Source organism: Pseudorca crassidens, chromosome 10 (assembly GCF_039906515.1).
Source record: "Pseudorca crassidens isolate mPseCra1 chromosome 10, mPseCra1.hap1, whole genome shotgun sequence".
Lineage (NCBI taxonomy): Eukaryota > Metazoa > Chordata > Mammalia > Artiodactyla > Delphinidae > Pseudorca > Pseudorca crassidens.
The window spans coordinates 82,852,821-84,006,253 of NC_090305.1; the positions used below are offsets into that span (position 1 = coordinate 82,852,821).

Below are 1,153,433 nucleotides of genomic sequence, written 5' to 3' on the forward strand. Positions count from 1 at the left end.
CAGAGGGTCCCTTCTTCCTTCATCTTGGCTTTTCTCTGCTGTTCCAAAGTGATGAGTTTTCTGGGTAGAGGGCTTATAGATAGGTGAGTTGATACAGTAGCACCTCTACTGCATGAAAATTGACTCCTTAACTCAGATTGTATTTTGCCAATCTTCGAAGATAGAGGACACATGGCAATTGTCAGAAATAAAGATAGGAATGGGATAAGATTCTCTGTGCGGCTTGGGATCAGAATAGGAGTAAGTGGGTAACCAAACAGGAAGTGGACCAATTATGAAGGTAAGTGGACAGAACATTATAAGGTCAACAGTAGTTGACATTCATAGTCTGAGATAGACACACATTATGTGTTTTCAGGAGAGGAGCATGGTTTACATTGTTATTTACAGCCTGGGGATTTTGGTAACCCAGGCAGAAGTGCCCATCACCAGTTTTTCTTTCAGTAGGTCACGGGACCCACATACTGCTTCATCACTGATACCTCCCATAGGCATTACCCCCAGTGCTCTTTAAATAATCCAGCAAACCACCCGCAGAGGTTGGGATGGGCAAACATCCTTCAGAATGAAGTATTTTCCCCTGCCTGCTTTCAGCTCTCTCCTCTCTGGAGGACAAAGGGAAGTCCACACTTCAGCACTTTTAACTGTCACCTTCAGGAACAACTGCAGTCTCTCTCCCTCTTCCCGCTTAATTACAAACTGCTTTCACATCCATCTAAGGAAATGTACCTATCCCTAGTAGAAAACAAGCCTTGAGAGCCCTCCAGGCTAAGATCAGAGGTTAAGTTCAAATGAGATACCAGCACAATCTGACCTAATTTTAACCCTGCTAAATAATTAAAAGAAAAAAAAATTAAGCAAGTTTCTAAAAAAATTCTCTCCACCTTTTAATTTGCAACTAAAATTAATTTATTTTGAAAACATGCCATGTTTTATCCCCTTCTTTTTTTCTAGTCTGAGGAATGCTTCTGTTATTTCACAGCCAAAATGTTCCTTTCGTTTTCGGAAGGCCAAATATTTAATGTGGTTTACTTTTCACTATTTAATGTTTGTTTCATGATAGTATCCTAATTTCATTCCATGATTAATTGGTTTTTCCCTTACTTATGCCTCAGTTCCATATTTTAGAAAGCTGGCCAGTGGATCTTTGGGGATTCTGAATGTCTTGTTCATCTGTTGTGTTCCCCATCGTGACTCAAAGAGAATCTGACCATGAATTGGTGTGGAATTTTTCAATGAATGTACAAATGAATGAATGAATGAATGAGTGGATACAGAGTCACTAGGCAAAGAAGTCATCACATGCTCAACATTGCTAACATTAGGGAAATATAAATCAAAACCACAATGAGATATCATCTCACACCTGTCAGAATGGCTATCATCAAACAGACCACAAGTAACAAACACTGGTGATGATGCAGAGAAAAGGGAACCCTCATACACTGTTGGTGGGAATGTAAACTGGTACAGCCATTGTGGAAAATAGTATGAAAAAACTAAAAATAAAATGACCATATAACCCAGCAATTCCACTCCTGGGTATATATCCCAAAAAAGCAAAAACACTAATTCAAAAAGATAAAAGATACATGCATCCCAATGTTCATAACAGCATTATTTACAATTGCCAAAATATGGAAGCAACCTAAGTGTCCATCAACAGATGAATGGATAAAGAAGATGTGGTGTGTATGTATATATATATATATATATATATATATATATACACACATACACACACACACACTAGAATACTACTCAGTCATAAAAAAGAATGAAATTTTGCAATTTGCAGCAACATGGATGGACTTGGAGAGCATTATGCTAAGTGAAATAAGTCAGACAGAGAAAGACAAATACTGTATGATATCACTTACATTTGGAATCTAAAAAATAAAACAAACCAGTGAATAAAACAAAAATGAAGCAGGCTCACAGGTACAGAGAACCAACTGGTGGTTACCAGTGGGGAGAGGGAAGGAGGGAGGGGAAATATAGCAGTTGGGAAGGGAAAGGTTATTATGGGATTATATGAAATCATGTTTAGATTTAAAGAATCTTTCATTCAATAAAAAAAAAAAAAAATCCATGCAAGACTGTGTGGCCAGTCTTGTCCTGTGTCTCTCCACTTAGAGAATGTTCTCAGATCCTATATCCAGAAGCACTTTTACCAATGGGACTTGGTTGTGCAGAATAATCCTGCTTACCCCAGCTCAAGAGTAACTGGGCGAAGGAGAGATACTGTGAAAACACTGGGATACAACACAACTTTCAAACAATAACAAGGACCCAGACAGATGCCACATACCTGAATGGGTTTAAAAAGAAAAAGTCTCGGGACTTCCCCGGTGGCACAGTGGTTAAGAATACGCCTGCCAATGCAGGGGACACGGGTTCGATCCCTGGTCCGGGAAGATCCCACATGCCGCAGAGCAACAAAGCCCGTGTGCCACAACTACTGAGCCTGCACTCTAGAGCCCATGAGCCACAACTACTGAGCCCATGAGCCACAACTACTGAGCCCATGTGCCACAACTACTGAAGCCCATGTTCCTAGAGCCCGTGCTCCGCAACACGAGAAGCCACTGCAATAAGAAGCCCATGCACCGCAACGAAGAGTAGCTCCCGCTACCAGCAACTAGAGAAAGCCCACACGCAGCAATGAAGACCCAATGCAGCCAAAAATAAAATAAATTCATTCAAAAAAAAAAGGCTCTTTGGACTTTACCGTTTCTTTTAGGCAAAAAGCATTTGCAATAAGTAGAATGTACCAGGGAACAAAGACAACACAGAAGTGTTCGCTTTCCAGCCACATACTGGCACCTGGATCATCTTGGCTGAAATGGCTCTCAGTCACTCCTCTGTTGGTTTCTAGGTGGCACAGGGAAATGCAGACTGAGCTCTAACTTAGCAGGACACCATGAAAATGCAAATGCCAAAGCGGTAAGTACCAGAGACTGGAAAGGCAAACTGGTGGTAAAGGAATGAGTATGGGCTCTAAGTCAAACTCCTTGCTCTGTCCATTACTCGGTTGTATGCAGCTGTGAGACCCAGCCAAGTTACTCAACATCTCTGGGCTTCAGTTTTCCTATATCTAAAACAGGAATAATAGCAGTACCTACTTCACTGGGTTGTTGCACAGAGTTAGCAAGTTGACATATGTAAAGCACAGAGAGTACCAGAAAAGTAGTCACTCATCAAAAAATGACTGATCCTATGATGACAATGACAATGACAATGATGTTGGGAAAACTGTACTTTAGTTAGACATTCCCATCCTAGGACACAGCTTATATTATGGACAGATCTAGGCTGCATCCATAATCCATAGATCCTATGATACTACAGAAGAAGTGGTTCCACCGTATTTCCACATATACACCCACACGTGAGAGGATTCTATACCACAGATGTTCTGGGCCATCATCACAGAAGTGGACGGCAGCAGAATACAGCATGTATTAGACTGGCACAAGCTCAAACCTCAGCTCTTTCCCTTATTAGCTATGCAGCATGGACAAATTAGACAATTTTGCTCTGTTTCCTCTTCTACAAACTAGAGATAAAAGCAGTACCTGTTTCCTTGTACTGCCACAAAGATGAAATACAATATTGCATGTACACTTTCTAGTCCATCTCTGCAGAGGAAGTGTTCACTAGAAAGTAGCTCTCATGATTTATCTCTGGTTAAGGTGCTGGTGGGGTACATCAACCTGTTCCTTTGAGCCCATCATGGGACTTTGATCCAATGAACCATTGACTCTCCAGGTTGCAAGGGGCCTCCAGGATCATTTACTCCATGTTCCTTTCTTCACAGATGAGAAATTCTGAGGCTCAGAGAGGGGAGGTCACTCGCCCAAGCTTACCCATCTGCGTAGAGGCAGAGGATTCGAAACTGGTTCTCCTTGTTTCCTGTTCTGGGGCTCTTTTAGCAACAACTGAATTGATCCCCTCTGGGAGCACAGCCCTCCTGATTCTCAGATGCTGTTTTCTTCACCTTATCCCACTGTCTCAGATGCTATTAATGCCCTAGTCATCATCTCTCAGCATCTGTTGCTCAGTTTATGTCCTGGCTTTTGGTAGAACATCTCTGAGGATGCTACACACTGTCTCCCAGGGATTCGTCCCTGGGACTAAGCCCCAGCTGCCCCCAGAGGCGGCCTGATCACTAACCTACCTTGTGTGGGCTTCTTTCTTTTCCACGTCTCACTTCCCCATCACCTTCCCAGCGCTTCGCAGGATCACCTTCCAAATCAACTGTTTGCATTCGGTGGTTTACCTTGTGGTCAGCTTCTGGGGAGTGCAACCTAAGACACATACGGGATAATTGTTTGAAGATGGAAAAAAAGATGAATAACACAACAGGAAAAAACTCAGTACAAAACAAAACACATTGCTTGCCGAGTGCACAGATACAATCTGGGCATCACAAAGAGTTGAATCGGAAAGTACAAACTGGTAATTGGGAGTCACACAGGCTAGAGAACCTCAAGGGCCCTGGCATGTCTCTGGGTCAGACCGTCAGCCGATGGTAAAGTCACCGGACTCCTTCTATGGACGGTCCCACAGCACAACACAGCATCTCATACCCATAACTCTGCCAACACATAAAATATCCTGTTTTCTTTCTCCCCTAAAAACCTCCCTTTCTCTACATGTTCTTCAAATGTAAATTCCCAGCCTCAGAAACCTCAGTCCATCATTTGCCTTCCCCAACACATCAGTGGTGAGGGTCATCATTCAGACTGTCTCTAGATGGAAACAAATACACTGGGCATTTCGCAGAAAACGAATCTTCCATAGTTAAGGTTTTCAGTAAAATTACAAATGCCAGTCACTTTATTAGGCACTATACATAATCTATTCTTATTCTTGCCCCAAACTGTAAAATGGTGGGTATAGGAAATCCCATTCTGTGGGGCAGTTAAAGCCCAGAGAGGTTCAGTGATTGAGCCTGGGTCACACAGCTCGTACACAATGGAATAAAATGTGAACCAGTGCTTTCCCCCAAAGCTTGAGTTCTTTCCACCCTGTGACATCCGGCCTCATGTTCAAGATATACTACCTCCTTGAAACATGAACTGCCTTAGTCACTTTCTCCTGAGCTTGGCTAATTTAAATTTTGCAGCTAACACAACAGCTGCTCGAATGTGATTCAGAGAGCTTCAGGGCCCCTCTCAAGTTGAAGACCTCAGAGGGATTATGGAGGGGGAAACAAATGCAGCTTGTCTCCTAAACAAGAGGTAATTCAGACTAAGAGATGCTGGAATCAGGCTAGTCTGCAGGCTACTTTCCCAGCCAGAGCCAGGGGAGGTCAAGGTCGACAAGAAATCCCAAATGAGAAAATGAAGTGCTCAGCTGTATACCAGGAGGGTTGCCAAGAAATTCATTCATTAAAGAACAGGCTTCAGTGCCATGAAAAGCACACAGCTTTTGATAAGGCAGAAAGGCAAGCCCACAGCCAAACGTCTGGGAGCATCCTTGCAAGGAGGAAGCGGCTTCTTCCATTTTGCAGCCCTGGTGGTGTCCAGTTGGGGGCTCCCTTTGACAACTGGCTCTCTCGGTCAAGATTATTTCCATGGTTACGATGGCTATTTATTCATCATTAGAAATGACGCGTTGCGGGGTAGGGGAGGCTGGGGGAGCAGAAGTGGGATTGAAGAAAATCTAGAAAAATGGGCCAAGCCCAAAGTGAAAATGTCCAACGTTAAAATATAGAAATGCCAACTCTTTGAGAAATAAAATGTGAAGCCATTTTAAGGTACAGAAAAGTCAAGAAGGGACAATAAATGACTTTTTTTAAGCTTCTCACTTTTGCAAGAACAAAGGACACTCACTATTTTATGTTCATGAAAAAAGGATCCAGGCATTCCTGCTGTCTTTAAAGGAGGATAATCATTTCAAATCTCCCTCTGTGAGTGCCAAGCTGGTGCTGAAGGAGACTGGTAATTTTTGTCTGGGAGTAAAAAGCTACAGAGAACTCAAGGTTAAGCAAGCAATTAACGCAATATTGACGGTGGGGTTTGCTGACAGACTGATGTGGCTCCCGGCAGCCTGGCATTTCCACCTCACTTGCATTAACCATTTTTGGATTAGTAAGAGAAGGTACAAGAAGTAACCATTTGCCAAGGGGTCAGAGGATCTGCGTTTTAATGGATCAAGAATTTCTACATAGGAGGGATTTGCGATAGGGCAATGGATAGAGTGTGGAAAACTGTAAGGGGAAACTTGCGAAAACTGTCTCGAAGCTGCATTTGCATAACCAGCATAAAGGTATTCCTTGGATTGTATATGTCTGTGCAGGGCCTTAAAGGGGCTGATAGACGCATGGGTGGCTTTGTTTCCTACTAGCCACGTGTGATCTTAGGAAAGTTACTAACCTCTCCAAACCTCAGAGGTCTATCAACATGTACTGAAGGCTTACTGTGTGTCAGGCATTGCCCCGGACACTAAAGGACCAGTGGTAAAGCAGACAAAATCCTGCCCTCAGGGAGCTGACACTTAAGGGATGAGAGACACAAAACCTAAATGGGTACTCTGATTCCACGTGGTGTTAAAACTGAGTAAGAGAATAAGAAGTGAGCGGGGTCAGAAAAGGGGAAAAGCTGTTTTGGAAAGAAGGCATCAAAGAAGTTCTTCTTCTGAGGAGAAAACACCTGGGCAGAGAACTGAGCAGGGCAGTGTTCCACATCCTTTGCGGCACTACTGACATTTGGGGCCAGGTAACTGCTGGTCATGGGGACCGACCTGTGTATGTAGGAAGCTTAGCAGCTCCCCTGGCTTCTACCCAGTAGATGCCAGTAGCACCCTCCATAGTGTGACAATCAAATATGTCTCCAGACAGCTGCCAGATGTCCTCTGTGGGGCAAAACTTCCCCAGTTGAGAACCACTGGTGAAGAGTAAGGGAGAGGGTGATGTGGTTGTTCAAGGGCAGAGTATTCCAGGCAGAAGGAAGGGCAAGTGCAAAGGCACTGACAGGGTGGGAATAAGCAGGTGGTTTGGAAGAAGAGGAAGGAGTCTAGATGGTTAGATGCTGATGTCAGGGAAGAAGAAAGAGGTTGACGGTGAAATCGGAGCAGCAGTGAGGGATGACATCACGCAGGGCATTAGAGATGGTGGTAAGAAGTTTGGAATGTGAGTGGCAAGAGAAACTACTGGAAGGTTTGGACACGGAAAAGCTCTGACTTCATTTTCATCTCACTGGCTGCTGTGGGGAGAACTGACCCTCGAGGGTAGAACAGAAGCAATGGGACCGCTTACGGAGGCTCGCTCCAGCATCTAAGGAGAGATGCTGGTGCAGAGACTGTGATGATGGCAATGGGCATATGGAGAAGTTGTCAGAAAAAGATTATATTTTGATGGAAGAACTGCCAGAATTGGGTGATGTACTGGATGGGAGAAATGAAGGGAACAGAAGCCAAAGAAGTGCTTAGTTTGGGGTATGAACATCTGGGTGGGACTGCTGTCATTACACTGAGCTGGGAAAGACAGGGCAGGAACAAGTTTGGGTGGAGGAACCGATAGTGCCAGCTTGGATGTGCTGCCTTTGACATGCTTCTCCAACATTCCAGGGGGCATCTGAACACAGCAAGAGTTCAATTAATGGGACAAGAAAAAGAGGGGGGAAAACACACAAGGCTGAATAATCATAGCATAGGGTTCTTTACTTTACGAAGGTTTATGAACCACTATCTAAATTATGCGTTTCCCTCAGACATTTCAGTTAAGACAAATTTGGGAAGAAAATGTTATTCATGCCACTTACCCATACCTTTCACTCGCAATATTTTCTTGCTAAAATAGGATAGTTGATAGGAGGAATTATTTGAGTATCTAGGATCCATCATCCATGAGAAGCTGGGTTAATCTTCACGACTCTCCCTCCATTTATTTCTTAGACAGTAAATCAGTGGCAAAGTTCTTTGGAACCAATCTCTTTACAATATTTTTCTCTATGGTTTCTCACATTAAAAAAAAAAAAAGGGCTTCCCTGGTGGCGCAGTGGTTGAGAGTCCGCCTGCCGATGCAGGGGACGCGGGTTCGTGCCCCGGTCCGGAAGGATCCCATATGCCGCGGAGCGGCTGGGCCCGTGAGCCATGACCGCTGAGCCTGCGCGTCCAGAGCCTGTGCTCTGCAACGGGAGAGGCCACAACAGTGAGAGGTCCGCGTACCGCAAGGGAAAAAAAAAAAAAAAAAGTTGCACTCCAGAGAGAAGGATTATAGACTCAGATGTTGACTACTGAAAAAAGTGATTTTCAAGGAGTTTAAGGGTGACTTTTATATTTAGAACAAGCTGGGCTTTCTGTCGTTGAGTAGAGAAACTGCTGCTCCTCATTAATTAAACAAACCCCTGCTGTTTCTCTCCATGGAGCACGCTGCATGCATGTTTTCCTGTGAAAAACACCAGTGGGTGGTTGCCATTTGGAGCATCAAACTCTGCGACTTCAGGTTTTTGCTTCTTATTTGTCATTGTTGTTTCTCTGCCCTTGTAGTCTTAACCCATACGGCACATCTCTTCCAATTACTGGGACATGGAACCTCAGTTTTAGATTCTCTGAAGGATCGGCAAATTTTTCCTATAGAAGCAAGAAAATGTATATTTTAGACTTTGCAGGCCATATAGTGTCTTTCAAAATTATACAACTCTATCATTGTGGCCCCAAAGCAAACATAGGTAACATGTAAACAAGTGAGTATGACCGTATCCCAATAAAACTTGACAGAAACTGGCCACAGGTGGGATTCGGTCCATGGGCTGCGGTCTGTCCAGCTCTGCTCTGTAGGATGAATCTCTTTCAGATGACACGTGACTTATCTGTACAGTGACTCTGATGTATACAATAGAGCCCCTATTAAGACAATCATTTAGAATACAGCCTCCCAATCTGTTGAAAAGTTATAATAACACATGTGAACAGAATTATAATATCTTTTTCTTTCAGGTTTCATGAGAGAGACTTAAGCATTTGTAATTCCAATGGAAGAAAGTTTTGGTAGCATATCAGCTAGATCTATCCATGATTACCATGAGGCTATAAAACAAATCATCCGAAAACTCAGTAACTTAAAACAATACCCATCTATCATTTCTCCAACATCTAGTGATCCCCTGGATGGTTCTGCTAATCTGGACCTAGTTTGCTGATCTTGGCTGGACTTGCTTATGTATTTGCATTCAGCTGGTGTGTTGGCTGGGGCTGGTTGGTTTTGCTTGGTCTTGACTAGGAGGACTTGGTTCTCCTCCATGGGGCCTTCACTCTCCAGAACACTAGCCAGGGCTGGTTCTCATGGCATGGCTGGAGTCCAAGTGGAAGCAAGAGAATAAGTCAAATATGTAAGCCCCCTTGAGACCTAGGTTCCAAATTGCTGCACCATCATTTCCACTATATTCTTTTGTCTAAAGCAAGTCACAAAGCTGGCCCAGAATCATACCGAAATGGAACTATAAAGTTTCTGGGCAAAAGGAATAAATCCAGAGAGACCATGAATTGGGGTCATCAGTGCAGCTGGTCCACCCCTCTGGCCACTCAAATACCAGCTCCTTACAGGCATGTGCTCTCTGGACTGAACACCTCATGCTATCATTTAAGCAGGGGAAAGGTGGGAGAAATCAACTGATTCTGATTCTTTGAAAATCAACATTCCAAATATATCAAATTTGTCTTTCTTTCTGTCTTTCTCTCATCTCTGCCCACTTTATTTTCCTCTCTCTGCGGACGAGCTTCTTCTGTGGCTTAGCCTACGTGGTAGAACATGTGGAGTGGAAAATGGCTGTCCCACTGTTCCTATGGTGTATTTTTCTCAGCTCAGACTGAACCAGAAAGTCTAAGTCCTAACTTCATATTCCTGAGCAGGTGGGTTTTATTGGTTCAGCTTGGATCAAAGGGCCATGCTTGTCCAGTCATGTATAACCAGGGTTAAGGGACTATAAACATGGTTCCCAGCACGCCTTGTTTTGTGGGTGAAGGAGGCACTTAAGGGGTTGTTGAGAATTGCACAGGCATACCCCCAAAGTGCTTATAATAACGATTCTCCCCATCTTTAGGAATGAGTTTCAGTAAGAAGGAGGAAAAGAAGTCAATCTTGTGATATCATAAAAAGGCATTCATTTGTCTGATTCTTTGAAAATCTTCGTTCCAACATATCAAAGTTTTATAATTGCTGAAAGATGGCATTGCTTATTTTCCTCTATTTAACTAACCATGCTTAAGAGATGTCTCTTAGTCTTAGTTTGGGGGTCCCCAGCAGCAGACCCTGAGTCAAGGATTCAAGGGCAACTAGTGTATTTGGGAGGTCATCCCAGGAAAAGCCAAAACAGGAGTGAGAAAACCAGACAGAGACCAGAAGGAACAAATGAATGGTGAATTAACAAGCAAATTACCATTGTGGGCAACCGACCCTTAATTCTGCTGGGGAACTCTAAGAAACAGTGTCAGTCATACACGTAAGGCTTGTCAAGCATTGGTTGAGGGAATGCTAGGATTGGATTGTTTAATCCCTGGCCCTGCCAGCCTGTTGCTTACATGGTAAGAATGGTTCCACTGACCAGAGATCGCTCATGGGCTTCAAAATTCAGGTTCCGGCCATTGAAGTCCAGCTGGTGTACACTGACCATGACCAGCCAGGGGAGAGGGTATGATGAAGCAGGGAGGGGCCACCCAGATAGATACATACAAGATCTGACCTACTTCTAAAAAGGCCCACACTACAAGGGGGCAAGTGAGACCTTTTAAGTTATTACATTAGTCCAGGCTCAAGATGTTAGTATCTTGAAAGAGCATGAATGGTGAGGCTGGGAAGAAGTGGTTGACAGCTGCTAAGAGCTAGAAGGAAGAGTCTACAGGAATTAATAATGGGTTAGAAAGTGACACAGGTGACTTCAAGGTGAGTTTTTTGTTTGTCTGTCTTTGTTAGGAAGGGGATGGCACTCGAGGCCAAGCGGCAACCAAAGTGTAGGCAAGTGCCAGGCTGTGATGTTTTCTAAGACTGGATGCCTGGGGGGCTCGAAGAGGGGTGGGGGGTAGTTTCCTAACTGCTGGAAAGTTAGGTCGGGATCTGATTCTGTGGGGCGCACACTGCCTTGTCTTCAGCAGTGAGTGACCCCAGGAAGCTTTTACAGCGAACACTGACATGATCAGAACTGCGCTTTATAAAGTTATTTTGGCAAATTAAGGAAATCACATCATCTGAGGAAAGAGTAAATGTGCAAAGGGGTCCAGCTACAAAACTGACATAATCCTGAAAGAACAAGGGGAAGAGGGCAGGCTTGAGGTAGAAGCACCGGCAGAGAAGCGAGAAGGAGAGATGTGGGAAGCATTTCGGGACTGCAGAGGAAGAGTCAAAAGAGCTGGAGATTGGATGTGGGTTGGAGGAACTGGGTCAAAGAAGGCTCTGAGGTTTATTCCTCGTTGATAGGGAGGATGGGGAAGCTCTTCCCCAAGCTAAGGGGATTCAAAGAGAGAGATCATTTTCTCTTAGGTGGGTTGCCAGATAAAATGCAGGAGGCCTAGTTACATGTGAATTTCAGATAAATAACAAATAATTTTTTAAGGATAAGAAGGTCCTATGCAATACTTGGAACATGTTTATACTAAAAAGTTATTCATTGTTTATCTGAAATACACATGTAATGAAGCCTTCCATATTTTTGTGCTAAATTTAGCAACTCTACTCTTTGGATGAGCTGAGTTTGAGGGGGGCTGTGGGACACAGGGAGCAGGTGGAGACATATATCTCATATTGAGGGGACAGGTCGTGGCTAGAAGGGCATACCTGGGAGTCACTTATGGAGGATGATTTCACACTTCTGCTTCTCACACTTGGCTGCGCTTGGGAATCACCTAGAGAGATTTTTAAAAAACACTGATGATCAGAGATTCTGTTTTAATTGTCTACGGTGCAATCTGGGCACTGCGATTTTTTTTTAACATTTTATTGGAATATAATTGCTTTACAATGGTGTGTTAGTTTCTGCTGTATAACAAAGTGAATCAGCTATATGTACACATATATCCCCATATCCCCTCCCTCTTGCATCTCCCTCCCACCCTCCCTATCCCACCCCTCTAGGTGGTCACAAAGCACTGAGCTGATCTCCCTGTGCTATGCGACTGCTTCCCACTAGCTATCTATTTTACATTTGGTAGTGTATATATGTCCATGCCACTCTCTCACTTCGTCCCAGCTTACACTTCCCCCTCCCTGTGTCCTCAAGTCCATTCTCTACGTCTGCGTCTTTATTCCTGTCCTGTCCCTAGGTTCTTCAGAATCTTTTTTTTTTTAGATTCCACATATATGCGTTAGCATATGGTATTTGTTCTTCTCTGACTTAACTTCACTCTGTAAGACAGACTCTAGGTCCATCCACCTCACTGCAAATAACTCAATTTCATTTCTTTTTATGGCTGAGTAATATTCCATTGTATATATGTGCCACATCTTCTTTATCCATTCATCTGTCGATGGACACCTAGGTTGCTTCCATGTCCTGGCTATTGTAAATAGAGCTGCAGTGAGCATTGTGGTATATGACTCTTTTTGAATTATGGTTTTCTCAGGGTATATGCCCAGTAGTCGGATTGCTAGGTCACTGGGATGTTTAAAAGCATCCTCAGGTGATTCTAAAATGTAGCAAAATTTAGGAAGCACTGATTATGGACACAGGTGGAATTACCAAAGTAGAAAAGAATGCCCAAGATGGTCCCCTGGGGAGCCATCTGCATCTAAAATGTACGTAGGAGCAAGGAGATAACAAAGAGGAGTGGACAGTACAGGTCAGAGGGGAGGAAGGAAACAGCAAAGTGGAGAATCAAGGAGGGAGTGGTCAGCTGTGTTCAGTGCTGCAGAAAGTGAAGAGAGGCTAAGTAGGAAAGCGGCATTGAACTTGTCTCCTAGGACTTGTGTATTGGACTTGTCTATTAGCCTTAAAGGGCTCTGGGTCATAAGGGGTCAATGTGGAATGCCAAATTGCAGGGGCTGAGGAATATGTGAGGTGAGCAGATAAACTCACCAACATTTGGTGACATTTGTAGGCAAACTTTTATCTCCTGTCTCTTTACCTGGAGAACAGAGAAAATACCACCTTTCCTGCTAGACTCTCAGGGGGGACAAAAGCCAGATTGGAAAAGAAAAAGTGCAATGAAAATTCTTTTGCATGAAGTTCTGGAAAGAACACTGACTTTGAAACAGTCTCAGCATCACTGCTTCCCAGCTGTGACCATGGTCATGAGAGCAGCCTCTGTGAGCCTCAGTTATGGCATCTGTAAATTGGGGACAATGGTACTCATCTTAATAGGTGTTGTGAGGATTAGATGAGGCATGCAGCCCCCAGGACAGGGCCTGGTACATTCTGAATTCAACTTTTTTCCAAACTGCAAAAGATTATTCAAACATAAGGTGATGATGACGATGACAATGACAATGGTGATGGTTATAAGGGAAGAAAGAAGCAAATGCCAAACAGGTAAAAAAAAAAAAAAAGGAGTCTGCACAGAATATAAAGATTCCCTAATATAGGTTGTGGTTTACTTGAGAGATTTTTAGCAGATTCTCATAATCATATTTTCCTCTTTATGGGCGGTAGGGAGGAGGGGACACAGAGTGAATGGATAAATATGAACGAGACAGCACACACGATTTCTCTAATTTACTTATTGGTGTTTAAGAAGCACTACCTTGAAGTCTCCCATCACTACTAAGGGATTTTAATTTCCCTTGGGGATGCTTTTTCTCCTCATCGCACGACTAAAAGAGAATCTGAAAATAGCCATCACAAACAAGGCTTTCATTCTTCCACTACAGGTCACTACTGCTTATTCCAATATACTTCCCCACAGCAAACTAACTGCTCAGGCAAGGAAGAAGGCAGACAGGATCAAATCGACTTGTAATGGCTAAAAAGTGCCTGATTTGCCTAATTATAAAACTTAGAACGCAAAGTGGGTTTTTTTTCTTATCTTTAAAGCACCTTACAGAAGTTAACTAATTAATCCCCATAACACCTTCTGATGTGTGCATTATTATTTAACTCAAGGTGAAGCTTCAGCTGGTGGCTGAAATTTAAATAAAGGCCACTTGATAGTGAGAAATAAGCCAACTGAATATGTAACCAAACTTAGGAGAGCTGTAGATGTCACAAAGTGTCCTCCAAGAAACCTGTGTGTTACAACTGAAAAATTTAACAGACTGCCTCAGTAGCTATCTGAATAAAAATAAAATAAAACGAAATTGCTCACTGAGATGTCTACCATTTCAAAGAAACATTCAAATCAGCAATTTTGGAGGCTTGTCTAAAAATTACATCTTCTGCAAAATGAAGATGTCAATATTCTTTAAAATTATTTCCCCAAATTCTATCAAACATACAAAGAAGAACTTATACCTATCCTTCTTGAACTCTTCCAAAATATCAAAGAGGAGGGAATACTCTCACAGACGTTCTATGAAGCCACCATCACCTTGCCCTGATACCAAAACTAGACAAAGACAACACCAAAAAAGAAAATTATAGGCCAATGTCTTTATGAATATAGATGCAAAAATCCTCAACAAAATATTTGCAAACTGAATCCAACAACACATAAAAAGAATCATACACCATGATAAAGTTGGATTCATTCCAGCATCACAAAGATGGTTCAACATATGCAAATTAATCAGTGCAATACAACACGTCAAGAAAAGATAAAAACCACCTGAATATCTCAATAGGAACAGGAAAAGCATTGGATAAGATTCAAAATCCATAAAAACTCTCACCAGAGTGGGTATAGAGGGAACATATCTCAACATAGCAAAGGCCAGCTATGACAAACCCACAGCGAACATAATCCTAAATGGTGAAAAGCTGAAAAGTCTTCCCACTTAACTCTGGAACAAGACAAGTATACCCACTCTGACCATTTCTATTCAACGTAGTATTGGAAGTCCAATCAGAAAGGAAAAAGAAATAAAAGGTATCAAAATTGGAAGGGAAGAGGTTAAATTGTCACTATATGCAGATGACATGATACTCTATAGAAAACCCTAAAGACTCCACACAAAAACTATTAGAACTGATAAATGAATTCAGCATGGTAGCAGGATACAAGATTAATATTGCAGAAATCCGTTGTGTTTCTTTACACTAACAAGGAAACATCAGAAAGAAAGTTTTAAAAAAATCCCATTTAAAATTGCACCCAGGGACTTCCCTGGTGACACAGTGGTTAAGAATCCGCCTGCCAATGCAGGGGACATGGGTTCGAGCCCTGGTCTGGGAAGATTCCACATGCCGCGGAGCAACTAAGCCTATGTGCCACAACTACTGAGCCCGCGTGCCACAACCACTGAAGCCCGCAGGCCTATAGCCTATGCTCCGCAACAAGAGAAGCCACCACAATGAGAAACCTGCACACCGCAACAAAGAGTAGCCCCTGCCTGCTGCAACTAGAGAAAGCCCACACACAGCAACAAAGACCAACACAGCCATAAATAAATAATAAAAATTGCATCCAAGAAACAAACAAACAAAAACCAAAAGAAACCAAACACCTAGGAATAAACCTAACCAAGCAGTTGAAAGACTTATATGCAAAGAACTATAAAACATTGATACAGCAAATTGAAGATGATTCAAGGAAGTGGAAAGATATCCCATGCTCTTGGATTGGAAGAATTAATATAGTTAAAATGGCCATATGACCCAAAGCAATCTACAGGTTTAATGAAGTCTCTATCAAATTACCCATGGCATTTTTCACAGAACTAGAACAAATAATCCTAAAATTTATATTGAACCACAAAAGACCCAGAATTGCCAAAGCAATCCTGAGGAAAAAGAACAAAGCTGGAGGCATAACCCTTCCTGATTTCAGACAATACTACAAAGCTACAGTAACCAAAACAGTGTGGTATTGGCACAAAAACAGACATATAGATCAATGGAACAGAACAGAAAGCCCAGAAATAAACCCACACACCTACGGTCAATTAATCTTCGACAAAGGAGGCAAGAATACACAATGGAGGAAAGAGAGCCTCTTCAGCAAGTGGTTTTGGGAAAGTTGAACAGCCATATATAAATTAGTGAAGTTAAAACACTCCTTCACACGATACACAAAAATAAACTCGAAATGGCTTAAAGACTTAATTATAAGACGTGACACTATAAAACTCCTAGAAGAGAACATAAGCAAAACATTCTGTAACATAAATCGTAGTAGTATTCTCTTAGGTCCATCTCCCAAAGCAATAGAAATAAAAACAAAAATAAACAAATGGGGCCTAATCAAACTTATAAGCTTTTGCACAGCAAAGAAAATCATAAACAAAACGAAAAGACAACCTACGGACTGGGAGAAAATCTTAGCAAACAATGAAACCGACAAAGGTTTAATCTCCAAAATACACAAACAGCACACACAGCTCAATATCAAAAAAACAAACAACCCAATCAAAAAATGGGCAAAAGACCTAAATAGACATTTCTCCAAAGAAGACATACAGATGGCCAACAGGCACATGAAAAGATGCTTGACATTGCTAATTACTGCAGAAATGCAAGTCAAAACCACAATGAGGTATCACCTCACACTGGGTCAGATTGGCCACCATCAAAAATTCTACAAATAATAATCTGGAGATGGTGCGGAGAAAAGGGAACCCTACTACACTGCTGGTGGGAATGTAAATTGTTGCAGCCACTATGGAAAACAGTATGGTGGTTCCTTAAAAACTAAAAATAGAATTACAATATGATCCTATAATCCCACTTTTGGTCATATATCCAGAAAAGATGAAACTCTAATTCGAAAAGATACATGTACCCCAATGTTCATAGCAGCACTATTCACAATAGCCAAGACATGGAAGCAACCTAAGTGTCGATCAACAGATGAACAGGTAAAGAAGATATGGTGTATATATATATATATATATATATATATATATATATAATATGTATATATACAATGGAATATTATTCAGCCATAAAAAAGAATGAAATAATGCCATTTGCAGCAACATGGATGGACCTAGAGATTATTGTACTAAGTGAAGTTAGAGAAAGACAAATATTATATGATATCATATGTGGAATTTAAAAGTTAGTACAAATTAATTTATTTACAAAACCGTAACAAACTCACAGACATAGAAAACAAACTTACAGTTACCAAAGGGGAAGAGGGGAGGGATAAATTAGGAGTATGGAATTAACAGATATACACTTCTATGCATAAAATAGATAAACAACAAGGACCTACCGTAAAGCACAGGGAACTATATTCAATATCTTGTAATAACCTATAATGTAACATAATCGAAAAAAGAACATATATATATATAGATATATATCAGAATCACTTTGCCGTACACCTGAAACTAACACAACATTGTAAATCAACTATACGTCAATAAAAAATAAAGAAAAAATAAATAATTTCCCCAGCTGCAAGTCCCCAGCAAATTTCTATCATTTGGCTTAGAGCAGTTCTTCTCAACCTTGGCACTGCTGACATTTTGGGCTAGATAATTCGTTGTTGCTGTACAGCGCATTGGAGAATGTTCGGCAGTATCCCTGGCCTCTACCCACTAAATGCAGTAGCACTGCACCCCTCCCCCTCCCCTATATATGACAATGAAAGTGTATCCAGATGTCACTAACTGTGCCCTGGGGGTTAAAATTGAGAACCGCTGGCTTAGTCAAGAGGTCAAGGTATTTCTCTCCAGTAGCACTCACCTCCAGAGGGCCCTGGTAGATTAACCAGGGAAAAGAATTTTTCTTTATCTTCCCTGGGTAATTACTCTTTGGTCTAAATGAACAAAGAATGCCAGATTTTCCCTTGGCATCAAGGGACTTGGGTGTGCAAGCACACAGAGGGTTCCTAAAAGATGCACAGAATAGTGAACATGGCATTTTGTAACTGGATGCACACCTCTCTGGACAACTGTGTCTGGATAGTGGCTAGAAACTGAGTTGGGGGTGTCTGCCTATGGCCTGGAGCTTTTTTGGTCCCCCTAGGTTTCCCACTGGCAATGCTAACTTTTTAAGGAAGGCTTGCAGCCCATACAAGACATTTCTGGCCTTGCCTACCTCCTCCAACTTTGCATCCTGAAATGCCAGATTCGCCCACTTTCTTAGCAGGGAGAGAAGAAGCTGAAAACTCCGTGGGCTAATGAGAATGAGTAACTGGGTATCAGCATTTTACAAATCAATCTCTTGCTTCCCTATCCCTCCCCATCTCCATTCCCTCTCCCTTGACTTCCCACCATCCCAGAGGTGAAGGAAATCTTGGTCTCTTTTAGACCAAGGGGACAAAATTATGCTGGAGTTAAACTTAAAAAAAAAAAAAATTAAGGAATTTCTCCCATGGCAGATAAAGAGATGAAAGAAAGTGTAGCACATCCATACTAAATGCTGTGGGCTGAACTGTGTCGCCCCGAAATTCTTACGTTGAAGCCCTAATCCCCAGTGTGACTGCATTTGGAGATAAGGTCTTTAAGGATGTAATTAAGCTTAAACGAGGTCATAAGGGTGAACCCTAATCAGAAAAGATTAGTGTCCTTACAAGAGGAGGAAGAGATAGCAGAGAAAAGGCCATGTGAAGACACAGTGAGAAGACAGCTGTCTGCAAGCCAGGAAGAGTCCTTACTAGGAACCAACCCTGGGACCTTAATCTTGGACTTCTAGCCTCCAAAAAGAGGAGAAAATAACTTGCTGTTGTTTAAGTTACTGAGTCTACGGTGTTCTGCTACGGCAGCATGAGCAGGCTAATTCACTACAGAATACTATTCAGCAGTTTAAAAAACAAGAAAAAAAAAAGCATGAGAACACTCACTGAACTGGTTAAGATCTACAAGATACATTTAGTGAGAAAAAGCAACACTGACAAGCAATATGTACATTACTGTGCACTTGTCATTTTAGAATCCCACAGATAAAAACTATCTACATATATGCATTTTTATGCCTTTGCACATGTACAGTGATGTGTCTGAATGGAGAGAGCTGATTTGACTAGCTCTGGGGTAAGACTGGAATTTGGGGGGAGGGCATCATCAAGAGGGTCTTTTATACTATTTGGATTTTTTAAAACAAAGCTAATGTAGTATCTATTACTTGTGTCATAAAACAAATAAAAAGTTAAGGTTTTTGTCTCACTTGTCCTTCCCGTATTTTCAAAGTTTGGGTCATGTTCTAAGTGATGCCCACATCTGGCTTCTTCTAAAAGTATTATAAAATAGTAGAAAATAGGGAATCCTTTTTGCTCTAAATTCTATGAATGGAGCAGACCACTTCCCAATCTTTGAATGTCACTGTCCATGACATCATGGGGGAGGGGCACAAAGGAACAAACCCTTCCTCAAAATCCAAATTAAAGTTCATTAACAGGGAGGACAATTAAGACATTTTTATTCTCTAGACATGCACCTTTGGGATTTCTCATTCATTTCAGTGGAAGTCAGGAAGAGAGAGAAACAAATTTTTGGTAAGAATAAAGACTGAAACAAAAGCCATCCAAACAGAATACACCCAAGTGATAAAAATAACCCCCCACGAAATAGATTTCTAAAATAAAACTGAACCACGTTGAGAGGAAAAGACATCATAAACCAGACTGGGTGATTTCATGGAGTTTGTAATCTTGCTCAAAAGTTTTGCCCATCCATCTGCAGGAAATGTTTCCCTGTGTTACAAGTTTCCAGTAAGACCTGCCTGGTAAAAAAAAAGTGACTGACAGCAAAGCTACTCCCAGCCCAAGTGCACTTTCTATAACCCAAAGTTTGGCTCTTGTAGGAAGAATAAATAAAAGATTTGCTTCTTTGTAAAAAGGAGACTAACACATGACTTTTCTTTCAAATATTTGTGGTTATTCTAGTAGGTTTCAGGATTATAGAGATGTCAAATGTGGTCCATTCTCACTGCTTTGTGGGAGATATTTTAGTGATGAGGGGATCACTTGGTCCTCTGTCAATTGCTCCTTTGGGCTGTCTTTTCTTACCCAGTGGGAATAAGCAGTGGGTCTCTCTCCTTAAGGCTCACAGACACATTCCAAGCCTTCCTTCTCTCTCTTCCTCCCTTGCTGGGCTAGATCTTTAGTCTTATGGGTCTTTGATTCTCTGCTGGAACAAGCTGCACTCCCTTTGCCACGAGGCCTCTGCAGAGGTCTCCCTTCTCCTTGGCAAGTCCTTCCTTCTCTTTGCCTCCTTTCTTTGGACTGTCCAGAGTAAGCTGTCCTCTTACAGACGGTCATGGGCACCACATACACACCTGCAGCTCTTACCACAATTGGACTCAATCATTCAATGTCCATCCACCATGTCAGACTAAACTTCAGGAACACTGGGATTTTTATTGCCTTTGTTTGACAGTGAGCACCGTGCCAGGAAAACAGTCATCACTACATATTTGCTAACAAAGTGCTTTGAACTAAGCTCTGTTTTCAGGAGATAATGGAAGGAGTTAAGGTCAACTAAGTTACCATTTCCAAGGATACGTGGAGAATCTGCCTCAAAAAATTCCTCCAAAAAAAAAAAAAAAAAAATGCAGCAGCCAACCCACAGCTGCAGCCAGAAAAAAAAAAAAAAATCCTTCCACAAGGGGCAACTTTAGGGAGGGCTGTCTAGTTGATAGGTTGGACACATGAAATTTGTTCTAGATTTCATGACTATTTCAAGTATACTTCCCTTTGGTCCAGAGTTAGGGCTGGTCATATCAATGGTGGATCCCACACACTTGCCTGGATCAATGTTAGAGTCTTCTTATGATAATCGAGGAGCTGCTAGGTAAATAGCATTTATTCCCAGCACTATTTTCCCAAGAATTTTATACCCCTTAAAACCTAAGGCATGTATGTTGTTTTGGTCTTAAGAATGTCACATTGCCCTTACTCAGCCATGGTATAATTACTTTTCAGCCCCAAAGTTGTCTGCTAAAAGGAGCTGTGTGGGAGGTGGCAGGTAGAAGAATCATAAATACTTTGGAAGAACTTGTGAGAAAACAATTTTTCATCCTGACGACTGCTAATTGCTAATTATTTGGTATTCTCTCTCTCTCACTGGGTTTTAACATACCACATGTCCCATTTCATAAGACCATTAAAATATTTCTCAAATTAATTTAAGTGAAAGTACTCTGGCTAAATCTTGGTTTAAATGATGTTGTTCAGATCTCTTGTTGACAATGCAGAAATCTCTCCATTATCGTTATTAATGAATAACTTTAGTGGTGACAGGAATATTAAACAGAATTCACAATTGAAATATATATACTTATTATCTCTATATTTGGCTAACAACTTCCTGGAATCGAAAGGCTTTTGAGTTTACCCTGGGAAAATAATCTCTAACCATCTTTCCTTTGAGCTGCTGCTATACTGCAAACTAAAAAAGACAACAGTAGATATTATAAGGCAGAAAGAAAGAAACACAGCAGACCCATTCAATCCCACACAGTCTGAGGTTAAAGCAGATGAAGAATGCAACGGCGGCCAATTAGAATCACCTGGGACCTTTAAACAAGCTAGGCCACACTGCAGACTAATTGTATCAGGATCCCTGGGGGGTGGGCGCAGGCATCGGCATTTTTTAAAGCTCCTGGGTGCTTTCCATGTGTAGCCAAGGCTATGAACTGTTGGTTTAGTGGCTATACCGTGCTTGGTAACTCTCTCTGGTGAGATATGGGTCTGTAGCCTGCAAGCACGTTGCTCAACACGGCTGTTCCCAATGAAAGCAGGCAAAGCCTCAACAATTCCGGTGTCACCAGAAATAAAAAAGAACTAGCAGTCACCATGTATCCCTTCAAAAGTATTTATACCAAACCACTCAAGGGTACCAAGTTTTTGTATAAGGTTATTTGCTGCAGCATATTTTTGTAATTCGTAAGGGACTACGTAAGTAAATGTTCAACTTCAGAATATGAAACTACTAAGAAAATACTTCTATTCACTGAGTGCATATTACGTGCTTCTACTGTAAATAAGATCATCTTCTGGGAACTTGAAATTCATCAGAGCTCAGGACCAAGACCCTTGCTCTTGTGAAGCTCGCATTCTAGACAAAGCAAACTACATCATTTGCACGGCCCAGTGCAAACTGCAAATGTGCTGCTCCTTATTTAAGAATTACTAAAATTTCAAGATGATGATGGCAGAGCATTAAATCAAGCATGGGGCCCTTCGAAGTGCAGGGTTGCGTGTCCATAAAACTAACCCAGTTTCTAGAGGAGGGAGACAGGTGATAAACAATAAAGATAATAAGTAAGCACATAAAGTGCACAGCATGTTAGAAGCTGGTAAGTGCCATGGAGGGGAAAAGAGGAGAACCAAGAAAGGAAACCATGTGAAGTAGTGGGCCCCACTGGAAGGGTGAGATTTGAGCAGATTTGAATGAAGCGAGGGAGTCAGCTGTGAATATTTGGGGAAAGAGCTTTCCAGACCAGGGACTAGATAGAGCAGAGGCCCTAAGTGAGGCTGGGAGCGTGCCTGGAGTATGGATAAAGAACTGGTGAGCGAGGGTCAGAAGAAAAGGAGTCTGCTGTAAGGACTCTGACCTTTCACTTAACATTTTAAAAGATTTGCTGTGGTTGCTATGTGGAGAAGAGTCTGTAGGTGAGCAGGCAGAACAGGAAGGAAGTTACTGCAGTGATCCAGGAGGAAGTACAGATAGAGAATTAGAATATATATATATATGTTATATATGTATATATGTACATATATAATATGTACATATGCACATATATACATATATGTATACGACACATGTATATATTATATATATGTAAAAATGTGAAAAATTGTCCTCAAGGAACAGTATATAAAATAGTATGTACTTAATGGCTAATTTTTTGTTGTATAAAAACAAACCCCCAAACTATATATATATATATATACACACACACATTTGTATATAAGTAGAAGAAGATCACAATTGTCATGAATCATGCTGTTAATGGTTACTTCTCTGGTTTGGGTTTGACAGGTAGTAAGAAACAATGTCACCTTTTATTCTATACTTTCCTGATACACTTGAATATTTTAAGAATGAATTACTTCCGTAAATTAAAAAAAAAACAACAAAAAAACACTGCTGGGAATTCCCTGGCGGTCCAGTGGTTAGGACTCCGCACTTCCACTGCAGGGGGCATGGGCTCGATCCCTGGTGGGGAACTAAGATCCCGCATGCCGCGTGGCATGGCCAAAAACCAAACAAAACCACACTGCTTTTCAAAGTAGGATATCCTAGGAGTGGTTCCTCTCTCAATACAAATATGGGGATGTTTCACAAAGATGGGATAGTATCTAACCAGGCTTCTACAGCTTGAGAAAGATGTAGTTAATCTCAAAAAATAAAAATAAAAAAGAAGTGAAAACAAGATTACATGGTTTGAAGCCAGAATCTGAAGAAAAAAAAAAAAGTAGTGAGATGGAAATTTGTAAACTTGGAGAAAACCAGGTAGAATAGTAAATGAATGACTTTAACATAAGAAACTGGGCAGAGAGTGTTCTGCACTTGTTAACAAAGGTCTAGCGAAGGGGAAGTAGGAGGATTAGGTTGAAAAGAAAATGAATTCTCCTAACAAGAGGATGTTAAACATGGGCCTGGGGACTTTTCAGTTATGAGCAATCCTGCCTTATCCAGGATGCTGTTTCATGACAAGCATTGCTCTCTGGACTCTCACTGGTGCTTTACTGGATTCTCCCCCAACACACATACAGCTCACCAGGGGCCCTGTTACCCTCCCCAGTTGTCTCCTATTACACTTCAGTCTAAAATTCAGAATAACTACCCCCCACCCCCCACCCCCGCCCCAATGGCCCTTCAGAGCACCACCCCTTCCATTTTGGACCACATTCCCTCCCTCTTTCACCAGTTAACTCTTCTTCCTTCTGGAATTATAACCTTCCTCAGCCTGGCTAAATCTGTGATTATTTTCTCTCATAACAGCCTGTGCTTCTCCTTGAAAAGAGGTTTATATGTATTGGACTGTTCACCTTCCCCAGCCAAAGTGTAAGCTTTCAAGATCAGGAAGCAGGTGTTTCTAGTCCCAGGATGTACCTGACCCACAGTGGTCCCCAATGTGTTGAAAGAATAAATGTTCACTGCAGCTCTATTTACAATAGCCAGGACATGGAAGCAACCTAAGTGTCCATCGACAGAGGAATGGATAAAGAAGATGTGGCATATATATACAATGGAATATTAGCCACAAAAAGAAACGAAATTGAGTTAGTTAATTGTAGAAAAACAAATACCGTACGCTAACATATATATATGGAATCTAAAAAAAAAAAAAGATTCTGAAGAAACTAGGGGCAGGACAGGAATAAAGACGCAGACATAGAGAAGGGACCTGAGGACACAGGGAGGGGGAAGGGTAAGATGAGACGAAGTGAGACAGTGGCATGGACATATATACACTACCAAATGTAAACGAGCTAGTGGGAAGCAGCCGCATAGCACAGGGAGATCAGCTGGGTGCTTTGTGACCACCTAGAGGGGTGGGATAGGAAGGGTGGGAGGGAGACGCAAGAGGGAGGGGATATGGGGATATATGTATGCATATAGCTGATTCCTTTTGTTATATAGCAGCAACTAACACAACAATGTAAAGCAAAAAAAGAATAAATGAGTCACAGTCTTGCCTCTTACACATATAGAAATTAATTCGGCAGCCTTTCTGAGCTCTTTTCCCTTCACCTCTAGGATCCTAGGAGATCAAAGAGAATTTCTTACCTGAGAGATAAATATAAAAAGGGCAGTGTTTACCGGTGTGGTGTGGCATTTAGAGGGCCAGGCTGTGCTGAGCAAGTTGTTATTTCCTGATGTGTCAATGAAGATTTATCAGTTAGTCGGAAAGGTGAGAGTACAAGGTAGCAGTCACATGCAAAACTCCAGCGTTTACTGTTAATACCACTGAAACTGGAGGGAAGGGGGCAGGGCACGACATAGAGGAAACTGGTTAGAATCGACTAGGTCTAAGATGGCGGAAGGTTCTACTTCCTGTGGCCCTTGAGCCTCATTGGACATTCATTATAATACATCAGCTAAATGACACGCCCACCAGTGCCATGACAGTTCCGAGGCTAACCATAAAAGGCCAAAAAGTGGGCAGTGGCCCAATCCCTGGAAATCCCCGCCCCTCCCCCCCAAATAGTTGGAATAATCCTCCCACTCATTAGCCTATGACATTACCCACCCCAGGGAATTCCCTGGCGGTCCAGTGGTTAGGACTCAGCGCTTTCACTGCCATGGCTTGGGTTTGATACCTGGTGGGGGTAACTAAGATCCCTCAAGCCATGGGGCATGGCCTCCCCCCAAAAAATTACCTAGCCCATAAAAACTAACCACCCCATATTTCGGGGCCTCTTGCCTTCTGAAATGCTCCACACTCTGCCGAGTGTTTTTCTCCCTTGGCCACTCTCACTTTCTGAGGTGACCCCATGCCCTGGGGCCGCTCTTGCCTTTTGAGATGATCGCATTCTGCCTATGGAATGTGGATCTCTCTAAATAAATCCACTTCTTACCTATCAGTTTGTCTCTCACTGAATTCCTTCTGTGAGGAGACATAAAGAACCTGAGTTTCATTAAGTTCTGAGACCAGTCCTGAGATCTCAATTAAAAGACAGTGGGTTCAAGTCCCAACCTGAGTTGTGCGGTTTCACCACCTTAAACCTTAAATCTATGTACTTTCAAAAAGACCTTGCACTTTGGCTTTAGTGATCACTTAGTACCTGCACTAGAGAAGTAAAATCATACCACTCCTGCCCCCACCAACGAGCACAATCATTAAAGACATCACTGGATGGAACTAGTCAAAACATTTTCACAGAAGGCCCACTCCTGCAAAAAGAAAAAGAAAAACAAATAACTGTGTTGGAAAGGGCCAGCTTTGTCATTCGTTTGTAATGACACATATTCCAAAAGCCCTAGCGTCTTATTGTGCTGAACACCCACATGCTGATGATGTTGAGGGATGATAAGAGAAATCACCTGGAGGAACTTGGAAGGGCTCTTCCTTTCATGATTGATGCAGACCACCTAAGGTGGTCTCAGGCTGCCCACAAGCAGGAAAAATCCTGAGAGCTCTTACTGAGTCTCAGTACCTTCTTTTTGGTGTGACCATTTATGGCAGGCAAAGAACTTGTGCGATGTAAGGGTTTTACAAATAGTTTCAATTGTCAGTTAAGCCAGGGACCATCTTAGATACCAAAAGAGATATTTGGGAAGTGAGCAGTGTCCATAATCACCATGCCGGTGACAAAATAAAGCAACATAGTATCACACACAATACCGTTTGGAGTGCCCAGGCACTCAGGTTCTGTAGGAAAATCCTAATTACTAAGCCACACAAAGGAACAATCCAAAAACTGCAAGGAAATTGGAAAGGGTTACAAACATGATCAACCAGAATACATGTTGAATCACTCACTAACTGATTAGCCTTTTCATCTAGTTAAAAGTATGTCTAGGGCTTCCCTGGTGGCGCAGGGGCTGAGAGTCCGCCTGCCGATGCAGGGGATACGGGTTCGTGCCCCGGTCCGGGAAGATTCCACACGCCGCGGAGCGGCTGGGCCCGTGAGCCATCGCTGCTGAGCCTGCGCGTCCGGAGCCTGTGCTCCGCAACGGGAGAGGCCACAACAGTGAGAGGTCCGCGTACCGCAAAAAAAAAATGTATGTCTAAATCCACATACATCTCTGTCTCCAAAAGATAGGTTTTGAGATTATTTTCATCTTAACTTTCAAAGCAAGGCATTTTGGACTCCCATCTCAAAACACTGGTAAGTGTAATTTTTATACTTGTGAAGTAGTTTGAACCACATTGTTCATTAACTTTATAATTAAAACAGAAGTCCTTCTTCCTCATTTTAATAGAGTGAGAAGGTATTTCTTCGTTTTGATTGGAAAATAAACAAAGACAATGAAAAGGAGTAGAATACCGACCGCCATGAAGAAAATCCTCCTCAAAAAAAGTTTAGTGCATTTACTGGGGATTTTTCTGATTGTCAGAGGTGTGCTAAGCACTTCCATTTCCTTTTACAACTCCATGACGTCTGCCCCTTCGAAGATGAGGAAACTGATTCTTAAAAAGAGGTTAAGGAACTGTCCCAACATCACAGTTAGGAGGTGATGAAACTCTTGGCTTGGCAGGTTTTGCTTTATCGCCAGGGTTCTGTGCAATACCATGCAGCTCAAACTTTCACATGCATTCATATTAGCTGGGGATCTTGTTTAAAGCACATTCTGACTCAGTAGGTCGAGGGCGGGGCCTGAGACTCTGAATTTCTAACATGCTCTCCACTGATGAGGAGGGAGCTGGTCCATGCACCAAACTTTGAGTAGCAAGGCACAATACTATCGCAAGACCATCATTCCTTCCCTTTCAACAGAATGGTATGACATTTCATCGCACTGGGAGCCAGACACTCTCTCTTGGTTACGTGACCCTGATATATTTGAGATAACAGGGAGACAAGAAAGATATCAATCCAGAAGCAATCGTGGTTATGGAATGCATACATTTCCATGTATTTTTTACAGTAAAAATGCATTAAAAAATCTTTCACAAAAGAAACTTAAAAAATACAAGTAGGGTGTTCAGTTCTCCCCACAAAATTCTTTCAGGCATTGACTGTGTCATGGGTGGGAGGGAAGTTCCTATAGGGTTTGATTTAATCATACAAAATACTCATCCATATCATCTCTCATCAAGACATGTACACGAAGTGTGGAACTAGGGAAAGTAGGCTCAAAAGAATCAGTCTCCAATTTAAGGTTACAGTAGTTCAGAGAAAACACTACCTTTCTGCTTAATGCATAGTCCCTGTACAGTACGATATTTCCAAAGCAAATCTGATATGTGAAACTCAGACGGCACTGCCACATCAAAAGTCTTCACAGACGGAGCCAAGCCCAGGTGGGTAGCACACAGATTTTAAGATGTCAAGTATCATCTCTGACAACAAGAAAGACATCAAAATGTTAACTTCACGATGTACTCCAAAAATCCACCTCTTGATTTCATTTATTTAAAACTCTGGACCACAATTGAAAGCATCGATCATTTAACATCATGGATTTGGCTAGAAAGAGTGAGAGAATTTCTAGCAGTGGAGCCTTAGGAATAAAATCCCCAAGTCGGCTCTTAGGAAATTGATGAAAAAAGAACATCATTATTCAGCTCCGCCTTACCACTGTAGTTCAATGTACGCTCTGTATGGAAAACTCTGAAAATAAAAATAGCAGTCACAGACTTTTTCCTCTTTTTTAGCTACAGAAATGTACAATTGTGTCTGTTCCAGGAAAGAAACTTGCTTTGTGCATGTCCACACAATGACAGCTATTCATTCTAATGTTATGTATAAACCCATAAGTCAAATAAAGCTATGAACAATGTAATATTTATATATGCATAGTGTTTTATAAAAAGATTGGCCCACATACTGCTTTTCATCAATACAGAAAGAGCATTAAGTCCATAGCACACCACAAGAAATGAATGAAGAACAGAAATGCAAACAAGTGCTTAATAAATCACAAGCAGGCTCACCATGGAGGAAATGATGATATTCAAACCAACTCAAGCTTCAGAGAATTACTTATATAGTCTCCCATTTTTAAAACAGCTTTACATACCTGATTTAGTTTACAGTAAAATATATCCCAGTGAATCAATTTGTTCCATATTCAGAAATATAAACACATATCACATTCCTCACAGCTAAATTTTGTGTCATAAATTCTCTTTTATACAAGAAAAAAAGGCAACAGTTGTTTGTTTTTAAAACAGGCTCTATTAATTACAATTTTTAACTCTGTACACATGGTAATTGGCTGGTTTTCTCCATTTTTTTTCTTTTTTCTTTTTTTTTTTAAACAGTACCATGAGAACAACAGTGATTGACTTGCAAAGTTTTGTGTCTGTATGGAAAATGCAAAACAGTACTATGGAAATACACAATGCATCGTAAGCAGCGGTTTGCTGCAGTGGTCCAACAGGTACAAGCAAAGGTTTTGGCTCAGCTAGGCAGTAATCCATTTCAACCGCATCCTGGGGCTACAGCCGACCCAACCAAACCTCCTGTGAGATAGCAAAAGAATGGGTCTTTTATCAAAGAAAAATCACTATGTTTTGCTCTGTCGAAAGACTAAAAGAACAGGGTCATAAGGGCAGTGGTTTGCCAGCTAGATCTAGAACCACTGAAATCGCATCCTTCTCTCCCTTTCAATCATCCTGGAGACTTTCATTATGGTTCCAAAGGAAAACTGGCATTTCTAAGAATGAGCATGCCCAACCCTCATTTCTTTTAAACATTAACAGAGAGGTTCCTTCCAACAAGGCTTACTTACTCCCTTCTCCCCAGTTTGGCAAAGGGCAAGCGCGGGCTTACGCTAAAACGGGGGAACATACTTTCTGTACTGGCAATTCTTAGGACTCCTCACGCCAGGTACACTGTCCCCCATTCCATCTCCTGTTCCGCCTCAAATCAGGCAAGACAACACAGAAGGTGTTTGTTATCCATTCCTTCTAGTAGTTGGGCAAAGCTGTGATGGCACTGCCTTAATGAAATCTTATTAGATGTTGGTGATGCTAATGAACCTGAGCATCTGTGCTTGGGCTGCACTGGGGTAATGGCGGCCAACCTTCTCCTCCTGGCACCTTTCTACGGCCAGGGAGAGTACGAACTGTTTTCTGAACCAACTATAACTTGAGAACGTAACATTTCTTTGTGCTGTGTCGTTTGACTATAAATATCCTTCATTTGCGATAGTAGTCTCTTCATACAGTTTCTTAATTTTAGGATCGTCGGCAATCCTGATCCATTCCAAAGAGTCCTCAGCTTCTACAAATATAATTTTTGCCTTTTTGCTCTTTTATCAGGAAAAACTCCTAACTACAGTATAGCACTACATCACTACATAAGTCTCTATCAAATTAATTAAACTTGATCAGTGATTTTCCTTACTTAGAGAAGATGATCAACAGCCCCATTTTACCAGGAGAGAAAAAGGTCGCTCCCCCCAAAAGGGAACAATTCTTGACAATTCTACAGTTTATGTAGAAACAAAATTTATATCCCTTGGGGGCAGCATTTGGCAAATAATTTCCAAAAAAGTATGCATTTAAAAATACTTTCTTTAATATGATACATCAGGCACAACACTTTTCATATATATATTTTTTTTTCTTATAAGATTTCAAATGCATCAAATGTTTGTCGCAAGTCAGAGAATCATCAGGCTGACGTCAGACGCTTCACTAGATAAGAAACTAAATCATTTCAGGTCTGTGAGCTTCCTCTTAGAACCTTTGACACGGTAAAGGCTGGAATGTGATTCAGGGTCTCAGATACTGAGGTCGGTGCTACATTCTTTGTAAGGTCGCCTTCTCTGCTCCGGGGGATGTCTGGAACTTCGGCCGGCATCCTGTTTCAGACTTGTCTCGTCCCTCTCTCGGTGGCCGCCTTTGTCCTCTTTGCTCCTTTTCTCCAGGGACCGCTCTCTCCTCCGCTCGGGGGACCTGGTCCGCCGCCGGTCTGTGGATTTGGCTCTCCTTTCGGGCGAGCTTCCTCTCTTGCGCTCCGGAGATCTTTTCTGATCCAAGAGTCTCTCGAGAGACCTCCTCCGCCGGCCGGGGGAGCCGTCCCTCCGGCGGGTTGGGGACCGCTCTCGCCTCCTCTCCGGGGAAGCCTCCCTCTTCTCCTGCTTCTCCCTCCTCTCCAAAGTGTTGTCAGCGCTCCTCGTGCCCTCCCTCCGCTTCTCCGGGGGCCTCCTCTTAGGGCCATTGGTCACCATCCGCTCGGGTTGGGCATCTCTTCGTCCCTCGGGTGCCCGGTCCTTGGGTCGGCAAGCCCCACTGTCGGGTTTTCTAGAAGTTCCGTTCCATGTGTGATGTTCGTTGGGTTGTCTGCTATACTCTCTGCTGCCTTTGGGATCTCTCACGTGTGCCCGCTTTTCCCCATGTGGTGATGATTTGTGAAGATCGGGTGGATAACTGGACTCCAATGATGGATGTTGTCGGCGGTCGGGGGGCGCGGCCCTCATTTCCGGAACACCTTGTGGACCGGTGGGAGGGCCGTTCCCGTCGCTGCTGGGGTCTGCGAGGAAGAGAAACCAGAGCAACAGTTTGGTACCAAGGACCTCGGCTCCTGTCTCCACCCGCACACGTGAGATCCCATTAGTCACAACAAACAAACGACTGTTACAGCAGTCAGAATCAAAGCCAACTGGCTCTTGGTTAATTTAAGTATAACTGTAACTAGTCAGGGTTAAAAAACTGGTACTTGTGGCTTTCCACAGCTAGTCTACTGTTCTTTATACTCATAGACCATTAAAGAACTTGTAACATCAGTCATGAGTTTAGTCTTTAAAGGCACAACCCAAATAGTCTGTCTAAAAGTATCAAAATGTCCCCACCCTATCTCCTGCTCTTTTTTCCCCACTCTACCCCCCTTCCTCCCCGATCCACCCCCCCAGCCCCCAGCCCCCATGACAGAAAATATTCCTTTCTTTAAAGAATACTTGTTTTAATTTGCTTTAAAACAAACTGGGCTATTGACCTGGAGGGTCATGAGAGAACTTTCTGGGGGAATGTAAAGAGTTGATGTTTTGATCCGGGTGGGGATTAAAGGCGTGCATAGAGAGGTAAAAATTCACTGCACTGCACCCTCAGGCTTTATGCATTTTACTGTAAGCAAAATATACTTCTCTTAAAAAAAAAAAAGTTATCCAGCCTGGTGATTACAGAGGCAACACAGCCAGATGTTGATGATGGGCAATTGTGACATTATGGGAGGGTCCATTTAACATTCTCTCTACCTTTGTGAATGTTGTTCAACTATTTTCTTTACTTTTGCATAAGTTTAAGGAACTGTTTTTAAACTGTAGAGTCTGCTGACAGATAAAAGGGAGTGGAAGAGAGGCCGTCAGGATCACATTTGACATTAGATGGGGTTCGGATAGAGGCACTTTTCTGGATGCTATAGAAGCAGCCATAATTACATCTTTGAGCCGTGAAGTCTCTGGACAGCTTCTTACAACCTCAAGTTGTCTATAGATTGAAAAGCAGGGCAACCCATAGGGCTCCTATTTACTGTTAAACTACTTGAAATGACGCTGCAAATGTTTTAGGTAGCATCCCGGATGTATGACAGCTCTTTTCAAAACAGGGATGCTTTGTCACACCTAAACCCAGTAAGTCATACACACTATTGCATTCCAGGCAAAGCACCTGAAATGATGTGCTGCAGCGTGGAGGGCAAACCAGGGCCACAGTCACAGGGGCGAAGGAATCACGGGTGCCCCCTTAAGGATCTTTCATGAGCCAACAAGGTCAACATTAAGCAACTAGTCTCTTTCACGAACCATCTCCCAAAACCTAGGGTGGGTTTTAACAAAAGCAGGAATATAGCCTAGAGCAGGAATCAGTAAACTTTTTAAAGGAAAAAGTTGTAAAGGGCCAAAGAGTAAAATATTTATGGTTTGGCAGGCTGCATAGTTTGTCACAACTGTTCACCTGCCACAATAGTGCAAAAGCAGCCACGGACAACACATAAAAGAAACGGGCATGGCGATGTGCCACTAAAACTTCACTTACAAAAACAGGCTGCGGACAAGATTTGGCCCGTGGGCTGTCATTTGCCAAGAGATATCTGAGTAGGAAATCTCATCTTCCTGTCTATCAAAGCCCTATCCCTCCAAGTGAGAGCTTTGTGATCTGAGGTTTGTTTTTTTCTGAATGCTGGGTAGACTTCTAGAATTAACACACGCAGAAGCTTATGAAGTCATTTTAGGATCTAGGTGAGGAAAGGGGCTTCAATGACTATCATAAATCTAACCTTGGGATTTCTTACACCTACTTTTAAGAGAAGGGAGGGTAAGACTTCCATAGGGTCAGCGGTGTACTTACAATTCAAAGAACGCAGGGTGCTCAGAATGAATTGCCAAACATATCAAAATAGAGCTAAAGCAGAAGCAATGAGGAAATTAGGCCACAGCACAGAAACACCTAGTATTGATTGAGCTACAAACCGTAGTTTGATTATGGCCCATAAGGTAGAAGCAAGCCTCCCCGAGCTTTTCATTTCTCATACATGCAGCGATATTAGGAGGTATCATCGCTGTAGGAGGGAGGGCCCAGCACCAAGAACAGTCAGAGAGAAAGAGAAAGAGAGAAAGAGAAAAAGTTGAACGTTTAGATTCCCTATAACAAAGAGGAAAGAAAAAAAAAAAATCTGCATTTGTTAACATAGGGCAAAGAGAGTTTATTTGTCCAGTCAGACAGTCTAAGGCAACACTCAAATAAGGCTGCAGAGACCAAAATCGGAACAGTGACGTTTTCAGACAGCCAGATAAGGTGACTCGAGAACCCAGACAATGGATGCATCCTTTTTTCTTTTTGTCTTTTTTTTTCTTTTTCAAACAACTGGAACAATGACAGGCTGGCATAGGAGAGCATTAACAATAAACAACAAAGGAACAAAGTTCCCTCCCTCCATCCCCCCTCCCCCAAGACCACGGCAGTTAAATTAAGTACAAAAAACTCATTACAAAAATAGCCTCACAGAGAAGCAGGTTCCAATCAAGTCAGAAAAATATTGGAACTTAACATATTATAACCCATTTGTGATTCTAATCAATAGAATTAGAGAGATTTAGACCCAATGACACATGGAGACATTACAGTAGCACAACCCTGGCACGTTCAACCCTTCTTGGAAAAAAACTGTGTATTTCAATGATCTTTATTTTTAGCCCAAAGAATATTTGTTAGTGTTGGATTTTCATCCTCAGTGCAACGGACATAGGTTTTGAGAAGGTACACAGGTTACTGACGATGACTCGCAAATGAAAGATCACATCCAACAGAAGCATAGGGAAGACAGAAAAGGGAGATAATGTTACACAGTTTCAGTGGCATCGATACACCTATGGTCAAGGTTTAGTACAGTACACAGCTGTGGCATCTTAATGTTGTCAAAATACCTCCCCCATGGTTCGCCATGTCTCAAGGGGCCTCATCTGATCCCCATCCCATCCCATCCCACCCCCACCCACCGCCCCGGCCTTGGGCCCCTTGTATTTTGCGCCTGCATGAATGCCCAACACCTGGGAAGGCTGTCCTTCAAAGGGGTTATCCTTCTCCTTGAGCTGCATCTGAATTAAGTATCTCATCAAGTCCAAAATGCAACTGGGAATTGTGCCAAATGACTTTCAGAGAAGAGGGTGACAACAGATAAATCCCTAATAAAGGGGACCAACGTATATGGGGACCATTCAATCACAGTTTCTATAGAAACTTTTGTAGACCTTTGGTTGGGAAGAAAAGCCCTACATCTAGGGCATAGCTTTTTTTTTTTTTTTTTTTAATTTTAAACAAGAATCTCAAATAAATAGGATGTAATTATTATAATATACAATATTTCACCATCAGAACACTAGGCTAGGTGAAGAGCATTACTGTTTAGTCAAATCATGTCTACAGATATGACAAAGGAACTCTATGTAAAAGCTGGCTTTCCTCACAGGAAAGGTATAGTAATGTGTTTCCCTCACGATGGGCACTGGGAATCGATTTCATCCTTTATCACCTAAAAACATATGGTTAATATACCAACAGTTTTGTTTGTTTTGTAGCAGTGGGCTCAGGTGGTCTGATGTGGGGTAGGGACCAGTGGGGGGGGGGGGATGCAGAAGTATTGCATACAGAGCATCAAGGAGGTGAGCAAGGCCCCCAAATCATCTCCAAATTTCACGCCTCTTGAATAAAGATATCAAGTAACCAAAAAAGAAAGAGAGAGAAAAAAAAGAATTGTGCCTCAACATATCACTCAGGAAACCTGCTTTCCTGCTTCTTAAAAGGAGTAGAGTCATTTTGTGCTAAGAATTGGATCTGAGAAACAGTTTGGCACAGTTCAAACAAACATTCCTTCGCTCTTGGTCGGACTAGACAAAATGTTCTCTCTGATTATCAGAAAGGGGGCTATAAAGAGCTCGTCTTAGGCCATGCCCCAGTCCACGTAAGCAAGCAAAAGGGTGAAATGTGTGGAGATTTCAGAACAAGCGAGGCAGAGAATCACATGGTGCGAGAGGCTGGTAAGACACTGGTGAAGAGGGGAGACAAAAAGACTTTCCTGCTGCAGTTCTGGAGACAAATTCATGGAGTCATGCCAGGGAAGGAAGGAATGTTTTCATAGTTTGACCCACCATATTCTGGTACGGAGCCGTCTCCCCGCTTCAGAAACAGACGCACTCTGCGGCCACCATTCTTAATCAGTTCAATAGCCCGAGAATGCTTCATGTTTTTGGTGGTCTCACCATTGATCTCTAAAATTTCATCACCAACCTGCCAAAGCAAGAGAGAGCCAAGGGAGAAGATCACAAAAGGGTTTCACCAGCTATTGAGGTGCTTTGTAATTTTAAATTCTTTCATTTATTGACTCACTAACTATTTACTGAACATGTTCCAGAAAAATCTTCTATTGTTTAGGATACAGCAGTGAAAAACCCCCCAAATCCCTGTCCTCATGGAGATGGTATTCTAGTGGGGTAAAGACAATAAGAAAATTATAAAAATGCATGTACACTAGACAGTGTTAAGTGCTAAAAAAATAAAGTAGCAAAGGGAATATTAATTGTTGAGGGGAGGCGGATGTGGCAGACAGTTTCTAGGATGGCTCCCAATGGTCCCTGCCTCCTTGAATTCATATGCTGTGTAATGCCCTTTCCTTCGGATGTGGGCTGGAATTAGTCACTTACTTCTAACAAACAATATGGCAAATGTGATGGGAGGTCAATTCAAAGATAAGGTTACAACATGGTTTTGGCTTCTGTCTTTTTTAAAAAATATTTCATTTATTAAAAAAAAAATTTTTTTCAGCCACAACTCACGGCATGCAGGATCTCAGTTCCCTGAGCAGCGTTTGAACCTACACCCCCGGCAGTGGAAGCACAGAATCTTAACCACTGGACCACCAGGGAAGTCCCTTGGCTTCTGTCTTACTTGTCCTCTTTTGTTCTCTCAATTGTTCATTCTGATGTATGCTGTGAGCTGCCCTACAGAGTCTACGATAAGGAAATGAGGGATGGCTTGGGCCAACAGCCCAAAGCGCACGAGTCCTACCAACAACCCTGTGAGTGAGCTTTAGAGGCAGATCCTTCCCCAGCTGAGCCTTCAGATGAGACCACACTCCTGGCTGATACACTGATTGCAGCATTTACTGGGAGTCAGCGACTATGCCAGGCACTGGAGGCAAAGGAGTAAACAAGACAGGCCAGATCCTTGCTCTCATGGAGCACATATTCTAGAAGGCAGAAGAGGAAAGGACTGGCTTTGGAGTTTAAAGGACTAAATTTGAGTCCTACCACTTGTTAGCTAAGTGATCTTGGCTAAGTCCTTTACTTTTTGGAGCTCACCTCCTCATCTGTATAAGAGGAGGATAACAACCCATGCCTACCACGCTGAGGGGGTCCAATCGAATATTACAATATGTCTTGTGAACTGTACAACATTATACAAAATATCAGAATAGTGGTATTTCTTTCAATCGGAAACTTTTTTAAGTGAGTAAAGACATGGAAAAGCATATGCCATGTGTCTGAAATATAAACAAAAGGAATATAAACCACCATATATGCACAACTTATGCATGTGTGTGCATAGAGGAAGGATATACAGGAAACTGGTATATTAGTTTGACCCTGGAAACTATATTTTTACTATGCACCAGTTTCCTCTAATTTTTAAAAATCACATTCATGGTCTACCTTCTCAATTAAAAAAAAAAAAAGCTCATTAAAAAATTCAGTCTGAAGAAACATAAAATTCAAGATTCTGTCTTAAGTTACAAGCATTAAATTCCCCACCTTTGGTCACTCTTTTCCCTCTTTCTGCTCAGGGCTAATTTTAATCACTTTTTTGATTTCCTGACCTGACTCTCAATTTCTTTAATTCCTTGCAAATTGTTCCCTATGTATGTCTCCATCTCTGCCCCCTATCTCTAACGAGCAGATGATTTTTTCTTTTCTAATCATCTGATCTGCCCAGGAGAGCAACATATTCATACGTGTAAGAGGTATTAGATATCGAAACAGAACAGATTGGACTTCTGGCACATGTGCATTTAAAATTTGCAGCTTTGATGACTACCTAGTGACCCTGAATAGTCACGCCACGGACTCCTTGGCCCTCCGCTAATGCAGAGTGTTAAATCATTCCCGAGGCCTAGGGGGAGGCGGCAGTGGCTAGCTAGAGACTGCATGGAGCTCACCACCCAGAACCTACAGAACCACACAGCTTCCTGCTCTTGAAGCATGCTGGGATACCCAGGAATCCCTGGGAAGTGATGTGCCTGCCCCATGAGATTAAGTAAAAGAACTATGGAGATGGGATTCAGACAATATCCATGTTAATAAGTTCATAAGTGACTTTAATCCTTCACTCAACCTCAGAGTTGGAAGAGCTCACCTAACTTTAGCAGTTACAGCTAACTATGCTTGAGGGAGAGATTTATGCTAGGGTGGGAGTCCTGCACTTGGAGTGTCCTGAAAGCTTTAGAAACATGTAATTCTCATGAACGTGCAGGTTCTAACCATAGGATGTCAAGAAGTCACTGCAGATGACTTCTTTATGTCCACTCCAGACGCCTCTCCCTACTTACCCTCATCTTTCCACACCTTTCTGCAGGACCATCCTCTGCTAAGCGCAGAACATAGAGGTCCATGTTATACTCTCGGCCCCCTCGAAGACTAAAGCCAAATCCCTTGGCACCTCTTTCCAGTTCCACAGTGTAAAAATCTTGCTCCTGTTCAAAGAAATTAAGTGCAGTCATTCTGGAGGACTTAAATCCACACACATTTCTCTCTCCCTCTTCCCCAACATTCTCCATTATGCTCATTTGACACAGAGGCACAGTTTCTATCCCCTTCTTGGTGGTTCTTGATTGTTTATTAATATCAATTAACCTTAGGAGTTTGGAGATCCGGAATTCATGAGTGTGCATACAGATTGCGTGCCAACACGCATATATTAAAGTTTAATCGGTGAGGCTGCAACTTGCATTTGGGGCAGGAAAATCCTTCATTAAATAATACCATCCAGCACATTGCTGGGTATTCAGCCTCCCTGCCCAACGTCTGAAAACATCTCATCATTAGGATACCAACAACTACCTCCACACATCTGGACAGTGCTACCCATGCTGATTAAGGAGAATCAGGAATGGATTAGGGAAGGCTCTGAGAAGGCCAGTCGGGGGGGAGAAAAAAACCTATTAAACTCTGTATCACCCCATGTTTCCCAAATTTGCTTCACCTGCTATTACTTGTGCACCCTCCATTACCACCTTGTGTGACAGCTGGGTAGCTTTAAGGGGTCTCCTCTGAAATTCACAAGTCTGAGAAACACCTTAACAAAAAGACATTTTCTTGACATAACTGCCTTTATGAGTACCATGACGAGACATGAGCTGTTTTGCTCTTTCTCTGATCACCAATCCTTGAGACAATTATAGCTTTTTATTTTGTTTGGGTTTCCCCCCGAGCCCTGCCTAGAAAAGGATGTCTAGGAATATCTTTCAAAGGTAGTAAAATGTCATTTCCTTGATAAACCAATATGAGTACATGTTTGGTACATACCCCTCACAAAAAGTTATTTATCTTAATTGAGGGTACCTTTTAGAAGATACCTGGTAAAAACAGCTTTAGAAAGTTGGAAGGAAACACACCAAGCCAACAAGGAAGAAAGAGAAATGGCCCTCACCTGTGTTCCCTGGGGTGCTTTGAACTCAAACTGAGACTCCGGCTTTGGTTTGGTGGTATTCCTGCTGAAGCGAGAGAAAAAAGTGTAAGAGCAACCCACGGGGAGACAGAGAAAGAATCAAGGAGGAGCATCGTCACAACAGGAGTTACTTTTTCCCCTTGAAAGTAACAAAAGAAACCAAAGCCATGTCTGACCTGGTCTCCTGGGCCCCTTGCTGCGAAGGGGTGTGTGTGGTGGTGATGGTGGCAATCTTCTCCGCATTGGTCAGCAAAGTGGCATTCGAAGACTCTGCAGGGTAAGACAGAGCATCAGGAAATGAAGGCCCCAGAGAAGACACTGTCACACCAGGAGGTGTGCAGAAGCCTCACCTGTGAATTCTATCTGGCTTCTCCGTCACCACTTCAAACATTCAGTTTTGAACTGAATTTCTCAACAAGAGTTTAAAGGACCATTCTAAGATCTTCTATGATGTGAGCCACGTACACTCCCATTACCCTCCTCCCAATCAGACATCTCCACAAACGAAAGAAAGAGTTTACCCGAGAAAATGGTACTTTAAAATTGTAGCCAAGGTAGGTGCCTTTCACTCTTCCCCCATCACTTATAAAGGGCAGGCCCATCAAATCATAGCACCACACCAGAATTATTTCCCATAATTCTACAGGCTGATGATGTCTCTGCTAATGTTTCCTGCAGTTTTTCAGCGATCTTTAGTGAGTCTGTTTGATTTTCTCATGTGACTATTAAAATCAAAAGTGCGCTAACATCTTGTTAAACACACACGCACATAACATCTACTTTCTTCCCCAAAGCTTTTATAAAATGAAGCACAACTAAAAATGTGGAATTCTTGTGAGACCTCGCCTAGATTCACTCATGAAGAGTTCATTTTAAAACTTGCATTAGTTAGAGCTGGAGTTTATAAATCTAAGTTGTACAGATCAGGAAGCCACCCTAATGTAATGGATATGATTATATTCTTATGAAAATTGCCTTTCTTCTCCACTAAACACATTCATAAGCAACTTCATTGATCTCTGGCAGTTTGGAGACCCAGAATTTGAAAACACTCATGAACATGCCTACAGATTGCAAACCAACATGCATATATGAAAATACAATCATTCACATTGTAATAGTTATATGTTCTATTACTAATTATTTCTCCATTAAGGTCAAGGCAGATAGTAAGCAACTATGAGCAAGTTACACTATTAATATTTATTTTTAGGTTGACTGTTTGGAACTTGGCACACGTTTTCTAATCAAGAAAATGCTAAATGTGGTGGTGAAGTTCTTAGATTAGCCTATAAATGCCCATTTAATTCATAGTGTGCTGTGAAATCCAGAAGTGTCTAGGCGCCCTGTGGTTCACAGTAGGCACTCCAGTGTTTGTGGAATACATGTATCTACCCATCATGTATAACCGAGTTTCTATGGACATCTCACTAATCCTAAGTTTTTGGGATTTTACTTTCCTAAGGTAGAATCCCCCAAAATCTTCCATTTTACTTTCCTAAAAATACTACTCAGATTAGGTCTGACTTCCTGTTATTTTATTTTCATTACACATCGGCGTTAAAAGCAAGGGCTGGAGATCAGACCCAGGTTCAAATCCCTTTGTCCCCCACTCATTAGCTGTGTGCCTTGTTTTCCTCATCTGATAGAAGGGGATGATGACAATAATTCCCTTTTCTTGGGTAAAAATGTATGAAATGTTTAGCACAGTACCTGACATGTAGTAAGCACTCAATCCACACTGACTGTAGCTGTGGCCCTTGCTACTACTTCTACTTTGTATTTATTACTGTGGTAACGTGTATAAGTTATTTAAACTCTGCAAAATTAGAAAGTTGAAATGCGATTTTAACAGTTTCTATTCCAGCTCTAAAGATTATGATCTGGACAGCGAAGGCGCAAGATTAGTAAGAAAATGTAACTAGATCAGATGAACTAAAATGTGAATCCAGTTCATGCTTTAGGGTGATGTCTCCCACAGAATCTGTTTTACCAAATGTTGCTCCAGATTCTGAGGGAACAGTAATCTGTGGTCAAATAGGGTGAAAAATAGTGGGTGACACAGAGAGAAATGTTTTTGTGTGTCTGTGTTTTGTTTCTCCTGTGGACCCTTAACTGTGCCAATACGCTTTGTGACCCTCCAAGGTGGGGAAGTGGTACTTCTTAAGCTTGTCAGGCGTAATAGTTATAAGGTCAGATTCTAGAGTCAGACTACCTGGCTTTGCAACCCAAACTCTGCAACTTACTGGCTGGGACTTGAGGCAAAGTTACTTAAACTTTCTATGCCTCAGTCTCCTCATCTACACATACAGCATAACAGAAATATCTAAGAACACTGGTGCAAAGATTACCTGGGAGGAAAGTGTTTGGGCTCGTGCCTGGCACATAAAAACTGCTCAAAAAATGATGAGCATCATTTTTATGGGTGGCATGTATTTATTACTGTTATCACAATATTGAGTATATTGTTAGTCCATTTTTATGACTGCAGTTAAGCGGCACAACCAAGGCGATAAATCTAAGTGGTATTTCATAAAGTCTGCCTGCTGTGCCCATACAAAGGACTAGGAGACCGCACAGCCTGTCAATGTGATTTGCCAGTAGTTTCATAAATGTGTATTTTTAAAAACTTCATATTGCTCATTGTAATTAATTTTATGGAGACTCTCTGGGAAATCACAAGATTGCTAGGGCCATGGGGAAATCATCATCAGGATACCAAAAAGAATGTTCCCTTGTAATTAAAGTGATTATAATTACTGAATTGTGCAGAGGTTCCCCTTTAGAGTTCTTGGGTGTTTTTTTTTTTCTTTAAAAGCTTAAAATCAGTAAGATTTATTTATTTATTTGTTTGTTTGGCTGTGCCAGGTCTCAGTTCCGGCATGTGGGATCTAGTTCCCTGACCAAGGATTGAACCCAGGCCCCCTGCATTGGGGGCCCGGAGCCTTAGCCATTGGACCACCAGGGAAGTCCCTCTTGGGTGTTTTTGGTAGCCAGAGTTTTCTAGGCAGGGCAGATCCCATTCTCAAACCATTTTAATACTTATGCCATTTTCAAGGTTTGATGAGATATAATAGATAATCACTCAACATACATATAAATAGAATTTTTATTAATTTTCCTTCCATCATTCCTTTGCTACTTTTCACATATTTATATGCAAATCCGTTTTGGATTGAAGCTTAATTTTAAGCATTTCAAAAATTAACATTTAATATGCAAATGCCTAGCTGAGCCCGCTGAATTTTTCTCCTTTTGCTTGTTTTCCTTAATCTATGAACAACCACCATATCTCGATTGTTTCCAACACGCCAAGCACTGTGTTAGGCGCATTATCACATGTACTATTTCATTTCATCCTCACAACTCAATGAAATAGATGCAATTAGTTACCCCCACTTTATAGATAGAGACACTGAGGCTTAGAATAAGTAGGCAGCACGTCCAAGGTCTTCCGGAGAGCAAGTGGAGGCAATGGGAATTAAACCAAGGGCCTGCCTGATAGTTAACTTTTAGTTTCATTCTGTTTATAAGGGAATTATGCACTGGTATCAAGGAAATCGTATCGGATTGGTACATTCCCTTCAAATAAGCAAGCACTTTTACCTTCCTGTATAAGTACCACCAACTTCACTAAGCAGTATCAGAGATTAATTAAGATACAAAATACCCTGGTTTTGAATTCTAGATTTCCTGGGCCATCTCCGAGCACTAAAATAACTTTTAGTATACCCTAGATTTCCAGGATGCTTTTTTAATATCTATTAATATACACTTATATGTTTTTAAATGAGCTTTTACGTCTTCATTTAGAATTAAACCAAGACAGTATGTGCTGAAATTCTCTCCAGCTTTTTAAAATACAGAGATGAAGCCCATTCTCACAAATTTATATCTCTATCCCAAAGCAAAATTTGCCCCATATAATAGAAAAAATGTAAAAGAAGGGCTTGATATAAGAGTACACCCTAGAGGCAGTTTTATAAAGGGGTGTCAAGGTATTTGACTTTTAAAACTCCAAGGCACATAGATGGACAGACTGGCTGTTTTCATGATAAATTCCAAAAAGTGCCCTACATCCTTTCTTAAACAGTGTTTACACCTGGCTTTCGCTCTCCCAGAGGAATGAAAATGGATATTACTACACTTTCTACAGCAATCGTGTATCAAGACGAGCATATCCTAGCTCTCAAGGCACTGTCACGGTGCCATGCTAAATCAGGGCACTAACTTCTGACAGGAGCGCCGCCTATCTTGGGTTTCAAGTTATCTCCGTGACAAGTGATTACAATTCCAACCTTGCTCCCATGTTAATATCCTTAGCCATCCTTATGGAATCCACATTACAAGGCCAAGCAAATCGACAACGGATACAGTCATTCCTTTCATAAATATGTTAATGCATAAACACATATGTAATAAATATCTGAAGGGAGCATTTGAAAATTTAAATGCCATAAATACATGAAAAGTTTTGGGAGACATTTAAAATGTATATAATGGAAACCCTGCTCTTCTTGCCTAAGTATATGCTAGCTATCATATCCACAGAGTTTTCTATTAAATAAGTAAACTCTTTTAGGCCTTTGCCAAGGAAATAGCACTATCTATGTTGCCAAGCCCTATTACCTATACGAGCAAATACTTTAAATCAGAGAGATGTGAAGTACAAAAATAGATACATGTATATGCATAAATGAATCACCTTTGCTGTACACCTGAAACTAACACAACACTGTTAATCAACTATACTCCAATAAAAAATAAAAATTAAAAAAGACTTCAGGAGGAAAAAGACTATATTTAAATAATATATTTTTATTTTATTTTTATTCCTTTTTTCTTTCTTTATTTTGGCCGAGCCCGGCGGCACGTGGGATCTTAGTTCCCCAACCAGGGACCTAACCCAAGCCCCCTGCAGTGAAGCGTGGAGTCTTAACCACTGGACCACCAGGGAAGTCCCTAAATAATATATTTTTAAGCTCATAAATATTTTCATTACCTTGAACTTGATTCAGTCTGATGATTTTCCATGTGAGCCTGGCTCAGTCAGGGTCTGCTCTGTCTGATTAGAGTCTCATTCCACCCAGATTTCACAGGGTGTTTCTATAGAACACAAGTGGTAGGAAGTATGTGTGGTGTAACTAGTCAAAATTCAAGTTCAAATGCAGTATGTTTAGCCATTCTGTGGGCCTTTCTGTGTTGCCATGATCAATTTCCTATCCCTTGTCCATCTCTCACAGGAGAAGAGGCTCTGCCCCCACTTCATCTCCTATCCTGGTCCCAAAGGTAGTAAAAGCAGAGATGGTGAGAACTCTGAGCCAGGCCTGTCCTAGAACTGTGAAGGCAGGACTTCGAACAACACGATAGTGCCAAATCAAGGGGGTCGTGTTTCAAAGCTTTTGTTGGAGCCAGAAAGGTGAGAAGGAAACAAGAGAGGTACAGTGAGGGAAACTACTTAGAGAGGAGTGAAGCTGGAGAATCACGTGACTGATGATAAGAAGAAAGAACATGAGCATGGGACTCCCCCGGTGGTCCAGTGGTTAAGACTGCACTTCCATTGTAGGGGGCACGGGTTCGATCCCTGGCCGGGGAACTAAGATCCCACATGCCGTGCAGTGTGGCAAAAAAAAAAAAAAGAACAAGCAGCATGAGCTAGATAAGGCAGTGGATGGGGAGTGGGTTCTAAGCACTGCCCAACCAATGGTGCATCTTCCTTTTTTTTTTCTTAAATTTGATCATTTTTTTATTTAGAAAACTAAAACAATTTGTTGTAAGAAATCAAAATGATGGTTACAATGCCTTATGTAGAACAGAGGGAAAGTATATAATAAAGTCATTTGGGGACTAATACCAGGTATAGTTTAATCCTTTAAACCGTATATTAATATTTTGGTTGTGAATTTCATTTGGGGACATTCTCGGTCATTAACTATACGCAAATCTCTCCTTAATTCATGACTCCATTAATGGTAGATGGGGGAGCTCTTAGAGGAATCTCTGGATACACATTTTGCAAATATTTATCCTGAGTTGAAATAAGATTCACATGACAGGATAAAGTCAGAGAACACAAATATTAAATGACAGTTTGAAAATGATGACTTCACAGTTCAATCCTTGTCACACCTTTGACTTGAATGTCTGATAAAAATAAACCTCAAGAACTTAAAATTGCTCAACCACATTGTGACATTTCAAGACTACCTTGCTTTGTAAGTTTCTCTTTCAGGAACTGTGCAAAGAAAGGATGAGTTAGTCTTCTTCAACTCAGTAATGGACAAGTAACTGTAGCCCAGAAGCTCATATAAAGTGTTTAGCCTGATCTCCTCCAAGTTTGGTCAGCTTATCTCCTGTCTGACTCATAAGAGAGCCTCTTTGTGAAGTGCCTCGTTGGGTTTCTGAGAACAGTACCCTGGACAAGATGTATTTCTAAGAGCTCCAAAGCCACTCTAATGAAGAACTTCAGTCTCCTTGTGAGGATCATGGAACAAAATGCCTCTGGGCTACTGGATCCATTAAATACTAGAGTGAGAGACTGAAGGAGATCAGAGGTCCCTAACATGGAGAGAACACCTTCCTTTTACCTACAATCTACCATGTCCAACACACTTTCACGGAGAGGAGGTGGATCCAGCATGATTTTCTCTTCATCAGATTGTAATGGTCACTCTCTGTCTTCTAGGTTTTTGCAAAATCCTTCTGGATTGCTCCAGCATCTCTCCATCTCTCCAGAAACCTAACTCCCCTGCCTTCACTCTAATTTCCAAGACGGCAACTTTTGGCCCCATTTAAAAGATGAGCATTACAAACCCACCCTCTGGCTGCCAGGCTTGATTTGCTTTACCTGGACTTTGAAAATTACAACGTAATTGGTGAACAGTTTTATTACCATGGTGATGAATTCCTGAAATATCATGGAATGAAATCACATCCTCAGCAACACGTCGTTCCTTAACTACACTGTCTCAACTGTAATGTTTACTTTCTTCTAACCAAGATGGCCTGTGATATGCCTGTCTGAATTCTACACTGTTGAAAGACTGAAGTTTTAAAAAATGTCTTTTTATTCACAACTGTTATTGGATGATCTATCTTGCTTTCTATTTTTTGGTGTTCAGGTTCTCCAAAACTATTTTCCCTTGCAGAACATTAAATTAAGTCAACAAGTATGTGCACAGGAGTATAAGTTGCTTCTGCATATCTACATCTTTCCCGACTGTGAACTCTTTTTCTAAGCCCTTCCCTTAAGGAGCACTTTCTTTCCTTCCTTCCTTTTTGGAAATTCTCATTCCCACATTAAGACTGACCAACATAGACCCAGCCAGTCAATTCCTTTGTCTCTTTCTTTTGGATTAATTTTTTTGAAATCTCTCCACAGCATGGAGATAAATATATCTGAATTTATAAACTACATTAGGCTCTCTCAACCATTTGTCACCAAAGTTTTCTGGCCTCCTTCATCCTTTCCATTAGGAACCTATGTTCTATCATCTTGTGATCACTTTCCTAAGTTGTAATAGCTTTCCAGTGTGGTAAATAGGTAGAATGGACTCTAGACCAGATGGTAAATTACTAACCATGCATTTGAGGCAGGCTGAAATAGACCATCATTCAAGGAGCTATTTTTTCCTCTACATTTGGTATGGGGTATTTTGGGTACAGAGGAACCTCTCTGTTCTTAGGACCAACGATGTTCAAATATTTATTGTTCGGTTTTAGATTTTCTTCTTCTGAAAGGCACAGTCTACAGCACTCGAGTTTTAAAATAATATGCCTCACTTTCTAGCAATTAGTATATAAAAATGTTGATCTGCTGAATTACTTTCAGATAAAATCTCTGATTTTCTTATTTTATAGATCAGTGGCAGAGAGTTTTATCACAGTTCCCCCATAAACCACAGTTTCCTCTTGAGAAATACTCATTGACTTTTAGAATATATTTTATTTTATAACATATGTAGCAAGAATGAAAAAAAAAAGACACTGAAACATCCTAGGACAACTATCACTTCTTTCCCAAGGGCAAAGTCTGCTTAGAAGGAAGTCAATACACAGGACTTAATTCTCTGAAGGATCTATACTTAGTGACATTAGCGTATCAACTTCATTTTTATTAAATATGAATAATGAGTATTGACACTTTTTGCTGGCTCATCTTTGACAGTGGGGGCTGCCCCATGTACTGTAGGAGGTCTAGAAGCATCCCTGCTCTCTATCCACTAGAGGCCATTAGCACCCACTCCAGACAATGCCAAATGTCCCCCCAGGGGACAGAATCACCACTGCTACAAAAGAACCAAAGATTTGAATTGAACCAATCAAACACATAAACAAGAACAGGCCTAGTTTCATGGAGGCCGGTTAAAATATCAAAAACACAGAGATTTTATTCTTTTTTCATCCACATGCAAAAATAAGGGACAAACCACATAGGCACAAATCCTAATAACCTCCCATTAAATAAAAAACTTTGATACATTCACTTATTCAGATTGAAAAAAAAAAAGAGCACTGGCTCTGCACTGTCCTTACATAAGTTCTGTGCTGTCGCCATACTACGCATTCAGATTTCAGTCATCGTTTTAAAAAAAATCTTTAATAATCGCCAGGTAGACTATCAGACGAGCTTCACCACCCGTACTCAAACTTTTCTGCTGTTTTAAAGACAAGGGCACCACAGCCAAAATAAATCGGAGAAAGTTAAAGATTTTTCTGAAATGTTTATCTCTGTAGCAAGACAGGGTCCCAGGGCTAGAGGATGAAGTCAAGAGGGTGACGTAAGATTTAGTAACAGTGGCTCATGTTTGCTTGATGGGTATGTTCAGTTAGACATGGATAAGGCTGCCTCTAGGTCAAAACTATTCAGTTACATGAACACTAATGATAGAGACAGAGCTGAAGAGAGACACACACACAATAGGTATACTTTACCATCCCCGGGAATGATGCGGAGGGTAACTGTGTTTCCCGCTTCCTTGATGAGGTTGACAATGTCGGAATGGGACTTGTTGGTGATGGAACATCCATTTACCGCCAAGATCCGGTCTCCTACTTTCAGCTTGCCACATCGGTCAGCAGGGCTCCCCTCAATAATCCGACCTATTTTGTGAGGCATGGCCACACATGCATTGCCTGCTTTGATAGTCAGTTTTAATTTTTTTTAAGTTACATGGGAATAGAGTGAAGGGAGGAGAAAAAGGGTTGAGAAGGGAAAGAGAAGGTTAAGTGTTAATTAATTAAAGCATTAAGCAAATGTTATTAAAGGAGAACTCTGTGCCGGGGCTCAAAACATTGGCAAAGTTCCGGGCGTTTGTTTAAGAAGTTACAACCCTGAAAAATGATAGTTCATTGCTGCAGTCCTTTCCCGATTCAAAAGAAGGGGGGACCCCAAGCTTCCCTCCTTCAATCAGTGGCAAAATTTGGGATCTTTAGGAACTTCTAAAGATTCTCAAGAGCCCCAAAAATAACTTGCCGTAGGCTTATTTGGAGGCTGCAAACGTGAAACCCAGAGCTGGGAGGGAGGCTTTTGCGCATTCTGTGTTCAAGTCACATCATTTTCGCCAGGTGTTGCTTACGCTTCTGCCAATGTTTTGTTCTTTCTCCATTTAGAAAAAATAATCACTGGGCGTCTGGTGAGGCCTAGGAGTCTGCTAGCGCCAAAAATCCAATCTGAAAATGCCTAATAGACAAACACTTAGACTTTCTGCCTTCTATTCAGAATGATGAAAGGTTTAGCAAAAGGGCACATATGAGATGAGCCAAGAAGGCACCCAACCTTGACACGTATTTTTCCTTTTATGACCTTTGCTCAATCAGCCTCTCTCATGTGCTTTCAGAGAAGGGCCCAAATGGCTCATTAGCTCTGAAATCCTCCTTGTTCTCATAAAAATCCCCTCAAAGGAATAAGAAAATCTAGTACATACTCAAGCTGAGGACAGTGAACCAAAACTAGGTTCAAATCATTCCTCAACCCTTTTCCTTTAATCATTTCCTTTGTCCTGATCAGTTACTACACAGCTACGAGAGGAAAAACCAGGAAAAGTGCATTTGAAGAAGAAGGTTTTACTGTGTGCTCTGAGGCATTTCATTTCACAACCAAGAGCGTTGGTAACTTTTAAAGAGAGGTGGGAAATTGGCTTTGACGCCTGACACAGGGTTTCCAGATAATTGCATACTGAGTTTCAAACTTTCTTAGGCATATTCACTGATTCTGAGAGTTTGTCTTCCTGGGGGCTGTAAAGATAGTTGTATACTTGAGCCACTGTGGGAAAAGGTGTCAAAACTAACATGGGAGATGTTGAAACTAACGGAGAGGACTCTTCCGTCCTAATTTAGAGAAAATGTGTGGGAAAATGAGCTACAATTCCTTTGAATTTCAGCATATTTGCCTGAGTCTGTATCACGGGATTTAAGGTCAAGGTCAAAGAATCTTTCAAAAGGCAGTTAAACAGTCTTCTGGAACAAGCAACAAGCAGGTGTGGTGGAAAGCCTCCATACCCAAATTCAAGGTCTTGATTAAATTTAGCCCATCTCCAAGGACAAGTCCCATGGGAAAGGTATCATACAGCAGGTGGGAGGAAAGCTTCGCATAGCTCAGAAGTCTCATGCAAGGTATTAGGGAAAGTTTAATTTGTTTGTATTAAGAGCCAGAGGAAAGCAATCAAAGACCAAACTGTGGGTGAGGTCATTCCGTATTCGTTAAATAACACAGACACAGCTGCTATTTCATTCTAGAAAGGGAAACTGAGAACTCTGAAATCCTGAGAACATCACAGGGTACATGGGGACAAACTGTAGATCTAAAGAAAATAACTTGAGATTTCTTCCCTCCCCCCCGCCTTTCTTTTTATTTTTAAATTAAGCAGAAAAGTCTCCAAAACTAATGGAAAAACCAAAAAACAACCTTGCCTTGAGGTCAAGTCACCCACCACCCGTGACATGCTGTGATAATGTTATTAATGGAGCTCACAGAAGCACTGTTAGTAATGGGTGTTTGTTTCGGCAGCCACACATGCATGGAACTGGCTTAACTCACTGTCTCCTAATGAACGCACCTTAGTGGGAAATGGCTTTAGCAGGAAGCAATGTACCAAGACTAAATGGAGGCAAATGGAATTGTACCGGGGCAGAAAGCTAACGGGAGGGAGCACCTAGCTGATGTCAGCCAACAAACGACCTGGGCCACGGGTCCTCAGATTCCTTGTGGGTAAGTCATTTGGAAACAGAGGTGAAGTACATTTCAAAGCCTGCACAGCCCTTCCCTGTCTCCCACCATATTTCAGATTAATTAACAAATGTGCTTGGGGAAAATAACAAATGATGTTTTATTTAATGAAGAAGGTGATCAGTTTTGGAGTACATACTTATAATCCATCCTAATAGGAAACAGATTCATAGATTCCTAGTTCCTGGAATAACCTAGCTTCCTATTTGTCTCAGCTATTGCACCCAGCAGAGAGTTAACCTTCTGAGAGGGTGACAGCCGTGTTTCTCCATACTCTGCTGAAACCCCCAACATCTGGATGAGACAGGACGATCATCCCTGCTACAATTCAAGGGCAGTGAAGACAAGCGGCTCTGAACTCAGATTTTAATTAGATTCTTAACCAGGCAACAGTAAACATATTATTTTAAATTTAAAATTTAAAATTTCAGACGGGGATAGAGTAGAGAAAGGACAAGATGAAGGGGCATTTCATATATATTTTTACTCCTTATACCTGTTTTTTTCCCCCTGGCATTTATTTCTACAACCATATGCTTCTTTTAAAAACTCCTATACCGGGACTTCCCCGGGGGTGCAGTAGTTAAGAATCCGCCTGCCAATGCAGGGGACACGGGTTCGAGCCCTGGTCCGGGAAGATCCCACATGCTGCAGAGCAACTAAGCCCGTGCGCCACAACTACTGAAGCCAGCTCTCCACAACTAGTGAAACCTGCACGCCTAGAGCCCGTGCTCCGCAACAAGAGAAGCCATCGCAATGAGAAGCCTGCACACCGCCATGAAGAGTAGCCCCCGCTCGCGTCAACTAGAGAAAGTTGCGCGCAGCAACTAAGACCCAACGTAGGCAAAAGTAAATAAATAAATTTATTAAAAAACAAAAACAAACAAAAAAACCACTCAGACCTTCTGAGGCAACTGCTATGATTGATATCCTGCTCAGAACTTTGCAAACGGCTTTCTCTAGCAAGAATTTCTCACACTCTATCCTGTCAAGGGTCTGCTTTGCAAATTTCACCTATGCGTGAAATTGTCTGCCTGTGAACACGCAATCAGAATGGAAGCTGAAGGGTTAAAAACAAAAAATCCCAGCCTTCAGGAGGGTTTGAAAAGCCACCCAACTAACTCCATCCTCAATTAAGACTTTCATCATCTGAAGCGGAAAGCATGAAAAGCATTTCTGTTAATGAGATTTTGGCTGTCTTTTACTTGCCATAGAACAGTCCCGGGCATCCCAGGAAACACTGGGGAGAAGTGACCGCACTCACCGAATGTAGTCCCTGCCTCAGGCCTGCTCACCGACGACACAATGACGAAGCCGAAGCCCTCGTTCTCCCCGCGCCGGATCTCCACGTCGTAGGGCTGGACCACAGTGCTCACCACGCCGGTGCTCACCACGCCGCTGCCACCGCCGCCGCCGCTGCCAATGCCGCTGGTGCTGCCGCTGCCAGAGCTCACCGTGTTCAGGGAGTTCTGGCTGCCCTGCGGAGTGCGCTTCTCCTCGGTCAGTGAGGCCGGCTGGTTGCTACTGTGATGGGAGGAGGCTGGCGAGGGCACCTCGTTCTCTGTTTTGGAGGCTGTGCAAGAGATTCACCTCTCAGTTACCCGCCTTTGCGAGAAAGGTGCCCTGCCTGCCACCCCTTCCTCCTTCCCCTAAGGCTCCGCAGCTATGACAGCTATGACAGCAACTGGCCTCACAGAACTGAGATACAGGGACTGAAAAGAGCTCATGGAAAAAACACCAAAGGGGACACCCCAGTTCTGTATCATTTACAGCAATATTGTATCTCAGCATCTGCATACAGACTCAAATTTGCAGCAAGATCGGCCCACTCTGAAATATTTCCCGGTTCACAAATCAAAAACCAACCCCTGGACACTATGATGAGTGAAATGAGTCAGACAAAGAAAGACAAATAAGATCACTTATATGTGGAATCTAAAAAATACAACCAACTAGTGTATATAACAAAAAAGAAGCAGACTCACAGATATAGAGAACAAACTAGAGATTACCAATGGGGAGAAGATGGGGGGTGGGGCAATATAGAGGTAGGGGATTAAGAGGTAGAAATTATTAGGTATAAAATAAGCTACAAGGATATATTGTATGACACTGGAATATAGCCAATATTTTATGATAACTATAAATGGAGTACAACCTTTAAAAATTGTGAATCACGGCCTTGTACACCTGTAACTTACATAATATTGTACAGCAACTGGACTTCAATGAAACAAACAAACAAAAATGACCCACTGAAGGATGTATAGGTGTGGCCCACAGCAGGGGTGACTACCATTTTTGCCTCAGAGATATGCCCTTCGCTGCACTCAAATTGTCATTACCCTCAAGTCACATTCTGCTCAGATGTGCAAACAGTTTTGCTTTGCTTTTTCCATCACCGGAGACACGGCAAGCTGACAGTACCATTAAGATTTCCCTACTGTGGGATTCCTGACAACACCTGTCAGAGGTATACTTAGCGTCTCTTCCTCGCTTCCAGATGTCAATGATCTACTCTGATCACACAATTGGATACATTAGCCTCCCTCAGAATTCGTTTGATCAAATTTCAGTTTTATTGCTTTCTCAAGTGACAGGGGAAAGCACTCCTAAACAGCCACCGTAGTAGGTGGGACCGACTTAGTTTTCATGTCAACAGCAAAATATGTGTTCAGGTTTTGGATAGGACTACTAAATGTATTCCCCAAAGCATCCCCTTTCACAGATTTCATTTTTAGTGTAGTAAAATATACAGAACATAAAACTTATTATTTTGACCATTTTAGGTGTACAGTTCAGTGGCATTAAGCACAGAAACACTGTTATGCAGCCATCCCCACCATCCATCTCCAGAACCCTTTCACTTTCCAGAACTGAAATTCTGTACCCATTAAACACTAACTAATCACTCTCCCCTCCCCAGCCCCTGGTACAGCCAGCATTCTACATTCTGCCTCTATGACTCGACTACTCGAGGTACCTCATGGAAGTGGAAGCATATAATATCTGTCCTTTTGTGACTGGCTTATTTCCCTTAGCCTTATGTCTTTTCAAAGACTGAACATGCCTTTAACCCAGAGCTTAAAAACCCCAATATTTAAGATCTAAAAAATACATCTGAAACAAACAAAAATCACATTGCTCTACTATTTTTATTTGGACCAGTGAAGTCAGAAAGTTTTCATCTCATCTCAAAAGCCATTTCTGATTGCTGCTACTGGTTGCGTGGGATACTACGTTAAGATCCTGAGGCCATAAATGAGCTCTAGGGACGTAAGTGATTAACACTCTTTTCATGGCTGCAACAGGTAGGGCTCTCACACTGGAATTTGATATCTTAATTCTTTTGTAATTAATTATATACCATTTAAATGAGCTCTATAATTTTTTTGGGGGGGGGGCATGCCAGGAGACATATGGGATCTTAGTTCCCCAACCAGGGATCGAACCCATGTCGCCTGCAATGGAAGCGAGGAGTCTCAACCAGTGGACTGCCAGGGAAGTCCCTATGAGTTATTTTTTTTGTTTGTTTTTAAAACAAGATGCCAGTTGATTTTATCTGATAAACAGGTGTTTTACTAGTATTACAGCTATGGAGAATTCCTAATATTTCACGTCATCCTGCATCAATAATTCAACTGATACCACATGGAATCTGCCTGTTCTGCATTCTGGGTTCTGTCTTGAATACCTGGAGGCAGGGGCTGCAGGCAAACATGGTGAATGAATGGGAAGGGCAGACACTTACCCAATACTGCCTCAAAATGGCAGATTCTGATACGGAAGTGAACCACGATGCCCAAGGATGGCAAGAAGGGAAGGCTAAACTCAGCAGACAGTTGGAGGAAGGAGGGAATTTCTGAGGGTTTTACAGATAAGGTTATCTTTGAGTTGGGCCTGGAAGGATGTATACGAATTTGAGTTGCAGGAGGAAGGACTGAAACATGACCTAGAACTGGCCAGCTCTACAACTTGCTTATAGTGAAAAACGTAAAAATTAAAATAGTTTAATACGTATGACTGTCAACAACAGAGCAGCTTTTTTATGAGCTTATTTGGCAGTGCAAACCTAATTTTTGCTCTCTTAATTTGAAGCTACAAGTCTCCTAACCTCTTTTGTTGAGAATTCCCATCAAGTGAAGAGAATGACTAAGTTCTGTTTAGCAAGGGGATGGAGGGAGGTGACATATATATTCAACTAGGCTTCTTCTAAAAGCCTTTGCTGAACATGTACGGATGGCACATTAAAGTGCTTTATTTATTTATTTTATTTTGCGGTACGCGAGCCTCTCACTGCTGTGGCCTCTCCCGTTGCGGAGCACAGGCTCCGGACGCGCAGGCTCAGCGGCCATGGCTCACGGGCCCAGCCGCTCCGCGGCATGTGGGATCCTCCCGGACCGGGGCACGAACCCGCGTCCCCTGCATCGGCAGGCGGACTCTCAACCACCGTGCCACCAGGGAAGAAGCCCCATTAAAGTGCTTTTAAGTGACAGTAGTTTTGAAGGGTTCCATCTGGAAATTCTGAGCTTAATCACATTCATAAACATTTGCTAAAATACATGCTTGAGGAGACGGACACAGGAAAGGGGCCTCTTCTGTGCATAAAGTGACAAGGCACTGTCTAAAGGGATGAATGAAAAAACATACCTGCAAACACCACTTTACGCCGCACTGTGAGATTGACGTGACCTTGCTTGGCGGCTTGTTGCATAAGCTGGACCACAAGCTGGTGTGATTTGCCAATGACTGGTGTCCCATCCACACAGATTAATTCATCCCCAGACCTCAGGCGGCCATCTGTATCAGCAGCACCCAGTGGTACGATGTGACCGATATAAATCTGTTGAGTAATTGGACGATGGATGAAACACTGACCTTTTGGTTTACTATTACAGGCACACCTCGGGGATATTGCAGGTTCGGTTCCAGACCACCGCAATAAAGCTAATGTCACCACAAAACAAGTGACATGAATTTGTTGGTTTCCCAGTGCACATAAAATTATGTTTACACTATACTGTAGTCTTAAGTATGCAATAGCATTATGTCTAAAAAAAAAGTACATACCTTAATTTAAAAAATACTTTATTGTTAAAAATGCTAACCATCATCTGACAATGTAGGGCTGCCATCAAACTTCAATTTGTAAAAAAATGTACTATCTGTAAAGCACAATAAAATGAGGTTTGCCTGTAAAACGATGGCCTTCACAACCTCTGAGAACAATTCAGTTCATTCATTCATGTCTGCATCCATGCCACAAACCCTTACTGAGTGCCCACTGGGTACCAGGTGCTGTGCTAGGTGATACAATAATTCTTAAATGGAAAAAATAACTTTTTCTTGTTTAGTACCCTGACATTTATCTGTGGTTTGCTGACTCATTGTTTTTTCCCCTTTGCAAAAATAAATCATTTTACTCCCTTCATTGGCAAAACTTTTCCCCCTTTTCTATCCACCTAAGAGGCCTCTGTTCAGAAAACTCTACTAATTATAATAGTCATACAACTTTGCTTTAAAGGTCAGCATGTGCCTAGCAAAAGGGAATGCATGATAAGCCAAGTCTGGTTGGGCATCCCTATTTTCATAGTCTATAGCACCTGCATGCAGAGCAGGTCCTTATATTTCATGTCTTGCTGTTGTTATACTAACCATTCACTAAACTTTAGCTAAAATATTTGTGCCTTGCTTGCCTTCTCTCTAGATAATGATGCTACAGTGATCTTTACATGGTATTTATCATTTACAAAGAACTTTGACAGAAGAGTGCTTAAGAACACGGACTCTGGAATCACACCCTTTCCAGTCCCTCCATTTACTAACTCTGCGATGCCAGGCAGGTTCATTAACCTTTCGGTGTCTTTATTTCATGATTTGAAAAATGGGACAGATTCATAGATTTGATGGATACATGAGAAGAATGGGTGTTAGAAGCCTTTAGCATAGCACCTGGCACATAGTAAGCACTCAAGAAACCACAGCTATTTTTACTGTGATGAGGAAATGAACAATAGTTATCTTTAGTTCTCTTTTCCCCTTTCAAAAGAATCCTGTGACGTTCTCCTCAATTTATTCTAAAGATGAGGCCTGGAGAGGTTAAATGTCTCCTGATCCTTGTTCAGGGTTCTTTCCCTAATTTTGTAAAGAGCGTGGTCCTACTTTCTCTAACCTTTCATAATGCCTTGTCAAGCGCTCTCTGTCCCAGCTACTCAATATACAAAGCCAACGACTTGCTGGCAGATTTAACAGAATTGGCCAGAAGGATCAGGCCACTGTATTCCCAGTTGATGTCTATTCCTATTTTGCTTTTCAGTTCCCTTTTCTCTGATGGGGAGCTCCAGACGCTGCAGCTGCCGCTCTCCACAAACACAAACACACACTTTTTAGAAAGGATCTAGTCCCTTCTTTATCAAGACAGAAAGAGTTCACAAAATCCAAAGAATAACCCCTAGTGCTTAAGATGAAACAGTCAGGGAATATATATATATATATATATATATATATATATAAAAAATTATATTTATATACAACTGAATCACTTTGCTGTACAACAGAAATTAGTACAACATTGTAAATCAACTATACTCCAACAAAATTTTAAAAAAAAGACGAAACAGGGGTGCACCTGGTGGGACTCAAATCTTGCTGATTTGTCACTGCTGCCAATTTGCTTTGAAGTCTTAGAAAACTGCACGGGGTGGTGCGGGGTAGGGTGGGATGGGGGGCAAGGGGCAGGGAGACAAAAGACTCACAGGTTCCCCTGGTTCATTGCCACCCAGAATCCTAAATCCAAATCCAGTCTCTTTTCTCCAGAGGAAGATGTCCTGTTCTTGATAATCTGGAACTGCAGAGAGGGATGAGGAAGAGAGAGATTATTTCTCGGATAAAAGGAATCAGAGCCCTAAGGCGAACACAGTTAACAGGACCGATACTGATGGTGTTTGAGCAGACGACAGCGTTCCAATACACACAAGTAAACAAAATAATCTGGACGGGTGCAATAACAGAGGACACTGGGTGAAAGTTAATGGTAGGAATAGTCATTGAGCCTTAAGATTTTTTTCAAAGGACTAACCACTGTTTGATAATTCCTAATCAAGCCATTATCCCTGATGAAGGCTGCAGTCAGCACTCACCACTCTCCTGGGTATTGTTGCAAGGAGAATTAAATAAATTAAACTCATCAGGCTCTGCATCACAAAGTGGGTGCCCATGTCTGAGGAAGGAGCTCATGCTGTCAGAGTGACCTCTGAAGCAGAGGTTGGCTCTGAGGATTTAGAAGACCTGTTAAGTGCCTGATGTTATCAACTAGAAGATGCAAGAAAACAGCTTGAGGTAAAAAGTGTTCTCAATTAAAAAAAAGAAAATCACTTCTTTTTTTCCTTAAAGTAATCAAGACTAGCAATGCCAACAATATGATCTGTTAGATCATTTTTGCCAAAAGAGTTACTCTCAAACATCCTAATATTTCCAAATTTATAAAACTTACTATGATTTCACTGCTATTATGAAAAAGTAGTCAGCCTTCTATATCCTTAAGATCACTGGTGAGAACAAAATTGTCCTATATCTATGAACCATATTTCATCACTAAAATAAGTGCTTTATCCCAGTATTTGCCTATAATATTTCACCACTATAAGTATTCATTTATTATCTAACAGCTTGATATTTTACTTTTAAAATTCAGTAATAGTCCAGGGCTTTCAAATGGAAATCTCATTTTTTTTTAAAAGTATTTTCCTTAAGAACATGCTTACTGTACATGAGATTGTCCTATATAACACTCTGTTACTTAACTAAAGTAATAAAAAAAGGGGTACTTCTATTTAATTCTTACTTAATATTTTAGTGTTTAAGTAAGTGTTTAAGTTTTACAGTCTGTAAAATGACAAATCTTTTATTTAAAGAAAAAAAATATAATTTAGTGGCCATGAATCCTAAAGGAGATTTTCAAATACTGTTCTGCAGAATTTCTGGTTTCTTTAATTCCTTGGCTTTGGGGCTGAAGGAGTTGTGTATGTACTGAGAACTTAATTCCCATCTTCTCTGATTTTGGACAGTGGAATAGGGAAGAAGAAGGTGGTTGTTTAGACTTCAAGCTAGCGAGAGATGTCCCTTTTTCGGGACTCACCCACGAGCTTAAAATGTATGCCGAGAGAGAAGAAACTAAATGAACACGTAAGCACCAGTCAGAGAATCGAATATTCGTGCTTGAGCTATCTTAATGCCATGCTTTCAAGGGAGCTTCTTATCCAATGCTTTTTTATTATAATTGCTGAGGCTAAGCTGTAAGATGCCATGGTACATGGAGTTAGGCTACAGCACGGGACACAATTCGAGAATGGTATTTTCTTCAGCATGCTAAGGTAACAATATTTTCTTTCTGTTTGAGTAGCTGTCTATTGTTTCAAGAGCCTCATTGAAACAACAAATTAAATCAGGTTGAGTCTCCGTCGTCTTTGGTTCACTCAAGCTGGAGGATTATTACCAAAACAGACCACGGGTGCTTTCCAGCCAGCACTAGGTTCTTGGCAGTCTGCTTGAAATCTGATGAGCCCTTCTGTGAACAAGGGAAAGACCTCTGCAGAGACCTCCAGCTCAGACCAATTTTTTCTGCAGCATCATTTAACACAGGAACACCTGCCCATCCTACAGTGTCACCAAATGTAGCAAGTTTCTGCCTTTTATTGCTCAGTTAGGAGTAAGCCACCATGGGATGGGCAATTATGGCCAACAGACTTAGGCTTATCATACAGTTCAGTCCATTGGAAAAAAAATTGTTCCTCTGAGAATTAATAAACAGACGGCAAATTTATTTAAAAAGCCTCCTACTGAAAACGAAGATACCCAATGACAGACACCAAGGATGTAGAAGATGCCAATGATGAGCCTTTCAGGAAAACACACACAAACACAGATGTGTTACAAAGAAAGTCTTTTGGTCCTTGAACTTGGGCATCTCGACAATTATATTCTTCTACGAACCAAATGCCATGTTCTAAATATATAACTTTGGTGATCAATCAGTACTGAAACATATTAGAGAATTATAGAATGATGTTTCTCTTCTTTGTCCTCTGCTGTCCCTTCTTAGCAAGGGCACTAAAGTTTCTAAACTATTCCCCCCAAACATTTTTTGTTCTCTTCTTTATTTCAGGCAGATTTTATTAGAATTAAGTTTTCAGGAGGCAGCAGGGTAGAATCATCTTTCTGATATTACTATCACCCCCCCTTCTTTTTGAGACTAAATCAAGAAGAGCTAAGAAAATCTCATCCAGCTCTCTTCACTTCTAAGCCCTGGTACAGGGGACAATCAGAGCAGCTCATTTCCTTTGGTAATTCCACCAATGACCCAATAAAGCAGTCAAAAGACTTCCTTTGATAATTAGAAAAAATGGAATCACCATGTTTGCAGAGATCTCCCCTGGAGTCTCTATTACTACAGACACACAACGCATTTGCAGACTTGGCTAAAAAATGCCCATCACTTTTAATTTCATCTTGTCTTTGCTCTAGCCTTGGTCAATAAAAACACCCCAAACACTTCTGTTCATGGCATCCCTCTTTCTTCCCTCCTTTTTCTGAGTTTCTTTCTAGCCCCCTAGACCAATGGGAACATCAAACAGGATGAGTAATAATGGAGAAATGAAAGTTTTCAGCAGATCCTTACTCTGACATTCTCCAAAATTCGTGGAATTGATTTCTTTGTCTCTTTCACCCTTGCTCAATCCCGATGCAGGCGAAGGTGACATAGCTGGAATAGTAATGTCACAATTTTGCAAAGCTGAATGTACGTGTTTTCTCTTAGTTCATTTTAATTTAGTTTTGATTGATAAGGAAGGTGCAGTTAAGCTTTCACAATAAAGGTCAAGGCTGCTGTGGATTTTAAAAGACTATGGTTTGATTCTTTTTTTTTCCCACCGTACTTCTCTTGTCAAAAAGCTAGAATTTACAACTGTACCGCCGAGAATTTCACAGAACTACCTTTACCATCTTAGACTCTTCCTATTTAATTATACCCTGAAGTACCCATTCTCTTATGACCTTGTTTGAATCATGTCATGAACTTGAGATTTGTCTAACCCCTTATTTCCTTTCGAAAAAATTTAAGCATACTTTTGTCACAGCCACATTACTGTGTTTATTTAAAATAGTATCAAGTTCCTGGTGGGATTAATTCTTGGGCTAAAACCTGTTCAGATGAATTCTAGGGCAGTTCAACCAAAATAGTCTTTTGTTTAGTGACACAAATCATCAGATCTGGCCAAGAGCTGAACAAATACACAAATAAGAACTGTCATAATAGCTCTTAAAATCTAGACGTACACCCAAGCTCCTTAAACTATGATAAAGGAGCTGTACACCAATTCCAGACCATTAAGCATGTCTCTCTCGAGGGACACGTGTACGCTGGTTAAAATGACAGCTTTGTCATTTTTCTTTCCCAACTCTTTTGTGAACAGGCAAAGTTTGAACTGCAAGCTTTAGATTTTGTTTCACAATAAACACTAGTGGGTACTAGCTGCTCTTCCTGAACACTTATAAATAAGATTGTATCGATGCCATTTTTAAAAGATGTACACAACTGCCATGTTATCTAGAGAAAATACAAACAGGCAACATGGCTTTTAAAGGACTTCCAAGCATGCTTTTTCTTTCTTTTTTTTTTTTTAATAAATCTCGGGTTTTTTCGAATTTTACTTTATTATTTTTTTAATACAGCAGGTTCTTATTAGTTATCTATTTTATACATATTAGTGTATATATGTCAATCCCAATCTCCCAGTTCAACCCACCACCACCACCCATGCATGTTCTTAATTGAACACTTAAGCTCTTCAGAGGGATTTATTAACACATCTGTAATTCAGATTGATTCAACTGGACACTGCTGTTTTGACAGATGGCCACATCAAGAATGCTATATTTTGCACGGTATTCAGACCATGTGAAGGAACTGGATCAGAGACTTTGTTAAGAATCTTCACATTGTCCTTTACAATAAAATGAAATATGAGGAAAATATATTTTCCCAAAAAAGGAAATTAAGGGTACAATTAAGATGTTACTGCTGACTTTAATTTTCTTGGTTCTTTTCCTGGAGTACTTTGCTCATTTTAATATGTCTTGGGGAGAGGGGCAGGGAATCACATCTAATGAGGCTACATGCTTTACTTTTTCATTTTTTCCCAAAAGACAAGATAAAAAACAGCCTAAGGGAATGGCAGAAACTGATCTGGGATAAAGCCAAATACTGATTAAAAGACAAGATTTAAAAAAAAAAAGACAAGATTGACGTAGGTTCATTCATAGGTACTGTGAAAAAAAGAAAATCTGTGACAGATACTGAATAACTATCATGGAGGGAAAAGTCTCATCATTATCCTGATTTAGTGGTGAGGAAGAAATCTATGTGAATTTGAACATCGGTCAGGTTGCTACAATCACTCAATTATGGAGCGTCTAATCAGCAAAAAAACCTGATTCTCATTTGTGCTGCTAGATCCTGTTCCTTAGATGTTCAAGAAAGTTAAGGCCTAAACTGGCACCATTACAAATATCTCAGTCTGCCTCTCATTCAATGCTTAGAGCAGCTGCCTGTGGCAGAATTACATATTTTTCTTATTTTTTTTTCTGGTGAAAACTTTTTTAAAAAAATGGATTAAATACCAAATTCTGAAGAAATACTGCTTCCATCAAGGTAAAAATGCCATCTGAGCTACAGCCTCCTATTCTTTGGGTGCACTAGAATTGTCTGTCAGTCCACGAGGCCCACACCAGCACTTCAGAACCTGATTTACTTTATTGCAAAAAGATTCATACATGGGAAACTCAGTCATAAATGTGTACTCTACTGAGAAAAGCAGGGGCATAGTCAACAAAGCAGTTATCTCCACATCAACTCAAGTTGGGTCACTGATTGGAGGACCTGCATGATTAAAGAGAAATGTGAAGGGAATGTGAAAATATTCCTCTTTGGAAAACATTTCTTCCATGAAATCATTCCAATTAGTGAGAAGACACAGTGAGAACAGACACCAGGTTCATGCTTAGCAACTACTGATTACAAGGGATGTTCCAAATGGAACTTCATTTCCTCTGGCCCGGAGTGAGGTGTACTCAGGGGTCTTTCTAGTCCAGGGACTAAATAAACCCTTCTCAAGTTATCAGGCTTTTGCCAGCACAGTGAAGCCTTAGTCAAACAGCCTACTTAATTCCACGCACTATGGTAGTAAGAAGGCAATGATTTCTCTTCCTTGAAGAGGAAAAGCAAAGAGGGAGCCTCGGTGACTTCTAAAACTTGATCATCACCAAGACTCCAGTCATGCCTCGTGCCTCCTAAGTGCTGACTTGCACCCAGCAGTGTGGGCCACTTTCCTTCTCAGGCAGGGATGCTGTTCTCACTCCCCTGTTTGGTTTGGGTCACAGAGGAGTGGCTCCAGCCAGCAAGTAAAATGCTTCACAGCCAAGTCCAAGGGGGTGGGTGGGTGGCTGCAGTGTCCCCCCCACTCCCCCACCCCACCCCCCATGCCTCGGCCCTCCACGGGGCTTTGCTAAGAGAACCACAGGTGTGGCTCCAAATGAAACCTGTGCTGAGGGGGCTGGGGACCAAGAGGAAAGGCAGAATGCTTGTCTTCTCTCTTCCAGTTTGAATCTGACCCTTCAGCAAACCCGGCCTCCTCCCTCATTAATCATTCTCTCCTATCCTATGACAAAAAGGGAAAATGAAGTGCATGTTCTTCATAGATGCTTCATCCCAACCAATCATACTCAGAAGAAAAGGTCAGTGAGAGCAACCGCCAAAACAAACAAACAAAAATGGCCCATTTGTATCCCCTAAGATGAAAGCATTTTAGGAACTCTGATTGGTAACAAGAAGATAAGTGAATACTGTTTACAGTGAATAGTTTTTGGAAATCATTTCATAATAAAAAGTAAAACATTAAATGTGAAGGGATTACCCGGTTTATAACAGCCCAAAAGGTACTATGTATGACATCACTAGGTCATATTTTTCAAAAAGGTGAAGCTAAAGGAACATACTTAACCACAGTATAAATGATTAAAACACAAACCACTCACTACTCTTTTTTTTTCTTTTTAAGGGGAATGTTTAGAAAGACTGATAACGTTTAAAAAAAATTACCAGTATTCTTAAAAACCGAGACCACTAAGAAAGCATTTAATTTCTTCTCATCACTCCTGCAATCCAAACCAATCGTATTTATGTTCTATTGTATATCAGAGCTGTTTCACGAGACAGGAGCTCAGAGGAGGCCACCATCTCCATGTAGGGAAGAATTAACGGGGCAGCAGCACTTATCGGCCACTTCTTTTTGTTTTTTTTTTGGCCACTTCTTTTAATGGAGAGGAAAAATAAATCCATTTTACCCAGGCCCTTCATCTGAGGACCATCCACGACTACCCCACCTGCCCAAACAGAAGACGTAACGGGGCCTCAGTGAATATCCAGCAGATTCTATCCCTGCTCTGAGATGCTGTCACCTCTCACCTGGATTCACCTCTCTCCTGTTCACACACTGACAATCTATTCTCAATAAGCCTCAAGAAGAGAGCTGGAGCCCTGCGGCGGAGTCCAGGGAAGACAGGAGCCAGGGTGCTACTCACGTCGGTTTTCATACATGCTCCTGGACTGGGCCCAGATTTTAAAAGGATCTGGTTTTTTCTGCCCAGAGCTGTCAGTCTGGTCTGGAGCCGGGGCCTCGGCGGGTGGGAACTCGGGTAGCACCTGTGTGCCGTGGCCGGGAGAGGCTGTGTGCAGGCTTCGGTGGCTGGCAGCGCTGTGCTGGGAGCTATTCTGGCTGTCTTTTCTTTCCAGTGGTTGCTGAAAGGAAGCGAGTGAGAGGGGCAAGAAGAGATTATTATTGGTTCCCGGAGTGGGTGTTTTCCATCAGCTGGTTTTTGTTCAGCACTTCTGCGCACACATACATAAATTTATCAACAACATTTTGGCTTCCACCTTCGGCTCATGCTGAATGCAGGTAAATCCGCTGGGGACTGGCAGACAGATAGAGGGGTAGACCAGACAGAAGGACATCATGGTAAACCATACCGCTTTCAGGGTTGGAGCAGAAAACAAATCCAATTTTCATCACAGGTTCTCAGCTAAGTCACTGGGCTCATTTATTACGAAATGTACTCGTTTTAACATCTTCATTTTTAAACCAAACGTGACACAGAATACCATGCGTGGTTTAAGTGGAAAGCTAGAATATCCAGAAGAAATAGGATCAGGGCTAAAAATGCTCCTTGGGACTCCACATTTTCCCTTTTTCAGTAGTAAAATACCCAACTTCTTGCTAAGGATTTACCATCAGTCCTGCTAGCCTGTAAGAAACATAGATCAGATCTTTAAAAAATCATGCCTAGCATTATGTGTGCACTTGTACTTACAAGTATATAAAAAACCATTGTCTGAAGAGCTTTCATAATTCTTAGTGAATCAGTTTTGCAGACATCGCATTACACCTCTTGATCTCCTGATACTACTGTTGGTTGAAAACCAAGATCCAACTTTATATATGGGTTGACCTTGGGGGGTCAGCCTTCTTAGATTTGCAACTTGTCCAAGCTCCGAGTAGTAGTCAAAGGCAAAGAATTTCATTTCAATTTCAGTAGAATAAGTAGGAGGTTCCTGCTCCTTAAATTCTGCTCAGCTAAAGACCCTTCCCATTTTAGGAGATGCTCTTTGTTGGAAGGGCCATTGAATCAACAGCAAAATCTAGTCGGAGGAAAAATACTGCATGGGAAATAAAATAATTTCAGCTCTTATTTTCTCCAATGAAAGATGTGGTAAGCCCAGGTGTTTAGTTCCCCCCATTCAAAAGAAAAATCCTGGAGTCCTGTCTCTCACACAACAGACACCATGTCACTACACTTAACTGCTTCAGAGCATTGTAAAGGGGCATCTCCAGCCTGTCTTATAGATCCTGTATAGCTTATGATTTTCGAGTAGTATATAAGATCTCTGACATAGACATTCTAGTTCCCTAAAGCTCTTTATAGTGTCAAAATCTTGCCCTCAGTCTTGCAATCAGTCCTATCATACCATTCTTCCTTATTCTCTCCCCCAGGTAGCCTCCATCTTCCATTCACATCTCCGTGGAAATTTCCAAGGTCCCGTTCATTTACTTCTCAGGTCCCTCTACTCCTTCCCTTCCAGTCCTTGCTTTGAAGTAAGCATTGAAGTAAGGCCAAGGACAAAAACTTCATTTTCCCTTGACTGTTCAGATCACAGATCTGAAGACAGGTTTTAGCAAGGACTCAAAGTCGAAAATTGGGCATGTATTTCATGAAGGTAAGATAGACTCTTTAAAATTATACTTGATGTGCCTGCGGGAGAGATGTGAGGACCATATTCTAAACTAGCAAAGAGGTCTTGGGAACCAGCTATACGAGGGGCTTAATTCACTCAGACTCAAGGGGACAACATACTCTGGGTGAAGAGGTCAGGAAAACACACTGATGTTTGGACAGGGACAACCATCACCATTACCCCACATCACCAGCGTTCCCTTTTGAGGATCAAGGGCTCCGCTCAGCCTTGGGTGGATCCGCATTCTGAAGACTTGGGACAGAACCTGGTTCTGCCAACTTCCAACAGGGTCCTCCCCAAAGTGAATTCGGCTCTCAGGGCCAGCTATCCCCTTTCTATTCCCTAAGAAGGTCAAAACCTGCCTTCTTGCTTCCCCTGGAGACATGCTGAAGATTTTCAGAGTCAGAAAGACATTAACGAAGGATACAATCCCCATTCCCTTTTGCACGAGCATGGGAATTTGTTTTCCTCTTCACCGCGGTCTTTGTAAGGGTCTCCATTATAAACAGGCATGTGTAGTGTACACACCTCAGCATAAATAGAAAAAAAGATGGGCTCTGGGTGGGTTTTCTCCCTCTTATACTTTCCTGTACTGCCTACTTCTTATTTTTATAATGTACAGAGAATGTTTTTTATAATCAAGACCAAATGTAAAGCTGTTTTCATTTAGAAATGAACCTTGGTAAGGAGAATTAATGGGACTGTTACTTTCTATTTTTTACATTTTGGTAGTGTTTTGTGTCCACTCTCCTCTTGGAAGGGCAGGAAGAAGATATTTTAAAAGTGAAAGCAAATAATTCAATAGATGAAGGGCCTCTGGATTAACCATGAGAGTTTCATCCCTCTCTTCAAATGACCACCCTCGCCTGGTTTTTCAGATGAGTAGCAAATGCTAGATGTGGGGTCAGTCCATTGACACTAAGTTCATTTCATGGTTAGAGTCAGTCTCTGACCGTGGAAGTTCCAGTCTCCTTCGTGTAGAGGTTCCTCTTCACAAAGCCTCACCAGGACCCTGTGAGCCGCACTGCGGGATTACCTGAGGGCAACTGCACAATCTTCTTCTTCTTCCTTTCCTGGGGATACTCGGTAACCTCTTGAAATGTAACCTCTTCCAATCACTGCCTCTTCCTGAACAGGAGAGAAACACCTTACCGGCAACCCTGTCCCACTGAGAGAGTCTGGACCTTTCTCCAGCAGCGAAGGCACAGGTGCTTCCACAGACACGCTCACAAATGCATGCACACAGACTCTGTATGTCACCTCAGGGGTTTCCAAGACCCTTCGATGGCTGTCCCAGTGTAACAAATCTGACACAGAGGACCTGGAAATCTCAAGTTTAAATGAAGAGACAGCTTCGCCATAACCAGAGGGTGCAAATGAAGTTTACCAGAAACGGCTTGGGCCATTTAAAAACTTTTATCCCCTTTTCTCACCTTCCCCATAAAGGACGCATTTAGGTCCAATTTATCACAAAATGACGGATATAGTCTGGACAGAGTCTACAAAACTGCCTCTCCATCAAACTGCACCTCTGCATCCCCTTTGAATGCCATCTAAACTTTGCTCCTAAATTTGGAAAATAAAAGTACAGCAGCATCCTGAGAACATGCTCTGAACACTAGGCCAGCGCTAACCCATCGCTAAACGCATGTTCTAACCCACCCTCATGGGCCAAGCACATGAGCATCCGGAAACTTTCTGGATTTTTCCCTGATAAGATTTAACCTCGCTTTATGTTTCCTCTCAAGTTCAATTATGAAAATGACTTAATTTGAAAATGCATTCTGTATTTAGTACCCTGGCACCTAAGCTTTTTGAAGCTATGTTCTGTGTGTGTAGAGAAGTTCAAAATATACCTTTTTACTTTCTGAGAACACGTTAATTAGATATGACATTATCTTTTATTTGGTTAGGGTCCAGAACTGTCCAGGAGAAAAGCCATGTTTATATAGCTCTCAACTTAAAGTCACCTCATATGCCTTTTCAGCAGTCTGGATTCCCTCCCAGAAGACTTGGGCCATGAGGACAAATTCACTGCTGAACACAGGATCCGACTTGCACCAAATGTGATTGTCTCTCACCTCATTTTTCTAGGTGAGAAACTGGCCCTCAAATAAGCATTAATAAAGATACACTTGCAAGTCTGTTAAAGTAATTCTATGCATGCTAAGAACATGGCTGGCGCAATCCATCAATGATAGCACATCCAGAATGGCCCCTCTTAAGTGACCTGCAATACATTTATTCGCTCATCCAATAAATACACACTGATCACCTGCTATGAGCCAGATTCTGAAAAGTACAATGTGTAAGTAAGAAAGAGATAGTACCTGAGAATTTGTACCTATGTATCTAGGTGTGTGTATGTGTGGAGATGGAATATTAATCAAATAATAATGACAGACTGATGACAACACACTGCAGTGTCCTTAAGGTTAGTAATAAGGAGAAGCCTCTGGAAGAACATTCCATTAATGGAAACAGCATGTGCCAAGTCTGCGAAGCAAAAGTGAGCTTGGCCTGTTTGGAGAGCAGAGAGGTAGCTAGTGTGGCACAGCAGGGGGTGGCGTGGCTTGAGAGGAACTTGGAGACCAAATAATGCAAGGGCCTTGTGGGCTACTTTAAGGAGTTTGGGTTTCACTCTTAGTTCTGGGGAGGAGGAATCCATTAGTGAATTTAAAGCACGGATGTGCCAGGAGCCAACTTATTTCCAGAAAGTTTGGTCTGGCTACTGTCTGGAGAATAGGTTGATGTGGGTGGGAGTAAAAGCAGAGAGCCAGTCAGGAAGCTACTGTGCAGACCAGATGAGGGACCCGGGGTGGCTTATACAAGGGGAAAAGCTATGACAAGGGGGAGGGACAAGTAAAGTCAAAAGATATTTTGGTGCCAGATTTGATAGGCATTGCTGAAAGGCTGCATGGGGGAGAGGAGGAGTAAGAAAAGGGGAAGGGGGAGGGGGGAGGGGGAAGGGAAAGGGGAAGGGGAAGGAGGAAGGGGGAGGGGGAAAGGGGAAGGGAGAAAGGGGAAAGGAGAAGGAGGAAGGGGGAAGGGGAAGGAGGAAAGGGGAAAGGGGAAGGGGAAAGGGGAAGGGGGAAGGGGAAGGGGGAAGGGGAAAGGGGAAAGGGGAAGGGGGAAGGGGGAAGGGGGAAGGGGGAAGGGGGAAGGGGGAAGGGAGAAAGGGGAAGGGGGAAAGGGGAAAGGGGAAGGGGGAAAGGGGAAGGGGGAAGGGAAAGGGGAAGGGGGAAGGGAAAGGGGAAGAGGGAAGGGGAAGGGAAAGGGGGAAGGAGGAAGGGAGAAGGGGGAAAGGGGAAGGGGGAAGGGAAAGGGGAAGGGGGAAGGGAAAGGGGAAGAGGGAAGGGGAAGGGAAAGGGGGAAGGGGGAAGGGAGAAGGAGGAAAGGGGGAAGGGGAAGGGGGAAGGGAAGGAGGAAGGGGGAGGGGAAGGGAAAGGGGAAGGGGGAAGGGAAGGAGGAAGGGGGAGGGGGAAAGGGGAAGGGGGAAGGGAAAGGAGGAAGGGGGAAGGGGAAAGGGGAAAGGGGAAAGGGGAGGGGGAAGGGGGAAGGGAAAGGGGAAAGGGGAAGGGGGAAAGGGGAAGGGGGAAAGGGGAAAGGGGAAGGGGGAAGGGAAAGAGGAAGAGGGAAGGGGGAAGGGAAGGGGGAAGGGGGAAGGGGGAAAGGGGAAGGGGGAAGGGAGAAGGAGGAAAGGGGAAGGGGGAAGGGGAAAGGGGAAAGGGGAAGGGGGAAGGGGGAAGGAGGAAGGGAAGGAGGAAGGGGGAGGGGGAAGGGGAAGGGGGAAGGAGGAAGGGGGAAGGGAAGGAGGAAGGGGGAGGGGGAAATGGGAAGGGGGAAAGGGAAAGGAGGAAGGGGGAAGGGGGAAGGGGAAGGGGGAAGGGGGAGGGAGGAGGAGTTCTCAGAAACACAACTATCCACCTCCAGCTTGAATAACGCTTGGAAACGAGGACCATATATCGAGTTGAATGTCTCCAACACTAGCTGTTGTCACTATGTGGATATTTTTGAAGCAAGATTTTTACTTCTGAGTATCAAATCAGGGCCAACTAGGAAAAAAGAAACGATTTCAATTTTGAAAACTCCACAGAAATCCTTGGCCACATCTGGCTGTGAACTTGTGTCATAAGACCATGTAAAATGAAACTGCACCAACCTTCCTAAAACAAATGATTTCCTTATTACTGACAGGCCAGAGAAAGTGGGAAGATGCAATGGATTTTATAAATGGAAATGGGGAAAAAAGTCAGCTCATTAGTATTTCACAGAATGATTTCAAAACGGAGGTACTTATAAAGTGAGCTGAAAATATTTGCTCGGAAGAGCAAATGAATACAGACAGCACTTAGCTTAAATGATGAAAAGAATTCATGTGGCTTAAAAATGATAAATCAATCCATTTTTAAGGCAAAATTATTTACAGTTCATGTATCTGCCAAGACTGAAGGCCACTGCAGCGATTTACATGGACAACAGGAAAAACTACAAGTGCTGAGGAGGTATCAGGCCAATGTCATTAAAGGTTGCGCGAAAATCAGTCTCAAATGCAAGCCAAAGCAGAGGATGGTCCTTCTTTTTGTCTCTTTCTTTTATCATTTATGGGTCTAAGTCAAATGATTTCTTCCAAAAGGCAAGAAAGAGGAATTAATGGAGAAGAAAAGGAAAGTTCTGATTGGATATGAAAATGAATTTCAGTTCATACTGAATGTTGTAATGGACTCTAATACAACAGAAAATTCTATTTTTTAAGGCTTCAAAGGGCCGAGGGTATGAGCTGCTGTGAGCCATGAGAGGCAAGGAGACTTACTTAAGTAACCCTAGGCCTTCTCCCATCCACTACTCTCACTGCTTCTCCTTGGAGCTTGGAGCTTTGGTGGGCTGTGCTATGCCCTGGATCTGGGACAAGTGGCATTGGGGTGCTAAAGCCACCAGGAGAGTTTGAGAAAGAGGCAGCATTCAGGATGATTCAGGCCGGGGTCACTTACTGTGCACATTGTCTAAGGTCTCTCCCTCATATTTCTTAATGACTAGCTGTCAGCTATGTCCTTAGCATCCCTTCCGCGGGAAAGGGACAGAGGACCATGGAACAGAAACCTGTCACTGTTGCTACCTTTCAGCTTGCTGCATTTGCTGAGGACACTTCCTTGCCCATCACTTGGTGTCCCCCATATGAAAACTTTATGTAAGAGCTCTTTTTTTTTTTTAAAGTGTTTATTTATTTGGCTGCATCGGGTCTTAGTTGTGGCATACAGGCTCTTCATTGCGGCACGTGAGCTTCTCTCTAGTTGTAGCGTGCGGGTTCTTTCTTCTCTAGCTGTGGCGCACAGGCTCCAGAGTGCATAGGCTCTGTAGTTTGGAGCACACGGCTCTCTAGTTGAGGCACACGAGCTCAGTTGATGTGGCTCGCGGGCCCAGCCGCCCCACAGCATGTGGGATCTGAGTTCCCCAACCAGGGATCAAACCTGGGTCCCCTGCACTGGAAGGTAGGTTCTTTACCACTGGACCACCAGGGAAGTCCCTGTGAGAACTTTTTTAGGAACTAGGAAAACACTGTGTCCTTAGTGAACACGTTATGCTTTTTTTTTTTTTGATCTGAAAATAAAAGCTAAGTAAATAATGTGGTTACCTATGCTGCGTAGGCTGCTGGGGAACTTGGAAGAATTCCATAGCTCTATCACAGTATCTGATTCAATTTTTTTATAGCTTTTTATGTCTTTGGATGACTACTTCACTTAAGTTATTATCATTAAGAGCTGAATGAGTTTTATTATGTGAGTACTTGTTTTATGTTATATTTCTGCTTTGTTACCTTTTGAAAGTATATGCTCATCATACTTTAGGCCTCATGAGGAGGGTCTGTACAGATCTGCCTATTTATCTTTCCCCAGTTGTATGAGGACATGAATGTTTTCTGTTTTAGTTCCTGTTGTATACTAGTGCTGGGTCTGGCATGCAGGTGATACCCAATAAATATCTGTTGATGGAACAAATGCATAAAAAATTTTAGTAATTTGTGACAATAAATCCTTTTTTTGAAAGGAGCAATCAATAAATCATTTATAAGCTCCAAGAAGAAGGGCACCATCTTATTTATTATATCATTTCCAAAGGCTCACACCAAACCTGACACTTAGTAGTTTTTCAACACCAACTTGCTGAATGGAAGGATGAATGGATGAGTGGATAAAAGAGAAATGCACGGATAGATGAATGGATATATGGTGGATGGATAAATGGACAGAGGAAAGAAGGGAGCAAAGGAAGCAATAGTTGGGAAATGAACTAGTGAAAAAGCCTGGGTGAACACTGACCTAGAATTCAGGGTTTGGTGTGGTATTTAGAGTTTACAACGCTCACACGCAAAATCCTCGTGTGTGATTTCGACCAAGAGTCTCCGTTAAACCAGTTTCCAGTCAGGATGATTAAAGTGGACCACCGAGCCATTTTCCCAGTGAGGCCTAAAACCTGACAGCAAATACGTCTTATTTTTGTCTCTGCCATTTGGCAGAAAAATCCCTGATGCTATGGATATCCAGGTATTAAATTAGTTAAATTTTATTAAGACACTGCCGTTGTCCCCCTTGAGTATTTAAACCATAAATTTAACATGTACACTAAATCTAGCAGGTGAAATGGCTGCTTGAGAGTAAGTTACAGAGGCTATTCAGGAGGAGAAACGAGATCAAAAAGAGAAGTCCTGTTCTAATAAAACCCCAACTACTTAATTATTCAAAACCTTTATAGGAAAAAAAAAGATAATGAGGGCAAAGGAAGCTGTCAGTCACGTGAGCAAGCCAACAATTGCAGGAGTCTCTAAGAATAAAGAACAGACATGGTCCTGGGTTCAAACGGTATATCTCAGAGCTAATGGTAACTCTCAGCGTATCACAACCCAGGCACAATCGGTGTGCGTTTCATTCCGTAGCCCACCTGGCCCTGCCTGTCATCACAGGAATGACTTTCCGGAACCACGTCATCCAGCTTCCCCATGGATTCCCTCCGACCCTACCAGAACAATCCCATCATCATCTGTCTCTCTAGCAGGACCTCATCAAATTTCAAACTGGGAAAGGGAAACAGCTTCCAACCCACCTGTGCAGAACTCCCACTGATCACAGATGTTTGCAAGGGTCCACTGGCAACAGCAGACCTCGGCTGATATCCCCCTACTTTTGTACAGCAGCTGCCAGAGTGTGCCAGCAGTGCTGTGAAAGCCATCATCCCTGTCCTGGCAGAGAAACCAGCGAAGGACAAGCCCCAAGCTGGGGGATGGTTCTTTTCTAACCCAGCAACACACCAGTCTCTTAGCTTGTGGTAATTAAGAGCCAGCAGATTGTGGGCAACGCAATTAAGAGAGCTTTTTTTCCTAGGAATGCAGCCTGAGTAATTGGTTTGCTGCTTGTTCATGACATGACTTCCTCCAGAATAAACAGTCATGGGGAATTCTCTTAACTGACTTGGTGAATGCAAGCTCTGTACCTGTTTGATACCCTTTGAGTTCAATGGGGAATTCCAACACACTTTGGGGGAGAAGAGATGCAAATGACTCTACAAAATTCTTTTTGCACAGCAAGTTGAAATGGGATGCAAAATGAAACAGAACACCTTGCTACCCGATGTCATGCTGTGTGTGCCAAACTGTCCCCCCCTCAGTATACGCTTCTGGTCAAGACTCCATGCCATGTGGAGGGTGTAAAATAAGTCCATGCCTCAGGTAGCATGCTTGGGGCTGCAGGAGAGAAAAGGATGACTGTTGCTAACTCAAGCTCATGTGACACATCTCTCAGATGTGCTTCTATTTTTCTGAAGGCTGAATAGGTTTCTGACTGTGATCCTGGGAGGGGGAGACACACACACACAGACACACACACAGACACACACAGAGACACACACAGAGACACACAGACAGACACACACACACAGGCTTTGGCATCTCTGTGGTTCCAATGTAGACACCTACCAGCACTTCTCAGCCTGGACATTAACACAAAATGACAAGGGAAGCAGCCCCGAAGTCACGTGTTCCCATCACCATGGCACCATGCCACGGCAATCAATTACTGCAGGTTTTTCTCTTTGGAGAACTTAGGAGTAGGGTTTACGAATGCAGGAAGCTCCCTCTCTCATCTCCTGAATAAACTTCTGCCTCTTGCTGCCAGGCTTCGAGACAGGTGGAAAGAATTCAGCTGCAGCACTGTAAGCTGCAAAGTTTTAAAGTTCTCCGTTCCCGGATGGCAGAGGTTGTCAATTCCTCCTCCCCCCCATACTCTAAGCCACAAGGAAGTACACCCCTCTTTATCTTACTGTTAATGATTCTGGATGCTTCTTTCACCACATCAATTTCACAGGCATCAGAGTTCCAGATTTTGAGGATTTAAGTAGCATTTTAATTTGTTGTCAGTGCTCAGGGAGCAAAGGCTCACCATCACCAAGCGAAACGCTAGAGCCTCAAAGCTATTAGCGAACATGTCGACTAGGTAATGCATCTTCAGGGAAACCAGATTAGAAAGGACAGCATAACATTGATTTTTTTTTTTTTTTAAAGACTCTTATACCTGCAGCACAATACCACTAAAGCTGGCAAAACAACAAAGGATATTTCCACAACAAGGAAATGTCTTATTCTCAGGGCTGGGGCATTTTCCATGTGAGCATGGGCATATATACAGGACTGAGCAATTCTACCATAAACCTACAGGCTTTAAAATCCTTAAATAATTCATCACCCAGTGCAAAAGAAAGCTGAGGGAGGGAATCTACCCATGCGAATGGCTTGAAACACCAGCTGAGAGCAATGCTACTCAGGAAGCAGGTAGAGTTTTTTGGTTTTTCCTTCCCTCAAAAGAAACAGTAGCGTTTGTATCAAATTAAAACATCTAAGAAACTCATCCACTGGGATGAGAGTTGTGATGCATTTATACAGAGAAGATTCCAAACATGCATTCTTTATCCAGGCACCCGCAGCCTGCCTGCAAATCACTAGACAGTTAAAGACAAACCCCAATACCTTCTATACCAAACGGATCCCCAGAACTTAATAAAACGAGCCCTGGTTTTTTGTCTCCTCCACCCACTGTAAAACACATTTAAGTCCAGCCAGATAGCGTCCCCTCCCACCACCAGCCCCCCCCACCCCACCCCAAAACGAGCACCAAGTAACTGACAAGTCCTTACCGACTTTGGGCTCTTCTTGGGAACTGGCAGCCCTGGAAAAAATGCAACAAGGAGGGAAGCGGGGAAGAAATCATTAGCATATAAACGTTACCTTCTCCTTAAAGAACAATCCCCAGGTGTTTCATGGCAACCTAGCCATCTGCAGAGTTATGTCAGATTTCTCCCCAGCATCGGAGTTACCAGGCTGTTCATATCGAATCAAAGCAGAGGGAGGAGGAGAGGGAGAGGCAGGAGATCTATCTGCATTAGCTATGCTGACTGGTACTGCAGCAGCCTGGAGGCTGGGAAAAGAAATTCACAGACCTCAGCGGCCTGGGAAATTGAACACTTGGACAGAATCTCAAATGCCCTTCTGGATTAAGAGCGACTTAATTTACAGTTAAGTCCAGGATGTTTCCTTTCCTGTCCACTTGTCAACTGAAGTGGACCAATCAGGACAGAGGAAGGGGGTGTATATTTAGTTTCAGAGGAGTAAATGGTTAAAATTAAATTTTTTTTTGTCTTTCTTTTTTTCTTCCTTTTTTTTTTTCTCTGCCTTTTAGGAGAGGAAATGCCTTCTTTACTTGAATGAGCTGAACACCAAAAGAAAAACGGATGCTCTTTTGCCAGAACAGGACACAAATCCAGGCTGGTTTAGGACACCCTCTGGATCGTCAGCACACCCCTTCACACATCATTCATCCGAGCAAACTCCTATTCCGTTTGCTGGGACTAGCCCCTCGAAAGCAGGCTGCTGGGGAATGAAAAGAGAAATTTCATGGAGCTGAGAGAAAAAGATAATAATGCAGAAAGAGAAAGGCAGAGGAGAAAAAGGGGCTCACAGAACCTTGCTGGCTCTTCCAAAACCCTGTCTTTAGTGGCAGGGTGAGAGCTGAAAGGGGCCGCTGATCTCACTTCTGGGAAAGTCAGAAGCCATTAGGGGCAGACTTATAGAAAATCTGTCACCAAGGGAGTGTGGCAAAGGAGGGCTGGAAAGGAAAATAAAAACATTTATCAGTGTTTTGAAAGTAATCATTTCTGCAAGCAGTTCTCTCATTTTGTTTTTTAATTTTTGGTTTGAGCCAAGGTTAGAATACAAAATGCAGATTCCACCCACGTTAGGCACAATGCAGGACCTGACGTATTGGGATCTGATGATTTTGCACCGGAAAGGTCAACCTTTTTTAGAACATGATCCCTAGGCAGTGTAACGATTTCAACTCTCCTGGAAGTGACTTGTCAAACGAGGAGCCGTGCTAAGTTCAGCGCAAGTAACAGGAGGCCGCGGGAGCGGGTGAGTAGTAGGAAGCCACCCAGAGGAGCGCTGCTAATGGGCGCCCTGCACGAGAGGCGTGACAGGGACTGCTCATCCCCACAGGCAGTGGGGGCACTCTTCTGGCACGGCTCGTCACATCACCAAAAGGAGGTCACCACGGCCTGGCACAGGGGCTCTGGGACTTCAGAATGCACATGGAGGACGTGGCAGCTTCTTCTCAATGCAGGATCCCAGGACCCACCCTCAGGGGCCAAGGAATCTGCAGTATGAGCAAACATCCCAGAAGATTCTGACAAAGAAGGTTGGAGGACCCCATTTAAGGAAACCATAATACAGTAGAATGAGGATTATTACTCTTTCAAGTGCGGCAAACTCGGATAGGCTACGTTCAGCGAGTTGCTTTAAAGTCCTCTGCGCCTCAGTTTTTCAATTTATGAAGTGGAGAGAATAAGACTCATTGTACTCGTTGTGATAATTAAATAGACAAAATGTTTAAAAGCCTCATACTTGGCACAGGGCAGGCCCTCAAGTGTCAACCCCTTTTACTTTCCTTTGCTAATTTACACCATTCGGGGAAAAAAAAAAGTGGTTACGGTTATCTTACTCTAATTAGGAAAACTCATTTGCCTAGCATGCTAAAATGCAAAAAATACGTAGGGGAAATATTTTGCCTATGGATGAGAATAACTGTCTTGAGCAATTTAGATGTCATTTTTCTTAAAAATAATTATTAGGTGCCTTAATTTGTTCATTAATGTGATTCCCTTAAGGAATTCTATCAAGTTATATTAGTTTGGGTCACTGGGTACACTTCGAAATGGTCAAATATCACATCCTTAAATACAGATGTTTCCCTAATTCAGACTGACGTTCTTAGCTCACTGGAATAAGCAGCACTTCACTGGAGTGAGCTTTTACTAGACTTGATGTCACCCAAGATCCCAATGACCCTCTACAGAACTTTGTAAAGAATCTCCAACTAGTTAGGAGAAGTCAGGGAAAATGACCTCGATCCACACTCTGCTCATCATTTCTAAAACTCTGACCATCTTAAATTCTCAACCTGTTAAGATTTTCATGTATAAAATAAACAGCACCGTGGATTCTCTATCAGAGAGAAGCATTCGCACACACATCCAACGGTCATGCAGGTACAAGGATGCTCAGTGCAGCACGGCTGGTATAAAGGGAACCTGGAAATGACTGGAAGTTCTAGATAAACTCAGGGACACCCAATCTATGAAGCCGTCCGCAGAGGTTAAAAGGTACGAGCTAACTCTATGGGTAACAGCATGGATGGTCTCCAAACTATAACGTTGAATGAGAACAGCATGAGGTAGAAGGGCAGCCATAGAAGACAGGTGTTAAACATATTCAGACACACACCCTCTCCTTGACTGTCACACATGAAAACTGGTAACTGAAGTACTGTATTTCCGGTGGGGAAACAAGGGGCAGGGACTGGATGGACTAATTTAAGCAGACTTCAGCCTTAATCTAGAATTTTTTTCAACAACATCAAATTCACATCTTGCTGAGGCAATAAAATATTAATTTAAAAGTAAACGTTAATTAATTCAGAGCTATTCAGATAGACTGAAAATAGCCGGGAAGACCTGATGGGAAGCACTAAAAGACATCACCGGAAGAATTCCCCAAGACCGAGAGGTCCTGGTATGTGGCCCTTGTCTAGCTGGAGGTGACTGCGGCCGTCCCACACTGGATGGGTGACAGAAAGCAGCACGATCCCACACTTGATGGCACGTCAGTGGGTTTCCTTAGGGCAAAGGCACACTTTGTGCTCCCAGTGGAAGCGGGAAGCTTACTTGTAGGAATCGTGTCACATATTACATACGAGGCATATGGACAGAAACACCACCTGTCCTAAGAGGCTCGTCTGCTCCCTTCGGGGAGAGGAAGGGGAATTTTGAGAAGAGGCAGCAGGAAGAATCCACGGACAGCACCATCTGCTCTTAGAGCCTGGGAGGTGGCAAATGCTACTTCCAAGGGATCCCAGAAAATTTCACGGGAAAGTGTACCTTCAAAGTGGGAGTCTAAGTGTGATCTACAGAAGTGAGAAAAGCTTGGGACCTGAATTTCTCAAGTTCCCAATGAAAAAGGTGTCCCTTTGGAGAAAACAAATGGCAAATTCTTTGCTAGTGACTGAGATCTGACCAATCAACATGAGGAGGAGGAAGAATCTCTTTCCCTTAAATATCAAGGCCATAAACTACACTACTGAACATGTTCTCATATAACTAAATGGCAAATGTTATTCTTGGTGGAATTTTAAAAAGGTTGTACACAAAAGTTTATATGAAAAAAGTAAAAAATGTAACAGAATACATAAGCATTTGGAAACAAAGAACAGAAGGTTATACACTTAAACTGTATGTTCTTGGGCTCATGAGATCATGAATGGCTTTATTACCTATTTTAGAATCTTCTACAACAAGAAAAGCTTTATTTACTTATGAACATATACATACCCACAGATACCACAATAAACAAAAGTCTATACTGCCTCTGTACGACAAATGCAGCAAATTTCAGAACATTTTATCGCATTTTTCAATCTCTAGAGCCATCACCGACCTCTACATCCTCCAAGACTTGCTTACTTTTTCCCAAAATGAATATACACATAATGAGTTTCTTTAAGCATCCTACTGAAATTAAGACTTCTGTTTGTCCTAGTGACTAAATGGAAACAGGGAAGACATCGGAGAGCTCAGCTGAGCTATCAGGAAGCCAAAAAGAAGCCAATCACTGCCATTTTGGCACCGAGATGAACAAACCTGAGATGCTGGGAAAGAGACTGGACTTCCCTGGACCTCATTTCCTCTAGGTTTAAAGGAAGTGAGAATGTCAACCAACCTCACTATCTGAAAGAAGCAAGAAAAATCGTGCAAAGGGCTTGGAAAGGGTGAATGCTAAAGTCATTGTCAAATGCAAAGTGGATCTTCAAATAAGAAAACTGTACTGTGTCATCAATTTACTTTGACTTCATTGTGATATTCATCCCCTTTGTACTTGGTTTCTAGATTTGAGCATTTTAATGGAAACATTTGGTTTCCTCCTCAGCATTCTGACAAACACTATGTCACTAATCCACATGTCATCAAACACATGGGATTCTTTAGAGGGTTGCGTAGCAAAAGGCTGCATTAACAACTGTCCTGGTGCTGAATACGGTAATGCCATGTGTAAGAAGCAAGGAACTTATATATATTTAGAAAGAGAGAGAGTTAGTTCATGGAGCCCACGGAAAGCCACAGAAAGAAGACTGAGAACTTGGCCAGGGGCTACTCTTAGATTCCAAAGAGGCTAAGACTACTTCTGAGCACATTTTCATTTCAGACCCCACTAACCTTCTCTCTTATTCTGAAACCTATCAACACGTAATCCTACATGTAGGACTCAAAGATTACAGCTGACTTTAACTCACTAAACTTATCATTAGGAGTTTGTATTAAGAGAACAAGCAGAGAGTCTCACAGTGATTTACATAAAAAAGATGTTCAACACAGTGTTATTTAAAGAAGATAGAAAATGGAAACAATCTGAATTTCCAAGAACAAAGGAATGAGCAAACATATTGTTACAGATGAAAATTTATGAATTCATTAAAAATGAATGGATTGTAAAAGTGAAGACTGCTTAGTGACGTGGGAAAATGGTAATGACATAAGATATGAAAAGCAGATTTAAAACTGCCAGAGGATATAAATTCATTGTTAAAAAATAGATATATGTATATATCACACATATATCATACACTCAAAGACTAGAGGAAGATGTATTAAAATGTTGCTTCAGAATGCTAGCATGAATAGATCATTCATATTCTTATTACTGGTATTTTCCAAGATTTTAATACAACAGAGCTGTAATCATAAACAGCTAATTGTTACTGAATGTTGCAGCCATACTGTGTGTGCTTGGATAATGGGATATACCTGTCAGCTTTAGTGCAGTGCTAGATTAAAAAATAACTGGAGGGCTTCCCTGGTGGCACAGTGGTTGAGAGTCCGCCTGCCGATGCAGGGGTCACAGGTTCGTGCCCCGGTCCGGGAAGATCCCACATGCCGCGGAGCGGCTGGGCCCGTGAGCCATGGCCACTGAGCCTGCGCATCCAGAGCCTGTGCTCCGCAACGGGAGAGGCCACAACAGTGAGAGGCCTGCGTACGGCAAAAAAAAAAAAAAAAAAAAACTGGAATTTTTTTCTAGCTCTCTCTTGGCTCAGTGACTGCCATTTCTACTCAAGTGTCTGTGCTACTTACTAAATTATTGGGCCATGGCCTTGATTGAAAATGGGATAAAAAGCTGTTAGAGCCTCTCTGAAGCAAAGCTTCACAGAAGCACACAATTTTGCATACAAATTCAAGGAGCCTCTGAAACCTTGACCAGGGACCCTGAGAAATCCATTCTACTGGGGTCTACGATCCTCAGGGTAAATCATCTCCTCCAAGCACATGGCTATGGTGTTAGAATTCCTAGGGTGAGGTTCACTTTAGCTGAGTTTGTACCTCTAAGAAGAACAGTGCATGTAAAATACTTCATCTGCAAATACAGGGGACAATGTGAAGGATCAAGCAGAAAGGGAAAAGTTCCATTGCTTGCTTCTCCTTCTTCTTTTTTGGGAAGATCTAAAGGGCACAGCTAAATAAAATTTGAGGAGAGACACTGCATTAAAGAACACACCAGAACGCTAATATTTACCAGCAAAAATGCTGCTGCATGAAAAAATTATGAACCTAGTAGGTAATGATGATGGATCAAAATACTAAGAGATCAGCGAGGTACAGAAGGGAAGGGGTGCAGGAAAAACAGAGTGAGAAAACCTGTGATTTTCCTGGCAATGCAGAATTGATGATTATTTGACTGCAAACCAGTGGCTCTAAACAATTAACATTAACGGTCAGTAACCTTTCTAAAAAAAGCCATCTGCACCATTCTCTGCCAATTAGTATTTTGTTTGTTTTGTTTAATACATAATACATAAACCATGAAATAAATTTAAATTGCCCTTGCCTTACTGGTGAAATGCTAATAAGGACAGCTCAGAAAACTGAAAAAGGTAGGTACAGTCAGCCCTAATTTTCTCCACTGAGGGCAGGAAGGAAATTGGGGGAAATGCATTCACGCATTTAGGCAAACTGGGCTAAGGGCCTACTATGTGCCAAGAGCTGGCATGAGACAAAGCACTGAACTAAACCTCTAATGTCCTGTTTTCACAGTGCTCACATTCTGTGGGGAAACAGAGAAGAAACAACTTCGCAAATAATTTCAGAGTGGGGCTTCCCTGGTGGCGCAGTGGTTGAGAGTCTGCCTGCCGATGCAGGGGACACGGGTTCGTGCCCTGGTCCGGGAAGGTCCCACATGCCGCGGAGCGGCTGGGCCCGTGAGCCATGGCCACTGAGCCTGCGTGTCCGGAGCCTGTGCTCCGCAACGGGAGAGGCTACAGCAGTGAGAGGCCCACACACCGCAAAAAAAAAAAAATTTCAGAGTGATAACTTCGGTGATGAAAATGAAGCAGGATAATGGAACAGTAGCCTGGGATGCATGGCTAGTTTATACTCGGTGGCCAAGCATGTCTTGCTTGAAGACAGAGTATTTGAGCTAAGACTTGAATCATGAGAAGGGACCATCCATGTACCTATTCATCCATGCAAGACTGATTGAGCTCTGCCATATGCCTAGTGAAGCGTGACTCAAGAGTTAAAGGTAAATCAGACATGGCCCTGACCTGGACGACTTCACAGTCTGTCTTAAAAGAGAAAGAAGCAAAGCAACACTTATAATGCAGTGTGGCCAGTGCTAAGTGCTGTGATAAGAGGGAGCACCACTGCTCTTGGGAGCATGAGAAACGAACGCTAATGCATTGTGAAGCAGGGGGCAGAGAGGACAATGGACACTGAAGGAGGGCCAGCATTTAAACACGGGGTCAAGGGCTTGGGAGCAACATGCAATAATTGATGCTAGATTGAATAATGATGATGACCTATTTTTTAAGGGTTTTTTTTCTCCCCCTAAACTAATTAGTGTGCCAGCATAAACTCAAGGCCAAGTTTAAAACCAGAGTACATTTCCACTGAAGGACCTTACAAACACGATATATCACAAAACTGAATCCATAAATCCAAATAAAAAATGGTTCTAATTTAGACGTTTCATTTTTTTTCTCCTTCCTCTAGCCAAATACCATCATCAACCCTGCAGCATAATTTTTTAATGCAAATATGATACCAATTGCCAAGAATGAGAGCATCAGACTCAATGTCTCCAAAAAGATGAAGACGTTCTTTCCTTTGGGGACCTCATAACGGTCATTATGAAATATTACGGCCATCATATTTTAAAAAGACAGTTGGACTTCCGACGTATGGACTAAGTAGCTCCCAATGCTGTGTCAGGTGGCATTTTGTTAAGAAGATTAAGAATATAGTTGTACAGCTTTACAGCTATGGAGAAGTCTGCTTCAATTACATAGTACATATAGCCTAATAAATATGTCCTGAAGAGAAATAAATGGCTTGCAAGGCTGCTGATTGCTAATGGTTTACAAAGCCTTTCACCTCAAAGTCATAAGCCTTGAACTGGCACAGGTGAGGAGAGACAGGAGTCATTAATACTTTGGGCTGCTCCAAAACCTAGGTGAGATGGATGAATTGCCCTCATGCAATTCCTAAAAGACAAATGGTCACTTCAGAAAGGGTACCATTGAAATAACATGGATAGTCCTACTGTTGGCTTTTGAAAACCTGAAAAACACCTTGAAGGGTCACCAACTCAGCTTCTCCTCTCATTTGTTAAAAAATAAGTAAATAAAAACAGGGTCTTCACAGACATAGAGAATGGACTTGAGCACACGGGGAGGGGGAAGGGTAAGCTGGGACGAAACGAGAGAGTAGCATGGACATATATACACTACCAAATGTAAAATCGATAGCTAGTGGGAAGCAGGCACATAGCACAGGGAGATCAGCGCGGTGCTTTGTGACCACCTAGAGGGGTGGGATAGGGAGGGTGGGAGGGAGACACAAGTGAGAGGGGATATGCGGATATATGTATACATATAGCTGATGCACTTTGTTATACAGCAGAAACTAACACAACATTGTAAAGCAATTATACTCCAGTAAAGATGTTAAATAAAAAAAAAAAAATTAAAAAAAAATTTAAAGGGGGTCTTCAAAAGCAAGGGCTGAGTGCAAAAATAACAAGAACTGAGAGCTTGCCTTTGACATACATTTATTCTTCATAACTGCTAAGTACTAATAGCATCCCTATTATTACAGATGAGAAAATTGATACACTGGTGGTTAAATAACACGGCTAAGGCCACACAGGTAGGTGAGCAGCTGCCTGAAGACTTGGTCTAATGCCAAGTTTGAGCTTTTAAACACTGAACTGTACAGTCTCATTCAAAGGTGTTTCATCTATTTTGGATCATAGCCCATTAGGAAGGGATTAAAATGACAGTGTTGGTGCATACAAAGTGTATTCAGATCAAATTTTGCATATAGCTTCATGGAATATATGGCTATCAACCTATAGGTCAATGGGTCGAGGTATCTTGGACCCATAACTGTGATGTGAATCTAGGAAGAGGGTTTCCTTTCTACAAGTAGCACGGAAGTCTATGCATAGTCAATCAAGTTCTTAAGATGTCTGTGATATCTTAAGATCCACAGACTTGCAGTACCAAGTCACAGTATGGAAACCATTGGCCATCTAAAGCTACACATGCTAAAATATAACAAGATGGGTCTCTAATTTGAAGGCAATGAAGCCAGTCTTTTAAGCTATTGTACATAACGAACAGGTTGGCTGGACACCAAGCCCTATGGAATACTTTCGAAAGCCTCTACTTTTTTCGAGCTTGAAAATGTGTTCTGACACTACCTGATAATAGGATTTTTTTAAAAAACTGGTGATAGGGAAAAGATGGAGAGAGTCAGAAGGAGAGTGAGTTACGGCATCTTCTCTCCAGGAGGGAAAAGAAAAAGAACTATAAAAGTCAACTTAAAAAGTCCACTAAGGGCTTCGCTGGTGGCACAGTAGTTAAGAATCCGCCTGCCAATGCAGTAGACACGAGTTCAAGCCCTGGTCCGGGAAGGTCCTACATGCCGCAGAGCAACTAAGCCCGTGCTCCACAACTACTGAGCCTGCGCTCTAGAGCCCGTGAGCCACGACTACTGAGCCTGTGTGCCGCAACTACTGAAGCCCAGGCGCCCTACAAGAGAAACCGCCGCAATGAGAGGCCCGTGCACCCCAATGAAGAGTAGCCCCCGCTCGCCGCAACCAAAGAAAGCTCGTGTGCAGAAACAAAGACCCAACGCAGCCGAAAATAAATTGAAAAAGAAGTCCGCTAATTTGTCATGATGTTCTATGAGGCCAATCTTTGTTCTCCAGGGAATATTCCTACCAAGATCTACTTAAAAGGGTGGAATTAAGCCACTTTTTCAAATGGTTCCAGGAAAGCCCTCTACCTCTCTGTGGGTTGGAAATGTTTGTAATTTGGGTATTTGGGATAAGATCTTACCTTAGTCTATAAATGCTTCTACCTCTTAGGAAGACTCCCCAGCTGGCTCTCCTACCACCTGTATTTCAAATTTGAATTGCTTTTTGCGCAAATGCTTAAGAGTTGGCCCTGTTATACCCATTCTTTCTTATCGACAGTTCATCAAGGTCTCCCTGGGACAGGAGAGACAACTTGTCTCCAAGGCACTGCCTCCAAAGTGAAAAGTTTGACTTTTAGCTGCATAGGATGTATGGTGAGGATTATGAAACAATAGCTCAAAATAGCTCATTGAAAGAAAAAAACGATAAGGGTTCCTTTCCTGGGGTGAAAAAACAGGATGCTGTGTGGGCCCTTATTTTAAGGTCACTGGCCCCAAAGGGAAACCTATCACTGTAATTGGTACCAAGACGTTTCTAGGTTAAAAAAAAAAAAAAAATACATGCCAGGATTCTTTTCTTCAGGATTTCTGCCTTTTAGGATGACTCTTATCGTGGATGCTTATTTTTAGCAATGTAAGTTAGGCACAGGACCAAGTAAGAGATCCAGGAGGGTATCCTGAGTTTTCTACTTACAGGACACCAAATCCCTAAAATCTGAAGCCCTTCTTGAGGCTTCTTTATTTTTCTTACCATGTTCATCTCCAAAATGTATCCTGAAATGTCTGTTCATCTCCACTACCACCGCCTTTTCTTGCCTAGGTGATGGCAAGCGCCAAAATCCTGTTCTCTCTGTTTTATTCTTTATCCCCTTTAATGCATTATCCACACAGAGACCAGAGACATCCTTCTACAGCAAAAATCAGATTATATGGACGCCTGACTACATATCCCTGTGGCTTCCCAACACAGTTTCAACAAAACACAAACTCTTTCTGTGTCCCACAAAGCCCTCCTCGCTCTGAGCCTGCCTGCCTCTTTAAATCCCAGCACACTTCCCCTTGATCATGCACCCCAGCCAGACTGGCACTCTCTCCACTTCCGGGCTCATTCCTTTCATTCCTCTGGGCATTTTCACTGGCTGTTCCCTCTGTCTGCAACACTGTGCCTGCAATCTACGTGGGAGCAGCTTATTCTCATCACTCAGGGCTCTCCTCAAATGTCACTTCTTCAGAGAAGCCATCCAGGGATCCAGGCCATCAGCAGATTGGAAACGACCTTTCTGTCCCACTGTATTCACACAGCCCAATTTGTTTTCATAGACCCTGTGGCTCTCTAAAATCAATACATTTGTTTACTTGTTTATCGTTTCTATTGTTTATTGTTATCATTTACTTATTTATTGTCTCCATTTCAGGGACCTTGTATCTTATGCTACGGATAGCCTCCCCGCCCTTGAACGGTATGTGGTCCCCAGTTCAATAAATATCTTTGGAAGGAATGCATGACTGTTGCGAGCTTATGAAGTGAGCCTGTGTCTTGAGGGATGCAGGAAGCGTGGATGAGGTAAAGGGGAGGGCGGCTTGGCCTCTCTTCTGATCACCATCATCACTGCGGTGACTACTTAACAGCTCTTGATCCTTGGGCTGCTCCTTGATTTATTGGTGAGCTGCCAGGCTTGGCTCAACTCACCTCCACCTCCCTCTGCGTGGAGAGCAAGGTTCCGCTGTGCCACCTTGTGTTCTAAATTCCTTATCACAACGGATGGGAAGCGCTCAACTCTCAGACTTAACTGGAGGCTCACAAAGCAACCCCAAGGCCAACAGTTACTGGTCCCAGCACATGAGTGTGTTCTCAGGGGCTCTTGGAGAATCTAAGCACATTTTCACTTAAGGACACCTTCAGGTCTTTCCTCAGAAAAGTAACTTTTATGACAACACTGAATTTAAAAGCTCCAAATGTCTCACCCTTCCCCACAAAAGGCAAACACACACTGATGAAAACTATTTCAGGTTCCTTTCTTCAGCCAAATCCATGAATCTCTGGAGCAGTTTTAACAGCCTTATTGGGTGTGACAATCACTTTTCTGTCACAATGTACTTCTGCCAAATAGGACGGCAATTTTCCTGTCTGCTCGGGAAGGGCGTCTACTATTCAGGCATTTCAATTAACTTCATTACCGAACTGCTTAATTGCGACGGAAGCCACCGCCGGCACCGAATCAAACTTGACTCCCATCTCTTAAATGCAGAAGATCATATTAGCTTTGGAAGGCAGGGGTCATGGTTAACAACCGCAAGGGGATCCGACCTGTGGGTCCAGAAGCACTGCATTATTCAAAGCGTCTGGCAGTCAGACCTAAAGGGCCATTTACTGAAGAGTCATGTTTTTCTAAAAGAGCAAAGGACATAGGATGGGCAGCCCCATTCATCTCCCATGGAGATATTAAATGTCTTCAAAATCCTCTCGCTGAAACAATATCTGCCCTGGTCTAAGCGATTACGTGAATTACAGAGGAAGAAAAGCTGTTGCCCTGACTTTGTCCGTTTCTAATGCTTGCTGCCCCATACAGCTGTGAGAAGCAGCAGAAGCTTATGCTTTGTTCAACTATCAGATTTCAGGATTCAGTGAGTCAATACTCATTCCTCCACTTGGATTTGCTTAAAGGCAGAATATGGGAATCAGTTTCACTCCCATACACTCCAACACACACACTGTCCCACTCAGGATTAATATCAATTAGAAAGAACTTTTATCGGTCAAGTACATTTAAGAGGCAAGGGAAATGCAAGGACCTCAAGGCCATTTAATGAAATATTTTAGCTGGGAAAGAGATATACAGCCGGGCACTGCTGTGAAGAAGTACACTGCATTGATGGCAGGGAAGAGTAAGTAACAGAAATTCACACTGGAAACAACATAGATGATCCCCCAGTAAGCATTTATAGTGCAGAAGATACTCAACATGTTTCTCATGGTAGAGATCAAAGCCAGAATCCTTTTGCTCCCTCTCCTGTTTGATTTTGGCAGGTGTTTTTTTTGTTTGTTTGTTTGTTTTAAGGAAATGAGGCTCTAATCAGGTTTAGAACTTAATGCAAATACACTGGAAATGGATTTTTAAAAGCTGTCATAAAATTTTTGAGACTGCGTTTTGTATGGAAGAAATTAGCCATGGATATTTTGGGGTGCCCCATGCACAGTGAATGTGTACTGTTCACCCAATTTTTCTCTTGCTTTTGGATTGAACATTCTCTGGGTTACCCTAATAACTTATACATGACAAAGAATTTCTGAAAGGGTCTAACCAAAAAATGTAGTATTTTGTAGGGGCAACACAGAGAAACGTGATGAAGCCATCCCTGCCCTTGAGCTCAAGCTGAGCTTCTCCCTAAATTAAGAGACCATGGAAGTACTTGGTAAGACAAAGGCAGAGGTTCCCATTGCCCTTCCCATGGTTTGGATTCTAGACCCCCACTCACACATTACTTCCAAGCATCCTTCCTCCTTTCCTCTTCTCTCCCTAACTTCCTGACAGCCTCCTTCCCTGCAGCAGTGATTCCTGCATTTTAGATTTCAGGGACCAGCAAATTTTCACTAAACAGATTTGAGCGACTGGTCACAAGGTGCCAATTCCTTATTCTGCAAACTAGGAACATTAAAAAGGGGGAGGTAAATAACAACCGACTACCATTCCATAAGTAAAAGGATAGTTCAGCAGAGGAAAAAAAAAAAAAAACAGGAAGGATATAATCTCTAAAAGAGAGTCTTACACCTTCGAAAAACTTCACTTCATGAATAACCTGCTACTCTATCCTGCTTTTTCTCATTTCACTGTTTACTGAAAATCACTGTCACCACAGACCAGAAGAAGGAACACCTCCAGCCACGTTTTTTCTTCAGGCGCCTCTTTTTTGCCTTCTCTTTTCTCTACCCCAGAAAACTACTCCTAAAGTATTGAAAATGGTAGGACCACCTGAGTATCTCTCATCCACCTCCTTTCTCCTAAGCCCCAACCAACCCTACAGAGCGGTCAACCCTCCATCAGGACGGGGCAGCAGTGTGGGTAAATGAGCGCTCATCTCATTCCATCCTCCCTGCAGTACTGAGGAAGGTACAGGTCCATTTATATTTCGGATGATAATGCAAAGGCTTGGGGACATTGCCCATAGCTGGCTCAGGCTGTGTTGCTAGCGAGTGGCAGAGAGGAGGGCAGAAGGGAGATGTGACGTGGCCAAGGGGTACTTCCATCACTGAGCTGATGCAGAAGCAATGACTGAGGAGAAATGGGGACTTCTCCCGTGAAATCTCTTCCATCCAAGTTCAACACAAAAAAATCCATAAACTGATTTCATTTGTATCTTAAAAAAAATAAGACGCAGCATTTCCAAGAAGTAAAAACAAAGGGTGTCGAAGGGGTTAAAGCCATGGTTCCCAGTCCAGGTTGCTGCTGCCCTTCAGGGGACATTGGCCATGTCTGAAGACACTGCTGGGTATCATCGCTGGGGAGGAGGAGAGTGCTGCTGGCCTCCAGCGGGTACAGGCCAGGGGCGCTGTGACATGTCCCATGCACAGGACAGCCCCTCACAATAAAGAATCATCCAGGCCATGACACCAAGAGTGCGCAGTCTGAGAAACTCTGGGATAAAAAACAACTGTCTCTTCTTCCTTCACCCACCAAAGTCAAAGTGAAAAGTGGCTTTGCAGGGGCAGACTACATAAACAAAGAACCCCATGAATTCACAGGCACTGCTTTTATTTTTCCAGTGCAAGCATTTCCCCCTTTGGTCAATGGTATCTATGGCAAAAGTAATGACGGAGAACATTTTTCAATTTAGAAACAACATAAATATCTCAGGAAGCACAGACCTAATTCCAACTATCTCCAAATGATTAAAATAAACTGATTAGTGTTTATGCAACTACAAGAAAGCTTTTTTATTTTACTTTATTTTACTTTTTTTTTTGTGGTACGCGGGCCTCTCACTGTCGTGGCCTCTCCCATTGCAGAGCACAGGCTCCGGACGCGCAGGCTCAGCGGCCACGGCTCACGGGCCTAGCCGTTCTGCGGCATGTGGGATCTTCCCAGACCGGGGCACGAACCCGTGTCCCCTGCATCGGCAGGCGGACTCTCAACCACTGTGCCACCAGGGAAGCCCAAGAAAGCTTTTTTAAGTACACAGTTTTCGATGGGTTCCTCACGCCATGGCCTCTGAACATACTAACTGTCAAAATAAATATCTAATAAAAACTTAGGATGCTGAATGAGGTGAGCTGATAGCCGATACCAGGGATGGAACGGAATTCCCTCTACTACAGAATCTTAAAATTGCTCCACGTTGCAGTTTCCTAGCTATTATGACTGCTGCTCTAACATACGGTACAAAAGGATCCTTTGAATAACTGTGCCTCAAAAGTTAAAATCACAAAAACAGTATATGAGAATTTTTCAAGGCAAAGGTAATATGGCAAATGGAATTTCTAGAAAAAGAATTAAGCACAAGGAAATGGAGAGGATGTGATTAACCACGCTGTATTTTAGATGTTTACTTGCACATCATTCATCTATTATGAGAGATTAGCACAGTGCTGAAGTTTCACTGAATGAAAGAATGAATAGTGTTTGCTGTATGTGGTGAGAAACAAGAAACATTGAGAACATTAGAAACACAAAAAGGAAGAGGAATATAAAATAAAACTAGGTACCAACTTGGCATCAAAAAGGCAAGTTCCATTTTGCCAGTGGAAACAACACTCCTAAGGACCCACTGCTATTTTCAGACATTAAGATTCTACCAACAAGGGCTTCCCTGGTGGCACAGGGATTGAGAGTCCACCTGCCGATGCAGGGGACGCAGGTTTGTGCCCCGGTCCGGGAAGATCCCACATTCCGCGGAGCGGCTGGGCCAGTGAGCCATGGCCGCTGAGCCTGCGCGTCCGGAGCCTGTGCTCCGCAATTAGAGAGGCCACAGCAGTGAGAGGCCCGCGTACCGCAAAAAAAAAAAAAAAAAAAAAAGATTCTACCAACAAGATTTCAGAACCTAAAAGGATTATGTTCATAAATAAGGGACATGACTAATCTCTAAGCAGGAATACAAAAAGGGGGAATAACAGGCAAGGTACAAATTGGGGAATGTTTTTAAATCTGTAGGTGGCAATGCAAAGACAGACTCAATAAAAACCACAGCAGACACTTAACTCCAGATGGTGGTTAAGAATGTGTGATTTAATTTGAGGAAAATGAAGGAAGGTGGAAAAATATTACCCCGAGTAAACTCTCTGCCTCAGAGAACAGTTTTGAAAATGTTCAGAACTGCAAAATGCTTAGAGGGGAGGCTAGGAAGATATCTCTTCCAATAAAGAGAATCTCAATGAAGGGAGGTTGCAAAACTAGTATCAGAGAAGGCAAAATAATAATAAGAAGAAATGTAATAACGTTCCTCATACCAGATGCTTTTCGCATCGGAGTCCCCATCCCAAGGAGGTGATCACTGGTTAATTTTCATATGGAACTAAAGTAAAGGTAGAAAATAAACTCCAGCATCAAGGGAAAAAAAAGTCTGAGGATACCTTCTTTCTTTTGTTTAAAAAAAAAAAAAGTATAAATTAAACCAAAAAGAAAGGAAAAGCAGCCAGTTCCTGAAATTTTGAGATGATGATGGTAAAAAGAAATATCTAGGAAACAGGCCCACCGCAGGTCCATGCCCTCCATGCTCCCCTGTCAGTACCTGCACACATGCTGTCTTTGGGTCTCAAACTCCGCTGTCTGCGGGCAGCGGGCAAGTAATGCAGAAGAGTGTGTGAGGCCAGATGGAAGATAAAAGGGAATGGCAGGCCTGTGGTAAACTGGAATTGTTGGTACCAGATAAAGCCATGCAAATTTTAAAAGACTTTTTAAAGAGACTGCTAAAAAATACATGAGTGGGTCATGCCAAATCGGGGGAGGGGGTGTAGGGGCAGGTACGCTACTGGGCAGAGATCAGGGATTCTGTTAAACATCCTACAATTCACAGGATGGACCCCTGTAACGAAGAATTATCTGGCCCTAAGCAGGGTGGATAAATTGGGAGATTGGGATTGACATATACACACTACTATATATAAAATAGATAACTAATAAGGACCTACTGTGTAGCACAGGGAACTCTACTTAATACTCTGTAATGACCTATATGGGAAAAGAATCTAAAAAAGAGTGGGTATATGTATATGTATAACAGATTCACTTTGTGGTTCACCTGAAACTAACATAACATTGTAAATCAACTATGCTCCAATAAATTTTTAAAAAAAAATGTTTTCTTGGAACGTTACCAATCCATTTGCTTCCATATCATCTGCAACAAGGGCAGAGGAGAGCGGAGGTGACGGAAACCGTATGGCCCACAAAGCGAAAATACTGACCAATCTGGCCCTTCCCAGAAGAGTCTGCCAACCCTGATTCTGAGTCAACATACTAAGTCCTATTGACCCTCCAAACACATCCCCAATGCCCCACTTCCCCAGTCCCCACTGCCATCACTTGATTCTACGCTGCCAACTCCCTTCTCCAACCACAATGGCCCTACTGGGTCTCCCCCTTCCATGCCAACTCCTCTAAAATCTACTCTTCCCACATATGCCAGAGGGACTGTCTAACAATGTTAATGAGATCTCATCCCTTCATTGCTTAAAACTGAACATCACACAGAAAATAAAATCCAAATTCCTAACCCTGGTTGTCGGTCTCTGAAACTCATCACCATTCCTCTTTCTCACCTTTCTTCAGCCACACTGTCCCACATTCTAGTTCTTTTCTGGGGCCTTTGCACTAACTGTCCCTTGTCCGTGGAATGCTGTTTCCTTCCTCGTGGTCATTCAAATCTCACCACCTAATCGAAAGCAGCCCTCTCGGCCCTACCCTTAAAACTTCATCCAGTTTTATTTTCTTCACAGCACTTCTCTCTGCATGATATCTTCTTGTTCATCTGATTATTTCTGCCCTTTCTCTCCTTCCTCTAGAATAAAAGGTTCATGAAATCAGGAGCAAACTTGTTTGTTTTTGGATGATCTGTTTGATTCATAGCACCTAGACAACGCCTGGCCCACCATGTTCATGAATTTCTCCCTGAAAAGGGGAAAACAAAAGAACCTCTTTACATTCAAATGTAGCCCTGTAGGTAGAAGCACAGAATGATTATTCTACAGTCTGCCGACCAACGTAATAATTCTAACTTGAAATTCCTACACTCTTCCAGAAAGGGGAAACGATGTCACCACTCTTTAATGAGAATTATAAATCACACACATTTATAATAAATAATACACAAAAACAATAACTCGGTGCATTAAGTTTACCTTCAAGGAGGATGAGACATTCCCTTACCGGAAAAAAACAAAAACAAAAACAATAATGCGGTTTTAGGTGTGCTGATCACTTTGCATTATGAATATAACAGGATTACAACTCAAACTATCCAACCAAGTCAAAACCTGCATATAAATGTTAGAACAAATAAATGCAGTCTGCTTAGGTTTAAAAATTAGGACCAAAACCAATTTAAAAATTATGAGACCAAAAATCAGAGTTCTTTACTTAAGATGCTGAAAGTGAGGGGTAATTTGTATCCATTGTATAATGAAAGAACTAAAATAGAGACATTTTAAAATTTATCTCATCTTTTGCTATAAGTCGTCTCAAATGTAAATGTGGCCTACCCTCCTATAAGAATTCTCAAGTAAAATGCTTGATAACTTTCAACCATGGCAATAAATCAAAACAGCAACTTAAAAACTGCATTAGAAATAAAGGCAGCTCCTTAATAGTAAACACAAACGGCAGCCTGTTTAGCACCATGGAAGTGACAGCAAATTTGCTAAATTAACGTGAAAAACATTTAATAGCTAGGAAAATATTAGGTAGCACACTAGATTTGACAAGTGGACTCGACTTCCAAAATTACTAGAAAAACCAAGTACCACAGGTAAGCAGGGAGGTCAGTTAGTTTGAGATATAGAATCAGATAAATATACCAAGAAAACTTCCACATCTTCCTTTTTAAATAGAGGTCTGACAAACAGTAAATGCTGATGATCATACAGCAGATTATATATTATTTTATATATAAGAATTTAAGGTGAATTTTTCTTGCATTAAAGTTTCTTCCTCTTTTGGAGATTGGTTCAAGATGGAGGAGTAGAAGGACGTGAGCTCACCCCCTCTTGCAATAGCACCGGAATCACAACTAACTGCTGAATAATCAACAGGAAGACACTGGAACTCACCCAAAAAAGATACCCCACAACCAAAGACAAAGGAGAAGCTGCAGTGAGACAGTAGGAGGGGCACAATCACAATAAAGTCAAATCCTATAACCACTGGGTGGGTGAATCACAAACTGGAGAGCAATTATACTACAGAAGTCCACCCACCGGAGTGAAGATTCTGAGCCCCACATCAGGCTTCCCAACTTGGGGGTCCGGCAATGGGACAAGGAATTCCCAGAGAATCAGACTTTGAAAGCTAGCGAGATTTGATTGCAGGACTTCAACAGGACTGGGGGAAACAGAGACTCCACTCTTGGAGGGCACACACGAAGTAGTGTGTGCATCAGGACCCAGGGCGAAGGAGCAGTGACCCTATAAGAGAATGAACCAGACCTACCTCCTAGTATTGGAGGGTCTCCTGAAGAGGCAGGGGGCGGCTGTGGCTCACCACAGGGACAAGGACACTGGCAGCAGAAGTTCTGGGAAGTACTCCTCAGCGTGAGCCCTCCCGAGTCCGCCATTAGCCCCACCAAAGAGCCTGTAGCCTCCAGGGCTGGGTCACCTCAGGCCAAGCAACCAACCGGGAGGGAACTCAGCCCCACCCAACAGCAGAGAAGCTGATTAAAGTTTTACTGAGCTCTGCCCATCAGAGCACCAACCAGCTCTACCCACCACCAGTTCCTCCCATCAGGAAGCTTGCACAAGCCTATTAGGTAGCCTAATCTACCAGAGGGCAGACAGCAGAAGCAAGAAGAACTACAGTCCTGCAGCCTGCGGAATGTAAAAACACAATCACAGAAAGTTAGATGAAATGAAACAGGAGAGGATTATGTCCTAGATGAAGGAACAAGATAAAACCCCAAAAAAACAACTAAATGAAGTGGAGATATGCAACCTTCCAGAAAAAGAATTCAGAATAATGATAGTGAAGATGATCCAGGACCTCAGAAAAAGAACGGAGGCAAAGATGCAGAGGATGCAAGATATGTTTATCAAAGACCTGGAAGAATTAAAAAAAAAAACACCTAGAAGAATTAAAGAATAAACAAACAGAGACGAACAATACAATAACTGAAATGAAAAATACACTAGAAGGAATCAATAGCAGAATAACTGAGGCAGAAGAATGGATAAGTGACCTGGAAAACAGAATGGTGGAATTCACTGCCATGGAACAGAATAAAGAAAAAAGAATGAAAAGAAATAAAGACAGCCTAAGAGACCTCTAGGACAACATTAAATGCACCAACATTTGCATTACAGGGGTGCCATAAGGAGAAGAGAGATAGAAAGGACCCAAAAAAATATTTGAAGAGATTAATAGTCAAAAATTTCCCTAACATGGGAAAGGAAATAGCCACCCAAGTCCAGGGAGCGCAGAGAGTCCCAGGCAGGATAAACCCAAGGAGAAACACGCCGAGACACACAGTAATCAAACTGACAAAAATCAAAAACAAAGAAAAATTATCAAAAGCAACAAGGGAAAAACGACAAATAACATACAAGGGTACTCCCATAAGGTTAACAGCTGATTTCTCAGCAGAAACTCTACAAGCCAGAAGGGAGTGGCATGATATATTTAAAGTGACAAAAGGGAAGAACCTACAACCAAGATTACTCTATCCAACAAGGATCTCATTCAGATACCACGGAGAAATCAAAAGCTTTACAGACAAGCAAAAGCTAAGAGAATTCAGCACCACCAAACCACCTCTACAACAAATGCAAAAGGAACTTCTCTAAGTGGGAAACACAAGAGAAGACAAGGACCTACAAAAACAAACACAAAACAATTAAGAAAATGGTAATAGGAACATACATATTGAAAATTACCTTAAATGTGAATGGATTAAATGCTCTAACCAAAAGACACAGGCTCACTGAATGGATACAAAAACAAGACCCATATATATACTGTCTACAAGAGACCCACTTCAGACCTAGGGACACATACAGACTGAAAGTGAGGAGAGGGAAAAAGATATTCCATGCAAATGGAAATCAAAAGAAAGCTGGAGTAGTAATATTCATATCAGAAAAAATAGGCTTTAAAATAAAGAATGCGGGCTTCCCTGGTGGCGCAGTGGTTGAGAGTCCGCCTGCCGATGCAGGGGACACGGGTTCGTGCCCCAGTCCGGGAAGATCCCACATGCCGTGGAGCGGCTAGGCCTGTGAGCCATGGCCGCTGAGCCTGCGCGTCCGGAGCCTGTGCTCCGCAACGGGAGAGGCCACAACAGTGAGAGGCCCACGTACAGCAAAAAAAAAAAAAACAAACAAAAAAACAAGAAAATAAAGAATGTCACAAGAGACAAGGAAGGACACTACATAATGATCAAGGGATCAATCCAAGAAGAAGATATAACAATTATAAATATGCATGCACTCAACATAGGAGCACCTCAATACATAAGGCAAATGCTAACAGCTATAAAAGAGGAAATCGACAGTAACACACTAACAGTGGGGGACTTTGTAACACCACACTTACACCAATGGACAGATCACCCAGAAAGAAAATTAATAAGGAAACACAAGCTTTAAATGACACAATAGACCAGACAGATTTAATTGATATTTATAGGACATTCCACACACTTTCTTCTCAAGTGCACATGGAACATTCTCCAGGATAGATCACATCTTGGGTCACAAATCAAGCCTCAGTAAATTTAGGAAAATTGAAATCATATCAAGCATCTTTTCCGACCACAATGCTATGCGATTAGAAGTAAATCAGAGGGGAAAAACGTAAAAAACACAAACACATGTAGGCTAAACTACACATCACTAAATAACCAAGAGATCACTGAAGAAATCAAAGAGGAAATCAAAAAATACCTAGAGACAAATGACAATGAAAACACGACGATCCAAAACCTATGGGATGAAGAAAAAGCAGTAATAATAGGGAAGTGTATACCAATACAAGCCTACCTCAAGAAACAAGAAAAATCTCAAATAAACAGTCTAACCTTACACCTAAACTAGAGGAAGGAGAACAAACAAAACCCAAGTGAGTAGAAGGAAAGAAATCATAAAGATCGGAGCAGAAATAAATGAAATAGAAACAAAGAAAACAATAGCAAAGATCAATAAAACTAAAAGCTGGCTATTTGAGAAGATAAACAAAATTGATAAACCTTTAGCCAGACTCATCCAAAAAAAAGAGGGAGAGGACTCAAATCAATAAAATTAGGAATGAAAAAGGAGAAGTTACAACTGACACCGCAGAAATACAAAGCATCCTAAGAGACTACTACAAGCAGCTCTATGCCAATAAAATGCACAACCTGGAAGAAGTGGACAAATTCTTAGAAAGGTATAACCTTCCAAGACTGAACCAGGAGGAAATAGAAAATATGGACAGACCAATCACAAATAATGAAATTGAAACTGGTTAAAAATCTTCCAACAAACAAAAGTCCAGGACCAGATGGCTTCACAGGTGAATTCTATCAAACATTTAGAGAAGAGCTAACACCCATCTTTCTCAAACTCTTCCAAAAATTTGCAGAGAAGGGAACACTCCCAAACTCATTCTACGAGGCCACCATCACCCTGTTACCAAAACCAGACAGAGACACTAAAAAAAAATAAAATTATAGACTAATATCACTGATGAATATAGATGCAAAAATCCTCAACAAAATACTAGCAAACAGAATCCAACAACACATTAAAAGGATCATACACCATGATCAAGTGGGGTTTATCCCAGAGAGGCAAGGATTCTTCAATAAATGCAAATCAATTAATGTGATACACCATATTAACAAACTGAAGAATAAAAACCATATGATCATCTCAATAGATGCAGAAAAAGCTCTTGACAAAATTCAACACCCATTTATGATAAAAACTCTACAGAAAGTGTGCATAGATGGAACCTACCTCAATATAATAAAGACCATATACAACAAACCCACAGCAAACATCATTCTCAATGGTGAAAAACTGAAAGCATTTCTTCTAAGATCAGGAACAAGACAAGACTGGCCACTCTCACCGCTATTATTCAACATAGTTTTGGAAGTCCTAGCCATGGTAATCAGAGAAGAAAAAGAAATAAAAGGAATCCAAATTGGAAAAGAAGAAGTAAAACTGTCACTGTTTGCAGATGACATGGTACTATACATACAGAATCCTAAAAATGCTACCAGAAAACTACTAGAGCTCATCAATGAATCTGGTAAAGTTGCAGGATACAAAATTAATGCACAGAAATCTCTTGCATTCCTATACACTAACAATGAAAGATCAGAAATAGAAATTAAGGAAACAATCCCATTCACCATTGCAACGAAAAGAATAAAATACCTAGGAATAAACCTACCTGAGGAGGCAAAAGACTTGTACTCAGAAAACTATAAGATGCTGATGAAAGAAATCAAAGATGACACAAACAGATGGAGAGATATACCATGTTCTTGCATTGGAAGAATCAATATTTTGAAAATGACTATATTACCCAAAGCAATCTACAGATTCATGCAATTCCTATCAAATTACTAGAATAAAAAATCTTACAATTTCTATGGAGACACAAAAGACCCCAAATAGCCAAAGCAATCTTGAGGGGAAAAAAAGGGAGCTGGAGGAATCAGACTCCCTGACTTCAGACCATACTACAAAGCTACAGTAATCAAGACAATATGGTACTGGCACAAAAACAGAAATATAGATCAATGGAACAGGATAGAAAGCCCACAGATAAACCTACACACATATGGTCAACTAATCTATGACCAAGTAGGCAAGGATATACAATGGAGAAAAGACAGACTGTTCAATAAGTAGTGCTGGGACAACTGGACAGCTACATGTAAAAGAATGAAATTAGAACACTCCCTAACACCATACACAAAAATAAACTCAAAATGGATTACAGACCTAAATGTAAGGCCGGACACTATAAATCTCTTAGTGGAAAACATAGGAAGAACACTCTATGACATAAATCACAGCAAGATCTTTTTTGACCAACCTCCTAGAGTAATGGAAATAAAGACAAAAATAAACAAATGGGACCTAGTGAAACTTAAAACCTTTTGCACAGCAAAGGAAACTATAAACAAGATGAAAAGACACCCCTCAGAATGGGAGAAAATATTTGCAAGTGAATCGACAAAGGATTAATCTCCAAAATATATAAACACCTCATGCAGCTCAATATTAAAAAAACAAACAACCCAATCAAAAAATGGGCAGAAGACCTAAACAGACATTTCTCCAAAGAAGACATACAGATGGCCAAGAGGCACATGAAAAGCTGCTTAACATCACTAATTATTAGAAAAATGCAAATCAAAACTACAATGAGGTATCACCTCACACTGGTCAGAATGGCCATCATCAGAAAATCTACAAACAATAAATGCTGGAGAGGGTGTGGCAAAAAGGGAACCCTCTTGCACTGTCGACGGGAATGTAAATTGATACAGCCACTATGGAGAACAGTACGGAGGTTCCTTAAAAAACTAAAAATAGAATTACCATATGACCCAGCAATCCCACTACTGGGCATATACCCAGAGAAAACCATAATTCAAAAAGACACATGAGCCCCAATACTCATTGCAGCACTATTTACAATAGCTAGGTCATGGAAGCAACCTAAATGCCCATCGACAGACAAATGTATAAAGAAGATGTGGTACATAGGTACAATGCAGTATTACTCAGCCATAAAAAGGAACGAAATTGAGTCATTTGTAGAGACATGGATGGACCCAGAGACTGTCATACAGAGTGAAGTCAGAAAGAGAAAAACAAATATCGTATATTAAAGCATATATGTGGAATCTAGAAAAGTGGTACAGATGAACCGGTTTGCAAGGCAGAAATAGAGACACAGATGTAGAGAACAAACGTATGGACACCAAGGTGGGAAAGCAGGGTGGTGGAGGGGGGTGGTGGGATGAATTGGGAGATTGGATTGACATATATACACTAATATGTATAAAATGGATAACTAGTAAGAACCTGCTGTATTAAATAAAATAAAATAAAATTCAAAAAAAAAGTTTCTTCCTCTTTTTAGAGTAAAGATACTTTACATAATAAAATAATTTAAGTTAAGCTCCTTAACCTCAGTCCAGGATTAAAGATGAGATGCTTCCTGGCCAGGTGGAAGCCCTATAATCCCCATTAAAAGTTGATGAGCTGTCTCAGGATTAGGACAGAGCAGATCGCCCAAGTGCTAATACAAGTCTTTCATGTTCTCTGAGTCTCAATTCCTTGTGACCCCTTAACATCCAGTTAACACATGTAAAGAGCTTAGAGCAGTACCTACACATGGAAAGAATTTAATAAATAGGACCTATTATTATCATTATCTGTATAAAAAGAAATGTATTAACCATAAAGTTGCCTTCAATTCCATATTTTTCTTCTGTCAAACGCATATAAGAGAAAGGGTAAAATAAAGGACATGCAACATATCACTTTTGCGGGCAAAATAATCAAAATCTCGCGAGCAGCAATGGCCAACAGCATTTTTTATGAGGGTGGAAAGGTTCTATAACTGCACTGTCCAATATAGCAGCCATTGGCCACATGTGGCTATTCGGTTCTTGAAACGTGGCCGGTTGGACTAAATTTTACACCGTATTTAGCTTTAATTAATTAAATAGCCACATGTGGATAGTGACTACTGCACTGGACCTGGAGAACAGGCTTAATTGGACCAACATGATCCACTGCCACGAAATGCATTTCCTTGTCATTTATTTATTTAATTGAAGTAGAGGTGATTTACAATGTTGTGTTTGGTAACCTTGAGTTTGTTTTCTATGTCTGTGGGTCTATTTCTGTTTTGTATATAAGTTTATTTGTATCATTTTTTCCTTGTCATTTAGAACAGCCTGTGACAGAGGGCATGGGCTTTACAGGCCAACAAAACTGGGTTGGAAGTCAGCCTGTCTCACCTTCATGCTGTGTGATTTTCGAGGTGGTCCATCTCCCGCGGCCTGTTTCCCCAGCTCTAATGATAAGCTCTCACCCCAGAAAGTTCTCTAAAGGATGATGAGCATTTATGAAAACAAAGGGCCTTGCATTAATTCACAGCTTTCCTTCAATATAGATCATTTTCTGAAGACCTACAATGTGCCAGGCATGTTTTTGGTGGTGGGGATCAAATAATGATTGAGACCCAGTCCCTACTCTCACAGAGACCACAAAGAAGCGTCCATGGCCTCAGAAAGCAGGACAGAGCAGAGCATGATGGCGGTGGACGCTGTTTTCTTTTCTACGGAGTGGTCAGAGCAGGCTTCTTGAAGGAAAGGACCTTTGAGCAGAAGCCTCAAGGGCAGGAGTGAGAAAGCTCCTTGGCTCTCTGTGACAGGAAATACACAGAAGAAAGAGCAAGTGCTTGTCTGTGACACAGGACTTTGGAGTTTACTCTGAATGATGGGATGTCATCCTGACATGAGCAGCGACTGGATCCAATTGACTTTAAATCACTCTAGCCGGAGAATGGACTAGAGGAAGCCTTGAGACCTGTTGCAAGGCCACAGCAAGGCCAGGTGCCACATGATGGACGGCAGAGGCCGGGGAAGAGGTGGGAGGATGACACGACAGAGGAGGGGGAATAGATGGGATGTGCTGACGTGAATACACAGACCCCACCACTATTAGGATATCACTCTGCCGGCAACCTGAATTCTCCTTTCCGAGGCCCTGCAGCTCAACTGAAGAGATTCTGGCAGTCAAACACTTGAGCAGTGCAATTTGCAATTCATTCTCCAGTCCGAGACCAGAGGGCAAAGAGAAAAGAGGCACCTGATCACCCAGGTTTAACTCTGCGGCAGCGCGGTTCTAATTATGATGGTTTTGCATCATTTCAGACGTGGAAAAACACACGCAGAGAAGAGCTAATGCTAATCACACGCTTGGATGATGAGATAAGATATTGCTTTCCCTGTGTGGATCGATGACGATTTAATGAACTATCATCAGCAAATATGGATGAAAATTAAGTGGCATTAATTTGCCACGGACTTCAGACCTTACTCATTCTTTCATGTATAAGATGTACTCCTTAATGGTATTGGAGCTTTTCATCTACAAGCCAGGAGGCTGCTTAGCATAGTGGGTAAGAGATCAGTCTCTGGAACTAGAATTCCTGGGTTCAAATCCTAGCTTGCATTTATCAGCTGTGTGATTCTGGGTAAATCACTGAGCTTCTCTGGGGCTCAGCACCCTCTCCTCTAAAGTGGAGGTAAGGTTTTAGTCACCTCAGAGGGCTCTTGAATTATGATACGTAAAATGTTTAGAACCAACTACACCTGGCACATTGCAGAAGCGTTTAATGTTTTTATGTATTACAAATGCTTGAACCAAGGAGGAGTCTTATACATGCTTCCCAACTAAACCAGAAATTTCTCTTTTGCTTTATACTAAGCAAGTTCAGCTGTGGAATCTCAACACCTCAACAAAAGCAATTCCTTCACTTCTTTTTTTTTTTTTCCTACTAATCACTGCCTTCATTTCCCACAGGGTCCTATTCAGAATCACACTGCAAATGGATGGTTCCAATGTGGTCACAAGAGTGGGATGTTGTGAGGTTTTATTTCTGCCTGTGTGTACACGTATGTATTGCTTGTACCATGGTTACAATCCTGGTACACAGTAAGTAATCAATGATTATTGTAACATTATTACTATCACTACCATGATTTTCATATTTCATTTTGCCTTTTAACATCCTTTTATCTTTCTGAAGTTATGAAGAGTGACTTCAAAACTATATAATTAATTTCCTAATGTGACTTGCAGAGAAAGTTTAATTTATCCAGCTAGTATTTACTAAGACCTTACCACATGCCAGGTTCCCCATGACGTGCCAGGGATACAAAAGTGCAAGTTGGATACAGTCCTCCCCTCCAGGAATCCTAACATTTCATTACTTTATATTCAGATCCTAAAATTACTTAGTGCCCTGACAAGCGCACTCAGTATACAAAGCATCACTTCTGATTCTGTTGTGATCAGTAAAAGCCACTGGAGCGTTGTGCTCAAAAGAAGCATCTCTGAGACCAAGTCTTCCTTTCTATCCTCCTCTGAAGTAGAAACATGTCAAATTTGGGAGCTGCAATGGATCTTAGGGAAGATGGAAAACCTGTTGCTTAGAAATCGGACTTTAAAAGAAGAAATTACTTAGAAATGAAAATAACTGTTAAGTTATAAACTTATTTCACTCTCAAGTTATATGTCACAGAATCAAAATGAGAAGGGACGACGAGGGCAGAAGCCTAAAACTGATTGCAATTCTGATTTTACATCAGCATTGCCAGTGCAGCTTCTAAAAAAAATACAGGTGCCTGCACATCATGCGCTGAAATTAAAATTCTGCAGGTACACACTGGAGTTTGTTTTTTCTTTTTTAAAAAAGAAACCCACCATACCCAGTGGCTTCTGATACTAGAGGATATCAGTAAAACACCACTGATTTATCATGTGACTGCTTCTAGGTCAGGAATTGGTACAAATGCTACCTTTTTTCAGATGACTTGCCTAAGGTCACAAAGGGAAGAAAGGCAGGAGTTGCAATTTAAACTCGTATTGTCTGACTCTCGAATCTTGTGGTCTTTCTCCTACACATCAATGAGGCCATTTTTTGGCATAAAATTAGAGTTAGCAGGGGTCACCCTAAAGATGAGCTAGTGCAAAATATCCATTTTTTTGGATAAAGAAATGAGTCTCAGGGCAAGAGTTGTAACCCAGTCAGAGGTACAGAGGAGCTATGGGCACAGTTTGAACTAGAGGCAGGCTCCTGGAACCTCTAGTTCAGCGTTTTCTTCAGTACACTTGTTCTCTCTAAAGTAAAACACACATTCTCCAATTTCATAAAGTATTCCAAATTGTCTTTTAAAACAGGGTATTCTGACTCCACCCCAAATGAGATCTTCAGGAGTGTCATACCTCCCACTAGGCATAAATTAGCCAAATATACAAAAAACACAGGGGGCACAGGTAGTTATGCTACATATAATATAATCCCCTTAAAAAAATTATTTATTTATTTGGTCGCGTGGGGTCTTAGTTGCGGCAGGCAGACTCCTTAGTTGTGGCTCATAGACTTAGTTGTGGCATGCATGTGGGATCTAGTTCCCCAACCAGGGATCAAATCTGGGCCCCTTGCATTGGGAGCTGGGAGTCTTATCCACTGCGCCACCAGAGAAAACCCAATATAACCCCTTTTCTTTTTTTTTCTTTTTTTTTAAAACCATTTTTAAAGTCTTTATTGAATTTGTTACAATATTTTTTTAAATTAATTATTTTTGGCTGCATTGGGTCTTCATTGCTGCACATGGGCTTCCTCTAGTTGCAGTGAGTGGGGGATATTCTTCATTGCAATGCGCAGGCTTCTCATTGTGGTAGCTTCTCTTGTTGCAGAGCACAGGCTCTAGGCGCACGGGCTTCAGTAGCTGTGGCACGCGGGCTCAGTAGTTGTGGCTTGCGGGCTCCAGAGCAGAGGTTCAGTAGTTGTGGCGCACAGGCTTAGTTGTTCTGTGGCATGTGGGATTCTCCCAGACCAGGGATCGAACCCGTGTCCCCTGCATTGGCAGGTGGACTCCCAACCACTGTGCCACTAGGGAAGTCTGAATTTGTCACAATATTGCTTGTTTTATGTTTTGGTTTTTTGGCTGTGAGGCATGTGGGATCTTAGCTCCCTGGCCAGGGATCCAACTCGTAACCCCTGCATTGGAAGGCAAAGTCTTAACCACTGGACCACCAGGGAAGTCCCACTCCCTCTTTTAAAGTAAAAAAAGCTTTATGGAACAAATTCTACATCTTTTTTAAATTAAAAAAATATATATTCAAAACAATAGTAATCACCTTCTAGCATGATTTTCCAAATGCTTAAAAAAGCCTCTAGACTCACACTGGTGTCAGGTGATGGGCTGTCTGAATGCAAATACCATGTGAAAAATTAAGAAAAATAGAAGGCATTCTCCTTACTGGCCAGCAGAGGGAGGAGGAGGAAAGGACTTACCATGGGAAGATGGGCAGCCAGGCACAGGAAGGAGGTGCTGCCCTTTAAGAACCTGAGTGACATCCATAGGCACGGACATGTTTATAAAGAAGACACTTGTAAACAAATAAGTAATGGTCCCAGCTGCCAGGGCTATGGATAGACACGCCCAGCAAGCCCAAGCCTGACCTAGGAAACTGTCTCTGGAAATTTACAAATGATATTTCAACCTCTGCTTACTTCCATTGGTGGGAGGGGGATTAAAGAAAAAAAAATGCTAAAACCCCAAATGCACCTGATTTCGACCGGAACAAAAATAAAAAATGAGCTTGGGAGTTAAGAGTGAAAACCAAAATACAAATGTAGTTAAGTTCTGCTCCAAAGTAGAAAAGACTAGTTCTTTAAAGCACAGAAAGCCCCACCTTTGAGATATTTATTCCTGAGAATCAAGAGAGGTGTAGACTCAATGAGTTTATCAATCTGCTTACCAGGAGTTATGATGGAAATAAGATTCATTAGAAAGAATCAGTGAAGTGGCCATTTACTTTCTCATTTAACCTAGCCTCTATCCTAAACGATCATCAAACCTTCTCATTTACACCGCCATCATACAAGAGGAATGATTAAAATGCCAGCCCCAATTCAAGTAATGATGTATGGCAGAAACAAATACATTTATATGCTTTCTAGAAAGATTAATAGTAGCTGGTGTTAGCTTGCCAAGTGCAGATGTACAAACTTTCTATCTGACACATAAATCAAACATAAGGCATATGGCATATTTTAAAGACTGCTGATGTTACAATGATTTTAAATTACTCAGGTTTTGGAATAAACTATGTAGATGTTGACTAATGTGGCAATATATTCTGGATCTTCCCTTATTAATTTAATGTTATAAAATATAATGGCATTAACCAAAAGAAGGTCTTAGGAATTAAGAAGAGAAAATGTAAACATATTTGAAATCAAGGGGTATATTTTTATAATGAGTTGTTTGCTAATTTGGGCAAATTCATTACAATATGGCTCCAGTAACCACTGTAAGGTAGTAAACTACAATGAGACTTTACTTTTTGGTCTCCTTAAAAGTGAAGTGAATGGAAAAGAAAAAGTGAACAAAATGGCAAAAGAAACGAAGGAGCAAATAAATGAAGAAGGAGAGCAGGGTGATTTGTGATGTCAAATGAGCAGTGGCTGAATCAGAGATGCCCTGATGTACCAAGAACTATCTAAAAGTTTCCAAGTTGCCGGCCACTGAAACCAGCAATTGTGCAAAAATCAGTGGTGTTCAGGGTTAAGTAGGGCAGAGCACTAGACTGGAAACCAAAGAATACAGGTGAACTTCTCAATCCTACTGTTGGCTGGTATGTTCCTTTTCAGGGATGTGGTAAAAATGACATGAGAGTTGTGTGTAGGTTTGAAAAGCGCTTTGTAAACTGCTCGCTGGTCTGTACGTGCAGGGGCCATCACCCCACCCCCTCCCTCTCCTCCTCGTCCTTAACCTCAAGTCACTTCCTACCACATCTTGGTCACTGTTTAAAACAAAATGATCTGTACAGTCAAGTGGTCTAGGTATAAGAAGAAGCTTCAAAATTTTATTGGTAGAAATAACTTTTTAAAAAATAAAATCTGGGGCTTCCCTGGTGGCGCAGTGGTTGAGAGTCTGCCTGCCGATGCAGGGCACACGGGTTCGTGCCCCGGTCCGGGAAGATCCCACATGCCGCGGAGTGGCTGGGCCCGTGAGCCATGGCCGCTGAGCCTGCACGTCCGGAGCCTGTGCTCCGCAACAGGAGAGGCCACAACAGTGAGAGGCCCGTATACCGCAAAAAAATAAATAAATAAATAAAAATAAAGTAAAAAAAAATAAAATCTGCAAAAAAAATTTAAAAATCTGCAAATGGGTTTTACACCTGTTCAAGAAGGGTGGACTGAGCATTGTGATTCACACAGACAGTTCTGAATTTTGGATTTCCTTCCCACAACCCCAGTCATTTTGATCACAGAACACACAGCTTCACGAGAGCCCGAGGACATGGCTGTTGCGACATAAACAAGCTTTTCTGTCTCAATGAAACCGAGAGGAAATAAAAGTCTGGGTCCTGATCTCTTTTCAGAGGGTCAGAATACTCTGTTCATGAAACACATCCTATTGGCAAGGGTCAAGGAAATGACCAAACTCAGGTCCATTGTGGGAGGTGATCAATCAAGATTAGTCACAAATACAGACCCAGGAGCAAGACATTTCAACAGGCGTAAAATGTTTCTCAGTGTGAGGTCCTGGGAGTTCCGGTGGCACAGAGGTGGGGGGTTGCTGGCAGGGGAAAGAAAGCCAACTGTCTCAGGATTTAGAATACCCCACTTCTCTGAGATCCATAACCCCTTCATTAAAATGTGCATATGCTGAGATGTTTTTGATACGATTGGTGGAGCCGTTGTTGCTGCCAAGTATAAATAATCACATATCCATTCATTCATTCACTACCTATTCATTCATGAACACCTAGGGGGAGTCAGGTACTGTGTTAAGTACTGGGGATTCAGCTGTCAACATGCAGAGGTGGGCTCTGGCTTTATGGAGCTTATATTCGAATGAAAAAGAGAGAGTAAAGGGAACCCTCCTACACTGTTGGTGGGAATGTAAACTGGTAGAGCCACTATGGAGAACAGTATGCAGGTTCCTTAAAAAACTAAAAATAGAGCTACCATCTGATCCAGCAGTCCCATTCTTGGGCATATATCTGGAGAAAACCGTAATTCAAAAAGATACACGCACCCCAATGTTCATTGCAGTGCTATTTACGATAGCCAGGACATGGAAGCAACCTAAATGCCCATCAACAGAGGAATGGATAAAGAAGATGTGGTACATATACACAATGGAATATTAGTCATAAAAAAGAACGAAATAATGCCATTTGCAGCAACTTGGATGGACCTAGAGATTGTCACACTGAGTGAAGTCAGAGAAAGACAAATATCATATGATATCGCTTATATGTGGAATCTAAAAACAAAGGGTACAAATGAACTTATCTACAAAACAGAAATAGATTTACAGATGTAGAAAATAAACTTATGATTCCCGGGGATAAGGTTCGGGGAGGGATAAATTCAAAGATTGGGATTGACATATACACGCTACTATATATAAAGTAGATAACCAATAAGGACCTACTGTACAGCACAGGGAACTCTACTCAATACTCTGTCATGACCTATATGGGAAAAGAATCTAAAAAAGAGTGGATATATGTACATGTATAACAGATTCACTTTGCGGTATGGCTGAAACTCACATAACATTGTAAATCAACTATACTCCAATAAAAATTTTAAAAACTATACTCCAATAAAAAAAAAAGAGAGAGGAACAAAAAAAATAAGTAAATATATAAAACAATGGCTTGGGATAATAATGATCATAATAAAAGCTATTAAGAAATGGGGTGATGCAGCAGAGATTACATAGGAGTGCTGGGTGCGACTTTAGATAAGTAATCAGAGAAGCCCTCTCTCAGGAGGAGCCCTGAATGAGACCGAGCCAGCCAAGGGAAGAGCTGGGGAAAAGAGTCTTCCAAGCAGTGGAAACAGAAAGTGCAAAGGCCCTGAGACAGAAGGGCTTAGAGTAGTGAAGGCACTACAGAAAAGAAGCCAGGTGGCCAAGCACGGTGAGGAAGGGACAGGAGTATGAGACGAGGCTGGAAGAGTGGCCGAGAGCCACGTTTTGCATGCACACTGTGTCGACCAGGTTCAGGAGAATTAAAAGATAAAGGTTTTCAAAGCTTAATGGGTTTTAAAAAGCACAGTCTGATTTACATTTAAAGGTACTGAAACAGAGCAGGACCCTATGGTCCTTTCCCGACCATGTCCTCCACCTTTGTCTATTGAAAAACTTTACTCAAAGAATAAGTTTAATCAGAGAAGTGAGAAAATGCAGAAGCTAAGGAAAACAGTCAAACAGAACCAAATAATAACAGTTTAGTCATTAAGCAAAGTCAGGGACCTTTAGTTCCTTCTCAAGGGCTAAACATTCATAGCCATATCCTTTGAGCTGGTTTGTAGATACAGAAACCCACACCAGGTGGAAGAAATTAACTACATGATGACCAGACTGCAGCCATGACAGAAGCTGCCACAATTCTGAGAACTGGTCTCAAAGAAACGGGAACAAACTGACCCTGGAACTGAAGACTAACTGTACTTGAAACAATCAAGATGACACTGATCAGACCACTGCTTGGCCAATTTCAAGATGACTGTCAGAGCTGACTGTGCTGTTTCTGCATTGTAACCCTCTCCCTCTGGCTATAAAAACTCTTGCCCACTGACTGTCTGCTGCGGGGGAATTGGCCTTTGGACATGAGTCCCCCCTCCCCCCAGGTTGCCCGCCTCTGAAATAAAACAAACTTTCCTTTCCACCAAGCTTGCCTCTTTATTAGCTTTTGAGTGGCAAGCAGCCAGACCCCACTTTCGGTAACAGTATCACTCTAGCTGCATGTCCCTTTGTATAAATACATAAAGTATAAACATAACCTTTATTCTAAAGAGGCTAGCATTTAGAGAAATCAGAAGGCATTTTGAATGCATTTCCCAATATTTAAATAAAAATGATCTTAAAGGAACAGACATGCAGAAAGCCCCAAGTAGCTACCTGATAACCAGTAAGTACGATAATGGATTTGGGTTTAAAAACAATGAAAGATAATAAATCGACATACCTCCTCGTTGCACTAACAATGTGACCTCACTTCCCTTTGGACATTCGATCAGCATGTCCACAACTTGGTTGTGAGTCAGAGCCTGCACGTTCTTCTTGTTAACTTCCACTATAAGATCCCCTTCCTTCAGGCCTCGGCACCTTGGACTGTCGACGATCTGTTTCACTCTTTGGCCGCCACCTCCAGGACTGTCCGCAATAGTAAAACCAAAGCCCATTGGCCCTTTGACTATATGAACAGTTATGAGTTCTGGCTGAGTGGCTATGGAGGAAGCCAAAGAGACAGTGTCATTGGGGTAACCATGGGAACCATTTGAAGCCACGTCTGCAGGGCTGCTTGGCCTGGCGTCCTTCATGCCATTGACTTTGCCTGTTTTACTACTGTGACTAGCCGGCGAGTCATAGGTCTCTTGCCCATTCACAATAATTGGTTCTTTATCCAAAATGGCCACAGAGGTCACTAAACTCGTGTTGGGGTCATCTGGGTCAAAAGGCAATGGATAACCTCGGCAGAGTTCAAGGTCCACGCTGGCACCGATGGGAATGGACTGGAAGATTTTCACAACTTGTGCGTGTGTGTGTCCCAAAACACAGGTGTCGTTCACACTCACAATCACATCTCCTGCAAAAGAGTTGACGGTTAAAAAAACAGTGCCCAGAAAAGTTATATCAATTTTATACTATCAAATCCTACCGATAGGAAGCTGAACTGAAACTGTTTGGGGGTAGTACCGTAAAGCACAAAGAGACTGCTTCTATTAGTTATTTTATGCTAATCAGGCATTTTTGTAGCATCTAGTGTCTTCCCTGCTAATGAGAATATAATGATCATTGAAAGAACATTGGAGCTTTCTTCTGAAAAAAATTCTCACTATAAAAAACCAAGGTGAGAATCATTTATTCAAATGGATCTACATTTTTAGTAAATTACTGCCTTACTGTACTCAACAGCACCCTAACAGTTCCCCAAAATGGGGAAATGTTAAAATGCTTCAAAGCTTTTCATTTATACCAGGGAATGCATTTACTTAGTGCAGGAACCTTGTTCATTTGCCAAGTTTCTAAAGGACACTTACAAACTTATGAAATCATGGTGTCATCTGGTCCTGACCACACAGGACCATGTGGTGTCTCATACCTGTTTCCATCTTGCCGTCCAACGCGGCGGGACCATCTAGGACCAAGCTCTTGATCTGCAGAAACTCGTCAGGCTCATCCCCTCCAACGACCGTGAAGCCAAAGCCACGACTGCTTTTCCGCAGCTTCGTGTGAATGAATTTGCCTTTCAACTCTGAAGGGTTTCGTGTAAAAAAGGGTTTGCCTGGATTAAAACAAGAAATGTGTAAGGAACATCACCAGGAGTGAAAAGATGAATTAACTAAGAAAAGATAAGAACTTAGAGATAACTTCTCCAAGCTCCTGTGCTGGGGCATGTGGGCACAAAGGTGCCCTAAGAAAGTCCTCTCTTGATTTCAGTACTAAGGGAGTTCCTAGGCCCCTTTGTGTAAGGAGGGGGCTAGGGTACATAGTGTGTCAGCACAAAGATCCAAAAGAAAATGTAAGAGAAGGATGACATTGGTGTCCATCGTCTGACATGGATCCCTAGTTTTAGTTCATGTAGTCTGACAACAAGCTACGTGAAGTTCTTCAGAGAAAGAGGAGCGGGTCTTTGCTTGGTGTCTTCTGTTTTGTCATCGTTTATATTTTCCAGTATGGCTTCCAATATATTGCCCTGTGCTTGGCTTCCACTTATAAAACCAATTAAGCAAAAACTTTAGCTTTCAGACAAACAGAAAATTCATTCTCAAACTAAATAGATAATACTAGGAGACATAGTAGAGTCACAAAGAATAACTTGATAAAAATGGAGAATCACTATATTAAAAATTAAAGAGTCATAACTCTACTGTGAATTGAATTCTAAAATTCACCTGATTTTTCCTGTTCATTTGCATCGTTTAACAATTTGTGGAATTGCCTAGATATGTCTGCTGCTAAAACTTAATATTTAAAAAACGTTTAGGACATGTGGCTTAGAATATTTAAGGAAAAAGAAAAAAACCTGAACTAAACAAAACAGTAACAAGAGCCAGATGGCTCCAAATTCAATTGTCTTGTTTAAAATAAATTAATAGATATACAGCTTCCAAACATGCTATCTAAGGATTTATTGAGTTTTCTTGATAACATTCACAAATAACATTTTGTACACAAACCCAAAATTTTATTTTGGGTTTGGGCATTTCTCTGTAATTAAGAAGCTCATTGGAATTTCCCTGATTACCCCGGGGAGTGAACATCATTCTATGCTCAGACTCTTTCAACTCTCCTAATTATATTTCCCATCTCCCGCCCTGACCACAGCTTCTCCACATGCCCTATTTCTTTTCTATCAAAAATGTTATACAAATAAATAAATAAATAAAAATTAAAAAATAATAAAACAAACGAACAGGAGAAAAAGTCTCCATGTCTCTATATACCCCTGTACTACCAGGCTGGCACCCAGGAAGGAAAGTTATTTTTGGTTAGCTGTATCTTTTTTAAAAGGTCTCTGGGCATACATACAATCTTTAATTGCACACTTCAAAAGTTTCTGGCTCTTAAGAAGGCTGTTTTAAATTGCCTGGAGTCACAGGTCTGCTCACTCACCTCCTCCTCTCTAGAGTAGTCCCAAGGCTGGTGGGAAGCATGACAAACTACAGCCCTGTCACCGTGGCTAATGAAAGGTGAGACCTAGCAGGATTCACCATGCGAAGTCGTCTGCCAGAGCGCCACGGAGGTGATGTCAAGCGCAGCCAGGGCTTGTACTGAAACAGTTGCTATGGTAATTACTAGATGGAAAATCGAGGACCGTTGAGATAACCCCCAAATTTTCCCTTTTGGGATATGTGAATAGCAGACATTCTTGAGGCAGAGGTTACTAGGGCGAGCTCGAAGGGAAATGTATTTCACTTATGCAAAGACATCAATAGCATCACCTTCTCAGTGAGACTTTCTCTGTCCACCGTATTAAAAACTGCAATACCTCCTTCAACATTCACAATCCCCCTTACCTGCTTCATTTCTGTTGTTAGCATTTACCACCATCCCACGCAGTATACATCTTACTTATTGGTTGGGGGTTTTGTCTCCCTCTCCCCAGCCCCTTGCAGGAGGGGCACTGCACATGCCCACCCATACAACACTAAAATGGAAACCCCATAAGGATTTCTGCTTGTATATCCAGTGTGTAGAACGTGGTCTGTTTCATTGTATGTGCTCCAAAAACGTGTGCTGAATGAATGAATGAACAACAACGCAAAGAAATGAGATTTAACGTGTCGTTGAGAAGGCAGAAAGAGGTGGTTGAGTGTGTAAGTTTCCCACCCTGATTATAGGCAAAGTTAGAAAATGTAAAAATGTATCTGGCAGATTATCTGAATGAAATGTTTTAAAGCCATTAGCATATTTTGAGCTCAGAATGTTTTCAGCTTAAGAGACATGAAGAAGACATTGAAATTACACCACTGACTTCCTGTTTCAACACTTAACTAGGGAGGGAAGATCAGAGGGTTTCACATTTATGCACATTTTATTACATTTTATGTATGGGTAGATCATCAGTTATTGTAGTTTTGGAAAAGAAATGCTTTTCTACCCACAAGCAGTGGAATGTGGAGCTCTCTGCTGCAGCCCTGTGGCACGTGTCATTTTCTAAGCGATGCTAATCTCTTTACTAGTCACCACTTGTAGATGTGGTTATGTGTGAGGACCACCTGGGCAACTTTTTAAAGATGTAGGGGCTGCCCTGGACTCACTGAATCAGGATCTTCTGGGTCTCGGCCCAAACATCTATTCCTGAATAAACCATAGGTGCTTGCTTCTCTGCCAAGCTGCACTATTCTTGGTAATACTGTTTGAATACCCTACACTAGTGCTGTCCAAGAGCACGTCCTGTGACGCAGGAAATGCTCTGTATCTGCACTGTCCAACGTGGCAGCTGCTGGTCACACGCAGCTCTTGAGCCCTTGAAACATGGCTAGTGGAACCGAGGAACTGAATTTTTGAGTTTTTAATTGTAATGAACTTGAATTTAACTGGTATCACGTAGCCAGTAGCAGCCAAACTGGATGGCACACATTGAGACTATGCAATGAAGTAACCCACAAAAAACTACAACAAAAAGGTGTTAGCCAAAAGCTAAGCTGTTCCTAATGACAGCTAGGGTTCAAATCTGTGCTCTACTACTTCCTGGCTGTGTGGCTTTGGGCAAATTACTAAACCTCTCTCTGCCTGAGGGTCGGATGCATAAGTGGAGGTAATGAGGGTACCAACCTCAACATTCATATGATGGTTGTAAGGAAGAACTGTGGACAGATAACATAGGTAAAGTGCTTAGGGAGGTGGCTGCTGCATAAAAGAGCTCAATAAATGTAGGCTATTATTTTGATGATGGTGGTGGTGAAGTGGGTGGGGTAAACGGGCAGCTACAAAAATCTCTTTCTGAGTATTAAGGTGGAAGATGGAGAGATTTCCCAAGAGCAGATCTCTTTAAAATTATCATTTGCTGGGATGAGAAGTACACTCTTGATCAGAAGCAAGTTTAGTTGAGCAGTGAACTTAGCAAAATTAATATCAAACAATCTAACCCTATTAGCTATACAGCTTCTTCCTGAGAGTACTGTCAGGAACATAGACCAGGATGCTTAACCAGCAGGCAGGGAACTCAGAGTTGTAACCTATGATGATAATATCCAATTTAATGTTTCTCACAATTGCAGCTTGGAGTCAAAGGGTATGGATTTAAACTGGCTTCTGTATCCATTATATTCCAAAGATATGACTATATGTGAAAGACAAGAATCAATGTAGAGACTATGGAGTAGAAGGGTTTTAAGAATAATGACTAGTTCCCACAGGGAGTTCAGTGAGCCTCTCCCAAACCCTAACCACTATGGGAGCCTAGAGGACTAAAGTAAAAAAGAAAAGGAAAGAAAGGCCTAAAACAAGAGAAGAATCTGAGATAAAGTTCCTAATAGAGATCAATTCCATGTGGACTCTTAACTCAGCTGGTGCACTAAGCATGTGGCACCCAGAACCTGAAACTTTAAAGCTTTCATTGATTTAATCTCTAAGACAATTCTTTAAGGAAGCTAGGCTGGTTATCATGGATGTACATACGTTGTTTCACACAATAATAAATTTAGCAGAGGCGACTAGGTCTAGTTCGGGGTATCCCCCAGTGGGAAATAAAACCAGTCTCCTGCCTCCATAGGATTTAAAGTCTGAAGAGGAAACTATTGTTAGATAATTAAACACAAATAAACACTAATTATCAACAGTTAAATTCTAGAAATAAGAAGTTTAGGATGGGAAGAGTGAATAAGACAGGGGAATCCAGCAAAAACCTTAGATGAGTAGAAGTTAGCAAAGCAAAGAGTGGGAGGAAAAGACAGCTGCACACAGGGAACAGCATATGCAAAGGCCCTGATGTGGTCCATAGTTTTGCTGATTTAAGGAATTGAAAAGAGGTTCAAGGAACTGAAAAGTTAGTGTAGCTAACTTACCATGAGCAGGAAAATAAGACAACATGAGGCCACAGAGGAATTTCATATTTAAAAAAATACAAAACAGGCCCCAATCATGTTGATATGAATTAATATGTTATTATCTTCTATGTTCTGTCTGTATTAAAACCATTAACATCATAGAAAAGTATGAAATTATTTTACATAAGTTGATATTAATACCAATCTCATGACAATATCAGCTAAAAGGGAAACAATTTTTCTTATGAAAATTACAGTGGAGGAATGAAAATTAGGGAAAAGAGTTATTCTACTTATCTTTTAATGTCTGACACAATTATTTATTTCTTTTAAAATGTTGAGAGAAGGAACACAAATTTTACAGTTTTTTTCATGGTTCTGTAACACAAACTCCCCAACCCTATCAAATATGCTGCTTGTTCTATTTTTTTTATTTAAAAGAAAAAAACTAAACAAAAAAACCCCAAACCTTTTCTATCCCTTAAGAGTAATGAGGCCTGAAAGTAGCAAGATTCTGGAGCTTCCAATTTTCAAAAAGGAATCTCTGTAGGGGATGCATACTACTTGTGAATGTAAATAATTGAGACCCAGTGAAGCGATGTAAAACATGCATAAATGCCCAAACTGCAGCAAGAATAGAGGTTAGAGTTTACAACACAATAATATCAAACCACTTTACATTTACAAGAAAATCTTAGTCAAAAGCAAATACGTTGACTAGAATCTTGAAATATCTAGTGCTGAATTTTCAGTGTATCTTATTTAACACAATATTAAATATCTGTGGTCTCGAAATCAAGGATTCACAACTCTAAGATGATTCCCCCCCCCCAGGGGCATTTGGCAATATCTGGGGACTTGTTTGTCACAAAGTGGGAGGGATTCTCCTGGCACCTAGGGGGTAGAGGCCAGGAACACTGCTCAGTGTCCTACAATACATACAGGACAGCCCACAACAAAGAACTGTCTAGGAACAATTCTTTGGAATGACTTGGGTGTTACAAGATTCCACTCTTTAAAGTTTCTCTAAAAAAGTTAAAATTTTGAGCCAAATTAGGATGCAATTATAAAAACACTTTACCCTGAAGTGGAGCTTCTCTGGCCTGCTCCGGATTGCTTGGGGGGTGGTTTGGAATAATAGGAGGCACGAGCGATGAATGATCTTCTGTCCATTCTACAAGAAGACAAGAAACAGTTTGCTGTTTTTCCTTCCATTTGCTTACTTAAGATTACTTACGTAGGTCGCCTTACTTAGGATTCACCTTCTTCTTCATTATAAAACTACCCAAACCTATAAAACCAGAAGCAGAGAGCTTCGAATGAAAAGAAACTGGTACCTAACCCCACTCTATGTTAAGGATAATAAGGTCCCTCCCACTGTGTGCGTGCGTGTGTGTGTGTGTGTGTGTGTGTGTGTGTGTGTGTGTGTTTCTGTCGCTTTCTCCTAAGATCTTTGAGGACAGAAATACAACCAATAAAAATACAACTAATAAAATCTCCAGCTCTCTCTGGCTGGAGAGTACAAAGTGAGACCAAGTAAAAAATATCAGGAAAGATACAGAGTTAACTAAAGCTGGCCCAGTATGGGAGAAACTTCTCTAATGCAATTTAGACCTAGGTTGGGCTGCTGAAGCCTGCTTGTCTTGGGCAGTGAAGGTGGATTGTAGCAGTTTACTAAGGTGAGATCCCCTATCATCTCTCAAACCCAAATGGGACCCATTACTAAAACTCCTCAGTCCTAAGTCGTACTCACTTTGGAGGCCCAGAAATAACCCACTACGAGTGACCCTTGAGATCTACCCCAAAGTCACTTCTCCAGCTAAGCTAATGATGTGTATGTACATCAATTTTAACACTCATATATCAATTGTACACTCCCATTCCCCAAACTCATAAAAAATTTTTTAAAAAGTTTTAAATAGAAAGAGATTAAGGTAGAAAGGAGACCTTTTCAATGGGTAAGTATACTCACACACACATAGACACATACAAACACACTCTCTCTAAAATACGGTCTATGGCAGTGGTTGTCAAACTATGACTTATAGGCCAAACTGGTCCTAATGTCTATTTTTATAAAGCTTGTAAGCCAAGAATGGTTTCTACATATTTAAATGATTGAAAAAAATCTAAAAAGAGTATTTTGTAACACATGAAAATTACATGAGGTTCAAATTTTAGTGTTCACACATAATGTTTTACTGAAACACAGCCATGTCCACTTGTTTACATATAGTCTGTAGCTGTTTTCATACCATACGGGCAGAGATGAGCAGTTTTAATAGAGACTGTATGAATAGCAAAGCCTAAAGTATTTATTATATGGCCATTTACAGAAAAAGTTTGCCAACTTCCATGCTATGGTCTATATTTATTATATTCAATATTATAATAAGAGAAGTATTATACTTCATATACATATACCTGATATTCACTTATTACATTGAAGGGGTACTAAGCCTATTATTTTTAAAGATTGCAATGAAAAATGAGGAAACACCTAAGCATCTATTAATAAACAGATGGCTAAATGAAGTGCAGAGATTCATAAAAGGGAATAATATGCAGTCATTAAAAATTACAAGGTAGGAAACCTTCAAGATGGCGGAGGAGTGAGACATGGAGATCACCTTCCTCCCCACAAATACATCAGAAACACATCTACATGTGGAACAACTCCTACAGAACATCTACTGAACGCTGGCAGAAGACCTCAGACCTCCCCAAAGGCAAGAAACTCCCCACGTATCTGGGTAGGGCAAAAGAAAAAACAGAGACAAAAAAATAGGGATGGGACCTGCACCTCTGAGAGGGAGCTGTGGAGGAGGAAAAGTTTCCACACATTAGGAAGCCCCTTCGCGGGCGGAGACGGGAGGTGGCGGAGGGGAAGCTTCGGAGCCACGGTGGAGAGCACAGCAACAGGGGTACAGAGGGCAAAGCAGAGACATTCCTGCACAGAGGATCAGTGCCGACCAGCACTCACCAGCCCGAGAGGCTGGTCTGCTCACACGCTGGGGTGGGCAGGGGCTGGGAGCTGAGGCTCGGGCTTTGGTCGGATCCCAGGGAGAGGACTGGGGCTGGCGGCGTGCACACAGCCTGAAGGGGTTAGTGCACCACAGCTAGCCGGGAGGGAGTCCGGGAAAAAGCCTGGACTTGCCTAAGAGGCAAGAGACCACTGTTTCAAGGTGCGCGAGGAGAGGGGATTCAGAGCACAGCCTAAAGGAGCTCCAGAGACGGGCGCGAGCCGCGGCTATCAGCACGGGCCCCAGAGACGGGTATGAGATGCTAAGGCTGCTGCTGCCGCCACCAAGAAGCCTGTGTGCGAGCACAGGTCACTCTCCACACCTCCCCTCCCGGGAGCCCATGCAGCCCACCACTGCCAGGGTCCCGTGATCCAGGGACAACTTCCCCGGGAGAACACACGGTGCGCCTCAGGCTGGTGCAATGTCACGCCGGCCTCTGCCGCTGCAGGCTCGCCCCGCACTCCGTACCCCTCCCTCCCCCTGGCCTGAGTGAGCCAGAGGCCCCGAATCAGCTGCTCCTTTAACCCTGTCCTGTCTGTAGGAACGCCCTCAGGCGACCTACACGCAGAGGCAGGACCAAATCCAAGGCTGAGCCCCAGGAGCTGTGCGAACAAAGAAGAGAAAGGGAAATCTCTCCCAGCAGCCTCAGGAGCAGCAGATTAAATCTCCACAATCAACTTGACGTACCCTGCATCTGTGGAATACCTGAATAGACAACGAATCATCCCAAAACTGAGGTGGTGGACTTTGGGAGCAACTGTAGACATGGGGTTTGCTTTCTGCATCTAATTTGTTTCTGCTTTTATGTTTATCATAGTTTAGTATTTAGAGTTTATTATCATTGGTAGATTTGTTTATTGATTTGGTCGCTCTCTTCGTTTTTTTTAATATACAATCTTTTTGTTTTTCCTTTTTTTCTTTTTGTGAGTGTGTATGCTTCTTTCTGTGATTTTTTCTGTATAGCTTTGCTTTTACCATTTGTCCTAGGGTTCTGTCTTTTTTTTTTTTTTCCCCGTATAGTTTTTAGCGCTTGTTATAATTGGTGGATTTGTTTTTTTGGTTTTGTTGCTCTCTTCTTCCTTTTTTCAAATTACTTTTTATTTTTTTAAAAAAAATTTATTTTAATAACTTTTCTTTTCCTCCCTCCCTCCCTTCGTTCCTTCCTTCTTTCTTCTTTCTTTTTTTTCCTCCCTTTTCTTCTGAGCTGTGTGGCTGACAGGGTCTTGGTGCTCCAGCCGGGTGTCAGGGCTGTGCCTCTGAGGTGGGAGAGCCAAGTTCAGGACATAGGTCCTCCAGAGACCTCTTGGCTCCGCATAATATCAAATGGTGAAAGCTCTCCCAGAGATCTCCATCTCAACGCTAAGACCCAGCTCCACTCAACGACCAGCAAGCTACAGTGCTGGACACCCTATGCCAAACAACTAGCAAGACAGGAACACAACCCCACCCATTAGCAGAGAGGCTGCCTAAAATCATAATAAGGTCACAGACACCCTAAAACACACCACCGGACGTGGTCCTGCCCACCAGAAAGATCCAGCCTCATCCACGAGAACACAGGCACTAGTCCCCTCCACCAGGAAGCGTACACAACCCAATGAACGAACCTTAGCCACTGGGGGCAGACACCAAAAACAACAGGAACTATGAACCTGCAGCCTGCGAAAAGAAGACCCCAAACACAGTAAGTTAAGCAAAATGAGAAGACAGAGAAACACACAGCAGATGAAGGAGCAAGGTAAAAACCCACCAGACCACACAAATGAAGAGTATAATAGGCAGTCTACCTGAAAAAGAATTCAGAGTAATGATAGTAAAGATGATCCAAAATCTTGGAAATAGAATGGAGAAAATACAAGAAACGTTTAACAAGGACCTAAAAGAACAAAACAGCCAACAATGATGAACAACAAAATAAATGAAATTTAAAATTCTCTAGAAAGAATCAATAGCAGAATACCAGAGGCAGAAGAACAGATAAGTGACCTGGAAGATAAAATGATACAAACACATGGAGAGATATACCATGTTCTTGGATTAGAAGAATCAACATTGTGAAAATGACTATACTACCCAAAGCAATCTACAGATTCAATGCAATCCCTATCAAGCTACCAATGGCATTTTTCACAGAAGTAGAACAAAAAATTTCACACTTTGTATGGAAACACAAAAGACCCTGAAGAGCCAAAGCAATCTTGAGAACGAAAAACGGAGCTGGAGGAATCAGGCTCCCTGACTTCAGCCTATACTACAAAGCTACAGTCATCAAGACAGTATGGTACTGGCACAAAAATACAAATATAGATCAGTGGAACAGGATATAAAGCCCAGAGATAAACCCACCCACATATGGTCATCTTATCTTTGATAAAGGAGGCAAGAATATACAATGGAGAAAAGACAGCCTCTTCAATAAGAGGTGCTGGGAAAACTGGACAGCTACATGTAAAAGAATGAAATTAGAACACTCCCTAACACCATACACAAAAATAAACTCAAAATGGATTAAAGACCTAAATGTAAGGCCAGACACTATAAAATTCTTAGAGGAAAACACAGGCAGAACACTCTATGACATAAATCACAGCAAGATCCTTTTTGACCCATCTCCTAGTGAAATGGAAATAAAAACAAAAATAAGCAAATGGGACCTAATGAAACTTAAAAGCTTTTGCACGGCAAAGGAAACCATAAAAAAGACAAAAAGACAACCCTCAGAATGGGAGAAAATATTTGCAAATGAAGCAATTGACAAAGGATTAATCTGCAAAATATACAAGCAGCTCATACAGCTCAATACCAAAAGCACAAACAACCCAATCCAAAAATGGGTAGAAGACCTAAACAGACGTTTCTCCAAAGAAGATATACATATTGCCAACCAACACATGAAAGGATGTTCAACATCACCAATCATTAGAGAAATGCAAATCAAATCTACAATGAGGTATCACCTCACAGTGGTCAGAATGGCCATCATCAAAAAATCTACAAACAATAAATGCTGCGGAGGGTGTGGAGAAAAGGGAACCCTCTTGCACTGTTGGTGGGAATGTAAATTGATACAGCCACTATGGAGAACAGTATGGAGGTTCCTTAAAAAACTAAAAATAGAACTACCATACGACCCAGCAATCCCACAACTGGGCATATACCCTGAGAAAACCATAATGCAAAAAGAGACATGCACCACAATGTTCATGGCAGCACTATTTAAAATAGCCAGGACATGGAAGCATCCTAGGTGTCCACTGACAGATGAATGGATAAAGAAGATGTGGCACATATATACAATGGAATATTACTCAACCATAAAAAGAAACGAAACAGAGTTATTTGTAGTGAGGTGGATGGACCTAGAGTCTGTCATACAGAGTGAAGTAAGTCAGAAAGAGAAAAACAAATACCGTATACTAACACATATATATGCAATCTAAAAAAAAAGAATGGTTCTGAAGAACCTAGGGGCAGGACAGGAATAAAGACGCAGATGTAGAGAATGTACTTGAGGACACGGGGAGGGGCAAGGGTAACTGGAACCAAGTGAGAGAGTGGCATGGACATATATACGCTACCAAATGTAAAATAGATAGCTAGTGGGAAGCAGCTGCATAGCACAGCGAGATCAGCTCAGTGTTTTGTGACCACCTTGAGGGGTGGGATAGGGAGGGTGAGAGGGAGATGCAAGAGGGAGGGGATATGGGGCTATATGTATACGTATAGCTGATTCACTTTGTTATTAAGCAGAAACTAACACACCACTGTAAGGCAATTATACTCCGATAAAGATGTTAAAAAAAAATTTAAAGGTTAAAAAGAGGTAAATCTATATTAAGTAGCATTGAAATTTGTGCAAGAAATATATTTAAGTGGCAAAAACAGGTCACAAAACTAATACATATACAAATACATAATATATTAATATATATAAATTATGATCTACTTTTTGTAAAAAGATGCATATTTGTACATCCCCAGAAAATTTCTGCACAGTGTTTATTGCTGAGAGTGGGATGGGAACCAGTAGGACCTCCACTGGCTTAAATGGAGAACTTATATGTTCTCCACTCCTGAATTGTTCATATTTTTGTGAAGAGCGTGAACTAACTTGTAGTTTTTTAAAAGCACTGAAAATTAACAGCGTTTTCTGATTCTTATATGTAATGTTCCTAAAATTAAAAGTTAGTTCCACACCCAGCACCTCCTCTTAACGTGCTAAAAGTGGTTTGGATTTAGATACCAGGTGCTGTGCAAAAGCTACTGAGCACAAGGTAGTTCTTTCACCATCAGAAACGTTCTCCAATCTAACGGCAGCCCCTTTCTAAATTAGAGTGGAGATTGGGTGCTTTTCAACTGGGCCCCCCACTTTAGCTGTCCAGGTTCAGGGTATGGAATCTAGCAGAGGCTCTGCATTACTCCCCACCCTTCCAGGACATGCAGTCCCCAGCACGGCAAAGGACTTGATGCCCGTGGCCAGTTCTGACCACACGGGGGTGTCAGCACCCAGCCTTTGCCCGGAGCTCCTTGGCCCACAGATCACGGGAGAGCGAACCTTCTGGCTGCTGCTGCTGCTGCTGCTGTTGCTCCAGCTGCTTCTTCCGTTTGGCTTCTAGAACCGGGTTCTCATATTGTGTCTTCCTGTTGATGTGGCTGGAGCAGAAGGCAGATTGCATTCAGTTAGGAAACATTGCATCCCACAAGCAAAAAGCCAATCAGTCCAAGTCCCTTGATTAGACCTGAGCAAAGCAGGTGGTCTGAGATGTTGAGCACCTTGTGTCAAAAAGCACAGTTAGGAAGATACGATCAAATAAAAACAAAAATGAATGGTTTCCATATACTGACTGCTTATTTGTCCCAAGCACTGTGCTACCAGCTTTACATGCATTTTATTTTTAAAATCTTCAATAAATGCTAGGATAGAGGTCCTATTTTTATTCCTATTTTATGGATAAGGAAGGGAAGTTTCTGAGCAGTTAAGAAACAGCTCACCTAACAAAACAGAACTAGTCAACAGTAAAGAGGATTCAAGCTCAGACTGGCCTGCTTTCAAGTCCCAGGATTATAACCACTGACTCTGCCAAATGCCCAAGGAATCACGTGACGGGAGGGTGTTTCTTTAATTCAACAAGAAGTCGATTATAGAATTATTTTAAAAGGAGATTAAAGTGAAGATGTGGTGTTGTCTGTAATAAGTAATGCCAGAAATTCTGCGTAACTTTCTACAACAGAGTTCACGGAAGCATAAGCATTTCCCAAACGATCAAGTTAAAAGAAGGACTCTACCAACATCTGTCAACTATTCTGATCAATAGGCATGGAGTCAGGATTCAAAGGATAAGCCTTAGGCAAAAAGACTCCAAATGCAGCTAACCTAAGCAAATGTGATGTGTTCAAAGTGACAAAGACCCAGATACTTCAGATGGCTCCAAAACTAATAAGGCCAAGGCAAGATAAAAATACACACACACACACACAAACATATATATAAATCCAAATGCATATTTTTTGCCATCACCCTATTTAGTGTATGTATATGTATATACACACATAGTACACAGACACACAAGCATAAACATATTCCTATCTTTTTTCCTTCATCAAAATCATACTTCATAAGAAGTTTGAAAATATTCCTATTATGTGATTATTTAGAACTCAAAATATTTTTTCAAGCCAGGCTTTACTTTTTAAAGCCAGGCTTGTCAAGTAGGATGGATAGACCGACTACCCTTAATTCCTATTATAGGACTACTTGTTTATTTCCTAATTCTGGTAGGCCATTTCATGCTAAGATATAGTCTAACATTCACAGGCACATGGATCTGAGAAGACAGGGAGGAGAAATGTATGGTAAGGTAACAACTCGCCCCTCACTCCAAGTCTCTTTATCCATCAAAGCTACTAGTCATTTATTCTTTTTCTCTTTTGATGCACAAATTATTTGAGGGAGAACTCAAAACAAGCCCCAATTAGACAGGAGCCCCACTGTATATCTGGGAGAAAAATGATCTGTAGGGCACACAGAGGAATTTTATGAGGGTCAGAGAAAAGACTAAGATCACCTTTTTTTCTCTTTTAAATTTTTTAAAATTAAATTTTTTTTTTATTGAAGTATAGTTGATTTACAATGTTGTGTTAATTACTGCTGTACAGCAAAGTGATTTGGTTATACATACATACATATATATATATGTATACATTCTTTTTTAAAAAAATGTTCTTTTCCATCATGGTTTATCACAGGATACTGAACATAGTTCTCTGTGCCATGCAGTAGGACTTTGCTGCTATCCATTCCATATGTAAAAGGCTACATCTGCTCACCCCAACCTCCCACTCCATCCCTCCCCAGATCCCCTCCCCCTTGGTAAACACCACTCTGCTCTCTATGTCTGTGATCCTGTTTCTGTTTCACAAGTAGGTTCATTTGTGTCATATTTTAGATTCCACGTATAAGTAATATCATATGGTATTTGTCTTTCTCTTTCTGACTTACTTCACTTAGTATGATAATCTCTAGATGCGTCATGTTGCTGCAAACGGCATTCAAGTTGGCCTTTCTAATGCCCCCCATTCCCAATCTTTCTGTTAGGTAAAGAGGTGGCAATGTGAGTATTGACCAAAGACACCTGCTATGTTGAACTCGTAATTTTTTACAATAAGATGCTGAGCATTTTATGGCCTGGCATTGTTGCATCATATGTTTCTATCACCAGGGTATTATACGAATAACTTTTCATTGCTAGCAGCATGAGTGATAGAAAGCGTTCCAGTGATAGAAAGCGTTCCAAGTTATCTTCATTGTGGCAGGTAGGATTTTGATGATAGAACATTTATATGGCATGTGTTTCTTTTGTAAGATCTTTTATTATTACTCATCTTTCTCAGAGGAAATGATGTAAAACATTTTTTCAATGTTTACCCACTTAGGTTTCTTTTATTTTCTTTGAGTATCATCCTACCGATATATAACTGTGATGAAAGGACCAAGTGTATGCCTCTTGCTACAATAAGGTACATGGTAAAGAGGTAGTGATGAGGGTTTGAGACTCTTAGAAATGGAACACAGGAGCCACAGGTATGGTAAAGGCAAAGAGGCTTACACAGTCTTGCCACTTAGGCTAGTTCTCAATTTCCTTCTTAATTGCGGCAGCGTTTCATATATTATTTAGATCTGTCTGACCCTTCTGGAAAGTCTGAATGAATAAATAAATGATTACTGAGAACTTCAGACTTAAGCAGGGCAAGAAATAGGCAAAACTGATTCTTTTCCTGAAGATAAACAACCCATACTCAGTGTACTGACTCCTTGCTTTTCTCATTCATTCAACTAATACTTATTATTCAGTACCTGCCATAGGCCAGGACTATGTTGGGCTTTGGTAATACAGTGATAAACAGAAGACATGAATACTGCCCTCATGGATTTTATAATATAATTTATCATCATTAGATTTGCTGAATATTTTTTCATTATAAAATTAATATTATGTTACTATTATTATTCTGTTTGTGCCTTATCACAATGGCAAACTCTGTTCAGCAGAAGTGTAAATAATTACAGAAGGGTGCAAACTCAAATGTGTTTTAACAGGCACTTACTCTACATAGTAGATACCATAGACAGGGTCATCAATCTTTTCCCAACCAGCAGGCAGTTCTGAAAAAGAAAAGAACATTCAGACCAAGAAGAGCATATTCTTGAAGAGCCTAAGGATTTTCAACAGCTGGGTTAGGCAAAAAAAGAAAGACTCATAAAATAATGCCTTAAATCCAATTAAAACTGCGTATCCTAACCAAAAAAAAAAACAAAGAGTGAGAATTATTTTATTGGTGTATTTTTCTACACGAAGAGCAATTCTTTACTGATATTTTGCACAAGCAAATGAAACTTAATAAAATGCAGTCTCAGGTGCCTTCATTCTAAATCAACTATTAAATGAGATTTTAATGGAAATATAGTTAAGTTTTGCCTCGAACGCCTAGTTCCTATTTTAAATATTTGCTGTTTTCTCATTTTATTGCTAGACTACCTTATTACACAAGCAAAAATGGATGAATGTTTCCTTTCATTTTCGATACAATAGTGCCGTTTCTGCTCTCCCTGGAATAAATTAAAATTTGCATCTTATTTTCTCCTTGTTCCTAATTAAAATGCTACCGAGTAAATAAAAAATGGCCACATGGAGTTGGATTTTTGAATTGCACACATCTACAACTCAATTGCTATATCTGGACAGGCCCATCTTCACCGGGGCTGTGCCTATGAAAGCAGAAACACAGGTCCTGCTCTCCAAGACTCACTACCTAAGGGGGTAGACTATTCCTCTAAATGTGGTGGTAAAATGGCATTGGGTGATATGTGTGCCTTTCTGAAAACTCACCTGTGCTCTACCGAACTTCATAAGGTTTCATATCAAAGGCTGCAACTTCATTAACTAGGTAGTAGTGGGTTCTGTCATAATAAGAACCTACTGTGAAAAAGCCCACTGCACCAGATAATTCGGTGAAAGAAGCAACTACATTGTGTTTTGCGTCGTTAAACAAGTCTTCAGGCAGAGCAGCACTTCTCCTTAAATCTCTGTCCCTTCTTTTTGGTTCCAGGTAAGAAATGGAGTCATGTGCACGTGCACATATACACACACAGGGCTAATTACTTAAAGTTTATGTTTTGCTCAGATTTGGCTGCACATCAAGAGACATTAATTTCATGGTTTTTGCTACACCTGATATTTGTTTTCAAACAAAGAGACAGGTTCCCCCCTTTGCTTCCTTTTTTTAAACAAAACAAAACAGAACACTTAGCAGGTCTTAAGGAAGTCTTTGGATTCTGGGAGACATAAGCTACTAAAAGGCAAGGCAGGGCCAACGTGCAGATGTTGATATAACTTGGCATTTTTGTACACAGCGTCTTGCGGACGGATGCAAATCAAATGCCTGGGAAATGGTTTCCCCTTACAATGCTGGAAATTGCCGTTTAAATGCAAACGAACCAGGAAAACGTTTCCAAAGAGTTGGGAAATCAGAAGGTTACAAAAAGGCTAATTGGTGCCCACGCATGTGCTTGTGCTGCCATGGGGCAGAAGAGCGAGTGGGTGTGAGGGGACCACATCATGTTTAACCAAACTTCTTTTCAAAATCTGTAACCTTGATATATGGCCTGATTATCTTCAGATAAAATAGGGGAAAAAATTAAGAATTCAATTCATTCCATTTATTTGTCAAACATTTATTTAGTGCCTACTGTCTGCCTGAAGGTATGCTAGGTGCCAGGTACACAAAGATAATTACAAGTGCACCAGCTGGGCAGACAATTCATACATCATCACAGGGTAAGCGCTTTGATGGAGGTCCAAGGAGGCTGCAAGATAAGAAGCCACCTCTGGCTTTGCCCTGTCACCTACTCAACAATTTACATACTAGAGTTGAGACATGAGGTCAGTCAACTGGTATTTCTGGATGATTGTAAATTGAAACACATCTTCTGGGACAGATTAGCAAACTCCAGAAATGTTCCAGTTTTTCCAGCTATAACTCATTTAAAATTGAAAAGACAGATTTCTCACTTCCCATGTGGTGATTAACTTAATAATAGGAATTAGTCTCTGAAAGCTTAAAATAGAAATGGGTCATCAATTTAGAAACAGAAGATGTTTGTCTTCCAATGTGCCATTTGGTTCTAAAAAGTTGAAAACGGCAGAAAATACTGAAGCCCAGAAAATGATGGCGTTACAAATTTTTTCTTTTTTCTAAACTACTCTAAAGATACATAGAGAGCCACACCCCCATGTCTAACAACTGTCAGACATCAGAACAGTCTGTACAAGATGTCACCGAGATTTCAGGTGGCTCAGACCCTTTTGGGATTGTCCAGATCTTGGTCTGAACTTTAGCCCTAATGTTTTTGTTTTTGTTTTTTTAACATCTTTATTGGAGTATAACTGCTTTATACTTATACTATATAACATATATATACTATATAACATATATATACAAGTTATATATACTATATAACACAATGGTGTGTTAGTTTCTGCTTTATAACAAAATGAATCAGCTCTACATATACATATGTTCCCATATCTCTTCCCTCTTAGCCCTAAGGTTTTATCAGTCTAGTGTTTGGCTAGCTACTTAACATCTCGAAACCACATCTTTGTCCTGGATTTACCTCAAAGGTCAACTGTAGACTAAATAAGGATGTTTGTAAAACCTTTTACACAGCACCTGGCACCTAAGCTCAGCTAATGGCAACGGTTCTAGGAAAGCCCAAAAGGAACTGGACAAATCTATATGGCCTGCTTGCTTGCTGTTCCTACCACTAAAAATCTCATGTTGTACTAATCATCGCCATGGAAGTGAATATGGAGCAGAAAAATGTTCCAAGAGTTGTGTCAGGGCACAGATTGAAAGTCATGTTCACAGTCAGAGATACGGTTCTACACTGTAATTCAGTGTTGATTGGGAGGGGATCTCATTTCCCTACCTAATGAAAACTCTGTAATTCGAAAAGAAGGTTCTTCAAGTGATTTTTCATTCTGGGGAGATTACTGCAGAAGATGTGATAAATTCTGCAAAACCAAAGTGCATAATGGAGCTAGTGACCCAGCCCAGACAACAGAGTTCAGAAATGACAATTCTGCAATCAAATGATCTGTGTCCAACACCCAAGTCCACCGCCCCTGCCTCTCAGAGGCAGATTATAGAGAGGGTTTCCTTGTCACATCTGCAATTATACTGTTCATTGAAAACCTGACAGTTGCTATTGTTTGCAATTAGGATCCTCTTATTAAGAAAATGGGCAGTGAGCTTGTCAAAGGCATCTGAAGTGAATGCAAGGAAAAACTGTGCGTGTGCATGTGCGTGTGCGTGTGCGTGTGTGTGTGTGTCTGTCTGTCTGTCTGTGAATAAGGACATATTTGGGCCATTTCTATTATACATGTTGCTCTCCTGCCCCATATTAAACACAAAAAGTATCATAAGGAAACACTGAGAAGTCCAACAAGAAAGAATTAGTTACTAAATCAGAAAACTGGCAAAATAACATGTGCTGATCTCAGGGGCAAATATTAAGACATATTATTATTAAGTCTCCTCTTAAGCCCAATGAGAGCTCCTCTTTCAGCCCCTCTTTACAGGTAAGGAACAGGAAGCTAAGGGAAGGTGAATGACTTGCCCAAGGTCACAGAGCAAATAAGTGGCGGAACCCAGATATGAGTCTAGGCAACCTGCCCTGACCCCAGAGACAGCTCCCACTTCACCAAACCATCTCCCAGAACTGTGGCTCTGGCCATGAGAAGGTAAGAAGGTAAGTAAGCCAGTAAAACTTACTTTGTAGAGTCTTTAACAGCACAGGAAAGTTTCTACAATGTTACAGATACATGAGAAAAGAAGACAATTGATTCTTTCCTGAAAACTTCAACATTCAAGCTTCCACAGAAGCAAATAAGGCTGTGCCCCTATGCACAATGGAATTATCTCACCAACTGCCCACACACAGTGGTGGGCACTCACACACATTAGGCAGGTGGCCAGAGTAGTTTAAATTGGTTCCACAAAGGATCGAGGCACTCATTTTTCATCTGGAAAAGCTAGTTCTGTCTTTTTCAATGATTTTATCTAATATCACTGGATTGATACTTTTTTTCTTAATTTATAAAATGAGTTTCAAATTGTTCTGTCACACAGGTTGAATCTCAAGTCATTCCTACCACAATGACCACAAGGACAATTTATTATACGTCTTTAAAAATAGATCTTTCGGGACTTCCCTGGTGGCGCAGTGGTTAAGCATCCGCCTGCCAATGCAGGGGACACAGGTGCGAGCCCTGGCCTGGGAAGATCCCACACACCGTGGAGCAACTAAGCCCGTGCACCACAACTACTAAGCCTGCGCTCTAGAGCCCGCGAACCACAGCTACTGAGCCCGCATGCCACAACTACTGAAGCCCGCTTGCCTAGAGCCCGCGCTCCGCAACAAGAGAAGCCACTGCAATAAGAAACCCACGCACTACAACAAAGAGTAACCCCCTCTTGCTGCAACTAGAGAAAGCCCGTGCTCAGCAACAAAGACCCAGCACAGACAAAAATAAATAAACAATTAAATTTATTAAAAAAAAAACAACAACGCTGAACATAAAACATTTAACTTAGCAGGGAATATAATTCAATATATTCCAAGAGGAGAGATAAAAGAGTTTGGAATTATCTGCTAATGTAAATTATTTCTGAACTGCAAGAGCTTGGACTAATCAAGACTTGATTTCCATTGACATACACACTCTGAGGAAAATGACACATATAAACCCAGGATCCGGTTTTCAAGCCATTCACTATGGTTACAAAGTCAACACGCAGCTTGTGACTGAGTAACAACATAATACTAGGACTTAGTACCCATTCAGCTAATCAGTGGAATTGCTGTACTGCTGTTACTCTAAGATCTTTCAGCTAGTCTGGAAGATTTTTGTTTTGCTTTTCTGTATTGCCCATGGAGAAAGCCACCCACACCAAATAAATAAAGAAATGAGCCTGAGATAGATTATAGGAGAGTTGAAGGGACATGGCAAGCATCTATCCCTGTTTTTTCTTACTCCTCAATTTACGAGAGTATCCGGCACTGATCTGCTAACTCTCATTCTAGTCCCAATTCCCTCAGACTTCTTCTTTGTAGACACAACTTATTACAACTCTGTGTGATGTCTGCAGTCAGACACATGGGTTGTATACGATTGACCTTTCGTGGCTAAGCCAGAATGAAAATCATAATTGGAGAAGTGCAAACTAAAGAAACAGAGGGATTAAGCAAGTCACTGGGGACCAAGGCAACCAGGGCAAGTTATGCAGGCTGGGAGGGTTTACCTAGTTCACTGTCCAGCTCCTCCGTATGGATCCCTTCTTCTCCAAAGGAATAGCAGGAATGAGACAGAAAAGAGAGAAAGAAAAATTCAGACACCAGCACCAAGAAAAGAAACTCCCCTCAAGAAAAACAGCAGCAAACACATCACTTTGTTTTGTCCTTACCTGCATTGTGGCTTATTTCATTGGCTTGACTACTCAACTCGAGACCTCAGCGTAAATCACAAAACGGGAAGAGCTGATATTGGCAACATAATTATATGGCTCACTTCCTTGCATGGCAAAATAGGGTTTGATCGGTTGTAAAAGATGACAAACACCTTTGCGGTTTCAACGTCCTTACGTGGCAAGTCACTTATTACAGGTCTTATTTCAAGCAAACAAAGCTGTTAGACCTTTCAATATTAGTCCTTTTAATCCTTCAATAATCTTCTAATCAGCGAGGCAAAATTACTTAACTTATAAGTAATACCGCTGCCTGAAAAACGGAAGGCGAGGTCAAATTGAGAATACACATTCTAAGGTGAGCTACACTTCATCGTCTTTCAAAAGGAGTTAGAAAAATGAACTATGTCAGGACGATATACATGGGGGAAGTGAGGCTTGATGGCTGCCCCAAAAGGAGCAGTGGGAGACGGAGCTTACTTGGTATAAGATTTCTAAGTCAAACAGCTCAGAAATAATAGAATGAAAATGTTCTCTGTAATTTCAGGGAGCAAAACAAGAAAAGATCCTCTCCATTCTTGACCGTCTCTGGCTGTCAGTAAAGCATTTTATTTTGACTGTGAAGAGAACACAGGACAGCACACAACACATCATGGCATAGACAGTCACTCCAGCTACACAGCGGGTGGCTATCCCTCCAGTCTAAGCTCCACAAACACAGGGATCAAGCCTGTTTTCACTACTGCAATATGTTCAGTGCCCACTGAAGTTTTTGATACATAATAGGTACCAAATATTTCTCAAATGGATGAATGAATGTATGAACAAATGAATCGATTATTGACTTCAGTCACCAACGCGGCCCTACACACCTTGTAAACTCTTGATTTAAAAACTCTCCAACTGCCAACAATAAGGTTGACACTGGTATTGTTTCCTAAGAAGGGAATCTTATTTACATAAAATCGTTCATGAAAATGGCCTTTTGGATACTATTTAAAGTATCTTTGGGGGCACTCGTTCATTTCCTCAAAAATTCTTTAATGAGAACTACTATGTGCCAGTCACTATGCCAGGTGACAGCGACATCGAAATGAGCACCAACAGGCACATCTCTATCCTTCCGGGAAAGGAAACATGGCCGAAGCTCACATAGATAAAAATTAAATTAAAACTATGGTAAGTTCTCTGAAGTTAAGATACATAATAGACTGACCTAATCATATCTGGGGGCAAAGTCCGGGGCAGAATCCCTGAGCTGTCATCTGAAGGTTATGCAAAATTTAATGAAAAGACTTAGAGTGAAAAATGACTAGAATTTAAGCTCTGCAAGAGCAGGGCTTCTTGTTTATTGTGTTCAATGATACATCTGAAATTCCCAGAATGCACTGGACATAGAGAAGGCATTCAATAATTATTTGTGGGATGCAAGAGTATTCTAAGAAGGGAGAACTGCACATCTAACGATCATGGAGCAGCAGCTCGATGAGGACTCGTGGGGATGAAGGACAGAGTATGGGTTGGAACGAGAGTCAGACAAGCTTAGAGACTGAACCACAGAGAGCTTGGAGACACAAGCTATGGACTTGGCATTTACTGAACAGCCCACAGCCATTAAACAGGGCTTGAGGCGGTGGTGATAACACAAAGACATTTTAAAAAACTGCTCTGAGTACGGTGCAAGAAGGAGAGCGGGCAAGAGTCTGGGTGGAAGATGAGCATGACCTTGACCAGCATGGCAGAGATAGTGAAGAAAATGGAGAAAATGGATTCCAGAGACATTTGGGAGGCAAGGTGAACTCAACTGGTAGTACATGGGTTAGAAGTGGGTGTTAAGAAAACTAAAACGTCATGAGGGACTCTTAAGTATGTATGAATTTACCCTCCACTGAGATGGGGAATACTTACAGAAGACCAGATTTGGGGTGGAGGTGGAATCATTAGTTGGGTTTTAATCAGAATGAGTTTAAAGTCTCCTTGAGACAAACAGTGTTATTAAAGATTAAAATACTGGACTGGAGCTCAAAGGCAAGGTAGAAGGCCTCTAAGTGAACTACTAAAACACAGAAATAACAACAGGACTTATACACTGAAGATCAAAATCCAAACTAGTTTCTGACTTTATCGAGATAGGAAAAAGAAAATAGAACATTTTTACAATAAGTATGATGCCATACTGTTACATTTGATATGCATGTGACCTACAGAGAACAGAAAGAAACACAGGAACAATATGGTGACCAACAATGTGATTCTTCTTTGTGTCATGATAACAAAAAACAATATAAGGCAGCTTTGTGGTAACTGGCAAGAGAAAAGGCAAATATAGGAACTGATGATACCTGCCACTGTGGTATAATCTGGTTATATACTTATAACATTTGTGTATAAAGGCACACAGACATACATATAGTTTCTAGCAGAAAAAGAATCTATGAATTCTAATGGTGAATGGACAATTACTAAGCATTTGGTATGAATACATACTTGTTCCAAAGGGAATAACATTAACACCAATGACATGAATTCTAAGAACTAAAAATAACCAGCATTGTTAAGAAAAACATGCAGTAATTCTACTCAATACTTTTACTCCGTTTTTCTCTGTAAAAGCTACTGGAGCCTTCTATTGTCTATAAAATTATATTAACAGGCATTTTCACACATTCCCAGTATAGTTGTAATGGATACTGACATTGAAGATCTGCTGGTAATAAGAGGGCCTAAAATGGCTTCAAAATCATCAGGCATCAAATAAAGATTAAATTTTGTTCTGAGAAGTTTTATGGTTGGAAGTATTTTATGTTCTGAACTTTGAAAACTGGCCACCTCTGTATTATCTATTAAATAGAATATGTGAATAATCAGGACAGTCCATTATCCTTAAGCATGCAAAATAATGCAGCTCCCACGCCTGTTCCGTTTCTTCTTCAGGACTCAGCAACCGAAATAAAACCAGCCTCTCAGCTATGCCTCCTCAGTCAGAAGGATTTGCATTTCCAGTTGAAGTCACCCAGCTAACCGTGAACACGCAATTCTATGTTCATTTCATGTAATCTGCGATCCACATATAGTCTGGAGTGTAAGGTTTTGACAGGATCATATTTTACGGGCTTACATTTTCAAACAAACCTCAAATTTATACGGACATCAATTCTGCCCCATAGGATAAATTAATAAAGTTTCACTATCTTACAGTAAAATGTGTATTCAAAATTATACTACTAATTCAAATGCCAGAAATCAATAATGAGTAGCAAAGCAAGCCATTTCCCTTTTAATTCGTCCATGTCAAAAAGCAATTTTGGTAGAACTTAGGATAGACTGAAAGGGAACACATTTGTTCCATCTTAATTTTCTTTTCCTTTTGCAAAAGTAATTAGAAATTCCAAAGCCTTGAAATAAACTTTCCTTTTTTATGATAGTAACTCTTATAGACAATTGATTCTTTCTTCTTTTAATTAGCAGGGAGAGTGGGGCTCAGTCTCTTTTGTGGAAGAATAGACTTTCTCATATTTAGGATATACTCTAAATCACACACAGACTCCCAATCACAACAAAATCTGCTTTCTTTATGCTGAACCTGGAGAAATAATCAAATTATGAAGTATGAAGAGTTCAAGAAAAGTTCCTGATTTTTTTTTCTCTAAGACTGTCACAATATATAATTAGCGTCCAATAAGTGAGTGATCGGAGCATCTTTGGTTTCTAAATTCCTAGAGACTTTCTAGAATTTTCTCCAAGTTCCTGAAGGCACAGGTTGCATCTACATTTGAATACTTTCTGACTGTGCTGAAGTTCTGTTTCTAACAGAGAACTGAGGATGCCTTTATGTTTAAACAAATCATTCTTTGAAAGCAATTTTGCTGATTTCTCTCCTGCTTTTGGAAACCATAATGCACTTACTAGAAACTGGATTACCTTTCAAAAACCCATGGTTAGAAACCCGGTTGACCTTGCTACAACGCTTTAAAATTTGCATGTGTGAACAAGCCCCTTAAACCCAGACCTTCCTAGCTCCTTACCATCATCTTCACACTCTTCCAGAGGCTTCTGCTGCTTGTTCAGGCACCGAGGGTCTAACCAAGATGTTGTTTTTGTGTTATGGCTGAAATCCAGAAACAAAGACAAGAAATATGTTTGAAAAGAAAAAAAAAAAAAAAGGTAAAAAGCTCAATGACAGAAGATTTAAACAGTCTTGAACATTAACTCTCTTCTACCAAAGAAAAGATACTGTCTAACAGCAAACCGAGGCCAGAAGAGATCCCCGGTTTGGAATTATGAAATGGCTTGAAGAGGGTCTTAGGGAGGCTGCTTCCTTACTCTAAGACATCACCATTCCATCATGGAAAGCTTAAAATGTAATACCAGCTTTATTTTTGAAAACTGAGCTCCAAATCATACCCCTTGTCTATACGGCCTACTCTTGTCTAGGCTTATTTTAGTCTTCACATTTGTCAAAGAGCGCATTCCAATTTATTTTCAATTTGTCTATGACTTCAGCGTTGGATGCTGGAATTCACAAAGAAGGCTGCTATTTCACTCGTTATATTACATAAGAATTCCCAGGACTGTGTGAAACTACTTCAATCCATGCAAGTGGCTTGAAGCTGCTAAGACATACCATTCATCACAGTATCCTTAATTATGCTTCAGACATAGTGAAGGCAACCCCAGATCACCTATCCCAAATTGAACCGAGACCAAGGAAAAGCTTGGAAAAGCTGCACATGTCACCCCACTTCCTTCTGGAGGGTCTAGCCCAACCAGAGAGGAAGTGTTTCAATAGACACTGTTCCCTTCAGTCATGTTAGAAATGCCAGGAGAATGACTGGGAGAATTGACCGGAAGCATATCTGGGACAAACTTCTGCTTGAGCAACCAGTCCACTCTATGCAAACTAAATATGAGGAGCAAAGAACTACAAGTCCAGTAGTTCAAGCTGCAAACCAGAAACGAAACATAGAAAATTTAAAAAAAAAAAAAAAATTTTTTTTTTCGAAGTTTACGTAGTAAACTAATGTCTGAAGTTTTGGTTGTAAATACATTGAAAAAAATTATCAAAGTTTTTAATTTTAGATTCAAATCTTATCAATTGTTGGGAAAAAATTGAGGCTTAAGTGAAAAACGGAATGTGCAAATGTGTACAGACATTATCTCAACTGTGTTAGAAGAAAAAAACAGGGCTTCCCTGGTGGCGCAGTGGTTGGGAGCCCGCCTGCTGATGCAGGGGATGCGGGTTCGTGCCCCGGTCCGGGAGGATCCCACGTGCCGTGGAGCGGCTAGGCCCGGGAGCCATGGCCGCTGAGCCTGCGCGTCCGGAGCCTGTGCTCCACAACGGGAGAGGCCACAAGAGTGAGAGGCCCGTGCACCGCAAAAAAAAAAAAGAAAGAAAAAAAAGGAAAGAAATAACAAATGAAAGTTAATACAGTTACAACTAAGATCACCAACAGCACTTATTTGTCCTCTTAGAACTATCATAATCTGTTATGTCATTTACATATAAATTACAATTTACTTAATCCTTACAAGAACTCTATGAGAGGAGCATTGTTAGTATTAAAGTGATTACTCCGCATTCTCCACATGGGAAAACTGAGGACAAAGATGTAAAGAAACCTGCCCAAGAACACCCTGTTGATGCATGGAATCAAACCCAGGGAGTCCCGCAGTAGAACCCATGGTCTGTGCTATTCCTACATAGTAGGAGTGCAAAAATGGTCACTGATGGGAGGGAAGATTATGTGCGATATTTTAAAAAACACTTTTTTATCTCAAGATAATTGTAGATTCACATGCAGTTGTAAGAACAAACAAAGAGAGATTCCACATCCCCCCTTACCCAGATGCCACCAAGGGTAACATCTTGCAAAACTATAGTGCAAAGTCACAACCAGGATACTGACAGCCAGTCAACATATGGAACATTTCCATCATCACAGGATCTCTCACGTTGCCCTTTGACAGCCACACCCGGTTGCCTTACAATCCCTCCCTTCGAAACCCATTTTTAATCCCTGGCAACCACTGATCTGTTCTCCATGTCCATACTTCTGTCATATCAAAAATGTTATATAAATGAAATCATACAGTATGTAATCTTTTGGGGCTTGCATTTTTCATTCAGCATAATTCTCCTCGAGATTGTTGCATACATGAATAATTAATTCTTTTTACTGCTGAGTAGTATTCCATGGCATGAAGGTACTACACTTTAACCACTGAAGGACATCTGGGTGGCTTCCAGTTTTTGGCCATTTGGAATAAATCTACTATAAACATTTATGCACAAGCTTTTGTGTGAATGTAAGTGTTCACTCTTCTGGACAAATGTGCAATGGCTGGGTCGTATGGTAACTGCAATGTTTAGTTTAAGACACTGCCAAACTGTTTCCTGGAATACCACACAATTTTACATACCCACAAGCAATGTGTGAGTGATATAGTTTCTCTGAAGCTTCACCATCATTTAGTGTTGTTACTATTTTTTATTTTAGCCATCCTAATAGCTATATATATACCTAGGATATCTTTGTGGTTCTAATTTGCATTTCTCTAATGGCTAATGATGTTGAACATCTTTTCATGTACTTATTTGCCACCCATATATCTCCTTCAGTAAAATGTCTGTTCATGTCTTTAGTTCATTTTCTAACTGGATTTTTTTTTAATTGTTGAGTGTTGAGAGTTCTTTATATATTCTAGATACCAGTCCATTTTGAGATGTGGGGTTTATAAATATTTTCTCCCCGTCTGTAGTTTGTCTTTTCGTTTTCTTAAGTCTTCTGCAAAGCAAAAGTTTTCATTTTGATGAAGCTGAATTGATCAATTATTCCTTTTAGGATCATGTTTTTGATGTCAAGTCAAAGAACCCCTTTCCTATTACTAGGTCTCAAAGACTTTCTATGCTTTTTCCCCCACTAGAAGTTCTATTACTTTACATTTTGTACTTTATGATGATCTATTCTGAGTTAATTTTTTTCTTTTTTCTAAGGCATGAGGTTTAGGCTGAGGTTAATTTATTTGCTTCTGGCTATACACTTGCTCCAGCACCATTTTATTGAAAAGGCGATCTTCCTTACATTGAATTGCTTTTGCATTCTTTGTTGAAAATCGGTTGGACACATTTGTGGGCCTGTTTCTGGGTTCCCTTGATCTATGTGTCTATTTCTTCATCAATACCACACAGCCTTTATTACTGTGGCTAGTTAATAAGCCTTGATATAGGCCAGACTGATTACTGTGACTTCATTCTTCTTTTCCAAAACTGTTTTACCTATTCTAGTTCCTTTGCCTTTCTATATAAATTTTAGAATAAACTTGTCTATACTAACAAAAAGCCTCACTGAGATTTCCACAGGATTTATATTAAACCTGTACACATATTTGGGGAGAACTGACATCTTCACTATACCAATTCTGAGTCTTTCAATCCATGAATAGAGTAGGTCTCTCCATTTATTTAGACTTTCTTTGATTTCTTTCATCAGTATTTTGTAGTTTACGGCATACAAAATCCTATACGTTTCATTAGATTTATACCTAAGTGGCGTTTTTTTTTAAAGTAAATGTGAATTACATTTTCTTTTGAATTTTGTTGTCTGCTTGTTCATGGTTAGTATATAGATATACAACTGATGTTTGTATGCTTATCTTTTATCTTGCTGAACTCACTGATTCTAGAACTGTCTTGTACATTTCTGGTGATTTTCTAGATAGATAATCTGTGTGTCTTTTCTTTCCTTTTATTTAGGGCTAGAATTACAGTAAAATGTTGAATAAGAGTGGTAAGAGATAATATCCTTGGCTTATTCCCCATCTTGCAGGGAAAGTTTTTTGTCTTTCCCCATTAAGTATAATGTTAGCTGTTGGTTTTTTATAGATGTTCTTTATGAACTCAAGAAATTCCCCTATGTTCTTATTTTCCTGAGAAATTTCTATCATGAATGAGTGAATTCTGTCAAATACTTTGCATCAATAAAAAAGATCATGTGATTGGTTTTCTTCTTTACTGGGGTCTTAATATGGTGGATTACATTGATTAAATTTTCAAATACTGAACCAGTCTTGTATCCCTGGAATACTTCCCACTTGGGCATGGTGTATAATTTTTTTTCTGTATTATTGATTACTATTTGCTAGTATTTTGTTATAGGTTTTTGCATCTATATTCCAGAGGATATTGCTCTGCAGTTTTCTTTTTATTTTTTTCGTGGACTATCCTTGTTTGATTTTGGTAACAACGTAATACTAGCTTCTTAAACATAATTGGGAAGTGTTCCTCCTCTTCTATTTTCAGGAAGAAATTGTGTAGAAATTTAATTCTTCTTTGAATGGTTCTCCAGTGAAATCATCTGGTTTCCAGAATTTTCTTTTTCAAGAGTTTTTAAATTATAAATTCATTAGGGCTATTTAAATTACCTATTCCATATTGGATGAGTTGTGGTAGATCATGCTTCTCAAAGAATTTGGTCTATTTCATCTAAGTTGTCAAATTTATATGTCCACACTTTCTGACAGCATTTTCACATCTTTCTGATGTCTTCAGGGTCGGCAGTAATTCTTTCTTTAAATTTTAATATTGGTAATTCACACCTTCTCTAATTTTTTCTTTGTCAATCTTGCTAGAGGTTCTTCAATTTTATTAATCTTTTTGAAGAATCAGCTGGTTGTTTCATTGATTATCTCTGCTGTTTTTGCTTTTGATTTCATTAATTTCTGCCCTTTATTGTTTCCTTCCACTTATTTCACATTTAATTTGCTTTTCTTTTCTAAGCTCTTAAATTGGGGGCTCAGATTGTTGATTAGAGACTTCTCTTTTCTAATATATATGCGTAGTGCTATAAATTTACCTCTCATCACTCCTTTGGCTGTATCCCACCCAAGAGGGTGAGGAGTTCCTTGTTACTACTGGGTAGAGATGGGAATTCCAGCTCCACATTAGGGCTCTTCTGACACCAGCTTGGCTGGGAGTGGTAGGAGTGCCTTATTACTGTTCCCACTAACTCTCTGAGGAGGCTGGGGGCCACTTTACCACTGGTGGTAAAAATGCTGACTCTTCACCAAACCTCCTCTGCCACTACCCCAGTGGGGAGAGAGGCTGCCTTGTTACTGCCATGTCAGGATGGGCATCCAGGCTCCCTCAACGTGGTCTCCATTGAAGTTAGATGAAGAAAGGGGGAGTGCTCATTACTGCCGGGCTACAAAGTCCCAGTTATCTTCTGAGCCTTTTTGGACACCACACTTGCAGGGAGGTTTGAGATCCTAGTTATATCCTGTGAAGGGTAGAGGACTAGGCTTCTCACTCATCTTTGCTGGTAGAGGTGGGAGCACAGGCTTTTGTGTCTTGTTGGCTGAAGCCCAGCAGTTATTCAATAAAAGCTTCCTGCCTTGCAGGATACCCCTTCCTGGTCCTCTGGCTAGAGAGAGTAGGCTTTCATGAGGGCTTTGTTTTTTGGTCTCCACTTGTTGGTGTTTCTGAATTACTAGCTTCTTCAGTTCCAAGTCTGAGTTATATGAGGTAAAACAAAAACTCAGGGAACTCACCACCTGTCATTTCTGTGATCCCAAGTTCCCCAGCCAGTCTGCCTTATTTTTATCTCCTTTCGAAGTCTTCTTATGTCCGTTTTCTTTATAATATCCAGAGTTTGTAAGTCCATGCTTACTTTTTTAATGTTCTTAAATTCCGGTATTTCTTAGATTTCCCATAAACTGTAAAGCTAACACAGACACATATATGTAAAACAAGGTAGATCTGATTCTATAGAAATTTAACTTGCTATTCAATGTAAGATACTCTAAGATGAAGTTCTTCAGAATGAAGGGCACCTGAAATCTCATTAACCAGGATATATAATTTAGGCTAAAATAAAAATGGTGTGTATCTAATAATTTAATATCTACAGAATTTGATAGCTGCAGACCAAATCACAGAGTTGTCATAATAAGCCATACTTTTGCCTAAATTTTCTATTAAACATTAGGCCAATGAAGATTGGCCTGGCATTGGTTAAAAGCTAAATTAGGTTATGAAAAGTAAGCAAATCACTGTACTCCCCTATAAATCAGCCACAGTCTTGGGTCTTTACTAACCATTTTTACTAAGCACAGTCCTCACTAACCATCAAAATAACCAACTTCCTTTTTTCAAATTCATCAAGTCAGTCTTGAGCAAAACTATTGATACATTCTTTTTTTTAAAATAAATTTATTTTATTTATTTTTAACTTTTGGCTGCGTTGGATCTTCATTGCTGCACGTAGGCTTTCTCTAGTTGTGGTGAGCAGGGGCTACCCTTCGTTGCAGTGTGCGGTGCATGGGCTTCTCACTGCGGTGGCTTCTCCTGTTGCAGAGCATGGGCTCTAGGTGCACAGGCTTCAGTAGTTGCAGTGTGCGGGCTTCAGTAGTTGTGGCACGAGGGCTCGGTAGTTGTGGCTCATAGGCTCTAGACCGCAGGCTCAGTAGTCGTGGCACACGGGCTTAGTTGCTCTGTGGCATGTGGGATCTTCCCGGACCAGGGCCCGAACCTGTGTCCCCTGCATTGGCAGGCAGATTCTTAACCACTGGGCCACCAGGGAAGCCCCTTTCAACACATTCTTTTCTAAAAATTTGAGTTTCACATATTACTCTGTATTAGGAATTCCTCTGTTATATTTTCCTTTGCTCAACGTAATTTTTCCTTACTAATGGACATAACTTTAAAGGCAATTTATTGCAAAAGCTAAGTACAAAATTCTAAGCTTATAGGTGACATCCATTTTTATAACATTTAAACTCCTCTGTGGTAACCAAATGATGATGATAAAAATGGTAACAGTAACAATAATGCTCAGTAATTAATACTAGCCCACGCTTTACATCCATTACCTCATCTAACTCTCACGAAAATGTGACAGGGTAGGCATGATCCACAACATTCATGTCCTTCTACACACAGGGAAAACTGAGATGCAGAGAGGCAAACTCAAGTTCCCAAGATCATATAAATAGTAAGGGGTAGAAACAACAGGAGTTTTTAGGGGAGCTCTTAACCACTATACTTCCCTAACTCCCAGGAAAAGACTTCATCATCCACCCCTGTCTGCAGTCAGCATTTGTCATGAGCATGAAGACAGAAATATGGACTGTCCGCTCCTTCTGGTTGGAAAATAACCCAGGAGGTATAGTTCACTCATCTCCGATTTCCTAGGTTAGTTCTGAAAGAGGGTGTTACGAGACCCAAGCCTTTTCCCTCACTCCCATGTCCTTAGGATAATTATACTTTCTTACCCTTGCTGATTTTTCTAATTACAAAATATATGCTAGAATATTATTTGAGTGGAAATATATATTCAAACCCCACAGACATGTATAATGTAGTTAAGAAAATAAATTCTTTAAATTCCTTACTTAACTCAAACTCAAGTGTTAATAGATACTTCCAGAATTTTTCTAGACATAGAACTATATCTACATATTCATGGAAAACAAATATATACATATAATAACACAGCAGATATGTGTATATGCCCATGTATTTTACAAAGGTGAGACACTTCATATGTTATTCAAAAATGTCCTTTGTTATTGTTCCCTGAACAGCAGATCTTCAACGTTAATCTATTGGGTTGGCCAAAAAAGTTCTTTCGGGTTTTTCTGCAACATCTTATGGAAAAACCCAAATGAACTTTTTGGCCAACACGCAGTATTTGAGAAGAACAGACTTACCTATGTTTTTAATTATTTTATAGATTAATTGATCATTTTGTTTTTCTTTTTTATGGTACATAAAACTATGGTGAATCTTAATAGGGAATCTCAACAATAGAGCCAAAGTACAACATTTAAAAAATTGAGTATTGGTTAAGAAATTACATTATCTTAGATTTTCTAGAATGGTTTCAGTTTTATGTAATTTTTTCCTTTCCAGTACAGGTTATTTGTTAAATATTTAACTATATAATATTAAGTTTTTAATTTTGAAAGACTTTTCACATCTCTATATTCTCAAACTTCAATCCTTATACCTTACACCATGCAAAAAAATTAACTTAAAATGGATCACAGACCTAAATGTAAATTATACAACTTCTAAAAGAAATATAGCAGAAAAAGACTGCATTTTGACTTTGAGTTAGGCCACGATTTCTTAGCTTCTACACTAAAAACACAATCCACAAGGGGAAAAAAAAAGTGAAAAATCAGACTTCATAAAAATTAAGAACTTCTGGCTCTTCAAAAGACACAGTTAAGACAATGGAAAGAAAAGCCAGACTTGGACAAAATGTTTGCAAATCACACATATAATAAAGGAATTGTATCCAGAATATATGAAGAACTCTTAAAACTCAAAAAAGAAAAAAAAGGAAACTACAACCCAATTAAGAAAAAATAAGCAAAGGATTTATATATTCTAAGCAGCTAGATATATTCTTCATATATAATACCATAATTTATATATACACCATAGTTTAGTTGTCTAACTCTTTAGGGAAATTATTAATCTTATGCTTCCTCCAGCTCTTCAGTTTCAATGATTAGGATGTTATGCTAATTGCTTTTTTTGTACAAGGCTTGTTAAATCGTAGGAGAGAAGACCATCAGCACACGATCAGTCCTTTTACAATAAACTTACATCAGTAGCTGCTAGAGAAAGAGAAAGAAGGGAAATGGAAAAAGAGAGAGAGATTCAGGTAGAAATAATGGTACTTTACTCTATAAAATAGACTTCTCCGTTTTCGGTATAGGCCATCTCCCAGTTTTCAGGTAGAGGACCTAAATTATCCTCTGCAGAAAGAGGTAGGTATTGAGGGAACTTCTGAGAAGGGTCCGTGATGGGAGCGGCGATGATGCTACTATTGACAGGCGGGAGCGTTGCTTCTTGAAGACTGTGCTCTTCTTGGTCACCAGAATCGGCTGTTTAATCATGGGGAGAGAAAAAAACCATCGTCAATCATACCCCAAACTGAGGTGTTCACTACTGTCGGCATCTATATTCTTAAAAGCCTTCATCCTTTCCTAATTGCTGGACATCGACTATACTGTTTTATTTAGATGAAAGTTCTTTTAATAGAAAACATCAAAATGATGAATCAACTTGATTTTACTGAAAAAGAAAGAAGGGAAAAACATGCTCAAATAATGAATTGCTCACAATCTTGGAAATATCAAAGAAGAAACACATTCATGACTCAAACCCTCAAGTCCCTTAAACTAAGAAGGCCATCAGGTCACAGACTGAGCTGCACTCTCATCCCGTAGGTATCATTTGGTTTCATGACTGAAGAGGACTTTTGGAGGCAAGAAAAAAATCAATTCCAAAAAGTTTAGAATATAAAGACAGCTCTACCACTGAGTCAGATTCTAGCCTCCTTGGGAAAAGTGAGGAGAATGTTACTGTGAAAACCAGGACAGTTACCTCCAGAACAGTATTGTGTTGGTGGACTGCTTTGACTTGAGTCCTGAAGGCTCTAAGTACCTGAGTCTCCTTGCCTTCTTATTAACTAGAAACATCAGGAGGTGACGTCATCGAAGTCTCCACAAACGGCATTGTTGACATTCTCAATCTCCATGGGGCTTTAAAACATATTAATCTGGGGATGTAGTCATTTTCTATCTCCCACAGTAATTCTCCTGCAGACATTTCTGATTTACTCAAAGCAGACTGAGGAATAATAAAAGGCTGTTTTCAAATCTTCCCCCGATCAATAGCTCCCAACAACACACATGAGAATAAAGGTAATCCAAAAGTTGGATGGAGGACATGTCAAGCCTATTAAATAACCACCTCCACCCAAAATCCACCACCGTTGACGAGGCCAAGTGGCCTTTCCCTGTCTTGCATCTATCCCCTCGTCTTCTGGTACAACCGCTCAGATCTCCATTCGGAAATCATCTCCTCCATTCAAGGTCCATGTGGTCCAGGTGGGGACTGACTATACCCACTCCAAGTTCATGCAGTGGGCCCAAGTCACACCCATATCACTCTTGCCTTTATGACTGGATCAAGCACATGGTCCAAGGCAAACTAGTGTAGGCATGGAAGTGCCTGCTGGAACTATCAAGCAAGAGGTAGCCTCTTGATGCTGAAGTTATTAAGCTGATAGATTCCCATGTTGTAAAGCTTGGCAAGACTTGTCTGAAAATTAAACTCATGTAGAGGAAAGCAGAGATAAAATACAGAGAAAGTCGCCTAATACCCCTGATGAAGCCTCTCTGATTTCATGTACTCCTGGCCTCTTCAATTGCTTGATCTCCTAAATTCCCTTTCCTGCTGAAACCGATTTGAGTTGATTTTACAATTTGCACTGATGAGTGCAGGTTAATACAACAACTATTAAGTTTGAAGGAAAAAGAGGAAATTAGGCCACTATGGAAGAAAAAATTTGAAATTACTAATCAATAGCAAAAATTCAAAACATGGCAAGAATTAAGAGATTCACCCTTAATTCTCTAGGAGGGAAAATGTATTCATTTCTGGTACATCATTGGAAGGTACCCTTCTTAAGCTTAAGTGTATATAAGAATCACCTGGAGAGATTTTTGTTTGTTTGTTTTGTTTTGTTTAATATTTATTTATTTATTTGGTTGCACCAGGTCTTAGATGTGGCATGGGGGCTCCTTAGTTGCAGCATGTGGGCTCCTTAGTTGTGGCATGTGAACTCCTAGTTGCAGCATGCGTGTGGGATCTAATTCCCTGACCAGGGACGAACCCAGGCCCCCTGCATTGGGCGTGTGGAGTCAACCACTGTGCTACCAGTGAAGTCCCTGGAGAGATTGCTAAAATGCAGACATGGCTCCCTACTTCAGACAACAGATTTGGAATTAGGTTCAAAAACGTGTATTTTGAGAGCACCCAGGTGATGGAGATTCAAATACAAGCATTACACTTTGAAGACAGAGATACAAAAATTGCTCAACAACAAAAAATCACTAGAACCTTTAGCTTCTAGGAGGGGTTTTGCTCAGCTGGCAATGTGACAGGGTACGGTGCAGCCTCGGGGTACAAATTCCTATGACCACTGATGCCAGGTCGGAGACACAAATGATGGATGTCTAGAACACTGGAGAGGGTGTATCCTTTCTGAAAGGAGCAGAGAACTCAGCGCCAGACAATTAGCATCCTGGGGAAAAGTGTACTCAGGGTTTCCGGATTTCTGATTTTTTCAAGAGAAGGTGGAAATCTATATTTTTATGCAAAACCTTCTAATTTTCCAATCCTAATTCCTTTTAAAAATAAAGCGGTGTAGCACAAGCAAGAAAATGAAAGATAGTGATTATAAGCACTGACTCTGAAGCCAGAATGCTTGAGTTTGAATCCTGGCTTTACTCTTGACTAACTTGGGAAACACACTCAACCTCTATGTGCCTTAGTTTCCTTATCTGTAAAGTGGGGATAATAACAGTACTTACCTCATAAGGTTGTGGGGAGGAATAGTTTATGTAAAGCACTCAGTACAGTAAACATCATCTTATTCATTAAAGTTGTTATTATTAAATTTTGTTTGCAGGTCAGAGCTGGCCCTCAGGCTGCCAATTCATTACAAATAGGCAGAAAAAGGATGGATTTGACAGCAAACCACAGAACAAATCATAGTGTGCCTATTTCTAACTATGTGACGTTAGAAGAGACTTTACCTTTCTGAGCATTTGTTTCCTCATCTGTAAAATGGGCATAACACACATACCACAAAAAGGGAACTACATGAAAAACGCCTGCAAAAGTGCCTGGAGCTCAGTGAGTGCTCAACAGAGCTCAGGACTTGGATGTGCTACTGGAAACACCAAGGGTCGAGGTCAGTGATCATCTATTAATATGAGATTTAAGAGTCAGAGAAGTGCTGGGACAATAGTAGACATTCCAATAATTTTACTGAAACATTTTAATTAACCTATTTTAATAGAAACTGGATGTAACAGGAAAAGGGTGGTGGCCACAGGTGGGCCACTACATATGAAAAGAGAAACAACTTGCTTTAATCCTGAAGGTACACAATTCATGGAAAGGGGAGGGAAAGAAGGGGGGAGGAAAAAGTCCTGCCGGTACTTCAAAACCTCGACTACATGAAGGGAATATTAGCTCACTGAAAAAATATATATGTAATTTTAATTTACTACAGAAATAAGAAATCCCTCCAGCAACTAGACCTTATTTTAAATTATCCAAATATATTTTATTTTATATGTTTTCAGTGTCTTCTTAAAGAAAAAAAGCTTTATTTACATATGATTGACATACAAAAAGCTACAGATATTAATTTTTCAGCTTTACTGAGGTATAATTGACAAAGCTGTAAGATATTTAAAATTCACATTGTGATGATTTGATACACATGTACATTGTCAAAGAATTCCTCCCATCTGGTTAATTGTTAAAAAAAGGTGACAGATATTTAATGTATACAACTTGATATGTTTGGTTTTCTGTTTCTTCCTTCTAGTTCGGGAGAACCTTAAAACAATCTCATTCTCTGAAAGAAAATCAGAAGTCCAAAAATGAGAGACTGGGGCACACATAGAGCAGATTCCAAAATTTCACAGTCCTAATCATGGCTTTGACTTTACACATGCTCTGACTTCAAAAACTCTTTCATTTAATTTACCAAACATTTAAGAGCACTGCTATCACTCTCTTACTAAAGATTGCCAATGCATCCAAAGAGGACAGGTAGAATGAATTACTGGAACACAGAGTGGGTAAGCAAACAGGAGGCTGGATTCTTGCATTGTCTAGTGAGCTTATTAACACACACTATTCCTCAGTGTTCTCATCTGCAAAATGGGGAAGATAATACTTAGGCAGCCTATCAAGATCTCCAGGAGGTTTATAGGATACCTGTGAAAATGATTCATAACCGTAAATAAACATGTAAAACATGTTCATTCATGGTAAGTCAGAAGCTTCCCAGCATTTACATACACTGACACACTTGGGAGCATTTGAAGGTGACTTTGACAACATAAGCTCATGTCAAATATACATTCTGGAGCTTATTTGAAATTACACATGCATTCAGATTTATGTGCCTCCCTCACTGTGTACATAACCAGTCAAAACCTTTGAGGCTACAAAGGGCTAATAAACTTGATTTAAAACACAAATGACACAGTGGATGAGCCACGCAGATTCTGGAGTCAGACTTTTTGGGCTGAAATGACAGCTTTCACCCTCACTGGCTTTGCGATACTGGACAAGCAATTAGACCTCCCTAGTATATGCATGAGAGCTTAGCAAAGTGCCTGCCACAGAGCACTGGGGAACCATTAGCTCTTTTGGTAATATCATTATCTCTTGACATTCCAAAGCAATATCTTACCATTAACTGCTAATGAAAAAGCAGCATCAGCAGTCTAATGTTCAACAACAGGGAGGCTGTTGGGAAAACAAGCTTAAGAACACAACTAAATAACATTTTTGGTGTCTCTTAGAGGTGGTTAATGGATGGATCAGCAACTTTTTAGTTGCAGTGGTTTGTTATATATTTTTCAAGTTGTCTATAATGAAGAAAATACTTTCACAAATGTTTTAATTTATTTGTATAAATAACTGTGTGCTTTGCCCAACAGTGTAAGTCTACCTTCATGAAGCACAAATTAACAGTGTTCTCTCTCCAGGGCCTCCTTTAGGTCTGTAATTTGGGCATAACTTGTAGGAGACTGTCCTACTGCCTTGTGTTCAACAGTCAAGTTCTACGGTGAGAATCTGGGATGACTTCTCATTACTCAGCTCCTGCCTCCATCTTTGGTTGCAGAAAGGAAGGAAGGAAGAAGCGACCTCCCCAGGATGCTCCTGGCCTTAAACTCCCTGCTCTTTTATCAGCAGATAGTGCTAATGTTATTTAGGCATGTTATTTAGACATTTTGTGCCCCCTTCAAAAGAACCAAGCAGAAGTCAGCTGAGATCGTACCAAGAGCCTGTTATTAAAAATATCCTGGTAAATATCATTTTAAATAGCTCCATAGTGTTTGTACATTTGAATCTGACACTCATGCCTCTATCACAAATGGCTCAACCAGAAGTCAAGACTTCATTATGGTACTGCCACTCTGTGCTCGAAGCAGCTGGTGGATTGCTACTTAAAGAGGTTCGGAGCGCAAGATGCTTTGACACAGCTAGCTTGATACACATATCACAGACTGGGTAGTCTCAATTATTTGAAAGAATTCATATGAGTCAGGGTATGACATGTTGTCAGCTGTCATACTTGCAGTTTGGTAAGTGAGGAGGCATTTATTCAAAATATCCCTTCCGTATTGAAGATGCCCTATCACTTGTATATCTCAGAATCAAGTCTCTCTCCATGCATCCCATCAGGCGCCACTTGGCTTTCTTTTTCTGTGCAGAAACTAATGATCAGACTGCCTTTAGCAATGATGACCCAGGCCCAGGTGGTTTTTTTTTTTTTTTTCCCCAACACCAGGAGTTCAAGTAGGGATGTTATGAGGTCAGATTTTCTGAGGCCTGGCTTCTAGAGACAGAGATTTACAGTGGTTAGAAATTGGAAAAGCATCAAGACCTACACTCAACTATCCCTACTCTGTTCTTGCTTTGTACCGAGAAATCTACTTAGTTAATGGAGGACAAATAAAGGCACCCAAGCTTCTTGGGGACCATCCAGTCAGCTTGGCAGAACTGTTTCGATGCATGTTACCCCCAAGGTCTTTCTATTTCTGTGACCACATCTACATTTTTGGGTTATATCATAATTTGCTATTCTTATTTGTTGGAAGATCAAGACATTAAAATAGTGGCTATTTTTTCTTCAAGGAAGTATTGTCTTTTTTTTTCATAATCTGCTTTTATTTCGGCGAGGACTACTATAAACGGATAAAATATTTTGAAGTGGATGTAATTAACTGATTTCAATAAACAAATACGTAGCAATGGGTAAATTTATTCCAGGTATTGCAACTGTAGGTCAGCCACTGGCCTAATCCATTCTAATTGAGAAAATGGAAATTTTCCTGGACTCGAATTCTTAGAGCTGGAAGGGGGAACCTAGATGTGATCTGATCCTAACCAGTCATTTTACAGATGAGAGCAGTTAGACAGTATGTTCATAATAAGACAGCTACCACGAACAAAGCTAGGACAGGAAGCCAGGACTCCTCCTTTCCCTAGTGCTTCTTATGGAAGGGTTGGGTTACCGTTACAATGATAAGCCATCAAAGAATTTTTTAAATTGTTGCCTTGAAAAATTTTAGGCTTCAGAAAGGCCCATACAGGCAGGAGAAAGCATTCAACTAACACAAACTTTTTTCTAAATATCCTAGTAGACTTGGTAGCACAAGGAGGAAAATACAGAACTGTAACTCTAAAATATCAAAGAAAATAAGTATAGGAAAAACAGAAAAAACAAGCGGTCTTCAAAGTCACAACATTATCGACGAGTAACTCATGTCTTATTCAGTTGCGACATTGTGAGTTACTATATAAGGTCAAACCCCCAAAGAGTCAAAAATATTACTGAACAGTTCTGGGTCACTGCGGTAACCCAAGGAATGTATATCACAGCCTCTGTGAACGGTGCCTCCAGGGAACGTGCAATTCCTAACCTGTACATCCTTATTCAGAGGACTTGTCCTTGAAGATCTCCTCATAAAATACAGCCTACCGAAGCTTGGGCGTAGATAGCCCTGAATGTATATATAAAAATATAATGCAATGAGTAATATATGCTATATAATATAAAATACATATGCAGTATAGAATCTTATAGTATTTATTACTTTTTCATCTTTTCCCTCTTAGGGAATATAGCAGAATTTGCATAAGTTAACACATGATTTATTTCCATTGTATCTCTACTTGCAAAGGTATGAGAAAAAAGGATGCTGCTAGCCTTCCATACAGCATCAAGTGATATTAAACTATTAAACAAATTCTCCTATTTGTCTTTACAAGCAATCAGCCATAATTATGATGGAGCAGTGTCAAGACTAAGTAATGAATGAACAAAACAGATTTTTATGGATATCATTTTGAACAGAGAGAAAGGATGCTCGTTATTCTTGATTTCCTTCCACAAACACTGCCCTCCTGCCCCTTTAAGATAGCTGGGTGAAGTTAAAATACTCTTGCCAAGAAGCATGAAAAACAGACCAGAGAAAAGACCATCTCTTCCCCAAGCACCATGTGGTCAGAGTTTGAATTCTGGAGATCCTTCCAAATTCCTCCTGAGAATAGAAACCTTCTTGTAACTCTTCACAAAAGCCTCCCCCAGCCCTCCTTCCCTAAGTCCAACGAGGGAGAACATCATCTGGTCTTTACCTGTAAAGCTACTGTTCATTTCAGGAACATCATCCTCTTCCTCATTCTCCGCGTGGACTATGCCAGCATTTTGCATATCATTGTAGGACTTGGTTCGCTTTGGGGTTGACTGCTTGGAGCCAGAATGAAGGCTTTGCAAGGCATCCGTCGTGATCACTTCCCCACTGAGTGGCTGGCTAGGAGGTTTGGGTGTCCCATAATAGTTTCCTAGGTGATGGAGAGACACATTTGCATGTTTCAGAAAGAATACTTTGTTTCTCTCAAGACTGCAAATCCAAATCTCTCAGCCCATTAAAAAAATTTTTTTTTAAACTAGAAAACCAGAACAAACTGTATTTCATTTCTAGAATGGGTTAGAAAACATGTCAGTCCTACCCAGTTAGACATGGTGATTTCGGAAGCCAGGAGGAAAGCTGCATTGTGATGGGGCAAAGAACCTACTAGGGCTAAAAATAAAGGCGCCTGTGCTGAATGGCAGAGCTTCATCCTCATTACATTTGAATTTCAATCGGTCACCTTCTTACATATACGCACCAGCATAATGCAGAATCCAATTTAGAGAGAGTGGCACACAAAATAACAAATTCACTACTGCCGGCACCCTTACAGGCCAACAAAGTTGAGGTCACCCTCCATTAATAAGGGGACTCCTCAAGAGGGAACCAGGGCAATATTTTTTTAAAAAGGAAAGTGAACACCACGTGGCGCCTCTTTAACTGAATGGCAGGCCTGACTCTCAAGGTCATGTGTGGTTGGAACAAATCCTCACCCAGTTTTAAGAGGAAACTCTTGTGTCGATAGTGGCACCCCTCATGGGTCACTCGTTTAGTAAGTGCCCATTTTCACTTTTAGCCACTTCCCCCAGAGTTTGCCGCAGGTCTGACTGTCATGTGTGCTAAGTGACTCTGAGTGGTGCCTGTAAGGGTTTTTACATTTTAATTTTTATTTTAATATGTGTATTCTTTTTTTTTTTTTTTTTTTGCAGTACGCGGGCCTCTCACTGTTGTGGCCTCTCCCGTTGTGCAGCACAGGCTCCGGACGCGCAGGCTCAGCGGCCATGGCTCACGGGCCCAGCCGCTCAGCGGCATGCGGGATCCTCCCGGACCGGGGCACAAACCTGTGTCCCCTGCATCGGCAGGTGGACTCTCAACCACTGCGCCGCCAGGGAAGCCCTAATGTGTGTATATTTTTAATGTGCAGTAGAAAAATCTAACTAGTAAGTGATGTTAGTAAAATATAACATTTACTTCTAAAACTTAAGTGATAAAGCAATACTTTATAAAACTGACTTTTTTAAACTTGCAGTTAAACCTGAAGTTTAAAAAAGCAGCTAAATTTAATAAGAAATTAATTGAGTAAATAATAGCAATGATAACGATGAGTTTCCTTTTGAACACCTAAGGTAAAAATTGAGTTCTTTTAAAGAAAACCTGAAGTAAATAAAAGATACTATGTTAAGATATAGACAAAATCATGAAGGTGAGTCATGAATGGCCAAAGTTTGAAAAATACAGCTTATAATCAATAATATTCAGTGACTACATGATAAAAAAAAATCAACATCAGAATGCCATTGATCCATTCACCCTCTCACATCAAAGGAGTTAGGCCAGGAAGATAGATCATATTGAGTCCTTCAAAGAATCGTAAGTAGGGGGCTTCTCTGGTGGCCCCTGAAGCAGGGGACACGGGTTCATGCCCTGGTCCGGGAGGATCCTGCATGCCGCGGAGCGGCTAGGCCCGTGAGCCATGGCTGCTGAGCCTGCGCGTCCGGAGCCTGTGCTCTGCAACAGGAGAGGCCACAACAGTGAGAGGTCCGCGTACCGCAAAAAAAAAAAAAAAAAAAAATCGTAAGTAGGGACTTCCCTGGTGGTCCAGTGGTAAAGAATCCGCCTTCCAAAGCAGAGGATGTGGGTTCGATCCCTGGTCAGGGAACTAAGATCCCACATGACTCGGTGCAACTAAGCCTGCGTGCCACAACTAGAGAGAAGCCCGTGCACCACCAATGAAGAGCCCACACGCCGCAACAAAGACCCACCGCAGCCAAAAAACAAAAAAAAGCCTAAGTAACGTTTGTAATTCTATGCTTAGTAAGGTATAATTTGTAAATAATAACAAATCCTGTACACAGTTGCTTCCCAAGAATCTTACGCATTGTCTAACCTCAGCACATAATTGTATAAAATACACATTTTATCATACAAGCACAAAAAGAAAAGGACACAGTAATATGCTGCTCAGCATGAGACACATAGGTGATAAAGAATTTATATCCATTAAATTTATCTTTATAATTAAAATTTCTTTCTTAACACAATTTCTCTGAAATATTTTTTGAATCATCAAATTTATGAGTATATGCACCCACTTTCTTTGAGAGTGGTGTAAACAGCATGTTGCAGCAGGGGAACCCTGAAAATGCATATTAAAAAGAGCGGTAGACGACCGAGCACCATGTTTGAATTTGAAGGAAACCAAATAGAAACCTGGTAAGTGCATTGTGGTGGCTTGTATTCAATTCAATCATTACAGTTCTTTCACAGAAAGTAATATTTCAACCTCTTCAAAAAACTTCTTTCAGGTTTCCAACTTAAAGGTATAGGGATTGAACAAAACTAGCTTGAAGAAAAGGCATCCATGTGTGTTTTTAGAGACTAACAAAAGCACAGGGAAGAATGAACAAATGTATGAACCAAGACTCAACACGCATTTCTAAAGAGGTTACAACCACAGGATGAATCGTGCCTTTGATGAAGTTGGAACACAGCCGCAGCATTGACTATTTCCATGAACTGAAGACTGTTAGTGAGGTTTAGGTAAGTAAAACAGCTAACTATTTACACAGTAATCTTCACCGTGGACAAAAGATGAGACAAACCTCTAACGAACCTAATTCTAATTCCTTATGATCACTATTATACAAAAACATCATGTACATTTTTGACTTAGAGGTTAAAGTAAGACCAATGTCTGCAAATAAGAATCTTACACTGAAAGATGTGACTAAAAGATAGGATCCTTTATTCATAATTTTATAATTATAATTTTGCAATCATTATCACTCATTTTCAGCGCCATTAAGCCAAGGGGATGTTCATGAAACTACCATCATTTAAAAATCAATTAAGGGCTTCCCTGGTGGCGCAGTGGTTCAGGGTCCGCCTGCCGATGCAGGGGACACGGGTTCGTGCTCCGGTCCAGGAAGATCCCACATGCCACGGAGCAGCTGGGCCCGTGAGCCATGGCCGCTGGGCCTGCGTGTCCGGAGCCTGTGCTCCGCAACGGGAGAGGCCACAACAGAGAGAGTCGCGCGTACCGCAAAAAAAAAAAAAAAATCAGTTAAAACTTAGGCATCCTCAGTTTAGGAGAGAAATAAATGTTTGAAAAAGAAACGTTCTAGTTAAATTTGACAAATATGTGTGGATTTTCCTCAGTTGTCAAGTTCAGGGTCTTTCTGAAGTTAATAAGTGATTAGCAGATTTCTCAATGCAATTACAAACTCCTCGCAAAAACCCACTTATTCATCATTGTTTCCTCTTTCTGGAAATTAGTTTTAAGATCAATTGGAGACAGATAAAAGCACATATTAATAGGTTGAACCGTACATAATTGCTGTTGTAAAAGAAAAACTGTCGAGTATCAGCAATTTCATTTGGGTTAATCTAATGTATAGGCATTGGGAGCGCTGGGCACATGGCAGTGACAAAGAACTTGGAAGAGGACAGCCTGGGATTCAAATGCCAACTTCACTGCTAATTGGTTATATAACCCTGGCCAAGTCATTTAACCATTTTTAAAAAAATCTTCATCCTCTTCTGTAAAATTGGGAATTTTAAGAATACCGAGTTTCTACCTAGAGTGCCTATTATGAGAATGCAATGAGATAGTCCATTTCATACCTTTAGCACACAAAAAAGGCTTCACTACAGGGAGGCTTGATAAATGCTACTTAATGTTAATAGTGTATGTTTCTAATCTTTAAAATGAGGTTCCTTACACCTTGTTGGAAGGATTAATGAGACAATGTGTCTGAAGTGCTTGCCACATGGTAACTGAGTACCATCCCTTTACCGATGTAAAGGAACAAGCAATGCCAATGACCAAATAACCTTGGGCAAGTTATTTACTCTCAGTCTCACTTTCTCTGTGCAATGGGAATGGTAGCATGAGCTTTAACAACATCACAGGATTATCATGAAAATCAAATGATGTAACTTTCTTTTCCTTTTTTTTTTTTTTTTTTTGCGGTACGCGGGCCTCCCACTGTTGTGGCCTCTCCCGGCGCAGAGCACAGGCTCCGGACGCGCAGGCTCAGCGGCCATGGCTCACAGGCCCAGCCGCTCCGCGGCATGTGGGATCCTCCCGGACCGGGGCACGAACCCGTGTCCCCTGCATCAGCAGGCGGACCCTCAACCACTGCGCCACCAGGGAAGCCCAAATGATGTAACTTTCTTGAAGGTATCCTGTAAACTATAAGGTATTATAAGTATGAGACCATGTAATTATTCAAACTTCTCCAGTATTTCTAATTTCCCGTATTGCCTACAACCTTTACAGAAAAGCTTCTATCTCGTGGTTTTCTAAGGGCAGAGGGTTCAACTTTCCTTTGCAGATATTTTTTAAAAAATCATCTGAATCAGTGACCAACATTTAAAAACTGAATATTTCTGATTAAAACCTGGATATACTGGGAGGTGCTGCCTGACAAACTGTAAGGTCTGGTTCTTTGGATTTGTCTTTTATAGGCAATGTTGGTGACAAGTGTGTGACCAAATTCACCAGGGACACACTCACTGAATTAAGGATTTCTGCACAAAGGTTTTGGCTCCTACCCTTGGTCTGCCCAGCCCTTGCCAGACAAACACCTGGCCCCAATCCAGAAGAGTGTCCTAAGGCTGTTGCAATGCAAAGGTCTGGGCAGGTAAAGGGGCATGCACACCGGAGGGATAGAAGAAAACCTCAAAAATCCTCTACAATTCACAGACTGGTCTTGGAGTGAATTGATTTTGGGTGAATCTGGTTTTGGACCCTGCACTTCTGGCTGATGGGGTCATGCCACAATCCCACGTTGTCTTTCCATGCAACCAAGGGCCAGATGGCTCATGCACTCCCCCATCTGCCACAGTTACCACCAGCACTGCCTCTACCAGGCCTATATACTCTCTCACTCCACCTACCCGGATGCCCAGGCACTTAAATTCAAAACCCCACCCTTCTGGGAGATTCTCCACCTTTATCAATCATTTCCACTCTGGCCACCATCAGACCAAGCCTAACCATGGGAGAAACACAAACCTTACAGAGAGTATGCACAGGAGACTTCCTGTGAAGAATATATGAATCGCTTAATGGTACTAAATAAAAATCATTTGAAGAATTATAAATGAATAAAAGATTAATTTGGGTTATCACTTGGCAGTCTGCATCGTTTCTAAGAGACCTGACCATCTCACAGTCCCCATGTTAGCCGACACACATCTCCTGAGGTAGCCGGGCTCCCTCCCAAGTGACAATGTGAGAGTCCTGGCTACTATTTTCCGAACTGGTTCTACAATACAACTCAGCAGGGATGGTGGCTGGGGAGGGAGGGGAGGGCAGGGAAGACACAAGAGAAAGCCATCGCTGGCCTTAATTAACACGCACACACTTTGGTCACGAAGAAGCCAAAGAAAATATTTTCTGACACACATTTAAAAATTAATGGGGACTGAAAATCAATTTTTAGAGCTTGATAAAATATTGAAGGCGGACCGTAACCCTGAGTTTTAGGCCAGAATGAATCAAATCCATACAGCCTCTCGCTTTGTACAAATTTAGTATTCACTCATTCATTTCCTTACCAAGAACCTCTTGTTATGCCAGCCACTATGCTGGAAAGGTGAAAATGGGACTAAAACATGATCTTCACAAATGTACATTGGTTTTTTAAACTTTGTGCAAATAATAGTTACATTAAATGGAGATTCTCTTTCAGCAGGTCAAGGTGAGGTCTGAAATTTTGAATTCTGTTGAATTTATCAGACTGTTTAATGAATCAGTACCTGTCTTTACGTCTAGACTGTAAGCTCCATGGAGGCAGCAGCCACATGTGTTTTGTGCACCACTGCATTCCCAAACCAAACATGGTGCCAGGCACACAGTGTCACTCAGTGATTCTTTGCAGGATGAGTAACCAAACAAGCGGAGACAGCACACATAAATCCCAGCTGGGGATGCTCCTCAATACCTATGATGTGGAACTGGTTTTCAATCGCATGACTCACAGCAGTTTCTCTCCAGTCCATCAATTCTATCTGAATGATCTCAGATCCATATCACTTCACTTTGCCAGTTGCTTGCTCAACACATAATGGACTCCCCCATTTGACACAGTTCCAACCAGCACTGCCTCCACCCGCCCTATACACTCTCTCACTCCACCTACCTGGACGCCCAGGCAGTTAAATTCAAAACCCCACCCTTCAGGGAAACTCTCCACCTTAACAATCATTTCCACTCTGGTCACCATCAGACCAAGCCTAGCCATGGGAGAAACACAAAGCTTACAGAGAGTATGCACAAGAGACTCCCTGCATCATTTCTAAGAGACACGAACCTGACCATCCCATAGTCCCCATGTTAGCCAACACACACTTCCTGAGGTGGCCGGGCTCCCACCACTTTCTTTTTACTCTTCCTTTTCCGACCCGCTCCACCCTACAAACCTATGACGTGCATGCACAGAAGGACAGTAAGCCCATGTCCTATAATTAGAGGTTTGTTCTTGCCAGTGCCATTTACCTTTGAATTTAAGACCAAAAAAGGGCAAAATAAGTTAATAGCTTTGTCAACCTAAGGTAAAGGACCTCTCTCTTTCCAGCCTCAGTTCTCATGGTATAAAGACTAGTATCCACCTAACAGAGACAGATGTCAACAGACCATGTGTATAAAGCACTCAGCATTATGCTGGCACAATAGTAGCATGTAATAAACCCCAGCATCTCAAACTGCGCCTGATGCTGTGAGCAGATAACAGCTCTCCTATGTAAAAGATGGCATTGCCATCAAAGTATGTATTTAAAGAACAACATTAGGGCTTGCATGGTGGTGCAGTGTTAAGAATCCGCCTGCCAATGCAGGCGACACGGGTTTGAACCCTGGTCCGGGAAGATCCCACATGCTGCGGAGCAGCCAAGCCTGTGCGCACAACTACTGAGCCTGCACTCTAGAGCCCGTGAACCACAACTGCTGAGCCCACACACCGCAACTACTGAAGCCCACGTGCCTAGAGCCCGTGCTCCGCAACAAGAGAAGCCACTGCAATGAGAAGCCCGCGCACCGCAACGAAGAGCAGCCCCCACTTGCCGCAACTAGAGAAGGCCTGTGCGCAGCAACAAAAAGCCAACTCAGCCATAAATAAATAAATAAATAAATTTATAAAGAACAACATTAACAAAAAGTTACCTTTATTGTGCACCTACCAGGTCACTTCCCACACATTCACTAATTCTAATCTTTAACAATCCTACAGAAAAAAAAAACATCCATCAATATTCCCATTTTCAGATGAAGAAACAGATTCACACAATGCATAAGTGATGACTGGCATTTAAACATGGATCTGTCCTGATCATCTATGCTCTCGACTCCAGGAATTGCTGGGGATCTCTGAGCAGAAAACTAAGTGAAACTTTCCTGGCCTCTGCCTCCTCGTCTTCACAGGCAGAGGAACGGACAATTGTCGCACAGATTTTCTTTGGTTCTTTCGTTACCAACAGAGAACACTGCATGGTGGAGTTTGCCAACAGAGCTTATCCCAACAGACGGCTGCTGAGGCCTGCCAAAGAACAGGACTCCAGATGGTCTCGTCTTCCTCAATGACAAACAAGAACTCTCTTCACCCCTGCTTTATCTCCGTGTCCCCTCAAAGCAGACCCTTGGCAGCTGCATTTTTGTAGACCTTCTAGGAAGCAGAACAGTACCATTATTGAAGGCTGACACCCCCCCTTCGTAATTAACATGCAGAGATATGCAACCCATAACTCCAACTGGAAATGTCACACTGGCACCGCACTTCCATGCTGAGGGGCAATCTTTGCAGGGCTCAAAGGGTATAATCAGCCTCTTCTACCCAGAGGCATTTGTAAAACAGGCATGTTTGGAACCACCCCACTGAATAGTTCATCCCTTGTAAACTCTCTCCCGGAGGAGCCCCAAGGGCTGGCTGAGGCAGAAACCTGTCTTACTGAGCACAAATGTAGATAGGAAAAACAAAAAAGAAAGCAAGGCAAAAAGGAGATGGTGCCGCTGATTTATATCAAGAGCCTTATCAAATACGTTAGCTCACTGTCACAATTAGGAAGTTGGGCCAAGGAGGAAAGACACATTTAGTCTTGTCTTCTTTGCCTTGCCTTGATGTTGATTCCATCCAGCGACAGAATGAGAAGTTGGTTCAAATTGCAGAGCCAAGACCAATTATGAGCTCCACTCACAACTTTTATACCTTGTGAGGGGCAATAGTTAGGCTCCTTACACGGTGAGGAAGGGCCTCTACTCTGTTGGAGGGTACGTGTCATATACCAGGCATTATAGCTGATGGGGGTGGAAAATTTCATCATGGAGCCCCTGACCCCACTCCCCCCACCACACACACCAGATCTGGCCTTTTCCAGCGCTTCTTATCTCAGCAAACGGTTCCAGCAGCTACCCAGTTTTCTAAGACAGCAACTAGGAGTCATCCTAGGAAGAATATCATCACCTGAATCTTCTACTTCCTTCTTATGATAACCAATCCCCAAGTCCACGTAAACATCTCATACTGTTGATAAAACAATGTGTAACTCCTCTAAAAATTACAGTATTTTCTAAGATACTTATACTAATAAAAGAGCATACCCCACACACACACAATCACACATATATCTCAAGATTCAGTCAACTTATCACCACCACTACCAACATAGGCTAAAGCTAACTCCATGTGCGGCTGCCAGATAAAATGCAAAACTGGTATTCTGTATTTTTATTTGCTAAATCTAGCAACCTAACTCTAGCTCAATCACCAGACCTCATCTCAATACTATAATGCTTCTCCATGGGAAGCATTTCCCAACCCCAAAGACAGCAAATCTCCCCATCATATGGTCTCCTTTAAATATCCTGATACCTGTAACATACATACAAATGTATATTTATTTCTGAGATTGTTTGAATAATGTGTCTCATGAACTAGACTGTAAGACCCATAAGGGCAATGCTCATGTCTGGTTTTGCTCAGCATTTTATCTTTAACGAATAAATGAATGAATGTACAAACTAGTAAGAGACTCTACAGGAAAAGTATCCATTTCCAGGCAGCAGACTCAGGAAAGACGGGCATCCCAGTCCTGCCTAGGACATGACCTGAGTGAGGGGCATTTGGCCGGGTTTTGTCCCCAATTCTCCTTGGTGTCTTAGACCAGCGGGCCCCAACCTTTTTGGCAGCAGGGACCGGTTTCGTGGAAGATAATTTTTTCACGGATGGGGGTGGGAGGAATGGTTCATGCGGTAGTGCAAGCGATGGGGAGCGGCAGATGAAGCTTCACTTGCTCACCCACCACTCACCTCCTGCTGTGCAGCCCGGTTCCTAACAGGCCGCGGACCCATACCGGTCGGCAGCCAGGGGGTTGGGGACCCCGTCTTAGACCATTCTCTCTCTGGATCTTAGTTCTGTCTTCTGAAGAGATGAGCTCTACTGCCTCTCCAGCTTTAAAATTTTACAATCCAGCAATTCTAAACCCCAAACAAATAGTGGACCTGAAAGAATATTTGGAAGGTTATCAGACCTTGAGGTTTTATTGGTTGACTCTACTTGTCTGCCCTATCATATGTCACGGAATGTACATAAAGAAGATCACCTCTCCTCTGTAGTAACATCCTCTTTGGCAGGATTCAAAATTACACTTTCCTAAAGGAGCTTAACTCTTAAAAGATGTGCTCAGCTCTCTGAAGTCAGATGAGTGAGAAGGGAAGGATCTTCTTGAGTAGGTTCTCACCCGTCCTTGCAGGAGCTTTCATTCTTCAATATATGCAAATCAATCAATGTGATACACCATATTAACAAATTGAAGGATAAAAATCATATGATCATCTAAATTGATGCAGGAAAAGCTTTCGACAAAATTCAACACCCATTTATGATAAAAACTCTTCAGAAAGTGGACAGAGGGGAACTTACCTCAACATAATAAAGGCCATATTATTATTACAAACCCACAGCCAACATCATTCTCAATGGTGAAAAACTGAAGGATTTCTACTAAGATCAGGAACAAGACAAGACTGGCCACTCTCACCGCTATTATTCAACATAGTTTTGGAAGTTTTAGCCACAGCAATCAGAGAAGAAAAAGAAATAAAAGGAATCCAAACCGGAAGAGAAGAAGTAAAGCTGTCACTGTTTTCAGATGACATGATACTATACATAAGGAATCCTAAAGATGCTACCAGAAAACTACTAGAGCTAATCAATGACTTTGGTAAAGTAGCAGGATACAAAATTAAGGCACAGAAATCTCTTGCATTCCTATACACTAACGATGAAAAATATGAAAGAGAAATTAAGGAAACACTCCCATTTACCATTGCAACAAAAAGAATAAAATACCTAGGAATAAACCTACCTAAGGAGACAAAAGTTTCCTGTATGCAGAAAACTATAAGATACTGATGAAAGAAACTGAAGATGATACAAACAGATGGAGAGGTATACCATGTTCTTGGATTGGAAGAATCAACATTGTGAAAATGACTATACTACTCAAAGTAATCTACAGAGTCAAAGTAATCCTTACCAAACTACCAATGGCATTTTTCACAGAACTAGAACAAAAAATTTTACAATTTGTATGGAAACACAAAAGACCCCAAATAGCCAAAGCAATCTTGAGAAAGAAAAACGGAGCTGGAGGAATCAGGCTCCCTGACTTCGGACTATACTACAAAGCTACAGTAATCAAGAAAGTATGGTACTGGCACAAAAACAGAAATATAGATCCATGAAACAGGATAGAAAGCCCAGAGATAAACCCACACACATATGGTCACCTTATCTTTGATAAAGGAAGCAAGAATATAAAATGGAGAAAAGACAGACTCTTCAATAAGTGGTGCTGGGAAAACTAGACAGCTACATATAAAGGAAAGAAATTAGAACACTTCCTAACACCATACACAAAAATAAACTCAAAATGGATTAAAGACCTAAATGTAAGGCCAGACACTATAAAACTCTTAGAGGAAAACATAGGCAGAACACTCTATGACATAAATCACAGTAAGATCTTTTTTGACCCCAACTCCTAGAGAAATGGAAATAAAAACAAAAATAAACAAATGGGACCTAATGAAACTTAAAAGCTTTTGCATAGCACAGGAAACCATAAACAAGACGAAAAGACAGCCCTCAGAATGGGAGAAAATATTTGCAAACAAAGCAACCGACAGAGGATTAATCTCCAAAATATACAAGCAGCTCATGCAGCTCAATACCAAAATAACAAACAACCCAATCCAAAAATGGGCAGAAGACCTAAAAAGACATTTCTCCAAAGAAGATATACAGATTGCCAACAAACACATGAAAGGATGCTCAACGTCACTAATCATGAGAGAAATGCAAATCAAAACTACAATGAGGTATCACCTCACACCGGTCAGAATGGCCATCATCAAAAAAATCTACAAACAATAAATGCTGGGGAGAGTGTGGAGAAAAGGGAACCCTCTTGCACTGTTGGTGGGAATGTAAATTGATACAGCCACTATGGAGAACAGTATGGAGGTTCCTTGAAAAACTAAAAATAGAACTACCATATGACACAGCAATCCCACTACTGGGCATATACCCTGAGAAAACCATAATTCAAAAAGAGTCATGGCCCACAATGTTCATTGCAGCTGTATTTACAATAGCCAGGACATGGAAGCAACCTAGATGCCCATCGACAAATGAATGGATGAAGAAGATGTGGCACATATATACAATGAAATATTACTCAGCCATAAAAAGAAATGAAATTGAGTTATTTGTAGTGAGGTGGATGGACCTAGAGACTGTCATACAGAGTGAAGTAAGTCAGAAAGAGAAAAACAAATACCGTATGCTAACACATATATGGAATCTAAAAAAAAGTTTCTGAAGAACCTAGGGGCAGGACAGGAATAAAGACGCAGAGAATGTACTTGAGGACACGGGGAGAGGGAAGGGTAAGCTGGGACGAAGCGAGAGAGTGGCATGGACATATATACACTACCAAATGTAAAACAGATAGCTAGTGGGAAGCAGCCTCATCGCACAGGGAGATCAGCTCAGTGCTTTGTGACCATTTAGAGGGGTGGGATAGGGAGGGTGGGAGGGAGACGCAAGAGGGAGGGGATATGGGGATATATGTATACGTAGAGTTGATTCACTTTGTTATACAGCAGCAACCAGCACAACAATGTAAAGCAATTATAGTCCAATAAAGATGTTTAAAAAAAAAAAAAAAACCTGTCCTGGAAAATATAGCAGCCATCAGACACACAAGACTATTTAAGACTAAATTCGTTTACACTATTAAACTTAAAATCCAGTTTCTCAGTCACAAAAATCACACGCGGCCAGTGGCTGCCATGTTGGACAGCTCAGAATACTGAACATTTCCATTACTGAAGAAAGTCCTACTGGATGGCATTGGTTCTACAGGAATCAGGAAATGGTTCCCTGCTCGTCCATCTCCAGGACCAACGTTCCGACCCTCTCTTGGTTCACTGCTTTGCTCTCTCTGAATCCAGGCTTTGTGACTGGCGCTGACACACTGAACTCATGAGATCCTCTGACGAGCTTCAGGTCAAAGGCCACCTCCTCCAGGGGACCGCCTCTGATGCGAGATTCGATGTAGCACCCTTGCTAGATGCTTCTGGGGCACCCTTGTAGTTTCCTTCTCAGAACATTCATCACGTCTCTTGAAATTGTTTAAATTTAATTTGTCTCCCAAGACTGAGGGTCTATAGAGACCCTAGAGCCACAAAAACCTGGGTTTGATTCCCAGCTCTGTCTTGAGCTCACTCCATGAACTAAGCAAAGACAACAGGCATTTCTGGGCCTCATACTCTTCTTTTGCAAAATGGGGATAAACTGTACGCAGCTCACAGGATTACTGGGTAATTAAGTGAGTTGGTACACATAATGTGCACTGAAAAGCACCCAGCACATAGTGTACACTGGACAAACATTGGCAGAAGTAAATAACTATAGAGCATAAGCACCTTCAAAGGCAGAGCTGCTTTGGTCTTCTGCCCTAGACATCACACCCTGTGCCTGGGGACAATGTTGAAACGAACTGTGTGGGCACAGAAGGGCTGCCTTTAAAACTGCACTGTCAGGAACTTGCTCTATAGATCTACTCAAAACAGTATAGTGAGATATTTGTACAGGGATGTTCATGTCAGCACTGTTTACAAAACACCAAAAAAAGTAGGGAGAGAGGCATCCAAATGCCCATCTGCAGGGGACTAGTTAAATAAACTACATATATTCATACAATGGGATATGCTGCAGCATTTATAAAGAATGAGGTGGAACTGTGTACTTAACACACGTCCAAGTGTGTTAAGTACAATGGACAAGAATGCAGTGAAATAAACAAGTATACATGTTTATGCCGTATATTGTCTAAGTTTTCTGAATCTCTGCACTAGACCCTCTAACAGCGGTTTCCTATGAGGAGGAGGAGAATCAATTTAAACTTAAATATACTTAAGTTCTTTACTCTAGAAAGAATTCCATCATGTACATTCATGACTTTTCCTGAAAACTGTTGAAAAGTCTTGCTGTGAAGAGTGATTTGTGTTGTGGTCTCTTCCTCTTTGGAACCAGGACAGGCCAAGAGGAAAAAAAATGTCAGCAGGGGAAACAGACAGTGAGGACCTGGGAAGTAAATAAAGATATTTTACTGGTAAATCCACTGGTTTACTGACTAGGAGAAGGGGGAGGGAATCCATCCACCAGGGTGGCAATTTCAGACCGGTCATGTGTGTAAATAGAAGAGCTAACACGCTGATGGAGGGCTTACATGTGTCAGACGCTGTTCTCAGCCCTTTCCAATTATTGCCTCATTTTATCCTACCTAGGAGAAAGCACTATTATTATCCTCATTTTACCGAAGGGAAAATGAAGACATGGAGCATTAAGCAACTTGCTGGAGGGCACACAGCTCAACAACAGAGGGGCTGAGACTCAAACTCTGGCAGGGCCACAGCCCAGCCTGCATGCTTGTTACTGTCCAATAGACAGAGCCGCCATCGAGGGGCTAGTCCAGGGGGAGCAAAGACAGAGAAGATCTATCCTGCCCTATTCTTGTGACAGCATCCAGCATTACATAAAAATTCCATTTTGCTTTCAGCTTATGAGAGTCAACACAATATATTCCAGTTGCTTCCAAAAAATTAGGAGCTGTCTCATATGACAGGGAAATCATACAGCTAAAAGGTCAAATGTCTGAAGAACACAGTCAAATGGCTGAAAAATGGAGTGGATTCATATGTGGCAAAAGAGAATTTCAACTCCAAAATAACTGAGCGACATTCACAGAAAGACGGTTTTGTGGAAGGATGATAAGACATTTTCTGAAAACCTTTTTCCTGTTGCTACCCACCAGGAACTTGGGTGAAAGTACTAATGAGCTATTTTTACAACTCTTTAGTTACATCCAGGATCTTCTGAGGTTTTCAAAAAAGTGCATGGGATCTGAAAGTCCAACCACTGTGTTTGTTTCCTGGCAGCTGCATAACCTTGAGAAAGTTCCTAAATGCTACCTGGCCTCAGCATCCCCATGTAAAAAGTCAGGGATAATAGCTACCTCCGTCAAAGTGATCAAATTAATGGGAAAACAACGTGACTCCACCTATGTATCACTTGTAACATAACCACCTCAATAAAATGAGTTGATTTTCTTTTTTGTCCCAGACAAGCTGTTGTCTAACCACATACTTTTTTCTCTTTCAACCCAATACTCTTGGGCTTTTCACAACCACTCCCATGCTTAACCTCTCCAAAAAGGCAAACGGATATTTTTCATATTAGGGACACAAGCTCCCCTGATGGGCATAATAACTGATTTCAGACAGGACAATTCACTTCCTTAAACCAAAGAGGATCCACACTTGCTCTATTCTTAGCCACTTGAATTTTTAACTGGATTCACATTTACAAAACAACACACTGAAGAAGCTCTTGGTACATCCACTCAGGCCCCCATCCCTTCCTTCCCCTCACTCCTAGACCCTAACAAATCATTCTTGCCTCGGGCATTCTCAGATGCCCTCCCAGCCCACCAACCACCAGTCACATCCCAACACTTCAAGGAAACTACAACAATTGATAATCAGCAATACTCAAAGCAAATCTTCCTGCATTCACAATATAGGAATTTGATTAATAGCTAACCAATGTTAACTGTATATTCACAATTTGAAAATAAACAGTAGGTACAAAGCTAACGCTCTTCCCTGCACCCCTGCAAAAACTATCAAACCAGAATCAGCATCCCTAACATTTATGATCATTGCTTAACTACTAGCCACTGCCCGGAACAGGGGCGATTATCATATCAAAGTTATAATACCCCTAATGAAGCAATAGCCTATTTCGTATTCAACCTTTGTTTTTAAGTCTCATCTTGAAAATGCCACTGGCATCGTCCAGTAAGTCCAAACTTTGAGTTTAGAGAAAGTACACGATATAATAACTTGACCTACTTATTATTAATAGTATCATAGTATGCCCTTCTGTCTCAAATAATAACACTCAACAGAGCAATCAAGCTATAATATTGTTTTCAGAAAATATAAGTTTAATTTCCCCTCTACATTTGGCTTTGAGTTTACAATCTGATTTGTAGGATTTCATCCCACAGATTTATTTTCACTTGTGTGAAATGATTTATATCCATGTTATCCAACACAGTTGTATTCTGAAATATTAAAAATGTTTATCCAAAGGGACCACGTTAAATCAATTATGGTCCATCTATTTGAAGAGATTACACAGACACTTAAAAAAGAAAACAAGAAGTGCTCTATTACTGAACTGCGAAGACCTGTAAGACATACTGTTATATAAAAGAGCAAAGTGCCAAACAGCATGTAGTGTATACTACCTTCTGTATAAAACAGGGAAGAAATGGGAACACACGTATGAAACACATGAGTATGTGTACACTCGCACATGTCAGCATGTAGTGTATACTACCTTCTGTATAAAACAGGGAAGAAATGGGAACACACATATGAAACACATATGAGTATGTGTACACTCGCACATGTCAGCATGTAGTGTATACTACCTTCTGTATAAAACAGGGAAGAAATGGGAACACACATATGAAACACATATGAGTATGTGTGCACTCGTACATGTGTTTGTATTTACATTAAACAGTTTCAGAAGGGAAATCAGAAACGAGTAACAGCAGTTGTAGTATCTGGGGAAAGGAGAAATGGAAATGAGGCAGGTGGAAGACAGATCTAGGAAAGAGCTTACTTATCGAATACTTCTGAAATGTTCTGCTTTATGAACCATGTAAATGTATCATCTACTCAGAAACTACATTAAATAGCAATTGGTGGTAAAAAATGACATTCCAGTCCCTTGAGATTAAGACAGCACTACCAATAAGGTCATATTTTATGACTGACTATGATTCTTCTTCCTCTTCTTTCTTATACCATACATGCCCATATTAAACACACACACACACACACACACATGCACGCACATGTTTAAATCAATAAATCAGGGGCTCCCCTGGTGGCGCAGTGGTTGAGAGTCCGCCTGCCGATGCAGGGGACATGGGTTCGTGCCCCGGTCTGGGAGGATCCCACATGCTGTGGAGCGGCTGGGCCCACGAGCCATGGCCGCTGGGCCTGCGCATCCGGAGCCTGTGCTCCGCAGCGGGACGGGCCACAGCGGTGGGAGGCCCGCGTACCGCAAAAAAAAAATAAACAAATAAACAAATAAATTAATAAATAAAAATAAATTAAAGGAGAAAACTCCTCAAGTGAAAAAAAAAAAAAAAACAAAACCAAATTATTTTTATGGTGCTCCACAAAGCCTTACTCCATATTCCATATATTTTATTATTATTACTCCCCTTAAGGTGAACTGCAGCCTCCTACAGATGTTCAGACTTCACTAGTCCACAGAGTCTTTGCCTGGATGGCCCTGGATCCTCTGGAGGACCCAGCAGAGAGGTATCCTCACCGCTGCCATTTGGATCAGCTCACCTTCATAGGTGCCGACTTCTAGAAGAGTCCCGCTCTGCTCGAGGTCCAAGAACTCCTTCACAGTCAGAAAGTTATAGTCCACGCCAGGCACCTCTCCTTCTCTGGGAGACCGGGTTGTGCCTGCAGCAGACAAGACAAAGGCACGAGAAATCATCAGTCCACTGAAACAGGAAGCACCCCATCCAGGTGTAATTAAAATAACCTGTTCAGTAAGCTGGAGTACCTAAACTGACAGACCCGCCTACTGAGACAGGGACCTGGCAAAGACAACTTCTTTCTAGCAGAAAAGTATCCTCACTTCCATCCTCTGAAGCCTGGGCCCCTCAAATGCAAGAAAGAGAAAACCAAGCAGAGCTAGGCAACCCGGGGAGATTTTTATCACTTGAAACATGCACTGAATGAAAAGGGTGAACTGGATTTTATACAGATGACATTCACAGTCAGCAGCTTTTAGGGATCCAGTAAGTTCTAAAACAGATATCCACCTTGGGCTTCCCTGGTGGCGCAGTGGTTGAGAATCTGCCTGCTAATGCAGGGGACGCAGGTTCGAGCCCTGGTCTGGGAAGATCCCACGTGCCCCGGAGCAACTGGGCCCATGAGCCACAGCTACTGAGCCTGCGCGTCTGGAGCCTGTGCTCCGCAACAAGAGAGGCCGCGATAGTGAGAGGCCCGCGCACCGCGATGAAGAGTGGTCCCCGCTTGCCACAACTAGAGAAAGCCCTCGCACAGAAATGAAGACCCAACACAACCAAAATAAATAAGTAAATTAATAAATTCCTGCCCCCAACATCTTAAAAAAAAAAGATTAGCACGTTTAAAAAAAAAAAAAAAGATATCCACCTTAAGCTCAGAGCCTAAGGGGTTTATATTTTTATCATAGGCCTCAAAATTCTTGTGTTCCTCAACACATCTGGCAACTTCCAATGTAATAAGCCCTTTGAAGAAAATGACACCCACTGCATAAACACATCACTAGAGAAATTCAATTGCCCAAGATCTGTGGCTGGATACCTCCCAGGGATTAAAATGTTGCTGCTCTCCATGTAATTAATATGTTTGGCAAAAAGAGGCCACCCATAACTTCTGATGGGAGAAAAAGGACACTGCATTTGCTAGAAAATTGCCCCCCGAATTAATCTCGTCATTCTCTCAAAGACTAATAAATATAATGATTCTTCTTATGAAATAACACAGAGCCTCTAGAATATTTAAGTCACCCAGCTCAGGTGCTGGGCGGGACACCTATCAATTTAGCCCAACCTCCCCCCAAAGTGTGGAAGGAATATGGTTTACACACAAAACAAAGAAAGAAAATAAACCAAGAAGCAATTACATAGTGTATACTAGGAACCTGTGTTCAACGTTAGGAGAGACCAAAAAACAGCAAAACTCATGACTTCTGCTCCTACATTCAAGTTAGGGGATATGATCAACGTGGGTTCATTTTGCAAGGCACCATTACCTATGGCACTTTCAGGTCAATGTTTTTTTAATATAATAAGCAGGGATTTTTCCCTAGTCCTAATTCTCCCTAAAATAATGAAACAAGCAACTGTACGTTAGCTCCAGTGCTCATGGCAGAGCACAGTCTCTGATCATGTGAATTTCCATGCACTTACAGTGGATACCCAGAATTCTCTCAAATCAAAAAACTCAACAGTTGTTGCATATTTCATTCAGGCTAAACGCATTTTTAAACAAGCCCCGTTTTTCTATTATCTGAAATTTGAGTGTTATAAACAGCTGCAAACTGTCCATAGAACAATTATATTACAAACGTTAGCTTATGCCCAGCACGCTGGGACTTTCTGGTAAAGAAGCCTGCTTGTATAGTGTCCAGCAGTCTACTCTTGTAGTGTATCCTAATTTGTTCCCATTTCTGGCTCCCCTGACAGATGATGACAAGGCCATTGAAGTGCTTCACAATATTTATATCTATGGTATCAAGCACACGGTGGGTATTCCAGAAGCATAAACAGTACCATATACTGTTGTAGAGCAGGTATATAGAATGGGAATGATGAACTCATAGTCTGTCTGGCTCACCAGGTTGTGGTCTTGGGCATGTTCCTGAGCTTCTTCTATTTCTCAGTTTCCTCACCTGTGAAATAAGGGTAATAATACTACCTACACTATAGGTCTGTTGTGTGTATTGAGTGGGATAAGACTTTTAGAAGGCTAAGCTCAATAATTGCTGCCAGATATATACTTTATGTTACTATTAGAATGAAATGAGTTGGTAGACTATTAGAGTTCAAATTTCATATATACATATAATTATATATTAATACATTACATATATGATTACATGTTTCATTTTTTCAAGAATTATTCACTAAGGCCCCAATACCTGCTGGGCAGCAGTTCAGGCACTGGAGAAGAAGCCAAAGCCCCTACCCTAACGGAATTTACATTTTATTATGAAAGACAGATTATAAATATGTATATGGATATACCATATAATTTCAAGTATCTGAAAATCTCTTAGAGGGAGGAAGCAAGGTGAGGAGTAGGAAAGCTACTTTAGACAGGTAATCAGGAAAAGCCTGGCTAAGGAGGTGCCATGGAAACCGAGAGCAGCACACAGGTGATGGGAAAAGCGTCCCAGCCTGGGCAAAGGCCAAAGGCTCAGAAGTAGGAATAGATTTAGCATGCTGGGGGAAGGGCAAAAAGTCCAGAGTTAACCGTAGCAGAGCAATGGAAAAGAGGTTAGAAATGAAAGCAAGTGGCCAGATGAGGCAGGCCACAGCAAACATTTCATATTTTATTCTAAGGATGATGGGAAGCCACTAGAGGGTTTTGAGCAGGATAGTACCATGATTTATTTTTAAAAGATCACTGAGCTAAGGGCAGGAAACAGGCAGAGTAGGAGGGTGAGGTGGGCAAAAATAGGAGCAAGAAGACAAGTTAGTTGGTTACTACAGTGTCCAGGTGAGAAAAAAAAATCAGGGCACAGACAAGAACAGTAGACAAAGGTGACAAGAAGCAGTGAGATTTCTATTATGAACTGTAAACATTTTAAACAGCTATAAGACATAGCCTGCAGGACAGATGTATTAAAAGTACATCAACTCATCAGGCCATGCTAGGTCTGTATTTTAAAGACGGAACTTGCTGATGGAGTAGATGGAGTGTACAAGAAAAACAAAAGAATAAGGACTGCCGTCTTATTCTCTGACCTGGGCAAATGGGTTCTGCCATTTACAGAGATCAAGAAGATGGGGGAAATGGTTTTTAGGGGAAAAAATTTAAGAGTTCACTTCTGAACACGTAAAAAGTATGAAATGCCTATCAGACACCTGGATGTAGAGAGCCGTGAACAGGTGACTATGTAAATCTGAAGATCAGAGTGGTGGTTGGGCCCTGAACTTGGGAGTCATCAGTAAACCACTGGCATTTGAAGGCAAGACACAGAAAGAGATAATCGAGGGGGAGAGAGAGTATAGCAAAAGCAGCCAAGAAGTTTGACTTAAACACAAAAACCTTATAGTTTTTAGAAACTGAGAAGAAGAGGAAGATCCTCAGAGGAGACTAAGACAATAGTCAGCAAGGCGGGAGCAGAGGAGGAGGGTGTGATGTCTCAGAGCCAAGTGCAAAAGCTGTTCAGCCGGCTACTCGGAAAACACAAACAGTCTACATCATATTGGGAAATTCCAGCGCAGGGCAAGAACAGAATCTCTTTGAAACTTGCTGTGAAAGAATTTGTCCTAAATATGTTTTATATGGCAACTCTCATATTTGGCCTCCATACCAAAATTCTATTAACTTAATCCACCCCCCCAAAATGAGGATAAATAAGACCAAACAAAAGATTTGTTGGGTTTTTAAAGTCTTCTACACCACACAGTATTGGGGTTTTTTTTCCTCCTATAACCATCTTTAATCTTTGTCATTTCTTCCCACGTTTTCTGAACCAATTTCTCAGTGTAACTGTAAAGACAACAATAACCTCTGGGTCTTAATTTCCTGAAAGGATTGAAAACAATCAAGAACTTGAAAAATGGAACATTTTAAAGGAAAACTGAAAACGAGCAGACGTCATTTTCCCCTGGAAATAAATATGCTTAGAAGGACCTTTGAGCAGCAGGGGAAGGGAGTGGGGGCAGGTATATCTCCACCCACAAAACCTTCAGGGTTTATTACCCAGACAAAACCTTTCCACTCTGCAGGCCATGAGGAGGTTTACACCCAGTTATCCTCTGAGCAACCTGCCCTGGGTCTGGGCCCACATGACCAGGATCCATTCAGTGACGCTAGGGAGAAAGGGCCTGGGAGGGGACCCCGCCCCCTCTTTTCTTCCAGCAGAATGACAAGCTGCCTGCTGGACACACGCCTGGCAGATGGCATTTCAAAGGTTTTTCAGGAGCCATCTGGGGTGGGTACAATGATTACAAACCACGCTTCTAACAAAGCCAGAAGGGTTACTTCCTGGCAGAAGAGAAGTAAAACAAATTCTATCATGTTTTTCGGGGACAGCATATTAAAAAAAAAAAAAAAAAATCACCAGGCCGACAAACAGAGGCTGCTATAGCCTACCAACACTGCTTTTTGCCGGGCTAGCTAGAAATCAGGCCAACAATATCTTGCACTTTTTATGTTTGAACAAACAAACACAGTGCCCAGTTCCTCGCCTTCCAAAAGCGGGGAAAAAAAGAAAGAAAGAAAGAAAAAGAGAGAGAGAGAGAGAGAAATTATCAAACACCAGGAAAAAAATAATCGCCTCCATTTACTGGATGCTTATGTCTTAGGCAAGGTGTGAAGCGCTTAATCAACACTGCCGTATCCAATCTTCCTAGGAAACACAGGATTGTTATTATACTCATTTTTTGATGAGGAAGCTGATACCCAGAGAAGTAAAGTAACTTTCCCAAGGTCACATAACAAGTGAGCTGGGCAGTATGATTTGAAAGTAGGCAATGTGACTTTACTATCCCTCATTGGAAACCACTGTTGGCCAACAGAACTTGCTGCCATAATGGAAATGATCCACAGATGTCAGTCTAACATGGCAGCCACTAGCCACATCTGGTTATTATTATTTTGATTATATACATTTCAGGTGTACAACGTTATAGTTCAATATCTGTACACATGTGGTTATTGATACGTGCCTAACATGACAGAGGAAATGAACTGAAATTTTATCTAATTTTAATTACTTTAGATTTAAATAGCCACATGTGGCTAGTGGCAACTGGACTGGCCAGTGCAATTCTAAACTAGGAGGGCATTTCCAGTACAATGTTCACTAGCATGCCCCCAAAGCACTTCCAGCTCTCAAAATAAAAACAAGAAACATATCAAACTGCAGAATCTTGTACTCATACAGGAAACCCATCCTTTTAAAAACTCTTATATGCTTTGAAAAATGATCTACTCAAACTGTATGTTTTGTACTAAAAATTCCGTTTGGTTCCTGTTGGCTATGGTCTCTTAGAAAAAAAAAATTCTCCTTAGATAAATTGTGGCATCATCGTTTATAGCCAAAACAAAAACCAAAAACCAGACCAAAACCAATACAGTCCCCCAAAATAAACAAACAAATAAAACTGAGTGCCTATGAATATGGGAATGACTGAATGAAATATGGTAGAGTCATCCTTAGGAAATATATATACATACATATTTTTGCTATATAAAGAATACTTGTTAGATGTACATGCAGTTACCAGAAAGAATATCTACAATGTACAGTGGAGTGATATAAAGTGCAAAAAAAAAAAACCCAAAAAACACTGCAATTTACTGAAAAAGAGGAAAGAAAACCCTATGGGTGTTGCATGTTTTATGAGTTAAAAAATAGTTAAACGGAGGGAACAAACGCTTAACAGTGGCAACCTCAGGAGGGTGGGTTCAGAAATGGGAAGAGAAAAAAAGACTGTTTCTTTAAATCTCTCTGAATTGTACCACTGCTCACGTAGTTGTTTTGGCACTTTATAAATCAAATAAAATAATTATTTAAGCAATCTTTACCTGATCCTTGGGCTTCCTACTCAAACAACTTCAATATTAGCTTAGTCCTTGCAAAAACGCGCCAAAGAATAGAGCCTCCAAGTGAATCAAACACACAATATTTCCCAAGGTTTCCCACCTCATAGAAAGCCAGCATCAATGTCTCCAACACTTGCCTTTAGCTATGAATAGGATAAATAAAGTTGAGAAGGTGGCACTATTTTTCTGCCTGATTTTGGTTTTTAAACCTCAAACTGTTCATCACTTAAACAGAGTCCTTTTGAAGTGTTAAAATTTAACAAGATTTGCACCAGAGCAGTGAATACTATCAGGCTTTTCTGCCACCAGATCACAACTTAACAAGCTAATTTGAGCTATTCCCTGCTGACTGTCTCAGTATGAGTTAGCAATGCCCCCAAACGTCTGCCCTGAAAGCTTGAGTGGCTGCTTGCTTCTTGGGCACATTCTATGGTTCATAAACTTTCAGTGTACCTGGCATGAGTGATCCTTGCTGAGGAAATCAGAAAACGACCTTCCTTGTCACCAAACTCCACAAACTATGGCTACAGAAATGAAACCAGATTCGGAGCTCATTTGCTCTCTCTTCTTATTCTAGAAATTCTCTTGAAATATCCAGTTAAGGCAGCAAATAAATCCTAGAAATGAGACACTAACGTGCTATTTCCTACTGCTATGTGTTCCCAATACCATCAGGTTTCTAGGCAAGGCATCACTCAGCACCTATCCAACTTGCTTCAAGGCCAGGTTGCTAATACAGTGATTATTACTCTACTAAGATTAAACTGTTAATACTCAAGGATATCACCTGATGTTCAATTCATCTGGGTCTTGCTTATCCAAATCTAACAATAAGACTTCCAAAAATTATAGTCATCCCAACCGCTTCCATGTTAAAGAAAGTGCATGATTTTCTATAATAAAACAAGTATTTACATTGCTTGAAACTGGTTAAATATCCTGGATAGCCTCATACTATTCATTCTTTAGTTGATGAAGATGAAGCAGAGAAGAACATGTTGTTTCCCCAAATTCACTCAGTTACCTACCACTCACACAATTTTTGCCCTATCTCAGTACCAGCAGTACTACTGACTCAGTATTTTCACTTCAAGTCAAAGCTGTTTAAAAAACTTAAATATATTCATGTAAAAAGGAAATGCTTAACTGCTACATACCTATTACAATGGATTAAAAAAAAATCTTACGATACCAGATGCTGGCAAAAACATGGAGCAACTGGAACTCTCAAACGTTGTTGCCAAGGATGCAAAATGGTACAGCTACTGGGAAAAGACTCTGGCAGTTTGCTAAAAAGTTAAACATAAATTTACCATATGACCCCAAAATCACACTTCTAAATATTTATCCTAGAGAAATGAAAACCTACATTCACATGAAAACCTATATACAAATGTTTATAGCAGCTCTATGCATAATCAACCCAAAAGAGAAAAACAACCTGAACGTCCTTCAACTGGTGAATGGGTACACTGTGGTAAATCCCGACAATGAACTTGGCTAAAGTACAGATGTACACAACAACATGGATTAATCTCAAATAGACTGCGTAAGTCTAAGAAAAGCCAGACTCACAAGGCAACGTTCTGTATAATTCCATTTCAGTGATATTCTAGAAAAGGCAGTACTACAATAGGGATGGAGAATAAACCAGTTGTTGCCAGGTGTGTGGTTAGGGCTGACTACGAAGGGGACAGTAGAAGGGAATGGGGGGAGGGGGGAGGGGTTGAGGAGGCCAAACTCTTCTGTATCCTGATTGTGGTGGAGGGTGAAGGACGATGCATTTCTCAAAACCTACAGAAGTGTACACCACAAAGAGTGAATTTTACTGCTTATAAAACTTTAGAAAAGGAAACATTTAACATTACCTCCAGTGAACAATCAGTTTCAGCCTGCCATAAACAATAACTAAAAATAAACACAACCAAAGTAAAATCACTTCATCTTACCTAGAGCCTGAGGCTCTGAGCCTAAGGCCCGCATTCTCTCATTACAAAGGGAGATTAACGAACATTAGAAAGTTGTTAGAGACCTATTAGCACCAAATTGAGACTTTCTCCTTAACACAATTACAAGGGTTTTTTTAAAAATTACAAAGAAGAGCATCTGCTTAGTATTGGATTAGATCTTCCTGAATAAAAAGCACTCGCTTTTACTGAAGGCTTTGTATCACCTGCTGATCCCACCAGTGAACACGAGGTATGCCCAGAGAACAGAGGACAAAAGACCAACTGACCTCTTCTCCTAAGAGAAAGTGTTTACGTTTAAAATAAGTCCACATGCAGATGAATGGATAAAGAAGATGTGGTACATATACACACGAAATACTACTCAGCCATAAAAAAGAATGAAATAATGCCATTTGCAGCAACATGGATAGACCTACAGATTATATTAAGTGAAGTAAGTCAGACAGAGAAAGACAAATATCATATTATATCTCTTATATGTGGAATCTAAAAAAATTATACAAATGAACTTATTTCAAAACAGAAATAGAGTCACAGACATAGAAACTTATGGTTACCAATGGGGATGGTGGGGAGTCGGTGGGGGGCGGGGATAAATTAGGAGTTTGGGATTAACATATACACACTACTGTATATAAAACAGATAAACAAGGACCTACTGTATAGCACAGGGAACTATATTCAGTATTCTGTAATAACCTATAATGAAAAAGAATATGAAAAAGAATATATATACAATACTGAATCACTTTGCTGTACACCTGAAACTAACACAACATTGTAAGTCAACTACACTGTACCTCAATTTTTAAAAATGGTTATTAAAAAAAGAAAAAGAAAACAAGTCCCCCACTTGTGTCCTTTCAAATCCACCAAACAGACAAAAACAACCCTATAGTTATTATTATTATTCCCACTTCACAGATGAGAAAAAGTGCACAGAGAGATTAGGTGACTTCCCAAAAATTACACAGCTAGTAAATGGCAGAGCCAGGATTTGAACCCAAGATTCTACTGCCACAGAGCAGCCAAAACCCCTGTATACAAAGAAGACATTGGGTATAGAAACAAACTAGCGGGGGGTAGAGGGATAGCTGAGTCTTCACAGCTCTTCACCGCCTGTCCTCATCAAAGAAAGTTTGTGCTGATGGAGTTAAGGCTGGGGGAGAATGCCTGACCCCTCCCCCCATGACTTCCTTAATCCAAAACCTGAGCTCCCAGGAACTATTTCTTACTACTACCTCTTAATCAGAATAATGAGGTAATTCAGGCCAGAATCCTCGGAATAGGAAAGTCAAGTAATGACTTGAACATGCATATTAACGATTCTTCCTCTTTGATGCGGGGGAGGGAACCTTGGCACATACATATTCGCGGAAATGCTGCATTCATTAAAAACAGGAAAGGGAAAATTCTCAAGCTGTCATTGAGTCATTGCAAACATTCAGCACTCAGGCAATAAAGAATAAGATCTCCAACACTCGATACATCCTTATCAAAAATCAACTTTGGAGGATTATCTTGAGGCATTTTTGTTCAGAAAGGAATTCTGAAAATCAGTAATGCCATAGTCTAGTCCTAAAGACTGTCTATCATAAAAAGGGATTAGATCAGATAGACTTTATTATGACAGGTTATACTTTTTACTTTCTCTGAATTAATGACAGCAATTGTTTGTATATAATGGAATGAACGATTTCAACCAGGTAATTTCAAAAGCATGTGAAAGAAAATGATTATTTTGGTGAAAAGTTATAATTAATGAAAAATATCAAGTTTCCACAAATTAGGTGATTTTGTAAGCCCAATGCTAAATGCTTCTAATCTTCGGCAGCTTTCTTTCTTCAGTTTCAAAAAAAACAATCAAGAGTGACTGCCAATGAGTAGATGGTTCCTTTTGGGGGTAAAAAGAATGTCCCAAAATTAGATAGCTGGAATCGTTGCCCAGTTCTAGGAATATAATAAAAATGCTGAATTTTATGGAGTGTACAATGTCTATCAATAAAGCTGTTAAAAACAATATTGCACTACAACAGAAAGTAGTCTCTGTCTTCAAGGATATTACAATTCAGTAGAGGAGCTGTTACATTTCTGTGAATAATATGCACGTGGCGTAATTTGTTCTTCAAGAGCAACCTGCTTTCACTAGTCCTTCCAATATAGGAACCAAGTGCAAGCATGAGATCAGAAATTACAGACCATGTTATATTATTTTCCTAAAAACTGCAGGGGTGTGGAGTTTTCCCGGGAAGGCCAAATAGAGAAACTGTTATGAAATCTAAAATCACACTTGGTGAGTTCAAATTCCAGCTCTGATATTGACAAACTGTGTAACCACAGCCAAGTTAAACATTTTGGGCTGTGGTTTCCTCATCTCTAAAACGGGGAAATAATAATACCTGCCTCATAAGGTTGTGTAAGGATTATGTAAGACAATACATATAACCTGCTAGGCCTGGTTATAATCTGCATTCTGTAAACATTGGCCATAACAACAAAAGCATCATCACCATCACCACCACAACTCCCTCCTTTTTCTTTCCAACCATTTTGCTTTAAAAGTAAAGAACGTGACTATTGACCCTTCATTATACTGCTACCTCGGAACACAGGTTTTCTGTACATAATGCCTAATTTAATTCTCCCAGGAGGGGCATTTTTTCCCCACAAAATTTTCACAGTTCACATAATTTTCTATCCTTAATTATCATTTTTCAAAGCCTCTCACACGAACACACACAACTTCCAACCACAACTCTTTGGATTATCTTTTGCTAAGAAATCATAAAGTCAACTCGTTCTGTGAATACCATAATTTAGCTAATCATTTGTCATTAAGCACTGGCATCTGTAAGGATAGAGAGATGCCTATTTACTGGAATACAGTGTCTGAATTTGAGGCCCTCAAGTCCCCTAATTTCATGTAATCGTGATCCATATGATTAACTCCTTCTCATCGAAAGGATGTAATATTTACTTATTGAAGAAATACTATACACCTGGATATAAAGAGAGAAATCAATTTATATCTAGTACGAAGAGCGAGCAGTTATAAGAGCAAGTCAAGATGGATATAAGAAAAAAGGAGTTTGTATTGATTTTAATAAATACACTGGTTCTCAGCTGACCTAGTCATGACAGTTCTTAAAGCCTTCTCAAGTATACAGACTAATAGTCATCACCATGTAAATTTTACTTTGGCTCTCATCAAGTATATACACTGCCATGTCAAAGTAAACAAAAGGAAACAGTGTGTGACGGAGGATATGAGATGCTAAAAGAATAAAGAGGAGCTGGGTACAACATTAAGCATATACCAAAGATATACGGTACTACTTATGTATTTCCTTACTGAAACACACAAGAGTATGGCCTTTACAGTATAAAGGAAAACGTAGTGTGAACAGTAAAATTTCTAGGATTATGTTTCAGAACAGTGTTGAAACTGAGCAAAAGCATAAAAACTAAGTATTTCTGTTTTTTTAACATGTACTTCCCCTCTGCCTTTTTAATTTTCCTAAATATCACCATTCACTTTGAAAAGCCTCTACTGGCACCCAAAACTCTGATTGGGATTGACATATATACACTAATATGTATAAAATGGATAACTAATAAGAACCTACTGTATAAAAAAATAAATAAAATAAAATTAAAAAAAAAAACAAAACCCCAAACTCTAACATTCGAAAAGTGTCTTATGAGCCAAGTCTGAGGAACGCAGCATGTCGACATCACTTAAGGATGGATTCCCAGGTAGCTGAATTCACTCCTGGGACTCTGCTATTGTTCATAAGCCACTTATGTTTTCCCCCCATAAATGATGACACAGGCAGATTCCCAGAAAACTGACTTACCGCCTTGACTTCCCTGTCCTGGGACCATCCATTACCTTATCTAATGCTTGCCAATTACCTCTCTAACTATAAGTCACATTCCAAAAAGATACGGACTGGGAGCAACTACAAAATGAGGCAGACTCAGCTGATGAACTGTTATTGCCCTTCTTTTGCTTAGTTCATTTCTCAGTGAGCAATTACAGTCTCACATTATGTAGTACTTCCCTTGTCACAACTCTGGGTTGTTTTATGTCATAGACTACACTTCCGAGATGGATGAGTCATATAAATGATTATTTTTCACTCTGCCTGGTAAGCCAAATGAAGTAGATTTTAGAGGTGAAATTAAACACAAATTATTATTATTATTTTTTGCGGTACGCAGGCCTCTCACTGTTGTGGCCTCTCCCGTTGCGGAGCACAGGCTCCATACATGCAGACTCAGTAGCCATGGCTCACGGGCCCAGCCGTCTCCGCAGCATGTGGGATCCTCCCGGACCGGGGCACGAACCCGTGTCCCCTGCATCGGCAGGCGGACTCTCAACCACTGCGCCACCAGGGAAGCCCCAAACACAAATTATTAATGCTTCTAAACATTCGCTTGGAAAAATGCAGACAGTGATGAACAGAAGTCTGTGCTCACGTGATATCACCCACACTGACTTTTAAAGGAACTATTTCATCAGAAAACTATATAAGGTATTGAAAGGTATTACTAGAAAATGAGTGGCCAGTTTTGAAAAAGTAAAATCAAGTAGAAATGTTTATTATTATAAGGTACTTAGAATAATTACTACTTAAAAACTATAAATTATTCTATGCTTTCTAATAGAAATTGTCCCTTTTCAAACAAGCCTTATTTCATAGATGCCAGGTGAGTGAAAGCGCTGCCTTCCAAACAGGCCACATCATTTTTAGTCCACAGACTTTTCCTTAACCCAAGAATGAAAATTACACCATTGTCATCTACACAAACTGGACCTAATATGAGTCCAGATAAAATCGGGCCAAGGATCAAATCAATGACTCTTTATTAAAGATAGAAATTCTAAAATCGATTCATTAAAAGGTAATGACATCTTAGTTCTAACATATGAACAATCTATCCTTAGAAAAAAACGAGTGCTTTCATTTGTTTTTGTTTTATTTCACACCTATTAATTAAACATCATATCACACAATGCTTACTGATCCTCACTCTCGAATTTCATCTAATTCATCATCCCTGTCAACAGCGCCTGCTGATCAAGGGCAGGGAGAAGGGAGAGGTAGTCTTTATTTCCTTGATCTGGCAGCACAGGTACCAATGCCATTAGCTTCCTGTCAGCAGGTGAAGACCTGGGGATGTGATAGATGATCCCAGAGCTCTTACAAGGAGTTTTCATCAGACACCTGCCTCTTAACCTATTTACCCAGCAGTTACACTCTCACCTCCTAGGAAACCCACATTTTTGCCCAGAGGGAGCAAAGAGTCAAAGTTTTAAATAAACCCAAAAGCTACTGCATGGGCTTCCACAGGCCTAGCTTCTCAAAACAAAACCAAAAGTAAAAAAAGGTGTAAGTATTTGATTGAGCCAGCTGGGAAATCCAGAAAGCCTCTTCTGCTCTCAACATGTAATACACGTTACATCTGAATAATAGAGTAATAAGAGTAATAAAAGATTAAAGCTATTCATTTTTAAAGTTAGTGAGTTTACAAAAGTCTGTACAAAAAAATTTTTGTTTTACCTATGTAAAACAGGAAATGAGACATTTAAGAGGAAAGAGTGCTTTTCTAAACCTTTAAATGAACAGCAACTAATGTCAATGAATGACATTTACACCAAATTAATGGAAAATATGACATTCACAAAATAGGACCCAATCCAATTTGAGGGAGAAGTGGCTACATTAAAAATTAATAAACATTACTCTCTTCTCTCTTCAGATATACAGAGTACATGCTCTAGAAAATTTAGAACCCATAAAAGAGCACAAAGAAAGCAAGCATCCCCACCATGCAAAAAGGAGCACCATCAATATGTCAAAGGTTTGAAGTCCCCAGTCGCCACTCCAGGCCCAGGGATGAAGTCCCGGCATCTTCAGGTAAATTCGCAGCCAACAGAATTGTCCCTAGCCACTGCAGGCTCCATTACAATCAACACTCAACAACCGCGGGCCAACCCCTGACAAAGGGAAAGCACTGCTATTTTCCACAGCCGCATTAGCATGCCTGCCACTATGATGCCTCAGTTACACGAACACTAAATATGACAGTGAGGACACGTCACAAAGTTTATTGGAGGAAGTAGTACTGACGGATGCACAATTCAGAAATCTTTCCATGGAGTCGAGGGACTGGAATTATAAACATTCCAAAATTTATCAAAAGCAATTTCTTGCCTCAGACTTCAAGCTCTGGGTCATGAAACAGGTTTAACAGTGATAGTGGTAACAATAAAGAGGAGGAAGAGGAGGAGGAAGAGGATGGAGGGGAGGCAAGGGGGAGGGGAGGGGGAAAGGGGAGGGGAGGGGGAAAGGGGAGGGGAGGGGGAAAGGGGAGGGGAGGGGGAAAGGGGAGGGGAGGAGGGAGGAGGGAGGCGGGAGGAGGGAGGGGAGGGGGAAAGGGGAAGGGGAGAGGGAGTCGCAGCAGCAGCAGCCATAGGTGTTAAATTTATAATACAGGTCTACTATTATCACCACCACAACCAAGTACTTATTAAGCACTTACTATATGTCAGCCACTGTGCAAAGTACATTTTTTTCCCCTGAAACTTTATCATAACCACAGGGTATAGTATTAATATCCTTGCTTCTCAAATGGGGAAACTGAGCACTGAAAAGGACATATTACTTGCCTACAATGGTCACACAGTTAAAGAGGGGGCTGAACTGGGATTAAAACTCAGGATTTTCTGACGTCGGAGCCTAAGTTCTGAAGTCTGATACCAAATGGCTTCATGTCTCCCTTTGTGCCAGCCCTGTTGGTCTCCTTGTTCCTCGAATACTCCATGCCTCAGGGCCTTTGCACTTGCTATATATAACTCACCCCTAAAACGCTCTTGCTCCAGGTGGTCACTCTTCCTCCAGATAACCTCAAGGCTGCTCCCAAACCTCCTTCAAGTATTTGCTTAAATGTCACCGCTACTGACTGTTTCACGTCCCCCCAAAATTCATATATTAAAACCCCAAGCCCCAACGTGATGGTATTTAAAGGTAGGGTCTCTGGGAGAGTTTATATGAGGTCATAAGGGTGGGGCCCTCATCATGGTATTAGTGCCCATATAAGAAAAGACACCAGAGAGAGCTTTCACGCAAGCTCACACTCATGCTCTCTATCTGGTAATTGAGGACACAGCAAGAAAGCAGCCATCTGTAAGCCAGGAAGAGGGCTCTGACCAGAACCCAACCACACTGGTACCTTGACTTGGATTTCCACCCTCTAGATTGTGAGAAAATAATAAATTTCTGTTGTTTAAGCCACTGGTTTGCTATGGCAGATGAAACAGACTAGTCATCTTCTCCGTACGGAATTCCTTAATTTAAATTGCCTTATTTTAAACTGCAACCTCCTTCTCCATCCCTGCCCCCCACCCTGTACTACCCATGCTGCTTTATTTTTCTCCATAGCATACCTCACCGCCTGCGCTGGTTATTAAAGCGGTCTCTCAGCTCCAAACCCACCCCTCCATACTCTGCTCTGTGATGCTGGGGTAGGAGTCTGCAAACTGTCTTTCCCAGGATTCTTGTGCAACAGAGACCAATTGAGGGAGACTGAGAGGCCAGAAGAATGGAGAAGGGACTTGCTTCTTTCCACTTGTTTGCTGTTCCTGTCAGTGTATCCCCAGCAGAGGCTCTTCACCTGGTAGTATCACTTGGTTCCAGGCCACAGATTCCTTAGAACCAGCCCCATCTCATCTGAGAGGTACCTGCACCCGAGGGGCAGTGCTGCCTCCTCAGAGGTCTGAGCTTTCAGCCATGGGGACCCTCCCCTAACAATCCCATCCTTTTTAGTTGGACCCTCCCTCCTGAAGAGTGTGAGCTACTTCATGATGTTATCATCTTCTCTTTGTGTAACACAGAGTTCCCCTTTTGCTTTTTCACACCCTATATTACTATAGATTACCTCTGCTGAAATACCTAGTATTGCTTCTGTCTTCCTGACTTAACCCTGCCCAATATATTATAACATATTACAGTATATTTTAATTTTAGATTACAAACAACATTTAAAGTATCTTCTCACAGTGGAATGTAAAATCCATGAGAACAGAGGGCCTTCTCTTTGTGTTAAAGCAGAATCCCTAGCACCTGGAAAAGCATCTGGTACACAGTAGGTGCTGAATACACATTAGCTGAATGAACGTATCCCTCTAGTGAGTAGCTTAAAATTAACCAGAAGGGCTTCCCTGGTGGCACAGTGGTTAAGAATCCACCTGCCAATGCAGGGGACAAGGGTTTGAGCCGTGGTCTGCGAAGATCCCACATGCCGCGGAGCAACTAAGCCTGTGCACCACAACTATCGAGCCTGCGTTCTACAGCCCGTGAGCCACAACTACTGAGCACGCGTGCCACAACTCCTGAAGCCCATGCGCCTAGAGCCCGTGCTCCGCAACAAGAGAAGCCACCACAATGAGATGCCAACACACTGCAACAAAGAGCAGTCCCTGCTCGTGGCAACTAGACAAAGCCTGCGCACAGCAATGAAGGCCCAATGCAGCCCCACCCCCACAGAAAAAAACACTAACCAGAAGCCATTACCTAGGTTTCAGCCTAAAGACCCCCTTATACCCAAAGCCTCCCTGACTATATCTAAAGCAAATCCTCTCTAATTCTCCCTCATACACCACTGCATATTTCATTCATACTGCTTTTCAGAATCTGTAATGACTTTGTGTATCTGTACAATTATTTATTACCTTTCTCTTTCACCATGATGTTAACACTGTAAGGACTAGGGTTATGCCTGTCCCACTATATCCTCAGTGATTAGCATGGACTGGGCATGCAGTAGTCGCACAATTATTTATTGAAAGAAAGGTACATTGGAGCTCAGATAACTTTACAAGACATGAATGCTGCCAAAAAGACAAGGTAGGAGGAGATGGGAGTTAGTAGCGATCTCATCGTGGTTCTCCTTGATAAGACTTGGAATTCTAAATGGCTGCTGTTAAATGAGGTTTAACCCCACAGCATGATGAGACATGAAGTTATATTCATAAATTAAAATATTTCATAAACATCAATGCCATGAAAAATTTAAATCTGTGTTGAAATCAAGTTCCCTTGTGCGTTTGACAAATATTTACTTAACACCTACTATGTGCCAGATATTGTGCAAGGTACTGGGATACAGCAACAAAATAAACCAAAGTCTCTGTCCTCATCGAGTTTACATTCTAATGAGTGGAGATACACAATAACTAAGCTAATAAATACGTCATATAACACTCAGTGTAAGGGAGAAAAAGTAGAATAAGAGTGATAGGAAATTGCGGAATGTGAAAATGGAATTACAATGTTCTCTTGGTCAGGGGATGTCTCACTGAGAAGGTAAAATGTGCACAGAGATCTAAAGGAAGGAAAGATGGGAGTTATACAGAAAACCTGGAAAAGCATTCTAGGCACACAGCATGCAACACCAAATACAAATGCCCTGAGGCAGGAACATGCCTGGGGTTTGGATGAGAACATGGAACAGAGACAGTCAAACATGAGAGCAGGGCTTCCCTGGTGGCGCAGCGGTTGAGAGTCCGCCTGCCGATGCAGGGGACATGGGTTCGTGCCCCGGTCCAGGAAGATCCCACATGCCGCGGAGCCATGGCCTCTGAGCCTGCGTGTCTGGAGCCTGTGCTCCGCGACGGGAGAGGCCACAGCAGTGAGAGGCCCGCGTACCGCAAAAAACACGAAAAAACAGAAAAACATGAGAGCAGAGAGATAATGAAGATTTGATAATGCAGGGAGATGGACGTCACCACAAGGATTTTGGTTCTTACTCCAAAGAAGAAGGGAAGCAATTAGAGGGTTTTTACCAGACTAGAGTCAAGAGGTTTCACAGACTATGATTTTAAATAGGTCACTCTGTCTATTGGGTTGAGAATAAACTCTGTGATGGACAAGAATAGGAAGAGGAACCATAGTTAAGAGGATACTATAGTTATTGAAGTTATCGACTGTGATAAGGGAAAAGAGCTAGTAATCCCACCCATTAAAACATGGAGTCCAATTCTCCTCCCTTTGACTTTGGATCTGCTTAGCAACTTGCCTGACCAACAAAATATGGAGGAAATGATGCTGTGTTATTCCCGAGGCTGACCAGAAGAATTCTGAAGTGGTCTCTTAGACCTGCTGATTGGCTCTTTGAACACAACAGCCATGCTAGAAGGGAGCTGGAGAGACCCACACGGAGGAGCTGAAGTTCCCATGCAACAGTCCCAGCTGGGCTCCCGGTCAATAGCCCACACAACCCTGCAGCTACAAGAAGTAAGCCCTCTAAATTCACTTGAACCACCCAGCCTTCTCTCAGTGGAACAGACACAAGACACCCCACTGAGCTCAAGTCTAACTACAGGTTCACAAACAAAATAAATGCTTGTTATTGTTTTTAAGCCACCAAGTTTTGGAGTGATTTGTGACATAGCAATGGATAACCCAAAGAGAATTCACTGGAGACTGGATCAACCATAAGGGAAAAAATAAGTTCCTAAGCACTTACTTGGGAGACATTAATTAACACAGTTAAGAACTTGGGCACTGGAAAGATTCGTATTTAAACCCAGGTAAGCCACTTAACGGTGACCCTAGGCAAAATTCATTGATATTTCTGAACTTCAGCTTCCCCATCTGTAAATGAGATTAATAATAGGGCCTAGTTCCCAGAGATATTGTTAGGTTACACTGAGATAATGTACATAAAATACTTTGCCAGTGTCTGACACATAATGAGTGCTCTTTTAAAGAAAAGTAAGCTAGCAAAAGAATTGATTTTTCACCTTTTAAAAAATGGCATTATACCACACAACATTTTCAAAATGGAAACTTCTGTGGCTTGACTCGCTGATTTCCAATACATTAACAGCTAAAATGCAAAAAGAATTAGTCCCAGGGGAATCGGCCACCACAGCTGACTACCCATCTTCTAAGCATGAACAGTGTTTATTAAGATGTCTTATTATCATCTGCCAAACTTCCTTTCAGAAGCCTCTCGTGGCGGGTGAAGCACGGTGGTAACAGAAGGAGCTAACTAACTACCTCAGTTTAATACCTTTCCCAAAATTTAAGACCACCAAGTCTGTTTTGGCAAAGATTTTAGTCAACTCAGTGGAGAGCAAACCATTATGACACCAACTTATGAGACTCCATAAATTCATAAAAGAAAGAGAATGATTTTATCATTCCATCCAGAATCTTGCTGCTGATAATCAGTGCAAGCTCCATTATAAAACCCAAGACATGTGATGTAACATCTACCACGGAGAGTGGAAGACACTTCAAACAGAAGGATCACTTTACCACTTTATTAACCTAGGCTTGATAAAAGATCAATGCTTGAGATACGCCCCACTTACACTTTAATACAGATATTACGCTGAAGACAGAGCTGATTTTAACAGTAAAAGTCTTTCTGTGGCATTTAGCCAGAAGCAATAAAATTCTGACCTAACAGTTACAGCAAAACAGAAAAACCTACTGCCATATATCTCTATGTTCAACAACCAGCCTTCAAGATATATTGCTGGAAGGACATTAGAAGGGAATGTTGCCTTAAAAGTATCAATAGCCCACGATTTAGGAGCAAGTACAACACATGTTTAGAGCTAGTTTAATAAATATTTAAATATGTATGCTGACACACCATTAGTTTGTGAAATATAGATTTCAGAAAATACTGACTGGAGTCCTGGACTACTTACTGAGTAAATACAAAGTACAATGAACATTCATGAATGATGAAAATTCACTGTTTTAATGTAAATATGCATACCTCAGTTCCTGAGTGATTTAGCTTCCTATTTGGTGGTTGTTAGATTATGATAAATATTATATACCTCTTACCATATGTTAAAGAGTAATTTAAGGCACAAGAGCTTAATGAAGAGTCAAGGTATCATTTTAAACTGCAAAATGGTGAAATGCAATACAAAGTCATCACAAACTAACAGTTCTAAAACTTCTCGTTTTTACAGAGAAGCCACCGTTTATCTGCTAAAGCATAAGCCAATGTTTTGTTATTTAAAAAAACTTGTAATGGCTATTAAGCTTATTGCTTAGTTCAATAGGATTTAATGTGTCCGAGATGTGTTTCTCTACCATTCCCATTGTGGTTCTTTATAGCTACATTAGTGTAAGGTAGCAGTGGGCTCCTGAACCCCCTTATCTCTACAGAGACGTAGCAATCAAGAGAACATACTATCACAGAGTTTCATTCGTCCTTCAACGTTCATCATTAAGAACAATGATTTCCATTAGAGAAATGCAAATCAAAACTACAATGAGGTATCACCTCACACCAGTCAGAATGGCCATCATCAAAAAATCTACAAACAGTAAATGCTGGAGAGGGTGTGGAGAAAAGGGAACCCTCTTGCACTGTTGGTGGGAATGTAAATTGATACAGCCACTATGGAGAACAGTATGGAGGTTCGTTAAAAAACTAAAAATAGAACTACCATACGACCCAGCAATCCCACTACTGGGCATATACCCTGAGAAAACCATAATTCAAAGAGTCTTGTACCACAGTGTTCACTGCAGCTCTATTTACAAGAGCCAGGACATGGAAGCAACCTAAATGTCCATTGACAGATGAATAGATAAAGAAGATGTGGCATATATATACAATGGAATATTACTCAGCTATAAAAGGAAACGAAATTTGTAGTGAGGTGGATGGACCTAGAGTCTGTCATACAGAGTGAAGTCAGAAAGAGAAAAACAAATACGATATGCTAACACATATATATGGAATCTAAAAAAAACAAAAATGTTCTGATGAACCTAGGGGCAGGACAGGAATAAAGACGCAGACGTAGAGAATGGACTTGAGGACACGGGGAGGGGAAAGGGTAAGCTGGGACGAAGGGAAAGAGTAGCGTTGACATATATACACTACCAAATGTAAAACAGATAGCTAGTGGGAAGCAGCCGCATAGCACATGGAGATCAGCTCCGCGCTTTGTGACCACCTAGAGGGGTGGGATAGGGAGGGTGGGAGGGAGACGCAAGAGGGAGGAGACATGGGGGTATATGTGTACATATAGCTGATTCACTTTGTTATAAAGCAGAAACTAACACACCATTGTAAAGCAATTATACTCCAATAAAGATGTTAAAAAAAAAAAGAACAATGATTTCTCCCACAGCATGGCCTGCAAATGTTAACAGATTTTCAGCAATAAAGAGATCTCAGTCCAACGATTTTGGAAAGCACCAGGTTTAATCCAATTTAACAGAATTCTCTACTGCAAGACTTCTTCAAAGCCCTTAAGATGCTCATTGAGAGTTCCCAAAAAGGGCACGCTATGCTGTGTTTCCCCAATTCTTTCTTCAGTGGGCATTTCACAGGACTAGTGTTCCTTGGCGCACACTTTGAGAAACACCAACACAGGCTGGCAAAATTTGAGTACCACTGTCCCTAACCCCCTAGGCAGCTTACTCATGGTTTCAGAGGAACTCAGTATCAAGAAATGATCCTTATTCTACCCCCACTCCCACCACATAAAGCTAAGTTTAGGATGAACTCTCACAATGAGTTATGAGAGAGATTATCCCTTCTAGACTCAGAAGACAACAACAGCCAATTTGAATCTAATTACATTATTCACCAGTTTGAAGTCCTCCAACGGCTTCCCAAAGTCTACAAAATAAAACTCAATTTTTGTAGAGCTCTTGGAAGCTTTTCCATGACCTGCTCGTGCTTTCTTCTCTGGTCATATCTGTCAGCACTCAGGATCTCAGTTTTGGCACTCCTGGCGCCTCACAACCAGGCACATGCTCCACAGGCAGAGCAGTCTTGTTCATTTCTGAATGTGGCACCTATCGTGACTGTCTACACTTGGAGACCTTAGGCCTGCCATTCCTCTCTCATACAACACTTAAACGCCATCAATTTGTACTGGACCCTCACATATTCTCTTGGTAGAAGGCTCAGCGCAGACATCGCTTCCTCCAGGAAACCTTGCCCGTTACAGAAAGACTGGGCTGGGTATCATTACTGTGGATTCTCAGAGCTTCCAGTCCTTCTCCACACCACAGGACTTATCACTCTCCAGAGAAAGGATCTGTTTACCTATTTCTTCAACTAGCATGTCAATGCCCTGGTGCTAACTATAGGGTCTGGGCACACATACCATGTCTACTAAGAAGTCTTTTACACTGCAATCAGTCAATGAAGCATAGGTAGTTGCTCAGAATGTTTGCTAGTCCATAAGAGTCACTAAACAAACTGTTGTTGAACCACTGTATGCCCGCCGTTTCATCTTTTTTTCTTTTGTATCTATTTTTTAAATTTAACTTATTTATTTTAATTTAACTTATTTTAATGTAATAAATGTAAATGTAAGTTAACTTATTAACTTACTTTAACTTATTTTTTTTACACAGCAGGTTCTTATTAGTTATCTACTTTATACATATTAGTGTATATATGTCAATCTCAATCTCCCAATTCATCCCACCACCAGCCCCCCACCCCCTACTTCCCCCCCTTGGTGTCCATACGTTTGTTCTCTACATCTGTGTCTCTATTTCTGCCTTGCAAACCCGTTCATCTGTACCATTTTTCTAGATTCCACATACGTGTGTTAATATACAATATTTGTTTTTCTCTTTCTGACTTATTTCACTCTGTATGACAGTCTCCAGGTCCATCCACGTCTCTACAAATGACCCAATTTCATTCCTTTTTATGGCTAATATTCCATTGTATATATGTACCACATCTTCTCTACCCATTCGTCTGTCGATGGGCATTTAGGTTGCTTCCATGACCTGGCTATTGTAAATAGTGCATGTGTCTTTCTGGGTATATGTCCAGTAGTGGGATTGCTGGGTCATATGGGTGCCATTTCATCTTAAGAGTAGAAAAGTCTACTTCAGATGCTAGGAATGTTGAATGAGACAATGCTCTAGTCTACACACTGTGCAGGTCTAAGAGAGCGTTAGAGGGCAATCACTATAAATGTCATTTGATGTGGGCAAACTTAATGAGTGACATCAGATAAAAAGGGAGGAAGGGAGGGAAGGAGGGAGGGAGGGAAAAGAAAAGAAAAACACAAGAGAGAAAAGCAAGGTAGAGTGCTCTTGTTACTCCATTTACATGAACTTCTGTCTTCAAGTGACCAGGAGAAGAAAGGCTGCTCTCCCACTGGGCTCTGCTCCACGTGCATCTCAAAGCAAGCATCCTGCCCCATGGCGTGTTAGACAGGTCACCAAGTAAGAACATTTCAAGGCAAATCTTGACCTTAAACTATTTTGTTTGCCTTTTGTGCTTGAAAATGAACTCATAAAACTCAACTGCCTAAGCATTCTAAGAAAGGATTCTTCTTTCAGTGCCAGCAAGAACTGGAAATAGTGGCGAGAACTAATACGCAATCACAAATTAGCCACCAGGGTGAAAATATCCCTTTCATGATTTTCTGTCATTTGGACAACCATATATATTTCCAGAGTGCACATCCTGGGAGATCTCAGTACAGAAAAGTCAATGATCCTCTTATTCCTGACACCAAACAGAAATTCAAATTTCGAGATCACATAAAACACAGCCCTCAAGTTACTCCAGAGGCTGTTACAAAGCAAATGCTCAATGAAACTTTGAGAGAGGGAGGGAGGGAGGGAGGGAGGGACGGACGGACGGCAAAGAGGAGAGAAGGAAGGAAAAAGGGAAGAATAGAAAGAATGAGGAAGGAAAGGAAAGAGGGAGGGAAAGAAGAAAGGAAAGTTGGTTTTGGTCTTTAGGACAGTTCTGTAATTCCACAGAAATCTTATACAACTAAAATTGTAACCTATACTCTCAAACCATGAGCCTTGGTATACAATGAAAATACATACTACCCAATGGAAAAATTCTGACATGTTCTATCTGGAAAAAATGGAGTCTCTTATAGACTCCATAATTATGAACACAAACAAAGGGCCACAGTAAGGCAGAAGTGCTCATTTCTCATCATGGGCTCAGAGAATTGCTCTGAAAATTCTGATATAACAGAAAGAACATTCTACATGCACAGGGCTTGGCACTTCACAGAATTTGATGAATGTGAGCCCCTAGTTCTATCATTCTGTTCTTGCTTAGAGAAAGGGACAGGCACGTAGTGGTTTTTTGACCAATTTCCAGAGCAAATAAATGCTGAGGTGTTTCAGGGCATCGTTTAGCTCCAGACTGACCATGCTAGAACCGAGTGGGATCAGGTAAAACAGGGACAGAGAAAAACTGAGCAAATGCAGCATGCTCCACAAGGTGTCAACACGTCCTGCTCCCCTGGCCTGTGTGTGAGTGTGAAGACAAGTGAGCAATAAGCAAGTGTGTAGTCCTCACTACAGAACCAAGACGATGAGCCAAACAACAGATCACGCCAGGTGGGTATCTGATCAGTCAGGCCAGGCAGAGTTCCTTGCGGTCACTCACATTCTAACTCTCTCAGCTCCATGGGGCTCTCTCTGGAGGTCAGAGCTCACCCACAAGGCTTTGGCTGTGATCCAGAAAAATGTAATAGGAAAACCGGCAAAGCTCCCAGCCCAGCCCATTAATAATCTGCAAACCGTGCCCTTCAGATCAAGCACTCAAGACCACGGGGCTTGGAGGTGCAGCCTCACATATGTCTTCTAGAAACAATTACTTTAAAATAGAGGTTCATTTGTGCTGTTCACTAGAAATTATTCTCCGCTCCCCTCTGTTCCACCTCCCTCTGCCAGAATTTTAAACACGTACTTAGAGCTGCATTTCTAGACTCAAATTTTAAACATTCTCATCTCCCTAGAATGAGTCGGTGGTCCCTTTCCAGCTCACAACTATCAATCAACATGTTCCCCAGATGCAGCCATCCCCCTCTGCCCTGACGTCAAAGCTGCATCATTTGTAGACAAGCTTCCCGGGGAAATTCCAATGCGTGCAGAACAGAACGCCTTCCTCAAACAGGCAGCTCCAACTGAGAGTCTCACAAACTCCAACTGACAGTCAGTAGTTTTGTTTCCCTTCTTCCCCTTAGAGTTTTTATGACCAAGCGTATTATCTGCTATACTGAGATAATCTGCAGAGAAATAAATGGCTGATGTTTGGAATGCTTTTAAAATTTAGAGAACTAAGATAAATTCATGATACCTAAAGATTTCATTTTCAGTAAAGGATCAGCAGTAATCTGAGAAATGTAAATACTAAGTTTAAGAATACTGAGTTTTCATTTGGTAGTGTATATATGTCCATGGAAGCAGCCACATAGCACAGGGAGATCAGATCGGTGCTTTGTGACCACCTAGAGGGGTGGGATAGGGAGGGCGGGAGGGAGACGCAAGAGGGAGGGGATATGGGGACATATGTATATGTACAGCTGATTCACCTTGTTATAAAGCAGAAACTGACACACCATTGTAAAGCAATTATACTCCAATAAAGATGTTAAAAAAAAAATACTGAGTTTTTAAGTCCACTAGAGTAACTTGGAGAAAGGTAAAATAAAATGGTGTCTTTGTTCTTTATTGAACTATAGTTGATTTACAATATTGTGTTAGTTTCAGGTGTACAGCAAAGTGATTCAGTTTAATATATATACATACACATATTATATATATACACACATATATATTCTTTTCCAGATTTTTTCCATTGTAGATTATTACAAGATACTGAATATAGTTCCCTGTGCTATACAGTAAATCCCTTGTTGTTTATTTTATATATTAAAATGATAAAACATGTACTATTGTCTGGAATAACCATATGTGCTCCATGGTATTATCTTTTGAGATTAATATCATGGAGGTTTCCAATCACAGATACAAAGATCCTATGATTTGTGAAAATTTACTAAAAAGCAAAATGAGAACCAAAACATTATCTTACCGGTAATATAGTAAGAATGTGCCTAATTCTTAACATCCTCAGGTTCAATGATGAGAATCCAATTCTTTTTTTTTAACTGAAGTATAGTTGATTGACAATATTAGGTTAGTTTCAGGTATACAGAATAGTTATTCAGTATTTTTGCAGATTATACTCCATTATAGGTTATTACAAGATAATAGGTATAATTCCCTATGGTTTACAGTATACCCTTGTTGCTTGTCTATTTACCTACTATTACATACAGTGGTTTGTACCTGTTAATCCCATACCCCTAATTTGTCCCTCCCCGCTTCCCCTCTCCCTTTGGTAACCACAAGTTTGTTTGTTTTCTATACCTGTGAGCCTGTTTCTGTTTTGCATATACATTCAATGTGTTATTTTTTTAGATTCCACATATAAGTGATATAATTCAGTGTCTGTCTTTGTCTGACTTATTTCACTAAGCATTATTTCTCTAGGTCTGTCCAAATTGCTGCAAACGGTATATTTTATTCTTTTTTATGGCTGAGTAATATTCCATTGTATATATATACCATGGGTCTTAAGCCAATTACCCGTTGATGAACACTGGGGTACACGAATCCTTTCAAATCAGTGTTTTCTTTTAACCGGATATATACCCAGGAATGGAACTGCTGTATCTTATGCTGCCTCTATTTTCAGTTTTTTGAGGAATCTCCATTCTGTTTTCCATAGCGGCTGCACCAATTTACATTCCCACTAACAGTGTACGAGGGTACCTTTTTCTTCACATCCCCTCCAACAATTGTTATGTGTAGACTTTTTGATGATAGCCAGAGAATACAGTTCTTCATTCTATAAGTATTTACTGAGCACCTACTATGTTTAATCACCATGCCTAGCGTAAGGGATGCAAACAGTTTCCTATCCTCACGATGCTCATTCCCCTGGGAACCTCAGTGACTTCACTGAATCAGAGCCACCGAGAGAGAGGGCAGTTTTTAGACAATGTGCGTAGAAAAAAGGCTTCCTGATCTTTGCAAAAGCAACAAAGAATCTTCTGTTACATATGGTTAGATTTTCAAACAATTAGTCTTATAGTCCCCATTTTCATCATAATTTTACATTGCCCTAATTCATTAGACCTTCAAGTCAGTAATATCTATTATGCTTTTCACTCCAATGACAGGATGGGATATTTGATTGTTTCTTTTTTTGTTCCTGCCCTCCTGAGACTCAGTTCGCTGTGAAGGTGTTGTTGACACCGCTACCGTATTATGCCAAAAAGGCTGCTCAACTTAGGGTAACTTGGGAGGCTACTGCCTGTAAAACAAATAGGGAGCCACTGAAATGGCTACTTCTTGCTTGTCTATCATTTGAAACTTACAAAGTCAGGGAGATGGGTCCCCGGAGCATACCTCTGGGACACTAGCAACGTATGTTATGCAGTAATTATGCTACCGAGCTGTCCAGAATTCCTTATCTGCATGCAAATTAGGTCCTATGTGCTACAGCTGCTATTATGACAGTATTCAAACAAGAATTTGATAATGAAACTCTCCTCTTTATGGAAACACAGTTCAATAACTCTAATAACTCACTGCATATACCCGCAACAGCTCACCAACTGAAGAGCCTAACCCCCTCTTGCATGCGGGACCCCGCATTTAACCCACCTCAGCATCACTTTAAATAAGTAAAACAGCCAAGAGGGGAATCTCTAGGCTACCTTTTACAGACCTGACTTTTTCAGTGCTGTGAGGGGAGTGCTCTCAACTGCCGATGTGAGCAATCAGGTGATTAAATAGTCCCACAATCCTCTAAAGGTTAAAAAATCAAATGGCCATCAAAGCCACAGGTGTTCAGCCCTAGCATTTCCCGGGAATTGTAAAGGCCACCAGCAGGCAGAAGTGAGAAAGGAAAAAAAGGAGTATCCGGTCCTTAATTCCAGGCCTGAAACACATGCATAAAGGCAAGAATGCAGGCTTCAACCATTGACAGTGGCCATTGTGTTTCAGGAAGCCCAACAGTCACACATTTTCTCTTCCTCTGGTATTTTCTTGATTTCTCAAACAGCGGTCCTAAATCATTGCTTTTAGGCTGAACCTGCAGACAAAAAGTAACCACTCCTTGGTCACCCCAGCAGCCCTCATCCAAGGAAGTCAAGTCCCAGCCAGCAGTCCCAGTATTTCCACAGCCACCTGAGCTGGGGATGGTAGCATGAAGACACTAAGCAACGCCTCATATCTACATATCTGCAATATTGTTTTCAAAGTCAATTATATATCAGAGAGATGATAGGTACCAACAGGCAAGTTCACAAAAAGTACAGGATACTGACCTTTACCTAAAGTTAATTTTATAGACTGACTTTTTCAGTTAACTGAAAAGAATACCAAAAACTGAAGAGGACAATAAATTAATTCTAAACTGCTTATTAATTCCTTCTTGCTCCACTTCTATCATTTACATCAGGAAGAAGTGAAACCTTAAAAAGTGTGACTTGAAACTTAGACTTTTTAAACTACCAGAAATACCACATTTGCGCTTCACTTTTATTCCACATCAGTCAATAGAGATTCATCTAATGGTGCAAAATTCATCTGTTTCCTCAGGACTGATGTTTTTCAAAGTGGTGCAATCATCATCAAACACAGAGCTGCGTTATGTAGCTGAAGCCCATGTCCATTCACTGACCAGACTCGACATATATGTGCCTGTGGGGTCAGGGGCCGGGGCCTGAGGTCACTGTGGATGAACAAGGAGAGGGGAGTGCCTGTCCCCATGGAGTGGAACACCTAAGGACCCTGGCACTCACAGAGACTGCACCTCTCTGTGTGAGAGAGTGGACAGGTTACAGAACACCTGCAACACAATTTCTGAACCTGTAACAGAGAGAAAATGCCCCCCACCACAAAGAGCTATTTAAATTTGATAATCTAGTTAAACATTTCACACAGGGCCGAAAAAAAGAGGAAATACATACAGCAAATGTCAACTCGTTTCTTTTCCTTCTTCCCAAGGTAAAAATTCATCACTGTGCTGATACGTTACTTTCAGCTATTCAAAATATTGCCATTAATTAATATCTAATTAGAAATGTTTTCTGTTCTAAAAATAAAAAAGAAATCCTGGGATATCTGTTCCCATTTTAAAAGTGAAAGGTTGTGAATACTTTTTTTTATAGAGGTAAAAGAGAAAAAACATACGATCCACCATTCAAACCGTTCTACACTGTATAAATGTACTGGCATTTAGTACGTTCACAATGCTGTGCAACCATCTTCATTATCTGGTTCCAAAACACTTTCATTGCCTCAAATGGAAACTCCATCCCCATTAAGCATTCACTCCTATTCCCCTCCACCCCGGCTCCCGGTAACTACTATGGATTTGCCTGTCCTGGACACTGCATATAAATGGAACCATACAATATGAGGCCTTTTGTGTCCAGCTTCTTGCACTGAGCATAAAGTTTTCAAGGTTCATTTATATTGTAGCATGTGTCAGTAATTCATTCCTTTTCATGCCTGAATAATATTCTGTTATATGGATATACGACATTTTTATCTACTTATCAGTTGATGGATAAGTAGATATCCTGGGTTGTTTCCACCTTTTGGCTATTATGAAGAGCGTGCTACCATGAACATTCACGTACAAGTTTTTGTTTGAACGTCTGTTTTCAATATTTTGAGTATACACCTAGGAGTAGGTTTTAAATATTTTAAACATATATACATACATATGAAACATATACATACATACATAAAACACAAAACATACGTACGTATACACACATATAACACATACGTAGATACAATTAATAGGTAGTTACACTATACACACAGCATGTAACTTCTGTAGTAATGCTTTCCTATACTTGTTCAGTTAAGGCCTTTCCTGTTCCCTTTTCCATCATTAACTGAGTTTGACCAACTCCCACCTACACATTTGTAATCTCTTAAACGACGTTATATGTCTTCTCCATACCCACCTGCTTAAGTATTACCTTTAGACCTAGAAGAGTTCCTAGCTCATATTAGTTGTTCCATAAATGTTTGCTGAATGAATGAATGAAGCAGTACCTTGCACAGAACAAAGACAAAGGGAGCACCTGAAGGAAAATTATCCCATAATCAATATTCAAGGTTAAAATAAAGAAGGGTATACTTCAGTGCTCAGAGTGCTACCTTGAATTTCACTTTCTGAATACCTGTTACGAATTCACCCATGTTGTTGAATTAGGCAAGTGCTAGGACTGATCTTGATTTCTCCCTTCATCATAAAACTCCTCCAAATGGTATGGCACGGAGGTTAAAAATACAGGTTTGGAGACAGCCCACTGCTGGAATCTCTACTGGCCATGTTACTCTCTACAGTTCCCATAAGCTTCTATTTGCCCATCTAAGAAACAAGGACAATAATCGCCATGCCTTCGAGTTGCCAAGAGAAGTGAACGACATAATCCATGTGAAGTACTTAACTAAGTGCCCGACACACAGTGCAATCAAGGGTACCTCTTACCATTAGTAAGCAGGTTCCAAGTCTAAGCTAAATCTCTCCTCTTACACTAAACCCTCTTAGGGCACACTAAAACCTCTGGGAAAATCAACTCTAACTGATCCAATCCAGACCCATGGTTCTCCATCTACATACTGATGAATCTCAAATTTATAGCTGGAGTTGCAGTCTGAACTCTGCAGACTTGCCTATTATCTAACTTGCCTATCACGTGAAATCTCCACTTGGATCTCTAAGACATCATCTCAGAATTAATACAGCACATGCCTAAGAAATTATTATTGGAGGAAGCTGGGGGAAGGGTACACAAAACTCTCTGCTATGTTTGCAGCTTCATGTGAGTCAAACTATTTCCAAAGTAAAAGTTATTAATAATCTTACTAAAATTAACATGGCCCAAACTAAACTACTATAGATTTGCTCTCCAGCCCCAAATTCCCCATCCGTCTCAATAAAGGAACCACAGTGTACCCCATGGATGGGGGGAAGCACTCAGGCATCATCCTCAGGTGGTAGACAGCAGCGTTAAGAGCAGATGTCCTGGGGCCAGATTGCCAGGCTTGAATCCTGGCTCCTCCAGCTTCCAGCCAAATGACCTTGGGCAAGTTACCTGACCTACCCATACTTCAGGGTTCTTATCTGTAAAATGAGCATAAATACCGCCTATAGCACAGAGTTACTGCGAGGATTAAATGAGTGAGTCGATATACTAAAGGGTTTCAGTTGGTGCACAGTGCATTACAAGTTTTCAGTAAATAATTAGCTATTACTACTTTCCTTCTTTTACACCCACCTCCAACATGTACTCTAAACCTGACCTCTTCTGGCTCTTTCAACTGCCAACAGCTCTAGTATAACCCACCACCACCATTAATTCCCATAAATCTGCAAATCCTCCTATCACATGTCTCTGTTCCTACAGAGGATTTGCAGATTTATGGGAACTTGCCCTCCTACAGTTCATTTTCCATAGTAGTCAAACTACACCTTCTAGAACCTAAATCCAATCATCTCACCTCCTACTCCAATGGTTTCCCACTGAGAACAAAAAAAATTTTTAAGCTCTTAGCAATAGCCTAATAGTCCTGTATGATCTCACTCCTGCTTTCCTGTCTAACCCCATCTGCCTCCACTCTCTTTCCACTAATTCCCAGCCACAGTGGCTTTGAACATGGAAAAGCTTTCGCGCTTGCTGTTTGTGGCAGGGATCACTACTTGATCTCCAACATCCATCTCCCATTCTTCCTAGGTAACAAAACTCCCAATTTCTCATGGCCACATGGTGTCTTAGAATAGAGACTACACTTCTAGACTGCCTTGTGGCTAGATTTAGATAGAGAACTACATTCTAGCCAATAAAATCTAAGCAGAAACATTAATACTATGGGCAACTTTCAGGAAAAGACCTGAAATCAAGAAGGCGCATCTCCCTTTAGTGCTTCCTGGGTCAGACCGGCTGTAGTACAAATACGGCAGCTCGGGTTGGATAGCCATTTTGGAGCGCGAGGTTGAAAAAATGCAAAGCATCAAGACAGAAGAAACCAAAAGCTGAGGAGGGCAAATCAAGAACTCAGAAGGAATGTGAATCCCGGCAACCATCAAGCTGCGTTATCAGCTCTAGGTCACTCACCTCTGCATTGCTAATGTGAGGGAGAAACACAATGCACTCTTACCCTGTTTAAGCCACCTTGAGCTCTCTCCCCCGTTTCTTTGCATAATGATCTTCCCCACATATCCCTGCATGGCTGCCTCTTCCTCATTGGTCAAGTCTTCCCTCAAATGGCACCACCTTAGGGAGCCTTCTGTGACCACCCAGGTTCACCAGGACCCTTCTCTCTCTCCCAGTGTCTCCAGCACATGCTCCATGCTTTCTTCTTTGTAGCACTTGATAGCACAAGGAATTGTTAACTTTTAAAATTTCTGTCTCCTTTCACCAAAAGTAAGCTTTTTTGGGGTGGGGGGGGGTGTCTTCTATAATACCCACTCCCAACCCTGGCATTTAGAACAGCTCCTGGACCACGAAAGGAATGCAATACTTATCTTTTGACTGACTGATCTATGATGTGTAGGAATGGCCTTGTTTTGTGCCTCCTCCAAATACTGGGTGACTTTTTCATCTCTAATTAGTGGATTTAATTCAGTTGAACATTTATTAAGCACCTACGGGGTACAGACACTGGAGAAACAAAGATAGATGAGGCATGATCACTGTCTCCAGGGACTTCACAGTATGACAATAATGTTTTCCTCATTTCTTACCACACCATTAAATATTCAGGGAGTATATGGTAAGTTGATGGTAACTTTTGCTCTGTGTATACTTAGAAAGAAGCTTAGACTTTAGCCATTATTTTCATTTTTGGACCTAGTTTTGAAAAACACTGCAATCATTACTTTAGTGTTTTCACTATCACAAAATATGGACACCTTCCAAAACACAGCTTCAAAATGTCACAGAACACCCAAATTATTGAAAAACTGTCATTGCTCCATCCTCCCTTCAAAATCAGTTTCCAGAATTCAAAGACTTTGATTACCCCCTGAGAATAGGAACAAGCAGGATTTTACCAAGTGCTTTTAATGAGACCAAATATTCCCACAAGCGACAACTCCAAACAGATCACCCCCATCAAAACATGTTCTGCACATTTGAACAAGGAACTATCCTCGTGGTTAAGATGGTTTCTTGATCTAATTCAATGCAAGGTGGAAGCCTTGAAAATTAAGTCTACAAAGTCTTGTGAAATCATCCCACCTATAAAATCCATCTAATCTGAGATTGGCCACTACTATCTAAGATTGCTTGTGAAAGCTTTTATCACTTGTGTAAATGCTAACAGGATATTTTTTCAAAAAATGATCACTAATGGTCCTATTTCCAGATAATGTTATGACACAGAATACAGGATAAAAGCACAATTTAATATTAGATAATATTTTAGCATTAAAAGGAACTGTTGGTTAAGAGTGTGGGATTTGGAAAGAGAAGGACCAGAGTCTGAAACTTGCCCAAACCATGTTATGTGGGCAAGTGTCTCAATAACCATTCCAAGCCTCAGTTCCACGAAAGCTAAGGTGACAAGTAAATGAGACCAGGAAATAAGACCACAGTGCCTGCCACAAATGTTCACTGTGATGTCAGTGAGAATGATGACAATGACAGCAAGAGTGAGCCAGAATTGGAACCCAAATCTGATTGCCTCCGAAACTCAACCTCATTTCACTATTTCTTGTATAGTTTTTCATTGCTGGTCACCAATCTAGACCATTGAAAGGAGCATTCAGCTCTGATTTTTAAGGTGCAGAAGCAACCCCATCACCATGGCAGGTAATTTGTGCAGCAGGAAGGACAGAGATTGAAGGGGAAATGCCAACTCTCCACATGGGGGACAAGGCACCATATGGCCCTGCAATTAGGGAGAAATTAGACAGCCAAGGGAAAAAATAACCCTGGCAAAACCCAATACGGCTGGTAGGAGATGTCAGCCCAGGTCAGCTCCTTTACAGGGCTGTTCTTGTTCCCCAAGAGATTTTACCGTCATTCCTGACCATGAATTTGAAAAGGAGTTGAAAGATGAAAAGGAAGACAGATGATAGTGGATATTTCTAAGGCCAGGTCATTAAAATAATTTTCCCCTTTCCTAAAAGCCTGGTGCATGAACAACTCTTCAAAGGGAAGATCTGCATCAAGAGAAGATCATTAACTTGGAGGAAGCTTAACAACCTCACTTTCCTGTCCCGTAAAAAAAAAAAAAAAAAAAAAGGCAGGTGAACTAGATGAGATGGCTCCTCTCTTGCAGCTCTGACATATGCTTCTGGGTACAGGCAATGCGCCAGAGACGGCAAAGGGAACAGGAGGAAAGAAGCTGTAGAGATTGATCCCACCAGTCCCTAGGAGTGAAGTTTATGCTCAAAGGAAAAGGGCAGGGAGTGTTGAAATAGGATCTGTAAGATTATATCTAATGTGTATTTCTATGAGAGTATACAGGTATGTTTCACACCAGGAAAATGAACATGGTAATCTTTTAAATCCAGAAAGTAACCCAAATATTCAGTTTCTTTCTCTTTCAATGGGATGAAACTATCAATGACATGCAAATACCATCATTCATTCAGCTGAAAGCTATTTTATGCATTTGACTACGAGGGATGATTCAAAGAAAAACAGAGAAGGGCTGTATTTTGGCAAAGTGAAAATTAATATTTCTTAAAATAGAGATCAGTTAGGTAATCTCTTTCTTAATTGTGATGCCTCAATATTTTTTTATTGGCAGCTTACACAAAATCACCCTTCACTGCTACTTCTTTGGTTAAACAGCAGCTGAGGAAGCTGGCCTGGATTCAAGGACCATGTTTAATTTTTTAAAAAAAACAACCATAAAAGAACTAGATTCACACCCACTTGGTGAGATGCTCACACCATAAGGGGCACATGGAAACTGAAAACAAATGAAAAAGGCTGATTCATGCCTCAATTTCTGCTCTCTCTGGGGCTTTTACCCACAGTGTTGAAAGGCAACTGGCATGGATGGACTGTATTATTTATATGCTTTTCCTAATAGATTTTGATTTTGTTTTTTATATAGACTCACACTTCACTATTTATTATTATTATTTTTGTCTTAATCTTATCTCCTCTAACAAGCTGTAAGTTCTGTGAAGGTAAAATTCATCTTTGTGTAATAACTCTTAGCACATTGTAAGTTCCTAACTTCTAGTACTTCCCACATAGGAGGTTCTCAGGTTCTCAGGAACACTATACTGGATAATATGAATGGGAAAAAAATGATCTGCTAATGCAATACGATGTTTTTTAAAAGACAACAGTGAAAATGTTATTACATCTTATCCTTCCTAGGGATTTTTGCAAAAAGGATGGTGAGACTTCTGACTGGCCCCCTTACAACAGTTATGAAGGTAAAATGCATAAGAAAGGATTCCAGGGTCTTTCCAAAGGAGACAATCCTTTTAATCGGTAGAGTAGAATTTGTATTGGAAATGTACTGTTTCGGTATCTAGTCTCCATTTCCCATTTTACTGCAGTCAGGTGTGTGACCCTGACCTAGCTATCAGTGTGGTCTATTCTCTAGCCAAAGTGTTCAGCAGTGGTCATATAACCCAAGTTAATCCAACTGGACTCAATCTCAGGACTCTGATTGTAACCATTTAGAAAAAGAAACTCGCTTTTCAGGGAGGCTGCTAAGCTGCAAGGATGAGAGTCTACAGATGCAAGGATGAGAGACTACAGATGCGAAGAACAATGTCACGTCCACCAGAGATGAGCCTGTGAATTCAACTAACACAGCACAGAGCAGAGCTGAGACAGGGCAGATTCATGACAACAACCTCTGGGTACCTGGATCCAGCCGTGCCTGAAGGCAGATATATCTTTGGATTTTTCATTAGATAAGCCAATAAATTCTCTTTTCTGTTTAAGTCAGTATTAACTTCAGATTCTGACTATGGTAATGGAAAAGAGTTCTAAGTGAAACATGGGTGTTACTGAGGATTAGCACAGGTTTGCAACACTTAGATCCTTCACAATATAACCCAACCAACTTTCTTTAACCTCATCTGCCATCATCCACCATTCATTCCATGCATTTAAATGTTAGATACCCTCCTCTATCGATTGCTCATGAAAAGACCATGCACATTTATGTCAACATGGCTTTGCTCATGACATTATCTCTGCTTACAAGATCCTTCCTCCTTACTTTGTCTGGAAAACTACTGATACTACAAAGCCCATTTTTCTGTGGTAACCATCTTCAACACTCACAAGCCGAAACAACCACTCCCTTCTCTGTGCTCCCTTTGCATTTTTCCTGTGATATGGCATCGTGTGGCGTGTCACACTGGACTACTGTTACATGTTCCTTTGTCTCTCCTGCTCAACAGTCCATGTTCAAGAAAGTAAACTTATGCGCTTTTATCTCCTCACAGTTTCATGTTCAATAAATGATTGTGAGAAGGAGAAAGGAAGGAAAGGAGGGCAGGGAAAAGGATGTTTTCTGAACAAGAGTCTTGAGGACCTGCAGACATCTTGCAATAAAAGCAAAAATCAGGAGCTCAGTATTGGATTCACGTATTTCCAAAATAACCTTCCCATCTTTCTCTTTACACTGAAGAATCACTAGAAACAATCACTGTTAAACTAGTAGTCAAATTAGGATTCCAGGGCTTCCCTGGTGGCGCAGTGGTTGAGAGTCCGCCTGCCGATGTGGGGGACACGGGTTCGTGCCCCGGTCCGGGAAGATCCCACATGCCGCGGAGCGGCTGGGCCCGTGAGCCATGGCCGCTGAGCCTGCGCGTCCGGAGCCTGTGCTCCACAACGGGAGAGGCCACAACAATGAGAGGCCCGCGTACCGCAAAAAAAAAAAAAAATTAGGATTCCATGTTCTCCCCAAAGCTCTTGAAAAGCATATGTTTAAAGAGACAGAGAATGGGGACTTCCCTGGTGGCGCAGTGGTTAAGAATCCGCCTGCCAATGCAGGGGACACGGGTTCGAGGCCTGGTACGGGAAGATCCCATATGCCGTGCAGCAACTAAGCCCGTGCACCGCAACTACTGAGCCTGCGCTCTAGAGCCGGCAGTCACAACTACTGAGCCCACATGCAGCAAGGACTGAAGCCCACGCGCCTAGAGCCTGTGCTCCACAACAAGAGAAGCCACCTCAGTGAGAAGCCTGCGCACCGCAACAAAGAAGAGCCCCCGCTTGCCGCAACTAGACAAAGCCCGTGTGCAACAACGAAGACCCAACGCAGCCAAAAATAAATTATTTTTTTTTAAAAAGAGGCAGAGAATGAAGTTAAACGTAAACACAATTCTGAATCTACCTCTGCCATTTCCCATAGCATGCAGGTTGAAGCATAAGAACAAAACCAGAGGGCAGAATTATGGGTTTCAGGAAAGCAATGGCCTCAAGGCCACTGAACTCTCAATATAGTCAACAAACTGACTTAGCTAAGAATAATCCTTTAAATAGGATAGACTCAACAGGAAAATGCTAGGCCAGACTGAAAAGTACACGTCACACTTTTAGTGCAGTGCGACACTGGTCTCTCTCCCTCTCTCATCCAAAAATGTTTGTCTTGTGTTAAGCATTTTCTGAAAGAAATACACACTTCCAGAAATCTCCTACAAGTAGATTCATCCCAAGTTAGGCTGGGTTTAACTGTAAAATTACCAAAGCTCTTTGAAATCTGGAAAAGAAAATATTAGGGCTATCAAGAGAAGTATGTAACTGAGCTGAAAAATTAATTACAGCCTCAATGTAATTCTCTTCAATTGGTAAGATCCACTAGACACTGCCCTATCATCTAAGTCTCACTGAGCAAGATTCACGTCAGAACCAGATGGATATGAAGAGCAGCGGCCAGACCCAGAGCAGCCACTTTCTCTCCATTGGGTCCTCCATATTTTTCTTTTGTGAAACAAGACACACACACCAACTACCGTCCAACAGAAAAGTCTCTCCCACCCACTATTGCCAAGGGGCCATCTGAAATGGATATCCCCATTCTCTCCAGAGAACATCTCCAGAGAACAAAAACAACAACCAAAAAAGACTTCTGTGTCCTTTTAACCTGTACCCGCATTTGTGATCGTGGGCCAAAGCATATGTGCTCAATAACGGGGGTGTAAGGAAACATATGTTAAATAACTCACTACAGCACAACTCGGATCAAAAGCAGAGCAAACCTTGCCATGCTATTCCTAGACACAAAGAGAGCTGGCTTCCTCAGTACTTTATCAGCTTGTGTACAACTAGTTAGCATATGAAGAGAGACCCGTGCCTGTACCCACTCTCTGGAAACAAAAGCAGTCTGTCATCAATATAAATAGTTTACATACCAATGGTTTCTAATTAACCTTTCACCAGTGGTTTTGACCACAAGGACTTTTTCTTTCTGAGCCTCAGGAACCAGAGAAGGACTAACTCTAGACTCTTAGCCTTGGGTTTTAAAGGGCTTTCAAGTCTGGATTTGAGTACAGCTCTGCTACTTAGGAGCCATGGGAACTTAGGCCAGTAACTTAACCTCTCTTGCTCCGCCATATACTTAAAAAAGGCATAAGAGCTCTCTCATAAGAGCAGTGGGAAATAGATTAAATAACGTATGGAAAGTGCTTGTCACCAAGATGTGCTCAAAGGGAGAGTCATAAAGCACACACAGTGACAACTAGTAGACGTTCAGTAGCATCTAAGGTATGATGAATATTCTAGATCACCTATCACAACCAAAAAATAGGAGAGTCTTAATTTATACTTGCCTTCCTAGACCACCCAAAGAACTACAAATCCCTTTACAGTAGTCCCTACTTATCCAAGGAGGATACCTTTCAACACCCTCAGTGGATGCCTAAAACTGCAGAAAGTACAGGACCCTATATATACTATGTTTTTCTTAAATCATACATACCTATGACAAAGTTTAACTTACAAATAAGACAAAGTAAGAGATTAACAACAATAACTAGTTAAAAAGTAGAACAACTATGATAATATACTGTAATAAGCATTACGTGAATGTGGTCTCTCAAAATATCTTACTGTACAAATTTCACACCTTTTCCCATCTTAACTAAGCACTTATGAGCTGTGGCCATAACTTTTAGAGTATGAGGTGTGACATGCATTTATTTTTCATTCTTCACAATTTCACCAGATAGAAGATTTGCTCTTCCTGTAGATCTTAGCAACCTCAGGATATTATTTTCTTTCTTTCCTTATGAAGTTGAGAACTTTTACCTTTTCCCTTAAAGGAAGAACTTTATGGCTTCTCGGCAAATCTGAACTGTCAGCATCACTACTCTTGTGCTTTGGGGCCATTATTGAGTAAAATATGGGTCACTTGAACACAAGCACTGTGATACCAGGACAGCCAATCTGATAATCGAGATGGCTACTAAGTGACCAACGGGCAGGACACACTCGACAAAGAGATGATTCACGTCCAGGTGGGACAGAGCAGGATGGCCTGAGGTTTCATCATGCAACTCAGAACGGTGCACAATTTAAAACTTTTGAATTGTTTACATCTGGAATTTTCCATTTGACATTTCTGAACTGCGGCTGACCTCGGGTAACTGAAACCAAGGAAAGTTCAGTTTAGTAAGGGAAGGACTTACTGTGTTTAATCTCCTCACCCTGCTTTATTATTTTGCATCAAAACATGTATCACTCCCTGGCATTTTGCGTTTATTGGGGGTTTATTTTCTGTATCTACATTCCATAATGTAAGGTTGGTTGAGCTCACTGCTATACCCCCGGTACTCATAATATTACCTCAAAAAATGAGGTAAAGGGGCTTCCATGGTGGCACAGTGGTTGAGAGTCTGCCTGCCGATGCAGGGGACACGGGTTCGTGCCCCGGTCCGGGAAGATCCCACATGCCGCGGAGCGGCTGGGCCCGTGAGCCATGGCCGCTAAGCCTGCGCGTCCGGAGCCTGTGCTCCGCAACGGGAGAGGCCACAGAAGTGAGAGGCCCACGTACCGCAAAAAAAAAAAAAAAAAAAAAGAGGTAAAAACATTATCTCAAAAAATGTAAAGGTTATAAATTTTATATATTTGTTCCAAGGAGAAGGATATATTTGATTAAAAGGATTTTTAATATTGCAGGTTGCTTTAAGTCTGAAACAGGTTTATCATCTACTTGGGCAACAAATATTCACTGGACAGCACATTTTATAGTGCTGCCTGCTAGGCACTGAGGAAGAGCTAATGATTATCCAGATCCTGCCCTTAAAGAGATTTTAGAAGACTACAGTTCCTATACACTGGGGCACATCAATTCCTCCTTCACTGGGAAGTGCCCCTCTCCCTCCTTCCATGTGGCAAAAGCAAATGCAGCCAGGTTGGTAAAACGCAACAACCAGTCTGTGGAAAGAGGGATGGAGGAAGCAGATGCTCAGAGCAGCAGCAGGGATGAAAGAGGACTTCAGGGCTCCCTGTGGTGCAGCCAGCCCTGATGTCCAACTGTTACCAAATCTCTGGGCAGTACAAGAACCAACAATTCTGGGGGAAAAATAATTAGACAACAGATATGCAGAATTTCTTTAAAGTACACACCTTCCTAAGGAAAACTATCCTAAAGAAATAAACAGAAATCTGAACATACATTGAAACATGAAGATGTCTCTCATAGCTAGGTAAAAAAAGAAAAACTGATGATTTTACTTAGGACAATGAACAAGCAACTGTCTAGTGTCATATGACAAGACACTATTTAATAAAAAATATGTAATTGGGGAAAGTAAGGAAATTTTCATGATATGTTAAATGAAAAACAGCAGGATACAAAACTACATATATAGAATAATCCCAATTATCCAAGTTGTGTGTGTGTGTGCACGCATAAATGTATATGCACATATGTATGTGTATATATACGTATATATACATAGAGAGAGGGAAGGAGAGAGTATGTATTTATATGGAGAGAAAGCTGTAGAAGTAGACGTAGAAACATACAGAGGAAATACAGTTGAGTGTTCACAATGATTATTCCTGCTTATGAAATTAATAAGACTTTTATTCTTGATACCTTTGTGTACTTTACAGATGCTCTATAAAGAGTAATTACTGTTTTACGGACAAAATGCTGTACTTTACTTCCAAATATTACTCAAACACCTCTGAAACGTTCTTCTGTTTGTAAACAGCTCAATAGCAAATGCTTCCAAGATCACCAGAAACATACTTAGAGTTGAACCAGTGGTTTATTACTCATTGCAACAGGAAGAAGGCACACTATGGGCAATGGGGCAGGGTGGGGGAGACAGTGAAGGTGTGGCCAAGGGCTTTTCGTCATGAGGCACCTGGGCATGAGTCAGGTGACTTCGGGCGATCTGAGGGAAGGTTCAAGGAAGCGAGGGTTCCTTCCAAACTGGATGCTGTTAAAAAGGGGAGACAATTCTCTGTTTGCGTATTCAAATAAATCCTATCCAGAACGCTACATCTGTAACTGCACAAATCACGAAGCAGCGATGAGTCATATTAATGAGGAGGAGAGGACGTATGGTCATTTTGCGGTCTGGACAATTTTTACGTTTCTCTCCACGCAAAGACATGATTATGAGTGGTCTCGTCCTGATTCATCAGGAAGGCCTCGCTGATGGCAGCAGGCCAGCTCCGGAATGTCAAGGAATAGATATGCTGTTAAAAATATCGAGGAAAAGGCAGTGTGATGAGTGTTATCTTGGATAACAAGCACAATGCAAACTTGATGGGGTTATTTCGTAAATTAAGTGATACATGTGAGTGTGCCATATACATACTAATACACTGCTCACGTCTTCACCTTCATTGTCACCTGTATCAATCTCGTGTAAGACATAAGAATCAGTATTCTTTTAGAAAGCAGCAACAGAAACTTGTGCGTTAGTTTTGGTCTACCAAGGTGGTTAAGGATGGTAGAAATGAAGACCCAAATCTTTGAAATGGATACACACTAAAAATTCAGAAACAACTTTTAAATATGTTTCTTCCCAACTCTAACGTCTCTCTTTAAAAATCCGTAAGAAAGAAAGAAGTGTAACACCTATCCCCAAATACAGTAAAAAAAAAAACAACTTAAGGACTGAAGAAAAAAGTGGGCAAAGGTGAAACAGCATAAGGCATAATGTGGGCAACGAACTTTGAATGGTTCAGCCAAAACAAAAGGAAACAATGAGAGCAAGCAAGTATCACATGCTGTTAACATTTGGGGCTATAAACACTATTAAAAAGATAAAGAACTCTTGATGGTTTCTTCCTGTATTCTCATGGGTCACCTTGCACTTTGGACACCACCTCCCTAAAGATCTACTTAAGTGGTCAGAATTCTGGAAGTACATGTAAGGTGCTTCTCAAAGACTAGGGCTTCCCTGGTGGCGCGGTGGTTGAGAGTCCGCCTGCTGATGCAGGGGACACGGGTTCGTGCCCCGGTCCGGGAAGATCCCGCATGCCGCGGAGCGGCTGGGCCCGTGAGCCATGGCCGCTGAGCCTGCGCGTCCGGAGCCTGTGCTCCACAACGGGAGAGGCCGCAACAGTGAGAGGCCCGCGTACCGCCAAAAAAAAAAAAAAAAAAGACTAGGAATTACCTGTCCTGAAGCAAAAATTGATTAATTTGAGACTTGCCCTTATTGCTATGAAATTATAAATTCTTACGTGACTCATACGTTAGATACCTATTCATTAGAAAATAATCTATGGAGTTCCTGAGAGGGACCATGGTCTGTGTGAGGCATGGAGGTCCACAAAGCCTTCTCTAGTGGAGAAAAGAAGGGGCTTCGCATGAGCAACCTCCTAGGCAGGACAATGCACCGTTTACTATACAGGGATTCCATTCGGAAGGCACCCCTCTAAAACAGTCCATGCTTATCATCTTATCAAAGGGTTGCAGGTATTTCAATAAGGCAAAGAAATTAAATAGCCTATAGTAAAGGGGTAACAGAAGGGTGAGTTACACAGAATAAAAATTAAGACCAAACTCAGGGAAATCAGGTCCTCTCAATTTTTTGTTTTTAACTAGTACATAGACATAATGGGGTAGGGTTAAAAAAGCAAAACAACAAAAAAACAACCAACCAGCAAACACAAAAACTCCCTCCTACCCCCAGCCCTTCAGTTCCTCCCCAGAGACAACCATTGTTTTCTATACACATGCACACAAACCTATATTCACTCATTTAAAAACACACGTGGCAATGAACTATAAATACTGCTCAGTACCTTGCTTTGTCTCACTGAACAGTATTCACTCATTCATTCAATGATTTACTAAGTAACTATTATTCAGCAAGCGCTGCTCTAGGAGGTGCTAGAGATTATATCAAAATAGATGAAATTTTTGAACTCATGGAATTGATACTGCAATGGTCCATTCTATATATCAGCATATAAACCACACCTCATTCTTTCAATGGGGTATATTCACCCACTGTACGTACATGCTACAATTTCTTTAACCAGCTCCTTATTGATGCGCTTTTAGGTCAGTGTCCAGTTAACACATTCTTCTTTATAAATGTTGATCTTACAGCATCCTCTTCATTTATAAACAAATATCTGGGCTAAACTCTAAACAGCTGTTTAGAACATGTTAATCTATGTCAACACTGTATTTTGAAGTTTCATTCACTGAGTTCTTTTCATTTAACCAACATCTATAAAACCACATGGTAGAAGATATTCTTTTAAAATTGTTTAGCTAAGTTAAGATTCCAGTTGATTATCTGTAACAGTTTAGCAGAATATGTTACAGTTTTTCAGAGCCTACTAAGAAAGCAAATGTCATCATCAATCCATTTTTCCCCCATGCAACTGTTAGGCGTGGGGCTAATTATTCCAGCTGGTTTTCAGACAGCTTTAAAATTAACTTTGAAGCTTCCCTAACCCTTAAAAGTCAGTGACTGCTCTGCCAAGAGAAACAGAGTTCTTACTGAACAAGGCAGAATTCACTCAGTCCTTGTAATTTCAAATGTGGATGTTCTAGGCTGTGTGGTGTGTGCGCGTGATGTGTGTGTGCATGTGCGCGCACACTTGTAGGGGGTCTATGATGCACTGCAGTCCAAAGAGTAATTGCTGAACCACACTAATCCAGGAATGACAAAACAAAAACAAATCCAATACAGGAAGCTGCACTGATTTACAAACAACAACAACAACAAAACCAACCAGACCAAACCAAACAAACCCCGACCACAACGTTTCTTGAGCACTATGTACGCTGGCCCTGTGCTAACGGTTTTAAGTATGTCTCCCATTCGGTTGCAGAACAACCCACTTTACACATGTGAAAACAGAGGCTTAGAGAGGTTCAAGTATTTTGCCTAGTTTATTCAGCCCCTAAGTGACAGGGCTGAACATAAAAACAGACAACCTCGGCTTTAAAATCTGTAACTGGTTATGACACTGTGCTCTTGCAACTATAAAATACATGTAATAACTGTTTATAAATTATGTGCTAGGCATTTTAAATTACTGTACAACATACCATGTAGGATTGATAAAGGTTAACTCACAAATTCTATAAATGTTGAATCCAAGATTCAACCCTAATCCACCTAACTTTACAGTTAGTCTTCTTTTATCCACCTCTTCGTACCTCAGAATGACGATGCCACGCACAGGTTTATACTGCCCACCTTCGCAAAGATGCAGAGTTAAGGGCGGGAGCTCTGGACTAATACTGCCTAGATTCAACCTCCAGCACAGTCATCTAGTTGCTGTGGACATAGGACAAATTAATCTCTCGATGTGTCTGTTTATTAACTAGAGATTCTTGGTAGCTGTACGTATCAAACAGGATAATATATGTGAAGGGCTGAGAACAGTGTCTGGTCAGTGCTTAGATTCTCTCTCTAGACAGCTCACTGCTGTGGTTACACTGCCTATATTCATTCTATAATAGACCTACAATCACATATGTTCTATCCCACGTATAAACCAGCACAAGACTACCGCAGGGTGCAGCCTCAGGTTGAAACACACCACATGTTGCAGAAAAGGCCAACTCTGAAGCTTCATTATTAGGAGAAAATTAAGGACAACATTCAGCTGAGATGTCACTGGAGTCATTGAGGAATTACCCAACTCCCATCCAAGAGCTCCTCAAGCAAAGGTCTCTAATAAGCACCCAACCCTGCTGAGAATTCACAGCCCACTGATGTGGATCTGCTTTGGGCTGGAGGAAGAAACTTGGCAGACAGGCAGGACTGCCAAGAGTTGCATTTACTGTGAGTGGGCAGCGAAGCCATGGAAACTAGAGCCACGGGGTGTCTGGGGGCATCCCAGGTGATATGGAGCCCTCACAGCTTCAGAGCGACCTTTTACCCACAGATGAAGAATCCCAATAGGGGAGGAGAGGGGCACTTGACATACGAAAAGCCAAGGAGGTCTGGGATGCCTCAGCATCCCTCCTTCTGTGTTGGGGACCTCCACCGGCTCAGGGTTTGGGGAGAAAGACGGCTCTACAATGGGGCTCCGCACAAAAGGACCTCCTCCTTTTCAGTCCCTCTCCATTTTCTTCAGCTGAGCACAGTTTTATGCAAACAACACTCTAAAAGAAGCTCAAAATACAGGCTCCTGGAGAGGCTGGGGAAGGAGAACAGGGCGGGGGACCCGACAGTTCATTAAGTGGCAGCAGGCCAGTGAAGTGGGGACGGCGGGAACGGCTGGCGGCGGGGGTGGGGCGCACCCGGGGTTTTACCCCACTGGAGGCAAAGTAAAGCATCCTCCAGCGGGCCCCTGCCCTAAGCAGCGCGAGCCTGGAGCAGACCAGCCGCTCTCGTCCCCTTCCACCTGTCCCCACGCCGCAGCCAAGGCTGTCCCCGCAGGCGGGCCTTGCCGCTCAGCTGTGCCGGCGGATACGCTCGCCCAGAAAACATGGCTGAGCGTCCGCGATGACCGCGCGACGCGCGAGCCTTTTAGGGAGGGATGCGTCCGGCGCCCAGCCTGGCGGCTGGGAGAGGTCGGAGGTGGGGAACTTGAACGCCTGAGCTGGAGGCAAGTGCAGCGCGTTCCAGCCGCTCCCTGTCGCGGCTCCTTCCTGCCTCCTTCCCTCCCTCCCCTTTTCCTTCCTTCCCTTTTCTCCTTTCCGTCTTCCAGGCTTCCCTTCTCCCTCATCCCTGCCCAGTCTCCTTCCTGCCACCCTGATTCCAGCCCCTCCCCTCCTCCTACTGTCACTTGCAAGCCCAAGGACAAAACCCGCCCGCCCTCGGTTACCTGCGGGCCCCCAGAGCGGCCCCAAGGTCCGCCTCGGTCACGGCCGGAGCCCAGGCGCGCACTCAGCCGCCTCTTGCCTCATCCCCGCGCATCTGAGCGGCCCCGGCGGCAGCTGCTCCTTTTATGGGGCCCGCAGGCAGAAGGACTGCCAGGGCGTCCCCAGCCCGCTCGCTTGGGCGGCAGCGGCCTCAATGCCAGCTATTCACACTCAGGGGCCGCTGCTGGGTCCCGGGGGAGTAGCGGCCTCCCGCCCGCCCCCATCCACAGGGCCTGGGTGGCGGTAGGGGATAAACAGGGCTTTCTCGGTACCCAGCGTGGGAGGGGAGGTCACGTGGTCTTGGCCCAGGGTAGCCAAGGAAACGTGGGCCCACTAAGTGTTGCAACCTTGGAAATGGATGCAGAGAAGCGGGTCCAACAGGAGAGTCGGGTTTGCTTTAAAATACAGCAGGACTAAAGCAAAGGGGAACCTCCCATCATTATCACCTTCATCATCATTATTTTATTTATAATAACTGTTATTAAATAGCATCTGCCCTTGTACTAATGACTATTATGAGCCAAAAATATTGGTGCAGACCATTTTGAAAGTACTGTGCTGGTGTTCCAGCCCACCACTGTGACACTTTGGTTAATACAAATCATCTCTTCACTCTTCTGGAAACCTAGATAGGCCCCAATCCTTAGGAAAAAAAAAAAGCTAAACACCTTAGCTTAGCATTCAAGGTCCCTTAAAAAAACCCCTATCCTTAAAAAGGCCCTACTCTCCAGCCCCAAAGCTGATCCACCTCACCATCATGCAACCCTTTGTCTTCACTCTGAAAGATGAAAAGGATGAGGCTCAGAAAGGTTAAGTTACAGCCAAAGGTCACTCAGCTAAGTGCTTGGAGCAATGTCTCAGGTCAGTACAAGTTCAGAGTCCCAGATCTTGGTCTCCCCATGCTACTGCCTTCTGTAAATTTTTAAGGTCAAGAGGCATGCCTTTTGAACTTCGGGAGATACTTCACCTCTTCTATGGCAAGGATAAAACCTGAAAAAGGTGAACTCCCTGGGCCAAGAAAAAAAAAATTCCCGAGAGCCCCCTTTGAACCTGTCACTTCAGCTCAGCTCTTCCTTTTGATTTATATAGAATTTTAGTTCTAATTTTAGGTGAAGCGTGGCAGTAGTAAGTGGGGCATTCATGGGAAATAATCAATTTGACGACATAGGGGTTAGCCCCCAGCATGTGCACATCACTACCTGGGACAGCAAATCATCTCCCAAGGAGGAAGCCCAAAAGCAATTATTTGAAACACTTTACATAATGTTAAAATGATGTTTGCCCATGAATTATAGACGCAGAGGACAATAAAATCCACACCCAGGGTCTGAAGCAGGCCTCCCCTCAAAGGTGTGGAAATGCATTAGCCAAAGAGTAACACATCACATTTACTGTTGTGTCTGTTTTTTTTTTTTCTTGGCAGCCACAGGAGAAGGATTTGACATAAGGGGTTTCCCAGAGCAAAGCTAGCACAGTTTCTCTAGTGGAGCTCATCAGAAGACTAGATAAGCCTGATTGTGACAGGATGCAGTAAAGGAATGTCTAAATTAGTAACTACAAAAAGGTAGGGAGGGTGGAGGTGGTTGAGATCCTCCTGTTGAATTGAAAGTGATTTTCAGTTTCAAATAATTATATTAGGTCATTCAGTGTGTGGAATGGAATGCCTGGAGTACACAGCGTTCCTGCTGAGAGGGTTCTCAAAGGCTGAGTGGTAGGAGGCAGAAACCCTGTAATTAGAAGCCCTGAAGCACCACCTCTTCATGAAGAAGGCTGGAGGACAGCCTGCCCAGGTAATAGGGCCGTGTGTGTGTGTGTGTGTGTGTGTGTGTGTGTGTGCGCGCTCGCGCATGTGTGTGTGTCCTCTGTCCCTATTTCCCAGCATCACCATCTAATTACCATATAATGCCAATGCTTATAAGCTTCCAGGGGGTGGGAAAAGAAGAATTAAAAGCAAAGGGAGGACTTTCCTGGTGGCGCAGTGGTTCAGAGTCCGCCTGCCCATGCAGGGCACACGGGTTCGAGCCCCGGACCGGGAGGATCCCACATGCCGCGGAGCGGCTGGGCCCGTGAGCCATGGCCGCTGAGCCTGCGCGTCTGGAGCCTGTGCTCCGCAACGGGAGAGGCCACAGCAGTGAGAGGCCCGCATATCACACACACACACAAAAAAAAAGGGAAACAAAAAAGCCACTTGACAGGACTCTTAAAAAAATGTGATTTAAAGAAAGATATTTGGGGCTTACCTGGTGGCACAGTGGTTGAGAGTCCACCTGCCAATGCTAGGGGACACGGGTTCGTGCCCCAGTCCGGGAAGATCCCACATGCCGCGGAGCGGCTGGGCCCGTGAGCCATGGCCGCTGAGCCCGTGCTCCGCAACGGGAGAGGACACAACAGTGAGAGGCCCGCGTACAGCAAAAAAAAAAAAAAGAAAGATATTTGAACCTACATCCAAAAGAAGCTCATCTCACATGGGGGCGGAAGAGTGGCTTAGCCTTTGAAGAAGCCAGCAAAATTCCTATCCGCTCTCAGATTCTGAGCTACATGACTTCTCATTTCATTTGCACTCATGGTGAACCTTCTTAGAAGCCCTCTCAGTGCTGCCCGCAAATGCCACCGGGAACAAGAAAATGAGGACTTGGTGGTGATGTCACCGTCCTTTTGTCTATCTCCACTCACATATACGAAAATGGGCTTCTTTTGAGCCAATCTAGCCTTTCTTGGGCCCTGATCCTCTGAATTACTTACTTTAGGAAGGGTCTGTGAAAACTGAAATTTGCAGTTGTCTCTAGGGGGCGTAGTTTGGCAAATCCAACTTAATTCTGTAGCCACTGCTGAACCTTCTGCGTAACTCAAGGAGATGCACGTGCTACGCCGTGGTAAGGCTTAGGAGATGAATTTTAGGTTTTGTGTGATATACCAATTTCTGTCTCCTGTTCACAGATGGTAAGTGTAAAATTTCTCAGGGGGAGGAAATTACATCCCATACAACTTGGGGTTTTCGTTCATCTGTCCAGGGCTATAATACATCTCAGGTATGTTTAGTCCCCACCTCAAACAGAAAGAGCTGTTCTTGATACTCAATGGAAAAAGAAACGATGACACTGTATATTTCACTCTATTGTATTATCAACATTCTGTCTCAAACAATAATACTGGTTGGGTTTTTTTTTTTTGAATCCCTCGAAATGGATGGAAAAATTAAGTCTGATCTAATCTCTCTCAGCTCTGCATGGTATAACAATATTAAGTCATACATTTGGAGTCTGAGTAACTGGAGGCAATTTCTGCAATCAAATTCAAATGGCCACCCAGAACTTATTTTCTCTGTGGTAGGTATGCGTGTTGTCCAACATTTCAGTGGTTGCTGTTTATTTGTTTAAGTGCAAACATCACGGCCCTAACCTCAAACAAAAGTAATTCAGTTTCGCTTTGCACTCTTTTGTCTTAAAATATGATATCCTTTCATTTTTATTTATTCAACACATATTTTTTGAGCACTTACTATGTGTTGCATTGTTGTGAGCATTAGAGATGCAACAGTGAACAGACAAAAAGCCCTGCCTTCGTGTGACTGTATTCCTGTACCAGACTAGACTCCTAACATCAATACTGCAAATGTTTACAGAGCTGACCCACAATTAATAACCCTAATCATGGCATAATAAAATAACAGGAGATTCTAATTACTGAGTAAGCCTAGAAAGCTTTTCGTCGGTTTTAGGATATGATATGTATTTTTTCTATTGACTTTCTAACTGGTTTTTAATATGAATAAGGCTACAAAGTGACAGGGATGATCACTGTTTAGACTTTAACTTTTGGAGCCTACCTGTCATGGGTGGATATCCCCAGTCTACACTTGGCTTTGTGACCTTGAGCAAGGTACTCAGTTCTGCTAATTCTCAGTTTCCCCATTTGTATTTTTTAATGGGGACAATAAGAATACGTCCCTCGAGGTAATGTTGTGAACTTAAATGAGATAATATAGGCAAGTCATTTGGCCTTAATCAGTGTTTCTCAACCTGTATTTTAACTCCATTATTGATCCCACCAGTAAGCTTTTTTAGATTTCTTTTCCCCTAATCAAACCCCCTTTCCAATGAAATTTTAATACCACAGATATCCTGCATGACTGTTTAGGTACTGTAGGCATATCTGTACTTACACATAAAAAGAATAAGTTTTTTCCACTCCCCAAAGAACCAGTGTTTTTCCCCCTTAAGGGTGATAACGCTCCCCACCGAGAAGGCCTGGCCTAGAGTCTGGCACAGAGCTTGCTAAATCTTAGCCAATATAATAGTCATAATAAAAAAGTAAATAAAATAAATATAAAACCCTATGTCCCCAGATTAGAGAAGGGCACAAACTCTGATAAAAAGATAATAAGAAGCCCATTGGCCCTGATACCCAGGAAGCCAAAGCCCAAATCCGACAGCACTGCAGGCAGAACCTGGAGGCTGGAGTTGAGCCTGAATCAAGATCTTACTGCTGATGAGAAGGCAAGATGCAGAGCAGCAGGGTAGCTGGACAAGGAGTGATTACAACTCTTAACTAGTCAGCTCAGGCTACCCTACCCATCCCCTACACATGCAGACAAGAACCAAGACAACACCAAAGTGCTCCAGGATACACATGTTTGCACAGAGGTTTTGCCTTCCTGAAAACTCCTTTTTCTACATTTGTGTCCATCCAAGTCTCATTCCTCCAAGACCACCCAAAGCCCCACTTCCTTCATGATGTCTTTTCCGGTACAAAGTCTTTTCCAGCTCTCAGTCATCACACAAATCTAAGTTGAAGGACATTCTAGAGAATAAATGATCACAACTTTTTTTCAAAAGTGTCAAAGTCATGAAAGACCAGGCATAGCTGAGGAACTGCCCCAGATTGGAGGGGACATGACAACTAAATACAATGTGGGATCCTAGATTGGATCCTGAAACAGAAAACAAGACTTTAGTGGAAAAAGAATAGTGAAATCCAAATAGTCCTTAGTTAGTAGTACTGTGCCAATGTTAATTTCCTGGTTTTGATCATTGTACACAGTTATGTATGATGTTAACATTAGGTGAAGCTGGTTAGAGAATATATGGGAACACTTCATACTATTTCTGCAACTTTTCTCCAAGTCTAAATGATTTCAAAATAATCAGTTTAAAAAAGAGGGGGATTTCTTCATTCGTTCTTGAAACAAATGTGTGCAGAAGCTTGGGATTCAGCAATGAACCAAACAAGACAAAAATTCCTAATATCATGGATATTATTATATTTTAGGGATTTCATTCTTCCTGAGAATAGCTATGGGGCAATACCTATGGGCCTAATCTTGTCTACTATTGCCATTTCTGTGCTCTTGTCATGTCCCCATGGCAGAAGTGTAAGTTGCATATGGGCAGGTATGGCTCTTATCCTCTGCCTTTCCCCAGGGGAGTGGACGGGAGAGGAGGGCTCTTAAGCCCATTGCATGGCATGTAACACAAGCCTAGAACTGTGCTTGATACAGACTAGATCTTTGATAGGCGAGAGGAGGTGCCATTTTTTAAAATATGAAAGCTTTTGACACAGAGCCTGGCACAAAGTAGGTGTTCAATTAACATATTGCTTGCCTAGAATTTAAGAATGGTCATCTGTTGGTCTCCTCAGACTTAAATGGTATGATTTTATGACATGTCATACTTAATTCTTTGACAAGTAAGAGTGTATGTGTGTTAGAGAAATTGTGTGACACAGCGTTAGTGAATTCGTTTTGGAGATGGTGGGAAAGAGGAACAGAGACCTGAACTAATACATCCTAATGGACCCTAACACTTCAAAAAATAAATTAACCTGGGATTTAAAAGATTTCAACCACATGCTTTAAAAGACAGGGATGATAATCAAAAGAGAAACGCAAAGAATTCCCTGACATACTTACCAGATTTCAGCTACTTACACATAAATTAAAACAAAAACAAAAACCGAAACCTGTCAGATGGTTCTAAAAATGCAGTGTGCTTTTTGTGAATCAGAACGGAATTACATGGAATTAAAGACCTCCCTGCTCGTCCTGTACCTGAACGACCTGACACGTTTAATCACTGCATGTAATGATGTCTGTAAGTTCAGGTTCATGTCCGTCATGTAGTCCATACAGCTAGTCCTTTTCCAGGGTTCACTCTATTAGTGAATATCACCTCCATCCACCCCATTCTAGAATCTAGAACCTCAGCAACCATCCTGGATAACCCCTGCAGGTGCCTCTCTAGTTTCTGAAAAATTTTCCTCCTAAATATATTTCATGTTCATCCACTACTGTCTCTGCTGCTAATGTTCTCATCCACCATGATCTTTAGCCTGAACAATTATTATATCTTCCAAACTGGCTTCCCTACCTATAATCTATCCTGCTTATAGTGGCAGAGAGATCCTTAAGAAAATATATATATATATTTTTTTTTTTTTGAGTAAATCTCATTATGTCATTCACCAGCTTAAGTCTCCACAGAACAAAATCCTTAATTTGACCTAAAAGGACATGTTTGGTCTTGTCTCCGCCAACCTCATCAACATTATCTCTCAGCACATGATTCCTGGCTCTTTCTGCTCTTTCCTCACTAGCCTTCATTTCAAAACATACCAAGCTGTGACCACCTGGGAAAGGCTCTCCACCAAATCACCCCCATTCCACCTATTCAACCTTTGTGTCTTACTTGAACAGCACCTTCTCATAAAAGACCTTCAACAATACCCCAGACTCAGTGAGTTGGTGACCTCAAAGATAGCCTTTAATGACGCCTGTTTCTTGGTATTCAGACTCTTGTGTATTCTCCACTCACAGGGTACCACAGTTGTCAGTGGTACCAATAGTATGTTGTCAGTGGTACCAATAGTATGTAGGAAAAGTGATGGTTTGTCACCTCCAAGTTTAGGTTATAAGGCACTACCACATCCATCTTGGTCATATGGGTACACACTCTGTCTCCTCTTGGACTGTTTGCTCTAGGGGAAGGCAGCTGTCATGCTGTAAGCATCTGAGAACTGAAGCCTCCTGCCAAGGGCCACACAAATGATCTTCAAAGTACATTCTTCAGCCCCAGTCAAGCTTTCAGATGACTGTAGACCCAGCCAACAGCTTGACTGCATCCTTGTGAGAATCCTTGAAGTACGGCCACCCTGCTACACCACTCCTGGATTTCGGACCCTCAAATATTTGTTGTTTTAAATTGCTAAGTTCTAGGCTAATTTGGGGAGGGGGTAATTTCTTACACAGCAACAGATAATGAATACAGTTGGTTAGACAACACTGTCATACCCTCTCACAGAACTTTATTCCTCTCCTTCCTCGTTCATATCCCACTGAGTAACTAAGTATTTATAGAAGTAAATTGATCAGTGTTAGTCTCCTCACTAGTTTTGTCTTTCCAGCTCACTATGGTATTTCCAGAACTTTGCACTAGGCATGAAGTGGACCCTCAAAAACATTAGGTGATTCAGTTTTCAGAGTCTAATACCTGGAAGGTTTTTTTTCAAGAATATAACCACCTTGTTAAATTTGCTTTTAGTAGGGAGTCACCATACATAATATGAGCCCTAAATGTAGTCAGTAATTAATATGAGAGATCCATGTAAACAAGTGCCCCAAACACAGCCTCATCCACCATTAATGTCACTCTGCAGCATGCCTTCAAAAGGGAACACATGTTGTTAGATGCAACAGTCTAATAACAATAAAATAGCAACTGATCCAGGTCTGGCCAGATTGCACTCTCCCTCCTGTCACTGTCTTGCAGATCTATGGAAGTCTAGGGCACTAATAGGCTTTCTCACCCTTGAAGGTTAACTGTTACCATTCTCCATGTTAAGTACAATGTATTCCTAAGAACTAGAGGTAAATGCTATCAACACCAAACCAAGGGACTAAGTGCCCTGATTTGTTTCTATTTTTAATTGGTTGATTTTCATTAGACCACAGATAACAACCACTTTGTTGGTCTCCCCTTGGTAACATTAAGACTGTTGGTCATAAGTGGAATCATCTTCAAAGTAAAATACAGCCAGTACTGCCCCACAGAGATTTGACAGGCTATCAACACACAATGTTAACTGAAAGCTGGTGGGAGATTTTATTTTCTCCTAGGGTTGTCCAGCGTTGCTTGAATACACATTTTCAACAGGGGTGCTTGCTTAAAAAAAGATTTTGGACCCCAGCCTGATACAGTCAGAATTCCCAGGAAAGAGTCTAGGAATCTGCATTTTTAACAAGTAACTCAAGAAATGGACTCTACTGCCAGGCATAAAACCTTACTTCCACTATAACAGGCTGTGATTTCACAAATGCACATATTTGCTCTAATACAAATGACAGAAAACTAAGGAGAACAATAGACCTTCTAACTTTAGGAACTTCATTCTCAAGGATGACTACTTTGCTAGATTAGGCTTCTCACAAAGGAACCGAAAGGATCAAATTATACACACACTGCACAACAGACAGCTCAATTCCTTTACATAATAGGTGGGGATTTAAAAAAAAAGGCATAGAACAATGAAAATAACAATACTCTTCTTGGAGTTCACTTTCCTTAGTGAACTCACAAATAAGAAACCAACTTTAATGTTGCCTAAGACTATCTCCTTCAGCAGGTGAGCATTTGGGGGAAATTATCAGAAGGTATTTTTATGTCACTTATCATTATAAAAAGCAAAGCCACCAAGAAAACCCATCTTGTACAATGTCACAGTGAAGACGTATGCCCACGCGGCAAGGTTTGCTGCTATGGTGCCCACTAAAGACAAGAAGAGCCAAGTAGAAATCTCCAAACACTTAGGAAATCTGGGCTGAAGACTGCTTGGTGAAGACTCCATGTGGGGAATGCTCAAGTCATAGATTTGAGCATCAAAGAAGGTGATCCGTGGAGATAAATTTTTGCATCAGTACAGAGGAAGCCCACTTTTTGAAAATGTTCCAGGCAAAACATCCTTTCTTCAGTAAGTCTTACTGAGACAACACAACCAGTATGACAGATATATAGAGAAAGATAAAAACAAGCTGCTTGATCTATGGGATGCAGCAAAAGCAGTTCTTAGAGGAAAGTTCATAGCAATACAAGGCCTTCCTCAAAAAACAAGAAAAATCCCAAATAAACAATCTAACCCACCATCTAAAAGAATGAGAAAAAGAAGAACAAATAAAACCTAAAGTCAGTGGAAGGAAGGAAAAAATTAAGATCGGAGAGGAAATAAATAAAAACAAGCTGTTTAAGGCACTTCTGTGTCAAACCTGGTGCTTTCCATATTTCCGTAATAGGGTTTATACCTGACGGTTTTATTGAGACTTTGTACTTTCAGGTAGAAAAAGCTTTCATAGATATTCAAACACCACTAAGAAAACTCAGAACATATAACAATGATTTTTTTTTTCTATCAATAACTCTTTCCTATTTGGTAGAGCTTTGAGTTATATAAAAAGAAGAGATCATTTTATTAAAGTATACTGAGAGCTTGTTTTCCCCCTCCATACTTGTATTCACTCCCTTATCCTTAGATCCAGGGCCCAAGTTAGAATATCTATGGCTGGGGCAAAGGAAAAGTAAGGACTCTAGCCAGATTACAGTGGAGGCTACTAGCAAAACGTAAACTAAGAAGAATTCCAAAGAGTTCTACTCACATATTTTTACAAAGCAAAAAACCACCACACAGAAAAATCCAGACTCAAGTAGCAAAATTCAAGGACCTGCTTAGCTTGTGGTCAAACAACCCTGAGCTCTTCAGGAAAGAGCTCTGAGGTCAGGGTCCATGAGCCCCCTGAAATCACAGAAAAACTTTGAGATTATGCCCTCATGAGCACTGTTTTTTGGAAAGGGTTGATGGATTTCATCCTATTATAAAAAACATCTGACTCCTCCTCATCCACCCAGATTAAGAATTAAGTTCTGGTTTCTTCTAGAAGAGACCCAGAATCTTAGGATGTTCAAGCTGACAGAGGCTTTAGGCACAATTTATGGCCACTCTTATTTTACACATGAGGAAACTGAGACACACAGATGTGATGTTTACTACCTTCACTTGAAGAAAAAATATGCGTTTCTCACTTTTTAAAATAAGCCACTGCTTTATAAAACTTTATTAATACACTTAGACTCAGCTGAACCACAGCTGGGCAGATATGCCCACCTCAACTATAATAAGCAGTTCACATGTATATAACATATTTTCTAGAAAATAAAATCATAAAACATACCGTGTTTCACCAAGTCTAAGATAACAATTGTAATTTATGAAGCAATGAGGAAGAAAAAATACTGCCAATTAAATAACATGGTAGAACTCATTTCCATTTCTAAAACGATAAATACTATGCATCTTAGATTTGATGAAATACGATAATGCAAAAAAAGTAATGCCTTGATTTATATGGCTCTTGGAAGAACAGAATGTGGTGAACTTCCTTTTGTAATAATTAAAATGCAAGAGAAAGCCTGTGGAACATGACATACATTAAAAGTGCTCTTTCCAACATGGTTGAGACCAGTTCATACTGAATTAATCACAAGAGAAGAAATCATACAAAATTATTCATATATACTTCAAGTATCTTATTTTAACACATAGGGCGTTCATTCTTTCATCCACCTTTTAAAGTAGACTGAGAACTTTTTTTGGACCTATGTTACCAGTTTAGGATTCTACAGGCTCTTTCTCGATATAAACACTTATAATTTAGAGTCTACGATTTCCAATTTGGGTTCAATTGAAATGGAGTGATAATGTAAAGACACTTGCAAAGCAACGTGAGTATTTTAGATTTTTTTATGACTCCTCTTTATATTTTGCAGTCCTTCCTACACATAATTTAACAACCTGCCCACAACCAGCACAAACTAACCAGGCGTGCAAGTGAGACACCTAGGAAATGGTTGTGTCAGCAACCTAGGCTGCCATCCACTGAGATGAACCTGGGCCACAGCCACCCAGCTAAGCCACTCCCAGTTTCCTCTTCTAAAGAAACTGTATAAAGTCATGCATTGTTTTAAGCCACTAAGTTTGGGGATAGTTTGTCACATAGAAGTGATAACGAATGCAGCAGCCTTCTAGGCTGAGGGCACCTTTCAGAATGAAGAGCAAGTTGGTTAATGGGACTTCCCTGGTGGTCCAGCGGTTAAGACTCCACGCTCCCAATGCAGGGGGCCCCAGTTCGATCCCTGGTCAGGAAACTAGATCTCGCAGGCCACAACTAAGATCCTGTACGTGGCAACGAAGATCCCACGTGCCGCAACCAAGACCCGATGCAGCCAAATAAGTAAATAAATAAATGTAAATAAATAAATGTTAAAAAAAAAAGAGCTAGCTCGTTAAGTGAAGCTTCCTTAAGAGAGGTTCTCTGAATTTCTGTACTACTGGAGGCTACCAAATATCCCTTTATATGCAAGGCTCTTGTCTCCTTTCCTAATTCCCCAGTTAAGGCACAGAACCAAAGATGAGTAATAATTAAGAGAAGGCGACAGTGGCAGCAGTAAGCAACAGGGCTGGGTTAAAGATGAGTGAGCCCTGTACACAGATGGAAGTTGGGAAGAAAAGAGGATCCAGGAAAACCCAACCCACCAGTGCCTGCTGTCTTCGTGATGGCAAACCAGTGCCCATAGCCAGGTATCCCACCTTAACACCTACAAGTGGCTCCCAGCCGAGAACCTCAATTCTGTCTGCTTTCCTCTCTTGCACTGTATTGTACTTCCAAAGGTTTACATGGGGAAGTGATCAGCCCTTGGAATAGTCAGGCTTGAAAAACTGGGTTTCTAAAGCCCACCTACAAATCTGTTTCATAACAAAACAAAATCAGGTGCAGAGAAACAAGAAAAAAGGGATCTGGAAAATACCAACATTTCAGAATAGCCGATCCAGTCCATCTTTGTATGCAAAGAAGATCAATTAGCAGAAACTACTGACGTTTTATTCAAATCCTGATGGTCAAGGCTTAGCTAAATAAATCCGTTACATGAAATACAAAAGAGGCTAACAAATGAGCATGTGTTAGGTGAAGCAGGCTCTTAAGACCTCAAAATTCAGAGAAGAGCAAGAGTGGGTTTTGACTGGCAAAAACAGAAATAGATACCATGGTTCTCACGTGTCCTGAATATACTTTATTTTTTCTCATTACCCTATAAAGGAGATATTGTCATCACAATTTTACAGATAAGGAAACAGGCCATGGAGATTAAGAATTTACCCCAAATCACAGAGTCAGTCTGACTTTGATACACCCATTTTCCCAGCTCTACACTAAGAAGGGGAGGTTGATGCCCAGCTGCTTCTCTCCTGGTCTTTTTCCCATTGGCACTGGTCAGAGCAGGGGCATTCTAGCTGCTCACTCTCTGGGATGGTGGTGGATGCCCTCTAACTAGTGCCAACTTCATCAGGTATGAGGAGGGTAGAGAGGTTGCAGGAAGAACTGAAGAGGAAAATCAGAGCTGAACTCCGGCTCAAAAGTAGGAGCCTAATTTTAGTAAAATCACAGATAATTCACCCTGTAGTTCCTCGGCCTCCAGGACTGAAATCACTATGACACCACAGAAGACAGAATCAAGATTGAACTCACAACTCCACCCCACCTCTTGTAAGCTGTGTGATCTTGCGTGAGTCAGGTCAGACCAACATCACCGGGTTACATAAAGATTACATGAGAATGTCTACAAACTAGTTGCCGACAGCAAGCACCCATTACACAACCGGTACTGATCTCTAATATTATCGGTGCTAAAGAGCATGAAGTTTAGTAACCATTCCAACCTGGGTTCGAACCCAGACAGAGCCACTGATTAGCTACGAAGGTACTCCACTTTTCTAAGACTCAATATTCTCATCACTAAAATGGGTTTGACAATCATGTGAACTCACTGGGTTGTTATGAGGAGTTGCTATGAATTCAGTGCAAATATTGCTAACAACTAATGGTTACTGAATGCATACTTATATCAGACCAAGCCTTTATATTTGTAGTCATTCTCACGATGATAAGGCTTCTTCGCCCTTGTCTTCTCACCGTCTAAGGTAGGTACTACTCTGTGGCACTGGGAAAGTACTTCATAGATGCAGCTTCCAGCAAAAGCTCATATGATAAAGAAGCACTCCAGCAATGAGAGGCTGGGCTCCAGGGAAACAAGACACAGGTCACCACTGGCCAAATGGACCACCCGAGCTCCTGCATTTACCGTTTTCCATTCCTTCCCTCCTATTAAAGCAGCCCTCCTCACTAGGTCATTAAAAACTAATCGGAATGGAGTGTAGGGCTGGCAGGCGACCTCATGAATCCTGGACCAGTGCCCCTGCCTTAGACAAGGCTACAAAAACAGATAACAAATCTCTTAAGGAAAAAAAAAGGCAGAACAAACCTATTTTAAAGATTCTTTCCTTCCTTTTACAATCACAATGTGCTTAACAAGTGCCCCGATTTTGATATTTCCACTGCCATCTTCTGCCCCTGCTTTTGGCCTCCTTCCACATCTAATTCTGATTTTTCTTGTTCACTGAATAGATCCAGCCAAGGAAAAGAGATAATTAGATGCCGTAAGAATGAATGAAATTTATTTTTAAAAATCCCTTATAAATAACCTCCTGCAGAAATCTTGAAATAACTATGGACAAGAGTTGTCATCCAATTTACAATACTAACAACAAGAAGACCAAAAAAAAAAAAAAAAAAATAGTGGGCCATGTAACAGCTATTCCCAAATCCCCCAGGAAATTAATACGCACAGCCTCATCTCACGTTCAATAGCAAACTCAACATTTATTTGCTTAACATTTTGATGGCTTAACAGTATTCTAACCTGCAGCCAGGGTCTTTAGCAGAGAGACTATTTGTCAAAACTGCTCTTAAATGGCATCACCAATGTTTTAATGTTATTAAATTCCTATGAGAGAATAAGTTTACCGGCCTCTCACTGCCAACCAACTCATCCACAGCAGCAACACAATATGCTTCCAAAGGTTTCAGACCAAGTGGGATAACAACTTAAAATAGAGATGGGCCAGCAGGCTACATATTCAGACTACAGGTTCCCCAGAGAAGAAAAAGCAGCAGATCTTCAGTCAAGGCCAGCTGAACTGCGAGGATACTACGGACACTCAGTTCTGCCCAAACCTAGATAATCACCAACAGGCACCAATACGAGCCCATAGGCACATGGGCATACATACATGCATACACATGCCCCTGTGGACGCACAAGCAATTCATGAAAGGGTTAAACACAGCTCTAGTGACGAATGAGCAAGAGAAAGAAAAATATGCATGATTTAAGATACCTTTTCCCTTTATTTCTCATTATCAAATGCTGTGGTCTGTATCAGATACAGGCTAACTCTAAGAGAAAATATTCTTATCAATGGCCTATCATATTCCTTGCTGTGAGTCCACAATCTGTTGCCAAACCTAGCATGTCAGTCAGTACTAATTAGAATACATGTAGGCACATTCACGGACAACAAATATATCACAAGACTTTAGGAGGAGTTAAAAAAAAACAAAAAACATGCAGTGGCCATCTGCATTCATGATTGTTAAGTCAAAGTGTTTCGGTTGATTTCGTATCTCAGATCCTTACCTTCTTTGGCTAGACAATGCGGTTCAGTTTGGGTAAAACTACTCTCATTAAGAAATATTTATGCAGCAACCTACATGTCCATAAGTGGGCCATGTAGCAGCTAAGGGAAAATTCATCATGCGACGGATACAGAGGGAGCCCTTACCAGTTACGTGGCAGGTATAGGAAGTGGAAGAGAAAAATGGCACAACATTCCAAGTAGGAAAAAAGGATAAAAAACAATTCTGGTTAACATGGGTACACATGTTACATATCTACATACTTCACCTATATACTCACAGGAAAAAAAAAAAAATAGGAAGGAAATCAACATGAGAACATTAACAGTGACCAAGTAGTGGGACTTGGGTGATTTTTATTCCCCCCTTTTGCTCATCTGTGTTTTCTTTACACAATTAACACAAATGATCTGTGATGGTTACATGAACTGCAAATGGTAGCAAAGGCAGAAGTACACACTTCATACTCATAACCTGGGGACATTGCTTTTCAGAGTTTCTTAAGGCTTTGGCTAACATGACATGTTAACACAAATGTCAGTTTTCCCGAGTCAGTGTTACTGTGGTTTTGTTTGTTTGTTTCCTTTGGAATGTGTAGCATATGCTTGTGCTCAAGAGTTTAGGTATTTAGCAAAAAGCAATCCAAGGTACAATATAGTTTTAATTAGCAGTACTTCTCTAAAAGCAGGCAAAACTGACAGGGCCTCTGCGGTGTCAGGAGAGGCCCAGGAGACTTTCGATTTTTGAGGTCTTTGCTACAAAACATCCAGAAACATTTATAAAAATTGTGATTTATTTTTAGATATATTAGTTAAAATCCTGTGAATATATCTATGTGGCTCTATGTCAACCTTCATTTGGAGATAACGTCAAAAGTCTAAATTTGGGGCCATTCTTCCTCCCTCTGTAACTATTCTGACCATGTGAAGGATGAAAAGGAATGCCCTACCCCCACCCCCAGATCGAACACATTGAAATATTTATAAATGAAGTTATTCGATGTCCAGGATTTGCTCCAAAATAATCCAGTGTCTGGGACTTCCCTGGTAGTCCAGTGGTTAAGACTTCACTTTACAGTGCAGGGCTTGTGGGTTCAATCCCTGGTCGGGGAGCCAAGATCCCACATGCCTCGCAGCCAAAACACCAAAAAACATAAAACAGAAGCAATATTGTAACAAATTCAACAAAGACTTTAAAAATGGTCCACATCAAAGAATCTTAAAAAATAATAATAATAACCCAGTGTCAGGGGGATATGGATGTACAAATGAAGCAAGATTGGCCAAGAGTTGATGATTGTTAAGCAAGGTGACGGGTATATCTAGATTCATTACAACATTCTTTCTACTTTTACAGGGGGAAAAAATCAAGTTAAAAATAGAAAACAGAATGAGCAATGGATAGAGACAAAACAACTATTTTTTTCCCCACTACACCACTCAACTTCTAGCTGTCAAGTTGTTTTGGGTCTCTTTTAAACTTAATGGTTCAAAAGAACTACTAAAAAAAGGAAGCAACCCAAAGTGTCAACTACTAAATAACAAATTCAGTTTTGCCACTGTATCTGTAGAAAAATGGGTTTAAATGTTTTTTAAAATCAGATGCATTTACTAATTTTGTTACCTTAAAGATGGCAGACAGAAAGGTCATCTCTTTTTCCAGAAACCGAAAAACCAGTTTGCGTTTTATTGTTTTTCATTAAAATTTTAAGCATGAAATATGTTCTGGCAAATGAAAATCCCAAATTTGGGGATTAATCGCTAGGAAAATTCCATTTTAAAAATCGCAGTGGTTGAAACTAAGGGGCATTTTTCCCCCCATCACTCAATTGTATGCGACTTATTTCGTATAACTTCCTATCAAGGCAACACAAATATATAATAGGAATTGTTCCTCATACTTTGGAAAACATAGAAGAAAATAAGTGTTCTTTAAATGGTTTTAAACATCATGAATACATATAATGAAGGCCTATCACTCAAAGAAAATTGTATAGTGTTATTCGTAAAAGTATCGAGATGATCTTCAAAGGAATCCTTAGATGAAATTTTCAGAACACTTTATTAAACAGACCTTTCTACTTCAGAAACTTATTAAATGTATCCTTCAAAAGTACGTAATGGGACTTCCCTGGTGGTCCAGTGGTTAAGACTCCTTGCTTCCGATACAGGGGCCACGGGTTCGATCCCTGGTCGGGGAAGTTCCGCTTGCCGTGCAGTGTGGCCAAAAATAAATTGAAAAAAAAAAAGTACGTAATGACTAACAGGATATACCACGAGATTAGCAAGAAAAAAACATAACCAACCAGCTTCTTTCGGTAATTCTTACAGTTCTTTATTACAGATCATAGGTCAAAGAATACAGCAAAGTGTATCTGGATTTCAGAAGCCATTTGGTAGGGTTTTCCTGTGACATCCTTGATAAGGGTGGAGCCAAGAATAACTGGACAGAGAGTATTCATTGATGGCTCAAATTTTTTTTGTTTGCTTTTTAAAACTTTATTTCAACATAACCATGCTTACAGAAATATACACATATGGGTTAATAGAATGCAATTTATCTTATCCTACACAATTTGGACCCAAAACCTGGTACATGGTTTGCTTCAAAAAAAAAAGAAGATTTGCAATCTGGTTTATTTTTCATCTATTACAAATGTATATATTAAAGATCCTCCAGATTGATGCATCAATTTTGAGAGATGTCAACAATCTCCACATTTAACTCCAACCCATTCAGAGATGCGTGCTTATCTTCAGTGAAAACACAAATGGCATGCTGAATCAAAAGTAGCTCTAAGACAGTGCTGATAATTTGCTGCATAAAAGATTTAAAATCATTTCATCAGTTAGACAAATATACCCAACGTCTCCTAAATGCCCTCCCCCCGTTGGCATGTATGTGCTCTTATATATGTGTATATGTATGAGCACATACACACCAATAGGGGGAGGGCATTTAGGAGAAAAGGACAGGAAGGATTTATCCTTTAACAGAGAAGTCATGTGAAAAACAGAGGAGGAACTAATCCTACTAAATTGTGACTAACAAGAATGAGGCCAACCAGGCTAGGTGATAATACTGAACACTTAGTATGTGTCAAGCACCATTACTGCTCAACACTTTACAGGTAATATCTCATCAATACCACTCAACTAGGAGGGCACCACTATCATCCCATTTTCATGGATAATTAAGACTCAAAGAAGTTAAAGAATGATCCAAGGTCACATTGGCAAAAGATCACCTGTCAAACATGAAGACAACTTAGGCACTCAGTGCAAAGTTAAACTTGAGACCTTAAGTTTCTTTGATCCTGTAAATAGACCAGCAGCAATAGTGGTAGTAGAGATTACCATTTATTAAAAATGTTCTATATGCTAGTTTCCTTATAGTACCCTTTATCCTTACAACAATATTGTCTGGTAGATCTTATGCCCATTTTAAACACAGAAAAATTAAAAGCCCACAGGCAAGTCAGTTAACAGGACCAAGATTCAAAGTCAGATCTGTCTGTTACAAAAATCCATGCCCACTACACTACTTTCCTCCCCAAAGGAGCAACCAGACAATAGAAACACTTGATTTGTTCAACAGTTTTAGGAAGGATCTAATTCTCACCTAAACCCAGATAATTTCTCTCCAACTTACACAGCCTGCAAAGAACTTCCCAGAAGTTATTATGAATTTCACTTTGGGTTTACACATTTTATTCACAAATAAAAAGAAAAAGGAAACATGTTACATGAAGGCAAAGTTAAATTATCCTATCCCTATTCCCCAATCATATGTCTAAAGTAAGCAATGTAAATATCCTGGCATTAATATTCACTCCTTTCATATATATATATATATATATATATATGTATATATATAAGGGGTTTGTTTCTTTTCATCAGAATAATAGCAAACTATACATATTGCAGAGCAATATCTCATATGAACATTGCTATAAAAATTCTAAATAAAATATCAATAAATCAAATCCAGCAACAAATAAACAGGGTAGTAAAGTATGATAAAGTGGGGTCTATCCTAGTTATGCAAGTCAGTTTAACATCAGAAAAATCTATCAGTATAATTTGCCATACTTAATAAACTTAAGAAAAATCATAAGATCATCTCAACAGACACAGAAAGAGCATTTAACAAACTCCAACACTGACTCCTGATAAAAACCCTTGACACATGTAACAGGAAACTTCTTCAACCTGAGAAAGGGAATCTATGAGAAACCTGCAGCTAACACCATATTTAATGATGAAAGAGCAGTCAAGACAAGAACATCCATTCTTTCCATTTCTATTCAACATTTTACTAGAAATACTAGCTAGTGCAATAAAGCAAGGGAAGGAAATAAAAGGCATCCAGATTGGAAAAGGAAGATATAAAACTATATTTTTTTCTCAGGTGGCAAAATATTTATGTCAGGAGATGGCAAACCACAAAAGTTTTTCTAGATAAGTTTTACTGGAACACAGTCACACACGTGCACTTAGGTATTGTCTATGCTGCTTTCCCCATACAATGGGGAAAAGTTGAGAAGTTGCCATGAAGATTATATGATCCACAAGCCTAAAATATTTACTCTCTGGCTTTTTAAGAAAAAGTTTGCTAACTCCTGATCTACATAGAAAATTTGATAAAATATACAATAAAACTATCTACAAATAAGCAAGTTTAGCAACACTGAAGAATACAAGATTACTATACAAAAATCAATTATACTTCTATATACAGGCATACTTCATTTCATTGTGCTTTGCTTTATTGCACTTGACATTTTTACAAATTGAAACTATGTGGCAACCCTGCATCGAGTAAGTCTATCAGCAGCATTTTCCCAACATGATCAGTTCATGTCTCTGGGTCACATTTTGGTATTTCTCACAGTATTTCAAACTTTGCATTATTATTTTATTTGTTATGGTGATCTATGATCAGATATCGTTGATGATTGCAAGTATGGTTTTGTATTTTTTAATTAATGTACATTGTTTTTTTAGACATAATACCATTACACACTTAATAGACTACAGTATAGTGTAAATATAACTTTTACATGTATTGGGAAACCAAAAAATTCATGTGACTCACTTTATTTCAATATTCGCTTTATTGCAGTAGTCTGGAACTGAACCTACAGTATCTCAAAAGTATACCTGTACTTGTAATTTATTATCAGAAATTGAATATTTAAAATAGTATTTATAACAGCTTTAAAAACAAAGAATAGTCAGGGATAAATCTGACTAGAAATGTGAGTGACCTATATAAACACTATATAACTTTACTGTGAAATATTTTAAAAGATGTACTCTGTTCATGTTCAATATTTTTAAAATGTCAGTTCTCCCCAAATTGATCTGTATCTCTATATTCAATGCAATCGAAATCAAAATTCCACCATACTTTTTTGTAGAAATGGATGAACTCGCCCATCAAGTAACAATTATTAATAACCCATTCAACAATAATTTCTACACATCCTAATTCTGATAATCTGGAAATTCAGCTTAGGGCACTATGGCAATCAACACAGTGATACCAATATCATAATGTATGTAACATACTACCATAAAACTAGTGGTGATCCATTGCAATCCCATGCAGACATTACTAATCAATCATTGGACTCTTCTTCTCTAAACCTGGATAAAGGCTTCCAATTCTAACAGCTTGGAGCTGGTATAAAAGGTGAACTCTCACTGCTACTCCAGACGTCTAGTGGTTGCTGCTGATTGAGATAGGTAAATACTTTTCTATCTTCATCTTTTTGCCTGGCTTTCTCTGTGCCATTTTATTGCTTTGCCAAAATCAAGGAAAAGGGATTTTGTATTGTTGCCTACATTCAGTATTGCATTTAAATGTTTCCATAATGTTCTCCTTTAAGAACCAATATAGGACTCCTCTTCCAGGAAGCTTCCGATTGACTAAGCCCACGTCACAGTAAGTGTGGCTTTCTCCTGAATCCTTTCAACACTAGATTCTATGCTGGACGATGCCGTACTTAGTTATCTGCAGCTAGAGTTATTCTTTGAGCCTCACTTTTCTCACCTGTAAAATGGTGAAATTGATACCTATATTGCAGAGTTGTTGTGAAAACTAGAGATGATGTATGGTTACCAATGGGGTGTGAGCTCTATGAATACCGGGATTTTTGTCTAATTGGTGCATCACTGTAACCCCAGCACCTAAAATAGTGTCAAGTACACAGTAAGTGTTGAATAAATAACCATTAAATAAATGAATATGTAAGTAGTCTTTCCCATATCATGGCATATAAAAAGGAGTTTGGTTCATGAACATAGATAATATTCTATAAGAACTGAGCTTCTTGAAGTCAGTCACCACCCTGGGTGCTCTATTTGTCCCTTAGAATCATTTTTTACTCAAGGCTTCTGAAGTTAAAAATTAAGGCAAACATCACAAACAGAGCCAGACTAGAGGGAAACAAATAAGGCACAACCCTGGGGTACAAATTTTACAGAAGTGTCCCCAGAACTCAGTAACTGAGAGAAACAGTTATTTTCATGTAATATTTTTTAAATAAAAATTAATGTAAAAAATCCCTGATGAACCAAATACCAGCTTGAAATAAAGACAAAATCAGTTAACAGTGCCATGCTGAGCTGTATTGAAGCCTGAAGCAAAAGGAAAAAAGTAACACTGATCTACCTTTATTTAAAATAATTTTTACTTTAAAAAAATAATGGATTACAATATTATTTCTCTTGATTATGAAGTTTTTGAGCACCTCTTTAAATTTTGTGCTGAAGGTGAGTGCCTCATTGGCTTCACCTAACCCCAGCACTGCACAACAGTCAAAACTGTTGAAAAATCCCTTAGACCATCTATGAAATGTAATATTCTACTCTCAATACATTAAACTCAGTCAGTTTGTCTCCAGTGTTGGAACAGCTCACTGTTTCTCCAGATGAGCCCAGCATGAAGAAGCTGGTTTACATTTAAGGAGCCTTGCCATATACAAAATGTGTCTTTAACCAGCACTGTCATACTCAGCTCAAGAGGTGCTAATGCTGCGTGTGGCTCCTGGGAACTGAGACCAGCAGAATCATGTCTTCCATGTCACCCCAACTCTAGGGACAGCCTTCAAGGCTATACTATTTTATTGATAGCTGTCTATGTTTGTTCCTGTTTGTGTTCCTTCTCTCCCTCTGTCTCTGTCTCTGCCTCTGTCTCTCTCATGCACACACACACACACACACAAACACACACACTTGTGCAATATGAATGCATAAATAACGTGGCTCTACTGGAAATATAATACTGCCTCTTCCTTGGCTTCACCCGGCTTGCCTGCTTGTTGACTGAATCTACCCTCCGGAGCCTCAGCTCCTACAAATCACGAGTGATTTCCTCCAGCCACCAAGACAAAGGCGACTGGCAGCCAGGCTCTGTATTCCTTTTGCTTTCCCTAAGTACCCGTACCATATTGCTTCCCACAAATTCACAGTTTTATCCAGAGATGAAATCGCACCATTTCTGCCAGGAATCACACATGGAAACATGGTTCTGTTTTGTTTCTGGACATACTGTATTTGATAAAATTAGAAGGAAGTCACCATATCAACATTTTCACACAAGAAGAGAGAAAAAAAGGAGGAAAGCAAAACTCAACCAGCTACAAGATCCAGTACAGAGAAGGTATGAGAAAATGTTTCTTGCAGGATTCAAATCTTCAGGTACAAAATAACCCCTCCTGTTCCTCTTGGTTCCCACTTGTGGCATCTAGCCAGTCACCAACTAAGGTAAGAGCTGGATGCCAATTCCATTAAACACATTTCAACCTAACTGGTGAGACAGTCATGGGGGAAAATTAAACCTCCCTGGTCCCAGTCTCTCAGTGAGAACGGATATTCTCTGCAAACTCTCTGAAATCAGCTCCATTTTTTGGGTCACTGAAACAGAGTATGGGTTTGGCACAGGACATCTCTTAACAGAAGGGAGGTTGGATAAATATGTTCATGTAAATAATATCCATGGGGTGAACATTTTTGAAGTCCAAAGTAGGCACTGTCCAGCACCACCGCTGTGCAAATTCTGGAGTCATAGAGAATCAGATTCACCTAGTTCTAGGTATTTTCCAGATGAGGTAGCAGAGTCTTGCTTAGCAAGACTGGGTAACTCATCTTAGGTCAGACTGACAGCAGGTATGACCTTCCCCCAAAGCTTCTGCCAAAGAACCATGATCTTTATGGCTGCCCTGTGGTAGGATCATTTAAGCCCAAGGCTGGCACATGTCTGGGCTTTATGCAGTCCCTCTCCATGGTAAGGGGGAAGACACCCCTCACCTCACTACTACAAGATATTCCATATTACATGAGTGGCTTCAGCAATGCAGCCAGGAGTCACATTGTCACAAAGGCTCACTCCTCTGAGACCATCACAGGGAGAAACGTGGATGGAGAGTGATTCATAAAAAACTAGCTCAGTTCGTGTGCCCAAAGAAGCCAATGAAACTAGACAAGTTCACTTGCATTCTTTCTTCGTTAATTAGTGTGTCTTTCTTCTAATTATAAAACTGTAACGATTTCACAAGGCTACTAGCTCCCTGAAGTTGCAAAGCCTTTTCCTGTCTTATTCACTGATCTATCCCCATCCAGGTCTGAATCTAATGTTGAATAAACATTTCCTGAATAAATTTTTTAAAAAGAAAGAGAAATATATCTATTTATTGAAATTCCCCCAAAATGTGGAAAAATATTTTAAATGAAGCAAACGTGTCCCATCATTTCACAACACAGAGACAGTGGTTGTTGTATTTTAGTCTATTCTGTTCAGAATGTATTCTGTACATGTACATACAAGTTTTCAATCTAATTTGAGATTAGACCATATATAGAATTTTGCATTCTACTTTTCTTTGCCAACTAACATCATATCTTGCTTTTAATTTTAGCCTTCCCTTCGGTTCTCTCTTCTTCAACTCAAGTGCATTGGCAGCTAAAGGCACCAGAAGTGAGTCAATCGATACACAGTGACCCAAAGTCAAACACCAGAAGTTCTTCCTGGAGTTAAACATCCTTGGTGGAATAAAAAGTCCTTCTGAACTAGTTCCTCCTTACTCCTAACACAGGTCATTTTTTCAGTTAACAAGTCAAACAAACACCAGGACCACTATAGTCATATTGAACTTTGTGGTATTCTCTGCACATAAAGGATATATATCTATCTACCAAAGAACGAATAAAGAAATGAACTGAAGGACCATAAAAAAGATGTGCAGACAAAAATCCTGGGTATCAGATTACTCAAGCACCTCTGAATCCTAAAGACTCACAAGTGGCTCCTATAAGAATTGCACATTTTTCCCCCAACTGTTTCACAATGTGAAAATTGGTCTCTAAACATCATCTGTGCATTTCAATTCATCTGATTTCCCCATCGATATCTCTGCTTGGATATCTTATAGCTTATGAGACCAAAAATGTCCAAAGTTGAACAATATTCTTCCCCTTCAAATCTGCAACCTGCCCCATCTCAGTAAATGATGGTACCAGCTTTCCCTTTGGCTCAGGGCAAAAATCATCACATCATCATTTTCTCCTCTCTTTCGCTCACACTTCCCATCAAACCTCTACCTTCCTACTCACCCTAGGCAAGACTCCATCACTGCTTACCCACAGCTGCATAAGCCTCCCAACTGGCCTTCCTGCGTGCCAGGTGCCTCCCCATAGCCTGAGATCCACAGAGCATCCAGAATTGTCCTTTAAAGTGTTAAGTCTACCAAGGGGCAGCACGGGGAAGGTTTCTGGAGTGATGGAAGGAAGGACTCATTCTGTACCTTGATTACCAGAGTGGTTACATGACTGTGTGCGTTTATTAAAGCTCAGAGTACTGTACACCAATAAAAGAGGAATTTTACTGTATGTTAAAAAAAAAACAAATGAAAGATGTAAGTCAGACCACAGAAGTTCTCTGCTCAAAATCCTGTATTGTAGGGCTTCCCTGGTGGCACAGTGGTTGACAGTCCGCCTGCCGATGCAGGGGACACGGGTTCCTGCCTCGGTCCGGGAAGATCCCACATGCCGCAGAGCGGCTGGGCCCGTGAGCCATGGCCGCTGAGCCTGCGCATCCGGAGCCTGTGCTCCACAACGGGGAGGCCGCAACAGTGAGAGGCCTGCGTACCGCAAAAAAAAAAAAATCCTGTATTGTAAAAGTGAAGTTCACTCATGATCCGATTCCCTATCGCCTCTTTGACTTCATCTTCCAACACTCTTTCTCCTCTGTGCAGACTGTGGTCCAGCTACACTGGCCCCCCTGACTGCTCCTCAAAGAGATTAGGTAGGCTCCCGCCTTGGTCTTTGTACTGGTTTGCTCCCTTCACCTGGAATGTACCCCCCAGTGCCCTTACCACCAACTGCAACCCCAGATATTTGCATGGTAAATATCCTCCACCCCAACTCTTGCACAAAAGTCACCTCCCAAATTAGGCTCTACTGAAAGTTACCACCCATCTCCCATCAGCATTCCCAATACCCCTTACCTTGTTCCTTTCATAGATTTTTATCCATTTCAGACATACCATATACCTTACTTATATTTCATGGCCACCGTCTGACACCCCATTACCCACACCCAGATGGAATCGAAGCTCCTTGAGAACAATAATCTTTCTTCCGTTTGCCAATATATTCCCAATGCTTAGAAAAGTGCCTAAAATGTAGTAGGTATTTAATAAATACCTGTTGAATAGATGAACGTACACAGTTGGAGTCTGCCATATGTGAGGCACTGCACTAGCCACTATGATAGATTCAACATGTAAAATGACAGTTATTCTGTTAAATAAACGGGTTGGGCTACATAATCCCCAAGACCCCCTCCAGCTCACAAATCTATTCGAAGTGAGAGTTTTTAACTACACTATAGGGTCCACCAGAATGTCAGCTCACTAAAGGTGGGATTTTAGTCTGCTTTCTTGCTGCTGCATCCTCGGTCCTAGAATAATGTGTGGCATATCGTAAGCTCCCTGTGCACGAGAAATACAGCTCTTGTTGGTTCTGAGTGTCTGATCCTATCTAGCACACAGGCTCAGCTCTGGGTAAACTTAGTCTAGTCTCCTAATAGCCAGATCAGAAAAAATCCCAGGTGGCAGCACCACACACAGGCCTCCCTTAATATTCTCAGGAATATTAGCAAAAGGGATGATTTTAAACATGGCACGGAAGCGCGTCACTTCAGGTGGCGGCCCTCCAGAATTCCTATGCAGCTCATCACATCAGAGACAGCCTCACCAATGTGCGAGGACACCAAGCACGAAAACGAGGTCAAGTAAAACTCCTGTGGAAAGCAAGCTTCTCCAGAGAAATGGCTGGGGTTTCCCTTCACACGCTGACCTTGTGACCTCACTTCTCTATCCTGAATGTCACACTAAGGCTGCCATGAGCCCAACTATCCAGGGAAGAAACCTTAGCCATCACCTGCCTACCTTCCAGCGCTTCTGATCTACCACAGCTCTCACAGGCTTTGCTCCACAAATGTGAACGTTCCACAGACGGAGAGGCCTCTTCGGCAAATGAACACTGCCACGAGACAGGACTACGACATATACAGCCTTCGGAATGAAGGGTACCACTGCCATACTCAGTCGTTCAGCACTGTCTGATAAAGACGTAATGGGAACCGCATACGAAATTTTAAATTACACACGTAACATTAAAAAGAAGTTTGGGATTAACAGATACACACCACTGTCTGTAAAGCAGATAATCAACAAGAACCTACTGTATACCACAGGGAACTAGATTCAGTATCTTGTAATAACCTATAATGCAAAAGAATCTAAAATATATATATACATTGTATACATATATATAAATATATAACTGAATCACTTTGCTGTGCACCTGAAACTAACACAACATTGTAAATTGACTATAATTAAAACTGGTTTGAAGAAAGTAAAAAGAAACAAGTGAAATAAATTTAACATTGTTTAAATTTTTACCCTAACCCAATAATCCAAAATACTGTAATTTCAACATAAAATCAACAAAGAATTATTAATAAGATATTTTACCTTCTTTCTTCGTACCAAGTCTTCAAATTCTGGTCTATATTCTACATGGACAGCTTATCTCAACGCAGCCTGGTCACATATGAAATGCTCCAACAGTCACACGTGGCTACTGGCTACCATACCACAGTGGACAGCCCAAGTCTGGAAGTTAAGTTCTTTCTCTTTCAGGATGCTACTGCTGTTCTCAGAGGAGCACCATTTAAAGATATTATAATTAATTTAAAAACAACTTCTAACTCATAATGACATCACCTGCATTATTCTCAGGTTCAAAAACATGCTCCTTGCAAGGCAGTTAAATGAAGCAATGTCACAGCGTGAAAGGACAGCTGAGTTAAGACAGAACTAACCTGTCTCGGCTATTTGAAAATAATACATGTTTCTCTGACCTCTAACTGGAACCCATTTCACTGAATTCCATCAACTTCCTTAAGTTTCTTAGAGTGGGGTTTCTTACCAATGGCAAGGGCAAGTGTGCACGGACTGCAAGGTTTTTTGAAACAGCTATGCCAATATCACCAAAACAAATGAACAGCAACAGGAAAGGGCTAGAGCGGGACAAAGTTCAAGTGTATTTACCTCCTCATTATAATTGCACCCCAATAGGCCAGCTCTTAGGGGTCTAATAGATACAACCAAGATGAGGCTTAAGAAGAACAGGACTCTGTAAAAACTCGAAGGAATGTTCTAACTAACTTTTTTTTTTTTTAAACATCTTTATTGGAGCATAATTGCTTTACAATGGTATGTTAGTTTCAGCTTCACAACAAAATGAATCAGTTATATATATACATATGTTCCCATATCTCTTCCCGCTTGCGTCACCCTCCCTCCCACCCTCCCTATCCCACCCCTCCAGGCGGTCACACAGCACCGAGCTGATCTCCCTGTGCTATGCGGCTGCTTCCCACTAGCTATCTACCTTACGTTTGGTAGTGTATACATGCCCATGCCTATTTATTGCTTTGTCACCGTTTACCCTTCCCCCTCCCCATAGCCTCAAGTCCATTCTCTAGTAAGTCTGTGTCTTTATTCCTGTTTCACCCCTAGGTTTTTCATGACTTTTTTTTTTTTTTTCTTAAATTCCATATATATGTGTTAGCATACGGTATTTGTCTCTCTCTTTCTGACTTACTTCACTCTGTATGACAGACTCTAGGTCTATCCACCTCATTACAAATAGCTCAATTTCGTCTCTTTTTATGGCTGAGTAATATTCCATTGTATATATGTGCCACATCTTCTTTATCCATTCATCCGATGATGGACACTTAGGTTGTTTCCATCTCTGGGCTATTGTAAATAGAGCTGCAATGAACATTTTGGTACATGACTCTTTTTGAATTATGGTTTTCTCAGGGTATATGCCCAGTAGTGGGATTGCTGGGTCATATGGTAGTTCTATTTGTAGCTTTTTAAGGAACCTCCATACTGTTCTCCACAGTGGCTGTATCAATTTACATTCCCACCAACAGTGTAAGAGGGTTCCCTTTTCTCCACACCCTCTCCAGCATTTATTGTTTCTAGATTTTTTGATGATGGCCATTCTGACTGGTGTGAGATGATATCTCATTGTAGTTTTGATTTGCATTTCTCTAATGATTAGTGATGTTGAGCATTCTTTCATGTGTTTGTTGGCACTCTGTATATCTTCTTTGGAGAAATGTCTATTTAGGTCTTCTGCCCATTTTTGGATTGGGTTGTTTGTTCTTTTGTTATTAAGCTGCATGAGCTGCTTATAAATTTTGGAGATTAATCCTTTGTCAGTTGCTTCATTTGCAAATATTTTCTCCCATTCTGAGGGTTGTCTTTTGGTCTTCTTTATGGTTTCTTTTGCTGCGCAAAAGCTTTTAAGTTTCATTAGGTCCCATTTGTTTACTTTTGTTTTTATTTCCATTTCTCTAGGAGGTGGGTCAAAAAGGATCTTGCTGTGATTTATGTCATAGAGTGTTCTGCCTATGTTTTCCTCTAAGAGTTTGATAGTTTCTGGCCTTACATTTAGGTCTTTAATCCATTTTGAGCTTATTTTTGTGTATGGTGTTAGGGAGTGATCTAATCTCATACTTTTACATGTAGCTGTCCAGTTTTCCCAGCACCACTTATTGAATAGGCTGTCCTTTCTCCACTGTACATTTCTGCCTCCTTTGTCAAAGATAAGGTGACCATATGTGCGTGGGTTTATCTCTGGGCTTTCTATCCTGTTCCATTGATCTATATTTCTGTTTTTGTGCCAGTACCATACTGTCTTGATTACTGTAGCTTTGTAGTATAGTCTGAAGTCAGGAAGCCTGATTCCTCCAGCTCCATTTTTCGTTCTCAAAATTGCTTTGGCTATTCGGGGTCTTTTGTGTTTCCATACAAATTGTGAGATTTTTTGTTCTAGTTCTGTGAAAAATGCCAGTGGTAGTTTCATAGGGATTGCATTGAATCTGTAGATTGCTTTGGGTAGTAGAGTCATTTTCACAATGTTGATTCTTCCAATCCAAGAACATGGTATATCTCTCCATCTATTTGTATCATTTTTAATTTCTTTCATCAGTGTCTTATAATTTTCTACATACAGGTCTTTTGTCTCCTTAGGTAGGTTTATTCCTAGGTATTTTATTCTTTTTTTTGCAATGGTAAATGGGAGTGTTTTCTTGATTTCACTTTCAGATTTTTCATCCTTAGTGTATAGGAATGCCAGAGATTTCTGTGCATTAATTTTGTATCCTGCTACTTTACCAAATTCATTGATTAGCTCTAGTAGTTTTCTGGTAGCATCTTTAGGGTTCTGTATGTATAGTATCATGTCATCTGCAAACAGTGACAGCTTTACTTCTTCTTTTCCGATTTGGATTCCTTTTATTTCCTTTTCTTCTCTGATTGCTGTGGCTAAAACTTCCAAAACTGTGTTGAATAAGAGTGGTGAGAGTGGGCAACCTTGTCTTGTTCCTGATCTTAGTGGAAATGCTTTCAGTTTTTCACCATTGAGGACGATGTTGGCTGTGGGTTTGTCATATATGGCCTTTATTATGTTGAGGAAAGTTCCCTCTATGCCTACTTTCTGCAGGGTTTTTATCATAAATGGGTGTTGAATTTTGTCAAAAGCTTTCTCTGCATCTATTGAGATGATCATATGGTTTTTCTCCTTCAATTTGTTAATATGGTGTATCACGTTGATTGATTTGCGTATATTGAAGAATCCTTGCATTCCTGGAATAAACCCCACTTGATCATGGTGTATGATCCGTTTAATGTGCTGTTGGATTCTGTTTGCTAGTATTTTGTTGAGGATCTTTGCATCTATGTTCATCAGTGATATTGGCCTGTAGTTTTCTTTCTTTGTGACATCCTTGTCTGGTTTTGGTATCAGGGTGATGGTGGCCTCGTAGAATGAGTTGGGGAGTGTTCCTCCCTCTGCTATATTTTGGAAGAGTCTGAGAAGGATAGGTGATAGCTCTTCTCTAAATGTTTGATAGAATTCGCCTGTGAAGCCATCTGGTCCTGGGCTTTTGCTTGTTGGAAGATTTTTAATCACAGTTTCAATTTCAGTGCTTGTGATTGGTCTGTTCATATTTTCTATTTCTTCCTGATTCAGTCTTGGCAGGTTGTGCCTTTCTAAGAATTTGTCCATTTCTTCCAGGTTGTCCATTTTATTGGCATAGAGTTGCTTGTAGTAATCTCTCATGATCTTTTGTATTTCTGCAGTGTCAGTCGTTACTTCTCCTTTTTCATTTCTAATTCTATTGATTTGAGTCTTCTCCCTTTTTTTCTTGATGAGTCTGGCTAATGGTTTATCAATTTTGTTTATCCTTTCAAAAAACCAGCTTTTAGTTTTATTGATCTTTGCTATCGTTTCCTTCATTTCTTTTTCATTTATTTCTGATCTGATTTTTATGATTTCTTTCCTTCTGCTAACTTTGGGGTTTTTTTGTTCTTCTTTCTCTAATTGCTTTAGGTGCAAGGTTAGGTTGTTTATTCGACATGTTTCCTGTTTCTTAAGGTAAGATTGTATTGCTATAAACTTCCCTCTTAGAACTGCTTTTGCTGCATCCCATAGATTTTGAGTCGTCGTGTCTCCATTGTCATTTGTTTCTAGGTATTTTTTGATTTCCTCTTTGATTTCTTCAGTGATCACTTCGTTATTAAGTAGTGTATTGTTTAGCCTCCATGTGTTTGTATTTTTTACAGATCTTCTCCTGTGATTGATATCGAGTCTCATAGCGTTGTGGTCGGAAAAGATACTTGATACAATTTCAATTTTCTTAAATTTACCAAGGCTTGATTTGTGACCCAAGATATGATCTATCCTGGAGAATGTTCCATGAGCACTTGAGAAAAATGTGTATTCTGTTGTTTTTGGATGGAATGTCCTATAAATATCAATTAACTCCATCTCATTTAATGTATCATTTAAAGCTTGTGTTTCCTTATTTATTTTCATTTTGGATGATCTGTCCATTGGTGAAAGTGGGGTGTTAAAGTCCCCTACTATGAATGTGTTACTGTCGATTTCCCCTTTTATGGTTGTCAGTATTTGCCTTATGTATTGAGGTGCACCTATGTTGGGTGCATAAATATTTACAATTGTTATATCTTCCTCTTGGATCGATCCCTTGATCATTATGTAGTGTCCTTCTTTGTCTCTTCTAATAGTCTTTGTTTTAAAGTCTATTTTGTCTGATATGAGAATTGCTACTCCAGCTTTCTTTTGGTTTCCATTTGCATGAAATACCTTTTTCCATCCCCTTACTTTCAGTCTGTATGTGTCTCTAGGTCTGAAGTGGGTCTCTTGTAGACAGCAAATATATGGGTCTTGTTTTTGTATCCATTCAGCCAATCTGTGTCTTTTGGTGGGAGCATTTAGTCCATTTACATTTAAGGTAATTATCGATATGTGTGTTCCCATTCCCATTTTCTTAATTGTTTTGGGTTTGTTATTGTAGGTCTTTTCCTTCTTTTGTGTTTCTTGCCTAGAGAAGTTCCTTTAGCAGTTGTTGTAGAGCTGGTTTGGTGGTGCTGAACTCTCTCAGCTTTTGCTTGTCTCTAAAGGTTTTAATTTCTCCATCAAATCTGAATGAGATCCTTGCTGGGTAGAGTAATCTTGGTTGCAGGTTTTTCTCCTTCAACACTTTCAATATGTCCTGCCACTCCCTTCTGGCTTGCAGAGTTTCTGCTGAAAGATCAGCTGTTAACCTTATGGGGATTCCCTTGTGTGTTATTTGTTGTTTTTCCCTTGCTGCTTTTAATATGTTTTCTTTGTATTTAATTTTTGACAGTTTGATTAATATGTGTCTTGGCGTATTTCTCCTTGGATTTATCCTGTATGGGACTCTCTGTGCTTCCTGGACTTGATTAACTATTTCCTTTCCCATATTAGGGAAGTTTTCAACTATAATCTCTTCAAATATTTTCTCAGTCCCTTTCTTTTTCTCTTCTTCTTCTGGAACCCCTATAATTCGAATGTTGGTACGTTTAATGTTGTCCCAGAGGTCTCTGAGACTGTCCTCAGTTCTTTTCATTCTTTTTTCTTTATTCTGCTCTGCAGTAGTTATTTCCACTATTTTATCTTCCAGGTCACTTATCCGTTCTTCTGCCTCAGTTATTCTGCTATTGATCCCATCTAGAGTACTTTTAATTTCATTTATTGTGTTGTTCATCGTTGTTTGTTTCATCTTTAGTTCTTCTAGGTCCTTGTTAACTGATTCTTTCATTTTGTCCATTCTATTGTCCATTCTATCTCCAAGATTTCGGATCAACCTTACTATCATTATTCTGAATTCTTTTTCAGGTAGACTGCCTATTTCCTCTTCATTTGTTAGGTCTGATGGGTTTTTATCTTGCTCCTTCATCTGCTGTGTGTTTTTCTGTCTTTTCATTTTGCTTATCTTACTGTGTTTGGGGTCTCCTTTTTTGCAGGCTGAAGGTTCGTAGTTCCTGTTGTTTTTTGTGTCTGTCCCCAGTGGCTAAGGTTGCTTCAGTGGGTTGTGTAGGCTTCCTGGTGGAGGGTACTAGTGCCTGTGTTCTGGTGGATGAGGTTAGATCTTGTCTTTCTGGTGTGCAGGTCCACGTCTGGTGGTGTGTTTTGGGGTGTCTGTAGACTTATTATGATTTTGGGCCGCCTCTCTGCTAATGGGTGGGGTTGTGTTCCTGTCTTGCTAGTTGTTTGGCATAGGATGTCCAGCACTGTAGCTTGCTGGTCGTTGAGTGAAGCTGGGTGCTGGCGTTGAGATGGAGATCTCTCGGAAATTTTTGCTGTTTGATATTATGTGCAGCTGGGAGGCCTCTTGTGGATCAGTGTCCTGAAGTTGGCTCTCCCACCTCAGAGGCACAGCACTGACTCCTGGCTGCAGCCCCAAGAGCCTTTCATCCACAGGGCTCCTTAATTTGGGATGATTGGTTGTCTATTCAGGTATTCCACAGATGCAGGGTATATCAAGTTGATTGTGGAGCTTTAATCCGCTGCTTCTGAGGCTGCTGGGAGAGATTTCCCTTTCTCTTCTTTGTTCTCACAGCTCCCAGGGGCTCAGCTTTGGATTTAGCCCTGCCTGTGCGTGTAGGTCGCCGGAGGGCGTCTGTTCTTTGCTCAGACAGGACGGGGTTAAAGGAGCCGCTGATTCGGAGGCTCTGGCTCACTCAGGCCCGGGGGTAGGGAGGGGCACGGAGTGTGGGGCAGGCCTGCGGCGGCAGAGGCCGGCGAGACGTTGCAGCCTGAGGCGCGCCTGTGCGTTCTCCCGGGGGAGCCGTCCCCGGATCCCGGGACCCCGGCAGTGGCGGGCTGCACAGGCTCCCCGGAAGGGCGCGTGGCCAGTGACCTGTGTTCGCACACAGGCCTCCCGGTGGCGGCAGCAGCGGCCCTAGCCGCTCTGGGCGGCCCTAGCCACGTCCGTCTCTGGGCTCCGCACCCCTCGCCGCGGCCCGCGCCCGTCCCTGGAGCTCTCTCAAGCAGCGTTCTTAATCCCCTCTCCTCGCGCACCAGGAAACAAAGAGGGACGTAAAAGTCTCTTGCCTCTTCGGCAGTTCCAGACTTCTCCCCGGACTCTCTCCCGGCCAGCCGCGGTGCACCAACGCCCCGCAGGCTGTGTTCACGCCGCCAACCTCAGTCCTCTCCCGGCGCTCCGACAAAAGCCCTCTAACCAACTTTTTAATGAAGAAGAACTGAAAACACATTTAGGTTAGGTGGGAATTTACCAAGTGTGAGAGCTGCTTTGAAAATCTATACCAAGAAGAGCTTTGTCATTTCCTCCTCAAAGATGAGATTATTGCTTCTACTAGACTCTCAAAGGTGAAATGGATTACCAGAATATGAAAGGCAGTTCAATTTGGAGAACTTTCCACAGCGACAGTGGTGTGAAGTTCGAAGCTAGATGGAACATAAAATAATTAACACATCACAGAGCGTCCAGACTCGGACATTCTCCACCCTTATTTCCATTTTCCACAACCTAGAAAAGCTACTTCTGCAGAAGAGAGCAAACTGGCTTAATGTTAACTTCCTCCCTTTAGGGTGGAAGGTTGGTTTCCAATATTGCTCAGCCTACAGAATGAGATCTTCTGGGCCGGTTCTAACAGCTGACTAAGCAGCAACCAGCTGGAACAATGGTTTTTCAGACCAGTTCTGGAATGGGTGAGGCTCTGAAAGCACCCTGCCAAAGGCAGCAATTTCTTCAAAATGGGGTCAGGTTATAGGAACTCAGAGGCTCTATCTACAGGCCCTCTTTCTTGGAGAAGGCAAAGACCAGCCTACACACACCCACTACCCGAAAAACAGCCAAGACATAATTGGCAGCAACCGCCAGCAGAACTGAGTGATAAGGAGAGTTTCACAAAGCTGGGAAGCCATAGATTCATCTGCAGTTACTTGCAAGTATCCCTTTCAAGTGGAACAGAAACCTAAGAATGAGTCATGGGTCATGGTTCTTTGACCTTTGAAAAAGCATATAAAAACAGAGGGAAGAAGAAGAAAATCATGTGACATCCCAAATCCTTATACCCTCAGCCTCCCTAAAAATAAATTTGAAGTGCATGGGTAAAAAGATATCAAGAGCTATAGCACTAAAATAAATGGAAAATGTAATAGAGCTACAATTAAGCAAATACCCCTAGATTCAAGACAGGGCCTCACAAAACTATATGTGTGATATCCTTGGTGAGTTGAGTATAAAGAGTAGGCATGCTTTCCTTGACTCATTTATTCATTCAACCACTTCATTCACTCCTTTCATGCACTTGGTATTATACTAGACACTGGTGCTACAATGGATAACGTGGACCTGCCTACATAAGTTCACCTGAGTCAATGATACTGATATTTGTAAGAAGAATTATTATTTGGTGAATGCCTACTACATGTTGTGTTTATGCAATTAGCTAATTTCATCCTAACACCCATCAGCAATTAGGCATTGAGACCATTCTACAGATGAAGTAACTGAATCTTACAGAGGTCAAATGATTTGCTAATGTCAGCCAGATAGTCAATGACAGAGCCAAGATGTAAGTCCAGACTTGACTAATTCCTGTCATAAGCTTAATGTTTGAAAACAAGATGTTTATACTGTATAGCACAGGGAACTATATTCAGTATCTTGTAATAATCTAAAATGGAAAAGAATATGAAAACTACATATATATTCTTTTTTTTCCCAACAACACTATATATATTCTTTATAGATATATTTTTTCAGATTCTTTTATATATATATATATATACACACACACATACACACATAAGTACATATATACATATATAAATCACTTTGCTGTACACCTGAAACTAACACAATATTGTAAATCAACTATACTTCAATTTTAAAAAAGAAAATAAGATGCTTATAGATGTTTGAAAGTATCAAACTTTTGGTATTTTGTAAAAAAATCAGGCAAGCCAAATGTTAGCAGGATTGAGTGACAGTTGGTGCATTCCATCAAAATTTGTGATTAAAAAAAATTCTACTTTAAAAAATGGATAAAAGACACGTCACCAAAGACATATGGATGGCAAATACACACATGAAAACATGTTCAATATCTTAGTATTTTGGAAAATTCAAGTTAAAATCACAATGAAATACCCTTACACTATGCATTAGAAAGTCTAGGGGGGAGAAACCTTTTTTTAAATTTGACAATACCAAGTGCTAGTGAAGATGCAGAGCAACTGGAACTCTCAAACATTACTAAGGGAGAATGCAAAACGGTACAGCTTTTTGGAAAAGACTCTGGCAGTTCCTTATAAAGTTGCACATACTTACCACATGACCCAGTGATCTCACTCCTAGGTATTAACCCAAGCAAAACGAAAACCTATGTTTACACAAAACCTTTCCAATACACCTGTGATTTTTTCCCCTGGGGCTCTGAGCCTGTTCTCTTGCTTCCTTTGGAAGCTCCTTTATTGCCTTTACTTATAATCCCCCCAAACTGGAAAGAACTCAACTGTCCTTCAGCTAGTGAATGGATGAACACACCATGGTACATCCATACAATGGAATACTATGCAGCCAGGAAAAGGATCAAGTGTGATACCAGCAACAATATGGATAAACCTGAAATCCCTTTTGTTAAGTGAAAGAAGCTAAATCTAAAAGCTTCATACTATATGATTCCATTTATACGGCATTAGGGAAAAGGCAAAATTATTAAGAACAGAAAATAGATGGTTGCCTACAGGTGGAGGAAGAGACTGACAACAAAAGGGTCAGAGGAGGGACTTCCCTGGCAGTGCAGTGGTTAAGACTCTGTGCTTCCACTGCAGGGGGCACGGGTTTGATCCCTGGCCGGGGAACTAAGATTCCACATGCCACGCAGTGTGGCCATAAAAAGAGGGGGGTGGGAGTGGGTAAGAGGAAAGAATTTTGCCCCACGGAGGGTTGAGGGGGTGGGGGGGACACACAGAACTATTCTGTATCTTCAATGGAAAGGTGGTTACAAGACTGCATTTGCCAAAACTCAGAGAACTATATAGCAAAAAGAGCAAACATTATTGTAAGTAAATTCTAAATGGTAAATAAAATTCACTTCAAAAAATTGTGATTTTAACATGAGAAATTAAACATAGATGCATTAAAATACTTAAAACTCACCTAGATTACAGCCATCTCAAACTACAAGTAGTCTTCTTAAAGACAACATGTTGGAACATACATATTTTCCAACTGGCAAGTAACAGACTTTTTTCTTTAACACCTTCTTTCTGGTTGGCAAGTAGAACAGTTCCCCCTCCAGCACCTTCACTCTGGATACTGGAAAATACAAAAACGTGGTGCAGGAAAGCTTCTGGGATGGGGGGAGGCAGGTTTCTCTTCAGTCTGTAATGTCACAAAATCTGCTGTAGCTAATGTATGTCTTTACAGGGGAGAAACTGTCATGAAGCTGTAATTTTCCAAAGGCTTGCTGGTTTCCCATCAGGGAAGATGCACCACAGGAATAACCCGGTCAATTGCCCTGGCAGTTTCCATCCTCATCTACTGCTGGGTCAGGGCTTTGCTATCAAAGTCATGGTTAGTTCCTTTTGACATCTTTTGCCATTCCCCAATAAAATATCTTTGGGCCCCCAAATCTCTCTTTACCTTGATGCTTTTTTACTGTCATTGGAATATTAGCCGCACCTTCTACTCCACTTCTTTGCATGACATATCATAACACAAAGACACCAAGCAAAAGCACTCGATCAGCAAGCACTTTTACGAAGTGTCTGGCAAGCCAGAGCAGCTCCCCTTGGCACTGTTGGGAGAGCAACGCTCTCGGACCTCAATTCCCCAGCACACATATGGTCCCCTCCCTGGGGCTTGAGAGCCTATTCTCTTGCTTTCCTTAGAGGCTCCTCTGTGAGCAGGTCCAGAGCTCAGGCTTATCTGCCTACCAAAGACTCTCTAAAAACCTATACTACAAGTAATTCAAAGCATGAAATGAAAATTGATGCTTTCAACTCCTGTAAAGATGAAAACAGGAAGCTGCCAGAGACTCTGTGTTCCTTCATTTTCCATGTCAGTTTCCAAGAATACAGATATCAGTATGTTATATGAGAATAAAATGGGAACCAGGGTGAAGCATTCCTCCCTAAATTTGACCCCATTAAGGCAGAGCTTTTGCAGTAAAACACAAGTCTGGTAGGGTTGTATTAATAGCAGGGAAAAAAAAAATAACCACTTTAGAATGGACACTCACCAGAATAAAGATGACAAGCAACTCCCTATATACAAAAGTGCATTAAAACAATGAATTACTATGCTCTTGAATGGAAACCAAATCACACTGTTCAATCTGAACAACGCAGATGAAAGCCTCACCATTCTATTGGTGAGATGGGCAGTTCAAGTTCTACCTCTACACAGTTTAAACATACGTGAAAAAAGAGGGCTGAGCAAGAATACAATCTCAGAGTCCTCTTGCAATATTATGCTCTATAGTTTTAGGAATTAGAAGAGCAGAGAGGGTAACATCTTTTCTATCTTCCATTAGAATAAAGTTCCATGAGGGTAATCATTATACACCTGATACCTAGCAGAGTGCCTGGCATATACAATGTACTCAATAAATTTTATTTTTTCAATAAATTTTTGATGAATGATATTTGAGGTGGAATAAGTTTGCTTTGTCCAATCATTTGACTATTCTGTAAATAAGAAATAAACATTTATACACCTAATTTGGGACTTCATGGTAGACCTGGTAGGCACACAAAAATGCCTGAGACATGGAAACTCTCCTTGAATTTCTGATCTAGATAGGGAAATGAGAAATGATTACTTGAGAGAAGAACCATGTAGGCAAAAAGGATTTCCACTATATTATATAAGGGTTCAAAGCAGGGATAGGTCAGTGTGGACAGCTTGTAGTCTGCAGAGAAGGCTTCCTGAAGGGCACAGACATGAAGCCAAACCTTGACTGGTCAAGAAAGATCAAAAATGGCAGAGAAGGGACGCATCTCCAAAATAGGACATTAGATGGGGCAGCAGGATGAGATGCTTCTGGACTTTTATGTATTAACAAGATACTTTGAAAACAGGTCCAAACTTGCCATTTTGAACACCCACTTATACCATACTCAGGCTCATTTATCTTGCATTTTGCTGGACATTTCCACTGAGAGCTCCCTTATGACCTTCCGGTCTGCCTGGTCACTCTTCCCAGGACCCTGCATGCCATCTTGGACTCCTCCCTTTTTCTGTATCTCCCATTCCATTACTCACTAAGTTCCCTCTCCTGAATATCTCTTGGGCCTCCCCTCCTCCTTTGCCTTAACTTTTCACTTTGGCCATAGCTTCCCTGTTGGCCCCCGCTGCATTAATTTCATCCCCTAAATCAAGCGTTGACAAACTTTTTCTGGAAAGGGCCAGACAGTAAATAGTTCAGGCTTTGGAGGCCACACAGTCTCTGATTCAACTACTATCAGTACCACTGTAGCACAAAAGTAGCCATAAACAATACATAAGCGTAGGACTGTGTTCCAGTAAGACGTCTTTAGCAAAAACAGGCAGTGGCCTGAGGATCACAGTTTGACAACCCTGTCTTAGATGTCTGCCAGAGTGGTTTTCAAAAGATACAAGTAAGACCATGTTATGCCCCACCCTAAACTCTTCTAAGACTGCCACTGCCCTCAGGATAAGTTCCAGGCTCCTTGGCAGGACATACAAGGGCCTCTGTGTCTCTCCCCTCCCGGGTCCCTCACAATTCTTATGACTGCGCATTCAACAATCAATGACTTGATGCTTCCCAGAACCCCTAGCCTCTCACGCCATGATTTGTCTCCCCATTAGTGTTTAATTAGCTGCTTGAACAATGCTGAATATGTTACATCCTCTTGCAGAGAGCTAAGTCCTCAAGCAATTAGTTTGTCCTACCAAGTATGACCTGCATCACCATTGTACAAACCTTCAGAGAGCACGGAAAATTTCTACGTCTTCCAGAAGCTGGATGGAGCTTCTGAGACCAGAAGACACGTGAGCTTGTAGTAAAAGGCTATAAAAAGTCTTTGACCTATCAAAGTGGCAAAACTCTAAAAGACGGTATTAAGTTTTGGCATAGATGAAGGGAAATAAATACTCTTATACACATTGATGGGAACATAAATCATACAATTCTTTTGGTAGAGTAATCTGGAAGTATTTTCGAATCCTAAAATGCACACACTCTTAAACTCAGTGATGCCACCTTCAGCTTAACCTAAGTTAAGATTCACAGTTGGGCACCCAGGTATATGTGCAAGGATGCTCCTTTTCAGCACTGTTTCTAGCATTCCACACCTGGGAATGATGACGGAAATCATGGTATAGTGATGTTCTCCATGAATTCCACACACCAGGCTCACTGTGTTCCTGACAGCCCACTTCCATGGCTAATAAATCTCTCAAACTCAGTTAAGTCCAAAATGAAACTCCAGATGTTAAACCAAGAGATGACACAGCCCCAGCTCTGCCCATCCAGCAAACAGCAGCTCCATCCTTTAAGGTGTTCAGTTGAAAAAGAAACAAAAACAAAAACAAAAACCTGTTGTTCTTTCTCACACCCCTCATCTTAACCCATCAGGCAATTGTTTGGGGAACACTTTCAAAATACATCCAGCCACTTCTTACACCACCCTTATTACTACTACTACTCTGTTCTAACCACCACCATCTTGCACCAGGATTTCCATAACAGCTTCCTACCTGTGCTCTCTGCTTCCGCCCATCCATATATACTTAACACATGACCTAAAGTGAGACTTTTCCAATGTTAATTGAGGCATGTCATTATCCCAATCAAGACCTTGCAATGACTATCATTTCACTCTGAGTAAAGTAATTAAAATGGTCTAAAATGCTTGGCATGACCTGTCTGCTCTCCCTTACACTCTGACCTCTCCTTCCACACTTCTAGCAACTATTCTCTGTATTCCAGCCACTCTTCCCACAACGCAGGTATCACTTCTGCCATAGGGCCCTTGCTCAGGGCTTTGTACTTCCGCCACGGGGCATCTGTACCTCACCCAGATACACACAAGGCTCCTTCCTTCATTCATTCAAATTTCTACTTAAATGCTACTTTCCCAGTGAGGTCTACCCTGACAACCCTGTTTAAAATTGCAACATGCCCCATCTCCATGGTCTTGACCACCTTACTCTACTCTGCCGCCCTCCATACCACCTTCTAATATACAAAATAATTTACTCACTTGAGTACATCTACTGTTTATTGTCTGTCTCCCTGACTAGAACATAAACCCCACGAGGGATCTTTATCTCTTTTGGTCAATAATATCCCAAGCACCTGGAACAGCTCCTAGCACATAAAGGTTGCTAAATAAATATTTGCTGAATGAGTATCTTACAGGTTTTGTGAGAACAAAATGAACCAGCCCTAGCAAAGAGTCATCTAATAAATGTAGGTTCCAATTATTAGAAAGAATGAACTAAGCATACATGTACTAATGTGGAAAGTTGGCCATCTGTAATGGCAATAAGAAAAACCAAGCTACTAGTGTACAAAGATAGTTATTACAGCATTGTTAGTAATACTGGAAAAAATAGAAACAATGTTAAATCTCTCCATCTAAGTAACAGTTAAATAGATTACGTCAACCCTCAAGCCCAGGCTTTGGCTACCAGGTCGTTGTTACCAAGAATTAGGTAGGAATATTTGTTTTATCATATTAATGTGTCAATTTCAGGTAGGGGAAAAAAGTTGTTATTGATTGAACAGAATGTAGAGTGTGATACCATTTACTTTGAAAGAAAAAAGAGAAAAAAAGTTGTGTGCGTATATACTAATGTAAAAAGGGAGAGAAACCAAATTTATGTATATATATAAATTTTTATATTTAAAAATATATTTTAAAAATCTGTTATTTTTGAGGTGTAAGGCTGAGGAGAGAATGAGGCTCGCGTGTAATTTTATACTGCACTGTTTCACTGTGCAAGCAAGCCTCAGTTTTACCAACCACAGTAATTTTTAGGCACAAACTTCTCACAGCTGAAAGATTTCATTTTAACTAATCATTTCACCCTTATTCCCTACTCCCTGATCTTATTAGGACTAAATTAACACAGATTCTAATACAAGCTCTAGGAGGGCAGGGGGCTTTTGTCTGTTTTGGTCACTGAGCTATCCCTAATACCTACAAAGTGCCTGGCACATAGTAGGCAGTCAAATGTTTATAAAGTAAGTTAGTTCTAATATGAGACCACCTCCAGGTAAAAATACAAGTAATGAATGAAAGGGTTTAAAAAAGAAATAGCAAAGTCCTCCATAAACTAGAGTATTAAGCCTCAGAATAAGGAGCTAAACGTTTTAGCCTTTTTGCTTCCCTTTCAGGTCTCTACTACAATCGTTAAGTGTTTTTAAAGCAACTCTCTTTGGCATTGCTCCAAATTAGTTAGAAAATTATGACACTTTCTGTCTCATAGGCAAGTTACTTAATATGGTTGTTGTCAAACTTGTAGATTCCCACTGATCTAAACTTTATTGCGGCAAAGAAGTATACCCAGTGCGATAATTCAGAACCCAGGTCAACTATAGTGGGACAGGTCGCGGGAAAAGGAGATTCTCTAATCAGGAGAACAGCCCAGCATTTAAGATCAATTAAACAGTGAGTAGAAATCTAAATGCTTTTTAAATTTCCAACAGCACTACAGGAAAAACTAGCTGGTTTGTGGGAAAGAATGTATGTTATTAAAAATGAGGGAAAATGGTGTTTCCTTTTTTTATTTTTAAAATGATTTTTCATGGAGTTGTGCTTTTTGCTCTGTTTTGCTAAGAGTAGCTCCACTCCAGGAAATAACTCAAACTTCTTAACAATGACTGGTCTAAGTTCTCAATGCATCCACTCATTCATCCACTATTCGTTGAACATATATTACGAGCTAAGTGTTGGGCTTAGAACTGGGATATAGAAAGAGAAATAGTGAAAACCCCCAGGGACAAAACTGCTAAGCCTCACAAAACAGAGTTACATGCACTATGCTTTTTTGCTGCCCTTGCAGGTTAGATAACCACAAATGTCAACACGTTCAAAATTTTTTCATTCAAGAACCTTCAGCTTAGTAATTCATTTTTGTGTTTTTTGTTTGTTTGTTTGTTTGTTTGCGGTACACAGTCCTCTCACTGTTGTGGCCTCTCCCGCTGCGGAGCACAGGCTCCAGACGCGCAGGTTCAGCGGCCATGGCTCACGGGCCCAGCCGCTCCGCGGCATGTGGGATCTTCCCGGACCGGGGCACGAACCCGTGTCCCCTGCATCAGCAGGCGGACTCTCAACCACTGCGCCACCAGGGAAGCCCTAGTAATTCATTTTTAAGACCTCCTCTTTACTCTCATGCTTACAATCTTCTCAAACATCTTAGTAAAAATTAGGTAATATTTTCCCCATTCTGTTTTTAAATCTGACAGCCTATCGAAACTTTAAGGGATACCAACCTCATTAGAAGAAGAAATAAAAATCAGCAACAGCAGCTCTTGAACTGTTATCAGATAAAAACAAAAACAGGTATCTAGATAGCCTTCAGTCATCAACTCAATAGACTACTGGGGAGTGAATGGGTTTAGTGCCATTTTTATCAAATCAGTGAAAACGGCGTATCACAGTCTTTCAGAGGCACTGTTTGGACATAATTCTCCTGGCTGTGGGCATCCTAAATTGATCATGTAGTTGTGCTAGAGGTTCCCAGGGGCAGAAACTTGCATCAAGACCCGGTAAGCCAGCAAGATCTTTGCACTTAGTGTTTATAATACCCCCAAAGCCGAAAAGTCACCCAGAGCCAACCGGCTGTCAGACACTGCCATCAGCAGAATGACTGAATTAATGGCTGGCATTGCTGGTTTTTCTTCCCACCAGACTTCTCAAAAATGCTCTGACAGTTTTTCTGGTGCCAGAGGGTGTCAGTATGACTGCAAGGGATGTGCTTACATTCAAATATTTGGGGTCTGACTATCAACATAAAAACATTTTCAGAAAGAAGAAGAAGCAAACATGCTGAGAAAATGGTGATCACCATTTTCTAACTGGATTTTGCCATGAAAATACACCCATGTATTGGGTGTATTGATGGGGGGTGGATCTTGTGATTTTCTAGTACTATCATCTCTATGTTTACATTTCCCTTTAGAAATCCTTTTACCTTTAGTTATAGGTGTCTCCCAAATTCTCTTCCCTACAGCAACCCTAATAAGCCAGCACCATGGATCTGTATACTTATTGGGATTATTAAATCAGCAATCTCTACTGATATCACATCACCTGCTTTATGTGACACAGCATAGGGACAAACAGAAATTACAATTTAATTTTTCAGTCACTGGTATCACTTAATCAAGGTGATTGGCTCCTTTGTGAATATGGGAGTCTCATTCTCTCTCTCCTCTACCCACATCCATATGCTAAGAGAGAATGGAAAATAAGGGGGAGAGAGGGAGTGCCTCATCAGAAGCCTCTGCTACATGTGCCTTAGTAATACCAGCTACTGTCATGGCTTCTGTGGTACCTTTAATGCACGGGCATAGTTTGTCTTCTTATACTTAAGAATGTCAAGGAGCTACAGCTGTTGATCACAAAGACAGTCCTAGGTATCAGAAAAATACACCGGGTTGAGTGAGGTGGTCCTTTCTGTTAATGAAACTATTACCTGAAAGTTTTCAGAGAACCTGGGTTCCATGGTTGGTAGCTCCAGGAAACACACCATGGGCCATATCACAAACTGCTTCTTCTGACCTCAGTTAACTTAAAAGGCAGTGGGGCTCTGGTCTCCCCCGGGGAGGTCGCATGATAAACACAACTGCCCATGTTTTTGCTCAGCACAGACCAGCAAGCAGGTAAGACTCAAGTTTAAAGGTAATAATAGACCCATTCAGGAGCTATAATTAAGTGAAAAGAACAACAAGCTGATCCCACATCTCTTTATTACAAGCACAACAAATCCAAATACCAAAACCCAAACATTTTTTTTTTACTGCTGCCACAGAAATACAGCCTAAGAAAGAAACTACATAGGGATGCAAATGAGTAACCTTCAGTATTTAATTTGGTGGGGTCCGGGTAGGGGGGTTCAGGGTTAGGGAACTTTTCCCTCTGGCCCATCCCCTTTTCCCAAAATAGAAGAGGAAAGATACTGGGAGGGTAGAGCAGACTGCTTCTGTTTGCTCAGTTGAGAAATGGAGGAATCAAGTCTCTGATGATACCATTCATCTGCTAAAGCTTTCAACATCACTAAAATTCATTGGCAAGTGATGAGCTGCATCTTGTTGACAAGTTCCAGTGCAAGTTAAATCACAAAAAAACCTAAGAGCATATCCAATCAATACTTGAGGGCTTCCAAAGTTATCAAAAAACACCAGTTTTTAGAAGGTAATAGCCTTACAGGTGATAAAAGGCAAGTTTTTCTCAACTAAGAAATGCATCTATTTTCCCAGAACCAGAAAGACAATATGTTATTCTTGGGTTGCTAAGTGCATATACATGGGGTTCATGTGCATTGTATACACACCCTCAGTCAAATACTTTTAATATTAAAAAGTCATAATGACCTCATGCAAAAGCTTCCAGTTTTATTGGAGCCCCCAACAAACATGCCCGAACCTTTTGAAAGCACTGAATTCAAGAGGAGTGTAAAACAAACAAACACAACAGGCAACAACGAAAACCACCAAGGCTTTTCTGGTCAGCACACACTCATGAGTACTCTCCTAAATGATTCTCAATTGACAAAGTGAGAGCATGGTAAACCCTAGGAAAGAGAAAAGGACACTACATACCTCCTAATCCTTATAAGTATGCTCACATGCCCTCAAATAATTTGGCTCAGAAACAAATCCATTCTCTTTGTGTTTGAGGCAAAGTCTGTGCTCCAACACCACGGACATGACAGCTTCCTTGCATACTCCACTGCTGCCTGGTACTCAGGTCAGACAGACTGAGGACTTGGGAAGGGGAAGGGCCAGCCTTCATGCCTCTTTAAACACCCGCCTCCCCCTCGCCAAGCCTTCCTGGCTTGGCCCATTCACTTACAAGAACCAGAAATGAGAGAAGAGCCTTTCGGCTCCCAAGCACTCAGCAAGCCAGAGACTCTAGATCCTGCTTTCTATTTTCTGGTTGCCCACAGACATGCATACCTTATCTAGATGAGACAGGGCTCTGATACACACATGTTAATTTCCAGGAAACTTAAAAAGCCTTCTGCACGTACTCTCTTTCTTTTAAAAATGGGGAAAACGGGAGGACGGTATGGCAGCTCATTCCCCCCTTCATTTCCCCGGGAGCTTGTAAAGCCCTTCAAAGTGCAAAGGCATTTGCCCACCGCGCCGGGGAGAAGTAGCTCAGCCTCTCCCCGGCCTTCCCCAGCCTGGGCGCCGGAACAATGCAGCAACATACATTTCCCAACACCTGCTGGAGCCTATTAATATGCACGGGGACGTATTGATTTTTCCCCCCATCCCTTCCCCTGCCCTCCACACTGAGCAGGCTTTCATCTCCTCCTCTACCATCCATCGGGAACTCATTTCGGCGGCCCCCTCCCCCTCCCACCGCCGGTCCCCATTCAGCCGAGCCCCTCGCTCGAAAGCCCAGGCTGACGAGCACACTTTGGAATGCACTTCATTAAAATTTAGCTGCCCGATTCCAACCTGCAATGCGGAGGAGGCAATACAAAGCGCGCGCCACACTTCCTCCAGCATCTCCTTCAAAAGCCCCATTGTTCGCCAGGCATCTGCTCCAGAGCCCGGCCTCTCCCTACCCACTGACCCCTGATTTTTTTTCTTCCCCCGCCCTCCCGCGCCCGCCCTGCCCGGCCAAACGGGCCTGCCCGGTGAATTAGAACGCAGCCGCAGCCATCTGGCCCTCCCAAGCTGGCCCGGTTTCTCCCCGCCCCTCCTCTCTGGTCCACACACCACACATGGCATCTTCACCTCCATGGATGTTCCCACAACCCAAGCGCAAACCTCGGGCGGCGGGGCGCCTCTGACGCCTCCTGCCTGTGCCCAGGCTTCCTCCAGGGGCGGATCGTCCGAATCCAGAGGTGGGCAGGCGCCTGCGGGGGCGGCGAGGGGGCGATCTTGGACCACTTGTACTCGCCTGCAAATCCCAGCCCAATCGCCAAGATTAATCCTTCCCTTTGTGAGCCTGAAAGAGCCTCCCACCACTCCTGTCCTCGGCTCTGCTGCGGCTGTAAGAGAGGCGGGGGGGGGGGGGATCCGAACCCCTTTCTAGGCGAGCTGGGGGCACCTCGGCCTCCTGACCACGGAGAGGTTTTGCGAGGGAAGAAGGCGCTGGCGGCAGGAGCAGGTGACTGTGCGAGAAGGGAGAGGAGATGCCCAAGCTTGCGCCTTTTATATTACTGGCGACATTTCTAACACATGACAACAATTTCCATCTGTATTTAAGCCGGGAGTGTGAAAAAAGAGCATTACATCACAGAGCCCGGGTTCCTAGAGGCTGCCGGATATCTAGGCCAGGGGGATTAGGGCCCCACCTGCGGAGCGGCGGGAGCCCAGCGAGGCGGGCACTGCCTCTCCCGCCAGGCATGCCAGGTCCCCATCGCCCGCGAGGTCCTGGGGGAGCCCCTGGCCAAGGAAAGGCGGGAAATGAGGCTGCTCCATTTGCAAGACGCAGGAGGCTGGGTGGACGGGTCGGGGAAGCCGGAGCGGGGGGGGGGGGGGGGGGGGGTGGGGAGGGGGGGCGTGATTCTCTTGGTAGGGATGCAACCCTGACTTCCCAAGAGGGAGGGGCAGCAGGCTTCCAAGCGCCTTCAGGTAGGACCCACTGTTGCCCTTCTGCCTCTTCGTCAACTCTGGAGGAAATTTCAAAGATAAGAACTCTGATGTCTGAAATAATAGTTTTCCTTGAGTTAAAGGTGGATGGAGAATAGCATATTAATTTGTGAAATCTACTTCAAGGAATAGCCACGTCAAGAATTCAAGGTGGAAACTGGTTGAGAATCAAGCTGTTTCTTTAAGGCTTATCTCTGTGCCATTCAAATCCACTCTTTAAAACAATGTGTAAGAGCCTAGTGGTATCATCTCCACTCTGTTTCTGATGACGCATCCCTCCCCTATAGCCCCCACCCTCCCTAGCAAGAAAACTTTATTGAAAGTCCTCTGGCTCTAAAGACACACATTTCTTCTCTATTGTCAAATGGCCAGTCCTTAGAAATGTCAGCCACTCGTTGTAAGGCAGAGAACCCTGCAGACCGGCAAAGGAAGGAGGCGTCTGCTGCCTGCCTTTCCCCAACCCAGGTGTGACAGAGCCACGAGCAACCATCCTCGGAGAATTCCTGACTCAGTTCGGACAGGAGGAGATAACGGGGCAGGAGGAATGTTCTGAGGGGACGAATGACAAGAAAATAAGAAAAGTGAGGGAGGAAGCAAGGGACATGTCTCTTCCTGGCGGGAAGAGAGGACAAGGGCAATGAGGAACCTAGATTCAACGTAGAGGACCAGATTTCATGTGACGGTAAAGTGCAATGAGGGAGGAAAAGGTGAGAGGGCAGCAGAGCCATCCAGATCACAAGGTAACATATATCTTTCCCTTGAATGCAGTATCGGCTGGGTTTTGCAGCAGATGAAAAAACAAAATGTGTTCCTTCGATATTTGCTACTCAGTAAGCAGTCACTGTGTGCACGTCTGTCTTGCTGTCTGTTTCCTGCACAAACTAGGATGTGGAGGGATGGCATTTCTAAAGCTCCTCATCCTCTGGTCACTTAGGATGGTCAAAAGACTCAACTCTGGAGTCAGACTCACTGGGTTCTAGTCCCGTCTCTCCACTTTCCTGCTCTGGGCATGGAGGTAACTTACTTGCTAGGTCTGCACCTGTTGCTCCATGTGTAAAAAGGTACCAAAACTACCTACTTGTGAGGATAATATATACAAGTGCCTGACACAGTTCACCACACATAAAAGGTGCTTCTAAATGTCACCTATCGTTGTTATTATGATGTTATCTCTATACAAAGAGTACTCACAAAATGAAAGCCCCCATCTTCTACTTCTGAGGACACGTGCAAACTGGAACAGCTCCCAGGGCTTAGCAACATGCACACACCAGCACCCTGGATGTCACTCGGCAGTCAGAAACAGTGAATGAGACACCTTGGAAGAAAAGCATTTTCGTTTGCTTCATTCTTGTCTCACATCTAGTTTTAGGAAGATGGAAAGGCCTTGAGAGCTGAATGCAAAGTATTAGCTTACATTTTTGGTTTGCGAGAAACAATAAAAACTTAAGGGGTTGGTTTCTTTATCAACCATGTACATAATACATGTGAACATTTACATCATTTCCCCTCTCGATCATCATCAAAAAAGAAGAAAGAAAAAGGAAAGCTGATTCCACATAAAACTCTCAAAAGCCTTTGGCTACAACCTAATGCTGAAAAATGGAATTTGTGTGTTATTAGTTTTCCACAAGAAAATGATTGTGCAGAACAAATTAAATTGCTCTTTTGCTAGGAATCTGCTTAGAGACTGCACAGATGGGAACAAAAATATAAAAGCCATTCTCTTTATGAAAGAAAGAAGGGAACTTTTATTCAATAAGTATTCAAGGATGTAGCTTTCCAATCTTCAATAAGGGGAGAAAAATAGCCCTAATCTGGTTTGGAAATACGCCTAACAATAACAACTTATTTTCAACTAGAGCTCCGGAGACCAGGTTTCTCTATGTATAAGTGAGGCACAATGAAAAGATTCCATGAAAATCTACTTGGTTTTTAATCAGTGTAGATACTTGATCTCAAAAACTGAGACTCTCTGAGCTTGTGTGGTCTCCAGCCTAAGCCAGGAGAGATGCTTAATTGCATTTCTTCTGAATTTTCTTTTGTCACACACAAAAAATGAAAATCAATAAGATCCTGGGCTAGCCTTCCTTCCTGGGTATCTGACTTCTAAACCTTAAGGTCGAGCTATGCAGTGTCTTGAGGGCACAGTTTAGAGTGGCAGCAAAATGTAGACACTTCCTTACAACACTATTTAACAAACAACTGAAAGAAAAGGGCCAAGAATTTCCTTGACTGACTGTTCAAAGCAATTACAGAAATGACTAGGAATCAGACCAATTAAATGTTGTGGAAAAGTGACCACTTGGGAGGCAACAGAATGTAGTAGTTTTCAGAGTGGCATTTGGCGCCACCCTAGCTGCGTTCAAAACCCACCCCGCTGGCTCTCTCTTGACGTGAATCATTGGCTAAGAGACTCCACCTTGCTACACCTTGTAAAATGGGAATAAAGAGTTCCTGCCTCGTAGGATTGTTATGAAGACTAAGCGAGTAAATACTGGGCAACGTACTTACATGAGTGCCTGGCACAGAGGAAAGTACTCAGTAAGTGTTAGTTATTACTATCACATCAATCATTTCTAACATTTAGGTGTGGATTTCCTCTAAAGGCTTGCTCTGCATACGTATTCCCTTCAATATGTATTAGCACATACCAAGTACAGAGCACTGTTGGGTGTAAAAGGAAGTATAATACATCTATAGGGTTGAAAAAAAAGGCTTTATAGGTACTTTTAAATAGAAATGTCCTTTGGATAAAATTATATTCAGTTTTATTATGTGACATAATACAGGCCACCTTCATGGAGTAAAATGCAATAAAAACAGAAATTAACAGAAAAAGAAGGAAAAATTATCAATAATAATAATAAAATCTGTGGGATAGACCTAGATTCCTACACAGAAGGGAATTATAGCCTTGAATGCATGTATTAGAGAACAGGAGAGACAAAATTAATGACTTATGCTTTCTATTCATGAAGCTATAGAAATAAAAATGAAATGAATTTTTTAAAACACGAAAGAAAATTCAACAAATAGTTCTGAGACAACTGGATATGCACATACAGATGAATCAAGTTAGAAACCTACCTCATACCGTACATAAAAAGTAACTCAAAATGGATCACTGGCCCAATAGTAACATCTAAAACTATGGAACTCTTAGAAGAAAACATAGGAGTAAATTTGGGTTAGACAATGACACCAAGGCACAAGCAACAGAAGGAAAAATAGGTACATTATACTACATTAAAATCAAAAAGTTTTGTGCTGAAAACAATATTACCAATAATGTGAAATGACAATCCACAGGATGGGAGAGAATATTTGTAAATCACATACCTGATGAGGGACTTGCATCTAGACTATATAAAGAACCCCTACAACTCAACAACAAAAAGACAAATAACACAACTAAAAAATGGGCACAGTACTTGGACAGACATTTCTCCGAAGACAATACACAGGTGGCCAATAAGCAAATGAGAAGTGCAACATCATTAGTCATTAGGGAAATGCCAATCTAACCCAAAATGAGATACCACTTCATACTCACTAGGATGGCCATCATTAAAAAGTATTGGTGAGGACCCAGAAACTCTACTCCTAGATCTATAGCCAAGAGAAATGAAGACATACCTTTACACAAAGACTTGTACATGAATGTTGCTAGCAACATTATTCATAATAGCCCAAAGTGGAAACAAACCAAATGTCCATCAACTAACAAATGAATTAATAAATGCGGTATATCCATACAATAGAGTATTACTCAGCAATAAAAAGGAATGAAGTACTGATACATGCTGCAACTTGGATGAACCTTGAAAACATTATGCTAAGTTAAAGAAACCAGACGCAAAATGCTACATACTGTATGATTTCACTGATATGAAATGTCCAGAACAGGCAAATTTATAGACAGAGAATAGATTAGCAGTTTACTGAAGCTATGGGATTTGGGAGGAAATGGGGCATAACTGTTAACGAGTCTAGGATTCTTTTGGAGGGAGATAAAAAACATCTAAAGTTAGACTGTGGTGACAGCTGCACAATCTTGTGAATATACTAAAAAACCCTGACTTTTTGAGAACGATGTGAATTGTATACTATGTGAATTAAATTTACATAAAGTTGTTTTTAAAATGTAGAAAAAGGGAATAATGAAATTAAGGTAGCATTATAGACAGGTAACTGTAGGCAATAAAGAAAAAATCAGGAGAAAAAGCTATTTTTATGACAGGACTAATCAAATTGAAAAGCCTTTGGCAAATATGACCCTGGGTTGGGGAGGGTAGGGAGAAATCACAAAATAAATCAACTTTAGAGCAAAAAAGGTGGCATTAAAAATATATGAGATTTATTTTCATGTATAAGAGAATACCATGTACAGCATTATACCAGTTAATTTCAAAGTCTAGTTAGAATAGATCATTTTTGAGGGCAATAAATTAATGGAACTACCTCAAGAAGCAGTAGGAATCCTGAGTAGAGCAATGACTGTAACCAAAATGAAATGAAGTTAAAGAATTATCTCCTCACCCCCTTTTCCTAGCTTTCATAAGGAAAAAATCATGTCCCAAGCCAGGATGCTTTACAGACAGATTTTACCAAGACTTTCAAAGAAGACTGTGGCACCCTTTATGTTAATCCAAACACACACACTCTCGCTCTACTATATATTATCCATTTTCTGTGGATTCATATATATATTTATGAATGATAAGAAAAATATCCCAGAGGAATAATTTAAAATGGCAATCGATGGTCACCTTTGGGGAAGACAAATGAAAACAGTATGAGGGTGGGATGGTTAAAGAGGATATTAAAATTTATTGTGATGCTTTTGTTTTTAATGAAATATGGGTATGTATTGCTTACATAAGAGAAAAATTAATTTGGAATGAAAAAAATTAAGGTGTTCACTGGAGACCTGGACTAAATTTTCCATGCCATTGAGGGAACCATGGAGGGTAGATAAGAGGGAAGTATTATTGCCACCAAATGGCAATTTATTCTAATTGTAGGCAAAATTCCTAAGGAACTAAAGCGGTAGCCTGGTAATTTTTATAACACCAAAATTTTCTTAGTTCTAAGATGTCATTAATTTTAAGATACATCTATGAATTAACAGCTTTCCAGGAAAAAAGAAAACTACCACATTAAACATCTACATCTATGTTCAACAACAGCCAAATGCAGAAAAAATTATTGATTTCTTACTTTCTGAGAATCAAGAAATAATAGTGCTAACAGACCAAGGGAGATACTGATAAAAATGAAAAACGCTCTTCAAATGATAATAATTTAATCTGTGTTGTTTAGATTCTGCAGCCAAGTTCTGTCTGGAAAATGACGTCTAGTTAGATATGGACATAAGTTTATAATGATTATAAGAAATAACAAATATTTTGGTTATTAAGGAAAATAGTGTTAGGAAGGAAAACAGAAGTGTCTCTTTATATCTGATGCTTTTTAAAGTGACCAAAGGGCCTGAATATAATAAGATCAACATGTAAGAGAAGAGCGATATTGGAGTTTCTATTGTTCATGTTTTTTCATGACTTATGGAAGATAATGACTTTCATATGTCAAAGATAAATGACGTATCACTTAGCTTTGGGTATTTATATACCCAAAGAGATGGGTATTTTCCTTATAATAACCTTTGATTTCCACCATTAAAAATATATATATCAGCTTGAGATAGTATTTTCCAGCTGGATTTTAACTTGAGTTGCCATGGAAGTGTGAGGAAGAGACCCCTTTACGAAGAAACAACTCCATTGACAATTCTCTGGCTTTTGTAAGTCAACAGGGGGATCAAACAGCAAATGGGAAATCAACAGAATCCTTATGGCTTTCTGCAACAAGAAATGGAAATAGGGCAGACATGGAACATTTACCTTCAAGTGCCACAATTCTAGCATTACTTCTCTTCAAGGTGTGAAAGATGACCATCTGCTTGGATGGAACACAAATGAGCTTTTTCTACAGGTTTTCCAAGAAAATGCAGAAAAAGCAAGCTTCCAGCTATTACAACCGAAAATGGCTCATGCAATGCAAATATGCAATTTAAGATAGCTAAAGAAGAAGAATGATCCTGCAATGCACAATCAAAGATCAAAGTTCCAGGAACCTCAGACTTTGATTGCACAAGGGATGCTCTCAAAATTGACTCTTTACATTTGTATGACCATATCTCTCTACAAATGACCTGTTTTACAAGACCACACCCCTCCCTCCTTGAAGCTGTGCAACTTAACATTGAACCTACAGTATCATCTTTGTGTCTTTTGACTCCTGCTGCCTTCAGGACACAAATTAGGACTCCCAACAGTATATTCACCATGTGCATGTTAGAACTTGTCACTATACTCATGTACCAGCCAAATGAGCTTCTGAATACATCTGTCACAATAAGTAAGTAAAGGGGGCATGAAACACAGATCTGATACTTGCCAGGGAGTGTGATGTGAAAGGCAAGTGTGCTTCTTGGGGGCGGGGCACCACTGTAGGGAGTGCTTACCTTCTTGCAGATATGCAAAAACTCAGGGATAGAGAGCCCAAGAGCTGACAATAAAAGAAAAACTCGCCCATGGGGGCCAACTAGTCCTTTCCAGTTGGCCTAGCCTATCCTACCTTTAGCGTGTGCTGAAGGGCTTTCAGCAGATCAGAGTTAATGAGGAAGACAGAATCAGTTAAGCCTACAGCACGCACCATTTGAATGTGCCTATCAGTGGGCCTTATGTTAGTAAATTATAAATTGTCCAACGTGGCCTTGATGGTGCGTGAGTCACACAGCAGACTTATCTCAACTGTAACTGCTCTAACACTCAACGTTGTAGTGGAAGAATTACAGAGGCCAATCCTGCAAGGAAGCCCATTTTCATCCACAACCCGGAGATAAGGTCTAGCAAGTGTTCCTGGTTACATCGAAAGACCCTCTCCTCCTCTGCATCACTCCACTCTGCTCACTAAACAGTTGTCATGGAAATAGAGTGTGCACAGCGACTCATCAGATACATGGATATATTTCTGCAGTTTGAGCACCTGTTACCTGCCAGGGCCTCTCTTGGTGCTTCTTATGTATTACGTCACTCAACTCTCACCACAATTCTATTGGGATGGTACTATTTTCCCCATTTTATAAATTAGGAAACCTCCGGGAAGTAATTTATCCGAGATCACAGAGCCAGAGAATGGAGGGGCTGTTTATCAAACCTAGTTCTGTCCACATCCAAAGCCTGTGTTTACTCAGCAGTCACAACCCTGTGCCTCTCAGCAGTATGAAAGGAGGCTGCTTTTCCAGGAAGTTCCCTTGAAACCAGGTTCTGGTCACTGCTGATACGGGTGTTCAAGGCGAGTTTCAATAACTGCCTGTGTCACTAGGATGTTTCCTCTTCTGATTTCTATGTATTTTAGGAATATATAATCCATCACAGGAATATGCTTTGGGATGCCCATATCAACTCCAACATACACGAATCTGGGATACAAATGGGCATCCTGTGCTGGGTGCTCCCACAGTAGAGGACTCTTTCCCCCTTCTGGCCTTCCCACCTCATGCTGCAGCTCACACTACTCCCTGAAACAGCCACTGCCTCCGCCCCTGAAACAGCTATACACTTGGGCTGGCAACAAGCCTCCTAACAGAAGTGGTCCATTCAGCATCTTCAACACCATCACCACCATCCTATCACAGCTAGCACTATCACCATAACTGTGACCCATCCCAGAATCCTCCAGATGTGAAGTGGTTACAGGAGACCAAGATTGTGCCAGGCCTCCTGACAACCTTTTAAGGAAGTAATTGTTACTCCTATTTTGAAAATGAGGAAATGAAGTCTCAAGAAGCTGGCTGACAAAGAAGAAAGAGGAAATAAAAGACATGCTTCCCACCACTACCCAGGGCAGGCAGATTTCTTTAATTGGGTCCTACATCTGCATTTTATCTTATTCTCTTCTTTTCAGAAACTCTCTTCTGGTTCTCATTTGTCCCAGTTGCAAGCACAAAATTCTTAGGAGAATAGATACGACTTCTAGTGATCCTTTGTAAGAGATCAGTCACTTTGGCCTACTACGTATTATGCATATGGCCACTGTCTTTCCTTTCGTGCTACTAATATAAAAAAGAAAAGAGGACATTGGGAAAGAGAAAGAAATATATTAAAATATCTTAATGGGCTGCTCATCTGATATTAGAATAGATTTTTTTCTCAATTTAGATACTAGTCACCCATGCCTTCTCTGTGCTTGGAACCACAGCTAGTCATTAACATCCACTTCTTCAAGTTATCCTCACCACAACCTATAAAACAGGTATTACTGGACCCATCCTATACATGCAGCTCAAAAAGGTGAGGCAACCTGTCCAAGCACCACTAATAAGAAGCAGAGTCAGGATTAAAACCCAGCTGTTTCTACAAATCAGCAAGAAAAAGACAAACTACCCAATTAAAAAGAAAAATGGGAAAAGATTTCAACAGGTATTTCACACAAAAAAACTCTCCAAATAGACAATAAACATTTGAAAAGGTGCTCAATATTCTACATCAGAAAAAATGCAAATTCAAATCATAATGAGATACCACTGCATATCCACCAGGATGACAAAACGTTGGAAAGGCTGACAATAGCAAATGTTGGTGAGGACAAGAAACAACTGGAACTCTCACGCATGTAGGTACTAGTGCAAATTGGTACAATCACTTTGGAATCTGTTTGGCAGTATCTGTTGTAGATGAGCCGCTTATGCCTACATATGCCTACACAGGGAACCAACAATCCTAGGTAGGAAATGAGTGCATACATACATCCACTTATATAAGAAAGCTCCCAGGACTTTCTTGGTGGTGCAGTAGTTAAGAATCGGCCTGCCAATGCAGGGGACACGGGTTCGAGCCCTGGTCCGGGAGGATCCCACATGCCACGGAGCAACTGGGCCCGTGCACCACAACTACTGAGCCTGCACTCTAGAGCCCGTGAGCCACAACTGCTGAGGCCCGCACGCCTAGAGCCGGTGCTCCGCAACAAGAGACGTCACCACAGTGAGAAGCCCATGCACCGCTGTGAGGAATGGCCCCCGCTCACCGCAACTAGAGAAATCCCATGCGCAGCAACAAAGACCCAATGCGGCCATAAATAAAATAATTAATTAAAAAAAAAAAAAGAAATTCCCAGCAGTAGCTAAAAACTGGAGACAGTTTAAATCAACAGAAGAATGGATAAAGATGGTGGTACATTCATATAATGTAAGACTAGACAGCACAACAACAACAAAAAAATCAAACTACTGCTACATGCAAGCAATGTGGATGACAAAGAAGTTAGAACAAAATAATACATACTGTATTTATATGAAATTCAAGAGCAGGCAAAATAATCTAGGGGGGTAAGTCAGAATCATGATTACCTCTGGGAGAGAGAAGTGCTCAATGGGAAGAGACGCGAGCGAGCCTGCTGGAACACTCAGTGTTCTGTATATTGATCTCGGTAATGGCTACATACGTGTGTGTGTGTGTGTGTGTGTGTGACATGTGGGTGTGCACATGGATGTAAAAATTCATCAAGCTATGCACTTAAGACTTATGTGACTTATTATATGTGTTTTATTTATTTTCTACCTTAACTTTTTTTTTAAAGGTCTCTGTTAGAACCCAAATACACCTAGCTCCTTTAATGGTCATTGAGTGTTGTGCTCTACTGCCAGAGTCTGGAACAAGGGGAAGAAATGGACCAGTCTGTGGTGTAAGGAAAGGAAAAAAAGAGAGACGGGGTAAGAAATTGAAGGAGGGAAGGACAGTGGGAGGGAGAAAAGAACAGAGGAAAGGAGAAAGGCTGATGTGCCAGGCCAGGCCAGGCCCCTAACACATACAACATGAATTCAGAAAAAAAAACAGCAAGAATTGTATCAACAAGTTATTGTTTTCAACTACTCCATGTTCCCTAAAGATACCGTATTTTTTAGTTGTATCTGACAGTTTGCTTCTCAGTTCGTAAATCATCCATATCTACAGTGAGAAGGTACAAAATTCCCCCCAAGGATCCCAGACAGTGGTGGATTTGCATGGGGTGTCTGATTCTAGCCTAAGGAAGGATTCTGAATGCCCACCTTTTAGCAGGTAGCCTATGTGAGGACTAGATTAAGCAGCAAACCTGAAATTCAACACAATCTATATTAGCCACAAATTTTCCACTGGGGCAAAAACATGTAGATTCTCAGACTTATTTATAGTCACGCACCAAACCATCAGAACTCACACCAAATTTCAGTTCATCCGATGGTTTTATAGGATGTCTCATTCTCAAGTCATATATCTAGAGAATATTTTATCTACAACTTAGGCAACATTTTTTTCAAAATTCCTGTGAAATAGATGTGCTTCCCCCCCCCATATCACTAATTAAATGATGCTGACACTGTGCAAAACCATTTAGAGATGGAAATAAGGAATGTGCATCCTTCAAATCAGTTGATGATGAAAACTAAGAATACAGAAGTTGTAACTTCTGACAGTCCTGTAAGGTCTGTTTGTAATGACCTTATCTTATGAGACAGGAAAGGAGAAAAATGTCAAGTTCATTTACGTACAGCAACTACAATTAGAAAGCCAAAGTAATAAATCTTTCAAGCTGGCTGACCTTGAAAATGACTTCATTTCTAGTATAACCAAATTGTCTCACTTTTCAAAGCAAAGCACTTAAGAGGATAGTATGGCCTCACTTCTAATAGGGAGGTCAGGGGAGGAGAGAAGTCCCAACTAGAAATGTGGCAACCTCCAAAGAAACGGTCCAAGGAATTAAATGTTTTCCTTCAGGAGTGTGAGAAATAAAATCAACGAGAAGGCTGAGCCCTGGTACAACTGGGGTTCTGGAAGGGCCCATCTTGCTGCTTAGATAGTCCTTGGATGACTGTTACTTACCCTACTTTGGCTTCTTCCATTAACAACCAACTGATCCTGGATCTGAAAGAGCCAAACCTTGGTCCAAAGAGTCATCTCGTAGCATCCCATACCTACTGGAGGTTGCCGAGGAGGGGAAGGGGCAAGAAGATCTTTGACTCAGGTCTCCTATTCATGAAGAGCCTTAAATTTAGACTTTTGTTACGGTCAAATAAAGTTATGTCTACAGTTACAAAGACACACTAAAAGGAATGATAAGTATTTGAACTTGGGGTCTATTATCAGACTATACTGCCTTTAGAGTACCTTGAGTTAATGCTTTATACATCTTGCAATTGATGAACAGCACAATTATACTGCATTGCTATGTGTATGTTAAAAGTATTAATTAACTGCAAACATTAAAACCATGTCCTATCTTTTGCTGTAGCACTGGTTTTTGTTGTTGTTGTTGTTTTTAAATATGTCAGAAGACTCAAAAACACGAGTGGTCTATTCTTGAGGAGTCATAAGGAGAGAGCACTGTGCAAAGGATTACATTATCTTCGGACTGACCCTGGGATATTAAGATGCTTAATGGGTCTATTATACCCCTAATAAAGACTCCTTTTTAAAGAGGAATTAAGCCTAGAGATGTTCAATAGAGCCATTTGCCCATGGTTACATGAGTAGATGTTTCCTGATTCTCCCTAGGAAAGAGGTTCTGCTGCTTTTCCTTTTGTCTCTCTTTTTTATTTCACTTCCTAGTCACATTGATTCACTGGTCTCAAGACTGAGCTTGGTGCCTGTCCTTGTATGTCATATAGTCCTGGGCTTACCCTACTGTGGGATTTACCTTACTCTCTTATACCTGCATCTTGTTAGTTATAGTGGTTGCCTACTATACTATAAACTCCCCGAGAGCAGGAAAGGTAACCAGTTTACCCCTAAATGTTGAGCCTCTATTACTGTGACCTGCTCACAGTGGTATTCAATACGTGTTTGTTAAATGGACAGATAAATGGAATAAATGGAGAATGACTGGGTGAGTAGATGGATCAACTGACTGAAGGAAGGGTAAACGAAAGAAATAACAGTACCCCAAAGATCCAATTCTAGTACGTCTCAAACCTTTAATTAGCTTAATTAAGAATGGAGAGATCTTGTAACTGGACTGGATTAGGCTTCTGGTGTTCAAGTACCCAGTGGATATTATCCTCATTGGAGTAAGGTACCACTTCACATGACTGAGACAAATACCTCCCAAATGAATGGCAATTTGGTTCTATCTTTCAGGCTAGCTAAGTATCTACTACCGGAACTCAGCCACTGCATAAAACCAGGCAGTCACGGTGCTGTCCACCACCAAGGGCGCCATTCACATACATTACGAACTGAATAGTGCCCCCTGGATTTGTATAATGTGGTGGCTCTGATGGGATCTAAGACTAAGATGAAATTATCTTCAAAAGCATAACAAAAGGTATCTCCTCCCCTCCCCCAAAAAGGAGTATGTTTAATTATTGATTCTTTTTCCTTTTTTTTAATTTAAATGTTCTCTAGAGCTATAAATAATAGGCAATATGAGCCACTGGCTAAGAGGGAAATTTCTAGAACAAGACAACACAGCTCTACCACATATTCGCTGTGACATCTTGAGCAAGTTATTTAATCTTTTTATTCCTCGGTTTCCCTGAATGTGGAGAGTAATAGCACATACCTACAAGACCATTGTGGGGATTAAATGAGTTATTACACTAATATAGAATAAAACCTAGCACATGCCAAGTGCTCAACGTATGTTAACAATTCTAATGATGATTATTATACTGTTATATTCATCTAGAATCCCATTAGCAGATATTTAGGATCCATTTAAGATAATTGTTTCTGGGACTTCCCTGGCAGTAAGGTGGTTAAGACTCCACATTCCCAATGTAGGGGACATGGGTTCGATCTAAAATCCCGCAAGCCGGGCGGCGTGGCAAAAAAAAAAAAAAAAAAGCGTTCCTAATTTATTTTCTAAGATGTATTCAGTAGGTATATATGTATCTATACACACAGATGTACACATAGTCTGAGCAAAGAAAATGTGGTGGTTACTAGTGGTAGCTTTAGTATCCATGTTGCGTGCCTGAGCTCCAGTCCCATTCCACAATTTTAAGACAGGTCATTAATCTTACTAAGCCTCAGTTTCCTCATCTGTAAGTGAAAATAAGAGTTACACTATTAAACGAGAAACCATAATTAAAACACTTAGCATGTACTTGGTATTCCATAGGTGTTAGATTTTTGTTTTAATATATGCACGATGTCTTTCAGACTAGTCCTGCTATAGTTTAACAGACAAGATCTATCAAAGTACTAACAAAATCTCAATTCTAGGCTAAAAACACATTAATATTAATAAGGGGGAAAACCAAAAACATAACGTTCACATAAAATCCCCCTTTCCCAAAACTATACTGGTTGCTTTTTAAAAACATTTTTGGTATGGGTTTACTTTAATACACTTTATTTGGAAATAATTTCAAATTTACAGAAAGTTGCAAGAATAAGAATAGTACAAATTTTTAATCATTTTTAATGTTTTATAGCCATTTGAGAGTAAGTTGCATTCACCATGGCCCTTTATCCCTAAATACATTAGAGTGTATTTCCTCAAAATAGAGATGTATAATTAGTTCATTTCGATGCAAGACGAAAAAACGTCATTGAGTGGTTAATAAGTCTACTTTATTCATATTATGGTTGAACTAACACAAGTGACATTTTCTTGTTGTTTAAATTTAAGGTAATCATTTTGGGTAACTCATTTCATATGGAGTTTAGGTAAGCCCATCAGAGCATAACTGGTGAAGTGTTCTTAGTTGGATCTCAGCATAAATGCACATTATCCATTAGAGAAGCCAGAAATTTTATGTGTACGTAGTTTTATTAAACACATTTGATACAAGATTTCTTTAAAAACGTATTGCATTTCATTCTCTTGACTTAAATAATTCTTACTAAATCTAAAATTACTAAAATTTGGTAAAAACTTTTCTTAAAATAAATAATAGATGGTAAGGATACTATGAAACTTCTCGGTCCCTACATAAATTGCTGTAGAAATTGCTTTATAATTGCAACAACTCTTGACGAAAAATGTCAGCTAAAATTATAAAGCAATTTAATGAATTAACATGGCTGCCAAATAGATATATTAGTATCCTACACCCAGCCAAGGACTAATCCATATGTTATTAATAGAAGCCTCTTTTTCAAATTCAATACATTAATTTAAAAAATGGTCTTTAAGCTGACTGAACCCAGAGATATAAACCAAGAGCATGGACTCTCGGGGGAGGTGAGAACTGGGTTTGAATTATCTGGTTTCCATCATTATTAAACTGCTCATCTTGAACAACACACTTATAAGCTCCTCAACCCTCAACTGCCATGCTCCTAATACAGGGGTGATAACATTATGACTCTCAGAGTCTGGTGAAGGTTAGAAGAGACAAAACTTGTAAATCACTGAGCACAGTACCTGGTACATATAGTAAGCACTCCGTTAACGACAGATGTTATTAAACAATAAGGCTGGTCTAACATATTTTCATAAGAAGATTATAAATGACATCAACTCTAATTAAACTTAAATATAAACTCCTATAGCTTTGCCTCGTTCCACACCCCTGAGAACCTTAGAATAAAGAACACCACCCAAACCATGTTTACGTGAGTGTATTAGCAGACACATATAAATCAAGTCCACATAGTTTTTCTTTCCTTTTTTTTTTTTTCAAATATGACTCCATCCACTCAGCAAATATACAATGGCAATTAGGGTTAACAACATATGATAAGAAATACAAAGAAAAAAGAACATCGGGGGATCAGCTGATGCTGGGAATATGCGGAGAATGTGCTATTTCAAGCATGCCTATTATTGGCTAAATGAGCCAATTATTAATCTTCACTATGTTCTCACCTAGCATCTAGTGTTGGGTTGTTACTCAAGAAATGTTGGAAAATCATTTTTTTAACTTAGCTTGCCCCCCCTAAAAGAATTATATAAATCATAAAAATCATAAAAAGGAGAATCATGTATATAAGGCCCAAAGTCTAAAGAGAACTTGAAAGAAAAAAGAGAGAATGCTGGACTTGAGGAGTCATGTTAGAAAGGGGAGGGAAAGGGGGTACAGAAGAAAGAAGACTGGTCTACAGAGAGGATGATGTTTGGGAATTCCCTGGCAGTCCAATGGTTAGCGCTCGGCGCTTTCACTGCAGAGGGCATGGGTTCAATCCCTGGTCAGGGAATTGAGATCCTGCAAGCTGTGCGGCGCGGCTGGAAACAAAACAAAACAAAAAACATATACATACAGGACCTTTAAATAGAGGACCTATGAAGTGCCGTGATCACTGCCGGGGCCTTAGGTGCCTCAGAAACATCAACACAGGTAATGAGACAACAGAGTCCCAGAAAACCCAAGTCAGCAACGCTGGTAAGGGGTAGAGCCTGCCAGCCACTCCAGTCTGCCATACCAGAAAGCCCAACACATCTCATGATCTAGCCCCAAGGAGAAGAGAAAATGTTTAAATCAGGAAAGTCCAAGTCCTTCTCAGGAACTCACTGATGGGATAATTGTCTCCTCCCTTGGTGAGAAGTAAGAAGAGATTCCACACTAATGGTTTCAATGTTCCCTGAGGGGCACTACAGAAATGAGAAGTGGTGTGCTCCTGGCATTTATGACATGGTTGTTATCAGAAAACAAAGGATCGTCCTGCTTCCCTCGTGATATTTCCATGCCCCAGCAGACATTCAAGTGGATGAAAATTTGTTAAGAGTTATCTGAGCCCAAACTCTAACTCCAGATCACATCTAAACAAAAAGGTTTTTTTTCTAATCCCATTATTTTTTTTAAGAATTTAAAAATATTTTATTATATTTAGCCTCATTTGGTGTTGGGTTTTTTTTTGGCTGCACTGGGTCTTTGTTGCTGTGCACAGGCTTTCTCTAGTTGTGGCGAGCGGGGGCTACTCTTCCTCGTGGTGCATGGGCTTCTCACTGCGGTGGCTTCTCTTGCTGTGGAGCACGGGCTCTAGCCGCGTGGGCTTCATTAGCTGTAGCACGTGGGCTCAGTAGTTGTGGCACACGGGCTTAGCTGCTCCGCGGCATGTGGGATCTTCCAGACCAGGGATCGAACCTATGTCCCCTGCATTGCAGGCGGATTCTTAACCACTGCGCCACCACGGAAGTGCTCCCATTATTTTTTAATTTGGCACAAAACTCCTTGGCTAGACTATTGTGTTACTTTCTCAGCTTAAACTCAGTGGAACAGGAAACTAGGTCTGAGAAGTGAAACAGCAAGCAGAGGGGGAAAGCCCTTTGACATAGACAATCTTGTGTTTAAAATGTTTTCTATGTATACTATACTGTGTTAAGCACTAGAAAAAGTACAAAACCAAGTCAAAACCATAAGAATTCATCCCTACCTATGAATCTGCCTTTTTGCCAGAACATCCCATCTCATAGGGTCGTTCTAGCAGCGCCACATTTAAAGTTATCTGTTAAAATATATGTATTATGTAGGATAGAGAACCCTATACCATAATATGAACAATTCACTTCTTTATTCTAGTTCTTGGCATCTTAGAGGACAGCCAATGGGACATCAACGTAGAACAAGAAAGACTTGATGGAGGAGGAAGGAAAGGTCAGGTGTAGGCAGTAAGGGTGGATAAGAGGAGTCTCCAGACCACAGACTGGCTGGGGGCACATGGGAAAATATAGTACTGATGGGTTAAAGGGAAGGCGAGAGCAAGAGTTGAGAACTGATGGAGAAGGGAGGAGGGACATACACTCTTATTATGGGCAACAAACATTTGCAATTGAATAGAAAACGGGGAGGGTTTAAGAGTCCAGTGAGTTTGAGTTTAGACTTTTAATAGTCTGTGTGGCCTCCATGAGGCCAGAGTGAGAGATGACCTATGTACAAGCATCATGGCAGGGTACCTGGTACACAGTAGGAGTCCAAAACCTGGAGAGCTGTTATTATTGTTACTAGTCAGAGTTCTGCAACGAGGCTAGGCTTGGTAAAGACTTAAGTGATCCTTTCATATTAGACAGCACTTAACTCTCCTAAGAGGACAAGGGCAATAGCCACAGTGAGAAAGTTTCCAGTGACTTTCATCTGATCAGTCCTGGGGATGCTAACAGAACTGTCTACTTCATGTATGACAACCTGAAGCCTTCCACTCAGGTCAAACACAACCTGAACACAGAGATGCACATTCTACGAAAGAAGCAATGTTCCAAAACCCAGTTCTTTATCCTGGCCTCTTGCTGACATACTGGTTTAGTTCATATCATGAGCTCTAATTGTAGAATGAGTTGGTTCTAGGCAAGCAGAACTAGAAACAGCTATGGTTAAGAGAAACTAATACATTCAAATAATACCAAAGGTAATTTATGCTCCTGACATCACAGTCACATTCAAAAATAATAAACAACGCCAACTGTTGGTTAGCAAATGCTAACATGCCCATTAGAATATCGCACTTCTACAAATAAAGACCAGGATCACCCATGTTTACTGCATCAGATTTAAATGGTCTTGGAGATCAAACACGTTTAATCCCTTTGTAAACTCCTTTAAATCAATGATCAGTGCCTCTTCCACAGATTATAATGATCTTGGTATTAGGGAGAGCCTTGATCAACAACTTGTTAATCTACAGAACAAAACTGACTTATCCTTTCCTCTTTCAGATGACCTCTGCTTGAAAAGAAAGATGCGTTCCATCGCTGTTAAGCCCAGAGAAGGGAGAAGGAACAAGAGGGGTTTGGTTCAATATTCCGGAGCCCCAGGACTCCTGGATAAGCTGTATCTCATTTTGACAGCAGCAGTAGAGTAAATGAAAAGCCCTGTCAGGTAATGCATTTATCTTCATGGGCAAATCAGCCGTTCCAAAGCAAGAATCTCAGATGTTGTCACATCAGCTAGGACAAGAAGTCATAAAGCAGGGAGGCTATCAGTGCAGGAGGTACAGCGATATCTAGACTGTAATTAGGAGCTATGAATGGGCACTCTAGTTCCAAGCTCACTGGGAGCCTTGATTTTTTTCCTCTGGGTTGGTCCTCATCAGCCATTTCAGAGCTCAAGCCTCTGAGCTGCCCTTTATTCTGAGAGCTTTATGGTAAGAGCAGCTCTGCTGTTTCTCCCAAATGTTATGTAATCAAGAGAAAACAAGAAAAACAACAAGTGTCTTTATCCATTTCTTCATCTGATCATTCATTCAACAGATATTTATCCCATGGTCTAGGCACTAAGCTACGTGTGGGCTAGTCACTGAGGTAGATCCAGTCTCTGACCTCAGAAAAATTAGATTCTAACAGGACAGACAGACACGCAGCAGGCGTGTATGCGGTGGAAGGGGGGCAGAGGGGGCACTGTGGGAGCAGTGAGGAAGGCAATAGGCCAATCTATGGAGGCCTTCCTGGAGGAAGTGGCCTCTAGGCTAAAGCTTACAAGAAGGCTATGAACTGGTTAGATGGAAAGATGAGAGAGATAAGAGGTAATAATTTATACCCAGTTACAAGAAGATACCAGGTGTATTCGAGCAATGGACGAAGTTTGTAGGACTAAAGAATTGAGGGGGAGCAGGTTGGGAATATAATCAGAATTTGAGGGGGCAGGAGACAGGAATAGTATCCAGATGATTCTGAGAAATGAGAGAAGTGAGCAACACCAATGACGTTTACATGCATTTCAAATCCATCTATCTTAAGGTGGTTTTTCATGTGTATACAAAGAAAGATCTACTGAAAAATAAGATAAACTGAGATATCCCAAAAGAATCCTATAGTGATTTTTTAAAAGCTGAATAATCATTAGGCAGTTATTAAAATTCTACTGTACACACCAGTGAAATACGTGAAAATCACAGAGAAGATACTTATTTGTAAGATATGGTGCCTTAACTAGCCCCCACCCCCAAGACATAAAACCCCATGATTTTGAACAGCTAAAACTAAAAATTCAGCAATGAGAATGTTTTTTTCTTTTTTCTTTCACTCTCAGTAGCCCATGGTATACTGCTCTTATCACATGACTGTCGATTATACCCAGTAAAGAGTTAGAGAGAGAACTGATTAAACCCTAACCATGCTGTTTGCTGTGTGATCCTAAGCAAGCTATATACTTCTCTGAGCCTCTGTTTCCTCCAATGGACCCATCTCTTAGGGCTTCTGTCAGTACTTGGTGAGACAATGCTGGAGGTGGTATTTCTGCTTCCATTTTACTGAAGAGTTAAGAAAAGACTCAGAGAGGTTACACGACCCATACCAGGCCAGCCAGCTACAGAACAGCCCTCAGATTTCACACCAGGGCTGACTCATTCTGCATCTAGTTCTTTTTATTTTTATTTTTTTGGCCATAAATTTTTGGGGGTAGTGATTTTCAATGATAATATAATTAAATTTTAACTACGATGACATTTTTCATACCATGGAAATAATAAATGTTTTTGAATCAAAGCAAAAGCGAAGTGGAGAATAATAATAACTATAGCAAAAATAGCATTGGATGAACACTCTGAGTGGTGAATTGTATGATATATGAATTATACCTCAATAAAGCCAATTAAAAAAAGGAGCACTGTATTGAGAAGTGAGTAATGTGGCATTTAGAACTGGTAAGATTTTGAGGAAGTTACATCTGTTACTTCACTTTCTTACCTGTAAAAGAGGGATGCTATTACCTGCATTTTCCTTGCCAAAGAATTAGGGTAAAATGGAATCCTGAACGGCAAAATCCATCACGGTGCCCAGAAGGCTCTACTACACTATGATGACACTAAAACAAACTTGAGAACAAACAGGTTTTGTTTGTTAATTTCTAATGACATGTGAACCTCCTAAAATGTACAGGAAGTCTACCCCAGCTCGCAAACACCTGTTCATGAGATCATCCCTTCTCAAAAGACTGAAGTCACTGACCTATTGGCAGCAGGAAGTTCTGGAAAATACAGATTACAGGAGCTCATTTCCCTGTGGCACAGTTACACTATCACTGGGAGGATCCATGCTCCAATCAAGGGCTTTCTAATCCATGAGCACAACAGCCTGGTACAGAGTTCTGCTCTACCAGTCACATGGGCCAAAGAATCAAAATAAACACAAATGTGGCCCCAGTTACCCAAGCCCATAACTGAATCCCAAGTCACCCCTGGTCTACTCATGTTCAAAGACACACATACTGTGCCAGACTCAGAAACAGACCTCTTCCTGAATTTCCTTCCTGTTTTATGCAGGAAATATAAAGTGAAATGTTTCTTGTTTTCTCTTTAGTAGGAAGACTCTTTCCTCATTCTCAGTTCCTGATTTACTGGTTTCATAGAAATGAAACATCAATACCAATGGCATTATACAGCAAAGACAAAACATGATTTTCCACTGTTTTAAAAGGCTGAGGTCATTTTTGCCCCAATTCCTACACAGTGGTAAGCTTAAAATCAAGCCATTTAGCTCACAGTCAGGTCCAATAAATCAGTGGCAAAAATAAATGGAAAAGCTTGCCAAAATGTAACCATAGTAACACCACAGATGCGTCAAGAAATGGTGTGCTCATTTGCTTCATTCCCCATTTCTTAAATTGGAATCTGAGTAGGGGAAAAATTACACAGAGAACAATCATGATTCTGCAATTACTGAATTCTGCAAAACTGCATTCAATCTGCTGTACTAGAACTTCAGAGGCAGCAATGGTCGAGCTACAAAAATAGCCCTGGATGGCTTACAAGTCCCAAAACCCTGGAACTGCGATTTAACAGTTACTTGGTCGTGCTGTGTCTCTGTTTCCTCACCTGTAAAATGGGTATTAAAAATCCCAACCTCAAAGGAATATTCTAAGAGTAAATCTGGACAGTATATCAGAGATGAGGCAATGACGTAAGGCCCTGATCACCTTTAGCCTTGTTTTTATTGGCTTATCTTCGTGTCTTGGTTTCTTTCTTTATTTCTATAAAAAACAGATAGATAATCCCTGCCTCATTCATGAGACTGACATTAGGAATTATTATTACTAATCCAAGTGTAAGGAATTATTATTAGGATATTATTAGAATTGTAGTTTTCAATTCTAATGATGCAAAATTAAAAGAACTGAGGGCCAGAGATTCACATTAATACATTATCATGTTTTCTCTGTCAAATGCAGCTCTGCCACTCAGCAGAAAGAAGCAACCTGGGGGCACTGACCCAAGTTACCTGTAGTCAACCTCTTTTCCTCTTGGAGCCTTGGTTTTATTAATAAGTGAAGAGGAAGGCAGGGCTGTTCTAAACTCTGATCGCTAAAGTTTCCCATCTAGACTTCCAGTCTAAGTCCTTGCAGATCCATGGTATGCCTGAAATCAGTTCTGTTCATTATTTTGCAGTAGTACGAGGAAACAATAGCACTCTAGGATATCACTAGCAAAATATTATTTTTTTAAAGAAAATATTCATAGCAAACAAATCACAGCCATAAGCAGGGTACCTTGAACTTCAAATTATTCCTCCTTGTTTTTGCTGATTAAAAAAAATATTTCTAAACACCTGTCAAACTTTGAAGGACTGGGTAATAGGAGAAAAGAAAACTCCCAAGCAATAAAATCAGAATCATTCTTTCTTCTTCTTTTGAATGAAAGCAAGTAACTGTATGTCTTCCCAGAATTCCCACCTCATAATGAGCTGTACAGCAATGTAGTTTGGTAGAGCATGGCAATACCTCATGACCACTGAGCTGCCAATTCATCTACCCCATAGGCTGATTCCCTCCTCCCTTCCTTCTTTCCTTTCTTCCTTCCATGCCACAAAATCCCTGATGTCATAGTCCCTACATTTTATGTCTTGCTTTCTCAGATTTGGTCTGATCTAATGGGTCTGGGGCTTTGGGTTTTTTAATCTGTGGAAACCATTTCTTCAAAGAAAATCCTATGTGAAATCATGATTTATGAATCTGATAAAGGTGGAGAAGAAGAGAGAGTCCACTGAGGCATTCCCTTTGCTGAGAGGCTATCGGAGTCCCATGGATCTCCTCAGAGGTGAGCATGAAGTCCTCTGGCCTGGTCCACCCCATTAATGACAATCATGGTTAACAATTATGAGGCTTACACCACACCCATACTGTACACAAATGCTTTGACGAGCATTTGACTTTGACTTCCTAACAGTTCTGTGAAGTTAGTAGGAGTGAGATGTCCTTTTCACGGTTGTGAAAACTGGACCTTACAAAGGATAAATAATTTGCCCAGTATTCTCAAGCCAGAACTTGAAAACCGAGTAATTTACCTGGCGCAGTACTGCATGTCCTGTTGTCAATCATGACTCCCTGGACTTACGGAGTCACTACGTGAGCAAACTGCCAAGTGTCCCAGAACCAGCTGTTGAGCTCTTAGTTCTCCCCTCAACTTTTCACCCACCCACCCCGCAGTAAGACGCTCCAAACTGGCTACTTACAAGGCACAGCATGGCGGTAAAGGTTATCTCTTATGGTCTGCTGGAGCTCATGATCAGGCGACCCTTTCTGGAACCGCTGATTGAGAAAATGTCGCAGGTCCTTGTTCAGCTTTCCTCCTACAGGAAATACATAAAACAGAATGCATCAACCATCGGGCTTCCTAGAGACTGAGCAGCCTGAGAGCTGTGTGAGGGAAAGCCACGCAAAGCCATTCTAGTCCGCCACCCTCAGTCATCAAGAAGACTTACTTTAGGTTTTCCTCTGCAGGGGAAAAAGCAAGGAAGAATGTAATAAAGATAAAACAGCATTGAAACAGCATTAATTTGGAGGTCCCAGTTCACATAACACTAGGAGGCTCAAATAACAAAGAATTGAAATGAGGCTATTACATTTAAAATATGTGCCGTAGACACTTGCAGACACTATTAGATGGAGTGGATGTGGCTGAAACCTTAAAGAGGGCAATCTAGCAATAGCTGACAAATTACAAAGTGTCCTTTGACCAGGGACCCAACTGGAACAGATTTACCCTATACATTTGCAAAAGTCTGCCCAAATCTCTAGTATTGTTTACTGCAGCATTTTTATAACAGAAAATAAATAAAAATAAACACCAAAAACCTGGAAACAACCACCAGGGATCAACGAAGTAAAGCACAGTTCACCCACATAACTACTCTGTGCAAGCTACATCTTCATGTGCTTGTACTGCAGGAAAACATGTGGAATTGTACCTACTACCTGACCACTTTTGTGTGAGAAGAACAAAGAAAAGGAGAGAGCATGTATTAATGGAAGGAATCATCAGAAAGTTTTAACAATCGTTTCCTTTAGGGAGAAGGACTTGAGTTTGGGAAATAAAGGAGGAGACATCATTCTTCATTACATAGACAGATACAGATATATAGATGTTACTTTTCTGTGTTGATTTATAAACACTAAACATAATTTTTTTCAAATTTTGTTGCTGTTTAAGCAGTAGTTACCTGGGCTGGTCTATGTGTTTATTTCTCTTTAACTCTCTACAGTTAACAGAACAAAACAGAAGCTAAAAAAAAGTATATTGTTACAAAAATGTATCATAGAACGGAGAAGGTAACCAAACTTTTTTTTTAAATTATAAACACAAATTATAGTCTACAGGATCAGCAGAAGGCTTATAGATCAACCTCGCTAATATTCATTCTTAATGGAGAAAACTGCTTCAGTGACAACTAAAAATAATGAGGCTAAGATTGTCCTTCCATTTTTTGACAAGATAAAAATTAGGTAAGAGCATTTCTAGCATTAAAGAAACAATGCAGCAAGGCAGTATCCATGTGAACCACAAAATTCACATCTTCAGATGACAATTTTCCCATGGTCAAAACGAGCAAGTCATGGGGATGACAGCCATGGTTCAGAAGATGCTATGACCTATGTAGGGGAGGAAACTAGTGATCTTTATTTTAGTATCATGTTCAAAACCAGATTCCCTGCTTTAGCTGATCATTTTAGAATAGACTAATGAAACCCAATTTGACTCTTTTATTTGAGTTGTAGTACCTGTAAGGCTTCAAGTGGCCAAAACAAAAATTCATAGGTCAATCTCAGGTCGTTCAATAAACATTTAATTAGTCATCAAATATTTATTAAATGAAGAAGACACACACAAACCCCACTTCCCACCCCTCCTTAAAATGGGCACAAGGTTTGAATAGACAGTTTATAAAATATATATATATATGATTGTCCATTAAGCACATGAAAAGATATTCAATTTCACTAGTTATCAGAAAAGGGCAAATTAACACCACAATGAGATCCCAGCACCTACCTGCCAGAATGGCAACATCAAAATCAAGCGAGAGCAAGGCTGTGAAACAACAGGAACTCTTTTTATACTGCTAGTGGGTGTATAAAACGTTTCATCCCCTTGGGAAAACAATTTGACAGTATCTTATAGAGTTAAACCTTCACTAACCAAATAACCCAACAATTCCACTACTGTTTATGCAAGAGAAATGAAAACAAGTACACACACTCAGACGCGCATGTGCACGCACAACTTATAGATGAATCCTCACAGCAACTTTATTCATTATATAATAGCCCCAAATTGGAAACAACCCAAACGTCCATCAACAGGTGAATGGATAAGCAAACTGTACTATATTCAAATAGGATGCAGCACAAAAATTGAAAAGAACAAACCACTAACACATACAGTAATACGGATGAATCTCAAACACATAATGCTGAGCAAAAGAAGCTAGACACAAAAGAGAACATACTGTATGATTCCATTTATATATAAAGCTTCAGAACAGGCTAAACTATAGTGATAGAAAGCAGTCCAGCAGTTACCTGGGGCTGAGGGTAGGCAGAGACTAACACACAAGGGAATAAGATCTATGGAGTGTATCTATGTCAGTTTCCTGGCTTTGCAACTGTACTGTAGTTATGTAAGGATGTTACCACTGGAAGAAACAGGGTGAAGGGTACACAGGAAGTCTGAACTATTTTTTTACAACTTCCTGAGAGTCAACAGTGATTTCAAGAAAAAAATTCTTTGAAAGGAGGAATCACAAGGAAACTTGGGAGGCTGGGTGATTCCAATACAGTAAATATCAATTGTGGTAGTAATAACACAGGGTTATACATTTATCAAAACTTATGGAACTGTAACTGTAATGCACAGACATTAAAGTGGCACATATGTTCCTCATGGCCAGGAGTTTAATGACTGTGTTATCCCCTCTCATTGATTGTGGGGAGCACCTATGATTTGCTTTTCATCAATAGAATTATGTAAAGATGATGGGATATATGAGATTATATATATGTGATTACGTACACTTGTTTTCCAGTTGCTGGGTTTAAAGAAACCTGCTGTGAATCTTATAGCTACAAGAAAACATATTTAAGATGCTCCAAATTCTTCTTAAGTAAAGAAATGTAAAATAGTGACAGCCTCAAATGACTCCATATTCAAAACGTCATTCTTCTTTCTCCACAACACTCAAAAAAGTTCAATGAGCATCTACATTTGGGGTTCTTAATGATGGTATTTCAGTGCATTATTGAACATGTGCATAAATGGCTATAAAATTCACTAAGCCTGTGAAATGTGACTGCAAGCAAATTCCAACTTTGTTTCATCTGGAAAATCAACTTTAGCCAATTTCTAAATTGACAATAATAATTGATTTTGAAGTACGTATTCTAAGAGTCTAGCAAGGACTATTTCTTTTGCCAAGTAGTTAACTCCTTTCTCAGCTTGTGGAAGCCAGTAGTAGCATGTGTATCAGTTATATCTGATTTATTCTATTTCGTTGTTTTTTTAGTAACAGCATATATCCTGGTACATAGTTTTTCTATGATGTTCAGAAACTTTCAAGAGAGTTGGAAGAATAAAAACAATTTACGGAACTGTATATATAAATGTGTGCATTTTATAGTATGTAAATTACACTTCATAAAATCAATTTCAAAAGTTAAAACTATACATTATTATTGAATGACTCTGTGGTAGGCACTGTTGTAAATGCTTAATTTTCAACTTCCCATTAGAGAAACAAACTGAAAGAAGAGTGGAGTAAATCTTGGTGGTTAAAACAGACAGGCCCGGGTGTAAATCCTGGTTCTACTATTTATTAGCCGGTGAACCCAAGTGCCTTGCTTAATCTCTGAACCTCACTTTTCTCATCTGTAAAAACAGAGCTCTGATGTAACAGTAGTTCTGCTACAAGCCTGTTGTGAGGATTAAATGAGATTCAGACACTGCTTAGCAAAGAGAAAGCACTTATTGAAAGGTGGAGATTACCCCTCGAGTGGACAACAGTTGAAGCAGTGGAGAAAGAGCTGAGATCAGTCCAAAGATGGACTGTTACTCTTTTTAAAAATGCAGATAGGGGCTTCCCTGGTGGCGCAGTGGTTGAGAGTCCGCCTGCCGATGCAGGGGACACGGGTTCGTGCCCCGGTCCGGGGGGATCCCACGTGCCGCGGAGCGGCTGGGCCCGTGAGCCATGGCCGCTGAGCCTGCGCGTCCGGAGCCTGTGCTCCACAACGGGAGAGGCCACAACAGTGAGAGGCCCGCGTACCGCAAAAAAAAAAAAAAAAAAAAAAAAAAAAAAAAAAAAAAAAAAAAAAAAATGCAGATAAACATAAAACCTATTGACTTACATGGCCAGAAACAAAATACAGGCACAGGGAAATTTGGATTAAAGGATACTTCTAGAGTTTCTGGAAGGGAATAAAACTCTACTTGCGCTAAAATTGTCTGGACACGTGTAAACGGGTTAACATTTAGTGCATGTTTAATATATTCCTGGCACTGTGCTGGAATTGTAGTTCAGAAAATAAAACCAACTGGTCAATCACTGATAGGTGACAGTCACACCTGCCAACTCTACTGCTAGGTCTGAGGTACTCTTGAATTTGACCACAAGGACAAAAGTATTTACCAGCAAAATCTCCATTGCCTAGAACCTAGGATATATATTCCCCTTAGGAGACCAGAGTTCTAGACAATAAAAACACACTAACAGTTATCATCTGAACTGTAAGTAGTGAAGATGTTATGGGACCCAAATGTACTGCCGCCTAAGACAAAAGCATTCCCAAATCTCAGGATTCAGTATATTTTTATCCCATATAGGTCCTTATGAGTGAGACACAAAATTCCAAAGAAGACTCAGGATACAGTCCCTCTTTATCCCACACAGATCCTTACTGATCATATTCAGTACCTATCAAGGTGCACCAGGGGCACACAGGGAAGGATTCTTAAGACATAGGCCCTCTTTGTTTACACTTGAGCTTTACATTCAAACTAGCCACACTAGCTAAAGTTTATGATCATCAAACTAAAACTCCTCTTTACTGTGGATGTGCAAAAGGGCAGGGTTAACTATGCTGCCGGTTAACATTTACTCTGTGTTCCGGGACATTTGGAAGCGAAAAGCCTCAACCTTCTCATTACATTAAAAATACTGTACTTTTTGGCATCTAATCTCCAATTAATTGCCAATTATTAAGGGGACAAGTCTATAAATCTTCTCCTAATTGTCAAGGGCAGTGAGCCAATGAAGTAATAAATTGCTAGAGAAAGAGTTTGCCATAGCATCTTCACTCACTATGAAATTCAAGATTTGTTTTGCAAATGGAAAAGAGAACACAGATCAGTAATGTGTGGAATTTTTTCCAAGAAAAGGGTTCAGAGCTTACTTTAAGACAATTTTATCATTTAAATAAGAAAGGGGGGGACTTAGACCCTGTCCTGGATTAGCCATTATTTCATATTTTCATATGTATACACCTGGAATTCTGTGGCTTTTAAATTTACAACAATATACCTCTGTCTTTTTGATTCACATTAGTCTACAGAAATTTAACCAGACAATCGATGTAATTTTGAATTATTTTAAATGTTGTATAATATTCCATTTAAAAAACATAACAATTTTATTTCTCCTTCAGAGAGAATTAGATTATTTCCAATGTTGTTGACAATACAACAAGGCTGCAGTAAGTGTCATTATAATGCTTTTTTTTAAAAACAAACGTGTGAATCTTCTTTTGCTCTAAACTATCTGAACCTGGAAATAGACATAGCCACCTTCAACTTACCTAGGCATTGCTAAATTCTCCAAAATGGTAGTGCCAGCTTACTTTTCTACCAAAATTCTTGGAGACCCCATTTCCCCAAACTTAGGCCAATATATTGCTATTATTAGTGTATCAGGGGTCCTGAGACCACTCCCACATTTGAAGATTCGCTAGGAGGATTCACAGGACTCAGTATATAATTGTACTCAAAGCTATAGTTTATTACAGCAAAAGGGTACAAAGCAATATCAGCAAAGGAAAAAGGCTCAAGGGGGAACAAAGTCCAAATGAAATCAGGTGCAAGGGTCCCCTCCCCAGTGGAGTCACTCTAATTCCCAGGGCAATGTGTGAAATATGCCCGTTAGACACTCAAGGGAGCTCATTACACATAAAGGCCCACAGTTTTTATTAGGAACTGGTCATGTAGACAGCCTCTGCCTGGCATGAAAGTAAGCTCCAGACTCTCAGAAGGAAAGAATAAAGCATATCTTTTGCATGAACAGTTAGAACACAGTGATCTGCTATTAGGTCTGGGAATGGAAGGAACCCTCCTGAAATCCAAGTTCCAAGATCCCAGCCAAGAACCAACTTGGTAAGCCAGCCTTAAAACTAACAATCATTAACTCTTTTCTGCACTGTCCACCTTTAAAAATCTTCCTAATCTCATAAAGATAAAATGATATATTGATGTTATACTAATTTAAAACTACTGATTACTATTGAAATTGAACATTCTATCATTTTTTTAATGTTTTCTCTCCTGTAACTTGCCTGTTCATATTCTTTGCGTATTTTCCTAATGGGTTGTCTTGTTATTCCTGATAAGATGCTCTTTACATATTCTGGATATGATTCCTTCATCAATTATTTGTTACACACTTTGCTTATCATTATTTTTTTTGCGATACGCGGGCCTCTCACTGTTGTGGCCTCTCCCGTTGTGGAGCACATGCTCCGGACGCGCAGGCTCAGCGGCCATGGCTCACGGGCCCAGCCGCTCCGCGGCACGTGGGATCTTCCCGGACCAGGGCACGAACCCGTGTCCCCTGCATCGGCAGGTGGACTCTCAACCACTGCGCCACCAGGAAAGCCCTGCTTGTCATTATTTAAACATGAAACAATCCCCTAAAAATAACTGAGTTGTGCTGTTTCTCCAGCTTTTCCTCTCCCATGCTATAGTTTTCTGCAAACTCAACCTGAAGCATCATTTTTAAGGTGATGGATTATGAGGGGACTCTGTTTGCTCTGATCTCTATCTCCTAGAATAAAAATCCTAAGGGAGAATGCTAGTCAGTAGAAATAGTCTTCATGGTCAAGAAATAAGGTTTCCACATAAACAAAACTACCTACGGAATGGGAGAAAATATCTGCAAATGATGCAACCAATTAGGGATTCATTTCCAACATATATAAACAGCTCATACAGCCCAATAACAACAAAAAAACAAATGCAATAAAAAAATGGACAGAAGACCTAAATAGGTATTTTTCCAAAGAAGACACAGGCACGTGAAAAGATGCTCAAGGTCACTAATTATTAGAGAAATGCAAATTAAAACTACAAGGAGGTATCACCTTACAACAATCAGACTAGCCATCATCAGAAAGTCTACAAATAATAAATGCTGGAGAGGGTGTGGAGAAAAGCGAACCCTCCTACATTGTTGGTGGGAATGTAAATTGGTGCAGGCACTATGGAGAACAGTATGGAGGATCCTTAAAAAACTAAAAATGAAGCTACCATATGATCCCGCAATCCCACTCCTCGGCATATATCTGGAGAAGACAAAAACTCTAATTTGAAAAGATACATGCACCCCAATACTCATAGCAGCACTATTTACAATAGCCAAGACATGGAAGCAACCTAAATGTCCATCAACAGATCAATGGATAATGAAGATATGTGTGTGTGTGTGTGTGTGTGTATATACATATATATATGTATATGTGTGTGTGTGTGTGTGTGTATATAGAGAGAGAGAATGAAATCATGCCATTTGCAGCAAAATGGATGGACCTAGAGATTATGATACTAAGTGAACTCAGACAGAGAAAGACAAATGTTATTTGATATCACTTATATGTGGAATCTAAAAAAAAAGGATACAAATGAACTTATTTACAAAACAGAAATACGCTCACAGACATAGAAAACAAACTTATGGCTACGAAAGGGAAAGGGGGGATAATAAATTCGGAGTTCGGAATTAACAGATACACAGCACTATAAATAAAATAGATAAACAACAAGGACCTACTGTATAGCACAAAGAACTATATTCAGTATCGTGTAATAAACTATAATGGAAAAGAATCTGAAAAGAATATATATACACATCTATATGTATATATGTATGTGTGTGTGTGTGTATATATATATATGAATTACTTTGCTGTACACCTGAAACTAACACATTGTAAATCAACTATATTTCAATTTTAAAAAAAGAAGAAATTAGGTTTCCAGAGAGAACATTTTTGAGTTCTCTTCATTCATTCATTTCTAACTGAGAAGACAAAATACAACTCTCCTTACGTCATATGAGCTCCAGAACATCTACAAAGTCGAAGAATAGTGTTTCATTACAACTAGAATTTCGACTTTAATACATTTCAAATATTCAAGGCTAAAAAAAAAAACATGCATCAGGAAATAAAGCTAATCACACCGCCAGATGACTTTCTGCTTTAGCACCCTGCTTTTTCAAGGAATGACTATAGTTGCAGGAAAGGTATATTTATTAAGGCAACACACATGGTTTATACTGCAGTGGAGCTCTTACAACAAAAACAAAAACTGTCAGTTCAGCAGTTTGCATTTATAAAGGATAGGGTTTTTTTAATACAAAATTATAAAGTGAAGTACAAATTTACCAGTTTTATAGTCACTCAAACTTACAATCTGACATATATTTAAATGAGCTTTGTCTGAAAAATATGTTTGCTATTTGTTTCTAACACACTTTTCCTAACATTTTTCTTATAGTAAAAAGAAGATAAATTACTGTGGAGTTAGTGTTTATGGGTACAGAGTTTCAGCCGGGAAAGATGAAAAATAAAATTCTGGAAATGGATGGTGGTGATGGTTGCACAATAATGTGAACGTACTTAATGCCACAGACGTGTACACTTAAAAATGGTTAAAATGGGGCTTCCCTGGAGGCACAGTGGTTGAGAGTCTGCCTGCCGATGCAGGGGACACGGGTTCGTGCCCCGGTCCGGGAAGATCCCACATGCCGCGGAGCGGCTGGGACCGTGAGCCATGGCCGCTGAGCCTGCACGCCCGGAGCCTATGCTCCGCAACGGGAGAGGCCACAGCAGTTAGAGGCCTGCGTACCACAAAAACAAACAAGAAGAAAAATGGTTAAAATGATACATTTTATGTTATGTAGATTTTACCACAATAAAGAAATAAGATAGATTACAAGATTTGAAAAACACAAAAGTACAACAAAGAAAGTTAAAAATCACCTGTTAATTTGCATCACCATTAACAGTACTATATGTCCTAGGTATGTATACACATGTATACATACATATACACTTATAATATGCTTAGACACTGCAGGACATTCAATCACTCACTCAACACATCTTTCTTAAGTGCCTTCGGCCCGATACTCTGAGGGCCCTGAAGACACAGCGTGACAACACTGAGTTTCTGAGTAGGGACTGACATGCCTGTTTTGGGAAGGATGAACAGTGCCGGCCTCTGGGCAGAGGTAATTGTAAAGATGAGAAGGAAAACAAGAAGCTGCTTTGCTTTGCCAAGTGTGGGGGGAAAGCATTCTAAGCAGAAGGACAGCATGTGCAAAAGTTTCAGAAGCAGAAAAGAGGCTCACATGTTAGAGAAACAGCATGATGCTTGGACAAGGGGTAGGCTCAGACTGAGGTTACAAAGAGAAGCAGGGACCAGATAATTTTGTACCACGCAGGCCATGAGAAAAAGTCCGTATTTTATTCTAAGGTCAGTAGGCATCCCACTCAAGGGATTTTAGTCAGGGAGGTGGGAAGGTCTGGTCTAAATTTTGAGAGGACTCTTGCAGCTGTGCAGTGGGTCAAGTGTACAGGCAGGTTATGGGATGAAATCAGTGAAGCTGACCCAACAAGACCTGAAGGGACCTGGATTAAAGAAACGGCCGGGAAGAGGGACAGGAGGTGACAGAGGCAATATAATTTAAAGCTGAAACTGATAGTGTTCGTCAGTGTGATAGAGGAAGATACCAAATGCAACGGAGGAGGTCAAAAATGACTTCTAGGAACTTTCCTGGCGGTCCAGTGGTTAGGACTCCCCACTTCCACTGAAGGAGGCGCAGGTTCAATCCCTGGTCGGAGAGATAGGGTCCCGGCATGCCGTGCGGAACGGCCAATAAAACAAAATGACTCAAATGTCTGAGCTTAACTGGTCATGAACAGGTCTGAGTGGAATTCAGAGTTCCATGAGGTCCCTATTTAACGTGAAATGTGTAGGATCATGCGATGTATGTGATTTATATCCAAATGTTCTAACAAGTAATTTATAAGTATTTCCAATATACTATTTCTTTACATCTTTATTGCAGTATAATTGCTTTAAAATGGTGTGTTAGTTTCTGCTTTAAAACAAAGTGAATCAGTTATGTATATACACATGTTGCCATATCTCTTCCCTCTTGCGTCTCCCTCCCTCCCACCCTCCCTATCCCACCCCTTTGGTGGTCACAAAGCACCGAGCTGATCTCCCTGTGCTATAAGCTATTAGGCTGCTTCCCACTAGCTATCTATTTTATCTTTGGTAATCTCCATGCCACTCTCTCACTTTGTCACAGCTTACCCTTCCCCCTCCCCATATCCTCAAGCCCATTCTCTACTAGGTCTGTGTCTTTATTCCTGTCTTACCCCTAGGTTCTTCATGACATTTTTTCCATAAAATCCATATATATGTGTTAGCATACGGTATTTGTCTTTCTCTTTCTGACTTACTTCACTTTGTATGACAGACTCTAGGTCCATCCACCTCATTACAAATAGCTCAATTTTGTTTCTTTTTATGACTGAGTAATATTCCATTGTATATATGTGCCACATCTTCTTTATCCATTCACCCGATGATGGACACTTAGGATGGAAATCTCCCGGCTATTGTAAATAGAGCTGCAATGAACATTTTGGTACATGACTGTTTTTGAATTACGGTTCGCAGGATATATGCCCAGTAGTCGGATTGCTGGGTCATATGGTAGTTCTATTTGTAGTTTTTTAAGGAACCTCCAAACTGTTCTCCATAGTGGCTGTACCAATTCACATTCCCACCAGCAGTGCAACAGTGTTCCCTTTTCTCCACACCCTCTCCAGCATTTATTGTTTCTAGATTTTTTGATGATAGCCATTCTGACTGGTGTGAGATGATATCTCATTGTACTTTTGATTTGCATTTCTCTAATGATGTTGAGCATTCTTTCATGTGTTTGTTGGCAGTCTGTATATCTTCTCTGGAGAAATGTCTATTAAGGTCTTCTGCCCATTTCTGGATTGGGTTGTTTGTTTTTTTGTTATTGAGCTGCATGAGCTCCTTGTAAATGTTGGAGATTAATCCTTTGTCAGTTACTTCATTTGCAAATATTTTCTCCCATTATGAGGGTTGTGTTTTGGTCTTGTTTATGGTTTCCTTTGCTGTGCAAAAGCTTTGAAGGTTCATTAGGTCCATCTGTTTATTTTTGATTTTATTTCCATTTCTCTAGGAGGTGGGTCAAAAAGGATCTTGCTGTGATTTATGTCATAGAGTGTTCTGCCTACGTTTTCCTCTAGGAGTTTGATAGTTTCTGGCCTTACATTTAGGTCTTCAATCTATTTGGAGCTTATTTTTGTGTATGCTGTTAGGGAGTGATGTAATCTCATACTTTTACATGTACCAGTCCAGTTTTCCCAGCACCACTTATTGAAGAGGCTGTCCTTTCTCCATTCTACATTCCTGCCTCCTTTATCAAAGATAAGGTGACCATATGTGCGAGGGTTTATCTCAGGGCTTTCTATCCTGTTCCATTGAGCTATATTTCTGTTTTTGTGCCACTACCATACTGTCTTGATTACTGTAGGTTAGTAGTATAGTCTGAAGTCAGGGAGCCTGATTCCTCCAGTTCCGTTTTTCATTCTCAAGATTGCTTTGGCTATTCAGGGTCTTTTGTGTTTCCATACAAATTGTGAAATTTTTTGTTCCAGTTCTGTGAAAAATGTCAGTGGTAGTTTGATAGGGATTGCATTGAATCTGTAAATTGCATTGGGTAGTAAAGTCATTTTCACAATGTTGATTCTTCCAATCCAAGAATGTGGTATATCTCTCCATCTGTTTGTATCATCTTTAATTTCTTATATCAGTGTCTTACAATTTTCTGCATGCAGGTCTTTTGTCTGCTTAGGTAGGTTTATTCCTAGATATTTTATTCTTTTTGTCGCAATGGTAAATGGGAGTGTTTTCTTGATTTCACTTTCAGATTTTTCATCATTACTGTAGAGGAATGTCAGAGATTTCTGTGCATTAATTTTGTATCCTGCTACTTTACCAAATTCATTGATTAGCCCTAGTAGTTTTCTGGTAGCATCTTTAGGATTCTCTATGTATCTGCAAACAGTGACAGCTTTACTTATTCTTTTCCAGCTTGGATTCCTTTTACTTCCTTTTCTTCTCTGATGCTGTGGCTAAAACTTCCAAAACTATGTTGAATAATAGCGGTGAGAGTGGGCAACCTTGTCTTGTTCCTGATCTTAGTGGAAATGCTTTCAGTTTTTCACCATTGCGGACGTTGTTGGCTGTGGGTTTGTCATATATGGCCTTTATTATGATGAGGAAAGTTCCCTCTCTGCCTACTTTCTAGAGGGTTTTTATCATAAATTGGTGTTGAATTTTGTCAAAAGCTTTCTCTGCATCTATTGAGATGACCATATGGTTTTTCTCCTTCAATTTGTTAATATGGTGTATCACATTGATTGATTTGCGTATATTGAAGAATCCTTGCATTCCTGGGATAATCCCCACTTGATCATGGTGTATGATCCTTTTAATGTGCTGTTGGATTCTGTTTGCTAGTGTTCTGTTGAGGATTTTTGCATCTATGTTCATTAGAGATACTGGCCTGCAGTTTTCTTTCTTTGTGACCTCCTTGTATAGTTTTGGTATCATGGTGATGGTGGCCTCATAGAATGAGTTTGGGAGTGTTCCTCCCTCTGCTATATTTTGGAATAGTTTCAGAAGGATAGGTGTTAGCTCTTCTCTAAATGTTTGAAAGAATTCACCTGTGAAGCCATCTGGTCCTGGGCTTTTGTTTGTTGGAAGATGTTTAATCACAGTTTCAATTTCAGTGCTTGTGACTGGTCTATTCATATTTTCTATTTCTTCGTGATTCAGTCTTTGCAGGTTGTGCATTTCTAAGAATTTGTCCATTTCTTCCAGGTTGTCCATTTTATTGGCATAGAGTTGCTTGTAGTAACCTCTCATGATCTTTTGTATTTCTGCAGTGTCAGCTGTTACTTCTCCTTTTTCATTTCTAATTCTACTGATTTGGGTCTTCTCCCTTTTATTCTTGATGAGTCTGACTAACGGTTTATCAATTTTGTTTATCTTCTCAAGGAACCAGCTTTTAGTTTTCCTGATCTTTGATCTCGTTTCCTTCAGTTCTTTTTCATTTATTTCTGCTCTGATCTTTATGATTTCTTTCCTTCTGCTAACTTTGGGGTTTTTTTGTTCTTCTTTCTCTAATTGCTTTACGTGCAAGGTTAGGTTGTTTCTTCGAGATGTTTCGTGTTTCTTAAGGTAGGATTGTATCGCTATAAACTTCCCTCTTAGAACTGCTTTTGCTGCATCCGATAGGTATTTGATTCCAGGTATTTTTTGATTTCCTCTTTGATTTCTTCAGTGATCACTTCGTTATTAAGTAGTGTATTGTTTAGCCTCCATGTGTTTGTATTTTTCACAGATCTTTTCCTGTAATTGATATCGAGTCTCATAGTGTTGTGGGAGGGAATGATACTTGATATAATTACGATTTTCTCAAATTTACCAAGGCTTGATTTGTGACCCAAGATATGACCTATCCTGGAGAATCTTCCATGAGCACTTGAGAAAAATGTGTATTCTGTTATTTTGGGATGGAATGTCCTACAAATATCAATTAAGTCCGTCTTGTTTAATGTATCATTTAAAGCTTGTGTCCCTATTTATTTTCATTTTGGATGATCTGTTCGTTGGTGAAAGTGGGGTGTTAAAGTCCCCTACTATGAATGTGTTACTGTCGACTTCTCCTTTTATGGCTGTTAATATTTGCCTTATGTATTGAGGTGCTCCTATGTTGGGTGCATAAATATTTACGATTATTATATCTTCTTCTTGGATTGATCCCTTGATCATTATGTAGTGTCCTTCTTTGTCTCTCATAATAGTCTTTATTTTAAAGTCTATTTTGTCTGATATGAGAATTGCTACTCCAGCTTTCTTTTGGTTTCCATTTGCATGGAGTATCTTTTTCCATCCCCTCACTTTCAGTCTGTATGTGTCTCTAGGTCTGAAGTGGGTCTCTTGTAGACAGTATATATATGGGTCTTGTTTTTGTATCCATTCAGCCAGTCTGTGTCTTTTGGTGGGAGCATTTAATCCATTTACATTTAAGGTAATTATCGATATGTATGTTCCTATTCCCATTATCTTAATTGTTTTGGGTTTGTTATTGTAGGTCTTTTCCTTCTCTTGTGTTTCTTGCCTAGAGAAGATCCTTTAGCATTTGTTGTGAAGCTGGTTTGGTGGTGCTGAACTCTCTCAGTTTTTACTGGTCTGAAAAGGTTTTAATTTCTCCATCAAATCTGAATGAGATCCTTGCTGGGTAGAGTACTCTTGGTTGCAGGTTTTTCTCCTTCATCACTTTAAATATGTCCTGCCAGTCCCTTCTGGCTTGCAGAGTTTCTGCTGAAAGATCAGCTGTTAACCTTATGGGGATTCCCTTGTGTGTTATTTGTTGTTTTGCCCTTGCTGCTTTTAATATGTTTTCTTTGTATTTAATTTTTGATAGTTTGATTAATATGTGTCTTGGCGTGTTTCTCCTTGGATTTATCCTGTATGGGACTCTCTGTGCTTCCTGGACTTGACTACCTATTTCCTTTCCCATATTAGGGAAGTTTTCAACTATAATCTCTTCAAATATTTTCTCAGTCCCTTTCTTTTTCTCTTCTTCTTCTGGAACCCCTATAATTCGAGTGTTGGTGCGTTTAATGTCGTCCCAGAGGTCTCTGAGACTGCCCTCAATTCTTTTCATTCTTTTTTCCTTATTCTGCAGTAGTTATTTCCACTATTTTATCTTATCCTTTCTTCTGCCTCTGTTATACTGCTATTGATCCCTTCTAGAGTATTTTTAATGTCATTTGTTGTGTTGTTCATCATTGCTTGTTTCATCTTTAGTTCTTCTAGGTCCTTGTTAAATGTTACTTGCATTTTCTCTATTCTATCTCCAAGATTTTGGATCATCTTTACTATCATTACTCTGAATTCTTTTTCAGGTAGACTGCCTACTTCCTCTTCATTTGTTAGGTCTGGTGGGTTTTCATCTTGCTCCTTCATCTGCTGTGTGTTTTTCTGTCTTCTCATTTTGCTTATCTTACTGTGTTTAGGGTCTCCGTTTTGCAGGCTGCAGGTTCGTAGTTCCCGTTGTTTTTGGTGTCGGTCCCCAGTGGCTAAAGTTGGTTCAGTGGGTTGTGTAGGCTTCCTGGTGGAGGGGTCTAGTGACTGTGATCTGGTGAATGAGGCTGGATCTTGTCTTTCTGGTGGGCAGGTCCACGTCTGGTGATGTGTTTTGGGGTATCTGTAGACTTATTATGATTTTAGGCAGCCTCTCTGCTAATGGGTGGGGTTCTGTTCCTGTCTTGCTAGTTGTTTGGCATAGGGTGTCCAGCACTGTAGCTTGCTGGTCGTTGAGTGAAGCTGGGTGTTGGTGTTGAGATGGAGATCTCTGGGAGATTTTCGCCGTTCGATATTACGTGGAGCTGGGAGGTCTCTTGTGGACCAGTGTCCTGAAGTTGGTTCTCCCACCTCAGAGGCACAGCACTGACTCCTGGCTGCAGCACCAAGAGCCTTTCATTCATACAGCTCAGAATAAAAGGGAGAAAAAGTAGAAAGAAAGAAAGATGATAAAAGAAAATAAAATAAAGTTATTAAAATAAAAAGATAATTATTAAGAAAAAGAAATTTTTTAAGTAAAAAAAAACAAAAATGGACAGATAGAACCCTAGGACAAATGGTGAAAGCAAAGCTATACAGAAAAAATCTCACACAGAAGCATACACATACACACTCACAAAAAGAGGAAAAGGGGAAAAAAATAATAAATCTTGCTCTCAAAGTCCACCTCCTCAATTTGGGATAATTCGTTGTCTATTCAGGTATTCCACAGACGCAGGGTACATCAAGTTGATTGTGGAACTTTAATCCGCTGCTCCTGAGGCTGCTGGGAGAGATCTCCCTTTCTCTTCTCTGTTCGCACAGCTCCGGGGTTTCAGCTTTGGATTTGGCCCCGCAACTGCGAGTAGGTTGCCTGAGGGCGTCTGTTCATCACTCAAACAGAACGGGGTTAAAGGAGCCGCTGATTCGGGAGCTCTGGCTCACTCAGGCCTAGGGGAGTGAGGAGTACGGAGTGCGGGGTGGGCCTGCGGAAGAGGCTGGCGTGACATTGCACCAGCTTGAGGCATGCCGTGCGTTCTCCCGGGGAAGGTGTCCCTGGATCCCGGGGCCCTGGCAGTGGTGGGCTGCACAGGCTCCAGGGAGGGGAGGTGTGGAGAGTGACCTGTGCTCGCACACAGGCTTCTTGGTGGCGGCAGCAGCAGCAGCCTTAGCGTCTTATGCCCGTCTCAGGGGTCCACACGCTTTTAGCCACGGTTGACGCCCGTCTCTGGAGCTCCTTTAAGCAGAGCTCTTAATCCCCTCTCCTCGAGCACCAGGAAACAAAGAGGGAAGAAAAAGTCTCTTGCCTCTTCGGCAGGTCCAAACATTTTCCCCAACTCCCTCCCGGCTAGCCGTGGTGCACTAACCCCCTTCAGGCTGCGTTCACGCCGCCAACCCCAGTCCTCTCCCTGCGCTCTGACCGATGCCGGAGCCTCAGCTCTCCAATATACTATTAGTACTCAGAATATACTTTTAATAGTTACATAGTATTTTAGCTTATCAGTGGATCACAACCTATGTAATCCTTACCAATTATTAAGCATATGAATTGTTTCCACTGTGTTTATCCTCCTTATCCAAAATCTACCATTATTTCTGATTACTTTCTCATGATGCTTAGAGTAAAAATATTGGGACAAAAGGCATAAAAATGTTTAAGGCTCTTGACAGAAAATCCCCTCCAAAAAGGTTGTATCAGCTTCCCTTCATCCAGCTTGATTTTAAATGGCTCCAAAATAGCAGTGTGGATTCACCGTAATATTATTAGCTTTATATTAATAGATATTTAGGTATCTTTCCTTTAAACAAAGCGATTATAAACAATGCTGTAATGGAAAACCTTGAATATGAATATTTGCTGAAACTTCCTGAATGCAGAATAAATAAAGCAATGAGTATGAACATTATTTTTAAAGATTCTTCATACATATTGACAAACTGCACTCCATTCAGCAATTTCTGAAGGAAATATAATATCACTTATTTGACAATGACAGTGTTCAAATGAGAATGATTTTCTCCTTTTAATTATGTGATTTTAAAAAACTTTCCACTGGGCTTCCCTGATGGCGCAGTGGTTGAAAGTCCGCCTGCCGATGCAGGGGACACGGGTTCATGCCCCGGTCCGGGAAGATCCCACATGCCGTGGAGCAGCTGGGCCCGTGAACCATGGCCGCTGAGCCTGCGTGTAAAACTTCCCACCAATAATTCAAAGAGATGCCAGCCCTGTATTAGAGAGGAAGCATGGATGGTAAAACTAAGTTTCTTTTCATTCTGAGAAACTGTTGCTTCTGATGAGAAAATTAATCTGGAGAATGGCTTGTTGAGAAATAATGAATGAATTCAATTATCATATGTATTTAAGTAAAAAAATTAAAACAAAAGCACCCTTTCGTCTAAAACACACACAAGTTGGGAACACTCAGTGTGCGAGTTACTTACAGAATTACTTCCAAGTCCCTTCCCCCAAATGACATGCAAGCATTGGTCTAGGTCAGGAGTCAGCAAAAATTTTCTGTAAAGGGCCAACAGCCAGATAGCACATATTTTCCGGCTTTGGGAGCATATATGCACTCTGTCCAACTAGTCAACTCTGCCTTTGTAGTATGAAAGTAGCCATAGATTATATGTAAACAAGGTTGTTTTCTAATAAAACTTTATTTACCAACACAGGCAGGAGATTTGGCCCAAGGGGCATCGTTGACTAACTCCTGGTTCAGATGTTGGTCCTGCATCTCTACATGAGCAATTCTCCTTGTGTAATTCTTAGAGTAGAGGGTATTCATTGTCTCCAAGATAAGCCTAAATAGCATTACGTAGAAGCTTGTTGAAACGCAAATTACTGGACTCCAAGACTTACTGAATTAGAACCTCTGAAGCTCAGGTTTAGCAATCTCTGGTTTAACAAGCCATCCAGGTGATTCTAATACATGCTAAAGTTTTCAAACCAATGATGTAAGCCCAACAAAGTCCCTTAACAAAATGTAGGGAGCTAGGCTCTGAGGATGAACATATTTCCTATTTCTCTCATCTCTTGCAAACCTCAAGAGATGCTGCCACTCCACTAGTGGACTAGTAATAACATCTTATAATAAGAGAAACAGCACACATGACTCCAGGCAGGTGGTACTTCATCAGACCTGCAGAGATTGAATCCTTTCCCCTAGTGATACAAAGACTGTTGTTCTTTTAGTCTTGTTTCTGTATAACTTTTTAAAAAAAGAAAAGAAAATTAAAGAAAAATGTGCGGCAAGTCTGTCATGTGAAATAGAGACTGTGGGACAGATTTACGTATGCTGATGAAGCTCTAGAAACTACTATAACATTTAACTCCCCACAGGGACAAGCATGAAACATTTTGGCAGCAATTCAGGATATCTGCTGTATTATTATTTCCCGCCTGCCTTCTATGCTCTTTTTTTCCTGGTCAATCTTTTGATAACAAATTTTATCCCACAGTGAGAAGAACCTAGAATTAAGCATAGAAAGAAACACAAGATTTAAATTCCATCATCTCTATTTTTCTCATTATTTCCAGCCTTTTGTGATTCTTATATTTATTCCAGTTGAACCAGTGCAGTAGAATAACACCTGTTCTGAAAACAAAAAAAATACTTACGAAAAGAAAGAAGAAAGACAATGTTCCCCTGCTGGCAACATTACATAGCTGATGTGAGCGGATACCTACCCTAACCAACAAACAGCTGCATAACCTCACCAATAGCTGAAGTCAGATATCTCTACACTCAGAATCTTGAATGGAATCTGACGATGTGTGTGCGTCCTTCAGGAAGACACTAAATACTTTAAAAGACATTAGGATCTACGAGAACTGTGCTTGGGCAATCTGCTGGACTCAAGTGTTGACAGTGAACATTGATGGAGCACTTCTGACACGCCAGCCACAGAGCTAAGTAACAACTTCACAATCCTCACTCCAACCCAATGAGGTTGGTTCTATTTCCAATCCTATTTTACAGAAGAATAAACTAGGCTCACAAATTGCCCCATCACCCAGGTAATATGGCAAAGTGGAAATATGTGTAAATAGAGAGAGATGAAATGTGTGTGGCAAGATGTTAATAGCTGGTCACTGACATTATGCTGTTTTTTTCACTAGCCACATGGGTTTGAAATTTTTCTAAATACAAAAGAGTAGGGGAGGACCTTCAACATGGTGGAGGAGTGAGACATGGAGATCACCTTCCTCCCCACAAATACATCAGAAATACATCTACATGTGGAACAACTCCCACAGAACATCTACGGAACACTGGCAGAAGAGCTCAGACTTCCCAGAAGGCAAGAAACACCCCACGTACCTGGCCGTGTGGCTGACAGGGTCTTGGTGCTCCAGCCAGGTGTGAGGTCTGTGCCTCTGAGGTGGCAGAGCCGAGTTCAGAACACTGGTCCACCAGAGACCTCCCGGCTCCACATAATATCAAACAGCGAAAGCTCTCCCACAGATCTCCATCTCAACGCTAAGACCCAGCTCCACTCAGCGACCAGCAGGCTACAGTGTGGGACACCCTATGCCAAACAACTAGCAAGACAGGAACACAACCCCACCATTAGCAGAGAGGCTGCCTAAAATCATAATAAGGTCAAAGAGTCCCCAAAACACACCACCGGACGTGGTCCTGCAGACCAGAAAGAAGAGATCCAGACTCATCCTACAGAACACAGGCACCAGTCCCCTCCACCAGGAAGCCTACACAACCCACTGAACCAACCTTAGCCACTGGGGACAGGCACCAAAAACAATGGGAACTATGAACCTGCAGCCTGTGAAGAGGAGACACCAAAGAAACACAGTAAGATAAGCAAAATGAGAAGACAGAGAAACACATAGCACATGAAGGAGCAGGGTAAAAACCCAACAGACCAAACAAATGGAGAGGAAATAGGCAGTCTACCTGAAAAAGAATTCAGAGTAATGATAGTAAAGATGATCCAAAATCTTGGAAATAGAATGGAGAAAATACAAGAAACATTTAACAAGGACCTAGAAGAACTAAAGAGCAAACAAACAATGATGAACAACACAATAAATGAAATTAAAAATTCTCTAGAAGGAATCAATAGCAGAATAGCTGAGGCAGAAGAATGGATAAGTGACCTGGAAGATAAAATAGTGGAAATAAATACCGCAGAGCAGAATAAAAAAATGAAAAGCACTGAGGACAGTCTCAAAGACCTCTGCGACATTAAACGAACTAACATTCGAATAATAAGCGTCCCAGAAGAAGAGAAAAAGAAAAGGACTGAGAAAATATTTGAAGAAATTATAGTTGAAAATTTCCCTAATATGGGAAAGGAAAGAGTTAATCAAGTCCAGGAAGCACAGAGAGTCCCATACAGGATAAATCCAAGGAGAAACACACCAAGACACATATTAAACTATCAAAAATTAAATACAAAGAAAAAATATTAAAAGCAAGAAGGGAAAAACAACAAATAACATACAAGGGGATCCCCATAAGGTTAACAGCTGATCTTTCAGCAGAAACTCTGCAAGCCAGAAGGGACTGGCAGGACATATTTAAAGTGATGAAAGGGATAAACCTGCAACCAAGATTACTCTACCCGGCAAGGATCTCATGCAGATTTGATGGAGAAATTAAAACCTTTAGAGACAAGCAAAAGCTAAGAGAATTAGCACCACCAAACCAGCTTTACAACAAATGCTAAAGAACTACTCTAGGCAGGAGACACAAGAGAAGGAAAAGACCTACAAGAACAAACCCAAAACAATTAAAAAAGTGTAATACGAACATACGTATCGATAATTACCTTAAATGTAAATGGATTAAATGCTCCCACCAAAAGACACAGACTGGCTGAATGGATACAAAAACAAGACCCATATATATACTGTCTACAAGAGACCCACTTCAGACCTAGGGACACATACAGACTGTAAGTAAGGGGATGGAAAAAGATATTCCATGCAAATGGAAATCAAAAGAAAGCTGGAGTAGCAATTCTCGTATCAGACAAAACAGACTTTAAAATAAAGACTATTATGAGAGACAAAGAAGGAAACTACATAATGATCAAGGGAGCAATCCAAGAAGAAGATATAACAATTGTAAATATTTATGCACCCAACATAGGAGCACCTCAATACGTAAAACAAATACTAACAGCCATAAAAGAGGAAATCGACAGTAACACAATCATAGTAGGGGACTTTAACACCCCACTTTCACCAACGGACAGATCATCCAAAATGAAAATAAATAAGGAAACACAAACTTTAAATGACACATTAAACAAGATGGACTTAATTGATATTTATAGGACTTTCCATCAAAAAACAACAGAATACATTATCTTCTAAAGTGCTCATGGAACATTCTTCAGGATAGATCATATCTTGGGTCACAAATCAAGCCTTGGTAAATTTAAGAAAATTGAAATCAAATCAAGTATCTTTTCGAACCAAAATGCTATCAGACTAGATATCAATTAAAGGAAAAAAATCTGTAAAAAATACAAACACATGGAGGCTAAACAATACACTACTTAATAACGAAGTGATCACTGAAGAAATCAAAGAGGAAATCAAAAAATACCCAGAAACAAATGAAAATGAAAACATGACTACCCAAAACCTATCGGATGCAGCAAAAGCAGTTCTAAGAGGGAAGTTTATAGCAATAAAACCCAACCTCAAGAAACAAGAAACATCTCAAATAAACAACCTATCCTTGCATCTAAAGCAATTAGAGAAAAAAGAACAAGCAAACCCCAAAGTTAGCAGAAGGAAACAAATCACAAAGATCAGATCAAAAATAAATGAAAAAGAAATGAAGGAAACAGTAGCAAAGATCAATAAAACTAAAAGTTGGTCCTTTGAGAAGATAAACAAAATTGATAAACCATTAGCCAGACTCATCAAGAAAAACAGGAGGCTTCCCTGGTGGCACAGCAGTTGAGAGTCCACCTGCCGATGCAGGACACAGGTTCATGCCCCGGTCCAGGAGGATCCCACGTGCCGTGGAGCGGCTGGGCCCGTGAGCCATAGCCGCTGAGCCTGTGCGTCCGGAGCCTGTGCTCCACAACAGGAGAGGCCACACAGTGAGAGGCCCGCGTACCACAAAAAAAGAAAAAAAAAAAAGGGAGAAGACTCAAATCAACAGATTTAGAAATGAAAAAGGAGAAGTAACAACTGATGCTGCAGAAATACAAAGGATCATGAGAGATTACTACAAGCAACTCTATGCCAATAAAATGGACAACCTGGAAGAAATGGACAAATTCTTAAAAATGCACAACCTTCCGAGACTAAACCAGGAAGAAATAGAAAATATAAACAGACCAGTCACAAGCACTGAAATTGAAACTGTGATTAAAAATCTTCCAACATACAAAAGCCTAGGACTAGATGGCTTCACAGGTGAATTCTACCAAACATTTAGAGAACAGCTAACACCTATGCTTCTCAAAGTCTTCCAAAATATAGCAGAGGGAGGAACACTCCCAAACTCATTTTACAAGGCCACCATTACCTGATACCAAAACCAGACAAAGATATCACAAGGAAACAAAAATACAGGCCAATATCACTGATGAACATACATGCAAAAACCCTCAACAAAATCCTAGCAAACAGAATCTAACAGCACATTAAAAGGATCATACACCATGTTCAAGTGGGGTTTGTCCGAGGAATGCAAGGATTCAATATATGCAAATCAATCAATGTGACACACCATCTTAATGAACTGAAAGATAAAAACCATATGATCACCTCAATAGATGCAGAAAAAGCTTTTGACAAAATTCAACACCCATTTATGATTAAAAAACCCCAGAAAGTAGGCATACAGGGAACTTACCTTAACATCATAAAGGCCATGTATGACAAACCCACAGACAACATCGTTCTCAATGGTGAAAAACTGAAACCATTTCCTCTAAAATCAAGAACAAGACAAGGTTGTCCATTCTCACCACTATTATTCAACAAAGTTTTGGAAGTTTTAGGCACAGCAATCAGAGAAGAAAAAGAAAGAAAAGGAATCCAAAGCAGAAAAGATAATGTTTGTAGATGACATGCTATTATACATAGAGAATCCTAAAGACGTTACCAGAAAACTACTAGAGCTAATCAATGAATTTGGTAAAGTAGCAGGATACAAAATTAATGCACAGAAATCTCTTGCATTCCTATACTTGATGATGAAAAATCTGAAAGAGGAATTAAGGAAACACTGCCATTTACCATTGCAACAAAAAGAATAAAATACTTAGGAATAAACCTACCTAAGGAGACAAAAGACCTGTATGCAGAAAATGATAAGATGCTGATGAAAGAAATTAAAGATGATACAAACAGATGGAGAGATATACCATGTTCTTGGATTGGAAGAATCAACATTGTGAAAATGACTATACTACCCAAAGCAATCTATAGATTCAATGCAATCCCTATCAAATTACCAATGGCATTTTCACAGAGCTAGAACAAAAAATTTCACAATTTGAAAAGAAAAAAAACAATTTCACAATTTGTACAGAAACACAAAAGACCCCGAATACCCAACGCAATCTTGAGAAAGAAAAACGGAGCTGGAGGAATCAGTCTCCCTGACTTCAGACTATACTACAAAGCTACAGTAACAAGACAGTATGGTACTGGCACAGAAACAGAAATAAAGATTAATGGAACAGGACAGAAAGCCCAGAGATACACCCACACACATATGGTCAACATATCTTTGATTAAGGAGGCAAGAATATACAATGGAGAAAAGACTGCCTCTTCAATAAGTGGTGCTGGGAGAACTGGACAGCTACATGTAAAAGAATGAAATTAGAACACTCCCTAACACCATACACAAAAGTAAACTCAAAATGGATTAAAGACCTAAATGTAAGGCCAGACACTATAAAACTCTTAGAGGAAAACATAGGCAGAACACTCTGACATAAATCACAGCAAGATCTTTTTGTTCCACCTCCTAGAGAAATGGAAATGAAAATTAAAATATACAAATGGGACTTCATGAAACTTAAAAGCTTTTGCACAGCAAAGAAAACCATAAACAAGTCAAAAAGACAACCCTCAGAATGGGAGAAAATATTTGCAAATGAAGCAACTGACAGAGGATTAATCTCCAAAATATACAAGCAGCTCATGCAGCTCAATATCAAAAAAACAGACAACCCAATCCAATAATGGGCAGAAGACCTAAATAGACATTTCTCCAAAGAAGATATACGGATAGCCAACAAACATATGTAAGAATGCTCAACATCACTAATCATTAGAGAAATGTAAATCAAAACTACAATGAGGTATCACCTCACACCGGTCAGTATGGCCATCATCAAAAAATCTACAAACAATAAATGCTGGAGAGGGTGTGGAGAAAAGGCAACCCTCTTGCACTGTTGGTGGGAATGTAAATTGATAGAGCCACTATGGAGAAAAGTATGGAGGTTCCTTAAAAAACTAAAAATAGAACTACCATACGACCCAGGAATCCCACTACTGGGCATATACCCTGAGAAAACCATAATTCAAAAAGTGTTCACTACAGCTCTATTTACAATAGCCAGGACATGGAAGGAACCTATGTGTCCATCGACAGATGAATGGATAAAGAAGATATGGCACATATATACAATGGAATATTACTCAGCCATAAAAAGAAACGAAACTGATTTATTTGTAATGAGGTGGATGGACCTAGAGTCTGTCATAGAGTGAAGTAAGTCAGAAAGAGAAAAACAAATACCATTTGCTAACCCATATATATGGAATCTAAAAAATAAAAATAAAAAAGGTTATAAAGAACATGGGGAAGGACAGGAATAGGGGCAGGACAGGAATAAAGACACAGATGTAGAGAATGGACTTGAAGACACGGGGTGGGGGGAAGGGTAAGCTGGGACGTAGTGAGAGAGTAGCATGGACATATATACACTACCAAATGTAAAACAGATAGCTAGTGGGAAGCAGCCACATAGCACTAGGAGATCAGCTCGGTGCTTTGTAACCACCTAGAGAGGTGGGATAGGGAGGGTGGGAGGGAGACACAAGAGGGAGGGGATATGGGGACATATGTATATGTATAGCTGATTCACTTTGTTATAAAGTAGGAACTAATACACCATTGTGAAACAATTATACTCCAATAAAGATGTTTAAAAAAAAAGACTAAAATAAAATGATTTTTTTCTTAAGCAGTTACACTCACTATGCCACTAGAAAACATCTATGTGAATCTCAATATAAAAACCAAAGACTGACTTCCCATGAAACTGGTACATTGTACAGTTGTCCCAATATCCTGTTGACGCTCAACATATGCAGAAACCAAGAAAGTGACATCTGAACAGCATTAGCTTCCAGACAACACTCAGCCAGGGAGTGTAAGCAAGGTACCTTCCTAGGAACCGGCACCCTGGATTGAAGCCCTGTACTCTTGGGTCTTAGGACACTGCTAACAAGTAAGAAGTTTTAAATGTGCTTATGCAAATACAAACTGAGATCCCACTGGCATTCTATAGCCTTGAAAATCCATAGTAATTAACACAGCTGTTCCCCTACCCTCCTAACCTCACTCCAATTTATTCTCAGACAGCAATGGATAATCTGGGTGGTAAACTATATTCTAATATGGTCTGATATCATTCAAGCAACAGTAGGCTGGGGCCAGAGTTCCAGGTCCTCTGACTTACATTGGGGAATCTCATACAAGCAGGGTAGCATCAGCACACACCACTCTAATTTCTGCTGGATTTTGAGAACAGAGACCACCAGCGATATCTGCACATCATCTGATGGGTCTGAAAAAGGTGAGACCATTTCCCCTGAGCAAAGCAGCTTTATGAGTCTATGTTTTACACAGCGCCCCTCTTTAAAAATCTTTCAAAGCTGGAAACAAGCGAGAGAATCACAATATATAGTTCCAGACAGGCGAGAATGGAAAGAAAACCATCTTGCATCAGTAAGAGTCTACAGCAGAAGCAGGCAAAATTTTTCTGAAAGGTCAGATAGTAAATATTTTAGGTTTTGCAGGCTGTAAAGTCTATGTTCCAACTATTTCGCTCTGCTTTTTTAGCAGGAAAATCAACTCTAGGCAAGATGTAAACAACTGGGCCTGGCTGTATTCTAATAAAACTTTATTACAAAAACAGGCAGCCGTCTGGACTTGGCCCAAAAGCTGTAGTTCGTGATCATCCACATTCCAGAGGACTGTGTCTCTCTCAAAAACATGCTATGTTCTCCTAAGGTTGCCAGGGTTTGCATGATTGTGCATCTGTGTGTACGCAGGTAGCGCTGGTGTATAAACTATGTGCTTAGAGCAAGAGTAGGAGGGCGAGCCATGGGTCTGCACCGATGGGGCTTTCATAAAAGACTCAGTGGCTTAAAAATACCCCATCCCCATGACCTCTAGACAGTAGAACAATTTCACACATTTAAAGACTTAGAGAGCCTTCTGAGAAATTTATTAAATGATTCCTGGAATAAAGTCTGTTACTGGTATCAATCTCCAGCTTATACAAAACTGCAGGATAGGAAAACTCATACGTTTTAAATAATTTCCCTTTGATGATCATACGTTTGATGCTTTATCATAAATCTCTTTCATGAATATTATCTCATTTAAACCTTATAAAACCCAGTGAGAAAGGTGGCACTATTCCCACTTTAAAACAGATGAAGAAAGTGAGACTCTCAGTGCTGACGGGACCAGACGCGGGATTAGAACCCACATGTACTAACTCCAAAGCTCTACACTTTCCCCCTTCCATCTCTGTGACTCCAAACCAGGTGTTTATCCAGCAGTGAAGAGTGAAACTTTTTGTTAAAACCATGTACTGATATTCTTCAAAACTATCAAGGTTATGGAAAAGCAAGGAAAGATTAAGAACACGATACAGACTAAAAGAGTTTAAGACATGACAAATAAATACAACATGGGGTCCTGCACTGGATCTAGGGGTAGAAAAAGGATGCTAGTGAAAGCAACTTATGACAAATGTATCATGGTTATGCAAGATGTCAGCATTAGGGAAAACTAGGCGAAGGAGATTCCAGAACTCTCTGTATGATCTCTGCAACTTTTTTGCATCTAAAATATTCCAAAATAGAATTTATTTATAAAAAATGTATATATTGCACTTATGTGAATGTGCCTACGTGCAGGGTTCTCGGGCTGTTTGTTGCAAATCCAGTAGGTAAGAATTCTTATACAGATTCATCTCTCTGGATTGACCACAGTTCTCATTTATAGAGAGTATGGGATGTAGTATACCCCGCTAAAAAATATTTGGGAGAGAGAGTTCCTAATTCATAGGCTGATCATCAGATATTTCTAATCCCCGTAATTCCATAAGTGATTATCATTTTCACACTAAACTATTTTCATTCCATCTCACTGTCTTTCAGCCGCTATTCAAAAGTGATTATAAATAATGGGGCTATAAAAGCCATTCAATAATTAGGACACTCACTGGCCATATGCCCACCGCGACAATGGAAGGTGATTTATGTAAGGCAACCCCGTCACATCTGCCAACCTGGTTTCTTTCTGACGGGCTCTCCAATTGCAGATGAAAACATGGCTCTTAATAGCCATCTTTCTCTCAACTAGAGCATAGATTTGCGAGCCAAAGGGCTACAGCTTTTAAAATTTTATATACAAGGAAAGAAAACCAAACTCAATAAACCATTTTCTGTCTTGCCATTTCATGTATCCAGATAACAAGAGGGAAAGCAGAGAACATCATCAACTGGATCTGGTCAGAATCCTGGCCTTTGTCATAGAATGGGAAAGGCCTAAGTGAAATCCAAGGACAAAAGAACTCAGACCTCGCTGGCCAAATCTCACCCCCTCAACACACAAGACTTCAATACACATAAGCTTAAGCCCATTGTATGATTCACCAAGTGTTTCTTAACCGGGTACCAGGGTTATATGGGCAGGAAAATTCTTTGCTGATGGTGGGTTTACCCTCTGGACCTCAGCAGTCCTGTTTTTGGCAGCTCCCAAATAAATGCCTAAAGTGCTCCCCAGTCATTGTGACAACCCTAGTGAGGCAGTCCCACCCTGGGAGATGGGTAAATGAATAGCAATCAGGAACAGTTATTCCTTAACTGTTGAATTTTCTTTTTTTTCCCATTTAGATCCAAGAGCATATTAGAAAAGAATATGGCAGAAAAACGTACTGGAGATGATTCCAAACTGCTAAGATCTGCTCTGCTCACACTTACATAACACACCTGTCTTCGAGTATAGGGGTACTGACCAAGAGGAAGCAGAGCTTAGTGCTGAGATGAGAGGTTTGCGCTAATCTTCACACTGGTCCAGCAGAGACCCTCTCTGGCAAGTCTCTCAATAGGAAACCCCTCCATCACTGTCTAGCCCATTGCTCTGGTTTACTGTGTTCACAGCCTTTATCATTCTTTGAAATGATTTATTTTCCTTTTTCTTGTTTATTACCTGTCCTCTCCCATCATGAGAGTTTCGCATGAGAGCTGAGACCCTCTCAGCTTAGAGGAGAAACTGGCATAGACCTAGTGATGACTAAATGAATGGATGAAGGATGAAAACACTAATTAAAATAATACACACAGTGGCTAATCCAGGACCAAGTAGACCTGCATTCCCATCCTGACTTTGCCATTTGCTACCTCCGTGTTCTAGGACAGGTTCCTTAAACACTCTGGGTCTCTGTTTCCTTACCAGCAAAATGGGGAAAATGAGTACATACAACACGGCTGTCAAGAGTAATAAATTAAAACATACAATGCAATGGTCAATAAATGTTAGCTACCCTCCCCCTGACGTGAAAGTAACATCTTTCAAAAAAAACCTTTCGTGGAATTGTTTGTCCTCAAGGAGAGAAGTTTTTAGAAGATTCATGATTATGACTGAATGTATAAAACAAGTTAAACAAGCTGACCTTTCCATATCACTAGGCTGAAAACTAATGAAAACTTATGTGCAATCACCAGATTGCTTTCACACACTGAACACTTACGGACAGAAGCGTTCGAAGTACACTCTATGGCCAAAGGTTAAGCAAGCAAAAAGACAGGATTTCCAGGTTTCTGTGGACTGTGGTGACAGTGCAGAGCATCAAACAATTGCCCTCCACCCTTCAGTCCAGCACCAGTTATTAGGAAATCTGGCATTCTTTTTTTTTTTTTTTTTTTTTTTTTTTTTGCGGTACACGGGCCTCTCACTGTTGTGGCCTCTCCCGTTGCGAAGCACAGGCTCCGGACGCGCAGGCTCAGCGGCCATGGCTCACGGGCCCAGAGGCTCCGCGGCATGTGGGATCTTCCCGGACCGGGGCACGAACCCGAGTCCCCTGCATCGGCAGGCGGACTCTCAACCACTGTGCCACCAGGGAAGCCCCTGGCATTCATTTTTTATTTCAGCATTTATTTTAATGTTCTTCATATATGTGCTTTGTTGTTTCTTCATCATTTTAACTTGCATTACCCTGATGACTAATGATGTTAAGCATCTTGTCAGGTGCTAATGGACTGTCTATTCATTTGTGAAGTTCCTGTTCAAATTGTTTGCTGATTTTTTTTATTAGTTTGGCTTCTTAATATCGACTTAAGAGTTCCTTATAAATCCTGGGTACTAGTCCTTTGTCAGAAATATATTTTTGCAAATACCTTCTACTAGTCTGTGGCTTGTCTATTCACTTTCTTGGGGATGTCTTTTGATGAGTGGAAGTTTTGATAACTGATGAAGTCTCATTTATCAATTTTTATGGTTATTTTGGTCTTTATTATTCATTTGTTAAAGATGAGTCAGACAACAGGAACATGAAGTAGATAGAAGAACTCTGGGCAGTGGTCAGGAGACCTGAATTTAAGGTCTACATCTGTGTCATCTGTGTTTGGAAAAGTCATTGGTGAGGGCTAATTTTATGCGTCAACCTGACTGGGCCAGAAGGTGTCCAGATATTTTGTCAAGTATTATTCTGCATGTTCCTGTGAGAATGCTTCTGGATGACTTTTACATTTAAACCAATATACTGAGTAAAGCAGATTGCCCACTCCAATTTGGGTGGGCCTCACCCAATCAGCTGAAAGCGAGCTGGACCAAAAGGGCTGACTCTCCAACAAATATGAGGAAATTCCTCCTGCCTCAGGCTTTGAGCTAGGACATTGGCTTTTTCCTTTTTTCAGACTCAAACCAAAACATGAGCTCTTCTTGTCTGAAGCCTGCCAGCCTTCAGACTGGAACTTACACCATCAGCTCTCCCTATTGTCAGGCCTCCAGACTCTAACTAAAACCAGACCATCAGCTCTTCTGGGCCTCCACTGTACCAACTGTAGATCCTGGGGCTTGTCAGCCTACATAATTGCATAAGCCAATTTCTTATAATAAATTCTACATAAATAGATAAAATCTCCAACCCTAATACATCATCTACTTCTTCTAGCTCCAACACAGCATGTAGCATTCTAATAGGTACTTAATGAATGTTGCTGAAATCCCTAATAGATTGGCCTGGTTCACATATCTGTAAATGAATAGGCTGGATTTGACAATCTCAGAGATCTCTACCATTCTAAAAATCTGATACTTATCTTCGTCTCACCTTTCTGTTCCTGCAAGGGCTTCTCCCTTGGGTGTCCTCTTGCAAAATTAATTCAGCTGGGCCTCAGAAAAAGTGACAAAGCATCCTCCTGGCTCATCAACTCGGCAGTCACTGTAACAGGCCCCTACTACATATAAACCTGTTCTGGCTTGCTTCCCCCAACTTTGAGGAAGCAGAGTGCTAAGGAGTTCAGACAGTTCAAAGCTGTTTGACTGTTTACACACCACAGAGGTTGTAGCAGCTGAATTCTTAATAGCACAGGGAATTATACTCAATATCTTATAATAACGGATAATGGAAAAGAATCTAAAAAAGAAAAACATATATATATATAACTGAATCATATATATATCTATCTAAATCATATATATTATATATATATAACTGAATCGCACATATATATATAACTGAATCACTTTGCTGTACACCTGAAACTAACACAACATTGTAAATCAACTATATTTCAATAAAAATTTTAAAAAAAGGATGCTAAAAACAAACCAAAAAACATAAATAAATGTAAAAAATAATAAATAAATAAATAACTTATATGCAGACATACTCACCCCACTTCTAAAATGACATTTAAAAAAATTGCAACAGACACCAAATGAGGCAGTAAACCCAATTACTGACTGCTGTTATTAGGCAAGCAAGTCACAGCTGACACTGCAGAGTTAGCAAAACACAGAAGGGGATCCAACATTTGTCAGAGGAACAAACAGAAGCATGTCAACACCTCAGCCTTTGGGAACCTCTGACACCCTCTTTTCCATTGCTTGATTTCAGACCAGTCCTTAGGAGACAGAAAATTATCTTTAGAAATTAAAGTGACTTTAAATAAATTCTGCAATGCCTTCTGAGACCAGCCTACACCCTAGGGAGATGACAAGCCACATTTGAGAACTCCTGCTTTAGAATAAGCCTATATTAAAAAAGAAAACTAGGTGATGTTGATTTAGAGTCACCATGAGAACCTGAAGGACTTGAATTCACCCGGCTTCCCTCACATGCCTCTAACAGCAAAAGCAGAGAGCTGCTCTCTACTTGGGACCTGGAATGTTCTAATAACAGGGAACCAGCCAGGCTTACTCAGAATTTAAGAGGTAACTGGACATTACCTGGAAGGGATGGCTATGAACCTTGCTGAACATTAGAATCACCTGGAGCACAGCTAAAATAATACCAGTGCTTAATCCCCCAACTCAGAGCAAGAATCTAGGGGAGGGACTGGGCATTGGTGGGGTTTGTTTGTTTTTTTTTGTTTTTTCCATCTCCCCTAGTGATTCCAGAGTGAAGCCAGGGTTCTAAGCCTAGCCTCCTTCTCTGATCTTGAATTCTCAGTGGACTCGCTAATTGTGAAAACATCTATGCAGAACCATCTGTGTATAGAGAATCCTGCAGGATCTCCTAAGATGAAGTACCCTGAGCTTCAAAGTAGAAATAAGACTCTGAGCCAGGAGCTGGGAGGGATGGGTGGCAGTGAAGAATATAAAGGGGAAAGGGAGCTAAAAAAAAAAAAATAATAATTCCAACCCCCTCTTCGAGTCACAGCCCTGGGAATTTAAACTGGGTTTCTGCCTGCCCTGCCTAGGGAAGAAAACTCAAATAAGCTGGGTAGAAAATTCATCTCAAAGGATCAGGGGATGGCGGGTGACCTGGACTTTGATGTCTCTCACTGCAGCTCAGCCATCCTCTTGGCTTTCACACCAATTCCTGAGAAAAGTAATAAGTTACACATATTTAGTTTGAAGAACATATATCAAATGTAAAAGGTGGGAAAGGGGCTGTAATGGATGGCAAAGAACAAGGTGAGAAAGGGCGGGCTGAGAGCACAAATGCAGGGCTTTCCCACACTGAAAGAATAATGCTGGTGTCTCAAAAGAGGTACAGGCTGGTTTTTGGAGCTGAATAAAGCACCGGCACATTTAGAAAGAACTAGAGAAGATGAAAGAACAAATAGAAGCCTCCCCCAAATTAAATACAACTCAAATGTGACTGCTGTGAATCGGGTAATTATTCTGTCAATGGATTCTACGCTCAAGCTAACACTGAACCATGGACTGTCTCATTTCTTCAAGTGCCAACACCAAGTGAGGCTCTCAGCCACTCCCAGATCCTGATCAAGCTGTTCAGCGCTCACAGGAACAATCAATTTCCTTTAATGAGATACTATTCTGCCACTAGTCAGAGATATAGAAGCTACTACAATTATCCTTCTCTCCAAGGCTCCCGGGGAATAAGTGAAAAGGCTTTAAAATTGTTTTCATCAGCAACTACAAATATTTAACCCCGGAAGAAAACCCTTTCCTCATCCTGATACCAAAATTTTCCTTGAAGTATCTATGTACTTTCTTACCTTGACGTCTACCCTCCCTATAACCTTGATATGTAGGCTTTATTTATTTATACAAAAATCACACTGGTATCTTAAAAGTTGAAGCAAAATCAAATTATGAAAGTAAAGCAGTTACACTTTCATTGCTTTTTCTTGTTAAAAGAAGGCTACCTTAACATTTGCTCTTCTCCCCGTAATTAGAAAGAGAAAATGTAGTCAAACAGGCTTGAGCAGAAAAGGACTAAAACAGAAGTCCCATATATAAAAGAATAACAGCTAAAGAATAAAAGCTCCATCTCTCATTTGATAGGTATTACCTGCCTGGAAATTAAAACACACTTCGTGCTATCTCTAGAGAAGAATTCTGTTCCAGAACGAGGGTCTAATGTTTGAATTGTGCAAAGCCAAATCAGCCTGAAGAAACAGAAGGCTCTGCTAAGCTTTAGCAGAACAAGCCCTAACATAATACGCCAAGGAACACGTTTGACAAAACAGAAGTAGAAAAATATTTTCAAAATCAGTTCTTGGCTTAAATCTAGCATTTGGCACCTCCAATAAACACAGAGAAGAAGAACTAACTTGGCTGTGCCGTGTGACTTTCTGAACTGCAGCAGGCCAGATGGTGGGGTAGACTATTCATTTCCCAGCTTCTCACCCTTTCTGCTCTTCCATTAGTGCCTCTACAGTTCAAGGTCCCTTAGAAGGGCTGGAAAGAAAATAACTGGATAAATGTGTATAACCAGTGTTCTGAGTAATTATTATCTCCTTTAAAACCATGCTGATAGCAAACATCTCATGCCAACTCAACAGTTCTCATTAATAAATGTTCTGGATTGTAGAGCCAAGTCAATGTTCCACCTGCAGGTCTATAAAAAGTAAAGCAGTGACATCTCCCCTTGTGGGAAGATGGGGAAGATGTGCATTTCCCTATTCCTCCCACTAAGTACAATACACCTTGGATGTCATCTATAAAGCAAACAAGAAGTCTCTGAAATGTAAACAGAAGAAGGCAGACCAGCTAGCAACCTCAGGAAAGACCTCAGCACACAGGTGAGTTCCATGGGTTTTCTTTACACCCCGTATAACCCAGCATTGGAGCTGAAGAAGCCAACAAACTGGTAAATGTCAATGGGTTCAGATGACAAGAGTCCAACAAAAGTCTGCTCTCTCTACCTAAAGAACCAGGTAATAGGTAGACTAGCAAGACAGAAGTGGTTTTTTGTTTTTTTTTTTTTTTTTTTCTGGGAAAGACCTTCAGAAGATGAAAAGACTGGGAGAAAATATTTGCAAACCACATCTCTGACAAAGGACTAGTATCTAGAACAGAGAAAAAACTACTACTCAACAGCAATAACACATAATTCAAGTAGAAAACAGGCAAAAGATAGGAACAGACATCAAAAAGATATCAAATATGAACACTTTACCAAAAAAGATATACAGATGGAAAATAAGCATATGAAAAGAGATTCAACATTATTAGCCACTAGAGAAATGCAAACTAAGATCATTAGATATCACTATACACCTATCAGAGTGGCTAAAATAATGACAACACCTAATGCCAGCTGGGACACAGAGAAAGTCGATGCCTCTTACACTGCTGGTGGGAATGCAAACTGATACAGCTACTCTGGAAAAGTCTGGTAGTTTCTTAAATACCTACACATGCAATTATCACAGGACTCAGCCATGTACTCCTGGACATTTACTCCAGAAAAATGAAAAATCATGCTCACACAAAACCCTATACATGAAAGTTTACAGCTGCTTTACTTGTAATATACAAAAAAAAATGGCAACAACCCAGATACCCTTCAGTGGCTGAATGGTTAAACAGAGGTGATAAATCCATACCATGGAATACTATTCAGCAATAAAAAGGAGGAACTATTGATACATGCAACACTCTAGCTGAATCTCCAGAGAATTATGATGAGTGAAAAATGTCGATCCCAAATGGTTACTTTCTGTATGATTCCATTTATATAACATTCTTGAAATGACAAAAGGCAGCAAGAAGCCAATCCCAAATGCTTACTTTCTGTATAACTGCATTTTCACAACATTCTTGAAATGACAAAAGGCAGCAAAAAGCAAGGAAGAGGTTCTCCCTTATAACCCTCCAGAGGGAACAAATCCCTGCCGACATCTCGACTTCCAACTGCCGGCCTCCAGAACTATGAGAGAATATATTTCTGTGATTTTAAGCCTCAGGAAACTAATACACCAACCATATCAGCAGCCCATGGAAACCTGCTGGGAATCCAGATCCTCAGGTCCTGACCAGAGCAAAGTGAGTCACAATCAGCATTTAAGCAACACTGCCAGGTGATGAGAATGCAAATGAACTTTGAGGGGCACTAATATGAACTACTACGAGATTCTTTTTTTTTTTTTTTGGCTGCACCGCACGGCTTGTAGGATCTTAGTTCCCGGACCAGGGATCGAACCCAGGCCCTCAGCAGTGAAAGCAGAGTCCTAACCACTGGACCGCCAGGGAATTCCCTACTACACGATTCTTGACTCACCATAGTGATGACTTTGTACCAACGTGGAAAGCATTTATGATATCCCTGTATGTAAAATAAGCAGGGAACACGTTCGAAATTGCACATTGCCAATGGGATTTGTGTGTGTGTATACAAGTCAAGGCCTCGCAGGACATAAGCAAAACATAAAAAGAGCTGTTTGGGGACAGAAGGGTTGTGGTTCCTTCCCCCTCAAGACCCCCACGTCTTGCTCTTAACACTTCTTATAATTCTGCTAATATGGTATATGATAATTTTTCAAGAACATTTGACTTTTTTGCTTACTGCTTTCCTAGGATCATGATGACTTGGTGGAATGAAATCCCACACACTGGGCTAACCCAGGCTCATGAACAACCAGGTCTACAAGGGCCCTGGCTTGGTTTTAGCCAGTTCAACTACCCGCAAAAGGAACAACACAAAATAGTGGTCCAGAGGCTTCTTATTTGAAGGAACACCCAAAGCAGTACAAACACACTCTGGAGGTAAGGTCTACGTTGCCAGTAGAGTCATACTCCCTGCATGTCCAAAGTCTTCGGGTCTACACTTGCTCCAGGATACAGATCTGGTAGCAAGAGCCCAGTACTCACCGGAAACTCTCAGTGCCCTGACTGTGATGGTGGTTAGCAGGACATTACGGCCAATGTGCTTATACACTAAGCCCACTCTTCCAGCCACATGGCATCAGCAACACCAAACAAAGAAATCAACTGACTGTTAAGAGTGAGTCAACTTTTAAATTCTTTGCTTCCTTCTTTTTCTCACTGCAGGCAGACATCCCAAGCATGCCATCCTTGTAAATGGCACCAAGAAAACACCACCAGATTTTCAGAGGATCCAAGAGACAACCCTTGTCCCCTAGCTGAAAGCAACTATATGCTTCACTTAACCCCAAAGTTAATTCTTCAAATGATTTTTTACTACAAGCCAACTTCCTCCCACCCCCCATCTTAAAATGACTACATTTCAGATAAACTCTTCAGCTCATCTTTAGAGTATGTAGTGCCCCAGTTCAAACATGTTCCGGGAATATTTATATGTAAACATCTAAAAACCTATCTTCTTTAACTACTACACTGAAGGGAAAAGAAAAAAACACTTTAAAGGGATAATGCTAAGTTGGCTGAACAAAACAATATCTACTTCCAAACTTCAGCAATTATTTATACACATGCCATCCAAAATGAAAACTAAATGAGCTTTCTTATTGTTTCTATACTAGCCACACTCATGCTATGAAGTCATTATTTAAATATTTTTAAACTCTGATCATCAAAGGGTAGATAAATAAGCACTCTTCTAAGAAAATTTGGTTTCACTTTCTATAAATGAAGTCACTTGCCATTATTTAAGTATTTCAAGAAGAAAGTGAGATTCATAGTCATTCGAAGTGAGATTCGAAAGTGAGATTCATAGTCATTCGAAGTGAATACCACCTGGAAAAAATAAAATTTTACTTTAATTCAGGGCTTTCAACCTTATATAGGGCCAGATAATTCTCTGTTGTAGGGGGCTGTAGGGGGCTGTGCTGTGCATTGTGGGATGTTCAACAGCATCCCTGGTGTCTACCCACTAGGTGCCAGATGCTACTACTCGTTTGCTGCCAGTTGTGAAAACCAAAAACATCTCCAGACATTGTCAAACATCTCCTGGGGAAAAAACTGTCCTCAGCTGAGAACCACTGCTTTAACTTAAGCAAAGGGCAGCCTAGTCGAATCCTGAGATGAAACTGAAATCTCCCTAGGCCTCTGTGGTTTAATGGTTTGCCAACGCAACAGAATGACTGTCGCCATTCAACTTCCTATGACTGCACTTTGGGAATCATCCAAGTATTAGTAGATTTCATGCAATGCAAGTCCATGCATGAAGAGGCGTCAGCTTTACAGGGATTGAAATAACGGTGATGTTAACTGGTCACTGGTTTTTTAGAGACTGAACGTATGTGTAATTCTGAGGGCTGAAGCCAGTGACCAGAGTTACTATGAGGCATACCTGAAAAAGTCACTATGCCCAAAACATAGTGCAGTCCTGGCCAAAGTTATCATCAAAATATGACCCCCTATTAGCCTAAATTGCTGGAGTCTAGGAACTCTGAGTAGTTAGAAGTTCACCAGGTGAGCTCATTCATCCACAGAGGTCACCTGTGGTTATAAAATAAATTCAAGGGGTAAGCAACCCTGCATGTTATTTTTCTATTTCTTTCCCAATGAAAATCTGCACTGGACTCACCACTTGGTGAGGGGGAAAGCGCACCTTCTTGTACCTGGAAGTCACCTTTATATATTGGCCTAGATACAGAACAGACGGCAAAGGTAGCATCAAATTGTTCTAGAATGCAAAGATTTATCACTTGCCGTTATTCTGCTAAGGTGTAGATCTTTGGGCCCAGATAACGGGGGTGGGGGGGGGCACAGAATAGAAACTGTTGTTGTGTGGTGTGTTCACAAGTTAATCAATCATCCCTAAAGTTTTCAACACACACACGGCAAGATACACAAAACTGAGGACAGAGAAATTTCCAGTAAAATTTTTAAATGGTGGAAGTAGAACACTAGCATATGTATTAAAGGTATAGAGAGAGCTGTGGAACGCTGACCCATGTGGAATACAAACAAAAGGAGAAGCACAGTTGTGAAGTAAGAGCGCCTGATAATGATCAGTGAAAAGGTTTCCTTGCCACTTTCAAATCAAAGGTTTCATCAATAGTAAAAAGCTTCAAATTCACAGCTTCATTCAACTCGCACTATTGAGTCTTGTTCTGTGCGCTAGTGACAAGAGTATTCACTGTCCACTTTTTGCCCTGAAGAATGTCTTTTTCATTCTGGGCATGGTGATATGCCAATATGCCAAATTTACCTGCTCTTACCTTTTCTTACCCAAAGTCACAGTATTAACCTGGGTCAGGGCATGAAATGCACATTTGTGTAGGAACCACCAACCCCTCTGCGTCCGCCTGCTCACTGCATTTCTTTTCCTAAATTTCTGAGTGTTGGGTCCCAACTATAAGAACACAAGCTATACTGACTTCATTGTCCCGTGGTTTGAGAAATGTAAAATCTTAAGCATGAAGCACACGTGGAGTGATACATGTATTTTGCAACTGTCAAATAACTTAAATTTCAATTTGAAAATGCTCTTGCTATCACCCCATTTCTTTCATATCAATTTCAAAAAGTGAAAATTGTCTCCTGCCTCAGAACAGCAAGCCCAGTTGCAATCATTACAGGAGCCTTTATAAGCTCCCTTTATTACACACAATGCATTTTCCTACCAGTGTGAAGGCCAGCGGGGGGGCTCTCATTCAACTCCCTGGCATTGGAACAGTATGATGACTGGGAATACAGACACAGAGAGAAGAGAGGCGGAGAAAAACATCATCTCACCACCTGTAGTCCCAGATGGCACTGGAAGACACTTCACTGAAAACCCATAAAGACTTTAGAAAATATAAAGTAATGCACTGATTAAAAGGAAAAAAATCTACATCCAGCCACACAGAGTTATGGTACAGATTATTACATACACAGTCAACTGTGACTTTGGAAAGAGAACCCAAACTCAGCAAAACACAGATGAGAAAATGAAGAGCTTTTCTGTTCTTCTTTCCACTCATGGTACAATGCCTACAGATTTTGTTAACTCACAGAGTTTTTCCATTTTGCTCACTTTGACATGTGGAGGAGAATTTTGAGTCGTCCTCATCCATCACCACGATGACTGCAACTTATTGCAGGACTGTGCTAAGTGCTTACATACATTATTTAATTCAATCCTGACCATTCTTTGAAATGGGAATTCTCATTACCTCTGTTTTAGGAAAGAGAAACTGAAGGACAGACAAGTTGAGAAAGTTGCCCAAGGTCACACAGCTTAGTAAGAGGTAGAAATTGGACTTTAACTTAAGCAATTCAGTTCCAGTGTCCAGGCTCTTTCACACTCTTGTGAAAAGTCATGTTATTCGGCAACGAAACAATCTTCCTAAGTTTTTTGGTTTTGCTCTTTTTTTAGTTTCTTCTCAAAGGTTGGCTGTACCTTGAGTCCACTGACAACCTGGAAAGCTCTTGTGTCAAAGACATTGGAGCTGTCTGTGCATAAAGGCACGGGGCTTCTTGCTAACCATGCCAGATTTCAGTTTTGTAATACAAACATAATCCTCTAGTGTCACCAACTCTGCATCAGGGAGAGAGAAAGGAAGTTTCAGAAGTGCTAAATTAAAAAAAAAAAAAGTTTCCCTCAATATCATCACAGAAATTCTAGACCATATGTTGAGAAAATTCATTCTCCTTAACCAAAAGTCAGAAAACTTGCATCGATTTCAAAGCCCCTTTGACTCTGATGCATTTTACTGTCTCTCAAACTACATATGACACTGATAGGATGTCAGCTCTGTTTGTGTTTTCCAGTTGGCCTCCCAGAAGGCTTAATATTGGAAATGAGGTGAAGTCTGGTGTCAGTTTTCAAACTAGATCTCAGATTCAAAGGGAGTCAAATTCTATGTGCCAAACGACCATTAAACACAGACCAATATACACCTTTTAAGCAATTTTCAATTCTAAATCTTATCCATATAAAATATTATGGAATATAAAAGAGGCTAATGCAATTAAGATAACTATCATAGGTAAAAGGACAAAAGAATCTTTTAGTACAAACTTCTTATTCCAGGGGGAGAAATGAAGAAGGGCTATCTCACAAAGAAATGGGAATAAATTAAAGAATATCTGTTGTGTTTCACACCAAACATAGGCTGTATCTGGAGGCATCAAAAAAGAGATACAATAGCAAACATGATGATAAGGAGGCTAAGGATAATGATATCAATAGCTAAGATTTATGGAATGCCTGCTACCTGCCAAGTATTGGACTAAGAACCTTGTATGCCGCCCTACCTTCAACCCCACCACATCCCTCGGAGGTAAATACTACTGTTAGCCCCAATGTAAAGAAAGGAAACAGAAACAGAGGCAGGCGTAGTATCTTGCCCAACGTATACAGTCAACGTGGAGCTGGGATTCACCTCCAGAGCCTGTGCTAACAATGCGTCCCAGGTAAGACAACAGAACGTGTGCCTCTGAATTAATTAAGAAGGACGGGGAAATGCTCTCTACTTTGTATGTACAAGAGGCACATGCAGCCAGTCACTGAGGGAGAAAGCTGCACTTATTCCCTAAATAAACCCCTCTGCTAAAGGGAACACAAAGCAGGAGCCCCAAGCAATTGGGAGCCAGTGCAGTGAACCACCCCACCCCGCCCGCTTCAACAGCCTGGTTAAACTTTGGTTTCTATAAAAATCTCTACTTGGCTGCATCCTAATTAGCCTGAGCTTTGCGCAGCCAAAATCCAGGAGCAATGACTCTTTGCTCCCAAGTCTGGAGCAAAGCCCAATAAAAATCAAACCAACTTGCATAAAACCCTGCAACAGAAGCAACAGCACTAAGACCTTGGTTTAAATCTTGACTCTGCCATTGAATGGCTACCTGCTACTGGGAAGGTCACCAATAGTCTGAGTGAAATTTCCTCATCTATCAAACTAGCATAGCAATACCTTCCATAGAGGGTCATTGTTAATTGAGATCATGCATGTAAAACGCTTACACCACATCTGATATACTTATCAGAGAATCATTGTGTGCACACAGAAAATCATTTGGAGTTTAACATGAATTCAGTACGTTAGGACTTTAAAATGATGTGGAAGCCACGCCAAGGAAAATTAGTGACTTAATCCTTTGTACCCTGGGGAAAGAGATTTAAGGCTGAAAAGAACAATCTGCATTGCAAAGGTGGAATGAGGTGAGGGTTTCTTAACATTAACCGATTCTGGTTCTTTGGCTCAAAATCACTTACAAAATCTTTCTTTTGGGCTCCAGAGAACTATATAGTTCTCTTTATAAATATCACTGTTGACTTTTCATAAGGATGTGATGAACCAAATACCAGTATGTCAGTGGAGGAATGAAAGCTCCAGTTTGCTATTCAGTCAAAAATCCAGTGGTCAAGTAAAATGCTATTTTCACAATCAAGTTTAATTTAAAAATGATTTTTTACCTTTTCTGTCCTGCAATACCATCTATAAGCACCAAGATTCCCACTTGCTAGTTACCAAATTAAGGTAATGAGCAAATGAATTCTACAGGATATCTCTTCTCAGATACTAATGTGCCTTTCTTTCAATTATCTAGGAATTTGGTTTAAATGCTGATTCTGATTCCTTAGGACTGAGGCGAGCCCTGAAATTCTGAGCTTCTAACAAGCTCCCAGGTGATGCCAATGTTGCTGGTCCATGGACCACACTTTGAGTAGCAACGATGTGGGATACAAGTCATCTATCACGTGGGCTCACTCTCTCTTAAATCCAGCTTTGAATTTTTTTTATCAGCTCAGAAGCCACTTTTTGTCCTCCTACCTAAGTTTCTATCCAACGCCAAAACCAAATGAAATACCTTTGAAGTACAAAACTGTGTGGAGTCCAAATTTGAAGGTTTTCTGTCCCAGTACCTTGATATAACTACATCAGGATGAAGACAAACACAGTAACTACTAGAAATCAACCAGAACGTACATCCACAACTCCTTCTTTTAAGGATCAATGATAGTGGCTCCCTCTTTACGTGTCTCATGCCAGTCCTGTATACTCATCTAATCCTAACAACCACCAGGTAGGTCCTATTTATCTCTATTTTGTAGAAGGGGAAAGTGAGTCTCAGCCAGATTCAATAACTTGCCCAATGTCACCCAGACAGGAAGTACCGAGCGTGTCTGACTACCAAGTCCAGGCTCATACCCGCTATGTTGTGATGTGTAATTATTCCAGAACTGCCAATTCTGCTTCTGGAGAAAATCCACACCAAACCACTCCCTGTGTTACAGTGATGTCAGCCCCAGGTGCTACCTTTCTCATCCCTCAAATTTCCAAATGAGTAGATGGTGAAGAAAGCAGGTTCCCAGAGTTTGGTTGGGTCTCTCCAGGTGATGGATTGAACCCATGGTTTATAGCCTGTCCAGAACAATACGAAAAAAAAAAAAAAAAAACAGATTATAAATTGGCCACATAGAAATCACTCAGCTATCCAATTTAACTGCTATTTAGAAAAAGACTCCTCTGTGCTCTGTTGTTGGGTACATACAAGAAAGAGAAGGCATAGTTTCAGCCTCCAAGGGAACCCAACATTTTTGGTGCGGTAAAAGATCATTGATTTGATTCATTCATTCCACAAATGTTCACTAAGTGACTATCCCATGTCACCCACTCTGCAGGGTCCTAGGGCTATGAAGGTAAAGACATCAGACAAGGGTTTCACCCTCTCTGAGTGCACAGTCAAGCAATAGAAATACACATTAAATGCACAATTATACAAATAATCACAATTGTGGCGAGTGCAACAAGGGTAAAGTACAAAATGCTAGGTGAGACACGGCCTTGTCTAGGGCCACAGACAAAAAACATCCTACAGAACTCAGGCAAGGTTAAGACAAACATGCAAACACCCATACTTATTCACCTTTGGGTGGGGCGGTATCTAGCTATACAAAGTGACTGTCCCTTGACTACTCTGAAATCTATACATTCACTGGTAATGAAGAACATTATTGTCTTTTGAAAAAGTTTCCAGATCTCATTAGGGGAAAGTGGGCCAGATTTCTGCTCTTATCATATGATTATTTCAAACTATACTTAAAATCACAGAAAGCGGGAATGTCAAAAAGTTTTCTGACGTCTTCAATTATTCTTTTCACTTTCATATTAGACAAATTTTGCTGTAATGAAACAAGATTAACAAGGAACATCATCTCCATGATGTCTAGTCTTCCATAACAAGCTATTACAACATGATAGAATCATCTATATGATGCCAAAGAACCAATTATTACTAGAATTTAATTCTGGGAATAAGAATGGTGGGGGAAACGCATCAAGTTCAAACAGACACACACTTATCAAACTGGCACCTCACAGGCACATCAAACAAAACACTAAACTACAATCCAGGATTCCAGCATGAATACTCATTTTTCTGAGGCAAATTAGGCACCCTTCAGGACACAGAACCATTTTCCCTGACATCAGTTTAGAGCTCTAGAAAATAAAAAACAAATTGCAAAGCTCAGATGTCTGTCTTCTACACATTTGTGCACCGGGTGGTTTGCAAAGAGATTAATTGTGGGTATATATCCCCATGGGGGTAGAACTAGGCCTTTTCGAATCCCCAGTCTCAATCTAGAATCAGTGGGGAGAAAAGCAAATGTCAAAGCATACCTCCATTATCCTATGTAAATTACAGAATAAATGATTTCCTGTCAACAAAGTGAATTCTGTATGTTGTTTTGGAAGGGGCATCTTATTAAACACACAAGTCATCTTCATAATTAAACAAGGACAAATTCAGCAGGAAACAGCCATTTAAAATGACCTCTTGGTTTTTCAGAAAAACAGCTGGAAAATTAACACTCTAAAATATATGGGGAAACAGAAACCACAGCAACACATCAATAAGCAAAAGGCTCTGCTGCATAAGGGTTATGACTGGACTCAGGTCAAGACTTTTGAGTTGGAATCCCTGTTCTGCTCCTTCCAAGATGGGAGACCTTGGGCATCTCATCTCTGGGCGTCAGTTTCCCCATTTGAAAACAGAGGATGACAGACTTGTTAAGATGTGAAGCATATGAAGTACATAACCTGGCACTTGGTATTAGTAATCATGACCTGTTACTTCTAGTCTCATAATCATCTTTGTATTTTTTTATTATTGCCACCAAGAGAGCAGGCCATGGACATACTGAAAAAACAGGAATTACCAAGAACTCCACTAACAAATTCAGGATAGAAGTTCAATCAGAACAAACCAAAAGGTGAATTAAAGGAAAAAAAAATTAAAATAGTCATTAGATTGGATCCATTCCCCTCAGCCCCACCATAACAAGTAAGACCTATTCAGTCCAAGGAGAAATCAATTTGCCTCGACCTGATATGCAAATGAGCACCCTAGCCTGGTTTTACATGAAAAAGTACTTGTCTAAATTAGGGATCAACAAATGTTTTCTATAAAAGGCCACACTGATTATTTTAGACTTTGCAGACCATATGGTTTCTGTAGCGACCACTCGATTCAGCCATTTAGTGTGAAAGCAGCCACAGACAATGCATGGATGCGTAGGCATAGGTGTGTTCCAATAAAACTTTACTGAAATGGGGGCAGTTTACCAACCTCTGATCTTAATGGAAGTTTGAGAGGTCAGAATGGTAGGTATGTGTTTGTTGTTTTTCTAGCTGCTGGTTCTGTGGACTTGCTGTGATTTCGGGGGCCGGGGATGGGGCAGGGAATGGGTGGAGCAGAGATGTGGGGTGCTGGGCAGAGCACTGCAACGCCTGTTCCAGAGAAGGACGAATCCTGTACCAAGCACAGACTGGGGGTTCAATAAGTATGTCTGCAGTGTGCTATGTCTTTAACAAATAGGGAAAAGGTGACAGAGTGAGACAAAGGGAGGGACAAATATGAACTTAAGATAGCAAAATGTCAACATCTGTGAAATCTGGAAAGTCAGAATCTGAGCATTGGTTATCTGTGCTTCTCAAACTTCCGGAAGAGAAGGGTAGTTTTAAATGTCCAACCTTCTGCAGCCTGATACTTCTGTATATGCAACAGAAGCACCACAGGATGGGCCAATTGCTCTCACAATGCCTAAACTCTTCCTCCCACCTTCTTTACTGGCCTCCTTCTGGACTGATAACAGTTTGCAGACTGGCACCAGTCCACAGACCACACTGCGAGCACTGCTTATACTATTTTCTGGTTTTTTCCTTATGTTTCAAATATGGCACAATTGAAACTTTTAAAATAATAAAATCAGAAGGGAGGAGATATGTCAAGGATTGAGTCTTAAGACTTGGAGGTCATGAAGCCAATCTGCGGACACACCAAACCAAAGGGCTAAGTGCCTTTGTAGAATCTTCCACTCCTATACCAGGGTTCAGGAGGGTGAGGTAAGTCATAGTACCTGACCTCAGGGAACTGTCAGTTTCGTTTAGGGTTTTTTGCCCTGGGCACTAGTGACATTTTGAACTGGATAGTTCTTTGCTGTGGGCAGCTGTCCTGTATATGTAAGAGCTTAGCAGAATGCCTGGCCTCTACCCACTAGAAGCTAGTAGCACCTCCTCCAGTTATAACAACCAACAAAGGTCTGCGGACATTGCCAAATGCCCCCTGATGATCAAAATCACTTCCATTGTGAACCACTAGCCTAAAGCAAAGGAATGATAATTACAGTTAACAAGAACTATAATATGCCAAGTGGTGAGGAAAGCATTTTAACCCCAAAATGTTAAATCCTCATGGAAACATACTGTAAATGCTGACTAAGTGATATTTATGATTATTAGGAAAATGGTAGGCTGCATTCATACTTCTCCATAACATTGCAACTGTTCCCAACTGTGTTGGGCTTCAGAACTAACCAAATTCTGTCACCTATGGTATGTCATGGAATGCTCACCGCAGCCCTGTTAAGTACAGCTGAACCTCGATCAGCCCAAGTTTGAACTGGGTGGATCAACTTACATGCAGATTTTTTTTTCATTGATAAATAACTAAGTTACTACATGATCTGGTTGAATCTGTGGATGTGGAACCAAAAATACTATAAAGTTATACATGGATTTTCAACTGCACAGAAGGTTGGTCCCTCCTAACCTCGGCACTGTACAATAAATGTAATTATTACAGTACGTACTGCACAGAAAACAGTTCCAGAGAAATTAACCCATGTGCACGAAGTAGTTCTATACCCCAGTTTACTCCAAGTCTAATATCACCACCAATAACACAAAAGGTAACATTTATTGAGTATGCATATATGTAAACTATTGTTCTAAGACTTATCTCATTTAATGCTTATGACAACCCTATGAGGGGGCATCTGATATTGCCACATTTTATAGAAGAAAAACCGAGGCTAAGAGTAACTAAATAACGTGTCTGAGGTTACACTACTCTCAGACTAACTGATGGAAGAGGGATTTGAATTCTGCCACACCAGTGGTTCCCCAATCTAGCTTCACATGGAGAAATACTGTTGCTCCTGATAATTTATGGAGTAGATATTTGTGAATTCACCTATTTGTAACCCCAAAAATCAATACTTGTGGCACTCTCCTGGTGAGTCACAGACACACAAGGACCAGTGAAAACTTTTAGTTGACCAACATGCATGCTACAGGAGATCAAACAAGGTGATGCTCTACCTTCTTATTTCAGCTCTCAAAGTATAAACAAGTGTCCTTTTCATTGGCATCTATGCCTTTTCCATGGCATCTATTAAGTGCCATGTTTTCACATTTTTGTGCTTTTTGATATGACTTCAAAGGAACCCTCAAGTGTACTGCTAAAAGGCTGTCTCGTGTCCCAAACTGCATGAAGGCTGTGATATGCCTTACAGAGAAATTATGCTTTAGATAAGCTTCATTTAGGCATGAATTCCAGGTGGCCCTGATCATCCGCAGATTCAACCAACCTCAAGTCAAAAATATTCAAAAGAAAAAATCCCAGAAAGTTCCAAGAAGCAAAACTTGAATTTGCTATGCACCAGCAACTATTTACATAGCATTTACATTGTATCAGGTATCATAACTAATCTAGAGATGATTTAAAATACATAGGAGGAAGTGCCTAGGTTATGTGCAAATACTATTCCATTTTATATAAGTATCCTTAGATTTTGGTATCCCCAGGGCAAGGGTCCTGGAACCAATCCCCCTCAGATATCGAAGGACTGTATAGTGCTGTTAGCCATGAGTTCAAAAGAAAGGCACATCCAGAAAAAGAAAGAGAATATTTGCCCATCTGTACATGAGGCTACTCCAAAGAGTGTTAAAAGTAACATTTATAGTGCATAATAAAACTACAGAAAAATAGAAAAGTGGCTGTATTTGTGAGTTCTTGAGATGACAACTGATTAGAAAAAAAAAAAGCATGGTAGCACTGTGAGACTGAAAGTCAAAGAAATTTACAGTCACATTATCCAGGGTTAGGAAATTATTAAATCTTTCTCATTTCCTGTTCTATTATAAAGAAATACTACATACATGATTTTTAGAACTATATGTTACATAAAGTGTCTTTAAACAGAAACACAAATAAAATAAGGACATGTACTGAGTGACTGATGAAAATGTGACCAGAAGCTTACAGGAACCTAACCCTGTATTTCCCCTAGGAGCAATGGTCAATGTTTGCAAATTCAGCATTCTGGCAACTGTACAGAACTTAACTACTGCAAATAACAAACATCAACTGTTTTTAGACTACTTTTAGAAATCACACATTTCTAAGTTTCACCTCAGTGCTCTGAATTAAAATTTTCAGCACTGGGGTCCATAAATCTAAATGTTTGAAAAGCTTTTCATCCAGACCTGTGTTTATGAAAAACTGGGATAAAAGATGCTCTCTAACAAAATTTAACTATTCATCCTAGCTTTTGGCATCACCCTGAATTCAATGTGAATGGCACAGAGAGTTGCCTACAGTCATACAAGCTGATGTTGTGAAACTATTCGGATCATATCTTTGCTACCAGGCGACAATTTACCTAGACCATTAGGAAAAAAAATTCCATCACCTTCAATATGGTCATTCAAAAAGTAGTCCCACCTCAAATTCCAGACAGAAGTCTACTTGCTATGGCAGAAGGCTTCCCGTACTAACAATAGTTACACTGACTCGTGTTTATCAATACGTAACAGGGATTCATCATCAACTCCTGGTCACTCTCAGAAGTTTAAATTTCCCACCCCTTGAAAACTTTGCATTTGCGCACGTGTTTACCATGTACTAATACATTAGTAATCAGAGCAGTACACAAATGACAGGACTATGAATAATGACTTGGAAATGTATTTTCTTTCTTTTTTTTTTTCGCGGTGCTGCAGTGGGAGCACGGAGCCCTAACCACTGTATCACCAGGGAATTCCTGGAAATGTACTTTCTTAAGAGAATGATGACTGACTCCTGCTCAGTGTGGATCTCAGGGTCATCCCCAAATGTCCAATAATTTTTATCTTCAATACAGAATTCCCCAGAGGCTGTTCTACTGAACACAAGTCCCATAAAATTCTTTGAGAAGAAAGACTTTTATGGCAGGTGAGTCTAGGAAAATTGCTAGGTAAAACCTTGCAGACATTCCATCACATATTAGTGTAATAAAAGCTCAGAAAGTCCCTAAAGGGAATATAGGAGGGAAACATGTCTAAAATACAGTTCAATAAGCAGTTCCCAGGCTTAGGTGACGATGGATTTCTTTTAAAACTCCAGGGAACCATGTTGTTTGAATATCTTGGTGCCAGAGGCCACAGAGAAAGATAAAATCATCCACCACCAATGGGCCCTTAAGTGCTCTCATGGATCCTGTATGACTCCTCAACATAAGGATTCATCGCAGATCAGTCACTACCCAGCTTTGAGTCCCTTCAGAAAGCCCACAGCGGCCCCATTTGCTGCATGACCACAGTTAAGGGTCCTCAGGGGGAGATGAGCACTGGTCTCACTTCCCTTTTCTCCCTGACAATATCCATCGAAACCAGACAATGCGATCCAGGTTTAGTCTTTGAGAAACACCTACAACTATCCCACGGGGAGAGCTGAGCATGACAAAAGAATGGTCTTATACAAGAAAAACGGCAGTGTCCTTCCTGTTTGTCCACATGGAGTACAAATGGCCTTCCCTCTGCCTCGAGTCAGAACAGAGGGAAAAAGTCTTCAAAATAAGATAATTTCGTTTTCAAAAGGCCTTTATTTAAGTAATTTGGTGACATTAGGAGAGATTCCATAAAGAAGGAAGCAATGGGCTAGGCCTTGAGGGACAATTCAAAGTGGACAAGTGGGATTAGAGTCTTTGGGGATATGGGAGGGGGTGGTTTCACTGAGGTTTAAACAGGATGCACAAATGTAATGCAGAGAAGAGTTCGTTTCTTCAAAATTCCACAGCGGCCAGCTCCTGTGAGACAAGCAGCCAGAAGATAAAACTTAATTTTACCTTCCGAAGCCATCAGAGACACGCCTGCATGAGGAGCGTGATGTATTCTTGGCATTGGCAAGGGAAGGAAGAGCTGCATGTGTGGGAGAAAAGAGAGAGCCAGGAGGAATGCGTGCCTTTCAGAAGTAATTCTGGACTCCTTAGAGCTTTCTGAGAGATGACAGTATAATGCTGAGGTGCAGGGCATGCACTCTGACCCCAGGCTGCCTGTGTCTCCAACCCAGCTCGGCCATTTACCAGCTGTGTGACCTTAGGCTAGTTGCTTAAACTCTCTGTGCTCAGTGTTCTCACCTGCAAAATGGGGATGACAGTAGTACATCTACCTCAAAAGGGCTGACATGAGGTTGAAATGAGCTAATACACTTGTAACACTTAGCTTAGTACCTGGCACACACCAGGGCCGTTAAACAGCTGTGTACTAGGGACTTCCCTGGTGGTGCAGTGGTTAAGAATCTGCCTGCCAATGCAGAGGACATGGGTTCGAGCCCTGGCCTGGGAAGATCTCACATGCTGCAGAGCAACTAAGCCCGTGCGCCACAACTACTGAGCCTGCGCTCTAGAGCCTGCAAGCCACAACTACTGAAGCCTGTGCGCCTAGAACCTGTGCTCCGCAACAAGAGAAGCCATTACAAGGAGAAGCTCGCACACCGCAACGAAGAGTAGCCCCCCACTAGCTGCACCTAGGGAAAGCCCACGCGCTGCAACGAAGACCCAATACAGCCAAAAATAAATAAATAATCAATTAATTAAAACAAACAAAAAAAAACAGTTGTGTACTGGAGCTGATGTGTACTGGCTCACGAGAGCCAAATCTTCTCCCAACTCCCTATTCAGTGACATCAGTCATCCTCTGCCAAAGCTAGAGTCAATGTTAAACATTTACCAGCACATCATGTTTATATACATGCACACACACACGTGTATGTATATACATGTAACTGCATACATGTGCATGCATATATACATACGTAAGTGTTTGCCATCATTATTATTATCATTACTAAATTTTTTTTTTAACGTGACTCAAGCAAAGACTAGGTCATCTGTATTCCTGTCTTTTACACAGGTTACATGGAAATTCTGAGGCTGCCCTCAATTCTTCAACCCCAAAACAAATGCTTATGGATCACCCACATGTCTGGCACAGGCCTAGTCATTATGGGTTACAGAAGAGGTATAACAAAGGTCTTTGCCCATAAGGAGTTTACAACCTAGCTAAAATTGTTTGCAGAGAAAATGCCACAAGTAAAACCCAAACTCACCTTACCTCCCCTACCCAGTCACTCCTTATTCTCTTCTTACAGGATTAAAGGAAGTGTAAGCAGGAATCTGGCCCCAAGTAGTCAGTGAGCACCGTCTTCCCTGGGATCATTTTGAGCACCGCTGGAGCTTATCTGTTCTTACTCCTTCCGCAAGGAATCTCAGCTCCCTCCACAGTTGATATGGATCAATACAGCCTGAGGCTGTGCATATTTGCGACTCATCATTCCTACTAGATATGTACAGAAAAACAGCCATGGTACACACACACACACACTCACTCACTCACTCATATTTTTCAAGTTAATAAAAATCAACAAGAATGTATTAAGCCTCCAGAATGTGCCAAAGTGCTTTTTGTAACTTTCCACCTTTCGAGGGTATTCCCTCACAGTTTTTAGCTATGTCTTATGACGCTGTATCAAAACTAAAAGTCATGCACTGTAATGATAACTGTTAATCATAACACCGAATGTTTACTAAGAATTTACTATCAGGCATGAATTCTTCTTAGCATTTTACATTATCCTGTGAAGTATCCTGTTAATATCCCCACTTTACAGGTGAGAAAAATGAGCTTCAAGTGATTAAGTAACTTGCCTAGGGCCACAGAGCTGGTAAGAACTAAGATTCAATCTGGAGATTGGCAGACTCTAGGCCCTGTGCTATAAATCCCAGTAAGTTAGGTGCTTCTCAGTTTGGGCACTAATGGCACTTCGGGCTGAGTAATTCCTTGCTGTGCACTGCTGTGCGTTATAGGTGTTTAGCAGCATCTCTGGTCTCTACCAACTAGATACCAGGAGCCATTCCCATTTGTGACAATTAAAAGTGTCCTGGTAAGAACCAGTCTCACCCAAATGAGTTTGCTGTATGACCCCTGTGAGTCAAAATCGTCCCTGGTTGAGAAGCATGGCTGTAAATCAGGAGAAACAGAATAGAATTCCTTAACCTGGCTATAAATTAGAAATACCTGTGAGATACTTTTAAAAATAAGAATAAAATTGCAGACACCAAGCCTTACCATAATCTCTAATTTCTAGGGGTCTGGCATAATGGTTCATGAAAAACTATAACAGGAGACATCTGCCCCCCATTAGTTGTGTCACGTTGGGAAATTACTTGCCTTCTCAGAGCCTCAAATCCCTTTTCTGTGAATTGAGAAGACACAGCTAGACTGTATGGAAGACCTCTCCATAGCTAACAATCCATTCTGTAAAACCACGTGATACCCATCGCTTTACTCCTTCCCAGATTTCCATCCCACACTGTACACAGTGGATCAAATTCCCAAAGGAGAAAAGTTTGTACAACTCCAATATTCATAGAACTATGAGCAATCTGGCCAAAGATAGATTCCTTGACAGAAATACAATCTATTTGGGGCTTCCCTCGTGGCGCAGTGGTTGAGAATCCGCCTGCCAATGCAGGGGACATGGGTTCGGGCCCTGGTCCGGGAGGATCGGACATGCCGCAGAGCAACTAAGCCCATGTGCCACAACTACTGAGCCTGTGCTCTAGAGACCGTGAGCCACAACTACTGAGCCCATGTGACCCAACTACCGAAGCCTACGCGCCTAGAGCCCGTGCTCCGCAGTGAGAAGCCACCGCAATGAGAAGCCCATGCACCACAACGAAGAGTAGCCCCTGCTCGTCGCAACTAGAGAGAGCCCGCGTGCAGCAGCGAAGACCCAACACAGCCAAAAATAAATAAATAAAATAAATTTAAAAAAAAAGAAATACAATCTATGCACCGTAGACACAAAGCTGGGGTGAAATCACTGCTGGAAAAAGGCTAGTTTCCACTTCACATCTGAGGGAGATGAAAGTTTAATCCCAAATTAGAAATGCAGCCATCCATTATGCAAAGTATCTGCTGCATCCCTGAGAAAAACAATCCCCCAAACTAGTATTACAATAACTGTATTCACCAGAAATCTTTGACTTGAAGAGACACCAGGAAATGTGCTCACGCTTTTGGATTCACGAAGTATGTTCATGTCATTTACGTAATAGAATGCAAAAGAAAAAAGTGGACATCATCTACACTATAGACTTGCAGGCATTAGTTTGAAAATCCCAGATCCTATCCCCAACCTGACAAAATTCATTCCATGACAAAAAAGTACTTTAGAGAATCAAGCTGTCATTGCTCTATCTATATATACTAGTTAGGTGCACAAGTAGAAAACTGCTGGGAGATTTTACAAAGAGCTTTAAAAGAAGCCATGTTTCTTTGCTTATACCAATTTGTGTATAATCTGCATGTTACATCAGTTTACTGTCACTTTTACTTTATATGCCCACGTGCAGAAATGGAATGAAAATGGTTACATTTGAAAGTGTCTGGAGCTGTTAAAGTAAAAAGGAGAATAACCATTCTGCCATTCTTCAAGTAAGAGGGGAAAAAAGAAACCCTGCAAGAATGTTGAATAGAAGGGAATCTGCAGGAGGTCCAGAGGAGAGGGGAGAGTTCCTGGATTATAATAACACCATGATACGGTCTTCTACCCAGAAATTAATTGCATGTTATCAGTTAATTAAGAGATGATCAGATACCGCTAAATCAATTTACGAGAAACTGATCTCACAGGAAACAGACTTGTAGCTGTAATTGCAAATCCATTCCTTTAAATATGTACTACCAAGGACACTATCAAGACAGGTCTTATTCAATATTAAAGTGTGAAAGAAACTATTCCAACTTTCTTGGCAAGCGCGGAATTACAGAAAAAGGGAACCAACTGATCTTCAATGGCATGCAACCAGGCCATAAACAAGTACGAAAAATTGCTTTCTTCTAGCCCAGCTTCTCTATTGATGTGTTACCTAGGTTCGAAAGAGGTGAGTGCTAAAAAATACTTGTGCCCAAGCCCAAAGGGGCATCAACTAAACGACCACTACCATCATCTGTTGGTGGTTGGTAGAGTCGCACTTTTACTCCGCCTCGCAGTTTCTTTGTTCACATTGGGTCAGTGTTCCTTAACTGAAATTTTACGTGTGGAGGAGCATCTTCATAATATCCTTAATGATGTAATACAGAAGTCCTTAACCATTTCTCCTAATATCTGTACCCCCTTATGTATTTGGAAACGGAATGAATTCCCTGTAGTGACCTGGAGGTAAAGCCGCCTCAAATTTCCTGATGTCTCATATTTTATCTTAAAATTTCATATGAATTTTATGCTCAACACCAGAGTAGTTGACTCTCAGTTCTATATAAAAACACTCAAGATTATTCACAGTTCAACTTCTTATATTTTATCACCACATATTCAGGTTAAATTGATGATTCATGTGGGTGTACCATATTTAGCCCCTGGTTTCATGTAACCCTGGATACTTACAACCCCCAGAAACACTTTTGCCCCAGTTTGAGAAAAAGCAGCATGAATTCAAGCTCAGCTCTGCCACAGCCTGCTGTGTGCCTGCACTGAGCCTGTTTCCTTACCTGTAACCTAAGGGTCTTGGACAGGATCTCTAAGGGTACTTCCACCTCGGCAGCAATGACAATCACATCCCCAGACATAAGCCTCACTCCTCTCCCTCTATTGGTGAGACATAGGTACACACTTTTATAAAATGTGGGCACAGAAAAATGTAATAATATTGTTATTTTATAGAGTATATAACTAAGTCAATAAATACTATAGACATTTCATCTGTATTAATAAAAGTGTCTGTATTCAAGTTGGCAAAATAAAAGCCCCCTACATTCTTCTCATTAGCAAAATGGGGAAATGCCTTATATGTATGGTCACCTCATATTTATATACACAAGAAGTCAGTAAGGCTAGACTTGGAATTCAAGGCTGACACAAAAGACGCTAAAGACGTAAGGGAAGATCCAAAATGTACAAAGAACTCTTAAAGCTCAACAATAAGAAAATAACCCAATTAAAAATGAGCCAAAGGTCTTAAGAGACACCTCACCAAAAAATATATACAGATGGCAAATAAGCACATGGGAAGATGCTCCACATCTTATGTCATCAGGGAAGTGCACATTAAAACAACGCAAGACCCCTATACACCTATTAGTATAGTCAGAATCTGGAACACTGACAACACCCAATGCTGGCAAGGATGTGAAGCAACAGGAACTCTCATTCATTACTGATAGGAATTTAAAAAATGGTACCATCACTGCGGAAGACAGTTTGGCGGTTTCTTACTCAACCAAACGTACCCTTAGCATATGATCCAGCAACTGTGCTCCTTCGTATTTATCCAAAGGAATTAAAACATTAGGCCCCCACAAAATCCTGCACACAGATGCTTATGGCAGCTTTATTCATAACTGCCAAATCATGGATGCAACTGAGATGTCGTCTAGTAAGAAAATGGATAAACTGTGACACAATCAGACAATGGAATATTATTCATCACTAAAAAGAAATAAGCTATCCAGCCATGAAAAGACAGGGAGGAAGCTTAAATGTGTATTACTAGGAAAGAACCCAATCTGAAAAGCTATATACTGTATGATTCCAACTCTATGACATTCTGGAAAAGGCAAAACTAGGGACACAGTAAAACATCAGTGGTTGCCAGGGGTTAAGGAAGTGGGACAGATGAACAGGCAGAGCACAGAGGATTGTTAGGGCAGTGAATATACTATATGATACTGTAGTGATGGGTGGATACATGTCACTATACATTAGTTCAAATCCATAGAATGTACAACAACAAGGGTGAACCCTAATGTAAATTATGGACTGTGCGTAATTATGACTTGTCAATGTAAGTTCATCAATTATAAGTTCATCTCCCACTCTGGAGGGCGATGGTGGTAATGGGGGAGGCTATACATGTGTAAGAGCAGAAGGTATATTATAGGAATTTTGTATCTTCCTCTCAATTTTGCTGTGAACCTAACACTGTTCTTAAAAAAAAAAAGTGTTCAAAAATATATATATATACACCTAAAGAAAAAGGATGTTAAGTAGCTTAGATTTCCCCACTTGGTGGCCTGTGGATTTTTCACATTCTGACAAGCCCAACAATATAATGCACCAGCACAGAGAAGCCAATCACAGCCCGATCAGCGTGAGGTCTTCAGCTCAGATTCTTGCAAACACTGAAGAATGCAAGCCCTCAAACGTATTTTCAAGAACAAAAACCAGGCGTTTTATTTCGTCCCTATGATCACAGACAGTCCCAATCCCATGAGGTGCCTGTGAAACTCCACATATGGGAAGTATATTTTCAAGGAAAAGGCCAAAGTGTCAGAGGCAGTGATCATAAGAATAACCCTTTTTTTCTCTCTTTTTTACTGACACGATTTAGCTTTCCCTCATTTTTACAGCAGCTATTTCCCAGATTTCATGTTCTGAGACAATTTTCAACACTACCTTTTCCCTAGAGTCACCACCAAAAAAAAAAAAAAAAACCACAACTGCAGTGTGCCCCTTCACCTTGGTACTATTCCCTCTACAGCCCAGCTCCAGGTGTTCTGTGGTTTGAGGGCTGCCCACCACACAACCTGCTCTCCAATTCTAAATCTGGTACACTTCCCAGTCACATCAGCAGTCTACATTTGTACGACAGCGAAGGCTTCAAGCGATTAATCAGCTGCAAATCAAATATTAAAAATGAGGATTCATCTCATCACCGCAGCGCAACAGATGCATTTAGTGTTAATAAATAAACTGCAGACTTCCTGCAGACACTGTAAAGTGCATTCCCAATTTGCTTTTGCGCTGGGTTCCTAATAGAGAGGAGGGAGAGTGCCACTGATATTCTAAGGCTGCACTACCCACGGATGCAAGCAGCCAGCTCTGCTGTGTCTCACCAGATAAAAGATTCAGAAATTAGAGGGGGAGAAGCATTCTGACCTGATGCTCTCTGATCTTCCTAACTAACCTTCAACCATACCGTCAGTCTCAATCACATCATGTGGGCACTGAGATTCATGTGGCCAAATAAAAATAAGATTACGACATTCATTAACATGTGTGATGGAAGGGTAGATGAAAAGCTCCATATGTTTAGAGTTTTCAGTATAATTTAAAACAGCAACGTATCGGCCTTAAAAATGGAACCCCCATGGTCTCCAAACTTCAAGGATACTGGAAGATGCTTGCTTTGAATAAATCAGTTTGGAAAGCTGCAGTCATCAGTCTCAAAGTAATTTCTGCCAAAGCATAAATGGCTACTTACACACAGTATATTTTTTAAAAGGTTTTTAAACTACTTGAAAAAGTTTATTAACAGTACATTATAGCACATGTACAAAGGTTACCTATTAGGGAACTTGTGAAAAACAGAAAGAGATAAACTCATAGAAAGTCATACAAAAGTAGAGCACAGTGAATTCAACAGTATATTAAAAACAAAAGCAAACCCACCGTGAGCCAAGTAGGGCTAGAGCCAAAAATTCAAGGGAAGTACAACAGAAAGATCTTTGCAGTAGTTCATTACAGTGGTAGAGCCTCATACCCACATCTGACTTAGAAATTTCAACTGTGTAACTGAGCTCAAAACAATAATAACAAAACCAAGAACAACTGTTTTTGATAAAAGATGGTTCTTTAACACAAGCCAACCAGTTCATGAGATTCATTCAAAGAAACAATGATCTAAAGTTAAAAAAAAAAAAAAGGAACAATGATCTATTCCAATACTGGAGGGAAATTCAGCTGAGCTGTTCTCACTAAGAAATACTAGAGCAGAAGGAGGGATGATATGATGGGTTTTCAAAAGCAAATATGGCAGTATAAAACTTCCTTGACTTGCAGTGGGATTATGTCCTGACTAATCCATTTTAAGTGTAAAATATCATTAAGTCTAAATGAACTCAATACACCTAACCTACCAAACATCATAGCTTAGCCTTGCATACCTTAAATGTGCTCAGAACACTTACTTTAGCTTATGGTTGGGCAAAATCATCTAGCACAAAGCCTGTTTTATAATGTAGTGTTGATATCCCATGTAACTTGTTGTCTACTATACTGAAAGTGAAAACAGAATGGTTGTCAGGGTGCAGAATGGTTATAACCGTACTGGTTGTCTACCTTCCTGATCGCATGGCTGACCGGGAGCTGCAGTTGCTGCCACTGCCCAGCATCACAAGAGAGGATCACACTGTATGTCACTAGCCCAGGAAAAGATCAAAATTCAAAGTATAGTTTCTACTGAATACATTTCACTTTTGCCAAAAAATCATAAGCTGAACCATGATAAGTCAGGGACCTTCTGTACAATCTTCACCCTTTTTGATGACTTTCAACGTAATACCCTCTATATATCAATAATTTAGAGGAGAAAAACCATATGGTTACCTGAGCATATAATGTAAAAAAAGCACTTGATAAAATTGAGCACATATTCTGGACACACCTTTAGTAAAGCACAAGGATATTTGCAGCATTACATCCAATAGTAAATTCTGGAAACAACCCCAGTATACACCTATTTGAGAGCAGTTACAAAATTATGGTATATCTATGCAAAGAAATTGTGCATAATCATTAAAAAGAAGAAAACATACACACACAATAATGAGAGGAAAGATGCAAACTAAAGGGGAATGGAAACTATAATCGCATTTTTATGAAAGTCATGACATGTACATATGTAAGTTTTTATATTTAAAGTAAAAAGCAGGAAAAGACATTAAACCATTAATAGTGGTTAGCTCTTGGGAAAGAAAGTGGAGCAGAGACTTTCATTTTTTTACTTTATAAGTTTCTGAAATCTCAGATTTTTTTAAACAAACATATTTCTCTCATAATTAAAAAAATATATAAATCTGGAGAATAAGGGGGAAAAAACTTGAATTAAAAACCACAGAATTGGAACCAGCCCAAAGAGGTCATCTGGAAAAACTATGTCCATCATCTCCATCAAAGAAGACACTCCTTTTTATGAAGACTCTAGGGAAGAAGATGGCAGAGTTCCTGGATAATCCAGGCAATGGTTATATAACCTGAACGGTGAGAAAAAATCCTTCCTTTTATCTACCCCCTTCTCCTCATTCTCAGCTCAGAGCCCAATCCTTTTGTTCTTTCCTCAGGAGCTATAGAAAACAGATGGTCACACCATCCTTTGAATTTGTCAATGAATCACACGAAACCAACAGTGTTTTTCTGGAGGGACAACATTGTGTTTGACAACACAGAATGACATATCCCAGTTTGCTGCTCACACAGAAACTTACCAGACTTCATTACTAATGAGCTCTTCAAAGGGATTTCACCAGATGTATTTAATTTAATTCAACAAATATTAATTCTGTGTCTCCCATGCATTTGGTATTTTATTATGAGCTGTGGAGGGCCCTTTACAAATTTAAAACTTCATGGTGGAGAAAGAGATAATTCAGGACAGTTTAAGATTAACTAGGAGAATGCATTCCATCATCATCATTAATATGATGATTATTATTATAGCATAAATAAGATCTTTAGAGTTGAGACTAGGCTAAATAGCGTAAGGGGGGAACTTTTTAGGACTTGTTAAAATTTTACTATTTTATTTTGTCTTCCTCCTTAAGTTTTTTGTTCTGTTTTGTTTTGATATTTACTATTTGCCAACAAGGTCAGATAAGCTTTGGAAAGGAGAGCCAGACTGAAGGTCTGGCCAGGTCATACATCGAGGTGGAGGCAGAAGTATAAGAAAGAGGCTTCCACGGTCATAAGCCGTCCAGTGGTGACAGCTGGGTGAAGGGTAGTGACCCAGACACATCAAAGAAGACTTGACCTGGCTTGATGACAGACTAGCAAGGCTTTGTAGTCTCATCAACAGCAACAGGGTATGTTCCAGTAACTGACACAAACAGGGAAGAAAAATGTTGGATTCAAAAAGAGTGCTTAAGGTAGTGGAGAAGAAAACATGTCAGTACGTGGAAACAGGAAGGCAGTTTAAGAAGCCAAACTTGGACCCAGACTTATCCTTTAGGAAAGGGAATCACCACTTTGTGTTGCCTCCGTACTTTCTACACCTTACAGCTTTCTGCAGTTGGCATGAAACTCTGTGGCAACTTCCCCCATTTAATCTTACTCTTTTGTATCCATGTCAAAAGGTAAAACTCTTCATATACCAAGTGACCCATCTCTGCCTAATCCAAGTCCACAAGGAAATGAGCTCAAGAACAGACATCAGGGCATGGGCCACACGTAAGGACAAAAATTCAACACTACTAATCATTGGTAGGCTGTGTTTCCTTCCCCCCTCCACCAAAAAAAAGCTACTAAGTGGTAGTATTTTTGCGTTTTCTTTAAGTATCCAACTTGCAGACCAAAAATTAAATCAAACTTCCTTGCTAACAAAATAAAAGTGAGCGTTAACTTGAGTTCAAGTAACAACATAATGGGATTAAGGTAGATGTACAGAAGACTTTCTGGTCCTAAGTGGAGGGAATGGATAATCGACACTTCTTCTTGTCTACTTGTGTTTCTGGACTTTACGAAGATTCAGCAAAGTGTAGTCGGATTTGATTGCAGGGACATTAACGCACAGCTTGCCTTCCTCAACACAGAAACCTCAGAGCCATCTTTTTTTCCCCTTGCTCATCAGCACTGTGCTTTTCACATTTTGTCAGCCTGTGTGCTAATGCTCTTCAAACAAGAAAACTGTCCATTGGTAGAACATCTCTCTCCTACTCCAAAACTCAACAGGGTTCTGAACATCTGCAAAATTCCACATACACTCATTCTCTGAATCTTGAGAATCTCTTACTCATTTCAATGTATCTTTTTTTCTTTGAAGATAGTTGTTCTCTATCCTCATGGATACCTAAATGAATAATTAAGAGCCATCTAACCTTCCAACATAAATAATGGCCTCAATGGTGACAGAACTCTTTTTTATATCCATGTTCTACCTGCTCAGCTTCTCCTCCTCAATTATGTTGTTTAATTTCTCATTAGCTAAGCATATCTTTGGACTAACAAAGCAATTTTCCCCTAGAGTGTGTCATTTCTGCAGGGAAGGTTTTCCATTTACCTGCCTACACCCTTTAGTTCAAAAACATGAATGTGCTAAATTTTCAACTATCTCAAATATTCTGCATTTGCATTGTATTTGATACATGAATTACACAGAGTGAGCCAGTGATTACTTCATCTTAGGACCATGCTTGTACAGGTATCCATGGTGATAAGAACTGTTACTGACGTTTCCCTGGGGATTCTTGGGTAAGTCTTACCATTTCCTTAACAGCATTCCCACAGCCATAAGTATCCCCTGGACTAATCAGAACACCCATCAAAAAGAAGGGAGAACAGGGGCTTCCCTGGTGGCACAGTGGCTGAGAGTCTGCCTGCCAATGCAGGGGACACGGGTTCGTGCCCCAGTCTGGGAGGATACCACATGCCGCGGAGTGGCTGGGCCCATGAGCCATGGCCGCTGAGCCTGCGCGTCCGGAGCCTGTGCTCCACAGCGGGAGAGGCCACAACAGTGAGAGGCCCATGTACCGAAAAAAAAAAAAAAGAAGGGAGAACAAATCCAAACCACAGGATCATACAGAAGGCACTCCCTTCAGAGGGTCCTGCATGTTACCTGTATAGATGACTCAAGGCCCACAGCTGGGTAATGTTCCCACTCTTGGTCAGCAGTCCCCAAACCCCACTATCTTCCCACAAGGGTAGAAAGAATGTCACAAGAAACTTAACAACCAAGTGTTCAGGTTTATAAATTGTCTTCTACTTTTTGCATAAACTGGAATGATGTGGGGGCACGTTCACAAAAAAAGGTAGTCCTCTCAGCTCCGCATTCTCCTAAGCCTTCTTGAGTTCAATGAGAAATGTGAATTTTATAACTCAAATGTCAAACATTGCACACAATCCTTATTTATGCTGGAACCAACAGTAACAAACACTTCCTAATGAAATTTTTAAGATCTCAATTTTATTTCCATGCTAAAATGAAACTTTTTGAGATATATCAATTGCTAGTATCAGTACTTAGGTGTTTAAAACATACCGCTAAAAATGCTATACCTAAAAAGAGTAGAGGCATTGATGTTACCCCTAATCTCGTGGAAAAGTATCATCATGTCACCCATTCCTTAGAGGCAGAAGAATGACCAGACCCCAGGGCTATTCATCAAGAGTGGGAGATAGGTATGGCTTTAAGAAAACCCTCATATCTCCACCTTCACTCTACCCTCCAGAAAGAAGAGGACTGCAATAGTTGGAAAGGGTAAAGGACGTTTTAGTGGTCTCCAAGACTAGGTGGAGTTGCATTCTGCCCATCAGAAGTTTGAGTGCATGGGGTTGCAGAATCTTTCCCATCTCCCTAGTTTCCACAAGGCTGTTGGGCAGCAGCAGGGTTAAAGCGGCTGTAGGACAGGGCATGCCCAGACGACGCTGATTTTCTGTCATTCTTTCTTCTCCTGATGAAGCGAGATGAAGGTAGACAAAGCCTAGTTCTCCCTTGATCTCAAGATTTCTCCCTTCAAAATATGGGTAAGAAAGGTGGAAAGGCATCCTATAGGAAAAGCTCTTATATTTCATACTTTTTCCTTTGTATGCTTTCTATTCTTTTATGGAAAAAGGTAGAACAGGTCTGCAAGTATCTCCCTTAAACTCCCATGCCCTGTCCCAAACTCACCTCAGCCAAGGCACATCAGCAGACAGCAGCCTCGAGTAGCCTCCACCATGCATCAAGGCACAGTCTTGTGCTGTCATTAATACCTTCCTTTTCATTTGTCTCTGATTTAAGCAAGCTAAGACTACAGGAACCATGTAATTTACCATCCAAACAGGGACACTCTCGAGAGTGAAAGGGAGTACTTTTAATAATTATACTGGGACGACCAGGAATATATAGTACTAGAATTGTCACAGGCAAACCAGGAAAGTATGGTATGAGTTTTTCTCATAAAGGAGTAGGAAGACTAGATATTCAAGTTTGAGCTTTGGAAAGGATAAAGGATGAAGGATTGATTTTGGCCTATGTTAGTTTTTAAGCCACTCTGGCTCACTGACAAGGCTCAGGAAAGGTGTTCCCCACAAGTCCATATGTCCAGACGTGCTTAATCAAGATCTACAGGGGGGCTTGGGGACAAAGCATCTAGGTGCTTGCACTCAGATTCATCTTCCGTGCACAAGTTATCTTAGGAGCTTTGAGAAGAGAGCTTACGTACTCCTTGGCTTAGTGGCTAAAGCACGATCATAGACACTTGAGAGCATCCATTCCATTATTTATGAACTAAAAATAATTCTAAATCATCTCTCCCTGCATGTATTCCTTCTCTTTTCCAAAGATCTGGGTCTTACTCACAGACCATAATCTAAAAACATCGGCCCCAAACAAGCTATTCCCCCAGACTCCCTGCAAAGTAACAAAGGACCTATATGACTCTCAAAGATAAAAATCATTATTTCATCCTGCCATTATTTTTGAATGTGAGTTACATCATTTTCACTCTGAATGAACAACCCAAACATTTTTCAGAAAAAGATTCTTCCTATGTTTATGAATCTAACTGGGACAGACATTACAATTTACACTATCATTTTGCTGTCACATTGTTTGGAAACATTTTCCAAAAAAGATAACTCCAAAAAACTTTCTGTTTAAATAAACACTGGCAGACACTGTGCACTTATATTTATGCTCAAATTCACACTGATATTCCAGTGCAAAGTCCTCTTGCTTTTGAACAGAACACTGTTAGATGGTCAGCAGGTAATTTCCACTCTTCATCCCCATTCCCAATCATGTAGATAAACCTGAACAAAATCAAAAGAAGTTAAAAATTAGATACCAAAGAGAGCAGATGATGTTTAAAAAAAAAAAAAAAAAGGCAGAATAAGTCCATGGCAAGGTGTTGAAGAGTTTGGTGGGTTTAGGTGGACATAAAATCATTCACATTCACAATTTTAACTGTGAAAAGTGAGGAGAAAGAAAAGACATGATTCCCAGGGAAAGGGAAATGCTCCCTTTATAAAACAAAATAATCGCTGGAGAGAAAACTGAAAAATGAGACCGGAGTTGCAAATGAACATCATGAACAGGCATGCAAAACCAGAAATGAGGACCCATTCGCAACAAGCAGTCCAGCCCTAGGAAAGCTACAACAACCCTGACAAAGAATAAAGTGGAAGGAATCACTCTACCCAATATTAAGGTTGGTTACAGAACTACAAATAATCAAGACAGAGGGAGAGACACATAAATCAATGGAACATAATCTAGAACCCAGAAATAGACCTACACAAAAACGCCTAACTGATTGACAAAGGTGCAAAAAAGCGTTCAGTAGAGGAAGGATTAATCTTTTCAACAAATGGTGCTAGAACTAGTGGATATCCATGGGCAAAAAAAATGAATATTGACCTAAACTTCACACTTCACACAAAAATTTACTCAGGATGGATCATGGACTTAAATGTAAAACTTTTAGGCTTCTAGGGAAAAAAAAAGAAAAATCCTTAGGATCTAGAGCTAGTATTATTACCAAAGGCATGATCCATAAAAGGAAAAACTGATCATTTTGAACCTTATCAAAATTAAAGACTTCTGCTCTATGAAAGCCCATGTGAAGAAAAAGAAAAAGACAACCTACTGACTGGGAGAAAATATTTCATATCACATATGTGACCAAGGACTAGTATCTAGAACATATAAAGAACTCTCAAACCTCAACATTAAAAGAAAAAAAAGTCCGATTAAACAATGAGCAAAAGCCCTGAACAGACGTCTGGCTGAAGATCTGCAGATGGCAAGTGCATGAAAAGATGCTCAACATTATTATGCATTTGGGAAATGCAAATTTAAACTACAATGAGATCATTTCACACCTATCAGAATGGATAAAATGAAAACAGTGACAACACCATATGCTGGTGAGGATGGGAAAAAACCTGAATTACACTCATATACTGCTGGTAAGAATGGAAAATGGTACAATCACTCTGGAAAATGGTTTGTCAGTTTCTTATAAAACTAAACATTCAACCAGCAATTGAACTCTAGTGCATTTATCCTAGGAAAAAACTGAATTTTTTTATTGAAAACAAGCAACCAAACAAAAAACCTGTACATGAGTGTTCACAGCAGCTATACTTATCAGAGCTGAAAACTGGATCTAGCCAAAGTGTCTTTCAACAGGTGAGGGGTTAAGCAAACTGTGATATACACAGAATATATGTGTGTGTATGTATATACATCTAAACATATATATGTAATGATATACTGATATACAGTGATGGACACATATATATGTGCGGGGGGCGGTGTGTGTGTATCATGATATACTACTCAGCAATTAAAAAGCGACAGACTACTGATATTCGCAACAATGTGGATGAAACTCCACAGAATTAGGCCAGGTGAAAAAAGTCCATCCCAAAAAGGTTAATATGTATTACTGCATTAACATAAAATTTTGAAATGACAACATTTTAGAAATTGAAGTGAGAGGAGTGGTTATTAGGGGTTAGAAGTGGAAGCAGGAGGGAGATGGGTATGGCTGTAAAAGGTAACAGGAGCACCAGGTGTGATGTCAAAACTGTTCCTACATGACTGTGGAGATGGACACACAAACCTACGCAGGTGATCGAACTTTATAAAACTAAGTACATAGAGCCACAGAAATGAGTACAAGCACAACAGGAGAAACCTGAACAAGACTGGTAGATTATATCAACGCCAATATCTGGGATGCAATATTATACGAGAGGTTTTTTGTTTGTTTGTTGTTTACTTACTGCTACTGGCTTAATATAAAGGGATACAACTCAGGAACAGCCAAATGGAAGAGATGTGTGGTGTGTGTGTGGTGTGTGTGTGTGTGTGTGTGTGTGTGTGTGTGTGTGGCTTACATGCCCTCTACGTGTGTCACCCTGTCAGCACCAGGATGTGTTCACTAACCCAGAAGCTCCCCAGATCTTGTGGTTCGAGAGTTTTCATAGACCTAATCTCTAGCCATTCCTTTCTCCCTGAAGGTCAGTGGCAGGGGCTGAAATTTCCAACCCTCTAATCACTTGATCTTTCTTTCTTTTTTCTTAATTGAAGTACAGTTTGATTTACAATATTGTGTTAATTTGTGCTGTACAGCAAAGTGATTCAGTTATACATATCTATGTGTGTGTGTATATGTAACTACATTCTTTTCCATTGTGGTTTATCCCAGGATATTGAATATAGTTCCCTGTGCTATACAACAGGACCTTGTTGTTTATCCATTCCGTATATAATAGTTTGCATCTGCTAAGCCAAACCTCCCACTCCATCCCTCCCCCACCTCTCCTCTCCGTGGCAACCACAGCTCTGTTCTCTATGTCTGTGAGTCTGTTTCTATACTAGCGTTTTGCAACATGTTACCATTGGAGGAAAGGGGGCCAAGTGTCCAAGGGCTCTCGTGAAACTGCATGTTAATTTATGATTATCTCAAAGTTTTCTATGAATAAAAAATAAGTGCTAAAAAATCAAGCATTATTAACATGTTTACTTCAGAAGACTAAATAAAAATAACTAGCTTACAGAATTAGTGGAACTATACTAATTTTGTTAAGATGTAAGCATGTCCCTGTGTATTCCTGCACTAAAAAAAAAAAAAAAAGATTAATAGGAAATACTTGTCAGTGGTTGTCATTTCTGGATGGAGAGATTATGCATACTGCTACTTGCTTTTTAAGTTTTTCTCAAATTTTAGTTTATTTTTTCAAATAGTCTAAAATGAATACATTGTTCTTATACTCCAATGGCATTAAATATGCTTGAGAGCAAATGGAGAAAAAAAATCATCCTAATTTTATGTACTACTTATCCAGCACAATGTCAGAGAAGGCACCTTGCCTGAGGATTAAGATTTTTTAAGCTAAGGGCCTATCTGAGGCAGTAACGTTGAATTCAATCAGAAGTGGTGGTCCCTTGAATATAAATATCTCTTGTGATACAACTAATAAAACCTATTCTACATATTCCTATTTTCATTCAGTCAATCCCATCTTTGCTATTTTAGAAATAAAGCTTTTAGCAGAACTGTATGGTGCAAAGGTAGAACTTCAGAGGATTATGTCACCCTGAATAACTGTACTTTCCTTTCTAGTGTCGGGAGAAAGTCAAGGTTCTCTGACACTGGAAATACAGGGCCACTGCGAGAGGTGAAATGAAGCTAGAAAAACAATTCAGTCTGTGGTTACCAGGAAGTTACACTCCCTTATTCCCCCCCCGCCCCAAATTATCTCCATTTGCTTCAGATTCTTCACAGGCCTGCATTTAACACCCTCTCACAACACACTGCAAAACAAATCTGTCAGCGGCAAATACGGCCATAGCAACTTCCCCCCAATTACCAGGGTAACAAAGTGAACAGCAGGGAAAACACCTCCAAAAAGAATGTGCCCCTAGCTGTCATGTGCTGTGCAAGGACTGCATTTTCTGTATTTTCCATGGGCCCTGGCTTATGGGACAATTTGCCTAAATAAACTATATATAAGTAGTGACATCACACCTGTGAATGTCCCTGTGGCCTATTCCCATTTATTGGTCTTTGGGTTCAGAAGTCCTCAACAGATGGTACCTCCTCCTAGAGGACATCTTGGAAATCTGTGCGGTGTTTTCTGAATACAGAGGGAACGGGAGCTGCCACAGCAACTGAGAAACAACACTGGGATTTGGTGGGCAGGGCGCCTCACAGAATTGTGCAGGATTCAGGACTACCCTAGTGGGCAGGAAACAAAATGCCAAGCACCTGAGCCTAGAACCTTCCTTTGGTTCACGGAAACGCAGATTTTTTTGCTTTTTACAGTTTTAATATACAGTGCATGCAAAATTGTGTAAAATGAGAGGAAAATGCTATTCTACTCTGTCGGGAACTTTACCAAGGATTGTTTATCATTTCAAAAATGGCGTCACCAAAGGCAATGGTAGCCCATTCAATGCATCTGTAGCAGTGGGTTTTAGAGCTGAAGCATTCATAGGGATTACCGGTATAAGCGCAAGCCTCTGATACCTCATTATGTCCTCCAAAGCCCTGCCATCCAAAGTGGGGCTCAAGACCAGTGGTACTGGCATCACTTGGCAGTTTGTTCAAAATGCAGAACCTCAGGCCCCACCCCAGAGCTGCTGAATCAGAATCTGCATTTTAACAAGATTCTCAAGAGAAGCACTGCTCTAGTAAACTTGTGTCGAAGCATCAATTACCTACTGCAGTATGCATCATTTGTTATCCATTACTTTCCTTTTATTTTCTATGGTTAGTTAGATCACTACATGATTTTTAAGAATTAGCTATATTAGAGTTGAATTAGGAGTCTGGGATTAACAGATACACACTACTATATATAAAACAGATAAACAAGAAGGACCTACTTACTGTATAGCACAGGGAACTATATTCAATATCTTGTAAAAACCTATAATGGAAGAAAATCTGAAAAAGAATAGACACATATGTATAGCTGAATAATTTTGCTATATACCTGAAACTAACACATTGTAAATTCACTATACTTCAATAAAAAAATAATAAAAGAGAAAAAAAGAATTAGGTATATTAAAGAATATATTATCTACTAATTTCATTTTTACATAATGAAGGAAATACTAAAACATTTATGATTAAAACAGGAAGTTTCAGAGTTGAGAACTACTGATTAAGAAACTATTTACCCATTGCCAGCTCTGTTTGTAGTTTTATTTTTCTACATTATCCCCAGTGCTGGGAAAACAGTTGAACTTCAGCTGACTACAATGGAAACAAAGGCGAATTTTCCTCGACTATGATTTTTAGGCCCCAAATTGTCCTCGTTGAGGCAATGTGATATTATGTCACTAAAATGTGGCATGAACACAATTTGCCACTCACAAGTGGAAACATTTAGAAACACAATCTCTCTGAGACCCAGACACCAGTGAATTTAAGAGAAAACAAATACTCCATAAACACTTCTCTTCAATAGCCTTATTCCTTGATAAAGCATCCCACCTCCTGCTTCTCATGAGGAAATACGCCTACAGTTTTACCAGAGAAAGTTTTATTATGAACTAAAGTTACAGCTAAGATTGGATTTTCCCAGGATACAATCAAATGGACCTGAGTTCCATGTTCCCAAATGCCAAACTGTCCCACTGGCAAGTCAAATGCATTTAACTTTCAAATTCACACTCAGCATCTTCTCTCCTAAATCTATGCTCCCCTATTTCAGTTAATGACCCCTCAGGAAAAAAAAAAAAAAAAAATCATCCCAATCTCCTAATTCTACAACAGTGAAAAAAGTCACTGACAATTAACTATGTGGCAGGCCATAGTGACACCAAAATGGAAAAGACATAGTACCCAAGGTGAAGAAGCTCACAGTATACTCACATCATCTGGGATATTTAAAGTCATCCTTGAATCCTCCCTTTCACTTGCTTCCCACACAGAACCAACTGTCGGGACGTGTTGATTTTATTACTGTGACATCTCTTCTATTTATGTATTCCATCACACCTGGTTATCTAACAAACTTAATTAGCTGCAGCTTAACTAACTAGAAGCTCGATTAACTGAAATCTTTTTCATTGGATTTACAGCAAAAGAGATATTCACAGGCCTGAAGGCAGGGGAATGGGATACCTGTTATTTTCACCGGCCAGACATACATTTCTGCTTCTTTGGGCCAAAGTACCTCCATTTTCTCCTTGGGGTCCATATCCCATGTCCCTTCCCTGGCTCAGTGCACGGACTTACCATGGGGTGGCCCCCACCCCTAGGCGTAAAAGAGGGCACACAATCCAGCTTTGCCTGCACAGGTCTAGGAGGGGGTGGAAGGCAGGGAGTCACAGGACCCAAACCAAGCCAATGAGATATTTTTTTCCATTCTTTTTTTTTTTAATTGGAGTATAATTACTTTACAATGTTGTGTTAGTTTCTGCTGTACAATGAAGTGAATCAGCTATATGTATACCTACATCCCCTCCCTCTGGGACCTCCCTTTCTCCCACCCTCCCCCACCCCATCCATCTAGGTTGTCACAGAGCACCAAGCTGAGCTTCCTGCTCTTGACAGCATCTTCCCACTACCTATTTTACGCATGGTATTGTATATACATCAATCTAATCTCCCATTTCGTCCCACCCTCCCCTTCCCCGCCTGTGTCCACAGGTCCGTTCTCTACATCTACATCTCTATTCCTGCCCTCCAAATAGGTTCACCTGTACCATTTTTCTAAATTCCACATATATGTGTTAATATACGACATTTGTTTTTCTCTTTCTGTCTTACTTCACCCTGTGTTGAAAGAAAGGCAAAGAAAAATTCAATTTCCACTGCAAATGCTAAGTGAGCAGACCTACTGGAGTCTATTTCCTTAGACAGGCAAAGATCTTCCTTGAGATCAAGTGACTATGGAAGGAGAGAAAATCCAGCAGACACAGCAAGGCTGAATCCCGATGACACATTCTTTTCTCAGTTAATAAATCCCTCTCCAGCCACTTTCACACGATTTTTTGCTAAAGCCAGTTTGAGTTGGTTTTCTGACACTTGTAACAAAAAACACAGAAACTTTGAGGGTTTTTTTAAAATTGCTGAATTTAGTTTAAAAACTTACACTCAGATCTATAAAATTTTAACCACTGTAATGGTCTGCATTAAAAATTGATATTTGGGGGCTTCCCTGGTGGCTCAGTGGTTGAGGGTCCGCCTGCTGATGCAGGGGACACCGGTTCATGCCCCCGTCCGGCAAGATCCCACATGCCGTGGAGCGGCTGGGCCCGTGAGCCATGGCCGCTGAGCCTGCGCGTCCGGAGCCTGTGCTCCGCGACGGGAGAGGCTGCAACAGTGAGAGGCCCGTGTACCTCAAAAAAAAAAAAAAAAAAAAAATTGATATTTGGAATGATGCCAGTGAAATACCAACATATAATACTATGATACCTGAACGGTAAAAGGCGAAATTCTGATAAGTATCTCCAAACCAAAAAAATGTGTGAACTAATTTTAGACTGTTGAGAGGCACCACCCTCAAAACGAGTTTCTCAGGACACCAGTCCCTTAAGAAAAAAAGAGTGTGGAGACAAATGTGTGAGAGTCTACACACTGCGTTCCCCACTTGGAAAGTCGCAATGGACACTAGCAACGTCAAGGGCTCTGTGAGCTTCTGCACATCAGAAACCTGCTTCCCAGTGCTCTTTGACCACATAACTTTTTTTTATTATGATGACTTTTATTTACTTATTTTTAGCAACACTCGGTAACATTTCATTAGGGAAAACACTGCACTCAAGAACCCACCAGCTCCACCTCAAGTACATCCCTTGTCTCTTTCTTCCCAGCTTGCTGCTATACTGATAAAAATGGTAAGAACCTTGATTTTTCGACACAATTTGAATCCCACCATCACGGCCTATCACATGACAATATACTTCCAGAAGTTATACGGTCAGCACTGTGCTGCATTTTTCAATTTTGTATTTGAGACTGCTGTGGCTACTTGTGCTTACATATGAGCAAAAAGAAAAAGGTATGCATAAATGGGCTGCAATCATCCCAGAAAACACCTGCTTCAACCAATTCCAACCTAATTAGTTTTTCATAGAAGCTAAAACCCTGCTTTCTACAACCAAATAGCAATTTGATTTAACAATCAAAGTCAATGTGCTGAGGCTTCCCTGGTGGTGCAGTCGTTAAGAATCCGCCTGCCAATGCAGGGGACACAGGTTCAAGCCCTGGTCCAGGAAGATCCCACATGCCACGGAGCAAATAAGCCCATACGCCACAACTACTGAGCCCGCATGCCACAACTACTGAAGCTGAAGTGCCTAGATCCTGTGTTCTGCAACAAGAGAAGCCACCGCAATGAGAGGGCCATGCACCACAACGAAGAGTAGCCCCCGCTCACCGCAACTAGAGAAAGCCCTCACACAGCAACAAAGACCCAACGCAGCCAAAATTAAAATTAATTAATTAATTGATTAATTTAAAAAAGCCAACGTGCTGCATGTCAGAACAGAGTAAACTTCAGGTTGTAACTAATCACTCCAGAATTGAAATTTAAATATTCTGCATCTGTGATTTAATTACATAACTAACGCTACTTCGAGCTGAGTCAAGCAGACAAGTATAGGCACATGAGATTTTTCATTTAATGTGATTTGGACATTCCTAGATCAGATGTACTCGTTTTGGAACAGTGAAAATTAGAATTCAAAGAATAAGCTCAATGTTAGAACATCCGATACAAAGGCATGTTTTTAATGTTTCAATGGTCAATAAAGTATGTTTCACTCATTCAAACTTGTGTGCGTATTCATTCATTTAATAGATATTTATTGATGGTCAACTCTGGGTTAAGTGCTAGACGTTAGATGATGGAGAAAGCCTGGTGAGCGAAATAGACTTCCTCCATTCCCTCATGTTATTGGCTGAGTTGTGGCCCCATCTCCATGCCAGCCAAATTCATTTAAGTACTAACCCCCAGTATCTCAGAATGTGACTGTATTTGGAGACAGGGTCTTTAAAGAGGTGATTAAGTTAACATGAGGTCATCAGAGTGGCCCTAATCCAATACGACGGGTATCCTTATAAGAGGAAATTAGAACACAGACATGCACAGAGGCAAGACCACGTGAAAACACAGAAGGAAGATGGCCATCTATAAGGCAAGGAAGGAAGCCTCAGAAGAAACCAACTCTGCTTGAAACCAACCTCTAGCCTCCAGAATTGTGAGAAAATAACCTTCCACTGCTTAAGCCATCTAGTCTGATACTTAGTGATGATAGTCCTAGCAAACCAATACACTCATAAAGCTTAAACTGTATTTGAAGAGACAGACCTTGATCAAATAATCAGGCGAATAAACCCAGACCTGTAGCTCTGACTGGGAGCATGGCGATCCAACAAGAGGTGCTGTGACAGAGGAGAGTGACCTGGAGAGGAAACCGAGGTGGTCTTCCCTGGGGAAGTGACACCTGAGCTGAGATGGGTAGGAGAGGAGTTAACAGGGTGAGAAGGAAGGGGATGTACATTCCAGGAAGGTGATCCAGTATGTGCAAAGGTCCTGTGGAGAGGAACATGAGGGACCAAAGGTAAGCAGTGTGGCCAGGGAACAGAAAGCAAGGAGATATGGGAGGGGATGATTGGCTGGCAAGGTAACCAGAGGCCAAGACGTAGGGTACAAGACAAGGAAGGACTTATTAAGATTATATTCCAAGCGTCTGAGAACTTGGATGGGTAAAAATTACATTCTTATCTTTACTAACCTATAAATTCAGCCTTTCCGGGCTTCCCTGGTGGTGCAGTGGTTGAGAGTCCGCCTGCCGATGCAGGGGACACGGGTTCGTGCCCCGGGCTGGGAAGATCCCACATGCCGCGTAGCGGCTGGGCCCATGAGCCATGGCCGCTGAGCCTGCGCGTCCGGAGCCTGTGCTCCGCAGCCGGAGAGGCCACAACAGTGAGAGGCCCGAGTACCGCAAAAAAAAAAAAAAAAAATTCAGCCTTTCCCTCTATTATGAATGCAGGCAATAAATCGTGATGGTATCATAGCAATATCTGCCACTTTTTCACCAATAGAAATTAGAAGTATTTTCGTATCTTGTTAGGGTCTTTGCAGACACCATGAAATTTATACGTGTTCATCACTACTTAAAAATTATGGCATTATTGTGCCTGGCTCTGGATCTTGTAAGTTAATGCATTTAAAGAAGCTCATATATTACTTCTATCATCCATACACTCCAAGTTTATTTAAAATATTTTGCTAACTATATTTAAAGGTAATTGTTTCCTTTGTAATATTATGTTATTTTATGCAGTTAAAAATAGTATGCTGAGATAGCTTCCATCGTTTTTACTAGAGCACCAGAAGGGTCCAGGCACAAAAATTTAGGAACGCTTAAGATCCTTGTTTTGTCTCTCTTCTAAGGTTAACTGCTAGCTGCATCACTTGGGCAAGTTTGTTAACACCTCTGAGACTTGGTTCCCTCATCTGTAAAACAGGGATTTAGAAGACTCTCGTTCCAGTACAAAGGATCCAATGAGTTAATACACAGAAAATGCTCAGAATGGACTTAGTAAGGCTTAATAAACAGTAGATATTGTTTTTTTTAGTAATGAGAATCCACTGTGGTGTTCTGAGGGAGTGACATGGTGGTCAGGCTTAGATTTTGAAAGATCATTCCAGCTCTGATGTGGAGAATGCCTGAAGGAGGACAGAGTGGCCAAAACAGGAGACTTGCCAGAGCAGTGCTGCATTTGAAGAATTTTCTAATCTACGGTGAAACTTTTCGGTAGGGGAAACCATTCTTCAAATCAGACCTTAAGTAGGAGCCAGATACATAAACCAGAGAAAGGCAGAACCACCCTGACTGAAGTTGGGTGTGGGAACCCAGAGTCACATCAGCTCAGCATTTCTCTCTTCTCCCAGAAAATCAATTCCAACACACTTAAAAGAAACTCCCGAATCTACAAACGCCATCATTTGCAAACTGTTCATAGTTATCTTCTGCTACAACAATTCTGAAACTGCCAAAACTGTTAAAAAAAAAAAAAAATCAGGTCCTTATAAAATGCAGGCTCATCTATTTCTCAACTTGCCTGCCTGTTAAGTTTCACTTAGGATCCATTCATTTATTCAAAAGCATTTGTTGAGCGTTCGCCCTGTGCCAGGTACTTTTTTAGACACTGGGGATACAGCTGCACTTATAGTATTAGTGAAAAATCTAGGGTGGGGGGGGACAGAAAATAAACACAATAAAATAAGAAAACATATATCTAGATGATTATGGTACAGACTAACATCTATGTGGCCTCCACACTGTAACTGGCGACAAGTTGTTCACTGCTGTAGGCCCAGGGTGCAAAAGGGCATTTGGTAAAATCGGCACTCGAAGCTGAAGAGAGGGGTGGAGGGAGGGAGGGAGGCAGGGAGGCAGGGAGGGAGGGAGGGATGGATGGATGGATGGATCGATGGATGGACGGACGGACAGACAGAAGGAAGAATGGGTGGATGGGTGGGCAGATGAACTGTTGGACAGATGGAAGGATGGAAAGAATGGAAAAAGGAAGAATGGGGAAGGCAGGAAGGAACATTGTAAGGGAAACTAGATATTGAAGGAAAAGTAGAACACAGAGAAAATGAAGTATATTGTTTGAGAGGAGGAATAAAAGCCTTTAGTAGCCTTAACCTACAAAGCTGTATTTAATTCATATAACCCTAGGAGATGTTAGTTTCATTAACATCATCATCATATCATCATCCCCACCAGCCCCATTTTGTAGTTCTGGGGGCTGAGACGCTAAAACATTGAGAGACTTTCCTAAGAGGGTCCCAACACACCTGGAACATAAAAAATAGCACACAAATTGGCCGTGTTTCCAAGAAAGCCAAGTGAGACTCTGAAGATGCTAAAAATTAGAAGAAAGGGAAGGAATACCCACAATCATAATTTCCTGGAGGACCTTTTTGACTTATTTGAAATGTCTACTCCCCTATCCCCAAAGGGGGGTCAAGGTGAGTCTTCCCGGATGGCCCAAAGAAGGCCTGATTCAAGGGGTCCAGCAGATACTATACTTTGACAGGATGCCCACACTCAGAGCATTTATAGGAGGGAAAAAACGTGGTAAAAAAATTTTAAACTGACTTTTTTTTATCAGCAGAAAAACAATAAAGATGAAAATGAGTGCTGTGAAATGGAGCCAATAACTAAACAAACAGAAAACAACACACATTGAGAATCGGACTTCCTATACTCTGTAATATATTCAAGCTATGTTGGTTTGTTTTTTTAAAAGTTAAATCTAAACAACAGCAACAGCAGTTATTTCCTTTCCAGAAACACTTCATGTGTGTCAGGCATGGCACTAAGCTGTGTGTCCTTGAGCAGCTCACCTAACTTTCCATGCCATCGTTTCCTCAATAGGAACATGGGGACAGTAGGATTGACCTCATCAGCTATTGTGAGGATTAACTGAAATGGTGAATGTACAGTGCTTTGGGACATGCCTGGTGGGTATTAAGTGCTCAAAATGTGAACCGTTCTCATCACCACCACCCTGGATTCCTCCTCACAGAAACCCAATAAGGTGGATCCAATCAAGTCCATTTTACACATGAGTAAACCAAAGCATGGTGAGCCATCCTCAAGGCTGGAGGGCAAAAAGGACTCACTGTAAAGTCCCTTAATCAAGACAGATGCTAGGGACTTCCCTGGTGGTCCAGTGGCTAACACTCTACGCTCCCAACACAGGGGGCCTGGGTTCAATCCCCGGGCAGGGAACCAGATCACACATGCCGCAACTAAGCGTTCGCACGTCACAACTAAAGATTCCGAATACAGCAATGAAGATCCTACATGCCGCAACTAAGAACAGACTGAGCCAAATGAATGAATAAATATTAAAAGAAAGAAAGAAAAAGAAGACAGATGCTGACAACACTGACAGCTGATTCTGGCTGAGCCTCTGCTCTTGACCAACCACACCTGGAAACTCCCACACAGCAAAGAGCAGCTGCCCCGCTACTTCTCGCTAACTCACACTCCTGTGAAGCCCTCAGCTGCACTTCTCAAAGCAAGGAAATCCAATGGGCAATAGAACAAGTGGATGCCAAAAAAGCAGAAATCTGTTATACAACCAAAGACTTCCATGACAAAATACCGCAATTACTACTCACTACTCTGGCTGGATGGCTCTCTGAACAGATGAAACAACTGGTTTCCTTTCTGTTTTATTTTTCCTGTTGAATGATTTTTTTCTGTGTGTATATTTTAGCAAACACTATATCAGGGTACTAGATCAGAAATTTCTTTTGCATATAAGGTTGCTTGTGCCCAAGGGAAAACTTAGTAAATGAAATGGGCATTTATTACAAAAAATAATTCTGGAGAGAAAGAAGGAAGAAAGTCCCCAAAGTAATAAGCTTATTAGTACCTGAATGCCATATGAAATCCACCCTGATATATTCCCCCACACAATCCTCCTCAACAAAGGTAATGGCAAAGTGAAAAAAGAAGGATAAGAAATAAATGAACTAGAGAAAGGAAGACAAAATGGAAATGAGTGCAGGAGAAGAGAGAGATTTTGGGTGGGAGAGTATTAAAGGGAAAGCCCAAAAATGACTCAGGCATCACCCCCATCAAAGGATGCAGCGACTTGCCAATCATGTCACAGGGAGAGCACTGCAGAGCTCACGGTCTGCATGGACCAGAGGGATATGTGTGAACCAAGAGAAAACAAGATCTGTGCCCTGGACACACTCCCTCTCAGTCCGTCTTGCCATGGGACCCTGTACCTGCTGCTCCTCTACTTCCCCTATTATGTAAATTGCCTCATTGTTCAGGTCTCAGTCATGTCATTTTTCTTCAAAGCTCTTATGATCTGAAATTATCAAGTCCATTTGCTTATGGACTTCTTTTTATTGTCTGCCTCACAGAGTTCAGTATACAGTGTTGATGCACAAATACCGCTGGGGGCAGATGCCCAGACCTCTTCTAAGGATAGAAGCCATTGGATATATGAACTGTTGGGACAGAAAGAGATTTCATTCCATGTGCAGATGCCAAGAGCTCAGTTCTGGCTGCTTGCTGTGTTGGGAAGTCATGCCAGTCCACAGCCACAACACTGGGAAAGAGCTCTGTGATTGACTTGCGATGTCTGTCATGAGTGGTGCAACAAGTACGCCGGTGTGCTACTCACCCTTTACTCATCCTACATCACCTAGGATGCTTTCCTTGTTTCCACTCTCCACAAGCAGCCAGACTGCTCCTCCTTCCCAAGGTGAGGCGGGTTCTGTTACTGCACTTCTCAAAACCCTGCAGGGACACCCCTTCTCACTCAGAATAAAATCCAGTGGCCATTCAACATCACCTCCCTCTCACCCAATGGGTTCCAACGGCTGTTCCGCAAATACAACAAGGACACTCCTGACTCCCCGTCCTGGAAGCATCTTCCTCCATCAGAAACACCCTCCTCCCCCAAACACCCCCAGGCACAGATCTCCTACTCCTTCCTGCAGGTTCAGCCCTCACTTTACCTGAGGGACCCACCTGGCTCACTCCACGTAAAATCGCTCTCCCTCACCATCGCTTTCTGTAATCCCATCCAGCTTTATTCTTCTGCAGGACATTTCCTACTTGACATGATTTATGTATTGTCTGTTTCCTCCCATCCATCCCTTCCCATGCCCCCACCTAATACCTAAACCCCATTAGAAAAGGAATTTTATCCTCTTTATTCCGGGAGTATCCAGAACACTTAGAACAATATGTGGTACATAAGGAGTCCCCAATAAATACCTGTTGAAAGAACGAATAAATAAATTCCCACTGAGAATTAAAAAGGGGGACGTCCCTGGTGGTCCAGTGGGTAAGACTGTGCTCCCAGTGCAGGGGGCCCGGGTTTGATCCCCGGTCAGGGAACTAGATGCTGCATGCATGCCACAACTAAGAAGTCGGCATGCCGCAACTAAAAGATCCAGCATGCTGCCACGAAGATCCCGTGTGCCGCAACTAAGACCTGCCTCAGGCAAAATAAATAAATATTTTTTTTAAAAAATGATTAAAGCCTATTTTCATCTAAAGAACAGTTAATCCACCCATGGAAACATATCTATATATTAGGGAACCACTGACTGAAGCTGCCCGCTTTGGCCAGGCACAATAGTAACTGCTTGCATGAGCTGTCTCACAACAGGAGGTCCCAACAAGGAACATGGTGCTGCCACCAACAGCTAACTGGGAGAATTGGGAGGGGTCCACAGGAGAGAGGAGACGCCAGCCCATAGTATATCCTACCGACCTCCCAGAATCCTTCGCACTGCAATCCATCTTGGCTGAGAGATGTGCGCGTCACCAGCAAGGACCTGAATCAGACCAAATATGGGCCAAGCAAGGTGACTGGCCAGAGACACCCCAGAAAATAACCCCATTCCTGTGACTGCGAGCCACCTGGCAGAGCAGTTCTCCAGGGTCCAGGCGCCCCTTTCCAATAAAGTCTTTTGCTATGTCAGTATGTGTGTCTCCTCGGACAATTCATTTCCAAGTGTTAGACAAGAGCTCGGGCCCTGGAAGGGGTCCCCCTTCCTGCAACATATATGAGCTTCATATCTTGCTACCCTCATACCAAATACCATAAACCCAATTTCCCAGTTTGAAACAATTATAGTGAAAAGCCAAATAGAAATACACATTTTTCTTAGCAAAAAGCAATGTAGCCCACCCTGAAACACACGTAATAAAGAAACAAGATGGGGAAAAGTTCTCCTGCATAACCCCTTATAGATTTTCCCTAAAGCAGTGGTTCTCAAAATATGGTCCCTGGACTCAGCATCAGATGCCCTCCCCCAAGCTAGAAACTCAATGTCTTGGGCCCTACCCTAGATCTCTTGAAGCAAAAACTCTGAAGGTGGAAGCCCAGAAATCTGGGCCCTTTAATAAGCCCTCCAAAAGATTCTGATGTACACTCCAGGTTGAGAACTACTGCCCTGAAGGAAGATGTGAGATTTTCAAAATTTACTTAAACTCAGCACAATTTTACTCTTTTCGCTTGTAAATTAAAAACATGATTCCTTATAAGGTGAGTGAGATAGCTCTTAAATAATAAACAGCAAATTTTATCCTATCACTTTAATGGGGCTCTCGTTTTGACTAACAGTTGTACAAAATGGATCTAATGTGTTAAATATTTTTTAAAAGCAAGCTTCGTATTCCACAGCTTCCCCGGATCTACTTACAAATAAAACGGAACAAGCATATCTAATTTCATGGCAATGCTGTGACTGTTTCAGGTAACAGTTCTGATAATTAGCAGAAATCAGAAAAATAAAAAATGACTGTAAAACATCCTGTAAGAAATCCTCGAAGGATTGAAAATGTTGAGTGTCTAACAGTCCCATGTCCAGAAATTTCACAAAATGTCTTTACCTGAAGCTGTTTCTCTAATTGCTTCTAACAAAGTCAATGTATATGTTAATTAAATATTAAGCGCAAATGTGAGTACTGATAAGATGTGCACAGCTCTTCAGAAAACCAAAGCACTCCAGTCACTCCCCAGCTCTAGAGAACACAGAGGGTTGGGGTCCCCATATCACTTAGTCATTGCATGGTAGCCACCACCATGGTGCCCATTACAAATTTCGGAGACAAAAAATATGCCCACAATATGGCTGGAGGCCAGTTTATATAAACAAGTTAGCAATATGAATTGCTGGCCTTGTGCTAAGTTCTACATTCATAATACGTATTGTTTCATTTTCATAATAGCCCTGGGAAGTTTGCATTTATCCTCAGTTACAAAGGAAGGAACTAAGGTGTCAACAGGCAAAGTAACTTACCTAAAATTGCACAATACAAAGACCAAAGCCTGAACTTGAATCCAAGTAGGTTTCCACACAAGACTCACTTTTTGTTTTTTTCTATCACACATACGGCTTCCTTGAGCTTCCAAGACAGACCCCCAAATAAAGGCACTCTTACTATAGGACTGAGAAAGATATGACTAGGCTTGAAGGCTTGAATACAAATTTCATTTGCCAAGAAATGGTCTCTGGCAGACCCAGATTTTCCCCTTTTCCTTCTCTGATGCTCTAAATCACAGCTGTACATATCTAACAAAAAGATATATGCATCACAGACAGTCAATTGGAGCAAAAGAATAAAACAGAGAAGGAAATATTAAGAAATGGCTGCAGTGGTAGCCATGATAAATTTTTAATTTGAACATTTTCTGAGGCCAGATTTCAGCTTATCAAGCGCTATGCAAATCACATGCAAAAATAAAGCCTACATATATTCCCATGCCTGTCATTCCCCCCAACCCCGCCCCACTCTCCCTAGGATGTGGCCCTTGGGAAATTCAAGTAGAAACAATGGAACTCTGCCCTCTTGGATCAGTGCTCTGGATGGAACATTTGCTCTAGTGGAGATGACAGATCTGAGGGGAGTTTCTTATCGGTATTCCGTACATATGTTCATGGGTCTCCTACAATGGCAGCGTAAAATCCAAACGTCAAGAAGAATTTGTATATACATATTTTTTAAGTGTCAATTTCAAAGGCCTCGGCCCAGTTACAGACAGACTTTTGCCACCCTGCTTCTTTAAAAATCAATGCACGCATGCAACAAACCACCTCTTGGATTGACTCGTTGGGCAGAAAAAGTTTTCATAGTTGAACCCAATGCCTTTGAAAAGAGGATTATAATGGAAACCAAGGAATGCTCAATGCCACCATAGCCCCCGGGGTGACTACTGTCATTTGTCATAGGGTAATTTGTAGGCTTCCCGGGAGACCTCTCACACTTGGCATCCACCTCCCGCCTCCTAGCATTACCAGCCTCTCTAGCTTGGCCCGTGCAATTGTTTAACTGGTCTTGATTCTCCTAAATCTATCCCCTTTGTATCTTCAGGACTCAGCTTAAATGTCCCCTCTTTGGAGAGGCCATCCCTAGCTAAAGAAGATTATCCAATTATTTTCTGTCACAGTACTTAAACCACCTGTAATTATTTTATCTATAGCATATCTCTTCCAGAATCTCAACTCCTTGAAAGCAGAGACCTTGTTTGTATTGGCAACAGAGTATCTCTAAAGCCTTGGCCTTTCATGCATGTTTGTCAAGGAAATGAATAAATAAGCAGCTCCCTTTTAAAATGTCCACTCCTAAAAGCTTGAGTTCTAAATACGGTGGTGAGAAACTTTCTTCCTTAGATCTCTGAGATGCAGGGCTGCCCCCCTGCTAAGGAAGATGGAAGGTACCTGCCTTCACAGAATACTTACAAGCAAAATGTGGAGCAGAGACACTGAGAGGAGGAACCTATGGAGGCAGGCCACCCTCCAAGTTCAGAAGATCCCCGCTGCACTTGCCAATCTGCCTCATTTGGGCTTCAAGGCATGATGTGCTTTTCCCTACTGTTTGGGCAGAGGGTGGCTGGATTTTCAGTCTTTGCTGCTGTATGTGCTGTATGGCCACTGAACCAGAAGATGAGCAAATCTAACAGCTGCTCCAATGCTGACTCAGCTAAACTAGAGTAATGAACACCAGGCGTGCATACACTGAACAGAGGATTGGGATGTAAGTGAGGACCCAAGACTGGCGAGTCAATTATCCATTCAAATGCTAGCAAGACTGCCCTGGACAACTTTTCTCACTGATTAGTATAGAGACCCAATAAAAACTTGTCCAAGAAAATTTAAATACACTCCCAGGTGCGCTTTCTCATTCCATTAGATGTACTGCCCTTAGGTGATTCTATCTAAGCCCAAGGCTTCAATTACTATCTCTATGCTAATGAGTCTTCCAGGCTGGACCTTTCTCCTGTGCTTCTCCCATATCGCCAACTGCCCCTTGGACACTACTTGGATATCTTGCAGGCATCTCAAACTCAGAATGTGCAAAACTTTCCTAAGGTTATGCGGATAGCGAATGGCAGGTTCTTTTCAGATTTAGATGACACCGAAGACTACACAGCCGTTCCCCCTCATGGATGGGGATGCCTGTAGGTAGGAGGGAGGGAGGGTGTGGCTGGACAGATTTGCTTGGGTAAATGAACCACAATGAAATGAATTCTACATCACAAATGGCAGTGAACACTGTCAATAAAATGTTACCCCATTCTCCCATTAACCTGAGAATTGTTAACTTCAGTATTAGCTGGGGATTTCTTAGACATTGATAGCCTTAAAGTTATCAAGAAATTCACCTTTGGGCTTCCCGGGTGGTGCAGTGCTTAAGAATCCACCTGCCAATGCAGGGGACACGGGTTCGAGCCAAGGTCTGGGAAGATCCCACATGCCGCGGAGCAACTAAGCCCACGCGCCGCAACTACTGAGCCTGTGTTCTAGAGCCCACGAGCCACAACTACTGAGCCCGTGTGCCACAACTACTGAGCCTGCGCTCTAGAGCCCATGAGCCACAACTACTGAAGCCCGCGCGCCTAGAGCCCGTGCTCCGCAACAAGAGAAGCTACCGCAATGAGAAGCCTGTGCACCGCGTCGAAGAGAAGCCCCCTGCTCACCACAACTAGAGAAAGCTCCCGCACCGCAACAAAGATCCAACGCAGCCAAAAATAAAAATAAATAAATTAAAAAAAAAGAAATTCACTTGCCTAGAATTCAGTGGATTTGGGGGGAACCTGGTACAACCTAATGGCCCTTTATTTCCTGCTTAGCTTTTGAAGTGACTCGATCAATGAAGGATCTCCCAAGGCAGGGTGTGAGGAGTGGAAGAAGGAAGGAGGTCACCAGTCCACTGTTCTCTCCTAACAATCCTCATAGGAAAATACCATTTCTTGAGCAACACCGTACACGTCCAGCCGGCCATGTGTTCTGCCTCATTCTTTTTATATTTTCGTTCACCAATGTGAACAGTTAGCCCCCTCCTTGAATAGAGCTCTGTCATTCTTAGAAAATACGGTGCATTTGCAGCTTGTTTCCAAGCTTCAACTCTTTCCAATTTTCTTAGACACAGTTGTTACCAAACATTACCAGCCCCAGGTATCAACTCAGCCACTTTGCCCAGGGATGCCCATCCATCCTTCCCCGTGGGAGGCTCAAGTCAGACTGGTTGTGGTACACCCCCTCATTTCCACACACTTCCTCAGGATTTCCTGGGTATTACCACTTGCCAGGTTCCCCCTGCCCTTGATCTCTGTTTCCAGTTATCTTTGTCCATATTGTTTTGAATTGGATGTGTTGTTGTTGTTTTTCATCTGACTTGGCACCAAGAGCTTGCACGTTTGACAAGAGTCAATGGGGCTTAAGTGGGTTTTAAATTTAGGGATGCTATTGTAGGTCAGTTTCTTTTTTTAACACTTATTTTCATCAATTTCTGAGAATTGAACGCCTTACCTTGTGAAGACTCATTTCTTCAGATTTTCTTTTTTTTCTTTTTTTGGCACAGGTAGCATCAGTGTGTAGAAATGCACCTGTCTAATGAGCTAAATATTTCTCCTCCATTGTAGTCACGCACTAGACTCCATCTCATTCCATTCTGCAGCAGATGTGCCCTGTGAGGTATGTCTCATATTTACCTACTCTTCCCACTAATCCCTACTTTCCTTCTAGTCTCAAAATACGGCTTTCTACTGCTACACAAACTCCTAAGTGGCAAACTCCAAATCCCCAATCAATTAAAAATGGCTCTGCCTGGCTGAAATTTTGGAGAACTTTGCTGATGTGAAGGATCAGTCACAATTCATATCATATTACGTTCATACAAATACTAGGTAGGACACTGATGCAGAGAATTTCAGGAGGTTTTATAAAAATTCTCATCTCCATGGTGTTAAGTCAAGCTAATCAAGGTCCATTTGAAGTAAGAGAAAATAATTTCTAAGCTTACATTTGGATAATGAAGTGTTATAATAAGTAATTTAAATTTAATTCTAAGTAATTTAAATTCTAAGTAATTAAAAAAAATTTTTTGACTGTGTTAGCTTAACTGAATATTTTTTCTGCCCTATGAAGTTTTACAAAGCGGTTAGCATTCAGTGGCAGACCAAGGCCAGCTATGAGGTGCTCTTGGAATTTACTGAAAACTGAGTTCCTCTCTTGGTGGGTATCAAGCCAAAACACGTAACCAAGCCAAAGATCGGGAGAAGGGATGATTTATTACTTGCAGCAAGTAAGAAGAACACCGGGGATCTTTCCCAAAGCAGCGTCTCCCCAAACATCAAAACTGGGAAAGCTTTAAGCTAAGGGTACAGACACATTCATGAAGGGGCTTGGGCAGGAGAGAATTCAGCATAGAATTGGGGAAAAGGTTGACAGAGTCCAAGCTTTAATTGATTGAAGTCACGAGGGTCAAAAAAGGTCACCATCATCATGCCTTACCTTCCAACCAGTCTGGGGTCTCAGCATAAAGTTACCATCCTGGACCTCTGTTTCTTGAGTCCTCTTCCCTTGTTCCTGCATTCCCTCACTTCCCTTAAGCTTTCTAATTACTGAGATTTGTTTAAGGGCAAGCACCATGGTCACGCTCAGATCACAAAATGGTTTAGGCAAAAAATGGCTCCTCTTATGCCAAGAAAGCTATGTCTAGTCCTCCTTCTCCAGGGAACCCCCTCTATCCTATCTGTTTATAGCTCCATTCACTGATTCAACAAGTGTGGATTAAGCACCTCCTAGGTGCCAAGCACAGTGCTACACATGGGTAAACTGTCAAAAATGAGCCAAGGTGCCCTGTCTCAATGAGCTGGGAAACAGACACACTACAATAGAATCCGCCAAGTGAAAAGGGCAGAGGGAAGCGTGGGATGTTGGCAGGGAACCTGGGATAGCCCTGACTGGAGTAAAAGATGAGGAGGACCCAGGCGTGGGAGAAGAAGGGAGAGCGCCAGGGAGGAAGATACGGAAATGCACAGATTCTAAGACAAAATAAGTTTGACAGCACCATGGCCTTTCTGTTGATTCCAGTCGAATGGAAAGGGGCGGTAGGTAGCATGGGATGGGAGTGAAAAAGCAGGGAGGGGCCAGACACCACAGGGCCTTGTTGGCCACGGTAATAAGCTTCTGCATCTTATTTTCATTTCAACAGGAGTGTACTGAAGGCATGTACTAAGGATGCTCACTTTGCTTTAAACCCAGTCCCGTAATTCCATCTTTGGGAGGCATGATTTCCACAGCAAAACCACCTGTGGGTTTCATTCATCATTTCCAGTGAACCACTGTCTCAGCATGGCAGCAGGATAAACTATAGACTTGGCAAAGAATTTAGGGAGATGACAGCTCATTGATTAAACATGAATGTATATGCATGCCATAGTTACTGTAGATAGTGCAGGAACTTCTATCCCCAAAGCCTGACCAAACCTTAGATGTAGGAAACTTTTCTTTGGTGCTGATTATCAGGGCTCCTAAGGTATAACTTTCAAACTAAACCTGACATTTCACACTTCCAAATTAAATATTTCATGACTCATATGCTTCAAGGCTGATGCTATGCCACATGGAAGCACTCTGTAAATAATCAAAATACACAATCAAGATGGCGAAAGCATCCCTAGAGGAGAGAGAGTTATGAAGCCGCAAAGATAAAAGATGTTCTGCCAGTCGTGGGTTTCAAAACTTCCCTCACAAGTTTCTTCCTCTGTAAAGCCTTTAAACTACATCGACAGCTGAATCAGAGGAAAACAAGTCAATAAAATATTGACAATTAGAAAGCCTGTAAAAATCCAAAGTTATGACCATGCCAATCCAACCTGGGGCTGTGACTGCGAGAAGAATATACAACTGAATAGGTACAAAGAGTTAAGCCTCATTTGATAGAGCATCAATGTGTATATATATATATATATATATATATATATATATATATTTAAAAAGCATTTCATCATCAAAAAGTATGGAATTGGACATAGTTCTGAATATGACCTATTTACCAAAGTAATCAACCCAACAAATGCAACCCACTTGCTATAAGTTAAAAAACAATCTTCGGAACTAGCCTAACAAAAGTGATGCCTCTCCCACAATGAAACCTTCTCCAACTTGAGTTTCAAGATTGCTCTTTTTCCTTGGTCACGCCCCACGGCATGTGGGATCTTAGTTCCCTGAGCTCGGAGCCTTAACCACTAGACAACCAGGGAAGTCCCACATTTAAAAAAAAGTAATCCCATTTATATATGGAGACTTTTTTTTGTTTTGTTTTGTTTTGTTTTTTTGCGGTACGCGGGCCTCTCACTGTTGTGGCCTCTCCCGTTGCGGAGCACAGGCTCCAGACGCGCAGGCTCTGCGGCCATGGCTCACGGCCCAGCCGCTCTGCGGCACATGGGATCTTCCCGAACCGGGGCACGAACCCGCGTCCCCTGCATCGGCAGGCGGACTCTCACCACTGCGCCACCAAGGAAGCCCGAGACTTTTGTTTTTAAGCCAATTAAGAGCAGACAGTGAGGGCCAGGAGAGGAGGAAGGCCAGCTTTCATTGTGGTAAGTATCCTCTGGCCACTTGAAACGAAGACTGAGGAGTCTGGGCAGAGCTCTCTGTCCCCGTGGAAAGAGAGGGAATCCGGTCAGAAGAGCAACCACTGTGTTCAGTGACGGGGGAAAGAGCCGTATCATAGATGGAGGAGAAAAAGAGAATGGCTGAGAGACGCCATTTTCTCATTAATCCAGAAAAGCTTCATCTTCTTAAAAATGAATTTGAGAAGAAGGATTCAATCACTGATTTCTTCTAAGTAGGGCTTAAGTAAACAGTAAGATGGGCAAGAGTTGTCCTGGTCGTGGGGGGAAGAGGAAGAAAAAGGGAGGTACATTGAGAAAAGAGGAAAGAGGGAGAGAAAAGTTGAAGGATGGGCATAGAGAAGAAGGCAAAAGAAGAAAGAAAGAAAAGAGAGGAAAGAGAAAGAACAGACAGAAGATAGCATTCCATGTTCTCTGACAGCTTCCAAAGAGACCCTGCATTCATCTCCATTAGCACTGCCCTTATTTTCTCTTTTTCCCCACCAACTACCAACGTATCTGAAGGAAGGGGAAATCCAGCCAAGCAGTAAAGACTAATTTCCCACTCTCGCACCCTCTCTCTCAATTCTCTATCGGTTCTGTGGCCTTAGAGGGGGAAATCCGAGGTTTCTTAACCGTTAGCAAATTGTTCTAATGTAACTAGACCCCAGAAGATGGGACAGAACTCCCACACCCCAGCTTCGGCAGAGAAGAAATTAAGTTTAAAACTAGTCAGTCATTTTCCAATAAAGACGGATGGACACATATATGTTACATATATAATAGATCTCTGTTCCCTTTGATGTGACAGAAATGTACTCTGCATTCATATCACTATCTCTCAGTTTTTATCCATGTATAAAAATGGATGAGGGGGGAAAAATTGTGCAGCCTTACACACTTCTTAAACCAACCTTCAAGGCAAGGCGGCTAGTGACACACCGAAAATGAAAACCCTGTATCTCTTTTTCTCCAGTCCAGCACTTAGCACATTGGATTACAGAGTCCTCTAAAGTTTTAAGAAAACTTATCTCTGAAGCTGTGACTTTTGACAAGTCTCTGCCTTTAAAAGTGAGTTGATTCATCCACCTCTATTAACACTTCTGAGGTTTCCCTCCATTTTTAAGAGCTACTGAATGAACCAGATTGGAGGAGAAAATATGTAAACCTTTTTTAGAAACATCATAGTTGAGTTTTGGAAAAACGAAGATGAGAAATTACGGACAAAGCAAAAACATCAGCATTTCTTTGCCAACATGAGCTTCTAGCAAGACCCGATGCATTTAATACCTTCCTATCTGTTCCTTATCCATTAGAGGTGTGTTTAAGCATGCTGATGTCCAATTTTATCACCTCAATCAACATATAAGAGTGCTCACTTTATGTGTCATGTGTAACAGGTTAAAAATTCAAGACATGCTTTTGTCAAGCAACTTGAAAAGGATTTGAGTAGCTCTAATTTACTTATAACACCAGTCTCTGTATTAATTGAAATGCAAACTATAACTGGTGTAAATCAGACGATGCCTGATACACTTTTGCCTAGAAGTATCTGGTGTGCTTTAAATTATGAGGAAAAACTGTCTCCAAAATCAGGAACCTTACGGCCAAAGCTCCTCCAAAAAGCCTACGTGATGAGAAAAGAATGAACTGTGGCACATACAAGTCTAAGGTGGGATAGGGAGGGTGGGAGGGAGATGCAAGAGGGCGAAGATATGGGGACATATGTACATCTTCAGCTGATTGACTTTGTTATACAGCAGAAACTAACACACCATTGTAAAGCAATTATATGCCAATAAAGATGTTAAACAAAATAATAATAAGTTTTTGACTTTTGAAAGCTCTCTTTTGGAGATCACCTCCCCATTAAAGAAAGTTTAAGAAGTTATTCCCCAGGATTTCACAAGCCTTTTGAGTCTTGATTTAGAAAAGCAAAATACTATGGGAGGGAGACAATTTAGGCATAACTGAAAAGATATAGGCTTAAACTGGGTAAGTTTAGAAGACCCTTGACTTTTGAGCATCGTTTTCCCCCTTACATTTCAAGAGCACACAGTAGTTTCTAGATTTGTCTATAAACTCCAGGAAGACAGCAAGAGGATAGAGTTGGCACTTGTGGTGGTTTGAAAAGACAACCTAAAAGTTTTTTCTTCCTCCTTCCATTGACAGGTAGGGTCTATGTCCTCTCCCCTTCAATATGGGCTTTGGGACAACATGACCATTCAGAATACTGTAGAAGCAATGCTGTGCCAGTTTTTGGGCTGAGGGCTTAAGAGACTTCCAGTTCCTCTCTCCTGGACACCTACTCTTGGACCCCAGTCACCACTGTGTGAGAAAACCAGGACAGGTACAGAAGCCACGAGCCTGTGTGCTGGCTGACAGTCCAAGGTGAGGTCCCAACTACGAGCCAGCATCACATGAGTGAGGAACCCCCACGATGCATCCAGCTGCAGTTCCCATCTGAACTGCAACCACACAGGAGACCAGAGCACGAACAACCCCTCAAACCAGGAGACATAATAATAAAGTTGTTAGTTAAAACAGTTTGTTTTGGAACGGTTATGTAGCAAGAGACTACCTGAACAGCATTCTATAAATATGTTCTCAGTGAAATTCTTTCTGACGTATTTCTACAAATTTTGCCCATAAGTGCTTTGGGACGTCTCTGGGAACCTTATCAGGTGAGCACCGTTCTACCTTTATTCTCTCACAGGTAAAATCTCCAACTTCATATGCATTTAGGCAAGTCATCGTTAGAGAAGTAATCCTACTCTTAAGTCTTGAGCCTGAATACAGGCAAATCTCTCTTTCACAGAAAAAAACAGCTTTTCAGGGCCCCTTTCCTCGCACATTACGAGCCAGTTTCTGTCCACTGTCATGGGCCGCAGACTCTACTCTTTGTGGCCGAAAGGATTTGGGTTACTTCATGGTGCGACATCACCCTGTCTGCGCTTCCTCTCCCTCCCACCCCAGCCCCATCACCATGGAGACCAGCTCAACCTTCTCCATCAAACCCTCTATGCTAACAGCCACAGGAAGCTCTGGAAAGAGAGGCTCCTATTTAAGTAAAAATGGTTATTTCTGATACTCCCTATCAAGCTGCAAGAGATATTTCAAAAATAAAAACAAATGAAACTCCTTTCTAATCAACGTCCAAAATAATACTAACTGCCTACCTTGTGGGAAGTACTACAACAACTGATACAGAACCCTAAGTCCCAAGGATTTTTGTGCACTGGGCTGAATCCATCACCAATTGAGAAGGATAGAGATTAATAATAAAGTACAAGGCTTTCAAGCCAGAAAGAACTCACGTCCGGTCCTAACTCCATTACTAAGTACAATAGCTGGAGAAGTCCATTCACTCGTTTATATAGTCGTTCAACAAATATTTGGGGGCACCTAATAGGTCACAAGGTGCTTTGCTAAACATTGAGAAAACCCTTGGGATACAAAACAGACATAGTCCTTAAAGATTTACCCCATGCCTAACATACCACCAGGCACATAATCTAGCTACAGGGAAAACACAGGTGAACAAGATGAAGTCCTTGACTTTAAAAGACCTTTCATTCCAGCAGTGGAGACAGAGAAAAAAAATTAAACAAAATGACGTATTGTGACAAGAGCCAGGAAAGAGACATATAAGGAGCTAAAACAAAATAACAGTCTCACCTCAGGGCAGGTAACACTGTTTCAGCTCTTTAAGTGTAAACAGTCATGCTGCTGCACCATCTTGTTGCAAGGATGCAAATTAAACCATACTGAGCATGTGCACTATGCTTGGGGCACGGTGATGCTCAGTAAATGGCGGCTAGTTTTATGATTAATATACGTCAAAGTACCTTGGGTGACTCTTGGAAGTGGCAATCCACCATGGGCCCTGAGCGCTGAGCCCTGAGTGTCCCAGCAAAGAATGCTAAGCCCTGACCACTCTTTGTCCAGACCACCACTCAGGGCTGTGTCTGTGGGGAGCAATCTTGAGGGGAAAAGTCTTGTCTCCCTCCAGGGCAAAAAGCAAGTTTGCATAAAAGAGGTGGATTCCCCAATCTCAGGGTTCCTTGGCTCAGAAGCAAACCCAGTGTGCACAATACTCACCTAGGCCTCTTCACGTCACCCGCTTGGGATCTGGGGAGCTGACACATAAATGTTGCTTGTTGTGCTGTAACTGTTTCAGTCCTTTATCTGACCCAAGAGTTTCATGTTTTCTGGAAGCATGCATGAAACCATAATAGATGATACTAGCTCATATGCAGGGTAGAATCTCAGATCCTGACAGCATCCTTTCAGAATCACCAGTGACACTTAACTTAGTTTTCTACAGATAAGTCAAGTCCTCAGTCACTTCCTCCCTGACATAGCAGGCTCTCTTAATGATAGTTTTTAGCTACCATCATCATGAAATACACACACACCACACAACACCAGTCTAAATCATCCGCAATTTCTCTTTCCCACCACTGCCAAGCCGGGCAGCTTCTTTTATTCCTCACCACTGCAGAACTATTATAGATATGAATGATGGTGTTTTGTTCTCCCAGCAAGTCAGAAAGACCAGAGACCCTATACAGACACAGCTTTAGAATCAGCATACAGTATGGTGAGAAAGTTATAAAATGACAAAAGAGAGTGAGAAAGGGAGCGTCAAAGAATCATAAAAACAAAGAAGGTGGCAAATTTGCAAGTATCATAAAGCATATAGATTTGCTCTCATAATGGAGACCTATCTAGGAAGAAAAATGAACTCAAACAAGTAAGTTTTAATCAGCAACGCTTTGAAAAAAGGCATTTTTGTCAAGGGCATATCTCTTTTATCAGATGGTAAAAATGGTGTGTAACAATCTTCTGTATCTCAAGTAAAAGTAAAAATTGGACAGGCAGCAGTTATAATTTTTGCAGGGTCAGAAAGCTTTTCTTGGTGCCCTTATTGTACATTCTTTCTTCTCTCCAGGCCAATTTTTTTTTCTAAGTGCAAAGTGTAAGTTGAATTCACTAACTCTTATTATATGTGGCAAAAGCTCAGAATTTGAAATGCATTTTTAATGCTGATTATGACTTACTCCTAGAAGTCACGTGCACATTCCAGAAAAGGAAATTGCATGTACAAAGAGACATGGACACACATGAACCACAGTTTCAGACACACATTTTGTTTATTTAAAAAATAAATCACTTGGGGGAAGGAAGTAGATTGATCACTTCTCCCAGGCGCTAGCCAGGCTGTAGAATTATTTCACGTCAAAGATAATTGCATCAATGAAATATTTATGTGCAATCATTATAGGAAAACACTCCATTTTATAACCAAGATTTTGTGCTGCTTAAGTAAAAAAGCGGGAAGAATTTACATTGTCAAATTCATTCTGTTTGGACTGGTAAACTGAGTAAAGTAAAGCCAGGGCAGCTCCTGTATCAGCTGTCCTTTGGGCAACCAGAGGTGCTGGAAGCAGTTTGTGAGAATCGAGCTTTCAAAAAGTTCCCTGGGCTTCCCTGGTGGCGCAGTGGTTGAGAGTCCGCCTGCCGATGCAGGGGACACGGGTTCGTGCCCCGGTCCGGGAAGATCCCACATGCCGCGGAGCGGCTGGGCCCGTGAGCCATGGCCGCTGAGCCTGCGCGTCCGGAGCCTGTGTTCCGCAACGGGAGAGGCCACAACAGTGAGAGGCCCGCGTACCGCAAAAAAAAAAAAAAAAAAAAAAAAAAAAGGTTCCCTGTTACAAGTCAAGGTATGTGAGATTCAGGTCTCTCAGTTCCCTAAGGCCTTTGAAAACGAAAAATTGGCCTCCATGAGAGTATTTGCTCAACTAAAGCAGTCAGGGTCTCCTGGATTGCTTTAAATTAAAGGCATCCCCTGGTCTTCATCTTGGGGGCTGATAATTCAGACACCATCTCTTATGGAGTGAGGCACTACATCAGAGGCAGGACCAACCTTAGAACCTAAGAGTCTCTGAGGACACAAAAGGCATTGAAGGGACTATTGGATGTGCTCCAGGCCAGTGAATTGTAATTCCAAAGGGATTTGTGTAATCTCCCTGTTAGAAAACTCACAGACTCCAGAACACACAGGCGGAGGACATAAATATATTTCATCTTGAGAAATTGCTCTGAGAAGGAAAATAAAAGTAATAAATTCTTCTACACCCAGGGTTCATTTATCAGTCACTTACCTCGATGTGCAAGGCACAAAAAACAAAGGGAAGGAAGGACAGCAATTAGACCAACACGAAGACTGACTGAAATAGGTCTCGCAAAGTCCTTGGGTTGATTCTGATTGGCCCATCTTGATTGATCCCCTGACTCCTAAACTAATCACAGTGGCTATGAGGATGGAGCGCTATCCCGATTGGCCAGGCTTAGTCACATGACCTCCTCTAGGGCCAAAAGCACTGAGTCAGCTCCAGCTCCACATAAACCATTACGCAATAGCAGAAGATGGCCACCAAAAGGAAATAATGTAAGAAAGATTTTTAAGTGTCTGCTGCGGTAGTAGATTCTGTCTTATCAAGTGGACAAAGAGTGATTCTGGAGGGTTTTATAAACACTGCCTAACAACATCTTCCATGAACTGGTATCTTTTACCTCCACACCCCTCCCTGGGCCTCTGCACTGACTGGTCTATGATTCTAGCTCCCCATGAAAGTGTTTCTCATTGGGTCACAACGACATACAGTTGACAGGCTGTGTTGTCTGAGGTTAACGTGACACGACTTTGGTCAAGAAGACTTTCTTTTTAAGAATGCCATGGATGAACACTCTCACAGCAGAAGCAAGCTCTATAGTATTGCCAGAAGCACTGTGGCTGGATCTAAGAGATAACTTCCTAAGATGATGAAAAAAGGATTAGTCTGAGAACTTGATGCAATTCTCTTCACAATATGTGTTTCTAGATCAAGACAAAGATGAACCAATCTTTGATCAGTCGTAGAAATAGACAGGAGACACAGAAATGACCTCAGTGGCCTAGCCAAACCCTGTAAATCGTGAGTCTTTGTTTTATCTTTTCAAAGTGACTTCTCCTCTCACACTTTCTTTTCTCTGCAAAGCATAGGCGGTTCACTTTAGTTAAGCATTAGTCATGTATGTGCCCTGCCTTCAAATTTCTTCACCTTTTCATAACTCTCATATAAACAGTCAAAATTAGCCTGTGGTCCAGAATGATGTAGATTTCTGAGCATGTGCTGAAGTCAAATTATTATAGGATTCACACACAAACACGAGAGTTGAACCTAGAAGTTTACATAACACTAAGGAGGGCAACATAAAAAGTAAGATGAATAAAATCTTCTTTTTTTCATATGAATCTCCCAGAAACAATATATTTGTCATGTTTGGATTCATGCTTCCCAAGCCAGGCATCACTAGGCATCCTTTACAGATGTGCATCTGTCCTTTCAAACTAGAACACAGTATTTTTCCTTCCCTTGTTTGTTTCCCCTCCCTCCCTCCCTCCCTTCCTTCCTTCTTCCTTCCTTCCTTCCAAAACCCACTAAGAGACACTGTCAGCTGCACTCTGCCCTCTCTCTGCCCCTCACACCATCTTATAAGCTGCCTTTCAGAATTTCCAACTAGCACGACACAGCCTTACAAACAAAAGGACACAGAGCAAATGCCCTAAATTGCTAGATACTAAAAATGGTTTTTTAAAATCATTCGGAAAATAACATTTAATCTAAAATATTATATATTCATAACAAAACGCCAGAAGACACAAACACAAAGAAATCTACACGCAGCAGTCCGTCCACACAAAGATAATCAATATGAACACACTGCTCTAGATTTGTTCAAACTGTGTTTGCATATATACAAACACACATAAAATACATAGAACATATACATACATATACATTTCATTTTTGTAAAACATACCTATTACGTTACATTTACTGTATAGATTACTATGTAGATACTATACAGATTACTTTTAATAAACAATGCAATATTGCGTGCTATCTTGTAACTTTCTACCACCTGCACTACACATTGCAAACACTGTTCTATACCAATTCATATTCATCTATGACATCATTTTCTTTACATCTTTATTGGAGTATAATTGCTTTACAATAGTGTGTTAGTTTCTGCTTTACAACAAAATGAATCAGTTATATATATACATATGTTCCCATATCTCTTCCCTCCTGCATCTCCCTCCCTCCCACCCTCCCTATCCCACCCCTCTAGGTGGTCACAAAGCACCGAGCTGATCTCCCTGTGCTATGCGGCTGCTTCCCACTAGCTATCTACCTTCCGTTTGGTAGTGTATATATGTCCATGCCTCTCTCTCGCTTTGTATGACATCATTTTTTTTTTTTTTTTTTTTTTGCGGTACGCGGGCCTCTCACTGCTGCGGCCTCTCCCGCTGCGCAGCACAGGCTCTGGACGCGCAGGCTCAGCGGCCATGGCTCACGGGCCCAGCCGCTCCGCGGCATGCGGGATCCTCCCGGACTGGGACACGAACCCATTTCCCCCGCATCGGCAGGCGGACTCCCAACCACTGCGCCACCAGGGAAGGCCCTGTATGACATCATTTTTAATACATGAATGAGCAAATGATGGCCCTGAGAGGAGGGACAGAGTATGGATAGCAGTGAAATCCCTTGTGACACTGGGTACATCATAAGGAGGAACCGTGTGGTATGTGGAGGAAAAAAAGAGCTACCTCACCAAAAGCTTTCATGCTGGTCTTTTCATGCAGAATGTCCGGCATCTGACATCTCCCCACTCCAAGGTGGCTCCAAAAGGAAGCTGAGAACCTCCAGATGGCAGACACAAGAGCAGGGGGCCTTATCTTGGCACCTCTGGCTCTGGAAACTCCTGGAGCAGCAGTTCACAAAGCTTCAGGACCCCTTTATACTTCGCAAAATCATTCTACCAAGTCCTTTCCCCTGTGCACAGGGTTCCCCAGGAAGGGGACTAGATTATGTAGATGTTACACTTGTAACATGCCAGCAACTTCCACCACCATCCAGAACAAGCTGGCACCTATGCCTCTTCAACACACATCTCCTGTTTAAGTAGTGCTCCCTCATTAATGTTAGGAAGTTAGCCACAACGACAACAAAAGATGACAAAGTTAGTAATTCTGACATGTAAAATGTACATCATAATCATAGTTTTGGTGGAGAACTTATGCTAAAGTGAGAGTAATGAAATCTTAATCACACTGGAGGGCCTCGTTAGAGCCTCAAGTATTTCATCTTCACTGAGATGCAGCGTGAGCCTGAGAGAGCTTGGTGTGAAAATTAGCGTGTTTTCTGGATTAGAAAAAGTGAAAATCTGCTAGGTGTACCTGTGAACATATATATTTTAAAAAGCCCATCACTTGCCGACACACCATCACCACAAACAAGGCAATCTGATACTCCAAGCACGGCACTGACAATGAGAAACCTGCACAGACAGGTTTAATTAGCCTGAACGCTGTGGATCTTTATAAAAGACAATGCAGGTATTAGAGTTTTCTTCCACCCCAGCTAGGTTTTTTAAAAAGCACATGTGTGTGTACATAAACTCAGTCACATTGTCCTGTCAAAATTATGATGTAGCGGTGGAGCGGGATACTAAGAGAAGTGGTTTCCATAGCAACAGAAAACTGCCACCACACTGGAGATCTCTGGGTGATTCTGTCTCATCTCTCAGGTTCTTACCAGAAAGACTTGCTCAGGTTATCTTTCAGCCGTCCAGAGGAAAATCCTTTAGGCACAGGACTCCATTGTTCTGAACCACCTGAGTGTGGCCGTAAGTACAAGGTCTTTGGAAAGGAAATTTTACTGCATACCTGGCTCAAGATTACCAGCACTGCCCACGAGAATGTATGCTACCTGAGAGTAGGGTTTTTCCCCTGTTTTGTTCTTTGCTGAATCCCCATTACCTCGGATAATGCCTGGCACATACTAGGTGCTCAATAAATATCTGTTAAATGAATGATCACAATGAAAAACAGAGCACAAATGAGAACCACAGCATAAAACTCCATACTTCGTTGTAAAATCGCAAGGCCCAGGATTAGGGTCAAAAGAACTGAATTTTTCAATCTACTCAGAACTCCAAGTAAAATTCCTAAGTTTTATTCTTTATCCCTTCCATTTATCATTAAGTCATTCAACTGAGACAGGAGTACAATGGTGAAGTGGGTAGACTCCAATACCAAAATGCCTGGTTTTGAATCCTGACTCTATCACTACATGACCTTAAAGGGATCAGTTACCTATGTGTGCCCCATCTGAAAAAGAGAGTGAGTTAATAGGGCCTACCTCGCATGTCGGCTATTATCACTGAGCACGTGCTATACATAAAAAGATGACTAAAACATCCCCAAGTTTCTACTACAGCACCACCACGTGATATTATATATCTTGTTACATGTCTAACTCTCCCCACCAGAAAGCAGAAATGACAATCATCAGGTAGCCTTCCATTGTCTCAACTATGCAAAAGCTGGTGGACATTTTCCTACAGTTGGGAAGTGGACTTAGAAACTCTGTACCAAATCTCTGAAGATCACACCACAATGAATAGATGTACATTCCATCAGCTGCTCAGAAACTAAGACTGGAAAGCAAACATGTGGGCTTTCTGATCCACAGCACAAAAAAGAAGGAATGCAAGGGACTTCAGTGAGACCAAGCCAAGGGGGCTGAAAGACAGGAATTGTGAATCTCCTCCGTCACTCTCCACCCAGACCCGAGAATGAGTGGCAACACATTTCATTCCAGCCAACTAAAAAAATAATGGAAGTAGCCAGCCTTAGCCGGTCACAGACAAAAAAAATCTGGAGGTTAGGATTTTGAGACGCTCCAAGCTGGATGCTCCAGTATTCGAAAAATCTGTGCGTGGAAACGAAATCTCTCAAAAAACTTGATTCCAGATCGTTTAATTAGCAAAAAATAAACAAATAAATAAAGGAAAGAAAAAGGGGAAAGAAACTATTATTTAAAGGGTTAATAGTCTAGTTGCTTTTCAAATATTTTCTGAAGGCAGTTTAGCAGGGGAAGAGTGATTTATACAAACAAATTCTTGGCAGAGAAAGTAGAGAAATATAAAATTATGCAAAGACTGGTTCAGATTAAATGAATTACTGCTGCATATGAATCAGTCTTCTTTCAAGAAGCTATACAGTATGAAATAGACACGGTCTTGTAGTTGATTCGATTTACACTTCCATCTTATTTAAACTATGCCACCTAGAGAATAAAATAATTCAATGCTCTTTATATAAAACACCTTGGCTTAATATTTCACAAAGAGGAACCCTGCTTTTGAATTAAATTATGCCAAAATGGGAGTCTAGGAGAAAAGCAAATTCAGTGTGTGAGATGCTAGCCATTCAACCTGGTAAAAACACTGAGTCTCTGACATTGGATAAATGTTGCAATGTACATTTTCCTACAACTGGGAAGTGGATTTAGAAACTCTACCAAATCTTTGATAATCATACCACAAAGCAGGCGTATACAGCCATGTTTTCTTGTCGGGGCACCAAGTTTCTGCAGCATTTAGAAAGCCCAGAATCTTTGAATGATGCCACTGTTACTTCACAGATGATACCTAGGAAATAGCCAGAGAGGATGATGATCTCGCATACACACTGATTTGAAAGAAGGCCATACTCTACATTCTCTAGGCCACCATCCATAAATGTGCTAGAAAGCACAGCTTCTCAACCAGGGTTCCAAGGAAGACTGATGCCCTCGGACCTGGAGGTCTGGGTGGGGATTTGCGCAGCTGAGAAACCCAGCGTGGTCTCACCCTATGTGCATTTTATTAGAGCTGCAAATTCCCTCTGAAATGTCATGCAAATATCACCATTGTCCATTTCAGCCATGATATGCCAAAAGTTGGAGGTGGAAGGACAGGATATATTATAGCTGCATACAATGTTAACAGGAGTTTGGAAGAAAACAAAATACAGGGGGATGAGGATTCTGTGACCAAATGAGAATAGTAAACGGTGAGACAAAGTAAGAAGAGATTTCTTCACTACAGGACCTTGAAAAATTCCTTAATATGCTAAAGGAATATGATACTTCTGTATCTCACCAACTTATTTGACAGCACTCGAATTTTAATGGTGTTTCATCAGGATTAAGAATGCATAGGACACAGTCTGAGAAATGCTGCTCTAAGTAGTTAACCTGTGACCTGATGAAGGGGCTTCAATAAGCATTTCAGTTACATCTGAATTATTTTTTAAAAAATAAAAAAGGGGGAATTATTCCAGATGGAGTTCCCAGTGACGTGGACGTTTTATGATACAAAGTACAGAATGGGATCTGGGAGAAGAGAGTAAGAATATATTTGGATGGCCTCAATTAATTCTGCCATTTTACTTCTAAAATATTACAGGTGTATTTGTACATTGTTTGTCTGTTTCCTTTTGCTTCATTCAAGGAGTATTTGTGAGTGCCTACTATGTGCCCTAGGCACTGGGGAATCCCATCATCCTTAGAGATAAACAGAGTGGACCACATGGAACTTCCACCCTCAGAAAGAGAAAGACGACAGAAATGTTGATATACAAAATAAACTCAGATGTGAAATTATGTTATGATTTTAAGTGTTATCCATCAACCTGGGTGATGTGACATAGAAGGAAAGACTGGGGGTGACATAGGAGTGGAGTCTGTAACCATGAGACTAAGTCAGCCAAGCAAAGATTTGGAAAAAGAGATCTCCCTTACCAGGCAAATGACATGTACAAATGCTTTGAGATAGAAATGAGTTTGTGGGGAAGAGTAACAGAACAACCACAGCTGGAGCACCTCCTAAGAGGGAGAAAGTGGCAAAAGATGAGCCTGGAGACCCAGGGAGGGAATGGATCACGTGGGACCACAGTAAGGAATGTGGATGTTCATCTAAGGAAGAGGACTCAGCACTTTTTAGCAGGAAAAGGCACTGACATGATTTCTGTTGTTAAAAACAGGTGCTGCTATGTGGGAAACAGCAATAGGAAAAGCTAAAGAAATGCAGCCGTAATTCACACCTAAATATGGTAGGTTACCTCCTCAAACCTCAGGGCCTAAAAGTCCAAATCCTGGAGGGATGAGTCAAACGTGATATTCACCCAGCTAAGAACCAGATGTTCTGTCACACAGGGACACTGCACTATCTGTCACACAGGGACACTGCACTATCTGTCAGAGGAGATACAGTCATCCCAAAGAAGCGATGCAAAACAAAACAAAACACATTTGCTTTCATATTATTTTGTCTAGGGCATCATTTATTCTCAACAACCTTCTGTTGAATCTTAACTGAAAGGAAAAAAAAAAAGAACTTGAGGATAAAACTTTTTAAACTACATAAGCATTATTCCTCTAGTAGAACCCAACTGTGTATCGAAGACAATTATTTTTTAAAATAGTAAGGCTTTACCTTGATTCTTAGTCAATACCCATATAACATTGCCTCACAAAATGATAACTTACCATGTTTAATAACCCCTGAGATTTTAAAAAGAAAAACACAGCATACAGTAAAACCTGATTAATTCTGACCCTATTAAAAAAATGGGATTTTGTAAAAATTTGGACCTGGGTAATCTGCAACTGTATTCTGCTTTATCCAATTTTTTCAAATTCTGTTCCACAAACTAGTGATTAACAAACAATGGCAGGGAGGACAGTATTCAATCTGAAGAGAACAAACTATACAGAAATATATTTATACAGAACCAACACACTCATTACAAACTGCTTATCTACTCATTCTTGCAGGCCACCTAAAGATTTCTATCACACTGTTGGCCTACTTTGAGGTTGCTTACATCTGTGTATCAGAAAACAAATGTATTCATTTAAAAATATTTCCTAGTTGAAATTTTCAGTAAGGCTAGCTAGCCTTTGAGGTTGGTTCAAATCACAGCAATCAGTGTGTTCTAACATTCCAACATTATGCACAATAGATAATAAAAACCCAGCATATTCTATTTGGTCACTTGCAGACCTCCAGCTATTCAGGTTTAGAAATGATGCTGAATCTAACTCAGAGGAGATTCCTTGAGCAGACCTGTGCCTGTCCTCTCTGGGAACCCATCTTTGAGGCTCCCATCACTAATAAAAGTAAACTCCACCTCCCGACCTTTTCAGCTGTTCCAGGAACGCAGCCGTAACCAGAGTCTCCTGAGACAACCTCTGAGTCAGTCTACTATAAATACAGTACTGCATTCTAAGCAGCAGACTGGACTAGATTTTAAAACAAGTGGTTCGCAATAAAAGACAGCAACACAAAAATCACCATATAATGCAATCCTGCTAGCGTTGATCTTCAGTTATACAGTAGTACAGGATGATTTAATTAAATAAGAAATGCTGGATTATTTTCTTTCTGTTGCCAAACACTTTGGGACCTCATGTTCATTAAAAATTAAAACTTGGCCACATATACCAAGAATCTAATTACATTTCTCAACATCTGTCTTTCATTCCAGGCCAAAAGAAAATAATATTTTCTTTCAGAGACAAAATAATATTTTCTTTCAGAGACAAAATATACTGCTGTCTTTTCATCTAGTTGAATGGTGAACATCTCCATTGCATAAGTTGCCTTTTAGGTGGTGTATCAGTTAGGAATGCTTTTGGCTGCAAATAAGAGAATCCTTAAATAACAGTGGCTTCAATAATTAGTAGTTTATTTTTCGTCTAGAAATCTGGAGGGAGGTGGCCCCTGGGGGTGATTCAGCTATTCAGCAATGCTGACAAGGACACAGCTCTCTCCTATTTTACCATCCTCAGCATGTGAATTTTCTTCTTCAAGCCTGTCACCTCACTGTTACAAGACGGCTGCTACATTTCCAAGCAACATATCCTCATTGAAAGCAGGAAACAAGAGAGACAGAGGCAAAAGGATTTATCTTCATGGGTGTCTGTCATTTTTATTCAGGGAGGAAATCTCTCCCATTTCCCCTTAAGCCTTGTTGGCCAGAGTTAAGTCACATGCACAATTCTACACCAATCACTGCTGAAGCAGAATGGGATGACCAGACTGGCTTAGACCAATCATGATTCATCAAGGATGACTGGGTCACGCCTTCTTTGCCTGAGACCAAGTAATTGTGCTGACTAAACACAAAATTGGGGTTCTCTTAGCAGGAACAAGGGGGAGATTGGTGCTGGGTAGGCAATGAAAGTTGTTTATGCCGCAAGTGTTTCATAGACTTGTAAGGATGTATGAAGAACCCCATAAAACATGGCCATTAAAGAAGAAAAACAATAGTATGTCTTCTGTTTCCTGTAAAACATGAATACTGTAGGAAGCTGAAATGGGTCAGAGCTATAAAAGAGGATGGGTTATTGTCTAACTCTCCTCCCTGGATTTTCTGGGGTGTGTTCTTAATAAGAGAGATGGTCATCTCCATACCAAGTTTTACCATATCCTCTGCAAAGAAGCAGGATGAAAGCAAACCACCTCTGGAAATAACTTCCCGTCCCCAAACGCAGTGATTGGATACTCAAAGGGTAACCAAAGTACAACAGGTATTTCATCCACTTTACCTGGAAGGTGATTTAAATGTCCATTTTAAATGCACAACACATACCCCAGTGATATAACAAGTAGTATACAAAGAAAAGGTGAAACTTCTAAATACGCTTGGAGGAAATCTGTCCTCAGAATGTTAGAGCTCCAAAGGAAATATAAGGATGCTTGTTTGCCAAGTCAGACACACATACAAGTAATTTCCATGTTATAGCTAAAACCACCATCACACAGCCAATCTTAAAATTTGGCTGCAGTCTGGCTAAAACTGAATTCTAGCAGCATATAAAGAAATTTACATTATCATGCATAAATTAGCAATTTTTAGTGCTTTAAATAGTAAATGGTACTTCTTAAAACTCAGCCAATAAGCAAACTGTGCATATTTATCCCCAGGAATCAAGGACTAAGATGAACACTGAATGTTGATAGTCGCCAAAATTGGAACGTAAGGTGTAATCTCTATTCTTGCTAAGTTTTATAAGCACAGGGCAGAATGAGTCTTCAAATTTTAGAACCGGCCAAATATAATAGTGTTATCAGTGATTATCTGGGGTTCAGATATCATATTCAGATGATAATAAAATGTCACAATTAAACAATTCTATTATACGTTGTGGAAATTTTTCCCATTCAAGTTACTTTGCTTCCTAGTAGAAAATAACCATGTAAATCAATTAAGCAAAATATCTCTTGCCAACCTGTTCAGGAGTGAAAGGAATTCAGTCTTGGTGTAAAGATAAAGCCCAGAAATCTGAGACAACAGAATACAGAGAAGAAAAGCTCCTGCCTTTCTTTTCATTGTCTGTATGGTAGAATTACAGTCCAGTTCTCTGGCACTTAGCAGTTAAACAAAACACACACGCAGGCGGTATCTGGCCACTCCGATTTAAGAGACACAAAAACTTGCAAATACTTTGTACATACGCACTTCTTACTTGATTGATTCCTAGGGAGGCTACTAAACAACACCTAGAGGAGAATCTAATTTTCATCCCAATTCTCACATCTCCAAGAACTCTCTGCATCCCCAGAATTTGCCATGCAAGAAAGACAGAGAGAAGAAAAGGTTTCTGAATTATTCCAAACCAGTATCCCTGCCCCAGACTCTAACATTAAGTTGCTCTCTACTGCCTTCTAAAGGAGCTCAATATTACAGCAGGAAAAGACCAGACTGCTAAAGCTTTCACATCATCCATCACACACCTATTATTCACTTTATTTCTGATGACTTAAAAACAAGAATGTGAAATTGATTTAAAATGAGGATTTCTTCAGTATAACACTCAAAACTCTTCTGAGACTTAGGTTTTTCCATTTTGACTACCATGAGGAAATCATGCAAAAATCTTGCCCCAGACTGTATATCATGTTTAAGCATAAGTAATCCATTACCCAAACCCCCCAGGTCTGATCCACTTCCTGGAGTTTACACATCCACTAAACGAAGGTGCTAGACTGTACATGCTCTATAAGAAGTGTCTCTAAGTTCTAAAAAACTATGACTCAGTGATTCTTTTTTTGAATTTAATTGCATTTTATTGAAGTACAGTTGATTTACAGTATCATGTTAGTTTCAGGTATACAGCACAGTGATTCAGTTATACATATATATACATACGTGTGTGTGTGTGTTTATATATTTTCTTTTTCAGATTCTTTTCCCTTTAGGTTAGTATAAAGTATTGAGTATAGTCCCCTGTGCTATACAGTAAGTCCTTGTTGGTTATCTATTTTATATACAGTAGTTTGTATGTATTAATCCCCACCAACTAATTTATCCTCCCCCCTTTTTCCCCTCTGGTAACCATAAATTTGTTTTCTATGTCTGCGGGTCTATTTCTTTTTTGTAAATAAGTTCATTTGTATCATTTTTTTAGATTCTACATATAAGCGATATCATATGATATGTCATTCTCTGTCTGGCTTCCTTAGTATGATGATCTCTAGGTCCATCCATGCTGCTGCAAATGGCATTATTTCATTCTTTTTTATGGTGACTCAGTGATTCTTGAATGCACTGATGAGAAACTCAAATGAGAGAAATAAGCTGAATATAAAACATGAGGGAATTGGTGAGGGCTGTGACAAACTGGAGCACTCGTGCCCCTTAAAGGGGTAACGATCTACTCAGATCTTGCTGATTATGTGGGCTCAGGGTTACAAAAGCACCTAATTTTTTTTTAAAGAAAAGCCCCCCAAAAGGTATATAAAATCTCCATAATTTTGACGTTTAAATTACCACAAAACACTATACTGAGGGAAGGAAATCACAACAGATTGGATTTCGCCCACCAGAGCAGGCATCTCTGCTGTAAGATCATCTGTCGATGGCAACTGCACGCCAAGAGACAAACCAGACAAGGAAAACTCATCCATCTCTCCTACAATGAGATTCATTCTATCAAAAAACCATCTGGTTAATAGAGACAGATGTAGCAGATGTGGTAACTTGAAGACTGCTTAAATCTTCCTTGGGTGTTTCATGTTAATTTTGAAACAAAGTAGCTTTATATGGCAAATTAAAAGCATAAATAAATCACTCCCATAGTCTGGACTATTTCTTCCCCTGCTGGCTCAGTCCAAAAGCTCAGAGGACAGAGAGTCAGATGGATACACCCAAGAAGGAAGTGGAAGAACAGCCTTAACATTTGCAGAAGGCCATGTCACCACTGCTGTTAGGAATCCTCTCCCAGGGAAGGGCAATGCAGGTCTGCTAAAACATAAAAGTTCCAGTCTTAACCCCTACTGTTAACTTTTCCACATCTTGGGTCTGATTTAAACTTCAGTCTACTCTACCTATCGGCATAATGGCCCTTCCTCACTTCCATTTATCCTTTTCAAAAATGAGTGCAGACTCCCAGTCCATTTTTTCCAGAGCTGACAGATCAAGGCATGGAGAAGAGATTTAGCAAATGAGGATGAGTTGGCGAGATGCCAACTCGTTTTCATTTGCAGGTTAAATACACTGTCTTATCTATATAACCTTTACTATCGTTAGTCAAATCTGTATTTCAGCAAGCAGCGCTGAAGTCTCCTTGGTGACTGTTCCCAACTCAAATATATGACCTTTGAAGATTCCTGAAGGAAGCAGAGTCGCTAAAATTTAATAAAAAGACCCAATGTCTCCAAATATATTTATGCATTTACCAGAAATTCCCAGGGGGCCTAAATCCAGTATCATATCTGGATTAACAGCTCTGGAAAAAAGAGACAGACTAAGCAAGTGAAAAAGAGACAGAGAGTGAGCGAGAGAACAAACCCTAAAATTATCCTACTAACTACTGTATAATAATTCACATGAGAGTTTCTCTCTATATATTAAAAAATGTGTGATCCTGTACATACGGTTAAGTTACTTATTTTTATCAATCATTTAAAAATAAATTATTCCTGAAGGAGATACAAAGTTAAATTTAAAGAAGTGGATGGATGACATCCATTTAAAGAAAACGGATGTCATTTAATCTCCAAAGATTTCTTCAGCTCCCTATTAGAATTGTGCTCCATTCCTAGCATTTAATTTTTCCCTTGAAAATGAATGTATGAGAGCCATGCAGACGGCTTCGTTTACAATTTCACTGTATTGATTGCTGTCTGCAAGTGTTCTAATAGGCAAATGAAAGCAGTATTTACATATTGTTTCGGTCTCTCGTTTTAAAAGTACGTAAGGCCCATTTTTTTAAGTATATATTTTTAAAGACAGGAGGTCAATAGAAAATATAAATGTTGCAAGTGACACCTAAGGTTATGTAAGACAGGAACCCAGGGGCCACTAAGTGGAATCGGTGGGATTCCGTAGACTTGCTGCATCATGGGGAGATTATAAATCAGAATAATCAGTCACGTTGTCAACCTGAAGACGCTACTCGTGCTCAGACAGCACTGAATTCATTATCCATAGCCCTTGCTGTGGATCGTTCCGAATCAGCGGCAACTCTCTAAGCTGCTGTAGAAATACAACTCCCAGGCCCCAGAGCAGCAAATCAATAGTGATTATTATCAACACCCTACTAAAGAGCAAAATAAAGGCAACAGGTAGTGACCAAGGAGCTCCACAATTAAAGATCTCTCCTCCGCTAATTCTCATTTAAAACTAAAGAAATTAGACATTTCAATACAAACAGTTTAAGAATAACTGCCACCATCCATTAAACTTATACAGACCATGCCAGGCACCATGCCAATCACGTTACAGGCACCGCGTCAGTAAATCCTGAGGAAGTCTTTGTGAGGCTGCCGTTTTTATCCCCATAGTCAGAGCTCATGGACACCCATGGAGATAGACAGCCTGGTCAGGTTCACCCCACCAGTGAGTCAACCTGAGCTGTAGCCCAAACCCAAGACTCTACCTCCAAAGCCACATATCTTACCTAAGATGCTCCAACAACTAAAACTCCTAGACACAGACTTTTCAGGAATAACACAGATATTTGTTAAAGTGAATTCAGAGAGGAAATGGTTGGTTATCCACCCCTCATTCTCTGTTCCCATCACTCGATTCTCCTGTGGTTTTCTATGGGTCTCGCTACAAAAGGACTCTCACTCTGTCACTGGATCTCAAACCCATAAGAAAAGTTTCAAGAAACAGCAGCAGACACAGCTATTTGGGATTTGCCAGTGGTTATTTCTAGATGAATAAAGCTCCAGGGGCCAAGAATAGAGCCCCCATTTAACGGAATACTATTAATTTCAAAGACAACATCATTCACCAAATATTACAAATACCTATGTTCTTACCTGCCAGAACTGATTGTTAATATTGTCTACTTCAAGCCTTTTAAAATGGACGGATGGGTGGATGAGTGGATGGCTGGCTGGCTGCCTGGGCAAAGAGCTAGACAGAAAGACAGGTCGGCTTCAAAATTAATGATAAAAGCAACTTCTTCAGGTAAGGGCAAGTCAATCTTTGGAACTAATTTATTTATTGCAATATGCCTTGAATTAGAACTCAACAATATGGCAGTCACTAAGACTCCTATGGGGCACAAGACAATGGTATAATATTGCTCCAAGTGTTCCAATAGAGACAAGCAGAGAGTATTATGGGGACCTAGCAAGAGGGAGCTAAATCCCTGTCCTACAGACACCAGGGGTGCCTTCCTTCAGAGGTGGCAAATGTCTACAGCAGCAGGTGAGCGACATCAATGAGCTGTGGGGCCTGAAAGCCTCGTATTAAGGGATTCAGCCACTCCTCACTCACAACCAACTGCCCCCACCTACTGCCAGCCCTTCCAACCCTGCTGAAAGCAGGAAATAAAGGCTTTCAGTGAGTACGTAGCCAGGGCCAGGTCACAAAGGCCCAGGTAGGTCATGTCAAATTAGAACCAATGGACAGGTTTCAAACAAGGAAGTGAGGTCATCAGATTGCACTTCATCAGCATCACTCCAGCTACCTGTGGTAAGGAGGTCAGAGGGGGTGATGATAGGGAAGGTCTAAAGTTTCACTTCAGGGATTACTGAAAACACATACCCACCCACACATACCATTAGCCTATGAAACCAGCCTCATTACGCCTCCTAAAATTAGATTCTGTATTCCTTTACAATTTTCTAACTTAAAAAGAAAGACTCAGGGTAAACAAGAGTGCTTTCAAAAGTTCTCCAGTTTTCTTTTCCACTTTGTGCCAATGGCTTCAGGCCACATCTTCTCACTACGGTCCCAAAGTGTTTAAATCGCGGGTTTACAATGAAACGAGCAATGATCAATGATCCTCTCCACGGCCTCCAAGAAGACTTATAATGGTTTTCTTGTGCTAGTTTAACCAAAGCCTCTGATAGGAAAGTATACTCAGTACACACACGTACCTCTGTGTATACACACACACACCAAACCGGCAACCCATATTCACATTTCTGCCAGGAAACACCATGGATCACCTTCCACTGGGTGTGCCTTTTAGGTTTTTATGATCACGCACTGACAACGACACTAATGACTGATAATAACGCTAATAATATTTTCTGAGGGCCAGACATTGCACAAGATACATTTCGTACATGACCCTAATATGTAATCCTCACCTGAATCCTAGGAGGTTAGTGCAATTACCATCCCCACTGTACAGGGACAGAGAGCAATGCTTAGACAGGTTAATGACCTGGCCGACAGGTTACCCACCCAGTAAATTAAGATGCTGAGATCTGAACCTGGAGAGCCTGACTCCAACCCGGGTATTTCTCAAAGCCACACCCACCGTATGAAGTACAAGAACAACAGAGACTGATCTACAAAGGCTTCTGTTGTTATGTGTCAATAACAAAAACAATAGCAACAACAGGCATGACTTATGGGGCACCAGGGACCATGTCAAACATTTTACATAATCTCATTTAATTTTAAGAGATGATTCTCAGAATCCCTACACTCATGTTTTGAGACAATGCCTGCATTTTTCTTTTTCCTTTTACAAAAATCCAACACCCCCCAGAACACGTTTCTCATTCAATAATTCCTTTTCTACAGAGACCAAATAAGGGCTTTCAACCCTGACGCATCAGAATGTGACGTGGGGCTGCACCAGGAATTTGTCCAAACTTTGGTAAATTCTATGGTTTCTGAGCCACTCTGTCCTCATCCATGAAATGAAGGTTCCAGGCTTTTTTCTAGAACTCTTCAGAGGATGACTGAAGAGTTCTTATTATTTTAACAAAATAAAATACCACATGCGAGTGAATGTGTGTGTGCAATGCCTGGGACCTGGCAGGATAAGTGCCCAGCAGGGGGCCATGTTCTTATTCAAGCGAAGACCTGCAACCAAACTGCCTCCTGTGTTCTCACCCTTTTAATGAATTCCATTCTGTACAAATTGTCCTTAGATTCATTATCAGACTTCCCCTGGATTCTGCTGAGTTGGTAAACTTCTCTGTCCCTGCATCTACAAAACCCTATAACATTTGTCATACAATCAATACAGAAAACAGACTTAAGAAGCTGCTGTTAATTGAGGAAACCTGCTGATCGACAATATGTCTTGGAAATGTTTGTAAACAAACTCTGAAACATCTGCCCACAAACAAGCCTGAAAACAAACACAAAATTTAGCTTTTGAAGGGGGTAAATAGAATGTAGGGTAAAATAAGCCCTATCTTGTCGATCTATGGAAAGAAGAAACCTATCTGCTTTCTATCTACAAAATTATCTGCACAGAGTCCGAATGCTAGATACTCATAAGAACACAAACAGGAGTCATGATCACCGCTCTAATTTTCCTGAGATCACGTGTTAAAATAAATATCTTTGTTCCCATGGTGATAATATTCATAGCCTAGTGTAAAAAAGTTCCACCCTCTCAAAATCCGTTCATTCATTCAACTGTATATGAAGTTCCTACTGTGTGCCTGGTACCATTATACACAATGAGGAGACAGTCAAGAAGATCCCGAAGAGTTTGTCCATCCAGTTATTCATACTCCACCATCTCACTTCTAAGTCAACCAAGAAAAATGTTTCTGAAGTAAACCTAGTTTCTGCCACTATTTTAAAACGCTAAAAAACATTTCCACTACTTTCATTAAGGCTTTTGTGAAAAATGAGTATTTTTCCCCTGTCCCTAGGGGAAGAAAACTCTCATTTTCTTCTGTTGGTTCTCTAATCTTGAGTGGGATAGATTTTAGTAGAAGAAAAGAAACTCTGGGGAGAATTTATTTACACACAGGAAAGATACATATTCACCAAGATTCCATTATTGTGCGCAAGCTTTATCCTTCTACTTCTTTTTTTTATTAATTTATTTATTTTTGGCTCTGTTGGGTTTTCGTTGCTGCACGTGGGCTTTCTCTAGTTGCAGTGAGTGGGGGCTACTCTTCCTTGCAGTGCGCAGGCTTCTCATTGCAGTGGCTTCTCTTGTTGCGGAGCATGGGCTCTAGGCATGCAGGCTTCAGTAGTTGTGGCATGCAGGTTCAGTAGTTGTGGCTCACAAGGTCTAGAGCACAGGCTCAGTAGTTGTGGCACAGGGGCTTAGCTGCTCCGTGGCATGTGGGATCTTCCCAGACCAGGGCTCAAACCCATGTCCCCTGCATTGGCAGGCGGATTCTTAATCACTGCGCCACCAGGGAAGTCCCTTCTACTTCTTAAAAAATGAGACTTCACCCTCCTTCATTATAATTCTAGTAAGGGGATGCACTTGAGTTTTGTGGGTTTTTTTTTTTTAACAACTCTTTGAAATTGTTCATTATATTACAAATCAGTTTTGAGGAGAGGCCAAAAGCATCCTGAGTATCCAGTGACAGAGAAAAGAAGGAGAGCTAACTTTGTTTTGTCTGTCTGTTTGTTTGTTTGTTTGTTGGCTACAACGCGCAGCTTGTGAGATTTTAGTTCCCTGACCAGGGATTGAACCCTAGCCCTTGGCAGAGAGACCTCAGAGTCCTAACCATGGGACAGCCAGGGAAGTCCCAGGAGAGCTAACTTTGGAAAACACTTACAATAGTTTGTTCATGGGCAGGTTACCTGCACTTAGTTTTCAAGTGTCTTAATTAAACAACCTGCATCAGAGAATTTCAGACCAGAGGAAGGCGACAGAATCATAGACCATCCAGCCCACTGTCTCCCAAAATACACCCCACAGAACTAGTTTGCATGGGTCAGATGATGGGACTCTGCTGGTCAGACTTGACTGGTCAAACCCTCTGGGCTCAGAGGGCCCAGAAGAATGACTGGCATACAGTGAGTGCTCAAGAACTACATGCTGAATGAATGAAATGGATGAGTCAGCATAACCAGGAATGGGATGAATGGCACTTGGTCTTGAATGAATGTGACTGATTAGGACAAAATCTTACGTAGTTGATAGTATGGATGCAAAGGCTCCAAAGATACGGAAAAAATACTTATAAAAGAACATTAAATCAGAGAAAGTAGATGTAGAATTTACTGTACTACAGGAGTTTAACTTCAGTAATAAGAACGACTATCAGGAAACATGTTAACAATATAAAAAGCAAGAAAAATGTGCCCAGGTATTAACAGTGAAATCTCTGAGGGGTAGGACTATGGCTGATTTATTTTTTAACGTCTTAAAAATTGTGATAAAAATGTGTGTCTTTGTGTGTGTGTGTGTCTTTGTGTGTGTGTAAAAAACCATTAAATTCGCCATTTTTAAGTATACAATTGAGTGGCATTAACTATACTCAAAATGTTGTGCAACCATCACTACTATCTATTTCCAAAACTTTTTCAATCATATCTCAGTAAGACTGGAGGGAAAAAACTTAGTCACCACCTCAAACAAAAATTCTGTAATTATTAAGCAATAATTCGAATTCCCTCCTCCCACCCCTGGTACCGTCTAGTCCACTTTCTGTCTCTATGAATTCTAAAGAATTCATTTAAGTGGATCATCTAATACTGGTCCCTTTGTGTCTGGCTTATTTCAATTAGCATAATGGTTTCAAGCTTCCTCTTCAACTGATATTTTTTAAAAATTTATATTTGTATATTTGAATTTTTTTTTAGAGTGGAAATGTTATATACAGGAAATCATCAGGCTTTGTGGCTTAATAATGAGTAATAAACAGGGAAGCAGAAGAGAAAAGGGAAGTCACCCCAAGCAGTAAGAATATAGCAGGCACGGGGCAGACGATAGACAGTCTCCACAACGATGTGGGGACTGGTGCTCCTGGAGCGGTGGTCAGTAATCAGCCTAACACAGAGCAGATGCAAGCCAGAGTGCCCTACAGAGCCCTTACCTCCAGATCCACTCCACTGACAAAAGCACAGAGCATATTACTTACAGCTGAAGTCCTAATTTTGTAGGCGAGTGTATTTCGCATGATTTGGCAGGTTACAAACGAACACAAGAAGACAGCATCTGTCAGGTTCCTTAGGAAACCAGGCAGAACGAAATATAATTCCTTACCTGAAAAACATAAACACATAACACATATTAAAATTCAATTGGTATAACTGTATGTCTTTCTTAGTCGTTTAAGCCACATGTTTAATCAATTATTTTTCTTCTCATGGAAGGCTGGCAATGACAAGGGGATACTGAAATCTTAATTCAAAGCACATTGTTCCCACAAATTCAAGATTGTTTTGATGGAAACATTCCCATCTACGAGGTATATTTGATAAGTGTTCCTAACACAAATATATGAAACCACTGCATCAAACATAACTCAGAGCTGGCAGCAAGTATTAACAGGGCAATTAGTCATTTCCGGGACACGATAATCACATCATCAAATGAACCCTCCATTCGCACTCGAAATCCCATCTAACCCCTGAATTCACCCATTCACTAGTTGAATATCCATCCATTCACTCAGCACAACATTTATTGAACACAAACTATGTCCACTGATGATCCACAGAGAAAAAGCAGGATACCAGCCATCAAGGACTTTAGATGCTAATCGAGAAATAAATGATGTTCAAGCCTCTTCCCTTTTTCCTAGTAAATTCCTAAAAAATAACTGTATTCGTTCTTACTTCTTCTGCCTAGTCAATCATTGGTGCAGTATATATAATCAGAACATGTGTGCTAGGAATACACAACAGTGAACAAAAGCCCCAGTCCCTGCCCTCAGGGGCCTTATAGTCTAGTAGCAAATACAGATGTTCTAATATAAGTGTGTGTGATGGAATGGTAGAACACGGAGATGTAGTATGAGGTGAGAGAAGACCTCTTTGATGACACACATCTAAACTGAGACCTAAAGAATTAACAGGACTTAAAGGAAGCATCATTTAGGTGGATAGAAGTGGTTCTCAAAGTGTGATCAGGGGACCCATGAGAATTCCTAAGATCCCTTCAGAGGATCTATAAGCTCAAACCCATTTCCTAATAATACTAACACGTTTATGCCCTTTACACTTCCACTTTTTTCAGAAGTATACAGCGGTGTTTTCCAGAGGCTATGTAACTAGTGGCATCACAACAGAATGAAGGCAGAAGCAATTATGAGACACCGTCTTCTATTAAATCAGACCAGAAAGAGATTGGCAAAAATATAAAGGAATGTTATATTTTTTTAATTTCTCAGTTTCAACTTCTATAAAGGTGACTACATAAGAAACAAGGCCTTTCTGAATTCGCAAATATATTTATGAGTTGAAAGGAGTAAACTATGGACTTCAATTAAATAATATATTGATATTGGTTCATCAATGGTAACAAAAATACACAACACATGAGGTTATTAATAAGAGAAACTATGGGTGAAGGGGAAAAGGATACTGGGAACTCTATATATTTTCTGTGCAATTTTTCTGTAAACCCAAAGCTGCTCTTAAAAACTAAAGTCTACTGAAAAGAGAGAGACTTACACCATATACAAAAATAAACTAAAAATGAATAAAAGACCTAAATGTAATACTGGAAGTCATAAAACTCCTAGAAGAGAAACATAGGCAGAACAAACACTCTTTGACATAAATTGTAGCAATTTTTTTTTATCTGTCTCCTAAGGCAAAGGAAAGAAAAACAAAAATAAACAAATGGGACCTAATTAAACTTAAAAGCTTTGGCACAGCAAAGGATGTCACAGGCAAAACAAAAAGACAACCTACGGAATGGGAGAAAACATTTGCAAATGATATGACCGATAAGGAGTTAATATTCAAAATATATAAACAGCTCATACAACTCAATATCAAAAAGACAAACAACCTGATTAAAAAGTGGACAGAAGACCTAAATATACATTTTTCCAAAGAAGACATACAGATGGCCAACAGGCATATGAAAAGATGCTCAACACCATTAATCATCAGAGAAATGCAAATCAAAACTACAATGAGATGTCAGCTCACACCTGTCAGAATGACTATCATCAAAAGACCACAAATAACAAATGCTGGAGAGGGTGTGGAGAAAAGGGAACCCCTGTGCACTGTTGGTGGGAATGTAAATTGGTGCAGCCACTATGGAGAACAGTATGGAGGTTCTTCAGAAAACTAAAAATAGAATTACCATATGATCCAGTAATTCCACTGCTGGGTATATATCTAAAGAAAACAAAAACACTAATTTGGAAATATACGTGAACCCTAATGTTCACAGCAGCATTATTTACAATAGACAAGATACGGAAACAACATAACTTTTCATCAACAGATGAACAGATAAAGAAGATGTTACACACACACATATACACACATGTACACACATTCTATAGAATATTACTCATCCATTAAAAAAATGGAATTTCGCCATTTGCAACAACGTGGATGGACCTAGAGGATATTATGCTCAGTGAAGTAAGTCAGAAAAAGACAATTACTGTATGTTATCAAAATAAAACAAACTAGTGAATATAACAAAAAAGAAACAGACTCACAGATACAGAAAACAAACTAGAGGTTACCAGCGGGGAGAGGAAAGGGGGAAGGGGAAAGACAGGGGTAGAGGACTTATCGGTAGAAACTATTATGCATAAAATAGATAAGCAACAAGGACTGGGACTTCCCTGGTGGTGCAGTGGTTAAGAATCCGCTTGCCAATGCAGGGGACACGGGTTCCATCCCTGGGGCGGGAAGATTCCACATGCTTACTACTGAGCTTACTAAGCCCGAGTGCCAAAACTACTGAGCCTGCACTCTCGAGCCCGCGAGCCACAACTACTGAGCCCTCATGCCACAACTACTGAAGCCCACGCACTTAGAGCCCGTGCTCCGCAAAGAGAAGCCACCGCAATGAGAAGGCCAAGCACCGCAACGAAGAGTAGCCCCCGCTCGCCGCAACTAGAGAAAAGCCCGCGCACAGCAACGAAGACCCAACACAGCCAAAAAAAAAAAAAGATAAACAAGGACATATTGTACAGTACAGGGAATGGAGTCAGTATTTTATCATAACAATAAATGGAGTATAATCTATAAACATTTGAATCACTATGTTGTACCCCTGAAACTAATATTGTAAATCAATTATACTTTAAACAAGAAAGCTGTGGGGGAGATAAAGAGTGCTGAGATCAAAAGGTGTGAGAACCACTGACCTATAAAAAAGCAGAATTGAAGCTACTGAAGGAGATGGACAGAGAAACCTATGAGAAGAGTGTTAGGCAACGAGGATGAGAGAAGATGGTAACTAGAACTAAGGTGTGGCTCTAAAGAAAGCTGTCAGACAAGATAAATGCTTCCTGGAGGAGATGTTGTCAAAAACGATGCCTGGTTGACAAGTAGTATTTGGCCACGCTAGGAATAAGGGATGAAAGGCACAACAGTGTTGACACTGTGGAGACCACATGTGCAAAAAGGCAGAAGCAACTCAGGATCTCAAAGCAGTCCTGGGAAAGGGGGCTAAACCAGAGGCTGGAGAAGACAGAGGAGTGATGACAGTGTTCATGATGGCAGCCTCAACTAGGCCAGGCAGCAGCTGCTTGAGAGAAGAAGAGCGCTTCAGAGATATTTTGGAATAGCATTGATGGGACTCTGGGAGTGACAAGATGCACAGAATTAAACAGAGGAACACAGCACAAACAGCCAATTCTCTATAGTGGAAGAGCTAATGGGTGTCTAAGACTTGGTCACACACCAGTGGAAGGCAGTCAGTGGCGGCCAGCAAACCCTAGCAAAGGTAGTGATGAAGATGAAAGAAAACCCAATGCCTGGAAGTGCCTGATAAATGTGATTAGTAATAGCGGTTGTAACGACTATTATTGGAGCTCTCCTTATAACTGAACATCAGGACAAATAAAGATAAATCTGATTCTGTTCTATGTAAAACGTGATCAAAATCAGCTGTTAAACTGTGCTGTGGGCTAGTCATCTATTATGTGAGTAAGGTTGAAAGTTATTTTCAGGTAGAGCCGATATTACAGAATCAAATGTGGGCCAAGCAAACAAAGGGGAGGCCTCCAGCTATTTTCTGGAACCTTTATTTTAAAATACATGGATTGTTTGGGCCTCCTCACGCAAGGTCCAGGTGATACAGACAGAGCATCCTCTCTCCACCTGCTTAATAACCCTGGGGGGAGGATTTAAAGTCAAAATAATGATGCAATGGAAAAAGGGTCAGGAAGCCTGCACCACAAATGAGGAAAATCCAGCCTCCTGGAGGGCAAGGCTCTGGTGAAGGGCAAGCAGAGCAGGATGGGGTCCAGTCATTGCTGAAGCTTAGATACACGCCACAAATTAAAATCAGAAGGCTAAAGCCCGCAGGCAAACACGAGAACAAGATGAGTGGGTAATCAGTAAAATGATGGCTGGGGACCATAAAGCAAGAAACTGTAATTCTGCAAAGCATGCTGATGGAGACGGGGACAGAAATCTGGAGAGCCTATTGATAAAATGAGTTCATCAGGGAGTATCCATGTCACAGAGGGGTTGGGATAATAGGATTTTATAAAAGTGATGAGAAACGGGGATTTATAACCAGAAAGGTAAGAAAGGGATCTTTAATATTGCTTCTCATGTAGAGATGCGTCTCCCTCTAAGACAAAATCTGGCATTAACAATCAAATTAACAAATGGGCCTTCCCTGGTGGCGCAGTGGTTGAGAGTCCGCCTGCTGATGCAGGGGACACGGGTTCGTGCCCCGGTCCAGGAAGATCCCACATGCCACGGAGCGGCTGAGCCCGTGAGCCATGGCCGCTGAGCCTGCGTGTCTGGAGCCTGTGCTCCGCAACGGGAGAGGCCACAACAGTGAGAGTCCCGCGTACCGCAAAAAAAAAAAAAAAAATTAACAAATGAAATGAATGAAGAGGATGAACTCATAAATTTTATAAAAGACTCACAACACAGGTCCTCTAAATTGTGATCTATTTAACAAATGCTGGTTTATACACAGTTGGGAAACCTATTCAATGTCATTAGCAACTCTGAGAATCAGATTTAAGTTCAAAATTTACTATGTAGATTAGACTTTCCCCAAATGTGGCAAATGGACAGCCTAGCTGTCTCTCACTTGAGATATTTCTGGAAAATGCACACTTCAGGGCCCCAATTCAGATCCATTTCACTGGAATCCTTGGGTCACAGGAATGTGAAATTTCCACAAGCTCCCCTAAGGACTTTTACAAACACTGAAATTTGAAAGCCACCAGGGGAAAGCAAGTACATCTCGAAGGAAGGGCTTTTACATACTCAACTGTTCTCAATCAACACAAGAAATAAAGTAATACTTGGAATTTTTGGAGCTGAAGAAAGAATTTTGCAACAGGAGGTGTCTTTGGATATTGAAATGAGTTACCTAAGAAGACGCAGCTTGTAAAAATCTCTGAACCTTCCTTTATATAGGATGCAGTCAGAACGAAATAGTGAATATAACAAAAAAGAAAAAGAGTCACAGATACAACAAACTAGTGGTTGCCAGTGAGGAGAGGAAGCAGGGAGGGATAGGGGTAGAGGATTAAGAGATAGAAACTACTATGTATAAAATAAATAAATAAGCTACCAGGGTATATTGTACAGCAGAGGGAATATAGCCAATGTTTTATAATAAGTACAAATGGAGTATAACTTTTAAAAATTGTGAATCACTATATTGTACATCTGAAACATGTAATACTGTAGATCAACTATACCTCCCCCCAAAATGACTCAATGCTAGTTTAAAAAAAAAAAAAAAAGATGCAGTGGGCAAGTTATTTAACCTCTCAGAGCCTCACTTTCTTCATCTTTAAAATGGGGATAAAAAATAATGTAAATCTGTTAAGAAGACTGACCCAGCTAATACATTTACTATGTGCACATTTACATTTACTATGCCCGGCACAGAGCAAATGCCTGATGGGTATAAGCTATAATTGTTTGGATGAAATATCTGATTAAAATGATATAACTAGTTTCTCATTCAGAAGAGAAGAGTGTCAATTACATTTCTACCCTTAGCGCTGAAAGTCTCTGAAGTACAAGTAAGGATCCTTCAGCTGGCTGCTTCTCACAAAGAAAGAAACAAACTGTCCTGCCCCCTGCTGGGCAACAGGGTATTAACAGAGAGAAAAAGAGAAACGAGAGACGTCTGCAGCATCAGCGTCAGGCCAGAGAGGTTTCACTGTGTGGAGGGTCAGCTTCAAAGAACAAACAGTGTCTCTCTTTGTCTACTTTCATGTCTCTTTTCAATCCCAGATTATGACGTCACGCTAACCTTTGGAGAAAAGAGCACTGTTCTACACGGTTCTGATAAGCTGCTTCCTAAAAAACACTTCCTAGACACTAGCAGTACTTCTTACCAAGAGGACAAGACGACAATTGTGTCATTTAATAGTGGCCTTAGGAAAGAGACACTGATGACAAAGACAATTTCCAAATATCACTGAAAAATGGTCTTTGTAAGTATCACTGAGTCAAATGTGGACGGTATGTGTGTGCATGTGAATGTGCATACTACATATATTTTGTTCCGTCACTGAAATACGTAAGAATTCTACAGTTAAGTTCATGTAACATTTTTATAGCTTAGAAGAAGACATACAATAAAAAGACTTGATCACTAACTAATGTTTAAATTTTCCTTTTTTGTTTCATTGTCTTTTACAAGTACAGAATATCTTATGGAAGAAATTTTTAAAGGTATTTATCTTTAAAGCTGCTTTTTAACGATACTTAAATGCATCTCTAAGATCTACATTCAAAACTCAGGTTTTGCCCTTATATATGAGGTCAGGCAAGTCACTTAATCTCTTTAAGCTCTAATTTTTGTCTCTAAGACGAAGAAATGCCTACTTAGTTTTCTTGTGAGGCGAAAATGAAATAACGTATAGGAAACTGCTTTACAAACAGTAACCAATCACATAAACGTAACTTAAAGTCAAAACGAATCACGTAATTAATCCAAAACGGTTGCTCTCCACAAAATTTTAGAAATGATTTCCAAAGGTACAACTGCCATTCCAGAGGTATTATTCTTAAAGCACCCAGAACAGCCAAGCTACTAAGGGAATGGTATCATGAAGGCATCTATTTTTGGTTGAGGACAAGGCCTTGATGTGTCCCTGTGTGTTGACAAAGACTCTCTGATTGACCAAACTTTAGTTGGGCTCCTCCAAGCCTTCTTCTTGGCCTTGGCCCTCATTCTGTCTTTGGCCTGCCTAGCCCCATTTTAGCAAAGAATCATACTAAGTCATCTTCCCCACCCTTGATATCTGATTATCTTAACCGGTCTTCAGCTACAATCTTGTTAGCTGACCACATGGATGCAAGCAATTTTTGAATGGACACAATGTCAAACACAACAAGTAAATCAGCTTACCCCCAACATTAGCTATAATCACACTAAATCTTTCTCATTGTTTTTCAAAAGTTCCTCACAGGGAACTTCCTTCTCCTTCCTAACCCATTTGCTATTCACTTGAAATCTAACACATGATGGCTCCTGCTAGAAAACTGTAATTTTTTCCAATTATTTTAAAGCATAAAAGCAAAACTTATATTTCCTACTTATCAATGAGAGACAGAATTTTGATCATTACCACAAAGGGTAAATCAAGCAAATATGCCAGGATCTGATGTAAAAACAATGGCGCATTAAAAATTAATTTCTATCCCTATTCAAGTGACAGCTGCAAGAAGGAAAGAAAAATAAAGAGCTAATTAGTGATGAAATGGAAAAAAATTAACTATTTAAAACGCCTATTAAAGACTTATTAACATTCAGGGCACCTGAAGACATATTCACCCAATTTGATGCTAACTCACTCGTTTTAGTCCTCAGATTTTTAGCCTCATCATCATTTTTCAAGAGTAAGGAAGTTATTTCACAAGCTTCCAAAACAAACTTTTTTTTTTTTTTTTTTTTTGCGGTACACGGGCCTCTCATTGTTGTGGCCTCTCCTGTTATGGAGCACAGGCTCCAGACGCGCAGGCTCAGCGGCCATGGTTCACGGGGCCAGCCGCTCCGCGGCATGTGGGATCTTCCCGGACCGGGTCACGAACCCACGTCCCCTGCATCGGCAGGCGGACTCTCAACCACTGCGCCACCAGGGAAGCCCCAAAACAAACATTTTATTAGGTGTATTTCATTATGTACTTTTTTTTATTGTTGAGTCTACCTTTTTAGCAGGGCCACTGTGAAAGGAAATACCTTAAGGAAAACAGTTTTACATAAACCAGTTTTCCCCCCAAAGGCTGTGTTAGTTCCAGGCAGCTAAAAGAAGTAAAACTTTGGAGAAGCCCCACTAGGTTTCAAATTCTTTATTCTCATTATTTGAAACCAAATATGCCAAGTTACAGAAGAACACAAGGCACATTCCTAGTCAACTAATTTGAACATTATCTTGGAGGCTAAACCCATTTAGAGTATGTATCAGTTGATTGCTACTTTTCCATGTTTAAAAGAGACTATCTTCCATAGTGGGTAGGGGGAAGGGGGAAGGATTAGCTAAACATCCATTTTACACCCCAAAACACAATGTATTTACATTATCTCAATTTTTCACCCATTTCCCACACCCCTACTACCAGCCTCTGGCAAACACCAATTTGTACTCTAGTTCTATGAGTTCTCATCTATAGGTGAGATCACAGAGTATTTGTCTTTCCCTGTACCACAGAGGACCATCCCTGCTGACACAAATTACAGGATTTCCTTCCTTTTTATGGCTGAATAGTATTTCACTGTACATACATACAACCACATTTTCTTTCTTTTTTTTAAAACAACCTTATTGGAGCATAATTGCTTTACAATATTGTGGTAGTTTCTGCTGTATAACAAAGTGAATCAGCTATATGTATACATATATATCCCCATATGCCCTCCCTCTTGCGACTCCCTCCCACCCTCCCTATCCCACCCCTCTAGGTGGTCACAAAACACGGAGCTGGTCTCCCTGTGCTGTGCAGCTGCCTCCCACTAGCTATCTATTTTACGTTTGGTAGTGTATATATGTCCATGCCACTCTCTCACTTCATCCCAGCTTACCCTTTCTCCTCCCCGTGTCCTCAAGGTCCATTCTCCACATCTGCGTCTTTATTCCTGTCCTGCCCCTATTTTTTTTTTTTTAAGATTCCATATATGTGTGTTAGCATACGGGATTTGTTTTTCTCTTTCTGACATACTTCACTCTGTATGACAGACTCTAGGTCCATCCACCTCACTACAAATAACTCAATTTTGTTTCTTTTTATGGCTGAGTAATATTCCACTGTATTTATGTGCCACATCTTCTTTATCCACTCATCTGTTGATGGACACTTTGGTTGCTTCCATGTCCTGGCTAGTGTAAACAGAGCGGAAATGAACATTGTGGTGCATGTCTCTTTCTGAATTATGGTTTTCTCAGGGTATATGCCCAGTAGTGGGATTGCTGGGTCGTATGGCAGTTCTATTTTTAGTTTTTTAAGGAACCTCCATACTGTTCTCCACAGTGGCTGTATCAATTTACATTCCCACCAACAGTGCGAGAGGGTTCCCTTTTCTCCATATCCTCTCCAGCATTTGTAGGTTTTTTGATGATGGCCATTCTGACCAGTGTGAGGTAATGCCTCATTGTGGTTTTGGTTTGCATTTCTCTAATGATTAGTGATGTTGAGCATCCTTTCATGTGTTTGTTGGCAATCTGTATATCTTGTTTGGAGAAATGTCTATTTAGGTCTTCTGCCCATTTTTGGATTGGGTTGTTTTGTTTTTTTGATTCTGAGCTGCTTGTATATTTTGGAGATTAATCCTTTGTCAGTTGCTTCGTTTGCAAATATTTGCTCCCATTCTGAGGGTTGTCTTTTCGTCTTGTTTATGGTTTCCTTTGCTGTGCAAAAGCTTTGAAGTTTCACTAGGTCCCATTTGTTTATTCTTATTTCCATTTCTCTAAGAGGTGGGTCAAAAAGGATCTTGCTGTGATTTATGTCATGGAGTGTTCTGCCTAGGTTTTCCTCTAAGAGTTTTATAGTGTCTGGCCTTACATTTAGGTCTTTAATCCATTTTGAGTTTATTTTTGTGTATGGTGTTAGGAAGTGTTCTAACTTCATTCTTTTACATGTAGCTGTCCAGTTTTCCCAGCACCACTTATTGAAGAGGCTGTCTTTTCTCCATTGTATATTGTCTCCATTATCAAAGATAAGGTGACCATATGTGTGTGGGCTTATCTCTGGGCTTTCTATCCTGTTTCATTGATCTATATTTCTGTTTCTGTGCCAGTACCATACTGTCTTGATGACTGTAGCTTTGTAGTATAGTCTAAAGTCTGGGAGCCTGATTCCTCCAGCTCCATTTTTCTTTCTCAAGACTGCTTTGGCTATTCGGAGTCTTTTGTGTTTCCATACAAATTGTGAAATTTTTTGTTCTAGTTTTGTGAAAAATGCCAGTGGTAGTTTGATAGGGATTGCAATGAATCTGTAGATTGCTTTGGGTAGTATAATCATTTTCACAACGTTGATTCTTCCAATCCAAGAACATGGTATACCTCTCCATCTGTTTGTATGGTCTTTGATCTCTTTCATCAGTGTCTTACAGTTTTCTACATACAGGTCTTTTGTCTCCTTAGGTAGGCTTATTCCTAGGTTTTTTTGTTTGTTTGGTTTTGGTTTTTGGCAATGGTAAATGGGAGTGTTTCCTTAATTTCTCTTTCATATTTTTCATCATTAGTGTATAGGAATGCAAGAGATTTCTGTGCCTTAATTTTGTATCCTGCTACTTTACCAAATTCACTGATTAGCTCTAGTAGCTTTCTGGTATCATCTTTAGGATTCTCTGTGTATAGTATCATGTCATCTGCAAACAGTGACAGTCTTACTTCTTCTTTTCTGATTTGGATTCCTTTTATTTCTTTTTCTTCTCTGACTGCTGTAGCTAAAACTTCCAAAACTATGTTGAATAATAGCGGTGAGAGTGGGCAACTTTGTCTTGTTCCTGATCTTAGAGGAAATGCTTTCACTTTTTCACCATTGAGAATGATGTTGGCTGTGGGTTCGTCATACATTGCATTTATTATGTTGAGGTAGGTTCCCTCTATGCCAACTTTCTGGAGAATTTTTATCATAAATAGGTGTTGAATTTTGTCGAAAGCTTTTTCTGCATCTATTGAGATGATCATATGGTTTTTATCCTTCAGTTTTTTAATATGGTGTATCACATTGATTGATTTTCGTATATTGAAGAATCCTTGCATTCCTGGGATAAATCCCACTTGATCATGGTGTATGATCCTTTTAATGTGCTGGTGGATTCTGTTTCCTAGTATTTTGTTGAAGATTTTTGCATCTATGTTCATCAGTGATATTGCCCTGTAGTTTTCTTTTTTTGTGACATCTTTGTCTGGTTTTGGTAGCACGGTGATGATGGCCTTGTAGAATGAGTTTGGGAGTGCTCCTCCCTCTGCTATATTTTGGAAGACTTTGAGAAGGATAGGTGTTACCTCTTCTCTAAATGCCTGATAGAATTCACCTGTGAAACCATCTGGTCCTGGGCTTTTGTATGTTGGAAGATTTTTAATCACAGTTTCAATTTCAGTGCTTGTGACTGGTCTGTTTATATTTTCTATTTCTTCCTGGTTCACTCTTGGAAGGTTGTGCTTTTCTAAGAATTTGTCCGTTTCTTCCAGGTTGTCCATTTTATTGGCATACAGTTGCTTGTAGTAATCTCTTACGATCCTATGTATTTCTGCAGTGTCAGTTGTTACTTCTCCTTTTTCATTTCTAATTCTGTTGATTTAAGTCCTCTCCCTTTTTTCCTTGATGAGTCTGGCTAATGGTTTATCTATTTTGTTTATCTTCTCAAAGAACCAGCTTTTAGTTTTATTGATCTTTTTTATTGTTCATTTCTTTTTCATTTATTTCTGATCTGATCTTTATGAATTCTTTCCTGCTGCTAACTGAGTTTTTTTTTCTTCTTCTTTCTCTAATTGCTTTAGGTGTATGTTAGGTTGTTTATTTGAGATGTTTCTTGTTTCTTGAGGTAGGATTGTATTGCTATAAACTTCCCTCTTAGTACACCACATTTTCTTTTTCCACTCATCCATTGATAGAAAGCATCTGTGTCTTGGCTATCATAAATAATACTGTGATGAACATGGGGGGTGCAGACATCTCTTTGAGAGTGATTTCATTTCCTTCAGATATATTTGAATTGCTGGATCCTATGGTAGTTCTATTTTTAATTCTTTGAGGAACCTCCATAACGTTTTCCATAGTAGCTGTACCAATGTACACATTCCCTCAGTGAATGCCTACAACAATCCACCCAAGAAGGTAGTTATCTCCTTTTGACAATTAAAGAAAAGACTTAGAAAAGTTAATTGACTTGTCTGGTTTCATGGTCACTTCTGACCAGATGCAGCCCATACTCTTTGCCCTATACCTGTGGTCTGTGATAGTGGCAAATTTGCACAAGCATGTAGGAGTTTATTTGAAGTAAAAATCACTGTTTTGTGCAGAGTTGTAGAGAAGGCAGGGAAAGAGTGTGGGCGGTATTAGAATTAATTTCTTCCACACAGTCTGTGCTGGGATTCAGCATGAGGTAGTAAAAATTTACATACGGGAATATAAAATGAGTATCTTCTAAAAAATGTAAATGAGACCCAAGGATATGACTATATATATTGATGGCCTACAGGAAGGTTAGTGCAATGCTTTAATATTTTCTCATGTGAATAATAAAATTAACTTACCACAATCAAGCAAGCCTAGAAAAAAAATTAAGGCAACAGCTATTCTTCAAAGTTACCATAATTATTAAAATAAAATCTCATTAACCCTGTGCCAACTTATTTCAGATAATGCCAATCCCGGAAAACTGTTACCCCGGAGGCAACTTTATGCATTATGTTGTAATACAAACAATGAATAATCTTTGAACCTGGATAATTCAAAATTTATCATTTCTGATCTCTTACATGTTAAATTCATATAGTGTTACCTTTATCCCTTCTCCACTTGTGAAAAAGCTCTCCCCTTAAATCTTTAACATACTTTCAACTTTCAAAATGAAAGATTCCAAAGATATTCTAAATCTGGGAACAACTACACAATATGCAGGTGATGAAGACATTAATATGGGAGAGTTCATGGATTTCTTCCTCTCTCTTTCCCAACGAGTTTCCTCCCTGACCTCCACTGGCTGAAAAGAAAAGGGACAAACTGATATAGTTTTCCACATCGGAATTAAAATGGAGGCTGCCTTCCACTGGAGGAACAGGACCTGTTGAGAAGAAACTGTACACATTTCTGTGCAGCACATCTAAGGAAATGAATGGTGGTACAGGATGGTGTAAATGACAGCAAAGTCCTCACACACTGAGGAGCTAGAGAAAAGAGAAGCCAGAAGATTTCAGTAAAAGCTGTCAATTAGTCAGTAATTTTGGACCACCTTCAATATCTTGTAGAAACATGAGTGAAGATCAAAATTCTTTTTGGGACCATGCTTCTTTAAATGCTACACTGCTCTAGGACCGGACAGCGTGAGTATAGCATTATAAACATGACATGTGTATGCCAGCTTCTGGCACCTGCTATCCACAGAGGTCTCTATAGCAACAAGGCTTTCATAAGTATCTGGACATCCTGAGATATGCCCTTTGCCCACTGTACATGCTCCAAAGTGAGGTATGGTGGCAGTCTCTTCCTGTAAACTACATGTATGAAAAATTATGGTCATATTCCCAAGTGACACATCCTGAGTTCAATGGTAGACATTCTTATCATCAATGCAGAGTACTCAGAGAACAGAGCTAAAATGAAAACTATATGGTACACACTTCAGTCTTAACTAAAACAAAATAGTGCCCACAAATAAACTATCATAACAAACACTTAACTACTATCTACTTAATTCTGTTACCTACCCTTGGTGAAAAATAGAATTCCTTTGGAACTTATATCTGAACCTGTACATAGAAGGCCAAGTTGAAAGCTTTTCAGTTCAAGAAGGTAACTCTAAAACCATAATGAAATAATTCTATTTCAGACACTTAAGAAGATATGCTTCAGAATCTCATAATGTATCACAGATTTGGGTTGTTACAGTTTTGAATGCAAAGTTTATAAACTCATTTAAAAGTCCTTCTCAAATTATGGAGATTTCCATTTGCTATTTTTTACCAGAAACTTGGAGAAAAAAATACATTTGATTGTCTGTGTAGACGCTTTCCATCCTCACTGTGTTTGAGCTCACGATAAGCACTGATTTATAACCATTTTAGAGGGCGTTTACAGAAAAGAGATTTTCTGAAACATGAAAACAAAGAAACTCCACTGTAGCTATATAATCAGTTTTTTTTTTAATATACTATAAATTAAATTTCTATAAACAAAACCATACCCTCTTAACGACTTAAACCATCTTCTCAGAAGTGTTTTATATTATGCAGGGGTAAATAACAACTGCAGTTTTAGGTTTCTCTGCCACTTGATCCATTAAAATGGAACTCTAAAATGAATTCTTTTAAAAATTAAAAAGAGGAAAGAAAAGAAAAAATATTCATTTCTGCTTTCTCTTGTTTAAAAGTCGAGATTTTCATCTTTTGATATACAAAGTAAGACACACTTGAATTTTAACTAAATGAATCACCTAATTTCCTCTGAAAAACACAGAGAGACATTCTGCTCCAGGGAGATACTGAAGAGCATTTCTTCTGTTGCCAGAGACTTCTCTCAGGAAGAGCTAACATGAGAGGCCCATTTCTGTGATGTCTCAGCATCTTTCACACACACAGCTCCAATGCAGCTGAAATCCTAGAGCCTAATTAAGTGGTTCTAACCCCAAAAAAGGACACTTGCTGATTTCAAGAGCGAACTGACTCTCCAGGAGATAAATCTCCCAGTCCTAGTTGAGTCTCTCAGAGACTCACCAAAAAGGACAAAAGGGGAAAAAAAACACACATAGTTAAACTAATCACCTTCCCATGTCAAGATAACAAAGCAGACCATGGCGGGGTTGGGGGGAGGTGCAGGCAGAATAAGACTAACATAACAAAACCAAGGGAAGGGAGGGAAAGAAAGGTTATTCGTCATCTTTAAAGACCTTCCTGCTACTGATTTTATTATATTCAAAACTTTCCAAATATTGGACAGCCAGTCTGTCTCACGGCTTTTTTCTTTTAATCACATGGAGCTCGTACCCAAGAAAGGCACTCTTGAAACACATCCAGAGTGGACCAGATTTTGCAAACTGTCCACAGGGACTCAGTGTCACACTTTACCCAGCCTGTAGTGTATTTATTTTAAGTTAATTAGTTTCCAATATATAATTTCAGAGCAATGCTTCTCAACTGGGGGTGACATCACTCCTCCTGCCCCAAGGGATGTATGGCAATATCTTTAGACACTTTTTGTTTTCACAACTAGAGGAATGCCACTAGCAGGGAAGGGGCAGAGGGCAAGGATGTCGCTAAACATCTCACAATGCACAGAAGTCCCACAACCAGAGGTGTCCAGACTAAAATGTCTATCGTGTCAAGCTTGGGAAACCCTGCCCTAGAGAAATCAATGATAGCATTTTTGTTGCCTTCATTCATTGAGACCATTGTTTCTCAGCAGGTAATAAACTTTATGACTCAAAACTCTTCGTTAACTCTAACATATCCCTCCAAGAAGTCTGAAAAATAGGCAAATATTTAAAAAATAAGACACTCGAGACTTCCCTAGTGGTCCAGTGGTAAAGAATCCATCCTGCAATGGAGGAGACGCAGGTTCAATCCCTGGTTGGGGAACTAAGATCCCGCATGCCGCAGAGCAACTAAGCCCGCGCACCACAACGGAGAGCCCGCGTGCCACAACTAAAGACCTGACGCAACCAAAAAAAAAAAAAGACACTCAATGAACACATATGCTTGTGCATATTAGCCGAATTCACATTTTAAATCCATCTAACACTTGCGAGCTTTCTTATACATTACCTCACAGCTACATATGCCTTACCACAGCCCCAGAAAGGAGAAGCATCATGCTCATTGGGAAGAGAAGGAAACTGGGCTTGAGGGAAATAAAGCAATTTGTCTGGATTTTCCCAATGGGAAAATGACACTGTACTATGAGGTAGTTACTAGTATTATCTGCATTGAAAAGGAAGACATTGGGCACCAGAGAGGTTAAGAAACTTGCCCAAGGTCACACAGCTAGGAAGTAGCAGAGCTGAAATTTGAGCCCAGGCTAGCAAGCTTCAGAGCCTACATCCTTAGCTACCTGCCAACGCTGTCTTATAATAGAGGATCAGTGAAAGAGAGGGAGGGTAAGAAAATTCTCACAGACCTAAAATATCAACATATGAGCTTCACCTCAAAACCAGGAAAAGAAACTTCATGCCTGAGCTGGTCTGTCAGAAGGAAGCTTCTTGGAAACACTTCTTTGAAATAAGGGATGGAGATAGGTGGGAAATTTTCTTTGAGTACAGTGAGCTTGTTTGTCATTTTAAACATATTTAGTGTATACAGACAGATGACCTAAAGGCAGAATTAGGGATCCCTGACAAAGGCAGATATTGAAGAAGGAAAGGATGGAGCCTCTTCACATGCCAGATGCAGCAAAATAACGTATGTTATTATAAACCCTCAATCTTGACTCTCACCAGGCATGTCCAATTTCCAGAGTGTCCCTGAGATGTAGAAGGCAAAAGATAGGATTTTTTGGGAAAACCAGCTTTCAGGCATCATAAAGCTATACAACTTCACCATCTGATCACCAACCAAATTCAGAGGAATAATCATTCAATGAGAGATTGTAACTGGAGACGCCGACACAGCCAGAGAAGGTAAATGGAGTCAATTTAAGAACACCGTTAGAAATACCTATGAAGAATCAATCATTTCCAATAGTCCTAGGAGTAGTCTTGTCAAGTAAGGACTCTACAGAACTACAGCAAAATACCAAATCCCAACATTATTAAGCCATTTCCTATAGTAATTACATGAGATTTCATTCCTAACCTCTCCAAACGCTGTTATGTCTGTCTCTTTTCTACAGTGGCAAAGGCAGAGAGTTTAAGAGCAGAGAACCATTTTGCTTCAAACAAGCCACACTGAACGGACAATGCCACAAAAGAAGTCTTTATTCTGTCACCCAGCCTGCTCCTCGTTAACCAGCCGAGAATGAGTCTGGAATGCACAACTCTGTGGCAATCACGGAAAACAGATGCTCGAGATGACTGCAGGTAAAACTGATGGGGCTTGCCTCTCAGGACCACTTGGTAGGGAATGTGATCGGTTTTATCTCCCCTCCAAGGGGAGGACTGCTGGGCTTCCAAGTGTTTGTGAAAACAAGTCAGGTGCTACAAGAAATGAAAAATGGTCTTGACAGGACAAAGAGCTGCATTTTCCAGACTCGATGGATACAAAGCCAGGACTGTTAACCCTTCAGGAATCAAGCCTCACTAGAGCAGATGGTGATATGAACCCAGAAAGTTTCAGGAGGTCAACAGGGCAGTGGTGGGAACTGCTTCCCATTTTCATTCCGGCAACTCACTCTCCTGTATCCAGCACTCATAATAGAACGACTGCATTTCAACAGGTAAAAATCACTTCAAAAGCCCAGGTCCTTTCAGGCAGGCAATCCATGAATAATCACAGCTCAAGTGGTTCTACTTTTTCCTCTCCAACAAAAACCACGAACATGTCCTGGGAAGGGGGTCCCATCGGCACCTCCTTGAAAATCCATTTCTCTCTTCTCCAAATCAGAAGTTCTGTACAGTTGTTTGCAGACCTCTCTGATGATGGAAAAGAGACCTTTGCAGCAAAGATGGTTCTCAGAGCACCTATTCATTCTCCCCAAAGTAGCCTCTCTTAGGAATCTCATTACCGCACAGCAGATGGACAGGGAGGTACAGAGAGCAGGAAGGGGGTGGGGAAAGAAGCAAAAATGCACAGCTCTCGGAAAGACGCCATCATTATCCTACTTTATAATAATCCCAAGAAAGTAGCAAACCTCTCACTGCTCATTTATTCATGTACTGGAGAACCACGAAACAGGGCTCTGGGGAAGCAAGAATGCTATCAGTAACAATAATGATCCTGTTTCTACTTGTTCCTTTGGTTACATCATGTCTGGTGTGTTTATTATGGGTCAGCCACTCCACCTAAGTGCTTTACATGCTTTTCTCATATAATCCTTGCAACCACCATTGAAGTACGTACTATTGCTTCCACCCATTTTACCAAAGAGGAAACTGAGGTGCTGAGAGGCTAAATATCTCACCTACAGTCACACAAGATTTAAAGAGACAAGAGACAAGATTTAAAGTCTGGTCTGCACTTAGAAAAAGATATAGAGCAGCATTCTCTATATGGTATTCATGTATGCATCACTCTACCACCTCTAGGGAGGTGGTAACGTGATCTAAATGCAGGCATAAGTGTACATACAAGGATATTCATTGCAGCATAATTTGGAACCAAAAAATGAAAACAACCTCTATTCACCAAAGTAGGGCTGGTTCAGTAAATTATGGTAAAGCCACACAATGTAATATATGCAGTCATTACAAAGGAAAACACAGAGCTAAGTGAGGGGATGATGGCAACATTTATATAGTACTCACTACCTGTCAGGCACTTCTCATATATTAGCTCATTTAGTCCTCACAACTACCCCAGAAAACTGAGGCACAGAGAAACAAAGCAACTCACCCAATCACATGACTACCAAGTGCAAGAGCTAGGGGTCCAATCCAGGCTATCTGATTGTTCTTAAGCAGGACCCTACACTAATGGTTACAAAACAACACAACCTCCTTGTTGGGAATGTATGCATATTCAGTATTTTATTATAAACACACACACACTTATAATGTTTATAATGAACATGAAAATTTGGGTTGGCCAGAAAGTTTATTTGGGGTTTTTCTGTAAGAAAACCCCAAACGGACTTTTTGGCCAACCAATACTTAATACAGTTAGTGGAATTTCTAGCCCCCCTACCCTGCCCCCACCAAAAAAAGTACAGAGATGTCAAAATGGTATGATACTGAATTATCAAGAGATTCTCAGTTAGCATTACTTACTGTTGTGATTCATTCTCTCTCTGCTTCTCCCCCTCCCTCAAAATGGGAAGAAAAATCTGAACATCTAGCTCTGCCATTGCAATCGTTGCTGATATTCCATTTCACTACCTTTACTATGTTTTCAAAACAACAATCATTTTAAAAGAAAGGAAATATCAGTTTTATTTACTCTAAATCGAAGTTCAATTTACCCTAAAGTTTTAAATAAGTCCTGACAACTGAGGCCTTATGGAAAGATCACCTAAACCTGACAAAAGGCTTAGAGGAAAAATTCATCAAAAGCCCAATAGTTCGCAGAAAGCAGACATCTACCACAAATCAGTTCCCTTTTTTTAAAAAAATCCTCTTTACGATATGGTGAGAAAAAAAATATTATCAATTAACATGACTTTTTGAATGGAAATTCGTTTGTTTCTAGGATAAGCATAGCTATGCATACACAGGTTCAGTGCATGCCTGGGGCCTGCTGATTTCTTCCAGACATTTAAAAACAGCACCTCTTGGGACTTCCCTGAAGGTCCAGTGGTTAAGATTCCACACTTCCACTGAAGGGGGCACGGGTTCGATCCCTGGTTGGGGAACTAAGAACGTGCATGCAGCATGGCTCAGCCAACTAAATAAATAATAAAAACGGTGCCTCTTATTTTGTCTGTTTTCATGTCTTTTTCACTTGGCTCAAAGTGCCATGGCAACAGACTATGTACTATTTCCTTGAGGTTTCAACACTGAGCCAAGAATATGGCAGAAAAATGGATACTCAATCATCAAAGAAATTATAGGAACTAAATTAAGTCAACCAAACAGTGAGATTGGTTTTCGTAAGGGGCCGGGTCCCTTGAGTCACAATGCATATTTTCCATTATGGAGGTCAATGGATGGCCCTCATCATGGTGTCATCAGTCCCAAATAATTTAATAATTAACATTATCTGACTAACATCATCTGACTTACCTGTTCTATTTTAGAAGTATAATATATGAAATCAACTCCTATAGAATGAAAATCTCTGGCAAACAGGATGAATCCCATTTATAGCTCTGGTGCTGGGAATGGGCTGATACCAAAGGGAAAGGCTACCCAACCTATAACAAGATTTTTATTAGGGGGCTTGATTTTTATGTAGTGACAAGTATTTGGTCCTCTCTCAACAACTGATTGTGGTGGTGACAACTATAATGTATTAATGTTTGAGTGCCATTAAGCACAAGGGTCTCATTAGTGCTCTTAACAACCTTAGAAAGTGTATATTATTCACCCTACTTTACATAACAAAGAAAACTGAATTTTAAAATATTTAAGTAATTTACCCAAAGTCATTCAGCTAGAGAGCTGGAAGAGTTAGGAATCAAGCTCAGGACAGCCTAACCCCAAATCCACTAACCTCTAGTGCCTCTCCTTCATCATATGTTGCCTTAACCTCTAGTGCCTCTCCTTCATCATATGTTGCCTTAAAATGTTGCCTGGAGAAGCTGTGAGACTGGCCTTTAGAAATACTCAACCAAGGCTGTACAGCCTTTTAGAATTAATTTTGTACAGAATTAAATCACTGTCTTAGAAATGCCAGTGGTTCCTTCCCTATGGAATCAATTCATTTTTTTTTGTAAGCAAGTCAATGAACAATCTTCAACATGGGTTGACAGGTAAGTAATGATGCTTCCTATACAATATTCACATTTCTGCAAAATCTGCCAAACTTCTTAATATGTACATGACCCTGCTTAATATAATCAAAATATTTGCTGGCCTTAGCTAAATAATTTGATGTGACCATCCCAACCCTCAGTCCCATCTGTGGCTTTATTCTTGCTACTTATTAAATTGAGATAAACAGGTAGGAATGAACTATGCCTAACATTTCTTTGACTGTTTAATTAGCAAACTATGGCCCTTTGCATTAGCCTTCCTAACATATTTAGTACTAATTAAACTTCACAGATTTAGCACAGCTCTTTCTACAAGGCACAGCACAAGTTAACAAATTAATCCTCAGAAAATGTCATTTGGGTAAGTGGGAAGTACCTGTTTCACTCAGAAGTAGGGATTTTAATGAGCTTTGGTGGTATTCAATGTAGTATATGACCTAAAAGAAGGGAGAAGTCTTCACAGACATAGAGAACAGATCTGTGGTTGCTGACGGGGAGGGGTGCCAGGGAGGGATGGAGCGGGAGTTTGGGATTAGCAGATGCAAACCATTATTTATACAATGAATAAACAATAAAGTCCCAGGACTTCCCTGGTGGTCCAGTGGGTAAGATTCTGTGCTCCCAATACAGGAGGCCTGGGTTCGATTCCTGGTCGGGCAACTAGATCCCACATACCACAACTAAAGAGTCCGCATGCCACAACTAGGAGTCTGCATGCCCCAACTAAAAGATCCCGCATCCTGCATGCCGCAACAAATATCCCACATGCCGCTACTAAGACCTGGGACAGCCTAAATAAATAAATATTTAAAAAAAAAAAAAAGTTCCTACTGTATAGCATAGGAAACTATATTCAATATCCTGTGATAAACCATAACGGGAAAGAATATAAAAAAGAATATATGTATAACTGAATCACTTTGCTGTACAGCACAAATTAGCACAACATTGTAAATCAACTATACTTCAATAAAAAAGAAGGGAGAAGTCCTGCTCTAGTGGGCAATGTAGTAGTTCTCCCCTTATCTCTGGGGGATATGTTCTAAGACCCACCCCAGTGGATGCCTGAAGCTGGAGACCGTACCAACACCTATGTTCTTCCCTAGACATACATACCCATGATAAAGTTTAATATATAAATGAGGCACAGCAAGAGATTAACAAAAATAACTAATAAGAAAATGGAACAATTATAACAATATACTGTAATGCATGCAGTTATGTGAATATTATCTCTCTTTCTCTCAAAATCCCTTATTGCACACATTTAATGCCTTTTCCATCTTAACTAAGTACTTATCACACACTGTGGCCATGATTTTTGCAGTTTGATGTGTGACAACAAAACTAGCACAAATTTCTTTTTCCTTCTTCACAATTTCATGGATATTACATTCATTCTTACTGGAGATCTTAGCAACCTCTGCACACAATTTTTTTTCCTCATTAAGTCAAGAACTTTCACCTACTCACTTCAAGGAGGCAGTTTACAAACTCTCTTTGGCAAACCTGAACTGCCAGCGTCGCTAGCAGTCTTGCACTTTGGTGTCATTATTAAGTAAAATAAAGGTCACTTGAACACAGCAGTGCGAATACAGTCGATCTAATAACGAGACTATGACTATCGGGCAGATACAATGGAGAAAAGGATGATGCACGTCTCAGGCAGGATGGCAGATTCCATCATGCTGCTCAGAAAGGCACGTAACTTCAACTCATGAACTGTTTATTTCTGGAATTTTCCATTTAATATTTGCGGACCGCAGTTGACCCCGGGTTAAAGAAACCACAGAAAGTAGAGCCACGGATAAGGGGGGACCTACAGTAGTGAGAAAACACCCAAGCTACTGCAGTCCACTCTAGGTGCCACATCTTAAGAGACGCAAAGTGAATTGTGTTCAAAGGAGATGTAAATAAAAGAGATTTGAAACCAGGTTGAAAGGGATTCTACGGTTAGGTATATATCTAAAACAATGTTCCTTAAATTAGCTCAAAACATGAGTTTAATGGGATACACCAAAAAAAAAAAGGGGGGGGGTGGCAGGGGTCTTACAGTCAAAGAGCTGGAAATGATATGATACACATCATATCTTCCTACTGGAGTTTTAAAAAATACTAATGTTCTAATGAATACGTTTAGGGAAGCGATGCTAAAGATATTTTTTTAAACGTGGCCTAGACATCTATGATCTAATCCCAGTGACACCACAGTTGGCAATTACCAATTACCTGCAAAAGCTTCAAGACACCTGAAAAGACAAACTGGAGTCCTCTTGATAAAATGGCAAGTGTGGAGAATATGGTCTGCTGAAGTGAAAGGAAAATCTTCATCACAGCCAGTACTGTGGTGCAACAACAGAAAACACACTAGCCTCGGAGTAAAACTGCCTGGGTTCTGGTCCCAACTCAGTAGGTAGCAGACCACCATCTTGGGCAAGTCATATCTCCCTCTGTGAGTTTCAGTTTCTCTTTTTTCTCTTCTATGTGTTTGGTCTCCATTATCTAGCAGAAATGGCAGAATCGTGGCGTGCAAAATCAATTGGCACACATGTTCTGTTTGGCCAGGATGAACTTCTCAGATCCCGACACTTGTTACCTCTCCATCTTATCAATAATCACCTATTCACACATTTAACTTTCCTTCCTGACCCGTGTGATCCCTAAATTCTGTAACATTTCTTCCAGATCCAAAAATACATATGCTTTCTCTTTCTGAGTCACCCATAATTTTGTCTGTCTTTTTAATGAAAACTTTCCTCAAAGCATTTTCAAAATTCCCATCATCCTAAGTTGGAGAATATTTTTATAGCATTTAAAAAGCACAAAGCCATCTACTTCTTCCACCAAGGAAAGGACACCTCAGTATGAAGCACTGACAACAGAACTTCCTAATTAGGCAAGCATCTTCTTCCTAATGGAAATCCTCTAAGCAAACTGCAGAAAAAATTATTTAAGGACATTGGTTCTACCATATCAAATTCAAGAACTGATAAAACAAAGGTCACTTGCCTCAATTAAGTTTTTTTTTTTTTTTGCGGTACGCGGGCCTCTCACTATTGTGGCCTCTCCCGTTGCAGAGCACAGGCTCCGGACGCACAGGCTCAGCGGCCATGGCTCACGGGCCTACCCGCTCCACGGCATGTGGGATCTTCCCGGACCAGGGCACGAACCAGTGTCCCCTGCATCGGCAGGCGGACTCCCAACCACTGCGCCACCAGGGAAGCCCCTCAATTAAGTTTTTAAACCATTTTTGCTTTACTAAAGCACACACACATACTTCCAACAACTACTGAAATCAAAAAGCAGAAAGTTAGAATGCTTTCTGAAAAACTAATCATTCCTGCAGGGTTCACATAATAGAGCCAGCTGTAGGGTAGAATGACTTTATTCACATCTATTAAATAAATGACAAAGACGAAGTGCAGCAGTGGAGGCCCATTTTTTTCCAGTTAACGAAGAACACACACGAGTGTGTGTTTGAACCTTCCTAGAATTTAATTTTTAATATCTCTGCTTTAGACAACTCGACGGTGGCATTACTGTAAAGAAATCATTGTCTTAGAAAACGTGAGAACCATATGCTTAAAAGATAAAAACTGCTCCGTATAGAGAGTAACATATTCCCCTTTAAACTCCAGGGACAAGCCAAGTTTTCCAGTGCCATCTTACTGCAGCCCACTGGGATTCTGGGAAAGCCTACCCATCCCAACTCTGTGCTGAGAACTCATGAAATGTAAAACCTGCAAATAGACTCTTGGTAACTTTCAATCGAAGTATTTCAGTCTTAAAGCCAACAACTCCTTAGTAAGAAGCAGCGCCATGCAAAAAACTTGTGCAAAGTCTGAACTCAATATTTGCTTTATCATCGAAGAAAAGAAATAGGAAAATGTCCTTTAATAGTCATCAGTCTTTTTTCTGATGACAAAAGGAATACAAGTAAGCAAGGCAAAATGATTACTGTATATAATCCTAATCAGTGTGTATATTTAGGGGCTGTTTCATGATCTTTTTACAAATATGGGATCACATTACACTTGCCCTTGGTTTTGCTGCTCAGTGGGCATCAGCATCACAGAGAGCTTATTAAAAATACAAGGTGGCAGGCACCACCCCAGCTGCCAGCTGCATTTTAAGGATATTCAAGGGGATTCGTATGCAAATGAAAGTTGAAGAATCCCTGGGCTGTAAAATGATGATAAGGTACCATTCTCTATTCTTCTGTGGTGAGAAGATACAGACACAGATACTGACAACACATATCTCTGGACACCAAAGAAATAAATATGCAGCTTGTTTTAAATGTATAGTTACTATCTCCATATAACAGTGCCATTTAAAAAACAGCATGGACAGATTTTTGTAGAGTGGATCCATAGATGATAATAAAGTGTCTTATTTACCTCTGAACTGTCGTGAAAACAAAAGCACAATTTAAAAAACTATTTCAGGGGCTTCCCTGGTGGCACAGAGGTTAGGAATCCGCCTGCCAATACAGGGGACACGGGTTCAAGCCCTGGTCCAGGAAGATCCCACATGCAGTGGAGCAACTAAGCCTGTGCACTGAAACTACTGAGCCTGTGCTCTAGAGCCCACGAGCCACAACTACCGAAGCCCGTGCACCTGGAGCCCGTGCTGCCCAACAAGAGAAGCCACCACAATGAGAAGCCCACGCACCACAATGAAGAGTAGCCCCTGCTCGCCGCAATTAGAGAAAAGCCCACGCACAGCAACTAAGACCCAACGCAGCTAAAAATAAATAATAAAACAAATAAATTTTAAAAACCATTTCAGAACCCTTGTAAGAAATTACCTAATCTCATTATCCATCTCATTTGATCTTTTTTTTAAAATTTATTTTATTTTTATTTTTTTTGTGGTACGTGGGCCTCTCACTGTTGTGGCCTCTCCCGTCGCGGAGCACAGGCTCCGGACGCGCAGGCTCAGCGGCCATGGCTCACGGGCCCAGCCGCTCCGCAGCATGTGGGATCTTCCCAGACCGGGGCACGAACCCGTGTCCCCTGCATCGGCAGGTAGACTCCCAACCACTGCGCCACTAGGGAAGCCCTAAAATTTATTTTATTTATTTATTTTTGGCTATTTCTATTTTTAGGAAGTTGACATAAAGAATATTACTGAGCAAATATCAGCACAGACGGTATGTGAATGTGGAAAAACAAATCCTAAAGGTGGTTCTCAGTCTTTTCAGGTGGCAGAGCAGAGATTTCATCATAAATCAGAAGGAAAATTTTATAGCTATGTAATATAAAACCACAACTACCATATTACATATCTGCAGTTTAAAAAAAAATTGGCTATCAAAATGAGGTATAACCAGCCTTCTTCAAATATGGTGGTTAATAGTTATTTGCTACTAGCTTACATTATTTTATTTTCTGCTAGCATTCCAAAGGAAATAAGGTAGAGTAAGCAACAAAAATTAAAAAAACTTTGATAAAAGGAGAAGCTTAATGGATTTAACCTGTTGTTCAAAAAGACCGTCATTATTTTACTAGACACTTCAGCCTAAGTCATGAATCCTCAGCACTGCCTGGAGCACACTATGAGGACCAGGGGCCAGATGGTGTCTGAAGTGCATTTTATGATTCTACATCATGTAAGATCTTAATTTATGGTTGTAAATATTTTAATGAAAAAAACAAATATGTGCATTTTTTTAAAATTATAAATAAACAAATCTGATGCACTAGGCCTGTCAATTTCGTCTTTCCTTATCAAAATAGAGATAAGGAAATGATGATTCTATACTCAAAGGTCTACCCATTAGTACTGTCAGACTTTGGGGGAAACCTCTTGCCTCCTTGTCTCTTCTGCCCAGGCTCCATGGGACTCAGATAGAGCTGTCCATCACAGGACCCTGCCATTCCTGCCACAGGGGTGGATGTGGAATCCACGGTGGACAATGAACCCTGATGTAAGCATGGGACCCAGCTGAGCCAACTGGGTTCCATTCAGAGAATGATAATGGCGCTAGAAGGCAGAGGTGCCTCCTTCCTCAAGATCACTGGGTGTGGAAAAGAAGTAAGCCTGGGGCTGTCGTGTGCAGAATCCCTTCCTGGGATTGAGGCAAACACAGAGCACATGACCAGGGAGCAGAGAAAAGAACGCTGCTGAGTCCAGGATAAAGCCTCACGAACCAGAAAGCTCACAAAGTGCAGAGGAACTACAGGTGGCATTTGTAAATCAGTGTGTGTTTGGGACAAGACATGTTTTCAGAGACTTGATTTTGTGACCCAGCTCCTGACTACTGAACAGGCCAGTGAGGATTTCTCATCTTCAAGGATGACAGAAAAGAGGCACAGGAAGCTGTAGACACCATGAGAATTTAGGGAAAGGAAACGATGTGAGGGGGTGGGAATTGGGAGATTATAAGTGCTGGAGAACTGAGTTAACATGCAGACTGCCTCAGACCAGCCACTGCCTCCTTACTTTACAAAAGTTATTTTATCTTTCAGGGTTTCCTCACCTGTTAAATGGAGAAAATGCACCTGCTTGGCAGGGCTGTTATAAGAAATAAATGAAATCATATCTTAAAGTTTTCTGAAAAGCACTTGGCACAGAATAGTTCTCCATTCATGTTAGCTATTACTACTTTTACCTTCATAAAATGCAAAGTTAAAGAAAACACATGAACTCTCAAGTTCCCACTGACCCTGAATCACTATGACCAAGGACTGATATATTAAAACAACAGCCAACACCTCCGAAACACAAATGACCTAAAGGGGAGGGGTAGGGGGATCGCTGGCAGATAAACTCAGAATATTCTGGCACCAGGTCCAAGCAACACCACTCTAACTGTTCAAAGTCGGCCACTGGCTTCGAAAGTTCCAAAGGGTTTGGTGCTGGTAGATAGGCTTGGTAATTCTAAGTTACAGTCACCTCTGAATTTGCTCTGTGATCGAGAAGGGCACAAGACTGCCTTCTGGAAAATACAGTTAATTCAGAAGGAAACTATAACTATTCTAATTGGCTTTTCTCAGGCCTCAGATCGCCTTGACTGGGCTGGTTATGCCTTAATTATACTTAAGTCATGAATTTTAATGACATTTTTGTAATTAGATACAACGATTAGAATTTTTATATCCCACTGTACTTTCCATTTAATACGAATTAATTGTGGTTGCTGAACAAGTTACAAATTAGAATAATTCCTTACAAAGAACAAAGAGGAAGAAGAATTCACAGGAATAGAGAAAATTCCAAAGGAGACATACCTCTGATGCAGAAATTACACACTACAGAATCCCCCAGTGCAACCAACCCAATAACTAAGTGGCACAGAATATTTGTTTTCATAGCCACAGATTCTCTACCTAATAAACAAAAGTTAAAAACTGATATACAGGGGCTTCCCTGGTGGCGCAGTGGTTGAGAGTCCGCCTGCCGATGCAGGGGACGCGGGTTCGTGCCCCGGTCCGGGAAGATTCCACGTGCCGAGGAGCGGCTGGGCCCGTGAACCATGCCCGCTGAGCCTGTGCATCCGCAGCCTGTGCCCCCCCACACCAAAAAAACACTGATATACAGTGACTTTTTAGTCTAACACTGGATGAAACTTTTATTATGAAATTCTGTTTATGATGTGTAATTGTGGGTGAACTAAAATTCTGTTTTTGAGAAGCACAGAAGTCCTGAGCAGGGCAAAATGGTGGTTATCACCTCTGCTCTTGCTCTTAAAGGCACAGAAGATATTTATCAGTGATATTATTGTTGCCTCTACTTCCTCCCTGTGATTCTTTTCACCCATGAATTCACTGGAAATGTGTTTGAAATGAGCACAATTTTTGTCCTGCCAATGCTTCTGGAATTATTAGTTTCTGAAGTCCAAATCTGTTCTACATTTTAAATCTTCTTGGAGCAAAGGGCTCCTTCTTATTTTGAATACCCAGGTTTCGGTAGAAAAGGACTTATAATAAGTACTCACATACTTTCCTTAGAACTCCACTGGCAACTGTCCCCTAAAAATCAGAGTCCGCCAAGCTACTGTTCACACAGCCTATGGATGCACTGTGTACACGTTCTTTACCTTGACATTCATCTGCTCTAAGAGAAATAGCTCACTCAAAATACTTTCTCCTTCGGTGATGAACAACAGGGAGACCATATTAAGAAGTGTTTGGAACTAGACAGGCCTGCGTTTGATTTCTGCCTCTGCCATTGACTAGCTGCATGAGTCAATTACTCAGGTTTTATAAACTTCAGTTTCCTCATCTACAAATTTGGGATAAAAATATGACCATCATCACAGGGCAGCAGTGAAAATGTGATGGAACAATATACATCAAGTACATACTGCCTGGCATAGAGTAGGAGTTCAGGAATATTAGCTATAATTCTTATTATCATTATCATACTTATTATCATACAAAAGACCCACATTAATATAATAGATATACATTAATCTCAAATGCATCTTTCTCATTCTAATTTTTCTGAAATCATGTTATATCATAAAGTTTCACCTTTTGCCCTCTACCCTGCAAAAATACTGCTGCTAACTTTGGGGAACAATGACAGACATTACAATAAGCAGCATCTTATAATAAAGAAAGCATAATCTATATGCGAATGGATATGCACAGATAACATCTGCAATAATTTACGCCAAAGTGTTCATTGTGGTTACAATCAATGGTAAGACTATAGGTCTTTTTAACAGCATTTCCTAATTGTTGTTCGATGAACATATATTACTTCTGAAATAAAGAAATTAAACAAAATGTGTTTCCATAAAAGAAATAAAACATAAACCACCAACTTACACTGTGTTCAATATCTAGTTGAACACACGAATGCATTTTTTTGGTCACCCTTGCTACCCAGTTGGTAATTTTTACCAGTTCCTTGAAATATAATTACTCTTTCCCCTGCCTTCTCCATAGGTGGTATACCAAAAGAATAAATGAAATCAGAGCAGCATTCTTTACTACTTTCTGCATGAAACACTCTTGGCATTAGACACCTGGGGGTTTTTATGGCTTCTAAATGTTTTACCTTCTATTAATTAAACCCTCCTTTCAATTTTTCTTTAAAAAGCCACACAAACATTAATGTCAAAAACAAGTGATGACGTGAAAGGATGAAGATACAGTTCCAAAAAAATTTTAAGGTCTCTGAATTCCAGAAAACACAATTTTTTTTAATGGTAATGCCTTTTTAAACACACACACACACACACACACACACACACACACACAAAGATCTCCTTGTCAAACACATTAAATTATAAATTGGACATCAGTTTTGTAAAGGCTGATTTCTAAATTATAACAGAACACATCTGGGGTGATTTTGACTGCGAATATTTGGTTTTCTTGGCAGCTGGAAGAAATCTCTGGGCAGACACAATGCTACAATAATTAATGCCAGCTTTCAGGCATCATAATGAAAAAACAAAATCCTGACAGCAACAAAAAAATGGCACAAACTCCCCCCAAAAATAACCACGGATTTAATGTAAAACATGAATCCACAGGGCTTCTAGCCTAGAGCAGCTGAAAGACATTTGTGTGATTCATGAACAAAGAGTGATTTGATCTCTTCCATCAGACCTTTTCTGCATTTCAGCTACTTTTGTTGACACCCACCATGGGCTGCTTCATTCATACCCGGGATAGGTCTGTGCAGAACAGTGCCCCTGGCTTATGCCACTGGTTCCAGCAAGGCCTTCACTTTCTCCTTGCTTTCCATCTTCCCACAGTCCCTGAAGGGCATCCACGGCTAGCACAGTGTCTGGAACAGAGTAGATGCTCAACAAGAGGCTGTGGGTTGATAGACTGGATGGTGAAGGAGTGCACAGATCAAGAATGTGCACCAAAATTTGGAGGAAAGGGAACCCTCTTACCCTGTTGGTGGGAATGTAAATTGGCAAAGCCACTTGGGGAAACAGCATGGCGGTTCCTCAAAAACTAAAAACATGGGCTTCCCTGGTGGCGTAGTGGTTGAGAGTCCACCTGCCGATGCAGGGAACGTGGGTTCGTGCCCCAGTCCAGGAGGATCCCACATGCCGCGAAGCAGCTGGGCCCGTGAGCCATGGCCGCTGGGCCTGCACATCCGGAGCCTGTGCTCCACGGCGGGAGGGGCCACAGCGGTGAGAGGCCCGTGTACCGCGAAAAAAAAAAAAAAAAAAAAAAGATACAGGCACCACTATGTTCATAGCAGCACTATGTACCATAGTCAAGACTAGAAACAACCTAAAAGTCCATCGAAAGATAAATGGATGAAGAAGATGTGGTACATATATACAATGGAATACTACTCAGCCATAAAAAAAGAATGAAATAATGCCATTTGCAGCAACATGGATGCAACCAGAGATCACACTGCGTCAGAAAGGGAAAGACAAATACCATATGATATCACTTATATGTGTAATCTAAAATATGGCACAAATGAACCTATCTACAAAACAGAAACAGTCTCACAGACATAGAGAACAGACTTGTGGTTGTCGATGGGGAGGGATGGATTGAGAGTCTGGGATTAGCAGGTGCAAACTATTATATAGAGAATGGATGAACAAGGTCCTACTGTATCTCACGGAGAACTATATTCGATACCCTGTGATAAACCATAATGGAAAAGAATATGAAAAAGAACGTATATATAACAATTACTTTAATGTACAGCAGAAATTAACACATTGTAAATCAACTATACTTCAATAAAATAAATTTTAAAAAAGAATGTGCACCAAAATCAACCAGTGAAAACTAAATGACTTTCCTGATTCTAAAACTATTCATAAATGCAAATTTTTAAATAAACATTTACAAATTTTATAACATTTACAAATTTATAAAAACAAAATTTTCTATTGTTTAAAGTTTTTTCCAGTTTTCTTGAGATTATAAAACAAAGAATGTTGCCTGCCATCCAGTTCTACATGGATTAAGTCGTTAGCCACTGCAGTTGCTGACCTACAGTCTACCCTGAAAGGAACTCAGGATGAAGAACAGGGTGAGGCACTCTGTGCTCTGGGAAGACAGTCAAAACAGGTCCTTACATAGTTACATTTCAGGGGGAAAAATTTGTGAATCTGGATTCTTGCATCTTTCCATACTTAGAAAACCACTAAAATCATTAACTGTGACATCTGTTCCTCCTGACTAGCAGTAACTGAGATGTATGCTGGGTTGCATGTACTCATTACCAAAATTCTATAAATATTGGCCTCTTCTCCTATCTCTTTGGAGTGGTTCCTAGGAGCTATCGGAGAGGCTGTCTCCCAGGCTGCAGTCAGTCCTCAGTAAGGTCCCCAAATAAAAGTGGAACAGGTCTAACGATGTGCGGTTTGTTTTTTCAATCAGCAAGATATAATTGACATACATCACTGTATAAGTTTAAACTGCACAGTATAATGGTCTGACTTACATATATTGTGAAATAATTACTACAATTAGCATCTATCATCTCATATAGATAAAATAAAAAGCAATAGCAAAAAAAAAACCAAACTTCTTTTTTTCCTTGTGATAAGACCTCTTAAGGACTTGCACCCTTAACAACTTTCCTATCTATCATACAACAGTATTAACTACAGTCATCACGTTGTACATTACATCCCTAGTACTTATTTATCTTATAACTGGAAGTTTGAACCTTTTGACCACCTTCCTCAAATTCTCCTTCCTCCCATCCCAGTCTCTGGTAACCACAATTGTGATCTCTTTTTCTATGAGTTCGGGGAGGGGGCATGTTTTGGTTGGTTTGTTTTTTAGATTCCACATATAACTGCGATCATACAGTATTTGTCTTTCTATGTCTCACTTATTTCACTTAGCATCATGCCCTCAAGCTTCATCCATGTTGTTGCAAATGGAAGAATTTCCTCATTTTTTATGGATGAATAATATTCCATTGTATGTATATATCACAACTTCTTCATGCATCCATCCTTCAATGGACACTAAGGCTGTTTCCATGTCTAGGCTATTGGAAGTAATGCTGCTATGAACCTGGGGGTGCAGTTATCTTTTCAAGTTAATCTTTTGTTTCCTTTGGCTATATTTCCTGAAGCAGAATTGCTGGATCATATGGTAGTTCTATTTTTAAATTCTTGAGGATCCTTATTCTAACTTTCAGAAGCAAACACATAGAAAAGGTGCTCAGTAGCTGTGCGACCTTAGGTAAATTCCTTAGCCTCAATGCTTCCGTCTCCTCATCTATAAAACAAAGAGTACCAGTACCTGCCTCAGGGGATTGTTGTAAGGGTTAAATGAGTTACTGTTGTTTGTAACGGGAACAGGATGAATGCTACAGAATAAAAGTCAAGGGGGAAAAGTAAGTAAAAGCAAATAAACATCAAGTTCATTATCACTATTTTATTAAAACACAGGCACCATCCTTAGTATAAATAGCAAATGAACACGAAAAGTATGTTCAGTCTCCTAAAAATATGAGAAACAAATACACACAGATGGCTTCAAATCCTGCCTATTTGATTGGGGTGTTGTATAATCTCTGGGCCTCTGTGTAAACAATCTCTAAATGGAGATGACGATAACAGTTCCCATCTCATAGGGTTTTTGTGAAGATTAAATTAATAATACGTGTAAAGAATTCAGCAACATGCCTGGCACAAATACATTTTAGCTACCACTACCAGAGTGCTATTTGAGAATCTGGTAACATCATGATGAGATGGATACTGTATAATAATTTACATGTTGTGCGTTACTTACGCATGCGTCTCATACTTATTGAGCACTTATGTCCTGAGAAGCAATTTTAGATCCATATTCTGCGAGGCCCCACAATAGCCATATGAGAGACAGTTTATAGCACTAACTTCATTAAAAATAAAACATTAAATTAAAAAGAAAAACCTTTTGAGAAACATAGGAGGACCCAAGAGATAACACTTGTTTAATACCCAGCACATTCTAGGCCCCAAATAGAGCCCTTTACATATACAATCTAATTTCTTTTTTTTAACATCTTTATTGGAGTATAATTGCTTTACAATGGTGTGTTAGTTTCTGCTGTATAACAAAGTGAATCAGTTATACATATGTCCCCACATCTCTTCCCTCTTGAATCTCCCTCCCTCCCACCCTCCCAATCTCACCTTTATAGGTGGTCACAAAGCACCGAGCTGATCTCCCTGTGCTATGCGGCTGCTTCCCACTAGCTACCTATTTTACGTTTGGTAGTGTATATATGTCCACACCACTCTCTCACTTTGTCCCAGCTTCCCCTTCCCCCACCCCATGTCCTCAGGTCCATTCTCTAGTCCATTCCATTGTTTTTAGATTCCATATATATGTGTTAGCATACGGTATTTATTTTTCTCTTTCTGACTTACTTCACTCTGTACGACAGTCTCTAGGTCCATCCACCTCACTACAAATAACTCAATTTCGTTTCTTTTTATGGCTGAGTAATATGCCATTATACAATCTAATTTCACCCTCACTGCACACCAAGAAGATTAATACCATCACCTCACCTGCACAGGTGAGGAAACACAGCAGTTAAGCCACTTGCCAAAACCACACAAGTCACAGGGCCAGAAATCAAACTCAGATCCACCTGACTTCATGCCCTTCTCTTTAAAATTTCCTAAACAGAGATGAATAAAGCCAAACAATCCAACTTTATCTTCACATTTAGTAACTTTTATAAAGACAACTCTCATCTCAGCTCAAGGTGCTCTTAACAAGTTTCCAAGGATGGCAATGTATTCCAAAAGTTCTCCACGGGGTTAGTGATGCTCCCAGGGACACTGTCACTGTCCAGTGACATGAATGGTTGTCACAACAAGCTCCTGGTGCCTAGAGGTAGAGGCTAGGGATGTGGATAAATATCCTACAATACACAGAACAGCACTTCCACACACAACAATGGATTATCCAGTCCAGACAGCAATAGGGCCGAGGTTAAGAAATCCTGTATTAACCAATTAAGTGAAAATCTTTGATTTTCCAAGGAGTTGTTCTGTGCTTGTACTTGGTTATGCTCTAGAATTCCACAGGAATAACCGCTTAGGATACTCATTTTCTCTCCACTATTAAGTTTACGCTTCAGCAGACATTACTGGCAATATGACCTCTTCCATCACATCCTGGGCTCAGCCAGCATTCACGTTCATGGCTCTCTTCTCCATGTAGATGGAGACAAATGGACCGAGGCTGGTTTCAAGTTCACATAGAAGGTCCCCAATTAGCTTCTGGCAGGACTCGGCCCCAAATAAGGAAGGTCAGGGGGAGGATCTTTCAGATGCCATTCATGTCACACTCAACATTTTTTCCAGATATGATACATCTTCCCCCCAGCAATGTGGCCCTCTCTGCCTGTGTTTTCTGGCATAAGAAATTATGAAACAATTTTCTTTTATTTTTGGCTGCATTTGGTCTTCGTTGCTGTGCGCGGGCTTTCTCTAGTTGCAGCGAGCGGGGGCTACTCTTCATTGCGGTGCACGGGCTTGTCATTGAGGTGGCTTTTCTTGTTGCAGAGCATGGGCTCCAGAGCACAGGCTCAGTAGTGGTGGCACACGGGCTTAGCTTGCTCCATGGCATGTGGGATCTTCCCAGACCAGGGATCGAACCCGTGTCCCCTGCATTAGCAGGCGGATTCTGAACCACTGCGCAACCGGGGAAGTCCAGAAATTGCTAAACAATTTAAAATTAAACTTTGCAAGGGCAACGTTAAATATGCTTTGTAATAGCAGGAATGGCACGGTCACTTGATAGCTGTATCCCCTAATCTGATAGCCTCTGCCCCTTCCCAGAAACATTCAACTTAAGATTTATTGGTCTAGTTGGATGGATAGTTCACCTGTGGGAACACAAGCCTATTTTTTAGTCACAGTCTAATGAATTTTTCGCACACCATAAAGGAAAAGATCTTGATTCCTTAAGGTCTCCAAAACAGATCCATCTTTTGAAAGTGACAAGAATGTCGTTAAGCCAAGGCAGTAGCAAGTAACTCTGACCATTGTCTTCCTAGCTGGATCTGTTATCCATTACTTGTGAAGGGAGCCTGAATTGTCACGCAAATCACAGCATTTAAGAAGGGGGTGGGGTGGGGGGGAATGAAAGCTGTAACACGTTTGACAACCCGAAAAAGAGGTGGCGCCTTTTGAGATGAGGCTGTCAACTTAATGTGTCACAAGAAGAGGCAGGAAGAAGGAAAGATTTACTCAAGTCTACAGCCACCAAACATGCAAGCAGGAAGGCAAAAATACTCACCCTATCAAACTTTTACAGAGTACTTTAAATCAACACTTAATGCTAAAATTACTAACTTGTCTTAAAGACTCACAGAAACACTAAAGAAGGCTTTGAGTAGAAGTTCTATACCCACACTACTAAGGATGAACAAACCAGATCGGAAACCATTAAAAGAAGAGTCTTGGAAGGCTACTTGCACATTTATTCACGGATACTTTTAATACTCATATTCAAGATTACACAAGGTCAGAAAGTGTTAACAGCCGAACTAAAGTTCCTCTTTGAGGAACGAATCAATTTTTCTAAAAAAAAAGATCCTAACATTAAAGTAAATCATTACTTTGATCAATTGTATGAATAACCACTGTATATTTTAAAGGCATGTGTGGATTTGTTTGTAAAATCTTACAAAAATTAAGGAAGGATGGGTATCAAATTATTAACAGTGGTTCACAGAAGGGGGCTGATGAGAGAAGAGGAAAAGAATCTAGCCCACCTGGGGCAGAAGGAGGTACTAGCACTGCTTATTTTATAAGGGCTTCGACTACAGATGAACTTTACTTTTTCGGTACTTTTTAGTTTTTATGTTTCAGTCCTTCCATATTTATTTTTAAAAGTTTGGAAAAGGGCTTCCGTGGTGGCGCAGTGGTTGAGAGTCCGCCTGCCGATGCAGGGGACACGGGTTCGTGCCCCGGTCCGGGAAGATCCCACATGCCGCGGAACGGCTGGGCCCGTGAGCCATGGCTGCTGAGCCTGCGCGTCCTGAGCCTGTGCTCCGCAACGGGAGAGGCCACAACAGTGAGAGGCCCGCGGAGCGCAAAAAAAAAAAAAAGTTTGGAAGGAAAACAGAATAGTGCCTGCCAATAGCATCCTCAAAAACAAATACTGGTACATCGTAAGTTACGTCATAGCATTCACTGAGCACTTCGATGAGCCAGGCACTAGGCTAAGGGTTTCCTTTGATTATCTGAACATTTGATTGTTTCATCTTCCCAAGTCCCCTATCTACCCAGATCAGGGAATGGAGTCAATTTTTTTTTTAAACCAAATAGTTTGTTTCATAGAAATAGGTTCATTAAAAAAATTATTATAAATACTAATTATATAGCAACTGCAGCTTTTCAAAGAACAAGGATATAATGAAATTGACTTGACATTAAACTCACATTATAGATAATTCAGTTTCATCTCATGACTGAGACACTGTTACAGGATCATAACAGCTTCAGGGGCTATATTGGCAACATCCATAATGAAAACAACTGCCATGAAAGGGACCTGGTAATGGTTTGAGCTCAATTCTGTTTAATCTCCGTCACCCTGCCCCTCCCTCGGAAGCTACAAAAACACAGTTTAGATAGCTTTCCTTAAGTCACAGGGTCAGTGGGAGGCTGAACCATCTGACTGGAGAGAACCTCACTGCAAATGGTTCTGTAAAAACAGAGACACGTGAGAAGAGCATCCTCCTGGTCAGATGGGCAGATTTCACTGTCTCATAGAGTTTGGGATGGGATACCTTTCATGTCAATTCCTCACATGTCCCAGGTCTAGAACCCATGGCTATCAAAGGGAAATACTGTACAGTCACAGCTGGCAAACACTATAATTAGGAAGCATGAAAGGCAGAATAATGCCCCCCAAAAATATCCACGACCTAATGCCCAGAACATATGATACATGCCAAAGAAGAACGAAGGTTGCTAATTGTAAAGCACCTTAAAATAGTGAGCTGATCCCGGATTATCCAGATGGCCCAGATCTAATCACAAGGGCCCTTAGTAGTGAACCAGAGAAGCACAGAAGAAGACTCAGAGGGAGCTGTGACTATGGAAGAAAGATGCAACATTGTTGGTTGTTAACAACAGAAGAAAAGGGCCTTCAGAAGTTGGAAAAATCAAGGAAACAGATTCTCCCCTAGAGTTTCCAGAAAGGAACACAGCCCTGCAGATAACCAGATTTTAGCCCAGTGAGACCCCTGTCAGACTTCTAACCTACAGAACTGTAATAAATCATATATTTGTATGTTTTTTAAAATGTGTATGTTTTAAGACTAAGTTTGTGATAATTGTTTACAGCAGTAAAAAGGAAATTAATACAGGGAGTAACTAATGAGTTTTTTCTAAACCTCTTAAACCAAGGAATAACATAAACTCTTTTTAAAAGAATTACGTGGGATTATTTTCTAGCAAAAAAAAACAAATCACAAGTTAGATGAACGGTTCATGTTATTATTATGATTATTTTCCACAAAATATCTGCCTTCCAGAGTAATTGAATTTTGCTTTTATTATAGTTTAAGGTATAATCTTAATAGTTTGAAGGATTCTGTTTTAGTAAAGTTGATCTGTTTTCAAGTTCAATAACCAGTTGAACAATTAACGTTTGTTGAGTGTTTACTATGTTCCAGATATAAGTACTGTCTCATTAAGTCCTCACAAACTATGAGGCAAATGCAATTACTACTGGGCCACTGGTAAAAATTGATTTAATGGATCATAAGCCTAAATGTAAGGGCTAAAGCTATAAAACTCTTAAAAGAAAACAGAAGTAAATTTCATGACCTTTCATTAAACAATGTTTTCTTGGATACAGCCAAAAGCATAAGCAACTAAAGAAAAAAACAGACAAAATGGACTACATTAAAATTAAAAATGTTTGTGCTATAAATGATGCTATTAAGAAAGTGAAAAGAGAACCCATAGAATGGGGAAAATATTTGCAAATCATGTAATGATTAGGATCCATTATCTGTAAGATGTAAAAAAAACAAAACAAAAAAACAGTAAAAAGACAGCCCAATTAAAAAATGGTTTAAGAATTTAAATATTCACTTCTTCGAAGAAGATACACAGTGGCCAATAAGCACATAAGAAGATGCTCAACATCATTACTCACTAAGGAAATGTGAATCAAAGCTACAATGAAATACCACTTCACATCTACTAGAATGGCTTAAACCAAAAAGGCTTTAATAACAAGTATTGGTGAAGATGTGGAGAAATTGGAATCCTCATGGGTCAGCCACTTTGAGAAACGGTCTGGTAGCTCTTCAGAAAGTTAAACGCAGAGTTACCCTATGACCCAGCAGTTCCATTCCTAGTTATACACACAAGAGAAATGAAAACATATGAAGTACAGAAGTTAAATCACATTGTAAGCTTTACTGAGATATCATTAATATACCATTCTGTACTCCATACGTATTCATGAATTACTCCACAGTTTTAAATAAGGAAGCAGATATTTGAAAAATAATTTAAAACCACAGGCAACCACAAGAGGGCGCTTTCTTCATAGCTACAGATCAAGGAGGTTCTGTCAATACATTCATTACCTGGGTAATGTTTACCTGTTTGATCTCATTCCCCCCTTTTTGACGGGGAAGGGGGTGGAGTATTAGTATGTTTCATCCAATACATCTAAGCCAACAGTGTGGCCAGAGTAGGTGACAGGTTTAGAAAATCATGACTTAAACACAGATAAAAAGTAAATGTTTAAATTCAGCCTCAATCAGAGATACTATGGATGACACTGTATCACATTATTTCTTTTTCTTCTTGTTATCTAACACATTATACAAAGTTATTTATTTAGCAGAAAATTCATTGAGACAAAAAAAAATCATTACAAGAAATGAAACACGTTATAAAAACTTGGTCTCGGGTTCTTTGCTATTTCCATTGGAACAATGCCTGGTGTCAGCGGCACCCAATAAATATTCATTAAATGAATCAGAGAAATTAATGACTTGAGTGACATCCGCAGCTCTTCAATTTAAGGGGGAAAAAAAGTTTTATCTGCTATGCCTTGCAAGCCAGATCAAAATATTTCCCTAGATCCATACCACAGATTAATAAAATATTACAGTCATTTCACTTAATAAGTATCTCCCAAACACGTTCATAGAGACCATTCTGTGGTGTTAAACATAATTCCTCTGGCCAAGGAATCCTTTAATACTGATTGACACATCTCTCTCAATGCTTTATCTCTGGTCTTCCTATTTAAAGTTCTTCAATCAATGCACCTCTCAATAAACCACAAGCACAGAACATTTCATTAGAAGAAGCCACATTCCTATCCAACCATCTCATATTTCAAACGGTCTGACATCAGAATAGTATTTTTAGCAATAATAACACTGGTCCTATTCCCTGCCCAGAAGCCAGGTTTAGTTGCAAATATTCTATTTCCCTCTAAGCTCAGCCACAATAAAAATTAGGCATGATTTTTTTTAAGAACGATTTTTCATTTGGGATTAACAAATGGGTGGAGGATGAGCTATTGCAGACACAGACCCCAGTCATCTTCAAGGCACCTTGAGTTTATCAGGCACTGGAGCACTTTCATAGCAACACGCTCTACAAGAAACTCAATCACCAAACAATAAACTCAACTTGAAAAGTCTTCCTCTGCCATTTTATACTGAAGAGTCTACTGTCAAAACAAAGATGTCATGTTTAGCCGGTTCTAGGCAGCCCAGAAACTTTAAATAGAATGCCAAAACACGTTGTACTTGAATGACAAGGAAACTAACTCTCACACGTCGTTCATTTATATACCTAAAAATTACTCCATGTAACTCGGTGCTATATTAGGTGCTTAGAGACATGACAGCAAAAAGGGCACATTCCCTGCCCTCTGGGAGCACACAGTCTTCTGGACCAGATGGACAAACAGAAATGGGTGCTAACAAAAGAGACTGGAATGTCAGGGCTAGGCAGGTGGTGTTATGGGAACACAGAGGCTGCACACCTAATTTAACCTTGGGTGGTTACTAATAACTATAAATGGATGTGGATAATGCAGCTGAAATTTAAGAGCAGGATCTAGCCACTGACATAAGCAGAAAAAATACCCTTGGCAGAAAAAAAAAAAAAGCCTGTACAAAAGCTTGGGAGCAGGATAGCTTAGCAAGGTCAAGAAATAACAGAGTTTAATATAGTTGAAACCAAGTATGGAACAGAGACTGACAAGGGTGAAGGAGGTAAAGATGAGCCAATCACAAAAAAATGTTTATTTAGGCTAGATCCTGCGGGAGCCATGGCTGCAATGGCCTGCAAGTCTGGAAGCTGCATTTTTCCTTTCCTCCACATTTTCTAGACTCTTCTGAATTCCTTGAGGTCAGACTAGAAACCTTAGAAAGTAATTAACATACTTTGTCACTCAACTGTGCAAGAAGTCTCCAAAAGCCCATGTGGGCAGGACTCACAAATCACATGTAGGTTAAAAGCACTTTAAACTTTTACAAAGAGTTTTCCATATGCAGTTTGTCCTAGCAATCCCACAACCATCCCACGAGGTAGGGGCTCTCATTGCAATCCTACAAATAGTACTACTGAGGTTCAAAAAGGAGAATAGACTAGCCAAGGTCATGAACTCAGTAATAATACTTGGACCCCAAACCTGGCCTCTCTTATTCCAATTATCATTTCTTTGCTACTGTAACAGCTGCCTCCCTCTGCAAACAAGTTGCTAGTACTCACATAAGTCATGACCACTTTTCCCTAAGCATTTTAGATAATTCATTTCACTCTATTTCAGGAAGATGCCTTTTCAGTTTGTTCTACCTAAATTCACTCCTCACAGGCCCTACTGCCAGCTGTGTCACAGAGGTCTGTGGACTGCTAAGAAAGACTACCAAATCCAGCTTGCACTCAAGACCCTCTGCTGTAAGAAAATCAACTGTACAGTAGCTCCCTCCAAATTACTTCCAGTTTGCATTTTTCTCTGTATTGCTACTCACACCAAACTGAAGCATCTCAGAAAGTAAGTCAATATTCACAGAAATTGGGCATTCTCAAAGGAAAATAACATTAGAAGACGACTTCTCCAATCATGTGTGGGGTTTGCTCAGTGAGACTAAAAGGAAAATTTAGAAAAGTCTGTTGATTCCCCAAGCACGAAACTCACAAAACAAACAAAAAAGAAAACAAAAAGACCAAAAACACCTTGTTATTAGGGAAGAAAGAAAAGCAAGCATGTGGACTAGTGAGGCTACCCCCATCCTATGGGGTTCCTCCCTCCTCACCATTCTCAAAGGATGCTTAATCCTCCTGGGTCATGAGCTCCTGCAGGTGGTAACAAAGGCCTTGGGAAGTCCTATTGGGGGAGACAAGAGACCAACCCAGATGCTGAAATCCTGACTACAACCTATAGTCACAAGTCACGGAACATTCTGCAAATCACTGAGTACCATTTAATCCTTCAACCAATCCTGAGAGGTTTAATTAAGACCCATTTTGCACTTGAGGCAGATGATTATCAGAAAGTCTGGATAATTTAAAGTCAGCTAGCCAGTCCAGGGAAAATTCAGAAATCAAACTCAAATCTCTGAGCCCTAACTTAGGGAGCCATTTCTGTCATTTTGAATAAAAGGTGCCTCCACGCTCAAATCTCTAAGGCCACTGCAGAAAACCTTTTCGTGCACGGTCCAAGCAAGTACCCTGTGGGCTCATTAAACATTAAATAATGGGATAGAAACACCTCAAGAGGCTGATTTTGTAAATGTCTCACTCCCTTGGGGTCCTAAGGCTGCCATTGGGGACCCAAAACTGGTGAGGATTATGTAAAATTTATGAAGTACTTTACAAATGGGAAAAAAAATCACAAGGCTCGCTTTTTATGAAGTCCTTCAACAGTATACAACCTCAATAATTTCATCAAAATTTCCTGTCTTTGTTCTATTTTTCACAAAAAGGAAGTATCTTGCACACAAAAATCTTTAATTCCTCAAAATGATGTCTTGCCCAGAGCACTCAGAACAAGCATTATTAAAAGCATAATCATTCAGCATCATTATTAATGTAATAAATATACTGCATCCCTCTCATTTCAAAACTTGCAGGACTGAAGATGACGAACAGAAAGATTATTCTTCTTAAAAATCAAACGAGGATTTGGGGGAAAAAACTAGTTCTAACTTTCCTAAGAGCCAAAGCAAGTTTATAATTACCCTAATTTCACCAAATAAACCCAACATTTAAAAATCAACATAAATGTTAAAAGATTAGGAACAACTATAAGACCACTGGACCATAATTTAAAAAAAAAGAAAAACAAATGATAAAATGCTTTGTTTCACTTTTTTTTTTTTTTTTTGCGGTACACGGGCCTCTCACTGTTGTGGCCTCTCCCGTTGCGGAGCACAGGCTCCGGATGCGCAGGCTCACAGGCCATGGCTCATGGGCCCAGCCGCTCCTCGGCATGTCGGATCTTCCCGGACCGGGGCACGAACCCGTGTCCCTTGCATCGGCAGGCGGATTTTCAACCACTGCACCACCAGGGAAGCCCGCTTTGTTTCACATTTTGATCTTAACGCTTTCTTAATTACAGCAGTTCACATAATTAGGGAAGAAAAAGAACAAGGAAGGCCATTGAGGGCTTCTTGCAAAATATTTGCCCAGCCTGGTTCTGCCTAAATCAGTCTTTTATTAGCTGAGACTCAGTGAGTTTTTAATCCAACCCTTCTGAAGTCTAGTAATGCCCCTCCTTTGGACTAAAAGCCAAATTGGGTGGCCATATTATTGGTTACGTAGAGGACAAAAACACAGCCTATTTTTCCCAAAACACTAAGAATTAGAACTTGATAAGATAACATTGTACTAGTTCTGTTAAATCGACTACAGGATAAAAAAATGTTAACCTTCAGCTAATAAAGTAGGGAAATGGTAGCCTCATAACTCTGCGATCGAATAATCTCAGTCTCCTGGGGGAACATGGGACAGGGGGACCTTTCAATCCTACAGCATTTAGAGACTGGTGTCATAAAAGAATGTTCAAATCCACATGCTTTATACATGCAATCCTTTAGCAAGGGACACCCCTTACAGTGCCTGCTGTTCATTCCTCCATTCCTGTCAACTTCTCACCCCAAGCCCCTGATGATCAACCTGCCTCCTTGTACGGAACACATGATCTCCCCCATCAGAGCTGGCTGACCCACGCTAGGTCCGTCAGAGACTCTTTCCCAGTATTCAGAATTGAGATACAAATTCTAGGTGTTTGGTTGTGGCCCCGTTGCTGTAACATCCCATAAAGTCAGGGCTGCAATGGCCATTTTTCCACATGAACATGTGAAAAGAGAGAAAGCTAGTTGGCAGGGGAAGGAAAATGGAGTAGATGCAAAAAAAGAGATGGACGGAAATAAGAAAATCAAGGAAAGACAAATTGGAACTCTGCTCACTGAATTTCTACCAACCAGGTCAAGTTCCCCAGGAGGCCCAGCTCTCTTCCTGGCTCTTGGGTTCTAGAAGCTGTCCTTGAGCCCTTCAATAAATTTCCTTTTATGCTTCAGTTAAGTGGAATAGGTTTATTTGCTCATCAAAACACGGTTTGGTCTGATATTTCCACTTCAATATAGAATTCCACCTGATGTATAATTTTCTCAAGAAAATGGCTAGATAAATATACTAATACATATATGTATACAAGTGTGTTAACTAGTGTGTTGCAATAACAAAAACTGGGTGGAAACTTAAATGACAAGCCATATAGGATTAGTTAAATAAATTATGATTCACAAGTTCAGATACTGCTCAACCTATATTTACCATCTCTTATGAGCACTGTAACAGGCAGTGGGCTCAGCTGTGAACAAAATAAGATCTCTGCCCTCATGAGCCCACATCCCAGTGATTGACTGACAGCAATTAAAAAGCACATGGTTGAAAAGATATCAGTGTAAGAAAATATTTAAGGGACATTAGGTAGAAGAAGCTTACAAATGAGAATTTCAAAAAATTATCAGTAGATATAGAGTTACATATTTTAAACACAGAAGGGAAGGAGGGAGGAGACAAAAGGAAGAAGGAAAAGGGCAAGAGAAGGGGAAGAAATGGAGGATTTACCATCCTTCCTCCTAAATGAAATTAACAATGAGGTAAATATTCTCATTGATAGCTTATGGTCAGTGTTTACTCTCCTCTTCATCCTTTTCCATCGGCCAAGTTTTCTACGCTGAAAATACACTACTTTCACACACATATATATATTCCCCCGACCCCTTGATGTAATAGTGAGGTTTGTGCAATAGTGAGCTTTGTGGGACGAGCAACCCAACTGCCTGTAGGTACCTTTTTAAAACAGCGTTCTTAGCTCCACTCCATTCTTTTAAGCCAAAACCTCTAAGGTGAGGCCCTAGAATTTGTATTTTAAGTCTGTCTCACTGATTCATTCTCAAGCACATCAAAGTAGGAGAACTACTGTTTTTGAGTTTAAAAAATTGGTTCATTATAAGGCTAAATTCTGATCCTAATGATTTGTTCAGGCAATCAGCTAAGTTGAACAGGTTTCTTGCCTTGATGAGAAACCCTTTGAAGGCTGCCTCTGGGGAAGCCAAGTTTAGGAAGACAGGAACTTTGGAAGGCAGAGCCACGAACTGAAGGTGGCATTTACTGGCAGGGCTTGGTCACATTCAACTGATTTGTACCATTTAGGCACTCTGGGCTCAACTGAAGGGACGAAGCCAGTTTAGCTAGGGCAGATGGTACATGGGATGAATCTATCTGTGACCATCTTTAATAAAATTACTCAGGCCCTGGCAAAGGATAAAATGACTGATATATAAGTTAGTTAATTATACACAATGGTACTAATGTAAAGAGCCCTCGCCAGCACAGCCTGAGGTAATTAAACCAACTGCCTTCCACTGTGAATCCCCAAATCACATGATGGTAGAGGTGAGACGGAACTGAGAAATTATCCAAACCCCTACCTCCGACTGACCAGAAAAGGAGGATGACTGAGGCATTGGCTGTAAGCACCACCGTTCAAAGTATTTATCCCAAAGGAGACTATGGATAAGTTAGAGAATTAAAATAACCACTGAGCTAATTCCAAGGGGTTACCTAAGAATCTGCGGTGCTATGTAGAAGAGATCATGATTTCAGAGAAAATAACTGAAGCAAATATCTGACCAACCACCCGCCTGGGTGAAGCAGCTAGAGAGCTGAGTTGTCTGGGAGAACTGCATTTCCACGGCACTCTGTCCCTGGTTCCTCCCCTCGGTTTGTCTTCTCTACACTCTAAAGGAGACTCTAGTTATGGAAAAGATAAAAGAAAACAGATTACACAGATACATTTCTGCACCTGTACCACATAGGAAAAAACAAGTCTATTTTCTGCTATGTGATGCTAGCACCTTGTGGATCCAGACGGTGCTTAAAGCTCCCGCTGGCTGAGAAGTTCTCCAACCTTCTCCTCAGACTGCGCTCCAGTGAGCCTGCAGACTCCAGGAAAACCCACCCCCTTCCTTTCTCCTGGGACAAAATGGCTAGAGTATCTGGGATTTATTGCACATCCACAATACAAAATACGGTTTGGGTCCCAAGTTTTTCCCTTCCTGGAACACATCCTAAAGCTAGAAGGTACAATAACCGTAAAAGGATGAGAGGAAAGCCACGGCTAGAAGACCTGGAAGGGCCAACAGCACCATCCGTAGAAGAAAAAACTGTGAATGAGACCCAACCGAAGTTTAAAACTTTCGCTCTATGCTACAAGCTCAGACTGGGAGGAAATATTTGCAAATCACCTATCTGACACTGGACTAGTACCTAGAATATATAAGGGAATCTCAAAACTCAACCCTTTCTTTTCCTCAGCTGCCACCACAGTGCTCAGTCCTTCTGGCCTAAGGTCACCTTGGGGCGAGGCCCTCACTTCATGGCCTCCCCATGGCCTCTGTCCCTGGTCTTGCCTGCGTCAACCTGGCCCTCATCCTGCACTTTTCTGTTGGGTGTTTGGTTACTAAACAGAGAACATGGAGGGAGTGGGGCACCTTGGCTCCCAGGGGAACGGGCTCTGAGCGCCGTGAAATCTAAGCGGGGCAAGCCTGCTAACAGCAAGTTAAGATGTGCCAGGAAGCAGAACTAAGGTACTTTCGGTCATTCAATTTGAACACTTTATAAAGCTTAAACCGTATGAATGACAGTTACACTGATTCTCATGCTCTAACTAAGGGGTTGGCATATCTTATCTATAATAAAGTACCAGATAGTAAATACTTTAGGCACTGCAGGCTGTACAGTCTCTACCCTACCCTCTCTATTCTGCTGTTTTAGTGGGAGAGCACCCTCAGACTACACAGAAACAAATGAGAATGACTGTGTTCCATTACAACTTTACTTATAGCGACTTCCCTGGCAGTCCAGGGGTTAAGACTCCACGTTTACACTGCACGGGACACAGATTCGATCCCTGGTCAGGGAACTAAGTTCCCACATGCCGTGCAGTGCAAAAAAAATTTTACTTATAAAACAGATCACAGGCCAGATTTGGCCTGAGGGCCACAGTCTGAGGATCCTTGCGCTAGCTGTGGCCAACAAATATTCAAGAATTTTTCGTTCTCCCTTCGTCTTTTCACGGTGTGACCTGGAAGTGGCACTAAACATACTTTTTTTTTTAATAGCACTTGCTATTTATCGAGAAAACTTTGCCTATGCCTCAGGAGTCATGATTATTTGTCACACACTGAATCTTGAGTGATTATTTGCTGGTAGTTTGTTTTTTTGTTTGTTTGTTTTGTTTTTTGCGGTATGCTGGCCTCTCACCGTTGCGGCCTCTCCCGTTGAGGAGCACAGGCTCCAGATGCACAGGCTCAGCTGCCATGGCCCACGGGCCCAGCCGCTCTGTGGCATGTGGGATCTTCCCGGACCGGGGCACGAACCCGTGTCCCCTGCATCGGCAGGTGGACTCTCAACCAGTGCGCCACCAGGGAAGCCCTGCTGGTAGTTTTTTAACTTTAGGGAAAAAAAAATTAAAACCCTCAGTCTCTGAGATAGAAGTCAAGCCTAATTAGTGTGGACAATACAAGACATAACCCAGCTTCAATGGTCTCTCAAGTTTTCAAAGAAAGAGTGTAGACAGATAAACACTACAGCTCAGACAACACTGAAGACGCCTGTAAGGAAGCTTTAATAGGGTTAAGATGCCTTGAGAGAGCTTAGGACTAACTGCATTATTCTAGAAAAGCATTTCAATTACTCTAAGTATGGCAACTGCTGCTTCTGACGAAACAGATTTAAAATGAAAAATAAAGAAAACAGAAACCCAGCTTCTATAAATATTAATATTTTAACCAATATTAACATTCAGGAACTTTGAAGAGTTCCAGAATAAAGACAGGGAAAATAACAGAACTGATTCAGCACGTTGGAAAAGTATGCTATGCTTGCAGTGTTATGAGCAAGTACATCCTTGGATTAGATAAACCTGGAATGTTACTATATGGGCAGTACAGCTCTTGAGATACAGCTCTTGACCGGGATATAACTTGCCTGAGTTGCTAGAACACACCTTCAATTCTTCCTTTTAAAAACACAGCCACAGACCTACTACAGAATGGACTTGAGTATATGGGGAGGGGGAAGGGTAAGCTGTGACAAAGCGAGAGAGAGGCATGGACATATATACACTACCAAACGGAAGGTAGATACCTAGTGGGAAGTAACCGCATAGCACAGGGAGATCAGCTCGGTGCTTTGTGACCGCCTGGAGGGGTGGGATAGGGAGGGTGGGAGGGAGGGAGACGCAAGAGGGAAGAGATATGGGAACATATGTATAACTGATTCACTTTGTTATAAAGCAGAAACTAACACACCATTGTAAAGCAATTATACTCCAATAAAGATGTAAAAAAAAAAAAAACACAGCCACAAATGCTTTGAACAATGACCTCCCCACCCTTCCATGTCCTTCCTCCCAGGAAAGGTAAGTCATCAGAACCCAGAGAGCAGACATCATTCTGAAACATACATCAAAGATGTCACCCTTAAGTTCCAAAGAAAGATTTCAGTGGTAGGACTCCTGTCAAGATGGGTGTAGAGCTGCTACAGTTCTTGCCTCTTTACCGTGGCTTTGGAAGAATGCCTTGAGTTTCATCAAACTCTACACTGAAGAAGACTGCAGTCAAAATAAATATTCCCAAGATTTAAGGCAACCCTCATTGTGAACTGAGGTTTCTTTTAATTAAAACACTTTGCAGAAATGCTACAGCTATACTAAAAGTTTGATTCACAAATCAGTCAACTATAGTTTTAAATGAATACTAAAACCTACGTTTAAATATTTTTAAAGTATATTCTTTTGATCAGTGTTTCAAAACTCTTTGGAAATGCTGTAGCATACTGTACATTGTTCTCCAGATTAATAAGTAGACCCAATGCTTTACATTTCAGTGTTCTTCAGTTGAAAAGATGCCTAGCAGTTAAAGAAAAAAAAAAGTGAGCATATTATTCGAACAACTAACATATTGCTCAAAAATAATTTTATACTGTTTTTCCAGATTTTTTCGACACCCTGAATTAAGATTCAGGCTACATAATTCCAGGTCAACCACATACTAGTTGAGCCATCTTTAAGTATGTTACTTCATCTCCCAATACTTCTGTTTCCTCATCTATAAATGGAGATACTAATAATGCTGCCCCCATATTGGGTTCTAAGTAAGAGAGATGACTCAATGTATGTAAAGCATTTAGAAAAATATCTGGCAGACAGCAAGCCCTTAGTAAGTGCTAATCATCACCACCACCACCATCATCACCACCACCACCATCACCACCACCACCACCATCACCATCTTCTTCTTCATCAATGTTTGGTCCTCACATTTAAAGGTGCCATAAAAGTTCGGTGTATAAGTAGGTAAAATTTGGGGGGGCGCAGGTAAAGTGTTAACTGTTAAATACAATCAACCCTTCATTACTTCAGAGTGTTTTATTTAAAACTGAAGGGCACCCTTCAGTAATTCTGAATTTCTCTCTTATCCCCAGGAGGAGATGGAGGGATCTGCAGAGAAGGTCAGACTTGAGGTGTCAGCTAGACCCATTCAACATTATTACAGTCTCCTGATCACCCGGCAAACAGTCCAGCAAACAGGAGTTCAGTGGGCAAACTAGGAACTGCTTCAAATAATATGAAGTGCATTCATTGCAACAGGTACTCCCACCGTGGGAGATATATTTAAATTAGGGAGAAAAAACTGCCATACAAGAAACTGGCAGAACTGTCATGTCTGGGAACGAGAAACCATAAAAACCGAAAAAATAAAAATGTGTCCACTCCTATGGTTTCTAAGTATTTCAATGTTCTTATATTCTACCAGAAACTCTTTGGCATATTTACTTCCTTTGTCTTAGAATGAATCTACTTGTTACACATTTTTTTGATGTTTCTTGGAGGCAGGAAGGTGGTATGAATCAGCTGAGTTCAGGCAAATTTCTCTGCAAGTTCTTACTTAGCTCTCCTTCTCAGTCACCTTACATTTATTTGCAAACCGCCAAGCAACACTGGTTTCTATTTTAGATGTTTACAAAAATGAGAAAGAACTCTGGGTAACATTCTTCGGGGCTAATACCACGGAGTTAAAATGTCCAGTGGAATATTCATTTTTGAAATAGCAAGGAACAACCACAAACAGTCAGGGGGGAAAAAATACAGATTTCAAACACCAGCAGGTGTTTAGCTTCCAGTTATACAAAAATACTGATGCAGTCACTATCAATGGCTTGAGTGCTTCCAGATCTAATACTATACATTCAAGGGGCTGGTTTAAAAAAAAAAAAAAGAAGAAAAGAAAAGAAAAATCTGAAGCTTTGAACCAGTAAAAGTAGCAAGGTCTTGAGATCAGATGCAACTGATAACATTCTAGAAAAATGACAGGTTGCTTAGAGTTTAGATGCCATCAAGACGACCACAAAATTTGGAGGAAAAATCTTTGCACTTGGATCACTTTGCTCAAGTAGCATCTTAGGCAAACTTGGCCAGAAAAAGCTCCACATTATCCAGGTTCTGAGGAAGATCCCTACAAATCTGGGAAACCATCTCCCTGGCAGCCTGCCTCACTTTCCAGGAAACTTCCCATCCACTGCTTGTCCAACACTCCAACCCAGTGGCTCCAAAATTTTCCAAATACACAGATAGGTTTTAAAGTTTAGTGGAATGACAGTACTTATATTTTTAATATTTGTTGGTTAAGAAAATACATATAAACAAAAACTATTAAGAAATTCACCAAAAGAGTTTCTATTTTATTAATCTCCAAAGTATCTGCATTCATTTAAAAACAGTCATTCCATGAAAACTTATCTAAGCTCCTACTATGTGCCAGACACTGTTCAGAGAACTGGAGACACAAATCTGGCCCCTGAAAACTTTCTCTCCTTGCCTCCCTCCCTGACCTCTCTCTCTCAGAAGAAGTCTGAACAAGATGACTGCTTCTGATAGGGGAATTCTGAGTTCTATTCCGTTGAGGGAGGGAGGGAAGAGAAAGAAATGGAGGCAAATTTCCCTTTATCTTTGGAGTTTTAATTTTTGACCATATGGATGCATTCATGTATTAGTCATGAAACTAAACATAAAGGGAGCGAGTAAAAGAATTATGTAAGATATCTCTAGAAAAATTTAAAACTCCTTTGCAGGCTTCCCTGGTGGTGCAGTGTTCGGGACTCTGCCTGCCAATACAGGGGACATGGGTTCGAGCCCCGGTCCAGGAAGATCCCACATGCCGTGGTGCAACTAAGCCCGTGCGCCACAACTACTGAGCCTGCACTCTAGAGCCCGTGAGCCACAACTACTGAAACCCGCACACCTAGAGCCCGTGCTCCACAACAAGAGAAGCCACCGCAATGAGAAGATCGCACACTGCAACGAAGAGTAGCCCCTGCTCACCTCAACTAGAGAAAGCCTGCGCTCAGCAAGAAAGACCCAACGCAGCCATAAATAAATAAATAAATGTTTTTAAAAAGTAAAAGTCCTTTGCAATTACTTTAACCTCCACTCCACCCGCCGCCCCCAGAATATGAGATAACCCAACCCTACACTGCATGCTGGAATTAAAAACCAGTGGCTCTACCCAGTTGTTCACATGAATGAGAATTAGTAAACTGTTAGCAACACTCAAGCAAGAACCATCTTAATTTGGTTAATCCCCGTATACCCCATCAAGTACACAGTGGCTGGCATATAACCAACACTCAATTATGTAATTATCGAATGGCTTGCTAAAAGAACGAATGACTGAGGAAACCTTAATCTCATGCCTCAAGGACTGAATGCTGACCATTTTTCCTTCCTTGATGACTCCAACACACTCTCCAAGACTCCCCTCAAAGGATCACTCCGGTGTGTCTATCTTTTGTTGACATCTAGCTTACCCACAGTGAGGAACACAAATTGAGTCTACACCTAGATGTCTTCTACTGATGGTTACATCCATGAAACCATCAAGCAGATGAAGACAAAGACAACATTTTCAGCAATCCCAACAGACTCACTCAGTATGGCCTCCTTTTCTTTTTAATAACATCTTCCTCCCACTTTTTATTTCTTTGTTTTCTGCTACTTGGAAAGTGAAACAGGTTTTGAATAAGACAATGGATAAATTAGTTGATTTTTCTTATTGGAGCAAACATCTCTAATCTAGCAGTGATACAGACTAAAAATAGTATGAGGAATCTAACAGTATTCTGTCAGGAGATGAAAATTTAACCTAAATTACACAGGTGATATTTATTGTGAAGGGTGTTCTGCAAATGAAAATGCATTAAAGGTTTCTGTTTGTAATACATTTATTCTCAACAGTCAATGTTTAAATAATTTTTATGTACATGCTTGTTGACTATAAATAAAAGACATACTAAGGAAATATTCAGATGTGACAGGATGTGCTCCCTCAAAATTCTCACCTTAAAATCGTTCCCTTTGTGAAACCTTGTTCCATTCATCACTTGAGAATGTCAGAAGGCAAAATAACTTGTTAAATTTTGCTAAGGACAAAATACCTCATACCCTCTTTTACACAGGAATGATAACATGAGGGCCTCAAAAAAATTTTAATGAAGGTCCATAAAAACTACTTAAACCTTTAAGATAATAATGATAAATTAACAAGAATCTAGCACAACTGTTTAAGGAATCTCTAAAATCCACTCTTCGCCTCTCCCTGGGACAACTCCAAGGACATTCAAGTCCCATGTGTAACCTTCAAGAAGTTTAAAAAACAAACATTTGTCTCAGCAACGTAAAAACCCAGAGAAGTATCACACCATTAGCTCCCGAACACAGCCTGGCACAGACTCTGCTTGGCACAGAACACAAAAAGGCAGAAATTTCCAAAGAATTCATCATTCTGCAAAACAAAGCATTTTTCAGATGGCTTAGTAAAAGGGACACGGTAATTCCAGAACATCAAAACAGAGGAAAGATTTCCACATGACATCACTGACTGCTGTGGACAATTTATTTATATCACGGTTTCTTAACTTCAACACTATCGACACTTGGAACCAGATAATTCTTTTTTAAAGGAGGCTGTCCTGTGCACTGCAGGATACTTAACTGTATCCCAGGTCTCTGCCCACTAGATGCCAGTAGTACACCCCCAAGCCGTGACAATCAAAAAACAACTCCAGACATTCCCAATGTCCCCTGGGAGATGAAATATTCCTTGGATGAGAAACACTAATTTATAAAAATGACACATGATGACGATGACGATAGTAAAAATAACAATATTAAATAAATCAAAACAATTTCCAGTATTTACATCAGATATTGTACTGAGGATTTTATATATGCTTTATTCTATAACAACAACCCTATGAGATAGGTACTATAATTGTCCACATTTTATAGATAAAGGAACTAAAGTTAAGAAAAGTTAAGTGCCCTATTCAAGGTCATACAATTAGTAAGAGGGTGACAAGGGGTTCAACTTTTATTACAGTAAGTTTAACCACCATGCTATATATTCCCATCTCCACAGGGGGATTTATGAGTGTTCTTTGAATGCAACACCACACAGGCTATTGCAAACAGAGTGAATGTAGAACGTGGTACCCAAAGGATACAACAGACGATGTCTAGAGGCAGGTGAAACAGGCCACCACTGGACAGGAAACTCTCATGTGGCTTCTATTAATAACATATGCTTTACCTACAATATCGATCATCCTCAGAGCAACCTCTCAAGATAGACATCAGCATTCCCGTGTTACAGGTAAAAAAAAAAAAAAACTGCATCCAAAGAAATTTGAACAAATCATTCAAGTTCACATAATTGGCTTTCTGGATGGAGCCAAGCCGTAAAATGAGATTGATCTGACAACTGAGCTTCAATCACTAGGGGATACAATGATATTATGAGTTGAAGAACAATACTAACATAAACAGCCAACATACCATTAGCGGTAACTGACATGGGTGAGATACCCTTGGGTCTCACTTTGTGGTGAGACCTTGAGAAGATCAAGAGAACTCACTCATGCTCCAACTTTCTCAGGCCCCATATAGGTCTTGGCTTTTTAGATCTAATTTTAAGCAGAACCAGATATTTTGGTGTTTTCCTAAATGAATTCTCCCCTTACCAGATTATTAACTTCACAGCTGAAGGTCAGCTGGGACATATGAGTTCCATGAACAATGGGTCTCATGGATAATCCAAAGGGGAAAGGAAAGACAGAAAGGGAGATTTATGGTGGGAAGATGAGAGCAACACCCAAGGGAATCATCTAGAGGGAATCATCTAGAATACAGATATTTAATCTGAGAGAAATATTTGGATACTGGGAATTCCACAGGAGAACTGAGGCCATCATTATGGTCCAGATGGGCCCAGGGGTTGTTATTAAAATGCATCTACACTGAGAGACTAGTTTACACACACACAGATACACACCAGTATAAAAACACTGTCTGAGGTTTCAGAGCACTCCCATCACAGAAAGTGATGAGATGCTCTAATAGCTGGGATAATTGATCACACTGGGACCCTACGCTTGTTTCTGGACGTTTCAGCAGCCCCCATGTAGAAGATAAATTTAAATGTAAGGCCTTTAGGACATAGTAACAACTGTCACTATTTCCAAAGCGGAGTTAAATAAGTAGGTAAGAGAATTTTATATAAACCTTTACCAGGATCACAGAAATTCACTTCTCAGATGTCATCCATCTTAAGCTCCCTTACAATATGGAAACAGTAGAGCTTGTTATACAAGCCAGACAACCCGAGACAATAAAGGTGGCAGAGAAAAGACATCACCGGGGTGGGAAAGGACAATTTAAATTAGGGGTCTTTTAGGAACACTTTGCACTGGGCGGTTCACTTTGTTCTGCTCAGTCCCACCATCCTGCAGAAATCCTCAACAATCTGGAAAAAAAAGTACCAGTGCAACTCCCCTCCCACTTCTCTGTGTTTATCTGAGTCCCCCTCCCGAACATACATACACACACACACACACACACATACACTTCTCTCCATCATCTGTCATCTTTCCTCATTTCAGGATCTCCTCTTTTCCCAAGTATCTTATAACTTCATCTATGGCAGGAACATGAGCCACTACAAGAATTCATTCACCAAAAGGTGTTGAATCTTCATCTTTGCCTGTAATGTCCCATTAAGTAAAGTTATTTTGACTCAAAGGCATGCATGCTAATAGTGGAATTTCAGATACTGTGGCACTTTTGCGGAGACCAAGCAGACCTTTCTTCCCAATGGGCTTCAAACCATGCCACAGAGATAGACTGCCTCCGAACTCTAGCCTGCAGGAGCCCTCTCTCTTTATCCAATCTCTACCCCATCCACCTAAAAGGCTGATTCGTGTTGCCAGTAATGCCTCTACCCAGAAAAGGAATACTTCCAAAAGTTTATTTCAAGACATGTTAAATGAAACATGAGTAATCCCATTAGAGTGTTGATTAGGAACACAAGTCAGAAACTGCTCCAGACAAGAAACTAGTAACCACAACAACAAATGGAGAATGAACTCCAACTTGGCTTCCCAGAGAGAATTGAATGAATTGATGGGTATTTTCCTTCTCTCGTTTCCAAGGATCCAGCAAAGTTCCATGTCTGTCAGTGACGTTAAGAGGTCACTGACAGGGAAAGATGATGGCAGCCCTCTGTTCTATATCTTGCATTCCTCAATCAGCCAAACGGGCACAGCCCAGTCTCAGCATATGGTAAGGAGTAGGTTTCTCCATTTCCACAAAATACGGGCAATACAAGCTCAACTCCTGTTCCTCTGCTACTTACACAACATACACACATACATCCACATGTACAATAACACACAATGATGCAGTTAATCAAACTGCAGAATAACTCACAAATAATGTTACCACTGGAAGGACATATTTGCCTTCTTAGTAATTTAACTAAATAATTGCTAAATGTATTTTCTTTTGGCATATTGTTTTTTTAAGGTCAACCTTGAGATCTGTCTTCCAGTTTCAGTGGGATCCCCTGTTTAGTGACCTTCTCAACTCACACCTCTGAATGTGACGTGTGATGCTTTACATGAAACAAAAATAGCTAACATCCAGACCTTACATTGGCACACCTCAGCCAACCTGAGATGCTCAGAAGTCTTCCCTACTTTCTTTGCTCCCTCCAAAGAAATCTGGATGCTGACTGTGACCCCACAGTCCCCTGTACCTCTCATCCCCAGATGTATTTCCTTGTTGCTGTATCTGTCTTATATTCCAAAAAAAGGATTATGAACCTTGCAGACTTGTTAAAAACTAAAAACTCACCATCTACCAGGTCCTCATGACCCAGGCTCATGCACACCCCAATCTGCCTTGCTCATTATGACCCAGCAACGAAACTGCCCTTCCCCCTGTCTGGAAAGGTCTTTGCCCAATTCTTCCCATTCTTGCGGTCTCAATTCCAAGCATCTTTTTCATGACCTGAAAACAGTGGTAAGGAAAACATCCCTAGTCCATCCCTAGGTCCACAGACTCTCAATTTCAGCAACCTATTTACATCCTTCATAGCACCTACACACCTTGAAATTGCACTTGTTTTGTGATCTGTATACATGGCTCAGTCTCTCTCCCCTTTCTCCCACACAACATTATGTATTTCAGGAGGGCTCCAGGCATATCCTCATTACTACTGTGTAAGTTCCTAGCACAGAGTAGGCACTTAACACATATTTATTGGGATAAGTAATCCATTGGTTTTAAACAAAGGATTGATGAATAATTTAATGAATAGCTACAAACTGCCTCAGTCAGGTACAAATGTCCTAACAAAATATTGGGTGGCTTAAACATCAGAAATTTTGTTCTCACGGTTACGGAGACTGGGTTGTGGAAGATTCAGGTGCCAACTGATCTGGATCCTGGAGAGCTCTCTTCCCAGCTTCCAGATGGGTTACCTTCTCGCTCTGTCCTCACATGGTGAAGAAAGGGAGAGCTCTGGTCTATTTCTCTTCTTACAAGGACATTAATCCCATCAGGAGGCCCCAAGCTAATGATCTCATCTAAACGTAATTACTTCCCAGAGGCTCCACCTCCAAATACCATTGTGTTAGGGAGTAGGGCTTCAACATATGAATTTGGAGGAGATGCAAACATTCAGTCCATAACATATATGGACGATTTTCTTCTCAATGCATCACAGATTTTTAGCTTCTGCAAGCTAACCGTAGAAAACATTCTACAATACCAAAGTATGTATACAAGAAAGCAAAAAGTTGCCATACATACTTCATTATTTATCTCCATGAAGTTTCACAAAATATTCTTTGCACCTTGGCCCCTCAATATTTATAAAGCATCTTATTGTTATGATAACTTTTCTCTTAGTCTCACAATTCAGCAACTACTGACATGAACAAACAATGAAGACTACATTTGCTAACATGTCCTGGATAGAGTCTAAGAGATTAGTGTCTAAATCCTGAGTAGCTGTTTTCTTATTATATTGGACATCTTTTGGATTGTCTGCCAAGCCCAGAAGCCAACCCTCTTCTTGGGAAGCTTCCTGCCAGATCTCCAAGGGGAGCCCCAGGCTGCCACGTTTGGACAGGGAATCCAAGGTCCACTCATTGGCCAAGAGCAGTCACATGATCCGGTCTTGGCAAAGCAGAATCTAACTTTCCAGGGAATGTGGAACTGTGAATGAGAGCCAGCCAGCCAGTCTCCGTGGGTGGCTGGAACTGTAGAAGAAGCTAGGGGTTATTCATGTTTTCTTCCACACAAAAGCTGCTCTGCAGAAAAATACAGAATGTAGCAAAAACTAAAAAGCAGAGGCAAAAGGGAGAAAGTCCCAATGGTTTCCCAGGTCCAGATTACAGCCCATTCCCAAGTACCAGCTCACTCCTGACTGTGAACAGCATGAGACACCTCTGTATAACATACTCCTTCTTTTTCTTCTTTTACTTAAGCTACTTTCATTGCTAGCTAATTCATTGATTGGAACCTAATATGTATGTGCTTATATCCTAAGATGAAAACCTTTTGTATATTTACACACATATGTGTGAGTACACGCACACACAGGGCTATAAACATGAAACCAAGTTTTGTGCAAACTCTGACAAAAACTCTGTGGGTGCGGGGGGGGGGGTAATCTCATGATCTCTGCATTAATTCAGCATGAAACCGATTTGTGTATCTCTGTAACTCAAAGCCAAGCCATCTAAAGAGTTTTCAGGAAACATATTTTCCTAGAAAAATGATAAATATTTTTTTAAGTGTAGGGGGAAAATAATAATGCCCCACAAAGCTGGAGCCGCCTATGGTATTTCTGACTCACCGTAGGCGCAATATAAAAGTTGCCACAAAGTGGGTGTTCTATAGAAATGTCAATTGCTGTTATTGTTGCTATTATTCTTACCATTTACCTGTTCCTGACGCAGTGCTCCCCAGTAGGGCCAGCAAGGTGGGGGCATACATTGCTGTGACGCTAAATCCATAAAAACATCTTCTCTGAGCAAGGATTGAATAAAATTACAGGATAATTATAAGAGTCAGCAATGACACTTGGCATACTATGTTTTAAAGGATTTCTACATGACCTAAAATGAATGACACAAAGTGACTAGTAAAAATTGGTTCATTTTTTAAAAGAAAAAATGTAGATGTATATTCATTTATTTAAGGGAAACAATACAAAAAATACACAGTCACAATGGCATTTGAGGAAATAAAACCATCTTTACTCCTCTGAAGGAATCCAGAAGGAGTGAGGGGTCAACAGAGCATTTGCTTCGCAAGCTTTCCTCTCTAGGTCTCACCAAGGCTCACACCCCCATTCCTCCCAGCTCGTGTAGGGATCGAGCACCAGTCAGGTCAAACCTGAAACAGCCAAGGGTCCTTCTATTGGTCACTGTCAACCGGCTCCAAGAAATCCTACAGAGAAGCATGACTATTCTCAAGCAAAAGCTGATAGAAGGCAATTTGGGGGAAAAAGGAAAGTAGGCAGGTGAGAAGATTTCAGACCACCTTCACTAACAATTAAATGTATCAAAAGGAAACAACAAGATTCTATGCTAATTTGGGACCTATCAAATTGGCAGTTAATCAGAAAAAAATGTATCCACAAAGTGACACTGCACATGGAGGAAAAGAGCAGACTCGGAATTGACTGGTGGGAGGCTAATGTTTCAGTCTTTCGGGAGGGAGTCTTGGAAGTAAGCATGTCTTTAAAATACGCATCCACCTTGACCCAGCAATTCCAACTTCTAGAAATTTATCCTATGGCGATAATCAGAAAGATGACGAGTGCTGAGGATACCCAGATGTTCACAACAATGAAGACCACACAACGGGTCTTATAAGAGGGAGCAATGGGACCAACCTAAAGGTCCCATAATAATGAAGTGGTTCCTTGAAATATAGCATTTATATTTAAGACCAGTGTTCTTCAAACTTTGTTCTGAAAAGCTCAAGGAGCTGCTGATGCAGCTCCTTGAGTTAAAGGTCCCCCACAGCAGTGACCGGGGAATTTCAGTGGCTGGGTCTCTTTCTTATTCATCCCAGACTTAACATGCATTACCTATTAGGCAACCTCCTAAAATTATTCATAATGAAATGGTTCTACTGCTTAAGAAACAATAATTATTGGACTTTAAGACTATTATGCAACTGTTATAAATCATGTTATGTAAAGGTATATACGGACTTAAATGGGTGGTTTGCTCCCCAAATATCTAGTAGCTTTCAGTGAAGGACTGATCTTTAGTACCTGCTAAAGACACAGGTTTTCCTGCCATATACCAGGATTCTTATCCCTAATATACTCATAATATACTCTTTAACCTCATTTGCATAAGGCTATTATGATAAAATCTCACTCTTAAGATGGTGATGAAACTTAACTGAGATGATGAAAAAGTTTTTGCCTCAATGTCTGGTACACAAGACTCCATAATGGAAGCTCTTTTGCTACACATCAGCCTAAAGCTTAGAAGTTCACTTTAGCCAGTGTTTATTCTTCACTTTCCACTGAGGTAGCAATTTTAATCGTAATCAGGGCTACCCTGGTGGTGCAGTGGTTAAGAATCCGCCTGCCAATGGAGGGACACACGTTGGAGCCCTGGTCCGGGAAGATCCCACATGCCGTGGAGCAACTAAGGCCGTGCACCACAGCTACTGAGCCTGCGCTCTAGAGCCCACGCGCCACAACTACTGAGCCCATGCGCCTAGAGCCGGTGCTCCGCAACCACAGAAGCCACCGCAATGAGAAGCCCGTGCACCGCAACGAAGAGTAGCCCCCGCTCGCCACAACTAGAGAAAGCCTGCGCGCAGCAACGAAGACCCAATGCAGCCAAAAATAAATAAATAAAATAATTTTTTTAAAAAAAATCATCATCAGCTCAGACATCTTAGAAGGCATCCATGAAACCAAGTCTTTTTTTTTCTAGTTATAAAGACATTTTATTTCTGTGAAATTTTAATAGAATGCAAACTATCTTCAATCAAAATGCCTGTTTAATCCATATGTTTCTATTCCATTGACTATTCTGTGAAAATATAATAACTTCAGGTATAACTGGAATAATGGAGAATATATTCATAAATGACCAAATTAAATATGGAAGTAATATTTTTTAAAGCCCCTCCCCACAAAGGATCCTACATATAACAAAACTTTTAAAAATGGCATGTTTCACATTATAGATGGTTCAAAACCAAGTCTTTTCTGTAGTCAAAGATGAGTTATCTCACCCAAAGGACTCTGGTCATGGAACTGTACAGGTGTTAGTGGGACGAGGGGATGTGCAGCTAAGGAAGCCAGAACCGCTCTTCCTTAAACAACTGCATATCCTCACTAACCACCCCGACAGGTCACCCTTCTCCACAGCCAAAGGACGACGCAGAGAACACTCAGAGCATCACAGAACATTACGGAAGCCTTTTATGGAGAAGAGTATGGCTGTCGTGTTTTTATGTCTTGGAGAAATGGCGATAATTCAGGTTTCACTTCTATAGTAATTTGATTTGATCATTTTAAAACACAGACATAAAATGGTTCATTTATATAACCGGTTGCTAAGAGTCTTGGCATTTTAACAGGCAGCTTATGAAAACATACTTTTTGAAAGAAAATACTAACGTCTACAGAGAGGAAAAGGATGGATGAAGCTCATAAAATTTAACTGCATTTTAGTTTTGACTTGGGAAAGCTGCAAGACCATCCACTTGGGAAACTCAATCCACAGATCCACCGATATACTGCTAAGTGCTGCGTGGTACTGTTCCCAGCCAGTTGCTGCCATGACAGCCCCTTGCCTAAAGTGTTCCAGGAGCCAACAGCAAACAGCAGAGTTGATATCTGCCCCTCCACCACCTCTTCGATGTCCAACCACACGGAAGTCTCGAGGACTCACAGAACTAGAAGGCCGTTTCTTTCCTCAAAGTCTGACAAGTCTGGGCCTGTTGTCTGGGAATAACATGGTCCAGCCTAATCCAAACTGGGGCCAACAAGCGGTTGTTGATTGCTCTAAGCATGGAGGTGATACCATGCCCAGTGAAGTCTCAAGAGACAACAGCTGCTAACATCATTCAAATTCAACCCTGCTCAGCAATTTTACGTTGTGAACCAAGAAAGCAGACTTTACAGAAACCTTCCAGTTCCAAAATATCTCCCTACTCATTGGACAGGGGTGCCTAAATTCTTACCTTGAGTTGCCATGAGATACAGTAAGGAAACACTTAAAATTTCCCCAACAGGGAGGGCAAAATCCATGAAGAGAAATCCTGTAGTATTATCTTAGCAAGAATTTTACATTCTATTTTAAAATTATAAAATATATTTTATGTTCTAAAATATATTCTATTATAAAATATATTAATATTTACTAAGGGCTTATGTGCCAGGGACTGTCACAAGTGTTTTATATACCTTATCTTAATTAATCCTCACATGCTTCAAGGCACGTTCTATTATTATCTACATTTCACTCAGGAAGTAACAAAAGCTTAGCTTGGTTAAGTAACTGGCCAAACATCCCTCGGCAAGTAAGGAAGCAGAAGAACCCAGGTTCACTTGACTCCCAATGTTGAACTCTAACATTATATTCTACACGTCTCTCCAACCAAGTTCCAAAGGAGGCTGGTCAACGAAAGACAGAGGTAGCAAGTACAAAGGACACTGGCTTGTCCCATTAAAAAACAAAATGTTATTGTCTAGAACGGTGGTGCTGAATGTCAGCAGCTGACTAGAATTGCACAGGGAATTTTTTTAAATGCTGGTGCCTGGGCCCCAGTCCCCTATCCCCATTCTGATTCCAATTGGCTTGTGCATCAGAATTTTTATACACCTCCCCAGGTGATTTTTACAGAGAATCAAGGTTAGAAACCACCATCTGAAAGGATGTGGGGTAGAAATTAAATGTTAACAGAAGAAACTAAGTGATCAAATGAGGTTTTAGAAAACTCTAGAGCAGCGCTGTCCAATAAAACTTCCTTCTGTGTTAGAAATGTTCTATAATCTGCCTTGTCCACTATGGTAGCCACTAGCTACAATGGCTAGTGTGACTGAGGAAGTGAATTTCAAATTTAATTTCAATTATTTTTCATTTAAGTAGAGGATAGAGGCTACTATATTGGATAGCACAGCTCCAGAGGTCCCTCAATGTGCCTCAGCTTAATTGGTTTGCAATGGCTGAAGAGGGATATGGACTGGAAGCAGAGAGGCAAAGTAGATAAGGTCTTACTGTTCGTATCCATTATTTGACAGGACCAATTTTCCAAACTGGAGCTTTGTTAACGATTCACATGCTCTGAGTAACTTACAGGAAAAAAAAAAGATCGATGCCATTGAACATATGCCGAATATGTTCAGCCAAATATGCTTTGAGGACCCAACTCTGAAAGGATCATTCTTCATTTGCTCTGTGTAAAGCAAGTACCAAGTGCCAGCCATGGCCGTCATATATACCACATCATAATGATAACGCAAAGAAATGGAGACAATTACGGACATGAGAAATTGTGCATCTTCTCATCTTTGGCAACTACTAAAGTGCATATATATATATATTTTTCAGTGGATTAATTAGCAATTTAATGATAGAGCAAATATAAATACATTTATCTAATATCTTGAATACTGTAGCTAATCATACTTGAGGAATATAAGGGCTTGGACACAAGTTACAGTCAAAAAACTACATATAGGGCTTCCCTGGTGGCGCAGTGGTTGAGAGTCCGCCTGCTGATGCAGGGGACACGGGTTCGTGCCCCGGTCTGGGAAGATCCCACGTGCTGTGGAGCGGCTCGGCCCGTGAGCCATGGCTGCTGAGCCTGCGCGTCCGGAGCCTGTGCTCTGCAACGGGAGAGGCCACAACAGTGACAGGCCCGCGTACCGCAAAAAAAAAAAAAAACCATATAGTCTACAAAAAAAGCCTCACTTTTACTTCAATAAGAATTATTTAAATTCTCTGGTATGTGACATGCCTGTGTGCCAAGCTATTGAACATTCCTTAATTAGGGCTACAAGACTACATGTCAATAGTCATTCCAGAGTTGTGTATATTTCCCTAAATTTTGCCATAAAGTGGGATGCTTTTTTAAAAGACTCAGATTATTTGAATTTTTTATATCAAATGTTGACACATTTTGTATCTGGATTTAATTTAGAATTTAACTTAATGCTTTGCAGTAAATTATACTTAACTAATTGTATATGTGAATGACTCCATAATTTAAGATGATTTACTATATTCTAACTTGCACTTTCAAACAGGAAACACCATCTATGGCTCTGAGTTTACCTTTACACTTCAGTCATTCAAAACCTGGACATAATACCAATCTAAAAGAAAACAGGAGCTTCATCTGGTAAATTAAATTGTCTGGAGATAAAAACCAAAAACTTGTTGATATACTTCTCATTAACTGGATAATATACTTGAACTTCCTCCCATTTTCCAAAATGAAGACAGGTTAACAACCAAGCAGTTGCTGTAAAAGAGAGAGGAAGAGTGCTCAATAACATTGAAAATGTCCCGAATATACTCAAGGTCATTAGTTGCTTTGAGGATACAACCGTTTTGGACCATTCCTATCTAACTCTGTATCATCTAACTAACAACTACTGCTTTGGCACTGATAAAAATACTCCTTTTATGACAGCAATGGAAAGGAAGAGTTTGCCTTTGTTTTCAAGATAATGACATAGCAAATGTAACAGAACAAGACACAATGGTCCAATAAACAGGAAAAGCAAATCCTAAAAGAAATTTGGACTATGATAATGGTCTAAAACAGCCATTTCCAATGCAAAAGACCATGATATCTACTAAATGTTCCAAAGACATAACACTTTAACTGTGGCAAAGAACAACTGAGTGAAATTATCGGTCTCTCTGACTTTATTTTTTTTTAAGATTTTTTTTAAACCCATAGTCTTTTTTTGTTTGTTTTTTTGTTTTCTTTTTAGCACAATGTTCCATTTTATTCAAACACTGCCCTGGCCTAAAAAAATGTTGGTTAATTGATCCTCTGTGAGTTATCTTAAACATTTTTCTACCCAAGCACTCACTGCACTATTTTTAGTTTGTACATCTATCTCCAATATTTAATTCAACAAATATTTGTTGAGGCTCCATATGCCATGTGCCATACCAGATGCTGGCAATCTGATAATGAACATGGTAAGTTTCATGGTCTGATGGAACAATATATAGATTTATGGCTGAATAAGGTCTGATAAGTGCTCTAAATGGGAGTACAAACAGGATACTGTCAGATCATAGAGAAGGGTGGATCCAGCCCAGATGTGAGAGTAAGAAAAAGCCTTCCAGAAGATGTGATTCAAAGGTAACTCTAAGCTGGCCGACAGAAGCAGCAGAGGGGCAGAGGATAGGGGAAGTTAAGAGCATTGCTGGCCCAAGAAATAACACTGTACAATAACATGGCGGTGGGCATGGCACTGAATGAAGGAGAAGGCAAGGTTCACTAAGCTCGAGGTTCAAGATGAGGCCAGAGAATGAGCAGAGGTAACCGCTGAAGGACTCATACCTCTTGTTAAAGAGTCTCAACTTCTATCCTGATAGCATGCAGGAGCCAGACTTGAGTTTTACTGGACAATTGTTCCGGCAGCCTTGGAGAGAGAAGATTGGAGTATGGAAGATGCCAGAATGCAGAAGAGTCCGGCAGGCTGCCTCCCAGAATGCAGCTTAACGGGGTCCAATTCAAGATCAGTAACACTGATTCAAATTAATTCATGCTGGAAAACATATCCATTGACCTATTCACTCCAAAAAAATATATATTTCTATCATTCTTTACTAACAATGCATGTGTTCCCCAACCACAGAATATGGGATTTGGGCTGTTTTATAATTACTAAATTAGCTTCCCCTAAATTTTTGCACTCTACCACCTCCTTCCCACCACCCTCACGTCGGTCATCCTAGTCATCAACGGATACAACTTCACAGTGGCAGGTCAGAATTAGAGATAGATCTTCCCCTGCACTGAGGTAACTCCTTTTTTAACAATGTTGATTCCACCCAGTATGACAGAGTCCACCCTAGCATTAAAAGAATAAAAAGCAAAGTTGAGGAATAAAGGTATCCATCCAGAAATTGTTGAGCAGAATTATGTATCTGTACATGAAGCAAATACACTGCATTCACACAGGGATATAATTCAAGAAGCATCCCACTGGACCACTCTAGGCATCATCCCAGCAATTTATAAATTAGTTAACTGACCTTTAAGTAGACTTACTAGAATATCCGAAAATCAGCACCCAAAGAGAAACAAGTCTTCACTGCCTGCACAAGCATTTCAAAGTGAGGAGAAAAAAAAAAAATCACCACACTTGAATAGTGTTATTTATCATAGCAATTTTTTTTCTGCCTTTCAGCTTGCACTGCATAAAATTACCATTTTCTGGGAGATCCTCGGAGATGAGTCTCTGGTGCTCTTGCCACTAATGGGAACAGTTTTGGAAGCCTGCTCATTAACATCTGAGATTTCACCATGATTTTCTGGCTATTTACAGACAATCTCCAGTTACATCAGTGACATCATCCTCCATTTCAAGGGGCCAATGGGTAGAACAGGTAGTGAAAGCGTAGTGATCTCTTTTGTTTAAGTAAAGGAGTATACCTTCCACTCTAATTTAGACACATCTTCATCAGGGGTCCTTAACCTTTGGGGCTACACCCACTTGAGCCTATAGGGGCATGCCTCCCTGGAATCACGAAATCTTAAATGAAATTTCTGAAGCCCATGCGTGGACCACCAAAGGCATCTAGACTAGTTAGGATTCTTCAGGTTCCAAGAAATAGGAATTTTAAGTCAAGCTAACTCAAATCACCCTACCTACCTCCTTGTCTTATACAAATAACATGACAAACATATCGTGTAATAACATGGCACAACTTGAGTCAGGAGGTACAGTTTGCGTCATCAAGATTGTCTCTTTTCATCTCTGTGGGCTTCATTCTCAGGATCCATGTGGTAATAACATAGATCCACCTGCTCCAGGTCAATGCCATTGCAGGTGCCAGTCTGAAGGAAAGGTGACAGTACCCTTTATCCCACTGCACAGAACTCACAGTATTAGCTCTAATTGTTCCTGCTTGGGTCACAGGCCCATCTCTGAATCAATCACTATAGCCAAGGAGGCATGATTCTCTGCCCAATCTTGTGCCACATAGCCACTTCAGGAGCTGGGGACCAAATCAGCAGAGGAAGGGATAGTAGTAGTTCAATGTAAATCCAAGAGTCCGCTGCTAGAAGTCAAGAAGTAGGTACTGCTTACAAACTCCTAATCGACACACTGAACTTAAGGAGTCTAAGCTTTTGCATTAGAATCTTAGAATCACAGACTCTCAGAACTCAAGGAAACAAAATATATTGATCTAGACCACTGATTGATCTAGACCACTGATTCTCAGGGTCTGGACTTGGGCCCCTGAGGGATCCTGAGACTTTCTGTGGACTCACCAGGATGGGGTCATTCCTCAGCACTGTTTCAGGGACTGAAGACACCTGTACTTTGGCCACAGTGTGTACATTTATGTGACTGGTGCCTTCTACCCCTAGACTGTAACTCCATGGAGGCAACAGCCATGGTGGTCCCACCCCTCACTGTCTACCCCACACATGGCACACTTACTGGAAGTCAACAAGTGTCTCTTGAATTTCAATAAATTGTAACACAATTCAATAAATTGTAACACAACTATTACATCTAAATACGTCCTAAAGATGTCATTTGCAAATCTTCCTTCTTACCAAGTGAACCACCAAGGATTTTCTCAGTCCAACCCTTTCAGAGGTCAAAGATGTTATATAATAAGAGGTCTGATTTTTATCCACCAACACAGAGCTCAAGTAGACATAACAACAAATGGAAATCATTCACAACCTACAGTAAATGCCAAAACCAAAAGAAGGAACATAGTCATAATACAATCAGTCACTAATTTATTTGGGCAAAGGGCTTTCCTGATGCTCCTGTGACTTAATATACTCAAACTGAGGCAAAATTTAAGACTAGCAGCTAAGACCCAACAGAGGGGCAAAAAGATAGATGGTCCATGATGGTGAGGAAACTCAAAAAACAAATAAACAGGAAACAAACAAACAAAACTCTAACAAGGCATGCTCCAGCAGAATGATGATAAGCTAATAAACCCTGAGACAAATATTCTTTTACCGTATCTCTTTTCTGCGTACCAAGGTGACCACCTTCAATGTGATCAAATCACTCCATTTTCCATTCACACACAGAAGGAAGACATCAAGGGTCTATAGGCACCTCCCAACTTAAAGGAGAACAGAGGAACATGTAAACTGACACCACAGGGCGGGGATCAGATAATCCACACAGTGGGGAACTACAGGAAAAACAACCCAATTTTTCAAAAATAAATTGCAGGGAGAGTAAAATGGGGTTGGTAGGGTAAGAAATGGAGAAGAACTTGAATAAAAAGAAGCATAAAAGACCAATCAACCACTCGCAACACGTGCTCTGTGGTTAGGTCCTTACTCAAACAGAAGAAAAAGATTTTATGATGTGTGACAATTAGTAATTTGAACATTGACTGGATATTTGATGACTAAGGTCCTACAGTTAATGTTTTTTTTCCACTTTAAAAATATTTGGGGCTTCCCTGGTGGCACAGTGGTTAAGAATCTGCCTGCCAATGCAGGGGACATGGGTTCGAGCCCTGGTCCGGGAAGATCCCACATGCTGCGGGGCAACTAAGCCCATGTGCCACAATTACTGAGCCTGCGCTCTAGAGCCCGCGAGCCACAACTACTGAGCCTGTGTGTTGCAACTACTGAGCCCGCGCGCCCTACAGCCCGTGCTCCACAACAAGAGAAGCCACCGCAATGAGAAGCCCACACACTGCAACAGAGTAGCCCTCGCTCGCCACAACTAGAGAAAGCCCGTGCACAGTAACAAAGACCCAACGCAGCCATAAATAAATAAATAAATAAATAAATTTATATATTTAAAAAATCTTAATTACTTTCTAAAAAATTTCTTCTGTCTTAGAAGCACATATTGAAATACGTAAGAAGTGATACAGCATCTACAAATTGCTTCAAAATGAAATAGGAAGGAGGACAAGATTGAGGAGAGCTCTTGTGAGTCAGTGGTGGCACTCTGGGGTTCATTATATTATTCTGCCTATTCTGTTCCATTTTATTTTCTGGAAACAAGAAGGAACGTAGATTTTACAAAATCAGGAGGCTTAGATATCTTGTTCTCTATTCCTAGTCCCTGGCACAACTCACGAAAAAGAAGAGGCATATTATTATGGTGAGCATTTTGAAATCTACAGAAATATCAAATCACTATGTTGTGTACCAGAAACTAACATAGTGTTGTAGGTCAATTATACTTCAAAAACAAATAAACAGGGCTTCCCTGGTGGCGCAGTGGTTGGGGGTCCGCCTGCCGATGCAGGGGACATGGGTTCGTGCCCCGGTCCGGGAGGATTCCGCATGCCACGGAGCGGCTGTTCCGCAACAGGAGAGGCCGCGGGGGGGGGGGGGGGGGGGGGTGAGAGGCCTGCATACCGCAAAAAACAAACAAACAAAACAAATAAACAAACTCACAGAAAAAGAGATCAGATTTTTAGATACCAGAGGCAGGAGTGCTGAGAGGGGGTATTGAATAAAGGTAGTCAAAAGGTACAAACTCCCAGTTATAAGATAAAGAAGTCCTAGGGATGTATTGCACAGCATGATAAATATAATGAACCCTGCTGTATGTTATCTATGAAAGTAGTTAATAGAGTAAATCATAAGGGTTCTCATCATAAGGAAAAAACACTTTGTTTTTCTGTTTCTTTAACGTTGTATATATATGAGATGTTGGATGTTCAATAAACTTACTGTGGTAATCAAAAAAAGAAGAGGCATAATAAATATCTGTTAAATGTAAGAGACGGTAAAATACTAATTTGAAAAGATACGTGTACACTAATGTACACAGCAGCATTATTTACAACAGCCAAGGTATGGAAGCAACCTAAGTGTCCATCAATAGATGAATGGATAGAGGAGATGTGGTACACCCACACACACACTCCCACACACACACACACTGGAATACCACTCAGCCATTTTTTTAAAAAAGTAAATATTGTCATTTGCGACAACATGGGTGAATCTAGAAGGTATTATGCTAAGTGAAAGTAAAAGAAAGACAAATACTATATGATCTCAGTTATATGTGTATTCTAAAAAACAAAACAAAACGAAAACAGACTCACAGATAACAGAGAACAAATGAGTGGTTGCCAGAAGTGGGAAAGGTAGAGAGTGGGAGGGCAAAACAGGTGAAGGGGATTAAGCGGTACAAACCTCTGATTATAAAATAAATAATCCACATGGATGTAATATACAGCATATGGAATATGATCAACAATATTGCAATAAATTTGTATGGGGACAGATGGTTACTATACATAACTGTGATCTTTTTGTAATGTGTGAAATGTCAAATCACTATGTAGTACACCTGAAACTAACGTAATATTGTATGTCAGCTACATTTCAATCAAAAAAAAAAAGAGAAAGAGAATAATGGAGAGGGTATTCCCACTAGTTCATATCATCCATTGGGTTTACATTACTCATTCCATTAATCCAAGGCTAGTGGCAGCATGGGGAGCCCCATATAAATCTAAATAAAACCTTCCCCAGCCTGCTTCTACTGATATATACACAGCATATACTGCCGTTGTCATTAGCATCTCCGCCTCTCTGCCACTACTGTTATGCTTCCAGGTGGCTTCTCTTTCAGTACTCACAGCTTAGTACATCATCTCCATGACTATGGGAATGCAATAAAAATGAGGAAAATCCAACCCAAAACAATCTAATTTTTTTGGAACAATGGATACTGACTGCTCCTGTACTATGTGCCAGAGAACTGATTTAGACCCTGAGGATGATCGCCCTTTCACGGCACATAGATTTCTAAGGAGAGACATCAACATCCTTAACATCAATTGTTGATCAAACTTGAACCTTAGCACTGGGGTGCTGAAGCTGGCTTGCAGTATCTCTTTTCAACTGCATATTCAGTGACATCACACTGGTAGCTTGAAATCAGCTATGGTGGCTTTGTTTACACCATGGAAATCAGCAAGTGCTACAAATCAGGGCTCTTTTTTCCCCACAGAGCCAGCTGTTAAACACTTACCAGCACAATATCCTGGAGCTAAATATGCATCAAAAAGGGCCCGGTTTAACGTGAAAGGATGCTCAACATCACTAATCATTAGAGAAATGCAAATCAAAACTACAATGAGGTATCACCTCACACCAGTCAGAATGGCCATCATCAAAAAATCTACAAACAATAAATGATGGAGACGGTGGGGAGAAAAGGGAACCCTCCTGCACTGTTGGTGGGAATGTTGATACAGCCACTATGGAGAACATTATAGAGGTTCCTTAAAAAACTAAAAATAGGAAAAAAAAAAAACTAAAAATAATAGTAATAATAATAGGGCTTCCCTGGTGGCGCAGTGGTTGAGAGTCCGCCTGCCGATGCAGGGGACACAGGTTCCTGTCCCGGTCCGGGAAGATCCCACATGCCGTGGAGCGGCTGAGCCTGTGAGCCATGGCCACTGAGCCTGCGTGTCCGGAGCCTGTGCTCCGCAATGGGAGAGGCCACAACAGTGAGAGGCCCGCGTACCGCCAAAAAAAAAAAAAAACAAAAAAAAACTAGAAATAGAACTACCATATGACCCAGCAATCCCACTATTGGGCATATACCCTGAGAAAACCATAATTCAAGAAGAGTCATGTACCACAATGTTCATTGCAGCACTATTTACAATAGCCAGGACACGGAAGCAACCTAAGTGTCCATCGACAGATGAATGGATAAAGAAGATGTGGCACATATATACAATGGAATATTACTCAGCCATAAAAAGAAATGAAATTGAGTTATTTGCAGTGAGGTGGATGGACCTAGAGACTGTCATACAGAGTGAAGTTAAGTCAGAAAGAGAAAAACAAATACCGTACGCTGACACATATATATGGAATCTTTAAAAAAAAATGGTTCTGAAGAACCTAGGGGCAGGACAGGAATAAAAACGCAGACATAGAGAATGGACTTGAGGACACGGGGAGGGGGAAGGGTAAGCTGGGACGAAGTGAGAGAGTGGCATGGACATATATACACTACCAAATGTAAAATAGATAGCTAGTGGGAAGCAGCCGCATGGCACAGGGAGATCAGCTCGGTGCTTTGTGTCCACCTAGAGGGGTGGGATACGGAGGGTGGGAGGGAGACGCAAGAGGGAGGAGAAATGGGTATATATGTATATATATATATACAGCTGATTCACCTTGTTATAAAGCAGAAACTACCACACCATTGTAAAGCAATTATACTCCAATAAAGATGCTAAAAACAAAAAGATGCTATGGTGGTTTGGGTACAAAGATTGCTGTAAAAATAAAAGCTGATGCACTCCGAAAAAACAAAAAAAAAGGGCCTGGTTTAATAAATTATGGCACAATTATACACTGGGCTTCTAAAACACCTTGAAAAGTAATACAGAACTATATACTGATCAAGGAGGAAAGACGTCCACAGTATTTTTAAGTTACAATTATGTATTATACTTAATTTTTAAACTATATGTACACATATATATTTTTATACGTGATCCCATTTTAGTAAGATACATATGTATATTTACACACACACACACACACACACACACACACACACAGAAAAAATCTAGAAAAATATATACCAAAATGGTAAAAACACATTACCAATGGCTGGTAGGAGTATGAGTAAATTCCAGTTTATTCATCTTACTTTTCTGAATTTTCCAAAGTTTTTGGAATGAATGGCTATGCTTTCAAAATGGGTAGGGGACCACAATGAAAGGTAAATGAAAAGAACTTAGGGTTATTATACTGGCCCAAGTGTATGCATTTCAGTGTTAGCATTATGAACCATTTATATCTGAAGATGATTGGGGTAAGAAGTATAGGGGAGTATTATTTTTAAAATGTACTGAAATGAATTTGATATAAGAGTTCTGTGTAAATTTTCAAAAGTTCTTTTGACCTAAATGAGCCTTCATCTGCTTCTGGACTAATTAAGGATGGCTACTCAGTCTGATGAAACCTTGAAAAAAACTAGTATATAATTGAGAATATCTTTCTTAGTGACTTTTCCTATCACTGCATACACTGGTCCACAGCATTCAACGTTCAGTACATTTTGCACCCAACTCAGAAGACCAGGCCAGTATCACATTTATCAGCGTGTGTGGGTGTGTATATATTTATACATTTATTTATTTAACTCTCTCTCTACTTCCAGCAAAGGCGTTGCATTGAGACATCAACAGTGCTGCCATTCAGATGCTCTAACAATCTCAGATCCTCCAGAAACCCTTTGCAGTATGTTTTGAAGATGGAAATATGACCCACTTCACATTTCAAATATAAGTTTTTTCCCCAACGCCTTTTAAACATTTTATCAAACATAATATGAACGATAACATTAGTGAGAGGAAAAAGAAAGTCTTTAAAAATGAATAAGAGGAAATTAATCCATTCTGTCAGCACTGTCTGTCGTTAGCAACATTCTCCAGCTTCTCTTCACATTACCTGACTTGCTCGAACCCAAAATGAATATGTACCGCCATCCGCTGTACCCTACTCCATAACTAGATTCCTACTTCTCAAGGAGATTTTGCATCTCCCGTGCGGGCTCACTTTCCATAATCCAGGGTAATCAGATAATCAAAAGGCTTTTAAAATAAGGATTTCCTTATTTTTATTCAACTTTCTCAGACTTGTTTTTTCATGACTTTGGCGATTCTGAAGAATACTGATGGGGTATTTTGTAGAACGACCTTCAATTTCACATTGATGCATTTCTCATGATTAGACTAGGGTTATAAATTTGCGGACAGAATACCAACAGGCGAGGTGTGCTTCTCATCACACCATATTAGGGGTACACGATGTTAACATGGCTTAGCACCCGTGACGTTGACCATGATCACTTAGTAAAGTTGTGTCTACCAGTATTCTCCCAGTAAAGTCACTATTTTTCATTCCCTACATTGTATTCTTTGGAAGCAAGTCACTGAGTCCACACCACACTTCAGAGGAGGCAAATTAAGCTTCCCCATCTAAAAGTGAAAGTATCAACATAGAGCATTTGGAACTCTTCTGTAACGAAGATTTATCTTTTCCTTCCCACTTATTTATATATTCCATCACTCATTGTTATCATTGTGGACTCATGGATAACCATTTTATTCTTTGGGCTATAATCCAATACTATCATTATTTATTTTGTTGCTATTTATATTTTTAGCTTGCACAATTTTTTGAGAAATTGAGATCTGGGATTTTCTTATCAGTTATGTTAGAAATATTTCCTTTATCTTACAGTTATATTTTCACAGCTTCAATGGTTGTCCCATAGTTCTAGGAATCTGAGATACGCTCTACAACTGTACACCATCTCCAGGGCCACCACACTGCACAGCCCCAGGGGGTATTGAGCACAAATATATATATATATATATATATATATATATATATATAAATTAAAGATTTCCTTTAGCCAGTCCCAAGAAACCCAGGGCTGGTCATAAACTTAAATCTTCACCACTAATCATTGGGTAGTTCTCCTTATTTTCCTTTCTATAGTCCACTCTTTTTCCTGATACAAGGGCAAAACGGGAGTATCCATGACCAAGAGCCTAAGAGATTTGCAGAACATTAGAAAGTTAACGCTGAATTGGGAGGTAAGACAACAAGTGGGGATGAGATGGAAGAAGAAAGCAATTATTTCCCTTTATTGATCACTTCACTACACGCCAGGCACAATGCCAACATATTATTTTTTTAAAAAAAGTTTCTCAATGCTCAAAAATCCCTACAGGAGACTATCATCTGGATGGTACTCAGCAGAATGAGATAATACCAAAGTCACACACAGCAAAGTCAGTTAACTATCAAGTCAAATCACCCTTGCTCCAAAGCCCTTTGTCTTAAGCACTATAATCTTCCACCTCTAAGCTTAGGGTCTAAACCTTAAAATGCCTTTGACCCAGGATGCCTGAGTCAAGGGGGCCAACCATAGACCTATCAGGTGTATCTTTACTTCAAGCCCTTCTCACCTACATTCCCTCCACCACACACTAAATTTCTAGTTCCCAAGCTATGCGCTCTTAGCATGGAAGAAGTTGTATAAGATTGCTGAGATAATTATTACAAACAGGCATAAGCTTTCTCCTAACCCATTTCAGTACTGAGAAGTACAGTTCTCATAGTTATGTAACATGTAAGTTATTTTCCCATCAAATCCTTCCAATTGCCTGCAGCACAATAAAAAAAAGAGCTATGTGTAAAAATAAATAGTGTCTTTACATCTATCATGACAATGCTGAGACTTACATCCATCCAAAAAATTCCCTGAGCACTTCTTTCCAGAGGAACCAGTAACCATTCATACAAAGTGCATGTTCAACTAGAGTCAGTTTCATAATATATTAATTAACATAGCTTCACCCTTCAATGACAAGAGCCCATCTGCTTTCCTGGCAGTGTAGAGGAGATGGATTTTAGACCTGAGCCTGGAATGTTTCTCTCTGAACTTGAAACTGAAAGTTTTCATCTAGTTCTACTCTTCCCTGTTAACTCAGTACATTCTAACAGATTTCAAGGCCAAAGTAGGACCATTTCTTCAGCAAGTTCCATCACAAACTGGGTGAACATCAAGCATCAGCATCACAGGCTAACTCTGGAGCTGAACTTCCACAGGAAGAGGGAGAAGGGCCATCCCACAACAATAAGATTTTTCACCACCGAAACTTCTCTCCATTTCCCTACACGTCTCTATAGCTAAATCTAGCTTCTGCATTGTTGTTGTCATCTGGGATAGTGTAATCTTAAATCTATGGCTGGATTTCTTCTAATGATTCTTTAAGATTGGGCACTAGAGGAAAGGGAGCAAGGACTACCATATTACCCGTGGTTAATCGTTAATGCTCTGGTCTCCAAATCCCAAGGACAGAAACCTAAGCAAATTAACATGGTTTCAAGTTTTAAGGTCATGTTAGGCTGTGGCAGGCACGATAATGGTCCCTTGGACGTCCACATCCTAATCCCCAGTGAATATGTTACCTTACGTTAAAGGACTTGGCAGATATGATAAAGGGTATGGTCCTTGAGATGTGGAGGTGATCCTGGATTATCCAGTAGGCCCAGTCTAAATCACATGAGTTCTTAAGTGCTGAGAACCTTTCCTGGTCACGGAGATGCGATAGAAGGAGGAGAGATTTCAAAAGCAAAAGGAACTCAAACCACTGTTTCTGGCTTTAAAGATGAAAGACTATATGGCCACTAGCTAAGGAAAATGGGGCGGCGGGGCGGGGGGTTGTTGCAGAGAGGCCTAGAAGCTGAGAACGGCTCTCAGCCAGCTAGGAAACAGGGATCTCATTATTGCAATAACAATGAAATGAATTTTGCCAACAACCCAAATGATTAAGGAAATAGATCTCCCCCTAGAGCCTCCAGAAAGGAACGGAGCCCTGCCAACAACTTGATATTAGCCCAGTGAGTCCTGTGTCAGAAGTATAAAATAAATTTGTGTTGCTGCAAGACAGTAAATTCATGACAATTCGTTATGGCAGCAATAGAAAACTAACACATGGGCTCAGGCCAAACAAACCCTTGTGTGAACATCTTCTGGGGCTCTCAGTCTTTAAAATCACAAGGAACCAGTTACATAGTATATTGTTTACAAATGTTCTTTAGTAAGTGAGAGCTGCCGTAGAACCACATTTACAATGCCAAAGACAGCTCTTGGTGTTGGGCAAAGTCTCTGAAAGATTATTACTCAAAATATTAAATCATCCCAGATTATTCTCAAATGCAAAGATAATTAACTTTGACCAGTAATTCCAAGTTTTTGCAAGTAATTCCAAGCTTTTATGGACTCCTGCGAGAACATGTGCTTTCAGTAAGTATGTACTGACATAATCCCCCAAATCTAGTCTGGTTTCATTAATGCTTGTAAATGATTTTGAATCTTATTAACCACAATGGCATCTACGTACAGGTGAAAAACTGCACTCCACACACAAGGGGGAAAATTATTTATGCAGACAAAGCTTGGTACACATATGGATGCTAAGATTCTTCTGGGTCCTGGCCACCACATTGCCCAGACCCGTAACATGAAAACCAGCGTCATGGACTAAATACCACCATTAGGGTCTTGGCACATACTGTGTCAGAGGGAGGGTACCTCTGTTTGGGGCATCACAGTTTTTCCAATTTCTATCTTAAGGATGAGTCAAGATATTTTTAATATCTTAGGATTTTTAATCCTCTTAATATTTTATGGGATTTTTAAAATAATTACAAATCCATCTATAGCTATTTTATGTACTGCTGAAGCCCCACCTGGAAGAGATATTGTAAACAAAATGACTATACAAAAAGAAAGGTCACTTCCCAAAAAATACATGAGTTAGCTGTAGTTGGCATGATTCAGTTTATCACCAGCACATAATAGGTTCAACTATGACTCCGGTGAAAGTTCTCAAGGCAAATATAAAATAAGTTTTAAAAAGAAAATTGATTCAATTATTTTTCTAAATATTAAATCACACAAAACCAATACTTGCAGAATATGCTGCTACACTCATGTTCTACCAGTAGACATTACTTCCACCAGACTCCCATAGGCAGACTTTATATCAATATGGGATCCTGCAACCAACGCCAAACAATTCAACAAGGCTGACTTACATATGCAATCAATTTCCAATATGGTTTACAGTTAACAGTATGATATTGCACAATCCATTAAAAATAATCAGATGTGCCCATGTGATTAAATACTGGAACACTTGCCCAAGGCTTATCAAGGTTACAATATAATCATACTTCAATACTATGGGTAAGTAAAATATAAAGAGATGACAGTACCTCCATGGTTTATCATGAATCCCAAATGTGACATCCAGTGATAACCAACGAAAAGGTTTATAGTATTAAATTGAAGCAATTAAGTATGTAAAACCAAAGAGAAGGTAGCATTTGATGGTTTCAGGAAGGTTATATGGAATTTTTAAGTGACAACAAGACTGGCATTTAGAGTCTGCCAATAATCAGCTGTACATCTTCAGGCAAGTAATTGCACCTCTCTGAGCTTAAGTGATTTTCCCCCTCATGGGTAAAAGGATGAGACTGGTCTGCATTTGATTCTGCTTTCTAAATTCATGAATGCTGCGGGGAAGAGCAGTGTCCCTAACTATTGCCCTCAGGTCCTGACGATGTTCCTCACTTCTAAGACCAAGCTAGCTGTCAGTCAGCCCACTGCTCTGAACCCTGATTTGACAGACAACCTCAAGCAAGTATGGATATCCCAGCAAGCCTCAGCTTCTCCTTTGCTAAAAGCTTCCTCTTCTAATTGTGAGGATGAATAGGGCTAACTGGGGAGAAATTCCTATATAACCCAAGTAGCATCCCTGTTTACAAAAACTAAAACATGCTCGGACTAAAACTCCAAGCGAGTAAGTTCCATTTCCTTTATACTCTTAAGAACGGGGTGTGTGGAGGGGAGAAACAGGGGAAAGCATCTCACTGTGATCAAGTACACTGTTGGACCTGGCCATTCTTCCAAAGTACACAAAATAGAACACTTAATCCATAAAATAGATTTGAAGATTGGCCTCTAACGCTTGACAGTTGGCATGCAACCACAATAAAGCACAATATAGCATGCCAAGTTTTTGAACAACAGAAAAAAAAAAGCAAAGAACTAAATGACTCCTGGTCTTAAGATGTGGGTAGGAAAGCAAAAACAAAACAAAACAATATTCCACAAAGACTTTCGGCAAACGAGAATTTGAAAAGCACCTACTGGAGAAAATCAACTTGCAGGAATGGGACTTTTAGATAAAATGCCCCCTTGAACTACAAGGACTTAAAGAAAGGGAGGGAGGGAGGGAGGAAGGGGGAAGGGGAGGGGGTAAGAATGTGGCAGGTAATCAGTCTTTACCGCAAATTTGAAATTGAAAAAGGCAAATCTGAATCCTGCCACCCCATATGTGAGACACAAGGTTACACTGAAGAGAACACCCTCAGAATTCTAATTTACATCATTTATGCACTCCTGGACTTAGTGAACGGTGACTAGTAATTGTAGGGGCCTTGCTTTCAGTAATAGTGCCAGTACTCCTGAGAGACTTCATACTGTTATTTATCAAGAAGTCTTTACCGTTTTCTTATCATCACTCCCGAGTGCCTTTTGGTCTCTGTTGTTCCCAACCATTCCTCTTTTTGAGAGCACCTCTCTTGTCTGCCCACAGACGAATGTTTAATCGTGTCTGGAAAGGGAACAACCACACAGCCATCAGCATAAATCACACTGCAGATCCACTAACCGCTACATTTAACTGGCAGAATTGATGTCTCCCAAAGCAGTGCCTTCAAACGCAGCTGGTTCTGTAGAGTCCTCGTGCCTTATAATCCGGTTAAGTCCTTAAAAAATTATGCCAAAGGAGGAGCGAACAGAGATTCTTCAAAACAATGGGGAATGACTTTCAGTGTGTTTTTAGTGCATATAATAAAATTAAACCCATTGAAAATAAAATTCCTAGGGATTGACAAATCACAAAACTAAAAAGTTTACGGGCAATTCTTCATAGCCAGACTGCTAGCAAATCTCTGAATGGGTGTTCTTCCACGCCTCTCTGCTCTGCAAGTATACTCCACCCAATTCCTCCACCTTTATCAGGCAAAGAGTCACTCATCCTTGGAGACTCGGGTGAAGCTAGAATGTTGCTTTCTCTCCGCCACAAAACAGCCCAGCCCACAGCTTCAGTTCTAGCAATTACCATGTGTTTTGTAGTCGTTCCTTTTTCCAACCATCTCTCTCCCAAGACCTGAGTTTCTTGTTCATTTCTGTACCTCAAAAGCTTAGCCCCACCCAAGACATTCAAGCGGTACTTGGTATTTATGGCCATGACTGTCAATCAAGCAAAGCATGCTCCTCAAATATAACCATCTAGGTCTCCATCCACTCTGAGGAAAAAAACACACCATCAAGGATATTGTTGAGTTTGCAAGTCTGATTACTTTTAGGCAATTGTGAGGGTGAGGGGTGCAGCTTGACCCCTACTCACTACTTTCACCCAGTGTAAGATTGCGTCAAGGGAACAGATTAAACAGGCATTATTTTGTTGTTGTTAAAATCCTTACAGCTACTCTATAGCGGTGCTTTTGTCATTCCCCTTCTTATGGGTGACGTAACTAGGGCTTGAAAGAGTAAATGACTTCTCAAACATCTCCCAACAAGAAAATCAGGGACAGGACTTCCCTGGTGGCACAGTGGTTAAGTATCCGCCTGCCAATGCAGTGGACATGGGTTCGAGCCCTGGTCTGGGACGATCCCACGTGCCACGGCGCAACAAAGCCCGTGTGCCACAACTACTGAGCCTGCGCTCTAGAGCCCGCGAGCCGCCAACTACTGAGCCCGTGCGCCACAACTACTGAAGCCCGTGCGCCTAGAGCCTGTGTTCTGCAGCAACAGAAGCCACCGCAAGGAGAAGCCCGTGCACCACAAGGAAGAGTAGGCCCCGCTCGCCGCAACTAGAGAAAGCCTACGGGCAGCAACATAGACCCAACGTAGCCATAGATAGATAGATAGATAGATAGATAGATAGATAGATAGATAGATAGATAGATAAATCTTTAAAAAAAGATAATCAGTGACAGAGCAAGGACTGGATCCTAGATCTATCAAACTTCCAACACCCATGCCTTACGACCTCTCCAATGTACCCAACAACTTATGTCCAACTCCAGTTCAAAACAGAAAGACTGAAAAACTTGACAATGACCTTTCACTTAATGTGCATGTGTATGTTCAACTATCTATTTAATAGGGTAACCACTGTTTGGTAATCATTTACCTATTTGCAAGTCTTGTCAGTGCTACATAAAATAGAGAAATTCATTTTGAAATTCCAGGTTTACTTCATCATTACAACCATCTTTGGGGAACTACCAGCCTTGTTCCACAAGTCAAGTTTGCAGGCTTCTGAATGCTTTTAAGCATTCATCCTATTTCAGTCCAAGTTCCCCTAAGAGTTTCCTTTGTTGGGAAAACAAATACATGAAACCAAAGGTTAGCTAAACACAGAGAGGCTAGTTCTCTTTTTCTCATTTGCATGCAGGAAAGAGTTTATGTACTAACTTGCACAAGATTCCTAGTGGCTTTCTGTGGCGGAGAGAATATCTTTTAGATATCTAGTACATGTGGCGACCTAGGTAATAGAGATCTACAGTCCATTCAACAAGTTCTTACTCAGCACCTACTACCCTAGGGTCTGGGGATGCTGTAGTGAACACGGCACATATATTCCTACTGTTCTGAAGCTACTATTCTTGTGTATAATACCGGCTCATAAATGAGTAAATAAACAAAAAGGGTAACTTCAGATATTAATAAGTACTTAGAAGAAAATGACAGAGGAATACAAAAGTTGGTGGAAGGTGATGAAGTAGCCACAGGGCACTGTGCAAAGTCTTTTTAGATAGGGTAACTATAGAAATTTCTGAAATGGTGGTGAATTTAGAGCTTAGATGAGTAAAGCCAGCAGAAAATCTGAGGACAGGTTTGAGACAGAGACCTCAAATGGTGTGACTGGGTTTAAAATGTTCAAGAAACAATACAGAAAGCCCAAGGAGCTGGAGCTGTCTTTCCCTTCTTGATTTCTACTTTGATTCCACTGGGGTCGAAGGACATATCCTGCATAATCTCAACTCTTTTAAATTTAGTGCGGCTTGTTTTACGGCTCAGGATTTGGCCTATCTTACTATATGATCTCTGGGTACTTGAAAAGAATTCTGTAAATGCCAACCTAATGGTTGATGGCACTGCTGAGTTCTTCAATACCTTTGCTGATATCCCTAGTCGTTCTAGCAACTGGTGAGACAGAGATGTTGAAGTCTCCACCATAAATGTGGATTTGTCTATTTCTCCTTTCATCTCTATCAGTTTTTGCTTCACATAATTGGCAGCTGTGTTCTTTGGTGCATAGACCTGTAGAATTGCTCTATCAACTTGGTGGAATGACTTTTATCATTATAAAATGTCCTTCTCTATCTCTAGTTAATTTATTTGTTCTGAAGTCTACTTTATCTGGTATTAATTTAGCCACCTTTGCTTTCTCTTGATTACTGTTTCCATGATATACTTTTTCCATCCTTTTACACTGAACCTATTTCGTATTATTTGAAGTGAGTTTCTTGAAGACAGCATATAATTGGGTCATGTTTTCAATCCACCCTGCCAGTCTCTGTCTTTAAATTGGTGTACTTATATCATTTGCATTTAATGAAATTACTGATGTGTCAGGGCTTAGGTCTGCCATTTTATTTTTTTCTGTTTTCTTGTCTCTCCTTTTCTTTCTTTCTGCCTACCTGTGTGTTGCCTGAACATCTTTTTAGAATTCCATTTTGATTTATCTATAGTATTTTTGAGTATATATCTTGTTGGTACAATATTTATTTTATTTTATCCAGGGACTTATGTACTAGATACTATGTAACTACTCACATCAAGGAAACAAGAGATACAGTTATATTATAAGAATATTTAAAAATTCACTGGTTCAGATTTGTCCGGCAGGAAGAGAAAAGTGTCAGAAGGGCCTCTTAATAGCAGTGACAAATGTACCAGCAAGCTAATTTATATCAAGCAATTGGAGAAGAGGTTCACTTTCAACCCAAAGCCAATGTGTTTTCTAATCCCATGAATCTGCATTTCCTGAGTTTCTGACTCTAAACATGTTAACAAATAGGACTCATAAGTATGATAAAGGTCCTTCATGGTAAGTCAATATTTGAAAATAGATGACTGTGTATAAGAAATTAATAACTCTGTCTGGTGTATTTACTTTCATTGCCAAATAATATTTGCATTAACATTACACTTCGTTAAAGTGAAATGTAAGAAATCTAAACTACTTAAATGTAAATGAGAACATTCTTATTTTACACTAGATATTTATAGACCATTATTTGGCAGATTTAATGATTTATATTTACAATTTTAGCACCCACTGCACCATATATAGGCTCTCCCACCCCGTGCATGAAACCAGAATACAGCCCTTCTGTTCAACGGCCCTGCTTCTTCCCTTGTAGATTCTACTACGCTTCTTGTTTATTCCTGCTTTAATAATGAAATTGGTATCATGGAGAACAGATGAAAGGCAAACTGAAGTCCACATCACTGCACACAAGCAGGGTGCTCCCTGCTCAGTATGAGGACCCAGTATCAGGACACTCCAGTTTGGTGGCTTTTGCCGCGTCACACACAGAGCCTCAAGTACATATTCCTGAGGTCTACCAGCTCTATGCTACCTAAAGCAGATTGTGTGACCCAGGATCGAAGTGAGGCATACCCAGGCCGAGTAAGAGGTGAAAGGAACTATATACAACATCACAAAGTCAAATAAGGATGACACTCTCATTGGAAAATCTGAAAACGCTGCTCCATGAATACATGAGAGATTACAATCAGGAGAGTAAACAGCCCTAGTTACTGACAGGCTAGATGGTAACCAAGAAACCAATCTAATTCTGCAGGCATAGTGCAATGTTCCTGCAGTTCTTCTAGTTCCTTAAAGGACCTCTAAAACACACAGAGGTTGAGGATGTCGACGAAGAAAAAATTAAGATTGCTAAGACAAAGAATGTTGTTCTCCACCCAGTTCTACAAGGGTTAAGTCACAACCCACTGTACCCCAAATGGAATTCAGGATGAACAAACAGGGTGAGGCACTCTGTGCTCTGTACAAGCAGGCCCTTGGTTAGATACATACCTTAGGAAGAATTTCAATGACCCCAGATTCTTGCACCATCCTATATATAGAAAAGCACTAAAATCATTACCTTGAGATACCTGTTCTTTGTGATTAACAGTAATCTTTTAGCTCAGTGTATGCTTGACTGCGTATGTTTCCTAGCCAAAAATCATACATAAACTGGCTTCTCCTCTACTTCATCAGAGCAGTTTCCTTAAAGCTACTAAGCGCCTGTTCCCCTGGCTATTGTCCTCAGTAAGACCCTGAATAAAATTTAAACTCAGAACCCTTCTGTTGTGTGTTAAGTTGTCAAGAAGCACTGGCTTGGTGACAGGGATGGTGAAGAAAAGACAGGGAGAAGGAAGTTCAAGAATAAGCTATAAGAATGTATTGTACAGCACGCGGAATATAGCTTATATATTATATATATATATATATTTTTTTGCCACTCTGCGCGTCTTGCAGGATCTTGATTCCCCGACCAGGGATCAAATCTGTGCCCCCTGCAGTGGGAGCACAGAGTCTTAACCACTGGACCACCAGGGGAAGTCCCTAGCCAATATTTTATAATAACTATAAATGGAATAGAACTGTCAACAATTCTGAATCATTATGTTGTATACCTGAAACTTACGTAATATTGTACATCAACTATACCTCAATAAAATATTTTAAAAATCACACACACATACACAAAAATGAAAATGGATTCAGATCGGTTTCCTTGTGAAACACCATGATATCTCAGCTCCAAGGAGACACAGGGGGGATATGGGAGGCACGTCCTGCTAGAAATAATTCCAGGCCAAATGTAGTTTCCAAGGCAGATGTGTGTCTCCCTGGCCCTGCCACCTCCACCCTGGGCCCCGTCTGGTGTCTCTGCAGCAGCTGGCTGAACAAACCCTCAGGTCAACACCAGCTGTAACTGCAGTGCCTGCTAAGGGAAGACACAGTATTGAAACAGGAAAAGGAGGGAAAATGCAACAACGTCCCAGGGTAGGACAGGGCCCCTGGATTTCTCCCAGCCACATTCTCCAATGCCCACACACCTGCAAAGTCAGACCCCCCTTATATCTACCCCTCTACCTCACCGCAAGGGAACACCGCAACCAGCAGGGGTTTTCATCGTTTGCTTGTATGAAATATGCAGGCCCTGCAACCAGCTGCTCATCCAAGCTCCAGCCAAGCTACTGCTGCTTGGTAACAACGAGTATTTTACCTGTGGCCTAAAAACCACACATGACTGTAAAGCACAAAGTAACTCCAATTTTGTCATTTTCGTTCTCTTTATGCTATACTTTTTTCTGCTTTCGATTCACAAGAATGGTCTTCGTCAGCATTCTAATCTATGTTGGTCTTTGCTCATCTATGAGGTCCTGTCTGATACTGTTATCTGGTTCCTCAAAGGTATAACCCCAAACCTCATACTTCCTTAGGGTTTCTCAAACTCAAACTATTGACATTGAGGGCTGGATAATTCTCTATTGCAGTGGCTGCGCTGTGCACTGTAGGATGTATAGCAGCATCCCCGGCCTCTGCCAGGAACATCTCCCCACACCACCAGTTTCAACAATCAAAAAATTTCTCAAGAAATTACCAAAATACGCCCGGGGGGAGGGAGGGGGTGAAGGGGGTTCTCACATTTGAAGAACAAATGATCCATATTACAACTGGCCCAAAAGGAGCCAACTCAAAATGCCTGAGTGACATCAGGGGCTCATTTCAAAAACAGGCTCATTATCTAGTACGATAATATAGACACAAAGGAAGCCAATACTGGTAATTAAATATTTAAATAACTAAATATTTAAACATCAGTGGGAGCATTTTTATCATTATTTCTACCTTTCCAGTTCCCACTCCAGACCTCCCCCCACAGAAATGTTTTGCCTCCATCAAATTTTTATTGCCATTTCTCTAACATCAAAACAGATGTCACAGCCCTGAGTTATGGAGCTGTTTCCTACGGAGGAGGAAGCAGTTGATTTTTCCCTCCTGGGTGTCTTAAGAAATAATAAATAAACAATACCAGCATTTGTAAGGCCACAGTTTATACTCTACTAAGGGAGGAAGTATAAAAGGTTATTTAATCAAGGAAACAAATTCGCACCTGTTTTCTCAGTTTTTTTTTGTTTGTTTGTTTTTTTGCGGTACGCGGGCCTCTCACTGTTGTGGCCTCTCCCGTTGTGGAGCACAGGCTCCGGACGCACAGGCTCAGTGGCCATGGCTCACGGGCCCAGCCGCTCCGAGGCACGTGGGATCTTCCCGGACTGGGGCACGAACCCGCGTCCCCTGCATCGGCAGGTGGACTCTCAACCACTGCGCCACCAGGGAAGCCCTTCTCCTCATATTTTTCCCTAGTTCTATCTCCCTTGAATTTTATAAATGTGTACTTTTAACCTAATATTGTTTCCGGCTGAAAGAAATATTTGGACTACAGCAAAATGCTTCACTGTAATTCCTTCCTTCCTCCCTCCTTCCCTCCCTCCCTCCCTCCCTCCCTCCCTTCCAGCAAGCTTTGGAGCCCACAGGGCTCCTGGTGGGGTGGGATGGGGCAAAATCATGGTGACCGACTGTTCCTGATTTACTTCCATGCATACCTTCCTTTTCTCTGCTGACTCTTGGGCCATGAAATATGATACTCACAATGGAAGACAGCAGCTTTTTTGTTAACCTCTTCTCTGTCTTTTCACCACAAATGAAAATTGAAATTGTCTCCTCCATCAAGAAAACCCTATCCCTCTTTACATGGCTGTGGTAAGTGGCCAATGGTTCTTAGTGATCCTACCTCCTCCTGGTGTTCAGGTCTTTGAATAATCTTCTCCCCATGAGTGCGGGATAGGCTTATTGACCTACTCCTACCTAAAAGAGCTGAGCAGAGGTAGTGAGATGTCATCTCTAAGATAACGTTATAAAAAGACTGTGACTTCTTAGATTCTCCCTCTCGCTCTCTCGTGGATCCTTCTCTCTGGGAGAAAAGCCAGGTGCCATATTATGTAGCCACTGGGTGGAGGTCATGTGGTGAGGGACCGATGCTTGCCAACCACAAGAGTGATCTTGCAGGGAGAGCCCCACCACCACGCCAATCAAGCCTCGGGTGGGACTGCAGCCCCAGCTAACCTCTGCTTGCAACCTCATCAGAAACCTTGAGCCCAAGGTACCAAGTTAAGCCACGCTCAGATGACTGACCCACAAAAACTGGGAAATACAAAACGTTGACTATTGTAAGCTGATAAATTAGGGGGAATGTGTTATACAGCAATGGATAGTGAATACACCTTCCCAGCTAGAGCCCTCTCCAGCCAAGATAAGACTCTGACACCTAACACTTAACGCGCTCTTTACCAAAGAGCCTCTGATTTCAGAGGACCCTCTCCATATTAGGTTCCTGGTGTAGGGAAATACGTCACCATCCTTAACTGTGTGGAATGTTTTTCATATAGAAGCAACCAAAATACAAAGGAAATAAGACAGTCAGGTTCAAATTTGGCTCAGTTTTCAACACTAGTCTCAGAGGAGCTCTGAGAAAAGAGAATTTGGGGGTAAAAAAAATGTTTGGAGAACACAAGCTATGCCCTATTGGAGAACACTAAGGTTCCTTAGTATATTGAAAGCTCTGAGAAATCCTACAAAGGCACTCTGCTTAACTTCAATCTTTTATTAAGATCCTACTTCAGTGACATTCTGAAAGACAAACTTTGGAGAACAGGGATCCAATGCAGCAGTTCTCAAAGTGAAGTAAGTAAGTGAAACCCCAATTCACACAAGTCTTGGATCTTATTTTATAGTGTGTTTCCCAGTCCAGATGAGATCCTACTCTAAAAGCACGAAAATGAAATTTTGAATGAAATATACTGATTCTCATTTACCAATCTTCCTCCAAAGCACAGGCCAGAGGGCATGAGCCCAGTCTCACTCCAGATTTAAAGGTTAGGGAGACATCAGCATTCCGTGGGTCCATGCATAAATGTGCTCAACCCTTTCTTTCTTTCTTCTGCCAATTCCAATGCCTGGGAACATACAGCGTAGCAGTTAAGAAGTTGGGCCCTAGAGTAACTTTGAACTTGACTTCTGGCTCCATCACTTACTACACATACCAATTAAACTTGATGAGCTTCACCATTTTTATTTGTAAAATAAAGACAGTAATAAGTAGCTTGTTGGATTATATGAAATAATTTATGTTTAGTTTCGGCACAATGCCTGTCACAGAGTAGGCACTTACTAAATGCCACCTACTGATATGGTTATCATCATCCCATGCATCAAATCTGAAATTATCCCATGTAAGTTTCTAACAGAGTCCCAACATCTCAAGAAGGTTCAACCACATCATTCACAACTGCACAGATTTCATGTCTTTGCTATGCTTTTGCATTGCCAGGCTGAAGAATGTGATGTTTTAACCTCACTCCCACAGGCGGCTCTTAGCTCTTCACCTCCACATGTTCCGGCCACACCTGCCTCCACCTTCCCTAGTTCCAAGTTGCAGACAGTGCTATAATCACCACCTCAATTTTAGAAGTTTCACCATCTTTTAAAAAAGGTAAGCTTTGCTGTCTTACTTCCAATATCATTCATGCTGCCACCCAATATTTTATTGACCTTATGGTCTAGCAGACAGATTAACCTGCAAAACGTATTCAATCCTTTTGTCCTCCCTACCGAGTTCAAAAATGAAAAGTAAGTAGATGGTTGTGCTAAAAAAGCATAAATCCTCCTTTCATAAAATCTGGGCATCAGAGCTACAAATCAGTAGTAGCAACGCCCCCGTTAGCCCTTCATTTGGCCAGTTCAGAACCCTCGGAAGCTGACTTGGGGCGTCGGCACACACACAGAGCAAGGGAACAGGAGATTAGGCAGCTATAAATGCAGCAACTGCCAGCCCCATCCTAACATGAACAGAAGGCAGTGCTTATGTAAAAGTGTTATTTTCAAGATGCTCTCAGCGCTCTCTAAAGTCGAGTAGAGGCTGACTGAAAACTAATGGCATTCTAGGATGCAAGCCCTGATGTAAGGTGGTCTCAAGTGAATAATAGCTGGAACGGGAAATTTCACCCCAGACTCTACAACATTGTAAATCTATAGCAACACTGAGACACTGGATGCAGCCTGGCCTAATAAGTTACGTAACCACTCTAAGCAACATTTCCTCATTTGCAAAATGGGGGTCATGGTCTGGATGTTCTCGGTTGTTAAGAGTTAAATGATGCTCTGCCACCAATGGCACAGGAGGGCGGTGAATCTGGGACGGGGTCTCTGGCTCCATGAGGGTCCTTGTAATCACCCTAAGTAACAACATTCGTGGTCACCAATATGCTTTGAGCACTTATTCTGTAAAAGAAGTATTTCGTATTTTTAGCTTGTAACAACCCCGAAGTAGGTTCTCTTATCCCCGTGACAGATGGGATAAGTGTGCGCCTAGAGGTTAAGGACTTTGATCCAAGGCAGCTAGGAAATGCTGCAGCTAGGATCCACACCCAGGAAGTCTGACTGCAGGGAGTGAAGTCCTAGCCATGGGACCACATTGCCTCCCAAAGTAAGAATTTAATTCATATTTGCGAAAGGATAAATGGGTTGATAAATATAATGATCTGATCTTTTCATCTTCTACGGCATGTTTTCCCTCCCAATCAAAAGGGGGAAACATTGATTTGTTCTCCCTGCAGATTACATTGTTTTTACTGATTTTAACACAGTTATTTCCTGAACCAAATTTTTACTACCCTGAGGGTAGGTGCTTACACACTGCCACAAAATGAAATGACTGTGCAAAAAGCAACAGCTGATCACTACAGGCAAGTTTTTTTCTTTGTAAAGACAAAAATCCGATCAGCCAGAAGAGTATAGCATGACAGATCACAAATCAGAGACAGAGTCTTCTACAGGAGCATTTAAAGCTCAAGAATTCCAATGTACTTAATAACATCAAATCCGAGGCAGACAGCTGAATGCCTTAAGAGATCCCAAACTGTTAACGGTATCCCGGATGGAAATTCCTTAGCTGGGTTTGAATTTCTTCTCTCTGGATCAGAAAATGGCTGGCACCACCTGGTGGCTCTTTTTTCCTCTAAAACCTAAGTCCCCTTGAACCGTAAAACTAAGACCTGGTATATATTCTCGCTGTCAGGGTTACTCCATGTAAGAAAGGAGGCAATCTTTAATTTATATTTCATTCACATAATTCTAACTAAGGTGTTGAACAAATTTAGTTTTTATCCATGTGGAAATACTCCCATCTCTAGAGCATTCTCTTAAATATAGAACTTATATCAAAATACATGAGTTGAAAATCCCCAAGACTCAAGCCCAGATCAGTTGGAGCACTTCTGAACTTACACAGTCCTGGGGAACCACCCACATCATTCATTCATTCCTGCTGATGCAGAGATGATTTCCTGTAAGTCTAATGTGCTTTTGATGATATATCTCTACCGGGTACTGTCCTCGTTATCATTTTACAGGTGAGAACAATGAGGCTCAGCCTGAATTAGAAACTTGTCCCAGAACTAGTAAGCAGCAGAACTAGGATCTAAATGCAGTTTTACCTGTTCTTATATTCCTCACTGCTATGCTATGATTTGCTTTGTCATGATGATCAGGATGCTGATTAATCCAAATATATTTGCATGACAGTGGAAGAGTTCCACTTTTAAATCCTATTAACTAACTGCAGTTTAGCTGAAATTTTCCTTGGCTGGCAATCCTACCAAGTCAAGCTGCAGTTGTACTGGACACACAGGTGCTCAAACACTTGCTGACTAGTTAAAAGTTCAGTTGACCTTGGGTAGCTCTGAAGTCCTAAATGCCTTTCCCCAATAGAAGCACAAAAGACATAACCAGAGGACAAGAATTACCCAAACGACAGGAAGGACGTTTGTCAAATTTATACCAAGCATCAACAAGGAGAAACAAGTCAGAAGAAATCCACTTGTCTCTGGGTTATGGAAGTATGGTGGCCGTGAGAACTGTGTGTTATCCTGAATGAAGTTTCGAGCAGAAGAAAACCAAATGGGACAGTTAAAGAGGTGGGGGAAGCAAAGCCAAGTGACCTAGAGTGTTTCACGCCCCGTGCTGGGCTTGAACAATCTTAATAAGATGCTCAGATTCATGTCCTGTGGACTGGGAATCCACTTCAGCGCTTAAGTACATATATCCCTGGCCCCGCGGACCCATTACTGCTCAGCTTATAATAATACAACACTTACAAAGAGCTGACAGACAACTTTTAACTAAAATGGACTGAAAATAACTTGAGGCACAGTTTGCACAAAGAAAATGACTGGTTTTTTGCTGGAGTTACCCAACTTATGTTGTATCTAATTGTGTGTGTGTGTTCCTTCTATGCTGAGAGTTCTCAATGAAGGGAAGAAAATGATCTTATAATTTATATAAAGACAAAAAAAAATTTGCAGCGGGGAAGGGAGGAAGGGCAGCTTAGTGTCAAAAAGCTTGGGTGCTGGAACTCTGACAGTCCTGAGTTTCAGCACTGCCACCTGCAAGCGGGATGCTCTAGGTCAAGTTACTTAAACTCTCTTAGTCTGATATTCCTCATCTTCAAAAGGAGAAGACTTCCGGATGTGGTGGACATCAGAGCAGCTTGCCGACTAATTCTGGCCTTCTGCCATTGAAGACATGGAAGGGTTAACTACCTGGCCTCCTCTTTTATGAGTGGGTGGGTAGGGGGGCATGTGTTTAGTTCTGGCCCATCAGTTGTGTGTAGAAACAAAGTGTATCAAGTCCAGTCCAAACACTCAACTGCAGATTCAAGACCATCCAGAGCCTTCTTTTCCCTTTTACACAGCAACCAGCAATGGTGGGAGGGTGTGCTCCCTGTCGACCTGAGTGACTATGGTGGACAGGCCCCCCCTCCACCCACTGACCCATCTGATGCACAAGTATCCTGAGCTAAAAGAAAACCTCTCTTCTTTGAGGGGCCACACTGGTATTTGGAGATTGGCTGTGTCTGTTACTGCAGACAATACTGAGTGATAGACCACTTTATAAGCTGCTTATAAGGAGTAAATGTTAAGATGTCCATAAGTATTCAATGAATGACTGGTTGTTGTTTTTTTTTTTAGGTAAGAAATAACATTTCTACCAGACAGGTACAAATGATTAAGTGGTGTTCCCCGGGTACATTGGAGGTATATTTTTTCTTTACACCTAACAGAGAACTAATTTAACTGAACTAAAATATAAATCAAGAAACTTTTTTTTACTTCTTTCCAGGTTCCACTAAAGATTTGATGTTGGCATTTGGAAACCTACAGATATTCAATCCCAAAGCAACCAGCTCTTCTCTCCAGACTCAGCTTCTAAGAGGGCTGAAGTAACTCGATCAAGAGCATCCCGCTTGCAGGTGGCAGGGCTCAAACTCAGGACTGTCAGGGTCCAGCACCCAAGCTTTTCGACACTAAGCTACGCTGCTGCCAGTCCTCCCCTCCCTACTACAAATTGTATTTATCTCTTTATAAATTCTAAGGTCATTTTCTTCCCTTCACTGAAAATTCTCAGTGTAGAAGGAAAACACACACACGCACACACGGACACACAGACACACACTGCAGAGACTTTCTCTGCAATGCAGATAAATAAGCTACTTGACTAATATGGTACAAAGCATGAACACATAACTAAAATCAATTTATCAATCATGCACTATTATGTTTCAGGGCCATATCATATTTTTCTCCAAAATAATTGATATTAGAAGTAAAATATCACTAGCCAAACTTATTGAGATACCCTGTTTCTTTATTGAAAAAAAAGAATAATAATAATGCTAATTTAAATATAACTATTTGGGGAATGTTCTAAGAGTTTGTACTGGTATGTTTGTGATGTGCACTAAATTGTGGTGAATACAGTCCCCTTCCACTTCCAGTATGCAATCTAGGACAACCAACTAGTCCCTTTTTGCCTGAGACTTACCCAGTTTTAGCACCAAAGTCCTGCAAACCCAGGAAACCACTCAGTCCCAGGCAAACCAGGAGGAAAGTCCAACACTGTCTCTATTTTAAGAAAATCCCACATCCCAGCAGCCCCTCAATCCCGGACAAACCAGCATGGCTAGTCACCCTAATAATGCAAAGGTATCCTTGAAGCGTCAAATAAGCAAGAAACATCTTCCTGGAGTGTAAAGATAAAGGGAGGGACATTACATCACCGAAAAGAGTTTTATATTAAAACAAAGATATGTAATAGTATACTAGGTAAACTCTGGATGAACTTTTAGGAAAAAACTCAAGCAGTCAAAGTAATGTTGAGCTTTTCATGCTCTGTTTTTATAGAGATACACGGGTGGAAAGAATTGATAACCAAGACTGCAGAAAAAACCCCACTGACATAGAAACACCTAGGATGCAATGTTCACTCCCTCCCTACCTTGCTGCAGGAACTCAGGCCAGGCACTGAACCCCTCAAAGGCACAATCACACATCCTTTCTTTTCAAGCACTCCCCACTAGAAGGCCGGGACTTTGCTTTCTTCACAATGCACTATGTGCCTGGTACCTAGAACTGGGCCTAGCATGTGGAGGGGCTCACTCTACAGTGTCTCCCTAAATGAGTGGCTAAGTCTCCAGCCAGGGATAAAACTACCCATGTTAGGACCTGTGAAACGATCAAAGATGATCATGTTTATGGAAGTGATCTGCATATTAATGAAAGCTGTATGAAAGTGATTGTATTATTTTTACAAATCTCCTTGTCTTATTTTCTCCCATTCAGTGACTTACGGATATTACGTCATTGCCTGATTTGGATTCTGATGGGTAGTGCTAATGGTGCGTATATTTCTAAACTTAAGTCGGGGAAAGTCTGTTAGGCTAAGATACATACATAGTGACATGGTCACAAATGTTTGGGAATATTTTCTAAAATATATTATGTTCACAGAAATCAAGTGTTTATACTCACTAATATACAACAAAGTTTCATCGAAAAAGTTTGAAGACATAAGCATCAAAAGGAAGAGGAGACTGCACAGTTTAGATCTACAAGAGAAAGAGGAAAAGGGGAAGAATTTGAGAACAATGTGGACGAAGGCCAAAAGCTGACATCATACAGAGAAAGTTTTTTAGGTTTTAAAAGAGAATAAATTGAGCTGGGGCGTGATGCTCAAGAGCACATGGGCCCAAAACAAGCAGTCAGTTCTTCCACCAGGTGGGGTTATGACTGGCCTAGATATCAAGTGTTCATAGATCAACACTACCTACAACTGCCCTCCTTTTGGATGGACCCCAGCACAAGGAAGAGATCCTGGCCAAGGTTATTCTCCTGGTGGCTTCCATGAGGTGATACAGCACCTAGTATGGGAACAGCAGGCTGGCAGGGATGGGCTTCCCACCCCTGGTCAGCATCAGATTTGAGCCTGTCCAGAAAGAGGAGGGTAGTGATCAAACACATTTAGGATGGTGGATCAAAATGTGACACTCATACCTAACAGGTAAAAACAAACACTAGACATGTGTGTATGTACACACATCTATTACCAAAAAAAAAGAAGAAGACATGCCTGATATCCATATGTTAAGTAACTGGCAAAGTATGAGAAAATATCTGTGGTCTCTACTCTGAGGCACACCACCAGATCCTTTGTTGATTCATGACCCAAGATTCAAAAAGAAGTGTCTTGAGATTGATGACTATCTCTAGCTAGCCCAACCCCACACGGATGTAGTGAACAGCTCAATGGAAGCTGTGAGCATTACCTTGCTTGTGTGATACGACTTGTCCTACAACTACATGTTTAAGAGACTGATAAATGAGTTCCTGGCAGGGTCAAGATCTTAGCTCATTCTTCTATGCATACCCTGTGCTGATAATATAGTTAACACACGTTCCATCCCTCAAATGCCTCAATATCAAAAGTCTAAAACACCACACTTTTCTCAGCTGCTGGCAAGTTCTGATACATCTAACCCTTATTCATTTCTCTGCTCTGCCCACACTATCCTCCCCATCAAATTAATATTAGAGAAATATACAATGAATTTCAGGATCAATAAATAAACCTTAAGATGTGTCCAAAAAGGGCAACTGGATGACAAGGAAAGAAAAGCAGTCTTTATCTACACAAGACCATTTTTTATTAAATTGCGATAAAATGCTTTGCCTGGCATATTTTGTAGCTAATGCTAAAAGCAGAAACCTTTGTAGAAGAAAATGGTCTTCTGAACCAAGAACCCTCAGAAAGGGACCTAACAAAAATAGATCGGTTGGATGAAAATTCTAACCTTTTATTTAAGGAAAAAAAAAAACATTTAAGCAGACAGAAACAAAGAAACATAAACAAATGCGATATACTCAAGGATTTTGCCAACCCAGTAATAACTTAGAGCATGCTTTGTACATACAAAATATCTGACCTTTGGAGGGGTGGATGGATGAATGAATGAAGTGAAACATGTGAACCCATGTCTCCACTCTCTAAAAAGCTCAGGAATTCCTATACCAGCAGGAATCAGGAATCAACATTTCCATATGATTCATACAAAGAGCCCACCAGATAATAAAAGCCGTCTCAAAGGCCAGACTTAAGAGAACCACCCTTTCTGCAACATGGGTAACTTTCAAACATACGCACGGAAAAGCTCAAAGCTAGTCTTATAAACACCACTCCAGGAAGTCCTGTTCGAGGGAATTTGCATACAACATCCCACCAGAGGGTGCTGAGCCCCACAGGTTTCACAAATGAAGCACAGACCTACAAATCAAGCCAGTCTCTGCCACTAAACAGGCTGCTATGTCCCCTGGCTCTTCTGGTCGCACTACGAACCGCAGTTCCCACACATCTCCCGAGTGACAAGCCGTGACAGATGGTCACACCCCTGAAGGGGGAAATACCTAGTAAAAGCCCACAACTGAGGGAGAGGTGTGACACCTAGAAGGTGGGAATAGCATCCTCCAATCGGGGGCTGAAGAAACAAATGTCTGCAGGGACCAGGAAGGTGATATAAACTAGCACATGGGCTGGGCATTATACAAGAGGGAAGAGTGCTGACTGCAGCTGGAGAGGGTATGCCAGATCTCAAGAATAAAAAGTAATAAAGTCTGGGATGATAAACTAGAACCTGCCCACATCCATGGGGTGTGAGTTCACAACCTCTAAAATGGAAATAAAAACATGAGGTTGGGCCAGGCTGCAGGGTGCCTACCCAATACCCAGTCTTCCCTTAGCGCTTGTGGGTAGGAGGGCCATTGTCACTGAAGGCAGGGTGTCCAGATGAAAGACTATGTGTCCCTGCAGTGAGGGGAAACCAAGGAGGTATCAGCAGAGCCACTGGGTGGAACTTCAAGGAAACGTCCTTAAAAGAGGACAGACAGCTGTCATCTGTTCTTAGCCCCCTTCTCATCCTTCTCGCTTCTTCCTGCCTTGAACTTGATCCAGGAGGCTCATTCGAGGTGAGGATAAGAGCCTGACCCAGGGACAGCAGAATAGAGAACAGAAGTGGTGATATTACAATGGGCTCTAAACACCCTGGACCACCTTTGCCTGCACTTTTCATTTCCTGGGAAAACAGTCAATCTTGTATAGGTTACTATTTTAGGGTCTCTGAATTATCATCACAATACAATTATTCCTAAATGATACAGAGCCCAAGGTACTTCTAAGATCAATCAAAATACTGAAAGAAATTAAAGCAATGAGGGTACAGTGAAAGAGGGTCCAGCCTGGTGGCTTTGGATTCTTCAATATGGATGTGACCACTAGCTCTGCCATGCTCTAGGGAGCTGGCTCACCTTGGGCAAGCTTCTTATCCTGGCAGACCTCAGCTTTCCCATGGGGACCCCAGTAGAACCTACCTACCTCCCAGGAGGACTGCATTAAATTGTTTACCTGAAGCACTTAGCGCCCTAGCCAGCATACAGGATGTGCTCAATAAAATATGCCATTAGGAGTAGGACCCTGTAGGAATCCAAAAGACAGAAAATGGCCTGTGAAATGTTTGCTTGGAGACCTGCAGGCAACAGATCAAACAGCACTAAAGAACTGGGAGGAAATGTAATTAAATAAATGAAGTCAGAAGGGGGCAGATGGCACATGTATACTTATAAGAACCATGCCTGGATAGCATTACCCGCACTGGGTGCATCAGCTGGAGTGAGAAAAAGAAGGGCATTGTTAATCCAAGCTCATGGAGGACGAAACTCCTTCATTCATTCACTCATGTATAGCCTCTCACTCATTCTTTCACTCACTCATGCAGAAGATCATTCCTGGGAGCTTTTCATGGGTCAGGCAACCCTGGTTTAGCACTCAAGACTTGATGACAAGCACGTGCGCGCGCGCACACACACACACACACACACGACCTCTGTTCTTCTAAAGCGTACTGTCTGTAGTGCTGTCCAACAGAATTTTCTGCCATGATGGAAATATTTGAGATCTGCACCGTCCTACGTGGTAGCCACATGTGGTTACAGACTACTTGAAACATGGCTACTATGTTGGAGGGATTGAGGGGTTTTTTTATTGCATTTAATTTTCATTAATTTATATTTCAATTTAAATAGCCCGCGTGGCTAATGGCCACCACTGGAAAGCACAGGTGTAGGGAGACCATCTGGACAAGCAGTCCTCAGGTTGGGGAGAAGAAAAGCAAAAGCAAGGTGAATTGAAGACCCCAAAAGAATGGAATGCAGGACTTACCCCAACACCCCTTTATATACTCAGCTTTCTGTACCAATTAAATAGCTCATATGTTCAGCTTTTTCATGCCTACCTCCTCCATCCAACTCTGTAACAAGCCTCCCAGGTGACAGAAGTTAAAAACGAATGGCAGATGGTGGCAAACACTCAAGGTCCAATCAGATAGTCTCTACCAGAGCACTGAGTCAATGAACTCAGGTGCCCAATCCAATTTAGTCTAAACGGCATGCTGCCTGATGCTGTTTCCTTCCCACACATCCCTGCATGCAGAATGACAAGGTCACCTTCACATCAACAGAAATGTTGCAGTGCTACAGAAAACAGGGAGTCTAAGAGAACACACCAAGCTTTGCTCCTTTCCACTCTGACATATTTCAGACGAATAAGGGAGAATATCATGCACTAAACCTTCGTGTGAACAGTACTTTTTCAAGAGGTCAGCTTGCCTCCACTATATGATGCCTGGGGCACATTAGAGTCTCAAGTTGCTCTGCAAGCTGGAAAGTTCTCCCCACTGTGTTAGGGGACCAAACTTGGGTCCCCTCTCCCAAGATTGGCTTTGCTGTGCCAAAGCCAATCTACTGACACTGTGTTGTGGTGAAGGTAAGTATAGCGTTTATTGCAGGGCGCCAAACAAGGAGAACTGGCAGCTCATGCTCAAAAGAACTGAACTCTCCAGGGAAGGGTTTCTAAAGGCAACATTTGGAGTGAGGGTTGCAGCTCGTGGCCTTTCTTCTGATTGGTTCATGGTGAGGTAAAAAGGTGATGTTTCAGAAATCTTAATCATCAACGTTCTGGTTCCAACCAGTCTGGGTTCTGTGTGCTGTGGTCAGCACATAGTCACCATCCACCACCTGGATGGAGTCTTAGTTTCTGCAGAACAACTCAAAGATAGGCAACAGTGGAGCGGCTGGGCCCATGAGCCATGGCCGCTGAGCCTGCGAGTCTGGAGCCTCTGTTCCGCAACCGGAGAGGCCACAACAGTGAGAGGCCCGCGTACTGCCAAAAAAAAAGATAGGCAACCGATTATTATGTATATCCATCCGTTAAGGAGTAACTAGGACTCTGTTTTATTGCTGAACTACTGTTTAAGCTATCGGTACTTTTCTTGCTTCACTGTTTTTCCTTGGTTTCTACCTCATTTCCCTAATTAGTAACTGCTTCAGTCTGCTCTTTGGAACTCGGGGAAGGCCTAGGAGAAATGGTGGTCACAGGAGGGCCCCATGGGGTCCTGCTGGGTTCAATCCCTCTTTTCTTTGATACTCCTCAAACCCGAAGGAAACAGGGCCAGGACAAGAAAGGGACTAGTTTTGGATGGAGAGGTTAATCATAAACTCGGCAGGGGAACTTGGTTTCGACTGCAGCCAACAGCATGGAGGAACAGGACCTTCTCTTCTCTGGGAGGCTTCATACGTGCTCAAGTTTACAGGATGCCTAATGGAAGGGGACCTCAAATTGCCCCTGGAGCCAGACTTCCTTTCCTCTTAATTGAGTGACATATGAAAAATTGTCAACCAGTCTCCCCAAAATGCAGGAACCGCATGAAAACCAATACAACCTGACTGCCCTGTTCACTCGACAGGAATCAGCCAGCCCAAACAGAGGTAATGGGGCTTAGCAGGGTTCACGGCCACTGCACACATACAAGCACACCTGGCAGAAAGGCAGCCTTTATTTCTCCATGGGAGCTGGCCTTTGTTCCTAGGGGCAGTTGCTAGAGTCATGGTCAACGGTATTCAGAATAGGAAATACAGCTGGTCTTTATGAGGACTGGCAAGCGGTTTCCTGCAGGGAGGAAACATGAGAGGACTGCCCAAAATCTGAGGCTGTTTTAGATTTTATGAACCATCAAAACATAAAAATGAAGCCAAGTCATCTATGATTTCAGCTATGTCCTATTTTTCACATTTTAACAACTTTAAAAATTGATGAAATTGTGTCATTATCACCCAAGGATCGTTTGCAAAGCAGAATGCTTTCATGGCTATTTTCTAATTTACACCGGTTAAGCCTCACATTACTCCAGCCAGAGCAGAGATCTTGGAACCCAATTCATGGAAGACAAAGCAAGAGTCAAGGGTCCTGCCAGATCACACAGTTCAGAGCCCAGGGTCTCTGAGTTCCTCACAGGGATGTGCTGCAGGGAGTTGATCTGCAAGGCTGTGATTTTGGGCTCTTTTTTCTAGTACTTTCCTGAAGGAAGAACCTGAAGGGGAGCAGAATTTACCACCCCAAAATATGTCCCCGAGGCAAAAATATTATTTTATGCTGATCATTTTTAAGAAACAGCAGACAAAGGTGAAACTCTGAAAACTGAGTGGGAGTTATGAAGACACTTACATTGATAAGGGAAATCTCCATTTGTAAGGGTATCTTCCCATCTGTACCAGGAAGAGGAGGATGAATAAACTCAAGAAATTCTTATCAACAGAGAATCAAGGACTTAAATCTGCATAACAAGCATACCCTTGTTTACTGTGGTTTTCTGATAATCTCCCATTACTGACTTTCTTCCATCCCAAACACCTTCTTTCGTCTTTAGGTGGAGATGGTATTTAAGGGATGGTTTGGGTCATTTCGGGAAATTTTATTCAGTTTTCCTGGGTATCTCCCATGTATACAGGAGGTACAGATGTTATTAAACTTTTGTTTGTTTTTCCTCCTGTTAATCTGTCACTTATTACTGGGGGTTGGGGGGAGTGTCTCAGCTAAAACCTACAAGGGTAGAGGTAACATTATTTTCCCTTCCCTAAAAAGGTACCCACCCACCTGAGATGCCTGGCTTTCTTGAAATTCTAAAAAGTGCTATGCCCTAGGAAACAGGTTAGGTGGTGCTATAGTCTGCCAGACTATAAATGGGACAGACACAGATGGGTCCTGCTTTACCTGCATTCCATTCTTTTATGGAGGGACACACTGAAAACATCCCTTAGGCATTTAAAACGAAATAGGATGGCAAGGAGAAAGGGAACAAATTGACCAAGTTATACAACATTTCCACTATTAAGTAAAGATTCATAGAAACCTAGTATTTTCCACTGTATTAACTATAAAATGGTGATAACAAGTATAATATTTTCATAATGGCCTAAGCTTCAATGTAACCATTACCACAGAACAAAAATTCATGACAAACTGAAGCTTCCTGATGACTTCAGAAAGAACTCACTGTTCCATGTTGACAACATAAAGGGATGTTTATAAAACTGTGTGATTAGCAAAAAGAAAGTGCCATGCCTCACATCAATGACACAAGCCAGTTGTTATGGAGACAATACATCGGAGGGTCCCTGAAATTCGCCACATTCAGCAAATTTTTAATCTTGTGGATTTGTAAGTCTGCTTGGCTGGGTAATGCTATTAATAAATTTGAAAAGATGAGAAAACAGGATTTTCAAAATTCTAATAAGATATCACTAAATCACTGCTTCTTCAGAGCAGGAACTGAAAATTCCTTTACCTTTAACTCTGCTCTACTCTTTACATCTCTTCATGGGATGTAATTGTGACTATCTCTGTTTTGGGGAAGAAGAAAGGGAGAGTGGGTAGCATTCTGACCATAAAACTTGGCTTTTTAAAAACACCGAAGGTCTGCTTTTCTTATCTCTGCAAGAAACTCCTCCTGTGGGATAACATGAGAAAACAACACGGCAATTTTCATGGATTATTTTGTGCAAATATATAATCTCCAACTATGTGTAAATAGCAATAGTAATAAATCAAATCCTATTTTCTCACTGACTTTATTACTAATTCAAAGTTAACTCATCTTCACTTCCGAATGAGCTAACACCAGGTTTCTCTGCATCTACTATAAATACAAGTAGAATCTTCAAGCTTAAAGAGCAAGAAATTCTTACCTTGGGCAAGAAAGGGGGAGAAGGGATATGTGGAATGGTATGTGCTTTAAATATGTGATTTTATTTAGTCCTTATACCAGTACTGTAAACAAGCATACTGACAGAGCCATCTTTACAGAGGCACACAAACACTGGATTGGGGATGAGCCAGAAACCACACAGCTCGGCAGTGAGAGAGCTGGTCTCTGCAGCCTGTATGCTTCCCCACCCTCCCTCCACACTAACTCAAAAGAGGGAGAAGTCCTCGCCAGAGGCCACAGGGATCTCTGGGTACATTTCTAACAGGAGCTGTGGGGATGTGCCATGGTGATGGCATCCTCGGCCAGGTGCCACAGGGAATGTCCCTCTGGGACTCTGTTTCGAGCTGCCCTCCAGTAAGGCAGCTGGTGCCACTGAAGGGCATCCTCGGGGGAGAAAAGCAGGATGTGCGTACGGTAGACTCACAGTGAGTAATTTTCCCTCTTCTTCCATTTCCGTCAGCTCCTTTGAAAAGGGAAACCGTCCTTCACAGATTTCAACTGCAATTTTCAAGGATTATTTTTCACAAATATATAATCTCCAACTATGTGTAAACTGTAATAGTAATAAATCAAATCCTATTTTCTCATTGACTTTATTACTAATTCAGAGTTAACTCATCTTCACTTCCAAATGAGCTAGCACCAAGTTTCTATGCATCTACTATAAATACAAGTGGAATCTTCGAACTTAAAGAGCAAGAAATTCTTACCTTGGGCAGGAAAGGGGGAGAAATGACAAATTACGTCTTTGAGCCATTTCAAAGTAACAAACAATACTCATTACTTCTCTCTCGTTTCCTCATTACTTCCGAAGTAACATACAGAATTCAAATAAGAGGGGCACAACTTGTGCCTTAATGAAGGTCCTGATTTCAGCAGCATTTCAGAGGATGTGAAAGGGTCAGCCAACAGCACATCTATGACCAGGGGGGCCAGGGTCACCCCCAAATTTAAAAGTGACGGAAGGGCTTCCCTGGTGGCGCAGTGGTTGAGAGTCCGCCTGCCAATGCAGGAGACACGGGTTCGTGCCCCAGTCCGAGAAGATCCCACGTGCTGCGGAGCAGCTGGGCCCGTGAGCCATGGCTGCTGAGCCTGCGCATCCGGAGCCTGTGCTCCGCAACGGGAGAGGCCACAACAGTGAGAGGCCCGCGTACCGCCCAAAAAAAAAAAAAAGTGACGGAAAACAAGCTCTCCTCACTCCAGTTTTCAGCTGCGGGGGAGACAGAGGACTGGGCTATATCCTCTTGATGTTAATCCTTGTTTTCTAAGATTTCTCCAAAGAGCTATATTCCTTATCAGAGATCACAAACAAGAAACCAAAGGGCTGAACATAACCCTTGTAAGTAAATATTCTGTCTGCCAAAACAATTTTTGTGTTTTTTGTTTGTTTGTTTGTTTTTGTATTTTTAAGCTCAGTTACCAGTTTTATAGACCAGTTGTGCACTCTCTTATCCGGCTACCACCTCACCAATTCTGACTGTCCCGGACAGGCCAGGGTCACTTATGTCACCTCCCTGGCCCCTAAACACTTTGTGTTGCAACCCCCATTTTATATATTCAGAGGGGAAAAAGAACAAAATAAATCTCCACAAAAATTATGCGCCCTTAATCCCTCTTGTACATAAACCCCAGGAACTAGGGATGTTGATATCCTCATAGAGGAAACAGAGTCCAGAATAGATTATTATACAAATAAATAGAGTTAACAGCACAGGGTGAACAGAGAAGAGAGAAAACAACCGACTTCTGCCCATGGAAGTTGGAGAAAGCTTCCCAGGGAGGGGCCATTTGACGTTGGTCTTCAAGGTGAGTGGAAGCTTGCAGAGGGGTGGGGCAACCTGAGACAAAGACATTCACACAATGAAGAGCAAAATGACTCAATGGCTGAGTCACAGGGACTGTGCCTCCATTGTCCCATCTAAAAAGTGCAAGGCAGTGAACTTTCCTTTAATACAGAGCAACCAATAAAAATGCTTATAAAGCAACTTGTCAAGATGTTAACAGGCGTGTGCAGTCCATGTGCTAAATCAGGGCCAGGCGCTGTGAGATGGCAGATCTGGAACAAATGGAGAGGCCTCTTGCACAAACAGTCACACAGAGCACACCCTGTCTCTCTAATTGGCATCCCCGGGCTCCCAAGCTTGCCATCTTGTTCAGCTTGGATTCCTTTCTTTTCTGCACATCTCATGAGGCACTGGCCAACTCACTGTAGACTCGGACCTCTTGCCCACCTTCCCCTCCCTTCTGCACTCCCGGAAGACAGCACTGCCCAGCAAGAGACAGTTGTGGTTAAAAGCTCAGGCGCTAGACTAAGATCTGCCTGGGTCTGAACCCTGGTTCTTCTGGTTCTCAACAAGTCACCCCCAGGCTCAGATTTTTATTCTGTAAAATGGGGAAAACAACAGTACCTATCGCATAGAGTTGATGCTTCTGAAATAACTTAGCTCCTGCCACAGAGTTGAGTACCAAATAAATGTTAACCTTAATTATTCATGCCTTCATGCTGAGCCCTTTTCCCTCCCTGTCTCTGGGCTTCCTCTCCTCTAGATCACCCTCAATCCCACCACAACTAAAACAGCAATGCAGCAGGGTCTGCTATTCTATTCCTCTTCATCCCATGCAAGACACCTAGACTCCATTCCCCAGCCCCCCATGCAGCTTGGGGGACCCTAGAACTGAGTTCTAGCCAATGAAAACGTGCACAGAAGTAACATGAGACCATTTCAAACTTGGCCTATAAAAACTTCATGCTACTCTGCTTTTTCTTCTTCCACCAGCTTGTTGCAGATATGTACAATGACATGGAAGCCACAGGCTGAAGATGGCAGAAGCAGACCCTCCAAAATGGAAAAGGCTGGGACCCTGAATCACCACTTGGAAGAGAGCAGCCTGTTAATTACAAACACCTGTTTTGGACATTACGTGAAGGAGAAATTAATTTCTATGATATGAAGTCACAGAGGCTCTGGGGTTAATCTGTTATATCAGCTAACATTCCCCTAACATAATCAACCTGATGAAATGACTCTCTCCTCACTACCTACAGAATGAGACCTGACCTTCCAAGGACGGCAATCAAGGTTTCTCCCCATCCAGCCCCAACTATCTTCCCTCCAAACCCACTTCCCACAAAGAAGCTAGTAATGTACCAGATATCGCCAGGCCTCTGTAATCCTTGAAATCTTCGCACTTAAAGTTCCTTCTATCAGAAGGCCCCAAATCCCTTAATATTTGACAAAATTCTGATCAGCCTTCAAGGATCAGTTCATTCACTAACTCCTCTGAGAAGCTCATGCAGAGCTGGTCACCATGTCCTCAGGCTTTCAGAATAGATGGAACAGACTAAGTTCACTCCTTTACTACAGGAGGATGGCTTATGATACTACAGAGTGAATTGCCTCTGTATCTTCATATATTCCAGCTACCACGAGATTATAGTATGTCCAGGTGTGGCTACTTGGCCTCAACATCCCCGAAATGAGGCCACTTCCTTCAAGCAATTCCTTGGCAGGTCTATTACCTTTGTCTACTGCCCAGGCTGAGGTGTGAAAACTTGGATCATTAAATACCAGGAGCCAGATGAGGATGTTGGTAAATACAGGCAAATCCACCCCACTGCTAGATCAAGAGCTCAAAGCTCGAATCCATCCATAAAAATGAACAAAATGGATGAAAAACCAACAATAATCTAAATGCCCCCATATACCTCAGTAAAGCTGAAAAAAAGTCTAAGAATTTGTTATGTAATTTATGACATATCCATAAATGGAATTTTTACACAGCTATAAAAATGGATACAGACTCATCTTTTCTCATTCTAAGTTCACATTTCAGTCCTCAGATGGCAACTGTAGTGACAGTTCCTCAGGGATCGAGTCCCCTCTGCAGTACGCCTACCACTTAACTTTCCTTCAGCGTTCCCTCACATTCACTGCTACAATTATTTGACTATTATCTGTCACTCCCACTAATATTAAATGAATGACGGTGGAAAGAATATTCTTCTGTTTAATTTTTAAATGTTAGATTTTAAATGAATGAATGAATAAATGAATGAATATTCAACAGAATACTGACATGAAAAATATATATATTTGTAAATTTAAAAAATTAGGTCACGTAAGTGCATATTCAACACAATCCTATTTTGCAAAGGAAAAAATGTTACACCTGCCTGCCAACACACACACACACACACACACACTGAGGAAACTCTGGAAGATTCTTCACCAAAATATCAACAATGGGTTTTTCTAGCCAAGATGAAAAGATCTGTATAGGGTGATTGTGACCCCATTCAGAAGATTCCAGGCTCTTCTTCTTCCCTGGTCCAGTTCAGGGGAGTTTTCCCCTGAGTGATGAATGGAATGGACAACTTTCATGAGCAGGTGGAGGACGTGGCCTGCTTCCCTGTTTTGCTCGCCAACTGAGCAAACAGCAGTTGTGATGGGAAAGTGTGGACAGTCCAGGTTGTCCATCAACAGCGGGAACCATGGCATGTGACGAGTGGCTAGACCGCTGTGTCCGGCACTGCGTAGCCAGTTGCACATCCAACTGGAAACAACAGCACCTTTCACTCCAGTTACCCAGCTTAGGCCAGCTCACTATGGACAAGACATGAGCAATGGAAGGGGCGAAAGTACCGTGTGCCCTTTCCCTGCCACTTGCCTCCAGGCTGTAGGGGAGAACCAGGTGGCTTTTCGAGGAGATTCACTGGAAATACTGAGCCAATGGGAAAGTCCTGCCTAGTCACCCTGTGGCTGTTTAAACTCAAACCTCAGTCACAAAATGGAGATTTCACTGAGGCTGCAGAGAAAGGGAGATGAAGATTTTTATAGGGAAGGCTGGCAGGGATAAAGGAATATATGTAAATGTCCACCATTATCATAACGATATACAAAAGCAGCTCTGTCCTCCAATACTTCAGATAAGGACATCTGTAATTTTGCCACACACGTATACACACATACATACGTGCATATACACATACGTATATACACACCCGTGCATATACAAACAATACATGCACACAGACACACACGCATACATACATACATATGTAGAGGGTACATACAATAAACGGTAATGGTTAAAAACAAATCAGCAGTAGGGGGAGCTACCCAGCATAGGCTGATAATCTTTGCCCTTTGCCAGCACAATTTTTCTCCTGGAAATTTGTCAAATAAATAATCTAGGATGTGTGCCAAAATGAAAATTTAGAAACATCCAAAGCAGTAACTAGTTAAAGCAATTATGGCACACCAAAAAAGGGAGCACTTTGCATACTTTAAAAACCACAGATGCAGTTGCTGACATGGAATGATGTTCATCATGTTTTTAAATGAAAAACAAACTTCAAAACACTGTGTATTGTTTGCAAAATACTACACATACTGATTCAAATTTTGTAACTTCAACATACAACTTATATGTATAAATGAACATATGTATTATTCTACTAAAATATAAATATTATATAGGATATAAAATATATAAGACATATATAAAATGAAGGTATACTACATATGAAGAAAGTAGGTATGCTTGGGAGGGGTTGTTGATATTGGCTGTCTTCATTTTTTCTTTCCTGTATTTTCTATTTTTTTCTTTAAAAATGAGATGTGCAATTTTTTTTTTTTTAAAGGTGGGAACAAAGAAAGAAAACGCTAAAGGAAAAAGGAATCCTAGGATGGGATTCAGAAGAGCTAGTGGAGAAAGACCAGATCATGACAGAATAACCCATGTAATCTGGCTCTGGACCTAGAGAATTAAAGAGAGGCACTGTCTCGTTTATATGTATATAGAGGCTAGAATGTTACCTGGCCCAAGATAAACACTCCAGGTTTATCATCATCCAACCAGCAGCTCCCACGGGCCAGCCTAAAGCTGGCTAGAAGCTACATCAGGGCCAGAAGCTCCCTGAAGACAGGGCCTGTGCCTCTACTAGCTTTGGTTACCTGACCCCAAGCACAGTGTCGGACACAGTTTTGGCAGTAGTGTTTTCTGAATACATGAATCAGTCATGGAATATTTCCTAAAAAGCTAAAGTCCACGAATCCCTTCCTGTATCACCAGCCCAAAGTCCACCTAATCTCAAAGAGTGTGACTAGGCTGCACAGAAAACAGCCACCACGTAAGGCTGCCCTCAATCCGGTCCCAAGGACCTTGGCCCTTTACTTGTGCTTTCGGAATTCCAGTCTGGGTTGGAGGTGGGCTGTGACAAGTCTGGGGAGGATGGGAACAGATGGCAGTCCCAGGGGTGACTCCTGACAACTGCTCATCTATCAGGACTCCCCAAGCCACCTCTCTCCGCCCTGTCACTTGTTTACAAGTGCACCTGCTGAGAAAAATCCCTATGAGTTTTTTTGGTCCATGTGGTGTTCTGGAAAGTTGGTCCCGTGTCGGGAAAAGGAAGTGAGAAATGCCAGGGCCTCCCTCCTCTGGGCCTCTCACCCAGCCTAGGCGAGGGGTCTTGGTGAGGCTAATTGTTATCTTAGCCATCTTGCCAGAGACTCCAATCTTGAAACGAAACCTCAGAAGATCCTACAGATGAGGATGGATGAAAATAATCACTATTGTGACAACGTGTCAGTTACCACACTAAATGCTGTCAACAATCCTTACATCAGCTTTACAACGACTCTTTGAGCTAAGTATTAATTTCCCCATTTTACAGAGGAAGAAAGCAAATCTCAAAAGAGCTGAAGGAACACACTAACCATCGTGAAATGGTAGAGCTCAGACTCAAAAGGTAGTTTGACTCCCAAGACAAGGCTTCATCACTTAACCTCCCAGAGAGATTCCCAGAGCTCTGGAAAAATGTTTCAGAATCTCTGTGAGTCAGTCACAGGGCCTCCACATAATGTGTGCTGAGCATTTATCTCTGGGAGGTGCTTACCGACATCCAGTCTTGCCTCCTCTGAACTCCACTGGAAATCCGTCTGCCCTATTCCCTTGGACACCCAGTCATTTCCTGGGGGCTAACAGATCTCCCTAGAGAAACCATAAGGCATTAGGGGGCATGGGTGAAGAACCATTCCTGCATTGCCCAGCTCAACAAAGACTTGTTAAATGAGTTCTTCAACCCTTTTAGCAAGATGATAGGACAGAGTAATCTTTTTTTAATATTGATATTTTGCATATTTTACTCAATTCTTGACTTCTCCATAAAGTCTAACCTGAGTATTCCATTAAATACTATAAACTGCTAAACCCTGACCACTTTCAATTCCCTCACCTTTCTCTATTTTTTCTTTTTTTTCACGGTCCTTATCAACTTCTACTGTACTCCATAATTTACTAATTCATTATGTTTATAGTTTATTATCCATCCTACCCTACCTGCCCACCCTCGTTAGAAGGTACACTGCCCAAGGGCAAGACTCTTTGTTATTTAATGATGTATTACAAGTGTCTACAACAGAGCCTGGCACACAGTAGGCACCCAATGAATACTTCTACATGAATTAAACTGAAATGAATGTTCTTACTACTTGGCGTCTCAGGTTCCTTGTCTACAATTAAATAGTTCTAGTACTCTCTATCTCATGCCTGACAGTGAGAATGAGAGGGTGAGAGACACGTGCAGGCCATGCAATATAAGGCCAGGCACAGAGCAAGCGTCAATATATCTTCCCTATTCTTCAACACAGAAAATGAAATCTGCGTTGTGTTCCATACCTGGCTTTATAGATTGAGCCACTGATTGCTACCTTTACAATGGGTCAAGCCGCTTCTGAGGTTGGGAAAGCCATTCTTCATTAAATGCAGTTCCTCTGAGAAAGAGCTATTTATTCTACCAAGGATGCTGAGAGTTTATTTCTACTATAGACAGAAGCCTACTGTGTGCAGGAAATGTCTGGAATTATCGGTAAACAAAATGGGAAGGGTAGGAATGGACTTAATTTAATAGGCCGCCTGAGCATTGGGATACATTTTTAAATTCTCAGACCCCAAGGTCAATTCAATACTTGAGTAGAAGGCCTGGGCCTCCAATGGTTCTTCAATTTCATTCTAAGTGAATGAGGAGGATGATCCAAATGACAGAGAAAACTTTCATAACAATAAGCTACGCATATCCTGATCTCCTCACAAGACCTTGATCTCCTAGAGGGCAAGGGCCTTATCTTAATGCACCTTTACATCCTCTGGTCCCTGCATGATGACTGGACCAAGGAAGCAACTCACTGAAATTAGGAAAGAGGGGAGAAGTGAGGGGGGAAGGGAAGGAGCCAGAAAGGGAGAGAGTATGGTCCAGTAGGGAAGCAGGTGGGAAGGAGGGAGGGAAGGAGGGAGGGAAGGAGGAACGGTTACAGGAAGGAGGAGAGTTGAGGAGGGAAGGGGAAAATAGGATTGTGTGCAGAGCAACATCCTACCATTTTAGTAAAGAAATGAAGACATACAATGATCTTTACACTTTATATGTTCCTAAAGGCATGAAAAACTAGTCAATTTGGCAACACGGGATGCCTGGGGTGGCGCTGAGGGAAGGGTGAGTCTGGAGGGGGAAGGAGGATGAGTTAACATTTTCTTCCTGCACCTCTGGAATGTGTGACCTGCTCCAGTACTGGGACTGTGTGACTACAGCAAAGCTATCTCACTGAGAGCACAGCACTGAGAGAAGACAATGTGGGAACTGTCAAGGGGAAAAGGGAGAAAAATAATTATGGAATTGTGGGTGCTCCCCAGGAGGCAAATGCTGGATCTCAGAAGCAGGAGAAAGGTGGTGTAAGACCAACAGAGTGCAAAACATGGCAGGCAGAATGAGGAGGAGAGAAAGGAGTAAGACGGCACTTTTACCTGGGACCAGACTGAGGGATGAGACTTCAAAAAGAGCTAGAGGACTTCAGGAAGACGTGGGGGCAAGGAGTGATCTGGGGCAGTTAGCATCACCTCTATACAGAGTTTCTAGTGAATGCTGAGAAAGAAACTTGAAAACTTGCCCTGGGGATGGGGCTAAATACCATGGAAAGAGATTTGCCGACTTTCTGTTGTCCTTCACCCCATATGGTCAGTGTCCCTTCTTGGACTACTCCAGAAAACCCTGGATGAGTCACCCGGTGTTTTATCCTGCCTACATGGATAGTAGTTCTCCATTTGTTGGTGTCTACAAACAAGGACATTGTCTTTCATGTCTACTTCGCACAGTCTCTGCAATCCATACATTGGTGTCATCCTATCAGAGCTCTCACTCTGCTAATTTACCAACACTGTGACCTGGGGGCATGTTACTGAACAGCTCAGACCCTCAGCTTCCTAATGGGTAAAATAACAGTACATAACTCACAGGGCTGTTGTAAAGATTATATTAGAGAATTACATTAGCACAGTGACTAGCACATAGGAAGCTCTCAGTAAATACAGGATGTGCTGTTACTTTTAGGCAATGCCTCCTCTACTGCTCACAGCCACTCTATAATACAAGTGCTTATTATTAGTTCCGTTTCACAGGTGAGAAAAATTTGCCTCAGAAGTGACCTAGGTTTCCTACAGTTAAATAGGTAGTCAATGGCAGAGGGAGATTTTGAATCCAGATTGAAAGCTCGTGCTCCCAACTCATGATCATACTGTTTCCAAGTCATTCTCTCCACTTTCTTCACTATTTTCCTTTAATATACATTTCCCCATCCCCCTACATCTCTCTTCCTTCATCAGTTTCTCTTCCGCCTCCTTCCTGTCCCCAACCTACGTATACCTGAGGACGTGAACACATACTCTGAGCCACAGAGCTCAGAGAGAGATGTAAACAGGAGAAGAGGATAAAAAATCAGAACCCAGGACTTCCCTGGTGGCGCAGTGGTTAAGAATCCTTCTGCCCATGCAGGGGACACGGGTTCGAGCCCTGGTCCAGGAAGATCCCACGTGCCGAGGAGCAACTAAGCCCGCAAGCCACAACTACTGAGCCTGCGCACCTAGAGCCCGTGCTCCACAACAAGAGAAGCCACCGCAAGGAGAAGCCCGCGCACTGCAACAAAGAGTAGCTCCCCCGCTCACGGCAACTACAGAAAGCCTGCACGCAGCAACGAAGACCCAAAACAGCCAAAAGTAAATAAATAAATATATTTATTTAAAAAAAAAAATCAGAACCCCTTTGGCAGTGTCTTCTAAAGCCAAATACAAACATACCATCCACCCAAGCTCTTCTTATATCTAGTGAAACATCCTGCCAGACACGAATAAATAGAGAATTGTTATTGAAAATAGCCCCAAACTACACGCTACCCAGACACCTAAGAATAGAAGAATGAATAACTCTATTATGGTATGGTCATATTACAGAAACAGTAATAAATGAACTCTTGGTACAACAAAATGCATGTAGCTCACAAACATCCTGAACAAGTTAAGCCAGGCATAAAAAAGCACATACTACAGTTTTTGTTTACTCGAAATTCGTGAGCAGGCAAAACAAATGTGTGGTAAGGGAAGCCAGAACAACAGTGACCTCTTTGAGAAAGGAACATTGAATGGGCAGAGGTAGGAGGGAACCTTAGGGGGTGCTATCAGTGTTCCATATCTTGATCTGGGTTGACAGCTACACAAGAATGCATAGGTTAAAAGGTCACCAAGCTGTATTTAATATTAGTGCACTTTATGTACTTTATGTATTTTAAACTTCAATTAAAAAGAACAAAGACAATGGAAATTTCTAAATCCACTTCACCGCAGAGGTCTCCAGGGTTCTACGGCAGTGGCCAAGATGGCGGGCTTTGGTACCGTCCTCAGGCAAACTGCTGATTTGTCTCTTGGCTGAGACTTGAGAAAACCTTTTGTGCAGGGCTAGGAATGGTGTACGTCAGGGCACAGCCAATGGAGTCACAGCCAAGTGCATCTTCTGCTTTCTACATCTTTTGGTCCCAGAGCAAGCTCTCATGCCCGCAGAGATCTGCACCAAAAGCTGGAGCACAGCTCATCCACAGCTGGGCTGCTTGTGCTGACTCTGTGCTGTGTTCTTTTCTAACCCTCAAAAGTAATTCCTATTTCATATTTTCTGGTACATTTGATGGGTTTTAGTTAGTACATTATAATACTCCCTTATCAGACCAGGAATGCATTCCTCCAAAACGTTTATTTCCTCTAGTCACAAAGCTTTCAGACAAAGAGTATTACCGGGAATCCATTCATTTTATTATCATGCACATTATTACATTAGTCACCCACACTTTGTGGAGAGCAGCATAGCCTGACACTACATCAAAACCCCTGCAGATTCGATTTTCGACAAGGGTTCCAAAATAATTCAATGAGAAAAGAATAGTCTTTTCAACAAATGGTGCAGGGACAATTTCATACATCTATGCAAAATAATGAAGTTGGGCCCCTTTCCTCACACCATACAAAAAATTAACTCCAAACGGACCACAGACCTAAATATATATAAGAACTAAAACTATAAAACTCTTGGAAGAAGATATAGGAGAGGGCTTCCCTGGCAGTGCAGTGGTTAAGAATCTGCCTGCCAATGCAGGGGACATGGGTTCGAGCCCTGGTACGGGAAGATCCCACATGCCGCAGAGGAACTAAGTCCGTGCGCCACAACTACTGAGCCTGCTCTCCTAGAGCCTGTGCTCTGCAAGAAGAGAAGCAACCACAATGAGAAGTCCGTGCGCCACAACTACTGAGCCTGCTCTCCTAGAGCCTGTGCTCTGCAAGAAGAGAAGCAACCGCAATGAGAAGCCCGCGCACCACAACGAAGAGTAGTCCCCGCTCTCTGCAACGAGAGAAAGCCCACACACAGCAAGACCCAACACAGCCAAAAATAAATAAATTAATTTATATTAAAAAAAAAAATAGGAGAAAATCTTCATGAACTTGAGGCAGGCAAAAGCATTCTTAGATATGAAGCAAAAACACCAACACAAAAGGAAAAAAATAAATAAGACTTTTGTGCTGCAAATAACACCATCAAGAAAGCAAAAACATGTCCCACAGAATGGGAGAAAATATTTGCAAATCATACAACCAGTAAGGGAATTGTGCCCATAACCTATAAAGAACTGTATCACTCAATAACAGAAATAACACAATGTAAAAGGGGAAAAGGCATCTGAATAGATATTTCTCCAAAGAAGGTAAACAAAGGGCAGTAAGTGCAGCAAAAGATTCTCAATATCATTAGCCACCAGGGAAATACACACCAAAAGCACAGTACACTGAAGGTTGGTGTACTTCATGCACTTGAGATAACAGCACATATTGGTGATGAGATGAAGAAATTGGGTCCTTCATACACTGCTGGTAGGTATGTAAAAATAGTGTAGCTGCTTTGGAAAACAGTCTGGCTATTCCTCAAAAACTTGAAACTATTTTCCATATGAACCCGCAATTCCAGTCCTAGATATGTTCCCAAGAGAATGGAAACATATGTCCCAAAACTTGTACATGAATATTCAGAGTAACAAGACTCACAGTAGCCAAAAATTGTAAACAAACAAAATGTCCATCAACTGATGAATAGATCAACAAAATGTCTATCTATATGATGGAATATTATTTAGCAATAAAAAGGAATAAAATACTGATACCTGATGCAACATGGATATATCTTGCAAACACCGTGTTAATTAAATAAAGCTAGTCACAAAAGACCTCATATTGTAGGCGCCATTTATATGAAATGTCCAGAACAGGCAAATCTATAGACGTAGACAGTAAACTAGTAGTTACTGAGGGCTGAGAGTCAGGGGAGTAATAGCGAAACCGTACAGAACTTCTTTTTGAGATGGTGGAAATGCTGTTAAGTCAGATTTTGGTGATGTCTCCACAATTCTGTGAATATATTAAAACTACTGAATTATAAACTTTAAATGGTTGGTTGATATTTGAATTGTATCTCAATAAAGCTGATATATATTTTCTTTAATTAAGAAATTAGGCAAAGGGAAAAGAAATGGCTAAGGCATTACACAATAAAAACAAAACAAAAAACCCTGCAGGCTACTGAGGCTGCGTGAGAAAATGGAAAGAACACATGACTATAAAGTTACAGGTACAGGGATCTGGTTCTGGCTCCACGCTTTGGTACTGACTAGACCCATGACCTTGGTAAAGACACGTATCTACTCTGGGTCTCATTGTAAAATGAAGGGCTATGTCTCAGTTCTTTTTCAGCTATAAAAATATGCCTGATTCTTAAAGATGTATTGCAGATTAGTGATAATAGTTTAACATGATAAACAAGGAGACATTTTTTTTAACAAGAATAACAGTAACTAATACTGATTAAGTTCTTACCTCATACCACTGCCTTCCATGTCTATTAGCTCATTAAATTCTCACAATAACTCCCTGAGATAGATAATATTATCCCCATTCCACAGATGAAGAGCCATGGCTGAGAAGAGTTAAAATACTTTCCCTTTCAAGGACTTTATAAAGGGAAATTCCAGGATGACAACTATGGGATGGACAGAGACAGCACCCAGTCCAGATTTGAGCCAGAGGACACTAAACAACATGAGACAGGACTCTCAAAAAAAATTTTTAAAGGAACTAATGAGTTTGATTGGTTTGACTATGTTGGGAGGATTTTTCAGTTCTGCTAGAGTTTGGAGAAGAATTAGACATGGGCACAAAGAAAAATAAGGAACAGAAAAAGCAAAGTACTTATCAGCGCCATAAAAAGCAACATAATTATAGTACACTATGTGACTCAGCTATGAATGTTCAAACAAAAAATGCTGATATACTGATACTGATATGTAGAGTTTAGGAGGGTAGAGGAAGGGCAAGTGTGGTTTTAGGTGAAGTGAGAAAACAATCCTCAAGGTCCTTTCGAGGGATAATAATAGATAACAATAGATGATACCTACATCTGAAACTGAAAGAAACAGAAATGCAAACATGATTTCTGAACATAAAGGGAAATATTAGAAGAAAAAGGTCAGAGAGCTAAAAATGGTACCCTCTGGGGGATCCCACCGAACGGTAGGGAGGGATGATGGTGGGGATTCTAACATTTTTGTAATAAATCTTAAAGTCCTGGGGGCTCCCCTGGTGGCGCAGTGGTTGAGAGTCCGCCTGCCGATGCAGGGGACACGGGTTCGTGCCCCGGTCCGCGAAGATCCCACATGCCTCGGAGCGGCTGGGTCCGTGAGCCATGGCCGCTGATCCTGCGCATCCAGAGCCTGTGCTCCGCAACGGGAGAGGCCACAACAGTGAGAGAGGCCCGCGTACCGCAAAAAAAAAAGAAAAAAACTCTTAAAAGTCCTTTTTGAGTTTCATAAAATTATCTACATGTATTGCTTTGATTTTTTTAAAATAAAAATTAAGTTAAAACAAACCCAAAAGCCCTATTCAAGTTTGAGCTGAGATTCAAATGTAGGTCTCAGTCCAAAATCCGTGCTGTGATCAACACACTCTGTGGCCCTAACTACAGGGCCTTTTCCCCTCTGGAATTTATATAAAATAATCTTGGAGATGTCTTAGAAAACATCTTAAGACATTTTGACATGATCATCAATATGAGTTCATTCGTTCCATAGAAGAGAAGAAACCCTCCACAGTTCAACTCCCTCTCTTCTAACACTGAACTGAGATGAGTAACACTAGTAATTAGGCAGGGCCATAAACACCAGCAGCCTCCCTATAAGTGTGAGCAGCTCTCAAAAGCCCATAGATATTTTAATGTGTTTTTCTTCACTTCCACCCATGGGGACAGGTTCCCTAGAGATGACCTGAGCTTGCATCCAGCTGCAACAGAGAAAGTGCATCCACAGAGAAAGTGTCTTAGCTCTCAGGAACAGAATCAGTAAGGTAAGAAAAAGACAAAGAAAGAGTTTCCCACCAAATATAGTCACCTGAATTTTCAGTTAACTAACGTGCTGAAGCTTTCTGGTCATCAGAAAAGAACCCGATCACCTGCAAGAATGGAACAGCCCATGATAAACCAGAACCATGCATGGTACACCCCACAACCACTCTGGCTTTGGATGAAATCCTCATGTAACAATGTTCAGGCTTCGAATCAAAAGTCTGGATGTGAGAACCTATGTCCATTCTTTAATTGCCCAAATAAAGACAAAATGAATTATCATTCTCTCCAGTCCTCAAATGAGTGTTTCTTATACCCTAAGATGAGAAGGAAGAAATAAAAGTAGAGGACAAATCACACCAGAGACGGGATAGGTTTCCCACCATGACTGCATGTTACGTGTGTGACAGTTTCAATATTATGCTTTGCTTCGATGCTGTCAACCTGTTTACAAATAGCCCAGAACCCTGCTCCTATCACAGCCCAAAGGAAAGCTGCTTGGACTGACTTAGTGACCAGCTCTGACCAGAAGGTACCTCCAACTGATCTATACAGCAGGGTGGGGGTGGACAAAGGGACTGAGGTGGGAACTGTTTTTTGCACTGGAGAGTTTCTTCCCCCCAATTCTCATCATTGACCTCATCTGAGCTGCTTTCCCCTGGCCCTGGGGCCAGAGCTCTTCCAGGTGGGAGCTGGAGCGATCCAAGTCAATACAGATCTTGCTTTGGAATGGCTTCCATGCCATCAATCCACCTTAAAAAAAGAGAAATGCTCCTCAGTAAACAAGAGTATCCCCACCAGGCAGGTCTGCAGCCTAATAGTGGGTGATTCAGCTCATCTTTAGCTGCAAAGTTCCTTTAACATTTCTCAACTTGTTGATGCCAAGCCAGAAGTTAAAGTGCAAGCAGAGAGTGAATAGAAGCAATTTAAGTTCACTGGGAGTCCCAGGATGAACATTAAAAACACTCGATAAGGGCTTCCCTGGTGGCGCAGTGGTTGAGAGTCCGCCTGCCTATGCAGGGGACATGGGTTCGTGTCCCAGTCCGGGAGGATCCCACATGCCGCGGAGCGGCTGGGCTCGTGAGCCATGGCTGCTGAGCCTGCGCGTCCGGAGCCTGTGCTCCGCAACAGGAGAGGCCACAGCAGTGAGAGGCCCGCGTACCGCAAAGAAAAAAAAACCAAAACACTCGATAAGTAGTCATTCTTACTTTGCGTTAAGGAATTTGGAATACCAGACCCATCTCCACCTGCAGCGGCAGAACTCCAAATGGGAGTAAAGGTTCTGGGCAGAAAGCAGTCAGGGCCACCTCCATGGGGGAAGAAACAGGTCTCTCTGATGATTAAGCCCAGTTTGTGATCATATTATACTTTGAATAAACGTGACAATGTATTAAGTGACGTGATGCTCAAAGCTTCACGTATTATAACAACGTAGGGCAACCAGACCGCCTGTGTCCCAATCCCAGCCCCCCTTCACGTTGGCTGTGTTCATGGACAAAGCTCTTAACCTCTCTGTGCTGAGAATCATCTGTAAATTGATTCCTACAACTCAAAGAGGAGTTAAAAGGTTCGAAGTAGACAATCTGGGTAAAATGCCTGGTTCATAATAAAGAATCAACATTATTTTATGGTTATTATTATTCCTGTTTTACAGAGAAGGAAAGCAGCTTAGAAGGGATCACAAGCTTGTCTAAAGTGACACAGCTGATAAATGGCAGAAGTGGGTCTGATGGGCTCCAGTGCTCCCACTGTTATCACAGTCTCTCCTCTCCCCTGTACCCTTCTCCTTACTGTCCGTAGTGGATATATGACATCAGCTACTGGCTTGTCTATGTGATAAAATATCTTAGAAGAAAAACTGAAATTCCCTAAAAAGCCCATATAGTAGTAATACTAGTAGTAGTGGTGGCAGTGGTGGTGGTTGTCATCATCGCAGTAGTCAGTGACCCTTGGCATACCACTGTGGGCTAAGGTGTGTATGTACAACATCTCACCTCCCCTGTCAGGAGAGACTCCACGAATCAGCTAAAACATCACGGATTTGGAAGTGATATCACAGAAAGGGAGCCATACAATTGTAGGACAAATATGGACAAGAAATATTGCTGAATGGTCCCAAAACAAGGATCTTTATGACAGGTGGGGTGGGAGGTTCAGCATACCAAATGCTCATGCCATGAAAGTAAGTGCTACACACCTCAAATGAAAAGCTGATGAACATCTGACAAACACAGATCACAGGGAGACGTCCTTGCTACCTCTCAGCAGGGCAGGCACGGAGGAAATGGCCTTAATTTTTCTCCACTAGAGAAAATCAAATATAAGTCACTGCTCTGAGAAATCGTTGTCACTTCCTAAATTAACCGTTAAGACAGTACTCTTGGGACATCTCAACAATGCCACATCATCACTTCATCCTCGTCTACACCGTCTTCATTTTCATGGACAATGAAATATCTCTGGGTCTGATTTTAATTCCTCTTCTTCACCCTAATCTCTATAAGGGCACGGGTTGAGTTGTGTTCACCGCTATACAGCCAATACCTAGAACAGTACCTGGCACATACTAAGTAGATAATAAATATTTACTGAATGCATAAGTCATGTATATAAATCTCTTAACAGGCAAACACTGAGGACTCCGTAAATAAATGGTACCTGATTCTCATTATTTTCTCTTTTTCTCTACAGAAGGGTCATCTATTTCTTTGGATCCTCACAATCTGCAAGCCTCACATGCAAAGTTCATTAGCGCATCACAAGCAAACAAAGAAAAAAGATGAACGTTTGCAACTCACCATTTCACAAACAGATCCCTGCCATCATAAATGAGGGCTTAAATCAAACTGGAATTATATACAAACAGACACACACAGAACCCCTGCAATTTATTGTGTATATATTGAACATTTCCTTCCTAGAGAAGACAGAAGAAATCCACACAGCAGAAAACGTAATTAACCAGATGACACTATTGTTTTCACAACCTGGAAGCTCATCGTTGTTGATTCTTCTCTTCCAACCAAAAAGCAAACTCCTTGACAGCAAAAAGTGAAGAGAAATCCAAGATTGCTACTTCCAGTTGGCCAAAAGAAGAGATGAATACTACAGACGAGATTTTAACTTTAAAGTTTATTACAGAATTCTTTTGAGGGAATGGATAATACTGTTTTAAGAAAGAGGAGATGCTTCCCCATCCCAATTTTTCTGTTACCTACTCAATCCTATATCTACCTTCATTAAAAAATTCATAGCATGTTATAACTGAAAGAAATATCAAAGATTATCTAATGACCAAACTTCTCAATTTACCCTTGGAGGGAGAGCAGAGATGTGGCAATTTCATGTGAAAACAAAATCACACTCAGGTCACAATGTTCTCAATACATAGTATAATTAACATAAAATAATTTTAGATCTGCAAAGGCCATAGACACTCTTGTAAATATTTGCAGTTTGACTCAATTCCAGACTTGTTCCTTTCTTCAGACCCCCCAGCTTCCACTTGACTCATAATTTGACATCTCTCCTAGGAACTCATGTACAAGAAGGAATTTCAGCACCTGCAGGTCAAAAGGCTCTGTGATCCCAAATCCATGTGTAGGAAGTGAGAATGACCAAGTCTACATCAATGGGGCTGCTCGCCATCTGTATTCTCCCAAGTCAGGTGGGCCCAACCCAGCCTGAGGAAGCCCTGCCCGCTGCGCCTGGAACAATACAACCGGAGTCCAAGAGGTTGTGGTCCTACCACACATCCTATGCTCAAACCGCACATCTCACCTATAAAACTCAAACCAGAGAAACCCTAAAACATGTCCCCAGTCAGCAAGCCACGAAGAGGACCATGACACATCCCTAACTCCTCACTGGCATTTTCCATGGTTTGTAGGAAAAAAGGTCACAATAGAAAGGCACATTTCTTTAAAAATGGTCCACATCAAAAAAAATCTTTAAAAAAAAAAAAAAAGGAAGGGGACTTCCCTGGCAGTCCAGTAGTTAAGACTTCACCTTCCAATGGTCAGGGAGCGAAGATCCCACATGCCTTGAGGCCAAAAAACCAAAACATAAAACAGAAGCAATACTGTAATGAATTCAATAAAGGCTTTAAAAATGGTTCACATCAAAAAAAAATCTTAAAAAAAAAAAAGAAAGCAAGGCACATTTCTCAGGTGAGTCAGACAGTGATCAAGGACAAAGTGGCATCCACAGAATTCTAGCGTTTTGGAGGCGAAACAGTCCTTCGAAGTTGTGTCACCTTTCTGTTACATGTAAACTGAAATCCAGAGCAGTGAGCAAACGTCCCATGGACAGGCAGTAGTAGCTAACTCAGGACCCCTGATTTCCAGCTCTAGGATTATTCTCCTACCCTGATATCATACGAGAGGTCCAGAGATGCATAAACACAACTGTAATTTGTCATGCTTTGGCACCTTCCCCGCCCTGCTAAATCAGTTATCGTTCAAGGCCAAATTAAATGTCATCTCCTCTGCGAGGTCCACCTTGTCTTTCCCCATCCCAGTTGGGACCAATCACTCCTTATTCTGTCTTCAACTCAGCCCCTTCCTTGATCTGCCAATTAACCCTCAGTTCAACTGATCCTGTAAATGAATGCTATCATTCACCACTTGTCTCTCCCTCTGGACTAGAAGCTCCTGGATGCCTGGGTTCATCTTTCTACCCCACACACTGCCTGTTTGCATGTATTCATTAAAATGTCCATTTATCCAACAAAAATTTACTAAGCTCCTCCTCTGTGCCATACATTGCCCTGGGGATATAACAATGACCAAGACAGGAACTGAAGCAGCCCCCAAGCAGTCTTCACCCTTAAAAGGGAAGAATCACGTTACAGAGTTAATTATTCAAACAATACAGATGGGTGGTACTGATGAGGAAAAAAGTTTACTGGGTTTACATGGCTAGGAAAGGTTGGGGTAAGTAACAAGTAAGACAACTGATCCTTGTGAGAGGTTCTCCACGTGAACATGCATATTTTGAAACACTTGTGTGTTTTACAGCCAGTAGTAGAATATGAAGATTCAATCCTAAGATTTTGATGATCATGATTTCACCAACAAGAAAAATATGTTTTGGGCAGGAGAGTCGATAGGAATGATTCATAGTCAAGTTTTGACATGTTGGCGACCAAAAGAAGGAGGGAGAAACTGGAATGGGAACTGGGAGAAATTTTTTAAAGAAGAGAACAGGGGTCAAATGAGGAAGAATCAGAGTAGCGAACAAGGGACAGGTTCCCCAAGAAAGAATTAAGCTGAGACCTAAACTATGACTAAGACTAAGGTAGGTGAGTTGAGGAGGATGAGAGACAGAAAAGGTGTGCATCCTCCCAGGCAGAAGGCACAGCAGATTTACATCAAGCCTGAATTCAAGGTTACAAATAACCAGCACACTATAGACATCCCATCATTGTAAAAGTAACCAATGTTTAGGCACCTTCATCTCTTCTTCCTCCATCACTAAATTCCACACATATCAGCCTGATGCTGCCTGGCAGATGTGTCAATTCCTCCCAAATACCATTTCAAACAGATTTAGCTTCCCAGGAAGCATCACATATAAATTTTAAATCACTCTCTTGTCTTAAAGGACAAGACGGTCTCAGGGTAGAAATTGCACAGAAGGAGCTGGAAAACTTGGGTTTTAATGCCAGTTTTGTTGTTAATTTACCAGGTGACCTTTGGCAAGTCAATAAACATCCTTCTGTCTTCAATTCTCTGTCTATAAAATGATTATCCAGAATGACCGTCTTTTCTAAAAACACTGAAATTTTATGAGAACTGCCCAGATGTAACACTGAATCTGCTTTAAAATGATTCAGTAATAGGGTCAACTTAAAAAATTATTTGAAAGTATTTAAAAGTTGTTTAGTCTTTTGATGCGGAGGGATTTTATTCCAAGAGATTATGTATTTTTTTCCCTAAGTAGTTTAAAAATCTCTGCTAGAGCATTTACACTGATTAGAAAAATAATGCATGGCCCAATTCTTAAGCCACGCAACACTGAAAACTTGAAAGTAGACACACTACTGGCCAAATGACCATGGCCACGTGTGATAGAAGTTCATACAGTACAGGGGTTAACAAGAGGAACAGAGAGCAACAGCGTGGAGACAGCAGAACTTGGTTTGAATTCTTCTACTACCTCACCAGCTAAATAACCTGACATTGGGGATTAATCTTTCCAAGTCTTATTTTCCCACATGAAAAATGGGGCTGAAGACCGCCTTAGCTGACGGCTATGGCGGAAAGTCTACTTCACAACATATTAACAAAACTTAGCATAGTACATGACACATACTAGTGCTTAAGAACTGGAAATCAAACTGAGCCTTAAAAATGAGAACAAAGAAGCCCATTTTGATAACCTATGGCTATTGGTTAAATACCAAACACATGCATGGTTCTCACTGTGCCAGATACAACAGTCAAGACAAAGAATAATATTCAAAACCCTCAACACGTATTAACTCATTTAATCCTCCCAATAGCCATGTGAGTACTACTATTATCCCCCATTTAACAGACGAAGAAATCATGGCATTGAGAGGGGAAATAATTTACCCGAGGGAAGAACTGGTCAATCCAAGCACTTGAACTCCAGAGCCTGGGCTCTAGACGAGTGTGCTATATGGCTCCTCTGCAGAAAGAGGGAGCCACTTTATATGCTTGAGCACGGGAACAGAATGATCAAAGTAATTTGGGGGGAAAATTATTCTGATCATATCAACAAAATTAAGAGAAAGAATGAGACTAAAAACAGGGAAACCAAGTAAACTGGTTATGGTAATCCAGAGAGAAGGGAAAGTGACAGCAAAGAAAATAAACATCAGTGGTACCAACTATCCTAAGACCTACTAGACTCGTACACACGATACAAAACATCGGGGGAAATCAAGTCTGGCTATCTTTCTGGGAAGGGTGGGTCCCTTGGCCAACCTATAATCTAGAGTTGTTATTAGCAGATTTCCCCCAAGATCTTGGGAGGAAAATAAGATAAAGGAAAGGAGGTGGGGAATAAAGCTGTTCCTCTTGGCCAGCAACTGTGAATAGCCATTTTACAGAGTGAACAACGAGGTTTTCTCTAATGTATACTGAAGAATTCAGAAGCAACCAAAGTCCAATCCAGGTGGTCTGGTTGAAGTCCTAGGAAGCTGGGACCATCATGGGGGTGTATGTAATAAGCTCATCTCACATTTGGAGTAAACTTATCAAAGGACTGGACTTAGCCTTAAGAAAGTCTAGGTTTAGAGAAGAATGTGTTCTCAAATTTACGGTGGGGGACCTCAGCTCCTAGCATCTTTCTAAATTTGTCCAGGTACTTTTCCTAGCAGGTGAGCTGGGTGGGAGAGGAAGCTCAAAGTTCTCTTCCTCACCTAAGTAAAAGGCGGTTAAAAAGGCACGGGAGGGACTTCCCTGGTCGCGCAGTGGTTAAGAATCTGCCTGCCAATGCAGAGGACATGGATTCAATCCCTGGTGCGGGAAGATCCCATGTGCTGCGGAGCAACTAAGCCCGTGCACCACAACTACTGAAGCCCGCGCGCCAAGGGCCCGTGCTCCGCAACAAGAGAAGCCATTGCAATGAGAAGCCCGCACACCACAACAGAGTATCCCCCACTGGGGACAACTAGAGAAAGCCCGCGCGCAGCAACAAAGACCCAATGCAGCCAAAAATTTTTAAAAATTAAAAAGGCATGGGAGCCTCTGGAAATCTAGCAGAGGAAAGAGCTGTAGGATGGCAGAGCCCATCCAAGCACTGTCAAGAGGGGATGAGGTTTCTATCTTAGATCATACAACTAGCTCATCCTATTCACCAAGCAAACTCCTATCTGGGAAACTCCTGACTTCTACATGGCTTGCCAACAGGAAACGGTTGCTTTTCTTTTATAAATTCACATGTGATCACTCTAACTCATCATTCTGTGAGATGAATTAATGTGAGTTTGCTCCTGGCAGCTGGGTAAAATACCCTCCCTTGGAGGTCCCCTGGCTGCTGCATAAGCTTCCCTTGAACTACTGTGAAATACATTTCAGATAAGTTTCTCTGGTTAGCAACAGAAGCCAACTCTGGCTAATGTAGAAGAAAGAAAAGAAAAAGAAGTTTATTACCTGGTCACAGAATTAAAGAAAAAAAAGGAAAATAAGTATTTCTGCCATCTAGATTTTTAAAATTCTAAAGATCATATGCATAATTTATATGTGTAGAAAAAAATTGAAAAAAATACAACTCAAATTGGTTTACCTCTGTAGGCCTGGAATTTTGGGTTGGGGAAAGAGGGAGGTAACAGGAAAAAATGTAGTTTTCTTCTAAATATATGTATGTTTTATTAGAATTTTTTGCAATAAACATGTATTACTTTAATAATATACAAAAGTTTCAACAATAAAGCACATATTAGAACTCTAAGTTACACTGGTTTAAAAAAAAAAAGCAGACGCAGGAGGCAATGAAATTTCCATGTACAAATAAAACCACAGCCTTCTGAAGTCAATGAAGTAAATCCATACACTCATAACTTCTACGGCACCTAAAAAACTGTAGCACACCATAAAACTTAAATCTATTTCTTTAACTTCTTTTCCTTTAATGGATACAAAAATTTCTCTCAGACTGCGACAGTAAACAGAAAAAGAAGAAAACTGATAAAAATGAAAGGAACAGAAAAATACACATTCTATATCTGGTTAAGACATCAATAAACTAACAATCACAGGACAACCCTGGATCTAAGGCACAGTATTTTCAATTTGAAGGTTAAGTCGGTTCATCCTTGAGCCTCAATCAGTGTCTGAAGGCTATCAAGACCTTGTGAGGGTGTGGCAGGCTGCCAGTTATCAAACCTGGGCATTGATACATTATCCATCGCCAAGTACTTATTCTCACATAACAACAGCACAGCTACACTACACTGAATAATAGTGCACATTAAACACACAATAACATCATATACACTGAATGTCAGTGACCCTTAGAGCCTGAGTAATACAGTATCAATAACTGGCTATCTCATTCAGGCTGCCGTTAGTTCTACATAATATACTTATTTCATGAAGAACATACCATCAATTTAAAATTTCTTCAGCTCAGCAGCACCCAATCTTTATAAAAGGTGCCTGGTTGATTAGCTAAATCACATTCTCATTACTGTAAAACAATCACCGTTGCCCAGCCTCATGGGAAAACAGCAACCACAGAACAGTGTGTGAAACCATCAACTTTGAGTATTCCTAGAAAAGAGTGCTCCCAATCTTTATAGGACTTTAAATCTATGGAGACATATTAAGCACCTAGAATCCATCTCAAGCACTTTATAAAAGCCCAAGGGTATTCAAAGAGAGCTGGAGAAAACAGGGACTGTATCTTTCATCTCCAGGGCCAGAACCAAGGAAAAGTGTTGAGCATTTATCAGGGACTTTAGTATATGTCTAATGCAGGCAATCAAAGTTTTAAGAGGCTCATTATAACTCTCAAGGTCCAAATGAACTCTTATGAGGCAAAGTTGAGAAGAAAGAAACGCTGGTGTTCATTGCAAATTATTACTGGCAGAGGTTAAGAAAATAAAAGTATTCAAGTAGTAAACGGGATAAAATCTCTAATACCAATGAACGCAGATTTAGAACCTACCAAAACTGGAAAACTGATTCACAATAGTCTTACACACACACACACACACATGCACGCACACAGATATTAAATTTTAAAATGCTAAAACAATATTCTTTACAATTAAAAAAAACACTCAAAAACAAAATACTGATTATAAAAAAAGTAAGGCCTTTAATTCCCCCATTCTAAAAGAAACAGAAAGCATAAAATTGCCCAGATGGCTCAAGACATTCCAATCCAAAGCTCCCGTGAAGACATTCCAATCCAATGCTCCCATGAACTGCAGGTCACAAAATCTGATAGACGGAAAACAGTTATTCCAAGGGGTTTGGTATTCTATATGTATACCTAGAATTAGCTGTATAATAAATAAATAATATAATTTAAATATATGTATTTTCCATTACACACATGCGCAAACAGATGTAATAATATAGAGATGTAATATGCAATAAATAGGCACTACCAGATTCATTGTGGTTTTCCAAAACTAACAGATCCTAAAATTATAACTAATATTAAGTGAGTGTCTAAAATTTTTTTTGAAATATAGACTCTAAAAGACTAGAAACCACCACCTTTATCCAGAGTGATCTTTCAACTGACCTGGACAATATACTGTCTGATACCTAGCAAGAGTAACTAAATCAGCCCTGGGTCACAGTGAAATGGCTGAATAAACTAAGCAAAGAGAACAATCATCTGATCTGTAGTGGAGAAATCATGTGAAAGGAGAAGAGAAAGATCTATCATCTGAAAAAGACAAAAACTCCCTTTTGTTCCTAGGAGTCTTTGTACAGATCACATTGCTTCTGCGGATTTTGGGACAGCACAGATCCTCCTCTTCTGGGCTTAGCGATACACTCAGCATTTTCAGTCCAGAGTCATAATTCTCTGTCTACTCAGCTACACAATGAGCCACAGTGATGACTATTCTTGAATACCATTAGTTGAATAACATTAGTGACTTACAACAAATTCTTCTTTCCCCAAAACACAACAGAGAAGGACAGTAACAAACTTAATTTCAGGGACAGCAAAGATTTAGTAAGATTCTTTTCTCATTATCTGCCTCAGAGTGTCTATGAAAATGACACTGATAAACAAAAGCCTGTAGCACAGATCCTGGTACATAATATGAGTAAAATAAGGTTTCCTTCCGATCCCCTGTTCTACTGACTTCCTATAACGGAGTATTTATGCCTCCTTCTACCAACTGAAACCAAAGGCTCTTGGACATGTACAATCTTAACAAAATATGTAAAATAAATGTTTGGCGGATACTAGTAATATACTAGTGATAGATTTATTTTTAATTTTTCATTTCACGAAAATGACTTTCAAACTAAAAGCCCCACGGGTTTCTTACCTAGACAAAGGCATTAAACAACATTTGCATAACTCCTTTAAACATCATAATAAAATGAACATAAATCTATCCACACATTCTCAAACTCCAACAATACAGTTTAATAGAAAATAATAACAACGAGCATTTATTTGACATCTCACAGGTATTAAATCACCAGTTATCATTAAGTCTAGAAGGAGTCCCATTTATAGGTAAGGAAACAAAATGCAAAGAAGTTAAATATCTTGCCCAAGGTCATGCAGCTATGAAGTGGTGGAGGCAGTATTCAAACCTCTAAGGAGAAGGACTGTTTCATTTGAATCTCACAATGAACTTGTTCTGGTTATTTACTGCTGCATAACAAACCACCCCAAAACATCATGGCTTCAGACAACAACCATACGTTGATTATCTTTTACAATTTTCGTGTGTCAGGCTGTTATACAGAGCACAGTGGAAATGTCTCGTCTCTGCTCCTTGATGCCTGGAGCTTCCACTGGGAAGACTGAGGGTGACTCGACAGTGAGGGGTAGACTCTTGCAGGATCCACCTAGCTCAGCTGGGGCCAGCCACCAGAACAACAATGGGAGCATCTCCTCGCGGCTGCCTGAGCTTCCTCACAGCCTGCTGCCTGGATGCCAAAGTCAGATGTCCCAAGACACTCAGATGGAAGCCCTCTCACTTTTTATGACCCTAGCATGGAATTCTCATAGCACCACTCCCACCATCATCACAAATCGCCCTTGATTCAAAGAGAAGTAACACAGACACCACCACCCCTTATCTCCCCATGGAAGCAGTGTCCAAGTCACACTGCAAGAAGGGTATGTGGAATGGGACCTATCACTGCACTCGGTGGCTGCCATATTCCCTAAAAGACAATGAGCATCACGATTCCTAACTAAGAGTGAAAAACTAAGTTTCAGAAAGTCTATGTGACCTGCTCGAGTTGACATAATTAATAAACGATACTAAGATGTTAAAACGGGCCTTGGCAATTTCAAATCCTATGCAATTCACATTACACCATACTTGTAAAACATGCCATTGAAACTGTGCTATTCTTTGGCAAAAGCTAGTACACATGTATGTTTCTGAAAAAATAAAGAATAGTAAAGCACCCCATAGCTAAGAGAATATCCAAATATGAATTATCAGACTTTGGAAAGGTGGCAAGTGGAAATCCTATTACATTCTTAGCCTTGTCAATCATGTTGAATACTAGTATTTGTTTGTTTTTAATTGAGGATTAATGTAAGAAAAGAGAAATAAAATACCAAGAGTATTCTGCAAAGAGAATCCTTGAGAAGAACAGGAACTACCTAGGACAGTGGCGCAACCGTCCAGTGAAGCCTACACAGGACAGATCCAGGCAACTCAGGGAACCCAAGGAGCTACCATCTCCACCTGATGTCAAGTCCAAAAAGAGAACTCTCAGTCATCACCATCGACAGCCTTGAAAGTGCCAGTCCCAGCGAAGAGTGTCTCCTCTGGCATGGGAAATTTCACAACACACCGTTATTGCAGGCCGAGGCTGCTTCCATCATCCACATTTACTGCCTTACAAAAACCTGTAATGTGAATGTTTACTGTTGTCATGGCACCTTCACAGGAGGTCAAGATAACACACACCCATCGCTGTGACCTTTCCAAAGAGGACTGAACAATACAATGAGGATCAGAAATGGAGACACCTAATAATGTTATTTATTAAAACAAATCAAGACGTCTCTTTTTTAGGGATCTGTGGTGTTCACAGGAGACTCAGCACTATGCACGTGGTCTTGTATAACTTGACAATAAATCCATCAGTCCTCTATTGCACCACTGGGTTGGCGAAAATTCCAGGCATGAAAGTGACTGTACCTCTTGAATAAATGCATCTTTTAAGTGGCAGTGTCAGCACTTGCTCCCAGGATGGGCATATATCAAGTACAATAAGCAGAATGCTTTCTTTTAAAATTCAGAACCTCTTTTTCAATCCCTTTTCTCTCCACACAAAGCCTTGACCAAGACACTAAAGAACATATTATGTGAAACACACACAGCGTTTCCTGGTCTGGGCTTAATCATGTGACATCTTAATAGTTCAGAATCAAACTGACACCTCAGAGTCAGAGGCCAGAATTGTCAAGATTACTGTCCTTCATTCCAGAAGGCGCAGCAGACACTACCTTTGTGTCTTCAAACAATAATCACAATGTTTCTTTCCAAACCCCCACGAAGAATCATGAAATGATTAAGGACTATCTACCTATCCTGCAGCTTTCTTTATCAAAGGGAATAACATAAATTAATTACGGTTTGAAGTGCCAAGTGCACAGTTAATAGCTAAAATCAAAACAAACGCATCTAGATGGTGATGCCTCATCCAAAATTATACCAAGTCTCCCTCCATATTAATGTTGAAAAGCAATGCCTATCTATGTCATCAATACACTTACTTCTAAACACTTTTCTGCCTTTAATGGATTCTTCAGTAATCAAACTATAATTGGCATTAAGCCCAAAAGAGTATTCAACCATAGAAATTAGTATCTCTCTGTAAACCAATTAATTATTCAGCATTCTGTAGCTGCCTAGAAGCCCAGAGCTACCCTGATTGTTCTGCAGTGGAAACACTTGCTTAGCACTCCTCCCTCAAGGAGAGGACTACAGACTCACTCCCACTGCATCCTTCCCACACTCGTGAAGGCATGCTTAAAGAGGATCCTATCAATAACACCCAACAGCCTGGCTGAGAAAGTCCCAGACAAACCACATCTCTACTAGCTGTGGTATTTTTCTCCCTTACAGGCAGTGGCCAAAAGGCAAATGTTACAAGACCTCAAATTCAGGCACGATAAACAGACTTGCACAAGGAAGAAAACTGAGGCCCCAGTCAAAACAGAAACCACCAGGATGTTAAATCATCATCATCATGATAATAACAACAGCAGCAGTAGTCACAACAATAAGAACACAACCATGTCCAGTGCTGGTAGGAAGGTGATCAATAAAGGAAAATTCGGTTATACGTGATTCCCAAAAAAAGCCTTAGAAATATCAAACAACAAACATCTTGGACTCAGCAGTTCTACATCTGGGAAGGCCTTCCAGGAAAATCATTCATCTGTTCGGCAAAGATTTAAGTACAAGGATGTTCATCACAGAGTTGTTTAAAATGTGAAAAACGGGACACAACCAAGATACCTGACAGTAAGGAAACAGTTATATGTATGTAATATGTCCATACGGTGGCATACTATGCAAAACTTAAAAGTGACAGTGTAAAGTCACATGGGGGTGCTGGTTTTGTTTTGTTTTTTGGGGGTTTTTTGGCTGCATTGGGTTTTCCTTGCTGCGTGAGGGCTTTCTCTAATTCCGGCCAGTGGGGGCTACTCTTCGTTTCAGTGCATGGGCTTCTCATTACGGTGGCTTCTCTTGTTGCGGAGCACTGGTTCTAGGTGTGCGGACTTCAGTAGTTCTGGCTCCCGGGCTCTAGAGCGCAGGCTCAGTAGTTGTGGTGCACGGGCTTAGTTGCTCTGTGGCATGTGGGATCTTTGTGGACCAGGACTCCAACCTGTGTCTCCTGCACTGGCAGGTGAACTCTTAACCACTGCGCCTCCAGGGAAGTCACCACATGGGTTTTTTGTTTGTTTGTTTGTTTGTTTTGCTGTACGCAGGCCTCTCACTGTTGTGGCCTCTCCCGTTGTGGAGCACAGGCTCCGGACACACGGGCTCTGCAGCCATGGCTCACGGGCCCAGCCGCTCCGCAGCATGTGGAATCTTCCCGGACCGCGGCACGAACCCGTGTCCCCTGCATTGGCAGGCGGACTCTCAACCACTGCGCCACCAGGGAAGCCCCCATGGGTGTGTTTTTGACAGGACAAAATATTCACAAATTATTAGGAAGTGAAAATTCAAGTAGCAACATGTACACACTTCAATATAATATTTAATTTTATATACAAATATACATCTAGAGTAACATATCCCAAAAGGGTAACATTGGTGGAATTAAAGGTGGTTTTTTTTGGATCTGTTCTAACATTTCTGTAACAAACACATAGCACTCTTTGGCATCAGACAATTAATGGAAAGCATTTCACCCACATTCTATGCCTTTAAATGGAGCATTTTTAAAGGCATACTGTTTTCAGAGAAGACAGATATTTGCTCCCTAAAATTAACTTGTAGCCCAAATGCAAATATTGAACCCAAGATAATTCCATAATTAGCTCTTTTTCTCTGTAGAATTCCTAAGAATATGTGCTTGAGATAAGACTGACCACTAGCCAGAGAGTTTGACATGCCAGTAAGTTTAATGATTCTTTCAAGGCTCAAAATAACCCTTCTCAATTTATCTATTTTTGCTAGGTATTTTCACCCAGAAGTCCAACCTTAATTATGACATTAAGGATCAAATTCTCATTCTTCCCAAATGATAGTCCATTGACAACTTTAAATACAAAGGGGGGCTGGGGGAAGAGATGGGAGGAAAGGTACTATTTTATAACACCTTAAGAAAAAGCAGTAACATAGAAGAGTTTGAGGTGGCAACGTATAAATGCAGGCATTTGTTTGTAAAAATAAATACACATGTTTGTTTGTATTATGTATCCATGTGTGTATATGTGTATAATTATGCACACGTACACACATCAAAAAAAAGATAACCTGAAATTCAAATTTTGGCAAGTACAAAAAATAGGAGTAAGTTGACGGCTCATTCATTTGTATGACTCATTTCAGCAAAAGTTCCCATTACTATTTTGAAATGCTTATTATACAAAGTCCTTCAAAATACACTGACCTAGAGCAACAAATAAGAACAACAGCAACCAATGACAAAGCAATACGTTGTAAAAGGATGTCTTTCGGAAACAGAAAACGCATTCACACTGTGAAATCCACACCAAGAGGATTCAGCTCCATGAAAACAGCCATCAGAGGCAGCAAGTTCCAAATTACTTGGGTCTATTTTCTCTCTATAATTCTTACTAATAACATGTACCTTTATGATTATTCATCTGAAAAAAATCAGGCTTATCATGCAATGAAAACAGATCGCAGGAAGGCAGAGGAGGAATGCCAACTTCATAAAAAAATGAGAACTTTTCAGAGCCGCTGACAAATAATGGAAATATCACCCATGCCAAAAACTACCAGCCCTTTGACATGACTGGATTAAAATCCTTTACAGAAAACAATACCAGAGGAATAAAATGAAGAGGGCTGGAAACAGAACAATTATGAGCTGTCCTCATTTGTTATGTTGGAAAATTAATTTATACCAAGGACCTTGGCATCAATGTTAGTTTTCCATACATGCACCAAAGACCCACAGAGATTTTTAACACAATTTATAATATACTGCAGGTAACTTGCTTACATTTTGAATTAGACTCGCAAAGGGGAATTAAAGTTAAAACTGGATTAAGGAATGCAAATTAAAACAAACACTCCCTGATGCATTACTTTTCCAGAGACCATAGAAATCTTGGTCAAGTCCAAAGTGAGAGTATTAAAATGGCCTTAAGTCGATGGAAATCCACATCTTGCCTCCAAAGACAGAGGGAAAGGAATGTATTACACATACCTGCAGTCAATCACTTGTATACTTAGATCAAAGAGAATAATTAAATAAAGTTCGAAAAGAATTTCAGATCAGGTTTCACATTACCATGTTTCCCATAATAACAATTACCTGGACCCAAAATGTAATGAGTTTTCTAGCCTACTGGTAAATTATGCTTCTTTGCATGTCTTTGGGACAAGTGATGGGCAAAAGATACCCAATCGTCATCCCTTGGATATTCCTTCAAGGATACATGCAGTTTGTTACAGATCTAATCCTTCCTCTGTCAGGCCGCTTTGAATTCATTAACTATTTAAAGTCACACCCATCACCCAGGACATAAAAGGTATAAATCAAACATCACTCACTAAACTTCAAAATAACATGCAGCTCACTATAATGAACATGATGGGTGACAGGTGGACAGAAAACACAGGGTTAAAAGTGGCAAGAGGGGAACTTCCCTGGTGGTGCAGTGGTTAAAAATCTGCCTGCCAATGCAGGGGACACGGGTTCGAGCCCTGGTCCGGGAAGATCCCACATGCCGCAGAGCAACTCAGCCCATGTGCCACAACTACTGAGCCTGCACTCTAGAGCCCGTGAGCCACAACTACTGTGCCCACGTGCTGCAACTACTGAAGCTCGCGTACCCTAGAGCTCGTGCTCCGCAACAAGAGAAGCCACCGTAATGAGAAACCCGCGACCACAACAGAGTAGCCCCTGCTTGTCACAACCAGAGAAAGCCCTCACACAGCAACGAAGACCCAACACAGCCCAAAAAAAATAATTAAATAAATTTTTAAAAAAATTTTGGGAAGAGGTAGTAAAGGTATGGACAACAATAAAATGACTCATGTAACTGATGTCTAGTACTAGACTTGAAACAGGGCTTAGCATACAGTAGGAACTCAATAAGTGCTCACTAAGTAATAATATTCTAGACACAATTACTTTGTCATACCTGTCTGTCCAACACCACGCATATAAATACTCACCAGTGTTTGACTAGGTTCTGATAAAGTTGAAGTTACGATGAGGAGGGAATTAGCAAGAGGTCCAACAAGGTCCAACCAACAAGCATAAAATCCAACTGTGGTGAACACCATTGGGTAGCCTAGCAAATACTCTGCTGCCCTCCCAATTTTCTAGCCACTGTCATACCCCTATCTATTGCTTTCAGTAGACACACTTCCAGCTACCACATCTGCATGTAACTCCATCGCACTGGCCACCGTTTATGGATCCAAGCCCTTACGGACCCAACAGAGCCCCTGGAATTCACAACAAGGACTAAAAGATTCCAGCCTCAGTATGGCTGAGCTGGTGAGAGTAAGAAATGTATGCTGGGAACTGTGGGCAGCCAGGCTCTGCTATGGAAAGCAAATGAGTCTACTTTTAAAAAACAGAAGAATGAAGCAAGAACATATTAAAGAGGGAAAGACAGATACCTGTAGGAAAACCAAATAAGGTTCAAAGCCCCAAGTCTTGGGGTGTTTTGAAGGCTTGACTACATCCCTTACCTTGAGCATCCCTCAGGCACTTTATACCCTAAAAATATACACCATCTTTTTGCTTTTGCTCAAGAGTATTATACTACTCACAACTCAGTAGCCATACATGAAAGACTAACAAAAATAATCAATAGATAAGAAGGATGAGAAAGGGAAGGTCAAATGATCCAGCGTGGCCCTTGAACAGATGAATCCGCCATGCAGGGCAAGGACAGAGCCCGGAGAGCTCAGAAAAAGTGGATGAATTGCAGTTCTGTTCATAACCTGTGGAAGGGCGTGGGGAACACAGCGACTCCACTGGCTACAGACATCAGCATTGTTTTTACAATGTGCTAATATTTGTGAATACCACATTCTTTTCCTTTCTTGTACAGTCTTGTTTGAAACTCTGGCAAAATGCTGCACAGGGGAAGCAGCTGAAAGTTGGCTGAGATGAAGTTCTGTGATTTCAATTAAAAACATTCTCTCACTCGCCACTTGCTACCGCTGTGGAAACAAAAGAACTGCTGTGACAAGGGGGTTTTTTCTATTGAAAAATATTTCTCTTAAGCTTCAGAACGGTGAAAATCACTTATGTACATACACAAATAACTTCTGTTCAAGTTATACCAGGGCTCTGGCCCAATCCCCATATTCTGGGAAAACAGCAAATCTTGTAGAGACTAATTCTACTGTTCTCATTTCCTAAGCGACCTCCACACACTTACATTGATTATATCCAAGAATGGCTAAAAACTCCCCTAAATGCTTGCTATCCCGCAGAGTTCCAATAATTATCACTTTTACTAGTACATGCTCATTCTGCTTCAGAAGATACCTGCCATGTTGAAAAATTCATTATTATTTTAAAACACTCCTTTCACCATACAAAAAGAACTACCAAGCCTGTTCGCTCCCAATGGACAAACATACCTCTTAACTTTTCCTCATGATACTAAACATTAAAGAATACAAAAGTAAAACCTCTTTGTGAGCGTTCTCTGCTATGAATTAATGATATCTTCTTATACGGCAAGAGTAGGGAATAAATATCTGGATCTGCTTCTGCTTCCTGAACAATCGTACAGGTTGGGATGTTAGCATTACACAAACAGAAGGGAGGCAAACAAGCAAAGTGGAAGGAGAAAGGACTTCCCGCATCTCTGAGCTTTGTCTTCTCAAAGAACTGGTCCCAGGAACACTGCCTCTCCATCCAGAAGGGAAGACACAGATTGCCAGCCCTCTACATGAAGCCCAGCTTCCAAAAGTGGAATAAAAATAAAAAGGGCCAAGATGGCTCCTTCACACTGAAATTCCAGCAATGCAGGAAGACGGCCACCCACCGACACTGACTTGAGAGGCAGGGATAGCCCCAGCCCCTTGAACGTGTAAAAATAAACCCTCACATGGAGTCATTCATTGCTGCAGGAAGCACCCACGGCCCTGCTGGAGTCACAAGTAGAGGGGATAAGTTTTAGCTGTAAAACAACAGACCAGGCTCGGGCTCTCTTACCTGTACCAGCCTGTGGCTCCCTCCCCCTTATTCCAATTTGGGACAGGCCGCCAGGGCTCTTCCGGCAACTCTGTGAAAGAGGCGGGGCTGCTGGAGTTACTGCTTGCACCTGCATGCAGGAAACTGAGCATGCTCCCTCACCAGGGAGATGCTAGGACAAGGATGCCCCCCTCACCTCAAGCTTAAGAGAGAAACCAGGCCATCAGCACTGACCTTCCAACATTACTATTAACCTCAGGAAACTAAAACCGCCCTAAGGACCTTGAACAGAATCAGAAATTAAAGATCAAAGGAAGAGAGCAAAAGAGGTCATAGGTGTCACTCAAATGGCTGGAATAAGGCACAGGGCCAATGGTTAAAAAGGAGCCATGGAATTAGTCCACATTCAGCCAGGGGTTCTGAGTTTGAAGTCTTAATGTAGTGCTGGAACAACAGATAAGAGCTTGGGCTATGGGACCTGGGCTTATACCCTGACTCTGCCAGTTCCTAGTTGGGTGTGACCTTGGACAAGTCATTTCTCTCTGGGATAAAGTTTCTTCATCTACAAAACAGGGATAATAGCAGTGCCTACACCTCATAGGGTGGGGTGAGAATTAAATTCCAATCACACAGAAAGCACTCGTGAAATGTCATTATCAGGGTAATAAAACCCAGAAGAATCTACACACACTCACGCCTTTCCCAGAGACTAGTTTACTGAAGAGAGAGGAAAGAAGATACTTCCTGAAAGGTTTTGTTTTTATTCCTTGCCAATTGGTTTGCTTTCATCAAAGTTCCTAAGTACCTCTTACTAATGGCCTAGTTTTCGATTTGCCTGAAGTCGGGCACAGAAAATAATTTTAAATTCCTTGAAACCACATAAACCTAGCAAATTAGAAAGGAGAACACGTCATCTTTGGGGAAGTCATCTAGATTGTGCAATAACTTTTTGACTCAGCTCTCACCTTTCCAACTAATTCCAGACAGTACAGAAACTGGATGGCTGATAGTTCTACAAACTATGAGGTGAACAGAGCTGGTGAGGGCCAGAGTGACCTACACTGACCAACCCCAATTTGTTTTCTACTTTCCCTGCTTGACCTGAAATCAGATTCTCAGGATTAGAAGGGGCAATAAAGGCACCCACTCTCAAAGCCCTTCTCACCTACCACATCTCCAAAGGCTTATTCAGCCTCTGAGTTATCAACCTGGGTGACAGGAAGCTCACTGCCTGCTTTAAACACCCCCCCCCCCCCCCGCAAGGCTGGCCACTGCCCTTAGAACAAAATCTAAACCCCTTACCATGGGCTTCAGGGCCCAGTGGGCTGGCCTCTGCTCCCGCCACCCCCTATCTAGTTCCCACCACTCTCCCTGGACCCAACCTCATCCAACACTCCAAGTTCGACCCACTTCTGAGACTTTGTTCCCACCCTCTCTCAGCCCAGAATGTTATTTCTCTGTTATTCCTACTTCTAGCTCTTTCTCATTCTCCAGATCTTAGACCACTCTACCTAATATTGACCCCCTACCATTTCATTCCATCAAAGAGGAAGAAATATTTCTCTGCTCTTCTAGGTTCTTCTGGCTGGTTTAAGAATGAAATTGACATGAGACAGATTAACAAGAGAAAAACAAGCAAAAGTTTAATAACATGTATACATGGGAGAGACTCCAGAAAACGGAGAAACTTGCCAAAAAATGACTGCCTTAAATACCATCTGCAGCTACAACCAAAAGAGTATGTGGAGGGTACAGGTTTGAGACTTCAAAAGGGTGGAGGCAATTCACATGGAGATGGAAAAGCAAATGCTTGGTAAGCAAATGTTGGCAGGGCACCGGAGGCCATAAGACTAAGACTAAGCTCTAGGCCCTGCCCAGTTTCTCCCACCACAGAGCCCATATTCTTTGTAGACAGGTCTGGTGATATCTCTATCCCAGGAAGAGGCCCTTTATCTAAATAATTTTAGGCACTTAAAGGGAAATAACAAAAAACACTTCTTGAGTCTTCTGTTTCTTAAAAATAATCAGCCTAAATTTACCCTCATGCCCAAGAGACACATTTTGGGGTGGCAGATTCTGTCCCCCTACAGATTCACAGCCTGTTTTACAGCCTGTTTCCCTCCCCCCACGAGACTGGAAGCTCCCCAAGGGCAGGGCCACATGCTGATCCCCAAGCCCATCTAGCTCCTCTCTGTACAGCATTTTGAGACAAAGCTAAATCAGGTAACAGGCAAAGAAAAGGCCTCACCTTGAAGACTTTCCATCTTTTATGAGGATCAACAAGTCTTCACAAACATCTCAGCAAAATGTCAGGGTCTCCACACAGGGGAGCTCAACCGTGACCCCATATTACAATAAAGGGAGCTTTAAAAATTATTTTAAAAGGAAAAAAAAAATACTGATGCCTGGGTTATATCGCCAAGATTTTGATTTAAGTGATATGCAGTACAGCCCCCGGTGTGGGGATTTCGTTAAAAGCTCCCTCACGTGAGGCTACTCTGCAGCCAGGGTTTTAACCACCACTTTAGAGAACTGCTTCTCAAGCATTCTGCGGGGAAGGACCAGTTGTCTCTTGTTTCCAAAAGTATCCAAACCCAATAAAAGTGAATTACCAGAAAAAGAATATGTGTACAAAATAAAAGCCTCAAGTTTTTTATTACTAAACTCAAGTGATGTACAGTTGCTCTGTGCCATTATTATTAAATTTCTAAATGCTTACTCTCAATTTCTCTATTTATAACTTTATACATCAGTGACTAAAACACAGTCTGCACCCTGACATGAGTCTACAAAGCCCATGTTCAGAGCAGCACCATCCAGACGGAACAGAAAAGGAACAAAATACAGTCTAACAACTTAGTTGAGGACTGCACACCATTCACCTTACACTATACAGCACTAAACAGTTGCATATCTAAACCAAACAGCAACACCACAAAGATCAGGACAGACTTGTCCTCTGACAGGTTTTTTTCTGCTGCTTCTGGGTACAAGGAAACATTCTTGGAGTGCTTTTAGAATGCTGAAAAAGTGGAATTTCTGGGGTGGTTTATATACAATTAAAGTATTTCCTTTTTTAAAAATAACCTTGCATTTGTTCGCTTGGTTTTTTTTTAACGTCCCTATATTGGAACATGTGTTTTGCATTACCTAATAATGGAGAGGTGTGTCATTCTTCTCCCTGAAAATACGCTGCTATCATGAAAGCACATGTTGGAAATGATAGCATCTAACCATAAAGAGAATGTATGGCTTGAACCAGGACTAAATGAGGAATGGGAGACTCATGGTCTAAAATTAATGAAAGGATGGGAGAGACCAGGGAGGCTCAGAAGAGCAAGTGAAGGCTTTGAGCAGAAAGAAGCACTAGGGGTGGGGCTTAAAGATGGTTAGGATTACACAGGCAGACAGAAGAAGCAAGGAGGGATTTCAGCCCCATATGATGGACAGCAAGACGACTGGCTAATTGTAGCACAAGGGCTATGCTATGGGGAGGGAAAGAGGGATGTGGTGAGTACTTGTCTTTTCCTGGAGGGGACAGGAAGACCACCCACCTAGTGGGTGGTCTGTAAACACCATCTGTTTACAGACTGAGGTCTAGTGAGATGAAGTTACTTGTCCAAAGTCCTATAGATTGTCAGTGACAGAAATAAGACTCAAACTCAGGTCTCTGGTGTCAAATCTCTTGAAGGTCACCACCGGTAAAATGCTTTCACTCCCACGCCCCCTCCTAAATCTTGTAACGGCTCAGCCAGTCAAGTTTCGGCTACTGAAACAAGCAATTATGAAAGCAAAGAGGCGATGTTAAAAGCAAAAGCACAAATCGTTTTAAAATCTGGAATACTCTGCTCTCCGGAAGTGGCCAACTAAACATTGACTTTTTTCAGGTTGAAGTCTTCAGTAGCCCTGGTTTTTCACATTGCCCAGCCCTGAATCCTCATTTACAGTCACGATTCACCCTTCTGGGTAACTTCACTGTCAGTGTCCTTGGAGCCTGTTTCAAACTATTCCTTCTTCACCCCAACTTCCTTCCTCAAACATCCAGTGGCTTTTTCAGACTTGTTCCTGCCTCAGGCCCTTGACACTTGCCATTCTCTCTGCAGGGAACTCTTTCCCTAATATCCATGTGCCTGGCTGGGCTCAATATTCCAAGTCAAACATCACCTCCTGCAAGAGGCCTACTACGATTACACTGTCTCATGCCACCCCCTATCACCCGATATTAGCTTCCCATTTTACTTTCTCCCTCACGTTTATGACTATCAGAGATTCTTATTCATTCACTGGACAGGTAAACTCTGTACCATTTAAAAGAAAAGAGAGAAAGAATCAAAGTTAACACAGAATGAATGAACCAGATGCCACATTTCATAAATAAACATACCCTGAAGAAAAAATTCTTGTCAGTCAATTCAAAATAACAGAAGACACCAAATATTGACTATTTTGCTAGCTCTACTATTGTACGGGTAGAGAGACGCGCAAAGGCTGTATATACAGAAAATTTCTACCCAACAACAAAAAAACAACCTCTTCTTCCTGCTGTTTAACACACTTCCCTCCGCCAATACTGTCCTCCACAATCCCTAATGTTTCTAAAATAACTTTTTAACTGTGGCTACAAATTATCAGCTGTATTGCTCCCTCTAGGAAATAGGTTAGGTTGCAAAAATCAGCTAAGAAAAAACTGATAACTAAGCTGTCCAACATAAAGTATGTATCAGGATTCTCTGGCCATCTTCCGCTCCCCAAAACTCGGATCACTCTTTCCAACGTCTGTCCTCAGGGCAACTTTCCAGCGTGTCTTATCATTAGAGGATTCTCTGGGTCATTAGCCATAAGGACCAGTCACAGGCCCTTCATTTCCACGTGCAACACAGTGGGGCTGAAACTCAGAAGTCTGCTCATGCCCTAGTATGTTATGCTGATGCAGATCAATATTTTCATAAAAATAGTAAGTTTATGGTTTTATATAAAATATAAGAGGATGACTCCCAGCTTTGAGAAAATAACCAATTTTATAATGCCAACCCTGTACACAACTGGGAATCAAGTTAAAGTGAGACTCTTTCCAAGCACAGTATGTGAATTCTTGTTAGAGGATGCTTTCTGCTCACATACCTCCCCTCCCCATGAGGCGACCCTCAAGCTGTATTCACATGTATAAAATCCCTTTTCCTGCAATGACACCATCAATGAACTGCTGGTGTCAAAATTATGTTCTACAGTCCACCTCTTCCCAAAGGAGCCGCTGTCAGCTTTATTTCAGAGATTTGGGGATTCGAAACTTAAGCAAACGCAGATAATATCAACACAATGCTAGTTCATAACCATATGTCTGTGTTTGGCAAAAATTACACTGAATAACTGAATATAAAACAATAAATAGTTTGAGTGGTTTGGGCTATTAATTTAAAGACTTAAGGAGTACCTTTATTAAGAGCTAGATAGAACTGGGAATGTCAAATTTGGGAGGAGACTTTTTATCCCCATGAAAAGAATGTACAGTGACCCCTCTGTATCTGCTGGGGGAACTGGTTCCAGGACCTCCTGTGGATATCATCATCCACAGGTGCTCAAGTCTCTTATATAAAATTGTGCACTGCTTGGATATAACCTGTGCACATCCTCTCATATATTTTAAATCATCTTGAGATGGCGTAAAATACCTAATACAATGTAAATGCTATGCAAGTAGTTGTAAGTATATTGTAAATGCTATGAAATAGTTGCCAATGTGCTGCAAATTCAAGTTTTGCTTTTAGGAACTTGCTGGAATTTTTTTTCAAATATTTTTGATCTGTGGTTGGTTGAATCCGTGGATACAGAGAGCTGACTATACCAGTTAGTTCAAAGCAAATATGTAGAAAATGACAATAAATACTGTGCTGACAATATACAAGTCTGTCAAAGGCACAATCCAGAGGAAAATCAAACACCCTTTAAAATAAGCCTGTGAAAAACACCAAAAAAGCATGTCACCATTTGTGAGTGTCTTTCTCATTTATATGTTAAAGTGGTTGCTGGGCCAGCACCATGGAAAAACTAATATGATGGGGGACGTGGAGGTCTGAGGTAGCCAGGAAAAATAATAAACTAATCTAAGGAAAGAGTCAGTGTTCCTTTTTAAAGAACTATTTATTTATAATATCTTGCTGTAAAAACAAGATGTGACCCTCAACCTCCACCAAAATCGTACCAAGGCTTCCCAATATCCTCAGGACGTAATCCCAAACTTGCTCTCCAACTTTCCTTCCCAACATCCTCCTGATGTAAAGGTTTTTGTCTTGTCAAATCTCTGCTCATCGTCTATCCAACATCATGGATGGATTTCTACCTTCAGGTCTCCTTCATACATGGTAGATTTTGCTACCCAGCATCCACTATTCCCTGCTCCTGGTGGAAGCAATCCAATTTTGTTGAAGGACAAGATCCTTTCTTCACTGACTCTGGTTGACTCACTGACTGACACTGACTCGACTGGTTGAGTGGAACCACCAGTCAAGGTGTTCTATGTGGGCATTTTACTCAAGCCAGACCATCTGACTCTCCAGCAGAAAACGACTGAAAATGGTCAGAGATGATTCATCCTTGAGGAGGCGCTTGACAGAGACGGTGCATCACCTCCTTCATCTAGCAGCCCTGGGGGTGCCCAGTTCCTAACCTTTACTTTTCAGGTGCCACTCAGACTCCATAGGCTACTCCATATCTCTATTATTTGTTTTTAATAAATGTATTTTCTGCTGAAAGTGGATTCAGGGCAGATTTTCTGCTGCTTGCAACCAAAATATACCAACTCACATGCTTGCCAAAATCATTCTTGTACCTTGGTACCAAAACCCAGTCTCTGATAATTTCCAATGCTACCACCCCAACACCATGACCCTCCCTCCTCATAGCTTTTATGAGTCCTATCTTGTACTCTTATTTTTTATTTACTCTTTTTCCAAATAAAATTAAAAAGCAAAATTTTGTAGCCCACTGACCTGTGATTTTCCAGCATTGAATTCCACCTAGAAGGTGATAGTTTTTTATCTACCATTACTAAGTACTTACTCCCACCATTCATTATTGCATTTAATCCACACAAGATAGGCAGCGTTATCCCATTTAACAGATGAGTACACTAAGGCTGAAAAGAGATTACCTTGCCTAAGAACAGACCTACACAGCTACGGAATGAATATACCAGGATTTAAACCCACGTGTACCCTCAAAAACCTAAATTCCCAACCACTGATGATAAAATTTGATGAGGGGGAGGAGGCGATGGGTATGAAAATAGTTGTATCTTGGGAATTTTTATTTTGTTAACTGGCTACAGATGACCAAACCCGTATCTTCTCTTAGGTCTGGTTTTAAAAACTCTGCCAATCTGAATGTCCACAAGCCCTGTCTTGAAAACTATTTAGAGTTAAATGGAACAATCCATTATTTCGGCTAAACATAAAAAAATCCTGTTCTCTAAAGAAAGATGTCTGCATCCTAAATCACATATACCATGTCCTCAGACTTTAGGGTTGGTTTGTATGCTGCTCTGACAAAGCCAAAGCAGGGGCACAAAGACTGAAGAGCAGATAGAGAAGCTGGGAAGAGCCCAGCAGGGGATTACAAATTAGCTACAAGTGCGTAATTCACATATGGATCACTACCATTGGGGCATGGTTAAAAACAGCTCACATCTGGTTTTACTTGGGCTCCCTGTTTTGTCCAATAAACAAGTGGCAAAAAGTGAGAAATTCTGACTTTAGGCTTTAAAAAAATTAGGTAACATAAAGGTATTTTTTCAAATCATACACAAAGTAGAGTGAGTTTGGGGAATGCAGACATGCAGCTAAAAAGGCTAATTCACTGAAATAACTCACCGTAAAATCCTAAACAAGTGACTTAATCTCCTAGAACCAGTTTCCTTAATAAAATTGGGAAATATATTTCTGGTAGTTATCTCACAGGATTATTATAAGAATCAAAGGAAAGCATTTTACGTGGGAAAGATTTACCACCATGACAAGATATTAACAAATATGCCCAGAAGAGGCCATGCAGGTCCAAATGAGTTGACATTTAGACAAGTTTGTCCAGTGTATTATAAACTGCAGGATCAGATTAGTTGCGAGTCACCAAAATATAAAGAAACCCAGTCCCCATGTCATCAAGCAATCCACCGACCAGACATCATGAAGAAAGACATAGCTTTTATTTAGCATAATCATTTTAAATACTCCCAAGCTATGAAGTTCAATTCTTCATTAATAATTATTAATATTTGACAAACTTGCATTTCACAAAATAAATCCACTGAAATGGAATCAGGATTATGCTCCCTCCCCCCACCCTGCAAAAAAAACATGGCTCCATGCTTTTAGGCAACTTCTACTAAGAGGCAATCTCAAAGTGTGTTCTGCAGAAAGCTAACAGGTACATGTAGTAGTTTTGGAGGACAGGAGGTGATGTACAGAAAGGATGGGCTCCAGAGGGCGTTCTCTGGCAAAACAAAGTATGTTCCTTGAATATGGTACTGCTCAGAGCCTCTGACATGGTATGCATTTCAAATCCCTGAGTAGGTGTTGATATAAAAAGCATTTCCCAAACTTATTTGTACGGGGCATCCTACAGGGAATGAATTCATGGAAAACACGGGGAAGAATTTCATGGGAAACACACTGGAAATGCGGCAGAAAATAAAGATGGAAATACATGGAACAGACCTTTTTTCAAAACACACAGCAATGTACATAAATAGCAGCATGGGGGAGGCAAGTTCTGCCACTGGCCCAGTATCCCAGGTTCCCTTCATCCTATTCGAGGAGTGTGAAGTTCCTGAACATTACTGATAATTTAGAAGACACTCATATAGGGCCAGAATGCAATTCGTCTAAAACTGGAGATTCACTTTGCTATAAAGCAGAAACTAACATACCACTGTAAAGCAATTATACTCCAATAAAGATGTTAAAAAATAAATAAAACTAAAACTGGAGAGTCAATTAGGAAGGAAGGAACGCAGGAAGAAAGGGAGGGAGGAGGAAAAACAAGAAAAAAGAACCACAGACTCTCCTTTCTCTCTTAATGCTTCTGAACAACCAACTTGCTTTCATTTTTTTCTTCAAGAGATTTAGATTTATGAAAAACTTCACCTCGGGGCATATTATTCTAATCAACCAAACATCAGCCTTCAGAAGATGCACCATATGACTCTATCCACACAGGTCAGCAGACATAAATGAGGTGGGAAATTCTACCATCTAAGGGCCTTCTGTGAAAAATGTTAACAGTGAATTGGTAATAAAGTCTATCCATTGTCTTATAGAGAGTAATGTCAATACTAGCAATGTTTATTTCAGAGCAAAAATGGATTTGTTAATTAATCTGAACCCACAAATGAAGGCATCCTAACCGGCATACTTCCTGGTTTAATGGTTTCTGCAATCACAAATTCGGATGCCATCAGGAGCCGTACAGATAACCTTAACGAGTGACGCAGGCAGGGCCTAAGGAAATAGGGAGTTAGGGGACTAAGGGGGAACTTGGGAGCACATATAAGCCTCAAGGCTTTCATGTTCAATTCAATTAAAACACAGCGCTGGCTTTCCTTCCCCCTCTCCTTCCAAAACAAAACATAACAGGTGCAGTCCACATTCAGCCCACAGGCTGCTGGCTTGAAACCTCTGGGAGACCCACTGTCCTTAAGAGGGTTTTAAGCTCCTCTTCTACAAATGCCTGATGAACATATGAAATTCGCAAATTGCCAAGTTGAGAACAGAGTGTCAACCCAGATGTGTCAAATAAATTTGCTTATGGTGGACGAATTTTTGCAAGGTGTATAGACAAATATAATAGGTTTTCAACACTGCACAACTGAGGTGAATGCCTTACAATCACCTGCTGAGTGACCTCGGGCAAGATATGTCACCTCTCTGAGCCTCAGTCTCCCCATCTATAAAATAAAGATGACAATACCAGCCCCTCTGGGTAGTAGTGTAGGTTACACAAGAATACATTTGTAACACTCTTAGCAGACAGCAGGCATTTGTAAGAAAATTAATAAAGAGAAACTTCAATTAAATAGAGTTGAGTCAATGCCCTGTTGCAGTAGCAGAGCCCAATGGGAGGAAGAAATACTCTTCTTTCCAGGCAGGGACTCAGCCAATGAAAAGCCATGGACTCTTTTGTTTACCTTAGCCCTCCCCCAACTTCCTTTCCCCTCTATTAAAGTGGTCTCCTTCCCTTGCTGCAGAGGGAACTTGCAGAAGGCTTGCCAACGTTGCAGACTCCCAAACAGCAATTCTCTGCTGATCCCAAATAAACCCATCTTTGCTGGAGAAGTATCTGGCAATATATTCATTTCAGGTCAACACACACAATTTAATGATAGTTAATAATTTTTATTACCAAGTATGTTTCTGTTACTACTACAAGTGATGTTTGGAACAATTCATGGGGGAATAGAGTAAATTTCACAGGCAAACTGTTAGGTAAATGATGCTGATCAGCCCCTTGGAAGAAGCTACTAATCGCGTGACCAATCTCGGTCACTTTCCAGAAGTCATGGAAAGATGCCAGTGCCACCTCAGGGAAATGCCCACGGTCCAGAGGAGATTAAAAAATACTACTGCCATTAGAATTTGGACAACAGCTTGTACACATTTAGCATTAATTCTGGTTTTTTGTTTGTTTGTTTTTGCGGTACGCGGGCCCCTCACTGCTGTGGCCTCTCCCGTTGCGGAGCACAGGCTCCGGACGCGCAGGCTCAGTGGCCATGGCTCACGAGCCCAGCCGCTCCGCGGCATGTGGGATCTTCCCGGACCGGGGCACGAACCCGTGTCCCCTGCATCAGCAGGCGTACTCTCAACCACTGTGCCACCAGGGAAGCCCTCTGTTAAATATTTTTAAACACAAATCACAAGTGCAAATCCAAACACACACAGGATGCTAATACACAGCTCCCTGCCAAACACCTTGCAATGTGCACAGTCATTTGTCCTCCAAAATTCATGCCCATTAATGTTACTATTCTCACCTCGTCTTCCAGCAGATGACCTGTAAACTTGCCCTTTTTTAGACACTGAACACTGTGTGTTCTGAACACTCTCCCCTACAAAAAATTTAAATTCCAACTTGTTGGTTTTTTTCTTTTTTTAATCCCTGAAGTAACTGGACTGGGAAGAGGAAAAATGATTAAGTAATAACACCCAGGTGCTTCCTACCTAATTAAAAGAAGTTTACAGCTGCACTGGTAGTGAATCATCCCTGCGGGTTATCCACGTGTATCCTTCAAGTGGCACGTAGCTCCATCAAGAGCCATATTCCATATGCCTTCCTGAAAACTGCCTTCTCTTAGCCTTGGTAAAATGATGACTACCAGGTAAGTAATGGTATTTTCTGCTTCCTGGCTTTCCTCCCGATAGACATCCCAGTTCATTTGTGTTTCCTTAATTCTAAAAATAATTAAGTAACCCTGAAGCAAGAGGCTCAGAGCTTAGTAAATCAAGCTTTAATTTATTTTAAATCAAAGAGTACTGTCAGTGTAAAAAAAGCTAGATGCAAAATTAAGTATAAAGTTACCATTTATGTCATATATATATAACTCACACACATACACATATATACACCTTGTCATTACCTCAAGGAAAGCCCACTGGTGGAGATGAGGGGAACCCAGCTGACCGAGGGAGCAATTACTCTTCATTGTATACCCTTATCTTTTGATAAAGGTGAGTATATTAATGGTCACCAAAAATTTACCTTTGACTTTATTTATTTATTTATTTATTTTTGGCTGCATTGGGTCTTCGTTGCTACACACAGGCTTTCTTTTTAGTTGCGGCGTGCGGGGGCTACTCTTCGTTGCGGCGCGCAGGCCTGTTGTTGCGGTGGCTTCTCTTGTTGTGGGGCACAGGCTCTAGGCGCGCGGGCTCAGTAGTTGTGGCTCGCAGGCTCTAGAGCGCAGTCTCAGTAGTTGTGGCACACGGGCTCAGTAGTTGTGGCTTACGGGCTCTAAAGTGCAGGCTCAGTAGTTGCGGCGCACGGGTTTAGTTGCTCCGCGCCATGTGGGATCTTCCCGGACCAGGGCTTGAACCTGTGTCCCCTGCATTGGCAGGCAGATTCTTAACCACTGTGCCACCAGGGAAGCCTTCCCCTATGCACTCTTTACTTTTGCTTATCTTGATTAAAAATCTGGAGTAGGAAACTTTCACCTTCACAGTATACTCTTTTGAGAATCTGTACAAATATCTAGCTGCACAACATTCTTCAACTGAGGTGAATTGCTTTCAATAAATTACTTTCATCCTACTGCTTGATGGCTAGACATGTGAATTGAAAATTAATGCTTGCTTAAAATCAGAATATTTCAAATGGTTTTCTCCTCTTCAAATTGTCCCCCCAATAAACAGATGCCACATAAGGAGAATGCTTATTAAAAGTACTAAAGAGTTAAATAATAACCCAGAGAGATCTGTTCTTCTGAAGGATAATAATCCTCATTTTCTAAAAAATAAAAATAAATAAATCAACCAACACAAAATGAACACTAGCTGAAAGGGCATAAAATTTGAATCCCATATTATTCTGGCCGACAGCAATAGCAGGTCGACTGGGGATTCAATGAACATGGAATCAGGTAATATGGTAAACATTGATTTGAGAAGACGATCAGTTTTCATGACGCTTGCTCAACAGAATTTCATCAGTCTCTTCTGGAGAAGAATGAATTAATATCATTGATTTTAGAGATTTTCTTTCCCACCCAGGAGATAAAATGCTGACTTCTCATTCTGAAACTATATATGTAATAACAACATAACTTTCCAGTTCTTTTTTTTTTAATTGAGGTAAAACTGATATATAACATTATATTAGTTTCAGGTGTACAACATAAGAACTCACTATTTTTTTTACAAATTTTCCATTTTTTAACCCCCAAAACACTTATACAAACAAGAGAAGGAATACAGAGGGGAACTTGGATAGATTCTCATTCATATTCATTCTCTCTCTCTCTCTCTCTCTCTCTCTCTCTCTCTCTCTCTCTCTCTCTCTCTCTCCATCCCTCACACCTCTCTCATACTGCCAAGTTAAAAAAAAAAAACACAATTTCCCCCATTTGAGGCTTTGCTGACAATGACCACTAAATACTACTGCAATAATTTTCCTCATACATACTCTTAGCCTCCTCCCTAGTATCCAGCTACTCATTTGTATATCAAAACTCTACTTTTTTAGCAAAATATTCTAGATCTTCAATTATATTGCCCCCTTTAAATTTTTCGATTGTATCCAATGGTCATCTGCTTAAAATTCCTGGAAACTCAGGAATGACAGGGATCTTAGTGGTCACCTAGTCCAACTTCTCATCTAATATTTGGGTCCATTCACAACTTCTGCTTGGAATGACCCAGGCTGGGCTTGAAGAGCTCAGATGCCAATGAGCAACCCATTTTTCTAAGTGGCCACATCTCATTACAGGAAGCTTCACAAGTCACCAATTACTGCCATAGTCCTGTTCACATCTCTTAGGTCCACAGAAAACAAACTGAAGTTCATTTACAAAAATTAGCCGTCCACCCATTCAAAGTGTTGGTTTCCACCTCCTTTCTGCATATTATTTTCTTCCAACTAAATACCTCAGGCTCTGCCCTCATTTTCTATAATACCTCTGTGATAGTCATTAAAGACACAGTGATATTCAAGAACAAGTGGTTCTGAAATTACCTTCCTTTTAGTTTTAAGCCGTGTGAAACAAAACATATTGGATCTTCCATCAAATTCTGACAGTCACATACAAACACCACATAAATTTCTAATCCTGCACTATCTCTTTTTAAGCTATAATACATGGGTCAGGTGAAAACCTAATCTCTCTTCTCTTAGATTCAGTCAGCTCAAGGCACTCCATATTTATAAACTTCATTCTCTCCTGGGACTTATATATTTTTTAAACATTACAGTATAATTAAATTTAGTCCATTTTGCCCCTTCTCAAAAAGATACTTAACAACATTTATTCAATTCGACATTTCAGAAGAAAATGGAAATTAATGTTAAATTGAATTATCCCTTGTGATTATACATGGGTTTTAATTTATATTACAACATTTACATTCGCTAAGTACAAAATGGAATTGGGCTGCAATTTTATACTTATAATCTACTCCACTGCCAAAATAAGTTCAGTTCAAATTATAATTGCACTAAAAATGCAAACATATGATTTTGACTTTTATTACCATTTCAACCCGCTGCAGAAATTATTTAATGTGGTTTTGCCAAGTTGGAAGAACCCTAACACATGATATATGCTAAAGCCAATGTGCAATCAGAAAAATTTGACTTGAAAAGACAATTAAATATTAAAGTCTGTGTTTGAGCCTTGATGTACAACTTTCTTAAAACCTTTACCACCAGATTGGAATAATCTCCAATCAATGCAGATACCATTACCTCTCTTGTAACACATCCCTGGCCACCCCCAGGAGTAATCATTCTGCCCAATCAGTCCTAGAAGAATCAATTTAAAAGACTAATAAGTGAATGCAACCTACTAATAAAAATTAGAGAAACATAGAAGAAAATCAGAATTGATTTCGAAAAACAGTAAAAAAAAATTTTTTTTTTTTTTTTTAGAAAATACCTTTAAGTTCAGGTTAGATATGAAAGAAGAGAATAACAATAAGAGGGTAGTAAATGCTTTACCCTGTGCTGGCTATGTATTACACTGTTTCTCTGCATCATCTCATTTAATGCTGAAAACTTCCTAAGATACAAGTACTATTACTAGTGTGCCCTTCTACAGAAACTGAGCTTCTAAAATACGACGCGACACGCACCAGGTCACACAAAGAACAGCAGTGCCTAGACTTAGACTCACAGACTAGCAGCCAAGGAAAGAGCTGAATGGTGGGTTGACTAGTGTCTACAAGCCCCCCAAATTCATGTCCACCTAGGACCTCAGGTGACCTTATTTAGAAATATAATCTGTGCAGGTATTATTATTTAAGATGAGGTCAGATTGGATTAGGGTAAGCCCCAAATCCAATATGACTGGTGTCTTTGTAAGAACAGAGTGGACACTCAGATACACAGGGGGAAGACAGCCATGGGAAGAGGGAGGCAGAAACCAGAATGATATACCTACAAACCAAGGAACGCCAAGGCCTGCCAGCAACCAACAGAGGCTAGGAAGAGACAAGAAACGACTCTTGCCCAGAGCCTTCAGAGGAAGCAAAGCCCTGGAGTCACCTTGATCCCAGACTTCTAGCTTCCAGAACTGTGAGAGAATAGTTTCTGTTGTTTTAAGCCACCCAGTTTGTGATACTTTGTTATGGTAGCCCTAGGAAACCAATACATCTGGGAAGAGGATGTAATGATTCAAAATAGCATTGCATCCCAAAGAAAATCTGGGAAAGGGAGAGACAGCAATATGAAACAGTCAGAAGACCACCAGGTCAGTGTCAAATATCAACCACTGGTGTATTAACAGTCCCTTCCAACTGTCATTGGAAGCCCCAGCTTGCAACTATGTACATCTACGATGAGCTCTGATAGCACAGCACATAATGAGAAAACATTAACACTTTTTCTTGATAGCAAGAACATCTGGTTATGTCAAATATAAGAGATTCACAACAGAAGAAATGTGCAAAATACAGCCTCCCTGAGGGCTGAGAAGCACCTGGATAAAACTTGATTATTCTATACCAGCCTGCAAGTTTGATTCTAAGATCCCAGGTTCGAATGCCCCAGGCAAAAGATTTCTAATCCTTCCATGTAAGACCTATGCTTGTTCTATCCATTCCATATGTATTCATGAGCCCACTCATGAATGCAACTGTCAAGCCTGCTTTCAATAAACATAAACAATAAACATCATAAACACCCTACTGGGTACTTGGCATTTTGCTTGTTCTTAGTTTAAGTGAGATGACAATTACCAAGTAAACATAAAAGATACTATGGGGGATATGAGATGAGGTGGCCAGTCATGTGCAGCTGTGCAGGCTGTGTACTGCCCAAGAGCACCTGGCCGAGGAACATTTGTGAGCTAAAGTGCAACCCTGTCCATATGTACAGCCTGACCAGAAGAGCATTATTTTCTCATTACCACAAAGAAGCAATTAAAACTGGTGTCAGCCCTGAAGCTGTAGAGGACAGGGGCAAGATCTTGCAGGCAGCATTAATAAATCTGGATTTTACATTAAGCGTAATGGGAAATATTGGAAGAGTTTTTTACATACTACACTCAACTGTCTAGGGGAGCAGAGGCAGTAATTTAGCCAACATGATTTCGTCACTTGTGTAATACTGAAATAATTCAAGGAAAGGTATATAAATAGTTGAAACGAAGACCATCTGTCAAAATGCCATTTTGGCTCTTCACCAACTGATGTGCATTTAAAACCACGATGAAAAATATAGCTTTTTTCATTCTCTTAACTTCAGGAGGATTTAAACGCTTTATTAATCAGATGCCCTTTCATTTGACTCAAGGTAGGACCACAGGCCCTATTCAAAGCTGTCTTCCATTTCCCCATAGCAAGTTGTCACCTTCAAGAAAAGCTACTAAAATGCTGAAATTAAGAAAGTTTGGTCTGCAGAAATGGGATCTGTTCTCCCCAACCAGGAGATTGTAAAGTTGGAAAATTAAACCTGTCACTTTAAGATTTTTGAGTCTCACACTTTCAGAATTTCTAGCCTCAAATCAAGCAAGAATATCATTGGGAAACAAATCTATATAATGTGGCTATTCTAAGAGAAGCCATCATTTCCTGGGCAGAAAGCAGGAGGCCTAGTAACATGAGGTCAGAGAGAGGCCATCCTACTTCCAAAATCATCTACATGTGACTCAGTGTGCTTAGAGCATGAGACCAGACTTCCCACGGCTCTCATCACACAAGGTGCATCACAAAACCTGCCTCTGGTCAGAAAACGTTTAAGATATCCCACATCCTACACTCCAAGCTTCAGTTTCCTCACATACTAAATGAGAATAAATAGACATGCTTATTACCTCCTAGAGGCATTGTGAGGTTTTACACGTAACGTGCTCAGAACCATGTCTGGCACATAGTAAGTGCTAAATAAAAGTTAACTCTTACTGTTATTTTCATTTTTAAAGCATCATGATGGATTTCCATACACAAAGCCCTCTGAATGGAAGTGCAAAGAGATAAATCCATTGAGCTTTATGTGTTCCAGTTTTTCCCAAACTTGTCTGGCCACCAGATCCTTTTCTCTTCCCACTTTCTATCACTAGGGGAGCTCAAGTCCTACACAGCTCACCGTGGGGCACGCAGCTTCCAGTTTTGTGTCTCTGCCATGTTTACTTCCCACTGCTCATTCAGGAATCCAGAAGGAGATTTTACTTATAAGTCACGAGAGGGCATAAGCAGAAAAAGCAGACCCATATTTAGTCCACCTTTGAATTTCCAGTTCCTCATCTATTGAATCGTCCTTGATATTTCCTTTGGAATTTAATTCCAAAGTAATAAAAGGCCTTAATCCAGGTGGTGTTTTTAATGTGTTATTTATACATAAGAAATTGGCTGAAAGGTCACATGAAATGACAATAAAGGGCACCTTGCCCAGACTTAGTGTAAAAAAGCCCACCTTGACTCACTGAGGACAATTATAAACAACCCAGGGCCAGTGAAAACAGAATTGGAGCTGGGAGGAAAACAATAGGAACTTTTGTTCATAATATTAACACAATATGGCTTATTCTTTTTTCTATTTACCTAGAACAGTAAGTAACACTCTTTTAAGAACTAGAACATGTTCGTTAGACTGATAAAAATGAAGAAACTCCTCGCCACCAAAAATTGAAGAACTTCACCCTCTTAAAAAAATAAGTAAAAAATAGGGCTTCCCTGGTGGCGCAGTGCTTGAGAGTCTGCCTGCCAATGCAGGGGACACGGGTTCATGCCCTGGTCCCGGAAGATCCCACATGCCGCAGAGTGGCTGGGCCTGTGAGCCATGGCCGCTGAGCCTGTGCTACGCAACGGGAGAGGCCACAACAGTGAGACGCCCGCGTACCGGAAAAAAGGAAAAAATAATAATAGCTCGCACTCATATAGCCATAACTATCCTAAATGTGTAACTCATTTAATCCTCACAACTGCCCTTTGATGTGAAGACTTTTGACCCCATTTTTCAGGTAAGCAAACTGAGGAGGCACCAAGCATTAAGAAACTTACCCAAGGGGCTTCCCTGGTGGCACAATGGTTAAGAATCTGCCTGCCAATGCAGGGGACACGGGTTCGAGCCCTGGTCCGGGAAGATCCCACATGGCATGGAGCAACTAAGCCCGTGTGCCACAACTACTGAGCTTGTGCTCTAGAGCCCACGAGCCACAACTACTGAAGCCCGTGCGCCTAGAGCCCGTGCTCCGCAACAAGAGAAGCCACCGCAATGAGGAGCCCGGGCACCGCAACGAAGAGTAGCCCCTGCACGCCGCAACTAAAGAAAGCCTGCGTGCAGTAACAATAGACCCAACGTAGCCAAAAATAAATAAATAAAATAAAACTCCTTGCTATATCCTAGTATCTTTACTAGATATCAATATTTACCATGGAATAGAGGCCCCAAATTAATTGTTAAAAAAAAAAAAAATAAGAACCTTACCCAAGACCACACGACTAGTAAAAGAGGGATTCAAATTAGGAGACCTTCGGTTCACACTCTTAACGGCTATTCACATCGACCATGATGATGAGATACTTTTAAGTTGTAAAATGTTGTTACTTATCTTACAACCTGGGCTCTTAAAAGGATTTGTATCCACTTCTGATCCTGCAGCATTATTTAGACAAACATTAACAAAACTTCAGACCTTGAAGACTTAGCTTCATAATGTGTCATGCTTGAAAACCGCCTGTTATTTATTTCATATTTCTTTAAATAAACACATTTTTAACATGAATAGTTTTAATTTAAAAGGGTATTTTATTTCATTATTGTGAAAGGAAAATCAGTATCATCTACTCTAAGTAAAAGACAGCCCTAAAGATAAACAGAATATAACTAAAGGAATGTTAATTTCTAGCTAAAAACTGTCATCTGCTGAAACTTTGAAGACTGAAGTTCATCTCTCTCTCTCCCCCCACCCCTTTTTCTTTTGTGAAAAGGTACATCAGCAACTGCTACAAGACATTAAAGACTCATTGGCACCAAAATGACACTGTCTCCTCAACTGAATCACACCCACTGACAGTGAACTTCAAGGGGGAGCGACCCTCTCACTTGAAGATATGGTGTCATTCAATGCCAATCCCTTCACGTTTCATGGGTGATTCCACATTTTGGAAAACACTGCTTCAAGGAGCATTAAGACCTAGAGATGTCACAAATGCAGATTTATCTGCCAATAAATCAAGTTACCCCTGTAGGTATTTTACATAATGAGAAACCACAGCGATAAATGTAAAGTTTTGCCTCTAGGTTCAATCATTCATTGGTAAAATGATCTTATGAGGGAAACCTGGCTTGGCTGGAGGGCATTCCCAAGGCAAAGGACCTGTGGTTTGACTGACCACAGTATCAACAACAGCCAAGAATGGGATGTGGAGAGAGAAGGGCCTCTTAGGCTGCATTCCTAACCTGTTAGGGACCAAATCAAGGGAAGGAGGGGAGCCCAGACTGCACCAAGAACCTGGCTGACCACACCTGGTGCTCAGGGCACACAACTACTTAACACAGCAGGTCCTTTTCAGAAAAGGCAATCAGCGATGGTGAAAGAAAGGTCTGAAAATTAAGCCACATGAGGAATATTATCGCCCTATTTAAAATAGCAACCTAAGTCCCTCCAGTATACATAATCCCCCTTACTCTGTTCTATTTTGTTTCACAGCATTTTCACCTCCTAACATGCAACATTCCTTGCTTTTACATGAGTCTGTTGTCTATCTCCCTCTCTGAGGACGAGGATATTTACTGTTTCGTTCACGGATGCACGAGGAGTGCATAGAACAACGCATGACGCATACAGATGCTCAGTAAACTAAATTAATGCTTGAACTATTTGATTCAAACTGTGGATGCTTCCACCAGAAAGGCGAAAGCTTACATAAAATGCAATCAGCTTTTAATTTTAAATATTTTTTAATTTTACATTTTATAGTGACTGTAAGTGCAGATTCTGGAATCTGAAAGACACAGGTTTGAATCTGACATCTGCCACTTACAAGCAACTACACTCTAAATATTTGGATAACCTCAAGTTTCACAGAGATAACTATAAAGAGATTGAGAACCCAAGCATTCGGGAATAGAGACTGTACTAAAATGGGGAGACTAATAGCAGTTATTTCCCAGTTATCACGGAGCTCAAATAAGATAATGTGTATAAAGAGCTTTTAAAACTCTTGCTCCCAATGAACCATTATCCATCCTCATTTATGGTTATTACATTATCAGTCATGATAATTTACTGTGTGTGGAGTTCAGTGGTGGCAGGAGCCACCTGTATTAACACCAAAAAGCCAACTGCATGCAACTCTTCCCAACCCTGTGTTCAGTGTCTTTACATTAGTCACTTAACATTGGCCAAGGTAGGAATATTTACATAATGGAAACTGGCAAACACTACAAATCAGTGCTCCCTGCCCAGAGCAGGTTGATAACCATTAACCAGCACAACACTGATTACACTTGAGAACAGAATTCGGGGCAAGAGCAACAGAAGGACAAACTTACAAATGAGAGAGTTCTCCAGACTGGCCCCAGGAGCATGTTTAAACAGAAACTGGACATCATTTGTCAGGAGTACATGAGATGCAGTCAGTGCATTGTTTTCACACCGACTCAGTGAGCCTAGGAATCTCCACTGTCCACATATCTGCATCTCCCAACACAGGCGCAAGCGCGCAGCGTATTGTAGCAGAATTCAATTGTTTCCTTCTCCCTCAAGATTCTAAAATTCTGTAATACCTGTCAAATTACATTAGGTCTAACTTCCTTGGTTCTGATCTCTAGGGAACCAATGCCTTCTTTTAAATATAAAAGGTGCAGTTTCACCTTTTAAAACCTACCTTGCAAATAAGAAAATAACAATGGGAGTTGTTACTTAAGGAAAACTACACCTTGCAGTGTTCTCATTCCAGCCTCCCGGCAGAACAATGAAATCACTTCTGTTCTTCAAAAGGACCTTGACAATGATGCAATTAGCAGGAGTTTTCAGAGAGGCAATGATAACGAGTGGGCGGGGCATTCAATGAAAAAAGCCTATGACAATGAACATGTTTGCAGAGCATCTGTCCCGAAAACCTACCTATACTATATTTCTTTCATCCTTTCTCCTCATCCTGACTCAAAATTCATTTCATACAGTATCCTCTCCCCAACTGACCAAAACCCCACCATCACACAAGAATGGAATCAAAAGATTTATAGCCAGAATTCAATGCAATCCGCATAAGATACTGGACAATTTTACCTCTTTAACTGAGACCCTTTCATGCTGCAAAAGCTATAAAAGTGAGAAATGAAAACAAATCCTCACAAACAAGGTACCGTAAACCACAAACCAGGGGTCCTCAGAGCAAACCAACACGGGGGAATAATTCCGGATGAGAAGCTGAGGGGCACCAAAGGGCTGTAACATGGAAAGTGTGGTCAGTCAGAAATGCGGGGTTCTAGTTCATTCTTTGACGTACTAATAGTTACGTAGCCTTGGGCAAGCAATTAAATGAAGTTATAATTTTCTTCATCAGCCCAAAAAATCAATACTCCCCTGTGGACCTCACACCTTTCCTAGAGTGTAAATCACTTAAAAGTATATCAATGCAAGTTCTTTAAAAGCAAACTCTGAATAACAAAAATGCGTACTGTATCTAAAGTAAGCATCAGGTTCTTCCAATTATGTTCTGGCCTTTAACTAGCTTCTCCAAATATTTATCGAAAAGACCACTTGCATTCTTGTATTTGCTCAACTTCTTTTCAAGTTATATTACAGGGTAAAAAAAAACAGGTTATGCATTATTCCCCAGGGCACAAAAAACACTACCATTAAGAGTGGATTTGAGGGACTTCCCTGATGGCACAGTGGTTGAGAGTCCGCCTGCCGATGCAGGGGACGCGGGTTCGTGCCCCGGTCCGGAGATCCCACATGCGCGGAGCGGCTGGGCCCGTGAGCCGTGGCCGCTGAGCCTGCGCGTCCGGACCCTCTGCTCCGCAACGGGAGAGGCCACAACAGTGAGAGGCCCGTGTACCGCCAAAAAAAAAAAAAAAAAGAGTGGATTTGAGGGACTTCCCTGGTGGCACAGTGGTTAAGAATCTGCCTACCAATGCAGGGGACACGGGTTCCAGCCCTGGTGCGGGAAGATCCCACATGCCGCGGAGCAACTAAGCCCGTGCGCCACAACTACCGAAGGCCACGAGCCTAGAGGCCGGGCTCCGCAACGAGAAGCCACCGCAGTAAAAAGCCCACACACTGCAACGAAGAGTAGTCCCCGCTCTCCGCAACTAGAAGCAGCCCCCGTGCAGCAACGAAGACCCAACGCAGCCAAAAATGAAAATAAATATTTTTTTTTAAAGAAAAGTGGATTTGAACCCCAATTTTGTGTATGCCACAGCGAAAATCCCCACCTATGTCTTCTTACAGTTGACTTTTCATGCCCAGGCGCCATGATAACCACTTGCCTGAGTTGTCTCACCACAGAAGGTCCCGATAAGGAACACGGTGCTGCCGAAAACTAACCGGGAGATTTTGGGAGGGGCCAAAAGAGAGAGGAGACGGTAATCTTCCACAGTCCTTCTTTCTGGAATCCATCTTGGCTGAGAGATGCGCGCGCCACCCGGAAGGACCCTGACTCAGACTACGGGCCAAGCAAGATGATTGGCCAGGGACAAACCGGAAACCAACTCCATTATCATAAAACCTGAGACTGTGCGCCAAATGGCAGAGCAGGTCTCCTGGGTTCCCTTACCCTCCTGCTGTCCGCCCAGGCGCCCCTTGCCAATAAAGTCTTTCGTTTTATCAGTATGTGTGTCTCCTTGGACAATTCATTTCTGAGCGTTAGACAAGAGCCCACTCTCGGGCCCTGGAAGGGGTCCCCCTTCCTGCAACAGTACTATAACTAGAGTACGTGCATATGTACCCTCACAAAAAAGCCTTATGACACTAATTAAACTGTGTGTTTAAAAATACCCTCTCCCCATTGGAATACCATCACGTATAAAAGTACTTCATTGAAACTGGGAGATGCCAAATATTCCAGAAAATAAACCAGAGATAAATGAAGAGATTGAGAATGCAAGCATTTTGGAATAGAAAGAAACCTCATTAAATTATCTACACTTGTGTGGACACAAATGCTTAGAAACAATTCAAAAGATCTCAGTGAACTCTTTTTTTCGGCGAGGAATGCCTCAAACTTGCACTTTTTTTTTTTTTTTTTTTTTTTTTTGCCGTACGCCGGCCTCTCCCGTTGCGGGGCACAGGCTCTGGACGCGCAGGCTCAGTGGCCATGGCTCACGGGCCCAGCCGCTCCGCGGCATGTGGGATCCTCCCAGACCGGGGCATGAACCCGCGTCCCCTGCATCAGCAGGCGGACTCTCAACCACTGTGCCACCAGGGAAGCCCAAAACTTGCACTTTTTAATCTGACTGGTACGTCATTTTCTTGTTCATTTTCTCTTCCGATCTGTTTAAAACAATGCAAAGAAAGCTTTGTTGAAGACCAGTGCTCTACTCAAATTACTTCATTATATTGTTCAAGGAGGAAATATTTCAGACATCCTGACTCGAAGTTGTATGTGGCAAATAAGAACATCAGAACTGCCATGTGTATTTTGCCCAAATTCCCAGACAATGCTTGAGTTTACACTGACCAGAGAAGGATATTTGTTCTCACTCGCTTCACTCGTTACACGTGATGATTTGGAAAAGCCAAGAATGTTGACTCTCCACATAGGTGTCATAAAAGTACATTATCGATATAGTCTTTGATTTTGACTTTTAGCATGGGTGATTAGCTATTATCTCACTAAAGCTCTTGGCAGTAACATTTATAACCCACGATCTAAGGAGGAATAAGGGAGAGAAGGGAAATTACATTTAGGGTTTTATCATCGATTGCCATTTTGTAGAACAACAGGCTGAGAATGTGCTGCTTCATAAAGCTGAGATAATACATCACGGTTTCTAAAACTGGTTCTCCCCTACATGAGCAAATACCTTTGAGGTATCCATCTGTCCCACAGGCTCCTTTAGAACTTAATCCCCCCTCCACAGCACCCCGACCCCCTCACGTCCACCCGGCCCCACATACCTATACAATCAACAGGAAAATGCTCCGGGCAGCCCCCAAGTCCCACCTCCCACCTCCAGCTCCGCCCCAGGGCAATGGCTCATTGGCTCAGGAATGGACATCTGACAGAGACTCTACCAATCAAATTCTCTCTTGGGGGGAAACGAGAACAGAGTCTGTGTGTGACTAAAACTGTCACATTATAAATTAGGGAGCTGTAGGACTTCCAAATTCCACCTTGTAAATGGGAAATCAGAGAACGACTATCCAGAGAAAAAGATATTCAGAGCAAAGAAGAGATGAAATAAGAGTCCTTATAATTTTCTACTCCAGTTCCAGAGCCTTTATGAGACCCTCCACCATCCTTAAGCTGGGATTCCATGAGACATTCCTCTTTCTATATAATAAATTTCCTTCCTGCTTATACTGTTACTTGAAACCAAAGCTGATTCATAAGTTTAAATAAAGCACTATGCTATGCTACCCTATACCAGACTTCATTTAGTTAACATTTCTATCTTTTCAAAGCTTTAATCTTATGAGGTATGAACGATATGGAACATGACATGATCCCACCTCTGCTTCTAAGGAGCATCTAACCCAATCTTCCACTGAAAATTGGGCATCCAGAAAAGGTTATAGTTATGCTTCTCCCAATAACTAGATGTATTGTGTAAATATGTATGGCTGGGAGGATCTTTTCCAGGGCTAAGCTCAGTCAATCCTGTTGCAGACAAAGGCCATGTTCATTTCTTGGAGTCCAGAGAGAATGCAAAATGGCCGATATATTAGTTGTCCATTTCTGCGTGACACATTACTCCAAAGTGTAACAGCCTAAAACAATAATAAACATTTATTCTCTCAATGTTTATTATTTCTGCAGGTCAGGATTTGGAAGCACTTTAGCTAGGTGGTTCTGACTCAGTCTGTCATGTGGTTGCAGTCAAGATGTTAGCCAAGGCTAGAGTCATCTGAAGGCTTGATGAAAGCTGGAGGATCTGCTTCTAAGATGTTTACTCATATGGCAGTTGGCAAGAGACCTGGGTTCCTCACCATGCGGACAATTCCTGAAGGCTGCTTACACATCCTAATGTGGCAGCTGGCTTACTGACCTCAGACCAAGTGATCAAAAAAAGCATAGCAGAAGCCACAAGGTCTTTTATGACCTAGTCTTGGGGGTGACACACTGCCATTCCACCATACTGTATGGGTTCAACTGTTGGTCCTATCTGTTGTGGGAAGAGGCTATACATGGGCATGGATACAAGGAGGTGAGAATTGCTAAGGTGGGGGGAGGGTGTCTTGGAGGCTGTCTGCCACAACTGGCTAGATTAGAATATATATTCATTGAAACTCTTAAGTTAACACTAAATGTAATGCTTGGAGTAAAAGAAAAAAGAAGGAAGATGTCTTGGCTAAGCCAGGGTTTATTAATTATTTATGATAGCATGCACCGTGAAGACAATAAATGGGGTATGAAACACAGTCCTGTTCCTTCAAAGAGTTGACTCCAGGTGAGAAGCTGAGACTTGCACATGGCATAATTAGCAATTAGAGAGACAAACTGATTCGAAGTGGTATACAGGTTCAGAAAAGGAAGAACTAATAGGGTGGCTGAGCTAGGGGAAAGCCTTTCTCCACTCTTTACAAACAAAAGCTTAGCTTAAGTTCAATTTTTAACCACCTATTTTATGCACTACAGGTAGGACTTCTTCCAAACATTCATTTGAGTTTAGCAAGTGATTTAACAGCTCTAATGACTTAGTTAAGTCTAAGAAAAAGGCTTCCACCCTAATTATATAACTAAGTCCCGCTTCTGTTGGGCTCTTTCCTTGATGCTAGATTGGTGGGCTGAGCAGAAAAAAAAAAAAAAAAAAATTAAGGGGTTGGGGGAAGGGCAGTATTCCAAGGGGAACCTCAAAATCATATTGTGAGAAAACACCATTATGGAATCTGCACCAACTTGATTGTGTGCTTCCACAAACATTTATTTAACAGCAGCTACTGGAAGCCAGTCACTGTGCTGGGTACTAGACACCCAGTAAGAACCAGACAGACACCAGTCCTGCCCTCTGACAGTTTACAGTCTATCAGGAAAGGCAAAAAAAAAAAAAATTTAATTCTGATAAGGGAATGATGAGTGTTACTATGATAAGAAAAAAACAAAGGAACTATTAGATCAGAGAAAAGGGATTATATTTTCCGAAATCTAAGACACTGTCAAGGAAGGGCACTCTGATTAAATGATAATGAAGTTAAAGTATGTGTTTGAGTTAACTGGAAAAAAAAAAAAAAAGGCAAGAAAGGAATACATGTTTTCAGGCCAAAATCTGGAAAACAAGGTGAATTTGAGCAACTGAAAGAAGTGAGAGACTAGGATGTACAGTGAAAGGGGGCAAGTGGAAAGGAGAGAAGAGGACTTCCCTGGTGGCGCAGTGGTTAAGAATCTGCCTGCCAATGCAGGGGACACGGGTTTGAGCCCTGGTCCGGGAAGATCCCACATGCCGCGGAGCAACTAAGCCCATGCGCCACAACTACTAAGCCTGCACTCTAGAGCCCGCGAGTCACAACTACTGAAGCCCACGGGCCTAGAACCCATGCTCTGCAACAAAAGAAACCATCACAGTGAGAAGCCCGTGCACTGCAACAAAGAGTAGCCCTTGCTCAACTCAACTAGAGAAAGCCTACACGCAGCAATGAAGACCCAATGAGGCCAAAAATAAATAAATAAATTTATTTAAAAAAAAAAAAAAAAGGAGAGAGGAATGGTTTGGCAGGGTAAATTCTCTTTAGCAAATCCCAGCAACAGGTGGAGTCTCTTTCCTCACCCTTTAAATTCTGGCCAGCCTGGGACATGCTTTGACCAATAAATGCGGTAAAAGTAACACTGTGTGTTCTCTATAGCTGGGGCCTCAAGGGACCTTGCCACATCTACCTTCACTCTTTTGGAATGCTGCTCCGAAACCACGAGGGAAGGAAGCCAGTCTGGCCTAATGGAGGCAAAGGGACCACGTGGAAGAGAACCAAGTTGCCGCAGTGGACCACTAGAACCAAAGACCAAACACATGATGGAGACCACCTTGGACCTTCTAGAGCTCAGTCACCCTTCCAGTTGAGCACATCAGATGAGTGAACCCAGGTGAAACTAGCCCAAGTACTCTCTGGCCTACTCAAAATATCACGAGAAATAATAAATTATTGTTTTGGTTTGTTGTGTTTTTAAGCCACTAAGCTTTGGGGATGTTGTTAGCAAACAGAAAGAAGCCAGATAGCATAGGACCAGGTAAAAGGCTTTGACCATGATCCTGACATCAATGGCAAGCCACGGAAGGGTTTTAAGAGTGGAGCAACATAATCCATCAGTACCACAGACACACTGCCTAGGCCAACAAGATTTCCAAGGGCCTAAAAATGTTGTAAAGGTGGTAGCAGAAAGGGCATGGATTATGAAATACAAAAAAAAAAAAAGGTAGGATCAGAACTCATCCGTGTTTCATTAGATGTCTGCAAGCCATAGCAGGTTGACTGCAAATCAATTCTTATGTAGTTACATATATTATTTTTCATCTGGGAGGTGGGGTACCTTTTAACTTGTTGGATTAGCCACAGATGGGAGGCTCTCCAAAATGTCCCGTTCCTTGACTATCTTCAAAGGGCAAATATGGGAAGAGAGAGAAGGTTTCAGAAGTGAGAGTAGGAAGCAAAGAGACAAAAAGGAATACCACACCAAAGTGCCAACCCATCAATACAGCGAAGAAGAAATTATATTTACCTTGCAAGCCAAAAATAAAATAAAGACAATTCAGAAAAATTTGAGTCCAACTGCTCAAATTAGAAAAAAAAATTCTCCACCTAATTTTCTCTATAGACGGTATCTTTCATCCCCATCAGGAGCCAGTTTGTACAGATAACAAAAAGCAAACCAACACCCGTGTGCTTATACCAGAGAGACAATCTCATCAGGAAAGTAAACTAACAAAAGAGAGGAAGGCCTATTTTCTGGAATCTAAATTCCAATAGCAAGTTACGACTGTTGGAGATTACAAAGAGCTGTCAAAAGAATGGCAGCCAATTACCTTGAAAATGCTTTCCACCAGTTTGCAGACCTCGGCCTGCCCCTCCTTGTCGCATCTCCCTTGCCCTTTCCCTCATATTTCCCAGGCTCGCCAGCTTTGTCTGTTTTGAATGGCAGTGCATAGTGTTCAGCTAAGGAAATCCCCTCCTTCCCCAGCTGGCTCACCAGGAAATTGTTTGGAAGTCAGCTTTTTCCTGGAGGTGGCCTGACTGCCCACAGGGAGACAGGGAGGGTGTCTCTGAAGCTGAGACCGCTCCCCTGGCCGGCCAATTTGTGGATGATGGACTGACCGCCGGGCCTCGGGCAGCCTCTGCAGTGTGAGTTACCTGTCTAGATGTGTGTTTGCTGTATGGACTGCTTCAGATAAGCACCACCCAGGACTCACTACCCCTCACCTGCTAAATAGAATTTTTAATTCATACTTTTTATTTTATTATTATTATTTGTTTACTTCCAACTTAACTTCTGACAAACAGGAGAGCTATTGCAAAGGGTGATGTTTCATTCAAAGAAGGGCAAAGAGACAGAGAATGAAATTACATCAAAATTAAATAAGAACTTTCCCTAGAGGACATTCTTCTATTTGATGATTACTTTAGTCCAAAAGAGTTAGAAAGAGGTGAAGTCAGGATCTCAGTCAATTTAATAAAAAACAAAATGTGACAATTCTTTTACTCTGAATTTATTTATGTATTTAGGGTTTTTTTTTTTAAGAGCGGTTGCCAGAATCAAAAGAATATGAACAAAATAACAATCTTCTAAGGATGAACTATTTAACCACACACCCTGGCCTTAAGAGGTACATTCCATATCAAATGTCAATATGATCTTCCTTGCTCTCAAGTTCAAATACATACAAGGAAGACGATCTTCAAGCTGACAACTTTTTTCAATTCTCCAGGTTCCAAATAAAAATAGAGTTGCCATGAGAAATAAAGAACTTGATCCATGGAAAGGAACAATTCCTTTCAACTCAGCTTGATTAACTAGTGTTACTCAGGGGAAATTCTGCAAGGTACTTCTTTAACGACCTTTAACAAAGTCTCTGCTCTCACTTACCAGCTCAAGGTGATTCAAGTACTACATAGAGGCTGGGACAGGATGGCCAACCTCCGAATGTCTCCTTCAGTCTTAAGATGACATTGTTCAAAATGAAAAACCTCCCCATTAGCCACATTCACGGAGACTTGATACTCTTCCCCTTTCAGAATCTAGACAAAACAATTTAAAGCCCTGAATGGAATAAATTAAAACAAAGTGTCAAACATGCACCCCTTGGAATGCACACTGCTTGTAATGAACGACGGTAGGACACCCTAATTATCCAAGGCCTTGAGATGTCCTTGTTCTTTGGTGTAACAGTGACATAAGATATATTTATAGTTTTCCTGAAACTCATTAAACATTTCCTGAAATGAGACCACTTCACTGAAATCATTTTCTTGCGGTAGGCTGGCAGAGCACAGCCTTTGTAGCAGAGGGCGGGGCATATTTTTTCTTTTACAGAGGATGCAGGCATTGGAGGTAAACAGCAAAGGCTGTTACATCCTGTCCTGTTTAACTCATTAATTTAGAAGAACCTAAGCTGATAGAGAGATAACTAGCATTAGTAATTCCTTTGTGGCCGACTTTGCAGCTAAAGAGAAAAACATAAACCAGTCTATTTATATTTGAAATTAACGTAGATCAGGCAGAGAATGGGACACTCAGATCATCAATGAAATACACTCTTTTGAACTTATTGTGGCTCCACAGTTGAACCTGAAGTCTTTCTGTTTATTTCCTCCCTTTTTTTAAGCTCTCTTTTTCAAGTCCTACAGGTTTCCACATTTCCACTACTATAGGCAGGAAGACCAGTATAATAGCAAAATGTGTAATCTTTATTATTAAAAAACATACAAACTACATTTTACCACCAAGATCACTATCACACAGTTTTTCATGTTTACCCACTGTGTGGGGGAAAAAAAATTAATAATCACACAGATCACCAATGCTAATTCTAAACAAAAAACAGCTAAATGTAGGTAATTACAGTTGATCTGGAATTACTCATAGACAGACCTGAATAATTTAAGAGTATTCCAAAGAAACATTGTCAAGTGGTCTTAAATATGGCTCATTTTCTAACTTCAGAGAAAATATTTCAATGGTGGATAGGAAATGATGAGCCTATCTAAATTATTAAGTAGGAATGACCAGGGCCATATAAAATACCAACTCCTACTTCTCCATCACTCACACCAGCCCCTCTGATCTTCCCTGGAATGTATCATCTGCATCTAAGACCCTACAAGAAAGGAAAGGGTGATTGATTTGGGGAGTAAAAAGACTTAAGCAGTCACAGTATCAAGTAGTTTGGGGCTAATGAGGATTTGGAAGCAAAACTGACATTCCTCATATTCTTTGAACATTAGTAAGCACACTGTGGCCCCTTGATAAATGGCCGTTCAAACTACTACTAAGTTTCTGGATCATTTTATAGTCTCTAGAGATAAAGGAAGAATAAAATGAGAAAAAAGAATTTTAAGTGGAAAAAAAAAAAGAGGAACCTTGAAATATCAGTGTAGTACAAGCTGTAATTTGCCTGTTGACAATCCTACCCCTTTGTCCCTTAGTAACAGAACCTCCACATCAATGGTAGTCAAGTACCAGGAGCTGGGCTAGGAGACCATTCAGGGAGGGAAGGTTTCAAAGCACCAGAGTCACACTTAGGACAGAGTTATCCACACCTCACTTCTCTTTATCCCAAGCAAAGCAGAGCTCACAAGGAAAGCAACACTTAGGAATGTCCACTCAAAGACCTTACTATTTGCGTCATGCTTCAACAAAGAATTAGGGAGTCCGGTTATTTTACTACTGAGATTCTTTTGCATCTTTAAAATGGGTAACATTTTGAATTTTATTGGATATTATGAGTAAGCCAAATAATATATGCAAAGCACTTATCACACTGCCCAACACAGGGACAACCTGAAATTTTTAACCATGATTTAGTTTGTTCGTAGCATGTGTTTCCGAGGAAGAGCTCCACCCCCTCACAATTCCAAACCCCAAACAGCACCCTCTTATTCCAAAGTTCAACGATTAGAGAAACTCTAAGTATCACAATTTTCCTGGCAACTGACACCATTTCTCACCTCTTCTCGCCACTGCAGTATTCCGCCCCACCCCCCCCAAAAAAATTGAAACTGGATATGAAACTGTAGCCAAGAAAAATATTTTAATATAATCTAGGTGCAAAGGAGTTGAATTCTGTTGTCCCTAGTTAAAACCAAGAGGGTTTGCTAATACAGAACTGTATCTAATTGCTGCAAAGCAGGTTTTCTCAACTTTAACACTTTTTGCTTCTGTGGCTAGAAAATTCTTTGCTCTGAGGAACTGTACAGTGCATTGCAGGATGTTTAAGCAGCATCCCTGGCCTCTGGCCTCTAGGTGCCAATGGCACTCTCCCAGTTGTGATAATCAAAAAAGTGTCCAGATACTGCCAAATGTCTCCTGGGAGACACCATCAACCTTGTGGAGAACCACTGCTAGTGTAACATCACTGAAACGACAACCACAACTCTAGTATAAAGTCAGAAGCTCATGGGTTTAGCTTCTCTCATAAGTGAATCAAATAAACTCTTCAGAAATTAAAAAGTGTTTTCCAACGGGTTTGGGGCAGTCGAGGAAAAAAATATTGACTTTCTTAGAGAATGCCACTTTCCTTTGTAGAGGAGGGGGAACAAATCCTTTTCTTCTCTCCTGCTCAGTTCTAGGCTGGGGCTCTGTATCAAAAGACAGATTAACAAGAGAAAGGGTACAGATTTTTTTAATATAAGTTTTATACAACATAGGAGCCTTCATAAGGAAATGAAGACCCAACAAACTAGTAAAACCTGAGCGTTTTTTATATTACGTTTGATGAAGAGCACATGGAAAAAGGGGACAGGACAGAAGGATATGAGCAAAGGGTACAGTGAACTGGGGAAACCTAACAAGACTTGTTAATTCAGATTCCTCTTGGTGTCTTAGGAAATAAGGATGCTTCTTTCCTCCAGGGCATATAAGGGTCATAAGCCTGCTTCAGGGGAAGGTCAGAGAGTCCTTCCTGCAAATGCCATTTCTCATACTCCTTGAGCTTAAAATAGTCAACATGCCAACAGCAACCTCCTACAGTATAGCACAGGGAACTATATTCAACATCCTATGATCAACGATAATGGAAAAGAATATGAAAAAGATTATATATAGGTATAACTGACTCACTTTGCTGTACAGCAGAAATTAACACAACATTGTAAATCAAGCATACTCCAATAAAAAAAAAATTTCAACATACCAAGGTGCCACAGTTTGGGGTAGTGTGTCTTCAACCCTGTCCCCTTCCTCAGCTGTAGCCAACTCAGCATGTCGCTATATACACAGTTCAGTTTGTGAGAAGTGTTAGTTTTATGAGTGTTTTATACTATCCGCAGGAAAGACAGATGCAAAACCAACAAAAGGAGTACTCCTGACACTAGTGAAATACTCCCTTATAAAACAAAAATATTCCTTACTGGGGGTGGCTGGCAAGCAATATCTGAAGAAGTTTTATCCATGTTTTGGGGAACTGTCACATTTTAAGAGCCCTCAAACAGACAGTTGATCATTCTAGGGTCTGAACATAAATTGCTTCCTCCCCCAATTCCATTACTATGGGGCCAGAAAGAACATCTGGCATGATCCCAACTCTAATATAATATGGTTGGCTTCTCTTTTTGGTTTTAATTACCATTATTAAATATGAGGTCAAAGTTACACATACTAGAGTAATTATTACTGCCACTTTCTGAGTTTACAGTTAATTGTATCAGACAGAAGGCTAGCAAGTTCCTCACTTTTTTCATCCATAAAATGGGGATAATAATAGCACAGGGTTGTTATGAGGATCAAATTAGTCAATATTTGTAAAAGGTTCACAATAGTGTTGGCACATAGTGAATACTACCTAAGTGCTTTTTAAATAAATAAAGTTAACGTGGCCCTGTTATTTGAAGATGAAATTTTAATGTTTATACTGGCACTCTTCATGTCAAATTGGCTATATTTTTGTGTTGTTTTGTTTTTCTTTTGGTGGGAGGAGGTGCAGAAACACTGTTTTGAAATGTCGCTTTCTGTCTCTGAACTTTCAGGACACACTCACATCCTGGAAAAAAAAAAAAGATTTTTTTTTCCCAGAAAACAATACCCCACTATATGTGATGCACTAATTGTGTGTGTGTGTGTGTGTGTGTGTGTGTGTGTATGTACATGTAAATTCTGGTCGCAACCCACTACATAGATTACCCTACCGTCATTCATGAATCTTGTCCTACCATTTGAAAAACACCACTTCAGACAAGTATTCCCCAGACTGTAAGATCAGCAGGTATTAAAGAAGGGGTTCTGTGCTCAAATAAGTTTTGGAAACTGTTTATTTCATACACCCCACACACAGTACAAGTCGAGAAATTCCGCAATGAAGAAATGGATTAATTCTGTAGAACTCAAAGGCCTCAAATTTATTTATGGACTGGGAACATTTTTTTCTTCCATGGTAACAGAATAGCATCACAAAGCTTGAAGAATCATCGCTAATTCTTATATTTCTCAAACGGAAGGAAAAAAGAAAAAGAGTCTCAGAGAGAAGCATTCTTTGTGACTCAGCCTCCAAGTCCCTTAAACCTGTGCCTAACTCAAGGGAGGTGCTTAGGAATTCTTACTCAATTCCACTAAGCATTTTGCAGTTTCTTAATATCATTTAATGCAAAGTGATCCCAAATTGTTTTTCCCTCAGAAAGGAATGTACTAGTTGAGTACATCCCCCAGCCACCAATGGGGACAACTCAGTCCTTTTTGTCTTGGCAAGGCACTCAGTAAGCTGTTGGTTATGTCATTTGCCCACAAGTAGTCAGGCCTGGCTGTTTCGTAGTCATCCATTTCCCAAAAATGGTATTGTGACCACACACACACACACACACAAACACACACACAGCAGTACACTGCCTCCCTGGCCCCCTCCAGCTTGCTTTGACTCTAGAAGAAGCAGGACCAGGGACAAGGGAACAAAAAACAGAAAATATACAATCCATATGGAACAAAAGACATAAAAATCTTAAATACGCAAATATTTTTTTCACCTACAGAGAAAGTACGGGAAAACGTGGATAGCTGGAGAATTTTATCCAGCTAATGAGTTGATATGGCCGCTTCTGAAATTAAATCAAAAATGACAAAACCATGAAAGCCAAGGAGTACCCAAAATTCCACGGCTGAAGTGTTTCATCTCAGGTATTTTATATGAATTAATTTCAATTTACAGCTAAATGTCAAAGAAAATTGGTTCGTTTTCTATATTGAATTATGTTTGGTGCCCTAAGGCCTTCAGGCCCTGCGGAGCTTGTAAATAATACCATTTTCTCCTGATCGTTATGTAAAATAATTCCCCAGCTTGTGCTTCCTACAGTCCCTGAAACAGAATCCCAAAGTTACAGAAGAATTAGATCTATAAACCACAGTAAACAGTTCCTGAAAGCAGACCAACAAAATGCTAAGAGATCCGGCCTCTGTCCTTTTATATTTATGGTTGTGTAGATACTAGGGCTGGGATTAGAATTTGTAAAACCACCAAACAGAACTGCAAGATAGAACTATTCCCCACAGAGAATTAAGGATCGAGAAAAATCATACGATTAACCTAAGACGGGGGGATGGGAAGAATAAACAACAGCATTTCCCTAAATTCGGGCTTAAGATAAATTGCAAGGATTTAAAAATCCTGTATTTATATCTTAAAATCATCAAATGAGCACACTGAGACAAGCTATCATGAAATGATTATGATCAAATAACACTAATTATAACTTGCACATCTCTGATTAATTACTGAAGCTTTTAAGAGAAATCTTTAGTCAGCAGTACCTTTTTAAAAATACTTTGCCCTGTGTGCTCTGAGAGTGTTGAACTTTAAGCCCAAGGAAAGGAGACCAGTTCAATATATACCGCCTCTTTTTGGTGACCCTTTTGTATTCAAAGAAAGGGCTAACGGCAAAAGACCACTCAGCTCTGGAATATTCTGAGATGAGACCCACCTCCACCCTCCCTCAGGGTGATCCTCTTGTTTTTATAAAACCCTGAGTTTTGGGCTTCCCTGGTGGCGCAGTGGTTAAGAATCCGCCTGCCAATGCAGGGGACACGGGTACCAGCTCTGGTCCGGGAAGATCCCACATGCCACGGAGCAACTAAGCCCATGAGCCACAACTACTGAGCTCACGTGCTGCAATTACTGAAGCCCACGCGCCTAGAGCCAGTGCTCCGCAACAGGAGAAGCCACCACAATGAGAAGCCCGCGCACCGCAACGAACGGTAGCCCCTGCTCACCGCAACTAGAGAAAGCCCACGTGCAGCAACGAAGACCCAATGCAGACAAAAATAAATAAATAAAATAAATAAATTTATTTTTTAAAAAAAAGACAAACCCGAGTTTTCTCTCTCTACCTTGAGACTTTCCTCATTAATGAAAGTTTTCCCTACTGTAACAGCCTGAATAAAATGCCCAGCACATTTGCCCTTTTATTATAATAAAATCCAGACTGCTCAAGTACAGCTATGGTAAACTTTGAAATGGGATTAAAAGTCACCTGGCCAGCCTCACAAATTACAGTTTGTGGTAGACCCAAGAGCCTGAAAATTCTTGGAAAAGTTCAGTCGAGCTAACTCAAAACCCATGTTTGAATTTGGGAAATCTTTCCTTTAAAAGATAAGAACAAGACTCACACTGGCTCGGCTTATTCAATAGATTTGTAAAACAAATCACTATATGTCACAAACGAAGACATTTCTCTTCAACTCACGGATTTCAAAAGCCATCTATGCCCAGGAATAATGTCTAAGCAACAATTTAAATTACCTAAAATTTAAACTGCTTGAAACTGTTTGAACCATTTAAAATCTGTTTTGATTTTAGCATCATAAAATCTCTTAAGAGAGATATTAAGAAATAAAATCTGTGAGACATGAAGATGCTGCTGCAGATACACTGTAAACCATGCAGCTGAACTTTATGTGCCAAAGCAAAAGGACGGAACTGACTCACCCACAGGCTCCTTTAACTGCCCAGTAACCAGCCTAAGATGACAAGAGCAGAGTGAAGGAAGCACAGGAAAAGGAGGCAAATGTCGCTCCTCCAAGTGTCCTCACCAGACCTATCGCTCTATATTCTTCCAAGCACTTGTCACTTCCTGAGCACACTTCCGTGGCAGTGGAACATTCAGCTATAAATTTTTCTTCACTCAGGTCGTTAAAATGCAAGTGTGCCTGTGTCACATCAGATACGTTCCCAGCACCTGCACAATAAACCCAAACAAACCCTGCATCCATTGTGTGGGTCCCTATAGTCTAGAACAGTGCTTGACATACAGGAAGCACCCACTAAACATTTGTTGAATGAACCAATAAATGCCTCCAGCTGTTTCTGTCGTTATTACTACTGCTTGGCTGGAAATTGTTATGTTTTTGTTAGGTGTAGGATTAAGTAAACAAAACAGAATCCACTGACAAACGTTCCTTCTGTCTCAATCGTTCAGACTTGTCCAAATTTACACCTTCATTTTACCAAGACTAACGATGCCCGGAGAGCAGGTAATGTGCCTTTGGTTCACTTTCAGTAGCACAGTATACTATTCAACATACAGGCCCAGCATTCAGCTGAAGTGTGAGACATGCTTCCAGGTTTCTAAGGTCCCAAAGAGTTCAACATTCTCTCCAAAGAGCGAAATACACCCAGGATTTACTCATGGGTAGAATTCACTTACCGACAGCATCCGACTGCCCTCCACATCTACCTAAACCCCAAATGTTTAAACTTTTATATCTAGGAAACAGTAAACTGGATCAGGACCCACTACTCTATTGGTTCATAATGTCATCGCAGCTTGTCAATTTTGAGCAAAAGAAATGAAAACAGCCACATCCAGGATCAAAATTTAGACACACACATTAGAATATGAAAGTAGAGTTAGACCACCCAAGTGGAGAGCTTGGTGTTGGCTGAAATTACCTAGCTTAACTTCAGAGATCCATTCCTGGAAAGGAAAAGACATGGAACAACTTTAGTCAGTTGTGGGAAACGTGGACCTTTGCTTAACCTTCCTGGTAAAGGACCTCCCCGTGGATTTACATCTCCTCTCAGACCCCCAAAAGACTAAAAACACTAGGCTTGCATACTCCTCAGCCGTAAAAAAGAATGAAATTTTGCCATTTGCAACAACATGGATGGACCTGGAGGGCATGATGCTTAGTGAAATAAACAAGTCATAGACAAATACTGTATGTCATCACTTACATGTGGAAGCTAAAAAATAAAACAAACTAGTGAATATAACAAAAAAGAAACAGACTCACAGATATAGAGAACTAGTGGTTACCAGAGGTGAGGAAAGGGGGGAGGGGCAATATAGAGGTAGGAGATTAAGAGATACAAACTACTAGGTATAAAATAAATAAGCTACAAGGGAATACTGTACAGCACACGGAATACAGCCAATATTTTACAAAAACTATAAACGGAGTATAATCCTAAAAAATTGTGAATCACTACGTCGGACACCTGAAACATATAATATTGTACATCAACTATATCTCAGTACACACACACACACACACAAAACAAAACACTAGGCTTGCACCTGCCCTACTTGGTAAATGATAGTCAAAGAAGATAGGCTTTGAATCCAAAAAGTAAGGACTAAAGTAAAAGATTAAATTATTAAATTGAGTCCTGTAAGACAGAGATACAACTACTATAAATTCATATGTAAACTAAATTCCTTTATTATGCCAAACGATTGCTCAAGGAAAATAATTAGAATCTCTCCAAGAATTTGTTAATCCCTCTTCTACCAGTTGGAATGGAAATTACAATATGCGACCCCCGACTGATTTGCAAAAGCCATCACTTAAATGAAATGCCTGCCTTGTATCACACAAAGCTCCAGCCAGAGTTCTGTATTCGGTGTGGGTCTACTGGGGGACAGGTAGAGTGCTGGGGAGACTTTAAGGAGAGGACCAAAATAAGCACTTGGTTCACTAAACAAAGTAACAAAAGACCATGTTTTGTCTTAATGAACTAGTGCCCTATTCCTGCTTCTCCTCACCAAGGACTCTGTGTCTAGTCAGGCGCCCAGGGCTGGGCTAACAGGATGACCACAGGCCACACACAGGCCTGAGTTCTTGTAAGGTGGCGAGTGTGCCAAAGGAAGTGCATTTTAAATTTTATTTCAACTTCATTGATTTAAATTAAAATGACAGTGCAATTAATGGAAAAGTTTTCATTACATTTAAAACCACCTGAACCTACTTTTTCAACTAAATTCTTTTAAATGTATATACACATCAAGTATTTCCAATGAAACTGTAGCATCCAAACTCTAAGTGCAAAAATACACCTGACTTCAAAGACGTGGTATGAAAAAAAATGTAAAATATCTCATTAGTAGCTTAATATTGACAACCTGTTAAAATGATAATATCCAGAATAGATTTGGTCAAATTGAATATATTATTAAAATTAACTTAATTATTATAATTAATTCATCGATTAAAATTAATTTTATTTATAAAATAATAAAATTGTATTATTATTAATTAAATCTACTTCATTTTATTCTTTTAAAGTAGCTATTAGAAAAATTTTAATTACCTGTGGTTCACATTTTATTTACATTGGACAGCACCACTCTTCAGATTCAAATCAGCATAAACTTTCAGCTTTAAAACTTCCTCTTAATCTTTTTTGTGCCTGGACTTTGGCAGTCAGATAAAACCCATGGGCCCTTCTCTGAATGATGTTTATAATAAATGAATAAAATAAAATGCATAAGAGTACAAAGGAAACCACTTATACTGAAATACAGTTGCCCAAATAATTAAAAAAATAATTTTATCACTGTGCTTTTTTTAAAATTAAGGCACTGAAAAATCATAAACAGTGATGAGTCTAATAACTAGTATAATTTCTAACTAGAGACAAGCATAAATGAAACTGTCACGCCATATTAAAACAGCTGAGATTTCTATTGATGGCAAAGTCGTGGGTATTGTTTATGCCGCTGTGGTTTGTTGCCTACTTTCATAATTGAAGGAAATGCTCAAGTTCAGTTCGGGGTGAGGGAAAATGTAGAGGTAATTTTTATCCTGCCCAAATGTATGAATCCCCTCATTTCTACCCACAGACCCCCTTGGGGATCCACAGACTCTAGGTTAAGAGGGCTGTTTTGATACCTGGTGAATTCCTGAATCTGTTTGTCAAAGATGACCCCTATCTTTAGAATGTCATTTTACCTTGGCTCATTCCTGTTCATTTGGAGTTTATGACTCACAATTCCTGTTTTTGACCACAACCAAACCAATATTATAAGGAAACGCTTCACTTGTTTTTTTCCGATACTTTTGCTCGCCAAAGGGAACAGGAAGAGCAGTAAGGAACGTAAATTTTTTTTTTTAATTTTACTGAAGTAAAGTTGATTTACAATGCTGTGTTAATTTCTGCTGTAGAGAAAAGTGACCAGTTATACACATATACTCTTTTTTATATTCTTTTCTATTATGGTTTATCACAGGGTATTGAATATAGTTCCCTGTGCTATACAGTAAGACCTTGTTTAGGAATATATATTTAAAAGGGAAAAAAAAATCTTAACTACATAGTACCAAAAAAACTATTCTTTTGATCTAATGATTAATTTCTGTGTCACAATATTCAGCAACCAGAAAGACCACATGAATTTCAGTGGCACTTAATACAATTGCACAAATATCTCCAAGTTTATTTTCATTTACAAACACTCTACAATACTTATTGTGTGTGAGGTACTGTCCTACGGACTCCAAGTATTAACTCCTTGATCCTTAACACAATCCTACGACTTGGGTACTATTAGTATTATCCCCATATGACAAATGAGAAAATTGAGGCTCAGAGAGAGGTTAAGTAACTTTCCCAAGCTGGACTTCCCCAAGTAACTTTTCCACACAGCTGGACTTCCAACAGAGACCAGCTGCCTACTGTATTTTCAAGGTGAGGAAAATACCAAACAATGGAACCTCAAGACTACTCATTACAACAAGTAAGCTAAGGGTTTGATTTTGTTTCATTTTGTTTTACCACCTTCATTCCCTGCTTCTAAATCACTCACTGAAAAAGCAAAGCTAGATGAGGTAAGAAAGGCCACCTTTATACCTTCTGGCCACTTCACAAACAGGTTTCAAAAGTAAACCGAATGCCTTTCTTTGTCTGTGATGAATAATAAGCTCCTCTGTATCTTAGGGCAGAGAATGCTGGGCCTGGCATTTCTTCCACTCTTATCTAAAATACGTTCCAGGAGAATTGAGGCCCCTGATAAGCCAAGTTTGCACTTCACCACACCAGCTTAAGAGAAATTACACACATACTCGCAGGACTGAACCAGCAGCAGAATGACACAGAAACCTGAGTTCCTAGGGGTCCAGTCACTGTAGACACTGTTGCCAGGGCCGGATAAACCCCGCCTGTGTCAGGTGCTCAGCCATGAGTTTTCATCAGAGAAACCAGCCCTACAGGTGTATCCAGGGAGGCAGGTGTACAAGGGCTGCATTCTTCCCTCCTGTGAACAAACGCAAGATTGTCTGGGGCTGTGCTGGGCTCCCAAGGCCAGATAAACCCCCCTCACACAGTAATCTCAACACAGAAACATTTTAGCAGGCGGCCACTCTGTAGCACCGGAAGTAAAAAGGCTTTGAACGCCAAGCACTGAAAGAAAGAGGCAGATAATGTTACAATAACATTTCTCTAGAAAGACAATGCTCCTTAGCTAAAATGTAACTCCAGCAAGATTCTTCAGGGCAGATACAATCAATTAATATTTGTGGCTCTAAAAACCAACTGCTACTACCTTTTAAAAGATCTCTTGGACTAATTAAAAAGCTTCTTCTTGACTGTGTGAACTGCCATCCCCTTGCTGAAATGATAAGAGTCCCAGTGGTAACTATAATATGAAATAAAATGACTTCATTTCCTCCAGAGAAATATTTTTACCTTGACTCCCACACTCTGGCACTCAAATACACGTACTCCAATAGCAGGGGGCAAAAAGTCAGGCCTCATAGGCCTGGCTCATTCTCAGATTAACAACCTTGGGGGAATAATCCTATAGGAAAATATTTTCAAGATTTGGGGTAATAACATTTTGGGGCCAGATGAAATTTGTTAGAGTTTGCACTTTTGTTTCTAAAAACCTCTGAAGTCATTTGTTTCCCACAGTTTTTCTCAGAAGCTACTTTGTGGGAAAGAAAGCCAGTTCCTAGGCAGCAAGCCAGCTAGAACTGGGTTGCTCTGAAAGCCAGCCAGCCCCCGCCAAGGCTGGGCTAGAGGGCCAGCTCTTGCCAAGGTGGTTAATTTTTGACCCAGGTGGAGCTATAGGGACTGACCTGGAAAAACGTTTGTGACAGCCTGTCAGGGAACAAGCGACATACACAGAGAGTGGACCAGGCTTCTTGCTTCAAATTACATAGGAGGGGTTACACCAACCTGTGAAATGCTTATCTCTAGATAAGAGTGAAAGATGGAGGGACACTGGGAACAAGGCAATATTGTGACGAAGGACTTAGATTCTGGAACCAGACTGCCTCCCATGCAAACCCCAGCTCTGTTCCTTCTGACCTGAGTAATGCTGAGTCAAGTTAGTTAAACACTCTCTGCCTCAGTTTCCTCCTCTATAAATGAGAGCCCACAACCCACAGGGCTGTTGTGAGGATTAATGAATGGATATATACCGAGTACTTTAGGCGAGTGCAATTCTCACGAGTTACTTCAAACCAGCAGGGTTAGCATCTCTTGTTTGGCTTTTCTGTCTTTCTTTTCTCTTTCTTTCTTTCCTTCCTTCCTTCTTTCCTTTTTTTTTTTTTTTTTTTTTTTCTTTTTTTCTTTTTTGGCCAAGCCACACGGCTTGTGGGATCTTAGTTCCCCAACCAGGGACTGAACCCATGCCCCCTGCAGTGGAAGTCTTAACCACTGGACCTCTAGGGAAGTCCCTGGCTTTTCTTTTCTGACTTGTTTTCTCTTAAAAAAGAAAGAGATGGGGGAAGTTTAAAAGAAAAAAAAAAAACACATTAGGGTATATTATACTTTTTTTACTAAGAAAAATAATCTTAATTAATGACAAATGAAATTCCACCAAGTCAAACTCTCGGAGGCTACAAAATGAGAGGTTACTCCTCTCCTGCCCTCCTGGCCTGGCTTGCACCACCTCAATTCTAGCTTATCTTCCCCAGCCAGGCAAATAGAGCAGAGGAAGGCCGCGCTCATAGGGAAGAGACCCAATAAACCACAGCTCAACTGTCTTGGAAAAATCTCTCCTAAGGCTCAAGGGAGGTAGCACGATAAATCCGGGCGCTCAGGGAAGGGAACGCAAATAACCCACATAACTCTCCTCTGCTTTTTCCTCCTTGAGATGTCTCCCAATTTCCCTCAAAATAAATATTTACCTTGAGGTTTCTGTTTTTCTTTACATCACTTTTTCATTTATGGAAATGCTACCTGCTGGTTGTCCTTCGAGTATTAGCATGACAATAACTGATGTTTCAAAAATGCCACCCTCGGTCACCATGTGATGGCAGGAAAGGAAAAAACAACCACACGGGGCTGCCCGTCACAATATTTACCAGGGCTAGAGTGTTTTGTTTGTTTTCGGTAGAGGATGCGCACAGTTGACAAAGGAAAAACAAAACTCCTCCGTGTCAAAACACAAGCTGAAGATGATTTCCTTCTCCGCTGCCCTTGTGTCAACCACACACAAATCCAGAGCTGCCCTGGGCTCAAGGAGTGTTTATGGTCCTGCAGAGCCACAAACACGCCATCCTTCAAAACAACACACAGAGCCACCCAACATCAAACAAACGAGGTCATTCCAGAAAGGATATACTGGGTTTTGACGTCTGACGCACTGGGTGAAATAACTTTGTTTCCCCTAAAAATAGATGAACTAAAACAAATATAGGAGTATTCCAAAGCAGTGTAGCCAGCCACTTCTTCCTGTGACTCACAACGATCTGATAGCTTCTTTTTTATAATGACCGTGGGCCAGGAACGACATGCTCGTTGGTGGATTGACTCATACTCTTCATACCAAAGCTGTGATGAATTTGAAATGATTCCCATTTTGCAGATGAGAAGACTGAGGCTCACAGAGGTTAAGTCACGGTGTAGGTTTACATAGTTTGCCTCTAGCTTTTGGACCCTGGTCTGTTAGACTGTGGAGGCTGAACTTTAAAAAGACTGGCCCACGTCCTTCAACCAGGGTTTAAGTGAAATTCATTCAAGGTTTCTGGGTTCCAAACCTCAGCCTCCTTTCTTTTCAACAAAACCCCAGATTCCATAATGATCAATTTAAAAAATTTAAAGTAGGCATACTTTTCTATGTCTAAAATGAAAAGATTGGCAATACCAAGCTGGTGAGAATGTTAAACAACAGAAACTCATATACTGCTGGTGGGAATGTTAACTGGGACCACCACCGTGGAACACTGTTTGGAATTATCTACTGGAATTAGATAAATGCATAGTCTATGCCCCAATCCTGCAATTCCACTCCAGGGTTCACCCCAGAGAAATGCAAGTACATTTCATGTGCACCAAAAGACATAGTCATAATGACAGTAATATTATTCATAATAGTCCCCAACGGCAAGCAACACAAATGTCATCAAAAGTGGAGCACCCAAGGGACCTCCCTGGTGGTCCAGTGGTTAAGAATCGGCCTTCCAATGCAGGGGACTTGGGTTCAATCCCTGGTCCGGGAACTAAGATCCCACATGCCGCAGGGCAATTAAGCTTGTACGGCGCAACTACTAACCCCATGCACCACAACTACAAAGAAGCCTGCCCACCGCAACGAAGAGCCCACGTGCCGCAACTAATACCTGATGCAGCCAAATAAATAAATAAATATTATTTTAAAAAGTAGAGCACCCGAGTAAACATTGCTATCTACATACTATAATACCATACAAAAATAAAAATGAATAAACTCTAGCTGTCCGCAACACAGACAAACCTATTGTATTCAGTAAAGACCTGCTTCTTGTGGCACCAAAGAGGCACACATGTAATCCATCTCAAGAAGAGGCAGACACACACAGCGCCTGGCGTTTGAAAGGATAACTCTCTGATTGCAATGATGAAGTCATTTAGTATTTTGACACAAAAGTACCCTAAGCCAGGGTAAAAACTGTGCATTCTCTGCAGCGGCTCCTAAGAGAAGCAAGGTCCAGTCTGCTTTTAAATGTCCTATTCAACATGGCAGACTTACTTCCAACAGTCCTAGAGAACACAACAGGGCTCTACATAACATAATATGGCCCATATATCTGAGGTCAAAAAATTTAAAATGTCCATGGTCCTAGTGAGGAAAAATACTCACTTTGTCCCTTGGACACTGCTTCTCACCCCTGTCAAAGCACAAATAAGGTTTCAAACTCTCCAGAAGCCCCTGAGGGCATGGTAGCTCCAAAAGATAGAGACCCTGGGACTCTAAACTGGCTTGTTTGTCTGGCCCCTTCATTTGGCTAACTCCCTGAAATAGCTCAGACCCACCTCAAGCTCACTGCTTCCAAGCCTTCCCTGACCTCCCCTTCCCTGTGTTAGTCCCTTCACCTTCTAGACCCTTAGAACCTTGTTCCTTTCCAATCAGTCCCTCACTCAAATTGTCATTATATCCTTATGTATACAATCATTTGATTCACTGCAAAGAACATCACTTTTCTGCCCATCGTTGATTCCCTAAGGCAAAATATCTGTGCATAGTGGGTACTCTTGATAAAGTCTTAATGAACAAATGAAAACAAATCTCTCCTAATACCAACAATAACAACAAAGGCAAATATCTTCCTGTTCTATTCAAACCAACAACTGCAGCCTGGTAAGTTTCAGGAGTGATCTAAAAGTCAGAAGGGTTTTTAGATAAAGTTCATGTTCCTTTCTGCCTAGAATCCCCATGTGGAAAAGCTCCCAGAAAGGCTTGCCGAGATAAGGAGAAAGTGATGTCTAGACGATTCTGCTTTAGCCTTCTGCTGGGAAAACCTCCAGCTATTTCACTGAACCTCGTATAACCAAGTCATAGTTCACATTTCACAGATTCCTCCCGAGGGTTTTGACATCTTTGGAGAAGAGAGCTGGGGGATGGGTGGGCAGACATCTGTCTTTAGAGTGGTTTCTAACAAACCGATAAGTACAAACAATTCTAAGAAGGCTACCGTGTCACTGGTCCCTGTGGGTGCCAAACAAAAAAGGAGGTCTGTCCTATGGAGTGACTCCAAAAGAGTGAAAAAGTGCTAAATCATGACTTAAATACAATATTTTATGCTGAAATCACAGAGGAGAAAATCACAGAGGAGAAAAATCTCCCAGGTTTCAGGCTGGAATTGTGGAACTTATTGTCCATACAAACATACACAAGATTGCCCTGGAACAGAACTATACAGGAACTATGTGGGTCCTTGGTACACTTCACCCATTCCAATTCTCCCACCTCTCCCCTAAAATTTCCCCACCTTAGTTTGCATATAATTTCCCTATCCTTCCTCCTACGTGGCCACAAGGAAAAAAATTCTGAGAAATGTGTTTCTAGTTACATGCATTCCTTCCTTGTCTATTAATAACCCTTAACTCTTACTGACTTTCTGTACCTTGTCTCTAAGCTATAAGCTCTTGGTGGGCAGGGACTCATCTCTCTTTTCCATGTTCTAGGCAGCACATGGCAGGCATGCAAATGCTGATAGGCTACATGGATGAATTAGGTTCCTTTTCTGCTGTGAAATAACATGAAATGACAGAATAACCTTTTGAACTTCCAGGACACCAAGCTTCTAGGGACAGAGAGGGATAAGATTATTGCTGTTTGCCATCTGGTATACCCCTGCCTCATGCTACTTCCATGTGCTGAGATATGTCAGAAGGAGGACAGACAGGAAACTACTCTAGATCAAATCAAAACTTATTCAACACACATCTATACAAACAAAAGTCACCTTGAGCTTGGTGAGCTTACGCAGCATCCACTTCTCCTTACCTCTCTGAATTCATTCAGTAACTCAGCCCATTCCTTCCTGGGTGGTAGCTGCTATCATCATTTTCAGCTCAAATTCCTTAAGCAACGCTGAACATGTGTAAATGAACTGCACACTGTCAGCACTGAATAAATTACTAGGGTCTTGAAGATTCCTTATGTAAATTAAGAAAAAATATAAAACCAAAAAAATCCATTGAAAAATAACATGCATACTGCATGGCTGGCTGGCTTTAACAGTAGAAATACCTTTGTATACATGCTATGCTGGGTATCTTGGGAAACAATATTAAAATGGAGCCCTTTGGGAGATACCAATGAGATAAGGAAGGTCTGGTACCTAGATGGTGCCTCAAAAGGCACTTTATCAAGAACAGGTATCCTGGTTTTCAATACAGTCAGGAGCTGAACAGATTATACAGAACTACATCCGTTCGTGTCATTTAACATGTTTCAAAAAACAAGCTTTCCAATAAAGACAGACTCGGTTCTTCTTCCCCCTGACCTTCCTGTCAGACTTGCCTTAATGAAGTTTCTGCCTGATGAAGGTCATGAATGTTCCATTGTGCTGAGAAGAAGGACGCTCACAACAAGTTGCTTGGTTTGAGCTAAGCGCTTGGGAGCCACCTGAGCAAATCAGCTAAGCTCTTTGGAAAAGGTCTCCAGTTGGGACAGTTTCCATGATTGGACTTGGCATAATATTCAACAACAGGATATTTTACTTCTACTCTCTTTCTCATCATCAGTAGTCAGGATAAGAAGGAATCATATTTGCCTTGTTTTTTCTCCTAGACACTACTCAACTATATTATTCAAGAGTATTCAAGTTTTTCCAGGAGTTATACACACGCGCATGTGTGCACACGCACGAAACAAATGTACTTTCCACGTCAGCTGTTATAGAAGATGGATTTGGTTACATCAAAATAGCGATTAAAAAGTCATGACACAATGGGCAAAGAGGAATTAAGTTTCCTCTCATAAGCAGGCAAAACGAGGAAAACGAACATTAAAAGAATATCCATTTTTTTCAAATACTGTGTATAAAATAATGAAGTCATTTGTTCCAAGAGTTCTGTTATTGAATAATGACACCCCAATGTAGAATGTGTAGCTCATAACTTCTCCATAATAGATAGTTTCTAATTTTTAGAAGAGCCCTATACCCGTTTACAGACACTAATTTATTTAAATTTCAAAGTAATCTTAAATGAGAAGGAAAACAATTCTGTGAGAGCAGAGAGCTCTGCCTGCTTTCTCACTCATTTATCTTAAGATCCGGCACAGTACCAGGCACACAGTAGGTATATAATAAAGTCTGTTAACTGAAGGTCATGTGCTAGACAAATGGAGCTCATAACTCTCAAGCAACTTGTCCGAGACCACAAGACTATTAAGTGGCTAAATCAGGCTCCCAAGGAAAGGTGGCAGCATTTCTGAGTCCTGACAGGACTGTGAGTCTGGTCCTTCTAACACCCCTTTGAAGATCACAACACTTCTCTGCAAGTGATGAGACACCATCGTGCAGACTGAGAAACCAAACAGTTTTAACCCAGTAACCCAGTAACTGCCCTGCCCACGGCTTTCACTGTCTCTTTCACAGTGTACCTCGGCCCCCAAGAATTACCTTAGAGTCACAGCTCCATGGGGAACTGAAGACCTCCAGGACTTAGGAGAAGCCAAACCATAGGCCTGTGGACATCATGGCCCCTGCTGGAGGAAGTCACTTCCGTACTGATATCAAAATCAGTCCCAAGGAGACGGGAAAAGGAAAGGGTAGAGGTGGCTCATCTGAAATCACCCTGACATTCCAAATGGGCCCCATATGCCTGTCAGCAAGTGACTCAAACGGACAGAAGAACTCTTCACAGAGCAAGGGCATGAGTCACTGGCTCCCCTTTTACCAAGAGATGCAAAGAAAAGGAGTTTCCCTTTATATACCTAAAAATCTCCCAATCGCTCCCAACCAATCAATCATTCAATCAATCTCTTTTTCTCTCTTTCATTTGCTCCCATTCTCAAGGTCCATGAATTGGAACAAGCTCTTACCAGTGAGCATCGGCTTCTCCTTCCGAGGTTAGATCTTGCCCTTACCTTCCCTCCTTTCCAAACTTCAGGTGATTTAGCACCAGCTCAGACAGATTTTGTGAGCAGCTGCACACCTTTACCTTCACAGAATCGCTAAGAATCATGCCAAACCTCAGGCTTATCCTCGATTCACTTTCAGGGCACTCTCTGAGGATACCCCTTTTTGACGGTCCTCTGCCTTATGAAGTCACCCCAAGACTAACAGACATACAGTACCCATTTCCTGGTGTCCAGACACATAAGAAATGCGAAGAGTTTCAAGAAGTTGAAAAATCAGCATCCAACTCACCTACTCTAGGTGCCAATGATACCAAGGGCTGTCTCATGAAAATATGCATGCTTGCCCAATGCCCCAAGGCATAATTATAATTAGTCTTACTCTGAAACCTTTCAGAGGCCAAAACCTACTGCATATACTTTCTTAGCCAAGAAACAGATGTAGGGTATAAAGGATTTCTACTGAGCGTCTTCAAAACAGATGCAACTTTCTGATAAATATCCCCTAAGCCCAGAGCATCTACTGTCAAAGGAGACAAGACAGACAACACTGAGGATCAGTTAGTGTTTTTTAAAAATGCCACCATTGGGCTTCCATGGTGGCACAGTGGTTAAGAATCTGCCTGCCAATGCAAGGGACACAGGTTCGAGCCCTGGTCCAGGAAGATCCCACATGCCACGGAGCAACTAAGCCCGTGTGCCGCAACTAATGAGCTTGCGCTCTAGAGCCCGCGAGCCACAACTACTGAGCCTGCGTGCCACAACTACTGAAGCAGCACGCCTAGAGCCCGGGCTCCAAAAGAGGACAAGCCATCGCAATGAGAAGCCCGCACACCGCAACGCAGAGTAGCCCCAACTCGGCACAACTAGAGAAAGCCCGCATGCAGCAATGAAGACCCAATGCAGCCAAAACGTAATTAATTAATTAATATTTTTTAAATGCCATCATTTGCATACCCATTCTCATGACTTTTGCCACAACTGAGTACCATTTTACCATCCCATGTTAGCTTTAAAAAAAAAAGCTTCTTTTTATATAATTAAATGTATTTTAAGTGGAAAGCAAACTTATAGAATCAGTTGCCATAAAAATAAATAACTCCAAAAGCAAATACAAACAAGGCAAAATGATGGCATTAAAAACCATGGCCTCCCAATTAGAAAGGGAGATTAGCAAATGTTAAAGGGTATTAAAGACATATTAGCACCTAGAATTAAGGGGAAAGGGGGAAAGGATTGAATCTGAATGGAGGCAGGAACTCCAGTAAGAAGACAAAAGCCGAGGCTTTATTTCAATCTCCTCTTCACTGCCTAAGGTATGCGCATAACACAGCTTACTGCAGACTTCCTTTCCAAGACAGAGATGCTATCAAGGCCACAACTTTCACCCTCAAGTGACCAACTAGGGCAAAGCTTCTCCTCCAAACATCCAGGTCTGTTAGAAAGTCAACTGTCACATTTACTTCTTTTTGCTGCCCTTCTTTCCACAGAAGATTTTGGACAGCAAATTGGAGTTATGTCTAGCATGTGAGAAGTTAAACAGTTGACAAATGATGGCACGCCAAAACACCCTAAGGTAATTCCTACCCAGCGAGGTCAGCCAGCACACCAGACAGCAGGAAGACCCAGAACTGGAAATGCTAATGGGAAGAAAAGAATTTTAACAAGACACACAAAAAAATAGCAAGTTCTTTCTTTTACAAGACTGACCTTCAACAGCTCGAGATCACACCAAAGTGGTAAAACCTTGGGTACTTGTACCTGTTTCCCGGAGTTCAGAGGAAGGTTTTTTTCCCCAACCATAGATATTTCTGCCACCTTATATAATCCAGCAATTTCTCCATCTCATGATTTAAAAAGAAAGGGCAAAGCCTAGAGATTATGCCATTAGAGTAGGATAGATTTGTGATTAAATTCCATTCCTGCCATTTACTGGCCTCAGTTTACTCATCCGCAAATGGGATAATCTGTTTAATATTATTTTGAGGATCAAATGAGGCAATGTACACACAATGTCTGGCCCAGTACCAGACACACAGTTGCTCCTCCCTAAAATCCAGGAAATCTATTAGTTTTTTTTTTAATCCAGGAAATTAAAATTAATTTAGCACTTTATGGCATGTATTAAATGATTAATATATTGTATACTCTGTTCCAAATGCTGGACATGTACTGATTCAGTTAATCTCACAAAGCCCCTGAAGTACACACTATTATTATTTCCATTTTGCAGATGAGAACACTGAGGCAACAAAGAGGTTTAGTGACCTGCCCAAGATCACAGGGTTCAAACAGCAGAGTCAGGATTCAAACTCAGGCTCCACAGCTCACCCTCCAAACCACCCTCGTGCCATGATGCCTCTGAAATGCCAGAGATATCACTAAAAGAGCCCCAAATGACGAATGGGGAGATAGCTATTCAATAAAACAAGTATAGTAAAATGTTTATGGCAGAATCTATTAGCAGACATATGACTGTTCGCTATAAAATTCTTACAACTTTGCTGTATGTTTAAAACCTTTCACAATAAAATATTGGAAGGAGAGCAAGGGAAAGCCCAGTATGCTGTTTCCTGCTCAAAAATGGAAGAACACTGAAAAGAGCGTTTGCCAATAATGTCATGGTGAAAGGATTTTTTTTTTTTAAGTGTCCCTGTTCAATTTCATAGGCCAAAGAATCAAGTTACAGGTAACCCCAACTGGTGTGGAAGGCTGAGAAAGACAGAGGAGCTGGGGGGATGGAAACCTTGGTCCTCTGCCAGCTTAGCTGGAGAAACCATCTCCCCACTGAAAGCGTTAATGGAGATGCCAGGCCAAAGCAGTCATCTGGAAATCATTTCTTGACACTGTACATGCAAACATACATGGTTTCTTCCGAAATGGCAAATAATGCAGTGGTCCAACCATGCCTATCTTTAAGTATTGGCAAGCAACCAAGACAAGTGAACGGATTTTGACTTTTTGGGTGCTAGAGATGAGTACCAGCTCTTAAAAGCCTTCCAAGAGAACGAACAGCAGAAAGAGTGAGGAAAGGGATTTCACCCAGATGAGGCTGAGACAGCAAATAAAGGGGAAGGGGGTCGGGTGTTCGGCAGCACTGCCTACCCCAGCGAGGGAAGAAATTTGACCAGTGCTCACAAAAGGGGACAGGTTTGTATCTTTCAAGAAAGCTCCTATTCAAAAAGAGTCATGTACCAAAATGTTCATTGCAGCTCTATTTACAACAGCCCGGAGATGGAAACAACCTAAGTGCCCATCATCGGATGAATGGATAAAGAAGATGTGGCACATATATACAATGGAATATTCTCAGCCATAAAAAGAAACGAAATTGAGCTATTTGTAATGAGGTGGATAGATCTAGAGTCTGTCACACAGAGCGAAGTAAGTCAGAAAGAGAAAGACAGACAAATACCGTATGCTAACACATATATATGGAATTTAAGAAAAAAAAAGTCATGAAGAACCTAGGGGTAAGACAGGAATAAAGACACAGACCTACTAGAGAACGGACTTGAGGATATGGGGAGGGGGAAGGGTGAGCTGTGACAAAGCGAGAGAGTGGCATGGACATATATACACTACCAAACGTAAGGTACATAGCTAGTGGGAAGCAGCTGCATAGCACAGGGAGATCAGCTCGGTGCTTTGTGACCGCCTGGAGGGGTGGGATAGGGAGGGTGGGAGGGAGGGAGACGCAAGAGGGAAGAGATATGGGAACATATGTATATGTATAACTGATTCACTTTGTTATAAAGCAGAAACTAACACACCACTGTAAAGCAATTATACCCCAATAAAGATGTTAGAAAAAAAAGAAAGCTCCTGTGATTTGTGTTCTATATACTTCAATGAGATAAACCCTTCAATTGAAGGCCTCCCAACTTCTAGACTGTGTCCGGGGACAGGAAGGGGGTTTGGAGAGAGAAATGGGGCGGAAAAGATTGTAACGAAATAGGAGAATGAAATTTTAGGCATGTCCATAAACAGTAGGTCAAGGTACATATTAAAAATGGTGCATCTTTTTTTTTGCGGTACACGGGCCTCTCACTGTTGTGGCCTCTCCCGTCGCGGAGCACAGGCTCCGGACGCACAGGCTCCAGCCGCTCCGTGGCATGTGGGATCCTCCCGGAATGGGGCACGAATCCGGGTCCCCTGCATCGGCAGGCGGACTCCCAACCACTGCGCCACCAGGGAAGCCAAGCCCTGGTGCATCTTTTTAAAAGGGGATTTTGGCAATATGTCATAGAAACATAAAATGTACCTACCTTTTGAACCAGAAAATCCACTACTGGCATTTTATTTTATAAATACAATTGTATATGCATAAAGATCAAGATACAAAAATATATTACTCATTGCAGCATTATTTGTTAAAAACAAAAGGTTGGAAAGGACTGTAATGCACATCAGCAGGGGACTGGTTCAGTGAATTATGTATGGAACACTGACACAAAAGCGAACTCCAAGTCATTGAAAAGAATGAAGCCAATCTCAGTACTGATGGAAAAATAGCTCCAAGGAAGAGTTATAAATATTAACTGAAAAAAATAAGGAACAGAGCCTGAAACATACAAACCATCCAAAAATACAGTGTGTGCATGTGTGTGTGTGTGTGTGTGTGTAGCACACATACATATATACATACTCTCGTTTCTATCTATATTTTTTCTATTTATTCTTATTAAAGGAGGGAAGAGGAGAAAGAATATCCTTATATAATATAAGCAATTTCTAGAACAAGAAACCATCAAGGGTAGTTAGACCTGGGAGAAAATTGGAGAAGACAGAGGTCAGAGACCTTTCACTCCATATATCTTTTTGTACTGTTTGAATTTTTTACTCCACATCTACATTCCTCGTTCATTTTAAATAAAAGTAAATACATATGCAGATATTCTAAATCAGACCATTAAAAGGCTCTTTTATATAGGCTCACAATATATTTACTGTTTTTGTTTGTGAATTTGTACTAAATTATTTTCCCTAGGGGCTGTGACAATTAGTGGCATATCCTAAAATAAATTTGTATGACTTTAGTCACTTTCATTTGCATTAACTGCTCTTTTTTTTTTTGTTTGAAACCTTGTGACTTTGGTTTTGTGTAATCTTTTTTTTTTAATTGAAGTTGGGTTGATTTATAATGTTGTATTAATTTCTGCTGTACAGCAAAGGGATAAATGGAAAAGAATACAAAAAAAGAACGTTTGGGGCTTCCCTGGTGGCACAGTGGTTGAGAGTCCGCCTGCCGATGCAGGGGACGCGGGTTCGTGCCCCGGTCGGGGAGGGTCCCACATGCCGCGGAGCGGCTGGGTCCGTGAGCCATGGCCGCTGAGCCTGTGCGTCCGGAGTCTGTGCTCCGCAACAGGAGAGGCCACAACAGTGAGAGGCCCGCGTACCGCAAAAAAAAAAAAAGAACGTTTGTATATGTACAATTAACTGTTCTTGATTAAAATCTCCAGCACAAAAATGTGTCCCTCCCATGGACATTCTGTCAAGGATTTCTTCAGTGACAAAATCAAAGTCTTGGGCTGTTGATTTTGGAAAATCGTGTTCATTCGTACCATTTCCAAGTGATTAAAACTCAAGTCTTCTTTAAAAAAATCGTAGGTCCCTTTTTAAGTACATACAGGTCTTTCAGTCCATACACGTGATAGTCCATTTGGAATGTAGTTAAAACGTCTCCATGAGCTTACTGCGCTGAATGCCTACTCTGTGTAGACATTTCACAGGACGGCCTTAAATGGAATATCCAATTTACACAGGGGTGGAACTAAAACAAGGAAGGAACGTGTAGCAAAAGGCTAAGAACTCAACTCAAAGTAATCACGTGAAACAGGAAAGTTTTCTAATACTGAGGTCCTTCACAGAACCCCAATGAGGGACAGAGGCTGGTCTCAGGACCGAGGAAACTGGAGGCTGGACCCCCGGTCAGGAGTCCCCAATTCTGTGGCTACATTCTCTCTCACTGACACCAGCTTCTTCTACATGCCGGGAAACATAGCTCTCAGATCCTGGTTCTTATCTGGAAACAATTCACCAGAAGCAGGTACACATCTCTACTTTGGAATTATTAGCATTTGGGGCCACCGTTTTGTGGTGCCGGGACGGCCCTGCTCATTGTAGGAGGTTTACCAGCATCCCTGGCCTCCACCCTCTAGATGAGAGGCCAATAGCACCTCCCTCTCCCTGCAGCTGTGACAATCAAAACTGTTTCCAGACTGCCAAATGCCTCCTGGGGCTGACCTAGAGAAATCTGAATTCCTTGTTCAGTTTACCTTCCAAAGTGCTGAGGAAGGGCTCTGATTGGCTCGCTCGTTGTGCAGACCTGGACAAATAAATTATGGCCACCTTGCACTCACAAGGTGACCTTGACAGGCTTGTGATTTAAGAAGAAAGTTTTCAGAAGGAGAGAGTTGTTGCTCCATAACTGCTATATGGCTTCCCCTAAACCCCCTAAGTCGGTTCTGTCCAGTAGAACTTTCTGCCATGATAGCCATGTTTTATTTCTGCACCATTCAATACAGTAGTCACTAGCCACATGTGTCTATTAATCATTTGAAATGCAGCTACTGCAAATCAAGAAGTACATTATAAAATTTTGTTTCAAGAATTCCCTGGTGGTCCAGTGGTTAGGACTCTGCACTCTCATTACCGAGGGCCTGGGTTTGATCCCTCGTCGGGGAACTAAGATCCCACAAGCCACAAGGCACGGTCAATAAATAAATAAATAAATAAATTTTGTTTCACTCTGATTTATATTTAAGTAGCCACATGTCACTAGTGGTTACCAAACAGGAAAGCACAACTCTATGTATTGAGAAATTTCAGGGTCCTTAAGGAAAGCTGCTGGCACATACTAAGTGCTTAATAAGTATTTGTTGAATTAATGAATAAATGAATGGACAAGACTGAACACAGGGTCTGGAGTGCAAAGAATTTTTAGGCAAAGTCAGATGACTCCAGCCATAGAGAAAATGGAAAATCAGTGACAAAGAATCAGGAAAATGGAAGTAAACCAAGTGTCCACTGAACTATGACTGGATAAACAAAATATGGTGTACGTATACTATTCAGCCCTAAAAAGAAAGGAAAATTAGACACATGCTACAACATGGATTAATCTTGAACACATTATGCTAAGTAAAATAAGCCAGTCACAAAATAATAAATATTATATGATTCTACTCTTATGAGATTCCTAGAATAGTCAAATTCATAAAGACATTATGTAGAAGGGAAGTTGCCGGGGGCTGGGAGGGAGAAAAAAATGTGGTGTTTGTGTTTAATGGGTGCAGACTTTCAGCTGCGAAAGATGAAAAGTTCAGGGGATGGATGATGGTAATGGTTGCACAACAATGTGAATGTAGTTAATGCCACAGAAAGAACTAGTAGATTTTTGTACATTTTACCACAAAAGAAAGAGAAGGATGGAGGATGGATGGATGGATGGATGGACGGACGGACCTACAAAGCTTAATACAGTATGGTGGACTGAAGCATGCCTCATGATTCTTCATGCTGCCTCTGTATTAAAATTATACACCTATGCCCTTTGCCATGTAACTTTGTAGTTTTCTCTAATATGGATGGAGTATATTTCCCTTGCAACACTAATGTCGAGTTTGACCATGCAATCTGCTTTGGCCAATGGAATGTTCCCAGGATGACATGACACAAACAGAGGCTTCCAATGTGCTTTGGTAGTCTGGCTTGCCTTCTCACACTCTGGTGATACACCATGAGAAGAAAATGCCACGATAGCTGCTTGTGAAAGAAGAAAGAGAAAATAAATAGAACAGACCCAAACTCAACCCCATACTCTGGAGCCAAGACCAACCAACTCACAGCCTGACATAAAGCCACTTCACCAACCTGTGACTGAGAGAAAGACATGCTGTTGTTGTAGTCTATGGGGTGTGGGGGCAGTTTGTTACACAGCATGTTTACAGCAAGAGCTACCTGATACAATGGGTTTCAATGGTCATGGCTTTGCCACCAAGAGAATCATCATAGAGTTACTGAGTACTTGCCACAAGGGTGCTTAGGAAGAGTTGGATTCCAGAATTATACATATATCCGTTCTTTTAAATATCATGCCCTGAACTATAAACTTTTATAAATTAATATTTAGGAGGCCCACCAGGCCTCAGAGCCTTGAAGTTGAGTCCAATGTAGAGTTGTGCTTCATTCCTTAAGGCCCCGTGGCTTATGGTATTAAGTGGTGTTAAACCTGAAGAAAACGAATTCTGGCACCTCTCATAATGCATTATCATCCCAGAAGACCATCTGATTCAAAAAGGATCCAATTTGAAATGCTCCCTGAAGCACTTCAAGCCTCATTCAGCATTCTCCTTTAAACATTTCTCTTTCAGCAGTCCCTGGCAGTCACTCCAAGCTGGCAGCCAACAGACTCTACAATCTGAGACCCCTCTCCCACAGAGGAAATAAAATTCGCATCCAAGTCAAGCACATGTTTTGACGCAAGTCAAAGAAACCAAACCATGAACAATCAGAGGGCTCACAGGAGCCCTGTCATCATCCACAAAGATCAGTGAAGCCAACTTCAAAACACCATCGCTTCCACAACACAGATGCCTCCCTGCATCTTGCTGGGAGGAAGTTTTCCGGTTTCTTCCTGATGTGCTTCTCTGGGCTCTCAAGAGCTCCACGTCCTACCCCAGCCTCCCTTCAGCTCTGCACCAAGTGAGCAAAGGAGGAGGAACGGTTTGGATTATTTTTCTTCCCAAGGGGCAAACGTCTTAGCCTGCTAGGCCTCAAGCCCACCCTTGGGCACATTCAATAATCATGCTGATGGACTTCCGTGATGGCGCAGTGGTGAGGAATCCGCCTGCCAAGGCAGGGGACACGGGTTCAAGACCTGGTCTGGGAAGATCCCACATGCCGCAGAGCAACTAAACCTGTGCGCCACAACTACTGAGCCTGCACTCTAGAGCCCGCAAGCCACAACTACTGAAGCCCGCGCGCCTAGAGCCCGTGCTCCACAACGAGAAGCCACCGCAGTGAGAAGCCCGCGCCCCGCAACGAAGAGTAGCCCCCGCTCACAACTAGAGAAAGCCCATGCACAGCAACAAAGACCAAACACAGCCAAATAATAAATTAATTAATTTTAAAAATAAATAAATAATCATGCTGCACTGAGCAAGAAGGAGCAGAAGAAAAATCCAAGGGCGAATGGAAAAAGATTCTATCCAGGGAATGAGAGGAACAGCACCTGGGAAAAGACTGATTTCTAGGGCATGAGAGAGAAGGTATTAAATCAAGGTTTTCTCAAGCACACCCCTCCATCCGTGCAGGCTTCTAGCCGGTCCCCAATTCTGCCACATCACAGAGCAAAGCAGTACCCATTTCTCATTTGGAAAACTGACAGAGACGTAAGATAGCAGGTAAGAGAAAAACACACTAGCAGCAGTGAAAAAAGTAGAAAGGAGAAAACCATTAAAAGAGGGATTTGTGACAGAAAGTCATTGTTTTACATTGAAAATGTTAACTAATGTAAAAAGGAGCATAGCCTGTAAATACTTTAGAAAGATGTTCATCAAAAGATGAAACTTTGCTGGCAATTCTATTTTTATTTTTCGGGGGTTTTTAGTTTTGGGGAGGGTTGCTGTCAATTTTAAACATTTCCTGATGCAGTAACATTCCATTGCCCTAAGTGTATTGTCATATGCATATGTTTCTTCTTTTATTTAAATTGTAAATGAACTAAAGATGTTTCTTTTAACTTAGCTTCTATTATGTAACCTCCTGGGCAGTCAGCACCATCTGACCTTCACTTGGCTGGAACCATTTCATTCCCTAATTTTTATTTGAAGTTTCTATCCAGCCTATAATCTCGTGTATTCCTGCTAAAATCATGATGATACCTCTGAAGCCTGCTAATGATAAGGATGATGAAGAGGGGGAGAAAGGAAAAAAAAAAAAAAAAAGCAAGAAAAGTGACCCTATATTCAACTATTAACAGTCAACATTTATTAAGCACATATATGCATTTACTCAGACCTCAGAACAACATAAAAATACGCTAATATCATTCTAATTTTACATATGGGAAAATATACTCAAAAATGCTTAGGCATCTTACGGAGGTCATACACCTGGTAGAGTGGTGCTTGGATTAAAGCCAGGGCCAATTAATTCAAGTCCTGATCTCTGAAGGACTTCCCTAGTGCACTGCCCAACAGGTGGGTGACAGACACAGCTTTCTGAAGACAAAAGGTAAGGGGGCTTGTTCTCTTCCAGGAGACATTAGTTGACTCATCTCAGCCCCCTCTCTTCACAGTGATCAAAATTTAATGAGATAAAGTTTTCCTGAAACCTCTAATCTGGTATGTTCTCTCTCTCTCTTTTTTTTTTCTTCCCAACTTCAGCACCTTTACGAAGGAAGTACCAAAGAGTTCCTCTGGGTTGCACAGGATTTGATAAGAAACCTCCATTTAAAGTTCTGACTATTGCAGCCCCCATGAAATTCTGATACAAGTTTGGCCAAATCATGCTTTAAGGGGTCTGTTTACACATAGCAAGCAGGACAACTGAGAGTATCTGGATAAAACTATAAACTCCTGAAACATGTAGCATGGCACTGTGTATCAGTTCACAAGCACATACATCTATGTATAGCAGGGTAGCTAAGATCTTGAGACCTGGGTTTGAAAGTCACCTCCTTACTTACTTTTTGGACTTTGTACTAATTAACTGTTCTAAATCTTAGTTTCATTATTCATAAAATAGGGATAATAATTATAATACCTTGTGAGGATTAATAGAAGTTATATACCTAAATTACTTAGCATGGAATCTGGCACAGAGAAAGCACTCCAATCAATATTAGTATTTACTATTATGTATTAATTTGGCTCAAATCAGATTTTCTTCTTGAAATCCCTTAGTAACTTTTCATTTTGGGAACAATTCATATAATCAGGGGAAATTATAAACAATTAAAGTCAAGAATTCAATTAAAGCATTATATACAACTTATAAATACTGATGCCATACAATATATTTTGTATTAATATCATCTAAAATTCATTTTTATAATATAAACCAAATATTATTTAAATTAATGTTTATTGTTATCTGTTTTGAAGTAGGATAAAGAACATAAAAAAGGAAAGACAGAGAAAAACAAGAATTTTCTTTACATATTTGTTCACTTTTCAAAGTCTAATTTAACCCTAATAAAGTGAAAAGGTAGAATTCAAGTATGGCTTTAATGGGGAAAACTAGATATTTTGCTCCTTGAGAACATGGATGTGGCATTCATTTTAGCTTTTAATCACCGAGCACAGTTCCCAGGACAGAGTAAGTCCTCAAATATTTGTTGAAAGCATGGAGAGTAGGATGGATGGATGAATGGATGGGTAGATGGGTAGATGGTGGGTGGATAAATTAACCAATCTTATATTATCAGACTGTATTTGTTATCTATTGTTGTGTAACAAATTACCCCAAACATGTTAGCTTCAAACAAGAAACCTTTATTATCTCACAGTTTCTGTGGGTCAGGATGGCTTAGCTGGGTGTTCTGCGTCAGGATCTCTCACACCCTTGTAGTCAAAGCATTAGTGGAACTGCAGTCATCTGCAGCTTGACTAGGTCTGGAGATACTCTTCCAAGAGCACTCATATGGCTGTTTCCATGTTCCTCACCACATGGGCCTCTCCATAGGGCTGCTCACAACATGGATTTCCCCAGAGTGAGGGATCCAAGAGAGAGGGAAAGAGAAAGAATGTTCAGGAAAGAAAGCAGACTTTTATAAAGACATACCATCACTTCTGCTAGTGGCCACACAGACCAGTCCTGCACAAGGGTGTGAATACCAGGAATCACTGGGGGACATTTAGAGGCTATAAAGTTTGAGATCATCAAATCTTCTAAATCCTGGAGCCAAGCTCAGACATTGACAAATTAACACAGCATCAGTGGCAGATTTTTTTTTTTTTTTTTTTTTTGGCGGTATGCGGGCCTTTCACTGTTGTGGCCTCTCCCGTTGCAGAACACAGGCTCCGGACGCGCAGGCTCAGCTGCCATGGCTCACGGGCCCAGCCGCTCCGCGGCATGTGGGATCTTCCCAGACCGGGGCACGAACTCGTGTCCCCTGCATCAGCAGGCAGACTCTCAACCACTGCGCCACCAGGGAAGCCCGAGGCAGAATTATTTTTGCACAGTTTCAAAAGCTTATACAATCATTCACGTTGTGTTGCAAAGATAAAAAAAGGAAATATCTATAAAGAAGAAAAAGTAACTATCTATGGTAAATATCAACTTTGATTTTCTTCCTGATCCAAAAATGACTGAAATACTCCTGCTGTCTAACCTCTAACTCATGGCAATAGTGGTTTTCACTCTAAAAATTCAGAACTTAACTCGGCAAATACATCAGTGCCAAGAAGGCAAATTGCCAAAATCACATCCCGCTCTTTCTGGAGCACAGGTTAGATCTAAATGAAAAACAGTTTAGACCACAAAATAGGCTGGTGTTTCTAGCCCTTGTATAAACACATTACATTTTATGTAAGGCATAAAATAGAAGGAAACACTTTCTACAATGCCTTATTACCCAAGTCTGAATTGGAAGATGGCTTTTATATCACCAAAAGCTTTGCACCAGTTTCCCTCTTATTTCTTTGTCTGGAATCAAATGTCACTCAGACTTGAACTAAAATTAAGTCATAACTGACAGATGCTGACCCTTGTTTTTGAGCTCTTCTGTGACTGGATCAAGCCCCCGAGTATCCTTATATGGCACATTCTTCCTCTTTTTAAATGTTTCCAGAGGATGGTGGCAGTGGCCAGCATATATTAATACAAAGTACTTTAAATCTTTTTTTTTTTTAATATGGAATTAAGGAGAAACAAATGCCAGGCTGCACTCAGTTGCCGCTGAATGATGGAGAGGGTCCCTCTCCCAAAGGGCAGTTTCCCATCCTGGTACCTTCAAAATTGCCCTTTGAAAATGTTTCATCAAAGTTCTACTCCAAGTGCTGAAAAAGCCAGAAGCATTTGGTAACCTCAGTTGTGTTTCCTTCTGTGAGTTATCACCCCTTGCTGCCCCTCCCTAGCCAGCCTGTGACACTAGATGATATCATAAAAGCTTTTGAGTCGTAAGATATTCACAAGTAAAGCAAATCATCGTCAGCACCTTCAAATGATGGAAATTATTGTACGTGACTATTTTTTAAACAAAGTGAGGTGGGAGTGTTAAAATACAGGCCATGCAAAACTTATTTATAAGACTTTTCTCAGGTTTCTCAGAGAAAGAAAGACAAATATCATATGATGTCAATTATATGTGGACTTGAAAAAAAAATGATACAAATGAACTTATTTACAAAACAGAAACAGACTCACAGACATAGAAAACAAACATGGTAACCCAAGGAGAAAGGGGGTGGGGCTATAAATGGGGAGTTTGGGATTAACAGATACACACCACTATATATAAAATAGATAAACAACAAGTTCCTACTGTATAGCACAGGGAACTATATTCAAAATCTTGTAATAACGCATAATGGAAAGAATCTGAAAAAGTTATACACATACTATTATATTGTATTGTATTGTACTGTATTATATGTATAACTGAATCACTTTGCTGTACCCCTGAAACACCACATTGTAAATCAATTATATGCTTCAATTAAAAAAAAACGATATAAAAGTCCTTTCTCACCATTGAGTTTATTGATGGTAAAACATTTCTGATCATATTCTAGAGTTAATTACTCTTGCATTTGATTCTGTTCGTCTTTTGAACCAAACTCAGTTACATATAAGAGTCAATCAAAACGCACTTACCTTAAAGGACAGGTAAACCAAGAAAAGCATTAGAAGTCGTGATGCTAAATTAGGAGAAGCTTTATTACCTGCCCTAATTCAAATTACACACTTTCACACTTGCTTTGTTCAAAAGCAACAACAGGCAGAAGGCATCTTCAAAGAACACCTTCATTCTCAGCAGCATCTCTTACAGGTATTTTCAAGCAGAAATCGTCTGAATATTTCAAGTTAATAAGAAAAGGAAACCACTCCAGAAGGCAACCATTCAAATTTTAATTTCAGGAAACCAAAATGTCAATTAAAGCACTTAACCCTGGGCTTTTTTAGTTATGCTCAATATCTATTTATAAAAGATGGTGGTGTTACAGGGTTTCCTTCCATTTAATTTGTACTTGAAGCAACTCAGTGTTGGAAAGGAGACCAGAGGTCATCATAGAATCTAACCCTGGGGTCTCCTTCCCCACCCAATGGCATGCCTGTAAGGGTGTCAACATCCCTGCCAGTGTCATTGTCACCTTCAACCCGTGGGCAACTCCACTTGACTTTATCCTGACAGCACACTTAAGTACAGGTTCCAGGGTAGCTTTTCCAAAACCAGATCACGTCACTGCTCACTACAACATCCACCTTACAATATCCTCACAATAAAATCCAAGTTCACCTCCACGGTCTACAAAGCTCTACATGAAATGGCCGCTACCTCGCGTTTGAGCTATCGTTCATCTGTATGGCACTAGAGTCACACTGGTCTTTTAGCTCTTCCTCAGGCTCACTAAGTTCTCTTCTGTCTCAGGGCCTTTGTTGGCGCTGCTCCCTCTGCCCCCAGATCATCAAGAGGCCAACTCCTCAGAATCCAGGTCCTGTCTCAAATATCAACTTCTCAGAGAAGCCATCCCCGACCAGCCAATCTAATATTGCTTCTCCCATTATCTCTTATCATTAGTTGTTATTTTTGTCTACATTTATTCATTAACATGCCTATTACCTGTCATATGGGTACACGTAAAGCCGCAAGCTGTCTAATAAGAGAAGCTGATAAAAAACTAAGGCTAATGTTGTATATAAAACTCACTAGGTGCCAGGCAGAGTTCTATGTACCTGAGTTCTCTCAACAACCAGATAAGGCAGCTAATACGTTTATCCTCGTCTCACAAATGGGAACACCAAGCACACAGAGTTGTTAAATAACTTGTCCAGGACACATCGCGACTCAGTAGTAAAGCTAGGATTCAAATCCAGAAGCGTGTGGCTCTAGAATCCATACTCTTAACCACCACATCCTGTGCCTCCCCATCAGAGCAGAGATCTCTGTTCTGCTTACTGCTGGATGCTGGGAAGAAAGGGTTAAATGAAGGGATCTAACGCATATCCTACCCCAGGTCAATTTCCTCCCCCATCACCCCAGATACTACCAACCTCCACCGGTGGGCTCAGCTTCTTCACTGCCAGGTGTAATCAGAAATCATATGACATGGGTAACTCAGCTCTACATTTCTTCAATCACAGGGCAACAATTTTAAGGGTACAGGAAGCATCTCTTCCTTCATCCAGAGAGACTAAATATCCACTTTACTCACTCACTTTTTTTTAATTCCAGAAAAAGGAGTCAAGTTAGAGAGAACACCCAGCTTTTTGTTTTGTTTTTTCTGTTTGTTTGTTTTGTTTTCTGCCACAGCCAATACACAGAGATCTCAACATCTCTGGAACAATACATAAGAATTGAACATTAAAAGCCCAGTCCAATTTTTTTTTTTACAGTAATTTATCAAACAAGGCACAACCTCAGCCTACAAGCCCTTGCTACTCCTCCAGCTTCTATGTGGACCAAAATATTTCTATCTTCAAGAGATCACATTCTCAAGCCTGGGAAGTAGCCTGCTGCTTAATCAAATTACCATCCAACAAAAACCTTCGTAGCGGTTACGTTCGGTTTCCTTCAGGAGCAGTTGGCTGAAAGCTCACTGGGATGGTGGTTTCAGCTATTCTTCCTCTTCAGGTTTGTGCTATTTTTCCTCAAAGCAACGTAGCCCAGCAACCCCAGAGAACCTCGATTAGCTTCTTTGGGGATGTGCTTGTAAAACTCTTAACTGTTTTCACTTCAGAGAATTGAACGGCAGCATCTCTGTTTTACTACACCCGTAAAATACCCAGAGAACGATGAGCAAAAATTGATGCCTCTTCTGGAATCTTCTTTCTCTCTCCCTGTTCCTCATTTTGTTTGCAGAACGCAGGCCAGCAGTAGGACCTGGGACCTATACCTCATCTCTCTAAAGAAGAGCTGCATTGATACACTTGATGATGTGGGGTCCAAAGGAACTCATTAAGAGTGAATACCATATGTGATAACAGGACATGCCAATTACTCCAAGGTCTGTGGTAGCATCGCTCAGACGGTTCTAGCACCAGGCTATGTGACCAAGGATACAAAGTGAGTCTCCTTATAAACTACGAGCTCAGCAATATTGCAGGATTCAGCTGCACCCACCCCTGGGTTTAGAGAGTCATCTTGAAAATATGTGCTGATGACTCAAGAAGAACTGGCCTGCAAACTGGGTCAGTACAACGGATCACCATTCCTGACAGAGCTGCTGAGCCCTTGGCCCTGGGTGAGAGCACCCCTGAGCAACTGCCAGGGCTAGATGCAGGTAAGAAGACTGAGGATGGGGCGTCCGAGTGCAGGGTCAGATCTTGAGCTTATCTTAAATTTTAATATTTTGTCTTTCATAAATTTTTTCATTAATTCCGATTTTTGAACTATTACATTCACTATTATTTACCTTGGTTATTGAGGTTTTGGCACCCCTTAAATTTTACAGCCAAGGTGAGTGCCTCATCCAAGTTCCTGCCCTGGCAGCCCATCTCTGTGGAGTAACTGTTTACATCTTAAGTAAGTTTCACGTGCCAGTTCACTTACTCATCTCTGTTATGTCATTTGATTTAATCCTTGTAACAACCCTAAGAGGTAGGTACTGTTATTATCTCCATTTTACTCAAAACAGGTTACGTAACTTGCCCAAAGATGCAGGGAGTCCAAGGGCTTCACTCCCAAAGCAGCCGGTGGGAAATTTGTAGCTATACTGGTACCCCTTGACAGGCAAGCTTAAAACCCCTTCCTTAATTGCACTGTCTATCTTCACTTAAAAGAAAGGACAACCGAGGAATACAACATACTTCTCAACATATCAGCCCAAAAAAGCTTGAAAGAAGACTATTGGACTATAACAAACGAAATACAAGCAATGTAAGACTTCTCCTTAAAAGAATATTTAGACAGGGCTTCTCTGGTGGCACAGTGATTGAGAGTCCGCCTGCCGATGCAGGGGACATGGGTTCGTGCCCCCGTCCGGGAAGATCCCACAGGCCACGGAGCGGCTGGGCCCGTGAGCCATGGCCGCTGAGCCTGCGCATCCGGAGCCTGTGCTCCGCAACGAGAGAGGCCACAACAGTGAGAGGCCCGCGTACGGCAAAAAAAAAAAGAATATTTAGACAAACAAGCTTCTCAGGTTCCAAGTGATGTTTCAAATATGATTAATGAACCACAAGAGAAAACAATCTCAGTTCCCCAATAAGAGCCAAAACCAAACTTTCCACAATCTTGGTAAGGCATGCACAAGCCTTAGAAAACGAGATTAAGTGCATCGAGGGTGAAAGGAACAGGGATGTGTGCATTTGCACCTGGGGAACATCAAAGCAAGAGCTAATTTTAGGACTGGCTGGCCTGTTCAAATCCCTTTACCTTAATTACATACTTCTAGTAGAGCAGAGAGGTTGGCCCTGATTCAGATGCAAGAGACAAATCCAGGTGCACACCCGAACTCATCCATGGATAAAATTCGTATAGGTTGTAAATGTATTTATAGAACCTATTTCTTCAACTGAACCTAAGGATCTCTGCAAATATTAACTCTTCTTCTAAGATAAGCCAATCTTTCTTTAAAGTTAATATGGGTAAAATCTGGGACACATCAAAAAAAATCATGTCATATTATCATGAATAACACACGTTTCATTTCATGTACCAATTTTCATAACTTGAGAATAACTCTGCCAACACAACTACGTTTTGGTGGGAGAAGGTGCTAAGATTGATCAGCTGTGTCTGCCATGGGCTTGAGGAAACAAGACCTAACCTATTTGCTACCCCAATCCTAAACCCTTGCCCTTGAGTTGGTTATCCAAAAGCCAATGAAGGATAGGGATCTATCAACTAGGGTAGAACTCTGCAGCATTTAATACAATACATCCTTCTTGACTTATGGTTCTAAATTGAGTCATGGTGTAGGTTAAAAATGGACAATAATTTTGTTTTAGTTTTCCATTTCCAGTTCTCCTGGATTTTCTGCAACACCACTAGCCTTTTCACCTGAACTCACAGATGCAAAAAACTTGAGCCAAATTGGGTCTATCCCAAATCACTGTCTGAAATCAGAGCCCTATTGTTCTGGGACAATATGACATTTCCTCCAAAAAGGTGGTTAGTAAATAAACAATCCAATACTGGAAATGAAGTTTATTTTAGACTCTCAAAGTACCAGGGGGAAAAAGGCAAGGGATTCGTCCTTTACACAGTCTATTAGTCTTGTACTCACTTCTATAACCTTCAATCTCATCGAACTTTTCGGAATGGCAAATGTAAAGAATTTTCAGTGAGACCAAGACAGGTAGATAGGCATTTCCAACTTTTCCCAATTGTTTACCACGTTCATTTCCAACAAGGAAGAGCCTGGATACCAACTAGCTCCAACTAGCCACTGACAATATCCCTGCATATGACCAAAATGATCAGGCTACCAAAGAGGCCACTGTGATCACTTTGGCCCTTCTTAGAAGAGACTGAATTCATGAACAAGGTCTCAGCTTAAATGCTATTTCCTGCAAGTCCTTGACCTGCCACCCCCTACTCAGATGATGTTAAGAACAACCTCTCACATGTTCCTAAAACACTGCAAACTCCATCCAATACTCAGGATGCTTCTAGTTACATGCTCAGGGCCAGAGGATGGCTACTAATTTATCACAGAACTCGAGAGGCTAACAGTCTTACAAAAGGCTCACATACATGTTCAATAAATGAGGAAACGGGGTTGCCATCAGTACCAAAAGTGGATTGCAAGGGCTACTACGAAAAACTGGACTCAGGTAGAACGTCAAGTTGCTCCAAAGCAAAACAAAGGTAAAATCTCCCCTCCTCTCCATAGCATAACATTAATCTGCGAATAAAATGGTTTTATATTTTGAAAAATATATAATGGCATTATATTTGTATATTTAAAAGGGGGAGGGAGATACAAACATGCAGATTGGCCATCACAATTCCATTAAGAATTCCCTTCCCAGTATAAACAGAATTTTTTTTAAATAAATATTAGTTTCAAGAATCCATGAATGCAAAACCACATCTTTCCGTTGATATCTAGCACATTGCCTTTGAAGGCATCCAGTTATTGAATGAATGAGGGAGCAAGTGAATTAAAGGATAATGATGACTAATAATAAAAACATCAAAAAAACGCAATATTAATGACAATGTACTGAGGACTTCCTGGGTGCCAGGTACTTTATATGCATTAACGCATTCAAACCTCCCACCAATTTATAAACTGTACCTATGGTACTTACCTTCTGGGGCTAGTAACATCATTATTCCCATTTTACAAATCTGGAAAACTAAGACACAGTGAGGTTAAGTAATCTGGCAAAGTTACCAGAAAGTAGCTGCTCCCAACTAATGTTTCCGTCCACTCTAGGAGTGCTGAGTGATGGAATGAGTGAGGGTGTGAGTGAATAATGAGAGGATAATTGAGAGGAAGAGGGGGAAATGGAGGGGCAGATAAATGATTTATTTAAAACGCTGGCCACCAAACACTTCAATTTGTTTTTTTAAAAAACATAATATTTATCTAAAAAGAAAATGTACTTAGAGAAGAGCACTCAAATTTGGAATCATGCTATCTAAATCTTGTTGTCAGTTCCAGTTATCTTATTTTATTTTATTTTTTTGGTCACACCACTCAGCTTGTGGGATCTTAGTTCCCCAACCAGGGACTGACCCTGCACCCTCGGCAGTGAGAGCGTGGAGTCCTCCCCACTGGACTGCCAGGGAATTCCCATCGGTTCCAGTTCTTTTAATCCCAATTATGTGAGCAAATTTTAAAGGACAGAAAAGCCCAGAGTTGCCATGCTCGCCAGTTGTTTTAAAGTCACTTCACAGGGGCTTCCCTGGTGGCGCAGTGGTTGAGAGTCCGCCTGCCGATGCAGGGGACGCGGGTTCGTGCCCCGGTCTGGGAAGATCCCACACGCCGCGGAGCGGCTGGGCCCGTGAGCCATAGCCGCTGAGCCTGCGCGTCCGGAGCCTGTGCTCCGCAACGGGGGAGGCCGCAACAGTGAGAGGCCCGCGTACCGCAAAAAAAACAAAAAACAAATAAAGTCACTTCACAGAGACCTCAGAGAACCACACTGTACTTCGCATTATTTGGATAAAAGAACTTCATTTAATTTCACAGCTTCACAGGGGAACACAAGTAAGCAATGGTCCATAAATCAGGAACTATTGAAGTAGAAAGCAAGATGAGAGAAGTAAACAGTAAGTCCACATAATAGAGAAAAGAAAAGCAAATATTTATGTCAGAAAGCAAACAAGTTCTCCTTTATGAGGTAGCCTGGATCTTTCCTCTCCTCTAAGAATCCCTATGCATTAAAATATCCACGTTCCTTGCTGTTAAAAAAAAATTGTTTTTTAATTTTTATAGGCTAGACTGTGCCCTCCCAGGGCTATCATAAGAGCTTTTGAGAGCTTTTAGTCCCAAGGTCTCTTAGTCACAGAGGGCTTCAAATTCAGCCTTCCAGCACTGTCTCATAGTGAGCTTAGATATACGTGACTATAAGGTACTGATTGGAATGAAATTATACCACTATCACTACAACTTTACACAGAAGCCCCATTACCAGACCACACATCCTCCGAGACATCAGTAATTAATATCTTTTATGAAACCATAATCATCTAATAATGGCAGTCACTCCACATGGCTATTTTGTATGCAGTAAGAGCACTGATTTATTAGGCATAAATATTTAAAATACACCATCAAAAAAAAAAAAATACACCATCATTTTGATAGCTGTGTTTGGCATGTATTCCCTTTATGAACGCATGGTGGAAAGTACCCAAGTGTCTCTCCACCTCTGCCCAGGACTTGGAATGAAGTGTGTTGCTGGTGAGGAGAAAGGTTAACAGAACAAGGATCTGCCTTTATTCTGGAAGCTGCACCTTGCATAGGAAAATCTAGCACAAGACAAGGAGCACACACAACCTGCCCAAGTTTAGCCCCAGAGATAAGGAAAGGGTGGGAATGGAACCTCAAGCCAATCTCAGGCTGAAGAGGTCATGGAAACCCTCTCCCTAAGTCAAGAGCTCTTCGCAGAGCCACTAGGAAAGGGCCAGATGCCCAGGGGCCTGGGCCAAGAGGCGCAGGCACTTGTCTTCAGACTAAACCCAGCTGCAGCCAAAACGGCACTGCAAGGAAAATATCCCTCTACTATTTTAAGTCCCATAATTAAGATGTCCACTCCTACAAGGTCAGAAGGTGCTGCACTGCAGTGCTGTTTAAAGAACTTGAGCTCTGAAGGCAGCTAGAGGCCCCCACTTACAAGACCTGGGCAAGCAAGTGCTGAGCTTCATGTAAATACATATAGGCCATCTTTTGAGCTCTTAGTATATACAACATCTCCTATAATATTTACAAGAAGTCTGTAAGGGGGCTATGACGATCCCGATTTTACAGATGATCACCCTGAAGCTCAAAGAGGATAAGCAGTTTGTCCACACAGTCAGATAACTGACAAGAAGGAGAAACCAGGATGAGAACCAGAAGACAGTATAACTCCCAAGATCTACTCCTGATGGCTGCATTTTACCAAATCCGCAAAACGCAAACTGGGGACCATAAGGTTCATTACCTGCTGCAGCAACACTGTCCAACAGCACTTACAGGGATGACCAAAATGTTCGAGAGCTGAGTTATCCAATTACAGGAACCACCAGCCACAATGGATACTGAGCTCTTGAAATGAGGCTAGTGTAACTCTGGCATTAAACGTATGATGTTGTTTAATTGCTATTCATGTAATTGTAATTATTTAAATGTAAATAGTATAAACATAGGACAGGGTAAGCTCTAGAGCACGTGGATGATCCGTGGCCTGGTCAGCACTAATAAGTAAACTTTCAGGCCGATGCTCCTTCCTCAGTATCACACATCAGGACACCTGTGTACAAACTAGTTCTCTGACCTACACCCTACAATTAACCAGTGTGAAACTTAGCTACTAATTAGAAATTCTTTGCTAAGTTACAAGGATCCCCACATGTTATCCTTTAATTCTTCATACACCCAGGTACTCTATTCTTACAGTCCATGAAAATGTGGCTCAGAGAGGCTAAGTAATTTGCCCAGGGCAACACAGCTACTAAGTGGCAGAAGTCAGAATTCAAAACACTTACCTCTGACTCCAGCTTATTTAAAGCTGGATTTTAACTGTCACCACCATTTACTTCTGTCAAATGAGGATGATGCCTTTCCTGATTACCTCATAGTGTTACAAGGCTAAAATGAGAGTGGGGATCTGAAAATGCACTGAAAATATAAGACAGGTGTAAGTTATTATCCGAATACTTTTTTTAAAATTTGAAAAACAAATATCTTCTCAATTTTTTGGAGCTTATTAGTGGGGACTTACGACATTCCAATCAAAAAATATTTCCATTACGCCAGTAGGTAATGGAAATATTCGGGAGCCTCTCCAAGTCACTTAAATGTCCACTTGTCCTGAAATTCAAGGTACTAGTTTGTCTGTGAGATCCAATGTTTTTCAGCCTATGGTTCCCAGAAGCCAGGGAGGCCAGCGATTTTCAAGCTGAAGGTTAAACCAGGCAAAATTCTGCTCTTGACAATGTTAAAAACTGTCCCTCGTAAAGGAGGAATCCACACAGCACCCCTAAGTCCACTGGGAGATGGTAAGGGTAGATGTTTCCCTTCACCCACACCCCTCCATCTGGGCCATCTTCCAGAGCAAAGCAAGATTTCTACCACCAATGGGGAAACATGCAACTTCCAAGACTCCACCACAAATGAGGGCAAATCCAGAGCTAACACACTGCAGCAAAAACAAACACAATGAGATACAGTGAAAGGGAGTCTAACTTCGAGATGCCAAAATCAGACCAGACTGTATTTTATTTTCGTTGTAATTAGCAGCGCGCTGTTCATTTCAAGCATTAAGACGAGCCCAGCTGTTGCATTTCGAAGAGTGTGAGTAGTCCAAGAGCAAAAATATAGGATAGGTTCTATAATTATAATTAGCATGAAGTCTTTCTTTAAAATCACCACCACTAATGTGAAATATTTTTCCTCATACTCTTGCTATCCTATTTTTTATCTTCCCCCAGACTTGTTAATTAATAATAGTTATGCGCCATGATACCCTTAAGACAGTTGGTGGCGTTTTTTAAAAATGCATTTTTCTCATTTGACCCTTACTGAGCTGCGAGATACACATGGTAGTGATGAGTCTCTCCATGTGACCACTGACATAACCAAAGCTCAGAAAGATGTAGCCATTTGCCTACAATCCCCAAGTTAAAAAGTGGCAGAACTGAGCCTAGAACCCAAGTTTGCTCACTTTCACTCCAGTATCACAAAATTATATACCTAAAATGTTCCCTTTGCAGATACTATTCACAGCACTGTAACTGTTTCTGTATAACCAATAAGTCTTCGAAAATCACAGTTTTAAGAAGATTAACATAAAAATAATGTAAAACATGGATTAAAACAGGTAGAGACTAAAGATAGTAAGACTATTTGACCCTATTCTAGGCTCAGTGGTTTTCAATTTCAGCTGCACACTAGACTCACCCGAGAAACATTTTTGAAAAACTCTCTATACCTGTATCCCGTTCCCAGAAATTCTGACTTAACTGATGAAGCCTGGGATATCGTTTTTTGTTTGTTTGTTTGGCCATGCCACGCAGCATGAGGGATCTTAGTTCTCTCCACCAGGGATCAAACCCACGCCCCCTACAGCAGAAGCGCAGAGTCTTGACCACTGGACCACCAGGGAAGTCACTCAGTGGTTTTTGTTTTTGTTTTTTAATATCTTCCCACATGAATCTAATATAATACTTCAGCTGAAAACCACTGCTATGGGTCAGAGCTTGGTACCCAAAGGACATGGGCAAGGATGGTAGGTGAAATGATTTTGTCATACCAGGAAAAAGATAAAAAATTTAAAAAAAAATTTTTAATGTTAACAGTTGTGTGTTCATTTTAATGAATATTTGGGAAACATTAGTAGTCGTATAAAACCAATGATTTTACAGACTTTTACAGACTATCATTTAAAAAGTTTCTGACCGAAAGAAAAATATAAGTAAAAAACTGTACAGGTGGTAGACAGATATGAAGAAATTATGAAGGTGGTTCAAGTATGACTGAAGTCTAGATCTTCAATGATAAAAGCTGGGGAAGGGGCTTCCCTGATGGCGCAGTGGTTGAGGGTCCGCCTGCCGGTGCAGGGGGCACAGGTTCGTGCCCCGGTCCAGGAATATCCCATATGCCGCAGAGCGGCTGGGCCCGTGAGCCATGGCCGCTGAGCCTGCGCGTCCGGAGCCTGTGCTCCGCAACGGGAGAGGCCACAACAGTGAGAGGCCCGCGTACCGCAAAAGAAAAAAAAAAAAAAAAGCTGGGGAAGAGGGGTCTTAGAGAGAAAGGAGAGAGGGAAAAGCAGACACAGGAGGAGGAGAGGAAGAACCGGCAGAAGGCAGGGAAGAGGCAGAAGGAGTTAACAAGAGTGAACCATGACATGAGACTTCCCTGGCGGTCCAGTGGTTAAGACTTCGCCTTCCAATGCAGGGGGTGCAGGCTCAATCCCTGGTCGGGGAGCTAAGATCCCACATGCCTCGGGGCCAAAAAACCGAAACATAGAACAGAAGCAATGTTGTAACAAATTCAATAAAGACTTTAAAAAAAAAAAACAGTGAATCATGACAAAGTGCAGGAAAAGGAAGTCAAGTTCTCAGTTCTCTATCTTGCTCCAAGTACTATAAACACCTGCTAGGGTTTCAGTAAGCATTCCACCATGGGCAGAAATGGAAAAGCTAAAGATTAAGGAGGTTACTGATGGAAGACCAACATCTAAATCAACTGCTCAGGCTAGTTCCCTTAGAAAGATCTACAAGTCCCTTGAGGAAGATGCCACCTACTATGGCAGCCTGCCAGAGAATGGCCCCCGGGGTAAGGGAGACTCTCCTTACTTAGCTGAAGCTTCTAAAACCATCTGAGCATAGCTGACAAGCCATTCTCAGGCACATGCAAGCTTCAAGTTTCATTCTTCAAATTCAGCTCCTGCCATGGTGCTATGTTCCTTTGAGGCAGTCTGCCTCCTCACACAGGGTAAATGATGAACTTGAACTCAGTATAATATAATGTTCCCAAAGTCGACGTGTTATAAACTAAACCACATGCCCAGGGATGACTCTATAAAAGAATTCCAACCATGAAAACTTACTTATCTTCAGTCATATCTGCCAATGGGCAGGAGAATTCCAATGGTATACAGACACAGAAATAAGTAAGAGTGAATCACATTTTGAGAAAGTTATTTCCTAATTCTCTTTCAATCCTTCAGATTCTGGATCTCAGAAGGCCACAGTTTGGAACTATAGGGTTTTTTTTCCCCACCTTACACTGGTTAATTGCACCCTTTAATGAATGGACAACAGGACTCAGGTTCAGAAGATTGTATTTATGGTAGGTTATATTCATAGCAAATAGTGCAGGTTTCCACTTATGACTATGATATAAAGCTTTCTCCTGGACGTCCCTGGTGGTGCAGTGGTTAAGAATCTGCCTGCCAATGCAGGGGACACGGGTTCAAGCCCTGGTCCAGGAAGATCCCACATACCGCAGAGCAACTAAGCCCATGTGCCACACTACTGAGCCTGTGCTCTAGAGCCCACGACCCACAACTACTGAGCCCGTGTGCCACAACTACTGAAGCCCGCACGTCTAGAGTCCGTGCTCCGCAACAAGAGAAGCCACCGCAATGAGAAGCCTGTGCACTGCAATGAAGAGTAGCCCCCGCTCGCCGCAACTAGAGAAAACCCACGCGCAGCTACGAAGACCCAATGTAGCCAAAAATAAATAAATAAATAGATTGATTTAGAAAAAAAAAAGCTCGCTCCTAAAATACATCTAATTCTTTAAAAGTGAATCAGTTACAGAAAAACAGGTCAATTGTACAGTAATAGTATGTGAATAGGGGGAAAATCGTGAAGGTGGTTTCCAAGTGACTCATACTTGAGAACTTCTGCTTCAAATATGTGTTTTAGTGTTCTTCAATGGCATTATAAATGTTTCTCTACAGCTTCGGTGTATTTATGAAACGTAGGTGTTGGAAATGCAGAACTAGACATCACTTTTTCTCATTCCCAGGAAAATGAAAAAATAGCTCGCATGAGCTCAGTCCTAGCAGACTGTCTCCTTGGCCTGCTACTGATGCAATGAAATTCAAATATTTACCAACCACTATTACATTTAAGACTTTGCTCTGATCGATCAAATATGTGTTTTGACTTGGACTCTTTTCTTGCTTAGATTCTTCCCTAAATCTCCTGATGATATTGGTTTAAAAAATAAATCCCAGTGGCATGAGAAAGAAGTGTGCAGGATGATGGCATAGACGGGTTTAGGTGCCAGAGAGATGTGGGATTTGATCATGGGCAAGTGAATTGATCTCCCAAAATCTCCAGGAAGTTGTAAGAGGATTAAATGAAATAACACACAGAAGGCGGCTCGCACACTGACATATAAGAGGCACTTAATGAATGTCAGCTCGCCTTCCCTTTCTTGAATAAAACAGCCAGTTCCACGGTTAAGGCAACAGTACCTCACCAATGTCCTGACACTGACATTCAGTCCATAATAATTTAGGACAAGTATTTGCTCTCCTTCCCTAGGTCCTTGAGTGATATCCTTCATTCTCATAATAAAATACATGGATTGAATACAGTTGGTACTGAGCCAAAAACAGTGAACAGCCTTGTGATCAAAATTAATTGTGTAGGGGATTTCCCTGGTGGCGCGGTGGTTAAGAATCCGCCTGCCGATGCAGGGGACACGGATTCGAGCCCTGGTCTGGGAAGATCCCACATGCCGCGGAGCAACTAAGCCCGTGCGCCACAACTAGTAAGCCGGTGCTCCTAGAGCCCGTGCTCCGCAACAGAGAAGCCACCGCAATGAGAAGCCTGCGCACTGCAACGAAGAGTAGCCCCTGCTTGCCGCGACTAGAGAAAGCCCGCACGCAGCAACAAACACCCAACACAACCAAAAATAAATAAATAAATTTATTTTTTTTTAAAATTAATTGTGTAGTAATAGTGTATCTTGTCTGCCTGTACGTAGCACTTTTACTTTAATATTCATTACTTTGCTTTCCCTTCAATACCAGGCCCATCTAACCAAGACTTTCCAATTCCCCTCCCAGCACAGGTTCAACAGCTCTGGGCATCACCTGAGGATCTTGTTCAAATGCAGATTCTCATCTCACAGGCCTGGGAAGGGGACTGAGATTCTGTATTTCATAAGCTCTCAGGAGATGCTGAAGCTGCTAGTCAGTCCATGGGTCACATTGTAAGTAGCAAAACCCTAGACAACACCATCACCTTCCAGATGCAGCACATAGAACAAGGGAAGGAAGGTCCCAGACCTTATCAGTTTCTCACAAATTCCCTTCCCTTTCCAAGAGTCTGTCTTTTCAGCTTTATTTCCAGATGTTCCAGGTGGGGAGTAAAATGTCAAACGGAACTTCCCATTTAATGGAGAACCAGGACCTCCCTGGTGGCGCAGTGGTTAAGAATCTGCCTGCCAATGCAGGGGACACGAGTTCGAACCCTGGCCCAGGAAGATCCCACATGCCACAGAGCAACTAAGCTCATGCACCACAACTACTAAAGCCTGCGCGCCTAGAGCCCGTGCTCCACAGCAAGAGAACCCACCGCAATGAGAAGCCCGTGCGCCGCGACAAAGAAGAGCCCCTGCTCTCTGCAACTAGAGAAAGCCCGCGCACAGCAATGAAGACCCGACACAGCCAAAAATAACTAAATTAATTAGTTATTTTTTAAAATGGAGAACCATTGCACCGGGCCTTAAGTAGTTAGTTATAATGACACAGAACTAATCTGCCTACTTTGCGTGATTTTACTGGCAACCCATCTGATGTCAGTTTCCCCACTGACGCTTCAAACTGACAGCTCTGTGGCCTATTATTCCGCAGGGTGTGGCCCTGCGTTGCTGGAACAAGAGCCCATGTAGCTAGAGGCTGCTGAGTCGCTGTAGGAATCCACAGGCAACTAGAAGAACCAGCAAGCCCTTACTGAACACCTACTGACCAACAGTAAGTTACATCCAAACAGACCTCACACATTAGTCATTCATTCAACAAACGCTGGTGAAGCACTAACTGTGCCAAACCTGTTCTAGGTTCCTAGATTGAACCCAGAAATTTGTTCGCTACTGTAGCCTTAACATCCTTGGTAGACACTTTTTTTAATCAAATTGAATGAAATTTGATCACAACAAGCCTCTGCATTAGGCAGTTCAAATACTATCTCATCAGACCGCTTGCTACATCATCTTACATAGTTTTCAAGCTCCATAGGGTTAACATTATCTGTAGTTAGGAAATCACAGGGAATTCCCTGGTGGTCCAGTGGTTAGGACTCTGCGCTTCCACTGCAGGGGGCTCGAGTCAGTCCCTGGTCAGGGAACTAAGATCACACACACACACACACACACACACACACACACACACACACACACACACACACACACACACACACACACACACACACACACCCTGTCTTGGGGTGGTTAAGTAAACTTCTCCCAAGTAACACAGCTAATAAATACCAAAGAACAAACTCCCACCTGATTGCAAGATCCATGCTCTTAATCTCTAGTCTGAGCTCCCTCCTCACAGGAGAGAAGCAATTCCCTTCACGCCCTCAAGAAGTTTACCACCTCATGAAAAAGACAGTACAACCCACAGGGGGAGGCAGTTCAACAAACACACACAGAAAATGGTAAACGGTAAGCCAAAGTCAACACTTCCAACACGAAATGCTCTAGAACTCAGGCAACCCAATGCCCTTTTCAAAATACTTTTAACTTGGGAAAGTGTATCAAATCTTTCTTCCCATCCATATACTAAGCTCCCAGAGGTAGAGAGACCAGCCCAGTGATGCACCTACACTTAGTGCTGACTAAATATCTCCTGAATGCATCTGTTTCGATTACCTTTTTTATACCAAACTACCCAAAACGTAGTGGCTTAGAACAAACAACAACCATTTCATTATTTCGCAAGTGGTATCTGCTGGGACTGGGGCGTCCCAGACACTTTGGTACACTCACAAGCAAGAATGGTCCCAGCAAGAAGGGCTGAAACAGGCAAGGCTGATTAGAAATGCTTACAAAAGGTTAAGAAGTCAGGCGCTACATGTGAGGAGCACGGAGTCTTGGACGGGAAGCTCCTCCACCGACGTACAAGCTTCAGGGGGAGAGAACACTGTCTTGTTCCTCACTGACCCCCCCGAGGCTCACGCACTACAGGCCCCAGACAAACACGGAAGGCACCGCGACCCTCTGATGAGTCACCCAGCTTTGGCTTCTCCCTGGTGCAGACAACAAGAAGCACATTTCCATAAACGCGCTGAGATAAGCAGCAGCATAAATAATGCATGCAATTGGGTCTTGGGATGGATTTGCTACCCAATGGTGCCTGTCCAGAGGGTTTGGTGATGGCCAATAACTACAAGTAGTCATTTGGAGGTAAGTGGCTTGAGGTGTCCCAACATGGGGAAGCCAAGAAATAATAACAGACAGATATGGTCCCCCTGGAAGCTCAAATTAATTAGAAATTTAAAATATTTTTTAAACAGTATAGCTGATTGAAACAAGAGGACACATTCTTTTCTCCCATTTTCTCTGTAGGGAATGATGGCTTCCTTAAGGGTTTTTTGGAGATAGGGGTCAGATCCAAAGTGTGTCTCCAGGCCCCAAACAATGAATTCAAATCCTACTCCAGCTATAGTCTGGGGAGGAGGGGAAAGGAAGGAACCAGCAAGCACATTCCTAATACACCAACTTAACAACCTCCCATAATCTCTTCCAGCTGAGAGAGCACAGCTCCGCTGGGCCCTTCTATTCCCATCTGTAATTATTCAGGTGCGTTCGTTTCCATAGTACTCAATGTCTACCAAATCCGTGCTGTGGGAACCCTGGGAATAGGTTCTTTGCAACAGAAGTTTGTGCACCAGTCCAAAGGGCTCTTTTTCTGCTTTCTAAAAAATAAACAGGTAGGGATCGCAATCCAGGACCCGCCACTCATGAGCTCGGTAACCTTGGGCAACTACTGAACATCTCTGAGCCTCAGTTTCCTCATCTATAATAAGGGAGCAATTATAACACCCACCTCATAAGGATGTTAGGTGGTTAAAAAAAAAAAAATGATATCATGTCTGTCAAGTGCTTCACCCAGGACATGGCACCCAATAAGCCCTCAATCATTGCCAGCTACTATTATAACTTGGCTTTTTATACTGCACCTAACCCTACATTAGCAGTGAGACACTCCATTCTTTTTAAGTCTCCTAATTCCATCCCATTCAAGTCTAACTGAATTTCAAATATACACCAAAAACTTAAAAAGAGTTACAGGCACAGCTGCCAAGTGGCAAGTAAAAAGCCGTAATTTTCCATCATTGGAATATATTTAGGGATAACTATAAATGAAAAACTAAGAAAAAGAAAAAAAAAATCCCCAACTTCAAGTCACCCTCCCAAGTCTGACGGTCTGAAAACCAAAAATGAAGTTAGACTTCCGCTAGCTTTGCTCCTTTCCACTCCCGTCTGTCAAGGCTGGGTGGAGAACTCCCACATTTCCTGTTCTGGGCCCGGGAGCTCTCTGGAGCTCTCTGCCAGGTAAAGCAGGAGACACTGCAGTTTGTGTTGACAGCTGGGACAGTCCGGGGGGAGAGGCTGGGAACTCAGGAAGCTTTCTACCATTCTTTCTGGGGTATTTTCCTATGATATCAGCACCCTGAACTGTGAGAGGGCCCCAGCCAGCCAGGGTAAAAGGTCCAATCACCAAATAACTAGCATGCCTGCCTCTTAAGCAACTCGTTTGGGGCCATCCACAGTATCAAATGACGTCATCTCCAGGACACACCTTGTTGGGTGGTTCAACTTCCAACTTCTCATACCTGAAAAGGAGCTAGGCTGCCGGCTCCTACTGTGCTTTGTGGAGGCAGAAATTTCATCGGGATGCAGATGGTTCTTTAGATTTTATCCTGCAGATAATGTTGCCTCCAGCCTTGACAGCCCCTAGAGAACAGTTTCTGCTCCAGGGAGTACTTAAAGACACGTATGAGTGCACACCTCGGCCTTGATGGACGTGGTCTGGCAACAGACTTCCTCACTTCCACTGACCAGCACGTGTGAAACTTTATACAAGATCCAAACCACGAAAACCTCCACCAAGTTGTCCACAGACCAAAGTTCAGACTTGCCAAGACCTATAAAACTAGAGCAATATCATACTAGCAAGAAAAGATTATCAGCCCTAAAGAACTCAACACCAATGACAAAGTTAAATATACTTATATGACATCTCATCTAGTATGTCCTACCTCATCACCTCACTCACTGTCAAAGTTATCTTGTTCAAGTATTTGCTATTGTGTTTACCATCTTTGCCCTCCACTCCTGCCCCACCATAGAAAACAAGAATAAAAGACCCCTGGGAGCAAGGCCTTTATCAATCTTGTTCACCACTGTAACTTTGACCTCACAAGGTATAGAGCAAATAGTAGCTGTGGGGGCTTTGATTATTTTCTGGCAAATACTCTCCCTCCTTCTCCTCTAACCAATGGGGGAGGAATATATTTCATTAACATGCTTTTGATATGTGCCTAAATGACAACGTCATGTCAGTTCCAAGACCAGACTTACTTGTCTACGCCATTACTGCTTGCCCCTCTGGGAGCCTGGGTTCTTGCCGTAAGGAGAACCTGCCCCAGATTACCAATACCCCCACCAGCCCCTCATTCCCCATCCAGAATGAGACACGTAGACCAGAGCTCCCTAGCCAACCTGCAGACCTGGGAGTGTGAGAATAAATACTTACTGCTGAATGCCATGGAGTTTGGGGTGATTTGTTACACACCATTTTTGCGCCAACAGATGACTAATACAGCAGGCTCTCAATATATTTTTTCATTTTTTTAAATACATATTTAATTAACTAATGAAAAAATTTCACTCTACTTAGTACTTCCAAAACTCCATTCACTGTGACAATTCTGCAACACATCAAGTTTTAAGCCTGGCTTTTGCTTTTGAACATACTTCTTTGTGTATTAAAGAATACATATTCAGAACCTGGGACCAAAGAGACCAAATCTGACTGATCTGTTTGGTCTTCCTTATTTAACCTGAGCCATAAGATAATGACTACTTCTTCCATCTATAGATTATACTCTGAAACCATTGGTAGGCTTTTTTTACCCCCTCCTTTCCTAAAATGCTGGTGAAAGCTTCAAGCTCATAAGATACCAATTTTTATGGGGTAGTATCCCTTTCATCTAGTGCAAAAAGCCTTCAAGCTCATAAAATTGAGGCTGTAAACTTTCAAGGCATCTAGCTTTGTAGGATTACTGTTGATGTATTTCCATTACTTGAAACATTTAATGGAAGTAGTTTTACAGTTCACTTACATACTGTATTTACAATTACTTCACTTCTTAGCAGAGAATAGAATCACATCTAAATGGGGATAAAACCACATTACATTCTCTAAGTACCTTTTCATTCTGACCCTTTAACACTCAAGGCAACGGCTATGAAGAAATCCCTTTTTAATAAAATTACAATTTCAGGCATGTGGAGGATAGACAGAAAGGGGAAAGGACCAATAAAATCTGAGACCAAAAAAAAAAAAAAATCTGAGACCAATATGTCTCCCAGCTATGGTACTGATATGTTTAATTTGAATGTGCCAAGCATATGAAATACCAAAATTTCATATGTGCAGATGGTTATAATCTATCAATTCCTTCTCCCCTTCCAAGTGTGAAAAAATATGGGAGAAGCACCTAACAGAATACCCGGGCCCGATGGTGAATATATGGTGAAATATTCAGTGATTTTGATGACCTAAAATCCATATTACTTCAAAATGCTCTCTAGGACACCTTGGGAAGTCCATCATTTTCTCTATGTTGGAAACTCAAATCACTTCTTGAGACATGGTAGTAATGTTGGTTTATTCCCTTCTTTATTGCCAAGTTTTTAAGTTCCCTTTCAAGCCATGATAGGATATACCTGTGGTCCATAATCTTCTTGCCATCCAAAGCTAATTGCATCATGTTTTGCAAATACAGCCCGGTCATGAAAAGTCTGTGCTCCCTCGCTGCACTTATGAACTAATCAGTAACTTATCTGCTCCCAGGATAGCCAATGAAGCCAACAGAGTTGAGATAATTCCAACTAAAAGTAAAGAAACTTGACATTTTAGTTCACCTAGGTAACTGTATCTTTAGAAAACCTATTTTTGTCCACTAGGTTTTGTTCTCGTTTAATAATGAAAAAAAACTTGAGACTCCCTCCCCAAAGGTTTTTTAAGGACTCCAAAGAGACTCAGAAAACCAGGTTGAGAGCCCACGTGCAGTTTTCACCTTTAATTTCCCTTCTCTTTCTTCCTATCTCAATTAAATTTTCTTATTGAAAAAAACAGTAAGCTTAAAAAATAAACTTAATATGACTAAGGCAAAAATACTCCCTATGCACACACTCTGATGCTTTAACCCTGGTTATTTACCAAGAGTGACTAATGGTACATGATGGGTCTGTAGGGAATGAAAACGAAGACTACCGAAAGACACCAGGCAAGATGAAAAGTGTTCCAAACTGGGGTATTAAAAAAGGAAGCAGGTGGGCTGAGAACCTGGCTTAGCTCCCATGCCTCCCCTGGGGGCACTTAGTGCAGCACTTTGCACAAGGGGCTGGGCCGGCAGTGCGCACTTAATGAGTTTATTCCCTGTTGGTGACAGGGCAGTCCCCTGTATCATGGGCTCAATCTTCTCTATCAGGCTTTTCTGAAAGGGCAGCAATTATTTATGTTCTCAGTCCACCAACCTCAGTGACAATCCTGTCTAAAGCCTGTCTAAAGTGCTTCACACCCATGACCTTGTTTAATCACTCCGACATTCCAGGGAGCAAGAAGGAAATTCAGGCTCCAAGAGTTGCAGTCAGCACGCAGTAACATATTATGAAGATACCTCGTCCTGGTACTGGAAGTGGTGAAATGAAGAGGACGCAACTATATTTAAGGGGCCTGCTATCAAACGGAGGAGACAGAAAGGTTTTCAGACGGTCATTGAATGTAATAAGAACTAGAAGCAAGTACAAGGTATCCAAAAGAGGCCCCTGGGCTTCCCTGGTGGCGCAGTGGTTGAGAGTCCGCCTGCCGATGCAGGGGACGCGGGTTCGTGCCCCGGTCCGGGAAGATCCCACACGCCGTGGACCGGCTGGGCCCGTGAGCCGTGGCCGCTGAGCCTGTGCGTCCGGAGCCTGTGCTCCGCAAGGGGAGAGGCCACAGCAGTGAGAGGCCTGCATACTGCAAAAAAACAAAACAAACAAAAAAAACCAAGAGAGGCCCCTAAGCTGTTATTTGGGGTAGAGGCTCCCAAGGCCCTGGTCTTCGAGCTCGGTCTTGAAGGACAATGAAGGGTTGGTTTGACGGGGATGGAGTGGGGAGACAAGGGAGTGAAGACCTTCCAGGATGAAAGAAATCACCTCCATGGGGCTTTCAAAAAGAAAATCTTGAAATAAACGTTGAGTATTCAAAAAAAAGATGTATAACATCTAAAACTCAGTGTGATTATTATGCGTCAGGCATTGTCATAAACACCTGACTGGCAAGATCTCTCCCAATCCTCACAGCCACTAAAGGAGGTAGGTCCTATAACTAGCCCCATTTTACAGTGGGGAAGACTGAGGCTCAAGGGGGCGTGGTTAAGTAACATGGCAAATAAGTGATTAGACTCCATTCCTATATAATGCAGAAATGTACATGATTTCTGCCTTAAAGACTATTCCTACCTGCTCTTCAGATTTTGCTTCCTGTCCAGTTCATAACAGTGTGTCTGCCTAATGAAAAACAAGGAGTCTGAAGAACAATGGAAAATTCTGGACATCTGTGCCAATTTCAATGAAACAATTGCTTGCCCACAGGCCAAGCCGTAAAGTCCTCAGAAAAAGATGGACGTTCAAAGCTCTCATGTATATAAAACAAAAGCTACCCTCTACGATGACTGTCAGGGTCCAAATCTTCCCCCAGCCTCTGCACTTGTTCATGACAGAAAGCTCAGGCTTAACAAACCACTTTCTGCCTCAAGCCTTCACACCCTCTGAAGCCAGCTGACATGCTTGCTGCCTCAATTTCATGGAGTGAGTCTCATAAACAAAAACAAATGGTCAGCACGGAAATCTCTTGCCAATAAAGGCACTCGCATCTGTTGTCCTCAGACAAATCATTAACTCCCATCATCATGCCTCGAACCATGCTTACAATCAACTTCTGATCAATGCTTAGAAATCAAGCATTTTTAATTAGCTTTTTAGAAACAAAGGGCAAATTTGCAGAAAAGAAAAAAATATGTTTGCACAGGGAGTGAGATCTCACTATTTTAAATGTCTCTATAATAAAGAATTCCCTACCTACCCACTTTAATCACTTGATATTTTGTTTCCCTTTGATGCAAATACACAGCAGACAACACTACAGCCCCAATTTCATTTGTAAGGATATAGGTCTTAGGCAAGAATTAGAGCCTATTTTTAATACATTTTGGAGGGTGCAAGATGATATGTGTCTTCACCAAAACGAGTGGGTACTTCTTAAGACTTGCCTGTCCCAACACAGACTAAAAATAATAATAAATAAATCAAAAGCAGTGCTTCTGATTCACTACATTTCAGAGCTGGCCTTTAATATTTTCAGGTACAACTGGCATGAGAAGGACCATTTGCTCAGGCAGGTAAATTAATGATTGACCCAAAAGGAGAATCAGTGCAGGGGTAGAGTTAACAATACACATACAAACACACATCATCCAAGCAGTATTAGATCTATATTCAAACGTTAGGCAAAACTTCCCCTTGAACTACTCAGACCTGTTTGCCGTGAACATATGAAAGAAGAAGAAATGGTAACTTTGATACCTAATAAAACAGTGACGAAGAACAGGACAGGTGGCACAAAACCATAAAGCCCTTTTCCCTTGAACAGCAGCATCATGGGAGGGCCATAAACTCTCATCCAAATTATCCCTTCCCTCCCTCCCTCCCATCCGCTCCCCCTTCTCACTGGCATCCGCACTGTGCACTGGCAATCTGGCCACAGTATAATGGAAAGTAAATTGGCTTGTTGACTCCTAAGGTTAAAAGGGGGTAGGCATGAGAGAAAACTACTACACTACAGAAAAAGGGAAAATCTACTGTCATATTGTTTGTTTCTATCACTCATGGGCAGATACAATTTTTTTAATGTATTTACCTATTTTTGGACCAGGAAAGAAAGGAATGTAGAAGTCCCCAGGGCATCTCTTGTAAATGCAAAGAGCTTTTATGGACACTAAACCGAGCTTTAGGCAACTTCGGCCTGAAAACAGTGTGTGGTGTCCCAGGAAAAGTGCTGGCCTGAGAGCCAGGAGGCCAGAATCCCAGTCTAAGCTCTCCCACATCCTGGCTGTATGACCCCAGACAAGTCGTCTCTCTCTGGGCATGGGCTTCTGTAAGATAAAGATAACAGATGAGGTGACTTCCAAGGTCCCTTCTAGCCCCGAGACTCTTTACCAGAAAGTGCCTTCTACCAAATATGTATCAAATCTGGTTTAGAAAAATCATCACGGGTAGGGAGCTATAAAGGAAGATATTAACTCAAAATCAAGAACACAGCAGGTCCTATGGAATGTCAGGAAACCGAAAGCTTCCAAATGTTCCAAGTTAAGGAGAAGCTTCAACTGCTTTTAAGGCTAACCTGGTAATTTAAGGCTAACTTGGTAACAAGTGTCTGGAGCAAATTCTCACCTTCTTGCTTATTTGTTTTGATAATAGAACAGTACCAAGAAAAAGGTGTAGTATATCACAATCATCTACCTGTACCTTTTTTTTCTTTTTTTTTTTTTTGCGGTCTGCAGGCCTCTCATTGTTGTGGCCTCTCCTGTTGCGGAGCACAGGCTCCGGACGTGCAGGCTCAGCGGCCATGGCTCACGGGCCCAGCCGCTCCGCTGCATGTGGGATCTTCCCGGAGCGGGGCACGAACCCGTGTCCCCTGCATCGGCAGGCGGGCTCTCAACCACCGTGCCACCAGGGAAGCCCCGACCTGTACCCTTTTTTTAAGCTGACAGTGCTACTTCCTTTATACTTGGGAAGCAAGCTAAACAATTCATAAAGGTGATGCTTTATGCAACAAAAAATATATATATGGTGGGTGGGGGGGGGACAACTCAGAATTCACTTGAATGGAATGCCTTTTTCCAGTCTCTCTCTCTCTGGTTACTAACGCTCTGGAACAAATCACCCCAAAACTTAGTGGTATGAAACAACCATTTTATTATGCTCAGTGGTTCTTAGAGTTCAGGAATTCAGATGGAGCAAAATGGAGACAACTGGACTCCACAGTGTCTGGGTCTTTGGCTGATGGGTGACTTGACTTCTGGGGGCTGGAATATCTGGAGGCATCTTCACTCACATGTCTGGAGGCTGACAGTGGCCGTCAGCTGGAACACCTACACATGGCCTCTCCATGTGATCTCTCTACAAGGGCTAGTTTGGGCTTCCTCACAGCACGGTGCCTTCCAAGAGTAAGGCAGAAACACATGGCATTTTTATGGTCTTGCCTCAAACGTCACAGTACGACTGCTATCATATTCTGTTGGTCGAGACAGTCACAAAGGTCTGAGAGCAGAGGATATAAACAACCCCTCCCTACTCTATGGAAGAAGAGTCACAGTCGTGTTATAAGATGAGCATATGGAATGTGACTTAATTTTGCCTCTATCTTTGGAAAATGCAGTCTACCATGCCGACAGACCCCTGACAGAAGAATCCCAGGAACAAGATAAGTACAAAAATCTGGGTCTCAGGCATCCTTGAATATTATAGATTTAAAGGCAACACTTTGATAGGCAAAAGATCACAGCCAAGAGCTGGAGGAATGGCATTTTAGCCACAGAAGCCCATCAAGTTGCCTTTGAAGCCACGATTACAAACACTGGTTCTGGTGACAATTAGATGGGTCCTCGACAGACGATATATACCTTTGCTGTTTTATTACAGCTTGGTTCCTCCTGTATCCCACTGACACACGATTTAAATGTACAAGAGTAATAAAGCATCTGCTGAATTACAATTCCAAAGTTCAGATGACACTGAGACGAAATCTATGAAACTATGAATTGACCATGTTAAACAGATTTTTTTTTTTTAATTGAATACAGAGAGCAGCTGTTTGTAAAGCAGCCTCATATGCAAAGACGTGGGTTTGGTTTAATTGGGAACTGATGTGACCTACAGGTCTTTGGATGGATTGCAGGGGAGACCTCAGTGTTCAATAATGCAGCACCTCATAGGAGTCCTGCTCTCCAGGACGGCAGGGGAGGAGAGGCGGAGCAGATGATCGACATTGAGCATCCCATGATTTTCAGCACCTTCTCCCCTTCTTAAACCTAAAATCCCTACTCCGGCCTCTTCTTCTGTCTTATAATGTAACAGACCCATCTTTCAGGTTCTTAGTGCCAGCACTAACCAGGGCCACCATCACTATCAGATATTAAGCTAAGATCCTTATTTGGCAACGGTCCCACCCCACGTGTTCAACCATCAATATTCACTGCCTCTTTGCCTCCCCTCACCTGCCAATAGAATCTTTGGCATTTGCCACTTAGTACTAACCCCCTTCCTAAAACTCCTTGTGTTTTACTCGACATATTGGGGCAATCAGTGTGTGTGGGTGGAAGAGGGGAAAGTAAAGGGAGATAAGAAAATAGCAGCTGAAGGATAAAGAAAAAGAGAAGGTGGAAGAGACCAAGGGGAAGGGCAACAGGATGTCTTAGTAGAGAATAAGGAACATACAATGGGGAGACAGTCAAGGCATCTACCAGGTACCAAGAATGGGACTAAAAACAAATTGTCAGAGAAGGAAAGTGTTGCCTGAGTTCTTCTAAATGTTCTTCAAGAGACGTAAGATGGGAATCACTTCTACTGTTGGCCCTTGGTCCCTCTTTGTTTGAATGATGAGACACTGCTCCAAGTGTCGGCCACTTAGGATCTCTAGACTTCCTTGGGGTCCACATAGCTGATAAAAATGAGGCTTAGAGGGCTTCCCTGGTGGCGCAGTGGTTGAGAGTCCGCCTGCCAATGCAGGGAACACGGGTTCGTGCCCCGGTCCGGGAAGATCCCACATGCCACGGAGCAGCTGGGCCCGTGAGCCATGGCCGCTGAGCCTGCTCATCCGGAGCCTGTGCTCCGCAACGGGAGGGGCCACAACAGTGAGTTGCCCGCGTAACGCCAAAAAAAAAAAAAAATGAGGCTTAGAGGGAATTCCCTGCAGGTCCAGTGGTTAGGGCTCAGCACGGCCACTGCAGGGAGCCTGGGTTCGAACCCTGGTCGGGGAACTAAGATCCTGCAAGCTGTGCAGGGCAGCCAAAAACAAAAAAAATAAGAAGGAGGCTTACAGGCTTATAAAGGTCAGTAACTGGAAAAGTGACAACTCAGTTCTGCCTGTCACTGAAGTGATTTACCACCGCCTCACACTATGAGGCAAATAGAAATCCATACAAATACATGTAGCCCTTATCATCAACTGCTCCTGAGAATGAGCTATTCACCAGGTCAGGACCAGCAACCGGGAAAGGAGGCATCTGTGTTGTTATTATGCAAATAACATCAGCAAAGGAGAATTAACTCATGAGAGGCTGAAAAATTACTGCCGGTGGTGGATGCGAAATAAAAGGAATTCCCACCTTCTAAGAGAGAAAACGGCCAAGGATTTTATGTGGAGTTTTAAAGTCTTAGGAACTTCTCATAATGTCAGGCAAGTAATTTTTACTTGCAGCACAAATATACACACACACATATGTATATGGGAGTTTATATATAGCTACATTTAAGTATATCTTTGGGTGTATGTGTGTGTGTGTGTGTGTGCCTATGTCAAGCTAAAATGATTTATTTTCAGCAAATGCCAAACCCTAAGCAAATGCCAAATAAAGCTTTTTTACTGACTTCATGGTAACCATCCTACGGTACCAGGACTTAAGGAAGATTCTAATGATGTCACATATTATACTGTTTAAAGTATAATGTCATACAGACATAAAAACATCTGAACACACAGACACATAAATATTTACAGAGAATGGGATTATAAATTTTTAAATTTTGTTTTGGTTTGTTTTTAGCGCAGCAGTTTTCTCTTTAAAAAAGCATAAACTTCCTATAAACTGGATTGAGTTCCACAAAGGGCATGTGCAGAGGCCGGATCCCAGAGTCAGGTGAGAGAGTGAGTCCCTGGTCCCTTCTTGGTAAACACTTATCAGTTCTATCTTATTATCCCATCTAAGCCCCAGGTCACAGTGGCATTACCATCTTCCCAATGAGTCACTGCCTCTTTTCCCATCTTATTAATTAACTGGCAAGAATCAAGTTGCAAACAAGAGGATAAGGGCAACAAGCAGCAGAAAAGCTGGGCCATACACTCAAAACCTAATGGATGCCTGAGACACCAGGAGTTGCCTCCAAGCCTTCTGACACGGCAAGTCAGCAACGCAGTCCAACCCCAACGGGGAGGAGGAGAGAGGACAAAGAAACTCAGCTGCACAAACGTACAGGGATAAGAACAACGGTGCAAGGCCAAGGAGAAATCCCTTAAATGCATCCCAAGCGGCTGTAGTCGGTAAGACCTGCTGTTGCCAGGTTGTTTAGGAGGAAACGTTTCAGCACCATTCATCACGGGTGTTGGGACATGGTGTGGATGAGCCTGACACAAAAGAGAAAATATACTGCAGATAAGAAGGAAACCAGAGAACAACTAAATGTGACAGGCCACAGCACAGAGGTAACCATGTCAGTGTATTCGCTATACTTTCCTCATGAGCAGAAGAGAATGAAAGGTACAGAATGGGGGTGGGGGGTACGCACACCAGCCACACGTGTTCTCTGGATCCTACCTGGCTGCACAGACTCTTATTATTCCAAGTGTGGCCCCAGGACCAGCATCAGCATCACGTGGCAGCTTGTTAGAGCTGCCCGACCTGGGCCTACTGAGTCAGAATCTACATCCCCAGGAGATTCACATCCACGTTCAAGCTGTGTGTGGATTTACCCTCCTGGGCCCTACAGCATTTGGTGAACCCAGAAGGTTCCGTTTTCTCCTCCTCTCTTCCTTCAGCTAGTCTCCAAAAAGTGAGCACCCACAGCATGCAGGCACCATCCCTGGCAGGGACTGTGGGTACAGCGGTGATATAAAACACAGAACATTACTGGCCCTCATGCAGCGTAGAGTTGAGCACAGGGGGCGGGGGGGGGGGGGACAGACACGACGCATACAACCACAAATACACATAAAAGTACAACAAAAAAGTGTGATGAGTGCTGTCAAAGGGAAACGTGTGGTCTTATGAGAGTATAAAAACAAGGAGATCAGACCCTGTCAGGAATGGCTCCCTAGAGAAACTGATGACACAACTGAGATCTGCAGGGGGACTAGACATGAACTAGGTAAGGAGGGGAGGGAACAGCATTCAGGTAGAGAGGAAAGGCATATGCAAAGGACCTGTGGCCTGAAGGAACACCACACATTAAAGGAACTATAGGGGAACAGCATGTGCAAAATGAGACCGGTGAGAGAGGCGGGGGCCAGACCATGCAGCCTCCTGTAGATCCATGAAGGATTTGATCCTAAAAACACAGCGAAGCCCCTGACAGGTTTTAAGCAGGTTACCCAAGGTGAGAAGAAAAGAAAGTAAAGAGAAATGGACAGATCCCAGAGACTTGACTCTAGCAGCAAGACTGAGACCCCAGACAACCCTGTTTGTACAACTTACCTTCCCTCCTTTCGATCCTGGGCTATATATCCTGCCTGCCACCAATCCCACAAGACAAAGTGAGCCCCTTTTGTACTGAAGAGTAGGCAAGAAGCACCCCAATGCTACAGCAAGAGAAACATACATTTAGGCTAGTGAATAAGCCTAAATGTCTTCCTGGAATGTTGGAGGGATGTTGAGTAGTACTTAAGATTCTTAGAAACACGGAATATCTGAATTCAGACCTGGTTCTACCACTGACTACCTGGACATCACTGAGCCTCCATTTACTCAAAGGGCATAATAATCTCTCCATCACAAGGGTCTGACTGGTTTGAACAAGGCAGACAGAGTACAGAGTCTACAGGCCCTGAGCAAGGCACTTAGCACACAGTAGGTGTTCAATGGAAGATGTATTATCTTTACACATCACTGTGGTTCTCAGCCAGCCTCCAGGGACACATTATTAACTCTTGAAGCTACAAGTTTCCTTGTTAAAAGATAATAATCATTAGCATGGAGCAAATGCTTAGACACAATGCTAAGCCCTCACCTCACGTTTATTATCTCATTAAGTCACCACAATAGCTCTACAAAGTGGATGCTGCTATTAGCCCTACTGTACAACAAAGCACAAAGAGGACAAGCAGCTTGCTCACGCACCAGTGTGAGGCCAGGCTCTAAGCAGGCTCATGGCTCCTCAGGGCTCCCAGTGGGCACACCCCAGGTGGTAAGGTAGGCAATTCCCACAAAGGGCTCTCCCACTCACCCCTGAGCTCCTTGAAGCACGGCACTCTCAATCAGCATGAAACTCACCGGTGCCCAACAAGGCCTGGTGTGCCCAAATGCTCACTGAATGAAAGCTGGGATGAAGGAAGCTGCCCCTAAAAGAATCTGACCCTGTGAGTCAGGTGAAGAGGAAGAAAGGCTGAAGACAAGGGTACATCCTAGGAGCACCTCACTATACCTTTCTTGCTCGACTGGTCTGCAGTGTCCTTAGCAGGCCAGAGACCCAAAAATCCCTGAGGACTGAGTTTCGGTAAGATATAACTTTCTCTTTGGAATTTCCTGTTTGGGGCATTTAGAGGAATTGCTTCATCTCTGTTTTCTTTCAACCGTGAACTGAACTACCTTTATTTTCCAATTTTTTGCACACCATGGCCACCACCAGCTTGGTATTCACGAAACACCTTTGCCCTCAGGATTTCCAGGCAGTGATAAAAGCATACAGAAAATCTTTTATAGCCGGTCCTGTTCTAGTGATGTCGGGGAATGTGCAGAATGCCATCCAGCTGTAAGCAAAGGACCAGGACTTGAGAACTTTCTCAGAGGAAGTCAAGTGTTCCCTGTGGGATTTTAATGGTAAGGGGCCTGGTGAGTCAAGTGCTTCCCCAGGGAACTGGAAGGACACCAATTTGTTCAAAGTCACCCTGGCTGAGGAACATAATAGAGGGCTAGAGTTCAGACTTTTTTTCAGACTGATGATTCATTTAGGACAAATGATGTTACCTTTCCTTTCACCCCCTGTGACAAAAGGTATGTTGGAGAAAGCCAATTCAGCAAACTTCAAGGATGTCCCCACACTGCAGCAGATGTAAAGCCACATGGACAACGAAAGGGGCTGCCCCGGGTATTCTTTTCCGTGGCAACTAACATTGCAAGCAGTAAAAGTACAGGTCTGGGGACTAGTCAAACGTGAATTCAAATCCAGACACATCTACTTTCCAGACGTGTGTTCTTGGTCAAGTTACTCAAGAAAGTGGCACTTAGGGCTTCCCTGGTGGCGCAGTGGTTGAGAGTCCGCCTGCCGATGCAGGGGATATGGGTTCATGCCCCGGTCCGGGAGGATCCCACACGCCGCGGAGCGGCTGGGCCCGTGAGCCATGGCCGCTGAGCCTGCGCGTCTGGAGCCTGTGCTCCGCAACCGGAGAGGCCACAACACTGAGAGGCCCTCGTACCGCAAAAACAAAAACAAACAAACAAACAAACAAAAGAATGACCAGGACTGACACTATTTACAGTCAGCTAACCTGAAACAGTCAACTTTAAAGTGCATACAGGAGCTTCCCTGGTGGCGCAGTGGTTAAGAATCCACCTTCCAACGCAGGGGACACGGGTTCAAGCCCTGGTCCGGGAAGATCCCACATGCCATGGAGCAACTAAGCCCGTGCGCCACAACTACTGAGCCTGCGCTCTAGAGCCCATGAGCCACAACTACGGAGCCCGCGCGCCTAGAGCCCGTGCTCCGCAACAAGAGAAGCCCCGCACCGCAACGAAGAGTAGCCCCCCCACTCACCGCAACTAGAGAAAGCCCGCGCGCAGCAACAAAGACCCAACTCAGCCAAAAATTAATTAATTATTTTTAAAAATGCATACAGGCTTTAATCTGTTAAACACCTAAACAAAACTTTTCTTGGACAAGTAATCCAGTAATATCTTAAACTTACTTTGTAGCAGAGGACAGAGAAAAGAAATTATACCCTGATCCACTAAATTTGAATAATACAAATGATACTTTATCTAGCAAACATTCATTCCCAGTTTTTCTTAGGCACAGAAATATGACAGAATAGAGAGGATGGGAGGGAGGTGCAAGAGAGAGGAGATATGGGGATATATGTATATGTATAACTGATTCACTTTGTTATACAGCAGAAACTAACACACCATTGTAACGCAATTAAACTCCAATAAAGATGTTGAAAAATAAAATGAATAAAAATTCCTGGTTAAGTATTAAAAAAAAAGAAATATGAAAAGAGATGTATTAAAAGTTCCCTGTCACCAGACTTGCCTTGAAACACAAAGCAAAGATCTTAAGGCTCAGAAATAACCAACTAATTACAAAAAGCAGAGGTGGAAATGGATGAGAGAGAAAAGCAGATGGCGAGACTTTGTTAACTCACTTACAGGGAATTTTCCAGGAACGAACCATTAACTGGCTGAGCAGTAGACTTGTACAGCCTTTAAGGAGAAAATGTATGGCATAAAAGCCAAATATCACTAAATAATTTCACCAAAGCCTCTTGCTATAACTCTGAATGGAGGCCTATGGAATTCGTAACATGAGCCTTCATGGTTAGAGCACACACATCCCTGATAGACCAGAGGATGAGTGAGATTAATCAGCTAAGAAATGTCTTCTTAGTTCAATATTTTCAACCTTTGCAACGTTCTGACCAGAGCCAAGGTTAACTAATATGATTTTCAACTGCTTTTTCCTAGTTCCCAGGTAATAAAAACGACATGCAAAGAAAATTAGACCTGGAAGAATACACAGACAGCCAAGTGGAAGAGTCTCTACCTTTGCTTGCCTGTTCTTAACTCTTGACTTGTCTGGATTCTATGATGGTCTTCGATTTTGCTGTCGTGTAGCCATTCTCAGCCAGGGACTATTCTGCACAGCCCATGCCTCACCTGGGGACTAATTTTAGCAGCGTCTAAAGACATTTTTTGGTTATTAAAACTAGTGGGTGAGTGGGTTTACTGGCATCTAACGAGTAGAAGCCAAGGATGCAAGGATGTAGCTAAACATCTTACAACACTCACCGCGGCCCCCAACCCAAAGAATCATCTAGCACAAAATGTCAACAGTGCTGAGGTGGAGAAATCCTAGTGGAGTGGATCAAAGGAGTATGAATGGAATCCCCAGTACCTGGGGCAGGAACTTAGCTTTTCTGAGCCTCGGTTTCCAATGGCATGAAAAGGGCCTAAAAATACTCTTGAAGAGTTCTGGTAAAGAACACGTGAGATGGCAGATGACAAATGACCTAGCACAGTGCACGGCACATCAAAGGTGCCCATGATGTCTGGGCAATCTGAATCACTGCTATTTTTTAACTGCAGCTACTTCCCACCCATCCCCATTTCCTCTAGGATTTTACTGGGAAGCAAAGGAAAGAGGAACCCAGCCAACTCTGAAGCCCACTCTAGGTCAAAAGTTTGCATTTAGCTCATTTAATAATCCTGAATCCTATTGTGTCTAAATTTACGTTTGAGGAACCCAGGGGTGGGGAAGGCCACAAGTTTTACATTTTTTTTAAAGGTGTGTTGTTTTTCCAAAGGAGAATTTCAATTCACTGGCTTAGGAGCCAAATGAAAGAAGGAAATGCAAAAATCCCCACTAGGTCAATGAAGAAGCATATGGGTGCGAATGCTAATAAGTACTTTTCTCAGACAAAGGAATGTCTTCAATGAGTTGACTGAAGACTTCTTTAAGCAGAACAAAGTAGATGCTCAGATATCAGACAAAAACAAAAAAGGTAACTTCTCCCTAAGTGACGACCACCCATGGTGGCTCAGCAGAGAACCACTGCATAATGTATTAGGGGCATAATCCTCAATACCTTATAAAAATAATACTTGCCTGCTGTAAACTATACCAAGTCACGTGCGTGACAGCCAGTTTCCCATTCCTCTTGCCCCAATTCTAATCCTCAGAGGAAGGGAGGGTAACCATATAATTCATCATCCCAACCAGGCCACTAAAGACCAAAAGGGGGCACAATGAATAATTACACTAGGATGACAGGTATAGACCAGATATTTCTCCAGCAAACCGGAACAGGTGGCCACCCTACTCAGAGGTAGCCGTGGCTAATAGTTCCCCGTCGTCTACATTTTTAAGGCGCACACAAACACACCCATAAGGTCAACTGTGAACGAGCTACACCAATGGGATGAGCCTATAGATGCTCCTCTGCTTCCCGCTCTTTTAATTTAATATATCATGATGTGTCTACATGTCAGCACACAGAGATCCACCTCATTTTTTTAGTTAACTGCAGAATACGCTACTGTAGGGAGGTGCCATAACTTTTCAATCACCTATAACACATATAAGTCAACTTCAAATCTTTGCCATTACGAGCAAGGCTACAGGGAACATAACCCTAAACACAACTCTTAAGGGCTTGCATAATTCCACAGAGTAGGCTTCTAGCAGTGGAAATGCTAAATCAAATGTTACCATTTTTGAAGGGTTCTTCCAAAATGCTCTCCACAAAGGCTTTGTCAGGTCACATCAAGACCAGCAGTTACTCAACTGTTTTGAATTTCTGCCAAGCTGATAAACGAAGCATGCTATGTAGTGCTAATGTTCATAGCAGCACTATATACAATTGCCAAGGTATGGAAGCAACCTAGGTGTCCATCAACAGACAAATGGATAAAGAAGATGGGGTATACAGTATATACACAAAGGAATATTACTCAGTCATAAAAAAGGATGCAATTTTGCCATTTGCAACAACACAGATGGACCTGGAGGGTACTATGCTTAGCAAAATAAGTCAGACAGAGAAAGACAACTACTGTACGATATCACTTAAATGTGGAATATAAAAAAAGAAAACAAACTAGTGAATAAAACAAAAAAGAAGCAGACTCACAGAGAGAACAAACTAGTGGTTACCAGTGGGGAGAGGGAAGCGGGGGAGGGACAATATAGGGGTAAGGGGAATAAAAAGGGTTATTATGGGATTATATGAAATCATGTGTGTGAAACTCTTGAAAACTGTAAAGCACTATGGAATTTAAATAATCTTTTATTCAATTTTTTTAAAGTAAATGTACACAAATTAGAAAGAAAAAAAAAAGATAAGCAGGTAAAGTGGACTTTTGTGTAGGGGTCGGAGATCACGCTCCAAAAGACTTGACCAAATGATCTAAGATAAGATGTCAAAGACATTTCTATCCTCATACCCTGAAAAACTGTGCCAACTTTGGAAAAAAAAAAAAAAAAAAGATGTCATCTCATTCCATGATTTCCTTATGTGGTCCCTCAACTCCAGACAGTCTGGGCCATGGGTGTACATGGAATTTTCCACCTCTAGGCCTTTGCTCTGCTGTTCCGTCCACTTAGAATAACGTTCCACCCATCTCTATAAATATCCTACCAACAACAAACGTAACCTCCTCCATAAGGCCTGTCCTGAGCCTGACTGACTACAAACTGTCTTCACATCATCTTTTCCTCCTGGGAAAGCCCACAGCACTGCTAATTCCCCCCATTGCACCCCTTCCTCATAACCTGAATCAGCGTCCACAGTCACCCCTAAATCATGCAGACTCAGAGACAAGTGGCTACGGGCACGCACAGGCACAAAGACCTGCCCAGTCCCAATTTCCAGGCCTCAGTTTCTGCATCTGTAAAATGGGGATTATATATAGTACCTGCCCTAAGGCTTATTTTGAAAATTATATGATCAAATGTATAGAAAATATTTAACATATAAGATGAGATAAAGAAATGCTAACAATTTATTACCATTTAATAGTGGAATTGATCCCTTGATGGCATGTTTCATTCACTTGTGAGTCCTTTGGAATCTCGCACATTCATTTGCTTGTAGAAATCCTACAATATATGCGTCTGTTGAATGAAGACTTTAATCCTGTTGCTCAGTGGATCATATAATAATAATGATAAAGGCATCTCACGTGAATTGAGCACTTACTACGTACAAGGCACTCTGATGAATATTTCTCATCCACTATTGTATTTTAATCCTCACAAACAATACTATGAAGTAGGTGTTTTACCGATAAGAAAACTGAGACTTGAAGAGGTTATAAATCTTACCCAGTGCCACAGGTGGATGGGGATTCAGACCCACAATTACCTGACTCCAGAGTCTATACCTAACACATTCTTGAGTCTGTGTCCCTACACTGCACCCCACACTGCAGCCAAAATCACATTAGAGAGTGAAGTCAACAGAGTCCCAAGACCTCCTCGTCCTACTCACACATGAATTCTTTCCTAGAATATAAAATAAATACCTTCATATGCGTAGGGCCTGGATTTTCAGAGGGGAGAAAACCTGCTTCTTAGTGCAATCACCGCTCAAGTGTCCCTGTCCTTGACTCACCCACCCCTCACCAGCTCTCCCCACCAACGAACCAAATATTTACTTTAAAAATAAAAGGAGCCCACAGCAGGGACAGATGAAACAGTGCTATGGAGGGAGAATGCCAGGGCTCTGAGGCCAGGCTCGGCCAAGGCTCCTTGCAGTGCTGCAGGTCCTGAAGCTGCTCCCACACTGCAGCCTGCAGGCCCAAGGCAGATTCATACAGCTCTGCCTCAGCCTGCGGCCCCAACACAGAAAGCTGGACTGGGCATTGCAGCAGTTTGGGGAACAAGTCCAAAGTGAGCCTTGCACCAGCACCATATCAGCAACTTCTAGTCCTGTGGGGGACGACTGCACAGCCCAAGCCATTGCTGGTACTTAAGGTACACAGACACCACGTCCTTGTGACAGATGCTCGGCCTTGGTAGACACGCAAGTAATAACTTCGTTGAATTCCAGAAATTTGTCTTGACCTCTACAAATATGGCACAGTACACTTTCTACAGACGAAGAAACTGAGGCACTGGCATTATAAAGTAGCATTATAAAGTATCCCTACTTATCACTTGAAAGTAGGAACAAAATGGAAGAGTTGGGAAGTACAATGTTTTCCCTTCAACAGTCATGCTGATCTGTTACGTCATTTGCAGGGCTTGTCCAAACTGCCCCTGTCATATATCGATGGTCTTTCTGATTCGGAAAAATGGAAGACATAACGTACATGTACTAATTGATAAATGGTGATTGCTGTGATAAGTCAAAATCAGCTCAGGATATGGCATCAAAGACCTGGATGGGTGGAACTATATTCATTATCCTGTGATAAACCATGATGGAAAAGGATATGAGTAAGAATGTATATATATTGGGTTGGCCAAAAAGTTCATTCGGGTTTACGGTAGCGTACCAAAACCCGAACGAACTTTTTGGCCAAGCCAGTATGTATAACTGAGTCACTCTGCTGTACAGCAGTAATTAATACAACACTGTAAATCAACTACACTTCAGTTAAAAAAAAAACCTGGATGGGCTCTGCTGACCCTAGAGAGGTCCATTTCCTCATCAATAAGTGAAGATGCCATCAACCACCTCCCAATGCTCAGAAGGGCATCCATCATTCCAGGACCTGAGAACCTACTTTGTATCCCAGCACTCTGCCATTAACAGCAGTGGCAGAGAATACTTTAACTTCTGTGAGCCTCAATTTCTTCTTCTGTAAAATGGGAATGACTATAGTACCTACACTCCATGGAGTTGTTTGAGGAGAAAATGAAATAATATAGAGCACTGACAGCAAGCATAGCACACAGTCAAGGCTCTAACTAGCACTTTTTATTTTTTTGGCCGCATCGGGTCTTAGTTGCAGCACGCCGGATCTTCCGTTGTGACGCGGGCTCTTCGTTGCGGTGCGCAGGCTTCTCTCTAGTTGTGGCGCGTGTGCTCAAGAGCACACGGGCTCAGTAATTGCAGTGCGCGGGCTCAGTAGTTGTGGCGTGCAGGCTCTCGAGTGCATGGGCTCTGTAGTTGCGGCAGGTGGGCTCTGTAGTTGTGGTGTGCTGGCTTTGTTGCCCCGCGGCATGTGGGATCTTAGTTCCCCGACCAGGTATCAAACCCACGTCCCCTGCAACTGAACCACCAGGGAGGTCCCTAACTAGTACTTTTAATAAGGATTAAATGAGAGAACAGTATACAAAATTTTTAATAAGCAATAAATGTCTAGCAGTTCCCTTGTGATCCCATTCACAGCTGGAACAATCAATTGCAAGAAAAACTCAACAAACCAGGAAACTTTCCTAGTATCAAGTTTACTGGAAAACACCTATCTTTATATCAATCATTCTGGAATTCTAAAGACTCAGGAGTCATTTAATTGCTCTGTAATCATTTGTAGCTTCCCACAGAGTGGTGACTAAATTCAGACTTCAAGAGAGAGATCTAAGAAAAATAACATAAAGACATAAAGCTAGTATACTTAGAATGTGTCTCTATCTAATCTGCTCCACATAATTTGGTCCAACAAATTCAGCTCCATAAAATCTAAGAGGAGGTGTTAGTGCCAGGAAAGAAGATTAAAAACCCAGTGTTAAAAGAAGTGTTTTGAGTCAATTATGCAGTAAATTCAGCACCTCCACAAACCTAAAATCAAAAGCGATCAGATTCAAAAGAGGGAAACTGACAAATATAATAATAACTATCATTCATTCAGTGTTGCCTTTGCTCTCTGTTCCATGCTGAGAGATTCCCTGCAACGTTTCCTTTAATCCTTGCAGCAACCATACGAGGTGTGTGTTCCTACTATCACTACGTCACAGAAGTAAAATCATGCACACAAGGTCCCATAGCAAGTGAGTAGTGGGACTGGATGTGAACCCAGACATCTGAAATGCAAAGCCTGTATCACTACTGAGCATATGGTCTCTAACCCAAAGAGGTGAAATGTTGGCCAAGTCAAAACTGATAGTGGGATTGAAGGCTCCAAGACCAGGTGACCAGGGGCAGCATTAAATTTTAAAAAAAGCAAAACAACGAAGAAAAAACCTGGTGACCAATACCCATACGCTTCGCAAACGGCTCTAACTGCCAAAGAGATGACAAGGACACACTGCTGGCAAAGCTCTACTCAGGCAACAAATTCTCCATCCTCAGAGCCAGAGACATTAGGCAAATGGCATTCCTGACAGACCTGGGAAGGTCAGGCAAAGCTATGAGAAAGGAGAAAAAGCAGAAGAGAGGAGGCCAAGACCTCAAGAAAACCTAACTGCACCTGTTTCTGAGGGCAGTGGGAAGACAAAAATCACATAGAAGAAGGTAGAAATCCCAATGCCCATTGGCAGATGAATGGATAAATAAAGGTGGTATATCCGTACAATGGAATATTACTCAGCTGTTAAAAGGAAGGAAATTCTGACACATGCTACAACATGGATGAAGCTTGAGGTCAGTACACTAAAGTGAAAGAAGCCAGACACAAAAGGACAGACACTGTATGATTCACTCATATGAGGTACCTGGAGTAGTCTGACTTATACAGACGGAGACTAGAATAGTACCTGCCAGGGACGAGGGGAGGGGAGAATGGGGAGTTAGTGTTTAATGGATACAGAGTTTGGGAAGATGAAAGAGTTCTGGAGATGGATGGTGGTGGTGATGGTCGCACAACAATGTGAAGGTACTTAATGCCACTGAACTATACATTTTAAAAATGGCTGAAATGATCAAAATTTTATGTTACATATATTTCACCACCATTTTTCAAAAAGTCAAATAGAACCTTGCTATGGCCATAAGGTGCAAGTTCCATCGCCTGGAACCGTGTCAGGAGAAAGCTGTGTGTCAGCACTGGAAGAGGCAGGCACTTGTGTCCGGACCTGCACAGGGCATGGCTGCAGATGGACAAACAGAAGCTCTGAGCTGTGATAAGCCAAGCAGACTCACCCCAAAGCATCCCCGGGGCACCGGTGTTTCCTTCCTCATGGAGGACACAAGGACTGTGGCCTCCCTGAGCACAAGAAAGAGTACCTGGCTTCCAGCCTTCCCCAGACCACACTCTAGAAGCTTCTATACCGTGAATTTGCACAGTGGTGAAGTGCTGTCTGAAGTAGATCCCACCACATGGCACGAGGCAATAATGCAGCATGCTGGTGGAAGCCTGGAGGAAACCCATTGCTGTCACTTAAATCCAAGGAGTAACCTGGGACAAGTAATGACTCTGAAGCCTCAGTGTTCCGACCTCTAAAATGGGAGAATTGTACACACACTTCATGGCTCCTGCTGAGGATTAAAGATCAGGCTTGGGCAGCCCTCAGAGCAAAGCCTGACCTGCCCAGCACTGAATCTCGTTCTGCTCTCATTGGCATCATCGCTACTAACTTTCTCTGCTAGGCTTTCACTCCCATACTTGAAGTCCAACTGGCAGATGATGTGAGGAGGTGAGAGCTGGAAGGCTTCCCGACTTTGACAAGAAAGACAGACTTTTAGGCTCACACGATAAAGTAGGAGAAAGGCATTAGAGTTGAACTGTGGGAATGCCATGACCCAACATGATAAAAGGAAAAGCAAACATCCTTACTCTTCTTTGGGAGTTAATATCTGTCAACTGCTTTATTATTTGGGATTCCTTTATTTTTCTCCCTTTTATCTTGGTCAGAGATGGGGTCCCTATTATTGCTGGCTATACTTCACACACACACACACACACACACACACACACACACACACACAAACCCACGAGACAAAGATTAAGTGAGGACATTTTGTTGTGTGCACGTGCACATATGATGTGATTATATTTTACAAACCTGGAACAAAATACCTTTAACCACTCCCCTGCCACCACACACACACACACACACACACACACGAGCAGCCCATGCATATCCTCACATTTGTAACTTTCTGCTACCACCACTCAGGAGATGTAAAAGCAGACTATTTTCTTCCAAAGACTGTTTGCCTGGGTAACAGCACTTGGCCACATTCTCTTTCCCTAAAGATGGCATCCCCCCCTCCACCCACCTACCAGGGTTTTCGGAGCCAGGATTTGAACCCAATGTGCAATTCCAAAACTCTTAAGCATGGAGCTGTGTGGCCTCCAGCCAGGCACTACTATTATCACTGCTTTTTACAAATGAGGAAATTGAGGCACAGAGAGGCTGAGTCACATGCCCAAGGCCACACAGCTGGTAAGGAGTGGGCTGGTATTGAAATCAGGGCAGCCCACTGTAAACACTTAGCTCTCTTGATTCACAGGGATCATGGTTCCCTATGGCCTGGGTTCCAGAGGTACGTGCTACAGCTAATGGGGCTGGTGACCCTCTTTGCATCCCCTGCATTCTGGGTACTCAGGGTCTTAAATCAGCCACCCGAGCTCAGGCTCTTACCTCACTCAGCACAACACAGGCTTGTCCTGCTTACTTATCTCCCATTTTCCTCTTCAAGTCAGTGCTTGTCAAGCTTTGCCAGAAGACTGAGAACCTGTCTGCTCATCTCTCACTCTGCCCTTTTGGAATCCACAGCATGTCTCCATAGCTCTCCAGCACTGCTCAAAGCTCCTGGTTAATTTTCATCTCTTCCCCGAACCATGTCCACATCTGAAGGCACCTACCCACCATGAGAAGGCAACCATTTGGGTTGATTCATTCATTCACTGGTCCATTTAACAAATATTTGTGCTGCTCAGCTGTCAGGTGCCAGGTACTGCTTTGCCATAAGAGTAAGAAAGTATATGATTCAGGTTCCTGCCCTCAAGATAATTACACTCCGGTGGGACAGATAATAAATAAAGGGGCTAATTTGAGATAGTGATGAGGGTGAAGACAAAAGTAGAGTGATGAAGTGATGAGTGACTGGAGGACAGGGAGGTTCTATGAGAAGGTAACACTTGAGTCTGGACCAGGGTTTCTAAATCTTGGTTCTATTGCAGTAGGCTACAAGTGGCCAATGATTTGCTTAAGCTTCCAGAATTGGTTTAGGGATTGCAGACCTAAGCCACTCAGCACACAGCATATGACATTCCTCTCAGTCTCTCTCCCCCTAGCTGTAAATAAACAGGCATGTCACCCCTTTTGCCATGGTCACCCATCTGCAAACAAGAGAAGCCATTCTAAGGCCCAGCCAGCACTGTGAAGAGAGCATTACTGAGAGAATCAAGGCTATCCCTTACAAGATCTAGGCTGTGTCCTTACAGCTGATGAGTATAGGCTGAAATCCAGCCCATACTCTGCTCTCCAGGCCATGCACAGATGTGTCTGCCCAGAAGAGATATACAGTTTCTACTTTGAACAAAGACATCATATGGGCTAGTGGCAGCTCTGAAGCAAATCAGAGAAACAGGACCCATGCCCTGATCAAACCCTACCTGAAGCTCCCTCCTTGTTCTGAAATTCTTGGTTACTTGCATCAGTTAATCTTCTTTGTTGTTTAAGTCATTTGAGTTGATTTTTATGACTTGTAACCAAAAGCATCAAGGTGATTAAATGGTTTATGCAACTCCAAGATAACTTAGCGTCTCCCTCTCTGCATAAAATACTCAAATTGAGATAATTTATTCAACCATTTGTTATATTAGGTGCTGGAGACAGAGCAGTCCACAGGGAAAACATCATCCCTAGCATCGCCATACACTGAGCTTCTTTAAGAAAACTGTCACCAGTAAATACACTGATAAAGTGGTCAAAAGGGCACTTAAAAACTACCTATCCCAGGCTTTCAAATTTAACAAACATCAACACAAAGGGTCACTCCAGCCTCTTTTTCTTGGAGCAGCTGAATGTGTCACCAAAGACATATGACTGTCCTCACCGTTTGTAACGGCAATGTCTCCCGTACTGTTCAATCTGGTAGACACCAGCCATGTGGCTACTTAGAGTTAAATTTAAATAAATTCCATGTAAATAAAACGAAAAAAATCATTTTCGTAGTGTGGCTGGTGAAAGGTAGCTACACCAGCCACATGACAAGCACACAATCTCCATGTATGGCTAGTCGATAATATATCAGACAGCATAGGTAAAGCACATTTCCATCACTGCAGGAAGTTCTACTGGATTGCACCTTCCTTCCTCCAGAGTTCCTTTCCTTTTTTTTTTTTTTTTTTTGCGGTACGCGGGCCTCTCACTGCTGCGGCCCCTCCCGTTGCGGAGCACAGGCTCCGGACGCGCAGGCTCAGCGGCCATGGCTCACGGGCCCAGCCGCTCCGCGGCATGTGGGATCTTCCCGGACCGGGGCACGAACCCGTGTCCCCTGCATCAGCAGGCGGACTCTCAACCACTGCGCCACCAGGGAAGCCCATCTTTTCCTCTTTTAAAAAGGCATGTGGTGGTGAGGAAGAGGTCTCTTCAATTGCCTGGTTAATGCTAGGATCCTGAAGCAAGAAAATGACCTTCCACACACACACCAGCACATAGCCAGTATGTGCCACCCTAGAAGAACCGGAGGCTCGAGTAACTCAGTTGTCTTTCTATTCTCGCCTCCCTTCCCCAATCAGTGTTCATTCGAGTACAGAGTGGGGTCTGTTACCATCCTTTATTAGGGAACTGGATTTGAAGTGGCCAGCGTGTTAGAGCCTGGAGTCTCAAGCTTTACGTTTCCACAACCAGCCAGAACTTTTTCTAAAATGTGTGGCTTCACAGGGACCGCCCCCTAGGATTTCTGATTCCACAGGTCTGAGATGAGGCCTAGTAATCCCCAAATTTCATAAACCCTCTGGATGATTCTGAACCGGTGACCATTCTGTGGACCATTCTTTGCAGTTGCGGTTATCAGGACTCCGCCGGGCAGGGAGACATGAGTCAGCATCACTAACAAACTCGCCCGCAGATGCCCAGAGATGGCAAACTCGCCCAGGTAATTCTGATGTACTTTCCATTTACCTAAAACCCAATCTGTGGGCCACTGGTTCTGAAGTTGATCATTTTCTCCAATCAGCTCTGCCTGCAAGCTGTTGGCAGCCATCAGGTGAATATAAGTGCCTGGTAACAGGTGCCCAGGACTGCAAATTTCCCTCACAGCCTTTTCAGGATGTCTCTCTCCCCTCAGGAATTCAGGCAATAGGGTGACTCATCATGTTTTATTAAAACCCATGGATGGGTTCCTTCCACCAAAAAAGACTCCAACAGTGACAACCGGCTATCATCTTCCCATTAATGCCATCTTCTCACAATTGTCTTCCTTGGAGATAATTATTTCATGCAGAATAACTTAAGCTTACATTTTTAGTTAAAATGTCTCAGAAACAGATTCACGTTGCTTAAGAAAGCCTGGTCCTTTCCTCCTTATGGCAGTTTTTTCCCGCAGACTTAGACAGAAATCGGCAAGAGCTGCATCAATTTCTCCTTTGCTGGGCATTCTATCTCTCTGATATTTCTCTTATGAATCATGATATGTGTACAATGTATCAATAGTGAAACAACACTTGGTGTTTTCTAAAGTCTTCCTAGACCCTGTGCAGGTACTAAACTGTGATTTTGCATACGGCATGATTCACTACGGCTAGACTCTTTACCAAAGACCAAAGCTCGGGAAATTTACCAATGATTGTCCAGTCTCAAACACCGCAGAATATAAGTTTTCCTGCTATATCTTATCCTTGGGCATTTTATGATTTTTTTAAAATATGTATTTATTTGTTTATTTATTTATTTTTGGCTGCACCGGGTCTTCATGGCAGCCCGCGGGATCTTTAGTTGCGGCACACGGGATCTTTAGTTGCGGCATGCAACTAGTTCCCAACCAGGGATCGAACCCCGGCCCCCTGCATTAGGAGCGCAAGGTCTTACCCACTGGACCACCAGAGAAGTCCCCCTTGGGCATTTTAAAGTAGAACAGAAGTCAAATTTCATGCCAACTTGGGGGAATCCTGGGTGCCCCAAAAGTGGTGATCATAATGAAGGAGGTGGATCAGGGCATACAGTCGTCTCAACTGGAAAACGCTCCTGAGTTTTGTCTCACATCCAGAGTACTGGATCACATATAGAATGTCCTATCTAGAATCTGAATTCCTAGACAGTCTCTTGGAATGTTCTTACTCTGATTCGGATATGGAGAGAGGGAAGGGGACGAGAGAAGAGAGAATAGAAACACAGTCCCAATCCCCACCTGGCAGAGTTTGAACTCCATGTCGGGCTTTTGCTGACAACTACACAGTTTTCATTTTATGCGCCCTTCCTAGCTTAGCTCTTTAACAGAAAAACTGCACTGCCTAAACTTCTAATCTGAATTACCTAAGTTCCCTTCTCCATCCTAGTCCAGCAAACCTGGTACCTGCCATGAACTCTGCAACGCAGAACAACCTATTTCACAGACAAGAAAGAAGGGCTGCACTGGTTTTCAAAATACACAATTCTACCAGATAACACTGGCCTGGAGAACAGATGCTCGCCAGTCTTAGAGGTTAACTGTGTTCTGAAAGCATCCACTCTTGGAGTAAAAGTCAGGGTGCTGATTTACCTGTAGAATGCCCAAACGAGTCATGTTATTAGGGATTTTTCTTGCTATATTTAAAACCGCCCTAAGCAGTATACATAAAACTCATTCATTCTTTTATTTGTAAGACCACACATGTCACAGTAAAATCACCTTAGAGCAGAGAATGTATACTATTCCCAGTACATATTCATATAAATGTCATCATCGAGACACTATTTTGCACCCAGTTCTAAGATTCAGCAGACCACGACCCTGCAATAAAATAGTCCAAGAATCACGATCAGCTGTCAAAATATATCCTCTCCCCCACTCCTCGCAACTTGACTGGGAGAGCTGTCACTGGCTGACCCTCCAATAATCTTACGTGGACTACAGGAACAAACTGGACTACTTCTGGAACTTATTATTCACTTCAACCCACGTTTGTGGACCCTTACTGTGTGTTGGTCACTATCCTGGGCCCTAAGAACACAGACAAGAGTAAGAAATGTGATGACTGCTCTTGAAGAGATGAAGTGTGAGAGACATCAAGTGAGAAAGACAAATATGTCAACCAGAGGCTGCAAGCTTGTTGCCTGAGGACCAAATATGGCTCCCAGATGTGTTTGGCTTGGTTTATCCATGCTTTTGGAAAACTTTGAATCAACACTTTTACATTGGCAAAGTTCATTTTTTTAACAATTCAAGCTTCTGCGTTCTCTTGAAAGCTTGAAAAACCTGGCAACGGTGGGCAATGTCCCCACATGTCAACAACAGGCTGAAGCTGAGTGGCAACTGCTCCCTTTTACCCTAGTCCCCACCACTCCCTAATGCCCTTTAAAATACCCAGTCAGTATTTGCGTTTGTGATGACTATTGTAAAGGAACAATTCCAGGCCTACATAGGATCTATTCTGAGATGAGTAAAGAAATACAGGACTCTCACATCCAGGCAGCAAGGATTTAAGTTGATAAGTGGTCTGAAGAACAAGATGACGGTGGGAATTAGGTCTTAAAAAGATAAAATTCATGTGAGCCAAGAAGTTCTAGATATCTATCCATAGAAAATAGCTGAAGAAGTTCACTAAAATGTATATATAAGGATATTCATCAATGTGTTGTGTAAAATAGGAACGAAAACAACCTAAATGTTCACTCTGAAAGCATGATTTAACATATTATAGCACAACCAAAAACTGATTCCACAGCCATCAAAATGGTACAGTCGATCTACATGCAGCATAGAAAAAAAGTCTGTGATATATTGTGAGGCACAAAGAAAAATCTCACCAAAACAGCGTGTGTGGGATTATCCAATTTTCAGAAGAAAAAGACCCTCCCAAAAAAATCTACCAAAAAAGCATGTGTGTGTATTTATATATGTTTATATATATAAATGTCTGGAGGTGGGATTATGGGCCATGTGGATACATTTTCCTTTCATATATTCACATTTTTCTCTATCATACACATTGTTTAAATGAGGGAAAAAATTAATTTCACCATGAAAAAACCATAAGCTGTGGAAGCACAGACCAACAATGGAGAGTGATTGACAGTCATCCATGATCATAAAACTATTTGAGTTTTTAAAAGATTAGAAACCAAAAAATCTAGATGATGCCTATGCTTTCTAAAAAAAAAAAAAAAACCTACATGCTCCAACACCAAAGAAAGTCCTTTTTTAACTACTTGATCTTGAGTTTTGAATTCTTAACCAAGTCACACAGACTTAAACAGGCTGATAGTTGGAGGAGGAAATGAACAGGCTCTCCCTATCAGATGTAAATTCCAACGCCTGGCCAAGAATCCAGGTGGTAAAATACTGACTCTATTTAAATCAAGCCAAAGTGATGCCTTCTGTGGTCGCGTTCCATAAGCAACAGGCTCCGTCACTGCACACATCTGGTCAGAATAAAGGCCCTCTAAGACCTTCAACACAATTAATTCAATATTTTCCCGACAGTTCAAAATGCTACAACAACTGGCAGACAACCATTTTAAATCATCACAGAAAAGTCAGACATATGGCTAAGTATATTTAATATGCTTTAAAAATAAGCCGCGGATCTTCGAGCCAACAAGATCTTAGGCAAGAATTTTTCTTATTTATTTAAAAGTTATGCCTACCCATTACCTCAAAAGAATTCAATTCAAAAGTGATTGCTTGAGTACCTAGAGAGGGCAGAGATTGCAGAGACATAAAACAGGGATGCTTTCAAGAATTCAAGAAACACATAATCCAGTACAGGAGACAGAAGAGCAAATCTGCATTACAAGACACTATTGTGACTCTTGAAATCATGTTGTGTGGGGGGGGGAAAAAAAGACAGAGAGAGCACAGAGGAGGAAAGAATCAACAGCGTGGGTGAAGGAGATCAGGGAAAACAGAAGGAGAAGGCAATTAAGCAGAATTGCTTGAAACTATATAGCAGCACCCTCTGTGTTCTGGCCAACAAACACTTTGGGAATCCCTTTTTTTTTTTTTTTTTTTTAATTTCTGGGACTCTCTTTGGTAGCATCACCAGGCATGGTATGCTGTCTCAGGCAGCAATATGACAGCCTAACACACTTGACTAGAGGTCAACACACTTCTAGTGTGGAAACCTGGGATAAGAATTTTGGAACCAGGCGGATCTGAGCTTGAATCTCACCTGTGTCAGCTGCCTGGCGGCCAGGATAAATTACTTGACCTCTCCAGCTAATTTTCTCAGGGCTAAAAATAAGAATGACATCATCTACCCGGGTAAAAACCTAACCAGGGTCTCAGGGACATGTCAGAAGATCAATATATAATAGTTACCGTGATTGGTCTGCTGCTCCTATTTCAGATTCTCAGGCTCAACCATGAAGTTATACCTTAGAGAAGAGTTTTCCAATCTCAGCCTTGGTGCCATTTGGGGTTGGACACCTCTCTGCCATGGGGGCTGTACTGTGTAGGATGTTTAGCCGCATCCCTGGCCTCAGCACCCTCAATGCCACTAGCACTCCCCCTTCCTGAGCTGTAACAACCAAAAGTGTCTCCAGACATTGCCAAATGTCCCTCGGGGGTCAAAATCACCCCCAGTTGAAAATCACTGCTTTAGAGGAAATCACTGATGGGTCTTCACTTCTGAACTGAAAATTAACATGGCTGCTATTAGGTAGGCATTGCTGTAAGCACTATTTACACGCCAAGCAGAGGACAAAGTATTTTGCATATGTGCTCTCATTTAATCCTCACAACCACCCTATGAGGTAGGTATGATTCTCATTTTCAACTGGAACAACTGAGGTTCTGGGAGGTTAACATGCCCATGGTTCTTCAGCTGGAGTTGGACCTAACCAGCCTGACTCCAAACCCTTATAACACCAAGCCCTGTTGCCTCCCCAGCCTTTCCTGATTTGGGAGCCCAGGTATGGTGCCAGGAAGATCAGAGGACCTCAGTGTCAAGTTCTCAAGGATCACCCTTGCTGGTACTGCCCTGCCCAGGATCTCCAGGGAGTAAGGAGAGGACCTGTCCTTCCTCTACACATTACTGAACCTGGGTCCCAATGACCATCATTAGAATCAATTCATCACCAGTGACAACGTAGAAGTTCAGGCAGCTCAGACCTCTACCACACGGTAAAATCTAGAGGTTTCCTTCTTACTTGTCTGAACTAATCCAGTCTCAGCCTTTTTAAATAGTGGCATCTGAATCAGGCAGAAAAATGAGGGCTTTTTCTAGACTTGAAAAGCTCTCCAGGGAACTGTGTACCACAATCCCTATCTCTCAAGAGATTCTTTCTTCTCTTCCAAGTGCTTTCCAACAGGGAACATTCAAACAATAACAGAAGCCAATATTTTGTGGGCGCTCAACACGTGCCAGGCCCTGTGCCGTGTGGTTTACCTCAATCTCCTCCTTTTATTCCTCCATCAGCCTCAGGTAGTACGTATCATTATCCCCATTTGCAAGAAAGAGGGGAAGTATCTCGCCGAGTAACCCAGCTAGTAAACTGAAAAGCCTGGTTTCTAACCCAGACCAGCCTGAGCCCAAAACCTGCCGATCTACAACACATCAATAAATGGATACTCGTGGATTACCTTACGAGCGGCGCTGCAGTCCTGTTAACACTGTCTATGGCAATAATTGTGAAACATGGCTTATAATCAGGGCATAATGGCCTTTTAATTGCACCATCATGCCACTGTCCATAAAGAGAGCTTCGAGTCCCACAGTGGGCTGAAAGATTAGCCTTATTGTGGAAAACATAACTGCATTCCGTTAAAGGCACACACTAATGGCTCTGTTGGCAATAGGAATGGGGCTGACACCTTAGCCGGGAGGATGTAATTCTCTTACGTAACTCATTCTCACCACACTGCAGATGGTAACAGGAAAAGTCTATACACACAGCTGACGGTGCCCAGAAGAACGTCTCACGGTCCACTGGAGGGTGAGAGAGTGTGCAAAGTTCGCTGACAGACTCAGCACGGTGCTGCCTTAAATCCCTAAAATAAAGACCATTTGAGCCCGGCCAGCAATGCTCACTGTCTTCAAGAATACTCCTAGATCAATCATTGAAGCTGTATTTAGCCCAAGTCATGGATTGCAAGTATTAAACCCTTATCAAGTTTAATGCGATCCATCACGAAGTACCTACATTTTCAGAGACTTTCAAATATCGGAATTTTCAGAGGCAACCGAGCTCAGCAGAGTTATTCTAGTTCTAAATCTGACAGTGGACGTTCAAGAAATACTGGAGCAATTACTATGCATCAGGCACTATGCTCAGTACTGAGATCAACAACAGCCCTGCCCTCTCGGAGCTTATATTAAAGAAAGAGAGACAAAACAAGGAACTTAGTTATTTTGAAATGATCGACATATGATAAAGTAAAATAAAGCAGAGGAGGGGAATAGGGAATGACAAGGCAAGTGGGAAAGACTTGAAGTTCGTGAGAGAGTAAGCCTCCCAGGTGTCCAGGTCGGGCCAGCAGGTCACGGCCAGGGAGAGAGAAGACAAGTCACGGGCCAGATTGTGAGTCACTGGGAGGACTTCCGTTTCCCCTCGGCGAAGGGGACTAGAGAAATGATTGTATGTAATGGATTACTCCATTCTTCAATCACTTGGCTATGAAAAGAGGAGATTACTATTTAATCATAAAAGACATTGTTCAGAATTTCCTGGTGGTCCAGTGGTTAGGACTCAGCGCTTTCACTGCCGGGGGCCTGGGTTCCATCCCTGGTCGGGGAACTAAGATCCCGTAAGCCTCGCGGCACGGCTAAAAATAAAATAAAACAAAAGACATTGTTCGAATTACATTTGCTACGTGCCTTCAGAAAGGATGACATCCAGAACACGCTGGACCCTCCATAGGCCACTATACTATAAAGCAAAAGTCAGCATCACTTGCTTGTCCTCGACATCCATGGGGGTTCAGCTGTGAACACACCAAAACAAATTCACCAGACATACTATATGGGTGTCGACATCCATAGGGGTGCAGTAGAGCAAAGCGCCAATATTTACCAAGGATTTTTCAAGGTTATAGATCTCACATATGAGCTGCATAAAGACAGGCAGGAAGGCAGTAACCTACTTTTTTAGGATATGAATGCCAGCCCTTAACGAATTTGACAGCCTTTATTCTCAGTGTATACAAAATCAGTATATCCTGTTACACATATATACAAACTCAAGGAAGGGACCACTAACATCAGAGACTGGTGTTTTGCATTAAATAACCATCGTTTATAAAGCAACATCCTTCATGTAAACCCTTGTGGTGAGGAGATGTCAGAATGTTTTCTCTTATAAACCACTTAATTCCCCTTGGTGGATATCATCAATTCTGCCATCCGAAACTAGCTGGGTAATGAATGCCAACAAATGCAGTGAGCCAACTGTATGCCACTGCCTCATAAGGTCAAGCTAATCTATTTTTAAATAACACAGCCATTGGCAAAGGGCGGCCTCCAGAAACAATGGACATGTTGGGTTGCCTGTCCTTGCATTATTTTTTGTAAAAGCTGTAGAATGTTCCACAATGTAACCTAAAAACATCCTTCAGAGAGTGGTCTTTTGGCAGCAAGAACAAAAATAGATTGATTTTTGAAAGTTTAAGTTTAAAAAAAAAAAAAGACATAAACACCAAGCACAGTTTAAGAGCAAGAGGGGACAAAAATCACACTCTTTTCTGTAGCAAATATCCAGTTTGCTATCGGCTGGAAACACTGTACACAGGGACAATGCTACAAGAAAACGGAGGTAAGGTGTCATTTTTCTAGATGCTGACATAGACCAGGTCCCGCATGAACAGAAAACAGAAAAGCTCCTCATCACCCTGCTTGCTGAATGAACACCTGAAATTTCACTTCTTAAACTCCACCTAGAGTCAACAGGCCGAAATACTTAAATACAATTCATTAAGCCTTGTCAGTCATTTATTTATTTATAGCTCGGTATAAATTATTAGACACTGAGAATCAGCTGATTGTAAAACCTGGTGATGAGAAAATGAACATATTAGGATCCTAAATGACAAGAAATCAAAGACAAATAGGGAGGAAAGAAGGAAAGATGTGGATGTCCTGGTCTGCACTTACCATCCGAATAAGAAGCAACAAGAGGGCTTCCCTGGTGGCACAGTGGTTGGGAGTCCGCCTGCCGATGCAGGGGACACGGGTTCGTGCCCCGGTCCGGGAGGATCCCACATGCCATGGAGTGGCTGGGCCCGTGAGCCATGGGCCTGCGTGTCCGGAGCCTGTGCTCTGCAACAGGAGAGGCCACAACAGAGAGAGGCCTGCGTACCGCAAAAAAAAAAAAAAAAAAAAAGCAACAAGAGAAAATTCATTCATGCAGCCAACAAATTTTAGTGAACACCTATGACTTGTCAGGTACTATTTTAGGTGCTGGGAAATAGAAGGGTGAACAAGTGAGATAAACTTCTTGTTTTCATGGACCTTGCATTCCAGTGGGAAGAGAGACAGACAATAAAGAAGCAAAAGAAGAAGATAATGTGAAATTACGAGGTTGTTGTTTTTTTTAATATAGAAATTTATTTATTTACGGCTGCTTTGGGTCTTCGTTGCTGCACGCGGGCTTTTCTCTAGTTGTGGCAAGTGGGAGCTACTCTTCATTGCGGTGCACGGGCTACTCATTGCCGTGGCTTCTCTTGTTGCGGAGCACGGGCTCTAGGCACGCGGGCTTCAGTAGTTGTTGTGGCTCACGGGCTTCACTGCTCCGTGGCACGTGGGATCTTCCCAGACCAGGGCTCAAACCCATGTCCCCTGCATTGGCAGGCAGATTCTTAACCACTGCACCACCAGGGAAGCCCGATAATGTGAAACTGTGTCAAAGCTTTGAAACACAAACCAGGATGAGGGGATGGCATGTGATCCAAGGTGCTGTCTTATACGGGGCCAGTGGAATGGCGGTGCCAGCTCCTACTGGCTCCAATTACATGGATCTCTTCCCAACTCCAGTGATGCTACAAATCAGTCTCCCCTCCGCCAGAGCCCGCTGTTAAGCCTTTAGCAGCACACCACCAGATGAGAAGGTCTTTCTGAAGAGACACTAAGGAGAGGAGTCAATCCTGTGACCATCCTGGCGGAGTGTAGGGGGTGGGGGGGGGGGGAGGAGGCAGAGAAAAAGCAAGACCAGAGACCCCAAAGCAGAATTCACAGGAAACTCAGCAAGACATGGTGCTGTGTTTCAAAATGAGAACAGAATTATTTTGTTACAGAGCTGTTGTAATATATTCCAACTGGTCAAAATAAACACACAATGTCAAAACAAAACCCAGAAAGGCACAAAAGAACTATATTCAATTGTATGTGGTCCTAAGTCCCTCATTACGGTGAGGGGAAGGGTCTGGTGGTAGTGTTGTGGTTTTTATTTTTTATTTTATTTTTGTGTGTGTGTGTGGTTTTTAAATTGTGACTTATTTATTGCCTCCATTCTGTCTATAAAAAAAGTGGAGGGACAGTTTGGTTCCTGGGTAATTTGCAAAGCCACAAAATTCACTTACAAAAATATGTAAGTGTGACCTATAATATTACCAGTTTGGGAAACTACAATCACACCCTTCTAAACTTTTGGAGTCTGGGCTATTCAGGGAATCTTAGCATTTTAGGAGCGCAAAAGATCTAAAAGGATACATCCACTTATTTTAGGTATGAAGAAAGGCCTAAAGGGGTGACTCACCAGAGATGACAGCACTAGTGGCCAAGCTTGTTCTAGAACACAGATCACCTGCCCCACTCGATGCCATATTTTCAATGCAGTCTATACCCTAGGGCAGTGGTGCTCAAAATTGAGCATGCATGAGAGTCTCCTTGTTAAAAACACGGCACAGGCTCCACCCTCCTGAGTTTAGGTATCAGTAGGGCTGAGGCCCGGGAATCTGCATGTTTAACCAGTTCCCAGGCGATGTAAATACCACTGGTCTGGGGAGCCTATTTTGAGACCCACTGACCCAGGAACTAGAAGCATGGGTTTTGAAATCCAACACGGCTGAGTTCCAGCTCTACTTCAGCCACTTGTATGACCCTTGGAAAAGCCACCCACACTCTCTGGACCTCAGTTTCTGACACGTTGAGTCCAGTTGGGAGGAATAAAGAACAAAATACCCATAAAGCACTAGCTTAACCAAGGGCCTGGCACTTCCTAAACCAAGTGCTCAAAAAATACTAGCTATGTCCTAGAGCTAAGCTTCCTTAACTGTAGTAGTTCCCCCTTATCTGCTGTTTTGCTTTCTGTGATTTCAGTTACTCACAGTCAACCATGGTCTGAAAATATTAAATAGAACATTCCAGAAATACACGATTTAGACGTTTTAAATTGTACACCAATAGCAGGATGAAATTTCCCGCCTTCCCCCTCTGTCCTGCCCAGGACATGAATCATCCCTTTGTCCAGGGTATCCTGCCCATTGGTTACTTAGTAGCTCAGTTATCAAATTGACTATCCAGGTACCACAGTGCTTGTGTTCAAGCGACGCTTATTTTACTCAGTAATGACCCCAAAGCACAGGAGGAGTGATGCTGGCAGTTCGGATCTGCCCAAGAGAAGCCGTAAAGTGCTTCCTTGAAGTGAAAAGGTGAATGTTCTCGACTTAATAAAATCATATGCTGTGGATGCTAATATCTACAGTAAGAATGAATTTTCTATCTGTGAAATTGTGAGAAGGAAAAAGAAATATGTGCTAGCTTTGCTGTCATACTTAAAACTGCACAAGTTGTAGCCATAGTGCATGATAAGTGCTTAGTTAAGATGGAAAAGGCAATAAATTTGTACAGTAAGATATTCAGAGAGAGGGAGACCACATTCCCATAACTTTTATTATACTACATAGTTATAATTTGTTCTATCTCATGTTGTGTTTAATCTCTTACTGTGCCTGATTTGGAACGTATCACCCACAGATAAGAGGGGATTACTGTACTTTTCCTCTTTTCCACATACACTAGAATGGCTAAAGTTCAAAAGACAGACCAGATCAAATATCGGCAAAGATGTGGCAGAACTGGAACATTTACGGCAGCTTTAGTCATAATAGATGAAAAAATAAACAGTCCAAATGTCCATTGACAAGCAAAAATATAAACAATCTGGTATATGTATGCAATGGAATACTACTCAACAATACAAAACAACCATGATACACACAATATGCGAAAAAAGCCAGACACAAAAGAGTACACACTGCATTATTTCATTTATATGAATTTCAATGACAGGCAAGATTAATCCATGGTGAGAAAAATCAAACAGTCAATGCCTCTGGAAGAGGTGGGGGAAATTGACTAGAAAGGAACAGGAGGGAAATTTCTGGGGTGATGGAAGTGCTCTGTATCTTGCTTTGGGTGAAGCTAACATGAGCATATACATTTGTCAAAACCCATCAAACTATATACTTAAGATCTGCACATTTTATTCCAGGTAAATATATACCTATAGTATATATAGTACATATATATGCTTTATTATATATGTAAAGTAACATATATTTTATATAACATATATACGTATTTGTACATTCTTATTAGGCACTTCTGTGACAAAAGACTGTCCTCGCCATTTAAAATGAATCAACTCTAACCTGGTAGATCCATTTAGCTTGATTCTTTCACAATCCAGTCCTGCTTCACATAATACCACTTGCTACAGACTATTTTGGTCTGTGCATCTTTTCAGAGAGTTGCCATGAAACAGAAACAGCAGAATCTTCTCCCACAAGAAGACCATGACATTTTCATACAGACAGCACCCAGAGTGACCCGTGTCCCTGGTAGTGGCTAGTTCAAGGTGCAGACAACACAAAAGTAACATTTTTCCTTTACCATGTACCAAGTAGAAGCCTAGCTAATATGATTAAAACACAGTAATGAAAGCACAGGAAGAGCAATTTCGTAGCATAATTTAAATCTTATTCTCAGCATAAAAGAGAAGGCTGGTGAAATGCTTTCTAGTGCCGTCTTTCTGTAATGAAGATGTTAGAAGAGCTACCTGTGCCTGTGTAATCATTACAGGAAATAGTAGCTTTTACACTATGGTGGATTCCAGGCCATTCAAGCGTCCCCATCTATATCTTTATTCTATCCCATTACAAGAAGAACAAGTAGATTTGCCTACACATATACACACACACACATTCTATGAGCATTCCTACGTAGCTACAGTTTCCTTCGAACCCAGAGGTACCTGATTCCAAACACACTTTGTTAGATGACCAACCCTTCCGGACTGCCATGAGGAGGTGGCCCTGGGACGATGCCTCCCAATCTTTGGTAACTGATGGAGGGAGGCTCAGCCCCATGCAGTAGCTTGCACACTGAGAACAAGCCCCCACTGGACCCATTAGACACCAGGAGACCCCCGCACAGGACACGCAGGAACTCCTGCCTGTCCTTCCACCAGCCCTTTCTCCAAAATGCCCCTGCACGGCGACCAGCAGCTGATCCCATCAAATGCTACAGTATTTTCTCTACAGTTCTATCAGGTCCTAATAATCCAGGTACTGGTATTAACTTCATAATTCAGGTTCCTGACACTAAAAGCTAGACTTAGAAATAAATAACTGCCCCAATTCACTTTAAACATAACAATAATAGCTAATCTTTATTGAGCACTTACTATGTGCCAGGCACTGTTCTGCACTCTTTGTGCTTATTAGTTTATGTGACACAAGAAAGCCAGTTTACAGATGAGGGAGGACACATTCTCAAGTGAGGCAAGGTGATGGACCTCAACCAAAGCTGGGGAGATGTGCAATGAATGAGCCACAGTCTCTCCCTTCAATGATCTTACCACCTTGTATGGAAATGAGGGGAGGGAACTAACATAGCTCAGAGTAAGTAAAAAACTACAAGATACACCTTTAGGGGAGTCCAGAGGAAGAAGGATTTGTTCATCTGGGCAGGATGCCTGAGGGCTTCTTGGAGGAGGTGTGCAAGCGCACAATGAGGACATAAATGGAAGGAGCTTTCCATAACCGTCAGTCCCTCGGCTCCCAAAGCTACCAAAAGACCCAGCCCTTCTCCCCGTCCCCCTCCTCCGTTTCATCTGGAACGGGCCTGTTTCCAAAAGAGGACTAGCTCAGCCCAACCCTTCTTTCCTCTGACACATTCCTCCAGCTGCTGCTTGCACTTCCAAGCCCGCGCACGCACATATGGGAACTTTTCACCAGGGCTCAACCTGGTGCTTTCACGGGGAAGAACCTGCGTCATGGTGCACGGTCATACAAGGGCTCCCTTTAAGGGAGTCCAGTCCTTCTCTATTGGACTGTATCAGGGACAGCCCCATGCCTGCACCAAACTAAGAAGTAAGGGACTCCCCGCCCCCACCAGCAGCCATCATAAAGGTCATCACTCCTCTCCAGGCTTCTGAGAGATGAATTTGCTTCCACTCCCTCCTCTCCAGGGTGCTCCTCGGGGCTCCCATGGTCATTTCCTCACCTCTTCCTCCTCAGTGCTTAAGGCTCTGCAACAAGGGCTCAAACCCTCACTCTTGGCATCTGTGACCTTGGACAAGTAACTGAACCAACATCAGTCCCAGTTTCCTTATCTGTAACATAGGGTTTATAAGAACAACTCGGTCTCAGAACTGTTGTCAATCAGAACAAGATAGTGCAAGGAAAGCATTTTACATAGAGCCTGGCACGTAGTAAGCTAACAAGAAAGAGCAGCTATCATCATCACAGGGATGATGATGGTCTTAGTGATGGTGATGGTGGTGATGTTGGTGGCAGTATAAACTTGGGCTTGAGTAGCACTGAAATACCCTCTCCATTCTCTCCCCCCACCGCCACCCACGAGCCTGGGACCGGGCCACACGGTCGAGACACATGCGTCATCCTGCTGTGGGGTGAATGCAGGATATTCAGACGGCGGGCTTTGGAACTGTCAGGCGGTGATGCCCGGACCCACCTGGGCAGTCGCGGGTGACGCTAATTTTCTAATGGAGGAGGCCCAACAACCAAAGACCCTCACCTCCTTCGTACCCATTCTCCAGGTCTGGAAACAGACAAGTGGCCAAAGAACGCAGCAACTACGCCTGCTGCAACACTCGCCCAGGGAGTCAGGAGAGCGTCCACGTTGCCCCTGCCAACTCTCCTCCAGGTGCAGGCAAGCTGTGCTGCACTTGGTGGCGGAGATAACAGGTTGGCAAACCAGGCCTGGGAAAAATCTCCACGCTTCCCCGCGCAAACCCAAGCCCCTCTTCCCAATGCAGGTGTGCAAACCACCCACAACCTCTCAACAACTTTGTATTTCACTATCACAGGGCGCACGGCCTCAACTTCCCCGCTAAGCCGCATTCGCAGGAGGAAAGCGGGAAATCGAGTTGGGGGGCGGGGGGAGCCTCCGCAGGCCGATCCCCTTTTCTGGGGGCGCCTCCGGGAGGCGCATCCCGTCTTACCTTGTCTGACGGCTTTGAAGGTGACGGCCTCCTTGCAGCTGTCGATAACTCCCAGTATGTCATAGCGGGGTAAACCGGACACCCGGATCCCCTGCACCTCCAGAAGCAGCTCCCCCTCGCCCAGCCGAGGGCCCTGGCCGCCGCCGGGAAGCCCCGCCGCCTCGGCCGCCGCCACCGCTCCGACATACGGAAACTCTCCGTTCTCCGCGCCCCCCAGCACCGTCACCCCCAGCTCGCCCTGGGGTCCCCGCTTCACGGTGAATTCGTGAACCCTGCTAGTCCAGTGGTTCTTCTTCTGGATCACTTTCGACATGATGACTTACGCCCCTCCACCACCCCCCCAAAAAAAATAACAATAAAATGAGAGACAGGTGCCTTCCACAGCACAAGCCCCCAAGCCCACGCTGGTTCAAGGGAGAGACATCTCCCCCCAAATAACGCAACGGGAGAGAGAAACTTGGCAGACTCGCTCCCTGCACACACTCGCGCACTCAAGCCATCATAAAACAAACTTTCCGGGCTTCCTCGCGAGCCCTGCACAGGCGCCCGCGAGCTTTGTTTGCATTCCGGTGCTTCTAGGTCCACGTTCCGGCGCCTGACCGTGCTCTCCGGGACCAGAGTCCACTCTGCGCCGCTTGGGTTATTTTTTTCCTTCCTTCCTTTCTTTCTTGCCTCTTAGAAATGCGGTGTGTCCTCTTTGCCTCCCGCCTGGCTCGCCTTTCCTCGCTGGCGGGCTGTTACTGAGGGTTAGGGGAAGCCCTTCCAGCCAGTTGCTGGGAGCCCTGGATACGCGGTTGCGGAGCGCGGCGGGAGGTGGGGGGGCGGGGGGGGGCGGGGGAGAGGGACAGGAGGGAAGTGCCTGCGTCCCCTTTAAGCAGATACAAAGGCTCGGCTTGTTTTGTTACAGTTCATTCTATTCCGCGCCGCCGAGCGCAGCGGCCGGCCTGAGGAGACGCGCGCGCATGCGCCCCGCGGCCGCCTGCCGGCCGGCCCGCCCCACCCCGCCTTCCCGAAGGGAGAGATTCCAATGTGCTTCCCGTTGGGTCCTAAAGCCGACCTCCCAGAAGCAGGCAATTTCCCCCTCCGCTTCACACACCCCTCTTATTCCTCCTTTTCTTTCAGTGCCCACGCCTCGGCAAATCCCTTTGGGAGTTTGCGGGATGCGCAAGTGTTTTCCTCCAACCGTTTGCAACTTTTGAAAACATGGGCAATCTGGCTTTGGCATTTTAAAACCGTTCCAAACAGGTGGGGGTTGGGGAGCCTCATACACTCACCCTGGCGCTCACAGTCACGCACACACGCACGCACTCACGCCGCCCTAAGCTTCCTTACCGCCCTCGGCCAGTGGCTGGCCCCGCTGTCGGTCACCGAGCCCGCACTGTCTGCCGCACCCCCACCCGCCCCCGGCCGCATTTCCCTATAATACGCAGTACCCGACCCTGAAGCTTCTGTCCGCCTGCACAAAGCCCTCGGGTTCGTCCTGGAGCGGGGTCTGCCCGTGGGTCTGCGATCCTGTGGAGGGGGACCGTGAGTGTACCCCGGGTCCCCTAACTGGGATCCCTGGGAGAGTCACACGCTCACACACACACACACACACACATACACCCTTAAACTTCGGGGCCAACTTTTTTGGACACAGGGGAAAACTATAGGTGAGGGAAAGAAGCCAAAAAGCAAGAGGGGGTTCGGGTCTTCAACCGAAAAGGGGTCTAGTTCTTTAACTCCCTCGCTGGGAGAGACTTCTGGAGCCAGGCATCTGTCTCCGGCTCAAGTTCCTGGCTGAGCTGGGCAGCCTTTGGACCCGCCCCAGGGCCAGGAGATAAGGATCACTTCTGGGTCTGGGATCTGCACCCGAGTCCTGGCGCCCGCGGGGGCTTGGGCGCGGCAGCCACCTCTCGGAATTCGCAGCCCCGGGGGCTGAGGTAGAGCCAGTTTCTATCCTTGCTAGGTTTCGGAACGTGCTCGGGGGCTGCGGACAGAAAGAATACCCTGCACCGGCAAGGCTGCACTCCCCACATACTCCCCAACTGGCCTGGGCGATAGTCTCCCAAGCATTTTCTTTCCCTCAGTGATTTATAACTTGTTTATTCATCTTTGGTCACAGGAGAGATTTCAAGCGCTAAATAAGGGAGGTGAGTGTAAAGGACTCAGAAAGAATGCGGTGCTGCAGAGGTCACGGTTGAGAGCCGGGCTCTGGGGGTTAGGTTCCCACCGGTCCAATCTCTGTGTGACCTTGACCAAGCGCCGGGACCCCTCAGAGCCTTCGTTTCTCCCTTGTTAAGTAAGTATAACAATACCTCACAAGATTCTTGTGAGTATTACAGGGAGAACACTTGTAAAATGGTATATAATAAAAACTTAGTAGTATTAGTAGTAATAGTAGTAGTTGGAAAAATTAGGAATCATTTGGGGTTTCAAGTTAGATGATGATGATAATTCCTCCTCTCCTTTCTAAAGCTTAAAATATATAAGCATACATTTAAATATTTTAAAGCGATGTTTGTAGGGTGCTATTCTAAGCCAATAAAAATAAAAGAAGATGGGCTTCCCTGGTGGCGCAGTGGTTGAGAGTCCGCCTGCCGATGCAAGGGACACGGGTTCGTGCCCCGGTTCGGGAAGATTCCACATGCCGCGGAGCGGCTAGAGGGAAACTTTGTCTTCAGCCTCTTTTCCTGGAAGATACCCATTTGTTTCCAACTTGACTGAATCAAGATGAGTGTGAAATTCAAAAGGTTCATTCCCAAACCCAAGCACAGATCCAGCCAGTCAGAATCTTAGGGATGGGTTCTATCATCTGGACTTCTAAGGTTCCCCTGAAGTGGTGCTGGTATACAACATGAAGACCACAAGTCTAGCATCTTGATTCCCGAGCATTTTTTACATCACAGACCCTTTTAGGAGAAGAAATCTGTGGTCCGCATCTTCCCGTAGAGTGTAAGCTCCAGGAGGGCAGTGAAGTTTGGTTTACTGATGCATTTGCAGTTCCTCGAACAGTGCCTGGTACCTGGTTAATGCTCAAGTATTTGGTGAGTGAATCCTTCCCCCCAAATGCACATTTTTGTGTAACACCTTAGACTGAAATCACAGATTCCCCTACAAATCACCAGTAAGCTTGACCTTGTATGTTCCTCGCTTCCGCAGCCCATATTCTAGGATTGCTTACCAAGAATTCCCCCACCTGCCTCCAATCACTGGTCCCCTACCTCCTACCTCACCCCCACCTGGAGGAGTCCAAAGGATGGGCAAGACCAAGTGGTTTGCAATTCCTCCCACTTGCAGAGCACCATCTTCCCTCTCCAGGATTCCACGTGTTTCTGAGGCTGAGAAGAGGAAAGGACTTGGAATTTAGCCCACTTCAGATTTTAGATGTGGAGTAACCCCCCAAAAAAGAAGGGATACCTAAGGGTACAGAGAGCAGGGTGGAGAGAGGTATAGAGAGACATATTATAACCCAGGAACATAAAAAGAAGTAATTTGAACCTCCAATGCAGCTAAGACTGTCAGTTTTTCCAGACATTAAGTTTATGATATTCCCAGGCTCTCTGCTCCTCCTCTGACACTCTGTCTACTCTGTTTCTCCTGGTCCAGTTCCTGTGTCCCAGATTGGAAACAACTTCAAGGCAGAAATCATATCTATCCTTTTCCAACCTTTGAATCCTCAGCACCTAAACCCATGCCTTGAGGGGAGTGTGCATCATACACACTTAATGAATGAATGCCTGGATTAAGTGATCTTAAACTGGATAATATATGGCCTTTGACATGAAGCCCATTTAGATTCGGTGGCTAGAACCGATTTATAGATTGTTATTTTGAAAGAGCTTATAGTTATCTTGGAGTATATTTTGCTCGAATAGATGTAAAGTGGGATCCTAGTGTTCTGGCTTCTCTCACTTACGTTATGACTTTGACAATACATTTCAGTGGACAAAATAATGCCATAAAATGTCTAACTTGGAGGTTTACCATGTGTGCCAGGATAATTATGTGCATTATTTTATGTAATCACTACAACAATCGTGTGAGGTAGGTATGTCCTTGACTTCCATGAATGACCTTCATTTTACAATTGAGGAAAGTGAAGCTAGGCAAGTAAAGAAACTTGCTGAAGAGCTTGGAAGTGATAAAGCTGGGACGTGAACCCAGAGGCACAAACCAAAGCCCATTCTCAGAACCACTGCACTCTGAAGGTGTAGGATGTGGCCATCCACCATCTAGCATATTTGGGTACCAGCATTCTTTGACTCCTGAATCTGCCACATAGTGTGTGCACATCAATTAAGTCACCCTGCTATCTCTTCCCTTGAAACTGACGGAATACAGTGTTCCACTCCAGAATCCAATCTCCAGTTCCCCTTCTGTAGGCTCTGAAGATCGAATAATTGACTCTAATGTAAAGAGGATTAATTTGCAAACATTTCTAAAGTGTTTGGAGATCTGTGGGCTCCGGTACAGGCGACGTGCCAAATGGCCTTATACTGTTATTGCGGAAGCATTTCAACAATGAACTCTTAATAAACACAGTGGATCGAGATAAGTAAACTGTGACACAATAAACTCTGCACAGATTATGATTTAATTTTCATATAGCTAGTTCAACTAAAGGGAAGAAAAAAATCCACAAATAGAAATTGTACATTGCTTTTCTTTCTCACAAATAACATTTCCTTTCAAAGTTTTCTAGTTGTGAGTAAAGAAATCATTATTGTAGTCTAAAGTGGTAACTTACCTCCTTTTTCTGAAAATGCGAAGATGGGAGATAAATTCGTTGGTGTGGGGCAAAAGAGGACGTGAAAATTGGTTATCTTTTAGTTTCTGAAGAATGCCATTGAGGAGTACGTTATAGATATCAAGGTAAATATTTCGTATTCAAGAAACATAACTGACGCCAAACTGGTAATTTAGAGCAGAAGATCAACAAAGGAGGTTAAAGCCCTTAGTTCAGATTGAAGGAAACAGACAGTGAGGGCAACTTTCCACGTCATCTCCTGGAGGGGCTTTTATGATTCGCTTGATAACTTGTTCTTTTCATCACAGGGAGGCAGATGGGTTTTTTTCTGACCACGGTACCCCTTCCTTTAGTCCTTTCAGCTAGGCAAGAATAAATAAAATGTTAATTCTTGTGACCTTTCAAGACATCACATGTGAACTATTATTTTAGTACCCCAGAGGAGGAAGAGAGTTTAATCCTGGCTAATGTTCTGGTTCACTTCCTGGGAAACAAATGAATATTGGTAACTGGAAGATTTGAAATTCGACGTTGGGGCCGAGAAAGCAAGAGAAACCGAAGAATTTATCGTGGGAATCTCTCCTAAAATTTCCAAAATGTTCAGCCGTAATGTAGCATATCATCCTTCATAATTCCACTGAACATATACCTCATGATATTGTTAAGTCCTGGAGAACAGGGTGTTTGCATTTTCTTCCTAATAGATATTTGTATCTCTTTTATTTCATCTCCCACCGACTCTATGAAAATATAGTAATTGGAACATGGTAGATGCTTAAATAATACAGGATTTTATTATTGAAGGTGTTCACTCACTATATGTCTTCTTCTTTATTGTATGTTTTTAACAATTTATTGCACGGAAACTGAGAGAGAAGGAAAATACACGTTGAAATCAAAGATGGAACGCCCATATTTTTAAAAGTACCCTAGTAATGTAAGTTGTTGCAGAACAATTTTAAAAATAGGTAACTAAAAAGGCAACATTAAATTTAGTTATTCAAAATTGTATTACCACAAGGGACTTCCCTGGCGGTCCAGTGGTTAAGACTCCACACTTCCAATGCAGGGGGCCTGGGTTCGATCCCTGTTCGGGGAACTAAGATCCTACCTGCCCTGGGGCGTGGCCAAAAAAAAAATTATATTACCACAAGGTAAGCAGTTTCTACGTTTGGGCGTATCTCCTCCTGGACTTTGGTCAATACAAATATATACACACGCACGCAATCTACTTTCTTAAGTTGTCTCTCTGTCTCCCTCTCTCCCCATTTGGAATTTACAGTTAATTTATGGAATAAAATAATCCTTTATACCTTTTATTACTTACCAATATACCCTCAATTTTCTATTTGTTAAATATAAACCTCTATTGATCACTTTTCTTAGCTCAATAATATTCTATTCTTTGAATGTTCCAAGATGTATTAAACCAATGCCCTATTAATGATCATTTAGGATTCTGAATGGGGCTGAAGTAATTATTTGTATTAGGATGTTTTGGTTGCCAGTGACAGAAACCTAGTTGAACTAGCTTAAGCAAGAAAGGAAATGTATTACTCCATATAACTGGCAAGAGTAGAGATGAAACTAGTTTTCATCAAGGCTGGATGGAGAGGCTCAAGCGATGCCCTCGGCTTTCTCCATCTCTCGGTTATTTTTTCCTCGGTGTTGCCCTCATCCCCTCCTACTACATACAGATTGGCCTTCTCCCGACAGCCGGGAAAGATAGCCACGTGCAACTTACGTCATCCAGGTTTAGCAATCCCAAAATAAAGGAGATTTTTCACTGACAGATGGGAAGAGCAATGAGAGAAATTTCAGGCTGTATTAAAGCTTTCAGTTTCAATTGTGGAGAGTAGACGGAGTCTGCCTACTTTTCAGTAGCTTTGAGAATAAACACAAGTGAGTCACAGACATGATTGGCTGCCTGATCAAGCCTGGCAGAGTGTGTGTGGACTTGAGACGACTCGGGGAAACCTCATTAAAATGAGTTCCTATACAAGTTCCGATCGTGGTCGCCTCTTCCACAGTTAACTAAGAGTTCCAAGAATTCAAACGTAGTGTGAGTTTGATTTCAATCGAAGCTGCAGTGGTTGGCCCACACGTTGGTAGCTATTTTGAAGATATTCTGAAGCTGGCAGTAGTGCAGAATTGTACCCTTTACAAGGGAAGCCAGTCAAGTGTTATACGTGTTTAATACAGATGGTTTGTTAAACTACATAACATCAATTTCAAATATTCTGAAATGAATCTTAAATTTTTCTGAAGCTAAATTAAAAAAGAAAATTAAATATTCTAAGATGGCCCATGACAGTTGGTAGATTGTTTTCATTCATTTGTTCATTCAACAGATGTTGATTAAATACTTATTTTGTCAATTCCTCCTAGGCACTGATGGTACAGCACTAAAAGACACGCTATTTTTTTTGCTGGAGGAAGCTTACCTCCTACTTGAATACTCATTGGATACTGAGACAAGAAAACATACCAGTTCAATAGTGTTGGGTAAGTCCAATGCCAGGGAACCTAGGGTGATTCTGGTGGACATCTCTTTGGGAAGGATTGTAATTCACAAATATGTCTTCAGAAACTAAAGGTGCCATTGTTAGAAGAACTTCTTGCATCCTCCACCTATAATTTATTTTAATAGTATTTTAATAAGTGAAAGACAATGTCCAGTTTTATGATCACATTATGATACTTGAAGATGTGCTTTATGGAACCATTCACTGAGTTCCCAGATGGTTACAGCTGCCCACAGTGTGAATATATGGTCCCAGAAAGGACAACTCTGTCTTGCCACAAAGCCGATCCAGCAAACACTAGGCAGAGTTTTAGAAAATGACTCAGCAATCTGGAATCTGAGCAACCTCGCTCCTTGAACTGTACCATCTTTGGAAAATTGTTCCCCATAAAATCTTGTAGCCAGATGAATGAGGACCCCAAAAAATGTGTTATTCACTTTCCAGATTTAGCACATTCCTGGAATTTTAAACTTATTTTTGTGGACTGTTGCCCAGGTGAGGGGAGGCTTAGCCAAACCGGGAGTGGTTTTGAGCAGCATCCCCCAGGGAATCAGTGCCCAAATTTGTCGTGCTTGTATCCTGGACATTCCTGACACTCCTGGCTGAGAAATTCAGCTTTCCTGAGTTTGGGTACCCCAAGGATTTTACATGCAGCAGAGAACTGCTGAATTAAGCTAAGTGTTGGAAGACATTGCAGTTTTAATCATTAAGTTAGTTCCCTGCTTCAGTGAACTTAAAAGCTGGCATATGCTTGGAAATGTTTCTGCTTCCAAACGCACAGCATGTGCATTTTTCAGATGTTTGACCTTGATCTTGTGACCTTTGCTCTAAAATCCTGAGAGTGCTGGGAACACTCACAACTGAGTGATGGGAGCAAAACTAGACAGATAGCAATTCTTTTTTTCTTCTCTCTCTCTTTTTCTTTCTTTTTTTTTTTCTTTGCTTAAATCTTAGGTTACTCTGTTTTAGACTAGACCCCTAGTCTAAATAGCTTCCCCTTCAGTTATTAATTTTATTTTAATCTATCATTTTGGTATGACTTTACATTTTGAATTGATACCACTAAAGCCTAGAACTAGTAAAGCTATGTGATCCACCTGCTAAGGCAAGCTGGCATTTATGACACCGCTCTCCAGATAACCTTCTCTAGGTTAATGTTTTCAAATTTTTTGATTCCTGTTCAGAATAAGAAATGCATTTTGTTTTACCACCACATATACACACATAAACATGTATATAAATAATTGAAACAAAAGTTTAAAGAAACCATATTTATCCTTTCTTCATATGATGCACTATGCCTTGGGTTATGGCCCACAGCCAAATTTATTTCTTAACGTTTCCCTGTATTACCTACAAGCTAAGAATGGTTTTATGTTTTTCAGTGGTTCAAAAACAGACAAACAAAATACACTGAGACATATTTACAATATGTCATGTGCTCTTCTAAATCTTTGCATTTGTTAACTTGTTAAATCTCTGGTGATTAACATATTTTGAGGGAGTGCTCAGTATGCAGGATGCTTTGGTAAATGCTTTCAGTGACGCACTTACTTAATCCTCTCTACCTTATGAGGCCGGGAGTATTAGCAGTCCCACTTAATAGATGAGGAAACAGATGCTATGTGACTTGCCCAGGAGCACACACCTAGGAAGTGGCAGTTGGGATTTAATCTTGTGTTTCTCCACTTCCAGACTTTTGATTCTTAATGCTATTGATGTCTGCAGCTTCGTGACCACAGCTTGACACATAATATGGGCCCAATGCATATTTGAAGAATGAATGAATACATGTATGAATGAATGAAGGATGCAGAGATAGAATGATGGTATCCCATAAATCCTGACCAACTATGGGAACACAGATAAATTAGGTGATTGCTTGGTGCTTTAAAAAGCAAGCAAGCAAACAAAAAACAAAGTAAATCCCTCATTTATTGAGTGCTAAATAATGCATTTAAGTGCTTTCAATACATTTTTTCAATTGACCCTCATAATGACACTATGAGCCAGATGCTATCCCTATTTCGCAGAAGAGACTGAGGTTCAGAGAAGTTAAATACCTTGCCTAAGATGACATGACCAGTATATTTAGACCTGGTGTGACTAAGACAGACGATGTTCTTAATTACTGTGCTATGTACCACCATTTATTAATTTCTAATGTCACTGTAATACTATCTACCCCCATGATTTTGTAAGCAAAATAGACAATGTATCAGAACGTTCATCAATAACTATAATATTTTCCCATGACATATTTCTCTATCAAAAAGTTAAAAACTCAAGGTGGAAGAAGTAGAGGCAGAGAAATGCCTTCCAGTACGTTTGATATGGAGATTGTGTTATTAAAATGTTGTTATATAATTTTTGCAAATGTTCTATAAATCTAAAATTCTAGATTATTTATTCTAGAATTAAATTTTTTTAAAGAACAGTATTAAACACATGAAAAAAAAAATGTTTAACTTCATTAGTCATTAGAGACATGCAAACCCAGTGAGATACTACTATACCTCCACTAGGATGGGTACAATTTTTTTTCATGGAAGATAACAAATGTTGGTGTAGATGCGAAGACATTAGAACACTTATGCATTGCTGCTGGAACTGTAAAGTGATGCAGACACTGTGCAAAACAGTTTGATGGTTCTTCAATAAGTTAAACATAGAATTACTATACCACCCAGCAATTTAGTTCCTAGGTATATATATCCAAAAGAATTGAACACAGGTGTACAAACAAAAACTTGTACATGAATGTTCATAGTGGCAATATTCACAATAGCCAAAGATGGAAATAACCTAAAAGTCCATCAAAAAAATTAATGTATAAAGAAAATGTGGCTATCCATACAATGGAAAATTTTTCAGCTGTAAAAAGGAACAAAGGACTGATATACGCTATAAATAGAAGAACCTTGAAAACATGATGTCAAGCGAAAGAAAACAAACACAGAAGACCACATAGTGTGTGATTCTATTTATCTGAAATGTCCAGAACAGGCAAATTCATACAGATAAGAAATAAATTGGTGGTTATCAGGAATTGTGGGGAGGCAGGAGGAAGAGTGCTGGTTAATGGTTATGGGATTTCCTTTTGGAGTGATGAAAACGTTCTGGAACTAAATAAAGGTGATGGTTGCACAACACTGTGAATGTACTAAATGCTACTGAATTGTGTACTTTAAAATGGTTAAAATAGGGAATTCCCTGGCAGTCTAGGGTTTAGGACTTGGTGCTTTCACTGCAGTGGCCCCGTTCAATCCTTGGCTCTGCAAGCCGGGAGGCCAGAAAAAAAGAAAAGAAAAAAGGTTAAAATAGCAAACTTTATGTTATGTGAATTTTACCTAAATTTAAAAACTCACTCTGACACCATTTTAAAAAGGTAGCATACTGGGCTTCCCTGGTGGCGCAGTGGTTGAGAGTCCACCTGCCAATGCAGGGGACGCGGGTTCGTGCCCCGGTCCGGGAGGATGGGCCCGTGGGCCGTGGCCGCTGGGCCTGCGTGTCCGAAGCCTGTGCTCCGCAACGGGAGAGGCCACAGCAGTGAGAGGCCCGCATACCGCAAAAAAAAAAAAAAAAAAAAAAAAGTAGCATACTGAAATAATAAAGAATGTGCTGGGATATACGATACAACTTACGAAGGAAAAAATTTAAATATTACATGAAATACCAGTACTCAGTACAGCATCCTGATCTAGAGTATGGACTTTCAAAACTGGCAGCTCTAGAATCAAAGCCCTGTGCTGTCACATAATGACTAGTTATCCTTAGGCAAGTTTTATAACCTGTATGAGACTCGCAGTCCTCATTCATCAACTGTGTGTAATTGCTGTTAGTTATAATGTAATACTTTTTATATAAGTTGTCACTTAGCCTAAATATGATGACAAAGATTAATATATACTTTGATCTTTTTTTCCTTTGTATATATGTGAATTGAGTGTTGCTTGTCTTCCTAATGGTCATTTCATTAAAAGCAAAGGGTTTACGGAGATAACCATCATAGTTTTGTCACCATATGTGTCTTTCTACATCCCAGGAAAAGCATCCTGTGAACAGATCTTTAAAGTAGCTTCCAGGGACTTCCCTGGCGGTCCAGTGGTTAGGACTCCGCACTTCCACTGCAGGGGTTGCAGTTTCCATTCCTGGTCAGGGAACTAAGATCCCACATGCCTCAGTGGTACGGCCAAAAAGAAAAAATAAAAGTAGCTTCCAAAGGAGTCTAGCAATTCACTATAACTATTATGTGAGGTTATATTGAAATTTAGGCTAAATTGCTTTAGTAAAATTTCCAGGCTGCTCCCAACCTGTTACTAAGGAAGAACAGTCGTGGAATATGCGAGTTGATAGGAAAGACTTTATTAAGAAAAAAGATACCTATTTTTCCTTCCCTTCCCCTTGAGGATAACTAAGCTGTCCCCATGAATATGAAGACTGCTCTTTCTTCTTGAATTTGCATATGGCATCCTCCCAGGTAATTTATGGAACAAATCCTGACACAGCTCCAGAAGAAACCATATAGCCCCTTCAGTATCGCTAGTAACCGGAAGGCCAAACGTTTAAAGAGGCAGAGGAAATCCATCTCCCAAAGGCTCAGACCCAGCACTCTCTGCTCTATACCCTATACAATTCCTCCACCCACACAACTCAGCCTTTCGTAAGAGAAAGAAACTTCTAGAACCCTGCCCTCTAACCTCTGTTCCTCATCTTCTGGAGCCCTCCTGGGAGTTGAGGAATGCGGGAAGATAGCTGCAGGGTTTGGCTTCCAGTTGGTCAACCCTGACACTAATTGCTCTCCGGGAGATTTTCAATCTTTGTTCTTGGCAAGAAACTGCAGTACAACAAAAGCTGCCAGCTGAGTGACTATATGAAGAGCAGGGAGGTGGGTCTGGAAGGTATCTGGGAAGGGAAGGGTTTAACAGTTTCCACTCCTGCTCAAGCATTCTAGTCTTACTGACAACTGTAACAAAGTTTCACTGACCTACAGGCATACCTCGTTTTCTTGCGTTTTGAAGATACTGTATTTTCATAAGCTGAAGGTTTGTGGTAACCCTGCCTCGAGCAAGTCTATCTGCACCATTTTTCCATCAGCATTTGCTTACTCCAGTTCTCTGTGTCACATTTTGGAAATTCTCACAATATTTCAAACTTTTTCATTATGATTTTATTTGTTATGGTGATCTGTGATCTTTGATGTTACTATTGTAATTGTTTTGGGGGGGCCACAAACCATGCCCAAGTAAGAGGTAACTTATCTGATAAATGTTGTGTGTGTTCTGACTGCTCTACCAACCGGCTGTTCCCTGTCTCTCTCCCTCTCCTCAGGCCACCCTCTTCCCTGAGACACAACAATATTGAAATTAGGCCAGTTAATAATCCTACAATGGCCTCTAAGTGTCCAAATGAAAGAGTCACATGTCTCTCACTTTTTTTTTTTTTACATCTTTATTGGAGTATAATTGCTTTACGATGGTGTGCTAGTTTCTGCTTTATAACAAAGTGAATCAGTTATACATATACGTACAAAGTGAATCAGTTATACATATACGTATTTTCCCATATCTCTTCCCTCTTGCATCTCCCTCCCTCCCACCCTCCCTATCCCACCCCTCCAGGCGGTCACAAAGCACCGAGCTGATCTCGCTGTGCTATGAGGCTGCTTCCCACTAGCTTTCTACCTTACGTTTGATACTGTATATATGTCCATGCCTCTCGCTTTGTCACCCTTCCCCCTCCCCATATCCTCAAGTCCTCAAGTCCGTTCTCCAGTAGGTCTGTGTCTTTATTCCTGTCTTACCCCTAGGTTCTTCATGACATTTTTTTTTCTTAAATTCCATATATATGTGTTAGCATACAGTATTTGTCTTTTTCTTTCTGACTTACTTCACTCTGTATGACAGACTCTAGGTCTATCCACCTCATTACAAATAGCTCAATTTCGTTTCTTTTTATGGCTGAGTAATATTCCATTGTATATATGTGCCACATCTTCTTTATCCATTCATCCGACGATGGGCACTTAGGTTGTTTCCATCTGTGGGGTATTGTAAATAGAGCTGCAATGAACATTTTGGTACATGACTCTTTTTGAATTTTGGTTTTCTCAGCGTATATGCCCAGTAGTGGCATTGCTGGGTCATATGGTAGTTCTATTTGTAGTTTTTTAAGGAACCTCCATACTGTTCTCCATAGTGGCTGAACCAATTCACATTCCCACCAGCAGTGCAAGAGTGTTCCCTTTTCTCCACACCCTCTCCAACATTTATTGTTTCTAGATTTTTTGATGATGGCCATTCTGACTGGTGTGAGATGATATCTCATTGTAGTTTTGATTTGCATTTCTCTAACGATTAATGATGTTGGGCATTCTTTCATGTGTTTGTTGGCAGACTGTATATCTTCTTTGGAGAAATGTCTATTTAGGTCTTCTGCCCATTTTTGGATTGGGTTGTTTGTTTTTTTGTTATTGAGCTGCATGAGCTGCTTATAAATTTTGGAGATTAATCCTTTATCAGTTGCTGCATTTGCAAATATATTCTCCCATTCTGACGGTTGTCTTTTGGTTCTGTTTATGGTTTCCTTTGCTGTGCAAAAGCTTTGAAGTTTCATTAGGTCCCATTTGTTTATTTTTGTTTTTATTTCCATTTCCCTAGGAGGTGGGTCAAAAAGGATCTTGCTGTGATTTATGTCATAGAGTGTTCTGCTTATATTTTCCTCTAACAGTTTGATAGTTTCTGGCCTTACATTTAGGTCTTTAATCCATTTTGAGCTTATTTTTGTGTATGGTGTTAGGGAGTGATCTAATCTCATACTTTTACATGTACCTGTCCAGATTTCCCAGCACCACTTATTGAAGAGGCTGTCTTTTCTCCACTGTACATTCCTGCCTCCTTTATCAAAGATAAGGTGACCATATGTGTGTGGGTTTATCTCTGGGCTTTCTATCCTGTTCCATTGATCTATTTTTCTGTTTTTGTGCCAGTACCATACTGTCTTGATTACTGTAGCGTTGTAGTATAGTCTGAAGTCAGGGAGCCTGATTCCTCCAGCTCCGTTTTTCATTCTCAAGATTGCTTTGGCTATTCAGGGCCTTTTGTGTTTCCATACAAATTCTGAAATTTTTTTTCTAGTTCTGTAAAAAATGCCAGTGGTAGTTTGATAGGGATTGCATTGAATCTGTAGATTGCTTTGGGTAGTAGAGTCATTTTCACAATGTTGATTCTTCCAATCCAAGAACATGGTATATCTCTCCATCTATTTGTATCATCTTTAATTTCTTTCATCAGTGTCTTATAGTTTTCTGCATACAGGTCTTTTGTCTCCTTAGGTAGATTTATTCCTAGATATATTATTCTTTTTGTTGCAATGGTAAATGGGAGTGTTTTCTTGATTTCACTTTGAGATTTTTCATCATTAGTGTTTAGGAATGCCAGAGATTTCTGTGCATTAATTTTGTATCCTGCTACTTTACTAAATTCATTGATTAGCTCTAGTAGTTTTCTGGTAGCATCTTTAGGATTCTCTCTATATAGTATCATGTCATCTGCAAACAGTGACAGCTTTACTTCTTTTCCGATTTGGATTCCTTTTATTTCCTTTTCTTCTCTGATTGCTGTGGCTAAAACTTCCAAAACTATGTTGAATAAGAGTGGTGAGAGGGGGCAACCTTGTCTTGTTCCTGATCTTAGTGGAAATGCTTTCAGTTTTTCACCATTGAGGACGATGTTGGCTGTGGGTTTGTCATATATGGCCTTTATTATGTTGAGTAAAGTTCCCTCTATGCCTACTTTCTGCAGGGTTTTTTATCATAAATGGGTGTTGAATTTTGTCGAAAGCTTTCTCTGCATCTATTGAGATGATCATATGGTTTTTCTCCTTCAGTTTGTTAATATGGTGTATCACGTTGATTGACTTGCATATATTGAAGAATCCTTGAATTCCTGGGATAAACCCCACTTGATCATGATGTATGATCCGTTTAATGTGCTGTTGGATTCTGTTTGCTAGTATTTTGTTGAGGATTTTTGCAACTATGTTCATCAGTGATATTGGCCTGTTGTTTTCTTTCTTTGTGACATCCTTGTCTGGTTTTGGTATCAGGGTGATGGTGGCCTCGTAGAATGAGTTTGGGAGTGTTCCTCCCTCTGCTATATTCTGTAAGAGTTTGAGAAGGATAGGTGTTAGCTCTTCTCTAAATGTTTGATAGAATTCGCCTGTGAAGCCATCTGGTCCTGGGCTTTCGTTTGTTGGAAGACTTTTAATCACAGTTTCAATTTCAGTACTTGTGATTGGTCTGTTCATATTTTCTATTTCTTCCTGCTTCAGTCTTGGCTGGTTGTACATTTCTAAGAATTTGTCCATTTCTTCCAGGTTGTCCTTTTTTTTTTTGCGGTACACGGGCCTCTCACTGTTGTAGCCTCTCCCGTTGTGGAGCACAGGCTCCAGACACGCAGGCTCAGCGGCCATGGCTCACGGGCCCAGCAGCTCTGCAGCATGTGGGATCCTCCCAGACCAGGGCACGAACCCGTGTCCCCTGCATCGGCAGGCGGACTCTCAACCACTGTGCCACCAGGGAAGCCCCAGGTTGTCCATTTTATTGGCATAGAGTTGCTTGTAGTAATCTCTCATGATCTTTTGTATTTCTGCAGTGTCAGTTGTTACTTCTCCTTTCTCATTTCTAATTCTATTGATTTGAGTCTTCTCCCTTTTTTTCTTGATGAGTCTGGCTAATAGTTTATCAATTTTGTTTATCTTCTCAAAGAACCAGCTTTTAGTTTTATTGATCTTTGCTATCGTTTCCTTCATTTCTTTTTCATTTATTTCTGATCTGATTGTTATGATTTCTTTCCTTCTGCTAACTTTGGGGGTTTTTTGTTCTTCTTTCTCTAATTGCTTTAGGTGCAAGGTTAGGTTGTTTAATCGAGATGTTTCCTGTTTCTTAAGGTAGGATTGTATTGCTGTAAACTTCCCTCTTAGAACTGCTTTTGCTGCATCCCATAGATTTTGGGTCGTCGTGTCTCCATTGTCATTTGTTTCTAGGTATTTTTTTTATTTCCTCTTTGATTTCTTCAGTGATCACTTCGTTATTAAGTAGTGTATTGTTTAGCCTCCATGTGTTTGTATTTTTTACAGATCTTTTCCTGTAATTGATATCTAGTCTCATAGCATTGTGGTCGGAAAAGATACTTGATACGATTTCAATTTTCTTAAATTTACCAAGGCTTGATTTGTGACCCCAGATACGATCTATCCTGCAGAATGTTCCATGAGCACTTGAGAAGAATGTGTATTCTGTTGTTTTTGGATGGAATGTCCTATAAATATCAATTAAGTCCATCTTGTTTAATGCATCACTTAAAGCTTGTGTTTCCTTATTTATTTTCATTTTGGATGATCTGTACATTGGTGAAAGTGGAGTGTTAAAGTCCCCTACTATGAATGTGTTACTGTCGATTTCCCCTTTTATGGCTGTTAGTATTTGCCTTATGTATTGAGGTGCACCTATGTTGGTTGCATAAATATTTACAATTGTTATATCTTCTTCTTGGATTGATCCCTTGATCATTATGTAGTGTCCTTCTTTGTCTCTCATAATAGTCTTTATTTTAAAGTCTATTTTGTCTGATATGAGAATTGCTACTCCAGCTTTCTTTTGGTTTCCATTTGCATGGAGTATCTTTTTCCATCCCCTCACTTTCAGTCTGTATGTGTCTCTAGGTCTGAAGTGGGTCTCTTGTAGACAGTATATATATGGGTCTTGTTTTTGTATCCATTCAGCCAGTCTGTGTCTTTTGCTGGGAGCATTTAATCCATTTACATTTAAAGTAATTATTGATATGTATGTTCCTATTCCCATTTTCTTAATTGTTTTGGGTTTGTTATTATAGGTCTTTTCCTTCTCTTGTGTTTCTTGCCTAGAGAAGATCCTTTAGCATTTGTTGTGAAGCTGGTTTGGTGGTGCTGAACTCTCTCAGTTTTTGCTGGTCTGTAAAGGTTTTAATTTCTCCATCAAATCTGAATGAGATCCTTGCTGGGTAGAGTAATCTTGGTTGCAGGTTTTTCTCCTTCATCACTTTAAATATGTCCTGCCAGTCCCTTCTGGCTTGCAGAGTTTCTGCTGAAAGATCAGCTGTTAACCTTATGGGGATTCCCTTGTGTGTTATTTGTTGTTTTTCCCTTGCTGCTTTTAATATGTTTTCTTTGTATTTAATTTTTGACAGTTTGATTAATATGTGTCTTGGCGTATTTCTCCTTGGATTTATCCTGTATGGGACTCTCTGTGCTTCCTGGACTTAATTAACTATTTCCTTTCCCATATTAGGGAAGTTTTCAACTATAATCTCTTCAAATATTTTCTCAGTCCCTTTCTTTTTCTCTTCTTCTTCTGGAACCCCTATAATTCGAATGTTGGTGCGTTTAATGTTGTCCCAGACGTCTCTTAGACTGTCTTCAGTGCTTTTCATTCTTTTTTCTTTATTCTGCTCTGCAGTAGTTATTTCCACTATTTTATCTTCCAGGTCACTTACCCGTTCTTCTGCCTCAGTTATTCTGCTATTGATCCCATCTAGAGTATTTTTAATGTCATTTATTGTGTTGTTCATCATTGCTTGTTTCATCTTTAGTTCTTCTAGGTGCTTGTTAAATGCTTCTTGCATTTTGTCTATTCTATTTCCAAGATTCTGGATCATCTTTACTATCATTATTCTGAATCCTTTTTCAGGTAGACTGCCTATTTCCTCTTCATTTGTTAGGTCTGGTGGGTTTTTATCTTGCTCCTCCATCTGCTGTGTGTTTTTCTGTCTTCTCATTTTGCTTATCTTACTGTGTTTGGGGTCTCCTTTTTGCAGGCTGCAGGTTCATAGTTCCCATTGTTTTTGGTGTCTGTCCCCAGTGGCTAAGGTTGGTTCAGTGGGTTGTGTAGGCTTCCTGGTGGAGGGGACTAGTGCCTGTGTTCTGGTGGATGAGGCTGGATCTTGTCTTTCTGGTGGGAAGGTCCACATCTGGTGGTGTGTTTTGGCGTGTCTGTGGACTTATTATGATTTTAGGCAGCCTCTCTGCTAATGGGTGGGGTTGTGTTCCTGTCTAGCTAGTTGTGCAGCACTGTAGCTTGCTGGTCGTTGAGTGAAGCTGGGTGCTGGTGTGTAGATGGAGATCTCTGGGAGATTTTCGCCATTTGATATTATGTAGAGCTGGGAGGTCTCTTGTGGACCAGTGTCCTGAAGTTGGGTCTCCCACCTCAGAGGCACAGCACTGACTCCTGGCTGCAGCACCAAGAGCCTTTCATCCACACAGCTCAGAATAAAAGGGAGATAAAGTAGAAAGAAAGAATTAGTAGGAGTAGAAAGAAAGAAAGAAAGGAGGGAGGGAGGGAGGGAGGAAGGAAGAAAGGAAGGAAGGACGGAAGGAAAAAAGAAAGAAGATAAAGTGAAATAAAATAAAGTAAGATAAAATATAATAAAGTTATTAAAATAAAAAAAAAATTTTAAGAGAGAAAAAAGAAAAAATTAAAAAAAAAACGGACGGATAGAACCCTAGGACAAATGGTGGAAGCAAAGCTATAGAGACAAAAATCTCACACAGAAGCATACACATACACAGTCACAAAAAGAGGAAACGGTGAAAAAAATCATAAATCTTCCTCTCAGAGTCCACCTCCTCAATTTGGGATGATTCGTTGTCTCTTCATGTATTCCACAGATGCAGGGTACATCAAGTTGATGGTGGAGCTTTAATCCGCTGCTTCTGAGGCTGCTGGGAGAGATTTCCCTTTCTCTTCTTTGTTGTCACAGCTCCCAGGGGCTCAGCTTTGGATTGGGCCCCGCCTGTGCGTGTAGGTAGCCGGAGGGCGTCTGTTCTTTGCTCAGACAGGACAGGGTTAAAGGAGCCGCTGATTCGGGGGCTCTGGCTCACTCAGGCCGGGGGGGGGGGGGGAGGGAGGGGCACGGAGTGCGGGGCGGGCCTGCGTCGGCAGAGGCCGGCGTGACGTTGCACCAGCGTGAGGCGCGCTGTGCGTTCTTCCGGGGGAGCTGTCCCTGGATCCCGGGACCCTGGCAGTGGCGGGCTGCACAGGCTCTCCGGAAGGGGGGTGTGGGTAGTGACCTGTGCTCGCACACAGGGTTCTTGGTGGCGGCAGCAGCGGCCTTAGCGTCCCATGCCCGTCTCTGCTGTCCACGCTTTTAGCCGCAGCTCGCGCCTGTCTCTGGCTGTCCTTTAAGCAGCGCTCTTAATCCCCTCTCCTCGCGCACCAGGAAACAAAGAGGGAAGAAAAAGTCTCTTGCCTCTTCGGCAAGTCCACACCTTTCTCCGGACTCCCTCCCGGCTATCCGCTTCGCACCAACCCCCTGCAGGCTGTGCTCACGCCGCCAACCCCAGTCCTTTCCCGGCGCTCCGACCGAAGCCCGAGCCTCAAGTCCCAGCACCGCCCACCCTGGCGGGTGAGCAGACAAGCCTCTCGGCCTGGTGAGTGCCAGTGCGGGAATCTCTCCGCTTTGCCCTCCGTACCCTGTTGCTGTGCTCTCCTCCGCAGCTCCGAAGCTTTCCCCCTCCGCCACCCGCAGTCTCCGCCTTCATAGGGGCTTCCTAGTGTGGGGAAACCCTTCCTCCTTCACAGCTCCCTCCCAGTGGTGCAGGTCCCTTCCCTATCCTTTTGTCTCTATTCTTTTTTCTTTTGCCCTACCGAGGTACGTGGTGGGGGGGGCGGTTCTTGCCTTTTGGGAGGTCTGAGGTCTTCTGCCAGCGTTCAGTAGGTGTTCTGTAGGAGTTGTTCCATGTGTAGATGTATTTCTGGTGTATCTGTGGGGAGGAAGCTGATCTCCGCGTCTTACTCTTCCGCCATCTTCCCCAGCAATCTTCACATGTCTCTCATTTTAAGTCAAACACTAGAAATGATGAAGCTTAGTGAGGAAGGCAAGTCAAAAGCATAGACAGGCCAAAAGTCAGGCCTCTTGCACCAAACAGTTAGCCAAGTTGTGAACCCAGAGGAAACGTTCTTGAAGAATATTACAAGCGCTGCTCCAGTGAACCCATAAATGATAAGAAAGTGAAACAGCCTTACTGCTGATATGGAGAAAGTGTTAGTGGTCTGGATAGAAGATCAAACCAGCCACAACATTCCCTTAAGCCAAAGCCTAATCTAGAGCCAGGTCCTAACTCTCTTCTATTCTGTGAAGGCTGAGAGAAGTGAGGAAGCTGCAGAACGAGCGTTTGAAGCTATCAGAGGTTGGTTCACGAGGCCTAAGGAAAGAAGCCATCTCTGTAACGTAAAAGTGCAGGGTGAAGCAGCAAGTGCTAATGTAGAAGCTACAGCAAGTATCCAGAATATCTAGCTAAGATAATTTATGAAGGTGGCTATACTGAACAAGAGATTTTCAATGTTGATAAAACAACTTTCCCTTGGAAGAAGATGCCATCTAGGATTAAAATAGCTAGAGAGGAGAAGTCAATATCTGGCTTCAAAGCTTCAAAGGACAGGCTGACTCTCTTGTTATGGCTAAAGCAGCTGGTGATTTGCCATTGAAGCCAATGCTCATTTACCATTCTGAGAATCCTAGGGCCCTTAAGAATTATGCTAAATCTACTCTGCCTGTGTTCCATCGATGCAACAGCAAAGCCTGGATGACAGCTAGCACATCTGTTTACAACATGGTTAACTGAATATTTTAAGCCCGCTGTTGAGAACTACTCCTCATAAAAAAAAAGATTCCTTTCAAAATGTTACTGCTCATTGACAGTGCACCTGGTCACCCAAGAGCTCTGAAGGAGACATACAACAAGATTAATGTTGTTTTCATGCCTGCTAACATAGCATCCATTCTGCAGCTCGTGGATGAAGGAGTCATTTTTACTTCCAAATCTTATTATTTAGGAAATATATTTCATAAGGCTATAGCTGCCATAGATAGTGATTCCTCTGATGGATGTGGGCAAAATCGAAAACCTTCTGGAAAGGATTCACCATTCTCATGCCATTAAGAACATTCAAGATTCATAGGAAGAGGTAAATATTAATAGAGGTCAAGTATCAATATTAACAGGAGTTTGGAAGAAGTCTATTCCAACCCTCATGTATGACTTTGAGGGGTCCAAAACTTCAGTGAAGGAAGTTACCACAGCTCTGGTGGAAATAGCAAGAGAGCTAGAATTAGAAGTAGAGCCTGAAGATGTGACTGAATTGCTGCAGTCTCAGGATAAGACTTGAATGGATGAGGAGTTGCTTTTTATGCACAGAAAATGGTTTCTTGAGATGGAATCTACTCCTGGAGGAGATGCTGTGAGGATTATCAAAATGACAACAAAGGATTTAGAATATGACATAAATTTAATTGATAAAGCAGCAGCAGGGCTTGAGAAGGTTGGCTCCAAGTTGAAGGAAGTTCTACTGTGACTATCAAACAGCATTGCATGTTACAGAGAAATCATTTGGTAAAGTAAGAGTGGTATGGCACTCTTGTGCCAATTGTAGTGTGGCAAATTTCATTGTTGTCTCTTTTTTTTTTTTTTTTTGCGGTACGCGGGCCTCTCACTGTTGTGGCCTCTCCGATTGCGGAGCACAGGCTCCGGACGCGCAGGCTCAGCAGCCATGGCTCACGGGCCCAGCCGCTCCGCGGCATGTGGGATCTTCCCAGACCGGGGCACGAACCCATGTCCCCTGCATCGGCAGGCGGACTCTCAACCACTGCGCCACCAGGGAAGCCCCATTGTTGTCTTATTTTAAGACATTGCCATAGGACTTCCCTGGTGGCGCAGTGGTTAAGAACCCACCTGCCACCTGCCAGTGCCGGGGACACGGGTTTGAGCCCTGGTCTGGAAAGATCCCACATGCCACGGAGCAACTAAGCCCGTGAGCCACAACTACTGAGCCTGCACTCTGGAGCCTGTGAGCCACAACTACTGAGCCCGTGTGCCACAACTACTGGAGCCCGTACGCCTAGAGACCATGCTCTGCAACAAGAGAAGCCACCGCAATGAGAAGTCTGCACACCGCAATGAAGAATAGCCCCCGCTCACCACAACTAGAGAAAGCCTGCATGCAGCAACGAAGACCCAACGCAGCCAAAAATACGTAAATGAATAAATAAATTTATTTTTTTTAAAAAGACATAGTCACAGCCACCCCAGCCTTCAGCAACCACCACCCCGATCAGTCAGCAGCCATCGACATGAAGGCAAGTCCCTCCACCAGCAAAAAAGCTCAGGTGATGGTTAGCATTTTTTAGCAATGAAGTATTTTTTAATTAAGATAAATACATTGTTCTTTTATTTATTTTTTTAACTTTAAACAATTTTTATTACACAAAGGTTGTCACATAATTGGATATTGCTCTACTCTGTACACAATTATTCTTACTCTCCACAGAAAGGCTGCTTCTTAACTTCTCATCTGTTGATGGCAATCACTAAAATCCTGATTTTAACAGAATAGTAGTAAAAATGCCTCAGTGATTTAAGTTGAAAGCAGTACATTGGTGCATGGCTCTTATACTCATTTACCAGGAATGTACAAATGTCTTTATCCAAAAATACAAAATAAATTATCTGTAGGCATGGACAATGACAGCAGTAAACCATTCTATGTTGCCAACTGAAACCAGTAACTGATGGTTATAGTGATTTTCTTAAACATCAGCCAGCCTTTTCTTCAGTCATCTCCTTCAACTGACCTCTCAAAGTTATTGATGAGGAACGCTGCCTCGGGCTTCCTCTCACAGCTCATTAATGATGGCAAAGCCCTATTCTAGGAATTAGAACATGCCGCCTCCCATCCCACCTCCCATCCCACCCATTCCGCCCATTCCAGGATCCTTCTCTTCTTTAGGAATTTCTGTGACTACAACTTCTGCTGTAGTTAACAGAGAGGCCACTCCAGCAGCATCCAGTAATGCAGTTCTTACAACCTTAGTTGGATCAATGATTCCTTTTTCCACCATATTCACAAAATCTCCAAGCATAGCATCATAACCAACTTCTGAAGAACTTTGCAAAATTTTCTCAACTATCAATGATCCTTCGACACCTGCATTTTTAGCAATGGTCATTGCAGGAATTTTGAGTGCTTTTTTAATAATTTCTATACCAATTTTTTGATCTTCATTAGCTGGAGTTATTGAATCCAAGGCTGGAAGGCACCGAAGCAGGGCACAGCCCCCTCCCAAAACAATGCCTTCTTCAACAGCAGCTCATGTAGCATTAAGGGCATCTGTAACTCTGTCTTTCTTTTCATTCACTTCAACATCACTTGTCCCACCAACGTTTAGCACAGCAACACCATCTGAGAGTTTTGCCAGACGTTCATTAAATTTTTCCTTTTCATATTCACTAGTTGTAATATCTAACTGCTCGATGATTTCTTGAATACGCTTTTCAATTTGAGCCTTGTCACCTTTTCCTTTCAAGAGCATGGCATCATCTTTGGTCACAATGACCTCTCCAACTTTTCCTAAGTCATGAGGCTGAACATCTTCAAGATTTAGAGTTAGTCCTTCTTCTCCAAATACTGCACCACCAGTAGCAATAGCCATGTCTTTAAGCTGGTTCTTTCTATTGTCACCAAAACCTGGAGCTTTGACTGCTACAACCTGAAGACCAACTTTCAGCCTATTCAAAACGAGTGTACTTAGAGCTTCTCCATCCACGTCTTCAGCAATTATGACCAAGGGCTTACGGTGAGCATTGGCAATTTCAAGAGCAGGAACAATGGACTGGACACTAGAAATTTTCTTTTCACTTAACAGAACATAGGCATCTTGGAATTCACATTTCTGACCTTTTGATGTATTAATAAAGTATGGCGAGATATACCCTCTATCAAACTTCATGCCTTCAATAATTTCTAATTCATCATTCAGTGTTTTTCCATCCTTTACTGTGATAACGCCCTTTCTTCCAACCTTTTTCATCGCATCAGAAATGATGCTGCCAATTTCTTTGTCTCCATTTGCAGAAATCGTAGCAACCTGGGCGATCTCTTCCGGGGTTGTCACAGGTTTAGACTGCTTCTTAAGTTCAGCAAGTACAGCATCAACAGCTAACATCACACCTCTTCTGATTTCCACGGGATTAGCACCTTTGCTAATCTTCTCGAAGCCTTCCTTAGCAATGGAGCGTGCCAGTACAGTCACAGTTGTGGTGCCATCCCCAGCCTCTTCGTTTGTGTTATTGGCAACATCTTGAACAAGTTTCGCGCCAATATTTTTATATTTATCTTTTAAGTCAATAGACTTTGCAACGGTCACACCATCTTTTGTCACTTTGGGACTTCCCCAACTCTGTTCAATAATCACCGTCCTTCCCTTTGGCCCCAATAGTAACGGCTACAGCATCAGCTAAAAGGTCTACACGTTGAAGCATTAAGGCTCGGGCATCTGCACCAAATTTTACGTCTTTGGCATAAGCCCGAGTGAGATGAGGAGCCAGTGCCCTGGACACTGGCCTAATCTGGCGAAGGACTGCGGGCAATCGAAGCATTTCTTGGGCAGCGGCACGGTTAGTGGGCGACGAGACAGGCCGTCGGTGGCGAGTGACATTGTTCTTTTAGACATAATGCTATTGCACACTTAATGGACTATGGTATAGTATAAACATAACTATTGGCATTAGGAAGCCAAAAATTCCTAGCAACTTGGTTTATTGCGATGTTCACTTTATTGCAATGGTCTGGAACCGAACCCGCAGTGTCTCTGAGGTATGCCTATATTGGCATAATGTAATCAAAATGGCTGAAACCCCTTTTTTATTCTATATGCCTTATATGACTTACAAGGAGGTTAAATGTTCTGCATTTGTTTGAGCAGCACCTATACTTCTTCATACAGGCACTTATTCACTCAAAAATATTTACTGAGTGCCTACTATGTGATGACAGTTTTCTAAGCAGTAGGTACTGATTCAGCCATTCATTCAATAAATATTTACTGAGCACCTAATATGTACCAGACAGGTGAGCTTCCAAGGAAAATGTAGTCAACGAAATGAATGAAAGCTCTATTCTCATGGAGCTTCCATGTTAGTGGAGCAATACAAAAATGAAGAAAATAGAGTCTTTGAATAGTAGAGGTGCTGTGCAGGGCAAGCTAAAGGGAATTGGGATGCCCTGAGTTGGGACTGGTATTTTGTGTAAAGGAGTCAGGGAAGGCCTCATGGCTAGGTTCATATCTGATCAGAAACCTGAAGGAAGTCAGAGAGTGGACCATGTGGCCATCTGGGAGACAGTGTTCCAGGTGGAGGGACCAGCACGGGCAAAGGCCCTGGGGTGGAGCATGCTTGGTATGGCATGAAAATACAAAGGTGAAAACACTAGACACTGGTTTTACCTTCTTGGATTGTAGAGTCTGGTTGTGGAGGCAGAGAGTAATCAAATATCTCCCACATAGATGTCTAATTCTGAAGAGCCCATGTGCCAAGAGGGAAGCACAGATGGGGCTGGAAGATCCTATAAAAATAGCTGATCGAATCTCAGGGAAGGATTCCCTTAGGAAGTGTAGTTTAAACTGAAATCCAAAGAAGAAAGCGAGGTTAACCTGGTGAAGGGGAAGGAGATGGTAGGGTATTAGGGAGGCTATTTCCTGTATAGGGAACAGTGTGTGATCGAAGTATGTGTGTTCAGAGGGGTAGATGGGATCAGGGCTGGTTTAGGACATAAAAGATCCAGGCATCTGCCTTGCAGAGAATGAGGGGGAAAGCGTCCTTGATAAGCAGGAGGGTATGAGCAGGGGACAAATCGCAGAGGGTTTCTGCAGTTTGTAATTACTTAACTGTTTAAATGAGTATGTTTACTGTCTGCCTTCCCTGCTGGAGCAAGTTCCAGGGGGCCAGGACCCTGTCTCCTTTCACTACACTATCCCCAGCTCGTACCCCAGGTGTGGCCCCCTGCAAGGGCACGGTTTGTATTTGTGGGCTCCGTGGCTGGCTAATATCTCCAGCAATCTCACAACCAGCTGAGAGCCTCAGTGGTAACAAGCAGCTCGCATTTTGTGAGTAGTTGGCTCTGTCAGATTCTGGGTTCAGAAAAGGCCAGCAAACTCGGCAGTATTCAAAGCTGAGATTTACGTTTCAAAATCGCAGATAAAAGCCGACTGTGACCATGGAGCTCTCCTCCCACGGAGAAGCAGAGTCCAAATGGCACTGTGCTCCCTTTGTCATACTAAGATGACGTTTTCATCTTGACTTGGTGATAGTGTACTTCTAGGATGGGTGCTCATTGCATAGTATTAAAGAGTCAAACTGTCAGACGAGAAAACAATATTGTTTTTTTATTTCAAGAACGTGTGATGGGGCTTCCCTGGTGGTGCAGTCGTTGAGAGTCCGCCTGCCGATGCAGGGGACACGGGTTCGTGCTCCGTTCCGGGGGGATCCCACATAACGTGGAGCGGCTGGGCCCGTGAGCCATGGCCGCTGAGCCTGCGCGTCCGGAGCCTGTGCTCCGCAACGGGAGAAGCCACAGCAGTGAGAGGCCCGTGTACCGCAAAAAAACAAAAACAAAAACAAAAAAACGTGTGATGTTATCTAAGACACCGGTTGCCCAGCCAGTAGACTGATTGCCAAGGCATCTTCACTGTGAGAAAAAAAAAAAAAAAAAAGGGGAGGGGGTGTATAGCATAACTCTGGGACAAAGTGCAGAGATTTAGCCAAGCCCTCATTTTTGCAAAGCTGAAGATCAACTTTTGGGGGACAATTCCTGGTATTTCCTATCAGCCTCTACTCCCCGGTTCTTCCTTCCCAATCCTGCATTTGAGGCCGCCTGTGGTACCAGGGAAGTGAATTCTACCCTCCCCAGGGTAGGAGCAGGGAAGCCAGGTGCAGCCCATTCTGTTCACCTGGGCACAGTCACGGATGCCTGGCTGCACGTGGGAGCTAGGCTGGTTCCTGGAGCGAACCTCGGGCGCTGCACTTGGAATGCTGGGACAGAGGCTTCCTTCATGCTGGGCTGCGTGGTAGCGGCAGCATCTGGAACAGCAGTGGTGATTTTTGCCACCAATAGGGCATGCCACCCTGGGGCCAGTGCTAGTTCAGAGGAGGCCAGATTGAGAGAATTGAATGGAGAGAGCGGTGAAGCCCCAAAAGATGGTGAACCTCAGAATCAAATTGCACCTGAATCCTGCCATGTTTCTGGACTCGTCCATGAAGTAAGTCCATACATTCTGTTTATTATTGAAATTGAGACTTCTGTATGTGGTGGCCAAATCTTCCTAGATGGTAAAGGTAATAGAAATGCAGAAACAATTTTCTGTCCTCTAAAAGTATAGTAGCATGTACAGGAAATCAGAATGCAGGTGTAATTGCTGCAAGATCCATATTCTCCTAATTATTTTTAAGTGAAATCTTCCAAGAGTTAACGCCTTAAGTATGTTAATGACATTTTGAATAAGTAAACATACATGTTTTCTTAAAAACGACAACAGTATGAAGGGGTAGACAGTGAGAAGGGCATCTCCATCTCATTCTTCTCAGTTCTTTTCCCCAAAGGCAACATTTTAATTCCTTTACAGGCTTCTTATATGTACTTCTTACGATAGTCTGTACATAGATCTCCCTTTTAATTTACACAAATGCTGCTATATGCTGTCAGCATCTTGCTTTTTTTGCTCACAAATATATCTCAGAGGTTGTTCCATATCAGAAAAGATATAAGCTGCTTTCTTATTCTTTTTTTTGCTTCCTCATTTTTTATTTCAATTGAAATATAGTTGATGGGCAATATTACGTTTCAGATTTTTTTTTAATGAAAAAGCTGCTTCTTAAATATGGCTACGTGGCTAGGAATTTTTCATTCTTCATTTCACTGCTACCTGCAAACAAGGGTGAGTAAATCAGTTGGTTTAATCAGTGAAATGAAACAATGGTAGCAAACACCTTTCATACACTAATGAGGAAATTCATTTAAAATTATTAAACAGCGAGCTTCCCTGGTGGCACAGTGGTTGAGAGTCAGCCTGCCGACGCAGGGGACGCGGGTTCATGCCCCGGTCCGGGGGGATCCCACGTGCCGCGGAGCAGCTGCGCCGGTAAGCCATGGCCGCTGAGCCTGCGCATCCGGAGCCTGTGCTCCGCAACGGGAGAGGCCGCAGCGGTGAGCGGCCCGCGTACTGCAAAAAAAAAAAAAAAAAAAAATTATGAAACAGCTCCAGACTATTCCATTGTTTGGTTCTGTGCTTTATTTAACCAAGCTCCCATAGAGAGTCATTTAGGCTGTAACCTTTAGCTACTTTACACAAAGCTGCAACAAATATTTTGTATGCTCCTTTGTTTGAAAGCTGTATAAAATGTTTTCAACAACAGTCTATATAAATATAGGCTGTTCAATCAAAAGTTTTAAACCTGAGACTGAATACAAGAATCAAAAATTGTGTTTTGTTAACTTTTTTTGTGTGTGTGTTAACCTTCCCCCCCCACAACAAATAGATGGATTCTTTTTTTAAAAAAAAATTGAATTATAGGGGCTTCCCCGGTGGTGCAGTGGTTAGGAATCTGCCTGCCAATGCAGGGGACATGGGTTCGAGCCCTGGTCTAGGAGGATCCCACGTGCCGCGGAGCAACTAAGCCCATGCGCCATTACTGAGCCTGCGCTCTAGAGCCCGCAAGCCACAACTACTGAAGCCGGCGTGCCTAGAGCCCGTGCTCCGCAACGGGAGAGGCCACCGCAGTGAGAGGCCTGCGCACCAGAATGAAGGGCGGCCCCCACTTGATGCAGCTAGAGGGAGCCCGCGCACAGCAACGAAGACCCAGCACAGCCAAAGATAAATTTTTTAAAAATTTGAATTATAGTTGATTTACAATATACTGATAGTTTCAGGTGTACAGCAAAGTAATTCAGTTATATATATATATATATATATATTTGATTCTTTTCCATTATATTGATGTTATTACAAGATATTGAATACAGTTCCCTGTGCTGTACAGTAAATCCTTGTTGTTTATTTTATATGTAGTAGTGTGTATCTGCTAATCCCATACTCCCAATTTATCTCCCCACTGCTCTCCCCCTTGGTTATCATAAGGTTGTTTTCTATGTCTGTGAGTTTGTTTCTGTTTTGTTAAGTTCATTTGTGTTATTTTTTAGATTCCACATATAAGTGATATCATATGATATTTGTCTTTCTCTCTCTGGCTTACTTCACTTAGCATGATAATCTCTATGTCCAGGTGGATTCCTTTTTCTCACTCATCCATCCATCCATTCATTCAACAAATAGTTTTTGTTTTATTTTGTTTTGTTTTTTGCGGTACGCGGATCTCTCACTGTTGCGGCCTCTCCTGTTGTGGAGCACAGGCTCTGGACGCGCAGGCTCAGCGGCCATGGCTCACGGGCCCAACCGCTCCGCGGCATGTGGGATCATCCCGGACCAGGGCTCGAACCCGTGTCCCCTGAATCGGCAGGCGGACCCTCAACCACTGTGCCACCAGGGAAGCCCAACAAATGGTTATTGAGCACTCACTATGTGCCAGGGAATATTTTGGTGCTGATCCTTACCTCAAGGGCCTAACATGACATGTTCATTGGAGAAGAAGATAATAGGTCCAATGGACGGCCAATCATCTGTGGTTATTTATACACATTAATATTTAAGTGACTTTAGTTGTAACAGCTTCACAGTTATTTCAGTACAAACCAACTCAGTCTTGGACCTGTATCACAAGGGGTCATGTCTATGCTAGGTCAGTCAATATTTCTAGGTGATAAAAGCAAGGGAGCAACAGACCCTTTCTAGGGAGAGCATTCCCTACAATCTCTTACTGCAAGAAACAGCTCCAAGCCATTCATTAAGCATCAGTGCCCATGTAGCTTCCCTGTAGCCCCAGCTCTGTGGCCTTGGCTGATTGGACCAGGGGTGGGCATGGGACCTCAGGGCAACCAGTTTATAGGTTGGCTGGTGGCCTATGATCTGGCCTGACTCCAAAGCTTTGTCCAGTAGGAATGCTGGTAACAACTTGCCCCAATCAGATCCTTTTGAATTGAGATACAGAGAAAATAAAACAAATGTTAGCTACGGAAGTAAAACCAAAGGAGAGGAGAAGCCTAGTCATGTAACTGTTGAAGTCAAGGTTTCCAAACGCAGTGACTAGCCAGAGTTAACCAGGTCAGGTCTGGTCTAGGGCAATGGTTCTCAAACTTGCCACAGACAGTCCATGCTTCTGGACTCTTCCAGTAAGTCAGTCTATATGTTCCACTTCTTGTTTATCTTGAGACTTCTGTTTAATTGGTGACTGTTGTCTGAATCATCCTAGATGGTAAAGGTGATGGAAATCCAGAAACAATCTTCTCCCCTTGCCTGGAGGGCCTGTTAAAACAGAGATGCTTGTTGCACCATCAGAATTTCTGATTCAGTGGGTCTGGGGGGTGGTGCTGAGAATTTGCATTGCTAACAAATTCCTAGTTGACACTGATGCTGGTGATCCAAGGACCACACTTTGAGAACCATTGCTCTAGGGAAATCTTCCATCTATTCAGGTCTCTGTGAAATAAGATGGGTCCTCTTCTTAACGTTAGGCTAGAGCGTTCCATTTTCTGGGTCCCTGTGAGATCATTCTACCACAGAGCTGAAATTCCTGATTGCCTTTTTTTTTTTTCAGGTCTTTTTGACATCTCCACATTTCTGAGTGAGTCCTTACCACATTACGAGCCCCCAAAATAGAACATAGTAATTAGGTATCATTTATTGAGCCTGTACTCTGTACAAATAGAAAGCATTCAGTAAATGATAACTAGATGTTCACTAGGGAATTGCAATGACTCATAAATATTTTGTCCCTAAATTCACTACTGCAATATTGTTTACTTTGTATTTTTGTTTTTAGAAATTTAAATTTCCTCTTGATTCTTCCTGCCAATTATATAAGAACCAGATTTTGCTCAGCATTTGCAATTTTTCCTACAGTTGTAATGTTCCATCATGTCCTCAAAAATATTAAAACTCAGAGAAAATCAGAAGCAGCTCTAACAAATGAGACTGAACTCTTCCTTTGACCTAGATATACTGTTCCTGACAAATTAGTGTGTTATTAAAATGTTTTAACTCTGAGGACATCTGTGATCACATTTATTACAAACAGAAATAGGAAGATCTATTGGAAGTTTATTTATATCAGGTCCCATCTTAATAATCTCAGGTCTCTGGTTATGTCTTTTGTCAAACCTTAAAATGGAATATTTATTTTACGATTATTTCTCGTGTTTCTGCTCCACTGGACTCAGCTTTGTGAGCTCTGCAAGTGGGTCTATTTGTCCACCAGTTTTCTCTTAGCGCCTAACACAGGACAGGTGTTCAATAAATACTGGTGGATGTTATAGACTCAATGTTTGTGTCCCCCTCCCCACCAAATTTTGACTCCCAATGTGATGGGATTCAGAGGTGGAGGTAATTAGGTCATGGGGTGAAGCCCTCAGGAATGGAATTAGTGCCCTTATAAGAAAAGGTCAGGGAGCTCCCTTGCCCACTTTCCTTCATGTGAAGATACAAGGAGAAGGAGGCAGTATACAAGCCAGAAGAGGACCCTCAGCAGAACCTAACCATGCTGGCACCCTCATCTCAGACTCTAGCCTCCAAGACTGAGAAATAAATTTCTGTTGTTTATAAGCCACACAGTCTATGGCACTTTGTTATAGCAGCCCAAACAGACTAAGACAGTGAAACTGAATTACCCTGGCTGTACGCTTACCATTAAAAAGTGCTAAGGCAAGCATCATTTGTATCATATTAAACTAAAATAATAATGTGAACATAAGTAAAGTAGAATAATAAATTGAAAATAATGTAGCTCATTAAGTAAGCCAGTGAAAAAGGAGAAGCAACAAGGCTGGGAATTTCTTTATTCCTCATTCCATTGATAAGAACTCTGCCTGTGGCCAAGGACAAGTAGATTGTTCTGTTTAATCAGTGAAGTAAGGCAACCACCTTCAATTCATTTAAAACGATTTTGCTGCATATTCTGTAAAAGAAATATAAGAGAGCACATAATAAAAATGACAGTGTGATACACCAAAATGACCCCTTTTATCTCAAGACCTTGAGGCATTTTGCAAGTGATAATTATCTCTTATATCATCCCCTCTGAGGTAAGAATTCTTTTCCTCATTTATAACTGAGCCTCCATAAAATTATTCCCTCCCAAAGTCCCAAGTCATGGCTGCTCTTTGAATCCCTCACCTCCTGAGATATGTCTAAGTTAGCACATAAATCATATTGTTAAAGAAAACTTTAAATCAGGGCAAAAAGTTATGTTTGAGCTACCCAGAGAATAAGCTACTTAGGGATTTTAGATGTCAAGTAAAACTTTCCCAGTGATGAGTGGCAATGGGAACGCATTGGAAGAATTTTTTTTTTAATTTGCTTTTTTAAAAAAAAATTTTATTTATTTTTGGCTGCGTTGGGTCTTCGTTGCTGCAAGTGAGCTTTTTCTCTGGTTGCAGTGAGCGGGCTTCTCATTGCGGTGGCTTCTCTTGTTGCAGAGCACGGCCTCTAGGCGTGTGGGCTTCAGTAGCTGCAGCACGTGGGCTTAGTAGTTGTGGGTCATGGGCTCTAGAGCTCAGGCTCAGTAGTTGTGGCGCATGGGCCTAGTTGCTCCGTGGCAGGTGGGATCTTCCCGGACCAGGGCTCGAAGCCGTGTCTCCTGCATTGACAGGAGGATTCCTAACCACTGAGCCACAAGGGAAGTCCTGGAAGAATTTTAACACAAAAATCTATTCAATTCTACTTTGTATTTTAATGACGTTTTCAATATTTGGATGGCCTTAGAGGTGAATTGACTTCAAAACACCATCTGAAGTTGTAGGTGATCTGGAGCCAAAATAAAGAATATCTGACAAAGAATACGTTCTCAGAGGAATGATAATAAAATCCTAGACTGGGAGAATGTTCCATTTTATTGCCCAAATGCATAGAAATTTACCATGACAGATCAGAATTTTAATATCTGGTCACAAGGACATCATTCTTAATGATCCCCAGCTGCAGAGAGCATGTACTTGGAATTTTCATCCCTACCTTTGTGCTATTAGGGATCCTACATTTTAGATTTACAGAATTTTTAAACTTCTATTTGCAAAGAATTACAAGTATCAAAAAAAAATTACCAGGATAGTACAAAAAATCTCCACAATGCCCTTCACCTAGATTCACTCATTGTTAAAGTCTTGCCCTATTTACTTAGTCATTTGTCATATATAAAATATTTTCCCGAAACCATTTGTACTTATGTTGCATTCATTATGCCACCTTACCCTTAAGTTCTTTAGTGTGTATTCCTAAGAACAAAACATTCTCTTACATAACTGCACTACAGTTACCCACTTCAGCTAATTAAACATTGATCAATACTTTTATTTAATCTACTGTCCACATTCCACTTTTGTTGACTGATCCAGTAAGGACCTTTATTGTATTTTTCTTCCACAGTACAGGATTCAGACCAAGATTGCATATTACATTTTGTTATTATGTCTCCTTTAATTTTGATCAATTCTTCAGTTGTTTTTTTTTATGACAGTGATATTTTTGAAGAACAGGTGTCCCTCTTTAAATAAGTTACATAGAAAAGGATTTTGGAGAAATGTAGGTTTAATGGTGGTGGTTATTGTTTTTCAGTTAACAACTTTTTTTTTTTTTTTTTTTGCGGTACGCGGGCCTCTCACTGTTGTGGCCTCTCCCGTTGCGGAGCACAGGCTCCGGACTCGCAGGCTCAGTGGCCATGGCTCACGGGCCCAGCCGCTCCGCGGCATGTGGGATCCCCCCGGACCGGAGCACGAACCCGTGTCCCCTGCATCGGCAGGCGGACTCTCAACCACTGCGCCACCAGGGAAGCCAGTTAACAACTTTTTAAAAAAATTGAAGTATAGTTGATTTACAATGTTATGTTAGTTTTAGGTGTACAGCACCGTGATTTAATTTCAGGTGTAAGCACAGTGATTCAGTTTCATATATGTGTGTGTGTGTGTGTGTGTGTGTGTGTGTGTGTGTATTCTTTTTCAGATTCTTTTCCCTTATAGGTTATTACAAAATATTGAGTATAGTCCCCCGTGCTATACAGCAGGTCTTTGTTGGTTATCTATTATAGATAGATAGATATAGTATAGTGTGTGTATATTAACCCCAACCTTTAATTTATACCTCCCAGTTAACAACTTTTGATGGTAACTGCAAGAAAAGGAGAGATGGGAATTGCATAACTTCTAATTCAGTACTGTCAGTGAAATTCATAACAAATCCATTCATGTGTAATGTGCTAAAGCAGTGCCTGGCACACAGTTACTGGCAAATAAGTGTCCTCAAGAGCACTTTTCTTCCCCCTTCCAAACATGTATGTTCCATGTGACGAGGGCCATATATGAGTCTTGTTGGTAGTTTCATCCTAATTATCTAACGCAATGGGTTGGTGTTGAGTAGACTCAGTAAAATGTTTGCTGAATGAATGACTCCTGCAGGGATGAGGTGTATTCAGATGTGTTAACTGGTACCATCTCTTTTTTCTTTAAAATTTCAGTCACCTAACGTAGTGACAAGGCACGAGGTAATTGAGCAGATATTGAAAGCCTTCACCTTCTCATGGAAGTGGGTTTCACAGCAGATGTCAAGCATACTCCTGCAACAAATATTTTGTTTACTTCCCAAATGCTTAAAATCCACTGACAATATAGTGTTCTGTTATCTTTAATGGTCATTATACATAATTTCCTTCTCTTTGTTCATTCCTTCTCTCCACATGTTAGGATACCAAAAACTCATTAACTTAAATTCAGATAAATTGAAACCTGTGGAGTTTTTGAAACATTCTCTGTCATCTGAACATGCTAAGCAAATTTTAAAAGTAAATAAACTGTGTAAGGGTGCCCGTTTCATTTACTTAAGGAAATCAATGGTGCTTTGCTGAGGCACTATTTACATACAAGTGATGGGTTAATTGCAAAGAGCTCTATACTATTATTTAGTTAGCAAATTGAGGGGACAGATTTAGGGGACTGCGTTTCTGTTTACTTGTTCTTATCCCCACACAGCCACATTTTAGCCACAGACAAAAGGATTGATGCTAAGAGAGAAGGAACTAGCCTAGGGTCACACAGGTAGTAAGTGGCTCAGCTGGGATTTGGATCCAAGTCTTTAAGTTCCACCTTTGCTAGACCACTCTGTGCCAAACTAGTTTGAGTTGTCTGAGTCCTTATAGCGCTGAGTCCCTGGTAGGCAAATTAAACCAACAAAGCAACTTCACCAAGAAAAAATTTTTGAGAAAGAATTAAATATATGCTATTTCAAGGAAATCAATAATGTAGTCCTTGGGGAAAAGTAGAACTTTAGCCTTTTTTCCCACTTATCGTAGGGTCATTTTTATTTTGAAATACAAGGTGGTGTGAGGGAGGAAGCCATTGTAATGTCTTTGGTCCTTAGAGCCTCTTATAGTACTAATTGCAGCCCTGAGTCCTTTAAAAGGAATAAAACAGTATTTCATTTAAAACTATCCTTTTCATCATTTTAGAGAAAGCTTCCTTCACATTGAGATAATGAGCTTTTCCAGCAAAATATGGTGGTGAAAGACTTTGCTTTTGAATTACCCACCTCGGAGCACATTTTGAGCAATTAGAACAGCTCCTGAGATAAAAGGAATCACCTGATAGAAAACACTTATTTGTGTCTAGAGAGAGTTACAATGAAGATTTCAGAGTAGCGTTACTTTCTGAATTTTCATTGTTTATCTCTGGTCAGCTAAGGATTAAATTCTTTCTTCATATTCTGACAACGTGCCCTTCAGAATGCTTAATGGCCCACTCTGCTTATAGTTGATTTTTTTATTTCTTTGAACATGTTTTTGTTTTTTACTGGGGGCCATAAGGTGATAAGTTATGGGAAGAATCTGTTAGGAGTGTGAAAGGAATTGTATTAACCTTAAAGGAAGACTTATGAAATGGTCCATCTACTCCTATCTTAAATGCTCCTTTTATATCTGTGACTTAAACCCTTCCTAAGTATGATTGGTTTCGTTTAAGTTATATGCATTTTCTCCTAACTGTGCGCCTCAAAAATGATGGAAAAGAAAACAAGACGTAAACCTCACTTTGCACTTGACCTGTATAAACTGATGAATGAATGTTGTAGAATAAGCATGTGCTTGTTCATAATAGCTGGGGTGAGATTGTCCTAACTGGCTGGCTGGCGGAGAGGCCAAGTGGTCATAGTCATGCAACTTAATATTTACTGAGCAGTTGCTATTTGCAGGCAGGAAGGAAAGCACTTCACTTTCACTTAACCCTCACCTGAAACCTCAGAGGCAGCGACTAGTATCAGTTTTGTAGATGAACACAGTGAGGCCCAGAAAGGCTATGGGTGACAAATGCTCCGCGGCTAATGATCCCATTCAATCTGACTCTAGAGGCTGCACTTTATTTTGGATAGATCTCACTGGCACTTGTCAGAAGGGGGAATTAGAAGGGCATTGAGTAGATCCAACAAACTAGAGGAAGAACTGTTGCAGTAGTCCAGGTAGGAGGTGATGGGAGCTGGGACTAGAATTTTTTCTTATTTTTTTTAACCCATTCCTCCCATCCTTCACCACCCTCCCCCCATCTCTGGCAACCACCAATCTTCTGCTCTCTGTATCTATGATCTTGTGTTTTTTTTGTTTTTGTTTTTCTATTCCCCATATAAGTAAGATCATTTGGTAATAGTCTCTCTGACTTATTTCACTTAGCATAATACCCTCAAGGTACATTTCTGTTGCTGCAAATGGCAAGATTTAGTTCTATTTTGTGGCTGGATAATGTTCTACTGTACGTATATATGTGTGTGTATGTGTTTTAAAACATGGGGGTACATATATCTTTTCAAATTAGTGTCTTTGTTTTCTTCAGGTAAAGACCCAGAAGTAGAATTTCTGGATCATATGGTAGTTGTATTTTTAATTTTTTGAGGAACCACTGTCCTGTTTTCTATAGTGGCTGTACCAGTTTACACTCCCATCAACACTTTTCCACATACTTGTCAACACTTGTTATTTCTTGTCTTTTTGATAATACCCATTCTTACAGGTGTGAGGGGATATCTCATTGTGGTTTTGATTTGCATTTCCCGGGTGATTAATGGCTTTGAGCATCTTTTCATGTACCTGTTGGCCATCTGTATATCTTCTTTGGAAAAATATCTATTGTGCATATCTGCCCATTTTTAAATTAGATTTTCTTGGGGTTTTGCCACTGAGTTGATGAGTTCTTTGTATATTTTGGATATTAGCTCCTTATCAGATATAAAATTTGCAAATATTTTCTCCTATTCAGTAGATTGCCTTTCCATTTTGTTGATGGTTTCCTTTGCTCTACAGAAGCTTTATCATTTAATGTAGTCCCACTTATTTATTTTTGCTTTTGTTGCTTTTGCTTATGTTGTCAGATTCAAAAAATCATCATCAAGACCTACATCAAGGAGATTATTGCCTATGTTTTCTTCTAGGAGTTATATGGTTTCAGGTTTTATGTTCAAGTGTTTACCTTTTTGAGTAATTTTTGTGTATGGTATAAGACAGTGGTCAAGTTTCACTCTTTTGCGTGTGGCTGTCCAGTTTTCCCAGCACCATTTATTGAAGAGACTGTCCTTTTCCCATTGGATATTTTTGGCTCCTTTGTTGTAAATTAATTGACCATATATTCATGGGTTTACTTCTGGGCTCTCCATTCTATTTCATTGATCTATATGTCTGTTTTTATGCCAATACCATACTGTTTTGATTACTATAGCTTTGTAATATAGTTTGAAACCAAGAAACATGATGTCCTCAGCTTTGTTCTTCTTACTGATGTTGCTTTGGCTGTTTGTGGTCTTTTGTGTTTCCATATGAATTTTAGGATTATTTATTCTATTTCTTTTTTTTTAATACATTTCTTTAAAATTCATTTTATTTTTTTATTATTTTTGGTTGCGTTGGGTCTTCATTGCTGCACGCAGGCTTTCTCTAGTTGTGGTGATCAGGGGCTACTCTTTGTTGCTGTGTGTGGGCTTCTCATTGCAGTGGCTTCTCTTGTTGTGGAGCACGAGCTCTAGGCATGCGGTCTTCAGTAGTCGTGGCACGCAGGCTTTAGTAGCTGTAGCTTGTGGGCTCTAGAGCGCAGGCTCAGTAGTTGTGGAACACAGCCTTAGTTGCTCTGTGGCATGTGGGATCTTCCCGGACCAGGGCTCGAACCTTTGTCCCCTGCATTGGCAGGCAGACTCTTAACCACTGTACCACCAGGGAAGCCCTATTCTATTTCTTTGAAGAATGCCATTGGAACTTTGATAGGGCTTATACTGAATCTGTAGATTGCTTTGGGTAGTATGGACATGTTAACAATATTAATTCTTCCAATCCATGAGCATGGAATATCTTTCCATTTATTTGTGTCTTCTTCAGTTTCTTTTACTAATGTCTCATACTTTTCAGTACATGGGTTTCACCTCCTTGGTTAAATTTATTCCTAGGTATTTTGTTCCTTTTGATGCAATTATAAGTGGGATTGTTTTCTTAATTTCTCTTTCTGATAGTTCACTATTAGTATATAGGGACACAACAGATGTCTTGTGTACTGATTTTGTATCCTACAGTTTTACTGAATTTAGGGACTTCCCTGGTGGTGCAGTGGTTAAGAATCTGCCTGCCAATGCAGCGGACAGAGGTTCAAGCCCTGGTCCGGGAAGATCCCACATGCCATGGAGCAACTAAGCCCGTGTGCCACAACTACTGAGCCTGTGCTCTAGAGCCTGTGAGCCACAACTCCTGAGCCCATGTGCCGCAACTACTGAAGCCTGTGTGCCTAGAGCCCGTGCTCCGCAACAAGAGAAGCCACTGCAATGAGAAGCCCGCGTACCTCAATGGAGAGTAGGCCTCACTTGCCGCAACCGGAGAAAAAGCCTGCGTGAAGCAACAAGGACCCAATGCAGCCAAAAATAAATAAATAAATAAATTTATTTTTAAAAATTTACTGAATTTATTAGTCCTAGCAGTTTTTTGATGGAGTCTGTAGGGTTTTCTACATATTACATATGGTGTATATGATATCATGTTATCTGCAGTTAGTGACAGTTTACTTCTTCGTTTCCAGTTGGATGCCTTATATTTCTTTTTCTTACCTAATTGCTCTGGCTTGGACTGCCAATACTGTGTTGAATAAAAGCGGTGAAGGTGGGCATCCTTGTCTTGTTCCTGATCCTAGAGGAAAGGCTTTCAGTTTCTCACTGTTATATATGATGTTAGCTGTGGGCATGTTGTATATGGCCTTTATTATGTCGAGGTACATTCCCTCTACACACTTTTGTTGAGAATTTTTATCATAAATAGATGTTAGGGACTAGAATTTTGAGGGTGAAAATAAAGGAAAAGTGTGTAGAGATGGTCAGGTCTCGGTGACGGATTTGATAGGGACATGCAAGCGTACTGAGGATCAACCCTAGGTTTTTCCCTGACTTCTTGTGAAATATGTATTTGGTCTTTGTCAAATTTCTGGCACAGAGCTCCTAAAACCCTTGGCATTTCCCAAGTGATGAAAGTGACAATTTTTTTTTATATTAGTGAGGCAAATTTTGTATCACAGCTAAGGGTGGGGGTCTGGTTGCCAGGAGAACCAACCATGTGATTAGAGTGTTGGAACTTTCAGTCCCTCCGCCTTGACCCCTGGGGAGGAGAGAAGGGAAAGGAACCAAAAGTTAGATTAACAGCCAATGGCCAGTGATGAAATCAATAATTCCTGTGTAATAAAACCTCCATAAAAATTCAGAAGGATGAGGTTTGGAGAGCTTCCAGGTTGGTGAACATGTGTAGATACAGAGAGATTGGTGCCCTCAGAGAGTGTGGAAGCTCTGCACCCTTTCCCTGTGCCTTGCCCCATGCATCTCTTCCATCTGGCTAGTCCTGAGCTGCATCCTTTTATAATAAACTGATAACCTAGTAAACAAATGTTTCTCTGAGTTCTGTGAGCCACTGTTGCAAATTAATGGAGGGAGGCTGTAGGAACCTCCAATTTATAGCTCGTTGGTCAGAAGCACAGGTGACAACCTGAACTTGTTTTTGGCATAAGGGAGGGGGTCACTGGAACATCCAGTCTGTAGCCAGTTAGTCAGAAGCACAGGAAATGATTGAAATGGGTGGCGGGGACCAGGGGGCACTCTTGTGTGACTGAACTCTTACCCTGTGAAACCTGATGCTATCTCTGGGTGGACAGTGGCAGAACTGAATTGAATCATAGGACACCCAGCTGGTGTCCTGAGAATTGCTTGGTGGTATGGGGAGCACCCCACCCCTACTACACACACCCATGCATTGGAATTGGGTCCAGGAACCCCCCAAATTCGTGGCTAGGATAAGCGGTGGAGGAGGAGCTCTGGAGAAAAAGATCTATGAAACCCTCATTTGTCTGACTCCTTGTTAGAGGAAGTTCAGTCAGAATGAATGGCATATCAGAACGGTGAAATATTTTTAAAGGAAACAGCTTCACTATTTCCAGGAAATAGAACCAGGCTTTAAAATGATTCCTTCGTTTATCCCCAGCACTTGTTTAATAGAGACTTAGAAATGGTTTGCCAATCACAAATCGGTTGGACCGCCAATGGTGCTCCTCAAGTGTTTGATGGTGATTAAAAGCAGCTTGGTTTTCTAAGGCATTTAAATAGTCCCTCTGGAAATCTTGTTAAACTCTTCATTTGCTTCCCAAACTCTTCCTCTTTAAAGAGAGGACAACCTAAACTCTCGTTGAGCCTCTCTGTGTCCCAATTAATGAGGCTTTACTCATTTAAGAAATACTGACCGGCTGCATTAGCCTGCGTCTTCCTCTGGGGTCAGTAGAGGCACTTTTCACCAGGCACTTAAACCTTAGCTGGTGTTAGTGACTATTTTAACGATCGCTCCAGTCAGCATTTTGCATTCTGCCAAATGGACTGATGAGGTAGTGGTGCGGATAAGGGGCAGAGTCTCATAGCCCACTTTGCCTGGGAACAAACCCCAGATCATGGAATTATGTCGTGGTGGAGGTATTTCCTCTGACATCTGTTGAATACCTACACATGCCAGGCTTCCACACACACTGTCTCCTTAGTCCTCATGACCACCAGATGTGGAATATTTCATCCTTCCCTTTTGCAAATGATAGAATCCAAACCTTAAACCTGTACATCCAACTGCCTGCTGACCATCTTCACTTGTACATCCCCTGAGCAAAGGCCCAAACAGCGAATTCTTTTTTTTTTTTTTTAACCTCCTCCTTTATTTGGGGTCAGCAACCAAACCAATTCATTCATCAACAATTAGAAATCTAGACTTACTTATTACTTTTTTTTGGCCGTGTTGCGCAGCGTGTGGGATCTTCGTTCCCAGACTAGGGATCAAACCCACGTCCCCTGCAGGTGAACCACAGAGTCTTAATCACTGAACTGCCAGGGAAATCCTTAGACTCATTCTTGATTCTTCCTTCTCTCTCGCTTTCTTTTTTTAAACCTCGTATATCCTACCAATTAATTACCAGATCGTAATGGTTTCACACCTACGTATTTCTGTACATCTGACACTTGAACAACAGGTTTGAACTGCATGGTTTAGCTTATGTGCGGATAATTTTCTATAAAAAATACTACAGCACTGCATGGTCCACTGGTTGAATCTGAGCGTGCAGAATAATCACTGACGCAGAGGTCCGACTGTAAATTATATGTGGATTAACACTCACGTTCGAGGTCAGCTGTATTTGTTTTTTTTTTTTTTTAATCCTCTGTATTAGTTTCCTATGGCTGCTGTAACAAATAACCATGAACGTAATGGCTTAAAAAAACCCACAAATGTATTCTCTTACAATTCTGGAGGCCGGACATCTGAAATGAGTCTTACAGGTCTGAAATCAAGGTGTCAGTAGGGCTGGCTCCCTCTGGAGACTCTAGGGCAGAATCCATTTCCTCATGTTTTCTCGTTTCTGGGAGCCGCCTGCATTTCTCGCCTGATGGCTGCTTCTTCCAAGCACATCAGCTTTTCTCTCCCTGCATCCGTGGTCACTCGTCCAAGGTTTTCCTCCTCTTCTGCAGCTGAATCTCCCTCTCCTTCCCTCTTATAAGGATACTGTGGTTACATTAAGGGCTCACCCAAATAATCCAGATAATCTTCCTCTCTCAAGATCCCTAATCACATCTGCAAAGTCCTTTTTGCCATGACAGGCAACATTCACAGGTTCAACATTCAGGATGGTGCCATGCACATCTTGGGGGGCTAAGCCCACCACATCCTCCTTGCCTGGCTCACCTGTCCTCACCTCTCACCTCCTCACTGCTCTTCCTGTCTTTAGTTTAATCCATCCTCCCTTCCTGCCACCTGTGACGTAGGGCAGTAGTTCCCCAAAGCAGATCCATTAACTGAACCCCGAGAGGGTTGTTAACAGTACAGGTACCTGGATTCTACCCCTAGAGATTCTGAGTCAGAAAGTCTAGTGGATCTGTATTTTATAAAACCACCAGCATACTGATTAAATAAGTAAATGAACAAACAAAGCTTGATACCTTGATGACAGCTCCAAAATTTCAATATAGGGGAAACTCAGGAGTTTGTTTTGGGGGGTGACCCCCGCCCCGGGGAACTTACCTGAGACTGTGTTTGCATAGCAAGCATGCTGTGTTTACACTGATTGCATGTTACAGATAAATGAAAATAGCAAAGTTTTCTAAGGATGGTTTTCCGCAGATACTACATTTGTTTTTTTGTTTTGTTTTTGTTTTTGTTTTTTTGCGGTATGTGGGCCTCTCACTGTTGTGGCCTCTCCCATTGCGGAGCACAGGCTCCGGACACGCAGGCTTAGCGGCCATGGTTCATGGGCCCAGCCGCTCTGCGGCATGTGGGATCTTCCCGGACCGAGGCACGAACCCGTGTCCCCTGCGTCGGCAGGCAGACTCTCAACCACTGCGCCACCAGGGAAGCCCTACATTTGTTTTTAAAAAATTGTTTTTACTTCAAAGTAACTTTATGGGGTGGATGGAGGTGATAGGGCAGGGGACTTATGCTTAAACCTCCCTTTCCCATGCCATACCTTACCACCCTGCTGTTTCTCCAGGTCACTGATGCCCAGGGAGTTTGGGAACCTCTGATTCTGATCACAACCTTCTTGAGGACAAGGATTATATTAGTACCTTTTTCTGTGTTTAGTCCCTACCTCTTAGGATTCTCGCACTCAGTCAGCTTTCAATTACTGTATGCTAAATGCACAATTCAACAAATTAATGGAATTTGCTAGTACATAATGTGAGTACAAAAGCATTTGTTGAGTTTTTACTAAAAGACAGCCTACTTTGTTTTTTTAAAAAATTATTTATTTGGGGCTTCCTTTGTGGCACAGTGGTTAAGAATCTGCCTGCCAATGCAGGGGACACGGGTTCGAGCCCTGTTCCGGGAAGATCCTACATGCCGCGGAGCGGCTGGACCCGTGAGCCATGGCTGCTCAGGCTGCGCGTCCGGAGCCTGTGCTCTGCAACGGGAGAGGCCACGACAGTGAGAGGCCCGCATACCGCAAAAAAAAAAAATTATTTATTTGGTTGCACCGGGTCTTAGTTGCGGCTTGTGGGCTCCTCAGTTGCGGCATGCATGTGAGATCTAGTTCCCTGGCCAGGGGTCGAACCCAGGCCCCCTGCATTGGGAGTGCAGAGTCTTAACCACTGCACCACCAGGGAAGTCCCAAGACAGCCTACCCTGATGAGAAACTGAGATGAGGGATTAAAGGATCTACTGGGAGAAGCACAAATACCCAGGTTGTTCAGAGGTCAAGGTGAGCATTTGCTGTTGAAGAGTGTTACTAATGCTGGTTGGTGGTGATGCATGTCCAGAGTGGACCCAAACACTCCTGGGAAGTGAAACACCAAGCAGATGTATGTTATTTGTATCTGTCCGAATATGGGGTATAAAGATAATAACTAACACATAGCACTTGCTACGGGCCAGGCACTGTTCTAAGCAGTGTACATGTATCAGCATGTATGTGTATCATCTCATTTAATTTTCACAAGAACCTTAATAACTCACAAAAAAACATTTAAGAATGATGAAACAGAGTGGTTAAATACCTTGGCCATGGTCACACAGCTGGGGAGTAGGTTCAAATCCAAGCACCCTGGATGCAGAGGTTTTACCCACCATGCTGCACTGCCCAGAGACCTGAGCTGTGTCACAGGGTGCGGTACAAGAGAGACGGAAGAACAAGCCCTGAGTGCATGGTCCCATTGTGTAGAAAGGACACAAACATAGACAGCATTTTGAGAGTATGACAAATAATTTAATACAAAGGTACCTATCTCCTGAAGTCTTAAGGAGGGCAAGCGACTTGTCCAAGATCATGCCAACAAATGGCACAGCTGAGACTAGAATCCACCTGTGTCTGAGACCAAATCCAAGTACTTGCAAGTGGGGTGAAGCTTTCTAAAGTAGGGGCCAAGGGAAGGTATAGCAAGGGCATTTTATTTAATCTCAGGCTAAGAAAAGCCTGGCCTTATTATTGTTATTTTAAAATTTTTGGTGTACAATTCAATGATTTCCATTAAATTGACTGAGTTGTATAACTATCATCAAAATGCAGTTTTTAGAACTTTCTCATCACCCCTATAAGCTCCCCCATTCCCATGTACAGTTAATATCTGTTCTATCTCCAGCCACAGGTAACCACTCATCTACTTTCTGTCTCTATAGATTTGCTTTCTCTAGACATTTCATACAAGTGCAGTCACACAATATGTTATCCTTTGTACTGACTTCTTTCATTTAGCATAACTTTTTTTTTTAAACATTTATTTATTTGGTTGCATCAGGTCTTAGTTGCAGCAGGCGGGCTCCTTAGTTGCGGCTCCAGAGCTCCTTAGTTGCAGCAGTCAGGTTGTGGTATGCAAACTCTTAGTTGCAGCATGCATGTGAGATCTAGTTCCCTGACCAGGGATCGAACCCGGGACACCTGCATTGGGAGCGTGGAGTCTTATCCACTGTACCACCAGGGAAGTCCCAAGCGTAACGTTTTTTAGGTTCATCCATGTTGTAGCATCTATCAGTACTTCTTTCCTTTTTTCAGCTGAATAATATTTCAGTCTATGACTATATCACATTTTGTTTCTCCATTTGCCAGTTGACAAATCTTTGGATGTTTTCCACTTTGGGGCTCTTAAGAATAATGTTGCTATGAACATTCACGCACAAGGTTTTGTGTGGATGTTATGTTTTCATTTCTCTTGGGCACATGCCTAGAAATAGAACTGCTCAGTTGTTGTGGTAATTTTGTTTCCTTTTGCTTTTTTTTTTTTTTTTTTCCGGTACGCCGGCCTGTCACTGTTGTGGCCTCTCCCGTTACAGAGCACAGGCTCCGGACGCGCAGGCTCAGCGGTGGCTCACGAGCCCAGCCGCTCCACGGCATGTGGGATCCTCCCGGACCGGGGCACGAACGCGTGTCCCCTGCATCGGCAGGCGGACTCTCAACCACTGCGCCACCAGGGAAGCCCTTGCATATGTTTAATTTTTAAGAAACTAAAGCCTGACATTTAAGCAAAGGTATGAAGGCTGAAAAATGAAAGAACCAAAAAAAAAAAAAAAAAAAAAAAAAATGAAAGAACCAAGGGAGAGGGAAGGGACAATGTTCTAGGCAGTTCTGGGAAAACTATGTTTTGGGAAAAGTACCAGTTTCTTTATTCCTGATGTGGTGCCTATAAAGTAATAATGATTGTATTTCGCATCTTAAACCCAAGGCAAAATAGTGTTATCAAAGGAAAACTGTCAATTTCTTGAAGGTGATTAATGTGCCTGAATCACAACAAGGTTGCCTTTTCCCAGTTTGGTTTGAACTATTCTATGAGAAATCATTAAAAAACAAAACCAAAAAACAACAACAAACACCCAAACAAAGCAAGCAAACAAAAAACCAAAACGCTGGGCCTGATAATCTGGTATGAGAAGGGCACAAGCCAAAAGGAAGAATCTATACTACTTATAGTCTGTCTTTTTCTACGTTTCGGTGAGTTAATCTCCTCACATGCATAGCAATAACGTTTGCAGAGTCTAAAGGCCACAGCTCTGTTTGCACTGCTTCCCAGACGATAAATGGTGTTCGGCAAAATGCTGGAAAATAATCATACCTGAGCCACCTTTCTCCAATACGCTTTCTTCCTTTTTGTCAGATTTAGTGACAGTTGTTTTGTGTGTGTGTGTGTGTTTTCCCTGTTCGTGTGCTTTTCAGTGCAAGACAGAGCACATATTCAGGGCCCCAACAGTTGTGCACACAATACGTTGGTTAAATCTAAGGTGACCTGCAGGTTTCAACTTTGTTTGCAAAGGCAGCTACAATACAGCCATGGAGGCAATTACAGCATTACAAACAATGGACATAAAGTTGGAGAGCTGATTTCTAAAAGGCCCGAAGAGAGGTTTTACTTCTTAGCTTATGACCAGAAGTTCATGGCACATTAAGTTTTCCATTTGCAAGCTAAGAGAATCCCTTCCCACAGCTTCTAACTTCTCAACATGATTGGAGAGAGAAAATGTCAGGGTTTCTCTTGGTGAAAAAAAGTACTCTCCAAGTGTAGTGACAGAATGCCAGCTTTGTCTCTGTACTTTAAGACTGAATAGGAGGCAGGGATTGGTGGTCTATCTGCACAGAGGTCAGTGATGGCCATTTTTTTTTTATCATCTACTTAAAATTCATGTCCCTGACTTCTAGATGTGGCACCTTGATTTTCCTTTGTGAAATCCTTGAGTTCGTGTAGTTTGGTTGTTCCGACACCATCACTATGCCCCGGGGTAGGCAGATGAGACCGTTTGGAACAATGCGTATCCCTGGTCACGGTGATGGATTCACGAATGGGCATGTGACCCAGGCTGGGATAATGAGAAGTCTAGAGTTTTCGCTTAAACAGTCAGAAAAAAGGTGCCCTCTTTCCTTTGGGTCGTTAGGCTGGTAGAACTGAAGTCTAGAAGTGCTGATGAACATCTTCTGGCTTCAAGGAGGAATCGTACCTATAACAGGTGAGAACAAAGCCAATAGAGAGGAAAGTAGAACCCAGAGATGGGGGAAGACAGGTTACCATGGCATGATGTCAGCATCCGGTGCCAGCTGTGTTAAAATCTATGCAGCCCCTGGACGAGTCCACTATTTGAACAAAGGATTTCTTTTGTGTGTGTTTAGATGGAGGGAGGGTTTTGTTACCTGCAATCAAAAAAAAAAAAAAATCTGACTGATTTAGGGGTCACCCAAAGCTGTATTTAGTACTAACAGAAAATGGGCTTTCTCCATACCTTAAACCCCACCTCTGAATCAACCTCAGAATTTGAAAATAGTCTCAGCGAGTGAATCTGGGTTCAGCATATTTTGTTTTATCTACACACAAGTGCTGCATGTAAAAATTTCAGCAAGCTAAACCTGGAAGACTCTCAGTAGTTTTGTGACCTAAAAAGGTGAAGTTACTGTCCCAGGACCGTATGTTGTGGTACCATTGAAATGTCCTGGTGTCAGTCTTCCACTGTCTTTCACTATTTTCAAAGAGATGAATTTGAAAATGTAAGATGCTACACATATGTGGATTGTAGTATCAACTTACAGGAAGTGGTCAGCTTTTTAAAATAAATGAAATAGAATAGATAATATCAAGAATACATCACATAGGGACTTCCCTGGTGGCGCACTGGTTAGGAATCCACCTGCCAATGTGGGGGACATGGGTTTGATCCCTGGTCCAGGAAAATCCCACATGCTGCAGAGCAACAAAGCCCTCAAGCCACAGCTACTGAGCCCACGTGCCACAACTACTGAAGCCCACACGCTCTAGGGCCTGCATGCTGCAACTACTGAGCCCGAGTGCTGCAACTGCTGAAGCCTGTGCACCTACAGCCCATGCTCCACAGCAAGAGAAACCACTGCAATGAGAAGCCCGCGCACCGCAATGAGGAGTAGCCCCCTCTCACCACAACTAGAGAAAGCCCGCGCACAGCAACGAAGACCCAACGCAGCCAAAATAAATAAATAAATAAATCACATATAAGAAGAGCAAGTATTATTCTATTTAGTTTCATTTCAGTTGTATATAAAAAATGTATATATCCATGTATACATAGAAATCAATATAGTGAATCACTGAATCTGACGTGAGCTATGTGCTTCTTACTGTGATTCTTGGTTAAAGTTTGAAAGCCTCTTGAGTGCATGCTTGGATTTCTTTTATGAGCACGTTTACATTGAACGGGGGAGGGGCGAGTATGTTTTTCGTAACAGGAAAGGGTTCCTGGCCTCCCAAGCCAGCCTATTCTGGAGGGCACGGATTCTAACGAAGGTTCCAAGCCTGAGTTGTGAACACAACAATTTCCCTGTTTGTCTTCCCCATCACTGAGCTACCAGTAACCAGAGCATTCTTTCGGAACGCTTTTGGAATTCTTTGGGGGATGAAAGTGCTGTATAAAATCAAGCCTGGTCTGTTTATGGATGTAATTCCCTGCGCCTGGAGATCAGGACCGAGCGCTGCGGTCTGAATTACACTGCATCTGATTCTCATTAACTGCCATGATTTCCCCCCTGGATCCGGCTCCTTGGTCCTCTCTGAATTACTGCGCACATGGCTGGCTTCCGCAGATTGCTCAGCCCCGGTCATCTGCCATCCAGTCTGCCGCTCCGTTAGAACCCACACTGCAATTTGAGTGGACCCATATCAGGAGTGCTTTCGACATGAAAATTCTGTCTAATGATTAAAGAAACTTCCTGAGCTCAACGCTGCTGACTTTACAGAGTTTATTACCAAACACCATGGGGAAGAGGTAGATTCGATTTCTTCGGCCTGGAGAAAGAAAACTGGACATGTTTATTACCAAAACTCGGACCACAAGCAAGGCCTATCTCAATCCCTTGTTAGTATTAAAAGAGTGTTGCATACTTTTTCTTAACCTAATAATTACTTACATAGTGCCTACTATTTACTAGGCACGTTCTCAAAGCTAAACAGCTATTCAGTCATGCAATCTTCATAGCAACTCTCAATTGGGGTGGACTCAGTGATGCTAAGTAAGGAACAACTCATATTTCAGTGTTTAAAACTACAGGTGTTGGGGCTTCCTTGGTGGCGCAGTGGTTGAGAGTCCGCCTGCCGATGCAGGGGACACGGGTTCGTGCCCCGGTCCGGGAGGATCCCGCATGCCGCGGAGCGGCTGGGCCAGTGAGCCATGGCTGCTGAGCCTGCGCGTCCGGAGCCTGTGCTCCGCAATGGGAAAGGCCACAACAGTGAGAGGCCTGCGTACCGCAAAAAAATAAAAACCTACAGGTGTTTACAAGACTACAATGAGGTATTACCTCACACCGCTCAAAACGACCATCATTAAAAGGTCTATAAATAACAAAATCTGGGGAGGGTGTGGAGAAAAGGGAACCCTCCTGCACTGTTGGTGGGAATGTAAATTGGTGCAACCACTATGGAGAACAGTATGGAGGTTCCTCAAAAAACTAAAAATAGAGTTGCCAGTTGATCCAGCAATCCCACTCCTGGGCATATATCCGGACAAAACTGTAATTCAAAAAGACACATGCACCCCTATGTTCATAGCAGCACTATCCACAAAGCCAAGACATGGAAACAATCAAAATGTCCATCACAGATGAATGGATAAAGAAGATGTGATATATATATATAATATATATATGTATATTATATATATATATATGATGGAGTACTACTCAGCCATAAAAAAGAATGAAATAATGCCATTTGCAGCAACATGGATGGACCTAGAGATTATCATGCCAAGTGAAGTAAGTCAGAAAGAGAAAGACAAATACCATATGATATCACTTACATGCGGAATCTAAAACGTGACACAAATAAACTTATCTATGAAACAAAACAGACTCAGACATAGAGAACAGACTTGTGGTTGCTAAGGGGGGAGGAATAGATTGGGAATTGGGATTAGCAGATTCAAACTAGTACATATAGAATGGATAAACAAGGTCCTACTGTGTAGCACAGGGAACTATATTGAATATCCTGTGATAAAACATAATAGAAAAGAATATGAAAAACAATGTACATATATGTATAACTGAGTCAGTTTGCTGTACGGCAGGACTTAACACTGTAAATCAACTATACTTCAATAAAATAGATTAAAAAAAACTACAGGTGTTTTAGTTCTCACTCACACTTAAGTCTTCCTTGGGTTGGTGTTTGTATAGGTCGGGCGCTCCTCTCCACGTCATCCACTCTCTACCTTGACTGCACCTGGCAAATTGCAAGCCACTGTGACAAGGGAACAGAGGGTGGCAAATTGTGCAAGAGTACTTACAGACTCCTACCTGGAAGTGACACCTTCCTTTTGCTCACTTCTCATTGGCTGAAGCAAGTAATAGGCCTCACCTAACTTGAGGAGGACAAGACAGTGCTTTCCTACCATGTTTCTGGAAGGAAGAGAAGCAGACATATTTATTGAACAAGAAAAATGACTACAGCAACCGTTCTATGAAGAATGTGCTTTTACTATGCCCATTTTACAGATGAGAAAACCGAAACACAGAGAGTTTATGGAACTTGCCCCAGGTCACAAAAGCAGTAAATAGAGTAGGGTGGCCAGGTTTAGCAAATGAAAATATAGGATGCTCAGTTAAATTTGAATTTCAGACAACAAATAATTTTTTAGTATAAATTCGAATATCTCATAAGCAGATTTGGGGCTCAAATGTACTTGCTGTTTATCTGAAAATTAAATTTAACTGGGTGCCCTGTATTTTATCTGGCAGCCCTAAAATGGAATGGCCAGGATTTGAACCCAAGAATTCTGGTTCCAGAGATGAAGAGTCTGTTTCGTACTGTTCTCTGGCTTCTGTGACTTTGTTCCTCTTCCAATGTTAAATTAGTATTTGTTCCTTAATTATATGAATAAGGCCCTAAGCAAATTTGAAGATTTCTCTATCAAAGAAAAAAAAAAGCATTCTAGAAATGTTTGCTCGTTGCTAGCTTCATGTAGTGTCCTAGGAGGTGGGAGTGGGGCTGCAGAGGGGACAGGAGATGGGGGAGGTAAGAGTACAAGCAGGAGTGAGAATCTGTCTCCTTTCAGAACCATCTCCGATCTGCCCCCTAACGTGCTTAGCTAATGGGAGGGGAAATGTGGGGCAGATAATCAAAATGACAATCAATCCCCCTTGTTTTCCTCTGTGACTTTGAAATGTGGCATATTTGCCCTTTAAATTATGAAACACTTAGGCTGATAATAAAATTAGTTTTCATTCTTGGTTCACAATAATTGAGGATATAGGCTTGAGGAGTTGGATTTACCCCAGTGGCCGAGAGTGGGCATGTGATTTATTTATGTGGGTGTGTGTAAGTTTGGGGGTAGGTGGGTTATGAAGCCAGCCCAAGACTCCAAATGTTTCAGATACTTTCCCACCCGGTGGATAGTTGGTATGCAAATAATTATTTAATAATTAAGTTATTAAATAATATCTGCTGCATGATTAGCATTTGATAAATACTTTGCCTGAAGCAGAGCCTAGCAATAATGGAAATTAAATATTTCTTGAATCAATGAATGATTGATACTCATAAAGTTGATGCCTTTATTTGCCCTATTTTATTTTATTTTTTATTTTTTTATAAATTTATCTTTTTATTTATTTGTTTTTGGCTGCATTGGGTCTTTGTTGCAGTGCGCGGGCTTCTCATTCTGGTGGCTTCTCTTGTTGTGGAGAACGGGCTCTAGGCATGGGGGCTTCAGTAGTTGCAGCACGCAGGCTCAGCAGTTGTGGTATGCAGGCCGTAGAGGGTGTGGGCTTCACTAGTTGTGGCTCGCGGGCTCTAGAGCACAGGCTCAGTAGTTGTGGTGCACGGGCTGAGTTGCTCCGCGGCATGTGGCTTCCCGGACCAGGGATTGAACCCGTGTCCCCTGCATTGGCAGGTGGATTCTTAACCACTGTGCCACCAGGGAAGTCCCTGCCCTATTTTACAAATGAGGAATTAGAAGTTTAGAGGGGCTAAGTGACCACTTATTAAAGTCAGACCAATCTCTGAAGAGCTTTTGGTCTAGGCAAGAGCTTTGATTTGCTGAAAAGCTGGTGTTATTACTATTCCTTTTGATTTGACTTGGCCTTCTAAGGCCTTGCAGCAAAAGCAGCTGAACCTGGTGACTCATCACTCCTATTAGGAATAATGACAAACAAACAATTAGGAAGAGCTGATTGGTATGCCTGAGCCCTTGGATAAAAGGATAACCCAGCACAGAAGATTAGCATTTCCTTGCTGCTAAGTGGCCTGAGTTTCAAGTCTTAATCCTCTGCAAAGGGAGACAAAAATCTTTCCCTAGGCAAGGTTTTAAAGCAAAGTATTTGTTGTGGTTTGATGATCCCATCAACTGAACTACCTTTCTTTAAATCAAGTTCTGCAAAGACACAACCTGAGTGGTTTCGTTCTAGAAATAGATGCTGTATGCAAAAGCACCGTGGTGCTTTATTTTAATCTTGCTGGCTTGCTTGTTGTTCAAAGAAACTACCTTCTCAGTGAGGCCTGGACAGACTACTTTCAGATCTGAGCAATGGAGATTCAGTATCCTCTTATTTCGTGCCTTGGTGCAGAGACCAAGGAAAAGGAAAGTAAATGCAAGTCTGAAGTTGTTTCTGATCAGAAAACTACTCAACACAGATGTGTTCCTTGGGCTGTTTAATACATTTTGGCTTGGCACTAGGGGTACATCGATAAGCTGGATATACACATCTCAAAGACTTTAATAGTGTAACAGAAAATAGCACTTGGCATTAATTAATTTCTACTGGGAATACTATTATTTAGTCATTATCATATCCCAGGCTCTGTCCTGTGTTCTTTATCATGATCATATTTTGCATCGTTCAAAACAGGCTTATGGAATATTCTAACACTGTTGGTGTGTATACAGCTTGGTAAAGCCACTTTGGAAAACTGGCACTATCTCCCAAGCTGAACGTATGCATACACTATGACCCAGCAATTCCACTCCTCAGTGTATATATACCCAACATAGATGTGTACAGGTGCTTACCAAAAAAGTCTTCTAGAATGTTCATAGGAGCACTGTTAGTATTAGCCCCCAAAGAGGAACTACCCAAATGCCCATCAACTTTTAAATGGGTATGTGAACCGTGGTATATTCACACTTGCAGCAATGCAAATGAACCATCTGCAATTACATACGGAAGAATTAGTGTATTTCACAAACATAATGTTGAATAAAGGAAGCCTGCACAAGAGGCATACTGTATGATTCCACTTTTACGAAGTTGAAAAATAGGTAAAACACCTGTGTTAGACGTCAGAGTAGTTACACTTAGATGATGGTGTGGTAGATTTCCAAGGCGGCCACGTGATCCCTGCCAGTAGCCTTACTCCCTTGTATAATCTCTGCCACTTGAATACAGTGGAACCTGTGATTTGATGGGATATTACTCCTGTAATTAAGATCCCTGATCACCTAGGAGATTGGCCTGGGTAGGCTTGAACTGATCAGGTGAACTCTTAAAGAACATTTAGAGGTCAGAGATAGAAGTCAGAGAGACGAGCTATCGCTGGCCTGGAAGAAAGCAGCAGTGTGAACTGGATGAAAGCCATGTAGCAAGAACGGTGGGCAGCCTGTAGGAGCTGAGATTGGCATCCGGCCAACAACCAACAAGAAAGAGGGGACGTCAGTTATTCAGCCATAAAGAAATGAGTTCCACCAACAAAATGAATGAGCTCAAGCCACAGAGGAGACCCAAGCCTTGGCTGACACCTTGATTCTCACCTGTGACCTGAGCAGAGGATCTAGCTGAATCACGCCCCGACTCCCAACCTATGGAAACTGAGATAATGTGTGTTGCTTTAAACCACTAAATTGGTTTGTTACATAGCAGTAGAAAATTAATATAAATCATAGGGACTGGAAGGGAGCTACTGAGGCACTGAGAGCATTCTGTTTCTTGATCCAAGTGATGGTTACACCAGTGTGTGTGTGTGTGTGTGTGTGTGTGTGAGAGTGTGCGTGTGTGTATAAATTTTTTTTTTTGGCCATGCCGCGCGGCTTGCAGGATCTTACTTCCCCAACCAGGGATTGAACCCTGGCCACGGCAGTGAAAGTGCCAAGTCGTAACCACGGGGTCACCAAGGAATTCACTACACAAGTATATTTTTAATTTGTGACAATTCATTGTGCTTTACACTTAGGATGTGTGCACTTTTCTATCTATATTTTGTATATTGGTACAGAATATCAATACAGTATTATGAAAGGTTCATCAAAATATGACACAGCCGTGGCTTCCCTGGTGGTGCAGTAGTTAAGAATCCGCCTCCCAATGCAGGGGACACGGGTTCAATCCCTGGTCCGGGAAGATCCCACATGCCGCGGAGCAACTCAGTCCATGCACCACAACTACTGAGCCTGCGCTCTAGAGCCCGCGAGCCACAACTACTGAGCCCATGCACCACAACTACTGAAGCCTGCGCGCCCTAGAGCCCGTGCTCCGCAACAAGAGAAGCCACTTCAATGAGAAGCACGAGCACCGCAACAAAGAGTAGCCCCCGCTCGCCGCAACTAGAGAAAGCCCGCGCGCAGCAACAAAGATCCAACACAGCCAAACATAAATTAATTTAAAAAAAAATTATGACACAGTCTTATGAGGTAAATTGTATGTTACGATCTCTACTTTACAGTTGAGGAAATGGAAGCCCAGAGATGCACAAACGCAGGCCCATCTGGTTACACTGTAGCCCCGTCCCTCTCCTTCATGGTCAGGCAATAAAAATAGCCCCTTGGGGTTGGTTCTACTACAAAAAAAAAGGCAGCAGGGAAGAGTTACTCTTTAGAAGGAATCAGACCTTTGCGATATGTCATTTCAATTATTCAGAGAAGCTTGATGATAATTCCAGGCATTCTCCCGTGGTGCAGTGAGTGATTTCTGCTAAGTGCGGCCTTTTATTGCTGTCTCCCTGCCCCTCCTTCCTCCAGGGGCCAGCAAAAATTGTAGCTACTGAAGATTCTGACTTCTGACCTCTCCTGTCAACAATGGAGAATGAAAGTAGAGTTGAGGATGAGAGGTAGGGCCTCACCCAAGCATCCCTTACAGCTGCAGTTTCTTTAAACGAACAACCCAACACCAGCTGTCTTTTAAAGATTACCGATATACAACTATACACCAATAAAAAATATATAAATAAACACCTTTTCTATTGAAAGAATGAAAGGTAGATTACCGTTATAATACACGATCATTTTAACAGAATCAAACAACCTTAGAAATTAAAAACCTGTAAGTTTAAAGCCTCTCCTAAAAATAAACACTGTTAACTCTTGGGCAGGTCTTTGTTTTGTTTTGTTTTTTAATGATCTGTTTGAATTTAAAAAGCGAGTGGAAGGTTACCAAAAACCAGAATTCGTTACCCTGTTGTTATGCAGAATGGTGGTACCTGCCTACCTAAAACCGCACTGTCCAATACCGCCACCCCTAGCCACACGGAGATGTGCTGTGTAAAATACAGAGGATTTCGGAGGCTTAGGGAAAAAAAAGAATGTAAATATATCAATGGCATTACAATGATTATGTGCTAAAATGACAGTCTTTTGGATATATTGGGTTAAGTAAAATATTTTATTACTAGAATAAAATTTTATCTGTGGCTCATATATCCATTGGGTAGGCTAATCTAACGTATTGCAGAAGATACCTGCAAAGGAAAAAAACTGGAGATTTAGTTCCATGGCATCATTATTTGTTTCTTAATAATCTTTTTTTCTGATTGTAAATGTATGATAGTACAGTTTAAAAAAAAAAAAGTCAGAAGTACAGAAAAGAATAAATTAGAAAGCAAAAGCTCTCCGGTAATCTGAATCATTTTTGTTAACATGATGACTTGTACCCTTACAAACTATGTTTACACATACATAATGTGTATAGTCTGTTCTATAAACATTGTTTCACTAAATCTATCATAGACGTCTTTCCATAGTAACATATAGGGAGATATTTCACTGTATGAGTATACCACGAGATTAAGGTTCTATATGATCCATTTTTCATGGGGAGAAAAAAATTTAAATGTTACCTACTGGAATTCTAACGGTACTTTGATCATTAATTCATAGCAATTTTAGGGTTTTAAGTCTTCAAGGAGTGCCTGGAAATTAGTAGGCGCTCAATTGCTGTAATTAACGGAATTAGAAGAAATTTTCAATGCCATTTAGCCCACCTTTATGCTAGTAGAATTAGCACCATTTTCTTAGACATATAAAACCACTCTGTATTCAGACACATGCTTCGGTCTACAAATATACACCTCTAGGGATTTAAGGTCCAAAGATTATCATTCTGTACCGTACACTTGTCATGAATTTAAAAAAAAAAAAGGCAAATGTCACCTACTGGTGCACAATGGAAATTTTCATAGAAGGGCTTGACTAGTTTCTCCTGGAGTTTGGAGGGCCCAGAACCTGACTTACACGGAATAGCCTAAAGATGAGTAGCCGAGGGATAGTCCCTCCTGGCAAAGCATATAGAGTGGGCTGTGAACTGAGAGGGTGGACACCCCATTGGCATGGGTAACCTTGTTTGATTCTCTGAAGATTCCCCCACTCTGAAGAGGAGAGTAGCTGAATGTGGCGTTATGGGCTATACCAACAGAGTAGGCTGGGAGGCAACACATAACTGTTGGTGAAAGAGTACATTAACTAAGGAAATAGGGCACTGTCAGAAGTCCCTGGTTTTGGTGTTCAGTCAGACCATATTATCTGCTTCCGTAAGCTCCTCCCCCTCTCTCAGCCCCAACTCTCTGTGATCCAGAAGTAGCCAAAAGTGGGTAGAATTGGAGGCCGAACAAAGAGAGAAGCCTCAAATCATTCTGCCTTCCCATCGGGGGTTAGGTCTGACCTACTGGGGAAAAAAGTCTGAAGTGGATGAGAAACTGAAGTTTTGATATTAAAACTACATTGGACATCTAATACCTGAAGATGAGATTGTTAATACTCAAATATTCCCGAACAAACCGTGGAATCTGCCCTAGATATTGACCTGGGGTAGAGGAGAAAAGCACAGTAGAGAAGATCTGAAGATGGCAGTGGGGGAATTGAATTTGCTTCCTTCTTTCTCTTATCAAGTTCAATTCATCTAATTAGCCAGTTTCTCTCATAAACCTTCATTACTATGTAAACTGTATCTCAGTTTTTACAACCTGAGATGACCTGATTGACCCAATAATCATACGTGAATTGTTATTTTGGGATCAAATGAAGATGCTCTACTAGAACCAGGTGGCTCTCTTTGACTAAACAGAGGACTGGTCCAGGGGTCAGCGGCATCTGTGTCCCCTGGGAGCTGTCAGAACTGCAGAATTGCAGGCTCCATCCCAAACCTACATAAGAGGAATCTATATTCTAACAAGATCCCCAGGTGATTTATACGCACATTACAATTTGAGAAGCATTGATCAGAGAACTCTCAGGATTGTGAGATGCTGAGTTAGAAGAAGCTTGGAATTATGAGACCTGGGCCCTAGCTGTGTTACTCAGGGCAAGTCATTTCTAGGACTCTCCTTCTGCTTTCTCAAGGTTGTTTCATCAGATGAATTATAAGGTCCCATCTGTCTCTGACCTTCTGTAATTCTAAGAGATTTCAGGGAATTCCCTGACAGTCCAGTGGTTAAGACTCTGCACTTCCACTGCAGGGGGCACGGGTTGGATCCCTGGTCGGAACTAAGATCCTGCAAGGCGAGTGGCACGACAAAAAAAAAAAAAAAAAAAAACCAAAAAAGAAATTTAAGTGAAGCAGAAGAAAAAAGTAAGTTGAGACTTAATAAACTCTGTAATAAGTTGATTAAAGAGCCACTGTAGCTTTACCACGTACTTGTGTAACTGGGATGGAGGGTATTGTCCATGCATTCAAGCATATTGCACTGTCCTTTGTGTTAGCCAAATGAAAAGTAATTTCTGTTTAATAACAATTATCCTTCTTCATTGAGAAGGAAGTGTATTTGATGGGAAAAGAAGATTATTGCTGAAACAAAATGGTATGTAGAGCAGCAGGCTGCCAGGAGCTTGTAAATCATTTGTATGGGAATGATCAGTAAATTCTTCATTTGGAAAAGATAGCTAATTGGGATCAGTTTGGTGTGTAAGGATTTCTTTGGAAGAAAACTCTGTTGCAAAACGAAACAACCCCACCCTCCCGCCCACCACACTCACCCAAACTCATACCTGAGTTCTGAATGAAGTCATGTGTTCGTGTAGATGGACAAAACTGGGGTTCAGTACTCAGGAGTACGTGTCGGGTGCATCACTGATTCGCTGTGTAACCATAGCAAAGTCTTTTTCCTCTTCTGTGGTTCAGTTCTATTATCTTAGACGTGATCAGATCAGACTGTTCCATCCTGCATGTTAATTGCTGCTTCCTAATAGAGGTTGCCTGGAATTTGGGGCCCAGAATGACAGCAGGACTTCAAGCCAGCTCAGCAGGAAGGAGTTGATTGATTAGTAATGTCTGCTATGGGCAAAGGAACAGAAAGTGACAAAATAAGTTCCATTTGTTTGCAAATTCCTGGATTCTCTGGGCTCTCTGAGGACATTGATTTTTAAATGTATTTCCTCCTGAAAACATTTATAAAAGTTCCTTCTTATAGGATAAAACAAAAGAAATAGACTGATTACTAGGTTTGCTGTTGCTCTTCTGGAGTCTTTTCAAAGCTTCAAGTACATGTGTGTTTTTGTGTTCTTGATAGAAACATGCAGGGCAAGCTCTAAGGAAAAGAAAAATGTGCCTGGATTTAAAAGAAATTCAGTGTGAGATATCTGATGGGTTGAAAGTGATTTATGAAATGAGTTCTCTGTTTTGTTAGAACATGGAGTGTTTTTCCATTCAGGGCCCCTTGATATGAAACAGATGCCCCCATCTATAAATCAGGCACCCTGCAGTAAGGAGATGGCATTTTTGTATAAATTATTATGGATCCAGGAAGAAAAAGCATGGATGAACAAATTTTTATTGGCTTCTTGGCATAAAAGTCATTTTATTGGTCATCTGTCTGGGCTGATCTTCCCTCCCTATTCTTCCTAGGGGATTGATGATGAGGAAAGAGTTGAAAGTTCTGTGGAGAAACATCCTCTTTGACCTAACAAGTCCCTCCCCAGGTTTAACATGACTGGGTGGGTAAGTGCCTCTTTCCCAGCCTGTAGAGAGAGCACTGCTATTGCATTGGGGTTTCAATTTCAAATGTAAATCCCTGAAAGGAAGCTGGATTAGAGAAGGAGTACATTTATAGTTTTCTTTTTTCCCTTTTAGGTCATTAAGCTCTTCCTTCAGTGGTCTACTTTCTACTTGCCATTTTAAAAATGAAAACTTCACTGTTTTCATGCCATTCCTTGGTTCTCTGATAGTTTTTGACAGTCAGCTAATGATCATTCTCTCTGCACTTGAAAGCAGGAAAAGCTCATTTGTTTATTCAGTGGTTCAGGAAAAAGTATGCATTGAACTCCCTGATTGAGAGTAAGACACATGCCTGGCCACCCAGTTACAGGGTTGCGTACGACCTTGCACAGGGCCATAGTATTTTCAAAATGACAGAGAATTCAAATAAGGATTCTGAGTTGGGAAGTCCATATTCATTTTAGATGTTAATAATTTTCTTTATTTTGATTTTATTATTGGAGTTGGTCCTATATTCACATGACTCAAAAATAAATTGCAATCAAAAGAAGTCTTATTGGCACTCCTGACTCCACCTACCCAATTTCCCATCTTCAGCCTCCTGTATGTAACCACTCATTAATTTCTTGGATAGCCTTCTAGTGTTTGTGTTTGTGCAGATATAAACAAATATAAATACATTCTTATTTACCCCATTTTTACATAGAAATTAGGAGACTACATGTATTGTTTTGCATCCTGTTTCGCTTAATAGTTTTCCCGAGATATTGCCATAGAGCGTGGAGAATTGCATTCTCCTTTTCACAGCTGTGTGATACTGTGTGGCAGTACTGTGGTTTATTTATCTACTCGTCTTTTGATGGACACTTGGGTATTTCCAGTCACTTGCTCATGCATGCACACAGCCCTGTGATCAGTAATGGGGTTTATGTCACTTTACTTCATGCTGGTTTAAATAGAGCTGTAAAAAAAAAAAAAAAAAAAAAAATTCTCAGGAGTGAAATTGCTCAGTAAAAACGAAAATGCATTCATAATTTTGATAGGGATTGCCAATGAGCTCCCCAAAGTGTTGTGGACCATTTTGCACTCTTGCCAGCAACGTGTGAAAATGCTTAATTTTGCTATTTATTACAGGACACGATGGGTAAAATTTTTGAATTGAATTTTTGTCAACTTGATAGGTGAAAAATTATGTACTGGTGTAGTTTTGACTTGCAGTTTTCTTATTACAAGTGAGGTGGTCAAACATCTTTTCAAATGGGTAAAAGCCATTTATTTTTCTGTGACCTGTCAGTGTTCCTGTCATATTTCTCTTGCTTTGCTGATATTTTCTTCTTCACAGTTTCTGGGCGGATTTACTCTTACTTATGAACATTTATTTTTATTTTTATTTTTTTTTTGCGGTACACGGGCCTCTCACTGTTGTGGCCTCTCCCGTTGCGGAGCACAGGCTCCGGACGCGCAGGCTCAGCGGCCGTGGCTCACGGGCCCAGCCGCTCCGCGGCATGTGGGATCCTCCCGGTCCGGGGCACAAACCCGTGTCCCCTGCATCGGCAGGCAAACTCTCAACCACTGCGCCACCAGGAAGCCCCATGAACATTTATTTTAAGGATCTGAGCCAAGTCCTCTTCATATGTGCCCTCGTTTAATCCTCATAACACGCTTGGGAGTTGAGTATTGCCACCCCATTTTAAAATGAGAAAACTGAGGGACTTCCCTGGTGGTGCAGTGGTTGAGAGTCCGCCTGTCAATGCAGGGGACACAAGTTCAAGCCCTGGTCTGGGAAGATCCCACATGCCTCAGAGCAACTAAGCCCATACGTGACAGCTACTGAGCCTGCACTCTAGAGCCTGCAAGCCACAGCTACTGGGCCCATGCGCCACAACTACTGAAGCCCACCCGCTTAGAGCCCGTGCTCTGCAACAAGAGAAGCCACTGCAATGAGAAGCCCACGCGCTGCAGCAAAGAGTGGCCCCCGCTTGCCACAACTAGAGAGAGCCAGCGCTCAGCAATGAAGACCCAACACAGCCATAAAGAAAGAAAGAAAGAAAAAATGAGAAAACTGAGATTCAGAACAGCTGAGCCACTGACTGTAGGCTATACATCCAGGAAGGGGCAAAACTGACGCTCACATCCAAGTTTGTCTTACTCCAAAAGCCTTTCCTCTTAATCCTCCAGTAGTACGGTTTCTCTTAGGCAGAGACCAGAATTAACTAATTCAAAGTGGCTTTCATTTACCCAGCACGCAAGATGACAGAGGAGGGTTTTGCTGAGATCATGCTGGGTGGCATGTGGAAGCCCAGCTGGGATTAGAAACATGCCTTGCATAATCCACCCAGTGAATAATCCACAGGAAGATTGATGGTACCCCCCCTCCCCCGCCCCCAGGAAAGGATTGCCACAATGCATCTGAAGCCAAAAGGAAACAGAAATGACAAGTGGCTGAAATTACACAGGAAAAGGATCACACCGAGTCAGGCATCAAAGCATGTGTGTGGCCGCTGTGAACTGGGCACAGAAACCAGACTTTACCAAGAGAGCCGTCCCGTTAGGAGCCCAGGCAAATTTTACATATTGCAGTTCCTTCTGCCTCTGCTGCCTTAAAGGAGGCTTCAGGAAAACCTGAGTGATTGGCAGGGTCGGCAGCCCCTCACTTAGTCCTTCTCACACAACTGGGGCCAGCACGTGGCGCTCAGGCGTGGAAGGATGATTTCCCTTTAAGCTGTCCTGTCTGCTTAAAGTTGCCTGTGCTATGATTGAAAAAATAGAGCTGGCCCCCAGAGATGGAAAGAGAGAAAACTGTGGTTCATTTATAGCATTTGACAAATCTGCAAGATTTGAGGGAAGTGCATTACCAGCTGATTAAAATCCCAGGTTCTCCCCTCCGAGAATAAGTGTGTGAGAACATTTCATTACTAGCTGAATAATGTAATCACTGCAGTCTTCTGCCAGTTCAAAAAGACAGCCAAGATGCCCATTTTCCCTCTATTTCCCAACCACGTTCTAAAAGCCATCTTCCCCAAGGCGACTTTCCTCATTTTCTTTCACTTTCGTTTATTATGACTTGATAAAATATGAATCAAGTGGATTTAAACTTAATTAAGGCCACCGTCACGTTTTTCAGCGAGGTAGCAGGCCGTGCACAAGGGCGTGTGCTAACAGGATTCAGGGAGTGTCTCCTTCCTGGTGTACAGACTGATCATTCACACAGGAGGGGGGTTGGTCTGAACAGGTTTGGTTTTGCCGAGCATTTACTTGAAGTTTTCATTAAGATACAGAGGTCCAGCATTTCCCCTGAATGTGTGGGTTCAGCAGTGGAAAAATCCCTGGAAACAGATTTTTAGTGTTGGTCCCAAGTCTTTAGCTTGATGTTACAGGGGAGCTGGTGTAGTGCAACTAGGAAGACCTTTGAACTGTAGCCACATGAGAGAGCAAAGGTTGGTAAACTTTTCTGTAAAAGGTGTTGACCTGAAATAAACTGCTGGATATTTCTCCAGCAAAATAAAAGGGTTTACTTGGGATCAGCAGAGAACTGCAATTTGGGGTCTACAACTCTGGCAAGCCGTGCACAAGTCCCGTGCTCGGCCAGGGAAGGAGACCGCTTTTATAGAGGTGAAAGGGAAGTTGGGAGGGCTAGAGTAAACAAAGGGTCCATGGCTTTTCATTGGCTGAGTCCTTGCCGGGAAACAGGAAAAGTCTTTCTTTGTAGGGCATGAGGGCTCCCCCTTCTGGTCTCCTGACTATTTAACTGAGGTTTCTGTTTGTGTATTTATTTATTTATTTTTTTTTTGCGGTACACGGGCCTCTCACTGTTGTGGCCTCTCCCGTTGCGGAGCACAGGCTCCCGACGCGCAGGCTCAGCGGCCATGGCTCACGGGGCCCAGCCGCTCCGCGGCATGTGGGATCTTCCCAGACCGGGGCACGAACCCGTGTCCCCTGCATTGGCAGGCGGACTCTCAACCACTGTGCCACCAGGGAAGCCCTATGTATTTATTTATTTCATTTTATTTTACAAAAGACAGATTGTCAATACTTAAGGCTTTTTAAAAATTAATTTTTATTGGAGTATAGTTGATTTACAATGTTGTGTTATTTTCTGCTGTACTGGAAAGTGAATCAGTTATACATATACATATATCCGCTCTGTTTTAGGTTCTTTTCCCATATAGGTCATTACAGAGTATTGAGTAGAGAATACTTAAGCCTTTAAATGGCTCTGTCACAACCGCTCACCTCTGCCACTGTAGTACAAAAGCAACCACAGCCAACACATTAATGAACAAGAGTGGCTCTGTGCCAATAAAACTTTATTTAAAAAAAAAACAGTCAATGGGCAGGGCTGGGCCCGAGCCATCTTAGAGCCATCCCTAAGTTTGCCATAGAGCAGAGTGTGAGGGCTTTCTTCCCCTAGGTGGGGAATCCTGCTCTGGGCAGTACCTTCAAGTTATAAAAATTTGTAAATGTGATTGCCTCCGGACACAAAATTAGAACTGGACACCACCAAGAGGACTCTGGAGGTGGGTCTAACACCGATTCTTTATTTTTAGCCTTCTTCTGTCATGCGCCTCTATGTTTTCAGTTTACTTTCTCGCCTTTCCTGGCTGACCTTGGAGATGGTATGGGGCAGGGGGTAAAAGTTTAGCCTTGACGCTAGTTCACACCTGGGTTTGAATCTTGGTTCAGTCACCTAGTTAAGTGTTTGACTACTGGAATTGTGTTTGATCTTGCAAATGAGGCTTGAGGTAGAGAATCAAAAGTTACTGTGACATTTACACACGAGTATGAATGAAGCTTCACAAATTAGTACTCAATAAGTACTAAAAAGTACAAAATCAGTCTAAATTGTTACTGGTTTGTAGTCTCTGGAGAGAACTCTACTTTTATGAATCAAATTCTGAGTTTCTTCCAGACTTCCTTTTTTGATAAGGTGGGAAACAGAAACATCCTCCACAGAGAGTACGACATTGTTTTGGCTGGGAGTGACGAAAGCATGGACCAACAGTGGCTCGGAGAAGAGCAGCTGGGGCAGCCTGGCGCCCGGGATGGAGGCTCCTTCTGTCTCAGGTCCCCCACGTCCACTTTATTGTCCAGTAGGGATGCTCTGTTTCTGTGGGCAGTTAAGCGATCAGCAAGGTCAGGGCAGAGAGGGCAAGGAGCAAAGTCACTTGGTGACTCCCTCAGGTGCTCTCTGCCCCACGAAACTGCTTTACTTTTGGCACAAGCTACAATCATCTTGCGTCTTTCTTGTTTATTGCCTGTTTCCTCCCCAAAGAATATAAGCTTTAGGAGTTTGGGGACTTTGTTTTATTTGCCACTGTTTCTCCTGTACCTGATACGATGGCTGGCATGTTGTAGAGGCCCATTCCATATCTTTAGAATGAATTCCAGAGTAAAATTACTTCGCTTTGACGGACTGAAAGAATTCATCTCTGTGTCCCTCAGAGTGCTTTGTGCATAGTAAGTCCTCAATGCAGATACCAGGAGTGAACGCTTGAACCATGAACAGAATATCCGTCAGCGTGGGTTCGTGCCAGAAAATAATAATAGTTAACAATGATTACGTGCCGAAGGATATACGAAGTGTTTTACCTGTTTGATCTCCTCCACCTGCCCCAAATCCAAGGACTGTAGGTGGTAGTAGCGGTAGTGGCAGCAGTCACCTCATTTTAATGATCAGGAAACTGGACTTCAGGAAAGTTCAGTAACTTGCCCAAGGTCATACCACTGAAAAATGAAAAAGCCAGGACTTGACCCAGGTGTCTAGATTTGAAGGGCTGTCGTCTCAAACACCAGGTTGTATTACCCACAGAGGGACTGCTGAACTCTGGATAGAAGCAGGTGATTTCTGGATCCCTGGACTGATGGGAATAAGTGATATTCGAGGTGCAGTAGATCCGTCTTTAATATGCGTGGCAAAGAGATACCAAGAAGCACTTTGAGAAGGAATTACTGTGCTTAGTCACTGTCCGTTGACTTGACGATGAGTCTGTCTGAACTTGTTCTTTTATTTTATTACAATTAGTGATAGACGTTCAACTTAAATTCAAGGGAAAGTTAATGAAGTGAAGTCCGAAAGTTAGCAAAAGGAGAAGAATAAATCAAGCTGATAAAAAGCTAAACTGGAAGATTTTTTTTCAAACATTTGAAGTCACATTTTCTTTATCAAGTGTCATGTCCAAACCCTTTTTAAATTAGGTATTTTGGGGGGATAGAGTGCAGCTAAAATCATGACCATAATCCAGGTACTAAGAAATATAACTATTAAATCACTTGGAATTCATTCTTTTTTTTTTTTTTTTTTTTTTTTGCGGTACGCGGGCCTCTCACTGTTGTGGCCTCTCCCCAGTTGCGGAGCACAGGCTCTGGACGCGCAGGCTCAGTGGCCATGGCTCACAGGCCCAGCCGCTCCGCGGCATGTGGAATCTTCCCAGACCGGGGCACGAACCCGTGTCCCCTGCATCGGCAGGTGGACTCTCAACCACTGCGCCACCAGGGAAGCCCGGAATTCATTCTTTTAAAATACAAATCAAAATCTTCCTGTTTAAGGCGGTGTGGGATAGCAGGAAACCTCCAAGACTTAGAAGCAGATGCATCTGTCTTTAAAGACTGGCTTTGCCAGTATCTGCCTGAGTGGTCAATGTCTTCTTGCTTCTCTGAGACCTGGTTTCCTCATCTCAGAAAGGCTACTAAAATCTCCTTCAATGTTTTGTCATGAAAAATCAATGAAAAAAAGAATCACTTCACCTAATGTGAAGTGCTGATTTGGGCTGTGAATTTAACATCTGATGTCTCTCCTGGGGACTTGCTGTGTTCTTTGAGAGCACCATGGTGATAAATAGTACATGTCTGGACTTTTATTAGGAGCTTAGCCCAATGCAAATCACTGAGCTGGGTCATCTCTTTTACTTAAAGTTGATTTGATTATTCTTCTTTTTTTTTTAGCACTTAAAAAAATTGAGGAATAACATACCTACAGCAAAATGCATACATCTTAAGTATAGTGCTCAAGGAAATTTACATATGTATGCACCCCTGTACTCCCAACCAGGATCAAGATAGAGATTATCTAGTACCCCAGGTTTCCTTATATCCCTCCCAGTTGGTACTTCCCCTGAGGGGAACAAATATTCTTTTATATATTTTTGTAACTTTGCATTTTGAAATAATCTCATCTTTACCAAAAAAATTGCAAAAGTGGGACAAAGAATTCCTGTCTACCCATCATCTACTTTTCCCAAGTGATAACATATTTCTTAATCCTGGACCATTATCAAAACCCGGAAATTAACATTGATACAATACTGTTAACTCTTCTACAGACCTTATCTCATTTATTCCGCTAATGTTCTTTTTCTGGTCCAGGATCCAAGCCAGGTTCGCACATTGTATCCTGCTGTCATATCTCTTTAGTCTACCCCAGTCTGGGACAGTTCCTCCATCTTTCCTGTCTTTCATGACAGTTTAAGAGACTGTTCCATTATTTTGCACAACGTCTTCAATTTAGGTCTGTGTGATGTTTCCTCAGATTAAATTCAGGTTATATGTTTTTGGCAAGAATGCCCCAGAAATAATGCTGTGGCCTGCTTAGTGCTTTCTAATTGGAGACACATGATAATGTCTCATTATTATTGACATTAGCTTTGATCACACCATGAAGGTAATGTCTCCCAGAGTTCTTAAATGTAAAGATATTTTTTTCCCCTTTCTAATTAATGATTATCTTATTGGGAGATATTTTGAGACCATGCAAGTATCTTATTACTCATCAGACATTTACCGACTAATTTTAGCATCCATTATTTGCCAAACGGTGGTTTTCTATTTTTATCATTCCTTCCCCATTTATGAATTGAAATTCTCCTGTAAGGAAGAGCTGTCCCTTCTGCTCCATTTATTTCTTCACTTAATTATTTATTAATATTAGTGTGTACTCATGGGGATTTATTTTATTCTATGTGTTATAATTCATTACTATCAATATTTATTTTCTTTCTCAAATAGTCCATTGGGCAGCTTAGGCCATTGGAAGTGCCTTCCTGTTGGCTCCTGTGTCCTTTAAACATGTCCCATTATCTTTTTTTTTTTTTTTAATTTTATTGGAGTAGAGTTGATTTACAATGCTGTGTTAGTTTCAGGTGTACAGCAAAGTGATTCAGTTATACATATACATGTATTCATTCTTTTTCAGCTTTTCTGATATAGATTAACACAGAATATTGAGTAGAGTTCCCTGTGCTATACAGTAGGTCCTTGTTGGTTCTCTATCTTATATATAGTAGTATGTGTGTGTCAATCCAAGCTCCTTTGCCTCCTTTGTCGAAGGTTAATTGTCCATAGGTGTGTGGGTTTATTTCTGGAGTCTCTATTCTGTTGCATTGATCCATATATCTGTTTTTGTGCCAATACTACACTGTTTTGATTACTGTAGTATTGTCTGAAGTCTGGGAGGGTTTGCCTCCTGATTTCTGGCAATTCTGCACCTTTCATGGTTCCATATAAATTTTAGGATTATTTGTTCTAGGTTTCTGAAAAATGTCATGGGTAATTTGATAGGGATCACATTAAATCTGTAGATTGCTTTGGTAGTATGGAGGTTTTGGTTTTTTTTTCCACTTTGGCTACGCTGCACAGCATGCAGGATGGTTCCCTCACCAGGGATAGAACCCGGGTCTCCACAGTGAAAGCATCAGATCCTAACCATTAGGCTACCAGGGAAATGCCCGTATGGAGATTTTTAACAGTACTAATTCTTCCAATCCAAGAGCGTGGGATATCTTTTCATTTCTTTGAATCATCTTCAATTTCCTTTATTAACGTTTGGTCATTCTCAGAATATAAGTCTTTCACCTCCTGGTGAAGTTTATTCCTGGGTATTTGGTTTTTTGCTGCAATTTTAAAAGGGATTGTTTGTTTGCATTCCCTTTCTGATATTTCACTGTAAAATGTTCTTTATATTTTAGAAGTGTTAGTCTTTATGATGCTTGTTGCATATATTTTCTCCCAGTTTGTCATTTTACTTTGTTTATGGTGTTTTTTGGTCATGAAAAATTTTGAATGTTTGTGCAGTCAATTTTATCAGTCTTTTATTGTCTCTGAATTTTTACATCATTTTTAGAAAGGCTTTCCTATACTAAGGTTGTTGAGGAGTTCTCCCATGTTTTCTTCTAACACTTGTATAGTTTCTTTTTGATTTTGATTTTCATTTTTAAATTTAGCTTCCTAATCCATTTGTAACTTATTCTTATGTATGGTGTGAAGTATGCATTAAATTTTATCTTTTACAACTGACTACCAGTTATCTCATCACCATTTATTAAAAATCTATCTTTTGCCCTAGTGATTTGAGATGCCACCTTTATCATATGTTAAAATTTCATATATCCTTGAGTCTATTTTTGGGCTCTCTATTCTATTCCACAGGTCTATGTGTCTTTTCCTTTGCGAGTGCAACACTGTTTTAATCATAAAGGCCATTTATCTGATAGAGCAAGACCACACATGAAGTTTTTCTTTCCTAGAATGGGTAACAACTATTTTGACTACCATCACTGTAGATTAATTTTGCCTGTTTTTGGTCTTCATATAAATGAACTATACATTGTGTATTATTTTGTGTCTGACTTCTTTCACTTAATCTTTTTTGGTTTTTTTTTCACTTAATTATATATCTGTGAGATGCATCCATGTTGTTGGAAGTACCAGTAGCTTGTTTATTTTCATTGTTGTGTAGTATCCCTTTATATGCCTGTGTCACAATTGTCTTACCCATTCTTGTTGATAGGCATATGGGTTGTTCCAGTTTGAAAGCTGTTCTGGACATTCTTATGCCTGTACACCCACACATCTCTTTGGAATTCCAAGGAGTGAAATTGCTAGGTCATGGAGTAAGGTATTTTAAGCTATAGTAGATCTTACCAAATAGTTTCTCAAAGTGTTTGTACCAATTTAGATTCCTACCAGCAATGTATGACAGTTTCAGTTGCTCCACACCCTTGTCAGCACTTGATATCGTCAGCCTTTTCAGTTGCTTTACGGAAAAGAAAGAAAAAGGAAAAAACTTTGCATGACTTAAGTCCTTCTTCTGGAGACTCAGGAGACATTTCCCAAGCAAGGAACACCCTAGAAAGAAAGAAGCAAAACAAAACACAGCAGGCCCCATTTTTCATCACATCTGACAATTAATAGCAGTAATGAATAATTCAGTTTTATAGAAAAAGTACAAAAAAAGCAATTATTAGCCTAGATTCAGTGTTGCACACAGTTTGTTGCCCTACTCAAAAGTTATTTCCTCTCTTCTTGCTTACTAGCAGGACCTCAGTTTTGTTCAGCAGCCATCCTTCAGGGGAGGTGAACCGATCACCAGCTCAGGGGTGAATCCTGATTAAGCTAATTATGGTTTTCCTATTATTTTCACCAGTAATTAGCTAAGGAATAAGCATTTGACATATGTCCAGTCAACGAGAAAGGAACAAAGTCTGTTGACGGAGACAGGGGCTCCTAGGAAAGGTTTTCTTACTATTCAGAAGGAGCTTCCAAAAGAAATGATCCCTTTTTGCCTCTGGATGTGGTATGTGATACATGGAACTGCAACAGCCATCTGACTGCCAGGCTGAAAATGAAGCACGTATGTGAAAGAATCACAAGAAATGGAGATGGACCCTTAAATAGCGGGTCCTAGAACCTGCCCTATCCGAGTTCATGCGAAGTAATAACTTTACATATTGTTTAAGACCATTTAGGCTGAGGTTTTTTTTTTTTTTTTTCCTCAGTACGCGGGCCTCTTACTGTTGTGGCCTCTCCCATTGCGGAGCACAGGCTCCGGACACGCAGGCTCAGTGGCCATGGCTCACGGGCCCAGCCGCTCCGCGGCATGTGGGATCTTCCCAGACCGGGGCACAAACCCGTGTCCCCTGCATCGGCAGGCGGCAGGCGGACTCTCAACCACTGCGCCACCAGGGAAGCCCCGAGCTGAGGTTTTTTTTATTACCTGCCTCTGTAACTAATGACCCTGGTATTAGGCTGTGTTAAAATAACAAAGGAATGCTGTTACTCATCCCTTAAAATATGTATAGCAAACCTCCTGTTTGCCTAGAGCAGTGGTTGTCAATCTTTAACATTCATTAAAATCACCTGCAAGGCTTATTAAAATATGTTGCTGGAATCCATTAAAGAGTTTCTGATTCAGTAGGTCTGAAACAGGGCATTTTCCCAAGTGATGCTGAAGCTTCTGGTTCAGGAACCACTCTTTGAGAACTGCTGTTCTAGAATATAGACACCATCTTAAAATATTTAGCAACATGCTTTTAAAACTCAAACCTTTCATGGACTTCGTTTTCATGTCAATGAATACTACAAATCTTTACCATCATTTTGAGTGACTACCTCGTATTATATTGTGTGGCTCTATCAGAACTTGCAAAACCATGTTACTAATAATAGATCTATTATTTTGGGCTTTCATATTATTACATTAACATGAACAGTCCTGCTATGAATATCATTTTATAGTAATCCTGACTAACTGTTTAGTAATTTCCTTAAGGTAAATTCCTAGAAGTAGATTGCTGATCAAAGGGAGTTATTTGGGATTTTTTTCCCTTTTTGTTTCATTTGCAAAATCCCTCTAATCTACTTCCAGATACATTGTCCTTAGGTTTAGGTATTTTGTCAGAGGACACTTGGTTCATCCTGACTCAGTAGGCCAGGACCGTGGCTATTTGCCTTGCAGTGATGCTTCTTTCATATTAAAAGAGTCGAGTACTAAAGATCATGGCACACGGGCTATTTTATTCATAAGAGTTAATTTAGTGATTTTACTATTGGAAGTGAATGGGAGTCTGGGAGCTTCTTGAGTCTTTCTGTCTTTCTCTACATCGTGAGAATTTGAGCATACCTTCTATCTTTGTCATAATTTTATTTGATAATAAAGGAAGCCAACTGCTCAGTGGTCCAGAGATCAATGCTTGCTTTTGGATGTCATCTGTCAATCATTTCAGGCATAAAAGAAGGTCACCCTGCAGGGGGAAAAGCTGGGTCCAAGTTACGGCTGTGATGCTTGAGCATGGAAGCATTTCTTTTCAGATGTACCTGCCTTCCTAAGTTGGAGTAGCAACTTTGGTTTCAACCAGGATATTTAGTGTATTTCAGGGGAAGAGTGTTCACCAGAAGAACGCTGGCAAACAGAATGCAGATAATACCTGATTATTACTGGTCTTGGCTTGAGTTCTTTAGAAAGGAGAGCCCGAGGCCAAGATCGAGGCATCTAATACATTTTCACTTTAAATACCAAAGTTTCTCTCTCTTACGTACAGACCCAGTGATGAATGGTCCAGTACTGGCATGGCAGCTCAGCCATCACTGATTTGTAGCCTCCAAAATTGTTGAAATCATTGCTGTTTCCCAGCCAGTGGGGAGTGGGGTCACAGAGAGACAGAAAGAGAGAGGATGGGAGGGAGGTGTAACCTCAGTTGATTTTAAGGGCAAAACCTAGAATTTGTATATACCACCTCTCCTCATATCCCATTGGCAAGAACTTAGTCAAATAGCCACACGCAGATGCAAGGGTTTGGTCTCTTGCTGTGAAGCTATGGGCACGGCACTAAAACTTTGATTTGGGAGGTTCAAACCCAGGGAGGTGATGGTGAGGGAAAAAGTATAGCTAGGAAAGGAAAGATGGGAAGCAGCGTGATGCTTTGCATTTTGAGCCAGTGATGAAGAGACACATGGACCACTCATCAGGCTTGTTGGCTTTGCACACAATGCTTTTCTGCAGGCTGCGAGGAGACATTGTGCCTGGGAGTAATCCATGGAAGGAGAAAAGGAAGGGGACTTATTTGTTCCTCTTCCTCCCAGTTCCCATTTCCCACTGTGAAGTTACCCTCACGGGGAGCTAATTCTCCTCTCTTCCTGTTGTATCACCCAATCCCTTGGCAACTGCTCAGGAAACAGATACCCTGCCCCGGAAGTAGAAGAAGAATCCCACGTGAATGAGGCACTAACCCGGTGAGAAAAGGGGGCCAGATAGAATCTGAGGAAATGTATGAGGTATGTGTTTTAGTACATTACTTACTGTTGTTTTGAGTGGACCATAAAAAGGACTTTGTTGAAAACGGCTCTAACTGAAGTCTGCCTCCTGGAGTTCTGAGCATGCTGCTCAATACCTTACAAAATGAACTAACTGATCAGAGGCTGGTACGGAGAAGGGAGCCTCCCTTCATCTTTGGCCGAGAACTCTCCTGACAGAGGGATGGCTTTTTTTTTTTTTTTAATGGAGTATGGTTGATTTACAATTTTTTTTTTTTTTTTTTTTTTTGGGGGTACGCGGGCCTTTCACTGTTGTGGCCTCTCCCGTTGCGGAGCACAGGCTCCGGACGCGCAGGCTCAGCGGCCACGGCTCACAGGCCCAGCCGCTCCGCGGCACGCGGGATCCTCCTGGACCGGGGCACGAACCCATGTCCTCTGCATTGGCAGGCGGACTCTCAACCACTGCGCCACCAGCGAAGCCCTGATTTACAATTTTTATTGGCGTATGGTTCAGGTGTACAGCAAAGTGAATCAGTTATACATATACATATATACACTCTTTTTTTTTTTTAAGATTCTTTTCCCATTACAGAATATTGAATAGAGTTCCCTGTGCTATACAGCCGGTTCTTATTAGTTATCTATTTTCTATATAGTAGCGTGTATATGTCAATCCCAATCCCCCAATTTACCCCTCCCCCTCTTATCCCCTGGTAACCATAAGTTTGTTTTCTACATCCACGACTCTATTTCTGTTTTGTAAATAAGTTCATGTGCACCCCCTTTTTTTAGATTCCACGTATAAGCGATATCATATGATATTTGTCTTTCTGTGTCTGACTTACTTCACTCAGTATGACAATTTCTAGGTCCATCCATGTTGTTACAAATGACATTATTTTGTTCTTTTTTATGGCTAATATTCCATTGCATATATGTACCACATCTTCTTTATTCATTCCTCTGTTGATGGATGTTTAGGTTGCTTCCATGTCCTGGCTATTTGCTACAGTGAACATTGGGGTGCAGGTATCTTTTTGAATTATGGTTTTCTCCGGGTATATGCTGAGGGATGGCTTTTGTTGGGCATCTCAGGAACTTAAAGGATGATTTTCTCTCCCTGGTCTCCTCCCTCCATTGATGTTAATTAGAATGCTATGAGAGGTTGTCCTTCCTCCTTCCCCTCCTTCCTTCCTTCCTTCCAAAGGGAGTTACCTTTGTTTTGTTAAGAAGGTTAAACTCCTTCATGGAATTTTTCCTGGAAAACAAGCAGTGTGCAAACCAAGCATTTCAAATGACATGGAACGTGGATGGCTAGCCAACCAAATCTGTGTATACTTTAGGTCGTCTTTGCCTGAGCTTGACATGTTTGTTTACTGTGAATCCGTGGATTTAGAAATACAGCCAAATCAAAACGTAACTAAAAGCCCCCTCTCCAGTGAGAAACAGGCTCAGGGGGTTTCAAAACACCTGTTTTCAAAGGATCTTTAAAAACAGAAATCTGATCTTGTTGGCACAAATTCTGTTTAAGGGGCAGAAAGCTTAGTGGTTAAGTTCACTTCCTGTAGAATCAGAAGACCTAGAATTCATTATCTCAGTGCCCTTGGGCGTGTTACCAAATTCTCAGACTCTTAGTTTTATTTTCTATTTAATGGGGACTATAACAACGTGTAGTATTATAATAGTATTTGCCATTATACAAGTATCTACCTCACAGCGATGTTGTAAGAACTAAATGAGATGAAACACGTCAAGCTCCTGGCACATAATATGTTCTTAATAAAAGGCAGAAGTTATCATGGTCATCGTCATGGTCATCCTTGTCGTCATTTCATTGTATGGGTTACTCTTGTTCCGTTCGTTGACATACTGTTCCATGTTGTTGACATTTGAGGGTTTTTAGTGAAACTTCACTTCATTAAAGGGATAATAGCCATCATCATAAGGCATGAGGCCACGCAAGGGTGGAGCTTGTAGCATCAGTCTTCCGATCATTGGTTGGTTACGGATTATACCACCATTGTGTTAAACTTCCTTTAAAAGTCATTATAGCTCTCACGTCAGAGGACAAGTGTAGTTACTTCAAGTTTATTCCCATTGTCTTGTTAGGAAGCCTTATAAATGGCACGTGGGGATTGTTGAAAGCCCTGTGGAAATTCCAGGTCTCCCCTTCATAGTGAAAGATTCTCCTTGTCCACTGAAGCTTCTTGATGCTCTGGCTCAAAAGGATCACACCCCACAGTCAAATTCCTCCCTTGTCTTACTTAAAAACAACAACAACAAAACAAAACTCCTATCTCATGTTAGCAGAGTTTGTTAGGGCAATAATCCTGCGGAATTGTTCATTGCTGGCAGGCATCATTAATCAATTTGTTTACACTTGGTCTAGGGTAATTTAGCAGTTACAAAGTCTGTTCTATGGTTTCTAACAGAAACCAAAAGCTTATCCCATAAATTCTGCAGCTGTGGAACTAAGGACATTAGGGCTGTCCCTTCATATTTTGGAGCATATTTCACTGCAGTGGCTCCCCGCCCCTCCACCTCAGGATAAATGTATTACAGATGGAGTGTACGTCCCATAAAGCAAAGCATCATCTTTTCTTGACTTAGCAGTTCTTAGCTGCAAAGACCGTGATTCATCTGGTCCATTCCAGCTTCCAAATGAGAAGGAAAAAAAAAAAAGAAAGAGTGTTAGGAAGATTCACCCATAGGCTCTCTCTTACCATTTCCCCTCCAAGCCTACTCTTATAAAACCACTGGGTTCCAGAATCAGCATCAGTGGATCTGACCTTTCTAGCTCTTGACCCTCAAAGAAGACAAAAGTGAAGTCAGAGTGTGTCCAAGTGTGAAACCAAGGTGAGGTCTGAGGCTTACGAAGTTGTGGACCAATGAACAGGCGGGCTTCTCTCGGACCACTCCTCTCGACTCAGTACCTCTTCCACCCTCCAGTCCAACCACACTGGTCTCCTTACAACCCCTCAGATATGCAAGTTCTTCCATGATGATTTGGAGCTCTTCCCCCCGGATCTTCTCATGCCTGACACTTTCTCAACTCAAGGATCACTTCTTCAGAGAGGCCTCCGCAGTCACCCTGCTGAAAGGAGCCCCCCCAGCTCACCCCAGCAATACTCTTTAAACATTTCATCCTATTTTATTGTTTTCTTAATCCATTAGACTCTCTGAAATTATTGCTTATTCACTTACCATTTCTTTTCTTTTCTTTTTTTTTTTTGGCTATGCCGTGTGGCTTGTGGGATCTTAGTTCCCTGACCAAGGGTCGAACCCGTGCTCCCTGCAGTGGAAGCACAGAGTCCTAACCACTGGACCACAAGGGAATTCCCTACCACTTTGATTATTTTATGTCTTTCCCATCTACCACACAAGGTGTATGAGAGCAAGACCCTCACTGGTCCTGTTCCCCACTCCATCCCCAGCTCCTGGAAGAGACCGTGGTCCTTAGTACCAAAGAGCATTTGATGAGGGATCAGATAATTTGGGTGTCATTTCCGGCACTGAGCAACCTTGGCTCATTCCCCCATCTTCCTGAGTGTCCTTCCCTCACCTGTAAAATGAGATAATATTTAATACCTACCGCACAGAGTACCCTTTAAGATCATGGGAACAATGATCCTGATAAAGTTTTTTAACCTGTTATTATTTCATGTGGGAGAAATACCGGGGTTTCCTAAAGGACCTTGGCTAGTGAATGAATGAATGGAATCTCATGGGAAGAAGGGAGTCCTACCATTTGAGACAGATAAAGTGTAAGATGCTTATCCTACTCAGAAAAAAAAAAAAGTATGGAAGTTACTACCTTAAGAAGTTACGTAAGTTGACTGTACAGATTCTAGAAAGTTAAAGCAGAAATAAATGTCAAGCTATAGTCAAGTGAGTTTTATAAATTTATTTATTTTTAATTTTTTTGGCTGCATTGGGTCTTCGTTGCTGTGCGCGGGCTTTCTCTAGTTGTGGACAGCGGGGGCTACTCTTTGTTGCGGTGCACGGGCTTCTCATTGCGCTGGCTTCTCTTGTTGCGGAGCACAGGCTCTAGGCACTCAGGCTTCAGTAGTTGTGGCGTGCAGGCTCGGTAGTTGTGGCGCACGGGCTTAGTTGCTCTGCTGCATGTGGGATCTTCCCGGACCAGGGCTCGAACCTGTGTCCCCTGCACTGGCAGGTGGATTCTTAACCACTGCACCAGCAGTGAAGTCCTCAAGTGAGTTTTAGACTTGGATTTCTGGAGTCCTGGGGTCTTCTTGGAAGCCCCCATGAGTCTCACTGCGGTAGAGGGGAAATCTTAATAAAGGGGAGACTGAGGTGACAGGAATCTGTGCCCCTCCTCCCCTAATCCAGTCCAATCAACTCCGTTTTCATGTCTTTTGCCTTGTTTCAGAAGCTAGTTCAGAAGCTAGTTCAGAAGCTCAATCCTCCTCCCCCACTTCCTTCCTATACCCTGATTTTGTGTGCAGTGGCAATGGACCCAACTTCAAGCTGGGGTCTGATCAGAGTCATTCATGACAATCCCGCCCCTCAATTTCTCACCTTGCTGGCAGCTATGGGTTGGCATATGACCCAGCTTTGGCTCAGGAAACATGAGAAGTTCCTGATGCTAGATCTTTGGGGAAACCTTGATTTCCCTACTACTGAGTGACATGTGTGGCTTGTTCTGACCTTGACTTTCTTCCTTCTCCTCCCTTCATGGCCAGCATCACGTCTGCTGCTCCATCAGCAATCTTGTGGCCATGTGTCCATAAGCATGATGGGAATGCCTGGAATCAGAGGGACATGGAATTTGATCAATGAGCCACTGAACCAATGCCAGCAAACATCTGGCTCCAGAATTCTTGCCACGTGAGGAAATGAACCCCCTAGGTTCATTGTCTAGGCTTCTTTGTTTGGGTTTTGTCACTTGCGTCCAAAAAAGCATTCCTGAGAGATATACACACACAGGGTGCTTCCAGATAAGATTTTGTTTAGATCAAGGAGTCTGAGGCTAAAAAGAATTTGAGACATTGTGATCTTGTGTCCTCTTCTCATCTTAAAGATAAGGAAAGAGTTGTAACTGTCTATTATTGTAGAACAAAGCACCTTCAAACACAGAGGCTTCAAACAACAGCCTGAAGTCTCTTGCAACTCTGTGAGCTGACTGGGCTCAGCGAGGCAGTTCTTTTGCTCGTAGTGACGTCTGCTGGGCTACAGTTATCTGGGGGCTCAACGGGCTTACTTGTCTACCTTGACAGGAACAGCTGGAAGTTTGGGCTCAGCTAGGACACTGGGCCTCTCTCTCTCTCTGCGTGTCATCTCAGAGCCTCTCCCTGCCCACATGGCCTCTCCATCTCACCTCTCCATTTGTTTTCTCTAGCCAGGTAGCTGGATTTCTTACATGGCACCTCAGGGCTCCCCAAAGCAGAAAAGCAGAAGCCACCCGGGCCTTCCTAAGGCTTAGGCCGAGATCAGGCATAGTGTCACATTTGCCACATTCTACTGGTGACAGTGAGTCATGGGCTCTTTATTTATTTTGACTTTTTATTTTATATTGGAGTATCATTGATGAACAATGTTGTGATAGTTTCAGGTGTACAGCAGAGCGATTCAGTTATGCATACACATATACCTATTCTTTTTCAAATTCTTTTCCCATTTAGGTAGTTAGATAATATTGAGCAGAGTTCCCTGTGGTATACAGTAGGTCCTTGTTGTTTATCCATTTTAAATAGCCGTGTGTACATGTCAATCCCAAACTCCCTAACTATCCCTTCCCCCCACCCTTCCCCCCCCAGTAACCATAAGTTTGTTCTCTATGAGTCTGTTTCTGTTTTGTAGATAAATTCATTTGTATCATTTCTTTTTAGATTCCACATATAAGCGATATTATATGGTATTATATTATAAGCGATATTATAGATATTATCTCTTTCCCTGTCTGACTTACTTCACTCAGTATGACCGTCTCTAGATCCGTCCGTATTGCTGGAAATGGCATTATTTCATTCTTCACGGGGCCATTTAGATTCAAGGGTAGGGGACTATACATGGCCGTGTGTATCGGTGGGTGTGCTTTATGGGGGGCAATCTTTGCGTATTAGCTACTCAGAAACTGAGACCCAGACTGTGAAGCCTTGTGGTCTAAGCTGCTGGAGTCATAACTATTGAATTTAGGAGATCATTGAAGGGCTGAGAGATGCCTCGTGGGATGGAGTGGGGTGGGGTGGGAGGAAAGAGGGAAGGTACTTATCCCTACCCCAGAATTTTCCAACCTCAGCACTCTTGATATTTGGGGCCAGATCATCCTTTGCCGCAGGGGCTGACCTGTGCATTGTCGGATGCCCCCCCCCCCCGGCCCCTACACACTAAATGCCACTGGCACCTCCCCTCTAGCTGTAACAATGAAAAAAATGTCTCTGGATATTGCAAATGTTCCCTTGGGACAAAACAGCCCCGGCTGAGAACAGTGGCCCTCGCCTTAGTGGTGTTTAGACGTTCTGTTACTTCGCAGAAGCCCAGCTGGGCTGAAGAAGCTGATTTTACATGTGGGCCAACAGAGCACATTTATATTCTTAAGTTCTTCCAATGGGAAATGTCTGTATGTAATAGAAAAAGATAGGACCATCAGTTTCACACTCTGGCTGCTTGTCCTTTGTGGAGACTTTGCTTTAGATAAAGGCTTTTTAATTTCTGCTCTGAGTTTACCAAGGGGTACTTTTAAGATTGTGCCCCCAAGTGAGATCTGAGCTGGTGACCTCCTTCACTGCCAGTACATAGTACTAAGCAATTCCCTTACCATGTTTCCTTTTTTCTTTTACCAAGGGTGGTCCACAAATAAGTAGGTGGATTTTAAAGTCATGGGACTTTGTGACATCAGTTAGCGAAGTAGGCAGATGAAGGAAGAAGAAAAGATGGTGGCCTAGGGCTTCCCTGGTGGCACAGTGGTTGAGAATCCGCCTGCTGATGCAGGGGACACGGGTTCGTGCCCCGGTCCGGGAGGATCCCACATGCCGCAGAGCGGCTAGGCCCGTGAGCCATGGCCGCTGAGCCTGCGCGTCCAGAGCCTGTGCTCCACAAAGGGAGAGGCCACAACAGTGAGAGGCCCGCATACCGCCAAAAAAAAAAAAAAGAAAAGAAAGATGGTGGCCTAGGCCAGGATCCACCCTGAGTCCCTTCAACATTCCGAGGTGGGAAGCAAAGGAAGAAAACCGGAAGAATGTTTACATACACACACACACATATACGTGAATACATACATATATACGTATACATACACGTATATACAAAGACATACATATTTATATATGTATGGATCTGATTTTTTCTGTTCATTGGAGATCAATTGAATATATAAAGTAAGAAGGAAGAATCTAAAATAATTCTCAGTCACACTTAGATAGGGCAAACGAATCAATCTGATCATCGCCGAGTCCAGGTTTGTTACTGCCCCCTCTAGAATATGAAGAGGGGCATTTATGAGCTCCACAAAACTTACCTGCCTTGCTCAGCCCTGTGTCTGTGGTGCCTGGAAAAGCGCATGGCACGGAGTAGGCGCTCATGATATGTTTGTTGAATTAATATGTGTCTGTGCCGCAAGGCAAAGCACCCTAACGTGGACAGCCAGATGACTTGGGTCATAGGTGCAACTCTGTGTGATGTCACTGCAATCCGTGCTGTTGGTGCCCTGCCATCACCTTTATCTTCCTCCAGTGGCTGCAAGTGTTGGCTTAATCCAGGTGAGGGAAGATGATGACTTGGGCCAGGGTATTGTCATTAGAAATGTTAGAAGGGATCAGATTCTGGATTGAGTTGTCTATATTTTTGAGTTTTGTGTATGTTACCATGTTTTGACATCTTTAAAAAAACCCTTCTGGGGACTTCCCTGGTGGTCCAGTGGTTAAGACTCCGCACTTCCATTGCAGGGGCACGGGTTCGACCCCTGGTCAGGGAACTAAGATCCCACAAGCCTTGTGGCGCTGCCTAAAAAACAAAACAAAACAAAACAAAACAAAACAAAAAAACCCTTTCTGGCTGGGGAGGGACTGCCCCTCACAGGGCTAGCAGATTCTTACAGTTAGTAAAGGGCTCAGCAGGCCTTTGATATGCAAACTAACCAATCCAGAGCCAGACCTCCTCTATGTGGCCCCTGCTTCCCAGGAGGCAATGTTCCTCTGCCTTAATCATCCCAAAGCCAGGGACAAGGCAACTAGAGACCACATTTAATAGCTTAAAGTCCAGAGAAATTATTCCAAGTAGCCAATCCTGAACTGTTTACCCTGCCCTACGTTGCCTTGCCGTTCCTGCAGAAACCCCAATAAAGGCTCTGGCCTAGATTTTCCCCTCTTTCCTGTCTTCCTTCCCCTGACCCAAACGTTGTGTCCCTTGCATGGCCCTGGATGGCCTGCCCTGCCTTCTGTTTCTAGGGCCTGTGAGGATACTAAACCTTGTTTGTCTGAGCCACTCCTGTGTCTGTTCTTGTGGCCATGACTTACTGACCGTCTCACAAAAGAACACGGAGCATGGATACAATTTGATGGTAGAGCCAACAGGATATCCTGGTGGATAGGATATGGAAAGTGAGACAAAGATTGCAGACGAGGATGAATCCCAGGTTTTTGGCCAGCTCAACTGGAGAGAGGAAGTGGAAATTTGCTGAGATACGAAAGACTGCAAAGGGAACAAGTCAGGGGTGGAGTGGAGGAAGGGGATTGGAGTTTGGCCATGTTAATTTCCACATGTCTATTAGACAGACGTCCAAGAGGAGCAGCTGAGCAGGTAGTTGTAAAAGTGAGTCTGGACTTTAGGAGAAAGATCTGAGCTACAGATATCATTGGGCAGTTATTGGCGTATAGGTGATGTTTAAAGCCATGGGACTAAAAGAAATCACCCAAGGAGTGTTTAGAGAAGACCGGAGGACCAAGGACTGAGCTTCAAGACCCCCCAAACTGAAAGGTTTGTCCCAGTGGTTCTCTAAGGTTCATTTCCATTGTCTTATTCTTTTTTTTTTTTTTGGCGGTACGCGGGCCTCTCATTGTTGCGGCCTCTCCGGTTGCGGAGCGGAGGCTCCGGACGCGCAGGCTCAGTGGCCATGGCTCACGGGCCCAGCCGCTCCGCAGCATGTGGGATCTTCCCGGACCGGGGCACGAACCCGTGTCCCCTGCATTGGCAGGCAGACTCTCAACCACTGCGCCACGCCACCAGGGAAGCCCCATTGTCTTATTCTGTAATTCTCATGGGGCTAATAACTTTTTCAGTCTTTTCCCCAGTTCATTGTATTTCCTTTAAATTATTCATCATCTGAATCCAGTTGTTACTGTTCCATTTATCTCTTGCTGTGTACCAAGCTTCACCAAAACAGTGACATAATACACCAACATTTAGAGTTACAGATGTAGCAAACAATCTTAGGGTTACCAGGGAAGAAAGGGGGGAAGGGATGAATTGGGAGATTGGGAATGACACACACACACTACTATATATAAAATAGATAACTAATAAGGGCCTACTGTATAGCACAGGGAACACTACTCAATACTCTGTAATGGCCTATATGGGAAAAGAATCTAAAAAAGAGTGGATATATGTATATGTATAACTGATTCACTTTGCTGTATACCTGAAACTAACACAACATTGGAAATCAACTAGACTCCAATAAAAATTAAAAAAAACCATTTAATTATATCTCCTGGTTTTGTGGATACAGAATATGGGCTGGGTAGTTCTTCTGATCCATGGGGGGTAGCTGGAGGTCTATCAGTGGTATTCAGCTGGGGGTAAACTGATATGTTCATTGAGGAGAAATGTAAATTGACTCTCACAGCCAAGCATGTTAGAGCCGATGAAAATAAGTTACCCTCTATTGTGCAGGAAGAGAGAATGGGCACTCTTGGAAAGAAGACTGAAGTCTTCTCAGGCTCTAGGGCTGTTAGAGAAGTTGGGGGAAATGACAAAACGTTTGGTAAATTGCAGCATGATTAAGAAGAGACAACTTTACACGTGTGCAAAGGAAGCAGAATCCCATCGGAGCGTGGGCCTTCCTCTAGCTCATCACTCTCATTTCATCTAATAATTGAGCCTTGACCTCGTGACCTGCGGATCCTTGTGCAGAAGCCGCTGTTCCACACACTTCTCAAGGAACGCTTTCCAGATTCCTCCAGGCAGAAGCGGTTGTTTGTTCTGCTGTGTCCCTGCAGTGTTTTGCACCCATGGGAGGTCCTCCGAATGTGAGGAAAACTGGCACTGGATAAAAACTTCAAATGAGGTGCAAACTTCAGTGCTTAGTGTGGGTGTGGCTTTGGTGTAAAGGCTTAGCGGGACTTGACCTTGAAAGAAATTAATAAAAAGAAATTACTTCTTACTCGATAAAATGTTATTTCTGATGGCAACGACTTGCAAGAGGCAAAGAATGAATCAAGTGTTTATTGTTTTGCTTGACATAAAGTTTTCACACATAAAATTTTATGATAAAGGGCAAGTCACCCTTTACTCAACTGCCACTTTTTCAGCCTAATACAAAAAAGACCGCTTTTGCATTTATATATGCACACCTGTGTATGTGTGTGTATAATGTTCCAGAGCTTCAGTATTTTAAACTTTTGTGGTCTATAGTATATTCACAGAAAAGTGCACAACTCCTAAGTGTACAGGTCAATGAATTTTCGTTTTCATAAACTCTTTTTTTTTTTTTTTGCGGTACGCGGGCCTCTCACTGTTGTGGCCTCTCCCGTTGCGGAGCACAGGCTCCGGATGCGCAGGCTCAGCAGCCATGGCTCACGGGCCCAGCTGCTGCGCGGCATGTGGGATCTTCCCGGACCGGGGCACGAACCCGTGTCCCCTGCATCAGCAGGCGGACTCTCAACCACTGTGCCACCAGGGAAGCCCCTTGTTTTTCATAAACTCTTAATATCCAGGTTGCCAGCACCTAGCTTCAGAAACAGAAATGTACTAGCACCCTGAATTTTCCTCTCATGCTCGAATCCAGTTATCCACTGCTCCACCCTCCCCTCAAGAAATATAACTCTCTTGTATTGTGATAGCATAGGTGAGATTTGCTTGTTCTTGAACTCAATATAAATAAAATTATATTTTGTATCTGCCTTCTTTTTCTACACCTTATGTCTGTGAGATTTATATTTGTCATTGCTGATAGTGGTTTATTCATTCCTCTTGACGGCTGTGTATTTCATAGTATGTACGTACCGAAATTTATCCATTCCACCACTGATGGATATTTGGGAGGTTTCCAGGTTGAGGCTCTTAGGAGGAAGAGGTTAACTGTGAACATTTTAGTACATGAGTTTTGGTGCACACGCGTATGCATTTCTTTTGGGTTATAATGTAGGTGTTCTTACCTGTGAGTCTGTTAACTTGGGGGTATCTGTTCAACATTGTTTCTTCAATGACATTTTGTACATTGTTGGAACTACACATGTTGGGTTTGATTGATGTTTGATAAACTTACAGAAGAACACATAATGATTCAGCATTAGAATGGGAAGTTATTTATTTTATTTTTGGCCACGCCGTGGGGCATGCAGGATCTTAGTTTCCCGACCAGGGATGGAACGTATACCCCCTGCAGTGGAACTGCGGAGTCTTAAACACTGGACCGCCAGGGAAGTCCCAGAATAGAAAGTTATAATATCCACGGTTTTTGTGGATAGAGATACAGAGTAGCAGGGTGCAAATGACGTGATGAAACAAATATTCGTCAAGGGAGGATTATATCGATTCTTCTAAATATTTGTGGAAGGAACCTAAGAACACAGATCCCCTCAAGGAGATGAAGCTGCCAATCATACTTGAGTTCATGCTGTTTCTCAGATATGTGCAAGAGCATTTCCCATCCCACGTCAAGCCATGCAGCCGAAGGAAGCAGAAATGGTCAAATTCCTTGAAATAGATGAAAGAAATTTTAAAGCAGCGAGAAGCTGATGTTATCTTGTTCAGGTGTCATGCAGGACTGTCATTAAGGCCTTGTTTCGTCCTTTGACTGGCAGCATTTTTACTCTTCCTTGGAGGTAGGTAGATAACAATGCATTTACTAACAATGGTGTCTTATATTTTGATGAAATCTGATAATTAGAATGATAATATCAAAGCTGTAATTTATTGGTCCAAACGTTTGCACTCAGCAATTTTCAAACATTCTTTCATTTCATTTGATCTTCACAGCAGCCATATGTAGTAGGTAATATCTTTAGCCCTGGAGAAATCAGGTATCTTGTGCAAAGATGCAGTGGTAGTAAGTGATGGAGCCAGGACTCTAACCCAGGGATGTGGAGCTTACTGAATGCTGACTCTGCCCAGTGCTGGGAGGTCTGTGGTTTTCCAGCTGCTGTACTTGGGGGATAAATTCATCCGAGGCGAGGAGGGACAGGAAGATTATTTTGGCTCTGTGTCTAGGCAGTATTCTTCCCTCCAGCTTTAATGGCCATGGAGCTCCCACTCTGGTCCAAGCTCTCATCATTTATTACCTGTATTAGTTGTAATAATTTCCTGCTAAGTCTCCCTGCTTCCAATGTGATCTCTTCCTAAAATCTGTTCTCCGCACAGCAGCTCGAGCGAGCATTTAAAACATAAGTCAGGGCACATCACCTCAGGAATTCCCTGGCGGTCCAGTGGTTAAGATTATGCACTTTCACTGCCAAGGGTGTGGGTTCAATCCCTGGTCAGGGAATTGATCCCTCAAGCTGCACAGCATGGCCAGTAAAATAAAATAAAAATTAAAAAAAAAATAAAAGAACACATCACCCCTCTACCTCAAACCCTCCAATGGCTTCCCATCTCACTTGGTATAATATCTGAGCATCCTCCAAGCCTTGTGCCACATGACCTTACCTTGTTCTCTGACTTCTTCCCTTGTCATTCCCCTCCCTCCCTACAGCAATACAGGCCTCCTTACCTGCCCACACTTGGGGCCTTTCTGGTTGTGTCCCCCCCAGGAGCAGACTCAGAGACAAGGATTTGAGTATAAATTATTTATTTGGGAAAGTGAAGGAAATACCTGTAGGACATTGGGAAGGGAGATAGGAAAGGGAATGCTCCTAATACAGTATGTTACTAAGCCACCTACCACTGTGGGTGACTGATCTCAGTTCCACTGGCAAAGTCTGGGAGCCAGTGTAGAACAGACACCTCAGGGTTAGCCCTCCCGAGAGGCAAGGGGCCTGGGGGGTTAATACCCCGACTCTCTCCTGTCTTTGGCAGGCGTTGATCTCACCACTGCCAGCCAGCACTGTCTCTCTGTGTGTGTGTGTGTGTGTGTGCCTGTGTGTCTTTCTGTCTGTCTGTCTCTGGGCATAGCCGTCTCCAGTGCCCAGAGAAAGCCTACAGGCAAAAAGGATGCAAATGTTGGTAATTTGTTGTCAGGCTGGCCCTCAAGTAATAAAGCCTGAGGTGTATGGGTGAGACCCTGGAAGTGTCCACTACAGGGCCATGAATTTGCTGTCCCCTCTGCCTAGAACACTATTGCCTCTGATGTTTGCATTTTTAGCCTTTCAGGTCTATGTTCAAATGACTCCTCAGCGACGCCTTTCCTGATCACCTTCTTTAAATTGCCACCCAACTTTTAACACACACATGTATCATGTTCATTGTCTTTCTTCACCCACTCAGCGGAGGCACAACAAGGGCAGGACTTTTCTCTATTATGTTTGTAGCTTTATTGCTAATACTTAGCATGGTAGCTGGTACATAGTAGAGTTCAATAAATATTAAATGAATGAAGGAAAGGTCATTTTTTTTTTTTGCAATAAGAAAATATGGATTTTCTTTGCATCTGCAATTTAAGCTATATGCTCTCAGATAAAAAGTAGAAGTCTTCATAACTTTTTATGCATTTATTCAATAACAATTTACTTATGTCCTAGTAGGTCCCAGGCCCTTCTTCTTTTTTTTGAAAGGTCATTTTAAAAAGTCTCTATTTGTCTCCTGTGTCTATTTGTCGATTGACTTATAATCCCCAAGAGATGAAAAATATGACTAATCGACATCTACGAACACCAACATATACCTATTAGGACCTGGTTATGAATGGCCTTCAATGGCCCTCATGGTCTCTCAAAAATGTTGACCATCTATCACGTGCCAGGCACTGTTTAAATTCTAGGAATACTGCCCTACATCAGTTAGGAATGACTTTTGGCAGGAAGTGGCAGAAACGTCAAAAGCAATGGTTTAAATCAAGTTGGGGTTTCATTTTTCTCATATAATTAGAAGTCTAGACATAGGCAGTCCAGGACTCGTACAGTGGCTCCAAGGGGCCATCAGGGACCCTGTCTGCTTCTACCTTCTCCATGTGGTCCCAAGTTTGCTGCTCCAATTCTGGCAGCATCTGCATTCCAGACAGGAAGGAGAGAATGGCCAAAGGAAAATGTGTGTTCCAAAGGATTCCTCAGCCTATGATCAATCCCTTCCTGAAAAGTTCCACTGGACAATCCCCGCTTACCTCGTCTTACCCATCACTTGGCCACCTAGCAGCAGGGGAGCCAAGAAACGCTGCATTTTTTGGTTAATTTGATTTCTTTGGTAATTCTGTAAACAGAGTTGGGAAGAAGAGTACAATTAAATGCATCCTTGAGTAAGCGGCTAGCAATGCCTGCTTCCCTGAGACTTGCAAGAACCATACTCCCTTGAAACTGTCACTGTCGTGTAGGCAAACAGAAAACCAGAAAGCAAACACACACCCACTAATACATACATACCCCCTTGCGAAAAAAAAAGCCAAATAGCCACAAGTGCTGTGCTAAAGTAGTAAAATAAGGGGAGGCATTAGAGAGACTCAGATGCTACATTGTACCTGGAAGTCAGGGAAGCAGCTCTCAGAAGAGGTGACATTGCAGCTGAATTCTGAATGAGGAAACAGAGACAACCTTGCCAAGATCAACTGCAATTTTACTGATCCTTTGTTGGTTATATTTTAATCCGGGACAAGAAAGCAGTATAACCATGTCTGCCTAGTTCTATAAAATCCAGCTTTCAAGATGTGGGATAAATCAACCTTATTTTTCCTAAACAGTCTCTCAAAGCTGTGATGAGTCCTTTTCTCCTTTTTGATGCTTTTTAAAATTCTCTCCTCTCTTCTGCCAGACAGAGAGCAAAAATGATGTTGTTCCTGGCAATAATGGTAAATGATTATGAGGTGGAGGGGTCAAAGGGCGTTGTGTTTTTTGTTTCATTTTGTTTGTTTGTTTTAAGCCTGGTAAAGGTTAATGCCAGAAAAAAAAATTTCCAGAAAACAAGCCAGATGTGGGCAATTTAAAAGAGACAGAGTCATTTTAGAGAAATTCTGTTGAACCCGTAAGCTAGTCTGGTGGATGTAGGTAATATTAAAGAAGATGCACTTTGAGAGCTCCGTGTTTTAGTGTCAAGAGGCTGTGATGTTGGGTGAAACTCTATTTGTGTTATGTTCTAATTCACACCTAGCCTTAGAAAGGTTCTCAAGTGCCCAGGTGTTGTAAGACAGTAGAAATGTGATTTTTACATCTGAAGGTTTGCTGGCCACAACAACGGATTCAGATGCTATTGGACTTATTTTTTCTTGAGACTGCTGATGTATGGGCTCTTGCTGCCAGTTCTTTCTTCTCAATCCTTTTATGCTATAATTGCAACTTTGTGCAAGTTGACCACTATGGCTCCTAAAAATCCTGCCTAGACCCAAATCCAGGTGCATTCAAGTCTGCTTTCAAGAGAATCAACAGGAGAAGGGGGGGACTTCCCTGCTGGTCCAGTGGATAAGACTCCGTGCTCCCAATGCAGGGGGCCCTGGTTTGATCCCTGGTCCGGGAACTAGATTCTGCATGCATGTCACAGCTAAGAAGTCTGCATGCTGCAACTAAAGATCCCACATGCCACAATGAAGATCCCTCGTGCCACAACTAAAACCCAGCATAGCCTAAATAAATATTAACAAAACAAAACAAAACAGGAGAAGGGTGGGAAAATGTCAGTGAACAGTGGGGCTGTAACATGGACGTAACAAACTACCTTCCCTTACCTTCACCAGTGAGTGACTTTTTATGCTTCATATAGAAATGTTTAAAATGCTTTCCATCACATTTCACTTTTAGGTTGCAGTGTTGTGCTGTGTGTTGCACTTTTTTACCCCCGATATTACCATGATTGCCCAGATAATTTAGCACTTCTGCAAAACTGCCACATCCAGATGATTTTTTCATTCTTTATTTGGATGTTTTGGTACTGTGTAAATGCTGCCTAAGTGAAAAGTTTTTCTTTTTAATTGCGAGAAATCTGAGTTATAATGGATTCAGACCTGTTCGTGTTTTTAGCACCTATAACTTTTTTGGTAATGATCTTCGCTTTAGAGGGAGTCCCTGCTGCTTAATCAGTTGTATTTGAAACTGCTGACAACAAAACCCTATGCTCTTAATTTCTGAAGTCCGTAGCTCGTTCATGTAATAATTCTACTTACAGGATAAAGATCTCAGATGAAAGATTTTGATAATCAAAATGATTTTTAAATGTTTGTTGAATGGTTTTAATAAACTGGTCCATTAATACAAAGGAATTATTTGCAATTATCAGCAACCACATTCTTAAAATATTAATATGGTGTTAGTATCATGTTGAATAAAAATATGGAGGATATAGAATAATGTAATTACTGGATGATTCCAATTTTGTAAGATGCACAGAAAACAAAATATTTATGTATTAACCATTGTAGGGTGGGAGTTTGAGTAATTTTTACTTCCTTGTTTTGCTTTTTCCTGCGTAGTTTGAATTACGTTTACTAGGAACAGGTAAAAGCAATTTTTTTTTCTTTTTTCTGGCCACACCGTGGCTTACGGGATCTTAGTTCCCTGACCAGCTATTGAACCTGTGCCCCCTGCAGTGGAAGCACAGAATCCTAACCACTGGACCACCTTTAAAAATTAAAGCAATTTTTAAAGGAATACAAAGTAAGCTAGGAGGGAGGGCATGAGGGAGGAAGAACATCAGCTTAGGAGCTGAATAGATGTGGGTTCAAATCCAACTGACCATTGATTGCATACGCAATGTAAACCTCTAAGCTTCAAAGTCTTTCCTCAGTAAGCCCAGGGAGAGGGATGAGTGGTCCTCCAAAGCTGTGCCTTTTTCAATAAAAATAAAGATGAAGGGTTGAAATGACAGTTGTTAGAATCCTGATGAGAAGATGGTAGAGGAATCTGTGAGAAAGCATGAGAGAGAAGGTGGTCAAAGTGAAGGCATGATGATGTCCACGCTCCCAAACCACCATCGGCACAGGCTCACTGTCACTGTTTCCATACTGTTTCTAGAACCAACCTACCCTCCTTCTATAAGATGGGAATGAAAATGCATATTCCATACAGATCATGAGAGGATGCCAGCAACATAGTGCACATTGCAGGCACTCAGTCAGAATTGCTATATTCTAATATTCGCTTTTATCACCCCCAATGGGAAGGAGAGAAGGGCAAGGACATCAGAATTGCCATTGGTGCTGAGACGGCAGCTGTAGGTATTTAGAAGTCTATTTTAGCAGACTTCCCTCCAGTTGGAAAACAAAGCAGGGAAAACTAGCTTGACTTTGTCTCTTTATCTCTTTCCATTTAAACACAGATATCCTGTTGTGATAACCTTTGACACTTTATTACACGGCGATGGTAAATAACAACTGCTCCCGTTTTGTAATGTCATTCCTGGTTAAACAGTGCCATTAATTACTGAACATAAAAGTTGAAGTTTTTGTGAATAGAAGGAAATGTCACTTGGACTCCTTTGCTTTGTTCACTAAATTTATTTGAGGACTTGGGTGGTTTAAATGTCTAAGAGAGAATTACTGAATTGTTGATCCGTCGCTGGGAACTGCCGCTGCACTGACCATAGGAATCAGCCCATTTGGGGGCAGTGGCGAAACAGTAAGACTTACAGAGCTTCCTGGGAAATCTGAGTTCACAGTAAAATTAAGAAATTAACGAAATTAAGAAATCAGCTTCCAACTGCTCACAAGCCACCTTAATTGCTTAGACAATGCAGCTTGAGTTACCTTTTTTCCTGTATAAAATGATACTCTTTGTTATTGAAACAGTGCTTAAGAAGTTGCAAAGGAATGAGTTAAAAATCATTATGTAGGTCACTTTGAAGAAAGTCTTGGAAATTGTTTTACCATAAATTTCTGTAATGACCAGGACACTGAGTTAGAGCTTTTGTCATCCTTCATCTTTGATAGTGTCATTCTTTGTCAGTATTTCTTAAATAAGGAAAAGCCTGGGATTATATAATTCAAATTTTACTGAAAGTTGTTTTTATTTTGGTTTTCTAGTATTAACTCTTATTATTTATTTATTTATTTTTAAAAAATTATTTATTTATTTATTTTTGGCTGCATTGGGTCTTCGTTGCTGCGTGAGGGCTTTCTCTAGTTGCAGCCAGCAGGGGTTACTCTTCGTTGCGGTGCGTGGGCTTCTCATTGCGGGTGGCTTCTCTTGTTGTGGAGCATGGGCTCTAGGCACGCCGGCTTCAGTAGTTGTGGCACTCGGGCTCCGTAGTTGTGGTGCACTGGCTTAGTTGCTCCGTGGCCTGTGGCATCTGCCCGGACCAGGGCTCAAATCCGTGTCCCCTGTATTGGCAGGCGGATTCTTAACCACTGTGCCACCGGGGAAGTTGTTAACTCTTATTGTTTTTCTTGACTTACATTTTAATTTCAGCAATTATTTTTATTTCGGGTTGCTTTTCTTTCTTTTTTTAAGGTGAATTTGATGACATAATACACTTAAGTGTTTATCATCTTTTTTTTTTTTTTTTTTTTGCGGTATGTGGGCCTCTCACTGTTGTGGCCTCTCCCGTTGCAGAGCACAGGCTCCGGACGCGCAGGCTCAGCGGCCATGGCTCACGGGCCTAGCCGCTCCGCGGCATGTGGGATCTTCCCGGACCGGGGCACGAACCCGTGTCCCCTGCATCGGCAGCCGGACTCTCAACCACTGCGCCACCAGGGAAGCCCTATCATCTTTTTTAAAAATATAATTTTTAAAGGTTCCACTCCATTTATAGTTATTACAAAACATTGGCTATATTGCCCATGTTGTACAGTACATCCTTGTAGCCTTGGATCCAATAGTTTGTACCTCCCACTCCCCTTGGCCCTAAATTTCCTCTCCCTCCCTCTCCCCACTGGTAACCACTAGTTTGTTCTCTACATATGTGAGTCTGTTTCTTTTTTGTTATATTCACTAGTTTGTTGTATTTTTTTAGATTCCACATATAAGTGATATCATACAGTATTTGTCTTTCTCTGTCTGACTTATATTACTTAGCATAATGCCGTCCAAATCCATCCATGTTGTTGCAAATGGCAAAATTTTGGGTTTTTTTTATGTCTGAGTAATAGTCCATTGTATTCATATACCACATCTTCCTTATCCATTCATTTGTTGTTGAACACTTAAGTTGCTTCTATATCGTGGCAATTGTAAATAATGCTTCTATGAACATTGGGGGTGCATGTAACTTTTCAAATTAGTACTTTTGTTTTTTTGGGGTATATTCCAGGAGTGGAACTGTTGGGTCATATGGTAGTTCTATTTTTAGTTTTAGGAGAAACCTCCCTCTTTTCCACAGTGGCTGCATCAGGTTGATTTTCAATTTACTCCCAACCTTTTCGAAACTTAGCTTTTGTAAAATACAAGTAAACATTGTAAACTACTAGATGATAGGACCCTAAAATTTTAGACTTGGAAGGAGCCTTTCCTGTTCCATCTTTCCCATCAGTTAGATGATTACTACAGAATCATTAACACTGGTGATATTTTAAAGGTGAACAATATTTTTCCCCCCGACTTCATCTATTTTGTATCATAAATCTGCTATTTTCAAAAGTGATGTGAACTTCTGCAGATCAGGTCTTGACAAAAGTGTAAGAAAAATTTAAGACTTTAGAATTAAAAAAAGGGATGATTGGATAGTCTTTTAGAAGAATACTGGTGTCTCTGGGGATCATACACCCCTATAGGAATATATATTTTTGTCTGTGACTAAGCTATTTTACAAGTCTGTTGAGATAAAAGTCCACTTGAAAACTGTTTTAATTGACCAGAACAATTTAGAAGTTGATGAGAAAACTGTAGTAATGGAAAGAATTCTTGTCCACAGACAAGCAAAGAAATTCTGTCCTGTGGATAGTCAACTGATTTTCCTCTCCCGGTGTGTGGAAGAAGACAGCTTTGTGTCCATTTGTAAATTTATTTTAGCATTCCCATCTATACATGTCTCCTCTCTTCGACTTCTCCTTTGAATGGGTTGTCACATTTCACTGATAATAAGGTAAATAAAATATTTACGAGGTATTCCTTTCATATCTGTATGAGAATCATGCTTTTACCTTTTGGGGAAAATTATCCTTTAACCTAAGATGTACAAATGTCCGTTGCATCATAGAAAGCCCCTTATCCCTCTCCCTAGGCTTATAAATAAAGACAGTGAGGCTCACAGAAACTCACGGTATTATGTACAGGTAATAAATTGCTCAGCTGGATTTGAATCCATGTCCATTCAGTTCCTTAACTATTGTTTTTGTTTTTTTTTTTGCGGTACGCGGGCCTCTCATTGTTGCGGCCTCTCCGGTTGCGGAGCGGAGGCTCCGGACGCGCAGGCTCAGCGGCCATGGCTCACGGGACCAGCCGCTCCGCGGCATGTGGGATCTCCCGGACTGGGGCACGAACCCATGTCCCCTGCATTGGCAGGCAGACTCTCAACCACTGCGCCACCAGGGAAGCCCTATTGTTTTGTTCTGTCTCTTAGCACTGCCTTCTTACTGAGAAATAGATTTTATTCTTTAAAAGACTGCTTTTAGCTTAATGTTCCAGTTGATGCTGATATTCAAAGCAATTACTTTTTATCCAAAACAACAACAACAAAACTCCTGTAATCTTGAGATTCATAGTAGTTAAATTTGATTTATATAGTCTCAGACTTCAGCTTTGTCTTTCTAACTGCTAGGTTTCTCTGTTCTGCTTTGGCGGAGATATTTTTCTTGGCTTTCCATCAAATAATACCATATTTCTCAAAGCCTCAGTTGGTCTCATTTAAGGTATGCATTCAACTGCATACATAGCTACTCCCACTCAGTGCCTGCTCAGGCCTTCTGATTATGTCAAGAAGAAAGCCTCAGGGAGGTGGCTGTGTGCCTTCAACATCTCTCTCATTCTTGCTACTCTCCTTACAACAAAGAGAGCGCCTCAGAGCTTCCCCAACAGGGTCAGTAGTAATTCTTCGACATTCTTTTTGTTTGTTTTCATTGTGCTTATTTAATGGTTATCTTTTACTTATGGAAAATCATTCTGTTTCGCATTTACATTAGTAGTATAAAGCTTCTTTTAAAATAGATTGCTGTTAAAAGTAGGTGAAGATAATAGTTATGAGTTAGGAGATGGCAAAAACTATGATTCCTATGAGGCTTCAAATTTAGGATGTAGGAGAGTCTTTGGAGGTGAAAATCCAAGACTATTGCAGTCAGTTTTGTATGAGTTAAGTGGCCTTGGGTCACTTACCAATAGGAACCTACCCATCAAATTGAGAATACTACTATCTACCTCACAGAGTCATTGTGACAGGAAGCAAGATGACACAGGGGACAATAAGCTTCCGAAGGTCACAGGGTATATACCTAGTTTATCTTTTTTATCCTTCAGCTTCTCACACATTCCTTAGCACATAGGACTCAGTTAGAGCTTATTTTCTTCTTTCCTTCTGTGGTGCTACTTAGTATGGTCACATGACCTCCTATGTTATTATAAAGCAGAGAGTATTCCATATGAACACATGAAATACAAGCATTTCCAATCTTTCGTTTTAACCCGTGATTATCAAAGCTGTATATGGTCAATGTATACACTGTATATGTTGCACGCAGAATATACATTTGAAATATAGGAAAAGATAATAAAGCAAGAAAAAAAGACCTCCCTCAAATCCCACCTCCCTATACACACATCACAACTCAAAGTCAACCACTCTTTTTTTTTTTTTTTTTTTTTGCGGTACGCAGGCCTCTCACTGCTGCGGCCTCTCCCGTTGCGGAGCACAGGCTCCGGACGCGCAGGCTCAGCGGCCATGGCTCACGGGCCCAGCCGCTCCGCGGCATGTGGGATCTTCCCGGACCGGGGCACGAACCCGTGTCCCCTGAATCGGCAGGTGGAGTCTTAACCACTGCGCCACCAGGGAAGCCCCAACCACTCTTAATTTGTCAAACTTCCATTTGTATCTATAATTTTTAAAAAAGAAAAAACTTTAGATACTTGAGATACTACTGAAACCGTGCACCTCAGATTGGGACTTGAACCCATGCGGCTGGGACTCAAACCCAGACAAAACCCACAGTCCTCCAACTGAGATCACACACCTGATTTCAGGACTTAATGAAGCTCAGGTTCTTGATGTCTCATGGCAGAAAGAATTCAAGAGAGACAAAGTGATAGGTAAGAAGTGGATTTATTTAGAGAGAAACACACTCCACAGACAGAGTGTGGGCGATCTCAGAAGGTGAGAAAGGCACCAGGGTATGGGGTTGCCATTATTTATAGGAGTGGGTAATTTCATAGGCTAATGAGTGGGAGGAGTATTCCAGCTATTTCAGGAAGGGGCGGGGATTTCCAGGAATTGGGCCACCGCCCACTCTTTGATCCTTGCGGTCCTTAGAACTGTCACGGTGCCTGCGGGTGTGTCATTTAGCTTGCTGATGTGTTACAATGAGTGTATACTGAGGCTCAAGGTCTAGTGGAAGTCGACTTGTCCACCATCTTGGACCCATTTGGTTCTAATCCATTTATGTCATATCCTCGGGCTATGTCATTCTTTCAAAGGTTGTTCTCTGCCCCCTTCCCTCCTGTTTTACTAGTATATACATAGTTTTGCACCTGTTATATTCTCTTAACATCAGATCCTAAGCCTTCTACTTGGCGTTGAGAATTCTTTCGTTCAGCACGATTTTTAATGTTTGCCTCACAGTGGGGCCTTCCTTTCTCATCCATCGTGAGATCTGCCGACAGAATGTCAACCTGTGGACTCTTGGATAGAATGTTCCCAGATGACCAGTCAGACAGTTTGGGTGGCAGGGCAGGGCTGTTTGGGGGGCAGGGAAAGAGAAGGAGATGGAGGGATGGAGGGAGCTAGGAAAGGAGGCATGGGAGACAGAGCTTCACCTGCGCAAACTGGATTGGGAGGTCCAGAATGAGGCAGATGGTTGCCTTGGTGACTCTTGGAACCACCCATTAATCTTGCGCTCCCTCTGCTGGTCTCACTGAACACATTCACTGTGTGATCAATGTGAGCAGTGACTACAGAGGCGCGGAGTCCTTTGAAATCCCCTGTGATGGACAGATGAGAAACAGTCACCCTTTATGCAATTTTTATAAGATCAAAGTTTACATCAACATCGATGGATTGATTGATTGTGCTTATTCGGTTGAAACAAATGAGAATCCACACACCCCCTCTCCCCTCCGCCCCAGTGTAATGAAATTCTAAAGGTCTCCCCTTTTCTTTTCAAGATTCTTATTATTCTCCTGCCAGGTCTCTGGTGATCTCTTCGGTTGTTTCTCTTAACTGTATTTTGCTCTTGCTTTTCTCGGCTTTTCCACAGCCTTGACCCGGCCTGCCCCCTCGCTGGTGCCATTTGTGAATAAGAAAGTAATGGTGAAACTCTGCCTTTGCCTTGCAAAGCAGAACTACAGTCAGCTGCTCTAATTGTGCAGCCTCTTATTTCTCCATTTGGGCTTAATTCGCGGCTGTAAAAAGCTTTTCAAAATAGGTGCGCGCTCTCCTTGACAGTTGTGATAAAACAATGCCTCCCATAAAGAGAAAGCAAGACACATTGCAATTCCTTTTTCCATAATTTATAGTGATTTAGCTCCCCCCATCAGGAGATAAGAATTTCTTTGGGAACAATTCTCTTTTAATAGCACCATCTGAAGCAGCAAACATTTCTTTTGCAGTCATTAGAGCTCCTAACCTACAAAACAGTAACTGAAGATTGAATTAGGTTTTAGAGAGTGGCTGACTGCATCACATAAATAAACAATGAGGGCCCCCGACCACTTCATTACAGAACTTAAATAATCAGTGCAGATGGTCAGCTGCAGCATTACACATGCATAACCTATTTAAAAGATGACATTTGTAGGGGCAGAAGCACTATTGTTCTCTCAGCGCCATTCATTCACTCTACTTGAGCTACTTCTTTTTACACGGAGAACCAAAGCCTGGGTCAGGCAAATTATTGCAGGCACTAATGCAGACAGATGAGAAGATAAGGGAATTGTTGAATGATGAGAGTACAAATAGTAAATTAGCTTAAGGATTTATGGCCCCAAGCTTAGCCTAACAAGTGTTATTTGCTTTGATCCTTCTCACTGAGTTGCAAGTGACCAAAAAAGAAAGAAAACAAAAAAGACTCAAAAAAATTTAAGTACACACAAGAAGGTAATTTATTATCTTATTAGTTCATGTAACTAAGAAGTTCAGACCTTCAGATATTGCTGGTTCTAGACACTCAGGTAGGGCTCTCAATTCTGCTCCCGTCCATGTTGGCTTCATTTCCAGCATGATGCCACTGCTGGTGTCCACTGATGCTCCATGCCTGTGTATTAACACCTTCAAACCCAGTGCAAAGAGATTCTTTCCAAACCCAAGGAAAAGATCATGGATTACATCTCTTTGACCAGTTTTGGATACGTGCATTTTCTGAACCAATCATTGTGTCCAGAAGAGTAGAATGTTTTGATGGAGTCCTTCTACCGAGCCTTGGGGGCGGTGGGGAGGAGAAAATGTGGTTTGTGTGTAGCACCACCAAAACAACTAGACTAGGAGAGGAGGTGAGTGGCCCCTCAGGGGAAAATCTACATGCTATTAGCAGGTGATGGTGGGAGGGATGTCGACTAGGCAGAAGAGATGTCTAGTCCTTTAACCAATGAAATGTAGAATGGAACATCCTCCTAAGTAAAAACAATCCTCCTTATTACATCTTTTCTATGCTACCACTCAGTGTTTGCCAGCTTTTAAGTTTCCCATTTTCTCAAATGAAAGAACATCTTACGATACCTCATCCCTCGGTCTGTTGAATTAACCAAAATGTGCAGCAGCCCTTCTGAGAATCCTGGTGCTGAAAGGGTCAAGTGAATGTAAATAAGGCATCGCTGAACTAACAGGTTCCAGACTGCTAAGCCCCTGTTACTACTTTAGAAATACTTCTTTCTTTTAACTTGTACTTGGGACCATTTACTTGTGGTTATTCTGGTGGTGCCACAATCTCTCTGGAATGTCTTACCCATCCAAAGACTATAATAATACTAAAAGGAACTATTGTTACACTTCAGTATAGAAACAGGACACACACACACAAATGAGTACGTATAAAACCACTGAATCTGAATGAGGTAGATGGATTGTATAAATGTCAGTTTCCTGGTTGTGATATTACTCTGTAATTTTGCACGATGTTACCATTGGGGGAAACTGGGGAAGAACACAGGACCTCTCTGCATAATTTTTTTTTTACAATGGCATATGCATTTACAATTATCTTTAAAAATTCTTTTATAAAATTTTTTAAAAATAAAAATAAGACCAACAAACAAAAATAACCACCAAAAAAAGTAATAAAGTGTTGGCATCATGATGATAACAATGTCTGATGTCATCTTGATGGAAGCAAATGTTTGAAGTGTTTTTCCAGATAGTGGTGTGAGTGTGTCCTTATCTTCATGCAGACTCAAAAGCTTTGGACTGAAATTGTTGAAGCCCTAGGCTGAATTAAGAATACTCTGTACTTAGTTGTGGAAAGAGTTCTGACACAAGTTCTATAAATATGTATTCATTCAACAAATATTTTTTTCAGTTTTCTTTTCTAAAAATTGAGGTAGGGTTTCCCTGGTGGCGCAGTGGTTGAGAGTCCGCCTGCCGATACGGGGGGTGCGGGTTCGTGCCCCGGTCCGGGAAGATCCCGCGTGCTGCGGAGCGGCCGGGCCCGTGAGCCGTGGCTGCTGAGCCTGCGTGTCCGGAGCCTGTGCTCCGCAGCGGGAGAGGCCGCGGCAGTGAGAGGCCCGCGTACCGGAAAAAAAAAAAATTGAGGTAAAATTCATATAATATAAAGTTAATCATTTTAAAACAAAATCAACCATTTTAAAGCGAACAGTTCTGTAGCATTTAGTACATTCATAATGTTGTGCAACCACCATCTCTATCCAGTTCTACTCATTGTTATTACACCAAAATATGTAAAATCCCATACTCATTAAACATTTACTTACCCTCTCCCCTTCCTCCCCTGCCCTCTCTAGCTTCTGGCAGCCACCAATCTGCTTCCTATCCCTACAGATTTACTGTTTCTGGATATTTCACAAGACGGAATTGTAAATATGTGACCTTTTGTATCTGATTTCTTTAACTTAACATGTTTTGCCAAGGAAAACATTCATCCGTTTCATAGCATGTATCAGTACTTCATTCTTTTTCCTGGCTGAATAATATTCTATTGTATGGATATAGCACATTTTGTTTATCCATTCAACAGCTGATGGACATGTGGGTTGTTTCCACCTTTTAGTTACTGTGAATAGTGCCACTGTAACAGTTTTATACAAGTATTTGCTTGAACATCTGTTTTCAGTTCTTTTGGGTATATACCTAGTAGTGAAATTGCTGGGTCACATAATAATCCTCTGTTTAACTTAACAACTGTTTATTGAGCAGCTACACTATTCCCTGTAGTGTTCTAAGTGCTGACAACACAATATTGCACCTAAAAGATAAAGTCCCTGCTCTCCTGGGGCTTGTACCCTACTAGCAAAGAGATAATAAACAGTAAGCCAGAGAGGTGCATAACTTGTGGTATAAAATGAAAATGAAGATCTCCTTGGAAAAAAAATATTAAGAATTTCAAGATGGCAACAGCAGAGCATTAAACCACATGGAGGACACTTCTAAGCACGGGATTCCAAGAGACTTCACATATCACTCACCCTGAAGCCAGCCCTGACAAAAACCCCATAAATATGGTAATTTCAGCTGTTGAGCACCCACAAGTACACAAAATGGGGTCGCATGATGGAGAACAACCGGGAATGCATGAGCTATTTTGGATAGGTGGTGGGAAAAGTCCTCTCTGAGAAGGTCATGTTCAAGCTGAGACCTGGATGATGAAAAAGCAGCAGCTTATCAAGATCTAGGGGCAGAGTATCCAGGCAGAGGGAACAGACTGAACAAAGCCCCCAAGGCGTGAATGCTCTTGGTGTACTTAAGGAACCAAAACAACAAAAGGAGGCCACTGTGGCTGGAGCCTGGTGATGTCAGCCTGTGTTGGAGTATGATTTCTACCAGTAGGCTCCTTGAAGAAGGCCCCCAAGCTCTTACAATCTTAGTAAAAAGTGGGGCCTGTTCTTTGGAATGAAGCCACTGAAGCTGTCCAGGTAACTTGAGGCTCTGGACCCATGGTTCTCCATGAGCAGGAAACGGTACACTTGGTGTTCCCCAGGTCCTTCCCGGGAGGCCCCAGATTTTGCTAAATGTGTAAACTGTGTTCTGCTTCACAGAGAACGCGTAGGATCTGCAGGCGTGCTGAGCTGAGGGGTGGCAGGATGTGGTGTGTGTGGAAGACAATTTGATGCAAATAGATGATAAGAAGCATACATAATGCCAACCAGGGCCGAAGACTGTTTTCTGAGATGGACTAAGAATGTGGGTTTCTTTTTTATTTTTTGAATGTGGGTTTCTAAGAGCAGAGTCCTGGAAGTAAAGGCGGCTCAACTGAGGCCAAGAGCACAGAGTGATTTTTGTGCAGACTCTCGTACACACTACCAGACACAGTTAAATGGAAGTAGACACTGCATTGACGTCACTGCTGAGGGCTTCTGTATCTCTTCGCTTCTCTCAGCATGCTTTCAAAAGCTCAATACTCATAAAGTTCCGAGAACTGGAAAAAATGTAGAGAACATGACTCCAGACAACATTTACAAGGACTATATGGGTGAAAGAGACGTTTGGTTGACCTTGCCGTTCCTTCTGCAACTGGGGAAGCCCCAGCCTAAGAAGCAGGGTTTACGCCCAAGCCAAGAATTTTCTGGAGCCATGAGGGCAGGGGTGGGTGAGTCAGAGAGGTGATGCAGTACAGAAGGAATCTTTTAGGAATTACTGTAAAATCAATGGTTTAAAAAACTGAGTTAAAGGGGCTGGCGACTGGGGGAAAAAAAATCTATATTTGCCATGTCTTCCCTAAGAAGTATTAGAAACGCTGAGAGAAGAGCAGTGAATATCATCTAAGAGGAGAAGATGAAGATATCAGATCACAGAAATGATTGAGTGGGAGTATAAATGCTTCACAAATTTTGCATGAGTAAATGTTGCCCAGTTCTTTTTGGTAGATAAACACTTTGTTATTTTAGATCACTCTGAATAACTTGGACCGATAAATGTGGCCATATTCATTTTAAAGGACACTGTCTTGGTCATTTGAAGCTGCTATAACAAACTACCATAGACTGGGTGGCGTAAACAACAAACATTTATTTCTCATAGTTCTGGAGGCTGGGAGTCTGGGAGTGAGGGATCAGGGTGCCAGCATAATTGGGTTTTGGTGAAAACCCTCTTATGGGTTGCAAACTGGACTTATTGTATCCTCACATGGTGGAAAGAGGGTGCGAGAGCTGTCTCAGGTCGCTTTTATAAGGGCACTAATCCCATTCATGAGGGCTCCAACTTCAGGAACTAATTACCTTCCCAAAGCTCTCCCTCCCCCAACTAATACCATCACATTGAGGATTAGGATTTCAACATATGAGTTTGGTTGGGGGTGGGGAGACAAATAGTTCAGTTCATTGCTGACCACATCAGGTTCCAAAGTGGACTTCATATTTATTACTTTTGTTAAAGTACCAACTGGTGAGAACTTTTCGAATAGTTTCAGCCATGCCTGGGCATCCAGTTATAAAACAGTTCTTGGCAAGATACAAAGTCCCAAATCCTTTTGCCTTGTTTGACAGGCATTGCTGAATCAGCATTCCATTCAGATTGTGCGAGACATAACTTGTGTTTTTTAAAATACTCATCATCATTTGGCATTTTTTTTTTTATTCTTTGAAAGTGAGGTACCTAGGGAGAATGTTATATCCTCATTTTGAGCTAAATATAACCCCTCCAGATGGAAATCAAAACTAGAAAATGTGCCATCTCATTTCAGTTCTCTTTTTTTCCTTCTCCTCTATGATCGGAGAAGAAATTCACGGAAAACCAGCTAAGTTAAAACATATTCCTCACATTTATTTTTCCCAGCCTGAGTAAAATTTGAAAGTCAAGTCACTTTATAAGTGAGAACTCTGAAAATAATCATTTTGTAATTGTTCTGGAAAAAAAAGTGAAGTTATGATAATCGTAATAATAATGTTCTACAAATATGAAGTTAAGTTTTGTGTGATTGAAATTTAATCTGAGAACATTAGCTTCCTATGATCTGTTTTAATAGGAAAGGTAGACTATTCTTACACACTTTTCACTTTTGAGAACTTTCTATTTAAAAACTGAATAATCATTCCACTTTTGTAAAAAAAATGTGTATATATGTATTTACATGCAAAAAATAAATTTTGGAAGGGTATATCCCAAAATTTATGTAATCATCACATCTAGGGGTAAGGTAAGGTATGATTTTTTTCTTTTCTTTTTTGTATTTTCACATTTTTTAACAATGATATGTATTATTTGTTTAATATGGGGGGAAAAGAGAAAACTAATATAGGCGAACTAGGGGTCAGGGTCTTGGCTATAAACAGAAGGCATACTCAAGAGTTTCAGCAAAGAGAGTTGAACTGAGTTTAATCACTTTGTAGAGAGGAGTGGGCAGGGTTAAGTCAATAGTTCATGGTGAAGCACCCAAGGATGCAACATGGGAAGCTGTTACAACCTTTACAAAAGGCCAAGGAGAAGGGACGAGATTACAGAGTCTGGAGAAAGCTTGAGTCTGGCAGGATCTTGGCAAGGCAGAGACTGAGTTGGGGGAAACAATTATGCCAGCCCCTATTTCTTCCCCCAATCCAATCCCACTGGTACCTGGCTGAGGCCCTCCTAAGAGGCGGGCCTCAAGAACACAGAGCTGGGCAGAGACCTGAGGATAATGGATGTGCCCGAGCAAAATGGAGAGACAGCAGTACAGGCAACCACATTATAAAGATACATCATCTGCTATGGGCTATGTCTCTTGTATCTTCCTTCCATTTTGAAATTTTTTTTTCTTTTATTATCCATTATTTTCTTCTTTTTGGCTCTTCATGAATTGAACTAAATTCTGTGTGTCTGTATCAGAGACCAGTCTCTGAACATAGGAACACTGAGAACTGAGTGTAGTTTAATAATCATTTCTTAAGGCTATATGTGAAAGACATCTGTTATTTTTTTGTCTATCCTTCATTCCTTCTGGGCAACTTTTTCTGCCCACCTCTACTTGATGGAGCCATTAATCACGAGTGCTCATTTCCTTTGCCATGCGGGGGCATGTGACCCAGCCTGGCCGATCAGCCTGCTCCATCTCCTTCTATATGGGGATAAGTGGATACAGGACCCCGCTGGAGCCACTCAGAGACCTTTCCCAAGGACTGGTATGGATGCTGAGAAATAAGGATCTTTCTCCTTCTGAAATCAGGAACTCTGAAGCCTAAATTTGGAGCGCTCAGCGGCTGCCTTTGCCACCATGTAGAGAGCCTTTTGGTGGATGCCGCCAACATAGAGGAAAAGAGAACTGAAAGATGGAAGAAGATCATAGATTCCTGGTGACATCACTGAAGCCCCTGAACCCTGAAGTACCTGAAGGTAGAAAATCCCCTGGACATTGCAGTTTTATGTTTAAGTTTTCTTTTCTGCTTATGTTACTTGGAGGTGTATTTCTCACACTTGAAACTGAAAGTGTCCTGAGTAAACAGAATCGCCAATGAGAAGGATGAGGGTGGTCATTGCTACTGTTCATGGTGCTCTTTCCTATATTGTTTTCATTTATTCTTATAATAACCATTGAGGGAAATAATATTCTTTTTTTAAAATAAATTGATTTATTTTATTTTACTTATTTTTGGCTGTGTTGGGTCTTCATTGCTGTGTGCGGGCTTTCTCTAGTTGCGGCGAGCGGGAGCTACTCTTCAGTGCGGTGCGCGGGCTTCTCATTGCAGTGGCTTCTCTTGTTGTGGAACACGGGCTCTAGGCGCTCGGGCTTCAGTAGTTGTGGCGTGCAGGCTCAGTAGTTGTGGCACATGGGCTTAGTTGCTCCGTGGCCTGTGGGATCTTCCCGGACCAGGGATCGAACCCATGTCCCCTGCATTGGCAGGCAGATTCTCAACCACTGCACCACCAGGAAAGTCCAAGGGAAACAATATCCTTATCGCCATTTTCCAGGTAAATAAACTGAGGTACAGAGAGGTTAAGTAACTTGCTAACGGCACTAAGGGACTAAAATGTCATTCAGATCCTGCTTGGCTCAACCCCAAGCCTATGCTTTTAATAAAATAACTATGCAATTTATCAGCTGGGCCAGGATACTTTTATACTGACACTGGAATAATTAAACACAAACCAGGACTGTCCCAGGCCAACTGAGGTTCACCTAGCTCTTCACCATTCTACCATGATTCTTCTGTGCCCTGCTTTACTGTTGAGGAAACTGAGACATGGACAAGTAATTTATCCAAGGTCACATGCTCGCACATGTCAGAGCTCCATGGGTAGGAGGAGAAGGATGAGGGAAGGGAGCGATCGGTGATGAGTGTCTAGTCTATGACCCAACGTGAGGCTTTTCAAGGTTCAGAGCTTCCTCATTCACAGATCAGTTCAACAGCCCAGGAGATCAAAGTTTAGGCTGTGATAAAGGCTTGTCTCCACATCTCCAAACCAGAGGAACTTGATGTACAAAGGTGCCTTTATTAAAATGTAGCTTTGTGCTGTGAGAACAACAAAAGTATGAACTTAAAAAATGCATAATTATGAAAAAATGTATAATATGGCACCTAGAAGAATAGTAATTAACAGGATGAAATTGAGACAGTATCAGAAACTATGAGATAGTAGTAAATGAGGACATTTCCTTCTCTCCATCCGCTTGCAAAACCGTCTGGATTATTCAGGAGTTATTTGGACAATATTTAATAGATCCTCTGTGATTGCGGTAGCTGGTGGTGGAAACCTGCAGCTCATACTATCTTTCCTTTGGGACCTCTTGTGTGTGTGTGTTGAGGGAACGTCTGGCTGTGCTATGTAACTATATGGTCATATCTCTAAGGCAACACTAGGAAGCGGGTACTATTATTATCGTATTTTACAGACAAGGAAACTGAGGCTTTCTGAGGTGAAGGAACCTGGGCTAGGCCATTCATCCAACAGTTATTTAGTCCATCCTTCTTTGGGCCTGGGTATGTGGTGGAGCGCTGAGCATGCTGTAATGATGGTGTGATCTGTAGTAGGACCACTGTCACTGTGGCCCTTGCAGCAAAGAAGATATAGTAATGGATTTAATCCAAGTCAACCTGACCCATGGCTCCATTCTGTCTGTCAGCTCCAAATAACAAGTGTGGTGTGAACATGCTAAGCTATGCTGGTCTCCTCTGCTGGGTGATAAGGAAAGGAGGGGGAAAGACACGGACAAAAGATGTTGGGACAGGGCTCAGACTGTGTACATTCTCAGTTGATAAACTGTGCTATGCGGGAAAGCACTATATTTAAAATGCATCAGTGACTTCCTGCTCAGCAAAAGAAACAATCAACAGAGTGATCGCAACCTATGGGATGGGAGAAAGTATTTGCAAACCACGTATCTGATAGGGGATTAATCTCCAAAATATATAAGAAACTCCTACAAGTCAACAGCAAAAAAACTAGAAACCTGATTAAATGAGCTAAGAACTTGAAGAGACATTTTTTCAAAGAAGATATACAAATGGCCAACAGGTATACGAACAGATGCTCAATGTCACTAATCATTGGGAAAATGCAAATCAAAACCATAATGAGATATCACCTCACACCTGTCAGGATGGCTATTATCAAAAGAGACAGCAAGTGTTGGCGAGGAATATGGTGAGGATGGGAAGGCTTGCACACTGCTGGTGGGAATGCAAACTGATACACCTACCATGGAAAACAGTGTGGAGGTTCCTCAAAAAATTAAAAAATAGAGCTACTCTGTGATCCTGCAATCCCAACTCTGGGTATTTAACCCAAAAAATTGCAGTCAGGGTCTCAAAGAGAAATTAACATTCCCACGTTCAAGACAGCAGTATTCGCAATAGCCAAGGTGTGGAAACAACCTAATGTTCATTGACAGATGAATGGATAAAGAAAATGTGGTATATACACACAGCAGAATCCTATTAAACCTTATGATAACGGGAAACTCTGCGATATGCAACAACATGGATGAACCTTGAGGGTACTACAGTGAGTGAAATAAGCCAGTTAACAGAAACAGAAAGACGAATACTACATGATTCTGCTTATTTGAGATATCTAAAATAGTCAAATTTATAACATCAGAGGGTAGAAGGGTGGTTGCTAGGGGCTGGAAGTGGGGGGAATGGGGAATTACTAATAAATGGGCATTAAGTTTCAGCTAAAGAGGGTGGATAGCCTCTAGAGATGTGCTGTACAACATGGTCAGCCTAGAGTCAACAATAAGGTACATGTACAAATGTGTTAAGTGGGTAGATCTCATGTTAAGTATTCTTACCAAAGTGAAATAAATATTAAAATAAAACAAAATGCATCAGTGGCTTTCTGTTAGTTTAAGGATTAGGGGGAAAAACTCCTTAATGTGGGTTTTAAAGTGTTAAAGAGGCTGACCCTTGGTCACCTGTCTGAGCTCATTTTGACCCTCCCCAGTTCCCAGGTCAGCTCTCTGCATCCCACGCTCCCTCTCTCCTGGCAACTAGTTGAGTTCACCTGCTTCTTCCTGCCTGGAAGGGCTTTATGCATTGTCCTTTCCTTCTGCCCTGAGCATTCTCCTCTTTACCTGTCCCACCCTTCTCTACCCACCCTTCTTATCTCCTCAGGGCAGCCTTGCCTGACCATCCTGATCAGATCAAATATCCCCCATGGGAGGAATCCCCACAGTACCTCTCCAGGGTAGTGCTTAGACGTAATCAACACCTTAACATTTACCTGTGTGATTACGGTATTTGTTTTCTCAAATACACAGGGAGCTTCTTAAAGGGCAGAGTTTGCCTCTTCTTTCTTCTTTGCTCGCTTTTTAATATTTTTGCTAATTTTGTTAAACTCCTAAATGTAGTGCTAGATACATGTTTGTTGAATGAGTGAAAGAATGAATGAACTGATGAAGTTGAGGTGTTGGCAGGTATAAAACAGGGCATCTAATCAAGTCAGCGAAGCCAAGTAACTAAGTCTGTTTTTTCCTTATCCTTGGCTTCTTATCATCTAGCCCAGGGCTTGAGAGAGCAGTTATCTAAGCCCAGGCTTCTAAAACTTTAATGTTCATACAAGTTCCTCAGGGATCTTATTACAAGGCAGTTTCTGATTCAGTAGATCTGGAGAGGAGCCTGAGATTCTGAATTGCTAACAATTCCTAGGTGACATTGAGGCTTCTGGTTCAAGGACTACTCTTTGTGTAGCAAGCCTTGTTGATGAAAAAAATTAATCAGGGGCTTCCCTGGTGGCGCAGTGGTTGAGAGTCCGCCTGCCGATGCAGGGGACACGGGTTCGTGCCCCAGTCTGGGAAGATCCCACATGCCGCGAAGCGGCTGGGCCCGTGAGCCATGACCGCTGAGCCTGCACGTCCGGAGCCTGTGCCCCGCAACGGGAGAGGCCACAACGGTGACAGGCCCTAGTACCACACACACACAAAAAAAAATTAATCAGTAGTCAATCTAGGACTTCCCTGGTGGCACAGTGGTTAAGAGTCCACCTGCCAATGCATGGGACACAGGTTCGAGCCTGGTCTGGGAAGATCCCACATGCCGCGGAGCAACTAAGCCTGTGCGCCACAACTACTGAGCCTGTGCTCTAGAGTCCCCGAGCGACAACTACTGAGCCCACGTGGCCACGTGCCGCGCCTAGAGCCCATGCTCTGCAACAAGAGAAGCCACCACCATGAGAAGCCCGTGCACCTCAACGAAGAGTAGCCCCCGCTTGCCGCAACTAGAGAAAGCCCGTGCACAGCAACGAAGGCCCAACGCAGCCAAAAATAAATAAATAAAATAAATTTAAAAAATAGTCAATCTAAGAAAGAAATGGAAATTTTGATTCAGGCCAAATTGAGGATTATAAGCCAGGAGACAGTCGTTCAGAAACCTCTGAGGACTGTTCTACCTGTTAGAGGACAAAGCACAGTTATATAAGTTTTTGAGATAACGGGTTATACATCAAAGTAACATATTAACAGTTTACATAGTTCACAAAGGGGAGTAATTGGTCATCATAACCCCTTACAGGATTGAGAAAGGAATGTTATCTCCTAAGGAATTACCTTGTGGGTCCCAGGAGAAATTGCTTTTTTTTTTTTTTTTGCCAGTAGGCATTACTGTGTCTTCTAAGGGGATCTAGTTAATGTATAATGCAGATGCACAGTGCACACTAAAGGGGAAGGGGTAGGGGCTCAAAAGACAGAGAAAATTTTATGTTAATTTTTTTCTTTTCCTGCCTTAAAAATAATTTCGTTTCATCAGCGCTAATGAAACGAATAGCGGATGTTGGAAATGCATTCAATATAGCTACCCTACTGAACACTATAGCTTAGCCTAGCCTACCTTAAAGTGCTCAGAACACTTACATTACCCTACAGTTGGGCAAAATTATCTAACATAAAGCCTAATTTATAATAAAGAGTTGAGCATCTCAAGTAATTTACTGAATACTGTACCGAAAGTAAAAAATAGAACGGTTCTAAGGGTACAGAATGGTTGTAAGTGTATTGGTTGTTTACTCTGTGATCACATGGCTGACTTGGAGCTGTGCTTGCTGCCCTGTCCAACATCACAAGACAGTATCGTATTGCTAGCCTGGAAAAGATCAAAATTCAAAATTTAATGTACAGTTTCTATTGAGTATGTATTTCTTTCACATCATCCTAAAGTTGAGAAATCATAAGTCAAACCATTGTAAGTTGGGGACCATCCATAGTTGCAAGAGGATATTGGCTTGGAGTGATACATCAGTTAGGATGCTTTTGGTTGCAAGTAACAGAAAACGCACATCAAGTTGTCTTACTTAAAAAATAAAGATGGGGCTTCCCTGGTGGCGCAGTGGTTGAGAGTCCGCCTGCCGATGCAGGGGATGCGGGTTCGTGCCCCGGTCCGGGAAGATCCCACATGCCGCGGAGCGGCTGGGCCTGTGAGCCATGGCCGCTGAGCCTGTGCGTCCGGAGCCTGTGCTCCGCAACGGGAGAGGCCACAACAGTGAGAGGCCCGCGTACCGCAAAAAAAAAAATAATAATAAAATAAAGATGATTTATCTTGTCATGTAACTGAATATAACATGACAGGGTGGAATGCAGGCACCATTTGATCAAGGTTACAGCTTTGTTTCTCTGTGATTCTCTTGGTGCTCCCCTCCTCTGAGTGCCCTTTCCAGTTTTGGTTGACTTCTCTGATGGTGGCAGAATGACTGCAGCTCTTCCAGCTGTCATATCTCTATATTTTACCAGCCAGTAGAGAAGAGGTTTTCTGTTTTCCTAGCCATCAAGAAAAGGTCTATTTTAAACTCTGACTTAGGTTATATATGGGGTGAAGTGGGAGGAATTTATAATGTATTTGGCTGAAGTTGTCTTTTAGTTTCAGGAGAGGTGGCTCAGGTTGTCCTATCTGGGTGACTGGTCCTGATGATACATAGGTGCTCAAATAATCCCATCTATGTGACTTGAGTGTTTATACCTTCCATGAAGTCACAAACGTACATGTGGACCCTTGCCTCCAAGTGTCTACCTAGAGCCGCGGTTCTCAACTCTGCCACATTAGAATTATTTGGGAAACCTTAAAAACATAGGTGCCTAGCTTCCACCCCAGATCAAACAAATAAGACTTTCTTGGGGTAAAGTCCAATAATCCAAGTTTTACAAAGATCCTTGAGTGACTCCAATGTGCAGCCAGGGTTGGAAACCACTTACCTAGAGCAGTGTTTCTCAGTAGTGGGTAAGGGAGAAGATTCTGTCCCCAGGGGACATTTGTCATTGACATTCTATTGACATTTGGAGCTGTCTTTAGTTGTCACAACTGGCGTGGAGTTACTACTGGTATCTAGTAGGATGGTGCTAACCATCATCTAATTCACAGGACAACGCCCTCCCTCAAACAGAAACTACCTGGCCCAAATGTTGACAGTATGGAGGTTGAGAACCCTTGACCTAGAGGAGCAGTCCCCAACCTTTTTGGCACTAGGGACCAGTTTTGTGGAAGACAATTTTTCCATGGTCAGGCGGGGGCAGGGGGGAGATGGCTCAGGTGGTAATGCGAGCGATGGGGAGTGACGGGGAGCGAGGGGGAGCGAGGGGGAGCGACGGGGACGACGGAGAGCGAGGGGGAGGGACGGGGAGCGGCAGATGAAGCTTCGCTCGCTTGCCCGTTGCTCACCTCCTGCTGTGCGGCCCGGGTCCTAACAGGCTGCGGACTGGTACCGGTCCACGGCTCGGGGGTTGGGGACCCCTGACCTAGAGGGACAAATGTTAGAACCGATGATTTATTTGCAGTATATTCTGGCACCCTGGTAGGGAAACATACAGTATAAAACGGTCATTTATTTTCAAGCTCTACTGTACTGAAGAATTAGCAGGAGTGCTTGTTTAAAATGAAGCTTCCTGGGTCCCATGCTCTAAGGTATTGATTCATCCAGTCTGGAACGGGGGTCCAGTCAACTGAACGCTTATCCTGATAAAGTTGATGTGAATACAGGTGTTCCACAGAGCACACCTTGAGGAACAGTAACAGAATGTGCCTTGGTCTTATAAAGCTAAATGAAAACCCCAGCTAGTTCATGATTTTGTCTTCCTTGGAGGAAAGATTGTCTGAAGACAGGGTTCCGGTGCACCGAGAAAGCTCTGGGGATTTTACTGGCATTCGTTTTTATAGCTCTGAGGAGGTAATTTCTATCCTTCCTGTGAGTGCTGGGAGATGAGTCAGGAGGAAAACAAGGTTCCCCAGGAGTTCCAGTTTATTCGAGTCCTTTAATGTAATTGTGATGAGCCTGGTCTGAGCCTCCTGGAAGCTCTGTGGCCAGACTGCGTTTATCGACTCACTGTGGTACCTGAATACAAAACCCCCGGGTACCAGACCCTGGCTGCCCGGGAGATTTGGGGAAGAGACAGGAGGCTTCACACACTTCAGCCATCTACCCTGCCTCTTGGGCAGACCCTGGGCCTCCATCAGAGATCCTGCCCTGGGGATAGACCAGTGCTTCAACAGAGACAGCTGGCTAGATGCCTCTTCTCTTTGCAGCCTGCATTGTTTTGGCAGAGTTTATCCTAAAAATAGGACAGCGAGTCCTGCCTGGATTCCTTCTGCCTGTATTTTCCACGGGGCTGTGCAGTGCCATCTCACAGAAGAGGCAACATTTTGTAGGAGTGGAAAAAAAAACCCACTGGGCTTTGGAGACGGAAGACAGCAGTTAAGTTCTGGTTTTGCCGCTGACGGGCCTCATTGACTTTGGATAAGTCACTTAACCCTTGTGGGTGCCTGTAAAAACTGGGCGTCTTCTAAGACCAGTCATGTGGAATCAGTATGAGAGTCAAATCAGATAAAATATTTACCAGCTCTTTGGTAAAGAACTGTATGCGGGTCCCAATCCTGAGCAGATGGTGGTCGCCATAATACTGAGGATGACTTAAGTCCAACACCATTCCTGGCACATACTAGGCAGTGTATGACGCAGAGTTAAATTCACTATTTCTCTTCTTGTCTTTATTTTATTAATGGCTGTCTCCCTGCCAGAATTCCAGCAAGGCAGGGGCGGTGTCTAACTTTTTGCATACCTGTTCGCCTCTACTTTCTAGCCCAGTGCCTCGTTCTATAAATATTTGTTGAGTTAGTGAACAAATGAATGAATGAATGAAAAACCAAGTCAAGTCAACAGAGGTTTTGAGAATGCCTCCCATGTGCTAGGGTTTGGTGGTCAGGAATTATCTGTGGGCAAGAAATAAAAACCCAGCCAATAATGTGAACTGAAAGAAAAATAAGTAAGGCTGGAAGGACAGCCAGGTCTTGAGGGATAAGATGAAAAAGTCGAAACCAGCATGCTCCAATCAGCGAGTTCATTTGCCCAGACTATGTCTCCCTCTCTCTACCCCCGCTCCTCTCTCATCTCACTTCCTCTCTGCAGTGCGTTTCATTCTCTTTACCTTCATACTGGCTCCTTCTGCTTTGAACATATTTGAGACCAGACAACTCCAGTCTCTCATTTTAAGCAGCAACTCTTATTTAATATATTTTTATTTTTTATAAATTTATTTTATTTTATTTAGTTTTGGCTGAGTTGGGTTTTCGTTGCTGCACGCGGGCTTTCTCTAGTTGTGGCGAACGGGGGCTCCTCTTTGTTGTGCTGGGCGGGCTTTTCATTGCGGTGGCTTCTCTTGTTGCGGAGCACGGGCTCTAGGCATGCGGAGTTCAGGAGTTGTGGCGCGTGGGCTCAGTAGTTGTGGCTCACAGGCTCTAGAGCGCAGGCTCAGTAGTTGGGGCGCATGGGCTTAGTTGCTCCGCAGCATGTGGGATCTTCCCGGACCAGGGCTCGAACCCACGTCCCCTGCATTGGCAGGCGGATGCTTACCACTGTGCTACCAGGGAAGTCCCTGCACCAACCCTTATGAATCAGAATCTCTGAGTGCCAAACCGAAATTTCCCAGAACATAATTAGGAGTGTCTCAGCTTAGGGAAGGAGTTCACCCTAGGTCCAATCAGCCGTGATGGCAGAGGCAGTGTGTGTCTTGGGGGAGATCCTCTGACCCGCCTCTCACTGTGGAGGGGGCCCCAGAAGCAGAGGCACTGAGAGAAGATACTGATCGGTTCTGTCAGAGGGGAAATGGAGGCTGAGCAGAGGTTATCGGTAGAGATTATTGTGTCTGGAACACAGACAACATGCTGAGCTCCGGGGCAAGTATCATTCATTCATTCCAGAAATATTCACTGGATGCCTACTATGTTCTGATCACTGTTCCAGGTGCTGGGGATCCAGCAGTGACAAGGAAGACAGTCAAGAACTTTGCCCTCCTGGAACCCTCATTCTATGAGACAAACAATTGTACATTACAGCAAACATGAACACGAGCAGGATACCAGTTCAGACAGTGGTAAGTGCATGGAGGAACTGGCAATATGATATAAGGTGATGGGGCAAGGGGTGGGAAGGTTATTTTTAATTGCAATTTAGAGTGTTCTATTCTGTCATCCTGGCACAAAATATCCAAAATAGTGCCAGGATCTGGTTGTTCTACCTACAAAGAAGGACGTAAGAGTAGAGTCCAGAATGTTCCTTTCAATTCTCCCGGTGCTTGCCATGATATGAGGAACAATGGGGGACGAAGCATGGAACTTCGGCTGGATTAGGGACAACCAGGCCCAGGAGTCACCCTCACTAACCCTCTTTTGGGACATATTAACGCAGCTCTGAGTGGCTCAGGACAGACCACATTCCGAGAGCCACCTGCCTCTGCTTGCTTTGGAGGCCTGCCTAGTGCAGGCTTCAGGGGAAGTAGAGGGTGTGCAGTGGGAGAGCTGTTCATCTGTTTATCTCAATTTCAAGCCTCTTGGACTTTTCCCAACAGCTTCCATAGAAAGGATGCAGCAAAGGGTGAGTCTATTCTCTGGCCATCCTCAGAAATAACAGCAGCTAAGGTTTACTGAACACGTAACATATGCAAGGCAAATAACTATTCTGGTCACAAATTTCAGTTTGAGAGAAGGTACCCCACACCACCAAGCAATACGGACACCATCTGGGTGTCCAACAATTCAACTCAATTCTGACACTCTGTACCGAGAGATAGTACCAGATTCCACAGGTTAAGGGCTCAGTCCCACACCTCATTAACATTAAAAAAGACACCTTTGTCACTCTTATCACTTAGGAAATTCCAAGGGTTTTAGGAGCCCTCTTCCAGACATGGAGATGAAGATCAAATATATACTTCTTATTATAAATCACAATATCACAGCTATGTTCTAAAAGCTCTACATGTATTAACCATTTCTATGAAGTAACTCAGATAAAAACAAATATCATATATTAACGCATATATGTGGACTCTAGAAAAATGGTATAGATGATCTTATTTGCAAAGCAGAAATAGAGACACAGATGTAGAAAACAAATGTATGGACACCAAGAGGGGAAAGCGGGGGTGGGATGAATTGGGAGATTGGGATTGACATATATACACCATTGACACTGCGTATAAAATAGATAACTAATGACAACCTACTGTATAGCTCAGGGAACTCTACTCAATGCTCTGTGGTGACCTAAATGGGAAGGAAATCCAAAAAAAGAGGGGAAATATGTATATGAATAGCTGATTTACTTCTCTGTACAGTAGAAACTAACACAATATTGTAAAGCAACTGTACACCAATAAAAATTAATTTAAAAAATAAATGTTAGGTGATTAGACAAACCAAAAAAAAAACCATTTCTACAATTATACTATGAGGCACAATTATACTATTCCCATTTTACAGTTGAGGAAATCAAGGCACAGAAAGCTTATATAACTTGCTCAAAGTCTTGTGGTAGGGACTTCCCTGGCGGTCCAGTGATTGGGATTCCACTCCTCCTTCCACTGCAGGGATCATGGTTTTGATCCCCGGTCGGATAACTAGGATTCCTCATGCCACGTGGCACGGCCAAAAAAAAAAGTCTGCGGCAGCACAAGACTTCAAATCCAGACATTCTAGCTCCCAAATCCATGATTCTTATGAATAATATCTGGTCCCAGCTGACTCAGACCCCTGTCTCTAGCTTACCTCAAAGTAAGTACTGAACAACTAAGTGACTACATCAGGCTTACTCTTTCCACTGAATCTTTTACTGAGTAAGTGCCACGTGCGGGTCCAATATCTTTCAAAGCTCCTATTCAAATACAGAAAGGGAGAGTAAAAAACCATGGGTATCAGCTCAAATGCAGAAGGAGTTTTTCTTTTTTTGCAACCTTTCCATCAAACCATATAGCCTGAAACCCACTGAGGGGACAAAGAATTGTATTGTATTTGTTTTCATTTAGAGGCAAGACTGGACTCAGAGACTGTTCCACAAATGTGAAAAATAAGAGTAAAGTATTAAAATACTTTGACTAGGATGTAACCACAGTAGAGTGTCAGGCACCACTAAGTAAGCAGTGACGCAGACTGCTTTGGAGGCAGACAGCCTTTTGATGCTTCCAACTTAACTGTAATCCTTGGTAGGTGTCATGGAATCTCTCAGCTGAGCCCAAGTCTGATTTTGCTAGAAGGAACTGGAGAGCTGGTGATTCTTTCTTTTCTCCTACTTCTCACTTAAAAAAATTTTTTTAAATTGAAATCTAATTCCCATACCATACAATTAACCTTTAAATTCTAGGATACTCACAGAATTGTACAACTGTCACCACTAATTCGAGAACATTCTCTTCACTCAAAAATGACCTCCCAAAAGATACCCATTAACAGTCACTCCCCATTCCCCCCCTTCCCTTAAGCCCCTTGCAACTACCAGCTGACTTTCTGTCTCTCTGGCTTTACCTATTCTGGACATTTCATACAAATGGAATCAGACAATATGTGGTCTTTGTGTTTGGCTTCTTTCACTTAGCGTAAGTTTAAAGTTCATCCATGTTGTAGCATGCATCTGTACTTTGTTCCTTTTTATAGCTTAATAATATTCTATTGTATGGATGTGTAACCGAAAGTGGGGTCTGTCTGATCGCCGCTCAAAAGCCAATAAAGAAGACAGGTTGGTGGAAAGGAAAGTTTGCTTTATTTTGGACGCCAGCAACTGTGGCAGGGGAGGGCAGATGCCTGTCCAAAGGCCTACTCCCCCTGACTAACAATCAGTGGGCAGCAGCTTTTATAGGCAGATGGAGGGTGATACATGCAGAAACAGCACAGTCAGCTCTGACAGTCATCTTGAAATTGGTCATCGGTGGTCTGACCAGCGCCATCTAGATTGTTTTAGGTACAGTTAATCTTCAGTTCCAGGGTCGGTTTGTTTCCATTTCTTGGAGGCCAGTTCTTGGAATTGTGGCAGCTATGTATGGCTACAGTCTGGTCATCATGTAGTTCACTGCTTCCACCTGGTGGGGTTTCAGTATCTATAAGACAGCTCACAGGGTGTGGCTCAGAATATTATCTGTAGCCCTTAAAGAAGAACTAAAGGTCCCTGAGTATGCTTACTGACTAAACTATTATTATTTGGTCTCCTATGATTGTTTTCCTTTGTTTCTGCATTTTCTCACTTCTCTAATTAAACTTATTCTTTGGCTAAACTTTTTCCACAGGCAAGAGTCAGGCTGAGGACATGGGGGAGCAAGGACCATAGGATCCTGCTCCATTTCAGATGTACCCCATTTTATTCATCCATTCATCAACTGACGGGCATTCGGGTTGCTTTCATTTTGTGACTATTATGAATAATGTTGCTACCAACATGTAACTAAAAGCTTTTGTGTGGATGGTTATTTTTAGTTCCCTTGAGCACAAACCTAGGTGGTATTGTTCCTCTTCTTGGTTATGTGCATTGATTCTTACAGGTATTTTGTTTACAAATTGTTATATCGGGTAGCTTTTGTTTTATTGGCTAAAGGAAAGTACGGATTTATTTCTCTTTATACGTGAAGAGGCAAGGGGAGAAGGGAGAGGTAGGGACAGTAGAGTTTTGTCACCTAACCTTGTCTCATGAATTGGTCTTGAGTCTCAGGGTGGAGAAGAGATAGATAAGAGCCCAAGAAGTTCCTGAAACACCTGGTAATACACTGTGCACAAGCAGGATACCTTGGGACCCAAGGGACTGGGTTCAGCATGGTGGGGACCTTCTCCCCATATATTGATGCTGGAATGAGGGACAGCAGGGAGGGCGCCGAGGGACATGAGCTGGTAGGCAGTGGCCTCCACAAGGAGGCCAGCATATGAGTACGTGCTGTGACATGACGAAGCTCAGGTCCTGCCTTTGGGGGTAAGAGTCAGCCTGATTTGGGAATGAACCTCTGACCCACAGGCTGGCAACAACCGGGACCGCGTCCACATGGCCGTACCTCAAAGGCCCTGTGCAAATTTGAGTTGTTACTTTTTGCCTTTTAGGGAACTCTAGGCCTGACAAGTATAAGTAGGTTTGACCCTAATGAAGAAAGGAAAGATGGAAGCATCCATGACCTTTTAAATCCTCATTTTTGTACAAAGCCCGGTGTTTTTCACGAGTGTTTTACAGACTGGAAGAAAAGAGATTTTGTACCGTGTGAATTATTTTGAATTTCTGGTCTCCGGCAGGAAAGCCAGGGCTGAGTCCTCAGAGTATGTTTTATGCCGGTCCATCAGAACGTGTGCCTTATTAATGAACCAATAAAGCATGCCCTGCCTGAGCCTTGTAATGGAATCTCCTAATTCATAGTTAATATTCAGATAAAGCACCACCCCATTAATCTGATTTCCCTCCTGTGGTAATTGCTGTTTAATTTCTATTTTATTAGCCAAGATTGATAAACCTTGGGAGCTTCTGGTTCCAGGCATTACTCTGAGTCTGCTGTATCCTTCAGTGTTTGGAAGTTAATGATACCTTTCGGTAAACAAGGAAGCCTGTAACGTCTTCACTTTCTGTGTGCTCTAATCTTTAAGAAGCCCTTCCGCAAGCTGATGTGGGCCCTGTTCCTGCTTGGGAAGGGAGGATGAGGCAGGTACCACGAAGCCCCATATTAACTCATGTGGAAACGGAGGCTTGAATAGGGCTGCTTCTCTCAATTCTACGCAAGTCCTTGTGCTGCCTATATAAGATTTATAAGATGTTAATAATGAAAGTTGTAAGGCGGTTTTATTGACTTAATTTGTCCAGTCAGTTCTGTCTCCTATTTCTCCACACCCACTCCCTCCCCTCAAAGCCAGTGAGTAATTAGAGTACTTCAGACTCTAATGCTGGGAGCCAAAACACTGTCAGGATGACTGATTTATTCAGTTGAAAGAAAATAAAGTTCTGCCCAATCAAAACAATTTTTAAAAAGCAGACACGAATGTGTAAGGTAGATGCATTTATTCCCATTACACTTGCCCCCCCCTTCCCTTCCAAGACTGCAAAATGGATTATTCTACATGCACAACAGTCTGTGACAAACTTGAATTGACATATTGGGTTAATAAACTATTATGAAAATCAATAGTAATTAAAGGAAACACTTCGCTGACAGAGTTGACAGAGTGGAATGTATTGGCAAGTTCTGAATTTTCTTTTTCTCTCTAACTGCTCCCTCTGGCTGTCGTGGCTTTCAGTTGTTCATTATCCAAATATCAAGAAAGTGGATCTAGCCTGGGTATTATTGGGTGATTTCAATTACTGAAAGCGCAAATTGGGATTTTATTTTCTAAAGAACTTCTCTAATCTTGGATTTATTCCTTTAAGCTCATCATTTTGTGCTATGATTGGGGGTTACATAGAAAGTGGAGGATTGTGGATTCCTAAATGCACCAAGAATCTCTTCTCTCTCCCATCTTCTCCTCCCACCATCACTGACCCTGACTCCTATGGGGAATGTGAGTGAAATAGAGATGGAGAAACACAGAACCTAGGTAAATAATGGAAAACCCACCAGAAATTTTTCTTTGACTATTAATGATTCTATGACCAATTTGGGGAACATTTGGAATGTGTAACTTCATAGGTCTGGTGAGGTATAGATACTTTGATTAGAAGTTAGTGAATTTAGGTAAACTGACTAGGAAAATACTGCTCCAAATCCATGTCTTTTATTCAGTGAGAGAGTTTTTGTTTACCTAAATTATCTGGATAACGGACATGAGTTTTTTCATTCACATCCATCCATCCATCTATGGGAAACATACTGCATGCCTTCTACATGCCTTTAGACATTCAGTAGGTCTTGATGATACAGAGACACACGATCCTGACCTCAAGACCTTCAGTCATCCACCCCTCAATCCGAGCCATCAACCCACACACGCTCACACACTAAGGAGACAGACGTAAAAAGGAGACAATTCGATGTGATAAGTGTTTGGAAAAGGAAAATAAAGGATGGTTACAGGAGGTCATGGCTGGTCTCCTGGAATTCATGGAAGGCTTCCTAGGGTGTATTAGTTTGCTCGGGCTGCCATAATGAAGTACCACAGACTGGGAGGCTTAAACAACAGAAATTTATTTCTTCACGGTTCTAAAGGCTGGAAGTCCAAGATCAAGGTGTCAAAAGTGTTGATTTCTCCTTGCCTTGTGGACAGCCATCTTCATGTGGTCTTCCCTCCATGTATGTCTGTGTCCTAATCTCTTCTTATAAGGACACCAGTCATATTGGATCAGGGTCCACCCATATGACCTCATTTCACCTTAATGACTGCTGTAAAGGCCCTATCTCCAAATACTCACATTCTGAGTACTGGGGGTTAGGGCTTCAGCATATGAATTTGAGGGCCAACACAATTCAGCCCATAACACAGGGGAAGTGCCTTTTAAACTGGGACTTGAAGAAAAAGTAGGATTTAGTCAGGTGAAAAGCTGGGTAAGAGGGAGGCCATTCTGTGCCAAAGGTACCCATGTATCTATCAAGGCAAGTGAGAGAAAGTGGCACATGCGGCAAACCGCATATACTTTGGGGTGGCTAGAGCCTAGATGTGACGTGGAAAGCAATAAGATTTGAGGCTAGAGCATGAGAAGAGCTGGACTGTGGGCGTCCTTGCCATCCAAGGTTAGGTTGGGACAGTGGGGTACATGGAAAGATTTTAAGCATAAGACTGAGGGCCAGATTTATATTAATCCAATGTCTAGAGGCCACTGATGGGTGCATGTGCACATAGCATGAGCCTTGCACAAACAATCGGGAGGCTGTTCACCTTTTGTAGAAGGACACAAGTTGTGGAGGTGATGAGGGTAATAATCCTCCTTGCATACGTAGGTGCAGTTAAGGAAGCTCTTTCATGCAGAGAGAATTTTGTTCAATCCTCCACATTCACATCTGAGAAAACCACGGCTCAGGGAGAGGGAGGGACTTGCCCAATGAAACTCACAAAGGTAGCAGGTGGGGTCCGGATGGGGCCTGGATTAGAACTCCGGCCTCTTACCTCTTTGCCCCAGGCTCTTTCTAGGAAATCAACTTCCTTTCTGAGCAGTGAACTGCATTCTCTAGCCTCCTTTCCAAAAAGCCCTGCAGCACATATTTCTCTGTGGTCTACTCCACAGCCTTCTTAAAAGTGTTCACCCTTTTAAGGAAGAAAGAAAGCTGTCATTTGAGAAGCATTTACTGCCATAATTACAGCCACCATTTGGTGACGTTGAGTGAGAAAACCCCAATGACTTAAAAGACAAACCACACTCCATATGCCACAGTCTGTCAGGGGCCAGCATTTGACAGAAAACAGTTTGGTGTAAACTTTCCTGCCGTATTTTCAAAAGAGATAGGCATCTTGCAGGGAACTACTCTGATACAGCGATTTTTCTCATTATTGGGTTGTGTTTTTTCAACCACTTTTATGTGCTACCTCCTAATCTTCCCCCACCCCACCGCATCCTTTATCGAAACCTTTGCCCCAAAGGGTTATAGCCTCCCAGAACTCTGGGTACCATTAGCAAGATCTCACCTCTTTCTTTTCATCTTTGTCATCAGACTGTTTGTGGTCCCCAGGACCGTTTTCTCCAAGACCCAGACCAAGAAACTTTCTCCTTATGTCCCAATAACACCCACACAACAAAAAGAATCAGAAGAGGAGATGAGAGTGGTTATCTCCATGCCCTGCCAGCCTGAGACATAGCCAAGGTTTCTACCTTGCCCACCTCCTTCCTCTTCCTTTGTCTTTATGGTTCCATTTCCCCCTTTCAATATACCCATTGTCTCCAAGGCCTCTCTGCCTTGACCAGTCTGACTGACCCCCACATTTAATCTAAAGTTTTGCATAATAAATCTTTTATGCTAGAAATGAATATACTAAGAATCATTCCGTAAGACCAGTGGTTCTCAACCACGAGTGATTTTGTTCCCCGGGGGCATTTGGAAATGTCTGGGAACACTTTCGTTTGTCACAACTTAAGGGAAGGGGTGTTAGTAGCATCTAGTGGGTAGAGGCCAGGGATGCTGCTAAACGTCCTGCAATCCACAGGACAGTCCTACAACAAAGAATTATCTGGCCCCAAATGTCAATAATGCTGAGGTCAAGAAACCATGATTTAGACAACTAATACTTAAGAATTTATTCTATGCCAGGCCTCATTGTAGAAATAAAGGATTTGTGATAAACATGCATTTTTGCCCTGTAAAAGTTCACTGTCTAGAGGGGAGTATATAAAATTTAGAGTGTTTTTAGCTGTAAGTAACAAGATTCCCAAAGATTAGCTTAAAGATAATTTTAATTTTTTCATGTAACAAAAATATGAAAGTAGGTTGCTTTATTGGGTTGGCCAAAAATTCCGTTCGGGTTTTTCCATAACACCTTATAGAAAAACCCAAATGAACTTTTTGGCCAACCCAATAGGATTGGTTAATGGAGCAACTCAACGATGTCAGGTATGGGTCAGCTTCTCCAGAATATTTTTGGCCTTCTCCTCATGGTTACAAAATGGCTGCCACAGCTCCATTCTTGCAAGACAACCTCCAACGAAGGATAGATGAAAGGCATAGGGGATCTCCTCTGAAGTATCCATTTTTTTCCTTATGAAAGAAAAAAAAATCTTTCCAAAAGCTCTCCAAGCCCAGTAGGCTTTCTCTTTATCCTTCAGGCCAGAATTGGGACACTTGACTGTTCTTAAACCCTTCAGGGAAAGTTGGGAAAGTCTAGGTAGTGACTTAGACTAGGAATTAGCAAACTTTTTCTGTAAAGGGCCATGTGGAAAATAGTTTAGGCTTCGTGTGCAATATATGGTCTGTGTTGCGCATTCTTTTAATTTTTATAACCTTTAAAAATGTTGCAACTATTCTTAGCTCAATGGGTCATAGTTTGCTGATCCGTGGAAAACTTGCTTTCTAATACCTGAACAAAATCAGGATTCTGGGGGCTTCCCTGGTGGCGCAGTGGTAAAGAATTTGCCTGCCAATGCAGGGGACACAGGTTCAAGCCGTGATCCGGGAAGATCCCACATGCTGCGCAGCAGCTAAGCCTGTGCGCCACAACTACTGAACCTGTGCTCTAGAGCCCATGAGCCACAACTACTGAGCCCACGTGCCACAACTACTGAAGCCCATGCACCTAGAGCCCATGCTTCGCAACAGGAGAAGCCACCGCAGTGAGAAGCCTGCAAACCACAACGAAGAGTAGCCCCACTCGCTGCAACTAGAGAAAGCCCGTGGGCAGCAACGAACACCCAGGGCAGCCAAAAATAAATAAATAAAATTTTAAAAAAAATCAGGATTCTGTCATCAAGGAGAATGTCACTGTCCCAGTGACTCTTGGTAGGCAGACAACTGTGTCTGCCACGGGAGGGTGTGCAAGAAAAAGGTAATTGGGACAAGTGCTATGATAAGAAAGCATAAAAGAGGCTGTGGCCATTAGCCAGCCTCCAAGATGGCCCCCAAAGATCCATGCGTCCTAGTATTTATCCGCTTGTATTAGGTTGGTTCGTTGGACAAATGGAAGTGACAGTATATGACTTTAGAGGCTAGCTCATAAAAGACACAGCCGCTTCTACCTCGTTCTCTTGGAGGGTCCATTCTGGGGGAAGCTTTGTTGTGCGAACAATGTAAGTAAACCTGGTGAGGAGCTGACGCTTCCCGCCCACAACCGGCTCCAGCTTGTCAGCCATGTGAACGAACCTCTGTGGAAGCAGCTCCTCCAGCCCCAGACAGACATTCAGTCAGTCCAGTGCAGCTCTGGCTGATATCGTGACTGCAACCTCATGAGAGACCCCGTGCCAGAACTCAGCTAAGCTGCTTCTGAACTGCTGACACACAAGAACCTTATGTATGTAAGGTAATACATATTGATTGTTTTAAGTCCCTTAGTATTGGGGGTGATTAGTTACAAAGCCATAGATAACACAGGTTAGTCTTAAGGCTCTTGGAATGGAATTTCAAATATTAGGAAGACAGTAAGGTGAGGTGGCGGGAGAGGAGGGTGAAAACCCAGCAGACTAGGATTCAGGAAACCTGGGACCTTTAGTTCAGTTGTGAACTTGGGGCAAATTGAATCACTTCTTTGGATGGCATAAGTACATCCTGGGAAGGAGAGAGTAATAATTGTCAGAAAAATGAGAAAACTATCAAACGTTTGTAGAATAACCTCTTTACTGTGATACAAGTCTCAGTTCTTTTCTCTGAGGCAGTCAACAGCTTATCTTTTTTTCCCCCCATCCATCTTGAAAGCAAAAATACCGAGACACCCATAGGACCAGGAGAGCTTGGACAGGAACGCAAGGGTCCACCATTAGGAAAAGCAAGTTGGCATGGAGGAATGGTTCAGAACCAAGGACAGTAGACTACGGACCTCTGCCACTTCCCCCCACAGAGAATTCGGGACTTGATATGCATTTTCTGGCATACATTCTCTGATACGTAAAATTAGAGGAGTTGAATCATACGCTATTTAAAACTCAGCTCTGATCTGTAAATTCATGATTCCAGCTTATTTGCACTGCTCTCAGATCCCTGTCAAACACCTTCAGTTTCTGCTACTGTAGAAGGTCAGCCTTGTATCGGATGGACATAGCACTGAGGGTAATACACTGAACTCGCATCAATTTGCCAAGGAAAAGAGGACAAGCAAAGGGTGCTAATTTATTTCTCTGTATTCAGCTGTTTGCTATCATTTGCCAAGCCCTGCAGGGATAAAGCAGGGAGAAGTCACAGATTCTTTGCTCAAAAAGTCTGCAGTCTAGAGGGCAAGTGACAAGGACTCAAATAACTTTCTTACTGCGTTTCTCCTTCCTCCTTGGTATACACACTGTCTGCATCTCCCTACATAAGACTGACTCTCAGAGGAGGATCTTAGAATGTTTTCTTTCATGTAAGTTTAATTTACTGAGTTACTGTTTACTTTAAACCTCATCTGTCTTATGGAATGAAGGTTAATGAGGCTATGAGTAACAGAGTCTTAAAAGTTTTTATTTTATTTTATTTATTTATTTTTGTTTTTTATTATTTTTTTTAACAGACATTTTTTTAATTTGGGCAAGTCCGTTAAAATTTGTTCATTGGCAAAATAGGACTACAATATTGGCCCTGCCTATCTGTAGCTTTTGGCAGCTTAGCAATCCTCTTTCCACTGCAGAAATAGTACCCCCAGCCCTAATTCCATGTGGCTCTGGCTGGACTGTCAATCATGTCTACTGTCTGGTCACAGTAGTGGCTATAGATTTGAGACCAGCCAATGGTGTTAAACTGCTCCGTTGTTCACAGAGATTGGCTCAAGGGATGGGTACATGGCCAAAGCAGGGCGGGCCACTTAGAATCTCTCCACATGATCTGATTTCTGCTTCATCTGGAATTGCAATCTACAAGGATGATGTAAGCTTTAGTTGCCTGTAGGAAGCCATCTACAATAGGAGAAGATAACACTAATGTGTTAAAGAAGAGTGAAGCTAAGATACAGAGAGGGAAGGAGTAAGAGAGAATGAGAGAGAAGAATGAGACAGGGAGAGAGGGAGAGAGAGACGTTGTTTGGCCTCTGGATCCAGCCAGGCCTGAATGTAGCACATTTTGTGTTTGCCAATACATTCTCTTATGCTTATGCACGCTTAAGATATGTATCTTTCACCCGCAACCTAAAAGAATACCGACTAACATGCTAACTCTAAGAGTTATTATGAGGACCAAGTGAAATATTTGAAAGCCTTTTGTCAAACACAGAATATAAAAGCTGCCATAATGTTCTCTGGAGCTAATCCTTTAATCTCTCCATATGTCCTTAAGTGCACAATAAATATTATTCCTTCAATTCGGTTCTGCAGCCTCGATACCCTGATGATGGGGAAAATGTTCAATTCTCCTTCCTTTGATATTAAGGTAAGTGTTTCACTTATCAAATTTCTCAATGAACTAAATAATAACCTGAAAGATCTCTGTGTTCTTTCTGTATGGGTTAAAAACGCATAACTACTCAGAGTTAAGTGCAAACAGCTTTTGGCATTACTTTATAATGAGACCCTTAAGGAAAACGTTGCCCTCTTAATGTTTTGCTTAAATTGCAGTGAAATGGCTGCCATTTTGGATGATAGAACACCCTACCATTCACTGCCCTTGATTTTATCTGCACTAAGATAAATCCATGACAGTGACATTCCTGCAATTCTGAGGCAGGACAAAAACTCTTGCAGATGTTCCCTCAAATTAACCTCTCTTTCTTTTTTGGAGGGGGGAGCTCTTTAGAAAAGCTTGCATTTCTAAAGCATTTTTAGGAAGTCCTTTTGGAGCCTTGACTTACAGTCAGAACTGTAATTAGTCTTATTTTTTCTCCAAACTTGAAATATCTTTGCTAGAAACATGGGACTTTGTGTTTTCTCTAAAAGTAGGACATTTTGGAGTATAATTTAGACAAGTTGAAGATTTGATAGTTGAAGCGAGAGCAGCAGCTACAGTGGGGTCTAAACATTTGGTGGATCTGAGCTTTCCAACTGATACAGGTGGTTTTGAGCCCTTAGGAAGCCACCTAGCTCAGTAATTTCTAAAAATTGATCTATAGTCTATAGGTCTTCCTGATACGGTATTTTTTTTTTTAAGATTTTTTTTTTTTGATGTGGACCATTTTTTAAAAAATTAATTTATTTTTATATTTATTTTTGGCTGTGTTGTGTCTTCGTTTCTGTGCGAGGGCTTTCTCTAGGTGCGGTGAGCGGGGGCCACTCTTCATCGCGGTGCGCGGGCCTCTCACTATCGCAGCCTCTCTTTGTTGCGGAGCACAGGCTCCAGACGCGCAGGCTCAGTAGTTGTGGCGCACGGGCCCAGTTGCTCCGAGGCATGTGGGATCTTCCCTGTCCAGGGCTCGAACCCGTGTTCCCTTCATTGGCAGGAGGATTCTTAACCACAGCTCCACCAGGGAAGCCCCTTGATATGGTATTTAATAATTGAGAAAGTACTGGTCTTGAATTTTTATGAGGACTTTCGGTTTCCTAGATTTTCATTATTACACACAGAGTCTATTCCTAAAAACCTATTAAATAGTTATTAAGGGGTTATTAATGCTTATTCAAATTTGATATCCAGAAACTAAGCTTATTGCACTATTGAGTTACCGAGGCCTCAAATTCAGTGCTAATTTACTCTATGCCACCTATGCTGGTCCCATCTCTATTCCTCAGTAAGACCGCATGCATTACCTATGCAGGGCCTTTGCACTTGCTGTTTCCTCTGCCTGGGAACACAGTTTCTTAGTTCTTTAAACACTTGGCTCCACCTTGCCACTTAGGTATCAACTCAAATGACTCCTAAGAACCTTCCCTGCCCACCCCATTAAAACAGCCCGCCACCAGTCACTCTTGGTTACCGTATCCCATTTTGTTCTGTACATTGCTTTTTATGTTTATTGTCAATCTTGCCCTTGGAGTTTCAGCTCCGGAGGACAAGGCCTTGTTCATCTTGTTCACATTTGTATCACCAGCTTCTAGAAACTATGCCAGATGCATAAATAAATATTAGCTGGATGAAAAAAAAAGTCTGGCTTCCATGCAACTTTACACACTGGTGTGCAGCTGTTAGATTCCTACCAGACACTGGGAGCAGGTGGCCTAGGCAGACTATGGTGTTTTTGGCTGCTCCAAAAGATGACTGCAGCCTTTAAAAAGCTTTAGAGTCACTTATCAAGAAGAAGGTTCTTCACCTGGAATTCACAGATGGGTTCGAGAGGCACATGAACCTTCTGAAATTTTACACACGTTTTTGGGGGGAGAGAAGGGCAATGATGTTCTTCGTGTTCCCAGTGGGATGGGCAGCAGTGGTTGAGGCCAACTTGCTGCTAATCTAGGCCAGTCCAACCCAATTTTGCAGTGCCAAGCACACACTGGCACTCCCAGCATCTCTGCCTTTCCAGCTTGGGCGCCCTGCCTCAGGCTCCGAGCAAGTAGTCAATCAAGTCCTTTTATTTGCCTTTTTTTCATCGATCATATATAGAGAGAGATTTATTTATTTATTTAAATTTATTTATGTAATTAATTTATTTTCGGCTGCTTTGGTTCTTTGTTGCTGTGAGCAGCTTTCTCCAGTTGCGGCGAGCGGGGGCTACTCTTCGTTGTGGTGCGCGGGCTTCTCATTGCAGTGGCTTCTCTTGATACGGACGGAGCACGGACGCTAGGCATGCGGGCTTTAGTAGTTGTGGCACGTGGGCTCAGTAGTTGTGGCTCGTGGGCTCTAGACCACAGGCTCAGAAGTTGTGGCGCACGGGCTTAGTTGCCCCGCGGCATGTGGGATCTTCCCGGACCAGGGCTCAAACCCGTGTCCCCTGCATCGGCAGGCAGGTTCTTAACCACTGCGTCACCAGGGAAGCCCGAGAGAGAGATTTAAAATGACTGAAGTTCATAAGAAGTTTGTATAAGGATGCTCAAACATAGAGCAGAAAATATACTTTGAAAACTTGGATCATTTCTTTGTTGCCCAAAACCCTCCATGCTTTTGCACCTCAGGCATAACTGAAGCAATTCAGCACAGTTTGCTTCTACTATCAACCTTGAGGATGTCTAAGATTTTAGGCTGTGGAGTCAGGTGGATTTCTGTGCAAATTCAGGTCCAACCGCTTTGTGTCACCAAGCACAGGCTCGTCTCACTGTGCCTCAGTTTCAGCCTCGCAAAATGATACCCTTGCCTCGTAGGATTGTGATGAGGCACACGTGGTACGATATGCCAGTCACTGTCTTAGCTGCTTTATATATAGTAACTCAGATATAATATAATATAGTATAATCCTTATAAGAATCTATGAGGTAGGTCATTTAAAAATCATTGCCGTGGGACTTCCCTGGTGATGCACTGGTTAAGAATCTGCCTGCCAATGCACGGGACACGGGTCCGAGCCCTGGTCCGGGAAGATCCCACATGTCACGGTGCAACTAAGCCCGTGCGCCCCAACTACTGAAGCCCGAGCGCCTAGAGCCCGTGCTCCGCAACAAGAGAAGCACCGCAATGAGAAGCCCGTGCACCGCAACAAAGAGTTGCCCCTGCTTGCAGCAACTAGAGAGAAAGCCCACGCAGCAACGAAGACCCACCGCAGCCAAAAATAAATTAATAAATAAAATTTAAAAAATCATTGCTATTGTACAGAATGGAAAATTGAGGCACAGAGGAGTTAAGTAACCTGACCAAGAATACAAAGTTATTAAATGTCCCTGCAAAATTCAAGCTACTTCTCCATACATACAGAATTCCCCGGTGCCTGACGCGTGATGGGCATATCACGTGGCCTTTGGAGTGGCTGGAATGACTAAATGGGAGGGCGAACATAGTACATGGGAGCCTAGCACAGAGCAAGCATCTAATGAGTGTTGTTGTTTCACTGAAGCAGTCACTCATGTTGGAATAACTGGCAGCAGAGCTACCCCAAAAGTAGCCCAATCCCTGAAGACACTATGAATATTTTACTTTTGTGCACCAGAATGGAGCACAGGTAAACCAAGCTGGGACTGCAAACTGTTTGTGAAGCATTTCTCCCTGTCCTCAGTGACAGCGACAAATGCAGCCCAGACTGATGTGCCGTCTTTAGGGTCAGCAGCAGAGGAGTCCTCACATCTGGTTTTGTGGCGTGATTTTGATTACGGTCCTGCATGCTTGCTCTGGACAGATTCTCTAGTCATCCCAGCAATTATTTCGTTTATTCAATACCCTTTTAATAAGCCCTCTTCTGCCCTGTTTTCGTTAAATATGTGCTATTGTTTGCAGCTAAGACCTCTGAGATTTTCATGTCATTTGTTCATCACATACTTATAAAGCAACTCCTATGTGGCAGGCTCTGGGGATGCAGCAGAGAACCACACAAAAAATGGTCCTGCTTGCATGGAGCTTATGTGCATGCAATAATATTTCAAAGTGGTGCAGAGTCTGCGTTTCTCTATAATAAAATCCCTTTGCCAAATGTAGGAGTTGCAGACCTGCTACTGGCAAGAGTGAAGCAAATGGGTGAGCACAACTATCCTGATGTGGGAGCATTTTCCTCTAGGAGTTCAGTCTTGATAAGTGTCAGTGCAGGAATCGCACTCCTAGGAGGGTTACAGAGTCATCTGCCAGGACCTGCGATCCATATCTGGGTAATAATGTTGGCATTACTTGAAGTGGCAGGCAGGATGCCTACGTTCTGATGGACTTGGGTGAGTAGCTGAGCCAACCAAGGAGAGGTTGGATGAGTGAGAAACAAAGGATTCTTGGTTAATCTGAACACTTCATTTGAGAACCAAAAATCTTTTAACAAATAACTTCTTGGACCTTGAGCCACATATTTCCCCCGAAAAGTATGCATTTTTTTTCCAGCAAATTTCGTTGGGGGTTATGTTATTGAGGAATGAACTGAGATGAATATGTGGAAATGTTACTGAATGGCATAGAAATCTGAAGACCTGCAGGAGAGTTAAAAATTCCAACCCTTGGGCTTCCCTGGTGGCGCAGTGGTTGAGAGTCCGCCTGCCGATGCAGGGGACACGGGTTCATGCCCCGGTCCGGGAGGATCCCACGTGCCGCGGAGCGGCTGGGCCCGTGGGCCATGACAGCTGGGCCTGCGCATCCGGAGCCTGTGCTTCTCAACGGGAGAGGCCGTGGCGATGAGAGGCCCGCGTACCGCGAAGAAAAAAAAAAAAAAGCACATGAATCAAATTTTAATACGCTGTATGATGGGTGGATGAGGCTGTCCATTGTACCGTTTCTTTCTTTGAATTCTCAGGCATGGTTTGGCACTCCTCCTTTACTTCCTTCCTGTTAATAGTCATTCTGCTGGTTAAATATCCCCAGCTCCTTCAACCTTTCCTAGTTGACACAGTTTTAGTCCCATCACCATCCTGGTCTCCCCCACTGTCCTAACCAATGCTCTAAGAGGTTGATGGAGTATGTGTGAAGAATCTTAAGTAGCAAGTGAAAGGAACTCAATCATATTGTATTAAGTGAAAAAATACATATGTATATTGGTTGGGGAAACTGAAAGTTCTGGGGCGAGTCAAGTTCAGACAAGACTGGTCAGTGGCTCTGTATGCATGTGCTAGGACTGCCATAACAAAGTACTCCATGCTGGGTGGCTTTAAACAACAGATGTAGAGATAGAGAGATATATGTATATAGATATATAAATATATTTAATTTATTTTATTGAAGTATAGTTGATTTACAATATTGTGTTAATTTCTGCTATACAGCAATGTAATTCAATTATACATATGCTTTTTCATATTCTTTTCCATTATGGTTTAATCACAAGATATTGAATATAGTTCCCTGTATAGTGCTATACAGTAGGACCTTGTTGTATATCCATTCTATATATAATAGTTTGCATCTGCTAGCCCCCAAATCCCAATCCATCCCTCCCCCTTGGGAACCATAAGTCTGTTCTCTATGTCTGTGGGTAGGTTTCTGTTCCGTAGATAAGTTCATTTGTGTCATATTGTGGATTCCACATATAAGTGATATATTATTTGTCTTTCTCTTTCTGATTTACTTCACTTAGTGTGATAATCTCTAGGTCCATCCATGTTGATGAAAATGGCATTATTTCATTCTTTTTTAATGACTGATTAGTATTCCACTGTATGTATGTGCCACATCTTCTTCATCCATTCCTCTGTCTGTGAACACTTTCATTGCTTCCATGTCTTGGCTACTGTAAATACTGCTGCAGTGGACGTTGTGGTGTGTGGGTTTTTTCGAATACTGGATTTCTCTGAATATACCCCCAGGAGAGGGATTGCCAGATCATCTGGTAGCTTTCTTTTTATTTTTTAAGGAACCTCCATAATGTTCTTTAAAGTAGCTGTCACCAGTTTCCATAACCACGAGCAGTTTAGGAGGGTTCTCCACACACACTCCAGCTACTATTTTTTATAGACTTTTTGATAACGGCCATTGTGACTGGTGCAAGGTGATACCTCCTTCGAGATTTGATTTGTGTCTCTCTCATAATTAGTGGTGTTGACCATCTTTTCATGTACTTCTTTCTTAAAGAATGTGAGTAAAAATTACCTCTTGAAATGGGCTTTTTGATGGTCTGCCATGTTCTGCGTTCTTTTTCCATTCCCAACCACAGGACATTTTTTTTAAAAAAATAAATTTATTTATTCATCTTTTTATTTTTGGCTGTGATGGGTCTTTGTTGCTTTGCGCGGGCTTTCTCTAGTTGCGGCGAGTGGGGGCTGCTCTTCGTTGCGGTGCACGGGCTTCTCATTGCAGTGGCTTCTCTTGTTGCGGAGCACGGGCTCTAGGCACGCGGGCTCAGTAGTTGCGGCTCGTGGGCTCTAGAGCGCAGGCTCAGCAGTTGTGGTGCACGGGATTAGTTGCTCCACAGCATGTGGGATCTTCCCGGACCAGGGCTTGAACCCGTGTCCCCTGCATTGGCAGGCGGATTCTTAACTGCTGTGCCACAGGGGAAGTCCCACAGGACATTTCTTGAGGGCATTAACAGCCCCCCAGGCCTTGGGAATAGGAAGTGCCCATGAGCACCAGTTGTAAAGTTGTTGCTATGGGCAGTGTCCACAAGGCAGCAGCATTTCTTCATGCCCAAGTCGGGTTACTCGGGCAAGCAGAGGCTTAGCGAAAGTTGTCTTCCTGGGTTGTGAATGTGGAAGGTGCCAGAGCAAACACCCAAGGGCTTGTGTCTCACTACTTCTTCCCCATTAAACTTCACCCCCCAGACAAATCGGAAGCCCTGACTAACCTCCCTGCCAAAGGTGCTGTTGTTCGTAGGTGGGTTGACTCGAAGGAAGGAGACTGAAGATGGGAACCCCAGTGCCAGGAGACATGGAGGCTAGGGGACTTTTGGAAGCTCCTGCGGGCCGTAGGGTCCACCTTCGTTTGGGTGCTCTAGGCTTGGTTAAGCTGTAGGAGGGCCCGCCTGGATCTGTAGATTGTGGTCCCATGCAGAGCCAAACAGACCCTATGGGTTAAAGGGGGGGCTCGTTGGCGGGCACATCCTCCCCAGCCCTCTCAGCCAAACCACAGTCCAGCCACGGGACCCAAGCCTGCTCAGGCTCCAGGGAGGGGATAACAGCCCAAGTCAAGGAGGCCGGAGGGGAATAGTAGGCATTGCTCTGCTCTGCTTTGCTTCGCTTTTTGTAAGTTCATGTTTATGGTATGTTGGAATATAGTTGACGTACAGTGTTGTGTTTGTTTTCGGTGTACAGCCATCGGATTCAGTTATACATATACTTACAGTATATCTATTGTTTTCAGATTCTTTTGCCACAGAGGTTATTGCAGAAGGTCGAGTAGAGCTCCCGGTGCCGAGCGTCAGGTCCTTGTGGGTTATCTATTACGCATATATGTATTTGTGTGGATGTGTTTGTCCCGACCTCCTAATCTATCCCTCCCCCTTCCCCTTTCCTTTAAGTAACCGCACATTTGTGTTTTAAGTCTGTGAGTCTCTTTCTGCTTTGTCAATTAGTTCATTTGTATCTATTTTTCGATTCCACCTAGAAGTGATATGATACGCTATTGGTCTTCCTCTGTCTGAAGTGCTTCACTCAGTGTATGATCCTCCCAGGTCCATCCACGTTGCTGCCAATGGCGTTATTTCATTCTTTTTTACGGCAGAGTAATAGTCCATTGTACACCTGTACCACGTCTTTTTTTATCCATTCATCCGTTGGTGGACATTTTGCTGGGTTCTGTGTCCTGGCTATTGTAAATAGTGCTTCAGTGAACGTTGGGGTGCATGTGTCTCTTTGAATTACGGTTTTCTCCAGATATACACCCAGGAGTGGGAATGCCGAATATAGGGTAGCTCTCTTTTTAGTTGTTTTCAGGAACTTCAAGACTGTCCTTTATACTGACTGTTACCAATGTACATTCCCACCAATAGTGTAGGAGGGTTCCCGTTTCTCCACGCTCACCTCCAGCTTTATTGTTTGTAGACTTTTGACGGTGACCATTCTGACTGATGCGAGGCATTACCTTGCTGCAGTTTTGATTTGCATTTCTCTAATAATTAGGGATGTTGAGCATCTTGTGTTGTTGTTTATTTTTTTCTTTTCTTAAACAGTGTCAGTAAAATTAACTTCTTGAAATTTCCTTCTTGAGTGTCGGCTGTGTCTTGAATTCTTTTTGCATTACCTACCCCAGGACATTGCTTGAGGGCAGGTGTCATTAACAGTCCCCCAGGCCTTGGGAATAGGAAGTGCTTTTGAGCAGCGGTTGTAAATTTGTTGTTACGGGAAATGTCCACAAGGCGGCAGCATTTCTCCAAGCCTAAGTCGGGTTACTCGGGCAAGCGGAGCCTTAGGGAAAGTCGTTTTCCCGGGCTGTGAATTAGAGTGGAAGGTGCCAGAGCGAACACCCAAGGGCTTGTGTCTCACTACTTCTTCCCCCTTAAGCTTCTACCCCCGCAGACAAATGCGAAGCCCTGCCAAACCGCCCCGCCGAGGGTGCTGTGGTTCAAAGGAGGGGCGACTCGCAGGAAGGAGGCTAGTTGTTGGAAACCCAGCACAGGGGACGTAGAGTAGGGGACTTTGGGGAGCTTCTCCAGGCCGTAGGGTCCACCATCGTTTGGGTGCACTAGGCTTGTTTAAACCGTAGGAGGGCCCGCCTGGATCTGCAGATTGTGGTCCCATGCAGAGCCAAACAGACCCTACGGGTTAAAGGGGGGGCTTGTTGGCGGGCACATCCTCCCCAGCCCTCTCGGCCAAACCACAGTCCAGCCACGGGACCCAAGCCTGCTCAGGCTCCAGGGAGGGGATACCAGCCCAAGTCAAGGAGGCCGGAGGGGAATAGTAGGCATTGCTCTGCTCTGCTTTGCTTCGCTTTTTGTAAGTCCATTTCTATGTTATGTTGGAGAATAGTTGATGTACAGTGTTGTGTTTGTTTTTGGTGTACAGCCATCAGATTCAGTTATACATATGCATACATATGTATATACCTATTATATTTCAGATTCTTTTGCCACAGAGGTTATTGCATTAGGTCAAGTAGAGTCCCCTGTGCTGAGCCTCAGGTCCTTTTGGATTATCTATTATGCATATATCTATTTCTGTGTATCCATTATCCCGACTTCCTAATTTATCTCTTCCCATTCCCCCTTCTTTTATGTAACCCCACGTTTGTGTTTTAAGTCTGTGAGTCTCTTTCTGCTTTGTCAGTTAATTCATTTGTATTTACTTTTCGATTCCACCTAGAAGTGATATCATATACTTTTGGTCTTCCTCTGTCTGAAGTCCTTCACTCAGTGTATGATCAACACAGGTCCATCCATGTTGTTGCCAATGGCATTATTTCATTCTTTTTTATGGCTGAGTAATAGTCCATTGTATTTATGCACCATGTCTCCTTTATTCATTCCTCTGTTGATGGTCATTTAAGTCAAACAACAGATATTTATTGTCACAGTTTTTGCGGTAGAAGTCCACGATCAAGGTGTAGGCAGGGTTGGTTCCTTCTGAGGCTGCCTCTCGCCTAGTTACTGGTGGTAGCTGGTAGTCTTTGGCATTGTTTGGAAGAAACTTCTTAAAATATTAAGTACCAGAAAACAGACTGGACGCTGCTGTTCAGCATTGTACAAAATGAGACATTAATTCTTCTGTATCAAAGTTCTTCGCTGATTAGCAGCTCTCCCCGGAAAATTCAGGGTCTACCCAGACTCCTCTTCAGCGATAAGGAGTAGTTCAAGAAGCTGTACTTAAATTATGGAGCACCGAGCACCCATGTCTCTGCACTTTAGCATTTATATCCACATTTCCATTTTGAACCAAACTTTCTAGAAAGTCTCTCACTCATATGACAAGGCTCTCATAAGAAAAGACACTGTGCCTTGAGCACTTATTAATATTCATGATTATTTCTAAATGAAAACTAAAATGAAATGATATGTTGTCAGGCTTAGGAAAATGCATTATGAAAAGTCACCAAATATGGCTGTGCAGAGCATGCCACTGAAAGCTTTAAAGATATAGTCAGTACATTTCAGTTTACCTAGAATCCCACTTTAGTAAGTCCAGAATGTAAGTTGAATTGCACGTGGTTTTCTATGTTAAATGAAACACAGTTGATAGACCGAGCATAAAGCTTATGTGCAAACCTGGCTTTTGAATCATAACAGACCTGGTTCTACTCCCAGCACCAGCCTTTTACTTTCTGAGCAAGTAACTGGGCAAGTATTCCAAGCATCACTTTCCTCATCTGCAAAATGCAAGTAGATATACCTGGCTCTTACGGTCATTCTGAGGATTAAATACGTTAACTTACAAGATCTCAGGGTACAGCATCCGTTGAAGCAAAGCACTCAGGAAAACGGCAACCATTGTGAAGTTAAAAACAAAAAAAGCCACGTTTTCCTTTGGTAATTAGAAAACCATAAGTGCACTTGATCCTTTGGCTTGAACGTGATGTTTATATAAGTGGAATCTTTGAAAAGGCATACCTGGATAATTTTCTTTCCATCTTGAAATAGGTACCCTACCAAACTGCAAAGGGAGTGTTTCATTGTGTATTTTGTCTGCCGTATAAGAATAAGTTACACCTTCAAGTAATGGTTTTGAAAAGCCATCTATGCTTACATAGAGTACAGAGTTCTTTAAGGAAAAGAAAAAACTGGAGCAAATATTCTGGGTCTTCCATCAAAGCTGAGAAAAGTGTTGAGGTGCTATATAAGCATAAAACACTAGGAATGATGAACACTGTTAACAGCCGGGAGGGGGAAACATGGAAGGAGCTGGTAGATGGTGGTATCCTTTACAAGTGACAGTCCTTGTGCCTGTAACACGTTGCTCTAATATAAATTCAGAGGATGCCTTCGAGCTTAGTAAATCAAAAATAGATTTGAACCTTATTGATTGAATTTTTAAAAATCAAATCATTCTTCTCCTGAAACATATTTGTAGTTACAGGATATTGCCTGAAATTTGAGATTATTAAGGAAAAAAGACCAGCCAAAAACAGAGGGTTAGAATTTAGAAGGTCTCGGATTTTGTGTTTACTTAAATTCACCATTTCCAAGTCTACCATGACAATATACCTAACCAATAAAATAAATGCTTTTGCTGAGGACAGGAATCAAAGGACACCATATACTTTCTTTTTTCTTTTTTAAATTGAATTATAATTGACACACAATATTATATTAGTTTCAGGTGTACAACATAGTGATTTTATATTTTTATACCTTACGAAATGATCACTATGTCTAGTTACCATCTGTCACGATACAGAGTTATCACAGTATTATTAACTTTGTCCCCTATGTTGTCCATCACATCCCCATGATTAATTTATTTTATAGCTGGACGTTTGTACCTCTTAATCTCCTCCAACTATTTCACCTGTCCCCTCACCCGTATTATCCTTTTTTCTTAAGGGACCCCTCATAATTTGTAGGATCTGATGAGGACTTCATTTTTGGTTGCTTTAATTGGGGAAGGAGTGAAAGGTGGTAAAGCGAAGTGAGGGCGAAGATGCTGAGAAATCTACCCCCCATCCACAGAGCATAAAAAGGAAGAGGTGTCTGAGATCTTTTTGTACCAGATAATTGAGCTTATTATCCTGATGATTAATGACCTTCTTAGATCTCTTTCTAGCCCTATAATTTTGTAATTCCAAGAATAATGTCTCCCTCTAACTATCAAGGTAAGGATCACACTTAGGCAAAAGTGAGATTATGGTGGGAGTCATCCAGATAATTGCTTTAATCCTCTGCTTTCCCTTTAGCACTGGAAGTCTGGGATGTTTAATCAAAAGCTAGGCCCTCTTGACTGAGTGAACGGACGGCTAACTGGGTTCACGGAGGCGTGCAGACACGCTAGGTGCCACAGTGAATGACAGCTGATGCTATCTCCGCCCTGTGGAATTTTGGAAGTACTGACGTAGCTGGACTGAACACAGTAAATTGTCTTACAGGTTTGGGCAATCTTACTGATAATGACAAGTAGCAAGAAGGCTCTGAACAAAGGAGTTATTCCAGAAACCACTGGAATAAATTGCCTTTGACAAAAGGAGAATCACAGTGGACCCCCAGCAAAACTGTGAAGATACAGAAACGTTGTTTCAGCAACAGCTCACAACACTTGGTGGAGAGTAGCTCTCAGCCTTTGAGCTCCTACCCTTCCTTGCCAGCATCTTCTCGCCCCTCCGCTCATATTGAATCCCCACTGATGCCTTTTGCCCTACAGAGAACCAATGCAATGGATCCCTTTATTTCTTTGATGTACCCATCCTCTGTCCTGTGATTGCCCAGGGAATGGGAATGAGTGAGATCAATGGGTGACATGGATGATATATGAAACCCTCAGGTTATGGACTTATCCCTTGAAGAGTCATGCTAGTTAAAGCTGGCATTTTAGGCAGAAAGAGGGGTCAAAGGTTCACAATGCATTTACTGAGCATCTACTATGTGCTGGAATTTTAGAAGCAGCTGTGGCTCATTCCTTTTAAGTTTAGTCAACTACAGGCCCACAAGGAAGATATTGTTGACTTTCTCACACTGTTGGGCAGCTGCTCTTTCATTCTGCTTCTGGGAAAGAAAGTGGTAAGATGAGTGGACTAAAGAGAATTGATTTTCTTTTTCTTTTTGGTTGGCTTCTAGGCTGTAAGAGATGGGTGACTTCAAAGATGGTGACCCCTTGTTTGGAATTTTCTGACTGAGACAGCTCTTGAGACTTGGAAAACTTGCTTTTCCCAACCTTTGTTGAATTTCAGGAAGAAGCCTACTCTCTCAAAGTAGGCTCACCTCAAACTAATTGAGGTGTCTCTCAATTACTCTGAATTATTAAGGTTATGAAGTGTCTTATCCTGTTAATTAAGTTTAAAACTGCAAATTGTTAAAAAAAATAGTGAATATTTTTCGGGACTTCCCTGGTAGTCCAGTGGTTAAGACTCCATGCTTCCACAGCAGGGTGCCTGGGTTCCATCGCTGGTCGGGGAACTAAGATTCTGTATGCCACGTGGTGCAGCCAAAGAAAAAAAGATTAATAAATATTTTTTAAATGCCAGCAAATAACATAGAAGGAAAGCCTTCAAGAGAGCATAATGAGGGGACTTCCCTGGTGGCACAGTGGTGAAGAATCCGCCTGCCAATGCAGAGGACACGGGTTTGATCTCTCTTCCGGGAAGATTCCACATGCCGTGGAGCAACTAAGCCCGTGCGCCACAACTACTGAGCCTGTGCTCTAGAGCCCGCGAGCCACAACTACTGAGCCCACATGCCGCAACTACAGAAAGCCCGCGCGCAGCAACGAAGACCCAACGCAGCCAAAAATAAACAAACAAACAAATAAATAAATTTATAAAAAACAAAAAAGCATAATGAGGATGCAAAATGAAGGTGAAGAATGATACAGTAAGATGTATCTATAATTGTTTAAAGACGTACAAAGCCTACTCTGTGTAGTCAAATCAGATTCATTTGTAAGGAAGAAAGAGGCCTTCCACTGCCTGTTGTCTAGCTTTTATGGCCCCATCTGGAGGCCCGGGTTCAGAAGACCCAGCAATTCTGGGTGAGCTCAGACCCACCCTGGCTAGCCACATCCCACTGGAGCGTGCACTGTGTTTCTGTCTCATTCTGCTTTGGAGACTTTCCTGAGGCCCTCATGGCCCCCATGGAAGGTGCAGCCCAAAAGCATCGGGGAAGCTAATGCCCTGGGGTCCATGTTCAACCAGTGGGGAAGAGGAGCTTGCGTATGAGTCTGCCATCCTCCATTTCTTGAGGTGGATAATCCTGGGCAGCGTCTCGTGTGCTTTTCAAAAGGTCCTGGTGGTACTGAGGCCCTGTTGCCCCCAACCAGTGCAGTCTGAGCAAAGGTACATTGACACTGGCTTTCTCAGCCCCCCCGCCTTGCTCACTCGCGCTTCCTGGGACTCTGCCGATAGATGAATTGCACCAAAGTCCTTGTCTCAGAGGTTCCCAACGACAGCCACCCAGGGAGTGGCAGTCTCCGATAATATTCTGTAAAGTGCTGGGACTACAGGTGTCTCTCAGTTACTTTGACTTATTAAGGTTAAGAAATGTTTCCTCCTGTGAATTAATGTAAATTGTTGAAAATTTAATAAACATTTAAAAAATGTCAGCGAGTATTAGGAGGAACGCTTTTTTTTTTTTTTTTTCAAGCCTCTCACTGTTGTGGCCTCTCCCGTTGCGCAGCACAGGCTCCGGACACGCAGGCTCAGCGGCCATGGCTCACGGGCCCAGCTGCTCCGCGGCATGTGGGATCTTCCCCGACCGGGGCACGAACCCGTGTCCTCTGCATCGGCAGGCGGACTCTCAACCACTGCGCCACCAGGGAAGCCCAGGAGGAACGCTTTTAAGAACACACATGAGAATGCAAAATTAAGTTGAAGGATGATACGGTAAGATGTTTATACAATGGTTTAAGGACACACAAAGCGATATCTTACGTAAGTGATGGGCCACATATGCTTCTGGCTGAAGGATGTGTTCCAAGTTCACACTAGTGGCCTCCTCTGGGGAGGTAAACAGAAACATGGGGCTTGTAAGGGCTGTAGAGAGGATTTCAATTTAATCTGTAATTTTGTCAGGTATTTTAAAGAAAAGATTTGAAGAAAAGTGGAAACAATGTTAACGTTTGTGCATTTTGGTTGGAAAGTATGCAGGCATTTATTCTATTTTCTGGTGTTATGTATTTTAAAATTTTCCCAAATTAAAAAGTTAAAGCAGTTTTAAATGTTGTCTAATAAGTCAGTGAATTCAAAACTTTTAAAAAGAATTAAGATGACCTGCATAAAGTCAGCTCGAAGCAACAACCAATATTGCCAATTTGATACATTTTCCTCCAGATTTTTTCCTGACTTACAGTTTGTTGACTTGAAATGCAACTATTAGTCTTGTTTTCTTTAGAAGCCCAGAACTTCTATTGTTGACTGTGGTAACCAGGGAGGAAGCACTGGTAACAGAGAAATTTTTAAAATATATTAATTTCTTCTCCAGAAAATGTGAGATTAGCACTATGAGAGTAAAGATGGAGTGTGACTGATTTCATGGTCACATAGGAAAGAACGTTTGTTCTTGCCCCAGATGGCTGACCACCCAATCCAGAATTTTTATTGGGAATAAACCAAGTTCAACCACATTTCTACCCTTCCTCTACCATCCATCTGTAAAAACTGTAACATACAAGCTTCATTCTATCTTCCATAAGTACTTCTGGCTACTGAGCTTTTTTTTTTTTCCTACTTATGATTACAAATAACCTTCATTAAATGTGCAAACTGAACTTACAGTCTGGAATCGCGTGCATGGCTGCCGCTTGGAATTATTCAGTATTATTTTTTATGAATATACGTGTTGGGGGACAAGAGAACGTTTTGATAAATTCTCCTGAAATGTGCCAGATCGTTGCATATTTAGAGTATCTATTTGCACAAAACAATGGCGTGAACATATGGCTCACAAGTTCTGAAGCCTGATCCTGTTAGATACATGAATGCTGGTAATTTATCATGTGCCTCCAGGAGTAGGGAGATGAATTGTAAAACCCTTTAATGGTTTCTGGCATCCAGGCAACAAACCTTTCTGGCCTTTCTCAGTCTGCCCTTGGACTCATCAGCATCTCTGTGAAGTAGGATTCAAGGATGAAGTCCACATGAAACTTTTGCTCTAAGTTTTTTTTTTTTTAATTAATTAGTTAATTTGTTTATTTTTGGCTGCGTTGGGTCTTCGTTTCTGTGCGAGGGCTATCTCTAGTTGTGGCGAGCGGGGGCCACTCTTCATCGCGGTGCGCGGGCCTCTCACCGTCCCGGCCTCTCTTGTTGCGGGGCACAGGCTCCAGACGCGCAGTCTCAGTAGTTGTGGCTCGCGGGCCTAGTTGCCCCACGGCACGTGGGATCTTCCCAGACCAGGGCTCGAACCCGTGTCCCCTGCATTGGCAGGCAGATTCTCAACCATTGCGCCACCAGGGAAGCCCTGCTCTAAGTTTTAGGGAACAGACTGACCGGGAGCAGACCTAAACAGAAAACATTACAGGCAGAAAACCACAATGTCTTTTCCTCTGAGGTTTTTTTTGGTTTTTAAAAGAGCTTGCAGCTTCGCATACTGCAAACCTTTCTTTCTGTTTCCTTTCTCCCCTCACCGCCACCCCATGGGAACCAGGAATAATAATTTCTAACGACCCAGGAGAAGGGGGTGGGAAAGTATGCTGCAAAGCCATGGGAGTGATTTGAAAACTCTTGACTCCCTTCAAACTCGCCAGAAACTGTAAATAGGAACGCCTGGCAAGAGGGGAACAAGGGACAGACCTTTGACTTCTTCAGAATGCTCTTGAACAGGAGGGAGGAAGAGAGCAGGAACGTTTCAGATATTTTGCACGAAACCCGCTCCATTCATTTTACAGCAGAGCTGCTTGGCTTTGTGGGGGAGCAGTTATCTGGGCAGGACTCAGCTGAAGAATTCTGCTGCAGTGGCTGCTGGTGATGGGATGGGATTTAAAAAAATTCCTCCTTGGGGAGAAAAAGTCGACAGAATATTTGTTTTTTTGGAGTATGTGTCTATTACATGTCTGTTATGGTCTGCATTATGTCCTCCCCAAATTCATATGTTGAAATCCTGACCCCCCCCCAACCATGTGACAATATTTGGAGATAGGGCGTTTAGGGAGGTAACTGGTATTGAATGAGGTCTTAAGGGTGGGTCCCTAATCTTACGGAACTGGCGTCCTTATAAGAAGAGGAAGAGACACCAGAGATCCCACTCTCTCTCCACACGTACAGAGAAAAAGCTACGTGAAGACCCAGACACAAGGCGGCCGTCTGCAAGCCAGAAAGATATCTCCCACCAGAAACCAACCCTACCAGCACCTTGATCTTGGACTTCCAACCCCAGCACTGTGAGAGAATACATTTCTGTTGTTTGGGCCACTTAGGCTATGGTGTTTTGTTCTGGCAGCCCAAGGTGACTCACGCAGTGTCAGTTAACACCGGGAGGTGGACTTCATCTCACGTGGGTATGTTAAATGGCTCTGGGTACATATTAAGGTCCGAGAGGTGGCAGCGTGATGAAGGGAATTGGCTGCTGGACTCGGGCAAGCCTTATATGAATCTCAGTTAACTGCTTCCTAGGCGCGTGCCTTTCAGCAAATGACCCTCTCTCTGTGTGTTTCCTCATCTGTAGAAGAGGAATAATAAGAGTTTATACCTGCAGGACGGTTGTGAGGTTAAACGCTTTAATGTACGTAGAGCGTGTCACAGTGGCTGGCGAACAGCTCTACACAATGCCGGCTCTGTCGAGGTGGCTCAGAGCCTCGTGTGTTGACAGTTTTTTCACTTTACAAAGAACATCCATAACCATGATTATGTTTGATTTTTATAGCCATCTTATGAGATTAGTTGGAAAGGCAATGCTACACCCACTTGAGGGAAGAGGAAACCCAAAATCAGAGAAGCCAAGAAACTTACCCGAGCTCGAATTTCTAGCAAATCTAATAAATCGAGCAGAGCCAGGCTTCAAATGAAAGTCCCCTGACTCCAAGTTCCGAGCTTTTTGAACTAAATTTGCTACCTCTCTGAATTCCTCCCTTCCCCGCTTGTTTCCTCTTTTCTGGTCTTCTTTTCACCAAACATGTATCGAGTTTCTATTATGCTCCTGGCATTTCCCCTCTTTCCCTGGACCTGCGTTTCTTTTCTCTTTATTCATTTTGACCTGGACGCTAAGTGTGTGCTGCGTGTGTGTGCAGGCACGCGCATGCCTGCCTGGGGACACGCCCACGTGCCCACGCTGGTGCTTCCCGTGCTGTCATCTCCGTGGGGATGACCCTCTGCTTTGAGTCTCTCCTCCTAACCCGCCAGTTTTTTAGCTCTAAGAAGTCAACACTGAGCTTTCAAGGACATTATAAATAAAGCCTTAACAGTACTCTCTTTTCTTATCTGAAAACTGACACCAAACACAGGCTACCAGGACAAAAAGAAGGAGAACAGGGTAGTGGTCGAGCAGATAATCAATATCTTTAAATGATATGAGAGCAGAGATTCCCAAAAGGGAGGTGAAAAGAGACCTGAAAATGACAGCCTGAGAAAGCTTGCTGGGCTCTTCTAAGGGAGTGAGAGGTAGGCTGTTGTTTGAAAAAGCAGATTTCATATTACAGTTTTCATAGTTGGGGAGATGTCAAAAATATCTCTTATCCTCATAGCACAAACTATAGAAATAGAAACAGAATCTCCCTGACCCCTGCAGCTGTGTAGGAGGTGGGCTCTGAATTGTGAGGTGAGATCGGTACCCTGCATTTTTGGGCCATTTGGGATGCGAATTTTCAAAGCTGGGAAATGTTATTCTGCAGGCTTCAGAAGAGAAGCAGGACCTGAAAGCTAGGAGTCAGTGCCTGAAATGTTCCCATGGAGTGTGAACAGACCATCAAATCCAAATCCCCGATTTTACAGATGAGACAACTGGGTCACAGCAAGAAGTCTCTGGCTGGAGGGCTAGTGGTTACAATGTCTCATCCAGCACTTGCTTCTCCCTGCAGGTTGGGGAATATCGGTGAAAGGCCAGGGAACTTGCAAGCAGCCATCCTCTCATTCCAAGATAGAGAATTAAAATGTGCCTGGAGGAGGTTGGGACCCAACCCAGAGCACTGGCTCCCTGGGCCTGAAGGAAGCCATGCCGTGGAGGACTGCAGCTTATTCTTATTGTTCTAGATGGGTTCTAAGAGTCCACAGCTTTTCAGGTAGGTCTTTCCAAAGACCTGAAATGGTGGTCTGGACAGTAAAGCTGTAGAGGATCATGAAGTAGCTGTTGGCTTTCTGTGCATAAATAATGCCCCTCTAAGGAATAGCGTATTTTATCCTGTATAATAAGCCACGCCCAAAGTGTTGGTGACCCTTGCCCTCACCCTTACCTTGACTCTGATACACACCCTGACGTTTTCCTGTCCTTTAGCTTGAAGCTGAACTGAATCCTTTCCTTGATCCTTCCCCTAAACCTGCCTCTGATCTTCACCATGTTCCTGAGCCTGATACCCTGACGCAGACTCTCACCCTGATCCTGACCTTGACACTGACTGATTCTCATCTTCACCCATCACGTTGAACTTGTCAAAGTTACCATGTTCCTGATCCTGACCGTGACTTGCACACTAACCCTGATTGTTCACCCTCTTCAAGACCCTGACGTTCAGGCTCACCCTCACCATCATGTTGATAGTACCCTGACCCTGACTCTAAAATGGACTCTGAATCTGACCCTCAATTTGTTCCTGACTATTATCTAATCCTCTCCATTGATCTTCAAACTAAATCTGACCATGATGACACCTTGAAACTGATTCTACTACTAACCCTACTCCTGAACTTGACCTTCAACCTGACCCTGATTTTCACCCTGATTATCATCCTCAACGTGACCAACACCCTGACACTGATCCTGAACCTTACCTGACCTTGACCATCACCCTGACATTGACCTTCAACGTGATCCTTACCCTAAACCTGACCACGAATTTGAATTTCATCATCAACCTGGCCCTGACCACAGTTATGAAACCAACTGTGACCCTCACCATGACCCTGAACTTGATGCTGACTGAACAACCCTGATCTATATATTCACCCTGACAACTCTTTACTCTGAAAACCCCACACTGAATCTCTCCCTAACTCTGACCCTAAATGTAACAATGACATTGTCACTGACCCTCAGCCTTGCACATAACTCGATCCTGACCATAACCCTCACGCTTACACTCTGAATCTGACCTTTACCTTGTTCCTTGCACTCACATTCCTGGTAGCCTGACCCTCACCCTTATCTTTTTCTGAACTTGTGCTGGACTCTACTCTTACCCTGATCCTAATCACGAGCCTCACAATGACCTTGTCCCAAATGTGACCTGACACTGGCCTTCAACCTGACCCTCATCCTCCGTGACCATCTCCCAAATTGATCCCGAGGTCACTCTAATGCTGGCTCTGACCTTCCCACCCTCAACCCTTACTTGAACTTGATTCTCAACTTGCCCCTACCTGTAACTGAACCTGATCGCCATCCTACCTTGAAAACCTTCACCCTGATCCTGAAGCAGACCCTGACTCAGACACTACTCTCACACTGACCCAGAAACTGAGTTTGACCCTGAACCTTACCTGATCCTAACCTTTACCCTGACTTTCACCATGTCCCTCAAGCTGACACTGACCATGACCATCAACAAACTCTTACTCTGACCATTCACCTCTCTCTGAATGTGACTTGACCTTCACCCTTACACTGACTCTCATGCTGACTCTGACCCTGACCTTCGTTCTGAATCTGACCCTGACCCTGTCCCTGAACTTCATCCTTATTCTCACCATGTCTGGAACCTTGACCCCTACCCACATAAGTGCACAGAGCCCCGCCTTCATCAACCTGATCCTCACTCTGGTCCTAAAGCTCATATGTACCCTCTTTTTTTTTTTTTTTTTCGGTACGCGGGCCTCTCACTGTTGTGGCCTCTCCCGTTGCGGAGCACAGGCTCCGGACGCACAGGCTCAGCGGCCATGGCTCACGGGCCCAATCGCTCCGCGGCATGTGGGATCTTCCCGGACCGGGGCACGAACCCGTTTCCCCTGCATCGGCAGGCGGACTCTCAACCACTGCGCCACCAGGGAGGCCCATACCTTGATTCTTACCTCACACTGACAGTGAACCTGATTGGAATCCTCAACCTGACCCACATCCTCATCCTGTCCCTCGGCTGAACAATGACTATCACTCTGAGCCTCATCTTCACTTTCACCCTGACCCTGATCCTAACCCTCACCCTGACCCTGAAGTTCATTCATATGTTTACCTTAACTCTTATCACCACCCTTAGCCTGGCCCTGACAGTGACTTTGATCCTCAACCTTACCCTCACCCTGACTCTGAAATGTACACCCACCGTCACTCTGAACTTGTGTCAGACCTTCTCTTCTCTCTAACCTTGACACTAACTCCCTCACTGACCCTGACCCCCAACTTGACCCTGACGTACACTCTGACCCAGATCCTGACACTGATCCTGACCCTCACCAGGCTCCTAAAGATCAGTGTCATCATGACTTTGACCCTCAACCTCACGCTGTCTGACCCTCAATGTGACTCTGACTCTCATAATGCTTTTCAGAATTGTTCTGACCCTAACAGTGACCTACTATCACCAAGCTGGGTTTGAACATGAAATCTTGTACACTTACACACTAGTTTCATCTAGATTTCTTATAACTAGCAATAAGAACACACTTTTGAGAACGATGTATAATTCTGAACTTGCTTACACTTGTACTCTGTATTTTCAAATGTGCTGCTTTGATTTATGTCAATATGGTCTACTTTTGAGAACGGGTGTTTCTCGTTGATTTGCCTCAGTAAAAGCATGGGTTAATTCTAGCAGTCAATAAGAATTTTCTTTAGAGACTAACATCTGATTTCTTCTTTACTGCTAGTCTGTTCACACAGATATGATTTTCAATGATATTTGCTTTAACTCAAAATAAGAAGTTACTGTGGAGAACAGTGTATAAACATGAACTCATTTTCACGTATATGGCTTAGATTCCTCTTATCTTGCTCTAACTAAGAGGAAGAAAATGCAATGGAGATAAGTGTGAGTTTCTGAGGTATTTTTTCTTATATAAATCTTATTTACATCTCAGTGTAGGCAAACAGAAAGTAGAACTGGAAAAAATTTGTATTAATGGAAAGAAGCTCAGTCTCAGACATTTCTCACAAAAGAAACTCCTTGGTGCTCCTTAGAGTAAACCAAGATGAACACAAATGTGGATGTTCATCTCAAAGGCACATCCTTACAGCTGATGAGGAAGAGTCTAGGTAGTACAATAGTAATGAAAAGAATCCATATTAGTATAAACAAACTCAGTCTCAGACATTCTTTTCAAAAATAACTCTGTATTGCTTTTCAGAGTAAAGCAAGATAAACGTAAGTATAGCACAACAGTTTATTTATTTATTTATTTTTAAATTTATTTATTTTTTATTTATTTTTGGCCGTGTTGGGTCTTCCTTGTCGCACGCAGACTTTCTCTAGTTGTGGCGAGCGAGGGCTGCTCTTCGTTGCAGTGCATGGGCTTCTCATTGCGGTGGCTTTTCTTGTTGCGGAGCACGGGTTCTAGGCGTGTGGGCTCAGTAGTTGTGGCTCGCGGGCTCTAGAGTGCAGGCTCAGTAGTTGTGGTGCATGGGCTGCATTGCTCCGCGGCATGTGGGATCTTCCCGGACCAGGGCTTGAACTCATGTCCCCTGCATTGGCAGGCGGATTCTTAACCACTGCGCCACCAGGGAGGCCCAAGTATAGCACAACACTTTAAAAGGCACATTCTTATTAAAAAGAGGAAAGAAAAATATATACTGCTTACTAAATAATTTTAATTGACCCTTTGTTCTTAAAATGTCCATGGATTAAAAAAAATGCAAATAGGGCTTCCCTGGTGGTGCAGTGGTTGAGAGTCCGCCTGCCGATGCAGGGGACACGGGTTTGTGCCCTCGTCCGGGAAGATCCCACATGCTGTGGAGTGGTGGTGCCCATGAGCCATGGCCGCTGACCTGTGCGTCCGGAGCCTGTTGCTCCGCAGCGGGAGAGGCCACAACAGTGAGAGGCCCGCGTACCGGAAAAAAAAAAAAAAAAAGCAAATATCTTCAATTAGTAATAATCATGGGTTATATCTTTGTACTTGCCTTCTCACAGCTTTTAATATGAGATATATGTTCATAAAAAATTACCTACAGAGTTTTAAACTTTCTGTTCTTTAGGTGTCTCTTATGTCTAGAGAAAAAAGAAAGGAGTGATTTTTTTAAAAAATAAATGTATTTATTTAGTTTATTTATTTTTGGCTGTGTTGGGTCTTTGCTGCTGTGCGCGGGCTTTCTCTAGTTGCAGTGAACGGGGGCTACTCTTCGTTGACGTGTGCGGGCTTCTCATTGCGGTGGCTTCCCTCATTGTGGAGCACGGGCTCTAGGTGCGCGGGCTTCAGTAGTTGCGGCATGCAGGCTTAGTAGTTGTGGCTCACGGGCTTAGCTGCTCCGCGGCATGTGGGATCTTCCCGGACCAGGGATTGAGTCCATGTCCCCTAGCATTGGCAGGCGGATTCTCAACCACTGTGCCACCAGGGAAGCCCTGAAAGGAGTGATTAACTGAAGAAAGTACTTGGTGTAGACAGGTGATTATCTTGGGTACAAGCACTGCAGAGATACAGGTATATACATGAGGTGATTTTCTGTTTATTTTTAAAAGTTGTGCACTTTATTCACATAAATTTAAGATGATATTTTATTTAGTATACTGACAATTATATTTTAAAATTATAGTTTAAAACTTTAAATTTTTACCTATTTATATGTTTTATATCTATGTATGTCTCGATGTATACAAAAAAGGTATATATCCTTTACTATAATTTGTTACACAATTAATGTGCCAAAAGAATAAAATTAAAATTTGGGTCTTTTGTGTAAAATGATTCATTATTGTATGCCCAGATCAACAGAAGCTCCTTTTTGTCACCAGCTGTTAACTGTTGGTTAACTATTAATGCTTATGCTTTTTGCATACTCATCAAACATTTTCTCAGCGAGTCCCTTGGATAGCCTTGACCTAATTTGTTCAAAGTTAAAAATGCTATCACAGAGTTAAAGTCATCCTTTAGACAGACAACTTCCAGAAATTAAATCAGTTCAGATGACTAGCATAATTGTCCTCACTCAGGGTTGCCTGCTCACAAAAAATAAAAGTGCAAATATTTATACAGATGTGCTCTCATGGGAGCGCACAACTTCAGAGTCACTTAGAAACAAAGGTGTTTCTAATCTTGAAAGTCCTAAATAAATTGGACAACACATTAAAGAACTTTTAGGTGGTTTGTTAGTACCTAAGAAAATAGCTATAATAAAAAATGAAAGGTCAAAGACTTAGAATCTCACAGCAGTGCCTCAGCTGACCACTATTACGTTTAAAAAAAAAATGTTAACCTAGATAAATGCTCTTATAATCATACAGACAAGAAAAGTCTTGGAGAAATTCAAAGAATGTCAGAAACAAGTGCCTATTTCAACTTAGCATGTTCATTACATTTTCCGGAGGGCTGATTATATGCCAAAACACTTGCAAAGGGAGTTTAACACCAACTCTACATGGCTTTGCCTGTAAAGCAAAGACAAATCAGCAACAATATCAGACCAACAGCAGTAGCCTAATTTTACACGTAGACGTCAAGGATGTTTCCAAAGCAAGTCCCACCTGCCAACCGCATAATCCTTAAACTGTCAAGGTGGGTGCTGGACAGGAACCAAGGGCCCTAGGGCCCTTTAAACACCTCCAAATGGACTTCATACAAATCCTTTTTTCAGGGAATTAGAAATATGTTCCTTCCATTGTGTATTTATTGTCAGGGTGCATCTAAGTTTTTCCTTGCTGGAGAGCTGCGCCCCTACTTCGGTGGCTCGGTTTTGTTTTCCCACCAAGGGATTCCCACTTACTACTTTAATGGCTGAGATACTCGTTTTACTATTGCTGCGATTAAGTACTTTTACGCAGAAACTCCACCGTCCTTATTACCTACAAGTCCTCAAGAACAACCCAGAGAACTAATGGAATTTTAAAACTAAAATTAACAAAGCTCTCAAAACCCCTTCACTGTTCGCGAAGTTCAAGCGCGAGGGAGCCCCCGGCAGCCCCAGGAGCACCTGCTACGGTGGCCCGGCCAGGATAGGGGTTAGCAGGGAGATCTGTTGCATCTTCTTCTTTCCTCAGAAGGAAGAACGACACAGGAGGCAGGGTCGGGGCTCAGATAAACATCAGATTGCCACTACCTGTTCCTTCAAAAAGTGCCCTAGCACTGGGCAGGCCAGCGGGCTCGTAGTTCAAAGGGTGATGCTTCGGCCTCTGGAGCGCATGCGCTCCGTATCTCCACCTGCTGGTACCGTGGTCCATATTTTAGGGGTGAATTAAAGTGTGCGATGGCGTTTTATTTTTATTTTTTTTAAACATTAACAAGTAAAATTAGGTCAGGTATAACCAAGGGAATCTCAAAAGAATAATTGAAGAGTATGTATAAAACTTTGAGAATTAACAATAATTTGATGATAAAAGGAACCTCTGTTGATCCGGGCGTAAAATAATAATCATTTTTACATGAAAGACCTAAATTCTAATTTATTTCTTTGAAACATCATTTATGTAACAAATTTTAGTAAAGGATCTATTAATACACATTTATTTGTATGAATTCAAGCACACCTATATATGCAAACATATAAATAGGTGATAATTTAAAGTTTCTGAAAATACCATTATCCAATATATAGACCTGTGATCTGTGAAATCATTAAACCTATTATAATCAACATTTATAATAATTAGTATCTTTAATTAAAGTAAGCAACCTTTTTTTTTCTTTAGACAGAAGAGATGCCCAGAGGACAGAAAGTTTAAAACCACTCAGCTTTTCTTTTTTTAATAGTAAATATTTATATCCTATTATTTTAACATATTGAAATGGCAAAAATACAAGGTATTCTAACTCTATCAAAGCTGACTCCACAGGTCCTGTGCCCATGTATGCATTTGACTTGTCAGTGCCTTTGAGTCAATGACTCCCGGGAATATACCTGTGATTGAATAAACTGGGCTTATTACTGGTTGCATCGAGGGAGAACACACAGCTGTGGTGTGCCAGAGGGTGTCTCAGTAAGAGACTATTATTAAATAATGATTATAGAATTTGGTCTTTTGTTGGGTGATTTGGGGAAGGTCTATGGAAGTGAAGGGTTTGCTCTGAATTAGGTGTTGTTAGAAAGCAGGGCCAATTCTATAATTGGGTATTTTTGTGGATATACAAACACAAAATCAGGTAGTAATTTAAAGTTTATACATACAGCTCGAAAATGTAATTTAATTGCCAGTATACTAAATAAAACAGTATATAGATCGTGTTACATTCATTATGTGAATGAACTGCAACAACTTTTTAAAATAAACACATAGAAAATTGAGTAGAATCTCTCTCTGTAATTCTTGTACTTAGTGTAATCAACTATCTACATTAATTTTTATCTTTAATTGAAGTAATCATTCTTTTTTTTCTTTTTCTGTAGACATAAGTGACACCTAGAGGACAGAAAGTTAAAAACCATCCAGGTAATTTTTTTATGTGAGCATTATCTCATATTAATTAAAAATTTTGAGAAGGCAAATACAAATATATATGTATTATCATCCAAAGGCATTTGCATATTTTAAATCACTGATAATTTAAGAAATAAGGGCTCAATTAAAATTATGGTTTGTAAACAGTGTTTTATATCTTTTTTTTTTTTTTCTTTAAGTAAGAATGTACCTTTGAAATGAATGTGTTTTGCTGTCCTTATGTTTATCTCACTTTAAGGAGAAATGAAGACTTTCTTATGAAAGGAATGTCTGAGGCTGAGCTGATTTGCACCAATATGAATTGTTTTCAATACTACTTCTTGTTTGCCTAAACTGAGACATATGTAAGATTTATGTGAGGAAAAAAAACAAAAACAGAACTCAAATACACTTTATCTCAACTGTTCTTTCTTCTTACGAGTTTGAACTGGGTAAGAATAACCTAAGATGTGTACGTGAAAAGGAGGTCACATTTACACATTGTTTCCAAGAGTTACTTCTCATTGTGAGTTAAAGCAAACATAGTTGAAAATTGCATATATGTGTACAGACAAGCTGTAAAGAAGAAATCAAGTTCAGAATCAAACTTTCCTCTCTAAAGAAAATTCTTAATGACTGTAAGAATTAACAGACTTGAACCCAGGCTCTATCTGAGGCAAATCAATGAGAACTACATGTGCTTCTCAACTGCACTTCTTACTTTGAGGTAGACCATATTAACAGATCAAAGCAGCGTATTTGAAAGCATGCAGTGCAAGTGTAAGCAAGTTCAAAAGTATACATAGTTCTCAAAAGTACATTCTTACCATGAGTTACAAGGAATCTCAATAAAACCAGAGTATAAGTGTACAAGATTTCATGTTCAAACTCATCTTGATGATGGCAAAGCTCACGTCAGGGCCAAGGTCAAAATAGTGATTAGGGTCAGTATCAGGGTCAGTGTCAGGCTCTGGTCAGGGTCAGGGTATTGATCAGATATTTAATGATGATAGAGTGTCAGGCTCAGGATGAGGGTAGGGTTCAGTTCAGGGTGAGGTTAGTAATGAGGGTCAGGACCAAGCTTTGGGTCAAGGAGAGGATCACAGACAGGATGAGGGTGAGGTACAGGGTCACTGTCATGGTGAGTGTGAGCTTCGGGTCACAGAAAGGATCAGGATCAGTTTCAGGTTCAGAATCAGGATTAAAGTGTGTGTCAGGGTCAAAATAAGAGTCATGGTCAGTGAAAAGTTTGTTCTCAGAGTGAAGGCAGAGGTCAGAGTTAGGGTGAGGAGTGTACTCTTAAGTCAGTGTCAGGGTGATAAGGTCAGGTTGAGAATCAAGGTTACTCTTGGGTTCATTGTGAGAATCAGAGGTAGAGGGAGGCCAAATAAGGGTCAAATTTTGGGTGAAGTTTAATGTCAGTTTCAGAAACAAGATGAGTATTAAGATCAAGGACAAGGTGAGAATGTAGGGTCATTGTTTAGGGGAGAATCAGGGTGAGAATCAGAGTCAGGTTCAGTATCAGTGTGACATAAGAGTGAAGGTGTAGGGGCTTCCCTGGTGGCTCAGTCGTTGGGAGTCCGCCTGCCAACGCTGGGGACACGGGTTTGAGCCCTGGTCCAGGAGGAGCCCACATGCCGCAGAGCAACTGAGTCCGTGCACCACAAGTGCTGAGCCCGCGTGCCGCAACTACTGAAGCCCGTGTGCCTAGAGCCCGTGCTCCGCAACAAGAGAAGCCACTGCAATGAGAAGCCCGCGCACTGTAACGAGGAGTAGCCCCCACTCACCGCAACTAGAGAAAGCCCGCGCGCAGCAGTGAAGACCCAACACAGCCAAAAATAAATAAATAAATAAATAAATAAATACATTTATAAAAAAAAAGAGTGAAGGTGTATATGATCAGGGTGAGAGTCATTATCGGAGTCAAGGTAGGGTGAGGGTCAGCTCCAGGGTGAGGGTAGTATAATGGTTAGGGTGAGCATCAGAGTCAAGATCTGGGTATTGGTCAGGGTCAGGATGAGTATCAAGTAAGGTACAAGGGTGAGGAGGTCAGAGACATTGCCAGGATATGCCATCCATATTCCCTATTACAAGGTGAGCATTACAATGTCAGAGAATGAAACTTAGTCATCTTTGTATCCCCATCCCTAGTTTAGCACCTGGCACATAGTTGTCATGCAATGTGTTAGAAAGAAGTAAAATAAGGGATACTCTACCCAGTTTATGTACCTCTTTCCCCTGTGTCTGAATTTTTAATCAATAATGAGATAATTGACCTAATGATACAGTGCTAAAATTGCTTGTCTTTTTTTTTTTTTTTTTGTGGTACACGGGCCTCTCACCGCTGCGGCCTCTCCCGTCGCGGAGCATAGGCTCCAGACACGCAGGCTCAGCGGCCCAGCCGCTCCGTGGCACGTGGGATCTTCCCGGACTGGGGCTCAAACCCGCGTCCCCTGCATCAGCAGGCGGACTCTCAACCACTGCACGACCAGGGAAGCCCCTAAAATTGCTTGTCTTACAACTGGCAACTTTAATGAAAATGTCAAGGCCAGTTATTTGATGGAATATCAAAAGCAGCCATACCATTTACTCTGGCACCTTCATTCTTTAGGGTGTTCAGAGTTTTCTGTTTTCAAAAGCACTTATTAAAATGCTGATGCCCCAAGAGCATATTGTCTGTTTTGTTCACCACTATATCATGTCATCAAGGACATTGCTTTTTCATTACTGTCTTCCTGAGTGAGAACAGTGACTGGACCACAGTTGGAGTTCAGTAAAGAATAGTTGAAGGAGTGACTTTCTTGTACCAATTCTTCCTGACTCCTGCTGTCTGCTGGTAGCAGTTTGTTGAGCAGTGTGATGCTGTTTCAGCAATAGATTAGCAATGTGTGCCATGTGCACAGTAAGACAAAGTGAAGGCTTTTCTAATATGTTTGCCATGAATGTGTTAAACCACTCTTCTTGCCTTAGCTATCAGCTAACGTTTTGGAAAGTTAGTTGACTGCAGAGAGGAAGACTGTGTGGTACTAGGAGGTGGGGAAGGGTATTGACCAGGGGGACTAAAGGTGCTGTGAGATGGAAATGAGAATTCTGGAAAGCAGATTCTGCTGCTTCCACGTTTGGCTGAGTACTTTGCCGGAAACAGAAGAATTCCAAACTTTTTTTATCCACTAGCTTTTTATTTGTTTTATTTAGTTTCTCCACAGATTAAGAGGTTAGGTTGTACAATGCAACAGTGTTTTAACATTTCACTAATTGAATGAAGCTAGCCATGTGCAACGAAAAGGTTTTCATGTTTATTTATCGAGATTGTGCATACACTCTGTTAATTTCACACTCTTTGCACATGTATTCCTCCCTGAATTAGAGAGCAAAAAGCATTGCTGAGGCTCAGAGATAAAGGAATGATTTTAAAGAACAAAGAAATGGATTTAAAATTCCCCGTCCCCAGAATCTTATATCTTTCTCTGGTTAGGAAGCAGATGCACTCATCATTTTTCCAAAGCTAGGTTATCTCAAGGCTTTGTGTCCAAGATCAGAATGGGGGTGTCTGCAGGTATTTTATTAGGAGCTTGAAGAGAATTTGAGGGGGGGGAGAGAGACTTTTTATAGCATACGTACAAAGGATCTTATACTTCTCCCTACTCAAAATTACAATGTGAACTATGCAGGGCTGGCTAAAGGAGCAGTCATTTGCATCTGCAATGGAGCAACGCTTTGTTGCATTTGTGAGGGGCAGTTGAGTTTTCTGTCATGTTGTCACAGATGCAGTTTGGGGCATGAGAACTCACTGCCTAACACGGTCTTCTTACTTCCCACCTTCATGATCAGTGGAGGCAGACCGTTACCCTGTACAAGAATTATTCATTTATTCATCCAACGTGTATTTAGCCCTGGACCAGCAGTCAGGTTACAGAACCAACTAAGGTCACTTGTTCCTAATGGCATCTGTCTTAATTTCTTCTAAAATAGACCCTGAGACAGAGACTTGGGTGCAGGTAGTTTTTTGGGGGGAGACAATTCCTGGAAAGCACAAATGAGAAAGTGGAAAAAGTGAGACAGAAAAGGGCAAAAAGGCAATAAAGTGTGCATAAAACAGCAGTTTAGGGCTTCCCTGGTGGCGCAGTGGTTGAGAGTGCGCCTGCTGATGCAGGGGACACGGTTTCGTGCCCCGGTCTCGGAAGGTCCCACATGCCGCGGAGCGGCTGGGCCCGTGAGCCATGGCCGCTGAGCCTGCGCGTCCGGAGCCTGTGCTCCGCAGCGGGAGAGGCCGCAGCGGTGAGAAGCCGCAGCGGTGAGAAGCCGCAGCGGTGAGAAGCCCGCGTACCAAAAAAAACCACAAAAAAACACAAAACAGCAGTTTAGGGCTGGAGGCAACTAGGGCTCAGTTCTCCTGGGGAACCTCTGAGAAACAATGTGGAAAATGTGCAAAATCTCCCTATTAGAGTGAGGGCTGGGTCATTGATTTACCCACGTATATTGAAGGTTCCAGCAAAGCTCCCAGCCCAGGAGAGAGCACTCAGGCAGGGGATGAGAAACACTGATTCCTGAGTTGAGACGTTGTCGGTGTGCCAGGGACTGTTTACCATAGCTACAGGTGAACCAAGGAGATATGGGGCAGTGCATCAGTAGCATTTACTACAAAATCCTCGCTTTCTCTGCTCCAAGGCAGGGTCCATTTTGGAGCCAACAAACTTCAGACTGAGATAGAGCAAGGGCCGCCATGTAAGGCTGTGTGGGTTGTGCACTGTAACACTCCAAGGGTTGCCACTTGCGTAGAATGCAGTGTAATTATTGTCCCCCAGAGCTGTGCAAGGGAAAATCTGTGAAACATACACATGAATTACATTGTGATTGGCACCCCTTGGAGCCATGCAGCACCTAGTCAGCAAAGCTGTACACACAGTTTCTCTTACAAAAAAGTCCTCCTATGAAGGGTAGATATTATTTTTGGAAGAGTGAATAAATTATTGTAAAGCATTAGAGGACATTTCAGAAAAAAGGGACTTCAGTTAATATGTTTGTATCAGCGCAGTGATAGTTATAGATTCTAAATGGCTATCAGACTTGAGATCCAGATGGCTTTGCCTAACAGCATCTTTTTTTAACTTTTTAGATGGATACAGACCACACACACAGCACCTGCACCTCATTGGGAGGCCCAACTGCTACCCAAATTCATAGCCCTCTGGCCTTCCTCACCTACACAGGACAGGTATAGCTGCCGTGCATACAAGGTATAGGTGTGTCACATTAGCTCAGAGAATTTGCAGTCTCAGTTTCCTACCATTTCTTTAGACCATTCTAGTCCAGTGTGGTCCCAACAATTAGTGGTTTTACAGTAAACGAGGCATACGCAACCTTCCACATGTATCCTAATTGTCATTTCCAATGAGACAGAACTACAAGAAGACAGACTCTTAATTTGTTTCAAAGGCTGATCCTGGTTCAGCCCAGGGCCTGATGCAGTATTCTACATGATTTACTTGCAATATTCTGCATGATTCTTTGATGAATAAGAACACAATGCGTATAAAACAATGGCCCCCATCTCCAAATTCCTGCCCAAAGCAATTGACAAATGATACAAACTTTCATATAAACAAATGCATAGTTAAAACCAAGTCTTTTTAAAATTACAAATGTTTCATTGTTAATTGTAAAATATTTGAGAAAGAAGATAGGCACACAATATACATTTTAGAAATATATTTCTTTCCTTAAATTTAAATCTTGATCATAAGTTCTGTCCCAATTTTCTTGTCTACCTAATCTTTCTTTTAGAGGACTGTTTTAGAAGTTGAGGAGAAATACAGGTGGAAAAGAAAGATGGCATAATAGATCATCTACTATTGCTGTTGATCAACTGTTGAACAGAAGTAGTTCTGTCTATTTTTCATGAATTAAAAATTCATTATATGCAAGCATAAAGTAAGCATACTGTGAGTACTTTTGTGTAAGCAGGGTACTTTCTGAGTACTTACTGAGGATAAATCTTTTTTTTTTTTTTTTTTTTTTTTGCAGTACACGGGCCTCTCACCATTGTGGCCTCTCCCGTTGCGGAGCACAGGCTCCGGACGCGCAGGCTCAGCAGCCATGGCTCACGGGCCCAGTCGCTCCATGGCATGTGGGATCTTCCCGGACCGGGGCACGAACCTGTGTCCCCTGCATCGGCAGGCGGACTCTCAACCACTGCGCCACCAGGGAAGCCCGAGGTTAAATCTTATATTGCATAGGAAAACACTTTATAACACTATAGAAAAATCGCTTTGTTTCTGAGGGATTACTCAACTGTATTCTTGTTTTTTTGAAGCTTGTTTTTTAATGATTCTTTCTCTAGATTTACTAAGGTAAAATGTAAGTTCTTCTTTAATCTTCTCTTTTTATATCTGCAAGCAACATATATTCTCACTGATCATCACAATGACCCTTAAAAAGAGAAATGATTACCTGCTTTTGTGAAATGGCCATCTATATTGCCAACTGGGTCACAGCAAAACTGATTTCTCATTGCCCTGGTTGGATACAGCTGTGCTTCTGAGCAAGCTCTTTTCTTGAACGGATACCTTGGCAGCAATGGCAGTGAACTCTGGGAGGGTCAGGGATCAGAGAAATTAGGATAAGGATTGTCATATGGATTCCGTATGCTCTTTGCGAGGAGCACTTACTGTGTTTTGACATCGTTTGTTTTCCAACTCTCAAAAGTAGAGGAGGAATATTTTTCTGGAGGAAAGGACACCTGAAGATTCCCACAGCATTACAAATGCTCTAGAATTGTTCTGCAGAAGTCCTGGCTGCCAGATGAACCTTCCCAGTACACACCAGCTATGCTATAGGACTGAAGATGCAACTGTGTCTTCATTCCCTCCTTCATTCCCTTCCTCCCTTTCTCTGTCCTCTCTTCATTTTTTTTTTTAACATCTTTATTGGAGTATAATTGCTTTACAGTGTTGTGTTAGTTTCTGCTGTATAACAAAATAAATCAGCTATATGCAAACGTATATCCCCATATCCCCTCCCTCTTGCGTCTCCCTCCCACTCTCCTTATCCCACCCCACTAGGTGGTTGCAAAGCACCCGGGTGATCTCCCTGTGCCATGCAGCTACTTCCTACTAGCTATTTTACATTAGGTAGTGTATATATGTCAATGCTATTCTCTCACATCATCCCAGCTTACCCTTCCCCCTCCCCGTGTCCTCAAGTACATTCTCTATGTCTGTGTCGTTATTCCTCTCCTGCCCCTAGGTTCATCAGAACATTTTTTTTTTTTTTTTTTTAGATTCCATATATATGTGTTAGCATACGGTTATTTGTTTTTCTCTTTCTGACTTACTTCACTCTGTATGACAGACTCTAGATCCATCCACCTCACTACAAATAACTCAATTTCGTTTCTTTTTATGGATGAGTGATATTCCATTGTATATATGTGCCACATCTTCTTTATCCATTCATCTGCCAATGGACACTTAGGTTGCTTCCATGTCCTGGCTATTGGATATAGAGCTGCAATGAACATTGTGGTACATGACTGTTTTTGAATTATGGTTTTCTCAGGGTACATGCCCAGTAGTGGGATTGCTGGGTTGTATGGTAGTTCTATTTTTAGTTTTTCAAGGAACCTTCATACTGTTCTCCATAGTGGCTGTACCAATTTATATTCCCACCAACAGTGCAAGAGGGTTCCCTTTTTTCCACACCCTCTCCAGCATTTATTGTTTGTAGATTTTTTGATGATGGCCATTCTGACTGGTGGGAGGTGATATCTCATTGTAGTTTTGATTTGCATTTCTCTAATGATTAGTGATGTTGAGCATCCTTTCATGTGTTTGTTGGCAGTCTGTATATCTTCTTTGGAGAAATGTCTATTTAGGTCTTCTGCCCATTCTGTTGTTTGTTTTTTTTTGATATTGAGCTGCATGAGCTGCTTGTATATTTTAGAGATTAATCCTTGGTCGGTTGCTTCATTTGCAAATATTTTCTCCCATTCTGAGGCTTGTCTTATGGTCTTGTTTACGGTTTCCTTTGCTGTGCAAAAGCTTTTAAGTTTCATTAGGTCCCACTTGTTTACTTTTGTTTTTATTTCCATTTCTTTAGGAGGTGGGTCAAAAAGGATCTTGCTGTGATTTATGTCATAGAGTGTTCTGCCTATGTTTTCCTGTAAGAGTTTTATAGAGTCTGGCCTTACATTTAGGTCTTTAATCCATTTTTAATATACTTTTGTGTATGGTGTTAGGGAGTGTTCTACTTTCATTCTTTTACATGAGGCTGTCCAGTTTTCTAAGCACCACTTATTAAAGAGACTGTCTTTTCTCCATTGTATATTCTTGCCTCCTTTATCAAGGATAAGGTGACATAGGTGCATGGGTTTCTCTCTGGGCTTTCTATCCTGTTCCATTGATCTGTATTTCTGTTTTTGTGCCCGTACCATACTGTCTTGATTACTGTAGCTTTGTAGTATAGTCTGAAGTCAGGGAGCCTGATTCCTCCAGCTCCATTTTTCTTTCTTAAGATTGTTTTGGCTTCGGGGTCTTTTGTGTTTCCATACAAACTGTGAAATTTTTTGTTCTAGTTCTGTGAAAAATGCCATTGGTAGTTTGACAGGGATCACATTGAATCTGTAGATTGCTTTGGGTAGTATAGTCATTTTCACAATATTGATTCTTGCAATCCAAGACCATAGTATATCTCTCCATCTTTTTGTATCATCTTTAATTTCTTTCATCAGTGTCTTATAGTTTTCTGCATACAGGTCTTTTGTCTCCTTAGGCAGGTTTATTCCTAGGTATTTTATTCTTTTTGTTGCAGTGGTAAATGGGAGTGTTTCCTTAATTTCTCTTTCAGATTTTTCATCATTAGTGTATAGGAATGAAAGAGATTTCTGACAAGGTTGTCCACTCTCACCACTATTACTCAACACAGTTTTGGAAGTTTTAGCCACTTAGTTTTAACCTAAATGTCCATCGGCATATGAATGGATAAAGAAGATGCGGCACATATATACAATGGAATATTACTCAGCCATAAAAAGAAACGAAATTGAGTTATCTTTAGTGAGGTGGAGGGACCTAGAATCTGTCATACAGAGTGAAGTAAGTCAGAAAGAGAAAAACAAATACTGTATGCTAACATATATATGGACACTAAAAATAAAAAATTGTTCTGAAGAACCTAGGGGCAGGACAGGAATAAAGACACAGACATAGAGAATGGACTTGAGGACACAGGGAGAGGGGAAGGACAAGCTGGGACGAAGTGAGAGACTGGCATGGACAGATATACACTACCAAATGTAAAATAGATAGCTAGTGGGAAGCAGCCGCATAGCACAGGGAGATCAGCTCGGTGCTGTGTGACCACCTAGAGGGGTGGGATAGGGAGGGTGGGAGGGAGATGCAAGAGGGAGGAGATATGGGGATATATGTATATATATAGCTGATTCACTTTGTTATACAGTAGAAACTAACACACCATTGTAAAGCAATTATACTCCAATAAAGATGTTAAAAAAAAAAACAAAAAACTAACCAGGGCAGGAAAGAAAAAAAATAGTGGTGAGAGTGTGCAACCTTGTCTTATTCCTGATCTTAGAGGAAATGGTTTCAGTTTTTCATCATTGAGAACGATGTTGGCTGTGGGTTTGTCATATATGGCCTTTATTATGCTGAGGTAGGTTCCCTGTATGCCTACTTTCTGGAGGGTTTTTATCATAAATTGGTGTTGAATTTTGTCAAAAGCTTTTTCTGCACTATTGAGATTATCATATGGTTTTTCTCCTTCTGTTTGTTAATATGGTGTATCACATTGATTGATTTGTGTATATCGAAGAATCCTTGCATTCCTGGGATAAACTCCACTTGATCATGGTGTGTGATCCTTTTAATGTGCTGTTGGATTTTGTTTGCTAGTATTTTGTTGAGGATTTTTGCAGCTATGTGTATCAGTGATATTGGCTTGTAGTTTTCTTTCTTTGTGACATCTTTGTCTGGTTTTGGTATCAGGGTGATGGTGGCCTTGTAGAATGAGTTTGGGAGTGTTCCTCCCTCTGCTATATTTTGGAAGAGTTTGAGAAGGATAGGTGTTAGCTCGTCTCTAATGTTTGATAGAATTCACCTGTGAAGCCATCTAGTCCTGGGCTTTTGTTTGTTGGAAGATTTTTAATCACAGTCTCAATTTCAGTGCTGTGATTAGTCTGTTTGTATTTTCTATTTTTCCTGGTTCAGTCTCACAAAGTTGTGATTTTCTAAGAATTGGTCCATTTCTTCCCGGTTGTCCATTTTATTGGCATATATTTGCTTGTAGTAATCTCTCATGATCCTTTGTATTTCTGCATTGTCACTTGTTACTTCTTTTTCATTTCTGATTCTGTTGATTTGAGTCTTCTCCCTTTTTTTCTTGATGAGTCTGGCTAATGGTTTATCAGTTTTGTTTATCTTCTCAAAGAACCAGCTTTTAGTTTAATTGGTCTTTGCTATCATTTCCTTCACTTCTTTTTCATTTATTTCCGATCTGATCTTTATGATTTCTTTCCTTCTGCTAACTTCGGGGATTTTTTGTTCTTCTTTCTCTAATTGCTTTAGGTGTAAGGTTAGGTTGTTTATTTGAGGTGTTTCTTGTTTCTTTTTGTTGTTGTTGTTGTTGTTTTGTTTCTTGTTTCTTGAGGTAGGATTGTATTGCTATAAACTCCCCTCCTAGAACTGCTTTTGCTGCATCCCATAGATTTTGGGTCGTCATGCTTTCATTGTCATTTGTTTCTAGGTATTTTTTGATTTCCTCTTTGATTTCTTCAGTGCTGTCTTGGTTATTTACTAGCGTATTGTTTAGCCTCCATGTCTTTGTATTTTTTACAGTTTTTTTCCTGTAATTGAAATCTAGTCTCATAGCATTGTGGTTGGAAAAGATACTTGATACGATTTCAATTTTCTTAAATTTATCAAGGCTTCATTTGTGACCCAGGTTATGGTCTATCCTGGAGAATGTTCCATGAGCACTTGAGAAGAATGTGTATCCTATTGTTTTTGGATGGAATGTCCTATAAGCATCAGTTAAGTCTGTCTTTTTTAATGTGTCATTTAAAGCTTGTGTTTCCTTAGTTATTTTCATTTTGGATGCTCTGTCCATTGGTGAAAGTGGGGTGTTAAAGTCCCCTACTATGAATGTGTTACTGTCGATTTCCCCCTTTTATGGCTGTTAGCATTTGCCTTATGTATTGAGGTGCTCCTATGTTGGGTACATAAATATTTATCATTGTTATATCTTCTTCTGAGATTGATCCCTTGATCATTATGTAGTGTCCTTTTTGTCTCTTGTAATAGTCTTTATTTTAAAGTCTTTTTTTTCTGATATGAGAATTGCTACTCCAGTTTTCTTTTGATTTCCATTTGCATGGAATATATTTTTCCATCCCCTCACTTTCAGTCTCTATGTGTCCCTAGGTCTGAAGTGGGTCTCTTGTAGACACCATATGTATGGGTCATGTTTTTGTATCCATTCAGCCAGTCAATGTCTTTTGGTTGGAGTGTTTAATCCATTTACATTACAGGTAATTATTGATATGTATGTTCCTATTACTATTTTCTTAACTGTTTTGGGTTTGTTTTTGTAGTTCTTTTCCTTCTGTTGTGTTTCTTGCCTAGAGACTTTCCTTTAGCATTTGTTGTAAAGCTGGTTTGGTTGTGCTGAATTCTCTTAACTTTTGTTTATGTGTAAAGGTTTTAATTTCTTAATCGAATCTGAATGAGATCCTTGCTGGGTAGAGTCATCTTGGTTGTAGGTTTTTCCCTTTCATCACTTTCAATATGCCCTGCCCCTCCCTTCTGGCTTGTAGAGTTTCTGCTGAAAATCAGCTGTTAACCTTATGGGGATTCCCTCATATATTATTTGTTGCTTTTCCCGTGCTGCTTTTAATATTCTTTCTTTGTATTTAATTTTTGATAGTTTGATTAATATGTCTCAGCACGTTTCTCCTTGGGTTTATCCTGTATGGTACTGTCTGTGCTTCCTGGACTTGATTGACTATTTCCTTTCCCATGTTAGGGAAGTTTTCGATTATAATCTCTTCAAATATTTTCTCAGGCCCTTTCCTTGTCTCTTCTTCTTCTGGGACCCCTAAAATTCTAATGTTGGTGCGTTTAGTGTTGCCCCAGAGGTCTCTGAGACTGTCCTCGATTCTTTTCATTCTTTTCTTTATCCTGCTCCCTGGCAGTTAGTTCCACCATTTAATCTTCCAGGTCACTTATCCGTTCTTCTGCCTCAGTGATTCTGCTATTGATTCCTTCTACAGTATTTTTAATTTCAGTAATTGTGTTGTCCATCACTGTTTGTTTGCTCTTTAGTTCTTCTAGGTCCTTGTTAAACGTTTCTTGTGTTTTCTCCATTCTGTTTCTGAGATTTTGGATCATCTTTACTATCATTACTGTGAATTCTTTTTCAGGTAGGTTGCCTATTTCAGCTTCATTTATTTGGTCTTGTAGGTTTTTACCTTGTTCCTTCATCTGTAACGTGTTTTTTTGTTGTTTCATTTTTTTTCTTTTCTTTGATGGGTGGTGCTGTATTCCTGTCTTACTGGTTGTTTGGCCTGAGACAGCCATCACTGGAGTTTGCAGGCAGTTGGATAGAGCTGGGTCTTGGTGCTGATATCAGGACCTCCGGGAGGCCTCACTCTGATTGGTATTCCCTGGGGTCTGAGGTTATCTGTTAGTCCAGTGGTTTGGACTCTACAAGCAGAAACTCTACAAGCCAGAGCTCCCACCACAGGAGCTTGGGTCCAACCTCCAGCCTGGGAACCAAGATATCACAAGCTTCTTGGTGAGGTATAAAAAAAAAAAAGCAAAGGAAGAAAGAAAGAAGAAAGGGGGCAGTACCATATCAAAGAATAAAAAATAAAATAAAATTAGAAAGATAAAAAAATATATTAGGAAAAATAAAACTATAATTGAAACAACTGCAACAAGGTAAAATAAAACCACAACAGAAAAAAGAAAAAAAAAAAAAACGTGGGTGGGGGAACAAGCCAAAAGGAGAGATCACTAACAAAGTATAAAGAATAAAATAAAATTAGAAAAATAAAAGATATATTAGGAAAAATAAAAATATAAAGGAATCAACAAGGTAAAACAGAACCCCAATCTAAAAGAGTAAAAAAGAAAAAAAAAGCCTTGGCATGGGGTGGAGTTTAGGCAGGGGGTGGAACTTAGGCAGGGGTGGGGTTTAGGGTGGGTGGGGCCTGGGCGGGGTGATGTTCAAGCGTGGGTTGGGGTCTCTGCTGAGGACCTGCGCGCAGACGGGTAGAGGCAGCACGTGGAAAGGAGGGCCTCTGGTGTGTGGAGTTCCGGAGTTTGGAGGTAGGGCTTTGGGGGAGGGTGTGTGGGTGGGGTTTAGGCCCAGCTAGTTGGAGGGTGTCTCAGAGGAGGTCTCTGAGTGTAGAGGTGGGGTGCTGGGTGAGGGTGTAGGGGCGGGGCTTGGGCTCTGCGAGGCAGGAGGGAAGCTCCCAAGGCAGAGGATTAGGTACGGTAGCTCAACAGGCTTCCCGGTGCCTAAGTGGGCAGGGAAAGCACTGTCCCCATTCCTTTCCTTTCCTTCGTGCCCCTCCCCTACTGTCTCCCCCAGGGTCTCCCCCGTTGCTGTGGGTGGGTCCCGCTGGGATGCTGGTTCTGTAGGTCCAGCCTTTACTTTTGCTCCCCCTTCCCTCCCTTCCATTCCCTCAGGACTCATGCAGCTGGAGGGGGCCTAGGTGGGCAGAGGATCAGGCCCAGGATCTCAGCAGGTTCCTGGGGGCCCACGCGGGCAGGGGAAACCTGGCCACGCTCCCTTTTGATCCTCTGCCTTCCCAGTGGTTCCCCAATTTCCCCCTTTGGGCGTGGGATCCCTTCCCCTCCCCCAGCCACCCCTCAGGGGCGCCAGTCCCGTCCTGCCTCCACTTCTCCTCTCCCTTCACTCCCCCCCATGCCCCATGTCCTACCCGGTCGCTGGGGGTTCCTCCCGTCCCCTTAGTTGTCCGTGGTCACCCACCGGTGCCTGGTAGGTGCCCTAGTTTTGAGGAGATACGAATTCTGCCTCCTCCTAGTACGCCATCCTGACTCCAGCCCCTCTCTCTTTCTTCATTCCAACAATTAAACTCCTCCTATGTGTCTGGCACTGAGAACAGTGGTGAACTTGTTAAGACATTGACCCTGTCTTCATGGATTTTATAATCTAGTGGTGGAGAGTGATGAGCACACACACATAGAATTACATATTATGATAAGTGCTGGGGAAAAAATATGATGCTACAGGAGAAATATGGGAGGGGTAGGGTGATGTGAGGGAGAAGACAACCTCTGAGGAAACCACATTGAACTGCATTGTCAGTAAAGGTGAAGTAAGAAGGAGAAGGGTGGACGTGGGCCTGTGCCCAAGCCCTGAGGCAGAAAGTATGGAGGTCAGCTTCCCTGGGGAATCAAGCGCAGAGAAAGGTAACCGGCAGGCCATGAGCTTGAAGCAATAGTCTGGGGCCCGATGATTCAGGTAAAAATATACAATGTCTGTTGAGAAATAAAACCTGCAAGACGAACTAAAAATTAAGAGAGGATGTGGAACTGCACCTGAGGGACACATTACCCTACAGAGGGTAACATGTTCTCTCGTAATTATTTGTGGGAACTGTGGCCATTTTGCAATGTCAGTAGCATTGGACCTGAGAAATGACAAAGGTATTAGCTCACTTTTTTCTAGTGATTCTTTGAGCTCTAATGGGTTCACCTGGGGGACAGCTGGAGCAGATGAATGTTCAGCCTGTAGCATGAAGCCTAAAGTGTTCATTTAGGACCCATGCTGGTAGCTCAGAGGAGTAAAAGGTCATGCCCTTTTGAATGAAGGACTGCTGTTTGACGGAAGGTAATAAATAAAAAGACCGCAGCGCCAGAGAGCTCTGGGGAAGGTTTGCAATGAGGAAGGTATAGAATGGCAGACTGAGGGGGGGGGGGGGGAGGCACATCATGATGAGGAAGTTGGTGAATGGGAATTCAAAGCCATGTATTTCATTCTTATTTTTTTTTAACATCTTTATTGGGGTATAATTGCTTTACAATGGTGTGTTAGTTTCTGCTTTATAACAAAGTGAATCAGTTATACATATACATATGTTCCCATATCTCTTCCCTCTTGCGTCTCCCTCCCTCCCACCCTCCCTATGCCACCCCTCCAGGCGGTCACAAAGCACCGAGCTGATATCCCTGTGCTATGCGGCTGCTTCCCACTAGCTATCTACCTTACGTTTGTTAGTGTATATATGTCCATGCCTCTCTCTCACCCTGTCACAGCTCACCCTTCCCCCTCCCCATATCCTCAAGTCCGTTCTCCAGTAGGTCTGTGTCTTTATTCCTGTCTTACCCCTAGGTTCTTCATGACATTTTTTTTTCTTAAATTCCATATATATGTGTTAGCATACGGTATTTGTCTTTTTCTTTCTGACTTAACTTCACTCTGCATGAGAGACTCTAGGTCTATCCACCTCATTACAAATAGCTCAATTTCATTTCTTTTTATGGCTGAGTAATATTCCATTGTATATATGTGCCACATCTTCTTTACATATATTTCATCCTCAAAACATTTTACGTATCAGTGAATGAGCTGGGGCCCTGCACCGTGTAATGGAGCTCTTCACTTACTGCTGCCTCCGCCACCCCCTCTTCCCTCCAGACACTCTGACTTAGGAAGCAAAATAGCATCGAAGGGGTAGGGAGAACTTTGATTACTGGTTGACTGAAGAATGTTGTGCATCAGCTTTTTCTTGAGCCTGAGAATCATTTCATCTTTGAAATGAAATGCGTTAAATGCGTTCCATCTCCTATGAAGACAAAGTGTCTTGTCTGTGTTAGTAAAATATACATAACATAAGAATGACTGTTTTAACCTTGTTAGGTGTACGGTCCGGTGGCATTAAGTACATTCACATTGTGCAACCATTACTACCATCTGTTCCCACCGTCCATTCCCAGAACTTTTTCATTTTCCCCAACTGAAATTCTGTACCCGTTGAACACTAAGCATTGCCCCTCCCTCCAGCTCTTGGCAACCAGCTTTCTACTTTCTGTCTCTGTGAATTTGACTACTCTAGGTGCCTCTGTAGTCAGAATCCTACAGTATTTGTCCTTTTGTGAAGGGCTTATTTCACTTAACACAATGTCTTCAAGGTTTGTCCCTGTATCAGAATTTCTTTCCTTTTTAAGGCTGAATAAGATGCCATTGTATGTATAAGGCAGGAGATAGATGGGCTCCAGGCTAGACATTGACAACTGGCCTCCTGTTCACACTTCCTGGGGTGAGAAGAAGATGGGCTCCAGGCCGGACATTCATTACCCAGCCCCCTGTTTACATTTCCTGAAGCAAGAGACAAACGGGCTCCAGGACTACATATTTATAACCAGACTCCTGTCTATATTTCGAGATCTGCACCTTGATATAAAAACCAGCAACAGAAATAGGGTAAATAACCAGACATTGGACATTTTTATGGCAGGGACAGAGTGGGACTAAACCCTGTTAAAAGATCAAGAGGTCTGGGCATCCCTGGTGGAGCAGTGGTTGAGGGTCCGCCTGCTGATGCAGGGGACACGGGTTCGTGCCCCGGTCCGGGAGGATCCCGCATGCCGCGGAGCTGCTGGGCCCGTGAGCCGCGGCCGCTGGGCCTGCGCGTCCGGAGCCTGTGCTCCGCGGCGGGAGAGGCCGCAGCAGTGAGAGGCCCGCGTACCGCAAAAAAAAAAAAGATCAAGAGGTCATACATTTCCCATCCTTAGGGCAAGGGAAATACTGCACATGTGCAGAAAGGCTCCTTGGGGGTCAAAAGGAGGGGGCACACCCCATAATACGTGATGCTAAGGCCGTCCCATAGACCTCTGGGCTGCAATCCATCTTGGAAAAACGTTGCGCACGCATGTTGGGTAGGGTCCTAGGGCAGGGGAGGTGTGGAAAAAGGAACCAGGTAATTGGCTAAAGGTAAACAAAGACCCGGAAGAACTGCCCTGTATGAATGACCTAACCACCTCTTTCCTGGCTCCTTCTCATTCGGGAGGACGCCCACACCCTTCCTAACCGGTGTGCATCTCTGCCTTGCTTCTGTCCTAACTAAACAAACTGTTTCTCTGTGTGCTCTCCCACTTGTTGTTGTGCTGTGTCTCTAATAATAAACTTTGTACCTGTTTTTACAGTTTTGCCTCTGTGAGAAATGCATTTTTCACTGGAGGCAAAAGCTAGGGGGTGTGGTGACTGGGATTCCTGGTTTTCATCCAGGCTCCCCAGGTTCAATTCTTGGGCAGGGAATTAAACGATCTTGCTTCATGCCACCACCCACCGCTGCCTCTCCGAGATCATGTATACACCCCATTTTTTTAATCCATTCATCTGTCTGTGAACATTTGGGTTGGAGGAAAAGTATCTCCAACCCATGGAGCAGAGACAAGGTATTTTTCTTTTCATATATTGTCTTATTTTTCCTCTTTGTACACTCCTTGCTCCCTCTCTCCTTCTCTCCCTCCCTCCCCCTCTCTCTCCTTCCCTCCCTCCCTCCCTCCCTTCTCCCCTTCCTCCCCAACCCCAGCCCCTGTAGAAGGAGGACAGAACCACTGCCGTGATGGAGGCGTTTCTTCTGTATTTCAAGTACGAGGAGATGGAGCTACCTTTCCTTTCTCATTTTTCTTTCAGTATAAGAGGGGGTCCTGGGAAAGTTTTAGAATCTGAAATTTAGCTGTAAATGACTTAATATGCTTTTGTACCACTTCCAAACCAAATGCTGTGTGTTCAGATATAAGTTTTTCTTTTCTTTTTTTTTTTTTTTTTTTGCGGTGTGCGGGCCTCTCACTGCTGTGGCCTCTCCCGTTGCAGAGCACAGACTCCGGACGCGCAGGCTCAGCGGCCACGGCTCACGGGCCCAGCCGCTCCGCGGCACGTGGGATCTTCCCGGACCGGGGCACGAACCCGTGTCCCCTGCATCGGCAGGTGGACTCTCAACCACGGCGTCACCAGGGAAGCCCAGGAGGATAGAATTTGACTGAAGTTTGTTATCATTGGGAATCTCAGGGTATAGTACAATGAGTTCATTTTTTTGAAATTATTGCAATAGAAGTTATCTTTCGGAGCATATTTAGATTCACAGTAAAAGTGAGCAGCAAGCACTCTGTTTGGAGCACTCAGTGGAGCACTCCCATATACTCCCTCCTTCCCCTCTGCCCACACCCACAGCCTCCCCCACAATCAGCATCCCTCACCAGAGGGGTATGTCTGTTACAAGTGATAAATCTACATTGCAACCTCGCTATCATCCCAAACCCATGCTTTACACTGGGTGAATCACTCAGTATCGTACATTCTATTGGTTTTGACAAGTCTGTAACGATATGTATCAACCCTAATAGCATCGCAAAGAATAGTTTCACTACCGTAAGAATTCTCTGTGCCCCACCTACTTATCTCTCCCTCTCCTTAATCTTTGGCAACCACTGACCTTTTTACGGTCTCTATAGTTTTGCCTTTTCCAGAATGTTGGAATCATACAGTATATAGCATTTTCAGACTGGCTTGTCTCACTTAGCATTGTACTATGCATTGAAGGTTCCAACATGTCTTTATTCACGGCTTGATAGCTCATTTCTTTTTAACACTGAATACCATTCTGTTGCCTGGATAGACCACAGTCTACTTATCCATTCACTTACTAAATGATGTCTTGGTTGCTTCCAAGTTTTGGCAATTGTGGTTATAGCTGCTGCAAACATCCATTTGCAGATTTTTGTGTGGACATAAGTTTTCAACTAACTTGAGTACATACCATGGAGCACAATTCCCAGATCATATGTTAAGACTACGTTTAGCTTTGTAACAAACTGTCTTCCAAAGATAGTCATGGAAGTCAATGACTTCCGTTTGGGTTTTACAGGAAACCAGGAGTCCAGGCTTGATGATAATACCTAAGTCGTCACAGGTTGACAGTTTGGATTAAGTGAGAAAATAAATAGGGACATGGTCAGTCATTGACACAGAGCCTGATATAAGATGGTTCCTTTTTTTTTTTTTTAACTCTTGCAGAGCTGTCCAGATGAACTAGAAATGGGGATACGGAGACAGGAGAAGGTTTTTATGACTGGTTTAGTCATTAAGTTATGATTTTTGAAGGCTCAAACCAGAGCCTTCAGTTTTGCAGAAAGGAGAGGAGGAAAGCCTCTGAAGGATTAGGCAGTGGTTTAGGCATCAAGGATAAATACGAAATTGGACAAGAGGCAGGCTTCTTTAACCAGAAGATTGTAAGAATCATGGAACACCATGATAAAAAATGAAGTTGGGAGGGTCAGATGTTTAGAAAGAAAAAAGGCCATTATGGACACACAATAACTGGTTAGCACTTGCTGATGGAATTAATTTGAAGAATAATAAAGGTTCTAATTTGTGATTAGCCAGAAGATTGTTGTTTAATGGTGGACAGTTTTGTTTTAAATTCCTGTAATGGGAAGATCATGAACCCCATTTCTGTTTTCCCATTATTTCCTCTACTGCAGAGAGAAAAATAGCTCGATTTGCCCTTCAATATAACAATAGTCAGTGACTGAGAAAAATCATTTGCTGTCATCTGTGTCAGATAAGTGTCACAAGGGCGACCTATAATTATCAGTTGCCACTTCAGCAGAGGGGAGCAATTACAGCAAGGGCAGTTTGGTGTTATCTATCAGTGTGACAGGCTTACCAAACTGATGGGCAGTAAATGCGCAAGGCACAAGGTTTTAGGATAATTTCCACGTCCAAAAGAGTGGAGCTCTTTGTCAGAGCTTGGAAAAATTAACTGATTAAATTTCATCCTGATTATTTTTATATATGTTTTGGAAACCTAGCCAGAGCTTCATCTGGGGTCAAATATTGAACAAAACCCAATTATGGGAGATAACTGATTCACGCTTTGTAAAATCTAGGCAGGTTGATATCAACTTGCTCATGGAAAAGGCAAAGAAATTAAGCAACATCATGTGAGTGGCTGTCAGCTGGAGGTAGGTCAGCAACAATATCTGATGGTAATAGCTGCAGCAGTACTATTTATTAGTTAGAAATGGCCAGTAACACAAGAAGAAAACAGACATCATTTTTAATGGCCCCAAAGATAACTCGTCATCATATAGATTTTTTTCTGTGCATTTGTAAATTATATATATTGCCTCTAAGATTGTCCCCATTGATTGCTGCTGCCTTATATTCATGCCGTTGTATAATCCACTCCCCTTGAGTGTGATTAGGTTACAAAAGATTGTGGCTTCTATCTTGGGTGCTCTCTTGCTCTGATGGAAGCCAGGGGCTGTGTTGCAAACTCCCACACGGAGAGGCCCTCGAGGCAAGGAACTGAGGGAGGACTCCAGTCAACCGATATTGAGGAATTGAGCCCCTCACTCCAACAACCTGTGCGGAGCTGAATCCTGCCAACAGCCACGTGAGTGAGCTTAGAAGTGTATTTCCATTTGAGCCATCAGTTGGGACTGTAGTGCTGGCTGACAGCATAACTGCAGTCTCGTGAGAGATTATGAGCCAGCCAGGCCTAGCTAGGCCCAGATTTCAGACCCACAGAAACTCTGAGATGGTACGTTTGTTGTTTTAAGCTGCTAAGTATTGGGGTCGTTTGTTATGCAGCAATAGAGAACTAGTATGTAAATGTTTACAAAAATTGGATTAGAGTGTCTTTTGTCAGTCAGAGTTCTAGCAGCAAACAGAAGGCACCCACCTGGGATTTTGAAGAGAAACTTGGGCAGCGTTAGGAAAATCAATAAGGTACGAAGAGGCAGCCAGGGCTTACAACACTGGGAAGCCATTATCCTCCCTAGACCTGAAAGAGAAAGGGAGCCAGCGAGGAGGCTGTTTCATAGTAGCAGTGTTGTAGAGGAATGCAACACTTGCCAGAACTGGGTTGAGGCAGGGAGGGAGCAGGGAAGAAATACCCTGACCTCTTTCTCTGGCCATCCTCAGATCGGCCCATGACTCTCATTGGCCAAACCCTACTGGAAACCAGGGAGCAGTTCCTACCGGTCAGCTTTCTAGGACAGAAAACAAAAGAAGAGAAAGTAGGGAGTGGATCTGCTGGGGGGCATAAGGACAGAAACCAGCATATGCAAATGCTCTTGTGCAACTGTTTTTATTTTGACCATCCTTCTATGTCATTAAAGATTCTTCTACATCATGGTTTTAAATAGCTACATATGGATACTATAACCAAATTATCTCAATCATGCAATGATGAACATTTTTGGTTGTATAAAAATTCATCTTTTGTTATGAAAACGGTGAAATGAATATGCTTATAGTCATATTTCTATGGATAAAAAAATGTAATTTCTTAGAGTACAATGCAATAAGTAGAACAATTGAGGACAAAGAAGATTTTTTAGGGTTTTGATATATCTTGTCATATCACTCACCAGACAAGTTGCTTTGATGCTCTCCCTATAAAAATCTTTGCCTATTTGATAGGTTTGAAAAGTGCTGTATTGTTTTAATTTTCATTTTGATGTTATTAAGGAATTTAAAATATTTTCACATGTTCATTAGCTACTTATTTTTCTTCCTTTGTGACTTTCCCCATTTTTTTCTATTGGTATTGGTGTTTTTCTTATTGATTTATAGGAACTATTTAGAATTAAGAATTCTTTGTTGTCATATGTGCTGCAAGTATTTTTCCTAGTTAAAAAAAATCTCATACATAAACCTGTTTCTTTACCTCAAGAATATTAAAATATTTACCTTTTCCTTCTAGTATTCTAATAAATTATATCAAGTGAGAATTTTAATCCATTTGGAACTGTTTTTGGAGGTAAAGTGTGAGACAGGGATGAAACATAATTTTCTTCTAAATAGTTATCTAACTGTCCCAAAGCCATTTATTGAAAGGACAGTCTTTTTTTGTTTTCCTCACTGATTCAAAATGGAAACACAAATCCACATGGAAAGTATAACCTTGATTTTATTACTTAAAGGGTTCCTTTCCGTTATATATATTTTTGCATATGGGTTAAAATATGCATATGGGTTAAGATACATGAATATTTTTATTGCAAATGATTCTATTATTTTATTTTTCAATAAAGATCAGTAACAGGAACTTGGAGCTTGGGTCCAGTTCTGGCTAAAGATTATGTCCTTTATTTCCCCTAAGCTGGACCTAATTTGTTTTTTTCGAAGTATTGTTTTTGACTTCCTGATAATTTTTGTAAATACTACGAATATTTCGGAACTAAAGTGAACTTGGCTTACAGTGGTAGATTTAATTGAGGAAGACAATATTATTAGTATAATTTCATATGTTTAGTGCAAACCAGTACTTATCTCATTTGGTAGATTTTTTAACTAGATCTGAGGATATACTCTGCATGCAATGTGGTGACAATGACAGTGCATTGTAATGTTCCATTTAAAAGGCATGCACAAGTGGTAATGGATCTTTCTGTAAGCATTTCATGAAAGGAAGGCCCCAGGTCATGTTTGTACATCTGTATTTCCTAAAGGGTTTCCAGTGGCATCATGTAATACCTGATGAAGCTTTTACCTCTGAACGATAGAAGAGAACATAACATTTCTGTCTTGCTCTCTTAGATCACTCACTCTGGGGAAAACCAGCTGAGGACACTCAAGCAATCCTCTGGAGAAGTCTACGTGGTGAGGAGCTGAGGCCAACTGCCAACAGCTAGCACTAATTTGGCAGGTATGGAAATAGGCCATTTTGGAGGTGGATCCTCCAGTCCCAACAACTCTTCAGATATAGCCCTAGCTGATGCCTTGACTGCAACCTCATCAGAGAGACCCCGAGCCTGAACTGAGACAGGCTTGTTGCCGAAATTAGCCTCTGTACACCGGTGCCGATTTAAATCTGGGAGACAGAGTTTTGTGTGAAGTAGAAAGAAATCGCTTTATTGCTTTGCCAGGCAAAGGGGACCACAACAGGCTAATGCCCTCAAGACTGTATGTCCCACCCTGGACGGGGGTAGTGAGGAGTCTTTAACAGTGTTCAGGGAGCAGGGTGTGATCAGCTCGTGGACATTCTTCTGATTGGTTGGTGGTGAGGAAATTGGGAGTCAGCATCATCAACCTTCTGGTTCCAGCCGGTCTGGGGTCTACGTGCTTGTGGGCAGCATACGGTTAATTTCTTCCACCTGGTGGCGGTTTCAGTATCTGCAGAACAGCTCAAAGGACATGGCTCCAAATATTATCTATAGACCTTGGGGAAGAACTAAAGGTCTTTGACTTTGTTTAATGGCCAAAGTATTATTATTTTGTCTTGCTTGACTGTGTTCCTTTCTTTCTGCATTTTCTCACTTCTCTGATTAAATTTATTCTTTGACTAAAGTTTTTCTACAGACAAAAGTCAGGCGGAGGACATGGGTGGGGTCTATTCCAGGAAGGCCTCGTAGTGTCCTGCTAGGTTACAGGCTGGGACCTGGGACCTGGGACCCTTTGCAGCAATGCTTGCACCTGGACAAACGTCTCGTCAAGCAACAAATACAAAGAAACTCCAAAGGGCTAAAAATAATTGCGTGCATGCGCATTTGGGGCAAATTATGAACAAGATACAAAAAGCCCCAAAACCTAACTTCCACATCTGCGGAGTCGGGAGCAAAAGCATGGTAGCGCACATGATCCTTGCACACAGCACCACCAAGAGGATGGGCACCCCACCCAAGCCACCCCTGCAGCCTGACCCCCGGACCTGCCCCTACCCTCGCCCCATGTAAGGGACCAGCTTGCCCTCCCCTCAGGGAGCAAGCAGGGCCACCTGTTACTTGTTTTCGCGCCGTCCTGCTACAGTACGAGTCCCAATAAAGCCTTGCCTGAATTTCTCGTCTGGTGTTTTTTCAATTTCTGTTGATTAAGGAGTCCAAGAACCCTGGCCGGTAACAGAACCATTCAGGTAAGCCACTCCCAGATTTCTGGGGGTTCAGAATTTGAAACCCTGAAGGCATTCTGCTAATCATTTCTAGAACATCTCAACTAGAAGAGAATATTGACTATAGAAGTGGTATGAAAGACATTGAAGAAAGGCAAAGAACCTAAGGCTGTTGCAAAGGTTTTGAAGAAATATGATGAGGTCATTAAGTAACATTTCAAGCCTGGGTCTGCTATGTTCTCTGTAGCTTTGGGTTGGTTAGTGAACCTCTTGGAGCATCAGGATTCTCTGTAAAATGAGGATGCTAACCGTGCTTACCTTACGAAGTGGCTGTATTAGAGCACCACATCTGAGATGCAGTTGGCTCTTAATAGAAGGAAACTTAGAAGGTATTTGTTTGAAAAATGTAAAGGCAAGTCCACTGCAAGAAACTTTAAGTACTTAAAGTGGTCTTTGAAGTGTGCAACTGATACTACAGCTGACAAGATGAGCAAGTAAATAACCGAACAAATAAATTATATTAAGTGCAAAAACTGCTGGTAAGAAGTAGAGGACATTAATTTTTAGCTCGAGTAAAGACATTTTTGAAATGTTTTTCTATATTTAATAATTTTCTGATAATGAACCTGTTTTATGGAAAATGAGACAAAATTTCTACAGGCGAAACCAACAGATAAATGCAAATAACTCATTGGAAGCCACAGGTCTCGCCCGCTGAAGCTAATCCTGCCTCTCCACGGCCCCGCCTTCCACTATAGCCACGCCTCTTTTGGGTTTACGGTTAGGCTTCACCCTTTCCTCATCATCGGGCTCGCTACGCCTGGTTCCCAGTCGAGGCTCGTTTGCTCGCGAGAGTTCCTCCACCTGGGCCACTCAGAAGCTGTAGGAAACGGAGGCAGAGAAGAGTCGCGAGACTTGACTCGACCACACTTTCCAGGCTCCGCCCCTTCTTCCTGGCCCTCCTTCTGGCCCAGATTCCCCGTTGCACGTGCAATTGTGTACTTGTGGTTCAACCTCACGTGGCCACGGTAGTGCCGGCGTTACATGCCCCGCCTCCAAGATGGCGGCGCCCAGTGCCGGGGCTCACGACCTGAGTTGGCTCAGCTTTGAATTATAACCTTGACTGAGTCTATGTGGCCATGGACCGGCCTGGGTTCACAGCCTCGCTGGTGGTGAGTATCGGGCGGTAGAGTGGGGGCGCTAGGGGTGCTGGAGGCTTCCCTGGCCTAGCACCTCCTTCCGGTTTTGCGCGCTGAATCATCCCCGGGTCACCGGTCACCCGGTCTGGGAGGAAGCACGGGGCTCCTGGGCCGCGCCGGGCCTCGTGTCAAGGTTCTGAGTTTCCTACCTGTGTGACAGAAAGAGACGGGGGTGGGATAGGGGTGGCACTTGACTCATAGTCTTTCGTACCGCGGTTTACCTAACGGAAAAAGAAAAGTTTCAATTGTATACTGTAACCATACTCTGGAGAGCTTGGCAATGAATGAAATATATGTAACAAAACTCTTGAGTCGCTCACAGACCTGGTCAAGACTATGGTTTCATTTTGCTGTATCTTTTTTCAGTCTCGGAAAATGACGTATCCATTCATTCATCTTATATATAATCTGCTTAGTTTGCTTCCGAGCATTTTTCTAGGCTTTGGGTATGGTATATACTGCTGAGCACAAATAGCCGCGCGTTGAATACGTCAGTGGTGTTTAATTCCTTAGAAAACAACGAGAATCAACGTGTCTTAACATCAACCCCCACCCCCCAAATCCTTTAGTAAATACTTTGAAACCTTTTTTAGGACAGGCTCAGTAGGGGATACTAGATACAGTAGTGAACAAGACAGATTGGCTGCCTATGTTTTCACTGTAGGAGAGCGGGCAGAGGCAGAAAATAGACAAGAACCTTTTCAAAAGCTTTTCCTGAGAGATGGAGGCCTAGAGGACTTTCTTCGTTTAATTAGCAAATGTTTTTGCAGGTGTTGGAGATAACATGGTGAACAAGATAGACCTGGCCGCACGGGTCAGGTGGTGGAGGCAGAAGGGGTGAAATGAGTGTTATCATAAATGACGATGAGGGTTAGTTTCAGAGTGTATGGAAAGATGTGGAAGGGGGATCTTACCCAGACTGGTGGAATGATGGTTTTAAATCTAGATTTGTTGATATTTGTAGAAGCTAGGTTTTAGAGATGCAAAGAAATATGTTACCCCGTTGAAGACGTTTTCCTGTCCAGCTGGTGAGATGGCAGTAGTACTTATGACAATCCACGTTGCTCTGACGGGAACTAGGGTAAGCTCTTTACATACATCATCTCATTTAAGCCTGACAAACAATTGAAGTCTTATCCTAGTTTTCCAAATGAGGGAACTGAGGAATAGTATGTTAGATAATTTGTCCAAAGTCACACAAGTGAGATACATTTCGTGTGTGTAAGTGTTGGAGCTCAGATTCCAAGCAGTGTAACATGGGATTCCATTTACTGCTCCTTGAGACTATCGCTGAAGTCAGCAACAGTAGCAGTTGCTAAAAACAGGTGAGTGTCAGAGTTAACAAAAGAAGAATTGTATTAAAATTTATTTAAAATTAATTTTATTAAAGAAGGGTACACATGCATACTTCTTTTTTCGTAGTTACAGAGGGTAAAATTGGGATCGATTGGTAGAAGTTTCAAGGAAGTTAGATCTCATTCCTGGTGAATTCATTTAGCATGCAGTTTATCTGCCATGTGTTCTGTCTACTGGTACTGTGATTGCCCTTGGAGATTTGATGGCAAACAAACCAAGGCTATATGATAAGTACTGTGAAAGGAATGAACTGAGGTGGGAGAGAGAGAGAATAATATTGGAAAACCTACTTTAGGTGGAGTGCCCTAGGAAGGCCCTGAGGAGCTAACGTTTAAGCTAAGACCTAACAGGTAAGGGGGCTAGTCATTTTGATGAGCAGAGGGGAAAGTTCAGAGGGAGCAGCACGTGAGAAAATCCTCAGGTGGAAAGGGTTCAGGATGTGAAGGTGGTGGCTGAGGCGTAGTGGGTGAGGGTAGTGTGACAGAGGCTGCTGTTGGGGAGCCAGACAAAGCCTGCCGAGGTGAGTCTTGGTGGGCAGTGGAAAGGAATTTGGATTTTATATAAAGCATGATGAAAGCCATTAGAGGGTTTTATTATTGAAGTAGTCTGGAAATGGAGGGGCCCCCCTTTTTTTTTTAACGGTTGGGAGCGTCTTTGAGGAGGCTAAGCACTCCTCAGGGAGTTCTGTTTTGTTTACTACTGTGTGACCAATGCCTGACACTTCGAAGGCACTCAGTACTTGTTGGGTGAATGAATGCAGCTTCACGTTTGCAGAAGTCTTGAGCCTCGGCTTCTAAGGATTAAGTGAGATGTAGTACGGAGCCTGACGTAGAGCACATATTTACCTGTTTCCTTCCTGAAGTTTCTGGAGCAGGATTGAAGGGCTGTAGAGCTGAATAGGGAGAGAGTTTCTGGCATGTTAAGTTTTCACTTGGAGCACAGAGCAGACTATTCAGAAAAAAACCTCCAAGAGTACAGTCACTGGTGCATGCTTTTAGGAGAGCAGTTTGAAATAAGTATTAGTGACCTAAAGATGTTCATAACATTTAGCTCAGTGAAGATAATAGGAAAACATGAAATAAAAGAGGAATGGTTAGGTAAATGATGATAGATGCATTTCATGGACTATTTAGGGGCCATTGGTAACAGTGCTTGTGAAGAGTATGTGCTATAATAGTAACATGGAAAATGCTTATGAGATTTAAAAAAAAGAAAAAATACAACACTGTACCTGTATACATCTGGTTCATGCCTAATTAAAACTTGGTAGCCAAGGGGAGTTGGTTCCAGGTCCGCTGTGGATACCAAAATCCACAGATGCTCAAGTCCCTTATATAAAATGATGTAGTATTTGCATGTAACCTATGCACATCCTCCTGTATACTTTAAATCATTTCTAGATTACTTATCATACCTAATACAAGGTAAATACTGTGTAAATAGTTGTAAATACAATATAAATGTTATGAAAATAGTTGCCTGCATGCAGCAAATTCAAGTTTTGCTTTTTGGAACTTTCTGGAATTCTTTTTTTTTTTTTTTTTTTGCGGTACGCGGGCCTCTCACTGTTGTGGCCTCTCCCGTTGCAGAGCACAGGCTCCGGACGCGCAGGCCCAGCGGCCGTGGCTCACGGGCCCAGCTGCTCCGCGGCATGCGGGATCCTCCCGGACCGGGGCACGAACCTGTGTCCCCCGCATTGGCAGGCGGACTCCCAGCCGCTGCGCCACCAGGGAAGCCCTGGAATTCTTTTTGCAAATATTTTGAATCTGCATTTGGTTGAATCTGACGATGCGGAAGCCCAGGATATGGAGGGCTGGCTTTATTCCATTCCTTAAAAAAACAAAAAAAAGCTGTATTGAAATCCTCCAAGATGGAATGAAATAATTTTGATAGTAGCCTTACTTTTTTCTTCTTCTTTTTTTTTTTTTTGCGGTACGCGGGCCTCTCACTGTTGTGGCCTCTCCCGTTGCGGAGCACAAGCTCCGGACGCGCAGACTCAGCGGTCATGGCTCACGGGTCCAGCCGCTCCGCGGCATGTGGGATCCTCCCAGACCGGGGCACGAACCTGTGTCCCCTGCATCAGCAGGCGGACTCTCAACCACTGCGCCACCAGGGAAGCCCTCTTCTACTTTTTTCAATGCAAAACATACAAACATACTTCCAAACCACTCTTTCCTTCCAGCCTGACTCTTCTCTCCCTTTCAGTACTTAGCTGTTTCATCGACCTTGTAGTTCATCTGGGTTGTTACTTGAGTGAAACCGAAACCATCCCTGTCTCAGTTACTTTATTTTTTTAAATTTTTAAAATTTTAAAATTTATTTTACATCTTTATTGGAGTATAATTGCTTTACAGTGGTGTGTTAGTTTCTGCTTCATAACAAAGTGAATCAGTTATACATATGTTCCCATATCTCTTCCCTCTTGCGTCTCCCTCCCTCCCACCCTCCCTATCCCACCCCTACAGGCGATCACAAAGCACCAAGCTGATATCCCTGTGCTATGCGGCTGCTTCCCACTAGCTATCTACCTTACATTTGGTAGTGTATATATGTCCATGCCTCTCTCTCGCTTTGTCACAGCTTACCCTTCCCGCTCCCCATATCCTCAAGTCCATTCTCTAGTAGGTCTGTGTCTTTATTCCTGTCTTACCCCTAGGTTTTTCATGACATTTTTTTTCTTAAATTCCATATATATGTGTTAGCATACGGTATTTGTCTTTCTCTTTCCGACTTACTTCACTCTGTATGACAGACTCTAGGTCTATCCACCTCATTACAAATAGCTCAGTTTCGTTTCTTTCTATGGCTGAGTAATATTCCATTGTATGTATGTGCCACATCTTCTTTATCCATTCATCCGATGATGGACACTCAGGTTGTTTCCATCTCTGGGCTATTGTAAATAGAGCTGCAGTGAACATTTTGGTACATGACTCTTTTTGAATTATGGTTTTCTCAGGGTATTGTCTCAGTTACTTTTAACTGGGTTACAGGTGAAGGAACTTCGGCAAGTGTTGGTGCTCTGCAGTGTGAAGTGCAGGCAGTCCTTTGCGTGTAATTTGGGGCTGGAAAGATGAATGTGCGAGTCATGCAAAGTGATCTTAATAATTGATGAAAACGATTATTTAACGACCTTTAAAAATTCTTGTCAATGTTAATAATTCTCTTACTGTAGATTGTGGAAGTATAGGGAAACAGAAAAAAAAGAAGTAAAACTTACATTTAGTACAGTGTAATTTAAAACATTAAGATTGTATTTCTTTGTAAAAAAAAAAGTATCAGAAGTAATTTTAAGTCATATAACTTGCAGTACAGAACAAGTGTTCCTTTAACGTGGAGGTTTTTGCTGGCACAGCTTGCTCTGGGACATCTTTGTCCTTTTCTTTCCCCGTATGGGGTAAGTTCGCCTTCACTCATTTTCCTCTGGCTGCATGTCTGGAATCTCTCCAATGACAGCAGTGTCGATATTCCCACAGCTAATTCTTTTATAACTCCTTTTACATTTGATTTGAATGTCACTTTCAGTGTTAACCACTTGTCATTTATTTGCCCTGCTTTCATGTTTGTTGGCCAGTTCCCTCTTTCGATTATTCATTTTTGTGAAATGTCACTGTGGTCACTGTAATTCAACTGTCCTGTTAGAGGACTTGTGTTCCTTATGTCAACTGAGATGCATGCGTGTCGGTGCTGTGCAAAGCAAGGACTGCTTGTACTGTTTTTTTTTTTTAGTTATTTTGTTGTTTTCTTTTCTTACTTTAGGGAGGTGGTTCTGAAAAAGCTTCATAATATTTGTGTCTTCTCACTGGACCTGCCCTTCTGCTGAGAACCACTGGCAGAAAGGGACTTGAGGGCAGTGGCATGGATTATGTTGCCAAGGTTTCTTAGGTGGGGTAAGAAAACAGAAGAAAAGATAAGAATGAAGTTGAAGGGACGTTTTCAGTGTTTATTGCCTCATACGTTTCTTTTCTGGAAGGCAGCTTCCTAGTCTGCTTTCTGGAGTCAAGGAAGTTAGTATCTGATGATGAAGCATTAACTCCATATCTCTAAGGGATTGGGAATTATGCTGCACGTTCTCGAGCTTGCTTTGTGTGACTTGTCTCTTTCTGTCATTTAGGTCACAGTGGGCAGGTCTTCCTTTTTTTGCTCATTTTTGTGTTGAGTAGGCAGTCACCTAGACAGAGGTATATTCTCAATTTTGATCCATCAGTGGAGCATGCAAGGCACCCTTGGAGACCACCAATTGTCTGGGGCCACAATCGAGAACCACTGCCGTGATGGAGGCGTTTCTTCTGTATTTCAAGTACGAGGAGATGGAGCTACCTTTCCTTTCTCATTTTTCTTTCAGTATAAGAGGGGGTCCTGGGAAAGTTTTAGAATCTTAAATTTAGCTGTAAATGACTTAATATGCTTTTGTACCACTTCCAAACCAAATGCTGTGTGTTCAGATATAATTTTTTTTTTTTTTTTTTTTGCGGTATGCGGGCCTCTCACTGCTGTGGCCTCTCCCGTTGCGGAGCACAGGCTCCGGACGCGCAGGCTCAGCAGCTATGGCTCACGGGCCCAGCCGCTCTGCGGCATGTGGGATCATCCCGGACCAGGGCATGAAACCGGGTCCCCTGCATCGGCAGGCGGACTCTCAACCACTGTGCCCAGGGAAGCCCCAGATACAAGTTTTAAATATTAAAATTTTAATGGTACACACAGAATTTGAGTAACAAAATGCCAAATAGAGGGAAGATAAATGTTGTACCCACAGTTTTTCCACCTCCATGCATCAGGTATTGTTACCTGTTTAACCAGACATGTGTGTGAGCCTTTGCTCTGGTACTTGGGAAGAGCAAGAGCCTGGAAGATATGGTCCCTACCCTCAGGGGTGTGCAGTCAAGTGGGAGCAGACATTTAACAGAAAATAAAACAAAAATTAACCATGTAATTATGCATCGTGATAAAAAGTAACCATTTACTGAACACTTTAATGTGTGCTTATGCAGTTTTTTCAGAACAGAAATCATATGTTTACAATTTTGTCTTCTCTTTTTTTTTTTTTGTATTCTGGTTAAAAAAAAATAACGCATAAATTCACATCCAAGCATCATAAAGAAATTTGAACAGTAGTGTTTCTCAGTTTTTTGAGTTTGATGCTGAATCGTTCCTGCACACGTCGCGTGATTTCGTTTTCTGTTGTGTGACTCCATGGGTGATTCTTGTCCAGGGAGCAGAATTTGAGGAAAGCTTTTCATTCATTATTGGTAAGGAAAGACTTGAATTTATCGATTTTGTATATACATTTATAGCTCAGTTTAATATATGAATGTAATCTTCAGTCTTTGGTCACGTCCTCCTTTGTCTTTCACATGGTTTTTAATATTGGCCTGTCAGAAATAGGGCATCAGCAAACTTGGAAGGATATTTACAGTAACGTAACACTAAAAATGATAACTCATACTTATTGGTAATTGAGGCAGGCATTTTGCTAAGCATGTAACAGGCTCATGTAGTTGTATTTAATTCTCATTTAATCTTACTCAGTTCTCAAAAACTCTGTGAAGTATAGGTACTATTATTTTTCCCCTTTCATGCATGAAGAAATGTGGGCTTACCTAGGTTTAATAGCTTTCCTAGGGAGACCCAGTTGAGATTGAAGCCAGGTCTGCGTGTCTGTTGCCAAAGCTGTAGTCTAAGGCAATATTTAATGTGAAAGAATTTCTGGAGAAATGGAAGAATACTCAAGTCAAATTCTAGAACCATTATTGCGTTCCTGAGAATAGCCTCACCAAACAACACTGATCCTGTGCAGTCTTTTCCGTCAGGAGGTGATGAAAGGCACAGGATTTCTGGAAAAGACTCCCTGAATATACCACAAAGCTGTCCCTGGAGCTGTGGAATGCCAGAAAGTATAGCAGCAGGTAATGCCAGGTTTCATTTCTCACAGTGCTGTGGCAGACTGCAGCAGGGACCACCAGAGAGTGATTTGCTGCAGATTTTCTTGTGAATGTTGAATCTTTCTGTAAAGTGTTTTCTCATCATCTTACATTTCCATGTGATTCAGACCAACAAACAAGGGCCAAGGTCACTGACCTGGCTTCTACTCTGAAGGATCTTAGTGTCAGCCATGGTGGTTAGTACTGAAAGTGAAATGTAAACAAAGGTATACGGGGGAGTTAAGGAAGTAGCCTTTAATTCTGACCGGGAGACTGGGAAAGGCTTCAGGAGGGATATGGCGTTTGGTCACAGTCTTAACAATGAAATGGAGTTTGGCAGGTGTGTGTGTGTGTGTGTGTGTATGTGTAGGTATTAGTGTGTATGTAATGGCCGGGGGGAGCCGGTGGTCTGCTGGCTGTAGTATACAGGAGACAAGAGGCATTGGAAGGGCCTTCCCGGCTGAGAGAAAAACCTAAGCAGGAGCACAGAATTGATAAGTTTCAGGATGTTTTTGGGAAACAGACTAGTCAGAGTGGAGGAGGCTCAAGATCAAGAGTGTGCCAGATGAAGCTGAACAGGTAGTTTAGGGTCCAGCGGTCGAGGTTCTGAGTTACCCCTTACTGAGTGCCTACTGTATACCAAATGTGACCAGTGAATTTGGGTTGTTGCTGTTTTTTTTTTGGTGAGGGAATATTAATTTGAGTAGCTCTACTTTTGTATGTTTTTAGTACTCATTGCAAAACTTGAACAATACAAAAATCAACAAGATGATAATAAAAATGCTCCTCATCTCGAATGTTTTTCCACAGAGATAATAACTTCTAACAGTTTGGTGTGTGTGGTTCCAGACTTCTGATTATGCATAGACAAAAAAATAACACATTTCTTTGAAAGGTGGGATTATACAGCATATATTGTTCTGTAGCTTATTTGATTAATTTAAGAATATAACATGTTTCTGTATCAGCAAGTTCAGGTTGATCTCATTCTTGTAAAGGCTGTGTAGCAATCCGTTATTCTGATATAATACAACTTATTAGGTTATTTCTAGTTTTTTACTGTTAGAAAGAATTCTGTAGTAAACATTCTTGTATATTTATGAACTTATTTTTGTGGAAGAAATGTTTAAAAATAAAATAACTGGATCAAGTATTTTATAGTTTAAAATTTTCATTTTGCCAAATTGTCCTTCAATAGATTATAATAATTTGTTTATGTTAATACCCATAACTATTTCCATATTTTTAATCTTTTATAATGTAATTGGGAAATCTAAAATTTTGTTTTTATTTGATCACTGATGATGGGGAAGCATATTTTCATAATTTTGTTGGCTGTTTATATTTTTTCTTTTGGGAATTGTTTGGTCCTGTGTTTTGCAATTTTTAAAAAATTTGATGTACCTTTTTTGGGTTGCTTTGTAGTACCTTCTAAGATATGGTTAGTAACCTTTTGTTATAGTCATTAATTCATGTGTTTTTCAAATAGTTATTGAGTGCCTACTATGTACTGGGTGCTGGGAACATACTGGTGAACAAAACAGGTATGGATCTTATAGTTTCGTGGAACAGTCTTTGAAGAAATGGTCAGATGCTCAACTACAGAATTAGAATTCTGATCAGTGTGTGGAGACATGAGGGTGTAAACCTAGACTGGGGGATTAGGGACACAGTCCTAGAAATGAGGAAAATCAGATGACTTGGAGGAAAAGAGAGATCAAGGTGGTAAGAAGGTACCCAGCAAAGGGCTAACGATGGAGTTAAGGGTGGAGAGGTAGATGGGGGACAGAACTTCTAGAGCCTTGTAGGCTGTACTGTGATTTTGTTCTTCATCCTAAGGGCTTTTGGAAACTTTGAAGAGTGTCAAGATGAAATTGAAATTTGTATTTTACACAGACAACGTTAGTGTAGAGGGTGAAGGAGCGCTGCGGGGAGAATGGATGGTGGAGGGGGAAGAAGGCAAGTATCACAGGAAGCAGAAGCCACAGCTCTCCAATGAGGTGGTTAAAGTCACTGGTGGCCACTTTGTTGTGGGGGAAACTGAGAATGTCAGGGAGGGATGTTTCCCCGAGAAGCCATGTTAATGTTTTGCCTGGTTCTTTTTAGTTGTGGTCTAGGCCAGGGGCCTGTGATGATTTTGCTTAGTTAAATTAGACGGATGGTTTGATTTTGTCCTGTAGTTGAGCAGGAGTGAGTTTTTTTGTTTTTGCTTTGTTTTTTTCTGTTTTGCCAGCTTCATGTAATCTTGACTTTTTTTCAACTCCCAGAGGAATTTCAAAGGGTCTAATTTCACTAATTATACACTTCCTCTCTACAGCCTGCCAGCACTTTTTCCATTTTTAAATTGAGGTGGTGCTGTGTATTTTATCTATATGCTATCAAGGTCTCAATAAATTGTTATGCTATGGTAAGGCTTGCTGGTTATCTGGTTTATGTTCTCTTTCTTTGGACTTTGTCTAACACTTAGGATTTTCAGTGTAAGCTACCATAAATCTTGAAACTAACCCTTTGCCTGATAACCTTTTTTTTTAATTTTTTTTTTAATTTTTAAAGATTTTTTGGCCGCACTGCATGGCATGCAAGATCTTAGCTCCTCGACCAGGGATCGAACCCATGTCCCCTGCAGTGGAAGCATGGCGTCTTAATCACTGGACTGCCAGGGAAGTCCCTCCTGATAACATTTTTGATAAGTGATCATAGATAAAACAAATTTCTCAGGCTAAAGAAAAAAAGAAATTAGTAGAGTCCCTTATAATTCAGTTGATGCTGGCTTGATGAAAAATTATAAGCATTCCTTAAAGTTTTTGTTCAAATCTTAGATATGTTGCTATGTGTCTAAATACATAGGTAATTCTTAATGTTCTTTTAGCAGCATTTTTTTCAGTCTCGTGAATTTAAGTGACATTTGAGTTGTAGAAGTTTGAAATCCACAGAAGCAATTAGTAACTCTTGATTCATGATTTACTAGATAAATAGATTCAATCTGGTCATTTTATTCTCAGATGATTAGAATTCTGATGAAAGGAGGGCTGGAGAATCAATGCATGCAAAGTAGCCAAATAGATTAAAAGAGTAATTTGCTTATTGATTAAAACTTAGCAGTAGATAGCAAGCATCTCTCTGAACCCACTCCTAAGATTAAAGAGAAAATTAGAATGAAGTGCAGCTATTTTTAAAGAAACCAGTCATATCAGTCATTCTCACCAAGATTTTAGTTCTTGTGTTTTGAGAAAATGAAGAGGCAGGCAAAATATTTTATTACCTACTGAATTTTATAAAATCCTTAAAGAATAAGTGAGAAGAGTGTTGAAAAAGTTGGCTTTTTTTTTCTTTTTAACTTTGCTACGTTACTTGTGAACTTTTTCCTTTGACTTAGAAAAGGCCACCTTTATATCTGGGAAGAAATCCCACATTGTCATTCTTTTACTCCCACTTGTGGTGCTCTACTGGCACATCTCTGTGTTCTTTTGGTGACAACTTTTTAGGTCATTTGCACAGTATCCTGCATGGTCTTTGGGGTTCTGTCATGCCTTTCAGGCTGATCATATGGTATTAACGTATATGGTAATGTACTTTTCTCTTTCTTTTTCTTTTTTTAAAAATTTTATTTATTTTTGGCTGCGTTGGTTCTTCATTGCTGCGCGCGGGCTTTTCTCTAGTTGTGGCGAGTGGGGGCTACTCGTCGTTTCATTGTGTGGGCTTCTCACTGCAGTGGCTTCTCTTGTTGCGGAGCACAGGCTCTAGGTGAGTGAGCTTCAGTAGTTGTGGCTCGTGGGCTCTAGAGCTCAGGCTCAGTAGTTGTGGCACATGGGCTTCAGTAATTGTGGCTCGTGGGCTCTAGAGCGCAGGCTCAGTAGTTGTGGCACACGGGCTTAGTTGCACCGCGGCATGTGGGATCTTCCTGGACCAGGGCTCGAACCCGTGTCCCCTGCAGTGGCAGGCAGAGTCTTAACCACTACGCCACCAGGGAAGTCCCTATGGTAATGTACTTTTCTAGTGTACACTAATTTTTAATAATTACCTATACTAACTAATTGAAAAATAGACATTACTGCATTTCTCATCAGGGTAATTTCATTTTTCCAATGAAGTTTTGCAGTGTTTTTTTTTTTTGCTGTATGCGGGCCGCTCACCACTGCGGCCCCTCCTGCCGTGGAGCACAGGCTCTGGACGCGCAGGCCCAGCGGCCACGGCCCACGGGCCCAGCCGCTCCGCGGCACGCGGGATCCTCCCGGACCGGGGCACGAACCCGCGCCCCCTGCATCGGCAGGCAGACCCCCAACCACTGCGCCACCAGGGAAGCCCCTTGCAGTGGTTTTATGGTGAGTGGCAAGTAGAGCAGAAAGTGTTTGCTAGGCACTAACCTTTGTACCACTTGAGCATTCTGTAAACCCAAAGGATGGAAACAGCGTATCATTTTGAACTCTGCCTGTATGTTTAAATAGTACTGATTCTTCTTTTTCTGTGTCATGGAATATATAGTTTTTAATGTCTGCTTTTACTTTTTGAATAGGTAATATATTCACATGGTTCAAAATCCAAAAGATAGGAAAAGTTAGCAATTCAGTTTAAAACTTACTATGTAGGAACCGTATTGAGAGTTGCCTCTGTAGTTCTACCTGCTTACTGTGAAATGGTATTGATTCATATCTTTAAATGATGCCTTTAGACCTTGTGTGTTGACCTTTCTTTGACAGTCTCTGAGTTCATATTTTTCTGAGTCTCTTTTTGCTTTGACTAAGCTGTAACCAGTTTTTAAAATATTCTGTATATACTAGTGCAATCATGAGGTGAAAACTTAGTTTTTAATCAGGTTTTAAAGTGCAGCTTCTCCAAAGCAACATGGTATCTCTTGGGAGATGACTAGTTTGGGTCAGGTTTTAATGTCCTCTAGGAATTTAGCTCTTTTTTTTCCCTTCATTTATTCACTTAAAAAGTATCAAGGAATTTTCAAATATACACAAAGTAGAGAGGATACCATAGGAATCCTTACATGTGTGATTCTTAAAATATGGATCTAGATTCACAAGGAGCATTACCATTTAGAATGTAAGTCTGAAAACAATTTTTTTCTTAATGCAGATTCACTACTCATTAGTTAAAAAGGCGAAAAATATAACATTTGGTGTAATTTGGAAAGATCACTGAGATAAATTGTCAAATGAAAAAAACAAGGTGCAGCATACCACCTTTTACTTAAAAAAAAAGGTAAAATAAAATACATATTCATATTTGCTTGTATATGCCGAAAGTAACTTGGGAAGGACACAATAAGAAACCAAAACTGGTTGCTTGGGTTTTTAGGGACAGGGAAGGAGACTTTGAACTCTTTACCTTTCTGAGGTTGGTTTGTTTACTTTTTTGAACCCTATGAAATCATTAAAAATAAATTTGAAATTTATTTTAAAATTATTAAAAATCATTAAACATTTTTTTTAAAACAGAATATGTAATATAAAATTTACAACGTGAAAATATATCACAGTAATGGTTATTTTCCCAGGACAGTCTGTAGATTTAGGTAAGAGGTGTTTGGGCTGTACCAAAGTAGTCTGCGGTATACTTTGAAACCATGCTTAAAGACTACCCCAGCCCCCAAATGGCAATTTATTTTATTGTAACCTTTTGTTTCTTTTTCTTTTTTTTTAAAGGCTGGTGGGGTAGCAGGTGTCTGTGTTGACTTGATATTATTTCCTCTGGATACCATTAAAACCAGGCTGCAGAGCCCCCAAGGATTTAATAAGGCTGGTGGTTTTCGTGGAATATATGCTGGCGTTCCTTCTGCTGCTATTGGATCGTTTCCTAATGGTAAAAATTATATTGGTATTATCACTGCTTTATATAAAGCCAAGATAATGGGATTTATTTTCAGGATGGTATGTGGTCCAATCCTATATAGAATTCCTTATATGATTGATGTAGTTGATCTCCTGAATTTATTTTCTATTCATTAATCCATTATTTTTGACTCAGCTGGTGCTATAGATTCCATTCTAGTGTATTTGTAATAAAAAATGAGCAATCTTTAAATGAGTGGTTTTTGTTGTTGTTAATACTCCTTGTTAGAATCCTTAAAGTGTTCCTGTAACATTGATTGTAATGTCTTACAGCAGTTCTCAACCTTGCCTGCACGTTGGAATCTCTTGGGAAGCTTTACAAAATACTTATGCCTGTGTCTCCATGAGAAGTTTAATTGGTCTGGTCTTTGCCTGGGTATCAGGAGTTTTAGTAACTTCCCAGGTGATTCAGATGTGAAGCTGAGTTTAATAACCACTGGCTTGGAGATTCTTGTGGAGCAGATGAACCTAAGAGGCATTAAATCTTTGTCTTAACTAAATTGCTCTCAGATGATGCAACCCATTACCACTAACCTCCTCTTTCCATTGTCTTGCTTTTGTTTTGGTTTTGAAGTTGTGTGATTTATGGCCCTTTTATTCTATAATCAGTATAATCCATTTCATTTAATCCACCTCTTTTCAGATACTTATTTAAATAATTGTTTACTGATGCTTTGATTGGCACTCAAAAGCAGACTAAGCAAACAAAACCATCACTATCAAACACACACACACACACACACAGATACACACACTCACACACGCTCACATACTCACACACTCACTCACAAAACCCCTGCTCCAGAAGATTCTTAAATTCTGGAGTTTGATTTCTTTTTTCTCAGTATATTTCATTAGAAATTCTTTCTTGTTAACTTGACATTAAGATGTCTGTCTATATCCATCTGTGAGCATAACATTCACATAAAGATTTGTAGAGCAAATCTTTTTGGTCCTTTAGTTTATCTTCCTGAGCCATCCTTAGAGCAGCCAACTGTTTTGAGGTTATCCTTGAATTATTTTATGTCTTAATTTTCAGTAATTGATCATAACAAGTCGCTATTGAGGACCCACTCCATGCCAAGCATAGCTCTATACGTGGGAGATGCGCCTTGGTTCCTAAATTGGTCTGTGTTGCAATCACCTGACCACCTGAAGAGATTTTTTTTTTTTTTTTTTTTTTAAAGAAAGTACTGCTGTCCCACTCCCAGAGATTTGGGATTTAGTTGGCCTGAGGTGTGGCCTGGGCTTTGGAGGTTAAAAAAAAAAAATCCCCAGGTAATTTTTATATGTAGACAAGTTTGGGAACCTCTGAACTAGGGAATTGCAAAGAAATATGTTACTAAGTCCCTGTCTTTTGGTCATCCATTCTTATGATGCCTCCCTCATCATTGTAAATATTCTTTTTTCTCTTACGTATTACGTAGGAATTGTTGGTAGATGAAGTATTAGTGATGGTCTACAGGGTACATGGTGCTCCATTAAGCTCACAGGGCTGGTTTAGATTCTTGTCAGCAGGACTTTACATACAGAATGTGGTTTTGAATTTTTGTAAGTTTGAGAAAGTGGTGTTCTTCTTGCCCTGCTTTTCTTTTTCTTTTTCTTTTTTTGACATCCACAGAACATCTTTGAATGGGAGATGCTGGATAAAGAGTCAGAGTGTCAGCGTTTCAGAAATGGCCTTTCTGTTTTTCTGCAAATTTTTGGTGAATTGAAACTTTTTACGTGGCACTTTAAACAATTTTTGCTATTGGTTAAGGTTTTAGACAGAGTACAGTGCACCAGTGTAACATTCAGAGGCTTGTAGACTTTTTTGAGAACATACTGTGCAGGGGGTATGGAAGGGACTGAGGGTCGAAAGAAGAGAGGAAAAGACCTGTATTCAAGACTGTTCATGTTTAGAAGGGAATGTAGAAAAACCATAGTTTTTTTGTTTTGTTTTCACTCCTGGGGGGTGGGGGTGGGTGGGTGGAACGTGTAGCAGGTAGAACTTACAGCTGAATGCGACTGGAGATACTCTAGCCTATTTAGTGAGTAGGCCAAAGTAGGAACAGCCTAAATAAGAATCACAAGTGGGAATTGGGACCTGCATTAACTATATACAACTGCTTGCATGGTCATTACTCATCCGGGGACAGTGTGCCTCCTCATTTGGCCTGCTGTTTGTTTGTTAGCCACTGGGGTGTTTACAAGCTTGTTGACTTTAACTGTGGAGAACTGATTTTCACTACCAAGCTCTTTTCCTGAGTGTTTCAGACTTTACTGTGTGACATGTTCAAATGCCTTTCGAAAGGTGAATTTGCCATTTATTTATCTTTCGTGCCTCACCTTTTACGTGAGTGATGAACATCTTTTTATTAACAATACGTGGCAAGGCTTAAAGCCTTCCTGTGCAGCTAAGATTAGTTCATGGTGATAGGGGTAGCTTTTTTTTTTTGCGGTACACGGGCCTCTCACTGTTGTGGCCTCTCCCGTTGTGGAGCACAGGTTCCGGACGCACAGGCCCAGCGGCCATGGCTCATGGGCCCAGCCGCTCCGCGGCATGTGGGATCTTCCCGGACCGGGGCACGAACCCGTGTCCCCTACATTGGCAGGCAGACTCTCAACCACTGCGCCACCAGGGAAGCCCTAGGGGTAGCTTTTTAGAGATTTTGATTTCCAGTTTTAATACAGTAGTTGATTGTTTCCTTGATGTAAAAGTGAGTTGATGTAGTAAAAAGTAGCCATGGTTATTTTGAGTAACCAGCAACACAACATTATGGAATAGATGCTTTATTTGGTTAAGATATGTGTTTGTAATTTTAACCTGTCTAGAAATCAGTGTAGCTGATTATTTTATGGCCATATATAAAGATGTTTTGCATCACAGAAATTCATATCCTTTTCCAAAAAACTTAACTAAAAAGTGTTAAAGTGACTTATCAGTACAAACTGGTAAATGCCAGGTTAGCTGTTAGTCTTCCTCAGGGCAGGGATCTGCATGTTTTTATGTCCAAAGTCAGGCATGTAACATGGGCTCAGTCAAATCTGCAAGAGTGAAGGGGTTGGGGGGGAATAGTACGTATTATTACTTTATCTTTATTTATATTTATCTGTAGTTATAAATATATACATATATAATATATACATATATATGTATATATTATATAAATAATATATATTTATAAATATTTATAGTTCAGTATTTATTTATATTTATTATTTATACTTATTTATATTACTTATATTTATTATTATCTTTATCTGTTATAATTTAATAACTAGAGTTGTAATTTTTTTCAAGAAACATATCTGTTAACAGTTTACATATATATTTAAACTTTGTGAAAGACTGGTTTGTTTTAAATTTCAGCTGCTGCCTTTTTCATCACCTATGAATATGTGAAATGGTTTTTGCACACTGATTCATCTTCGTATTTGATGCCTGTGAAGCATATGTTGGCTGCCTCTGCTGGAGAAGTGGTAGGTAATAAGTTATGTGTATAAAATACTTCAGAAATGCAAAGTATGCAGATATCTTCAGTACAGGTATTACTTCATTTCATTTTTAAAAGACAATTCTTTTTTAAATTATGAAAGTCATAAATCCCAATAAATGTAAATGGATTAAACATGATAGTTGAAAGTCTATATAGGATGAAAGAAAAATCCAGCTATCTGCTATTTACAAGAGACACACCTCAAACATAATTATACAGAAAGAATAAAATTAAAGAGGTAGAGGAAAATATCCATGCAAATTTTGGCGGCTTCATGTTGGGTCAGCATAATTGAGCTGGAAGTCTATTTCGTAGAACACCCTTTCCAGGAGGGTTCCAGGTTAGCCTGGCTACAAGAGAAAATTGCTCAAGATTTGTAAGGTGGAAGTAAAGCAGTGGTTGTATTCATGCTCAGAAGGTTGGTGGGAGGTCAGGCACTGCTGCAGTTCATACACCTCATCACTGATCTGTTGGCTTCAGGCAGCAGTCAAGCCTCCAGCTCCTCCAACTCTCACTGAGTCTTCTCCTTCAGCTTCTCTAAATTTTGAGTCAGTTGTGTGGGCTCTGTCGTGAAGGGTGCCAATTTATGTTGTAGGTCACCCACATCATTGAGGTTGGTGAGGGAGAATGCGAATTCCAGTTTGTCCTTGCTCTTCCCCATTTCACATCCATGTTTCCTTCCTGATTGCATGCCTTCTAAGTTTCTGTCCCAACACTAGATGCAGAAGCAACAGTTCTACATAAGTTGCTTAACCAGCTCCCACAATTACTGTTTATATCCCTGTAATAGCTTCTTATTCTTACCATTCTTAGTGGTTCTACTTCTCTGATCAACCCTAACTGATTCAGAAAGAGTAGCTGAAAGAGAGCTGATAGTAATGTTAATATCAGATCAAGAAAAAAAAAAAAGACTGAAAGCAAAAAACAAGGAGACCACTGTATAATGATATGAGGAACAATTCTCCTGGGAGATGTAGTAAACCTGAACTAAATAGCATAGTCTCAAGATATAAAGCAAAATGTTGCTAGAATTATAATGAAAAATGAATACAATTACTATCTTCATTGGAGTTATTCACATCTATCCGTAAAAGTCTTAGGACCAGGCAGGTAACTTGTTAAGACCATAGAAGATTTGAGCAACACAATGGCAAGAATGGTCTAATGGATGTGTTTGGAGTTCTGCACTTAACTGCTAAAGATTATTCATTTTTTTCAAGCACACTTGGAACATTAATAAAAGTGTGTGACCCAATAGTCCACAAAGCAACTTTCAACAAATAGTGTAGAGATAATGTCATACAGATCATTTGGTGTCTGATTATAATGAAGTAAAATTGGAAAGCAATGATGAAAACACAGGCAGTCCATCCCTCCTGTGTGTTTAAAAAATTATCCAACTCTTCTGTAAATAATTCATGAGCCAGTAAATCATAATGTATGTGGTAAAATATTTGTAATTAAAAAATAATACAGGAGGGCTTCCCTGGTGGCGCAGTGGTTGAGAGTCCGCCTGCCGATGCAGGGTACACGGGTTCATGCCCCGGTCCGGGAAGATCCCGCATGCCGCAGAGCGGCTGGGCCCGTGAGCCATGGCCGCTGAGCCTGCGCGTCCGGAGCCTGTACTCCACAACGGGAGAGGCCACAACAGTGAGAGGCCCGCGTACCGCAAAACAAAACAAAACAAAAAATAATAATACAGGAATATATATTTTTTCTAAACTAACACAGAGAAGAGTATAATACAAATAAGAGCTTTCCCACCCCCTCACCCACTTACCTTTCTCCAGTTCCTCCTGCCTACTACTAATGGACAACTTCAATTAAAATTATTTTTGTGTATCCACCCAGAAATTGTCCTTTACTATTGTTACTTTCAAATCACATTGTCTTGTTTGTTTTGTATGTATGTATCTATGTATCTGCTTATCTCCTATCTAGTCTATTTTAATAATCCCAGAACGTTGTTAGGGGCAGGGTGCATTAACAGGAATGGACAAGAAAGTGAAGGGAAGGGTCTCGGTTTATAAGTCTTTTATCATTTTGTCAAGTAATATATAACGTTTTACATTTAATAAAGTAGTGGTATGTACTTATGTTAGGAAGTTAGAAAAATGAATCAGCCTTTATAAGATTTACATAAGAAACAACTGTGATATGTTGTGGTTTTGTTTTCTGCGCACTATTTTCCTTTAGAAAATTTGGATGAGAATCTACAAACTGTTTTGTAACCTAATTTTCTTCTCTTGAGAATATGGTGCATGAGGGTGATGAAAGAGAGAGATTGCACTTGATGGAATTCCCTGGCGGTCCAGTGGTTAGCACTCTATGCTTTCACTGCCGAGGATGCATGGGTTCAATCTCTGGTCGGGGAACTAAGATCCTGTGAGCCGCATGGCACGGCCAAAAAAAAAAAAAAAAACCAGAAAAAAGGAGAAAACAACTAAAAAAATAATAACTGTTTTGAGATGTAATTTACATACTGTATGATTTATCCATTTAAAGTGTACAGTTCAATTTTTTTTGCTGTACTCACAGCTGCAGCCATCGCCACAGTCAGTTTTAGAGCATCATCATCGCCCTGACAAGAAACCTCGTACCCATTAGCAGTCACTTCCCATTTCCCCCAACGTTCTCACCTTAGGCAACAACCACTGACCTACTCTGTCTGTATAGATCTGCCTATTCTGGACATTACATATACATGGAATCCTACCAAGTTTCTTTCTGAGGTGATGAAAATGTTCTAACATTGACTAGGATGATGGTTGCACATGTCTCTGAATACATTAAAAACCATTGAATTGTATCCTTAAAATGGATGAATTTTATAATATGCAAATTCTGTTGTATTATGCTGTTAGAAAGGAATAAGAAGAGAATATTATGAAAACCGTATGGTAATAAATTTGACAAATTCTTGAAAGATAAAAACAAAAAATGTGGAATCCTTACAATGTGGTCTTCCATGACTGGCTTCTTTCACTTACATTTTCAAGATTTCATCTATGCTATAGCAGGTATCATCAATTGCCTATGTTTTTGATTTTCTTGGATACATACCTAGGAGTGGAAATATCAGTCATATGGTAACTTTATTTTTAACCATCTGAGGAACTTGCCAAGGCTGTTTTCCGAAGTGGCTGCACCATTTTACATTCCCACCAGCAGTGTGTAAGAGTTCCAGTTTCTTCTGCACATCCTTGACACCACTTGGTGTTACCTGTCTTTTTCTTTTTTAAAACATTTCTTTTTAAAAAAATTAATTAATTAATTAATTTTTGGCTATGTTGGGTCTTTGTTTCTGTGTGAGGGCTTTCTCCAGTTGTGGCGAGCGGGGGCCACTCTTCATCGCGGTGCATGGGCCTCTCACCGTCACGGCCTCTCTTGTTGCGGAGCACAGGCTCCAGATGCGCAGGCTCAGTAGTTGTGGCTCACGGGCCCAGTTGCTCCGCGGCTTGTGGGATCTTCCCAGACCAGGGCTCGAACCCGTGTCGCCTGCATTGGCAGGTGGACTGTCAACCACTGCGCCACCAGGGAAGCCCCTACCTGTCTTTTTAATTGTAACAAACAAATAGATATTCAGTGGTATCTTATTGTGATTTTGACTTGCATTTCCCTGGTAACTAATGATTTTGAGCATCTTTTCATGTGCTTATTGGTTATTTACATATCTCCTTTGGAGAAATGTCCTTGAGTCTCCTTTGCTCATTCTTTAATTAGGTTGTATTTTTGTTAATAAGTTGTAGGAGCTCTTTATATATTGGCAAAACTTTTTCCCATTCTGTGCTTTTTTTTCACTTAATGGTGTCCTTTGAAGCATAAGTTCTAAATTTTGATGATGTCCAGTTTATCTGTTTTATCTTACATTGCTTGTGCTTTGATGTCGTATCTAAGAAACCATTGCCTAATCTGAGATCATGAAGATATTTATAGCTATGTTTTCTTTCAAGAGTTTTATAGTTTTAACTCATATTTTTAGGTCTTTGATCCATTTTGAGTTAATTTTTTAATCTGGTTTGAGGCTGCGGTCTAACTTTATTCTTTTGCGTGTGTATATCCAGTTGACCTAGTGCCGTTTGCTAAACTATTCTTTACCCATGGAATTGCCTTGGCACCCTTGTCAAATACTAATTGACGTAAAGGTGGGGTTTATTTGTGGACCCTGTTCTATTCTATGGATTTCTACATCTATCCTTATGCTACTACCACAGAGCCTTGATTACCACAGCTTTGTAGTAAGTTTTGAAATCAGAAGTGTGAGTCCTCCAGCTTTGTTCTTCTCTGTCAGGATTGTTTTGCCTCTTCTGGGTCTTTTGCATTTTTATGTGAATTTTTTTTTTTTTTGCCTCACCTCACGGCTTGCTGGATCTCAGTTCCCCAACCAGGGATTGAACCCGCACCATGGCAGTGAAAGCCCGGAATCCTAACCACTAGGCCACCAGGGAACTCATGTGAATTTTAGAATGAGCTTGTCAATTTCTTGCAAAATGAGCTTGCAAAAAAAGCAACTGAGATTTTGATAGGGATGACATTGAATCTGCAAATTAATTTGGGGAGCATACCATCTTAACAAAAATGCTTAAATTTTCCAATCCACAAACATAGGCTGTCTTTTCATTTCTTTAGGACTTCTGTAATTTCTTTTAACAGTGTTTCGTAGTTCCACAGTATACGTTTTACACTTCTTTTGTTAAATTTATTCCTAAGTAATTTATTCTTTTTGATGTTATTGTAAATTGAACTTTTTTCATTTCATTTTCAGTTAGTTTATTGCTACTGTACAGAAATAAATTCATTTTTGTATATTGATCTTGTATCCTCCAACCTTGCTGAATTAATTAGTTCTAAAGTTTAGTGGATTCTTAAAGATTTTCTATATACAAGATCGTATCATCTGCACATAGAGCTAGTTTTACTTATTTCTGTACAATCTATATGTCTTTTATTTCATTTTCTTGCCTAACTGCTCTGGTTAGAAGCTGTACTACAGTGTTGAAGGAGTGGTGAGAGTGGACATCCTTATCTTGTTTCTGATCTTAGGAAGAAAGTATTTAGTGTTTCAGTACTATTTCTGTCATAAAAGGTTACATTTTGTCAGTGCCTTTTGTTCATCTGTTGAGATAATCATGTGGTTTTATTCTTTATTTTACTGATATGGTGTATTACATTAATTGATCTTCAAATGTTAAACCACTCTTGCATTTGCAACCCAAATGTTAAAACTCACTTGATCATGGTATATAATACTGTTTATATAGTGCTAGATTTATGTACTAGTGTTTTGTTGAGGACTTACTTTGTTCATAAGAGATACTGGTCTGTAGTTATCTTTTCTTGTGTCTTTGACTGGTTTTGGTATCAAGGTAAAACTGGACTCATACAATGAGTAGGGAAGTGTTAAGATAATTTCTTTATAAATTATTGTAAAGAAAAGTCATATTAATTATATCATTTTGGTTGATGAACACATATCAGATACTAATATATTTGGACAATCCAGGAGAAAAGGAATTATGGAGGAAATAATCTCAGTTTTCAAGAAAAGCGAGGGTCTCCCTTTTCATGTGATAATTTGAATTGTTGAGGTTATGATGTGTAATAGGAAAAAAAGATGACCTCTGGTCTTCTTCAGCATTTTTGCATTTATTTATTTATATCTGGGATATATATATATATAATTTTATACTTTCCCGTTACTATACAATGAATTCCTTGATCTAAGAAATCATTTGGATGGTTCCTTGAAGAGAATGTTGAAAGAAATTAGTCTGAAAGACACTAAATACACGGAAGTGTTTTCTATAAAACTTCCTTTTGTCATTGGTTTAAAAATGATTTTGCAGAACCTAAGCTAACTCTGGATTAAAAAAAAAATGCCTTCATAATTTACTGAGCTTTTTAGTGTGATGAGACTAACAATATATTAATTTTTTAAAATTTTTTTATTAATTAATTTATTTTTGCTGTGTTGGGTCTTTGTTTCTGTGCGAGGGCTTTCTCTACTTGTGGCAAGCCGGCGCCACTCTTCATCGCAGTGCGCGGGCCTCTCACTATCGCGGCCTCTCCCGTTGCGGAGCACAGGCTCCAGATGCGCAGGCTCAGTAGTTGTGGCTCACGGGCCTAGTTGCTCCGTGGCATGTGGGATTCTCCCAGACCAGGACTCGAATCCGTGTCCCCTGCATTAGCAGGCAGATTCTCAACCACTGCGCCACCAGGGAATCCCACAATATATTAATTTTTGAGGAACAAGGAGCATAAAGTAGTAGTTCCTTTATGAGCCAGAGACCCCTTTAGGAATCTCGTGAAATCTGTGGTTGTCTTTCCACGAAAGTGAACATACGGACAATTTGTGTACAATTTCTGGGAATTTTCATTCCCCCCACTCTTACCCAAAGTAAGGACTCCAGTGCTTGAATTCTGCCTGAATATTGGTTTAGTCTGCGATTTAAAAGCAATATATATTTAATGTAAAAAAATCTTTGAACCCATTATCCTTGGTTTAGATTGTGTTTTTGTGATTATGTTCTGATATTAGAACCTCATTGCATGCAGTTATTTTCGAGTATATATACTCAAGAATAACAAATGGTGTGTCAGAGTTTCATTGTCTCCCAGCCTGTAAAAATTCTGTCTCTTTGACTGCTCTTGCCTCTATTTTAGAATTGCCTGTTGCTCTGATTTAGTTTAAATATATCCTCGTAAGTTCACTTGGTTTACATTTTCTATTACGCTGCTGAGAGCAAGCAGCAAAAAGAACTTGGCCACTTTTTTTTCATTTCCCACAGGGCCATCTTGCTTGAAAGCTAGTTTGCCATGTTGGAGGATAGACTTTCTTCAATTTATAAAATTTCTGTCTCTTAGACTTAGGAAGAATATATAAAGTGGTATAATTAAATAGGGCAAAGGGTAGCTGTTAGATCCGTCATGTTAGTGATGCAGCTTTCCATTTGTAGAAAACACTGTATTCCAATATGTTAATATCTGTAACTGGTATTTTTAAAAAAATTGGAGCCTTTTAAATGCAATATTCTGTGTGAACTGTTGGGCATAGAAAGTGGCGTAGGTAGACTTTAGAGTTAGGAAATAGGTATCTGTAAGACTGGAAATAAATAATTCTAGGACATTTTTATCTTTATTGTGTCTCTTATGGTTTCCATGCTCCCTTAGGCAGTAAGGCCTCATGTCAGATGCCTTTTTATAGTTTCTGTGATGCCTGGAGAGCCTTCAGAGGAGAACTGATCAGCAGCAGGTACATAGATTGAGGATTTCACCTGTGAAACATCTCTTGCTGTTGACTGTATTTGATTTTAATTCAGTTACAGTTTAGTATGCTAAGAATTTTGTTAGATTTATGAAGTTTGTGAAATGTGGTTCTGGTGCTCCTGTAATCTTTAAACTTTCTTAAAAAACTTCCTGCAACCATTCAGTATCATTGTTCTTAATAAATGCTTCAGACACATACCTACTGCCTTTCTGTTTTAGTAATTTGCTTTCAGTTTCATAGAGCATAAATTGGTTGCAGACTCAGCCAAGTGTGGTTGCTGTAAGTAAGAGAAAGAAACAGATGAATTTAGGAGGAACAAATAAGGAATATAAAACAAAGAACATTTATTTCTGTCAGTGATCAGAAAGGTATAAAGAGACCAAGAGAAAATGAGATATAGTTTAGTGCAGTCATTGTTCTGTAACACATCTGCGCTGATATAAGATGGTTATGTTGCAGACACATTCCTTAGAAACAATACTATATTTTTGTTAGCATTGAATGTGTCCACAGTTACTTTGTTGTAGTGATGGTAAGTGTGTGAAACTTAGAAACAAAAGAACACTGCTGTAATAACCATTCCCTGTAGCAGCAGCTTGATTAAAAGTTAATGAGAAATCAATAAAACTATAATTACAAGCTTCTACCTTATGTTTGTGATTTGGAATACAGTAAGATCGATCAAATAAGATTTAATATGTAACAACACTGAGAAGAGTCCCGTTTGTGCCATTTTTATTAGGTTTGCTGTACCAAATCTCTAAATCCCTGCCTCAATTATTTTACAGCTCCGTTTTCATCAGACACAGAAAACGCCCTGGGAGAAGTAGAATCTGTAATTAGATCAGAAGGGTTGGGGTGGGTTTACTTTAGTATAACAGATGCTATAACATTGCAGTGGTAGTGATTTTTTTTTTTTTTTTCAACTTTAGGATTTGACTTTTTCTGGGTCTTATCCTACTTACGGACTTAGTTAATATTGTTTCAGAAATAGAAGAATTATTAAAATTTCTTTGCTGCTAAAATGGCCCCTGTGAATTTAATGTGCTCATGGGTGATGTCTGTGGATGTCCTTACACGCATAGATGCTGGTAGATTTTTCTTTCCAGTCCTGTTCTAACTTGGGATTGAGAAAGCTAGGAACTCAGTGATACCATGTTTCGTAAATGCTTTTCTGACAGCCTCTGTAACAGTACTTCACACAACCGTGTGGCCCGGGGAGCACCTGCTTTAGAATCATTTGCCTGGGCAGCAGGTTACAAATAAAGATTTTTGGAGGCGGCGTTGTGGGCCCTGCATTTTAAACAAGATTCCTAGATGTTTCTGGTGTTCAGTGATATATAAGCACCACTCATAAAGAATTATCAAAAATTTTGATTTATACCCCAGTGGTAAATATTTCTATTGAGTTGACTTGGCAGTCATGTGAATAAGAATATTTTAGTAGGTGTGGAGCACACTGATCAAAAGTGTGATTCCTTTTGTTTTCCTCAGAATTACATACTTTTAGGCCTACTAAAAAATCCTAGTTTAATAAACTGGTTAGTTTTGAGGGTGGCAGTGTACTGCAGTCATTTGAGGGGCTCGTTAAACATCAGAATAGGGGTAAGCACGTCGTTTTGATTCAGCTTCCCCGCTGAATCGGCTGCTTGGAGGACTAGATGCGTCGTTGTCAGGAGTGTTATCAGCTGCACAGCATGGGGCATGTGCTGCTTATCGTTGTGTTTTCCCTAGCAGGGATTTAAGTTCTTTTTAACTATGCTGTTAATATCATGGTTTAAAGTGTACGCATAGTGTTTTTCATGATCTCTACTGGCCTTTTCTAAGAACCACTGAGCAAAACAATAGAAGAAAGGTTAACAACTTTTGAAATGTTTTTCATCTTTTGAAATGATCATGATATGTTTTGAAACATCCATAAATTAACAGAGAGGAACTCTCATTTGCACTTGTGTTAGCAGTGTGTCAGACTCTTGTGCAGTTGTATAATTGAGTCATGGAAGATAAGTTGAGTGGAAAATAAGATGGGTGTCCCTGAAGTGCAGTGTCACTGTCAAGTCAGAAGGAAGCTCTCAGGAATGCTGCAGATGAAAATGCCTGTGTGTGTCAAGATGCACTGAGGCAGGAGGGTAGAGACAGTGCTAGGAAATTCGCTATACCATTAGGAGCTGCAACCGAACTGTTAGATACCCAGCCACACTCACACAGGCACTTTGCTTTCTGATGCATCTAAGCACGTGCCTCTCCCAAGGGGGCCTTTTGCCCTGTTCTCCTATCTGTTCATTTTCCATTGTGCCTGGGAGCTTTTTTTCACTTCAGAACATTAAGTACATAAGGCAGACAGACTTTGTAATTCTTTCTTAGGAATGCTAAATTATAAGAATTACACAAAGAATTTTCTACAGAATTGCGAAAAATAACTTCCTTTCCGTTGCCTTTCCTTTTTATGTCCTTTCCCCACTTGGACCTCTTTGATTCCTTTTATATCAGCTGCTTTTGTTCAGCTCCTCTTAGTTTCCTCCACCACTTTTGTTGTCCTTACCTGCCAGTGTGGATTTAGATCTTAAGACGGCCTAGTGTGTTCTCGGCACTGAGGATAAAATGACAAGATACTGCCTTTAGCAAGTTGCAGTCTAGACGTGCAGATGGACATGTAAGTATGGAAGTACACTAAAGGGTTACAGGTATTTTAAGAAAAGTAAGTACAAGAGCCTGAAGGGAAGTGGATTAGATGGGTGGATGGATGTTGATTCAGGAAAGGCCTCAAAGAATAGCTAGTCCTTGAGCTGTGTTTTGGACGATGATTGTTAGGCGGGCGAGTCCAAGGAGGGCCATTGAACTTAGGCAAAGCCCTTGTTCGACACCTTCCAGTTTCATGTGGAGCACAGATGTGACCCGATCGTCCGGGAGGGCCCTGCCTGCTCTGGTGAGGAGGTTTTGCCTGTTATCCTCTGAAGGGCTGAGCAGGAGAGCACCACTGGTTGGTGTTTTAAGAACATCCTTTGGCAGCTGTGTGGAGTTGGGCATGGTGTGTGAATGGAGGGGAGGACACTGTTGTAGAAATCCCGAGGAGAGAGATGACTAGAGCCTCCGCTGAGGCAGGCAGGCGATGCAGAGGGAGAAGGTGAGTTGACGAGAATCAAGGCGGAGGATCTTCCTTTAAAAGCCCTTCTGGCAGCGTTCCTTCAGTGCCTCTTTCCTCGTGGGTACCTGTGTCCTCTCGTTGTATGTCTGTGGTGTGTGCATGCTGAGCTTGCTGTCAGTCTCCCGAGCTCAGCTCAGAAGCACACCCCAGCTCTCCAGCTGTCCCGGCCCTCTGAGCCCGAGCTGACAGTGGTAAGGGGAGGAAGAGGGCAGGGCCTGGCAGGACCCCTGTGCAGTGACGATCCTGCTGGTGGTCATTCCTTAAAGTACTCGCATGGATGTGCTGAGAGACTTTTCGCAGAGGCACTTGTCAGGGAGCAGCTTACCCACCGTCCCTCCTCTTTCCCGATGGCTTCTTTCTCCGCCGCATTTCAGACTGTTTTCTGTCGTGTGGACTTGTTCTCTCTGATGTGGTATGCAGCATTCCTTCAGGTGGTGTTGACTCATGAGCTCGGCCCGTGCGTTTCATTGATCGTCTTGTGTAGTTAGTGCATGGGAGGGAAGGGGAGCTCCGTGTTGGCTTTTTCTTTAAGAGCAGTGTCAGTTTATGCTACACAAATTAAGTTTAGCTTTATAGAAACAATGAGTATGATTTTCATGTAGGATGATGAAGCTGGAGAATCCTACTTAAACCACAAGAATGTTACTTGGTCAGTACCACCACTACACTGTTAATGGAAAAACCGAATACTTCTCTCCAAGATGAAGTTAAGATTAACCGCTTCTGTGGGAGTCTGCACTTTGTCAGTGACAAAACTTTATTTTTTAACATATTGTTAAGAGTAGGGTTCTTGGTAGCATAATGAATTAAATGCCGCTGTCACAAATTTGCTTTGGTTTGTAATTGAATACTTGTAGATATATGAGTGCCTATTATATATCTAGTGCTGTGATTGGTGCTAAGAAACAATAAGAAGTTTTGACCCCTGTCCTTGAGGCGCATATAAAGAAGTTGGATACATGTATTAAATAGGTAGAGAATATTTTGAGGACCTCTGAAAGGAGGCAGCTTATGGATCGTGAGCTGTCAAGTTACGCAGGTGAGGGTCGGAATGGTGACTTGTCTGTGTATTTGCTCTGTGTCTATAGGTCCTTTATGCAAGCTTACCAAGCTGTTGTTTTCCTTATCTTGAAAAGTCAGGTTAATGCTACCTCACTCACAGTTCTTGTAAAGCTTAAGTGATACAGCACTTCTAAAGTGCTCAAGCCTAGCATCTGATACATAAAGTGTTCATTAAGTGTTGGTTCTGGTCCCATGTCACACAAATTGCTGTTCGGAGTATACTTTTAGAATTTTATAGTTTTGGGAAGGCTGTCAGTTCAGAAAATGAAGAAATTGAAATTCAAAGAAGTTTAGTGCTGTACACAAGGTTTCCTAGCTACTGTGGGCGATAAAACACCATTGCAGAGTGAATAGTTAAGACAAATATTAGACCTTCATTTTCTACTTTTTATGTCGTCTTTTAAAAATGGCAGAACTGATGCACAACTGGAGATGGGAGGTATATTACTTGGGTAATGCTAAGAACTCAGATCACTCTGGGTTTCTTAAACTAAGACAAGGTGAGGATTCTAAAACTTGCCTTTGGTTACATTGGTGGGCAAAACAGCGGCCCCCTTAAGATGTCCTAGTCCCTGAAACCTGTGGCCATGTTACCTAACATGGCAAAAGGGACTTTGCAGATGTGATTAAGTTGAGGATTTTGAGATGGGAAGATTTTTTTTTGCATCATCCAGATGAGGCCAGTGTAATCACAAGTTTCCTTGTAAGAGGGAAGTGGGAGTGTTAGGTTTTAGGATGTTAAGCTGCTGTCTTGAAGACGGAGGAAGGGGCCGCAAACCAAGGAATGCAGGGGGCTTCTAGAAGCCCCCTTGATTTTTAGCTCACTTAGACCCATTTTGGACTTCTGAGCTCCAGAATTAGAATAGATTTTTGTTGTTTTAAGCCACTAATTATGTGGTAATTTGTTACAGCAGCAATAGGGAATTAGTGTAGTTAGCATTACAGTCTCCTCCGTTTTCAGATTTTATATTAGTTGAAGTCTATAAATCCATCCATGAGACTTGTCATCAAATGTGAAATCATGGCCCCATTCTGTTACAGAAAGTTATAAAAGTGAAAAAGCCGTTTGAAGCTTACCTCTGGGTTCTGTAAAATTCTATAAATAACTTCAAGACACAGGGCCTAAAAGGTATAAATTATTTTTGTTGAGAAGACTATTAACTTTTTGTCTAGAGTCTGGGTTATCAAGAATGTTAGTTTTGTCAGGAAAGAGAAGACCTATACTTACAAATTTTTTTTTTCTTTCCATGCCTATTGGCTATTTGTATACGTGGAAAGAGGCTTATTTATAAGGAATAAAGGCATGGTGAACTTATAACTCAGTATGAGTGGATAAAATTTAAACCCTAAGGAAGGTACATTTGGATTTAACAATTACCTTTTGCGTTTATCAACAACTGTGATTCCATTTGTAACCAGCAGATGGCAGAATTGACAAACAGATGAACTGTTCACTTGTAGGGGTTTTGAATTTAAATGGTGGTGTAGAAAGATAATGTTAGGTGTTCTTAATTTGGAATCCTGCTTTCTAGAAAGAATTTTGGGAATGTGGAATAAAATACAAGTAAGTAAACTGTGCTTTTAAAAAAATTTTAGAGTGCCCTGAATTTTCATTCTCTCTCTCATTAACTTGTCACTTGGAGTTTACTCGGCAGAGTCTAAACTAGCTTTACTTTGAATGTGATTAAACTTTGATTGGCTCTATTCAACTTACTTAAGTTTCTGTTGAACTAATTATAGAGTTGCTGGTTTAAACATGAAGAATTAGCTTATAATTAAACCTGGAACCTTTAAACTCATTAGCCGCATGTAAACATGATGTACCTTTAATGAAAAATAATTCTGGATCAGTCTCCCAGGGCAATAGAAATAAAAGCAGAAATAAACAAATGGGACCTAATCAAACTTATAAGCTTTTGTACAGCAAAGGAAACCATAAACAAAACAAAAAGACATCCTGTGGACTCAGAGAAAATATTTGCAAACAGTGTGACTGACAAGAGCTTAATTTCCAGAATACACAAATAGTTGATACAGCTCAATAACAGAAAAACAAACAACCCAATCAAAAAATGGGCAGAAGACCTAAATAGACATTTCTCCAAAGAAGACATCCAGGTGGCCAATAGGCGCATGAAAAGATGCTCAACATTGTTAATTATTAGAGAAATGCAAATCAAAACTATAATGAGGTATCACCTCACAATGGTCAGAGTGGCCATCATCAAAAAGTCTACAAGCAATAAATGCTGCAGGGGGTGTGGAGAAAAGGGAACCCTACTACACTGTTGGTAGAAACGTAAATTGGTACACCCACTATGGAAAACAGTATGGAGTTTCCTTAAAAAACTAAAAAAAGAGTTGCCGTATGATCTAGCAATCCCACTCCTGGGCATATATCTGGAGAAAACTATAATTGATAAAGATACATGCATCCCAGTGTTCATAGCAACACTATTTACAGTAGCCAAGACATGGAAGCAACCTAAATGTCCATGTCCATCGACAGATAAACAGATAAAAAAGTTGTTGTGAGTATATATGCATATATATGTATATGTATATGCACAAACACACACAGAATGGAATATTACTCAGGCATAAAAAAATGAAATAATGCCATTTGTAGCAACATGGATGAACCTAGAGATTATCATATTAAGAAAAGTAAGTAAAAGAAAGACAGATATCATGATATTACTTATATGTGGGGAATCTAAACAATGATACAGATGAACGTATTTACAAAACAGAGATTGACTCACAGACATAGAAAACAGACTTAGGGTTACCAAAGGGGAAACAGGGGGAGGGACAAATTAGGATTTTGGGATTAGCAGATACAGACTACTATACATAAAATAAACGACAAAGACCTACTGTATAGCACAGGGAACTATATTCAATGTCTTGTAATAAACTGATGGAAAATAATCTGAAAAAGAATATATATATATAAAATATGTAACAATCAGTTTGCTGTACAAAAAACTAACACAACACCGTAAATCAACTATACTTCAATTAAAAAAAATTCTGGAGATGATAATCAAAAGGTTTGGGTTTTACCCTTGCTCCCTAGGCCAAATAGTTCCCTGACCTTTGGTAACTTCTATCTCAGATTGATTTATATATTAAATACTGAGATAATTAGCTTCTAATATGAGACGAGTATTTATAGGCTGTTGATTAAGTTTCCTAAGGAAAAGTCTTAAGTTGGATATTTTTTTATGAACTATGTTGAAGTAGTTGGGTAAAAGATACAGTGTTAACACAAGTTACTGTGGGTGATGTCCAGCCACTTTGAAGAGCATTTCAAGAGTGAGAGGATGGAAGTGAGACTATAAATGGCTGGCAGGTGATGTGTGGAAGTCTGGAGCTTGGCTTGGGCAATGAATGAACCAGGGAGTTTAGCAGCATCTTTCTCTCTCTCTCTCTCTCCTCTCTGCCTTCATTCATTTTACAATACCTAATGTGAGGCCAGAGTTCACTGTGATTTTTTTTTCCTTTCATACAGTTAGTCTTAGGACTTGTAGTTTTGCATCTTGGTGGTCAGTGAATACTAAAAGGAGACATTCTGCTCTCCATTTCAAAAATGAAAACCATATCAGAAAAGTTTTTATTTATGTTAAAGAAAGAAAAGTCTTAGCACCTTTAATATTGTAATCATTCTCAATTTAAAGTTTCTCAGATTTTTTGTTAAATTCCACTGAGGCCAGTATTGCATTTTAATGCTGATTTAAAAAAGACTGGGGACATGTATTTTCTTTATGGAAAGCTTTAGTTGTCTTTTGTTAGAACTTTAACATATACACCATTTTTGGGTTTAATGAAAATGTCACCCTCCCTGGGTCATGGTTTCATACTGAACCCCGGACGTCTGAGGAAAGGATGCTCTGAAGAATGGCTTTACCCCAAGACCCACAGATGACATTACCTTTATTTCCTTTCATAGGACCATGATACTATAACATGTTTTTGTTCCTGTGCAGTGGAAATACTCCGTGGCGGCTCAGATTCAAATCTAAGAAAGATCAGAGTTAATAGAAAACCAAATGGAAGGCAAGGGAGTTGCTGAAGGAAATAGAGGCATTACTTTGTGGCCTCTTACACCAAAATTGCCATGCCGGGGAAGTCAGGAAACCATGCTGGGTGCTTTGTACCTCTTCTGTTAGATTGTTTTTCATCTGAGGACCTTTACAAAATTTCTCTTCTGCTGTTGTACTTTTAAGAAATAAAAATATAATGTAAGAACACGGAGGGTTACGAGGCATGAAGTTCTATAAATATTTATGCCAAGGCACAAAAGTGGACAGTTCGTATTTTCTTGACATATTGGGGTCATATTTCCCTCTTGACCTCTTGAGTTGAAAAATACAAGGTGTTAGAGTACCCTTTTCTTTCTTTTCTTATTTATTTATTTTCATTTCTGTAATGAGTTTTAGATGCTGGGAGCTGCCCTGTAAGCTTCATGTAAGTTTCAGTGGACTTAATTTTCTATCCTGGTTTATTAGCATGGATTTAAAAGTTTACACTCTTACCAAAAGTAACATAATTTATACCCAGTTTTAGGCCTTAGTGTTAAGCTCTTTAGTCTGTTTTGGGTGTGTGTGTTATTGTCACTAAATTAAAGCTAAATGTTGCTTTTGTCAAGGCTAATAAATAGGATTGCATCTAAAAGCATATTTTAAGTTAGTCCTTTGATTTTATTTTGTTCCTCACTTAAAATCTTTGGTGCATAACAAATGTTTTTGCCCTTTGAAATTATGTTAAAGAAACTTATGAAGTAATCATACATGTTCATTGTAGAGAATTTAGAAAATGCAAGTGGGCAGAAAAGAAGGAGAAACATCACCTGTAATCCAACTCTATTTTTTCTAGTCTTTTTATAACTATATATAAAGATACTCTCTTCAGTTCAAAGAAAAAAAATGTATTTTAAAAATTCTGGAGTATTGGTAAGGTATTTCTTTGGAAATGAGTAATTTTTGCATTTCCCCTCTTGGGTAGTTTTATTTACTTTACATGAAATAATACCAAAAAATAGTAGATAAAATGTTGTCAAACCTAAATAAAGCTTGGAAAAAAATATACCAGAGTGCTTCCCGTCCCCTCCGCCGTCCCAGTTGACTCCAGTTGATTAGTAAAATTAATGCATATTTTCTTTTTGCCCTCACAGTATTTATGTTTAGTAGGAGAGAAAGTAATATATTTTAAAAACTATATGGTATAAGTTAATAAGTAAAAAATTTTCAGTTAAAATAGTTTTTTTTTGGGGAATGAGAATAGTGAGGAAATAGTTTATTTGGAGAATAAGGAGAATCTTTTGAAGTAAAAAAGAGAAGGTATGATTGGAGAAAATTAAGAATTTTAGAAATCAAAGCCTAAAAGGGTACCATGAAGATTTCTGGTCCAACAATGCTTGAGAGATCACTGACAAAGCTGGGGCCACAGTCTAGGTCTGAAGACCCTCACCCAGACCACTGCTCATTCCCTCCTGGAGTTGAGCCCTGAAAGAAAAGCCCAGTTTAGATGCAGGATGGTACCCTATGCTGAGGGGCAGCACAGGCAAAGGTGGTCATCCTAGCAGTGTCGGCATGTGCTTGGGCTCCTGGCTCTACCTTTTGCATAGCCTCTGGGGTCTTCATGTGTTATCCCATTTCTTTCCTAAATTGTCAATCTCTGCCTTGCTGTTACCACTTTCCCCCATCCTATGTACAAATACTTACCATCCTGGATAAGACAAAGAACTTCCTTTAGCCATGAACCCATCTCTCCTAACGTCTCCACCAGCTTCCTGGTGTAGTTCTTTACTTGCCCGCCTTCATCTCTGAATCACTTATGAATTCACTGTAATGTGTCTCCTGGCCCAGCCCTCCATTGAAACAATTCTTGGGAACTCCAGTAACCCTCATGTGTGCACTGGTTGATACTCTTGACCCCTTGCTCTGCAAATCTCCATCTGAGACTTCTGGTCCCCTTGAATATCGAGTGGCATTCTTGGTCGCTTTCAGTTGAAATTGATCTTGGCTAACCTGTGGGAAAAAAGGTTGGTTTTTGGAAAGTTGGCAGAGACTGTTAAGTTACTTTCCGCTTCTCCCTCGATTTGGTTTGGGTGGCAGTCTACCTAACCCTTTGCTAGATCTACATATTCTCAGCCTTCCTAACAAGGGGTGGCCGTGTCACACAATTGTGGCCAAGTGGACACCAACTAGGGGACAGCTGAGGAGGCCCTTTCTTGCCTGGAATCCAGTTGTGTGACAAGGTTACGCTGGAGGATATACAAGCCACGCTTCTCATGAGGCAGCAAGCCTGTGGCTGGACCTAAGCTGGTGACAAGGCCAGGGAGGAGAGTGACTGAACCCTTTGTTTTCTTGAGCTGGGAAGCCTCTCACATATGAGAGTTGAAAACTGGGCAGCCACAGAAGACCAGTGTTCACCATAGCGATTTCCTCCTTCTCATATGTCTGATCAGTTCTTCTCTTTTTGTCTGCTCTGTAAGAGTGGGTGTTCCTTGGGCTTCCGTTCTTGGCCTTTTGACCTTCCCTTTTTGCTCTTTATTTTTATTTTTTTTTGCGGTAGGCGGGCCTCTCACTGTTGGGGCCTCTCCCGTTGCAGAGCACAGGCTCCGGACACGCAGGCTCCGCGGCCATGGCTCACGGGCCCAGCCGCTCTGCGGCATGTGGGATCCTCCCAGACCGGGGCACGAACCCGTGTCCCCTGCATCGGCAGGCGGACTCTCTACCACTGTGCCACCAGGGAAGCCCTGCTCTTTATTTAGGTAATTACTCTCTTGGTTCCAGCCATCACCTATGTGCTGATGACTTCTATGTCTGTATCTCTAGCCTTGTTATTTTCTAGCTTTATAGTCAGATATTAATTTCTTGGATAGACACAGCCCCTTACATGTGCCACAGATTTCTCCTGCTCAGCATTTCCCAGAGTGAATTTATCCTTTTTGCTCTAAACTTGTTTTCCTCCTCTGCCCCCCGGTCTCATTTAATGGCACCACTGTATTGTAGGAGCATCTTACTCTCTCCCCACTCCTGACCTCTTATCAGTCACCAGGTCCTTTCATTTTACTCCTGACTCTTCCCTCAAATTTGAACCTTCTTCTCTGAGCCATATTCATTTCCTGGTATCTTCTATAGAACTGTTGTAGTAGTCTCAGAGCTTGTGTCTTGCCTTCTTTTTGTCTTTCCTCTTTGCTTCTTATCTTTCTCTTCTATCCTGCAACTATTCTTCTACCTACTGCAGCCAGAGTGATGTCCCTAAAGCACAGGTTATCATTCCTCTCCCCAAACTTTGTGTGTATTTTATTTTTTTATTGAAGTATAGTTGATGTACTTATATGTTACAGGTGTACAATATAGTAGTTTACAACTTTTAAAGGTTATATTGCATTTATAGTTATTGTAAACTATTGGCTGTGTTGTACACAACACAAACTATCCCTGTGTTTGTACAGTATATCTTTGTAGCTTATTTTATACATAATAGTTTGTGCCTCTTAATCCCCTACCTCTATATTGCCCCTCCCCCGTTTCCTCTCCCCACTGGTAACTACTAGCTTATTATCTGTATCTGTGAGTCAGCTTCTTTTTCGTTGCACTCACTAGTTTGTTGTATTTTATAGATTCCACATCTAAGTGATACCACACGGTATTTGGCTTTCTCTGACTTATTTCGCTCAGCATAATGCCCTCCAACTCCACCCATGTTGCTACAGATCCTCTGCCTAAACTGTTGCAGTTGGTCCCATTGTCTATGCAATGAAGTCCAAGCTCCTTGCATGGCATACAGGGCCTTCTTGGCCGTCTGTTCAGTCTTACTCCCCATTACTCTTGACCTTAAACTTGAGGTTTTGGTGATATGGAATGGCTTGGGTGGGTACACACTGTAGAATGCTAACTTGATATGGGATGGTTCTGTTACCCCTGAACACCCTGCTTTCGTATTGTGTGCTTTTCTGTTTCCACTCCCCATCATGCCCTTTTTACCTTTCTTGCCAGCTAATTCTTGCTCCTTTGGAAGGTTCTGTGAAGGCATAATCTCTGGCAGTTTTCCCTCAGTCTGGAGGTTGGACTAAATACCCCTCCTCTCCGTTTGCTATGATACTTGTCTTTGCCTCTTTTTAATCTTACTCTATCTCTTGCCATGTATCAGTATTATTGAAACTGTTTATACGTGGCTGTGAGTTCTTTGAAGTCAGGGCACCATCTTAGTTTTCTTTACCAGGCAGTGTCTTGTGCAGTGTCTGGCTCTGCATGTTTTTGTTGAACTGAATCAGGTAAATTTGAAGGGAGACTGTGGGTGGAAAGATACATTGGCCCAAATTGTAGATATCTTTGCAGACAAAAGGCATTCAAATGTTTGATGAACGAAGAAAAAGAAAGTAGATTATATTGTTTTGTGAGTCTTGTCAGTTTGGGGAGAAAAATAACTTCAGGTCATTAATGCACTCCAACTGGTGTGTTATCCTAACCCTATCAGTTGGAGTGCGTCCACATAAAGTACTATTCCTTTTGAGCTACTTTTCAGAGGTGATACACCCTTGTTAGCTGACTCCATGACACCTAGAATCACATTACCTGCCATCCCTATCCCTTGTTTCCTGGGGTTGCTGAGACCTACATCTGTTCTGTGCCTGCTCTGCTCTTACCAAGGCTAATACCAAAGAAGGATTTGCCAGTGTTTATACCTAGAGCAGGGGTTGGCAGACCATCACCTGTCTTTATAAATAAGGTTTTATTGGAACACAGTCACACCATTCACTTACACATTATTATCTATGGCTGCTTTTGTGTTCCCACAGCATGGTCGCACCGTTGTGACAGAGACCATCTGGCTGGCAAAGTCTAAAATATTTACTATTTGATCTTTTACATTAAAAGTTTGCTGATTTGTACCTTAGAGCTACTTAACATTAGAAAGACAAAGCCTTATATAATATCCAAATTGGGTAGTCATCTCAAATTAGGAATTAGGAGACTCTTGAAAAGGGCAAACATCCTGTTTGGTGGGACGGTTTTGTTAAATTTCCTGTTGTTTCCATTTTGCTGCGTGTGTCAGTGAAGGTTGTCCACATTTCTTACTGTGCCTCAAATACATATATTTGTATATGAAATATATATTGTGAAAGTTTTAAAATTAATCTCCTTAACCATATACAAAATACTGAACACCAGAGTCAGGTGTGTGAATTCCACATTGGAAAAAAAGTTTGTATCCTTGACAGGCTGCTTAGTGTACAGAGGCTTCAATACAGGACTTCCATTAAAACAGTTTAAAATATCAGTTTATATGTCTCACTCCCTGTTGCCTGCTGCCCTTTCCCCTGCCTTCTGTCCTTCAGTGGGCAGACCAGTTCTTTCCGGTTTGACCAATTCTTAATATTTCTGAAGATAAGTGGGCTACTGAAGGCGGAGTCCTGGAAGTGTGAGGTTGAGTGGCATGTAACTGACCCTGGCATGTCACCAAGGGTGATATTACAATTGTTTGTTGACTAGTCGGGACCTACGTCAACTCAAATGCTGGAGCAGGGCCCGGGAGTGCCTGGAGTTACTCCTCAGCTGTTGGGTGTTGGGGAGGTCGGGGGTTGCTGCGGTTGGGAGCTGGCCGAGGCTGGGGGTGGGGTGGGTTGGAGGGTTTGGGGTAACCAGCCGCTTTTCAGTCTTGCCTCTACTGATGTGTGTTACTCCAGTAAAGCTAAGGCCCTTTTGATTCATTCATTGAGCAAACATGTTTGAAATGGCTGTCATGTGACCGCTAGATGTCCTCGTAGGTATTGGGAGTTCAGAATGAGTGCATGTGCTTCTTCCCATCGAGTGGCTTACAGACAGATTTGTTTGGAGCAGTGAGGCAGGAGGTAGGAGGATCTACGTGGGATCAGGGAGGAGAGGTTCTGTGTTGGTAACACAATGCATGTCCAGTAATGCTCTAAGTGTTTTAGGTTAAAAAAACAAAACAAAACCGAAAAAAAGCTCCAACTTTTCGCATCTTGAACTGAGCCTGTACATTATGCTTTTGTTTAACTGTAATTTTTGTTTATGAAGCTGTTTCCTTTTTCATAGCAGTTACTTCTTTTTAAGAATATAATTAAATTTGTATATTTTAGGTTGCTTGCCTGATTCGAGTTCCTTCTGAAGTAGTTAAGCAGAGGGCACAGGTATCTGCTTCTTCAGGAACATTTCACATTTTCTCTAACATCTTATGTCAAGAGGTGAGAATATGTTTTTAAGCTCTCTTATTGAGAATATTGTGTGGCAGCTAATAGGAATACTGTGGCCCTCATCTTAGGAGCCTTAGAAGAGACCTTAAAGCTAAATTTATTGTCCAATTACAGCAACTTTTTATGCTAAGATTATCTTTGCCTTTCCATTGTTTTCAAAATTTTTAGTTTCATTTTTATTTCTTTTTCAAATTTCTAAACAACCACACTACTAAGTGTGTGTCCTACATTGCAGTAGTCTTATCATTCTTTTGGAATCAGATATGGAATAAATAGTGAATATGTAAAGTGAATAAAGATATTATATTAAAACATCAGTATAGAATTTGAGGACCCATGGAAGAGACCTGTGGTAATGGACTGATATTAGTGACCGATGTCGTAATGTTTATATAAAATGTAATTCCTCTTGTACTGGTTCATGTTAACCTGTGGATCAAATTTCATGTGTGCTGGCCATGTGGCTAGGGACCAGTGAGCTGCTCTTCTTTATAGTTTGTACAGAAGCCCTTCTTTTTCTTTAAAATGGAATCAGTCACATGAAAATTTCAGTGAGTCTAGGTTTTAGAAAAGGTTTATTCTTTTATTTATTTATTTTTTTATTTGAAGTGGGCCTCTCACTGTTGTGGCCTCTCCCATTGTGGAGCACAGGCTCCGGACGCGCAGGCTCAGCAGCCATGGCTCATGGGCCCAGCCGCTCCGCGGCATGTGGGATCTTCTCGGACTGGGGCACGAACCCGTGTCCACTGCATCGGCAGGCAGACTCTCAACCACTGTGCCACTAGGGAAGCCCTAGAAAAGTTTTATTCTTAATCCCTCTGTCACCTAGGTGAGAAGACATTGAGCGTTTAATTGTATGATTGAGATCAGTTCAGTAAAGGGTCCCTGTTGAATCGTGTGGATAGTTAAACAGATAAGTCAAGGCTTGTCTAGAGGTATCTCTCACTATTGAGAGATTATTCATGCATTGTGACGTCTTATAGTTGAAACTATAAAATATAGTTCTGTTCTTTTGTGAAAGGATAATTGGCATTCTGTGTGCATTTGGTTTTGAAAATATGTTTATTTAAAGCTTCTCAAGTATTTTTTTTCAAGAGAAGAAATGTTGAAAATAAGTAAAGTTTAATATGTAGTCAGCTTTATTATTAGAGATGTTCCCATTTTAAAGGGAGCTGATCTGAGCTTTATATACTTTAAGCCAGTTTAAAAGCTTTAACCTCTTATAGAACTGTAGTCATTGTGAATATTTCAAAACTCAAACTTTAGAAAAGGTAAATCTGCTTCATGCAGAATGTCATTTAGAAGTCTCTGCTATTCTAACTTTCTGAGGTCTTGGCTTTTTGTTTGTTTCAGGGCATCCAAGGATTATATCGAGGCTACAAAAGCACTGTTTTAAGAGAGGTAAGTAACTTAATTTCCAATATTGAACTACAAAAGAATGATATGCTTTGTTTAGTAAATTTATTTGGAGAGACTGGTTTAAAAAATTACAAAGGGAAATTATGATCACTTTTTAAAACACTGTTTAGTCTTATCTTGGCTCTTACATCTGATGACTGGGTAGAATGGGTCAGCTGAAAGAGCAGCCCCAGTGGTAGAAGGCCCATCCTGGAGCTTCAGTCTTATCATAGGCGGCTACATGGCTGTGATAGCTAAGATATGAAGAAATAACTACTAAGGGTAAGATATCAAGTTAATTACTGTAATATACAGAATGAGTGAAAAATTGGTAAGGAAAGAAGCACCCTGGGAGACAAGTGTCCCAAAGGTCTATTTTTATGTGAAAAATCATGCAGTTAGCTCTTGTCTTCCTGATAGCAAAATATGATGAATTGGGAAGTTCAGTCTGCACTGGAGAGCTGACCCTGCCCGTGACTTGCAGTGCAGTGTGCCCCCAGAGCAAACCTTCCAGTTCCGAAATTCTGCGGTTCAATATGTGGTCAATGTCTTCTTTTTTTGGTTGAAAAAGCAAAGTGATTTTAGTACATATATTACTGCAGGAAGCATGTTTTAATTTTTGGTTCATATAGAGGAGGCTGTTTTGAAGTTTAAAAGTTGATTTATAGATAACTGGGGTATGGGATATAAGAGAAGTCTTTGTTTGGTTTGGGACATAATTTTTTTTTTTTTTTTAGTGAGTTTAAATCCTAGGGTTTTTTGTTTTTTAGCTTTTTGACATATAATTGACAAATAGAATTGTGAGGCATTCATAGTGTACAGTGTGATGATTTGATATAGGTGTACATTGTGAAAAGGATTAGGACATTATCTATTAAAATACAGAAGAGATTCTGCATACCTCTGCTCTGAATCCTTGTTTTCTGTTTGGATTTCCCTTGGATGCTAAAACATTCTCATTTATAAAAATGTGTTTAATTTAAATACATATTGTCATAATTAGCAGAATATTGAAATCTTTGAAGTCTGAATTTTACTCCCAGGTAGTCTTTTTGTTTATTTTGTTTGTTTGCTTGTTTGTTGTTAGTGTAGATTACAGTCTTCTTTATGAAACACCAGCACTGTTACATGTTATTTAAAGCTTTGATTTCCACAAAGTAATAACCTTTAGTGTAGTGTGGTGTAGTTGATGTATATCTTGGAAAAACTTCTGAAGGCAGACTGAATGTTTCAAAATTAGTTATTTGTGTGAAGATGACTTCTGCCTTTCAAAATAACACCTGCACTGTATCTTCATTCTGTACTTATTTTCCCACTCACTAAACACATGTTATTTACTCAGGTTTCACCTCGGTGAGGTGCAAAAAGAGAGGACGATAAACCTTTTTTTGTTTTTCTGAGAGATGCTGAATAAATGAATGTATTTACATGCCAGAGAATACTGGTTATGCATACAAATAGATAAAACACATGGTTACAACTGCATTCTATTCTTTTCAAAATTTTTTTTTTTTTTTTTTGGTGGTACGCGAGCCTCTCACTGTTGTGGCCTTTCCCGTTGCGGAGCACAGGCTCTGGACGCACAGGCTCAGCGGCCATGGCTCACGGGCCCAGCCGCTCCGCGGTATGTGGGATCCTCCCGGACCGGGGCACGAACCTGTGTCCCCTGCATCGGCAGGCGGACTCTCAACCACTGCGCCACCAGGGAAGCCCTAAAAATTTGTTTTGACATATGTCACACTAGTAATTAATTTCTAGGCTGCATTTCTTGCAAAAAGTGTGCCCCTAGTGAGATGACTTTGTTTACTCAAGATGGCAGTGCTTTGTTGGAAATTTAATTGGGGTCTTCTGCATTATGCATTTTCATAAAAATATCCTTCAGAACTGATTTTAGTTGAAATATTGCTTTTGTACAGATTCTCTCATAGAATGAGAGAAGAGTTACTGCTAAATGAAACATCGCTTCTTTTCAAAATGAGAAAAATAAGAAGTGATGTATCTGCTTTAAACAACATTTTTACATTATAAATAGTTTCAATTCTTACATCGTTCTGACACCAATATCAAATCTTTTCGCGCTAAATGAAACATCGCTTCTTTTCAGAATGAGAAAAATAAGAAGTGATGTATCTGCTTTAAACAAAATTTTTACATTATAAATAGTTTCAATTCTTACATCGTTCTGACACCAATATCAAATCTTTTCGCCAAGAGCTTTTTTGATTGTTTCAATAAGAAAATACATTGAAGCCTTAGTGAGAGTCACCAGGAAACTCATACATTTATTCTGTATACAGTTTTTTCTTTAAAATAGTTTTATCTCCCTTGCGGTAGCCCATTAGAATGAGATTGAAGTTTGAATCCATGCGTTATAAGATAGATTATTGTGATCTTTAGATTTTGTGAATGCTGTCGCATGGTTTTTACTCCATTTGATTTTTGTGGAGATTGCATGCTTAGCCCTTATGTTCTCCTAAATTATTTTAGTTACTGTGAATTTTAGATGGAGTCTAAGCAAGGTGAACCGATTATACTCTTACCTCACCCTTTCAGTATTCATTTTCCTCATGATCTAGGCCAAATTAGATGTGGCCAAGCATTGTGGGGCAGTGTGGTTATTCCAGTAAGATGGAAACGGGGAGCAAAATCACAGCTGTTTTCATAGCCAGGCTAATTTCAGAGGGTCCGTTGTCCCGAAAGTTCTGTGGAGGGCAGCCTCATGACCTTGGATGTGAATTAGAAAGAAAGCAGAGAAAGGCAAGTCGTTTCCAAAAAAAAAAAAAGTAGGAATAAGTTAGGCTCAGCAAATGCATTTTATCCACACATTCTACACGACAGTCATTTTAAGAGTGCCTGCTGTGTCTTGGGCACCACGCAGAACACTTCTGCCCTGAAGGATTCATATTCTGGTGGGGAAGGAAACGGGGGGCAGACACTTTACAGGGCAGTGTAATAGGGCTGAAATGACACGTATATCCAAGATGCAGCAGAGGTTATAGAGGAAGCAGTGCTTGAGTGGTACCCAGTATTCATTGCATTAATAAAAATTAGTCTGGGCTTAATTCTTGAAGAGGTGTCACTTAAAAGTAGTCCAGGAGACAGGAAGATGTAACAACACATACAAAGGCCCAGGGGTGTGAAAGAACACATGTTGTGTGTACCTTGCTTATCGAAGCACAATTGGGGTTTTCACACCCAGAGAAGAGGCAGGAGTGATTTCCCTCTACCTCAAGCCGGCGCTTCAAAAAAGCACTCACCCAAGTTGGGTATTTTCCAGGAGGAATGGTTGAACCTCTCACCCCAGCCGAATGTTTGCCAGGGACCTGGAATCAAGCACATGGGAAAAGCTCTTACAAGAGCCTGACACATGTCCACTGGAGTTTGGAGGATACATTACTGGTTTTTAACTGTTATCTGCAATCAGTCTCACAGTGAAATGCAGTTGGAGCGGCCTCACTGGCAGGATGTTGCCGTTTTGATAATGAGTAACTCCTGGCTTCTTTTTGGTAGATGAGTGTAGCAACTAAAGAGATCTGAGATAGGTGAGAATTATCTCCCCCTCTCACCCTTATTTTGCTCCCAGGCTTCCATAACGCAAGTCTCCCACCAAATTCTGTTACACATGCAATCAAAATCAAGCACTTGGGCGGGCCAGAACAAGTCATTCATCCTGTTCTGTGAGTTCACTGAAGCCCTCAATCTGTCCCTTTAGGTGCAACATTCCCCACTTTGACTGCAAAGTTCACTCGCAAGTTCCAAACCCAGTTTCCCTTATTGTCTATTTCAGGCAGTGAGAATTTCCCCTAATCTGGTGGCTGGAAACAGGAACCTTTAGGAATCAAGCCTTAAGAACGTCCTTCAAATCCTCTTTCCCAGCTCTGTCATTTCCTTTCCCCCCAAGGTCTTCATGTTATATAAGTCTCTTGTGTGTTTTTCCAGAGCTACCCTAGCCTAGGTGTTTAGCATCTTATTTGATTTTTAACCAAAATATTTTAGAGATCATTTTATATCACTTTATAAGGGGCACACTTTTTTATGATTGTGTAGGACTCCATTGTACAAAGGGATCATTGTGCCACCACTTCCTCATTGGTGGGCAGGACAGACATGCTACAATGGATAATACTGTTCCTGTGTCATTTCATACGTGGTTGAGAATGTTTGTAGGTTAGATGCTGAAAAGTAGAATTTCTTGGTTAGGGGTGTATGGGCATTTGTAATTTTGATGCAAATCGCCAAATTGCCCTTCGCAAAAGTACCAGTCGACCCTTTTGCACACAGTGTGGGAGCTCTCTGTTGACCCCTGCCTCACCAACGGTACTAGCAATCTCAGAGATGAAAAATGATCTCACTGTAATTTTAATTTTAAGTGAGACTGGGCGTATGAACATATATTTGACAACAATTTTCTTCCTTTACTGTGAACTGATGGTTTGAAATTATATTGAAGTTATGGTGAGAATTAAATGAAGAGATCCATATGAAGTGCTTTCTATAGACCCTGACACGTAGGATGTGTTCAAAGTATGTTAACTATGCTTAATAGTACTCTTGGTAACTGAAAGAGCTTTTGACAGGAAATGACATCTCAGTGTGGAATCCAGTGTCTCACTAGCTGTCTGCTCTTGGCAAGTTACTTAACCTCTCTGAGCCATTTGCCCCTCTGTGCTAGAAACTTTGTGTCAGCTGTTCTTGCTGCAGTCTCACAAAGGAGGTATTGCAGCAATATGGTCTGCTAGGACCAGAGATGAAGAAAGCTGCCTCTAGGCTGTCAGGTTCTTGAACGGGGTGCAGCCTTGATCTGCCTGCATGTAAATGTGTGAATGCCATTTCATGATGATGAATAACAATAGTTGTGTTTGAGCTAGAGGCTGGCTAACTGTTACTGCTTAAAAAGCTTCTCAGCTACAGTTGGAGAGTGTTTTATCCAAATGTCTTGTAGAATGGAATTGTTTATTCACTTAACAGATTGCAACCTGCAACTGATTTTGTGTTCGCTGGCTACTTCTGTAGGAAAACAACCTATTGGTTATAATAATGTACAGTTACCCTAATTGATAGTTGAACCAATCAAAATTACTAACATAAATGAGTTGGAAAATTTTTTATGATTATTCTTTTTTGGGTCACATTGGTAATTTACTGGAATTTTTTCTCCAGATAAGATTACCCACTTAGAGGAAGGCTTTCTTTTTAAGATTGCAATACTTGAATGTTTTCTGTTGAAAATATTTTCGTGCAACTGTAGTTAGAATTATTACTTATTTACCGTTCTTAAGCCTGTGTACTAGTTTCTGCTTTCATGATGGAAGAGAAAAAGAAGTTCTCTGATGAGAATTTTCCTGCGTGTGTCAATGCTCTGTATCATTGTGTGTCTTTGTATGAAATTGTTTCCTTGGCATTATCTCTTTCTTTCTTTTTTGGTTTATCTTTATATTTTTAAAAATTAATTAATTTTGGCTGCGTTGGGTCTTCGTTGCTGCACGCGGGCTTTCTCTAGTTGCGGCGAGTGGGGGGCTACTCGTTGTTGCGGTGTGCGGGCTTCTCATGGCGGTGGCTTTTCTGGTTGCGGAGCACGGGCTCTAGGCGTGCGGGCTTCGGTAGTCGTGGCTCGTGGGCTCTAGAGCTCAGACTCAGTAGTTGTGGCTCACGGGCTTAGTTGCCCCGCGGCACATAGGATCTTCCCGGACTCTTCCAGGGCTCGAACTCGTGTCCCCTAGCATTGGCAGGTGCATTCTTAACCACTGCGCCACCAGGGAAGGCCCTGTCTTTACATTTCAGTTTTGTCTGTCTATGTGTAATTACGCCTGCTCTTCCCAGACAGCATATAAGTTACCCTTGAAGACAGTAATTGGGTTTTGACCTCTTTGTAGTATGCACAGGCTCTGCAGTAACACCTTCCACAAGCTCAGAGCTCAGTAAATATTCGTTGCTTTTTTCATTCCTTTAAGTTTGATTGTCTTTCGTTCAGATGCTCTTAGACACTGTGACCGTTTCAAAGTGCCGGGGGAGCTCTATGGGGTTTGGAGTTATGCTGGGTGGGGGTCAGCCTCTGACACGCTACATTGTAAGGTATTCGCATTACATAGGTGCTGAAGTACCAAAGAGTGTACCCTTTTCTGAGATTTCCATCTTCTTACACCTGGAAAAAATAGTTTTTATAATCTGATTTCATTAGAAAAGTAATTAATTCCCTTTTTTTCCCATATATTTAGTAATTCACTATAAAGGGAAAAAAAGGTTGTAAATCTTTCCAAACTTTTAATGTGAAATCGTTTTTCAGTTAAAGTCCAATGCAAACATATTGAACCTTGTTTTAATCCTACATAATTCATTTTATTAACTATGACCAAAGAGAACATCTGTTAAAATTCCATAACGTTAGCTTCATGGGAAAAGAAAAAAATCTGCTCTTGGAATTTGTTCATTGTTTTATTGTTCAGGCTTTCAGTAAATGTGTAATAAGACATTCTTATTAATGGGAATATTAAACAAATGAAAATGAAATATTGCCTTTAATCACAAGCGGTTTATAAAATGTCACCTAATGGCATTTATTATAACTTTAGAGATGGTCTGTGAGGAATGCACAATACTTCATTCTTTAATCCAGAGAACCAAAATTATTACTCCTCAAATATGGATTTTAGCGTAGTTTTTCATCATCTCTTAAATAAACAAACATTTTTAGAAAGAACAATTTAGTAAAATTATCTTAATGTGGAAAAATTGCTTTAGCCGTTTAGTGCATATTTTCTCATGTTTTGTTTACATAAAACCAGCTGCTATTTACTTTTCTCATTCTTTGGACAGATTTCATTTTGCACTGTACAGTTTTGAAAAGGCTACATATTTCCATTGTTGTGTGTTGGCTATGTTGTCTAGAAGAGATACTAGTTCCTGTGTGTAGGGTTTACTGAGAAGTAAATCAATAGTATGAATCTTCAGTGTAAACGTATAGGAAAGCTGTTGGATAAAGGTGGAAACTGTCTTTTAATTCTTTTTAGATGTTAGCATCATACACCATGATGTTGAAGTAGCTTTGTCTAGGATGTTCCTTTGTGTTTTTCATCTCATGTGAAATATCCTGTCCTTTCATATTTGTGTGTTAATTTAGATGGCAGATGGGCTGTAAATAACAAAATCTGACTACAGTGGCTGAACTAAACACAGTTTAGTATTAGAACTTTTCTGTTTTCTCACTCTGTAACAGGAAATCTGGAGATGGTCCCTCTAAGGCTGGTGTACTGGTTAAATGAGGGCATGAGGATGCAGGCCCTTTCATTCTGCTTGGGGAACCTTAATACTCTGGCTAAATTACTCATGGTTACAAAATGGCTGCCACACTTTTTGGCATCACAGCCCCTTTCCAAGTATGAAGAAGTGGGAAAGGCAGGAGGCATTATCTGTCCGTCTGTTTACTTGGAAAACAAAGCTTTCTTGGGCCAGGTGTCTAAAGCTCTCCTGAGTTGCATGGGGATCGAGAAGTTGAATATGTATATGCAGCTTTTCAGTGTGGTAGGTAAAGGCTGGCAAAGAGGGGCTTGGGACTGCAGTCACCACTTGGTGACTGAGTCACCACCCTACCGTGTCTGTTGTATTTTATCTGTTGAAGTCCTTCTAGTTCAAGCTCAATTCCTTCCGAAAGGGAACCATGTCATACACCACTGACTTAAGCGCTGTAGTTGGGGACCCTGTTGTTCATATCCAGAGCACTTGTCTAGACTACAATTATTTGGACATTTAATTCTACTCTGTAAATTTTGATGTCTGTTCTTATTCTTTCCCCGCCACCTTTGCCCTTGTGGGAACAGTGTGGAAGCTCTTCTTTAAAAATCATTTGTCAGTCTCTTTGTAATCATTATTTTGAAAATGGAATTTATTTCAAAGTTACTTTTTTATACTGTTTTGATTTTAAAGATCTCAGAATACCTGTGTTGATATACTGTATGTAGACACTTTCCTTAAAAAATATGTAAATCACAATTGAAATAATAGCTAATGCTTACCAAATATTTACAGTGTTTCAGTCACTGTGCTAAGTTCTTAGCATGCATTATTTCAAATAATACAGTAACCCAAAACATGATCCCTGCTTTGTGGAAACTGAGGCTTAGTAAGGCTGTGGTTTGTCCAGAGTCTTTTTTTTTTTTAATGATTTCTCCATTTATACACTGCTTTTTAATTAATTAAATTTATTGGCTGCATCAGGTCTTGGTTGCAGCACGTGGGATCTTTCATTGCGGGGTGCGCGGGCTTTCCTCTAGTTGTGGCGCGTGGGCTTAGTTGTCCTGCGGCATGGGGGATCGTAGTTTCCTGATCAGGGGTTGAACCGACATCTCCTGTGTTGCAAGGCGGATTCTTAACCACTGGACCACCAGGGAAGTCCCTCGTCCAGAGTCTTACATCCAGTAAGGGAGGAAACCGAGGACTTGAGAGCCCATGATATTAGCCCCCATGGTGAGCTATATAGTTTGCATTTTATACGCAGCAAATTTTGGGGGAGAGGAAAATATATGTTTAAAATTCATAGTCCATATTTATATCTTTCTCATTTTTGAAACTTTAGGTAGACATTAGTGCCAGGAGTTTGGGGAAAATAAGTTCTCAGCAACTAGAAGTCTCCATGACGTTAAAAAGAAAAGTTAATCAGAGGACATAAGCAAAAGGAGATAGAGATATTCATGGAGAACAATGGCTTTTAAGTGCCTGTTATCCCAAATGTTTGCTTGATTTGGTCTTATCATTCAGGTGTTAGTTCACATGTTCCTTCTCTGAGGGGCCTACTTTGACCACTCTAGCTAACATACACCTGCCAAAACCCCGATCGCTCACTTGGTACCGTAGCAAGTACCGTTATCTGAAATTATCTTCACTTTTTGTTCATAAATTTATTTCCTGCGTTCCTCTGATAGAATATACACACTTTGAGGGCAAGTGCTTCTTGCCTGTTTTGTTCCCTTCTATTAATCCAACACCTAGAAGATTCCTTGACATACAGCACACTCAGAAAATATTTGATGAACAAACCAAGGACTTAATCACACTTTTCAGAAGTAGACTAGTTGTAAATACTTAGATATTTAAAATCTCCAGCAGATGCTTAGGCCTAAGATGCATTTGGCAAGAATTATGGAGTTAGTCCTCACTTAATTCCCAGGCAAGTTAGTGGTTTTCTGCCATCTCAACTTTCTGCACTTCCAGTGAGCTTAATTTTCTCCTTGTCTCTTCTTATCATATTTCCTGGTATTCTTGTGTCTTCCGCAAATAGCCCTTATTTTAATTTTGTCATTTCTTGTTAGGGGGTGCTCCTATGAATATTTTATATATGTAAAACACTTTTTGAAATGACATATGAAAATAGTAAGCAACTTATTCATGAAGAAAATCTTTTATCAGTTACATGCAAGCTATGTCCTATGAACACTGGGTAAAAATTACTCGAGAGTCTTAGGATTGTGTACTATCTTATCGTCTGAGCAAACACCATCTTATAAGAGGTATTAAGAAAGAAACTATATGTATTAAGAAAACCAAATGTGAAGGTAAAATCTAGAATGTTTATATATGAATAAAGGATTGTAGTTGCAGGGAGTCGTTTAAAAGAGCTATTGAAAATGGGTTTTACCATCTGGTAGCAGATTACCCTGGGGTTATATAATGATAACAGTTACAGTTTGAATTCTGATCATGTATAATACTTTACTTGTATTTTTCTAATCTTCAGATAAAACTGTAAGATACTAACCTTTTTGTTTGTTTGTTTGTTTTAAAATTGATCAGTAGCATGGGCTTGGAAAAGCAAGCTAGTTAGTATATGTAGTATATGGCAGGTCTGGAAGCAGAGGCCCAGTCTATGTGATTCTAAAGCCTGTGTTTCTGGTTACACTTTGCTTCCTGCTCATGTTTTGCAGATAAATTCACTATTCATTGCGCTCAGAATTTTTCAGTAAATTGTGTGAAAACAAAGTGGTAGTATATCTGTGAGACTTGGACCGCATCTGTTAACTTGAAGGGGAGCACAGTTTCTGAGTGTTAGAAGATTCTAAACAATAGAAATGGAGCCATCTATACAGGCAGGACACAATGAACTGTGCTTTCTGAATTAGGCAGTAATATTGATTTCAACATCGTCTTTCCTCTGGCCTTTGTGAAGTTTGCTTTAAAATGCTTTGACTGATTTTAGCCTTCTGTCCTCTTTTGTTTCCTGAGCTTTCGCATATATTCTGAGAAATAACCCAGTAGATGGGAAAGAGTTGATAATCTTCGGCATTGAAATGGTTTTGGTACTTAGCCAAATAATTAACAGATAATTTGTTGACTAGTGGAGAAGCAGAAATTGATGAGAGGGTATTTCTTTTCCTTTGTGAAAACACTCTGCTTTTTGTTATTGAATTTGTTGATGCAAAGGTTGCGTTATAGAAATGGCACACTAGAGGGCACACAACGTCTGTGTTTTAAATGTTGGTGGCAGAAACTTCAGTGTGTCTGAACCTTGAAGCTCTTGAGTTGATTGCTTGGCACTTTTTAAAAGTGGTTCGAATTAAAAAATAAAAAACAAAGCTTAATAAATAGTACTCTCCAATCCAAGGTTCCTGAATAATATTATTTTATTTAATCCATACGTACTTCATTATTCATCTCTCAAATACAAGAACCAATAGGTATATTTAACATACCAAAAATGAATATCACAGTCGTAAAGTATTTCCCTCAAGCTATTTTTTTAAAGCTGTTTTTCAATTACAACTGTAATTTCACATTTGGAAGAACTGGCAGACACTATTTTATTCAAGTGATGAACGTCAAAGTCACAAAAAAGAATTGTCACACCCAGGAGTAGACGAAGGAGACACAACAAGCAAATGCAGTGAGGGATCCTGGGAAGAGAAAAAGAATATTAGGCGGAAAAACTGGGGAAATTCAAATAAGGTCTATAATTTAGATGTTAGTATTGCAGCAATGCTAATAGTTGGTTTTGATAATCATACTCTGGTTAAGTGCTTAACATTAGGGAAGCTAGGTGTAGGGTATATGTGAGCTCCCTGTATTGTTTGAGTAACTTTTAAGAAAGTCGATAACTTATTTTTAAAAATAAAAAGCTGGGAATTCCCTGGTGGTCCAGTGGTAAGGACTTCGCACTTCCACTGCAGGGGGTCCGGGTTCAATCCCTGGTCGGGGAACTAAGCTAAGATCCTGCAAGCCGCGTGACGTGGCCAAAAATAATAACAAAATAAAAATAAAGAGCTGGGGAAAAAAAGAATACCAGATTTGGACATTGTATGAAATACTTTATTTTTAAAAGATCTTCTAAAATAATGACAATTTAAACTTACAACTTAATGAAAATTAAAAAAAAATATTTATTTATTTATTTATAGTTTTGGCCGTGTTGGGTCTTTGTTGCTGCACGGAGGCTTTCTCTAGTTGCGGCGAGCAGGGGCTACTCTTCGATGCGGTGTGCGGGCTTCTCATTGCGGTGGCTTCTCTTGTTGTGGAACACGGGCTCTAGGCGCACGGTCTTCAGTAGTTGTGGTGCACGGGCTGTAGGGCGCAGGCTCAGTAGTTGTGGTGCACAGGCTTAGTTGCTCCTCGGCATGTGGGATCCTCCCAGACCAGGGATCGAACCCGTGTCCCCTGCATTGGCAGGTGGATTCTCAACCACTGCGCCACCAGGGAAGTCCTTAAAATTTTTTTATCAAAGTAATAATTGGTAGCAATTCACATAATAGAGAAAGAAGATTTTACCTTGAAAAGCAAGTCTCCTGCCCTGTCCCTCTTCATTCTAGTCCCACTCTGCAGAGGTAGCCTCTTTTAACTGTTTCCATTTTTAGTTCTTCTTATTACATCCATATTTCTGAATAATATGTTTATGCATCTGTGTCTTCATTTGTCAGTTTAGACACACTCTCCTGAGCCTTTGGAGTGGAGGGTGTGATGGAGCTGGCATTATGCTCCTCCCCAACCTTTTTCGGTTACACAAATTTCATTCCTCTGGTTATTTTAGAAACATGAAGTCATATATTTGAGTCTTTATTTCTTATCCCACAAACTTCCAGCATCTTCTTTCTTTTTATAAGATGAGGCTCTTACTTCCTTTTTGCCACCATATCCTCTTTCACCTTCAAGTACCACTTTCTGGATTGACTTTTTCTCACCTACACTTTGATCCTAGATTATGAAGATGGCTGACAGTTTCATCCTGTCCTTCACTCACAGTCACTTCTTTCGTGACGTTTCTGGGTTGATTCTAAAAGTTGAACACCAGTGAAAAGTTGAACACCAGTGAACTAGTGTGTGTATTATTTGAGACTTCATGCATGATCACTAGGCCATGTAGTGTGCAGGGTTATTCTTCCTTTTGTGTTGGTAACACATATTCCTGTGTTACCCTGAAGGAGATGTTTCCAACATGGGAATCAAATAGACTCTCTTTTTGCATTCCATCACTTGGTAAAATTTGTCCATATTTTAATTTGCTGAACACTTGGGGCATGAACTTTCTTATGTTTTTTCCCTTTGGAGTTTATAATTGCCTTTTGGGGGTACATGATTTGCCTTTTTCACTTATTTAGTGTGACAGCCTCAAAATCATGGTTTTTTGTAGTTCTGTGGGTTTTTTGTTGTTGGTTTTTCTTCTCCGTTGGGAATCTTGGAATCTTCCGTCTTCCACTTCTAATCCACCGTGACCATTCACTGTGTCTGGGCTTCTCACTGCCTTCCTGGGCTGGATTTGCTGTCGCCTGGAGGTGTCAGAGCACATTGGTTCAGGCCACGGGCTTGGCAGGCAGACTACCTGGGTTGGACCACCGCTCTGCTTCTGACAGTCTTACACTTCTGGTTCCTTACTGTCCTAATCTAATGAAAATATTGGAAGGCATAATAAATATAAGGATATAGCTCCTTTGTTTGAAGGCCTTTATTTTATCCTGATTTTTTTGTCAAGTAATTAGCTTTCTCTAATTCCTAATATAACTTAAAAAATTTCTTACTAACAACACTTAATGGTAACCATTCATAACAATTCTTCGGCCTCAACTGTGTTTCATTGATTGTTTTTTTAAAGAGGAGGCAATTATGTTAATAAGTTATGATTCTTAGAGAAGCATGCCGATCTTATCAGTTTAGTGTGTATCCTAACTATATTTGGGAAATAAGTGATGAAATTTGTGTGTAGGAAGCTTATAAACTGGTTCCATATTTTCTAATAAAGTTCCTCTATATCTTGATTTACATGTGATGAGTTTTCCTTGTTGTTTATCCGTGAATTATTCCATACTTCTGTTTTGGGAAATAGAGTGATGAACAAGTTAAAAATCACTTTGGGATGAAGTTTGTTTTCTTCAGAGGGTAAATTAAGTATGCCTTTTGCCTGGGAGCAGATATCAATATTATCTGTGTTTAGAGGAGACAGTGATATGTCTTACATGGAGCAACCAGGATCTTGTGAAAGTTACACTCTGCTGATTTATCTGTTGGTTCATGCAACCGTTTACGAAGATTCTTTCTTCTTCCTTATGGATGTTTAATAAGAGTCTGAAAAAATTGTGTTGCGTAGATAACAAATTTGAATCATTAAGTTTTGGATTAGTTTTGATTAAGTGAAGGCACCAAAGGGTCTGGTACATAGTAACCTCTCAGTAAGTTCTTGTCACTTTATTTTTCTGTATTTGAAGGAGGAAGTAGATTGAATTTATCCAGACTCTGCCACTTTACCAGACTAGGTACTTTTCGTATGTTTTTTCATTTAATCTTTACAGTAATCCTACAAAGAATCATAAATGTCAACTGAGTGCTTGAAAAGTGCATACCCTCTACGTATCTAGTCATGATTCCCAGCCGAACTGTAGTGTTCGTCTATCTTGTAAACCATGTTATGAACTAACAGGCAGTTGCCTATTCAATACCAATGAGAAACTGACATTCAGTGGTGTTAGTAACTTGAGCTACATAAAATAATACAGTTAGCAGAGGGCAGAGTTGGGCTCGGAATTCTTTGACTGAACTCTTATGCTCTTTTCATATCAGTGTATGTATTTCCTTTTCTCTGTTGGGAATGTAAGTAAGTAGGCTTTAAAATGCATAGTAGCATCTTCTTTTTCTTTTCTTCTCTCTCTCCAACATTTTATTTTGAAAAATTTTCACTTACAGACAAGTTAAAACATGTCTTTTTCCCACAATTCACTGACTAACATTTTGTCCCGTCTGCTTTGTTCATCTTTCTCGCTACAGTATTTTTTCCTGAAACACTTTAATAGGAAGCACACACATCCAAGGATAGTTCGTCACTAAATATTCAGCATATGTCTCCTAAGAATAGTCATTCCTGTCATAACTACAATACCATTATCCTTCCCAAGAAAAGTAACATTGATGCTTTCATATTATCTAATATACGGTCAGTTTTATTAGTTTTCCTGTTGTCCCAATAATAAAGCTTTATAACTTTTTTTTTCCTCTCTCCAGGATCCAGTCAAGGATCACACATTGCATTTGGTTGTTAGGTTTCCCCAACCTCCCCGCCTCTCCCCCCTGCATGGCATTGACATTCTTTTAGAGTCCAGGGCAGAGTTGTTCTATGAACAGTTCCATAATCTGGATTGTCTGATTTCCTTATGATTATATTCAGATTACGTATTAAATTTTGTGAGTGTGCATGGATATTGCATGCATGATGCTGGGTACTTTTGTGGCATTGTGCCAGGGGTCACATAGTGTCCCATACTTGGTGAAGCTAAGTTTAATCACTTGATTACGTTGGTGTTCCCTAGCTTTCTGTACTTCAGAGGTTCATTTCTCCTTTGTTTTTGAGAAGTAATCTATGGGGTAATATTCTGAGACCATGTGATTATCCTGTTTCCCAATAATCTTTCACCCAGTAGTTTTAACATCTGTGGATGCTTCTTGCCTGAAGTGTTTATTACATTGGTGATTGCAAAATGCTGATTTTCCTAATACTGTCCTTTTCCTTTGAATTTGTTAGCTGGCATTCTTATGTAAAGAAGAGCTTTCTTCCTTTACCACCTCCTCACCCCACGTCTCCCCACCCCAGGTCCCTTTTTTAGTATCCCTATATACTTATGGATTCTTTCTTTTTTAATGGCTTAATTGTGATATAATTCATGCACCATACAGTCACCGATTTAAAGTAACCATTCACGGGGTTTTAGTGTATTCACCGATATGTGCAACCATCAGCACAGTTGTAGATTCTTTTTTATTTAATAATCATAACCCATTTCCATTATTACTCTTTTTGATGCTCAAACTGCCCCAAATTTGGCCAGTGGGAGCCTCTTCAAGCCTACTGTTCTTACACATTTCCCTGTTAGTCTTTGGGAACTTCCTTATTGGTATATCAAGGTGTCCCAGTCTTTGTACTTTACCTGCCCAATCCTGTAATCAGCCACTTCTCCAAGGAGCCCTTGATTCCTTTTAGTGGAGCGTGGTGTTTGGAAACTAAGATTTGGATTCTAGCTGTATTACTGCATGTAGGCTTTTATTGGGCAGAAAAGCTTTTATTTTATTATTATTTAAAAAATATTCATTTATTTATTTGGCTGCGCCAGGTCTTAGTTGAGGCGTGCGGGATCTTTAGTTGCAGCCTGCGAACTCTTAGTTGTGGCATGCATGTGGGATCTAGTTCCCTGACCAGGGATCGAACCCGGGCCCCCTGAATTGGGAGTGCAGAGTCTTAGCCCCTGGACCACCAGGGAGATCCCAGAAAAGCTTTTAAAAATTAAATACATTGCTTTTCTTCCTCCTTCCCATTTTCCTATATTTATCTCAGGCAAGAACAACAAGTAATTACTGTTTATTTTGTTTTTTAAGTTATCATACTGTAAAATTGACTTCTTTTTAGTGTACAGAGCTATACATTTTAACATGTATAGATTAATATAACCAGCAGTACGATCAGGGTACAAAATATTCACATCATCCCCTAAACTCTTGTGCTATCCCTTTGTAGTCATACTCATTTCCCTACTTCTAATCCTTGGCAACAGCGGATCTGTCATTTAAATGGAGTCATGTAATATAAAGTCTTTTGAGACTAGTTCCTACCACTCGTCATAGTGCTGTTGAGATTCATCCCAGTTGTTGTGTGTAACAATAGTGTGTTCCTTTTAATTATTCCACTGTTTGGATATACCACAGTTTGTTTATACATTTACCCATTGAAGGACACTTGAATTCTTTTTTTTTTTTTTTTTTTTTTGCGGTACGCGGGCCTCTCACTACTGTGGCCTCTCCCGTTGCGGAGCACAGGCTCCGGACGCGCAGCGGCCATGGCTCATGGGCCCAGCTGCTCTGTGGCATGTGGGATCTTCCCGGACCGGGGCACGAACTCGTGTCCCCTGCATCGGCAGGTGGACTCCCAACCACTGCGCCACCAGAGAAGTCCGACACTTGAATTCTTTTCAGTTTGGGGCCATTATGAAGAGAATTGTTGTAAATATTCATGCACAGGTTTTTGTGTGAACATAAATTTCCATTTCTCTAGGGTAGATACTCAGGAATGGGATTGCTGGGTCATATGGTAAGTGTATGGTAACTTTATAAGAAACTGCAAAACTCTTTTCTCTAATACGTTGGCTGTACAATTTTGCATTCTCACCAGCAATGGATACTAAATCTTTGTCACCACTTAATTTTGGTAGGATTTAAAAATTTTAGCCATTGTAATAGGTGTGTAATGACATCCCATAGTGGTTTTAATTTTTACTTCCCAAATGGTAATGATATTGAACGTGCTTATTTGCCATCCTTAGATGTTCTTTGGTGAAGTGTCTCTTGTCTATTTTTTAATCAGGTTGTTTCTTACTTTAATATTTCGAAAGTTCTTAATATGTTTGGGATGCTAGCCCTTTGTCACTAATGTGATTTGCATGATAATTACTTTCTGATAATCTCTAGCTTGTATTTTCATTCTCTGAACCGTATTATTTATAAAACCTTAAAATTTTGGCAAAGTCCATTTTATCAACTTTTTCCTTTATGAATTGTGCTTTGAGTGTCGTGTCTAAGAACTCTGCCTAACCCCAAGTCCTTAAGGTTTTCTCCCATGTTTCCTTCTAAAAGTTTTATAGTTTTATCTTTGACATTTGCATCTATGATCCATTTTGAGTTGATTTTTATTTAAGGGTGGGGTTTAGGTTGAGGTTCTTTAAAAAATTTATTTATTTAATTTATTTATTTTTGGCTATGTGGGGTCTTCGTTGCGCTCGAGCTTTCTCTGGTTGCGGCGAATGGGGGCTACTCTTCATGGCAGTGCGCGGGCTTCTCATTGTGGTGGCCTCTCGTTGCGGAGCATGGGCTCTAGGTGCGCGGGCTTCAGTAGTTGCAGCTCACGGGCTCAGTAGTTGTGGCTTGCAGGCTCAGTAGTTGTGGCTCTCGGGCTTAGCCGCTCCAGTGCATGTGGGATCTTCCCGGATCAGGGCTCGAACCCCTGTCCCCTGCCTTGGCAGGCGGATTCTTAACCACTGCGCCACCGGGGGAGCCCTGAGGTTTGTCTTTTGCACATGGATGATCAGTTGTTCCGAAAACATTTGTTGAAAAGAATATCTCTTCTCCATTGATATGCGTTTGCATCTTTGTAGAAAATCAGTTGGCTGTATGGTAATGATATTGAATGTGCTTATTTGCCATCCTTAGATGTTCTTTGGTGAAGTGTCTCTTGTCTATTTTTTAATAGACGTGGGTCTGTATCTGGAACAAATTTGAGTTGGTTCCTTGTTAGGTGCCAAGCAGTGTGTTTTTTGTTTGCTTGTTTTTTCCTACTTAGGTATTTGTGTTCATATTTTTGAACATCCCAGTCTTGAAAGATGATGTTTTGATTTTCTAAGACATTTCACCTTTTTTTTTTTAACTGACAGAACTGATAAAACCCCCCCAAACTTATGTGTTTTCCTTCTTTTTCCTTTCTAAATCATCTCTTAAAAAAACTGATAGGAAGGACTAAAAACATTCTAAAACTTTTATGTATCTTTTATCCTTTTTTTCTTTCCATTTTTGTAAGAATGACCTATTTCCTCTTGAATTACTGTACCTTTAATATGTGTACATCAGTGGGTTAGAAGCTTAGTTCTTCATCTAACTTTGATTCAGGAGATAGTAGTATTTCCTTATATAATTTGGACCGCTCATTTTATTGTTGTTGTTATTGTTGTTACATTGCCATATGGTATAAATAATCTTGACATTGACTTGAAGAAAGAAAAGGTGCTGTGTATTTTATTTTATCCAAACATGAAGCATCTTTGCTTGGAGAGTTATCCTCTTCGCACTATTCTATAAAATACAAGACCTGAAATGACTTATCAAGATGACTCTGCTAGTCTGTGGTGAAGGTAAACTGAGAACCGAGATTATTTGACTCTTAACCTAGCCCTCCCTTCCTAGAATGGAGGGTCTGCAGACTGTGGAATTTAATATGAAATATTTAATGCAAAAGACAGATTATGGAAATTTCCTTTGTATACTGCAGCTTAAAAGAAGTTCACTGTGGTTGCGAGATAAATATTGTTGCTCAGGTGATGATCCAGCGGTTTTAGGTCACCTGAAAATGTTTATTACGTGCGGGGCTCAGCTATGGAGTTAGCAGTGTGTGGATAAGACAAAAGAGGTCAAAGATTCTCCCCTCAGAGAGCTTCTGCTACTTGTATGTGGAAGGGCACGTATATGCATTTGTAAAGCAGTTCATTAGTAGTTGAAAACAATAGTGAAAGTGCTGGCAAGTATAGGAATGAATAGTCAGGGAGTAAACCCCTTCTCTGGTTGAGTTGAATTTTAGGTAACCCATTTACAAAATAGAAAAAGGTGGAGGAGAGTAATGGAATCCGTGTGTCGATACTGGGGGAAACATTCTTAAAAAAAAGTATGCTAGCTGCCTTTAAAAGAATTTTTTTTTTCCCACCCCCCCCCCCCCCCCCCGTACGCGAGCCTCTCACTGTTGTGGCCTCTCCGGTTGCGGGGCACAGGCTCCGGACTCGCAGGCTCAGCGGCCATGGCTCACGGGCCCAGCCGTCTCCGCGGCATGTGGGATCCTCCCGGACCGGGGCACGAACCCTTGTCCCCTGCATCGGCAGGCGGAGTCTCAACCACTGAGCCACCAGGGAAGCCCTAAAAGAATGTTTTTTATGCTTCAAGTGATACTAAAACCCTGAGCTTGGACTTCCTGCTTGTAATCACGTGTACTTAACCTCCTTTTGGGGTTGGGACCTTTGTTAACCTTTGTTTTTTGAATGCCTAATTCTTGCCTCAAGTTAGAAGGGAAAAATAGAATTGCAAGTCAAGATGGAATTTGCTTGGAGGGCTCTCTGTAATGTTCTCATGTAAATTATAGGAATGGGTCTTAGAATATCAACATTAAATAGAAGAACTTAAAAAAAAATCCATCTGGTACTTGGCCCCCCGCCCCCCAAATCAGGGCGCTGTTAGCTAATTAACACTGCTTATAATACTTAGTAACCTATTTACAATGGGTTTTTCATTGATTACCAAAAGTAAATGTTAGAGTGACCTTTGTAAGAAATGTTTCCCTGAGGCTCAAATGTGTGAGTAGTAAAGGCAAACGCTCTGCCCTTGGCTCTTAGGTGTGGGATTTCGCTTCAAAGATTTTGAGCGAAAACCTCTTACCAGGAACACTTAATTTTGATTTTTCATGTTGAAATAAAGTTAGGTGCATGCTGACTATTACAGAAAATGACTAGATACAGAAAAAAAAGTTGCCTAATTCGTTTCATGCAAATCAAAACCCCAAATCATTTACAACCCGTTTCACAGCTTAGAGAGTATTAAACAGGTGTCACCCATATTTTGGGGCTTTTTGAGGCATTATTCAACACATGTCAACTTGTGCTAGCTTTTGCATTTTCTCAAATTTGCTTGTGTGTGCATTTTTAATAAAATTATTTTAAAAATATTCTACTTTTTAATATAAAGAATTGGAGCCATCAAAGTTGGCAAGCATTAAGCATGCTAATTAGTTCAACATACTGACCAGTTCTCTGAATTATTAGTTCAAAGAAGCGTGTGGACAGGGATGAAATTAGATTTGGGCATTTTTCACTCTAGTTGTTTTAGGATACTCAGGGCTGCTTTGATGTGTAAATAACATGCTTTTTCATGCATGGTTCAGGATACATCAAACATGTTTAAAACTTTGTCTCAGATTTAGAACTCACCATTTGTATCCAGAATTGGATATACACACTTGTAAATGTCCAGCAACTTTAGAGAAAACTTTTTTGAGTTTGTGTTTGATAGTTAAAGTGCAGGATATGTTATTTTTCATAATATGTATGCATGGGCTTATTATTTTTTATAAACTGACGTAAATAGTTGTAAGGCGATGCATAAAATTTACTTTATCAACTGCCAAAATATATTCACTTATTCAAATGTCAGTTTTAAGACTAAGAGCTTAGGCAGCTATGAAGGCATAAAGAGTATGTGTTTGTGTGTGTGTGCGTGTGTGCCTACATACATATACATATATAATTGCTTACGTGCGTATATGTATATAAGTATAATTACATACTTTTAGCTGTTTGTGTGGTAAAGATAAACATGTTGACTTATCAGCTAAATGTTCTGTTTAAATTTAATTTTCTAATAACTAGAATTAAGAGCAAACCTAGTTGTCTGCACATTAAGTTTTACAATTTACTACCTCCTCTGGCTTTTATGTGGGAAAACTTGTGTCATCATGAATAATTTTTGTAAGGAAGGGCATCCATTCACTTAGTCTTAGTGAAATTCGACTAAGAGGGTAAGAAGTGAGAAACCCATGACTTTCCATTTCCCCCAGTCGCTGATCAGAAGGCTCCATCATAGGCTGTGCTCCAGCCCAGTGTTAGATGCAGGGGGCCATGTGACAAGAGTTCAGGCAGTGTCCTTTGTTGTGTAAGCCTCCTATTTAGAAATAATCTCAGAAATATTAAATAATAATGTCTTGCATTAATGAGAGAGTGTAAAACATACCCTTTTGTTTAGTAAAGTCATTTTTTCTTTTTGGTTATTAAACTACATGAGGTTTCATAACACATTCTATTTTGTGGCTTTTCTTTATCAAAATATTACTTTAACAGTGGTTTCTTTACTCCATCAGGTATTAGTATACTGAAGTTCTAGTTGCAGTTATGTCAGTTACTCTCTTGTGCCTTTTGAAGTTGTTTGATCTCCCTGGGCATTGGTTTTCTCATTGTCAGAGTGGTTGGTAAGGGCTTCCCTGGTGGCGCAGTAGTTAAGAATCCGCCTGCCAACGCAGGGGACGTGGGTTCGAGCCCCGGTCCGGGAAGATCTCACATGCCGCGGAGCAACTAAGCCCATGTGCTACAAGTACTGAGCCTGCGCTCTGGAGCCTGCGAGCCACAACTTCTGAAGCCTGCGCACCTGGAGCCTGTGCTCTGCATCGGGAGAAGCCACCGCAATGAGAGGCCCATGCACCACAACAAGGAGTGGCCCGCGCTCTGAGCAACTAGAGGAGGCCCGCATGCAGCAGCGAAGCCCCAGTGCAGCCAAAAATTAAATAAGTGAATAAAAAAAAAAATGGTTGGTAAACTTGTGGGCCGTACCAGACCCCACCCTGTTTTTGTAAGACAGCCTTATTGGCCCATATTCATGTATGTCTCGTCTGTGGCTGCTTTCATGCTACAGTGGCAGAGTAGTGGTGGCAGAGACTGTGTGGCCTGCAAAGCTTAAAATATTTATTCTCTTTACAGAGATAGTTTTCTGAATCTTGGGCTAAATCCATCTCTAAGGCCTATCTTGGATTTCCTTTATGTCAACTTCTCTTTAATTCTTAGGGTCAGAAGTCTTTATTCCTATTAAGGATATAGTATATCATATACCATGTTTCAGTGTTCATTTTCCCTCATTACCAACTTTGCTACTTACCAAGAGAAAGAAAATATTGACTAGATCATTTGTTCTCAAAGTGTGGTCCCTGAACCAACTGCAGCAGCATTACCAGGGAAACTGTCTAGAAATGCAGATTCACAGGCCCAAACCTTCTGAATCAGAAACTCTGGGGGTGAGACCCGAAACCTGTGCATTACAAGTCTTCCAGGTGATTCTGATGCACAATGATATGTGAGATCCACTAGGCTAGATGATACCAAGTTCAGTTAAAAGATTTTCTTGTTTTCTTTTGAAATAAAGAAAAAACTTAAATTCTAGAACCATTTGGTAAAATCAGGAGAAAAATGAACTGTTGGATATTATTACAGAAACTGGAGAAATTATTACTTTTTCTTCTCCAGTAAAACGTTTTGTCGTAAATATATGTAGAATTTTTTTAATGTAATGAGAAATTCCTGAAAGATACATCTGTGTCACCTTCAGCATAATTTTTTTTTTTTAATGGGCAAAAGGAAGAGTAACCACTATGATTGATTTCTTCATGGGATTTTCTTTTTTTTGGTGGGGGATTGCTTTGAGTTACTTTGAAGCTAATGATTTGAAATAAACAGTTTTCACAATAAAAGAATTACATCAACAGTTTTTTTGCTTCTAAAGCTAATGCTTTAAGAAATAAGCATTTAGGAGGTACAATAGCCTATCTGCTGTGGCTCCCTTTCTCGCCCATTTTGTCAGATCCATGTTGAAGTGACTTTTTCCCAACCCTGGAAACCACTAGAATTCTGAGCACCAATCAGACTACTCATCTCTGTTAGGAAAGATCACAAACATAATGCTTCATATTAAATCTCAGAGAGAGGAATAGCAAAATTGTACATGTCAAGAAAGCATTACAGGATGACGTTGTTATTTGGAGAATTGCTTTCATCTTTGAGATATCTCACACCTGCTTCATTTGGCACAGGCGGTTTCCATCTCATGAAAAACAGTCTTTGCTCTCCTCCAAATCCCAAAGTATATAGACATAGCATGGTAATAAGAGAAAACTTTTAACATAAAAACTCACTTAAAGGTGCCATCTAAAAATGCAGGGTGTGTAAACTGAATTAAACAACTTCATTTTGTTGAAAAGGGACCGTTGGTTTCGTGTGTGTGTGTGTGTGTGTGTGTAATACAACATACAAATATACACACTTATTATATTATTATATATACACTTATACATTTATATATATACACATGTGATATATGTGAATGTGTATAAACACATTTCCATATATGTGTATATATATATTTAAAACAATGCATACAACAAACTTTCATATATAAAACCGTCTAATGTTTTTAAACTGCTTCTAAATTCTGTGTTAACTCTCAGTCACTAACAAAGTTCTGTAGGCCAAATTTATTATGCTGGTTGCTTTTACTTTCTCTTTAAAAATTTTGGAAAATATTTATTTATGGGACTTCGCTGGCAGTCCAGTGGTTAAGACTGCGCTTCCAAATGCAGTGGGTGTGGGTTCGATCCCTAGTCAGGGAACTAAGATCCCATGTGCTGCATGGTGCGGCCATTTAAAAAAAAAATTATTTACTTATTTTCTGCTTTTTAAAATGCACCAAAAATATAAGGTAATTTAAAGGGAGAAAAAGTGTGCATGTGTGTGTAACCATCCCCTGATACAGAGTAAGAGTTAAATATTTCGAAATACTAATATGATAAATTCTGTGAAGTCTTCTTTTCTTTGGATAAACAATTTTGACTTTTTAGAAAAGGTTATAGGTGTTTTGTTTCTATTTTTAATTAAACATCGTGATTATTTGAAAGTCATGTAACTCCTTGAGAAGCTTCCTCCATGCTAGCGATTTTTGAAAATTTTGCTTCAGTTTTTCAGTGGACAGAATCAGACTTTTTTTTCACATTTTATAGATGACACATTTGGCTATCCCTGGGCAAAATCCAGTTAAAAATAATAGTATTTAATATTTAATAAACTACCAAGCTTTTGGAACCATCTGGAACTTTATTTTCTTTGCATGCAGCATCTGAGTTTCAGCTGTTAGCATTTCTCCTTTGCTCTGGGAAGGGTCAATTGCTTTTAAAGTCTTTGATGCTTGCTGTGTCAGCCCTTTTCATATTTTCAAAATGCCCGTGTAAAAGGGCTTTTCGTCCATTCATGCTGATAATTCTTTTGAACTTGAGGTTTGAACCAAACTAATCAAATTTAATTATAGCTCAAATCCCGTTACAGTGAACTCCAGTAGACTTCTAGGCTAGGTTATTATTATTATTTTTTTGTTATACTGGAATTCAGCCATAACCAATATTACTAGAAGTAAGTGGGCTATTGACTGTATTTTGGGAGATCTTTTGTAATGTCCAGACTTCGTTATATTGACATTGGTAAATATGGATTTGAATTCCCATTCTTTTCTAAAGAATAATGAATTAATCTCATGTACAATTTCTCTTTCTTTGTGTATACTCTGGGTGATCTTTTCCTGTTCATCTTTAACAGTTTGAACAATTAAATTCTAAAAACTACTTTATGAAAGAATCTTTCAGTTTTGTTGTTGCTGTTACTTGTTTTTGCGGTACGCGGGCCTCTCACTGTTGTGGCCTCTCCGATTGCGGAGCACAGGCTCCGGACGCGCAGGCTCAGCGGCCATGGATCACGGGCCCAGCCGCTCCGCGGCGTATGGGATCCTCCCGGACGGGGGCACGAACGCGTGTCCCCTGTATCGGCAGGCGGACTCTCAACCACTGCGCCACCAGGGAAGCCCTGTTACTTGTTTTTTGTTTGTTTGTTTTGAAGATCCAAGACTGAATGGGGATTTAAATACACCCTCCTGGGAGCACCGCCGTGGTTTGTGCATATTTATTTACCAGGTGTTCTGAGAGAGACGGCTTTTTTCCCCCTATTTGCTTCATTAAAAAAAAAAAAAAAGTTTGAGCAGTATTATTTACTGGAGAGAAAGTAGCAAATATATATGTTTTAGACTGTGGCATATATTAAGGGAGGTGGACTAATACTGATATTTGTAGTGCTTTCTTCAAAATGATGGCTAACATATGTGTATTATATGTTAGCATCTTGTTAAATTTACTTGTTGATCTGTATTTATGCTTTTGTATATGCAGAGTTGTTTTCCCTACTATTTAAATTTCTGTCCATTTTTAAATGAGATTTTGTTTGGATTTCTAAGCATATTTGGGAGTAATGGCATTTAAAATACTTTAAGTTCCTTTTCATCTCTAAATAGAATCTATAATTTTAATAATATTGGACCAATTTTTGATCTGCAAGAATAAAATGACAACTCATTCTTTCCTTGGAGCTTTTGATGCTGAAATGGAAAATAGGCTCAGTGAAGAAGAGCAAATAGCAGAGCTCCTATGAAAGGTGAAAAGTGAATTTTTTAAAAAAGATTTTTATTGGAGTATAGTTGATTTACAGTGTTGCATTAGTTTCAGGTATACATGAATTTTCTTTTTAAAATTCATCTCAGAACTGCAAGTTTTCCTAAGTTTATTATAGTGAGGGCTCTTGTTTTTAAAGGAAGTGAATGTGAGTTAATTTGCATACTAACTGCTTTGAAGTATAATCTTGCTTGCTAAGTTGTTATGGATTTCGAATACATGCATTTACAGGAGTTTCAGTAATGATGCTGCCATGTGTAGTGTCTATGCAGTTGCCTTGTATAGTACAAGTTTGTGCCAGAAATCTCTGGTGGGTTTAGAATCGTTTGACCCAGTTCCCATTCTGGTCAGAGAGCGTGACCAATTCTTGTATGCTTTTGACTTAAATGCAAGAGAGTGTGACATCCACATCTGATTGTCAGTCTTCTTATGTAAGAAGAAGCACAAACTATCGTTAGGAAAGTCAAACTTCGACTAACAAGAAGGACTGAATCTTGCTAGGCCCACGTGATTTCTGGAGAGCAGAGAGTTAACATTTTCGTTTAGAAAAAAATGTTTGCGTTTCCATACATGTTCAGACAGAGGACACTGAGCCTGTTGCAGCTTTTTTTATCTAAATGTTGGCACGTAGATAAGAACTAAGATTGATGAAGCATATTTTATGTGTAGGTACAGGTAGTGAGAGAGGTGGAACTCACTGCCTGCAGATGTCAGCGTGAGAAGTGTGATGGGTGGTGGTTGGGAACTTGGCCTCTGAAGGGAGCCTCCCTGGGTGCAGATCTCAGCTCCACGACTCACTAGTCCTGGGTCCTTTGGCAATTATTTTATCTCACTTACCTCATTTTCTTCATCTTTACGATGAGGGTAATAATAATACCTACCTCATAAGGTTGTTGGAAAGATTACATATGTTCATACACAAAAAGTGCCTCAGTGCCTGACATACAGTCCTGAAGAAGAGTTTGTTATGATTTATTGTTATGGTTATGATGTTATAATCATTGTTGCTAAAGTCACCCTGGACCTTGCTGGTCTCCCCCAGGAGCCTTGTCATGTAGCTTCATCCTGAGAGTCCCTACCACTCCATCTGATGTCCTGAGCATACCCTGAATAGGCCCTGAATTCTCTCTCTTTGGAGCCTCTTCATTGGCCCTTACTATAATTTCCAGACCATACATTTCGAAGTGGTGGTCCGAAATATTGGACCCATAAAATACTTTAAAACTATAAGCCAACGTGTTAAAATTGGGTGGTTTCAAACACAACTCGAGATATCCAAGTTTTCTTGGGAAGTCAGAATATCTGGCAGCATTGAGCCCACATTCCTGTGTGGCTGGAGTTGGTTGAGCTGAGTAGCAGCTCTCCCCTTAGACGGAAGCTTGCCCTCCTCATCACTGGAGTCTCTACCGCTTCCTGTTGTTTTGACACCTTCATCACGTCAGCCATTTGTATGATTTGCTTGCCCCATGTGATATTTATTTGCTGCCAGCAGTTTAGCAGTGGTTCTCAACTCTTATACTGTGCACTCAAGTTCCATTAGTCCTTCACTAGCCATAGGTTGCTGAATTTTGATCAGTGTATAAAACGTACATTTGTTAAAATCAAGTATACATCATAGTGTTTTGGTTTTGCCTGTAAAAAGGAACACTGAGTTGTGCAGATGGGTCTGTGCTGTCAGAGCAGGATACAACTTGCTGAAAATAGGAGTTAAAAAAGTTAGCCTGTGTTTAACCTCAGGCCAAGGAAAAAGTGATTAAATCCCAAGCCAAGGAAAATTGGGATATGGGAGAGCTTTGCCTTCTGAGTGTTTAAGAGAGGGCAGTCGGGGTATGTCACAGTGCTGAGGGGTCAGCAAGGATAAAGAGGGACACCTGTGATGCCTTCCCGCGGGCTTTCTCACCTTTGGCACTGGTGACGTTTTGGGCCTGATAATTCTGTGCTGTGCAGGCTGTCCTGTGTATTATTGGATGTCGGGCTGCATCTCTGGCGTCTACCCAGTAGATGCTGGAAACGCTGTCCTTTTTCCCCGAGTAGTGACAACCAGCTGTCCCCTGGGGGGCAGAATTGTCCCTGGTTGAGAACCACTGCTTTAAAGTTAAGGAAGACATTATTATAATACGGTAGTTGTGCTCTAGTTACCATTGACCTCCTTAGTGCTGCTTTTAAGTCTTTGACTCTTTTCCAGTATCTGCTTTAAAAACCCACTTTTCTAAAGCATGCAGTAGTTATTTCACAGGCATTTTAATGCAGTAGCTAACAAAGTAGATATCCTTTCTCTCTCCCTCTCTATAGTCAAGCCCAACTACCAGTATCTTTAGGAGGAGGCCACCTGACAGGCTTCTCCGTGTGCTGGGGACCTGGGCTCTCACTCTTACTCCACTGCTCTTTAATGCTGTGAGCCTGGGCACGTCAGCACCCTCTCTTCGGCTTGTCCAGAAAACGAGGTGGTTGCGTCTGATAGTGATCAAGATGCCTTCTGGGTAAAATTCAGGCCATGAGTCAGAAAGTAGTGTAAGATTTCTGAAACCTTAACAGCTTATATATATATTGTTAAATACATTATTTTAGCTACTCCCTAGTCTGAGGTCAGACATTTAATAGTCAACATCATTTAATTAGAATATTCTACATTTTTCACCGTATTAAAATGAATGATTTCAAGAAGGTGTCATGTAATAGATTAAGTTAGGAACACCTAGAGGTGCTTTAGATGACTGTGTTAGTTTTCTCTGGTTGTATAACAAATTACCACAAACGTAGTGGCTTCAAACAACAGGTATTTATTATTCCACAGTTCTCTAGACCAGCAGTCTGGGCCCACTGTGGCTGGGTTCTCTCTCTGCCCAGGGTTTCACATGGCTGTAGTTGAGATGTCAGCTAGGGTTGTGATCTCATTTGAGGCTCGGGACCCTCTGCTAAGCTCACATGGGCGTTGTGGGATTTCTTCCTTTGTGGCTGTATTGATACCTTATTATCAAGAAGATGATTTATGGCATATGTTATGATTTTTAGGGTCAAAAAAGACCTGCTAAACTCGCCAACATTTTACTCCATAACGTTAAGAAACTCGAAAGATTTTGTCACTGGAAAGTACATCTTAGGGTTTTTATAACATGGTGGTATCCGTTGTTAGAATCCTGGGATTTTTTAATCAAGCACCTAACAACTTTCTAGGAGCTAAATTTTATGCTTGCAGCTGTCAAAAGCCACATCTGTGTCCAGAGTCTTCATCTTTCTCCCCCTAAATAATAATTCACAAGCTCATTAAGTTTCTTGGATTCTCATGTCATTCTTTAGTGTTCTCATGGATGAGAGAGCTTTGGAGAAGCAGTGTCTAGATTTAGAGAATGGAGCTCTTTTACATTATCAAGTGTATTGCTATAGTTTAAAGACATATGAGAACTTGTCTTTTTTCTCAAGTGGATCTATTTTTCTTCAAAATGGTTCTGTAAGAGTAACATGACTGGGATAATTTAATCATTGATAGAAAAACTGGAACTCCTGGTTAGGAATTTTAAGGTGATATTAACAGACACCAAGTTTGTATATTAAGGATAGAAGAATTTTTAGATTCATAGATTTGAGCTATCCTTCACCTCTTCTCCCCACCTCCAGGTGACTTATGCTATACTCATAAACTTTGACTTAACGCTGATATAATTTGTATATGCCAGAAGCTATGGATACAGAGTGAAGGCAGAGTCACAGCCACCTTTTAGGAGCTTAACAGTTTCGAGGTAGGAAATCAAGAGTGAAGTGGGGAAGTATAGCGGATGCACAGATTATTACAATTTTGCTATATTGTAGGAGCCTCATTATATAATTCGACTCTAATATAATTTTTTTTAAGTTCCGAATGTATTGCATGTTGAGGGTACCAGAAGCAAGCGAGACCATGTACCACTGGAAATTCATATTCTGGCTAAGCAAATAAAAATTATGGGCAGAGATATCATTCTGATACATGATGTATCCTGCCAACCTGTTTATCAAAACACTTCATGTGCTTTCACTAGACAGTTTATTTTCATTAAAACTGTTGCCTAGTCTCTCATAAGTGGGTTTTCTTTTCTTTCTTTCTTTCTTTTTTTTTTTGACCACGCTGTGTGGCATGTGGGATCTTCATTCTCCCACCAGGGATGGAACTGTGTCCTTGCACCCTGCAGTGGAAGCACGGAGTCTTAACCACTGGACCACCAGGGAAGTTCCTCTTATAAGTGGGTTTTCTTTGTGAGCATATAAATACTATAGACAAAACAGGAGCAGTCTGACATGTCTTTGTAGTTTAAGGGCTCAGCTAAACTGAAATCAAAGTACTAATATCAGAGATTCAGTCTCCAGTGGGATTTTGGGACAAATAATTGAGATTAAACTATTCCAGCTTTTATTTTGGTGGTTAAATATATATAACTTAAAATTTGCTATTTTAACCATTTTTAAGTCTAAAATTCAGTAGTATTAATTACATTCATGGTGTTGTACAACCATCACCACTATCTATTTGAAAAACTTTTTCATCATCCCAAACATAAACTCTGTAACCGTTAAGCAATAACTGCCCATTCCACCCACACCCCAACCCCTAGTAATCCCTAATCTCCTTTCTTTCTCTCTGAATTTGCTTATTCTAGATATTTCATGTAAGTGGATTATAAAATATTTTTCCTTTTGTGTCTGGCTTATTTCACTTAGAACAGCGTTTTCAAGGTGTATCCATGTTGTAGTTTGCATCAGAACTTCATTCCTTTTTATGGCTGAATAATATCCCATTGTAAGTATATACCACGTTTTGTTCATCCAGTCATCTGTTGATGGACATTTGGGTTGCTTCCATCTTTTGGCTGTTATGAATAATGCTGTAGTGTTTTAGTCCATTTAGGCTATGTAACAAAATGCCACGGACTGGGTGGCTTATAAACAGCAGAGATTTATTGCTCACAGTTCTGAAGGCTGGAAATCCAAGATCGGGGTGCCAGTATGGTCAGGTGAGGGCCCTCTTCTGGGTTGCAGACTTCTCGTTGTAGCTTCATCTGGTGGAGGGAGCTAGGCAGCTTTGTGGAATCTCTTATATAAGGGCACTAATCTCATTCATGAGGGCTCCACTCTCATGACCTAAGCACCTTCCAAAGGCCCCACCTTCTAAAAACCATCGCATTTGGCATTAGGATTCCACCACGTGAGTATTGAGGGGACATGAGCATTTAGACTATGGCACACAGTGAACATTGATGTACAAGTATTTGTTTGAGACTCTGCTTTCCATTCATTTGAGTATATACCTAGGAGTGGAATCACTGCGTCATACAGTAATTCTCTGTTTAGCTTTTTGAGGAAGCATGAAACTTCCTTTAAAATGTCTCCACCAGTTTACATTCCCACCAGCACCGTATGAGGGTTCTGATTCCTCTCAACACTTGTTAGTTTCTGTTTTACATTAGAGCCATCCTAGGTGTGAAGTGGTAGAAAACACTTGAATGTTTAAAAGTAAATTTAAGAGAATTTGTTTGTGAAAGCTTTAAACTTTGTTTTAAAATGCCCAGAGTCCAACAATTTAAAAAAATTGCTGCATTTAAAAATATTTCACATAAAAATTATTGTTAGACCCTATAATTCTTTTTTTATGTTAACATTGGTCATTATTATCCTGGTTGTCATGGTCTTTAAAGTGTGTGTAGCTCACCTAAAAAAGAAAATAAAAGTGAACTAATGGAATGGAAACAGTTTTTTGGGGGTGGGGAGGAACTTGTTGTAAATTAATGCTGTCCTATACTCCAACCATGGGAAGGTAATGGGGTTCTCCAAATAGGTTATACACATCTGCCTATACCAGTGGTTCTCAAAGTGTGCTTAATGGATCAAGAGCATCACATCAGCATCCTCTGGGAGTTGAATTTAAATGCAGATTCTCAGGCACTCCCTATGTCAGAAGTCTGAAGAGAGGGCCCAGAGTCTGTGTTTTAACACAGATAACCCAGATGATGATGATGCATGCCAAGGTTTATACCATTCTCTCCATTCAGAGCACTTCCCTTGCCCTTTATAGTACGGATGGTAAGAGTCTATACATCCTGACCCCGCTGCAGTATTCCCCCTTCGAGGAAGGGTTCCCTCCCCAGCCGCAGCTACCTCTTGCTCTGGGCTCCCTGAGCGCTATACTGTAGAGTGCTGGTAGTTTGTTGGGTATCCCCTACAGTGTGAAAAGCCCTTTAGTACAGGGGTTTGCATCTCTTTCACTTATGTATCTATCATAATGCTTAACAAATTACAGACGTTCTTTAAAGGTTTGTTAATTTGAATTGTGTGCCCAGTGGGTGGGCACAGGGTACATGAGTGATTACACGGAAGGAACGAGGAAGCTGGTTGCCGTTTAACCTGTGGGGTCATGGAAACCATGGTAAATTACCATGGAAGCCATGGTAATTTAAAACCGTGTGTTTAAATTAAAAATTTTTTTTTTCCTGGGGATTTTATTATACTTTCTTGTTGCTTAGCTTCTTGTCCACTTCATTGCTTTTTGCCTTATTTTAACTGTGGTATGCTACAGAGAATTCAGAAATATCAGGAGGAACTTGCTTTAAAATACCAACATTGTCTGAAATGCACTTTGAAGATAGTTGTGTGTGGGGCTGATTCTGTGATAATTCTCTTGACATTTTCATCTTTAGGGTATAGCAAAGTGTCTTTCAAGGAAGGAGTCCTTTGTATTAATACTATTTCACTATTCACTAGTTCGATATATGGTTTGGATTAAATTTAAAAAAAGGACACTTTCACCCTGCAAAATTTAAATACACAACTAGTTGAAGATGTCATTTAAAGTCTTGGCACACTTTCTCTCAATAAACAAGTAATGGGATCCATGTTTTCCAGTGTGGGGGATAAAAATAAAAACTGGGTGAGTAGTTGCTACAGTTGCAATCTCATTACAGTTGCAGTGGAGTTTTTTTTTTATTAAGACAAACCTCTTTTCAACCACAGAGATACTTTTAGGCTTCAGAGGGCCTCATAACTGAGGTTGCCTTGGAGTTGAGTATCTTGCCTTTAACAGACTTCTGGGGCTCTATTTGTTTCCCACAATTTTATGCGTGTTTGTCTCAAATGAACCATAAAAATACTTCAGTGCCAACATGTGGTCTTAATAACAAATAAGCATGGGCAAATGAATGTTGAATTAGAATGTGAAGTTATATATATATATATATATACCATGACTTTAACTTCTAAGTCAATTTATAGCCCGGCACTCAGTCAATGTTAAATAATCTGTCAGTTACTATAAGGTAATTTTCATTCTATGCGTCAGTTATTTGGGGTGTTCGTCGATGATTGAAAATCACACATTTGTTGATAAACAGTTTTCTACAAGTTTTTCATAGTAAGTTTCTAGTCAGGTTTTATGATTAAGTGGGAACAAATTCCGCCCCACCAGCTCTTTTTTACCTTCTTGGTTTTTTAATTATTATAGTTTATATTATAAAAATGTCCATTTCACAATTATTTTAGTATTATAAAACTCACTTTTTTACAAAGTTCCTACTGAAAATGAGATCTTGAAGTAGGAATTAGTCTAGCTGTTGCTTGGGGCCGTAGGATTAGGAATAAGTGGAGATTGCTTCTCCTCGCTGGGGTGGACGGAATGAGGCAGTTGTCTGTGTCTGTGTCTTTTCCCTCAGATGGGTGGTGGGGTGAGGATGACAGGGAGTGGAAGGGATGTCGAGAGAGAGTTAATAGAGGCCACATAGAATTGTCTTGCCTTTTACAAGTTTTGCCTACTCTAAAACAGTATTTTCTAATCAGCTGTATGACAATAAAAAGGATAGTCTAGCCTAAAAATAAAGGAATAATGCGTTATATGTGAAAGATGTTTTCAGTTGTTAAAGTTCATTTATTAACCCAATTTTGTTCCTTTCGTTTTATATTCTGTGTCTTAGCTTTTTTTTTTTTTTTTAACTTCTTGGACTCATATTTTGTTTTTGCATCATGATTTATCTTCTTCAAAGTACTTATTCCTTTTAGATTAGTTTTACTGAGATATATTACCTACAAGAGATCCATTTTAAACATACAGTTCAATAGGTTTTGACATACTCATACAACCTTATAACCCCATCATCCAAAGTAAGATAGAGATGAAAAACAGAAACTTTGTATGTAAAGGGCCACATAGTGAAATGTTTCAGACTTTGTGGGCCATAATATTTCATTTGCAACTACTCAGTTCTCCCCTAATAGTTTAGAAACAGTCATAGGGGCTTCCCTGGTGGCGCAGTGGTTGAGAGTCCGCCTGCCGCTGCAGGGGACACGGGTTCATGCCCCGGTCTGGGAAGATCCCACATGCCGCGGAGCAGCTGGGCCCGTGAGCCGTGGCCGCTGAGCCTGCGCGTCCGGAGCCTGTGCTCCGCAATGGGAGAGGCCACAGCGGTGAGAGGCCCGCGTACCGCAAAAAAAAAAACACAAAAAACAGTCATAGACAACACATAAATAAGTGGGCATGGCTGTGTTCCAGGAAAACTTGATTCACCAAAACAGGCAGCCAGCTTGCAGGCCATAGTTTGCCAATGCCCTGTACGTAACATTCTCATCACCCCCAGAAATTCTTCATGGTCAAATCTCCATCCTCTGCCCCAGTCAAGTACTAATCTGCCTAGCACTTTAGATCTAGTTTGTGTGTTTTAAAGAATTTATAATAAATGAATGTGTACTGTTCAGGGTCTGGCTGCTTTTACTCAGCTTAATGTTTTTGAAATCCATCCATGTTGTTGCACGTATCAGTAGTTCATTCCTTTTTGTTGTTGAGTGGTATTCAACTGAATAAATAGACCACAGTTTGTCTGTCTACTCTCCTTAGAAAGATGTTTGAGTTGTCAGTTTTGGGCTGTTATAAACAAAGCAACTGTGATCATTCTTATGCGAGTCTTTGTGTGAATGTTTGTTTTAACTTCTTTTGGGCACACACGTAGATAGATGGGCCATGTGGTATGTATTTAACTTTTTGAGATCCTGCCAAACCCTTTGGTAAAGTAATTGTACCATAATACATGTCTACCAGCTATTGTGTGTAGAGTTCTAGTTGCTCCATGTCCTTGCCGACACCTGGTATTGTTAGTCTTCTTACTTTTTTACTTTTCCGTTCCAATATGCTTTTTTTTTTTTGGTCTTGCTATACTGGCTTGACCTCCAATAAAATGTTAAGTAGATGTGCAAGAGTGGACATCCTTGCCATTTTTCCCAGCCTCATGGGGAAGGCATGCAGTCTTTTGTCATTAAGTATGGTGTCAGCTATATGCTTCTTATAGATGTTCTTTATGGATTAGAAAAGTTTCCTACTATTCCTGGTTTGTCTATAATAATAGGTGTCTCATTTTTTCAAATACTTTCCCTGCTTCTATTGAAATTGTCATATGGTTTTTCTTCTTCTGTTAAAATAAAATTTTATTGATTTTAGAATGACGAATGAACCTTGTATTCCTAGGATAAACCTCACTCATGGTGTATTATCATTTCTGTATATTTCTGCATTCAACCTACTAATATTTTGTTAAGAATTTTTACATCTGTGTTCATGAGGAATACTGATCTATAGGTTTCTCTTGGAATATCTTTATTTGGATTTAGTATCAGAGTAATGCAGGCCTCATAAAATATGTTAGAAAATAGTCTCTTTTTTTTTCTGAAAGGGTTTGTGTAAGATTGGTATTAATTCTTCCTTATTGTTCAGGAATAAGGAAGAATTGTAATTCTCTAGAATTAGAGATCAGAATTAGAATTCTCTAATTCTAATTCTCCTTAGAGTTCACTAGTAAAACCATCTGGGCCTAGGTTTTCTTTGTGAGAAGGCTTTTGATAAATTCAATATATTTTACAAATATAAGACTGTCAAGGTGTTCTCTTTAGCTGTGTCAGTTTTATAAAGTTGTACTCTCCAAACAATTTTTCCATTTCATCCAAGTTGTTTGTCTGTCTTATCCTTTTAATGTGATGATCCCTCTTTCATCTCCAGTATTGATAATTTGTGTCTTTTCTTGGTCAGTATAGCTAGAGGTTTGTGAATTTATTGATCTGTTCAAAGAAACAATTTTTAAATAATTGATTTTGTGTATTTTTGGTTTGTTTTCTATTTCACTGATTTCTGCTTTTATCTTTGTCATTTCCTTTTTCCTGCTATTTTGGGTTTACTTTGCTATTCTCTTTCCAGCTTCTTATGTTGGAAGCTTAGATGACTGGTTTGTAGATCTTTTTTTCCCCTCATATAAGCATTTAAATTTATAAATTTCCCCCAAGCACCAAATTAGCCATATCTCCCAAACTCTGATATGTTGTGTTTTCATTTTCATTCCTTTCGTAATATTTTCTGAAGTGCCCTTTCGCTTAGGATATAAAAAGCCACAAGGAGAAAAAAGCCAGATAACATATAAAATCATAGTTCTTTTTCTTGAGCCCATTAGAGCTGAGATTGCAAGGCAGCCAGGCAAACTGAATTACATGGGGTCACAAGAAGAGACTGAATGGACACACAGACTGTTTGACCTTTTGTAGACAAGGAAGAGGTGAAGGCCAAAAGAGTGGGTAAGAAGGACATCGCTGAAATCTTAACACTTCTTAAAGGCTCAGTGTTGTCTATCATGAGAGTTTAGGATTCTTGGAAGACTCAGGTACCAGGAGAATCTGCCCCCGTTCATGAGCTCTTTCCGTGTTACTCCACCAGGTACTTATAAGAAGGATTTGGAGGCAGGTCAGGAGACCCGAGAGGGTCCCCTCTCAGAGTTTAAGGGTGGAACGGAAGTGCCCAGAAAAGCCCATCTGTGCTCTGGGCCCTGCATGAGTACAAGGTGTTGATCAGATGTCACTGGCACAAAACTGACCCACATCTCAGAACCTTCACTGGGGTGCAACAGAAGTCACCTGCGAGGGGAGGAGCAGGTAACCCTCCCGCTCCCCCGCATTCTCAGTACCAGGCAAAGGTTGGCTGTTGCTAGTGGAGGAAGATGGAAATCTGACCTCAGTCTTGTGATTGTGCTCAGAAAGTGCCATCTGCCACGAGGAGGGGCCACAAAACAAAACTGAAGTATCGCATTTCTTGAACTTGTTACTAGGAAAATGACCGATTCTGTGTGGGGTGACTGTGGACTTCTGGCTGACTGCGATTCGGGGCCTTGTTACAGTCCATTTTTACCTGGCACACTTACTCAGCTTGAGATTACTGCCCAGGGTTCATGTCGCCGTGTTAGTGTTTCCTCTGAGAATTACCTGGTGACAGACATCCTTTGTTAATTTTATGTTTGAGATGTATTATTGTTGTATGTTTTTAGAGGTACATATTTAGGATGTCAATATTTTATCATGTATTGATACATTAAAAATATATGCCTAGTTGTATCAGTTGGTTTTTACTTTTCTATAAGACTTATGTTCCATGTGGAAGTTTTACATTTTTATGTAGACAGATGTATCATTTCCTCCTCCATCTTTGTTTTTTTCTTTGCTTTTATGAAAAGGCCTGTTCTGATTTTTCTTCCTTGAGGTATAATTTGCATATTTTGAACTCTACAGATCTTAAGTGTACAGCTTGATGTGTTGCATTTATGTACATATCCCCATAATCACCACCCAGGTCAAGATACAGAACTTTTTCATCCCCCCAGAGGCTCTCTGGGGCCCCTTCCCATTTCATGTTCACACCCCCGTCCTCAGGAGTTAACCACTGGTTTGACTTCCATCATAGATGCTTTAATCTGTTCTTGGCTTTCAAATAATAGAATCACACGCTATATGTTCTTTTTGTTACAGCCTTCTTTCATTCTGAGATTCAGCCGTGTTATATATGTAGTGGTTCTTTTTTAAAATTGTTTTATAGATTCTATTGTATGAATATGGCACAATTTGTATTTCGGTTCTCCTGTTGGTAGATGTTTGGGTTGTTGGTAGTTTTCGGCTCTTATGGATAAAGTTATGAACACTCTTGTACATGATTTTTTGTGAGTTTAGGTACTCATTCTTTCTCTTTTTTTTTTTTTTTGGCCACACCCTGTGGCATGTGGGATCTTAGTTCCATGACCAGGGATCGAACCTGTGCCCCCTGAAGTGGAGGCATGGAGTCTTAACCACTGGACCACCAGGGAAGTCCCTAGGTACTCATTCTTGAGTGTATACATAGGGGTAGAAATGCTGTGTCATAGGGTAAGATGGATACAGTTATCCCTTGGTATCTGTGGGCTTTGGTTCCAGGACGCCCCCCCCCGAGGATACCAAAATCTGTGGATGCTCTAGTGTCTTATGTAAAATGGTGCAGTATTTGCATATAACGTAGCACATCCTCCCATATATTTTATTTACTTATTTTTTATTGAGGTATAGTTGATGTACAATATTATGTAAGTTTCAGGTATATCTCTCATATACTTTAAATCATCTCTAGATTATTTATGATACCTAATACCATGTAAATGCTATGTAAATAGTTGCCAGCAAATTTAAGGTTGGGTTCAGAACTTTCTGTAACGTTTCCCCCCCAAACAGTTTTGATCCTTGGGTGATTGAATCCACACATACAGAGGGCTGACTGTATTTAATTTAATAGGTACTGCCAAACTCTCATCCAAAGTGATTGAACAAATTGGCACGCCCCACAAAAAAAGAACGTACTCATTGGTTTTCTCTTATTGAAGGGATCCTTTTTGTTTTAAATATTTTTAGCAAAAATTCTGTTTTAGTTCATCTTCCAACTATAACACCCATTGTGAGAAATATTATTTTGTATAATTGAGTGACTTAACACAGCTCTATGCAGTATGACAGGAGGTCAAGCCATAGTCCCCCTGACATATCCCAGTATTCCCAAAATAATGTTGTTTAGGAAAAGCAGTTATTCTTTTTCCAGGCCAGTACATTCCTTTAACAACTTCATTTCAGCTTTTGTAAATTCTTTTTTTTTTTTCATTTGTTAGTTCACTTTATTATTCATTCAACAAATATTTATTGAGTAGTATGTGCCAAACACTCTTCCAAATGCTTGGGATACACATTATTTACACAATAGACAAAATTAAATTTCTTCACCCGCTGTGCCTAGTTGGCAGCATGCCTCAGTACAGTGGGGTGAAATATTCTGCTAAGTGGTGTTCCTGCTATCAGTTTTGCACAATATAACCCAATGTCCACAGAACAGAAAAAGGGAGTTTTAAAAGTCAAATTTAAAAAATATTAGGCCTTTGCCACCTTCATGTAAGTTCTTTAGATGGTGTAGAGGATGTAAAATTTTGTTGTGGTTTTATTTAACTGTCCTTGAATAAAGGGATTTTTTGTGTATCTTACTTATTAGTTCATTATATTTAAATGAAAAACCAAAAAAAAAAAAAAAAGGTTTACCCTTTCTTTAAGGATATGGGAGAGTAGTGGTTTATTGTCTCTAAGGTGTTCTTTTACATGGAAGTCTGGAAATCACATCCTTAATATATTTGAGACCTGCAAACCTATTTGAGTCTCCTACTGACTCCCCGTAAAGAAAGCCATTCCTATGCTCACATCACCTGTGCTTAGCTTGATGAGTGAAATGGTGTGATTGGAGAGAATTGTTTAGCAAATGACATTGCCACAGGGAAAGGGCTTTGGTGGTTATCATTTGTGGAACAGTTGAAGTGCTTAGAATGTCTTCCAAATCCAGTATCGTAAAGAGCATAGGATTCCCCAAAGATGGGACCACTCTCTCTGTTAGTGACTTAGGTGGTTTTTCACACTGGCTTAGACTCTAAATAGTTTAGCCCTGCCGGAGGGATCAACCTCGTCTCCCATTTTGCTCAGTGGCTTCTGTGTTTTTACCTCTGTATTTATGAAGACCTTCATGAAGACATAGAGACAAAGGAGAATTTCTTATTTCTCACTCTTGGGCATGCTGGCATCAGCCACCTGTCAGGTGAGGCGGCAAGAATAGCGAGAAGGAGCAGCTCTGGCACCACTCACAGTGCGTCCACGCGCACCTGGCCTGTGCCACAGATGCTGTGCCCTGGATTCCTGACCACAGATCCAAACTTTCCCTGTTCTCTTCTGTTTTTAGTTGCCTTGGTTTCTGGCAAGGAGTCCCACTACAGAGAGAAGGCTCATGTGGTCTTTTAACTTACCCACAGACCCATAGGGCCTAACCCCGTGTAAAGTGGGACTCCACTGGGATGGCTCCAAAGGCACAAGGGGCGTGGCTCTTTAGCGGGGCTGTGGTAAGAAATGCCCACCAGGAAAGAGAGGAGCAGCTGGCTGTTCTTTCCTGCAGCTTTCCAAACCACTGCATGCATGTGGTTTCCGTCTAGCAGGCGGTGGATTTAATAAATGCAATACCTACTATGTTCCAGCCCCCACGTTAGCACATTCCACACACAGGGGCTTGTTGAATCATAACATACAGGTATTTCTATGAGCATCTATTGAGGTTGAAGAGATTTCATAATAAAACAAAATGAGATAAACCCCACAGGCAAGCCAGTCACTTGAGAATACTGTTCCAATCTTCCTTTCACCTAGGAATTTGATAGTATCTTGAAGGCAGAATGGTTTGAATGCTCAGAGATCTGTACACGACTGTTTTCTTTCCTCGGCTTTGGCTCTCTGGTTCTCATACCTTAGTGTGCATGTGGCAGTCTACAAGGTTGGTTATGTAAAAGCAGGTCTCCTAAACTTACAGGAAATTTTGGGCTGTCTTGTTTCCTTCCTTCCTTCCTTTGCCATGTGTACCACTACTCAGCTTAATAGTTGGCTTTCTTCCTGCACCTCCCTCTCATTTGGATTTCGCTCTCTTTATGCTCGAGGGTGGTCTTAACCCCCTGCCTTGCCTTTAGTCTCCTTTGATGTTTCCACAATTCCAGTATGAGCATTTCTGTCAGAACACTTATACAGTTCTAGTTTGTGAGAGACTGAGGCATATATTCAACAAAAAAGAAAACTAGAATAAAAGAAAGTAATTCTAAGCAAAGGTGAGGTGATGAACCCTACCCTGTTTGTATATCAAGAGTCAGGTCCAGCTTCACGAGGTATCACAGATCGATGGATGGATGGGTGGATGGTTAGTTCATTGATTCATTTGCAGTACACTCAATCTTTCATATGCACAAGGCGCTGTGCTGGACAATATTCATTAACAAGGCGAGTATTGCCCCCGCTCTTTGCTCTTGCTTTGCTTACGGTCAAGTAGGTGAAACAGACACTAATTTGAATATAATGAGTGTTTCAAAGGAGAAGCGCGCATACTGTGGAAGTGTCCCGGTTGGGGCACCTGATCTAATCTGGGATCAGTTACTGGTATTTTCCTGGAGGTGGTGCTTTTGGGTCTGAGGTCCAAGGTATGAATAGTAATTGGATGAAAAGGCGTTCGGCGAAGACTGAGCAGTCTAAACAGGGGGGATCACGTATGAAGGTTCTCAGTGGGTGAGGCCAGTGTGGCTTAGGGCGCGGAGCAGGGTGAGGTTGCTTAAAATGAGCCAGTTCATGCAGATCCTTGAAGGCCATGGAATGACCTTTTATTTTATCCTAAAAATAATAGATCTTTGAAAGTTTTATGTAGAAGGTGACCACTTTTGTTTTTTTTGTTGATCTGCTGTTCTAATGCTGCCTCTGGTTCCTCTCAGAAATTGCTTGTGGTGCGGGAATGAGAGAGGTAGGAGGGAGATGAGTCAGGCTGTTGCATTTGTTCGGGTGAAAGGTAATGTTAGCTTGGATTAGGGGTGCAATGGAGAGAAATGGGTTGAAGAGATATCCAGGAGAGCAGATTGACATAGCAGGATTGGCTAATAGCTTGTGAAGACAAAGGAGGTGCCAAGAATGACTGCCAGGTGTCTGGCACGATCATCTGGTTGTATAGTGTCCGTGTTGACCGAGGTAGTGACCCCAGGAGAAGGATGGGCTTGGAGGTTGGGACGTTAAACTATGAGATAGATTGTGGACATACTGACTTTGAGTTGCCTGTGAGATGGTCAAGTGGAGATGCTGAGTGGGCAGTTGGACGTATGGATCAGGAGTTAGAGAAGCTGTCTGGGCTAGAGAGAGACATTTCTGATGGATTTTTAAAGAAAACATCTGTTTGGGTTGGCCAGCAGCTTTGCGAGCCCTGTAATTGTTAATGGAATGTCCAATATTGCAAAAATTTGCAGATGCCACAGATTATGGTAATAAAACCTTTTCTCCTTTTTAATTTTTTTTTAGTAAGATATCTTGCATGACAGTAGTAGTGAGGGAAAGTGGAAAGATAAAAACCTTAAAATAAGGTCACCTGTAGAGCCGTCTGTAAGGAAGCTACCAGTAATTGCTATCTCCTGCCAGCCAAACATGATGCCCAGCTCTTTATAGCTCTCGTCCTTCCAGGAAGTGCCTCTCTTTTGTGGATTAAATACTGAGGCTTAGGCTTATGTTGAGTAACTTCACAGGTTCATTTGGCAGATCTGGATTTTAGCAAGACTCTCTTTGGCTCCATAGTTTTTGCTCTTTCTAATAACCCTGTTGCAATCCAGAAAACAGTTAAACTAAACTAATAATCTACAATCAATTTAACTCTGGGGTACAAGGGGCAGACAAGGTAGTCAAGAGGTGATCTACTGAAACAGAGGACATTCCAGGTATCTGTGGAATCACGGGTGCTTCAAAAAATGATTTTAAAACCTTGGAACCTTGGCATTCTAAAACTTTAATGTTGTAAAGGACTTGTGAGACCTTGATGTCTAGTAGTCTTACTTTATAGACAAGGAAACAAAGACCTCAAGGTCACAGATCCTGCTAATGGGAAAGACGGACTGTAGCCCAAGCTTCAAGCTCCTGGTCCCTCGTTTCACCAGTGTCCACTAGTGATCTCATCTTTGACTTCTCTGTCAGCGCTCACGTTCAGTTACCAAAGCCCCATCCACTGCTCTTCCATAAGGCCTTTCACCCCTATTGCTGTCTCCACTTCTTACTCTTTCTAGCCTAGTTCAGTCTCCCACCCGCTTCACTTCCACACTGTTGCAGTGACCTCCTAACTGGTCTTTTCCTAAAGCACCCCTGTTCCTAAGCCCCTTTCCAGCTCACACTGATTGAATTCTCCCCAGAGCCTACTGTTTGATGTCAAAACTCTTCAGACTGTTCTTCACGGTGCCCTTCGGCTGGGCCCCAGCCTACACAGGCCCCATCTGTATACGCCCCTAGTCCTTATCCCCTACCTGCCAGCTAACCTACATGAGCTACTGCTCCTCGAGGGCTTTTCCTTATCTGTGCTTTTCTAGTTTGTTCCTCTGCCAGAAGATCCCACTCCCCACCTGCACCTTTCAAAACACTCTTCATTTTTCACAGCCCGGCCTACATCTTCCATCAGCTGGTACAGTCGGTTGCCCCTGCCTGAGGTCTCCTCTTAACACTTAGAGTTTTGTGCCCCTGCTCATCTTCACTTCCACGTGGGGCCTTGAATCTTGTAGGAAGTCTATAAATGTTCCCCTCTGATGAATGCTGTGTCATTCTTTTTTCTTCACAGTTGCATTTTCTTAAGAGGATGTTACATTTGTTGCAGTCATTTGGATTTTAAGACTATAAATATCTTCGGGTGTCTGGTAACTTTTCCAGTATGCACAAGTGTTGACCGTGCCTTTTGTGTCTGGTTTCTGGTTTCCACATCACTTTTGACACTGTTCCCAGGTCCTGAGGGTTGGGATCCTAGGTGATAGAAGCGGGGGTCACAAGGGCTTGGTGGAATCAGTGGGCCTGATTTGAAAACTGAAATCAAATCTTTGAAAATTTATTGTTTTGAGGATTGGGTCTTTCTTTAGTTCTACTTAAGTTATTTTGTAGAGACCATTACTTCAAGTGTTGTATTATGTGCAATTTGTTGAAAAGTACTTCTAAATATAGTATAATATGTGCGTACCTGTACAAGTTAAATCTCATTGCGCTGTAAGATGGTTAACTTATTAAATATATGACAATAATAGTTTGCATTTGAAGGACCCTGATCAGGAGTCCACATTACAGAAGCAGCTGTGGCAAGGACTTCGGATATTACCATCTAAACCTGTACTGGAGGATTTGTTAACGTAAAGAACCCTTGTTGGTTCTGTGTCTCACCACGTAAAGGAGGGTTCTGTCACCTGAAGGTAACAGTGGACATTGTTGCTCTCACCTTGGACTTATTGACAGTGGAAACTTTACCAAACTTACAAATTAGGTTGTTCAACCTTTTTTTTTTTTTAAGTCACTGATTGCTAATAAGTGTCTATTTTCAAATTCCGCTTAAGGTGTCTTTTCATTGTAAATATCACCTGCTAAAGAGGTTGTTGGGAAGGAGACCTATAGCCCAGACCCCTGCCTACTTCACCTTTGTTGGCCCTGCCTGTATTTAAAATAAACAAACAAATTTGGTCACATTGGCTTGGTCAGATCACAGGAATAGATAGACAAATGTTGCATAAGGTCACCACCGATAAGGCTCTCTGCCTTTCTCACACCTTCCCATAAACACACACACACACACACACTCTCTCTCTCTCTCTCTTTTTCAATGTAATTCTTTACACTGAAAAAACGAACTATAAAAAGATTCCACTGAATATTTTCCTTATTTTAGAAAATAAAACTAGCAAATTCTTGGATAGTTCTGCAGATTCAGCACAGCTTTTTAGCTTATACAAGTAGAAAATGGTATTTCATCCTGCCTACATTAAGTGTCTTAAAGAGTATTATACACATATATACAGGTACACTTATACACATATACAAACATATATACTAAAGACATGTAATTATTTATGTAAGAATAATAGTACTGATTTACAACCCCCAAGCAATGTATACTGCCCCCCCATCTCCTTTCCCTTTTTCTGTGAAATTTTTTGTAAAGTTACTTGTTTGTGAATTCTTTCTTATTTTTTAGACCAAAACTGAAATGCAGTTACTAGACAAATCTTCAGTGTCATCTGTCCCACTTTCTTGTTTTTCTAGTATACAGGTAACACTTGAAAAACATGGAGGCAAAACCAGTTCTCATCTTTGTTATTAAACTAGTACCTGAAATAGGCTGGTAATCCTTCCTGTGGTCCAAAATCATCTGACTCTTCCTACCAAGGGGCACCACTGAACTGGTACTCAGAGAAGAAACTTCTTGGAAAGAGTTGATTCCACCATTTTGTGGTGTTGGAGGTCGGGGAGGGTCCCAAAACTTTAACCTCCATCTTATTGTTTTCTCAGCTTTGGAAGTCGAGAAAGGTCAACTTTTAAGAAAGGGAGTCAGTCACCCTCTACCTATATGCTGTTGACCTTTCTAGTTGTGCTCCATTCAGCTCAGTTGCTTCAGTGATCATTTATGAAGTGCCCACAATGGACCAGGCCCTGGGATGGTCATGGGAAATGGAGCCAGTGACTTTATTCGGTAGAGTAACATATCTTTTATTTAGTTCTTAGAAGAAAAAATACCATTAGAATGGAGCCTCCTTGAGGTCAAAGACCTTGTTTTAATTATCCTTGTATCCCCGGGGTTTAGCTTAGCAATGGATGCTTAATGGGCCTTCAGTAGATGTTCACAGTGTTCATGGAGATAGAATTAAACTAAGACTCCTTGAACTTTCATATTCTGTTTTACTTAAAAGTTTTTCCATAAAAGACTTATACTTTTTAAAAGTCTCTTAGTTTTTTTTTGGTTTTAGTTCATTCTGTCCTGACCATCCTTTCCATTCATTTCTTTCTCATTTAATTTATTGATGGCAAGGCAAGTAATGGTTTAGTCATCAAGAAAGTAAACGTATTAACATGTAATAAAATCGTTTGTTGTGTCAAATTGAAAAACATGTAATAAAGGTAATATGCCTTGGATTTATATTAATAAATGTACTGTGCTTTATTAGGAATTTGAAATAGTAAATATTCTATGAAAGTATGTTTTATTCTCTTGTATTTGGTCATTTCTTGTCTCTTATGATTACATTTTAATTAGGAAGAAAAGTTTTCACAGATTCTTTTAATTATGTTGATCTTTTTTAGCATTGTGATGACGTTGCATTCTTTCAGTAATGGTATGGAAAGAGAATAAAAGTCCTATTAAGATGAAAATTCAAAGAATGACTTACTTCATAGCAAACGTTTTTCTTTATAGTTAGACTTTAACCCTTTTTCCTCTGAAGTTTTATTTAATGTGAAAACCTGTTTCTAAGAGGCGTTCCTCATGTGATTCAGTGTTAGACCTTTGTGGTTTTAAACCCGGCACATGTGGTCTAATGCATTACCTACCAATAAGTAGGAGATCAGCTGTGGCTTATATATATTCCTGAACAGCTCACATGTTTTCAGATGATTCACTGTTATCCTGTGTCCTTTAATCATGGGACTCTAAAAGGTTTGCCATATGACACACTTATGTTTCCTATTTAACAAAACTTCCATTCATCTAAAGCTGCTGAAGTCATCTACTACATTACAGAATTTTTACCTTAAAGAAAACTCGGTGTTCAAGAAATAGCTTAGGTGTCTTTATAAGAGTATGATACATTGTTTAATCAATAAAATTGTGTGTCAATGAAACACCATTATGTTTCTCCTTACAAGGTATTCTTTTATAAGTATTTGCATTTATATTTTAATCTTAATTTCCCATTTGTTGTCTAAATGGCCCCGTTTAAAATGTTTTAAGAAAATATTAACATTTTCTTACCGGATTATGAGAAAAGCATATCTTTAAGGAAAAATTACCCTATGAGCAGGTGATTTACAATATTGTTTTCTTTTGGCTAACCTTGTTAAAACCCAAAATATGTGCAGTTTTTTTAAAAGCTGCATTAGAATTAGTAATATATAACCTATTTTTAAGGTATATAAAGTGCCTCAAATGGTGCCTGGCACATAGTGACCACTAACGGTTTGCCGTTATTACTCTTACCTTGATTTTAAAGATGGAAATGAAGGAAATTTTTTGATTCTTACACTGAAATTCCATCTTGTCAGTGGTCATTATGATAAAATTGTTTCCTCTAAAATTCTCTGCAAAAGATTTTCTTCATATTTAATTTCTGTGTATGCCATGATTTGTTTTTCCACACTTCCTCCTTTTGGGGTTCCTCTGTAGATTTTTTTAAACATGTCTTACTTAAGAACCTCTTCCTTTTCTTAAAACTCTACATCTGTAAACCAAATAATTTATAAAGCCATTGAAATTTTATGTGTCTGAGTGGTACTAAATTTTTTTCCCCAGGAGCAAGCTGTATATTGTATGCTAGTTTAATAATGAAGAACATTGTAGTGAATTTGCTTTTAAAAAGTTCCCCTTTTTTTCCCATTTCCACACCCCTTCCTTCCAAGAGTGAATGTGTTAGACAAAATTGAAATGAGTTTCCATTAGGGTTTTTCAAGGAATTTTTCATTATAAAGGAATTGTATATTTATTACATTTTAAAATATAAGTAAGTTGAAAGAAGAAAACCACTAAAAGACAATGAGTTTTAATATTTTGTGGAAAATTGTTCCATTATTTTTTCCTTTATTTTAACATTGATTTAGATGGCGATTGTTAAGTCAGCTTCCATAATAAAGAGCTATGGCATTTATCCTTCTATTTTAGTATGTTTTTCTGAGATATGTTCATACATTTAAGAAGTATTTATTGAGGACCTGCCATATACCAGATGCTGTTCAAGGGATTTTGATTCATTAAGATACCCCACCCTTACCCCATCTTTAACTTTCCTACTTTCTCCTAATCTTCCAGTCTGCTCCTGACTTTAGGAGTTTCCAGTAAGTTGGCCTGAAAAGGATGTGGTTTGTGAGAGGAAAAGAGCCATCAAAGATGATTCCAGGGTCCATCCAGTTGGCCTATACAATTGGACTTTTATAGTTCCTTTAAGATGGGAGAAACTGTAGGTAGAGTAGGTTTGGGAGGAAGATCAGGGGTTGAGTTTGGACGCGCTCAATTTAAGATGTCTGTTAGGCATCCACATGCAAATGTTGAGTAGGCAGGTGTGAAGTAATAGAAAATATATATTTTGATCACAGTCTGTGGTTTCTGGCATGGAGATCCTAAAACCCTTACATGTTTGTAAGTAGTAAGAACACTAAGAGCATCTTTTGTTCTAATATTTGGTCTTTTTTTTTTTTTTTTTTTTTGCGGTACGCGGGCCTCTCACTGCTGTGGCCTCTCCCGTTGCGGAGCACAGGCTCATGGGCCTAGCCGCTCCGCGGCACGTGGGATCCTCCCAGACCGGGGCACGAACCCGTGTCCCCTGCATCGGCAGGTGGACTCCCAACCACTGCGCCACCAGGGAAGCCCCATAATATTTGGTCTTTGACCCCGGTTCACAAGAGCTTCTAAATCCCTTAGAATTTCCTGGGTGATAGGAGTGTCTTTTGTTCTAATGAGGCAACTCCTGGTGGGCTCCTGGATGAGGGTGGTCACTAGAAAGACCAAGCCATGATTAAAAGCTTGAAACTTTCCACCTCACACTCCATCCTCCGGGGAGTAGAGAGGGACTGGAGGCTTAAGCTAATGACGCGTCATGACTCTATGATGTAACCTCCATAAACCCCAAAGTACGGGCTTTGGGGAGCTTCCAGGTTGAACACATGCACGTAGCATGAGGGTGGTGCACCCCAGCTCCATAGGAGCAGAAGCTCAAGACTCTGACGACCTCACTCTATGTATCTCTTCATCTGCCTGTTCATATGTGTGAACAGAAGTGTTTTTCTGAGGCCTGTGAGCTGTTCTAGCAAATGATTGAATCCGAGGCGAGGGGGTGCGGATAGGGTGGGTGTGTGTCACGGAAACCTCCAGTTTGCAGCCAAGTTGGACAGAAGGTGTAAGTAATCTGAGGACCCACCTTTTTACTTGCAGTTGGCGTCTGAAGTGGAGGGCAGTCTTGTGGGGCTGACCCCTTAACGTGGGGTTTTCTGCTTTAACTACCTGGAGTTGAATCCAATTGAATTATAGGACACTCAACTGGTTTCACAGAGAATTGCTCGTGTGGGAATAAAACCTCACACATACGGTGTCAGAAGTGTTGTAAGTGTGGTAGATATTTCTGTGACTTTGTTCTATTTCTGACACTTTATTTTTTGCAACAGTTTTAGATGTAGAGAATTATCGCCAAGATACTATAGAGTTACCATATACCCTGTATAGCTTCCCGTTATTAATATCTTACATCAGTATGGTACATTGGTTGTGATGAATGAACTAATAGTGGTACATTGTTGTTAACTAACGTCTATCCTTGATTCAAGTTTCCTTAGTTTCTACCTAATTCCAGGATATCACATTACATTTAGTTTTCATGTCTCTGTAGGCTCTTCTAGGTTGTGTCAGTCTCTAAGACTGTTTTTGATGATCTTGACAGTTTTGAGGAGTTCTAGTCAACTCCTCTGGTCGTAGAATGCCTGTCTATTGGGATTTGTCTCATGTTTAGACTGATGTTAGGGTACATACTACCTACTTGACTTATCACTGTTAATGTTGACGTTGACCACCTGGCTGAGGTAGTGCTTGTCTACATATAGGGTTTCTCCACTGGGAAGTTACTCTTTCCTTTTCCCACACTGTCCTCCTTAGAAGGAAGTCACTGTGTGCAGCCCACACTTAAGGAGTAGGGACTTATGCTCCACCTTCTTGAGGGCAGGGCATCTACATGAATTATTTGGAATTCTTCTGTACAGGTTTGTCTCTTCTCCCTAATTTAATCATTTATTCAATCATTTATTAGTATGATTCCTGGATGTTTATTTTATATTTTGGATTCTGATCCAATACTACTATATTTATTTTACTGTTTGAATTGTTCTAGTTTGAACTATTGGGTGCTCTTTCCCTTGGCTCCTTTGTCCCTCTGACATACCCTGTTCAATGTGAGTGTTGGGGCTTTGTTTTTTTGGTTTTGAGTATTTTCTTAATTTCTGGCCTTACAAGATGCTCATCATCCTGTAAATTTCCTGTCCTAGCAGTAGAATCCTGCCCTGGTTTTCCCTCCACTGCCAGCCTTTTTTTTTTTTTTCTCTTTCTCTGTTTTCTCTAAAACATTTTTTGAATGCTTGAAATGTGTTCACTGTTTGTGGTAGGCAGTAGGGCTCCAAGGTGACACAGGATAAATTCCATACTACTTTTCCTGACATCTCAGACATCCTGTCCTGGTATATCTTTGTAATTTTTACCTTTTCTTTTTAAATTTTATAACGTTTTCTTCATGTATTCAAAACATATGTGTTTTACACTTTATAAAAGATGGCTTACATGATACGTATTTTTCTATGTTTTGTTTTTCTTTCTTTTAAAAAATAGCTAAAGAAGACCCTTCATGTCAGCCATTAGAGTTCTGATTCATTCTTTTAAATGGCTGCTTACTGTTTTCTGGTAGGGGATTATTTTCATGAATCCACCTCGTTCCCTGTTAAATGGCATTCACGTAGTTTGCTTCTAGACATTAGTCACTATGAACAGTGTTGCAGTAAACATCCCTGAACAGAAATGCTTTATTTCTGTGGGATGAATTTTTCGGAGTGGGTTTGCTCTATCTAAAGTTATGTTTTTAAATAGTTGTTTCTGTATTACAATATTCTTTTAAAACTAGCAATTCACACATCCACAAGGAATGTCTGAGAGGACCCTTTCCCTTGCATTCCTGTCTGCAGCAGGAACAGATCTTATCAATTTTGCAGATCTGGTTTATGTTCAGTGATACCTCCTTCGTAGTTCAGTTTGCATTTCTCTGAGTTTGTCGTCTTGTTTATTTGTTGGCTGAACTAACCACTGGGAATTACTCTCTTGTGAATTTGCTTCTTTTTTGTCCTTTGCCATTTTTTTCCTGGGTGCTCATCTTGTCAGATTGTAAGAGTTCTTGGTATTTGTGAGTATTAAGCCTGTGTCTTCCATATTGGAAATACTTCCCCTAAATCTTTTGTCTGTTCTTTTGCATTTTCTGTTGTTTGCTATAGAAATTTAAAATATTTTTTGTAGTAAATATGCCTGTCTTCTCATTTGTAGCTTCTGGGTTTAAGGTCTCTTAGCTTTTTGTTTTTGTTTTTGTTTTTTGCAGGCTTTTTATCAAAACAAAAATTTTTAGTTTTTTATTTTATATTGTATGTTGGATTTACAATGTTGTGTTAGTTTCAGGTGTACAGCAAAGTGGTTCAGTTTTACATACATATATATATATATATACACACACCCACACACACACACACCCACACACACGCGCATACACATGCACACACACATATATCCATTCTTTTTCAGATTCTTTTCCCATATAGGTTATTACAGAATATTGAGTAGAGTTCCCTGTGGTATACAGTAGGTTCTTGTTGATTATTTTATATGTAGTAGTGTGTATATGTTAATCCCAACCTCCTAATTTCTCCCTCCCCCTGCCACCTTTCCCCTTTGGTAACCGTAAGTTTGTTTTCAAAGTCTGTGAGCCTGTTTCTGTTTTGTAAATAAGTACATTTTTATCATCTTTTTAGATTCCACACATAAGTTATATCATATGATATTTGTCTTTCTCTATCTGACTTACTTCGTGTAGTATGTTAATCTCTAGGTCCATCCATGTTGCTGCAAATGGCATTATTTCATTCTTTTTTATGGTGGAATAATATTCCATTGTATATATGTACCACATCTTCTTTATCCATTCCTCTGATGATGGACATCTAGGTTGTTTCCATGTCTTGGCTATTGTAAATAGTGCTGCAGTGAACATTGGGGTGCATGTAGCTTTTTGAATTACGGTTTTCTCTGGATATATGCCCAGGAGTGGGATTGCTGGATCATATGGTAGTTCTATTTTTTGTTTTTTAAGGAACCTCCATACTGTTCTCCATAGTGGTTGTACCAATTTACATTCCCACCAGCAGTGTGGGAAGGTTCCCTTTTCTCCACACCATCTCCAGCATTTACTGTTTGTAGACTTTTTGAGGATGGCCATTTCGGCCAGTGTGAGGTGAAACCTCACTGTAGTTTTGATTTGCATTTCTCTAATAATTAACAATGTTGAGCATCTTTTCATGTGCCTTTTGGCCATCTGTATATCTTCTTTGGAGAAATATCTATTTAGGTTTTCTGCCCATTTGTTGATTGGGTTGTTTGGTTTTTTTGATATTGGGCTGCATGAGCTGTTTATGTATTTGGGAGATTAATCCCTTGTCAGTCACTTTGTTTGCAAATATTTTCCCCCGTTCTGTGGGTTGTATTTTCGTTTTCTTTATGGTTTCCGTTGCTGTGCAAAAGCTTTTAAGTTTAATTAGGTCCCATTTGTTTATTTTTGTTTTTATTTTCATTACTCTGGGAAATTGATATATTCAAAAAGATATTGCTGTGGTTTATCTCAAAGAGTGTTCTGCCTATGTTTTTCTGTAAGAGTTTTATAGTATCCTGTCTTATATTTAGGTCTTTTATCCATTTTGAGTTTATTTTTGTGTATGGTGTTAGGGAGTGTTCGAATTTCATTCTTCTACATGTTGCTGTCCAGTTTTCCCAGCACCACTTATTGAAGAGACTGTCTTTTCTCCATTGTATATTCTTGCCTCCTTTGTTGTAGATTAATTGACCCTAGGTGCATGGGTTTATTTCTGGGCTTTCTCTCAACATTGATCTATATATTTTTTGTGTGTGTGCCAGTTTTGTGTCTGAAGTTAGGGAGCCTGATTCCTCAAGCTCCGTTTTTTTTTTTTTTTTTTTTCCCTCAGGATTGTTTTGGCTATTCTGGGTCTTTTGCATTTCCATACAAATTTTTAAATTTTTTGTTCTAGTTCTGTGAAAAATACCGTTGGTAATTTGACAGGGATTGCATTGCATCTGTAGATTGCCTTGGGTAATATAGTCATTTTGACAGTATTGATTCTTCCAATCCAAGAACATGGTATATTTTTCCATCTGTGTCAGCTTTGATTTCTTTCATCAATATCTTATAGTTTTCAGAGTACAGGTCTTGTGCCTAAGGTGGGCTTATTCCTAGGTATTTTATTCTTTTTGATGTGATGGTAAATGGGATTGTTTCCTTAATTTCTCTTTCTGATCTTTTGTTTTTAGTTTATAGAAATGCAAGAGATTTCTTTTTATTTTGTATCCTGCAACCTTACCGAATTCATTGATGAGCTCTAGTAGTTTTTTAGCAGCATCTTTGGTCTAGTGTTTATATTTTGTACCTGGAGTAAGATGGGGTTCTGTTTTCTTCTAGTTACCCATAATGTATTATGCTAGCACCTTTCTCTACCTTTTCATAAATTAAATTCTCATATGTGTTGAAATTTATTACTTGGTTCACTATTCTGTTGTGTTAATAGTTTTATCTACTTTTAGACTAATAATGTATTTATTTGTTTGAAGTAGCTTTATAGTATATTCTGATATCTGAACCTGAATTCTGCTTCCCCCTTGCTCTTCTTTTTCAAAATATTCTTGGCTATGCATGTGTATATTTTCTTCTATATAAATGTTAAGATGAGTATACAATTTTTAAAGGATAGTTTTAGAACTGAAAGAATATTAAATATATGTATTAAGCCTGGGATAACTGACAAGAATACAGTATAATTTCTACATTTTTTCAGACCTTGTTTGATGTCTTTTGATATAATTTCATAATTCTGTTCGTATATTATATGTCGTATGCCCCTTTTTTGAATTTACCCTTAGGTATTTTCTAGTTTTTGTTACTGTTGTGAATGGAGGCCCCCCTTTTCTTTTTAGGAGCTTATCGATAGAATAGTTTTAAAAGATATTGACTTTTTAATTTTCTCAGTAACCAGCCATATTACCCAATTTTCTGATTAAACCTAGAACTGTTTTACTAGAAACTCTTGGGTTTTCTGTGGCATGCGAGTAAAAAGAGTTCTTTTTCCTTTTCCTTTCCTCCCCTCTTTTTCTTGTGTTCCTACCAGTTATTGTATTTTCATGTCTTACTGTGTTCCCCACACCTGTTAAGGAATGTTCACTAATACTGCTGACAGCAGGCATCCCTATCTAGTTTGTTTTTCATTCATGTAACTGCTAAGGTTTTGGTTGGGTATAGGTTTATAAGGTGTCTTCTTCATAAATCATAGCTTTTATCATTACTTAGGGACACTTAAAAAGATACCATTTAGTCATTTTAACCTTCTAAACCTAATTCCTCTGCCTATCCTTTTATTTTAAGCACTTCTTTATCATTTTGTTTTATTTTAAACAGAATATAACTTGGTCTTTTAATGGAATAATTTCTTTCTTCAATTGTGTAAATAGTTTTTCTTTTAACTTGCTTTGTTTGTTATGTAGTTTAACTTGTGGTTTCTATTTCCTTTTTAAATTTTTGCTGGTTTGATCAAGTTATTTTGCATTTGTTGTTGTTTCTACTTTAAAAATTGCTACACATTTCCATCCCATTAATAATTACCTTTTCTTTTCTGTACTCATCATTAGAAATACTTATATACCATTATCTGAAAATGAGATGCTAGTGATTTCTCCCCACCAACTTGACTTTAATATGATTGGCTCATTTTTATACCTCCTCCAATCCACCCCTCCTCAATAAGGTGAGAATTTGAGAATATTTCACTCTACCCCATACCTAGCTGAGATCTTTAGGATACTTTTACTCCTATTTTTAGTCCCTCTCTCACCTCCTAGATTTTCCTGAGATGGTTTAATACTTTCAGTTCAGCGCTTACTAGATATTGCTTTGCTGTATATTTGTGTCAAGAACTCTGATTTAGAATTTATTACATGCTGCTGGACAGTTAATAATTACTCATTTGGACTAAACTGTATATAAAACTATCATATTTCATAATTCTAAAAAGCAGGGTTGGTTTTTGTTTTTTGTTTGTTTTTGCATTTTAACATCTCTGAAATTAAGGTGTGCCTTATAATTGATGGTTTCCTAGAATTAGATTTACAGTTGTCCTTGGCAGCATTTGTCTTTCTTATGGTTAGTAGGTTCAGCGGAATTGATACAGATACATGAAACTGGATATAGGGAAAGGAAGCAAGTGCAAGTACAAAGTTTTTTCTTACCACTGCTCTCTGCTCTCTCTGATGTCCTCCCCCAGAAGGTCTCTGTTCTAATCTGTTTGTTCTTTGTCAGAATTCTTTCACAGATATTTTCCTATATGAGGTTTGTGGGTGGTACATTTTCTGAGTATCCACCCGTCTCTTTTACCTGCCAGGTGTAGTGTTTGAGCATTACCATTTTTTCCTCAGTAGTCTGTTAGAGCTATTGCTGTAGCTTCCAGTGTTGCAGATGAGAAGTCTGATGCCTCTCTGAATTCTCTCTTCTGTAAGTTCTTGCTCCCTCCAAGCTTGTATATTCTTGTATACAAGCTTCTATAGTTCAGGAATTTACAAGGCTACTCCTAGATCTGTGTCTAGAGTAAAGTGAGCTCTTTAAATCTACAGATTGAGGTCTTTCTTTGGTCCAAGAAATTTTCTTCTCTTGTGTTCTGTTATTGCCTCTCCTCTATCTGTTCATCTTTCTTCTGCTAGAACTGCTGTTTATCACATTAAATCTGTCTTCCAAGTCTCTTATCTTTTCTATCATGATTTCTGTTTTGCCGCTTTGAGCTATTTTTTCCATTTGATCTTCCAGACCACAAATTTGGAGCTTTGCCACAATCCATTCTTTCCTTCAGTTAATATACTATATTGTTTATTTGGAAAGTCTTGTTTTTCAATGCAGGAAGACTTCGCTCTGGTGTGGTTAAATCTCCCTAAGTTCCCGTATTATTTTTCTGACCCCTATTGGTTTCTCTCACTTCAAACAACTATATTTAGCCATGGGTTTGTTCCCTTTGTCCTGACTGATCACTGTCTCTTTGGATGCTCAACCTCCTTACATGTTGTCATATTTTCCTTGTCAGCTCATCAGGGTCTAGTTTTGGTCTTGGCCTCTAATGAAGCCGGGAGACATGCCCCCCCCTCCTCCTCCCAAGGGCCATAAAGGTCTCCATGGGCCAGGCTTTTTCTAGAAGCATTAATTTACAGTCCTTGTTCTAGGCTAGTTCCAAGATGCTAGTCCTTAGGCACTAAGCCCAGCTCCTAGAAACTAAAAAACCACATTTTCCAGTTCCCTCCTCTATACTCTGAGGAACCCAAGCCTTCAGTTTCGTTTAGCTGTCTGCAGGCTCTAGAACTGTATCTGTTGCAGCAGATAAATTGAAAATGGAGTGGGGGTAAAGGGGGATGAGTTCATATCATTGTATTCCCAGGATCTTTGAGCCTGGATTTTTCATTTTTTCATTCCCTTAATGATTGTGGATAGGTGCTTTTGCCTAGACTTACCAACAGTGGGGAGAAAAGCATTAGGCATGGAAGTTGGAAGATCTGTGGGATAAATTATATCATAGTTCTCAGTTCTGTTTATTTCCCTGTAAGATTATCTGTTATATTTCCCTGCCTGTGGTTAAATGATCTGCAGTGCCTCCCTGTCCCATAGTCAGGCTTGGCCTTAGGACTTGTTTTGGTCCGTGAATGTGTGTGGAAATGATAGTGTTCTAGTTCTGAACAGAGCTTTAAGAGGCATAACAAGTTTCTATCAGCCCTGTAGCTTCTGCCTTTTGCCTTGAGAATGGCATGTCTCGTAAGGTCTGTCCTTCTGATTGGGTCTTGGAATGAGAAGACACGTGGAGCAAAAGCCACAGCCTGGGGGCAGCCACAGCCACCCTGTAGCTGACATGTCATGTGAATGGGAAAAACAGTGTATTGTATGCCCCGGAGATTTGAGGGTTGTTTTGATACTGTAGCAAGGCTGACTGATAAAATCTGCTTTAATTTCTTTTTTTATTAGCTAGTATGTTGTTTTTTCCCATCTTAAAAAAAAACTGTATCAGAGTCTAAAGTCTTTTCTCTCTCTCTCATCTCTCTCTTTTTTTTTTTTTTTTTGCCTGCGCTGGGTCTTCGTTGCTGTGCACGGGCTTTCTGTAGTTGTGGCGAGCGGGGGCTACTCTTCATTGCGGTGCGCAGGCTTCTCAGTGCAGTGGCTTCTCTTGTTGCGGAGCACGGGCTCTGGGCACGAGGCATGTGGGATCTTCCTGGACCAGGGATGGAACCCATGTCCGCTGCATTGGCAGGCAGATTCTTAACCCCTGGACCACCAGGGAAGTCCCTCTCCCAATCTCTTAATTGGCTGATAAGCATAAACTAGTGCTGTAATTATGGTCAAACGCTGATTACCTGTGGTAGACTATTGACAAATTATGTAATAGTACTCAACCCATGTAACTGAACTTGAAGAAAAGGTAACCAGTAAAGTGGGGGCAGTGTCTTCTGGCAGTTTATTACACTCATTTATCTAATGCCTTAAACTCTACTGGAAATGATTCTTCTGGAAGCATGGCTTTTCTTCAGTTGTACAAAGTAGATTATTTATAGTTCTCAACACCTGGGCTTTAATGCTGTTTTCTGTTATCATAAATGAATAAGAGATAATTGGAGAAGCATTTATAGAGTGGCTTTCTAAAGTTTCTGTTTCTTGGGATGTATATGTGTGTGTGTGTACCCGCATATTTCTCTCTTATTGACTTCACTAACAAATATAATGAATGGGATCTATTTTTATATTTTTTCCCTTTTGTATTTAATTGATACTCATTTTTCTTTTTTCTTATCATTCAGCTCTCAAAGCACTGTTCTAGCGAATACTTTTAGAGCACTAGTTCATGAGTGGAGAGAGCGTTCATTGGACTGTGAGCCAGAAAACCTGGGTTCTACCCTAATCCTGCCACCAGCCTTTTTCCCTGCCTTCTCTTCTTCCATTCCTTTACCTTTCCTCCATTCACTCATGCAGTAAATAGTTACTGAGCACTGTTGGGCCAGGCAGTGGGAGATAATGAGAAGTAAGCAAGTAAGACACCTGTACCTTCCTGCCCTTATCAAGCCTACTGCCATCTTTTCTTCTGCTCCCCCAGCCCCTCTTCCTTCTGACCATACTGTAACTTTGTCAGCGCCCCACTTGTGATGAGGCTCCTGGTTGTCGTTTTATGTTAATGGGGCTGCTTTCAAATTTGTTTTTACTGCCACTGGATTATTTTGGGGAGGTTGAGGGTGATGCTGGGAGAGGAAAGAAGGTAGGTGGGAGGGAGGGATGGAGGGAGCAAGTGAGCTACCTGCACAGCCTAACCACTATAGAAATTTTTTATTTTTCATGATTCTTTTTAAGTTGTAATTTTGCCTAAATACCCAAAGGATGTACCTATACAAATGTTTTGAATGTTAGGTGAGATGTTTATTGCTCTTGGCTAGTCTTTTAAATCGTATTTATCTAATTTTATTTTTACTTTTTAGAGTTTGGGAAGCCATCAGTTAGAACGTCTTTATTACCAAAAATCAAATTGCTTCAGAAATGAGGAAACCCTGCATAGATAAGCATGTGCCTTAGTTAACAAGGACAGTTGGTGATTCAGTAGTCTACTCTGTACTGTAGAACTTCTTGGGGAATTGGTTACTCATTTTTCTTTGCTTTCTGAGTCACGAGCTAACTGGGCTGCTGGAACGGAAGGAGGGAGTGGTAGGTGGGAGAGACAGCTGAACTCTACTTGCTAAAGCCATTCTCAGCTGCAGAAAAACATCTTAAGCACAACCTGATTATATTTTGTAAGGGATTAAAGTTGCCTGCAAATGCTAACTGAGAACATCTGTTTCCTGACCCTGTGCCAGAGTCCTCACCTCTTGACAGGAATTCTGGTTTTGAAATTCTGAGTCTCAGGCACCTCCTTCAATTACTCTTTGGCTGTTTCCTTAAAAGACTTAAATCAACACTGCCTAACATGTTGGAAGTGACTCTGTGAAGAACTGAAAATGAACTTCTTCCTTTGCTTTGTATACTCAAAAAGAAAATTCAGGTTTCATTAGCAAGAATCGTCCCAATTGCTGAATGATTATCATAAGCATGTGGGGTGATCCATAGTTCATTAAAGAAGCCAGGAAAATAAATGGAAAGGAATCAGTGTATATGTGTATGTGTATGTGTGTATATTTATATAAAGATAGATTTTATTTAACTTTCTTGAATTAAATAGAAAACTTTAAAAAGTATTTCTAATTTTATTTCTTAAGAATCCCAGCTAACAAAAATAGTTTGTTTTTTTTTAAAGATAGGGCACAACTTGTATATACTTGTGACCTTATATTTATATTCTGTAAGTCAGAATATAAATTGGTAGTTCTTGATACCATAATTCTACTGCATAAGTAATTGTTTACAGACCCCTGGAAGCAGGATTAAATCTTAATGCAAGTATTGAACATTTGCTCAGAGTCAGTTAATGTTGAATGATGTGTGAGAATTATTCACTAGATATGTGAAAGCCAATGTGATACTGTGATTTGCATTTTGATTGATTTATTAAATGATACCTAAAGGAAGATAACTTTGTGCTCTGATATTCCTGAATATTAACACTGGGCATTTATAAGGATGATTATGCTGATGAAGGGTTAATGTTGGGCATTAGCCTTCCACGTTGTTATTAGGTATGTTTAGAAATTATATATTTACTATCTGTATGATATATCTAGAATCTCCTACGTATCAGAATGATTGATTAAACAAAAATAGTGTTTTATGAGGGATGAAATTGGACATCAACTATCAAGGGATAGTTAAACGTTATAAAATACTATGCAATGGTCAGAAATGACAGATCTATATTGATCAACATGGAAATATCACTAGACATTATTTAGGGAAAATTTTAAGTTTTGGAACTGTATGTATACTAACGTTTACTTGAAAGAAAAACCCAAAACTAAACCTAAGTATGTTGAGATAAATGAGAAGCTACATCCCAAACTATTAGTGTCACTTAACTTTGGTTAACTGGAGATAGGAAGCCCGCTTTGACCTTTAGTTCTAGGCCTCTGTATATGAATTTTAATAATCGTGCTTTACTTGCACACTTTTTTTTTAACTTAAGAAAAACTTAAATCATACACAAGGTAAACGAACCCCAAAGTGCTCATCACCAAGCTTTGAACAGTTATCAGTGTTCTGTCATTTTTATTCATCTATATCTCTACCCACTCTTCCCTGTGATTACTACTGTATTTTTCATAGTATATTTGTAGATAACATTTGTCTGCGTTGAAATGCACACATCATAGATGTACACTTTTGAAGAATGGATATGCTCATGTAATCCACACCCCTGATACGATATTGAATATTTCCATATCCCTAGAAAGTTTTCTGATATCCCATCCCAGTTACTCTGCCCACTCAGGCTAGTTTTGCCTTTTCCTTGAACTTTCTATAGAGTCTTATAGTATAAATCCTTTTTGTGTCTGGCTTCTTTTACTTGATATGGTGTGTGTGAGAATCATCAGTGTTACAGCATGTATCAGTAGTTCTTTCCACTTTATTCCTAATATTCCATTGTATGAATATACCACAATTTGTATAGCTTTTTTTTCTGTTGATGGACATTAATTAACCATTGTGATTAAGGCAGCTTTGACATTCATGTACAGATCTTATTGTGGACATATATTGTCATTGCTCTTGAATAAGTACCTAGGAGTGGAATTTCTGGATCAAATAAAAACTTAGCAAACCCCTTTAGAAAGTGATTGTTCCATTTTAAGTTCCCATTGTCAAAATCTGAGAGTTGTGGTTGCTCCACACCCTTACGATGATTTGGTTTTGTCAGTCTTTTTTATTTCAGCCAGTTTAGTGGTTGTTTAATGGCACCTCAATGTGTGCTTTTTAAAAAAGTTTTTAAATTGTGGTAAAATAGATATCACATGAAATTTGTTAGTTTAACCACTTTAGGTATACACTGCAGTGTAATTGACAATGTGGTGCAATCATCAGTACAATCTACTCCCCAACTTTTTCACCATTGCAAACAGAAACTCTACTCATAAAGCAATTACTCCCTACTCTCCTCTTTCCTGAGCCCCGTAACTTTTAATCTAGTTTTTGTCTAAGTTTGCCTATTCTAGCTATTTCATGTAAATGGAATCATAGAATATTTGTCCTTTTGTATCTGGCTTTTTCACGTAGCATGATGTTTTCAGGGTTCATCCATATTGTAGCATACATATATCAGAACTTCATTCCTTTTCGTGACTGAATAATATTCCACTGTAGGGACAGACCACATTTTGTTTATCCATTTATTTGTTGATGAACACTTGGGTTATTTGTATTGTCAGTAATGCTGCAGTGAAGATTGGTGTACAGGTATCCGTTTGAGTCCCTGGTTTTGGCCGTATACCTAAGAGTGGAATTGCCAAGTAGTATGTTTAACTTTGGGGGGAAACACCAGATTGTTTTCTCAGTGTGTTTTAATTAACACTTTCCTGATGACTAATGATGTTGAATATCTTTTTTGTGCTTATATTAGTGATTTGTGTAACTTTCTTTGTGAAGTGCTTGTTCAAGTCTTTTGTGCATTTTAAAAATTGGGTTATTTGTTTTTCTTTCTTTTTATGATTGAGTTTTGAAAGTCCTTTATTCTGAATAGAAGTCCTTTTTCAGATATGTGTTTTGTGAATTTTTTAGTCTGTGGCTTGTCTTTTTAGTAACAATATCTTTAAAAAATTTTTTCAATTTAAAAATTGTGATAAAATACACATAATACATACCATTTTAACCATTTTGAAGTGTACAATTCAGTTGTGTTGTGTTTTTACATTGATGTGCAGTTGTTTTCAAAACACTTTTCATTTTGCAAACCTGAAACTCTTAAACTTGTGTAATAATCGTTAAACAACAACTCCCCTTTCCCATCTTAACCCAGCTCCCCTGCCCCCTGGCAGCCACCATTCTACTTTGTGTGCCTATGAATTTGACTATGCTAAATACCTCATATAAGTGGAATCCTTCAATATTTGTCTTTTTCTGACTTTATTTCACTTACCATAATGTCCTCCAGGTTCATCTGTTCTGTAACGTGTCAGAATTACCTTCTTTTTAAGGCTGAATAGTATTTTGTTGTATGTATATTCCATATTTTGTGTATCCTTTCATCCATAAGTGGACACTTGGGTTGCTTCCACCTTTTGGCTGTTCTGAATAATGCTACTATGAAAATAAATGTACAAGTCTCTCTCTGAGACCTTGCTTTCAGTTCTTTAGTGTATATACCCAGAAGTAGAATTGCTGAATCACATGGTAATTCTATTTTTAATATTTTGAGGAACTGCCGTACTGTTTTCCAAGTGGCTACTCCATTTTACATTCTCACCAGTACAGGACGGGGTTCCAGTTTCTCCACATCCTTGTCCATACTTGTTTCCTTCCTCCCTCCCTCCCGCCCTCCCTCCCTCCCTCCCTCCCTCCCTCCCTCCCTTCCTTCCTTTCCTCTTTCCCTCTCTCTTTCTTTCATAGTAGTTTCATAATGAGTGATATCTCATTTTGGTTTTGATTTGCATTTTCCTAATAATTAGTAATGTTGGGCATCTTTTCATATGCATGTTGGCTATTTGTATATCTTTTTTGGAGAAATGTCTATTCAAATCCTTTGCCCATTTGAAAAATAAGATTTTTTGTTACTGTTGAGCTGTACAAGTTGTTTGTGTATTCTGAATATTAACTCTTCATCAGATTGATGATTTGCAAATATTTTCTCCCATTCCATAGGTTACCTTTTCAATCTGTTGATTTTGTCCTTTGATGCAAAGTTTGAAATTTTAATGTAGTCCCATTTGTCTAGTTTTGTTGCCTGTGGATTGGTGTAATATCCAATAGATCATTGCCAAATCTAATATCATGAAGGTTTTCCCCTCTTCTAAGAGTTTTATGGTTTTGGGTCTTACGTTTAGATCTTTGATTCATTTGGAGTTAATTTTTTGTATATAGTGTAATGTAAGGTTCCAACTTGATTCCTTTGCATGTGAATATACATTTTCCTAACACTACTAGTCGAAGAAATTGTCCTTTCCCCATTGAGTGGTGTTTGCACTCTTGTCCAAGATCATTCGAACATATATGCAAGGATTTATTTCTGGGCTCTTCATTCTGTTCCATTGTCTGTATGTCTGTGTTGATGCCACTACCACCCTGTTTTGCTTACTATATCTTTGTAGAAGTTTTGATACTCTCAGTGCTCCTGCCTCTGAGATCTAATCTAACTTGAGAATCAAACTGCTCACACTCATCTCCTTCCCTATTTTATTTTGATACTCTTGTGTCCATTTAGTGCTTTCTTTGGAAAGATGCTTTTGGAATTTTAGTATGGTTTATAAACCTGAGGAGTGAGTCACTTTAAATTTTTTCTACTTTTAGTTTACTTTCCTTTATTAGGTATACATTCTGCTCTCTATGTACAGTGCATGTCAATGAATTATACTTGTTAAATTTAAAAATCAATATTTATTATTAGAATGCTTTCCTGGTATGTCAGATGGCAGCAGACCAGATTTGAATGGGTCTCACCTTTTTCTTTTTTTTTTCTTTTTTAAAGAATAGTAGTCACTTTGGGGCAAAATGTTTTCAGGTCTTCAAATTCACTTGTCCTTGGTTACCACTGGGCTTGGATGGAAAAAGGCACAGAGTATTTAACAGGAGAACTGGCTTTGTTGTCTTTGCAACACTAGAATGGAAAACCCGAAATCAAGCACAGAAATTCGGACACTGTCTTGCAACAGAAAGGAGACTCCCCTTTGCGTCACTTGTAGGATCCATTGTGTTCTTTGCAGCTTATGATCAAGTCTTATTTTTTAAAACGTATTGGCATTCTAATTTGATCTGTCCATTGAGCCATAGAATTCTAGAGCTAAATGATACCTTAGAAATCGTATCTTCATATCCCTTCAGTTATATTATATATCACATTATTATTTGTTAAAGGACTATAAGGTTATAGGCATTTATTTTAAGATCATAGGATTATAAGCATTGATTGGCTTCAAGGATAATCTAGTCCAAACACTTGATAATAGGTAAAGCGTGCTCATAATGTAATTTTGTACCTTCTTTATTTCATTAGTAATGCCCAACACTTCCTTTGCCTGTTTACCACTCAGCTTTCACTTTCTCTACTTCACATGGAATCCTCACATGCACTCTCGTATGGAGTTATTGCTATGTTTATTACTAGTGGAATCCACGTTGAATTTTAGCAGGTTTTTTCCCCTCTACATCTGCCTCTTTGATGGTAGCTGAGTCTACTGTTGCTCACTTGTTAGGGCTCTGGGTCTTAACAACCTTATTCAAACAAAACATCTTAAATGGAGGTATTAAAAAGGTCACAACAGTGAGCCATTTTGTAACTTTTGGTGCAATAAAATGGGTATGTTGTGTTTTGGAATATAAGACCTCTGAGTGCAGCTATTCATTTCATTCATCTATAAAACATTTTAGAATAACAGCTTACATCTGTATGGGGTTTAAAATGCCACGTTTTGAAGAAACATCACTGTTGTGAAACTCCAAACCAGACATGGGGCGGGAACTTGCCTTCTGACCGGCCCATGTTCTGTAGAAGCTGGGAGAAGAATTTGTTTTAGCCGTGGAGCCATATTTGCTGGCAGTACTACTGTCACATGAGTGGAACACATTTTCATCATGTCTTCATATTGTAAATGACAAGGCATTCAGTAAGATTTTGACTTGAAGAATGTTTGAAACATTTTTACACATCAGGAGTTTATCTTATGAGGAATATTTCATTACCAGAAGCCAGAAATATTTAATTACCTGAGACGGTCAATTAATCTTGTTTTAGAGTGAAGTTGGGATTTACTTTCGGCTCACTTTTAAAAATAAATACTCGGGCTTCCCTGGTGGCGCAGTGGTTGAGAGTCCACCTGCCGATGCAGGGGACACGGGTTCGTGCCCTGGTCCAGGAAGATCCCACATGCCGCAAAGCGGCTAGGCCCATAAGTCATGGCCGCTGAGCCAGCATGTCCGGAGCCTGTGCTCCGCAACGAGAGAGGCCATGACAGTGAGAGGCCCACATAACGCAAAAAAAAAAAAAAATAAAAAAAAAAATAAAATAAATAAATAAATAAATACTCAGTAGAACAGTTTTGGCCATTTCAAATGTGTGATTTTTAAAATCAGTTCTTTAAATTGAAGGAACAATTTAATGAATAACTTTTAATAGAGGAAAATGGGCAAAATGTCCATCTACAGGATTCAAAATCTGGTATTATTTATTAAGTACCAAAAAAGTGCCAATAACATACAATTCAGTTTTATGGGTTATTTTAATCAAGAAGTGAAGAAGGCTAACATTTCAGTAAGTTACAATAAGTTTTAAGTTACAGGCCTTATCACAGTAAGTTATAAGACCTTTTTTCATCTTACAAGTGTGAAATATAAGCCAAGGACTAGACGGCTTCACAGGTGAATTCTGTCAAACATTTAGAGAAGAGCTAACACCTATCGTTCTCAAACTCTTACAGAATATAGCAGAGGGAGGAACACTCCCAAACTCATTCTATGAGGCCACCATCACCCTGATACCAAAACCAGACAAAGATGTCACAAAAAAAGAAAACTACAGGCCAGTATCAGTGATGAACATACATGCAAAAATCCTCAACAAAATACTAGCAAACAGAATCGAACAGCACATTAAAAGGTATGATTACACCATGATCAAGTAGGATTTATCCCAGGAATGCAAGGATTCTTCAGTATATGCAAATCGATCAATGTGATACACCATATTAACAAACTGAAGTATAAAAACCATATGAGGGCTTCCCTGGTGGCGCAGTGGTTGAGAGTCCGCCTGCCGATGCAGGGGACACGGGTTCGTGCCCCGGTCTGGGAAGATCCCACATGCCGCGGAGCGGCTGGGCCCGTGGGCCATGGCCGCTGAGCCTGCGCGTCCGGAGCCTGTGCGCCGCAACGGGAGAGGCCACGACAGTGAGAGGCCTGCGTACCGCAAAAAAAAAATAAAAAAAAAATAAAAAAAAAACCATATGATAATCTCAATAGATGCAGAAATAGCTTTCAACAAAATTCAGTACTCATTTATGATAAAAACTCTCCAGAAAGTAGGCACAGAGGGAACTGACCTCAACATAATAAAGACCATATATGACAAACCCACAGCCAACATTGTTCTCAATGGTGAAAAACTGAAACCATTTCCACTAAGATCAGGAGTAAGACAAGGTTGCCCACTCTCACCACTATTATTCAACATAGTTTTGGAAGTTTTAGCCACAGCAGTCAGAGAAGAAAAAGAAATAAAAGGGATCCAAATCGGAAAAGAAGAAGTAAAACTGTCACTGTTTGCAGGTGACATGATACTATACATAGAGAATCCTAAAGATGCTACCAGAAAACAACAAGAGCTAATCAATGACTTTGGTAAAGTAGGAGGATACAAAATTAATGCACAGAAATCTCTTGCATTCCTATACACGAACGATGAAAAATCAGAAAGAGAAATTAAGGAAACATTCCCATTTACCATTGTAACAAAAAGAATAAAATAACTGGGAATAAACCTACCTAGGAAGACAAAAGACATGTATGCAGAAAACTATAAGACACTGATGAAAGAAATTAAGGATGACACAAACAGATGGAGAAATATACCATGTTCTTGGATTGGAAGAATTAACATTGTGAGAATGACTATACTACTTAAAGCAATCTACAGATTCAATGTCATCCCTATCAAACTACCAATGGCATTTTTCACAGAACTAGAACAAAAAATTGCACAATTTGTATGGAAACATGAAAGACCCCGAATAGCCAAAGCAATCTTGAGAAAGAAAAATGGAGCTGGAGGAATCAGGCTCCCTGACTTCAGACTATACTACAAAGCTACAGTAATCAAGACAGTATGGTACTGGCACAAAAAACAGAAATATAGATCAATAGATAGGATAGAAAGCGCAGAGGGAAACCCGCGCACATATGGTCACCTTATCTTTGATAAAGGAGGCAAGAATATACAATGGAGAAAGGACAGCCTCTTCAGTAAGTGGTGCTGGGAAAACTGGACAGCTACATGTAAAAGAATGAAATTAGAACACTCCCTAACACCATACATAAAAATAAACTCCAAATGGATTAAAGACCTAAATGTAAGGCCAGACACTATAAAACTCTTAGAGGAAAACATAGGCAGAACACTCTATGACATACATCACAGCAAGATCCTTTTGACCCACCTCCTAGGGAAATGGAAATAAACACAAAAATAAACAAATGGGACCTAATGAAACTTCAAAGCTTTTGCACAGCAAAGGAAACCATAAACAAGACCAAAAGACAACCCTCAGAATGGGAGAAAATATTTGCAAACGAAGCAACCGACAAAGGATTAATCTCCAAAATATACAGTCAACTCATGCAACTCAATACCAAAAACACAAACAACCCAATCCAAAAATGGGCAGAAGACCTAAATAGACATTTCTTCAAAGAAGATATACAGATTGCCAGCAAACACATGAAAGGATGCTCAACACCACTAATCAGTAGAGAAATGCAAATCAAAACTACAGTGAGAGGGCTTCCCTGGTGGCGCAGTGGTTGAGGGTTCGCCTTCTGATGCAGGGGATGCGGGTTTGTGCCCCCGTCCGGGAGGATCCCACATGCCGTGGAGTGGCTGGTCCCGTGGGCCATGGCCGCTGGGCCTGCGCGTCCAGAGCCTGTGCTCCACAGCGAGAGAGGCCACAACAGTGAGAGGCCTGCATGCCACAAAAAAAAAAAAAACAAAAAAAAACTACAGTGAGGTATCACCTCACACTGGTCAGAATGGCCATCATCAAAAAATCTACAAACAAAATATGCTGGAAAGGGTGTAGAGAAGAGGGAACCCTCTTGCACTTTTGGTGGAAATGTAAATTGATACAGGCATATGGAAAACAGTATGGAGGTTCCTTAAAAAACTAAAGATAAAACTACCATATGACCACTACCTGGCATATACCCTGAGAAAACCATAATTCAAAAAGAGTCACGCGGGCTCCCCTGGTGGCGCAGTGGTTGAGAGTCCGCCTGCTGATGCAGGGGACACGGGTTCGTGCCCTGGTCTGGGAAGATCCTACATGCCGCGGAGTGGCTGGGCCCGTGAGCCATGGCCGCTGAGCCTGTGCTCCGCAACGGGAGAGGCCACAACAGTGACAGGCCTGCGTACCACAAAAAAAAAAAAAAAAAAAAAAAAGAGTCACACACCACAATGTTCATTGCAGCACTGTTTACAATAGCCAGGACATGGAAGCAACCTAAGTGTCCATCAAGAGATGAATGGATAAAGAAGATGTGGCACATATATACAATGGAATATTACTCAACCATAAAAAGAAATGGAATTGAGTTATTTGCAGTGAGGTAGATGGACCTAGAGTCTGTCATACAGAGTGAAGTAAGTCAGAAAGAGAAAAACAAATACCATATGCTAACACATATATATGGAATCTAAAAAAAAAAAAAAATTTGTTCTGAAGAACCTAGGGGCAGGACAGGAATAAAGACACAGATGTAGAGAATGGACTTAAGGACACGGGGCAGGGGAAGGGTAAGCTGGGACGAAGTGAGAGAGTGGCATTGACATATACACACTACCAAATATAAAATAGATAGCTAGTGGGAAGCAGCCGCATAGCACAGGGAGATCAGCTCGGTGCTTTGTGACCACCTAGACGGGTGGAATAGGGAGGGTGGGAGGGAGATGCAAGAGGGAGGGGATATGGGGATATAAGTATACGTATAGCTGATTCACTTTGTTATACAGCAGAAATTAACACAGCAATGTAAAGCAATTATACTCCAATAAAAATGTTTAAAAAATGTGAAGTATTTACATTCTTGTTAAAATGTGACATATTTACAGTTGGGAGGAGACAGTACAAAGAAGAAAATTAAAGTCATCTCTAATCCCACTAACCGTTAGTCCTCTTTGGTATTTTATTACATCTTACGAATTTTAAAAAATGGCAGTCCAGTGGTTAGGACTCATCACTTCCACTGCAGGGGTCCCAGGTTTGATCCCTGGTTGGGGAACTAATATCCCACAAGCGTGCAGCACAGCCAAAAAAAGAAATGAAAACTACAGTCCGTCTTTTGGGTTTTGATAATTTAATTGAAAATACAGCATTTTAGTGTCAGAATGGACAGTGTCAGATGCTTTCATGTTTTGGTGACAAAAAAGCTCAACTAAGTTTGTCTCCTATTATGGAACTTTGATGTACAGGATGGGGCGCTTGCTTATTTATGAAGATGACAATATTCTGTGAGATTTTAGTTTGTCAACTTAAACTAGTTTATTGACATTGATTTTTCTTTTTTTTTCCCTCTCTCACTGCCATTTCCTGCCTGAATGGAAGTCAGATTTTTCTTTCTGTGACTACTGTCAAGCCCAGGGCCATCATTTCTTCCAGCAGAATAAGACAGATGATGCTAGACTCTTAATTTCTGGTTAAATATAAATATTTTGGAAGTAATTTAGTGCTCTTAATTCATGGGAAGGTAAATACCCATGAATCCCTTCAACATTGTGGTCTCTGACACACACACACACACACACACTCACTTACACTCACATACCCCTATGCATATTGTTTTTGATCAAAGTCCACATTTACTTTTCACTTACAACTGAACTGGATACAGAGCAACTATACTGGGGCCACGACCTGCTTGAGCAGCAGCATCCCTTATGTAGGCCCAGTGGATAGTGTGTGGATATTATTACCTAGGCTAGTGAGTAGGGTCCCCTGGAGTTCAGGTATTTTTACTTTTTTTTTTTTTTTTTTATAAATTTTATTTATTTATTTTGGCTGCGTTGGATCTTCGTTGCTGCCCACGGGCTTTCTGTAGTTGCGGGAGCAGGGGCTCCTCACTGCGGTGGCTTCTCTCATTGTGGAGCACGGGCTCTAGGCACGCCGGCTCAGTAGTTGTGTCTCACGGGCTTAGTTGCTCCGTGGTATGTGGGATCTTCCCGGATCAGGGCTTGAACCCATGTCCCCTGCATTGGCAGGCAGATTCTTAACCACTGCGCCACCAGGGAAGCCCACGTATTTTTACTTTAGGAAATATGGAGGGTGGGGTTCTATTTTAGAATTTTAGAAAGTTTAATTAAAAGCACATAGATTATACTGGGGGTGAATTTATATGCAGGCAAATCCAATAAGATGTCTTTTAGGTAGAGTAGTAGTCAGACAGGGGCCTCTAGTCAGATTGTCTGGGCTTTTTACTTCCTGTGTGCTTTAGGCAAGTTAAACAGCATCTCTGAACCTCCATTTCTTGATCTGTAAAATGGGGATGGGGATACCCATTTTACAGGGTTGTTGTGAGGATCCGGTGAAATAAAAGCTATGAAGTGCTGATGGGCACAGTGCCTGGCATGTGAAAGGTGCTTGGTAACAATTCTAGCTTATTGCTGTACAGCTAATTGTAAATCCGTAGTCTAAGAATGCTGATTGTCTTCACTGCTGGAGATGACTCTTCTCCCTGACCAAGCTTGAGACTAAATCAGGCTGTCAGGCCCAAATGTTTAGAGCCCTCACTCCTCCACATTGAGAAGCCCTTCCTTCCTTCCCACGCCCGTGTTCTGTCCCCAGACCTTGCTTCTCAGCTTCCTCCTGCAAGTGGCTCTGTCTGCTTCCTCTTCTTTCTCTCCTCCCATCCACCTGCCTTGTCCCCTCTGTCCTTCCTCACTCCTCTCCCTCTCCTCTCTCCCTCTCCTTTCCTTCTCTCTCCCCTCCTCCCCTTTTCCGCTCTTCCCTTTCTCCTTTCCTCCCCTTCCCCTCCTTTCCTCCACTACCCCGTTCCTGTGCTCCCCGCTCCCCCACTCTTTCTCCCCCTCCCTGCTTCTCTTTTCAACCCTGACACGTGGCCCGCTGAGCAGCAGACAGCTCAAACTCTTAAGCGGGAAAATGTCACATCTTTAAAGTCTTCATTACCTGTGATGGAAAACACTTATTTTCTCATTTCTGTAAGCAGCCTGACACTCTTCATATTGAGCTGCTCTTTCAGTTTCAAGAGGGCATCATTTTATGTCCCTTGGGCTGAAAAACGTAGTAGATTTTACAGGCAGTTACCGTTTAACTCTGTTTCTAAAAACTATGCATCCTGTACTTATAAATTTAATGGTAGCTTTATTATGTACATAAAGTTAAAATGAAATAATGTTTCTGAATAATAATTATAGGTTCATATAGTCATGCTAAGCAAACTGATCTTTCCTGCCTAATTTGTTTGATTTTTTTTTTCTCTTCAGATTCCTTTCTCATTGGTCCAGTTTCCCCTGTGGGAGTCCTTAAAAGTAAGTTTTCCAATCTTCATATAAAACTTTTCTCTAATTATCTTATGAAACTTTTCTCTAATTATGATCATTAATACCCAGTAGTTTCGGTGTGGAATAGTAGAATATAATATTGAGTAGCGGTTTAAAAACTCAAAACTATTAGGAGTTGGAAATATTTTGTGAGTGGGATTTACATGCCAGTTCAGTGTTTTAAACTTGTTTAGGTGTCTGTGGTCTGGGAAATAAGCAGAGCAGGCATAACTGACATCCTGAGATGTTTAGGAAAAACTTTGCTTTCCTCTGTATTGTAACTCTTTTTTCCATCCACTTGAATTTTATTTCACTTCGGTGTGTGTGTGTGTGTGTGTGTGTGTGTGTGTGTGTGTGTGTGTGTGTGTGTGTGTGTGTGTAGAGGTTAAGGAATAACAGTGAGGGTAAATGGAAAAGGAAGGAAAGCAAGGCTCTGAATATTTGTAGGCCTAGAAGGCCAAGACCTTCCCGCCCACATCTAATGGTGGGTGGGAGTGGGGAGGGGCTTGGTTTCTGAAGGCCCCTTCTGTCTTTCCTGCTCACCAGGCCTAGGAACCCTCAGTGAGAAGGAGCAGAGTGTGGGGAGTTGTGAGTCAGCCTTGGACTCATATGTTTAAAAACAAACAATTAAATGAAAATTTGAAAGCCTTTGTTCAAAACATGCAGACATTGTATTTGTTTTTCATCTCCTGTTGCAATGATTTCAAAAATTGCGGCTCACGGTATGAATTATGTGGTGTTTGTCAGCATTTTAAAGACAAAAACAAAAGGGAAAATAATAGCATCTTATGAGGTAAGGTTAAGTCTTGCTTTGTCAAACTTCAGTGTTGCGTGTACATATATACATGCGTCTGTGTACTGGGTCGCAATGTGAAATGTATTTCTCACTGTGGATAGTGATCAAAAGAATCTGAAAACCCTTGTTCAAATGAAAATGGTTTATAAATGACCAAACTGTAAAATGGCAAAGTACCTAGGTAGGCATTTGATAATACAGAAAATAAAGGAATTACTCTCATAATTGTATAGCGTTAGTCATCATGGAGTGCTCAAAGAAAATGTCTTTGGAAGAATAACAGTTACTTGGACTCTGAAAAATATTCTGTTGAAGTTACATACTAAGGATAATAAAATGAGACAAAACATTATTCATAAAAATAAACTCAGCAATATTAAGTATTGAGAAATACTTCTTATAAATGATCTGATTTTAAGGAGTAGTACAGTTCATTTAATGCAGATTTTGGGATCTTTCATGGTTGTTTTGTTTTTGTCTTTACTGTTTTCCGTGTGGCACACGGTGAAAATGGATTTCTCTGGCAGTGTTTCCGGGTGTGATGTAACAGCTATCCAATGAGAAGGTCACATTCCATAAGCATAACACCTCTCTATTTTTGTGTATGACAAAAGACAATGGAGCAACAGCTGTCCAGCAAACAAGACTCACTTTATTAGTGTCTCAATAAGCAGCATTCACGTGGCTTCTGCACTGTATCTAAGATACTTAGGCCCAGTTTCTGCACAGGAATGTTTTGAGGCCCAAAGAGGGAAAAAGCATGGGATTTGTTTCTTTGCAGTATTCAGGACATTTGCAGTATGCTAGCTAGTTAAGAAATGTCTAGGCTTCCTTGGTGGCGCAGTGGTTAAGAATCCGCCTGCCAATGCAGGGGACACGGGTTCGAGCCCTGGTCCAGGAAGATCCCACATGCCGCGGAGCAACTAAGCCCGTGCGCCACAACTACTGAGCCTGCGCTCTAGAGCCCGTGAGCCACAACTACTGAGCCCACATGCCTAGAGCCCGTGCTCCGCAACAAGAGAAGCCACTACAACGAGAAGCCCTCGCACCACAACGAAGAGTAGCCCCCGCTCGCCGCAACTAGAGAAAGCCCGCGCACAGCAACAAAGACCCAGTGCAGCCATAAATAAATGAATGAATGTATGTATGTCTAGAATTTTTCAGAGGGATCATAGATAACAATGTTGAGCTTTAATACTTTTCTTTGAGCCAATGTTAAGATGCCATAGTTTTTTTTTTTTTTTTTTGTCGGATTTATTGAGGAATAATCTTCATACAGGAAAACTCCTTTTAAGTGTACATTTTTACAGGTTTTGACAAATATGACTACCACCCTAAACAAAATGTAATATCATCACCCTTTTCCAGAATATCATATAAATAGAGTCACACACTGTGTAGTATTTTGTTCCTGGCTTCTTTCATTTAATATGAAAGAGGAGATTCATTCCTGTTTTATCCCGTACCAGTAGTTTGCTCCTTAGTGGTGCTGAGTAGCATTTCATTATGTACACGTACTATAATTTGTTTAGCCAGTTACTAGTTGATACACGTTCGAGTTGTTGATGATTATGGATGAAGCTGCTACAAATATTTGTACGTGGGTATTTGTATGGAAATATGGTTTTGTTTCTCTTGGGTAAGTACCTAGGAATGGGATTGCTGGGTCATAGGGAAAATATAAGTTTAATTTATAAGAAACTGTCACAGTGTTTTCCAAGGTGGCTGTCCCATTTTCCAGCAATGTGTGAGAGTTCCAGTTGCTCTGCATCCATGTCATTGTTTGTTATTATTAGATTAAATAAAACTTTACCCATTCTGATAGTTGTGTACTGGTATCTCATTGTGGTTTTAATTTGCAGTTCTCTCAGGGCTAAGTAATATTGAGCATCTTTTCATATAATAGTGTGTTGTTTTTTTTTAAACATCCAAATGTGAAACTACAGTGCTTTGTAAAAGCAGACAATATTTGGCATGTCTTTTATTTTTGTATTTATGAGTTTATCCATTTACATTTGCTTCTGCAACCATAGGGACACTGTATTATATGGAAGGGTTTCTCTATTATGTTTATGTGGAAATACTGCTAAGAAAAAATTTTCTCAGCAAGGACTTCGGCAGATTGTGTGCACATTGTGCTATAAGGAGTGGGAATCTGGAGGTAGGGGGTGGCCACTATCATCTTAAACTTATTCTGCCTAAAATCGATGGTATCGCCTTCTAAAATCACTTCCTCCTGCTGTCTCCCTGATTTCTGTTAATCATACTACTATTCTCCTGACCCCTTTGGTCTCAAATCCCAGGTTAAATCTGATCCTCTTTTTCTCTATCACTCACCAAGTTGTGTTCACTCTGACTTTTTGAAACCTGTGGCCTCCTTTTTTTTTTTTTTTATCAGATTCTTACTAACTTATGCCTGGACTTAGTTAACACTCATCTGTTCTACACATTGAATTTGTGTGATCTTCCTTAAACATCTCTTTGAAGTTCCCAGAAATGTATAACTTTCTAAAACTCTAAAGCATGAAGTTGTTGGCACTCAGGGACGTCCATACTGTGTCCTTAACTGTTTTTTTCCATCTCCCTTCCCCTTACACTTTTTTTTTTTGCTTTCCCTCCTTTCCTTCCTTTCCTTCCAACCAGAATAGCCTCCTTACTGCCCCTTTTCTTTGGCTTCCTTCTGCAATGGGCTTTCACGGATCGAATGCTATGCATCTTTTAAAGCCAGCTCAGTTTTTTTCTCGTGCTTGAAGTCTTCCAATCCAGACCCTGAAGGTTTACCCTTATAGCTAACATTTGCCTGTATGGCTGATTGGTATTTATTCGTGTACTGTATTGCATTGAAAACATCTTAGAACTGAGCGTTAGCACATTCTGATAAGGCCTGAACCCCTTCTATTTATAGAAAAGTGACAGATGCCGTTAGTGTACATGTATTGCCTGCCTGCTGTGAGTTAGACACTTTCATTTCACAGCAATTCAAAGATGAATAAGATGTAGCTGATGCCCTTGAGGAGTTTTTACTCTATCAGAGAAGCACATACCCACAGATAACTCCAAGGTAACGTGTCTGTAATTGAAGACCACCCAAGGCACTGTGGGAGCCAGCTCCCTGACTCCCCAAATCATGTCATTTCACCACCTCATTTCTTATATTTTCTTTTTTTTTTAATAGTACATATGCTTACAAAAAAGATTTAGATGAAAGAAGACTAAACACCATAAAGAGGAGGGGAAGTAAAAGGGGTAGATCATCATATCCAGAACCTCTGAGAAGATCATTTTCCTTTAAGATTTATATTGAGTTTGGAACTTTTCTAGTAGCCCAACAAGAAGAGAAACATGATAGATTACATAGTTCTCTTATCTGACAAATAACCAAAGCTTATTATTTCATGTTGTCCCTTGGCTTTGAATACCCTGTGTATATGGCTGACTTGCACGTTTAAAGCTCTGTCGTGGACCACTTGCTCTGAGTTACAGCCTCACATGACCAACTTCCTAGGTGACACCCTTACTCAGGGTGTCTCAGGGGAACCAGCTCAGAACAGAACACTTGGTTTTTATTCCCCTTCTCCCCAACCTGTTCCTTCCCAGGTGTCTCCTTCTCCGTAAGTAGAACACATGTCTGTTGCTTGCTAAAGTAGAAACTTAAGAATGACTCCACAGTTCTCTCTTTCCCTCATCATCCAGCCCATAAGAACAGTCCACTGTTCTGTTTTTTTTACATTTATTTTTATGTTATTACTTATTTTTGGCTGCGTTGGGTCTTTGTTGCTGTGTGCGGGCATTCTGTAGTTGCGGAGAGCCGGGGCTACTCTTCGTTGCGGTGCATGGACTTTTCATTGAGGGGGTTTCTCTTGCTGCGGAGCACGGGCTCTAGGCGTGTGGGCTTCAGTAGTTGTGGCTCGCGGGCTAGAGCACAGGCTCAGTAGTTGTGGCGCTCGGGCTTAGCTGCTCTGCAGCATGTGGGATCTTCCCGGACCAGGGCTCAAACCCGTGTCCCCTGCATTGGCAGGCGGATTCTTAACCACTGTGCCACCAGGAAAGTCCCCAGAAGAGTCCACTGTTCTGATTGAAGCCTCTAACTCATCTCTTGCTTGAGTTGCCACGTTGGCCTCTCCAATGCTCTCTCTGATTCCATTCTTGCTTCTCTAAAATATCTTCTCTTCGCAACAGCCAGAGTGATCTTTTAAAGAAATAAATCAGATCATACCACTCTCTGCTAAAAGCCTTCAGTGACACCTCTTTGAAAGAAGAGTAAAATCCAGAGTTTAAACTGCGGTTGACAGGGTCCCATGTCATCTGCCCCTCCTACCTCACTGACGTTATCCCACAGCACCCGCCCACTACACTCCAGCCTCCCCATGTCCACGCCCTGCCCTGCAGTCCGGCTAGCCTCCCTCTGTTCTGTTCGGACTCGCCAGGCTGCTCCTTACCCGAGGGCCTTTAAGTTTGTTGTGCCCTCTGCCAGAAATATTCTTTATTCATTTATTCTACACATTGTTACTGAGTACCTACATGTGCCTACGGCCTGGGGAATATAGTGATCAACAGGGTTGACAAAAATCCCTCATCAAGCTTTCACTCTGGCTCTTTCCCTAGGCTTTTCTCACGTCCAAATCTTTCTTGTTCTTTAGTCTTAGATCATGTCACTTCAGAGAGGCGTTCCCTGTCCACCCATCTTTAAAGTAGGACCTTCCCATCTTCCCTGCTCAGTAAACACAGCACCCGTTTATTTCCTTTGTAGCATTTAAATAGTTTAGTTATGCACTTATTGACGCCCAAATACTTATAAAAAGCACGTTGTGTGTTGAGCAGATATATGCCAGGCACTGTGCTGAGGAGTATATTATAAATTCCTTGGCACCTTATTCACGTGACGTACAACTCAGAGAGACAGGTCCTGTTGTCTTCCCCATTAAAACAGGGAAACCAGGGCTCAGAGAGATTGTCTTCCATCTGCCAAACTAAGTCCTCAGTTTTCTGTCCAGTACCCTTTTACTGTATTAACATTGTTTTTATTACTACAGTCATGATCATTAAGAATCATAATATGTAGCATTTCTCAAAGTTACAGTGTGCCCAGCACTGTGCTAATCACCTTCCATGGATTATCTCCTATTAATCTTCATGGCAATTCTTTGAGGTGGGTGCTCTTACCATCTTCATTTTGCAGATGTGGAAACTGAAGAAGAGTTTGAGTGCCTTGCCCAAGGCCTCAGGAACACTCAGTGTTAAGGAGTACATCCAGGATTTGAACCCAGACAGTCTGACTCCAGAGTTGATGTCCTTAATTATTTTACACATAACTTTGCACATAGCGTACAATATCTTTAAGAATGTCGTTGCTGTTTCATATGTTCAAAGGTTGGTAAAAAGTTGAGATGGTTGTATTATATCTAATCAGCTTATTTCAGGCATTTCTGCAAATTGTGTTGATTCTTTAACTTGATGACATAAAACTTAAAAGCCCTGGCTACCATATTTCTTAGACCAGCCTCCCTTCCTCCCCTCCCCCAACCCAGCCCCGGTTCTGCTGTACTTGGGCAAGGGTTAAACAGTGTTTGCTTCAGGAAGGAGTCAGCTCCGAGGGACCGACATGGGGCAGCACAGATAGTTTATGGGGATGAGTGGAGCCAGACTACATTTCCCGCGTGTTTGTGTTTTAATTTCTTGTAGGACTTGGCTTTTTGGAGGAAGAAACTTTGTCTTCTGATCGTTTATATTCTTTGTAGTTCTGACTTTTACACAGCAGGTGTTTATGACTATATACTAATTGTTTGGAGGTTAGCATTCTTTCTTTTTCAAGGTCAAAGCAAAGTTGGGTAGCTGTATACATTAACCGTTTTATTTAAAAGTAGTTTCTTTTAGAAGTATGATGACAGCTCTAACACACAGATGTATTCTCACTGAGCCTTTGGCAAACAATACACGTATTTTGAAAGGATATGATAAAATTTCCTATAAGAATGTCAGATTTGTTCTAGTGTCTGAATATATAGAGAAGTGTAGAGGATTATTAAGAATGCTGCCAGGTCTAAGTAGTTTTGCTTCTAGCCACAAGGTGTTACAAAGTTGCAAAGCAGTAACTAGAAGAAATGCAAACCTTAACCTCAGATGCAATGTTTGAAGCAAAATGAAAATAAAATCAGTTTGGTTATGTAAAATTTTCACATTATGCTGATGATTTTCTAAAATGAAATCATCGCTTTGTAACAGAAATAAGGGGCCAGTGGATTATCATTTCAGTTATAGGACAGTGTATAAAATCAATACATTTTAGAAGTCTTTTAAACAGCCAGTACTTTATAAAAACTATATTTTTATTCAAATTGAAGGGTAACTTGTTTATTGTTGTTGATGCTTATTTTTTAAATTAATTAATTAATTTTTGGCTGCATTGGGTCTTCTTTGCTGCATGCAGGCTTTCTCTAGTTGCAGTGAGCGGGGGCTCCTCTTCGTTGCGGTGCGTGGGCTTCTCATTGTGGTGGCTTCTTTGCGGAGCACAGGCTCTAGGCGCGTGGGCTTCAGTAGTTGTGGCTTGCAGGTTCAGTAGTTGTGGCACACGGGCTTAGTTGGTACGCGGCATGTGGAATCTTCCTGGACCAGGGCTTGAACCCATGTCCCCCGCATTGGCAGGCGGATTCTTAATCACTGCTCCACCAGGGAAGTCCTGATTCTTATTTTAATAATAGTTAAAGTGTCTTTTATCACTCCATCCGCAACATTCTCCCATACCTTTAGTATATGAACAAAATGATAGTAATTTAGAAGGTGCTCATGCTCAGGGTCTCCACTGCATCATTTCATGAGACTGGGACAATCTGGTATCTGCACAGACATGTTTGATCAGAACATAGATTCCTGTGAAGGCATATTAAACATTGAGAAGGGAATGATAACAGAGTAAAAATGATTGTGTGTGATTTTTACTGCACTGTTTGTCCCCTAAATTAAATACAGCATGTCAAGATGGAAGAAAACTCCTAAAAATAAGAGCAAAATATTTTATGTCCAGATCACCAGCAAAGTCAGAGTCTGAGAATGCTGATTAGGATTTTAGCAAAATGTCATTATAATGAAGCAGACATCTTTTTTAACAATTTAAAAAATATGAGGACTTTTGAATTCTTAAAGACAGATGGTTAAAAAGAGATGGCAAAGAAAACTAAGTAAGGAAGGAAGGATGTGTAGCAAAGCCTGACAGGATGGAAGGAAAGGGTGTCACTTCTGAGGCTCTGGATCCTTCTCCCATCTCCTCCTTTGGACCGGTGTACTCAGCTGCCTGGTGTCCTGCTGTAGTTACAGTTGCGAAGCCAAAGCAGTAACAACACCTAATATGTTCCTTGCAGGTTCCATTACTTTCAACCAAGTTAAGATTTAACCTTGCCTCATGGGTCCCACAGGCTAGTGGGTTAGGGTCCTTTGTCAAAAAACAATAAAATGCACACCAGGATTCCTCCTTTGTCATCTTCTTTTGGATGTTTCTCTTCTGTTTATGCAAGTTTGTGAGCAAAATGAGATAAATATGCTCATTCAGATACAACATTCCTGTGATGAATCAAATTGACTTTTTTTGGCTGAGACAAAGTGTGAGAAAGGAATTAAACACACTTTATTTTAATCAGATTATCAAACAAATATATATTAAAAGGCACTTTTAATTAATTAATTTATTTTTTAAACATCTTTATTGGAGTATAATTGCTTTACAATGATGTGTTAGTTTCTGCTTTATAACAAAGTGAATCAGTTATATATATACATATGTTCCCATATCTCTTCCATCTTGCTTCTCCCTCCCTCCTACCCTCCCTATCCCACCCCTCTAGGTGGTCACAAAGCACTGAGCTGATCTCCCTGTGCTATGTGGCTGCTTCCCACTAGCTATTTTACTTCTGGTAGTGTATATATGTCCATGCCATCCTCTCACTTTGTCACAGCTTACCCTTCCCCCTCCCCATATCCTCAAGTCCATTCTCTAGTAGGTCTGTGTCTTTATTCCCGTCTTGCCCCTAGGTTCTTCATAACCTTTTTTTTTTTTTCTTAGATTCCATATATATGTGTTAGTGTACGGTATTTCATTTTCTCTTTCTGACTTCACTCTGTGTGACAGACTCTAGGGCCATCTACCTCACTACAAATAACTCAATTTCGTTTCTTTTTATGGCTGAGTAATATTCCATTGTGTATATGTGCCACATCTTCTTTATCCATTCATCTGTTGATGGACACTTAGGTTGCTTCCATGTCCTGCCTATTGTAAATAGAGCTGCAATGAACATTTTGGTACATGACTCTTTTTGAATTCTGGTTTTTTCAGTGTATATGCCCAGTAGTGGGATTTCTGGGTCGTATGGTAGTTCTATTTGTAGTTTTTTAAGGAACCTCCATACTGTTCTCCATAGTGGCTGTAACAATTTACATTCCCACCAACAGTGCAAGAGTGTTCCCTTTTCTCCACACCCTCTCCAGCATTTATTGTTTCTAGATTTTTTGATGATGGCCATTCTGACTGGTGTGAGATGATATCTCATTGTAGTTTTGATTTGCATTTCTCTAACGATTAATGATGTTGAGCATTCTTTCATGTGTTTGTTGGCAGTCTGTATATTTTCTTTGGAGAAATGTCTATTTAGGTCTTCTGCCCATTTTTGGATTGGGTTGTTTGTTTTTTTGTTATTGAGCTGCATGAGCTGCTTGTAAATTTTGGAGATTAATCCTTTGTCAGTTGCTTCATTTGCAAATATTTTCTCCCATTCTGAGGGTTGTCTTTTGGTGGTGTTTATGGTTTCCTTTGCTGTGCAAAAGCTTTGAAGTTTCATTAAGTCCCATTTGTGCACTTTTAAAAAATGCCTATAATGATGCCCAGTTCCTTTGGAGATATAAAACTGTGCTAGTATTTGATTTCCAGGAAGCCATGTACAGATTCACACGTAATCTCCTTTAAAAAATGGGGAGAAAAGGAGTTAGCTTTGTTTCTGTTTGTCCTTTAGACCTGCTTCCTGGGTATTCTTGAGTGTTTTTGGTGTCAGTTTAGTATGTCTGGTGTAAATATGCGATAGGATACTGTTAGTGCTGCTCTGGTTTCACTCTTTCATCCCTGGGTGATCCTGGCCCTCCTTCCAGCTGAACCTCAACCAAGCCTTATAACTGTCTCCACCCAGCTCACTAGAAGGCCTTGTCCAGTTAAGTAAATGTTCATCCTTGAGCTGGAACCTGTTGGCTGTTCCTGGTTTATACGGTTCTTTCCTGAGCCACAAAGGACAGTTTGGGATTATGATGTCTGGCCAGTTGATGTTTCCCTCCTTCTCTACACAAGGGTAAAATTATCCAACACTACTTACATTATAGGTATTCATATCGGTTCCAAATATTTGCCTGCCTTCTATGTATAAGGAATTGTGCAAGGCCCTGTGAGACTCCAGAGGTGAAGGTAATGAAGTCCCTATCCTGTTGAATCAGGGGTCAGATGAGCGAGTTTTTGCAGGTTAATGAAAAGAAGTGAGTCCTTATTATACATATTTTTTGGTACTTTTGAGGATAGTGGCTTGTCAGTGTACCTGTTTCTGGATAAATGGAGCTTGTTAGTGTAAGTCCCCCAGTTCTTCCATTTGAACCATTTTTATAAAAATCTTTTAAAAAGATTGTTACATACTTAAACATAGCAAACCAAGTGTGTCTTTCCAGGCAGAAGTATTAAAAGTAATCACACCTTTTCTTGTTGACTTAAAATTTGTATCACGAGCATCAGTTATAATAATAACTGTTACTCAGTTTAGATACCTTTTGCCCCTACCCAAACTAATAAAAGACATCAAACCACAGATCCAGAAAGCTCAGACATCCCTCCAATCAGAATAAATACCTCCCAAATAAAACCTAGGCGCACATATCCAAAAATATTACTTTGTAATTGTAAAACCTAAATATTACTAAGCAAACAGCATTTGAGCCCATCTTACGTTTGCTCAAGAATAAATGAAATTTCTTATATTGGGTTGGCCAAAAAGTTCATTTGGGTTTTTCTGTACCATCTTAAGGAAAAACCCAAAAGAAGTTTTTGGCCAACCCAATATTTACCAGCACAATCATTCATTAAAAAATTTCTTACGAACTCTTATTATCGGTTTAAGAGGAATCCATTTTAGCCCTTTAACCACTTGCGTATATTGCTCCAGCCATGGTAGGGCAGAAGTGAAAGCTTACTTGTGATTCCCAATTGTATTCATTATTCTTTTCATTTTAAAACTTTGCTTTGGAGATCCCATATTTATTTATTTATTTATTTATAAAAATTTATTTTTTAAAACTTTTGCCTGCGTTGGGTCTTCATTGCTGCCTGCGGGCTTTCTCTAGTTGTGGTGAGCGGGGGCTACTCTTTGTTGTGGTGTGTGGGCTTCTCATTGCAGTGGCTTCTCTTGTTGAGGAGCACGGGCTCTAAGCACGCAGGCGTCAGTAGTGCGGGATCTTCCCGGACCAGGGCTTGGACCCGTGTCCCGTGCATTGGCAGGTGGATTCTTAACCACTGCACCACCAGGGAAGTCCTGCAAATCTCTTTTTTTTTTTGTGGTACGCGGGCCTCTCACTGTTGTGGCCGCTCCCATTGTGGAGCACAGGCTCCGGACGCGCAGGCCCAGCGGCCATGGCTCACAGGCCCAGTTGCTCCGCGGCATGTGGGATCTTCCCGGACCGGGGCACGAACCTGTGTCCCCTGCATCGGCAGGCGGACTCTCAACCACTGCGTCACCAGGGAAGCCCTGGAGATCTCTTTTTTCAAGTCATGTTTGTATGTAAGTACTTCACAGAGAATTCATTAATGTAAATTATAAATATAATTTTATTATTCAGTTGTGAATTGTTAATTGAATAATAAAATTATAGGCAGCTGTTGCTTTAACTATGTTTTTTTTTTTTTGCGGTACGCGGGCCTCTCACTGTTGTGGCCTCTCCCATTGCAGAGCACAGGCTCCGGACGCACAGGCTCAGCGGCCATGGCTCACGGGCCCAGCCGCGGCATGTGGGATCTTCCCAGACCGGGGCATGAACCCGTGTCCCCTGCATCGGCAGGTGGACTCTCAACCACTGCGCCACCAGGGAAGCCCTAACTATGTTTTAAAGTGGATGTGCCAAGGCTATACAATAGCTTGATCACCTACAGTATGGAGGGCAGTTGAGTGAAATTAATCATCTGCTGTCTTTAATGTGTTCTGAAATTCTGGTACTAGACAGACAGCAGTGAGACCTGCACAGAGGATTATCTTTTCTGTTGTGTTAAATGAATTATCATCATTTATTATGATGTCAGTCATGTGGAACTGAGGAGACGATTCAGCACAGATACCTACTAAGGTACCATAAAACTCATGGGGTAGTGTTGTAATCTTACACAATTGGAAGCCACCTAACTACTTCTGAGTACGACAACTGAAGAAGTCCCAAAGTTAAGTTTCCCTGCAGTGAAGCCAAAACGCTTATTTTCAATTTGTTGTTCGTTCATAAGACAACCGTGCACATTTGGGTGGGTCTTTTAAAGTAACAAAGCCTTCTCTTCATGCTGTACTTGGAAGACACTTGGCTCAGGCTTGGACTCCTAGCCATTTCCTAGTATCGGGCCTGGTGTTTGCTCTCTGTCCTCTGAATGAATACTGGTGCTAATAGCTGTAACCCTGGCGGGGGTGTGTGTGGAGGAGCCTCGAAAGTACTTCATGCCTTCTTCCTCTGATGGCCCTTGAGCTCTGAGTGAAGAATCACTTGGGAAATTAGAACAATCTGATTGTTTTTGTAGCGCCACCACTAAGTATTCAGGATTCCTCATAATATCCTACTGGATAATAGAAATATCATTAGTTGAAAAATAAATCAGGCCTGATGTTTAAAATTCACACACCTTTAAACAATGTGAATGGTGAAATTCAATTAAGGTCTGTATCTTAGGAGTATTGTACCTATTTTCATTTCCTGTTTTCATCATTATACTTGGGTTATGTAAAATGTCAACAGTAGAGGAGGCTGGGTAAAGGGTGTATGGGACCTCTACTATTTTTGCACATTTTCTGTAAGTCTAAAATGATTTCAAAATGGAATTTTCTCAGTAAGCTACTAGAAATCGTTTCCAGTCATCCTATGTTAAGGAAACTTTCCTCAAGAAAAACCGCAAAAGTGAAACTAAGAACATTTCTGACTGCCATTTTTGTTACTTGAAATGTCTCATTTACATGAGATATAAGCAAATGTGCATGGATGCATCTGAAAATTTCGTTTTTTATTTGAAAAGAAAATGGAAACAGGACTTGGAATAGTGATAAGTAAGCAAACACCAAGTAAAGTATGGCCGCCTGCTTTTTTTAGTCTTAAAAGCTCTGTCACATCGGTTGAGACCCAACACTGTGGTTCTGCATGTTTGGGCCTCCTTTCTGCCCTCCCCCTGCAGTCATTTACTTGCTTTTACAGGAATGATCATTAGACCTCTGTGGCAATGGAAATACTTATTTAGGTTGAGAAGTTACAGCAATTGAAAAATTTTGGGTGTTGAGACAGGGCCTTAAAAAAAATCCTCCATTCCAAACCCACATGATTTATATATATTTATTGACATCAACATATTTTCTTTAATAACTTGCATATTATATTGTAGCTTCCGTAAAAGTTGAGCTGTGTATCGAGGAAGCTTATAAATGTTGCTTCCATACTATTCTGTCTACAAGGCACATGGCTTTGAGGGGACCATAAAAATCAGCTTCAGTTCCCCCACTTTCGATCTGTGTGACCTCAGGCAAGTTACTTGACAACTCTTAGTACCACCCTACACCTGTGTGTCTGGATAATAATACACACCTTTCAAAATTAAATGAGAAATGTGAAATCTTTTGCATAGTTTCTGGAACATGCTAGGTGCTCAGCAAGTGGTAAGTAATACTGTCAATAGCAGTCATTCATACTGTTGTCTAAACTACATTTTTATTCCATTTTCTAATCTCTTAAATTATTTAAAGCTAATAAACAATAATATTACACTTCCTATGAGTAATCTTTCCTGTCTGTTTTTTGTTTTAACATCTTTATTGGAGTATAATTGCTTTATAATGGTGTGTTAGTTTCTGCTTTATAACATAGTGAATCAGTTATACATATACATATGTTCCCATATCTCTTCCCTCTTGCGTCTCCCGCCCACCCTCCCTATCCCACCCTTCTAGGTGGTCACAAACCACTGAACTGATCTCCCTGTTCTATGCTAGCTGCTTCCCACTAGCTATCTGTTTTACATTTGGTAGTGTATATATGTCCATGCCACTCTCTCACTTCATCCCAGCTTACCCTTCCCCCTCCCCATGTCCTCAAGTACATTCTCTACGTCTGTGTCGTTGTTCCTGTCCTGCCTCTAGGTTCATTAGAACCATTTTTTTTTTTTTTTTAGATTCCATATATATGTGTAAGCCTATGGTATTTGTTTTTCTCTTTCTGACTTACTTCACTCTGTATGACAGACTCTAGGGCCATCCACCTCACTACAAATAACTCAATTTCATTTCTTTTTATGGCTGAGTAATATTCCATTGTATATATGTGCCACATCTTCTTTATCCATTCATCTGTTGATGGACACTTAGGTTGCTTCCATGTCCTGCCTATTGTAAATAGAGCTGCAGTGAACTTTGTGGTACATGACTCTTTTTGATTTATGGTTTTCTCAGGGTATATGCCTAGTAGTGGGATTGCTGGGTCGTATGGTAGTTCTATTTTTAGTTTTTCAAGGAACCTCCATACTGTTCTCCATAGTGGCTCTATCAATTTACATTCCCACCAACAGTGCAAGAGGGTTCCCTTTTCTCCACACCCTCTCCAGCATTTATTGTTTGTAGATTTTTTGATGATGGCCGTTCTGATTGGTGTGAGGTGATACCTCATTGTAGTTTTGATTTGCATTTCTCTAATGATAAGTGATGTTGAGCATCCTTTCACGTGTTTGTTGGCAATCTGTATATCTTCTTTGGAGAAATGTGTATTTAGGTCTTCTGCCCATTTTTGTATTGGGTTGTTTGTTTTTTGATATTGAGCTGCATGAGCTGCTTGTAAGTTTTGGAGACTAATCCTTTGTCGGTTGCTTCGTTTGCAAATCTTTTCTCCCATCCTGAGGGTTGTCTTTTCGTCTTGTTTAAGGTTTCCTTTGCTGTGCAAAAGCTTTTAAGTTTCATTAGGTCCCATTTGTTTATTTTTTGTTTTTATTTCCATTTCTGTAGGAGGTGGATCAAAAAGGATCTTGCTGTGATTTATGTCATAGGGTGTTCTGCCTGTGTTTTCCTCTAAGAGTTTTGTAGTGTCTGGCCTTACATTTAGGCCTTTAATCCATTTGGAGTTTATTTTTGTGTATGGTGTTAAGGAGTGTTCTAAGTTCATTCTTGTACATGTAGGTGTCCAGTTTTCCCAGCACCACTTATTGAAGAGGCAATCTTTTCTCCATTGTATATTCTTGCCTCCTTTATCAAAGATACGTGCGTGGGTTTCTCTCTGGGCTTTCTGTCCTGTTCCATTGATCTATATTTCTGTTTTTTTGTGCCAGTACCATACTGTCTTGATTCCTGTAGCTTTGTAGTATAGTCTGAAGTCAGGGAGCCTGATTTCTCCAGCTCCGTTTTTCTTTCTCAAGATTGTTTTTGCTGTTTGGGGTCTTTTGTGTTTCCATACAAATTGTGCAATTTTTTGTTTTAGTTCTGTGAAAAATGCCATTGGTAGTTTGACAGGGATTGCATTGAATCTGTAAATTGCTTTGGGTAGTATAGTCATTTTCAATGTTGATTCTTCCAGTCCAGGAACATGGTATATCTCTTTATCTGTATCGTCTTTAATGTCTTTCATCAGTTTCTTATAGTTTTCTGCATACAGGTCTTTTGTCTCCTTAGGTAGGTTTATTCCTAGGTATTTTATTCTTTTTGTTGCAGTGGTAAATGGGAGTGTTTCCTTAATTTTTTCCTGTCTTTCCAGCCAGTTTTTTGTTGATCACAATCCTCCAGTTCCTCCATATATGTGAACAAGTATGTAATTTCAAAATATTTTCATAATTCATGTACAGTACTTTTTACCAGCCAGTTTTCTTATCATTATCCTTGTTGCTTAATGAATTTAAAGTTGCCCCAAAATGAATCATTTGTAAACAATACTCATCTTTTTAGCTTGGTCTCAGTATTCTTTTTCCGAAGTTCTATATTCAGACAATTCATTATTAAAAAAAATTACAAACCCATATTATTTAAAGCAAGTTGCTTTGGACATTGACGGAGTTTGTTCATTCACTTGGATAATCTAATATCATTCTAGTAAAAGTTACCTGTATTTGGAAGTGAAGTGTCTTATAAATACCTTCTATCTGCTGTCAAAATACCTGTAACCTATAGATCCAAGTTCAAGTATGTATATACTCTGTACCTACCTGTTTAAACTTTGGTAAGTTACTTAACTTCTCTGAGCCTCAACTTTCTTGTCTGTAAAATGAGGATAAGATAGCACATACCTTAGAAGATTGTGGTTAGGATTTCATGAGTTAATGCATGTAAAGTGTTGGGTACCTGGAGCATAGTAAGTTCTGTGTGTTTATTGTGGTTGCTGTTATAATCGTTACTTCTCTTATGCTGTGTTTGCCATGGGAGTTTCTCACTTGAATCTAAATCTTTTGGTTATAGAGATTTTTGCTTAAGATATTTATTAGTATCCTTTTCTAATACAAAATGATTTCCTCATATGTTTTTAGGTTAAATTGTTCTGGCCAGGTGATATGCTTATCTTTGGAGATTCTGTTTTTAAATTGTGTCTTCAGCCATTAGAGTCTGTTTTGATCCAGTGTTTTACTTCCCCTGGCAACCAGTTTTTTTCCTTCCTAGATTACAACAGGCACCTCTGTGAAGCCTTCTTTGTCACTTTCTGTTATAACCCTCTTCTGCCTTCACTCTACTCCCATCCCATATTAGACCTGGGGACTGCTATCTTTTTCCCCTTGACCTTATACTGCCTGAATCCTAGTAGGTATTGAGTAAATGTTGAATTTATGAGTTACATAGTATCTTTGATTTTTTTCTCCTGTGTGACATGTAGTGCACATCTTATTATTTGTTCTTTATTACTGCTTATAAACTCAGCATTATTCGTAGTATTTTAAGTTTGTTTGGAGTAAACTTTGGCTGTCTGGAACCCTTGAAGCTACCAGTAGAAACTGAAGATGACGTCATTACCAGAATGACTATTTTATGTTTTGTATCCTTTTTCTAAAAAGTCAGCAAAGTAAATAATGGCGTTAAATTTGGCATTAGCCTGATAAAATACACATTTTGCCATCTTTAAAGTAAAAAGTTGCTGTTCTACTAATTTGCTTCTTATGCTGTCTTGAGTGCTTATAAGAGCTCTGGAGAAAAAAATGTTTTCTACACAGATATACTTGCAAGCATTAGAGCATTTACTGAAAAAATACCAAATACTCTGCTTAATGCCAAGATTATCTTTAGAAAGCTGTTTGTGCTAAAACTTTTTTTTAGCTCATCTACTTCCACAAGTAAGGTTACAAAAATCTTTTTGATAGGTGCACTCTTAGTCCAGTGATTTTAATAAATACACTTTCCAAGTAACTGTTCTCATTAGTTAGGTGGAAGGAAATGTTGGAGCCCTCAGACACCATACATTATTATATCTCTAACTTGTTAGGTAGTTTCCATAGTTAGGTGACTGACGTAAGAAAAGTTGACAAACAGGGCCCTACATGCCTTGGTTTGTTTATATGGCATCTTCTCCATTTCTGTAGCAACTTACTCAACCTTCCAGGTGTATTTTCGGTGGGGAAGTATTGAGAGTAGAAAATTAGTACTAGGTTTGCTGTTCTTCTTTCAGTTGTGGTATATTTGATCATCCATAAAAATGTCATGCCACCATCAGCAGGTCATTATACTATTCTAACCATTGTAATGAATATACCCAAGAGGTCTTATTTCTAATATTCTTCATCCTTATTGCAGTACCTGCCATTATGCTAGACATCCTATCCCGTGCAGTAAGGCAAGAAAAATAAATAAAAGGCAATAATCCAAATTGGAAAGGAAGAAGTAAAACTGTTTATTCACAGACAGATGATCACTGATGTAGAAAATTTGATGGACGCTCCATAGAAGCTACTAGAGCTGATAAATTTAGCAAGGCTGCAGAATACAAGATCAGTATGCAAAAGTCAATTGTATTTCTACATATTAAGCAATCAGAAACTGAAATTTAGAGAAAAAAAAAGCAATACCATTTACAATAGCACCAAAACGTATGAAATACTTAGGGATAGAATTGACAATACAAGGGTAAGACCTGTATACTGAAAACTGCAAAACATCGTTGAGAGAGAATAATGGAGCCCCAGGGCTTCCCTGGTGGTCCAGTAGTTAAAAATCCGCCTGCCAGTGCAAGGAACACAGGTTTGCGCCCTGGCCCGGGAAGATCCAACATGCTGCGGAGCAACTAAGCCCTTGTATCACAACTACTGAGCCTGAGCTCTAGAGCCCACAAGCCACAACTACTGAGCCCATGTGCCACAAGTACTGAAGCCTGCGTGCCTAAAGCCCATGCTCCACAACAAGAGAAGCCATGACAATGAGAAGCCCGCTCACCGCAACGAAGAGTAGCCCCCGCTCACCACAGCTAGAGAAAGCCCACGCACAGCAACAAAGACCCAACACAGCCATAAATGAATGAATGAAAATAATGGAGCCCCAAGTAAATGGAGAGATGCACCATGTTTATGGGTCAGAAAACTCAATATTGTTAGCATCTCCGTTCTCTCCGAAGTGATTGATAGATTCATTGCAATTCAAATCAGAATCTCAGCAGGCCGGACTTCCCTGGTGGTGCAGTGGTTAAGAATCCACCTGCCAATGCAGGAGACATGGGTTTGAGCCCTGTTCTAGGAAGATCCCACATGCCGCGGAGCAGCTAAGACCGTGAGCCACACCTACTGAACCTGAGCTCTAGAGCCCACGAGCCACAACTAGTGACCCTGCACGTCTGGAGCCTGTGCTCCGCGACAAGAGAAGCCACCATAGTGAGAAGCCCATGCACAGTGATGAAGAGTAGCCCCCACTCACCCGGCAACTAGAGGAAGCCTGTGCACAGCAACAAAGACCCAACGCAGCGAAAAATAAATAAAAATTAATTAATTAAAAAAATCTCAGCAGGCAGTTTTGCAGGAATTGATAAGCTAATTCTAAAATTCTTACAGAAGTGCGAAGACTCTAGACTAGTCTGAAGGACTTCGACAAAGAAGAAAGTTGGAGAATTAACACTACTTGAACGCAAGATTTATTATAGAGGTGTAGTAGTCAAAAAAGTATTGAATTGGTATCAAGATAGATGTGTAGATTAGAGCAAAATAGAGTCCAGAAATAAATCCACACATATATGGACAATTGATTACTGACAACAGTGAGAAGGCAGTTCATTGCAAAAAGGCTAGTCCTTTCCAATTGCTGGAACAATTACATATCCATGTTTAAAAACAAAACAAAACAAAAGAACTTCAAACCTCTTAGCATACATAAAAATAAACTTAAAAAGGAAGATCTAAATATCAAACCTAAAGACAAAATTTCTAGAAGAAAACATAGATGAAAAATCTTTGTGGTCTGAGTTAGGTAAAGATTTCTTAGATAAGTCACCAAATGCAAGATCTGTAAAAGGATAATTTGCACATCAAAGTTAAATATTCTGTTCTTGGATGGACACTGTTAAGAGTATGAAGAGACAAGCCACAGACTAGGAGAAAAGAATTGCAGGTGACTTATAGCTGGACTATATAAAGAACTGTAAAACTCAATAATTACAAAAACAGACAACCCGATGAAAACGTGCAAAACTTTTGAACAGACACTTCACTAAAGAAAATATATTCTGGATGGTAAAAAAGTACATGAAAAGGAGCTCAGCATCATTAGTCATTAGGGAAATACATATTAAAATCACAATGACATGCTACTGCATACCAATTAAAATGGTTAAATTTTTAAAATACAATACCAGGTGTGGGAAAGGATGTAAAGAAACTGGAACTGCTCTAAATGTAAAATACGACCACTTTCTAAAACAATTTGGTAGTTTCTTCTTTTTTTTAAACATCTTTATTGGGGTATAATTGCTTTACAATGGTGTGTTAGTTTCTGCTTTATAACAAAGTGAATCAGTTATACATGGTAGTTTCTTAAAAAGTATACATCCATATACCTGCCATGTGGTCCAGCTATTTCACTTCTAGGTATTTTCCCAAGAGAAATGAAGGCCTGTGTCCATACGAAAACATGAATATAAATGTTCATAGCAGCTTTATTTGTAATAGCCAAAAACTGGAAAAATCCCAAATGTCTGTCAGTAGGCGAGTATATTAACAAATAATGATACAATGGAATATTACTTAGAAATTAAAAAGGGGTGACCTATTGATATCCGCACTAACATGAATGAATCATACAGAAATTCTGAAGGAAAAAATTCGAGTTAAAAAAATTAATGTATAATTACAGTTATATAAAATTCTAGAAAAGGCAAACGAATGTAGAGTGACCGATCAGATTGTTTAGGGGTTGGTAAGGAAGGGCAGGAAAGGGGGATGACAAGGGGACCCGAAACTTTTTTGGGGTGATGGATATGTTCACTGTCTTAATTATGGTGATGATTTCACATGTATGTCTATCAAAAGTTACCAAATCACGTACTTTAAATACGTGTAGTTTATTGGATATCAGTTATACCTCAATAAAGCTAAAAACAACAAGAGTGCAGGCTCTGCTGTTAGAAAGCCTGGGTAAAAGAAGGATAATAACAGGACCCAACTCTCAGGGTTGTTGTGAGGACTGTGGGTTTTGATGTACGGTCAGAGATTAGACCAGGGCCTGACTCAGCGCTCTTCACCATTTGATATGACTGTATTTTATTTTCTACTAAATCATAAACTCTCAACAAGCAAGGCACCACGTCTCTGCCATCATTTTGCCTTGTTTGAAACTCAGCACGAGTATTTATTTGTGTAATCCTCAACGTACTACAAAAACAGGGCGAAAAGCATTTTGACGAACTTTACGTGGTTCAATAATAGAATTAGCATCCTTCAAACATGTACAGCATGGGTAAAGCTTGAAAAAAACTGTGGAATTTGGTATACACTGCTCTGGCCTAATTTGTGAATTATGGTATTTATATGTTTAGAATTATATGGGAAATATTTAAAATGTTACCTTGTCTTAAAGATACACCTTTATTTTTATACGTGTATGTAAATGTGTGTATATGTGTGTGTCTATCACACATATTCCCTGAAAATGGTTTCCTTTGGGCACTCCAACGTAGCTGTCACCCTCGTTTCTTTGACTTATTTTAGAATGCAGTTAAGTCCTTGGGAAAATCACTTATGTCATCAGTGAGGAATGCCACCAAAATAGCTTCTCACTTAAGTTCCCATCCCCAGAGCTAACCCACGGGAGGTTCCGATAAATTCAAATATTTAATAACTTGTATTTTTCTTTCTCCTTAAACACAGGCCCTCTGGTCCTGGAGGCAGGATCATGTGGTGGATTCTTGGCAGTCAGCAGTCTGTGGAGCATTTGCAGGTGCAAAGGATTATATTATACTGGGAAAGACCAAAGAGGGGGAGAAAAATGTGAAAATATTAACTGTGCAAAAACAACATTCTTCAGAAATTCCAGATTGTTTGGAAGAAGAGAGTCCCACTAGTTGTTTGAGAAAAGAGAGTGTCTTAGGAAAAAAAAAAAAAACTGCTAAAAAGGTGTCTGCCTGAAAGACAGCCAATTTGTTTTTGACAAATTTTTTTTTTATTAAAGCCTTCACTCAGGCCCTTGGATTATCTTAAAGATGATTTAGCAAGGCCTCTGTGGGAAGAGACTGGCTGTGGGTGCAGCTGTCTGCCTTGAGCACTTCTTGGGGGGGTTAGGCGATTTTTGCAGAAGGCAATGATTCACGGTCCATGTGACATGTTTGACAGCGCCGTAGATTAACTGGTGTCAGGAGAGCGGAGGCTGCTCCACAACTTACTGAAGGCTAAACTGCGTGGTGTAGAAAATATGGAGATCTAAACATCTGGGCATTTTCTAGGCATTAAACAAAGAGCAGAGTGACACTATGCAATGTCTATCCATCACTTGGTCATATGCATTTTCCAGTGAGGTTTTAGTGAGAACTCAGAAACTGGAAAGAATTTAAAAAGTAAAAGGTGTAACAGTCTAAAAGAGAAATACATTTTGTTGCAAATAAAGGTGAGTGAGAATTATGGTTGAAATAAATTGAAACGGAAATTTGCCAGAAAATTGTAAACTGCTGGTTTTGATGTGAAGCCAGTAAACTGACAGATATGCGGGCTTAGGATACCAACCTTAGTAGAAAATAATTCGTTTCCAATTTGTTTAATGGTCATTGGGTGGGTTTTTAGTTGTAGTGATTAGGAAAACAGAAAACATACATTTTATAATTAATAATTGGACCCATCTGACTTATAGAATTGATAATCCAAAATAAGACTCTTGCCTCTAGATATGAAGCCAGCTCAGATTGCTTATGACGGGTAATTGTTTCCACATGATCCATAGTCATTAGCTGTGTTAAATGGGGACGTGGTCTTGATTCATTTGCCAGTGGTCAGGAGTCCTTACTCCCCAGTCCCTAAGAAATGTGCGTTTCTGTGGACTCCCTTCTGGGTCCTGGGCACAAAGTGAGCATTCTGGAAATTGAGTCATCCTGGATAAGGAAGGCCGGTTCTTAAAGTTAACACACTATAAAACGTCTGAGTGTTGAAACAAATATATATATTCTCTGGTCCCTTAAGTAGCTAATTCAAAGATTCGCTTGCAAATATGCATTGTTCCTATTAAGGACACGTGCGTTCATTACAATTCCTTTTTCTGAATAATGCTGTGTAATAGGCACTAAGTACTTAGTTTAGTCAGGGGGTGGGAGCCGGGGAGAAACTTGGTATCAGACCCCCACTGTTTGGCGGGATCCTGTGGGCCAGGCTCTTTCCATTCCGGTGGCCCCCCTGAGGATGAGGAGTGCAGCAAGCCACACTGCCCTCCAGGGACAGTGGGGAAGCTGGGATGCGGGGCAGGGAAGGGATTCGCCCAGAGAGCCTCAGGATCCAGTGCTGGCTGACCTGTCTGAATCATACGGCTGTCAAACCTCTCTTCTATCCCCAACTAAAGAACGAGACTTTGGGGCCTTATTGAGCACCCGTTTCCTTACCTGTAGTGCAGAAGCAACCCTCCCTCTGTTAAGGAGTTGTTGCTGGGATAGGTGCGATAATGTGCGTTAGAACTGCGTTTACGGAGTTTATTTCAATAAAAACAACCAGCACCCAGGAAATGAAAAGCTGTCATCATCACAGTAATTCATATTCTTAATTGCATAGAAAAAAATAACACATTAATAATAAAGTTACTATATGTAATCATCACCTCTTGTAGGGTGTAGATTTAAAAACTACTCCAAGACAATTATCTTATTTTTTAGCTGAGGTTCTGATAGGAATTTGCCCAAGGTCTGCAGAAAATCCATTGTCAGTACATGTACATGTATTTAACAAAAGATAAAGTAAAATAAATAGATTTCGTGTTTATATCCCTTTTGTTTTGAAATTTTAGTTGGTACAAATGTTGATCCTGAGGAACAAGGTTACTCTTTTAAAACCTTTCTGAAAGATAAACATAATTGGAAAATATTTCAGATTGTGAGAAAGCAACATTCTGTAAGAATTTGCTGCAAGATTGTGCACTGCACAGTATAGAGAAATGACTAATGACTAGTCATCTTGGGCAGCCCCTAAGATCTGACATGCTTACCGGCTGTACTTTCAGACGTTTTTGCCTTACCTGGCCACAGAGGCAGTGATAAAACTTGCCCTATAAACCAGAAATCTGATTTCTCATCCCTGTGTGCTTTTCCAAGTTTAACCTGGTTGAATCATTGTAGACGAACCACTCTCTGGCCATCCTTGGCACTCTTTGGTGCCCATGCTTGCTTTATAAACCACTTGGCACAAATATCCAAAAATGTCCCTTGAGATTGGAGGTGTTGATGGCTCGTCATGCTCAGAAATTCCCTTGGCTTCTGGTCAGGGGTTAGATTGGGGGTGGGGAAACGGACTTTGCCAACTTCCCTACTTCAAGTTAACTTCCAAACATAAAACCATCATTCAGTCTTAATAATTATGACATCTGCTACTATAGGGATATCTGCTACTATAGGAATATCTGCTGTTCTAACGTCCTTTGATTAGTTTCCTGTAATGAACACTTAACTTACATTCTCTAAGAGAGAAGGAGAGAGAGAGATCTCTCCCGCCATGGCCTGAAACTCTAGAATAGGGTTGAGGATTGTTTGGGTAACAAATGACAGGTCTTGATGCAGTCTTTAAAACACAAAGGAAAACTCGTTTTTTGCCGTTGCTGTTGTTGAAGCAGTCCAAGTCTGGACGCTTGTTTGGAGCTCGTCGGTGGAGCTGCTTTTCCTGCTCCCGGCTCATCTGGGGAGGGGAGCCCTTAGGCGGACAGTGCGTGGCAGTGTCGCCCACTACTGCTCCCACCACATTCACAGCTGCTGTTGGAGGTGACAGCTCCATAACTCTCGTAGGAAGGCGGCCCCTTTGTCTGGAGAAGGCGAAGAACCTGCATTTCTTCCCTGAGGACACGTGAGATGTAGTTTCGCTGTAAACGTCTAGTTTCCCCTGAATCTGGTTCTTGAAAGCAGTTAGCCTAACATTCAGTAAAAACCCAACTCTGGTGGAACCCATAGAAAATTGTTTCACATGTGATTTGAGCACTAAAGTAGCCTGCAGTCGCTGTACCAAATAATGATTTCCTGTCTAATGTTAGCATGTTCCTTGTATTTATTACCAGCGGTTTACATTTCCCTTAAGTAAAATGCAGACAATAACTACATTTTAACTGAAAATACAGCTCCCCTCCCCATCATGACCAGTTATTCTATTACGTGATCTTCACAAGTCCTTCTTACAGCCTCATAAAAAACATTGTGAGGTCTGTGAATTAAAGCAGTCTTTGATATTTGAAGACATTTAAATCGTCTTATTAATAACTTGCATAAAATAAAGTTTCCATCGTGGTAATAAAAGTAGGACCTATTTTAGCATATGCATTTTTGTCTAACTTTTCTTCTTATTACTTTCATGAAACAGAAATCACTGGGAGAATATTGGCAGGCATCTACAGTAGAGGAATGGTGAACTTTTGCTAATGGCCCAAATAAGTTCGATTTACAGTATCCAAACTTAGTAGAAAACAAATACTTTTCAACACAGGTGACGTGTGAGAGCCTGAGTGGTCAGACAGGGGACAGATGACGTCCTTGTCAATTTTTAGTTGGTTCAGGTCAGTTTGTAAAGATTTTCAAGTAGGAAAATCGTGTATGCACTTCTGGATTTTAACAACTGGATACATTTGGATTTGTCTTATTCATATATCAAAGTCATCATGTAGTGAAACAGCATTACTTTTGGAGCCAAGGTACACATGACTTTTGAGTCCCACCTCCTTTATGGCAGAGTAAGTGGTTAAAAAAAAGTAAGAGTAGTATTTCAGGACTGGGTCCACAAAATTTTAAAATACTTGCAGTTTAGCAGGTCTCTGAATTTCAGACAACTTTTGAATTGGGAGGAAAGTGTTTCACATATTCATAACTCAGAGGTGGCTAAAATAAAAGGGACTCCAGTATACATGTTTATGGTTTTTACTCGTTAGCCCTAAGATTGCTGTCATTCTGGGTACATCTCTCAAGAAGTCAGCATCATAATAAATGTTACCCAATGGAGGAGGTTCAGTTTAATGATCTTATTTCAGCAACATATTTTAGAAAGATATTGGGCAGAGATCAAATGACCTCCTTGTCCACACGCCGCAAAACTTAGAGGGAGAGGTGTGCTATTTCTGAAGCATCCTTCACACACGTTCTGTTGAGCTCTTAGAAAACTGCTGATTTCACCCTGGCTCACGGAAGCTGAATCTTTAGAAAGCCCTTTTGGGCTCATTATTTCTATCTCCTTTGGGCCTTTTGGGGTTTACGATATATCTTTGTATCGTATTAAATAAAATAATGGGACCATATACTGTGATTTCTGTTAAAAAAGTAGTCCTCCAGTTCCTCTCTCTGTAGACATGGACCCGTTTAAAATATGTGGATTTAAAAAAAATCAGTTTGGCACTCATGGCATTTAAATAAAGAGGACAGGAGAGAAAAGTTAGGAAAGAAGCAGGTAAGGAAGAATGCAGGCTTGAATCAAAATTGACTCTAACAAGATATGGAAGCGAGTTTAGAAATCTTGTTACTCTAACTGGCCTGTTGATCAGAACCCTGCAAATACAGAAACATTTATACTCTTTTAACCGTAAGAAGCCAACCACTTATATGAAAAATTCCCACACTGATACCCGTGTCTGTTTGCCGGTTTTGCCTCAGAGCAGAAACGACAGCAGCATTTTGGAGTCAGATTAGAGAAGATGGGCCCATGGAAGGCATGGACCCCCTGAGACTCATGGGGCACAGCATGCCTCTCTGAGTGGGAGTCTGAGCACGACACACCCCCGTGTACACAGGTTTGTCTGCTCCTTCACAAAAGAGCAAGCTACATTGTGGGGCCTTGTTTTTTAACTTGCAGGTATAAAACATTATCCCGTCACCTATTCTATATGCAGTCAGACATCACTACAAAGCAGGGGAGTGTGTGGGTAAAGATTTTGCATGTGTGCTTCCTATTCTTGAATCAATCAGGTGGACGTAACGATAAAGCAGTATTTCTGGCAGAGTTACGAGAAATTAATTACAAAATAAAAATGAGAAAATACCGTGTAATGCAGTAAACAGGACCTCACTTGTGTGTTGGGTATTTTTATATGCACAGGTGGATTTGCAGCTGCAGTCACCACGCCTCTGGACGTGGCAAAAACCAGAATCATGTTGGCAAAGGTAAGTGGTAAAATAATGTGATGTAGACACAACAGATGCTTGTATCTGTTAGCACTTAGGGCTTACATGTACATAAAGTGAACAAAAGTGGCATAACACCTATAGTTAGCAGCCTTCTGCTGCCTATAGTTTCAGTAATGAAACTGCCTTTGGACAAAGCAGTATCCACAGGAATCGCTGTGACTGATGTCTGGGTAGCATTTTACCTTTTTGCAGTCATTTTCACCTGTATTATGTGAACAGGGAGGGCCGGTAGGGCCTCTGCCTGGTGATATGATTTTCAGAGAATCTGTGTTTTTACTGGGGACAGACCCGAGGCTCAGAGCGTTGGCCTGCTTCATGCCATGCAGCAAGCATGAGGCTCTGAACTTATAAGAGTGAAGGCTTATTAAGCCTTCACCAGATGACTTAGGCTAGGACATTTTTCAGAATTGTTAAAAAAGGTCGTTAAGTAAAATTGTTTTTAAAAAACCTGGACCGAGGCTACAGGGAAAGGCATACATATACCTGGACCAAAACAATAAAACCTAAAAAGTCATACCCTTGTGGAAACGTGGAACAAATAAGGGCAGACTCGTAGTACGTAGCTTGATAGGGCAAAGCCTGTTTTAAATTGAACACAGTATTCTTGATTAAGTGTGTTCATTAGCCACTTAGAGAAGTTTCATAATCATTACCATTCACACTGATTATTCCCCATCCTCCTCAGATGAGTTAATACTGCTTTCAGTATCTTCCCTGTTCAATAGTAGTATGTGAATTATCTGGGTTAAGCTCTGCTCATAGGCTGACAGTGAGAGAAGGAACCTGGACAAGCTACTTCTGGTGGGAAATGGGCCAACTCAGTGCTTGCTTATGGGTTCAAGTGTGAGGGCTTCTCGTCTAGTGAGATCCAGAGGTCCTGATTCCCGGGAGACCCCCCAGTCTATCTGGAACTGTGTCCTACAGGAGGGTGGTGGGGAGCCGTGCATCTGAGGGTATCTAGAGCCCGCTGTAAGTTGGTTGGGGAGTTCCGTGAGGTGATGGCTTCTCTTTTGTCTTTCCATGCAGGCCGGCTCCAGCCCTGCAAGTGGGAACGTCCTCTCTGCCCTGCATGGTGTCTGGCGGACACGGGGGCTGTCGGGGTAAGGCTGGGAAGGGAGGCCCCGCCGCCGTCGCCGTCCACCCTCCTTCTCCTTTAGCCCAGCATCGGGAGAACACCCACCCGTCCTTTTGCTTGCCTTGGTTGGGGTATCATTTACTTTTATCGTACAAAACGTTACGTTCGATGTTGCTTACGTGAGATGATATTGCACAGTCGAGTTGACGCAGTGTCGTAGTGGGTGATTCCCATCTCAGTGTTAGATGGCATCCACCTCTGTGGCCTCTGCCAGGTTCTGGATTGCATCACTGAGAAAGCTGGTGTCCAGTTGTGTAAGGCAGGACGCAAGTGACGAGGAAAGCATTGTTAGAAGAAAGCGTTTGTGGTTTGGGGCACTTTTAACTCTTAGTAGTTATCACTTTTAACGTAGCATAGAGCCTGACCCCTCCCTTGCAGCTCACGGCTCTGCATCATCCGCAAAGGTCTGTTCCAAATGCTATTTCAGCATTGCTTTTACAGCATGTCAACCTGTCTAAAGGTTGGGATCTGTAACAGGTAGATGAAATCACGATTCTCTCTGGAATCATCTACCAGGGATTTGCTGAGAGAGCAAAGCGGCAGCCTCCTGTAGGGGACGGTTGAAGGGAGCCTAGTGACAGGGCAGGTGTGAAACAGCATAGCCACGGTGGTGCCACCTCCTCGTCCCGGTGCTGTCTCGATCATTTATTTGACTCTAGTTTTGTGTCCATTTGGCAGGTTTTATTGCAGCTCGTGGACAGTCTGGGGAACATGGGGCAGGTTGGTCAGGCCGCAGGCAAGGGTATTTTGCAGGAGTTAACAAGCCCCATCCTCTATTCAAAACAGGTAACGTTCAATAAATGTGCCAGCTCTCAATGGCTGCTGCTTGCCTGAAGGACAGAGGATTTGGAGACAGGGGCTGGGTTTACCAGAAAGGAGTAACTGAGCCTTGGAGGGCAGGGTGGTAGTTTGTATGTCCTGAGTCAGTGATTTATGGCTAATAGATGATAAGTAAGTAGGAATCTGGTTGCTCAGAGCTGAGGCACTTCGATTTTGACACAGGATCCTCCTTACACAGTGAAATGGTGTGAGAGAAAAAAAAAAAAAAAGCTCTGAAGTAGCAGGGAAAAGATTCTTAGGGCTTCATATAGTGACTGGGCCACACAGAGGTATTGCATGCAGTAGATGTTTTAGGTCATAGAGTCAGACTGCTAAACTTCACTCTTACATGTTTCGATGTAGTTCTTAGAGTCTGTGGCAACTATTGGTCACAGGAAGGCCCTTGACTTTAGCCCTGTGGAGTCCGTGTGGAGCCGCAGCCTGTCCGCCTTTCTCGAAAAAGTGGTGATATCGGGGATGGCATAGTCGGCAGGACCGTGGCCCCAAAAACTTGTGGACAAGGAATTTCCTTGAGTAGATGATTGAAACTAAACCTTTCCTGTCCCAGTGTTGGTGTTACTGGGTGTTATCTAACCAGGCAGTGCCAGAATTAAAGGCAGAGGAAGGGTGTCATCACCATGCTGAGGGCCTATTCCTGTCCCCGCTGTCAGCCCTGAAAAGGTAATCTGGATTTTTGCCAATCTTCCAGAAGCTTCTAAAGTCTTGGGCTCTCATTAGTATGCCCAGTGTGGTCCTTAGCAGAGTATTTCAGGCAGCTAATGACAGCGTTCATTAGCTTCCTGTTAATGTGATAAAAGACAACAAGTAATTGGACCAGAGAACTGTAAAGAGAAGCAAACAAACAAAGCCTCCTGCAAACGCGCTCAGCTCTTCTGAGCAGTGGTCCTAGGCTTCCCCAGCCGCCTTCTCTGTCGGTTTTCCATGCAGAGCCCCTGTGGGTTCCTGGTGGCCCGGAGACACACCTGCCGGGTTTAACAGAGGATTCAAGCCGCCTCCCCACCTGCAACGGGCTGGTGCTGAGCCGTCGGCGTAAATTAAAGTGGTGACACTTGGGTCTCCCCGTGTTGGTTCACACGGGGAGGGACCACGTTCTGGCACCGATTTGGAAGACGTGCCCTCAGGCAACCGGGTTTCTCTGAAATAAAAATACCGCACGCTCACCGAGCCCAACAGCCCGAAAGCAGATGGGAAGCCTGTTTATCCAGCGTTGCTCCTTCCTCCCTTTCTTCGGCTCATCACCTGGTCTTTTGTTTTTCTCTCCTGTGCCCTTTATGTCCTCACCGCTGCTGCCCTGTGTCCCCCCAAGTGGCGCCCGGCCCTCTGCTGAGCGCCTGACGTTTGTCATCTCTTCCTCGTGCAGTCCTTCCAGTGCAGCCCTGCTCTGTTCCAGTCTTCGCGTCTGCGTTTGGTTGGGGCCCTCACTGTACAAATTACTCTAATGATGTTAACAGACAGTTGTCATCTAGTGAATCCATCAACTGCTTCCATCTGCCCCTCGCGTGGAGCAGCTGAGCTCATTAGCAGCGGGGAGAGGAATGAGACACTGGTTGTAGAAACAAGGCAGGGAGGGAGAGTTCTGTGGCCAGCGTGGTTTCCACAGCTCAGCCCCTGCTGACCCCCACTTCCAGCACTTCTCTTTGTAGGATGGGGGCAGGGAGATGAATTTCTTTCCCGGGCCAGAAGGACACAGTGGCCTCAAAGCAGTAATTTAGGGACCACCTCATGCAAAAACACCTTGCATGATGCTGGGCTGAACAACTTTTTTCCTTCCAAGTGTATTTTGGTCTTCTATAGAATTTTCACGTAGACAAGAAAAAGAGGTTCTCATTGCGTGTAGTATTTTACTTGACGATTTAAATCCTTAGTTAGCTAACTAAACTATGGGCCCCTTAGAAACACTCTCGAGTCCGTTTTCCTCAGAAGTCCTGAGGGCTACACACCGGGCAGTCAGGCTGGCCTCTCCCGGCCGTCACAAAGGAGCCAGCCAGGTGGCTGTGAACTAGGCCACGGGGGTTTCCTTCCTGTCCCTTTCTTGCTATGCCTCCCTTTAGCTGAGCATGGAGATTCCCCAGACTTTCAAGGCTACACAGGCTACTGCTGGCATAACCTCCATGTTTTCAGCTTTCTTCCCTGGATCCGACCCTAAGTCTTTTTAGTTAAGGTCAATCCACTAGTTCTGATTTTGTAATTTTGTTCTCTGCTTACACAAGTGATACTCTTGGTAAAAAAGGTTCAATTGCTACAGAAACACAGGCAAGGGAAGTCTCCTGTACCCCTTGCTCTCCAGAGAAATGAGGATGCATCTCGGCCGTGTTTGTCCAACATGCAGTCACATTACACATACAGCTTTGGGACTTGACTTCTTTTAGAACCTATTTTGTATACGTTCCGTGTTGGTCCCTATGGACGGCCTTATTCAGCGGCACAGCTGTAGCAGCATCTGTGTAACCAGGGAGTAGACTCTTTGCAGTTTTTCTCTTATCAGCACCACCACAATGACCATCTTTGAACAAATACCTGTGCATCGCTCTGGGAGGGTTTTAAAGAATGACCGCCCACTTCACGTCCCCAGTAGCATTGTTCTTTTACTTTGCATTTCTTTGCTTCTTCCAAAGTTGCAACTTTGATGGTAACTGGCTCTCTGTAGGGCTTGGGGCCGGAACCTGTAATGAGGTGCTGCTCCCCTCCCAGCTGGAACCCACTCGCCTTTCTTAGAGGGGAAACCGGGAATCCATGGAGATTCGACTCCTCGCGCCACACCACGTTTGTGGGTCCCTAAGGACAAAATGGGACGGAGTGAGTCACTGGGAGGAGCGGCAGAGTCGTCGGGAAATCTTCCCCAACAGCCAGGGCCCGCCTCAGCCTTCCGGGGAGAGGGTGGCGGGTTGCTGCCCTCCAGCCTTCCCTGGGATTCAGCCCTTTTGACTTCTCTATAAAAAAAAGTCGATTTCATCATCTCTTGAAAGCAAAAATGGTGTGACAGTCTTAGCAGAACTGTCGTGGGGACAGAGTTACCGTGTCTTGACTAATTGCTGGACTTAACTGTGGGTGCTCACAAGTAAGCTGTTTGCATTCAGCCGCCTTAGCCAACAAGCAGCTGGGCTGCAGCTTCAAGTCTACTCGGGAATGTAATTTAGTGCCCATTCTGAAAGGGAAGACAGACACATTCTAAGTGCGTGGTGTGTTGAGTGGAGCAAGCTGTGGGTGTTGGAATTTAACCTTTTTTACACACAGAAAATTAAAAAAAAAAAAATCTTTCCTCCTCTCTCCCCCCCCCACCCCCGCAAAGATTATTTGCAGGTGTCTTCCCTCGAATGGCAGCCATCAGTCTGGGAGGTTTCATCTTTCTTGGTGCTTATGACCAGACGCGCAGCTTTCTGTTGGAACTTGGCAGAGAGAGTCCATGAATCACAGACAGCCCCTGCCTTCAAGAAAGGGTCCTGCTGTGAGAACTGTTTCCCCTCCGGTGAGCAGCTGTTTGGCCATCTAAACAACAAAACGCGGCGCTCAAGTCCAGTTCTGCTCAGATTACGACATGGAGAACGCATCTTCCGTGCTGCAGGCTGGCCGGGATGACGTCATCGGCCTGGTTCCCAGAGTTCAGAGAGAAAATGATGTCCACAGCGGTACTTTGAACAGTTTTCTCAGAACCCCTTAATAAACAAGTGTGGCAACGCAGAGTCCAGGCCCTTTCAGAGCCTTCGTTTGATCTGTATCTGATCTTTCATTTCCTGCCACCTGACAGTGGAATCAGCCAAAGGCAGAGATGGTTGTGATTTTAAAGGAATGGCTAGAGTAAGTAAAGGAAGGAGAGTCGGGAAGAAAGTTGGGGGTGTGGGAGGCTTTTCTCCCCTGGGTTAACTCCAACTGCATTGGCTGACAGCCTGGTGTAAAAAGAACAACTACATACAGGTGCTCAGCCAGCATCCTTGCTGGGTAACCAGGCTGCTGGTCTTAATTACCCTCACATTTCACCTATAAAAACAATTGTATTCTTTTCCAGAGGAGTGTCCAGCGGCCCATGTGGTGTGTGGGAGAGAAACCAGTCGCAGCCCAATGACTAGGTGGGCCCAGCGGGCTTCGCGGCAGGAGGGCCGTCACTGACCGGGCTCCTCTCCACTCCAGACCCAAAGCAAAGGGCTGGGGCCGACTTTGGAAACGGGGTGGGTTCGTCATTCCTGATCACTAAGGTTTGTTGCTTGGAGTTTTAAGCTCAACACTAGAAATCAGAGATGAAGTGGGAAGGTCACCATTTTGGAGCTCAACTAATAAGCTTCAGGTGTTAGAAAAATTCAGAAAGCCATCTCAGGAATCTAGTGGTGTCATGTTTTCCCTGGAGCAACGGGTATATATACCATTCTGCTTTGACTAAAAATGTTTTTTCCCTTTTCGGGGGTGGGGTGGGGGAAGGTACGTACTTCAGGCAGGATGACTCCCTTACAAAGGCAATCTCTGGAATGAATTAAACAGGATGAGGCAATGCTGGTTAATGGAGGTATAAAAATAACCCTGCCATACACTTAACATTTTATAAATGAACCTTTATTAAAGACACTTCAATGCCATTTGTTAGACACTTCAATATTTTACATGTTGCTTTTCAATGTACATTGTACCAAAATTTCTATAAATAAATAACTTTGTACATAAAAGTAAGTAATACTTCCTCTTTCACATTGCCTCTCAGAAGCAGCAAATTCACATATTTTGTGGAAGTGAGAATCAGTTAACTGTTGAGAACAAAATTCTAAATGTGCTTACCTTTTGGAACAGTGATGACATCTGACAGTGAAATTTAACATAGGTAAGGAACCATTCTGTCAGTACCTCCCTTCAGCTTTTTGGCCAAAGGAACTTTTGCTTTCTGAGATTTTTAAGGACCTTGTTTCAACGTAATTTTTCCTGAAATACACATTGGCACTCACAAGATGGTTAGCAACAGGTCTCAAAAAAGTGCAAATATACCCAGAACCCAGGTCAAGGGCTCATCACTTAGAGTCCAAGCCCGGGTCCATCTGTGCGAGGGAAGGAAATGGACAGGCCTGCTCTGCACCCTCAGTAAAGACTCGCTAGCCCTGAAAAGGAGGGACTCCGTTTTTCCTCCCCCAAGGCCGATGTAATATTAATTGTATCCGCAGAACTAAAACATCGCTATTGAAAAATCCACAGGTACCAACACCAGCAGCCTCTAGCTATCTTATTAAAAAGCCTCAAATGACCATCGAAGGATACTGACAAGACCACATTCGCCTTTATCACAGAAGGAAGAGGAAAGGCAGTGCTTAATTGTTTGAACCAGTTTGCTTGTGGTGGATCAACAACCTCCATTCCATTCCACTTGTTTGAGAAGGAACTTAAACCTACGAGAAGTCCATCACTGCAGAGGAACATGACATCTGCCCCTCTGGGCTCTACGGGGAGGTCGCTGCGACGCCATCCACACACAAGCAATACTGACATGAAGTTACTTCCAATGCCAACAGAGTCTCTGACGGTAAAGCATGCAAGGGGGGGGGGGTCTGCCCTCCCAAGTGCAATACCAAGCCAAGGACCTTCGCTTCCCTCCCTCCCATGCCCCCCAAAACTCCTGTGAACAAATGTGGTTTGTAGCTCCTAGGAGCTCCATCCGTGCATTAAGGCACCAGAACTATCCCCCCTGCTCCAAAATTAAACAGCAACCTGGTATGAAAAATAATAGTCAAAATTGTACAGTTTTTTTCCGTTAACCATGCACTAAAGATTAAAATAGCCTCTGTAAAAGATATATATAATATATATGCCATCTCTGCAAACTCTTATGTACAAGGGTATCAAATACTTTTCTGCCTTTTGTACACAATAGCCTCTTGCATTTCTGTGCTTCAGCTGCAAGTCCTTCAAACTGCTGACGCTCCACACGGAGGTGAAAACTATGTACAAATCAGTGATGCTTGAAGCCGCCAGGCTCCCTCACCCACCTCTCCTTCCTGTAGACACCGACGCCACAAGAGCCGAGGTAGACAAAGCCTAGCTTTTGGGTGCAAACAGCAGCGGTGCGCTCCGTCTCCCGGGCGGCTGTCCCGTCACTGGTGTGGACTCAGAACCGGAGTCACAGGCTTGCGGGAGGTGTCCATTGGAAAGAAGCAAGTGCTGGCCTTCGCTGGGCACATCAGGAAAGCCCGAGGCAGCTTCTGTGAGCTCAGGCTTGCCCAGAGTTAACGCACACGAAGGCTGCAGGTCTGAGGGGTCCAGGTCACACAACCGTGCTATCGTCCAAGAGGAGGCCCCTAGAAGGAAGAGAAGGAAGAGGCCATGTCAGCCCCCCTCGGGCCCGGCCGAGTCCGCGCTCCTCGCCCCCTGCTGCTGCCTCGGAAGATAGTGCCACGTTACCTTTCCCATCTAGAGGCGCTGCTGGCTTCTTCAAGGCTGCCAGCATTCTGTCGTGGTTACTGGGGTAGAGGGACCCCCTGCAGCGGCTACAGGACCCTTCAGCAGCCCCGCTGCTCTGCTGCTGTGAAGAGCGCGGGTGGTCACTCGGGCTGGGCTCCAGGCCGCTCAGGGTTCCTGGCTGTGCACTGTCTCTGGGCACAGGCTGAGGACAGAAGGCCTGCTCCTCGGAGTAAGTGTGCGTGTCGCTGCTGCAGTCGCCGCACACCGCCGGGCCGCCGTGCTCTGCAGACAGAGCCAGAGACAGATGAGCCCCGTCGCCACGCAAGTCTCCGTCCCGCGCAGAGGACAGGCTGCTCAGCTCTGCAGCCGTAAGGCCCGAGCCCTGCTTTGATCGACCCCCCCTGCCAAATCTGTTCACAGGAAAAGGACTTGGGCAAACACCAAGCCATTAATGAAGAACAGAGCCCTTCCACGTTGAAACGTTTCGGCTTAATTTCTTAATCAGAGCATGAAGTCACACACTCTGATCTCAGGGAACAAAAAAAAATCCCATTTGCGTGACCACGCAGCATTTAGTGCCAGAAGTCTTCTGAACAATTAGAAATTTAGCCTCACAGCGGCCCTGGTGAAAAGGGACGCTGGTTTGGGCCTTAACCCTTTATTTCAGTCACTTTATAAATCTAGAAAACTCAACGCTCAGGCTTATCACACCATAGTTTTTAAGAGACAGACATCCTATTCTGGAATTTAAAAAGAGGCAGGCCAGGGCTTCCTGTTTATATATTGAATGCCAAATTCTAAGACAGTCTGACATCAATTATGTCTCCCCCACTTTCACTTAATGAGTAGGTCAACCCAAATTTTGATTTCAAGAGCAAAATACTTTTCCTGACGAAAGCATCTCATACCCATCATCTTCTGTGGACCAGGTGTGCCATCGGCCTTCTCCACCACTTTCCACTGCTCCTTCGTGTACCCGACGCAGAGCTTGGGCTGCCTGCACGTAATGCCGTGAGCTTCCACCTCTGGAAAGAGGCCTGTGTCGCTCGGACAAACACCTGCAACAGACTCCCACACGGTTAGAAACTCCAGGCTTAGTCAGCACTTCACAGGAAGCCGTGAGAACGGGCAAGGCTACCAGAACAGGGACATTTTTCAAAGTGTTCTTTCCAGTGCTGGGTTATTGGGCTAAGCAAGAAGTCCAGCAAGGAACCTTTTCGAATACTGCCTTCCCAGCAGGCAGGCCTTTCAGCATTCAGAGCCATGATGGTGAGTTCTTGGCAAGGATAAACTTGCCCCTAACAAGGGCGGCTCAGCCTCCCCTACTCTTGTGGGCACTCTGTACTCTGAGAGACTGGAACAGCAGACCTGGGCGCTTCCCCTGCACAACGAGTGCCTTGGTTTCAGTACCTGGCACGTCCTTCACTGCTCTTATTTCAGGCAGTCCTACCGTATCCGGACTAGGAGTCCCACCCTCTCCCACCCTATCCCAATACAGTGACTTCCTTGGGGACGGAGATTTTAAAACCTTGCAGAACTCGCACAGGTCAAGTCCAAAAAACCCCAAGAGAAGGCTTGAGTCATCCAGCCTGCCAGGTCACCACATATGCTTGATGGGATACCAGGCAGCTGCCCCAGGCCAGAGCTGGCAGCAGCCCCGGGGGTTGCAGCTGCACCGAGGGCTGAGGCCTTACCGTTGCTCTCGATGTGCCCATTGGCCTGGTGGCCACCCTCAGTCCTGACCATGGTTTCCTGTCGGTCAGAAAGGGTCCCCTGAGAAGAGAGGTAGCTCGGAACATCTGGTGGCACGATGGTTTCATCTGCAAGGAGACAGGACAGTCAAACACCAGGGGTCCCAGTCCTTCGAGGTGACAACAAAGGCAGACACAGGAGACCCCAGCAGCTGCTGTCAAGGGACACCCTGTGGAGTCTGTGCTCTGGAGACGCCCTCCCAGGACCTGCTCAGCCTGACTCTACATCCAGGTGGGAGAGGTGTCCGAGTCCGCAAAAGACAAAGCACAGCGATGGGAAGGGAGACAGAACTGAGAAAAGAAGGGACCTGTGAGGTCACTGCAGCAACAGTCTACCACGTGGCAGCAAAGCAAGTGCCAAGGATGCCTCAGAAAACTGCAGAGTTCATAGTGTATTTGACAGTATTCCCATTATAGTGTGCAATTCCTGAAAGATGATAGAATGGTGTCATCGAGACCAAAGCCTCAGCTGTCCTGAGTGACTCCACATTCCCAAAGGTTCTAGAGGAGTTCTGAATATCCTGAGATTCTCAAAGAAGCCTCCAGCCCTGGCCTCCTTCACAAATGTCCCTGCTTTTCCCCTTCCCTGTGAGTCACCGCCACCACAGCAGCTAACCTGTGTTAGTGACACTGTACTCCTCACTCTTCTTCCTGGTCTGATAGATGATGCACACCCAGACCAGGGACGTCAGCACGATACTGCACACCACGGCGATGGTGAAGATGCCCACAGTGGTGCCGTCCTTCCTGCAGCCCGGAGTGGGCAGGACGCTCAGCTGGCTGTGAGCACGCTCGGTGCCCAGGGCGTTGGACATCTCGCAGGTGTACCGGCCCGCATCTTCCACCACCACGTTCTGAACGACCAGCAGCTGGTTGCCGGGGGTGAAATGGTGCCGTTCGGTGAGGATCAGGGGCCGGTCCCCCTTGAGCCAGGTGATGCGGGGGGGAGGGCTTCCAGTCGCTTTGCACTGGAGAGCCACCGTTTCTCCCACGGATGCCACGCGGTCCTCCAAGGGCACCGCCAAGGACGGGGTTTCTGCAAGAAGTCAGTGGAGGTCTTACGGTTATTCTGTGGGCCTCAGCTGCTATACCTCTGCCTTGTCTCCTGGACCAAGGAAAATCCAAGACATCAGTGAAATGCCAAGATCTTTTAACAGAGTGGCAAGCTTTTTGGAAGATTTTCTACCAGAATGACTAAATCATTACTCTTCTGGGGATGAACTAACCTCCAGCCACAGAAGCCCCTATGGTTCCCAGACTGCCCTGTGACAGGCCCAAGTTTATCCTTGACCCAGACCAAATCCATCCTGCCCGATTGGAGGGCAGTTCTATAGGTAGAGTGTCTTATACCTAAGCCCTGTAAACACTCTCCTAATTCACTGGCTCTTATTTTTCTTAAAGAGATGGAACCACTTGTTTAAGAAAATCTTAGAAGCCTAAAATTTTAAACAAAGAAACAGCCTACCACACTCACCTACTCTAGGCTTCACAGAACAGTTTGAGAGAACCTTGCCTCTAGGTACCTAGGATAAGTAAGGATATCTCTCCCTCTCACACATACACAGATGCACACGCACACGCACACGCACACACACTCTCTCTCTCACACACACTCTCTTCTCTCTCAGTGTATCTATAGTCGAACCTAGGACAGTCAGGGTGGCGTTCGCTGAAATGGACCCGGCCGAGTTCTGGGCGGTACAGCTATAAACCCCCATGTCATCTATCTTCACATCAGTGATGAAAAACACATCGTCGTCTGGCATGACATGCATGCGTCGCTCACGAGCAGCAGGGAAGTCTGTGCCTCCATCCTTCTGCCAGGCAATCTGGGGGTTAGGGTGGCCAGTGGCAGCACACTCAAGGCGGGCCATGGTGCCAGTCCGGATGGCGATGTCGTGGGGCATTTTGGTGAATGATGGCAGCACTGCAAAACAGAAGCACACAGGGTCGAGTTTTTAGAAAGCTGGAATGCAAAGGCCAGGAGTTTGTCAAACTGACCTTCCCCACCACTGCGAATGAGTTCACCAGCCTTCACGCCAGCATCTGCCCAGTGCCCAGAACCACTCCTGCCCCCTGTAAATCAGGAGCTGAGGAGCTGAGGTTTCCAAGGGCTGCCCAGCTTCTCCTACCGGGGAGGGGCAGTGGGGAGCCAGTCCATCAGTCTCTCTCGCCACACGCCCAAGGCTGGCTCTCACCCCCTCAAATGTACGGCTTTCCTGAAACATTTACCTACTGTCTGTCATGTCGTGATCAGTCTGTACAGGGATATCCCATAAATGCCAGGGCCTCATACTTGCCTGCCTTAATCACCCGGAGAGAGCCTAGGAAACAAGAATATCTGCTCCTGCAAGAAGCTGTGAGGGAGAGAAGGTAACATGCCTTCACCCTGGGGAAAGCAATGGGATGGCTCTTCCCTCTTGAAGAAAACTCATTTAGGCGCAGTGGTACTGGAACCATATTCCTGTATACACACGAGCAGAAAGCATTCCACCAGCTTGTTTATCCCAAATGTTCCCTGACACAGTGCTGAGCACCCAGCCAGATGTCGGGCATCACTGCTGTACCCATCAAGATTGCTTTGGTGGGGACTCTCAACAGTTCCCTGACCTTTTGAGAAACAATGAGGACTCCTTCAGAATAAGCCAAGACAAACCCGTCAATGTGTGGTAAAAAAAGTGTGGGAGTTTTTTGGGGGGTCTGTAAGGGCTGAGAGACCAGGGCAGTTCTGGCACTTTTTAACTGTAATGATCGAGAAAATCTTGTTAGGTTACTGGGGCAAGGGGTTAACTGCCCAAGCTATTTCTCTCTCCTTCTACCCTAAACTCACTACCACAAACAGCCCTGAAGGAGCCACCTCAACAGGCTCTAAAGCTGGCTGCCCAGTAAAACTCCTTGTCCAACACCCACAGGCCATTCTGCTGTCAGGCCGGCAGCCCTACCACTGTCGGACTTGGCCCCGCCCAGGCTGGCCCCACGGCTGTGTCGTCTCCTCAAAGGGCATCAGCTTCCCCAGCATCAGGGTATGCTTGGAATCTGGGTACCAGGCATCCTGAATTAAGGAGGAGAATAAATGGAAAAAACAAAAAAACAAGGTTTGGGGCTACACTGTCACTTGACATAATAACTGGATTAAAAAAAAAAAAAAACACCCAAAACGAAGAATGCACTGAGAATAACCCTACAATCTACAGCACTTGTTCTGGGCCCAAGCCAGGCAACGGTACGATACAGTAATGTCCCAGTGAAGCTGGTGTTTCTCCCGTCCCAATCATTTCCACACAGGCGACAGAACGATCACGAGTGTGGCTCTGCAGAACTCTTACACCCCAATGGAAAGGCGGCATTTGCATACCATTCACAGTGAGCCTAGCCTTGTGCGAGTAGGTGGAGCCGAAGTGGTTGGTGATGACACACTGGTAGCGGCCCTCGTGCCCGAAGGTGACGCGGCGCAGGTGCAGGATGGTGGTGTACTCCATCACCTCCCCGTCCTGAGCGCGGACGTGGGCGAAGTTCTCCATGTCAGCGTTGGCCAGCACCTCGTTGTCCTTCTTCCAGGCGAACGTCATCGGGGAACTGCTGCTGCTGGCGGCTGAGCAAGTGAAGCGGACGTCCTTGCCCACCACAGCTGTGGTCGTCTCTGGTTGGGTGATAATCTGTGGCTTGGGTACGTCATCTGGGGTGAGAAGAGCCAACGTAAGTAACTCAGACTTCCGGACACAGGGACCAGCTGCTGTTCACGCGCAGGAGAAACTGAGTCAGACCCGAGCAGTGACCAGTCCTTTCGGGGTCCCTGTGCACCCTAAGCTGTCAGGGACTTGCACCGTGGCTGTCTGACTGTATCCAATTACAGATACGTGAATGGTGATCCCTCCATGGTCACGCTCCTCAATTCAAACACATCCACTGGTAGTCAGTTATCAAAGCAATCCGCAGTTTCCATGAGAAGGCTACGTACACTTACTCACTGTCACACAAGACTCAGAGAGTCAACCATGAATGCAAGGGCCTCACCCACAAACTTTACTCCAAAGGGAGAGGGGATGAAGTACTTCCAGAATGTCAGAATAAAGACATCTGAAAATCTGCACCTCCTATTAAAGCAGTGACAATATAAGCAAAAAATGATCACAATCAACTTCTTCGGAATCTTAGAAACTAGCTAAAGGCTAGAACAACCCATGAAGTGTTAATTCAAGAAAACACCTGAATCTCAGGAAGAAAAGTGAGCTTTATGGCATTATAACCTACCCGAAGTCCCATCCCTCTCTCTCCAGCTCTACAGTAGCATTGAGACTCAGCAAGCCTAGCAACCAGTGAGGGGGGCAGGGTGAGCTGCGCACGCCCACAAAAGCTGCATCTTCGGGGCTTGCCTTTTGTTCCACCTGATACAGTTTGCTCAGCAAGGGAAGCCCTATCCCAGGGGCATGTGGTAAAAATAATCAGCAGTCAGGGCTGAGGCAGAAGTATCAGTTGGAACCACTGATAGGCTGGCCAGGAAACTGCAAAGGAAATTGGGTGAATGAAACGTCATCACCAGGCTTTGAAAAGGGCAACATGTTCCCGAGGACCGAGAAGGCCACCTGCATGTGCAGCGCTATGTGTATGTCCAGGAAAGACCTCAGAGGGTCCAAATTTCTTCCCTGTGACCCTCATCGAGGATCAGTGCAAACAGGAAGTGATGGCACACCCCCAACACACAGCAGAGATGCTGGGCAAAGGACAGGCGGCCTGAAGTAATTTAAGGACTCTGTCCAGTCATTAGCTAACCACTAAGCCAACCACAGAGGGACTAAAGTGGCTGCACAGAACAGATTTTACAACATGTGTCCACGAAAGGCACTAAACAAGTAAACTGTAACAATAAACTAAACAACAAACCCCAGGGGAAGACACAGGGAAGATCTGATTTCCAGAGTTGCTACACTATTTAAAACACTCATTTATCAACAAAGAAAAAATAGAAAAAAAAACACACAAAGCAGTCAATAGAAACTGTCCTTGAGGAAGTCCAGATCTTGTACCTACTAAAAAAACACTTTAAGTTGGCTTTCTAAATAGGTACACAGAACTAAAAGAAACCACGTCTAGAAGGAAGTAGTAAATCCTTTCCCACCAAATAAAGAATATCAAGAAAGAGCTAGAAATTGTAAAAATGAACCCAATATACATTTGCAGTTTAAAAGTACAATAACTGAAATAAAAAATTCACGAAAGGAGCTCAACAGCTGAACTGAGCTGGCAGAAGAGTCAGGGAAATTGGGACAGGCCAACTGAGGTTATCCAGTCTGAGAAACAAAAGAATGAAGAAGGTGAGCAGAGTCACAGAGACCTGTGGGATACCATCAGGCATAACAACATACAAATAATGGGAGTCCAAGAAGGAGGAGAAAGAAAAAGGAACAGAAAGACTATCTGAAGAAATCATGGCCCCAAACTTCCCAAGTTGGATGAAAAGTTTGCATCTACACATCCGAGAAGCTCAGTGAACACCAAATGGAATAAATTCAAAGATCCACACCTAGAAGCTTCATAGTCAAACTGTGCAAAGACAAAGAATCTTGAAAGCAGCCAGAGCACAGCAACTCTTCACATACGAGGGATCTTCAATAACATTAACAGCTGATGTCTCATCAGAAACCATGGAGGTGAGAAGGCAGTAGGAAGACATGTTCAAAGTACTGAAACAGAGACTGTTAACTAAATTCTATATCCAGCAAAACGATCCTTCAAAAATGAAGGAGAAATTACGACATTCTCAGATTTAAAAACAAAAAAACAGAGAGGGCTTCCCTGGTGGCGCAGTGGTTGAGAGTCTGCCTGCCAATGCAGGGGACACGGGTTTGAGCCCTGGTCTGGAAGATCCCACATGCCACGGAGCAACTAGGCCCATGAGCCACAATTACTGAGCCTGCGCATCTGGAGCCTGTGCTCCGCAACAAGAGAGGCCGCGATAGTGAGAGGCCCGCACGCTGTGATGAAGAATGGCCCCCGCTTGCCGCAACTAGAGAAAGCCCTTGCACAGAAACGAAGACCCAACACAGCCAAAAGTAAATAAATAAAAAATAAAAATAAAGGAATTCCCTTAAAAAACAAAAACAAAAAAACAGAATTTACAGCTATCAGACCTGCCCTACAAGAAATACCAAAGGGAATCCTTCAGGCGGAAATGAAAAGACGCGTCAGTAACTCCACAAACAAAAAAAAAACACCATTAAAGGAACAACATAGGTAAATACGTAAGGACTTTTGTTTGTGACTCTCTTCTATTCCTTTTCTTTGAGGAACTCTCTTCTGCTCCTCTTCTTTGAAAATATCAACAAAACTGAATAATACATAGTTACAGTAGGGTAGGGAAAAGAAGAGAGAAAGGAGAGAAGACTCAAATGCTAATCAAAGAAAGGACAATACTACCAACCTTACAGCAACAGACAAGAATACAGAGGAATACTATGAGTAACTGTACACCAACAAATTAGATAACCTGTCTGAAATGCACAAACTGAAAGCTGACTCAAGAAGAAAAAGAAAATCTGCATAGATATAACAAGTAAAGACAATTTTAAAACTTCCTACAAAGAGAACTCCAGAGCCAAACGGCTGGTGAAATTTACCAAACATCTGAAGAATTATCACTAATCCTTCATAAATCCTTCCAAAAAAGAAAAAAAAAAAAAAAATAGATGAGGGGTGAACATTTCCTAACTCCATTCTATAAGGTTAGTATTACCTGATAACAAAACCAGAGAAAACAGAAAACTGTAGACCTTTACGAGTAAACATACAAGAATTCTCTACAGTCAGTAAAACCAAGAGCTGGTTCTTTGAAAGGGTAAACAAAATGGACAAACCTCTGGCCAGGCTCACCAAGAAAAGAGAGGACCCAAATAAAGAAAATAAGAAATGATAAAGGAGAAATAACAACCCATACCACAGAAATACAGAAGACCGTAAGGTAATACTATGAACAAATTCATATATGAATTTGGCACTTGTATATGCCAGCAAATTCGACAGCCTAGAATAAATGGACAAGTTTCTAGAAACATATGGCCCACCAAAACGGAATCGAGAAGAAACAGATAAATTGACCAGATGGATCACTAGGAGTGACGTAGAATCTGTAAAAAAACAAACACAAAAAACCTCTCTACAAACTAAAGTCCAGGACTAGGATGGCTTCACAGGCAAATTCTACCAAACACACAAAGAAGAACTTATACCGATCCTTCTCAAACTCTTCCGAAAGACTGAAGAGGAGGGAACACTCCCAGAGACATTCTATGAAGCCACCATCACCCGGATACCAAAATCAGACAAAGACACTACCAAAAAAAGAAAATTACAGGCCAAATCTCTGATGCAAAAATCCTCAACAAAATATTAGCAAACTGAATGCAACAACACAGAAAAAAGATCATACACCACGACCAAGCTGGATTCATCCCAGGGTCACAAGGATGCTTCAACATACGCTAATCAATCCATGTGATATACCACATGAACAAAAGACAAAAACCACATGATCATCTCGATAGATGCAGAAAAAGCATCTGATAAAATTCAACATCCATTCATAAGAAATCTTAACAAAGTGGGTACAGAGGGAACACATGTCAACATAATAAAAGCTATTTATGACAAACCCACCACCGAGTATATAATACTCAACAGTAAAAAGCTGAAAGCCTTCCCGCTAAAACCTGGAATAAGACAAGGATGCCCACTCCTACCGCTTCCATTCAACATAGTGTTGGAAATCGTAGCCCCAGCAATCAGACAATAAAAAGTATCCAAATCCAAATTGACGCCACCCACAAGGGCTTAACTTCCGAAACATACAAGCAGCTCATGCAGCTCAGTATCAAAAAAACAAACAACCCAATCCAAAAACGGGCAGAAGACCTAAATACACATTTCTCCAAAGAAGACATACAAATGGCCACCAGGCACATGAAAAGATGCTCAACATCGCTAATTATTAAGAGAAATGCAAATCAAAACTACAATGAAGTACCAACTCACACTGACTTGAATAAAAAAAGACCTTCTGTAAGCTAAAAAATAAAAATACTTATTTGTTAATAAATTATAAGAAAAAAAATCTCAACAAACATACTACCAAACCAGGGCTTCCCTGGTGGCAGAGTGGTTAAGAATCTGCCTGCCAAATGCAGGGGACACAGGTTCGAGCCCTGGTCTGGGAAGATCCCACATGCCGCGGAGCAACTAAGCCCATGCACAGCAACCACCGAGCCTGCGCGCCACAACTACTGAGCCCAAGTGACACAACTACTGAAGCCCACACACCCAGAGCCCATGCTCCACAAAAGAGGCACCGCAATAAGGAGTAGCCCCCACTCGCCGCAACTAGAGAAAGCCCGCGCAACAGTGAAACCCAACGCAGCCAAAAATAAGTAAAACAAAAATTAGAAATATAAATGAAAAAACAACAAAAAACTAACAAACCAAATCCCATAACATATAAAAAGATGTTATACCATGACCAAGTTGCACTTATCCCAGGAATGCAAAGTTGTTTTAACATCCAAAAATGTAATACACCATATCAGTAAAATAAAGGGAAAGAAATCACGTGATTCACCAGATGCAGAAAAAGCATTTCACAAAATCCAACATAAAACACTCAACAGGGCTTCCCTGGTGGCGCAGTGGTTAAGAATGCACCTGACACAGGTTCAAGCCCGGGTCTGGTAAGATCCCACATGCTGGGGAGCAACTAGGCCCGTGCGCCACAACTACTGAGCCTGCGCTCTAGAGCCCGCGGGCCACAACTACTGAGCCTGTGTGCCACAACTACTGAAGCCCGTGCGCCTAGAGCCCGTGCTCCGCAACAAGAGAAGCCACCGCAATGAGAAGCCCGTGCACTGCAACAAAGAGTAGCCCCTGCTCACCACAACTAGACAAAGCCCGCACACAGCAATGAAGACCCGGCACAGCCAAAAATAAATAAATTTATTAAAAACAAAACAAAACAAAACACTCAAATTAGAAATAGAAGGGAAATTCATCAACTCAATAAAGGTCATCCACTGAAAACCCACAGCTAACATCATACTTAATGGTGAAAGACTGAATGCTTTTCCCCTAAAATCAGGAAAATGACAAGGATGTCTACCCTCATCCCTTCTATTCAACATTGTACTGGAGAACCTGGCCAGGGCAGTTAGATAAGAAAAAGAAAGAAAAAGCATTCAGATTGGAAAGGAAAAAAACTACCTTTTTGCAAATGACATGATGATCATATATTAAAAAAATCCTAAGGAATTCACCGAAAAACTGTTAGAACTAATAAATGATTTCAACATAGTTACAGGATACAAAATCAACATAAAATTCAATCCCATCTCTACACACTAGCAATGAAAATTTAAAAATGAAATTAAGAACTCCATTTAAGTAGCACCATAAAGAAAAAACACCAACAGGAATAAATTTAGCAAAAGAAAGTGAGACCCATATAACGGAAGCTATAAAATTTCATTGAAAGAAAGTGAAAAAGAGCTACAAAAAGACGGAAAGACATCACATGTTCACAGATTGGGAAGACTTAATATTATGATGGCAATACTCCCCAAATTAATCAAGAGGTTCAATGCAATCCCTATTTCAAAATTCCAGTTGTCTTTATTGCATAAATGACAAGCTGACCCCAAAATTTATGGGGACATGGGAGGGAACCATAATAGAAGAGTCTTCAACCAGAAGACCAAAACTGGAGGACTATGTATGAGCTAATAAAATTGTGCAACTCTTAGAAGAAAACATAGGTGTAAATATTTGTGACCTCGTCTCTGGCAATAGTTTCTTAGATATGACATCAAAAGTACAAATGACAGAAGAAAAAAAAAAGAAAGAAATTGGACTTAATCAGAATTTAAAACCTTTGTGCTTCAAATGTCAAGAAAGTGAAAAAAACAAAAAACAGAAAAAACCTAGCCACAGACTGGTAGAAGATATTGGCAAACCTTATATCTGCTGAGGATCTAGTATCCATAATATATAAAGAATTCTTATAACTCAACAATGAAAAGACAAATGACCAATTAAAACATGGGCAGAAGATTTGAGTAGCATTTTTCCATGGCAGATATACATATAAGTCCACTAAGCATGTGAAAACATACTCAACATCATTAGGCATTAGGGAAATGCAAATCAAAACCACAGTGAGATTCCACTTCACATCCACTAGCATAGGTACAATTTAAAAGGCAGTACCAAGTGTTGACAAGGATGGGGAGACATCAGACTCCTCATACATTGTTGAGGGGCATACGAAATGGTGCAGCCACTTTGGAAAACAGCCTGGCAGCTCCTTAAAAAGTTTAGCATGGAGTTACCGTATGACCCAGCAATTCCATTCCTAGTATATAACCCAAGAGATTTCACACACAAACTTGTACGGCAGTGTTCACAGCAGCATTATTTATAATAACCAAGAAGTGGAAACCACCTGATGAATGGCTAAATAAATGTATACCCATACAATGGAATATTTATTCAGCCACTTAAAAAGTAATGAAGTACTAAAAATACATGATAAAAAATTTATACTAAGTGAAAAAGGCTAGTCACAAAAGACTATGTATTGGAGGATTCCATTTATATGAAACATCCAGAATAGGTAAATCATAGAGACCTAATGTAGAGGAGTGGCTGCCAGGGGAGGAAACAGAGTGACTGCTAATGGTTTTGTGGTTTCTTTTCTGGGTGATGAAAATGTTGTAAAATTAGATAGTAGTGAGGGTTACACAACTGTTCCATGTTCTAAAAACCACTGACTTGTACACTTTAGAGGGATGAATTTTATATGTAAATTATACTTCTCTTTTAAAAAACAGCTTTGTTTAAATATAATTTCCTTACAATATCATTCACCTATTTAAAGTGGACAATTTCACGGTTTTTCGTACATTCACAAATATGTGTAACCATCATCACAGTCAACTTTAAGAACATTTTTCATCACCTCAGAAAGAACCTCTGTACCTTTAGCTATCATCCCTCTCCCTCCACCCCTCCCCAGCCCTAAGGAACCACTTATCTACTTTCTACCTTTACAGGTTTTCCTATTTTGGACATTTTATGAGAATGGAATCATATATAACATACAGTGTTTTGTGAATGACTTCGTTCACTTAGCCTTATATTTCAAGGTTCATCTATATTGTAAGACTGATTCCCTTTTATGACCTAATAGTAGTCCTAATTGTATGCCTATACCACATTTTATTTACCCATTCATCAACCAATGGGCATTTGGGTCCTTTCCACTTTTTGGTCAGTATGAGTAATGCTGCTATGCACATTCATGTACAAGTTTTGACGTGGACATACATTTTGTTTCTCTTGGGTATTTACCTAGGAGTGGAACTGGCGGGTGATATCGTAACTCTACGTTTAGCTGTTTGAGACACTTCCAAACCGTCTTCCAAAGCAGCTACGCCATGTTGTATTCCCCTCCCCCAAAGCGTAGGAGGCTTCCTCACCAACACTTGTTGGTATCTGACTTTTTGATTCTAGCTAGCCTAGTGGGCGTGAAGGGGTTATACTTGCATTTTATAAAAAAGGACTGGGAGATTCCCACAGAGCTTGAAACTTTGATCTCCTGCCAAGTGTTTTCATGATTCCCATTAGTACTTGATGATTGTTTGGGTTGGAGCCTGAGTGAAAATGTGGAGGTGGCTCTGAGAAATGTGTCAAAACTGCTACATCTCAGAATACGCCAAGGCCACAGGCCGGAGGCTGGGGGCAGCGTGTCCCAAGTCCTGCCGTGGCTCCTATCCAAAGGGAGAGGTTATGCCCTGTGGCAGGAGACAGGACGGAGGGGCAGAAAGTGCAATTTCAGGGAGCTCTGTTACAACAGAATGGTCAGGGACCAGAAACCCAAGGAACAATGGATGGCACGGCTATTCCATCCTAGGCAATGGGGGGCCATGTGCACAGTGCCCATGAGAATGACAGTAAAGACAGCTGATTTGGCAGGGCTGCTCCCACGTTGATAGTGTACTTAAGGCTTCCTGCTGGACTGGGTCAGGAGAAAGGAAAGCAAGCCTGCTCTCAGAAGTGATGGAGGTGCTGGTGAGTGGGCGTGTGAAAGGGGGCCACCTGTATCTTGATGTCAGCAGGCACACTGGCTACTGCTGTGCCCAAAAAGTAGGACAGAGAAGTGGACCACTGGGGTCCCCAGACCCTACAGGAGCCCCTGGTTGGGAATATCACACCCAAGGCTCAAGGCAGACCAGAGGGATGAAAGGCAGCAGGACGCACCTGTCCAGCAGTTCCAGTCAGGCCCGGGAATGCCACCCTCGCTCCTGCTTAGAGCAGAAACCAGCAACAACTCAAAATTCATCTCGCTCTTTGAACACATCTTTCTGACCACGAGGCTGCATCCTCTCTATTTGAGTGTGGTGTGTGGTGCCTGTGTGCACGTACGTGTGAGTGTATATGTGTGTGTGTTTCTGTGTTCAGATGCTCACCATTTTCTGTGCTCTTTGCAGCCAAACTTGGATCCCAACCACCCCTGGTCCAAAAGATGGCAAGACCTACATGCCAACAGTCGGGAGGAAGAAAGAATTTAAAGCTACCAGTGCCAATTCCAGTGCTTTGGAGACACAGCAAGAGCACAAGTCAACATGAAGGAATTCTTTTTACTACAGCAGCTGTTCTCCTGAGACTCCTTCTTCCTGTATTTAACCTTTCATTCTTGGGGCTGGAAAGAAACACACAGGAAAACCCCAGCCTCCTATGCTGAGTAAATTCACAGCTAAATCCGGGCACCAGCGCTGGCTTGAAACAACACAGCCATCTTCCTGTAACTGATTATTTGCCGTGTAACTGAAGCAGCTCGTGCTTGCTCCTGATTAAACGCACGCACTCCAAGAACCACATAATGAGGCGACGGCACCGTAAACACTACGTGTGGTTTCAGTGGGAAATAAATTGTATCCAGCAGCTGATGGGTAACCATGGGCTAGGGCTAGGGTTGACTCTGATCACAGGAATCACTCCCATAGTGAAGCCTCCCGGCCTCCTTACCCTTTGTGGAAAATAAAAAAAAACCACAAAGACAGTCTTACCACACACGAAACTCTCTGGCGGCACGGCAAAGATGCTCTGGCCCTTCAGTGACTCTGGGTGGGCACAGGTGGCTGTCACGAAGCCCTGCAGCGTCCTGCCCAGCAGCCACGGGGGCAGCCACTTCAGCTGGCAGTCGCACAGGAAGCTGTCGCTGCTGATATGGCTGAAAGCAAGACAAAAGGGTCGTGTGAAGTGTGACCGCAAAGAAGGGATATCTGCCTCTGTGCCCCGAATGACCCATCGCCTCCGATCAGCTTGTGCCGTGAAAGTCAGAAAGCTTGAATGGGAGATGCTCTTTCTTACGGCTCCTCTCCTGCGACCTAGAGCGGTAAGTACAGTCTACCTGGAGACTGTGAGAAAACGCAGCTTCTGGCTCAGTGGGTTGGATTCTGCATCGCTGACAGGCCGCCAGGTGATGCTGACTCCGCTGGTCTAAGGGCCACACTTCAAGTAGCAGCCACCCGGAGTTCACACGTGTCCCACGACAGCCACTGCGCTCATGTGACCCCAGGGACGCCGTCTCCTGGCCTCTGAGCATCCCACAGACGGGAGTAGCACAGCCTCCTCTCTGCTTTTTCCCACCCCCCCGATAAGCCACTTGGAGCGTCTAAGCTCCATGCGAGGCTCCGATCTCAAGCCCGAGAAGGGCTCCCTTTTCTGTGTGGCTGCTCTGTTTTCATCTGGCAGGGCTGCACGTTTCCTTGCATCCAAATGTCAGCCTCGCGGGCGTGCTCCCCTCTTGTTTGTGTATTTATCTCCACACCAGCGCTATTCAGGAGGCCGGCAGGATTCGGCTCCGCTCCCTAAATAGTGCCTGTGAGTTAATTGCCACTGCCCAGGGAGCATGAGAACGCACAACTTGGGTTTTGTGAGGCTCCAACCAAAACAGAGCATATTTTCTTTCTCATTTCTCAGCAACTGAGGATCAGCTTTTTCAACAGAAATCGCAATCGCCATCTCTGCGGACATTCCTTCCTGAGGAGTCACTCGAAGATAAGTCAGCTGAGGGGCTGAGCTGCCGTGTTCCTGGAAGACCTCGGGCCGTGAGCTCAAGAGCGGAGGTTAGCCCGGCACGGGGATGGACACAGGACTTATTACATGCGCTTCCCTGGAATAAACTGTCCCCGGTACATGGTGACAAAAAAGGGGTACCGGGATGCTCTGAAATTCCAAAAATGTCACATGGGCCAGTGATAGAGCAATGGCCTCCCCCACCCTCACCATATTCCTCAGGCCCCTTTCTCGTTCTTCATTTCACTCTGACCTTCTAATGAGCAGGGAAACCATCAAACTAGTAAACAGCAAGGCAGAGAGAACCTGAAGGCAGAGAACCCAAGGCAGAGACGAAATGACATAGAATCTGCTCTTCGCTCCTCTCCTCACCGTTCCCGAATGAGCTGAGCATTTTAAACCAAATAATTTTGGGAAGTGCTCATTCAAGACTGAAATAATTGAGCACAAAGCCATTATAACAGGGATGCTTGCCCATATTTGACCTTACAATCAGCCCTAGGTTTTGTATTTGATGGGTGGTAGGGCTGTGCTTAGCGATACGTGGAGAGAGGCTCTGTTGAGGAGTTACTGTAGGTGGTGGACAGGCCCTCACAGGTGAGCGCGAAGAAGCGGCTGAATCACACCAGCCTCTGGAGAGCTTCCCAGGGCAGGCTGTGTGGTGGTCGGGAAGGCTGCCGCCAGGCACAGGAGAACTCCCGAGCCCAGGCGAAGAGTGGAAAGGGCCTCTCCCCCTGTCAGAAGCACCGACGGCTTCCCATCAAGGGGCATCTGACGTGCCTGCCCCTTTCCGCAGGAAGGCCTGGGCACTACACACGGAAGTCTAGGGGAGGACACTGGCCATCTCGGGGAGCCTTTAGCCCGTTATGTCGGGGACAGGGACATATTTCATTCGAACCACAGGAACAAACTGGAGAAAACAAATCTGACGTTTCTCCTTGATCAGAAATGTGTTTGGAAAGGGTTCAGCTTCACGTCATGCGTTCAGGGCATTTGCTGGCCGAGCTCCCTAGAGAATTTCCTGCCTCCTCTGCATGAAACCCTCCTCACACCGAGGGGTCCAGACCTTAGAAGACGGCAGGTACTCAGGGTGGACAGAAGGCTGTCCTAAAGAATGAGTTAGGATTAACGGGATGGAGGGAGAGAAATGGAGGGACCCGGTGGGACACCGACCTCCCCTCCACACGCACGCATCACCTCCGAGACCAAGCGTAGGCCAGACGGGGGATCGCTGGTGACCCCAAGGCTCTGCAGCTTCCCGCAGCCAAAGGCACGGCCATTCCGGGCCCCCGCCTGCAGCCATCCCGGCACTCCGCTGGCTTATATCACACATTTTCATGATTCCAACACCAAATGTGTTTCTAATCATCGCTTGTGGAAATTTACCCAGAGGATGACTAAGTGCACAGCACAACCTGCCTTGATCCAATGGGGGAAGAAAATGACCAAGTGGGATTAACCGTTTCTCCCATCAGAGGACTGGGCCCACGGCCAGCCCCAGCTGGGTACATGCAGCGATTGATGGGAAGCCTAGGCAGGGGGCCAAGGCTGAGCCTCCAGAACCACATAGATGCATCTGCGGGGGAGGGGCTCCAAGCACCTGGAAGGGCCCAGTTAGTCCCAACTAGAAAACTGTCTCAGGAAACCTGAGTCTTCAGGAGGCCCAAAGGAAAATCCTCTCTCCCTGTCCTGCTCTCTTTCTCTCTCTTCCCTTTAACTGGATCTTTTTTACTTCCAACATGTTATTTGGAAAGTTTCAAAGACAGAAATGCTGGAGGGAAATGCACCGTGAACACTCACAGACTCACTCACTTTGTAAAATCTGAATGTTCTGTGATACCTGCTTTATCACATATCTATCCAAGTGTCCATCCTTCCACGAACTCCCGTTCTAAGATCAGGACCCTTACGAGAAAGGGCACCAACTTGACAGACTTCAATCTCGCAGGACACTGAACGTCGTGAGGCCAGGGCCCGTCCACCCCGCCTCCCCTCACGCACCCCTGGGAACGCCACCGGGGCCTCTTCCTGCTTCGGTTTCCAACTATGGGGACTGCACCCCCCTACTGCCCCATTCCTCCCCTCCCCGCTGCCACCGAGGGTCCACCAGGATTGGCCGCAGGGACGAGGATGAGCTCAGGGTGCAAAGACGGCCATTGGCATGCCCGATGTTCTCAGCACTTGTAGGAACCCAAAGCTGCACCTTCAGGGAACTAGACATTATGGCTCAGACTCAATGGCTGCAGAATCGGACTCACGTACAGGAAGAAGAAAGGAAACCTGCGCGTTGCTACCTGAATACTTAGATGAGCTCCTCTGCCAGAGACGAGGACACAGGCAAGCTCTTGTAACCCTTGTCGCCCATGGGCCCACACGGCAAGTCTGCAGCGGCAGCGTCACGGCCCACAAACACCACGGGGGCCCTGGGAACACACGTGGGCTGGGCGTCTCCTCACTATCCCACGGTACGTGCCACCATCCCACGGAGAGCTCTGCCCTGCTCACAGCCCACCCAGATCTTTTAAGAAGCCCCTCTCAATACAAGCCCTTCATTGTAGGCACCCCTAAAAGATGAAGCACTTGTCCTTGACGTAATGAAAGGGAGGATTATCCATTTACAGAAGAGAGTTTGTTTCACATCACCCAGAGCAGCGGTTAGTCGACGACGGCCTGCAGGCCCACTGCCTGCTTTTGTAAATAAGAATTTACTGGCACACGGCCACACCTATTCGTTTATGTCTTATTTATGGCTGGTTTCTTGCTACAAGAGTCAAGTTGTCATGGCAGAGGCCCTGTGGCCCAAAAAGTTGAAAATATTTACTGTGGCCCTATAAGCAAAAGTATACTGACCCCTGATTCAGAAGAAGCCCCCAGAGGGCATTTTTTTCAAAAAGACAATTGAACTTACAGACAACGATAAACGATCACAACTATTATATAAAATAGAGCATAATCCAATGAAGGCACTTCTTACTCGGAAATCCTCTACTCACGCCAACTGGGGCCACAGAATCCCCGGTACTTACAGCTCTTTAAGATTCTTCATCTTCACAAAGGCATCAAACTGGACAGACCTGATTGCATTCTCTCCAAGGTTCCTGAAAAAGAACATTCTCTACTTAGGCAAAGAAACTCCAGGCGCCCTTCAAGTCAGCCGCATGTTTGAGCCACGACGCTCAGGGATTTTTCCTGACAGCCCAGGCTTCGCCAGCGAACCACAGACACGAGCCAGACACCCGTGTCCTGTCCTAAGGCCACTGTAAGCGGCTATTATTTCACCTACATTGACACGTGCAATAACTCTGGAACGAGCCAGCCTTAAGGGCGGCATCAAAGCTAAGCCAAGGCCCGCTCAGCAAGTCAACAGGCAAAACTTTCCCAACAGAATTGTGGCCGCACTTGATTCAAAGACAAAATACCCTAAGAATCAAGTACTAGAGGCATCCGCCTCGGTTGGTGACACACGGACGTCTCAGGGCTGGCTCCGTCCTCTTCCTCCCAGGCTCTCAGAGGCGAACACACCAGGAGGAACCTCCCAGTTAAACCCAGCGTGTACTCAGCACTGCTGCGCTGCTTTAGCAGTATAAAGGGTCCTGGTGCAAGTGGAAGGGAGCCCAGGGCCTGAGCAGGCCCAGGCAATGGGGAGGCCAGGCAGGAGGACGGCATTTATCTGAGCACCCAGTGGCCATATGTTCTGTAACCATTTCTGGCATAGGCAAAACGAAGGCCAAAGTTGAAGCTGACTTAGAAGGAAGCAGCTGGTGTTTCCAAATAGCCTGTCTCAGTTTACAAAGATGCTTTTAAATTGCTTGCAGACTTCCCCGGCAGCCACGTTTGGCAGGCCTGTGGGTCAGGGAAGGTACTCACAGGTGCTCCAGACCTTCCAGCCCCGAGAACGCTCTCTTAGCCACGGACTTGATCTTGTTTCCCGACAGAGTTCTGCAGTTTCCAAACATCCAGAAACAGAGGTGGGGTGGGAGCGGGAGGGAGAGCAACAAGGGAGGGTGGGGAGAAAGAGAACACACAATTAGGGTGGTGCTATCTGATAAGCCTGTCCAGGGAGAGGCAGGTGGAAATCTGACCCCTGCCGAGATTATGCATCTGAGGTATGTGGGCCCTCCCCCTTCTGAAATGAGATACTTTTATCTTTATTAGAATTTAACAGTGATGACAGGTAGGAATTGCATGCGCTGTCTCGCCAAAAAGGCCCCTTGCAGTGTTAAGTGGAAATCACCTTGTCCAGCCTGGGCTCTTTCTCTCTCTCTAAGGACCACCCTGGGGGGAGTGTAGCCATAGTCCCACAGGGGAGAGAGAACTCACCACTGCTCCAGCGAGAGGAAGCAGTCAGGAGGAAAACTCTTGGAACTAAAAACTACCACCCACTTCTGAAAGCTGCCTTCTGGGGATAAAGGTCCCCAGAGGAGGCAAGAGGAGGACAGGACAGTGGGTATCTATGGAGACGGCCCCCCAGCTCCGGGGCACACGCTGGCAGCCAGGATGCGGCCACAGTGCGCTGCACCCCTGCCTGCGAGAAGGCCCCTCGGCTCTTCAGCAAGAGCCCGGGTTTTAAATGATGCCAACGGCCCGAGGTTATTAAATCCTAGATAGACAGGTCCTCAACGGTCAGCCCCCCAGGCTATCTAATGCCTGTACCTGGACTACCTACCCATGAGAAGGGGGGTCTCGCTTCCAGAGAATTCCAATCACAGTCTCATAAGTGACTGTCAAGAGTTTTCTCAGAAACCCAAATCTGCCCCTGCAGTACACATGGAAGAAACGGATGCCTCTTCCATGGGCTGTCATCCAAAGGGAAGTCTGTGTTGGAACTGGGGTAGGGGTGGCACCTAGAGTGGCTGGACGTTGGGAATGAAAAGCATCAAGGTTCCAGTTTTCCCTCCTCGTTATCAGATGCTCTGATGAGAGCCCACCAAGGAGTTCCCTCTAACTGCTGCTGGCACAGGAAATTCTGCCAGCGAACACCTGAGGTAGTGCTGACAAGTATGGGGCTCTTTGACGATGGTGTCCACCGGGACTCTCCAAAGGGTAGGTTAAGAAGGACATGGGCTGCTGGGAACCAGCTCCTGGGAGGTCTCAGCACCGCAGGTGTGGGACAGGGACTCCTAGGCACTGAGGGCAGGTGGTCAGGAGAAAGCCTTAGAGAAAGGCAGGCCGGCTCAGCCCCTCGCCAGGAGGGGAATTCCTTGTCTAGAACCCACCGAGGACCAGGGGAAAGATCTCGACTAAAGGCCAGATCTATCTTCAGACCTTCGTTAAGACGGGACCCACAAGGGAAAACAGCAAGCACACAGCCCTCCCTGAGAAGAGGGAAGAAAAGAAATGCGAGCCTTGAAGAAAACCAAAGACGGCAGGGCAGCCTGGCACCGCCTGCCACACGGGCCCCGGGCTCCCACCCAAGTGCCAAAGGCTCCTGGGGCCCGGCAGGCAAGGACCAGGAGGCTGCCTCTGGGAGATGGGATCACACACACAGAGGACCCAGCCCTCGCCAGGGGACTCGGGAGGCAGCCGGACCACAGGGCTGCCGCACCCCAAGTGCGTCAGGATGGGTGCCCTCCCAGGTCCTCTGCTGATGCAGCCCCCCTGGCAACTCTGGGCTCGGCCCTCAGACAAAGCAGCTCTGTGCCCTGCCTCCGGAGGGTAAAGGAGCACAACGGCCAGAGAGCCCTTTGCCTTCTCCTTCTCTGGGAGGCGGTCTGCATGGATGTGAGAACAACCTCACCCAGAAAGCGTTTCCACAACTGCACCACAGAGCAAGTCCAGCCAGCACCAGCCCGCAGGGCACCAAAGCCCGGCGCTACTGAGAGCACTGCCAGCCTCTCACTCACTCAGATGCCCCAGGCCGAGCCACTGCGGGCTCCAGGTCCTAGTGAACGGTATTGAACTGTTTAGTGAAATCTTCCGTAAACGAGATCCAGGAAAAAAAGCTGTGCTTTATATCATCCATTAAACATTAGTCACGTTGGCCTCTCCTACCACGAGGGCAGGCTGTTACTCCTAACGGCGACAATACCAATAAAACAAACTCTCAGATGCTCGATTATCCAGGAGCGCACCTCCTGTTGGTGGATTACAGTAGGTCCTCACATTCCCCAGCAGGCGTCTGCGGGTGGGGGCCGGGGCTCGGCTGGCAGACTGTGGTTCCAGTGACAGGCCGCTGTGTGCGCACGGGAGAGCTGGGGCTGTGGGCCAGGTGTGTCCCCGTGCCTGTGTGCCACGTGCCGGTGGGCAGCGGAGACATGGCGCACCTGATCGATGGCTCCCGGAAGGCAGAGCCGGCCCCACGTCCCCCGCGCCAGCGACGTGGAGCAGACGGCGACCCTGGGGATCACCTATCACACCCTCTCCCCCAGCCCCGCCAACCCAGCCAAGGGTCTTCCGGCTCTTGCCGCCTTCACCCCAGGAAGGCTGAAGGGCAGCGGCTACTGCTGTGTCACTTGGCCCCCTGCCCCCAGGAATGCCCCGGAGAGAGCTGGAACCACGGGGCGGCACCTGCCTCCTCTTCGTCCGCAAGTGACCGAACCCTCCCCTCTGCGGCTGACCTGTGCTCCAGAAACCCTGCCTCCCCTACTCCCCGGGCTATGAGCTCAGCAGGCCCCCAGCAGGTGTTCCAAAAGCATTCTGCAAGGAGGGGCGTCGGGTGGGTGCGTGTAATGAACGCCCTGCCAGGAAGCTCCGGACTGAGGAACCCTCCCAAATGGCTGTGTTCAGCAGCTGGAAAAATGAAGGGCAGGGCAGGCTTCGCAGACGGAAGCCTTTTATGGCTCCGCTGCTCACTTGTTCCTTTCCTGGAAGACGTTTTAGTTTCGGGCTGCCCTCGGGCACGGCAGGGAGAACCCCGGGTCCTCAAGTAAGAGAGTGCAGGCCAGCTAGCGTGTCTACCTTCCCTTCTGAGGGAGGTCTCTGACCTCCGCCCCTCAGTTGCTTCCACCGCCGAGCCCACCAGCGGCTCTAGAGGGACAGCCCCCCTCCTGGCTGATGTGAGCCCCCCCCCCCATTTGTAATGGGTCCGACAGACTCACCCCCAGGCCGCTTAAACAGGGCCTCTCGGTGGCACGGCCACGCCGCGGAGCGTCCGCGCATTGCTCTGGGGAGACCAAAGCAGCACGGGTTCCTCCCCGCTTCATTCAACAAACGCTGACTCAACACCGTTAGCCGTTAGGAAGGCGGCTCCAGGCTGCACACAGGCTGGTGTATGCGGAACCAGAAGCCCGGCGTCCCCAAGGGCCAGGCACACCTCACGAGGCAGGAAGAGCCTCCACGGCCCGCTCACAGTGCTTTCTAACCGGAGCTGTGCGCCCGGATCACAGGAAAGCATGGGCCTTCCTTTTCCCCCCTTAATGTGGAAGATTTCACACACCCGCATAGGCAGACGGGAGGGTGTTGTGAGCCCCACGTGCCCGCCACACAGCTACGGCCATCACCTGATGGTGCCAATCCTGTTCCGTCTCTGCCCACTCCTCACTCCCAACCTGGGCTGGACCACTGGGAATATCTATCACATAGTTTTCTTTTTTTATCCAAGAAGAGGATTCTTTTTTTTTGTCTTTTGCAACATAACCACAACACCATGGCACCTAAGTAAATGACTGCATATATTTAATCTTAAAATATATTAAGGAACCACTGTCACTGTCCCAATTTCCCCCAGTTGTGTGCATCTCTCTGGTTTTTTTGGAAAAGGATACAAGAGGCTCCAGGCCCAAGATCCTGGTCAGTGGGGCTGGGTGGGAGGAGACTGGACACTGCATTTTACAGTGTCACCGTGAACCCACTGCTTCCAAACACCCACGTCAAGCGGCCAGTGCAAGCAAGGGTTACGGGCACTCGTGCTGCCTTCTTGGGACTTTACACAGGACTGTTACCCTAGTCCAGTGGGTCAAACGCCGGACTGTTACCCTAGTCCAGTAGGAGAACATGCTGGGGAACAGACAGCAGGCGATTAGGAAGGCGGCTCTAGGCTACGGACAGCGAACGGCTTTTGCAGAACCGGAAGCCCTAGTGCCCTCAAGGGTCACCGCCCCCAGCTGGCAGGGAAGAGCCTCCTGGAAGCCGCGACACCCAAGAACCGGCTCCAGGTTCCACCGCAGGGACAGGCCCCGCAGAGAAGGCTTGTGTTGAATGGCTGCGCAGGCGCCCAGCCCCCCGGCTCCACCATCCCCGCAGCTGCATCCCGAGCTTGAGGCTCCTCTGGTCAATGACAGGCCTCTGTCCCACCCCGTCGTGCTGTCCTGGCTCTTCCCAAACCTGCTGGGTAAAGGGCCCAGGAGGTGGGGGAGAAAGGAGCATTTGTTTAGGGGAGAAGAAGAAGGCCGACAGGCATTTGGGACCCACTATCAGAACGCAGGGCCTCAAGAAGAGAACGAATCCTCAGACAGCCAAAACGGCTGACGCGTGCAACTCCCAGACTAGCAAACGCGTGAAAAACCCCACTTCTCAAAACAAATTAGAAACGTTAACTCTGCAGAAAGCCCCTGCCTCCACGGGCTTTCCCGGAGCCTCGCCCTCCACTGCTGCTTTCAAAATATTTACTTTATCCTCGTGCTCTGCTCGGCTCGCCGTCACCACAACAGGCTGGGGGAGACGGAGTGGGGGCCGTCTTCTGTCTTGTCCGCCTCCAATCCCTCCCCCACAGCAGCTAGTGAACAGTGATAACAGCTCCCACCCCCGTGCCTGTATGTTCCTTGGGAGGCATCTGTAGAGAGTGCTGGGGAGATGCAGAAAGAGGGTAGGACTAGGGGAGGCACAAGGCTTCGGGGCAACACGGGTGAGTCCCAGGCCTGCCGCCCACCGGCTGTGTGATCTTGGGCAAAATCCCTTCCCCTGTGTTTCCTCATCTGCAGCAGACACACGCACGCGCGCGCGCGCCTCGCAAATTCTAGGAGCATAGAAAAACAAACCCCAAACACCAGAAACCTTGAATAAAAAACAGCTACTGTATGGTCATGATTGTTTCCGTTTACGATTATGATTGACAACAAAAAAGACTGCCCGAAGACTCAAAACCATCAAGAGTTACTTGGCTTTAGACGTTTAGAATTTCTAGAAATTCGGTAAGAGGGCAAGACTCCTTTGAGCAAAGAACAACAAAAAAGTTGGCTGTTTTCACATCAGTCAAGAATTGAACGGGAGAAAAGACCCAACAGGCCTCCAAACACCAGCTCTCTAGCCCCAAAGAAACCAACACCCAGGGCAGTGATGAGGTGGTGGGTCAGGGAGAAGGTGGGATGCCTTCTGCTCCCCTATTCAGACTTTCCTTCCCAAACAAAAGAAGATAAATGTGCCAACGCTCCCAGGGGCGGGCGCAGAACACAGGGTGTAGGGGCCCGTGGAGCCGTCTCCATGCACCAGCCCCACGGATCTTCCGACGCCCAGATACTCACAGCTTGCTGAGGCTGTCAAGCCCTGTGAAAGCACCACTGGTGTCCTCGATTGTCCCCGAAATCTCGTTGTGGTCCAGGTCCCTGGGGAGGAGACAGACAGAAAGCTCACCATTCAGTCTGTGGCAGGAAGAGAGACTCACACCCATTCTGCCACCTTGAAGAAGCTCAAAACATCTCGGTGTGTTCTAGGTGCCCAAACGGAACATCCAGTTAAGATTAGAGGCGTGGGCTTCCCTGGTGGCGCAGTGGTTAAGAATCCACCTGCCTATACAGGGGACACGGGTTTGAGCCCTGGTCCGGGAAGATCCCACATGCCGCGAAGCAACTAAGCCCGTGCGCCGCAACTAGTGAGCCTGTGCTCTAGAGCCCGCAAGCCAAAACTACTGAGACTACGTGCCACAACTACTGAAGCCCGCGCGCCTAGAGCCCGTGCTCTGCAACGAAAGAAGCCACCGCAATGAGAAGACTGCGCACCGCCATGAAGAGTAGCCCCCGCTCGCCGCAACTAGAGAAAGTCCACGTGCAGCAACGAAGACCCAACACAGCCAAAAATAAATAAATTAATTAATTAATTAAAAAAAAAAGATTAGGGGCATGACCACTCAGGCACCCTGCCGTGAGAACTGGCTTTCTCAGCCTCGCAACACAGCTGACGTAGGCCTTGGACTGGCAGCTCCCCAGCTGCATGTGCTGCTCCCCAGTGGGCACATGCCAGGCCCCAGGGGAAAGCCTGCTTTGGATTCTGCCCCCAAAGAGCGGACTTCTGTCCACATGCCAGGCCCCAGGGGAAAGCCTGCTTTGGATTCTGCCCCCAAAGAGCGGACTTCTGTCCACTGCTCTGAGAATGAGTCCGAAAGGTTCCCTAAGGTTCCCACCTGCTTTCACCCCAGCCAGGGTCCCTTTCCTGGACTTGACCGAGAAACTGCAGAAGGCACTTGGAGGAAAGGACAGGGAAGAAAGAGGCCCCAGCACAGGGCCCTCTCTAGTGGGTTTGGCGCCCAGAGCCCGTCTCCCCCCAGGGCCTGCACAGGTGCTGACTCTCAGCCAGGGACGACATCTGGGTGCTGAGTCAGACTGGTGACCCAATTGCCAAGACCAGAGGACCAGGCCAACTTTTCGGCCCAGTCTCCGCCAACAACGCAAATCACAAGGCCAATGACTCAGCTTCCTCCCCCAGCTTCCAAGGGCAGGTCACCCCAGCGGGCAACACACCCCACCTGGCGACCAGGCCCCCATGCTGCCCTGGGCTGGCCCGCTCCAACTTTCCACGAGCTCCCCCACACCTTCCCCTCCTGAGCCTCAGGAGACGCGGGCCAGGACCAGAAAGGATGCTGCTCTCGGCTCCTGTGAGCGCCCGCGGGGAGGGGAGCTCAGACCTTGGAGAGAAATGCTCATTCTGACCTTTACTTTACAAGCGGAAGCTCAGAGCCGAGATCCTGAGGCTGGAAGGGCCTCGTCCTTTCATCAGGTTCCTCCCATTATCTTGGTCCTGAAACACCCGGGACCCGGGGCTGCTGCTCTGTGTCTCCCTGCTCTGAGCCCCAGCTGCCAAAGGTTTTTTCTCACTTCTCTGGCCTCCTGAGTCTGAACGTCCCGGCCTTGTCATTCAGCACTGCCATGGCTCCGAGGCTGACCTCGGCTTGAGCAGCCTGGCGTCGGGCTCTTTCTCACTCCTCCACGACGGCCTGGCAGGAAGCCTCTGCCGCCTCTGCTAAGCGCAAGTGCAAAGGCCTTCCTCCCCGGCACGCCGGAATAGGCCGCTCTTTCTGCAGGGGGCATAGCTGGGAGGGAGGCCTCAGACCCCACGGCCACTGCCTGTTGAAATCCAGATGCCGCTCCCACCGTCCCCAACCCCCGCTTTATGGCTGCTTGTTCTGTTGCCTGGAAGTTCTCGAAAGCCCAGAAAAGCCCAGAAAATTTGAAGTCCCAGAAAAGCACCCTGCAGCAACTCCTGGCAACTCCCTCCACCTCACGGGGAACTTCGAGGGAAATGACATGATCATCTCCATTGTGTTAAATGACCCTAAAAAGGCTCCGGGAGAGACACGGGATTCCCTCATCACCTCTTCTGGAAACGGGCGTCCTGGATGCAGGCTATATGCTGAAGAAGTTGAGACGCTAGCCCAAGACACGAGCCTCAGGATTGCCCTGGCTCAGATAGAAATACTCAGAACTGAAACATGGAAGTCGCAGCGGGAAGGCTCAGGATGGGAAAGACGGCCCCAAGGCTGCTGATCTGGGGGCGGCAGCGCGCAGCCTGGGGAACCTTTCCCACTGCCGGACCCCACGTCCCGCCAAGCGCACTGCAGGAACCAGTGCGTGGTGATGACAGTTTTCTTTGAGTCGTCATCACTCTAGGCACCACCCCGGGGGGAATGAGGGACACTTTTCTGCTCAACTAGCTCTTTTTCGATTTATTACATGAAACTTTGAGAGTCTGGCACACATCACAGGTCAGCTTTGGATCTAATTGTGACTCAAGACCAATGAGAAGGGAATGCAGTGAAGCAGCTGGTGTGCTCTATTCTGCTCTCCCACCAACCCAACGGGGAAGGACGTACAAGATGCGCAGGCTTTTGAGTCCCCGGAAGGCGCCTTCCGCGATGTGACTGATGGAGTTGTGGCCGAGGCGTAGGATGCTCAAGCTACTCAGGTCAGCCAGGCTCTCCTCATCCAGCCGGGTCAGATTATTGAAGGACAGGATCCTGAGGGAGGGGAGGGGAAAGCAAACATCGCAATCAGGTTGCACGGCACTGCCCTCCCCCTCTTCTCCCGAACGTACAGCCATGGTCGGCCAGTCACCTAGGTCCCAGTGGGAAGGGATACGCCCACGAGGATCCGAGGGCAAAATGGTCTCACAGCTAGAAACCCACCAGGGCTTGATACCCATACATTTTGACTCCTGGAAGGAGGGCTGTAAACTGGGAGCACTACACAGCACAGGGCCATACAACAAAGAACCACAAGGCTCCAACCCCTGCATGCACCTGGTGTCCATGGCTGGTCCTGATTCAGGCCATGACAGATCTCTCATGGCTGTGGCCTGAGACTCTGGACAGGACGCCAGCGCGTTCTCATAGTGAGCAAGGGAGCCGGACAGCCTCCCAGCATTGGCCAGCAGAGGGCACCACCAGCCACTGCCTGGAACAAGCCTTCCTCACTGAACTGCAGGCCTCACCTGGGCAGCACCCGGGGGACCAGAGTCTCCCATCCGGGCTACCTTGCCCTCACCCAAGCCAGCCTCTTAGCATGATCCCCCTACCGTAAGTAAGGAACACACCCCCAATCACACACCTTCCCTGAGCATCAGAATCAATCTTTCTTTCCTCCCAGCACAGTCCCTGCGTCTCTGACATAGCCCTGGGTTGGTTACTTAGCATATTAGTCATCTATCCTCAAAAAATGGAATCTCTGGGCTGGGGCAGGAGGAAGGAAAATAAATGCGGAGAAGATTAGCACGTTTTTAAAGGTAGCAGGGAGTGACAGTTTTTCTCTCCTGGAAAAATAAGTCATGGTGCCTGTCAGTTGCAGAGACCTGGCAGGAGATCAAAATTACATCCTCACCTGCAATTAAAGAATTTAGTTTAAAGGAGGGGCGGGACACACACGTGGAAAGCAACTCTGAATCTGGCTCCAAGGTTACCTGGGTGTCGGGCAAAATGCTAGGCTGGTCGGGGGACACTCCCGTGACCTTCTCTGCCCCTTTGGAAGGGCACAGAAAGCAGCCGGAGGGGGCACAGGGAGTGTGCCCCTCACCGCTGCCTCAGCAGCAGGGCGCACACACCCTCTGCGATTCAGAGGCTGTGCAAGTACGGGGCCCCCGGGGGCTGAGAAGACCTCTCCCGCTTCCCTGTGGCTCCTAGGCCTGGACAGCGGAGAACCACGGGTCCTGGGAGTTCCCTAGCGGGAACACACACACACACACACACACACACACACACACACACACACACACGCCACAGGAAAGAGGTGGGACTATTGATTTCTGCATTAGGTAATGATGGACTCACTGAAATATAAACTCCAGGTCAGAGTGGGGTGGGTGGGGAAGGGAGGGGGGGAAGAAGGAGGGGAGCTGGTGGAGGGGAAGAACGTGGACAAATAGATAAAAACACTAGCTGCAAGACTCAGCACTAGGTTTAAACATCCCCTTCAGTTTGCCTGCTGAGGGCAAGAGACAGACAAGAAAGACAGGCTTGGCACTTGTAATCACTCACCTCAGTGGGTGAGCCTTTCCCTACAGTCAAGCCTAGAAAAAAGAAAACCCACCCAAACTGTCTTAAAAAAAAAAAATAAACATACTGGACTACAGCAGAATTGAACAACCTTGAACATATTAAGTTGGGATGAAAACCATGTTGAGGAACTACTTTTTTCCCTCCAAAAACCCCAACCTTCTAGACATGGGATTAAAACAAAGGGACACGACTGTGTCCACCAAGTCCCAGGAAATGCTGCTTTCATGATCAACGACCCACCGGGACATGGCAGGATAGCCCAGGCCCCAGCCCCTCCCCACCCAGGAGACAGCCTGTCACTGCGGGTGTCAGGGACCCTGGGTGCCAGCTCAGGGGATCCGAGTCCCAGCCTGGAGCCCCGTGGGGGAAATCTCTTTACGTGAAGTATAAGCACACATTTCCGTCTGCACGGGAGCCTCGCCACCAGGCCGAGGGACCCAAAGCTGGGGAGAAGGAGCCAGGTGCCTGGGCCACTTGTCAGGGGAAGGACGACAGAAACCACATGACAGAAACTACATGCACGTAGAAATTCTCCCACTGTCAGTGTGTCACCGTCCCTCGGGTTCACTGTCCTTTCTGTGTTTGAGCCCCAATACAGGCGCACCTCGTTTTAGTGCGCTTTGCTATATTGCACTTTGTAGATATTGCCTTTTTTTTTTTTTTTTTTACCAAATTGAAGGTTTTGGCAACCCTGTGTAGTCAGATGATGGACAGCATTTTCTAGCAGTGAAGTATTTTTTAATTAAGATCTGTATCTTTAATTAAGATAATTTTTTAAGACATCATGCTGCTACACACTTAACAGACTACAGTATAGCATGAAGATACTTTTCTATGCACTGGGAAGCCAAAAAGTGTGTGACTTGCTTTACTGAGGTGGTCTGGAACCGAACATGCAGTATCGCCGAGGCCTGCCCGGAGCCCCTCTCGTGAGAGAAGCACGTGTTACGTGGTGGAGCCATTCGTAGACAGAGGCTCTCAGAACAGCCACCCTTCGACAGCAGCCCCTGCTAACGTGAACTGGGGCGAAGAGTAGAGATGAGGTGGGCGTGAGGCCCCAGTGGCTGCGATCCGCGGGGCCTCGGGGTCCCGTTCTGGGCCTGCCTGCTGGGGGCTCTTTCCTCCCTCCGCAACAGGCCCCTGAACCCCCAAGCCCGCCGTGCCATGGGACGCGCGGCCCAGAGTTCCCCGGGCTCTGGAGGAGTCACCTCCGGGCTGTGTCCACAAAGCACCTGCGGAGCCAGGAGGGGACACTCACAGCTCGTGCAGCTTCTGGCAGAAGCTCCAGCCGTCGCGGTGGATCCGGGAGATGGAGTTGTTGCCAAGGTGGAGCTGGTGCAGGGCCGTGAGGCCGTAGAGCGAGCCGCTGTTCACCTCCGTCAGGCTGTTGTACTCCAGGTGCCTGCAATGACGGCCACGTGCGCGGGGTGAGCGTGGACCCCCGGGGGCTCACGCACCCACCCAACCCACGGCGAAGGAGCGGCTCCCCGGCGTCACCCAGGATCCGACAGCACTGCTGGAGAGATTAGTGAGGGGAGTGTGCGCACCTACATGTGTGTGTGCACACCTGTCTGGGGGGCAGGAGAAGACACTCAAAGCAACGCAGATGGCGGTGAGGACCCAGGCCGACTGAGAGAGCTCAGAGGCCAAGGGGAAGCTCCTAGAAGCAACCTTACCAGCCGAGTACAAGCGAACCAGCACACACACAGGCAGAGGAGCTCCGAGCAGAAGGCAAAGCCCACTCCAGAAAGAGAAAGAAGAGCGATGAGGAGGAAGCTCGCATCATTATCCCCATCTTGCAGATGAGAAGACTGAGGCTGGGAGAAGCTAGGGAACCTGCCTAACGCTCATTCCCAGCTCAGCCAGAATTCAAACCTGGGCCTCGCTAACCAAGCCTGGGCTCTGGACCACTGCGCCAAGAAACACGGTTTGAGCTCTGGGGTCAAACTACTGGGATTTAATTCTCAATTCTGCCACCTGGCTGGTTGAAGGAGCCTGAACAACCATAAAGTGGAGATACCCAAGAAGTATCGACTCCACAGGGCTGTGCTGAGAAGGAAGAGAACGCAGGTCAGCGACTCAGCATCGTGCTGGGAACTGAGCTCCTGCTAAATTACGGAGGGACGTTACTACCATCCTGCTTCTCGACGCCGCATAGCCCGGCCACGGACAACTCCGCCCCATGGGACTGGCCTCTTGAACAGAAGCTACTACTTCAAATGCTGCTCCACGTTCAGTATTACAAGGGCTTCAGGCAACCAGGTTTCACTTTTATCCATTGTCCTTTTTCTGCCTCTGCTCAAAAGGTTAGCCTTTAATTTATAAATAACCTCTAAGGCAACTCTTTCTTCACCCCCCAACTGGTATCAATTTGTTCACCGTAAAACCCAAATGTCATGTGCTAAGGACTCCATGTTCTTCTGAGAATTCTGACTCCCGGCCCTCCCAGCTCATGACCACCTGGGTTCCAAAGTCCAAAATGACAGTTTTAAGAATGTCAAGGAAAAGCGTGTTCGAATATGTAAAAACAGAGGCAGAGCCACGCAAAGGTGAACAACGAAGAGAGGGAGAAGCAAAACAGCAGTGCTAAGGATGTCATTTTACAAAAAGTGTGTGTGTGCGCGTGCGTGTACGCGCATGTGTGTGTGTGTGTGTGTGTGTGTGTGTGTGTGTGTGTGTGTGTGTGAGACGGTGTGCATATCGAGAGATGCTCCTGATAATGAGGACGGCTCATACGGTTGATGGAACCGGACCTGGAGTTTTTGTTTTTTGTATCAGTTGCAAAGATACCTGATAAAAGGCTTAAACGGAGTGATGTAACTTGTAGAGACTGGAAGGGCATGGGGGTGTCCTGAGCGAGCTGAATCATTGACAATAAAGCAAGAAATCTCACGGTAACACATCAAGATAGTGGTACAAGTGTATTAACTGGGAAGTAACCACTACAAATAGAAAACCCCAAAAAGAGAATGAATGGAAGTGACTGCTTGCCTCATGGGGGTGGAACTGGGGGAAAGAGAGAATGGCAGCTGGGATTGGTGGGGGGCAACAACTACTTTTCTTTACAATTTGATTTTGTTCAACTGTGAGTAAATGTTTCTTTTGATTAAAAATAAATAAATGTAAATGCTGAAAAGCTGAAGCTTGGTAACTGCCTCGTCTGCCCTTCTCCGGATGCTTTTCCATCCCTCCACAGGCAGGCAAGCCCCGTGATTGTCCACATCTGGCTGGAGCGAGCGCTCCCTCGATAAAAGTGGAACATCTGCAGCGAGTGGCTTGATTAGTTCACAGAACATAAATAAATCTCTCAGGATGAACTATACATTTTTGGCCCACCTGCACATCAAGAAAGATGGTCAAACCCAAAGTGAGGAGAGAGGGAACTTCCTGTGGCGTGCGCGAGACAGGAGAGGATGTGGGAAGGGAGACCACTGTCCTCCAAGGCGGCAGGGTGGGGGTCTAATAGGGAAGAACAAATCTGACTCCATCTCAGATGCCTCTTTTACTTTAACCTTCGCCTTCTATTGCTTTTGCTTCCAGTTAAGAATCTTGCCTGTAGCGTGAAATATACAGGGTAGCCCATTTTCAAGGCTCTGACCTTTAAAGGTGTTAACACTTTTGTATTCACATAGAGATAAAAAGTTGCAGATAAAGGTGTTAACACTTTTGTATTCACATAGAGATAAAAAGTTGCAGAACAGAGACTAACATTTGTATTGTTGGAGGTTTACAGGAACATCGGGACCTGACCTACACCCTAAGCTGCAAGGACAAAGGATTCCTACACCAAGAAGTCTGCAACAACCAGCCACGCCCCTGCCTCACCTGGCCTTTAAAAATGCTTTGCTGAAACCCTCTGGGGAGTTCGGCGTTTTGGGGGCACGAGCCATCCGTCTCCTTGCACGGCCCCGCAATAAACCTTTCTCTGCTCCAAACTCCGACGTTTTGGTATTGTTTGGCCTCATTGTGCGTCGGGCACGTGCACTTGTTCTGGGTTAACAAGGGGAGGGGAAACGGGGAGGGGAAGCAGCCCCAGCAAAACAGCCCCTCTTCCAACCTCACGAACAAACTCGCTTCACTGAATCCAATGAAACTCCCCCCAAGAGATTTTCTTAACCTGCAAGAAAAACACCCTGAGGTTTGGCGAAGTCCCCAAAGACACTGAGTGGCGCCCAGCTGAAGTCCCAAAGGGCAGGGGCTGGGTCCGGCCGAGGTCCTAAGTGGTCCCTCAGCGCCTGCAAGAATCCCCGGCGCGGGCCCGCACTCACAGCGCCTGCATCCTGGCCAAACCCCAGAAGGCGCCGTCCGTCAGCCTGCTGATGTTGTTTCGCTGGAGCCTCAGCACCTCCAAACTGTCGAGCCCTTGGAACGTCAGGCCCTCGATGAGCCGAATCCGATTCCGATTGAGGTCCCTAAAGAGACGAAGCCAGCGGTTCAGAGCGTCCCCCACCCACGGCCCCGCCTACAACCATCGCCACGCGGTCCCCAGAGACAATCCCGGGAAGCCGAGACGTACCACAGACGTGCACGCCCATGTGCATGCAGACGCTGACGGGCCATTGCTAACTGGTGAAAGGGGGGCCCAGAGCTCCCAGAAGCCGGTCCCACTGCACCCCCGAATGAGCGAGTGCTCCCATTTCTCCCCCAAGCACCCATGACTCTGCAGTGAGGAGGGGGTATGACTCAGGAGGTGAACGTCTTAGGTGAGCTGTCTCTTAACTCAGCAGCAGAGACCCACACCAGATGCCTCAACCCAGGAAAAATCTAACCAACGGGTATCAAACGGCAACGACGTTTCCCACCGAGGCACTACTCAGGTCTCTACTGATGGAGGGAAGTGACTGCCCTCAGGGGCGGGCATCTGGGCGCACTGCGAAGCGTACACACGGGCTTCCAACCCCCGTGCGCTGAAGCCTCACTGAGCCAAAAGATCTCAGGAATCTGGGTGAACTGGCTCCATCGGTAACACTCAAGCAAGGGAGCACGCAGCCTGGCCAGAAAGCCCTTGCATTTCCCCAAATACTTCCGCAGCGTCTCATGACCCACATACGGCCCTGAGCATCCAGAGAGCTTCTCCAGCACTGGAGAGGGCACGGCCGGGCCCCGCCGCGCAGGTGTGTCGGAGCGGCGGGAGGGAGCAGGGCGGGGCACACCCCGTCTCGCCACCAAACCTGGCCGTGAACACTTGTGTTGTTCCGCTTAAACCAAACATCGATTTATCAGCTTGTTTTCCCGAGATAGCACTCTTCTGATACAAAAAAAGGACACCGGCCAACAAAACAACCAGGGGACAAACAGTCCATCAGGTTCTGGTAAACAGAGGTTCTCTTGACTCCAAACCCTGGGCCATTCTAGGAGGGCACTCAGCCGTGCTGGTCGAAAAAGTAAAGAATGACACCCTTTCATTTAAAAAAACAATCCATTAACTACCTTCTGAGATTAAGGAGATGAAGGTGGTGACCCATCTCCTGCTTCCTACCGCTGGCTACACTGACTTCCTCTCAAACTGCCCGAGCAGTGCCGGACTCTGTAATGTCCACAGTACAGATTATCCGGGTGCCTTAAAGAAACACAAAAACCTCGGAGATAAGTAAGGAACCCCACGCCCACAGTCTAAGCATCAGCCAGGATCAGCTAGGCAGCAGGATTCCGCACTGCGTTTTGGAAAGTGCCGATGAGGACAGGCATGTACGTCCTCGGCGGACCTTTCCTGGGCAACCTGGGGCGGCCCGCAGGCACCAGACCCAGCTTCTCATTTGCGTTTATTAGGCTCTGCGTCCACGGTAGTGGATGCACAGCCTGACCGAGGGGCAGCGGGGAAGGGGGTGCATTTGGATCGAGGTCCTGGGGGAAATCTGGCCTCCGTGAAGTGTGGCTAAGCTGAATTAAAGTGCAGGTCTCTGTACTCACAGTTGTGTCAGCCGGGGTAACTTGAAGGCTTTCACAGGAAGCTGCGTGATCCTGTTTTTGCTCAGCCGAAGCGTTAGCAGCGACCGTGACAGACCGTCAAACGCTCCCGACTCCAGGGTGCTGATCCGGTTGCTTGCCAGGTTGCTGGAATGATTCATGAGAGAAAACGCGGTGGTCAGTAGGAGGCCTTCCTCGTTCTGTTACCGACACCAGACCTGCCTGAGTTAGGAAAATGAGCTAAAACACACCCAGAAGGATGGGTTTCCAACGAGACATCTGTCGTCCCGAGGCTGCAAAGCTCACCTCTACTCCCAGACTCGGGTGTCAGGATCATCCTTGTCAGGCTCGACGGAAGCCCTGTTTGAGCCCAGAGCTTGCTCTGCTCGTGGCCGGAGGGGTTTACCCCAGGAGGGTGGGAGGGAAGTCAGTTACCTCCACCCCAGCCATCCTCACACCCCAGCTGGGCCGCTGCAGGAGTCCCTCGCACCCACTACCCAAGAGTTAGGGTTCAAGGTCGGTGAGAAGAACCTTAGGCAGCAGAAAGTCCACTGCGAAGCAAGGTCAGAGTGGATGTCATAATTTGGAGAAACAGCCTTTAATTTTGAAGTGGGTCTCATTGTATGACGTGTAAATGCCCATAAACCAATTCATTTAAATAATTTTAAATGTGTCAGAGAAACATTCTCGTTAGAGAGATCTGCATGAGTGCTTACCAGTGGGGAGAGGGGAGGGGAGAGGGGGATTAAGAGGTACAAACTACTAGGTATAAAATAAATAAGCTGCAAGGATATACTGTACATCACAGAATATACCCAATAGTTTATAACAACTATAAATGGACTATAATCTATAAAAATTCTGAATCACTAGGCTGTACACCTGAAACTTATATAATACTATAAAATCAACTGTATCTCAATGAAAAAAAAATTGTTTTAAGGGGTCTGCATGGAATCCCTTTAAAAAACAAGCAATAGTTGCATGGGATGTCCACCTACAGGATTACATGTGCAAGGGGCACCTCCCCTCAAAACGCAACGCACTGGGCAGCTAAGGTCTGTGCATTCTGTTGTATGTAAATTACATCAAGGAAGGGGGGAAAAAGGAGAGAAAAGGGGGTAACGATTTGGTCTTTCCTATGAGAAGTTATCCCCAACACTTTTCCTTCTACCTTCCCTAGACCAATGGTGCTTTTGTGGCTTAAGCAAAAGAGAAAAAAGGCCAGAGAGCATTTTCGACATTGGGGAACGGAATGGAAGAAGGCATTCTTCGTCTCCATCAGGCAGCGGCCCAGGACAGGGCACATGAGGATTCTGTGCGAACGGAGCTGGACTGTTTGTTCTTAACACTCCAGATTAAAGAAGAGTCTGTGCGATGAAGATACACCGGCCAGCATGTGCCAAAGTACAACATCCCCTGCTTTTAGGCAGAGAGAGAGAAGGTCACTGCAATGCAGTTTAGCAGTCGTGGTTTCTCTGTCCCAAACAAGTCAGTGCCAGGTGGCAGCCGGACACCTTTCAAAAGCCCTCACTGAGGGCTGAGCACTGCCATGTTGGCCCAAGGATTAGCCAAGGCCTCCTTTCTCCAACTCTGGCGTTTTGACGCAGCCTAAGAAAGAAACCGCTCCTCTCCTCGGGGATCTCAACAAATCTGTGTGCCTGGCCTTGGCCTCTGAGCACACGGGTCACAACGACCCCTAAAGCCAGCCTCACGAACAACCCTCCAAAGCGCTCACTAATAATGCAGGGGATGGGGACTCACCTGTCACCTGAACGTGCCTTTTAGCCTGAGTTTTCAGTTTCTTCCCCAAAGCAACATTTTCCTACCAATAAGCGGTGGGTTAAACAGGCTTTGACTGTTTTTCTTCTGTCTGCCAACTGGTGGGGTGTGAGATGGGGCAGTAGGATGGGCAGAAGAGAAACAGACCGACGGAGAAGCTCAAGAGAACTCAGAGGACGCACGAGCACTGGCTGGTTGAGCCTCTGCAGAGAGGTTTCGCTCCCATGTCACTCATCTAACTACCCCCAGACCTTTGTTCTAAGCTTTCGTGGGAGGCAGCCCAGTGAAGGAGAAAGGAAACAGGCTTTGTGGTCAACACAGCCACGTATTTCAGGCCTAGAGTCTGCTCTTAAATGGTCAGTCTGTTAGGCTACTGAACATCTCCCCGCCTCAGGCTTCCTCAGCCACCTCTACAGCCAGAATAACGCTGCTGGACTTGGAGATGCTCTATGAATGGGCTAACAGAGGACTACGGACCTGGGTCTCCTGCCCCTTGCCCTGCTGCGGGAAGACAAGGGAGGTGTGTGCCCGTCCCACTGACTCAGCCGGGCCACGCTGGAGGAGAGGAGGGAATGTCCACCTGCGTCCAGACCTGGGGGCTGCCGGCAGACCCAAGGCACTTACAGCTCCTTTATGGGCAGCCCGTGCGGGAAGCAGGTGCTCCGGATCTCTGTGATGTTGTTGGAGCTTAGATCCAGCACTTCCAAGGAAACGTAAGCCTTCAGCTGACTCCCTTCCACGCTGCGGATCCTATTGTGTTGCCTAAGACACACAAAGGAAGGTGAGTCCAGCATGTCATTTTGCAAAGAAACTATTTTCCTTAACACTTCTTCCAGACATTTTTTTCCCTAGCTGCTTTGCAATTTCAGAAAATTACAAACGCTATGACACTCCCTTTTTATTTTTTTATTATTTGGCCGCGTCGGGTCTTAGCTGTGGCACACTTAAACGACATCTCCCATCCCTCTTTCCATCAAGTTCTTACCTGCAGACTGGGAGCTAGACAGAATGTCAAATTCTTTGTCTGTGACAAGTTTGTCTGCCCAAGTTCTAAGCCAGGCTACCCTCCCCAAGGACAGGAACACAGGAGTGATATTTCGGACGTGTGGAGAGCCACCTGGCATGAACAGCACTCAGATCTTACTGGTACACCTTCCCACAAAGGATGTGCCCAGTGCAACCAGCCAGCTTCTGATGTGGCTCGCATCTAGAATCTTCAGAACCTAGTCCAACCCCATCACTTACAAGAATGCAGGCACCAGAGCCCAGAGTTCAGATTAATCCAATTGAACGCATCATCACATACCTCACATTTTACCAACACCTGCCATGTACCAGGCGGGGCGACAGGCACAAGGGATGAAAAAAAGATTGCAAAATCCTGACAACCTAATAAGGGACACAGGAACTCAGTGCTGGGTCCAACTGGAATCGAATCCCCTGCACCTCCAACTCCACACTCTTGATAGCTCTGTTCCTCAGTTTCCTCATCTGGAAGATGGGGCCACACCCTTTACTTCAAGGATATGGAGGATCCCACCTGAACCACACTGCTGTGTCTGGCAGATGTTCACGTAAGTGTTCAGTGTTTATCTCCCTCCAAGACTTACTTGTCCTTTAACCCTCTTTCTAAAAAATCCCGCAGTCTAACCCGCCAACCAGTATTTATTAATCAGGAGAAATTCGACAGACGCTAACCAAGGCTGGAGGGAGCAGGTGGCCCCCATGTGGGTTTTGCTCTGCCTGGCAGATTCAAACCACCGTGGCCCCGATCCCAATACTCAGATATTTCAGAATCTGGAGTGGTAGCGCTGGGCCTCTGGGCTCCAGCCTTTCACTCAGGCCAGTTTCTGAGTAAACAGTATCGGGGTCTCCAGCCAATCAAAGCATTCTTGAACACGATACAAGTGAGCCAGGCGTCGCTAACCAAGTGGCATCTCTCTTAAACAAACACTTGACCAAATCGTTTCCAACAGGCATAAACAAGGCCCTCTTTCCCAGAAGCTCTGGGGCTTCTCGCCGACGCCTTTGTTTTCTTCCCCTCTCTCCCAGGCCCTGAACCCAAAAATCCATTTACAAGGGTACAGCTCCTTTACACACAGCAAAGCCACAACAGAATGAGAGGCCCCTTTTCCCTCCATGTGCCCCACCCCCAAACTACTTCCTTTGAGTTCTTTATTAAATTCTTAATAAAGATAGTCTCTTCAGTTTTCTGACTCCAAGAGAAAAAGAAAAAAAGAATAGAAAAGAAGACCTTTATTATGTAAAGTATGGGAAAAAAGAACAAGAAATAAAGGGAGTAGAGCTGAGCCTCATCCAGGAACTCTGAATGCAGTACCAGGGAGCTGGGAAAAGAAGGTCTGAGGAAAGAAGGGAAGGGGCGCCGCTGGCCCCAAGTCACACAAAGAGGGACCATACACAGTCCAAGGGACCACGGGACAGCTGCGAGCCCCCGCCCACTTCTCCCACTGCCCCTCCACCCCGTCCTCTCCTCTGGCTCTTTCATCTTACACCTTCCTTCTTTTTTCTCGTCTGTGTATTTATGCACTGAATCAAACATGTTCTGGGCCCCTGCTCTGTGCCAGGCCCAGGCTGGAGGAAGGATGCTGTGATGAAGACGGGTCTCTTTCATACACTGGAAAGAGGTCCCTGTTGAGCAGAAGAGGCAGCCATGGAGATGAGAAACAACGGAGCGTGGGAGCGAGGACGGATGAGACCTGCCGGGAGGGAGGGCGGAGCTGGGGAGGATTCTGCCGGAAGAGGCTGCCGGGGCCAGCTCCAGAGGGTGGGATGTGCGTGCTGGCAGGAGACGGGCCGGGCAGAGGCAGGGGGACCACATCAGGCAAGCCCTCGCAGATGCCCTGAGGAGTAGGGCATCCATGTCCCAGGGGACCAGGTGAGAGGTGGCGGCAACAGAGAGACAGACACGAGAGAAGAAGAAGAGAGGGGTCCACAGGACCTGGAGACGACAGATGGGGGTGCAGAGAATGGTGATCCTAAATTTTCTCGTTCAGAAATGCTAAGGTAACCAGGCGACTGGCTAGACCTTCCATCCTTGCCCTTATGGCCTATTCTCAAGCCAGCAGCCGTAGAGATGCTGTCAGGACATCTCACAGAATCTCACTCCTATCTGATGAGGAGTGAATATCTAGAAGACACAGGAACTACAACTCAACAGCAACAACACGAAAAACCCAAACGACTCCATCAAAAAACGTGCAAAGGGCTTGAATAGACATTTCTTCAAAGAAGATAAATGGCGAATGAGCACGTGAAAAGACGCTCAACTTCACTAAGCGTTAGGGAAATGCGAAGAGATAGCACCTCACGCCCACAGCATGGCTACTATTACAAAAAAAAACTCCGGAATGGTATGTGGGGCAGAGGATGTGGAGAAACTGGAATCCTGGCGCAGCTGCTGAAGAAAATGGTGCGGTAGTTCTTCGAAAAATTAGGCACAGAATTATCAGCGTGTGACCCAGCAATCTACTTCTGGGTGTTCATCCAAAAGAAATGAAAGCAGATCTCGAAGAGTTATTTGTACACCCATGTTTATAGCAGCATTATTCACAGTAGCCAAAAGGTGAAGCAACCCAACGGATGGATGGACGGACGCACGGACGGACAGATGGACAAACATGACAGGTGTACACATACAAAGCACTATCATTCAGCCTTAGAAAGGAAGTTCTGACACACGCTATTAACACGGATGAATCTTGAGGACACTGCGTTAAATGAAAAACCCTATGACTCCATTTCCATGAGTGCCTAGAGTAGTCAAATTCATTGAGACAGAACGTAGAGCGGCGGTTGCCAGGGGCTGGGGGGAGGCGGAGCGGGGAGCTGTTTAATAATTTTGGAATTTTCATTTTCCAAGATGGAGAAAGCTCTGGAAATTGATTACACAACACGAGTGTACTTAACACTACTGAACTGTATACTTAAAAAATGAGTAAGACGGTAAATTTCATGTAATGTGTGCTTTACTACAATTTAAAAACAAAACAAAGCAAAAATCAGCCAGCTCACAGGACTTGTTTGCCTAAAACTCAGATGACGGCTTTCCTGTCTCACTCAGGAGAAGTCCTTACGATAGCCTCCGAGGCCCCTGTGGTCTGCCGCGCACGTGCCTTGCTGCTCACTTCCTACTCTTCCGCCTTGTACTCTGCCCCCCACACTGGCCCTCAGACACGGCAGGCAGACGCCTGACTCACGACCTTTGCACTTGCCTTTCCCATTGCTTGGAATGAATGCTCTGCCCCCAGAGATCCGCAGGTCCCATGCCCTTACTTCCTTCCCATCTTTTTTCACATGTCACCTTCTCAATGAGGGGTCCCTGGCCACAGTCTCCCCCCACCATTTCTCCCTCCTCCCTCCCCCCCCACTCTCACACTTTCCACTCTCTTGCCTGCTTTATATCTCTCAGTATTTTTTAATTATCATCTAATACATCCAGTATTTTGCTTATTTCTACCTTAACATCTTCTCTCCCACCAGGATGTGGCTCCATGAAGGCAGAGATGTTTGTTTGTTTTGACCACTGCTGGGCCTCCAACCCCTGGAATAGGGTGAGGCACACAGTAGGTCCTCAATAAATAACTGTTAAAGGAATCACAAAGAATACAGGTTGAATTCAGAAAGGCTTAGACACAGATTTGGGACTCATCTACATTTAAGCAGATGAGTTTAATCAGGAAACATGAAGGAAAGAGTTTGCCAACTGCCCCATGGCAGCACTGCTCAGAGACAAATGACCCAGCCCACAGTGGCTTCAGAGCTTCTTGGAGCTCAAAGAATGCACATCATCTTCTCTCCCCAGATCTGGTCTCTCTGCTCTAGACTCTAGCCCAGCACCCTGATCAAACTCTTCCTGAATTCCTCCTATTCAGGAAAGCTGACCACACAGCTCTATCTCCCTTCTCTCACCAGAGCAAGAATCACACCTTGTTAGATGTCTCTGTGGACCCTGGCAATTCCACCCAAGGCCATGAGTTCTTCATGGGCTGGAACATGGCATGGCATTGAAGAACATGGCCCTGCCTGAGTTCAAATCCCCATTATACCACTTACAGGTGTGAACCGCTATAAAGGTGGTGTGAAGTTCCCAGGCCCTGTGGGCTGATGTGACCTGACATGAAGCAGGTACTCAATGAAATGAGTTCTGCTTTTTATTAGCCATATCTGTACCCTCAGAGCGATGCTCTGACCTAGTTTGCAGCGGGTGCTCTGGAAAAAGAAGGAATGAATGGTTCCTAGTCCTGCCCGACACTTCAGTGCAAACAGGCAGGCCTGATTCCTTCTTGGGAACAAAGGGCTGACTCAGAGCTCTCACTCTTAGCTTCATGCATGAAACGAGGCTGCTCCAGCTGGAGAGTGTCAAAAACCCCACCACTGAGAGACTGGGCTATTTGGGGAGCTGTGCTTCAAATTAAATCCCAGATTGAAGCTTCTGCAGGATTCAGGGGGCCTAGAGATCTGGTGGGTCCCCAACCAGCTGGATTACATCCTCCTCCTCACTCCTGTAGCACGTGGGACTCGGGCCCACGTCCCTGACCCCAGCCCACCAAACCCTTCCCCACCAGGGACATCCCCTCCGGACACCTGTCCATCAAGGTTCAAAGACTCAGTATTCAGGAAAGCCTCCCTCCTCCTCCTTAAGAGGTGTCCCACTTTCATAAAACTCTGCATGTTTTAATGCCACATGCAACATGAGTGGTTATGTCACTCCTGTAATGTTAACTAACTGTCCAGTTGTCAAGGCCCCCGTTCATCTTTATAACCTCTGAATCCTTGTCCAAGTTCTTTTTAACAACAGCTGACCAATTACCGAACACACCTCTAGGTAGCAGGCCCTGGGTGAAGGCTCCGTGAAAAGACACAGCAATCTCAGGAGGAAGGCACTATTATCATCTTTACAGCTGCAGACACTGGGGCTCAGAGCTCTGCTGGGCTTCAGCCACGGTCACACCCTGGGACACGAAGAGGAGCCAGCGTGCAAGCCCAGGGGAGTGGGACCCCCCAGCCCATCCGAGAGGCTCTCCAGGCGGAATTTGAGGTGCACTGCCCCAGGTTCAATCCGTAAGCCTTCGGCAGAGCTTGGCTACATGTGACTGCCGGCTGGCTATTCCCGGGTCAGCTCACACTGGTCTGTGTCATTGGCCCCAGCCAAGCCGGCTTTTGTACCAGCCTCCCAGAGCCCTGTGTGAGCGACAAGGCTGCAGAGAGCTGCGGAGGGCCACGCTGAGCAAATACGGCGGACGAAGCTCCGGCTCACAGTGATGGAAGCTCCGGGTGGAAAGAAGAGGACAGCGCAGGACAAGCTGCAAAGGGAGGCCCTCAGGGCTAGAAAACGAGAGTGAGGAGAGGGCAGGGGAGAGGACAGTGTTAGAGGAGTACTTCTAACCGGTCTCATCCAGGGAGCAGCCCAGCCCTTTCTCTGCCACCAAACAGAACCAGAACAACTCTGTGGTGACAGGGACTGGGGGGAGGGGTGGCGGCCAGATCGCGCAGCCTGTGCCTCCACCCCGGGTTGGTGTAACCCTCAGGCTGTCCTCTGGGGTGCGGAAACTGTAATACTGCAGAAGTCTATTAAACCAACACCTGTTAAAGGCTTCACAAATAAAAGCCGGCTTCAAAGGCAGGCAGCGGGAAAGATAAGCTCTCTCCACTGGGCTACATTTTCAGAGTCGATGTTAAATTAGACAGTGAAACACCCGGAGGCATTTGAAACCAACACTGAAAGCTTTTCATCATAAGTGATTGTTCCACTGTGGTTCTGTACACGGGGGTTTAGAAGGTAGTGCCGTTCGTGGTGGAAAAGATCTCGTGTCACAGATAACAGCCAGGAAGAAAGGGCGAGGGGATCAAAGGAGTCAAGGTGGGTCAAGTGGATTACAGCTGGTTGCTGAAACTATGCACCTACAGTCTACACCAGGGGTCAGCCATGCAGTCTACAGTGGGCCAGATTTTAAATATTTTAGGCTCTGTGTCATGACAACTCAACCCTGAAGGTGGGGTGTACAAGCAGCCGCAGACACTATGTGAGCCGAGTGTGGCTGTACTCCAAGAAAACTTGCTTGACCAGAGCAAGCTGTGAGGCAGATCTGGCCCCTGGTCTACACCACAGAGCAACCGGTTTGGATTTCTGGGAGGCAGGGACCCAGATTCTAATTCTCGCTCTGATGCAGCTTTCCAACTGTGTGTCAATCACTCTTTTTGAATCTGGTTTAACCACCTGCAAAATGGGGCTAAACACCTCTCCGCAGCAGAGAGAACCCTCCCGTGCTCCCTCCAAAACCCAGGTCAGACATCAGTCATCACCATCTTTCCCAATGACGTCTCTCCTACCCCTTCAGGAAGTGCAACGGAACCTAAGTTTACATCATTCTCACGCTCCTCAGAAGATGATCCAGGTTCCTGACCGGGGCCAGTGGAGGCAGGCTGGCAAACAGTGATCTTACAGAGAGCAGACATTCACGCTGTGTATCCTCGCTCTTTTTAGTTCTTCCAATGACACAGAAAGAAACACACCGAAGCCGGCCATCACACCAGTCCTAATATCTAAGCAGGCGTGCCCTCAGCTCTCCCAGACAAGTAGGGTGACTCACAGCAGTACACGTGGTCAACTCCTGCAGTGTTGACTCTTACTAGATACAGCAAGTTTTCCATCATGTTACCTCAACATCAAACTTTTAATAATCAGCAAAACTCCACTTACAGCTCTTGCCTCATCGGAACCTCTGGCTAAGAAATAGTTTCACACAATCTAGCCCAGAAATGGGGGTAAAAATGTAATACACCTGCCACCACTCCCATCCCTCCCCCTCCCGCCATTCCCCACAGTGACCCTGGCAGACGTGGTTAATCAAACTCCACACCCTGCAGCCTCTGAGCACCCAGAGCACGTTGCACCTGGCCCATCACCGTGGTGCCCTGGAATTCTTCCTACGGCCCTGCACCACCGCACCTAACCCCACTGGCCCACGTAGCAGGTGATCAAAATGATCAGGATGAAGGCGCGTACACGGTATTAATGATTTAATAACCCGAGTAGCCCTGATGTTTACCTAAGGGGGTTCGACTGTATTATTGCAAGCGCTAAAAAACATTAATCATTTCAAGGACACACAAGAAGACATTGATTTCTCTTTTGTTGCAAAACACAGCAGTATCCAACAGACCATGCGGTCGGGGCAGGGGGTCAGTCGTTCTGTTTGTTTGCAAATGTTTTTACTGAAATATCACAGGCATACTGAGAAGGGCACCAATGATAAATGTAGAGCTCAATGCATTTTTACAAAATGTCTGCACCCGTGTAACCACATGACAGATACAGAACATTTTCTACATCCCAGCAGGCTCCCTCCTGTCACTGTCCTTTTCATCTGTTCTTCCCCAGGGGAACCTTAACTTCTATCACCTATGATTAATTTTGCCCGTTGCTGTGCTTTATCTCCCTGGAATCGTTCCATATATACTCTTCTGTATCTGGCTACTTTCACTCCACACATGAGACTCACCCATGTGGTTGCATTAGCAGGACTTAAGTCTTTTTCATCATTGCGTAGTATTTCTCTCGAGGGAACGTAGGGCAATTTATTTTTCATTCTACTGCTGATGGACACTGAGTCATTTCCAGTTTGGGTTACTGCAAAAACCACAGCCATGCACAGGGACGTGCCTTTTGCGCATGTCTTTTGGTGCACATTTGCCTGCATTTCGGGCAGGAATCGATGTCTAGGGTGGCGCTGGTACACAGTCATGGAGCCCACGTATGTGCAGCCTCGGCAGACACCGGTAGACTCCTTTTAACCAAATCCTTCAGGGTTGAAATGCATCTGAAAAGTCATCTGATCCACATGCCATATCTCACGCTGCCTCATTCAACCACATTCTCTGATGCCACCGCCCCCGTGTGTCCCTCCTTCCTGTACCATTCCCCCACAAACAGCATTAGGAATACAGCCTGGAACCACAGAGCATGAAAAAGCTCAATCTAATCTTGTCCAGGTGTCAAACAGAGTAACTGTATTATCAGTGGGGGGCCTGAGAAGCACCAAACAAGAGAAAAAAAGAGAATTAATAATTCTAAGTCCAGGGGCTTCCCTGGTGGCGCAGTGGTTGAGAGTCCGCCTGCCGATGCAGGGGACACGGGTTCGTGCCCCGGTCCGGGAAGATCCCGCATGCCGCGGAGCGGCTGGGCCCGTGAGCCACGGCCGCTGAGCCTGCACGTCCGGAGCCCGTGCTCCGCAACGGGAGAGGCCCCAACAGTGAGAGGCCCGCATACAGCAAAAAAATAAAAATAAAAAAAATAATTCTAAGTCCAAAATTGGTAAGAAAACTGTGAATGTGCCCGTTATTGGGACCAATGCCCCAAAGCATCTTGAAAATAAAGATAAGGAGATTTTAAAAACAACTCATGAATCCAGGAGAGCTTTCTTAGGCCAACTCGAAGAAAAGTTTCTCTTCTCAGAATGACAGTTGAAAGCATCACCCTCTCACTAGGGCTGCTTTGCATTCGTCTTCCTAAAAATGAAAACCAAAACCATCTGTTCTATTGCATAAATCGATAATTTGCCTTAAGAAACCAGTGCCTCATAAGGACGGCCCAGCCTGGGTTATTTGCTGGACAGGAAATGAGACTCCGAATAAGCAGGTCTCCTTCTGTCTCTTGCTCACTCCCTCTCCCCACACCCGCTGCTGGTGAATCACCAGTTCCCTGGGGAATTTTGGCCCGATTCTCAGCCTGGCTGCAGATGACGTTCCGGATCTGTTTATTCAGGTGGAGATCGGACAAAAAACAAGAGTGGCCCAGTGGCGGGATAAACAGCCTCCGCCAGGAGGGGTCAGACCCTCCGAAGACAGGACTGGGCTGTGTCAACCGACCTCCCGACCCGTTCACTTCCTTCGGGGTCACTTTCCCCTTGGGGTCTTCAACGGACCGTTTTGATGAACTCCATATGAAGAGGACCCGAGGTCCCCAAGGCGCCTTGATGCACCACATCCCGTTTGGTTCTCCCACCCGCGGGCTTCTACACCTCGAGCTGGAAGTCCGAGATCTGGAATGAAGAAACTTAAGCACAGTCAAGAGTCAGCCACTATGATTCTGTGAAGTTAAGAGCGACCCGAGCCACGAAGGGCTGCAAATCATCAGGATCCAATCCCAACTACAAGCACAGGACGAAGACGAGCCCTCCTGAGGAAATGCACACTGTGGAACAAAAGCAGCTCATCAGAAAAGGCACCTACTGCGTGACTCCGAACACACGACCTTCTGCAAAAGGCAAAACTGTGGGGACAGCAGAAAGATCGGTGGTCGGCAGGGGCCTGGGAGGAGAAAGGAATGAATCGGTGATGCACATGGGAGTTTTTTAGGGCCATGAAACTATTCCGTGTGATACCGTAATGGTGAATAAGCATCACTGAACATCTGCAGAAGTTCAAAGAATGTACAACACAGTGAACCCTGGAAAACTATAGGTTTGGTTAATGAGAATGTCTCAGTACTGACCTATCGATTGTAACGAAGCAACAGACTAATGCAAGATGTTAACAGTAGTGGAAACCAGAGGGGCACGTCCTAGGGTATAAGGGAAGTCTCTGTACTTTCTGCTCCATTTTCCTGTAAATCTAAAACTGCTCTAAAAGTCTATTAATTGTAAACAGAACACAACAAAACCTCCTAAGGTATTAAGTAGTCCCAAGATCATTACATCATTAGAATGTAAGTTTAGCTGGTCTTCTTTACTGCTATATATCCTTAGCACCATGAGTATAAAGCCATGAGTATAACATAAAAGACATTCAATAAATATCTGTTTAAGACTCACAGATTTAGAGAAGGAACTTAAGAGGTTATCGGGGGGAAGGGACAGACTGGCAGTCTGGGATTGACATGTACACACCACTATATTTAAAATAGATAACCAACAAGGACCTACTGTATAGCACAAGGAACTCTGCTCAATATTCTGTAATAACTTAAATGGGAAAAGAATTTGTAAGAGAATAGATACATGTGTATGCATAACTGAATCACTTTGCTATGACCTGAAACTAACACAACATTGTGAATCAGCTATGCTCCAATATAAAGTAAAAATTAAAAAAAAAAATCTGTTGAATAAACAAATGAATTACAACTTCAGTTCAGTCTCCTGTATTTGCCACCACATTCCTGAACAAAGGAATGTTATTCAGGAAAAAAAAAAAAAAAAGGCAAAATCAACCATTCAATTAAACAAAGCTTTTAAAGACAAAAATGAGAGGTGTAATGTAGAATTCACTTTTTTAGGCAGGGAAGCTGACAGATGGCCTTAGAAGAACATGTCAAACACAATGGACTTTCAGGCTGATCGTGCATCTCCCAAGTTCAATGTTACCCCGAACACGGATGGACATTCGTTGATCAGCCGGGGTTGGCAGAAGTGGTGGCTCTACTCACCACGCAACGGCCACCAGTCCCCCCGTCACCCCACCCCTGGCAGCAGCGAGGGCAGATCGGCCCTAACCCCGGTCTCCATAGCCACACACGTGCTTCCCCACTCCTGCCTCAGCCACGGTGGAAAAGGAGGAGGAGAAATTCAACCAGGAGAGTTCCAACCCGACACGCTGACCCAAGGAAGCCCTTTAAGCCACGTCTGGACTGCGCTCCCCAGGGAGAAGAGCCGTGCCATTTCACACTGGCAGGGACTTCTAAGGGCTGGCTGGGCACTCAGCTCCGTGACCAGGGGGAGGTAACCTGCCCTGCATGTGGGCAGGGCAGAGCGGCACCAAGTCGGGCCAGGAGATGTTAAGTTAGGAACAGCGAGCCACTCCATCTGCACTCCCATCCACAGAGGGGCATCCCGGGTCAGAAAAGCCCGGAGAGTTTCTCTCTCCTGGTCAAAGCTGACATGGCCACTCTCGGCTTTATCTTCCCTTAAATGAGTCAATCCAGCCCTTTTTTTCTTCTTTTCTCCCCTCGCCCTGGCAACCTGCTCCCTGAACACCCTATCCTCTGCACCTCGGGGGGTGGTGGGGGTGGGGAGCCCAGCTGTCAGGCCGCGTCACGTGGAACCACACACCCTGGTACCAGTAGGGAGCCCATGGCTGAACTTGACTTGCCCGATTTCTCATTACAATTTTCAGGGCGGCTCTGCAGGGAAGGCCAGCCGCAAGCCTATCCAAGAGCTAGAGGCACAGACTCCCAGATTTGAGGGGATGAGCCACCATTCCCGGCAAAGAAAGGTGGGGAAGATGGAGACATGGCAGCGATCAGGAACCAGGCGGTCAGAGCACCTGTTAAGGCCAGGCTCAACCAAGGGGTGTTCACACAGCCCCTCCCGGAGGACGTGAAGAAGCTGCGATGGGTACTTCTCCTCTAACTGATGGCTCTCCACCAACGAGGGTTAGGTGGGCAAGCCCCCGGCCAGGTGACACGATCAAGCTGCTGGGCTGCGCAGAGCAAACACCTCTCCCCAGGGTCCATAAATGCTGGCTTGCAGCTGGTGGGTTGGGGGAGCAAGGGGGTCACCCAGGGATCTAAGACTGACAGGTTGTGTCATTAGCTCCTCACAGACCTGGTGGTTTCGCTTCTCACGGACCTCACCACCCAGGACTTGAAAAAATGTAACCACCACACAGAAACAACACAGAGGCTCCACTCAACATCTGCAAAGGAAACCTAACCTCATCCCTCGCATTGCAGCCTCGGCCACCAAGCTGCCCAAAGGACTCAGGCGCTCGGGAGACTGTCCACACCACCTGCCAAAGCAAAAGGTGGGATGCGGAGCTGATGTGCACTCTCTAAACCACACAGGCAGGAAAGGTAGGGAGAACTGTAACCCTATAACTCGTAGCTCTGGGACAGAACAGGAGGACGCCGGAATTTCCTCCCTTTTGCCTATTCTTTTTTTTTTTTTTTTTTGCGGTACACGGGCCTCTCACTGTTGTGGCCTCTCCCGTTGCGGAGCACAGACTCCGGACGCGCAGGCTCAGCCGCCATGGCTCACGGGCCCAGCCACTCCGCGGCACGTGGGATCCTCCCAGACCAGGGCACGAACCCGTGTCCCCTGCATCGGCAGGCGGACTCTCACTCACTGCGCCACCAGGGAAGGCCCTTGCCTATTCTTTTAATGTGCTCATCAATTACGTAAATAAATTAAATAGATATTTTACAAAGCTGTTAACTCGACCTTAGACACTTAACTTTGGGACCTGATCCTTAAGTGTACCAACACCTGGCCTGCCTGACAGCCCCCAGGCGGAGGGCCCTGGGGTGGGGCACAGCTGAGAGGCCCACCTAAGGAGCAGCGGCCTTTCTTCAAAGGGTGCCAGCAGGGAGGAGCCCCCGGGCCGCCACTCAGAGCTGCTCCCCTCGTTTATCAGGCATCCCTCACCTAGCCAGGGATGACGCCAGTTCCAGAGTCTCCTCTGGAACCCCCTGAACCCCTGCATGCTCGGGCACACAGCCTGCTCCGGGCCTGCTATGAGCCCTGGGGTCCTCTGCAGCCCCCAGGGAACGGGTCCAACGCTAGCGTCGGCTGCACAGGTCGGCGGACCCTCCCAGGAAGCTGGCCCGTGCCGCTTAGCCACTGAGGATGCGCACACTTCTCGCGAGATACACGAGCCGGACTAGGGCTAACAAATCGAGCGTTTCGTAGTTCGTGCTTACTCGGTACCAGGCTCCGGTTCAGCTCGTTTAACCCCCATGACGACCCGAGAGGCGGATACTGTTACCATCCCCATTTTACAGACGGGGGTGATGAGCTGTAGGAAGCTTAACCAGCAGGAAGCAGCGCAGCTGGGGCTGCAGCCCAGGCACGAAGCCTCATCACACAATCCTGCGTGGAACCGAAGTGGGCGGAACCACCCCCGGGGAAGAGGGCTTCTCTGGACAGTACCCTGTGTCTCCCACCTCTTCTCAGCATCCACCAGGGCCGCCCCCCGATCCTGTGACCCGAAGGGAGGCAGGACCCGCCTGCAGATGCAGGAAGGGCACATCCTGCCACCCCCCGCCCTTCCACACGCACACGTGGGCCTCCCGGACCCTCGGCCCACCGCGTGTCAGTGCACAGTTGCTGCAGGGCCCAGCCAGACCTCTCGCTATTTATATTTAAGATGACGGGCGCGGGCCCTAAATAGCAGCGTCAGAGTGGCTCTTCTATCCTCCGGCAGCAAGTATGACAAGACTGAACCGGGCACTTTTCAGGGAGCAGAGAAAACTTGCTCACCCTCTGCTCCACACCACGCTACAGAGGCACCGCTCGGCCGGATTAAGAGAGGGTAAGATGCTGCTCTGGGGTCACCCAGCTAAACAGCACACGAGCCCAGGTGCCCTCTGGCTCCCGGCTGCGCTCCTTTCTGGAGACGGCCTGTGGCTACGAGGACAGAGACGGGACTGGGGGTGCTGGGGCGCTCCCGTAACTGCCCCCCCCACCCCGCCAGCCACTGCCAGCATGTTCCCCGGCTCGCCTGCCAGCTTCCCGGCAGCTCTGGAGCTCCGGCGTGGAGGAAGCTGTTTCAGCACTTGGCTGCAGCCTCCAAGCCAAGATCCTCCCCGCCTCTGGGGAGTGATACCACTGACATGTCTTTAAAATAAAACCAGGCCTGCTTCCTGCCCCATCTGGAAGACTTCTGATCTCCCGATCATAGGATTCAGGGTATCTCTTATCACGCAATTTCCCAAGCCTTCAGCATACGACCTGACTGCACTCTGGGAGGGTTAAGGATGTGCATGGGCGGGATTAAGGAGTCGGCCCTCTAATGCAGTCCTTCTTATCCACCCTGAGATGATAAGACCCGCGGCAACATCAAAGCGGCGCCGACTCTTCTCCACCCCGGAACCACGCCATCCTCTTGTCTTGCCTGTTCTGAGTTCCTACAGGAGCCAACTCTTGCTCTGCTCCTTTCATGAAACAACAAGCTTCGATTTTCGCCTCTGTTTCAGGTTTCAAAATACGTATCGGCCGTCGCGGCCACCTCCTGGAGCTGCGGGGACCCTCCACTGCACCGCCCTGCCCAGCTTGCCGCGCCATGCCGTCGGAAAAAACCTGCAAACAGCGCCGAACCTTTGTCATTTTGCAGGGCTTCCCTAGTGGTGCAGTGGTTGAGAATCCTCCTGCCAATGCGGGGGACATGGGTTCGAGCCCTGGTCCGGGAAGATCCCACATGCCGCGGAGCGACTAAGCCCGTGAGCCACAACTACTGAGCCCGCACGCCTAGAGCCCGTGCTCCGCAACAAGAGAAGCCCCCACTCGCCGCAACTAGAGAAAGCCCGCGCGCAGCAACGAAAACCCAACGCAGCCAAATAAATAAAATAATTAAAATATGTATCATCATGAACCTCAATGTCAAATGTAAACTAATGACTTTTAGAAAAAAACGTCGGAGAAATCTATGTTTCGGGCCAGATAGATCTGACCCTAGGGGCACAATCCATAAATGGAAAAATTAACACATTGGACTTGCACCAAAATTAAAAACATTTGCTCCCGGAAAGATCCTATTAAGATGAAAAGGCAAACTACAGACTGGGAGAAAATATTTTCAGACCACATATCCAACAAAGAACTACTATCTAGAATATACAAAGAACACTTGAAACTCAACGGCAAAAATACCCCAAACAATCCGGTTAGAAAATGGTCACAAGACATGAACAGATATTACTCCAAAAAGAATATACAGATGGCAAATAAGCATGTGAAAGGATGTTCAACATCATTAGCCATTAGGGAAGTGCAAATTAAAACCACCAAGAAATATCAATACACACCTACCGAATGGCTAAAATAAAAAATACTGACAGCACCAAATGCTGGCCACGATGCGGAGAACCACACGGCTCATGCACTGCTGGCAGGAGTGTAAGACAGTACAGCCACTCTGGAAAATTGTGGCACTTCCTTAAAATATCTAAGCATACAACTACCATACAATGCAGCAATTACCCCCCAGGGCATTGCTCCCAGAGAAACGAAAATTTACATTCACACAAAAATGCTCACAGCAGCTTTATTCGTATTAGCCCAAACCTGCAAACACCCCGGATGTCCCTCAAGAAGGGCATGGTTAAACGAAGTGTGGTCTCTTCATACCGTGGATACTACTCAGCAGTAGAAAGGAATGAACTACGGATACACACAACCACCTTGATGCATCTCCAAGGAATTATACTGAATGAAAAAAAGCCAGTCCGCAAAGGTGAGATGCTGTGTGAAGCCACTTATATAACATTCCTTACATGAAAAATTATATATATGGAGAACACACTGGAGATTGCCAAGGGCGTGGCGGAGGGAAGGAAAAGGGTGTGGGTGTAAGAAGGCAACACAAGGGATCCTTGTGGGGATGGAAATATTCTCTACCTTGACTGTACTGATGTGTATCCTGGTTGTATGAAATTTCGCAAGAGGCTGTCATCTGGGGAAACTGGGTTAAGGGTATACGAGGATCTTTCTACGTTATTTTTTTTACAACAGCACGAGAATCCACCATGAGCTCAAAATACAAAGATTAATTAAAACAACAAAAAACGTAGCAAGACATTCACAGTGGAATCAGACAGCAGTGCTGCTGGAACGCACGGTGCAGTCAGCCAGCCAACCTGCTACCTCACTGGGTCTCCAGCAGAAATCCACCCGGTACGACTCAGTTCCAAGGGCCGAGCACCAAATACTGCTGTGCTTTGTGAAATTTCTGAAATCTAGGGATAGGCATGAACCGTTTAATTACTTTCTACCGATCAGGAAGGAATGGGGGGGGTTGGACTCAGTGAGAAAGGTGTAGCTGATAAAGCTGACTGGAAGACCCGTGGCCACCAGTGGGGACGTATCAGGAGTGGCTGCTGGGTTCTGTGCCCTGTAACTCAGCTGAACCGCAGCACTATGTGGCCAAGCAGGAGGGCCTCCTGGGCGTCTAGACTTAGATGGTGGTGGACGAAGGTCAGGCCTGCACTGCCAGACATGGGGTTCTCAAAACACCATCCCTGGAACACCAGCCTTGGAAGGAGTTCCATGAAAAGGCTCTGGAACAGCCGCATACATTCCTCCCTTGTCAGCCCTGGCAGACGCCCAAAGTAGGTCCAAGAAAAGGACCTTTTCATTCTGCTCGATTCTGCATTTGCTAAACTTACGTGACCACAAGACCCCCTTCTTTATGAAGCAACTGTTAGGGTCTCACAGAAGAGGGGTCCAGGTAGGCTCATTTTATGTGGGAGACACCACACTGCACCCCCCCCCCCATGACTAAAGGCCCTACATATCCTGTAGCAAAGAAGGCCGCTTACCTTTAGCTCTGGGTTTTCTGAACTTCCTGACTACAGAGGAGTAGTCAGGATGGGCTGGAGGCACAGAGGGATCCTGCAGTGACTCTCCACCTTCACCTTGGAAAAAGCCTATTCCCCGATCTACTTGTTGGCCACTCACAGGTGAGCAGAGGCCAGGAGAGCCCTTCTCCTGACACACCCACGCCAGCTTAAGGACAGTTTCACATCTAAGCAAACCGAGGCTTGCAGAGCTGCTGCTAGAAAGCAACAGGTAAGGATTCCAACCTGGACAGTGGGACCCCGGGGCCCGCACACCGCCCCTGAGCCACGCTGCCTTCCACGGGGTAGTGTCGACACCTGCTTTCCCTCCTGTAACAGCTGCCCAGATTTTCAATAAATCAGGGACAGCGAGTCCTCTCTCTTGGCTGAAAAGAGCCAGGCCCTCTAGGAAGCCACAACAGATCATTTCCGTTATTACTTGTCCCAAACGAGTCCCTTTACCTTGACGATACATGTCTCAAACTATCCAGTATCTGCCCTGTGCTTCGACGAACCCATTCACTTAGTCCTTCATTTATTTATCCAGCCAAGCGTGTATGGGGTGCCTGTTAGGTGCAGCTGCTCAAAGAAAAAGGTAAACTTGACCGTAGTATGGTCGACCCCCTTTCCCCACCCCCCAATTCCCAAAAAACACACCCTGGAGACACAAAGACAGAGACGTGACGGGCACACTAACAGATGGGGCCACAGTGCTGTGGAGGTGGCGGGGGGAGGGACAGCCATTCCAGACAGAGGTGACAGCATGAACAAGGCCTGGAATCAGACCCCGGGTCTGTGTGGGCTTCCATCACGAGCAGCTTGATGGAAAGCTCGAGGCAGGAAGTGGGGAGATGCCGGGAAGAAAGGGAACCAGGGGCCAACTCTGAAAGAGCCCAAGACTTTATTCCTTAGGTGACACGGAAGCCACAGGGCTCCTTCCTTCATTTCTTCACCAAATACTGACTGCGGGGCCACCACAAGGCAGGCACCCCACCGGGTGGTAGGTGTGCAGTGGCAGGCGATGAGGGTAGAGTTCTACGGGGCTCGTGTGGGAGGGAGGATGGAGAGGAAGAGAAGGACCAAGCCTGGACGCCGCTGGAGCCAAGGCCGTGAGGACCCCTTCAGAAACAAGGTGTGGGTCCCAGGTTTGGCAGTGGCCAGGATGAGCTAGGGTGCTAATTAAGCAGCTTCTCAACACGGGTGGCTCAGTGGGCCCACTAGACAGAACTCACAAGCATCTGAGCCTCTGCCAGGAAGCCATGAGAGACGTTCTCAACTAGAGATGGACGTTTGTTCCAGAGAACACGCAGCCCAGGTGCCGCCCCAGGCCTGCAGGAGAGGAAGTAGCCGTGTGTGTCCTTGACCCTGGTTAAGTGGGGCTGATGTGGGACCAGGACCTTTCCTTACAGCTGAGGCAACAGAAACCCAAAGTGGAGAGGTGACTCGTGAAAGACCTGTAGGGGTATATCTGGCAGAGGCAGGGCTAGAAGCTGAGGGGGAGGCCAAGTTCACGGGAGGGATGGTTTCTCCCCGTTCCTCGGGCGCCAGCGCCCACTTCACTGAGAATGGCTTGCTGCATTCTGAGTTCAAGAGATAGGAAGCACTTTGTTGGGTGATGTCCTGACAAGAGAATGGTGTAGGGGGGTTTTCCTGCCAGCACAGAAGTCACCCTAACACCCCGTGTCCAGCTGGAGGTGAAGAGAGACTGGACCAATATTCTCTGCTCAAATGCCCATAAAGGAGCAGCTGTATGAGAAGCAGGCAGGGTCCTCACCAATGTGCTTTCTCTTCCCCAAAGTGACCCATGGGACCACCAGGCAGGGACAAGATGAACCTTGGCCTCAAGGTCTGATGGTACCCACAATGCACAGCAGCACTTTGCTTTCTTTGTTATTTTCTTTTCTTTTATTCATTTATTTTTGGCTGCGTTGGGCCTTCGTTGCTGCATGCAGGCTTCCTCTAGTTGCGGCGAGCGGGGACTACTCTTCGGTGCGGTGCGCGGGTTTCTCATTGCGGTGGCTTCTCTTGTTGCGGAGCACAGGCTCTAGGTGCGCGGGCTTCAGTAGTTGCAGCTCGCGGGCTCTAGAGCGCAGGCTCACTAGTTGCGGCTCGTGGGCTCAGTAGTTGTGACTCACGGGCTCTAGAGCACAGGCTCAGTAGTTGTGGTGCACGGGCTTAGTTGCTCCGTGGCATGTGGGATCTTCCTGGACCAGGGCTCGAACCCGTGTCCCCTACGTTGGCAGGCGGATTCTTAACCACTGCGCCACCAGGGAAGCCCAGCACTTTGCTTTCTGAAGCCCTCTCTCTCCCTGGACAATTTACTGAGCCTCCCAGGAGCTACAACTGTTTTTCAGGGAACGGGGGGAAGTGAAGACAGGCGTGAGAACCACAGGCGTGTGGCGATTTGGAACCACATAATTGCTGGAGCATCCCCAAATCACGGCTCTTGCTAACACACACTAGAGAATGAGGGAGGCAGGCAGGGGCCGGCCTGGCCTACAAGGAGCCTCGGGTGGTGAAAGGGTTTATCACTGCTGTCGGCAAGGCCAGGAGGAGAGGGAACCCCTGGAATGGCCAGTCCTCACACGGATTCCCCAAATCAAACAACAATCACCAGGCAGAAAAACTTCACTCTGCGTGCTGATAAACACTGTTTTTCCGCATACAAAAAAGAACCACACATGATTTGGAGAAAACGTCACATTCCCAAAAAGTCCAAGGGAATTTTTCCCCTTATTTCCAAAATTCTAATTACTCTTTGTGACTTGTCGAAGGGGCCTTGTCGAAGGGGCCAATTCCAAAACAACCCTCACAAAATACCAACAGATACTTATCCGAGCTGAATGTCAGCACTAGAATTCTGCCGTATTACAGCACAGCCTTTGGGTGGGGTTAGAGGGAAAGCTTCACTTTCTATGGCTTATATTTACGTATTCTTTTTGTTTTTAAGAAGAGCAAAGCCTGACTTTCGGAATGATAAAGAAAAAGGTTTTTAAAGAGTCTGAGATAAGTTTTGCCTATTGTTTCACTATAAAGAGGGTTTTCTTCCCCCACCATCATAAATGCTTCTTCTCTGATGTATAGGCAGAATGCAAGTGAGAGGTGGGTGGTCTGCCTCTCGGGGGAAGAAGATACCCCAGTTTAGGCGGCAAATCCACAATCAAGTTCTGTGATCACCCAACGAGGTGGTCATGCCTCACCAGGCGAAACACGCTGCCCCACACACGACAAAGCCAAGAGTCTCTCTCAGTCATTTTGAATGGCTAACTTTGCAGTAGCTTCCCATTAAATCAGTGGTAAAAGTGGTAACTAAAACCTTTCACAGGGCCCCCCGCCCCGAGAATCATAAGCGCTAAATTAAAGGTCAGCCTTAGTATCTCTTTTTCCTCTACTTGGAGAGAAAAAGAAAGAAAGAAGGTGTGAAAGTCAAGAAGGTAGGGGAGCCTGAGTATGTTAAGTGACAGGTATCAGAGGGAAGGAGAGAAGGGGACAAAACCTTTCACGTGCATGTGCCCAGCTGGGGCTCATTAAAATTTTCGCCTGCCTGTTGAAAGGAACTGGTGAGCTTAAAAAAAACCAAAAAACACCAATGTCCCTCCCGCAACAGCCCCCCAGCCCCAAGGTTCTCCTTTAACCTGCCCTGGGATGTGGCCCGGGCTTCTAGGCTTGTTCAAGTTCCCCAGGTCCTTCTACGGTGCGGCCAAGGATGGGAGCCACTGCTGAGGTATCTGCAGAGTGCTTTGCGCCTTGCTGCACCCGTCCCAGGTAGAGGAACGGGCGATGAGAAGAGAGGAGGGAAATCAACTCTCCTGGTGCACGCAACAGTTCCCACAGAGGGAATTAATACACGAGAAAGCTAAGCTAAATCCCACACACAAGGATGGAGAGTATCTGTCTATCACAAGAGAGCGAGCCACACCACAACAGGTATCTGCAAGCAGAGTCCATTTTCAGGGGACGTGAAGAGCCTCTACCCCTGCTTCCGACACCAGGCCTCCCAGTTCAGGGTGGAGAATACCCACCAATGCCCCCTGGAACACAGCAGCGCAAAGCAGGGCCAGCTCCATCCACGCCCAGAAGGCCCTTGATGGGTCAGGGATAGAACAGTGTCTCCAACCTGGTGCACATTCAGTAGACACCAGACCCTGTACTGAGACACGGAGTATTCAGCGGATCCTCACAGCCAACACCATGGCACAAGTGGAGCCAACTGAGGCCCCAGAGAACCAGCACAGGCGATGGAGGCAGGACTCACGTCCAGATGCGGTGGATCCAGAGCCTCCTCTTAACCACTGTGCAGAACTGCCCCCTCTCTATAAGGCGCTTATGATGTCAGACGCACTGTAAGGGGAAGACATCCACTGGCACCTGCCTTCTCCCTGTATTACTTGGGGAAGGAGCCCCGGTCTTTACAAACTGATTCACAGCAGCCCGCCTCTCACAGCCCTACCCACTGATGAAGAGCTTCTTTGCCCTCAAAGACCCTACAGCCATACAGCTGAGCAGAGACCAGCAGCCCCCAGAGAGGACACCCCAGGAGTGTCCTCTGGGGTGGACACCCCTGGCTGCATCCCACAGCCCTGCCATCCTTGGCAGCACACAATTCCCCCTCCTGGTTGAAGGGGTTGGGAAGAAAGAACTACCAATTGGCACCTTTATTTCAGCCGTTTGGGTTTGAAAGGCGTCCAGGAAGTGAGGAAACTGCGGAGGAATTCGCCTCGAAGTGATGTGTTGGAGGGCAGAGGGCCACTGTCTGAAGAGCTCCTGGCACAACTGAACAGGCCTGGGAGCTGCAGAGACCTGACAGCAAGGCGAGTCTTCCTCCCTGCACCCTTACAAGACGGGCGACCAGAATCAGTCAGAATAACCCAGCAGGGTGTGTTTGGGGGGTGAGGGGACGGTCAGGCTAATCTTCAGGGCAGGAGGACTTCCCGTCACTCTGCATCAGTTAATGAAAATCATACTGAGGGCTGCCCAACGTTCCGAGGCAGGCACGCGACTTGAAGAGACGCCCATGCGTGGGGTGCAGCCTCTTATCCACACCAGAGCCTACTGGCCGCAGTCCCAAGGCGCACCCCTCTTAACACAATTTGATATGTCAGCACGTGAAAATGACAAGACCCTCCCAGGCCCCCAGACCACACATTTCCCTGTGTACAGCGAGCACACAAACCCCAGAGGTGCAGAGAAATGAGACCAAGACTCACCTCTACCACCTCCTGTGTGACCTCAGAGAAGTGTCTTGCCCTCTCTGTGCCTCAGGCGCGTCATCTGTAAAAAGTGCGTAACAACAGACCTTGTGCCTCCTAGGACTGCAGAGGCAATATAATGAGGTGAGGCCTGGGGAGGCACACAGAGCAATGTCTGACAACGACTGTGTACCACATACAGTGACCGCTGCAATTTTCCATCTCAAGAGGCTGAACCATGATGAGACTACTGATGTTTTGACCATTTTTGAACTAGAAAATCTGGCCATTTTGCATGACTCGACTTAATTCACTGGGTAAACTAACCTGTCTCTAAAAACCCTTGCCTTTGAACAGGCAGGGGGAATCTAATATTCCCTCCGTATTGCCCAACAACGAAAGGCCTTATGAAGGGAAGGGCTGGCCTAAATACAAACACATTTCTTCCACTTGGGTTGTAAAAGCTGAAAATGGCTCCCAGGTGTGAGCAGACACAACTGGCCTGGCCTTCTCTGCAAGGTCACCACGGGGGTCAAAGTCGAGCTGGCCATTTTCGGATTAGGTGCACACGCTGGCGAAGCTTCCCCCGGGGTAAGTGGATTACAGAAGCCACCTGCAGGAAGTGGGAGTGCAGGGGGAGGGGGAGGAAACGGCCTGGCTGGAAGGAGGCTGTGGATATGGGCGGGGGCCAGCTCCTTTCACACGGGAGATTGTGCAACGGACAAAGCAGCTCCGCTTCCCTTCCCCGTGCTGCCGGGTCACACGGCCCTGCCGTGCTTTCAGCACCCACTGCTGGAAGGAGGTACTTCCCTCCAAGACCAACCATGCTGCACCAGCATCCCCATTCCCACTGGGTCTTGGACTCTATTTAAAACTGACACGGTCATCAGAAAAAATGAGACAGAGAAGGGGAAGAATAAAACCAAAAACACAACAAAGGCCAACTCTCAACGACAGACCCTAAGCTACCGAGTTCCCAAAAAAGGCAATGACCTCCGTGACCAAGTTCCTATTCCACGGGTGCGCCCCTCCCTCAGCTCCCCAGACTCCACAGCTGGCGTTCCCTTCCCTTTCGCAGCAAATGGTTTGCAGATGGACCGCTCATCTGGCTGCCTTACCACCCCCAGTCTCAAAGAAAGAAGAAAAAAAAAAAAAGGAAAGAAAAGAGAGAAGGAAAATGACAAGTCAGGACTGTGTGTAATTTGGCAGGCTCGCCGCGGAGGCCTCAGCGGTTCCTTTCCCAGCGAAAGGCTCCCTGAGACTTGGGGCAAGAGGCAGTCCGCACTACAGAAGTCCTGGGAAGCTTCCGGGACACAGAGCTGCTGTCTTTGTGTACAGGGTTTCCAGTAAACTTTCTATTTTGAGGCTCACTCATGGTGCCCAGAGTCTGATGAGCCTGCGGGTCTGAGAACCAGGGGTCCCGCTCTGCCTTCCAACAGAAGCTTCCTGGCCCTTCAGAGCAGCCTGCCTGTTGACAAAGGGGTAAGTGGGGAGCAAACTGGCCTTAAAAGGGAAGCAGCCATGTCCTATGAGCCCTTCTCCCGGCGCTCCTCCAACTGGCCAGCGTGCTGTCTGAGCACCTCACGGCCCCATCTTGCAGGGGGGAGAGAAAGGAGGTATACACCTTACAGGGCACTTTGTCTGGGAACCTTCCCCGTCTTGCACCCCATCAGCAACGGCGGCCAGGAGCCCCTGAGAACTTCCCAGGCCCTGGCTGGTATGACAACTGCCTGTTTACTCATCCTTCTCTGCAACTAGACTGCGAGTCCCTTGAGGGCAGGGACTCTGGCCCGTGGGGCACGTTTGTCTGTCCTGGGCTTCAGGTGGAGCGCGCGCTGGCACACCTCCCTGTTGGGCCCCCGTCTCAGCTTCCTCCACTTTCCTTTGATTTCTGGCGCTCACTGACAACCAGAAGGTCAGCCTCCCGGGGGCAGAAGGCCAGAAAACAGGAGGTGAGGCTCGGGGCCACGACTGGACGCAGGGTGGAGGACAGCTGTGGGCCCCGAGTTCTGATTCCCCCATCAGGGCAGACGAGCATGGCTGTGCTCACCTTCCAGATGCTTCGCCCGGAACAAAGCAGCACCTTTCAAGTCTCAGTCGAGGGTAAAGTTGTATCTGATAACAGTGACTGATAATCAGCAGAAAGGTAAGCGGTGCTGAAAGCGGCTCCCGGCAGGGAGGCTCAGCTGTAAGCAGAGCTGCTGATACTCGCACGTGGAGATGGGTACGGATCTCCTGCCAGAAGAGGCTCCCTGCCTCCCAGGGACTCGTGAAGGTCTGATGGGGAGGCCTACGTGATCGCCAGTCAACAGTCAATTAAGCAGAGACAAATTGATAACAGCCGTGGGCCTCAAACCACGGCCAGAGACAGAGCCGTGCTGCCCACGCTCGCTCCCAGTCCACTGCCCCCAGCACTTTGCTCGGAAATAAATACCTTAACCAGGGCTTGGAGCCCCACTGTCCCAAAGAAATGCCTGTGCCCATACCGGTGACGAGGGGAATTTGTCTAAATAATTGACTGCCCTCCAAAGGCTCAGCAGCGTGGTTGCTAAGGACACCACCCTGCCCCCCACCACAGTACTACAGAAGCTCAGGTAGTGGTTCTCCAAGGGTGGGAGGTTCCCAGACCAGTAGCAACAGCAATCACCTAGGAACTTGTGAGCAAAGCAGATTCTTCAGTCACAACTCACCCAGACCTGCCGGATCAGAAACTGGGGCTGGGGCCCAGCCATCCTGTGGCCCAGCGAGCCTTCCAGGTGATGCTGGTAAATGGTCTAGTTTGAGAACCAAACAGGTGATGGAGAGAAGCCATGATCTCCCAAGGGAACGGGTGTGACGTTTTACCCAGAGGAAAGAATCCGTTCACACCCACAGAAATCTGGGCAAACGAGGCAGAAAGTGAGCACGTCTCTGAAGACACAGAAGAGAGGAACCGAAGCCCCCAGTTTACATCTATTTTCCTGTTGTGCTGCTTTCTGACTAGGGCCCTGGCTTCCGTTTAGCATCCGGGATCTGAACCGGCTACAGGCTGCTCAGGGAACACGGAGATTCATTCACACTTGACTTGGGGCCTTTTAAACACAGCTTTGTTCCCAGTTTCTCCCTAAAGCGTTTCAGTCACTACTGACTCCACGATCCTGATGAGGGTGCGTCCAAAGGCCTGCAGCGAATAAGATGTCAACAGCCCAGATGGGGTTTACTGTTACACCAACGCCCAAGCCGACTGGCCTGCCTTCACCAGCAAGACTAACCTGGGTTCTTACTGGAGGACGCCGCTCCGAAGCAGGATGCGGAAAGAACTGCCCACTGCCACCTTTTCTATTAGACTTGATTAAGTCCACTCTTAACCTGATGACTCGCGGATGGTCCAGCAAATTCCCCCACAGGAAGGACGGACAATCCTTACCTTGGGGAGAATTTCGACGTCCACCTCCCCTTGTACACACACTTGTAGTCCCCATAGGTCCACCTTTGTATCAGGACGTAAAGAGCTCCACCGTCCAAGGTTACCACTCAACTTTGTAAGACCACACACACCCACGCGCACGCACGCACGCACGCGCACGCACACACGCACGCACACACACGTTTTAGCAATGCTAGGCGACTATTCATTACTCAGTGTAATTTCACCTGAAAATTAACAGTCTCAGCTCAGGTCCTGAAGCCCAACCTAATTTTCTGAAGTTGAGTTCGGGGCCCCTTTCTCCCTGGCTGGGCCCTCGGGGAAATGGATTCCTCTCCCCATTCCCGAGAGGCTGCCCAGATCCTCACTGCCTCCTGCTAAGGCTCACTCTTTTTTTTTTTTTTTTTTGGCGGTACACGGGCCTCTCACTGCTGTGGCCTCTCCCGTTGCGGAGCACAGGCTCCGGACGCGCAGGCTCAGCGGCCACGGCTCACGGGCCCAGCCGCTCCGCGGCATGTGGGATCTTCCCGGACCAGGACACAAACCCGTGTCCCCTGCATCGGCAGGCGGACTCTCAACCACTGCGCCACCAGGGAAGCCCTAAGGCTCACTCTTTAATTACGCTTTAATGTGAATTGATCTTCCCATTAATGAGCCTGTAAAAAAGACTGATCTGGCCCCTTTTTTCTAGAGGGTGTGCTAGGCACACGGAGAGTTAAATACTGCTGTTGATTTTACTTCCCCAGCAGACCCAGCCCAGAAGAGCTCCCTCCATCCCTCCCGGCCTTGCCTCATGCTCCCTCAGCAGCACCCACTTAACTGGCTCCCAGTGGGGTCACAGACGGGACAGCAGGTTTCATTCCTTCCAGGTTTTATTCTCCGGAAGTTACCATAAAGCGATGTTAAATACGCCATCCCTTTGATTTCATCAGTTTTTCTTCAGCTAAGAGGTCACAGCAAAATACAGAACCACATAGTTCAACCCGCCTCTGATGTTTTCATTTAAATTTTTCATATTCTAAGTCTTCCAGGTACTTTGCTAACAGGAGAGAAAGATACTTTTCTCAAAAGAAAAAAAAGAAAAGATGAGTTTTCAAATTACTGGTTGCCAGGAAGCTGGGAGGACGGGGATAGGAGAGGTGACGGCTTCAGGGGTAGGGGGTTTGTACTGGAGGTGATGGCAATGTTCTGAAATTCGACAGCACTGAGGGGTGCACAACACTGAGGAGGTACTAAAGGTTTCTGACCATACACTTTAAATCCAATAAAACAGTGTTTTATGTTATGTTAGTTTTTTCTCAATAAAAAAAATATAGGGGCTTCCCTGGTGGCACAGTGGTTGAGAATCTGCCTGCTAATGCAGGGGACACGGGTTTGAGCCCTGGTCTGGGAAGACCCCACATGCCGCGGAGCAACTAGGCCCATGCGCCACAACTACTGAGCCTGCGTGTCTGGAGCCTGTGCTCCGCAACAAGAGAGGCCGCGATAGTGAGAGGCCCGCATACCACAATGAAGAGTGGTCCCCGCTCGCCACAACTAGAGAAAGCCCTCGCACAGAAACGAAGACCCAACACAGCCCTAAATAAATTAATTAAGAAAAAAAAAAAGAAAGAGTAATCCTGTTTTCAAGAAAAAAAAAAAAAACATATATATATATATATATATATAGTTTTCAGAAAAGTTCCCCCCCCCCCAAGATTCGAAGTAAAAGGTATTTTGATGTGTTTTCAAATGCAACATAGAACCTAAGGATTTTAACAGCACAATGACAAAGTCACAGGTAATTGTGTGCACGGAATCTTAGCCAAGATCTCCTACCTGATCAAGGCCACAGCTTGGGGGAGGGGGAGCGGCGAGGCATGGGTAGGGGACAGGGTCCAAAACACACCACCAACTGGAAAAGAAGTTACGTGGACAAAGCCAAGGGCCATATGGGAAACATGCTACAGCTAATACACCTGGGACAAAGTTGCTGTGCTTTAAAACTAAAGTCGATTTTACAGCAAGTTTTTTACTCCTAGGAGTGAAAAAAAAACGCAACCATTTCCACTGGAACCAATCTCCTCAGTGATACAAGTGCAGTAACACCACAGGAAAACTGGAAATTTTTCTTCCCCAGAAACGTCACTTATGCATCACACGAAATTACTGTTGCTGTGGGAATCATAACTTGAGTTTCCTGGACTTGGAATTAGAAAAAAAAAATCTCAAACGTGAAAATCTACCAGCAGATTCTGTCCCTGTTGAACAAAAGTCTGTTTCTTTTTCAGAGAACTATTTTATCAAATTTAGCTCCCTCGCTCCAACCCAATCCTATTAAAAGCTTTCCTCGAGTTTAATGCTTTTTGGTTATTAAGGACAAATGGCTTTGGCATTATCTGCAGAACGTGATGCAAATAAAAATCCGCTCTTTGACAAATACTTTAATTGAATTTGATTCCTTTAATCAGAAAGTATTAACCAACTGAAATTTTCCTGAAGGACTCCAGTTCCCCAAACTCTAGAAAACTCTGTTTTGAGGCCCCGATAGTAAAGCCGGACTTGAAACAAACCCTTTTCCCACACAGCCCTCCCAAGTGTGACCTCAGCAAAGAAGGGCACTGGTGTCTGGGGGATCAGAACACTGTCTTGTGAGTGAGGAACCAGGGTTACTGACAAGGACACGGGAGACAGGAAACCAAACACAGAGATGAAGAGCCGACTTCTACAGGCAAACAAAATCCAGAGGCAAAAGTCCCTCAGTACAGGTGTCTGAGCTGAAAACCACAAAGCTGCTACTTCTGAAAGACGTAAAGCAGCAACAGTGCTTACAGGACAGGGGTATTTCTTTTGTGACATTACTGCCCCAACTCTCAGTTTCTGAGTCACAGAAGGAATATACAAGCTGCAAGTGTACTTTTAGCACGTGTTTCAACGCCTTCACTCACCAGATGAGGAAAAAGCACCCTGTCCCACGTCACAACACCATCAGAGACAGAGCTGGATATATGCCTGGTCCCCCCGTTCCCTGCCCCGCCTGCCCACAACCTTGTCCCCAGAAAGCTGTCCCAGCTCCTCTCACTCAGACAGCCTCAGCCATCTGGTCCCTCTGCACATTCGCATTATTCTTCTCATCCTCCTCCTGCCCACAAAGGGGAGAATATGGAGACGAAGGGCCACCAGCGTCAACGCTGATGACGCTAACTGACCAACCACATTTGCAGACACCGTGTCAGGAACTTCCCACACGCGATGGCACTGAATCTTTCCGAGGTCACTCTGGGCCCCAACTGCACGGGCACAGAAGGTACCGACTAAATGTTTGTTGAACATGTGACACCTTTTACCGCTATGGTTCTGAAAAGCCACAAACACACCCGCAAAACATGCTCTTCGAAGCCTGGACGGTTGCAATCATCATGTGGATGGAGATGTGAGAAAACCATGTTCATTTGTTGCCCGCTCTGCTATTTTCTCCCCTGTCCTTTGCACGACCCACTCGGGAAATACAGGAAGGCATGAAGGATGAGAGCAATATTATCTATAATCCTGCTACCCCGATGTCACCCTGCTAGCCTAACTCTGCAGGCACTAGATCCAGGGGTCTAAGATTGGAGAACACAGGCCCCTCAGAGAGAAGGAAGATAAAGACCCTTCAGTGTCTGTATTTTCAGAGAAATCACTGACCAAGTCAGATGGAGACCAGCTTCAGGCCAAAGGTAGTATCTGCCAATACGAACCTCCATTTTCCAAACTGAATCAAAACCAGGAGGGAGTCTTTTTTTTTTTTCTGTCCTACTTTACATATTTTAATGCTGTCTAATGGAATAGCAGGAACAAGGCCAACCAGCCCCACTGCTCCTGACACTTCGGCCAAGGAACAGAAATGTATTTTTAGTGAGCAGAGCATGGCCTGATTCAGAGCACCACGGGCCCTCGGGGCAAGGACGGGTCACCTGCCACACTCCTGCCTGCTGTGCCGGGGGGAAGAGAAAGGAGCAGTGAACGAGCATTTGGGTCCCGTTTTGGTTCACCTCTCGATTTTGCACCTTACAGGAACTCAGGCAGCCTTGGTTTCCTGTCTGGTAACACAAAGATGTTCTCTCTGGCCCTGGCTTCCCAACCAAGGGGAGGGAAAGCAGTGCTTCTCAAACTTGAACAAGTAGGCAGGTGGCCAGCGGAGCTTGTGAAGGCAGCTTCTGACTCAGCAAGGCTGGGATGACACTTGAGATCCCGCATTTCTAACGAGCTCAGTGCCGATAGGACTCTGCTGGTCCAAGAACCGTCCTTTAAATAGCAAGGAGTTAAAAGCGTCTTCCGGTGCATCGCTCTATACACATACCAGGGATTGACATGTCCCTAACTGGCCTCAGGTAAGGGTGACTCATTTAATTTAACGAGCAATGAGACACCTTCCAGATGCCAGACCCTGCAGGCCAGATGGGTACAAAAAGAGAGTCAGATCCTTGACTGTCCATCTTGGGACAAAGAGCTACGTCCTTTGCGCCAGCATTTCACAGGTACAAGAAGTGACTCACAGACCCTTAAAGGTGAGGTCATGCCAAGGCCCAAGGGGCCAGGTGACAACTAGCTACCAGCCAGCAGCCAGCCGTCATCTGTCAAACACCTACTCTGGCTGTGCAGGACAGGGAGCTTCATACACATCACACTCGCCTTGAAGCTCGGGCCCACTGCCCCTATGTGTACAGCGGGCCAAGAACACATTCTGCAGATGAGGAAAATGAGGTTCAGAGAGGTGAATCTGTCTGTCCGGGACACAAGGCTGGGCCACGATTCTAACCCCCTGCTCCCCAACCCCACAGTGCCTTGAAAAGGGTTGAGCCCGAGACCATGTTTCACAAGGACAGGGCATCTCCGGATCGCAGGGCCTGTGGCCAGCAAAACCCGGAGATCTAAAAGCTGCACCAGCCATCAGACGGATGACGACTCCTTCCCACCAGGTCCCTCTGCTTGGCTCAGGGTCGACAAGAGATACCCACAGGTGAGCAGACCAGTTACAACACCAGCAAAATCAAAATCAAATAAAAACCAGTGGGGCTGGTGTGGGAACAGGAAATTAGGTGTGAAGAGGGAGGCGCTCTGCTGGGGGAGCTGTCACTAAAATCTGGCCTAGAAAATTGTTGGACTCATGACTGGTTTATCTGGAAAGACCTCTGGGCGAGTTTCAAACAAGCAAACGCCTCCAGCTGACTGCTGAAGAAGTGGGGTAGCTCTCAGTTACCTCCCTTTCTTTCTCATTTAAGTTTCTTTATACCCTTTTTCATCTCCAGTGTGTTGTCTATAATAATCGACACGCTGTATGTTGTCTAACACTTGACCATGACAACGAATTCCTTACTTTTATATTGATTTCAGAAGGCTGGTGGTTTTTGTTTTTTTTTTAAGCCATGAAAGTGAGTGGAGTCACATTCCCAAATTCATTACCACAAAGATGAGCCTACTGTCTTATCATGCGCACAGCTTCTTTTAAGTTGAGTTTATTCACTCAAATTGCAGCTTAACCGCTAGGACAAAGAAATTTAATTCTACGTACCCCTGGGCATTAAAAAGATAATTTCCCCCCAAATTAGAGATGAGGCAAAACTTCTGGGTTTTAATTCTACACACCCCAAAACAGCAAGCAAGGCTTTTGTTATCATCATTAGAGCTACATAGAGAAAGGCCCCCCTTTTTTTTTACCAGTGAGCCCACAAACACGAGTTGCCCTGCCACCAAATGTCAGCAAGATGATACCATGGCCTCCCCACACAGTCCAGGGTCCCCCAGATGGCACCACTTACAGAAAGAGAGAGAGGATACGAGATGAGGCCGCACCCAGCGACGGTATGGCTGTCAACTCATTGTTATTGAGGTACCTGTAATGACAACAAGAAGAAACGAATCATTCAAAGTAATAGTAAGAAATCACAGACATAAAAGGGAAATAAAAAAAAAACAACAGTGCTGAGTTGGCCATGGGAAGACTGCTATGTTGTAATGCTGAATACAAGATAAAGAATTTAAAAGCAAGTTGTTAATGGGAGAGAATTTATGCCAGGTCACAAAAACCAATTATTTACCACACCCAGAGTCTGTGAATAAACACTCAGGAGATGTCTCCCGTACTCTAGGAGCTTCCAATCTAGCTCAGAAATCAAGACTAACAGACAGCGAACTGCGAACGCAGGCCAAGGTGCGTGATGCAGAACGACAGCGCCCTGAAGACCCCCAGTGAGAGCGCTCCTCGTGGGCTGAAACAGTCAGAAAAGGATCTGGGGAGGAAAGACCGCCCCCTCCTGGTTGTTTTGTACACATCCCTGACGCGGCTCTGCCCTCACCAAAGGGCAACACGCTCGGACCCAGGGCCAAAGACTCCCGCACTCCCGTTGGGTTCCTGGCGCTGGGACACGTGGGTCAATTACTCCAATGCCTCATCTGTACAACAGCAAAGGAGCTGGACTTGGAGATTGTCATCTATTTGAGATTCCAGCTTCTCTGAACTCTGATGAAGTCTCCAGACACGTTTCCCAGGAATATATCCGTATAACGGATATATACACACACACTTTTGCACACAGACAACTGGAAAATCCTCCTCAGACCTCAGATGCTTCCCAAGCTCCCTTCCCGCTCGAATATTCTAAATCTGTATTTCCATAGTTCATGACTCTGAATGGAAGGGGAAGCCCGAGAACCAGAACACAGCTCGCCTGGTCCGCCCCCACAGGCTCCGGAATCTGGCCTCCTTACATGGACATGTATTTCCAAATCTGAGAAGAGAATCGAAAATCAGGCTTGCACAGTGAGTGCAAAAATCCTTAAGAAAGCCAAAGCAGTGCTCAGGCTTTTTGCCGGGTGACGGGCTGGAAAGAAACTGCATCTGGGACGCAGAATCAAGGATAAAGCTAGGTTATCTTACTCTCATTTTTGCAGAGAGTATGTCTTACATAGAGCATCTTGTTATGGTTTGAAGACAAGGCCACTGAAATGACAGCTGTATTCATACAAGTTTACAGCTAGTGTTTGCTTGAATAGAATAATCTGGTTGTCTGCCATCTTTTATAGAAATGAATAGGGTTAAAAAAAGGGAAAAGGCCTTGAATTATCCCATTTGCCTTCTTCAGTGCCAAAGCTAGTTAGAGATGAAGCTTGGCAATTACTGGGCTGAGGGACACAGCATGTCTGTTTCAATAGCTTCATGACTGAAGCATCTGGCAGAGAGAAAGCAGATCTGTATCATGCGGCAAATCCCTTCACCACTTAAAGGGCCCTGGTTTGTGTGTTGAAGGAGACAATTAATTACTTTAACAGTCTCTTATCTGACCGCCCCCTAAATCAGATTGCTTCTCCTTCACCTTTTATCTCTCCACCCCTGCTGCGATCCGTTTCCTATCTCGGTACAGGGATGCTGAAAACACTCCATCAGTATGAATCTCTACTAATAAATCTTCACAGTACCGTAAATGCACGTTATCACTAGAAGACAGCCTCAGATCTTATCAGAGCAAGGGAAACTAAGGTCAGGGGCCTGTTGCCAAGAAGGCAGCTTGCTTAAGAACTCTTCATTTCTTACAGATTTACTCTCCAACACAGGTGTTGGGGGGTCATAATAATAATAGCGGCAGCTAACTTACTGAGGGCTTATTATGCGCCAGGTACGACTCTAAGAGCCTTTCAGTACACGGACCCGTCTTTAGAGCCCTACAAGGCAGGCCCCATGAACAATGTCATTGTACCAATGGGGAAACTGAATCACTAAGACGTTAAGTAATTTGCCCAAGGTCACCAGTAGTAAAAGGCAGTGGCCCTGTGTGTCTAGCCCCAAAGTTTAGGTTCTTAACCATCACCTCTACTTATTTATAGCGACGGTAGCAACCCTACAGTATTATGTCACTGCATCGCTACACCTCTGAGGTTGGAACCAGGTACTAGTACTGTTCCCCACCTTACAGGTAAGTTCTCTAAATTTCAAATCAAAGGAGAGCCACCAAGCGAAAAGGCCAGCAGGCAGAAAGCCCATAATTCCTTGGGTAACATGGTAACTGCACTGCCGTCGCTTAGGACTGGACTTGATTTTAAATCCAAAATGAACAGTATGGACTTCACTGCAGGGGAACTCTGGCTGAATGAGCTCGGTCTCGGGCCACCCCTGCTGCAAATATGACAAACTGCTCCACCCAATTTCACAGAATAATAAATGAACAAGGAGAAGGGGCATCATCATAATATCTCGTATCTTGACCCAAATGCTGGAAGCAGAGTGTGCAGGTGCCGTGGACCAGTGCTGAAGGTGAACAGGACATTTTAGGTCTGGATCAGCAGCCCGGAGTCAACAGGATGAGGCAGAAATCGCAGGCTCTGATCTCAGCAGGCCTGCTGGATTTATGAAAAGGTCAGATGGAGCTCAAAGGAGAAGATCTACAAGGCTAGCTTACTTCTGGATCATTTCTACTTAAAAAGAACCGCTAGTAAATCTGAGTCAGCTCCACCACTGCTGGCTCTCTCTTTGTTCACGCTGCCCCTGGTTGAAACCAGAACACTACCCTCAGAAGGCAACGGAGGACCAACTCACGCTGAGACACGACCAACTTGCCAGACTGAAATAGAGACCGGTCAAAAATAGCACAGCCAGAGCTGGGCGGGGAAGGGCCCTCGGGAAGTTCAGCACAGTCTCCACACGTAAAGACATTGTCGGAATTTAGGATTGTGTTTGATGAAATCTTCTGAATACCTCGGGCTGTGCAATCTTCCCCCACTTTGGACTCCCCCCCAAATTTGCTTCCATCCAAGGCCCTAAACATCCTTCTAAAATATCTGGCTTCTATAACTGAACCTTTTCCTGATGATTCAGGACCGAGAAGTGCTCCAGGAGCATCAGACCGCGAATTGTGGCCCAACCCTGCAGCTGGAAAAGGTGTGAAAAAGATATGGGGGTGGGGGCGGGGGGTCCCCCCTGGGCAGACGCGGAGGTGGGCCTTTCCCACCCTCCTGGGCCCCCTCAGCTCTCTCTGAAACTCCCATTTACGTCCTCGACTTGCTTTATAGGAAGCTTTTACATTCTGCAAGATGCAAAATGTTAAAAAAGGATGCTTCTGAGGACTTTCACTACTGTGACTGCCTCAGTCGAATTAGGCATCAAGAAACAACGAAAAACAAACCCACAGGTCATTCTGACTTATAGCGCTTTCTGGTTTTTAAAAAATTTTTGGCCATATTTATTTATATACTGATAGCTGAGACAAGCACACAGTAAAATTCCAAACTGTTTCAAAAAAGAACACCAGGAATACATATTGAAATACACAGCTTCCTTGCCCTCCAGGCCGCTGGTCGGCCTCCTCCAGCTGCCGGCTACTAGGGATGGACACGTGTTTTTCTCTCACGCAGATGCTTGTGTGTTATACAGACTGTTCAGTACCAGTTTACCCCTTAGTAAGAGATCTTGGAAATCTCCCTAATTCTTTTAACCAGCGGTGGACCGCTCCTCGGCTGGGATGAACGGTATGAATGAACCATAATTTATTTAGCCGATCCGCCAATTCGTAGGCAGTTTGGTTGTTTCCAAACACAAAGGGAGCTGCCACTAATAACAGTCAAAGTTGGGCCGGGGGTTGGAACGTCAGTTCGTTTTGTTTCTCAAGCAGGAGAAAGTCGTCAGTAGCAGGTAGGAGCACGCTACTTTGGAGTCAGGGACAGACTCCAAATCAATAACTGTTATTAGTGTTTTCAGCTACTTGAGAATAAGGCAGACTGCACAACGACTTTGGCAAGACTTACGATATAGTGTGTATACCAGCTGGCCGGATACAGTTATTTTAATATCGTGACATAGGATATAGTTACTTGAAGTCAGCACTTATAAACAACAAGGGCAAACGCTTTTCTACGTGCCAGGCTCTGTGCTGAGGGCTTTATGTGCCACGTCTCACTGAATGACATGTCAACCCTTTAAGGAAGGCACTAAATCATCACCTCACCTTAAAAGAAGAAACTGAGGCCCAGTTACAGCACAGCAGAGCAGGGGTTATTTGGAGGGGATTAGCTCAGATTTTTACATCAGACAGACCCGGGTCCATTCTACCCCGAGCCTACCCCTACCGATCGAATGGCCTTCGGCGTGTCACTTAGCCTCACTGTGCCTTAGCTTCCATCTCCCCGGTGTGTGCAAAGTACGAGCACCAGCTTCACAGGGTTCTGGCAGGATCTGGCTGAACTCATTCAATCTAACAGCCTAGGAGAGAGCCAGATATATAGTACATGCTTAACAGGTGGGGGTAATTCATAGCCCCAAAGCAGTGCCTCACAGGACACCCCCTCGGGATCTCACCCCGCCCTTAAACACACCGCGCACACACACACGTGGAGGGGGGAGAGCAGAAGCCTGGGACACCAGAGGGTGAGCCATAAATACCCAGCGGCAGGGCACACTCAGCCTTCCTCGCCGCCTTCAGGAACATTTTAGGTCAACAGCCCTGGAAAGCACACGACAGCACCCACATGAAGCATTCCCGGGCCAGGCAGCAGTAACGTGATCCGAGTGCCGTTTTGAAAGAGGCCGGTATAAATAGCCCCTCTTATTAATAGCAGAGCCTCGCCGTCCAGGCCCGCTGGCTGGAAGCCCTCCCTGGTGGGCTTTCCTCGGAGCTGCGGGCAGTGAGGACCAGGTGGCTTGGCAGCAGGTGCACGAGCATCCTCACGTCCTCCGGGGGCCTCCGCCGGCTCGCTCTCTCCCTCCCACTGGCCTGTGATGCTCTGTGGTTCCGGCCTCCAAAATAAAACCACTGCTAAACCACCGCCCGCCGCTTTGCCAGCCTGTGGTTCCCCTTGCGCTCAGCTTTCCAGACTCGAGTGGCTGTGCAGGGTTTAGGAGGAACTGACAGCTCCCGGGAGACCCAGTTAATTTAGAAGCAATTGTGTGTCGGCTGTGATTTTTTTCTTTTCTTCAATATCCTTCTCCACCTCCCCACCCTGCACTCCTGACGGCCTCTTTCTGCCTCCGTCATGTATTAAAATTCCCTTCGGGAAGGGCTCCGATCCTTATCAGTGAGAAGTTCCACTGCTCTGGGCCCCCGGGGAATTTGTCTTGTCCATCCCACGGTGTGACACCAGGGACCAGAGGTGGTCACGGTGGTAAAGGTTCAACCTATCGGCCCTCAAGGATTTGTTTCTTAACAAGGCGCCCAGCTCGGGGCGAGGGGCGTGCGCTGTGTGCTTCTGAGAGTAGCAGAAGAGAAGAGAAATAACACACAGGGAACCCTTCCCATGGGCAAGGCTCTGGACATCAGCTCCAATGAATAATTATTATAATTCGCTAACACGTCATTATGCCCATGTTCCAGAAGAGGGAAAAGAGGCACAGAGGTAAGTAACTTGTCCAGGGACACAGTCCCCATAAGGGGCAGAACCAGAACTCAAATCCAGGTCTGCTTGCTACCAAATGTGCATTTTCCCCAGTACCCCCTACTGCATCCATAAAGGGGAATCCGTGTCTTTACAACTCGCACACCCAGGAAGGCAGTGCTGCCATGGAGAGCTTGGGACAGGAGTTAGACTGAGGACTGCAGGCCCAGCTCCCCCATGTACTAGCTGTGCAATTGCAGCCAGGTGCCCAGGCCTCGACTCCTCCAACCGTCTCAAAAAGGTAGAATGTCCATAAGGTGTGGACGGCTGGGCACAGTGGCCAGCTACACGTGTCAACATTCCTGCGTGCATTAGCGGGAAAAAGGAGAGAAGGCACACACAGCAGAGAGAGAGCGCAGAGGAGTGGGTGAGGAGCCTCCTCCTGTCCCTAAATTCAACAGGAGCTCAGGGGAGGGAGAAAAGGCAGGTTGGGAGGGGAGAAGGGAGGCTGGGCTTGGAGGGAGTGTGGGTTTGGACAAGGGGTCTGGAGGAGTTAAGAGGAAATAGCCGGTACCTAGAGAGAGAAGACTGGTGCAGGACGAGTGACACAGGAGGTAAACACTGCACTTCCTGTCCTTTTAAAATCTTCGGTGGAAGGCTGTGGGTTGAGATGAGCGGGGTATGGGGATTTAGGGCAGTGCAGCTTCAGGGTTAAAGGCACAGCTCGGGGAATCAAACAGATCTGAGTTCAGCTCTCAGCTTTACCAACTGGGCAACACTGCACAGGTTTATTTAACCTCTCCGAGCTTCCATTTCCTCCTTTGTAAAGTGGAGAAAATAACTGTAAAGGAAAGAATTTAAATCAGATAGAACTGGTGTCAGGATGAAATGAGGCAGTCTTCCCCAAAGTTTGAGTGTGGTGCTGCTGTGATTACTGCGGCCGTTGGGACTCGGGGAATTTATTTTTAAGACTAACCAGCATCCCCAGCGAAGGACAGGTGCAAGTCAGATGCTCTCAGCTCTAGATCTGGGTGGGGTTTATGTTCCAAAAAAGCACCAAGTAGAAGGGGGATTAAAAGCCGGAGGTCAAGGGAACCAAACCAAATGAAAATTGAAAGGCTGTCTGGGGAAGGAACCAATGGAAAAAGAAAACTAGAGAGAATAATGCAGAAAAGGCTCATGGGAGCATCTACTGTGCCCCAAATTTATGGCAGGGCCAATGATTTTGGAACCATAACCTAACATGACCCCCAGGGCCCTGCAGGACCCAGGCGCTGGCCACACACCCCACCCCTCATGCACTCCTGGCACAACGGCCCTCGTCCTCTTCCTTCCTTGGGGGCCTGTATTTGCAGCCTGTCCTGTCCACACCGTTCACATTTGCTTGATCTGATCATCACCATCCTAAGCACACTGGCTCCGTTATCACCCCTCCAAAATCACAAAAGAAGAAAATCCTCCCGTGAGCCTGTCCTACGCCCCCCTTAACACTTACCACCAGTGAGTCCTACTGGTTTCCTTTTTACCCCTAGGTCGTGCCCCATCTTAACGTGAGTCCTGTGAGAGGAGAGGTTTGTCTGCAGCGCCAGGATTGGGGGAGAAGGGGAGCAGCACTTAAGGGGCCGCCGAAAAACTCCGGAGCCAGGATAAGAATATCTGAATGCAGTGTTTTTTAAATATCAAAGTGAACACAAAACAAAATTCATTAAGAACAGAGTATCTAAGTTTTCACACCAAGACAGGATTGGCAACAGTGCCGCGTCAAGCCAGACTGGAGCCTGGGGCAAAGGAAAGGTGAGTAAACCTGATCCTGACTTTACCAAAACTTCTTGTATTTTGTTGACCATGGGGTTTCTTGGGCATTCATTGTGATGTTTTAAATACCGCATTAAGGTGTCATTTATCTCAAATGCTGAGTTTTTAGAGGCCCCTTAAATTCTGCACCTGAGGCGAACGCCTCATTTGCCAACCCTAATCCTAGCCCTGTATGCCTGTCTTATTCACTCCTGTGCTCCCAGCAGCACAGCAGTGCCTGGCTCATATTAGGTATTCGAGGAAATGTTAAATGAAAGCTTGAATAATGCCAGAAGAAACACCTCAATTTTTGTTTTTGTCCAATTCTAAAAGAAACCACTAAGCTCTGAGACTCAACATGCAGAAGTTGAATATCATAACCACAAGCATTAAAGGCAGCCTGGATCAGGGGAAAGCACTGGGTTATGAAGCAAACCGGTTCCTTGATGGACTGCGTTTATCATCTTGGGTGGCTGTGACGGGCTGAACTGTATTCCCTCAAGATTCATATGTTGAACTCCTAGCCCTCAGTACCTCAGAATATGACTGCATTTGGAGAAAGGGTCTTGAAAGAGGTCATATGGATGGGTCCTAATCCAATATAGCTGGTGCCCTTTTAAGAAGAGGACATTTGCACACACACAAGAGGCACCAGGGAAGTGCGCATATAAAGGAAAGGCCACATGAAGAGGTGGCAAGAAGGTGGCTTCAGTGGAAACCAACCGTGCCAGGACCTTGCTCTTGAACTTCCAGACTCCAAAACTGTGAGAAAATAAGTTTCCGTCCTTGAAGTCACCCAGTCTGTGGTCTTTTTTGGCAAACTAACATAAAAACCCACTCCAAACTTCCCTGCCCTGACCACTGGTCTGTTGACCCTATGGGAAAATAATGATCCTGGACAAAGTATTTCCAAGAGCCCCTTCCAACTCTGATCTTCCTTTAACTTTGGAAGTTGAAACCTTTTTAGAACAGACATGGAAACCGTAAATGCCATCTTGGAGAATCTGGAGACGGCGGTAGGGAATGCAAGTATTTTACAAATTGCACCATCTGATTAAATTTCCTTTCGATAAATCGTCAACAATGGAATCGAAGAATAATAAACAAGGACTTTATCAGTTACACATAGTAAGTAACATATGTAAAGCACTTAATAATCTCTAAAAAATATCTAACAATAGAAGCACTGGGTGAATGATTTATGGAATATTCACGTGTAGTAGTTTTACACAAAAATTGAAATGGGATAGTAAAAACCTTTTAATTTACATGACAAAGTAGTCAAAAATGTAAGGCTGGGTAAAGAAACAGACATAATACCACAATATAAACACAGCTTGATTCCAGAATTATAAGTGTAGAGGTGTATATTTTTCACTAAGTGTTCACAATGGTTAGGTCTGGGTGATAATTCTAGTGATTTTCATTTGTTTTTACATATTTCTACAGTTTACAAATTTTCTGCAGTGGGTATGCATGGCTTTTCTCTAAAGTCCCCGTGGAACTAAAATCCTCATAACCCTAACATTGACGTTAAAAGCAGAATTCTTTACATTAAAAAGAAGAAGAAGAAAAAGAAGAGGAGGAGGAGGAGGAGGGGGAGGGGGAGGGGGGAGGGGGAGGGGGAGGGGGAGGAGGGGGAGAAGAAAAGATTGAGGCCTGATTTAAAGGATACTGCAAGAGGCAGCAAGCCTAGAGTTCCAAAGGCAGTAATGTCTAGTTCTCTTTGGAGATGGGAAGAGAAAGTCTACCTTACTATCTATTCCTCTATACCTTGGTTTCCTGGGAAACAGAAGGGGTGGGCTGGCGCAAATGTCCCTGCAAAGCAGGCTGCTCTAGCGCCCTGGGAACTGGGGGAAGTACTAGCCAGGTGTGTTAAACTAGCTGGTCCACCAGGCTTCCCACAAGCCTATACACCCACCATGGACTTGTGATTTCCAGTAACTCCACACCTGCTGGACTGCCCAGGAAAAAGAGGGGGGCTTCAGTGAAGGAGCACTAACTAAGTAGGACAGTTTGTCACTGACAGTCCCTCACAGATGCTCCTTCTAACAAGTTCAGACTGCTGATCCAGGGAAGAGAGCGACGCTGCCGTAAGAGAGAATCTTTCCAAGGAGCTCTCCATCCCGCCAACCCCCAGAAGTTTGGGGAAAAGCACTCACACTTCTTGTAGATTCGGCAAGTCCTCAAAACCAGCAGGATCAATCTCAGAAAGTTTGCTGTGACTCAGGTTTCTGGTAAAAGGAGAGCAAAAAACAAACAAAAAATTCAATCAGTACCCTCAAATTCAGGAATCGTCTACCCATCCCTCCCCTCATAACTGCCCGTATCTCACGCCCTATTTTAAGTAATCTTATTGATAATGAGATTTACAGCTATACCTCGTCCCCGCTTGGATCCATAAACAAGCCACTGTGAAAATCTCAATTCACTTGAGGTTGGCTAAATCCAAATGGACTTCAATCAATACCATTTTGCCACTTCACAACTTTATAAAGAAATTCTGAGGGAAGCTAACCCTCCTACTTTACACTAGAGCATGCTGGTCCAAATGCTTTGTACCATATCAAGTCCAAGGCTATTCTAAATGGCATTTTTTTTTTTTTTTTTGCAGTACACGGGCCTCTCACTGTTGTGGCCTCTCCCGTTGCGGAGCACAGGCTCCAGACGCGCAGGCTCAGCGGCCATGGCTCACAGGCCCAGCTGCTGCGCGGCACGTGGGATCTTCCCGGACCGGGGCATGAATCCGTGTCCCCTGCATCGGCAGGCGGACTCTGAACCACTGTGCCACCAGGGAAGCCCTGGGCCCTTACTTCTTAACTGTGCACTGTGCCCTGCTCCCTGCCACTAAAATACACCTAGTCCTGTGTATGCCGAAGGGGCTGGCTGACATTTTTCATCTCAGCTATTCATTCCATTGCCATTACTGACAATTAACAAGTACCGCGAATCATGAGTTTAGAGTCTGTCTCTTAAGGGGCCCAGCATCACATTAAGTGCCAGCTTTCTTTGAAGCTTCTTCCAGAGACATTCCAATCAATACTAGGCCAGAGCTGACAGCCATTTCACTGTCAACTCAAGACATTCATCTAAATAAAAGTCAAACTACCCTTGAAAACTAATGGCACATCTGTGTTCAGGGCACAGCCTGAATTAAAAGCAATTTGTCCAAGGATTATGATACCATAAAAATTGAAGGTGGTAATTTTTAAACCACCTATTGAAGTCAAGTGTGAGCTTGTCTGCTCTTAGGAGTATTTACAATGGGATACTTAGAAACCAGCAGGTTAGACTTGGAACAGAAAATCCACAAATGGAGAGAGTTCTCTCACGTCACAAAAAGGACTGAAAAGACTGAAATCTTCTTCTATGGTGAGCATATTATCATGACAAAGGCGGGTGGAAATCTTGTTTCTGGGTCTGCAGATACTGTGAGTTTATAATGACTGTGACATTTATATCATCATAGGTAATGGGAGTTGTTGGGCTAAAGGAAGCATGAGAGAAAGACTCAGAAACCACAAAGGCAACAGTAGGAAGGGCAAGCAAGTAATGCGGGTGGTCACCTGCCAGGTGTGGAATGAGGTTGACACAGCAGTGGCCACTCACCCGCCCTCCACCTACAGGGGGCATTTGCTCCTATTTCCAGAAACAAGGGTGGTATTGACCAGTCTCCTCCACTTCCAAGAAAGGCTCAATCTCTGAATTTTTATGTGAAATCTTTTCAATTCTTTAAGTATATATATAAATCTGCAGACCATATTTAGCCCAAGAACCACTGTTTTTCAAGCTCTGATCTAGGTTCAAAATGAATAACTTATTTCTGGCTTGTTATACGTGGCCAGGGCTGGAGCTGGGGCTCAGAGGATCCAGGACCCAAGCAATTCCTGGTGGCTCCATTTTGAACGATCTGGAATGAAATCACTTCCCTCAATTCCCACCCCAGGAGGGTCCACATCCTTCAGCAACTCAGTATTAGAATAAAACCACTTTTGGACTTCCCTGGTGGCACAGAGGTTAAGAATCTGCCTGCCAACGCAGGGGCACGGGTTCCAGCCCTGGTCCGGGAAGATCCCACATGCCACAGAGCAGCTAAGCCCATGCGCCACAACTACTCAGCCTGCACTCTAGAGCCCGTGAGCCACAACTACTGAGCCTGCACTCTAGAGCCTGTGAGCCACAACTACGGAGCCTGCGCTCTAGAGCCTACGAGCCACAACTACTGAGCCTGAACGCCAGAACTACTGAAGCCCGTGCGCCTAGAGCCTGTGCTCTGCAACAAAGAGAAGCCACCGTAATGAGAAGCCCACGCACCGCAACAAAGAGTAGCCCTCACTAGCCACAACTAGAGAAAGCCCGCGCTCAACAACAAAGACCCAACGCAGCCATAAATAAATAAATAAAATAAAAAGATTAAAAAAAAAAAGAATAAAACCACTTTAAATCACAATACCCCTTGGTCCATCTTTCCCTTAAAGAGCACACACAATTTATTTAAATTTCAAAAATGCTACACAAATTCTGCTTTTTAGATAAGGCAGCTTGAGAAAGGGGGCTTCCATAAGCTAGTTGTATCAAGAAACCAGCCAGTAACAGGACTTAACATGGAGATTCTAGGAAGCAGCAACAAAGCTTTAGATACTTGTCAGTGGAAATTTAAGCACTCACTGGGTCTGCCTGGATGCGGTGACTTTTTGACTTTCAATGAACTAGAAAAGCCATATATCAACAACTGAGTGTCTGCAGACTGGCTCTAAGAGTAATTATCCTCTCGAGTGCCTATCAGCCACACAGACAGAAGACAGTGGCTGAGGCTCGGGTCCCTTGGAACAGCTGTGCTTGTGGACACAGAGCTGCCTAGCTTTTTAGTCTTGAGAAATAAATCCTGGTACAAGCTGCTGATCATCAACTGCTTTATCAGGAAATGGGGAAAATATTTATTCCCCCTGACAAATGAATACAATCTGAAGTGAAATCCTCAGACATTTTCTTGTTTGCTCATTTCTGGGAGGCACACTCCCAGCATAATTATTTTTTATCGTGGTAAAATATATATAACACAAAATGGACCATCCTGACCATCTTTAAATGTACGGTTCGGGGGCATTAAGTATGTTCTCATTGTGGTGCAACCATCACCACCATGCATTCCTCACTAGAACTTTTTACGCATCTTTTCCAACTGAAATGCCACACTCATGAAGCACTGACTTCCCACTCTCCCCTGCCCCCCGGGGCTGGCCTCCTCCACTCTACACGGTGTCTGTATGAATTTAACGTGGCTCCGTACTTCATAGAAGTGGAGCCATACAGTATGCGACCGTGTGTGTCTGGCTTATTTCACTCAGCACAATGCCCTCAAGGTGTGTCCACGTCGTAGCATGTGTCAGAATTTCCTGTTCCTTTTTGTGGCTGAATAGCATTCCATTATTCCATTGCATGCAGGTAAGTATGTATCTCACTCACGTTTTGTTTATCCCTTTAACAGCTGATGGACAGTTGGCTTGTTTCCATCTTTTGGCTATCGTGAATCATGCTGCTATGAACATTGGTGGGGTTTTTTTCCCAGTATAATAAAGTTTTTTTTAAAAAAACCCACAAAAAACCTTTGACTGCCATGCTTCCTGACAACGTTCATTCCTCAACGATTAAGGACATCCATCTACTCAGCCTAAGAACTGTGGAGAGAGGGGTACGAATTCTCATCTCAGGTCTGAAGAACAATCCAAGGGTTAATTGGCGAAAAACCTTTCACGAGGCCTTTCTTTCAGGTGGCGGCTGACAAGCACACCAGTCAAAAGCATCTCACTTATTTCTACAGACACGATCGCCCCTTACCAGGCCCGACATCTGAGTGTGTCTTCAGTTGAAGGTTTCAGATTCTCCTGTCAAAACAATTCATCTGTCAGCAGGACAGATGCTGTCAAAAGCATTTCTGCACCTTTCAGGAGCAAAGCACAGGGAAAGAAACCTCAGGGAATTTAGTTACTGCCAATTGCAGCTTTCATTAAACAGTGTGTCAGCCATTGTCATAACATACACTTCCCTTGTTCTTGGCACAAAGGGTGCGCAGATCTTCGAACAATGGAGCCCGGCCGTAGATATCCTTTCTGCTAACATGCTGAGAGATGACTGTCCGGCCCACCATTTGCCCAACACACAGGAGGCCTCTCGGCAGAGGCCAGCTCAAGTCTTAGCCAGGTTTTATCTGCGGCTGAAAAGCAAAGGGTTCAACGGTGCACGACAGTAATCTTTTTGCTGAGCCTTCTTCCCGGCAAGACCCCCTACCCTGATCCCACAGAATGAGAAGAGCTAAGTGTTCAAATAGCTGAGAAATCCCCACTGTTCTGTAAACCTGTGCTCTCCAATTCAGCAGCCACTAGCCCTGTGACTACTGACATTTACGCTTTAATTAAGATTACAGAAAATTAAGAATTCAGTGTCTCAGTGACACTAGCCATTTTCCAAATGTCCAACCACCTGCGGCTACTGTCTTGACTGCACAATGCAGGGAGAGGATGTGTCCGTCATCCCTGCAATTTCTATTAATCTAAATCATGGAGTAATCAACAAATATGTCTGAATCATAAAGTAATCAACAAATATTTAAAGTGAAACAGCACGTAGGGAAGAAACTTGGACTTTAAAAATAACTTTGACAACTATAGCTTTATAGTACAGTCTTAAGTCAGGGAGCCTGATTGCTCCGGCTCCGTTTTTCTTTCTCAAGATTGCTTTGGCTATTCGGGATCTTTTGTGTTTCCATACAAATTGTAAAATCTTTTGTTCTCGTTCTGTGAAAAATTACAAAACAGGTATCGAGTTACAGATGTAGAAAACAAACTTATGGTTACTGGGGTAAGGGGGGGGAGGGATAAATTGGGAGATTGGGATTGACATATACACATTACTATATATAAAATAGATAACTAATAAGGACCTACTGTATAGCACAGGAAACTCAATACTCTGTAATGGCCTATATGGGAAAAGAATCTAAAAAAGAATGGATATATGTATATGTATAACTGCTTCACTTTGCTGTGCACCTGAAACTGACACACAACACTGTACATCCATCATAGTACAACAAAAAATTTTTTTAATAAAATAAAAAATAAATTTGAATTTCCCAATAATTCAAGAGCTTTGTTAAACACGTGGTGGCGGAGCGGCACGGATCTCAGCCGACATCCTCTAGGCACACACCGTTCTTAACCAACTCCAACAGAGGAGAGAGCTTTGAGAACTCGATCCACAAGGAAGACGCTCTTATAAAAAAGAAATGCCCTCTGAACGTAATTCTATAGGCTTAATCAGTATTTACATAATCTGACCAGCATCTTCCTGGATGACAACCAGAACCACATATTACAAACTTGGCAAACGCCATTCAAAGCTGGCAAACAATAATTCATTCATTCCTTGGAAGTTGAGGGATAAAAAGTTCCGTTTACTTATGAGTAAGGTGTGGTGAGCAAATAACCCCAGTATCATTAGACAACGTCTTTAGCACTTCATCCTCAAAAACAGGCACTGCTCACAGACCCCTGACCGTACAGGCCGAACCTCTCACGGGGAAGGAAGGTGCAACGCATGGCTGTATTTTTCAACTTTAATAAGAAGAATAATTCAGAGTGGAAGGAACTGGTCCCAAATCTGTGACAGGCATTCCCTGGGGAAGGAAGTTTTCCCATTCAGTTTGGTTTCCAGGCCCGTCTATTTCCCAGTACTCAGCCCTGTCTGGGCTCCTGAACGGCACAGGAGTTTGCATGTTTTACCTTTCAGATGTTGGCTAAAGTGAAGAATACAGCCGGAAAGAAAAGTGTGAAGCAATCCAGTGACCCCACTGCTGAGCACATGGGGCACACAGGACTAGCCTGGGAACCTCTTCTTTCTTGGGAAACTGTGGGCTTCATCTGTACGTCTCTACTTGACCTCACACTGTGCTATTGGTCGTCCATTAAAAAAGGAGTCACCAGCCTAGGTCTAACTGCGAAAAAGTGATTGGTCCTTTCAAATTTCAAGGGGTGTGAATGAGGAAGAGCATGTGACTTGTTAAAGTTATTTAATCCCTTAAGCTTTTAAGGCTGTTTCTGCTGCATTTTTACCTTCTGAGGAATTACACATCAAGTTCCAATGAAATCACCACACTGTGTTCCCTAGGCCCATGTTATAAGGTTTTACGAGAGGAGATTTCTTTTTAAATCTAGGATATCAGATGTCCTTATCTTTTTTTTTCTGTTGCAATGTTTTTCCCCCTCATTAACCAAAAGCCACAACTGAATGGCCTATTCATACACATTAAAGGCTTACACTGAGAATGATAAAACTGTATCTTAAACTGGAATCACTCCTCTGACATCGTCACCCAAGAATTCCCACTCAGAAGGTAGTTCTGTACTTGTCTTTCTTCAGTAAGCTGATCAACCATATATTGCCTAAACTGAGGCTTGGAAAAAGAAACACATTCAGCAAATAATCAAATGTAAAATCACTTGAGAGCAACTCAATACGTACAGCTCACCTTGAGAGCTTTTGGTCACTAACGTTGAACAAAGTCAGTCATGAGTCACAGTTACTCCGATTTTTGAAAATGTTACACAGATGATTCTCTATGCAAATGAGGCTTACGAGCAACTCAAAAGAAGAAATAATACACACTAGCCATTATACAAACCCCAGAGTCAGTCACTCCTTAAAATCGGCTTTAGAAATTGGTGTGGGTCTCTGAATTCTGATGCTTAAGACATTGTCTGAGAGAGGTCAGCCGCGTGTGCCTCTGTAATCCCGCCAGTCTTAAATGTGCTTCTCTGCCTTAATATCTCACACATCTCACCTGGGCCTGTTGGTTGATTTGAATGGAGGTTTAAGTCTTTGTCCTACAGCACCCAGCAGATGTCAAATTTGCCAAATATTTATTGAGTGTTTGTCTACAATCTGCAATGCACTTAGGTTAAATTCTAATACAAATCAGGATAAGATCTAGTCCTTGACCTTAAGGAGTTTACAACCTACTGGTCAGATAAGTCTCTGGACCAAATAATTGCAGCCAAAGGCTGTGACAGGGCAAGCATCTTGGGAATGATGGATCAGGAGTTGCAAACTGGCAGCTTTTGGGCCAAAGGTGGGTTGCAGGGAAATTTCTTTCTGAGTGAAGAGTGTTTGGAGAAACCTAAAGTTTTTAGCAAATAATAAAAAGTTTCAGCTTCTCTTGAAATTACAGGCATACCTCAGAGATACTGTGGGCTCGGTTCCAGACCACCGCAATACAGCGAATATCGCAATACTGCAAATCGGACAAATTTTGTGGTTTTCCAGTGCATACAAAATTATGTCTTTACACTATACTGTAATCCATAAGTGTGCAACGGCATTACGTCTGAAAGAAGAATGGACATACCTTAATTATAAAATAACGCTGTTAGAAAAACGGTGCCAACAGACTTGCTCGAGGCAGGGTTGCCACAAACCTTCGATTTGTGAAAAAATGCAATAAAGTGAAATGCAATAGAATGTGGGATGCCTGTCATCACAGGGCCGGCACGCTGACAGCACACTCAGCTACATTTATTTAGCAAGGACCCCGGCTGACCACAGACCTCACCACTCCTACTGTCTCCCCCAGGACCTCTTCACTCATTTGCAGTATCTCCCTGGCCCTGCAAGCATCTGAGTTTGTCCTCCTGGCGTGGATACCACGGAGTCCAGGTGATGTTCAGAGCAGGGAAGACCAACTGTGATGAGGAAGGTTTATCAGAAAACGCAAGACCTTAGCTAAACCTGGAAGAACAGTAGAAGAACAGCATGGTTTTTAAGGAAGTGTTTCAGGAAACAAGGCCAGAACAGTACAATAAGGCACGGAAGGCATGAATCTTAAAAAAAAAAAAAGCCAAGTCAGGACCTCCTAGAAAGGAGAGGGGCAAGAGAGGGGAATTGTTTTAGGGCAAAGTCGCGAAGAGTAGCCCCACGTTTGTCAGATATACAACCTAGCAGGCAGTTAAGTCAAGGGTTATACAAACCTTAGCAAACCCCAGTGCCAGGTCCACCATGAATGTTAATCTACAGGGTCATTAAAGCTGATCCCCACAGGAACAGAATATCTCCTTGTTCATCTACTTCAAGTTTTGAGCCAAACAGTCAAGGGGCCCACCACCACTGAAAGTAATCAGCCTTTGCTTTCCACAACAGCCCTTAAAACAGGAGACCTTCGCATCTGTTTTGCCTGCCCAAATCTTAGTTTGGCTAAAGAGAGACAAAGTAACTGGATATGATAAGGCTTTCTTATTTAAGCAGTCTCATGTTTGACTGTGGAGGATGTACGGGGGAGAAGCCCACAAATTTCCCACCACAGTCACTCATGAAATATGGCCTGTGCATCACGGACACTTAAAGATTTAATTAACTTCATTAAGAAGAGGTACTCCAGCTGATGCAGCGGCCGCAGCTCTGCAGTTTTTTTTTTGGGCGGGGGGACCTTACAAACAAAGAGAATTTAGGCACAGAATAGCTGTTGGCCACAGGCTGAGCTTCCCACACACCTGTCACAAAGAGACCGCCCCCCAGGACCACCCCAGCAGGGAAGAGGCACCTACAGCCATCATTTGGCTTTGCTATTAGAGAAGTGGCTTTGCAGAGACTTGGAAATGGGGAGGGGGAGAGGAGGGGACAGGAGTCTGGTCACCTACTCTCTACTTTATCACCTCTGAAGAGGGATCACCAATTCACCCTTTCAGACAGTCCTTAAGCTCTCTAGGGCTTTCCAAAGTCATCAGCCCCTTGCCAGGCACCATCCCACACACAGCTGAATCCTTCCCTCCTCAAGCCCAGCCACTCTGCACAGCAGAGGGTGGTGATGCCTCAGATGCAGGCGCTCCCGCCCCTACCAACCTCTCCTTGTCCTAAGGCACTAGGGGCTCCAGTGAGAGAAGAGGGCTGATCAATCAGGACCCAGAGAGGACAGACGTGCGCCAAGAACGCGTGCTCACCTCCAGCAACACACTTAGCGGCTGGAGTGCCTTCAGTTAAAAAAAAATGGAGGAGAATTTTCCTAAATGAAAACCATGCTCTACTGAGGCAGGAAACGGAGGCTCTTGCTTCTGTTGTAGTTAAAACAAGTCGGGCAAACGGGACAGGAAGTGAGGGACACATTAATCCAGTGGATAAATTTGGAATCCTTGGTTTGTCAAGTGCTTTGTAGAGTCCACCAGTGTCCCTCTGGTCACAGATTACTGTCTTCCTGTCCTAACACCTCCACCTGTACCCCTCTGTCACTACAAATATCCACTTTCAGGAGATTATTTTCCAATGGAACCAACCACTGCAAAATACAGGGTGTTTAGTAAAACCGTGATGGGGATTTGAAATTCATTAACTTTGGCTTGACCTACGCAAGATGCAAACTACTAACACCTTAGGAACCGTTCTTTGATTGAATGCTTCACGCAACAGAATTTAAATGTGTCAATGTTGGCATAACCACCAACCGTAAGTGATCAATTTCCTTTTCCAACACACTGAAATGCTTCTCCACTGAACCCTGAGTGACTGCCCACACTTCATGCCCCCACCTAAGGGCCCTGAGAGGAATGTGACTGTCAGAGAGGGAAATAACCATTTTAACATGGCCCCATAAAAAGTACTCTTGGTCGCAAGAACAGGGTGGCCAGATTCCGAGCCTGTCTTGCTGGCAGAAGCTACAACTGAGGATTTCATTGGGATAAAGGGATAAAGAAATTCTATATCAGTGACTCAAGATTCTTCAGAAATGAAACCTCCAATAATGGATTACTTCCCCTGAGTACAAGAGACACACACTGAAATATTAAGAACAAACAAACAAAAAAACCCCTTCCCACCATCTGAGTCATTACACGCCATTCTAAACACTCTTGTCTAGATGTTTCCTAGAACCAGGAAAGGACTAAGGCATTCATTCTATGTTTTAACCCTCTTCTCTTAAAATTCACTCTAACATAATCCAATCAACAAAAAATAATAGTACACAAACTTCACGTAACAGAAATGTACGCCAAAAGATGAAAATTAAACTTTGCACGTGTGATGATCAGAGTTTGTTGATGTTGTTTAAAAGAAGTATTTAGAAGAGTGATTTGAGGCAAATATCCTTTTGGGTTACAAAAGGGCAATATATGATAATTTGCCTAATTGTCCCCCTTAAAGGGGAGGAAGAAGGAAAATGAAAGACTTTTTTTTAAAGCAAATACATCTCTACAAGGAACAGTTTACCTCAGTTTTATCAGCATCTCTTTCCTTTCCCACTCCCACACAAAAAATTTTAAGGGACGAATGACATAAGTGGGCATAACTACCTTCCCAGAATACAGCTGCTCATAAGGAAAACCCTTTCTGGAAAGCCAGAAGTTCCTAGGGGTGTGCTCTGGAATGCCCTAGCAGCTTCCGCTGGAATTTACATGCATCTTTTATTTTTCAAACTGAAATCACACCCCGCATTCACTAATGTCTCAGGCATCTCTCTGTGCCTGTGCAGAGCCCAAGCACCCACAATCTACAAAGCTAACATAAAAATCTAGGTTTACTTGCATTCACCGCGATACTCTGCGTTACAAGCAGATTAAGCGCAAGGTTCCCACAAGTATTATCGAACATTCTCTTCTTGGTTTTCCACGTCTTCTTCTAGGTTTCAAACAGTCAAATATCATCTTCTCGGTTTATCCTCCCATCTTTTCCCAGCTACCTCCCAACTTAAAAATGAAGATGACTCAAATACAGAGAACAGATCCCTGATATGAAGTCAGCCAAGTTCAAAAACTGAATTGACCCACAATTTCTCGAGAACACATCCGCTGCATTACAGGGAGGCATGCAAGGGACTCGAGCTAAGTATCTGAAAGAAAACGCAGTTTGGAAAGGTCAGCCTCCTGTCTAACAGTGAAGGTGCTGACTTTATTAGCTAGCTTATCGACTTGGGATCTCGTTCTGTCAATTTTTCCACTGGGCTTTTTGAAGTTTATGCGTGTCATGAAATGCTCAGCTGAAGCCAAAACACGTCACAAAAACACCATAAAATTAAAAGCCCATCCACGGGCTTCCCTGGTGGCGCAGTGGTTGAGAGTCCGCCTGCCGATGCAGGGGACACGGCTTCGTGCCCCGCTCCGGGAAGATCCCACATGCTGTGGAGCGGCTGGGCCTGTGAGCCATGGCCACTGAGCCTGCGCGTCCGGAGCCTGTGCTCCGCAACGGGAGATGCCACAACAGTGAGAGGCCCGCGTACCGCAAAAAAAAAAAAAAAAAGCCCATCCACATCACTGTCCTGAGGCCATGGTGACTTCTCTGGTTTTGGTTGTTGAAACGGCCGAGGAGATGCTAAGTAAGTCAAGGTGGGGCAGCCAGGTGGTATTTCAGCACAGCTTTGGCACAGAGTGCTTTCTGCTGTTGCAATACAGGGCCTTCCTTTTCACTGAAATTACAGACACAAAGCATCAGATGACGCCTGTGACCTGCACCCTGGACATACTAAACTTTTACTACATCGAATGGAAAACTGGTGGTGAAAATGATGGAGCTGCAATACACTTTTGTTGCATCATTCATCAAGACTTCTAAAAAGGATGCTTTCCCTCTTCCATGTGGTCCATCAACATTCGCAGGGGCCCAGGGCATCCTAACACCTACCTCCTCACAGCCACACCCTCCCCACCACCACCCTGCCTCTTGAGAGTTTGTAGTTCCAGGTCATTTACTCCCAAAGATGTGTCTTAAAGGTTGGATCCTAACAGTACATTCCGCTAAATTATACCTCAACAAAATAATGACCACTGGTATCTACAAGATGCGAGTCTGTTTTTAGAGTAAATCACTGGCAAAATCAATGAAAAGCTCTACCGGAAGTCATTCACAAGTAACTCCCTTTGGACTCCCAGTTACAGGCTGGAGAGACCTCAGAAACTCCATGTGGACCTCTGTAAGTGCTAGGGAGACAAAAGCCATTCACTTCCCATCCCAGCAGGAAATCAGAGGCCATGTTCCTACCAAACCCAGACCTCCCTGACATCAGCTACAGAGAGGCAGCTTCCCTATGAATAGCCAGCACTTCTTTGACTAACACGTGTTACCTGTTGAACACACACATACACACACACCCAGCTTCCACCATCACTCCTTCTTAAAGATGACGTAATCCAATTCGAACTGGTCACAGTCTCTGCTCAGCTTGTCCTGGTCAACCGACTCCATCACTCTGGTGGGGAGAGACTGACTTGCTCCTGCAGACTTCACACTAACAAAAGTGGCATCCGAAACCCTCTTCAGTTAGAAGCCAGTTGGGTTCTACGCACTGAGATACAGGGAATCAAACAGGGTACGGTTTGGAGTGTGGCAGAGTTTGTGCAATTAAGGCATTCAGTGATGAGACCCAATCTGTCCTCCAGGTCAGACTCTGCAGGCTGGCTTTCCTGTCTCCTCACTCCCTCCCACTGGAAGACTGTCACAGCAAATAAAAGGTGCTCCCATCCCAGGTCGGGTCTGCACGGCCACACAAGCGTGACTCTGCAAAACCGTGCTGGCGACTCCGTACACCTGTGGCAAACTCCAGCCCTGATCCATAAGCCGAGGCGGGTTTGGCTTCGGTGAGGCTTACCCTTGCCCGAGCACGGGGAGAAAACCACCCACGCGCTCAGACCCAGAGAGCTCCTGCAGAAAGGCACCTGCACAAACTCGCCGGGGTGGGTTAGAAGGTCACGAGCGCCTCAGAAAAGATCCTTTCTTCCCAGGGGCATGGGACAAATGGTAGGCCTGCCACATTGCTGGTGTCAATATTTATCTAAGGCCTAGGTATTCACCATGGTAGAAACCGGGCACTTTTTCAGTTCACTCATTCAGGTAATTTGCCACTACAAAACCCCCAAACAGAGATTCATTACAGCTTGAATTTCTTTTCTTCCACTGCCATAGAGGAGGCTGGCGGCGGGGCCCACGGTCTATGCCAGCCATAATCCCAGCAGCTCGAGAATAAGGCGTTCAGCGTGTTTCAGAACTGCCAATATCAAATGGCCTTGCCCCGGGGACAATAAAGAGACACGGAAGTGAAATGAAGCGCCTGCTCTCTCCCTCCCCATGGCATGCATGTTTTCTGCCCTGGAAATGAACAAAGCTTAGGCCTTGCAGTAAAGGAACTGAACCCCCCAGAACCACACCCGGGCACTTCTAGGTGTGACTTACACTGCAGGATTAATCCGGCAACCAATACCCAAAGGTACATGCAGCTCAAAGGAAGCCATGTGCTATTTCAAGAGCCCTCTTTGCTCAGCTCCGATTCTCCCAGACTCCCTCCTTCTCACCCTTTAAGGAGTCTTTCTCCCTTAGCCTCCCCTTACCCCCCGGACAAAGGCCTATACACAGTCCCCCTTCCCAGGCAGAAGTCAGAAGAGAGAACTAGCCCATTAATATCAAGGTTAGGAGGCCCTTAGGACCCCTGAAAATAGCTGTGCATCGTGGAAACCAGGTTCACAAATGGATTCCTCCAAGTCTCTCCCCACCACTCAAAGTCCTGAAATCGCCTTCCTGCAAAGGACGCTGAGCTGTAGCTCCCTCTGTTGGCTGTGCCGGCTTCTTCCAAGGAGACTCGCTGCTGTGGCCTCGTGGGGCAGGCCGACTTCAGGCTTTCACGCCAACGAAACTGAGGCACTGGAGAAAGACGGCTCTCTCTCCGGTGACAAATTAAAGAACCTGCCTCAAAGCCCTCCTGCAAAGCCGCTGGGGAGTGAAAGGACATCTCAAGCCAGCTTCCCGTGATTCACTAAAACTACTTTTCTGATCCCATACACACGATGCTTGCCAGCTAGATGGGTATCCCCACCAACCCCCTCCCTAGGATCTGCACACTCCACGCAGCTCACTAAGGATCATCAGACTTATATCTGCCAACAGGCTGCAAATCACTTCCGTTCCTTCCTGAGCAAAAGTGTAATGGCAAGCGAGGAGCTATGACGCACGTGTGCTCTATGAGGGGCCAACATTCCTACCTCTGCTTTAAATATGCCTGCTGAGCGAAAGCAGGCCAGCGCCGAGCACCAAATGGCAGCAGCTGAGGGTGTGGTCAGTTTCATTTTTTTTCTTACATAAAAATATACAGGACACTTAAGCGCCCAGTATTTCCTCAGCACACTGAGGTTAATAATTCACAACCAACTGACATTCATCAAGGATCAGAAAATTTAAAGGTGGTTTGTGCAAACACTCCTGTTCTTGCTCTTAACAGCTGGTTTATTTAACTGATGGCTTCTGTGGCCATTAGGGGTAGGTAGCACTTCAAAAGCTTACGTGTGAAGGCAGATACACCACTACCTGGGTTGCTTAGCCACCGGCGCACATGTTACCCAAAGCCCAGCAATTATTTTCCTCTTACACAGAGAAGTTAGACAATTCCAGTAAGGTAGAAAATCCAGGACAGCGAAAGTCCTGGTTTCCTGATAAGACTTTACTGTAAGCATGCTCTCTCTCTCGTTTCTAATCTGGGCCCTCCAGACGGACAATTCCCCCAAAATGTCAGTTCACGAAAGAGCAGGAGGTCGGTGGCATAACACTCACGCAAGAGGCAAGCTGCCTGGATCTCAGACCAGACTGTCACCCACCCAAAAAGGAGGGCCCGATTCCCTCTCCCCTCAGACCTTACTCCTTCCACCTCTCTTGATCTCACTTAACTTCACTCTCTCTCTAAAATCATGTGCGTGTGTACTGAGAATGGGCAGGGGGGCAGCCTTCTCCAGACCCTTATCTGAGTGTCTCCAACCTGCTGTGGGACAGGTCGGTTACCAGTGGTTGGCGGTGGTTGCTTTTCAACCCAGGGAAATAAACCTTGGGGGTCCGTGTTGTCTGCAAAGCCATGAACTTGCTACAAACGTGGGATCTACCGCCTGGGTTTATGAACCCACGATGGCTCTAAGGCCACACGGACGTCCACATAATCCTTGTTAAAGAGGTTGCACGTTAACCGCCACACATCTCAAGAGCCTATGGCCTCCACAATCTCTACATCTTTCATATCCCGCCTTTGAAAGGGCTTTCTGGACGTTGCTACCACAGTGTTTCAAATAAATAAAACGGGATCTATATTTTGCTTTAGTTCTTAATAAGCAGCTATTTCAGTGGGAGCAGCTGGCCCTTAAAAGGCATCTACTTAACCCCCCAGGGGCAGAAAATAATAATAAACCCAAAATGGCAGACGTACAGGACGGCCAACCTGTGGTTACTTCAACACGTGTTTCAGGGGCATGGGGAAACAGTGCCTGGGATAATACCGCATGGCAGAAAGGCCAGTGGTCATTCACATGTGGTTTGGAAATGAATGAACACACACAAGTTGATTAAGCACCAGGAGTGGTGCTGGACTCCAGGACCACACGGCAATAAAGTGTCCTCTACCCTCAAGGAGTGTACAACCAGGAAGGGAAGACGGATGCTGAGCGAGTAACCAGAGGTGTGTACCAAAGGCCATCGCGGAACAAGGCCTCGGCCACCCTCACCCGGGTGTTTCGGGAGATCTGCCTGAGGAACGGTTTAACCTGAGACCAGAACGATAATACAAGTCACGCAGGAAAGGCACAGGGATGAGAGCACAGGCAAAGGCCCTGAAGGGAGGAAACGGCTCAGCTGGTGAAGGAAACACCCAGTCCCCCGTCACCTGAGCTCAGAAGGCACCTGGTATCAAGCGACGGCAGAGGCGGGAGGGCGGGAGACAGGGGGACAGGCACCTGGTACCACAGGGATGTGAAGCTGAGCCAAAGGGACCCCACCGTCCAGGGCAACGAGCCTCACACTTCACACCTGAAAGCCAAGCCCCCCGTAGAACTGCTTAAAATGCAGATTCCCAGGCCATGGCACCACAGATTCAGACTCCAAGGTCAGTGGAAGAGTCAGAAAATGCCTACTGGCTCCCTGGAGGACTAACAGAAGGCCACCACGTCATCACCATTTCAATAACAATCAGCCCACTGGCCAGTCCACCTAAATCGGTGGCTCACCAAAGATGGGCTGTCAACGCTTTTCCCAAAGCGTACCTGTCGGCCTTCTCTCAAGTGCCACACTACCGCCTGGGACCCCCCACCTCTCTCCATTCCGCTCACCTAGAAGGGGACTAGGGAGTAAGAAATGAAAAACACATAACAGGCCATCGGGCCCTCCAGCCCGGGCCCAGGGTTCCCAGTGCCTGCAGAGGTGCAGTACTGACCCCCCGAGTAACCCCACCGGCCGCTCTCCCTCTGGCTTCTCGCTGTAAAGGAAACCGCGTGCAAAGCCTCGGCTTCCTTTCTCATTAAAAGCCACCAGGGCCACAGTTTTCAATTAGCTGTGTCAGCCTACCACCCCGAAGCGGCCCAAGTTCAACATGTGGGCCCTCCCCGCAGCTTCCGGTCTCCACCAAGCACTTCACACCTCCCTATTGTAAACCTGTCCAGAGCAATTACCCTGGCTGCATTTGGACAGCCTCAGGACCACATTTCTGTCTAATTTATAGCTGCGAAGCTCTGTCGGCAGAGGCAGCCTTGCCCTGGAGCAGAGGAACTGCAGAGAAAATGGTCAGACCTGGCTGTAAATGCATGTGCACAGCAAATTTCCTTAGGTTACAGGAGGGCAAATTCTCCCATTCTCCCAGGGGCCAACATGGCGTGATAAGTAAGCTCCCCCAGAGGGTCTGAAATCTGGATTTGCTGCAGGAATAACTATTGTTCTGTTCTGCCACATTTCCTCCTTCGCCTGGGATTACAAACAGGGAGACAACTCAAGCAAATAAAACGGGCAAGTGCCGCACGTTATATTTCTACCTGAAGATTTTAAAAGTCTTTAAAATCTTAAAAATAAAATTCTGCTCACCTAAGGAACATAAGACAGAGACATTTCTCTATCTGGGGAATTCAATTCATCCAAAATGTTATGACCTGTCTCTTTTTAAAACATGCCCTTCTTACAACTCAACAAAAAGACAAATGACACAGCTGAAAAAATAATGGCGAAGAAAATGAAGAAATATTTCTCCGAAGAAGATATACAAATGGCCAAGACGCACATGAAAAGATTCTCAGCATCACTAGTCATTAGGGAAATGCAAATCAGAACCACAAGGAGATACCACTTCATACCCACCAGAACGGCTATAATTAAACAGACAGACAATAATAACAAGTATTGGTGAGGCTGAGGAGAAATGGGAACCTTTATTTGCTGCTGATGAAATTGCAAAAGGGGGTGTGCAGCTTCCGTGCAAAACAGCCCAGCAGCTTCTCAAACACAGAGTTACCATATGACCCAGCAATTCCAGTCCTAGGTATCTCCCCAAGACACATGAAAACACACATTCATACAAGAAGTTGTACACCGATGTTCATAGCAGCATTATTCACATTAGCCAAAAAGTCCATCAACTCGTGAACGGATAAACCCAGTGTGGTCTGTCCAAACAAGGGAATATTATTCAGCCATAAAAAGGAAAGAACTGCTGATACATGCTACAACATGGAAGAACCCAGACACAAAAGGCCACTTATATGATTCCATTTACATGAAATGTCCAGAATAGGCAAATCCAGAGGGACAGAAAGCAGATGTTGCAAGGGGTTGAGAAGAAGAAAGAGTGGCGGGGGGCGCCTGCTAAGGGAATAGGGTTTTGTCCCTCGGTGATGAAGATGTGCTAGAATTAGTAGTGACGGTTGTACAACTCTGTGAATATACTAAAAACCCTGACTCACATAGTTTAAAAGGATGGCTTCTATGATATTGAAATTATATTTCAATGAATCTGTTATAAAAAAACAAAACACAAAACCTTCTGCCTTAACAGGCTTTCAAAATTCCAGACTGAAAATGCCACCTAGCTACTTCTCTACCACACAAATGCAGAAACAACCTTTTCCTCTAAGTGCTAGGAGATAAATGAAGTGGGGTACAGGCAAAATACCCACATTTCAGATGGTAAAGGCACGGTACCACCTCTGAAACCCCTTCCACCCAATCAACTCCTTCTTGCTTCCTAAACTATACTACACTCATGACCATGGCTCTGCCCATGAATCTGTCAGAAGTGGAAAACCTCAGCTGGAGTTTATCCCCCCACAGAAAACAAATTCTCAAGATTTCAAAAGAGCATTTTTTTCTTCTTTTTTTAGTAATTATTTAATAAGGCTGTGGAAAGCAGGGTTTTCCCGACGGCCAGCCATTCGAAAATGAAGAACAAGCCAGAGGCAGGAGGAAATGTCACCACAATGGGGAGAAAATAAATTAGCTAGATTAAGATCTAACTGATTAAGATCTGACCCCTTTCTGTGGTTCAGGCAGGCAGATTTTAGAAAAAGAGCATGCTATTTCGGGAAAAGTCCTTCCAGAGGAAAAGTCGGCGGGGGTGGTGGTGGTGGTGGTGAGACTATACGTTTCAGTTTTATATTAAAAATTTGTTGACGCTGATTGAAAGCAGATGCAAATGGCCAACACCTCCACATCCCCTGCCCTCCCCACCTTCCCCCACAGGTGTGCTGGGTCCCTTCTGGTCAAGAACGTGTCCCCCTAGACTGCAGGTACCACACCGCAGCCCAGCCCTCGCCAGCAAACATGCAGTTAACTGGGAAGTCCAAAAGTCTAATGGGGCCAGGATGCCAACCAACATCAAAGAGATTCCAGTTGCTCCCCTTATGCAATAAACTTCTTTCACCCAACATCATTCACACTTTCAGAGTGCAAAGTTCACTCTGATATTGGTGGCTTTCTCACTTTGTAGCTTTTTTGGCAAGGGTCCCTTGGCCTGGTTGTTCATTAATATATAATCAGAACATTAAAAGCCTTGTTTCGCCTTCTAGGGAGGCTGTGGCCAATTGAATAAAGCCGACATTGTCCCTGGGATGGAGGAACTACCTTGTAAGGCACAGACAATTCAAAGATGCCCAGGTCAAAGGGTACGTGTGTCCACACGCCCACACTCATACAGAGCTACGTTATTTCACAAGATGTTTCTGATATTCCTGGCAAGGGGGTAAGATTAACATGTTGATCTTACCACAGAAATGAACCTGGCGTTTCTTTCCCTTTCAACACCAAATTACTCCTTACCTTTTAAACCTTTCCAGGAAGTCATGATATCTGTGGCAGGAAGACAGATGAGCGAGAAGGGACATCCCAAGGGCCATCAGGCAGTCTACAAGGATGCTGGGGAGGGCACTACTTTTACTTTTCAAGTCAGACACACACCAGGACAACTCACTTTCGAGACCATGTTTACTTTGCCGAAAGCCACATTCTAAACACGGGCTCGTTTGTGGAAGGGAAGCTGCTTACCATCCAACCTTGTTTATGCTCCAAGTAGGTTTGACAGAAAAACCACATCAATTTGTTTTAAAATAATTTCCATTTGCTGGAAGCTGCTCCTGAAGGGTTCTCCGCCACGCTAATCTGCTCTGATTCCTACCAGCTGGAGGTGCCAGGCATGCCGGCCACAGATGGGGTGGGGCGGGTTGGGCACAGGCGGGCTCGCTCTGCAGGCAGGGTGGCAGGCCGGGGTGACTTCTGGGGACCCACAAAGCCACTGTGACATCCCCCTCTGGGACGCACAATCAACTCTGGTCTAAGAAGAACACACAGGCATTTCCTAGTTCAGAGGCAAAACCAAACTAGGAAATGGACACACCCACACACAAGCACAGTTTTCCAGGCAATGACACCGGGGGCGGGGGGAGGCTTTTCATGCTTTCAGAAACACATCACCTCTAAGAATTAGGGATATGGATGTGTGTTCGAGCCTGAAGTTCACAGTTGAGGGCACTAAGAGAAATTATTTGGCTAACAGAGCCTGAGACAAAGAAGGAAACTTAAAAAAAGGAAGTGTCCATGGGTAACACCAGCAAAGATCTGCGGCCTTGCCAACCGAAGAAACACAGATTAAAGTAATCCAATGCCATTAACATGTATCAAACTGGTGTGTGGTTAGAGAAAGATAGCAATCTCATGCTTGTGAAGGGAAAACGGGCAAAATTTCACATGTAAATCTTAAATCTGTGGCCTCTTAGGAACAGCAGTGCCAAGTCTTAAGAATTTCCATATCCAGAGCAACTTAGATTTAACTCATCCTAAGGAAATAAGAGATGTATAAACATATATGTATAAGGATGTTTACCACAGTTTAAGAAAAAACCTAAATACACAATAGCAGGGAAGTCTAATTATGACTTAAACCATATTTATTTAAATGTTTAAAGTTGGAGAAAATATTGATGATACTGAGTCTTAAAAAAAAAGCACACGTTCTGTTGTACATACACCTGAAACGAATATAATGTCAATTATTCCTCGATTAAAAATTTTTTAAAAAGCAGAATTACAAGTGAATAGTAACCCTAACTTTGTTTAAAAAAATATAACTTGAAATACTACTCAACCACAGACATTATTGGAAATGTATACACCAAAGTGATATTTATCAATGGAGAATAAGATCAAGTATTCTTTTTTCTTGTGTAGTTTCCTCTTTATGCACTATATGTGTCTACCATGTGTCACCAGAAAATTAAAAGTAAATAAAGTAAATTCACAGGGAATTCCCTGGTGGTCTGGTGGTTAGGCTTTCACTGCTGAGGGCGCAGGTTAAATCCCTGGTCAGGGAACTAAGACCCCGCGAGCTGCGCAGCACAGCAAATCAATCAATCAGTCAATTAAATTAAATAAATGCATGGTAACTAGGCTAGCAGGTTCATGGCACAAAACCCCTTCAAGTCACCTTCCTCAGCTTACCGGGTACAAAAGGGTCTTCCTACAGAGCCCAAGACCTTGACACCATTAAAATAAACATCTGAAGCAGAGCGCAACAGGCAGAACACAGCTTTTCCACTGCCTCCTGTTAACATCTCTGGGGGACTGCCCACACCTGAGGACCAGGCTAAAAGGGGCCAGATTTAGAAATCTGTCTGCCCAAACTGCCTCCAGCCACTGGAAGCTTCTCTCTCAGTAAGTTTCTATTATTTTTAATAAATTTATTTATTTATTTTTGGCTGCGTTGGGTCTTCATTGCTGCGCGCAGTCTTTCTCTAGTTGCGGCGAACGGGGGCTTCTCTTGCTGCAGAGCACGGGCTCTAGGCGCGCAGGCTTCAGCAGTTGTGGTGCGTGGGCTCAGTAGTTGTGGCTCATGGGCTCTAGAGCACAGGCTCAGTAGTTGTGGCTCACGGGCTTAGTTGCTCCGTGGCATGTGAGATCTTCCCGGACCAGGGATCGAACCCATGTACCCTGCAATGGCAGGCGGATTCTTAACCACTGCACCACCAGGGAAATCCTTAAGTTTCTACTTTGGACTGAACCACGGAGGGCACAGTAACCTGCCCTTAGTGTGTGTATGTATATATGTATATATGTATGTATGTATGTATGTATGTATGTATGTATGTATTTATTTTTGGCTGCATTGGGTCTTCACTGCTGCCCATGGGCTTTCTCTAGTTGCAGCCAGCAGGGGCTACTCTTCGTTGCGGTGCGCAGGCTTCTGACTGCAGTGGCTTCTCCTGTAACGGAGCACAGGCTCTAAGGGCGTGGGCTTCGGTAGTTCCGGCACGCGGGCTCAGTAGTTGTGGCTCACGGGCTTAGTTGCTCCACGGCATGTGGGATCTTCCTGGACCAGGGCTCGAACCCATGTCCCCTGCATTGACAGGTGGATTCTTAACCACTGCGCCACCAGGAAAGCCGCTGCCCTTAGTGTTCTTATAACTCATCTGGTCGAGGAGAACAGCCTTTCTCTCTGCCAGCAAAGAGGGAGAAAAAAAATGACCCTGGCCTGGTCATCCTCTCTGTCAAAGTAGAGGTCTTAGCAAAGTAAAGGAGAGCCAGGCAACCCAAACCAGCTGCCTGGCCAGGGCTCAGCATAAATAACCACAGGGGAAGGGTGCCGAGACAGCCTCGGTCTAGGTAAGATGCAACCCTCCCCCGCAGTGTCGACTCTGCAAAAATGGATTCCAAACATTGGCTCCAGCAAGAGAGCAGAGAAGAGAACATGGAGGCAGGTGGAAAATGCACTGTGGGCTCCTTTGCCAAACACAACACGGAGGAAGGTGCCGGGCCTGGTCCACCTGACACCAGAGACCCAGAAGGAAGGCAAGTCCCTTAAACTGGAAACGGGTTTCAGGAACAGTACTTGGATATGGGCTTTTAACAGCCACCTTCCCACAACAGAGGGACTAAAATGACAGTCAGTTCTTCGCATGGCGTGGCAGCTGCCTGTACTTGTCATCTCTCCACTTGGCTGCCATTTCTTTCTTCTTCCTTTCCATTCTTTCAAGTTCCTCAACACGAATATCTGGTGGAGGATGGAGGAAACTATCAAACTGTCAAAGAGACAAGGTATAGAAATGACAGACAGCTGAGCCCCTGGGAGGGTTAAATTATCCCAGTTGTCTGGGAAGGGTATTTCTGTAAGACTTTCAGGACTACGTACTGGGTTGGCTAAAAAGTTCGTTCAGTTTTAAGTAAAAATAAAAGACACATTTTTTTCACTTTCACCAAGAACTTTACTCAACATGCTCATCAACCGAACAAACTTTTTGGCCACGCCCAAGAGAATGGATACCAACAGCTCCCTCTATCTGTCCTGAGCGTTTAATGTGTCCCAGGCTTTATGCTAGATTATGGGAGCACCACAGTGGGTCTGAACCAAAGCCAGTCCCTGCTTCCAGGGCGTTGACACAGTTTAACGGGGGAGTGAGATATTAATCAAATCAGGACACGGAACTTCTGTATGAAGTACTGCAGGGTCCCTGAGGCAAGAATCTAATCCACAGGGAAGGTCAGTAAAGGTCTCCAGGAGAAGAGACATTTAAGGGGGATGTGCAGCAGTTTGCAAGGCAGAGAGGGAAGAACGCTCCTCCAGGCGGAGGGAACAGGATGTAAGGGACACGTGACGCGTGCAGTATTCCAAGAGCCTGCAAAAAGTCCCAAGGGGTGGCCGGTGCACACGGAACCAGGTAGGAAGGATCGATGAAGCTGGAGAGGCAGGTGGACGGCCAGGGCAGTTAGGCAATGGGAGTCGTATGTTCCAATGTGTGACTCCTGCCAAGATCCCCATGGCTGGAGGGGGTGGAGCAGAAGAGATGGGAGTAAAAAGTTTTCTACTTCCCGTAAAGTCTGCATAACACAAAGATTATAGAAGAAAACTGAACATAAAATTTATCCACCTAATCACCTTCTTTCCATCTTTGCTGTAGTCCTTTCTTAAAATGAAGGGGTGGGGGTGGCGGGCAGTGGGTCACTGATGGCCACGGCAGTCTCCCAGGACGACATACCAGCGCACAGGGCCGCACAGCCCAAGGCACACCAAGGATCTCAGGCAGAGTACACACTCCATCGGCTGGCCTAACTGTTTATATGTTCTTGAGTTAAAAATACACCACTCAGGTCAGTGTTAACACCAGGGCCTTATGACCAAGGCTGTTTGTAAGCCGGTTACACAAAGCCAGCCTAGGACTCGCCCATCTTTTAAAGGTGCCTCGATCTGCAAATTGTCTGCCGATACATCAGTGGGATTATAATAAAGCCACCAAATACACACGCATTTGAGAAAAACACTTTCCAAACCCAAGGATACTTTACTGTTTAAAATAGTTTACTTTTTTTGATCCCCGGGCATATAATATTCGCAGTTGCTCCAGAAACCAAAGAAACATAGAACAGGAACACAAACCACAACCTCGCAGAAACAATAAACAACAGATGGCGAGACATACGCGCAGGCTGCCACCCCCTGCACCAAAGGGGCACACAGAAATGGATGCTGACACACCAGCCTGCCAACGAAGACACGTGCGCTTCTAGACACCATTTACGGAGCACCGTCCATAGAACTAAGTGTTAGGTGCTTTAGGCCACCAAGGAGGTGATCGGCCAATCACAGGCCTCAAGGAATTCAGAAACTTGAAAGGGAGGCAAGAGAAACACAAGAAAGCAGACAACGCCAGTCTCACTGGATTCTTTCTAAATACCGCTATGTAGAGTCGGGTGTGGGTTCTAACTCGGGAAAGGTGCAAGATTCTGGGCAGGTTATTCAACCACTCTGGGCCTCGGGCATAACAAAGACATAAGATATTTCACAGAGTGAAGATGACAATTAAATGAGTGCATGTCCATGTGTCCTGATGCAAAAACACAAACTTACTGCTATGTGTTGGGCCCCCTTCTAACAATTATAAAGTATTTCAATTTTGTCCTCATAACAAGTTGAGTGAGGTGGGCACTATGATTATCCTCATTTAACGTTAGAGGGAACGGAGTCAGAGGGAAGCTAAGTAAACTGCCCAAAGTCACCCAGGACGGTAGACATAAGCACCACCACTGCTACCACTGTGCCACCTAAAAGCATGGCTGCCTCATCTCCACCACCAACACCCCCATCATCACACATGTGACATGAAGGGGGCTTTGTAGAGGACAGGAACACAGTATTATCTTCCCCAGTAGATCCTGAAATGCTGCACTGTTCTGGCCTTTTCATGGGTTAACACAGCTTAAACTTTAAAAGTTCAAGACAAATGCTAAAATAAATTCAGACTCTCATGTCACATTTGCCTTAACTAATGATTCTGATAAGTTGATGTTTATAAAACTTTTTTTAAATGTCATCTGTCTCAAAACAAAGGGAGGGGTCTCAGTAAATAAGCGTGGCCGTCATATTGCTTTCCAAATATGGACATGTCTATTTCAGGGATCACAAGCTCATGTCCAATCATTCTGCCAATTTCACCTCAGTGCTCATTTTTTAAAACTCTGACTAGAATTTTCCAACTACAATGTAACTTTAAGCTTTTGTGTTTCTTCTACATTTAAAAAGAATGCCATTTCCCAATATATAACTCCCAGATGTAGAATTCACAGATGATTCATCTCGCAGAACAAGTGTTCAGAGACATCAGCTCCAAATAGAGCAAAAACTTGGAATTCCCTTCTCCCTCAAAGTAAGAACTCGCCTAGATCTGCTCTGCTCAACAAAGTTTGTTTTCAATTATATTTCCAAATTCTTTTAACAATAACTGCATGGCGTCTGGCACCAACACATCTGATTCTTTGAAGTGGTTCTCAAGCAGAGAGTAGAAAATAAGGGTAAAGGGTAAAGGAAGGGAGGCCCATCCATAATTTTTGTTTTAGGTCAAATATTCTCTGCAAAAGTGCTCTTCAACATATAAATTCAGACAAAACGCAAGCTATGCGTTCTCCCTGAAGGTCCCCGCTACAGGAAGTACCACGATTGAAGAAAGCGCCTGAATTCATCCCTTTACCCATCAGCTGGCTCTTCATGGGAAAACAGATCTTCAGCACAAAGAAAATGGCCTTTTGCTCCTTATATCTCAACTCCAAAAAACCCTTTTGTTAAGTCCTCAGCACAGGTCAATTAGGAGTAATCACACTTGGAGGGTAAATTACAGAACCCTTTCCAGACACAATGAAAACATGGGATCCTTTCTGCCCAGAAAAAAGGTGCACCAAGCCCCAAGAAGGAGAGCTATCGGGCAACAAACAAACAATTATCAAGGATTCCTGGGTACATGGAAGTGAACAATCCTGCTGCTTTCAAGTCTAAGTGGAGAAAAAGAGACAGGGATGTGTGAAAACTCACCTAACCAGAGAGACGCTTTCCTCTGGGAGAGGACAAGATAGAAATAATAAATCCATCGGAACAAAGTCAAGCGAATAACAGAGAGAGTGTCTAATGTTGACAAAAGAAGCTTGTGGAAGAGTGGGGGGACTATTTGGCCTATTTTGATCTCAGAAGCACATGGGCAAAGGCCACCTTTAGGTCTTAAAGGGAGAATATTAAAAAAATGAAAGTCTAGTTCGTTGGACCATTTCCTTTAGTCCTAAGTAGTCCCTAACTCTTGTTAAACTTCCTGTCCGGAAGTTCTAAACCACTAATTGTGCCTCCAACTTCACTGCATTTTAGCTGTAGCCCCAAACAAGGTCCCAGATTCCAAGAACTAGTTCTAAAGAAAAAAAAGAGAGAAAAATCCAAAGGTTCCACCTTACGAAAGCGTACATGACAAAGAATGAGCGGAAGGGGAAGAAAAGCCCAAGAGATTCCACTGACGGCACAAACTCCACGTGGAAGAAAGGTGGATATTCAGGACACAGAAAATAAAAGCTCCCAGGCTCGGCACGACAAAGTCTTCTAAGGAGTCCAATTGTGACAGGGACCACAGTTTTCAAGACCAGCGTTTGACCAAGAGGGAACCAATGAAGACCCAGGCAGATAGGTCACTTGGTATGAACTTGACCAAAAAAAGAGTACGAGAAAGACTTCAAAATTGGAGAACTCAAGCCCCGGGACTGTACATATTAAGCTGTTGAGTTTCCACCTTGAAAGGCAACCTCAAAAGAGCTCCCTGGTGAAAGGGTTAAAAGCTACGCTGATACCCACCACGTTCCCTGCACGTTGTCAATGGCGAACCAGCTCAGAGAGGACTGATGAAGTGGTGTGTAGCTGCCCTTCCTCAGGCGATTCCTAGTGAATCGGCTATAGGTGGCTCACCTACTCACTTCAGGCAGCTTATCAACACCACCTACAACTTCACTCGTCAGAACTACGCAATGAAGGCCCACTTGAGAGACATGCTGCCTGCAGTGGCCCTAAGAAAGGCAGAGATAAGTGACTCTTGAAAAAACAGGCCCTCAATTTATTTGCCTTTTGTGACCTAAGATCTTAAAAAGCTAAATTGAAGATCTAAAGTAGGTCTGCGCCAGCTTCCATAGTTTTCTTCAGGTCAGAGGGAAAAAGAGGCAACGATCAAAGAAAGAAATACGGTGGGGTATTTGCCCCCTGCATTAACTCCCTCACTGAGAGTCCCCCAAGCACACCATGTTTCCCTCTGCTGGAAACATGGAAATCCATGTTTCCCATCTGAGGATTCCACTCAGAAACACCAAATATGCAAAGGTGACTTTTAGGTAAGTATCCTAGACACACAGATCCATTGACTGATTCTTACCAGCCAATGAGTAGTCAGTTTATTCCTTCTTTGTTTCAATTCGGATAGACTCATATACCTGTATGTATGTAGAAGTCATACATCCCCTTTACAGAAAGGAAATTAACTGATCAGCTCAAGGTCACACTGCCAATCAGGGGCAGAGCTGGGACAAAACCCCAAAGTCTCCTGATACCCAGCCATGGGCTCTTTTCCATCCATCCACATTCCTGCCTTCACAGCTTTAAGACAACTATTTTTTTTCCTTTTAGGTCAATAATTTTTAGCCCTCTTTGGTCAAGAACCCCTTTACGAAGGGGTTCTTGAAAATGTGGGCTCATTTCTGCCCAGAAAGATACACTGAGCTCCCAGATTTCACATATAATAAAGTTCCCTAGACAGTCCCCCCCCACAAAAAAATATTTGAGTTCAGCAAGTCTTTATTTTAGGACAGTCTGGAATGTACTATAATTTAATCAATTCACAGTACTGTTTCAAATGAACTTGTGAAAGAATCCAAAAAGCTCCATAGAAGATTTTTCTCTTGGACAGAACACAACCATCGATGAGGCCAAACCACTGTGGCCAAGAGTCCCACACAGACACCGAATCTGAGAAAACATTCAAAGGAATTTGGGATGAGGCAGACCTCAAGAGCTATAAAACATTTCAGATCGCTTTCTGGATCTCCTCTCCTCCCAAGACGAAAGGAAACCCCATCCCATTTGAGCTGCGGCTTCTGCATCCATCACGTTGCTGGATCAACAACCAACTTCCTGGAAGCAACAAGCTCTTCTGGCTGTTTATAAGTTTTGCAAGCACTGGGAGCTTGTGTGCCAGAAACTCACACCAGCCCAGGTGGAGGGAGGAAATCACAGGAAAAAAAAAAAATGTTTTTAATTAAAAAAAAAAAATTAAAATATAAGCAAGATGCATGTTGCTGGACCAAGGTATCACACTGCTGAAATCAGATGAAAGAATGAATTTCTCCTAACTTACAAAACTGAAATTAAACTCAGTCAGAATTTCTCAATTCTAAGTACCCCCCACCCTGCACCTCCTCCCCTGTTAAATCTTTCTTAAACCCTTTGGACTGTGTTTCCACTTTCCTAAACACAGTATCCACGTAAGATGGTATCTAATCAAATATGATATCAATTTAATTAAGCTTAAAACAACCATGAGTTTAACCTGACCGTGTTGGACAGCATTTAAAACCAACGAAGACTACATAATCTACACAGAATTCGATTTTCAGAAACAGAATATGGAAATCATTCCACAGACTCTGATAAAGTGAATGACTATGTAACTCCCATTTGGATTCCTAATTAAGCTGCAACCACCATGAAATCTGTCCTAAAAGGCTCTCCTAACCAACGAAGTAACAGGCTGTGGAGAAATTAAACTATGGACTTGGACAAAACAAAACCAAAGCATTCTGCAGCTACTTGAAGAAAAGCATTTTCAAATCTGTGTGAAGTTTAAATCAAGCACAGAGGGTTCCAGGACTGTAGTTCTTTGCTTTTGGGGGATTTTCTTCCAGGGTGCCTCCAACTCTATTTAAAGCAGCCTCAAGTAGCCACAGCTGGAGGGTCAGGCCTTACAAAGTAAACAATAGTTAACTCAATTCAGACTCATGACTTAACTACAACCAATGGCTAATTACCCCTCTATTAACCAACAATATCTGAAATATCACTTTTTAAATGACCCATTCGGAATTATGTTTGTTCGCTAAAGGATTCTAATCAACAATTAACAGCATAGTAGAAGCCGCCCAATTAAGAGCTACATGGGGAGAGATGAGAGTTCCTCAGAATTACCCATTTCTGGCAAAGGACTCTAGCACAAAAGAACTTTCTAAGTACCTCCCACAAGAGAGAGAGAAAAACTGTATTCTGAGAACATATAAATTAAGAGTGTACACAGTATGCACTCAATAAACATTCTTTAAATGTATAGCTTACCACAATTCCCTTTGGAAAAAACAGACTCAAAATAAATGCTGATTTTTTCCCCCAAGGCTGTCCAAGTTCACATTTCTTTAAACCACCCCACAGTGAATGAAATGAAATTGAAATTTTCTCAAAAAATACTTATATCTTCATTTTTAAAAACCTATACATTTACAGATGAAGTGATATGCTTGGATCTGTTTCCAAATGGAAGGGGACAAGTGTGTTAAGGCATAGCTCAAACAAGAGGAGCCATTATCACCAAGAAGAACACAAATAAAAAAAGCTGGAGAGGGTGTGGAGCAAAGGGAACCCTGGTGCACTGCTGGTGGGAATGTAAACTGGTGCAGCCACTGTGGAAAACAGTATGTAGGCGGCTCAAAAAACTAAGAATAGAATTACCATATGACCCAGCAACGCCACTCCTGGGTACGTATCCGAAAAAGCAAAAAGACTAATTCAAAAAGATACATGCACCCCAGTGTTCACAGCAGTATTACTTAAACTGCCAACATACGGAAACAACCTAAGTGCCCATCAATAGATGAATGGATAAAGAAGATATGATACACACACACACACACACACACACACTGGAATACTATTCAGCAACAAAAAAGAACGAAATTCGCCATTTGCAGCAACGTGGATGGACTTGGAGGGCATTATGCTCAGTGAAATACGTCAGACAGAGAAAAACAAATACTGTATGATATCACTTACACATGGAATCTAAAAAATACAACAAACTAAGGAATATAACAAAAAAGCAGCAGACTCAGACTTAGAGAACAAACTAGCGGTTACCAGTTGGGGGGGGGACAATATACGGGGTGGGGGAATGAGAGGTACAAACTACTGGGTACAAGATAGGCTCAAGGATGTATTGTACAACTCAGGGATTATAGCCAATATTTCACAATAACTGTAATTGGAAAGTAACTTTTAAAAATTTTATAAAAAATTTAATAAAAAGGAGCCATAAGCGGCTATTTGTTGACGCTGGGGGATGGTACATAAAATGCGCTACATTATTCTGTCCCCTTGTGTAGATGCCTGTAATCTCCCTAATAAAAAGGTAAGAAAAAACACCCTATACCAACATAAGTGACTTAGTTTTTTAAGTTCTTGGCTGCATATCTAATGTTCCATTAATTCAGAATTTTTTTCTTTTTAAATCAGACTTTTCAGATCTTCCCCTCACTAGAAAGAGAAGCTGTGGGACGTCCCTGGTGGCACAGCGGTTAATAATCTGCCTGCCAATGCAAGGGACACGGGTTTGAGCCCTGGTCTGGGAAGATCCTACATGTCGGGAGCAACAACTACTGAGCCCGTGCACCTACAGCCCACGCTCTGCAACAAAGAGAAGCCACTGAAATGAGAAGCCCACACACCACAAAGAAGAGCAGTCCCCGCTTGCCACAACTAGAGAAAACCCAGGCGCAGCAAGAGAAGACCCAATGCAGCCAAAAATAAATAATGAGGGGGGAGGGGAGGGGGGAGGGGAGGGAGGGAGGGCGAGGGAGGGGAGGGGAGGGGGGAGGGGAGGGGAGGGGGAGGGAGGGGAGGGGAGGGGAGGGGGAGGGGGAGGGGAGGGGAGGGGGAGGGGGAGGGGAGGGGGGAGGGGAGGGGAGGGGAGGGGAGGGGAGGGGAGGGGAGGGGAGGGGAGGGGAGGGGGAGGGGAGGGGGAGGGAGGGGGAGGGGAGGGGGAGGGAGGGGGAGGGAGGGGAGGGAGGGGGAGGGAGGGGGGGAGGGGGAGGGGAGGGGGAGGGGAGGGGAGGGGAGGGGAGGGGAGGGGAGGGGAGGGGGAGGGGAGGGGGAGGGGAGGGGGAGGGGAGGGGGAGGGGAGGGGGGAGGGGAGGGGGAGGGGAGGGGAGGGGGGAGGGGAGGGGGGAGGGGAGGGGGGAGGGGAGGGGGGGAGGGGAGGGGGGAGGGGAGGGGGAACTGCCAGTCAGTGAGTAGCTGTCACTCCCCAGGCAGAGCCCCGTGTGTCACTGTCTTTTTATCCAGTCCAAAGTGCCACTGCTGGGGGTACAAATGCTTTCAAACGAAGAGCAAGGCCACTACAAAATTTGGAACTAAAGTGAGATTATCCATTCTCCAGTTTTAAAGTGCTCAATTCTTCTCATTGTATCTAACAGGCTATCATCAAGTACGGTAAACCAGCGAGAAAGAATTTATCAGTGCAACGTATGTCCTGGCCAAGATAAGCGCCACATTACTTGAATGGCAAATTATAAACTGGTGGAAGGAGCAAAGGACAGGAAGTGAGGAAGTGGAGGTGGGGGAGGGTGACACTTTATAAATGCTGTATAAAGCAGTCTTAGAAGATGAAGTTGTGTGATTTGTTTTTAATCAGCAAAAAAAAAAACCCCATTATCTTGTTTCTTAGCATTTAGGCAACTCTACTGCAGGGCAAACCCTCACCCATTCCATTCATTTTCTTCCTAATAATAAGACAACTTGAGAAAAAAAATATTTGCAGATCATAAAAGATTAGAGACCTGGGCACCATAAAAGTTGAAAGAATAATCAATGCAAAGTGCTTAAAAAGAGACAGGCCATGCTTTCTTTAAACTCTCTGAATGCCACCTTTTGCCAAAATAAACTGAACAAGCAGTGATTGGAACCTGCATCCTGGTTCATAAGGAAACCAAGATGTATTAGGACTTGCAGAGATGAACGGATTGGTTGTTCACACAATGGGCTTTACCGGTTATGCTAGATTAAATAGTAATAAAGACGCAAACAATCGTAGCCGTTCACGTGGGCAAGGCTGTGAATCATGGCCATTCACGGGGGAAGGGATGCAGGTACAGGTGCATGAGCAAAAGCAAATGGCTTTTCAGGTGGCATCCTTGCCAGATTCCTCAGATGACCCTGTGCTCACTGCCCGTGTCCCCTACAAAGTTACTGTACAATGGCAAACAAACCAAAACAAACGAAAAATGTCAGAGCTCTCCAGCTCTCTGCACACAACCCCACAATCATCTCCCCTCACACCTCCTCCCCCAAACATTTCCAAAGAGAAGTGGGTACAGCGCAGGATTCAGCCGGCCCCAGCCTGCAACCTAACCCTTGATTGGAAGAGCACATCTGCATGTTTCCAAGCAATTGACCGAGCATCTCATAGGGCTCAGTTTCAATGAAACCCTGGGAAATAATGGGATAAAATTATTAGTTTAAGGGCCTCTCACTTCCCGGCCTCCTTCCCATACCCCACCTCCCAGAAGGGTAATGTTCAGTAGACAGAAGTATTTGCACAACTGGAATACATTTATAAACCACCTCAATCATTTTTGCTAATTGCATAATTCATCTAATTTTTTGCAACTGTTCATAGCTTCCCCCCTGAATTTGTCTTGAGCTTCCCAAGGGCACATAAAGTTTCACTCTATACATACCACCAAAAACTTCACGGCAGAAGGCTGTTTGGGTTGTGAGCCCTGCCACCTGCTTACGCCAAAAGAGATCTTCATTATCAGAAAAGTAAACTTTTCCCAGGAAGCCTCTGTCACCAGGAACTCTGACTTGGAGAGACTTGCCATGAGAGGATGCAAAACGTGAGTTACTGGGGCCTCAGCCTGAGGTGACTGATTCACGCTGGACTGGGCTGAATACACGTGTCACCTAACTTAGTCTTCACAGCAGCTTAAGATAGAATATTATGATCCCCTTTTTAGAGACAAAGGGAAGAGGTTCGCCACAAATCACACACACAGCTGTGGGGTGGTGGAGCCAGGAATGGACCCTAGAAATAATTTCCAATCTCTTCATCACTATTCCCTAGTGAATGGTGAGCACTGGGTGTGACCAGCAGGGATGAGGCATCCAAATAATTAACAGAGTAAGAGTGAAGGAAAGCTTTGCCCTCACCGGCTCTTTTCCCCATCAATAACCCAACCCAAGACCCAGGATGCAATCGGGCATCAAATACCCACCCAGAGGACAAAGAGAACACCTGAAGGCAGGACATGAAAAGCACGAAACCCAGGGAAATAGGGAAGCAGCTTTTTAAAAAAAAGAGCGACTTTTATAAGCAGACTGGGTTTATAGCTTGCGTTTCAGAAGATTATGCGTAAAGTACTTATATTGAAACCACACGTAAACTATTAAATTATATAAACATACTAGTATAGTATGTTTATACTAAAGCATAAAGCCTTTGGCTAAGAAAAATTCACAAGCATGCCCCCACCAAAAAAAAAAGCCCATAAAAAAACAAAGCCAGGGTACAAATTGGCAACTTTCAGTTAGACCACAGACAAATCACAATATTCATTTTTTCTGTAATCCTGATTTAACTATTAATTTTGCTTCATGGCAACAATCGTCTATCAGGTTCTTCAGTAGAAAATTTCTCAGGCTTAGTCCTACAGTTGGCCAATTATTAGGTAAGTCTGGACTACTATTCTAAACCCTGCAGTTATACAGAAAAAAATAACTCCAAGAGGGTTAACTATTGTGAAAATTTTAACCTCTGGTCTTCAAAGTCCTACTTCTTTCCGTGAGGACATAAAAACATCTGAGTTTCTGACGGATTCCTACACTTTAATGGGCAGAAGACAGCCACATTACTGACAGACACCATGAACTGAAGCCGGGAGGTAGATGGAATGGACCCACAGGTTCAATGCCATGCTTAAGTCATTAAAAAACCCCGCTAACGGTTCCTAAATTCGCCACCTGCCAGGGAACATTGGAGATTTTTAGATACTTCCCCTCCTCTGCCTGGGGACTTTCCTCCCACCTCTCCTCCCTCCTGTCTCAAGACAATGCCTTCAGCCTTTGAAACTGCATCCATTGTAAACAGCTCTGAATATTAACACAGCCCAGAGCCCTGCTCTAAAAGACCCCCAGGGTTTCAAGTTGCAGTTGCTGAGGAGGGGGAAGGTCCCCAATGAGTTAATATCACCAAACTCATTCACAAGTCGTTGAAAATCAGGCCTGCTCATGAAACTTGAAGTCTTTCAACTTATGGGGTACGTCAGAGGAATCCCTTTGAGTTTTAAGCCAACGACCTTGGTACCACAAACATCCTTGACTGCTTATTGAGCGACTTTCAATTCTACGAATCCCCTTCCCAGATTTCCCTCTCTGGTGTCACTTTTAAAATAACCAATGGCTATTTTAAACAACCTCCTTTCCCGGATAACAGACCTTCCGGGCTACAGCAGGTGCACAGAACTGGGCCGGGGGCATTGTTAAGTCACACAAAACCCTAGTAGCTCTCTCGCATTCCTGTCCACTCTGAAAGAGAAGATGCTGAAAAGCCTTTGCACCAGGGAGACACCTCTGCAGAATGGGGGAGAGGCCCTTTCATTGTGAGCGTGGTGTTTGAGGGAGAGAAAAAGGTCAGCCAGAGGCCATCCCAACGTGCTCAGGGAAGGCTGAGTGGGGAACTCAGGCCAAGGCATTAACACGGCAGGGAGAGAAACTTGCGGCCCCTGGAGCAGGGCTGGCGGGCCCGCGCATCCGGACATCCACTGGGAACCAGCTCTCATTACTCTGCACAGAATCGTCATCTTTCTGGAGATGAAGAATTACTGCCGACAATACATTCAAAAGTCCAAAGGTTGGGAAATCTGGTGACCCAGTGTAATTCCGGAAAAGGAAAGCACGCTTTTTAACACAGTCCCTTGGAAAAGAGGAGCAAGAACAGCCCTGACGTACCCTAAAGGCAAGAGGCACCATGGGCCAACACAGTTCATTTGTATTGGGCCCTGGGGGTCTCCCGGCACTTCCTAATTTCACAGTCCTCAAAAATTAGATTTTACGGCCATAATTTCATATCAGAGGGACTTAAATCCTGTCCCTTAAAAAGGCAACCAATTTCATTTCCCAGACTTCCACTTAACTCAAAAAAAGTGTCAGAAAACTCTTAACAGATAAGTGCTCCATCATGCAGGGGAATTGAGGCCAGGCTTGTGACACTTGTTGCAAAGAAAAGGACTCTGAGCTCAGACTAAAGCTGCCCAAAACTTTAAAAGCACTTGCACTTTTCAGATTTTCTCTCTGCCCATTACCCTGTGTTCGAAAGGGTCCCTATTCAGAAAAACGCTTTGCCCACCCCCACCAATCGGAAGATGCTCATGGTGTGCTGAGTTCTTCTTAAGTGATACAGAGACTCAAAGAGGAAAATGGGCAGAAGAGAAGACCTCGGGGTAATCCAGACAAGAATCTACTTCTTAAAAACACACACACACACACAAGAATCTCAGCTTAGGTTCTGGAACAATTTGGTCATCTGCACTTTAAATCTAATTTGCATAAACAGGATGGAAAATATTTTCCAAACCCTTAATTCACAACACCCCAACACCTGGGCCTTCCAGCACAGCTGTAAAATTTGAAAGACAAAGGCCCTCTATGCTTCCCAACTACAATGGCAACCACCAAGGGACCTGCGTTTATTTTCTAATGTAATCATAAGCACCACTTTGGTGCCCAAACCAACAGAGGTTCTATTAAGTCACCCAGGTTCGGTACTGCAAACACGAAGGGAGACAAAATACAAAGAGACCCAAATCAATACAGATGTCTTAATGTGACTCAGAATAACCACACTCGGTGACCTTTAAGGGATGTCCTTGCTTCCGAATGCCATGTCATCTTCCTTCCACACTGAGGAGAATCATTTGTTCCTCCTCCAAGGGCCTGCCTGCCTTCCTATCACAATCCCATTAGGCCATCATTGAGCTAGCTGCCAGACCCTGTAAGCAAGCAATACTGTGCTCAACTTCATGCCACAGACAAGAGTCTAAGGTACATTGCGTTTAACGCGTCTTAAAGAGCTTCTGAAGCCATGCTCTCCAAAATAATTTCAAAGAAAGCAAACATCTGAGTTCTAAGAAGTTCAACTTCTTCTAAGGTTCTGGGAAGTTGGAATAGGGAGTGGCAGTGCTGGGAGCTATTTATGAATGTGCTGGTTGGACAAGGCCAATCGCACCTACGTAATGGGACGGCAAACTCAAGTAATGGCTCAACTACTACAACTATAAGTTATTGTGTTGAATAAGTTATCCTCAGGCCCTGGGAATGAACGTACTTTCCTTTCTCCCAGCGCCACTCCAGTTCTGCTATTCAAACCGCATTTACATCCACTATTAAAGAGTTTTACTTTCCTTATGTGGGGCTTAGGAGCAACTCCAAAATTAGATGCACTGTTTACAAAAGCAAAAAAAAAAAAAAAAAAAAAAAATTCCATAAAGCCACAGGTTCCCTTCTATCTCAAACCCACAGCCTGAAATTGTTTGAACTAGCTGCAGTAAATCTAGTTCATGGGGTTATAAACTAGCTCAAAGCATTTTCTAGACACAATGGACTCGGAGGGTGTAAACGTGGTGAAACTATAAGGTATTTTATTATATTATAGACAGAGACTTTCTCCCCTAAAGTCTTACTGAATCATAGCCAGGAATATAAAAGATATAAATATCCTGATGCAAAATTTAGACTAAGACTAATGACTTAAATGGAGAAATCTGAAGTCTAGGGAAAAATAAAAACACATTTGCTTGCTTTTTCTTTAATCAGAAAAAAAAAAACTTGACAAACATTTTTCAAAGGATATACATTCTGTACTGAATACCACATTGCCACATACTAACCAGAAGCCATACTACTCATATCTTAAAATCGAATCCGTTAACACCATCATCAGTATAATCAAGCCTAACTGAAGCTCAAAACAGCCAGTTTGGTATTTACTAATCATCAGCTGTGTGAGGAAAAGAGAAAAGACTGCAGTTTTAAAGGTATTTATGACTTGTGAAATGTCACTCCTTAGGCAGACAGAAAGCCCTCCAAACAACCAGTAGTTTTGCTCCAGAAATTAAAGGGCAAGGCAAAGTGGATCTTGTGGCCACAGGAAAGTGAAAACAGAGGACACCCTGTCCTCTCCAGGAAGCCACCACTTCTGAACTAAGTGCCTTCCCCACGATGCCACTGACACCTGGCATTGGGAGTCAGTCTTCCAAAAGGTGAACACCTAAGATGTTAGTCTGATCCCACCCACGTGATTTAACTTTTTAAAAAACTAAGAGTATGTAAAGGAAAACCCACAATACCCAGGACGACCACAACTAAATACAATACTACCTAATGACAACGCTGGGCTCTATCCCCCACTACCTTACACAGCCACCACCTGTGTTAAAACCCACACCTTGATCACTGGTCTTCCCTAAGGGAATTCCAAAGAAACAGCAGAATACTGAAGAGAAATCCTACACGTAAGTCAACGGTCCAGTTGCAGAACTCTGTAGGACTGATCACTAGTGACCCATGTGCAGCGTGGTCCAAGTTAAAGATCTGTGCCCCGCTCTCAAAGGTACAGGATCTTCACGTCAGAAAGGAATTAACTTCCCTTCTTTCCCTTCACGGCAACCAGATTCCCAGACCACATGTTCTTAGATCAAGCCACAGGTGTTGGTTAAAACCGGTGTCACCAGTTTTCTTTCTCTTTTTTGAGCAGTGAATGTCCCGCCTGAGGTTACTACTGTGCCTCTTCTATATTCTAGGAAAGATGTCCAATTATTCAACTGAAAAGCAGAACTATTCAACCTAGGCCTCTTCTGGAAGGTACTAACAGTTCTGCAGAGATGTTAATTACTGATAACTGGACAGCATTTTGACTCATGGACTAGATTTGTCAGAAATTTTTAAAGCCTATGACATTCTACCATGTTTACAGAAATCTAATGTGGTGGTGTTGTTGTTTTCCTGCCAAACCTCCTGTAAGAAGTGTCCCACCAAGTCCGGATAGGCCAAAATCTGGACAGCACAGAAAAGAGCCTCTTGCGGGTAAAACACACTCTGCTTAAATCAACCCAGAGCCTGGCACGCTCTTCCAAAGTAGCAATACTCCAAAACTAATTTGCACCGTTTATAGAGGAGAAATGCTAGAGGATGGGCCCCACTCCACTGGATCGTCAAGCCCAATGGGTCCCCTAGGGAACAGACAGGAAGGGTCTGGAACACAGTTCCCTAAAATGCCAACCAGGTGGAAAAGGACCAACTTCCAGCAGTCACAGATCTCCAGGAACTCTCAAAGCCCGATAACTCAGGGGGTCCTCCAGGGAAGGGCTCAGAGGATGTCCTTCTGCCCCGGGCCTGAGCCAAGTCGGGCCACCAAGGTCCCGGGGAGATGAGGAGGCGGCTACACACACTCTCACTAATAAATAATGTAAATGGAAGACTGGAGGCAAAAGTCACCTTCATTCATTACCCACTGGAAGGCCAAGCAGCTCAGACAACAGAGAGTTGGGTTACAGAAGGGAAAAAAAGAAACACCCGGGGACCCCCAGACAGACTTCCTCACTCTCTCCCCTCCAGATGTTTCCCACTCTCCACCCACAGACATACAGCCTCACCTCCTGACTCTTTACTCACGTTCTCTTACCTCCAGAATCCCACCCACTCACCAACTCCCAGATGGCCTTCAGGAGCCACGCTCACTCACCTCCAGACCCCCACGACACTTTCTTCTCCTCCAGAACCTCAAGACCCACACTCGCTCACCTTCATACCCCAAATCCCACGCTCGATCACATCCTTCCCCCCACGAGGTACACTTTCCTCCTCCAGATCCCCAAGACCCACGCTCGCGCACATCCAGATCCTCACGAGACGCACGCTTTTCCCATCCCGACTTCTTCGCACGCACGCCCTCTCTCCTCCGGACCCCCAAGGACCACCACTACGATCCCAGGCGAACAGTTTTCCCGCTCATTCAACTTCACATACAAGCAACTCAATCCGCACCCCTTTCCCGGGGAAACACCCCTGCCGCCCCGTCCCCAAGTGACAGCGTCCCGGGGCGCGGGGAGGACGGAAAGGGCGGCACTCACAGGCTCCGCGTCCAGACGGGCAGGTCCCCGGGCAGCGCCGCCAGCCCGCGCCCGCCGCAGTCCAGCGAGTCCCCAGCGCAAGTGCAGGCGGCAGCGCAGGGCGCCCGCGGGCCGGCCGCGGCCGATGCGGGCTCCAGCCGAAGTAGCACCAGCAGCAGCAGCAGCCAGTGGAGGAGAAGACAAGGCGAGCGGCGCGGGGCCCCGAGCGCTCGCCGGACCGGCCGCGCCATCTTGTCTGGAGCGCGCAGCGAACTCCCGGCGCTGGGGCTGCGAGGTCCGGGTCGACCGCAGGCGCGGGCGGGCCAGCGGGGGCTCCGCTCAGCACTAGGCTCCGCGCCGGGACATGGCCGCCGGCACAAGTTCTCTCTGCGGCGGCGACTCCGGCGTTCAGCGGGCCCCCGGTGCCCGAGCCGCTCCGCAGCGCCCGCAGGGGGCCGCGAACCCCGCGCCCATCCGGGCCGACCCGCCCGTGCCCGCTGCGAACCCCACGGATCCGGGCAAAGGGTGCTTGGCCGGCACTCCTCGTTCTCCCGCCGCGCTCCTGGCCGAGCTTCGGAGTCCCCGTGCACGCCAAGTGCCGCCGCCGCTGCGAGGAAGGCGCTCAGGCTCGCAGCCGGAGCTCTGCGCCCGTGGGCATCTTCCTCGCCGCTACGAGCGTCCAGCTGCAGACTCCGGGCTGGACGGCGCGGCCAACCCCGCACTGCTCCAAAGACCCGGTGCGCCTCGCTGTCCCAGCGCCGAAGACAGAGCGCGCGCACGCAGTTCCGGGCTCCGCACGGCTCCTCCGCTCTGCGAGAACCCCGCACACTTCGCAACCGAACAATCAACCGCTAGCAGCTCGCCTCCCCGGGGCGCAGCCCCGGCCGATCCCCGAGGCCCCGCCCCCAGCCGCTAGCCCTCGCACACCCCCTGGGCTTCTTGCCCCGCGGCCTCCAGCCGGCCCACGTTGGAGGCTTTGCAACAGCGCCCCGCCCCGCCCCCCGCCTGCTGCTCATTGGCTGACGGGGTCCACGGCGGCCAGCTTGGACGCCCATTGGAGCTCTCGCCATGATCCCGCCCCTCCTGCCTCTCGGGCCACCCCGCCCCACTCTCTTTTCCCACCCAAGGTGTGAAGGGCGGGGGACTGGGAGGAGAAAGGGAGAGACGGCCTCCGGCTCTTAAAGGGGACGTGCTGACTGATGATGGAGAAGGGGGATGCGCACTGGGGAGAGGAGGAATAAAAGTATTCCCTCTGCATTTAATGGAGGGAAGAACGTTGGTAAAGAGGGTAAAGCCCCCGCTTTGGAGCGGTCTGGGCTAAAAGTTTCTTCCCTCCTTCCCAGACTGCAAACAGGGCCAGCGATTGACAGCAAGTTTACACACCCATTTTCCAGATGCCCACTAGGAGCAAAGATGCAGATTTAAAACTTCACTAATTTCCTACTGATGGGGGCATCTTTAGTTATTTTATTACGGGTGGCCGCCTTCCTCTCTCACAACCTGGAGCTCTTCTCGGCTCCTGACTTGTTTTTGACCTCTTAAATCCAGCAATATGTCCTCGATTACCAAAATGAATGTGTACTGCATGCAGAAACCGAATCTCAAAGGTGTACACAGTCCCACCCCCACCTCCGCCCTGGTGAATCGAAGGGTACTCCTGGAAACACTCCAGCCTTCGACAAAGGGGTTGCTTTGTTTGTTTAAATCAGAGCGTTTTAAAGCCAGTTTTCAAGAAGCAGTACATCGAGTACTCCTCAGAGACAGAGTAAAAAGGCAACTAGTAATTGTTACAAAGCTACTAACTTTGGCTCCTACTGATCCGAACATAGTAACCAAGTGTTAGGACAGTGTACTGAAACAGTAAAGCAGGCGCTGCGCGGGGACACACACACACACACACACACACACACACACACACTGCAAAAGTTAAAAAACTAGCACAGTAAGATATATAGCTGCTCCTATCCGCGTTTGGGTTTGCTGGTGTCTCATGCCCCTTCCCAAGAGTATGCAAGTCTCTAACATAACTGAACACATTGTCAGGAAAATTAAGCAAGTCATGTCTGTTGAAAAACATCTGTGCCAGCAAATGAAATCTGACTTCTGTGTTACAGAAACGAAAGGGAGATGTTCCTCTGAAAGAAAAAAAATTTTTTTAAGGGTTTTGTCCCATTTTTGACACATTCTAAGGGGTTGCTTTAATTGAGATGTTAAAATTTCCCTCAGTCATGAGAGCACCTCTTTTCTTTAACCAAAATTGGGTTTGGACTTGGTAGCCAAGGGGTTGCTGGTTTCCTTTCTTTTTATTCCCTCCTTCCCCTCTTTATCCCCCTCCCACTTCTGATTTATTATGCTGTCAACTACTGGTCCCTCATTTTTTCCTTCCTTCCTCCCTTCCTCCCTTCCCCCACCCTCCACATGATCTCAGTAGTAATGCCCAATACAATGCTCAAATATGTGTGTAAATCAATCCAAATGTGATTCCCAAGAAACATTATCAGAAAAAGGCTGCGCCTGACCCATGCTACCTAGGGCTTTAACCAGCTTTTATGTGTCATTTGTGATCCACATTAAACATATACCTTCCACCTGGACAAGAAGCAGTATATCTCTGTTGTAATGCCTTTCGGTAAAATAATAGTAATAAGAGGAGGGATGGGATTTAAATGACCCCAAATTGGTGTAGTCCGCTATGTCAAGGTTTCTTAAATTTTTCAAGACCGAAGAACACAAAACAGTAACTTAATGCAGAATACCCACGAACATTTCTTTAAACGAAACTGTCAGACCTGCCTTGCCCCACCTCAGATGAAACAGCATTTGCAGCAGAAATAAAATGAACTCATTGAACCCCTTGAGATGTTGACCTAAAATTATCTTTCAGCTTTGTTCCATCATTGATATTGTAAAATGGAAATTTATTGTCAAATGTTTTTCCAAATGCTTGTGGGTGCACCTGTGAGATGCTTCCTTGGAGGATAGGAGGATAGGAGTTGAGAATCAGCAAGGTAAAGATGTGCTCACAAATCTAAATCAGCCCCTGTGGTCTGGTTACCACGCAGCCAGAGAGAAGGATACCAAAACGCAGGAACACTTGCAGGGACTGGGCGCCTGAGCCTTGGCAGTTCCCCTTGTCTACAGCAGAGCATGAAGTCATGTCTGCTCCCCATACCATGTATGGAAGTTTGCCCATATACTAGCAACCTGCTTGTGACTGAAAGGAGAGTGTGGGCTTGGAGAGCTCAGGGGAGAATTCACCTGTGGCCACAACCTAAAATCACGAAGACCTGAATGACAACAAGGGCAAGTTTCTAAGGGAGTCTCTGTCCCTGCTTATAAAAGAGCAAGTACTGGTCCATTCAGCACCAAGTGACAGTTGATTTGGGCATTCTGGGTCCTCATTTTCCTCCACTGCCATTTTCCCAATTTTAAAGAGTGACTTTTTCCTTAAAGGGGTCATCCAGAGAGTTTTTGGTTTTCCCATTCATTTTAATCTACCAGACACCAAACTCCAGGGGCCAGCATGGACTCAAATCCCCCTCAAAAATCACTGCAGGGCTCCCTCTTAAAAACAGAAGCTCTAGCAGTTAATCATCCTAAACCCACTGAAAGAGACAAACCCCAAATCTAAATAGCCCGAAATGACCAAGCAGGAGACAAGCAAATGACAAAATAACAAGAAGGCAGATTGATCACATGGACTTTTTTTTTTAACACAAATTCCAAGGGACCGAATCATGGTGGTTTATGACAGTTCTAGGTGGTGATATTTGATGGTTTTAAAGAATGCTGAGATTCAGACATGCTTTCTGTAAGAAGAGAGTTTACACCATGTTCAGTACATGAAAAGACCACCAGGGCCGTATTCAGAAGACCTGGATTCTAGCCAAGCCTTGTTACCCATGAAACCTTTGCCCAGTTATTTCCCTTCTTGAAGCCTCAGTTTTCTCAAATGGAAAACAAGGAGAATGGTACTTCTGACCTGAGTACTAAGACAGTTAAGGAAGGATCCATTTTGATATAGGACCTGGGGGGCTTTATCAACTGTTTAGGGCGACATACACTGAAGGCTTATTTTTAAGGTATTATTGAATTTTAACTCTGAAAAAAATTGAGGGTCCAGGTACATACCATAGATGGGAAATCTTTTAGGTGTTTTCAGCATAGAGGGTTTTTCCCCCCAGGCATGCCACAAAGGGTTAATAATTACCTATAAAACCCCTGAAGACTTGCAGGGTGATGACAGCCCTGCTTTGAGCCTGTTTTGTATCTCTCTTCCAAGGAAAATAAAGCTGTGTACTCATTAACTCCTTCCTCGTAATACTCCTGTCAGTGACAAGGATGGGTAGACAAGGTAACAGACGAAGCTTACGAGTCCAGAGATGGAATATAAGACGAGACAATTTGGAGATTTCTCTGTTCCCCATCCCAACATTTTCCCTTTGGTGGAGGTGGGGAGACGTATGCTTTATTGTGCGATCTCTGGCTACTGGAATATTGGTCACTGCCCAAACGGTGCCAGGCTGCAGTCACTGCACGTCCACAGCAAGAATGGCCGATGCCTGAAGCTTATCTGGGCCCCTGCCAGTGTCCCCTTCCATTCCTACAGAGCAGCATCAACCAGGGACCCCAAACCACTGGAGTCTACCTTCTAACACAAACTAGACCCTGCATGCTTGTTCTTGCAATTTTAACTGGTTCACTGAAAGAATAAAGAAAAACTTTACGAAAGCTAGGAGCATTTCAAAATTCTGAGATTCTGGAGCGATGATCAGTGTAAGAGGCAGCCTCTTTGCTCTAATGATGAAGAGAAGGGTAATTACATCATCACCAGAAGCTGTACCTCTCACTACCAATCAGCTGCCTTTCCAGTTATCACCTGGAGGCACACGTGAAAGAGGAGGGGGGCTGGAAATCAAAGTTTATGCTTTATTACCAGCAACTCAGAAGCAACACCTCAATGTATAGAAAGAACAGCACATTGGGCTTCCCTGGTGGCGCAGTGGTTGAGAGTCCGCCTGCCGATGTAGGGGACACGGGTTCGTGCCCCGGTCTGGGAGGATCCCACATGCTGCAGAGCAGCTGGGCCGGTGAGCTATGGCCGCTGAGCCTGCGCGTCCGGAGCCTGTGCTCCGCAACGGGAGAGGCCGCAACAGTGAGAGGCCCGCGTACCGCAAAACAAACAAACAAAAAGAACAGCACATTTATCATAACTTATAATAATAATTTTCATGAAGTCATATACCTTATATTTTTCAAAGCAAGGTCACATCATAACAACAGCTGTCATCTACAGAGCACTTATTCTGTATCTGTCATTTGGCAGAGTGCTTTAGGTACTTTCTTCATTGAGGTAGAAGCTGAGAAAAATGCTCGAGGCCACACAAGCTAATAAGTAATGAGGCCAAGATTTCAAGCCGTCTCTGAGGACACCAAAGATCCGTTATGACATTTGAGCCTCATAAACTTTGAATATGACAGTTATTTTTTATAATTAATTAATTTATTTTTATTTTTGGCCGCGTTGGGTCTTTGTTGCTGCGGGCAGGCTTTTCTCTAGTTGTGGCGAGTTGGATCTACTCTTCGTTGTGGTGTGTGGGCTTCTCATTGCGGTGGCTTCTCTTGTTGCGGAGCACGGGCTCTAGGCGTGTGGGCTTCAGTAGTTGTGGCACTCGGGCTCAGAAGTTGTGGCTCGTGGGCTCTAGAGCACAGGCTCAGTAGTTGTGGCACATGGGCTTAGTTGCTCCGTGGTATGTGGGATCTTCCCGGACCAGGGCTCGAACCCGTGTCCCCTGCATTGGCAGGCGGATTCTTAAACACTGCGCCACCAAAGAAGCCCTGACTATGACAGTTTTTTGTTGTTGTTGTTGTTGTTGTTGTTTTGCGGTACGCGGGCCTCTCACTGCTGTGGCCTCTCCCGTTGCGGAGCACAGGCTCCGGACGCGCAGACTCAGCGGCCATGGCTCACGGGCCCAGCCGCTCTGTGGCATGTGGGATCCTCCCAGACCGGGGCACAAACCCGTGTCCCCCTACATCGGCAGGCGGACTCTCAATCACTGTGCCACCAGGGAAGCCCCCAATGACAGTTATTACTGTTCCCACTCTACAGATGAGAAAGCTGAGGTTAAATGATGTGTCAAGGTCTCACAGGGTCAAGAATAAGTGGAACCTTAAATCAAAGTTCCGTTTCAACCACCATCACACACATTTTACATTCAGTAGATGTCTTAGGAGATGGGTCATGACGCTTGTTTCTCAAGGATCTTGTGAGAATGGACATAATTTCTTTCCTTTTCCATACTGGTGAATTGCTTTTCTGAACTTCCTCTCTGATTAATAAGCACAAAATTTTAAAGATAAATATACTGGCCTTTTCCTCCACCATACATGGCAGGACTTCTATAATAATAAAAGTTAATCATTACTGAGCACTTACTATGCGTGAGGCATTATTTCACTTTATGGCTTAATTTCCCTCAAGTCACATATGGATTCTAGGAGGCAGGCATTGGAAAGATCATTTTATAGATGAAGATCCCAAGACTCTAGTCAATCAACTAACCCAAGCCACATCCTCGTTAGTGGTTCAGGAGCTCAAAGCCTCTGCTAATTAACAGTTAACTCAGCAGAATCACAGTTAACCCACCACTCTCTCAGCACTCTCTATTGGAATAATGTTTTGTGTTTATCACTCCTTCTAGACTGGCAGCTCATTAAGTTCAGAGCCTGAGTCTTAGCCCGGTTTCAGGCACATGGTAGGCATAGAGGCAACATTTGGTGCCTGACCTCTACCTGCTCTGTAAAGAAGGAAACGTATTGTGCACCCCCTTGTCCACCATCGTGTATAATCTTTCTCTTCAAATCCACGCATCTACGTACCTAAAGCTCGCCAGAAACTCCAATCTCAGCTCCCATCCCAGACCCACTGGATCAGGATCGGCTTTTAAACAAGGTCCCCAGGTGATTCGTTTGCACATTTAAGGATTAAGAAGCACCAGGTCACCTTATACATCCCACACACACACACCTCCTGTGACTGTCTTTCCCATTGCTGCCACAAGGATAGACCATACTCTTCACACTTTATGCATTTTTATGTGCTTGTGTGTACATTTTCCATATTTTCACAAGCCCTTAGTAAAATAATTTCCAAAATATAGGCAGGCATGTGGTTGGCATTATTGCCCCTCAACTAAAGACCATTCAAAACATCTGCTGCCCATGAGATTTTTGGTCAAATCCTCTCGTGCCGTTCAATTCTCTTTTTCTTTGAGATGCGTTCAGGCTAATAAGAAGCATTTGGAGAATTTTATGGCCTGTTATATTTGTTTCCAAAAGGACAGTTGGGTTTTTGACACATTTCAAATTTATCATAAACGTATAGCCAGACATATTATACGCTTTTCACTGTCATTCTTATCCATGAGCTACATTCTTTAGGTAATCATTTAAATATCCTTATTTCCCTGAGGGAGTTCTGACACTCTTGTGGATTTAGATGCTATAAATCAAAAACAAGACCCCCTCACCAAAAAAACCACTGTTTTGTCTTATTTGAAGTACATTAACTAAGATTCAGAGAAGGCAAGGATATTGCAAAAACGGTCACCAATAATTTCTCCCATCAAGACGTGGAGTAAATGTTCCCTCCCTCCTTGAATCTGCGATGGTCTTGTGACTTCATCTGACCAACAGAATGTGGTGGAAGTGACACCATGCCGGTTCTGACATGTGTGAGTACCACATGAGCAGAGATAAGCCATCCCCACTGAACCTAGCCCAAGTTCCTGACCCACAAAAATGGGAACCAATAAAAACAGACCTTGTTTTAAGCCACGAACTTTTGGGGTGCTGGGTTCTGCAGTCGTAGGTATGTGAAACAACAAATGTGGCTAAGTGGACATGCAATAAAACGTGAGCAGATGGGAGGGAGGGGGGAATAAAGTCTAATCAAATAAACCTGTCATTAGGAGTGTCCAGAAAACTTAGTGTTATTAGTTGACCTTCCCTGCATGTTTGTCAGGACCTTTGATTGAACGCAACACACCAACCGGCTGACGCGGTTGAACAAAACTTCTTGGGTAATAAATATTCTGGCTCTGCAGCAGGCCACCAAACGAGCTCCCTTCCTCCCCGCTTGGAAATTCGTACGAGAGAAATGCAGACTATCTGCTTATTTATAAAAGATAGCTTCTCCCATGTGGCTGGCAGCAAAATAAAATCACTGAAAGGATGAAATCCTGGAATTCCTATCCTATTCTTCCTGAAAAAAATCAAATAAGGCTTAAAGGGTTTACCTTATTTTTCATAAGAGACAAATGGATGAATCTCAAAAAATGGAGTCCCGGCCATAAAACTGACACTGAGGTAGGGAGTTAGGGTGTGGATGTTCAGAAGGGGTGAGGATGGTAGGGGGTTGTAGCTCTTGGGCACAGACTAGTTTACCCCTCCCCGCCCCCAGGTGGCTGTATGCTTACCTTTAAGGTCTGTAAGGCAGAGCTTACTGCTTCTTTGTGTTATCTTACACTGTTTTCCAGGTCTCATTCCTTAAGAGTCTTTACTGTGCCTGACCTCTGGGAGGGGCAGGGCTGTGAGGGTACAAAGCCCACCTAGCCGACTCCCTACCGCAACAAGCTGTGGTGCTGTGGACTACAAGACCCCCAGCAGCTAGAACAGTACCTCCAGCAGCTAGAACAGTACCGGATAAACAGCAGGTGTTCAAGAAACAGCGCTGAGGGAATAAATGACTCACTGACGGAATGCATGGTTTTCTGTACATGAACCTCGTTTTCCCATAAAGACCATGAGCGGCTCACAGGAAGCAAACACAGAATCACAGACTGTTGGAAGACAAACGGACCTTCGTGACCATCTAGTGCCGTGGGTCAGGATCCACCCCAGACCTGCTGGATCAGAAACTCTGGGGTGGGGCTCAGCCTCCCATGTTTTAACAACAAGAGGTTTTCATACGTGATGAAGTTTGAGAACCACCCATCTGGTCTGAACTCATTTTACAGACCCAGAGAAGGCATAAGATGGCCTCAAAGTCACACAGCTAGTTAGAGGCTGGAAGTAGACCTAGTGTGACCAACCATCTAGATTTGCCCAGAACTGAGGGGTTTCCCGGGGAACATGACTTCCAGCACTAATACAGGGAAAGTTCTAGGTGAATCAGGACAAGTTGGTCACCTTACTAGAACCTTAGGTTTCAAATTCACATCTAGAACATTTTGCCTGCCCTATAGCTAATTTACCTGAGTACCGACTATGCGCTAGTGAATGACCTCAGTGCTCTAAATGCATTAACTTACTTAATCCTCTCAATAGTCCTATCAGGTAGGAACTATTACGATCTTCATTTTATAAAATATGGGCAAACCTTGGAGATAATGCGGGTTCAGGTCCCAACCACCTCAATAGAGCAAGTCACGTGAACTTTTGGCTTTCCAGTGCATATAAAAGTGACGTTTTAGAGAACAGACTTGTGGTTGCCAGAGGGGGTGGGGGCATGGATTGGGAGTTTAGGATGAGCAGATGCAAACCATTATATACAGAATGGATAAACAACAAGGTACTACTTTGTAGCACAGGGAACTATATTCAATATCCTGTAATAAACCATAGTGGAAAAGAAAAAGAAAAGGGATGTTTATCTATACTGTAGCCTATTAAGTGTGTAATAGCCTTATGTCTAAAAAAACAATGGACATACCTTCAGTAAAAAATACTTTATTACCAGAAGACACTAACCATCATCTGGGCCTTCAGTGAGTCATAGTACTAACGTCAAAGGTCAGTGATCACAGAGCACTGTAACAAATGTAACAGTCATGAAAAAGTCTGAAATATGGAGAGAATTACCAAAACGTGACACAGAGACATGAAGCGAACAAATGCTGTCGGAAAAAGGGTACCAACAGACTTGCTTGACACAGGGTTGCCACAAACCATCAATTTGTAAAAAGCACAGTATCTGTGAAGTGCAATACAGTGAAGTTCAATAAAACGAGGCCTGCCTGTAGCACACTGAGGCACAGAAAGGAAAAGGAACTTGCCTAAGGTCACAGGGCCAGGAAATGAGACTCCAGAACTCAAGCTCTCAGCCATCACTCTCATACACTTCCTTTTTATTACAGTGGATTCCCAGCTCCTCTTCCACTTTTTTCCTTTCAATCGCATCCCTCTGTTTGTCTTTATAACACTTTTCACAGTTCGCAATTATTTTCACAATTTGTCAGTCAGCCTCTGTAATAGTAGAAATGGAGCCTGAGAGAAGGGACCACCACTTGACCTTGCATGGTGCCTGGCATGGAGGGGGCTGAGGACAGATGTGTTGAATGAATGTCATGGGCGTGAAACACAGTAGGTTGATTGAATGACTGACTGATCAAGGTGAGTTTCCAAAAGAAAGGGGGTCTAATATTAACTGAATACCCACCGTGTCTCAGCCACCAGCCCAGTAAAAAGGTGGACCAAACTTGATTTATTTGACCTGGTGTGTTTATTTTCAAGTTTTAAATATGACCTGCCTTTAGGGGTTAGGCATCTGCTGACTGTCTTAATTTATATTTCCTTCCTGCCCACCCTGACAGGCATTTTAGTTTGTAATTAGGATCCCAGGCTTTCTCTAACACAAATTCATTTATTCTTTACAACAAGCCTATGTAGTAGGTATTCCCATCTACACTTTACCAATATGAAACCTGAGGCTTGGACATTATAGGTAACCTGGTCAAGGTCACAAGCTCCTAAGGACTCAACTCAGGGCTCACCCTTCTCCCCACCTCCATCCCTCCACCCCACGTCCCTCTTAGCCACTAGGGGCATCACAGGAACAAGAGGGCCATTGTGTTTCAGATAAAGCGTCCATTTTACATGGATGAGGCTTCTATAAAAGGAGTCTCCTCTTGCATTCCATACAGTCAACCCAGATGCACCTCAGGCTCTTTTAGATTGTTCTTAGCCATGACTGAGACACCCCCTCCCCGAGGAGAACATGATGTTCTGCAAGCTAAGTGGAAGAAACAGTCAGCCACGTCAGATACTTTCAGAAGGTCATAGGGAGAACTACAAACTGACTGCTGGATTTAGCAATACAGATTTCATCTGTCGCCTTGGCAAGAGCCCTTTGGGTGGAGTAAAGGTAACAAAGCATGATGAGAATGTTAAGGAGAGAAGTGAAGGTTAAAATTGGGCACCATGAGGATAGATAACAGTTCTGAGAACTTGTGCTCTAAAGGGGAACAGAATAATGGATGGTGGCTGAAGAGGGAAAGAGAATCAAAAGATGAGAGGAATAACATGATATTTGCAATGATGGAAATATTGTTGTATAAAATGGGAAGAACAAATAATGTACTAAGGAAGGGGAGAAATGTGGAGATTTGAATTCAAGAATTCAGATATTTTTGAATAGGCAAGAGGGGATGGACTCTAGTGGAAAAATGGAGAGGTTGATCTTAGCTAGGACCACGGAGCCTTAAATAAGCTGGAAGGCAGATTATACGGCAAAGAAGCAAGTAGCTTTGTTGCTGGAAGTCTGCGGAGGCTTCTTTTCCTTCGTGAAACAGGAGGCAAGAGCACTGAGAAAGAGAATACAGGTGGAGGTGTTTGAAGTTCAGTGAGCCATGACAAGGCATGAAAAAATCATCTACGAGAGTGGGAGTGAGGGATGACCAGGGAACATAAATGTCCACTCGAGGTTAGAGGGCATGAATGAAAGTGGCCGCAGCTATATGTGTCTCATCAGTCCAATTCCTGTGCTCAGCTGTAGTCTGGTCCAGTACTGGACATCACCAGGACTCAGGCTTTGCTGGAAGCGTGTTATGAAGCAGTGAAGGGGCAGGGGGACTTGAGACTCTATGCTAAAGAGTAATTATAGGCCATGATGATGTGTAAGCGAGGCAGTAAGGGATGTGAAGATAGAAAGGGGTGAGGGACTGTGAAAAGGGTGGTGTAGCATCAGTGGAATACATCCCAGGGTTTGGAAGTCATTGAAGTCAGAGGGCTACAGGAAGTGAGCTGAGAAGCCTGATTGGGCAGGGGTTGCTCTAGTTGGCAAAGACTAGGCTGGAAATGACCACGGGAGTCAGCAGCTGAGAGCGTGTGGAAGACGGAGGTCTAGCCCTCCAGACACGGTTGAACGTTGAATAAAAGCAAAATCATTGGAGGTGATCTGATTTAAGACCTGAGAGGCCAAGATAATGGAAAGATCATTTATGATCTTTTATGAAAATGATTATGACAATTACCAAGAATTACAATGGGAAGATTATTGAGAGAGTAACAGTGAGCCGGGAGCTAACATTTTCAGGGATTGGTAGATGACTGCCTCAAGGCGGGTGGGGGTGGATGAGAGAATCTAAAATCATGAGTTTCAGAGCTGTAGGGATTTGGGAGAAGGAGGAAGGAGAATGGTCTGGAAGTGGCAACTAGGATCAAGAAAAACATCTACCCCACCTCCTGACCCAGCAACGTAAGTGTGAGAGTAAAACAAACAAACAAACAAACAGGCATCAGCCATTAACCTTCCCTGGAATTAAGATAAACAGATATTTGGCTAGACGGTCATCAACACCAGAGGTCAACAGACTTTCCCAGTAAAGTGACAGAGAGTAAATATTTTCAGCTTTGTGGGCCATAGAGTCTTTCTTGCAACTACTCTACTGGGCCATTGTAGCTCAAAAGTAGCTATAGATGATACATAAAGGAACAGGTCTAACTACACTCCAATAAAACTTTACTTACAAAAACAGGCTGCAGGCCAGATTAGGCCTGCAGGTGGAAATCTGTTACCCTCTGACAAAGACTGCTGAAAAAAGCCCAACTGGGGGAAGGTCTCATGCACATAAACAGGACATGTTTATCGAAAGACCAAAGATTAAAAAGGATTTAAGTTTAGGATCCTGGGTGTAAGCAGAGCGTCCATGTAGAGTTGTGAAGGTTGTACACTGCACAACCCCAGGGGGCACTATTCACAAAGACTTCCAGGTCAATGACTACCCTAGAAGCTGTGCAAGGCATAACCTGAACGGTCACATATGACAGTCCTAGTTGCAAGAATAGTAACTGCAAGGATTTTACTCTAATGAAATGGTTGAAAGGATATCCCGGCTTGAGATGCTTTTGCCACTATTTCTAGAAAAACAATAACTAATTTTATTGAGCATCTGCTTTGCCTCAGGCACAATACGTGGGGATACATAAATATCAACCTCCAGCAGCCCTGTAAGGTATATATTTTCCTCTTTTAACTTTGAGATTCAGAAAGGCTAAGCAATTTGCCCAAAGAACCCAGCTAGTAAATATCTAAACCAAGGTTTGCCTGACATCCAATTCCTTCTATACCCCTCTCCTTTCATATTGGTTACAAGGTTCGTTAAGGATGACCTAGTAAAGCATATATTAAAAATTTTTCTTCTGGAGACCTAATTAAAAATAATTACATACCTTAAAAGACACTGGAAATATGGCAGGCATGCCAACGAGGAAGACAGTTCTTATTCTATCAATGTCTTTACGGATTTGGACTCTGTTCAGAAAAGCTCAGACTCAAAAGGTAATTGCTGGCAGCGTGCAAAACCCATCAACCCATAATTAACATATGACAATTATTCTAATTGCCTCAAACATTTCTATGTTTTTAATTGTAGAGCAATTTGCCAATCTCATCATTAATTGGCAATTCATATTTTAAACATGTAAAAGACAATGGGTCTTTATTTCCTTTGAGGCAACTGAACATATTAACTGAATTTTTAAAATACGTTTTCTTCTTTTCTCAGACCCCCTTCAGATGGTTCTGATTGCAGTTTCTTCTGGCCAGAGTGTATTTTCTCTGGGTAACTTAATCTTACTTTAGCACTTTAATGCATTTTCTTAACAATTCACTTAGATCAGATCCTTGTTTCTCTCTAGACACCCTGAGCAGGGCTCCTGTTGACTTCAAAGGGAAAAGAGTGGGTGCAGGGGAAACTAGGAATCTGGTTCCTGGTTCAAAAACCCTCCACACACTGTAAAAACTCACTGGTGTCTTCCTGTGTGTTAAGGGCCAATTAATACATGTGAGTGAAGCCTTTGTATGAAACCACCCTGGCAAGTCGTGAACTTGCCGGAAAGCCCAGCAGCTAATGGAAAACAAGGTTTAGTGGACCCAGTTCCCATACAGACTCCTTATTTGCTCATGGGGAGGGAGGGAGAAGAAAAAGAATTGCCTAGAAAGGCAGTTATTGATCCCTCCATATTCTCTCTCTGTCTCTTTCCCTATCTCTATCATCTCCATTCCTTCAACAAGCATTCATAGGCTACCTCTGGCCAAACACTAGGTAGCAAAGATATTCATCGCTCAAGCGTCAACCCCCTTCATCCGAACTTCAGCAGTCACTTTCCTCCGGAATATTGGGGAAGGGGGTGGTATGCCTTAACTCTGCAGCTCGGGCAGCCTGACACAGCTTCCGTGTTGCAGAATCTTCCCTCCCGCCGGGTGGCTTACTGTCCCTGGGAGCTCCTGGGCTTTAGCCCCATTGGGGGGATGCTGCTTCTCTGAGTGGGTGTTAGTGGGGGAGGGCGGAAGGAGTAAGATGCCTTTACCTTGTCCCTTACTGCCCTCCCCGCCTACACACACAAACCCACCATCACCACCACTGCCTGTACGAGGCTGTGAGAATTTAGTGATGGCTTGGAGGTATCTGATGGAAATAGGAAGACAAAACTTTTCGTAATGTCATATTCTTCATAGCTGTTTACATGACTGTTACATAGAGCAGGGGGAGGCACAGAAAGTTCACACCCTGACAGGGGTTTCTAGCCTGGCTTTGTTTTTCAGACTTCTGGGCACTCTCCTCCCAAGACCATCTCCTTCTCCAAATACACCCCTTTGCTCTTGCCCTTGCGTGGGGATGCTCAAATCTGACTGCATATTCCCTGGGGAGCTCTACCTGGACCAGTTAAATCAGAAGCTCTGGATGTGGAGCTGGGCATCAGTACATAGTTTCTCTCTTCCCTGGTGACTTTAATGTGTAGCTAGGGTTGAGAGCCACTACCCTAGGAGAGATACTTTGCCTCCACCAGGCCAAGGGGTAGGATGGGAGTCGGGGTACAGGTCCCAAAGCTTGAATTATTCAGTCTAGACCAGAGTTTGCAAATTGGAGGCCCACCCACAGGCTGGATCCGGCCAGCAGATGTGTTTTGTTTGGCCCACATGGGAGTTTTAAAAAAACGAAATTACTTGCCAACATTTATTACTGGGAATATATTGCAGAAAAATCTGGATATCTGGCTTCGTTTGGAAAATAGGATTCTCTGCCCATTCTCGGTCTGCATTCCTGTGTGACCACAATTGGCTGGCGAGGAAGAGCCACTAGGCCCTGAGGTGCAGCCTGTGCTCTCTGGTTCACCACAATCCTCACCACTCCCTAATGCCTCACTCATTTACCTTCCTGGCCCCTGTGGCTGTGACTAATGGGGGAGGGGGGGAGGAAGCCCTGTCTCCCTTTGTAATATCTCCCCTGTGAAGTACAATACAAGGACCGTCATCCACAGGATAAGGGTGGCAATAAACCCACAGAGATTCCTGGATTCACAGAGAATTAAGGAAGAGAACTCTTTTTCTATACCCAACTTAATCTGCACAGGCCCCCTGCCTACCATGGGGGAGTACTTAATATTATTTTCACAGAGCAGGGTGGGTTTGAGGCCCACCCCATCTCCTCCCTTTACCTTCACCTCCATTTCTTTGTTTAATCTCAGACTTGGACTCCCATAGGAAAAAAAAAAAAAAAAAAAAATCACACCCCCGGACTGCCAACCCATTCAGTGATTATCAATGCTCTAGGCCAGGCCAGGTGGTCCCACACCTGTCTCCCTGGGGTGGGAGTTTTTAATATGTGGCTCACACAGCTCGTGGCAGATTCCTGGGCCCTACCCTAGACCCACTGAATTGAATCTCTGGGGGGCGGGGCCAGGTATACACATTTGCCAAGTGACATTTTTACCCGAAAAGAATTTTAGCACCAGCTCATGGCAGCACTCATTAAGTGCTTTCTTTGTACTATCTCATTTAAGCTTCACAGAAATCCTTAAGCTGGGTAGTAATAGCCCTACTTTACCAATGAGGAGACTGCAGCACAGAGAAGTTAAGTAACCTGCTCAAGGTCACACAATCAGTAAGTGGCGGAGCGGGGATTCTAATCTAGTTTCCAGTTGAAAAACCACTGCTTTGAGTTTTGAAAGGAGGCAGGAGGAAGATTCATGAGCTCTCAGACTAAGCAGGTCAAGGAGGATGGGGCAGAATTTTGTCCATTTACAATTAGAAAGCATTGCCTTGCTTTCAGGAACTTGAAAGTGTTTGGGGTAGAGACTAGACAAAAGCATATTACTCATAATATATGGTAGCATATGGTTAGATGTCAAAAATACCCTGGGTCCATAGGATCTGGTCTCTGCCTCTCTGACATCATCTTTCCACCTTATCCAGCTTCCCTACCGTCCCCCGAGTCTGCACGGCAACTTAGCATGTGTGGGTCCCTCTGTCTGAATGTTCTTCTTTTAGATCAGAGTCAGCACGCTTTCTCCGTAACAGGCTAGATAGTAAATATTTCAGGCTTTGGGCACCATCAGTTCTCCGTTGTAACTATTCAAGTCTGTCACTGTAGCATGAAAGTGGCCACAGACGGTGTATAAGCAAGTGGACATGGCTTTGTTCTGATAGACCTTTATGGACTCTGAAATTTGAATTTCCTATGATTTTTATGTGTCACAAAATATTTTTAAAATTTGTTTAAAAAAGTTAAATTTGTTTTCCAACCATTTAAAAATGTAAAATCTATTCTTAGCTGGCAGGGTGCACAAAAGCTGCTATCAGGTAGGGTTTTTGTGACGGGCCATCTGCCTTCTGCCTTAGATCTTCTCATGGGAAGTGCTTTTTGTACCTCAAGTTCAGCTCAGCTTCTCAGAGGCCTTTCCTGATGCCTCCAGCTCAAGTGGCCCCCTCCCTTCTCTGTTCATATCTCTCCCATCACCTTTTAAAACGACTCAATAATGTACTATTTTGGGGTGTTCTTGTTCATACAGTATATAGCTCATTGTGGGTCTCCCTCTGCTAGAATACACGTTCCATGAGAGCAGGGAGCTGGTCTGTGTTCTTTGCTGTCTCTTCACTGTCTAAACAGCTCCTACTGGCACTCAGACACTCAGAGACTGAGAACCTGGATAAACCACTAGACAAAACTCTCCAGTCGTACAACTCACAGCTCCTTTGACTGGTCACTTGCAAACCTTTTGCTATGCTGAGCTCAGGGGCTGCAGAGATAGAATACCACCCAGCCACTCTGCACAGGAGTGGTTAAGTCATAGAAAACAACAAAAACAAAAACAAAAAGCCAACAACTACTTGATTTCTCTTATCTAGAATAGAATAGAGTTTCCTAAGTACCAAGGATGGCTACAATTGAATAATGCCCATAATTCTTGGAGCCAGGCCACTTCTTTTTCAGAGAGCAAAAATTTCATCTCGGGCTAAACTAAGGATTTCCACATTTCCTTATGAAAAGCTTAAACAACCAGGGCTCATGATTTTCTCTCATGTAAATAAATAAGATAGTAAGCAGCTCTTAGAATGCTGTATCTCATCAGGGCTTGAAGGAAAGGGACTCCTTACAAACTGGCCCCAGCACATACACAAGAGAACAAACTTGTGCTGTTAAGACTTTTATGCCCAGGGCCACTGGGTCCCACGATCACAGCAGAAGGTTCCCCTGACGCCCTCAGGGTCAACCAAGCAGCACGGATGGGCGAACACTGTGAGGTTCACCTATTCGAGGGAAGTTTTCCTTAAGCCACAATCTTTCAATCTTAAGCAGCAATTTTTCCGTTCCACTGAGAGCCCATGGGAGGGGCCTCTATCCTCCCAATTGTCCACTGAAAGTTGGATGAGAGTGGGTTTCAGCAACTCCCGGTGAGCAGCCCGGTGAGGGCTAAACACGTGATGGTCACATTTCCCAGGTACCGTTAGTCCCCTTTGGACTTCACCACACTGGATTCTCAGGTTGACAGGGAATTTGTTAAAGAAAAATCACTGCCATGGTTCTACCCTAGAGGCCTGAAGCTGAGGCTGAGTGCTGGATGCTGTGTCCTCTGAGCGTCTATTTCAAACAGCGAAGTCCCAAAGGGCCCTGTGGACATTAGGGCAAAGGCAGCAATGCCTAAATGCAGGATTCCAAAGTTAAGATCTGCTGTCTCCTATCAAACTCTTAGAGGAAAACATAGGCAGAACACTCTACGACATAAATCACAGCAAGATCCTTTTTGACCCACCTCCTAGAGAAATGGAAATAAAAACAAAAATAAACAAATGGGACCTAATGAAACTTAAAAGCTTTTGCACAGCAAAGGAAACTATAAACAAGACGAAAAGACAACCCTCAGAATGGGAGAAAATATTTGCAAATGAAGCAACTGACAAAGGATTAATCTCCAAAATTTACAAGCAGCTCATGCAGCTCAATATCAAAAAAACAACCCAATCCAAAAATGGGCAGAAGATGTAAACAGACATTTCTCCAAAGAAGATATACAGATTGCCAACAAACACGTGAAAGGATGCTCAACATCACTAATCATTAGAGAACTGCAAATCAAAACTACAATGAGTGCTTCCCTATTGGCGCAGTGGTTGAGAGTCCGTCTGCCAATGCAGGGGACATGGGTTTGTGCTCCGGTCTGGGAAGATCCCACATGCCACGGAGCGGCTGGGCCCATGAGCCATGGCCGCTGAGCCTGCGCGTTCGGAGCCTGTGCTCCGCAACGGGAGAGGCCACAACAGTGGGAGGCCCATGTACCGCAAAAACAAAACAAAACAAAACAAAACTACAATGAGATATCATCTCACACTGATCAGAATGGCCATCATCAAAAAATCTACAAACAATAACTGCTGGAGAGGGTGTGGAGAAAAGGGAACCCTCTTGCACTGTTGGTGGGAATGTAAATTGATACAGCCACTATGGAGAACAGTATGGAGGTTCCTTAAAAAACTAACAATAGAACTACCATATGACCCAGCAATTCCACTACTGGGCATATACCCTGAGAAAACCATAATTCAAAAAGAGTCATGTACCAAAATGTTCATTGCAGCTTAATTTACAATAGCCAGGACATGGAAGCAACCTAAGTGTCCATCAACAGCTGAATGGATAAAGAAGATGTGGCACATATATACAATGGAATATTACTCAGCCATAAAAAGAAACAAAATTGAGTTATTTGTAGTGAGGTGGATGGACCTAGAGTCTGTCATACAGAGTGAAGTAAGTCAGAAAGGGAAAAACAAATACTGTATCATAACACATATATATGGAATCTAAGGGGAAAAAAAAGGTCATGAAGAACCTAGGGGCAAGATGGGAATAAAAACACTGACCTACTAGAGAATGGACTTGAGGATATGGGGAGGGGGAAGGGTAAACTGGGACGAAGTGAGAGAATGGCAAGGGCATATATACACTACCAAACGTAAAATAGACAGCTAGTGGGAAGCAGCCGCATAGCACAGGGAGATCAGCTCGGTGCTTTGTGACCACCTAGAGGGGTGGGATAGGGAGGGTCAGAGACGCAAGAGGGAAGAGATATGGGAACATATGTATATGTATAACTGATTCACTTTGTTATAAAGCAGAAACTAACACACCATTGTAAAGCAATTATACTCCAATAAAGATGTTATAAAAAAAAAAAAGATCTGCTGTCTCTTTGACAGAGAGCCCAGCAGCAGTAACTCAAAGCACTGACCATGTCTCATTCATCACATTAATTATAAGTCATTAAAATGATTCAGGATCACTTTCTTGTTCCTTAGGGTCTGGAGCTTTAATGGAGCTTCTATTGAGCATTTACTACATACAAGGCACTAGGCTGATGGATGAGGGAAGTGAGTAGGAGTGTAATACAAGGATGAAGACAGGAGGATCCCCCAGCTTGGAGTTCCCACCTGAGCAAAAGGATGCATGTGTTGGATAATATAATTAGGTATTTTGATAATTAGAACTGGGAATTGAATGTAAGTTTCATCATCACTGGAAAAAAATCAAGCTACTCTTGCTGGCTACCAATGGCTATTGTTAATTGGGTACATAATTAATTCTTAATTATTTACTTACTTAAATTCTCAGAGGCAGTCAATGAAGTAAGTTGTCTTTTTTGCCCCATTTAATAGATGAGGTCACCAAGGATCAGAGATGTTAAAGAAACAGGTGCTAGTTCACACAGCTAGTAAATGCCTAAGCTGGGGATCAAACTGGGGTCTGTCTAAAGGCCATCTACCTGATCACTAAGCCCCTTCTGATAGTGCCCTCCTGGTTGGTCCAACCCTCAGGTAAGGACAAAGGTCTTTACTCACTGTGATCTTCTTCCCTAACTCCACCCTGCAGTCTTACTTCCAAGAGCTGTGATTTTACCATTAGAGATTCATTCCTTTGGGGGAAATCTAGGTCTCTTGGTAAATGCTCCCTCAGAGGAATTATCCTTTATGAACTGCTCAGTGTCATACTGATAAGGGAAGCATGGAAAGAATGGGTTGGGAGGTAGGCACAGTTTAGAGAGCAGCCTTCAGAGGAGTCCCTCATGAAGCTTGCAGTTTAGGGTTCCTGGTGCCTCTGGCCATAGGATAGGGGAGGGGAGTGTGAACAGAGATGAGCCTTTCCCTTCCCTGCACCGGGCTGCAGGCCACCACCAATACGTTCTCTTCTTCCTGGCACCCAGCTATGCTACATCTTCTTGCCTCCCTTAGAACAGGTGTGGTCTCACTAAGTTCAGACCAATGAACGATGAGTAGAAATGAGTCTAAGATGGAAAAGCCTGGCTCCCTAAGCAAGTCAGTGCTGGACCCTTGCACCCCTGCCCCTCCAATGAACTACGATATGAGTGAGGAATAAACCTGGACTATTAAGCCACTAAACTTTGGGGACTGCTTGTCACGGCAGATAGTTTACCACACTACATGCCCTATGTGTTCCCTACCATCTTCCCCCTTTAACCTGTCAACCCTTAGCTTTCGTCCTCACGTGTCATGTGGAAATAAATGTCTATTTATTTAGAGTTGTCTGTAACAAGGTGGACTGGGTTGGTAGTGTCCGCCTTCCCCCACCCCTCCAAATTCACATCTATCCCAGAACCTCAGAGTGTGATCTTATTTGGAAACAGAGTCATTGCAGATGTAATTTGTTAAGGTGAAGTCAGACTAAAGCAGGGTGGGCCCTTAATCCAATATGACTGGTGTCCTTACAAGAAGATGAGAAAAGACACAGCGAGAGACACGGAGGAAGAATACCACCTAACGATGGGGACAGAGATTGGAGTGACGCACGTACAGACCAAGGAGCAGCAAGGATTACCGGCAACACCAGAAGCTAAGAGAAGGCGTGAAACAGATTCTGCCCTAGGCCCTTTGGCGATAGCGTGGCCCTGCTGATACCTTGATTTAGGCCTTTTAGCCTCCAGAAATGTGACAGAATAAGTTTCTGTTGTTGTAAGCCTCCAAGTTTGTGGTAATTGGTTACGGCAGCCTTAGGAAACTAACACACGAGGCAGGCAGCCACCATCACTTGCATTTGTCAGAGACTCAAAGGCTCTTAGGAGAGGGGCAAATTTTTAGAGTGAGGGAAAGGGAAGGCTTTAGGTGGACCCTGATGGGAGGCTGTTGGCACGGGAAAGGTGGGGGCAATTAACTGGAAGTGGGGCAGTTTATGTGGTTTGAAAGCATACTTGGCTTTCTCGGGTTACTCCTGAGCTGGGAGCGGGGGCAAGAAATAGACATGTTGGCCGTCACTGACTGAGTCTTGACTGTCCTCGGCCCATGACTAAAGAGGTTGTGCTCTGGTTTCCTGAACTGGTCATGCAATTAGAGGCTGTGATTAGGCTTCCTAGTGTGGTTGCTGCAGACGTTGTAGGTCAGGATTCTACTGACACATCTGGTCTTGCCATTGTCCATTTACATATTCAGTGTCTAAGGTGAAACCCTTTAAGGCCAGCGTCCTCTGAGAAGCCATCTCTGACCCACACCAGAGCCCCTGGAGCATCTGCACTGATGTCCCTTATCCTCTTGTCTCTTCTGAATCTTTCATGATTTTCCGTCTTCTTCCTCCTCCTCCTTCTTTCTCTCTCTCCCTCTTCTTCCTTCTTCCTTTTCTTCATGCCTTTGTTTTTTCTTTATTCCCAGAAACTTAGTTCTTTAGGGAAAGCACCCTAAGAAACCATAAGAAAATAATAAAAATGATAATAATTGCTAACATTTACTGACTACTCTACTCACTAGGTGCCAGAAATGTACACTTTCCATTGACTCCTTTCAACAAGGCTGTGAGTTAGATATTATTAGCTCTGGTTCGCAGATGAGGGAAAAGGCTCAAAGCAATTAGGCAACTGGAGCCTCTTTTTCAAGCCTATGAAAAAGATCTTTCTCCTTTTTATTCCTCACATTGCCTTCTAATAATTTTCTCTTTATAAAAGTATAATTGCCGTCTTATTATGATGATTATCTTATTACTGTTATTAAATGTATTTTCAAAATTTCTGCAAAACCTTTTCAACGCTCTTCTTACAAAAGAGAAAGGTCATATTTTGTCATGACATAATAACGGTTAAAATGGGAAGAGTTGCTGCTAAATGGATTTTGAAAGGAAAATTGTATATTTGAACAAGGAATTTTAATTTGTAAAAGCTGATACAATGTAACCTCGGAGCAGAGAGCTGATAAAAAACAATTTTATGGCAAGCACTTGAGTTGGTCATTACAGATTTACATTTTGATTGAATCAGCAAAACAAACTATTAGGCAGCATTGAAAATCGATGTGAAATGGATTTCTGTGTGACTTGCCCACGCACAAGTTGTAGTTTGACAGAAAGCAGGTGCTTCATAGGAATCCAATTAGAAAGATTGGTTCAATACAACCTAAAATTGATTACCCATAATTCACGGCTCAAATCTATAGTCATGCCCACAGTCTGCCCTCTATTTTGCACATGGACATTTTCAAACTCTTTTGCATGGCTTTAAAAAAGGAATTCTAGCCACCCCCACAGCCCCGGCCAATCTTTTCTCACTCTACAGAATGTAAAATTAGGTGTGGTTACCTTTGGCAAAAGGAACTTGCTAAACCTATTTATTCATTAACAACAAAAATTGCCGAATACATGTTATGGGCCAAGATAGGTGCTAGACACCACAGCGGCCACTAAATGGGTCACACTCCAAACTCCCAGTCTTAGAGAAAAGATCAGGCACGGACCAAAGTACTTAGACCATGATTTGGGTTACTTCAAAGGTGTTCTCAAATATTTTGACATTCCAGTCCATCCAGTGTGTGACTGCTTTGGGTGATAAAGTAAGACACAAGTGGTGCTCTGCCAGGTCCAGGCCGGCCTCTGTAGGGACCAGCAGCTTCCCTTTTGGTCTGTTGGATCCCTGGGCTTCCAGTAAACATTTCATCTACCCTGCGGCCTGTGAGGAAGCACAGGCTGGGCATGTGGAGAAGCTCTGTGGAGGGAGAGAGCGAGCAAGAGAAATACCTGAGTCAACTCAGCTGAGGTCCCGGAAATCATCGAACAAAGATATGCCATCCTTGCTAGGCCCTGCCCAAATTTTTGACCTAGAGGCTCATGAAATATAATAACAAATTATAGGTTTTTTATTTTGTTTTTGCGGTACGCGGGCCTCTCACTGTTGTGGCCTCTCCCGTTGTGCAGCACAGGCTCCGTACGCGCAGGCTCAGCGGCCACGGCTCACGGGCCCAGCCACTCCGCGGCACGTGGGATCTTCCCGGACCGGGGCACGAACCCGCGTCCCCTGCATCGGCAGGCGGACTCTCAACCACTGCGCCACCAGGGAAGCCCACAAATTATAGTTTTAAGCCACTAAGTTTGGGCATAGTTTGTCATGTAGCAATAGATAAGCAGAAACGCTTAGCGTCAAGACAAAGGGATAAATGAGAACCATGAGAAATCAGAAGAAAGTTCTGTTTCTTGCCTTAATGATGGTGGGAGGAAAGGCTTCAAGAAAGTAGTGACATTTGAGTTGAGTTTGGAAAACTTGAGGATTAGGAAATTCACAGATGAGAGGATAAGGACAGTCCAGGCAGAGAAAATAATGTGGGTAAAGTCATGTGGGTACAGAGGTTGAGAAAGTGATGCATGTGGGGAAGCTGGAATGGTTCATTTTGACAGAAGAAAATGGGCTGCAAGAGAGATTTGTTGGGATATGAAAAAAGAAAGTCTGGAATCAAATAAGACATCAGCGAAGGCCTTAATGCCAGGGTGAGGAGGTAAATTCAATGAAGTGGGCAAGGAGGAGCCATCCACTATGGTGAATAGAGAACTGATGTGTTAACCCTGGGCCTTGGAGAAAGTTAATCCAGTGGGATTGGAGGTGGGAGTTAATGAAAGGTAGGAGGCCAGTTATGAAGGTCCAGCAGATGGAGAACTGAGGCTGCATCCTGACATCTCTTTGGGGTAGAGGTGGGGTACTAGAAGGTATGGACTAGCAAGAAAAGTAACGGCCTCCAGAAACATCCATGTACTAATACCTAGAATCTGTGAATATGCTGCCTTATGTGGTAAAAGGGACTTTGCAGACGTGATTAACGGCAAGGACGTTGAGATGGGAAGATTATCCTGGATTAACCAGATGGGCCCAATTTAATCACATGCGTCTTTAAAATGGAGAGCCCTTCCCAGTTGTGGTCAGACAGAGATGTGACCATGGAAGAAGGGTCAGAGAGATGGGACATGACAAGAACTTGACCAGCCATGGCTTTGCAGATGGAGGAGGAGGGTTATGAGCCAGGGTACGCAGCACCCTTCGAAGCTGGGGGGAGTCATCAGCTTGCAGTCAGCCAAAGAATCTGGAACCTTGGTCCTAAAACTGTGAAGAACTGAATTTTGTCTACAAGCCAGAAGAGTAAGGAAACAAATCCTCCCCTACAGCTTCCAGAAAGGAATGCAGCCCTGCTGACACTTTAAGTTTAGCCTCATGAGACTCGAGTCAGACTTCTAAATTCCAGAACTGTAAAATAATATATGTGTGTTGTTTAAGCTGCTAAGTTTGTGGCAATAGTCGAGAATGAGTACAGATCTCGATGAATGAGTGATATTTACGGAGGACGAGGAGTTGACAGGCCTCTCCTAAGCTTCATCTTCACCCACCTAGGTGATCTTGAACAAGTTATCTAACCTCTCTGAGCTCTGGTTTCCTCTTCTGTTAAATGAGGGGACTGAACAAGAACAGTTGCTCCAAACTCCACGACATGCTTGATCGAGAATGTTCTCATCTGCCAGGCATGGATGGGCATAATCTCAACTGGAGGACATTTCCAAGGTTCTAGAGATAACATCCTTTCCTCTCCCTGTCAAGAAATCATCTCAGAATATAAGTGACGTCTTGACAGGCATAACCTTATATTTACTCCAATCTACTGAGCTTAAAGGCAGGGCATGTCATTTTATGTACATATGTTTTCATATTTTACAACAGGGCACAGAATTTCATTAATATAACACAAGACAAGAACTATATCATAGTATAATTATCAGCAGTGAATTATTACTATTTTAGCATCACAGTACTAATAGTAGTAGGAACGCTGGATTCGATGTGGTCCACCCTCTTCCTAGCACTGACGTTAAACAGTTTTAGAAAATGAAGAGGGGCCTCAATTAGTTGAGGGTGAACCACTTGCAGCTGACAAGGTGGGAGGACGGTGAAGGGGGATAAGGTGTTTTCTAAACTTTAAAACAAAAATCAACCTCTCCGCTGCCCCCCTGCTCCCCGCCATCAGACCAAAGAACCTGAACGCATCCTTCACATGGTAATACATTATTAGACTTGTAATTATTTCATTAGAAAATGACACCCCAAATGCGATCCTAACTTTGTGGAGAGAGCAAGGGTCAAGGATCTCCTAGTAATTCTTAATGAATTTCCTACTGAATAAGAAAGAGCCGTAACGGGTAGCAAGCAGCCCAGCAATATGGACAACAGGCCAGCCTGAGGTGCGGTCCTACTATTTAACGACCCAGGGGCTGCTTCATGTTGAACAGCTGTGCCAGGAAAAGCTCTAAATCTGAACATTTCAATATTTTCAAGTCAGCTCGATTTGAGTCGGGCATCCTGACACAAAGCACGTGAATTTCTAGAAAAGCAGATGGTAAGTTGTTGGAGGAGGGAAGCCCTTGTGTGGGAGTGGGGTAATAGGGTGGCCAAGGGCGTGGGTCCCAGGGTCAGACACCCCCGTGAATACATCCCATCTCTGCCCCTTACTACGAGTCTGACGTCGGGTAAGTTATTTACCTCTCTCAACTTCAGTAGCCTCATCTGCAAAATGCGAATCCCAGTGCTTTCTTCATGCTCTAAGTGTTTAGACTGATGCCTGGTGGGCAGTAAGGACTCAACGTCAGCTCTCACTATTGTTAATAAGACCACAGATACCTGGAGGAAAAGCTGCCGAGTGGACTAGATCATTTCTTGCTATGCATTATATTAATGAGATTCCTTGTCTGCTTTGTAAGATATTAGGGTACTTCTACATGAAATTCCAAACCCTGTATCTACGCTCTTAATTACCTTTTTGGAATTCTCTGTAGTCTGGCTTTCGTGTCATTTCCACCTTCAAATTTTAATCTTTGGAATATTTGAATTAAGCAGACTTTTTTTTTTTTTTCTTTTGCGGTATGCGGGCCTCTCACTGCTGTGGCCTCTCCCGTGGCGGAGCACAGGCTCGAGACGCGCAGGCTCAGCGGCCATGGCTCACGGGCCTAGTCGCTCCGCGGCATGTGGGATCTTCCCAGACCGGGGCACGAACCCGTGTCCCCTGCATCGGCAGGCGGACTCCCAACCACTGTGCCACCAGGGAAGCCCCTGAGCAGACTTTCTGAGGACAGGATTACACTGGGCACTCCTGGCCCGGTTCTCAGAGCAAGGGATGTGTTAGTCATCGGAACTCTGAGGTGTCCAGGTTAGAAGACCTCTACCACCCATGACCCCGATTCCACAGTGACCTGAGGTAGAGAATGAAGAATACAGATGAATACACCAGAGAAAGTGCTTTTGTTTTCAGGCACATGACATTGGTAGTTCTAAACTGATGACTGGGACACGAAATAATCAGAATAACACAAGGAATCTCTGGTAGAAGTGACTCAAAGTGATTGCCCTGTTTTCTGTTAGCACCAGTGAAACTTGAATGGTGCAGACAAAAAAATGCAATTGGATGGGGAGTCAAGGGCAATGGACTCTAATCATTGCTTTGCTACAAATAGTTATGTGACCTTGGGCAAGTCACTTGCTCTTTCTGGGCTTCATATTTCTCCTCTGTAAAATGAAGAAGTTGAACTAGATCAGTGCTTCCCATTCTGGGACACACAAAACACTGGTGGTATGCAACATGGTTTAGGTAATTTTGTTATGTATTTACTTTAATATTTACCTGAGAAATATGCTATGTATATCAACCCCATGATTTCATGGATATTACTGCTTTAAAAAAGGCTAAAAATATTTAAGTTTAGAAAGAAGATGCAAAAATAGATGATAACATGGTATATTAGTCACTGGTCTCATTTCCTAAGGTGTGTATCCCAGCTGATGACCTTGACTGTGTGCATTAATCATATTTTTTTCTACATTTTATGATGCTTTGACATCTTGGGGCCTCACAGAGCCAGGAAGGGAGGGACTGCCCCTACAGGGCTAGCAAATTCCCAGAGAGAGAGCAAACAACTTGCCTGAGGGCACACCTTTGATAAGCAAACAACAAATACTGAGTCCAAACTCCCCATTTGTTTCCTTTTGTTAGCCTCCTGTAGGCTGGGACACTATCCCCCCCACCCCCACCCCCCCCCCCGCCCTAAATCACCCCAGGGCCAGGTACTGGACCAGTAGGGACGACCCCTGTAGCCCAGAGTCCACTGAAATTATTCAAACTATCCAATCCTAAACCTGCTTGGCTTGCCTACCCTGACTTGCCCGTTCCTTCTTGAGAAAACCACAAGCAAGGCTCTGGACCATCTTTTCCCCTCATTCTGCCTCCTGCCCCACCCTAATGCTTCCCTGTATAGCCCTGCATGGTGTGGTGTGTCCCTTATTTGGGAATTGTGAACAATAAACTATCTTTTTAATGGCATTTTTCTCCTGATCTGTTGGCCTCACCATACCTGAATAAAAACAACATCCCAGTATGTTTGAAAACAAGATAAAAGGATACCTTTGGTTTACTCTAGTTTAGAAAAACTTTCACTTCATCACCCTGCACGCTGGCCCTTTCTCTGTCTTAAAAATTGTCCTGTTACAGAAAGTAGGTTGGTTGCCAGGCGTGGAGGGGAGGAGGGAATGGGGAATGACTGCTAATGGGTACTGGGATTCTTTTGGGCTGATGAATGTTGTGGAATTAGATAGCACTGATGATTGCACAACTTTGAAAATGTACTAAAAAACACTGAACTGTACACTTTAGCAGGGGTAATTTTATGGTACATGAATTATAGCTCAATTAAAAAAAATTTTCCCCTTGACATTTCCTCTCCTCCTGTCAAACTCCTACTTGTCCTGCAAGATTCACTTTCGATGCCTTCTCCTCCCCCAAAGCTTTTATTGATACATGAATTACCTATAGTCACTGTAGTTCTTCCTGATGTGGTTTAAATACCGGTTTAAATAGGGGTACGGGGTTAAGAAAAAGAAACCCTTTGGGAGACCCGGCTCTACTGTCCGTGAAACTTGCCATTTAACACTTTCTTCCCTTCTCTTCCCTCTCCCCTTGATCTGAGCATTGGTAGGCAAATCCTAGTTTGACTTCAGTAAAACAGAATCCCAAATGTGTGATTTTTTGCTGTGACTTTTCCCACAGTTTTCCCTGGAGCTTTTAAATTTAAAAAAAAAGAGAGAGAGAGAGAAGGGACACTTTGTTTTATAGTTGGAGGCACTGTATTTCAGAGATCGGGGACAGATGAGTTTGGCAGTTAAGTGTGGTCCAAGTCTTATCTTTTCTATTAACTTATGCTGGAAAACATGACTTTTTCTCATCAAAGCCTGTGACTTTGAGAAAACTCTGAATCCACAAATGCCCACTCTGAAGGGCCGTGAGTTAATAAAATTTCAAGAGATGTTGACTCTTTAAAAGATTAACTGAGAGCTTTGAGAGATGGTTTTGGCAGCCTGTTCCTTGGTTCCTGGGAAAGGGAAAACCAACCCTACTACTTCTACTTATCTGTCCATATCTTGTCTATGCTAACTGTCCGTTATCTTTTTCTTTGAAAGGGTACAGTAACCTCATTCATGAAAGAAGTTCCTAGAAACAGTGATTATCTGTAATGGTGCATCTAAGATAAGACAGCACTCTCCCTAACCTCCTTTACTCCGGTAAAGAAAGCCCCAGCCAAACCTTGATCACCTTGAAGAACACCTGGTTAAGTGAAGGGAGGACCGTTTAGTAGTCAGACGGTGGGTGGAATTGAGGGAGTTAAGGAGCAGGCCGGGGTATTCACTCTTCCTTTCACGCTCGGAAGATTCTTGTGCTTCTCAAACTGTAAAGGATACACAAATCACCTGCACACCTTGTTAAAATGCAGATTCCAGTTCAGCAAAACTGAGTGGAGCCTGAGATCCCGCATTTCTAACATGCTTCCACTTGATGTTGACTCTGCTGGTACAGAGACCACACTGAGTAATAAGGAATATCTCTGATTTCCTAAGCATCTTGAAAACCAAGATCCAAAAGAAGTTTCTGTAAGTTGAAACTTTGGGATTCTTTTTTGCTAGTCCTAGTTAAACTAACAGTGGCAATAATGATTACAATGACAACGATGACTGACACCGATGGAGAGCTGAGTATACACAGGGCAAGCCTAGCCTCCCTGTAACTGTTACCATCTTAGAAAAGGACCACCTGGGGTTTGGAGACACCAAAGAAGTTGCCAGAGGTCACTTTGCTAGTAAGTTGCAGAGCAGTAGCCCACACACTATCTGGCCTTACAGGTGGGCTCTTGAACTGACTGTCTGTCACCTTCCATTGTCTTATTTTAGGTTCAGTGAAGCCAGCATGCAAAGCTTGACTTTTGTTTTCAAAAAGGAGCATTTTCCTTGTGCTATAGGACTAACTCACTGGTGCAAAGTTATCCATGAAATCAGACGGAAAGGACAGGCAGACATAGGCAAAAACTCAACCAATAATGGCTTGCAGGCTTAGGCTGCACTGATAGCAAAAAGTTTCACCCAGTGACTTACTTTTTACCCTGCAAAGCAGATATTAGATTAGGAGACTGTTGCCACCATATATGGGGCTTATTCAAAATTGGTGAAGAGGTAAGAAAAATGTATCATATGTTTTTACATCAAAATTATGTTATCCTCCTTGAACAAAAAAGAAAATGCTTGGAAAGGATACCAAAAGTATAATGGATAAAAGAAAACATTTCATAAATTGGACTTCATCAAAATTAAAAATGTATATACTTCAAAATATTTGCAAATGATGCGACCAACAAGGGCTTAATTCCCAAAATATATAAACAGGTCATACAACTCAGTAACAAAAAAATCCAATCCAATCGAAAAACAGGCAGAAGACCTAAATAAACATCTCTCCAAGGAAGAAATACAAATGGCCAACAGGCACATGAAAAGATGCTCAACGTCGCTAATTATTAGAGAAATGCAAATCAAAACTGCAATGAGGTACCACCTCACAGTGGTCAGAATGGCCATGATTAAAAAGTCTACAAATAATAAGTGTTGGAGCGGGTATGGAGAAAAGGGAACTCATTTACACTTGGTGGGAATGTAAATTAGTGCAGCCACTATGGAAAACAGTATAGCGGATCCTCAAAAAACTAAAAATAGAGTTGCCATATGATCCAGCAATCCCACTTCTGGGCATATACCCAGACAAAACTGTAATTTGAAAAGATACATGTACCCCAATGTTCATAGCAGAACTATCTACAATAGCCAAGATATGGAAACAAACTAAATGTCCATCGACAGATGAGTGGATAAAGAAGATGTGGTACATATATACAATGGAATACTACTCAGCCATTGAAAAGAATGAAATAATGCCATTTGTAGCAACATGGATGGATCTAGAGATTGTCATACTAAGCGAAGTAAGTCAGAAAGAGAAAGACAAATACCATATGATATCACTGATATGTGGAATATAAAATACAACACAAATGAACATATCTAAGAAACAGAAACATACCACATGCATAGAGAACAGACTTGTGGTTGCCAAGGGAGAGGGAAGCAGGTGAGGGAGTTTGGGATTAGCAGATGCAAACTATTATATATAGGATGGATAAACAATAAGGTCCTACTGTATAGCACAGGGAACTATATTCAATATTCTGGGATAAACTAGAATGGAAAAAAATATGTATAAGTGAATCATTTTGCTATAAAGCAGAAATTAACACAATATTGTAAATCAACTATACTTCAGTAAAATATTTTTTTTAAATGTATATACTTCAAACCATTAAGAAAGTGAATAGAGAAAATATTTGCAAATCATCTGTCTGATAAAGAACTTGAATTCTTACAACTCAGTAATAACCCAATTAAATAATGACCAAATGATGTGAATATACATTTCACCGAAGAAGATATATGGATGACAAGTGCATGAAAAAAAAAATTAATATCATTAGGCATTAGAGAAATGCAAATTAAAACCACAATGAAATACCACTTCACACTCACTAGAATGGCTGTAATAAAAAAGACACAATAACCAGTGTTGACAAGGACATGGAGAAATTCCCATGTATTGCAGGTGGGAATGTAAAATGGCTCAATTACTTTGGAAAACAGTATCCTTTAATATCTTTTTAAAATAAAATGCATGTGTATTTCTATATGCTTGCAGTTGTTAATTTCCCTTCTCTTCCTTCTTTCTTTCCCATACTATTTTTACACAGAATGTGCTTCGGTGGTTAACTTTGCGATCTAATCCAAAGGTTTCATTGATACTGAGATGGAGTCCCAAAGAATCGGAGGAATGGTCATGACGCAGAAGTCCTGGATTTTGAGCTGGGCATGCAAGAGCTGAAGAGACTACGTGTTGTCTTCCTCTGGGAAGTGGATGAATATGTTTGTGGCTCTATGGGATTCAGTTGCACAATGTTAGCTGGAAATTAAAAAAAAAAAAAGCGTGGCAAGGCATATTGGACAGCTAAAGGAGTAAGCCGAAGTAGACACTGTTATTTGTCCAGCAGCTGACTCTCTTTCTGTTTGGGGAAATCGCCAATTGTGCGTGCTCCCTCTCCTACAATGGAAGCCAGAGAGAGATGACAGATCATCCCTCTGGATGCCAGGGTGGGAACACATGAGCCAGGGGCAGCCACTCAGCTACATCTGCCCAGGGCTTTGGATTTTGACTGAGCATCACAACAGGGATATTAACGTTCCTTCATGGCGGCAGCATGTTCGTGTCTTGAGGCCCTGGTACTGATGCTGTGTGCTCCCGTTTTGCTCCCAGCATTCCCCTCGCTCCTCCCTTGCTTCTTCCAGGTCTCTCCTTGGTGTCATTTAGGGAAGAGGCCACCTTACCCGAAATAGCTCCCTCATCTGCCTGTCATTCTCTGTTCTCTAACTCTATTCTTCTACATGGCGCACATCACTAACTAAAATTATGTATTTAGTTTTAATTGTTTATTTTTTCTATTAAAAATGTAGTCTCCACAAGGATACAAACAGTCTGCCTTGTTCCCTCACTTTATCTCCAGAGCTCAGAACAGTGCCCAGTACATGGAACTGCTCAATGCACTTTTGTTAAGTGAATAAATAAATGAAAATGAGTCCAGGGCCTGGCAGGCCAGGAAAAACCTGTTAAGCTGCACTGAATTAGTATTAGTTCTATATCAGGCTTACTTAGGGGGAAAATTGAGTCTTGAGTGAGTGACAGAAAGGTGAGGGCATGATTTTAGAGTTCACTCCCAGCTGTGACTTGATGTCTATGTCAAGTTATGAAGTTATTTATTTGTGAAGTTATTATGTTATTATCTTATGAAGCATGAACATCTGGCCGCGCAGACTTTAATTTAAAACGGCATCTGCCTGCAGGCCCCGACACAGTATCTGCCAACTTCCGCTCAAATACTTATGAAAACTAAGAAAAAGATAGAAACCAGGCCTGATAGAGGGTCAAATGCCGAATATCAGAGGAATTTTCACCAATCCTAAGTCAAATGGTACCGTATTAAGAAAACAACCATGGTTCTATGAAAGCATGGAGCCTCCTTCCTGAAAAGAAAGTAAAAAGCGCTTCCTTCACAATTAACTGACAAAGGTTAAAAGAGCAAAAGCAAAATACACACCTAAAAGGAATGAAAGAGAAAAGCTTAGAAATAAAAGGATGAGTAACATTTTCCATGAAAATGCCAACAAAACGATCACAGAGGTGGCACAATTATGTTTTGGCAATTTAGAATCTGAGACAAAAATCATTAATGAAACAAAAGAGGCAGTTTTGTACAGAAAAAGTTACAATCCACAGCAAAGACAGAACAGTCAAAAACCTAAGTGTATCATTTATCACAGATCCCGAAAAAAAGGTGAAATAGGTAGGAGGCAAGTGTGATTTTAAAACATTCTCCATACACTTTTACAAATCTGGTAGTTAAAAACTATAAATAGGTCGAGGAAGAGAATTTGAACAATAAAGTTAGTAAGAATCGATATGTATATTTGTACACAGAAACGATGTCTTTCTCCTGGGCATCCATTAATGTTTATAAAAATTGACTATGTATTGGCACATTGAGAAAACAACTTCCCCAACTGAAAATACAGAGGTCAAACATCCTCCACATAGTGCAATAAGATTAGAAATGAATAACAAGGCTTCCCAGGTGGTGCAGTGGTTAAGAATCCGCCTTCCACTGCAGGGGACATGAGTTTGAGCCCTGGTCCGGGAAGATCCCACGTGCAGTGGGGCAACTAAATCTGTGCGCCACAACTACTGAGCCTGTGCGCTGCAACTACTGAAGCCTGTGCGCCTAGAGCCCATGCTCTGCAACAAGAGAAGCCACCGCCACAAGAAGCCTGCGCATGCAACAAATAGTAGCCCCCGCTCGCCGCAACTAGAGAAAGCCCACGCAGCAACAAAGACCCAACACAGCCAAAAATAAATAAATAAACTAAATAAATTTATAAAAAGAAAAAAGAGGGCTTCCCTGGTGGCGCAGTGGTTGAGAGTCCACCTGCTGATGCAGAGGACATGGGTTTGTGCCCCGGTCCGGGAAGATCCCACATGCCACGGAGCGGCTGGGCCCGTGAGCCATGGCCGCTGAGCCTGTGCGTCCGGAGCCTGTGCTCCGCAACGGGAGAGGCCACAACAGTGAGGGGCTCGCGTACCACAAGAAAAAAAAAAAAAAAAAAAGAAAAAGAAAAAAGAAATGAATAACAAAAGTGTAAGACAGAAGTCTTAGAAATAATAAAACGACTTCCTCTAAAAAATATTGAGGTAAAAGAGAAATAAAGTGTATACTTAATGACAACTTCGAAATTAATGAAAAGAGAATATTTTCAGAAAACCACCAAATCCAAACTCTGACCAAAATCATTGGCTTAAATGTTTTCATTATTAAATAAGAAAGAATAAAAATAAATGAGGTGAGCATTCAACACAAACCTTTATCAAAATGATTAAACATACACATTGAAAATAAAAGGAAAAAGAAAAAATATCAGAGCAAAAATTAGTGGATCTGAAAAAGAATAACCATACAATTGATAAATAATTCTATGAGCTTAAAAAGAAACAGGTGAAATAGAGAAATCTCAGGAAATTTTCACCCAGAAAAAAAGAGAAATTTTAAATGGAGGAGAGTGAGGGAAAATCAGATACTCTTTTCTCTATTAGTATGTTTGAGGATTTCCAGGAAGAGAATGATTGGGACTTCCCTGGTGGTCCAGTGGGTAAGACTCCGTGCTCGCAATGCAGGGGGCCCGGGTTTGATCCCTGGTCGGGGAACTAGATCCTGCATGCATGCCGCAACTAAGAGTCTGTATGTTGCAACTAAAAGATCCCACGTGCTGCAACTAAGACCCGGTGCAGCCAAAATAAATAAATAAAAATAAATAACTAAATAAACTTAAAAAAAAGAAATGAATGATTATCCAAGATAACATAAAACTAACAAATAGGGGCTTCCCTGGTGGCACAGTGGTTGAGAGTCCGCCTGCCGATGCAGGGGACACGGGTTCGTGTCCCGGTCCGGTAAGATCCCACATGCCGCGGACCGGCTGGGCCCGTGAGCCATGGCCGCCGAGCCTGCGCGTCCTGAGCCTGTGCTCCGCAACGGGAGAGGCCACAACAGTGAGAGGCCCGCGTACCGCAAAACAAACAAACAAACAAAAAAACTAACAAATAATTGTGGAAGAAAATGGAATTATGTATCAAAAAATCATCTCTAAAGTAGCTTCTGAGGCCAAACAAGTGAGGTTTTCAAACCTTCAAATATTAGATAATTCCTGTGTTTAATACATAAACTTTTTCAGAGTAAGATATGCTAGGGCTGCCATAATAAAATACTATAGACGGGGTGGCTTCAGCAACAGAAATTAATTTTCTCACAGCTCTGGAGGCTGGAAGTCCAAGATCAAGGTGCTGGCAGGTTGGTTTTTGGTGAGGCCTTTCTCCTTAGCTTGCAGATGGCCCCCTTCTTGCTATGTCCTCACGTGGCCTTTTCTGTGTGTGCCACACTCCTGCTGTCTCTTCCTCTTAGAAGGACACCAGTCCTTTCAGATGAGAGCCATGCTCTTATAACTTCCTTTAGCATTAATTATCTCCTTAAAGGCCCCATCTCCAAACAGTCACATTGTGGGTTATTCAACCTATGAATTTTTCTGGGGGCGGGGGGAAGGGGGCACAATTCAATCCATAACAGATATAACTGTGAAAGAAGAAATCTGAAGTTTAAAGGTACGTCTGGCAGAGTACCTACAGGTATGGTTATGTCATCAGTAGTTACAATAATAAATATTCTTTAGTACTTTGCAGTTTACAAAACTTGCTCATTTATACTATTTCTCAAGTCACTCAAATATCACGTCATCACTGAGGCTTCTCTGAAGAGCACCTCCACGTAACACGTGCTATCATGTATGTGTAATAGTTCCTCCAGCCATTGCTCTCTAACTCGTTACCTGGCTTTATTTTTCTTTTTAACACTTATCATCATTTGCTACATTTATTTAGTTAGTTAGCTATTGCTTGTCTCCTCCACTAGAAAAGGCTTCCTCAGAGCCTTTGTCTATTTTGTGCACTATTGTATCCCAGCAACTAAAACAATGCCTGGCACATAGTAGGTGATCAATAAATTCTTACATAAAAGAGGAAGTTATCATGTGATCACCTCAATTAATCTTGTGTAGGTGTGCTAACAGATGAGCATTCAGAAGCTCCTATAGTCATAGGAGAGGGCTTCTGATTTCCCATCCCATACTCTTTCTGGTATCAAAAATCATATTCTTCATGACTCATGTTCTTATCTTAGATGATTAAATACATTTTTTGAGGGGGGAAAGCTTCACTGTGATATAATTCATATACCATATACTCGATCCATTTAAAGTGTACAATTCAATCATTTTTAGTATATTCACAGAGTTGAGCATTCTTTACCACAATCAATTTTAGAACATTTTATCACCCTGAAAAGAAACCCCAATATAGCCAATATGTTGATTAAACAGCAGTTACGGTGGAGTAATACACAGCCATTAAAAACTACCTAGGTCAGGGGCTTCCCTGGTGGCGCAGTGGTTGAGAGTCAGCCTGCCGATGCAGGGGACACGGGTTCGTGCCCGGGTCCAGGAAGATCCCACATGCCGCGGAGCGGCTGGGCCCGTGAGCCATGGCTGCTGAGCCTGCGCGTCCGGAGCCTGTGCTCCGCAACGGGAGAGGCCCCAACAGTGAGAAGCCCACCTACTGCAAAAAAAAAAAAAAAAAATTACCTAGATCAGGAATTCTTAACTTTTTCTTGTTCCATGGACCCCTTTGGCAGTCTAGAGAAACCTAATGGATGGTCCCTTCTCAGAATAATGTTTTGAACTGTACAAAACAGAACCCACAGGACTGCAAAGGAAACATTACATGGAAATAAAGTTATCAGAATATAACTTTTCTGGTAATAAGTCAGTAAATATGATTCTTCTTTTTAAAGGCGTAAAGTAAAAAGATCTAGTAGCAGATCTAATAGTTATAATTTTGAGGTAGCGGTAAACAAGATGTCTGTGACAAGCTCTAGACAAATTCACAGGTACTGCTAACATGACTGTGATTTGTTGCCTATATCAATCATTGAGAGAAAGGTTAAGTTTCCATTAGAACTGGTGAAAATAAAGATGTAATCGTTTTCCCCACCCAAATTCATAAACCCTCAGGTTTAAAACCCATGAGCTAGCTCATGGGTTCCCAAACATTTTCTGTAAAGGGCTAAATAGTATTTTAAGCTCAGAGGCCACACTTTCTCAGCCAGTGCAGCAGGAAAGCAGTCATAGACAAGGTGTAAACAAGTGGGTTGGTTGTGTTCCAATAACAATTTATTTACCCAGACAGGCAGAGGACCTGATTTGGCTTCTGGGCCATAGTTTGCTGTCCCCAACCTACAGTACTATTTTCTAACACAGAAAAATGTTCCTGAACTGCTAAATGAAAAAAAGCCAGTTATAAATAATTATGCAATGTCCCATTATGATAACAAAAGTATATCTTTTGTGCATAGGCATATAAATGCACGAGTCTGCAAGGACCAACTAAAATCAACAATGATTATTTCCAGGTGGTAGGAACATGAACAATCTTTATATTTTTCTATATTCTCTCTTCTTTTTTTTTTCCATCAGTGCAATAGTTTTTTGTTTTGTTTTGGCCCCATCCTAAACCTCCTTTCAGGTAGTGTACCTTGGATCGCCCTTCCTGCCCTGGGCCATCGTCTCTCCCTGACCCTGACCCACTGCTCCTCCCTCAGGATGGCTTCCTCTGAGGCTGAGTCACTCTGAAGCAGCAGCCGCCATGGGGAGATTATAAGAAAGGAGAGGTTGCCTTTTCCCTTTAGTCCCATTTAGCCCTTGGTGCTTCCTCTCCCTCCTCTTGCATAGTTTCCCTGATGGGGAGCTGTTGGTGTGCAGTAGTTTTATAATCATAAAAATAAGAATTGAAATGTATCAACTGGAGGGGTCTTTAAAGGTCCAAACTCAGATGGAGCAGAAATCCCTACAACCGCTCCTTGTGTCTACTTCCTTCGTGAGAAGAAACTCATGGGCATTCTTAAAATCTTTTGAAACAAGTGTAGGTACCGAATTCTATTTTATGCAGTTCAAGACATTGCCCTGAGAAGAGATCCATTAGGTTTCTCCAGACTGCCAAAGGGTCCATGGAACAAGAAAAAGTGAGTCCGTCTCCTATAGGGTTCACCCCACAGATCCTGGTTATAACCCTCTTAGAGTTAAACCATCCAAGCTTAGCCTCTCGCTGCAGCACTCTAAGGGTTAAAAGCAAAATCCATATAAAGAGTCCAGCACAGGACTGGCAACTGGAGATCCTCTGTAAATGTTCACTCCATCCTCCCTTCCATCTACAGGTCAATGTTATCAATATTAGTATTAGAGTCCAGTCTCTTCTCTGAAATCTGCTCACTTCTGGAATGGGTACCTTTGGTTCTCCTACCAGTTCCTCACCTGCATCAGACCCAAGACTCACCTCCGCTGCTCCTCTTAAGTCCTCTGCTTTATTCCTTGCTGGCAGGACCCTGATGCTGTCAGGTACCGACTTTGCTATGTGTTGCAGGAAGGTGATCCTTCTTCATCCCCAGGGAGGAGAGAGTGCTGATTAGTATAAATCAGTGGTTTTCCAACTGGGACCATTTTGCTGTGTAAGGGACATTTGCCAATTACTGAAAACATTTTTGATGATCAAGACAAGGAGGGTACTACTGGCATCTAGTGGGTAGAGGCCAGGGATGTGTCTAAACTTCGTATAATATGTAAGACAGCCCCCCAACAATAAATTCTCTTGTCCAAAGCGTCATTAGTACCATGATTGAGAAATCTTGGTCTAAGCGAATCACGGCAATTCCATTTCCTCTTTCAGGTGGTAAAACTGGCCTGTGAGTTCAAGAGGAGGCCTAGGAGAAAAGAGTTTTTATCTCTGATATAAATATAATGCATGAGAACGTACTGCCCTTCCTTCTGGTCTCTGGACATTCTCAGGGAAAGATGTGATGATTGGAGTTGCAGTAGCTTTGTATCATTAATACAAACAGGATGGTAGAGATAAGATGTGAGAAACACCTAGGTGCTCAGTGATCGCGGCGTCTTAGAAACAACCCTGAAACCTCAGTAATGGTCCTGACTTCTTATTGGTGAGATAATTTTATTTTAAAATTTACCCTTAGTTCTTTTTCTGTTACCGGTAGCCTAACACACCCTAATGGATACATCACCCTACATGGCCTTAAACCCCATCACCAGCCTTCCTGGTAGATAATTCTTTGCTCTGAAGAGAAGTCTGAAGACAAGATCATACCACATTTTCTGGGCAGCCTCTCTCCCTGTCTGCCCCTGACACCAGGACCCGGTGGGAAGAACACTTTAGCACTGCAGCCTTGGCCACCCTTCCTGCCAGCCTGCACACCGTATTCTGCAGGCTTTCTTTACTAGGCTGGGTCCTGACTGATGTCAGGTTTTCTCTACTAGGCTGGATCCTGACTGAGGTGTTATAATTGGCAAGGGAGATGATATCTGTCACCACCAGAGAGAGTGTGAGAAATGGACAGAGGGCAGACACAAGAAACAGAAGGATGTGGAACTGTCAATCACAGACATACAGAATTTGAAATGTTAGCTGCAGAGTGAATATTCAGGGTCACCCTGACTCCTCCAGTCCCCCATTTTATAGCTATAGAAGCGTAGACCTAAAAGAGTTTAGGGACCTACTCAAGGTCACAGAGCTTTGATAGCAACAGAGCTGAGACTAGGAAGTCAACTGAGAGGACTGAGCCCCTAATGTGTCCACAATGTTGTGCTCTGTGTCTGGTCAACCCCGCCCCCCATCCCCCATGAAGTGTAAGTTAATTCCCAGGCTCTTCTGATAAAGATCTTGCACTGGAACCACAATAAAGGCAATGAGCTGAGCACCTACTATGTGCCAGCCACTTTGTATATTTATCTTGAACCTTCACCATCACCCTGAGCGGTGATGGTTTTTCCCATTTTGCAGATAATGCAGATTGAAACCTGGAGAGGTTGACCAGCTCGCCCGAGGCCACATAGTCAGAGGTCCATGTACAGAAACCCATGTCAGATGCTAGAGCTCACGCTGATTCCACAACACCTACTGCCTCACCTCCTAAGCATCAAAGCCACCCACCCTCACTAATGACGGGAACAGACCTAAAGTGGGGGCATCTAAGGTAAGATTTTGTCTTCATAGTCTTTGCCAAATGGATGCTGCTTCTTGGCAGTGACTTTAAGAACAACTTAAAGTGACAGGTTGGGGAAGATAGTTCAGATGGAATCAAAAACTGCCCCCTGCAGTTGAGGAGAAGGGGGGTTTGGGCAGGGTTCAGGGGGCGTGGTGGAGAGATGGAGATCTTGCTGGCTCCCAGGTCAGATCCCCTGAGGAGTCACCCCATTCTCCCCTCTGAGCTCCCCTCCAGCACGCTAACTATCAACTGCATGACGGTAAGAGCACAATAGCTATCGTTTCTTGTGTGGTTGCCAGTGTCAGGACTGTGCTATTCATCCGAATAAGGATGAATAAACTACAACCCACTGAGCTTACAGAATTTCCTTTACCCCTCTCAAAACCTAGCGAGGTCGAGAACTTTCACGTGACCTGGAGACTCAGCAAGGTGAAGACTGTTGCTCAAGGACTTCCCTGGTGGCACAGTGGTTAAGAATCCACCTGCCAATGCAGGGGACATGGGTTCGAGCCCTGGTCTGGGAAGATCCCACATGCCACGGAGCAACTAAGCCCGTGCGCCACGATTACTGAGCCTGCGCTCTAGAGCCCGTGAGCCACAACTACTGAAGCCTGCACGTCTAGAGCCGGTGCTCTGCAAAAAGAGAAGCCACCGCAATGAGAAGCCCACGCACCGCAACGAAGAGTAGCCCCCGCTCACCACAACTAGAGAAAGCCCATGCGCAGCAACAAAGACCCAGTGCAGCCTAAATAAATAAACAAACAAACATGTTAAAAAAAAAAAAAAGACTTTTGCTCAAGGCAACACAGCTGAGCAGTCATTTCCGTCATGCCTCTGGGTCCCTCTCGTGTCTACCATCCCCACCTCATCCCCATCTGCCTGCTTCTGACTCTGTGCCTGTGCTCCAGCTGAGCCGCTGCCCAGAATGCCATCATCATGCCTCCTCTTCACAGTCATCCATCAAGGCTCAGAGGAGATCCCCCATCCTGGGGGGAAACACATCTGTGACCACTTTATTCTACAGAACTTTCTCCCTCCTCTGATGCCTTAAAAAAAATTCTCTGAACTTTATTACGAACGTCTTCTTACACATATCTTGATTTATTTAAGTCACTGCTTCACATAAAAAAAATACACATGATTTTTAAATACTTCTCAAAATAGCCCCCAGAAGGCCACCACTTGCTAGTTATGCAACTTTGTTCAATCACTCTCAGAGCCTCAATTTCCTCAGCCGTCCAAATGGGGACAATCTTATCAAGCACTCGATGGCTTGCAGGGTTCTTGTGAGCCCTCAAGTATTATATAGGAAAATGTTTACTGTAATCCTCTAGACCAGGGACTGGGAAGCCAAATGCCTGCAGGAGTTAGGCAGCTAATGTAAATGAGAGAAGAAGGCCAGAGTGAGGCGGTAGGGATTGGTGGGGACTGTGGTACCTGGAAACTACATGTTTCATCTAAAGGGGACAGTCGTTGTCCAGCTCCAGACAAGTGCTGCCATGTAGGAACAAGGAAGTGGTGTTGCTGGAGCTTAATTTTTGAAGAGGAAGCAGAAATATAAACATTTTATAACATTTCTTCATTTTTGAAACATTGTTTATGCCAAACAAAACCCAGAGTCTTCATTAAACAAGCCTCTCGAGTTAAGGTGGGCTCTTTGTAGTCACAGTCCCTATAATTCTTGTTTAATGCAGACCATTGGAGATTTGACATAATCAGAATACCTAGGGTAGTGGAAATATAACTGGTGGCATGTAAAATTCCTTGCATCCTGGAAGAAACACAAGGGGGATTTAGAGTTGTGTCTGATAAGCTACATATTACACGGCAGCTCAAATTCACGATGGCAATGATGTGTAATATCATGGCCTAGATCCTTGAGAGAGGCCTGACTTTATTTTTTGAAAGACATTTTATTAGTGAGCAAAAAAATTGGTTAGTGTGGGGTTAGCAGATGGAGTGACGTGAAGTAACCCATCCAGTATGCCTATCACTACAATCTAACCACCTTATTTTGTGTCAGAGAAAGGGGTAACATGTAATAATAGGGTCATATACCCATCATTTGAATAATTTTGAACTACAAAATGTCCCGGTAGTTTTCACAACTGTTCTCCATTGTTTGAGGATGTTACCTACTAAACTGAAAACATAAATTTCATATCTACCACATTTACACCAGCAACAGTAAAAAATACAAGCCTAAATTTGCAAAATCCATCATAATTTAGTGATGGAATTTTTTAATAACATGCAGTATATAAATGCAGATTTTATGTAGTGTTGACAAAATCATTTTTCAGCTTGCAAAATGGGACTGCAATATTACATTTTTCACTTCAGCAATTTTTTACATCGTTTTTGCTTCCTATAATGAATGTGAATGCCATCTTTTATGAATGCAACTTGCCTTTTTCATTACAGAAGTTTTGCTTGATGTTATCAGTAAACTTTGGTATGATATGAAAAAAAAAAAAACAACCCAGAGTCTTTCCTATAGGAAGCCAATATACAACTATGCTTTATGTATGTGTGCATTGTTCCAAACTAGAACAGGCATCTGGATTGGATGCCTGAGTTATTTTCTCTACAATGTTTTTCTTCAATATGTGCTTTGTGAATCTATGTTTTTTTTTGTTGGTTTTGTCTGTTTGTTTCTCAATAAGACTATAAAGTTTTTGTGGGCAGTTCAAATCTTCTGTATTGAAGTACAATTCAAACCCGATTAATCTTGGTAAATGGTACTTGCTGGTTCGTCTAGCTGTAGGGTTCTTAAATTTCAGCATGAGTCAGTGTTACTGGAGTTGCTTGTTTAAAATGCTGATTTGCCCCAGCAATTCCACTCCAAGTTATATACCCAACAGAAATGTGTACATATATTCATCAGAAGACATCTACTAGAATATTCATAGCAGCATTATTCATAATAGCTACAAATTGAAATCAATCCAATAGTCCATCATCAGTCTCAGAATAAATCTAAAAATTATGATAATATTCACAATAAAAAAACATACAGCGATGAGAATGATTAAACTGCAGCTACATGCAGCAATGTGGATGAATCTCACAGATCATAATGTTGAGCGTTTAAGAAGCCAGAAACCAAAAAGTATAGGTTTCCACTTATATGTATAGAAACTGGCAAAACCTAATCTATGGGCTATAAGTCAAGATAATAGGAACTGCTGTAGAGAGGCAGTGACAAAGGGAACGAGATGGAGGTGGAGGGAGCAATAAATTAAGAGTTTGGGATTAACAGGTACACACTGCTATATATAAAATAGATAAACAACAAGGACCTACTGTGTAGCACAGGGTTAGCTTATCTTGTAATAACCTATAATGGAAAACAATCTGAAAAAGAATATACACACACACACACACACACACATATATATATGTATGTATAACTGAGTCACTTTGCTGAACACCTGAAACTAACACAACATTGAAAATCAACTATACTTCAACAGCAACATCAAAAAAGTTAAAAGAAAAAGGGAACAAGGCACTTTGGGGGTGCTGGCAATACTGCTGATTACAGGGGTGTGTGCAAATTCACTGAGCTGGATGGACACTTATTTGTAGTTTTCTGTCCATTATTAACACTGCAATGAAAAGTTAAAATGCTAATTCCAGGGCCCCGCCCAGACCGACACAATCACTCCCCGGGCAGTACCAATGCGGGTCAGCAGAGGACCCCCCCTTCGAGAAAGCCATGCTTGAAGGAGCACACATTTCTTCCTAGAGAGGGTTTCTATAAGCACTCTAGGCTAAGCCACCCAGCGCCTGCCTTTTCTGCTCTCCCTTGTATATGCCCACATTTTACTAGAAGCAAAGAGTGACAAAATTAAGAGGCATTATGGGTACATTCAAACAGTGGCACTTGAGGCAACAGAGAAGGACACACCTCTGATAACGTGCCAGCTTATAAACTATGGCTAAATAAAATTAAATGTTTATGGGGTGACTAACGTGCCCTATCCCCAGGGGAAAACGTCAAGTGTTCACTGTCGCTGAATGTCAGCTGAATCCTGGTTTCCCTGAGGGGAGGAGAGCTGGGTGGAGGCCAAAAGGATCTGGGGCTTTTTCCTGGAAGGAAAAAGGGGAGATTCTGAGACTGAGTAGGAATAGGGAATGACCAGCATCATGGATGTTTCGGGAGCTGTGCTTCCAGGCTTTGTTTTTGTCAGTGTGAGAAAGCTGAGGCTGAGAGACGTATTCAGGTGACAGATACTTACATTTTGTGCTCTAGTGTTTAAGAATCCAGAAATCAATTGAATGTCAAAGGGAAACCAGGAATGAATCCTTTAATAAGCTACAGGAAGGCGAAGATGGTATCTATCAGCTTCATCGTTGAATCCCCAGCTCCTGGCACCATGCCGCGCACATGAGAACACTAAATAAATTCAGTCATTCAACACCTATTTATTGAATACCTAGTCTAGGTTAGGTACCATTCTAAATAGTTGAGACAGAACAGGCAGAAGTCCCTTCCAATGGCTCCTGCCTCACTCAGAGTCTAAGCTGGAGTCCCCACAGTGAGTGAGTGACCACAAGCCTGACCTGGTGGCTAGTACCAGCTTATAATCTTAGATTTAACCTAAGTACGCCTAGGCCTGCAATTCTGTTTTACGCACCATCCGCAAACTTGAAATAAAATTGTTTTAAAAAGAGAAAGTTTCTTTAAATTACATGATTTTTAAATTAACTCGCCATAAAAGACAATTCATTTGCATGACTTTGATCAGTTTTTCATTTTAAAAAAATCTAAAATTTAGTTTAAAAGGAACTTCAAAAGAAAAGATTATCTAGGTACCATCCAAAGTCATCCTGTAGGTTCCCCACAGGGCCACAGGTACTATTTACTTGGAGAAACATTAGAAGGAGGACACCAGGGATGAAGAGGAATACTTTTAGGATCGTGTCTCTTGATGACACTTTTGTCTCAAGGCTTTTGTCTCAACTATGTAGCCTGTTGCCGGGGGCAGAGAGGGGGCAGATAGAGAAAGGGGCTGGTTCCTTCCAGAAAGCCTGAAAATAGACACATTGGTGCCCAGCTCTGGAACATTTACATAAGACAGGAAACCTTATCGTGCACAGGACAACTTTTGCCTACGGAGACCTGGCAACCCATTAAAGTGGCTGTCAGGCTGTGGGGCTTGGAGTCTTCAAAAAAGAGCAGATCTGCAGAGTTTAACATTTATGCCCCGGGACTGTAGGCGCACCATTCCGAATACACAATTCACATAGGTTCTGGCTGACATCTCCTGGGTCCTATTGCTTTTTCTCTGCCTTCTTGAGTTTAAGTATTACTCAGGTATTTATAAAGAGGGAGCATAATACTTGGCTGAGATCCATCATAGTTCAGTGCAATCAACTTGCACCAAGCCCTGAAATATTCTGCAATACTGATTTTGTTAAGTAAGTGAACAGGGGCGAGAGTGAACCAGACAGAATTACAACCAGCAGCAACTTTTTTATCAAGCGCCTACATTATGCCAAGAGCCTTGTTAAAGACTTTTTACTGTTAGTTTATGCCCAGTGACTCTATAAAACCAGGTCTCCTGAGCTTCACTTTAAGGATGAGGGAATGTAGTAAGGTTAAGGAACTTGCCTGAGGTCCCGACATGCCTCAGTTCAAAGCCTCATTATGCTTCATAGAGCCTCATTATAGAAGTTCAGAAAACAGATAGGGTTTTAAAGACAAAGAAGAAGACAGCAAGGCTCTGAGAAACGTTGCTCTACCAGGGGAGTATGTGGAAAGAGAATTTAATGATATCTGTCTGGTATTGGTTGGACAAAGTTAAGAACGTACATGAAACAGAGACGTACTCAATGTTAAGACCAACCATCGGGGTCCACACCTCAGTGTGGAAGAATCATTAACACTGGGAGACAAGGAGGCATGTTTTTGTAATGAGCTTCTCTGGAACCAGTGACATACCTGCCATGGGTCTGCTAGCATCATGCCACTGACGTCCTGGGAAGAGCGTGTGCCAGTCACCGGGCTGTGCCTCTACACAAGGGTGGAATTTGGTAAGACTAGGCGGAGTATTGCTAATCCGTTCCCCTATCAGTTGTTCACACAAAATGCCCATCTGGCTGTCAATTTCAACTTTGAAAGGTGGTCATGTGTTCACGTAAGATTCCGATATGAACGCTGTTCACCAGAGCCTTGGCCTTCACAGATGTAACACTTAGTGATGATGATGATGATGTTAATGCTTAATATGTCCCAGACACTCTTTTAGGCATTTTTTCATGTGACTACTCATTTAACCTTTGAGGTCACCACTATTAAGCCCATTTTACAGATGAAGAAGGTGAAGTTAGTAGGTGTGTGATACTGGGTGAGTTTACTGCTTACTTACCAAAGCAGAGAAGTAAACTCACCCAGTATCACACACCTACTAGCTGGCAGAGCTTCAATCTAAACTAGGACAGGATGTCTTCACAATTTCAGTCTTCCGGAGTCATTGAAGACGCAAGATGTAGAGTCCTTTGTCATACTTCAGAGGCATGAATTGAAATTCACTTGCTATAAGGGACTTGGTACCAAAAGCAAAACACTTAGGTAGTGACTAAGACCAGCTCATGGACCGATATCTGAATCTCAGAAAGGTTCTGTTGTTGTCTAGTTTACTGAATGTGGACCTTTTGTGGGAAAATTATATGACACAGTGGATTTAATAATTATGCTTTTAACTACAAGTGACAAAAATACCAAGTAATAGCAGTTTTTAAAGTAAAGACAATTTTCTCATATAACAAGAAGTCTGGAAACAGGTGCATGTTGGTGAGTCTCCCCTCATGGTACCAAGATGGTTGCAGCAGTTCCAAGCATCACATCTTTACACACCACCATTCAAAAACAATAAAAAAAAAAAAAAAGAAGAAGGAAGTGGGGCAAAAAATACCCTCTTTTTAAGGAGGAAAATTACTTTCTAGAAGTTCCCCTACCTCCTTCCTGTCACATTTCATTGTCCAGAACCGTGTCACATTTCAACTCCTAGACTAGCATGTCTCAACTTCAGCCTTGTTGACATTTTGGCACAGATAATTCTCTGTGGTGGGGGGTTGTCCTGGGCATTGCAGGAGATTCAGCAATATCCCTGACCTCTACCCACTAGATACCGGTAGCATTCTCCCAGTTACAATAACCCAAAATGTCCCCTGACATTGCCAATGTCCTATGGGTGTGTGTGTGTCTTTAAAATTGCCTGGGTTGAGAACCACTGCCCTAGACGAATGACTGGCAGAGAGAAATGGATAGTCATAACTGGCTCAGACCAATCGTGGTGCATCCCTTGAGGCTGGGTACACTGCTGCCTGAAAAGAGTTCTGTCTAAAGGAGGAAGGGTAATGGCTTTGGGTTTGGCAATCATTCCCCTTGTTGCTTTCCTGTCATTCAAAAAAAAAAGAAAAAAAATGCTTTTCTCTCTTCCCACATCCAAGAAAGCACTTCATAGGGCATATCAGGAAGAATCAGGTCACAGAAATGGGAGCCTCAGCGATATCTAATCTGCAGCTTTGGTGGCCACAGGAAAACAATTGGGAGTCAGGGTGGCCAGTCCTCTTTTTATTTAGAAAATCTACACCAAGCTACCTCTCTTTGAAGGCATTCCTTTCTTTTCTTCTTGCCCCTCCTCCCTTAAAAAAAAAAAAGAAAAAAAAAGACAAACGCGTATTTGTCCAGAGATATTTGGTAAACAAGGACTTCTAGTGGAAAATTCTTATATTCGTTCCTCAGTTACATGTTTCGAACATTTAAAAATACATGTTGGTTAAAGTATAATTGGCCATTTTATTCCTAATGTGAGGACAGTCATCCCATTGTAAATATGATTATTGGAGGGTGCAAGTTTTAAGAACAACAGCCAACATGTTTTGAGCATCTGCTATGTTCTGGGCACTCTGATAAATTGCAGGACGTGGATGAACGTGAAGTAGGTGTCAGGACTCCATTTTACAGAGGAAGAGCCGCAGAAGTTCCGTGACTTGCCTGATTTACACAGCCAGGAAGATGAGGCGCTAACCTCTGAACTCAGAGAACTTGAATCATCACCCTTTCTTGTTTTAAAGCCACTTTCAGAAATTAAGATTATGTATCAAATCATTGTCCAAAAAACTAGTCAATTTTATGCCTAAACACACATACACACATCAAACAAAAACCACATCAAACTTTTAAATTGGATGTTTGAAAAACATTGGTGAATTCTGTCAATTGGCTGCCCAAGGTCATTTCAATCTCACGCTACCTAATATTAAAGTTTCAGTCAGTCTTACGTGGAAGATGGATTCAGAACTTTCGGCTAGGGCTTCCCTGGTGGCGCAGTGGTTGAGAGTCCGCCTGCCGATGCAGGCGACACGGGTTCGTGCCCCGGTCCGGGAAGATTCCACATGCCGCGGAGCGGCTGGGCCCGTGAGCCATGGCCGCTGAGCCTGCGCGTCCGGAGCCTGTGCTCCGCAACGGGAGAGGCCACAACAGTGAGAGGCCCGCGTAACGCAAAAAAAAAAAAAAAAAAAAAAGAACTTTCGGCTAGAAAACACTGCTTGCATTTAAAGGGTTACAAATGTGACTTCTCTGGGTTTTAAGAACTGTTCTTCAGATCATGGTTTTCATCAAAGTCATATTCTACATTTTTGTAAACATGTTTAATAAGAAAAAGTTAAATAGCAAAAACAATATGAAAGATTGCTCTAAATATGGAAACAGTGGAATGAATGTTATGTTTTAAAGGTGCTCACTGAGGAAAACACTAATTAAAAAGCCCACACTGGGGAGACACAAGAGGGAGGAGATATGGGGATATAGGTATATGTATAGCTGATTCACATTGCTATAAAGCAGAAACTAACACACCATTGTAAAGCAATTATACTCCAATAAAGATGTTAAAAAAAAGCCCACACTGTGTATCTTAGGGAAGGGAGATACTTCTTCAATGTTTTCTAATAAAACTTTTTTTTCACACTATCCTTTAACAGTTGGAATGAAAGAGAATATTGAGAATTCTCAAATGGGAACCCAACTTTTACTATTAAAGAGAAAACCCAGAGTCAATATGAAATTAGTTACATTAAGAGCTACAGACTCCAGTGAAGGCTGAAACCTAAATAAAAGAAAATTCTGTTAGTTTAATCTCCTTAAAGCCCTGGAGGCATAGAAACTTCAGGAATTGATTAATTTTCTTTTGCTCAGATACTTTATAATGATTCAGCAAAACAAAGTTATAAATACTTCAGCACTGAGTAACATTAAATTGGGAGCAGATTTGAACCTATCCCCCCAAGCCAGTTTGCCTCAGAAGAGTCAGCAATATCAGGATATGCTTCAGTGCAAAAGTTTATCCTGAATTGATTGGAGCAGAGAAAACAGAATCATACATATATGAGTTTACATATATAAACTTCTATTCCTCATCATGTGTTCAGTGCATTTTCCCCCTCTTTGCAATTAAAACAAATCTGATTCAAATATTTAATTTGAAAACAAAGTTAATCAGATTTTGTAGAACTGAAAAAAAAATAACCTTAGGGCAAGAGTATATGTATAGACAGTCGGTTCTCATTATTTGCGGTAGTTTTGTTCTGGAAAGTCATAGCAAACACTGAATTAGTGAACAGCAAATCATCGTTCCTCAGGGAAATCCTCCCTGTGACTCTTTGGCCATAATATTTTTGTTAACCGGTCAACGAATAACCTTGTTTTATGTATTTCTGTTTAAAGACATCTTATTTAATATATATTGTTGATTCATAAAATTGAACTTGCAGCCAACAGCACTGTAACTCATGTCTGAACGAAGCTTATCTAACACACATATTTTCTCTGTAAGGCACATCAGATAACACTTTAGCACTCTGCTTGGGGGCCATTGTAAATAGCAAAACCACCAACGAAAAGCACAAAAATGTGAAAAGCGTGGTGCTAAATAGACTGTGAAAAGGACACTTGTTCCGAGGCTGAGAGCTGAAACAGGAAGTTTAGAGTCTCCTTCCTTGATCTCAGCTGGGATTGTGCCTGATGGCGACTCAAATTTTTCACTGCTCTGCATGTGTCTGGGAATGATGGCAAGAGTGCTGCAAGTATTGGTTTTGGGTTTACACACAAACTTTAGTGAGCGGGTGAATTTACACATACAAAATGCGTGAATACTGAAGATTGAGTTTCTGCACAGATGTATACAAAAAATCTGGTCTCTGCTTACTGCAGATAAATGAAGGGAAGCATTCTCTCTTCCAGGCTTTTGTATAAAACCCTTGGGTTGCGAGCAGGTGGATTCTTAAGCATGGCAATGGTTATAATAAGCAAGGTTGTGGAAGATAAAGAAAAGGAGAGGCCAGGATGGATCACTGCCTAGGATATAGGGTCCTTAGCAACTTAAAACTACCATCCTGCCCATTTTTCAGGCACATCTAAGGCTTCCAAGTCAGAGAGCTACTTACTGGATGTGTGAACTTGGGCAAAGCATGTAGCTGCTCTGGGCTTTAGTTTTCTCACTTGAAAAACGGGACTAATTCTGGAACACACCTCTCGGAGTTGCCATGAGGATTCAATGAGATAATTCATTTAATGACTTAAAGCACAAATCCTTGGGAAAACCAGACATGTACCAACTCCTGATGAGATGTGATAAGTGAAACACACAAGCCAGTTATGACATATTGTGGCCAAAAAAGGAAAATGCTGACCAAGCCTCAGAGCCAACCAAGGGAGAGAGAGGAACAGAGTCAACAGCTCCAGGCTTCGGATGCAATCGGATAAATTCAGAAAATAGGACAGCTGAGTGTTTTGTTTGTTTGTTTGTTTTTCAGTAAGGGCATGAAAAAAAGAAAAGGAAGGGGAGGCTATTCTATATTGCGAATTGGAAGGGGCGTAACGATCAAGGGCAGTACATGGAGAAACCAATTGTAAAAGACACTTTTGAGACAACTGGGGGACATTCGAATATCAACTGGTTAGTTTAACAATATTAAATAATTATAGCTAATTTATTAAGTGTGATGATGGTATTGCAGTTTTGTAGGAAAATGTCCTTATATTTTAGAGATGCATGCAGAAGTGCTAAAACGTGAATGACATGTTCTGAATGACAGGGATTCGCTCTAAAATACTATGGAAAGAAAAAGAAAAAAGGAGAGGACTGGGAAAAACTGCTGCTAAATTAGTTATGTGACTAAAATGAATCAATTCCACTGAGCGATTGCTGCCTAAAGTACTTTCGGAACTCAGGAGGGAGTTTAGCTCAATTATTCTACGTAGTTGTTATTACTTAGAATGAACATTTTTGTTTGAAAGAGAGAGAGGTAGAAATGCATAAGATACAGTTGGTAAGTAACAGCTCCCTCTGAAACCTCTTGAGATCTTTGATTTATGAGTTCAAGACTCTTCACTACAACATTCAGGATCTGACATAAACTGAGACCTGAAAGCTAAGGAAGAGTGGTCCAGGCAGAGGGAACAGCATGTTTGGCATGAGGGCTCTTTGGCATGAGGTTGAAGCCTGGAGACCGGGCTCCAAACCTCTTGCAAAGTAGGTGGCAAACTGTTAAGGTTTGGAAGGCGCATCTCAAAGGTATCAGATGCTGTTCATTTTCTCTCTCTGCCATACACCTAAAAATACTGCTCTTAAAGAGACTCACGTTTGGCAAAGTAACAGTAACCAACCCAGTCCACCCTATAGGGCACTTAAGAGTTTATATATAAAGCTCTTCCTTCCAAGCATTTCTGCACTTTGACTTTGAGCCTACGAGGTAGACAAAGTGGGTATTACTATCCCCAATTTACAGAGCAGGAAACTAAGGTTCTGAAATACCAGGTGTCTTGACCTGAGTCACCAAGTTAATGAGTGGCTAAGCCAGGACGTGAAGCTGGGTCTCTGGCCACTAGATCATTCATAAAGGAATCAGTTCATGACAACACTCACCGATCTTGTATGATTTTGTTGTAGGTGAAAGCTGAGGTCGTAAGATGAGTTAGACCCCGTCCTTCCCCTCACAACCTTAGCCCTCGTAGTTCTCCGCATGTTTAAGCACGGTGTCTAGCCACAGCAGGAGATCACAGACCAGCAGAGTCCTGTGTCCTTCCATTGACCCTTTGCCTTTGCAAATGTTTGCTAGGTTCTGCCAGATGGGTCTGATATTACATTTTAATAGTGAAAACCACTGAGGTGATTTTCACTGACCTACTGGCATTTCATACGAACCCATTCTTAGAATTACACGCTTTAGGGAACATGGTTCAGGCCTCCTGTCTTGCCCTTTTCTAACCGAAATTGCACATAAACGCACATAGGGTTTAAAAAAAGGGCAAGTCTACATTTGCCCACTACCTCAGAGCCGTCCATGGCTCCCCACTTTATAAGGCAGAAGTGGCAACACGGCGGATTTACAGGCCAAATCCAGCCCTCAGGTTAAATCAGCCTCACTGACAGAGGAGTGGGGCCCTTCCCCGTACTCACTGACAGAGGAGTGGGGCCCTTCCCCGTACTGGATCTTCACTCTGTTTTAAATTTGAATGAGTCACCAACACTTACAAATAGGGAAAGTGGTATAGGGGTCTGGACCTTGCCTTCTCTTGAACAATGGGAAGATCCAGCAAGGCTAGTCCTGTATTCTCTCACAGTAACAACTGGCTAGAGTATTGTGTGGCCTCTTTAGGTGACTCAAGTGCACTCCTATTTGCCACAGTCCCCACCATTCCCTATTGCCCCTGGGCCACTGACTGATTCACATCACCTGCCTGGTCTTGGCATTCATGTACAAAACCTCAGGGCTAAAGGAGCAAAGACTCTTTCTTTAGCCCTACATCCATGGCCCATGGCCTCCACCACCAGCCCCAACTCACTTCTCCTGCCTCATCTCCATCCCACTCTGAACTTTACGCTTTGACAATCAGGAGATGATTTGAGTTTCCAGAAAACAGCAAGCCTTTGCTTCCTTGGAACGCCCTTCACCCTCTGCTCAGTTCTGCAAAGCCATATTGAGCCTTCAAGTCCCAATTCAGATCTCATCTCATCCAGGAGGCCTTTCCGGATGCTTATGGTTGGATAAGGATCTCTTTATGTTCCCCTAGTTGCTTGTGCCTCTTTAACTTATGATTTGAGATGATCTGCTTGTCCAGCTGTCTCCCCAGTTGGGAAGCTCCCTCACCTGCCCACACTCACTTTTGTATCCCAGCCCCTAGTGCAGGGCCAAGCACATTTACTGGTGGATGTCATAAAAAGTCAATCAATGGCTCTGAGCCCAAGTGTCTCCAGGGAGGAGGCCTTGGGGGTCCCAGAAGGAGAAACTTTCTTTGAGTCCAAATCCCCTTCTGTAGCCTTTCCTTCCATTTCTCTCTGTGTCCATTCCAAGAGCCCCTGGCTGTGGAAAAAAAAAATCACGCGTTTGCTGTATTGAGTACTTCGGGCTTTAGATAGGAGATAACTTTTTAACAATCAAGTCCTTCTGACTTTTTGTCTTTGCACACCTGGCTGGGGTAAGGTGGGAGTGTAGGTCAGTCACTGGGTTGCCTTTTGGCCCTGCTGGGGGCGAGGCTGAGGAGACCACTCCCCAAGAAAGGCACTCCTGGCAATTTGGGGGAGGGAACCACTTCAGAGATGCCAGCCAGAGGCCAGGATGGGTTAATAACTCTAACTGCTCACTGCAGCTATTAATAATCGCCAGTTATTTAGATATGAAGTCACTAATTCACCACTAGTTAGTGGAGGTATTTAGTGAGGAACTAAGTACCTGCTTAAGGCCATCCTTAGAATAAAGGCAGGGAACGTGGTAGTCTAATTTAGAGACTGCTCTAGGAAACTCACCTGGATGACAGAATCTGCTGAGGATGTTATTACTTAGCAGAACATCCTCAGGGGGATCCAAGGGAGACACTGATAGATTCCTACTTACCAGGAAGATTAGAGTTTTTCCTGGACAATGTGAATTATGTAGCTGATCTGTTTCCCTCTTTGTTTGAATTGCTGGAAAGCTCAGAGGCAAATTTGTGTCTTGCCTGTTTAAATCTTCATGGTATTCATTTTTGGAATAAACCTCATTCTTAGCTCCCTATTTTTATTTTTCTTTCTTTTGGTTTACCTATTTAAAATAATAATAACTACATATATATATATATATATATATATATATATATATATATATATATATATAACTTTCCCACCCTGTTCTTCTACGAAACACAAGCACGAAATTAGCAAAAATCGTTCATAGTCATACCTGGAGAGAAACACCCTTATGTTCTAGCATATTCCCTCTCTCCTGTCCCCACAGTACACATATTTTACAAAATGAAATCATGCCATATATAGTGTTTTATAACTGTCACTCCCACTCATTACCTTATGCACATCTTGGATCTATAATTTAGTCAACCAATATAGGACTGGTGAAGTTTAGGCTAGTTCTAAATTTCTTCATTCACAGAAAGAAATATTTTGATAATCACTCTTCAGGCTGAACCTTTACACACATATTAACACTTCTTGCAATTAAAATTCTTAGAAATTCTCATTGGCTTCTACTTTAGGTCATCTTGCTTTACTTAATGTATGCTGTTGATTACCTTTACTTTCTGGAACAAGCAGAGACATTAAAGAGAGAAATTAAAGAGAGAAAGTCAGACACGCCTAACCTCTAGTCCTCAGACTAGCAGAGGCTCAGCACAGCTATCCATCAGTCAACTGGAATTAGCACATGGCTTTTACATTCAGTTTTTCTCTGAGGACTCAACATTAAAAAAACAAGGGCTTCCCTGGTGGCGCAGTGGTTGAGAGTCCGCCTGCCGATGCAGGGGACACGGGTTCGTGCCCAGGTCCGGGAAGATCCCACATGCCGCAGAGCGGCTGGGCCCGTGAGCCATGGCCGCTGAGCCTGCGCGTCCGGAGACTGTGCTCCACAATGGGAGAGGCCACACCAGTGAGAGGCCCGCGTACCAAAAACAAAACAAAACAAAACAAAACAAAAAACCAAGAGATGTTCTCTGTCCTCAAGGGGTTTAAATTCTACTAAGGGAACAGATGAGCAATAAGTGTGCACCAAGTTACCAAATACAAGATTGGAGAAAATTTCTATCAACGGCAACGTAAGGTGGTATCTGAAAAGTGCCAAAAGCAACAACTCGAGAAGGCTGGTGGGGGCATTCAGCAGGTATTTACTGGACCAAGTGCTGTGTGCGAATAGAACGCAGCTAAGGACACCAAGGAGCTCAAGATCTTTGAGGGGTGTGTGTGTGTGAATGGGTAACAGGGAAGGGGGGTCTCAGTGCAGAACAACGAGGCAAGTGTACTCAGAGACACGCACAGGATCTTCTAGAAGCTTAGAGGCCAGCTTCTTAAAGGGGAAGAGGAGACCAAAACAGCCTTCCACGAGTGTAGCCTAAAGAACACAGAGAACGCCAGAAAAGAGGCACGAGTGTCTTAGTAACAAACAGACCTTTAGCTGAGAGCAGATGACTCAAACCTTTGACTGTGACCCACACTTAAGAAATTCACTTAAAATCTTAATCCAGTATAGACTTGTATTTGTATCTAAGTGACATACAAGTCCGTGTATAAATTCTTTCTGTAAAACATGCAAACTACTCTTTTACTTTTTATTTTAATTCAGTAAAAGAGAGGAGGGTTGCCAGCCACTAAGTTGTTGTTACGACCCATTGGAGTACACTGACCGTTATCGGCCTAAACTGCAAGTGTCCTCAGTGCTTGATAAAGAAAAATTCAATGGGGTCGTGGCTTAGACTCCAAGTCTCCAAAACAGATCAACCCCATCAGGAAAAGGCTCTGTTAGTGTGAAAATGAAAGTGCGACTAGCTTTCCATTGTCTTGGAAAAGAGAGTAAAGAACGCGTTTTTTGTTCTTTTGAGTGGTTTACCAAAAGCTGCCTCACCCTGTGTTATGCAGAGCTAGTGCCTGGGAAGAATTGACCAGTTTTGTGCAAATTTGCTCCTAATCTCTTTTAGAGAGATCTGGGCCTAAAACAGTTAACCTTCAGGAGACTTACACTAATGATTAGGTCTGACCCGAAGGGCTCAGAATCCACAGAGGTGGGCTGCTTTCGGCACAGGGTGTGGTTGATGAACTGAACTCCCCTGGGCTCAGTCGTCTTGGCACAGTGGGTGTGCGTTGGTGAAAAATGGCCATATGTGGGAATGTAAACGGAAGAAAGCTGTAATAAAGCCCCAGACGAGACGTCAGTTTGCTTCAGCAGGTGCTTTGACCAGTCAGGACAACTCGGTAATTAACACGCACCCGCAGGTGCGGGACCAGTCTTCAACAGCGCCCCCGTGTGTTCGGGAGAAGCAATGGCAGAAAGTGATCAATGTAGAATTTCTTCGCTTGTGGAAGAGGAGTAACTCCTTCCAGACTCAGTAAGATTCTGGGGTTCTTGGTCAGTTGTGCACGAGGGGAGATGTCTCAAAAGAATGCTATAGAACATCCTGCTATTAGGGAAAGATTAATTATTAAAAAAAGATGTGACCGGATTTCAACTCTGAGTTTGGAGTCGCCGCAGTAGGCTGGGTACATCTTACTGAGCCCATATTCTTAAGCACGCCACCAATGCTCTCCAAGTCTGGTCCCACGACCAGGGCATCAGCATCACTGGGGAACTTGTTAAATATGCAAATTATCACCCCTTACCCCACCCTGCCCCCCAAGAACTATGAATCAGAAGCTCTGGGGTTGGGGCTGGGCAAAATCCGTATTTTACAAGCCCTCCAGGGGATTCTGATTCCACTAAAGCCTGACAACGATTGCTTATTGGTTCCCCACCTTCCCCACCTTTCTCTTTTTTTTTTTTTTTTTTTTTTTTGCGGGCCTCTCACTGTTGCGGCCTCTCCCGTTGCGGAGCATAGGCTCCAGACGCGCAGGCTCAGCGGCCATGGCTCACGGGCCCAGCCGCTCCAGCCGCTCCATGGCATGTGGGATCTTCCCAGACCGGGGCACGAACCTGTGTCCCCTGCATCGGCAGGCGGACTCTCAACCACTGCGCCATCGGGGAAGCCCCCTTTCTCTTCTTTAATCCTTCTAATCCTGTGCCTGGGCTGGCTGCTGAAATTAAAACAATAGTTGAGACAAGTTCGTTAAGAGGTTGGAAGAGAGTGCTAAGACTCTGCGGAAGACCTGGGGCTTAGTTTGTTCCTGAGAGCTGGTAGAATTTGACCAGGCAGAGAACAGACAGGAGGATAATCTAGGCGGAGGAAGAGACGGGCCTTAGTAGAGGGCGGAAGGGACAAGGCATGCTACAGGTCAGGCAGGCAGCCAGTGTGGCTGCACGGAAAGGTGAATCTTTCCCTGTAGATGGGCAGCAAGGCTGCAGAGGTAGTTTAGGGTTAGACTGAGAAGGGCCTGAAATCTAGCTTTAGATGCTAATGCCTTATCTGGTAGGTAATAAGGAGGCGTGGGAGATTTTGAGCAAGGGAGTCCTAACATGGACGTTATTTCGGGGAAAAAGAAAAGAAGTAACACAAATTTACTTTACTGTGTCAGTCGCTGTGCTACAGTCTCCCATATATGCTCTCATTTTGTCCTCCCAACAATCCCAGGAAGTACTAGTGTAATCCTCACTTAACACAAGACACTGAAGCTTGGAGAAGGTCACATAGCTAGCTAGTGATGGACCTGGGCTCAAACTCAGGCAGCCCAGCTCCAGAACCCACGCGCTTTGAACCACGTTTCTCAAACGTTTCTGGACTGAGCCTCAGAGTCAGAAATGTCAGTTACATCACGATCCAGGACACACATGCCGAAGTGCTAGGAAACAATACTCAACTGTCGCATACTTTGATTTGTTTTTTCTATTCTATTTTCTTCTGTTCTCGTCTGTTTTATTCTTTGAAGGTTTTTATTTATGGCTCACTAGTTACGGTTAAGTTATGATTTAGTAACGATTTCACATCCCACTAATGATTGGGTTCCAACCCAAGGTTTGAAAAACACTGCATGAGAATATACTACTTGACAAAGAAAAAGCCAACAGATGGGAAATAGCAAGACTATAAAACAGAATAGATGGCATTTAAGCACGTAATTGTTGGGAGCAGGTGAAAAGTGTTATGGTCAGGCATTTGGGAGACAGAGAGAGGAGGGGGAGAAATCTGAGGTACCCATTTTACAGAGGGGAAAACTGTGACTCAGAGAACTTATGCATCTTGCCCAGCTCCATAATCATTGAACCCGTCTCTCCCCAAGAGTGTCTGACTCCAGAGTCTGTGCTCTTGACCACTAGCTGTGCTGGAACTTCTTCTCGTGACCTTCCCGATGAAAACCACGTTCTCCTTAGCGTGGCCTTCTCCTGATTTGGAAGCTGACCGTAAGTCTGGCTGCTATGTCTGGTCAAATTCTTTTCTTCTTCGTGAACAAAAACTTTCCAAAGTGACGGGAACAGGCGTGTGTGTGGTAGTGGATCCAGGGTCCCCCGCTCTCAGTGGGGAATAGGTTGGAGGTTAGGTTCCAGCCCCTCCTTATTCTGCCAAAGGCCAGGGGCGTCCCAACTGGGGGGAGCATGAGGGTGAGTGCTGTTCCGTTCCACTTTCAGGATGTGGATGTCCTGTCATCCTTTGTGCTCCAGCCACACTCTTGTCCCTTTGTTTTCTTTAAAATTTTATTATTTATTTATTTATTTTATTTTTTGTCTGCGCTGCCTGGCTTGCGGGATCTTAATTCCCGGACCAGGGATTGAATCCGCGCCCTCGGCAGTGAAAGCGTGAGTCCTAATCACTGGACCGCCAGGGAATTCCCCTAAAAAAATTTTTTTTTAACTGAGGCATAGTTGATGCACGATATTTTATAAGTTTCAGGTGTACAACATAGTGATTCACAATTTTTAAGGGTTATAACCTGTTTATAGTTATTATAAAATAGTGGCTATCTTCCCTGTGTTTTATAATACATCTTTGTAGCTTATTTATTTTATACATGGTAGTTTGTACTTCTTAATCCTCTACCCCAATCTTGCCTCTCCCTCCTCCCCTCTCCCCCACTGGTAACCACTAATTTGTTGTCTCTGTGAGTCTGTTTCTTTTTTCTTCTATTCACCAGTTTGTTTTATTTTTTAGATCCCACATCTGGGTGCTAACAGTACAGTATGTGTCTTTATCGAATTTATTTCACGTAGCATAGTACTGTCCAAGTCCACCCATGTTGTTGCAAATGGCAAAACTGCATATTCTCTTTTATGGCTGAGTGTCCCTTAGTCTTCTTGAGTTTGCCAAGCTCCTTCCTTGTCCTCTTTCCCAGGTCTCAGCCGGGAGTGTCCCTTCCTCAGGGTCACCTCTCCTGACCACCCCAGATAACCAGCTCTCTGTCACTGCCCTCTGATTAGCTCTGGTCATTTGTCACCCACCCATCTGTGGGTTTACTTGACTGTCAGCCTCTCCAGTAGAATGTAAGCTCTATAAGGGCAGAGAACACACCACTCTGCCTAATTCACGAACTCCCTGTGCTTAGCGCATGCCTGGCCCCAAAGAGACTCTCAGTAACTATTCCTTGCACAAGTGAACACATCGAGCTGGAGATCCTTCAAGAGTCATGCCCATGGTGTGAACCTGGGTGAACTCTTCCCGCTCTGCGTCTCAGTTATCTCATCTGCGAAATGGCCTCGAGGTGACCTCTAAGCTTCGTTCCAGCTCTGAAATTCCCCAGCTCTACTGATCTGACATTGGAAACGACCGCGCCCCTCCCCATGCAGTTCTTTTGCCTTTATCGTCTAATTATTTCTTTAGAAAAGGGGGTGGGGCAGTGCTAGTAGAACCTTCATTCCTTTTTGAGCATTGGGCAGTTTTCCAATTCTTGTAATTGCGTTAGAAGCCCAGCAAACTTAACCAAGTTATTGATTCTGGAGTTTCGGGTCTCCGTTGCTGAGACCAAACCCACAGGCTGGCAGCTCAGTGTTATTTTTTCTCTCTCTCTCTCTCTCTCTCTCTCTTTTTGTAATGTTGTGAGATCACAGGGCAGTCCCTGAATCAACAATTCTTTCAGGCTATAATAAAGTCGTATTTTTGAATTTTGCTTTTGACTTTAATTGCACCCAGGCATGAAACGAGAGAATGAGGGTGCCGTTCCAGATGAGTGCACATTCAAAATCATTCAGACTCTACTTGGACGAGGAGAGGCAAATTAATAATGAGAACAAGCAGCCTTTGGAAATAGGCTGCCCCCCTCCACCCTTCTTTGTAAAATGGAATCATTCTCCTAACAGTGTCAATGGAAAAAACACCAGAGCAAACGCACTGCGGAAGGCCCTGGCACAATTGGTTCTTCTGGACTAGGCAGACCTCAATAAAGTGAAGTCTGAACTATGTACATAATAAAACCAGATAACTCAACATTCATTCATTTATTCATCCTTTTTTTTTTTTTCAGCTGAGCCACGTGGCTTGTGGGATCTTAGTTCCCCGACCAGGGATTGAACCCGGGCCACGGCCGTGAAAGTACAGAGTCCTAACCACTGGATCACTAGGGAAGTCCCACTTTTTTTCTTTCTTTCTTTCTTTCTCTCTCTCTCTCTCTCCTTCTTTCTTTCTCTCTCTCTCTCTTTCTTTCTTCCTCCCTTCCTTCCCCCCTCCCTCCCTCTCTCCCTTCCTTCCATCCAACAAATGTTTGCTGAACTCATATCCTGTGCCACATTTTGGACTGGGTAAGCGGGTAAAACAGTGAATAAGACGGATACAATTTCCATCCCAATACAACAAATAGTACTCATGATAATAACTGCTATTCATATTTACTGGGTGCTTGACATAGTGTAAGTGTTTTTAATACATTTTCTCATTTAGTCCTCACAACATCTTTAGGAAGCAGGCACCCTTGTGACTCCTATCTTAGAGGTGGGGAAACTGAAGCCCAGGGGGAATGAAGTGAATTGTTGAAGATCACGTGGCTGGAAAGGGAAGCACAAGGATGGCTGTGCTCTTACGCAATGGAGTTTGGAGTCTAGCGGAGCAAGGAGGTGAGCAAACGGGGGTTCTAACGTGGTTTGAGAAGTGATGAGCTAGGAGACAGAAAGGGCTGGCTGGAGAGGCTGGGAAGGGTTTGTGCGAGGCATGACGTCTAAGCTGAGATCTGAAGAAGGAGAAAGAATAGGCAGACACAGATTGCGGGGCATTTGGAAGAGGCGAAGATATTTCCGATGGGAGAGGGGTGGAGGGGTAGGACGGGAGAGGAATGGGAGATGGGTCTGGCTGGGTAGACAGGGGGCCGACCATGAAGGGCCTGGGAGCCCAGGCTAAGACCTCTGCGTCCCCGAGGCAGTGAGAAAGCCCTCAGGCAGCCCTGTCAGGTTCACCTCTTACAAAGTTCATGTCTAACTGCTCTGTGCCAAGAAAGGACCGGAGGGTTGGTGGTAGAGAGACAAATTAGGCCCCGGGAGAGGCGACGGGGATCTGTCACGAGGCTGGGGCAATGATGAAAAAGAGGAGTGTGCTGGTTTGAGAGCATTTCGGATGTAGAAATTGTAGGACTGGGTGATGATTCGAATCTCCATTCTTCAAATCAGGCAGGAGACTAAATCGAACAACTCTGGATGCCTGTGATAACTGATAACTCTCCACTTCACTTTGTGCTGTGCAGACGGGGTTACACATGAGAAAACGAGGGAACCCTCTACCCTGTGAGCTCATCTTTTCTCAAAGACTCAAAGTTGATAGAACAAATCTGCATCCATGGTTCAGTCTTTGCCATCGTTCATTACACCATTTTCAAACTCCTTCATAAGAATTCCTCAGCTAATTTATAATGAGGATCTAGTCTTTTTCTTTTAACTGGTGGTTGAAAGTGATTTAGTTCACCGTGTTTTGCTTTTGCTTGGCTATCAAGAAGTTCAGGACGAATTTTTTTTTTTTTTAATTTTATTTTTGGCTGCGTTGGGTCTTCGTTGCTGCACGCATCAGGAGCGGGGCCTACTCTTCGTTGTGGTGTGTGGGCTTCAGTAATTGTGGCTTGCGGGCTCTAAAGCTCAGGCTCAGTAGTTGTGGCACACGGGCTTCAGTAGTTGTGGTTCGCGGGCTCTAGAGCGCAGACTCAGTAGTTGTGGCGCAAGGGCTTAGTTGCTCCGCGGCATGTGGGATCTTCCCGGACCAGGGCTCGAACCCGTGTCCCCTGCATTGGCAGGAGGATTCTTAACCACTGCACCACCAGGGAAGTCCCCAGGGTGAATTTTTACACTCATAATAAGTGTAGTAGCCTAGGGCCTTGAGCTATACATCTTGCCTTCTTTAAATTTAACTTCTATCAATTTCTACATGTGCTTTTTTTTATTGGCATAAATACTTTTATAGGCCTCCAATACTGTTTGGAAGAAGTGGTGTATAAAATGATAAATACAAATTGCCCATCTGAGAGTGAGGTCACATGGTCTAGCTTCTAAACCAGCTTCATCCTTTCCTGTCACAGGTCCTGAGATTCCCCCATTAGACTTACTCCCTTGTGTTCGGGCATCTTCTTCATAAGACCCACAAGAAGTACGCATGTATTGTTTTGGACGGTAACTTGTCTGCACTTAATAGTAAGACAGATTAGTTTGTTGAATGTAATGTCACACTCAGCAGGGTGTAGGACTTGGAAGTGATAGGAAAGAGGACAAGGGAAATTTTGGTGGAGACCTGGAGGTTAGGGATATTTTGGAGGTTGGAGCTTTGGGAAGGCCAAGTAGTACCAGGATGGACCTGAGAGGGAGGCCGTGGAAGGAGTGTCCAGATCACCCCGAAGGAGGACAAGAGTCACTGGCAGGAGAAACGGAGAGCCAGAAATCTGGTCACCCCGCCTTGTTTTCTGCCACTCGGTGGACACAGGCTGACCAAGCCACACTTTTGACCGACGTGAGCGGCAAATCTAAAATACCACGATTAGGTGACTGCCCACGAGGAATGATGTTTAGGAGGCTTGGAAAGAGATTCCACTTGCTCTGGTCTGAATCTCTTTTATTACGTTTCCACTGTTGGTGGTTTATTCATTGCATCAAGTCACCGCCATCTCAGGAAGTGTCTGCTAAAATGTGAATACCCCCAGTGGTGTCACGAAAGAAGGATAAACTCATAGAAACATAGACCTTTGGGCTGGAAGGGATCTTGGAGAGAACTGATGGCAACCCTCGTGTATATGATACACGAGGAAACTTAACCACAGGGAGGTTAAACCAATCAGACCAAAATCACCAAGCCAGCTAGTGACAAAACTTGGACCAGAATGCAGCTCTCTGGCCACTAGCAGAAGCTCTGTCTATACTAGAGGCTAGTTTACATCCGATTCCTTTCTAAAGTAACAGCTAAATAAAAAACTGGAGCTCCAGAGTGAGCAGGTTTTGATAGGAGGAGAGAGAAGAGAGACCAGTAGTAATTATGTGGACTTACGGAGACCCGAACCATTTTTGTGAACCCGTGTTATGTTTGTGGAGAACTGTCCTTTGTCTATATCACATGATTCTGGTGGGACCGTCAGTCATCAGTCAAAGACCCTAAAGCTGGCCAACCCCCTACCCCTGAGGGCCCATCTGACTAAGTCTGGTCAGTCATAGGTCACCATGCCCATTTTGTAGTCATTGGTCCAAGCAAGGGGTGGGTTCCGGGTCCAATCAGAGTCCCTCCATGAAATGGGATGGAGGGAAGTCTTACTTCCTCTGTAAAGACTATTTGGCCTGGAGCTGCAAGAGGCCATCTTTCTCGTGTTATCTGAGAGAGCCTGCCTGGGTATGAAGCTCACTCACAAAAAAGCAGAGCCCAATACAAGAAAGAAAGAGCAAGAAAGAGAGGAAGTTAGGGAGAGGAGGAGAGAAGGAGGGAGAAACAGAGAGAGAGAGATGAAGAGATTGAGACAGAGAGTACGAGAGTACAAGAGCAAGCAAGCATCTGGAAGAAATAATTTGAGTAACTGGATCCAGCTATGCCTGAAGCCAGATGCACTTTAGGACTTTTCAGTTGATGGGAGCCAATAAGTACCTTATATTTTTTCTGTTTAAACTCGTTCAAGTTGAGGTTCTCCTCCTTTTAACTGTAAAGATCCTGTTTATAATAAACTTTTTATATAAATGATCCCACTTGATTCTCTCAGCTGCTCTGTGAGATGGGTATCATCATGGTCACCATTTTATGAATGTGAAAATTGAGGCTCAGTGATTGGCCTGAGGTTATAGAGCTTTATGAAAGCAGCCTGTGTTACTCTTTATAAGATCCTTTCTTTTTATCTGCTAAACCCTGGCTGTGCAAGGACTTAGGCTGAGAGGCCTGGATGCCAGCTCTGTCCTTTTGTGGCCTGGTGAGGGGCTAGCCGTCCTCTTTGCTGGCTGTTCTTCCAAAGCTGGTGTGTTCACGCACCATTAGCAGCTCAGATAACGCTAAGCAGATAGGATAACTAGCCTTGGCCATGAGCAGTGGGTTATTTGAATGGCTGAGTCGGGCACGGCACGCTCACCAGCAGTCAGGGGCAGGCATGTCTCCAGCCTTGTGTGGGTGGACACTGTGCCAGCCGCCCAGGCCGCCGTCACCTCCTCCAGGACCACAGCAGGCCTCGGTGGGAAGCTCCACCGCGAGCCATGCT

At 42.1% G+C, this 1,153,433-nt stretch overlaps 3 protein-coding genes, 1 long non-coding RNA gene and 1 pseudogene across 37 annotated transcripts; 2 read left to right on the plus strand and 3 right to left on the minus strand.

Moving 5' to 3' along the window:
- Positions 1–28,361: 28,361 nt before the first annotated feature.
- MAGI1 (membrane associated guanylate kinase, WW and PDZ domain containing 1) lies at positions 28,362–651,334 on the minus strand. 25 transcript variants are annotated; one of them, XM_067755108.1, is made up of 25 exons: positions 650,484–651,333; positions 283,992–284,108; positions 168,217–168,336; positions 150,934–151,140; positions 143,378–143,579; positions 134,711–134,793; positions 130,524–130,562; positions 125,265–125,322; positions 122,215–122,312; positions 115,718–115,810; positions 110,244–110,426; positions 109,107–109,727; positions 74,510–74,541; positions 63,622–63,838; positions 59,663–59,746; positions 56,742–56,833; positions 54,637–54,829; positions 51,251–51,559; positions 47,694–47,897; positions 38,936–39,029; positions 38,742–38,805; positions 37,642–37,785; positions 35,189–35,327; positions 33,014–33,102; positions 30,883–31,080 (listed from the first exon to the last, which is right to left on the minus strand). In XM_067755108.1, the coding sequence occupies exons 1-25, from the start codon at positions 650,794–650,796 to the stop codon at positions 31,024–31,026; spliced, it is 3,852 nt and encodes a 1,283-aa protein (XP_067611209.1). In that variant the 5' UTR covers positions 650,797–651,333; the 3' UTR covers positions 30,883–31,023. The 25 variants fall into 25 exon arrangements, with proteins under 25 accessions (XP_067611200.1, XP_067611196.1, XP_067611201.1 ...); XM_067755111.1 differs by having other exon boundaries at positions 38,742–38,802; positions 130,524–130,559; positions 650,484–651,332; XM_067755110.1 differs by having other exon boundaries at positions 38,742–38,802; positions 650,484–651,332.
- Positions 651,335–651,833: 499 nt separating this feature from the next.
- Positions 651,834–824,962, plus strand: LOC137232628 (uncharacterized). 5 transcript variants are annotated; one of them, XR_010947110.1, is made up of 10 exons: positions 651,834–652,010; positions 652,588–652,764; positions 657,601–657,717; positions 753,497–753,663; positions 762,988–763,117; positions 793,501–793,701; positions 796,916–796,932; positions 801,099–801,141; positions 807,154–807,344; positions 823,726–824,962. It is a non-coding gene; the product is annotated as an uncharacterized lncRNA (long non-coding RNA). The 5 variants fall into 5 exon arrangements; XR_010947113.1 differs by lacking the exon at positions 753,497–753,663; XR_010947111.1 differs by lacking the exons at positions 793,501–793,701; positions 796,916–796,932.
- On the minus strand, positions 672,991–675,257 carry LOC137232627 (60 kDa heat shock protein, mitochondrial pseudogene; annotated as a pseudogene).
- An 877-nt stretch (positions 824,963–825,839) lies between the features above and the next one.
- SLC25A26 (solute carrier family 25 member 26) lies at positions 825,840–968,801 on the plus strand. 5 transcript variants are annotated; one of them, XM_067755124.1, is made up of 10 exons: positions 825,844–826,185; positions 839,141–839,297; positions 842,679–842,788; positions 864,397–864,501; positions 865,864–865,911; positions 936,269–936,313; positions 957,676–957,745; positions 963,058–963,122; positions 964,173–964,246; positions 968,411–968,801. In XM_067755124.1, exons 1-10 carry the CDS (start codon positions 826,153–826,155, stop codon positions 968,526–968,528), a joined length of 825 nt encoding a protein of 274 aa, XP_067611225.1. In that variant the 5' UTR covers positions 825,844–826,152; the 3' UTR covers positions 968,529–968,801. The 5 variants fall into 5 exon arrangements, with proteins under 5 accessions (XP_067611230.1, XP_067611226.1, XP_067611229.1 ...); XM_067755129.1 differs by lacking the exon at positions 839,141–839,297 and having other exon boundaries at positions 825,840–826,185; XM_067755125.1 differs by lacking the exon at positions 936,269–936,313 and having other exon boundaries at positions 825,842–826,185.
- An 840-nt stretch (positions 968,802–969,641) lies between these two features.
- Positions 969,642–1,088,664, minus strand: LRIG1 (leucine rich repeats and immunoglobulin like domains 1). Of its 2 annotated transcripts, XM_067755122.1 has the most exons (19): positions 1,088,435–1,088,664; positions 1,049,842–1,049,913; positions 1,040,347–1,040,421; positions 1,009,306–1,009,443; positions 1,006,903–1,007,046; positions 1,005,261–1,005,404; positions 1,002,251–1,002,394; positions 999,316–999,459; positions 996,755–996,835; positions 991,224–991,295; positions 990,383–990,454; positions 986,345–986,508; positions 976,597–976,917; positions 974,887–975,168; positions 973,858–974,277; positions 973,185–973,310; positions 972,399–972,548; positions 971,491–971,772; positions 969,642–971,387 (listed from the first exon to the last, which is right to left on the minus strand). In XM_067755122.1, exons 1-19 carry the CDS (start codon positions 1,088,662–1,088,664, stop codon positions 971,128–971,130), a joined length of 3,321 nt encoding a protein of 1,106 aa, XP_067611223.1. In that variant the 3' UTR covers positions 969,642–971,127. The 2 variants fall into 2 exon arrangements, with proteins under 2 accessions (XP_067611223.1, XP_067611224.1); XM_067755123.1 differs by lacking the exons at positions 1,040,347–1,040,421; positions 1,049,842–1,049,913; positions 1,088,435–1,088,664 and adding an exon at positions 1,013,159–1,013,181.
- Between the last annotated feature and the right edge of the window lie 64,769 nt (positions 1,088,665–1,153,433).

What these genes read in the sequence shown, in the direction of transcription:
- SLC25A26 (XM_067755124.1), top strand. Translation starts at nt 826,153, where the DNA reads ATGGACCGGCCTGGGTTCACAGCCTCGCTGGTG. An exon ending in CTGCCTCTGCTGGAGAAGTG is followed by an intron (nt 842,789 to 864,396) that starts GTAGGTAATAAG and finishes TGTATATTTTAG; the next exon opens with GTTGCTTGCCTGATTCGAGT. An exon ending in CCAGAATCATGTTGGCAAAG is followed by an intron (nt 963,123 to 964,172) that starts GTAAGTGGTAAA and finishes CTTTCCATGCAG; the next exon opens with GCCGGCTCCAGCCCTGCAAG.
- LRIG1 (XM_067755122.1), bottom strand. Translation starts at nt 1,088,664, where the DNA reads ATGGCGCGGCCGGTCCGGCGAGCGCTCGGGGCCCCGCGCCGCTCGCCT. An exon ending in GGCTAGGCTCACTGTGAATG is followed by an intron (nt 975,169 to 976,596) that starts GTATGCAAATGC and finishes TCTGTTTTGCAG; the next exon opens with TGCTGCCATCATTCACCAAA. An exon ending in CGCCACCCTGACTGTCCTAG is followed by an intron (nt 974,278 to 974,886) that starts GTTCGACTATAG and finishes GACTTCTTGCAG; the next exon opens with AAACCCCGTCCTTGGCGGTG.
- MAGI1 (XM_067755094.1), bottom strand. Translation starts at nt 650,796, where the DNA reads ATGTCGAAAGTGATCCAGAAGAAGAACCACTGGACTAGCAGGGTTCAC. An exon ending in GGAAGAGTGTGAAGATGATG is followed by an intron (nt 130,563 to 134,710) that starts GTAAGGAGCTAG and finishes ATTCCTTTGGAG; the next exon opens with AAGAAGGGATCCATACGGAG. An exon ending in CAAGGGGCCCAGGAGACCAG is followed by an intron (nt 38,806 to 38,935) that starts GTCAGACATGGC and finishes CTCTCGCTTCAG; the next exon opens with CAGGAATACCACCAAACCAA.